The following is a 1,153,433-nucleotide window of genomic DNA, read 5'->3' as shown; positions in this document are numbered from 1 at the left end:
CCTGCATTGCAAACTTTGTTACATCACAGTAGCTTTTGAAAACTCATCCATTCCTATGTGAAGGGTCAGACTGATAACATCTCAGCTGTAAGTGCTGTATTTATTGACTATTCCTGAGTTCCAGCTCTCACATGTTAATTGCAATTTCCTAATCACTTTTAGACTAAAATGCATTTTGTGAGTTCTCAGTAAGATATGCATAGTATGTTGCAAAATGAACTCCAAAAATGGAAGGGATGTTGCTGGTGACCTTAATCATTAAGTGGATCAAAATGCCTGTGTAAAAACTTGTCATGAGGGTTACATGGTACACAATTTGTCTTTGGTCATGATCCAAAGCTTATTTAGCTCAGTCCAAAGACTGCCTACATAGGATTTAGATTATAGTCTGCATCTCCATTAAATCCTTTCAGCCATTCCCCTCTTCCAGGCAATCTCAGCTTCATTTATCTGACACTTGTTTCTTGTCATGTCTTAGCTCCCCTTTGCTTTGAAGTGCCTGTGGCACATTGTCTCCTTATCATCTTAATAAAATATTCTTCTTGTGTTTTCCAAGTCCAGGAGATATTTTAAAATTTAAAAATGGCCTAAATATTTATTCCCACTGTAAGTGTTATGTAACTTTATTCAAAAAGTTGAAGTAATCTAGAGTTGAAACCAAAGGCAATGAATGGTCCAATATAGCTCTCTGACTATACAGCATAGCCCCACTGGAGAAATGCCTTCCTGAGGTTCAGAGCTCTCTGCTGCACTCGCTCCAGCTCCTGCCTCATTCCCACTGCTTTGGCTCCTCAGAGCTCCCCTCCAGCTGTGCAGGGCAGAGGGAGCTGAGCTGCTCTTGCACACCCCTTATCCTTTGGGAGTGGTGTGGCAAAAATCTCATGCTTTCACTACGGAGACTCTACTGCTGTAACTAATTTACATTGTAGATGTCAGCAGGCTAGGGAGAACTGGGATAATATTATAAATAAGAATGATCACAGTGCTTTGCTCAGAACTGACAAATAGGTGAGAAAAAGCTTATCAGAACAGATGGCTGGATACATACCAAAAATACTTTGTGAACACGTGATTGGACATGACAATCCTTATTGTTTCACAGCCTCAGATTTTGATGGCAGAAGTTATATCAAAATTTTTGAATTGTGAACAAGGCTTTTTCTGCGAAGTTCCTGAGTGGAAACTTGGCGTATATGAATAGCTTCCCTGTGGGTCTGGTTGTGTCAGCCGCACAGAAAACATAAGTGGAGCTGAGAAAAGCTGCCTTCCTTCTGTACAGTTACATCTGCCAAGGGGGGCTGGCTGCACAGCATTACCCAGTGAGGTGGCACAGCTCTGCAGCACCAGCTGCCACTGCTGCCCTGCACAGCTCACACCACACCTACCTCCCAAAGAAGCAGTGTTCAGCCTGGACACATCCTCAGGATTCAGATCCAGCTTTAACCTTAGTAGTGCACTATTAAAGTTAAGTCAGCCTGTAAAAACAGCAAACATAGTTGATCAGTCATTCTCAGAATAATTGTGAACTATTTGTCCTGACAGCTGTGAAACTAGGCCTTATCCCTTAAGAAGTCAAATGTTTTGTTCAAATGCTCTGCTCAGGCACTTCCACCTGAGAAGCTGTTGCTGTTTAGCCCAGCGGCAGCTGACCTTGCATCAACAGAAGATCCTTGTCCCATTTTAGTCAATGACAAGAATGTCAGGGAGGCACAATAATAGGAAAGATCTGCATTAATCAAACAGAAGTGTTGTCTTCCCTTTGTCAGAAAAACTACTGTGCAAACAGTCAAAAAGAAAGAAAACACGGGACAAGGAACACTTTTTAGCCGACATGTACAATAGGAAATTATAAATGTGTTGGTTTTGCTGATGATTTGGTTTTGCTACGGTTGATCATAAAAGCAGAATCTTCTTCCTCTCTGGAGATCTTGTGTCTTTTTTAGTGTGGGTGGAGATACCTCTTTGTCTAAATTGTCAGTAAATCGGAAAAAGTATCTGAACTTTGTACTTAAAATATCTCAGAATTGTCTAAAATAGATAAAACTGTCATAATACTTTCAGGAGAAAGGATGGGAAAGATGGGAGACAACTGGAGTGTGATTACAGTTACAATTTCTTTTTATGTGGCATCATTTTTCTCTTTGGGGAAAATATCACAGGAATGAGTGGTTTATAAAATACTACCCAATTTTCTACATTTCATAATTCTTAGACACAAGTTTGCTTTCACCTCTTTCATAATTTTGAAAAATTATCACTGCCTGACATTTCTAACATTAAAACTAATTAGCAATATTATGGCTCTCCTCGTCTGTCTCTTGACTACAGTTCAACAGCTAGACATGTGCACATAAACTTAGAACACAAGTAATGAAGTGACAACATGCTATGATAATGTAAATTATAATTAGGTATGGCATTGGTGCTTCAGTCTTCTGTGAGTCAGGTCATAGTGAGAAGATGTCAGATTACTGGAAAGAAATGTGATGTTGTGAATGAAAACGTACCATAACCCATAGCCTTACAGTGAACTTGAAAAAGGGTGAAAAAACCCCCTTGAGAACAGGGGCTTTGAGCCATAAAATTAATGATTTATACCTCTGCAATTAGACATGGTATGCTTATGTTTAGTGAAAATTGTAGGATATGCAGTTTTAAATTAATAATAAGGATTATCACTCTTTGGATTTAAGAGAGTAATTGATTCATTCAAATAACTACACAGTCTAACAAGTTAAATGACAAAGTGTGATTGGTTTATAGAGAAGAACTGGAATGTGAGAAAAATTTACACTTCTATATACTTCTTGTGCCTCATAGACTCGTATTATTGGGATCATTATTAAATATAAGTAGGTCCTTGCAGGCCTGTTTTTAATTTAAGGGTGTCAAAGCTGAGGAACATGGTGTACAAGCAAGAGCTTGCAGAGTAGAAATGAATGATTACATAATGAAACCAGATCCGTTGGTGTGAAGTTTCTTATCTGCACAGTCTGCTCATTACATTTCACAGCAACCCTACAATTCAAGAAACTCATTGTCAAGCAACTAAGAATACATTAAGCAATGTTTGCAGCTCAACAAGAGAAGTCATTACTAGTCATGCTTGTCCTTCCTAGCAGAAAGGGAGCAAAAAATAAAGGACAGCCACGTCCTGTTCATCACCTGTAGAATGGATTTGTTTCACTGCAAATAGGGAGAGCTGTCCTGGAACAACCCAGGAGCATGTCATGCTGTGTGGAAATGTTCTCAAATGCTTCCATGCCTGTCACATGATTTTTCTTGAAACAATATGCTCCTTAAATTATTTGGGAACATTTTGTCTTTTGCCTTGTTAATGTATCCATGAGCCCAAATCACTCAAGGAAGTGAGATTTTATTCGTTTGTGAAACACAAACCAAAACAACAGATTAATAGACAATGTTCTTCAGATTAGAATAATTTTATAATTCTGCTCAACTTTCCCATTAGCCTTGTTCAGGTTGTGAGTTCATAGCATAAGATAATTGCCTTCCTTGGTGTCTTCTCTATGTGCAAGTAGGCTGCAAGTTCTTGGGGTTTACAATTACAGTAATTTCCCCTTGTAACTGCAAATATTTCCACTGCTGTGAGGTGCTTCTCCACTCTGTGAACTCTGTGGGAGTCATTAAAGAGGTTTAATCATATGCCACACATATGCTATCATCTCTGCTTTCAGTCTTTATAGATGGGCTGCATGAACTTAAAATCCATCTATTCAGTATTTAATTTTGGGACTCCTTAAAATACTGTACCAATTACCAGAAGCTCCCAGATGATCGTTCTCACAGCTGTTCAGAGTTCTCATGGAGTGAGGATGCAAAATGGAAAACCCTGGTGTAATACAGTGATAACTTAGGGCAGGCAGAGAAAGTGAGCTGTCATCCAAACTTTGAGCAGTCTCAAATGGCACAAGAAACACCGAATTCTCTGGATAATTCGGTGGTGTGTTTTGATCATCATGAACTATTTGAAGTGAACACAGAGACAGACAGCAAACACACATGCTAGTCAGTGCTGAAGTGGGAGGAAATCCACCAGACTTCACTGCATGTGTTTCACAAGGACTTGTTCTGGTGTTTGCCAACCTCCACCAAAGGCCATTTCTCTGCATGCAACCACATTACCCCAAATGCCCACAGATCAAAGCATGTAGTATCTAGTTTTAAAACTCATCTGAAAATTCTATAGAGCATATACCACATCAAGCCCAATTAACTGCTTCAAAAAAGATGAAGGTTTGGGTAATTAGCGATAGATGCACATTCTAGACAAGCCCAGAAAATGGGTCTATTTTCTGAAATTCCTTAAAAAAGTATGCCCTCCACAACATACTGAGGAGGGTATTTTAGCAAAAGAATGGACAATCAGCATGCATTCATCAAACAGCAATTATTGTAGTATATACTACCTTTATTCTTTTACAAGTTTAACTGAGCTAAATTATATTAACCAAGAGGCATATTTTGTCAGAAAATCTAAAGAAATTGAATGACCTCAGGCACTGGTATGAAAGTGCACAGCTTTTAGTTTCCAGATTTTTCAAACCAATTTATGTACTTTTTTTGTGCCTGAAATATATTAGCATTCTATTGTCTAGTTTAAGAACATGATGGTTGAAAGAAAATTATTTTGGTTTACCTATCCAAACATTTTCTCTTGCTATTATCCCTGCAAATATCTGAGCAACCTTCATCTAAAAGAGACTGAAAGTGCAAAACCTCATATATATCTGTGACTATTTCTGCCTTCCCAGAACTAGAAACAGGTCTCTTGTTGAACATTGTTTTTTCTTTTGTAGGAAATAGAAATTGCTGGTGGTTTGCCAAGGATAATCTATGTGTTTACAAGGACTTCATGTTCATCTGCCCATCCATCCTTCAAACACCAGGCATTGAACAACTTCATTCATTTCAGTCATATGTAGGAGGCTTCCAGCCTTAATTAAGTCCTAATAACTTTCAGAGAAGTAAGGAACCGGATTTATGCTACATGCCCAAATCCCACCACAGGAATCAGATAGAAGGGTCCATCCCACATTCAGCAGGGCAGCAGTGTTCCAGTTCATGAGTGATCACACCAGCTCTGGCATGACAGTCGTCCCCAGTGTAGCTCCGTGCTATCCCTAGCACGAGTGGTGTCTTCCCCAGTGAGTACACTGAAGAAGTCACAAGGAAGAAATGTGGGTTTTGAAGTGAGAAGAAAGGAAGCATTAGTAAAATGGAAATATGCAATTTCATTCAGTTTCATAATTCCACTGAAAAGCCTCTTTAAATAAGGCATTTGGATTTGTTGCTTCAGGCACAGAGCCACTGTATGTATCTGGGCTTTTATCTTCTGGTTGAGCTTTTTAAGATTACTAGTGCTCTGATGGGGAACAGGCATGATGAATGCTCAAAACTGCAAAGTCAATGAGAGCCAAGGCTGCTCAGCACTTCCTGGAGGAAAATGGTTTCATCCAGGAGAATGAGCATTGGATTGGGTCCCAGATTCCAGTTCTGCCATCGACTCCCTGCGTGGCCTCCAGAGAGGATTTTGTTCCACTTTCATGGACATCAAATGGAGATAATGATTCATTTTATCTCATAGCAGCCATATGATCATTAAAGTTCATTATTCATTTGGACACCATTGCACTCTAGTATGCTCTGGAAAGGATCATAAGGAAAGAAATAATTCTGCAGTCATTCCAAGGTATAGCCACCAGTTGAGCAACAAGGATAAAAATAGTGAACAGATGTTGGATTCTCTAAGCATACTGCACTACAATGAAGGGAGCTGGAAACAGGGAAAGAATATAGTTGTGCCATTAATGACTGGCACTTATATGGTGCCAAATCAAAGTTCTTTGGCCAGCCTCATTTCTGAAATTTCATGATTTTGAATGCTTAGCTTTTCAAGTAGAACTTTATTTCCTACCTAAGCAAAAACATGGTTTCAGTCACTTGTACTGTTCAAAAAGTCCACTGAAAAATACCCACCAAAGTGACAGCACGTGGTGAGAATTCACCCTATCTAGAATGGCAGAGGTTTCTGGTATATTAAACACGGAGGTTAAGAGCCCACTGGCTGATGTGTGATTGAATCCAGCAAATGAGGGGCATGGAAGAAACTCCCACTGCTGGATGTACCAAATCTGTGCAGGTAACCTGTAGTCTTTGCTCTCTCATCAGTCATTTGAGAGCACGGAACACATTAGCTCTGAGGCATGAATCTCAGCTTTCCTACACTAACTCATATATTTGACACTAAGCATAACATCAGTACTGTGTGGGATTGAGACTGTTTTTTTGTCAGCCTTGTAGCTTTCCAAAACTAGTGAATTTTCTGCAGGCCATACCCCTTTATAGATATGCCTTCACTGTAAAAAAACATTGAAAATAAAATCAGGACTCTTGAAATACATTATTGATTTAAAAAAACCCATCAAATTTGGTGTTTTGCACACTCCTTAAATTTCAAACATCTTGACTAATTTTCTGAGAAGACACAGAATAGTGGGTCATCAGGGGGAAAAAAAAAGGACTTGAGACTTCTTTGAAGTAGTTCATTGGAAGCTGCCGGAAGAAATTTTTTCATTTAGGAGAAAAAGAACAAAAAGAAAGAAAACTTGGTTGGTATCCACATATGTCGTGTGACAAGCTGCTTTTTGAAAAGACTGCTTATGGTTGTTAAAACTTTATCAGCATCTGAGAACCAATGTTGATAAAAAAGCTCTCTGATCTCTAGCACACATGCAATCACATGTAAGATAGAAAGTGTTTGCTAGACCCAGCAAAAGGAAGTAATGTCAACTGTAGCTTTGGGACATTTTAAATAAACACCTTCAGTTCTAAACTGAACTTCTATATATGCAATCTGTAACTCTCTGTTCTGTAAGTGATTTTCTTTCTGACAAGAACTGGATTCTTTGGTGTTTTGCATCTAGGACAGCAAGAAACTGCAAAAGTAGCTCAGAAGAGATGAGTCCTGAGCTCTGTGACCAGCCAGATTGTTGTTAGGAAGAAAATGTCCTTCATCTGGAAGTTATGTGTGAAGAACTTACTATGTCTTTCATAGAGACAAAATCACTGACTCAGAGCTGCAACAGCTTTGCAAAGGAATGGCTTTGCTTTTGTGGTCCACCATACTTCATTCCACTGGCAGAGTTAATATTTGAGAACTATCTCTATGACAAAAGCAAATAGACACCCTTAAATTTGTTGAGATCATCACCATTAGTTACAGGATTAGATTAAATAAACAAGGGAACAAACTGCAGACTGCATAATTTCTGAAATATTTAGGTACTTTTTGTTTCTATAAATTAAATTACAAACTAACAAACAACTTTTAAAGTGTATCTTAAGAAGTTGTTTAGAGAAGTTACATTTCTTCAGTAGAATGTCTTATGAGGAGAAAGTAGGAGAAAAAAATAAAAAAGATACATTGAAGAAACAAAAATAGGTACTGATAGAAAGTCAGCACTTCATTTTAGGCTACAATTTTCATCATGAGTGGACTGTGAGATGTCTGTGCTGAATTAGTTGCTTGTGAATGATATAAAGTATAACCTGAAAATATTATCTCTGACATAAACAGGCTGTTCACAAAATAAGGTACTTGGAAGTAGAAATATTTGGTACATAACTCCTGTTACCATGGTGAGATGGAAAGCGAGATAAGGATTGTAACTGTGCTCCAAGTACTCCAGTTGGGAGAACAATACTGAACCTAAATATGCAACTCAGTGGCAGTTTTACGTACTCTCTTGGCAGTACTTTGAAAACCATCTAATAATAATCTTGATAGCAGACATTAAACCAGATGCCCCTTTCCTTGCTCATGGAATTAGCAACATTTACATTCTAATTTTCAGCTTGATTGTTATTCAGATTGTAAAAAAATTTCCAAATATCTTGAACTCATATGGGTATGGCTCATTATTTTCTTTAATTAGTTCACTTCTCTAACTAGCTATGGAGCCTAATGGATTAAAAAAAACCAAGCAAAAACCAGTGAAACTAGGCTTTTGAAACATTACCTATGGACAAGTGCAAAATTATTTACTGACAAAACCACCTGCAGCTACCTTTTAGAACAGTATTTCAAAAGCATTCAACACAGATGCTCAGCTGCTGGGATTTATGCCTGGAGTGAGGTCTTTATTTCCTTTTAAGTTCAGACAGTTTAGAGGTGTGTAGGCTTCCCAGAATAGAGGCTGATGGAATAAAGCTGCAGCTTAACAAGATCCAGCTGACAGCAGCTTACGACTGTTGCTAACAATGCAGAAAACAGGCAACAGTTCTTTAGATGGCCACCACAAAACAAAAAAAAAGTAAAATTATGCAAAAATGATAAATAACTAGCAAAAAGAAGCTGTGTGTATGTAGAACAGCAGTACAGTGATGAAAGCTGGCACTGAGCCAGGAGTCATGCCAGTCTGAAGGACAAGAATGTCTTGGGAGCTGACCAGAGCAAGAATAGATAAGCTATTGTCTTTGTCCCTCAGCTGATCAGCCAGCTGGCAAAAGTGCTCAGACCCCACTCCCTGGCCGCCAGCTCTTTGTGGACTGAGTGGTGCTGCTCCTCAGGAAGGATCCAGCAAAAAAGGCACATACAGCCAGGGACAGGTTAAGAACTGGAACACTGTGATGGAATATATACTCAAGAAAGAAAATGGCTTCAATGGCACTCTAATCCTGCTTACAAACCAATAAAAAAAAAATAATTTAAAAAAACCTAGTGTTTTGCTCAGTGAATGATGAACCTTAAGATTTTTTTGTCTGCAAATACAGGTAAAGTAATTGGGCATTAAACCCAGCTTCATTCCCACACAGTCATAGTAGTCTCACACTGTCTTCCAAATATGTTATTTCCATACTTTTCCTTAAGAAATTATGACTGAAAAACACACTATATTGTTTAGCCAAATACATTCTCATTTATTATTTATCAAATACAATTTGATACAGATTGAGCCTGACAGATTTTTTTGTTTTTGTTTGTGGCGGTTTTTTTTTTGTTTTTGTGGCGGTTTTTGGGGGTTTTGGGGTTTTTTTTTGTTTTGGTTTGTTTTTGGTTTTGTTTGGCTTGGGGTTTTTTGTTTGTTTATTTAATATGCTTTGTTTGCATTTTTGTATGGTTGAGAGCAGCCTATAAAACCATGGTCCAAACACCTACAGGAAAGAGGAGCAATGAGGATAAGACAATACAGTATTGCAGAAGGAGCTACTAGCTTTTTCAGTAATGAAGACTGGGAATCTCCAGTTTTTCTTTAGCCTGCTTGAAACCTAAGCAAACCTTATCCATGCCAGGTGTCTGCCTCAGGCTGAGAAGCTCTAAAACCTGCCAACAAGACCTGTTCAACCATTTCGCAATAACAAACTATTTGGGGGGGAGGGAGAGGGTGGGAGGGGGGAAATGACTGTCCCAAATCAAAGATCAAAAGCCTCTAGACTGGAAAGGTTTGAACTCCTCTCCTTGGTAGTAGGATCTTGAAAACTGACAACGGGTAGCATGCATCAAACTTCATGTATCCATTAAAAAAACCCTTCAAATTGGTCAGGTTTTGGACACCTCAATTCAAACACTAATTTTAGCAATTCACAGTTAAAGCCAGTTGTAAGAAAGACACTCGGTGACAATGTAAATTTCAACACAATCTGCACATAAATGAGACTGTTATATACTTTGATCATAATACAGCTTGCTCCATTACATGGCCTCATGTTTAAGCCACACAACAGCACTGAGGTCAACAAAAAATGCATAAGTATGGTTACATTATTTTGCTAGAGAAGCTTGCCCTTTTGAATGTGAAGAGAGAGAAAAAAGGGCATTGCCATGCTTTCTGTCATTGCTGTGAAATTTTGCAGCAAAGAAGGCAGTGGAAAACATCTATATTTTCAGCTGAACGTGTAATGAGTGAACAAGCATGATGTATATTTAAGTCTACATGCATATTAGCTGTGTTCCCAGGTCTGCTGTAATAGTTATCTTTTCCATTCTATGTCTCACCACAAAAAATAAGAAGCTGGCTGCATGTGATGAAGTTCATGCACAGGAGTGAACTCTAGAAGGTGCAGAGGATGGGATGAGTCATGATGACTGAATTTCTTTTGCTTAAGTGTGTGAGCAGAATGGGGACTTACTACAAAAGTGTACAAAAGGTCATAGAATGCTTTTTGTTTCAGTTTTCCTACTTTGCTCCTCATGAAAGATGCAATAAATGCAGTTGCTTTAAAGGGTTGATACAAATTAAATAGATTTTAATGACTTAAAATTAAATGTGTCAATCAACGGGTTTATTTACAATAGTGTCTGATTGTCACTCATCACTCTAAGCATCTATGTAATTTGGTATCTATGTTTCCAAGTCATATCTTCAGTCACATTTCTGTAGATGCAGATATTATTCAGTGTGATACAGGAAAAGTACATTTTTTAACCAAGATAAGCTAAGAATGATAAGGATTTTGAGTTAAGAGTGTCACAAAACAATATGGGTTATCCACATAAACACAATTAGGAATTTCTAGTGCCTTTCATTACTTCAGTCTTAGAACCATTTAAAACACACAAAAATGTTTCCTAGTGCAGCTTATGTCTGGGTGGTGCGTACTGCAGAGTCCACCCATGCCCAGCTGGAGATGCTACAGTTTGCTGCTGACTGAGTAAATCCTCTCATCTCTCCCCACCTTCAAATGCTCACAGCCTCTATGTTGTGCTGTAGATGGTAAGAGTTAATCACCACCACACAGATAATTGCCTCATCTTCTATGCTGATGAGAGATCAAAATGACACTGACTTTATGGAAGAGATCAGGTGGAGTCACTGTGGATGGAAAGTAAGGGCATTGCATGGAAGAACTTCTGTTTCCTTCCTAGCACATGGCTTGGGAGCACTGAGAAGAATGGAGGGCATGGCTACTGAATGTGGGAAAAGCTGTTGGGGGAATAAATGTCCACGCACAAGCTAGAGCGAACAGCTAGCAAAGGAAGAAAGCTTATCATAATAATCCCCTCAGTATTTCAATAACTATTCCATCTTGCTTATCTGAATCCCAGTCAATGGCCGTCCTCCCTCCTGGCCTCAGTCTTCAGACTTGCAATAATGCTCTGTAAGTATTTACCTATTTTGCCACAAATTTGCCTGCCAACAACACACCGGGTGCTCATTGCACTGGTTCAATACTAGAGTATTGAACTCTCTTCTTCAGAGTGCTCAAAATGAAGGCAAAGAATTTACCATTCTCGTATGTAAAGATGAAAAAAATAAATATTTGCAGGGGAGACAATTCAAAAGCTGTTTCTCTCAGTCTGATGTCTATGCAGATGGAGATTTACCTAAAGAAGTCAAGGAAGGAATCAGGAGATTGGTAGCACTTTCACTACAGCTTGCTCCTGATTTATGTGTTGCAGTCACAGGGAGATGATGAGAGTCTCTCAGTCACTCAGTGCCTTAACAGTATGGTATCTCTCCACTTCCTGACAACTGAAAAGCACAACAGGCTTTTCAAAAGGACAGAAGTAAAGATAAAATGGATATAGTCCAGAATTTGGGTAACAGGAAGCCTGCAAGTAGGGAACAAGTAACCTGATAGCCATGTGAAAATGGTATTCCAAGTCCATCATTTACTTGCACAGACTACAGGTGAGAAAGACTATCCCATCCTCTGTGAAGACCATCAGGCCTCGTTAAGGAGACTTCTGCCTGTCATCATCAGGGACTCTCTCCAGGAGTTTGCCAGCAAATGCCACTGTTTGACACGACCTCTTCATGGCTGGTTTCTCTCACTCTTCTGGACAGAAGGATACTTCCATTACTTCACTTTTTGCACCATTATTTTACTGGCCTTAAATAAAAATAAGTATTTATTTTTCTGGATTTTCCAATATATATTTATGGTTGTCTAATAATAGTTTTGCATAGATGCATCTGAGATATATTTTACAACAGTACCTGTAGTTCTCCAACTACATCATTTGAGTACAAGTAGAACTCTCCTATATACTGAGAATGTTTTACAAGTTCAAGCCTGTATCACTCAGTTAAATTTGTGGTCAGGAGACAAGAGTGTGTCATAGTGCCTGGCAGGAAGCAAAGCCCCAGGCAGGCTTAATACTATCACATAATCTTAGCTTTTGTTAATGGGTGCTCTCATACAGCTGGTGACATACAGTGGGCAAAAACCAGGCATGCATTTGTAGACTGTAAACTCATGTCTAACCTTCAATTAATATTAATTCAGTGCTTTTACGTATATGCTTTGTTGTCCAGTGTTTTACTTGACAATAGAACCACTTTTCCAAAATATCCCCAGCCTTCCATTCCTGCCTTGGTCTCTACCGTTTGTATGTTACTATCACAGTGCTTTAGGACATTTCCCTCAAGCCCCACTGTTAAATGAAAGCATTCTGCTGCTCCAGCAGAACGCTCTGGCTGTGATCATGGTATTCATGTACAATGGGGATTTATTTTGCTCTTGACTTCTGGGAAACACTATGTGGAGCAGAGGAAGTGCTCTGTGCATCCCCCACCAGATAAAGGAAGCACATAGATAACACGGTGCAAACCTGCTCAGTCACAGCAGTCTCCAAGCAGCTCTGCATCCTCATATGCACAGAGAAATTGTCCATGTGTCGTACATCCACTTTTCCAGCCACTCACACCATCCCTTCAGCTATGAATTTGACTTCTAATGTAACTGCAGAGTAAGTTAAATGTATCCCTCTGCTTCAGGCAAGAATGTGCAGCTTTCCCTGGTCTAACTGGCTGAACCTGCTGCTGGTCCCTTTCTCACCACTGGCTGACAAGTACAAACATGAAAAATCTCTCATTCACTTCAGAGAGAAAAAAGCTCAGAAGAATAGGAAAGTGAGTATGAAAGAAAGAAATCATATTTAAAAAAAGGTAAAAAGTGAAAGGCCTAAAATGAGGTCAGGAGAAAAATAACATTCATAGGAAAAGGAAATAAAAATACAGGAGGAGAAGAAAAAAAAAAAAAAGAAAAAGAGGGCAAAAAGAAAAAAGAGGACAAAAAGTAAAAGAGGCCAAAAAGAAAAGTTGTTAAAGAATAACAAGAATTGCAGCTGGTATGAAGAAAATAGAAGGGAGATAAGGCAAAATGGTGTGTAGAGGAAGTGGAGGAGAGACTAACATGGGAAAGATTAGAAGAAACAGTCTAGAAGGAAGAGAGATACAAAAGCCATTACGGATCAGAAAAAAAGGAAGCTGAAGTGTTGTCATACAAGCTAAACTATTTCACCAGTTCATTGTGTAACGATCATGAGGCTATTAAAATTTCTGTAGCATTTCCAGTGGCCAGCCAGTTCCTTAAATCCAGCTGCTGTTGGAGGCTAGTGTTCTGACATGTGGATAAACATAATTTACCAAAGGAACCCAGTGTCTGGGCAGCCACTGTTTGCAACAAACAGCAATGGCAAAAAAAAAACTCAGACCAAACTTCAGCCTTTAGGATGAGAGGGTACTAAAAGCCTGTTTTGTAAGATACACATTTCTCTTCCTCATTCCTGAGACCTCCAGTGCAGAGAAAGGAGGAAAAAAAAAACAGAAACAAAAACAAAAACCAAAACCCGTTCCTTAAATCCAGCTGCTGTTGGAGGCTAGTGTTCTGACATGTGGATAAACATAATTTACCAAAGGAACCCAGTGTCTGGGCAGCCACTGGTTGCAACAAACAGCAATGGCACAAAAAAAAAAACTCAGACCAAACTTCAGCCTTTAGGATGAGAGGGTACTAAAAGCCTGTTTTGTAAGATACACATTTCTCTTCCTCATTCCTGAGACCTCCAGTGCAGAGAAAGGAGGAAAAAAAACCCAACAAAAAACAAAAACAAAAACCAAAACCAAAGAGCTTTTATTTTTTATTTGAAAGATGAAGCACACATCTTATTTAAAGGCAACCAACCAGATAAGCTAGGTAATATGGCCAAAAATAATCCTTTCCTGGTCTCTCAGTGCAGGCAACTGAAGGTGAAATACTAGGTTTTTATCCCAATTACAGTGCCATAATGTCAATAGCCCTTGTTCAACAGAGTGTTTTTGTTGACATTCAAGTGACAAAGGGAAGTCAGTTAAAAAATAGAATTACATGTGACACAGAAATTATACTCACAATATAAAGATTAGGTGGGTGTTGATTATATTTTATTCTATAACCTCATGCATGATTGATTGCACTGCTCCAGAGACACAGGACTACAAATGAATGAATTTTTCCAAGCTGTTTCACACAGGTATCAGCCAGCTTGATGAAAATTAATATTAACGAAATTAAGGCAAATTATTAGTTCAGTCAAGATCTACTGCTATATGTTTGGCATTAAGTAATGTAATTAGTACTGATTAAACTATTAATCATGGCAAATTATCAGTCACATTTTGCCCTTGCTTTTTTATACAGATGCCTCTGTGAACAGATGATGACTTTTATTGACTTCTTTGGTTTTAATATTGGTTCCAATCTCTCCAAATACGTATGTGAAGAATAAAATTAAATTACATGCTTCTTTTGCACTGTTGATATAAAACTCAAGTATCCCGAAGAACTTGTATTCAGTTTACTACTAGTAGTACAGTTAGTAATAGCTCACTTACTAGATATGATAACTCTATCCCAACCAAAACCAGAATATCTGTCTTGACTTGCTTGTAAAATAAAAAAAAAGTAGAAGGAATGGAGTAAGTAATGGGAAGAATTAATTTCTATGGTGTCAATAAATTTTTATGACATGTAAAACAAAAAGGGTAGTAGGCAGACCTAACAAATAGTAGGAAATACATACAATTTTGCTCCCACCTGTGCAAGGGAAAACAATTTACCTAATGTTATGAGAGGCCTGCAGTCAGCATGCAATCATTTCACACCCTGGCATATAATTACAGAATGTGCCTAGTAATCAATTAATACAACTCTCCCAGAAGGTAGAAAAGCAATGTAATTACTGCATCACAGGTGAGGAATAAAGGCTCAAAGTCTAAGCCTGTGGAACAAGGCTTCTGTGTCCATCCTAAACCCCAGCCACCCTTACAATTCTTTTCCAACCCATTTTGATTCTTTCAAGACAAATGAAATCTTTGGCAGCTATCTGGGGAGAAATTTCAGTGCATGCCAGCCAAATTCCCCTCTGAATGGACAATTGTGATGAAACAGACCTCAGTTTAGATATAGCTAGAGAGGTTTACCAGGACCCATAGTGATTAAAGTATGGGTTAAAGTACTTGTAGTTGAAATAATATTGTCTCACATGTGACTTCAACCTCCCGGATAAAGACAGGGTTACTTGCTTGCCTCATCTCCTGACAGGAACCTAGGCTGCCCTGTGCCTCCCTCCATCAAGAAAAAAAAAAAATAGTTTCTAAGTTACAGTCTTCCCCCAGTTTATATTCTGGTATCATTACTGCTGGGCAAGTAAATGCTAATTACAGCAATTGTCATGGAATTAATATAGCATGACAAATGAACAAATTTACCAAACCAAAATCCCCAAACAATTTTTCTCCAAGAATGCTGTCTTTTCTGGCCCTATTCTGCAAAACAGCTATTCTTTTTACCTACTCCCATCTACACTGCATCCACCCTCTCTGTGTGACATGGAAATACCCATTCTCCAAAAGCCACCTGAGGATATCTGGATCACTTTACTGAAGCCACTAATTTAAAGCATTGTAAAGAAATTAGTATGTGCAAAAAACCTGTTATAGTATCAGGGGTTGTTTGATAGATGTTACCATGTATTTTAAGCGGTACTTTCTTTCCCACTGGGGGTATCCCTTCCCTGCTAGTCAGATCTTCCCTTGGGTTACCTGCCTCTATACACACAGGCGGTCCAGATGATGCGGTAACATTTCCTATTTGGAGTGGTTGCCATTGCTCTCCAGCACAAAATAATTCTGTTTAGATATTTACATGATAAACAATCATTACAGCATGGAGACACTACCACACAACTTCATTCTCTTGTTACTGGCACAGACACCTCGGGTTGGGCTGTGTGTTTAATTTGGAGAGTATGTTAGTAAAGATGTTTTTGTTTTGGGGTTTGTTTTTGTTTTTGTTTTCCCCAGCACCTGCAGTCAGCACCCATGGTACTACACGGTCCTAATGTCAGGAAACTTGTTTTATGTTGATTTCTAAGAAAGTGTGTTTCAGAGAGGCTGTGAATGCCCCATCCCTGGACCTGGATTTGAGCACTCTGGTCTAGTGGAAAGTGTCCCTGTGATGTCAGGGGAGTTGGGACTGGATGATCTGTAAGGTTCCTTCCAACCCAAACCACTGCACGATTCAATGTTTGGCTAGGGTAATTTTTAAAACAACCAGAGAACAACACAAATATTTTTATTAGATCAATTTGGGAACAGGAGGGAACCAAATTTAGCTGTAGGTGTCTGATGGCAATCCTGCAGATGAGGAGATGATTTCGTCCCTGCTCACCCAAACCTTTTCGGCAGAGCAGCCATCGCTGCGTCACTGCTGCCAGGGCACGGGCCTATTTGTCCCGGGCGGGCTCAGCACGGCCCTGTTTGCCCGGGCGGGCTCAGCACGGCCCTGTTTGTCCCGGGCGGGCTCAGCACGGCCTGTTTGTCCCGGGCGGGCTCAGCACGGCCCTGTTTGCCCGGGCGGGCTCAGCACGGCCCGGCCCGCACGCAGCCCTAGGCCGCACTGCAGCGCCTGCGAGAGCGGGGAGGGGGCCGGGGCGCAGCACCGTGCACCCACAGCACCCCAAGCTGCCTCCCGGGAATGGAGGCTGGGAGCGAGCACGGGCCACTGGAAGGCTTCCCCAGGCACCCCGGTAAGGCCCTCTGTCCCCGGACCTCTGCCATAAAACACTCTTTGCCGGACGGTGGGGAGAGAAGTCGGCTGCTTGCAGAGACTTCACCAGGAGAAAACTTCGCTGCCGCCACCACCACTGGAAGCAGATGCCAAAGAACGGTACGGACAGCTGACACTTTCCCAACCCGAGCCCTCTGCTGAAGCTCAGCCCCCTCTAGGGCCGCACCGCGCTGTCCTGCCGCTCCCAGCGCGGCCCGCCCGCAGCAGCTGCGGGGGAACTCCTTCCTTGCTCCCGCCCCGGCCCTTTCCCGTTCCCACCTCCCAGCCGGTGTCCCGGAGCGGCGAGGCGGGCCGGCCCCTCTCCCCGCCCCTCCCCCGGGCCGCTATAAGCCCGCGGAGTTTCCGCGTCCTGTGACTGCAGTCAGGTGGTGGCCGAGGTTCCCCGCTCCCTCCCACCCGCTGTCCCGCTTCGCCTTCCCCCGCCCGGCGAGGGCTGGCCCTGCGGGGAGCCGGCTGGGGAAAGTTGGAGGAAAGTTGCTGCCTGGGAAAGTTTAGAAGCGGGAGAGCCGCGGCCCCGGCAGCCCGGCCACTCCGCGGGAGGGAGGGAGGGAGGGATGGCCGGCGGGGAAGGAGCGGGCAGCGGCGTGCCGGAGTGCCGGGAGCACCTCTTCAAGGTGCTGGTCATCGGGGAGCTGGGAGTGGGGAAAACCAGCATTATCAAGCGCTACGTGCACCAGCTCTTCTCCCAGCACTACCGGGCCACCATCGGCGTGGATTTCGCGCTCAAAGTCATCAACTGGGACAGCAAGACCCTGGTGCGGCTGCAGCTCTGGGATATCGCAGGTACGGGACGGGCGGGCTGCTCCGGGCAGGCTGCGCCCGGACGGCGCTGGGAATCCGGCGGTCGGCGGCCCTGCGCACGGCCTCTGCTGAGAAAAGCAGCCAAAGTGTTTTGGCTGGGAAATGTCTCTTCTTGTTTTTTTTTGTCTTGCCCCTGTTACAAGCAATCTCTCATTCTTGCCCTTGAGGTGTGAGTAGAGGAAGGACTTGATGTAGGAGTGAAGTTTTTCACTTTTTACAGGCTTTGCCCTTTCCCGTTAGCAGACTTGCTGGGGTTCTTGGCTTGGCCCAGGGTTTTACAGCAGTCCTCGAACTGCTGCTTTACTCTCACTGCTGGATCCAGGGCTCCGGGAGTATTCCTGCTCATACTGCTCGTCCTGACCTGCTTGTCTGGGTGGTGGTGGCCTTGGTTTTGGCTCCTGCTGAAACTAACTCAGGGTTATGGCTCTGTAATGCATCTAATGCACCATGCTTTACAGGTTAAAGGTAACTCAAACAGCTAAAATTTTCTTCAAAGGAAGAATGCTTAAGCTTTGTGTGCTGAGAGTCACCTGGTTAATTTAAAAGTGGTTTTCATCCTTGCTGCATTGAGTGAGGGAATGGAACTGCTGTTATGTTTAGTTCTATATTCAAATCTCACATTTGTGTATTAGAAGCATACTATGGGCACATGGAAGCAGCAAAGTCCTGTCTACTTGTCCAAACCATGCATTATTCTTTTCCTATGTATGATTCAAACCTGTTCTTCAGCATCTCTTGTTTCCAAGACTCCAACTGTATACATACCATGGTTAACTTTGCTTATGGTGTGGTGTCAAATGCCACAGAACAATCTCTGTTTTGCCGTGGTCTCATAAGAAGTCTGTCCCTTAGCTCCATAATCACCTTGTTTGGTATTGCATCTCTAGTTTTGTGTGCAACCCAGGTGTTACCCTGCAACTCTCCTCATTCCTGTCTATCACCATCAGAATATCTCCTTGGATCTGAAGAAGCAGACTTTATTTCAAATCCTAGTGTTTAAACTTGCGCTGCTGGAAGACCCAAGGGAAAAAAGGCGGTAGCTACTGTTTCCGTGAACTTTATGCTTATCATGGAAGCTCAAAAATGAGGAAGTGTGACATGTGGCTGCTGTAACCCTGTGACAGACCAGCTGTACCTCAGCGCCTCTTTTTGCTCTAAAACACTTCAAAGATGATTGCTCAAACTGAAAAGCCTTTGTACTGCCATATGCTGAAATATACCATGGATCTTTCTGTTGCTGGCCTGCAGGGCAAATGAAAATATTTTCTAATTGCTGTTTAGAAGAGCAAGTGAGATGTTGGCAAGCTTTCTTTTCTGATGTGTTCCTCTTGTGATCAGTTTTAACTTTCTGTTACTCAATTAACAGTATCAGTACAAACTACTGCAATCCTCTGGGTATATTTAGCAAGCCCGGGGTTCCAAAGATTGAAGAGGGGAGGCTGTTGGCATCCTGGGGTTTGGCAGGCTGCCATCCTTGTGTTTGACTTCTCAGCCCTTCATTGCTCAGACTTGGGTAGGCTGTGTGCTTTGCCAAAGCAATCAGTTTCAACAGGATAGGTAGAAACTTAGCTTTAACTTGTCACAAAGTTTGGACAGAACCTATTTACAGCTTGGGAAGTTCGATCAGTACATCCATGCATTAATGTCATGATCCAGAAGACAGTATTCTTCATTCTTGATTATTGCCCTTGGAGTATTTTTGACACTGCTAGCTGAAGACTAAGTGAAGAGCTGCTGATAAATCCCTGGAAGCTTGTGGTAAATTGGTTGAAGAATTAAAATTTTTCCTGTCACTTGAATATTTTTCTTATTTTATAAGACTTTTACATGAAACCCCTGACTAGTATTTCCCTAGCAGAAATTAAAAAGGGAGATACAACTGTTCTGCAGTTTGCACTCCAAACTCTTAGTCTGATGTGCTAGTTTAGGGTATTCTGCTTCCAAAGGGCTGGGGGGATCTTGCCCAATGAAAAAAAACAAGACCAAGAAGAGAAGTAATCTTGGTGGTTTTTATTGGGTTGTGATGAGCCAGTGTGACAGCAACAATTTGGACTCCTATGGCCCTTAACATCTGAGAGTTAATTAGTAAAATAAAGAGCATTTTAGTATTCTTAAGGGTATTTGATGGTCTTAAAGCTGCTGAAGTCCTCAACCTGGGAGTGTGTTCTGCAGCTGTGTATGTGTACAATCAGGAATATTTCTATGTTAGGATGTTAACAGATTTATATTGAAGCTATTAGTTCAAGAACCAGATTGAAGATGGCTTCTATAATCATAGACAACATTCTCTAAAGTGCTTTATTGAAGTGTAGCAGTGTCTGAGCATGTGATAGTCATTCCTTTTTAACTCATCAGCCCAGCTGTCTTCTGGCTTTCAACAGCTCGTAGATAATTTTGCCTGCTGGTGTGTGCAGACAAACGGCTTTAGATCTCTTGAAGAGATCTGAATCTTATGGTAAGTAATGTTACATGTGACTTCCCTGCAAGCAATATAGTGCTGGCATTCTGAATTTATTTTGATACATTTAAAAGGCTGTTGAATTAAAGTCTAACCCTTAAGCATAGAAAGGGATGTTATTTTCACTAGATCAAAGCTTGTATGTAACAGCTCATTGTAAGAAGCTTTCTTTAAAGAGCTGGGTGATGCAAACGAAAGTTTTGTACCTAAATCAATGATAAGAACTGACCCTGTAGTTCATGCATCAGCTAAAGATCATAATGCAGATACTATGCTGCTTCTGATTTGATTGTAGGAAAAGTGATGAATGTTGTGCTGTTTATTGCAATGCAGTAGGTTACTGGATTATTTCAATTTTTTGTACTAGCTGACGTTGTTTTGGTTTTGGGTCTTTTTTTTTTTTGTGATTAGATAATTCTGTCAAATAGAGCATGACCACGTTACACTGCTTATGCTTTTTCTTTTTTCTGTTGAAAATAGCCCTCTTGTTGTAAGGTACAAAGTAATGCAAATTCTTGCAGCAGCATCCAAGGGGAAGGGATGTAAAATAATGAAGAGGGAGAAAGGTTACTGTTGTGCCTAAACATTTGTATTTCAGAGATAGTTTATTTTAGTTTTTAGACACAGGTTGTAACTTCTTAAATAAAGGTGATGAAAAAGCTTGAGAGTAAGACTGATCAGTCACTGTCAAATCATCTTGATTACAGCATAAAGAAAGAAGCATTCTGAAAGAATGTGAACAGATTATGTGTGTTCATGCTGGAACTTTAGCTGCCCTTCGGCATTATTCTTGGGGTTTTTTTTTTTGGTTTTGTTGTTTTGTGTTTTGTTGCCTTTTTTAAATTTTGATGCGTGAAGTAATGGAAAATTATCTTTCTGGGATAAATTTTGAAAGTGTTAAAGCATTGATCAAAGGGCATAAATGATTGGCAAAATAAATAGGATGTAGGAATGAGTCATTGTGGTAAAGAAGTGCAAACCAAAGAAATCTTAATGATAGGGAAGTGTTTTTGTAGTCTATTTCAAAACAGTAGAGATTCCTACTTGACAGGTGTGCTGTTTTAGTGGGCACTGCACTGACCACAGTGTGTGTGGCATATTGATGAAGCTGTCAGGTGATATTGAAAGAGTGCTTAAAGGATTTTCAGTATCATAGAAACTTTTGAGCTGATCTAGTAAAACCAGCAACTGTGTTAGTCGCTGCTTTTGTGCTCATGTTGACTATCACTGTCACTCACATCAGCCTGTATGAAGTGCAGTTTTCTGGGGAGCAGGAGTGGAAAAGATCATAGATGGTGGTTTGACTTTGGCTTCTCATGAAGAATGTCACTAATGGCAACTGGTAGACAAATTTGATTTTAAAGCTTTTTTGAGGAATTCTGAATTAACTTTTGTGTAATAGCATTCTTCTTACAGGATTTTATTAAAATTTCTTCGTATAAATATTTATTAAAACTGAAGTAATGCTTTAACTGGCAGAGTATGTCTATGAAGTTGGCCAAACAGAAGAGGACTCAATTGTACTTTGGTACTGTAAACATACTCTAAAGGGTTTCAAGAGCTGAATGATAAGCAGTGTGTAGCATGTAAATCTGATACTAAAATCTTGCATGTCTCCTTGAGAGGAACTGAACTGTAACTTGTTATAAGTATATACAAGTCCCCAAGAGGATGGAGAAATCAGATGAAGTATTTTGGTTAAATACTAAGTTGAGGAAGAGCTGGAATAACCCATTTTTTGTATGAAGAAGAGTTAAGATATGTGAGTTGGTGTTAAGAGCAAGTTAACTTTCTAAGTAACTTTGAGGCTTATCTATAGGAAGCCGTGAAAAATGGGAGAGAGGAAACCATGGCTATGGTTGACTTTCAAAGGCATCCAGGCAGTTAGTTATAGTATGTTAGATAGTTTACTTCCATAGTAAACTAAACCCTAGTTTCAAGCAGCTCTGTATTCCAGTTAGTCTGCACTTGTGCTGCTGGCATGTGGCTTCCAAGTTGCTTCTGTGTACTGGGGTGTTAGCTTGTTTCTTGAATTAGGGACTGATTTTATTGTTTTTAATAAGGTCTAAAGCAAGTGTTAAATGATGTTAATACATCCCTGAAAGTCTATAGGAAAACAACCAGAAAACTTCTGCTGTTCCATATCCCTACCTGTGCCAGAGGCATGTATGCTTCAGTTGCTTGGCAGGGGAGTCTCTCCTAAGTGTGGAGAATTTGGAGGCAGCAGTCTCTAAAGTAGTTAAGATATTCTTGTTACAACTTGTCCTTAGCCACAATGCATATTGAAGGGATTAAAATGGCAACTCTTGCAGAAAAAAACCATGAAAAAATTGCTTAGCTATATGCCTGGTACAAGTGAGCATAAGGTGAAGGCAAGACAATCCAGGCATAACCTTCCCTGAAATGTGGGAATTTTTTTCTCACCACTATAAATAGTCTTAATGAGTGAAGGATGTGCACATAAATAATTGTATCAGAAATGGATGCAGAACTTGGAACTCAGAGTTTTTTCAGAAACTTGTAAGTTTTCTGAGGTTGTTTCCTAGTTTATATGGTGATGGAGATTCCAGGAGCAGCCTTCAGGTGGAGACTAGGAGTGCTATAATTATGCTTATAGCTGAGGCAGGTCAGAAAGCTCCCAGTCAGGGCTGGGGAATCTTCTAGGTGATTATGTCTGCAGACTCGTGGAGATATGAAAGACTTAATTTCTGACTGCTTCCTGCTCACACAGGTTTAAATATAAAACTCATGAGAGAAAATTTGCTTAAGGGTTGTGCTTACTGGAAACATGCAAGACTAGCAGATAAAGTTTGGGAATGGGAAGTAGAAGCCCTGGTCATATAGATTTTGAACTCAGAGGCAAGAAACAGCTCTGAAGAGGTACTTTGTTTCCTTCTAGAAACCACCACCCCTCTGTGGGAAATCTTGTGTGGGTGTCCTTTCTTATGACTTTTCTGGAATAACTGGATTTGGATTATGAGCTTTCATTTCAGAATGACTTGCTGTGCTTGGAGCTCTACAGCTAAATATCGAAATAAGTTCTGAATGTGTTTAGCTTGGGCTTTTGGTGTTTTTCCAACTTTCAGACATCTCTGAATACAAACAAATTTCTGAATGTTTTCTTTTTTGGGAGTCCTGTTTAAATACACTTTTAATGAAACGTTATCAAGGTATGAGGTATGATTGTTGGTCTAATGAAGGAATTTCCACATCTTATCAGTGGGGTACCAAAGCATTAATGATGGCAAAGGTTCTTTTGCTTCGTACTATGTTATGTAGCCACTCAAACTATGGTATATGTTATCTCGGATTAAGCCTATAACCATTGTGCTGATTGAATTCCGTAAGCATATGGGAAATGCTACTGTCTTGATGTTGGTGTTGTAAGATAGTCTAGGTGGTAATTTTGATTATGCAAGGCAGGACTGTTCAGTTAAATGGGAGAATTGAGAATATGTTCTTTGATTGTCTTGGAAATGAGCTTAGAATTTCCTCATAAGGTGTTTCAAGATGTTCTATGAGAAATGGGGTTAAAGATGTGATCCTAAAAGACCACCCAATCTAGTTACTCGCTTAAAATAAAGTTCAGTGTCTTTATCTTATGGGTACTTTTAATTCCTGTCAACAATGGAAAAGTACTTTGTGCTTGAGTGTCTATTCACTATGGAATAGATGGTGCTTCAGCCTTCTTTTCAAACACATCACACAGCAGTTGCTCAGAAGTTTTGTGCTTCCTACAAGATCACAATAAAAACTCTTTCCTAGTACTCTAATACAGGCTGAATAGGTATACATCAAATGGACAGGGGAAATCTACCTTAAAGGCAAACAATACCTGAATTCTTACGTGCAACACAGTAGACAGGAGGAAAAATAGAACATTGTGCTCAGCATAACTAATTTTTGGATTAGTTTGTAAAACTGGAATACTTTGCAGAAATTATCATCTTACATGGGTCACCCACTTTTCTGAAGGCAAGTATTATATTCCTGCCCTTCATATAATACTGACTCAAGTAGTCAGAAATCAAGCTGGTTTGACAAGTCAAGCACATTGCCCTTCAGAGACAAACTGGTGCAGACAATATTGAATACACACTTTTCTCTTAATGTATGGCATTCACATGAATGTAAATCAAGCTTTATCAACTCTCCTTGCATCTTCAGAAGTTGCAGTTTAAGAGTCTTGGTGCTTAACCTTATTTACATCTCCACTTTGCCTATTACCAGTTTAGTTTCCTTTAGGTGCACATTAGGACAGGGTGTTACCAAAGTGCACATCCACAAGTACAGTTTGAGTTGGCAAGTGCTATAAAGGGGTAATTCTCAACTTATGACATAAAGCAAAGAAAATAATCTTAGCTGACTGGTTCCAGAAAAGGTATTAGCATGCTGTAAAAAATAAGATTTTCCCTCTCAATGTGAGTGAGACTACTGGATTCAGTCTCACAGCTGTCAGACATACCCTCCATGAATTCCAGTGGTAACTATTGCTTTGCTTTTGTAGTCTGCTGTAAATGGTTCCCTCCAAATACTTGCTTCAGAGGTTCAGAAGTGTGGTGTGCCATGGTAGAAAGAAGTGATTTGCAGGAAGGGAATGTCTGTTTATATTTTTGCATGGAAATATAGGAATACCTCTTGTGAAATTCCTGTGGATTTTAAAGCTAGCATGACCAGCAGTAAGCAGTGACTACAAAGCACAGCATGCTTCTCAAGCTACTGTGGTACAATGTTCAATATTCAAAGATCTCTTCTGGCTATGGAAACACAAAAAGAGGATAAATGGAGTGTGACTGTGCTTTGAGAAAAGGAAGGATTTCAGGGCTTTATAGAGCTTGCTTAGAAATAAATGTCTTGACTATCTAGAGAAGGCTGGCAAGCTCACAGTAGCAGAGGCTTCTATCTTAGCAGGTAATGAAAACAAATATTCCTTATTGTATGGATTTTAGCAGCTTTTCAAGTAATAGGTTGAGAGGTAGTCTCTGACTGTCACTGCAAACAGCCTATGGGAACTTGTTCTTTAAATGCTCTCAGGCTGAGCGCTGGGTAGAGCAAAGTGGCAGCAATTTGATACAAAATTCCAATCACACACAATTTGCCATGACACATTGACCATTTTAGAGATTAACATTTTTTCAGTCTCGTGATAAAGTTGTTCTGGAGACAAACTGACTTTAGAATTGTTCTCCTGTGTGCTGTGAAATGCTGTAGTGCCATGCAGCATCACTGTGAAGTACACAGTGCAGCTCTGGCTGCAGGGCAGCACACCAAAGGATATGGATCAGAGAATGGCAGGCATGAAATAGCTTAACTCTGGCAGATTACTTGTTTGGGTAAGTCTTGCTAAAGCAAGGTAGGAAGTACCAATTCATGCTGTTGCTGGCACTAATTGGACTATGTCAACTCCTTTGAATACTAATGCAGGGGAATTGTTCTATACATGCTGCATTTGACAGCTAGTTAGAAGTTGTTTAGCTTGATTATACTGGTTTTCTGGGGATTGAAATCTAGTGCTTAAACAGGGACTTTGTCTCTCATTTGCTGTTTAGCAAAGATGCAAAAAAAAAGGTGGATTCTTATACAAACATGACTATCATATCGTTGCATAAAATACACATGGTGTTGGACAAAATCCATTGAACTCTTAAGTGCAGGGTGTTGCCTCTCAACTTTTTAATGACAGAATGGTAAGCTGCTGAAGTCAGTTTGGACTATTAAGTAATTAGATTAGCCCAAGACTACAGGCAGCAATGAAAGTTTCAGTCTTGCTGTAAAATTCCCAGTGAGGGGTGTGCAATTATTTGAGGGAAAACTTTGTCTTTGTGGGAGAGAATGGCATGCCTTTTCTGTTAGGTTGGTAGAAACAATCATAGGTCCTGGTGGAAATCTAGTGTCTAGCTTCCAGCACTTGCCATCGCTGTGCTCTTGCTGTTTCATGGGTAGCGTACAGGACTGTCCTGTGTTAAAGTATAATGACAGCAAGCAGTGAATGGAAGGACCAGTCATTGATTTTGAAGTTTCATGTACTTAACAAATTGTTAGTTTAGAAACTGGCTGTGTTGAGAAATGGAACTTTAAAGAAAACTGCTTCCTAACATTTCAGAAAGAAATAGTGACTTCTGTGAACATGTGGAAATACTGTGATATGATCTAAATAATCAAAAGGCTGCTGCACTTCGGCTGATATCAGTAACTCTTCAATGACTACAGAGTCTCTCATATACTGTGTTTGTACAGTATATTGTCAGTGTCATGCCTCTGACACTGCATTGTTCAACAGAACTGCTTCAACTGCACCCTGCAGCTTTCTAATATAGACATAATCAGGGGATCAAAGGTTGTATCTTATGATAAAGTGTGAGTCAGTTGAACAGGGATTAACTGGCTTTTGCCCTGAAGACTGTTCTGAAGCATTTGGAGAAGGGTTAGTGTTGGGAAGAGGTCCATCCAGTGGTCAGTTAACTTACCCCTACCACCCTTATTAAGAAGGGGCACTAGCAGTTGTAATTGTCTGAGGCTCCTTTTGTCTATTAGATACTCCAAGTACTGCAGGCAGTGAGGCTGTTTCTAGTACTTGTCCCATACAGGAAGATATTACATTCTAGTAATTCTCACTTCCTAGCCTGTCTGTGTTTACAGAACCACAAATACCATGTTTTCACAGCAGTGGAAAATAAAAGTCAAGCTGGATGATCCTTAACACTGACAGGTTTCTAACATCTGCTAGAGCTGCTAATGTCATAGAATCACAGAATGGCTTGGGCTGTAAGGAACCTTAAAGATCATCCAGTTCTAACTCTGCTGCCATGACCATAGGTTGCTCAGGGCCCCACCCAACCTGGCCTTTAAACATTTCTGGGGATGGGGTATCCACAGGGCTGGGGTATTCCCTGGGCAACCGGTTCTGTCTGGTGCCTCACTACCATGACAGTCAAGAATTTCTTCCTAATGTCTTATCTAAACCTACTCTTAATTTAAAAACATTTCCCCTTGTCCTGTCAGTACATGCTCTTGTAAAGATCCCCTCTCTGTCTTTCTTGTAGGGCTCCCTTTAGGTACTGGAAGGCCTCAGGTCATCCTCAAGCTTTTTCTTCAGGCTGAACAATCCCAGCTTTCTCAGCCTGTCTTCATAGGAGAGGTGCTCCAGCCCTCTGATAATCTTCATGGCCTGCCTCTGGACTCATTCCAACAGGTCCATGTCCTTACACTGGGGATCCCAGAGCTGGATACCACACTCCAGTTGGGGATCTCACAAAGGCAGAACAGAGGGGCAGAATCAACCTCCCTTGCCTTGCTAGCCACACTGCTTTGGATGTAGCCCAGGATACAAGTGATTTTTCTGGGCTGCAAGTGCACATTGCTGGCTCATGTCCAGCCTCTCACCTACCAGCACCTATAAGTCCTTGTTGGCTCAGCTGCTCTCAGTCTGTTCATTCCCCTGCCTGTGTTGGGACCCCGACCCAGTTGCAGCACCTTGCACTTGGTCTTGTTAAACCTCATGAGATTCCCATAGGCCCATTTCTCAAGTTTGTCCAGGTCCTTCTGGATGGCATTCCACCCTTCTGTCAGCTGCACCATTCAGCTTGATGTCATCTGCAAATTTGTCTGTCATTAAATAAATGCATAGTTGAACACCTCTGTGTTTTAATTTGTGGCAACTTTACACTTATAGCTTAAAGGATAAGATTGAGGAGTGGGGAGCCATCTGGTAATAAGTCTTGGAGTCTATCTACTCTCAAACTATGGCTGCTATCTGTGAGAAAAAGCAGGTAGATGCACTTGAATGTGGGGTGTAATATTGATAGTGGTTTGGTTAACCTACTTCTTGCAGAATAACAGAGCCAGTCTAATTAGGTAAGGCAGTTCTGGGAAAAGATGTGGTGGTTTGGGGAGATGGGGGATAGCTGTCAGCAGTGGTAACTTGCCAGTAACATGTTTATGCATCTCTCTAAAAAGGAACTTCAGTCAACTCACACCTGGCCCTGATAATGCTAAAATGTGCATTAGATATCTGAAGAACTGGGAGGTTGTTCCTCAGGGCAATTCTGGATATTTGCTGTATTCAAATCCAGCTGGCATCCAAAGTGTGGTCTTTTCATGCCTGTGGCTCTTGAAGGGCTTAGGTGAGTTTTGAAAGTGACAGTAGTTCTAACTCAATTAGAGGATTGAACTATGTTCCCAGCCACTTTGGAAGGGGATTTAGTTTAAATCTATCACACTGGATGACAGTAACTTTACTGAGAATTGGATCTGTAAATATGGAATTGTCACTCAGGTGTTCCTGGAAAAAAAAAATCTTTCATGTATTAGTTGATATAAACTGCCTATTAACTCATTAATATAATAAGTAGTCTGGGGGGAGGAAGCTTGACAAACTCATTATTGTGCACATCCAGCAGTCATTTGTACATTTAAATTGCTTTTTCTAGCCCCAATTCCCATCATGTAGGAGGAGTTACAAGTTGAAATTATAAGTGAAATAATAGGAGTCTAGGGTATCTTTTTTGCTAAATATTCACAAGAACTGCTACAATGGTAAGTCACACTGCTGTAATAAACAGGACACTAGTGTTTCTCCCTTACACTGGGAAAGACTGCTCTAGAAACTCTTTTAAATGTACTTCAAGGTTACAATGATAACTTACCTTTTGCAGTAAAGGACAAATATAAAGCTTCTAATGTTAAATCTTAAATTACAGCCCATAATTTCCTTCACATAGTTTTTAACTTAGATTCCACCCCCATTACAACATAAACTGGGGAGTAAGAATAGCTCCCAAGTTCTAATGCAGTTTTAAACTGAGCTTTATTCCTGTGGTGCTGCTGGAGGGAAGTGGATTAGTTCCTGATGCATGTCATTGTGCAAATATTTCACTTAAGGTTGTTGCAATTACTGGAAAATATGATGACAATAGGTGCTGAGTCATTTCGATATGAAAACTGTGGTTAGAGAATGCAGAACTTTCCATTACATGAAGTCACTTCCATACTCCCAAATTAAACCTCTTATCCCTGTGACTGTCCTGTATTTTAGCTTCTCATTTGCACCTGACCTACTAAAGAGCTATACTTTAGTGGCATCAGATTTATGCCTAGTCACTGGACCTATCAGAATGGTCAATCTTGTGATGTCCTTTCTATATTGATGTACTAAGCAATTAGTTATCTTCCTGCTCTCTTCTTTCTAAGATTATACAGTTTAGTCTGATCAGTTTTAGCCTTTTTCTTCTTTGGGAGTATGATCTACTTTCTGTACTGCTCAACACTATTGTCACATGTGGAGAAATGACTATAGCAAATATCTTGCTGGATAGAGGAAGGGGCATGGCAAATCTCTGAATGCTGCATTGCAGAAGTTGAGACATTTAGTTTTAAGAACAAAGAGAATTATGTTCAACTTTGAGAATCTGGAGGATTAGTGGTTTGGGGTTTTTTTGCAAGCAGAAAAGTGTTTGCAAAAGCTCTGCCTGAAATTACCGCTAAATTTTCAAAAGGCTGTCTAGAATGCTCTGCATCCTAGACCAGAGGGTCAGCAGTAATTACATGACTGTAAAGAAAGTCCAATCAGTTTGAACTGAATTATTTTCCTGCCTCATGTTGTATACCTTTTACCAAACAAAACTCTTACCTTCTGGGCAGGCCATGTTTTGTTGTTTCTGTCTTTGCATGAAATATAGTATATCCATCTTCATTAGGCTCCAGACAAGATGAAAGAGCAGTTGCAAGGTAGTATTCAGGTCAGGTTTATTGTTAGTAGATGTGAATTCTAGAGGTGAAAACAGCTCTATAATAACCTGGTTTGGGTTACTCTAGAAAAGGGAAGCCCTCATATTGGGTAGTATTTGGCATATTTATTAATATGTTATATAATTTATTATATATTAAAAGGCTTTAATCTCTAAGAATCCAATGCTGTTGAGCTTGTGTGTGTTTAATGGTAAGACATAGCATGAAAGCTTCTATTTTTACTTACTAGATTAAAGCTTTATATTAGGAATATTTGCTAATAGGCTTCTACTTTCACCCAAATTAAAACTGTGGAAGAATATGTATTGATGTTTTTCTAAATCTAAAACTCATACTACAAGAGAGATAAGAGTTGCTGGAAATAAGAGTTCAATGATTGTTGTGGACAGCCAAAGCCCATGGTTTATACTGTGGCTGCTGTAGAATACCAAGCAATATGCTGACTTCCATTCCTAGCAGGACTTCTCTCTTCTTACACTGAGCAGCCGCTGTACAAGGCTAACTTTGGCTGACTCCTCAGGTTTGGCTCTGAGCTATGCTTTGTAACTTTGTTTCTTTGGAAACTATATGTAACACTGTACTAATTTCACCACTTTGTAAACCTTAAGTGTGCTGTTGTGCATGTTTCAGGAATGGTTATTGCTATAGGAGGCTCGTATGGCCACCTTGTCACCTATTTTTGTCTTTACAGCTGTTTTGGATGGAAGAGCAATAGGCAGTAAGGGTCAATGATAACATCCTTCACTGTGCTCAGTGATTGCAGCCTTATTTATGTACAGCATGCACAGCTATCTGAGAAATGGTTACTGCCCAATGACCTTTTCTGCAATTCCTAAATAACTTAGTTTTCATATGTAGTGATCATGCTCTGTCTATTCCTTCTGGTAACAATCTAGCAACCCTTCCTGCAACTAATCAGTACAACTTGATTTTTCTTATGTAAATGTTCATCAAGTGTTTGGAAAAACAGCCTTAAGGAAAGCCTGGAAGCCTCCCAGCTCTCCAGCCACTGAATAGTGAGGACTAATGGGACCGTTTCTCTTGCTGCTTCAGATTCATGTTCAGTCTCATGTAAATAACAGCAAGTGGTGTTCAATTCTAGACCATTTCAGGGCTGAATTGAAGAAATCTTTCTGTAGAAGACTGGGGTTGGTACAGGGCATTGTAGACCTTGAGATTACACTGTTTGTTTTGTGGGGCTGTCCTTTGGTGTGAAGGGATGTCTCCCTGCATTGGGTACTGGAGTCAGTGCTTCAGCATAGTCCAAGGTGTTCCCATGTGGCAGGAATTGGTGGTGAAACTAACAGCTCAACAAAGGAGGAAGTTGAGAAGGAGCTTCTCAAAACTCGTGTGGTGCCCTATGCAGTGACTGGCTTAACATAAGTAAATTTGACTGTGTGGAACTTCATTAAAAAAACCCAAAAGTACCAAACTCAAAATCCCTACATTCTAAGGGTAAAGTTTCTTTAAATGTGACATCACTGACGTGCAGAAGTAGTAAAAGCCTTCTGATCTAACTCTTCCCCAACGGTACTTGATTAGTGGAAACAGTGGTCAGTGGTATGGTTTATAGTAAGGCTATTCTAAAAACCTCTTTTGGGCATGAAAGTCCAGCCTAGGGAGACAATGTGAATTACTTGTGTACTCTGTTTAGGAGAATTGTATTAGCAGTGTGGCTTTTCCAGAAGCATAGTCACAGAGATGCAGGCTTGGTGCCTGGCTTGTTGCATGATCTTAAAGTCCATGACATAAATGCTGCTTTAAAACTTGTTTTGAGTATGGAGATAAAAGCTTTCTTCTTGGATCCTGCTTGTTCTTACACAAGATGTAGTGGAAACAAATAATGTCTAATCTTCATTCTGAAAATATGCTGGGTAGTGATGCTGTTTTCTGCAGCATCATAGTTTAAAGTGAACAGACAGAAATAAAGTCAGCTTCTTTATAGTTCTTTGGAGCTGCTGCTGTTTTCAGGCCATTCTAGTAGCTGCTTAGGCAACCTTTTCTCAAACTGTCTGTGGGGAATGAGCTAATTATACTCTGAATTATTGGCATTAAAATGAGGCAAATGAGCTGGAAAAGAACACTGATGAACAGCATCTCTTGTCAACTTCATTTATTGAATTTTGGTCTCTTTCTGAGAAGGTGATAACACACCCAGTTCTCCTTCTATCTGTTTGTCCTTGCTAATTAAAGGTGGACTTGAATGTTTATAAAGAGAGGACAACTAGGTTTCCAAATACAGCTCTTCCTTTATCTCTTTTTATACCTCATATGCATGAAAAGATAAAAGCTCAAGTGATGATACACTGTAAAACTAAATCATAGAGTTCAGGGACTGCTTTTCCCAGTGGAGACTTCCAAACAAAGCAGAAAGTTATTTTAGTAGCCCAGACTTTCCAAACAATGTGCTAGGACTTGATACTGCTAGACACACTCAAATGTAAACATACCATGATAGTCTGACCTTTCAAACAGAAGAAAAAGTGAACTGGCACACTAATTCTATATTTCAAGTATTCTTGCTGAAGTAGTTGTGCTTAATGAGAAAAGGCCTTTTTTGATTTTTCTCTGCTTATGGACAATTGATTTTTTTCCTGGATTTTTGTTGTGAATAATTGTACTTTAACTGTTCTTGTTTTAAATCCTGGGATTGCTGTAGGACTTCTATAGTTGAAAATTAATCCAGAGTAAATCTTAGACTTGAAAAAATGAAGTCAAATTTAACAGATTTAGCCAGAACTGTTAAGCTAGCAGCTTCTTTTTAACTTATCCCTAAAGAAAAGTCTGTAATATAGGTGACTTCTTCAGAAGATGCTTTGAAGGCTGTTAGCCTTGAAGCTTGCAAAACCCCTTGTTTCTCACCATTCAGCAAAAGGTTGAGTTTAAGTCTTTAGCTGAAGCAACTAGATTGAGATACGAGCCTTAATATTATTTGATGAAATAATTATTTGTGTATGGCTGTGTTGGTAGTGTTTTTAGGCATTACTTCTCAAAGAACTCTACTCAACAAATAAGTTGACTATATAGGTATAGAAGTTGAGGGGTTTTTTAAAGCAAAATTCCAAGTTGTAGTTGGGACTGCAAACTACTTTAAGCATCTGACTTCTCATGTTATAGTAAGTCTGTTACAATGAACTTAGGTGAGATAGGAGGCAATGTTTTGTGCCCCAGGTGACTAGACCCAAATGCCAAACTTCTATGGATTAAGCTGGTATTTACACTAATCTGTTTACACTGAATACAGTTCATGCTTCAATATAAATCTACTCTGTGACTGTCCTCTCTTTCAGGCCAGGAGCGCTTTGGAAATATGACCAGAGTATACTACAAAGAAGCAGTTGGTGCTTTTGTGGTCTTTGATGTCACAAGAGGATCCACTTTTGAGGCTGTTTCAAAATGGAAGCATGATTTGGACAGTAAAGTACTACTTCCCAATGGCAGCCCCATCCCTGCTGTTCTCCTTGCAAACAAGTGTGACCAGAAGAAAGATGGCAGCCAGAATCCCTCTCAAATGGACCAGTTCTGCAGAGAAGGTGGCTTTGTTGGATGGTTTGAAACATCTGCCAAGGTGAACTTAATAGAAAAATACTTTTAGTCTCTTGAATATGAGCATAAGAAGGATGAATATAATCATGTAGGAAATAAAGTTATCATGTATAAGAAGTGGTAGTCAAATCCAGCAAAATTTGAAGTGATGTGCAGGCTACCTTCATTCCTGAAGAGGATGAGGCATATATGATTTAGATTAAAAATTAACTAAAATTCAGAGCATCTTGAAACTCTCTGGAAACCTTGATTATCACAGTTTGATATGTTTTTTTTTAATCTTGCATGCATGAGGATCATTCTTTAGATGTTAATACTACTAAATGCTGATCAAGCTCCCCAAAACATACAGGTCATCTTTAGGTGCAGGCTTTTAAATTGCATTTTCTGTTGTCACTGTTTTGTGTAGGAAACAGCAGGATTTGAAGTGAAGAAACTATTTGCTTACTCATTACTACCTACCCACAGTGTTGCTAAAGAACTTTTCTATTTTATCAGGCAATGTCAAGACTGAACTAGAGAAAAATTGTTCTGTGTAGTAAATTAAGTTGAGAAAGACAGCTGCTTTGTTTAGTTAACTTTGAGTAATTTCATGTGTTGTACAGTTATGTCTACAGACATATTGTCAATGCACAAATTAAACTGGCAGCAGCTTAGTTGGAAGTGAAACACAATATTTCCTTAAAGCCTAACTGGTTCTTAAAATGAAGGACTCCTCTAGATGAGGACAGTGTAGCTGACAGACCAGATTACTGGTCTGGCTGATAAATCCTTTATGAAGTAAGATAGGCCTCAAGGTCCACTTTCCCTTGTCTTGCCTATTTCCTTCAGCTGCTGCTGAAGTGTTACACAATGATCTTCGGATAACTTTTAAAAAGCAAAGCGTCTCTAAGACTATATGAAACAAAGTAACAAGTTGTTCTTTGTTTACTTTAAGAGAAGGATACACAGTTAAAGGAATTAGTTAAATTAGCTAACAATTTGTATGCATTTGAAAAGATATTTCCAAACGCACCCATCTGTTACTAAAAACTCTATTTTTAAGGCTCTTTATGCTCAAAAAGAATGCCAAGATTCTGCTTTCGTAAAAGTTTTGCCTGAACCCTTACCTGCCTGTAATACTGTTATGTATAGACTGCATTGTGGCTTAAAAGTAAATGCCAGTAACATGGTAAAAAAAATCTGATGTGAAATTCTAGTGACAACTTGCATTTTAGGTAGCATTTAAGATGGGAAAATGTAAAACAAGGTTCTCGTTGTAGAAAAAAAATTGTTGTAGAGAAAAATCCGTCCAAATCTCTTGTAGAGAAAAATCCAGGCAATAAGTTTTATTTTAGGTATTGATTTGTTTAGAACTCTGAAGAGCTGTAGTTGAAATAGCAAACATATAGTACAACTGTCTCATTTTCTAAGCACACCAAAGTAGTTTATGGTTTTAAGTCCTGCCCACTTGGATACCCTATTAATCTGCTTTTGCCTTTCTGTTGGAACCGATAATTGGATCTTCAGTCATCAGTAATATACTGGGCTGGTATTTGCTTTGGAAGCAAAGATGAGCGATTCCAAACATGGCAGCCCTGTGCTATCAGAGGCCCAGCCAGGTCAAATCTGTGTCCAGAGACTCAGCTTGGACCCTCAGAAAATGGGATATTCTGGCAAAATACATCTCTAAGTATCCTGCACACGTACCTTCTTTAGGGTGTATGGGAAGGGACTTTTCAAAGTATGCACAAGAATATGCAGAGTAGCTGGATGAGGCACTTGGAAATAGTTGTGATTTTGAGGATCATATAAAAGATCCTCTTACTTAAGTGCATCCAAATTCCATCAGAAACAGAAAAAGGCTCCAAAAGGTAGGACAATACTGCAGATGATGTCTAGGATGTTTCCTGATGAAAAAATGCACTTAGGCATTTGTCAGTCTTCCAAACAGAGGTGGCACTCATTCTCCTGAATGCCTACTAGATTAGAATCAGATTTCAGCTTGTAATACCAATGAATAATTTTGTGTCCAACCTTTCTGTTAACTTTTTCAGAAAAAGAAGTGTGAGCAATGACTTCTTGCATCTAAACTGTTGTGTTTTTCTGATAAGACTGAAGAATTTTCTTTTTGGATAGCTTTAGGAAAGTGTGACTGTTAATAGGAATGCGTGACTGTTTCAAAAAGATCACTAACTTCCTTGCTTTCAACATTTTTAGGACAACATCAACATAGACGAAGCTGCTCGATTCTTGGTGGAAAACATCCTTGCCAATTACAAAACCTTTCCTAATGAAGAGAATGATGTGGGGAAACCAAAACTGGACCTAGACCCATTGAAAGCAGAGAGTAAATCACAGTGCTGCTAATGCTACCACCGTTCAGTAGATGTGATGGAATGAGCAGCAGGACTTTGCTTTAAATCAAAATGCTGCTATGGTGCTGCGTTGTGACAATCCATATGGGGTGTCTGGTACTATCTGAATTGGTGACTCGTTTGGGTGTTTACATATTCTCATTTAGCATGAAACTGAGTATCTTGTGAGTTATCATTCCACTTGCTTGAGTGTCTGCATCTAAGTCTGATTAGTGTCGTCTTACTTGAGAACATAAGGTAGTGTTTACACTCCTAAAAGGAACAAAGACAACATTCAGTGTCTAGTTTGCTTCTAGGACATATGCTACATTCCAAATAGGACTCACTTTTAGGTGACTAGACTCTTGCACCTTTAAGTCAACTTTTCTTTTGTCACCATTTATGTCCCACTTGAGCCTTCTCACCAGCACAAGTGTCCCTATTTATTATCCCCACCATGAGGATCTGTCTCTGCTAGTACTCCTGGATCAAGACATCCCAGAAATCTTCAAGGGGCCAATGACAGATGGGAGGTATCTTTCCTAGTGTAATCACTAAGATTGAGTGGAGTAGATGGCTTTTCCCACTAAGTAAAAGCAAGATGGTTGTTATTGTGTTTAACAAGGGAAAGACATTGATATAGAAATACTAATAAAAATGCATCTCCAGCAATTTAAGGCTGAACATTTTAAGCTAATACTTTACATATGAAACACATTACTGAATACAGTTGTACTGCTGGCACATAGTTATGGTAACCTCACCCCTATGCACATCCAGAAATAAGCATCTAGTAACTTTCATGCACTAACACTGAAAACTTTACCAAGAGTACAAAAAGTAAGTATCTTACTGTCCTGCGATGATGAACTTTTTCTTCTGTCTAGAGATGGTTCTGAATATCATGAGCAAGGAGAGAGGTCTTGAGGGAAATAGCTTAATTGGTTCATGCTAGTCTGTCAACCTTTCTGCCCCAAGCTCTGTCTTTGTCAGTTTTAGAACTCTTTTGACTGCTTTGAACTAATGAACTGGCTTACCAGTTTGTAACTGTATACTGAGATACTTATGTTTCTTTGTTATAACACTCATGTATTTTTGGCAGCAAATGAAGTTCAAAAGGATTAGAGATATTTCATAGTTCTTGAATGTGTTCTGGAACTCTGGCTCTGATTGGCTCAAAGGCTTTGAAGCTCCTCTTTATTTTAAGGGTTTTTTCTGTCCTGGTACCTCATTGCTGTTGACTTCAGAAGTCTTACCTTGCTGGGTTTGATGGTGCTGATGTTTGGGTAAACATCAGAACTAGGTATATGCAGGATTTGATATACTTTAATCTGTATTAAGATTTCTTAGGCTGTCTTTTTTTTCTAAAGCGTAACATACTTTTTAAGAGTTAAATAAATATATTTGGGCATCTTTTGTGTGTTGGTGTATGCTTTTGAGAACATGAATCCTCTCATATGTTCCACTCTGTACTCAAATACTTTCATTGACATTTGAAAACAACTTTATCTTCTAGTATGTGCTATGTTAAAGAATTATTTAAAGTTACTACAGCAAGGCTTGGCATAAACCAAAACTGTGTTTATTAAGCTTAGCATCCTAAGATAATTCAGGTGAAAGGGATCTTAGGATGTCTTCTAAGCCAGTGACTTTCTCCAAGCAAGGTCATAGCACGGTGCTTAGGTGTTCATGTGGTCTGGTCTTAACCTCAAACCATGGAGACTGTATGGCCCTGGGAAAGTTGTTTCAATGCCTAGTCTTGCTTTGTGCTATAAACTGCATTCTCACTATCCCTTTGTGGAGAGGGAGCACTGTGATTTTTAAGACACTGCTGCTGGATTGGGAAAGTTGATCCAGTCAGAACAAGAAAACTAAGAAAAGACTGGCCTGAGGAAGGAAATGGTAGTGTCTCCCTGGTAGAGGGAAATGGGACTGCAGTTCATGCAGAAGTGTATAGGTTAGTTAAACTAGTCATGAAGCCCTATCCTAATTAACCCAAAAACTTTGATTGGGGAAAATATGTGGAAGACAGACACAGAGTGACTTTTTCAATACAGGATTGTCTGATTTATTTTAACTGCAGTGCCTGGAAAATGTGAGATATTCCAAGCTCCAGAGTTTTGTTTAAATTTTGTGTCAGGCTTGTTGAGTTGTACTAGCTCCGTAGATTGATCAAATCTTTGTTCCTCTATAATAATTAATCTGTTGGGAATAGTTTTAAGTCATTCCTAGAGACCCAGTACTTGATGTCACCATGGAACAGGTGGATGCCCAAAGTAGTCTGTGACCCTGTGGAAAGCCCATGCTGGAGCAGACTCCTGGCAGAACCCGTGGCCCCAGGGAAGGGCCCATGCTGGAGCAGGTTTTCTGACAGGTCTTGGGACCTTTCTTGGGACCTTGTGGTGGTGTTCATGCTTGAGCTGAAGTTGGTTCTGAAGGACTGCACCCCATGGAAGGAACCTACACTGGAGCAGTTCATGGAGCCCAGAGGAAGAACTCACATTAGAGAAGTTTCTGGAAGACTGTCTCCCATAGGAAGGGCCGCTTGCTGGAGCAGAGAAGTGTGAGGAGTCCTCTGAGAAGGATGGAGCAGCAGAGACAATATGTGATGAACTGACTGCAAACCCCCATTTCCCATCCCCCTGCACCACTGGGTGGAGGAGGTGGAGAAAATTGTGAGTAAAGTTAAGCTCAAGAAGAAGGCAGGGGTTGGAAAAGATGTTTTTAAGATTTAGTTTGTATTTTTCATTATTCTAAGCCAATTTGATTTGTAGTAAACTAAACTAACTTACTTCAGTCAAGTCTGTTTACCCATGAGAGGAATTGTGAGTGATTACTGCCTGTTCTTACCTCAACCCATGAGCCTTTTGTTATATTTCCTTTCTTCCATCCAGCTGAGAGGGGAGTGATGCAGTGGCTTTGGTTGGCACCTGCTGTCTGGCCAGAGTCAACACATCACACAGGGAAACTACTTTGCTTGAAACTTAAAGAATTGTTGTTTTCAATGGCCCTTTGCCACAAGATCCCCAAAATCACTGTTTTCTTGTATTTAGTAGTTTAAGGAGCAAGAACTTTCCATTAGATTGTCCTCCAGGATGCCATTTCATTCATTGGGTTATTGTTTTAAGCACAATAAGATCAGATGTCTTAGTTCAAATGGCTAGCGTGGCACTTGATATATGGATGATGGCATAATTGTGACAATAATTTATGTAATTTTTATGAGTTTCAGAAATTGGAGAATGTAAACTGTTGTAGTTTTTTTATTATTTAGAGAAGACAACATATTTTTTATTTGGTTAAAACAAGTTAGAAGACATCTTACATCAGATTATGGTCTTGTTTCTAACTTTTCATGAAGAATGTTAATCACATTTCTATTAAAACATATTTATCCAGCAATCTTACATTTTGCATTTTTCAAATAGTACAGCTTTCTGCTTTTAGCCTGCATATACAACTGCAGCCACACTTAAAACATACTAAAGTTAATCAATGTTAAAAAGGATTTTGCTGTGATCTGCAGTGTGCCTTTACTTAGAACAAGAAGACTTAGCTTTTTAAATCTCCTTCAAAAAGGTTGCATTCTTATTTTAAAAAAATTGTAAAAACCAAAATACTAAAGTAAAATAGCATACTAAGAGATTTAATAGGTTCTGCAGTTCTGTAGTTTACACTACATTAAGATTGTGTATTCTCAATTTAAAAAAATACCCTTCTGTCCCTCAGGCTACTGTCACAATTTCATTCTATCTTTTTAGTCAAATATCTAGAACTTTAAAGAGGCAATACTAATTCCTCTGTCCATATCCAAATTTTATAACAGTTCTAATAGTTAGAGAATCACAGTTGTCTTATTTAACTCCAAATTTCAGAAAGGGTTTTCACACTGTATCAAACCCAGAAAACCTTTCCTTTTGACATAGAAATATATCCCTGTATCATCAAATGTAAATTTACAAAAGAAAGGCAATGGCTCTGCATGATTCTCTGAGGCAATTTGATTTTCCTCTGCTGCCTGCCTGCTCATAGGGCATACACTGTTTTATCCCTCTAATAGAGAGTGGAGAGATGATCAAAGTTGTGGTGATCCTCAGTTCACACTTTTACCTAAATAAGTGCCCTGAGCACTCCCATGGGACTTGATGTTATTGCTGTATTTAAATTGGACTTAAACAGCTGCTTGATATTTAACAGCATGTTTGGGGTCTGTGTTTCTCCAAAATGAGATTATAGCATGAGAATGTGATAGAATGGTGCTCTAGCAAATAAAGAACTTGAAAATAAAAAAGGTAAGTAGAAATAGTAACATAGGACTCTGATGAACCCCACCCTTCTGGCACTGTGTCAAATTCAAGAGAGGCTGGAATATTGGAAAAACCATATCCCTGACAAAATCAGGTGAGACATGTTACCATAAGATATTTTGGAAATGGCATTGAAGTCCTGTGCTTAGGCAAAAACTATTTTCTATTATGCAACTGGCTGTGATTTTTTTCCCCCTACCTTGTCTTATTCCATCAGTTTACCCAAGAAAACTCTCATAATCCACTTTACTCCCTAGCCTCACATTAAGAGTTAACAGACTAGAGCTGTGCATAGCTTCAGTCCATCTGTTTGAGGATGGTTTTGCTCAAATTCAGTTCCCTGGCCTATGTCACCTCAGTGACTGACTGTTCCCGACTCAGTGCACAGACTGCTCCTCCCAGGCTTTATCACATACTGCAGTGTTTTCATTTTCTCAGGCATTAATGTTCTCCACTCACAATTGCTCTTTTTTTGATCACCCTTCACTCTTTTCCTGATCCTTCACTGCCTGCTTTTAATGAAATGCCAGTGCATTGCTGTCCTCCTCTGTTCACGATTTTCCACTGACCTGTACCTTCCTTACATCTTTTCCACCTACTCTTTCACATAGCAACCAGATAAAAGAGAGTATTGGAAGTTAAGGGCAGTGGGGTTTTTTTAATCTGTTAAAATCATTAATTTTAGAACCTAGATTTTTGTATCATTTGATAAAAAGAGATGGTAAAAAATGTCTCAAAACCAAAATCCTTTCATCTTGTGACTGTTGCAACCTCATGCTTGAAAATAAAGCATTTCTTCTTACAGAATCCTCTAGCTGATTTTGACCTTAACCCATTTTTTAATGGAAAATTTCCCAGAACCACAGAATGGGTAAGGTTGGAAGTGGCCTTGAAAGATTGTGTAGTCCTACACCTCTGCTCAGACCTTGAGCAGGTTCCTCATGGTCATGCCCATTTTGATTAAAAACTCCACAGTCTTGCTGGAAAACCTGTTCCAGTGTTTGACCAACTTCACTGTAATTAAAATAAAATTTTATTTTCAAGAGGAATTTCTTGTATTTAAATTCTCACATTGATTCTAATCCTGTCACTTGGCATCTCTGAGGAGAATGAGTGTCTTTAGCCTACTCATCTCTTATTCTAGACGTTCTGCTTTGCCCCAGTCCCACACTCCTTCTCTTAAGGCAAAAACTTTTACTCTCTCTTGTCCTGAAATCTTTGTGCCCTCTGTAAAATCAGACTTAAGTCTGAGCTCCAAAACTGCCGAGGGCTTTTGGTAGTGTTGCTGTTCATAGTTACTCTTTTTCTACTCTCTCCAGCTACTATGTGTTGCTGTAAAAAGGTACGATATACTGACGATTAGAAGGCTGCTTTCCTGTAAGTGACTTGCATGTGCTGTAGCTGTTGCTGCGATGCTTTCAGGGAAAAACAAAGAAGCTGGTGTTTTGAATGGCACCTTAGAAGAATGATGACCAGAAGGTCATCCATCCATTGCTAATCAGTATGTGCTGCCTTAGTATTTGTTTAGTGACATCTCAATGGGTTCCTAACACTTGTTTTGTTGTCTTGTGCATTTATTCCACATTTTCTGTCAGGCTGCCTCTACCCTAACAGTTTCTTCCCTTCAGGGAGTGTCTGTCAGATATACTTCATGGCTTGAGACATTAGGGCAGTAAAACAGCTGATGTGACCTTAGAGATGCTTTGCCAGTTAGAAAACTAGCTTGTTTGAAATTCAGATTAATTTCTCTTTCCAAACAAGCTGTCCTTGTCACTGCTGGTAGGTTATGGAATTCTAAATGAACTTCTTGCATAAATAAAAAGATGTAACTTGATGGATGTTAAACTTGAGATCTTGTTTTTCCTTCACAAAGCAAGTAGATACATGCTTTTAATACCATCACTTAGCAAACAAACTTACTGTAGGATTTTATGGTAAAGGTCAGGTCCATTCTGAACTTTCTATGTAGCAATTATCATTTAACAGAGCAAAGAATTAAAGCCTCTGTACTTGAATATGCTTTTCTGATTTGTGTTCTTCCTCCTGCACCACCCCAGGCACTCAAACTTCAGTTACTTTTATGTTGTCTTTCACAGAAGTTTATTATGAAAGTTTTATTTGCTGGGATGCTGCAAATCTCATTGGTCACCTCCAGAAGGAAGTTTTCCAGAAGGAAAAGGAGAAGGAAGTTAGTTTTTCTTCTTCAAGAAGGAGAAGTTTTCCTTTCAAGAAGGGAGTTTTCCTACTATGAAAACTTTCATAAATGCCTCTTACATTTATATGTATGTTTCATAGATACTCTTCCATAGTATTTTCTCTGTCCAGTAAGTATAGGAGAGGTGATTGAGAGGAATATAAAGTATGTAATTTCCATGGTGTTTTTATCTGCATTCTGGGTCACAAACTGAATCCTGTCCCCCATCTACAAGTTTGCATCAGCATCCAGCAAGGTGTGGAGGCGAACAGTACTCTGCTGGTACTGGAGAGGGGTAGCCAGATGTTTGAACTCACCTCTTTCTCTCCTGTTTTTATTTTATTTATTACCCTAATAAATATTTGATAGCATAATTGTATAAAGAGAAGACCAGCTGTTCATTTTGAAAAGAAATAAATAAAATTGAAATGTTTACTTGGCGCTCAAGTGAGAAGTGTCCCAAAGTACCTTGTTTAAAATGGATGCTCTTGGACATAACGCCAAAGGAAATGCCAAGCTGTGGAAGAATTCTGCACTTTGAAATTTATGAGTGTATATCTGGCTGTCTGTCATATTGATATAAATCAACATCTGAAATTTGTCTAAAATAAGCCTCTAGATGTAGCAACATCTGCCTATTTTTTCTCCTATTTTTAATCTACTCATGCCCTCTGCAATTTGACAAATAGATGGTCATTGATTTTTATATTTGAAAAAGCCTGAATAAGAATAAGCAAAGTATATTCTGTTTTATCAAGGATTTTTCATCATTCACTACAGATTGGGAACCAGCAAATACAGTGTTAGAAATAGGAGCTGTTCACAATAGTGCAGTCTCTGGAATGTATCCGAAAAAGTCTTCTTATAAATGAAGTTGTAGTCAACTATCTGCTGAATTCAAAACCAGCAGATTAATGCTAATTTTATCTGACCTTGGTGGAACAGCATTCACTTTGGTAATCATGGGCTTCATAGCAGGAGTTAATTAATTGCCTCAATCTGAAATTAAAAAGAAAGACTTGTATAATCTAGCTCTAAAATTTCTCTCGGCAGACAGGGCAGAGCTGACTCATTGTCAAGTTGCCATCGACCAAGGCCGCCAGGTCCCTTCCTGCAGTGCTGCTGTCCAGTCTGTCCGTACATCCAGGGTTGCTGTGCCCCAGGTGCAGAATCCAGCACTGGTCTTGGCCAGAGCTCATACAAGTGGTCATTGCCCAGTCCCCTCACTTGTCCAGGTCTCTCTGCAGGGCCTCTCCGTCTTAGACGGAGGCGACAGCTTCTCACAGCTGATTACTATCGGCCAGTAGACAAACGACGTCCTTGGGACGGATTCCTGAGGCAGAAAGCGGTATCTGTTACCCTCGAAGCCAAACCTTTGCCCGCAAAGACATTCCGCTCCCCTCCTTCGGCGCCCCGAGCACGAAGCGGGCGGCGGGGGCCGTGTCCGGGCCGGTCCCCTCGCCCTCGCCCCTGAGGCGCCCGCGGCCCCGCCCGCGGCCCGCGGGGTCGCCCGGCAACGCGAGGGACGCGGCCGCACCGACCCGCGGCCATGGCCTCCAAGGCGGGCAAGAAGAAGGAGGTCTCCAGCCGCCCCTGCACCTCCAAAACGTGAGAGCCCCGGGAGAGAGGGTGGGCGCGGGAGGATGGCAGCCCCCGCCGGCCGGCCCGGCCCGGGCTGCTGCGGCCGGCCGGGAACCTCCCCCGAGGCTTCCCTGCCTGGCACCCGTGGCACCGGCCGGGCAAACGACTTACGCTGAGAAAGTTCACTTGCTCTTGTGGGTGCTTCAGTAAAAGTGGTTTCTAAAGGCGAGGAAGGGTTTGGTTGTTCTTGGGGTTTGTTTGTTTGTTCAGACTGGGGGCCCAGCTCGTGTGGAAGTTGTGCTCCCTCCCTCTGAGGTCCTTGGGGCGCTCCTGCCGGGCAGCGCCATCCTGCCCCGCCGGGGCCGTGCCTGTCCTGGAGCCCCCCGGGTCTGGCAGGGACGCCTCGGACCTCGGGCACAGCGAGGGGAGCTACCTCCCGGCTACTGCTCGGGAGCTATCAGAGGTTAAAAGCTCACTAAAATTATTTTGGGTTTAAAAGAACCTCGAACCTCTAATAATTTTGGGAATGGGGACGCTCTGCTTTCATCACGGAGGGGAACCAAACTAGCTGCAGTTTTGGAGGCAAAATGATTAATGACGGTTATAGCACATCAGTTTTCCTTACAGAAAGGAAAGAAAATTCCCAGTGTCTGGAGGGTTTGCTTTATGTGTTGAAGAATCTGAGGAAAGCAAGTATGATAAAGAAAATAATTCTTCATATTAATTTCTTAAATATTTCTGTGTATGTTGCATCTCTTGAGTTATTTTTAAATTATTTTCTGCTTGCTGGGTGTTTAGTGTGAATTTGTATATTTCTGTGTAAATGTCTATTTCTTTCTAAAAAGACAAATAGAGAACATTGGCATTCACTGTCACTGTTTTGACTTGTGAGTTCTGTTTCTATGGTGTTAGCAGCTTTCTCATCCTAATGTAGGCCTGAATGCATAGTGCTGTTAGGATTCAAATGGAAAAGGTATCTCATGTATGTGCTTATGGCCTTTGCTTCTTTATTTTTTCTGCCATACATGAAGATTTCAGTAGTATAATTTATTTCTCTCTTGAAGTCAATCTCAAATGCCCCTTTATGCTTATTTCATATCTAGTTACACAGCCTTTACTTAACAGTAGTTTCTTATATTTTCATGTTTCTGCTTTATATTTCACACCTTGATTCCAATTTTGCTAACTTTTCTGTTGTAGGCTGCCAGTATCTAGTTCCTTCTCCCCACTGCAGCCTTTGCTTAGTAACTCTGTTGTTGTTGTTTTGGCCAGGGAAGTGGTCACAGCACCAAACCTGAGAGACTTCAAGGAGTATTTGGACACCATTCTTGGGCACATGGAGTGACTCTTGGGGTGTCCTGTGCAGGGCCAGGAGTTGGACTTCGATGATCCTAGTGGAATCCAACTCAGAATATTCTCTGATTGCTTTGATATTCATGCATTCTGTTCATTCTGCTACGCAGCTTGTTCAGGATGTTTATGAGGCAGAGACAATTACTGTAAAATTTCGTATAAGTCTATGAAAACCTAAGTAATGTAACTATTCCTGTGCTTGAAAGAAAAATGGATATTTGCAGTCTGCCTGAGAAAATGTTGTCTTGTAAGTTTAGTATTCTGTTGTAATTGCAAGATAGTTTTTCTGTTTTATTTTAGAACAAAGCTTGCAGTTGCAAGGACAAAAATGTTAAAAATACTTTGTCTTTTGGCTAATACTGTCCTCCTGATAGTAAACGTGACTTGTTTTTTATGTGTCTCTAATGATCAAAATACTAAATAGAAATATAAGTAATAAAAAAAAAGAAAAATACTAATTTTTCTTTAACAATTTGCAAAAAAAAATCCTGAAATCTGTCCATGCTTACCAAAAAAGAATTAGTGTTATAATTTCATCTGTTGTGGATAAAATTAATGCAGAAATCCTCTGAGAGTAATGTGTACAAACATCTGTGCAATATATTTTGACACCTTAAAATCAATTTTCTCAATTTCTAGTGAAATCAGGCTTCTTTTCTTTCCCCCACAAGTGCTTAGTAGAGTCACGACAGTACATCTGCACTGTGGAAAATCGATCAGGATTGTGGGTGGATATATTGCATTGTTAGAGTGGGACCTCAGAAACATATGGAGAAGGCAGGAAAATTCCTCTGGACTTGCTAGCCAGACTTCCCTTGGGTCTCTGCAGGATACTCCATTGGGTCTCTCTTCATTATTGCTTTCTAATTAGATAGCAGTTCCCTCAGGAGCCGGGCAGCTGCTAGAGAAGATGGGCTGAAGAACTCAAAAGAACTGCTGCCCTTACAGCTTTTCTGAAGTGCCCCAATAGCAGCTACTGAGAATCTGATCTTTCCCAGGTCTCAACAGCTATGGTAAATAGGAGTTGATGTCTGTGGTGGCACTGGAAGAGATTCTGGCTAGTAAGAATGGATAATGAATTAAAATGCTTTTAAATTAATTTGATGAAGCTCTATGCCATCAAGCATCTGAATTAAGCCATCAGCATCTATCTCAATTAGGGTTTGGGCTATTAGGGACAAAAATGAGTTAATGATCAGTGCCAAAAGAGGCAAGTGATTTAGGGGTTATTGTGGCACAGACAGAGGTCACCAATGTATATAGGGGAGGGTCAGAGCAATGCTGGAGTTATTTTTAAAGAGGTCACTAACTAATATGTACTGCAGCAGAGACAGGCTGAAGCCTGCACTGGCTGGAAGAAATTATTTTTTAGCTGTGTGCCTGGTTGATTGCAATCAGTAGCAGGTTGCTGCACCAATGCCTAGGATTACCTAATGTTTTTGATTAAGATTAAAGGGTCAGACAATAAGAGCAGAAAAAAATAGCGGCATTGCTAGTTCATTCTTCAGTTCTCATATGCCTAGAATAAGGTTTCAGCCATGGCTTGTGACTGAGGTTTTATCCACTGCCAACATCTGTTCTTTAGGTTTGGTAGTTTAGAGAATATAGACTGACCAGATTAATCTTTTGATGTTTTGGGTTTTTTAGATAGGCTGAAGATTGAGAATGGTAAGAACTCATGACTTGTGGGTAAGAGCATGGTAATTGAACTTGAAGCTTTTAGTGGACCTATCACGTTGGTTAACATACGTTTTGATGGACCTAAAAATTTACATGGAATCAGTGAACAAGCCTGCAGAAAAGAAATCCGTTGAAAGTTATATAAATACATAGCAACTACATCAAGCTTGGGAAGTGCTTGAGCACTATTCTTAAAAAGACTTAGGGACTGTGAAAGTATTTGACAAATATACTAAATATGCCTTTATGCTGTTTGCATAAAGGCTTTTGGTTTGCAGTACTGTTTGAGACAAGGTGTTGGGTTACAGCTCACTCATTCTCTCACTCAGTACTCCTGTTCTCCTGTTTGTGGTCCAAGGGGGTAGCCCAGTGGTACATCTTTGACTTGCAACATATGTTAGAACATGTTTTATTTGAGAGAAAGGGTTGCTGTATTAGGGTAAAAGCTGGTTATGTTCCTATGGAGGTGCTTATGCTTGTTTTTGACTGTGCATGAGCTACAGTCAGAGTTGAGCGTGGCTTAAACGTTTATAACCAACTTCTGCTAGAGACTTGAAACAGTGAATGTTTTGGACAAAAGACATACTAGCCCTCATTTTGCATTTTTTTAAATTAGGTGTACCCATTTTATGGTTAATTCTGCCCAATTTATTAGAAACTGGGCTTTAAAAGAAAATATAATTAGTTTCAAGTGTCATGGTTTAACCCCACTTGGCGTCTCTGACCCACACTGCTTGCTACCTCATCCCTAGCAGGATGAGGGCAGGAATCTGGGTAAAAATGCAAACACTTGTGGGCTGAGATAAAGACAGCTTAATAGGTAAACATCAGAGCAAGAAAAGGAATTCATTCACTCCTTCCCATGGACAGGCAGGTGTGCAGGCATCCCCATGAAAGCAGGGTTTCATCACATGTAATGGTGACTTGGGAAGACAAATGTCATCACTCTGAATGTCTTCTACTCCCTTCTTCTTCCCCCAGCTTTTATTGCTCTGCATGACGACATATGGTAAGGAAAGTCTCTTTGGTTGGTTGGGGTCAGGTGTCTGGGCTGAGTCCCTCTGGTCCCTTCTTGGTCACCCCCAGCCTATGTGCTGGCAGAGCTGTGTGAGAAGCAGAAAAGGCATTGACTCTGTGTAGTCACTGCTCAGCAATAACTGAAATATTGCTGTGTTATTGACACTGTTTCCATCACAAAACTAAAACATATCCCCCCTACAAGCTGCTCTGAGGAAATTTACTTCAAACCTAGCCAAACCAAATTCAGCTACTCACTGGACTTCACAAGGAAAAGATTTGAATGAAAAATTTTAAACCTTCACTGCATGCATAATCTGTTTTGCAACTGTAACTGGTAACATATTACAAGATTTTTATACTCTTACTACAAGGCTGATTTTTGATAACTTGTGGGACTCTTCTGTATCAAACAGCTCAGTTCAGATCCTTTCTAACCAAAGCCAGTGTTAAGGTTTCACGAGACTGTGAGTGGGGTATCTTGAGCTACAGCAGTTATTCATCTCCAGTTTGCAGTTACTGTCCTGACAAAACTGAGGACGTTTTGAGATCATGGTTTCCTTTAGCATGCTATTGATTGTAATCCAAAGATAAACAACGGGTTTGGTTTGAATGCCTGTCTGCAGCCTTTTGGAAGGCATTTCCTGGTCTCTCAAAAAATGTAGGTGCAACATAAATCTGTGATGGCCCAGGATTCCAGGACATCCAGCTGCATAATAGAAGGGAAAAGTATCTATGTGCCTGAAAATTTAACCTTCTGAAATGCTGAGCAAGTGGTACTATCCTGCACATATGTACTATGTACTTTCCTCAGACACAGCAGTGTTAGTGAATAAATATGTTGTGCTCTTAGGTTCATGATTGTTCTTCAGAAGTTATTTATTGCATCATTGACCATTGCAAGCTCTGCTGCTGTACTATTGTATTAATTCCTAAATTCTAACCTGAATAAAGCTAGAGATGTTCCCGAAGATTTTGCATTGTCTTTCTTAAGCTTCAAAGAACCCCTTTTCATTTATTGTTTTTTATTGTTTATTTGTAAGTAACTCATATTTCTGAGGGCAGTAATTTTGTTAGTATTACAAAAAATTTTTTTCTTAATTAGACCTAGCATTTCTGACCAGAAAAATGAAGCTCTTGCTTTCAGTGCCTGTGCTGCATTAATAGAATTTTTTCAGTGTGTAAACGCAGTACAACTTTACGTAGTCAATTTGTTGGTACTTTTTACTCCCTTCGACTTTTAACTTTCTTTTTAGTTTCATGCTTTGTGGTGAGATAACTTTTTTTTTTCCCCCAGGTAAATATGAGAAGCATACTAGAATAGCATGTAAGCTGACCAATAAGTTTCATTTTTTGTTAACTAGATTACATGTTAATTAGAAAATTATGTATTCAAATTAATTTTCCTAGTTAATTCTAATTAAAACAAGGAGCCCCTGAGAGCTCAGCTTATTTGATCTGTAGATTTCAAACTTCATGGACTCATGGGCATGAAAATATTAAGTAATTTACTAGTGACAATATCACACAAAATGCTGTACTCCCTACTGATTTTAGTTTTAGGTTTTTCTTTCCATGAAACTCAAAGCAATGTCAGAGAATCTTACAGGCAAACACTCCATGAGCCCTTGGTGGAGACTGTACAATCAGACTCTGCAAGAGGAGCTTTGATTTCTATTGTGATGAACAGTGTGATGGAGAAAAGCAGCTTTCAGCAGAACTGTATAGCAGAAAATGTACTGCCAAAAGAAAACCACTAATAATTGTGCTTTGAAACTAGAAAGCATTCTTAAAGTATAATGTTAGAGACTCTGTTTGCCAGGGATTATTCATCTATTTAAGCAGAAGGGTCTTTATCTTCTGTGAACTCTCTGTAACCACCATGGAAGAAATAGGATTTCCTGATTTTCTTAACAATGTATGCAAAGTGCTTTTTAAATGAGTTGGCTTAAATCCACAGAAGTACTGGCATGCTCTGCCATGCAGAGACTTTTAGCTCTTGGTTAATTGTTCAGGCACCATACGGAAGGCACGAGAGGTTTTTACAGAAGCCAACAAAGCAGCAATGCCATGCAGTTCATATATTTTGACACTTAAGTATCAAATTTAAGTTTCAAAAGCAGTTTTAGCATTCTTACGGCTGGGTCTAAGGTCAGCTTATAACCTTATAATGCCTATTCATTTGCTGCTAGTTGGAAGAAGAGCACATTGATCAGACAAAAATTTGATCTGCCAATTGCATGTAAAATTTACTTGCTTTCAAATCTGTGGCTTGGTAGAAACCTCCAAGATACATCTTGAAGCCCTTGTTGTCTGTGGCAATCTGTTCACTTGGCCTGTCACCACCCCCTTTTGAAACCAGTTAACATCACAGGATTTGGACCAGCTCAGAATCCCACCTGGAGCACAGCTCAGGGTCAGCCTCTGTTCACTTGGCCTGTCACCACCCCCTTTTGAAACTAGTTAACATCAAAGGATTTGGATCAGCTCAGAATCCCACTGGAGCACAGCTCAGGGTCAGCTATAACCATCTTAGGAGAATCCATCAGAGATCATTTCTTGTGGCTGAGATTGGCATCTGAAAATGACTGGAAAATACATTCCTCTTTCCAGGCTCTTGCCATGACGTTACCTAGGTGTTGGTATATCATATTCCCACCTATAGCACTGGATAGAAAGCCCACCTCTGCAGACTTTTTGTTTCTGTATGTTACAAGGGCTCATTTAAGAGCTAGATAATATAGTGTTTCTGCCTTGGCAGGCATCTCTTGGAATTAATTTTCAATGTTCCACTCTTGGGAATGTAATTTAAAAATATAAATTTGAAGGATGCCTTTTAAAGGTTTAAGTGACCTCCAGAGTGGTAGAACATGAAAAGCTGTCAAATGAATGACCTCCAGGCATTTGATTGAAATTAAAAAATATAAATTTGAAGGATGCCTTTGAAAGGTTTAAGTGACCTCCAGAGTGGTAGAACATGAAAGGTCAAATGAATGACCTCCAGGCAATCTGATACCTTCCATTATGAAGAATGTTTTTCAAATAAGTAAAAGGTATTTTTCTCCATTCTGTGTTCAAAGCGTTTTTATAGCAGATCTTTGGCTTCCTAGCATCAGGAGCAGAGAATTTTCAGTACAGCTGCCTCTCAGCACAGATTTCTGGCATTGCTTTCAAATAAGTAAAAGGTATTTTTCTCCATTCTGTGTTCAAAGCTTTTTTATAGCAGATCTTTGGCTCCATAGCATCAGGAGCAGAGAATTTTCATTACAGCTGCCTCTCAGCACAGAAAATGGTAAGCTGAGTTTTCTGGCATTGGTCTCATAGGCTTCAGGGTCTTGGTCTGCCATTTGAAAACAGCACGTACATGAGATTGTTTCTCAAGTATATAATGCCACCTGATTTTACCTCTTTGAGCAGTTTACAAATGGTAGTTTGTGCAATATAAACTATTCTTCCTGGAATGCAAAAATTGATCAGGGTCCAAAATTCTAACACTGTACATGAGCTTGCTATGAGCATGAAGGTTGAATTTTACAGGAATTCCTCCAAAAAAAGAAAAAAAAATTTTTTTTTGCTTTACATAGATTTTGTCACACAAGATAAAATAAATCCTTTGTGATCTATATTAAGTATTCAGTTGCTTATCAGTCTATTTGTCACCAGTTTTTTGAATACTACTTAATTTTTTTCCCCCTAACACATGGCAAAAGTCCATTATTTGATTCTGTGTTTTATATTCAATTTCTGACTTCAAGTTTTTATATAGCAAATAGCTTTAGTTGGGATAAATGGATCAAAACAGCAGAAGAGACTGAATTTTAGCTGGAATTCTAAAATTACAAAGATAAGAATTCAGACAACATTTTTAAGGCAACAAATGGAATCAGGCTGAAAACAAGGAGAGCAAACAAAAAAATTAAAGTATTAAAACCTACAGGGCTTCTAAACTACTATTTTCTATTAATTTTTCTTTCAAGTAATGTCCAAGGCATGCTACTGTATAAAATTTGCACAAGAGATTTGGCATTTAGGGTTTTCTTCCCCCTCCTAGAATCTGGAAAGCAAACTAAGAGGGAATAATTTGTTTTCCATTAATGTGAAGGCAAATATAAGTAAGAAAACATGTGGACTTCTAGCTGGCAAAGCTAAATGTAACTTGGTTTCCATTAATGTGAAGGCAAATATAAGTAAGAAAACGTGGACTTCTAGCTGGCAAAGCTAAATGTCAGGCTAGGTAACCATCTCTCTTAGCAAATGTGTGTGTGTGCCTTCAAAAGAGGCTCATTCTTGACAAGTTACTGAGATCTATTAGTAGTTTGTCTGACACCTACAAGGACATCAGCTATGTTTAGAAATGAGAACATCACACTTGAAAGCAGTGATCTAAATTACAGACCCCTTTAAAAATGATATGTCTACAAAGAATAGTCAGTTGGTGTTCATCTTTTCTGTCTATCATCACTTTAATTTTCCAGTTTGAACTAGCCTCACACAGAAAGTACTCTGTGCTTTTTTGGGGAAGAAACCCTACCCCAGTACACAAAAGTGAAATACAATAAAACCTATTGTCACAGACTTTTGCAAGCAACTGTGACTGCAACATAGATGGTTTACAATTATTTCTTCTGCTCATCATACCTGAGCTGCATCCATGGCTTGGGTCTCCCCAAATGTGAGATCTCTAAGCATATAGACTGTTTTGCTTCTGCAGAGAATCCTATAAGTTTTGGCTCTAGTATCCAAGATCAGATTAATGACAAGGTATTGTAAACAACACATTCATATTTTGATTTTAGTTTGTAATTGATACTGACTATGCTAATATTAAGGAGAAAACTGTATTGCATTATTAGCTGCTTATTAAATTGTCTGATTGTGATTCATTCTGTTCGTTCCTCCTCTGAAGAATGGCACTAGGTATGAAGAAAAAGAGCAAATAATTTTGCCACAGAGCTACTGATACTTGGCCAAACTTTCCTCTATCCTTTAGAGATTCTTATGAACTTGAGTGTTACCATGGTTTCTGCTCTGGGTTTCTAAGATATTCAGATGTTACTTCTTAAAAATCATTTCAGTGATTATAGTTTAAAAGAACATTCTGCTATAAATAAGGTCTTCAAAGGAGACTTTTGTATTTGAGGTTGGAAGAGATTAGAGAAAAACTTAAGTAGCTTCCCTGCAGGGCAGATTTGGAGAAAAAGTTGAAGCATCTGTTTGGTCTCTGCCCTCTTTTTCCTAATAAAAAAGATTTACTGAGGACAGAAGTAGTTTTTTTATGACTGTTCCAACAATTCACAGAAAGGGACACTTTTTTTTACTGCCTCTTGATGTCTTCATGATTTCTAAAAAACCATGAAATTGTTGTTGTCTGGTGGTCCAGAATGACATGAGTATTGGGAAAGGAAGGTTGGAGTAGCTGTGCTGTTTGGAAGCACCTACCAATACTTCTGTAATTCTTGACAAGACTCCCTTCAGTGTTGCTGGGTTCCCTCTCTCTAAGTGATGGCCATAGATAATTTACAGGTAGATTTATCTATTTTGGGAGGAAAATATTTGCTTCCTAGCTTCCTAGACACCACTAACCAAGCTGACACAATCTTGCTTGCAGAATGTGGTAGTGCATATGTCTACAGACTAAATGACTGTATTACTTGAGAGCACATTTCCAGTGGGCTTGTTTCCTGTCTCTGTATTAAGTCTGAAGTCTCTGAAAAACTTAGGTTGTAATCTGTCTGCATTTTCCTATTACTTGAGAGCACATTTCCAGTGGGCTTGTTTCCTGTCTCTGTATTAAATTGAAGTCTCTGGAAAACTTAGGTTGCAATCTGTCTGCATTTTCTCTGTTGTGCTTGTCTATCCTGCTGTCCCCTCTTTCCTCTGCTGGCACTATATCAATTATACCAGTGTTCTTGGAGAAGCTGCTTTAAGGGTCAGAGGTGAATTAGTGCCAACTTCATGGTGTTTCATTTGGCAATTTATTCTTCCTTTTTCTCCTTTAGGGTTTAGCACAGGATTAAAAGGAAGTCTGCCAGTAATTTGGTTTTAAAAATAGTGTTGCACAATGAACCCATCCAGCCTGAGCATAAAATACCAGTAATTTGCATTGTCCTTGTATCTTACAGTTCATTTCAAAGAATTCTCACAGTTATATTATTCAATTCTTGTAACAGAGGAACTTCTTAATAGCATTACTCAAATGCAGTATTTTAATTAATTCAGCTGTCTTTTTTCATTACTTAGAGAGAGAGACCAATTAAATTGCAGTTATTTGTGAATTTTCCAGGTCTTGTTGAATTATAGTTTCTGAGATGCAGTAGCATTAGACTTCCACAATTTAGTTTAGGCATCTCAATCATAGGTAGCATTGTTTCCATGTCTTCCACATTGTTAATGTTGAGGATCTTCTGTTATGTCAAAGTGTGGTAGAAAGTGATTTTCTGTGTAAGTGTGATAGTAAGCCAAGTAAGTCTTCCATATCTCATTGTTACATTTTAAAATTGTGCTTTTTTATTATTCCATTATTGTCCCAAAGCACTCAGAAATCTTATAGCAAGAAATGAGGACAGGCTCTGATTAACATGGTCTAGTAGACTGTGTCCCTACTCATGGCAGGAGGGGTGGAACTAGATGATCTCTAAGGTTCCTTCCAACCCAAACCATTCTATGGTTCTATAAATTATTGCAATTATCATTAATTTTATTTGCGAATGGTGTCTGAATATCTTTGGTTTTGGTATCAGTAAGTGAAATTTCCATGCTTCTCTATAAATATGTAGAAGAGCAAATGCAGAAGTAGAAAAAATACAAAAAAAAATAGGAGTAGTCCTTAAATATTTAAAATTGATACGTATGCCATTCATATTTCAACTGAAGTAAGAAAAAGCACAAAAAATGAGAATTTTAACTTATAAATTTTTTTACTACGTGTAAGAAACTGCCGGGACTTGTTTTTAAATCAGTGCTAGAAGTTTTCAGGGTTCAAAATACCACAAATGTTGAATCTTTTGATACAGCCAGCACTTAGTTTTTCATTGTTCTTCATGCATGTGGTTAGCACAAATACAAAAGATTCTTTGAAACAACTGGAAATTATACAGAGAAACTGATAAACACCTCAGGGTTTTTCAATTGCAGGTAAAGTACTATTGAATACAGAATGAAGCATCATTTGAGTCTTCAAGAAAACACTGGAGAAAATATTATGCCACTAATATAAGATCAAACATAATAGAGTCAATTTACACATGACTGAGGTGACAAAGACGAAAAAAATAAAGCTAACTATCACTCTACAGAATACATCTTTCTTCCAGTTAGAGAAGTAGAAGCTATGTTTGGGTGGGTTCTGCACAGCAGAAGGCACAGATGGTATTGAATTTTAACTGCTGTCTTCCATTAAGAGTTACTGGTAGTGTGGATGAATGTAGTTAATGTCTAGACAGTGAGAAATCTTTATTTTTACCCATGTCTTTGTCCTTACTATTGCTAACAACTAAAGTATTATGGAATTATAGAAAAACATTGAATGGTGAATCTGGGAGCCATTTAGTCACACTCCTACTTAAGAAAGAGTTTACATCAGGTTGCTTAGATCCTCGTCTGTTTGAGTTTAAAGTGTCTCCAAGGACTGCAGTTACCAAAATCCAAATCAGACTGCAGTCAGCTCCCTCAGTGCCTTTGCTCCCAATGCAGCTAGTCCCACGGAGCTGTGTGTGTCCAGCTGGCTTAAGTGCTGCCCAGCTCCTTCCTCTACTGTGGGTAATGCTTCACTCCCACAGACTTTGTAAATAGACTCTTGGACTGGGGAGAGCCAAATTTGCCAACAAAACCCAAGACACAAAAAGAGATTGAGTATCTTGGCCTTTCCCATGTTCTTTGTCACTAAGCTGTTCCTTACCCCACTGAGCAGCCAACATGCGCTTCCTTATCTGTCCTTTGCTGCCAATGTACTTATGGAAGCTTTTTTCCTTGTCCTTAACATCCTTTGATTATTTCTACTCCAGCTGAGCTTTTGCTTTTGAAGTTTCATTGCTCTACGCTTGAGCAATGCCTCTGTTCCCTCAAGTGACTTGTCCCTGCTTCCACCTTCTGGGTGATGTGGCTTAATAGGGTTTTCAGGTGTCGTTTGCTAGACAACATTTTCCTCAGTCAGACTATTCATTTAAGTAGTCTGTGTTTGACTTTGGAACATAGTTACACATTTTGTTGCATTTATATATAGGAACAATGAATGAATATTCTAGCTAATTTAGTTTTTCAGCCCTTTGTATGCGCTGGAAAGATGAAGGTGCACTAGTGCTACTTTATGGCTATGAACACATTGTGTATTAGTCTTGTGAAAATCCTTTCAGCCTCAGCAAAATTATTGCCAGGGTTGTGAAAACCCAAGAGAAAGTAGTGAGAGTGCTGGTAGCACAAGAGCCCTGAGAATGAAACTGCCTGGAGACAGCGCTGGCTGGTTTAGCAGCTCACAGATGCCTAGAAGTGGGAGTCCTTTTCCCCAGGGCATCTTGTATTCATGGCAAGCTCCTTCTGGTTATCTAAAGAAAATAAGATAGAAAATATGGAAAAATGCCTTCAGATGGGTGAGTGAGTTGAACTGAGTGATGAATGCTAGGACTGGCGCAGGAGAAAATGAAGAACCATGTGGCTTGAAGCAGGGGAAAAGAAGAGGGAAGAAAGTGTCCTCAAATTATGTTTTCTGTTTTCTTCACCTACTCAATTTACTTCATCAGATGTATAAATGCATCCTAGAAGTGGGAGTCCTTTTCCCCAGGGCATCTTGTATTCATGGCAAGCTCCTTCTGGTTATCTAAAGAAAATAAGAGAAAAAATGGAAGAATGCCTTCAGATGGGTGAGTGAGTTGAACTGAGTGATGAATGCTAGGATTGGCACAGGGGAAAATGAAGAACCATGTGGTTTGAAGCAGGGGAAGGGGGAAGAAAGTGTCCTCAAATTCTGTTTTTGTGCTTCACCCACACAATTTACTTCATCAGATGTATAAATGCAGTAAATATTTTGTTGGTTTATACCTAATAGCAACATCAAACACTTTCTAAGGTAAGTTTGCTTATCTTAGTGACAAAAAGTTAACATAGTTAAAAACACTAATGTGGTGTCTACCACACACTAAAATTCCTATTACATTAAAAAAAGAATGTTTTATAAGACAAATTACTTTCTACTGCAATAATGCTGTTCATTTTAATTTATGCTATTGTGTGTTTTCTAAGCCATCTATGCTTTCCAGGGTAGCTGCTTCCAATGAGAAATGGAGAATTCCTTTTTGGCCAGAATGGAATGATGCAGATATCAATGCAGAAAAATGGGATGCTGGAAAAGCTGGAAAAGAAAAACCTGGAAAAGGTCAAATTTCAGTAAGTTGTGTAGCACATATTATTTTCACTTCATTTTTTGTGCTTGTATTTAACAGAGTATTTGTCACAACTTGAAAATTATGCATTACTGATAAATATATTTATTTTCAACCATATGTTTTCAATCTGTTTAAATACTTCCCTACTAAATTACAGTAATAAACTAGAAACAATTGTGCATTGTTTATTTACTGCTTTTAGAATAAACTGTTAACATATCCGTGTGCATTAATGTGGGTACATTAATGGTCTAAAAAAAATACAGCCCTCAAATCTGTTTCATAGCATAACTAAAGCTGGGGATGTGGGAACAGCTGAACTGTTGTAGTATGTCAGGGCACTGACACACTACTGAGGGCACTGCAGTTTCCGTGGGTTCAAAAAGATATTTCTAGATTATTTTTTTCTTATCCTAAGGTTGACTATATTAAACTCCTGTGGGGCCAAAGTATTGTTTCCAGAGAAGGTATACATTCTGTACTGAAGACTGCCATTAACTTGTCAAGTAAATAATTTTCCTTTGTGTCCTTCTCCTGTTCCTTTACCACTTTTGGTGTCTTTGGGCTGTACTCAACATTTATCTAAGCACTAATTTGTCAGGTCTACCAGACATTATTATCATATATAAACTTCAAATTAACTATATATGAAAACCTTTCCTCTATTTTAGCACAAGAGGTGTTCTGAATTGTTTAACAGACTCTTACGCTCTTCAGCTATAAGCTGTGTGAAACATTGCTTCTTTTACATGTTTAAAGGAATTATATGCCAGTCACAGCAGATGAATTTACAGATCTAAAGTATTTTTTAACATGACCTCTTTTGATCCAAGTAGGTAGCCAGAATTCAACATCGTATAGGTTATTTCATTTGGAAACAAAATTAGTACTGTCATCCAGAACCTTTTAGTACACTTGGAACATGAATATAAACAGTCCTATTTTCTTGTGTGGCCAAAGAAGTCAACCTGAAGTGATCTCTTCCTGGTAACACTGAAAGTCTTTTACCAACCACTTGTACACAATGCCCTGTCTTAGAGCTGTGCACTGTGTTGCTGAGATTGCACATTTGACCTTGTCTTTGTCTTTTGTGCTCATTTCTTCCATGTCCTTCCTGTTGAACTTGTGGTTAAGGCTTCTGTCCTTAGAGTATGAACCCCTGAGACTTGGCGCTTGTCTCTTATAGCCACCTTAAATAAAAGATAAGTCAAAACTTGATTTTTTTCAGCCTGGACCTATAATATTCTGCTTCAAAGCATTTTTTGCACTAGTAAGCTAAAGAAAAGTATCTTTCCAGGTGTGGGTTTGTTGGTTTGTTGTTTTTTTTTTTTTTGGGGGGGGGGTTACTTTGCATAGTGTTATGTCATTCCCATCTGCCTCCTTTCTCTGGTTTATCTAGTGTTTCAGAGCTAAACTTTGCTGTTATGCCATGAAGTTGGATGTCTCTGAAAACAGAATATAAACACTGTTAATAGTTTTGTATGATCCAGGCTCCAAGGAATTCTTTAAGCTTTCAGAAAAAATTTAAAAAAAGAGGAAAGTATTCCTAAAACATTCCTTCCCTCCCCTCCTCCCCAGCCTCTCTTTTTTCCTTCAGGTACTGAAATAGGTTGTTGCAGATTATTATGGTGAAGGAGCTTACACAATGAAAAACAAAACACATAAAAAATCTGGAGGAAAGGTTATTGGGGGGGGTCTTTGTGTTTGGTTTTTATGCTTTTGTCTTGTACTTTGTTTTGTCTTCCTTTAATCATTAAGGATTCAGAGTGTCATAGATTTTTGTTCCTGGCAACCCTTTCTCTGGTCTGTAGAAGACAGAATGCATCATAGACTGTGAAACACTCACAAATATATAATATGCCTGAAAGCTGTTGAAAATCCAGGCACAAATAAAAGGCATTATCCCTGTAACTGAATAGCTTCTCAGTCAGCACAACCTGTATCGGAGGCATGTCCTCATGCCACATTGTGCCAGTAAGTAAACAGGCGTTATATATCTCAACGCCTTCTGCGCACGTGGAGGATAAGCATCACTTAAAAATGCAAGTTTGAAAACTGTATGAGCCTCTCTTTTTAATGAGCTAACTCATGCTGTATAATTATAGCTCTCTTTGGTTTCTATAGCAGTGCTAAATGCATGGAACATGAGTTTTCCATTTCTTAATAATCACTTCAGATATTTACTTTCAGTCTTCAACTTAAAAGCTATAGAAATAACTGAGTTAGAAAAAGTACATAGGAATAACTTGGTAGACTAGTAACAGACTTAAAAATTTAAGCTTTTTTGGAGATCTTTCTGACAGAGAAGAAAAATAATCCTTTCATATGGACGTGTTAGAAAGTGCAGACCATATAAACTTCTCTGAATACTGGGGGTGTCTTTTGTGCTGCATCTCCACCTTGGGCTTTGGTCTCTTTTTGTTTATGTATGTACTATTAATTCTTTTTTATGCTATTTTGCTCCTTAAGTGAATTATCCTGTGAACAATATATTATTTTAATCTCATGAAAGATACAATACTGTAATTATTAAATATGGCCCATTTTTGTTCATGCATATTTTGTGTAGCCTGGATTTGATGATCCTGAAGGGAAAATAAGGTTGCCAGCATCCTTAAAAGTGCGTTCATGGAAACGTCCACAAGAGTTTTTAACAAAAGAGGTAAGAAACAAGCAAGGTCATGATGAAAACATGTCAATTGCTTAGCTTGTGAAAAGTAGAGTGAGATTAGCAGAGGAAGTTAGTTCAACAGTAAAAGCCACTTGACCATGCAGTCAGTCCTGTCCTGGACACCAGTGTACACTGGGCTCAGTGACACACGTGACAGCTCACGTGTGCTGCTCGCACGGCTGGGCCCTGGGGCTGGAAACCCTGAACTCACACAGGGTGAGCTCACACAGCTGATGGTGATGGAGGAGCCTGCAGGCAGCTCCTGCTCCTTACTGGCAAATACATCACCTGCATCTCCTTGACTTTATGTAACCACAGCGACAAGTTCTTCAACATCCTTTCATTTCACAGCAGAAATTGTGAACAGAATTGTTTTCTTGTAAGAATATCCTTTCATAGCTCAAATTGTATCATAGGTCAGCAAAACCACAATGGATAGCATCTGCACAGAATGCTGCATAGATGAATCAGAGGCCTGCTTGATGCCACACAACACAGGTTTCTCAGTGTCTAAAAGGACATAAGATTAGCTATCTACTAATCCCATTATTTGCAGTTAGCTGTAATAATAGCATTCTCAGTGATACTATACAGAATCTGAGATTTAATTATTAATTAAATTTATTTATGGGATTAGACCACCATGGACCAGCACTTGGTGGTGCAAAACATCATGGTTGTGTATCCTCCCTCATCTGGTCCACTTTTTGACACCCATGTTCATTTGGAAGACAACTGGACAGAGAGATATCTTTCTATTTTTATAGATGCCTTCTATTTCTCTATTCTCACTTAAGAATTACGGTCATGGCAGAAAAATTTCTGTGTGTTCCACCTGAGCAGGTGTCTGAAGTATTTGTATTTGTCATGAAACCATGAACTAACTTTACCAGAACTACATTACTTTTTTTCACTTCAACTGTCATATTTTTCTGGGCTACACAGAGTACATGTCTTTGACAGTACTTTTCTGCAAGGTAACCATAACATTTTAAAATTGTGCATAGCTGTTAATCAGTTTAATTATAAAATTAATTGCTGAGAAAATAGACAGCCTCTCATTTCAAAGGTTAGTGTTCTCCACTACTGTTACTAATCTAAGGGTTTATGTGATTTACTTCAGATGAAATATTGAAGTTTTAAAGCACTTGGACCACCTTTCCAACTTTTTCAGGCATGTCAGTTTTCCTTTTGTCAGCTTGTCAGTTCCATTTGTTATTAACTAGACACCAAACAGATGTAAGTTTAATTTTTAATGTAGGGAGAGGGAGAGGTCAGAGGAGTAATTGACAAGACCAAAAGATTGGATAGGTAACACTGCCAAAATGCATAAACTGAGTGGAGGTATCTGAAAGATGAGAGCAAGAGAGCTGGCAGCCCAGAAAGTCATGGAAATGTGTATCTGTATTAAAAATAGCTTTTAAAAATCTGTCTCTGGAGTACTATGAAGAAAGCATTTGTTTTCTTTAGGACCTGATTAAAATTTTGCTGCTGCTTTCGGTCCAATATATTTTGAATCAACAAGCAATAATTACCAGAGATTTTATATAAAAATTAATGTAAATGTCAAGCAATGAAAGGCTATTAAGAATTATTTGTTACCTGATATATATTTGACTATAAAAGAAAGCATAAACAAGCCTATTTAGTGTGGTAAGCAAAGAATCAAGCAACGAACACCAATATGTGATGAGAGGCACAGATACATTTAGTTCAATAAACTGCAATCCCAGTTTGCTATCACTAAACTGCTTACAAAAAGGAAATGGGCTGTACAAGAAGAAAATAGTAATGAACACAATGTAATGCAGCCAAATATTTGATAAGGTCACTGTTCAGACAATACCACTATCTTACTGACCATGAGCAAATAAATCCCTGTGAACCCTGGTGGGTGGCTAAGAGAATCTCAAAGCATGAGACAGTGTTATGATCATGATTTAAATGCAGAACTGCAAATATCTTAAGGAATTGAGGGCATCTCAATTTACTTATGTGACTATTCAATTTGATACTCTTTAAATCTCCTGGTAAAAATATTAATATTTTTTTTTAAATCTGAACCTACATTTTAAGAAAATTTTATCAAGAAATACCAAACCATCTACAAGATGATCACTTCCAATTTTCAAATGTGTAATGAAAGTTTGCCAGATGTCCAACATTTGCATGTTCGCTGCAGTTAAATGCAAATATTATTTTAATTTTCTCCAGATAATTTAGTAATGGACCTAACTAATTTACTTTCTACTAGGTTCCTGTGATAGTCCGAAATGAAACCTCATTTGACCTTGTTTCAGCAAATGAGCACATATTTTGTTGTGAGGTAGGTGGAAATACATTAATGTCCCTTTAAAAAGATTATTTCCTTTTTATCTTTTTTTGACTTTTTGAATTTCACTCCAAGTTCCTATGGAGAAGAAATATGTTGTGAAAAATTTTTTAAGTTGAAAATGAATGAAGGGGTTAAAGTTGCAAGAAATTATCTAGATTATTATAATTAGTGTTTATAATTATTAGAATTTGAAAAATCAATGATGGTAACAGGTTTTCCAGCTGGATAATAGTGCCTAAAGAAAAGAGTAAATAAAGGCTTTGTTAGAAAGGATTTCTATTCTTTATTCAAACATTCTGGAAGTCCTAGTGGGCCTGCAAATATCCCTGTGTGTGCAAATGTCTGTGATCCAGACAGTCATTTCTGTCTCTCCAGAGCTGAATAAAGATTTACTGAATTTCTGCAGGTCATGGGAAAATGTAAACCATATGGAACCAAGGCATCTGAGTGCCTTACTGAATGTAATATTACGTAATAATTTCTATTTCATTCAGTATGTCAATGCAAATTCAAAATTCAGCATCAGAGATATAAAGGAGAAAACACCAGAAGACGGGTCATGTCAATTTTTAAGTCTAAAAAACCACTAATTTACTTTAGGACAAGTTTCTTAGAATGTCCATAGAACCACTAATTAATTTTAGGGCAAGGTTCTTGTAGTAAAAGCTTTTTTTCATTCCAGTATATATAAATCCTTGTAACAGTTTGGTAATACATGTGAAAGTATGGCATATATCATAAATCTGCATATTATAAAAACACATGCATAAAACATGATTAGTTAAAGCTCTGATCTTAAGAATTAAAGATTTCTAAGTACATTTAATAATATAGGATTTTCTTTCCTGAGTACAAATAATGACTATTCAAGGCAATATTGACTTTTAGCAGCTTGTTTTTAAAAAGCAATTAAGTGACAACTCACAAGTCCTGTAACATAATTTATTTTAAGATAATATTTCTTTGTCTTTGTTAAATGATGAATACCTTTATTCATCCTGTGCCTTTACTTACTTTCATGAAGCCTTGTGTTATTGTAGATAGGTATTGTAATGATTTTAAGAGAAGTTGTAACTGCAAAATTATTTTTTCCATTAAACCATAGCTATATTTTTATGTCACTTTCTTATGTACAGCAGGATCTGGTTTATTCTTTGATCATTATAACTTGACTTTTTTTTCCAAAATGTGTTACTTGAAATATTTTTTTTCTATTTTTCTCTTGTTTTAGCTGATGAGATGGATTGTAAGTGAAATCTATGCTGTCTGGAGAATATATAATGAAAATTCCTTAAATAGTGAAACACCCACACTTGTTTGGAAACCTTGGGAACACATTTATGCCTTATGTAAAGGTACCAAGGAACATGTACCACTGTACAATAAATTTGGGAAATATGTATTGAAACTTTATTGGATGGTGAGTAGTTTCCTCCAACAATATAAAAATATGATGCAGCTAGCATGGCAAATTTTAATGGTTACTGGACATAAATTTTATTATTGAAAATACAGGGATTTTTAGGAGTAGAAAAACTGACAAATTGTTGATTTGAATGCTTGTTAATTAAAATGCCTCTTACAGTTCATGTGATTTTTGTGCAACTTGTGGTCTGATAAAAGTATTATTACTTGTAAAGGCAATATTTTATTTTTGTAGTTTTGGAGGTTTGATGCAAATGCTTAGTAGAGTCAGATGTGTGGCCCACACCTCTGGTGTATTAGGCTAAATTTTTGTTTTAATATTTAAGTAATTCACTTGGCTGACTTTAAAGTGCTATTTGTCTCTAAGTGTATTAAAGATAGTTAGATGCTTCCAGTGTGAGGACCATTTTCTGAAGAGGTACTGGTAAAACTAAAACATCACAAGGATTTCTAAAGATAATTTCTTAATACATTGGGCGGTCAACAGGGAACACTTAACTGCATATTGAACCTCATTTTAATAAAGAAATAGTAACATATAAAAGAACTGACATCTAAAAGTTATCTATGTTGTTGGAGTTATTTCAGTTACATTTGCCTTTTGAAAAAAAGAAAATGTCACAGCATGATAAGACCTGTAATTAACCCTACTAAACTTCCAGTTGCCCAAAGCTGAAAATATTTTTGAGACAGTCAGTTGGAAACAAAAACTTGAAAGTGATTTTTGCTGTAAGGGGAACACTTATCTGATTTTCATGCCTGTTTTTCCTCACCCCTTACTACTGCCTTCGCTTGTGGAATAACTTATATTCATATGGAAATGAGTTGCATAAGTTTGAGAAGGCATAAATTGTGTTGTCCAAGCAGAGGACATTATTCTGTGTGTGAATTTAATGCTGCAGATATTATGAAGTGATGTGGTAAAATACTACATTTTAAAGTGTATCCAAGAGGTACCAGTGTGCTTCATTTTCTTTGTCACTTTTTTCACTTTTTGTTACACTCTTTGTCTTTTTATTTTTTTGGGGGTGGGCGCTGTGTGTTTATATAATTTTTTTTCCTCTGGGTATACAGCTGTGTTTTACAGAAAGAAAAACAGGAAAAAAGAGGGTCACCTGTTGGAAGAATAAACAAATTGTACAAACAAGGAAAGACAAATATCAGAAGAGATAGAGGAGAAAGACATTTTATAGGAGAAAGTAGAAAATTAAATGAAAAAGAGGGCAAAAGATGGAAGAATAATGAACTGATTTCACTAATGGTCTGCATTGAGTCTTGAAGGAATTGTTGTGCATGTCACCAACCTGTGGAAAATATATTTTTTCACAATTGACACAATATATAAATTCTATCCCACATTCTACTTTCACTTTACATTCCTGAGGTTTATTGAACTTGTTCCTGTAGTTATTTTTTCACACTTTTTTCCATCTGTAGACCTGCCCCACTTTTTTTTTGTTTATTTTCCTTTACTTATCAACTTGTTCTGTTCTCCCTAGTAAACTTCAGCAATTATTGGAAGAGGAGATGAATATGTGATCATATCCCTGACTAGGTCCTTTTCAAACTAGGGAAGTTTAAATATTTTGTTTTGGTTGTCACAAAATGATTCTTATCCTAAAAAATATTAACTTCTTTTATGCTTTTTTAATATCTTTGACCTCTGGCCTAAATTTGTTTTCTCCTTAGACCTATGTATTTTCCTTTACTTATCAACTTGTTCTGTTCTCCCTAGTAAACTTCAGCAATTATTGGAAGAGGAGATGAATATGTGATCATATCCCTGACTAGGTCCTTTTCAAACTAGGGAAGTTTAAATATTTTGTTTTGGTTGTCACAAAATGGTTCTTATCCTAAAAAAACATTAACTTCTTTTATGCTTTTTTTAATATCTTTGACCTGTGGCCTAAATTTCTTTTCTCCTTAGACCTATAGAATTCATAGCATTAATCAGCTGTCATTTCAGCTTGAATCCATAGTTTAGTTACAAAACAGAGAACAATAGTTTTGCATTCTCTGATAACACATGGTAAACACTTTAGTGATTTGGTCATTCTTTATTTTGTGGGTGAATTAACAGAAGTACTCACTACTGACCCACCTATTTTCTATTGTATCTTTATCACTAGGACAGAGACATTTGCTTGGAGAATGGTAGACAAGATTATTTTGTGGAATATTAGCCCAGTTTACTAATGGAGTATCTGGTATTGGAGATATCAGTACTTTGCTGTACCTGTTTGTTTCTTATCCTGGAAATACAGATTTTGACCTCTGGCCTAAATTTGTTTTCTCCTTAGACCTATGGAATTCATAGCATTAATCAGCTGTCATTTCAGCTTGAATCCATAGTTTAGTTACAAGCAGAGAATAATAGTTTTGCATTCTCTGATAACACATAGTGAACACTTTAGTGATTTGGTCATTCTTTATTTTGTGGGTGAATTAACAGAAGTACTCACTACTGACCCACCTATTTTCTATTGTATCTTTATCACTAGGACAGAGACATTTGAGTGATTTGGTCATTCTTTATTTTGTGGGTGAATTAACAGAAGTACTCACTACTGACCCACCTATTTTATATTGTATCTGTATCACTAGGAGAGAGAGTTTTATTTGGAGAATGGTAGACAAGATTATTTTGTGGAATATTAGCCCAGTTTACTAATGGAGTATCTGGTATTGGAGATATCAGTACTTTGCTGTTTGTTTCTTATCCTGGAAATACATATTTTTTTAATATGTCTTTTTTTTTTTACATTTGATAATTTTGTGTTGTTTAGTATAGCATTTTATAAAATACTGTTGTAATGCTTTACAGGTGACTAACTGCAGTCAATAACCCCAAGTAGTTTTTGGGAAGTAAGGGGAACTGCTTACATCAAAAGTATTTTCAAGACTTATACCTAAAGAGACATTAAAAAAGCTGCTATCTTAGTTAAGCCTTTTTTTTTTAATCATTAGTGTTTCTCAGGCATCTGTCATGGCAACTGAAGAAACAGTACTGAATGCATGCACATGATGTACTACACATATGAGATGAAATATATTTGGAAATAGCAACAATTAGATTAATCTCTGGAACAAATAAGTCAAAGCAGTAATAAAATGCTATGAATGCTGTTTCCATGCTTCTCATAAATTATGTGAGAACTTTTTTTAAAGCCATCTGTGATGTAAATCAAGTTACAGTAGAATTGGGTTCTTGGGAAAGCATTACAATTTCTCTTGCATACTTTTCACTTGCCAGCCCACAAACTAATTTTTTTTCTTTCTGCTTTCCTCCCATTCCCCTGTCACAGGGGTGTTGGAGAAAAATCATTGTGGATGACACTATGCCATTCAGTGAAGAGGAAAATTTGTTATTACCAGCTACAACCTGCAAAAATGAACTTTGGCCAATGTTGCTGTCCAAAGCTATAATTAAGTTGGCAAATACTAGGTATGTTTTGTCATCTCACTTTTGGTTTGTTTTGTGAAGTCACGTGGTAACAACAAAAAAGTTGATTTAGTATACATAGGAAATATATTTTGCTAAATTTTTTAATGGCAGTTATACACTTCCAAAAGCTGACACTGTCAATCAGTAAAACAAAATCCTCTATAGATATAGAAGGCACAGGGTCTCAGTTTAGATGTGTTTGTAAATTTATTCACAGAAAACTTACAAAGAAACTGGAGTACTCTCATTATTTCCTTCATTTGTTTGACATTATTCCTGAAAACTTCGCATGTGGCTTTCTGCCAAACAGAAGTATCTGTGAACTGTTAATGAAATTGTTATTGTGAACCTTGACCAGTATTGACTCAAACAATATTGAAAGTTTTGTGAGCTTCTTTTGATACCTTTGCTACAATTGTGCTGTTTTGTACAGTGATCTACTTCCCTGCAACTGACTGGAAAAGTAGAAGGTGGACTATGATGTAGTAATTGACAATTATGGCTACAGGTTCCTATGAAATGAGGAGTGGACACCAAGAGTTTAAAGGAATAAGTTTGAGAAAATAATTCAAAACACACATCTGGGTAGTGAAGCTTCCCTGTTCTTGTTATATCAAGTTATGTTTTATTTTAGGGTAACCTACATCTGGGGAATAACATACAGTGACTCCATGATTCAGAGGCTGAACAAATACTTTATTAAGCTGCACTATATTATGCCATACTATACTAATACTCTGTACTATACTATACTAAACTATACTAAAGAAAAACCCATGACCCTTTCCAACAGTCACAACACAGCTTTCACCTAATTGGTCAATCAATCAAAACAACCATCACCAGAGTCCAATTAACAAATCACTTTTGGTAAACAATCTCCATAACACATTCCACATGTGCCAAACAACTGGTGCAGCAAACAGAGATAAGAATTGTTTTCTCTTCTTTGTCTGAGCTTTCTCACTGCCTTCTCCAGGAAAAATCCTGGGGAAGTTGTGCCTGCTTCTCTCTGTGAAGAGAGCTGTGGCCACAGTGTTTGTCAGAAGAGTAATGTAAAGTATGTTGACAAAGGCTAAGGAGTTGCTGAGAGATGCTTGTCAGGAAATTGTTTGCAGGAATGTGATTGACATATTGCATTTCTCCAGAGCATAAGGGTTAGACATACAACTACTGGCATCTTTGGCCTTGGTCCTCTCAGGAAGCCTCTCCAGAGAGTAGCAGAGTGTCAGTTTGAAACTGAACTTTGCTAGAGTGGAAGTCAACCAGCTTGTTCAGAATAACCTGGGAGCTAGAGAAGCTGCTTAGGAAATGGAAGATGTAGAATCATAACCCTGTTTTAGCACAAGGGATTTCAAACCCACATCTCCAACCCTGCAACTGTGTGCAAGTATACATAGTATGCTTGCTAACAAAGGTGAAAAAAAAATGCCATTGTACCAGGGGGAGCACTAAAATAATGGACCTGATGTGAAGGCATGGACTTTGTAAGAGGTTAGTCAGCAGTGGTTTGGAAAGCTCCTAAAATTGCAAGTAATGACTTGTTTTTCATCAAAATAATCTGTGTATGATCTTATTCTTTATTATATGGTCTCATTACAGAAAGCAATGTAGACTACAGAGTTTACTGTAGTTGGTAAAATTATAATTGCAAAAAGTCTGCTTTTCTTGTAGTATACATGAAAGTGGAAAAAGAGAGATGGAGGAATTTACAGTTCTTCAGACACTGACTGGATGGATACCAGAAATTATTCCTCTCCAGTAAGTTCTTTAGTTAAACAATTTATGTGTCAGTTATTTAATATTTAATTATATAAGGCATTATGAAAAATAAAACTGAGCCCTAAAAGTCCTTCACCATCAATTTTGGAAAGTCAGTGGTTTATAGTTCTGGCACTTGGGTAATGTACCTTTGAAAAATGCAATTTTATTGTGTTTTTCTTTGTAAGTCATACATTTTCTTGTAAAGCTATTTATCATGCTGATGTCTATTCTTTATAAAATTAATTTAACTAATATTAAACAGCGTGAGGAAAATAAGGTTAGAGAAATCTGTTTCATTTAGTATGCAGTTATAAAATGTCTGCTGATAATAACAATTTTATATCTGAATATACCATAGAAAGTGTATGTCATGAATTTGGAAGTAATCAGTGTCAGCCTGTATGGTATTTCCACCTTTAAAATGTAACAGTTGGCAGACTTCTAGTTTTAACCAAAATGTTTCCTACCTACAATAACATTTTTCTTGTTTCCTATGTGTTTTATATAAATTTGTATTTTTAAAGAAAGATATTCTGACTTTTCAGCTTGATACTCTTCTTACTAAATTAATTACCCAGATACTCTGACTAAAATTTAGACTTTTTCTTGTGAGTTACACCTTTTTGCCTTTTGAGATATACATTCAAATGAATATCTAGATAATGAGTGCTCATGTTTTATATATAATTTACTTAGATATAATTGTTTATTTATAACCATATTTCTCCAATAAATAATTCAAGTCAAAGAATATTTTATTCCATTTTTCAGTAATTTTTATGTCTCAAGCGATGCTTGCAATTTAAAGTTTTGATAAATTTGTGTCCTACAGTAGTGTGTATGTAGTTCATTGACTTAAAAATCTAACTAGCCTAAATTTCTTTCTATAGACAGTTTTACAACTTCAACAGCAAAAAACAATATTCACTTACTACAAATACATTATATAATAGAATATGAGAATGTGAATTCTACAGAGTCTTTGGAATAGTAGTATAAGATGACTTTAGCTAATTTTACAATCACTTATTTTATTTTAAAAAAATTGAATGCAGTTACTTTGCATGAAACTCATTCATGACCCTGTTTGAGATTATTTCTGGAATCACTGAGTTTTTGTGGAAAATCAACATGACTGCAACTGTTACATGATATCAAAAACTTTCCAGTTTGGAAGTACATTTGAGAAACTTTTTAATATACAGAGCTAGAATCACAGCTCACAGTTATATGGTGTAGTAGTAAAGTGGTCTGCAAGTTTCTCTTCCACAACTTGTAACTACTAAAAATCTTGACAAAGGATGCTTTATTTGCATGCATCTCTAACCACCATCTCTTTTTTTATGCATCTTTCCATAAGCTGTCTCAACAAATATTTCTGATACAGAAGGTGTTGTATCTACTAAAATAACCCAGCAGCATTTTTTAGATTTGGAGTATCAGTTGTGGTATTGTGCTGTCTAAATGAAAATCACACTTTCTTATCTTATTGGAAATATCCTTACCATTGACATATACGTTTGTGTTTTCTCTTAAAGGCCTGAATACTTGGACAAAGTTTGGGACTTTTTGAAAGAGATTGTGCCAGAATTCAAGTTGCCAGAGAAGGCAGCTCCAGAACTTGAGGTTACTCAGGATGATACAAAAACTGAAGAGACCAGAGACTCAGAGTTAAGAAGTGAACTTTCATCTGTGAGTAAGCTGCCAGATTCAGCTGAGAGGGCAGACACAGCCAATAACATTAGCAAAGGTCTGTAATTTTACATAATCTAATCTTTGTAGGCCAAGCTTAAATAAGGTTAACATCATCTCTGTTTCAAATAAGTATATTTTGCATATATTGCCACATACAACTCTTTGGGTTTGTTGTTTCACCAAACATGTTGCAATGATGTATATTCAAATACTTTTGTTTTAGCTATAGATCTCATGAGAAGCAGTAGTATTCTTTTATTTTATAAAAATAGCTTCACTTTCTGGCAGAGATTTTTTCAGCTCCATGTCACAGTCCTTTCTCTAAAGTCTGGTTCCTTGCAGAGGGATACCAATCAGAGAGGTTACAGTTTCTCCAAAGGCAACACATCAATTAATTATACATTTCATAATGCGTGTTGTAAAGTGTCATTATCTACAGAGTTATGACAATATTTTCTAACATCTACCTGCATTTTTATTTATTGCAACTTATATTTTATGCTGTTATGTATAGGCAATAATTTTCTTTAAGAGCTGCGAATCCTATTTACATTTAAATTTAAAAAAATAGATTTATAAGCTAGTTTGTTCCAGTATATTATTCTTCTTTTTTTTTTTTTATTTGAGACTGAGTTTTCTTAGTTGCTGTTTTTAACTTGAAGGCATGAGTGCAATTTCACAACACTTCTCATACCTTTGGAGAGTACAAATCACATGTTAAAATTTCTGTATCTTCCTAGATTTTCAGAAAAATCTCTGACTTCCTCACTTTGAATCCCAAATACTATGTCCAAATGTCTGAAGTGTTATAAAAGTCTTAGAAGTTACCTGACTGAGATAGTAGTCTCTCTTCTTAGGAAATCCTGCTATCATTTTGACTCAGCCATCAGTGTAGTAGATATTTCAGAGTTTGGAATGGACATGTCACTGGGAGCAGCACTGTTGTTCATCCAACAGAATGCTGTCATTTTTTTTCCCCTGAAAACTAAGTAAATATAATCCTGCCTATGACTTAAAAATTCATTATTAAATCGGGGAACTATTGTGTCCAATACAGCTCGGTAATCTCCAGCTCTGAGGCTAAAAGCTTTGTTGAGATGTTCTGTTGGTGTTTGAGATTAATGTTTGGATGACACAAAGCCATCCATGTCACCATGAGAGATAAGGGACCTGAGGGTCCTGGTGGGCAACAAGCTGCCCCTAAGTCAGCAGTGTGCCCTGGGGTCAAGAAGGCCAATGATACATTAGGAAGAGCAATGCCATCCAGGTTGAGGGAGCTGATCCTGCCCCTTTACTCAGCCTGCATCTGGAATGTTGTGTCCAATTCTGGGGTCTTCAGCACATTACAGACATGGAGCTCCTGAGTGAGTCCAGCAGAGAGGGCAATGAAGATGATTGGGAGACTGGAACATCTCCAACGAGGCAAGGCTGGGGAAGCTGGACCTATTCAGCTTTATGAGAGACAGCTGAGAGGGGTTCTCATCAACATGTATCTAAAAGATGGGTTCCAAGAAGATGAAACCAGGCTCTGCTCCATGGTGCTGAACAAAATGAAGAGAGGCAGTGGGTGGAAACTAGTGCACAAGAAGCTCCACTTGAACATGAGGAAGAGCTTCTTTACTGTGTGAGTGACTGAGCAGTGGAACACATTGCCCGGAGAGGTTGTAGATTTTCCCTCACTTGCAATGGCTTTAAACTGAAGATATTCAAGGACTGTCTGTATGCAATCCTGTGCCATGTGCCCTAGTATGACCCTGGTGGAGCAGGGAGGTTAGACCAGATGACCCACTGTGATCCTTTTCAAGCTGAAGCATTCTGTGACTCTGTGAAACTGTATTGTGCAGTTGACAAAAAAGGAAAGAAGGAGTACCATCCAAAAGGACTTGGACAAGCTTGAGAATTGGACCTATGAGAATCTAATGAGGTTCAGAAAGTCCAAGTGCAAGGCACTACACCTGGATTGAGACAATTTGAGGCATGAGTGCAGACTGGAAGAAGAACTGAGGGCAGCCCTGTGGAGAAGGACATGGGGGATCTGGTGGACGAGAGGCAGTACATGAGCCAACAGTGCGTGCTCACAGCCCAGAAAGGCAGTTGTACCCTAGGCTGCATCCAAGGCAGTGTGGCCAGCATGATGAGGAAGGTGAGTCTCCCCCTCTACTCTGCTCTTATGAGACCCAAACCTGGAGTGCAGCATCCAGTTCTGGGGTCCCAGCACAAGAAAGACATGGACCGGTTGGAACGAGTCCAGAGGAGGGCCGCTAGGATGATTAGAGGGCTGGAGAACCTTTCCTATGAAGGCAGTCAGCTGGCATTGTTCAGCCTAGAGAAGAGAAGGCTTCGGGGAGAGCACCTTAGAGCACCTTCCATTACTTACAGGGGGCCTACCAGAGAGCTGGAGTGGGATTTTTTACAAGGGCATGTAGTGATAGAACAAGAGTGAATAGCTTAAAACTTACAGAGAGCAGGTTTACATTGAGTATTGGAAAGAAATTCTTTCTGACAATAGTGAGCTCCTGATGCAGATTTCCCAAAAAAGTTCTGGTTGCCTAATTTGTGGAAGAGGTCAAGGCCAGGATGGGTCTTTGAGCAACCTGCTCTAATGGAAGGTCTCCCTGACCACAGCAGGGGGGTTGGAACTAGATGATCTTTAAGGTCCTTTCCAACCCAAGCCATTCCATGAGTCTATGATTTTTTTTTAATGCATTTAAAAAGTCTTTTCCTGTAGTCCAAGTTCTAAGACTTCAAAGAATGTTTGGTCTGTGGGAGACTTTCTACTTCCGTGTCCATTGGGAATCTATGCATTGTCTATGTGAATATTTTTTTGTAATTGCTGATGCATGAGAGCAAGGACATGGAGAACACATTTGGCACAGTGCCAGAAATACAATGATTTCTTACATTGTAGTAAGGCCATAAAAGTTGTGCAATAACTACAAGGTGGGCCCAAACCTTTCTGTCTCCTTCTCAGTAAATCTTCATTTACGTCTTAAGGACTACTTTTTATTTTTATTTATTTAAATTAAATCACATTAGTTTTTTATTAGATCTCAACTCTTGACTTTAAAGAGTTTATGGTTGATTGTTTTTAAAATTTATATAAAATCTTATTAAAGTATTTGCACTGTATGACATTTGATGACTGAAAGTTTTTTTCCTGAGAAAGAAAAATATTTAATCTTTATTTTGCTTAATAGAAAAAGCAGAGCAGAAAAAAGTAGCAAAGAAAAAAAAAGGAGAGAAAGAAAAAGGCAAGGTAGCAGTTCAGTCTCCAGGAAAGTTGGCAAAAGCCCAAGGCCTTCAGGACTTAACTGAAAGTAAGTCCTATTATTCTGAAGCTAAAAATACAGACAGGAGTTATATGTAAAGCAAAAGGCTTTGCTTTAATTGGTTTTGAACTTAACTGGGGGGAGGTTGTATTTACTTTTTTTTTTTTGTTTAAATTGTAGTTATTTATAGCTCGCATTACACACTGAAGTAATTCTAAACTAATCTGCAACATAGAATAAAAATAGTATATTGCAGTACTTTTAGTGGCAAACTGTCTTAAACTTGTTCTGTGTTTAAAAAACAGCAATCCCTCTTTTGTAATTTATTTGTTCAATATCCACTTTATACACAAAATTGCAATTGGAAAAAGCAGGAACACTTTGTTGTCTAAGGGCAGGGGACCTGGGGCAGGAGGAAGAAATATGTGTTAGAATTTGCTCCATAATGTAAATCTAATTTTTTTTTTAAATCTTTGTCCAGGAAATACATAATGGTGAATTTGATTCCTGTATTGATATATTAATAAGAGCATAAAAATTAAGTAAATTCCTGCTTACACATTTATATTTAATGTGTAAAACAAGCAAACAAAAACTCAAGAAAATAAATTTTAAACAAATCACAAGTAAATACTAATAAGACAGCCGAACAATCAACCAAGATATTTCAAATTTATTAGCATAAACTATAGAAGATTTTCACAAATGTACAATAAGCTTATATGCTCTTGATTTTGCTTATATTTGGATGCATTTAGCATTTCCATGTGAATAGCAGCAAAAACACTTATTAACTGGAATAATTTGCAGTTGCAGATCAGTAGGTGAGAATAGGTAGAACATCTTTCTGAGGGAAATAACTGCAAAGTAAAAATCAAATTTACTGCATAAATGGTATTGATTTGAATCCTGATTAAAATTAGTGATTTAAACAATTTTAAACTACAGCAAACCAAGATTGTGGTTTGTCATCAGCAAATATATTTGTTTAAATTCCTACCTTACATGCCACTAAATGAGTTAAACAGCAGTAAATTTTAAAATATATTGCAGGAATGTAGTTTGCAGGTGTGGAATAGGAAATGAGGTGTTTCATGTGAGTGTAAGTAAAGTGACTAACTAGTACTCAAGCATGTGATGGAGAAAAGAAAGCAAAAGGGAAGCAAAAGGCTCCAACATATGTATTCTAGAAAGTGTGTGAAATGAGTGAAAGAGCATTTAAAGAAAGAGGCAGTGCTTCCATGTGAAAAGTGACATGATATTTAGATCTTTATCCTGCCGCTTAAAGCACAGTTTATGCTTTTTTCTGAAAGCCAAATAGTGTCCTGTGAAGAGGTTATTTAGAAAGATTATTAATTCAGGTCTCAAGTACACTGATCAGAGAACTCTTATCCTAAGTTTGAACCAAAAAAGACTTTTGGAGAAGAGGAAGAGGTAGGTATCTCTGTATTAACAGAGCAAATTGAAAATTATTAGACTGAAAGGAATAAAAAAGGAGTTGAAGTTTGAAATAATACTGAATTATATGAGCCATTTTTGTTGCGAGAGTGTAGCCAAAAGAGGGAAATCCTACAGGCCTTATGAGACATATGGTCTGCAGAGTGGCCCAGAACAGTAGAACCATTGTTGTGCATAAAATAACATCTGAAACTGGGTCTTGATTAAAAGTCAGACTCCAGAGGCAGTAGCTGTAAAAAGTTCCTGAATTTTTCTGCTGGAATTTTGTAACAGCGACTTTACCTAATGCAGCAATTTTTTTTTTTTTTTTCATTTTAATTGACTTGAAAACTGTTTCATTCCCAGCATGATAAAAGTGCTTACTTCCCTGCTGCAAGCTTTCACTCTACCTGTTGATTGCTGACTTCAAGGAAATTTTTCTTCTTTGTGATTAATATGGATTGTTTCTAAAGAGATATTCAACTACTCCAGATATTTATATTTGACTTCTAAAATGGCAAAACCTTCTGTATTCATGGCATTGTATACTCATGACCTTGTTATTCATGACACGTTGAAGGACCAGTTATTTCTAAATACTTGGAAACTTCTGTTACAGGCTCTTGCTTTTGTGTGGACTATAATGTTGTGGTGAATTGATGCTGTCTGGCAGCTAAGCCACCACCCATCCACCTGGTCACTCCCCACAGTGGGATGGGGCAGAGAATGAGGACTGAGCCCTTTGCCCACCCCCAGTGTTCTTGCTGGGGGGATGGAGTGAGAAACTGATTTCTTGGTGTGTGAGCTCGGCTCAGCAGTCACTGACAAACTGGTGTGTTATGCCAGTGTTTTGGTCACATATCTAGAACAGCTGGGATAGGGCTGCCATGATGAAAGCTCCATCCCAGCAAGATCCAATACAAACATATGCAGTCCTGAACCACTTGCACAGTCAGAGCAATGCCTGTGGCACCCCACACAGTATGAGTAGCAGGATCATTGAAGCATTGAACTTGTTTCTCTATGCATCCAGTTGTGTGGATCCAGCTGAATAACAAGCCCTTGATACAGTCAGTCTGAACTCTTCCTGAGACCAACCAATTTTGTCTTTGATAAAGGACTTATTTGACTGACTTTTGATCTGACTTTATCAGTCAGTCAGTCTTTGGGAAGTTTTAGCCGATAATTTATATGTTCCTCCTGACCCATTTTAGTGTACAAATCTGTACTTTTTCACTCAGCAGCTTTTTCTTCTGGTAACAAACCTTTCATACTTAGGGTATCCCCCTGTTTTATGAGCAGTTTATACTGAAATTATATGAGATGAGGTACTGTGAAGTGAGGGTCCAAAGTGATGCAAAGTCCCCAGGCAGGTGCAAAGGAGAGCCGCTTTATTGTGAAAACCAGGCCTTTTTCATGCAGTCAGGCCTTTATCAGTCACATACTTTTACATCATAACAAACATAATTCAACCAACGCCATGATGTGAACATGTGATGGTGACATACCTTGTTTTTCTGCCTCTAACTCAGCTGAGTCACTTTCCTGTAGTCCTTTTCTACTTAGCCAAAGTAGCAGGCCTCAGTCATGGTTTTACAAGGCCTTCCCTTTGTAAAGTTTTACCTACATGCAGCAAGGTACTCAGTCACATTGTTCCTATAAAGAATCACTGCTTTGCTTGTATTTAGGTTTTCAAACTACTGAGTTTCTTAATAATTTCTTAACTGCTAGAAAGGGAACACTATTCCATTTGAAAGGTCACTAGCTAGGAATTTGGGAGTTTGTTCTACAAATCAACCATGCATTTTGCTAATCTCATTGTGCCTTGATAGAAATTCTTTAATTAAAGACAGTATTTTCTATGCCACAGAAGTGATAAGATTATTATATTTAGAAGTTTTTGAAATCAAACAAGTAGATCTGTAATCATCAGAGTCAATGAGATAAATGTCACACAACTGTAACATTCTTAAAATTTTTCTTTTACCTATTCCAGAGTTTTCATTTACAAGATCGATTGAAGCCTAATGTTTTGATTTTTTAAGTGCACATCACCATTCTGCAAATTTATATCCATTCTGAAGAGCACACAGGTTATTTTCTGAAAACTAAAAAATGCCTTCCAATAAGCAAAGCTAATCCCTGCCTATCACAATAGTAGAAGTTTACATCTGAGCTGCACACCTGATGGTCAGGAAATTGAAAGCTGACTGACGTGTTTTTATTGAATGGTTTGGGTTGGAAGTGACCTTAAAGATCATCTGGTTCCAACCCTCTGCCATGGGCAGGGGCATCTTCCACTAAGCCAGAGCTCTCACAGCCTCCCCCATGCAACCTGGCCTTGAACACATCCAGGGATGGGGCATCCACAGCTTCTCTGGGCAACCTATTCTGGTGCTTTAACATCCTCACAGTAAGGAATTTTCTTTCTACATCTAAGCCTGCCCTCTTTCAGAGGGGTCAGCCATCACTCCATGGCCTGAACAGTCTCTCTTCAGCTTTCTTGCAAGCCACTCTTTAGATACTGGAAGGCTACTCTAAGATCTCACTGGAGCCTTCTCTAATCCAGGCTGAAGAACAGAAACTTCTTCAACCCTTCTTCACAGGAGAGGTTTTCCAGCCTTCAGATCACTTGTAGACCTCATCTGCCATCATTAGTCCTTGGAAAGTTATACTACAGCATCAGATCTTGTTTGATAAATAAATATTTAAAAGAAACATTGAGAGTGAGAAAATTCTTTGCAAGTCATATGCAAAACATATGATAAACAAATAAAAATTAAGATGTATTAAAACCAACAATTTTAATTCCTGGCCTTTCTTTGTAAGTGACTGGATATGTATTTTACATGGATCAATTAAAATCTTACTTTCCCTTCTCAAAGGGACTGAAGGATTTTTTTGGGTTGTTCAGTACTCATTCTCTGTAAGTGAATTTGCAAAGCTGCAAGTGTGAAACATAAGTAGCTATATGGATTCAGAATTTTTTAACAAAGCACTGCAGAATTCTTATATCCACACTGATGGATACAAATAATAGACTTTGATGAATCTGTTTTGTTGTACTGTGTATTATAACATTTTTCATCTAATAATGCAATTTTATCAAGGCTATCAGTTTTAACTAGTTTCCCCAAATGGTGAATCCATACTAACCATCATTACGCTTGGTGCCAAATAATTTACATCCTCCTCATTTTTTGTACAGTGAAAAAAGATCAAATAATATGTAATTTTTAAAGCTACTGGCATAATGTACTAGTATTGTATTGGTATTATTAACGTGGATACGATGTGCCTGGTTAATCATTTGCATGCTCTAATAATTTGTTCATTGCTATTTATTGTCTGCCCTGCAGACATTTTATTTCACAACCCATCTGGACTGAATATGACAGATTTACATTCCACCTGGTATTTGATTATATACTTTTATTTCAGAAATACTTCTCACATGCAATGAGATCAGTATGCCTTGTGTCACACACTGTTCTGTAACGTGCAGGACATCAGAGCTAATATAGCTGTGCTTGTAACAGATCAGATATATGGGCAAGGACCAAGATTAAAGTTAACTATAGCCTTGCTTTTGAATAAGTTGAACCCACAACTAACACAAGAGCTGTGGTTAACATGGGAATCACAAGCATGCAGTGAGAAAAATTGGAAAGTTACTCTTTAGCTTATATTTAATTGGGTAATTGAATTCCTGGAAGAATATTTAGAGAATAAAATGTTGCATACCCTCTAAATAAATAGATTTTAGGTCTAATAAATAATATTTTCCAGACACTTGCCTATTTATATGCAGATAGCTTTGTTTTATTTCATTTCACAGAAAATACCTATTCTTAGTGCAAGTTCCAATTGAATATTTATTAAACATAGGAAGCAATTATCCTGAATTTGAGGTTAGGCTGAAGGGAACAATGACAGACACAGATAATTTTACTGGAGTGTTAGATGGGGATAGAATCATAGAATCATTTAGGTTTCAAAAGACCTCTAAGGTCATTGAATCCAGCTGTTAACCTGTACTGCCAAACCCACCACTAAACCATGTTCCTCAGTGCCACATCTAGATATCTTTTAAATACCTCCTGAAATGATGGCTCAACCACTTCCTTGGGCAGTCTGTTCTAATGATTAACAACTCTTTCTTTGAAGAAATTTTTCCTAAAAAACATTCTGGTGAAAAACGGTGTCACAACCTGTGTACTGAAATCTTGTCTCCAAATTTTATGAGATGACTAAGGAAAAGTAGAGAGAAAATACCTTTCTTTTTGAGATGTATTTTTGTTAAAACTAAAGATGTATATTTCAAGTTTTACGTTTTAGACTTTTAATTTCCCTTCAGCATGCATGAACTGACTGTCAGACGTCCTTGTCTTCTCTTCATGATTCAGGAATTAGCAGTGGCTTCTTTCACAGATATGGGTAGGAGATGATCATATGGTTGCCTACTGCAACAGATTTCTGGGGTTAACAAAGTGAATGTGCCCCTGTTTCTATTCCTTGCCTATAGCAGAATTACAGGCAAACAATTTAATAAGGTATGTGGGATAAGAGCTTCATACTTTCTGAGGCTGCCATCATTACCTCCATTTTTTTCATCTGCTTGACAGAAATGAGAGAAGTAACCCTGGTTTACAAGCACTATGTTTTTCAAATTACTTATCTCAATCTCCACATCCCTTGACAGCAATGGCCAGAGCTCTGGCTTTGGATCCTTTTGTTGGCAAGATCAAATTTTGCCTTCACTGGTGATAAGCATTTAACTAGTACTGACCAATCAGAATGTTTTTACTTCACCTACACAGATCATATATATTGTTTTCTTTATGCTAGTATCTACTGTTTTTAAAATTGGAAGTAAAGCAAAAGCAATGTGAAAGCTACCTCGCTACCTCTGACCTGTCATATTTTTAAATTGTATTTTGTGTTACTCATTTATGAAAAATAAGTAAAATATGCAAATGCTGTTGATGATTTAAATGAGGTGGGTTTTTTCCATCCATGGTTTCTATTCAAAGTGCATTACAATGAGCTCTTCTTTTGAATAAAATAACAGTCAGACAAAGAAAATAGTAATAAAAATAAGGCCGAGAAAGCACAATAATTTAGTGTGAGCTACAGCTACATTTTTTACTGTTTGCCTTGTTCTAAAGCATGTTGATGTTTTGTGTAGAAACGCCCATACCAACCCAGCCAGAAATGGTGGTGTATGCTGGCTGCATTCCTCTGCATTTGCTTGAAGAGGACATTTTTTCACTAACAAGAATGGTAAGATTCTGTGCTCTCAGGACAGAAAAGCATTACTTACTTTGTTATCAGAGTGTTTCATTTTGTTGCAACAATGTTGTAAAAAATAATACAATTAGCATGGTGAAACAGTCGCTAGATGATGACTGTCAGTTAAATTTATATTTTGGTACTTCTGTGTTCTGAACATGCATTTTCCTGCCAAAGCCTGCTGATTTTACTCAGTTTTCCTCCACTTTCTTTGGGATCCCAGAAGCTGAAGTCTTCTCAGAGAGACTAGATGTGTACTAGAAAATGTATCATGATGAGATACTTCTGAATGGAAAGTCTAATTATTTTAAGGGCTACTTGAAAATTATGAATTTTAATTTCTTGAAGTCTACAATTAAGACTCTCTGATATACATTTTCCAGTATGTTGCTTGTTCTTGTACAAGAAGTAGCATGTTTATATCAATTTCTCTCATTAGTGTTGTAACTGGTAAAAGTAGCTGGAAAAAGTGTAGCACTTAATGCAGCTGGGGTAAAAATAACACTTAAATTTCCACTTAGTCATTCACACTCATCAGAAAGCATTTTATAATGCCAGACCAGGCTTTCTTGATCTGATTATTAATTAGGTTTTTGTACATTTAAATAATATCTATCATTATTAGGTCATCACATTTTAAGCTTCCTTCTCAGGAAACTGATAAGCTTCATAAAGTAAAGAAATTTCCAGAAATGTTTTGCAGGTGATATGCTTTAGTGCACTTAATTCTTGCATTATTTTCCTTTTTAAAATTGTGCTGTGTATTTTAGGCAATTTTGAAGATTAACTTGTTATCTGTGATATTGTTTTAATTAATTTTAATATAAGGTCTCAGTTAATATTGTCTCTTTGCTAATAATAAGTAATGCTAGTCATCAAAAAGCAAAGTGGAAGTGAGGGCATTTTATCTTTCCTGCCACCTGACACCCTGAGTCTCAAACTTGACTGCAGTCTGTTGGGATATAGAAATTACTGAAAAAGAGGTATGGCAGACCAAATAGGATGAGACAGATGAATCTATATGTCTAAACTAGTATTTTAGTAAAGACTTGATAGAAAAATGGAAGCTGACAGAAGTTAAATATAGAAGTGTAGGGGATTTCATATGGATAAAACCCCACCATTTTCAAGCTGTGTTCAAGGGCTGAGAAAAACTACATTGAATGAAATAAAGTAATAAGTTCACTGGGATAAGAGTTGCTCCCTAAACTTGGAGAAAATTTTGTCATTGACTGCAGTTGTGCCAGAATTTTCCTCACGAATTTTTGCAGTGTTCCTTTTAGCTTTACTTTCTAGTATGGATTTCCTTGGATTTTGATGGCTTGAATTTGTCTTAGTTTGCTCAAATAAAATGAAAAAAAACCCCAGTAATCGAGTCATACAAGTGTGTAGAGTACTCAACAGCTAATTCTCCTTTATGACACCTAACTGGTTATCTTCAAAATCCTTTTCAATCTTGGATGTTTTAACTGGCATTTTTAATTTAAATCATTCCCCATTGTTCATCTAACTGACAACCACAACATTGTTCTCTACAGAGTTCACAAATACAGAACCAAAGGAGCATTGTAAAATTAGTGGAAACAATCAGAGACCTGCTGATGAGTATGTTAAAGAAATAAGTTATTGGTGATTTATTTAGCATGTAAAAGAAAGTGTGCTTTTAATATTAAAAGGATGTACAAATCTTGTAACAGAACTTTTGGTTGTGATGTTAAGTACTAGACCATTATTATTTTAGTGGGAAGAGCACCACTCAATGTCCACCTCTAAAATTGCTCTTAAGTCTGTTCCTAAGGGCTTTGGTACACAGGTCAACTGAAGTGTCTTTAATGTGTTTTATAAATGACTCATCAAATAAAACGCCTAGCTTTAATGATGTGTTGGTTCAAAGCAATACATTATGGAGTTTTTAGAAATTATCTAAAAGACCAATTTGATTCTACCATTTTATGAATTCAGCATGAAGAAAGGACTTTTTCCCTCAGAAAGTGCTCTTAAGTATGATTATTTAAAAGAAAATATTGTGCCTATTGCTTTCTTACATATTTACTCTCTTCACTTGTATGTTATGGTTATATAAAAAAGTTAGAAGAAGCGATGAATCTATTATAAAAAATAAAATACATGTAAACACTTCTAAGTATACTTCTCATGCTGAATATCAAATTTTAATCAGCATGTTTTTGGATAATCTTTCCAGGTGGACTATATTAATTTTATTTGTTATACAAGCTATTAGATTCCTTTGTGTGCATACTGTTCTTGTTTGTTAGACAGATATAAGGAGAAAGAAGATCTGACCCAGTCAGGTTACCCTTCCATGTTTTGTAGGCTGATTCTTCAGAGAAGATGAGGCAATATGGGCTTTCCCATACACACAGCCATCCTGTCCTGATCACTAGAACTAGGTCCTGTCCTCTGGTAGTACCTCCAGAACCACCACCACTTCCTACCTGGAAGCTTTTCCGTCTGAAAAAGCAAGTTGTTGTGACATCTGAGCCCCAAGGTTTGTCTACTAAAAACTCCAAAATAAATTTGTGATAACATTTTAATTATTTCAGGGCCATACTTATCAGCTGTTAGCTTAATTTCAATTGAACTCAATTTTGTTTTATTTCCTCGTAGCCATATTTCCTACAGACTTTGAGAAGTGTCTTAATTTATGTTGAAAAAAGCATTCTAGTGGAGCAAATGAAGAGGGGATGTTATCAAAGTAACACAGAAGCTCTCTGATGCAGAGCCTTGGAAGCTTCTGAACACCTTTTAAAAATTTAAAGTATGTGACTAGTCCTGCTGCATCAACTCATGGTTTTAGAGTAATTTTTTTTCTAGGCTTGTCTGTACTGCATAATGAAGTTAGATGCATGACATGAGATAGCTTGAGCATGAAAGTGTTACAGGCAGGCTAGTAAAGCATACTGGGATAAGAAATAGGGGAAATTGGCAAAGGCAAAAAGTGATGTCATATTTGTTTTGAGCTACCCTAGCCAAACTTACATATAAATTAGGCACAATTTAATACTTTGCAGGCTGAGGATCAGAGTGTAATGCATTTATTTTTTCATTATATGTCACCTAGAACCCACCCTGTTTTTTCTGTTCCATTCAAGTGCATGGGATGACAGTTAGAAAATTATTTAAGGGTGACAAGTCCCTTTTGGAAATTATTTCTAAACATTAATAATATTACATACTTTTATGAATGTAAATATTTAACAAGTTGCTTTTTTTCCCAGAGCCTGTGGTAGAGAAACCTGAAAAACATGTTGAGATTGCTAGCCTGTTTTTTAAATACAAATTGGATATTATCAAAATCCCAACAGACATGTAAGTATATAATGTAGTTTCAGCATTAGCATTGTGAAAGTGCACTGTGAAAGTGCAATGGCTTATCTTTACTTGTGTCAAGAGAAAAACTGCTCAGATCATGTCTGAAGCACAATGACAAAGCACTCTGTTGCTCTGTTGATGTATTGGTGTCATGTAATTGAGGAGCTATCAGTGAACTGTACATTTAGGATAAATATTGGCAATACAACAAATAAATTTGTATACTAGACACTTACAAAATGCTAATAAACACCTAAAAACTTCTGAACACCTTCCTGTAGCTAATGCCAAGTAGTTCTAATCAGGCACACAGATGCACACATACACAATTATGCTCACCCTCCCGTCTTTGAGGCTTACAAACACCTCCTGTTTTGGGAGTGCAGCACACACTTCCTGCTGGAGATGTGAGTCTCTGGGCTTATCTGTTTCTCCCTCAATCTGCTCATGACTGCTCTGCTGAGAAAGCTTCCCAGGGGGTGGATATGCACACATGGGTCCCCACTTGTCACACCCAGTACAGACATCCCTTAGTTGATGCACATTCTCAGGGCTTCTGACATTGGAGGACTGAGAGTGATGTCAGGTAAAGACATGTTGCCAGATTCTCTACCCAGAGGCCCTAAAGATACAAAATTTTTGCTAGATTATTTCTGCCAGAAATAAGACTATTCTTTGAAGTATTTCACATTTATCCTCAAACTACTAGTCTTTTTTAGTTCTAACACATAACAAGGAAATAATTGACTAGCCAGTCAGTATTTTCATAGGAATCACAAGTTTGATATGGAGCACTTAATGTTTGTGAATAAAATAGGCTGTTCTCTTTTCGTGATTGTTACAACAGGCTTGAGAGTGCAGATGAAGAAGCTCATGGTCAAAACACAGCTTTGTATAAAAGCCTTGTGTTAAAGACTATTTGGAACTCCATAAACCCTTGAAAACCAAAGTCTTTACATAGTGTGTCTTAGAGAATTTTCAGAAATTGTTGGTTACATTACTTCCAGTCAATATTCCATGCTCAGGATAATACTTGCTCCCTGAGAAGAAAAGAAAGATTACCATAAAATGTATCAGAGCTGTAGTTTTTTCCCTAGGACATACTGCATAATGCACTTCTGTCAGGCTTCAGCTTATGATGTGAACATTCAGACTAGTTCTAGAATTATTCATCCTGTCTCTTTTACTCTGATTGAGCTTCTGTCCAAAGAATTGAATGTGTCTTATACTCAGTGTACACCGAAAAGTTTATGTCTTTCTGGAGGATATGTCTTTTCTTGAGACTTGAGTCCAACAATAGGTTGTAAATTTTTGGAGATCTGTGTATCTTCTTAGTGTGTGCCTTTTTTGGGGTACATCTCTAAAAAACTGACTAAATTACATATGTGGCAGGTTCTACATTTTGATCATCATAATTGGACAGACTGATAATGAACCAGCTAGACATTTTTAATTATTTTTGAACAGCAGCATTTGTCCATGAATGACGTGATCTTGGAATATTCTGGGAATGTAATTGTTTTGCTGATACAGTTGCATTTTGTTAGTTAAATGTACCTAAATTACTACTTGTTTTCAAACAGTAGGAGTAGTAATATATTATAATGCTCTAAGCAATTATCAGGCTATCAAAGTAATGGGAGATTGGATAATGAAGATGTTGAAGTATTTGCACTTTAACAGATTTTATATTGTTTTTTCATATTTGATAGATTGCTTCATGGTCAACTTAGCCCATTTGGGGAAGGATAGTTTATTTAATATGCTGAGTTTCCATGACAATTGGCTACTTTAATCTTTGTGATTTAATTAACAGGTAATAGCCAAAAATATATAGCAAGTATTAACATTGCATTCAAGTAATATAGCTGTGTAAATAAGATAAGGGACTTAGATATACAATTGGGACTGAAAGTTTTTAATCTCTTCATCTTCCCCTAATAAATTATTTTGAAATACTTAAAGGGAAGATAATTTTGACTGTTACTGCAAAAGATCTTGATCTTTCATTATCTTAGTCCTTAGAAAGGGGGCTAGATAACACATGCTTTGATTTTAATTTGTTCTTTATTGCTGTAATAGTACAATTACACACTTTAGTCTAATTAGCATGTATGCAAAATTGTTTTGGTCTTGTTCTTCTAGTTCTTCACTTAACAAGCAAAGAGTTACTTATATTTCATACAGTTTTTACTCCTGCCTCCAATGAAGTCAGCAACAGAGCTTTCTTTTGCTAGTACCAGAATAGGCCTGCCCAGGTTTCCTTGGTTATCCTGTGTTTTAGGGGTCTGGTAGCTATGGAGACCCATTTTGAGGGAAAAGACAAAGAGTATTCTGACAAAAAACACTTTAATTTTTTGCCTTACCTCCACTAAACAGTGGTTTTTTTCTTGTCTAGGGGCCATAGTAATTTATTCACTTCTGACATTATCATCTAGTTTTCAGCTGGCTTGGGTTATGCTTTTTGAGGGTCAATTAAGAGGTCTTCCTATCATAGGTTCATGTGTAGTGCCAAGCCAGTAATGACAAGAAATATATGAAGATATGGATTCTGTGCTGCCCTAGGAATCTGTCAAAATAAAGGAGACACAAACTAACTATTCTGTTAAGGATATGAAGACTTATGAAGTTGTGAAGACTGTCATTTGAAAGAAAACGTATGGATTAAAGTGTTTGCATTCTCTTTCATTATTTAGCTACTTTCCACAGTCTAGCCTCAAAAAAGGATTTCATTCTACATCCCGTCTCATTTCTGTTACTGAAACTGATGAAAATGAAAGTGACAGTAATGGGGATATGAATCAAAATGGGAGATACTCAAATGCAGAAGATTATTCTCAGGTAATAATATTTCTATTTTTTAAACTTGACCTAGTTTTATATTACAAAGGAGAGTGAAAGATAAAGCCATCTAATACTGAAATATATGTTTTCAAAGACATTTCAGAAAGCTTTTTCCTTTGCTATTTAACTAACTTTCCTACCCTTTCCACTTTGTAGTTATATTGATGTATATTCGTTGGGAAATCTTTCTTAGTACCTTTTCTTTAACTTTCTTTTTTACCATTTCCCCTCACATTATAACAGTTCTATTGCTAACACTGTCTTGGTTTTGCTCTTCAAAATCCTTCTGATGGGAGTATCATAAGATAGTCTGCAGTGTTTTAAATAACTCTTACTTTATATTATGAATAGTTTATTTCTACTGCAGTGCAAGATGTACCTAGGCATGTGACTAGAAAAAATTAAACTTTATTGACAAATGCTTTAAAATGGCATCATCATTTAGGACTGAATGGAAGAGCTTCTGGCTAGATCTGGAAAAAGATGTAAGGCTTCACTGCTCAGTTGGCCTGTTCTTAGATTTCAAAAGTTCTGCATTCTAAAGGAATCCTCAGCTATGATTTGGACCCTCAGGGTTCCTGTGCAACTCTGTGAGGAAATGACATTGCTCCAAACAGGTTCACTGGATGCAGCACTGGCTACCAGTTGGCTCAAACCACCCAAGCCAATGCTAGTTACTAGGTAGAAGTCTCCACTGTAATTTCCAATTATTTTTCCAGTTAATCTTACCAAAGTTTAATGAAACATTACCAGGATGACTTTGGGAAGTTGTAATTACTGCTTTTTATAATACTTTTTTTTTGTTTGTTTCTGTTTTTAAATTGAATGTGTATATGCTACCAAAGTCTGCTTTTAGATAAATCTTCAACAAAATGCTCCTTCTAATATTGAAATATTACATACTTAACAGATAAAAAGTGATACTTTCAAAGGCTTTCTGAACAATACATTTCATGAAAAAATATTTCATATAGGGAAATAGTTGACAACATAGAGAAATAAAGACTTAAATACTCACTTAAAAAGAAACAAACAGAGCTCCACTGAAGTATTTCATTTGCTCAATACCTACAAAGTAACTCAATGTGGCAATGTGCCAGCATCTCTTCAATTTCATTCTGACTGCAGCAAACACTACTCAGAAGACCATTTGATTGATTTCTCTTTTGGCTTTAAATTTTTTAATGATTGGGAAGTAATTTTCTATGTAATTTTTGGAGTGTCTATTTATACTCCCTCTGCAAAGTACCCTCATACCAATTTTATATTTCCCATCTATATATTTACTGTGTATTTAGATAATGTACATGTGTGGATATCATTAGTAGATTTAATGATTTTAAAATAAAGAAATTCTGCAGTGAAGAAGAATGCTTTACAATAGAATATATCTATGACCTGTGATTCTGTGATATACTTAGCTATTCAGTATCTGGTGTACATTTTATAAACAGTAGCCTAATTATTATTTCAATAGTACTTTGCCTTTAAAAGTATTTTAAATAGTGGCATCATACAAAAATCATTACAAAAAGCAGCAGGGTAAAAAGGAGCTGTAAGTATGTCTTGGTTTGGGACAAATCTGTAAGGAAACCTCCAAATGAGGTCCCTCTGGAAAGCAAATTTGAGTGGCCCCTCCTCCCTACCAGTTTGGGAAAGATTACCTTGGGGAAATGTGGGAAAAAACTGTTTATTTAATAAGCAAAGTATTCACAAACATGAAAAAAAAAAGAATAATATTGAACAATAAAACCTCTTTCTGTTCTGAAGAGATGGAAAATTCAGAAAGTCCTTTTTGTGGGCTGTAGCTCAGCTTTCTCAGTCTCTTATCAGTCCCTCCTATTCTGGAAATGCTATGTCCCAGGCCCCAGTGGGCCACAGTGTGAGCTTCTGATATTTTTTCTAAATTTTCAGTCCAAAACCAGTTTGAACAGTTCCAACAAAAAAAACCCAAGCTACGGTCCAAAAAACCTCTCTGCTTCAGCTAGCAAAAAAACTAACTAAAATCAAAAGAAGGCTCTTTCTCACTGTCCATGCTGCAAACAACATGCACTGTCCATGCTGCAAACAACATGCACCAAATTGCAAACCAAGTGCAATTTCTGCAAACGCTGTGCTTCTTCTTCCCCCTTCACTCTCAGAACCAATCTTAAAAGGGTAAAACTTAATATCCAACATAAACAGAACAGATTATTAGAAATACAAGCTTCATAAAATCTCCCGAAAACAAAGTAGGATCTTCTAATTATTGTAAAGTAACATATAATAATTATTGTTTTCATTACTTCAGTCTCCAGATGTACAAATATAGATTTGGCTAGTTGCAAATTAATAGGAGTTTATGTGCTAGAAGCATCAAAGAAGTGTGAAACATCCCTTAGATTTTCTCCCCTAGTCCAAGAGTGATTTAGAAGGCTGGTTTGTCACAGTAGGACATGCAGTCAAGGAGAGACACGGGCAAATATGAAAATACATGAGACACCAATAAAGCTGGAATGGTTGGAAGAAGACATTAATGTGATGTAGGCAGAGGGCAATCTCAGATTAAGGCATGAAATGTAAGAAGTAATGAACAGCTAATTGACTTGTACATTAATTTTACTTTTGCCTCAATTTAAACCTCAGTTGAAAAATGCTATGCCTGTTAATAGCTAGAGGAGGCAAGGAGAACTTCATTTTTACAGATTAGAAAATGGTTTTTAACTTGGAGGACAATCTTCTTTTCTCACATATTACATCTTTTCATCAACAAAATTATGTGGATACCTCTTGCAAATACATAAAGGACGAGCTTGCTTTCTGTAGTTTTTAAACTTGATATAAAAATATATGCTTTTTAAAAACAAATCAATTAGTGAGTAAAAAAAAACACACACTGAAAGAGAAACATTGATATCCTGAATTCGCTATATTATTGCTAATTTTTAGAATTTTGTATTGCAACATACTGAATGTGAATAACCTCGTCTCCATTTTAAACTGTGTGATTACTAGTCAGGAGACATCTGCTTTAAAACCTTTGATACAGATTTGGTAAATCTTTGGGATACAGCAGTTCTATGCTTTAAGCTGACTGAAATTCAGTCAGCTGCTGTGCCAGATGCTCGACAAGTTTAAATTGGCATATTTCAATTCTCTCTAATGTAAACTGCATGAAGTAACGTTACTTGAATATCTGATTCACTGTTCCTAAGATCTGTTGTCACAGAAACAGAGATGAGTGATACATGAAAGACAAAATTCTGGGAGTGGGATGTACCTTCTTTGAAAAATATGAAGTTGAAAGACATGCCATTATCCCTCATGTCCTCAAAGTATTCATGCCAAAAATTAGAAATCCTTTGTCATTGAATTTTTCAAACTTTTTTGGTTTTTTTTGTTTTGTTTTGGGGTTTTTTTTGTTTGTTTGGTTGGTTTGGTTTTTTGGGGTTTTTTTTGTTTGTTTGTTTGTTTTTATTTTTTTTTCTCTGACTTTCCCATTCACTGATTTTACAGTCCTGGAAGCATTTGGATTTGCATTAGGAAAAAATATTTTTAAATATCTCATTTTGGTAGTTTAATTGATCTTGAAACACTGTTCTTAGGAAAATTATTTTGTTAATTTTTTTGTTTAAAAACTCCATAACATAGGGCCAAATTCTTATATGGAGAGGCTTTCTTTTATTCTTGTTCAATAGGAAATTAAGTAATTTATAAGTGTAGCACACATTGAAATACATGTAAAAGTATTTTTTGGCCAGGAAAAAGCCAAGGCCATCATCATATATAAATTGCACAGTCTTGCAGATTTCTGCAACATTAATTTTGTCAAGTGCTTCTGAGAAAAAGATTATCCTGGAATAGATAGATCTTGTAGATCTGCCATTCAAAAGCCTATTTGAATATTCTTCATTGGGATGAATTTTTTGATAGAACTTATTACCAATTCCTTTGAGACTAGAGCTCCATGTGTTCTGTTTGAGGAAATGCAAAGCAAGAAAATCAGAATATGTTTACCATCAGTATGTGTAATGGCTACTAGATATTTTAAGATACTGACCTGATTGCTATGTTCATACATCTTAAGCAGAACACTCATATTTCTCTTTGTGGCTTCTTCAGTGTCAAGCTCCCTAGCAATGCTAATTTCTAGTACAAAAGTGTTAGTCTCCACTCTCTCCCAGTGACACAATCCAAAAAACTTGTTCTTTAATGTTCATGTTTCCTTTATGTTTTTTCTTCAGTCTGTCAATTATATATTCAAACTCAGTCTTATCTTCTCATGTGCAACTGATACCATTTTATTTAATTTGCGCACTCTGTTGTGTTCTCTTTTCATGTACCCCCTAAACATTACTGACTGTTGTGTCATAACAAGCTTTTTCCTCTTCTTTTCTCTCTAATCCTTCTTCTGTTGTATTTTGTAAGTGCTACAAATTGGTATTGAGTCACCAGGAGATCTAGGTAGGAAATAAAACAAATCTATTTACAAATTTTATATTTTTGAAAATTACTTCACCCTGCATAAAATGGAAATTCCCTATTTATTATTTTCAGGGAAAAATTATGCATGACATATGAGGGACATGAATTAGAAGAGGGACTTGAGAAGAGGCATTTAGACATTTGTGGTATAGAGACACTTTGATGCGCCCACAATTATCTACTTGCACATACATATTGGGCAGCTTCAGCACTGGGGACTGAGTAAAAGAGGTGCCAAATTTGTAATCCAGTATTTTTAAGCTATTTCTATATCTCAGTTTGTGCACAGCTTTGCAGATGTTTGTTCTTTTATAACATTTCCTTTTTTCAAAGCCCACCTCTGTTACCTGTTCACATTGCAGGTAAAATGAGAACTGATATTCCATTTAGTGAGCACAGTGACTGAGGAATAAAAAAAAGACTCTCCAAATGACTGTAAATGCAAAACCCTTTGATGATATAACTCTCAGGTTAATGTCAAACCTTGAAATTTAATAGAGGTTTAGATCTTAAGAAATATTTTTGGTCATCTTTGTCATTTTGAAGGAATTGAAATGGATTTTTTTCTTCAAAAAAGGTACCTGAAACTTTATTCCTTCACCTCTACTTATGGTCAAAGAGCTTATTTGTTTAAGACTTCTGTTTTTCACAGAAAAACTGGTGTGTTAAGTGTTGCCACGCATAATTTGTACAATAGAAAAGACAACTGTTTTTATAAGAATATCAGATAAATATTAAAGATTATTATTTGGTAGATTTGAATAAAATAAAAATATAGCTAATGTTAGGAGGCTGAAAAATAGGAATTGAATCCTTGAACATAAGATAGCTATAAAATTATGAATTACCATGATTTTTTACAAATATGCATTAATGTTTATGAAAATTAAGATATGATAAATTAGATTTTTAAGTCATCTACAGAATTTTCATTCCGATTTCCCATTCTTTGAAGGAAGAACAATAATTATTTCTTTCAGAATCTGTGTGCATCGTTCCATGTTCACAGCTGGATCTAAGTATTTTCTGATTTATTTCTTTATAAGATGCTGTGGCAGCAGAGCTGACTTTTCAGGCAATGTGTGTTCATTAAGGAGGAAAAATGCTTTATTTTTTATTTCTGTGCCAGTGTCTTAGGCACAGTACATGAGGCAATAGTATAAAAGAATGAGAACTTTCTTGACACTCCAGTTGTCTCCAAGTCAGTGAAGATGAGGTAGATGAACACATCCTGTGCCATTGAAAAAGCAGGCAGCTTTTGACTCTGTGTTATGTTTGTGCTCCAAAAACTGAGTAAATGAGCCTATGGGGGTCTCTACACAGCTGTGGTTAGACTGGCTTCACAGCTCAGACTGCATGGTGTTACTAAGCATCCAGATTTTTCAGGGCACGTTCTCCTTCTTTACTGGAAATTCTGTTGATGCAGTTTTTGAGGATTTTCTGTATCTCTCCAGGTTTTCCTGCTGCCAATTGCTAGTACTGACAAAGTAGCCCTATATTAAACTACCTCATGTCCATACTAGAAGCATGGATCATGTGTGCTATCCATGAGCACTATATTGGGCAGAAAGTGCTAGACTTGTTGTACAGATGTTGCAGTCTCCAAGGCTTATACAGTAGATCTCATCCCTTTTATACTTTGGACATGCCCAGGATTTCTGAGAAGAAACTCAATAAATTGTTCAGCTGACATGTGTCTGTTTGGTAAGTCCTGTGACTCCCACAAGAAATTTGGCAACATTGCAATTTTGAAAGTTGTAGGTTTACATGGAGAAATATGACAGCTCTGTGCATGTGTACTTCCAAAGTCACAGTTTAAAGGGAAGAGATAGTCCATGTGATTTTGCAGACTCATATGCTGAGACATGACTCTGAATGGGACATGACAAGTGATCACAGCTTGACTTGTTCTGAACAGTTGTGTGTACAGAATTCTGCAAACAGGAGCTGAAGTGCACAGATATTTGTGAGATGTGTCTTTTTCTGCTCATAGAAAAATAATAAATTAATCTTTAAAAAAGATGCAAAATGCAATATATTTCCATTACTAAATTCTTAACCCAAGTATTAACAACTTCGGCAGTGCCTTAATTTTTCTCTTAATTGCTTTTAATTTTAGATCTGTCCTCAGCTTTGACTCATGAACATTAGAAAAAACAAAAGCCCACAACAGACTTGGAATAGAATTTCAGATTTGTGCTGTGCAAAAATAGGATTTCCAAATTCCCATAATAAACAATATTACAGTTAAATTATGTGTATAAAATTATTTGCCACTTTCAGTTTTGGGATACAGACTCTTAAATCTGTAGTTTATTTGCTCAGCTCCTTCCTTTGTTAATTCAGAGAATATCAAACACCTAACATTTTTCCAGAGGTGAGATTTCTGAGCCTGTTCCCATGTTCTGAGCCCACAGGATTCTGTAAAATGCTGCAGGAAGACTTTTACTGGAGCTAGAAATTAAAGTAGGAAGCCATAAGGTTTTCCTCTAAGGAAGCATTCACAGGTCCCTTCACATAGCGTATACAGGGTAGTCTGTAATAGGAGGGTTGAGGCAGACCTGGATTTCCAGCACAATCACCTCGTGCAAGATTTAAGTACTGTTGTGACCTGTCAGACTGTCTAAATTATGTCTGTCTGCCCCTCAAAATAAATCTTGACGGTACTACAGAAGCATAAAAGCTCCAAGTCAGCATAGCTCCCACAGCTCCTCTTTGAAATGCAGAACAGAAAATCACTCTGTGTGTCCAGCTGCTGGCCAGGTCAATGCTGCCAGCTTCAACATCAGCACCTTTAACATATGTGAAGATATATGAGGAGTTTGGGTGGGGAGAAGGGTGACAAATCTGGGTAAAGGGAGACCTAGGACGAAAGGAAACTTGCAAATTTGTTTGTAATAGCTTTTTTTAGGCCTTAATATTTGTTTTTGCAAAGGCAAAGCTGGTCCAGCTAAGCCATTAATAGTACCACATTCAAATAGGAAATGAACTGGAAACTGCCACCTCTTTCTCCTGCCCAAACTCACTAAAGAAAAAAAGAGGTGGAAATGACTCTTTCAGTGTATGTCATATTGCAGACAAGAGGGCAGTCAGAAGGAAGGATGACTAGGCACACGTTTTTAAATCAAAGATTTGAATCTCTCAAAGACTAGGACCCTGTCTTTGTAAATGTAAAGAGTGGACTTTCTGAAAGGCTGGCTAACTGGCTGGCATTTGAACTTCAAGCGTAAGCAGCTATATTGCATTTATATTAGTTGAGCAATTCTAGCTTGGAGCTGGGGTTGACCGGGATAAAATTGTTTGCCAAAAGCATTAAAAAAAAGGCTACTTTTTATTTATACAGTGATAGAAAACAAATGATGCTATTGTAATCAAGGATTCTGTTGCTAATTACAGTTGTGTACTGTCACTTGCACAGCAAGAAATGCTTGTTGGAAAGGGACTCCTCTATCTATTTTTCAAGAATGGAAACAGAAAAAATTGAATTTGTTGTAGAATATGAATATTAGTTCTTAGAATAAAACTTACTTTATTGTCAAAAACCAGTGATATCAAAGAACATTGTTTTAATAGTGAAGTGTTATATGAAAGACCTTTTATCTCACATTGCAGATGACGTGCTTCTCTAGAAAAACATCAATCTGTCTGTTGCTGATATGTATGTAGGTATTATGGTGAAATTTGCTACTTTTATTTTTCATTTTAAAACCCAGCACAAACCCATGATGATAACTTACCACCTTGTTTCTCTGTCTCAGGAAGAACTGCCCCAAAATCAAGTATTTTCTCTAACACAATAGTACAAGAGTATAATGACCATCATTACTTTTCCTTGTTTTGTTTTTTCACATATAGGAGACCATTCCCTTATTGCAACTAAATTCAGAGGTTCTCAGTAAAGGTAAGTGTGTGTAAAGTTTATAGTCAGAGTTATACCATTCCCATGTTGTTTGGTGTCAGTGTTAAGCCTCATGTACATATATCAGCAGTCTTATTTATGGGTGTTGGTTTTACATGAAAAGATTTCAAAGAACTGGTAATAGTATATTTAATTACATAATATCTTCAGTTTGGTATTCAAAAAAATTCAAGCACTTCTCATAAGTTACTCTCCAGGAAAATACGGTGGATTTTTACAGAGAGCTCTTTTTAAAGAACTGTGAATTATACTATTTTCTTTTTTTTTCCCTGAAAAATAGCAAAAAAACCCCCAAAACCAGCTTCCATTTTAATGTGTGTTCCTTTGAAATTTGTTTTACATCACTATTTGAAAAGTGTTCAAGTTTTTTTTCAAAATGAATACTGCATTTTTTTAAATTTCTTTGAATGTTTGAAGGATTTGGTCAGAAAAATAAGAGCACTGTGATTGTTTTACTAAGAAGCCTAACACCCATGCTAACTTAAATTGAAGAGAAAGTCTAGATTTTTCAGCTTTCAGGTAGTTTTTCTATAGTTGAAGGAAAGGAAAAAGGCCTTTGGTGCCTTTCCTTATATTGCATTTCTTTCAGTTCTTGAAAAATATGTGCAAACAAATTTAGAGCCACATATTAGCTCTGTGTGTATTGGTGATAATGAAATATTACAAAGCACATTTAAATATAAAATATGTATGTTTCTAATGCTTTCTCATTTGTTATACCTTATGTTTGAATATTACCTCATCTTTTTTCCTCAGCAAGCATTCTAAATTAATATCTGTTCAGTTCTTCTGTTCTCAGTTGTTGAGCTATCTCAAAACTTCTTTTTGCGCCAGGTCAAACATTTTCAGAAACTACTTATATGAATCTCAGAGAATAAATGTAGAGATAGTTACATTATAGCACAAAAGGTTATTGAGTGATTGCAAAATCTGGCTACATATCTTCATGTTTATATTTTGGTATGAATCTGACCTTAATTTTGATTTTATAATGTGATTTAGTTCAAATCTCTTTCTGTTTAGAAGTAGTTAGACTGATTTGTGTGAGTAGCATCATAGGAGTACTAAGTACCAGAGGCAAGGCTAGGCCTTTTTGTCCTCCAAATTTCTCTGCATTTTTTTCTGTGGGTTGTAAAATACTGCCTCATTAACCTTTCACTGAATAGGAGCTTTGGACAAGGGGATGTATTTTTCTTTATGTAGATGAATTTAGGTTTGAAGAAATCATTTGTATACCTAACAAGCTGATATTGAAGATTCTAGGGCACAGTTCAATATGTGGTAGTTTATTGAGGCAGACTGCTTAAGCATTTGCAGATGCAAACCCTAACTTTCTGTATAGAGTTGCTTCAGTCACCATTTGAGTTCTTTAGGTTAGTGGGATAGCTTTTAGTTTTAAACTGTATGCATTATAACTGATGTATAGATAATTTTCTCGTAATTTTAGGATAATTTTTAAGAATTATACTAGTTTAAATTGCATATTGTCACTGTATTGGCTCTGTGTGTCTTTTTGTCTTTGCAGAAGAACATGACAATATCAGTTTAAGTACAAAACAAACGTCAGAAAGACCTGATACGGATATGAAGAGCCAGACAGGGACTAAATCAAAGGATGAAACAGCATCAGAAAATATTTCAGTTTCCAGGGAAACCTGGATTACCTTTGAAGACTTCTGTGCTTGTTTCCAGTAAGGAATAGAGGGTTTGGGTTTTATTCCATACAATATACTGTGTAACAATGTTAAAATTCAAAACATGGCTATATAAAAATTGCATCTTCATAAAAGGTCTTCTTTGTATAGCTATCCTGCCTTTCAGGGTGGCTTCAAGGCTCCTCTCCAGACTAGATGTACTGTCCCTGCTGACAGTGGGTCTGTGGCTGCAGCTCTGCTCTGTGCCTTGGGTGTGTCCTCCAGATTACAGAGGAGAACACAACCGCCAGCTCCATAAAGCAGCTGGCACACTGCAGCTGGGGTGGAAATTGTAGGTCATGGAGTGTTGTGGCTATTAGGTGCTTTTACCACCCATGAGGCACTGGGCAGGCATAGTCTGCATCAAGACACCACAATTCTAAAGAAAAAAAAAAAGTTAAAATCTGTTCCCATCAGCATAGCTTTGCTTGATCAACTAGATGTTTTATCTCACTCCATTTTCAATATAATTTCAAGGCATTTATGCCTCTGAAAACATAAAAAAGCTAGTGTACTTGTAGCATCATATCTTCAGCTTCTGTCTTTCAGATTAAAGGAGTGTGGTACAATACATATCCTTTAGAGAATATAAGATTGCTGAAGGAAATAATTTTATCAGAGAAAATTCACCCAGTTCTTTTCCTGTTTGAATGTGTAATTGAGATTTCTTTATGAAGCTTCTATTTTTATAAATAAGTGTTTAAACTCCACTCACTCTCTAAAGGAGGATGTATAACTTTTATACCAGCCAGCAGTACAGGAACTTTAGGAATAAAAAGTCATAGATCACTTTAAGCCTTGTTAAGATTTCCATGCTTCTTTTAGGTAGTCCTAGGTCCAGGAAGTTAGGACATTCAGAAAAAAAAAAAAGGCATCACAACCAATTTAATTTCATTTAAAAGTGTAGCTCACATACAGAGAATGTGAAATATGAACTTTCTACCTTATTAGCTAAATGTTAAAGTACTGTTGACCTTTTGTAGCCCAATATTAATATTAATTAAGGCAAAAGCATTTGTCAGTTTCTTATCTATAAATGAGTGAGTTTATTTTCACTGTCAACTGATAAAGTAGCTCTTAACAGAGCATCTTCATTGACCTTTGAAGAATTTATCCCTCAGAAGAAATTAGGCATCTAAGATTTTGATATTACATGTCTCTTCAGTTGAAAGCTTTTCCTTCTCTGTCATTCTCAGATACACTAAAAATAAGAAGAGTGTTCATAGTCCATATCATCTTTGAGAAGTGAGGAATATTTCAGTCATTGTAGGAATTGATATGCCAGCAGTAGATCAGGATTCCTGTGAAGTTTCTGAGTAACCACAGCATTGGTTTGGATCTGATTCCATCCTCCATTAAAGCTGAAGCCAATTATATCTCCCTTGGTGAAATCAAAACCAGAAAAAATTGTAGTCAGGAACTATATTGCTTTCTGAAGGTGTGCAAAGAGCACAGGACTGAAAAAACATTAATAAAATATATAAACCAGTCCATCTTTCAGTTATACTTTGTATAAAACTTCATTACAGTAATTTTTATGTGAGTATGGAAGTTTTAGAGTAATATTAGCATGTTACCATTTACAGGTAGAAAATAAATTAGTGGCCTGATCTCCAATGGAAAATTGTAGAAATGCAGCAAATATATGAATTAATTTTCACTAAATTCTCTAGAGATTAATTTTATTCACCTTTATTATAACCAAAAATGTTGAACCATTTTTGAGAAATAGGTGTGAGTCTGACTTGTGAAAGTAAAATTAATGTCTTGTGCAATGAAATAGGCATTTACCTAAACTATGTAATTTCTGCTGGTTATTTTCTTACAGCCATATATATATCTTATATTTCAATTTTATATTCTTCTTAGGAAGCTGTATGTTTTCCACAAGCCACATACATATGCTTATAACTATCAGAAGACATCTTTTAAGGTAAATGACTGTATTGTGCTTTTTTTTTTCAAAGTCTTACATAATTAGATAATACATATAATCCTAAAGGATATTGGTAGAGCATAGAGAACTGCCATTACCGAAAAATAATAATGCATTAAGATTACTGTAGTCAATACAAATGTATGTTTGCAAGCAAATATTTAGCATTATATATATGTGTTTAAGAAAAGAAAAAACACTGTGGAGTGCTATTGCACAATAATAAAAAAATGGCTTATGTAAAGAAAAATTATAGTGAATCAGATCTCCAACCACTCTTTATTTTGATTTAAAACTATCTTTTAACAGTTTGGTGTCTAAATTGAATTTAATGATGATCCAGCTACAGAATCTGCTCTTCAATACTCCTTCATCTTTCCCTGTTACCTAAAACCCAGACTGTGACTCTGTTTGGCATAACACTCCATTTTCCCTGTAAATGCTAAGTCCTTTCACCATTTACAGCATCCTGCTGTGGGGATTTAGAAATACTCTCTAGTTACATTCAGATAATAGAATTTCTCTAAAGCTGCCATTAGTTTGTATTATCAGAAGGTTATTCTACATGCTTGGATATCCTGTTCCAGCTCCTATTTTATAGTGTATCTGAAGTGTAATTGTAGAGTACCAAAATGTAAACTCCAGGGGTGAAGTTCATGTAAAATCCTGTACTGAGAAGGTTAACTACATGGATTAATGCTCCATAATTGCAGTACACCTGCAATTTCCCACCTCTCTGTAATCACATCACAAGAAATGTTCCTAATGACTGCACGATATACTTTTGTAAGCCATAATCAGCATTAGGAATATGTAAGCCTGTGTGCTCTTGTGCCAAAAAAACCCCTAACCTCTGCTGTAAAACCATTTTAATTTCTAACATTGAAAGAGATGATATGTTTACAGTTTTAGGTAAATTCTGTATCATGCTTATAAAAGAACATTTTCATATTATCATAGGAAGATAAATACACCCAAAAAATGGATTTCTATAACTCTGGAATATCTAGGAAGACCTGTACTGTAATAGTTCTGAAGAAAGTTCATTCACCATTAGATTTTGGAGAATTACTAGGAACAATAGAATCCTTCTATAGTTTCTAATATTGGCATAAGAATAATGCATTAAAGTTAAGAGAGAAAGATATTGTCCTCATAGAGATTTGTACGCGAAAAACCCCTATGTAAGGAAGGATCACTCATATCTACAAATTCAGAGTACTTATTTCTTTTAAGCTTTCTGTAATTAATTAGAATCAGAAAGTTGCAGCAAAACCCAAATTTTTTTGTCTTCTGTTAATTGTTGTTTGGCAAGTAAAAATATTTAGGTACATATGATAGTATAATATAAAAGTAGATAAATTCTCATGCAAAAAAAAAGTTCTGTTTCCTTTTATCTCTTAACTGAACACTATTTTATATGCAGCATGAGGCTCTGGGCTTAAATGACATGTCTGAAATTTGGAAGAAGTAGTGACAATTAATTGCTTACTTCCCATACCATAGCTAAGGCCACCATATCCAAAATTCTAGTGCTACTTTGTATAAGGCCACTTGGACAGCATTCAGTGCACGTGAATGAACAAACATCCATTTTTCTCTACAGTCTTCTGATGAGGAAGTCTTCTATTATTTACTTGTGGACAGTCTGATGCCCGTTGAAATCCTGGTTAGCTTTTCTGCATTAGTATACTGGTATGTTACTGAAGGTAAGGCCAATACACAAAAGTACATGGCAGTGTTGTGTTTTCCCATTCTTGAATATGTTTGTGCTGTTGTGTTTGTCTGTTGTTTACTTGGGCACAGTTTGAGAATTTAGTAATAGTTTGAAATAGTCAATTTGGTTTTAAGAAGTACACTAATAGTCAAGCAATACTTCATCATTATTTCATATTGATGATGAGCATTTTCATGAAAGAATCCCTCCCTTTTCTGTTTGTTATTATTTTCTGGAAGCTTTTCATCTGTATCTTTCTGGAATGGATTTCCTTGTGTTTCTTGTGGTTTCTTTTCGACAAATTCCATTCTTGCAAGCTACTTTATGCCTTAATTGATCATAGTGCAGCAAAACCAGCAATATAACAAAAGTAAATTCCTGAAATTATTTTTAAAATGGTACACAATAAGTTCTCAAGTACATTTAAGATGGCTTTTTGAAGATCTAACAACTTGAATGATTTAAATATTAATCCCCCTTGTATTAAAAACATAGGATGGAATACAGGAGAGTTATAGCATTTTATGGTAGTTGGCTTAGGTTAATCAGATATTTAAACACTTTACATGGGTGTAATTTAATGAATCTACAGTGGAGTAGAGAGAACCAAAAGAATGCTTAAAAAACCCAAACGGACCATTCTGTTAAAATAATTAAACTGTAAGCTATAAATGTAAATAAATATAATCTTTTTATGGCTATGTACTTAATTTGCATGTGGACAGAAAGGATTTGTTTGGACTTTCACAGCAGTCTCTAGTGACTTGGAAGATGTCTGATGTGATGCCTCAAGTTTTTAATAAATACCTACTTTATTTCTTTAATATCGTCTAGCCTCTCAAGGCATCAGATGTATATATCTCAGAAGCACGTTTTATAACCATTATTTTGTACCAAATAGTACAAATAAGCCATGCTTTGTACCACCAATGCATTTTAGGTGACTGGGTTTTTCTGTATTAGCAAAACCTAAATGAATATTTTAATGAGTGTGAAGTAGCTACAGATCCTGCATAGGTGTGTCTGAATGTTATTCACCGTCCCATTATGTGGGTTGTGTTTTGTTTTGTTTTCTTAACCTAGGTACTAAACAAGAACATTCAACAGGTCTGCTGAGGGTTGAATATTTCTCTTGGAAATCTGTGACTCCTGGAGAACTTGTGTTAAAGATGCATACATCTGCAACCAAAGCTACTGTGGTAAATCTTCCTGTTGGGTATGTATGAGGCTTCATTTCTCTCCTGACTCTTTAGTTAAGCCTTGAAGATACTGTTTGCACAGTAACCCAGTAAGGTTTATTTCCTAAAATATAAGTTTTGGGAGTATCAGACTGGTTGATAGCTAAGATTTGGTAAGACTGCCAAATTAGCATGAATTTACCAACACTTTTATAACAATCTGAGTTTTTACTCTTACTTAGGATCATTTAACAAGAAAAATCACATTGACTTGCTAAACAATATATTTAAATTCCTACAAATTCCTACTTAAAAGTAGGAATTTTTCTAACTAGAATGATTTGAAATGTTCCCTGGAGTAGCAAGAAAAATGTAAGAATTAGCATTTTTAGTAGAACTGTAAAAGCATGGTGATACCATAGGAGGTTTCAATGCTTTTCTTGAAAAAGGATTCAAGAGACATGACAGGAGAAATTCTATTATCTGTGAAGTCTTGCATATCTCACTTCCCATTCACATATTGCTAAATATGATTTTTTCTTTTTGCATGTAACTCTAAATATTCAGTGTGGGGCATTGGCTGATTGTTTAAATAAAGAAATAGATAAAAAGCAAGAGCTCTTGATATGTTATTTTCTGAAAACTCTTCCAGGGAAACCAGGAAAAATTATATCTTCATGTCCTGTCAAATGCATAATATTCCTGCCTAATTAACTGAGTCCTTCTACTTTGCCAAAAAGAGAAAATCATCAGTTAAAATTCAAAGAGATGAAACAAAATGTATTTTTAAAAAATTAAGTAATATGTCAAATAAATAGGCATAGAAATAAAATACCACAACTCTAGCATAGTGAAATTAAGCCAAAGATCCTTAATAATGCTCTTTATTTGTTTTGATTCAGGCTAAAACTGGAATAGTTATTATTATGTTTATAGACTAAATTCACATCTAGTTCTGGATTCACATGTATTTTCTCAGTGTAGTTTCTAAAAGCTGTATCTCTCTGTACTGTAGGGGAGCCAAAAATGTGTATCTTTTTGCCCCCGATAAGCTAAATATATACCATCAGCTCAAATTTATAGGCTTCCCGCCTTTGATTCTCCTTACTCCAGTCAGAGACAAGAGTCAGATTTAATTTACAAAAGGTGTGGGAGACAAATGGGCTTACTGATCACTTCCCCATTTCATTCCAAAAGGGAAGTCACTTGGTAAGCATGGAACGTATTCTCTTCCCACTGTCTGTTAGTGGCTAAGGAGCCTTTAAATTTCAGTTGAAAGAAGATGTAATTAAAAACTACCAGTGTGTCTGGGGGCATGAACTCTCCTTTCTTACTCTCACTGCTGAATCTCTGGTTAATATGTTAAGCTGTGGCCTGGATAAGCTTCTTCACCTAAATACAATTCTGACAATGATATTACCAAATGCATGATACGAAAAGCTTAAGAATTGTTGCAATTAAAAAAAATTAAAGAGCTGTTTGGGTTTTATTCTTGATTTTAGGCGACACATCCTTCTCTTCACAGTAACTTGTCCCATAGGGCACCACATTCAGCTGTGTACCATGGTGCCATGTGTCTTTGGAGAAGAAGATGCTGTGCTGCCAGCTCTTCAGAAGGTGTGCATAATGACTAATCAAACATCCAGGTTTTCTAACTACTAATTAAAGTGAAGTAGTATTGGATTTCCATTGAGTTAATATATTCAATGGTATAGTATTATTTTTAATATGAAATTGGTAAGGGCATAAAAGATATGTGGTTTACAGCACAACAGGAACTGGATGCATAGTGCAAAAATTATCTTACATAAATATGTAAGTTAAAATTGGATAGTATTGTGGTTTACATAAAAGTGCAGCATAAAATGTGAAAAATGCTCTTGTTGAAATACATATGTCAGGGTAGGGTATAACTCATTCTTTGAGGCATGTCATAAAATACACGTAAAAATATTAATTAATATTAAAAAATACCATCTTATTTAAATAAAATCTCACATCAGTGAAGTATGTTTGGTCCCATGAGATTGCATATTACTCACCAGGTCTGAAAGCAGCTTTTATATGTAAAATGAGCAATTTAATCAAACAACTTTTCATAGCTGAGGTAAGAGGCCCAGGGGAGAAATTACTACAGCTTTTGTTCTTCATTGTCCATAATCCAGACACCACTGTCATCTGTATTTTCAAGGTTTCTCTAGCAAGCATTAGGCCCAAATATTTGTTGAAGTCCCTGAGGGGAGGGAATATATTTTCTAGACAACATTTGTGCAAAAACATTTTAAAGGATGAGCGTAACAGCAAATTTACATAGCAGTGTAGATTCTGGGTCCTAATAATAGGAATAGCAATAAAATACCTTGTGCAAATTTATCACATTTACTGTGGTAAAGAGGTTAAAATATAAGACGTTGGATCATTAAAAATATGTTGTGGCTCTACTATCCCCTTGCCTTCAATTTTTTGGATGAAAAGCTATTTCTCATCAAGAAAATAAAGTAGAATTTTATCTTTGGGTTTTTCATGTACTTCTTTTTGAAGTAACTTCTTTGCAGGCTGTCATTTGCAGGAAAGTGTCCACATTCTTGCACAGAAATCCTGATGAAGATTATTGATGTTTTAGGCAGCATGTATTTGATCATTTATTTCAGTAGGATACTAATTTTTCCTTGCATAACAGAAGATGCTGAGTACTTCAGCTGTCACTATTGTCATTGAAGTAGAAAGTCTCTATATGTATCTTATTTTTGATTACATTTCCTAAGATTAATGATATAGGAAAAATGAAGCAATTAATAGGTATAACTAATAGTGCCTGATATTTACTTCACTGGCTAAAATCAGTGAGAAGTTGATATGCTTTTGAATATCAGAGACATAATTGATTTTACAGTTTATAATATTAAGAACAACTGAATGAATTCCAAAAGTTTTGTACTTCATCACAGAAAAAAAGCTCATATTCTTTCATGGCTCAGAAAGAAACCAAAGAAAATCTTAAGGCAATCATTCTAATGCTTGGTTTATTCTCTTTCCTCAGGAAAGCATTCGATTTATAGAACAGGCTACAGCTATCCTGAGAGCTGTTGGAAATGTGATAAATAATTACAGCAGTAAGGATGAGCTTCCTAAAGCCTTGAAGGAATTGGAAGTAGCTTATTGTCCTCCTGGCCTCCATGATACTAAAATAGCTGAAGAAAACAGCAAGGTGAGCAAATAGTTTGAATGAGCACATATTTAAAAGCTACAGAATCTGGATAACTGCTTAACGTTGTCATTATCCTCTTGAAAACAATGCCTGTGCACTTAACAAGGACCACCTGCATGCTGTAAATGTGGCCTTCATTGTAAAGTGTAAGGCCAAATGACATGATAATAATTGCAACTGTATGATAATTATCTTCTTTTAAGAAGAGAAATTTCAGTGTGCACAGAATAGCACATTCTAAATTGAGTCTGTTGTTGTTGATCTAGTTTAGCATGCTTTGGGACAGAAAGCATGAGCTGCATTTATATTAAAACTTCATTTTGAATTTGAAAGGTACTACCTGAAATGCAGAAAAGTCTAATGGTCACTTTCTGTGCCTAAAGTTGATGGAACAGGAAAACATTATTACAGATTATATTTCTGAAGGCAGTAACGAGTTCACATTATTCCAATTTGGTTTTCTCTGTTTCTTGAAACTCCAGCATTCTTATTCAACTTTTCTGCAGTCTATGTGCAATAAATTAAAGATACATGATGAAAACATTACATTTTTCTGTAGATCTCTATGCTATAGCTTTCCAATATTATAAAAAGATTGCAACAAAACATTTTTATAGAAGATACACTAGTTTTTATGTGTATGCAAATGTTGATTATATTGCTATTACTTGATTTTTCTAAAGTCAGTATTTTATATAGTCCAGATTCATTTATTTTCATCAAAGTACTAGAATGCTCATGCAGTTTAGACTGTTTATGTGTAGTTTAGAGACTAAATTAAAAAAAGGGTTTAATATTTTTTTATAATCACTGATATTAAAAATTAGAACACTAGCACTTTTATACATGGGCTGGACACGAGCTCAAATTCAGCAAAATAAAAGAATTTATAAAGAATGATTACAGGTGCACCACTTGAGAAAGAGGTAATTTACATGCCAAGTCCACCACGAAAAAAAAATTGCCTTGAACTCAGGAATGAAATAAACAAATTTTAAATGCAGATGCTCATGTGAAATATGTGCAAAACTTTGAGACCTTAAGAAAAATTCAGTAGTCATAAACACACAAATCCCTTAATTTCTCCTCCTCTAAGAAGACCAATGTATAGCTGAAAAAAAAGACATAAATTAGGTAAATGAAAGGCACTGAGCTGACAGTGATTCAAGGATGAAAATACAGAAATTGCCTGTCCTTAATACAAGCAGTGAAAAATTGTTCAGAATACAAGAAAGGATCTATTGTATTCTTTCTTCCCTAGTTTTACAAATTTAAAAAATAAAGGACATGTTTATTAGTATTAAAATAAATAAAATATGTTTCCAGGAAGCAGAAAAATCTGAAACTAAGGGCAATGAAATAGAAAAATCTTGTATTTTCCAGTAAATTGTTACTATGTTCTTAAACTCAGATTATGAAACAAGTTCTGTAAAAGACACTAAAATTCCCTTCTACTAAGAGTGGGGGAGGAAAATACTGGATTTCTGCTTTTTAAAGAGAATCAATATGTCAAAGCATAAAAATAGAGCCAAATCTTCCCATGCTGTGGCACTTCCTAATCCCAAAAGCATTCCCATTAAATTACCTGTCTCTATTCTGAAACCTCGAGTTTAGAACTCTCATTGTCATTATAATTCGTTCTTCTGTCCTCTGGTATGAGGCCATCAACCCTCTACACATAAACCAGGATGTATCTGGGTGATAAACACACTGTAGAATAAGTCCTATTTTCTTGGTTTTTATAAACCAAGCATGAAACAGGTTTTCTCTCTGTTGTTGTCTTGAAGCATTATAGTCCTACAGTTGGGATTAATTTTCAGATACAGTATTTATTAGAGGAAGTTAAAGATTTCATTTATAAATGGTAAGAGAAGAGGGAAACAGTTTTTGAAACAATAATGAGAAGCAATATAAATCAATCTTTATAAATGAATTATTTTTTGAATGCTTTTCCTCATTCTGATTTTAGGTTTTCAATAAGGCATTTTGGTATATGATCAAAAGTGTATTCAACAAGAATGAATTTTGCAGATATAAATTTGCCTTCAGATCCTTTACTTTGGATTTTGAAGCCACTGATATTTCTGGGGATGACATTGTGTTTTCAGGTAACGTATTGATATTGCTAATCACTTCAAATATATCTGCTCTTTCTTATTTTCAGAGAAGCCAACTCTTCTCTGTTCTTTTTTTTTCTTGCTTAAGTTGGCACAGTTAATTTTTAAGCCTAAAACTTTTACTGTTGACAGGACATCTGAGGCTCATCTCAGAATAGAAATGATCCTTTTCTTTGTTCCAGAAAGTCTGTTTACCATTTGTTAATTTATAAAAATGCCCTTAGTCTTCTTTGAGTTACACTTGTCAGTATTAACAAACATTAACAAATATCTGCATTTTTTTACATGTTGTACTGGACCTCATCACTTTCATTCAAATTATCAGCTGGAAAGACCTTAAATGCCTATATAGTTCACAGAATGAGAGTGAAGGAAGACTCAAGTTAGTACCTTCATTTAAAGTTCAGCTCTTTCTTAGTGTTGAGTTGAGAGGTTTTTGTTTGATTGGGTTTTTTGGGGGGAGGGCGTGTGTATTTAAATTTTTGTTGGTTTGCTTGCTTGCTTGTTTTTTAGGCTTGTTATTTGGGAAATGACTGTGTTGCCTGGCTAATTGGCTGGCTAGTCATACCCATGTAGTGTGGAACTGGCTACGGCACCCCCTGCCTCTTCTCCAGCCTGTGGTCAGGGTGTGCTGTGTATCTGAGCTTACTCTGAGAGAAGCCATTGGAAGGCCAGCATATTTATTACAAGCAGGGATCATTCTCTTCCCACTGTTTCTTTGCTTCATTTTTTATGCAGGCTGGAGTTTTACACAGTTAGAATTAAGTTTGCCTGGCAACCAAATATATGGCTCTTTTCCATTTTAGGACTTATTTTTCAGTCTCTGTAGCTTCTTAATCTATTAATGCTAGCATTTAGTTTACCAATAAAAGCCTTATATACATGGTTTCATATCACAACAGAAAAATAATTTATCTGATTAGTGGGAAGAGACATGAGCACCATTTGAAGGCTTTATATGGGTACTTAGCTTTTTCTTTGTCTATTGTGAACTTACAGAATAAAGTGTTTCTACTTGATCAAACAAAATTATACTAACTTCCTTTTGATTAGTGAGTTTATTCTGGAAAAATAGTATAAAAAACGAAATTCAAATTTAAACAAATATCTCTACTGACACAATATTGTAATACTTTTGTCTCTTTAAGAAAGCACTTATAAGCACGTATACTTGTCTCTCTTTACTGGGAACTTTCCTCTGAATCTCCTCTCTTCTGAAGGTTATTCTTCCTGTGAGACATCAGGTATTTTTCAGAGAATTGCATCCCATGACAAAAATATGTTACAAGGGTCAGCATATTAACATTTATCAAACCACTTAAAGTAAACAACACCTGTCACATTTTTTAAAGATAACTGTGCTACTGATTCCTGCATCCCAAAAAAAACCCCTTAAACACTTGTCAGCATTAGAAGACAATTTTTAAATAGATTTGAATAATTAGCACAGTTGACAGGTTGTAGCAAAGATCTCATATAAATTACTAAAGTATGAGATCCACTGTGACAGAATATTTTTTAGGAGTTGGGCAGTGAATCAAAAAAGTGGAATAAATATATGGAGAAAGAAAGTTCTGTTTCAGTTTTATTTCTTCCAGTGTCCAATATGTCATTTTAAATTATTTGCTTTTCTAAAATTAAATTACAAGAGATCCCTATTGGACTGGAAAGGTAATTGTTTCCCTTTGGTTTTATTGATATTGGACATTTTTTGACCTTTATTGACATTTTGCCCTGCTTAATAAAGGTTGCTTTGGAGTAATTGCATGCTTTTTTTCAGGTTCGATCCAAAAACCTAAAAAAATAAAGCATAAACCAAGTGAACTGTCAGGGAAAAAGAGGTAGATAGCAGGAAATACCAGTTGAAAACTACATTGTAGAAAGGCCTAGAAGGATTGGCATCAGCTGAATGCCCTTCCCCCACATTAGCTCTGCTGCATTGTCAGGTTAGTCAAGTCTTGTCGAGACTTGAGGTTGTAATCTTTTGGAACCTACCAGACATCAGTGTAAACTACCATAACAGATGACTGAAATATTTTTGTCATCTGGGTCTGCAAGTATATCAGGTCAAATCTGAGCTTTCTTTGAAACAGCTTTCTTTGAATATTGGCATATTCATTTTTCTCTCTGTGCTGAATTAATCTCAAGATTTAGCAAGGGCAGGGATATTTACTGCAGTTAGTGGTCATGCCTGCAAAGGTTTCTGAGAAGCCATCCTGAAAGTTATCTATTCCTATCTATTTGACTGCCAAGTATCATCCATCCCCAAGGAGCAATTAGCAGAAGAGCCACAAGAAACAAGTGGAAGACAGTGCCATGTGAACATGTGAAAAAAAGATGGAAGTATCTGAAGCTGAGAGCTTCCCCATGGCATGGCTCTTCTGTTATATTCTGGGAGGAACTGTACATAAAGGGGCCCTGCAGAACTTTGGGCAATCATGAGGTACTGAATTTACAGAGGTATGTGATGTTTCCTGGGAAAGGAAGCATAGCAGGATGCCTGCCTGCTCTTTGTTGCATACGTTGTTTACCTTGTCCTGGTTTCATAGGGCCCAATAGTGAGCCAGTCAGGTCAGTGTAGGTTTGTGGCACAGATTTTCAAGAGTCTCAAATGCTTAACAGTCATTTAGGCACAATTCAGGGGCTACATTTCTCTCTCAAGGATAAATTCCAGCTTTGAAGTTGGAAGTGGAGCGCCCTTTGTGTACAGTTCTCTTAAAACCTTCTGGTCTGAAATTTTATCAAGAAGTCAAGCTGTTCTCTGTAAGCTTGTCTTGACTGTGAAACTGTATTTGGAAGTCCTGCTCAGTTGTTTTTCAGAACAAGCTTCTCTCTCCTCCAGAAACATAGGTTAAGATCATTGATTATGCGGTTGTGTTGTGTTGCATTGTGACTGAAAATAGAATGCTGAACGTTTGTTTCTTCTTGCACTTTGGATTTGAACTTGAGTTCTAGTAAGAGGTGAGGGAAAGTTTGACATTATTTGGTTGAATATGTAAAATGCCTCTTGAGTACATGCAAAATACTCCTTTTTCAAAAAATCATTCCTACACTGCCTCCAGGAACTGCAGTGATTTTATGGTGAACAGTGTCTTGCTAGGCTGCTTTGAAAGCTTCAGTTTTATTACTAGCATGGTGTCTTCTCATTAACAGCTAAGGTGTGTCAGAGATTTTTGACAAATCTGTTTTCAATCATAATGTCAAATTTGAAACATCCATTAGTTCAATACTGATGGACTGAAAGCATTCACTAGTTCAAGCTTGATTGATTCAAAGCATTTCACCGTATGCATTTCTCTGCTTATAAGAAAAAATATTAAGAAATGTTAAGTAAAAAAAGCCTTGAAAGATCAGAATATTTAATTAAGACCTCATTATTTTGCTATAAATGTTGCAAAAAAAAATTTTTGTTCTTATGACATTGCTTAAAAAATGTGAACAAAAAAATCCTCCTAAGGAATATATACTCATAATTTTTGAGTTTTGGCCTGATCTGTGGTAATTTTTGACAGTTTCTATAAATAGAATTTATTTTTGTGTGACAATCCATACAAATTTTTTGTATTTGTGTTTTCAGAAGCAGTTTACCATTTAACTAACTTACTGTGTATCTATATATTCTTTCTCCTCACAAATGAAATGTTTTATTTCTAGAGTTATAGGTATTTACTTCTAGTTATGGAGTCCACTTGACATCTTCAGTGGATGAAGTTTTAAGCTGGTTCACAGGGCAGCAGCTTACCAATACTTTTTGTATTTACTTTTCTATATTATTGATTCCTGCTTCATGTTAGGATATTCATATATACAAGTGTTACTTTGTAATTCATTATTTTGCCTTATATGAGGAATGTAGGCTCTGCAGCAGAACTCACTTTTCTGAACCAAAGCATGAACTGAAAATCAAAGTCTATTTCCCTTCCATGAAGACAATGATTAGTGGGGCCAGAAGTCATCTTGCCACTGGGTTATTTAATTGTAAAATAGACAAGTCTGTAGATTGAACAAATTCCTTTTGAAGTGTGTTACAGTGATGAATGGATGGGAGAGCCAAAATGTTTCCAGAGACAGGACACTTCTTAGAGCATGTTAAATTACAGCTGGATATTAGGAAAACTTTTTTCACCATGAGGCTAGTCAAAAATTGAAAAAGAATGCCTACTTAAATTATGGAGTCTCCATTGTTATGCAAGTGTTAAAAAATGGACTGGACATTTATTCAAGAACAGGAGCAACATGTTCTAAATTCATCTGGCTTTGGATGTAGGATTGGACCAGATGACCTTCAGTAGTCCACTTAAGTCTGTATTATTCTGTGATTGATTATATATTTCTCTTTTATAAAAGTGGTTTTAGCCATTCATATTGTTGACTTCTAATGTGGTTTTCACTGAAGTGGGGTTGTGTAATCTTCCATTCCCCAAGAATTAAAGAGGCTTTCTAGGTTTTGGAAATGCAATACTGACAAGAAATGATGGTTTGAGAACACAGCCGGATTTAGCAATATTGAGTAAAAGTGATTAGATTGAAATGTGTGATCTGGCTGATGAAAGCATTATCTTAAGATAGTTTGTTTGCCTGCAATGTTGTCTACATTTTTCAAGCAGATTCCTCTTTTCCTTTTTTTTTGTTGGCACTTCCTTTTGCAGCACAGTTTCCTTCCTATCACACTGTCTTGCTCCCTTTTTTCTATATGTGTGCAGTTCCAAACTACCCCTCTGGCACTGGTCCCTTGGAGTGTTGCTCCCCACACCCTTCCCTAAGTGCTGGTACTGATGGCTCCCAGGATGCTAATTTCTATTGCCTTCAAAGACCTCATTGCTAACCTGTCAGAATCCACAAATTTCTATTGCACTTTGAAACTCCTTGGTAACATAAAGTCAGAAAAATGAACTCTTCACTTTAGCAGAGAACTTACCCGTATTCCATGGCTCCTTTGTGAAGGTTAAACAAAATGTTTGGAGCAACACTGGTGTTGAAATTATTACTTAATAAAATTATCAGGTTGAGACATAAAAGTAATTAAAGTCTTGTGAAGCTCTTTTAAGCTGTGTACAGAGTCAGGCTTTAGTGTATCAAATCCTCTTGGTTCGTGTTTGGAAGAACATTTTGAAATTACAGTAGGAGATGTGTTTTTAAAAAATGTCCTGCAATAGCTGTCCATGAATAGAAAAATTAAATTATTTGATGTTTGTAATTAGAAAAGTAGCTGACATTTTGACTTTGTGTAATTATACAGTATATTTTCTCCAACGTGATAAAAACAAAATTGCAAGAGTGATATTTTCATCACAGAAGATTTATGCTTGAAACCACTCTATTGCTGTTTTGTGTTTATTTGTTTTCATTTTTTTTTTCATTTTAAATTTATTACAGGCACCAACAGGAATTCCAGCCTTGTTGATGTTACTCATTCTTCCAATCCTTCAGAGAGCAGTGAGGAGAAATTCCTTAGTAGTTGTGAGACTCGAACTCCCACATCTGAAGAAGAAGAAGCAGCACTCAAAATTCAAGCCATCTGGCGAGGGACCTATGTTAGGAAAATACTGAAGAGCAGAGAACCAGGTGTGTCATTTGAAAATGCCTTTCAAAAATGTTTTATACTTCATCTTATTCAAATCTTCACTGTAAAGAGGTTTTTTTCTAATTAATATCTAGGTAAAATTGACTGAAATGAATGAAATAGAACTTGTAGTTCTATTAAGTACACCTAGCCATTCAGTTAGCACATATGATACTAAAAAGTATCTGAAAGATACACCCCTATAAATTTGCATAGATACTAAACCACAGTTTATATTAATGTAGATTTAGGTCAGAGGTGGGCTAAATGTTAGGGGTTTTTTCTGGAAGTGTAAAGGAAATCATACAAAAACCTAAGCATCCTAATGAGTAGTCAGTGGAACACACACAGTATCAAAGTCTGATGCTGTCCTCCAAAGAGGCTGTACTGATACTATCCATCATTCTTGTGCATGTAGATAGAGGAATCTTGCATAGCAGTTCAGGACTTGTAGCATATTTCCTATTCAGCAGTTCTACTATCGCAGCTGGAATACTGTGTCCAAGTGCAGTATCCAGAGTCCAGGAAGAAAGAAAGATAACAACTGCAAAATTCTGAGCTGAGTTGTAAGGATCAGGATTGAATACAGGCCTTGTACTTACAGGTTGTTAGTTTGTCATTTCAGAATTTTAATTTTATAGTAGAATTTTTAAGTACCCACACAAGAACAGGAATTTCCTAGTAATAGTCTCTTTAGACTGATATTCAAAGGTTAACAAGAAGATCTTTAGTCTAAGATTCAGTTTGTGGCTTGAATCCAGACATAGTCAAGTTAGAAAAGTGGTATTTATTTTTAAAAAGATAATGTATTTAATGGAATAAACCAAGATTTGTATTGTACTACTGAAAACTTCAAATCTTCATCTGTAGTCTTCATCTGTAGTCTTCATCTGTATTCTGTGTATAGAAGCAGACGCCTTAAGATGACATCTTATCCTGTTATGTGAGTTATCCAAGACAGATGGGGTGAATTACACATTGGAGCTGCCCAATTCTTTTCCTGGTAGCTACACAGATAGTTTAGGTGCATCCCTACCCCTTCCTGGTATCTGCAGATGAAAGTTGCAGAGAGTTAAATAGCATATTCTGTGAGGACAGAGATTGCCAAACATGCTACAACATGTTACAGTGAAAAAACTGTAAATTGGAGAAAATATTGATCACATAATTTTTGCAAATGTAGGTGTGCTGAAAAGTACAAAGATGGTGATGAATGGAATATACTCTGTCAAAGGGAGTTTTCAGCTCAGTGAGACTTCTGTAAAACTCCAAATAAATAAGGCAATTTACTTGTACAAGTGATATTTTTCAGAAGTATTTGGCAGGTGTACATTTAGAACAATAGCAAAATTGGATGTTATATTTTGTAAATTATTTTATTATCTCTAGGTACTAAAGAAAACACTGATGCTGAAGAAACTTTGAAAAACTTGTGGACTATGATTGAGTTAAATTTTGAACAGTGTGCTGTAACGTTGTTAAGGTAATCATGCAATAAATCAAACTATTTTATTGCAGGCAGTTGTCATAAACTGTTGTTTGGGGGTTTTTTTCTCAAAATAAGCATAGTAAGAGCATTATTAGTGTCAAAATTACAAATCCCTGATGGAAGGGGTGAAATGTTTTTCACTAAACATATGCTGTGCTTTATTCTGTGTACCCTACATGAGTAAAATCTAATTTTTAGATATATTACCAGTTTTTTCCAATTTTTTTGATCTAAAATATTACCTTGTGCATGTATTTAATTTTGGTATTTGGTAGGGTGTTTCATAAGTATAGATCTGATACTGATTCCTTAGTTAAACAGTTAACCAGTTGATTTAAGGAAACTTTTTGATTTGTGCTATCTGTTAAGCAATCATGATTGACAGTAGAAAGATACCTTTACTATGTAATTGTACACAGTTCATTATCACAACAGGGGACGTTTTTGTTGCACTTGCTTGAAGTAGATGTATTTCTAGGTAGTAGAACTGTAGTAGGTATATTTCTGTGCTTCCCCTGATATTTTATTACAGCTTTTGGAAAGATGGCTATTCTAATTTCAGCAGTGTTCATTAAGTCATTTGCAAGCCTAACACTCTCTGGGGATCAGATATTTCCATTAAGTCCTCCAAAAATCTCTCTGCAAGTGTTCACACAACTGATTTAGCAGTAAATCAGTTCTTCCAAGGGTGAGGAGTGAAAACTGGCAATAATTACTGCCTGTGGATATAAATCCTTGCTCCTTACAACCAGCAATTTGAGCAACACTCACACCAGGTATAATTCCATTTCACCTTTTAGTGTTTCTAATCCTATAAAACCTGTGCACATTTATGTAATCAGGACTTTGCAACTACAGCCTTGTTTCAAATATTAGCCATCCATTTTAGATTTGTAGCATTTCTACATCAGCAAAGATGAGATGCAATTTTTAGCCTGCCTTCAGACTTACAAAACTTATGGGGTTCATAGGCATTGTCCTGAGGAATAAATTTGAGTGTTAAAATCGTGCTAATGTACTTGTGCTGAAGTTTTTTCAACAGCTGGCAGATTTCTATTTAACATAACACTCTAGCACCTTGCTAGAGTTTTGCACAGTTTTGCTTTTATTCCTTTGTTGTTCCAAAAAGTTTTAAAACTAAATAAAGGGATTTTAGTCTCCTAATGATTCCACAGCTTTAAAATGACAAATTAATATAAAGAAAGTGAAGTTATGCTAACTGGTATTTCTTAGAAAAAAAAAAAGAAAAAGAAGGGGGTAAAGTTTTGTAGAAGCCATAAAATCTTGGGATATTAGAAGCATCTGTAGTCACAGTAGACTGATGGATAGAAATATGTGTATATATTTGCCATGAGGTCTGAAAGAACTAATCCCTCCATAATTTTTTATTTAAGAGTGAACAACTACTAGAGAAACATTAGTAACACATTTTGTGTTGCTTTATATTCATGCACAACGTAGTGCTCTTCATGGTCAGTATGTCAGTATATATATGCTATCCTGATTAGATTGATGTCTTTATCTTATCTTGTTTTCTGCTTTCCAGAGAAATATTTAAAAGAAACTTTAATTCAGTTGAAAAGTTTCCTTGTTATGAAGATGAATGGTGTAAGATGTATTTCACTGACTATACAGTAACATATGCTGATCAACCACCGAATGCCTGGTTTCTGGTTTTCAGGTGAGTTTCACAGAGTCCTATACAACTCTCATGGGAGAGTAGTATTGATACATTCTGTTTTTTCATTAACCTGCTTAAAAATTTACTTATCTGTCTGCTTTCCTTAAATTCTGGCATGTACGTGTTCTGACTTTGGCTGGTAACAATATTGATAACACACTGATGTTTTTGTTGTTGAGTGCTTGCCCCAAGTCAAGGACTTTTCAGTGTCTCACGCTCTGCCAGTAAGGAGGTGCACAAAAATCTGTGAGGAAGCACAGCCAGGACATCTGTCCTGAAGAGGCCAAAGGGATGTTCCATACCAAAGAATGTCATGTTCAGTGTATAAACTGGGGGAGGATTACCTGGAAGGGGGCTGATCACTGCTCAGGAACAAGCTGGGCACTGGTCAGTGGGTGGCGACCAATTCTATTGAGCATCATTTGTTTCTTTTGGGTTGTTACTCTCTCTCCCTCTCCTAATCGTTAAAAATATTTATACTATTAGAATATTTATTTATATAAAATATAATTTTTAATAATTGCATAAATAATAATATATTTTTTATATTGTTAAACTGTTTGTAACACACGAGATTTATATTTTCTTTCCAATTCTTTCCCTCAGGTGTGTTGGGTGTGGGGAGAGAGTGAGCAGCTGCATTGTACTTAATTGCTGTCTGGGGTTAAACCATGGCAATATTTTTTGCTTTGTATTGCACATATTCTTTTATTTGGGAAAATAATTTTGATATAATTTAATTTTTCTTTTTCAGAGAAATATTTATTGTCCCAGAAGACTTGCTTATATTGACACAGGTGTTTACCACTATCCCTTCCTGTAGACTTCATGTTCTTGATAATGACACACAGGAAGAAATGCCACATGCCTTTTTCAAAGTGGCATCTCATGTTTATCCCAAAAATAAGGTAAATGCAAGAAGTTGTTGTGAAAATTACAATTTTAAAAATAATAAACAATGCCCAAATTCTGTGGAGAATTTAACTACTAGTGTTAGTAGTGTTCTACTTAAAAGCACACCCTTATTTATTAGCAAGTTTGAGCAGAGACCACCCCTGATCTGCTTCCATGCTGAATATTTGTCAGTAAACTTTTGATTATTTTCTGTACTCTTTCCAGCTGCTGTTGTTTTGGGTTTTTTTCCCTGTTTATCATGCATAGCACTGAGCACAGTAAATTTTGTGCCAATGTTTAACTTGTGGCCATAAAAAGTTTGAATAAGGCATTATAAGGGTACATATTTTCTTCCCATGGGTACAGCACAGTAGCCTCAGTGATTCTGTCAATTACTGATGAAAATGGCCCTTTTCATTGGATTCCTGCTCTTCCCTATTGAAGAAGTCCTCTCTTAAACCCACAGTTTTGTTATTGTTTGCTAAACTAATGGTCAATATTTTGTAATATTAAATGTGTTTAATAGCAGTAAAGAGTGATTTTTAGAGTATTAAATAGAATTGTGCAGGGATGCTGTATTTTTCTGCTTGTTCTTATTGCATTTCTCAACCACTGAGCTCTTGAGTTCCTCAGTAAGTATATAACCTTATGCTCTCCAATTTAGTTTGTTTCTTCCTATTTCCAAATAGTTGATTATTGTTTCAGTGGACCTGCACATGCTTTTGGAAGTTCTGTTGATGCTTGACAAGAAATTCTTCAATTAGTAAACACAGAATGCAGTGGTATTATTTAATCTGTTACATTTTTTTGTAACAGTATTTTGTAAAAAATAGTCAACAATGTAGTACATCAAGCAAGAAATTATTCAGTATGCCTGAATTCTTAAATGTCAGTATTATTATATAAAAAGTAATTTAAAAAAATACACCTACCAGTTCTACTTCCAAACTATGACTCAGCAATTTACAACAGAGATAAAAAGGAATCCTGTCAACAGATACTCTTACTCTGCTGCAGAGACACTTCTGGAACACATTAAAGTTCATTTCAGAATGATTGACAATGAAGATAAAATCTGCACACTAGCAATAAAGTCTGTCTTTTTTTTTTTGCAGACTACATGGAAACTGCGTACTTGATTAGTATATTTGGATTTTTTTGGGTTGCATTAAATTTTTTTGGTGTTTTTTGTTGTTTGGTTTTTTTCCTACTGCTGGGTACAGTTGAATTTGTTTTAGTTCTTGGTGGGGTTTTTTTCTAATTCTACTGTCTTTATTATTCACAAGTCTTTTGAACAGATTGTAGAAAAGGATAGAGATAAGCACTCAAGCTTCAGCTGACCTACATAGATAAGAGTTTAAAAAATCATCACTACCACCATATTTAGTCTAGAAAATAGAAGTCTATTTGAGCAAGGATACTGCTCAGTTATTTCTCTTGACTAGACATAAAAGGATGTAAGGGATTCATCTTACTTTGCCATAAAGTTATCTTGGGTGGTATATTAGAAAACAATCCTTTCAGATTCTAGAGACAGATTCTAGAATTGTAACAAGATATCTAAGTAAGTAGTGAAACCTCTTGAAGGTTATTTACTAAAGACACGTAAATTTAAGGGGGTCGTTGACATCTATTTTCTTATTTCTCAGTAGTGACTTGATCTTCCTACCAGATGGAAAATTCAGTTATTGTGCTTTGTAATTGCTTGTAGTATTCACAAAGTGCTCACTCAAACAGACTTTTGGTCCTAAGTCTGAATTTTCTGAATATTTTTAGTGAACATTAAGATTCTATAACATTAGCTTTATACAGATAGGTATACAAAAAAGTGGTGATAAATTGTTCTTCTCATGCATGCCGTGCTGTCAGAAAGCAGTTGAATATCTGGCTAAATCCTTCTCCATTTCCAGGTGTACTTGATAAGAACAGAGGGGCCTGTGACTCTGTGCTTAACTAGATGTTTAAATGAGTGAGTTCTCCTGGTTACTCTGAGTGCTTGCTATTCCCTTGTCATGATTAAAGGCTGTAAAGTGCCTTACTGCTACAACTGCACAAATTGGAATAATGAATAATTTCTTTTACTTTCATTCTAAATATTCAGTATTCATGGAGCCACAGCCATGAATTACTGGATAGTCCTGAAATCACAATCCTATTTATTATAAGGATTTTTCAACAAAGCTCTTTTTGCTGGTAAATGATGATTTCTTTAAATGGAATTTAGAAGAGGACTGAAAGAAATGGAGCCTTTCAAAGAATTTTCATTTGGACTATTTCTTGGGTGGAACATGAAATTTTAATATTTGAAATAGGGAGATAGTAGGGCTCGTTAGACTACATGAAAAAGGGACTTAATTCTGAGTTCCCCTACAACATTACAGGTGGCCATTTCACTCCTTATATCCCTTTTTTCCTGCCCCTGCTTCTCAAGTAATCACATTCACATTGTCTTCTTTTTCACAAATACCAGTTAATCAAAGTTTGAATCTTTTTATTTTATATCCTGGCTCCTCATATTCCTATTCTCAAGATTAATAAAGAGCACCTAAATCTGCATCAACCTTATTGTGTATTGTATTTTTTTTATTATTTTTGAACTTTCTAATACTAGAAATCTTTTTCTTAATATATTAATAAAAATAAGATAAATATCTTGTCATTTCAGATATGCTATATCTGCAGTGGCATTATTAAATTAGGGTAAATGTTAATTTGAAGACTGAAGTAATCTGAGTCTGAAAGACTCAGATTTGAAGACTGGAGTAGTCTGATCTCTAAATTTCCGTGCAGCAAACTCATCCACCCCTACTTTCACACTCCCTAAGCATGAAGGAGCATTTTAATTCATCAAATAATTTGGTTAGAAAGTGACTTCAGGACTTTGGTTGTATCTGCCCCTAAAAACACCTGCCAGCTTTCCAGTTAGATGAAACTGGATTTAACTTGCCATGTAACTTTTTGCCAAATATAAATTGCTAAAATAGGAGATGCTCCATAGGTTAGAATAGACTGGAATTATAAGATTCTTGCTGATAAGGACATCTTATGATATTAATAAGTGTAATGGACAAAAAGGATGTTGCATGTAGTCACAGAGTGCCTTTTGAGTAGTGTTATTGCCATGTAAATATGACTTGTTTTCCCCTTTCAGAAAGGATACACTTTTGTGGCTGAAGCACACACTGGTGACCAGCCTGTGCCAGGTGGCAAATGGAAGCTGCGCTTCATCAGCTCCCAGAGTGCCCTGCCATTTCTCTCTCGTGAGGCTGTAGATAATACCTATTCTACTCTACAATTTAAGGAGTATTACATACCCAACAAAGAGTTCCTACTATTTAGGTAAATATTGAGAGAAGAATAAATAAATTCTGGCTTTTATATCGGTCATCCCTACCAGAAAAATGTGTTCTTTCCTCTTTCTTAGAAGGGGAGAATATTGATGCAAATATCTGAATGTTATGGGCTATCAAATTAACATTTGATTAGTGAAAATGTTATTTGTGAAATACTGCCACTACTTAATGAAGAAGAAGTGTGAAGTACACAGAATATAACTTTAAAATCAAAATTCAGTTTTGCATTTCTGTAACCTCTGTCTTATCCATGTGCCAATTACTGAAATTTCATAGTACTTTTGGGAAATAAACATGTATTGAAACACTCTTTTCCCTATATATCAGACCAATTTCCATCTTGCAGTATAGGTAGAAAAATTTATATTTGTTTTATTTTTGCATGCTGATTCATTTAGGAGAATATATTTAACAAACATGTGATTTAGTTTTTACTAATCCTTTTTTAATTAATTGAAGTTCATTAAAATCCATTCTGAGTTCATAACTGACCACTCCTAAATTGCTATACTTAGTTTTTTCACAAAGAAGTTTGTGCAAACACATTGCACTACAACAGGCCCTGTGCTTAGAGCTTATTAAATGTGTATATTTTAAAGGTTAATTCTAAAACATTTTACCCTGATTCCTGGAAGCTTTTTCAATATTTCAAACCAACAGATTATTCTTGAGATAGAGGTCTCTTTAAGAAAACGAATCAGTTTCAGTATAATTAAAGAAAGCATGTAATGGAAAAAACCCAACTGCACTAAAATTTTGTAAGCACTCTCTTTCTTGATGATTTTCATTCTTTCTCCCTTCTGAAGTTACTGACCTTAAAAAAAAATTATATATTTTTAGTTCCAAATGTGCTGAAGTCAGGTGTTGGATTCTTTGTGTGTTTTTGTTTCTTTGCTTGTTTGGTGAGATTGGTAATAACAATTTGAATTTATGGACAAAAAGCATATAATACATAAAGCAATGGGTTACAACATAACAACTATTTGAACAACATAACAATTATTTGATTTTTTTCCTTGGACTCTAGTTCAACAGGTTTATAATGCCACGGTGTTTTAAGCTGACCAAAGTAGCTACTGCCATCAAAGTAGATATCCCTACACTTTTGAAGCAAATAATCTTTTGTTTTTCCTCAGGTACTTTTATAATGATACAGTTCCCTAATCTGGCTAATGATATTCAACAAATAAAAGTACAGTCGGCATTCAAATGTCTGCTTGGACATTTGATAAGGCAATTAAAAAAAAAAAAAGAAATAGCTAGACCACCCCATTTTGCAGCAGCAGCACTTGCTTTGCTCGTTGATACACCGCATTAAACTTCACTACAGGAAGCTTAGCCCATCAGATTCCAGAAAACAATTGATTTGTAACTCAATTTTAAGTGTTTGCTTCCAGTTCAGCACAATATTTAGCTACTTTCCTAAAAAGAATTTTCAGGTATAGTTGGTTATATTGCTATAATTTTTTCTTCCTCTTTAGGTATTTTGTAAAGGTCACAGCACCACATACTGCTACATTGCAGGTACAGACCTCTAATTCAGATGTGCTCATTAAACTACAAGTCCTAGATAATGAGAAGGAAATTACGAGTGTCATTGGAAAGGGCAATGCAGTCATACCAGTTTTTAATTTCTGGAGTAATCAATCACTTCTAAGCTCCCAGTGTAAGTATTGTATGACATATTTAGTAATTTTATTCACTGCAGGATAGAGATTCTTAGAGTAATTGTAGATAATCATGGAAAATACTATTTTTCCCTGCTCTTTTCATTAACTTTAATTTTACTGTTCAAAACCAATAAGTACAATTGAATGAGGTATGTAATTCTTAGACATACTTTCAGCAATGGACCCTGTAGTGCTCAGGTAATTTTAAACAAAAATTAAGTACCATCTGCCTGCCTCCATTGTACTTCTTATACATAATAGATTTTAGAGGCTACTGCCATGCCATCTTCTTTGATAATCTACATCTGTTTTCCTGTTTTCTAAACCTCACTTCTAAATCAAATTACTTCCATTTCCTTTGTGTGCTATTTTGAATTATTCATTATAGTTTTGTTTCAATTTTAAAATTAATTCTTCATAAGAATTACAAGTTTGCTTAAATAAAGCATGTGTTTATAAGCCAAATCTGCTACTGTACTCTCCAGTGATACTACTATACATAAGATATGTAAGATATGAAAGTCTTCAGTCCTTCTATGAAGACTTCTAAACAATAAATCTTCTATAAATCGGTTTGCCTAGTTGAGCATATTGAGAACCTGAGGCAAAGACAAATTGTTCAAATACTGGATTATTGCTTTGCTAAAGCCCAAAATAGCATTATATTTCTTCTGCTCACCTCCACTATTTTGAACTGTGGAGTTTTCAAATATGATCCTTTAGCATAATGTGCAATATGAAATTCCAATGCTTTACGGGAAAAATAATTAATTTCATAATATTTATGAAGCATCTTGATTTCTGTCTGAACTGCACCTTGTTATTACCAGAAATGTAAAAAAAAAATAAAAATTAGTCCTTTGGAGACCATGCTCTTAAAATGTTATTCATCAGATGAAAACATTAGGTTTTTAAAGGAAGTCATAGAGAACCTGTCATGATTCTCTCTTGAGTTACCAAGATAATCAGTAGCTATTTTTGGTTAATGTTTTTTGGAATGTGGAAGTGGACTGGTAAACTTAATGGTAGACTGTGGAAATAGAAAGAGGAAAGTATAAAATAACTCAGCTTAGGATAAGCATCACAGTAGTGGCAGGAAGTTGCCAAGTTACCCTCAGTAAAGTGCAGGAGAAACTTTGTTTCAGGAGACTGTCTCCTTGCAAAGCTGATAGTCTGAAGACTGAAATAAATTTAAAGGGACAATCAAGTGACAGAGAAGAGAAATGGATTCCACCAAATGCTGAAAGCGAGAGAATGGGGCAAAATAAGTAGAAGTGGTGTATTGCTTTTGCCAGTCTACCAGGACACATATGTGAGAACTTTGCAAAATATTCTCAGAAATCAGACACAAACATTCTAGCTCTAATGTGCAATGATACAAATATTTTCTGCTAATTTATAATTGTTTTAATCTACTTTGAATTATTTGGTGAAATATCTGTTACATTGACCTGATTTAATACAGGAAGGTTTTTGAATCAGGGTCTATTTAGCAGTAGTAGCCATAAAATCGTGTTATGATTTTAGGCTATATTTGAAGTCAAAATGGTTATTCTGATGCTTATTGAGTGTGTGTGAGTATATAGAGAGTTGCCATTTGGAATGAATGACTGTGAAGCTCTCACTGTTTGTTGGGGTTTTTTACTATTATATTTTTACAATACTAGACCAGCTGGCCTTAACACTGAAGTTCTTTTCCTATTAATATACATCCTGTATATCACAAAGAAGATACTTTGTGTAGAATCTTTCATAGCATCCAAATTAAATCAAAATATTCTGAAAAATACTCAGTATAACCAATATGAGAGTAGTGTATTACCCAATCTGCTGAGTGTCTCTATGTTCAGTAGGGGTTCAATCTATGGCATTGTAAAAGCATATTTCTTTGGTATTGTCAGAAGTAGTTTTATGGTCTGTACAATAACAATATAGAAACACTCAGAAGTACTGATTCCAAGTTCAGGTGAAGATTCATACAACTGACACTCAATAGAACAAGATTCCTTCTGTCAGTATTTCTTTGTCCTCTAAAAAAAGTGTGTTTTCTCAGAATAAGAATAACCAGAAAACACTGCTATACCATTGGCACCAATCTTGTTAGTTAAGCCACATACAATCCCTAAATTTGACACTTATTCACTACCACACATGTTCTGCCTCTCATAGAATTGATCACTGTGTTGCCAGAATTTCTCTTAAGTGACATTATTGCGCAACCATCTCCAATAAAACATTATCTCCCTGCCCACCCACAGCCTGTTAATTCATCTCCAGTCACAGCTGTTCTATTAATGTCTTTTACAGCTCAAAAACTACATTAAACCAACTGATTTTTGAATACATTTACCTCTTCTGAGATGTAGCAGATGACTTGGACCTTGAACATTTGCTTGACAATAAAGGACTTACATATTGACACACACATTGCAACCACAATTTGTTTTGTTGATACAAGCACAGGAGTTGCCTAAGGACAGATGGGCAAGTGAATGCTCACAATCCCTTTTATTTTCCACAGTAATAGTCTGATACAATCCTGTTAAAAAGTACAAAAATATCTTTCAGATATTTGTTTGAATCTGGAAGCGAGGTAGGTAGAAGTTTCTTCTAGCCAGAACTGAGAAAAACCATGAGTGACATACACATATTTTTGTGTGTACTAAGAAAAAAAATTGGTGTTACAGCACCACCTGGTGACCATTGCGAGATTTAGCGGTTGTGTGTGTATTTTGGGGAGTTTTCGCAAGTGATCTTTCCTGCACAGGAAGCAGATTGACTCTTACGGGGGATTCCACCATTCTGCGAGGAATTATCTTCATGGCAGGACCTTCCTCTGGGAAAATCTTTATAATCTTTATAGAATTGTTCAATACTCAAGTTCTTCAGGTTGAGGAGAGAGAGAAGAGGAGAATAGCCATGCAGTCATGAGAACCAGTTGCAGCCTCACTTGAACTCTACCTATCTTGCTCGGTAGAGGTAAGCTCCTGCAGAGGGCAGCGCACATCTCCTAAAGCCCCGACACAACACATCCTGGAGTGGAGCTCACCTCTCTATTGACTCCAAGAGAGATCATCTAGGTGGCCTTGCTACCCTTTTGTAAGTTACATCCACTGGCCCTTGCTAACAGTGCTCAGACAGGCACTGAAGATCATTCCTGACTTGAAACCTTTATGAAAATATTGCAAATGGTAAACTAGAAGTAATTTATGCAAATAGAAAATGTCTTTATGTAGTTATTCTTCCACTTGGAATACAGGTTGTTTCTTTGAAACAGGTTTTCTTGCAGATGTAGAATATTCAAGATTCGAGTCTGTGGATATTGTTCCTTATTCATCCAAATGCACTTCTATTGAGTGAAAGCCTCATGATTTTGGTTTCTTCTGGTGAAAGACCTAATAATCTAACCACTGTGAATTACATCTACTCTCACCTTCACAGCATGGGATATTAACTGATATGTAGAAAGCTCAGCAGCAGCTGAGTGAGAAACAATTCCACAGTTACAGGCTTGCTTAGGCATACTTTTTGCAAAATAATAGCCATGGAGTTGCAGTACCCTAAAAAATGGTTTAGAAGAAACCAAGTTTTGTCTTCCTTCACATTTCTCTCACAGGCGTCCTTGCCACAGGGACAGCAAGAGGGATGGCTCTGGTGCTAAAGATTCTGAGTGCAATGCAGAAGAGCAACTTAAAACTTGTGATTTGGAGTTTGAAATCTCTTTAAGAGACCATCTCTGCAAGGTCTTACTTTGATTTCCTGACTTCTACTGCTTTTCTTAGGAACAAGGAAGCACTGGCTTATGCAGAGGAAAGACGCAATAGGAAGGAATCTGTGATATTTGGCTTTCATAAGAAACAATATTTCCTGGCTCTATGTGAGTTTCTAGGAGCACACTTAACTTCTAATTGGGCATTTATTCTTTGACACACCAGCATTAAATTTTGTTCAATCTGGTGTCTAATAGTCCTTCCACCTCCTGTGAATTTCCCTGGATGTTTCATTAACATGCATGAAAATGTGCATTTTTCTTTTGAACTGTTACAATGATGCAGTATCATCCATTTTTATACAATAATCCCCGGGAGGAGTAAAGCATCTTGTCTTCAGTGAAGTCAGAATGACATCTCTTTCTCAGCTGATACTCCAGTGTAGCACAGGTGATGGTTAGTGCAACACAGGTGAAGCTGCTTCCCCAGAGGTGTTATTCTTTGTCCTTATTCAATTTTCTATGAGGTGTTCACTTTTAGAATTCTTTTTATGTTCTCTGTAGACATGCAGGCAAAAGACCCCATCTCAATGGCATTAGAAATGAAAACAAATTTATGTTTTCTGAGTTAATATTTCTGTGCCAGGCCTTCTTTAGAACATTCTGGTTTTTCCACATAACATCTTCTTTAGGTGACAATTATATACATTGATAAAGGATAGACCACAAATAGTTTTATGTCTCTTTTCAAGACTGGCTCTTTTTTAGCTCAAGTTAGCTATGATCTTTGTTTCAGGTTGGCACAAAAAGCTAAGAGACTTCTGTAAGGGTATGCAGTGCCAGAACTGGGCCAATGTGTCTCTTCCCTTCATCCAGTTTTATACAATTTATTAAATTAGCCACAAAGGTAATTTAATTTCATAATAGGGAGCACAAGGCTCTCTATATTTTGTAATGTGTAGCATCTTGCTGTGATGGTTAATGCAGGAAAGAAGCATGGGCTTTGAGGGGAAAAATTATATGCTTTATAAACAGTCACAACAGTCATATACACACAGTCTTAAATTTCTCATTATTTGCTTTGAAGATATTTGTGATTTGCATGCAAAATTAAATCAGGGTAGTATTTGGAATAAGTGTAGTTTCAATTGGAAGCTTTGGAGTATAATCCCGTATGAGAAAATTGACTATATTAATTATTTCTGATTTTTGTTTTTTATTTTCTGGAGGAATCATACCAGTAATTCATAGAATTTCAGGCCCTTTTTTTGTCATCTTGCAGTAAAAAACCTACAGATTAGTCAAAGAAGTACAGTGAAGGGATTGGAAACTGGACGAATAAAGAAAGGAAGTCGTAATTCGTCAAAGGACAGCAAAACTTCTTCCAAGACAGACCTTGTACAGGAATGCTCAGTGATATTAACAGATGATTCCTCAGTCTCCGAAAACTTTGAAAATAATGTTGGAAGCCCACAACAAGTAAGAGTTTTTTAATCACTGGGATTTGGGAAGAAAAAAAACCAAACACAAAACAAAAAAAACAGTGAAGGGTTATTGCTAATTCTTTTGGTACATGTGGAGATCTTCTATTCTGGGGTAAAAACAAGAATCAAAATTAAGATTGTTGGTAGCTTTTGAATGAAGTGATGAAAAAAGGATAACGTACATGTATGAATGACTAAATAAGTAGGAGGTTTCATATCAAGGTGATTTACTCTATCTTTAAGCGTTCTTCATTTGGCAAATCCAATACAAATATAGCATAACTTTCACATAAAGATTAAAAATTGCCAGAAATGATATTAAAGATCTGATGCTTCAATATGAGCTTTCCTTGAAAGATGATATTGTAGAAGGTCATCTGTAATAGTTTGCACAGAGAAATACCTATTTCCAGTCAGCTGCAAGCTTTAGTAACAGACACATAATATCTGCTACTCAAGCCAAGTTTGTCAGAGGCTAATGTCAAACCATGGGTTTTTCTTGATGCCATTTAGTATTGTGTATTTTACAGAAATTGAGTACACTTTCTGAAAAAGTTCCTGGTTTACATCTCCTCATGTTTTTCTGCTGTGATTTTTTTCTTGATAGTTGAGTTTAATTGCAACAAAATAAAGAAAGAAAATAAAAATTATTGAGAAATAAACTCCAAAGTTGTTCCTTTGACTCAGAACTGTCATTAGAATTTTTGAAAACAGTTTCTAAATATAATAATTTCCAATTCAGTTTAGACAATGTTTAAAACAGCCATGGACCCTGTCACCTCTATCTCAAATTAGGGCATTATTGAGTGCTAGTACAAGGGCTCAAAGCCCCGTAGTAAGTCTTAAAATCAAAGACAAAAGTCTTTGTTTTACTACATGGCACACATAGGAAAGTTACACAGAAATCTTACAGGAATGTAGCCCTTTATTGTGTAGCCCAGTTTAGTTTTACTTGATAAACACATGAGTAATTGTTTAACTTCACAGGAATTAAAATAAGATCTGTGGAATTAGCATTAATTTTTTAAGCTTCTTGTGAATGCTGTTGTGTGCAAGCTTGTAAATAAATTATGTGTTTTATTTGCTGAATTCAATAGCTGGAACTGTACTAACCTGCAGGACTTGAATGCTTGCTGCAATTGTTATGACTTCAGCATGTTGCATTTTTTTTCACAGTCTCACCAGTATTCAATAGAGGCACTGGTGTTGCATGATAGTTGGCCACTTACTGAGAGTGAGTCTTTGCTTGTTGAGGAACTGAAAGAAATGCAGAAAGATGAAATCAAAGGTAGGTTAATCTAAGTACATATTTAGTCAGATGTATCATGTTACTGATTTAAAAAAATACATATTACTCCAAGCAACATTTTTTCATTGTTGCATTGTTTGAGTGAAATAACTAGGCAAGCAAACTTTCTTCTGTAGCTCTTAGAAATAAAGTTTGATTGCATGAATCTACATCTTCAGTTCACAAAACATAAGAAAATCAGAGACTACACTGCAAGACACCTTCTTATGGTTCAGATTTAGATAGAGATCTGGAACAGAAGCATGCCTACTGATAATTTAAGAAAATGCCTTGAACAAGATGGGGGGAAAGGCCTGGTTTGTGAAATTTATTCCTCCTGTACTGGTAGAAGAATTTAGCAAGAGAAAAGACTAGGAAAGTTTCCAAGTACGGTCTGTATATCTTAATCACAAAGGGGACAGAGAAATTACATAAGGTTTTGTGTTTTTTACATATTACTGTAGCATTTCTTCTTAAGGGATAGTAAAAACCAATCCCAAGACATACTAAAAGCACTTAGAATCCTAGTCAGTATTCTGTAAATTAGATAAATGTCTCATATTTTCTTCTTCTTTTATCAGCAAGGTTGACACAAAATTCTGTAGATCTTTATTATGTTAAAGTTTAACACTCTGGACCCAAGAGCCTGAGAGATGCAAGGCTCTGCTACTGCACATTCCCAGATGCAACTGTTTGTGAGGCTGAAGGTGCAATCCCACCAAGCATGTGCACATAGACACAGATACACTCGATGTATATGTGTGTGTATGTGTGTATCTATACATATAAACACACACACATTGCCAGCTACAGAGATCTCAGCCAGACAGAGCACAAACAGCACCAGCTGTCTTATCCTGCTTTTCCCTCTTGGGCTGGAAAGAATGCAAGTCCCCTAGATAGACTGTATATTTCTAAAAACGTAGGTCCTTCCACCAGCTTCACTTAGACAACTAATGTGCCCCGCAGCTTGCCTCTGCATCCCCTACAAGTTCTGAGGCTGCAGCCCTACCCCAGCTGCTGATGCAGAACATCACACACACATGCAGCTGATTCTCCTGTGTTCTCACCCCTAGGTTCCTGCAGAACCTAAAATGTTACTTCCCATCATTCAGTAGATTTTCTGTATCTTTAATATTAAAGTTCTATAACTCAATTTTTAAAAGAAGTGATAAGAAAAAGTTACTTGCTTCCCCATATATATACACTTGCTAATACTACAAAAAAAAAAAATATTTAGGATGGTTTGGTTTTTATTTACTAGTGGTATGTCTCACTTTTTATTCTATTTACATGTTTCTTTTTAAATGTCTGGTCAGGTCTTTTTTCAGTAATTTCTAGTACTCTGGACTGAACTTAGATTCAGCAGTAGTAATTGCTGATGGATATTATTTAATTTCTTGGGTTTGGGACATATGCAGTATTTGAGATTTTTTTCAATATTTCTTCAGTTATTACTATACAACTTAAAAAATATGGATCTTTTTGGTTTACTGTATTCTGTAGACAGTTTTAGTATCATTTGAGGAGCTATGTCATGTGGGATTACAGGCTTGTACACAGCTCTTTTAGTGATTTCACCTGCTTGTGTTTTGTTGTGTTCTTCACAGTATCATCTTTTCTTCCCAGATGATTCCATTCATTCTCTTAGTTTTCCCTGTTAGAGTCCTTCTCACAGCAGGCATTCTGTTACATCCTCTTACTCTTCTGAGCTGGCTACATAGGGACCGCTTGCACTTGACAATATCCTTTTATACAGCTTCACCATGCTCTGTAAAACTGCAGGTCAAAGGGGGTCGCTTACCTCTTAAATGTCTTCACTAGTTCTCAGCTTGTATCACTGAACCTTGGCAATGTCATGAGTGTTCTCATGTTGAATTCAAGGCAGCAGTATTCCAGTTCATAGCTCCCCTTCTTCATGCTAATTGAAGATCATTTGCAGTCAAACAAACTACAGTCAGTGACAACAAGCGCTTTTTTCCTTGGGATTATTTTAAAATGGTGTAAATATAATAATTTTTACATGTTGTAATTTTTGTGCCCTCTCATAAATGCTGCCTTTCAAAGTAACCAAATCCATTTCACATTTTTTATTAACGGAGTGTTTCTGTTTATACAAGGATACCAACAGATTGCCTAGGCCACCAAGAGAGTTTAAACATAACCTATACCAAAAAGTTGAAACATCAATACTCACTTAATACTTAGTGTTTCTTTTTTGTACCCCTCTTAACAGCAATATTTATCTGAAGTGCTTACTATAGTTAAGTATTCTGGGGGAAAGCCCAAGCATTTATTCCTTTTTCTGATTGTGAGCTAGTCTTAAATCAGTTTGAAAACTGACCTTTACCTTTTAAAATTGCTGGCACAAGTTGTCAGACACAAAATTTATATAATAATAATGTTGGTATGTAACCATAAAGGTATTGTTTCACCACATGATTTTTTAGAATGCTTCAGTGAACCAGGTGAAAAACTTATGCAAAAAAGTTTCCCTTCTTCAAGTAACCCTTTTTTAAGCAAGTCAACACTGCCATCTAGAGTTAAATTTGTATTAAAGCTAATTTATCATGGCAAAAGCATATTTCTACTTTATATTAAGATCTACTCAAATCTTTTAAACTAGTCTCCCTTAAAATTAAGGCCCATGCTATTATACTCTTGATATTCACCAATATTATAAATGCTTATTTAGAACATTTCTGAAGAAAGTAAATTCTCTGATATACAGATGTTATGGTAATTTTGTATTTCTTGATGTTTGTACTTGTAAAAAGAACTGTGTTAGCGAAAGTTACTTTGTGAATAATAATTATTCATATTTATTACATATAAAATCCCATTAAACGCTTCATTAAAGTGCCCACTGCACAAACAAAACATTAAAAAGGCATTAGGCAAGAAAACCTAAGTACACAGAAATTAGGAAGTTCCATGTATGTTATTTATACTGTGTTCTTTCTTCTTCATTCTTTTTCTTCCTCCCTGTTTGGTTTTTTTTGGGTTTTTCCTCTTTTTTTGCCTCTTTCTTCTGAGAACTGTTACAGAGCAAGCCTTCAACGGAAAAAGACTTTTAAAAATGTAAGCTCAAGGTTCTTGTGTAAAAGGGGAACAATAAGCAGGCAATCTTGCAACTTCTAGTACCATTTTCAGTTGCTTGACTGTGTGAACAAAATCATTTTAAGGTTCATTTTGTATTTAGGATTTTCAGCTATTATGTTTCTGGGTTCTTTGGTTTTATTTTTCTTGTGGTAAGAATATCAGTTTTATTGCGCAACTGTCACAACCCCGAGCTGAATCATCACTGTGTGCTGAATGCTAACTGCAGCACGTATTTTACATATTGCCTTAAATTAACTTAGGAGTGTGAGCTGTTGATAAGGGCTGTCTATGCAATTGGGACTGGAGGAGAAAATGGAGTGCCCAGCCCAGGTAGTAGAGGTAGGATTGAAAAGGCAGGACAGGCAATATGCTTTGGAATATTCCCTTTTATCCTCCAGAGCGGTCAAAGTTTCTCCCACAGGTTTTATTTTCCCACAGGAGAACTTGCTGGCTCATGCCAAGGAGAGGATTCCATGGGATTTTTAACAGGATGTTCAGATCTCTCTCTTTCCCTTTCCCAGCTTGCCTGTCAGTAGTGATTAATCACTGGCCTGGTGTTCAGTGAACAAATAGTTCACAGAGGATACATGATGGTTCGGTAGACCCCAAAGCCACACACTACTACTGCAACCAATTATTGGTTTGCTTCTATCCGGGTGTATTTTTTCTGCAACTTTATTGTCTCGGTGAGCCCAACTTTAGAAAGACTTTTGACATTGCCGTCTGTCAAGAATCCTTGTGAGGGTCCAGTCTAAGACAGGAAAAGTGACAGCTGAACTTCTCAATCTTTTCTTAATGAAATCTGAAAGTCCCTCATGGGGCAACTAACAATCATTACTACCAGCTACTGGGTAACCTCACTAAATGCTCAGAGCCTATTTTAGATAGCAGTAGCATGATATCTTCTCAAAAAAAGCTACAAAAGACTCCTCTGTGTTATACCTATGAATAAGATAGACTCTGTAATTTAAATTTCATAAACCAGGAGTAGCTGTCTATCTAAAAAATAGAATTGATGTATCTCACTCGGAAGCTGAGTTTCAGCTAGGAATCGTTTGGTGCAATTGTTTAACTTGTCATAGACAGGACATCAGACTGGACAATCACTTTGGTCCCATTTGGCATTAGACTAAATGAATTTTTGTATAAATAATTGAAAAACAGTAGAGAAGCTAATTTTAAAGTTGCTGTCAGCTGTGTATCATCACTATCAGCCCGTGTGATACCCAAGCTTTTCTTGGTGCCACACAGATATAAAAAACTGCCACTAAGAGTTTGTGATGATTGATGCATAAGCTGTGAGCTGGAATGGCCTTTTATTTCTGTATCATCTGCCTGCCTTTCTCATCATATCCCATACAAAGCATTTGCCTGGCTTTGCCCTTAGAAGAGCCCCAAGCTGCTGCTCACATCTCCCTTTGAATCAGAGTGGGCAGTGTGCTAAAATACAGTCATTGCCCCCTTCAGGCATTTCTGGAGGTTGATCCCCAAACTGGGATACTGATTGCTCTGCTGAGGAAATGGGAGGGGCTGGGGGAACCTGGACAGTGCAGTACGTGGGAGAGCTTGGAGATTTTAACTTAATCCTGCCCTAAGCCTTCATATCTGGAGTTAAAGTAGGTTACCTCATTCTAGCCCCTGTCATTTCTCATGCTTGCTTGTTCTTTACTAACTTATCAGGGTTCAGAGCATCAAAATGTTATAATTCAGAGTCACAAAATATTTCTAGAAACCAGACAAAGCTTGTAGTATCCCATGACGTGGAAAGTCTTTGTCTGGGATCATTTAGCTAACTACACTGAATGTCTTTGAGTGTTTGTGTAAACAATAAATAATTTATCCCAAAAATTTAATAATGCCTTGAATAATGTATGTACACCAGCCTGATTTCTGGTGCTAGTATGGAATGATAATTATTCATTAAAAGGAAATTAAAGCGAGAGCCATTTATTTAATAATTTTACAACTTTTAATTATGTCATCACTGTTTTATATTTGCATTTCCTGTGGAGTTGTTTTAATATATTCAATATTTGTGGAGACCACTTTAATTTTTTGCTTTCATTCATTAATATATGCCTTAGTAGCACTGAACCAATTTAAGCTTTACAGTTTGGTGTAAAATGTCACTGGACATTTTTTAAGTAGCATGAGGAGACAAGAATAATACTATATGTAGACAAACACATGTATGATGTATGATGTAATACACATATATAATGTATATTTGTATGTGGAGCTATATGTGAGTTACAAATATGTTTCTATATATTTAATATTTACAACTTTATGTATCCATATAGCCACTTTATATATCCATATGACAATGCAGATCTCATCCAAAGCTCATTAATTGTGCAGTACAGTGATTTGTCCTCAGTGGAAAGAAAGTGAAAAAGTACTAAGTGAAAGACATCTACCTTAAAAGCATTAAGTGAAAGATATCTTATTATTATCATAAGACTGTGAAACAGTCACTCATATAATTATTTTTTTTTTTGAGAGAAGTGCCCTGTTTTAGCGTATTGGCTAAATCTAGGTTTTCAGCACTTCTCTCAATGTTTCAGGCAGTAGGAAGGTGGAAGGAAATGGAGATTTCAGTCTCAGGTTTTTAATCTTTAATGTAGTGTTTTGGATTCATCCCTGGTTGTTTCAACTGACACATCCTTTATGCTAATAAAGTTATATGCTATTACATGCTTTATTTATTAATTTATTTTAAAAACTATATGACATGCAAGAAGTCTTGTTTACAGCTCTCACCAGCTAAGAAATTGCAAAATAACTGTTGCAAATGTCAATTCTCAGTATCATTAATTCAAACATATAATATACATATGTACTGATAATACAGTTAATTTCAAATGTTCCCAGATAGTTTTGACAATTACAATTTTGCATTTCTTAAATATTCATTGAGTCTCAAACATGTTCCTTTGCTTTAACTTCCTTGCATTTATGGGGTGTATCTACATTCTCTGTTCTAGATAGTCTTAGGATGGGAGATGATGACAACATTGACTTTACCTTCTTTCCTGGTGCATAACAAACACTGACAGAGGTTGTATGAGACTATAGAAGTGAAATGAGAGTCAGGGTGTGATTCTGTGCATTGAAGTCTTTATACTGACCCATAGACAAAGCAGTAATGCAGTGACTGTTGGCAGGCACCATGAAAAACTCTCAGTTAAGCCCTGGGTAAAGTTGTGTTTAGGACAGATAAGCCTGACACGTGTTCACCTTGTAAGTATGTTTTTAAAAGTTGTTTGGACCTCATATTCTTTCTTCGTAGTACTTGAAAGTGTCAACTACTTAACTGGCTTTCCTTTGTCTCTTTGTATGGCTGTTTTGTGCTGTTATTCCACCCTGGGTTTTGTATGGGGAACTATATTTATGGATAACAATGACATTCTCTAAATCATAATGCATTATAACTATATCTGAGTAACACACAGGAGAAAATATGAGGAGCACAGCTTTCCCCTAATTCTCACTTCTTTCCAAGTAAAAAAGACTGCAACTATTCCTAAATCAATCAGAAGATCAAAAGATACAGCATTTGAGAAGATAGAAAAAGAGATGTTCAGGAAAGAAAGTGCATCACTTGAATCTCAGGTGAGAACAAAGCCAAATCCTCTATTTATTGAATGTGCCATCTTTGCACTGAATATAGAGATATTCTCAGGTCTGCAGATCAGTATTGCTAGGACTTCTAATGTCCCTTGTATTTCTCTATACCCTGCTTTGCCACCTTTTTAGCTTAACACTTGAGAAAGGTTGAATTAAAAATGTTGAACGTAAAAGATGTGCAGCCTGGATTTAGAGACACAATTTGCTCATTTCTTTGTTTATGTATAAAGGAAAAACTAGTTGTTCCTTTTGTGGGTGTAGTTTCTGTCTCTGCTGAAGGCTTACTAAATTCTAAGAATTCACCATATTTGTGTCCCATTATTCCCTCATTTGTAGAGGCTTCCATGGCTTTCTAGAGAGATGAAATGGGTCTTTCCACTGTAGTCAGTTTCATATATCACAATTGTCATTAGCATGCAGACATACAGTGGCAGAAAAATCGGTGTGTACTTGCTTACTTGGAAGTTCTTATCCCCTGTGGTGGATCATCTGAGTGTTCTGTGGCTGTCCGAAAAGCTGTTGCCAGCCTTTCTGCCTTAAAAGGAATAATTGACATTACTGGTGGCAAATGAATTAATGGAAAGCAATGAAGGAACGGACTCCTTCTTGTTTAATGACATTGCTTTTGCTGGGAATTTTGCTGCCTCATGGTGTGCAGTTTAAGCAAAAGAACCATAGAGGTTTTCATTAAGAAATCTCTATTGATTTTTTTAGTTGACTAAGCTTGCTGCACAGCAGACTTCCCTGTGATTCATATCCACACCTAATTATGCAGAGTTCTGGAACAGTACCTCACACTAGAGGTGCTGGGATGATGGTTCTTGGGAGTCCACCACCAAAACAGATACAAATTTTGAGATGGAGCCCTCTCAGAAAGAGAAGAGGTCCACCTTTAGTCTCAAGCAAGAGCTGAACTCCTAACCCTAGTTCTCAGTTTTAGGCTTAAAGCTTCTTCAGATGATATGTTTTCCAGAAATATATGCAGCATAATATCTCATTTCTTGGTCAGGCATCAGTTAGTCTACTAGGCTTCAGGCCCTACTTTGTGATTCTAGAAAAGCCATGTGTTAAGGTGTTTTAGAGACTGGGAAGTGATTGGGAAAGAACCTTATAAGACAGAGCAAGGTTTATTTCTATACAAAAACCCCACTTGAATAAGGCTTCTAGTAAAGAACCTTGGGAGAGGAGAGGAGAGGAGAGGAGAGGAGAGGAGAGAATTTTATGAAAAATCACACAAAACACTTTTGTTCAGACAAACTGTTCAGAAGAACTGGGAGTGTGGAGCATGCTGTGTGGGGATGGGGAAAACATATAAACAAAACACCTCAAAGAGCTTCCAGGCATTGCAAAGTAATCTTTCTTTCCCTTGGCAGCCTCTGTGTCATAATACATATCAAAGTCTCTCAGTGTGCAATGTATATCAGTCAGAAAATTAACAGTATACAAAACATAACTTCACCCTAAAAGAGTGGTAATAGATCTGTACCAGTGACTACACTATGTTTATGATACTTTCAGCCAGGAGATTCAAACGCACCCTACTGGATTTTACGCATAGTTAGTGAGCAGAAAGAGGCAGAGTTTCTGGAGGTGAAAAAGGACGCCCGGCGAGTAGATGAGATCAGAGCCATGAAAGAAGCATGGGAGTCTGCGGAGCCAGGGAGAGCTGTCAAGGTAACACCAGAGTGCTCTCTCTGCAGTGATGTTTCTTCACAAGTTCCAGGAGTTGTTGTAATGGTAGAGCAGCTGCCACTACAGAAACCTGCCTTCTCTTCACCCCTCTGGAAGACAGGAAATTTTACAGTTTAAAGAATTAAAAGTGATTATGTGCCTGAATTCCGAGTAGGAATTCACATGATCTACATCAGACTTCTCTAGGTCACTGAGACTTTAGATTATGCTTCACAAGACATAGAAAAGTTTCTCCTTAGAAAGCCCACTACCTCTACACATTTGCAAAGCTGCTACTTGTGACAAGTTTAATATTTAGCATGAACAGATTCTATCGAGATATACACTGCTATAAACATGCCAAACATTTTTTCTCCTGAAGATCTGGCACCTGGTCATATCAGTACCCAAATTGTCCCTTGCAGCCAGGATTCAAAATTCAGTCTGCATTGCAAGTTTCCTAAGAGCCTGTAACATGCTCAATATGAATTCACAGTTTTGGAGAAGCAATACTGATCTAGTTGCCAGGTGCATCTGGGTGCTTTTGACGTGACATATGCTTGAGTTGGAAACATGTTCTTTCTAGCAAAGCAAAAAGTGATTCAGAATTAGAAGCATCATTACTAAAGAAAAATAAGATAAAGTGCAGTCTTCAAACTCACCTGCCAGTCATTCCCGATCATCACCAATACCATTGCCCATTAAGGTATGTTCAGCCAGAATCCCCAGCTTAGAAATGTGGGAGTTTTAGTATTACCTTTCAGAAGTGAACCTCAGACATGAGTCTTCCCAGTTACATTCTCAGATTTTTTCAGTTCTTTTCAGTGTGTTCAAAGCTCAAAACTTTTCCTGACACTATTCTGTTAAATTCTGAACTAAGCAGAAATGCTGCTCTGCAGCTTTGATTAGTTGTGCTGAGACTGAAAATGCAAGTACAGCCTCCTAAAGGTTAGCTAGAAATTAATCACTTTGATGTGTGAAGACACTTCAGAATCTGGTTCTATCACCATTATCTTTTTTAATCAGAAAATCAACTGAATTGCAACTACTTTTGAAGCCGCTTAGGTTTGTGATGTTTTTTTTAAAACAGCTGTCATTAAGAAAATTGCAGCAACAACAGAATATGCTCTAAACCAGGGTCTAAACTGGGGGTATGCTATCAAGATTAAGTAGATTCTCCTCTCCTTTCTTCTTGACAACCCCGGCCCAATATCTGCCTATTTCATGGGTCACAGACTCTCTGACTCTGAAAATTGAGTGCCTGACTCCAAGCTGACCAAAAGCCAAAGGGCTTCTCTGTCCATTCTGGCAGTGACAGCCCTTAAGAAAACGCCAAGTCAGTCAAAGTCTCCTTCTGAAAAGAGAGAAGTGCTGATGTCTGGTTTTGGCATCAGAGGTAATTGAGTCTGAAAGGGTTTGCACCCAAAGGTCCCATTTTTCAAGAGGAAGTCTAAATCATCAGGCTACAGGAGCTCCTAGGAGGTGCATTAGCCATACATTCAGCTATACAGCTTTTATTTTATTTTTAATCCCAATACTATTTTAAACTGCCCAGAGATCAGTGATTTCCCAGCATTTCATTGGACAGTGATCTTTAGTGTAAGTGTGCAATGTCTCATTACTGATTCAGTAGGATACTGGTGTCTTTTCTGATTCCAGCACCAGGCAGACTTGCACACTGCTCTCTGATGTTAGGTCTTATTGAAGACTTATAGAATCCTACTTTTGAAAATTCTTTGAGATTTGAAATATGCAGTAAAAGTTTTGTTATCTGGATTATAAATCTTTTGATCTGTAGGCTTTTCAGGAACGTGTGCGTTTTATTAATAAGTATGCTGTGAGAGGCTCAGAGGAACCCATAGCTGGGGCTGAGACTGACGACTTAACACCTAGTTCAGGAGAAGAAGGTAAGAGAACAACTTTCTGTGTCTTCTATTTACCATGTTCCACTCCTTAGGAAAGACTTCTGCACTAAATACTGGTAGTAGATGGACAGATCAGCCTCAATAAAGGTCTCCAAATGTGCAAATGTCCAAATGGCAGACTTGCTCTCTATCCCCTCTTTAGTTTAATTGTTTCATTGCTCTATTGCCAGACACAGATACAGGCTCACAGCTCTTGAAGGATGCTAAGTTACCCTTAAGCAAACTTCAGGTAGCCCTTCTGTAGTAGCATTCTAACCCTAAATTAATCTGAAATTTTTGGAAGTTTAGTGGAAAATACCTTCTCTGTCAATTCCAAGTACTAAAGTTCATTAGTGTAGAAATGTAGAAGTGTTTAGCAGCTAAAATAGCATGTCAGTAAGAGACTAATACACCTAAAGTGCATGTTCATGGAAACTATTCATGGAGAGTGGTCTGGAAGTGAGGTGTCAAAAAGTGCATACTGAGTAGCATCAGTTTCCTGGAAGCTTCCATATCTGCTGTCTAATTTTATTTAGTGATTACAACTTCAATGGATTCTTCATATGTATTCCCTGCCAATTTTTGTACTCTGATGAAAAGTTGAACTGGGTGCAAGACTTCAAGCTGTTTGTTGGGGTTTTTTTGGTGTTTTTTTTTTTCTTTTCTGATTACACTGAGATGAGGCCATCACAAAAGGGAAAGAATACTTCCCAGTCTGATTGTGACAATATCTGATCACGACTCATGTGCATGGAACTAGAACCTGTGACCAGTACTTAAGTATAGATTAGTATTTTTCCATCCCAGTAAGTAATCCTCACAGGAAAGATTCAGATTCAGAAATTTAAGTAGAATGAATCCTCATCTAATGCCTTTAACACAGTATTGGTGACTTGAAACAATATTGTTTCCTCAAAGTTACTGGCTAAAGGACTTCAGAATTAATGGTTGTCCACCAAGAGCTTTGTTCTAAACTAAGCATTTAGAGTCTAATGTAATGTCTTAGGAAGTAAAGAGTGACACCGCAATGACTTTAAGTTGTTGTGGTTCTATTCCACAGAGTGCTGCATTTGGCAATGATGAGATTGAACATTTCTGTAATATGCAGTATCTTAATGAGGATTTTTGTGTTCTGGAGAATATTGTTCTAATAGGCAGTGAATAAGGCACTTCCAAAGATCCAAGTCACCCTTTGAGACCAGCAGAGAAGGCTGGTATATTTGTCTATCTATAGGCAGTAAATATATAAAAAGTAATTATTTTAATGCTCAGAAACCTCTTTCTATTTCTCATGGGAAAAGTCCAGTAATATTTTTAACATAATTCAATTGGTTATTGCTAGAAGTAAGGTAATAAAAGAGTTTTGTTAAAACTAGTGCAGTCATCATTAAATCTCATCAAATTTCACAGGTTTTTTCAGCACATCAAGACAAATTGAAAGAAGGAAGAAGCATTGAAATAATGACAAAGCAGCTCAGCCCACTGCCATGCTTAATATCAGATGTGTCACTGTACTGCAAGAATGCTACAATAAAACACACCAAGCTTTATCCACTTTATGTTAAAAAAAAGGCTAAGATTTCAGAATACCAGTTTTGTTATGTTATGGTTTTTCTTTAAATGGGTATTTCTTAAATTAAATCTTCTCCCCAAAAGGGAATGTAATTTTTTTAAACTACATCCAGGAATCCACAGAATCAGATTTTTACTGATTTTTTTAAACAGAAGAATATCATACCCAGAAGTTGTTTTTATATCTTTTAGGCACTGCAAAGTCAATGTTCTTGCTTAGATTTACTAACTTTCATGAGCAGAGGGTTTTTCGCTAAAATACACGTATTAATTCCCTTCTAGTATATGTGGGTTTTTTATAGCATTTTTGATTCTATCCTAAGTGTTGGAAATAAAAGGGCAGAAATATTATACCTCTCCAGCCTATATTCTCATTTAATAATGTAGTTTGCTGAGCCAAAGGAAGACAAATTGGTATAAGAATTTAGGTGGAGCTCCCTAGGATAACCACATAACCAGTTGAATCTGTTTTGTTTTATATTTTCGTACCACAGGAAAACAATCACCAGAAACAGCTATTGACTCAAGACTGAAAACACAGCAAAAAAAATGGGAACTTATAGACCTTAGTCCATACACAAGGTAAACTGCCCTAACATAATAAATGTCAAAGGTGTTGAATCACTGCACTGCATGTAATGAGAGTCTGACATAAACATTTGAAGAAAATGAGCAAATATGCTTATTTCAGTCTTCTTGAAAGAGGCATTCAAATCCCAGAATATTCTGAGTTGGAAGGGACCCACAAGGATCATCAAGTCCTGCTCTTCAGTGAATGGGTTGTACAGGGATTGATCCCACAAGCTTGGTGTTATCAGCACCACACTCCAACCAGCTGACCAATCCCAGGGTCATAAAAAATTTGTCAGGATGTTATGCTGGTTTAAAATAACATATTTAATCAATGCAGTTCAGTTAATAATAGTCAATAGCTGAAATAATTGCACTAATTACATTTATTATTCAAAATAACTATGTTCTTTATTACAAGTGTTGATGTGAACTTATTGAGCTAATTTAAATGCACATCCGTGTTTGCTGTGCTGCTGTTATAACCCATTTCATCCTTAAGTCAATTTGTATTCAATGTGGCCTTTTTTCTATTTCATTGATCTTCAAAAGACTTCAAAAATGCTGAAAAATCTGCTCAAATTAAATTTTAAATTAAGAAGGAAATTGGTATTATATTGAAGTGAATAGCATTAAAACAGTAAGGCAAAAATATGGCAAGATACCTCCCACAAGCTTAAATTTTGTAAGCATTTCATTTGTCTTCAACTCCTTGACTTTTACACTAGTCATTTAGGACAAAATATAAAAGTATATTACCCACTTACCTGCCATTATACCAAAAGCAACAAAACCCCTACAAGATAAATTGAATTTGCCTCAATTATAGTATCAAAAACTTCTGAAAATATATTTCTTGCAAATTAAAAGTCAGTGTCACATGTAGGAGTTTCTCGTATGCTCGGAGATGATCGTGATTTTACAAATAGATTTAAAATAGACACTCAAGTATAAGAAGACCTGGCCTCAGGAATGTATTTTCTTATTGGTGTTATATAGAAGCAGAGGAAAAGTGACTCCTTAAGCATATTAGCCATATGATGGTGGTGTTGCCAAATATAAGCCAAATACCTGCATATAGATGTTAAGCAAAATAGACAACAACCAAAACTGCATTTGATATGAGACAAGTATCTGTTTTGTATTTCTTTCAGAAACACATTGCCTGAACCTGTGCTGAGAAATGAGTCTATCATTCAACAGCAACAGATGCGTAAAGAAGAAAAATTCAACCATTTTAGGCAACTTTGCGTGCTGGCTGCGGAACAAAGAGAAAAAGAAGAAAATGAGAGAATTTTATTGAAGCAAAATTTACTTGAAATGTATGAGAACCTGCAGGTATGTTTTCAAGATTACTTTCCAATTAACTGGTGCTGTGATGTCTGCCACTAGTCTGGATATCCTGATCAACCATTATCAAAGCTTTTGTATTCAGTGCTAAAGATTAGAAGCAATGAACAAGCTTGAAATTTCACTTGGGGAAAGGTAAAAACTAAAAGTTCTAAAGTAAAAAAAAAATACTGCATCATATCTTTATTATATGTTTGGTACTTTGTTGATACACTCTCTGCAAAAAATCCTATTATATCACCATAAAAGGATGGTTATAAGTCAGAAGAAAACTGACCAAAAACTGACATATATGACCAGATGCTTATTAAGTAAAGTATCTCCAGTTTGGCTATTTTTTTGGTTATAGGCTTGTATACAGCTTTTTGAAAAGTAATAAAAAACCTATTATACAGGGGGATAAGTTGTTGTTAATGTGTCTCAGAAAAGTTAGAGAATGTAGTTTTCTTGAAATATGCATGATGCCAGCAAATGAAGAATTTATATCATTAAACCTCAAAAAAAACATGTCTATAAATAATAAAGGTGGTACCATTAGTGTAGGATTCATTGTGAGGATTAACTCAGCCAATGCACTGCACATGAAATTGGCACAAATATCTTACCAAACTGGCTTAACTGTTGAGCATCAACAGGAAAAATATTGTTTGTTATAGTGGTGATACAATAACCACTATCAATCAGCTGCTCAATTCAGAGCTCTTAAAACTGGATAAGAGACAGTAAAAATAATTTTACATCAAATCAACCTATTTACAGAAATTTTACTTGAAAGCATCTCCTTAGCTAGTTCCCATACAGTCTGAGTTACATTAATCAACTACAGGTCAGCAAGGAGTCACAGTTCTCCAACAGTGGCTGACCCTAATAAGGATGCCAGTCCAGGTTTTAAGATATTGCTATGATTTTGGATGCCTAACATATTGTATATTAGAAGGGCAAATTTTTCACAAGAGTAGATCCTCGACTCTTTCTAGAAAGAATTTCCATTAAAAATGTTTCACAGTATGAATTTAAATCAAGATTTATTTGTGAATATGGACACTGTGCTGATAAGCTCTTTTGCAGTCGTTCCATCTGTAGACCACAAAGAACTATATACAAATTTCCAGGTATCCCCATTTTTCAGGATAGAAATGGAAAGGGAAAAGTTTTCAGAGATGTCAAAATCCCACTTGCCCCAAGTCTCATTGAAGATCATTATGATTTAGGCTCCTTTAGCCTCTTAAAAGGCCACAACTCCTAAGCCATTCCAGCATTTCTAACACCTATTTTTAATAGACTTAAGACTGCAAAGCAAACCAGTAACTGAAAAGGAACTATGTCCAGATAGGTAACTACTCTATTGCCCTATTCTTCTTTTACACAACTAGCTTATTATGCCAGCAGTTTAAAAAGGATTTTCCTGAACTTTCTCTTCTTCATGGTGAAAAGATTGACATATAGCTGTTTCCTTTGAGAAGTCAACAAACATCCATGTAAAAAGAAAAGGAGAGATGCTCTCCTTGTACTTAGAGAGCCACAAAGTGAAATAGAACAGGAAGGATGGAGTTGCTTGTGGTGAAACCAAGACTGATGTGTTGAGCAGGGCAGTACTGCTGTTTCGTTTTGGCTAGGCATCCTTGGATGAAGCACGAGGCAGAGTTTACAGCATTCGGGAAGCATACAGAAATCAGCTGCTGGAGGCTGAGCGCAGAAGAGAAGAAGAACTGGCAGCTCAGGAAGCAGCCCTGAAAGCAGAGCGAAAGAAAAAGAAAAAACGGTAAAGATTTAGCAAAAAAGTTCAGTTGCTATCACTCATGAATTGTGTTTAACAGTTTGGGAAAGAAAGTTCATATGCAAAGATGACAAAATGTTTATTATTTTCAAGTACTTTTGGCAACTATATCACATTTTATCTCTTTGCTTGTTGCTACTGAAAAAATTTATCTAATATTCTACAAAGCTACTCGCTACTATTAAAGTTTTTATGCTTTGCTAGAATAACTTTGCAATAAAATTCATATTCCATTAACGCTCTTCTCCCAAAATCCCAGTGTCTTTTGTCTTTTTGTTTTCTTCAATCAAAACAGAACCAGTCAAGAATGAATCAGAGTTGAAACAGTGAATGCAACCTGAGAGTTTTGAATGCCATTTGACCTGGCTCCTTAAGTGGATGACAGTTTGTGGAGTTTATCATAATTAAATAGTGGCAAACCACACTTTTCATATGCTGGCACTAGGAGGCTTACCAAAGCCTGATTGAGTAGGCTCACAAGCTTTCTATGTACTGTAATATTTTTCCCTTCCATCATTCTCCTAAAGTGTTTTGGAATCTCACAGTCATTCTCTGCAGTGACGAACTCATGACACAACCTTCCAAGGCTTGTTAAACACTCCTTAAAACCCTATTATTTTCTTTGTTTCTCTTTCCTAAGATGTATTTTGCCCATGCTGATTTTGTTCAAATGACTAATTACAATAGGCTCCCAGCTGGAATTTAAAAATATTTCTTAAAAGTAAACCAGTGTGTGAATGAAGTAGCAATCACAAGCTTCTTATTCAAAGGGTGAAATATTTCCTCTAAGCTCTTGTTTCCATTATCACAGAATTCCTGTTTGTCATTGTGTCATCAAACACAAAAAATACCTAACATCACAAGCTGCTTCCCTCTCCATCTTTCCCAAAAAAACCACTCAGAAGTTATCACTATTACTCAAACACAATGATCTCGACTGTTACAATTGTGATAACTGTCTAGAACAGACAGCTGTTTTAAATGACTTAAAGTATTTTCCATGTATGTAGTCCCAAGCAGAAGCCTGGGAAGTTAGACTAAGTATGCCTTGTATATCTGAAATATGCCAAGGATGTCCAAAAGCATTTCATTATCTAGGCAAGGTAAGAAATTATAAGACTCACCAGTTTTATGTAAAGAAATTTTATCCTTTGCATTTCTGGCCACTGGTACTGTCCAGCCATTGTGTTTGAAACTAGCCTCCTCTGCATCTTAATGACCACTATGTTCAGCTTCTGGTGCTTTTGATCACCTCTGTTTTATCCATACCTCACTATTTGGTTTGAACTTGACTCAGTCTTCTGACAGTTCTATGACGTGTGTGCTTTGTACCTCACCACACCTGCTGCCATGCCAATGCCTCCATTCAGCCTCCTTCCTCCCATACATCGTAAACTAAACTAAATTAACTAGCTTGAGTTTTTGTCTTTGAAAAGGAAGAATTGAAACCAGAGGCCTAAAACTGCATTGGTGGTTTTTATTTCAAAGAGCAGGAGCTAAGTTTTGCTTTGACCCATACAAGCTGCAAATAAAAAGCCTGTCAGCCTTTTGCTATAATTGGTCTTTGTCCTCTCTATTTTGGAATATGGGATATACTGCTTCATAATATTCCATCTTGTTTCCATGGCAATAGCACGTGTTGGTTGTCTTCTTATGTGAATCTCTAATGAGCTTCTGTAGAGGAAGATCAAGTTGAAGTTCTGTTCTTCATGTTACTGCAAGCGCTATAATGACATTCTGTTGTAAAAATCAATCCAGCTCCAAAAGCCAGCATTATCAATATCTAAATGTCAAAAATTCATCTAATAACCTTCATGATCACAACCCGTCCCCATGTGTAATCAGCTGTCAACTGACTTAAACTCAGGCACAGTATAGTCAGATCTACATTATCAAATCTTGCTCTGATGTTAAACATAATTCTAAGTTTCATGATTTTCTCATTTTGAAGGGTAATGTGGCATCGTGGAAATCTGCTGTGTGATTTGTGAATGTCTTGACTGGCTTTTTTATCATTTCAACAACACAGATATGATGAAGGTGTGAATAACTGTCACACTGTTTGATTGCATGTACTTTGGAGTGTGTAATGTTTTAAGAGAAGCACAGTAACAGTTTTACTAAATCCCTATACATATTCCACAAGAAGAAAATATTCACTTACCTCAATGGAGCCTGGAAGAGAAAATGCCTTGTTTCAATTGTGTCAAAGAATTTACATACATTGGACCAGAAACAGATGACTGATGGCATTTCATATGCATCAGTTTTACACCAACAAAACAGCTTTTTTGCATGGTGCAATATATCGCAGGCTAAGTTAGTGGGGAAAGATGTACAAAAACTAAAACAAAGCTATTTCAAAACAGCCATTTGCAGTAAGTTAAAGAGCCATTGTGTGTAGCACTTTACTATAAGGAAAACAAGAATGGTATGTTGTGTTTTAATTGATAGGATTTTTGCCTCAAGTTTGTAGACCAGGCTGCTCAATAGTCAAATTATATGTTCACATGGGTAAAACATGTTTATTCTTTTACCCTGTAGGAGTAACACAACTTTTAAGCACCATAACTTTATAACATTTTCTGTAATGAAAGTACTGGAATTTGGATAATCATGAGTCCTGCTTATACTTAGCTCAGCCATACTGGGCTAGATTCAGTAGGGGCATAAGGAAAAGCTTGAAATTATGTGCATTCTTACTCAGTGAAGAACTTCAGCAAAGGACTGATACATGGAGTCAAGCCCTTTACAGAACAGAATAGATAGGGCAAGCTTTTCTGGATCAACACACGATTGCCTGATCTTTCAAGATGACACTCATTTTGGAGGTGCAGTAGCAGAATGGCGGCATCAAAGCCTACTATACCAGGTATTTGGTGGCATCACACCACAAAAGAGGTTTGAGGGAGTGGGAGTAGGGACCTTCTACTGTTTCTTACAGAAAATCCTCTCTGTGAATGTTGGCACAATTTGTCACTTACACAGCCTCTTATTTTTTCTTCATGCAAAGACTGTGTATGAAAAACAGTACATATATCTATGTTGATCTTAAAAAGTTGCAGTTTAACTGTAATACTTCTCCCCTGAAATGTCAAGTCTGACTCCTGAAGAAGAGTCTGGCAGTCATTTTTTTACCTAGATAAAGAGAATTTGGTAATTCAGCAGTTCAAAAGTCCCAATCTGTATCTGGCAGCAGATGGTGTGCTTCTTAGAGACACTCTCCAGTATAATGGTAAAGTTTTGGGGGTTTTTTTGTGATTCCCCCACATCTTTAAGTACCTTCAACTCATGAAAAAAATACAAAGCTGATTCCACTCTCTGCACTTAAAACACTGTTGAAGAGTCTGTTAGTATCTAAACATCAAGAAGAAGCGATTTCAAGAAGCAGCATAGTGTCATGTGAGAGACAAGCCTGGTTTTCTTCCTGTGAGCCAGCTATGCAGTTGGCAATACCTAGTGAGCTCAGAGTTTAGAGTTATACTGGAAATGTTTTGCAAATATACTTAGTGATTAGCTGGAATTTTGAATAGTGATTTAGAATTTTATTAGAGCAGAGGGCATCTTTCAGCATATCATTATGGTTGAGCTGCATTTTTTTGTGTGGTAAAACTAAAAGAAGTTGTTTATTGTACTCTTCCCTGACACTCATTTCTCTTTCAACTGAAGTGTAGCCAGTTATACAAAGGAAAAATGTCACTATTCAGTAGAAATTTGTAAAAGTTCGGATGATAACTGCAAAAGTCACAGGAGAATGAAAACATGTTAGATGTCATTGTGAATAATCCCTAAAGAATTTTTCAGAGTTTGATTTCTTTACTTCTACATTTTAGGAAAAATGGTAGCTTCACAGCGTGGTGCAGGTACCTGAGAAAGAAAATAAGTCTTTGACCTGATAATTCAATTTAATGGGGATTAAGTCCATAAGGATTTATTCACTTGTGATAATTCTTTGTAGGTGTGTTCTGCTAAGCTTTAGCAGTTTTCACTGCTTGATCCTTTTCTTTTGACCAGCTATTCTGAATTAGAAAGGATCTTTTCCATTAAAAGATGTATCTACAGTTACTTTTAAATGCAAGTAGCTTCATTAATCTTCATATTACTTGTCCCATCTGCTTTGCTTTAATTTGGCTGGCATTTACACAGTGAGTTACAGACCAAAAAGCAGACCAAGCCTGTTCCATGTTACCTCGCTACTGAGACAAGCAATGTGCTGTGAAACCAGGCTCGGTTCTGAGCTGCCAGTCTGCTCACCCTGGCAAAGTGCAATTTACCCACTCTGTAAGGGCTCATTTTAATTCAAGGAAGACAGAATTTATGCATATGCACAGCATTTCCCCTCCAAAAGGCAAGAAAAGTGTCTACCTATTTTGTCTGGCAGAAAACATAAGATAACAGCTTTGCATAATCACATGGCAGTTTGCAGAATGAAGAAATCTCACTCTCAGAGCCCTTTTTCCCTCTCATTCATTTCTTGAATCAGTCCTAATAGATTCAGAGTCCAGGTCATATTTCAATGATTTCAATATTCTTGTTTGCAGAAAAACAAGATGCTGTCGTCCTCCATCTCAAAAGAGGACAAAGAGAGTAGAGAAGTAGGAAGCCAGGAAAAGAAAGAAAACAATTTGCATTGTATGAAGTGAGACAACAGCACAAAAGGAAGATGCAGTGAAGATGTCACTAGCCACAATAAGAAAAAATATTTGGTGGAGGGGATGGGGAGACATTGTTAGCTAGGACTCAAGAACTTTGATCTGTGTGGCATCAAGAATGTGGTTAGGGTCAGTTGTTCAGGGACTGGCAGGCTATTCTGAAAATGAGATAATGTACAAGCACAAGTGTAGCCAGGACATGTCACTTTGGGTCAGATCTCGGGGCACACTTCTCTCTGAAAGCTGAGCTTCCCTGCCCAACACACGGCTTTCCCTCAAAGGGCAAACCCCAAAATGCTCACACTTGTGTGGGTAGATGCGAGGTGCTTCCTTGCACATGGCACTCCTGTGGGTGCAGCACAATCTATGGAAAATAATACTCAGGCTTGTCTCTCTCAGCCTGAGAAAGCTGGATTCCATGGGTGTGGGCCCACAGACAGGACATCCCAGATATGCTTCCCAGACTGTGGGGGACCCATTCTCACCAGACCCGTGCTCACAAGACCAAGCATAGGGCAAGAGAGATCCTGGCTCAGTGTATAAGCCAGCTCATTGTAAAGCTGGAATATACAAGGAGGGATAGGGCAGCTGTATGTCCGTGAATTCTGTAAGGTTTGACTTGTTAGTTAAGTCATATAAGTGAAGTGTCTTGCTAAAAGGAGATTACTGTTTTGCAGCCTGTAGTGTGCAAGACTTTATTTCCATCCAATGTCTGGACATTCTACTCATGGCAAAAACCAGTAGACAGGTACAGAGGCAGTCCAAGCACTCAGTGGTGGCACAGCTGTGGCAATCAGAACTACATCAGACTTACAGAAAGCAGACAGCACCTAAAGGGGCACAAAGGGGCAGTGAAAAAAATCTGTCCTTCCTTTTCTATACTCCACTCCTTCATCTTTAAGGCCACAACTGTTATGGGTTTTGTTGGTTTTTTTGGTTTTTTTTGTTTTGGTTTGGTTTGGTTTGGGTTTTTTTTTGTTGTTGTTGGTTTGTTTGTTTTTTTGTTTGTTTTTTTTACTACACAGAAACCTTGACTTGCCTCTGGAGACTATTGTTGGCAGAGGTTAGAGTCACGGATCCAAAAATCCAGGAAAGACTAAAACTACTCCACCCCTAGAACACCAGAGCAGACAAAAGAATGAAAGCCTTTATATCACAGGACTTTACATACCCCATAAAAATTTTACTCTTGGGAACTGGAGAAAGATAAGGAACTAAATATTAGCCACAAGTGCCTAAAGCAATGTTTGTACTCTTCTTTCTTACATGACAAAAATGTGGCATGAGAGAATGTGAGGTTCAGCCAATGGAGGAATGAGAAACTTCCTCTTACCTTGTCCTTATTCTTGGTAGAATGACTCTCTCAGCATTTCACCAAAAGCATTAGGAAAAGCAAGGAAATGCTTTTCTATTGTTCTAGTGCAAAAGGCCAGTTTCCTAAAAGCACATTTCTCAGACTTGCTTAAATGGCTTTCACCTGAACCATTCAGTGGTTTTAAAAGACTTCAATGGTAACTTAGGTTTTTTCAAGTGGTTTCTTTTTTTCTCCCACATATATTACTGGCTTAGCACATTGCAGCTGTGATGTAGCAGATGGAAACTGTTTTGATAATTGGGCTCTGAAGTACCATATGCATATGCTGAGATATTTAAGTTCTGTTTGGTGTTTTTGTCTATGTCCATATCTGCTTTCTCCTAAAGACTCTAATTTGTTTACCACAAAACAACAACCAAAAAATCTGGAAACATGGCTAAGATAAGAAGAATGTAGGTCCCTGTGGTACCATTTACAAAGTGGATGCAGAGTCAAACAAGTCCATATGAAGTATCATTCTCTTTTCAGACTTCTCATTAAACTTAGCATGAGCTGGAGGTCTATTATTGTCCACCACCTATCTTTCAGCACATGTGTATCATTGCTGTAATTCAACACACAGCCAGCACTGGTACAACAGAGCTGGCGTGCAGTGCAGAACAATTGCAAATCAACTGCGAGACATTTTAACAGATGAAGTCCCTGCTCAGTGACATTCAGCTGGAGATTTGCAAAAGGCCAGGAGTTCAGCAGGATGCACAGGGCATAACATTGTGAGATAGCACAGATAGCACTCTTGGCAGTCCAGTTAAGTACTTTTCTTTCAGACTCAACACAATGCCGTCTCCTTGTTCCATCCTTTTTAACCAGTTCCACTGTATTCACTGCTGTTTTCATACTGTCACCTTGGTAGCAGTGTAGCTGTATGGGGAATTAATATGGAAATAATAATATGGAATTAATATGGAAATTAATTTAAACAGAAACCTACAGAAATGTTGTGCCACAGTCTTTTTAAAATATTTTTTAGGGTTTTTTTATTTATTTATTTAATCAAAAATAGTGCAGATAGTATAGAGGGGACGCATAACTCCAGACATCTAAATCTGGAGGCTGAGTCATTCAGTAGTCATTCAGTCACTTTTAAAAATTCATAATTATGATTGCTGCCTGGAGGAATTTTTAAAACACGACGTGAATCGTGTCGGTGCGAACAGGTAATGCACACCGGCGATTTCCCGTGTCATGTCCCGGCCGCCATTCCCTCCTGCCGGGCCGCCAGGGGGCGCTGCCCCGTGCCTGCTGGGCCGCCCCTGCCCTCACGGCCGCTCCTTCCCTTATGGGCGCTTCCAGCCCTGCCCCTACATTCCCACCGGGATGGCGGCACTGCTGGGCGGGCACCCCTGCCCTCACGGACCGCTCCTGTCCTGCCCGCACGCCCCACCGCCAAGGGGACGGGGCACGGCCCGGGCAGCCCGCGGGGAGCGCCGGCTCCGAGCTCTGCCCTGGGACCAAACACGGTCCCTCAGCAGCTCCCGGCTGCAGAGAGAAGTGCTGAATTCTCGCTGACCCTGGCTAATTTCCGAGAGGCTGAAAGCAAGGATAGCTGGGTTTTTTAGTCTTTTATTTCCCCCACAGCAAAATGTGTTCTCAGTTTTTGAGTAGCGCTATAAATAAAGTAAAAAATAATAACTGGGAGGCACTGGGTCTGCAGAGTAACAAAGCGCCGTGCTTTCATCTGGGCCCTGCAGAGCTGTGCCGCTGTTCCACGTGAAAGAGAAGGCATTTGGGTGAACGGGAAGGATTCTGTGCTCTTTCAGCCCCTCTGCCCGTTCCAGCCCCGAGTGTGTGACCGCCCCACGGCAAACCGGAGCCCGGCTCGCTGACCCGCGGCTGAGCCCTCGCTGCTGCCAGCCCCCGGGAATGCTGGCTGTGTCCAGCCTGAGTTGCCTTCAGCCTTAGAGCCCCTGAAGGCTTTTCCGCTTTTTGTTGTGAGGGTTTGTCTGCGGGCCCGCTGCCGCCTTAGTTCCGTGACCTTCCTCCCGCAGCGAGGCTGGCGGCGGCGCGCGGCATCGATCCCACTGCGGTACGGGCGGTGCAGCCAAAGCGCCGCGAGGCACCCACCTCGTACAGTGTAGCACAGGGAACTTTCAGAAAGTAAAAGTGCTTGTTCAGGAGGCTGATAGAGTAAATCATCAAAAATACCCGCTGTCTATTGTGCCTCTTGACATTCATTGTGCTGCAGCTGTGGCTTGTTTTATTGATTCATTATAAGGATATAATGCATCGGGAAGTTAGAAACTTGCAAAGGGAAGTATCTGCTGTCCCATAAATTGTCCCTCTAATTTTGTAACACGTTACATTTAAAGGCAGGTCATAATGTTCCCAATCGGTTACCTAAAGGTAGGTCTCTAACTAAAAATGACTTGAGTGAGGAGCTGAGGAACTTGCTTCAAATTGGAGCACTGAAAATCAGGCCAGTTTGAATTAACTGCTGGTGGAGCCTAGCTTTGAAAACACGGGATGCTGTCACCAAGTACAACACTTGCCTTTTGAAACAGACCCAGGGAATGAACAAGCATAAAAATATTCCTGACAACTTCAGGGTGCTGTTCAGTGGTACTGACCCTGCCTGCTCCACTAAGGGATCTGACACAGCACAAGTGCCATCACTGCTGTGTATGCAAATGCTTGGCTCTGGACAGGTTCTTCAGCTGGAACCAAATCCACACTCTGCTTGTTGTACATGAGGAAAATGGGGGATTGGGAAAAGCAAGGGTTGGTTTTTTCCTCCCCAAGTATTCTTGCATGGACTGAGTAGGTAACTGCATAAGTAAGCTGGATCATAACGGGGTCTGCTTAGATTTTTGAACAGCTGTTTGGCCTTTTTCTTCCATTTATGAATCTGATACATATTAGTTTGATAATTTCTTTCAGCAAATTTTTGTTTTGTTTATTGCTTATTTTTCAAATGTCATCATGCACCAGAGGTCTGCAGGAGCTCATCACTTTCCAGGGACAAGAAGACTGCAAGAACCTTCTGATGGAGAACAGTCCGTGCAGTCTTCTGCCTACAATAAACTTTTTTTTCTCTGTATGTGGGCAAAAAACCAGAATATCACAGAAATTAAAAAACAGATTGAAGCTCTCATTGTGTTTAAGCTGCAGTATATATTAGGATATGGCATTTGTCTAATGATGAGTCTTATGGCTGAGGTGTTAAAAAAGAATTAGTCTAGGCAATTTAGCCACCAGGCTGCTATTGATATTACCAGAAGCAGGCTGATTGACTTTGCAAGTCTCCAATTACAATCCATGTTATAATTATGATTATACTTCTCCATAGAGCACTACTGAGCCTCCACTTTTGACTCATAGCAGATTCCCACTGAAGTCAGCAGGAGCTGTGTTTGAGATGGGGCTTTCACAGGCAGCACTGTTTGTCCGAAAGTAAACAAGCTGTTCCTGTAAATTGCTTCCCCAAAATGGACTGTTTTCTCCTATGTATGGTCATAGCTCTGATCAGGCACACAGCTTTTGCTTTCTTCTGACACGGGAGCAAAGCAAAGTTTCAGGCACTGGCAGTCTGGTTTGTCTTCAGACTTGTCCAGCACTGTAAAAATCTTAACTTTTACAAGTCTTAAAGGCTAACTTGAGACTCCATCCAATAATTCGTTATCAAGAATACCCTGCTTGCCTGTAAATCTTATTCTCATTAGGTTTTGTGCAGACAAGTAAAATGTATTTAATTGATTTCATCATCATGAGGTGGATGAATTTATGTGGAGGTAAGTAGAGATGAGGAGGTAAGTAGATTTATGCAAGAGGAGTAAATACTCAGGTTTAATGTGGAAAGCTTACATGGGAAAAATCTATCTTCATCTCCTACCTTATTACACACTCAGGAAAACTCTACGTATTGATTGTGGGTGAAGTTGTTAATTGCCTGGCCAGCACTACAAGTGAGGAAAGGTATTTGGGAAACAGAGTTCCATTTTTGTTGAAAAAGAAGAAGCAAAGACCATAAACTGGGGAAAACACAAAACAGCAAAATTCATAAAGACTATAATTGTTCATGTTAAGCTGCACAATGTGAGAAGAAAGGCTTCATGTTAGGAAGTTTCTATAAAGGCTAGCTTGCAGAGAAATTGCCCCCATTATCTTGATAATCACTTTCTAAGCAATAAAAAAACTATAAATCTCTCATCTTGCATGCAGATCTGTGGAAGTACAATCCTGTGGGATTCTGCATGGCACTACCAGCCTGTTAATGTTGATCAGAGGGTGACGTAGGGCTGCCATCTCAGGCTGTGTTTGAATGTTCTTCCATTTTCTTATTTCTGGGAGGAATAGGAGCCTTCCCCCCTCTGGTTTTTGGGAATCAAAGAGCATGTGTCAGAAGTATATGGACATTTCTTCATGGACAGTTTTCAGAAATGTGATTACAGCTGTCCTTAATACACCATGTTCTACATTTCCCATGTATAGTGCTCTGCTACATGATGGCTGTGTAACCTAAAGCCATACTAGCATTTGAGTCTTGGACTTTTTATTACTGGCTCTTTTAATCTCAGGCTTTTTTTTCCCCCTGTCTTGCCTTTCCTAAATTTCCATTATCAAATACTTATAATCAATTGCTGAAGCAGAATGAAGAGTATCACTCAGAAAGTTCTCCATTGTCATGGTGGCTACAGCATGTTACCCTGTGGTATTTGAGCTCTTGTATACAGGATTGATTTCTGTCTCCTGAGAGGGCTGGGGCACAAGGAGCTGTCCAGGTTTTGCAGAGAGTATAATTTGGGTATTGGCCATAACACCACGTAAGCCCACAAAAGCCCCATAGGCTTTTTTAAAGTGGTGTTAGGAGTGTGGCACAGCCTGGCCATGGTTTCATAGTGAGTTTGGGGTCTTGCAGTACCTGGGCCCTGAGCCCACCTTACTTTTGACAAGCAGCTCAATGCGTTCTCTTGCTACTCCACAGCTATGCACCACAAGGCAGTAGGGGAAGCCCTCTCACTGAGCACTTGTTAGGGAGGGAAACCGAAATTTCGAAAGTTGAGCCATCATTTTTTCTCTAGTTTACTTTTACAAAATAATAAGGTGAGGTTTCCTAATGTGCAACCACTTGCAATTAATCAGGCAGTGACTGTGTCTGAGAGGGGCTCAGGGAGCTCCCACCTGGAGCCAGGTTAATCTGCTCTCAAAATTTCTGTGACCTGCAACCACAATAGGGGTGGTGGGAGCCTTTTCAAGAGACAGGAGTGTCATCTAGTGGTGAAACAAACCCACTCGATCACACCCCAAGGGCCACCACCTGGCACCTTCCATACTGAGCACTGGGTGGCACATTTTGTTTCTGCCAGTCTTTTAACAGCCTGATGCAGAATGGATGGAGTAATGCTTCTTTTAGCTTTCATCCTTGTGGGATTTCTATTATGCAGGCTAATGGAAAATAGTGAGAGCCCATAGCTAACCAGGCAGCAGACACTAATGGCTCTCCAACTGAGGTTCTTCTGTCCCTGTGATGGGATACAGCAAGAGTCTTTCTCCTTGAGAACAGTGACCACCAGCTCCCCAGAAACTGAGGATTTTACAGCTGTATTTTCTTATATTATGTGATATGATTCTACTGAAGGAATGGACATTTGCGTTTTAGAGTAGATTTTTTTTCCCCCAAACTCCTTTGCTTTCTTTCACACATAAATCCAGATTTATTAGCAAAGAAGAGCATAAACATTGTAATTCTCTTGTAGTTGGTCAAATAAGAAAGGAGAAACAGCTTTTCACCAGAAGCATCACTAGTAGAGGAGGATGCAGGAGCTGGTAACAAAATGAAGAGGAGAAATGCTTGGCTGGTTATGTACAATTTTCCTGATGTGACTTCCTGGCATTCATCACAGTAACTGTAATGGAACAAACCCAGCTCGAGGTGTTGTGCAGGTCTGCTGAGGGAAAACAGACTTTGAATCTAGTCAGCTAGAACTTACCATGTACAATTACTGCCAGTCATTGCTCAGCACACATCATTTTCAAGTGCAGAACAGGAAACCCACCTTTTTTTTGAACAAAGGGGAACTCACCAATTTTACAGTTGATGCCAAGGACTGAGGCTTAAGAAAAATCCCCAGTGCTTCCCAGTTGATTAGGGGCTGGTGGATGGAGGATGTGGAGCTACCCAGCCTTGGAACAGTGGGCAGTGAAAATCTGAGGATCTACTTCTAGGGAGACTAACTAAGGGCATACCTTGTTTTTCAAATGGTGCTTCATCTCCCACCATTTCCTGCTAGAGTAGACATTGGGCAGTCATGCCACGCAGGTTTTGTGACCCTAAGGGTGAATGCACAGGGAAAAAAAAAACAAACCGACAAAAAGCCTAATAAAAAGCACCGAATCCCTTTGCAAAGCTGCCGGCTGGCTGTGCGACACGGCACTGGGCAGGGCCCGGAGCAGCCACGTAGCCAGGGGCTTTTGGCAAGCCAAGGGCAGCGAAGCATATGGGTCTTTTCCCTGGATCGCTCTGCTCCCGGAGCCACCGAGGGAAGGGGCTCGAGAGCCGCCAGCTCCCGCTCTTTGCCAGCCCGTCAGCTTCCAGCTCCCGCTTCCCGGGAAAGCGCGCCCGGCGGCGCTCACGCTCGCGCTTTCATTTGTCAGCCCGCCTGCGTCAGCGCTAATGCCGAGCTCAGCTCTCATCATCCCAGCTGATAATGTCGCGGGAGGAATTAGGCAAGGCATGCTGGTAGGAGGGAGAGAGAGGGCTTGAGAGAGAGTAATCGCAGGCACAGTGATGGGAAATAAATGAGATCAGAAAAAAACAACCCTCAGACTATTCTCAGGCTAGAAGGGAGTGTATTTTTAGGAGATGGTGTTGTTTCAGTCGCAGCTGTGGAGAGCCACGGGATAACAGCAGATCTGCCTGGGATTTCAGCAAGGTTTACTTCAAGGCTGAAATAAGGGAGTTGCCACGGGGCACTTGGCATTCAGCCGAGTTGCAGAAAAGCTATAGAGGTGGATTGAGAGGCTGGGTGGTCCCCTTGTCCACAGATGAGATGTGGGAAGAGGCAGGGGAGGGCTCACAGGTGCTGCCACTTCTGCACGGGCGCTGTGCAGGATTTCTGTCTTCAGAGAGGAGCGAAAGGTTTTGGCTCACACAGCTTCTGCCGGAGATTTGGAGCAGCCTTTCCCCATGAAAATAGTGTTAATAAGAAGAGGCCATGCCACAGTCTGATGAAACCCAGGGAGGCCCTAGGCATGAAAGCAGGACCATTCTCTGCATGGCAGCCAGCTGGGGTCCAGTTCCCAATATCTCCCTCAACAGCAGACAGAGCAGAGTGCTCTGTCAAAAGAAGGCATATGTTTAATCAGTTCCTGTGGTACTGTAAAACTCAAATTTAATTTGAATTTTTTAAATACACCTTGGCATTTTAACCACTGCTGGCAGTAGAGCAGTGTTATACTCCTTCTCGTTATTTCTCTACAGGATGTATCTCTTTCCCCTGAAATTCAGTAAATATTTTGAAAACACTGTGGCAAGGTCAAGGATGTTTTGCAAAATCTTTATCTATGTAACCTAAATGGACCTGGCAACAGAACAGATTGTGCTCTGAACTTGGGGATAAAGGTGAAATAGCTAATCCCCATCAGTTCTGCTCTTTGTATGTGGCAGTAAATTCAGGGTGACTGTCTGTCTCCAAATGCTGCATGGCATCTGGAGTTACAGTCCCTGGATTGTCTGGTTTTGTGTACAGTGTAGCTGTTTGGTTCTCGCAAAAGCCACAAAGTGACCCTTGAAGGAAAGTCGTGTATCCAGAGCACCAGTCTGCGCTGACCACAGAGCCACAGACCAGAATTCTCAGCTTAGAAAGCTGCCTTTCATGGGCACCAGAGAAGAAACAAGTATCACAATGCAGAATGAGCTTTTTTATTATTATTATTTTTTTAAATGAGTGTTGTGTCATTACTAGCACATCTAGAGCCAAATACTGTGATAATTTATGCCCATGTGTTGCTTTTTTTTTTTTTTTTGTGTACATCTGATTAATTTTGGACATACATTTTTCCATATCTCCAAAAGTTCTGCAAAGTTCAGCAGTAAATTATTATTTAACAATCAAAAAATTGCTTTCTCACATCTTTTATTTTCTCTTTTCTTCTTGCTAACTGGCCTCCAGGAGAAACACCATTAGAGTGATGCTGGAATCAAAAGCTTTAGCTAAGTTTTTCAGAGTGACTGAGGGAGAATTGTCATAGGAAAGGTGTCTGCATATCTGGCCTCAAAATGTAAGCCCAAAAAGGAGACATCTTGTTGAGTGAATTCTTGGCCAGTGGTTACATTTGAACATTCAATTGCTGTGATGGCAAAGTCTCCCTCAAAATTATTTCTTTTGCTTAACACCCAAGTTAAATTGCATTTAATTTCACATTCTTCCACAAAAGTTATCCCATATTATGTCTTTCCTTTTGAAACCCTCCTAGGCTAGGCAGGTATTGATTGCTAAGAAGCCTAAGAGGAAAAGCCTAGATGACACAAGTTAAAAAATATTTGTGAAGGGCTGATGGGTTTGGCAGAAGACACTTCATGGCCCCTGAGTGAAAATCATAAGCTATCACCTGTCAGCTAGCTGACACCAAATCAGAGCAAGTCTGATTATTCCACTTGTAAAAATATTAAAAATAAAATTCATTATTGTGGTTTTCACATTGTTTGTTAGTCCTCTGTAACTGATTATGCACTGCAAAACTTTTCACTAAGCAGTGTGGCTCTTGGGTTGTCAGGCAGGGTTTATGAAACAAAATAATTCGTGTCAAAAATGTAAAGAATGTTCATCAGAAACACACTTTGCACTAGTGCCAGCCTCAGCTCCTGCTTTTGGACTGCTGCTGTCTGGTATTTCTGCTGCCCCTGGGATCTGGGAGCAGTAGACTGTCACCAGGATAACCATTCCCCTTGAACAGCAAAACTCTTTCAAATTATGCAATGAGGTCTACAAATAATCCCATCAGTTTAGCACTAACATGCTTAACACTTTTACTTCAATTTTTGTTTGGAAAATCAAAAGCCAGTCCCACAATAATCTTTCAGCTGAACTTGACTTTATTACTGCATTGTGGGTAGTCTTCTGAAATGCATCCTAATTTCATCCCTACCATCCTTTCCCCATTCTGCCCAAAGGAAGAGCTTTTTGCAGCACAGTGCATACATGTGCAGCACAGCTTTTGGTGCAATTGAAGAGCATCTTCCCACTCTGCAGGTATTCCCTGCAAGAATTACCAATACATGTCTTCTTTCACTGAGGCTGACTTCTTTCCCGAAGAGCTTTGCTCACTGCAGTTGCAGTAACTGGATGCAAATGCAGGAAGAGGGAGTAGTAAGGTCAGACCCCACAGGGTTGTCCAGAGACTTAATTGACCATATAACAATCTAATTCCCTTCCATGAATTCAGCACGTGCTTCTAGAGAAGCTGTAACCAGCAGCTCACAGATGAAGCAGGCTCTGGTGCTGCAAGGGAGGATTTCATGGCAGGCTGGTCCAAATACCAAGAGTTAGTTGAGGTTTAGTGGTGACCTTACCCCTCCTCAATACAGCTGGGGTCCCTTTGGCTCAGAAGGGTCTCTTGTCTGAATGCTTGCTTAGTTCCCTGTTCTGCCCCTGCTCTGCTTCTCACATGCTGCATCCCTGCTCTGCCCCATGCAGTGATGTGCCAGCCAGGAGGGAGAACCCCTCTAGGACCTCTGCCCTCACCTCAGAAAACTTAGTTCTTGAACAAGTTAGGGCATTCCATGAAATCTGGGCCTTAGCAGAAGAAAGCTGAATGGAGAAAGTAAGGGAGGCCTGGTGAAGGGAGCACATGAGAATAAAACTTGCCTCAGGCCAGCAGGAAATACAAAGTGACCTCAGAAGTTCTGCCTTGACATCAGGGTATATTTTGAGCTGAATAGAAAAATAGCTCTAGGTTAGCTTCTGTGAATAAAGGGATTGAGACTAGAGTTGAATGATGAGAGACTGTTGACAAAGGAGGAGAATGACTGGCTACAGGCTGAAAGTCTGAAAAACCCCCATGCTTTTTTAGGATGGATGTGAGATGAGACATGAAGCAGCTGGTGTCACATCCACAAGGACTGAAGTAAAGCCTACCAAAAGGAATGCGGTGATGATGGGACTATGTCCCCTTCTCCATGTCCCAGAATGAAGATGAACAGTAACCGGTAGAGGAGCTTCTGCACACAGGGAACAGGTATGGCTGGGTTGTGTTTGGGCTTTCCATTCCAGTGGCTAGGGACAGCTATTAGTCTTGTCCCTCTCTAAGGAAACTTCAAATGCTTAAATATCCTGAGGTGCAAAGCTTCTTGAAACCTGTGCATTACACCTCTGCTACTTGTGGCATCTCATGAGAATCAGTGCTTACAGGTCTAACTGGTGTCCAGTTTTAGACCAGTGAGTAAGTAAATGAGTTGACCACCATATTTGCTCCTTACTGAAAGCTATTTATTCTCATTTTATAAACCAGCTAGAGGCCAGGAAAATCAGAGTCCATATAATTCTGAGTATATATCTACATACACACATAGAATAAACCATATTGAAAATATACAATGTTGAAGACTAAGGGAGAAGAAGTGTTATCCACATTTTATAGATGTGGTGCTGAAGGAAGAGGAGATGGCATGAGTTTCAGTTCATACTCAATGTCTGTGATAGATCAGGAAAGACAGGTTTAAGAAGAAGACCATCCTTCCTTCCTAGAAGGGAAAGAAGGGAGCTAATACACATAGGAAAGATGGGATTGTACCTTTTGTAGAGTATTTGTAGTGTTAAAATAACCTTAATTCCCTGCCTGAGACAGTCTCCCTGCTTTTTCTTCATTTTGCATTCAGTAGTCTAAAGCAGGAAGTGTGACACTTATTTGATTTTATTTTTTACAATCTCTTCATTATTGCAGAAAAATCTTCAATAAATCATGCTTGGAAGCTCTGAGAACTTTTCAAAACCTAGCCCTACTCAGCTCCAGGCATTTCTACATGACGCATACACTCATCAGTGCCGTTGTTTCTCTGCCAATCACCTTACCCAATGTGAAGATATGTCACAACACAGAGCAAACATGGAAACAGCTGCTTTAATCAACCATATTTTCCCCATATGGTAACTTTCCTTTACCGTGGTGGTCCAGCTTTCACACAGATTTTATAGAGAGAAAGTTTACAAGCAATAAAAATTAACAGCCAGTATATATGCAACAAACAAATCAACATCCCCCCCACCCCCATAGTGTGTGCCTGAGTGGATCTAATTCAAACTGTGACTAAACTGTGGTTGCATTTCATGAGATATTTTGCCTAAGGATGTGCAGTGTACACAGTGCATGATTCATTTCAGTGAGAACCAGACCAGGGGTGACAGGAAGAAGTTCTGAGGACAAGCACAGAGAAACAGCCATTACAGGAGAGGAAAGCCACACAATGATTGTGTTGCTATGCCCTTAGAGCAGTAACAGGGCAGGGCAGTGAGAGCCTTCATTCCCATGTGCCTGTGAAGAACTTCACTGACTCTCTTCATCTTCACCTATTACTCCCCATAAAGAGAAGAAAGCCCAGAGCAATGTGGTTGGATACTGGGATAGTTCAGGTTTCCAAGCTCTCTCTCTGCCTCAGATTGCCTCACAGTTAGAGGTCCTCCTCCTCCTCCACGCACACCTGAAGGACAGTTCTGGGAGCATGTCTTTCCCAGAAGTCTCACTAGAGCTGGGGAGCAGGGGCCTTGCTAGAAGTAATCCTCACAGCTGTCTGGTTCATGGGTTGTTAATACAAGCACATAATTTCCACTGGCATAGATAAGGAGTATTAATGGCAACAGAACAATGAATGTCTGTGCAATCAGAATGTGATGTCTTGTATTTGTCATGTCCCCAAATAACTTGTTTCCAAATTTTACAACATTTGTGGGGTGAATGGAATGAAACTGTGATAATTTGTATGTATGAATGATATTTTAAGACCACTTGTTTTTGCATCTTGCTCAAACACTGCCAGGATGGATGTTGGGTGGATGGAAGAGCATACATACATTCTGTTTCAGAGAGGCTTCTCATCCTGCAGGGTGGCTGAGGGATCTGTCTCTCCTGTGGGTATTCATTTTCAGTAAGACTTGGAAAGGAGAAGACAAACCAAACACAGTGCAGCATCTGAGGACATAATGTTTTCAGAGTTGGCTGGCAGTGCTAGTCTGTTGTTCTGTCAAAACAAAGATGATGTGACAGCTCTGCCTGTCAGTCTTTGCCCAAATTTCTCCTTCCTTCCTTCCACTTGCCCTTCTCCTTTTCCATCAGCAGCATCACCTCAGTCAAATTTGGCAAAGGAAGTGAGGGATATTATCTCAGAGATAGTAAGTTCCTGCAGTTTTTGCCAAAATCAAAAAGAGACCCTGCTTGAGCCCATGCTGGGGGAGCAGCCAGTCATTACATACACAGTTCCCAGGTGCTTCAGTCATTTGCTGCTTTTTGTCTGATGCTTTTCTGCTCTTTGCCCAAGTGAGAGGCCAAACACTGGTGTTGCCAGTGGGATAGAGTGGGACACAGGAAGGGCATGGAGGGATGACAGGTGTGCTGGGTGCAGGAGGTAGAGCTCTGCAGCAAGGGTAGAAGTGGAGCTGAGAACTGGAAGCACTTCACGTTGGGCTGAGGATGTGTACATTATGTGTGAGTATGGCTCCTAAAGTTGGTAAAAAGAAGAGGCAATCCAGAGAAAAAGCTTTGCCTATGGTATTAACTCATCTTTTTTTCTGTTAGAACTTAGAGTGAATTAAAGCAGTAAATCTAACTAGATGTTTCATAATTTATATTTCACATAAACTTGTTTCTAGTGAGTGCAATGGAAATATATTTTAAGAGAAATGAGGGAGAAGAGGGGGAGATATTTAAGGCTTAAAGCAAGGAAAGATTGGTATCTACATTTAAAATTATCTCAATTTTAAATTCTTTATTCAACCACTTAACCATTTGCTTTGATAACACATATTTGACTAATTGGCATAATTTTCTTTGTTGGTAACAGAGGGTGATCTCAGACTAAGTTAAGAGATGCTTTTCAGCCTGTGGTGATTCCATGATAAGGTGAAGTTGCAGTAGCTACTGTGCAACTTGTATTTTTGGTTTAGTGGGGACAGGAGAGTACTGTCTCCTCTTGGAGCATTTTTGAGAGCTAGTGATATTGAATGCTAAGTCAGCAGAGAGGAAAGTCTCATGGGCAAAATCAAACAATTATTTCCAAGCATGTGAGCAGTGGGAAAATAAATATGACCATATGAAATATTTATGGTCCATGATCAGAATAGTGTAAAGATACAGAAAGCAAGAATTATTATGGCCAGAGCAGTCAGGGGTTACCTGACACCAGTCTGTGGGACCTAAATTTTCCTAGTTCCATACTGGTGGAATTCCTCATTCTAGCAAAATTTGCTGGCATGGTGACTGCTCTGTTCCATTGTATAGTGACCAGAGGGTGTGAAGACAGTAAAAAGTAACTAAAATAAATTATTAACTGAAGAGTTTTCCTGGCATGCATTTATATATTTGTTCAATGTACTGAAATATACAATGTTGTTAAATTCAGAAATAAATTAAATTGACAAATTTGACTTAAGTAATTTCATCTCTATTCTTCTCTGAAGAAGAAGTGTATGCATTCACTCACATATGCAGTGTATATGTGATCCAATATGAACTTCATCAATATAAATTTTATTGCTAGCGTATTATCATTTGAGATTTTTCTTCATGCTGGAATATTTCAGCATTAATCTTTGCAGCCCAGTTCTGCACAGCCAAGATGCTGGGTGAAGAATGCCCTTTAAACAGCTCCTTCAAAAACAGTGGAATGTGCCCAGTGATCATCTCCTGCAACTCCAACTGCACACTCAAAATGTCAGGACATTTCAGATCTGCCTTTTCCTGTGTGCCTTTGTTGCTGGTGGTGATGGTGGTGGTTTAGGTGCAGCTGAAGCAGTTGTGCTATATCTGGACAGAGGAAACCACAGCATTTTTGCAGAGCAAGCATGTGCCAGGAAGTTGTCTTATATTCTGTTCTGGCATTAACTTCTAAATTCTCCCATTCACTTCTCTGATATAATTTTGTTTTAAAGCAATCTAACAAAAAACAGGTTTCCTGAAAACTGATAACATTTTTCTTGCTCTTTTGGTACTTGTGGTGCTGTGCTCTTCCAGCTCAGTTGATCAACACAACCTTAATTAACTGCTAACCTTTCCAATGATATCAAAAGGAGATGGTGGTTTTTCGTTGCCTGATGAAAAAGATTTGTGAGGGCTACCGGACTGCTGACTTTCTCATTCTCTAAACCCTGTTTTCTGGTGGCTTTATTTTATTTTTTCTTTTTCACCTGGTGATAGTTGGCAGGGTTGAGAGTAGCTGACATTTTGGGATGACAAGCCCCCCACCCAACATGAGTACCCCCTATTATCAATTCACACAGGACCTCAGATTATTCTAGAGATTAACCAACTAAATAGGAGTAGTAGGGGTGATTATCACATAAATAGCTGGCTCTTTCATAAATAAACCATTTATCTTAAGATCTGTTAAGTAACTTTATCAAGACATTGAAAGATGAATAAATGCCTTAGTTTCCACGTGCCAGTAAGATAATGATTTTTGCTCATAATATTACAAATCCTATATGAATTCCTACTTCAATTTGTTAACCTTAAGAGTTTTGTGTTTCTCCCTTGAATTTGCCCTGGTGCCTGACCTTTGAGCAGACACACAACAGCTGATGGGAATTTAGAGCTGCCTGTTGGCAAAATCCTTTTCTTGTAGGATGCAGTTTCAAGTCCACCTAGTTCACAAAACTCCTGAGTCATCCTATGGCTGGGTGTCTGTCTGCAGTATTCAACCAAAGTGTTGTGAACTCACAAGTGCTCAGACTCAATTTTGGAGCTTACCCAAACTCTTGCACTGGGCAGAACATTTCTTGAGTTTTCTGTGGAGAATAAGGCCTGCAGGTTGGCCATCATTTTTTTATTGTCGGGCCAATTTTGGACAAATTTTCTGGAAACATGAAGGTCACAAAATTATTGTTGTCCTATGATTTCAAGAACTGTTAGTCAGGGAGTCATTTGAACTGCTTACTGAAGGTACTATGTTCTGGCAAGGGAAGATAGGTTTAGTTTTCTTTTGTATTAGTTCTTTCTACTCATAAACCAATTAATTAAGAAGGAAGACATGAAGTCACAGTAACTTTTCATCTCAAGTCCTATTACATGCGACATGCCTGTCCTTCACATGGTTGTCGCTCCAAAGTCAAATCCTCTCTCCAGCTCTCCCATCTTGCTTTGAAGCACAAAATGAGGCTAAAAATGAGGCCTCTGCAGAGGTTTCAGCATACAAAGGTTCACTGCATTGCCATTTAGGTATTTCCCTTGACTCTAAGTGGCAAAAAGTGTAGCAGTGTAGAGCCTGTTGCCTTTCTTAACTTTTGTGTTTCCTGAGCCTTTATCAGGACAAACAGCCATCAGACCTTTTCCTCCTATTTCATGAGCTGCTATGAATATCGGTTCAGTCAGCTGCATCTGCAAGTCTTCCTGTGGTTTTAGAAACAGAAGCAGAGGAGCAACATTTAATTTGCAGCTTCTTCTTCTTAACCTCAAAGGGAAAAGGTGGTAACTGTTAATTGCATCACAGCATGCTTGTGCTGGCAAACACAGTTTGCTCTGACTCTAGGTGTCCTGGGACCACCAAGCCTAATCAAACCAGATTCAAAGCACCGTGTGTGCAAACCTAAGCCCAAACCACACTGCACAATGTCTGTGTTTATTGTTCCTGTGGATTTGAAGGCAAGAAATCATTAACCATCTCTCAGAGCTCCTGGCTAATGCACACAGATATAAAAGATTGCAGGAGTGCTGACATATATTCACTGGTGAGGACAATCACACGCTGAAGATATGTATGTGGCAGTTCTTTCCAAAACAGCTTGAAGCTGTCCAGATCAGCCATGTTGCAAGAAATAGGTTGCAAAATCTGTTTTTGAGGCACCATTCTTTTATTCTGAAGTCAGCTGGACCTCAGGGATTTTGGTTTTTTAGAGATTTGATGGTTTTTGTTATCTAATTCTGGATACAGTATGGACAATGGCTGGCTGGTTTTGTGTGAAAGGCTGCAGGGGCAAGATTCCAGGGTGAATTCTGCAAGGTTACAAACTCTTAATTTTTGTTTCTGCCAGGAGTGACCATTCTCCTTTCTCCCCTTCCCTCCTTCCTTCTCCCTGCTCATTCCCTGCCAAGACTAAAGCTATCACTGTATGAGGTAAGAGCTCTAAAGGTCTGTGCAGCTTTAGAGCAGCTTTCAAGGAAGCTGTGATGATGGAAGTACAATGAAAATTGGGTACATTCTAATTAACCTTGGGAATATTGCCATTAGGAATGCAGAGTATTCCCCTGGAAAAGTTGCTTTTAAGTGGCTGATTGTGTGTTTGTCCATGAAGCTGTTAGCAGACCACATAACAGCTTTGGGGAAAGCTTGTGAAGACTGTTCTGCTGTTGAGTAGGCTTCCATCAGAAAAGGAGGGGTGGGAAGCCGGCTCGGGTGCTGAGAGGCAGTCTGTTTCATTTAGGAAATACAGCAAACAGCCTTATAGGGGAGCAGAAGAAATGGAAGAAACCCAACAGGGCTCTCTGTATAATGGCTCAAAAGCTTAGGGGCACCTCATCCAGCAATACCAAGCAATCCCAGACTGATGATTCCTTAATCATCACACACAGACGAAAGCTTTTTTGCACCAGAACAAATATCAAATCCTACTGCCATGCACAGCAACATAAACTGGTAAACTATTTCAGCCTAGCTACAAGACTAATCTGAAACAGACTGGCAACAGAAAATAATAAGGTGTAACCCTGGAGCTTTACTGCTGTTCATTATTTTTTTATTAGTGAGTTCAGAACCTCTTCTGTGTAAGCTGGAAAAGTCCATTTCAAACAGCATTGCAGGGTGGTGTGGGGCATTTTTCTGGGCTGTCTTGCCTGCTTTAGGGCCTAAGAGGCTTGTATTTAAAATGTCTCTCCCTTCCCCCTCGCCCCTTTCCAAACCTAGAGCTAATTTGTTCCCACACCTCAGTTTGTGTGAACAGATGCCTCCATCTCTGAGCTCACAATTGCTGGCTGGGAAGTGATTCAGCTACTAAACAGTTGTAAGAAAGCAGGCAAAAAATCACTGGGTATTGCTGACATCTGAAAAAATAACCTTGTGTTCATGATTTTGCTAGCAAATGAAAAGGGACAAAAATAGAGGCCCGAGCTGCCTTGGAGCACACCTCTATCTGAAGTCACCTGTAGCAAGGAAATGTTCTTGCCAGTTCCTTGCTACGGAGAGCTTCAGATGCAGCTATGCTCAAAGGGTGAGCCCCTCTGCATGCAGCACTGGACCTGAACAGCTGGACAACAGCCCCACATGCACAGTTCTGACTTTCAGAGCAGGAAGATCTAAAAGAACAGGGTCACTTTGGTAGCTGTAGAGGGTTGCCTCCATGTCTTCCCACCATTGTCTTGTATCTTGCCTACAGTTCTCAGCTGGGAAGTGTGACATATAAGGGAGCATTGCTAGCTCCATGGATGGTCATATAATGGCAAATAGGTGGAACCACAAAGGATGTGGGGATGTGGAACTCCTGTACCTGGGGGAGGTTCTGCCTTCAGGCAGCCAAGCTTTGCAACAGAAGATGCCACAAAGGAACATGAACAAACAAAATCCCCCAAACTCGTGGGTTGCAATGAGCCAACAGAGGGTTGAAAATGTTTGTGACTCACTTTCTTTTTTTCTTTTTAATCTCCACAATAAGCAGTTTGTTTTTGTAATCTTGAGTAGATTTTTTTGCATGGAGTAGATTCATTGCTTAATCTTGAATGTTGAGAAGTTTCTTAGTCAAAGTAGCTGAAATAGCTTTTCATAATTTATTGATCATTGGAGATGCATATTTTTCCTTCTTGATTAAATTGTTTTCAGTTTCACAAATAGAAATTTGGAGATTAAACTCACACAGAGGTATTAGCAAACAATGTCATTTTGGCAATTTTTTGTATTGTGTAATGTGAAGCGCAAAAGGATGAATCCAGCAAACAGCCAAAAATAAAACAAAAAACTTGTGCCAGAACAATAGCACCTCTGCAGCATATTGACTGCAGACATGTCTTTTGTAATGTCTCCACTGTAATATTCTGCTAAAAAATAGACAAATTTTTGGGTGGCACAATATAAGAAGGAAATAAAGCTATTAGAGATCATTGAGAGGAGGGCAAGAAAAATGAAGGGTCCATAGGAGAAGCCGTATGAGGAGCAGCTGAGGTCGATTGGTCTGTTCAGCCTGGACAAGAGGAGACTGAGGGGAGACCTCATTGCACTTTCCTCACAAGGGGAAGTGAAAGGACAGGCATTGATCTCTTCTCTGTGCTGACCAATGACAGGGCCAGAAGAAATGGCCTGAAGCTGTGCCAGGGGAGTTTTAGATTGGATATTAGGAAAATGTTCTTCACCCAGAGGGTGGTTGGACACTGGAACAGGCTCCCCAGAGAAGTGGTTGTGGCACCAAGCCTAACAGAATTTAAGAAGCATTTGGACAATACACTGAGGCATATGGTGTGACTTTTTGTGCTGTCCAGTACAAGGCCAAGAGCTGAACTCGAGGACTCTTGTGGATCCCTTCCAGCTCAGGCTATTCTATGATTCTATAATAATTCCTGTTACTAATTCAGGAATCTGTGGTCCTCTCAGACATAAATCTAGATTTCAGTCAGACATCCAAATAAAAATAATGTACATAGACTGTAGACCTAATCCTAAATTTCTTTTTCTCTAGATGGGCAAAACTGTGATCCAGCATCAAAGTACTAATGTGTGATGGAACTGGACCCCCACATCTAACCCTCTCCAGACATTAGTGTTCTTATGTAGTGTGTATGACGTGACCACAGCTTTGGAAGGAAATTCCAAGATCCACTCCTGGGTACAGGTGAGGCTTTCCAGGTGAGGATTGTATGCTTTGAAGATCCAAATCCATCATACAGATATTAGGTCTGACTTGTTCACTAAGCACTTTTTTGCCTCCATATGGAGAAATGGATTGGCTAGATGTTATTCTGCTCTACAGGTTCCACAGAAAAATTCTCACTTTGCAGAGACAGTACTGAGTATTGCTACTCTAATTGCAGATAGGTATCTGCACAAGAGCCTGTTTCATACGGCATTGTACCACAACTACATTGATTTCACTCCTTGTGCACAGCAGCCAGTAGCTGTCCTGTTAACAGGAGGCACACAGGGTTCTATTTCTGGTTAAAAAAGGATTATTAGTTTCCAAGTGATTATTAGTTTTCATCATGATAAAATCCCATCTATAGTTCATTCAAGGAAAAAAATATTTCAACAAGTAGGAATTACTTCCATTTCCTAAAATCTTTGTGAGTGCTCACCAGTTTCTTGCTCATATAAATAGTATACAATGATGTCCTGCAAGCGAACTTTAAACCAGGTGAATTAACAGAAGGAGACATGAACATCTTACCAGTATGAGCAAGTAAGTGGACCACTATGAAAATTACCATAGAAAGGTGGTTTTGCAAGGACTCAAATGTTATGCTTAAGAGAGCATTGAAGCTCCTTGACATAAAAGTACCTCTAGCAGGAAAGAGTTTTTTGCCAGGAATTGAAAGAGGGTAGTTAAATTAACAAGTGTTTAACTCTGCTTTTCATCCTCTAAAAATCTATAGAAAATACAATAAGGAATAAGAGGCATCATATGCTCATCACCAAAATGGAAATGTTGCAATAGGCTCCATGCACTGACAAAGTCCTTGGAAGCTTCTGTGGCTATGCAGCCAGCCTGGGGGGCACACACTGAACCTTACACATACAAATATATCTGTAAGAGCTACCCTACACCTGGCCCAAACACACTCCTACATGGTCCCAGAGTCACTGCTGGATAATAAAGAGCAGAATGATGTATATATGTCTCATGAATAAGTCTGGACTGAATTTTAGCAAAGTCCTACATTCCTGGGAGGAACCATTCTCCTGGATGTATCATAGATCAGCTGAGATGCCCTGCCACAGCTCCCAGCATGACCAGTATCTATCATATGGTCGTGTGGGCAGAACTGGATCCTACCCACTACTTCCTGCTGAACAGAACTCATTTCCCGGCCTGGCAGTCCAGCCTGGATCTTTGAAGTGCCAGCACAAAAGACATCTTGAGCAGCATCTTGTCACAGGCGACATAATTGTAACTGTATTAAATTCACAGGTTGCACCAGACTAGAAAGAACTGTGGATATGCTGGAGAACAGAATTATAAATCAAAATTAATTTGAAAAAAATGAGGGGAATTGAAGACGCCCTTCAAAATGACATAGAATATGGAAGAGTAAAGTGGATGAATGCAGAAACACAGGGATGTATGTGAATTGCATGAGTAGCAGCTTTCCAGGGATGAATTCTCATAGCAATTTCAGAAGGTAACAAGTTGACCAGCAGTCAGAAAGATCACACTGAAAAGAAAATAGCATATTGCAGGGTGGGGGGTACATTGGAGCACAGCCTGAAAGGCACATTAAAAATAACTCTTGACTGGACTGGAAGTGGACATTCAAGTAAGATTTACTCAACTGGGCCTCTTCAAGCACCAAAACCCTCCTTCCTCTCCTGTTTGAATGAACAAGACAGATGCTGAGTAAAACTGGTAAATCAGGATGAATTCTGTGAACAGCAAACAGTACCAAAAAGGGACAAAGTGAAGCCAAAGATCATGCTATGGACTCATTTACCAGCAAAATTATTATGACAGTTCAATCTACCTCCCAAATTCACTTTTCCAGACTGAAAGGAAAAGCAGAGAGCCTCCTTTCCTGTTTCCAGATGGAAGCAGCAATATACACAAATGAATGTTGGCCTGATGTCAGTTTTGCCCTACGCCTGCTTGAAGAAATTCGGGACCTCTCACTGACTTGAGTGGAGCAGACCCAGAAGAAGACATTACTGCATAAACCCTCTCCATATTTGCAAGATACTGTGCACAGCTACAAAGACCCCTCTTCAATGGGAGTATTCATTTCAGTCTTCTCTTATTTAATTAGTTCTTATAAACTCTCTAACAGCATCTCAGACAGAGCTCCAAAAACCTCTGCCAAACCTTCAGTGAAATCTCTCCTTGGCAGACATAGGTGTCAGAAATTTGCTTTCATTTATCTTCCCACACTGACCTCTAGCATTGCTATGGCTCTTAGAATTTGACTTATCACACAAAACCAACACTGTTCAAGCGCAAAACTTCTTAATCTTGGTGGTAGACTTTGTATGCAATTTTTGCTTCTTATTTTCTGCATTTTTTTCTCAGCATTTTAATTTACATATGCTTAGCCCATCCGAGCTTTGTCATATTAACACAAAAGAAAAATTACATAAGTAAATCTGCTTTTATTGCATTTTCTGCCAGTTTGGGTCTAGTGAATAATATGATGTTATGATAATATTTTAGAATTGGTTATGGCATTATATAGTGACATCAGTCCCACAGCAAAGGTCTTTATAGTGTAAAAACTGTAGACTCTACTCAGTCGTCTGGGGTGGCAGGAAAAGAACATCTGGGAAGAAACAAATTACATCTGTTGTTTTCAACCAGCCCACTTCAGCCTAGCAATAGCCAGCTGAAAAGCAAGTTCTGGACTGCTAAGAAATATGTGATAAATAAAACATAATTTGCAGGAGGTTTCAGGTTGACTCACCAGGTCTTATAGCTATACTGTTTTACTCTTTCCCCACACCAGGTTTTTTTGGTTTTGTTTTTTTTTTTTTTCTGCCCCCTTACCTTGTGTTTTACTTATTCCACACCAGGTTTTTTTGGTTTTGTTTTTTTTTTTTTTTTGCCCCCTTACCTTGTGTTTTACTTATTAATTTTTAACATCTTTTGCATGAAACACACTGTAGTGAAGAGAGTGGTAGACACAAAGCTTTCCCTTGAAAAGATCAAGGATGATACAGGTATGGAAGTAGTTTTCCTTATTTAGAAAGGAATGCTCTATCAAGTGTATTTTGATTGAAAAAAAATTGACCACTATCTTAAAAATCATAATAATAGCAGCTAATATGCCTGAATGTGAAGAAGACTATGACCAGGGATTTGGAGACTTGTACCTAAAATGGATCCATTGGCATTAGTCACCCATATGTTGGATCCCTTGGGGCCAGTGTTTGGGATTTAGGCTTCTGAGACTAGCAGACTCAGTGTATGTAACAATGAGGATTTTTTCCCCTAATTTTCTAAAAATCAACAGCTTCTCTTCCAAATAGCTGGAGCTTAGACACTGTAGCTTTGAGTTTTTCTGTAAACCTCAAGGGTACTGCTTCTGTCTGGAAAGTTAGGCTCTCAGTTCACCAGGCCCAGACAATAACTTAGAGAGGAGGCAGATCAGGGAGAGCTATGCAAAGCTTTCTGATGTTTTGTGTAATATTGTAAAGTAATCCAAATATCCCAAAGACGTCAGAGCAATATTTAATAAAACACTGCACTCTCTCAGGTCCATAGGAAAACAGCTGAGATTCCCTGACTTCAGAAGTCATCCTGAAAATTATTTTTACCCCAGAATCCTATAAAATGACTAAAAAAACCCTTAACAACAGCTGTTTTATATGAAAAGCTATTGGATTTTGGTAAAATTTATTGCTTAATTATCTAATATGGAATCCTCCCAATATGGTTATAGTGGGAGTCAGCAGATGGCACTGTTACTCATAGTGATAAAACTTCTTTTTACAGCTGTGGAAAACTTGCTACACTATTGAGAAGTTCTGCATTGCTGCTCGTTTTTTAATAAAATGTCCTTGGTCAAAAACTAGGCACTGGCTACCCACCTCACCTTATCAAACCAAAGAAAATACTTGAGGTGGATCTGGCCTTAGAGAAGTGTTCAGATTCCCAAGAAAGGGTAGCGGGGGGGGGTGGTGTTTGCATGCTCTCTGAGTACCTCTGCTGAAAACAAGGATTAACTAGTGCTCCTTGTCAGGAGTTGTCTGCTGGGAAGTTGGTGCTTTCAAGGTTGCTGGTGCATGAGTCACATGGAGTCATTCTTGGAGGCCATGAGCGCTCATGGAGATGGTGAAGGGGGTAGTTGTGGTAGAACTGAGGCACTTTAAAGGACAGCAAGTAGGCATTGGAAACGAGACTCACCAGCAAGAAAACTGTGGAAGCACTTGGAAACCCGAGGTAGAAACACATGTAAAGAGCACTGCAGGGGCAGCAAGACTGGAAGTCTGTCCAAAGATAAGGCCATGGGGCACTCAGTGATGATTATTCATTCCTTGGGAAGACTCAGCACCTCTCTGGAGATTTCTGTTCTATTCTGAACTATTTATCACACTTGAAGCTATGGATTGAAAGAAACAGTGCATAACACCCGGTAATTTTCTCGATAATTGCATCTGTCTTCATTAAGGTTGCTTTTTTCTCCTATGAGTCTTGTAAAACCTCTGTGAACAAATTCCACTTGTCAATATTTCACTGGTGTTTCTGGCTTCTGTTATAAAATTGTGACATCAGTCACTTCAATCTATCTGTTAATGATGAGCAGACACAGAGATACAGACACAGAGACACTTTTCATCTCAGAATGACTGTTCCTAAGGTAAAAAAGATTTTACTATTTGATGAAAACAGCATGATGCATAAATCATCAGCAGGGTCTGTACCTGGTGAGGACAAAAGCTGGATTATAGGAATCTCACTGGGATGTTTCCATCTGGCTTCAATTCTTTTTACATGCAAATCCACAGTGATCCAGGTCCCTCCAGAGACCATTTGAAATTCAGCCACAGCTGAGCCAGGTTCAGGGAACTCCAGGTGGAGGCAGAAGGAGAGTTAATAGGGCTCCTTCTTTCTCTCCTTTCTTATTTAAAAATATCTGTCTTGCTGTGTTCCTGCTTCTGTCAGTTAATGTCAACATCCCATCCACAAGATACAATACAGAGTCTCTATGCCCTCTGGAAATTTGGAGAATGCATTCTTTCATCAGTCTTCACAAAGTGCTCACAACTGGGTAAGTTTATAGGCAATTAAGAAACACAGTGTTCTAAAAATAGCAGCCTATTTATAGTCTGTTTATAAGCTATTGTGTTGCTACCGTAGTGGTCGTAGTTTTCTCTAGTTTGCAAGACATATTATATGGGGTGTTTTGTCTTAAAAACAAAACAAAAAAAAAAGCAAAGGAGTTAATAAGAACTTCTGTAATGGTTGACTGGATTAATGTTATGCTTTAGGCTCTTGGCTTTCTTAGATTCTGCAGCCAAATTGTTTATCAGTTATAAAATTTACTGAATCAAAAGGACTAAAAATTACTTATAAAACTGCAGGAGGAGCAGAGGCTATATTCTCAATCTGCTTGCAAAAATCTGTTGCTTGCTTGTGTCATCTGTCCTGGTTGCCCACTCTAATCAATATTTGCACCATCATTGACTAGGGCAGGAGTGGACAGTAGGAAAAATTGGTTACATGGACTGAGTTGCAATACTCAAAAGGAAAGAAAAACACAAGTGTGTAACAGACTTCTATTTCTGTTCATGGGTTTTGCATCCAAATTAATATTTTCTTACATTATCTTCTCTGTAAAATTTCCTTTAACTACTGGCTGAATTAATAAGTGAAAACTCTATCCAGGTGATGGAGTGGGAAGTGGATTCTAGAGCACTCCCTATTTACAGATTATTATTACAGATACTCACTATTTACAGATATCAAATGATATGATGAACACTGTTGAACAATGTGCTGAGCATATGTTCAATAAGAGCTGCAAGATTGAAAACCTGCTAAGATCATTTGGAAACAAGTCACTTGCATGGCTTCCTTCGTAGGCCTTTAGGCAATTGTGTATTTAAACTCTCAGCATCTCTGTCTTCTATTTCAATGAGCAAAGGGCCACAAAAGAAATCCTTTTAAATTTTTATTCAGTCAATGTCCAGTTCTGGGTTTTTATTCCTATTGAATTTTGGTAGGTTCAATAACTTTGGTTGAAAGAAATGCAGTCCTCTGGTGCACAAAATAAGAGGCTGGAGGGGTAGGAGGAAAACAGACATTTTTATAGTGAAGTATTATTATAGATAATGATTCTTGTATAATCATTTGGATGAAAATTGCAAGGTAATGATGCTTAAACCTTTCCGTCTATGATTTGGAACCAGTTTAAAAAAGAAAAGGCATCATCTTATTATCTAGCAGCCATTTAATGTCATGAGGTGTATTATGAATTTGGAGACTACTTTTTTTTATGTTTGTTTCTTGGACTTTATTGTTTAGGCTTTGTAAGGGTTTCATTGATAGGACCCAGCTCAGGTAGTTACTTGGCCTTTTACTATAGCTGCTGTTTACAGAGCAGTATTTCAGGGAATATCTTCTTTCAGGACAGGAGGAATGGCTGCATTACTTCAATGAAAAAGTACTCATTTCTGAATCATTTTCTGGGCAGTAAGGAGTTGGGGCAAGTTATCAGCCAGGCTTTGTCTGGGTGTGTACCAGATTATTTCTGGATTAATGTGACTTGTTCATGGCCAAAGCCAACTTGAAATTTAAAGGGGAGCTCTTAAACCATCTTGCCTTCTCCTCCCTCCCCACATTTAAAGAGAGAATTATACAATTATTTGGGTTGGAAAAAGCATCTAAGACTATCAAGTCCAATCATTAACTCATCACTGCCAAGTCTACCACTAAGCCATATTCCTAAGCACCACATCCTTTAAACGCCTCCAGGGTGACTCAGCCACTACCCTGGGCAACCTGTTCCAGTGCTTGACAACCCTTTTGGTGAAGAAATTTCTCATGAATATTCAATCTAAACTCCCCCTGGTGCAACTCAACACAATTTACTCTTGTCCTATTGCTTGTTAGTTGGGAGAAGAGACATAATATGTATAAACATGATTATTTAAGACCTCAAGACAAATCTTTCTGATGCAAGAAGATACAGATGTAAATCCAATCCTTCAGCTGCAAGGGTTGCCTCTGCACTGAGCAATACCTGCTTGCCTGAGCAGTGTCAGCAGGTTGAATAGGGCTGGTGATTTGGAACTTGGTTTTACTGTTCTCCACCAACGTCCCTGGATAGCACACTGCAGCTGGCAGGAGTGGAAGTGTCAAATATTGCCAGGATGACTGTTGTCTCCTAGCCAGGGAGTAGTTTCTGGCAAGGCTCTGGGACACCACAGAAATGAAGGATGCAGCTCCCTATGTAAAGTGTGGACACCTAGGTCTAGGATATGTAAAAGCTGGGGCAAGGTGAGCCCTTTATGGCTCTTCAGAGAGACTATTTTCATCAAAGATGTGCTGACAGAGACATCTGTTTAAGTACTGGTAGCCCTTTTTACAGGGCTGGCATGGGATTTGTCTTCTGTCAACACCTCTGCTTGGGATTTCAAAGATGTCATTATTTGGAACCAAGCAAAGTAGAGGGCTAGCTCATCCAAGGAGATGGCTCAGAACAGCCTTTCTGAGTAAATCAGCCAGATCTCTCACAGAGTTATTCTGCAAATCTAGGATAAAGGCAAAGGGCTTCACTCCTATTTCAGAAGGGAAACAAGCCCTTTCCCTGCCCAGAGAAGGTTTGGCCTCAGCCATTCTGTTTGGCACAGCCTTGTATTATCAGATTCTTGAAAACTTCAGCCTAAAGGCAGGTGGTCTTAAACAACTTATTTTCTACTGAAATATTTAAGGATGATTTTAAACAAGAGCCTTAGCTTATAGTGTGTTTTATAGGCAAGGAAAACAGGAGAGCTGTCCCAGGCCATATTTTGCTGCAGTGCTTGCTTGGTGAGTCTGTCTGTGTAATTTCAGAACTGCTGATTCATTTCCAGGCTTTGAAACTAGTGACCCCAAACACAGCCCTTTTCTAACATGAGGAACATTTTTTTAATGGTATGTAGACAAAATGACATGTTAATGTAAATCATCAGACTTAAGCTAGAGTTAATCTGATTTGCTTCATGGAAGGCAAAACAAGCAAATTCCTTCAAGGCTGTTCTTCCAATTCTGACTCCAGTCAGAGCCTCTTTCTGGAGCTACTGTCAGCAGCGGTCAGAAAATAATTGTGCTTCAGCATGGAGAGTGTAACAGCTTACCAGAGCAATGCCTGGCCCATCCTTCCACAGTCTAAACCAGTGCACAAGGACAGTGCCAGAGCACTTGCCAGACCTCTCTCCTTCTCCATTATTGCTTTTGAGTTGGGGCATGTGCAGAATTCAGTGAGGCAGAAATATCTTCTTCCTCTCAACATTTTTTCCCTCTGGGGCAGCTAGTTAATGTCGGGGGAGAGGGTGAGAGTAGGGAGGGTGTGGGGGCCTGGAAATCAAGCCTGTGAGTCATACAGGGAAAGTTCAATAGAGGTCACACAGCTGTATACCCGGGCTGAAAAGGGCTGGTTGCTTGCTGATGAAAGAGTCTCTCATTGCTGGGGTGAACATACACAGTAATGTGGGATTCTGTAGTTGCACAGGAGGTTATGGTACGGAAACTGTGTTTCTGAAGCCAGATTAAAAACAGGTGTAGCTGTAAAAGCATGGGATTGGTAAATTGCCTTAGATACATGGATATCTGAGCTAGTGCATGTGCACATACATGTGGGTTGCTTGCATTAGGAAGGGTTCAGCTAAGAAAATCCTTCAGTAAAGAAAATCCTTAGATGTGTCCCTTTGGTTTTGTTTGAATTCCAGTGCACTCTAGAAAAATGTGTAGGGACTCAGCTGCTTCTCTCAGAGGTGTGAAGGGTACAGAGTTTACAACTTTAGATATTTCCAAATACAGAGAGATCTTGCACAGTCACCTCTTGGCTTCCTATGGATGAGCTTCTGGATGGATGTACCAAATGCTTGGTCTAAACACAGCTAAGTATTTGATTAAAAACTACATTTTGGAGAAGAGAAAAAACTCCCAAGTAATTAACATCTAATAGAGTGCTCTTCTTCTAATTGCTGGCTACCAGTGAAGCTACCAGTGAAGCAAGTACTTGCAGCTAATTGTGATATATCTGTCTTTGGAAAATAATCGATTAAAGTAATTTAAATTTAAGCAACCTAAGACTGGACCTTGGCTCCAGATATCAAATCCCTTTTCCCTATGCTTTCAGACTGTTGTAATTTAATCCTCCAGGGTGTATGTGATTTACCAGGCAAGAAAACCTATACCTTTCATTGATATCTTAACTGTTAGTGTAGGGTACAGTTCATACTCCATAGCCATCCATGTTTAAAATGATGGGAAAATAGACAGGAAAAGTAGAGAGGATAAAACTTTGAGGTTACTGTTTTGGAGTGAGTATTCCTGCCAGATGACTCAGAATTCAAGCTGCTGCTCACTTTGTAATGCCAAGTGAAAGTCAAGTACCAGCCTCACTGATGTGAAAGAGTAGACTGGACTGGACTGAAATATCTTGGTAAAAATCAAGGTGGACTTTTTAGTTGTACATTACCATCCCATAATATTTCTGAGCTTTCCTTCAAGAGATACATACTGTAAAACAAAGATAGAGCAAGAGAAAAGGCATACAGGGTCACTGCCTACAGTTTTTAATAATAAAACATAGTTTGAATGGTCTACTATCCATCTTCCATAGCCTGCAGTTAACTTTGGTAGAGCATTAAGTATTTATCTGTGAACTTTAGAGTTCTGCCTGGACAGCATGATGATGCCCTGAAAGGAAACAGGTTTTTTTGACATTACTTCACATAAAATTCTTGTGAATCATCTAGGGAAAAGTAGTCTTTAAGAAACTGGGTTGGATGAAAAATTTATTTTCTCCAGATAAGCTGCTCTCTGGATATGGTTATCAATGTTACAGCTTCAAAATTGAAGGAGATATGATTTGGATCCTTTTATGAAATGATGTTTTCTTGTTTTGTTGGTTTGATTTTTACATAGCACAAAGGAATAATGTGATCTCAACACTTCAAAAATAGAGCAAAAACTTCTGAGTTCATGGAGCATTTTGCATAGTGAGCTTTGATTGCAGCAACAGAAGTAGGGATTTGGTGCTAGGGAAAAAACCCAACTCAAAACAACAACCTAAAAGTAAAAGTAATGAGATATATCCTTGGACCTCAGAAGCTGAGAAGGTCTTTAAGAACAGATTGGAAAAATATTAATCAGAAATGACAAGACTGAAGCTGAACCTGGGCACACACTGTGCCACTTCATAGAGTCCTTTCTAACCATCCCTTGTATTGTGCTATAACTTATGATAAAGCTTATATTTGAAAAGTACCCCACATATACTGCCTTTGTGGAAAGGTTAACTTCTAAATGGCTGAACCACAAGTGAAGTCTTTTTCTCCTAAGAAATTGAAAAATATTAAATTGATAATGATGTACTGAGTCATTCTTTCCACTGCACCATCAAATTACATGCTTGCATCTGTCAGCCATATGCCATTCCAGTCTTTCCTGTCTTGATTTCATTAATAGCACTGGGCCAAACCAGGCAGAATTCCTGTTTGTGTAGGCAGGTGACCTCTCTCATTAGTATCTTCTTGCTTTCTGTTTTAGTGAGTATAGCCCCAATAATATGACATTTCAAAATCATATACTTCATTAATAGATGTAACTTAGTTCTTAGATGGCAGAAACAAAAATGCCCTCTTAATTTTCAGTTTCCTGATTCTTGCACCTTACAGGTACCCCATTTTTGCTGTATTCTTCCCAAGTTGCTTGTCCTGTACCTCATCCCATACTGTGGGACTGCTAATCTTAGGAGGAGCTTTGTAATATTGACAATGATTTTGTCTGACATGAATATGAACTGTATGCTTTGTCTGGAAATAATTATGCTACTGAATTGATCCTCTACTGAAGTGATGGCTTGACCTCCCTACTCTGAGTTGTTCCCTGAGAAAGCGCTGTGGGACACATGCGGGATGCTGGTTTTGTAAGGCTGGATGACAGTTCAGAGATATGGGATATAATTGTTCTCTGCAAAAAAAAAAAAAAAATCTCAGTAGGACAGATATGCCAACAGACCTTTGCTGCTTTAATGAAAAGGCACCTAAATGTCTGCTGCTGGGCCCAGAAAGCTTTTGGAAGATAAAGCCCAGACTCTCTAATACCGATAAGCAATTTGGATATGATTGCATATTGCAACCATAGACTGGGGATAGGAGTAGTTTTGTTTGAATATCACTCTCAATTTTATCACCTTGCTAAGATGGCATTGTAGTGGGGTTAATTCTTAATCTTCCTCCTAAGTGTTTCTGAAGTTTTTCTCTGTGCCCATAATTATCATCTGGAAACCCTCAGACTGCCTTGTGAAAACCCTTTTGATTTGGACAGGTAGTCAGTAATTGCCCCACTGGTGCTTTGAGCTCTGGGGGATGGACCAGCCACCTGTAGGTTTCTGGTTCTTAAATATTTGGGAAGTGCTGAGAAGACGCAAGAAGGACAAAAGTCTTGACATGTACAAGAAAAAAAGTGGTGCACTGCTGCAAAAATTGTGGTGCAATGAGGAAGCTCTTTATAATATTGTTCAGAGGTCTAAGTCATGCTACCCTAAGACACTTCCTCCACAAGTGAAAATAAAGGGCTTTTATCTACTGAATGTCATTTATGACAGAGGACTCAAAATGGAGTTCTTTTTCCTGTTTATGTTTAAATTGTTTTGTTTACTGAAGGGGCTGCTTTTTCCAAAATTATGGTTTTCCTGACCTGTCTTAATGTTCAACGTAGTTCTCTGGCTTTATAGTCTCTTCACATTAACTCTACGGCAAAGTTAATATGATAGAATGACATTGTGCCAGAACCCCTCAACATTTTTTTAAAATTTATTTTCAAAAACGTATTCAAAACCACAAAACAAACCATATTGCTCTCAAAAGAACCAGGACATTCAATCATTTCAAGACTCATTCAACTGATATGGAGGTGAGTTGTTTTGCTCTAGGAGTGTATTTTGAAAAGACCTAGTCTCCACTTAAAGGAATTTTTTATATCCTTTCTCAGTCCTCAGTTTCACCACTGACAATGCTTTTTCCCGGCATCGAGGATTTGGCTGAGAGAGATTTACAGTTCTTTCCCAGAACAGAGTAGATATTTGGCCCTCCTATCTAAGTCTTTATTTGCATACTGACTACTTCTGGTTTGGGAGTCTTTAGGCTCTTTGAGAGGAAATGTTATTATTTTTTTCCATTTGTATCTCAATTTTATTTTTATCTCAGGTTTTATTCATGTTTATCCAGGGCTGTTTCACCAGGAAGAAAATGTTGACTTTAAATTTCCGTTTGCTGCAGGAATGCACTTTAAAAATCCCTTTAACAACAAATGCCAGTTCCTTTGAAATTATATTTCCCAACTGTTGTTTAATTTGCAAAAGAAATAAAGCCTCCAAAGGTAGATAAAAAAGTTCTAATTCTTTCAGCAGAACTAACAGATTTTCCAATCTGAAATGTGGTCAATTCTATTTGAATCAGTTCCATTTCAGCATTTCTACTTAATATAACCAAACTGACAGAAAAATTATTTATTTGATGCTTGAAATGATAGGTATAATATTTTTTTTTCTAGCAGAAAAATCATTCCCTTGTACTCTGCTCACTAGTTTAGGAAGAGGCTTTGTGGTGCTGTCTTGCTATCTTGATGCGAGTCCCTGGACTCTGTTTTAGGTATGGACCCCCAGCCATTGAGAGCTCTTGGTGCTCTTCTTTGCTGCAGAGAAGAGGGAAGGAATGGATTTGCTCAGAGCACGTTGCTCATGGTATTGGAACGAGCAGCTGGAGTGAGGTCTTATCTACAGGTGGGATTATATTATTTGTATATATAGATATATGTTGGAAGAGAATAAACAGCTTTTACCACTTTTAGTTGGGCTGGTGTCACTTGTACAAGTGCCTACAGTGCTATCATTTAGAAGCAAGCCAGTAATATTACTATACTATTTATGAGCTACCTCAAAAAGTGTGGATTTTCTGTGACATTGCTAGAACATTTGCATTCAAGTGCTGTGTAAGAGTGCCTTTCATCATGAACAAGTAAATGCCAGACTAAATCATGTAAGAATTACAGAAAGTTCAATGCTCATAATGGCCTCATATGCTCGTAAACTGAGTTATGTTAATTGGATGGAGTTTCCTAAGAGGACAGAACAGGAGAGCTGGGAAGAATCTCAGCTGAGCTAGTATTGAATCAATGCCCAAGTGGCTTGAATAGGCACTGAGATAACAGTGTCAGAAGCAAGGGAAAGATTTCTAGCATCTGCTAATGAGTTAAGAAAAAACTGTAGAATCATCACACAGAATCTAAGCTGGTTACTTTTTCGAAGAAATAAAATTTTATTGGGATAGTTTTTGTCTCAGTTTGTATCTGGAGACCATATGTGCTTCTTTCCTTCAGCTGTTTAGTGTTGATTTGATGGTGTGTGATGATATTCCTGAAGTTACTTGATTAACTTGGACTGAACCCATCTTGCTGCCCTTTCGTCTATTTATAGAAGTACCTACGTTATTGTTTCATTGCAAATTAGCCAACAGAAATATTAATAGCATAAAGACTTCTGTCTCTATCACAGTCAGGATTTCAGTTGGGTCAAATCTACCACCAAAACCATTGGAGAATGTACATCAAAGAAATAAACCTTCTCTCATCCCCAGCTTATCACTGGCCTTGAAGGAGTCACTCATTCCATGAATAGGATTTCTAGAGGACAGTGGCAGGGATACTAGACAGCTTCTCTGAACCACTGTAAGACTCCAACCAGAGGAAATGCACTTCAGAGTGCTGAGACTGGTGATGTCTTTTCTTTTTACTACATACCAGTGACTTCCTGCTCACAGCTGTCTCCTGAGAGGGTTGGGAGCTGTACATCCAGCCCCTCCCTGGACACACAGCATGTGTGTTGTGCAGTACATAGTCTCAGATAAAACCTTTTCCCCTTTGTAAGTTACAGACAAGGGCAAGATAGAAATACACTCATTAGCATAGGGGAGTAGGCTGCATACATCTATATAAGTTACTGTCAAGTTCTATACGTGCTGCCTCAAGTGCAAGGGGCAGTAGGAAACTAGGAAACTGAAAACATAGTTAGTTGAATAGATATTCATCGTAGAAATGTGGCTTCCTGGTACTTCATGTGTATAAAGACTGGAATATTCCTGAAATTTTCCAGCTTTTCTAGCATTTGCACTGGTAACACAGACAATGGAAAAAAAAAACGGTCTTGTTTCATATACCTGTAGCTTCTTCTCCACTGAGGTGGCTGCATATAATGAAGTAATGTGGAAAAGAGGAGGATTTCAAGAGGAGCATTACATGTGGGAAGGGCTTCTGCCCTTAAACCAGTTCAAGAGAAAGACCAAAGTGTTTGAGCATCAGGGTTTGCCAGGATACTAAGGCAGGAAGAGAAAAATATGTGGGATGGAAATTGCAACAGTGTAATGAAATCTGAGTACAGATTTATGGCATGAAAGAATATTAACTGTCTCCTTCCCACATCCATTTCCTTCCTTCTCCCTCCACTCTTTTATTTGTGGAAAACTCCTGTCTTCTCTTTTGATCTCAGACTAATGTATCCATGTGAAAATTGGCCTAGCAAGGGTCCCTGGAACATCTTTGGTTTAGAATTGTGCTCTGTGAGGTTTTGTACGTGCTATTTGGTAGGACAGTGCTAACAACAGTATAGACGATCACATCAGTGTTCTCAGGAACAGTCTCAAGAATTATCTAATTAACAAGGACAGAGAGCACTGGTATTTACTTTCTACGATTCTTTACTGGGTGTTCCTGGGGAGCTGCAGTGAAATGACAGAAGCTCGACTGGTATTTAGCAACCAAAAATCTGATTGTCAATTGCCAAGAGGAAACTGCAGTGAAAGAATTACAAGAGATTCCTTTTCTCTTAAAATCTCTTCATCTGTTACATGCCTGGTTTTGTAGAGATGGTATTCATGATACCTCCTTCTTGAAAAGCTGTTGGTTGTCATAAACAGTATTTATTCTCAAATCCAGATAAACTGTTATTCTATATCTGTAGTTCAGATGTATCTGAATTAATCTGGAAGTATGATGCCATGCATCTTAATATGACAATAGAAAAAAAGGCTACAAGTCAGACTAGGGAATTGGCTAACTATCCTAGCCTAGTGGCCACAAATGGAGGCATGTGGGAAAGTGAAAAGAGTAGGAACATGGGTAATCCTGAATATTCTCCCAGGTACAGCTATTATTGTCTTATGGAATGTTGTAAAATTAACCTTTATCCTTTTGTTTGCTTACAACCTGGCTCCAAATTGCTTTCTTTAATGCTTCATTTGTTTTATTGGCAAAGAGGGCAAACTAGTGATGCCTTTTTAACCCATTCATGAACATCAAGATTTTGTACACCTCTACCATAACCTGCTTTTTTCATCTCTTTTTGTAGCTGAGCTGTCCAGTCCTCATGTTCACGTTCTTCATTGCTTTCCACCCCTGAATCTGTTCCAGGCTCCCACAAGAGATGCGGAGATTGCACTCATGATCTCATAATGCTCATGAACCAAATGAGCCATGGCATCGTCATATATTTTTTTTCTCTGTTTATCACCCAATAGTGCCTAAACTTTAAGTTTTTAAGCACTGCAAAGAATTGAGCTAGTGTGTTCATGGAACTTCCTATTATATTTGTATAGATATATCCTGTGTTTCTATTTCTGTCATAGTCTCAAGATACTACTTGTGAGTGGTAATGACCAGCAAAATGGTAAGGACCATCATTTATACATGAAGCTGGAATTGTGCTTTGTCTTCTGTGCGTCCTTTATTATCACCTACACTGAATTTCCTCTGCTCCTTTATTGTCCGCTCAGCTCTTTGGCCCTGCTGTTTTTCTGTTGTCCCTTATTCTTAATAACTTAATATTAATAAAATAAAAAAAACTTTCTCACTCCATTTTTCACCTTCTCTCAGGTGCTTCACCAGGATGGAAATTAGCACAAATTCTGGTAGAACCATTAGTCAGCAAAAAATGACCATTTACTTCCAACTTGAGTTTCTACTTTCAAATTATTATCTGTCTATGCTGGCACATTCATCCTTTATGCTGTACTTGCTTGTTTTTTCCAATTGAGTTAGATATCCTTTTGGAAATAGAAGTAGTTCTTTTCAGCTTTATAAGACTTTTCTACAGAATTTCTTGCCCCCTTCAAAATATAGTTTTTCAAGGCATAGTTTTTCTTCAAAGCCCTATCGACTCCTGAATTTGATCATTCAGATAATTATTATTATTTCTGGTTTTTTTATTTGAAGTTGCCATTTACTTGCCCACTACAGGTCAAGAGGCCTGAAGTTCCTTTGAAACATTAAAAAATGACATCACATTTTTCATGGTCGTCTCATACTGATGCAATGAGAGGCTGCACACTATCCTTGGTAATTCAGTTATTTCATCCTTGAGTTCCTTTAAAGCTCCTGGGTGAATACCATCTGGACTTGGCAATTTGTTAAGTTCATTTTCTGAATTTGTTTCATAACTTATTCTACAGTTACTTCAATTTCAGACAGCTCCTCTGAGTCACTCACTTAAAAACAAACTCCCTCAAAAGACCCTCAACCTTTTTTTTTGTTGTTTGTTTGGGGTTTTTTGTTTTTGTGGGGGTTTTTTTGTTTGTTTGGTTGGGGGTTTTTTTTGGTTTTTTTTGTGTTGTTGTTGTTTTTGTTCTGGGAATATGGGAATCATCCCAGCTTCTCCCAGGGTGAAAAGCTGTGCAAGAAATTACATCTTCTCTTCATGCATTTCTGCTCTTACACTATTATCAATTGACTTTGCAATCAATTTATATCTCTGTGGATGTATTACTTTCCTCAATTGTGCTTTGAAACATTTATGTCTGCCTCACTGTGTTTTTAGGTTTTAGTCTGTAGGAGTTCATGATCTTTTATTCTGTTTATTCACATCTTCCACTTTCTAAGGACTGCCCTTGTTAAAGTATCAGCTAGAAATATTGAACTCTTTTTGCTCTCTTTCTCAAGGATTTCTGTGTAGATGATATTTATTGCCCCCATGCTTTCAGTATTGTGATTTTACACAACTTTGAGTATGTGGATGTGATTCTTGTCTTTACCAAGTTTTTCTATGCACCCACTTAGATGTGCCTTAGAGGTGCACACCTCCATGTGCTCATTGAACATCGTAAAATAAAAAAGAAAAAGCAACAACAACAAAACAAACAAACAGAAAAAAAAACCCAACCAAAAAATCAAAAACCACCAGAAAAAAACCCCACACCAAAAACCACAAAACGCACCACATATATGCACACCCATATATGTATATACAAGTATTTTATGTATATATGAAACACGCATACACAAGAATGAAAGACAAATTCTGTTGTGTTCTGAATCTGTAGCAGCATATGAAACAATCTGGCTAAATCTGGATCATTTTTATGGCTTCATATAGTAGAGTTCCCAATGTGCTTGTTCCATAACCTTTTACATTTTTTTTCTGTAAATGTCTCTCACTGGGTTGCAGTGACTGTAGTGAACAGTTCAGATAGCTCATAGTTGCTAAGCACCAAGCAGGCCTTTAGTAGAAGGGAAAAGATAAGTGTGCAAATTTAAATATACACAAGAAATTGTATTGATCCCTAACTACATTATTTGCTTTGAAATGATATGATTTTGTCATTCTAAACCTGCCCTTTACTTCCTTTGGTTGCATATGGCATGTCTTGGAGCATATCTTTACAGGGATCTTAACATAAATCTAAGGTGACTCAGAGAGGTTTCCTCCTTATAAATTAACAATTTTTATCAGTTACTAAGAAACACAAGCAGTATTATCTGCTGGTAGCAGCTCTCTGCATGTGGGCATCCTGAAATATTGACATCATTTGAACTATAAGGGTTCTGTGCAATTATATTTTTAAGGCTGATTAAAACACTAGGAGAGTTGTATATTAGTTTTAAATGTTATTAATGAAAGCAATTAAAACCCTCTCACTGTATGTCTGCCTTCCTGATGCTATGAGTCCAATTGATTTGTATGAACATCATTGTGTACTATACATTTATCCTAGTCTACCTGGGAAAGATGAGAAAAATTCTTAGTAATGAGATGGATAAAGGAAGACATGATGCTACCTTCTTAGCAATGACAAGTTTTACATCAAATGCTTTGATCCTACGGTCCCACTGCAGTGAGCTTTGAGCCCTGTCTGTGCACTGAAAGTGCTCAGAATGCATCATCAGAAAACAAATCAAAAAAGGTTCACCTGCCAAAATCAACTTTTTTTCCTTTTTTTAAAAATTCAGATTGCGTTGAAAGGCTTAAGCTGAGGAAGGTCAAAAGACAATTTGGTTGTGATAAGGTTGAGGCATTTTAGCTCAATTTTATCTAGCAATCTCATCTCTTACACTCAATGTTAAAAGTTCTATTTTAACATTTGATCCAGCTTTTAATGCCATGTTGTGCCGTGACCAGAATAGTAGGCAGGGTGTCACGCAGAGGACACCCGCTGCAGGCACCCCTCTGAGAGCAGTGCCAAACCAAAGCAAATATGCCTGAGTCCCTCCAGCTACTGCTGTCATCCAAGAAGAAGGAATATGATTGTTCCCTGCAAATATGTCTTGACACAATATGACCAGCACTTCCATGTGCATACACTGTATTATATAATACAGTGTGTAGACATTCATAGCAAACTTTGCAATCATTGTCATATTTTCTTTTCCTTGATCAGATGTTGATTTACAAGGTCTTTCTGATCTTTTTTAGTAGTGGTAGAATCATAACTTAACATTTCTTTTGGGTTCTAATTTTAATACCAGCATAAATGCTATTGCAAGTAATAGTTTATTTTTCGGTGAGGTTGTTTAATTTTGTGTTGCACGCCTTAATTCCTTGCAGCTGTTGATAGAGCGGTAAGAAACTGTGATAGCATTTTCAGCCTCTTGAGTAAGACTTTTAGTGAGGTTAAATTTGCCTGCTTATTTATAAGAAGCACTACATATGGTGAAATAGGATTTATTTTGCCTGAACCTTGTTCTCTGAAACAAGTCTAGACGAGCTGGCTTGGACATATGTAGCTGATGCAGAGAGGAAAGTTCTTTCAACTCATGAGCCCTCCCATGCATGGAGCCTGCTCCTTTAGATGTGACAGATTGTCCTGTGGAGCAGGCTTTGTTTTTTCACTGGCTACATATCCAGCTCATAAATGGCTTTATGATTGGTGCAAAAAATCAGAAGTGTAGTTGAAGGATTAGGAGTTCTGATATGATTAATCTATGAAGGTATATCCAAAGACCTCTACTTTCATTTACTAGCCAAGCAATACTCTTTACTCACGTGTGGGGTAATGCTATACTGTCTTCTTACCTTTGATCTGTGCAAAAACACAGTTACCCACTGCTCTCCATGTATAATTCACAATAGACTTCCTTATAAGCTGCATCTTGTTGTGTCAGCCATATCAACTAGCAAGCAATTATTATTTGCTGAATATAAGAAGTGTCCCCATGTTAATATGCCTGGCTTCTTTAAACACATCTGAGCTTTCCTGATGCATGACTGTACCATTTTTTGCTTTCTAAAATGCTCAACTGCTTCTGAAAGAAAGTTCTTCTCTCCAAATGAATGGTATTTCTGAAGCAATAACTTACAGTTTGAGTATGTATTTGCTTGGATTACTAAGAAAAACTCTTCTCTGTTACAAAGCAAAGAACTGAAATTGTTCAGAGGCAAATGGAAAATATGAGAGACAATCCAAACCTTGTATAAACTGAAACAGTCACTCAAAATGTGGGGGCTGCTTCTCAGGAAAAGAGGTCAAAGGCACTTTGTATCCTTTTGGAGGCACTCTGGAGATAAAAACAAAAGGCACCTTAGGGAGTCACAGTCTCACCTTGTCTGCCATAATAGCTTCCCATACAAACTCTGGTATTGAACGACACTGCAGTGTTAGTACCTCATAGTTTGCTTTAGCAATTATATTTTTGTCTCCTCTCCCTATGGTTATCAAGTTATTTAATGGTTAAATCATTGCTTCATGACTGTTGCTGAAGTTAAATTACAGCAAATAAGTTTTGAGTTCAAAAGAAGAGACAGAATATATCCAACATATTTTTTCACTTACATCTCTTTATGCAGAAATGTGAAAATATTTTCAGCCTCTTCCCAGCAGGGATTTCAGTACTCAAAGTAATTGCTGTTTCCCTCTTGATTTGGCACTAATATGTCCTTTAGGAAGGACTGTGAACATCTGAAAGATGAAGAAGGTATTCTTCAGCACCTGCCAGCTTTGGAGTTTATTGCTAGGTGGGTCTTGAAGTGGCAACAGAAGAAAGGAATCATTAGCAGAAAATGCTTGCTACTTTGGGTTTGTTGTTTGTTTCTCCCTCCTTCATTTTAATCATCCCAGCTATAGAACAAAATTTCCAAGTAGTTCTGTCGGGTTAGGGCTGGAATGTCTGAGTGCACTGGCACTGAGCTTAAAAACACCACCCCCAAAACCCAGGACACACTGTCCATAGTCTGGTTTTGTACAGCCATCTCAGAAATTAGGCAAATTAAATGGTGAGAAACCTCAAAAGCAGAAAGCTCAGTATAAAATTGTGTGAGTTAAATTACTGTGCAGCAGATATAATTTTGTGAACAAGTATTGTTTTCAAGGCATGTCTAGCTAGTAGGATGATTTTTTTTCAACCAAGTCACTCTTAATTACAAAGAAAATATGGCTGACAAATTATTATTATTGAGTTTCTGAAAGAGGCATTTTCAGTTGCAAGTGGTAATTATAAAACATAATTATACTTAATATAAGTTACATGTAAATTAAATTGTATTTCAGCTGCAACCCAAGTCGCTCTTTCAAGATTATTACTAAGTGTGAAGAGAAGTGTGAAGAGTGAGGCAGATCTGAAAAGAGAATAGACTTTATGAACCAACAATAATATTCTGAATTATATTTCAAAATTTCAATTTTAACTAAATAATTAGTGTCACAGGTGCAATACAGTTGAGAAGACAGAAGAGGTTTTGTAGTAAAGACCTTTAATTTTCCATAAACTGCTTGATATATTAGGCAGGAATAAAATTTTGCCCATTTAGTAACTTTTAACAAGTTTTTTGGAGGGTCTTGCTTGAAAAGGGTAAGCAAGATTTGCTGGTCTGAGTCCAGATACAGTATACAGCTAATTAACTTCACAGAACACCCAGGCACAAAATAACTTTTACATCAGCATCTAAAACTACATTGTATATAATATGTACACTGGAAATACGCAGTCTGAGAGAAATTAAGAGGCAAGTAAGCAATGCACTTTTAGAGTTTTGGGCTCCTTCTCCATCACTCTAATGAAACAAGAAACAGTTTTCTGGAGTGAGTCTAATGGAAACATTTTCAGTTTAAGGGTAGAACAAACATATCCCCATCAGCCAGATACTTTTCTTTCCCCCCAGATGTCTTTTTAACTAAAACAGCTTTCTTCTGCCTACAGTTACCTACTGAAGCAACCTGGCACACGAGTGTGTTTCCCACGTTTGCCTCTGTGAAGGGATTTTTTGCCACAGATTTAATATATTGCATTGCTGCATTGAAACTAGAGCTGATCACTCCAGTGATGCATTGTTGCCACGTTGATGCATGGCAGTGCAGCAGTGCCTCCAGTCAAACTGCCTCCTGGCCTGTAAAAGCAGCTCCAAAGCCATTTGTTCCAAGGCAATGTAATGAAGTTGTACAAAGAATCTGGTTGCTACCGCGAATCTTCACTTACTAGAAATTTTTTTCTTGGAAAAGTTAAAATCATAAACCCATTAAGGTTGGAAAAGACTTCCAAGATACCTAGTCTAGTCCTTAACTCAGCATTGCCAAGTCTGCCACTAAACCATATCCACATCCTCAAAACGTTTGAACACGCCAAGGGATGGTGAATCTACCACTTCCTTGGGCAGCCCACTGCATGTCTACTGGTTCTGTGAAGAAGCAGTAGTTTCTTACAATATCCCATCTAAACCTTATCTGGTGCCACTTGAGGCCTTTTCTTCTTGTCCAATTGTTTGTTACCCGGAAGAAGAGACCAAACTCCACCTCACTACAACCTCCTTTCAGGGAATTGTAGATTCCAACTTGTCTTCATTGTACTTGTCTTCATCCTTGGACCAGCTTAGAGCCCCTGTTAAATAATACCTGTATGTGGTCCTGGAAGGCCCTGGCATAGCTGCTCTCTGACAAAGGCAAAGAGGACCTGAAAGCAATAAAATAACTCTCTACAGAGACACATAGGTGTTCTGTCTGTCATCAGCTATAGCTGGGATCTGGTGGAATGCAACTTACTGATTTCAAGCAAAAGGTTCTGTGTTGCTTAATGCAACAGCCTTCTCTTTGATTTTTCTTTTTTGTGTCCGGAAACTTTCAGAAGTAGCCATAGACAAGTTCTGGTACCCAGTTTAGAGTGTGTGAGAAGCTCAAGCCAAAATAATTGGTTTTAAGAAATGCACAGGAAAAAAAAATGCTCAAGTAAGTTTTTTTTTCGGTAATGTTTTGAAGTTGTCTCATTTACACTGATCATAATTACAAAATCCATACTACCTTTCTCACTTTTAGGGAAGAGAGCAACTTTCTTTTTTTTGTCATATTGGGCTCTGATTTTTCCTAGTTTAACTTCCTTTGTTGGTGCAGTATTGATATAGCATATATAACTAGGGTAATGTGTCAGGGTACTGAATATCCTTGAGTTTCTCTTGGGAAAACGAGTAGTGCAAGCACCCTGTTGTGTTACTCTGTGTACGTATTAAATTATGCACCATTTAATATTTATATTTTTTAAAATCTTTTAAGTACTTATGCAAATTTATTTCCAATTAATTAAAAATTGAAATAGGTAACTATGTGTTCTCAACATGAAAAAAAAGTGAAATGTGGAGATGAATTAGAACATTTTAATGTGGAACTCTACAAAGCTGCTTTTGTAGCTTAAGTTTTTTCCTGGGTGGCTCAGTATGTACAGAATCAGACTTTGTTCAGCTGGAAAGACCTTGCTTTTAATCAATTAAAGAGAGTCAATGTTTAGCTTTTCTCATATTTGAGCCTTCTAGATCCTGTGTTCTCACACTAAAATAATTTTTCCTAATTGGAAGCAATCTGGGAGTTTGCTGGGATTAGCATTAGGACTGTGAGTCCCCAAGCTGAGTTTTGGAGCTAAGGTTCAGCACAGCTTCAGTTTTTGTGTTAGCCCGTGCAGAGAAGATTGGAGAGTCTGTGCAAGATGTCTCTCTGGGTTGGATTTCTGTTCCCCCTTCACTTACTTTTTTCTTTTTTTTGACTCTTACTCTATGCAAAATGCCATACATAAATTTATTTGTCCAAAGGCTAGCTGAAGTTGAGAGTTGACTTTGTCTTGCCTAGTTAAAGTCAAGAGGCAGACAGCTGGTGAAATCCTGACCCAGATAAAGATAATGGCTGCTTTGCTGTTGACATCGAGAGACAACATTTTCTTTCACCAGGCTTTAGCACGGGAAGGGATATCTGTGTAAGGGGCAGAGTACAGACAAATGTGCTGAAATATGCTATCTGCTGGAAATAAGCAATGTAATCAGCCCAACAGCCAATATTAACAACTGTCCTCTCTATCTAGAGAGAAAGGGGGTTAAGGGGAGTTGGGGTTTCTTTATTTTAGGAGCTTTTAGGTTTACATAACCAGTCTAACGCTTTGCTAATTTTGCTTCAGTTGATACATACAGACTCACCAGTCCTTGTTTTTCAGTGTCCCCACTTTATTTTTCCTGTTAAGTCAATTACAGCCAAATTAATTCATGTATAGCTTTGGTAGTCCTACATGCTGTATTAAACTGAGGCAGTGATGAATAATCCACAGCTCATTTGCAGGGCCATATAAACATACAGGGTTCCTGTTTCTCTTTATTGACCAGAAATTTTCAGGCTTGCTCCTTCAGTCTAAAAAGCAAAAGCAACTGGAAAAGCTTCAACTTCTGTCTAGTCCACTGTGAAGCAGAAACAGATGTTCAATTGCCCTCCACAAAAAGGTTTTTGTAAGATAGACTGATCTTTAATGCTCCCTTCTCTGAGGGAATGCACTGACATCAGGCTGATGGAAAGGGTGTCTGCAGCTTTTCTTTTCTGCACAAGCACATCTTGCTTCCTTCTTCGGAAGTTCAAAAACAAAGCCAGGACTCTTGAATTGAGGCCTCTAGAATGATATTTCATTCTTCCTGTACTACACAGCACATCTACTTGGTTTCCTTTTGTCCAATTCAATAACAATTGAGGAAAATAGCAAGTTCCTAAAAGCTAATGTTACAACTGAAAAATATTAAATCTTTTTTTTCTTTTTTTTTTTTTTGAGAGAGAGACTTGTTTAAAACATAACTCCTTTTTCAGTCAGGAAGTGTGTGAAGTGCAGCCTCTGTTCCTCTTAAATTTACAGAGAACATATTGAACTGTAAAATCTTTCATAAGCATTTCCAGAAAATCTGTATTTCTTTTCCTCTGAAGTACCCATTCTCCTCCCACTTTTCTTCATAAACAGAAGAAAAATATTCTTAAAGAAGATGGTTAAATGCAATAATGTAATATGTGAGTTGTTTTGGAATTGTGTGTATTGTAATTGATAGAGGTGATACTAAATGAAATTATGTTATCATGTTAGTCACTCCTACAAGCTGAATTCCTTTGCTATTCCTGAAACTCTGGTGTGTGTGCCAAAACAATTTTCTTTCTAAGAATATATGCACCTGTACAAGACCACCTAAGAAATCTGTCATACACTCAAGTAACTCTTACTATGCAATAAAGTTACAGCTCTGTGTAGATATATTGGAAGTATTCAAAGGATTTGAATACTTGTGCACAAGTTTGACTTCCTCCAGCACAGAGAAACTTTTGCAGTATTTCTAGGCACTCCTAGGAGGCAGTCCAGGCTGTTTTACTACTACACTTCCTGTGGGGTGAGATTCCCAGCAGAATTTCAATCGTGGTTAGTTAAACCCCTTTGCCATCTCTCCTGCCATTTGTTATTACTAAGGTATGCTGGTTGGAAACTCTCCACGTAGGGGCTGGATAGCTGTGTCAATAATAGAAGCCTAAATGGCTGGTGTAGCTTCAGAGCAGCTGTATATTCAGGACGTAGAGATTTTAATGATCTTTTTCTGATCCTGAAAAGTGCACTGCCTTGAGAGAACTGGGTGCTAACATGATGTAGGCATAAGCTGCGTACCAAGGCATACATCTTTTTTATAAAACCTTTTTTTAGGGTTTATGGTGATATTTTTGTTACAGTTCTCACTGTAGTAATATACCCAGAAAAGAACACTATACAAATATGCAAGGTCCTGCTACCCTTGTACACTGATTTTGTCCCATATTTTATGTTTTCTGTTTAAAATAAAAAAAAAATTAAAAAAGCAGGGCAGAAGAATTCCAATCTGTTGAAAGAGTTGCTATCCATTTTCTATGTAATATATTCAGGTACTACCAAGGGACTTATCTGTGAATTAGCAACCAAAATCTGAAGGTGATAGGACTCTGCATCTATTCAAGAAGAGTAAAAGAGGGGGTTGGAATCCTGTTTATAAAAATAACTGATTTTTATTTGAACTAACCCAAAAAGAGGTTGAATATTACTACTGTGTTACAACAGCAATATCAGTGCTGAGGACTCCTGCAAAAAAAGTCCTGTTAGTTGCTGTGGATGGTATAGAGCCTTCCTTGTGCATTAGAATTTCCATAAATCACAGATTACTTCCAGTTAAACTGAGGAGTTGTCTAGCCCTCCCATCCCCTCCAAGAGTATGGAGGAGAAGAAATTACTGTTTTCACACTCCACTTAGAAAAGAAGTTTCAACTAGTGTACGTTAATGCTATAGAATCTGGCTACTATGTATTGCAAATTTGATTCCTATAGACAGCTACACAAAGGAATATTCTAAAATGAGACCAATATACAATCCTTAACAAATACTGAGGTGGATAGAAAGAGGAGGGCAACTGAGAGCACAGCAAGTTACTAATGATATCCTTCAAATAAGTTATTTACATGCCAACTCTGTAGTTATATCCTCACTCATACAGTATTAGTCTCTGAGGGGAAAGAACAGAAATAAATTGTGTTTTGCATCACGTGGCATCTCAGTATAATCAAAGCCCCAGATCCAGGTGAGTATGCTATTGAATTGTAAAGTATTCTTATCCTTTCCTAAAAACATCCATTCACATGTATCAACTTTGCAGTTCTTTCTCTGCTGCTAAGCTACAGGGAAAATCAAAAGCTCAGTTCAAACCAGGTGTGATCATAAATGGCAGTGATATAAGGATTTTTGTGAAACTTGCAACAATGGGATAAGAAGAAAAGTCTGAATTTGATAAGTGCTGCTGAGAGGCAAACTACTTGAGTTCCACACGAGAGGCAGGGGTCAGAATTTTCAGTCATGATGTGTGTAGACTGGAAAGTAGATGCTCCTCGGTGATTTTCAGACATTTCTGAGAACCTGGTTTCCTAAAATTAGTGTTTACTCATGTTGACTGTGCTGTTTTGTTCTGCATGTGTGCTGCTGGTAATTTATATGTCTGTATATGAAATCAGTACAACTTGTCTGAGTTTCAGGTTTAAGAGAGCTTTTTCAGTATCTGTGAGAGACTGGAGAAAATGATTATTGGCTCAAAACAACTGAAATTGTATGTGAAGGGGAATGGGCCAGAGCAAGTTCTGTGAAGGTGGGATGATGCACTGCTCACGCCCCACCCTACTGGAGCTTCTAATCCAGCCCAGAATGGCTGTCAGTCACTGGCACAGGGACAGCAATGTCCCACAGCCCACCCTGGAACCTTAGTCTAGCTTCAGAGTGGCCAGAGGACAGGAAGCCTCACCTGGGGGAGGTGGGGTGGTGGTGGCCACAGAAGGCCAGAGCAGATATAACCCATTGCCCTGAGACACACATGGTCACACATCCCTGTTGTCTTTTGATACTATGGCAGCTGACAGGAAGCTGGATCCAAGGCAATAGCTGTATCTTTCTTCACTCTCTTTTTTTCTCTTTCTCTTTTTCTTCTTCTAATTTCCTCCTCTTGAAATCTGAGCTGACAGGAAGCTGGATCCAAGGCAATAGCTGTATCTTTCTTCACTCTCTCTCTTTTTTTCTCTTTCTCTTTTTCGTCTTCTAATTTCCTCCTCTTGAAATCTGGGTAATTTAAAGTTATATGGGTTAGAGTTTGCCAAGTCAATGTTTTATTGAATGCTTTATTTTGATTGAATGTTTTCTTTCAATGTTGCCGAGTTCCTGACCTTTTATTTTGCCAGTAAAGTTTGTTTTTTAACCTCTTGGGAACTTGTGAATCACCCCAGGGAAAAGTAGCCTCTTTTAAATAAATTCACCAAGTGAGGACCAGGGCTTTACAGTATATTTTCATTTTCAATTGCTTCCTGAGATTTAAGCACCTGTTTAACTTGCCTTTAATTATGGTTTTTAACATCTTTCTGATTAGAAGTTTGACTCTGAGCTGGCCCATTTCAGTTCTATTCTGCACTACCCTTTACCACTGGTAGTTTGTACAACTTGTACTGCCTTACACAACAATATGCCAGGCCATGAAGCTGAAACTGTTGGTTCCAGGACCCAACCTTGACATTAGTTGCTCAGTTTAATGACAGCTTAGTAAAGCATGCATGACAAATGTATCTATTCAGCAAGTTTACCTTGAAGAGGGCTAGAGGCAGAAATTCTATATTATCCCTTATTTTTTTGATGCTCAACTCTTATGTTTTACCCCTACAGCAGTGTTCACTGACTTTTTCTCCTGATGACTATGTGTAATGACCAGCAACTCTCTCATAATTGTAGGACTATTGATAGCTTGGATTTTTAAAAAAATTATTTTTATATACCTCAAGTCTTCCAGATGTAATTTTCCCCTAAGCTTGCAAGTTATGGCATATACCATGTAAGTGAATAATCAAAAAGCAGAAGGAGCACCACAACTTGGGCATGTGACCTTACAGTGACCTTAGGGATTGACTGTATTTTCTTTATTTAAATTTCCCAAATGTAGTAAAAATAGTGATAACAGTCCCGCTTAAATTAGAAGGGCTTCACAGCCTAGATATACATAATCTGTCACAGGACTACGGCTAAATAACTGAATTCCTCTACAACTACCACTTTGTACTATTCCCTGTGCTGCTTCCCTACCCTGGCAAGCCTCAGCAACAGTGACTTGGGCTTCAGAAGAGTGTCTCTACTTCTGGCACTGAGCTCTGCCACCAAGCTGAAAGAGGAGAAACTTCCCCACAGGAAACTGAAGTCTTGTCTATTGGCCCCAATCTTTCCAGTCCTTCAAAGAATGCTTTATGTTCTTGGTATCTTGCTGTAGATCAGGTTCTCATCCTATTTTCAATAGCTAGAAATACAAGGGGTTTCTCCACCCTGTGGGACACCTGGGGAAACTTACCCTTCCTGCCCTGTAGCACCACAGAGAGCAGCAATGGTTAGAGCTCTGAAACATTTTCTGACCCAAAGTGCACTCCCAGAAATTCCTGGGATATTAACAACTGACCATAACTTATCCTGCACCCTTTGACTAAGACTCCTTCTCTCTCTGTTGCTGAGTATCTTCAGAAAGTCATGTGCTTCCCTTTGAATTACAAACGGTAATTAAACTGCACCAACACTAGTTCTCAATACCAAACCCTGTAGGCTCTGCAGAGTTCAGTACTAGTTTGGACTTTTAGATAGAGAAGGCAAAATTAAATTTTGCTTTCGCAAGTATATGGGAGAGGGACCACTCTGCTGCTGCTGTAGGAAAATAATGGGGAGGCAGGGGCTTAGAGAGGAGCAGAGCTGGTATGGAAGATGGCTGTGAGAGGTCCTGGGAAATCTAGTCCTACTTCTTCTTCCAAGGTTGAATGAGGAAAGGATGTGGGAAGGGGAGTTTACTGTTGCTACAGACCCCAGCAACAGCTTGTTGTTGCAGAAGCCCTGAGCCTTTCCTTGGCAATGGAGGGGATGCCAGCCCTTCCACCCATTGCAATGGCAAAGCAGGCAGTGAATGGTAGGCTGCTTTGCCACTCCAACAGCCTGCTGTCTGGAGAGCTGTCCTAATCTGATACCCAGAGATGCGATGTCTCGCCATGGACAGAGCCACACTGCAGCAGATGAAGCAGAGCTCAGGTCCAGCCATGCCTGAGATCTGCTCAGATCTGCTAAAGTTGCAAAATTTGAACCTCCATCTCAAAAAAATGTGTCTAGCAGATAAACATGTTTTTAGTTAAACACTGTGGTACTCTCCAGCTGTTACTTTTCATTTTTTAAGAGTATTTCTTATAAACCAGACTGATCTTTTTGTTGATTGATCAGTTCACCAGATTCTGTCCCTTTAGCAGATGTGTTTTGAAACATGAAGTAATTCTTCACAGGACATTTGTCATAGAGTGTCCCTGGGGTAGACAGAACTGGAGAACTTTTGCTCCTCCTCTGTGGTGGAAGGATTTCCAATGAACAGTGTATTTGCCTGTCTGCCAAAGCTTCTCTCTTCTTGTCTTCTCCCAGACTTGGAGTGGAGCCATGCTCAGGGCCAGATGTCTGAGTCTGCAGGCCTACTTTCAATTCCAACAGCAGTCAGAACTCAGCTTCATTAATAATTCAGGTTTTCTCTTCTGTTAGGAAATTAAGAGCTTTTTCTCACTAATATTTAAAAGATATTTTAGTCAATTTTATCCACTTTTTCATATCCTTCTAGGTGGCAATAGTGTCTCTGGTTGGATTCTGAAGATTTTGTATTCTATAGCTTTCACTTTGAAGACCCTTTTAATAATGTATTATGCAATGTGATCTTCCCTATTGAGTGCTTTTTTTCCCACATCCTCTCTTGAGACACAAATGTGTTTAGGAAGCTTCTTATTTCAGAAGGGTGGGTTCTGTTCTTCTCTGAAGTAAAGGAAAAGGTTCTCTTACATTTTAGGGGAGTATTTTAGATTTACTTGAATTAATCCTTGAAGTACCATGTGATTGTGTTCTAGAAGATCAAGTTCAAGATGTACCTGCTATTTGGCTTGGAAACAAGTTTGGTTTTTGTGGGATTTTGGTTGGTTTTTGTTTTTGTTGTGTTTTTGTTGTTGTTTTGTTGTTGTTTTGGGGTTTTGTTTGTTTTTGTTTGGGTGGGGTTTTTTTTGCAAGTTCATTTCAGAATAATTGTGTTGCCCAGTTTCAGATTGGCCCTTCATCAGTTTAATGTGACAGCTTTATAAGGTACAAAGACAAAATTTCTGCTGTAACATCCCTAATCTTTAATAATTTATGAAGACTTGTCCTGCAGTTTGGCTTTCTTTGACATTCTGTGCTTTTATTTAAGCTAAATTTAAGCTGGACAAATGAAAAAATCTTAGGAGCCCAGGAAAAATTTGTTCCAAGGTAAACATACTGTCCAGATGCATAAAATGTTTGGATATTATTTCATTGAAGTCTCACATTCAGCTGACCTAACACAGAATGACATAGTGGCACTTCTTTCTCACTGACATCTTATTCCCAGGAATCTGATTCCTTTCATTTTAAATAGTCTCTGACATGGCCACTGAGAAAGCTCTGAAAGCTGAATGTTGCTGATGTAGTAGTGGCAATGGTGTGCTATGTCCACTAGCATTTTTTTGGAATCTGAGAGAATGGCTTTGCAAAGGATGAGTGCTCCATTCACCACAGTGCCCTGCCACAGTGATATAAATGCCAGCCTCCTAATGTGCTCCTTCTCTGACTGTATGGAAAAGGCCTGGTTGGGAAAAAATCTGCCCTTCTGCAAAGATGGCCAACTGCAGCAGTGTTACACAAATGCTTTTCCTGATCATCACAGTGAGAAGTGACTATTCCACACTTGGAAACAATCAGATCTTTCTCTTCTCCCATCACTTCTAGTTGACATCCATGCCTTAAAGCAGAAGATTTAGCTATCTATCCTGAAACAAACTAGCTTTCTCTGTGGAATGACATTCACTTGTGCATTTTCTATTACTCCAGACTGCAAGGTCATCCATTTCTGCCAATACAAGTGTCTAACCCTGTTACATCTCTGCCTCCCAAATTCATAGGATCACTAACTTCACCAGCATGCTCCAAGCACTAACAAGAACATTGTGTAAGGTGAGACCAAAAGACCAATTGCTGACAAGCTGCACACTTATTTTTCCAGCTTCATACCCTTTTCCAAGCCACTCTCTTTAGCCCATTTCCTGCAGCTTATGATTCTCACAGGTATTTCCTATCTTCTCCAGTTTAATAACTACCTATGTTGTAGTAATTTAAATATTTTCTGATGTTAGATCAACCATATCTTTCCCTGTGTGAATACTAATTATCTCAGCAGAGAAGAAAATCAATCTAATCTGATCTAACACTGGCAAATTCACATTCTGTCCTGTCCTGTTTGCTATCGCTGAACTCCTTTTATGTTTGTAAATTTTTTTTCTTCAAAATCCACTTCATTTTTGGTAAAAGCACAGTAAAATTGTTTTCAACATATTTTATGGCATTGTGTTCACTGTTCTTCAGTGAGATAACACTGCTGACTCTCACTTCCCATGTAAATGAGACGAACTGCCCATTGCTTTCCCCAAAACTCTTGTGATCTACTTAAAATTATAAATATGAATTTCTTTTTACAAATAGAAGTTGGGATTTTTTGGACCAATGTTTTGGGGTAGAAGGATGTGGTGAGAAGCAATCTCCCTGACATGCTCTTGGGAGGGCAAGACTCTGCTCCTTTTTAATCTAAACGATCATCATCAGTGTGAATTCTTTTTTCGTGATACTGCAAGCACAACCAAACAACTGCTAGGCTCCTCCTGCAAACCTCTCCTTTGCAGAAGCAAAAAGCTTCAGTGTCACAGTAGCATGATATACAGGACAATAAGCACAGATTGCTCTGTTGATCTGCTGTGTCCCTTGCCTGAGGGGATCATGTTGTTTAAGAGCCTAATTGCAGTACTAAAATGTAATTCAGGGTGGGCAGTGAAGACTGACTTTATTATAAAAAGTGAATTAAAAACAGAATGGAAAAACCCCCAAACAATAGCACAGAGTCCAGGAAGTGAACCAAAGTGGTGAAGGGTATCACCTTACTTCTCTAACACTGTGAGGCTGATTTATAAGACTACAGTTTGGAATAAAATCTGGTCCTGCATGGAGAGCTTTGATTTTACTTAATGAGAGTTGCTCCTTCCCTTTTATTTTTTTTTTAACCTGGATCTAGAATATGAGAGGAAAAGGAAAATATATACATTCTTCCATGGGCAGACATCTGAATAGCAAGAATTCAGTGTTTTCAGTGCATGCAAAAACTCTTACCCATTGCCTTCAAAATACATTTGCTCCCAAAGCAGTTTGGCCACCTTTGGGGCCTGCAGAACACAAAATATTTTAGTGTTTATTTTAAAAAAATCAAGATTTAGAATAGATGTTAAATAGCAAAATGTTAGCAAAGTGACCTTTTTGTCAGAGGTTATGTGAGTTTATGCTGCTTGACTGGGCAGACTGGACAGTCAGAACATTCTTTCACTGGAGAAACCTGTAATGAAAAATTTAATGGAAGTGGCAAAAGATTGCTTTCCTGCAAGGAATATGTGCACAATCACAAATTTACAAAGGAGTGATCGGTGGTATAAGATTGCTAGAGGCTTTCTGAATTTGGGGGAAAAAATATTCAGTAGACTTGAAATTTCTAAGCCAAACTGAACTCTGATGTGATAAATGTGTTTTGCTACCCTTCTGCAAGGGTTTAATACATCAGTCCTTAATAAGCTAAGAAACCTCACCTCCACTTTGACCCATGAGGTCTTATCTTCGTGACAGTGAAAGTAAAATAATCCACAAGAGGGTATACTTTAGGTGTAAATACAAGATGTCACAACAATTTGTGTCACAACAATTGTGCACATGTAAGTACAGAGCACAAGGGGTGAGCAGGATTCACACTGACAGTCCAACTTGTCCAGAGGAAAATTTTCCTTGATAAAACAGAGCTACTTCACTGTTAGTTTCAAATCATAATGTTGCAGTATTCAAAATCTCAAACATCTTGACTTTCCTCTGTCTGATATATTTAATTAATATTTCTTCTCCTAATGTTCTGTGTACGTCATCTTTTTGTGGCTTTTTTTTTTAACTTGTCATCAGTGTTTCTCCTGAATAAAGTATGGTAGAAACATTTTGTTGGAGATAGATGGAAAGTGGTTTTTTTCCATTGTGTGATGAAAGGGGCACTTGGTTCATTCTGGTCCATAGCACCTCAGAAGGCAACCTGCCAATATTAGGTCTCTTTCATGTGCTGCAACAAACAGCAGCTTCAGTAGAAATATTGTTATCTGAGCTTTCAAGAAGCACTGAGCTTTTTAGTCTATACTGTGTTTTTGGAGTCTAATATCAAAACTCAAAACTTGCATCAAAACTCAGCTATTATCAGCAATTCTTCTCAGTCATAAGCCACAGTTCTTCCCAGATACATATTGCAGCAGACTTGGTCAAGCTTCACTGAAATTTAATCCAGTCTTTTCATCAAGCTGTGATTCCTGGTGAATCATAGCTGAACTGTGGAGCTGTGCTGGAACTGCCAGGCACAGACAAGACAGCTTTGGAGATGCAGTATTTTATCTGTTACTGAGCATGTGCTGTAATTCACTCTAAAAATTAATTGAAAGATGTTGCTTCCAAATAGACTAAAGGAAGCTATGTCAACATCTACTGTGAATAAGATCAGGAGAGATTTCTGGTAAGATTTGTCCCAAGCAGCCCCATTTGGAGGCAGATGTGAAAAGGGGTTTTCAAGCCCTGAGCAAGTACAGATGACAAGGCAGTGACATTCATGGCAAACTGCTGCTTTGTTGGCTGAGCCCTTGTTTGAGGATTATTTAGGAAAGGATGTACATGCAGGTGCTTCTTATATCTGCCTTATAAAGGCAGACCTTCGCAGCTGTGGAGACATCTGGCCTGACATTCACGGGAAAATTATGGCTGGATTTTTTACTTGACTTGTAGTAACCCAGATCACATGTGCAAGGGGGTGAGTATACACAGGGGCAATGTAACACTGTGTGTATAAATGTAGGATATTTATGTATACAAATGCATACACATACAGGGTGCTGATGAGTGCTTGAAGGGGAAGGTACTATTTATTATTCACATTTGAAAAAATTAGTTGTTAGATTTTGTATTTAAAAAAGGGATGTCATTTTTCTCTAGAGTCTGTGAGTTGCTTAGTGTCATTAGGATGTCTATAGCCCTGGCATTAAAATGACATCTCTTTTATCTCCAACTGTTTGATTCTGCAAAATATCTATGTGCCCTAATGTGGTGCTGTTTCCAAAATCTGGGGCTGCATTATAAAACATATTCATAAATATTAACTTTCATAAAATAAAATATTCCCATTGACAGTATCAGGATTTCAAAAGAGTTTAGCAACTCTTTTTCATTCAGAGCAAAACAAAAGTGTAGATTTGTTGTTAAAGCCAGATGATAATTGACCTATATTTCACACATCTTCATTTCCAAAAGTTGACAAAGGCAATGTGCTCATGAAGCTGATAGGGCTTGTACTGGAATTGGGCTTAAACTTTTTTGTAGTGGTCCTCTTTCCATAGGTTTTGAAGATCAAATAACACCAATAAATATGCACATTGAAAGAGTTAGTGTGATGAGCTGCAGATTTAAAAAGGAGAAACAAATTCTGTTATTTATTACTGACAGGTTGTGAGATGCTGTCCTAGTTATTGTCCACAAGTTTATAAACAAAAGCCTTCATTTTCCTTAGCCAAGGCATGATCTACCTAAAACAAGAGGGAAACTGTAAGATTTCTGATCTTTGTTGGTAGTAAGTGCAGAGAGAGAAAATCAGAAGTGCACAGAGAACCAAATATGGTGAAATCTTAAAAAAAAACCCAGTTTAGCAGTAGTCCAGAAATTAATCTACCTTGCTTCTATGGCCTGTAGGGCTCATATTTTAACATGACCTAAAGATCTTGGATGTGTATCCAAATACTTGCAAGCTTATCTCAAATATAAGTTTGAGCTCAAGTTTTTATTTTTACCTTGTTCTTTTTTATCTCTGATTCAATCTAACTTAGATTGTTAGAATAGTAATAGTCTCCATTCTTTACCAATATCCTATTTTCTTGAAAATACCATTGGTTTCAGGTGGTGTTATGATCCTGAGATTGCTGACCTGCATATATAATTAAAACATACTAGAGTAAGGAAGATCATCTGCATCCCAAACAAAATCCTTTCTCTCCTGATAGTGTGTCTAGCTGCAGAACTGAACTCAGCACGTGGGAGGATGGGCTCTCTCCTAAGATCAGTGCTCCCTGACAGCCTGGGGGAAAAAACCCAACTGTAGAATTATTAATGTCCAGTAAACAACAGCCAGTGCTGTTAACTGCTGTTTCAGCTAGTTGGGAGTAAAAGTCTTGTGTTACAGAATCAATCAGACCTCCAGTGATTTGCTGGAGAGCTCCCTCTCTCAAGGTGGCACAGTCTGTCCATGGTGTCTGAGCTGATTATATGTGTAAATAAGGTATGGCAGTGAAACCTCTAAAGACACATAAATTGAACCAGGACTTCTACATCCTTAAAAGCAGTTACAAGTGGGAACTGGAGAAATTTCAAAAATAAGGAATCATAGAAATCACCTGCTTGATTGAATCACGTTCTACCTTTTGGATTTTTCTATCTGGTGTAATTGTACTATGTCATGAATTTGAGCTTGTGCTGTGAGAGGAGAAATACGTTGGGGTCTGTTGTTTGAGAAAATTTTGCATTTATGTTTAATGTATCTGTTTTCAAGTGAAAGTTTATGGAAAGTAAGTCTTGATTTGAAAACTTATTTCCCTCCAATTTAATTAAAACCCTGCCATCCAATAAAACCAGGTTTGTTTGCCTTGAGGTTTTTTAGCCGGTTTTAGTAACTAAGTAAAAATTAGACATGTTTAAGTAGCAAAGACTTTTTTTTAAATTTCAGCTTTTTGATTAGGTTTGTTTTATAAAGCTCCCTTCCCCTTTCCCACCACAACCCACCGTGGACTGCTGTATTCATATATTACTGCTAGTCACCAAAGGGAGACTAACATTCCATAGAATAAGTAACAAAAGGAGAAACAACTGGATGATACCACATGAAGGGACCAACCAGATTTCCAGAAAGAAAAGGTAATGCTGAAATGAGCAATCTGCAGCTTGTCAGACACCTCTGGCCTCTTCCAGATGTGTGGAGTCCTGAATTCCTCACACTGAAGTGAAATCTCTTCTAAATGGGCATGTTATTTTCTTTAGCCTTTTTTCAACAGAATGTGTTTTCTGTTTTGAGGTTGGTTTGGGGTTTGTTTGTTTGCTTGTTTGTTTGTTTCTGGGGTTTTTCAAATAAAATTTAAGTGAAATGTTCCCAACCTGGAAGAAAACATGGGATGCATGAAAGTGCAGGAGAAGGCTGCAGACCAATGTTCTTATGGTGCCATACTTTATCACAAGATTTGTTGTTTTGGTGTATTGAGTTTAAAACAAAATTGTCCTCCCCCTGGGAGAATTCCAGACTAAGAATAAAACAAAGATCCACTAAATAAGCCAACAAATAAGGAAAAACAAAAATTAAAAGGATAGTTAAGGAGAGAAATTTGATGTAATTATCAGTCGCTGCTGAATATTAAACTAAAAAGTGTGGATAAAACCTGCTGGCAAGTTGAGTCTCAGATGCAAATATACTGGGAGTTTGCTTTGCCAGCCTGTTTTCCTCATTAGGCACTTCCTTCTTAAAAATAGAGTAATTCCTATTCATCAAAGAGAATAGCTATATTCTTGCTTAGGAGTACACATTCATTTTGATACCGTGATGAGTTGTGAATACTCCAAATGATAATTTCTTTTTTTCCTTTAAAAATGCATGCTACAAAGCTTGGTTTATTACCAGGAAAAGGCTTTCAGGTTATTTTTCATTTCAAACAAAACGGAAAACATTTTAAATTCAGAATTGACTGTAACTGACTGTTCTCTAGAAAATTTTCTGATGACATCTGCAGACATTCAGTGTGTTGACATAATAAAAAAAAAAAAAAAAGGAAGCTGGAAATTTAACTTGGACCAAATTTAGAAATGCATGTGTGTATATTGAACAGCTGGAAAATACTTATATTTTAGTGTGAACAGGTTAATGGCTACTGAAAGCATGATTGAGGCAGATCCAGAATTACTTAAAAGATCATTAAACTGTGGCCCAGAGGACCCTTTAGTCATAGATGTAAATCTGTTCTGCATTCAGAGCTTGGGGGTGTCAGATATCTGGCACTGGGAGCATTGTGTCTTCTTCTCCATGCTGAGGGCTTCTCCTACCTCATCGCAGCACTTCATCATTCAGATGAGGTGGAGGAAAGTGGCTTCCAAATCCAGTGCCATATTCCAGGTGTTTTCAAGACAAATCCATGAAAGCATCACAACTGATGGACAAGTGTCTGCTGAAAGGGCTGGATTTCCTGGCAAGGATTTTCTCACCCTCGGAAAAAGCATATTCCATAGGAAAAACATAAAATGTCTACTGTTCTTTTTCAATTGTCTTTCTCAGTCCAGCTAGATCCCAGCTCTGACTCACATTCAGTTCCACTTTAATGCTTGAAAGAATCTTGATGCTTGAAAGTCTTGAATTCTTGAAACCTGAGTGCCTGAAACTCTTTGATCTCTTAGAAGGACACACTTCCCAGATAACAGTAACATCATAATAAAACTGGGAACATAGCCATAGTCATCAAGCCATTCTGGGTAACTTTTTTTTCACCAGGTCATTCATAACAGGACACTGTTTCTGAGGCAGCCCACCAGTCACATCTCTGAGCTTCTACCTCTGCACTCTGCATCTGACACAAATATAAATGAGATAATGTTTCTAAAGAATACTTCAGCTGAAATAATCCCCTCCAATTCCATACTGGGTCATGCTTTTCATAAGATTAACTCATAGGAAATTAGTTTTATTTCTTCCCCTATCTTCAGCAGGAAAATTTTACTCAGTTTTGGGTTGGCATAAGTCTACAAGTGCTTATTTAAAAAAAAAAAAAAAACTCAGAAAAAGGGTTCTCCCTTCAAACAGGTGTTGCATCCTTCCTCCTTGCTGACATCTGGAAATCTGTGTGCAAGTGCAGGGGGCCTCCTATTCCTTCAGTGTCTTGGTGGTTTGGTGGTGACTGCGATGCTGCTCTTTGCAAGATCATGATGGGAGTAAAGGGCACTGGTTTCTGAACTGTAAGGTACAGCAGGAAAAAAACCCAAACAACTTGTAGAGGTAAGGGTAGTACAGATTTCTCTTCTGGTCCCTAAACTCTTATGAGGCCCTTTATAGCACAGCCAAGATCAGAAGCGAGCAGTAACGTGGTCCCTGGAGTCAGCAGGATGTGATCCTCCTCTGGCAAATCATGTCAACAGCATTTGGCTGTCCAGAGAAGGATGCCATGCCAGTGCAGCTCTGAGAGTGGCCCTGCTGAGCCAGAGGATGAGCAGAGCCATTTTCTGCAGTGTGGCCAGGGCTGTCCTGCCTGGGCAGTGTCCATGGGGTGGTGCAGCCCAGCATATACCATGGTTGGGGGTCAGATGCCCATACACCTCTTCAAGAGCTGCTTTCCTAAAGTTAATTTATGTGTCTGAAGGGAAGAGTTGCTGTGCTATTAGCTACTCTGGCACCTGCCAGACAGGAGTGGTGTGATGAGCTCTGGCTTATTTAATGCCCTACCATTGTGGGTCTCCTGCTGCTCCCTGACTGGAACTTGCAGGAGGGTTGGCCACTGACAAATATCCAGCAAAGGCTTACCAATGTTTGTCACACAATATTAGCAAGGGGAAAGGCTTTATGCTGTCTCATGCTCATAGGTCATGCCCTATCTCCAGAAAACTGCCAAAAGAAGAAATTGTGAAGATGTTGAGGAAAGAGGAGAGAATGAATGAGATGTGAATCAGTGATAAGTCTCTGGAGAGGTACAAGCTTCCTCTAAGTCATCTTCTCTAGGTTCTGTCTTATTTTTTGCATGTTCCAGCTTCAAAAGTTTCCAATGGCTTTTAAAATTCTCTTGCAGCAATTGTTTCTAATATTTCTGGACTAGTGGATTCCTGCCCTCTGCTTTGCTGAGCTGACTGCAGAAAAAATTGCTTCTCCAGGCAGTGTCCGACAGCCCACTGCCCCAGGAGCAGTGGTGCCTTAGGGCTAGTTTATGTCACTTGGCAGGGAATGTTGTGCCTTCCAGATCCTGCTGCTCCTCCACATGTACAGTCAGCATAGCTGAAGAGGAAACTTTCTTCATGTCTTCATGTCTCAGTGCACAGGCAGCACAGGATGCCAAATTAACAAGCCTTGATGTCAGCATTGTCAAAATGCCTATGAAAAGAATAAAGTTTAAATCGGCTGCTGATCCCAGAGTTACCATTGGATGCAGGGGTTTAGATGAGTTCCTTGCCTTTTGCCCAGGCCTCTGGCAGCAGGCAGTAGCTTTACTGAGGTGGCCAGCACTCAAAACCCACTTTCACTTGCAAGTGCTTTAATAATGGCTGATTTAGTCTATTATAGAATGAATTTTTGATTTCATAGGCAGAAAACTAACAGACATAAGACCTAAAACAAACAGATACTACACAGGAATAAGGGTAAAAAGAGAAACTACTAGTAGGTTCATACAGGGCGGGGTTAAAGGTATCTGTCAATGTTACAGCTAGCCAAGAAATAATATAACTCAGGATTCAATGTATTTCACCATCCAATTGGTGGTGGGGCACCCATCAAGATCCTTTCCCTAATCCCCAGGGAAGTAACCACAGATTTGCATGCAAACTCCAGAGGGAAGTCTCAAACATTTTTAGAGTGTGTATGTAGGAGGCTTCAGCCTCTGTGATAATTCATGTGATAACTCTTTTATAGTTTATAAAACAGTGCCTCTTAGTCAAGAATATTTCTTTTGTCTCTTCCCACATCTGCTCTCAAGACTAAGATGTTGATTCTTAGCTGAGGCCTGAGCCCTTTTAGCACCAGAGATGACCCCTTGCTGGCCTTCCAGCCTGAGTTATCCCTTTATGCACCAACTTACCAACTTCAGCAGAGAGCAGGGGGGACAGTCCTGTCACACCCACAAAGAAAATGCCATAAAATCCATTTTTGCAACTCTGTTAAACAAGACCTTGATTTGTCTTCTGACCTTTGACATCTCCTACAGCACAAGCCTTATCTCTGTAGCTGGGGTAGTATCTCTGTGTTTGGGGCACTGTAGAACTATAATATTCCAGATACTCAGGACCAGTGTGTCCAGTGAAACTACGGCACATTCACAGGGGCAGAAAGAGAGTAAAGAATGGCAGTGTGGAAAAGCCAGCTGGCTGCTTGCTGATGTTGTTGTCAGCTGCCTGCAATCACACAAAAGCTTTGCTAGGGTTTAACATAAGAAATGATACTACACAGCCATATCTCTGTAGGGCAGGGTCAGGAAACCAACCTGGAGAAAGAATAATCCACCTTCTTGAAGATTTTGTTTTCTCCAGCTAGTAGCTCTCCTGCCAAAATCATGGTACAAGCTACAATATCAGAACTGTCCTCAGCACTCAACCTTGCAGCAGGGTGCTATTATTGGGAGTGGTCCATGGAAGATTGGATATGGGCAGAGCCAAGATCTGTACTTCTGATCCTGCATGCTGTGTGCAGCCACAGCATTCAGACTGTGCTGTGGACAGCATGGCAGTATGGAAAGACGGGTCCTGTACCGAAGAGCTTAAGATTGTTATAGATGCAGGAAGAGGAAGGAGGAGAGGAAAAAACAGATTTTGTATCAGAAATTTTCTAAAATAAAAGAGGGCTCTGATACAGAACTGTAGGAGTGAGATCCTCATGCACACAAGTTTTAAATATTCAAAATGTATTTAGAGGTTTTCTGGGTATGTGACTTCTTGAGAAGGGGTGAGTGTTTACAGTGGGGAAAACCAAGATTCCTTAATGTGACAAGTCATGAATGCAGAAATGCTGGCATCCCAGATAACTGTTTTATTTCACAAATTTTCACTTATGTACAGAGATGTGGATTAAAATACATCATATTCTTCAAAACATATAAGCAATGCTTTTAAATGGTTCTCGTTGGTTTTAGCAAGGGATTTTAGGCTTTTATCTAGAGATAACAAGTCAGTTTATGAACATCAGGGAGGAAAATATTTCAGATTTGACAAACAACAACAACCAAATGCCTTAAACTTAAACCCACAGGACGTAAACTTGAAGATCAGATCAGACCCGAAGCAGCAAATCCAGCATGTGATGTAGGATGTAAGCTGAGCCAGCAGCCTGCTGAGCTGATGCCCTGCCTGGAAGCGAGGCCAGTGGTGTTCATGCCATGCATAATACAGGCCAAGCAGGCTGCAAGCTTCAAAATGGGTAGAATGCTCTAACCTGGAGCAAATCAGACCTCAGAGCTTTGCACCAGTTTGTCAAAGCCTTACTAGAACCTTCCCACAGAGTATCAGAAGCAGGTTAGCTCCCAGCCACAAATTCAGAGCCTTCTGTGCATGTGGCTTGCATGGTAAAAGGGCTGATGACTGCTCAGCTGATGGGAAGCAGTAGAGCAGGAAGATACTTCAAGAAAATAGTTTAAAAAAGAAAAATCTTCCAGTGTTCAAGTTTAAAAAAATATACGAAAGCAAAAATAGTATGCACACAAAGTGCAACCCATTTAAAGCTCAGGATAGCTCCATGACTGTTTTTAGAATAGAGATTTCTCTTCTCCAGCTGCAAAGGAACCAGTTTGCTGCCTCTGCATCAGTGTGCAGCTGGGAAGAAGAAATCACCCCTACTGGTAAGGGTGGGTGCCAGCTTGCATAGGAGCAAGACCTACGTCTTACAGCCCATTTATGCGCTCTCTTCTGGATTTGGTCATTTTTCAGAAGAAGAGTTCAGCTTTTTGCTGGCAGCCACCACTACAGGGCAGCCCCTATAACCTGCATTCCTACGGATCCCCTTTGGCAAGCATGGTCTGCAGGGCTCCGTGTACAGGGGAGCAGAGACTTTTCCCCAAGTAAAGCACAAGGTTAGGTGGATGGAACTGTGGCACAGTTATATATGTATGTGCAAACTGCTCCATGGAGTTATCACCCCCAGCTCTGTCACAGCCAATGTTTACTTAACTTGTGCCCCCTACTGGGATCTTCTTGTTCAGAATTGCTCTGTCCAGTGCAAATGGTTTTTGCAAGTCTGGATCTTTTTAACAGTTGTAACCGAGCCCAAAGTAGCTCTCTACAACTACCTGAAAGGAGCTTCTAGTGAGGTGGGAGTCAGTCTCCTGTCTGGTAACAAGCAAGAGGACCAGATGAAATGGCCTCAAGTTGCCCCATGGGAGGTTTAGATTTGATATTAGAAACAATTTCTTCACTTAAAGAATGGTCAGGCAAGTGGCTCAATCACTGTCCCTGTAAGTGTTCAAAAGGTCTGGGGAAGTGGCACTCATGGATGTGGTTCAGTGGTGCACTTGGAAGTGCTGGGTAACCAGCTGGGCTTGATCTTAGGAGACTAATCCAAGCTCAGTGATTTCTACACCAGAAACAGGTTCCTGGGAAAAATCCTACCCTTAGTCTTGCATCTGTTTTTCTCTAAAATCTGTAGCTCTAGTATGGCTTCATTGTTAGAGCCAAGAATAATGAATTCACCTTTAGATTAAACAGAAAACAGAACTCATTGAAAGCAGAAAGACTAAAGTAGTTTACAGAAAATCTAGCTAAGCTTTAAATGTCAGTATTTACCACTTCAGGTAATTGCAGAAATTTGCAGTTTAATTTAGATGGAGACATTAGGGCACAACTGCAGGTGCTGAGTGCCTCTTAAGGGAGTGTTTTTAAGGTAACAGATTTTCTTTTTCCCCTCCTTCACTAAGAGAAACCATACGCAAGACAAGAAGAAAATTATTTGGTATTTTTTCACTAGGTGTTTGATGCTTTAAAAGGTCATGGTAGGGTATTGCTTGTTAGATGTACCAATAACAGCAATTTTTTTTTAAATTAGCTTACGTTCTCTGCATGCTTTTAAAATATGTGCTCAAGTGCTTTTGATGTTTTGCAATATTTCACAGAGTGCAAAACCTGAGAAGGTCAGAATTGACATACTTACTGGCTTGGACTTTCTGCTGCAGAAGGGATAATTTAAGACTCCAAAGATGGTGAAAGGTTTTCATTTGGAAAATACTTGTATAGAAAATAAGTCAGAGAAGAGATGATGAACGGACAGGATTAAAGGACATGCAGGATTGCTCAAAAATGCTATTTAAAAGATCATGATAACAGACTAATTAAAAGAGCAGGAAAGTCTTAAAGGATTATGTAATCTAAAACTAAAAAATAATAGTTGATTTAATGGAGAGGAGAAAGAAAAACACCTTACTTCTTGTACAGGAAGAGGAGAGTCTTTCAAATAGTAACCCAATAGAATTGACTTTTTGAGTACTATATTTGTCATATGCTAATGCTTGATGACTTTCAAACACAGGCCACCCACCAAAAAAAATGGACCCAAAAATCATTCCCAGATTCCCAGCCTGGGTAAACATTGCTTCTGGTTACTCTTCTTCAAAGCAGTAAGGGCCACACATAGTCCAGGACATCAATTGTCTTCCATATCCAATTTTCACTCCTTTCCCACCTGCTAGATCTCATGGTGTGTGCACATATGGCATCTCTAATTCTGATTTAAATTCTATTAACCTTAAGTACTGAGAATATAATGTTCTACCAAAAGGTAGAGGAAGATGGACCTTCAGTATTTGTTTTAATTTGTTGTGAAGTTAGAAGAATACCTGCTGGCTGGTGCTTGAGTTGATGAGATTTTTAATGAACTGATAGTGGTGATCTTTCACAAAATAAGAGCCAGTGTTTCTTCTAAGGTCAAACCAAATCAATGTTGTCTTCTTAACTGTTATCTATTCAGAAGAGAAAATTAAAGATTATGGGGCATTTCACTTTCTCAGGTTTTCTACCCTTATGTCCCTGGATGACCTTACTTCTTTCAGCACCTTCCTATCCAAAATTTCATTATTTCCCTTGCTTCTGGCCTGTGTTTTCCAAGATCCCTACTATTTCTTCAGTACAATTTCTATTGGGAATCCAGCTTTAAAATCAATCTGTGTTAGAAATACAGAATCTTGACTTGTTATTGGCTTTCCCTGAGATATTCACCTATGAAAAATTCCAGCAATAACTTTAGACTTTTAATATTTCTCCTCTTTTTGTCTGGGTCAAAAACATGGCAGAGAAAAATTGTCACTTGAGATGTAAATTCATGAACATTTATCTTGTAAGTTAGAAGAGCTCAAAGGAATTGGGAAAACATGTCTTTTTTCCAAAAGGAAGAAAATTTTTTTTTTTTTTGCAAAAGAGTACCACTGTGCGAAATGTAAAATACTTTTTTTTAAACAGAAACTTGAGGAATTTGAAGTCCTTCTCTAAATGCCAATTTAAAAGCAGGCTTAATTACGTAATTTCTCACAAAGCTGATTCTTTGCATGGCTGAATAGCTGGCAGTGTAACTGAGCTTGTTTCTCTGATGCTTCACACCTCGGGGAGTTATGTACAAAAAAGCAGACTCTTGTTTTCTCCTTGCAGTGAGTGGCTATAAATGACAGGTTTTCAACAATAGCAAAAACACTAGTCTTCCTCACAAGTTTGATTTCAGACAATCTGGATGCTGGGAAGAATCAATGACTATATAGGTGCATTTATGTGAAATGAGAGTACATTCCTCATCTATATAGCTAAAAGACATCTGAACTTATGATACAAGACTCACATTGTCTCCACTCCCAACCAGCTCCTTTCTTCATGACAACCTTGTGTTGGCTGTGGCCACTAGCAGAGGATGAGTTCAATGATCTTGCTGGCAATAATATACTCTCAGAATTTCTTTTAGGTCAAGTTCATGAACTGAAGTCTTCACAGTACTGGACTGGAGGCTAAAAATAAAGAAAAATCTCAAATAGCCAGAATATCTCAATAAATGTGGACATAGCTTTATTGGAAAGGTGGTGAAAAAGCTGCTAGCTCACATTTCATGGTTCACTTTATCATGCTGCAATGGCTGGGGAAAGGAGAAGATTCCCATCTTAACCTGAAGTTATGGTGTTGTATCACAGTGGTGCTGCAGACAGCTGATCTCATGGCTGTGTCTCTCTGGCTTGTGCAGTGGGGACAGAAACCTTGGAAAAAAGGAGGGAAGATATTGTGACTCCTCTGCATGAGGGCTGTTTGTGTTCCTTTCTGACTCACAGAGCGAGTTACCTAGATGTAATTAAGAGATAAAGCTACTTTATAATGGCCAGGAAAACCAGGATCCTGACCTAGAGCTATTCCCTGGATGCAGTTACATGAACAACATAAGGCTTGGTTTTCAGCCATTCAGGCCAGGCCAAGACTTTCCAACATTTGCTCATCTTGGTCTGCAACTGCTGAGCTCAGCACCAGGCTTCAGCTTTGCAAACTTCAAGAGGAAGTTTAGATCTGACATTTTGGTTTGGATGCACTGTGAAAAGAGGTCTGATTTTGAATGTTAAGAGTGGTCCAGCCAGCTATAGAAGCACTGACTGTTCAGCTCGTAGTACTTGTCATTTCCATATGCTCTGAGTTTCAGCCAACTGCTGAAAAAAAAACAAAAAAAAATTAGGCTGGCCATACAAAATAGGTTTGGCTGCAGATTGGGTGCTCATTAAATCTAAGCCATTTACCTGCGTTCTTACACCTATAGTCTTGTGGCAGAAATTAGAGAGTGAAGGAAAAATCGCACTATGTTTCTCCAGGCTCGGCTTCTTTCCTTTTATTTTCCATTCCGCAGGGCTTCATGATAGAGCTAACGAGGTGATATCACTCTGCTAGATAAATTAATTTAGATTCTCACCAGAAAGCTGGCAGTTAGAACCGAGGAAGAGAAAGGACTGCAGGAGGAGTGAGAAGGCCACCATCTGCACAGAAAGGTGGCAATTGCCAACTGGGTCCAGGGCTAAAGGATGGAGAAGAGGAGAGGATGACCAGGGTTTTGTGTGCTTGGTTTTGGTTGTTTTCCTAGCTACAGAGGAGACATACCCTGCGTTTGGAAATTGCTGAAGCTGCTAAGAGAGAAGAAAGACAGAGAACCTGGTACTGCAAGCAGAAGTCTGGAGTACAATTGTCTGGAGTACAATTTTTGGTGTCTAAACATGCACGACACAAAGAATTACAACTTTGGTAATTACAGTTCTGTCCTTCTCACTGTGTTTCTTTTAGAGAGTTGGAAGGTTCAATGTTGCGAAAATATTGAAGAAAGAGTTGCTTCCTCATGCTTAACATTTATCAATTTGTAATCTGTCACTTTTATCAAAGCAGTATTTTCCTAGTCTGGAGAATTCAAGACTGTGATGGTATATAATAAACATCAGAATCTTTTCTCTGTATAACCCCATTCAGTCACTAGGAATCTGGTATCAGCTGGAGACTGCTACCGTTGCATCTTCAGTTCAGACACAGGCTGTTGCAGACGAGATGCAGACTGTGTTCTCCCACAGAGTATTTACTTTCAGCTTCTTTTGTTGTTCCTTTTTATGCAAAATAAGTATTTTTGAATGTAAATACAAGATTAGGGCTTGTACATGGAAAATGTGATTAGCGAGTGTGCGCCTACTAGCATGCATATTATTTTCATTAATCAGTGGTGACAGTCATTTTGTTTTCATGGTTTTTGGCAATCCATTTGCTCTATTCTGAGAGACTCAGTACCTAAGGAGTTTGCTGGAAAACAGAATTTTGTAAGAAGACACTGGAAAAACACATTCTTTCAACCAGCTAAATGCTGTCACTGACAGTTACTCTCACATTATAAGCAAACCATGTGTGAAAGCTCAACACAAGCCCACCCTATCCTCCTGTTTTGTCTGGTGAAGGCTCAAAGAGGTATATTACATGTATTTCAAGTTTTATTTCTTAGTTTCCTAAGCATTTTTATGTCCTTTCATAGTTAAATAAAAAAAAGAAACCAATGAGACCAGGTGCTATTATCTAACCTATTGCCACTTCTAGGCTAAGGCTCATTTCTTGCTAAGAAGACACCCCTGACTGGATGGCTGCATCATTTGGTTCTTGGCCTAAATAAGCATTCATATGACTGATGTGTCAGGGATAGTTTTCTTCCTGATGAAAACCAGCTGTTTGACAATATTGCCTTAGCGTCTCCTCTTGATAATATTAAACACAGAAAAAAATGGGATCTGTCCTATCCAGATGTAGCCATCCAAAAGTTATTCCAGGTCATCCACCTAGGTTCTAACCATAAAACATTCAGGCACTGCTTAAGAGTAATTTGTTCAGCCTTTTTCTCTTCCCACCAGCTAAGGAGATATGTACATGGCAAGATCAGATATCTAACTTTAAGTGGCTAACTATAAATCCATAAATGAGGTGATTCTTCTTTAGAGTGAACAGCTTAGTTCATTCTTAAAGTAGTAGTTTTAGTAGTAGTTGGCATGTAGCCTTTAATTCAGCTTCCTAGCCAGCTGGGACAGTTGAAACGTCACATAGGGTTAAAGCTGCAAGAGGACTCACCTTCGGTTTTCCAGGACCATTTGAAATCAAAGTCTTGCATCTGGTGCTTAAACTGAAAAAACCTTCTATCAATTCTCTTCCAAGGGGAAGCTGGCACTCTGCTGGGGTGTTTCCAACAGCTTCAGCATTGAGCTGGAAATGCTTCAGACAAAAGTTTGTAACTTAAATCTTTGCCATGTTGTGAATCACATAGAGCTTCATTTGATATAGCCCTCCAGGCATTACTTGGACCACTTGGCCAAGTGATCTGGAGTACCAAATCACTTCCCATAGCTGGGAGCCTAAAAGACTCAGGAGGCATATTTATTTTTTTTTTTCATTTAAAACATCCATGCCTGAGAGAGTCCTACCAGTATGAACTCTTCTCCACCAGACAGGTATTCTTCATTCATTTTTTGATGACAAATAATTATTGGCAGGCTTTAGGGGAAAAAAAAAAAAGAGTTATTGCTTTGAGATTTTGAAAGTTTAAATGTGCTCTTGCTGCCCAGTGAATTCACACCTGTATGCTGCAGGGCCATGTTTGAAAGTCAGGATTGAGAGTATTAAGTTAACTGAGGTCCAGTGGTTGGGAGGTTTTGTGTATCCCAAGGCTTGAAACAGCAACTCCAATCTGAATACCTGAATTAACTGGTAATTAGGACACTTGCTAAGGACGGAGTGAATATGTATGTGTTGATATGATGAGAAAAAAGATACTCATTATCATTCTCCCCTTTCTTTCGCTGTAACTTTGAACAACTGAAGCTTCCAAAACTTTTTTTTGTTTTGTTTTGTTTTTTGGGGTTTTTTTTGTTGGGGTCAAAAATCTACTTGTGTATAAGTTTGCTGCAGAATGTTCAGAGGATGGCTGCTAGGTCTGGTTCACTATGGCCAAGAAGCATTTAAATTGAGGAGACTGTCCAGTTTGGGGATTTAAATAAATTTGCTGAGCCTGTAAAATAAAGAACTTTCTCTGCAATTAAAAAGCAGGAGAACTCCAGGGAATTTATCAGTGGGAATGAAAAAAAAATTAATTTTTCAAAGATCTAAGAAAAAAATTTGAGGAGCACCATCAGGACTCTAGGAGTCTAGAAATGACTAGTCATTTATCATGGACTTGCTCCTTTAGCTCCCTAACACCATCTAAGTATTAGGAGAATAAATTCTTAAAGTGGTGAGTTTTAGGTTCTGCAGCAGTGGGAGCCCCAAAAGCACTCAAGAAATAAATAAAATAAAATAAGTCTCAAGCCCTCACTTTACCCACTCTCGGAACTATTTTATCATATTAGGTATATAATTTATTACAGTTTTGAATGACTGTCCTACTATAAGGGTGGAATTTTGTTTCTAAATCCAAAATGGTTTTGGCATCAGACACATATTGAGGCCTTCTTGCACTTTGGAAGAGGAACAATAAAAGTGGCATGAGACAGCATAACAAAAAGAATAAAGCAACCGATGTCTTATTATTTGTCCTTTAAACTAATATTTTGTTCTGATTCATTCCACATTCTACCTGTAATATAATTACAAAGTTTAAGACAGAGGAATACTACTGTATTGTATTTCACAGCATCCTGAGAGGAGTGGCCAATGTATTCCCTTTTCTTGCTGTAAATGTATTTATCTCATACTATTCCACCATGCCACGGGAACTGTTGTTTCATTAAGGTCATATGTTTCAGTCTCTCTCCCTTTTTATTTTGTGACTTTGTACCAGATGTCAGTGGTTACTGTCAGAGAGAGACTCAGTTTTCTCAACAGTCTTTCTTTGAACCTTCCTTGTTCAAAAATGTATCTATTCTCATGGTTCAGAGACTGAATCTCTGAACTTCCTAGTGGTTTTTCAGGTATTCTTCAGTCTTTTAAAATCACACAAGAGTCTTTTGAAGATGAAATTGCAAACACCTTTATTTGGAAAGTATACAATATAGTCATATACATAAAAGTGTACAAAACCCACTGCATCTGTAGAGTAGTCTGCAGTCCCAATCTTAATACCTGGTTGGCTTATTGATGATGAAAACTCACCCAATAAAACATTCCTTTTGCATCTGCAGCTTTCCTCGTGCAGTCTGCTAGGCTCAGGCAGGCTGGCTGGTTGTTCTCCTTATACAAGGAGTCATTACCTGGGTGCTTTACCTACAGGTCATCCCCTGCAGTCCAGCACAGCTCCAGTGCCCTGAGTCTGCTCACTTACCACGACCACCTTGGTCTTGTTGAATATGGTCAGCTTTGCTTAATTTCTCTGTTCTTGCCAAGACTACCAGTACAAGGAAACTGAAAAGAACAACCTTCTTTGTCTTCCGGAGAAAGCCGAGTTATTAAGTGGAATTTTTCTACAACATGACCTACGTTTATCCAACTTTTAATTTAAAAGTCACTGTTGCTGTAAAGTAATTCAAATGAGCATTTCTCACTAGCTATAAAACAGTAAGGTTTTTTAATGAGTTCATGGCAAGTGCTCTGGGCACATAGATAACGACTGCATCTCGCTGGATAGCTGCCCTTAGCCTCTGCCTCGTTAATTCCTTCTGTCCTTAATGATTTTCCCTCATGTTTCCAGCCCAGATACAAAGAGAAAAATTCCAAACCCACTAGTATGTCCAGATACAAGTATCACAGTACCTACTGTGATTCTGTCCTTCATCCTTGTAGGCAGGACCAAATTCACCTTTGATGCAATTTTATCACTGTCAATGGAGTTCCATAAGAAATGATTTTCAGGTAATTCCCAGTGGGCAGCTCAGCAGAATCTGCTTAGGTTGATTAAGCTGCTGATTCCCAAAGACGTCTCTGTTACTTTTTAGGAGAAAAGCTGGAAAGAAGAGTTTTGATTTTTCAGTATGATGTTCCCAGAAAGTATTTCTTCTCTAGCAGAAAATCAAATAGCTTTAAAATGTACAAAAAGTGACATAAACTGTGTGCAATCTCTTTTTATTGGGTTGCCATTGCTGTTAAGAAGCTGTAAAAAACTGAGGATGTGATTGAGTTGATAACGTTATTGAGCTTCTCTGACAACAGTATACCCATCAATAACTTCTGTTACTATATTTTTATGTCCTCCAAAAATAGCTGCTAGCTTGCCTTATGTCTTCTTTTTTTTTTCCCACTCAGAAACAGTTCCCTGTAAGGAATAATTAATTTTAGTTTATACATTACAGAACTCCTTGAAGTTTCCCTAAATAAGTTTACAAGGTTTCATAAGTTGTTCTCTCTCCACTTTCTTTTCTCATAGTCTATTGCATTGTGTATGGAAAAGGAGAAAACTCCCATGCTGGTGTGGAACTCAGTAAGGGAATCTTGGGTTGACCCATGAGCCAGGAATTAGCATGAGGCACTGCTCTGCAGGAACTGCCTACTCCCACCTGGTGATTTCAGGACTTTTACCAGGGCGTGTGGAGGAGATTTAGGACTCCTTTGGCTCATTCTGGCAAAGAGAAAGAGATCACCATCAAACTCATAACACATATGAGAACAAACAGGTAGGTATACAGAAAACAAAATATGGCTTCATCTCATTTCAAACAGCAACGCCAGCTCCCATCAGGAATGTTGTCTGGAGATTGATATCTGTTAGCATTTAATGAGCCAAGTACAACGTGGGCCATTAAGTCCTCCTGCTGCTTATCAGTTCCCCGGGAAATGTCCTACACCTCACTTTTAATTGTTCAATTATACCCACATTGCTGGGCTCTGCAGCCTTGCTGTGACATCACATTTCTAACAGCTGTGTCTGGCAGCCACTGACTAAAAGGCTGCATCCCCATTTGAAAGCCAGTGCAGAGGGAAGGACATGGGGGCTGGTTGGTGATCAGCTGCAGTCAGTCCTGCATGCCCTGGCTTTACATCCGAGTGGAGCATGCTGACAGATTCAAGTGGAGAGAAAAGAAAGCAGCAGTCGTGTTGGCCTCTTGGATTAGCTGGGGACAGTGATCAGGCCCATGGAAATTAGGAGCCTCCTCCAAGCATCTGCCCTGCAGAACATGACAGCTTGGCTGCCGTGCAGAGATACTCAGGAACCTGAGTAGCTGCATTGCATAGGCAAATCTGATTTCTCATTTAAGCTCATTAAGCTTTAAAAAGCTTCATCTTTCAAACTTCCTATGAACAGGATGTAGAAACTGCAGAGTGAATCTGCTAGCAAAAGGGTTGCATTGTGAAACTTTTTTCATAAGGTTTAATCACTAGGTCACTGTAATGTCAGAATACTATGTATCTATATTATGTGCATGTGGCAGCTCATTTATTATTTAAATGCACAGTAAAGCAAAGTGATAAAAGCTGAGATTAACTGTTTTCATGGCAGAAAAATGAAATGAAGTCTCATTTTTCAAATGGGAGAAGTCCAAACGAATCAACTGTGTCATTCTTTCCTTGAAATGTGTCAATTTTAATAGAACTATCTCCTTAGTGGAAACATTATTCTGTCAGAAATTTTCCAACCAGTCATATACCCAGCAGCAACTGGTAAAAATGGCAGCACTGGCTTTGAAGCCTGTCCCAGTAGCCCAGGGCAGTCTGGTCAGTGAGCCAGCCAGAAATCTCCTTTGCCTGTGAGGAGCTGCTGCTGCTGATTCCATGTGAGGCTGTGGGCAAGTCTTCCTGCCAGCCATGGTGGTAGGGCCTGCTTCCACTGCACAGCTGCTTGCAGAGTCCTCAGTTTCCTCCTTTGCCACCTTGCAGCTAAGAAATGCATCATTTCTTGCAGTGTCTCATTGCAAAATGCAAATATTCCTCTTTCAGTCAGAATGGCAAACCATGACATCTCAAGGATTCACATCCTACCCAACTGCTCAAATCTAAAGTGGCAGCTAGATAGGCACATTCCTATCTCTTGGATTTTTTAATCTGAGTTTTATGTGAAGATGACTTCACAATATTTTCTTAATTCCATGTATTAAGTGGAATGAGTCAGCATTAAATACATTAGCATTTAAATGCACACTGAACACTGAAAATTAAGAGTTTTCAAAGCAGATGGCTCTTTGTTGGCTTTTAAGGGACACTTAAAAAAAATCCTAATAATGCCATGACATTTAAACTAAACTTCATCCACTGAGAGCTACATATGCAAGCAGAGCAAATAATATCAAATTAAAATATCAAAGTGTCACTTGTTTTCATGGATAACTTTGGATGTACATGCAGATTCCTAAAGTATCTTGAACTATCTAGCTCAGGGAAGAATCTGTCTGGAAAGTTTTATCCTGGTTACTGATTGTGAATCAAGTTAAAGATACAGTACTGTATCTTTAACACCTATTAAATCCTCATTAGGTAAGCATTTGTGTTAGATAGGTTTAGACAGAAAAACTGTTGTACAGGATCTAATTTTTAAAATTAAAAACTGAATAAGGTTTCTTTTCCTCAGTGTAGATTTGAGGTTGTATGTTCAGCGGGAGTTGTGACTTGCAAGCTCTAGAAACAACGTAGTATGTGTGTGAAATTAAAACTAAATTGATTTAATTTAAAAGCATCATGTTAAGAGCAACATCTGTAGAGTGAATTCCAGACAGTCTCAAAATAGACTTTTGATCTTCTGTTCTCATCCATTGCAAAGTGAGAGGCTGTTGCTGCAGCAGAATGCAAATCAAGACGGCAGTCTATTTCCCTGCACTAAACCTTGTACACGTACTCCTAATCTTGTGCTCAACTCATAAAAATAATCCTTAAGAATTCAGGAAGTTATTTAAAAGGTATGAAGAGCAGTGGTGCTGGGTGAGAGCCCTGGACTGTTAGCAGGCCCATGGATATGACCCTTGTGGAGCAGTGTCAGGGCTGTCCTCTCCCTTCCAGGTCTTTGCAGTGGTGGCAATGCAATCAGTGCCTGCACAGATCCTGCCAGGTAGAGGGGCAACTGGGTTGCATTCAGGTAGCTTTTTCTTTACACATCTCCAGGGCCAAACAGCTCTGCCTTCCCGTTAGAAGATGCTGTTTCTGATAGATCTGTCTGCTTTTTCTATCCAGGGTTTGCCCTGGACTGACCTTGCAGTTTTCTCTGCCTGCTTTTGTCCCTGAGGTCAAGCTGAACTCACAGCCTAGAAGGATGGAGTGGAGCTCAGAGCAAACCTCACTGCTGAGGCCTTACCCAATAGATCTCCGTGTTCTGCATTAAGTTTATTGTTATTTTTAGTGTTTATTTATTGTAGTTACCTCAAGGAGTTTTTACATGAACTGCAGATGCATCTTCAACAGGAGTAGCTAGGAAATGTCCATTTCATTTTGTATGTCAGGTGCTTAGTAATCTGCTCTCCAGAAAAAAAAATAAAGTCAGAGCTACAATGGCTCCTTCAGCAGTGATTCCAGGAAAGCTTTCTCCTGCATACCTGTCCTTCAACATTCTTTCCTGTGAAAGACAACAACAAGCTTCTGTCATCCTTGGACTTGTAATGCACAAATTGTGCTCCACTGCTATACTTTGTAAGCTCCAGCAGCAAGATTCCCAGACTGTAATCCAAAACAACTAAGTGCTAATGAGGGTCATGTAGATAAACCTTTACTTTCTGCATGTTAAACTTACCCTGAAGGACAATTTCCAAGACTTTAAAACATCAGTGAAATGGGGAAGGAGGAATATTAAGACTCCCATTCAATGTCAGTGCCTTCTGGCCAGTTTCGTTACTTCTGTTTTATTCCTCGCCACTGATCCTTAAATAGAATTTATAGTTGTCCATTTTATACTCACCTTTTCATAGGGTCACAAATGTATCCATGCAGAATGAGTTCTCTCATGCAGCCACAGGATATAAATGCTCTGGGGAAAAGAGCTCCCAGTAAAAAACAAAAAACAAAACAAAACAAAACAAAACCAAAAAAAAACCCCAAAAAAACCAAACAAACAAAAAAAACCAAACAAACAAACAAAAAAAAAAGATAAAATCTCCTGGAAAAAAAATAAAAAAATCAAGCTTCTCTTATCTGCTGTAGAAAACACCCCAAAGGGACTGAGTAAGTTTTCAGCTTTGCATACATTATGGGGGCAGCTTTTTGGTCAGTACTGCCACATCCAATGCCATCCTTCGCAGAAAGATTCCAAAGTTTGTGGAGAAGTTACACTTGCCACTGAGCTGGCAGAATATCATCTGCCATTTGCTTATAAATATTGCATCCGTTCATGCCATGAGAAATAATATGCAGTCTCAGGAGTGCCATACATAAAGTGAGGCAGCACAACACACACGCTGTCCCAATATGATATTTGACAAAACTGCAGAAACAGTAATTATACTTCACCCTGTTATTGTGACTCCTTCCAGTGCCACTTCACTGGTGGTGTGATATCAAAGCCTGTTATCTCATTGGATTGGGGTGATATGTCAGATGGAGTGAGGTACCATTGTTGATGCACCGTTTCAGTGAACTCTTCTTTCTCAAGTCAGAGGTCTGTTTTCTATCGTGAGGTGCGGTGAGTGCCAATACTGGTCCTGAATGGTCCAGTGTGAAATTCAGCTGTGCTGGGCTGGCTCTGGCTGCATGCCAGGTGCCAGCCAAAGCCATTATATTGCACTCCCTCCTCAGCTGGAGAGAGGAAAGAAAAAATAGAACTAAACTTTCATGGGTCAAGATAAGGACAGGAGACATCACTCACCAGTTACCATCACAGGCAAACACACTTGATTTGGGGGTGACACTAACCATGTCACCTCTCATTTGAAGGGTATTTTACCTAATTGGCTAAATCTGCTTATATTTGTTAGGAGTTTTTGTTTGTTTAACCATGTCACTTATCACCACAATATATTTGAGTGTCAATGGGCAGAAAGTTTAAAAATTTACCATCTCCTTTTGAAGAATTATTTAAAAGTATCTATGTAAACTGGTCTTGATTTTAAGAAGTAAAATATAGATTTTTGTCTTTCCTCCCTTAACTCCTCCATATCCTTTTGTCAGTCTTGGGACTGGAATTAGAAATGCCAGTACAACATCAAAAATATGTTAGGCACTCAGGTCCTGTTTCAGCTGGAGCTGAGCACTGAAGTATGGGGAGACCCTTTGAAAATCATGGTTTAACTACAAGTTTTACTAAAATATTCAAAGGAATGAAGAAATTAGGGGATACATTTTAAAAGATGCCCACTGCACTTTAGGTTAGATTACTAAAGTGAAGCACCCAGTCTCCTCAAAGAAAAAGTACATGAAACCATGCAAACATTTGTCCTTAGGTAATTTCAGCTTTTCTTTTTTTTCTTTTTTTTTTTTTAATAGCTCAAGAACCTGTAGAGTGGGGGTACTGGAATTTCTTGAATTTTTTTTCACTTTCACAATCAGCAGAGGGTTGCAAAGCAAAAGGTTGACATATGGGTTGACTTCTGCAGATACACACGCTAGATAGCAAGCAGCTGCCAGTTTGTTTCAAGGACGTATAAATTGTTGGCTTACAATAAGAGCTGCACACAACTTCATCAGTAGCTCCTCTGCAGAAATATTTACCTGTTTGAAAGTGGTCTTTTTCATTAACTAAAGAATATACTGAAGAAAAAATGCTTTGCATGTATTTTAGGATAATTTATTAGCTAATTGTAAGATTTTTTTTCATAACATGATAGTTGGATGAAAACCAAAGTGCATAGAAAATGCATGGACATAATTCCAAATAAATACACTTCCTACAAAACCCATAAGATACTTCTCAGTCTTCTGATATTTCTCCTGAAAAATATCAGACTTCCTTCAGTATCTGCTTAGATGGAAGAATTAGTGTGGCATTTGAAGACCTTTATGGCAGGACTCTCCATGTAAGGTTTGCATTTTCTCTTTGCTTTGTGTTTGCACAGATCACATGTACAGCAGAGAGTTTGTTTATGATCCTAAAAGAAATAACTACTATTTATATGTATTCTTCCTGAATGAGTCTTCTCTATTGGCATTTTTTTCTGCCTGAAAAGGTCTATTTTAGGATTCTCATTTGAAAAACCAATGCAATAATGGGAAAGCTATCATCAGAGCTATACCATGATTCACAGCTAAGAGTTACACTTCAACTGATGGTCATTATTACTGCAGAGAACACAAATTACTTTCATCTTGAGCTTAGGCTTGCTGGACTGATAGAACACAGTTAAAGAGAAGTCTCTGAGAAGAGGAGATAAAACCTTTACTAATATTGGTAAAAAATAAACTTTCCTGAAAATAAAAAAACTTAAGAAATGTAAAAAAATCTGAGTGGAATTCTTGTCTCTGAGAAACAAAATTATTAATGATGGGCTAATCTTTTTCTCCTGCTTATTCCTCACATGCACCTCCATCTGTAATGCTGCAGTCATTTGCTGTGGTGGTGATGGTGCCATGGAGAGCAATGATATCAGTTGACAAATTAGGCATGGATGAGGCTAACTGAAGAAATATTCCTGTTTATATTGCTTTGATTCACTTGCAACCCTGAAACTGGACAAATAGCTAGTTAGTGTAATATCCTCTGCTTACCCTGGCTACCTTAAATTACTCGCTATTTCATCATGTCTTAATGTTGCCTTGAATATCGAAATCTCCTTATGGATGTCTTGTCACCACAGGCACAAAACAGATCTCCAAACCTTTGCATGACAAGAGTATTTTTTCTTTTGCAGAAACCATTCCATCTTCTTTGCCTGTTTCCTTTCAACAATAGTTCTCTCCTTGATGCTAAAGCTACTGCAGAGATGAAGATTTCCCCTTATTTCCTCTATAACCTTTTGAAAATTTGCTACCTCTCCTCTCCACCCTCACAGATAAATTTCTAATTCCCATGCTGTGACCAGAAGGCTACTGCAACAATCCTTTTCCTGGCTTGTCAGTCCTGTCTGAGGAAGGCAGAGGGGTTGCATTTACTGGTAGAATGAACTATCCATCTAAAAAGAAATTTTAGCTGCATTATTTGTCAGTTCAGCTATAGTCCACTGCAAACCATTTTCTTTGCTGTGAAATACCTACCTAGACTATCCTCTTCTTCCTGTTTTTGACCACTTCCTCAATATCAGCAATATCAGTTCTCTTCTCGTGTAAGAGGAAGTCTCCAAAAATTCCTCTCCTTCAAAAAAATCTCTGGTCCTAATAAAGACAAAAAATATTCTTGTTAAAATTCAGGTAGCAGACAAACTGGTGTTGCTTCATTTCAGGCTAAGTAGTATTGAGTCATCCTTATCTTGCTGTTTCCCCTCTTCACTCAGCGCATTTTTGATTACCAACATGACACTTATGTTTTGAATTGCTCTATGATGTAGGTAGGTAGGTAGGTAGGTAGGTAGGTAGGTAAGTAGGTAGGTAGGTAGGTAGGTAGGTACTCTGCCTTTTAGGATCAGATCCACAAGCTGGATTAGTTTCTGACAGCTGCCTCAATGCAATAACAGAAATAACAGGTTACTACTTAAGCTGTGGAAAGTGAGACCTGCACTTCTGGGCTTGTCAGTCTAATTGGCACTTTCAACAGCCACCATAATTTACATTAAAATAGCTGATCCAGAACAAATTCCAGTTTTACATTAAAACATCTGGCAAACATAGACATGAGGGCTCAGGCCTACTGGAGACAGTCACAGGAAAGCTGATGAAACAATGTGTCATGGTGTTTGGCATGTTCAGCATTACATAGTGTGAGGAATCTAGGCGTTTGAGATCTGCATAGATACTCTTGAGACAGAAGCTCTTCAGTAAGGAGTTTTTCTAGTTAGAAAGGCAAGGAGAGAATCAAATTAACAACCTTTACATGGGGATGGTTGCTGTTCAAAAAACCTCCTTCCTAAATGAAAACACGGTCTTTTCCCCATAGCCAAGTGCAGCCTGTAAGACCAGATGGAAAATCATCAGTCCCTCCCCAAAATGGGTTCCCTGAGCTGGCCCAGGGGTTGAGGAACTGTCCATGGAGATTTCATGTCAGCAGCACTGCTTGCCCTGAGCACACAAACAAACCAAGGCTGAGGTCCTTCAGGAAACACATTTCTCGTTTCCCTGTTTAAGAAGAAACAGGTCCATGTGAGGGGCTGCATTTAGTGTGTGAGATGCTGCACTTGTGATGTGGGCACTGCTTGTCCTGGCTGCCACTGCTGAGGAATGCTGGTGCATTCCTTTTGAACAGAGGCAGACTGGTATAAGACACTCAATATTTCTGAACTGGCTGCTTTTCACTTCCCCATGAATTGATAAGTTAGAAATATATTTTTTAAAATAAACTTTTTATGACAATGTGTGAACTCAGAACCAGGTGAAAGCTTGCCATTCAAAAGCCATTTTGAAAGGGCAAAATATATGCATAGTTATATAAGAAGTGTTTGCCATTAAAAAAAGACCTCATGAGAAATGAGGTCTATAATGTGAGATTATAAACTCAATATACTATCAGCATTTGTACATTATTTTTCCTGGATGTATTGTGTTTTTGAGTATTGTGAAAAAACACCATATTTATTTTCTTCTGATCCAGTGTTACAATCTCACACACACCCCTTGAAAATCATATAAAACAACACAACCAGTTGTCTCCACAGGCCAGTGTGAGTTGTCCTCATCTTGCCACCTGCCCTTTAACGTTCTCCTTAAAAGTTTGCTGATCCAGCTTGACCTTCATCTCACACTTAACATCCCTTCTCAACCAGCTTTACGGCCACCTTGCCAGCAATCTAGCTCATACACAGTCTGGATCCTTGCTCCTCTGCCACACATTCATCTCTGCATGCATCAGTTCAGATTTTCCATTCCTCCGCTTCAGGGGAATTCAGTTATGTTTAATTGAGTTACCCCTGACATCCTCCAGTGACAGAGAAGAGACCTGGCCAACCATCTTTGTTTTGTCAGCTCTAATTCTCAGTTGCAGTTTTATAACAACTCTCAAGTCCAACTCACTGCCTGTTTCAGGGCAGGGCTGGACAAAGCTCAGTTTGAATGGCAGCTAGTACACAAATGGCTTATTAGACCAGTCCCTGGAGTCTCTGGCAGAGCACCAGCACCCAGACTCTGCACTGAAGGGCATCCAGTTAAAATAGACAAGAAGAATGGCTGCAGGGAAAGTGGTAGCATAATGAGGACGTGGAACTGAGGAAATGCTGATTTACCAGACTGATATAGAAGAAAAGGGAACATCTACCATTAAGGTTTGACTCTGGGTCTCTTCTCATACTCTCATAAGAGTACTCCTCTTTCCATCCACGAGGTCATTTAAAAAACTTAGTTCTTCTCCATTATTTTTTTTTCTTTTTTTTTTCCCCCCAGCTCAACAGGGTTAGAGATGGCCAGTTCATTAGCCAGTGCAAGGCTCACTGACCTGTTGGAGTCAGCAAGGGCACACTAGTACACACACCTCCATCATGCTGAGCCTCATGGATTATATTTCCAGGAAATGAAGGGCTGTAGAAAAAGTAAGGCTCTCTCAAGATTTTTATGGATACTTAAGATACCATTTGATGAGTTCCTGTTTTCTGAGACCATTTTATGTGCTGTCAGAGAAACAGCATGGGAAAAACAAAAGCAATCTTTTGCCTCTTAAAATTTCAGAACAAAATTATGCAACTGACATAGGAAATATGGATTTGTATACACATTAACTCTGAGAAATTAAAGTGGCTGATACTTTTTTTGAAGATATTATTAATTCTTCATCACATAACTCAGTATGTCAGAAAACATTTTTCTTCATATGTGCATTTTTAAAGACTAGCTTAAATTCTTGCTTCTTAATTCAAGTATGAAAGTGTTTGTATTTTATTGCATTATGGTTATTCATTGTGTTTTATTGGTTTGCTATTTTCATTAGTACTTTATAGGTCAAGCTTCGAGTATGTTATGCTTTTTGAAAGGGAAGAATTAGCTGCCTACTATTCTACAAAAAAACAGATGTAAAACACAGGCAGCAATAAAAGCACATTGGTCTTTTAGTAAGCAGCTGGATGTGATATCAGGAGCAGAGGTTCAAGATGAGCAGAAGTTCAAGATAAATAAATTAGATTTTTTTAAATGAGAGAAGAAAAATAATCCTTCAAAAAGTAAGACCTTAATTTGATAAAATATATGTCTAAACATACATCTTTACAGCCATACCAAGCATTTTAAAGCGAAGATACTGTATCAAAATTTCCTAAGCCTGCATTTCCCTGGCATGATCTGAAAGCATGACAAAAAACAAAGCTGATGGAAAACACTACTGAAAATGTCAAATTCTAATTTTCTTACATTTGTGTTATTTTATTCTAGTGAATGCTGTGATCTCTTTCCCTCCCCTGCTGCTGCTATTTGTGCATATATTTAATGCTATTCTTCTGAACAGTCTCATCAAATTCTCCAAAATTGATCATAATTTTAGAGTTAAAAGGGGACATGAGAGTTTGCAGGATATACAGTGTACTTTACTCCTCTAGTCCTAAACTACAACTTTAAACTTTCTACACTTTACCTTAAGTAGTGTTCTTCCAATCCCTTGCATGATCTTGCAGCTTTGCAAGACTAGGAAAAAAAAAAGAATAATTTGCAGGTTTGGGGCTATATTTTCTTAAGCAATTTGGAGCATTTATTTTATTTAGAATAAAGCATAATCAAAGCTGAAAATTATCTTTCTCATCTAAATTTGCCTCTATGGACCTCAAGACCTCAATATTCCTTGACAACTTTTAGTTAAAAGATGATGTTTTCTGTTGCTTCACTTATGAAATATTTGAAAAAACAAAATCTGTCTGGTGAAAAATTAGATTGAGATGCTGATATCCTTAGTAAATCATTGCTTCTGAAAACTTGTACTTTTTATTGTGTTTCACACCTTTCTGTGTACAAAAATCATGTCATGCTGGTAAATGCTGCCCAAGAAGTCTCCCTGCCCAGACTCCTGATTGTTTTTATCTGGTGTTTTGGCTTGGTTTGGTTTTTATGTTTGCTTTTTGGGTTTTTTAATGTCTTCAATTAATGCTTAAGAGGAAATACTACATATTCCCTTTAAAAAATATTTTATGCAGAACACTGTATATTTTGATTTGTTATTTAATCTCAAATCTCTAAAGAGATGGACCTTCCAAGATTTACAAAAACCCTCCTCCCTTTTTTAAGTTGATTATATAACTGAACCTCAATTTGTTTTTCTTTTAAAAAAATAAGTAAACCTGGAGAATCACAAAATCTTTCATCTCATCAGAGTTTTCTAATTTCACCAGAATGAAAATGACACTATTTCCAAGAGACATCTATTTTTTTTTAAATCAAAACCTTTCCTGATCTTTTTTCTCTATTTGCACAGTCACCAGAATTTGAAATCCATTGACCCATGCATTTGCACAAACTGAAAAATTCAAGATACACTTTTGTTATAAATCTGGGCTCAAAATTGAATATAACTTGATAACTTTAATGACCTAATGCAGGAACTGCAATAAATATGATAGTATACAGGTATAATAGATAGTTTTAATCCCTAACAATTGAGTGATTATGTACTTTAGCCTGGATACTGTTAATAATATTAATATATATTTTAAAATATGTAATAGATATAATTATATTTTCATACATATTAATAGAATTAACAGCATGCAGTGCATGCTGATATGACATATTCCTAGTTTGGGCAGAGGTACAGATTAATATTTATTCATAGGAGGGCAGCTATTTAATATAAAACTCTAACAATGAAAAAATACTTGATGGTAAAATAATTAATGAGGCAGCACTGGTGTGAAGATCTGTTTAATGTCAGCTATAAGGCATCAAAGTAGTTAAATCTGTGCATAGCTAATAATCCCTGGACCACTACTTCCTGGGAATTGTGCTCCTTGAAGAATGGATTATCCATTCTTTGCCTTCAGCTTGCATTACACTGACATAACTTGCATTATAGAAAATAAGCTCTAGCAAGCAACACAGATACATGGTAATCTAACAGATCATTATATAAAACTACCACTTCTTATTAAATTTTTAGTATGGCTAAAATCCTTTTCCTGTATTCTAGACCTTTGAAGAGCATGTTACCTTCATCTTTGCCTGTTCTCAAAATTTTCACACATATTTGAGCTAAAAAAAAATTAAAATTGCATTGCATTTCTAAGTAAATGCATTTCTCCTCCTCCTTAAAGCAGGGTCCTTATTTCATATATGCAGTCAGCTACTGCAACTTCCTTCTCTATTTCTTTGTGAAATGCACTCTCAGCCTTGCTCCCATCCAACCCACACTGACCACTGAGATTTCCCTGTGCTTGCCATCCCTGCCTTCCATTCCCTATCTAATCAAACCACGCTGCTTGATTTCCTTCTGTAAGAGTGCTGATATCCATCCTGGTCATATGCACTTATGCTCATTTCTTATGAAAATGCCAGCCTACACTTCTCTTGTTAACCTTCAAACACGGAGACTTTGTGTTTCTGGCATGCTTCATACTCTGAAAGAGAGGTCCACAATTAGTCACAAGTCTACCTCATTATTTTTCCCCTATCTTCCCTATAATTTTCCCTTGTCCTAATGGCTATGGACTTTGGACAACAGTATGTTTAGAGCACACTTTGATCAATAAATACTATTTCTTGAGTCTTTATTAGCCTTTTCACTTAGCCTAAGCTTTTACAGAGGGAGAGGATGTCTTGTGGTCCCTACGGTGCCAAGCACGAGTCTTTGTCCATGAATTAGGAATCTAAATGGTATCGTATTCTGAATAGTAACTTTAATTCCCTATGAGGAAGTCACTATCCATGAAACAGACATATAAACAGGATTCTAGAAGCCTGAATTAGGAAGAAATATGTTCTAGGTAATTTTCATGTTAAAGCCTCAAGGAAGGACAATGACTGATTTTTGTACTGGGATTTCTCATTGTACTTCTCTATTTTATGTGCACAAAGAAACCTTTCATAGCAGACTTCAGTTTGTCTTGCTTTGTAAAAACTGCTGACTGCTTCAGGCTAAGATTAGAAAAATTATGTAGAAGAAAATTATGTAAAAAATTATAGAAAGTTTTTGTAATCCTATCCGTTGATCACTGCTTTATATGCTGAAGCACAAATGTTCAAAAATACTAATTTTCTCAAATAAAAACAATTATTATAATTCTGGATATTTTAGAGGGAGGGATAAGTAAAACAAAACTAAACTAAAAAAACCCCAGAAACATCTTTTTTATACATTTCTTTATTTTCTCCCGTTTCTTCTCACTAGGAAAAAACAAAGAACAGAAATACTCACTCACTTGGGAACAAAGATTAGGAAATAAGAAGGACATTAATTACCATCAAAGAAGCAGGTGTAATGGCAAAAACCCAGTAGTATTGAGCTAGAAAAGCCCAGTAAGTTAAAATGAAATGTATTAAGTACATGAATAGTTGTTGCTAGTTTCTGCAGCAAAGGAGAAAAGTACCCAAGGCAATGATGCCTTAGCCATTCTTGCAAAAAATATGAAGATTTTACCTTTCTTTTCTGTAAGTGAATGGAATGCTACAGGGAGGAGCACGATGGAAAAGCCTTAGAGTGAATAGCAATAAAAAGAAACGGCTCTACGAATGAACTCTGTGGCACTAGAAGGCAAATACAGCGATTACTAAGTCTAAGGAATGACAAATACAAAATGTCAGCATATGTGCAGACATTCTTGAAAGAAAAGGTCATGAAAAATGACAAATAAAAGACACGTGTTTGCTGTGAAAAGATATTCTAACTCAAAGCTAAAAAGCTTTATTTAAAGACACTTCCACAAGAAGAATATGTTATCCATAATATCTAGAGTATGTGTCCTAATCCCCTCACTGCAGTATCAGTTAACAGATGCTTATGGAGATATAAAATATTAAGTATAAACTTACATCCCTTTGAAAAACATTCAAGCATGAAGAAACATCTTCCTATAGAATAAAGATTTTATTTGAATGAAAACAAATAATTCAAAAATAAAGAAACCTAAAGGCCACTTTTCTTAACAATACCTTCAGAAATGCTGTGAGCTCTTGAACTTTTTCATCCCAATAATCTTTCTCTCTTTGTTTTTGTTTTGATTTTCCGAACATTAAGTTTCTTCTTTTGTTTGACTAGCACATGTGTGTAACCTAGCCACATATGATGTCATAGGAAATGTTACACCACTGGATAAGACCAGCAAAGGGACTTCCTGAGCTAAAGACCTTATCTTTGACTGCATCATAAAATCTGATAATCCTCTGTGGAGAAGCGGTAATAAAACTTATTCATACTGCAATAAATTAATGTGGCCAGTGTTGTTTTTCAGGTACTTGTCATAGCAACATATTTTGCTTTTGAGATTCCTGGCAGTGTATGGTGGCATTCAAAGGTCTAGTATCTAAAGGCTCTAGGCTCCCTCTCTGACTACTTACCATACCAAGTTCTGGCACTGAACTCACCTCAGCAAAATGCTGTGGCCTTGCTCAGGAAATACAAGACTTCAGACATGCTGTTTCTTGCATTTTTGCTAACAATTTAAAAAAAAAAGTCTAAGAGCTCTCATTTAAAGAAACACTACCCAAACAGAGATTATCCAAACTCTAAGATCAATGTTGATAGAAAGAAGATAAATTCCCTTATTTAAGATATATGCTTTTCTTATTAATACATTAATTTTCTTATTAATATGTTAATTCAGAGTCATTCCTGAACCCTACTAGGAATAGGTCCCTGCATCTTCTTAGTGTATCTTGCAAATACAGAGGGAAAGAATGCACCAAGGATGACTGGGACCACTGAATGTCACCAACTTGTTCTAATTCATGTGCACTGATGTACATCTAGACATTCTCATTACCCAGTGGCAAAAATGTCACCCTTTGAATCGCTGAGGAGCAGTCATCACCTTCCACCAGCACTAGGAGGTGTGGAACACCTGACTGAAGGACACCATGTGAGCAAGGAAGAAATCATTGTGTAATCAAGGTGTTCCTTAAAAATAAAGTGTCCTAATCAAATAGTTCCTGACTAAATATTTAAAGAGACTAAATATTTAAAGACAATCTGTTATTAAGAGAAACATTAATTCAATTTGTTGTTCTACTCTGCTGTCTTGGAGAGAACTTAATAATCAAATATCTAAATGCTGTTCCATTAAGAAAAATGCATGTTTATCCTCTACAAATTTGATTTGATAATTTAATGTTAATGTTGTAGCTTATTGACAGTTTAGTTAATGCCTCTTGCATCTTCTCTGCACTTGTTTGACAACATTGCCTTATGACTTCCCTGAGCTGTCAAACACGCTGAGTCTAGATATTCACATGAGTGCGCATGAATGGTTCAGTAGCTTCTGTGCACAGCAAAGCCAGAATGATGAAACACAGAAACAGAGTTAGAGGCACAGATAACCAAACTCAATTACTCCACATAGTTTTCACTCTGTTGACTCTGGTAATTTTAATTGTTTTCAATCACAAACAAGACAAAGGTCAACATGAACATGAATCATACTGTGTCATGTGGCTCTTGCAGACTTACAAACAGGTTTGTCAGCATTTCTGGCAAACAGCAGCTGCAGGGTGATACCAAATGTTTTATGTCTAAAGCTTATTAGTTGTTCCTTTGCTTTATAAAAATAGAAATCTGTGCATGCTTGGAAACAAGAAGCTCTGAACTTAAACTGTACATCACACTCAGCTCTCTTCTCTAGAAATGCCTCCTCAGGTAAGGCCACTAACATACTTATACTGATCCATTTTAATTACAGAACGAGGAAGTAGGTTAGTTACAAAGAAAATGGATCTATTCCTTACAGCAAGAATCGGTCTGCCTGGTGGTTTACTTGTAAATAAAATGTAGCAATAAGAAATGAGGGAAGACACACAGATGTACGTAGGTTAGGAACAAAGATTTCTTATGTTTTCTATACCATTGCCCTCATTTTTAAAGCACTCTTCCACTTCTAACTACAATGAAGATTTTATTTTCATAAATCCAATTTCCAAGAAATAATCAAATGAGTGAATGAGATAGATTGAAAAAAGAGAGATCAGATATGCTGTCTAAAATAAAATTCCTGTTAGGAACTGCGTAGAAGGATAATCTCCCTGTTTCTTTAACTTTCTGTGTTTGCTGATTACAGAAATAATTGTTTTAGTTGTTGACGCATACAAGGGCTTGTCACACCTCACAATTTATGACCACTAGGCATACAAGGGCTTGTCACACCTCACAATTTATGATCACTAGATTTTTCTCCCTTTGGCGTTGTTTGTACACAGTGTAGTCAGAATGACTAAAAGCTAATGTATGCTCTTCTAAAAGTTTTATTTGGGTTACAAACATATCTTGGGCCCAATTTTCTCAAAATCTATATGCACAAATACATCAATGACACAGGATCCTAAATGATGAAATGCCAGAGACTCTGCCAAGATGCCAAGGGAGTGTTCACTTTCTGGCTTGCTCAGCATAGAAACAGGATGGTCTGGAGGCAAGGCAATGGAATAATTAAATGGGCATTGCCCAGCAGGAATGGATAGAGTCAAGCTGACCACTATATGTCCTTCTAAGCTCCTGAAAAAAATTGCAAATAAAAAGATTGGCCAACTCTAAGCTGGTGATGACCCACTTCTGACTAGCAGACAGGAAAGAGAATTCTTTCTTTGAGCCACATTGACTTTCAAAGCTGGAGAAACAGGGGAAGATTGCACCTCTTCCCCTGCTACTGCCAAAACATCAAGAATAGTGACAATGTACATCAGGGCCCAGGTTTTGCCAAGATACCTTCTCTTCAGTGATGTGATGAAATCACAGCAACTCACAGAACACAGAAACTCACATGCAAAATTTAAAGAACAATTGAACAATTCCTGTGCCAATCTTTGTGGACACTAGAAGGAAATATCAGGAGATATTAATTTTTCTGTGCAGACTTTAGCAATGACTGATTTGACACCACCTCAGTGCTGCTAAGAAAAGTTCCCTCATGGTGTGAGTAGGTAGTGAGTTCAATATACACTGTTATATTTTCAGTGTGTGATATCTGAGCAGTGTCCATCACCTCTGCCTCAGACCCTCATAAGTGTTAATGCAATTAAAGCTCTCTAGTGTTGCTGTGAGGACATGTAATGCTGCTGCTCTTTATTGGTGCAGAAAGTGATGTATTGGAAGGCTAAGGTCTACATATTAAGATACTTAATTCCAATTAGCTCCATTGAAAACAAACCCAGTTGGTAGGATAGAGGTATCTTTAGAGATACAAAGATTTTGTTGAAACAATTTATCTGTGGGCACCAAAAGGCCTAATGGGATCAGGGGAACTGAACATTATTGCATGCCCTATTTACAGATCTAGTCTGGTTGGTTATTTCCTGTATCTCAGTATTTAATCTCCTTGTAAGGAAATCTGTGTTTAGTGTCAGAAGCGGAGATCAAGTTATTTACTGACTGTAAAGCCAGTACACCACCTAGCCTGAGAGAATTTATACAAAGCTATTATCAACCTAGGTGTCTAACTGCATCTTTTTATTAGTTTCTGGCATACGTGTCCTAGCATGTGCTTGTGTTACTTTACCTCTCTCCATTTGAAAACCTATGAACTGGAATTAAACTAACTTTGTGTTTGAATGAATCTTTAGTGCAGAAGTGTAGTTCAGTAACACAGAGAAACCTTTTTTTTCCTTTGACATATGCAAAGCCTGCTGTTAATCTCCTTGTCTCATGATAGAAGGAACTCCATGAAGGTTTATTTGTGGTTGACTGCTGTGAAAAAGTGTTCATCCAGATGAATGGGAACACTTCACAGAAAACCATAGTAGATTTTGGCTACTATAGTTTTGTTTCACCTTCTGAGTTACCTCTGATGTCATTGATATTCTTACTTTTGCTTTCAGTGATGCTCATGAGACTATTCAGAGAGAATTACTTTATTATTACTGTAATTGCTTTTCATTTGGACTCCTCATGACTTTATCCAAATTCCTCAAAATCGACCAGTAGTGTTCAATGAACGTTTACTGGCTAGAATTTGGAATGACAACTTCTCTTTTTTTCATTGTGTGTTGTCCTGGGTACACCTGAGTTGCTTTCTTCTGCTTTGGCTGACATCATAATGTGTACTTTATTGTAGGAGCAATTGGCTACTAGGACAACATCAGCCTTCAGTGTAATGAAAGGCTATTTTTGTATTGCAGAGCAACACCATTTTCTTTTCTCATCCATAAATTCTCAGATTAATACAGTCTGCATCATGCAGCTCCAGACTACTCCACAGTTCAGCCCCAAGGCCTTTGCCAGATGACTGAAAAGATAGAAGCCATCTGTAAAATCTGTATCTCTGTGCAAACTTCCTTAAGACTGGAGCCATTCAGATCTGAGGCTTTGATTTGCATGACACACTTCTCAGTGTTGACATTTGGCTGTGTCAAAAAACACAAGTTAAGTCAGCCCAGATCTTTCCTCTCCACCTGTTTGTACAAAGCTGCCAAGCAGAAAAATTAAATGCTTATATTATTAAATAAGGAAGCCTGTTAAAACTCCTGGGCTGTTGAATTCTGCAGTTAGTTTTTATTTAATTGGTTCTATAAAAATGATTACTAGAATCTCTTATCAAAGCTGGGTCTCTGTTCCAGAATATTGAGAAAACACTACCAAACTGGCTTGCTTCTCATTTGGAAAACGGAATCATAGAACAGCAGAGGCTGGAAGACACAGCTGGAGCTCATCTAGTCTTGTCACTGCAGCTCCGTGGTAGGGTCATGTCTAATGCAGGTAAGGTCTCCTGTGCAGCCCTAACAGTGGTATAACTTGGACCAAAAGCTTGGAGACAGGGATTGGGTACCACCACTGCACAGCCCTTGAAGACTAGTTCAGACCTCACTGTGTTCTGCTATGTCCGAAACTCTGGGGCAGGCTGTGTCTCTGCTGCTTGTCCAATTGCAGGCCATTACATCTATTTTACAGCACCAAAAAGAGCAGCACATGGGAGCATAATGGGATAGCAGCTGGAAATGCAAGGAAGGAGAAGGAGGGTAGTGACTCTGGCTTTAGAGGAAACCAGTTACAGGCAGCAGATGGGGAAACATCTCTGTCAATCTCTGGCAGCTTGGGGTGACACTGACCTCCCCCTCCCCCTGCCCTATAGCATCAGGGAAAACAAATTCAACAGTTGATGGTTAAGTAGACAACAGAAGTGATCAAACACCTCGCAGGATGTGCCAAACAGTAGGCACAGCTGTATGTGCATCGCTAGACTGCTTCCTCTGCAAAGAAAATCAAATGGCACTTGTTCAGTTCTGACTGGGCTGGTACTTCACATCTCACTTCCAACGCTTTTTGATCTTCAATCTAGTGACTGCGTTTCCCTCCAAAGTAATGAGGGAACCTGCTGAGGAGCCACAAAACACACAGGAGCTGGGGGACAGAACAGCACAGCCTCAGGCTCACTGTAATGGCTCTTTAATGGGACCTCGAGGGACGTGTACTTTAAGTGGGGGACCCCTTAGAGTCTAAATTCTTATTTCCCTTGAAGAAACTGCACTATATAACATTAAGAGAATTACAGGGACTTACTTCTGTGCTTTCTCAGACATTATTTCACAGATGTTCATGCACCAAGCATCAAATCATGCTGCAAATCCATGGGCTTTGAAACAGAGAAGCAGAATTTGACACAGTTGTCATTCGAAAAACTCTTTCCTGAAATTCGTAAAGCAAATCCTTGCTACTGCTTTCTAAGAGGGGGTCCTTTTCCTTCAGTTGGCCTGGGTTTATTTTTTTTTAAATACTGCTTCTGTTAAATCATCCCTGTTCAAACACCTTTTCTCCCTCCTTAGAGGTTAAGATACATAGAGCCTGTAACACATTACAGTTTGTCTCGGAAATGTTAAACTCAGTGTCTCAGTTCTCAAGATTAGGTGGCACAAGGCCAGTGTAAATTCATTCCTGCACTGGATTCCTCTTTGGCTTAAAAAGTAAAAAATCCTGCTAAAAAAAAATCACAAGGAGCGGTGTAACATTTGGAAGCAGGAGAGCCTGTGAAGAGGCAGCACTGCCCTCTGTATGACATTCATATACCACAGTGGAAATATGTTATATGCTGAAATTTTCTATGAGGGATTAGACAGAGAAAGAAATGGGTGGGGAAATTGGAAGGAATTAGATTATGTTTTTGTGATAAGAAGATAATCTTGGAAATAATAGTTCTCTCAGTGACTGAAAGGGGGAATACACAGGGACAAGGGTGGGAAGAAGCTCTTGCAGTGGAACACATCTCAGAAATCTGGGAGCATTTTGTATGACAGCCTAAGGGGGGTGAAAGTATTTCTTAGAACTGAAATAAAAAACTTTGCTCAGAAAAGAAACCAGCTGCTTCTGGTATTCCCCCATCCTACTCCTCACTGGCATTGGTATCCTAAAAGCTGTCTAGTCCTGCCCTTTTCTATCAGACATGCAAATCCTGGGGCCAAGCAGAATCTGGGTCTTACTTTTTCACTACAAGAACTTGACAGATATTTTTTTCTTCTCTTTCCATCCACTTTCTAGATATAATTTCAGAGCTATTTATCTGTTGAGGATTAGCTCTCTGTCTTCTGTCTGTAAATCAACGTTGATCTCCATCCTCTTATTCTTTTAATTAATGCTTGTTTACTGAGTAGTATATTCAGAGAAGTTTTGCAAAAGACTGCTGCTGCATGGCAAATTAAGCTGGGGGGCAGTGGTGGGAATGGCTGGAAGCAAATGGCTGGGGGACACTGCCTTCTTTATACCTTTATTACATTTTATATGTCTCATTTACTATACAAGACAGTGTTGGAGACAATCTCAGAGAAACAGAAAGAAGGAGTCAAAAAAAGACAGATACCATCCCTAACTATCTGAATGGCCAGAGCATACATAGGAGAATACATCTCTTTGCCCAGGCCAGCTTAGCCACAGACTGCTTCCAGCAGTCCTTTTTCCTTCTGGATGCACAGATTTGATGCTGTGTACAAGGAGTGCCTGGAGAAAAAGATGCTTATGCCAGATTAGAAGAGGAGGGAAATAAGAGAAAAGGAGGGAGGGAAGAGAACCTAAGCTCATCTGCACTCTGCAGCTGCCTCAGTCTCTGCTCTCAGCTCACTGGTTCCTGATTTTCTGTCCCTTAAAAGACTTTTGTTCATTTTGGTTGTCACACATCCAGCAGTTGCCTTTACATTCCTAGCTGCCATCCACAGCCTCAGCATCCCACATAACTCTGTTGCCTGCGTATCTTGCAAACCAGTACACTACTCCTGGGTGGCTCCTACCTTCCTACTTTCACCCTAAATCCCAAACACCGTAGGTGTACCCTAGTCCCCACCCCAGAGACTACTGACAGCCCCAGCTGATGTCCCATCCTTGGCCTGGTGACAGATGAGTGCTGAAAATGGGTGAAAAATCCAAGTTGCATTACATGGTTTGACACCGGATGTTGAAATACCTGAGAAAGGCTAAGTCTCAGCTTAATAAATTCCACTTTGAGGAGACCTGTGCTTGTGAAAGATGAAGTCTAAGAGGGTGTCACCAGCAAAACAACTTTCACTGGGCTATGTCTCAGAAGGCTTGGCCAGCCAGCTACAAAATCACACTTTGAGGTTAAAAATTATTACTGCTGATGATCAGTAATAAATGCTGATCTATTAAGTTAATTTGGCCCAGGCTGAGATGTGGAGGAGCAGTGCATGGAGAAATAGGATTTTTTCTTCTGGCAGAGGAGGAGGGAGACTCAGAGGGTAGAAAAGTGACTTTAGGCTGAGTCTCAGGGTCTTGGGGAATACCACCAGAATCTCAGGGGGTTGTTTGCTAATTTGCAAAAGAAAACTCAAGGTGATTTACAAAAACTGAGCTCATGTCACAGTCTGAGGTACAGTAAAGCACAGTCAGCATGTGTCAGCAGGACACAGCACTCCTGGGTATGGGTATCAGCCTGCATTTTAGTACTGTCTCACAAAATTTATTCAACCAGAAATGAAAAATAAAAGCCACAATTACAAGAACGATGCAGTGACTCTGAAGATGACTCACTGATGAACTGGACCTGTGGGCTCAGCATTCTGATATGGTCACCTAAGTTCTGGGGGGAGTAAAAGGGGAATATTAAGCAGCACAGTTGACATTATGCTTTCACCATATTCCTCATTAGCACAGGCACTGCTAGAATGCTTAGTCCAAATTTGGTGTTACCAGATCAAACGCTACACAGATAAATTGGAGAGATCAGAGCAATGAGCAACATGCAGAAGCAGCTCCTGGGACAAAGAGTGAAAGAACTCAATGTATTTAGCTTACAGAGATAAACAGGTTACAGTCTGTAAATACAAGAATAAAGAACAGAAATGTGGTAACAAGGTCTCTGAAGTCTAGCAGACAAATGAATAACAAAGTCCTGAGTGGGTGATGAATCCAGAGAAGTTCACGAACCTTCAGAAACAAAGTGGAAATTTTAGTACAAAAGATAATTAACAGTTAAACAAAGTTTTGTATTTTGCAATGGATCCTCTGTCATTGGAAAAAGTTTAGTCATTGTCAGACACTTCTAATAATGTCTTCAGTGCAAGCAGGAATTAATTCAGCCCCAGCTTCTGTTACAGATGAGGTCATGAAGGGACGTTTCTCAATTTTAACATCAGGATTAATGAACATATATTCATCCCATAGTCTCTGGGGTGTACAATTCTAACATCTGGGCTTAAAAGACCAAGACTCTCACCGATTCTACTCTAAAACTCCCTGACACCTCAGGGAGATGTTCTCTAGAGGAGCTTGAGCCATATTATCAGGTGATCTTAGGAAGGATAAAGCATTACTCAGGAAACCAAATTTTCCTCAAAACCTCCGGAGGAGAAAAGATGGTGAGAGCTATTTAAGGATCTTCTGCTACCACATGTCACACGTTGTGACGCACTCTGTCAATGTGGTTACACAACACCACCACCTCCTCAGACACAGCCGCCTTTCCACAGAGGGCCTCTGCCTCCCCTGCCACTCCCTGGCCCCCCACCATGCCAAAAACAAAGGAATAAAACTCTGCTGATATCTGTCAAACCAATTGTGAAGCAATGATGAATTCTTCTCTTCCTACAGACTTCTTGCCTCTCTTTGGCACATAAACCCATGCTGTGACCAAAACACAATTGCCATTTTATTTGTATTAATTATTTACTGACATTTGATTTGGAGTTCTATAGAAGAACTAGAGGATGCTGGCATCGCATATGAGAGAATCTATCCAGCAGTCATTCCACCTCCTGGCAGTGGAGCATGAAGCTATAGAGAGAAGGGAGATAAGCTGCACATCCAGTTTTGCATACAGCCCTTCTGCAGCCTCACACTCCTGAGCAGCCCAGGTGAATCACTGAGTCTGTTCATGCAGTAGTAAAGCTGGAGGGCCCTGAAATGCTGTTTTGCAGCAGTATTTTGGTCAATGTGAAAAAACATCAAAAATTAAATGATGACTATGATAGCTAGCAGAAACTAGATAGAAAAACATGCAAGCAATTTAGCAGGAGTATTTTTTTGCTGGTTTTTGACTGATGGAAGAGCACTAAGCTTAAAATATGTACTGCTGTGGTTATGATTTCATTTTTAAAATGTTCCCAGGTTTTAGAGATAAGCATGTGTTTACATAACAAGCTATTGGCATGAATATGAATGTATGTAGGTATATATATATATGTGCAACAAATAAGGCTACATAAGGCTACCAGGAATCTCAAGAGATGGTTGCCCAATTGTTTCCAGAATAGAACTGTGCCTTGAAGCATTTATGGTTGTGTCACTTTTTTTCCTTTAAACTATAAGATTATAGTGTGGGTGTCTGATTTTGAATGAATTTCTAGTGGGAGGGAAAAACAAAGATCAACTATTTCTGACCTTGGGACTAAAGGAAAATATTGTGTTCTACCATTTTTAAAGTACACGTTCAAGCATTAACTTAAGCAACTCAGACAACCTTGTAGTTCTTTGATGAGGGAGCAAACTCAGGAGGAAAGGAGTTGTCCCTTGGGTAAACTGCCTAAATAGAAATTAAAAGTCTTTCAAAATGTGAATGTTCAATGCACAATGAGGATTCCAGCTAAACACCCCCACCATTCTGTCACACTGAGAATAAACCAGCTTGGGACTCTCAGGCAAAGGGATGTGTGTGCATCATGGAAATAAAGGACTCATGGGAATACGAGGAACTGAAAGTAGCTGTCTCTGCTTTCATGTCCAGCCACTATAAAAAATAAACAACATGACCTGACCCATGTCCATACGAAGGGAGATCAAATGAACATTAAATCTTAGTTTATAGGTCACTGGATTAAAGGCGTCTTGAATTTAGGATGATTTGAACTTTGGCAACTAAGTTAAAGTTTCATAAGTGATATTAGTGGTAATGCTGAGTTGCTGAGTTTGCAAATTTACCATTCTCTGGAGGAAGAAAAAAACCACTGAATTTGGAAAGTTTATTTGTAACAGAAGATCAAAGACTCTTTAAAATATCTTATATTTATTTTTTTACTTAATTTTTTAATCTTCTCTCTGCACCAACCAAAGGGAGAGGAATACTCTACAACTATTTTGATAATTCAAACCCAAGAAAGTTTTCCAAGGCAAACTGTGTTTTCTTTCTAAAACAGCTTCACGTAAAAAATATCTCTTCCTTCTCCTTTACAAAATACAAGTACAGCAAGCTTTTCCAGAAACAAAGATCAAATGTGGCACTCAGATCTGTGCCCTCTGGGATTAGTCATGTTTTCAGAAGCCACTAAGAGCTTTCCATCCTTCTAAGTTGGCAGGTACCCAAAGCACACAGGAACCTGCAGTAGGTTCCCAGTTTAAAACTGCCCAGGGCTGCTTCTGTTAGAATGTCTGAGAGCAGTACACTGATACTCTGCTTCAAATACAATTCTCTACTCTCTTAAGTTCGCAGAAACACAGAATGGTTGACTGGAATGGACTTCTGAACTGTTCACATGGTCCAGCCCCCTCCTGCTCAAGCAGTGTCACTTAGGGCCAGCTACCCAGGATTATGTTGAGATGGCTTTTGGCTGTCTTTAGCAATGAAGACTTCACAAGCTCATTGCTGACTGTGGCAGTGCTCAGGCACCCCCACAGTGAAAAAGTATTTCCTGAGGGAACCGCCTGTATTTCAGTTCATGTCCGCTATCCCAAGTACTGTCACTGATGAAAAAACCCTGGCTCCTCTTTGCATCTTTCCTTCAGGTGTTTATGTCCTCTGGAAATAACTTTCCAGTTCTTCTCTTCTTTGGTGTAAACAATCCCAGAGCTCTCAGCTTTTCCTCATATGTGGGTCTCTTCATCATCTACATGGCTGTACTTTGGACTTTCTCTAGTATGTCCATGTCTGTCTTGTACTGAAGAGCCCAGAATTGGAAAAAGTGCTCCAGGTGTGGCCTCACCAGTGCTGAGTAGATGGGAAGTTTATTGTTTCCACTTGCTGGCAATAATTTCTCTAATTGAGGATACTCTTATACTTCTGTCCCACAAGGGTGCATTTTGGAAAAAATAATCTCTCCAGTAATCTTTACATGGTCAAGTGGAGCCAATGAATGGTCATACAACCCAACTCAACATGTGGGGCCTTTTCCCTCGTTGTTTTCACTTTTGCAGGAGAAAATAAATCAAGCTACAAGGATATGCTGTGAGCATTGTGCCATTCACACCACTTGGGCCATGGTTAGCACACAGAGGGTGAGGAGGTCCGGGCGGATCGTATTTGCTGACTTATGAACGAATTATGTTGAGGTTTGTTTTGGCATTGATGATATTTGCCAAACCAGTCCGATAGTTTAGTATTTATTAGTGGCTAAAAACTCCCTTTACATATTATCAGCAGAAAAATAGAAAACTGAGACAAATACTTAAGGTAAGTTTGGTTTTGGAGAGCCAAGTCATTTGCCACTTAAAAATTCTACAACTTTGACTACTGGAGGCTGTACATCAGCCTGCAGACTAAATTATTCATAGATACATGTGTTTGACATAGGAGATATGGTCTGACATACTTTGAAAATTATTCAGTTCAGTAAACAGGTTCAGCTCAGCTGAAAAAGAGTCAAATCAACCACCTGTAAGATTTCTTGCCTTCCCAGAACAATTTCTTTCTTTATTCTTCTCTAAAATAGTGATTTTATTGATTTGGGGATTTATTCAGCCAGTCCTGTACATGTTATTAGACTGAGCAAGGAGGCTCAGAGACTCTGGGAGCTCTGGGATCTCTAGGACTATGGAAACAATAAAAAGACAGGTTTAGCTGATAAAGGGAAATAAATTAAGTGTGAAATTCTTGAGGAGCATATATCAGTGACACACCCCTAATACTGTTTAGCTTTTCTCAGTATATTTTCTTATGCTTTAAGTCCTCAAGTCACTTGAAGGAATTAGAGTAGGGAAGGGAAAGAGGCGGCATGTGTCTATCTGTGATTATATTAACCTTAAAGTGTACAGCTCCCTGATTTGATCCTCTTTTCAAGATTTTTGCTAGGTGGAAGTCTATGGAAGTTCACTTCTGCAGTAAAGCCAGTTGCACTCAGGACAGAAAAATTACTGTGGGGATAAATTGGAACCCAAGGAGAAGATACTGTAGGTAACAGCTGGGAATGCTGAAGTCCTGATTGCCATACTATGGCATAAGCAAAAATAAATGAAGTGTCCAACCAATTAAGAAGCAAAGTTTAAATTTTTTGTGGTTAGAAGCACAAGCCAGCAAGGGAAACTCCTTGTTTTTTAAATAGTTCCTAAATGTTTCGTACAGTCCTTCTGCCAATTAAAGCAGACAGAAGCATGCGCTTCTATCCTGTCAGAGTAAGGTGTGAGTTGTCCATCTAATTTAGCACCACTGGGATCTAGGCAGGTCATGGTCACCTTTTCATGTCATGGGCAGAAATAAAGGCAAAGGATTCATAACTGTGTTTGTCACTGAGGGTTGGGGAAGACTGGCACCTTACACTATATCTTACAATGATGAAGTAAAATGGGGGAGAAAGCAAAAGTTGGTGTCAGTGTGAGGGCAATCATAAGGGTCGAGAGGACTGCTAAATGCAGCAACACATCCTGGCTGAACATCTCAGCAGGAGGAAAAGGCAGCCTTCAAAATCTCCTTTAGTGTCACAAAGGCAGAAAATTACTGCAAATAGCCAAAGTGTAACTTATCCAAGAATCACTGTGTCCCCCTTTTTGGGAATATGACATATCCACAGTGTCAGGCACTGCAAACTACAAGAATGTTTTGTGCATCTCTGCAGATATTACACAAATGTACAAGAGCCCATATTAATCAACCTGGCAGTACCGGCACACACACACAAAATAAAAAAAAATACACATAAAAAGCAAATTTAATCTGGAAAAACTCACCGGATTTAAAAATAAAAGTGGCTACACGAACTCACTCAGTGGAAAGGTTTCATTATGTTCACATAAGATTTGCACTACATAAAACTACCTAAGATTATGTAACTTGAGAAAAAGACAAGGGTTAAATTCCCTTATTGCTGAGTGTTGCCTTTTTATTTTATTTTTTTAGTAGTTTAAATTTTCCTTGAGTTTTCCAGCTGTAACAAGAGCACAATTAAACTACTCAAGTGTAGCCATTTTTATTAGCTGGTGATCCCATACACCTGGATAAGCAAGAGAGCAGAAAGCCTTGTTCTAGAAGGCATCCCACATGGATATAGCTTCTGCTGCAAATTGCCCCATGAAGGAGCTGTTCTCTCCATTAACTCTAAGGAAAGCTGAGAAATGCAGGCTGACTGTTCAGGTGAGTGGTTTCTAATATTGTGGGTGTGGAGAAGAATGCAAATGCTAAAAGAATATGGGAGAAGAATAGAGTTTTCTTCTGAAGGAAGAGTAAATGGGGGAAATTTCTCTTTTTTCCCCCATTCTCCCACAAGCTGACAAGCAAAATAAGAAGTCTTGCTAACAGCAGTGATACAACAAAGTATAATCTTGACTTTAACTAAAGGAATGTCCACTTTAAAGGAGTGCTCAAATAATTAAGAACATATTTCAGGGTTTGCTGAATCATAGTCTGTATTAATCATGAGCTATGACACCATCAGAGGGTCATATTTGGAAGTGAGGTCTTGGTAGAGTTTAGCTCTTCCTGACCCTATTTTTTTCTGCAGCACTGTTTGATGCACATATTTTAATACCATGAGGTGTATTACATCTGCATAAGTGCTACAATGGGGTATGATTCTCAAGCTCTCCAGATTCAACAGTTTTCCCACTCAGCATGCAAGTCTCTCCTGCTTTTCATCAAACAGGTCTAAGTTACAACTCATAAGATTTCACTCTTAAGTTATAAGGACACGGCCTTTATCAGGGTACTCAGAAATGTTATTTGTTCTGTGGTGTTAATTCTCTAAATTGTTTGGGAGCTGGGATTTTTCCCAACCCAGAAAAAAATTGTTTCGTTAAAACCTGAAGTACAGCTGGGAAGAGCTGTTCCTTCAAATTACAGTCACCCTCAGAGAATTTATGTAAATCTTTGGAATTAAATTTTAAAAATCCTACTCTGAAGAATCCATGTTGTTCTCATAGAACACACAATTATATTTTAAAAAATTGAAAATCTCACCAAATCACTTCTAAAATAACATAATTCAATCCACAGTAAATGGGACAAGTTTCTTCCTTTCTAAAGGCCAAATCTTTGGCTTTTGCTAATGGCTATGACATACAAGTTTTCAGAATGTACCAGTTTATCCTAGCCAGCCAACTGTTTTCAAAATCTGAATGTCCTGAGCAATATATTTAATTTTAATGTATTTTGAATAAGAATTTAGTTACCATGTTTCAAGCCCCAGTTTAGAGGATTGCTGGAAAACCTGCAAAAAGGAGTTGCTAATTGTTGGGCTAGGTTGGTAAATATTAAATTAATGTAACATTTCATGGCACATTAAGTAAAGCATGCACAAAACCGATGGAACAGGTTTTATTTTATGTAGGAGCAAGGAAATCTGTTCTGGAAATAATGCCATTCAGGAAGTACAAATATCTTCACCATTCAATTGCAGACAATGAATCACTTTCAAAGGTCATAAGCCTTCTTGTAAGGTGTGAGTGTTCTCCTCAGCCTCATTTTTCTCATTATTTTTGTTCTTCTCTGTACTATACCTAGATTTTTTATTTCTAAAAGGATCTCCTTGTGGTTCCTTTCATTGATCTATAAGTATATATTCCTATAGAATTATACTTCCTTCTTCCTTTTCTTGGTGTTAGTACATTGTGTATGTACAATTGGAGAAGAGGTTTTTATTCTGCCAAAGAATAACTACAATTCCTAGACACAACTAATTAATGAATTGGTTTGATCTACTGGTTCTGATTATTGGTATTATATTTGATCAAATGTAAGCTGATAACTTGCAAGTCGCAGTTTTATTCCTTTTCATTATTAGCTTGCCATTCCAATCTAATACTTTATAGAGAAAGCTATTTCTGATTGGTCACATTTCTGCTGTGACCACCTGGAAGATGTGAACAGAACAAGTGTGCTCTTAGAGAAAGGGGGCTTTGTCAAGTTCTCTATAGTCTGCTTTAAGAGACCAAATCTTTATTTAATCAGCATCTTTATCACTTTTCCCAGAGGCAAATTATCCAAACTGCCTTTTGAGAACTGTTTTTACAAGTGTCAAAAGTCATATCTACCAAAGTCATAACTTCACCTGGGGTTTGCAGGACTGTAAAATCATTAGTGACCCTTCCTAAGTGCAATGCTCCCTCTGTGTTCTGTGGCTTCTGAGTTCATGAAGCAGTTAGTCAATTAAAAGATATTACAGATGGTGAGTTGTATTCATTGAAATCTCTGTCATTAGGTCCCATCATTTTAGGGGAAATTTTTTTCTCTGATTTTGCTCTGCTGAAAAGTGAATGTTTTATAAAATTTGATAAAATTCCACCTGGTCTTTCTAGAGTGAGCTCAGAGTAGGAAAAATTGTTTTCACTCATTAAATTTTTAAGTGCTTCTTTTCCAGGCAACCAAAAAAACCCAACCTCAAAGAAACACAAAATTGCCTAATCAAAAACAAGTCAGTCCTTACAGATGACTGCTTTAACTTGTTTAAAAAATGCCAAATTTTAAATTGGGGTATATCTCTTCTATAAAACAAAAAAAAGGGAAGAAAGTTGAGAGACAGTAAATATGTAATAGCATAATGAAAACAACGCATACCAACAATGAGGATCCATGCCAAGAGCTCCAGAACTCTGCTCAATGACATACCTGCTCATCTGTGTGTGGTGTGTGTTATATACATGCAAACTTGAATCCTTGCCACACTGGACTGAAAAACACAAGCAATTAACCATAATTTGTAAACTCATTGCAAAGCCTCTCTTCAGCAGTGTCAGATCATTTTGCAAGAAGAAGCAGTGGCACAAGCCAGCCATAGTAATGTAGTAAGAAAAACTACTTGGATTAAGGTGTTCTGTCTTCAGAAGGGTTTTTATATGAAGCTGCTGATGCCTTGACAAAATCTTGGAGGGTGTAAGTACTGTTCTGTTACATATAGACTCTAAATTATATTCCAGACCTTGTGGTTAGGTATCACCAGATCACAAAAGCAGGAGTAATCATGACACTGGTAATCTGCCAATTATCTGATCCCAAATTTTGACAGGACTAGCAGGTTTACATTAAACCTTGTTTTAATTATAGTTTCAACTGTCTGTATGTGGTGATGGATGAATCAGAAGGATGCAGAAATGGCTGGCTCGCAGTGCCTGATCTCAGTTCTAGGCATATTCAAATGAGGGAATGCCACTTGTGCCAGCTGGTCTATGGGTTCAGAATAAGAATGGTTTTTATGTTTGTTTTCAAGGGAAAGATCAATTTCTGTTGTTTCTGCTTAAAAGCAGGCACTTCTAGTAAAGCCTAGAGAGGCTTCTGGAACTCTCTGATCTCCACTATATTTGGGCTCTGCATTTGGTAACTGACAAAGCCTTCCCTCCTGATCTTGCCCAGAAACTTGCAGGTCACCTTGGCATACAGGTCCTTCAGTTACCCCCATGCTTGTAGCTACCACTTAGCCTTTATTCACAGTGAGAATCCCACAGAGATGTAGACATAAAGCATAAAGATTCCCATGAGGATCAGGGGCACACAGAAGGATTTTTATTTTCATTATTTTTAAAGAGAGACTTAGACCTAGTAGTGGCTCAATATCTAGAAGGGTTTGGAGGTTGCTGTTGTTTGGGGGAGGTTTGTTTGAACTGTGCAAGGAAGTTTGTAGTTTCCTCTCCTGTATGTCACTGTTGTAAACATGAACTGCATCATGTTACAATGACACAAGTTTAGCTGGAGAATCTCCCATTTCCAGAATGAACCAATTAAAGATAAGCTAAATATATTGCAGTAATCTTCCTGTTTGTAGAGTATTTTGGCTAATGTCAGAGAGTAATAAAACCTGAAATAGAAAGGAGCAAATCAAAAATTCATAAAGTAGCTGTGAGTTTCTAAAGTACAGGGTGGGATTTTGGAATTTCAATGAATGCTTGCATCTAGTTGTGATTTGGGACCTGATTTAATTTCATAATTGTAAATCTAATTATGTTAGTGACCCTCCAGCCATAGCTCTTTAAGTGATGGCCCCATTCTGTATGTGATTTGGAATATTAATCTTCAAGGTGTTTATATGCAATATGGGGTACTTAAAAGAACAATACTCACAACACTGATATAAGGGCTTTTTACGGTTATACAGAACTGCCATCTGAAACACCAAGCTCAAAAAATCATAGCTCTTTATTATACCTGTGTGCTGTGAAATTGCTGAATCTATAACCTTTTGATTTTCTTAAGAATGCATGGTGAGGAATGGTATGTACCTCTTAAGGCTAAGTTGATTACAATAGATATGAAAGGGTAATTTTCAAAGCTGGTGTAATTATGGACATTAGGAAACTGGAGTAAGCAGCCCAAAATATTAAAATGAGAATGCAATACTTTACAGGTTGTCCTGAGATGACCTAACACAGTGGAGCCATTATGTTTTATCCTCTCATATGTACCATTTAGATAAAAAATTATGACCATGATTTTCTTCTCTTTTGTGTTTCCTCTTGCACTTGTAGATGAGAGTTGGAAGGTGTTCTTGTGTGAGCTACAGTGCTGAACAGTCAGTGTCTAAAAATATTGTTGAAGAAGTAAAGGTCTTTCAGACAAATTATTAATAGTCTATTTTGGTTAAAAAGAAGCAAGTGATCTCACATCTGTCACAAAAAAAAATTCCGTAGTGAACTAAGAGGTACCATGATTCAGAGAGACAAAATAACTCCATTATTATTAGACAGTCATTTATTTTTAAAAGTAAATAAGATATAAATAGCAGCAACAGTACATAACATAGTTGTCTGCAAAGAAAGCAATTATGTTGCAACAAGTGAATACATTATTATGGAAAGAAATATCATGAAAGTAACAAAAGAATATATCTGTAAAAAATGAGAAATTTTCTGAAGTTCAATCATCAGACTTCTTTTGCTCCAGTATATTTCCAACAAAGCATTATTATTCAATGGAAATTTTCCTGAATATAAACCAAAATAAATGGTAAAACATAGCCAAAGTTAAAAAATATACTAAAAATGATACTAAAAACATCCCATAATAAGACTCATTCCAGCTACAGTGGGGTTTTTTTGGGTTTTTTTCTTTGTTTCCCATGAAATGCAGGAAAAGGAGTTACTTTCCATACTTTTACAGAGGCCAGAAGGTAGGGGGAAAAGTAATGTAATATGTAATGAACATAATGAATCAAAATTTTAAAGCTTTTAAGGTAAGGCCTCTGAGCAGCCTGATCTAGCTGAATATGTCCCTGATCACTGGACTAGAAGTCCTGTAAAAGTTCCTTCCAACCCAGACTATTCCATGATTGAACACTATGTTACACTGAAATTCATGGGAATCCTGGTTTTCTCCTGTTCATCAGTCTCTGGTTGGTTTCAAATAGTTGCAAGTTTTAGTAGTTGCAAGTTTTAAGCTTCAGAAAGCTATTACTAAGTTTAATGTTCTTTTATTGCGAAAATCATCACTTATCTCCTGCCAAACTCTCCATAGCAATCTGTTGGCATTTTGTTATATTCTTCTCCATGCAAAACCTTGTTCATTTATTTTATCTGAGTGCAGCCTGACTTCAACACACACCATGATGCAGAAAGTTAACTCCTCCGAAAATTATTATTTCTCTTAAATATGTTTTTATTGTGTTCTTCCATCTGCTTCCCATATTTACGTCCTATATACATCTAAGCCATTTTGCATACTGCTAGCAATGTCTTTGGTTGTACAAACTAGTGACTTCAAGTTACAGCAATGGAACATGCTTGAAACATTGTTTTCACATCAACACAATGTTACTTTGGAGGTGACTCATTAAAATATCAAGTAGCAAAACAATTCTGTTACCCAGTTCATATAGCTTGATCAAAATTTTCATTGATTTTTCTCTGTTTTCCTGACCAATTCCACCTTCTTTTGAATATTTTTTTTTTTTACTTATTTACGTGGAGCTACGTGTTATACCAGGTTTTTGCCCTGTGTACTTTGTTGCAAGTCAAACATTGCATCATACTTATTTTTATTATATTTTTTTCCCTGTGTACTTTGTTGCAAGTCAAACATTAAAAAAAATATAATAAAAATAAGTATGATACAATCTACATCTGATTTTAGAAGCACATCCTTGGTCATTACTTATAGTTACCTGAGTCTGGAGTAGTTGTATTGGGTTGATGCATAATTGCCTACTCTGGTGGCTTTTATGCCTTGGCTGTCAGAGGGAAGCCTGTGTGTAACACACCTCGGATCTGCTCCTGTATCACTGAGTTCCTAAACAGAATCCAGCATTACTGTGCAATTCCACTCTGTACACCTTTGGCAAACAGAAGGAATTGATTGTAGGTAACAATATTACTTCCTCAACTCCTGTAAAAAAAACCTAAAACCAAAATCAAATCACTTTTATTTTTAAGGTCTTTTAAGGTTTTTTAAGGCTCTTTTTTTAAGGTTCAAAATTATTGCACACTTGGATTTGGTTCATTTCAATGAATATTTTCAGCAAAGGGCAAATAATTTTTGTTGAGAGTTATTTTCCATTTTACAAAGTTTTGTTTTTTTTCTTTGTGCTTTTTCAGATACATCTGACAGAAGTGCTTCCCCAGCCTCTGGGTCTTAGGCATATTAACCATGAAGCATCACAGCATGCCATGTTAGTGAAGAAAAATTTGCTTTGACCAAGTGCAGGGTTCTGTTTCTAACAATCTGTAACTCAAGAAAATTGAAGCTGTTTTTCACTCAGTTTCAGTTTCTAACCTCTCTCCATTACAGATGTTCAAAATAATACCAGTGCCTTTTTTTCATGAGAAATCTGTCCGTTTTCTCATGCTCACATTCTGAAGTAAATTTCTGATCGAACATGTTAAACCGAACATGTTAAACCGAACATTTTAAACATTTCTTTTGGGTGGAAACCAAACAAGTAATATTCCAGCCAAAACTGATTTTTTGTTTTCCTGAGTTTGAGAATAATTCAATAAAAAGGAAAATTATTCTGTTCCCTCAGTTAAAGATTTAGTTGGCAGTATGATCAAATAACAGGCTAGCGTGATAAAGTGAGATTAGCCGAGGTATGTGTTCACTGAAAAAAAGAGGTAGAATTAAATGTAAGGTATTATCAAAGTACAATTGTAACACAGTGTTAAAAATTGCTAAATCTCTTGTCAGGGAGTGTTACCCATCCTGGAGACATCTGCAGAAAGCATTCCAAAAGTTGCACTACCTGTCTATTCAACTGCAAACACTGTGAAATTCATAAAAGCACAACAATTCTTCTTTAGTTCTTGTGAAAAGTTTAGCAAGGCAAAATTAATTTGATAAGTACCCAGAAGTATTTTATTTTAAAACATATATTTGTTTTAAATATTCCCTTTTGGGGGTTAAAGAGGCGGTGAAAGTTAAGAGGCAATAGCTGAGACATGTACTGTCAATAATGGTGCTAATTAGTAACTTTCATGCTGTCTATGCTTTGGCAAATTCATAAATCACCTGAAACAAAGTTACATCAAAGACTAACAAATTAAAAAATAATTGAAATTAGAAGAATTCTACATGAACTTCCATTCAGACAGCCCAAGTGTACTTCTCAACATTTAGGTTCTACATACATACATGGATGCCCTTGGCAGACCCACACTTTCAGGGAAGTATTATGAACTTTATGGCAAAGTAAAGCTGGTGTTCAACATTTTAAGGAGTGCAGTGTTAGACAGAAAAAGAAAACCACACAAAATATCCCAAACCCAACTCCCCCCCAATCTTAGCAGATAAGGCTTTCCTACTTTCAGATGATGGTAAAGGATTCTGAACATTTCTAGTCCCACTCATACTACACTGCCAGGTAGCAGAGACTGTATCATGCTGGAATGGTGACTAATGGAGTATTTCTGCTACAAATTCAGACTAGGTTAGGGGTGGTACATTGTGAGCTTGCTGAATTTAGCTTTTTGTGGCGTCAGAACCTATGACTGGCTTCACCAGCCTTACTTTGAGTACTTCCCCACTGACGGTGCAGATTCATGTGTAGAAGAACTTTGTTTGAATCAGTTAAGGCTGAGTAAGTATGACATCCATGCAGAGAAAACTCCTGAAAGCAAGAAAATGTCAGGTTATGGAACTCCTCTTAAAAGCACCTCAGTGCCCACACAACACATTTCCACTGACATGAGTAGACTTCACACCTCCCCACAAAACTTCCTTTTGCCTCCCAAATATAAGGGATCCCATCCAGCTCATTAATTTCACACTATAGAACCCCCACACTGTAAGCCTGGCTCAACACTGAGTATTTAATAAAGTTAGTAAGGTCAAAATGATGTGAATGTGTGAGATTTTGAAATAAAGAGGAGATGGGGGTGTTCAAATTTTATTTATGCTTCAAATTTGTAGTTCACAGCGGTCCAACTGACAACAATTTTTTTAGGGTTTTTTTTTAATAGAAGAACATGCAGGATCTATTTCTAATTCTATATTTCAGACTACCAGCTTGGAGTAAATGTTCTGCATTCATGCAGCAGGTGATGTAGCAGAACAGTTGGTCCAAAGTTTAAATGAGCATAAGCAGTAACTGAGGAATTATTAGGCTAAGAATATGAATTAAAACATGATGGATAAACACTATGGGCAAATTTTAAAAAGGAAAAAGGTACTACTTGGTTTCTGCTGAGTTACTTTTGACATTATCTGCTGCCTAATGAGAAAAAACATACAGTGTCATTTGATAAGGCAGCCAGTTCCTGTCTTTCATACACTATTCTGTAGTATTACTATCTCTGATTGGTGCTACCTGATATCTGAATATGAAGCAATACTTTATAAAAGCACCTGGTCACATATATTCTGCCTAGAGTAGGTAGCTCACGTGAGTTTTGAATGAACATGAGAAATAAAGTAAGGAGTAATTAAATTTTAAGCACAATCACCTGAATATTTCTGCTGTTTTGTAGGCAAACTGGTTCTTTAGACTCGTATTAGCACAGCTATTTAGGATCTTCTGCACACAGTCACCAGAGATGACTACAGATTTTAAAAATCACTCAAAGAGACATTTTTGCAAACCACTCTCACTTCAATAGCTTTGAAATTCTGGTTGCTTCTTTGTTTTTCTGAATTGTGGTGACATTCTTAGTTGATAAAGGCAGAAGGGTCAAAGCTGAAGTCTTTGTTAGGACTGTCTTTTAAAGAAATGGGGTTTTTTTGGTTTTGTTTGGTTTTTTATTTTTAGTTCCTTGTTTGCTTTACCACTAACAGTTTGGGGAGTCATTTCTGTATTATGTATCCAATTTCAACATCAGCTGCTGTTTGTTAGAGTTCAGGTATTCTGAGGCAATCCTTACCAAGCCAGGTAAGCTAGAATTATTGTGAAAGCATCATCCAGAAGGTGTCTATAGCAGTTCCATGTGACTTCAGTAATCCTTGGTAGTAGCAAAGTTTTGAATTCCTGATAAAATGAGAGTTTTTCTTTTTACTTCAGTAATTGGAGCCATGCAAATGCTACATAAAACCGAATTTTCTTACCAGACATAATGTATCTTTATAAGTCTATGGAAGCAATAACTAAGAAAATTAACGTTGTCTAGTATTAGATCTTCTTCCAACCAAGTCCTATGCACCATCCATGCTGCTGTTGACATGGTTTTTTAAGGTTTGACAAATATGTTGAGTCAAGCCTGTTTGTTCACCACAGGTACAACTAGCACAATTATAAGGAGTGCCTGTTTAAACAAGTATACCACACCCTCCATATCAAGGGTAAAGCCCAGCTCCATTGGGGTTAATCCTTCTAATATTTCAATGATAATGCTCTTTGTTCCAAAGTACTTAGTCTTTCTGTTTTGCTCAGAACAGTGTATTGGTGTCACAGTAGCTGAAATATTCACTAGACTATGCCATCATCATATAGGCATCCATTAATATCAATTTAAATTCCCTTTGTGTCACATTTAATTGTCATTTGTCTCATCTCTGAAATTCCCACCTAGATAAAGTCCTCCTGTAGCTGCTGAGACTTCTGTTATAATAAGTATACCAAAAATGGACAGACAATCATTATTACCACAAAATTGGTTTTTAGAAAGCCATAGTTGATTTTTTGATATCACTAATGCAGTGTTAGAGTGCTTAAATCTTAATATTCCACTGGTGGTGTTTACTGATTGTTCTTGAACACTGTCTGTGATCTTTATAGTCTCAAATGTTAAAGAAGGTGAAAATAGTTGTTATTATTTGGAGAGTGCCAAAGAGATAGAAAGATATCATGGAAGTTGTACCTTTTAGCATTTATGTACCTGGTGTATTGTGCTTGCCCTGTTTACACACAGATATGAGCATCTATGCAAATGCTTTATTCCCTTATCTGCAATCTAGCAGTGGCTTTCTTTCCCCCTTCTGTTTTATCATGATTCTCATAGTGTCTGGTGTTTCTCTGAAATTTAGTCACCTGGTATTACCAAATAATATGTGCAACTCTTCTTATTTTAACGAACACAGGTATACCTGGGCCTTGCTTTAAAAAAAAAAAAAAAAGACAAAACCAAAAACCTAACCAACCAACACTTCTCTAAGAATGTCAAAAGTATACTTCAAGGTTCAAAACATGGACTTTGAACACAAAGAATCAAATTTATCCTCCATTTAAAAGGATGTAGGGAAAGCTGATATGTTAGAACTCTCTTTTTCAGAACACTAAAGCATGTGATTTAGCATTAGGCACAAGTGACACATACACTTAAGTGCTTCATTTTAGGCCCATGATTTTTGATTTGATCAATCAAAATTAGTGTGTTCGTTTTGTGAATGGACATTCACTCTAAAATACAAAGAAAATCAGTGACGCAAATAATTCCTACAGTATCCCATTTTGCTACTCACTTGTAAGAGAGCTAGTTCAGGGGGTTAGTATCTGTGTTTAAAAAAAGCTGGATTAACTAGCACACTGAACAGCTGTTTCTGACAACAGGGAAGCCACTTAGGCAATTTATATTTGCAATGTTGTTTACATGTGGGAATAATACTCCAGAGCACAGTATGTGAGCTAAGGAAAGCAAACATACACCCAATTTGTAAACCTTTAATATGCTTGTTTTACCATAAAAATAGACTTGTAATTAGTTCCCAGGGGTTCTGGTACAATAAGATAAAGTCTAATTTCATACAAGATGAACAGAAGATTGTTGCTTCAGCTGAGACTTGGACAAGCATGCCAGGACCAATAAAATGAATGGGAGTCTTCCTACATGTTTGAATGGCTTTACATCAGAATAAATAGCATGAAATTGAGAGTGACTGACAGGCCTGACACAGATATAGAGCTGTATCACCAGACCAGAGGATTTTTTTGTCCTGTCCTCAGTATCTGAGGTTGCTGTGTTCATATAAGCCTACATTTTTTACCAGCTAAACAAGACAGGATGATTAACTGTTCTGAGAGACAGAGAAGCAAAGAAAGAAGTCCTAAAGCATAAGAAATTTTTAGATCAAGAAAAACATTATGGTATAAAATGTCCTTTTATTCAGTCTTGCTAGATCTAGACTAAAGATCCAGTTTTGTAAAAATTTATTCATGACATTATGAATTACAGTCATCCCCACATGACTGCTAATATAAACAAAATCCCAAAAACAAGCAGGCTTGCAAAATTAGTTCCAAATCACAACACAGTGCAGTGAGGTTCTGCACACATAAATTACATTTAAATATTTAAAGCAATGTTACCAACTCAAAACTCAGTGAAAACCAGAGCTTCAGTCTTCATGAGCATATTTGGTATAAGAAAACAAAATGTCTATGTGGAAGAGCTTGAAGCTTTTTCTGCCATAGGCATTAAAGACAGTTACAATTTTGGGGTTTTTTAACATTTAATTTAGATGATCAGCACAGATGTTTCAGAACTAAATTGTCTTTTTTTGTTGGCAGTATAGGCATGGTCTCATTACATCCTTCTCCCTCTCATCAACAGCTTTAGAGATTCAGATGCAATTTTGAGAAACTTGAAGAAAAGCATGAAGTTTATTTTTTTTAATTTTGTGATATTCATAATGGGCTCCTAGAAGATGCTGTATACCCAAGGCCTCTTCATCAAATTCCCTTGCGAAAATATTCCAATGTGTCCTTGTATGTATAGATAACATATTCAAAATATATGAGATAGATGTTTTCAAAATACACCTGAGTCCTATTTCTGCAATGTCTGATACAAAATCTTTCATGACCTTTTCTACCCCTAAAAAACATAATATAGATTTTCTCTAAATCCACATGTTTTATCCTTATTACATATATATAATATATACAATATTATATATATTATATATATGTATTTATATATACATATTATAAAGTAAATTAGTTACTTTCAGTTTCTCTGTGCAAAATAATTTAACTGTTATCAGTTCTGTAATGAGTCCCCCTCTTCCTACTGCTTTCTTTTTACTATATTATTTTTGTGTATATTACCATTCCTTAATGTGGCTTTTGAATTTATGGCATGGATGTAAGCTCTTGAACTAACAAGTCTTGTTTGTTACTTTACCTCCTCTGGTAATGGACCCCTCCTACCGAGGGGACACAGAGGGACAAGGATTTCCCAAACGTGACCAGAACATTTTTACAGGAAGGTCTCTAGCCCTATCATGTCGATGTAGTTGGTGGTGTTTAATTTCAGAATGGATGGGTTCGTTCTTTCTTGTTATTTGGTTGGTGAGAAGAGAATGTCTTGTACTAGTTTAATCAAGAAAGATTATTATATAACATCTGTCAGATTGACTTGTACCATATGGGCCCTGGGCCATCTTCTGTAAGAGAACTTACAGAGACATCTCAAAATGTCTGTGAAAATAGAACATATTTTTAGAATTGTAGAATACCTCCTACACTGCCAAATGAACCTGTCAAAAGCGCATCTTGATTTCTTCAGCTCTAACAACTCATGCTTGTTTGCAGTAATGATATTTATTGACCAAAAGTGGGTGGTAGGGGTTTTTGTATCTGCTTTTGCAGATGTGAAATTAACAGTATGGAAAGATTTTTAAGGGTTTTTTTTTTTCTTTTTTTCTTCTTTTTTTTTTCAGGGGGGTGTTTTTCTAAAAGTTCTGAAGTGATATCTATTTTAATTTTACACGTGAGGAGGAAAGCTAAAAGAGACTAAGTAATGAGAAGAAAAGAGGAAAACAAAAAGTAACAAAATAAATGAAAAGCATTTACATGATCCAGTGTTGTTGTCAGGATCCAAACACAAAGATTACATATACTTGACCATATTCCTGATCCAAAACTAGATTTTCAATGACAGTAAGAAGTAGAATTTTGAAATAGTAATTCTCAATTCTGGGGTGGCAAAATGCCATATTGTCATGGAGCTACTGGAGTTGGTTTGAGAAGAGTGAGGGAAAAAGGCCATAGGAGTGCAATTCACCTGGCAGGATTAAAGGGTCTTCAAGGGGGGCAGGGGGGACTGGAAGAAGGATTTGAGAAATATGGGAGAGCATCTAATGGCTCAGTATGTGGATTTTGGACTCCATATGTTTTGTTTACCTGGCTAGTGGTCTTTGAAGGATAGCACACTCCTAGCCTACTTACTATGGTAGGCATGGAATCTTCTGTTGCTGAACAAGAAGATGTTCTATCTAGCTCCTAAGAAGAAAGTAATCAAGCAATGGGTTGCTAAAATCATAGAAGATAATGAGGAAGCCCAAGCATAATTAAGAACAAATATAAATAAGGCTATAAAGAAAAGGAAAGTGAGGGTCCAGAAATTATTCTAAAAGTGGGCAATGTTGTAAGACTAGCAGTAACATGGGTACTTTCAATAAGTGATGTGTTGTTGGGAGACCATTTTGTCTGAATGTATGCATTCACAATTTTCTGTTGAGAGCATCAGTGTAAGGTGGGAAAGCATCATTCACATCTTGTAAAGGAATCACCCTATATCAGTGGTACACAGAAAATATGTCTTGTCCTACTCCTGCAGTCACCTGGCTATTATCAGATATCTATCAATTCTGGCAACCTACATTCATTGAGGACGAGATTTTTAAAGGCAGTAAGACTGTAGATGCTTACCAGCACCATGCATGTAGTGTAAAGAGCCACTGCTCAGTCATTAGTTACCCTCCCAGATACCTGGAGGGAAGCTACAGCACACAAGGAGGGGAGTGCACGAGTATCTGAGCTCTGCCAAACGAGCTGGTATGACAATATGGTGTAGCACATGTGCCAGCACGCTGGTTTAGCCTCAGGAAGCAGTCTGCCTGTAAAAGGAAGCCAATGTACATGAACTAATAAGCTTTTCATCTCAGCAAGACCAGTGAGTTTGGGATGACACTGTGCTCATAGGACTACAGTATGGACCATGCTCCTTTTTTACACTATGGATCATTTTTCTCCATCTGCTGGCATCTGCTTCCACCTAACATTCTAGCTGCTCAGAGCCTGAGTTCAAGGCACAGCTCTGAAGGTTCTAAAGGATTTTAAGTTAATAGAGGGAGCATCTCATAGCATATTTCAGGACATACCTCGTACCTGTGGTAAGTCACATACCCTTGTATTTTGGCACAAAATCTCATTCTGAGGCCTTACACTAGGTGCAAGCATGGCAGCTCTCTAGTGCCATGTAGCTCTGAGTAGGAATATGGAAAATTCCATTAATAAGCAGATGTCCTAACACTTGCTCCAAGAACGCATGTCTTGATAGATGGATGCTGAAAGGTGGCTGGAGGGAAGGAAGACTTCAATCTTGATAAGTGCAGCTGGGAGTTGTTTAGGATTATGATGTTTACTGCCTCTTTTCTTACTGTACCTCTCCATGTAGCTGCCCAAGTAATCCAGTCTGTTTAAGGCAAAGTCAGCTTCAGGGACTAGAAATACTTGCATTGTGTTTCATCAGTTCTTACCCACGAACCAGTAACTAACAGTTGAGCAACTTTTTGAATTGTGTCCTAATGCAACAGACCATGCTTGTTTGAGAGCTATGCCCTCAAACACTGGCCTTAAGTCACTGGCACTTAGCACTGAAATGCAGTAAGGGAGAAATATTCTCAATTCAGGCAGCACGCTCCCTTGAGAGGCTGCAATGATAACCTGAAGGGTGGCCCCTGCAACTTCCAGGAGAGGTGGGAGTGCTTACTGCCGTCTTCTAGAGAAAACATTGAGGAGCCACGTGATTAAGTGATTGCCATCAGGAAGTAAATTTAGGCAAGAATTTTTGCAGCTGAGGCTACCAGAACATTCTGGCCAGAAAATGCAGCAGCAGACCATTGACTCAGTGAAAATAATGGAGAGTTAGTTTATGATGCTACTGCATCAAAGCTGTGATTGTCTGAAAGCAAAAGTTCACTTAGCCTGTGCTAAATACATGTTTGGCTGCAAACAACACTGCCATGATCTCTAAATTACTGAGTGAGTTGATAATATTTTAAGATGCTTTTAGAAGTGGTCCTAGTGCAGCTGCCAGAGGGTAGAAGGACAGCATGGCTCCCATCAAAACATGGCTGAGAGGCACAGCTAGAAGAGCACATATCTGTGAGATGCCACTTGGAAGGCAGGAGGAATTCAGCTGCTGGTCACAGGCAGCTTACACTGCTATAACTGTTCCCACATTTGATCTTTATGCATGTACTGTTTGGTTAAAATTCTCTTCAACTTTTTTCTTTGGGGCTAAGGGTCTTCACCTTTGTTCCTCACTGCTCTTTGATGTATAACTTACCCTCTGTGAGAAAATGAGATTTATGAGTTCTGCGTGTGTCCTAGCTTTCAGGAAGTACATAATGTAGATTTTTAGATTTGAGATCAATAGGGAAGTAATAGATCAATTAATATGTAATACATGTAATGCAGCCATGGCTCCTGACTTGGCAAATTAAGCAAGTAATCCATCCTGTGCACAGCATGGACCATGCTACTTGCTATAATCTATCATAAATCAGGTACCTTAGTGGAAAGGTGGTGTGCCACCCAAACAAGCAATCCTCTATAAAATCCCCTAAAAATCTGATCCCTGCTTTCTGTCACTCAGAGAACACATGTGGTGTGCAGGCAGTGGTTTCTAAGGTATGTTTTTTAAAAGCACTTGAGATACCCACAGCTGGCATAACTGGTTTCATGTAGGCAAGAGTTCTACATGCCTGATCTTCCACTGTAGAAGTTCTTGGCCATTACCCGGTGCAACAGGAGCTTACAGATACTGCTGATGGGAAATGTGCTGTCAGTATGGAGCATTTCAGAGGGCCTAATGTCAATTTTGCATTGATCATCAAAGAAAAAAAAAAGATTGGTAAGAGACCTACAGTGCTCAGATGAAGCAGCATCACAATGCTAACCTGTGACATGTGCTCAGGATAACATATGCTGCTTCTTAGCAGAGATTTGTAGCTTAGATACAATGCCATGCTGATACAGCCACGTGTTTGCCAGAGAACTTGGAGTACAGGCAAAAGTCATTGGAGTATGTCTATACCTGCCATGTAGCCAAACAGGCAGGAATGCATCTAAAGTTACTTTACAAATTTTTGTTGCAGATATATGGAATTTGGTGCATCTGCATGGTTTCATTAAAGACAAAGACAACATCTGCTTTGAACTTAGTGGGAAGAAAGTATCGCTGGCTATGCCAACTCTGAAAACCTAATAGCAGCTTTTGAAGGCTGTTGCTGCCTTTGAGGTAGCATTCCAAAAGACAGGTTGTTGACTGATAGGCAATTACAAGGTTTTGATTTATTTGCACAAGATTTGAATACAAATATAAATATTGCCAAAGCGGATTGCATAAATGGCAGACTGCTTATATAACTCTGGATATGTGTCATAAGCAAGCATTTATAGAAATTCAGCAAGTTTCCTTCATTAAGTACAGATTAATTCTAGCTGATCTCTAGCTTCATCTGCTCCAGATCCAACTGAAAATGAGTCTGCAAAAATCTGTATTTTCGCATGTCAGTTTGAAAGCTTCTGAACTATTGATCAAACAAATTTGGAAGATCTTAAAACACACAGCAAAGGGAAAACAATCACGTGTATTTCTTGAGCATGAATTGGCAGGAGGGAAAGGTCATTCCATTGACAGGCTGCAAACAAAGGGCACTTCTTCTGGCAGCTGGAAACAAAAGTCATCATTCCCTCAGAAGTGTAATATTTGTGAACTCAAAAAAGCATTACAACAGCAGAAAAAAGTAAAAAAAATTGCTCAGCCTGTCCAGGACAAAGAAGATGTACCCTTTGCCTATTGTCCCCACTTTTTCTGCTTCAACATCTCCCACAAGAATGGTGAGGCACCTGCTAAGTAAAATTAAGAGAGGAAAAACACCAAATTGAACAGCCAAATACCTTTAATCTGTTGGCTACCACTACGTAACTTCCTTGGTAACCAACCCCTTAGGATAAGAATAGGAGGCTACTAACAAAAAGTGCATATTCTGAAATAATGAATAGGCATTTGCAAACAAGACATAGCTTTGAGAAATGGAGATCATAGCACATATTACAGCTATTGTTTTAAGCTAAAGCCCTGATGAATGCCAATACTCTATCCATTATATTTTGATAGTCAAATATTTTTACTATTTTCCTTACAGACATATGTGCAAAAAAAATCATTACCTTTTAAAATTTGCTCAAGACAAACAGCTTATTAGTTTTATAGTGATAATGGCTTTGGTGTCTATCAAAAGCATACGATGCTGAATGATGTCTTCAGAATTTTATTAGGCTTGGCAGTGGCCTGTGGTAAGATTGTGTCTATATTTACTGAGATCATCTTGGCTATTATGTTGCATAAGTTAAAAAAATATTTGCTATGCAGTAGCATTAAAAATAATTGTTGTCAAAAAACGGCTTTTGCTACTTTAGAGGTAAATATAGGCATGTTTGCACTCTTTCTCCTAAATGGAACAGACACTGAAACTTCTTGTTTTTCAACAGCCTAATATTAACACTTACTTGCTAGGTTCAGAATTTTGGTATCTCTATTCTATTATTTGTCGTGGGGCAGTACTTCAACTGTGTTCTTTGCTTTTAGTCAGCTACATCACATCAACTTTTGTACAATATACATTTTATTTCTTAGCTTTGTCACAGCTCCAATAGGACAATAGGAAAATGAGCCAGGTTTTGCTTTGTCAATAATCAAAACACTTATTCCATTTTCCTTAGGTACTGTGTGATTAGAACTGAAATTAGAGGCAAACCAACTATTTCTGCTATGTTTAGGGTGCCAAGGGAGTGGTCCATTATCATGATATGTGAAATAGGAAAACACCAGTCTTGGTTTTCACTTCTCCAAAGCAGGATTTGCTTTGGTGCCAATTAGGAAAGTCTTTCTTATCTATAAATCTGGCAAATTTTAGTTAAAATAAAAAAAGCACAGATGGTCAATAGACATGGAATTCTAATTTTCTGAACATAATCAACAAAGTTGAACACAAGCCCTGCAAATGCAATATTTTTTTAAAAAGTCATTTATTACATGAATATCAAGAGGCACCAGTTTTCTAAAGTTCACATTATCTTTTTAAAAAGTGCATATTCCTAATATTTTGTGTAAGGAAAGGAAGTTTTCTTAGGCAAAAAATGTTTCTTTTTTATATTATTCTCCACTGCAGATAAGTGAAGTACAATTTCCATTGCAGAGATTGCAACAACGACCACACCGGTCTCTTGGTATATTCAGGAAAGTAAAACACAGATTTGGGAGGCTGTTTACCCCTCAAAATGTAGCAATTTCCTTACCAGCTGCAAGATCAAACTGAGGAACCTCTAAAGACTAATGAGAAAGTTGTCTGTAAATTCGGTACTAGCCATAAAACTTCTGAGATTCTTTCACTGGGCAGGATATTAAAGACTCAGTCCAAGTTAGAGTTAATACATCATTTGTCACACAGAGTTTCTATTAAAAATTTCAGACCTACATCATTATGCACCATCTCACCATCATTAAGAATGTTCTTCATGGCTCACTAAAGTTAGCAAAGACACGCTAATAATCAGAGAGCTATTACTGCAGAGAATTGTTAATGCCTCCTTTCATACAGACCATGCTCAAGCATGCAATGGTTATATCTTCCTCTCAGCTCTCTTTGGGTACCAACAGGTCCATAAATCATTGTCCTGCCTGGTACCTGTTCCCTGCAGAGAGGTGTCTCAGGTGGTGTTACAAGGCTGAGTATAGACACCTGTTTAGACTTCCTTTTATTTTATCTTAATCAGACTGTACAGACTAACAGAATATTAAGCTTGGTGGAAGGTCTTCTCACAGTAAGCATCAGAAGTAACTGTCCTGAATTTTTGGGTCTTCAAACCATTGACTGTAATGCATGTCTGGCTTTTACAGGTGTATTTCAGGGATTTCACTTTGATAGGGGATTCCAGATGGCTAGAGAATGGATTTGTTCTTTGAACTCTCCCCAGGAGCACTGCCTGTACTCTCTTTTGACCCTTCTCATTTGATGTGTTACACAAAAAACTCAAGAGGATTCCTACTTTCATAGTGAGCTTAAGCTCTCCAGTGCTTTTTCTTTAAACACAAATTCTCACTTTTTCATTCCTTTGCCAGATATGAGAGCAAGGGACAGTTCAGTCCAAAAGAGAAGTTTGTGGTAGAAATTAATTTGGAAAAGTAATTTTTTTTTTGGCCCTGTCCTTTGACAACACTATAACCTAAACACTGAGTTTTACTTGCAGGGTGATTTGCTTTTAAGATGTTCATTCTGAGTGTGACTGAAGCCCTGGGCACCTAGAAAAACTCCAAGGTAATTGATTAATGACAGTTGTAGACTTCAGTCAACACATCTATCAAAAACCAAGTTTTCTCTCTCTGATTAGAGATTTTATAGTTTGTGCCACTCTAGCATCTGAAAAATGATGGAGCAACTCCTGTTTTATATCTGTGTTGAATTCAGTCATACCCAGTGGCAGGAATTTTTTATGTGAGTTATCCTACCATTGGGAAGTGCAGCCCTTCAAGGCCTGAATCTCATACCTCCAGGGCAATCATGACGGCGTGATTTTTCAGATTAGCATTTGATTCACTCCTTTCCTTCCTATTTTGATTACTAATCCCCACAATAAAGGCATTCACCCAAAATAAATAAATATATAAAACAGTATATGTGTGTATATATATATGTATATATATATAAAACAAAGCATTGGCTTGCTTTGACACAAATAGTTCAAGGGTACATTTCTTTGCAATGTTTTGGTGTGAAAAAAGCATTGTGATAATTTGAAAACTTGTGAGCGAAATAACCACTACAGTGCTCACTCTCAAATCTCAACACAGTGGAAAAACTCACATATGCTGTTAAAATTATGGATCTGAATGGTCACACTAAGCCTATAATATAGCAAAGGATATTTAAAGAACTATATCTACATTCAGTGGTCTGTAAACAGCTTTTAGATTTAAAAGTGCACATCCTTCATAACTCCCTTCAATCCTGAAACAGTGCAAATATTTCACAGAAACAGACATTTCTTTGTACATGATGAAAATTTCTCCTAAAAATATCCAGGCATAAGTGCTGCTTGAATTTCAAGTGTCTTCCAGGATTCTTGTCCAAATATTTGTAAGTTTTTAAAGGTCAGATAGAGTGTTTGCACAATATATATAATTTTAATGTGGTTCTCAAACACATATGAACAATACAGGGAATTTTTCCAATTTATATTATTTAGAAAGTGATGAATTTTCCTATTTATATTGTTTAGAGGATGGGAAATGCTTTTTCCAAAATATGAAGGGAAATAGCATAAATCAGGGAATTGCTAACAATAAAGAAATCTAGATACTTGTAAGCATTGTAAACAAAAAGAAACTCGGCCATAAGTAAAACAGCTAGGACAAATAAATAAATGTTGCCTTACTTGGGAGTAGAACAGCAGTTTACCAATGGAATTAAATCAATGGTCCATATAATCTCTGGCAGCAGACAATATTGGGGACAGGAAGTTAGGAAAAAACCTCCAAAATGAAGAAATACAACTCATCCCTGAGTAGAAGCAATTCCTTTCCTACACCAGCAGAAGTCTGATTTATTGAGTGTCTATAGGCAATATTTTTCAAAGCTGTCAACTAATTATCAGTGAATGTATTTATTACTCATCTAAATATCTTCACAGCTCTTGGCTGATCATTTTTTTTTCCATTAAATTACACTGCTTCTAAGAGATATAGCCTGTTGTCAATTTTTAATTTGTTAGCTCTTAATTCAATATTTCCCAATTTTTAATTTTTTTCCCATATTTATACCAAATATAGACACATCCCCTTCTCATAGACCCTTGTAACCTTCCCTTTTTCACTATGATTTGTATATAACTAATGCCTTCTTGATTTATCTCTTTCCTCAATGTAGTAGAGTTACTCTCCAATATCCTACCATTCTCCTAAACGAGTCAGACTCTCCTCACCTATTTTCATTTCACAGTAATGTTTAGCATGATGAAGTTCACTCTCAGTCCAATATGTATTAGTATTTTCTAGAAATTTAAAAACTGATTCCATTGACTTGTTATTACCAAGCATAATTTCTCCCTGAGCTTTCTACAGGCATGATGATAGTAATTTAAAACATAAAAATAGATATTCATATTTTATTTAAAATTTTCCCACTGTATATATTAATTTACAAGCATTTATTTTACTACACATATGGCTCTTTTTAGTTTTGTGAAGTCTTCTGATAGTTCTCTTGCCTAGATTCCATAAAATATCTTTTAAAGATCATTAATAAATACACGTAAATACGCATATTAATCATATGTTGAAATATTTTGTTAACATTATTATTGTTTTGAAGTTGCTACTTATATCTGAGGGGATTTTTTTACTTTCATTTTTTGTCTTTTACACAGGTCTACTCAATTACTTTTTTTTACATAATAGCTGATCAGATGGACATCACTAGAGACTAAGCAGAACACACTAAGTTTTCCTTTACCTTTGACAATCTACATTTCACTAAATTATCCCAGACAGTAGGACTGGGGAGGGTTATTCACTTTATTTTTAGAAGGGTTTTTCTCTGTTAAAGATAAATTTTTCACCCTGAGGCTACTCTTAGCATAAGGTCAAGAACGCAAATATTCTCAAGAGTAACCTCAGACATGGAAAATAGTTCTTGTGTGTACAAAGATAGTTCAGAAAGAGTGCCCTTCCCTTCTTTCAAAACAATCGATACACTATGAGAAAAGTGATAATTATAAGTAATACAAGACAAAACTCCTCAATTTTTTCCCCATTTTAAAGCCTAGCTTAGGTTAAGGACTTCTAAACTAGACCAATAAAATGAAGAGTTGAGGGGTATAAGTGTTGAATAAACTAAGACTAAGTGAAAATGCATTAAAATACAGGGCTACGGAGGGTTACACAGTCCTTTGCATAGTTCTCACTCATGGAATACTGTGCAGCTGAGGTCAGCTGAAGTATTCACAATTTCACATTCAAACAGGAAGGAGCTGGAAGAAGAGACCTCCAGATCACACTTTTTTACCCACTTGCATACTTTGTATTGTCCAAGAAAAATATCCATCTTGTTCTGACTGGAGAGAATGGGGAATCCAAACCCTCTTTAAAGCTGTATGTTTATTACACAGACTCTGCACAATGTTTATAATTACTTTAGAAACTAAACATTAGATCGTGGTAGATTAAGATAATTTTTAAAACATATGCAAAGCAAAGCAGTCTTGCTTTCACGTACTTATGCTCTTCTTTTAATTTGTTTAATTTTTATATTTTTAAGCATGAAAATACATGAGCATAATTTGTTCCTATTAAATTTTAGAATGTTTTACTTCTACTGGACATAAATTTCACTGCTTGAACTCTTCTATGGGTTTTGGGCAGCAGGAGTTCTATGGGGAAAATCTGTTTAAACAACATTGCTATTTATGTATTTACTTACTCTATGTACATTCACAGAAGAAAAATTTCTCTCTGCTTTCACCTTAATGAAAGCTTTTCCTTTATTCTTTACACAAAGTCCTATTTCTTCACTAAATTAAATTTACAGTTTTCATGAAATATGTATTGTCACAAATATTATCATTTTCTGCTGAAGTGCAAGGCATATTTCTTTGATCATACCTTCTCTTGTACAAAAATACAGCAGCAGATATGTGCAACCAGTTCTCCACCTCAAAGAAAACTACCAAAGGGAAGAGTTATACTGCTCACATAATTCGCTGTAGAGATTGAGAGAAAAGAAGCATATGACATATGAAAGTCGTTACAGTGCTGAATGCAGAACTCCATAGCAGTAATAAGAACCTACACAGATCATTATAGGGAGAAAAACTTTTTATTCCACTTAATCGTTTACTTAGCTCAAAAGGTGTGAGAAACAAAGCACTATTCCTCAGCATTCTGTGAACAATTTCATATACAGGGCAATGTTTGCTAATGCTTGTATGTTCCATTTCAGCACAGCTGAAGTTACTTTATGATAAATCCAAAATATGCTTTTTTTTCTGGGAGAACACCTTTTCAATACATCTGTCAACACCTGAAAACTCCAAAGTCACAGGCATTAAGAATCCATCTGTTAGATATATACATCACTAAATTTATGCTTAAACAGGAATAATTCTTCGAAAATACTATTCAATGGCCTATGTTCTTGATTCTAAAAAACTGTGTTTACTGTGGGATCAGCAAGTCAGACAAATGTATTTCAAAGCACTTACTGAAAGATAGAGCAGCCTCTCTTCTATGTGGAAGCTCTAAGGGACTCCTGAAATTCAGTGTGTCCAGGAATGTCTCCAAATCTGAATGGCATATCCAGGAGGAAGACAGAAGACACAAATGTATGGAGAATATATCAGCAAAATATAAATATAGAGGAAGAAAATAACTCACTGACAGTTGATATAATGGTTATTTATGGAATACACCTTTATCTTCAAAAAAATTTGCTTTTGCTGGACTTCTAGACAAAGATATTCATGATCTAGAAAAATATTTCCATGGGACATAAGACTGTTCTTCATATGAATGCTTAATTTATGCTAGGCATAAAAATATCAGAGCCCTGGGGGCACTGCCAGCCCTGACTGTCCCTGCCAGCCCCCAAGGCTTCCCCTGACACAGGACTCATGTCAGCACCTGGAGTCATCAACTCCGGCCCCAGAAATGCTGCAGCGAGGCCATTCTGCAGCTTGCCATGTCCCAGCCCAGCCTTGACACATCCCCATGGAGGTTCCCCATGGTGCCCGGGTTTGGGCTGCCCTGGGGCCTCATGGCTGCCTCGTCCTGGCTGGTGGATGTCTCACATCCTGGTTTCCAGGCTGTGCCAAGGGACTCCCATAAGCAGCCTCCGACGACCCACAGAGCCACCAGCCCTCACGCAGTGCCCTGACTATGTGTTAAACCATCTTTACAATGGAACCTTCATGGCCCAGAGTTAGTGCAGTTCAGAATTTATTATCACAAAAGAACATTGGGCTGTCACCGACACCTTCCCTTAGACCAGGTTGCTCAAAGCCCTGACCATCTTGGCCTTGGATACTTACAGGGATGGGGAATAGAGAGGGATATTAGTTAGGCTGGACTGTTTTTCAAAAGCTTAGCTACCATTTTAAGGCAAAAAAAGTAAGTAAGGGCCACTCAGGCTCCACCAGGAGAAGGTGTCCTGAGGGAAAGGACTGAGGGAGTGGGGCAGAGCCATGGAGAAGGAAAATGGATCTCCACTCCCTAGCCGGGAGGCAGAGCTGCGGGTAACCTCAGGCTGTGCCAGCAGACTCTGCGATTCCTCCAGAAACACCTCAACATTGTTCCAGGGAAGTTACTTGCTCTCCGTGTAAGGGGAGAAATGCAAATCTAATGCAAATTAAACGGCTCCTACTGCAGACTGTAATTTAGGTGCAGCTGCACGCAGCAGTACAGGCTGTACCACAGACTTGCACAGCTAAACCAGCACCGCTCGCCTTGTATGTGTATCTCAATTTCCAGTTGCTAAAATTAAGGCAATATCTTTTTTCCCATTAACCTGTCAGTCTTGCCTAAGGAGGGGCCTCTGTGCCAAGTTTTTCTCCCACTGTGACTCAGGAAACATCTTCTCAAACTGAGCATCTACAATGGAAATGGACTATAAAATGAAGGTATAATTCATAAACGTTGGCTTTTCCTAATTGACGCTGGAACTCTGGCTGGAGTGCTACAGCAGAAGAGATGCTGACTCACAGGAGATTTGAAGGAGCAGATATTAATGACTTCTTACACACCTTGCCTGAAGTAAAGCTGAAAACTGTGATAATACATCAAGTTGCTTGACCCAATCTCAGCAATAGGTCTGAATTTTTGTCACAATGCCATGCACTATGGATCTTGCTGAGCTGATCTAGCTAAAGCTTACAATTTTCTCTGGACTTGAATTCACTCAACTACTTCATGTCAAAATTCAATTGCCTCAATTAGGACTTCAAAAAGTCTTAGGCTAAGTCACCAGTTTGATCTAAAACTAACTCGAGAAGCTCACTGATTAGTAGCGTCCTGGGACAGACCCTAGAAAAAAATAAAGAATGGGAGAAATGGGAATTGTCAGGATCACTGACTTTAATAAATTGAAATCCATCCTGCATACTCAAGGCTTCTCCTACACATTTACCTTGTTACCTGTTTACTTTCTCTGAAACAACTATTTACCTTGTTAATTTCAGATCATTACATTGTTCTTAAATTGGAGCACACCAGCATTTTCTTTGAAATGTCTTCGCTGTCCCTGCATTTCACCTCCTGTCTCACCAGTTGGGAGGGAGGGGGCAAGATGCAGGAAGAGGCAGATGAAGTTAAGATCATGCTAGAAAGCATGTTAGAATGCTCACACTTTTGTGGTGAATGTTTTAATTATCTTGATATCTGAAATTTTCTCACAGGATGGAGATAAAATTTAAATGTGTATCTGGTGTTATTATAGTGAAGAAGGGTTTACATTCACAGAAAAATGGTAACATGGATAAAAATAACTGTATTCAAAAAATGAAAGCCTAAAATTAAATGAAGCATCAATGTATTTTGGATCTTCTAGCTTCAGCATCTTTAAAGGGATTGTCCACTTGCTTGAGTGCTTAGCCTTGAGGTTTATGTAATTCTCTTTACAAAGTGGTGTAAAACCACTTTTAATTTAAAGCAAGAAGAGAAAATAACCAGGGAAAGAGTAGCCATCTTTAACAAAGGCCTAATGTTTCTGTAGTCTGAGTACTTGTCTAATTTGTTAAACTACTGCACAACAGACCTTCCAACTAATGCATTGTAATTAGAATGACAGTACAAAAAAAAAGGGGATTTTTCCTTGTGTTTGACAATCACTTTAAATGATTTGCTGATGAAAGACCCTGTCTGAAATGCTATACTTCACACTAAGTACTGCACATAAACAGATCACTGTATTTGAAAGACATTGAATCACTATAATTTTTTTTTCAGAATGGATAAATTTGTTTTGTCGACCATATTTTAGCTTTAATTCATTTAGTACAAAATGAACCTTCCTCACTTGACAGACACTCATACTTCATCTTAATTTGGCTATTTTATAAAGCTTTTGTTGATTTCACTTCTAATACTTGCTTTCTTTTAACGGAGACAGATTGTAATTCGTATTTACTTCACACAGGACATAAAGTAGCACTGTAATAAGAAGCATTTGTAATATACTTGACTCAAAACTATAAAATGTGTATGGTAAATCCATATGAAACAATATTTATTATTCAGTAAAGAATTGGCCCATATTTTTCCAGATGGATAATAGCCTTAAGCTATTAAAAACCTGTTCTGACTAGCACTGTATGTTTGAGGTTTTAATACTGACTTAGGCCTACTATTAATGTAAAACCTAGAAAATAGAAATGCAGTACATAGAATGTGAAATTGTAATTTTATTTTGTAATAAAGCAAAAAAAACCCCACCCAGATGTTAAAGTATCTCCATCTTGGGAGGCATGCAAAAATTAGACATGTCTGTAAGAAACATGCTCTGACTTTGAAGCTGCATCCAATTTATGACCTGAGTAGACCAGTAGACCAGATGATCACCAGAGATCCCTTCTTGCCTCAGTTACTCTGTGCTTACATGACTCTGCATTAATATGTCTCAAATATCCATCACAATAAATGGAATTACAGAAGCAATATGATAGAAGGCAAATAATGATGAAATTTATGTCCTGGTAATGAGCATGTCACTCTGTCAGTGGAGTGAACCATGTCTTCTCGTGATGTAGCTCAATCCTATAGGTACCACCTTAAGGAGGTGCCTGGATTGAATTGAAGGAAACATCAGGTTAATTATATGTTGAAGTGATTGCATAAATCATGTAAAAATTAGAAATTCTTCGGTATCATTATTTGTAATTTTGCTTTGGCATCTAAAGACCTACAACACATTAAGCAAACCTGAATGTTGAATATATGTATTACCTGCTCCTCCTGTAAATCTTGAATATCCACTAACAGTACCTGAGTAATGATTTTCCTAAAAACAGAGACTGAAACTCCTTCAGTTTGAGATAAATATTATGAAATCAACTCATACACAAAAAAGAATCCATAAAAACTATAATTTGTAAGGAATGGAATAAATTGACAAAGGATAAGATCTGAAGTATAACAGATGTGAATTTTACAAGCCTAAGTACAACACTGCACTTCAATATTAAGTAACATAGATATTTTAATTAGATGCAGTAAATTTTAGTGCACAGTTTAATAGCTGACACTGCCTTAGTCTGGTTCAGCATGACAGTGGTAGGACAAAGGTGCAAAGAAGCATGTGAGATACTGAGGAGAATGTTGCACAACGTTCATGTTTCATCGTGCAGTGCTGCTATCATTGCTCTCTTTTGCCTTATGTACTCTCCCTTCCTCGTGCATCACAGCTGTTCACCTCTTGTCACTGGTAGTGACCAGCAGTCAGAGACCCACACTGCACATCTGGCAACAATTCCTTGAAGTCTTCCAAGATATCCATGCCTTTCTTCTGCTATGCTATAGCTCTGCACAACAGCTACATGGGCACTTGTATACTATTTGTTACGCTGGTTGTGTAGATCAGTGCTGCAGAGCCCTGCCAATTCAGATTTCAACAAGCACTGTGTGCACTTGTCATTCTGTTTGCTGACCCAAGCTGAACATGCAGGAATGTTGTCGCAGACTCTGCAGCAGCAGGTCTCTCTCTGTCATGTATGTCCATACAGCCTGATGGCATCCTTATATAAGTGCTAGCCATGCTGTTCCATAGGTCTTATTATGGATGCCCCATGATCTGTGTGCCTGCCAAAGACCACATAGACCTCCAGATGCAGAAAATCATTGTATCAGTGTAGGCATGGTCCATCAGGACATTTCTGAAATGGGTGAATTTACAAACAGCAGACAGTTCACCTCCAGTCATGGTTCTGGCACAACTTTTTTTCTTGGAGCTGACCAGCTAATTGACCAGCTAGCGCTCTTAGTTTCTGTCTTGTTTGTGGCTTATTAAAACCAAGCTGCAGAAAAATAAAAAAACTCACCTGCAGCTGGAAGTCCTCCTTAGGATTCATCACCAGTGCAGATTATTGTGGGGAAAAAAATCACAGATGTTTTTTTGGCAACAGCTCTAAGTCTAGAAAGCTTGAGCAGTTTCCCAGCAGGCAGGCAAGATTCCAAAACTTACTTGGAGCTGTGGTTACACTGTCCTGTCCAATACATTTGAGTAGAACAACCTGAATAAGATTAGTCCAGAAATGCTTCCAAGTTTCTTTCTATTTAAGGTGAGGAAATCTTTGGCTAGGGCTCAGTCGATCCTGACTGCAGTGACTAAGCACCTTAAGAAGTTCTCAGGAAAGCTAAGTGTACTTCTTAGACTTCAAAGTCTGGATTGACTGACTTTCAAAAGCTTTAGTGCTGTTAGAGGCCAAGCTGGGATCTTGAGGTCACTTCTGATGATCCATTTCTCATATACGCTGAGTATTGCAATAGTTACAAAAAAAAAATTGGAGGGTGTGCGAATCCCTGCAGCCTTCTCAGGACACAACCAGTAACACTTTTGGGGCTCATGTACAAACTAACGACAAACACTATAAGTGGACCTTTCACTTCACTACCTACCCATTGCTCTTGATTATTCCAACAAATTTTAGAATACACTATAATTGGGTGGGCTTTTACTCATTCTGGCTCATGCAGGACTACAATCACTCCTTTCCTCTTCAGGGTAACTGGTGATATATCACCCCATAAAAACAAAAAACCAACCGCCAAAAACCAATCAAGAAGCACAGTGATAACTGCAACCTACAGTAAATCTGTGAAGTTATTTGGAATACCTTGAGGCAAAAGACCCAACCAGTCTGACCCGCACTAACTAATGGTCTGTGGGCACTGATACCCCACTGAACACTTCATGCCCCATTGTCTCAGATTCCTATTAGGAACAGTGGCTGTTTATGCAGTATCTGTAGAATATCAATCAAGACATGAGCAAGTGATTTCCCCTCTCATTTTCTAGCAATCTTAGATAACAAGATCAGTAAGAAATGACAGGCAAAGAAAACGTAAGCCATGTGGATTCATTTGATGGCAGGGATTTCCATAGCACTGCTGGGGCCTAAGAAACTTGTGAACATTTAACACTGGCTCTGTCCCAGCTGGACTCTGTCATAGTTGAGCACAACAACATTGCACACTAGTTGGGTGTGACTGCTTCTTGTCCAGCTGTGCAAGATACTGGACTTTGGATTGGGGTACAAAACTGACAAGTGATTTCTGACATTGGAGGCCGGAAGGTCTGAGTGGGCAGCATGAAGGAGGTTAAGCAGAATGGTCTTGTTTGTAAAACAGGACGTGGTTATTGTGTAAGTGCTGGAGGGCCCAAAGAAGCTCTCAAATACAGTAGCTAAATTCTGAGAGATAAAGAGGATATTTACTGAGCTAAAATACTAAAAGGCCTTTTACTGTTCCAACTGATGTCCCAGTGAACCCAACAAACTTTTTCACTAATTTACTGTAGAAAGTTTTTTGAAACATTTTTACAGGCTGAGCTGAAGTCCCAGAGAACACTTGAATGGTATTAACCTGAAAGCATGAGGGAGAGGAGCTAGTGTTGGTCCCACCAAGTGTGTATTGTATCACTTGCCTCAGTGTTTGCATGTATCAATACAAGGTTGCAACAATGAATGAGGTGCTCCTCTTAGGCTCTAATATAAACGGAAAATCAAATCCAATCTTTCCTCTAAAAATGTACAGTCCAAATAAAGAATGCATTCATAGACCAAGCATACAGTAGGTAAGAAAAAGAAAGAGACTGTAGTATGCAAAAGGAGAGCTTTTAATGTCCTTTAATTTGTCACCCAGTTTTGAGGGGGCTGTTGCTGTGATTAATATTCCTATTAAAAAATCATTTAGTTGTACTACCAAAGTTGTATCTAGGAGTGTTTGCACAGCCTGGCCTAAAACATACTGAACAGGACTCAAAGGGACTATAATTTATATTCTTAAAGTTATACATGTACCTGTCTTTACCGGTAACAGCTTATATTTACCATTTAAACATGGTCAAGTTCTACCAGCTTCCTCCCAGTTCAGTGTGTTATAATGAGCATGTGGGAATAGATGGGAAAATAGACATTAATTCTGTAACTTATACACAGTTAGCTAAAATATGTTACAGATAATTAAAGACATGATGAAACTGCACATATTCATCTCTTAAAATTAAGTTGATTTTCACATCAGATATTTACTGAACCTTATTTAAGTTTACTTCTTTCTTTTTCCTAGAATTTTTGTCATCTTTGGAAGCATTCTTTCACATTTTACCAAGATGATTTCAGGAAACGTCCAACATTTCTGTCCTAGTAATGCAAAGAACAGCTCTGTAAGTTCACTTTGCAAGAATATGTGGACTATCTTGGTCTCTTTAAATGTTTGTACATCACATACTGGCAATACAGCTGTAAATTAACAAGAACTTACAGGTCTAAGAAGAGTTTGTGGGATTTTTACTTCTGGGGTTATGCAGATGGCTGCATTGTAGCAATTCCACTGCATTTGGATTATGCTCACCCCTCAGAGCACTAGGGCACTGGACACTGGGCTAACACAGTGTGCCTGGCCATCAGGCTGGAGACATCACCCGAAAGGACCATTTTCCAGTGTGCGGAGCCTTCTACTGCTCAGGCATCCATGCTGAGGCTAGGAAATGTGAGCCAACGTCTTGACTCCCATCTCTACAAGTTTTCCTCCAAAAGGAATTGATCAGTTAATTTTAGCTGAAAAGAAGTTCAATAGCGAGTCACAAATAATTATGACCTCCATGAATAAAGAAACATGACTGAGATGGAATAATATCTACTGCCTGACCACTGACTATCCCAAACTGCAATCTCGCAGTAAAAGAAAAATAAAAGCAAATACAGAATACAGTACAACAGGGGCTAGCAGAACGAAACGTTTGGCCCTGTGCCATCTGTTTAAATTGGTTTTGCAGCCGTAAAAATCAATGGAAGCACCTTCGTAACCCCGGCGCTCGCCTTGCGACGGCAGAGCTGTCCGTGACTCCGCCGGTCGGTGCTGTGCAGCTCGGCCCCAGCGCTCTGTCCAGCGGCACAGGAGCGCTCCCGGGCCGCCCGGGTGAGCGGCACGGGGGGATCGCACCTGCTCCGCGCTCGCCCGCAGCCCCGCCGCCGCCCGCCGCTCGCAGCGCGCATGAGCGGCCGCCCCGCCGCTACCGGGCCGGGCGCCGCGGTATCGCCGCCGCCGCCGCTGCTCCTCCCCGGGGCGCTGCGCTCCGCGTTGTCAGGCAAGGGGGAGCGACCGAGAGGCGGGGGAGGCTCCCTCCGCGGCAGGAGGAGGAGGAGGAGGCGGAGGAGGATGGTTGTGGGGGCGGGCGGCGGCAGGCGCTGGCAGCAGCCGGGAGAAGCCCCGCTGGTGACTGGCTGGCGGCACACGCAGCTCTGAGGAGGAGGCGGAGGGTGCTGAGCCCAGCGGAGCCGCGGGGCGGGCGGCTGCTGCTGCCGCTGCTGCCGCGGGGGGAGAGGCTGCGGCGGCGGGAGGGGACCGGCACGCGCGCACGCACGGGGCCGCGGGCGGCGAGCGTGGGACCGGCGGTGGCGGCGCTCGGTGGGCTGACCGACTCCTGTTTGCTTGGCTCCAGTCTCCGTCTCCGAGCCCGCGGGCCCCGATGAGAAGCGCCCCTGCGCTGCCGGACTGACGCCTCGCCGCCCTCCCCGCGGACGAGGAGGAGCGCGGCGCCCCCGAGCGCGGCCGCCCCTGCACCGCCCGCCCTCCCTTCCCTCCCTCCCGGCGGGGCTCGTCTGCCGCCTGCGGGGCGGGCGGCGCGGCCGTGACAGCGCGGCGGCGGCGAGGCCGGGGCAGCGGGAGCGCCGCCGCCGAGGACCATGAGGAAATTTAACATCAGGAAGGTGCTGGACGGCCTGACGGCGGTCTCTGCCGTCGCCTCGGCGTCGTCCGCCGCGCAGCAGCAGCAGGCGGGGAACCGGGAGACCGAAATCCAGGAGACGCTCCAGTCCGAGCACTTCCAGCTCTGCAAGGTGAATGAATGCTGCAGCCCCGAGCCGGCGGGCGGCCGGGGAAGGGGGCGCGCCGCCGCGATGGGCGCTGCGGGCTTTGCTCCTCCGTACCCACCTCGCCGAGCCTGCCCGCCGCTCCTGTTTACTTGTTTGGATTGGTTATTTCGGGGGCGAAGACGGGAAGAAAGTGGTGCGTGTAGGTCTTATCGGATTTCTTTAGTCATTTTTCTTGGAGAGTTTCGGGGTTTGTCGTCGTCTAGGCTCTTTTGTGCGAGTAATCCTGACAGTGTTCACTAAGGCTTCGTAGAAAGAGTTGGATGGATGGGGGAAGGAGTGATACTTAGCTGTAGTACAGCTCTGATTATCGCGGCGTTTGAGTAAAGCCTCTGCTAATGGGCCCGAAGGACAGGAAATCTGTCCCTCTGCATTATTTGGAAAACGTTTATCCTGCTCCTTTATGCCTGAAAAAGGCTTTCGATGTTTGTGGTGGTTTCACTGCAGTGTGTTGCCAAGTTGGTGATGCTGCTATTGCAAATCCTATCTAGAGGCGAAGTTCCCGTTTATTTATTTGCTTCTGTGTGATATGATAACTGCAGTTTGTGTCTGCACGCTTCAGAAAATGATGCAGCGAATTAACCACCAGCTGTATCAAGAGGAATAAAAGCTGATTGGAATATCAATTTCATTTTTATCTTTGCAGTGCACTCATGGCCTAACTTGACATGGATGAGCTTGTTTGTGGACTCTGCTCAGTTTTTTTGTGTATTGCAGGCATTTCTGCTGCTTTCAGGAGTTGGTCATGAAGGATGTGAAGAAGAGCAGAGCTGTTGCCAGTTAAGAGTTTATTCAGTTGTGAAATACAGAGAGTTGTGGGATATGCCTGCAACTTCAGTGAAGTACAAGGAGTATATCAGGAGCTTGCTGTGCGTTTATGAGGTCATGAAATACCTCTGCTTTAAACTAAAGCCTTAGAAATGGAAAAGCTGGCATTTGTATGGCTTAAGATGTGTGCATTTAGAGTGGAAGGAAGAGTAGATGTCACTTGTATTATGTTCTCAGTTCTGATTAATTGCAGCCTGAGAAGTTTAATGGAGTCATTGCTTGGTCAATTACCAAATTAGTCTTGGCTAACCAAAAAAGCTAAATGTGCCAATAGCTCCATATTAACAAAGAATCCCGTGGTTGAGGGGGTTTGCCTTTGTTCAATGAGGTATTTTTCGGTTTGGTCAATTCTGGGGCTGCCTGTTCTATTTGAGGGAAGTAGAGGATAAGGGATTGATTCTGTCAAGCTCAAGTTGCTATTTTTTTTTCTTTACTAAGCTGAGAGGGGTTGCACTGTCATGTTGGTCTGTTGGATTGAAATGGAAGTGATTCTCAGAAAAGCAAGTCTAGTAGTTTATAATGGTTCTGATGATAAGTCTGGCTTTGTTGCCAAACTTGCTAGGAACATCTCAGATTTTAATAGTTTAGTGTCTTTGTTAGAGCTGAAAATAAGATTACTCAGGGAATGAGGTAGATGAAAAAATTAAATGCTGAATTGATACAGTCTTTATACAAAAGAAATGTAAGATTCAAATTAAGTTTCAGAAAGTCTGACTGTCTCTTGATGCTCGAAGATGAATGAGTAATTATGACTAAAAAGTCTTTTGTAACTGATTTGTGTAAGGCAGGTGATTTTCTCAGTCTGTGATTAAATTGCTTTGTAGTTCCTTTGAAATTGTGATTAACATTGAATCCTGTTCTCTAACATAGTCTTGGTTCTGTTTATTTTTGGTATCCTGCCTGACCCATTGTTACTGCGCTGCTCTGGCTTGTTAGACTGTACGCCACGGTTTCCCCTATCAACCTTCAGCCTTGGCATTTGATCCTGTTCAGAAAATACTGGCCATTGGGACTCAGACTGGAGCACTAAGGCTGTATCCTTTTGTATTCTGAAGTGGATTTAGTGCACCTCACACAGGTGATGTCTTGATTCAGCTGCTGGAACCATTCAGAAGTCTGGTGGGAATCAGGTATGCCGGAGGGGAGTAAAACAGCAAGCTCTCTCTGCTGTTGGTGGGTGGCTTGGTTGTTCTGCTTGTTCTTTGTGTCAGTTTAAGTTGTGTAAATGATGTGAGGTATGGCTGCTCAGTTGCCATTATCTCAAGGTAGTAGATAAATTTTGTAGAGGGTTACTAGTGTGCTGACAATTTACAGCAGCTGACTGCAAATCTAAAGAGAGACGTGGGCTGAGCTCTGTTTTGTTGTTCTGCTCTATCCTCTGGGGTTGAAACATTCTGTGCTGCTTGGTGAGGTGGTGTTTGTTTGTTTGGGGTTTTTTGGTAGGGTTTTTGGTTGGGCTGCTTTCGGGTGGTGGACTTGTTCTTAAGATAAACTTTGTAATGCTCTAGTGACCTGTTACTACTGTGTTGCCAAATGAGGGTTTCAAGTGGGGGCAGTAAAAGGTACAGGGATTGTATCTTGCTAAAAGCTTCCAAGTAACAGAGAGAAGCGGAATGAATTTGTGAAGTAAAGCACTAGTAACCCTGCTTCTTTTTGTTCACTAAAATGTGAACTACCCATATGTTTGTAGCCATATGGTACCACAGCCATATGCTACTATCCCAGCCATGTAACAACATATGTGTTTAAACTTATATTTTTCAAAGAAGGTGTCCTGTAGTCTTTAATCCACACTACTGTTGTCAGAACCTTTAGTTGTCAACATAAGAAAATGAATTGAATTCTTTGTTGTCCTGAAATTGACTGAATTCTAAACATTATGGGTGACGCTTAGGTCATCTTCCTAGAGAAATTGACTTAATCCTCTTTAAATTGTAGGTAAATCTAACAATTTCCTTTGGTGTTTATATTAGTCTCCAAGTAGCCCTTTTTTGTTTATTTCTGGTATATTACTACCCTGTCTATAAGGTTAATTGTCATAAGAGGGTTAACTTTTAAAAGTTGAAAAATGAGATTTCTGTTATGAACTCTTCAGATTTCTTAACTCAGAACATGAGGAATAAGGGTAATAATGCAATGTTCTTAATGCCATATTTGAAACTACACTTAATCAATTTTCTTTTTTAAGAGGTTATAGAGCTGACTTACATGAAGGGTGGTGTTAATTACTCTCATATTGGTAGAATAGATGAGAAAGCAAAAATAGACATAGAAGTTAGAACTTGGTTTGGAGGCAACGAAGAGATTAAAATGTACCTGTTTAGAGCGTACTCACCTGTAATTTTGGGCAACATGATGTTGCAGTTTGGGTAATGATGACTCAACAAAACCTGTTCCTGGGCACTCAACCATGGCTACACACACCTGTGAATTCTTGGAGTGTGAATTGCTTTGTAAATAATTGAGAGAGGTATTGCAAGATTGTTTGGGAAGAAAGCATTACTGCGAGAAAATGACAGAAAATGCGTTCTCTAAAGGAAGGGAAGAAGTTTCATGCAGAGGCTGAAATGTTAGTGCTCCTCTAACTTGATGAAAATGAATATGCTTCTTAGTCCTTTGATACAGCTCTTGGTTCTTGGAAGAGCTGGTTAAAAGCCCTCAGCTGATAGAGTAGCCCTGTAACCAGACAGCACTGCAGAATCTGCATCTCCTGTGATTACCTCCTCATTGTGATGGAGGAATGCAGGCAGAAGGAATAGACTCAGACATATTCCCAATGTAAAAGCAGTCTCTTGCTTTTTGCTGGTTTGAGAAGAGTGGGTAAGAGTGAGGCTTGCAAGAAGTGCTTATTTCATTCTATTGCTCAAAGATAGAGCCAGCCCTCAGGATGCTTTGCCCGCTAAGGTTTTTATTAATAATAAATTATGTGCAAGGGTTCATTAAAGTGGGATCCACTTACTCTTTAAAGCTGCAAAAGTGTTTTTAATTGAACTGAGGTGTGGATTAGAAAGGCTGAATATCAGTAAAGTGTTATTCATTGAAAAATCATAGAAGTACAATGGAAGGCAGTCCTAATTTTCCTCTGTGTTCATGTTGTGAGAGTATAGAAGTAAAGGAATGATAATGTTTCTTTCGTTGCCTACCAGCAAATGGGAGGTGGGTATTAGTGTTTTCCTTGTGTTTTCAAGTATAGGTACATCTTTTTATGCTTTCTGTTGTCTGGGAACAGGGAAACAAGTTGGGGGTTGTTTTTTTTGGAAAGGGTATTAAAGGTAAAATATTCTTAAATCAAGGAGCGAGAACCTGTTTGAGATTTCATTAATATGCGAGGAAAATAATGGTACAGTCGTGGTTTGGCTTTGGACTATTTATCAGACTCTTTACAGAGGTTCTCTGTATTTGATCAGTCTTCAAATTGGTTATTTTAAATTCTGAACCAGTATTGTTCAGAGCAGGTTAATGTGAGGAGTTTTCTAAATCACACTCTTGCCTTATTCTTCTTTACGAGGCCTCTGTAACCACTACTGGAAGGACAGAGTGACTTCTTATGCACAAGTACTGCATGTTTGCAATACTGTTAAAATTATTTGTAAAAACAGAACTGAAGCTTTTTCTGAAGAACCAAAATCCATGGTTACAAATATACTGCCAGTTCAATGATGTTGTCTTTCTCTATCTTAAATATACTGAACATCAACACTGTATTGAATTCTCTAAATCCACAAAGTAATTGTAAAAATGGAAGTACCTAAATTATAGGTATCATGTTGCACTTACGGGATTATAAGTAGAATTACTATTCTATTAATATTTTTTGCCTCTAGGCTCGATGGGTACAGTTGGTAACATAGTATGCCAGAGGGGCAACTTTACCGTTCTATGCCCATAAGCAGCAGTTGGTTGTAGATCCTGCAGTTTTAAGAGGGAGAGAAGTCTGTAAAAATATGAGGAAGAGACTGCTTTTAGTGTAAAACTTTAAACTTATGAGTCATGAAAGTTTGGGATTATTCACTGGTTCAACTTGAGCAGTATATCCCTTGTATTCATTTAAAAAAACTTGATTAGTTACTAAGAAACATTTCTAACTATTATTTTCAGGAGATTTAAAACCAAGATTTTTGGAGGTAGATGGATCCTTAATTAGAGTATTTTCCCGCCCCAAAAAGAACAGTTTTAGCTATTAATAACAGAAATTCTGTTCTCACCTGTGAACAACAGCTGGGTTACTTTACGGTGTATAAGGAAAAGTTACAAAGTGAGTAGCTTAGTAGAGTAGAGCCAGCTGATGTGGCCCTCTTCCTGACACTAGGATCTGTTAAAAACAGTTAAGCTGTTGGATTCTGTTTTCTCTGTTGCTAGGGAAATTGAGGGATGAGGTAGACACAAGGGCAGAAGCACTGTGCTGAGTGACATAAAATCTCAAATGATTTGTCACGAGCACTCACCTGGACATGCTGGTCCAGCTGTTCCTCTGAGTTTGTGGTGTGGTTGGAGGATACTTGTTCCAGCTGTTTGAGGTGAGTCTTGGCTGGTGGCCTGCTTCTTGTGTGGCAATTCTGCCTTAGGCTCCCTCTTGTCTGTGCTGGATTTTTGTGAATGTGATCCCCACAGGGAACAATTGTACTCCCTATTGATTTCAAACTGCTATGGTCAATGTAAGCTGCTGGTGGCCTCTTTTGTCACTGCAGGTCAGTATCTTAGGTTTTCTCCATACTTGGAGGGATTTAGCTGCTGTTACCAGGGTAGTTTTCACCTTTTGATCTACTGTCACAATATGTTAGATATTGTTAAAAATGTGTCTGTGCTTTGCTTCTTTTCTGTGCATACCTGGACCATTACAGTAGGACATACAGTCCTTGGTCTTAAGACCATTTTGTGCATAATTGGCTGTGCTTTGTTTTCCCAGCAGATATCAAAACCTTCTAATGAGTTAGAGTTCAGTTTATCTACTCAAGGTTTAGCTTGGTGTAATCAGTTAGACTTTACCCCGTGACGTCCTGACAGTGCTCAGTGTCAAGAGTAATAACCCTGCTTTTGTGCTCTTCATTACTTTTGCTTTTCTATTTAGAAGGCCCTCTGGAAGCCTAATGTGATCTGAACAGGGGGGTATGTAAACTCTGAAGAGGCTAGAGAAAGCTTACAACATCTTTCTTGGGGTTTTTTTTGCCTTTAGGATGGTGTTTTCTCAGAAGTTCTAAGTCCAGGGCTGTGTACAATTAATAATAATAGTCAGCTGAGCTTTTTTTATTTGCTTTTATAAGGTAGAATAGTCTTTGAAGCTAATGCAGAAATATTGAAGGAATTCTCCTGGTCCCTACTGTTTAACTGCTCCATCTTAAACAAGTTTCTTTATTTTTCTTCACTTTAATTTTTCTGTAGCAAAACTAGGACAATATATCAAATTAGATGTTTTGTGATAATTTCCCAACATAAATACAGTATCTATTTTTGCTTTGTGCCTTAAAAATATGCATTTGAGGCATGAAGTTCAGCCTCTCTCTTGATAGAAGGAGTTCTGGAAAGGAAGACCATTTTCATTAGAAATAATTGAGAATTAAGGGAATACCTGTAAGTGTTCTACCTTCCACACAGACCAAATTGTGCCTCTGACTCCTTATTCCCAAGCAGAATAGGTTATTTAATTAAAGTTTGGCTTTTTTTTCCCCTCTTGCAATCCAAGTTCACAGGGAGGAGAAAAATTAGATTGTTCATCATTCCATCATTAAAAAATCTGAAGAAGCCAATCGTCCTGAATGTCAGTATCTGTTAATTTCCCCACAGTCTTGTCAGGACAAAAAGATGACTTCTGCAAGAAAATGGCTGAAGTTTTTATGTGTTTGGGGTCTATAAAGCTTTTTTTTTTCCTGTAATTTCCATTCTCCAGCCTTTTTGGGAACTCACTTTTTTTTAAAAAATCACAATAGCTCAAAAGCCTGGGTATGTGGTTCCATGCAGTCAGTTTCTGATGAAGTGCTTGTTGCAGCATCTGGATTGCTTTGCCATAGATATATACTACAAAATTCAAGCAATTTGGTAAATTCTCCGAAGCCCTAACAAAACAACATTTCCAAGTTGTGATGTGATTATAGCCATTAAAATGATTTCTCTTTTGGATCATTCAGACTTTGCAAGGCAGTCTAACTGATTTTGTTCCTTATGGAAATATCAGCTTGAGATATTTGTATTTTCAGATTTTTTCTTTTTGGGTATTTTTTTATTGAAGTAGTTCTGTACTTGCTCTTCTCTCTAGTAGCTCTGCATGGGCAGTAGCACAGTGGGTGGAGTTGTTTAGAATATGCAAAGATTTCAGTTTTTTAAACAGAGCATCCAACTGATGTTGGCACATCTTCAAGTGGAATGCTGAACCAGATGAAGCTGGGTGATCCTTTCTGACCTAAATTACTCTGTAATTCTGTTGATTCTGTGAACACACCAAATTTGAATTGAACTACTCTTTTGTGGATGGTCAGGGCTTTTTGGCATTTGTACACTGAAGAAAATGGTCTCAACCCTTGTCACTGGTGTCCTGGACTTTGGATAGATATGCCTGTTTTGGGAAGAGTACTTTGTAAAGCTGTTAAAAATATTGCAGTAGTGTCATGTCAGAGACACACTGATTATTATTATGAAAATGTTTGTTGTCTACCTTGCCACTCAGTTCACACAGAGTAGTTCAAACAAGAAAACTACTTTGCTTAAAGTGTATGTTAATCTTGTCACATTTCCGTTTAACACTACTTCATTTCTTGTCAAATCATCCAGCACTTTGTTCATGTGGCTATTGTTATCTTAGTGAAAAATTCCCATCCTCTAAAGAAAAAAAATCAGCTACTCTTGGGTGTTCTGAAATGAAATAGGGCCAAAATAGCATGGTGAGGCATGTATTTCCTAAAAGTGCATGGAATTAAAACAACTGAGCCCTACACAGAGAAAGCTTTGACTGAATTCTTTATAATAAATAGGATGGTATTGTTTTCAAATCTGTGGTTTTACTTGTCGGGAAACTTAGTGCTGGTTTTGGCTGGAGTAAAGTTAGTTTTCTTCACAGTAGCTGGTAGGAGGCTGTGTTTTGGATTTGTGCTGGAAACAGTTGTGATAATGTGAGGATGTTTTCCTTATTGCTGAGCAGGGTTTATACAGAGCCAAGGCCTTTTCTGCCTCTCACCCCACCCTACCAATGAGCAGCCTGGGTGTGCACAAGTAGCTGGGAGGGGACACAACCCAGGACAGCTGACCCAAGGGATATTCTATACCATATGGTGTCATTCTCAGGATATAAAGCTGGAAGAAAAAGGAGGAATGGTGTTTCAAGTGGTGGCATTAGTCTTCCCAAGTCACTATTACTCATGAGGGAGCCCTGCTTTCCTGGAGGCAGCACCTGCCCACCCACAGGGAGCAGTGGATGAATTCCTTGTTTTGCCTTGCTTGTGTGCAGCATGGGTTTGGCTTTGTCCATTAAACATTATTTATCTCAAACTGTGAATTTTCTCTCTTTTCCAATTTTTTTTCCCCATCTCACCAGAGGCAGTGAGCAAGTGTCTGTGTGAAGTCTAGTTGCTAGATGGGGTTAAACTGCAACAATCCTTTCTGACACCCAATGTGCAGCTCAAAGGATTTGAGATAATGACAGGTTTGACTGGAATGTGCTAGATTGAATTTATAGCTGTAATTACTGATTAGCTATTAATTGGCAGGTGCTTGTCAGGAGCCTTGCCTGCCTGACTGTGCATTAGAGTCCAGTGCTCATTAGTGGCTGGTTGCTGCTCTCCCTGCTGCTGTGCTGCTTTATCCCCTGGCTGTGCTGTGCCTGGAACTCTGTGACAGCAGCAGCAGCAGCGATGTGCCGGCTGGCAGGCGCCCAGGGACCCTCTGTGTGCCTGTGCTGCTGGCCTGGGCTGGCTGGGACTGCTGTGGGAGCTTCAGCCAAAGGGACCTGACCCAGGGAGGGGTGCACGTGGGAGCAGTGGATCTGTGTCAGTCAGGACAATCTGGAAGTGCCTGTGGCTATGTCAGTGCAGCAGCAGGAACCTCTGAAGGGATGGAGGCCCAGGGATAAGTCTGTGCTGCAGCAGGTGGATACTGACACATCAGTGCCTGTGGATAGATCTGTGCTGGAGCACCTGAAAGTGTGTGGCCGTGGATAATCCCACAGGAGAGCAGGTACTCCTCTGGAAGGACTGCAGCCATGGGTAAAGCCATGTTAGAGCAGGTTTATCTCTGAAGGGACTGTGGGTAAGGCCATGCAGTAGCAACTGCGGCTGTGGGGAAGCAGCAGGTCTTTTATTGGGAGCATTTTTACGTATACTTTGATTCTACTAATGCAACTTCTAGTAGTAATTCCTTTTGTTCAAGAATACCTGAAGTATAACCGTATAAAAGCTCATACTATAATCTAAAAAAAATTATGATAAAAACTTCCCTCTAGGTATTTTACTGACAGAGCAGAAACTTAATGGATATAGCCTTGCGGCTTCAAACTTGCTGGGTCATGGTGAGCATGGAGAAAGAAATATATGGAAAAGTTTCTAAGGCTGCGGGTTACTGTAGCACTAGCATAGTTTGTTTCCTTGTACCACTCTGCTATTTGTGAAACACTGAGGTGGTATATGGATTGTGTGACCTGATGAGGTTAGGCTAAACTGTAAGAGGAAATTGGATGGCTGGAGCCCAGCTTAGGCTTTCAGACTTATGGTACACTGCTCAATTCACTAAGATCTTAATTTGGCATTTTACTAGATTTGTTCTTGATCACTGTGGAATGGCTTTTAGAACTGAAGTAGCACTATTGCTGCAGGACATGACATGAGCAGTTTTAGTCAAGTCACATCTGGAAGAGTAGAAGCAGCTTAAGATTTGAGATGTGATAAAGAAAGCATGAAGGCACAAATCAAGGTTAGAAACCCTTCCTAACAAAACTGTTTGACAGAAATTTTGAAACTGTGTTAGTCTTCTAAGTGTCCAGGTCCCTTTGTTGTATAAAGGTTTCAAAAGGCAAAAGTAAGTGTTCTTACACAATAAATTTAAGGTGACTATGTCGGCTTATCTATGTAGAACCTCAGTGAGAAACAGAACAAAACCTGCAAATTATTACATTCAATATGAAGATAAACAGAACTGCAGGACATGGATTTTGAAAACAGTTCACTTTGCCCTTTTTCTTAGCTGTCTGGTAATGGTTTTACATTTAAAAAAATATTGGAGTACCTAATAGTTTTGAGAGAGTTAATACTGTGGTAGATCTTTAATCTCTTGGGTCTTCCCTCTTCCTCTTCCTGCTCTCAATGTGCCTATCTTGAAGTCTCACCATCAAACTGATCATAGTTTTTGTTTTTTTTGAAAAGTTGTTGTTCTTGATCCTGCAAAGTTCATCTTGTTATGTGGACAAGACTCTGCTTTCCCAGAGATATAGTTCTTTGACATGTAGTATTTTGTTTGCCAGCCTGAGGAATAGGTTTGTGTTTCTTTTGAGGCAAAACCACATTGCTTACCCACTGCCTGTGTGCTGCCTGCCAGCAGTTTTTGGAGTTCTCTTATTTTGCTGATCCATAGGTTTCAGTAGTGGTACTGTAATTGGTACTTGAATGCCAGTCAAGTGTAGCCTCGTAGAATTCTGATAACTTAGTGACCCCATTCATGTCAATGCTTTTATCATAGGCACTGGTAATCGTACAGCTTACGTGTTTATCAAAGGAAGCACTCTGAGTTACCACCACTGTCGACTTTCAGTGTGAATACAGGTGAAGGTCTAAAGACATCATTTAAATCTCTGTCGGTGGTATTTGTATCACTGAATTTAGACACATTAAAATAATGAAGGTCTTGGAAACAGCTGAAACAAAACTATTTTGAAAGAGAGGACTGGTAGAGTGGTATAATGCCTTATTTAGTAAATTTCTAAAATATGTAGCAGTTCTCTCAGCCTCTGGGGACTCATGCTGAATCCTGATTTCTTGTGATTTTCGCAATGCATTTATGAAATTACTTTTTCTGTGGCTGTTGTTTAGTTCTGGAACAATGATGCTCAGTTTAAGACTGACGCAAACGAGAACCATTTTCTTCCACTTAAAAATATCTCCTTTTAAGAAATTCTAAAACTGGCTTTGTGTCAAGATCTGCACAACTGGATGACGTCCTTGGTCTGCGTACTACTTACTTCAACTTATTCACTTTGTGCAATGATTCAGTGTATTTTAAATCCCTAAGCTTTGCTTAAACAAAAAATCTGGTTATTGATGGTGCTTGTATTGAGGCAATTCTATCAATTGCTGAAGATTGATTTTAATACTATATTAGTAAAAATTTTTTTCAAATATCAGGAGTAGGTCATGCGTAGTCTTCCATTCATAGTCTTTGTATTCTTAATGCTAAGATTAAGTAGTTCTGATCTTACAGATTTTTTCTTGAGAGCTTTGAGATTTTTTTTTTATTTTTCAGTTACTTAGAGGTATTCTAAATATTATAAAAAATTAATATTATATTCTAAATGAATTCTGTTTCAAATGCCAAGAATAGTGAAGGTAGGTGAAACTGGAAATGTGTGTCTGCAAGTATAGAAAACAAAGTGCTTTTAAGGAATGCTGGGTTCACGGAATAGGTAAAGTTGGATGTTACCGCAGGAGGTCATCTAGTGCATCCCCCCAGGTCAAACAGACCCTGCTAGAGCACATGACTCAGGATTGTATTCAGATGGCTGCTTCAAAACATAAAACCAGAATTTTTTTTAATAATAACAATGCAGATTTTGTAATACTTGAAAAAGGGCAGTCCGAAGTGTTGCAGTTTGCCAAATCAATTATTTGATTGATGTTGTACAGAGACAAGTTTACAGCTTGGTAGAAATAAGTCAAGGCTACTTTATTTGTAGTTTTGCTAAGTGTCTGGGATTTTGTTTCATGAACACCTTAAAAAAGGTAGTAACAAAACCTGATTTATGTTTATAAAACCTGAAGCTTAATTTTCTTTTAGGATTGACATAATAATAGTTCACAGTAAGTCCTTAGCCCATCCCCGTCAAACCACACAGTGTTCTTTCAAGCAGTGCTGGTGGAGAGTGGAGGCTAGGTTCTCCACCAAGAATGCTATAGATCAAATTGGCCCTTTTCTGAGGTATCTCTCATGGATTCTTCAAGAATTAATTGTCATTTCCTGCTTTATATTCTTGTGTAAACTCCACAGGAGTTTAATTTTGGAGCTTTGTAAGCCAGGGGATTAAGGAGAGGATGCGGATCCAAATGAAGCAATATGTTTGTACGTCTGCTTAGTGAGCTATTATTTTATTTTGTGTGATTCATATTGTTTAAGCAGGGGTTTGTATTTTTTAGCCTCTTGAAGCTGCTGTCTGGCTTGTACTCTGTATGTGTAAAAGTAACCTTGTTACATTTTTGGTTCACATAATAATGATAAATGTAGCTCTTCAAGAGTAGCCAACTAAAGAGGTAATTCAGCTGGCGTCCAGTGTTTTTGGTAACAGTTTCTACTGTATGCCCTTCCTCTTTCCCAGCTAGTAACAATGATTCCTAGTCAGCAGCAGCAGATGGACCTATTTGCATTTTCCAACTTGCTCATTAGGGAAAAAGATGGAATACTAATTTTTTTTTTTGTGATCACTTAATGTTCAATTGATAGTATTAGAGTGCCTGTCTTAGTTTTTTAGCATATGCTCTCTCCAGTCATACTATCTTATTAAACAGAGCAGATGTTCATCTTCACAGTTGAAAAACATTCTTAACTGGACTTTGTAATGTTGATGTTAGAGGTACAGTTACTAAGCTTTAGTGATGCATATTAATATGGAGAACAAGCTGCAAAACAATAACTCGCCTGGCGTTCCCATTTATGTGTTCCACATCTGTGTAGTAAAACGATGCAGTAAGATTACCTCCACAGCCACCCCTAAATGTAATACTAATAGGAAAGTCACCAAAAAAAAAAAGAAAAAAAAAAAAAAAAAAAAAAAAAAAGGCAGAGCTGGCATGGCGAATATCCCATCATTCTTTAAAATAATGAGGTAGGAAATAAATATAGCCTTTTTGAAAGTCTTGGTGATACTAGCAGGGATGGAGAGAGATCAGGTAACCTACATGTCAAAAGCAATGTTAGTAATTGCTTGTTAGTAATGTCCCCATGTTTTCATAAGGGCTGTTTGTCAAAGGAAATAGAGTTCAAGTAGCTGCTGGCAAAGAGTACTACCATTTTCTTAAACTTTTGTGCTTGTTTATCCTTAGTTAAAACAAAACAAAAAACTAAACAGGTATAGGTCCAATTTTTTTTTTTCAGTTACCCCCAGTATATGTGGCTGCCTAGGATGTGACTGTTATACCTATTTTCTTACAGACCTGGTCCATGGAAGTATTGTTAATATAGTCCCAGTTATGTTAATAGATCAAATAAATGGTACTCTGGATTAAAAAAAAAAAGAAAAAGAGGAAGTGGCATTTTCCAAATGAACTTTTATTGACTTTTGATGATCTGTTCTTTCTATTGGCAACTCCCAGTGACAAAAGCAGCACATCAGATAATGCTGACAAGTGAAGTTTGGTTTCAAAATATTTAGAAACTGCACTTTTATATCATAGCATATGACCAGAAGCACGTCTTCATTTCAACTCAGTACTTTATATTGGTATCATTTTGTGGACACAGCTTATAATTTTCTTAAATTTTTCTGGTTTGTTAGTAAGGAAACATCTTTGCTACTCAAGCTAAAAATTGAGGTGCCTGAACAGTTGATGAAAATGTATTAGTGCTATGGTAAAGAGTAAAATGCCCGGACTGTTGAAGTGGTGTAGTGGTGAGTTTATCAAGGAAGCTGTTGTGCAGACGGGAGTGTGATGATCACGCTGCTATCTGAGGATGTTCTCTGCTTTCAGTTTTTTGTCTACAGCGGAAGTTACTGTTGCAATGAGAGCACAGCGCTGGGCAAGTTCTGAAAACAATGCCCTTGAGTAAGTTTTAAAGGAGAAATGCTGCTCTGTGCCGTTTCTCAGCGGTCACAGTGTGCTGCCAGAGTAATGGTAACCAATTTGACAAGGAAGATACTGCTAATGCTTGCTATTTTCATATACCAAGTAATGGACTGGCATTTCTAGGAGTGCAATCTCACTTGCTGTAGAAAGACTCGTACAAAGAGACTATTCTTGCAAAATGTTTCTGAAATCCTATTTCATGTCAAACTTGAATTATACTGGCTTTGGTTACAATACAGGTAAAATATTTTAAAGCTTAGTTTGAAAGCTTTTTCTTCATAGTTCATTCTGCACAATGCCACCCTAAAAGTTTCAGAATACTGGAGGATTCTCTACCCGTCTTTAATTGCTGCAGTACAGACAATAACTGTACATTATACAACTGTAGTTAATTTGGGAGAAGTTCACTTATGATGAAATGAAACTCAGTTGTGCATATTTGTTAGCGTTGTCTTAGTGTTTTAATTGACAATATGTAAAGATGATCAGGGTAAGTGCATTCTGTATGAATGATACTGAATTGCTATAAATATATTATTTTCAGCTCCTAACAAGAACTTTTAAACATATTTAATAGTCTAAAATATCTTAGTAGCTCAGTGCTGCTCACAGATATTATTTGGTATATTAGATCTCTGGCTATTTTTTTTTAATGACTACTGATAAATGCCATTCAGTGTTTCTAATTTTCTTGATGTTTGACTGGAATATGTGTATCACTTTATCACAGTGATTTTTAGTAAAATAGGTTTCATCCTGGATTTTTGTAACAGTCCACTAATTAATATTTCTTCCTTCATTTTTATTCAAGGAGATTATATTGTTTTTTTATAGTTGCTGTTTTTTGTATTAGAAATTGTTGAGTAATATAAATAATTTTTACCTTTCCTTTAAAATCTCATCTTTAAATTTTTTAGCATCTCTATGTGACTGGTTTCTTTTTCTCAGAAAATAATTATTAAAAAATACTTATCTTAGTTTTTCAAGTGTGCTTTATAGTATAGTGCTTTTTCTGGTAGAATTAATTGTAGCCCTTGCCCATGAATAGTTTCCAGGAATGTAACTATCCTATATCTCTGGTGATCTGGGGTGAATGATTTAACTCTTTCCTCTTCTCTGCTTCAAGAGGATTGAGTTTGTGCATGGATGTGGTTTGTGAGCAGGAGTAAGGCTTGATTGTGTTGAAGTGTTTTTATCCTGACTCTGAAGTCTTGTACCTGACAGTGAATTTGAAGACTACCAGTTCTCTGCAGACTCACCAAGTTTAGAGAGTTGAGCAGACTGAGCGTGCGAGGGAAAAATGAGTAGTATTCAGACTTCAGGTTGCAGTGTCTAATGTATCAATTGGAAACTTTTAAAGTCCTTTGTTGCAAAAGAAGTCTGGATACTTTGCAGGTGAAACACTTTCAGATTTGTAGCACTTCAAAGAACTAAAGTAAATTTCCATACAGTTAGTCAGAAAAGGTTCCTTAGCTTTTTCTCTTAATACAGATATGACTTGATTTTTGTTCTGGTGGAGTTCTTTACCATCAGGAAGTCTAATGCTCTTCTTGATTTTTTTTTTTTTTTAATTCACACAGAGCTACTGGACACTAAATATACAATGGGATTATTTGTTCCTGTTTTATTGCCAATCCACTATGCTGACATTTGAAAGAAGAAGTAAAATTTAAACAGTAACTTGTAAAGGTAGTGTTTATTCTCTTCAAACTTTTCTAGTAAAATCTTGGAAACAGTAGTTTTCTCCCATGGCTTGTTTTAGTTTTTGTTTTATTTTTCCCTAGTGATTGTTTGAGGAGCACCACAGGTAACTTGTCTGACGCGTGCCAGCTCAGATGTTCCAGCTTATATTTGAGCCTCATGTGTTTTTTATGCCTCACCATGCAGAGCATATATAAAACTTCCACAGTTTACAGCTGCTAGTAAGTTGTAGCTGGCTGACAATTACGTGTTTTCCTCTTGGATTTTTGATGGAAGGTGTTATAGAAGTGAACTTGCAAAATGAATTAATTTAATTTGCTGAGTAGAAAAAGCTGTGAACTACACTGCATAAACTGAGGTTCTGACTCAAAGTGGGTCTGAATTGATGGGGCTACAATGCCACATTAATTTTAATGATCTGGATTTGGTGCTTAGAAACTATCTTGAAGTTGGATGAAGAATCCTGTTCCAGGCAATGCTTTTCTTTTGTCTGAGCCCTTGGATATTTTCATGTTATGGTATTTCTGAAGTGCCCTTTTTCACAGCTGGAAACTTTCATAGAGAAGGTAGGAAACCCTGTCTATTTGACATCTGTAACTACAGGCTTTAACATTAAAACCTCAGTGAAGCTCTGGAATGTGGTGATAATCTGCCTCAAACAGCAAGTGATTTTCTTTTTCTTGTTAAATTTTCTCTGTGGGGTAGTATTGTGACTGGTGGTGATGATAGAGGTTACTTTTTTGGAATATGCATAGTTGGTAGGTTTTATCTTTTAACTGAACCGCAGCCATTTCACTTTCTTGTAAGTGGTTCTTGTGTAAATATGTTGCTGAAGATTCCAGTGAGACCCAAATTACTTGAAAAAATAGTTGAAATTTTGTTTTGTATTTTAACAACATTCACTTTGTAGGTAATAATTTTGAGGAATCTGGCTCTATTTTTTCTTCAAGCATATCTTCGTGCAGACTTGCTCTTTACATTGCCTTCTCTTTACCACAGTAAAAAAAATGAGAGGATCATTGGAAATGTGCATGTGCTCTCCTGGCATTTGGGGGGCAGGGTGGTAGTGAAGGAGGTGGAAGTGCTTTGTGGAAAGGAAACCTCTAATATTTCTGTAGCTTTTCCTTTACTATGCAGGGAGTGTACATAAATGCTCAGGTGCTGTAAACCTTCAGTATTTGTATTTTTTATTAAGACTGTCTTATGATGCAGAAATGTTAATAGATATTTCTGTTAAGGTGCAGGATTGTGGAAGAAATTTCAAAGTTCTGAGCAGCATCAGTAGCACCTCTGTGTCTTTAAGGGGCTTGAAGCAACAATTTGCTGTATTTGCACTTCTTCAATTTTCCTTTTGAACTGGAATAGTTTCAGTTATGTGAGTTGTAATATATGAACATGTATAATTTTGGATACTTTTATCTAGAGGAAAGACAGACATTTGCACTGTGAAACTTGCTACCATATGACTCAATCTTGTAGTGCTATTACGTGTGTGTTGTAACTCTTGAAGTGCTTCCTGTGACTACACAGAGCCTGTATTTTAGGACACTGAGGTAATGCTTTGGATGGGATATGGGCCTAATCTGGGTTTTTCCCTTCTTTCCATCTTCATTTCTCCACTCTTTCCAGCTTCATATTTTCATGAAATTTATAGAAAAGTATTAGCTGAAGATTTCTATCTCTTCAGTCAAAGTTGATTGAAATAACTCTTCAAACTCAGATTATTTGTTTGTTCTGCCAGTAAAATCAAACATTCTTGCAATAGCAGGGCAGATAAGCGCTGTTTGAAGTATCAGACATCACTTGGAATCCAACAGGCCCTGGAAGTAAAGCGAATAAGAGATGGGAAGATTCTCTAAAGTATCAGGAAAAAAAAGAAAATCCCTGAGGCTACAGTTGCAAGGTAATACCTTCCCTCCATCTCATAGTTAAAGCACCTACTAGGAAAAACTGCAGGAAAGATGTACAGGAGAAGTACCTTGGACTGTGCTTTTTCTGTTGATGATCTGTTTTCCATCCGGTTGTAATCTTGAACTGGGCCTTGGGTTCTTGGAAATCCCATAACACTCTGAATTATCCCCTTCCCAGTGCTAAGAAAAACCTTTGGGTTTCTGAAACTCACAGCTTGTGCAAAACAGTGGCTCTGTATTTGTACTCCTGTGGGAACTCCTGAGCACTGCCCTGTGGTTAATTTTTTGGGGCTAAAGAAAGAACCTATCTGAAGTCCTCAAGTATGCTGGGAAAGAAACAAACTACACAATCTAATTTGACTGCTGCAAAAAATTTTAAGAGAAGAGTTAAGATGGAATGGCTAGGGTTATTTTTAGGTCTATGCTTTACAACTTAATAATATTGAAGGCACATGTTTTGATGCCAGTGTTTTGAATCTAGCAATTTAGGTTTTGTTAGTGACCACATATCTTTCTGACACTTAAAAAAATGAGGCTGAATAATGCAAAACATTTGCAATTGATGTTGAGCTAGTGCATTAAATTTTAAAAATAAGTTACCATCATGCATTTGAGGAGATGTGAATTAAAGTTGCATAAGCAACTTCTAGGGACAATGTCAACCTTTTAATATTCTGTGTCAAATTGGATTTCTGGTAAATACAAACCATAAAATATTACTTTTTGCAATACTGGTATGCAGCTGTTTTTGTGGTGTGAAGAGGAGCTCGAGCTCTGTATAATAGCAGAAATGTCTCATCAAAATAGCTAAGTAACTATTTCCACAAAACAATGATTTCTTTTTATGTTTTGGCATCTATGAAACGATATTCTATGAAACACATGAAAAAATGCAAGGCAGTCTAATGAGCGAGCATTGGTTTTTACATATTTAAAATGAGATTTTGAGCTCCATGGTACCCCTTGTTTATGCAAGGACATAGTTTCCTCTCTTGATTTTTGTGGAATAGTGCCATCTACTGAATTTTTGGAATTGTACCTTGGTTTTCAGTTGTGGTGGTAATTTTGAGCAAACCTATAAAATGGTCACTACTATTTTGATGCACTGAAATAGTAAGTTTCTCAGTCCTTTGGTGATATGCAAAATTAAAAATTATGCTGAAGTGGAACCTGAGGAGGCTTAAGCTAAGATGAAGTAAAAAACACTGTCTTGGAGTTACAAAATACTTAAAATAGCAATTAAAGGATAGCTGTGATTGCTCACACTTCAGGCTAATTGCAAGAATTTTTAGTGTCATTTTGAATGAGACTATTTAAGAAGTCTCTACTTCTGCTTTGAGCAGATGAGGGAAATTTTGTTCCAAGACTTATTTATTTCATTATGTTTGAATTACTAGGGTATAGAGACTGCTAGCTGAAATACTTAAGAAGCAATAGCAGCTTTTTGTGATGCTGTGCCTATGAATATCGCGTGGGGTATTTGGAAGGTCTTTCAGCTTGTCTGTCCCCAGGCTCATAGCTGAAAGACTGCTGTGAGTCTGGCGACAGATTGTGGTGTTAATTTGGTACAAACAGAAGAGGTAAACTTGTACCTGCCACCTGAATTTGGGATCTAGGTTTCTCCTTCTTGCCGATGCTGTGGAGTGTTGGTACTTCTAATCCTTGACCTGCTTAGTGCTTCAACAAGTGACTTTGCTGTTAAATACTTCAGAAAGCTGTGTAAGCATAAACATGATGTATCTGTGTCACTGTGTTGATGAAACTTCCAATGAATAAACTTGCTTCAGAAGCATGTTTGGGAGAGGAAGTTTTTTCCATCATTAGTACAATGCAAAGTAGTGTGGGAAGTAGAAGGGTAGATTAAACCTCACTGGTAATTTGGGTGATGGGTAATTTGGGTGACTGTGTCCAAAGGAAGGAACTGATATCAGTACAGAGAGAGGAACTACGGCAAAGTCTGGGGGAGAAATTGGTAGATGTGACTAACTTTTATTTTAATTTGAGCTGTTGTTTAAGAGCTCTTCCTATGCCTAGGTCCACTGCTTTTTCTGCTGTCTTTATTAAAGCAAGTGAGTGAAAGTGGCTGCATGAAGAGTGGTAACAGTACCTGTGGTGTTATTCTAAATGACCCCTTATGGTGTAAAGAGTTAATGAGGTACAGGTAACATTGGCTCAGGAGACTACACTCACTGCTATGAAGTTTGTGGGGAGGGGATTAGGGAATGGGCTTGTGTGTGAACAAAGCTGAGGTGGAATGACTGGTGGTTACAGTTGGTCTTCTGTCACTTCTGTCCAGTGGTTGGTGAGTTGGAAATAACTGAAGAAACTTGGCTTGTTGGACAAGAGTTAGGGGAACTATTCTAGATCATGCTGTGTGAATGAAGAGAGATTTCTGGACCTAGCAAAATGCTTTACAGTCAGAAATAGGTGATGACAGACAATAGTTGATTGGGCAAGGATTGACTGTGTTCTTTGAAAATGTTAAATTGCCCTTTTATTAGATAATATCCAAGGTTATTTATGTTTTCATAAGCTAAATTAAATAAGTATATAATTCACTTAGCATCTAGTTCTAGAACATTACACTTCCTAATGCTGCTCTTGGCAATGTTTGTACAAAATATCAGGACTCTACGAAGAGACATCATTCTTATTCCAAGTATACCTCAGTTCTAGGAGCATGGAATGCCCCTGCCTTTATTCTTGGCCAATAAGCTTTGCATGTAAAGAGGAAAAGCCTGGTTAATTATTAATATTGTGATATAGTATGTAATAACATGTTGAAATTTGACTTGAAACTAAACTGGATTAAATGGGTAACAGGTGAGCAGGTCTTGGAAAGCAAAAAAAGGTTTTATCTCTGAATTTTGATGAAGTTCTTCAAAAATATGTAATTATTTCCTGGATTTACTCTTACATATGCAGCCTTTATAAAAACTTTACTGAATTAGCAGTTACCACCCATTTCACTGCATCTTGTGTAGTCGTAGAAACCACTATTTGTAAGAGTTTCCTACCCTTGTGTTCTGCTGTTCTCTTCCATCCCACCCAGAAAAAGTACTGGATTAATCATCTTTGCATTGTTAGTGCTGAAATAGAGGTCTTAGACTAAAGGAGCACAACCTGTCTCAGAAAGCAATGTGATAAAATCAAGGAAAGCCTTGTAGCCTTTTTAGTTTTTTGGGGTTTTTTTTGTCTAAATTGATGTTTTTACCTCTTCATTTAATAGCATGCTTTGCCATCTGTGAATTGTGCATATAGAAACTTATCATTAAAACCAATCTTGTTTCTTGTTTAATTTTAAATCATGCTTTTTTGGGTTTTTTTTATCCTGTTTGCATTTGTACTGCTCGATTACATCTTGTTCCAATGAACGATTGCCTCTCACTGGCAGCTCTGAGAAAATTCTACCAAATACAGCCTTTACAGAAAAATTGCTGGCACTTTTTATAGCTACTTGAGAAATGTATTTGTGCATATTTACGTAAACCACTTTGACATCTAAGAAGTGCTTTGACCCCTGTCTGTTGTTGTTAGAAAGCAGATTGTACCTAAGTTATTGCTCCCTACCTGTTCCCTATTGGTTTACATGAAAACTAGTTCAATCATTGTTTAATTTTAAAATACAAAACTCATACAGATTGAGGGAAGAAAGTGGGTTTGTGCTTTAAAATTGCTACAACTACCTTTATACAAAATCCACTTAAACTTTTACTGAGATCTATAGACTTTGGTATTTTTTCAAAACAGAACTCCTTTTTACTCTATCAGTCTGAGATTTTCTTTGCAAGTAAACATGGAGTCATTTGGCTTGTAGTGTTTAAAGGAGTTGGGCATTGTTCCATAAACAAAGTGAATACTTAAGGAAGCTGATCTGTACTTATGTAGGAATGAACATTATTGGTAGCTGATTTGGAAGTTGAGGAATTCAGCTTCCAGCCAGTTGTTTAGTCACCACTTCACTGGAAGTTCTAAAGCTGCAATAGCAAACAGCAGTAGTAGTTTGCTATACCCTGTTAAACTACTATGATATTTGTAATAGGATCTAACATCAATTTTTTAAATGTTGTACCTGTTATTACCATTGCAATAGGACAAATTATATGTTATCTTCTTTGCTAGTACGTGGCTGAGAAAGGTCAAAGTGTATTTTCTAGACAGTGTTTGACTGTAGTACTTTCTGAATCTTTGAATAACTCTCTTGCTAAATAACTGTGTCTTGACAGATTGTTCTTTGAGATGGTTGTGTAGATAATGTATGTGAAAGTAATAGCACTCATTAGATTTGATGAGATACAGTGACACTTTTTTTTTTAAATGATTCAGGGTCTAATTAAGTGGAAAACTGATACACTTTCATGACTGTAGTAAAATATGCAGGTATATTATGTGGTCCCGGAGAGCTGTGTATGCTGTGGAGTGGTATATATTAGAATACATTGAGTAATCTACTGGTTTTAGTGTTTTGTATGCAATTCAAATCAGTGGTTTGAGTCTTTCTCTAGCCAATGATCTTTTTGTCAAAATTTTCAAATGTTTAAGTACTGTTAGGTGTTACAGCTGTAATTTTGAGAAGTATCTAAGAAAGAATATTAAAGGCTGCTACAGTTTCAGATTTGTCTTAATACTTGTGAGCTGTTGTAACAGTGGCAAATCTGATACCTGGCCTGCTTTTGCTGTATTATCAAGACTTTTTATCACAGTGTAATAAAAAAAGATGCCAATATCTGTCTGGTGATAGTTTGGAAAATTATTTAAATTATAAATGTGAGTTTATACCTCCAGGTGTCAAGCCCCTTCAGCTGAAATTCAGGGACAGGAAGCAGAATAGCCTCCCTGTAATCAAGGATGAAGTAGTTGGTGACCTGCTGCGTCATTTAGGCACTCAAAAGTCTATGGGACTGGATGAGATTTATCCAAGTGTGCCAAGGGATCTTGTGGAAGAGCTCACACCACTGCTCTCCATCATTTACCATCAGTCCTGGCTACCCAGAAAGGTCGACTGGAGGTTGGCCAATGTGACATCCATCCACAAGAAGGGCCAGAAGAAGGATCTGGGGATCTGCAGGCCTGTTAGCCTGACCTTGCTGTCCAGGAAGGTTCTGGAACAGGTTTTCTTGAGTTTGATCACATGGCACTTAAGCCAAGGGGTCAAGCCCAGCCAGCCTGGTTTAGGAAACTGGTGGCATGCATGAGGGGCAAGACTGTGGATGGTGTCTACCTGGACTTTAGTAAAGCCTTTGACTGTTTCCCACAGCATTCTTCTGGAGAAACTGGCTGCCCATGGGTTGGACAGGTGCACCTTTGCTGGGTTAAAAACTGCCTGGTTGGCCAGACTAGAGGGTGGTGGTGAATGGTGTTGTATCCAGTTGGTGTTCACTCACAAGTGCTCAGGGCTCGGTGTTGGGGCCAGTTCTGTTTAATATCTTTATTCATGATCTGGATGAGGGCATCGAGTGCACCCTCAGTAAGGTCACAGATGACGCTAAGTTGAATGGGATGGAGGTCTGGTGGAGGGTGGGAAGGCTCTGCAGAGAGATCTGGACAGAATGGATCAATGTACTGACGCCAGTGCTATGAGGTTCAACAAGGTCGAGTGCCAGGGCTTGCACTTCAATCATCGCAGCCCCGTGCAGCGCTGTAGGCTTGGGGAAAAGTGGCTGGAAAGCTGGGAAAGGACGTGTGGATGCAACTGATCATCAGGCAGTGTGTGCACAGGTGGCTAGGAAGGCCAATGACATCCTGGCCTGTATCAGCAGCAGTGTGGCCAGCAGGGCCAGGGCAGTATTGTCCCCCTGTACCCAGCTCTGGTGAGGTCACACCTCGAGTGCTGGGCCCCTCACTAGAAGAAGGGCATTGAGGTGCTGGAGTGTGTCCAGAGAAAGACTTGTCCTCAAGTGCTATGGGGAGCAGCTGAGGGAGCTGGGAGTGTTTAGCCTGGAGAAAAGGAGGCTCAGGGGCTTAGGAGACCCTGCCATTCTCTACAACTGCCTGGAAGGAGGCTGTATCCAGGTGGGCATCAGCCTCTTCTCCCAGGCAACTGATGACAGGACAAGAGAACGTAGCCTCAAGCTATGCCAGGGAAGGTTTATTTTTGATATCATGAAAAATTCTATCATGGAAAAGGTTTTTAAACATTGGAATGAGCTTCCCAGGGAGGCAGTGGAGTCACCATCCCTGGAGGATGGTTCAGGAAAAGACTGGACGTGACACTTAGTGCCATACTCTAGTTCATAAGGTGGTGATTGGTCAAAGGTTGGACTTGGTTAACTTAGAGGTCTTTCTAAATCTAAATGTTTTGTGATGTTTTGATGACTGCCTTATGCTAAGGGTTGAATTGATAAATACAGATTTTGGACTGTCTCGTATTTCAGATGGATCAACCACAGGTGAAGAAGTCATTCCTAGTAGTCCCTACATCTACTTAAAAAAAACAAACAAAAAAAACAAAACAAAAAAAAAACCTAGTGGTTTGTGACTTTTTTTAAGCATTCTGGAATTAATTTTTCCTTTCAATTGTGATTTCTAAGGGCAGATGTGCACTGAGTTGCTACTATATAGCTCAGCTATAAATAGTAATAGTAATAATTTTAAAAAAAAGAGTATTTTGAGTAGACAACTTGCATATTGCTGAAAGAAGTGCTTGAAGTGTAAGCTTAGGTCTGAAGCTTGTTTGAAAAAATACCTTTAGGAAATGTTGCTGTTTCTCATAAATGAAAGTGGATTTAGTCGTATGTGATATTAAATTAAGGTCATACTGTGATTTCCTTGTGTATTACCTGCACTTCTAGCAGTTATGAAAATGAGCACTAATACTAGGATATGAGCATGTTCTCTTTTTCTTCTCTCAGGCACAGCTGTTGTCTCTTCTTTTCACAAAACATATGCAGTGAAGGCACTGAAATGCTCGTGTTTTCCAGGGTTAATTTCCAAATGGCAGTGTGGAACATGGAAGCAATATTCAATGGTACAGTTTAGAAGCTATTAATTTATCCAATTTGTTAATATTTTGAATCAGGAATGAAGCATGAATAGTAGAATGAGCTGCTTGGAATTGAAGGAGCAGGGATGGGTCTTTGATTAGAAAACTGCTCAGAGCAGAGTATTTCCTCTAGAGCTACCCAAGGTCTTTGGCAGAGAGTTTTTCCTGTCTACAAAATTAAAATGCTTTGCTCATCTTGTCATTATTCATTATAATTTTTGCCTGTTCTGGAAACGACGATGTAGTAGATGATCACTGCTTAGTACAGCGAGCTCTCTTGCCTAAAGCACACATGCACAAGTGCAGCGGATTTGGGCAAACTGCATTCCCTGGGCTGCTGCCTCTTTTGTGTGGTTGAGAAATGCTTCACATGTACTGAAGCAGGCGTGTATTATCCTTCTACAGTCAGCCTTTGTGACGTGCTTTTCAATTCAGCACACCCCGCAAAACTGGGAGGCTTTGCATTGCTTTAGAAAAGAAGATTAATGCTGGTTAGGAGGATGATATTAATTTGAGATGAGAAGAATAATTTTAGCTACTAGGTGAAAAAGTGAAGATGACATAACCCTTGAGTAAAGGAACTAAATAAGACTAGCTGCAAAGACTGTTGTTTTTTGGTTTTTTTTAAAATTACAGTGAGCACTATAGAGGAGGCCAAACTATTTTCACATCTGCATTTGAGTTTTCCACTAATTTGTTGAAGAGAGATTTGCTCTGAATATTTAAAACTTATGTAATCTTACTCCCAGTGCTGCATATTTACTGATTCCTGGAAAATGTGGAAGAATTTTTTTGTTTAAGGAAACATTGAAATATTCTTAATAATGAAATTTTTACTGACTAGTTGTAACAGTACTTCCAGAAATATTAGCATCAGAAGTGCTTGCAGAAAGCATCTGAGGAATAGAATTTGAAGGAAGAAGTAACTTGAGCAGTCTATGGACTTATGTTTTTCTGGGTCATATTCCTCTTATTTTGAAGCAAGGTAGCTGTAGAGGCTTAATTCCAAATAAACTCCGGGTTTACAAACAAGGTTTGCATTTAATTATGGAAAATGTTGTTCAAGGGAGGGGCTAGGAAGCTCTTTTATTAGAAAACTACCGATGTCATTGATGATAAACAAGTTTTAAAATTCAATTCCTGTAAGCATTTGAATTTCACATTTGAAAATCGTTTTTGTCTACTTGTGCAAATAATTATTAATTCAAGTGAATGCAGATGCATGAGCAAAACCAAAGGCAGTCAGGTCTGAAACCTATGTTATTTCTTGTGGGTTTTTTCAGTCTGGCAATTTCTGTAGTCAATCCATAGTTAATGTAAAAGCAATGACTTTACATTAAAAGTATTCTGAGTTTGTGTAGGAAGGTACCGTTTATGGGGAAAACACTCCCCCCTCCACTCTTAGTTTTGTTTTTTTAAGCTATAAACTGTGACTGGAATACAGACAACTTCTTTGTAAAAAAACTTACTGATAAAAATGTAAAATAAAAGCAAACAACCAGGTGAGGCTCGCTGACTCTTTAAGTCCTTCCATGGCAGAACAAAATTAAATTACTAATTCTGTTTGGGGAAGAAAGCTGGTATTAAGTTTGGTGGATTACTCAACATCTGTCTAGTGTGTATCTCACCACTTAGCTGGATGTTATGCAGATTTATTTGTCTAGAAGAATGTGATTCAAGTTGAAAAGCTGAAATATAGCAATGTGGTGAAGCAGACTTCTCCCTGCTGTTGTACTTTTTTACTTTACCAGCTTAGAGGCTGAGCAGGAGATGTGTTTGAGTTTTTATTTGCATGCAGCCTAATAGTCTTTTCAGCCTTTCAACTGTCTCTAGTGTGAATGCACATGTTTTTTAAGAATGCAAGTATTATCCACTTAGGTTTTGTTCAGCAATTTCTCAGTAAATGGAAAGCTGCAGAATGGGTGAGAATTGTACAGTTTTATTAATTTTTAGCATATACTGAGAGAAAGAATTGTGCATCTATTCCCTGTTTTGCATAAAGCTTTGGAATAATTTCTTCTGAAAGCTAAGGTGCTTCTTTAAAACAAGAAGTGTTCAGCACTGACAAATTATAGTCCAGAAACCCTGGGCATACAATGATGGTGAAATTCTGATCAGTTTGCTTAATTCCTCTCTTATTTCTGCTCGATCTCCTGGATATTGGAAAACTTAATTTTGCATCAGAAGCAGGTGCATAACCACATTTAAAATACAGAATGTTTGCAACTAAGGAATGAGTTCAATGTGGAGAAGTGAAAGAATCTGTTTTGCTGCAGATTCCAGCAATATTTGTTATGGAAGGATAGGACTGATTTATGTGTGAGAGTGAAAATGAGCAAGCTTTTGCTATCTCATAGCTGGTGTGAATCCAGGAAGTCTTGATACAGAGATCCTGAAAATTTACATTATACATAATTTCCCATTGACTCCTCCATATTTTGACTACTGATCTTCTCATCTCTGTCACAGCAGATTTTTTTTTAATGTGCCTTGCATTTTTCAGGTCTTTTCATCCTTAAGTAATGTATAAATGGATAGAAAGATCCTTTGGCATTTGAAAAATTTGAAATTTGAAAAACTTCTTTAATTCTAGTCCTGATATTTAACATTGTTAAAATAACTGCTTCATCATTCTTCAGTTTCTTCGTGATGAAGAATCCCTTAAATCTCTGTAAGTTAAGCAGTTATACATAATTTTTTTATATTTCAAGGTAGACCTTTTGATTTCTTTGTGTCACTTTGTGGCGTTTGTAAATTACTGTTTTGGTAACTATTCAACTCTGTGTGGTTAGATATGCTGAGTGCACTAGCTAGAAGCTGGATGTTAGCCTGTGTGTACGTGGTATTAGTGAAAGTGAAAATGTTGGTTATGCTGTGTGTTTTGTTTGTTATATGCAACAATTATTCCTTAATGGTACTAATTCCAGCTTTGGTCGGCCAGGAGTTGAATGCTACTGTCAACATGACAGTGGAGCTGCAGTAATCCAACTTCAGTTCCTGATTAATGAGGTTAGTAAAATGATTTATGTGTAATTCAGAGAAGATATGGAGCACATTTTCATTAATTTTTCATTAGGCAAGCATTAAAATTAGCTGATAAAAGTGATGTAGCACAAATAGCAAACTGTAATAACAATTATAAATAAAGTAAGTTTTTAGTTTTGGAAAATGCTTGACTAACTCCTGAAAATATCTTTGTCACTAGAGTACTTTTTTGCTATAAGCAAGAACTAGGAATATCTTTTCATGTCCTTGAACATTGCAAGTTATCTCTGGAAGTGGTGAAGTACTTTTTTTCAATAGTACTACCAGTTTCAGTAGGTAGTTAATTTTATTTTGATCGAGTTACTGTCTTAGATATGAACCGCATAATGTTGCCTCAGTTTCAGATGCATGTTTCTATGGATGTAGCAGCTGAGATCTGACAGCAGCGCTGTTCTTGAGCTAGGGACAGGTTTTCAGAGGGATCTGGCTAGCTTTGTCAGCACACAAATATTAGCAGTTCATTGCCTGATTTCTCTGCAGAGATGGGCATGAGGAAACTGATGAGCACACACTGGAAAAAACTTCTTCCCCATCACCTCTCAGTATCGCACTGAACCAAATATGAGTGAGCTGAACACGTGATCACATCACTTATCTCATTCCTACTACTTAGAACTTAGCTGTGCTATGGTGCCGATGCACATGCTTATATAATTTTTTCATCCTGATAATTGATATGTAATGCATTTCCACTGTGATGCTACACTGTTCCTAGGGCTGTGAAAACAAGTTGACTAAAATGTTTTTGTTCTCCTAGGGAGCTCTTGTGAGTGCCTTGGCTGATGACACCTTGCACCTGTGGAACTTGCGCCAGAAGAGGCCGGCTATACTTCATTCGCTCAAATTTAACCGGGAACGGTAGGGACTGCTCATTGTTGCAGGGCCCCTTAGCATCACACTACCTGCTACCGTAAAACCAGATCTTACTGATGCAGTCCAAGTCATAACTTGGTACATAATTGAACTGGGCTTACACTGGGTTTGAGTTTCAATCTGTTAGGCCACAAAGTAGTTGTGAATAAGACACACTGGCGACCTAAACTGAGATGCCTTTTCTATCACTTTGTGTTGCACTGCTGAACATCAATTTTCATATCTTTAAAATGTGGAGGGACAGAATAATTTGAATATGTCTTCAGAGGAATTTTAGAACAAGAGAAAGTGTGTGCACCAACAAGGCAACCAGGAAAACTGGTTCAATTTTTTACCTGGAGTTTTTTCTCCCTTGATGGTAAGGCAAAATTCTGCCATGTTAGAGCTCTTGTTTGTATCAGAGTAGCTGAATACCACTTGTATTTTGAGTAAAAATTTTTATACTCAAGTAATAGAATTGTAAGCAAGCTAGAGAGACATTTAAGATTAAATTTCTAAAAGTCAGTTGACTAAATTTCTGAAAAGCATGTCCTTTGTTTTAAAAGCAAGTATTTCTTCCCTTTTAGGAGGTATTCCTTCTTTTCTAGTATGTGTAAAGTCTCAGCTGGAATGCTGTGTTTGCTTTTCAACAGTATGCATTAGACATGGACTGCTTGGGGAGCTCAGAGGATACTAGCAAGAACACAGAATAATCTGACACTTGTATTTCTTTTGAGTAGGACAGGAGGTAATAATTTTAAGTAATAGATAGCAATAGAAAAAGTTAAATACTTATGTAATACCTTCTAATGTAGTGTCATGCCAAGTTCTAAACAAACTGTTGGGTGGGTGAAATGGTAATCTTGTTGTTTTAAAGAGCAGGTTATGAACAATTTTGTCAGGAACAACATAAATGCAGATTACTGAAGTTTCTTTAGTAGAGGATTAAGTGATTCCAAGTCCCTTTTGAAATTGTTTCTATGATCACTATGCATAAAATCTGACCAGGGCCTGTAGGAATCGGACAAGGGGTAATGACTTTAAAGTGAAAGAGGGTAGATTGAGATTGGATACTGAAAGAAATTCTTCGCTGTGAGTGTGGTAAGACACTGTAAGTGTCTTACCAGAAAAGTAGTGTGTGCCTCATCCCTGGAAGTGTTCTAGAAGAGGTTGGATGGGGCTTTGCTCAACTATCTATTGAAAGATGTCCCTGCCCACAGATGAGTTGGACTAGGTGACCTTTAGTGACCCCTTCAGGCCCAGACAATTCTGTGCTTCTGAACTGTTATGCAGAAAACAGGAAGCTTTGTTGACTGAGGCAAATTCTTGGCCCCAAAGGAGTGGCAGTGTTCCTTTATGCAGCATAGAAGTCAAATGGAGGAAAATGCAATTTATAACAACTAATTTAATGAGGATTGTCCAAGTGTAAGAGATACAGTAGTGTGTCCAAACTGAATTTTCTACTTCTCCCTTCCCTTTTTAGTGACTTTTCTCTTACTTGTAGTGTCTACTTAAGTGTCAGTGTAAAAGTGGGATTTGTAGCCTGAAACCACACTTAAACATGGGCTTCTAACAGGTATCTGATTCTGATTGTGTGTAAATCTATTGTAGGCTGGGTTAGAGTTTTAGATGTGTGGTATCTTTGGTTAAGAAAAGTGGAAGTTTTAAATTATCCTTTTTTTCTGCAGTGTAATGATGTCAGTAGCAAAATCCATCACAGGGAATTGAGGGGGGGTAGAAAGGAGTCTTGGTCACTGATGTTGCTTTAGTGGCTGACTTAGTTACTAATCCTACCTTGCCAAGGTAGGTAATGAGAGCACCATAGTTACCATGAGTGGTGTGAGCATAGCTTGAGACAAGGGCTTATTCTTCTAGCAATTTTAATTTTAAAACATCTATTATAATAACATATGAAGTTAGCCAGAACACTTAAGATTCCCAGATCTGTACCTTGTCATAGCCACTTAGGTCATGCTGGATGACTGTTAACTGTTTTCAAATACTCTGTTTTCTTTTGACTAGTTTATAAAATACAACTTTATGAAATAGTGTGTAATTTCACTACCAGGTAAATATTTTGATTTGAACTTGAACTGCAAAAAGTTCACTGTTGAATCATTATACGTAGGGGCCTTTATAACACTCAGTTCTTTGTAATTCATTATACCTAATACTTTGCTGTATGAATCTGAAGTAAATGGGCTTTTCTTTGGTCAGTTTTACGCTGTATATTAACAATTAAGTTTATTGAGAAGAGTGTTCATGATGTAAATTATGCACAGTCTCTTCTGTCAGATCTTTCTGGAAATGTGTCAAGGGGCTTTGGAGGACTTCGGTGGGTTTAATCCCAGCCTATTGTCCATGTCCACTTCCTGCCACTCATTTCTGCGTTGTACTGTGTTGTGTTCTTTGTAAATGAAATTTTCCTCTCTATCTCCACTTGACCCCCCTTCTCCAGTCAAATCTTGTTCTTTCTCATGGTGTGTTAATACCAATAGTCCTTGGATTTACCAGCAATTCTTGTCTGTTAGTAATAACAGTCCTTGGCTGGCTCCACAGCCATCCAGTTATCTGTGTTTGAGACATACACATTAGTCCCTTATCTTCTGGGAATTAAGTGCTCAAAGGGATCTCACTGTGGACTGCTGTTTATAGGGTTGTTAGACACTGGGCTTTAATATATGTTAGCCCTTTATAATCAGGAGCTCAAAAAGGTCTCACTTTAGACCACTGTTTATAGGGTAGCAAGAGAGTGGGCTTTAGTTGTAGTAATTTTCCATTCTGGCCAATTTGAGTTGGTAACTTTCTTTGACTGTTTAACAACAAAAATATTATTCCACTTGTTATTTAAAAAAAAATAAAATTCCAAGGCTGTTTGTTAAAAGCAGATGTTCATTAGACACCTGTTAGTTCCTGGGAACAGACAGTGTTCCTGATAAGCTCAAAGGGAGTTTAGTCCAAGTGCAGTTCACCGAGGCCGAGGTTTAATGAGCATTTCTCAGAGAAATTGGTGTCCTGGGTGGCAGAGGCATGCAGCACCACTACCCATACCACGACTAATGTCAGCTCCTCTCAGCCTCTACATTCTCAAGTCATGAAGCTGTTATAAACCTAATTAATAAAAATTTTAAAGTACTTTTTGTTGTGGGATTAAGATCTGTTCATAAGGATAACTAACTTCTCAAACAGGACTTATTTGAAGTATTTTGTGCACTACAACACAGCCTTATAACTGTCTTCTCTGATACTTTGTCAGTTTGTGAAAGGAGAGTAGATAACTTCCAACTCATTATATGACTGAAGCAATGATTGTAGTGGCATCAGTATTTGTTCTCGAACTCTTGTTGAGGTGAAGGTTTAAAATTATTTAACTGATTGGGTTTATTTGGAAGTGTATTGAAATTGGAGAAAAGCAGTATTTGTGTCCTATTTAACAGGAGTTGAAGTTTAAACTGTCACAGGCAAATTTCTATTCAGATTTTGTTTCTAAATAACTTTTATATGTAAGGTTTAGATTTGATCTAAAAACTTGTCTTTAACATAGAAAGCTAACTGTACCAGTTAGCTACTGAGATGAAAGCATTTTCTTAGTCTTGAAAACTATTCTTTAACTGTTTAAAAAACAAGAATTAAAAAATCAAGTGATAAGGCTTCGTTAATTAATTCTGTAGTCTTCTGGCACAGCCTTTTAACAGCTCTGCCTAATTCCTTTTAGTCATGTGGAAGAACTACTGCCCAATGTCTAACAACACAATTTCTAGATTTCATATTTGTTTCTCCTGTTGGTAATTGAATTTTGTTGCCTCACTTTCAGGTGTTTTAAACATCTTAAGATACAAACCCCAGAGCTAGCTTATTTATAAATGCTTCTGTTGTGTGTTTAGATGTTTTGTAAACTTACCTGAAAAGTTAAGTTTTAAATCTGTAAATTATTTCAGAATGAAGTCTCTAGTGTATGACAGGAAAGTGATATGAATTCTTGCTTTTCTACTCATGAATTTTAAGAACAGGGAGTGGTGAGAAAGAGCTGATTCTTTCAAATGTAATTCTGATCCATTACAGGCTTTGTTCTGATATGCGGAAAATGTCTTTGGGTGATTTACACCAATCTTAGATTTGAGCAAAACATTTTTTTAAAAACAGTGGCCAAGAGTCCTGAAAGGTGCTGCTTTCTCTTGCATCATTAGATTAGTGAATAATCTGTAGATAACAGACTGACCATTAATGGATTCACAGCTCCTGACTGCCTTTTGTAACAGTGATAGTTATTAATTTGAAGCAGGAATTGGTGAGGTTTTACATGTCTAACAAATCAGTTAGCTGAAGTTACTGACAGATGTCAAAAGCTCAGTGCAAAACAAGCTAGTTCAAGTTTTTTAGCCTTTTGTTTGCTGCATTTATGGAGGCTTTGCAGCTGCTTTATGTTCTAGTTACCAAACAAGGGTTAGGAGGTAGTAGATCAATGTCATGCTTGGCCACTGTTCCTTGACTGTGGGAAGCGGTGTGTAGGGGCCGGGACAAAAATGCATAATGATGTGGAACAGTTGTTTTTGTGACTTGTCATGCAAAAGTGTCTAAATACTACCTCTTTTCAGCATGCATAATTCAGTGTGTGAACTTGATATCTCAAGTTTTGTACATCTCTAAGATGACTTCAGTTGATCACTGTCTATTTCCTTTGCCATCTACATATCTATGTATAAGTATCTTAAACACAAGGTTGTCGTGTGTTAACAAGTAATGCAAGATTCATGTCAAACTCACTTTAACTCGGTAGTAAACATAAATGTAGTGAATAAGTGTAGTTAAAACATCTTATTAGAGTAAATATTGAAAGCATGTTGTGAGATACATACATACATACATTCATAACTAATCTGGCTTTAGTTGCCTGCCATGCAGAAACTGTTAAACTTGATGCTGATCTGAGGTGTGAAAAGTCAAACATGCATCACTAACTAGCCAGGGACTTTGACAGATCCTGTTTGAGAAGGTGGAGTGACAGACTAACTTGATGGAAAAAAAGAAAAAGTAGCATGGGATGACAAATTTGGGGACCCTTTTCTAGCTCCTTTGCCAAAGCAAACCAGCTTTGTATGCAAGTATGAAAAATTTGTTTAATTTTCCAAGACTTACATCCTTCCCTGTTCTAATAGCAAAAGAAGGTTTTGGCTTACTTTATGGTAAATCACAAAGCAAGAATGGCATAAAAATAGAACTGAGTGTTTTGTGCAAGTGCTCTGCATATCGATCTCTGAATGCCTTGATAGCAGTTTAATTTTTAATATGTCAACTTCTGTGCTATGGGATTTAAATAGTTTTCCTCAACATGAAACTGCATAATTCAGAGTTACAAAATTATGCTGAAAATATCTTTGGCTTTGTATCCTGCTGTAAACAGCAGCTTTAGCATAGTGTTTGGAACAGTGTCTATGGAGAGTGGAAAATCCCACTTGTATTTACTTATTAATAATAAGATTTTAAACTTCTGTTGGCACATATGTTACCTTGTTAGATACTGTAACTTTGTACTCCGCCTGTGCCTGAGCAGACTTGAGAGTTTTCTTTCACCTTGAATCTATAAACTGACCAATTCTGCCACTTTGTGGATAACAGAAGGACATACAAGTTGTCTTGTCTGTGAGAGCAGGTGGTGATGGGCATTGTTTATGGGATTTTGGTTCATTTTTCACACATAGTTTTTGGGTTGGGGTTTGTTTTCTTTTTTTCACAATTTTAAAGTGACTTTCTTCAGAGTGAGAGGCTATAATCACTGGGTCTCCTTGCCTTGATGGTGTCATGTAAAGCCTTTTACTTAGTGAGCTTAAAATTTTAACTCAGTGGTGATTCACTAGGGCATGTAATTAGAAGGAATTTGATCTTGTTTCAAGAAACTAGCAGAAGAAAATTAACATATTGGCTTTGTTATATATGTTAGTGTTTCTTTCACAAGGATCAAATTGCTTTGAAAAGTGTTTCCTTGAGGCCATGCATGCATGCAGAGTTCCACGTGTCATTGTGGTTGATGGAACTGCAGTTGCATCAGCTGCCTTCTTCTGCCTTTAGCACTGAGGCAGACCCAAAATGCCGGGTCCTGTCACTCCGAAATTTCAAATTTGGAGAAACAGTTTTTAAATTGCCTCAATTGCCCTGTTAGCTATACTTTTCACACTGACTTTCATAGTGATATGAGGCATATAATGGCCAACTGCCATGTTCTTGGGCAGAATTGGACTTACAGTCTTTAAGTTCTGCCTAAATGACAGGCTCCATCAGTGATAGGAATAATTTTTCTGCCTTGTGTGATAGGGCTTCATCTCTGATATAGCCATTTTTTTTTCCTGCAGTTCGAGTTTGTGACTTCCTACATGCCTTTTGAGGCAACTGATTTGAAAACCAAGAGAATTTTTTGGTGTGAAAGAAATTAGACCAAACACTCAAAAAATCTGAAACTTTCTTAACGCTGATGAAATACCCTGCACTATATATTTGTGAACTCCTCTTGGTGTGTCTGCCATGCCAATGGTGTGGTTACTTTTTGTGTCATCCCAAGGCAGTTGAGCATCTTGCTCTGATACGTGCTTACTCCATCTTGACACCACTGGTGTTCGCCACAACTCGGATACTGAGCATAGGTGCTTCTCTGCTGCCTGAAGAGGCAGCAATTCAAGTCAGTGGATTTGGAGAAGCAACATTTGGAATGCTGTTGAGGGACATAAATGGAATTGAAGTAAATGCTATGGTTAAGGGATATAAATGGAATAGTTCAGTTCCTATTGCATTTGCCCACATGTTCTTTTGGTGGGACATTTTAGGATGCATTGAAGAGCTTCTTCTTTGGGATGTATCTTCCTCTGCTTACGCCTTCTGGTCTTTGAGCCTTTTTTTGTATGGGTAGATGTTCTAAGCTTATTGAGTTATCAGATGAAGAAAAATACCATTTTGCAGCTGTCAGGCGGTATCCAAGCTACTGCTTGCTTCCATCAGAATGTCATTTTGACACTGGCTTTTGACTTTTAAAGCCCATGGAGCACTTTGACCAGAGTCCGTGGATTTGGAGTCTACACTAACATCAGAATTAAACTTTTTAGCTTCCGAATTTTTCATGGTGCTATCTCATACATGAAAGGTTAGGATAAAGGTGTGCAGAATACAGCTTTGATAGCTTAATCTTTTGCTTTTATTTTGCAGTATATATATATACTATACAGTACTGATCTAGGTGTGCAGAATACAGCTTTGATAGCTTAATCTTTTGCTTTTATTTTGCCTATACAGTACTGATCCGAGCAGCTGTGTGCTTACAGTTACTGCACACCTGTAATGACAGCCTGAGGCACTAGAAATATTTTAGTGACTTAACAATAAAACCTGTTATCAGTGTTTGTCATACTTCAAAGTATTTGTCACTGTGCTTTGTTAAAGCAGTGAAAAATTCTGAGGAATGTATAATGTTTCATAATGCAGTAGACGCGGAAAAGGTAAAGATTAATTTAGAAGGATTTCTGCTGTCATAATAATACAGTTAACAGCCTGTCATTTTTCCTTAGTATTTCCTCTTACTAATTTCCTCTGAATAATGTATTCATTTAATAAGTTGTGTTCTTTAATATTTCTGTAATTAAATTCCTGTGGGGACTATTACCACTTGCTGAATTGTTTTAATATATGTTGTGAAACAGCAGCAATTAAGATTTTTTTTTAGTATCTTTGACAGATTATCAGAAAAGATACATGGTCTGCAGTTAAGAAAGGGAATCCTTTCAGCAGGTTAACAAAAAGTGTATTGAAGAATCTCCTGTCATTTCTAAGACTCTCCCATAAGCAATATCCTAAGTTAATTTTAATTACTGTAAGAAGAGTAAATATTTGATCATTGTTTTTCCCTGTGGGTGTGTCACTTGCTTTTCTGTATATAATTTTGTTTTCTTGAACTATTGGTTCAACTTTTACAAATTCATTTTGCAAGAAAGAAAAATCTTGGGTTTGTCCTTTTTTTTGAGGGGTGGGGAGGGAGCAGCTTTGCAAATATATGCGTGGTGAGGATGAAGATTTTGTGCTTACAGTAAATTACAGCTACAGGAGAATTTAAAACTACCCTGACTGCTTTGAGGTTGTATAACAGTGCCTCATTTTAGTGGTGATGTTAGTTTATACTAAAATCTTGCTGTAGATTTCACATTGAAAAAATAAATCTCCTTAAAGCATTTTTTTTTCTATAAAGGGATCTTTCTCTTTGTGAAGATATGGGAAAGTGAAATATTTGAAATGACATGCTGTGCCCTGTACTGGTTTATGCTAAAACTTTGGTCTGTTTCACAAAATGTACTACGCTTACTGAGGGAGCTGAAATTGCCTTGGAGACAACATGAGGAATCTGCTGTGCCATGAAAGAGCTGCCTGCAAAAGCCTGCTTTCTGTGACTGCTGGCTCCAACAATCCCAGGCTGTCGCTTTAGATCTACAAAACTGGACGATTTTAAATCATAGATGCTTCTATTTTAGTATTTTTGGGCAGAATGGCTTGCTACAGAAGAAAAGTATGACAGTCTGCTTTTGACTGCTACACTGTTTTTGTGCACTTGGGGTTTGTGTGCAAGAAAGACAAGTACAACAATGTTTTTGATGTGTTCTCAACAATTGATTACGTTTTCCACTTTTATGTATATATCCATTCACAAATGGTAGGGAGAGAGGGGGAAGACTGCTTGAATTGTAGAAATGGCCAAAGGATTATAAGTCCATTTCTGCTTCTGTTGATCTTAAAATACATTATGGATGAAATATATTCTAATCTTGCAGCAAAAAGATAGATTTCTGAAAGAAAAATCTGCATTTTTCAGAACCAAAAAATGCTGTCTGTGGCCAAATAAGCAGGTATTGCATCACTACCAAGAAGACTCTAACCTTTTGTTTCCATCCTCCAAAAGGAGTTTGAATCCCTTCAATCATCAGACCAGTTCTCAGCAGAACTAACAAGGCTGCTCAGGCCATTCAGATGGTCCAAGATTCACTGATTTTTAGTTTTTAGAGAGGGCTGTAACATTTCTGAAGTTGTTTAAAGTATACAGAGCTTAAGGTGAAGCCTTAATTAATGAGGATGGAAGCTCAGTGCATGAACTTCGATGTTGGAAATATTATTCTTTAAATTTTTTAAACAAATGTAGTTATCTGAAATGAGTCATTAAGTCAAAATATAGTAGAGTTTCTGAAAGTTGGAAGACATACAGTTTTTCTATTAAGAAAATAAAATAGTAAATTTTTTTTAATTTGCAAATGGAGTAACATTTACTACATTCAGGGAGGAATGTTGGTTCTTCTACTAAGATCAGCATGCCATTCCTTTTGTATTTAACTAGTTTTTCTGTGAAATAAAAGATCTAGGACTATTTTCTAGTTTATACAAAAATGATACAAGTCTGATTGTGGAAGAATGGTAAAATACTTTGAAGAATAAGGTCAAGAACTGTGTTGTGTACCTATTCTTTCAAAGTCTTCTCAACCTCCTGCCTTTGAGAGTTTGTAAATATTTTGTGAAGCTATTTGCTCTCTTCATTTACTATTACCATGGAATCACTTCATTGTTTGCTAACTCTTGACAAAATTAATCTCAGTTGCACAAAGGAGACAGTAAATTGAATATCCCTGCATATTCAAGAAGAGTATCAAAAATATTGAGGAGCTTCTTTAAATGTTACCCTTGGGCTATAACAGTCAAGACTAGAGGCCAGACTTTTATTTTTGCCCACTTGAAATGATGTAAATAGACTGGTTTTTTATAACGAAAGTGTTGGACAATTGTAATTAACAATATTAACTTGCTAATCAAGACAAGCCTACAACCCTGCTACTGATTATTTTTTCTGGCTGCTAGGCCATGGTTTTGGATCCAACTGATGTGGTTGCCAGCTGCTTCTGGCATGTGGAATGCTGGCACAAAAAGCTGCTGTGGTGTTGCAGAGTGCTGAAGGTTTATGTTTATCTTTGCGTACAGTAACTGCCTGCCTAGGAAGAATGTGTACCAATGTATGTAATTTAGCTTCCATCAAAATCCTGTTTTTTAAAGGATTTGGGGAAACACAACTTTTCAGCCTGTGGTGGTTACAGATTAGTGTGCTTTGTTAAATGTGTTGCAACCTCTGCGAGTTGAGTTGGAAGGACATTTTAAATCACGTATGTAGTATTTTTTTTCTGTGAAACATCAATGAAAAAGTTAATGCAGTCTTTCATTTTGGCAGAAATATTCAAGGACAAGAAATTGAGTTGGAAAGCAGAGAGATTAGTATTTGCTTGAGCAATGTCCATTTCCTAATTAGGGAGAAATAAGTGAAAAAAATCTAAGATCCAGGGGTATCTGGATCTGAATCCAGGTAGTATCACTACAGAAGTTTTTGAAACCTGCAGTGCAAAATTAGCATCTCTTCACAGCAACTTCTCTCTTTGCTGCTGTTAGCTTTTCCTTTCAGCTCAAGTTGGTGTGTGTATGCAGCATCTAATGCAAAGGATCTAAAGCTGTTCTTTGCATAAATACTTAACAGGCTTGTGAAGTGATGCATGGATTTGGCAATAAGCAACCCAACTGGGAGAAAACAAGAACATAAAAAATTTGTGAAGCTAAGGATTAGAGCTGACAGAACAAATTCTTGTTGAATAATTGTTTTACCTTATCACTAAAGCATTTCTGAAAGCCCAAGTTCAATAGCTAAGTAATTTGGCAATTTCTTTCAATGTCAGACCCTGTCAGATTAAGATGGTTTAGAGTTTCCAGAAAGTTTCTAGACTCCAATTTCAAGTTAGCATTCTGTCAGTTTGTACAGACATGATTTCCTTATCTTGAAGAAATAGTCAACAGTAATCAGGACCCAAGGGTGCAGAAATAATCAGGTTTTCAAATGCTAGTATTTGGGCTGAAGCTACAAAGAGGAGTCCTCTTCTGGTACATACAGTTGTTAGCTGTTGAGTCTTGTGCAGGTACATCTTTCTAGCAGAAGGAAAAACTAAAAGGCAGAAAATTAAAACACGATTGAAGTAAAGCTATAGCCTGAAATTTAAACTATTTTCAAAATTACTTTTATAATTGTTTAGGATTATTCTAAGGTTTGCTCTTTAGGCATTAATTTGGATTACATGTGAACTTACTTATCTTAAGTTATATCTTTTGTCTGTCTCCTTACTTGAAATCAGCCTTATCTGCATATGAAAACTTCTAAAATCCTTTGCTCTTTAAAACTTGAAAGTAGATAGATTCCAAAGGGCGATTTAGAGACTATAGGAGTATTGTATTTTAAGTTTGACATGACAGCAACCAAATGCATTCAATAATTTTTAAAAGTGACTTTAATTTCTTTTTGTTTTTAACGATTTATGAGTTTTAGTATACCTTACTTTCTATTTCTTTGTTCAGCCTAAGGTTCTACTTTGTCTGCTCATCTCTTACTTTGGTCATGTACTGACTTGTCTACTTTACCTCAAACTTGTCTTAGATATTTATGTTTGCCTGTTGCCTTATTTCTGCCTTTTGGTAGCATAGACCTTTCAATGTAGGATATCAAAAAGACATTTCTTTAATTCTTTTTCGGTGGCTTTCTCTTTCAGGATAACATTTTGTCACCTGCCTTTCCAAAGCAAATGGCTGTATGTGGGCACTGAAAGAGGAAACATTCACATTGTCAATGTGGAATCATTTACTCTCTCAGGCTATGTCATCATGTGGAATAAAGCCATTGAACTGTGAGTTTAACCAATTTTTGTCTGTCGAGGGGAGGGAACAGCAATGTCCCAGATGTTGTTAACATCAGTTGCAGGAATGTCATTGTTCTCTAGAGAGGCCTCCATATTCATCTTACTGCACTATGTACGCTGTCAAAGTACATGGTCATGTAGATACTTCTATTTTTAAGAATGTGAAGTGCTAATGTTAATATGTGTTTCTGCCATTGAGCAGTATTTTATCATAGTTCCTGAGATAGACATGGAAATAGACAAAATACAGTATAGAAATTGATGTGTAAAAAAAACCCCTATGTTTGGGGATAAAACACTAAAATATGGTGTGGCTGGTACTTGGACAGACATGTCACTTCTACAGTTGGGGATTAAAGACCAAAGTGTAAGAATAATGCCTTTTTTTAGGAGGGCTGATATATTCTGAATAGGAAGTGACATTCTGAAATGCAAATTTAAATAGGTCTATTCTAAGACCAAACCACACTTTATAGCTATTGTCACTGCATCTCCTTTTTTCAGTGTTAAAATTGTATGTACAAATACAGTGGCTTGTGGGGGAAACATGTAGTTGTGTGCTGCTCTTTCTTGTGCTGGTGTTTTGTTCCCAGTATATCTTCTTTCCAAAATACATGAAGTCCATCACTTGCCAAAGGGTGTTGCAGCAAACAGAGCTCTGCATTAGTCCATCTTCTTAAATAGCAAGAAGTCCACATGAAGTGTTAATTCTGTGTTATTGTAACAATGACCATCTTGAACAGTTTATGAATAATGGAAAAACATGTACTCCAGTATGAAAGTAAACATTTTATCCTACAGTGTCAATTCTGTAACAACAGATGTTAGGATAAAATGTTTAAAGTTAATGTTATTTTTTTTTGTTGATAGGCAATGAATTAGTCTAAATGTCTACAAACAGACACGGTATTTTTGCGCTTGAAGATAAAAGTAAAAGTAACTCTATTTTGTAATGTCATAACTTGCTTACATAGAGTCTGTATCTGCAGAATCTGTTTTAGAAGAAATTACTTCAAATCGTTTTGAGATACCATTTAGGGCAGGGGTATTAACTTTTTTTGAAATGGAAATATTTCTTTTTTAGGTCATCCAAATCTCACCCAGGACCTGTTGTCCACATTAGTGACAATCCAATGGATGAAGGAAAGGTAAGATATTTCAAAGACTTTTCAATACATTATTTTCAAAGCAAGACTCTTTTAAAGTATAGATACCACGGCTCTTTAAGGAAGGATTAAGTATATGAAGACAACAAAGGTTTCAGGTCTTTGTTGTAAGTAACATAAAGTTACTTCTTTGAAAGTAACATGTGCAGACATGAGTATAGGATACATTACTGGAATGAATCATCTTGTAATTTGAAAACAGAGACAAAAATGATTAGCTGAAAGACTTTTACTTCTGGAGATAAAAATTAAGATGTTACAAAAAAATAGTCAATCATAACTAGATTGCTTAAAGTATGATGGAAATTAATTCCACTTTATCATACTCTAGTGTGTTATTTCACAACTTTAAAATGCTTATTTGTATAGCATATTTATATAGAATACCATGTTCTTTGTCTTTAGATTAACTGATCTGAGACAGGGTTTTGTGGAATTTGACATCCAACTCATACTCCCCTGTTAGGCCATTTGTCATAATCACTAGGTGCTGTTTGCTGATGAAACTGTCCTACAGAAAAGCAAACCAAAACATGTGAGAAAGATCTATGTATTAGATTTGTATTTTCATTCCTATGAGATAGTATTAACATAATCATCTGTTCATCTTAAAAAGAAGTTTTACAGTGCATGTTCTTGAAGCCCTTGCAAGACAGGAGTCCTTGTCCTGTGGCATACCATTTTGCTTACTAGTGTTCTACATATGCTGGAGAAATATGTTTTGTCTACTTTGTATTTTTCATGTCAGTAGTAGATTAAATTGGAGGGGGAATGATCCCATTGTCTTAGTGGTTTGAAAGCTTTAGCTAGTTATCAACTTGTATCCTAAACACCTGAGGTTTTGGTCCAGCAGAGAAGTTAATGAATAGAGGTTTTTTCATTGGTATGATGCTCACTGCAGTAAGTGCATAACTAATGGGTTTCTCCGTAAAATTAGGTTTGAATCACATTCCAAATTTGCAAACTCTAGCATATGAATGCAATGAAGCTGTTCTAATTTCAGGAAATACAAATGATCAATTCCACCCCACTTTAATATTGTCAGTCAAAGTTTAAAAATTACTGTTAATTATTACAGTTAAAGTTTAAAAAGTTTTATTCATTAGGCTACAAATCAGTGTTTTGAAATCTTGACCTTATACTTTGCTAATTTCATGTAAGGAAAACATTACTAGAAGAGCCCCATGTAGTTGCAGAAATTCCCCATGTATACTTTTAAAATTTGTTCATGCTTTTAGCTTTTTAAGCACAGTGGTTTTTTAATGTTTTAAGTTAAAATAGATAAGTTATAATATATGGCATATGATAGGCAAGATTATTTTTAATATACGTAATGTTAATGGGAAAAATTGAATATTCACTTTTACTAGATCAAAGATGTCTAATATTGATGATACTTTGGTGCTGTATAGCACTGAAAGAGATGAAATATTTTATTTGTAGGCTTGTAGGAGAGCTGTTATTTTTGTACTGGAGACAACAGTGCACCTCAAAATTCTTAACAGGCTGAAAAGACTATCCAGGCAAAACCTCTGGGTGTGGCACTAGATTGTTACTACTGCTTTATGTTGGACATGGTTTGTTTCTTTTTTTCCATTAAGAGAAGTGGCTCTTGAGATAAGGCAACTAAAACATTTAGATGTTCAACAATTAGTTAGACCAACAATTATGAGCAATTTGAGTCTTCACTCCCTGCAGAAAAGGTGTAAACTTGGTTCTTGTAAAAAGATTGTTTGGGAGATTATCTAGTTTAGTTTATCTAGCTTTCCTCCTATGAACAAATAACGTTTTTGGGGTTCCTTCAGCCAGTTATTTCAATTGTGATTAACTTCTGGAGAAACCTCATAGTACATAGTTTCTTTATAGACAATGAATTCTTACTGAGAACTTCAGAGGGAATATTGTGTTCTTCCAGCAAATTTAATCAGAACAAATTGCAGTGAGGAAAACGCACAATAAAGTTCTCCTTTTCAACACCCCTTATTTTCACTCAGGATGGAATACACATAGCAAGGGTTAGTATAGATCTTTCTGCAACTCAAAGTGATTTCCAAGGAAACTTCAGAAGGATACTTTCATTTTTTTCTGATTTTGCATGAATGCCCATTATATTTTCTGGAACTTGAGGACAATAAGTACAAAGTAAACCTTTCTAATGTTGAGGCTTTTGCCTTTTTAATTTTTGTTTTTATAACTACTTGCTGTTACTGTATGTGCTATTATGCTGTGTATTCTTTAGGACAAGAACCCTAGGCATTGCAAATGATATAATTTTGATTTTCCTTATGAAGAATTAATGTATCTTCTTAATGCAGCTTCTGATTGGCTTTGAATCTGGGACGGTGGTATTATGGGACCTGAAGTCAAAGAAGGCAGATTACAGATATACACATGATGAGGTAACATTTGTCGTCTGCATTACTTACTCTGAGGCTATAATTCACTACTCAAATAGTGACTTTTATTATTTTTTAATCTCCTGCTTCTGTCACCAGTGGATCAATAAGTAGGTCTCTTTGAAATTGCAAGTACTGGAAATTTTCTCTAAAAGAGCAGTAGGGCTTGGATAATAAACTTCTGACCAAATAATTTCACTGAGTTTAAATTTGTAAAGTAATGAATGGTGGCATGAATTGGATTTCTTCACTAAGCTTTTAGATCTTATTTATGTTAATGGTGTGACTTTCACTTGTGTTAAGGGTTTAAGTTGAAACAGGATGGTTTAGCAATTTCTGTAATTTGGAATCTTTCACATATTCTGCGAACTGCAAGACAAAAGGGCAGGGAAAGAAGCCACTAAATAAATAGTCTCACTGGAACATTTCTCTTACCACCTTTTCTCTGTCGAATAAGATCATGATCAATGCTCTTTGAAATGAGACTGGGGGAGGTTTAAAAAAACAATAGCGTTAGGTGCCATTCATTTCTTTAAAACTTGATTCTTGAGAGAACAGACTGTTTGAACAACTGAGAATACAAAAAATGAGTCAAAATAATATACAAATTGATGTCTATCATTTAAAAGAATATAAAATTGGTCTTGATTACATTTTGCTGACTGTAAAATGCCTTGTCATTGTTCAGTACCAGCTTCAGGGTGTTTGTAGGGGGAGGGGGCCAGGGTTGTTGGATTTTTTGGTGGCAGTTCTGGCTCAGTACTTGTACTTGTATGTATTCTACCAATCAAGAGTTTGCTTGGTGGAGGAGGCTCTGAAGTAGTCTAAGCCTTAGATCATCAGAAATAATCCATCTAAGCCCCAGAGTGTGTTATGCAAAGAACAATTTTTCTCCCTTCCATTTTCATTGCATGAACCTAATTAATTCCCTTTATCTTTTTTTTAAATATAAATTTTCTTATGTCTTTATTATCTTTTTCTTCCTGGACCTCTTACTTGTGTTCTTCTCTAACTTTTTAAACCATTCTATCTCGTCTTTGTTTTGTAAAACAGAAACACAGCAGCATAGTATATATGAAGATGTGGGCACATGGGATTTATCATGTGGAATAATTATCTTTGGCCTTGCTTTCTTTTTCTCTTGATCTTGATATTGTATTAGCCTTTTGATGCTGCAAGCATAAAGTGGATGCTTTCTTGAAACAACCAACCAAAAAACCAGAGACTTGTTCTTCAGGTGTTACCTGTCAGGTCAAAGTCCTGACATTTAGGCATTATTTTTCATTCACATGGTTGGACAGTAAAAATTAAAGTCTTGCTGCAGTTTTTCACTGAAATCCTGATTTCTGCTTTGAGTCTGGTTTGGTACTGTCAGCAGACTTTACCATCTTAATATTGTTTTTCTAATTTTTCAACTTGCTTATGAATAAACTGAGCAGATGAGGTCCCTGAGGGTCTCTACCATTTAGGTTCATCCATGAAGTAATCAATTAGTGCAAGCTGTCTTTATTCCAGATTGCTTTGCTTCCTTAACTAGTTATTTATTTGTTCAAAGCTATCTAATCTGTTTAGTTTTAGCTTCCTTTGAGATACGTTGTTCAAGGAGTTCAAAAATGTTGTAGACAGCTTGAGTGGTGTTTCCATGAACCTCATCCCTGTTACCATTCTTGAAGGTTTGTTTGACTATAATTACCACTCACAAAAACCATGTTGACTACTTCTGTCTGGTATATTATATTCATCCATATGTCAATTAACTGTGTTATTTATGAAAATTTTGTTGCAGCTTCTGGAAACTTACCTAAGGCAGACACCATGCTGCTTATTCTGGATTTTTTTATTATTTTATTTTGTGCTCCATTTATTTAAAAATTAACTTAATATCTGTCTCAGTACTTTTTGGAACCAATTCTGATTTGAGAGGTGGAGAGATCAGTGAATAGGTCAGGTGTTACACCTTTGAATTTCTTTAGGATTTAGAAATGAATACATCTACATGTTCAGTTTGAGTTTTTTGATTGGAGAAAAAGTAATGAAATATCTCAGGTCAGAACCTTGGTAAAGAAATGTGTTTATCATGACTTGAGAATGGCACTTTTTTCTCTTCCCTTCCTAACCAATCTGGTAATGTAGTGGTTTCCTTGCTCATGAGGGTGTGCACACAGAAGCTCAGAGTGGAGCAGTGCCTTGTCTCAAGAGATCTCCTCTGTCTCTGGTTACTGTGACACAGAGCAAATAAAGTTCTTTTCCATTTTGTTTCCTGCTAACAAACTGTGCGTATTTGGACATTTCTGTGCAGAGAATCTCTCTGGCTAGTTTCTTGTTGGTTTCCTGGTTTCATGGCGTTGTTAGAGAATTTCTTTCACGCACTGACTGAACGGGCTGTGTTCCATCATGAACATGTGTGCCAACCTACCCTCAAGGGATGGGGAGCATCTAATGTCACAACATGCTTCACCTCTTCTCTCACTGAGGGTAATGCATGTGACATTCTGCCCTGTAGCAGGAGCAGGATTTGAAGCCTCAGGATTTATGTGCTTGGTTCTCTGCTTGTTCTTGATGAGAGCTCTTCTGAGCGTGGAGTTGACAACCAGTAAAGAACAGAGCTACTTAGTCCAATTTTGTCATGCTTGCCATCTTAGTGGGTGGCTAGGCTTCCTCGGACATGATGAGCAGGGTGGCCAGGACATTGATACCATAAAGAAAGTTTGCTAGAAACTTTGCCATTGGATTGGTATCCTCCTCTCTCATCACTTTGTAGTTGATTTTATACTTAAAACATTTAATATGAAGGTCTGTGCAGTCTTTCACCATCATTTGATGCAGCTTTTTTAACTCAAAACTTCAGATGTGTGCAGGGACCCAAATGTCATCCTTTCTTCCTTAGCAGAGGAAGATCATAGTGAGGGTAAAAATCTATGTGTGTCCAGAGGTCTGTGGAAAGATACCTGTTATTTCCTGAGGGAAGATATTGAATCCAATTATATGGGTTTGTAGCTTCCTGCTTGGTTTCATTTCAAATGTCCTGACCTTCAGGAGGCTTTATTGAAGCAAATTCCCAAGTTTTGGTAGGGCAGTCTCATTTGTTGCCTGAAAGCCAGGTTAATGTTAACACTGTGCACACTTTCTTCCTGGCTGAACACGTGCGCCTTCCCAGCACCCTGGGCCGATAGTTGCAGCACAGGGACACTAGGACACTCACCTCAAGGAGAGGAACAGGTGAGTAACATTAACCATGGCTGGGGGATGCAGCTCTAGGTCATGATTAGGTTAGTGCTGATTGCAGGCATGTTCTTCTCTCCAGAACAATCTACTTACACAAAAATTCAGACTTTAGCTGTAATTTGTACTTGATCTTTCTATATTATGAATTAAATCCTGAACTTAAAGTAGTGTATATATTTTATTATAACAGTAATACTTCGAATATTTAGAATTACTTAGAATAATGCACAAGTGTAACATTCTTTTTCAGAGAATTTCCAGGAAATTATTTGCACATAGTGGAACTGTAGCTGTGAATGAACTTTTGTTTAGAAAATTTCTTTGAAACCTTTTACGCAAAACATCCCTTTTGTGTTGGGCATGCTCAATGAAACAGTAAGACTAAATTCCTTTTGCACCATTTTTAAGCTTTTTATATGCAGACATTGGGGATTTAAGGAAATTAAGCAGTGCATTTTTTATGTGAAATACAGTTTATATTGCAGTCATTTCCCAACCTGTATGTTCATGAAAGAAATTAAACAAATTTTTTAAGTATTGCTTTTGCCCAAAAAAACCCCCAAATCCCTCAACTGTAACTTCTGAAAACTAAAGCTTGTTTTATAAGCAAGTCCCTTCTTCTAGTAATATTTTGTTTGTTCTGATGTCAAGTAAGCTTTGACAGCATTAACTATAATGCATTATAGATGACTATTTTTAGACTCAGTGTTCTGGTACGTGGTTGAGTGTAAGAGATTATTTTAGAGCATTAAAAACATGTCAAAGTAGCTTGTGGAATTAAGAGGACAGGGGAAAGAGAAACAACCCTGGTATGCGACTTGCCAGAAACCAAAATGTGTCAATGTATTTCATTTCATCGAAATAATCTTCATGTTGTATTGTCATTTAAGTCTCATGAGCTACATTTTTTTGTTTGTTTTCTTCCTTTCACAGCATTTTTTCCCTTCTTTAGGTTGTTGACAAGAGCGTTAGCATAGTTACTTCCAAGTTTTAAAATATCTTCTTTGCATATTTCGGTGAACTGATAGAAAAGGAGAGAGTGTCATCATCCATTCATGTTTAAGCAAAAATGCTGCCCATATCCATGGAAATTAAAGGACTGTCATAATAAGGCAGTGAAATCTGGATAAGATATGGTAACTAACCAGTCTGGTTTGCAGAATAACTAATCATGGACTTTGCCAGTCATGCACAGTGTATTTCAAGCTCAATTAATGTCACAAGAGAGTAGAGGATCATTGAGAAATCCAAGGAATTATGAAAGGACTTATCAATGTCTCTAGTGCTTTCCATATTTGCAGTAGTCTAAATTCAATGTTAGAAAACTGGATTAAAAAATCTCTCTTGAAAACAGTGTAAACTGCTTAAATTAATAACTTCTGTGTTTTCATCATTGAAAATCTCCATGTACTGTTCTGGTTGGAATAGGTTTAATTTTCTTTCTAGTACCTGCCAAAGAGCTGTGTGTTTAGATTCGCTATGAATAACTTCAATAACACACTGATGTTTTAGTTGTGCTGAGTACTTCTTTTTATTGAAATTATTAGACTGTTCTTACCTCAATCCACGAGTTGTAGCATTTTATCTGATTCTACCCCGCATCCCACTGGTGACTGAGCAGCATTGTGGTGCCTGATTGCTGCCTGGGGTTTAACCATGACAGATGGGTGGTCTCAAAATGTTCCAAAATCATATGTATGTGGCTAAAATAAGCCTGTATAAATTTAAAAGAACGGGATTCTTTGTATCAGGATTTAGTGAATTGAAACAGCTGAATTCCCCTGGTGGAAAAATACCATAAAGGCTTCAGTCTTTATTGATGAACTTTTCTCTTATATTGCAAGGATTCATTTAAATTATTCATTTTTGTACCTCTTAAAAGTACCAAGAACTAATAGTTATTTCTAGGGATATTTACAAGCTATTGCAGAAGAAAATAAATGTCATAAAATGTTTTTAAGTAAGCAATAATCGCTTGAAAAGCTAGTGATCTACTTAAGATATTTCTGTAGGAGTCTTGCATATAAATGTTTTCACTTTTGTTCCTCAGACTTTTTTGGTTTATTTGTGATTGCAAAGTATCCCTCAGTTAACTACTGCAGTTGCTGCAAAAATGTTTCTGTCTTAAAATCAGGTATACTCACCTTCTTTGCGGGCAGCATAGCAGTAATTTTTCCACATGGGATCATCTTTCTGGAACAGATGGTGAATTGATTTTGTGTTTGTGTACAGCCTGTCTCTACATAAAACTCAGGGATAGTTTCTACAATTTCTAATAAAGTTTAGGCATATGTAGGACAGCAAGGTCAATTGTGTTGTTATTCAAAAATGTAAGATTCCATTCTGCACTTCCCAAGAAAATACATAACTGTCTCAGAAGCTTTGAAACAAACTTCCCTAGAGTCCAGAATAGGTACCTTAAATTTGAATTAAAGTGAAGGGAATAGTAGGAATACTTCTATTAAGAAACCTTCAGTGGTAATTATTTTAAGTAAGCAATAATCGCTTGAAAAGCTAGTGATCTACTTAAGATATTTCTGTAGGAGTCTTGCATATAAATGTTTTCACTTTTGTTCCTCAGACTTTTTTGGTTTATTTGTGATTGCAAAGTATCCCTCAGTTAACTACTGCAGTTGCTGCAAAAATGTTTCTGTCTTAAAATCAGGTATACTCACCTTCTTTGCAGGCAGCATAGCAGTAATTTTTCCACATGGGATCATCTTTCTGGAACAGATGGTGAATTGATTTTGTGTTTGTGTACAGCCTGTCTCTACATAAAACTCAGGGATAGTTTCTACAATTTCTAATAAAGTTTAGGCATATGTAGGACAGCAAGGTCAATTGTGTTGTTATTCAAAAATGTAAGATTCCATTCCCCACTTCCCAAGAAAATACATAACTGTCTCCGAAGTTTTGAAACAAGCTTCCCTAGAGTCCAGAATAGGTACCTTAAATTTGAATTAAAGTGAAGGGAATAGTAGGAATACTTCTAATAAGAAACCTTCAGTGGTAATTAATTAAAGTTTTGTCAAGTTGACAAATTTGGTTGCTTTTTTGTTAGAGTTCTTTCTGTTTGAGTTCCTGTAGAGATTCCCTGTATTTGGTTCATTTTCGTAAATGGAAGGACTCAGAATGAAAGTAAGGTCAAGACTCAGTTTACCTGTGCAGACAACTCCGATTATGGATATAAATGCTTTAAATATAACAACAATACTCTGTGATACTTTGGTGTGATCTTGTTATAAGGGGTTACTTTCTGGTCCCATATGACCAAAAAAGATTTAAGACACAGTTAAATCTGCACCAGCTGATATAAGCATACTGCTGCATTATAGTACCAAAAAGAAAACAGAAAGTTTTAATCATTATTAGAATTAAGATTAAAACAGAGTTTTATTCTGCAGTAAGTTTTGTGTAAAATATTAGAATAAAAATGTACTACTCGTAGTAGCTCTTTAATGTCTTAGAGGATTTGTGTAGTTTTGCAGACTCAGTGGATTCTGCTTCATTTTTTCTATTTTATGCATTCCTCCAAATTCCAGCACTGATATTAACTCTGGAAAAAATATCAAAACTTTTTTGCTCTAGTGTATAGAGATGATTTTTCAGATACTTTGTTTTGGTGGTTGAGACTCTTGCTAGTCAACAATTAGTGCTATCAGCTAGCTAGTACTACTCAAGGTTATTGTATTATTTTCATTATAACTGTCTTGACACTAGACCAGTTTGTTTTGTACCTTGAGATAATGCTGGATCTACTTATGGAGTTGGTTTTTGTTTTTTAGACTTACAAGAATTTGTGAATTGTGTGACAGCAAAGAATATTGCTCTATACCAAAGTTTATCATACCCAGCCAACAGAGCTATTATTTGGATTATTTTTAAAAATATAAAGCATATATTTCAGCTACATTTTAAAAAATATTTAGCTGCATTACTAAGTATAACGAGTGACTCTAAAACTAGGCAGTAAATAGCCATAAGGCCAAAAGGCTCATTGTTCTTTTTCAGGGGTTTTAGGTTTTTTACCTCCATGTTCCTCGCAGAAAGTGAGAGCAGTCATCCTTCTCCTTTGTGCTCAGGTCTTTTTATCTTCTTGAACATTAATGCTATTTCAACAGTAACAAGTTGTTGTATTTCCCTTCTCTTGACATTCTTTTTCAAGAAAAGGAAGAAGTGGTAATTTCTCAGATTTATTCTTCCTTCCTCTTGTGAAACTTGCTTTCTTACTTCTTCTGAAGACTTATTTCTATATAAATGTGGATCAAACTGTTCCATTTACACTGTGGGCTGCCTACTGTTGTCGAGGTTGGACTTCATATGGGAGATAATGTAAAATGTACTGATTATATTGTATTGCTAAGCCTGCTGTAGACATTTATTTTGACAGTGATGAGCTTCTTTAAATGCAACCTTCTCTTTACTGAGTCTGCACTCTCAAAATTGTTGATCCCTTGCTTTATTTGGTGTAATGTGTATAATCTATAGTGATTCCATAATACATAGAGAACAATATTAAATTTCACTAAGAAATGCTAAACTTAATCTGTAGTTTACATATATCCAGATGTTATATTAATTTATATTGGGGAAAATTTTATTGGAGACTAGACTTATGTAGCATAGCCATTTTCCTCTGTCATTTAAGCTCTGGATTCTCCCATTCAGTTTGCTGGAAACTGTCTTGTCTCTGTATAACTTCATGAAATATGAAGACCTGATCTGTGTATAAGCAGTCTGAGCAAAGCTCGTTTGGATCTGTCCTGAGATGTGCTCTTCACCCAGTAATTACTGCTTAAGCTGTCATTGCTGGTTACAGTTCTCTACTGCTCACACACCCAGGTTTCCTCACAGAGGAAATCCCAAGGTCCCCATGGAGCTGGAGTGAGTGTAAGCCCTTCTTACAGACAGAAGCACAACTGAAGGTATCCATTGAGGGTATTGTAAAGTCCATCAGTTCTCACTTATCCAGCACCTGCTGTTCCAGTTTACCTAGAGTAATGTCTTCATCATAAAATCTAGCTTTTCAGTAGTACCAAAATTCAATATTTCTTGCAGTTAATAGTTCCTTTTGCACCTTCTGGGTAGTAGAGAAATTCTTTAAGGTTTCATTATTTACTTTCATGCTATAACTAAAATTCCTTTGAATATCACCTAATGGTTCCATCATGTTTCCATGTACTAATAGAGATGCTGGAGGCAGAAATGGGACCAATCCTTTCTTGCTAGTTAATATTTTTTCTTTATTTGTATACTTTGCGTCATTGTTTACTTTCCTCTTGCCTGAAGGCAGCAAATAGATTTTATTTATTTAGCTGTTTCCTGTAGCTTTTATGTGGCATGGTGTAATTGTTCCATTCCTGATTTTAGGAATCTAGAGATGATTTTGTATTTATGGAAAGATTTGCAAGTAGATTCCTGTGCTTTCCTGCGCTTTCCTGCACCTCAAACTGCCATTGCAATATTAGAGCATCCAGGCTAATACTTTGCTTTCATCATCATAATTTCAAAAGGTCTTGTTACTTCAGTTCTTGTTTTATGCAAGTTTTGACCCAATGCTTGTCTCATGTGCACATCCACATAAACATCTCAAAACGATATGTAACACTTGAACTTAATAATCTCATCCTATGATTTTTGTCTGGACAATATGTTTTTTCCCAATACTGAAAAATTTTGGTTGGCAAAGCTTAAGTAAGTGCTTGCAAATACTCTCTTCATGCTACCCTTCATGGTAGAATTCTTCAATACTACTCTGAGGAGGGTGGGTTCTCCTCTTGCTCTCCCTAAACAGGTCACTACAGCGAAGACAGTATTTTTGATGGGTAAAGTGTGTCTGAAAGTACTATTTATGTTAGGAAAACTTCACATGGGTAAATTAGGACGTAAGAGGATAGGTATTATTTAATTAGTAATTTTTCTAATTGGCGTTTTCTGTTTAATGTCACTAAGGAAGGTGTAAGAATAAAATTATAATAAGATATAAGATACACAACTTACATTGTTCTGCTTTTGATAGGCTATCCACTCTGTGGCTTGGCATCATGAAGGAAAACAATTCATTTGTAGTCACTCAGATGGTACCTTGACCATATGGAATGTAAAATCTCCTACCAAACCGTTCCAGACAATCACTCCACACGGTAAGATGAAAATGGATACCCACTCTACTTGACAGCTCTTAAAACACAGAGAACTTGTTTTTAATAGAAGTGTGTTTTGCAAAAAACAATATTAAAAGTGCACTTGCAATGCAGTAAAAATCTTTCTCAGTCATGTCAGTTGCTCACAGATTTCACTTGAAAAAGAAAAATCTTTATGAAGTCAGAATCCAAATCAGTGCAGCTTTCTCTAAATCTCTAAACTTTAAGCTTGCCTTTCACTCAATGGCACTGATCTCAGAGTTAACTAATGCGTATTTTGCAGGACTTGCTTTTTGCTTATAGTACAATCCCCTAGATTGTTTAAAATATGTATGAGCAAGTACCTGTTTTGTGTATAAATGTGTAGATTACCACATAAATTTTCAGAAGGGTTTGTAACAGAACAAGAATAGCATCTGATAAGAAGTTTCCACTTCTGAGAGGTCTTGCATTAATGTTAATCTAGGAAATTAACATTACATGTTGTTCTTCCGTGAAATATACTGCTGCTCTTCAAGTAAGTTGTACACAAATGCCAGGCTTACGTGCTGTGCATGTCTCTATTTCATGTCTTAGCAACTTGAGATTTTTAAGTGTGTCTGTATCAGTGAGGATAATTGCACAGTTGAGAGAGAGTGAACTTTTCATGCTCAATTGAAGTCTTAGCCCTAAGGATAATACTGAGGATAAACCTCACTTTACTTGTAAGCTGACCAATTTTAATTGCAAAAGTGTAGACACAACATAAATTTGAACTCTCCTAGTGCTACTTAAAACAGCACTTTAGGGGAGGATTATATGTTTGAAAACAAATTTTGTACAGCAGTCAGGTTTAGAGTTGCTCTTTTCCCTAAACCTTCATAGTTGGCGTGTTGTGAGCTTTAAGAAATTTTTAATTATATTATTCCTAGGCATAATCTATAACTGTCAAAGTTGTTGAATATATGTTGGGTGAATTTTATACTCCTCAAGCTGCACAGTGAATTTCATTACTTGCCATAATGTTACGGAACTGCAAGATTAATACAGGAAAATAATTTACTTTAGGAAAGCAGCTGAAGGATGGAAAGAAGCCAGAACCCTGCAAACCTATCCTTAAGGTGGAATATAAAACAACTAGAGCTGGGTAAGACTTGTTCTGTATGCAAAATGAGCATATCTAACAGTGCAGCACTCTGGGAATGGACTTTGTTTCCCATATTCTAATGGTATAGCTTTGTTTTAGCTTTAATAAATCAGATATTGATGAAGAAAATAGAAAAATTTGTGTGAATGAATTACTGTATACAAGCCAACAATGCTGCTAATGCATTATCTACATTTTCTTTTATGCTACTAAAACTTGTGGTTTTGTTCAATTTTTTGAGAGTTCTGAAGAAAAAAAGGCTGATAAAGCAAAGACACCAAAACACAGACATGATAAATTGAACTTTGACAAATAGTATCCCAAAGTGAATATTTTTAATTTTGAATACATATTCCTCCCCACTAAAATGTTATTAAGAGAAGTTTTTCTAGTAGAGTGCAGTAATTTATGCAGTGAAGTATGCCTAATTATGCACATTGAGACTGTAACAAAGCAGTAATTGTAACAAGAGGCTCAGATGGAATTACCGGATCCATAGAGTAGCATGTTTTGTTACCCAGACTGCAGCTAGGGTGGATGGATTTCCTGAATGTGGAATTTCTTTTCTATAATTTGTGGTTATAAAGTGTTTGAGTAAAAAGTGCAATATGAAGATAAAATATCCATGGAAGTCAGTTCAGCTATTTGCAAAATCTGATTTTTTTGTTTGTCTTCTTTTATATTTGGGGGGTTTGTATACTGTTTTTATTTGCTTTTCAGGCATTCAAATCTGTAGAAGATGGTTAATTAAATGATACAATACAGTAATGTGTTTATATACTCATAATATCACTGGCTTTAGGTTTTATTATTTTCTGCTAAAAATGAGGTAAATAGAAACTTAAAACTGTCTGCCTCTCAGTTTTATAAAAATCTGTCATCATCTGGAAAGCCATATTTTACTTGCAAAAGTCTACATCTGTGTAATCCTTTCTCAACTAAAATATCAAAAGCTGATTTAAAGAGAGATAATAAAAAAATCTCAGCTTCAGCAAGTCAGTTCCTGCAATCAAAAGCCTTCTTTTATTATGAATAGTCATTCTGAAGGAGACTATTGGTTTGGAGCTTGTTCTGTGACATAATATTACAATGTGAAAACTATTTGACTTTTGACATAGTTTAAGGAGGAATTTATTCTAGTATAATTTCTAATAATCCTTAATGGTTTGGGGAAGCTACTTTTTCCTGGTTTGGCTTTTTTTTTTTCTGTTGTGCCTCTCACTTGCTGGTGTTTATCCAAACTGAATGTTTTGACACATTTCAATTTACTCTTCTCGCTAATGTTTTCTATCTTCAGTGTACTATTAAATCTACAATTATTGATAACCTTTCCTGAACTTTTTAAGTAAGAGAGGGGAAAAAAAAAACTGCAACAAAAACAAAACCACACCAGTCTGCACTGTGGTAGAGAAGCAGTGTGCTGGAAATCTCCTTCCATTTACTGCTATGTGTACTTCAGTTTGTACTTCAATTTTCAGTTTCACTTCTAATCTTACAAGAATTTTAAGGCAAGACAGAACTACCTTTCCATACATAAATTTTCTGTAGATTTTCTATTTATCATTTGGAATTGTTTAATATGAGCAATACTTTTTATCCAAAGTGCTGTCATTTCTCATTCATGGTTTAATTTCTGTAGCACAGAGAATTGTTTCTGGACAGGACAGACTTTTTCAGGCTACCAAAACAATGTAAGAAACATATGAAATAAACTTTTTTTCTATGGCAGTACACTATAGCTGTTCTTAAAAAACAAATTATAAAAAAAAAAACAGAAGAAAAAGCAAAAAAGCTTACATTTAAGAGATACTATTTAATACTTAAGTTATATTTCAAATCTTTATTAAGAAAAAATATTCATTATTTTCATGCTGTATTTTGAACATCTTCCTGTCACCCCTTTTTTGTTTCTCCCCTATCTATCTAATGTGCTCAAAGATCTGCATCTGTTTCGATATCTCCTCCAGTGGCAAACATTTCATTGATATGATCTGAACTGGGTTTTTTTACTGCTTCTAATTCTATAAGCTGGTTTTGGGGAAAAGTGGCTCAGAACCATGCAAAAGGAAGGACCACAACCTATGGCAACCTACATTAAGGGCTACAGACACTACTCTTTTTACTGTTGCACCTATTTTTAATTCCTTCTCAATTTTTTTTCCTTGCATGGTGTTTTCCATATTGTAAAACTGGGGTCAGGACAAAAAGGGGACATGAGGCATGTTGTGGGCTGCCTATTTATTTGCTAACTTTGTGGGGTTTCTGTTGCTTTCTGTTTGGTTGGTTTGGTTTTTAAGTTTACTGCAAATAGTGCAAAGAGTGAAGTGACCAGAGTCAAAGTAACTTACCCTACAACAAGAGTATGTCTGTAGCTTTCTTCCTGGGAGAAAGGTTACTACTGATCAATAAGAGGTGAAAAAGGTACATTCTTTGTATATTCCTTGTGCAAAGTGGCATAATTTTGCAGTCTCAGAGCATAATGTCACTGTACTGCAGCCACTCTTCATCTAAAATACTTCATCCTTTTCAGAAGCACTGAATTTCAAAGGTAGCTTACCTTTTGAGCTTTCTGAACTGGTTCCCATATTGCTTTTTGCATGTGTAGTATTGCATGTGTACTTTTTCTGTCTAAGCGGATCTAGAGACACTCTCAAGCTTCCTTGTGCCACTCCCTCTCCCTCCAGATTCACCTCTTCCTGATGCTACTTTCCACATGTGCAGGCTCAGTGCCCTGCAGTATTTACTCTGGTTGATGTTAGCATTGTGGTAAAATTGCCTGTGTCTAATAGAAATTAGAGCTCAAAGTCTCTTTATAAAACGTAATTCAGAAGGGTTTTGTCTTGGTAGCTGATGCAGCTGTCACTGACTGACTGAGTCATCTTAGCAGGATGGTTGTGTGTAACTGGGATCCCGGGGTTACATTAGTGATGATGCCTCCCACCAAGGAAAAGTTGTTAATCTGTTCATTCGGTTTGAATAGTGGTATTTTCTTGTGTCAGCTTACTGGTTTAAAACCACACTTCCCAAAATACATTTGTAGTTTTGTCTTCACTACTACTTCAGGACTTCAAGTATTAAGGTAAACTAACTCTTGAAGTCTTTTCCATCTTCATACTAGGATTAACTTCTCCACAGATTTACTCAGGGTTTGAAGAGGAAGCCAGATGGCACCAAGGACCTGATTTCTCTATATACCATTCTCTCACACATCTGGATTGTCAGAAGCTGGCTCATATTTGATAGTTCATTAGTAAAATGGAACAGAAACATCCTCCTGGTTTGTGAGCCACTCAAATTTCAATTGTATTTTTTTCATACATTGCAAAACCTAATCCTGTGTTTTCTGAAAATTCTGAAATGATCCGTTGCCCCCTTTTATAGTCAATTTCTTATAGTATTCTCCAAGTGACTCTGCATACTTCACTGATGAGGAAATTCATGTAAAGGACTACTTGCAAACCTGCTGAAGCTGAACTGTTTCAAAGAATCTCTGCATGAGCAGTTGCTATAAATTGCTATTAAAAATGCTGTAAAGCAATTCTCTAAAATCTGAACCCTGAGTTTTTTTTAAATGTCTTCCATTGTTTCAGGTAGGTAAAATGTAATTCCCAAAGCTGAATCACTCTCATCTATTATATAAAGTACAAATCTTCTAAATTTTAATTTTAAATTATGTATTTCTGATTGATGTGCACTAACCTTTTAATATGTATCAGAGCTGAAGGGCAGCACTTTAACTAGAAAATGCAGTTTGTGTTCGTGGTAAATCCATGGTTTAATGAAAATATGAAAAACTCGTATGCAAACTTTTAGTGGTCTTTCTGGCAGATTCAAGTCGGGTTTAATCTTTGATTCATTTGTGGAAAATCTGTGTGACAGATCAGTGTTGCTCTATTCTTAGCTCTTCCATTCCTTGCATCTAAAGGATACTGTCTCTGGCAAGCCTGCCCAAAGCAGTTGGATTACCTTGAGAAATAAAACCTGGAGAAGCTGGCATACAATTGTCACTGTGATGTATGAAAATTAAAAATTGAAATTTGTTACTTTGTTACTGTCTGTTGATCCCAGTGAATGTGCAAATCTCATAATTACTACAAATTGTCCTGGCAGCGTTATTGTTTAAAAAACTTGATGATTTCTATGGACAAAAAAATACTACAGTAAATCATTCCAACACAATGAGACCTCACCAGTATTTTTCTCTTCCCTGACATCCTGAAAAATACCAGACTAAGTTCAAGTGTATAACTTTCTTGTAATTTTTTCATGGACCTGACCATAAAAGATTGTACCAAGTTTCAATATGAAGAGCTGAGATTAAATGAAGACTCAGAGAAAACTTGATCCACTTCTAGAGATACATTCTGGGCTACTGTTGGAGACGGGATAATGAATTTGATGGGCCCATGGTCTGATTTGTGGCCATTCCTTTGTGGTCTCTTCCTCAGCCAGCAGTGCTCCTTGAGCCTATCAAATCTTTGGTCATAGGTCTTTCTGGAAGATCAGATTGCTTGATCTTGGAATCCACAAGGAATAAGTATTCTACAAGTGTAGAAGCTGGAGGCTTATCTCAGTCTGCTGTGCCTTCAGTGCTACAAACACAAAGCACATCTCAGCCAAGTCTAAAACTCATGAACTGCAGCATGTACATAAACCAAACCCTTAATATAGAGTTTTCAAGAATTCTGATGTATCTAGTCTCACTTTGTGCTTCAAATGCCAACTATACAACTTTAGACAGTATGGAAAAGATGGTATTACAGGAAAGGATTTAAAAAAAAAGTTTCCCCTCTTTTTACAATATATCATGGCTTTTTTTTTTTGTAAACATTTTCTCCAGATACTGATATACTAGCTATTCCCAAGGAAGATGCAAATGAAGGGTAGAACTGCTACTGAAAGTGAGCATAAAAGTAGATCAGAGGCAACTGATAGATATGCAAAGTGCCTATTTTTCCTTCAGAAATATAATGTGAAATTTCAGGCAATAGTCAGTAATGAGTAACATTTATATTTTGAGCTGTATACTTAGAGTCAGCCTACTCTTTAAAAAGAATTATGTCCTATTTTAAAGTAAGCGATATTTAAATGAGTGATTCATAACAATCAGGAAATAAGAAAATACCTGGTAAAATGAACATATTCACTTCATCTTGTTTTCAATAAATTAAATAGTAAACTGTACATTATGTGCATATTGGAAATATATGGATCTATTTAAAAGTATGTTTCTGCAAAGGCTTTTAAAAAAATTTCAAGGGAAGCTTCTAAACTCTTCTCAAGACTAGAAGAAATATCTCTGCTTTGCTCTACTCAGCTATTTGATTTTGCAGTAAGAATAATGTATGACACAGTAGTTTCTTGAATTTTGTGTATGGTGGTAGGGGGAAATATGGATAAAACATCTAGAGTAAACGTGTGATGTTACTTAAGAGATGTTATGTCTTTAAAGCTTATCCAGCAGTTGGTTGTATCTCCAAGACAATCATATTAGTGTACAGCAAGTGAATGGGACTGTTTGTTCCTGATTTTGCTGGGTGTTTTATGTTATGGAAAAATGGGAGTGTTGGCAAATCTGAATCTGCAGTTGAGTAGAAAAGAAACAGCTCTAAATTAGTACAATTTTTTTTAAATAAAAATATCTCATCTTGCCACGAAGTTTTAAATATTGGTTAAGTCAACAAAATATTTGGAGGAGATGTCTGACTTAAACAAAAGTTACAGTAAAATTTTAAATACATACCCAAGCTGTATAATTCATTATTTTTACTCCATATTTGCTTAATGATATTTCATTGAATTTTATCATAAGTTTGCAAAACCTGCCCTGTCTCTTTTAGCATGTTATCCTACTTGATCCTAAATGCTTCTGCTTCATTCCAGGGAGCCTTTCATCATTCTCTCAGGCGGCTTGTCATATGACACTGTAGGAAGAAGACCCTGTTTAACAGTCATGCATGGGAAAAGTACTGCTGTGCTAGAAATGGATTATTCTATTGTTGATTTTCTAACCCTGTGTGAAACACCATATCCTAATGGTAGGCTCTGTAAAGATTTTTCTTGGTACCTTGACTTGTTATCACTGAAGTTTTATCCCAACAGAATATTCTTTACTATTGTCTTTCTTTTTATCTCTGGGGATCAGACTGCAGCAGCAACATCTGTTATCCCTATTGTCTGAAGTGTGGTTTACTTGCCAAAACATGAACAGAATAGTTCATTATAAAGCCAATTTTGTGTCTAGAAAAAAAGCCAGTTACTCAGAGCATGTTTTTTTCTTTTTAATCCCAAAAGCATGTGCAGACCAAAAGCATTACAACTTAAAGCTGTAGTTACTGGAGCAGATATGTGCATCAGGATATTTGGGTGCATCAGGCCTTTACAGTCAGTGCTAAACCATGAGGACCATTTTTGTATTACTTTAAACTTTTAGTGGCTTTGTTCATTCCAATATTTAGATGTATGTCATCACTAACCTGTAATCTCTCTTCTGTAGCAGGGGATTTCTTATTATAGTTTAGGTAGTTATTTCAGGTGAATAGTATTGTATTGCTGATGATTCCAATGGGTTTAGCTGTCAGCTTCCATCAGAGTATATTAAACTGCTTAGCCTGGAATTTGAGATCTGGCTGAAAGAGGGCAATTTAAGCTTTGGATACCTTTTCAAGTTTCTTAGTTTACTGTCAAGTCAGCTGTCTTTTGAGCCATTTTGTAAGCAAGTAAAACTTAAAACCCACTGAATATGAGGAAAAGCAGTTTAGGGGTGGGAGGATGTTACTCAGAAATTGGCTCTTTCACTCATATAACCTGCTTACAGAATTTACTCTGCATGCTCATTTTTCTGTTATTTGAGCTGTTGAGAATATTGAATAAAAGAATATAATTTTTCCAAACTTCACTTGGATGATTCAGGAGTCTGCATGTATAAAATATCTTCAAAAACTATAATAATTTAAATGGCTTTCTAATCTCAGCTGCCAGAGTGCAAGCACTGATTCTATTCTTGAGGCTGTACATGCATGGGCATCCAATAGGTAATGTTTTGTTGTTGTTTGCAGACTTTCAGGAACCATATGCTGTAGTTGTTCTCCTAGAAAAGGACTTAGTACTGATTGACCTTGCACAAAATGGGTAAGACTTTTCTCTAGTCTTTTTCAGTCATTGGCTACAGTGATCAGCCTCCTGTTCTACTTTATAACTTTTTAGTCTAACCTAGTACCTCAGAACATTACATTTTGAATATTAAATTTAAAATTTCTTCAAATGAACTAATAATGCTGTTATATCAACTTTTTTCAAGTTAATGTATAGTAGATGAGTAGAATATCATGTAACTTTTTCCAGGCTTGATTGACTGACCAAAATTATTCATAGATAATTTCTGCTTTTAAAGTATCACAATTTCTTTTCAAGTTGATTCCTTAGTGTTGTGGGAGGAATTTGAAGTTTTGGGGAACTTGCAGTTTTGAGGAAGGCAGCAGGGAGAAGAAGTGATTAAATAACCCAAGTAATTTTGGCTGTTGTCATCACTTAAATATTTGCAGATCTTATTGCCAAATAAACTACTATCTGCATTGCTTAAAGTAACTCCATACTGATGCAATAATATCATATATATAAAATTTGAATGATAAGATCTAATCTCACAAATCATACCTGCCTAAAACATTGAGTCTCTTGCTGCTTTGTCCATGGAGTAATCCATACACTGTTATTAGTGGTGATTAAAAACTCCAGACACTACAAAATTTTTTTTATGAAGGGTATTGAAATTTGCATAGGCAGTAACAACTAACTGTTAAGAGATCAGGAGCAGAGGGGCTGGGTAAGAACTTGCTACTGTTCCTGATTAAAAGTCTCCAATGGTCAGTGGAGGAAAATCCTTGTGAAGAGCATCCTTCTAAGGCAAAACAAAAATCCTGTAAATATTTGTCCTCAAAGTCAATGGTGACATCTTAGATAATGAAGACTGTGAAATGTGGAAGTAGATCAAGTTTTGTCCTAATATCTCTGCAGCTGTTGAGCAATGTAATTTATGTTTTCCAAATGTTACATGGTCGTATGATATATCCAAAACTTGTTTCTAATATAGCAATAGTTTGAAGTGTCAACATTCATATTTAGTTTGAAGTGCCTGAAATTTGAAGTTAGGTTATTCTATTTCATACTGAATACTGATAGATCTTCAGCAGTTTGTGTTTTTACAATGGTCTTTGTTATGATTGACTTGCAAACCATTAGGTTTTTGACACCTGAAAAAGAAATAAAAGTAATACCAGAAAAATCTACAGGCTTCCTTTTACCTTGTGTTCTCTCAGGGATTTGTCATATTTTGTTAATGTTAAGCCTCTTCTGCACATAATTATTGTATATTAAGCTATATTTGTAGCTTTCCTTATAGCCCTTTAGAACGTTCCTGATGCACAGAGTGTTTTCATCTGTTGTTGTTAATTTTTCCTTTAGATGGGTTGAGAAGCTGTGTCTTTTCACCTCCACTAAAAAAGGGGAGATAAAAATAATAGAAAAAAAAAAGTAAAATAAATGGCATGCATTTCTCTGGAGATAAATGTTCTTTGAACTCAGATGCATTTACCTCTGTTAGTATTATTGACCATTTTCCTCATTAAGCCTCTGTCACTTTTCAGACAGAGATAATGGTGGGGAGCATGTCTGTGTATGTTCTTCTAATTGGTAGCTGAGTGTTGCTATCTGTAATTGCCAGAAAGTGATCTTGGAGTTGCAAGTAGATTAAGCAAAATTTGTCCATGCAGAATGCTGGACAACTTTGTGTTTCAGTACAGTGTGCTAATAGCAAGTGGGATGGGAATCTTCCTGTCTTTATCCCTAGAAGAATAGACCGAAGAGTTAGAAATAAATTCATAGCTCCATGTTACTGCAGCTGAGACTTGGCAGCTTAATTTTTTCCACAGGCCACTAAATTAGTAATATTTTGAAAATATAAATGACAGGGGGAATAGTAGTGTTATAGAAAAACTCTAAAAACTGTACAAATGTTAGATTCCATCTAGAGTGCTACACTATCTTTGTAGTGTACTGGATGAGCAGTAAAGTTGTCTAGCATATTTGTTCATATCTAATTTGATATGCATTTATTTTCCTCTGTACAAAAAGAATGCCAACTGAGTCATTAGTATTTTACTTGTGTTCTGCACTTAAAAAAAAGTTTTCCTTAGATTAACAGTTAGCCTCTTTCTTCCTTTAAAGGTATCCTATATTTGAGAATCCCTATCCTTTGACTATACATGAGTCTCCAGTTACCTGTTGTGAATATTTTGCTGATTGTCCTGTGGATCTCATACCTGCGCTCTATTCAGTTGGTGCTCGACAGAAACGTCAAGGCTACAGTAAGAAGGTACAACATCTACTACACATGTGCTTGTATTTTAAAATACTGAGAACCAGAAGCTCTAAATAACAGGAGTGCCATGATAAGACCAAAGCTACACCTGACTCAGCCTTCCTCTGTACAAAAAGAATGCCAGCTGAGTCATTAGTATTTTACTTGTGTTCTGCACTTAAAAAAAAAGTTTTCCTTAGATTAACAGTTAGCCTCTTTCTTCCTTTAAAGGTATCCTATATTTGAGAATCCCTATCCTTTGACTATACATGAGTCTCCAGTTACCTGTTGTGAATATTTTGCTGATTGTCCTGTGGATCTCATACCTGCACTCTATTCAGTTGGTGCTCGACAGAAACGTCAAGGCTACAGTAAGAAGGTACAACATCTACTACACATGCTTGTATTTTAAAATACTGAGAACCAGAAGCTCTAAATAACAGGAGTGCCATAAGACCAAAGCTACACCTGACTCAGCGTGCCTTTGACAGTGGCTAAGAGCAGGAGACAATCTGCAGTATCTGCAGTAATTTGCCTTAACTTTGCATTGTATGATATTTTCTTCCTCAGTGTATTTGTTAATCTTCCAGGAATGGCCTATCAGTGGAGGCAACTGGGGTGTGATCACTCAGAGCTATTCAGAGATCATTATTACAGGGTAAGTGATACCATAGTCTACTAATCACTTTCTTAGCTCATTAAGTAGAAGTGTAGAAGTGTCAATTTTTTGTTTCTCTTTTAAAATATTGTTTTGTATGAGTGGTTTGAGTGATTAATGAAATTATGATCACCAGATATGTCCTTGGCATAATCTCCTTGACATGTTACTGAGAAAGTAAAGCAGAATGTGAAAGGGAAGGTATCAACAAAATGATAGCAGGTGTTTTACAGGCATTATGATTATTATTATTATCATTATTATATGTGCTTCCTATCAAAGTATATTGGATCAAAATTACCTTTTATTCTTTGATTTATGCAAAATACCTGAGTATTGTTTTAAAGTAGTTAAAGTAATATTTAAGTCGTTATTGAGTTCAGTTCTCAAAGAGAAGCCAATTTTTTATCTCAAAAAGGACAAGCAAATACTTAAATCTGATCATTTTGATACTGATCTTTCTAATACTACTGTAAGGAACATAAGTGAAATTTAATTTATAACTGTGCAGTGTATCACTGAAAGTGAGAGCACTGCTGAAGTGGTTTTAGAACAGCCCATTAGCCCGAATCAGGATTACTGTCACCTTGTACTACACATTGCAGAGACTTTGAGATGGTCATGAAAAAATTTAGTCATCTGATTTTCAAACTCAAGACTAAATAAACATGTTAGGTGACTCATTAGCAGTGGGATACTGTATATTTAGGCATCTTCTTAGAAGTGTTGCTCCTAATATAGGGCATCTTTCAAAAAACAGTGCATGGTAAGGTATGCCTCAGTATTTAAAATGGTAAATGAATATGTCACAATGGAATCATCAGGAAGTTAGCTTTCAAATGTTTTTTTAGTCTCTTCTGTCCAAAGTAATTGGAGCACATGTTGGTAAAATACCAGCTTTTAAAAAATTGTGAAAATCAGATATCACTAAAAAGACTAATAAAAATAGAATATTAACTGTGTACTCTCCCATAGAGGTCAAGCACTCCAACTAATCATTTCATCATCTCATTTTTTTATATTTCATAGGCATGCTGATGGATCAATCAAGTTTTGGGATGCATCAGCAAGTAAGTGTTTTCAGTAGAGATTTTTCTTGTGCAGTTGTAGATTTTTCTTCTGCAGTTAAAGGGTCAATTACATCTGATATTCTACACAGCTCACAGTGAAAAATGCAGCAAGAATTCAAAGTAGAAATGATTGCACAAAGTTAGATGTTTGAATTGCTCTAGTTGGAACTAAGCTTACTCTTGGTACTTAAAGGCTGTTTAAAGCAATCTTGGGATCGTCATCATTTGTCTTTGAAAACTTGTGGAAAACTGGTGAGCTTCCAAAAGGCTAAGGCGTGTGTGGTTGTGGGAGGAAGCAGATGCAATGTATATGTTTAAAAGCTGGGAGGAGGACTGTTTGGAGTGTTATAGATCTTTAATTTCGGTTTGGAGTGGGAGTGGAACCTGGGAAAGAGGAGGGGGTAAGCCAAACCTGCTTGATTGTGTGCTTAAAAATTCTATTCAGCATAGATCTGTCAAAAGGAGATTCTGTTAAAGTTACTTAGTTTCTTTCTAAAACAGATAAATAAACCTGTTAAGGGAGAAATTGCAAGTATCCTCTTTATTATAGATTCAAAAACTTCTGAGTCTTTCTAATGTGACAGTCTTATTGATGATCTAGGGAAATGTGATTCAGATAAAACCAATGAAATATGGAAGAGGAGAAGGCATGCTGTAATTTAGGTTTTCCTAATGTTGTGATTAGTATTTATAGCAGTAATTTGGGCCATTGATAGGATAATGCGCCTGTGAAGTTTTGAAATCAGCATGAAGACAATTGAAAGAAAATCTAACACAGAATTAAAATTTCAGTTGAGAAGGATACAATTCAAGAATTAGCTGTATCAATATATTAGCTATATGTTTAGCTCAAAACTGATTTTTCTCTTTTGCTTTGTTCTAGTAACGCTGCAAGTACTCTATAAGCTAAAAACAGCCAAAGTATTTGAAAAATCACGGAATAAAGATGAGAAGCCAAACACAGATATAGTTGATGAAGATCCATATGCTATTCAGATCATCTCATGGTGTGCAGAAAGTAGAATGCTGTGCATAGCTGGAGTTTCTGCACATGTCATTATTTACAGGTTCAGCAAGCAGGAAGTGACCACAGAAGTCATTCCGGTAAAGAGTTATGACCATTTTTTAACTTTGTAGGATTTAGCTATAATAAGACTGTTCTAACAATTTCTTATTCTTTTTGGTTTTAATTACATTAGTGAAATGGACAAAAATAATTGACTTAAAACAGATGAGAGTTTTTGGAGAAGAAGTAATTAATTATAAAATTCAACAAAAGTAAATATTGCACACCGAGATACAGGTTTTCAGTGACATTTTGAGGTTTTGCAGCCAATAATCATTCTTTGGTATATCTATGAAAACAAATAGTGTATCAAAACTTGGCTGTATCAAAGGTATAATGAAAACAGAAGAGGATGACCTATGGAGTTGAAGAATTTCAAAGCTTTTAGGGAGTTGATCGCTTGAGTCTTCATAATTGCCATCTGTCCTATCAAAACTTCTGCAGTATGCAGAACTAGAAGAATAAAAATGTGCCAAACATGCCTTGAAATCTGTTAAGAACTTTGCTGTGTCACTATTTTATTCTGTATAAGATACAGTGAATCGATTACAAGAGTTGAGAAGTTTCTTGTTAAATCAGAAACACACACATGCAAATTTGTGTATTTGAATGTATGAACTAAAACTTAGCATTTAATTATAAGGTGTTGCCTGTTCTAAGCATTAATTGCAATGTAGTTTTGTTTTTTCTCTCAACCCTTGCTCCAACACACACACCCTCCCCTCCCTATTCTGCTCGCTTGTAAGTTGTAGTTTAAGGACCTGAGGTGTGTAGCTTTCATTATGTGTTTTTTATGTACAAGTGCATTCCCTTCTTAGGGAATAGTTTTTTCCTAAGTTTTTATAATCAGCCCAAATCAAGTTAATCTTCAGTACTCTTCAACAGTATTTAAAAAAATACTATATAGTTCTCTGTTCTGTAATTCTAAACTCTTTGAGTTAAGTTCTGTTTTGCGGATGATAATGAAACAGTTGAAAACTTCCTTTACACTGCACTGCTGTTAATTCTGATGTTGTTACAGATCCTGGAAAAGGAAATCTAAAGTCATGTTGAATTTAAAATTCAGCTCTTTAAAGTGTATGATCCAGTTCAACACAACATCAAATGCCGAACTATGTCACCATGTGTACAGTATTTTACAGCAGTAAAAATTTAGCAATCTGTGTGGCTTTAGCTCTGTTTTACCATTCTTGAAGTACATAAACCAAGTCATCTTCATAGCTAAATATGTATGTCAGCAGAATGATAATTAAATAAGTCCAGTATTTAATTTCTTTCACTATTAAGAAGCAAACTTTCAAAAACTGGAAAATATGTCAGACATTCAAGTTCTAGCTGTCTTCAGATATTCAGTCTGTAATAGTATGACTCTGTACTTCTGAAAACCACGTGTCTTTGTTACACTGTTTATTAAATGGTTATCTTTCAAAAAATGGAAAAGTTCTGGGTGTCACTTTTATCACTACTGCTTCACTTGCACTTCATTTATTTCATATTCAGTGTTTTGAAAGGCAGACTTTACTGATATGTTTGTTTCCTTTAATTAACAGATGCTGGAAGTACGTCTCCTATATGAAATAAATGATGTTGAAACTCCAGATGGTGAGCAGGTGCCACCTGTACCAACTCCAGGCACAGGTTCCAATCCCCAATCCATTGTTCCCCAGTCTCATCCATCTACTAGTAGCAGTTCATCTGATGGACTTCGTGATAATGTCCCATGTTTAAAGTAAGTTTATTCTGTTATGCTTTCAGTGAGTCTGAAACATTGCAAGATTATGTCAGAGTACATGTACTTTGATATCGTTACAGATATGTCATTGCTGGTGAAAATGTTTTATTTTGTAAAGCAAAGTTTTCCAAGTATCTGAAATTTGAGCTCTGCTTTAAGAAATAAATACTGAATGTTAATTTTTTAAACTTCTTAAGCTGACTTAAAAAACAATCCTTGCCTTTTGGTTTACCTGATTTTAGGAGAATTTGGTATAGATGTTAGTATAGTGATAGATGATCGTGCCTTAGAGCAAACCGTTTTTAATAGCAGCAATTCAGTCACTTTGATCTCTTATTGTCCTTGAAATGAATAGGTAAGTTGATGCTCTGTGGTTCTCCTTAACTTTAGACCAAGTATGTCTGAATATGTTTCATCCATTAGTTTTGCAGAGCCTAAAGTTTTAGAAGCAAATCAGAAGTGAAAATTCTTGCAGATAGGTGGCTGAGTGCTGACTCTTTAGGCTTATAAACATATTTCTTTTTTGAAAATCATGCTAGGGAACAACTTTGCGTTTTGGAAACAGAATTAATTAAATGTCCCTTTGTCATGGATCTGCACTTTGCACGATGCCTAATAGTGCTCTCATTGTAGGTCTTTGACAAGTTTTTTAATCTTTTTAAATTGCAAGCTTTTTCTGCAACCTTCTTTCTGTGAGCTTGTACTCATTTAGAAAAATTAGAGTTTAAAAAGTCTATCTTTTTTTACTCTCCTACGAGAGTGCGTTATGGGACTTATGAGCCATGACTTTTTCTAACGGAATGTAAGAAATATGGATTATATAACTAGAGATATAAAGTATATACCTTGTTTTCTGAAGTTTAAGATCCCAATTGGGATTTTAATTCTTTGAGTGTATCAATTTAGAAAACAGTTCTGATATGGTTGCTGTATTTGGGTAAGAGTTTTCAAATTATATTGGTTGTACTGAGTTGGAGGGGTGTATTTCTGAAGGAAATTCATCAAAGTAGAAAAATTGGAAAATTCTAAACTTATGTAAAATATTTTCAAATATTTTTTCAAATATCAATTTCAAATTTCCATTAGTGAGAATAAATGGGTAAAATAAGTGGAACTGGGGAGACAGAAGCTTGTTCTACATAAAATTTGTTGTGTAAGAAAATACAATACCTAATCTTTTCTGCTTATTTGTCAGCATGCAAGCAAAGTCTTTACAAGAGTTTCAATTCTCCCAGTCCCAGGTTCATTGCATACAATTGGTCTGCCATTACAATAATTTTCTTGTTTTCATTTTAGTTTTGCCATATCCTCAGCTTTTTATTTGCATTTATCTCAATACATTTTGTTTCTGTTTCCCTTGTCATTGTGCTTATTCCATGTACACCTCTCAACCTTTTCTGTTCTCTAAATCAGAGTTATTTTGGAAACTCTGAAAAAAAAACGTAACTCCTTCTTTTTTAGACACTGACTGAGCACCTATATCTATTAAAGGAAATACAACATAATAGCACTGTTATGCCTTGTTCTGAGGTTGGAAAAAATGAAAAATTTGTGATCATTGTTCAATTAATTTTCAATTAGGTAGTGAATAAAAAAGTGAATTCCTAGTGTCAATTTTTCTTCTGTTTTTTTCTTCTGGTTGCTTTTATTTACTTTTGATCATAGTTTTTACAATTTTTCAACATTTTGAAGTCCAGTGTAGTGTAGAATTTAATGAATTCTGATCCCATAAGGAAAAAATTGAGACACTGAAATGTGACACTCCATGTCTTGTTTACTTTGCAGAGTCAAAAATTCTCCTCTCAAGCAGTCTCCAGGCTACCAAATTGAGCTCGTTATCCAGCTGGTGTGGGTGAGTGGGGAACCTCCTCAACAGATAACCAGCCTAGCCATCAACTCAGCATATGGCCTGTAAGTGTATTCTGCACATCTCTTCCATTATTCCGTCACAGTGGTTTAAAACTATCCATTAAAACTGAGTCTCTGTGTGTGTTCACATGAGCTGCACAGCAAAATAGAGGTAATCACTTTCTTATGCTATTGAGAGAATTCCTTTTGGGTCATGGCAGATGCTGATGATGCTAACAGCACAAGCAGATCAGCATTGTTCTTCCTCACCTGGCACTGTACAGCCAAGAGTAAGTGTCACTTAAGGCTCTGTGTCAGATAGGTTGGCAAGGACACTGAGACTGGTCTGTTCTACTCAGCACCATGTATGAGAGAAGAATTAATCAATACTACACTCTAAAATAGGAATTTCTAAATAAGTGCAATCTAGGATAATTCCTAAAAATTAGGAAGTATTAAATGCTGTACTGCAAAAAATATTTGTATGAAGCATTTCCAACGTTTCATTAGCATTGTTTTTCCTTTAACTTCTCTTTTTCCAGAGTAGTTTTTGGAAACTGTAATGGTATTGCCATGGTTGATTACCTCCAGAAGACAGTGCTCCTGAATCTAGGCACTATTGAACTGTATGGCTCCAATGATCCCTATCGCAGGGAGCCACGATCTCCCCGAAAAACTCGGCAGCCATCTGGAGGTGGGTAACCCAAAAGATATTTTAAGCTCAGAAGAAAGGCTCATCTACTCTTAGTGTGTATTCTTTGAATACAAACATTCTTCACTGTGGTTTTCTTTCTTCTTTATCTGTTGCTAGTGTCACTATTGCAGTTCTGTTTATACATCTTTCCTTAAAAATTGTTGCTCAGTGGAATATACTGATGCTTCATACCATTACTTATTTTTCAGTGTAATGTGTATTTTAAGAAAAAAAAGTCAATTTACAATGGATTTATGCAGTTTACAAGAATTTACATAGCATGAGGAAGTATCCTGATATTTCTGATAAAGCTAGTACCCATATTACATGTTTATGTAAATCCATTAATGTTTGCAGGATAGCCTGAGTGTTTGCTGGGATCTTTTGACTTCCTTTTTTAAAATTTGACTAGAAATGTCACTGATGAGCTAAACCATGTCATGTTGTTAATACTGTTATTTTATGCTTGAGAGAGATTGAAATGAACAAAATAAACTTCTACATACAAATTGGTAAAATAAATCCCTTTGAAATAGAAAGAAAAAGGACTTTGATTTTAAAATATGCTGAAGAGTGTCCTTTTTCAGCTAAAAAGGAAAGTGACTTTCAATCAAAATGCAAAGCTTTTTGTAACCAAAGGGAAAATTTAGTATTTTAAAATTTTCTTCTCCCTGATGTGTCGTGAATACTCCTAAGTTATTTCAGAAAACAGCACAAGGCATGATAATAAACTGTTGAAAAAAAATATTCCTCATGATTGAGTGTTACTTTCTTTAGGAGATCCAGAGTAAAGTCCTTGTAAGTTCTTCAGGTAATATTTTATTCAAATTGAAATGGATGTTCTAAGAGGTAATGGATATAGTAAATGGATGGTTTGAAAAAGATCCAGTTAACACCAGTCAGCTTATTTCAACTGAGGAATTGGATCTAAAAATCGTTCATATAGAGCAGGGCATACACAGTTGGTATCCTGTCAGATAAAATATTTTCTTGTGTGATATAAACTGTGAGAGAAAGAAATAGCTTTACTGTTTGACTGTGTTAATTTGTCCTGGGAGTAAAGGGCTTACATTCTGCCTGATGCATATAGATTATAAACTGCCTTTTGGAGCTTTAAACATCACTTGCCTTTGTTTTCTTAACTGATGTTATTTTAATCCAATAAATTGGATTCACATAACTCTGTGTTTCAACTCTGTCTCTAAGATGTTCATGATGAAAGCCCTTTTTGCTCATTAGTATAGCTGTTATATGAAATTGTATTTTTTTCATCTTAACTTCTGATACTAACAATCTGCATGGCAATGGCATTTTAATAACCTGGTTGTACAAGTTACTTGGCTGGCTTTTCTGTCTCAAAAGTACTGTTAGTGTCTCCGTGTTTCCTTTTCTCATTGCTTCATGAAGGTATGCTGACTGTGGCTTCTTGCATGTGCGGCCTTTCTAACTTATATTCAGAGTCTGTGAAAAAGCTTCGCACCTCTTATATAAGTAAGTCATCTCATGGCATTCAAATATTTTTTGAGCATCTGAACTTGATTTTTTTGTTTTGTTCACTCACCATAATTATTTTCTTTAGCTCTTTTTAAGTAATTGTTTTACTTATCGAAACTGGTTTCAATCCATCCTGCATCCATCGTGTTTCTCATTCATGTTATCTTTAAAAGAAATTTAAAGGAAAAAAGCAACCATAATAGTGTCTGTATTTTGTGTTTTTAGATAAATAAATCTCAAAATCAAAAGGAGATCCTATCTCAGAATTTGCTGGTGTTTATAGAGCTAAGATCTTACTCAAAAATTTAGTGTTACGTTACTAGAAACTTTCCTTGCATGGTTCCCTTTCTGGCAGAAAAAGCTTCAGAAGTCCAGAGTTAGAGTTTTAGTAGCAATGATAAGAATAAACATTCTGATTATAGAGAGATTCTTCTTCTAAAAGTGAAAAGTCACTTCTACAAAAATGTTGTTTATAGGGATTAAGAGGTGTTTGTGAACAGCCCTGTTCAGTTTCCAAGCAGCTTTGAAGTTCAGGTATCTGTGTGAGGAAGGTAAGCCATCAGAACCATGAATTACCCGAGAGAGACTGACTTACGACATCATTCACAGCATTCAAGAATCTGGAGAATGTAAAGCTTATTTTTTAAAAGCATAGCATTGTTCCTTTTCTTAGGATGCCAGTTTTCTTCAGCCCTCAGGCAGAGGTAGGTAATCTCAGCCCTTTTTTTAATGAAGTAGAGCAGATTAAGCTACTGTAAAAATGGAGTTTTAAAAGAAAAACAGCAAACAAACAAAACTGCAAAACAAACTTGAAATTGTGGTCTGAGTCATAGTTCAGCCATTTCTTTTCCCCCAACAAGAAAAAAGAAATACATCTCAGAGGATAGTCTCAATTGCCAAATACTGGCTTCTCTATAGTCTTTCCTCCTCTACTGCCATGGCAGAAAGGGAGCTAGGCATAAAAGAAATGCCTCCACCTTAAGATAGTACAGAACTGAAAACCAGGATCTGGCACTGATTGATTATTTTTTTGAAAAAAAAAAATATAAAGATGGGTAGAAATCCCAAAACCAGTAAATATTGTAAAGCTGAATTTACTTGGACTATTTATTTAGGAATAAGTTTAAACAAGTTTTGTATCTGAGATTTAATTTTATAACCCTGTAATTCTCTTTCTGTTTAGCATCCTGACAGTATCTGGGTTAACTGGAGCTATAGTTGTTTTAAAAACTGAAAATAATTTCTTTAGTTATCATTTAACATTTTTCATTATTTGTAGTTCTTTCAGTGTATGTGTTGCCTAGACTTCAATAATTGCTTCAATAATTTTCCACAAATAATGAGTCTGATATATTTAAGTACTACCCTTTGATTTATTTATAGGATTGGAACTATATGAGATAGAACACTTTGGGATTTTGCATTCTCCCTTTCTTGAACATTCATTATCTGCATTTAGTGTTTTCAAAAATGTGAGGAGTTTATGCTGCCTTGTTTTTGCTTTGAAAGATGTGCCTTCATTGAATCTCTATCTTGAAAACATTTCTATTTTAATACTTCAAGATTATTTTTATCTATGAATAAGATATTTTCAATGGCTATACAACTAATAATCTTCAGGGAGTACTAGTACTTAATATTTAAATCTTCCTAGAAAAAGTGTTTTTCTATCTAATGTGGTTGGTTCAGAAAATTCCTATTCTTTGAGACAACAACAGTGTATTTAAGGGAAAAAATAACCATACTAGCTTACATATGCATTCAGGCAGCCTGCCACAGAGCAGCATATTGCTATTGTACATTCAACCACGTCCAGAAAAAGCAGGAAGGATTGGTCCTTCATCATCAAAACCTGGATATTCTGTATGTTTCAGCATAAAATGTCAATTCAATAGATTATCAGTATATGCCAGCATACTTAAGATTTAGTAAATGCTATGTCCTTAATCAAAGAACTAAAAATTTGCAAAGGCATCTTTTAAAAAATTTCATAGAGTGAGAGTTACATATCTTCTAAAATATGAATGGAAATGCAAGCTTTTTTTCCCTTCTTTTGTGTTGCAAGAATATGATGTATTTCTCTGTCATCTTATTTTTTCTACTCAGAAAAGAAATTCAGATTCCCGTCTTAAAGCAGCATCTATTTAGAGACAAGGCTCTCTACACTAGCTAGACTGTAAAATGTCATTTCAGGCTAGCTCTACAGATACAAGCTCCCAGTTGGGATCGTGTTTTGGAATTTATCAGTGATTCATAACAGGTATACTACTCACATGTTTTGGGTGGCAATTTATAGTTTGTGAAGCATGCAGTATATGTGTTTTGTTAAGGCCTGCCAGACAGTGTCATCAGGTGCTTGTCAAGGTTAAAATCAAAGTTTGCCTTCAGAGTCGTATAGTGAGGGGGGAGGGTGTAGAAAATCAACTTTGGCCGTGTGCCCAAAGACATGAAATGTGTAAGTAAAAGTTTATAGTGTGATGAAAACTATACAAGATGTAGGCTTACACTGTTAGGTGACCTTTGATTGAGGTACTCTTGGCTAAATAAGACAGGAGTCATTAAATCAGTACTGATAAAAAAATGAGACAGGTCATAATTTCATGATGAAACATCAAAACTTATATAGCTGTTATTTTTTCCTGCTTAGCTCCATAAGTTCAGAGAACATCAATCATAACTCTTTTTTTGCAAATTACTGTTGGTGAGAGTTACAAGATTTTATGTGACTTTTTGATTAGTGCAATTTAGTACAACTCTTTAAAAGTTAGTATTTCTTAGTTGTCCCAGAGGCAGTTTAGGTTTCTGACAAAAATTAAGCAGTCCTTACCTGCATGTGACTTTTTGAAATTTTTATTTTACATCAAAAAGCTTTTTGACAGTAATCTGTGAATGATTCAAAAAGTGGGGTGGAGACAAACTGGAAGAAAATACATGCCAGGAACTCCTCTGGAGTTGCTTGGTCATGTTCTTTTTCCCATTCACCTTCACGCACTATTTGAATTTTTAGCTTAAATGTCATGAGACCAACATCAGTTGTGACTGACATCAGCCAAGGCCAAAACTGTATCAGAAAGTTTTATTGTTGGACTTGGGGTTCGGGTTTTTTTCACTCTGTTTTTCAGGTTGTTTTTAATTCTAACTTTTACATCATATCAAGTTAGCTTTATTTGTAATTTTTAATTGCACTGTTTTCAGTCAAATTGTAGCTTCTTCTGAGATATTCCTGCTTAAAGCTTGTGCAAAAAAATGACTAAGTCTCATGAAACTTTATATATCAGTTAATTTCAGTGGTAATTCTGTGGAGTTTTTAATGCAATATGGTAACGATGTCTTCAATGACATTATTAAATTTTTGGTAATTTGGCGAGTTTCTAATTTTCTTGCTTCTGGAGTTTGCAGAGATAAACTAAAATATTATTAGGAGGTCACTTGTACATGTATTGGTGTTATAGAAGGATGTAGTTTTATTTCTGAAACAGAAACTCTTGGATCAATTTTCTTTTGTAATTCATAGCAATTTGCATGCAGAGAATTTTTCCAGGAGAGCTGTCTTGCTCCCAGTGCTTCTATCAGTAAACCTGGGGTTTTAAGATGAACAGCAAGAGATTATCTTGCAAGTTTCTTCGGCTTGGTCGTGGGCAGACCCTCCTAGTTCACAAACTTAGATCGTTCTTGTTATACTCTGCTCAGTTTAATTACTAATGCAATCATAGCTAAAATTACTTTTCATCTATTCCTGTTCCTTTTCTCTCCTAAGTAATAGCAGTAATGGCTATGAACAGATATCCAAGATTTACATGCCATAATGATTACCATAATGCACACTTATTCTCATTATTAATTAAGATGTATATTAATCAAACTATAGCCTTGAGAGTTCCTACAAAAAATTCAAGTGTGCAGGTGTCTTCATTCTTGGCTAAAGACTATTGCTGTCAATTAATGAATTTTCATAGGAGAATTTGTACAAGAAGTTAAAACTCGTCTTTTGAAGGTAAAGAATTAATCTTTATTGGAAAGGAGGAAATTGTGTTCCTGAACTGCATGTATGAATTTATTTGGTTTGGCTCCTGAGGGTGCAACTACTTCGAAGAGCACATTATGGGTTTATCCTCCCAGCACAGCTCTCATCTAAAACTTGTATTGCTTGTTGTGAAAGCAACTTTAGGATTTTTCAAAAATCTTTTTACACAATCCTGTCTAGTTCAAAACATTTAGTCTCCTGTGCCTGTTTAAAACTCTGGTATAAAGCTCTCATTATCCCATAGTGTTCATTGATTTACTGACAGATGACTAAATAAATTGCTCTTTTCTTTCTCCTGCGTAGTGGAAAGATATAGCTTCCACCTGGAATTCCATTTGACATTTTAGAATTTAAATTGGTTCCAGGACTGTTAAATGTTGGGTTAACAAAGCCTTAAGGTCATTTGATAATTCTAGTCATTGAGTTTTGGGGTTTAAGCTATACATGCTCTTAGTGATCTTAAAAAAGACTATTTTGGATAAATGGAACTGTTAATGTAACATACTTTCAATGTGTTCCATATTGATATGTCATTTCAGGAGAACCTTTTTCCCTTTAAACTATTAACTTCTGATTAAGTGTTTGGAAATTTTAAAACTTTGATGGAGTAGAGCTGTTGTATTTTTGTTGGTTAACAGATATGTACAGATGCACTGGTGAATGTGTAGTGTGCAGTTGTATAGACAGGCTTTCCATGTGATACCTTTCTTGCCTTAGCCATTATCATTAACACTCAAACTTTTTGAGTGTTGGAAATATTTGTGTGCATGCAAAACTCTGTAATTTTAGCAAATATTTCTTAGTTATTACTGTTCAGTATTGTTTGCCTGATTCATGCTTGTTTGCCTTAGTATGACGTCATGAAATTTCTGTAGGAAAGCTTCATGATATAAACCTAAAGATCCATTACTAACTTTAAAATATCAACAAAATGCACTTCTCTTAATTGTGGACAGTCTTGACAGCAATTTCTTGTCAAAATTGAAATAGAAAATTTCTTGTATGCTTTTAATTTATGCAATTATTATTATATTTAGGACCATTTTGAGGCAGCTTCCATCTTTTGCATTTGATTGTGTATGACTAAGTTTTATTGCCTTCACTGGAATGAAAGAACTGAGCTTTCAGATGTTCACATACTGCAGTTATTCAAATTGATCAGATTTGATGCTGTAAGAAATTTAGTGAAATTCTTCCATGCAAGGGAGAACACCTATGAATACCCTAACACCTGAGTTCTCCAAGTGACACCAATAAGGAGTTTTTCTGGAAAATTAACTTGGCAATGCAAATTGGCAAATACGGGCATATCACTGTAACAGTGGAAAAGTAGTTTGGAAAAAGGCACTGTAGTTTCACACATCATGTTTGTAATCTTCAAGACTCTCTTTTATATTATTTTCTTTTGCAATTACATTTTTAATATAACTGATTTTTTTCAAAACAAATTATGTTTATGCTTAATGTATACCTGTAGAATGTAAATAATTAACTGTTTTGATAAGTCTGTCTAGCTGAAAATATAATGGATTTCACTGAAATTTATTGGTAGTGTGTGTTTTGCAAAGAAAACTTCAGTAGGAAAAAGTGACTCTACAGTTACTGTGGGTAATGTCAAAAAGAGTAGTATGTAACAGAACTTCTATCACAACTGGCTTGTTTGTCTCTAATAAGAAATTAAGTTCCTGACTGCAGTGGAAGTAAAAATAAAATGGGAACTGTATTTATAATACACTGGTTTTATGTTTCAGCAGGTCTGTGTGATATAAATGAAGGTACGGTGGTGCCAGAAGACCGCTGCAAGTCACCCACGTCAGGTAATCACAACTTTCCCTGATCTTCAGCTTCTTATTTTCCCAGAAGATGGCATGTGTTAAGTTAACACTTACTAGTTAAGTAATTGTATAAAACCTGTTGTCCTCTCACAAATTTTTGGAAGTGTCATAAATTTTGCTATCTTGAACAACTGCATTTTTAAAATAAGGCTGACTTAAGAGATGCAATAGGGATGTGTCACAAAGATGATTGCAGAGAGAATAAGCTGAAATATTTATGCCTTAGGGAACATACTGCACAATGGAATTTTGAAGCATTGACAAGAGATGCACAAATTCCTGTAACAATTTGTGTGATTGTGTTTCATATCCCTCAGAAGTGGTAGAGATTATTTCTGAGCGAAACCAGCATCCTGAGAAAGTAGGAGTTCCCTACTTAATACTTAAGGAGTGCTTAATACTCCTCCTCCTGCACCCTTTTTTTTTTTTTTTTCAGTTTTCCAGTTGCCACTGTTGCATGTGAAAATTTTAAGTGAAACCTTCAAGATTAATTATTTTCATGTTGGCTAGTTGAGGCTATAACCATGTAAATACTTAATAATGCATGTCAATGCATAGAGTGAATAGTTTTTATAGTAGCTAAAAATTGTCACTTCTCTTTACTTATTGCTTGGAGAACTTCTAAAGATGTCATTTTGTTTCATTCAAAACTACTCAAGGCTAAAGGACCCAACTGCAGATTTAAATGAAGCACGTAAAATAGTATGTAGTGTAAAATGCTAACTAAGATGGGAGTCTAAAGATCTTTTCTGTTGTAGCCTGTATCTTTCAAAGCCAAATTGAAAGCATAACAAACCAAGACATTGTGTTTGTAGCACTAGTAGAAATTTTAACATAAATTTTAATTTCTAATTTGACAATTGTATTTTGGTGTTCATTTTAAATTATGCAAAACACACCTCTAGATCAATCAATGTCATTTTCATTTTTGCTAGCTCTTTCTTAGAGTAAATTTGATTTATTTATAATTAAAGCAAAACCTAGATGTGAGTTTTAGTTAAAAGTCTTGCCTGAAGATGTGATTTTATGACAAATCTGTGTTGTGAAGTATTGGCATGCTGAAGTCATCAACTTCAGTGTAGTTTATAATGAAAGCTTTTTTATGGTGTTGAGAATCAAGATCATGTTTCCTATTTCATTTTTATATACTGAGACCAATGCCTGTAAACAATTTGCTCTACATTGCTGCAGTTGCAGTAAATCCTTTGTCTGTCAGGGTTGAGCATAGTTATCAATTCACTATGGCATTTGAATTTGACCCAGTTAAAAAGTCCGGGCTAAATCTAGGTTCTGGAACACTAGAATGTCTGCAATGAACAGCTAATGAATCATAACTTTAAATGACCTTTTTCCCCCCTGCTCCAGACTCACCCAAATGTTAGCCCAAAGAACTCCTAGTGTGTACCACTTAAACACTTAAAACACTGTGTAGTTTAAGTAAGAGGGTTCTTTCATAATTGGGTGTTGAAGTAGAGTAAAACTCAATTCAGTACTTCTGCAACAGTATAATGAAGGCAACTCCAAAGATGAAAATTAAGCTTTATCAAAAACTCCTAATTTTAATAATTGGTTTCCCCTACCTTCCTCCTGCTTGTTTGAGTTGAGTGTGAGCTGAAGAAGGTTTAAAAATGTCTAAAGTACCAAAAATAGTGAATGGACAAAAGATAGAGGGGGAATGTAATTCTTGCATTCTCCTGTAAAATAGAAACTTCTAGTAGCAAGGCTGGACTGTGCCTTGCTTCCCTTGATTCTGTCCTTTGCTCTCAGTGAATGAGATTAAGTTTATGGTGGACTTCACAATTTTTCCTTTGAAAAAAATCTTGGATGCACCACCCTGGTGTGGAAATAATTTATTGATGCTTGTGAAGAGAGAAGAACTGCAATTCCTTAGGTTTGGTTTGAGTTTTATATCTTTTCTGGGCAAAATCTCAAGACTGAAAACAAGCTTGAAAGTGGCATTTAGCTTTCAGAGGTAAGAGAGGACCTTTTTGAGAAATTTGCTGTGGAGTATTGGTGAGCTTGAGAAGAAGGATGGAGGCTAAATTTAAGGAAACTTTTTTCAGTCCAGAGGCTTTCTAGTAAGAGAATACACAAACACAAAATGTTTGCATGCTACTAGCTCTAAGATTAGAGGATGGGATTGGCAATTGAATGCCTTATTGGCGTTCATTGTTATGATCTGTAAAAGAGACCAGTCACTGTTTGGACTGAAGTCTGCAGTTGCTTAAATCCACCTTTCCATGTCCAAGTGAAGTGGAAGGTAACTTCCATTAGAATTCCTCCAATGGGGAGTTATATAGATGAGAGGACTGCGAAAGGGACTGCCTGCCTGTGCAAGTTAGAAGGGTATCCTACCCTTCAGTAGCACAAAATTATAGGGTTTCAGTAGCACAGAAATATAGAAATACTGTGAAAATGCAGGAGGAATAATCTTACCTCCTGCTTTTTCTATGGATGTCAAGCAGTACTAGGCTTAGACTCTGGGAATGTTTATCTGACCTAAAAGATTGTACAGCATTTAAACTGTCAAGTTTTTGTCTTCAGAAGTGCCAAAATGCTTGTGTTGTATTCTGTTTTTACACTTCCACAATATAAAATCCAATTAAATTTTAAATTTTTTAGACAAATTGTTTTAATATCCTGGCCATCGTTTAATTTCATGACAATGGTAAGCCTGAAGCTGTGGTGTGTTGCTAAGATCAGTTTTTGAGGGTTGGGATACAGAAAACTCCAGGTGGCACTATTGGCTCAGAGATGTCTGCAGAGTAGTTGAAGAACTGTGGTCCAACAATAATTTACTGCACTGGAAAAAAACCCCAAACAGATTTATAGAACTTGTGTTTATTGTTCCAGCTGTGTTTTGTGAATCATAACTTGGGCTAATCTCTGTGTCTGGAGCAATGATTAGTAGAGCCATTTAGTTATTCAGTGTAAGCATTTGTTCAATGAGGACATTATTTCTAGCAATAAACTCACTGCAATGTGCAGCATTGTACCTTGCATTGTAAGTTCTATGGCTAATTCCAATATGCCAGAATTGTGTCATGCCAAAGTAATTTGTACTTTATAATATCTAATACAGCTACAGAGAATACCAATATCAGTATTTGATATTTTCTTTGTATCTTTGTTAAACTCAGATCTTGTATATAATTTTGTATATTATGTATATACATATATTGTATAATATATGTATATCTTAAGTGCATTAATATACATTGATTTTTGTGTCAAAGCTGTATCCCCTTCATTCATGTCAAATGTATATCCATTTCATTCTGTCTCCACTTGTAGGTTCTGGTTCACCAAACAATTCTGATGATGAACAAAAAATGAATAATTTTATAGAAAAGGGTACAGTATTTTTCTTTTCTTTAGTCTTATTTTTTCTTTAGTTCACCTTTTGGTACACTTAGATTGATTTTTTTTTTTTTATTATAATATTATTTACAGTGAAGACCAAAAGCAGAAAGTTTTCCAAGATGGTAACCAATGACATAGGTAGGAACTAGAAAAAAACCTACTCTTTCTAATTCAGTGCCTTACTCTATGCAGCACTAACCCAGCAGCAAAAAAAAAGGCAAACAGTCAAATTTCAATGCATTCTGTTATTAATTTTTTCATTCTTTACTCTACTTGGTAATTCTGTGGGCTGCTTCTGTACTAAATACACTGGGCATAATAATCTAAAAAATCAAGGATATTGGTGATTTAAATTCTCTGATTTTGCAGTTGCACTTCTCTTTTTCTATATGGATGAAATTCTAATACATAGTAAGAGTTCAGTCTATACAAGTCACAACATGATTCCACTATTTTGTGAAGGTGCGCTGGTTTTGGGAACATTTGGCTGATGCCATTTCTTTTTTATATGTTGTATTCATGGCCATATGGTCAGATTTTTTTATATGGCTGTGGTCAGGAAAGAGGTACTATCATGGTTTCATTTATTCATTTGGAAGAGGACTGGCTTGTATATGTATAAGTATTCCCCACTGCTGTTCCAGAGCTGTATTTTTTTTGCATCTAACAGTGGCACAATACCTTACCAGCTCTAAACTTGTGTCTTAATTTGGTAACAAAATTGCCCTGGGATATGTTGTATGCAGGTAGATTGAACCCTTTCACGGCTGGAATGGAAATAACTCTGCTTCTGACAACTGGCTCATTAAATAAATGAAAGCAAGAGGCTGTATGATTTAGCTTTGGGAAAGGGACTCTTCTTCCTTAACTTTGATATGGTTACTTTGATTGCAGAATCACTTTGCTACTGTTCATTTTGTTTTCATTTAGCAAATTAGTATGTCATTGTAGGATAATTTCATTTTATCTCTTCAGTCAGTTTAGGTTGAAATTACATAGCAAAACTACTTGCTAAGCCACTATTTCACAGGTTGTGTGGAAGCATAGCTTGAAGGAGGAAGAGATTTCTTTTCCTGAAGTCTCCCTTTTGTTTTTCTGTTTGGCAATTTAAATTTTATCCCAAAATATTAATCCCTTTCATCATAATTCAGTATTTGAGGCAAAGAATCGTTCAAAATTCAGGGAGACAAACAGGAGTATGACAGAGTAATCCTTGAAATTTGAGAATGAGCAAGTACTGTACAAAGGGCATATTTTTGCTTTATGTTGAGATCTTCTTGCAAGGACATCAGAAATGGCAGAGAAAATTAGTTTTGGGGCAGAAAAAGTGTGAATATAAGTCAAGAAAGCAAATTACTGTCAATAATACATTATGTGAATTCATCTGTAATTAAAAAAGAAATTAGTGCCTTTTACATGAGCATTCAAATGTTCCCCTAAAGGAATTTCAGGGTAACTAGAACCTAATGTTCAGGTTGAGAAAAACAACACCTAATCTCGTGCGTGTTAAATCAATGTCCTTTGAGGTAGTTTCCCTTTTGTCTCTTATGAAAATAAGACACACTGTCTTGTGCAAAATACATGGAAAATTTGACTGACTGCAACCTCGATTTTTTTTCCACTTCTTTTGAAATAGTTATGTTAGAGCATTAATAAAGTATGCTAATGAGGACTCTATAGAGCCATTCACATCTGTTTCAGCTGGAAGCCTTTCAACTGAAAGTGTTTGAAATGTATTTCACAGCTAAAAAAAGCAAAACATTTATATATAAGCAATGCATTCTTCAGGATGTAAGTTATACTGTGATTTGTGTAATTTGCACAGTTTACTGGAAGCTTAAAGATAATTATTTATTTTTCATTTTCATAGTTTTGAGTGGGTTGCTGTGCACTGAAGTGGTTGTTTCGCTACCATGTTTTCTATAGCTTATCTGGCATGCTTATTCTAGCTCCTTCTGAACTTATTTCTAAGCTCGTTCATGTAAATAAAACACCTTTCCTGTGTTAATAGTTGCATGGTTTTGCTTTTCATTGTTTTAAACTAAATTGACAACCAAATGTGCATGGACAATGAGTTTTGTAAAATACGTCGCTGTCATCAACACCACCATGTTGTATGAAACAAATCGTTTGCCATCAACTGTATTCTCAGGGATGAATTAGATGTATTTGATCAATATGGCATGATCATAGCTCTCTGCACTGGCATACAGAGCAATCAGTTCAAGTTCTTTCCATTCCTTGTCAATGGGTAAAACACAACCTGCTAAATGCGGTGCAAAACAGAATTAAAATAATTTCCATTGGTAATTTCAGTTGCTGTTAATATCACACATGTGTTTGCCCCATGGAAACAAGAAGCAAGGGAATGCTGCTAGCAAAGTGTGGAGTAATTTAATTTCAGTGCTAGGGCTGCAAGGTGGTAACATCATACACGCAGTTATAAACACGGAGCCACTGTCAATTTATCACTTTATGGCAACTGATGTAAAGCATCGTCATTTCTACAGATTTCTGTAACACAATATGCAAATGCTTCATGCACCAACATTTTGATCAGTTGGTCTGGCTTGTTGTCTTCTTCTAAATGCACAACTGAATGCTCAGTGCTAAGGAATGGATAGTAAATCAAGTTAAAGACCTGTCACGAATGTGTTGCTTATGGGTCATGTTTCCCTTTTGTTTGCATCAAAGATGAACTTCAAAAAAATCATAGTTAGTTGTTTCCTTGGAGATATTGAGATACTTGATTTAACTAAGCATTTCTAGAAATTTTAACAAGTGCTGTGGCCATTACTGAATCCAGCCCATTCACTTACAAATGTCACTTATTTGACGGTATAAACAATATGCTGTGAAGTAATATGAAGGAATATACTAAATGTAAATTAATTTACAGAAAGAAGAATTGGTAGAAAGTACTTATTTTCTAAGGCTGTGTCATTTTTATAGAAAGACATTGGGATCCAACTTCAGTGGAAGCAAAATCTTCAGCTTTTTTACTCATAATTTGGTAAATTAAATATTTGGCATATAGAGATACATATGATTAAATATTACAGCTACAAATTGTGTTGGAAGTTAAGATGTAACAACCATTTCTGGAAAAACCTTTAGTAAAGGTGCCTGCAAAATATGGTAGATTTTAAAATCTTTATAACTGTTCTAGTAGCCTATGTGTCAAACTTCTTCGAAAAATTGGTCTCATTTATTTCCTGCACTTTAAAATTTAAAAATAATTGCAGAGAGTATTAGTAGACAGACTTAAGCAGAGTAGATTTAGTTCCAAACTTTTGTAATCCCTGCTGTTAGTACTGACAGAAGTTTCTCATATTTCTTACATTTTAAGCATATACCTAAACTTTTAAAACATTTCTGTAGTAATTGCCATTACAGCTGTTTTAATGGAAACAAATTTTAAGATGTTCATAATTATTTGCCCTAATGTCAAAGACCATTTCTTTCAATGTGTTTTTAATACTTTGATCTAGTTTTTGATGTATACAAGTACATGTTTTCTTACAGAGTGTTATACAATGGTTTTATTATTCTCATGTGAATTTTAGAGATTTCAACATTAGTTAATTGGTAATGTAAATATTTCACTTTGGGTAGTTGTCAAATATAGAATAACTAGGGAGCTTTGGTGTCTCTAACAAATTCTAAGCTGCTTAGTTATTTCTCATGTGATGTTATATGAAATAGGCTTCATAAGTTGTTCTCTTAGTTGTCAAAGCTCCAAGACACATCTTTTTTATAATCTTTAGAATTTTATTTTAAAATAAAAGGGATGGAGAAGTCACTGTATAGCTTTAAAACTGATGTGCCATAGATTTTAAAATATGAGCTCAGGATAACCCACTGCAAATGAAATGTAACTCTTGCTGCTAAGCCACAGCTTCCTATGGTGAAGCCTTCTCAGGCTTCAGGTTTTCTTCATTGAAGTGAAGGTTGTTCCTGCTATATTGACACATAATATTTTATTGAAAGGCAGTCTTTCATATTTTAACACCTACCTTCCCAAGCCTGACCTGTGAGAAATCTCCAAGAATCCCTGGGTTTGGACCATTCTCTAATATGATACCTAATTATATACGTTGACAGAACGTGTGTGTGCACCCGTGTATTACTCTAGGTTTTCTAATATAGAGAAATATTAAATGTAAGACTAAATCCAGGCAAAACAGTCACTGTTGCCTTGAGCAGCAGTGTGCCAGGATCTCTGTCTGGCCTGCAAATGCTGCAGCAACAAGGGACATACTGAATTCTGATACAGCAGCTCCTACTGGAAGTCAGCCACGTGCAGCAGGAGCAGTTAGCATCACCTCTGTCCTGTTGTACTGCTGGAATGAAAGCCTGACACTGAATGCTCTCTCTGTAGATCTCCATTCTATACCTTCCATTTTGCTGATTTATATCTTTTGCTTTGTACAAGGTATCTAGCATGTTGCTGGTTTTCATCTGACAAAAAAACCTGAATTTATCAAAAATTGTAAAACTTAAGCCAATGTGAATGCAAGCAGGGCCTTTTTTTATACTGAGTAACTTTAGTTAAAAAGGGCTTAGCAGGTGAAATTCCTATTTTCTTACTGCATGTTTAGGCAGTTTTTTGTTATAACACAAGATGGCACCATTGCTGTTGGAATAGGTTCTTATTTCTCTTTTACATTTGAATTATTGAGGTTTCTGACACATTAACATATGTTTTGAAATGTTGGGGGTTTTTTGCACAGCACAGTAATTCACAATTTCCAGTAATTATATCCTTTTTAACAATTCTTGTATCCTCTTGTCCTATTAATGAGGCATAGTTCAGTGTATGTTGAAAATTGTCTGACAAATTTGTTTTATCTTACCAGCCTAGTTCACACAGCTGGTCTTTCACTAAGGAACAAAAAGCCAAAATTGGATCAGCTCTCAGAATCCAACACATTTGCCTATACTCGCTATTACATGTTATATTATCTGTAACTTTAGAATTTATTTTTTTTTGGTCAGTTTTCTCCCAGTTGTTAAGATTTGGCACAATGTTTCTATTTGAAAAGCCAAGAGTGACTGTACTAGTCTTCAATTAGTTAAATAGGTTATTTACACATGGAAAAAGCTGTTAAAAGCGAAAAATAGTTATTTTCTGTGTACACACTTGAGGTTTTGTTCAGTACCTCAGCTCTTATTATTTAAATGTCTAACAGAGAAAACAAGTGTTATGAGGAATGCCCATCCTGAATTTCACTGTTCCAGATGAGATTTAATGATCTCTCCAGAAGCAGTTTTAAGTTCAAGCTGACAGCAAAAAGATGGGCTCCTCATCACTACTGCTGTTGTATACCCTGGTTTTTTGTTCCTATCTCTGAGCTCTGATCTGAAATAGGAATTTATCTTGTTTGGAAGCAACCCTTGGCAGAAACATCATTTAGATGAGTTTTGGCCTCACCATTAAGTTGGGTATTTGCCAGTGCTAATGCTAGGATGGGGGTACAAAACACACAGTCAGGCTGCCCTATTCAGTATCAGCCTGCACTAAAATAGGTGGTTAGCATTTCTGCCTAAGAGTAAGTAATTTCAATTTAATTCAGGCATACCTTTAACATTGACACATAAAGGAAATTAGAAGATTATTTCTGGAGTCTTGTTCTCAAATTTTTATGATGTATTACAGGAATAAAACTGTTCAACTATTCAGATAACTAGAATTTGCAATATTGATGCGCATAATTGAAGATACAGTGAAGTATTTCACTTTTGGAGGAATGGAACTAACTTTAAATCACATGCTGTTCTTCAGGATATGTAGCAATTGGAAAGATTTCTGTTAAAGTGATAATTAGAATGAGGTAACTCCAATTTTAACAGAGAAAAGCAGCAGGATTCAGGCTGCTTTGAGAGTACAAGGTACTCCTAGAATTATGAGGCTAAGCTCAGTATCTACTTTAGGAAAAGAAATATTACCCATGCAAGATCATAAAAATGATACATCAAAGCAGAAGCATGTGGCTGACAAATAAATTTAGAGTGTAGTCCTGGTCTAGCAGATAAACTATATTAAAATAATTCCTTCTCCAGTAATTACTGAAAGTAAGATGGAAGTGATATGTATGCCTACTAGTTTATTTGTGATGGTTTTTGTAGCAGCATTTGTTTGTATTGTACTGCAGTTTAAATGGACTGCAAGATTTCAAAACCTATAAAAAGAATTTCTAAGTCAGGGATGAGTTGAAGTGCTGTTTTTCACTTGAGCAGTGTTATCAAAGTCTTTCTGGTTTTTTGAATGTCTTGCAAGTGTTTGTACACTGCTGATTTTATGATTATTCTCTGTAATGTCTTCATTTGTCTCAGGTTGTGGATTTTCTGTCAGCTGATTAACTTTTTACACATGCGCATTAATTTTAGTATAATTTCAAGTCCTTTTTTTCTATTTTAAATGTTTCAGGTTTGATCAGAAAGTGGGGCATAAGAAAGGGGGATAGGATCTTAACTTTTTGTAAGAATCAGTGCACATCCTTGTAATTCTGGCCTCTCACCTGAGGGTTTAAAACTTGAGGTTGAGTCAAAGCCAAGTGCATCCAATCCATGAAGTCCTGCCTAAAGCCTGAAGAGAAATCAAGCTCAGCAAAAGTCACAAGTTGCTGTATTTAGGGATTTTGCTGTCTTCCATGATTTACTTTGTACCACTTACTTGAGGAAGTGAGGCTCTGCTTTAGTGGAAATCCTTTAAAGTACCTCAATGAATGTAATAATTATATATTAAATATTGCAACAGAAGCAAATAAGGACCAGGAAAATTATGTTTATTCTTTTTAAAAAAAAGATATACTTCACTTTTCAGCAAAGATGTCCAGGAAGCTAAGTTTGCCAACTGAGTTAAAGCCTGATTTAGGTAAGTTTATATAGTTGATTTTATTTTTACTGAATCTGAATGTGAGTATGTTAAAATAAGAGGGCTAAATTATGTAAGCTATTGTGACTTTATGTTGCATTTATCTGAAGTGTAGAAATAAAATTTTAATTCCACTCTTTTTGGGGACTCTCGGGCACAAAATGTCATTGCTGTCATCATAAGGTAAGCCTGCAATTCCTGTATATGGCTTATCACACTTTCATCATAATTTTTAGGTATCTGTCACTCACTTTATCAGTAGTGCTGTGATAGCAAAAGCGTGAATAAGCAGACAGCATTAGGAAAACTGCTGCTGCCTGTTTAGGACCATCTGATACACTTCAAATTGAAAAATGAAATATCTTAACAGGATATGTTGAGGAGCTCTCAACAAATAGTTGGGCATAGTTTTATAAATGTTAATTGTCTTGTGACCACTCTCTCTAAAGCAAAGCAATATACAACTGTTTGGATGGATGACCAGTCTGAGAATTTATTTTTCTTGAAAACGCACAGTAACTTTTTAACAACAGTTCAGTTGTGAGGTCTGTGGTACTAAAGGTCATTGTGTTGCCCAAAACAATGTACAAATGAGTCAGTTGGGGTTTTTTTAAAATACTTTGACTGCCAGCTGTTAGATCCAGCTCCTCTGACTTGTTCTCTAAAGATGATGGGGGACAACTGTAGACCTACAGTAATAAATGCAGCTCCCTTCTGCATGCCACAGCTTGCTCCTCTCTCTGCAGCAGAATTTCTACCACCAGCCCAGCAGAAGACAGCCAGGGTCAGATGGGAGCTGTAGCACTGTGTGTTTGCCAGGTGCTGCTGCTGTCAACCAGGGCAAAAATCTATGGCACTGGAATATTCTCAAACTGAGCTGGACCGCCCTGATTTACAGTTTGCATCTCTCAGAGAAATGTTAAGTTGGAAGCAATTCTTAGAGATTCTTTATCCAAGGATTGGCAAGGATCATTTGGCAGGGATACAGATATTTTGACAAGTTAACCTCTGATCTATTCATGAGCCTCCAATAAAAAAGTTTTTTAGAAATATACCAGACAAAGTTTCACTGTTGTGTCATCTAATTAGACAGATTTCCTGTTATTTAATCCAACTTCCTTGCTTCCATTTTAACTTTTTCTTGTCCTTTGCACAATAAACAGGGATAACACTCCCTATTTTTGTTAGTATTTTTTTTATGGTGTTGAAATCTGCCATCATATCTAATTTCATTTTTACAGAATATTTTTCTCTACAGAATTTAGTTCCTTCTTCTTTAGGTTATGTTATCTAAACCTGGGGTGGCTTCTGTTAACCTCCTTTGGAATTGGAACTTTTCCTCATCTTTCTAAGCTCAGTGTCTGGAACTAGAGCAATTTGACTGTGACCATGTCGGCACAGAAGAGCTGAAGAATCTGACGACTCTTTTCAATATGTTTCTGTTTTTTCACAATATGTTTACTAATGGTTTAGGGATAAATTTGGTATAGGATGAATTTCATATTAAACTGGAGCACGTTTAAACTTAAGTATCAACCAATTGTAATTCTGCTGTTTTACTCACAGTTCTTTGATGGCAATAATTACTTGGAAGTGTTACCTTTTCCTAATGAAGACTGGTGAAAAGTGAATGCGGAACTTTATTCAGCACTTTCCAATCTTAAAAAGAGTTACAGTGTTTTCTACATCACTTAGTATTTGCTGTTCATTCTACTGAAATAATGGAAGGGTTTTTTTGTCACATCATTTCTGATAAACTGATAAAATTGTTTGTACCTTCTGAATTTCAATAGCCTTTGACTGATTTTGACTTTGCATACATGTGAATATCTGTGCTTAGAAACCTCATTCTGGTCTGTGTAAAATTATTCTAGGTTTTCAAGTCTGTAAATCGCTTTCTTAAGCAGTTACATTTAATTTTGCTTCTATCTTTTCTTTTAGTGATATAGCTTTTGCATAGTGTTCTTCAGTGTTGGCTTGCTTATATTTTTGTCACTTATGTGGCCATGTCTATGGGCTGTAGGAGACAACTGAAATGCCTTTCTCCTAAATTCATTATCCTTATCATTGTCTCTCATTTCTTTCCATGGCTTCTTGAAACCTACTCTTTCATGATCTTGTTCTTTCAAATTAATTTTCTGTCGTTAGATCTTTAACCGACTCCTCTTCCTCTCTGAACAAATAAAATCTAAACTATGTGTTTCTGTATTTATGCTCTGCTTTCTAAAACAGAAGTTATCTTGATCATACCCTTGTCTGCATTATACCACTGCTTTTCAATGTTCTAATCCAGTGATTAAGATGCTACTGCCACTAGGTGCTATTCCTTGCTTTACTTCCTCAAAAGAGCCTCATCTTTCCATCCTTCTGGTGGTGCGTAGTGATTCATCACACTGCTGCTCCTTCCTCTGCATCAAAATCTAATCCATTTACAAACTTCTTCCTTGACTTCAGGATAAGTAGGATGCACTAAAGCAGTTAAACTTTTAACCCTCTGTTCTCTCTTCTGAATGGATTATCCACTCTCAAAAATGCCCATATGTCTGACAAGTTAGTTTTCATTGGTTTTCTCCTGTCCATTCCAATGCTTCTGGAATTTGTACACATGTTCATCAAATCAAATAGCTAGAAGACACAAATGCACATGTAAAGCTATGTTTATTGTAGTTACTGTATGATTGGTTATATTCAGACTGATTAATCCATGTTAATGTTGAAAAAAAACATTAAATTAGTAAATACTCAAGCCTGGAAAAAAACAAGCATCATAAGAGGTGGTGGTCATTAGAAGACTTATAAAAACAAATTATAATTTTCATTGTTTTACACTGGATTTATTGTTTTTAATGTGAAAACTTAGTATGTCAACATCTGATTGAGTTAGTTCCTATAATCCATGTTTTATATTTGACAGCTAAAATTCAACAGGACGATGGTTTTTTTCTATCCTTGTTGGAATGAGGCAATTCCTCAGAAGATTCACTGTTTGTGTTAAGTAGATGTGTGTATTTAGTCAGTTGAAATCTAGTATGTATGCTTTCCAAATGCATGTTAGATATTCTTTGTATAAAGTTTTTCAATAATTTAATGAAACTAACGTAGTAGTAATTCCAAATAGTACATGGTTGAATGTTGTTCTTTAGATCTTAACCCTGCTTTAAAATGTCAGTTGGTTAAATTGGTTAAATTGTCAATCTATACCCTACTCAAAAGATTTTTTGAGTTATTTTTTTCAAAAGCATAATATAAATTGCATCCAACTTTTGCTGGTGAGGGCTGTCTTCTGCTATGACTTTGCAATTATGAAATAAGAAAGTACAGCATTAATTTGTGAATGCATAGATAAATTCAGTGTCTGCTGATGTATCAGCCACACCTACAGATAGCATACAGCAAGAGTGGAGCAGCACATTTACTTTTGTTAACATTAGAATTCACTTGTTGCTAAACAGTGAGCAAGACATCCGGAAGGGCTTTAGTGCTATTACTGGCACTATGCTACAGCATTCCCAGTAGAAATCTTCAGTTTTGCATAGCAGTACCAGATGGCATTTGGTAGCGTTTGTTTTTCTCTTACTAAAAGTTTGGGGGTGTGTAAATAGCCTGTTAGATCTCCTGCACACAGTTTCCTAAAGTTGAGCAATATTCTGAAATCTTCAGTTTTGCATAGCAGTACCAGATGGCATTTGGTAGCGTTTGTTTTTCTCTTACTAAGTTTGGGGGTGTGTAAATAGCCTGTGTGTAAATCTCCTGCACACAGTTTCCTAAAGTGGAGCAATATTCCGAGTCATTACAGGTTCCGTGCTATCATGCTGTGCAGATGTCACTGCATTTCCTATAGTAAAATAGTTGTATCTTCCTAAGATTGGTTAACTGTGTTCTATGGGAGCCAACATTTTTTCATCTGCCCAGTGAAGTAAATTGGCAGAGAGGTTTTAAAGGAGTACCACTTGATGACTGTTATTCTCTGGCTCTAGATGACAGAAATATGCCTTCAAATTGTCCATGATAATTACCTAATGGCAGCCTCTGCAACAAATATTGGGTGCTTTGCTCAAGAAACAGCTGGAAATTGGGGAATAAGGAGATATGACTTATGAAGGATAGGGGTACAAAAATCAACAGCATTATAGTTAGTAAACAGTTGATGCTAAAGAACAACAAAAAAAATTAAATTCTCTTAATCCCTCCAATTTGCCATTCTTTTTAATTAATACCGATTTATTTTCAGATGTCAAAGACAACTCTTTCAGTCGATCCCGGAGTTCTAGTGTAACTAGCATTGATAAAGAGTCACGCGAGGCAATTTCAGCTCTTCATTTTTGTGAGACTTTCACAAGAAAGGCTGATACATCGCCTTCCCCATGCCTGTGGGTTGGGACCACACTGGGTACAGTGCTTGTCATTGCACTGAACTTACCCCCAGGAGGAGAGCAAAGACTTCTTCAGCCAGTAATCGTTTCTCCTAGTGGTATGTACAAAGCAGACAGGGTAAAGTACACTTTGATGAAGTATTGTTGTCGTTCTTCATATTTTTTAAGAAACTTGGGATTTGGGGTTTTCTTTTCAGTGATTGATTAATTTAAAATATATATTGCACTGATTTAGCTGATAAGTTTAACAAGCTAGTCTGGTTACTTTGTTACCAGAGTTTCTCAAATTGGAAAAGTATAAAGTACAATTTCATAAAATAAAAAATATAACTTCAGTGTTTACTTGCTGAGAAAGAATTTATCGCTGTTAAACAGAGATAGCAGAAGACATGAATATTATCAAATGCTCAGTTTATTACTGTTTTTTTAGTCATGAGGTAAGAGTCAATCAGTTTTCCTGCAGTGAAAAAAGGGAGTGCAAACTGAGGCGGTAAATTGAACAACTAGCTGGAAATATTAGTGATAAATAAATTATTTTTGATTGCTGGGAAAGGTTTTGGATCTTATTCTGATGCACAGCAGCTGATTTTGTTGTGATTATGTATTAATGGTTTATTGGATAGACTGTTAGTCAGAGATTTGGCTTTCCTGCTACCACTGTCTCATGCAGAACAGGCTGCTCTAGTCCATTTTGCTACACAGATGGTATCAAACGTACAAATTGCCATGCCATTTGATTTTAGGAATGATGAGGAGTGGATATCTAGACCATATATGAGATTTTTGCCCATTGAGTGAGGGATTGGCAGCAGTGGTCAGATTTGGTAACATTTGGTTAATAAAGGCAATGCTGCAGGCTAGGCAGTTGTTTCCCCTTTGGATCTGCAGCATAATCCTTAAAAGATATTGCTTTATATTTTGGATTTAGCAAATGTTCATGTTACTTATGTGTGAATGAATTAAAGTAAAATAAAATTTATTTGCTTAAGGTCTGGCCTACAGAGACAGTGATTTGAACAGTAAGGAGGGAAAACTTTTTCATTTCAAGCTAGAGAAGTGCATTCAAGTGTGAACTGCAGGGGAGAAATAAAAAAAATTCACATGCTTGTCTCTAAACCAATTGAAAGAAAAGGTGGTCTCACTTTGACTAATACATTTATTGTTGATATTAAATATACTGTGTACTCATCAGGAGAGAATTAAGTGAGTTGCATTTGTGACACTGAACATAAATACAGATACATTTCCCTTGAAGTTATTGAAAGAGTATGTACCCACTTTACCCTTGAAAATTGGTTTAACATTTTCCTGGTTACATTTGTCCTTCATTGGTTTTTTGATTAATGCCCAAGGTTTGTGTACATCTGTTTGGCTAGGAAGGCAAACTGAAGTTCTTGTTTTCTTTTAATTCTCCTAGCTTCTTAAAGGAATGTTTTGTAGCTTGGAAAGCAATTTAGGAGAACTGTTTTAGAAACGTGCTCAACTACTCTTTCCTAGGAACCATCCTGAGGCTAAAAGGGGCAATCTTGAGAATGGCTTTTTTGGACACCACAGGATCTTTGGTCCCACCAGCACATGAAACCTGGAGAGAACACTATGAAGATAAAGATGAAAAAGAAAAAGCAAAAAAGCGACGACCTGTCTCAGTGTCCCCTTCTTCCTCTCAGGAAATCAGTGAAAACCAATATGCAGTGATATGTTCTGAAAAGCAAGCAAAAGTTATCTCACTGCCATCCCAGAACTGTATTTATAAGCAAAATATAACAGAGACTTCTTTTGTTCTTCGTGGAGACATAGTGTCGTTGAGTAACAGTATCTGCCTTGCATGTTTTTGTGCCAATGGACATATTATGACTTTTAGGTAAGACCTGTTTGATAGTAACTTAAATACAAAAAGAAATAGTCCTCTGCTACAAAGAAAGGTTCCTTTTCCACAGGATGATGATTTTTTTAAAAATTACATTCACTCAGTGTTGGTGATTCTCTAATACTTGAGCCTGAATAATTTTGATTGCACATTCCTGTTAGTTATGTCTTTAACACATGAAAAAGTTTATCACTTTAACTCAAGCTACACTTATTCAACACATAGTTCCAAACAGGTGATATAGGTCCATGACTCCAGGTTTGTCTAAAAGCTGAATTTACTTCCTGATGGAGAAAACTGCCTTGAGTCAGACCTTTAGCTTGCACCTGACCAGAACTCTGCCTGTTTTTGTGCAGGTGTTTGCATCACACTCATGCCTCAATATTTTCTTGTGTAGCTTGCTTGTGCCTTAAAGGCTTAAACTCACTCTGTGAAGGCAAGATTAACTGCCAGTTGTATAGTAATAAGTCATCTAAAGTAAGGGATTTATGTTATTAGTTTAAACATGTGTTGTAGTAGTAGTAGTGTTTAAATATACTTACAGGTCACCTGTGTAATTTTCATCTCCTTAATCTTAAATGTTTTGATGTGCTATTTTATTCTGAACCATCAGTGTGTATATACTTACACCCTTGCACCTGCAGTTTAGTTGTGGCCTGATAAGATGAATGTGTAATGTGTGGCCCTATGAAATTATGCCAGTAAAGTTCCTAAAAGATTATTTTAAGGTTGCCAAAAGAAGCTTTCAGCTTGGAAAATTCTGTAAAAATTATTTGTTTAGGAAGTTGTTAGGAGAAAAACTAAAACTGATACAATCTAAACTTGTTTTTTAATTGTAGTATGTAAGTCTGTAACTTGGTGTATATCCCATCTTTTATGTGTTCTAAACATCTCTAAAAAATGCTGCTCACCTTGCAAGGCAAACTTTTTTTTTTCCTAATTAAAACTGAACGTAGTAATGTTCAGATACCATATATTGAAACAAATCCTGTCTTCTTCAGGGTTCACATTGTTCTCTGCATATGCGGTAAATTATAAATGCTGATTTGTTACCTTGTGTGGGGAAGTTGGATTCCAATGCTGAGCTCCATTTCGTAAGCATGAATTGCTGCTGGGGATGGACATTATGTGCAGCTCATGTAAAGTTCTCAGAGCACTGTACTGTACACAAGGTGCTCAATACTTAACTACTGATATACATTCAGATAGGACTTAGTAACAAACAAATCTGTAACAGAAATTATGAAAATGCTCTCATGGATATCATGCTTGTTCTATGTGATCTAATGTTTTTGTGTTTTGAAGTTGTAAGAATGATTTGTGCTCCCATTGATCTGAAGCAAAACACTTCCCTGTTACTGACTCTTAGCAATATTCTTATTTTAGATACATGCATGGCAGAGGTGTCATATCTGGGTGACATGCTTACAAAAGAATATGGCTTTTTATTTCTCACTTTTGAAACTTGCCTCCAAAGGCAATGTCAACATCATGCAAGAAAAAGAAAAAAAAAACAAAACAAGGCAGCCTGATACTGTTGTGGTTACTACATCTTTTTTTTTTGTTTTGTTTTAATTTCAGTTTTCCCCATTGGCTGCTTCTGTAGTGTCTAGAATTAATAACGTTATGTGGATTGTGTCTGCAGCAGAAGCTGTTCATTGTATTATTGGGACATTGGCAGCTAACAACTTTTGTAATTTTTTTAGAAGAACTTTGCAGGGGATGTTTGAGACAGTGGTTTATTATGGGTTCTACTTGTCAGAAAATTAGGTGGTTTGCCCCTTGCATTTATTATCTCACTGAGGGAGAGGAATGTTTGGTAGTGGAATATTGTTCTCGCCCAAGTGTGCAGTCTGTTCTTCAGTAGATTGATACAGTAAGTTCTGCAGTTACATGTATAGAATCAGAAAATACAAGGTAAGCAAACTTTGCTCTAAGAGGACTTTCTCTTCAACATCTACTCAGAGAAAAAAGGGGCATTTAATTCATAAGATTGTTTGAGGCTACTGTACTCTGCTTTTCTTTGACAGCACACTTATGTTATATTTCTAAATTTTCTTGAGAAGAGATCTTTTACACTTGTATTTTTAGTCAAGGAGAAATTATTAATTTGAGAGAAGAGTTTAGTTATAAACTGTTGGTAGATACTTATCAAAATACCTTGGTAATTATTAAGTAATACCTAGTTCATTAAATACTGAATTTGTGATACACATGCTCAGATTATAATTTCAAAGAATTATTTTCAATACATCTGTGATGCAGATGTTTAAATTTCACTTTTGAGGTGCTAGCTTGAAAAATCTGATGTCGTATTTTCAATACATCTGTGATGCAGATGTTTAAATTTCACTTTGAGGTGCTACCTTGAAAAATTGATGTCTTGAGATTCTGTAATGTCATTAAATGATACCTGCTTATTTGGTGTCATGCAGATGGTGAAGAGAAATTATGTATTACAGTTTAAAAATCAGTAATTTGATCAATAAGAGACATTTCTGCTATACTTAATGGGGTTTTAATTCTTTTCCTTAAGTTTGCCAAGTTTAAGGCCATTGTTGGATGTATATTACCTGCCACTCACCAATATGCGGATAGCCAGAACGTTCTGCTTCACTGATAATGGACAAGCACTCTATCTTGTCTCACCAACTGAAATACAGAGGCTCACCTACAGCCAAGAAACATGTGAAAATCTTCAGGTAATTAACTCTTTTTGAAAAATCACTTTTTTCTTAGATACATTCTGAGCTGAGCATTTAGGCTTTTGTGCTTTGAATTTCGTTTTTTCCCTTTTGTTTTTCTTCATTGTAGAGTCTGATTCTAAATGAATCACTTCTACCTTAAATTTTTGTTTCATCCATCCTATTGTAGCTGAATCAGTTTCTTGCTTAATTCCATTTTGATCAACAGGAAATTTCCTCCTTTAACATGCAGTTAAAATTCCCTTGATCAGTTCACACTGAGGGAGGTGTCTGCTGACACAAGTGGAGAATGCCAACTCAGGATATTTGAAGGAAGCTATTATGTTTCAGGGGTATTAACAGCTTGAAAAATTCCCAGTCATGCTTCAGGTTGGTTAGTTGTATAGAATAATGCAATAGCAGAGTTGCAGGCTCTTCTTTCATACTGCTACATGGATATAAGTGTTTGTAGATGCAGTTTCAATAGAACCAAGTCAGAAGTCTTGCCCGAGTTGTAGAGGGGCAAATAAGCTTTACTTGAATGCATTTCTTTGCTTCTGAATTCCATGAGCTCTAAGTTTGCAACCGTCAAAAGCAGATGGTTTGGACAAATTTCTTAATATATTTTTGTTTTTCTATTTCCTACATCACCTTGCAAAGACAGATGCCCATTAAAGCATGTTTCTTCTGAAATTAAAATCCATTAAACAAATCCTGAAAATGAAAGAATATTCCATTATTTTTAATAATTTATGCCTTGTTATGTCTCTTTTTCATTGCAAAGGAAATGTTGGGTGAGCTCTTCACTCTTGTAGAAACACCAGAAGCACCAAACAGGGGGTTCTTCAAAGGCCTGTTCGGAGGTGGGGCACAGTCACTTGACAGAGAAGAACTCTGTAAGTTATTATTAATTGTTATTTTTCTGGTATTTCTTCCTAAGGAAGGTAGTGATTCATAGTAAATGTGTTCATAGAACATTACCTTTATGAAGAGGAGACTAAAATAGGGAGTGACAAATATTTTTTCCATAGATTTTGTGTTGTACACCTTACCAACAAGATCAGAAAAGCTTGGTATGTTTTTTTCACAGGTTCTTTTAGCTCATTTATTCAGCAATATTTTTTCCATAGATTTTGTGTTGTACACCTTACCAACAAGATCAGAAAAGCTTGGCATGTTTTTTTTCACAGGTTCTTTTAGTTCATTTATTCAGTAGTAGATGAGTTTTGTTTTATAACATTTTGGTTTTGTTTTATAACCATTTCTTGTTTTATAACCTTATTTTTATTCATCTTTATGAAGCGTGTAGTACTGACCATGATTCTATTTATGCTGGTAAACTGAAAGGCACTGCTTTTGGAGAATTCTCTTCTGCACAGTGAGAAAATTAAAATTTCACTCTACTTCAGTTATTTGCCAGATTTTCCTTGTTTTGCTTATGCAGACATGCCTTAGAAATGACAGCAAGGGCAGAACTGTATGATATTTCAATTCAGTCCTCTATTTATAGGACATTAAAATTCAGATTTGACAAAATTTTCATTGCTTTATAATTTTCTCTTTTTTATTACATTTTTTTTACTGTGGTGGCATTAAGCACTTTAATATATTTAAGGAAAATAGCTTCCATTTATTTATTTAGATATTTGCTAAATGCAACACCATATTATGCAAGCTTCTTTTTAAGAACCTTTTTCTTATTAATGTGAAATGTATCTGTCAAAATGGACAAGGTGCCCTGCCAATCCTTTCTTTTATGGTGGTTCTTTTGATCTCTACAGAATAAAAATTAGACTTCATTACTTGTGCCTGTACACTTTGAGCAACTATCAGATATTTAGAGGTCACATTTTGTGTCAAAGGTTTCTTTTTTGGGTGTTCTTATATACACATATGTGTATATACACATATGTAATACTATGAAAGGTTGGTCAAGTATTTCAGTAGAGAAATTTATGTGCACAAGTTATAATCTAGTATGACTGAGACAGGGGGGAAAGTACTGTGTAGCTTTAGAAGCTATCTCTTTATATCGTCTCAAGTTTCTACCATTAAGTTTTGGCTTGGATCTTTAGAAGGAAAATAGTATTGAATGGAAGAAAAAAATCCTAATGAATGAAAAAAAGCCTGAGAGAGACTTCAATGACAATTCAAAAGACATTTGAGAATATCTTTAAAGTAAACATATTTACCATGAGGGTCACAGCAGAATCTGTAATAAGTGAAATTATTTCTCTTATTTTGCAAATTCACAGAAAGATGTTTATGGTACTAATTTAAATGTAAATTATTCCTAATAGAAGCATAAAATCAAATCAGAGAGTCTTGAAATACTGCATCAAAATGTATTTAACCAGTTAATATTATTTTTCCTGGAGGTAAAAAAAAGGAAAATATTCAAGCAATATTTCACTGTTTAAAACAAATATTCAGATTTCAGTGTCTATACAATTCTGCTTGAGACTGGCACATCAAGTGTCTAGATTGAACTGGGTGACTGATGTGCCATTAAGAGCAAAGTCAGTGTAGTCAGTGCCATCACTGGAGTCTGGAGCTCTTCAGCTGACCATTTGTGCTGATTTGTTCTTACAGCCATACTGTCTTTTTACATTCCTTTTCAATTTTTTTTCTTTTTTGTAAGGTTTTTAAATAATGGCAGCACTGACCCCTAATCTTCAGGTGTCTGCATATAAAATTGAACTTCTATCAAAAAAAACTTCTGCTGGTGGACTCACGCTGGCTGGCTTACATACCATCAAAGCACTTCCAGAACTAACCACAACTTTTCAGTATTTCAATACCCTGCTTTGTCTGTTGAAGTCAAAACCATTCCTCATGAAATAACCTATATTGTACTGGTGAAGTGTTTTTTTAACAATTCTATTGATGAACATCAGAATTTTAATTTCACACTTGAGCTGTGAAGAGCTTACAGTTGTATAACCTACCTGGAAACCTGAAAATATATTTGAATGTCTCCGTTCCAATGCAAAAGCATCTACTAATATAGAGTAGTGAGTGTTCCTCATAGTCATACCTACAGTAAGCTGTTTGGTCTCCATGCAAAGAAATTACATCTCTATATAAACTAGTTTCAGTGATATTTATGTCACAATGACAGGAAAACTTACTATTCTGTATTTTCTGCTTTTGCAAATGCCTCCAGTTGGAGAATCAGCATCTGGGAAGGCATCAAGGAGTCTTGCCCAGCATATTCCAGGACCTGGGGGTATCGAAGGTGTCAAAGGAGCAGCATCTGGTGTAGTTGGTGAACTGGCACGAGCCCGGTTGGCACTGGATGAAAGAGGACAGAAGCTGGGAGAACTGGAAGAAAAAACTGCAGCTATGCTTTACAGTGCTGATTCTTTCTCAAAACACGCTCACGAGGTGAGTATATTAAACTGATTGTCAGACAAATGCAAATTCTGCAAGTGACTGAGTTCTGCCAAAGGCATGTTAGAGGTATCTAAAGGGTATGGAGTGTCATTGATAGAGGACACTTCCCTTTCATCCATCACTTGGCACTCCTACCAATGACATACTCATTGTAAACAGCCTTGTCTTGTGGCACATTGCTCTAGAGCATGCAGTCTGCTGGAGTGGCATGTAAGCTTCTAAATGTGCAACTTAATCCTCATTACTGAAAAAATTACTTATTGTCACTGAATTAATAAGAAGAGTAATGTTTGATGTCAGATTCCTGCTGTCCTTAAGAAAGATCCTCTTGTATACAAACCCTCTGAGTACAACTTCTTTTTTTTCCTCAGTGACTACCACAGAATGCTATTCTCATCCATTTTCATGCTGACTTATTTCCACATCCCAAATTCCTGTGCAACCTCCCCATTCTCCCAAAAATGTCTTTTTCTGAGGCTAGCTCACCAGCAATGACGCTAACATTAGAAAATTCATCATGCTAAACACTCAGTGTTCAGCGATGTGTTTGCAACTTTGAGAAGCCTTGCTAAATCCTTCTTTCTCATGCTGCTTTGTAAAGCATAGTGTTTGTTGGTGTCATTGTACATTTTGGTACATTACAGAAACAGTAATTAGAAATTTTTTTTTGTTTTTTAGATGATGTTGAAGTACAAAGACAAGAAGTGGTACCAATTCTGATGACTCTCATCAACCACATCTTTAATTTTGTCCTGATGAAAAAATCTTGTTTTTTCATTACTTTTGGCAGGACCACTGAAATTTAAAGGAGTATTCACCATTGGATACTGTTGTTTCCTAGCACAAATGACACACTGTTTTACCTCAGTCCTGGCTTTAACTGAGGAGCTTTATATCTAAGAAACACACACAAAAAAAGAAACTTGAGTGTTTCTTAGCTGTTGGTTAGCATAAAGTTGGAACAGAGAAGGTAGCTGGAACATGTGGAAAAGAGAGTAAAAGGAAATCGTGGTGAGATGGGCAGGGGCAATGCAGGGTCAATCCTGTGTTAATATTTCATATGCCAAAAGTTTTTGTGCTATTGTAATTGCTGCCAGTGTTATACCCTCCTGTAAGGAGAGGCAATAAATCAGGGGTCCAAGAGCTGGAATCAAGCTGTTTGTCTTGCTGGACAGTAGCTGACTTACAATTACCCTCTCTAGGACTCTGTATTTACCATTATTGTTGAAGAAGAGCTGAAGTTTCCTGTCACTTCATTCATTTTAAAAGCTGGAAGCTTGGAAGATTTCTTATTGAAAATTGTATACATAGTTGACCTGTGCATAGTCTTTTCTTGGACCCCTGATCTAGTATTCTTGTATTCACATCATATTGTGTGACGTGCAAAACAAAAGAATACGTAATTTTTGCATTAAAAAGTCAAGTGAATAATATGACTGGAATGTGTCATGCTGGGAGTTTTCGTTTGTGTTATGGCCGTGCAATGTGAAATGTGGTAACATCTTCCTTGTGGTAAGAATTCTTCAACTTCTGTTCAGTTAAATATTATTTTTGCCAAAAATAGTTATTGGTTCAGGTTGTGTAACATTTAGAATTGGCTGTGGGTTCCATTCACGCTGTGAGTTTTTATAAATGTTTAACAGAATGTATCTTTACAGCCATTAATTGAAATAGTTGGGATAGTTTTGCTCAAGACTCAAGTTCTAGATGCCCCTTTAGTCCTTTACTATGAAATCAGATAACCTTGGACTCAGGTTTTCAAACTTTTACATACCATGGAGGTGCTGATGCATGAATAATGGCAAGCAAGCATCTAATACTTAATAATTGTCAGTATGTTGTTTAGCAAATCTCTAGGTTCTGCCAGTAGTGCTATTTTACAAGTACCTGTCTCAGCCCCATGCAGCACTAAAGGCACTTGTCCTAAAGTTTGGACTCAATCTCTAAAGCAGTGTTTTCATTGTAAGCAGTGATAAAGTGTGCATAAAAACTTTAGGAATTGCTGAACTAATGTTCTGTTTGGGAGAGGTAAATAATACAGCTGAGCTAACTTGTTAATGGCTACTGCACCAAAGCTATAGCAGCGTGAATGACCAGGGCTCTTTTTAAAAGACAGAATTCCTTAAAATAAATGCTTGCATTTCAAAAATTCCTTTAAACTTTTTTCTCAAAGTAGGAATAGTTATTGACTGGTTTTGTTTCATAAAAGGGAGTACTTAGAAGCTGATAGGTCTACATTGTCTGAAATTAATCACTTAGGTTTGCTTCTCCAAGCATTGCATTTTGTGTACTTTTTTCCACAAACTTTCTGAATGTTCCCAAAGCAAAACCTTGGTTATGTTTGTGTTGTGAAGTGATGTTGCAGGTACACAGATAAGGCAACCTTACAAAACACCTCAAGCATGTAAAATATTGAAGTTACTTATGGTTCTTAAATTACTTTTCAAATGACAGGCAAATATGTTTGGGCTTTGAAACACAAACTGATAAATTTTCTCACTTTAGGTAGAGCAACATTTTAAAAAGACAATTTAATTGTGTTGCCAGTAAAAGGGCATGCCCTACTATGCCCATTGCTCAAAGGACTTAAAAAATGAGAATGTGACAATTCAAACAAGCAGTATTATGATTTCCTGATAGTTGTGTCCCATAGCTACTGAGGCGATGTTTACTTGAGTTACTTAACTCAGTTTGCCATGCAATATTTGCCTCTGCATGTTGATTTATTTTTAGTGTCTAATTAATGCCTATTTAGCACCATTTTGTGAGACATCCAGGTAGAAGAAAATGAGAGAAACCACTACCCATACCACATCCAAAAAAATCCCACCCTAGCTGATACTTGTCCTCTTCCTTGTCTCACATTTATAAATTGAGTTGACTCATTATTATTTGACCTGCTGAAGGTAAAGTACATTTCATTGCAACAGAATCCTGGGAAATTAATCTGGTCAGGCTCAGGGGGAGAGGATTACAAAAGTATTCTTCAACAAATTATGGTATCATTCAATGTAAGATGACCTTGGCTTGAAAGGAAAACATACTTAACTTTCTCATCAAGATGCATTTGACAACCACCAGCAAGCAAAATAATAAGAGGCAATGAGAGACCATCTGGCAGTACCAGAAGAGTAGTGGCTTATTTGGTATTACAGAATCTATTGTAGTTGAATCTCTTCTGTTGCTTATGTTCAGGGACAGGAAGACTAATGACATGGTTGCTCATGAGATAATGACACAAATGGTTCTTGGTCAATAAAAGGGGCTATGTAAAATTTTAATCTAAAATGTTACTTTTTCCTTCCCAGTGGAAGGAAAGCAATCACACACACATCACTGCATTTTATTGTGCTGTTGGTGGTGCACCTTTTGTACAGCAAAGTGTATTGAAATCCTTGCAGGGAAGCACCCCTATTTTTTTCAATAGCATTTTAGTTCTGTGACATTTTTTAGAGTGTCTGGAAAACTATAAAATACAATTGAGCTATTATTTTTTTTTAATGAAAGTAAGAAACTACCTGCTGCTACCTATCTGTTAATATGTAGTGTGTCTCATTAGGAACTGTAAACTGAAGAAGCTTTTCTTCACCTTAGTCCTGCCAAATCGTAACTTTTGAATCCTGGTATGTGTAAATATGTGTGTATTCCAAATCAGTCTGAAAGTGTCACACCACAGGCATCTCCAGTGATTTGTTCTTCAGCAAACAGTCAGTTATAAAGTAGAGTAATGTATAGTTGTGTTCCTTGTCTGTCTTTATGCAAAGTTTTTGTGCCTGAGGTGGTACTTGCATGGCAGGTGATTGGAAAGCTACGTCCAAAGGAGGATTTTTGGAAGCAAGTTCATTTTCTTTTTTTTTTCCTTTTAGTTTTCCTTTTATTTTCCTTTCTATGTTTTGGGTTTTTTTTAATTTGGTTTGGTTTTGGTGGTGTTTTGGTTTGGGTTTGGTTTTGGTTTGTTTTTTTGTTTTTTTTTTTTGAGGGGTGGGAATTTTTGTTTGGTTGTTTTTGTTGGGTTTTTTTTTTTTTTTTTTTTTGCTTAATTAATGGCACTGATCTTACCTGAACTTTTAAACTTGAATTTTTCCTGCACTTTAATTCAATCATGGTATTTTATTCCTTAATTTTGTTTCTGCATTTGTGCAGTTCAGGTTCATTATTTGTATATAAACACACATGTTCAATAAAGACTTTAGAACAGATTACTTTCAGGCACCTTTGCTAATTATGTGATTTATTTAGAATGTGTGTTTTCTTAGCAAAATATGTATATACAATATAGAATCTAATGAAAGGCACGTATTCTGTGTCAGCATTCAGTTTATAAATTACTGCAACACTTTCGCATTTGTTACTAGATAATACAAATGAAATCTGTTATATTTATACATACTGCTTAAGAATATACTTTTAGTTTTAAATAATTTTTATATGTACACTTCTACCTTTAATTTTAAAAAGACTTACGTTCAAGTTTTAAGTCAAAGTACTTAAAGTATGTATATTATCCATAGAAGTTGTTTTAAGCTTATGAATACATTCATATCTCATATCGAGATGATACAATTTCTAAGCAACTAAAACAAATAGCCCATTTTGCTTTGCAGAAAATGATCAGTTATTTTTACCTCCCATTATGAACATCCTTGAACAATTCTCCAAGTGTGGAGCAAGAAGATAGGGAACTAGCCTAATATTCAAGTTTTCTTAATAGCTGCAGTCCATGGCTGACTGGTTTTCTATGGTTTGGGGTTTTTTCTGGTACACGAGTGACTTTTTTCAGCTCTATTTCTTGGATTTTTAAAATTCTCCAAAACTGAAGTGAGGTATGTCCAATAAACATTTTCTTTGAGTAATCCGTGTATTTTGATTATACATCAGCTCTTTACATGTAAATCAGGGTTGGTTTTTATGTGGGTTTGTTTTGTTGGGGTTTTTTTGTGTCTGAAACGTGTTGGAAAACTTAGAGTCTGTGGCTGAAGTGCCCACTACTTTCTGCTTGTAGTTTAACACATCTGGGCAGGCACTGACTGCAGACAGTCTGGTGTGGGAGGGAGGGACTGCAGTGCCTTGCCTCCCTCTCCAGGTGGAAGGGCAACTTGTCACTTGAATCTTCTCTTGTGCCAGGCAATTTCCTGGGTAATTGATTTGAGTCTTTTTGGGTGGATGTTGATAGCTTTGCTGCTACCACAAAATCTTCAAATACTCTGTAGACAGAAATTAATGATGCTTGAGGGGTGGAAGTGAACAGAATCAGGGGGGAAAAGAGTGTAATGTAGGTGAATCAGTTAAACCAATTTTACTTCAGTTTTCATTGAAAATCTGACCTGGGCCGATTTCTTCTTCTTAAGCCCATTATAAAGATGTGCTATATATCTGCCTTATTACTGTTTCAAATCCGATGAGTGTGCTGTTTCTGGGTTCTTTTCCACCTTATAAAGTTTAGATTTAAAGATGCAGGCATTAATTTTTTAAAAGTGGAAAAAAGGAAGAAGATAAATGAGGCAGAAAGACCAAACAATCAAATGGAAGATGTCAGTCAGTATTTCTTTTAGTAGTTCCATGTGCACCTAGAAACATTTAAGCTAACCTACAGCTGTAGGTTACTTTGGCACTTGTATTTTTCTGTTAGTTCCTAAGTTCCATATCACCAGGCAAATAACCAGAAGTTAAACTGTTTCAGTTGTAAACATGTAAGAAGTTGTATGTGGATTACCACTACCATTCAGTCATAGGTGATGGAAAGGGAGAGGGGTGGGAACATGTTTTAAATATTCCCTTTTAAAACAGAATTGTAAATAAGCAGTACTGTGTTATTTTAGACCTGAGCTCTGCTATCTGTAGTGGTTAGAACTAGGAAAACATGCTGCTTTCTAGTTATGCTGCTGTTTCATTGTACCAGCACCATGGGGGGAAAAAAATACATCCGTAAATTTTTCTAACATTGCCCACTCCTGGGTAAGCATGCTTGATGTGTAGCAGTTCTCGTTTCTGTATATGTTAGTGTGTACATGTGTGTTTTCTTTTTCCCTTATGTTCATTGCAACTTCTTCTTCAGTTAAGTCTTGCTGAGCCCCACTAGCTCTTCTGAGGATGATTACTGGAATATGCATTTTTAGGTAGGGTTGCAAATCCATCTGTCTACAAATATAGTTTCATATGAACTGCAAACTGTACTGTTACAAACTCAACTATGTTAGATTGCATAGAGTTATTTTACTTACATGTACTTGGACTGAACTATGTCATCATAATGAAGTAAAAAAAATTAAGTATGGAATATTTTTGTAAATAAAAATACCTGTGCAGCTGGTATTTTAAATTTAAAATGTATTATACATTAATGTTTCAGAAAAAAATGTTCATATATGTGTATATGAATGTGTCATTATGCTGAAGGGCTCTTGATTGGGCAAAATAAACTATTCAAATCTCTCCTGAAACGAGTGTAGCTTACTCTTTACTTCCTGACCAGTTGTTTTTCTGCTGGCTGGAGCAGCAGGAAGGTGTGAGTTGTGCTTTATAGCAAGCAGAGCAGCCAGCCTGGATGATGAGGAGTAGCCCTGAAGGACCCTGAGAGGTTTGAAATGGTTCATCTGCAGTGGTGTCCTCAGGCATGTCTAAAAATGTTCTGAAATGTGTATACTGATGGTGACAATGTGAAGTCCTGTTACCTTTTTAAGTTATCAGAAAGTGAAGGGCGTTCATTGTACAGACTCAGTAAAGCAAAGTATTTTCTGTAGCTGCATTTTGTCAGTGTCTATTAAATGAAAAATCCAGTGTGTAAGGGGAGAAGGGATTAAACTGTTTTTTTTTCTTTGCCATATTTACATACAGCAGATGGATTATTTTCTTGGATTGAGGCTCAGCTTTGCCACAGAGCAGTTTCTAGCTTGCAGTCTTATTATATTTTCTGTCTTTTGCTGCTGGGGAGAGAGGGAAATAGAAACAACCTGGCTTTGTAAACATACACTCAATGGTGGGGAAATAATGAATCCAAAGAGAGGCTTGGGCAGTAAATCTGAGAAGTGAAATTGCTGTACCTTGGAGAAATTTTTGGAATCTCTTGATGTGAAATAGCAAAATATTTCACTGTTGGTTGTTTTAGTATGTGAGAATACAGATTCATCTGTGGGAAAAATCTACTAGTTCCAGACTACTTGTTTTGTTTTTTCTTTAATATCTGGTGGTTAGTTACACATAATGAACTGGAGGCTCTGCAGTGCATGGAGTTATAAAAAGCATAATGCATTGGAATTTAAAAAAAAAAATTATCTTCAGTTTAATTGGATTCAAGATATTTGGAGCTGTCACACTGCCTCCAGCTACTCAGTAGGTCTGGTAGTCTCCAATAAAAGTAAAAAAGCTAGAGTAGAAGTAGCTCCCTCCTATGGGTACTGTAGGACTGCACACACCAATGGACTGACAAGAGGGGAGTGCCAGAGTGAGATTGCAAAGTGAAGCATTTTCGTTTAGTGAAACTCAGGATTTTATGAGAACCATATTAAAAATGTGGTTCCTTTGCATATCATGTGCTTCAACAGTTTTGGTGCCAGTGCACTGTAAATTAAATGAATTTAAGACCTATAGACATATGATTATATGCCTATCAGCACTTTTCTTACCCTGATTTTTTGAATTGGAAATTTTCGTCCAGGCAGGGTCACTGAACCAGCCCCTCCTTGTTGCCCACTGGCCTGTGGGTGCTCAGTGGTATCCCTGATCTTGGCTGCTCCCTCCTCCTGCCTTGTGCACCTGCACTGCTCCCTTGGCCTCGGGTCAGCCAAGCAAGAGGCACTGTCTGCTTCCTCTTCCAGGAGGCATCCCAGCCTGGCCTGAGGAAATGGGATTTGGGAACCCACAAGAGCAGGATGGCAGCAAGCACCAGTTTCTCACCTCCTAGTTTGCTAGCTGATTTTTTAAATGTGTAATTAACATTCCCTCAGTGAGGGCTTGGGGGCTTGCACATGCAACTCATTATAGTAGCAGAGCTCTGCTCACTTGCTGTAGCAAACAGCTTTGTGTGTTTGCCAGCCACAGGAGACAATCTGGGCTGAGGCTTGTGCACAGGCTGCTCAGAAGGAGGGAGCTGTACCCCCCCCACTGCCCCTGCTGAGACCTGGGGAACACTCCTTTAGCCTCAAACACTCCTTTGGAGCTGTGTGATTCCAACACTGCTCAGAAGGGCTGATGGGGGACTCTGGCAAAGCCACAGTCAAGATACAAATGGAAAGGTTGAGGTGTTTTGGAGTAAGTAACTGCATTTTTGTATCTTGCTACAGTCTCAGTGTGAGCAGGACTTGTTAGACAGTTAAGTGTTTGAAGGGGTTTGCAATCAAAATGTCAGACTGTGCTTATGTTTTGATAAATTTAGGAACTCCTTTGCCTAATTAAGCAGACATAATGGGAAATTTTATATAATTATGGTATCTGTGGTGCAAGACACTCCTGGAAAGAATAATGTGGATTGCAGTCTCCCATGACAGAGGGAACAGAAGACAATTTCAAGCTGGTGTCCCCTAATTCTCCTGTGCATCTGCAACTCTCAGCACCACTTGAGTTAAGTACTTTTTACCTGAGTGTTAGTGTCACGTACTGACTGTGGTGCTTTTTCTTCCAGGATCTCCAAGGACACAGCACAGTGGTCCAAGGTCTCATGAGACTTCTCTTAGAGTTGCTGTCTTCAGACTGAGTATGCATGTCTGTTGTTCAAGATATATGTCAGAACTTAATGTTAATTTATAGAAGGAAGAACTGTTGTGTTTTTCTTTTTTAAATATGAAAGGGTTAGAAAAAGGACTAATCAAGGTCATTGAATCATGGTTTCTTTTTAATATGATCAAATCCAAAGTCAATTCTAGCTGTGAAGTTAGAGGCCCTTTACCTCCCATTTTGTCTTTAGCAGAGCAATTATTGGTTGGGTTTCAGAGTTCCCAATCACTTCACAGGTTTTTTTCACAACATTCTGGAAATTAGCTCCTTTTTCTACTGTTTCAGTTAAATTCCTTCAGAAAACTTGTTTTTACACTTTTTTAAATATAATTTGTAGTCAGAGCAGGATCCATGGAAGTTACATTGACTTCTAGAGCTTTCCCTCAGTTCTAAAAGGCCAGTAGTTGGTTTGGCTCTATGTCTGACATGCAACTCCTAGCTCTTTTTAGGATTCTTCTGTAAGCAGCTTCTTTCTCTCCAGTAGTCTAGTTGTGCTGCATGAACCAATTTTGGCAAGTAGCCTGTGGATTGTAGTCACCGATGCAAACTTTCTCCAGGTAAAGAAAACTGAAGAATATCTAAATATGGCTGGGGCTATGAGGCTCTAACACCAGTATCACAACTGCTTGAAAGTATTTAGCAGATCATGGCCAAAGGAACAATAGAAAATCTGTTAAGATTGCAGTATTGCATCTGAGGCCTGCCACTATTTCAGTATATTTCCATAGTAGGAGTGGGGGTGGCTGAAGTGGATGCAGAGTTTAGCAAGGGTTGTAACTCAGACTATCAAGATGTCTTCCAAAGTATAAGGGGACAGGGATTGGCTGTGTCCTGGAGACACTGACCATACCCTGGATGGCAAATTTCAAGCCTGGAAACTCCACTCCTTTTGATTTCACCTGGGAAAAGGCAAAGCCTAATGGTGGCTTGCTCTATTCCCCCACTGGACTGATGGGAAGCAATTGCAGCCTTTGATTTTTAGTTCTTTTTCTTTAAGAAAACACCCCTACCCACTACTGCTGAAGGCCAAATTAACTGGCAGTGTTTCTTAATGGTAGAAGATCTGCAGCTTACTTCAGTGAACTGATATGTGGCCACATCTGTCCAAAGAACACGGCAGATGCAAATACCCTCTGGTGCAAAGAAATTGATTTTCAGAGCAGACTTTCTTTTGGCCTCACAGTTGCTGTTCTGTAGGTCTGCTGTACCTTGGGACACTTTCTCCCTGCAAGCAATGCACGTGACAGAGGAGTAGATTTTTTCTTGATTCATTCTCAGAGTTTTCAGTGAAGTGTCACATTTTGGCTAAACACTTGTGAGACAGGGATTTCATGGGCATGCCAGGTTTCTGAGCTTCACTGCCAGGTCTCTGTGAGTGGGATCTGCAACAGCCTCACAGCCTCGGCAGCGAACGTGCCCTGTAATAACAAGTCGGGTTGTTCTCAGGCACCAGATGGCTGTTCATGGGAGGAGTACTGGTAATATTGCAAGTTAATAAGCAAAGAGTCATCCCCTTCTCATCATTACCAACCATCCTGCTCTGGAGTGAAATAAAAGCCCTTCCTGCTCCATAGTTTTAATTAAAAGCTGTGCTGGTACATTATAGGGCATCAAGAATGACTGAAATTGCAGACTCTTCTTCTCCTACATGGGATGATTTACTGCATAGGAAATGGGAAGTTGTATATCTTCTGACAGCATTATCCCTTGCTCCTCTGCACATGGGAGTAATGCAGTAACTAGTATATGCTGTAGTAAAACTTCCCATTAAAAGTTCCTGTATAACTAAAATATGAGTCTCAAACTTCCACTTTGAATGAGTCGCTTAAAAGATTCACACACTCAGCTACTTTTTTGTATTAACTCTTCCTATCACTGTGTGAGGTACAGGAAAACCTTTCCCAAAACATGTGCTCCACTTTTTGTTTTGTTGGTTGGTTTTTTTTGTATGTTTGTTTGTGGTTTTTTTTTGTTTTGTGCATCAGCATGGCAGCTCACTGGGGAGGGTGTGCCTTGCTTTCTGTGCCAGGGAAACAAATGCCACTGGGCCACAGGAGTGGAGGTATGTTGTGGAAGAGGAAGGTTTCTCCGAGATTTTGTCATTTCACCAGCAGGCACCATTTTCCCATCAGGTACATGAAGAAGATACTGTTATACCACGAGGAGGAGAAAGGAGAGGCAGCAGGATGGAATGTGTAGAGTTTGGGGTGTTGCAGGGCTCTTGCCCCTGCTTTGTGCCCCTTCCCAGGTGAGGTGACCCCTGGGGCTAGACAGGTTGCACAAGGGACTGGGGTACACAGGAAGGGAGTATTTAGAGGGACCTGGGCTCAGGAACAGAATTTCCAGTGTAGGAGGGGCTGGCAGGGTCCCGGCCAGATCTGCTGGAACCCAGGCAAGGTGCAGCTGTATTTTTGGACAAGTGAGGGATGGGAAGAAGAAAAGCCTGTGGATTGCCACTACAGGAGTGTTGTGTGCAGCTGGTGAGTTCAAAGGTGGAGGGGATAAGCCAAGGATGGCAAGAAGAAAAAGTTCTGTGTGGGGAGAGTTGCTGCTCCGCCGGTTTGCTGGGATCCAGTGTCATGTTTACCAAACACTGGGCATCCCTGGATACCTGTGAGATGTGGTCTGGCTTCTCTGACTCTTCCACCTCATGCTATTACGTTTCAATTTAATTTGTTCTCTAACCAGCAGAGTACAACAGAGGGACCGGCTATGCACACAGCCTTTCACCTCTCAAGTTCTGAGAAAATATCCCAGGGACAGGAAGAGCAGCACCAGTCTGTGGGTCACCGAAAGTCTGACCAAATCAAACACTTGGGTATGCTGCACCCTGTCACCTCTAATTTGTGTTTCCCAGGAAATCTTGTATCACAGAGGATGCTTTACACAGACTTGTGATTACTGCCTGCCTGGAGGGGTCCAAGAGGCATAGCAAGAGGAAAAATTTACCCCAAAATGCATAATGAAAGCAACAGTGTGGATTTTTAACATAGGTCTGATGGCAATGAAGTGAACCTTGGGTGATTTAGCAATTATTATGGTTGATCAATAGCACTTGACAAATTATGGGACTCAGTTCCTGTGCAAGACAAAGCTGTATCAGATAGGAACCTTTGCTATATTGTAAAAACACTGATACAACCATCCCAGTCTTTTCTGGAACTGAACAAATCAGCTTTTGTCAAATGCACAATGGGGCGCTAGGCTGCTTGCTGGTCTGGATTCGTAGACATCAGCCCTGTGGTTTCTCAGGAGTTTTTTAAAAATAAAAACAAAATGCCTTTACTTAGCTTAGGCTGCTATTATAAAATGCCATTGTGGGTAGATTACAGATTTTGCTATAGTCTAACAGTCAATCTTTTCCATATGAGTGCATGCTTTTGGCTGGAAAAACTATTATCTGAATATAATGGCTTTCTTTTCAAGCCAAGAGCTAACTATGGAAGGCACAGCCAACTGAAATGAGAAACACTGCATTATTTCAGTTTTTGTAAAACTGCTCTTATTTCTGACAGTGGTTTTGCTGAAGACAGTGGTTTTGCAGAAGAGATGCAATCTTTTTAAAATAGACCACAAATAATGGCTAAAAACTGAATTGGAAGCAGAATAAATAGAGACAATTAATTCAACTGGAAAAGGCTAATTTTCATTCTGATTACCCATGGTAGCACAGAATTATCACTTAATGCCATTACAAGACTGTAGGATAAGGAACAAATCATAGAATTCATTTGATAAAATAAATGGTACAATGCATGTGCTATTCACTTCAATCTGTCAGTAATTATTCTCCACTATGCTACACAAAAATATTCCCTTCCAGTTTGAACACAGTTTCAAAAGCCTCATTAGAAACTTTAAAACATATATGTGGGTGATGTTCCAACCTCTGTGTGTCTGTTTGTGTCTTTCTGCCTTCACCCTCCAAACACATATTTGGAAACTCTTCTTGGTTTGCAAGTATGTCCCCTCTATATTCTGAAATACTTTGCAGAGGCTATTCCTCAAACTTCAAACAAATCTTGCTGCTTCCCCTCATCCAGCTAATTTTCCAAGCCAAACCACAGTTAATTATTTTTTTGTCATCCTACTGTTCTGGACACGTTTCATTCCTACCACCAGCTGCCAAATGAAGTTCCCTGTAAGTGGCAGCTGTCACACAAAATTGGGTCTGGAAGAAAGTCTGTGCTGTGCTCTGCTGGGAGGACCCAGGGGTGCATGCAGCACGTGATGCTCTCCTGGTTTCACACTGATGTCCCCTGGACATTGCAAGAATGCCTTTTAAACAAAAGTCCTCAATTGTATTGGTAGTGTCTTCATTTTCTGTTTTAAAGCATCACTGTCTAAAAGCTTTATTTTACTGTAATACTGATCTTCCCCATGCTGACTCATTTCTGCCAGACCAAACACTCTCCAGGCCTCAGCATTTCTGCCATGGGGTGTGGGTGTGATGGTACAAGTGGGACCGCTTTTCTCATTCTAACAGTTAATGACCAGTGAATCAGAATTTGGAGGAGATTGCTGCTAGTGTGATGTGAAATTTAAGAGAAGTTGTAAGTTGGAGTTCAAAAATGATTTGCTCGGCGTAGGCAGCTAGACAGTGTAACAGCACATAACATTTGTTTTTCTGAGAAACTGACATAAAGACCCAGTTTGAAACCCTCAACGCATTTGGATCAAACAATACTGAGAAATCAATTTGAGAAATCATATAAACAACTGTACCTTAAAAAATAAAAGTAAGTAGTAATTTCTAACTCGTTCAGCAGTGTGCTCCTAAAAATATTCTGTTAGATGGCTGAAAACTTTTTCAAGCCTGCCTTTAAGCTTATCTCTCATCTTTATAGACTCTGGAAAGGCATGTTAGTCTCCAGGCAATGAATATGATTTGTTTACTCAAAGAGCTCCCTGAAATCACAAAGCAGCATTACTGTATGTTATTAAAAGATAAAAAATGTATTACTGTCAGGTGAAGGGTCAATGTCAAATCCTTGTTGTATCAGGCAAATTCGGATTCAAAGCTGAAGCAGTCTTGAAGGTGCTCAATTGGAAATGTCATATTCAGCAAAAATATCTCACGATACCACATTGTTTCCTATGTCTGGGTCCATCTAGTGTTGTCAGGAGAGAAATATCACCCGAACATTCACCTGCCTGTCAATTTACCTCCCTGGATATTTGCAATAAATTACAAATTGTACAACAACAACAAAAATGTTAGAGAAAGGCTATCCTTGTAGTGCGTGAGCCCAGGCAGGGGGAGAGGAGAGCTGAAAGGCCTTGCTGGAGTCTTTGTCTCTTTCTGGCTGCAAGAGGTGGTTCTGTACTGAAAGAAGACTTTAAAAATGGCATTGGTACGTACTGTAACTCAAGGGGAAGAGGCAATAAAGGTAATTTCTGTCAAACAACTAAGCAGATATGACTGAATATTGTAAGAAGCCATTCAGGCAGAAGTCAGAAGTCATTTTCACATAACTGCATTCCAGAAAAAATATCCTCTAAGTTTATACTGCCGACTTGATTGAGTCCTGTGTATGCCTTTTCATTCCATTTTACATGGAGCCTTCTTCATAAGGGTTGCTACAATGCATTTTGTGGAAACAGTGATTATAATCTGCATAATTATTCTTGCCCTGGGAAATTTAAAAAAATATATAGCAAGTCTGCTTGAAGTAGTGATAGCCACAGTGATGTAATGAAGGTGAAGTAGCACAATTGTAACTCTTTTTTCAGAGACTAAGCCATAATTCCTCTTGAACTTGGAAGGGGGTAGCTCACAGAGCAGTGTGTTAAGACCATGAGGCAACTTGTCCTTTCAGCTAAATTGTTGGAATCTATCACTTTGCAATGAGGTTCTCTGAGGCAATTTAGGTAACTTTGTTTGATATACATCTCAGAAGAGTAATGGTAACAATAAACTGCAGAGAAAACAATTTACCCTGTTTCTGACAATTATTCTTTCAATACTGCAGTGACCCCATTAACCAGCCACATGCATTAGCAAAATCCAGCATTTCAGCTAAGAATAAGAGTAAGAATAACAATGTGTAAATGGGTTCATTCTAAATCTAACAGCCAGTTGAAAATCCTATAAAGTTTTTATCAAGCGTATAGATTCACCTAAATAGACAAGGTTCTTACTTATTTTTCCGCTACAGAAAAAGATGAGATCCTTAAATCCAATGCCCTTTGCACAAAGGGCTTGAATTTCTATTACAAATCTTAGCTACTGGAAACTGCCTTTGTATTGACATTTTTCTGACAGCAGAGGATCAACTGTTTAAAGTGCCTAATTTATTATTGCTCACATGCAAACAATTCTGTTCATGCAGAATGAACAAGTGCAAATAATTACTTATGCATTCCTGACAAAAGATGCCCATGAATTTTTCCCCCCACGTAGCGAGGCCACTGACCCATCAGGTATTTCTCTGGCAGTTGTTCCACAGAAAAAAAAATTGATGTCTTTCAGCACCTTGGATATGATACTGTGTAACATCAGCAGCTTATGACAAACCCTGTTCTCAAAAGATTTTGCTGAAACAGGAATTCTGCTGCCTTTCCATATAAGCAATACTCATTGACGTATTTCTGCCATGAGCAGCTACTGTGGGTGTTAACAAATCACATTTTATCCCCTGGGATAAAAGTGGAGTTTGTATTATGTTTCATTCTTGCTTCAGTCTACTCAGATATTTTATTTGGGTTGCAGATCCCATTTACTAGCACAGTAACAGACCATGTTCTCACAAAGCTGCTTGTGCTTTTATTCTTGACCGTATGCAACCCCAGCCTTACTTTTGTCCATTATGGAAGAGCTCCTTGGCCAGTAGAAGATGTACAGGGTGTAGATTCATTAATACCAGCTGTGAAGTAGCAACTTGTTAGTTTCAATTCATTTAGAACATTAAAAAAAGTTTTAGATGTTTCCCTTCAAATGCAGATGTGAGAGAGTGTGATTATTTCAAACTCTTCAAATTCTACAACAAATTGTGAGGACAATGAGAGCAATGTGTCAGTCAATCCTAGCATGGTCTTTGAAACATTTGGGCATATGGGAATCATTCTGGAGCTTGCCTTCTAGCACTCCTCTGTATACCAGTAACTGAACTAGTCAATGCTAAAGAAAACCCAGAGCAGTGCAAACTTAGGATATGGCTCCATCTTATGCTGGAATCTGGAGTTATAAAGCAGTTAGAAGCAGATCCTCAATAAGGTCCGAAATAAGTGGAAATCAGACCATGCTTACCTGTAAAACTTTGCTTCTTTGGGCATTTCCAGAAGCACTTGAGCTCAAATTTTTTCTTGAGAAAGCTGTGAACCTGCGGGGTTGAGCACTGCTTTCAGGTACCTATCCCTGTGCTTGGTATCTACACATCACCAAGATTCCTGCCTGTGGAGGTATGACCTCACTGAATCGCAACAGGTAAATGGTGTCACAGCTCATAACTACTTTAACAATTCCCCTGATGCACCAATAAGCAGCAGCAGCCCTCTTGTGCTAGAGATGTCCTGTTTGGGATCATTCGTAATCCCATGGCATTTTTCATAAAAGATCTCAGCCTGCAATTTAATTGCAGCCTAAGCTGCAGCACCAGCACAGCTGCTATTTGAAATGGTAGATGGAGATGTGTGCTTGGTATCTACACATCACCAAGATTCCTGCCTGTGGAGGTATGACCTCACTGAATCGCAACAGGTAAATGGTGTCACAGCTCATAACTACTTTAACAATTCCCCTGATGCACCAACAAGCAGCAGCAGCCCTCTTTGTGCTAGAAATGTCCTGTTTTCATTGCTCGGGATCATTCATAATTCCATGGCATTTTTCATGAAAGATCTCAGCCTGCAATTTAATTGCAGCATAAGCTGCAGCACCAGCACAGCTGCTATTTGAAATGGTAGATGGAGATGGTTTGGTGAGGCTGAGGGGAGAAGGGCAGGCATGGAGGAGGGGAGCAGGGAAGAAGGGCTGGACCCCACTCAGGAAGCAGGGCCACAGTCAGCTCAGCCCAGCTCCTCTCCCACCAGTCAAGGACAACACAGCCCATGCCACACCTGTCTGGATTTCCTCCCTTTTGTGGTAAATTACTGTCATTAAAAGCAAAGAAAAAAAATTTTTAAACTGGAATGAATTAAGCAAAAATAGACAGAACTTTTTTTCATAAACAAATTCCAGAACAGATGCTTTGTAGCCTCCAGTTCTTTTGTTTCTCTGCATTTGAGTCATTACATTAAGTCTTCATGTCAAGCAAAGCAATTGTTTGTGACCCTGGGAAAATGACTGTACTCGTACTTTATATTTTAATAAATGCTTTTCCATGCATTTCAGAGCAAGATCTTTGTGGTGTGGTGTTATAAATGCTGTACACTGCTGGAGCTTACGCCCCTCGTAGGTGCAACCCTGAAAAATGGAGTTTCCCCCAGTGTAAGTAAAATTTATCCACCCACAGTGGTATGTGGGTCTCTTACAGCTGCTTTGCACTTTGTATTCATAAGCCAAGAGCTGAATGGGTTGGTAATATGAGGAGGGGGTTTTTCCTTAGAGTTTTCTTCAAAGTAGTCTGGTGGTCATACTGTTTCCTCTTGCTTTCCATCTGTGAAGCTACTTCACATTTCTGCAAAATGGAGGCAGGCAGCCTGGATCCCGTTTGCTTAATCCATGACCCTTCTTGTCAAACTCATCAGAGAAGTCTCTTTTGTGCCAGGCTGAAGGGTTTGCAGTCCTTCTGATCAATTTCTCTTCCTTTGACCTGGTTTCCATTCCCAAGCTTGCATACTATTTATTTTGCTTATAATTATTCATTCAGTGTTTAGGAGTATACATCTGTACCTTGGACCTTATTTGTTCTAAATAGAACAAATTTAACAGTTTGCATGGAACAGAAAACCATGTTGATAGAACAACAATGTCCACTGTCCATTTTCTATCAAACTTTCCCCACTATCTGTTAATCCAGAAAAAGAGCTTACAAGTTTTCTATTTACCATTTCCCTTTTCTCTGCTTTTAAAAATTTCTAGCAAATTAAGTAAATGATGGCATAATGACAGGTGGAAAATCCAGTTCAGGCTACAGACATCTGTGGGCAGATGAGTCAGTATGGCTTATTCTGAAGGAAATCCTTAGAGGGTAAAAATACCAACTGAAAACAAAGAATTTTTTTTTCCTTTCAAATGTTGAACAGAAATACATAGAGCTATGATAGGAAGCTGTATTCTAGGTATTAAATTATGCTAGTCCTTTATCTTTTATGCATATAAGATTTGTGTATTTTATGCTAATCTGAAACATGGCAAACAGATCAGAATAGATTGGATTCCGAGCTTGAAGATTGAAAATGTAAGCCACTTAAGACAAAATAGCCTAGCTTTATATGAGTGTTGTAGGAGCAACTCTGGTTGCCATCTTTTCTCCTTGCCCCTGTTCCCACGCAGCAGGTTTCCAGCCAGTGTGCAGCCCCACCACTGCTCCCTAGCCCACCCCAGTGTCCTGGGCTGGCCTCTGAGGACCCTGGGGACTGCAGTCCGGGCAGAGCAGTCTGTCCCTGTCACTCGTGTCCTGCTGTTCCTTTTGCCCTGGAGCACCTCACCCCTCTCAGCCATGCACTCATCTCTCTATGTTAGGAGAAGCCCAGAAGGTCCACATAGGATCCTATTAACCCTGTTTTGCTGATTGTCCCGAATTTCCCAGCATCTGTATCCTTGCCAGGCTTTGCCCTCTCCTCTTGGGCAATCTGCTCCCTCTCTACTCTCCTACCCTGTCACTTTTATAGTTTCTGCCAATCTGACTTTCTTCAGATCTTGCTATATTCAGGTTTTGTCTCCCATTCCATAGTCTGGCATTGACTTCCCAGTCCCAGCTAATCCTCCTGAATCAATAATTTTCTGCCTGAAAATAAGCAATCCTTGATAAGCATGTGCAGAATTGAATAGACAAAGTTTAGAAAATTATTTGATTTTCACTAATTCCCTCAGTGTTCTCTAACTTTAATTACTAGGAAGAGGGGTTAAGGCTCACTCTGAAATCAGGAGCCCTCCTTTTACCAGAACCTGCTGCCAGGTATAAAGTGCTCTTTTCCCTCCTCCACCCCAGAACTCTGCACAGCCCCAGTGATGGGTGTAGGCTGAGCCCCACGGGAATATCTGCTTTTTGTCTGCTTTAATAATTCCTCCATGCAGCTATGTCACTTCAGCCACCAAGCTGTAAAATTGCTTTTGTTATTTATGTTGTAAAAGCACTTTGAGTGCAGCTTCAGTAGGGCTTTTTCCTCCCTTTTTGCCTTTGTCTTGCAATTTATTGATTGAGGTCCTTACACAGGTGACTAAAATCCTAGCACCTCCCAGAACTACACAGAGTGAGTAAAAGTTTCATTTACCTCTTTCTTCAGACAAGAGGTCAAAAAATTGGCCTGTGTATTTATTTCCGAATATGGCAAATGTTTTAGTCATCTGAGTGTCATTTTGTAGTGAGCTACAAACCTCAAACCCCTGGACCAGCTGAGAGGAAACAAAACATGGGTGGTCTCTCAGTGCCACTCTGCAGAGCTGAGTGCCCACTGCTCTGATCCAGCTACAGATCCCAATTCCAAAATCCAAATTTGGACTCTACAGACACAAATTGCAAATTGTTCACAAAATAAGATGAATCAAACCTTTCCTTTGATTTATAGTTACATATAGAATTGCTAAAGACAGAAGAATTGGGGTGATACTGCTTTGGTAACCTGTGCTGCCTAGCACATGTCCTTTGGTCAGCAATGCTTTTCTTGTTGCAAACAATTTACATTCATACATCAAGGTTTCAATTTAAAACAGCATTTATCATACAGCAGCCTGAATTCAACAGGAAAATTGCTGCTGCCTTTCCAGCTGTCAGCTGGATCACAAAAGTGTCATCCTCCTTTCTACCAAATTCTCCCATGAGACTCTTTCAAAGCCTGAAGAGTATCTTTAGAATTTTGATGGACAAGTAAAGCACTAAGGTAATTTTTTTCCATATCACATATTTACTAAATAACATAGAGTCATAGCTTATAAGGGTTATGCATTTTAGTGTTTCTATCACAAATTATAAGTTTTTTCAGAAAAAAAGCAAAAACTATTTACTATCTACTATTGAATTTCACATTCTTGAGAGCAGGATAACCACAGAAATGGATTTTTTTCATTCATTGTTTAAAAGTCGTTTGACTGTTCAGGCTTCTCCATTGTCTTCCACCAGGGATGAAACATACCTGAAGGCCAGGCTTAGAGGCTAGGATTTTTTAAAAAACCTAGTGAGGGGGGTTTTTTTGGTGCTTAGAGTACCAAAATGTGTGACTGCAAGGATACTTACTGGTTTGTACTGCATGAGTAGCATCCATTACTGTTTTCTAGTTTTGGGGTTTGGTTTTTTTTCATGACACACAGAGCCTCTCAGATCTATGCACTTAACCTTCCAATAGGGATTCAGATTTTTCTTTGGTCTGGGTCATGAAGAAAATGCTCTTAGGAATGTAAAGCAGGCTCTGGCCATCCTCTGAATAGTGTTTTTTTCTTTCAGCGTTTAAGGCTGTGGTCAGTACATTACCTATTACCTGCTCTTTCAAAGGTCCAGCAAAGCTTAGTGCAGGGAATTTTAGAGTCCTTGGATTAAAGGAAAGACCTGAGCTAGAAGAAAATCAGTGTGGGTCTGCTAGGGTGAATAGAAAAACTACTGATGGTGACAATGACACAAAGTCAGGCCATAGCTGCCTTTAAGGTAGATGATATGATATGTAAATCCTTCACTTGGCTGAGAAAGGCAAGGAGAGAGGAAAAAAAATGCACTGGAAACCATAGTCAGTTATGGGTATAATGAAAATTTGTTTCAGTATTTTGTCTCTATTTTTGTTTAACTACTAAACTGTCTTGAAGTTGTGTCTCACATGCCTTTCAATTTTTCAGGATTAGAAGGTGGCTTGTTCTTGTGAATGCCCTTGGTGCAAAAGTTTCTCTCACAAATCTCAGTGCTTTCTCTCTTGTAAGCATTTAATGGGATTTTTGTATGATTTTTGAAGTTGAGTGACCTTGTGCCACTCACAGTCTTCAAAGGAATGTGAACTGATGACAGTGAAAAGGCCATACTTTGGGGCTGTGACTTCATTTTGGAGATCTGGTATTGCTGCGGTGAGTTAAGCACAAGCAGCAATGCTGAAATCTCCCTCCCCTTGCCTTCCTCTTCATAAAGAAACAGCTGTGACTTCAGAAAACACCCAGCATCAGATATTAATTCACATTTGAGGAGTTTCATTTCAAATAATTCCATGAGCAGTGTTCCAGGATACTGTCTACTTTTCTGAGCTCCATCCATTTAATTTCTTCATTCTCAGCACTAATCCATGTGAATAGCAGACGACATGCAGACCTTGCAGTAGTCTTGTTGCTCCAGTTGTTTCTACTTAATCAGTCATGAAAACCAGCCTTGGGATAAAGTTTTCCACATTTCTCACCTTCTAAGCTTGCACTAGCTCTTTGTCATTTTACCTCCAGCATTAAAAAAGTTTCTACAGAGAAAGAAATTGAAACCAAAACAAAGCAGAAAAACAAAGGACTGCACTAACCTACCTTGGAAAACAGAGAATAGTTGATGGACAAGGACAAGCCAACAGTGGTATGATTTTCCTGTGCTCCAAAAGAAATACTTGGGATATTGATCTCCGGAGACTTCGTTTTCCCTGGCACTGGAGGAAAAGAAAACCTCTAAATTCTATGAAAATACACCTGGAAACTCAATAATTGTTCCTTACTCTATTTGTTTTTGTGCAAATAGTTCTGGTTGCCAGCATACATTGCAGTAGAAATCGTCTTGACAGGTTGTAGGTGGGGTGGGATTTCACAAGAGTCAGTGGCTCTGTTAAGTTGTAGTCAGTGTTATGAAAGCTACTTTTCCATGACTTTAGGCACTCTGCCCCTCCTTCCTCTTGCTGCCTTTCAAAATACAGACCTGCATGTAAATCTGTGTTGAGTTTGATTATTTTTGTTGGTATTGGTAGGATTTTTCTTGTTTGGGTGGGGTTTTTTGTTTGTTTTTGGTTGGTTGGTTGGTTTTGGTTTTGTGGGTTTTTTTTTGTTGTTGTTGTTGGGATTTTTTTTATTTTATCAACTGCACAGATTGAAGATTATGTCACTGCTGCTGATATTCTAATCCTCTGGACTGGAACCTTTGAAAGAGCTTGGGTGCACAAAATCTTAAGGCTGGATTTTGACCTCACAGTATTTCAAACCACTTCTAGGGCTCACTTAAACAGAGCCCCTACCTGCAACTTCCACTCCCTTCTTGGCAGTAGACTCCTGTCATTAAGTCATAGTATTTAAAAGACTTAGAAGAAAACAGCAGGTTTTGTTATTAGATATAATAAATATCCCATTAAAAAAAAAAAGAAAGTAAGATCTATATCTCGGCTTTGTCACTGTTTATGGAATAAGAGCTCCTAAGTCCCCTCTTCCTTGTCACCATGCAAGCTTCCCAGTCATAGAGAATAAATGCCTTATAAAAACTGCTGTAAGTTTGAGTAAAATGTATTTTATACAACTAGGGGTAGATCCCCAAAAATAATTTTAATTACATAAAACTGTACTTTTGAAGAAATGATTGTTTCTTATTCTGTTAGTTATGGATCAGCAGCACCATGGTGTCTGTGACACTCAAAATTCCTGAGTAGGGTATCTTTCTTTTAACTCAGTATTTTCTGCCTCTTAGCCACTCACACAAGAGCCTGTTCTTCCTTGTACCCAATATGAACTTCTCAGCCTGTTTTCCAAATCTCTTCTGACCAAGCTAGCTCTGATTTAGCATGTTGTGGGGAGTGGGGGGGTGGCTGCTATCACAGCTTTTGAAATGCAAATATGCAAATGACCTTCAGTTTGTCCTTCTTCAAATGCCTCTAAGCATAGCACGAATTTCCCCCAATATTTAGACTGCTAATACCACCACTTTCTCCAAATCTCTAATTAGTATTTGCTTCTGTGTTAGTGCCTGCTGGAATTAATTGATATTTGTTAGATGCTGAAGGGCAGGAACATATGGTGCCACCTTGTGTGCTGTGCTGATCTATATGAAACCCTGCTGCTGTGACTGCTGAGTCAGTTCTTTCCTTTTCTCAGCAATAGCAGTAGCTTCAGGACTGACAAGTAGAGAAGGTGAAAGCATTTAACCCATCGTCTGAGCAATGTGGCTGCAGCTGCATTGGAAAATAGTAATAGAAAGATACTGGTAGGGAGAAACACTCAGAGTTAAATATCTGCTTTTCAGGCTATACCCAAGTCAGGAAGGCTGCTTTGAAATAGATTGATTCTGGTCCCTGAGGATGAACTCCAATATGCAGATTAAGTACATTGATGTATTTCTGGAATTTCTGGAACACTCTTTTTTTTTTTTTTTTTTTTAGTTCTTTTAATTTTGTTTTTTTTTTTTTTTTGCCAGAAGGAAAACAACTCTTATGCCCCAAGGCTGCACTGTTGCACTGTGATGCCCACCAAGCGTTTGCTAATTTCTACCAAGTTTATCAAAGTTTGTCCTGGCTGTGAGTTCCTGGGGCCTCTCCCACAAAGCAAGTCTCAGTGGTGCACAGGAGTCCAGCTCAGGAATACATTATCCTGGTTTCCATGCTTTGAAAAGATGGAAGAGGGTACAGTGGCTTTATGTGGAAGGCAAATATTATCTGTCACTGTATATGGGCAGTGAGGTGTGAGTAGAAAAGCCACAGAGTTTAGAGGCAGGAGGGGCTTCCAGAACCACTGAGCCATTTTTATTCCTGCCCCATGACAGCTAAACAAAGTCTGAGCTGCTCAAGCTCCTGTTCTTCATGTCTGACAGGGGCCAGGTGCCACTTCTGCATTGCACTGACCCATAGCACAGCTCTGCTCCCCACAGCATGCCACAGAGCACACATCCCTCCTCAGGAAGCTTTGCCCTTGGAGGGATCCTTGCCCTACTGCATCCCCCAGGCAGGGTTGCTGCACATCATTAGGCAAATGTTACTTCTTAGAAAGCAAGGGCTGGATTATAAATCTACTGACGTGCTGCTGCAGGATTAAAGGATCTGGTTTTGTACAGCAGTTGCTGTGGGTGTTTTTTTCTTTTAGTTTGTTTGTGTTTTGGTGGGGTTTTTTAGTTTGGGGTTTTTTTTTCTAAACCATCCTATTCAGGAACTAGTGTTAGTTATACAGTAACTAACAGTATACTGTTATTTATACAGTGTTATACACTGTTAGTTATACAGTGTATCACTGGCTTCCTGACTCCTTTGTTAGCTTGCTTTCCTTCAGAAAAAATAAAGCGAAAATACTCTGAAAAGCCCTAAAAGAAAACAGGGGAAAACCAAGTGTGCCACCAAGCCTAAAACTAAAACTAACTTCTCTTTGGAAAACAAGGTGGTTCCTCGGAATGAGAGGTGCTGAAGACCATAGCTTTTGGCTTTGATTTGGTACAGTTTGCTCCCAGCTCTACAGCAGATGAGAGTACCAGGGAATTAGTGCAGAGCTGGGGGGCCAATCTAGCTGTGTTATTCCTAGCCCATCCAGCTTAATCCCTTCTTAGAGAGAACACATGCATTGAATAAAAGTTTATTGCTTTAAAGCTGACCAATCTATTGAGGCGGTTTGGGGGTTTCTTTTTAGTTTTTTGTTGTATTGTGTTGGGTTTTTTAAATGGACTTAACTACATACGAATGGAGAGTTGCATCCACATTTTTCTCAGCTGAGGAAAACCACAAATTGGCTACATTTACAGACAGAGGAAGGTACTGTTAAGGCAAACATTCAATTTCCTGCCGAGAGGCTGTGAATCATAGCTCACAAAGCAATACACACAGAGTTTTTATTCTATTGTAAAAATACTGGGGTGAATTTGTTGCCTGGAAGAAATGAAATGCAGTGAGATAGTGCAAAATGCCTTAATTTGTTCCTTGCTGACATAATGTATTTTGGATAGCTTTCCATTATATTACTCTAAACAGCTGGACATTGGAGTTGATTGGATTTTTTCAAATTTTCATAATTAATATAGTGGGTTTTTTTCTGAGGGAATGGTATTTATTGCATAGCAAAGGGTTGGGTTTTTTTTTTCCTTATTTCACTCTCATTTATCTTCACATCTCTCTCACTGACTTTTTATTTCAGCACCTTTTGCTTTTCATGGGTCTTTAGTTCCATTAAACATCCAGCGCTAATTAGACTCTGTTGTCTAGACTGTACCAAACACTTCACTCAAAATCAAAGAGCATTTAATTAGTTAGTCTACAGGTTACACCCTATCTTGCAACATTAACACAAATGAACAGTTGAAATGCTTGTTACAGCCTAGCAAAAAATGAAAAAAAAAGCTTCTTTAATGGCAATCAAGATTTTAATTTTGTTATTGATGAAGGCAGGCATGACAAGTCCCTGGTACTCAGATGACTGTCAGGCTGTTCGTGGTGGAGGGAAGGCAGGGAAGCAGTAATGTTTATTTCTATCCTTTCCCAGGAACAGCTACACAGACAGAGCCCCTGGTTTGTGCTGGGCACCCATGGGGTGAAGCCACATGGTGGCCTTGGCTTAGCACAGCCTGCCACGACCATGGGCAGGATCCATCAGGGTTTCAGTCCTGCAGTTATTTGGGATCTCTGGGTATTTATTCTGGCATTCAAATGAGTAGCAATGAAGTCAGAAGCAATGGCTAATATAGTCATATCTTACTGTTTGCAGTGACTACAATAATAGAATGCAAACCGTCTCCTGGGATGCTTCAAGAGGCTGAGGGAGGTGATTCTGCCTTTCTACTCTGCTTTGCTGAGATGTCACCTGCACTGCTGGCAGTGCAAAGTATACTAAAATTTACTAAAACTCCAAATCACCAAAGCAAGTGATTGTGTGAAAATCTTATCTTTTTTTCTTTAAAAAAAAGGGAAAAAAAGGAAAAAAAAGGAACTCCTCCACACTCTAGGCTGCCCCTGTAAAAAAAAACAGCTGTCATGAAAAATCATATGAATGACATCAAATGTCAGACATAGTTCATGATTACTGAATATTCTGTATTGAAAACACAATGGTTGCTACAGAGGCAAAGAATAGCAGGCACTTTTCTGAAGCAATTAAATATGGTCTTCAACTGCACAAACCTATGAATAATTATTTGTGGTCTCTGTAGTGGTCTGAGTGTTGCACTGAAAAAATGGAGGTGGCTAAACAGACTCAAAAACTTGATCTGAAAGTGCTTTAAATCTGTATGATCTCTGGAATACTTTGAGAAAAATATCTGCTGAAGTGAGTGAACAATTCTCAAAGCAGTACAGGCTAGTGACCAGCAATGTTTTCTAGGCATGCTTTACCCCTCCTTCCTTCTCTCCTCAATAACAATCATCTAGCAGCATTCAAAAAGGAAATTACTTCAGGTTCAGAGTCTGCCTCTATTTTGCAAAACATTTAAGAGCCTGTTGAAGTCAAACTTACCAAATTAGCTTCTTCTTGCAGATGGATCTACGTAAGTAATCTTTTCAAAGAAAACTTGTGCTGAAATATGCAAAACTGCTCAAGATGTACTTGAGATAATTTGCTGATGCCATTGGTTAGGCAGTGCAATCTACAAGAGCTAGTTCTGCAACTAAAAAGGAAATTAAAATTAACTAAACTGGCTGGTTACCCCTTCAAAAACGTGAAAAAATATTTTTGATAAAGAAAATAACAGAAGCAAAACAGAATTGGATTTATACTGCTTAACTCACTTTAGTGATCTTCAGAATCTGCACTTCAGCCACTTGCTGTGGTTCACTACCATTACTATTAACAGAAGTAAATGCATTTGTGGTGTCCCTGCTGTAAAATGAAAAAAAAGATATATATATATTTGCATTACCAGTTTCTAAATATTATTATCATTTTTACAGTGCTCTGCTGTCAAGAATGATTGCTGCAAGACCTCTCTCTTTCTTGCTTATTCTAGCAGTGAAAACCTGGTGAAATAAGGAAGTTTAACTTTCTTCCTCATTAAAGTAAAATCTTCAAAATTAAGTTGAGCTGTACACTGACAAAAAAAAATAAGTAGATATTCCTGCTCAATGTGTTTCCTCTTTGGTTTGTTTTTGCTATAATAAGATCTTGCTACAGAAAACTTTTAATATGATTACATTAAATGCAAATAAGGGGGGACCACATATACTGCTGCTATCTCTGCATGACAATTTCCAATGGATATGCAATGCAATGAGTATGAGGTGTCTGCCATTCCTTGATAGGAAGGTAAGTAAATAAAGCAAAAATTCCTTATTTTTATTTATTATAGCATATAAACCATCATGTGTGACAAGCAGTTGTGACATGTTAGCAGAGTAATATGTCTTTAAACAGCTATCAGCATTAGCACTTCAGAGGTCACGGCTTTGACTGACAACTGCAGCAATGCTTTAGGGTTGTTAGGTCTCAGGGGAACTGTGGAGACTGTTGGAATACAGGGTAGATTAGAAAATATTAAAAGCATTGAATATTTTCAGTTTGCAGAGTAAGAAGACACATTTTCCTATTTGTACTTCAGGCGGGGGCAAAATGAAGATAATGTGGTGTTCTACTTTTACGTTTTGGAGCTCTGAAAGCCCCCAGCATCACTGCTCTGGCATCCATGAACACTCACTCACATGCACCTCACTTAGGAGTGTTCAGATTTAGTTTACTTTGGAAGTTCAGTGAAGTCTTCTAGCATAGCAAAGGTTTACCTACACGCTTTGTACAAAGTACCCTCAAAACTTTACCTAAGTTTTGTTATTAAATTAATTATGTATTAAAATTTCTACTCATGAGGGTTAAGATTGAATTACTAGCCTGAATACAGAGACATATACGTTCCACTTCTACAGTTTTCTTTGATCTCATTGACAGGATTTTCCATTTCGTACTCCTTATCTAATTCACAAGAATCTTTCGCATCTCTCTTTCTCTTACTTCTAAAATGTACCACTTCCAATGATCCATCCTACAATTACGCTAGCCAGGTGGTGGATAGTTCAGCATAGCAGTGACTAAGGGAGAAAACAGCCATGAAGTAGGGACTTTAGAGTTTAAAAGCTCTCATTGAAAACATCCATAGAGGATTGTCTTTTTCTGAAAGTAAAAGAGCTCATTTGTGTGAAATGGGATTTTGTTAAAAGCTTGTAACCCAAAACCCATGAATCCTTCACTGAAGGTAGGGCATTTTCCCTGGGCTGCAGCTGATTAAGCTTCCTTTGGTTTGATTTTTGCAGCTGTAAGAGAGGTGATTTTTTTATTGTAAAAGGACAGGGAATGTCCACAACCCTATCTTACATGTCTGCTAATGGAAATATAGACTACAGATTGCCTCATAAACCTGTTGACTGGCATCACTAGAAAGAGTTAGCTTTTTATATCTTCTCAAAAAAGGAAAAATTATTCATTACAGCACATCTCCTCAGAATACTTCTGACACTTCAGCAAACCAGCCTGAACCAATGATAGTTTTTTAAGGCTAACACTGGTCAGAGACAGGGATGCATTAATCTTCTACCTGGTCTTTAACTGGGCTTGAATGAAAGAGGAATTGCCCTAATATTTGATTAATCCAAAATAAGATAATTCATCATTATGTTAGCTTTAGATCAAAACATGACTCTTAATTACAAATCAGAGTCTTGAATTTTGAGGACATGATTTGACCAGTCTCAAATCACTAGCAGGATTGCAGAGGCTTGCTAGATGGAAAGGTGGGTGTGTTCATGACACACTTTGGACTCCTGTTCTCTCTTACATCCACATTAAGGTTTTGGTTGACATCAGCAATAGCTGTCTTCCAGGCTGCGTGACTGCTGTTCTTACCATAAAATTTACTGTAAAGATAATTAACATGCCTCCCAAATTCTACTCTGGTAAGAGGTTGTGACACAGCTGGAGAATTTACAAACACAGAATCTAGGAGCACAGAAATGTCCCTGGTCCACTAAGCCGAGATAGAGTCTTTCTTGGATACTTAAAAACCAGAGCTATAGACTTAAAACTGTCTTTTGAATGTCACAACCTGAAATGACAACAAAAATCAGGATGCTGACAAATGCCAAGGTGTTGTCAATGAGGCTATTTTTGGGCTAGATTTGACCCATATCTAGATCAGAGTGGGTGTCACAGCTTGGATTATCTCATGTGTGCAGCCCCTCTCCACTTCCGCAACACTCCTGTATTGCATACTCAGCTGAAGTGGGTGAGATGTGAAAGTCTACAGATGCCTGGAAGGAAAGAAAACATCCTCCATTCCCCTACCAACACTTCCAGGGTTTAAAAGCATCAGTGATTTTTACATATGGTATTTTTTTAAATTTGAAAGTTATTTGCTTTATAACTCATTTTTCTCATGTCTTCTCCTACCAGAGAGGCCAACTCTCAGATCTGTCTTTCTTTCCGCAGCCAAGGTCTCTACCCCTCAGCAGCCCTCCTGGAATCACTTTAAATATAAACTGATAATTAAAGATAGATGATGGTTCATGCCAATGAAAGTGTTTGTACATTAATGGAAATTGCATGCAGGCTATTGAGAAGTGAAGACACAGTAATACAAAGATAAAAAAACTTCTGTTGAGGTACTGACAGTTAAAAAAATAATTAAAATCTAAAATGGATTTGCTCTCTAGAGATAAAACATATCATTTCAATTTTGTATTTACAGAAAAACTCCAGGTTCTTTTAGTTATCATGAATCAGAGGAAGAGTAAACCCAAGTTACATCTTCCTTTTTCTTACTCACATTTCTAATTATACTGTTTTATCAACTTCAGCAGAAATATATGTGGCGTAAATGAACTCATATAACTGTGAGAATTCCTATTGGGTAATTCCCTGACCTTATTATATTCTGCTAGCCTTGTGTTTATCCATCTAAGAAGTTAAAACCCCACAGATGCACCAGCTGTGCCTGCTTGTGTCAGGAAGATCCTGGGTATCAGCTGCAGGAAGGCTGGAATCAACACTGACTTAATGAAGAGCTGGTGCTGTGTGCTGCTGTGGGAGCAGAGGCAAGGAGGGGTGTGATGGGTTGGGCTCCTGTGATGTGTGATCAACTCCTGACATATTGAGGAATGCTGGAATTAGTCCTAGACAGAAAAAAAAAGACCATAAAAAAGGCAGGAGCTGAGATGCAGTGCTGTCTTTTGGGACACCTACTTGAATGACTGACAAAAATCTATTATGGTGAGAGGGGTGAGCATGACTAAAAGGTCTCACAGCATCTATTTTGACAGAATGATTAATTTCTCATTACTCCTCCAGAATTGGGATGTCTGGGGGGAATTAGGGAAATATTTGATTCTTTCAAACATTGATTATTTGGAGAAAAGCTTTTGCACAACTCCAAACATTTTATTCTGTCTTTGTTTTGAAATGGCACAGCGGAAGCTTTCTGATTTTTTGGTGGAGGTTTCTCACAGTCGCAGCAGTATCAGGACTCTTTATTTCAAACCAGGAGCCAAATCCTTAGCTGTTTCAGATGGTCTAACATACATAGCCCATGTTTTCAAGCCAGCTGGTTCCTTCTCTTCCTCCAGGACTTATAGCCCTGCTAATGTGACGGATTCAGGTCCATAAGAGAACAAATCCTGACTGCTAACCTTCAGTACTGCTTGACTCCTGTAATTTTTACCTGATAGCCACCTGGGTAATAATCTTACCTTCTTCCTCTGAGGAAGTGCTTTATGTTCAACGACCCTCAAGAAATAGAATAACTATTTGCTTCTCTGCTCTTGCTGATTTCTACCTTCCTGCTTTAAGACCTTGTGTTTGAAGCACCACTCAGGAAGTTCTGTGTGTTTATAACATCTACAGTAGCTGAGCTTAAGAGAGAAAGGCAAAGCTAGGATGGTGCTTTCACCCTTCACAAAAACCATACCTAGTAATGGGCACACTGAATCAGATGTGAAGCTCCTCTAGCTCGATATTTTGTCTAGGTGCCTAGCAGGTGCCTAAGTAAAAAATAAGTACACAAAGAGGGAAAACATTACAAGGAAATTTTCTCACTTAACTATTTTTGTTGGAGGTGTAGGGGGAAAGAATTAGATCTGGACACAGCAAGAGAAGGAGAAAATAACTGAAAGTGAGAAGTGTGAACAAAAAAGCTATTCAGAAGGGCTCTTGTAAAGGAAAAGGGGAGGAATTGTGGAAATAGGAGATGGTGAAATAACACAGTCCATAAGGTAGAGAGAACTGGGCAGAAAATTGCTGTGGATAATAGATATGGAGGAAGGGTGGAAGAATGGAGCAGTTGGAGAAAGAGCCCATGGAAATAGGACAACCTTAACACATGCCAGCAGGTAATAGGAACAACCAGTCTACTATCAGCTATGTACCCAACAGAAAGAAGTTTACGGACACAGTTGTAATGCATATTTTCTTAAGAGAGTCTGGGTTTTGAATAATTTTGAAAATCTCATTATTTTCTATCTGTCTTCCCCCAAGTACTTTCTAAATCTGGGCCTTTGTGTATAAATTGCTGAAGAGAGCCAGAGTAAAAACAAACATGGGAAAAACTAGGACCTGTCTGTCATAGGGCAGCTTTGATGAAGCTCTGTAGGATGAATGGGTGACACTGCTCTGGGAGCACACAGAAGGCTCAGCTGCTCTGAACTGAATGGCAGGGGTCTTTCCCTGGTATCCACCATGGCCAGGACACTACCTTGAGGTTTTAGGACACCAGAGGACCCTTTTGGAAGGGAGAGGATAATTTCCGGAGGATTGAAGGGTTCTCCCCTTCCCTGGCATATGCTTTCTCTTCCACAGGAATTACAGATAATAATAATACAAATAACAATAATTACAAATTATTTTTACACATTTTATTAAATTCTTTTCTTCCCTTTGGTTTCCTGGAAACCAGGTGCTTGATGTTTGTGGATTTTCACATGATATTTGTTTAAGGCATGTGACTATACTGACTGTGAGTTCAATTTTGTTAGGCATTAGCCAATGCTTTAAATTACATTTCTCACTGGGAAAAAAAATCCAACTTGAAATCCTCAAAAAGATTGTTGTTTCATGATTCATGAATGTGTCTTATGAAGAAGCTCTTCTTGATGAAGATGAGTATGTAGAACTTCATAGAAAAAAAGGAAATGGAAATAAATGACCAAGAGAGCAAAGCTTTAAGCTTTTTCTTCATTGTTATTTCCATACGGTATCATATGGAAGCACTAATTGTAAATTTTGAGGATGTAAATATTTATTAGTTTTCTATCCACCATACTGGTATTCAGCTGTTATTAGTAGGGATTTCCACAACTTATGGAGTAGTAAGAATGCAACTATTAGTAATATTTTAAGATTTCTTCTTATATTTATCTACAATAAGCAGTTCACTTAAAGAGCATTCAGTGTGAAGCAAAATGTTTTGTGTTTGGAAAAATTCAGCCATGCACACACCATATCAGCATTACCTTCTGGCTCAAAGCTAGTAGCAATGAGAGTTGGTCAGTGGTCTATGTTTGTAAAGACAAACCCACCCTGAATTATTACAGGGAACCATTGCTTTATGAAAATAGGTGTCTGTCAGCAGCTGGTAAAATAGTAAAAAAAAATTTGTTTTGGTTTAGGATAATTTTGTTTTCTTTCAGGATAGAGTCTTTGTTATAAAAGGACAAGCAGGTAAAAATTGTGCAAGCCCATTTACCTTCTCATGGACTGTGACACCAAAAATAGTGTTTGAAGTTGACTGGCTAATGGAGAATTTGCTAGTATGTGGAAGCAGTTGGGCTGTTATACATTTTCTTTCTGTTACTAAGGAAAAAAGAGGATAATTTTTAGACAATTCTTGATAAGGAATTGTTCTGATGAAATCTACCTCATTAAAAAGAGAACTGAAATTAATGCCTGTAAATTGTTACAGGAAAGGAGAGTCACAGTAAATAAAGTAACTCTTCTGTTTAAAATATACACTCAAATCCAAATTAATTTTATATTCACAACAAAGAAAAATGGATATTTAATCAACTAGATCTTTTCAGATTCCCTGTTGTATAATCTCAGTGAGCATTATTACAAACATGGTGAGTAAATTTAGAGTGGGGTCATGTTTTTGTATATTTTCAAGTTTCCTTTCTAATTAAAACATTGCTTTGTTTATATAAAATTCTAAGTGATAAATCTGTTTGGTAAACAGTTCTATTTTTACATTTAAATTTCAGATAAATTCCTGATTGCAATGTTCTCATTAGTCTTCTTTTTTTGTTTGTCTTTTCTGTGATAAAACTTTTACTTACATACCTCACAAACATGTTTTCAAGTTTTTGTCTGCTGACAAAATATGAGAAGAGGCTAGGAGCACTTGGTTTATTTATCTTATAGATGAAAAGGCAAAGAGGATCACACTGCAGTCTTTCATTGCCTGTGGGGAAAGCCATGGAGAAGACAGAGCCAAACCATTCTTAGAAGTGCTCAGCAAAAGGACATGAGACAAAGGTCACAATTGCTCTCACCAGACAAGAGGAAGAAATTCTTCATGGTGAGCGTAGGTCAGTGCTGGAAGAGACCACCCAGAAAGACTGGGGAACCTCCATCCCTGTGGATTTTCAGAAGTCAATGGGGCAAACCTGTCTGCAAAGTGATCAGAGTTTGCAATTAGGTCTGCTCTGAGTGGTATGGGCCTAGGTGACTCCCAGGGGTCCTCTCCAAACTAAATTTTCCTAATCTTCTATGAAAGAGTACTTTAAATAATGGCCATCTGATTTTTTAATGAGGAAAAGTCAATCTCCAGAACACTTAATGGACAGTACTTTCCATTAGAGTTAGTACAGCTGTGGGAATTGACATGATGTATACCAGTTTTTGAAGTTCTAAGTTTATTTCTCTGCAGAGTTTACATGGCCAAATCTTCCTTTAGATGCTCAGTTATGTTGCTATATGTTTTTTAAGATTAACAGTTGGGGTAAGACGTTGGATACATTCAAAGCTGTCACAGTCATTGTTATTTCCTTTGGGTAAGACGTTGGATACATTCAAAGCTGTCATTATTTCCTTTGAACTCTTTGCCAATGTATACCATGTACAGTCAAATAATGGCAACATTTACACACAAGTATAAATAGCTCTATTTACCTGAACTAATAGCCTGGTTCTGCAAACATTTGCCATTGTGTATGAGGAGTTCCAGTGAATTATTCACCTTGTTTCCCAGTGGAAGCCCTAGAGAAATATTTTAGAGTCTGGCTCTCTTCTTTAAAAAAAAATCACAGAAATATTAGTTTCCACTCATTCATTGCGCATTATTCTTTGCAATATAGTAATGGGGTACTCATTCTTTGTGTGAATCTGAGTTTCCTGTTCTACCTGAACACCTTTATAAATATCTTGTTGGAATTGTTTTCATTCATCCACTATGTGAGTACTCAGTTCTAAGTGTTTGTGTTCTTGTCTAGTTTTTTTCGACATCAAATATGTGAGTGCATGACTTAAAACACTGAACAGTAGAGGGTATCCAGAGCAAATGCCCATGCTTCTTCCTTAATGTGTCAAAAAATCAAATAAATCTTGAATGTAGAAAAAATAAACAACTCTAAGTGTTCCTGAATAATGTCACTGCAGTTAATAAAAAGCACACAAAGGACTTCGTCAAACTGAATTTGCCATTACCAATCAAAACATGCCTCCATTTTCTGCTCTGCCATTTTTTGACCTTCTTTCTTCTTTACTCTTGAATTATCTTCCCAACATACTAACTACCCTCCTCCCTATTTGGTGTTGTCTGGGAACTCCCTGACTATGTATTTCACCTTGGCACTGGGAGCATCAGTGACAATGATGAACAGTGCTGGCACTAGTATCAACCCTGAGGAACATTCCTTCTAACTACCCACCCAAATCTCATGTAAGTCCTCACAAAGACTTGCCCCAGATTTCTCTGTGGGGTTGAGGTGAGGTAGACCAGTCTTTTGTTTCTTTGACTTCTGATGGTCTTTCTTTTTCTCTATTGCTGTTTGTTTTTGTTTCAAAGTCCCACAAAGTCCTTTTTGTTTCAAAGTCCCATAAAACTTCACTATATTTGCTGATAGGTGACTTAATTTTGTGAAACCAAAATCAGTGCCAAACCACCAGAGAGGCTGACAATGTTGTAACCTTGCCAGCCTCCACAGTCCCATGGGAATACACCATTTCTCCTCCTGCAGCCCCATCAGAAGGGCCTTACCCTTTCACCAAGCACATCAGAATCAAAACATTTGCAATATCTGAAAAGCCTTTCAAGACCCTTCCAAAATGCACACATAAAATTATGTAATTCAGTATGTATTGTCAACAAGACTGATGAATAGGGCCTGCATCAGTCAGATTTCCTGCCTCTCACACCATCAGTTCCAGATCCAGATCACAGAACCTCCTTGCTAGTTTTGCCGGTGCTGTCAGTCTTTCACCAGGTCTGTGAAGAGAAGATAATTGCTGCATCAATCTGTCTGTGGGCTGAGAAGAGAGTTTGACATATTATGTGATCTGGAAGGAAAATAAGATTCAGGGAGAAAAAATAAAAAAATAAATTAAAAAAAGAGTATGTAAGAAGATTTTTAAAGGAGTAAAATTCTCTTTCTCCTTTTCTTCCCCTTTAGCAGATGAACCCTAGGCTTTATACCCAGAGGCTGTGTTTTAACCGCTGGTGAGCAGCTAACCTTTCCAAAACACCTTGCAGTGCGATGCTTTCTGCGAGAACGCCGCTGTGCTGCGCAATACTGTGGCGAGCTACACGAAGCCTGAGGACAAAAGTGCGCCTAATTCTGCTCAAAAAGGTCCTCCAGGAAACCCGTTGCGAATAATGCCCCCCCGCCAAATTACAACACCGGAGGAGGGTGCCCCTCCTCCGGCACCCGTGTGCTGCGGGAGGCTGGCGGGTGCCCCACCGCCTGTCCCCAGCTCCCCCGAGCCGGCATGAGGACGGATCTTGGCAGGAAAACAAGTTCCAAGCAGTTCAGAATGAAAACGACAGGAGGGTCCTCGCCTCAGGCCCTGAGGGCTGGCTCAGGGGCAGCGCCGGGGCCGGGCCGGGCCGGGCCGGTGGCGCTGGCGCTTCGGCCTGCCCGCGCCGTGCCCGGGGCAGCGCCGCTTGCCGGGACGGCACCGCTCTGCGCCCCTCCGACCCACCAAGGTCGCTGTCCCCGCGGGGCAGCCGGCGCCGCCGTGGGTCCGGGTGTCCCAAGGGCGCTGGGGGGCAGCTCCCCGAGCCGTGCCCCCCTCGGCGTTCCCTTGCCGCGGGGAAAACGGGGACGGGCAAGCCCTGCGGAGAGCCCGCGGAGCGGCGGCAGCCCCGAGCCGCTGCCCCGCCAGGCTGCCTTGCCCCCCGGGCCGCCTCCCCGCGCCCCCGGAGGGTCGGGCTGGGCCGGCGAGCGGCCGGCGGCAGGGACCGCGGGCTGCCGGCAGGGAAAGTTGGAAAGGGCTGGGGGAGAGCCGGGGCAGGGGGCTGGCAGCGGGGTGGCGGGCGCGGAGGAGGAGCGGGGAGAAGCCGCACCGGGAGGAGCCGGAGGAGATCTGCGGGCGGCGCATCAGGCGCCTCCGGGGTAGAGGAGAGGGAGGACCCGGGCGGGGAGCACCGCTCCGGTACCGCTGGCCGGGAAGGGGGAGCTCCGGCGGCATCCGGGGAAGGCGGGGGCAGCGCCGGTGACCTGCCGCAGATCGGCTCATCCGCCGCCGCCGGAGGATGCACGGAGCGCCGGCCGCCCGCACGGCCCCGCCGCCGCCGCCTCCTCCCCAGGGCGGCTGCGGAGAGCGGCGGGAGCGCCAGCAGAGATAGGGAATCGCGGGGAAAGTTGTGCGGGCCGGGCGTAGGGCTGCGTGCCCCGCCGGGGCAGGAGGGCACCGCCGGCATCAGAGAGGAGAAATTGGGGCTGGAAAGCAGTTTCTGGTCTCGCTGCCAGCGAAGCGCATTTAACATTACGGGGATGAAGGGAAACTGGGAAAGTAACTCGGAAAAGTGAGTGGGATTTGTTAGGATTTTTTTTTTTTTTTTGGTCCTTCCTCTGTTTTGCTCCTAATCCGAAAAGAGCCGTTTAAAAGGAAAGCAAAAGCCGCCGTGTGCGCCCGCTGCTGGGAGAGGCACGGGAGAGGAGCGCACTGCACACCGGCACCCCTGCCCACGCTGGGCGAGGGTGCGGGATCCTGCGCTCGGCTCTCCCCCGACACCATCGTGTACCAAAGCAGCTACTTATAGCAGACAGATTCATCACACGACAGAGCGCAGGAAGGTGAGACAGAAGCAGAAACAGAAACTAACACTGAAAGGAAGAAAGAAGAAGAAGGAAAAAAAAAGACAGCGTCTGCGAATTACTTCCAGAGAAAGTGGGTGGATGTTGTGCAGCAGCGACCTGGGATTTTAGGGGATGCACCCTTATATTTTTCTTCTCTCCAGTCCGAGCCTCCCTTCTCCGGTGGCAGAAAGCGGTACAACTCGGTACAAGAGGAGGACTAAGCAGAAGGGGTTCGGTCAGCAGTGCTTGCGGTGCCCTACTGATCTGCTTTAAGGATTTTTTTTTTCTTTTCCTGGTGGATGTTTTCTTGACCTTGATTTTGAGACCTCTTACTTGCATCGCAGTTTTTGTGGCTTTATGTCTTTTGGCGAGAAGTGGAGAGGGGGAGGCTGGCTTCAGTGCTGAAAGTTGCAATCGTTATTATTTTGGAGCCAGCATGTGCACCAACATAGTCTACGAGTGGCTGAAGACCCTGCAGCTCCCCCAGTACGCGGAGTCCTTCGTCGATAATGGCTACGACGACCTGGAGGTCTGCAAGCAGATCGGCGACCCGGACCTGGATGCCATCGGCGTGGCCGTGCCCCACCACCGGCGCCGAATCCACGAAGCCGTGCGGCGGCTGAAGGAGGCGGACGAGAGGGCGGCGGGGCTCTACTTCACCCTGGAGCCGCCGCCGCCCGCCCCCGCCGGGGGGCGGCCCCCAGGGCCCGGCCCGGCGGGCGGCGGGGGGCGGCCGGCGGCGGGGGGCTGGTCGCCTACCCCCGGCTGAAGCTGAAGATCATGATCCGGGACAAGCTCATCCGCGACGGCATCAACCTGAGTAAACCGCCCTACTCCAACAAGGTAAGGGGGTCCCCGCCGGCCGCCACTCCGGGAGGAGCCGTGGCTGTCGGGCGTGGAGGAGTAGCGGGGCGGCTGGGCTGGAGATGGGGGGTCCAGCAGGGGCTGGTCCCGCCTCTGCCATGTACCGGTGCTAAGTTTCTCCACTGTAGCGTTTTGGAGGGGAATATGGTAGGGATTGAGCACCAGCAAGGTGTTAAGAGTAGTGGGGCCAACAAAGGTCAGATCCACCAGAACTTTTTGGCACTGGTGGTACGGCATGGTGCTGTGTTTTGGTTTCACCTTCCTTTTTTTAAATTAACCGTTTCTTTTAGTCTGGTTTAATTTGAGGTGGGAAAGTGGAAATTGACAGGATGGTCTTAATTGTTTGGGCGTTTCTTTGTCTTTTCTGTAAAACTTTCCCATTGCGTTCAAGAGGGATGCATTCTCTCATCTTTTGCTAGTGGTCCTGTTTTAGTCAGTTTCTGTTGGTGAAATGACTCCTGAAATAACAAGTCATCTGGTTGGAGAAAGAACTCCAGCAGCTGAACCCAACTGTTGCCTGGATTTATTTGCTGGAAGATGATGGTGAATGTCAAAACTATTCATCAAGCTCCCAGCACAGGTCAGTCAGTCTCCAGGATGCACAATCTGCTGAAAGACAGAAAAGGGTACATCTCAGTAGAGTCCATTCCAGGCTGATGAAGCCTCAATGCTTACCTAATTCTTATCTTTTGAAGAGGTCATAATGTAACATTCACCAGTTTTGGAAGTTTGAAATTGTTTTGTCTGAAATTTTTGGTAGGTTTCCTGCTGAAAATGTAATATGCAGAATAAGTAAAACAATAGAATAAAATTAATAATACCGTGGAGAAGAAAATTTTTTGCAAAAGAAGCAAAGGTATTATAATGCATGGGGGTTTAAGAGTTCAGGGTGAAGTGCTTCGGAGTACTTTGATGACCCGAGTTGCCTATATTTTCTTCAATGATTTGAAGTCTCATTTTTCAGAAAGACTGAGCAGTTGATGTTGACCTTGAACTTGTGGGTACTTTTTCTCTCTGAAATGCTTATGAATGTACAGAAGCAAGGTGATGGGGAGGGCTGCAAGTCTGGGTTTACAGCAATTTGAGGAATTAAAATTGAGAATGTATTATCTGCTCTCTTGGACATGGCTGTGAGGATAATGGGTATAATTCAACTTGGATAACATTGTGAAGGTGCAGATAATAAAACTGCAAATTTCAGTATTCCAATTTTTTAACATCTCGGTGACAGAGGCCCATAGTCACTTCTCAAGTACAGCACAGTTGTCTGGTTTGGGATATTTATTTATTCCCTCTTCCTGAGCTTCTGGCTGAGGACATGGTAAGAGACATTACGTCAAATTTAACACTCATGAACATATGGTCTAAGTACAGCATCTTCCAAAAGTTACTGTGTCATTTTGCAGAGATTCTTTTCCCCCCACGGTTTGGAGTAACACATCATTAGATTGAAATTACCATTACATGTTTGATACAAAAGAAATTCCATGGAAGTTATGGCTTGTCAGTGTAGCTGCTCCACATTACCACCTCCACAGCTATGTTTCACTTCTTCCATTTGACTTTGTGTGTGTTCTTAGTTACCAATTCAGTCTTTCCAAGTGGATCATCTGCCTTATCTCTGTGGTATTTTAAAGTGGTGTAGAGGTGGCACTTTGGGACATGGTTTGGTGGCAGACTTGGCAGTACAGGGTAACGGATGGACTCAGTGGTCTTAAAGGTCTTTTCCAGCTTAAATGATTCTATGATACTCTTCCATGGGAATTGTAAAATTTATAAGATGCCAGCATATGACATCAAGGCAATTCAAATCCTTGGCTTTGGTTTCTTCTTTAGCTCACTTTATTTTAATTTGATGGGTCTGATAATAATGTGGATTAACAGTCAGAACAAGCTTGACTTACACAGAAAGCATCACTCAGCGTTAATTTTTTAAAATCTAAGTGTAATATTTTGAAATACAAAGAGAAACAAAGCTTACTTTCCTAGGGTTTTTTTTCAGGCTGTGGTGTCAATGTATTTATTTTGGATAATAAATGCATATAACATCATGTTTTACAATACCAGAAAAAACTTTTCTCAGTGTGAATCATTTCACATTGTAGCATGTTGTAAGAAAGCATAAAGCTGGCAAGATTTGAGTGTGTGTTGCTCAACATGCATTATTCTGAATGCCACCCACTGTAGCAATCTATCTCCAAAATGGTTTAAAGTAAATAGCAGAAGATCGTGTCACTGTACATTATTCATTGGATGTTGTTTAGAGCAAAAACCATGAAATACTGTATTTTTGCATTTGGGAAAGAGCCATATTATAGCAGCATCTCTTAAAAAAAACCCAACAAAACCTAAAAAATCCAATAAAGCCAAACTTGAGAAAATTATGGGTATAATTTAAGCATTAGAGTTTTATATAGAACATACAGCATATGTAGAATATACAGGATTCTGCATGTCAAAAAAATTGAATGTATTTTCTGCAGCACAGAGGATTGAAGAATCAACTTGAAGTTTATGTCATGGGTTTTTTGGTATACATTTACCACTCATCCTTGTCATGTGGACATTCTGGAGTGAGACACTACACCATTGACCTATTCAATATCTATTTGCATTTCTGGTTGTGCTGAGCTGCATACTAGTCTTCCACTTCCATGACTTACATGGAAAATGCCATTTTTTCTTAATATCTATGCATAGAACTTAATAGCTATGAAAGGAGGAGCCTGCTGGTGTGTATATGTATGTACATTTGTATATGCATTTCACTTCTTGGACTTGGTTAAGAAGTTCTCAAGCAAGATTTGGTGTTTTATTTTGAAACATCCCTGAGAAATGAAGTGTTGCTCCTCTGGCTTTTTCAGTCTTTTGCTAGATGGCTGAGCTGTAAACATGTCAAAAGATCAAAAATTACTATTGTGTGTAGTTGTGGAGATGTTAAAAGCATCCTTTTGCTGTCTTTCCTTTTTGCTGTAGTTTCGGATGAAAGGTGGAACAACAGCGTGGGCAGGATAGAAATCTATGGCTATGGTAAATTTTAGTTTAACTTAGTTTGATTTCAGTCAGCAGAAATGGCTAACAGCCACTTAGCAGAGCTTAATATAAATCCCTTAAAAGACATGCAGACTTGGAATTGAAGCCATGTGTGTGAGAGACTTCAGACACAGAGAATTATCATAAGCCATCTTGATTATTTCCATGGAGAATTTGAATGAGGCCTCACCTCCTTACATTGTATCCTGTGTGTATTTCAGGTAAACCAAGGAAGATAACTAACTGAGGAGAATTCCAAAGGAGACAGATTTTATTCCATGTTGGTAATGCTCCATAGTACTCAAAGCTTTGTTTTAGTTTTTTTCACCAAGCTTGCTATTGCTGGCTGGTAGCCTTAGGAGTCTCCCATGTCTAAGAAATTTCTTGTGGAGGTGATGGGATTGAATGCCCTTCAAAAAAGAGCCCATGGCCAAGTGAAAGATCTTGTCATCTTGAAATATCTGCTCAAAAAATTATCTTTGATGGTTATAATTCTGTCGTTAATTAGGAAGTGAATTATGCACAATGTAGAAAGACTTTTAAAAGTCTTTCACCCCTAGAAGTTTTGGGAAATGAATTGACAGCAGAAGGAAACCAACATGAGCAGACCCCCTGCATTACAGTGAAGATGAATGTAATAAAACACAGCACTGATCTGAACCAGTGGGATCTGAGAAGTATAGTCATCAACTTTACACAAAACCACTTCTTTGGTGGGCTTGTGCCAAAACGGATAATGTCCATGCTGGTTTGAGAAGGAGTAAAGTCGCTAAATGTCACTGTGGAAGAGAGAAGCATTCAATTTTATCAATAAATACAAGTAGGGTACCTTGTTGTGGAACATGCCAAGAGAAATTTAGTACTCTATTTATCTTGAATATAGATTAAGTGACATTTAATAGTTTACGGTAATTTCATTATTATTTCTAATTGAAATAAATGGCCTGACCTATTTCTTGAAGAACTTTATTCAATTTTTCATCTGCATAGAAGTGAAAGTACATTAAAAACATACATACATTAAATCTCCCACACCAATTAAGATTATTTGCTTAGCCTCAGTAAAGTTATAGTCATGGAGATTTCAGTATTTATTAGAGAGAATAAAACTGTAGTGTCACATATGTACGTGTACGTGACCTCATTGTCACTCACTGTGCTCTTCATGATTATCAGAATGCTTGGAAAACAATCACTAAAAATTCAGATGCATGAGATCATAATCTCAAGAGTTCAAGCAGATGTAGAAAAGTAAAATGTCAGATCCAAATTAGTATCTGCTTAAACACCCAAACACATTCTTTTTAAGTTATGTGCTGATAATATAGCACAGATTTGTGGTTCTGATTAAGTCTTTGTTTAATCCTTGCCACTACAAAATGAGGAATATTTCACGAAAGTTAAGTTGTAAGATGTAAAGAAGCCAGCAATACTGCTTTGAAATACACTGGTTCAAGCTGGGGCTGGATAATGTAATCAGTACTTTAGATTTCTACAGAAGTGAATTCAGCAAATTAAAAATATTGTGCTTTGAAGAAATGGCAACACTCACCTGTACTAGAATTAAACATGAACCTTTTTCTAAAGACCTGTCTGCTTTAGAATAACTGCATCAACTCTGATTAGCAGAGCGTTCTCAAATATGCCTTGGGGAAAGCTGCCTATTGACAGAAGTACTAGTGCATTAAGTAGTAACAATATTTTCATGGCAATAAATTAGCAAAGCTACAGGCAATGTTCAGGAAGTGAAAAAGTATTTTATATAAGATACCACTGATTTTGCCTTTGACTTCACAACTCTGTTTTCTTTTAAAGAAAACGTAGCACCTCATATATCTGGCAGCTGTTTCAAAGTCCCAGTTTATTAAAATCACAAAAAACAAACTGGAAAAGATCTTTCAATCAGCCCATTAAAGCAAAATGTTGCAGAATGTGAACAATACAGTATTATATTGTATTTGCATTTGAATTGTTCCTGAATATTTTAAAGTGTATTCAATCTCCTCTGGAAATGTTGAATGCAAATCTTCATGGATATTATTATTTTTCAGTTAAGAGGGAAGAAAGATCTCATTAGGGTACATTACAGGTGGAGTTCTGAGAGAGAATAGTATCAACTCCACAGCTTCTTTGCCCCCTTTCCACAATTGTGTTAAGAGTAATTTCTGAGCTCTAATCGAGGTGTGGGCTGGCAGAGGAGCTGTGTGGGACTGAGCAGCTGCCCTGCAAGGGGAATCCTTCCTACATCCTCCATAAGTCTCTTAAGTTTGAAGGAAAAGCTAAACTTAAAGTTTCCTGCCAAAAGAGAAATGCCTAGCCTCTGGTAGTTCCTTGAGGGCTTTTTCCTTCCCGCAAAGGTCTCGATTCAGTCAGAGCTCTGTAGTGCAAAGCTGAACTGATTTTTCCCACCTACTGTGGGGTTTTGTGTAAATACTGCACCTCAAGGGTGTGACAAAAATCTGTCTACCAGTTTCACTTCCACATACTGATAACGTGTCTTGTTTTAAGGAACTTTGGTGATCCTAAGTCTTTCTGAAGTGTAAATGCATTTTAAGGAAAATATTTATGTTGATAACCCTACCCCCATAGCTTCTGCCTCTGCCATGTGTAGGATGATTAAGCCCATACACACAGCTACACATGTGGAATAAAAAAAAAAAAAAAAGAAGATAATTTTTCACCAAAGAAGTAATCTTGTGAGCCATGTTTCTAGTTTTGTATATGACCAATATGAATATCTCACATATTCCATAATATGGGCAGCTGTGTCCTTGATTTCTGACATGGAATTGAATAATTTGTTTAAAGTCATGACAGATTTTAGACAGATGAGGACCCACTGGTGCAGTGTCTTTGTCTATTGCTTTAGGATTAAGAGTAAGCTTCCTTACATGTAACAGAAAAGTGATCAAGGAATAACTGGTGGCATGGCTGCATGGCAATTAGTTATGTTTGTTAATTCTCCGTGTTAGTTATATCCTGTGTGCATATGTCATTCTGCAGGGTCCCTGTCCACTAAGGTGTATAGATCCAAACATAACCTGAAACATACTAACAGCCATTATGGAATTTTTGATAAGTACAGCAGAGAGGGTTGAATTGACAGGAATACTATTACTGTAGATTAGGAATAAATTTATTATATCACTTACAGGAACTCACTTACTGGTTTGAGACTCTGCTACAGCAGAAGAGGATGGAATGTGTTAATACTAGAATGTAGGTTCAACGTTTGAATTTCTTGCTTTGTCAGTTTGAATGAGCCCCTCTGCTTGGTGTTTGACAAAGCTATCTGTTCAATCTCTTTGTCTAGGCTAATATGACATCTCATATTGATGTGCTTATCTTGACAAATGTGGTGGCTTGTGCACCCTGCAGGAATCGTCTTTTATTAAAAGAGCACAGCGTGGCTATGTTTAGCACTGCCACGTTATTTTGGGAATGGCTGTGCAGCAGGAAGGGTAGATTCGGGTGAACCTTCCATGACTCTGGCAGTCTGAGAGCCAAGCTGGCCGAAAGCTGTCTCCAGTGACTCATCCAGCCTCTTCAGTTTGTTACTTTCAGATAGTAAAAAAACCTTTCCTTATGATTTTGCAAAACAAAAAGAAGTGGCATGTCACGTGAAACACAAGTAGAAGGGCCTTCAAAGAGTATCTCATCTTCATTCCCACAAACTCAGCAGGATGGGAATGACAGTGATTCATGCCTCTCGTGGGAGCCCAGTTCTTCCAGTTGGTCTCATTCCCAGTGAAGTCAGTGGGGGTTTTGCCAGGGATTTCACTTGATGCTGCTTTTTGAGTGAGGTGTTCACATTTACATCAGATATAACAAACATACCCTTACAGGCTGTAATTGTGGTGGTGGACAAGAACAGGATTACACGAGTTTAGAATGGTAAATACAACAGTAGTAGAAAAAAAAATTAGAAATGTTCAAATCTTTAAGTATCGCCTTTAACAGCTCAAACAGTAGTGAGACAGACTTTTGAACATATATCTTACAGGTCTGTGCTAGATAAATATTTGATAAATATCTGGCAATATTCGAACAATAAATGTTTGGTAAATATTCTCTGAAATCTCCACTAATGTGTGTTGGTTGAAGCTAACATAGTTGTTTACAGCTGTCCTCTCAGTAACTTAAAATCAGGGAGAAATAGCAATAATATATGGCAAGTAAACCTTATAAGCAGGTACAAATGTATGTCTTCTACACATTTGGGTTTTTTCGCAGAATAATTGCATTAGTTTTGAGGAAACACACCCTGATGCAGGCATGTGGTGTTATCACTGCATACGATGTCAGTCTTTTGGGGAAATTAAGTCTGATTCTGATGTCTGTGCCTCAAAAAATACACAGTAAACTAGGCTGGTTAAGAAAGCTGAAAAGCTGGGAAAAAACTGCTTGCCTTTCAGTCAGGGCCTAAGGGAAGCTTGTACTGTTTTGGTTTTTTTCCCCAGAGTTAGTTAAGTGGCCACTTGGCCATGCTTTCACATGCACAGAAGGAAATATTTTTATTGGGAGAAAAAGGCATTGAGAGCTTCAGTGGCTGAGTTCTGTAACTAGGCTATTCATGCTGTGAAGAAGGCCAAAAGCCAGTATAAACCAAAAGCTTAATAAGTATATTCCTTAGAGGAAATAACAAAACAACCTCCAGACAAAACTAGGAGTGTGTGCCATTTTTGCATCAGCACCCTTAGTTTGTGGATAGAGAAGTTTGCTGGAAGTGGTGCGTCTGTCTTTGGGCTCCACATTTCCCAGCCCTTCCCAGAGCCTTCTGTGTACCCCAGAGCTACACATTCCCTGACTTCTCCTAAATTATCTCCCCAAAATCTGCCTCAAGATACATTATCTTCTTCCCTAAAAAGAATGTTTTTCCCACCTAAGAATATACATATTTTGCCTTTGGTCTCCATAACATTTTTTTTCTCCTAATGTGCATTCTGTATGAGTTTCCTTCCATCTCCCTCTCCTGCTGCCCAGTGTCTCAGGCTGCTATTTGGATCCTTCTCTCTCCTCTCTTTTGTTCTAATGAGAACAGAAACTTTCACTCAGGAGAGCAGGGCGATCACTTCTCTACCCATTGTGCTCAGTGTCCCCAGCTGCCTTCCCACTGACTTACACAGGTGGCTGAACCCAGATTGTTCTCATAAATGAAAGCTCTGAACTTTGATGTTAAAAATTTCAGTCTTAAAACCGCCACAAGCAGCAGTCATCTGAAGTCCCTCCAGCCCCTGTTTTGTGGCAGAAAGAAGGGATTGATCTAGGAAAAGGAAGATGTATAATAGCTTTTGAACTGCTGTATGGGACTGATTTGGTCTTTTTGAAGCAGGACTCAATGTATTCTTAAAAAAATAAGTTGTAACCTCAATACAAAATGCCTTCAGTGCAAACATTTTGAAAGGCCTTTCTTTTTTACATAATTTTCTAGTTCTAATAGTATGATCATAATAACTGTTTCTAATTGCAGCATCTCTGAATTCTCGTCCTGTTGTTTTTTGTTTGCCAAAATGTTTTTCTTGAGATTTTATTTGAACCTTTTCTACTTGTAACTGCTTGTATTGTACTGCATTAAGAATTTTTATACAAATGCGTCTCTGACCTCGTTTGCCTCATAGTTAAGGTTTCCCCCTAAATATCCAGTAATTAGTTTAGAAAAGTTTTTTCTGCAGTTAGGGAATGAAAAGTACCAGAATAAAGAATCATCAAGACTATCATAGGTCTTCATGTTCTGGTTCCTAAGGTAAAAATTTCAACCTAAATATAAAGCAAATGGCTATTTCAGCCTCTGAATCTGTATTCTTTCTCACATCATACCAAATGTCAGAAGGGGATCTTATTTTAAGACACTAACTTGTAGAAACTAATGGTGTAAATTGAAATTGCTAACCAAAAAGATTTGTTCCTTCTAAGGTATTAACATTTAAAAGAGGAGAAAACAGAAAAAAAAGAAAATGGGACTAAAACAAGAGTAATTTTGATTTAACCTGCTGTTTTCATGTGTAGAAAACTTATTGGACTTTACTGTGATAACTTCTAAATAAGATTTTGCCAAGAGAGTGTTTCAGAGAGAGCATTTTCACATGCACTTACTATTTGCACAGTGTTAAAAATAATGCTCTGTAGTTTCTGGAGTAGGATGGAGCAAGAGGAAGTTAGACAAGAATACCACTAGCTGGTTTCTGTCCAGCTCTAAAAATTACACACAGTAGGGACATACTGCATAGGGCCAATGATTAGAAGTGATAAAATGTGTATGTGTCATTGCCAGTAATGTCAAAACCGAACAAACCCCACAGTCACTCATTTTATATCTCTTCAAGAAGTAACATTTGTTTCTCTAGCAAAGGTTAAGGCAAAATTCTTCAATATTTCTCATGCTTGTGGTCTAAAACCTCCTAGTTTGAAGCAATGTTGAAAAATTCTCTTTTCAGTAGTGTTTTGGGTTGTGATGCAATAGTTCCCCAGGAGATTTTTTTGTTCTCTTTGACAGAAAGGTGTGCATCTGCCATTAAGTGAAAGGAAGGGAGCTTATTTGCTATCAGGCAGTGATGGGAATCAGCTGAGCCAGGCTTGCTCCTAAGTGCTCCCAGGCTGGTGGCCTCAGTGCTCCTTTACTTCTATAAATATGAGTAGCACTGCATAACCTTGAGTTGTGTGAGAGTATGTTTTCAAGGGAGTTTTGCTTGCAATGACTCTTGTCATAGGTAAGTTTTATGCATGTCATTGAAAGCAGGGATTATCATAATAAGAGGTGGTCTGAATCTCTTGTGAAGGTTGTTTTAGGCTGATGCTGTAGCAAGTATGTACTGCTTTGGGTGTTGTGCTTTTTATAAAACATTGTATTGCTTATGAAATTGCGTGTCTTTCCTGTGAGTCTTCAGTAGCAGGTATTAATTCACCTCTATGAGAAGTTGTAAAGGATTGAGGTATTTCCCTAAGGAATTGTTTCATCATAGAGCTGGAAACACACTTAAAAGAAAATTTGTATTTTTAACTTGTGTATATTAAAAAGAACTGCTTATGCAACCACTGGATTCATTAAGTCAATTCCTATGGTGTCTCTCGTGAAATAAGCTATTGCTGTATATCCTTTGTCTATTTGTGTGTGATGGGTTTGGAAGAAGCATGGTTTTGCGTAGGTTTTTATATAGCTTGTTTTATAGACCTCTCAGTGGCTGAAATTGATGTAATAGTTAATATTATTGATCTCATTTTGGAAAATAAGGCAGAAATTCCTTTGTGCTGAGTATATTTCTTCCTACAGGGACAAGGAAATGAGTATCACCTTCTCAATAATAAGTAGCAGCTTTGTACTTACAGTGAATATGAATTAAATTCAAGGTGAAGGTAGTGAAGGAATTTCAAGAGCTTATTTTTCTTTTCTTCTCCTTGTATCTCTTGTCATGTTTGCAATGGAAAACTGTCTTTCTCTAATTTGAATTTGCCATACAACTAGACAAGAACAATGGGATACTTTTACTTAGCACATTCTAACTTTAAAATCTTCCTTTAGTTGTTTTTGCTGATAGTTTGTGCAGTATGAATATATGCTTCATGTACCTGATAGTTTTTCATTTCATAGTTGTCTAATTGAAAGTTTGCACGTGTTACTTCTGGCTAAGTTCTAGCTTTGGTTTGCCTTCAAATGAATAATGATATCTAAATTCTGCTCTAAATTTTTAGAGTTGGCATCCCAAAAATGACTTTCAGAATGACTCAGTTGCTATCACTAGCACCTTGCTACTTTATAGACCCCCTCCAAGAACTTATGTGCTCTTTGGTAGTTTTTTTTTTCTGCTACCCCTTTTTTTTCCCCTTTCTTCTCTTTTTGATCTGTCTTCCTTTATTTTAGCATGTGTTTGTCTTGCTAAGTGTTCCATTTACCAAAAAAACAACAAACCCTAATTTTCTCTAGACTTCTTTCAGATAGGTACCTGATTAGTAATTATCTACTAGTGGTTATGTTTATCTCATGGACAATAATAAGCTAACAGAGAAATATTTATGGGTTTAATATTACATGGGTTTAAGGGCATATATGAATATTTAAAAGCATTTAAAAAACCCCTGAAACTAAAACCTGAACAGATTACAAAATTGAATTTTTATCTTGCTGTACTTTCTTGTGGTCTGCTCATTAGCTGCTTGAAGGTGAGACCTGCAGAATATGTAATAGTATGATGCTGGGTAAATAGGTCTTAGGTAGAAGTGGAAATTTCTGCAGTTTAAGTGTGATCAGTTCTCTTTTCTATAGTAGGGTTTTCAAATTAAAAGCATATTTACATTAGATTCTGTCAGGTTTGTAGGCTGTGGCCATTACTCCCATCATGTGAGTTAGTGGAAATTTTGCTATTGATTTTGTTGGGAATGAACTGAGGGTTTTACCAAGGAGCTACAACTGTGCTTTCAAAGTACTAAATAAAAAATGTAACCATTATGGTTTCTGGTTGAAATCTTGCCTAGATTTAAATAGTTTTTAAAACATATTTTTATTAGCTGCTATTTTCACAAGCTGGTAAAGTCCCTTTTCCTGGGAATGAGCTGCTGAGATTGTGGGTGCTCCTCCCCACCATGCTTAATGTTGTCAGCCAAATGCTGTTAAATAAATCTGTATGTCTGTTTTCTGCTTGCTTGCCTTTTTCTCTTTCTTTCTCACTCTCACCCAACTCTCCCCTCCCCCCATGCCCACCCACTCCTTTTCTTTTTCCAGTTTAAAGGCCCTTAAGTTGTAATCTGTTAAACAGTCTGGTGAAATTCTGGATGATTTTCCATTTTTTCAGCTGGGAGTTAGGGAATAGAAAATATAAGAATGAGATTTTTTTTTGCTGCTACTTCATAAATATTGAGAGGTCAAGAAGTGGAATAAATTGATCATATAATTATCTACTGATGCTATATATCTCTTTCAAAATGATTTTTAACCTATGTAAGAAAAATAATTCCACATTTTAGTTATTGGTGACTTCCCAGACTTAAACTGCCTTGGAGGAGCAAAACTTGGAAAGATGGCATGAGCTTTAGTAAAGAAGAGTTTTTGCACTGTGGATTTGTATAATGCTGTTCTGGAACTGTATGCCCCAAAGATGAGATCGCTCAGACATTGGTGAAGGGGTGGGATTTGTTTGGAGATGGGTAGGATTGGTTTCCTTTTGTGTCTGGTCAATCCTAAAGGTGGAAGTGTTCAGAGGAGTTGTTGGCTGTCTGCCCATGTGTTCCATTGCTTTTTTTCAGAATCTATGGTTTCTGCTTTCTTTTCTGATAAATACACACATTTTTTAGACCTGTGAGCCCACTGCTTGTGCTCATGTAGACCATCAACCTGGAAAAAAAAAAGTCCTGAAAGGGTATGCTAATAACACCCTAAGGATGTTTTCTTTCTATATCCCCAAAACTATGTAAAAAGAATATTTAAACCCTGGCTTTCCAAATACTGTCAGTGTCTTTTAAATACAAGAAAAAATTGGAAAAGAAAAGCATTTTTTTTTTCAGAGGTTCATGTTTAAATCACAGCTCTGGATGTTGTTTAGACAGCTTGCAGCTGAAGAATGTTTCTTGCAGTTTTATATAAGCTTCTTTTTTTCTCCTGTACAAATAAGTGGTAGTGCTGCATGGAAATGTGTATTTCTAAATACCAGAAAAAGGACTGAAAACGGTTCAGCCATTTTCCATGTGCTCCCTTTCAGGGTATCTAAGATTTGACCAAGTGGATGTTGCCTGAGTTGTAAAAATAATTCTGTTTATGTGACATCAGATCTACATAGGGAGTTAAATGTCCTTCTGCTGTTCAACTAATTTGTAGCTCTAACCCTTGAAGGTTTTTGTGACTGAAATACTTGTCCCATACCTTTGAGTAGAAGTGACATACTGGTAAGTATTTTTTTCCTCAATTTTGGATTTTGAAACTGGTGACTGACAAGCAGTTGTATAACTTTTCAAAGGTCACATTACCGGTGATCTTAATCTTGACTATTAATTGTTTGACAACACTAAGCTGTCTTTGCTGTTATATATTTTTTTCCTGAATCTTCCATGCAAGTTTTAGCTTGTTACTTTTTGCCATGTCTGCCATGGTCATGGAGAATAAATGTTTTTGTCTTCTCTTCTGGTGACAAGCTTTAGCTGCCCAAGGATGTTACTGAGTTCTACCTGCTTAGCTAATAAAGATGGTTAATGATGGTTAATAATTCTACTTTTAGTTTTTACTTGCTAGGTCAATTCTGGTTCTCTGAAGCTGGTCCCCTCCCTTGTTGGACTGAAGGGCTCTGGCCATTGAATCCCATTGGGGCCTTGCTGGTGTGGGGCATAACTCTTTGCAGTTGACAATTTGGTTTGTTTTCCCCCATATGGCTGTTAGCCTCTTGTGATACTGTGGGTTCATGCCTTGGATCCACAAGTGGCCCTGAGACCTTGGGTAGCAGAGCCAGATGTTTAGTTTAAGTCATTGGTGTATGCACTGCTTTGTGGTCAGTTGTGCTTTCTTGCTGTTGTCCCTGATGAATAATGTTCCTGTATTTACCAGGCTCTCCCTCCAGTGTAAGCCATTTGGAAGTCTAAGCCTGTTGTTCTGTACGCTAATGCTCTATCTAGTTGAATGTGGCCTAGTGATATTAAAAATTATTCTATTTCTCTACCCAAATCAGTACTAAAACCAGTGATTAATGAGGATAGCCCCCTGCAAAACTTGTCCTGATATCTCTTTTTTTGCTTGTAAAAATACATTTTACTCATATTTTGTACTCATTTTTTAAATTTTGATTTATACTATGCTTCTCTAATCCAAATGTCTAGTGAAACAACATCAAAAGATATATTGAAGCTAAGATTTTTGGCATTCGCTTATTTCCTTTTTTTTGTGGCAGTTTTTTGTCTGGTATACAAAGAAATTAGGTTGAGTTGACATAATCAATTCTAGACAAGTCTAGGTTGACTGTTAAACATCCTGTCACTTTTTGATTAATGAAACAGAAGCATTTTTATGTGGGAGGATTAATAAGTATTCTCTGTACAGCATAGAAATCTTGTTCCAACAATACACATTTGTTTCAACCTTCTGTTATCTTCCTTTACCCAAAAATTCACTGCTCTTGGTCACTCCCACCACCAGTTTTGGGCAAGGGTAGCATGTTTTCTTGCTGAGCAGCAGCCCATCTCCTTGCATGCAGTCTAGAGTTCTGCCCATGCTGTGATCATAAACCCAGCCTTGTAGGTGAGGGCCTCTGCACAGCTGTTAACCCCTACATGGGTTAACATGTTAACAGTGTTAACCCCTAGATGTTAACAGTGTCTGCCAGAGCCACCTATGTCCTCTGTGTTTCAGCTCCTGCTGGTTTTCTGGTGGGTAGAGGGAACTGAGGTTAACTTTGTTCTCCTCTTCAAACACTTTGTGCCTGAGCAGGATTCGCCTGTAGGTGCTACAGGAGTGTGTGTGTGCAAAAGCAGAGTCTGCAAAGGATTTATGCGTGGTATAATGAAACCTTGCACAGTAATTTAATCAGGGGAAAGAATGTGCCGCTGGAAGGAATCAAGTTCATGGAAAAGCCCTGGACAGTTCAAATGCACAAGCAAGAGAAAAGAAAGCCAAAAATGTCACTCTTGTGTTTCCTCAAGCCTGAGAAATAGAAGGGATAAATGAGAAAATCCCCATGTTAGCATCTCTGTGGTGCTGTATATCTTAGTCCCTACTTGTATAATCAGCAGATCTTCTGTTTAATGCAGTGGGAGCCCATGCAGTGTCTTTGAATGTTGTCTGCATTATCATCCTAATGGACTGAATATGTTTTGATTCACAAATGCTGATCTTGATGAGAAGGGGGCAAGCTGCAGCATACTAGAGATTTTTTTCTTAATTGCTGAACCACACATTCATCTACTTATGTGAACTTTGGTGTTTTCAACAGTTTATTTTTAAATAGCAAACATTCTTAAATAATACTGATGTTACCCACTTTCACCACACAATTCCTGAAAACAAACAGTTCAATATGTTGCTTTTAGGGGAAACATTTTGCAGTTGCTCCTAGCCTGGAGCTTTGGGGAAATTAGGGAATCACTTAGAGGAAGTTATAAATCTGTGTAAAGGGGCTTTTAGATTAAAGAATACTTTTTCAACCATGACTGTGGCCCCTAATAGGATGTTATAGAATAGAATGTATAATCTGATCGTGTAGAAATTACTGTGTTGAAGCTGGGAGATGGAGGGGTGGGTGGGGAGGGAAGGGAAAGAGAGTGAAGAGAGGAAAGGAAAAGAAAAGGCAAAGGGTAGTTTTTACCTTGTTCTTGTCAAATTCTATCCCTGGAGGCTCTGCAGGAAGAATCTGCAAATTGTCTCTTACTGGGTTTTTTTGCAGTGTCATTAATTGAGGAAAACCCTCACCAGAATAATAAGCAATTTTTATTGTGCACAAAAATACACTTCAGTGACCAGTTGAAGCAGACAATGACACAAGTATATAGGCGTGGAGGAATCTTTCTGACTTAGCAGCTGGTTTATTCCTATCAGTCATCCTAAGAGAAGCTCTGCAAGATCCTCAAAAGTGTTTTTCAGTTTTTTTTTAAACAGAAGCGGTCTTCTAATTTTCAGCCTACTTTTATTGTAGATTTGGCTTTCATATTTTAGAAAATATTAATGACCTGTTTAAGTAGGTTATTGTGTAACAATAGAACAACCCTGACACAGTGCCCTGTGCACAGTCTCCAACATGGGTGTGTGTATCTCCTTGCATGAAGAGATTAATTGCAGGAACAGTCCCCATTTGAGGGATAGCCCAGACCCACAGCACAGTAAGAGCAGGTGTATCTCTTCAATGCCTTTGTTCTGATAGCTGAAACAAGGAAAGCTCTCCTGGTCTCTCCTTGTTCAAATAGCCCACAACCTCAAATATTCTGTTATCCCTTTCCTGCTAACACCATTTAAGTCTGAATCAGAGTTTGTTTCAGAGTTTTTAATCTGGTATTTTATGAAATGTCTAGCTAGCATACACTTTGATTTCTCTAGAAACATTAAAGTCTTTTCCTGTTATGAGGTATTTAACTTTTCTGATTTCCTTTCCACCTCTCCTAAAAAAAGCATACATTTATAGAAGCCAATTTTCTTTTTATTACCGAGGAAATTTTATTTGAGCAGGAGATTGCTCAAATAATGCGTAAACATTTTATTTTTTGTTTCCTGGGTTTCGTCTTGTTTTGTTTTATCTTTTTAAAATTATATACAGTATTTCACTACTTTGTGGAATATTCTTGACCGTGATGTAGGTAGTAAGTTAATTGCTCAAATAATGCGTAAACATTTTATTTTTTTGTTTCCCGGGTTTCGTCTTGTTTTGTTTTATCTTTTGAAAATTATATACAGTGTTTCACTACTTTGTGGAATATTCTTGACCATGATGTAGATGGTAAGTTATCCCAGGTGTTACAAGTTGTGTCTTGAAGTGTTTAATTACAGGTCCAAATTGCATGTATACCACTGCTGACCTTTTCAGTTTTTGCTTCTAGAACTTGGAACAGTTTTAATTGGCAAATTTGGTAGCTGTATGTATTACATAAACAAGCAGGGGGGGCCAAATCTGACCCTTGATGTTTTTAATTATTTTTTTACATATCTCAAAGCAACTGCTACTATCCTTGCCCCTAGATAAAGTAAGAAAAGTTTGTAAAGTCAATTTTGCAGGGCTGCAATTCTTGGCAACAAAATAACTTTGAATACTGGTAAGGGAATTTATGGGTTTCAATTACAGTTTGTAGTATATCATAATTCTAGTTTTATACCCTGCGCAGTTCAGTGTTTTGGATTTTTAATGGGTATAGAGCAGTAATCATAAAAGTGATTCAAAATGCACCCAGTAATTACAGAGATTTGCTGTTGCTTTTGCATTAAAATGATTATGATTTACAATCAACAAAATTGCAGTCTGTGGTTTTACTTCAGATACTCACGCTATTACACTGCTTATTAGTTATGGTCAGTGATTTAGAGCTTAAGAGCTACGCATTAGAAAGCTGTAAAATTAGTTATTCTTTAATAGATGATAACAGTAAATTTAAGAAAGACTATATTAGTTATTATCTTGTATAATAAAGAATACACATGTAGCCCTTTGTATCTTCTTTTGTTGCTGGAAATTAATTACAGCTATAATGACTTAGATGGACTGCAATAGCCAGAGTCACATATATATGCATATGGGTTTTTCCCCTTTGTTTCTATTATGGTCTAAGAACTTAAGGTTAGCTGCCAGCCTCCTTTCTGTTTGGCATGTTTGTCCTTTTCTTCACTTCTTCCCAGCCCATCATACCCCAAATGCATATCTAGGTATATATGAATTATTGAAAAAGTAGCTAATATATTGAAGTTCTGAGCACTCACTTAAAAACACACAGAAAGATCTATTTTACTTGGAGATTATTTTAGAAAGCCTTTTGAATAGAATAAGTGTATGCAGGAGTTTTGGTCACATTCCCTCTTTCTGTCCATTTTTTCAGTTTCCTGTGTATTTTTTTTTTGTACCTTCATGCATCAAAACTCAAGAGCAAACAGCTACCTTTAAGTAGTATTATTTGAATGGACCCTACAAGAGAAACGAAGAGAGACTGTTTATGAGAGCATGTAGTGACAGGTTGAGGGGAAATGGCTTCAAACTGAAAGGGGGCAGGTTAAGATGAGAAATTAGGAATAAATTCTTTACTGTGAGGGTGGTGAGGCACTGCAAAGCATTGCCCAGAGACGTGGATCCCTAATCCCAGGAAGTGTTCCAGGCAGGTTAGATGGAGATCCCTGAGCATCCTGGTTTAGGAGAAACCTGGAAAGATGTCCATGTCCAAGGAGTTGGTACAAGATGGTCTTTAAGATCCTTTGCAACCTAAACCATTCTGTGATTCTGAGCTGGGCTTTGGGAAGTCTGAATTAAAGGTATTTTAAAAATAACATGGTTCTTGAGAACATTCTTGAACATTAGCATAGAGAACACTTTTCTGTTCTTATTAAACTTGGATTTTAACTAAGATAAGATAGTGATCAGGTACATTAGCAGTCAAGTCACGATGTAAAATGTTCTGCTATAGTTACTGATTATATATCTGTTAGTTAGGAATAGTGAATAAAAAACTCAAAACTAGAGAGGTTTCTGAAAATTTGAATGGCAGTGGTTTGTTTCTACATGCTCTCATGCAGGGCCTTTATTATTTTTGACCAATAGTGTTACAAGAATAAATGTAGTATTTTATTTTAGCTTGTGTTTTATGTGGAATTCTACTTAAGGTTTCAGTCACTCTGTTGAATTAACACTTGTATTAATACCACTGATGTAAAATGTTCTTAAGAATGATCTTTAGAAATTTTCCATATTAAGATTCTTCATCAGAAAGTGGATTTTGAAGTGCAACAGAGATAACCGCAGTCCTGGTTGCTTTGGGTTTTGCACACTCTGGCAGATTCTCTCCAGCCTGGCACCTTGTTTAGTGGTTATGATAGTGTGAGACCAGGTGCATTGGGAATTGAAAATAGCAAGATTTTATCTTTATTCTTTTCTTAAGGACTTAAGTGCTTGTAAAATCATGCAGGAGAGATGCCAACCAAAACTGAATCTGAAAAAAAAAATTCACTATAGTCTATTTGTGTTTAGAGATTGTTGGAATTTTTTTTTGTTAAAATTGAGCATCTGAAGTGTTCCATTTATGTTCTGCCATTTTGAGTGAACTTTTGATTTCTAATGAGACTTGGCCCAGGCTCCCTGTAGAATCGCTCTGATCTGTACAGCCTCATCTGTTCATTTCTCCTTCTCAGCTTCTTCACTGGAGGATCTGTGAATCCCTAGCTGGTATCCATCCCCAGTTTCTGCAGCTGATCTCTGATATATTTGTGAAGCCCAGATGGGTGTCTAGGGTGTAGCCAAAACTCCAGTGTTTGAAGCCCAGAAATTGTCAGGATGAGGAGGAGTTTGCCTAGGAGCCATTTATCCTGTAACCTCATACTCATAGCTGCTCAGTGCGATGGCATTCTTGCATGACTAGAGATGCCTTTTGCCAAATTAGATTTTAACTACTGTACTTTCACTGCATTAGTTGAAGGAGTCTGTATTAGAATAAGGCCTTCATTTGATAAGCAATTTCAACAAACAAACAAAGTCTCAAACCCAACCTTTTTATTAGGCAGCGAATTTTATATTTCTACTACCTTCATCTTGTCTGAGCACAGACACACACACACAAAGCTCCTCTTTGTGCTCTTTGAGAAGGGTTAGCTTTGATTTGGATAAATCCTGTGATGTGAGCAGGTCCATGGTCATGTGAAGATGGGTAGAAAATGGAGATGGAGTAGAGGCAGAGGTGAGGACATAAGTGATGGGGGAATTCACAAATGCTTCTTTACAGTCAGAGTTCGACTCTACCTCATTATACTATGTGACCCTCTGTCCTCTGCACTGTAGAGTCATGTTTTGTGAGCAGGATTATTTTAGCCAAGTATTAACTGGGAGGGGTAGTGAGTGATGGATGTGTAGCCAATGACCCTGACAGAGTCCTTTGCTCAAACAAGTTTTTCTGCCATTTGTCAAGAGAATTCAAGCTCGCCTGTTTCATAATAGCTCTGTATTAGTGGAAATAAAACTGTTGGGCAGTTTATTTTTTGATGATTAGTACAGTAGATTGTGCTGGAGGGGTTAATACTTGCTGCTAGTAATTCAGTGGTTTCTCTGTTTAGATTCTCTTTTCCATGTAATACAGGAAGGACAGAAAAACTAAGACCTTAAGTTTCCAATAAGTCTGTAAAGCACGAACATCTGCTGGAGTCATGAACTGTGTATTGACTGTGTTTGGTAACAGGGCAAAGGCAGCTGATCATGATCATCCTTCTCTTAATTACTTTGTCAAATGTCACTACAGTTCCATGTAGGGAAAAGAGGCATTTCCTTAATGAAAAGGAAATAAGATAAACAGCAAGCAAAAATGAGATAGACTGCTAGTATGCACACTGCAGCTCTTAGTTTTATTTAATCATAATTGTCAATTGTCATGTTAAATACTTTCTTGCAAAGATCTCGGCACCTTTTTTTTCTACCAAAATATTGAGTCTCTAGTTCTAGTTTTACAGGCTGTTGGCCTTTTACCCTGCTAGTTACCCTAAGTGAATGTAGGTCGGAGTTTAAATTTGACTCTTTCTTTTGACACTTATTTTCTCTAGCCTTATGCTTATCCAACAAATATTCATATTATTTTTTAAATAGGGTCTTAGTGTTTTTATGCAGCAAGATGAGAAGGTGGTATACTTTACAAATGTGAGTGTCCATTTTATATTTTAGTAAGCCAGATTTCAGATTAATCTATCACTTTAAGATCAGCCTAGCAATAAGATTTACATTTGGGGCCTATGGACCTTCATGGGCCAGTAGTAATCTGTAGCTAATCTTTGTTAGTAAAATCAAAGATTATGTTAATGTACATTTAACCCTAAATACTTTTACATAGTCAATCCATTTTGGAGTAGTAGATCATGTAAAAAGTGCATTATATCCTGCTAATTCTATTTTGATGGTTTAGCTTGTGAAGCTTGAATAAGTTATTTGTGGTCTAAAATGGCAGGACAGACCCATGACTTTTTTTTACAATCGTGACCTCTGCCTGCACAAAGGCAAAGTGAGATTGTTTCAGGTTAAAGCTAACTAGATTATAGCAGCATTTGCACAGTTCAGACTTAGGGGTTGACTCTGAAATTCTGCTGGGAATTTTCTGGACAGCAAGGCACCTATATTAGGTAGATGTACAAGTTACACTTTCGCTGTCTTGTAGCTGAGCTTAGTCTTTTCGATTTGTTAAGTAATGTTGAGTCCCCTGAGCATTTCTCTCTGTGGGAGTATGGCAGCAATAGTTTCCTGTGCAAAACAACCCACTACAGCTGTTTCCTAACACTTACTATAAAAGTGTCTGTTTGCCTTAAGTCATGCTGAATTATGTTAGCCTTTTAAAATGAAATATTCTGAAACCAGCTGCATTTACATACATTAGCTGAAGCTGCCTAATTAGCTTAATTAATTAGCATAATTAGCTAAGTCTTCGTTGTTCTGTAGAGTTAGACTGCTGGGTAAGCCTTTGGGCTCAAAAATAGTATTTGAAGTACCTGGACTAAACTAGGGTAGACAGGGATGAACTGAATACTTCTCAGATTAATCTTGGAAGTAGCAAAAGATGATATGGAAATTACTGAAGGTACGTGTGGATTAAGCCTGTATGTGTAAAGGAGATCCTTGAGTCTGCTAGGATGTGGAGTTGTCTCGTATGAATACTTAAATTTATATGAACAGTTTTCCTTGTGGCAAATACAAAACATGAGTTTGAACGGTGCTGCAGTGACTGCATATGAGATTGGTGTGTAACTTGCTGGGATTGTTTAATGAAATTTATCAACAAAAGGTCCAGTCACTTCCATTTTTATATAATCAGTTCCATAAAGGTTACATGGGAAGCTTTTAGGTGCTTGCAACTGGCACTCCGGATGCTGGAGATTGCCAGCAGTGAAAGCTGCCAGTCATCTCTGTTTTCAATGTCTGGGCAGTGTCAGTTGGCTGATGGTAGAGCAGCATCTTGTCTCTGATGTCTGAGAGCAGCACTACCTGCACTGTTGGAGTGCTTGCACCTGCAGCCTGAGACTGTCCCAGGCTTCCAGGCCCTTTCATAGCACATCTGTGTGCGAGGCAGGTAGACAATGTGCTGCTGTAAGCAAGTGTGTGCTGATTTTCTCAGGCTGTCAAGGAGACTGGTGCTTTCTTCTAGGTCAGGTTGCTTCTGATGTATTCTACCTGTGTGCCTGTATGGCAACAGTGTATAGTGCTGGGAGTTTTGTTTGACTGCTCACAAAATATGAGGGGCAGGATTTGCTGCCAATGTCACAGAACTTTAGCAGAGTCAGTGCAGAATTGAATTTGGTATGTTTGTCTTGTGTGTTTTTTTCATACTGAAATAGTAGTAGCAGATGAACAATGTTGAGTAAAAAAAATAGAGATTTATGTTGTAGATACCGCAAATTTTAAGGCATGATGTGTGGTAAATCATAGTGTCACAAAATAGATTTATGGAGTCTAGGAAAACTGAGCCACTTCATTATTTGCTTTGGGATAATTATTTTGGATATAATAACAGAACTGCATCACAGCCATACCTTCTTCTGTTTCTTATTGAATCAGAATTGTCATTTCTTTGTCCTAGAATGACTTTTGTGTAAATAGGCTTTTATATTCATTTTTTTTGATGATGTGATTGAGAGAGAGAACGGGAGAGAGAATAGCTCATACCATTTTTTTTCCTTACTGGTTTCCCTCTTTATACATTGCAAATTATCTGTTTGAACATTTTTGAGGCTTTATTATATGTTTCACAGCATGCAGTACCTAAGTGTGCAATGCTCTACATCAGCAACCAAAATATTGAGACTTATATGGTGAAGATTTGAAAGGGAGATAAGGCATAGTTTTATGCTTTGAATTACTTATGAGTTCTAAAATATCATTAAATTAGGGAAATTGAGCAATAAAGAGAACACATGAAATGGCAGCAGCTGACATGGACTTACATAATTCCAAGTGTGATTGAGGTCATAGTAATTGTCTGCATTATTAAGGCCTTGTGTATTAGTTCCTACAGCAATAGTGCTATTACTTGTCTGTGAAGCAGCATGTAGCAAACACTTTATTTCACTAGTTGGCCTAAATATAATTGTAAAAGGTGAACATTTAGGGGCTCAGTTGGATCCAGACACTTATGACTGATCTGTCCTAGAACTAAGCTGAGCTTCAGTACTGAATATATTCATTCTAAATTGTGCCCATTTTAAATAAATGGGAATATTGTTTTACTGTGTGACCATTTCCTTCACCAGCACCACTTGTTTCAGAAAACACTGTAGATTAATGATGAGTGTATAGTAGGGGCCATATGGATGGGAGAAGTAGTGTTGAAAGCCAGATTAATTTATTACAATCAGCTTGTGTCTGGAACAGGTGAGGTAAATCATTAGTTGCCAAGGACATATCATGAGTGTGAATAGAAGCAATACATTAACTGAGGAAAAGGCAGGCCAGAATGTTATTCTCTTGTTCCAAGTATAAAGGAGGAGAGTGGTACAAACAGGACACTCTGCCTTACAAGGACTAGAGAAGATGTTTTGGAGTTTGTTGTTGTGTCAAATGAATACTGCTGTGAGTGGCTACATTTTATTTGTTTTGCCAGTTGTCGCTGATACGTAAATGAGCTCTTTTGAGTTTGTATCTTATATTCTTTTTGCAGGGTTTTTTGCTTCTGACTATAATCCCAGAACTTCAGAATCTTCTCACTTCCCTTTCTAAATTTTAAAGCTAGTTGTTATACTTACTTGGATAGTAAAGCTGGTGTCATTTTTTATGACAATATTTTGGGAAGCAGTATTTTTATTAAGTATGTGAGATAGTTTTTAAGTGTTTTGGTTTTTTCACAAAAAACACCAGCAGTCAGTTTTTAAACAAGAGCTTAAATGGTCAATGTAGAATAGAGTACTTTTATTTGAAGTAAAGACTTAAATAAAAAAGTTTAAATAAAATTGTGTTGTGTTTTAGGGCTTGTTTTTTCTCTACCCCCTAGGGAAATGGTGATACTCTTTTTTGAAAAATTGAAGTGATAGTTTGACTTCGGGGGGAAAAAAAGTAAGTTTTTACGTTAGACTTGCAAGATAAGGAATGTGGGAGGTGGAAGTAAGGGATATGATGGGCTCAAGGCCATGCAGGAGAGTCATTACAAGTTTATTCTTTGTCTTTTGGAAACTAGGAAGTGTAGCTGAGTAAAGAAACACAACACAAAGAAGGCTGTGATAGAAGTATAGGTTAGTACAGCCATTCTATGCCCAAGTATAAAACCTTCTATGTGTGAGTATGGTGGCTTTTTGGGAAAGTTTGTTTCGTATTACGGGGAATACATAAAGTGGCCTGCCATATAAACTGATAGTTATTGTTGTGGAGTGTTTGAATAGTAGCTAAATACTGGTGGATAAGAAAGTGACTTGCTTTAGGTAACTGGGTTCTTCTAAAACCCATCTACATTATCTATGTTTGTTTTTACCCTTAAGGTTTGCATATCAGTATTCCAAAATAAACTTGCGTCTTGGTGTTCCATGGCAGGTTGTCTGTTTGCTGACAACCTATACATGTGGGGTTGTCCCTCTGCTGAAAACCTAACCTCCTTATGATCAGAATTTGTTGCAATTGATTGTGCTTCCAGAGCTTTTTTTATGCTGTGATGAATAAGAGCAACCTTTTTCCCCATTGTCTTTCTTCCTCCCCATGCTCAAAGCTAGGACTCTACTGCAGCAGTGTGCACAACACATCACACAAAGTTTGCATAGAACTGTTCTTGTTACATTCTTACAACTCAGAGCAGACCTCTGCTGCATGGGAACTGAAATGTTGGGATCACATACTGTAGTTTTAACAGGTTGGCAGGTTATAGTGCTAACTGTGCTTTTTTTTGTATCATCACTCTTGTATGTGATGTGCAGAAAATCTCTACATGTCACTCTTGCTTATCCTGATCATTTCAGGAATGAGGATCTCCAATTTCATAATACCAGTTTTGAAACTTCATTGTAGATGCTTTTTGTTGACATGCTAGGAAGGTGCCCAACCTAGGAATGGTGCCTCTCACAAGATTTCCATTTGTCCAGACAAGATGACAACCTTTTCTTATTCAGGAGTCTGTTTGGCCAGGGGTCTCAGGCCCACATGTTTCCAACCCTTGCCCTTTCTGTGTAGGTTGGTCTGATTGGGAGGGGAGCTGTGTTCTGGGTCTCTTTGACCTTCAAAGAAATCTGTGTGGAGATAAGACAGCAGAGTTCCATCAATTGTCTAAGAGACCTGATACTGGAATAACTGTATTTATCAAATTAGTTGTTGTTGTAGAAGGGGGAGATTTTTTCCTAACATAATTTTGGTCATTTTCTGTCTCTTTTGCCTCTTCTCTAATAGTTTATTAAGGCACCCAGATGACTGAATTAATGAATGACTTGCATCTTCCTCCTGCTTTGCATACTAATCCAGTTCTCTGCGACTGCTGTGTCCAGTAGGCAGTTATGATTGGCTCTGAGGGTTTTTTCTAAACTACTTAGATCTCCTCTGAACTGCTCAGCTGGTGCTTTCTTGCTGCAGTGCAAGGCAGGAAATGTAATCCCTGATTGGTATCAAGGAGCTGCACTCCTGCTGAGGGCTCTGTCATTAGTCTCCTTTTGCTTCTTGAAATCCAAAGATTTCTTTCCTAGAGGTGAAATATCAGTGATTGGAATACATGTACAGCAGTGTAAAGGGGTAACATATGAAACAAGTAATCTTCTGATGATGAATTCAAGAAATATGATCTGTCACAGATGGCAGAAGGGCTGTAACAGAGATAAATAGATGCAGTTTAATTCTGTACAAAAAACACCAAAAATCTTCACAATAGTAGACTTGGTTGAACTCCTCATTGCCATGTAAGTGAAAAAGCAAGACATTTGAAAATAAAAATTCTTTCATGTGTGTTAAAAACTGGTAATACGTTTACTGAAGTGGATGTGTTTGGTTGTTTGTTTTAAATTTTCATTTACCTTTAAGTTAAAAGACACTGAGATATTCCATCTTTAAACAATTGATAGACTGTGTTTGAAGTCCTAGAGCTGGAGTCAGGAAAATAGATACACAACCACAACTGAACAGGATGCTTCATCTGTATTTGTTTGTGTAATGTGGGTTTATATGTGTTTTTAATCAGGTTTACACTACTTTGGTTCCAGGACTTCACAGATAACACAAGACTATTCTGTACATCGTGTATTGGTTTTCCAACTAGAAGCAGGGAGTCTCAAATTATAAGAAATTTTGAAGGATGGTAGAAGAAGCAATTGGAGGTTAAAGTGAACTAAGCTGCAATGAAAGAATTGCAGGGCAGGGGGGGAAATGCATGATGTTTTGACCTTGTACCAAGTGATCAATGTGTCAAGTGTCATTTAAAAAAAAAAATCCAACCAAATAAGCAAGTCCCAAAACTCCAAGATGTATAATTATTGTAGGCAAATGTTTTATTGCAGAAAATATTAGATAGTTATAATATCCTCTATAATTTATGTATACCAAGTTCAGCCAACAGTGAGTGATTTGGGAGACTACTGGCAAAAAACTTATCTGCAACCTAATGGAGATCATCTGAATTTATTATTTAATACCTCTATGTCACCCAGATGTGTTACGGTAGGTATCACCCACTTAGCCTACAGGATCTATGAGCTGAGGTGTCAGGCAAAATACTGACTGTATTTAGTTTGGTACTGAGAGTTGTGATATTTGTTAGTGAGAATTATCTTTATACCAGGTTATCTTGTACTGCTGTGTTGAGGAGCTCTTGGACTTGGTATCTGAGTGGGAAAGATGAAGTATGAAACAGGAAAATTGTGAAATGTAGAGCTGAACTGGAACTGGGTTTTCCAGATTGACTGCCTGTCTTCAAAGCTCTGCTGAAAAAGGGAAACAGGAGTCTTAGCAACTCCTGTCCTTGTTCAGCAGCCTTGCAGTCTTGTTGGGGGAATCTTCTTTTTGGCAGATTGTAAATGTGTGAAGCCTAATGGCTTCCTGTGTTAGGGGGATATAGTCTGCACTTAGTCTTCTGGTGCTGCCATTGTACCAAGTGACATAGTTTTGTATTTTGCTTGGAGTATTGTGCTGAAGAAAGACAAGAATTTTCCCGTTTTCCCCTTTTGGGTGGGAAGAAGTAGAAGTGACAGCTTGATGAGCTGACTGGCAGCCTCCCATTTTCTGTAAATGACAATGACTCTCAATGACAAAGGAAATGCAAAGTTTGGAGTGTTATATAAATTGTAACCAGTGATAGAGTAATCTGAGCATAAATAAAATAATATAATTGATAAAAATGCTTTTGTTATCTCTATATTAAGCAAAGGCTTGGTAATATCTCCCCAAAAATAAGAACACAGTAATTCTGCAAACCATGATTACAGACCACTTTCCTCTGTTCCAGTTGGTTTTTGTTTGTTTGTTACTTTAAGTAACATTCTTTCTCAGTGTCAGTTATTTCAAGTTGGTGTTTAATATTCCAGCAATTTGATTTTAACTGAGAAAGTCAGTTCATATTAAATAGGTTGTTTTTTTTTCTAGCCAGTGGAATTGTATATCTGTAGAAGATGTACAAATCTAAAATAATATGTGCTTAAACTGAAGTGTGAGAGATTTTTTTTTTATTTAAGAAAGCTATAGATGAGTTTTGGAATAAATGAATCACCTTCCATCAAAATTATTTTTTTACTAATGGGGAACAATTATTTTAGTAGAGTTTTGGGTTTTATCTGTATTATCTCAGCAGTGATACTCTCAAGGCTGTGGGAATACTTTTTAATATTGCATGTGACAATTTTTTTGTTCCTTAATTCTTAGACTCTGTAATCTCTTGACCTAGATGCTTACTTAGTGAACTAAAAAATAAAAGTACTTGATTATGTAGAGATCTTCATCAGTACATTTCAAGTGTTTTACAATGGAAATAAGTACCATTTTACAGGTGGTGAAACTTATGTATAATCGCAAACTAAATCACCTGAATGTGCTCATTAGATCAGTTGAAGATCTGGAAATAAACCACAATATTCCTGTGCTGCTCTCCTGTTTTCTTTTCAGTAAAAAAAAAAAAAAGTACTTTCTTGTGCAGACAGTTTTGTTTTTTTCCCCTGATTTTTTTCCCCAGAAAGAATAGATGGCAGTTACTGATACTAGTAACAGGTATCATACATGTGTGCAGTAGTGCTATATACAGAGCACGCCTATGCATGGTTCCTTGCAAACACCAATTAGTCTGGTTTAAAAGAATGCGGGGGGAAAAGGAGAGCTTTAGTTTATTGCTTAAAGTGAGTTTTCTTTCTTCCACAGAGTCTTGTTGTTTTGTGGTTTTTTTCAAGATTGATTATTTTTGGTTTCCAGCATAGATCAAAGAAAGAAATTCCAAAGTAGGATTAATTTTTTTTTATATCTTTAACATGAATGTCCCATATACATATATTGGTTTATTACAGCTGAAATAGAATATTTCCAATACTTTTCTGATCCATCACTGTATTACATCTGCTTTTCCTGTGGGTGGGATTGTCCTGCTGACACTTGTGGTTAATTACAGTTTGATGTAAATGCAGGTATCTAGTGTTTTGATATAAACAGGCCTTTCACTCTGAAGTGTTGTACTTGTCTGCTTTTCATACCGTAATCCTTGAGTTAATTGTTTGGTATGAGACTGGATGTGTTTTGGCGAACCTTCTATGCTTTGTAACATTCAGAAACTTGCTTTTTTATATCTATATATTAAATCCCTAAGGAAATTGATAATGCTGAGCTCTTTTTCTTTTTGGGAGTGGGTGGGAAATTTGATGGGCATCTTGTTGGTTTTTTTTTGTTTTGTTTTTGGTTTTTTTGAGTGCTCAAATTATGTGGTGGTTTTGGGGAGGAGCTTCACCATACCAAGCGGGCAAAAGACATCAGATATGTATTGTTCTGCACTAAAGCTAAGTAGTGCTTTGAGTGGAAGAATAATCCAAACCAGGCTTACCTGTTTCCTGTGGGAAGTAGTAAATGTAGGATGATTTATAGAAAGTTGTGGAAGTAGGTTTTAAAAATAGAAAAAAATAGAGAAATTAGAACTGGTGGTAGCTGTGAAGCCTTGAAAGTAGAAAAAGTTACAATGGTATAGTAAGTAAAGACATGAAACAATAAAAAAAGTCCCCAACACAGTTTCTTGGAAATGCCAGATAGGATTTAGAAACATCACAACTTGACAGACTGGATTTGCTATTCATGTGTTTTGGCGAACCTTCTATGCTTTGTAACATTCAGAAACTTGCTTTTTTATATCTATATATTAAATCCCTAAGGAAATTGATAATGCTGAGCTCTTTTTCTTTTTGGAAGTGGGTGGGGAATTTGATGGGCATCTTGTTGGGTTTTTTTTTTTGTTTTTGTTTTTTTTGAGTGCTCAAATTATGTGGTGGTTTTGGGGAGGAGCTTCACCATACCAAGCGGGCAAAAGACATCAGATATGTATTGTTCTGCACTAAAGCTAAGTAGTGCTTTGAGTGGAAGAATAATCCAAACCAGGCTTACCTGTTTCCTGTGGGAAGTAGTAAATGTAGGATGATTTATAGAAAGTTGTGGAAGTAGGTTTTAAAAATAGAAAAAAATAGAGAAATTAGAACTGGTGGTAGCTGTGAAGCCTTGAAAGTAGAAAAAGTTACAATGGTATAGTAAGTAAGGACATGAAACAATAAAAAAAGTCCCCAACACAGTTTCTTGGAAATGCCAGATAGGATTTAGAAACATCACAACTTGACAGACTGGATTTGCTATTCACCAAATCTTGTCATGTGAAAACTACACTGGACTCAAAACTTGTAGGTCATGGGTGTAAAATGGATAAAGAAACTGTGCCTGACACAGCAAATTGGGAACCTTTAAAATGACAGAAATTGTCTGTTCACATGCCTGTTCTAAAACCCCTTTCCCTTGCATCTGCTGCCTGGACAGAATAGGTACTGGAGTGGTCTAAACCACTGAAACATTTTTCCTCTGCAACAAATGATCTGTTTTCTTTGTGCAAAAATCCTCTCACTGACCTAATGACTTTTATTCCTGCTCATTCTTATGGAGTACTGTTCATCTAGTTCTCCAAATCCAAGCATAAGCCTCTGCCTTGATGAGTTTAAGAGCTCAAGAGCTCTCTTGTTCATATCTCCTGCCTTTGTGTTCTCTATCCTCTGCTATTGAAAACTGAGTCAAAGTAGGTTTTGTTCCATACCTCCCAAAACATTTTTTTAGTAACTGCTGGAAATAATCTACTTCATAACATTATCTTCAAGAACGAACATCAGGGCTTTTTTTTTTGGTATTTCACTTATATGTTTTAAAAAAGTCAAAAAATACAATGTGTGCTGTAAACAACCACTATTTGTTGAAAGGCTTTACTTGCCATCATTTGACTTTTTAATTTGTCTCTCAATTTAAACTTCATATAGAATACTGGTGTTTGGTGTATGCTTTAATGTTTGTTCTTTGTCAAAGAATTTTTCTACTAAAGGTTGTGCAGTGGAATTTTTTGGTATGGAACAACACAATGTCTTTTTCAAACTTTTATTTAAAACACTGATCTATTTTTCCCACTTGTTCCACTTTCTTTTTCGTAGTTCAGTATTTTAATATCTATTTTTCTTTTCTAAAAAATACTACTGCATAAGCAGTAAGTTTGAAAAGACGCATGAGTGAAATTCTCTGGGTAATCTGTCTAGCATTTTGTGGTTTCACTACACAATTTAGTTGGACACAAAATCAATTAATAACAGCCTCATGGTTAAGATACTGGCACCATCAGGCAATTACTTGAAGTGTGACTTCTTTTTTTAGCATAATGAAAATAATATCAGCTAAAAATATGCTTTATTTTATTTCAAAAGCATACTCAGATACAATTAATGTTCCTTATGGAAAGTGGAAAGTTAAGAGTCTAGAACAGGAATACTTCAGAATGCTGATTGCTTTTAATAGTAAAATTGGGAAAAGGTATTCCTGGGTTTTGGAACATAAAAACAGATTGTCAGAACATATTCATGTCACTGACAAAAGAATCTTTTAATTTCACCTGTGTCTCTTTACTCTTTGTGAAATCCTAGAATGGTTTGGGTTGGAAGGAACCTCCAGTTCCACTCCCACCCCTGCCATGGGAGTGGCTGCCTTCCACTAGGCCAGATTCCTCAGTACCCTGTATAATCTGGCTTTGAGCATTTCAGGGATGGGGTATCCACAGCTTTTTCTGGGCAACCTGTTCCAGAGCCTCACCAGCCTCATAGTAAAGAATTTCTTCCTAACATCTAATCTAATCCTACTCTGAAGCAATTCCCTGTTGTCTTGCCCTTATAAAAAGTCCCCCTTTAGCTCTTTTGTAGGCTCCCCTTAGGAACTGTAGGGCTACAAAGTGGTCCCCCTGAAGCTTTCTCTTCTCTGGCTGGAAAACCCTAACTCAGTTTTTCCTCATGGGAGATGTGCTTCAGTTCTCTATTTCATCTTTGAGGTCCTCCTCTGGACCTGGAAATCTTTACCATATTACAAACTCATGCTGACTCCTCTGGCATAGCAGGTTGAGGCACAGACTTATGTGCTGCTTAAAATACGCGTAAACCTCTTAGTAGAATTTTTGTTTGTGACTGGATGTTGGGTGAAATTGAAGCTTACAGAGACTGCTGAGGGTCTTCTCCCCAGCCCCCCTCGTGTTCTGGCCCTGACTCCCCCTTCTCACCTCCCCCATAAAGGTTGGGGGAGATGTGCCTGTGGTGACATGTGCTTCTGAAGGGCTGACTCTCAGCCTTGGCAGATGGGCGGCGAATCGTAAATTCTGCGCGCGTTCAGTTTGGCAGGGCTTGTCGTTCCAGTGAAGGCAGTTAGAACTGTCAACACCTAACAGTGCTTGTGGATAATGAATGTAATGTAAACCTGAGAATCCCATGAACAGCACTGGCTTCCCACATAGCAGATGAAATCCACTTGGTCTCTTGTATTTCAAGAAAGCCTCTTAATCCTATTCAGGCGTTCATAATAATGCAGTGCTTTGGAAAAATAATTCTGCTTGTTCAAAGATGCATGTTAACAAAAGAAGTTAAAAATATGTAAGCATCCTATGTTTAATGTGTTTGGAAAGCCATTCCAGGATGTTGACAGCTGATTATTAATTACAGTGGATAAATATGCCATGATTAGGTAGCATGTAATTTTATGTAACTTATGCACACATTTTCTAGTGCTTCCTCGGTATTTTTCTGATGGATTTTAGTAAAAAAATATATAGCAAATTCTTCACTGATTTAGTTGCTTTGAGTGCAATATACAAGCAAATATCATCAGTTAGTGATATTTGTTTATTTTTTCTAGAAGAAAAGGGCTTGTATTTAAATAATTTTTCCTCTTTGGGGAGGAAAGTAGCAGGAATGATCCCTTGGAAAGGCTGTTCCAGAAAGACTAAATGCAAGAAATCAAATTGTGGAAGAGGTCTGGCTTTCAAAATCCTTGGAAATGAAAAAAGATATGGAGTAGTGTAACATAAAGTAATCATCAAGGAAGTGATCATGAAATGTGTGAGGTAATTGCTTAAATTGATGTGTACTGGAGGTTTTTTCCCTTTTGGTTTGTGTGACTTTAATTAGAAAAAAATGTTGTTTGAAGACACAGATGCCATTAGCCATGGATTGTTTTTGTGTGACAATTTCAGTTTAAGTGGCTCAAGCGTTTTAGTTATGTGACCCTACATGATTGGAGGGATTTATAGTGAGAATGTATAGCTCTTATTGTAAAAATCATATGGCTGCTCTGGAAGTGTGCTCCAGTAGAAGAAGTGCTCCAGACAAAAACTGGTCCATACAATTATCCACGCACATACATTACATTTATAGGCCTATACGATTCTGACAAGAATCAGTTTTACTGTAATAAATGACTTCTGTGTTACTCTCAAAATTCTTTGTTTTAGAGGTGTCTGTGTGTGTTGTCCATCCTCAAGCTGTAGAGTGTTAAGTATATTATTAGTTAAATCAACAGAACTGAGTATGACAGTGGAATGCAAAGTGAAGCCCAGCAGCAGCACGTGTACATGCACTTGCTGAGCTTGCAATGCTCTTGGGAAGTCATGTTGTTGTGGGAACATCTGAAAAAAACCCCCAAAAAACAAATGAAGCTGTGGAGAATTTACACTGGCTATGAAGGCAATAACCCATTTTATTGACTTCATTGAAGGTGCCATTCAGAAAGTACTTTTAACTTCCTGAAAGAGCAAGATTGTCCAAATTAAATATACAGAGGGGGAAAAAGAACTTAACTTCCTTCTCTCCAGATTCTTTTGAGGCAGAGAATGTGACAGCTGCTTTGCCTTGAGTAGTTACATGCAATGACCTGACTGATATCTTCTCATAGTCTCTCTGTGGAAACTCATCACTACTTCTATTTTCTCTTTAATACTGTTTCTACAAAAAGAAAAGGCATCTTGTACGAAGTCCAGTCATCAAATTCAACAAGTGACAACTTTATATGACGAAGCTGTACAGTAGAGCTCTTGCTTAATTTTTAATAAATACCAAAATATATGGTTACATTTGGAGATCCGTGTGTTCAGTGATCCCAAGAAAAGCTGCAGAACCTCCATGTAAAATTGCAAAAGCTTGCCTTAATTTCAGCTGTTATTGCCTATAAAATGAGGGGGGTTTTTGCAATTTATATTATTTACTCCTTTGTAATATAGAAGGAACAGTTGGTTAGGAGAAGAGATACATTGATTTCTGGAAATTTGTAAACAGCTAACAGTGAAATACAGCACTGTGGGAACAACTCCAGCTAGTGGAGGATATAGATAAAGCTGCAGTGCACTAATAAAACTGATACACTGAGCAATTAACTGGCTTTGTAGAATGAGGGTCTATAAACTCTAATGATGCTAACTTACTTTTAGTCAAGTGAGCTGTTCCACCAGAAGAAATAGTATCATTCACTCATGTCTAAAGTTCAAATATTTCAAGTCCCATGGAAAGTGCTTTCTGGAATGAGACTTGGTATAAAACAGCTATTACTGTAGTTTTTGCATATTGCGCAAGACAGACAATGCTTATTTGGAGAAAAAGGAGTTTTGACCATGATTTTGGGGATTTTTTGTGTGTTGACTAGGGGATTTTTGTCCATTTTTGGTTTTCCTGTCTTTTTTTATACTGGTGAGTATTTCTTAGTTTAATGTGCTGCATGTGCTTTACTGATATTTCTTTTTGTTCAAGGCTTGGGCATCTTCCCTTTTGTTGTGGAGCGTAGCTATTTAGTTTTTTTCCTCCCATTTGGTCTTGAGCCAAAAACTGCATGCCTTAATGATCAGCTTGTTATGGAATGGGGAGCGTTTTACATGGATGTTTAATAAATGTATGTGTTTAATTCTAATGCTTGTTTCTGTAATACTTAAAACACTAAATGGCTGCAGTGAACAACTCACTGCAGAGACAGTCTGGGAGGAATTTCTCCTAATGGAAAGGGTTGTTGAGAGTTATGAAGAAATAAGTTAAACAGTTGACAAAAAGGGGAAAGTTAGACTTTTCAGTTAGTTTCCCAAAAAATCTCCCTATAATTTCTCAGGAGAAAAAAAATCAGAAGGGAAATAAGGTGATTATTTTAAAGAAGTTTATTTTAGTAACTTAAAGCTTGAAAAAGACTTCAAAATTGTACAAATATTAGTACGCATTTCAGATCAGAAATAAATGGGTTAAGCTCTGCATTTAAGTCTGCTTTCTACTTTCCAGCTAGTTCTGCCAAAAAGTCATTCCACTGGAACATTAGGAAGGAAATAAACTTTTAAACATAATTTAAGACCGGAAAAATCTATTATGGTTGTATTTTGTATCATGGCTTTTATAAAAATTACAACATCTATTATTTCTAAGTGAAACAGTCTTTCAAATATGTACAGGATAAAATCAGGAACCATCCCTGGGACTGTATGTCGTGCATGTCACTGACTTCTGTATTCATTTTAACGGCTCAAAGTGTTTAACATTCTCTAGGAACTAGTGCTAATGGCTTAATTCAGTGAAATCCTCCAAGAATAGGAAATCTGCCCAGTCCCTGAAAAATCATTCTGGGGCTTGCTTAACAATCTGAGTGCTTATATAAGCGTGTGTGAGGTCTTTTATTTAAATAATGTTCTAAAAATATTTCCCTGTTGATTTGGGTTTTTTGAGGGACATGTATTTCTGAAGGATTTTATTTAGTCTTTTCAGACAGCATAAATGTTACTTTCTCCTTTCTTTCTTTTTACTTAAAGGTCTTGTGGGAGTAGAGCAATACTTGATGCCATTATCTCTGTTGAATAGCATGTTATCTTTGAAGTATTTTCAAATTTTTATTGCACCGCCACTGAAAGTAAAATGTGCTTGTGGGCAAAGCAGGTGTAGGCTGGTGGCAGTGGTCTGCAGCCATGTGCCATCAAGGATGTGGGAGGCCTTGTATTTATTAATAAAGAGGTACAGTTTATCAGATATTAAAATTACTGCATGACTGGATATTACTTGATTGACTGGAAAAGGTAAACTAGAGACATACAGTTGAGGCCCGTTGTTCTAGAGGCAGAAACAGAAGATTGTGGCCTCCAAGTCCATTGTTAACTGAAAGAATACTTCAGCATCCACTCTTTTTAGACTAAATGATTGCATGTTCACTAAGAGGATCATCTGGGACATAGGAAGAAGGTAAAAAACCAATTCCCAGTCTTCCAACTGAAACAATTTCCCATAAATTCTGCTGAGCCTATCATAAGCTAAGTATTGTTCTAATTGTCAGTAAACCAAAGTATTTTCAACCAAAATGATAATTTTCAAGAAAGAATGAATAAAACTCTCTCACTTGAGCTATAGCTGCAGTCAGTCTCAATAACACTTGAATGGTATGGACATTCTTAATGCTTATAATTAGGAAGGAGGAGATTAGCCAGATATCCTGCTTTGCAAGCCCTTGCCTTGGTAGTGGTTTGTTAATTTTATTTTATTCAACATGGTGCAATTTTACCTACTTTGACAGGGTTCTATATAGTTCCAGTTTTGTTTAAAAAGTCATTGTGAAATGATGCATTTCCAGGCTTTTATTTCCATAGCTCCAAACTATATTCTAGCAAAACATATATGCATTTGTGGTTCCTTCACTCTCAGTGTGGTTCCAGAAGACTCAGTAGGTCAAAAACCAGAAAATACCAAAATATAACACTAAAAAACCTCACAAAAAAAAAAAAATAGGTCTAAATATTTTAAGTAAGAATATCAGAAGAATCTATCCTCTGGGAAAATGGAAGGCAAACCTGCTTTTCAGCCTTCCAAGTGAAAGGGTAGAGATTGAGGGGAGAAGAGCTTGCAGAGCTGCATCTGAAAGTTCCAGAAATAAGAATTTTGGAATAATCAAAATAATGAAGTATTCTCCATGGGGAGTATGTTAATCAGTGGAGAAAACAGCTCTCATGTTCAGTAAACTTTAACATGTGATGAAGAACATATGAACTTATTTTGCTATCTAGTCAAATTGCTTGTTGTTGAACTAGAAAATTAAAGTAACTTAGAAATCATTTATCTCATGCCACATTCTTTCTCATTACCATACAGTGTACAGAACAGATGAGGTGAAAAAAAATCCAGCTGCAGAAACAAGTTGCAGCATTCCCTGACAATTTGTAGAGTGTATGTTAGTTACTGAGATGAGACTTTAATCAAAATTATCTGAAACTGGGCACAGGGAGTTTTGCCTGAGTTTATCTAGTTAGTATTATTGAAATGCATGTGGTAAGAATGTGACTGATTTTTAAGCTAGAAATCTTGAGTTTACATCTCCACACTTTTCTGCACCCCTCCTGAAAATCCTTTTACTATATTGGACACTCTTATTTTAAATCTTGGTTCATCTTGCTTGTTCTGTAGTAATGATACAGTATGTCATTTACTGCCTAGATGAAATTCAAGTTTTTCAATTAAATTTATAATTCAGTTTCGAAAACTACTTCTATAAATGACAATTTCTAATCATTTGGTCATATTAGTTGAAGAGAATTTGTTTCGTGAATTGTGAGCATAAAGTAGAGATCTTATAATGTTTAAGTCTCCCGGAACTAGTAGTTATCTTTGTAATTGTTAGGAGATTTACAAGTCATGTTACTTAATAGAATTTTCTAATATTTCAAAGAATGTTTTTCAGAATGCACTAGTTTATGCAATTTTATGTCAACTAGAAATCTTGAGTTTACATCTCCACACTTTTCTGCACCCCTCCTGAAAATCCTTTTACTATATTGGACACTCTTATTTTAAATCTTGGTTCATCTTGCTTGTTCTGTAGTAATGATACAGTATGTCATTTACTGCCTAGATGAAATTCAAGTTTTTCAATTAAATTTATAATTCAGTTTCGAAAACTACTTCTATAAATGACAATTTCTAATCATTTGGTCATATTAGTTGAAGAGAATTTGTTTCGTGAATTGTGAGCATAAAGTAGAGATCTTATAATGTTTAAGTCTCCCGGAACTAGTAGTTATCTTTGTAATTGTTAGGAGATTTACAAGTCATGTTACTTAATAGAATTTTCTAATATTTCAAAGAAGAATGTTTTTCAGAATGCACTAGTTTACGCAATTTTATGTCACTGGGATAATTCAAGATCTAGTCTCATACAACTCAAAAAGCAGTTAAATAGCATGCTGTTGTATGTCTAATATGTAATCTGCTTCCTATAAGAAGGTTCATTATAAAGGAGAAGCCTTGAACAAATTGTAGACATGAATATCAATCATTTTTCAGCCTTGCTTGGGAGCAATGTGCATTTCTGTAATTAAAGGTGTGTGTTTAACCAGCACGAACATTAGAGAAAAAAGTATCAATGTCTTAATACTGACTTTATGGAGCTGTGCTCCTTTTGTTTCTGAACTGGACTACACACATGAAGTTATATTAAAATCAAATAACTGCATTATTTTCTGTAGTTTTAAAGAAAAAAAACCAATCAAAACCAAACAAACTTCCATGGTGGCGAAAACATTTTGGTTTTGCGGTGTAATGCTATCTGTCAATATTAGGTAAGAGATGACATTAATTAAACAACCATCACAGGGGGTGTTGAGAATCTGGGTCTTGGTTTTCTGGAGAAGAAAATACTACTTTTATTCAGATGTTAGTTTGCTGAAAGAAAAGTTCAAACACTGAATATTGACTGTTCTTAAAAGCTGTCCTGTTCTTTCTCCTCCCCTACCCGCCCCCCCACCCCGCCCCTCAAATCCTTGCATCTTTCTGCCTGGGTTTTGTATAAAATAAAATTGTATTTGTATGTCTTGATTTGCTAAGGTCTATTTTTGATTAACCCAGGGTAGATTATCCAGTTTTGAGATTAACTCAACCAGAGAGCACCCAGACCTGTGGGCACTAGGTGGGAGGGACTCTGCCAGCACAGGCTGCCCTTGGCCGCAGCTCTGCAGAGGAGCTGCAGATGCTGCTTTGCTTTGCCATTTGCACCATCCTCTTGTTTTCTAATCTCCCTTATGAAGTGTAGGGGGAAAAAACTGAGTAACCTACAAATGTAGGAAAAAATAAAATGAAAAAAGTGCATGATGCTGGACTTAAAAACACAGTTGGAAACAAAAAAGGATCTGTAGTGTTTCTCCTTCCTGAAGATATTTGTGCTTTCACTGTGAAGGAAAACTTCTGTGTGTTGGAGGTTTAACCATCCTAACATCCAACGTTTATCAAGAAAGACAGCAGCTCTTCTAAACCAATTGTGTAGCAGAATTGATATAGTTAGATCTTTTCTCAGGCTCCTGGTGTATATTAAGAAGAGTTAAATTGGATTGTCTTGTGTTACTGTAGATTGTACCTGTGTCTCATTGATCAATTTATATAGATATCATGTTCTTTTCTCTTCCATCATTTCACCTTGCCTTTTTAGCTCCTCTACTTATTATGTCATTAATTGTATCTTTTCTCTCATTTCATCCAGAAGTCATTTCTTATTTGGAGATTTTATTTAGGTCCATAAGTTTTGATACTGAGTTCTCATTTCATCCAGAAGTCATTTCTTATTTGCTATCTGGAGATTTTATTTAGGTCCGTAAGTTTTGATACCGAGTTGTGTCTGCTTCAGTGGGTACACCCATTTTGCTCAATGTTTCCACTGAGCTGCAATATTTCAAATGTATTGAGAAACACTCTTGTGGGTGTCTCTTAACACTGTAACCTTCTGAATAAACTTATTGCAGTTCTTTAAGTTTAAAAATAAGCAGATTTAATAGAAAATCACACAATTGTGTGGTTGAATTTAATTCCATCTTAAAAAGCAGAATATGAACATGACAACTGTGGTTGCCCACAATGTCATTCTGAATGATATTAAATGCAGAGGCTGAATGTTGTCTACTTAAACTGATAAAAATAAGAAAGTCTTTTCTACTTCAAGCTTCTCCCTTGTGTGCACATAAAAAATATGTCATATGAAAAAATCTAGTTGTACAGTGACTTGGATTCTATGCAAACCCTGTATTTTACTGCTTTTGGAACTGCACACTTCATTAAAATCAAGGCAACTTTGGTAAAAAGGGCCTTTTATACAATAAAAAAGGGAAGCAAATGGAATGTCACGTCAATCTGCAGCACTAAATAAATATAACATACCTAGATGCATTTACATCAAAATTATATGTTTAAAACAGAAGTTTAATTTAAAATTCTTTTGGGCTGTGTACAAATAGCCAAGAACAGAGACCCTTGAGAGCTGTACAGGAATATTAAGTAAATGATTGCAAAAAAATCAAATGCATCAAACTACTGTAACTATTAAATAGATTATATTTAAAGAGAGTAACTGTGCATTTGACAGCCCTTTACTGTATAAAGCATTCTGAAATACAGCTCTTTACACAAGCCTGTGTTCTTTTATTTCTCACAGTATTTCAAAATGCTCATCTTCAATCTACCACTTGTCAAAATAAATTAGTTAAAGACTTCAGAAATCTAAAGAAATGCTAAGTTGGTTTAAAGATTTATTTACAGTAATTACTAGGAAGGCTTCCAGTATAATTAATATTTTGTGTATTATCATGGAATATCCTAAGCTGAATGGGACCCACAAGGCTCATCAAGTCTGATTCCTGGCCCTGCATGACACCATCCCCAAGAGTCACACCCTGAGAGTATTGTCCAAATGCTTCTTGAACTCTGTCAGGCTGGTGCTGTGACCACTTACCTTGGGGAGCCTCTTCCAGTGCCCAACCACCCTTGGGGTGAAAAACCTATTTGTAATATATGATATTATGATGCTTTGCACATTGTGTTGTGTAATAGTTCTGAATTTTTCTTGAAGAAGAAAAAAATCCCCAGGTTATTTAAGTTAATTTAGTAAAGTGTTGATTTAGAAAATGAAAAGCTGTGGTAAATGATTTAGTATAATAATCCCATGATACTCTTAGTGTTAACATCTGCATTTATTTAAGGGTATATACAGAAGAAACTGTATATAAGGGTAGATATGGTAGAAAAAATTTATGGCTCATCCAGTTTTATTCTTCAAAATTTGTCTAGCAGAACTTGAAAAATACCAAAACTGATTCTTGCTCTGTTTTCTTCTCAGTTGAAAATCTGTATGCTATAGTAGGAAATACTGTTTTGTAGGTGAAAGCTGGCACTTGCAAGTGAATCTCATTGGGAATTTTGGTGAGGGGAAAAAGCATGTGTGTACACTTACAAGGCCATAATTGTGTGTAGTTACGTGCTTATGACTAATTTTCTTATGCTGACTGTAACCTGCTTTTCCCGAGGCTGTCCCAAAATATCCTATTTTCAAAATAAGGAGAAAGGATGTCAGGAGAACAGTGTCTTAAGTTTTTAAATTCTAGAAGCACTTTGGGCTATTTTTAATGGGCTGAGTTTTTACAGCAGACAATCTTTTCTTGTTAGTTACAGTTTTTTATATAAGCACAATACTGACCAGCATTGAATCTACCTTGCACCACTTGCTTCGAATCATATGTTCCTCGCAAAAATGTTATGGCAGGATTTGAAATGCTGTCTGGAGAAGTAACATGACCTAGATGAGGTAGTGCAAAGGTATAGACTTTCTGGATCTGTGTGGACTCGCGTCCGAGGAGCTTCAGGCTTGTGCTGCAGGCTGTGCTTTGGGAAGCCTGGCAGTACATCTATACCAAAGTTGTTCTGTTCAGTGCCTAGAAATCCTTTTTGTTTTGAATGGCAATTCCTCAGATAGTTAGAGCCTTTGGAGCATGACTCCTGTCCTGGTGTGATGGTCCTAAAAGAAGGTGTGTTCAGGTAATGTAAGTGCAGTGTATATGGGGTTTTAGTGGATTGTGCTCACTTTAGTAGTTTGTCAGATCTAGAAAGGTAAGACTGTAATTTGGAGAATTACACTCTTCTCTTTGAAGAACGTGTAGGTGACATTGTTTTCTTCAGTGCTAAACTTCATTTGATCAATGTTTTTTTAAGAGTAGTTTCTAATATTTTAATGTTTAAAACATTTTGTTTTACTGAGAAGCTGTTTCTGCATTTAATCTTCTTATGCCATGTTATATTGTTTCCCTTATCCCTTCACATGCACAGGTGAGGCAAGGGATTTTCAGCCATATGACAAAGTATTTTAACCTCTGGCTTGCAAGTTCAATTTTTATCTCCATCAGAATTTGTAGATAGGGTCATAGTTGTTTTAGAACTGCAAACACAATATCTTTGCTAAGCACTAAATTAATTCTTACAAAATATATTTTTAAAAGAACAATGGACCTTTAGTTGTGAAAATTTGCTTATGACTCATGGATTAAAACAGTACATATGATTTCTCAATAGTGCATTACTTCTAAAATATCATGAAGACAAATCACTTCTGAAGTGATTTATAAGTGTGTAATAGGTGTACTGATTGGATTGACTTTATTTTTAGGGATGAAGCAGAGCACAGAAAGCTGAAGACCTTGGCTGAAAAAGCTTTGGATTCTTATCCTTGTATGCTAAAGAAATAAGGACACATGAGGGAAGAAAGCTGGGTTATGATGAAAGAAGGAGTGTTAGGTTACCTTTGATTATGTTTATTTTGGCAGTGTTGCAAATGTGGATTTGTTATGAGATATGGTTTTTTCCACTCTGTTGCACAGCGTATATGTACATGTTTTCTTTGGAACTGGTAGAGAAAAGTAAATGTCATAGGATACACTGGGAATACTGGTGTTCAAGTGTACTCTTCTCTCCCTGTAAAACTTGTTACCATGTTACTCAAGATGAGAACAAGTTGTTAAAAGTTCTCCAAATTGTGTGTGCTTTTATTTTGTTTTCAGTGTAAAAACAAGTTGTTTTTTTTGTGGGTTGTGGGTTTTTTGAGTGTTTTCTTATGGATATTATACAGAATAGAAAATGAAGCAGATGTTTCAACAGATGTCGCAGGGGGCCTCTGGAGGGAATGGATGTTTCATGCACCAGAGGAAAGAAAGCTACTGAAAGGGGGAAATCTAGAATTGTGTGGCCTGAGGTCCACTGAGCTCAGTCACTCATAGATTTTTGAGGTTGCAGCTGTTAAGAGCAAAAGGTTTTCATTTATTTTTCTAGTGTCAGGACACAGATTGAGAAACGTGCATCACAAACAGAATTTCTTCTCATTTAGCAGCTATGAAATGATCTGTAAGAATTTCAGGGGTGTGTTGCAAGCTCCTGTGTAAAGTGCTCCATCTTCAAGTGGAGTGTCAGAAGGAACCTCTTCTGCCCTGGGAGGAAAAGCCTTGCTCAAGCCACTGCAGAGATGTGCTTCTTGGAGAAGCTGCCAGGAGGAAATGAGGCAGACTAATCTGGAAACGTTTTCTGGACTGGAGAAAACTGCTAAAGTGGAAGCAGGATAAAGAAGAAAAATTAAAAACAACTTTATGTAAGGCAGAATGGGATATGAACTTAAGACTCTTGCTGCACACTTAAGTGGTACCTATTTCAGTGGTTAATCAGCTCTACATTGAGACAAATTTAATTTCACAGCAAGGAAGAATTGCAGCAACCTTCACATCCTGTCTAGCAGTACTTTGCTCAGGAAACAGCTTTCCTATTACCCTCCTGTCTTTCTTTTTAAAATCAAAATGCCTTTCCTAGTTGTAATAACCATAACAAGAAAAAAACCCCAGATCTTGGAGTTAAAATTAGGTGATGGGCAGCTCAGTTATCTTTATTCCATAATGTCTTTTACACTGAATGTGGATATTGGCTCCAGCAGTCCTGAGTCAGCACAATTCTTTGTAAGGTGTTAGTGCTGTGGATGTGATCTACTACATTCTGTAGATGCAGTTTTCTGGGAAAATGTCATCTTGTTAATGAATACAAACACATATTAAGAAGAAAAAGCAAGACCCCATTTCATTTGTGAATAAAAGCTGGGGGCCTAGTAGGTTCCAAATATCTGCATCTTCTGTCTGAATGACACAAAGCAACAGGGGAGAAAAGAGGCAGGAAAACCTTTTAAAATGTAAAACAAGTCTTTGTCTTTTTAATTATTCAAAGTTGAGTGTTGAAAGAAGTGGGATGATGGAGTAGGCAAAAAGCAGCTCATGATTTCTCAGAGTGGAACTTGCCCAAATCTGCAGAGGCAGAAGACACTTTTTTCCAGTTCATTAAAGGCAGCAAGCTGTCAGTCAGATGTTTGAGCCAGCTCAGCTGAGAGAGGGCACATGCTTTGGTTGTTTACACAGAAATCCTAAGACTGGTGGAGGAACACTTTCACAGCCACTGTTGGCAGCATTTAGCACAGTGGCACATGGCTTTGATTTCAGTCATCCTTCCTGGTTAGGACCTACTTTGCCATGACCTCATAAATTGGCTCAGAGGGATAAATAGTACCCTTGGCTTTTCAGTATTTCAGAACTAAAATTTGCATCTTGTCTTCTACCTGAGATTGAATGTGTATCTACTATTTTAAACTGAGTTACTGCTACTAAAAATAAATTATATAATGGGAATCTGTAGTATTGAAATAGAATGGTTTCCTGTAAATCCATTCTTTTCCCTGTTGCATGCTCCAGTATGAAATACTGCCATCATCCTGCTTTAGAGGAAAAGAAATGCCAGGGCAAGAGGAGGAAAGAGATTAAAATTTTAAGAGGATTTAAGAATTCCTGACAAAATAGTTTTTGCCTCATGCTTTTCAAAAACATAAGAAGCACAAAATGAAGGGGAGGAGAAAAAAAAAAAAAACAGAGGAAAAAAAAGCCCAGAAACATACAGCTGTAAGAATGTATGAAGTGTTGAGTTTCTTTTGGTCTAGGTTTATCTGCATGTGCGATTTGAGAGTCATCTGTGGGTAGTAGAGAGCAGTGTGAACAACAGCACATGCAAGAGTTTAGAAAACACTGAAGAGCTCTAATGAGAGAAGTGGAGCAGAACCTGGGACCAACCTGGGCTACTATTGCCAGAACAGTGTGATGTCCAACAAAGAAATGGAAAACAGCAATATTCTGACAAAGTATTCTATGGTGACAACGCATGCTAATCTGTTATATGAATATACTGTGTCACAACATTGGAATAATATAATGTTTTGGTGCAAGTATTGTGAAAGATCCACATGTGTTATCTGGTAGCTGAATGAAAATAAATGTTCTGACAAATTCATAGTTGTGAAAATGTTGATGGCTAGAATTATACTCAGAAAAATACCTTCTATTACTTTTTGATCATTTAGTAGCTTCTGGAAAAAAATAGCTTTGCTGATTCAAGGGTTTTGGAGTTGTTTGTTGCTGTTTTCCATGTGTACCATAAATCCTATTACTTGGAGCAGTAACCAAGCTGATGTGCATATGATATAGATACTGAAACTCATGTAAGAAGTACAGAACTCCAGGGGCTTTAATAGTGCCTACAGCTAAATAGAAATAAATCCAGAGAAATTAAATTTAAAGGCAATAGTTTCTTCAGATATTTTTTAATTGCAATACCTTTTCTCTTCAATACATTTTCTTTGTTGACATTTATCGAAAGTCATGTAACTTGAGACAATTAAAAATCAAGAATTAAATATTGTATATTTGGGAGTCTTATTTGAATATCTGCTTAATTCCTGAAATTCAGCCTGTTGTGGTAGCAGGTTTTTTTGGGGTTTTTAGCTTGCTTTCGTCTTTTTAAATAATTCACAGTGAAAATATACAAAGATAGTCTCTTATGTGGTGGAGATTTATCCAGAACAAATTGTATCTATAATACACTAATGTATATCTATTTTTGTGATTTGATTTACAATTCCAGTATAAGATACTCCATTCCACACTGTGGAGCCATGAAAAAAGATGCTTTTACATGTAAGTGCCAATGCACCTTGAAAATGAGAAATTAAAGCATTAAAAAAATCATAATTTTTCCTTTTTATCATAGTTTTAAACATTTTTATTATTTGTGATATGAATATAAAGCAGGTGGTGAAAGTGGTTATACTTGATGTGCACATTAAATAAACCCTGTTCACTGTGGAGGTGTAAATGTATTTGTTATGGTCTAGTTTTTCTTATTTTCATTGAAGCATTTTGACAGAAAATCCCATGGAAAGATATGGGACTTTTGAGATAAGAATCTGTTGCAGAGCAGTGACATTCTTTCCAAAACTGCATTTATCAAAAATCATGCGGCACTTCAGATAAAGAAGTGAAAAGAGGGAAATATGTATTACTTTTTAGCAGGGCCAGACTTGTTGCCCAGAGGACCATCAGAGAATTCATGCCATGAAGAGGCTGGGGTGAATGAGGGAGAAAGGATGCTGTCCTGAGGACATCTTGATGGTGTTCCAGCTCTATTTTCTCTGCTCTCTTTGGAAGCCAGGGACTTTTTCAAGCCCATGTGTACAAACGTGTTCCTCTAATAGAAAGGAAGGGAAAAAAAACATCCCATCTGTAGGGGTGTCTTAAGCCATTAAGATGGCTCTTAATTGTTGTGAAAAATGATATTGTGAAATCCTTACAAGTTCATCCCAGAAAAATCTCAGTTGCATTCTCAGGAATAGGAGTGCTGGTCCAGCAGTGGGCATAATTTAGCCCACTTCTGGGTAATGGAGGGTATTTGCTGCAGGGGCCTGCACAAAACTCTGACTGCACTCATCACCCTGCAATAAATCCCGATGTTGCTGGATGTGGTGAGCTCTTCCAGACCACCACAGCTGTGTTGTCACTGTATTATCATCAGTTAACTTCTGTCTGTTATTTTTGCTTTAGTGCTTTTTAAGCACAAATAATGCATTATTAAAAAATGGAAGCTCGTTGGGTTGTTACTGAACCATATGCCTTGAGGGAGAAAAGTGCTGTTGATACTTTTGACAGTGTTGTAGAAGTTGGCAACATGCTCATATTCTCTGTGTGTTCTTGACAGAAAGGCAAGCTGACTTTAACATTTATATTTTGACACTCTAAATTATTTGGCTGACATGCATATTAAAAACAAAACAAGAAAAAAACCCCAACAACAACCAAACCTCCCCCCCCCCCCCCCAACTCTATTCTTTCCACTGCTACTATCTAAACAAAGAATTGAGAATCACATTGAAATATACTGGTGTCATGAGACTTCTGTTATGGTCAAGCACAGGTATAAAATCCCATTGTCCCAGATTTCTCTTCCCGTTCCAGTCTTCGATTTTGTGTTTCCATATGGGTTTGTGTCTTAATTTTTTAATTTTATGACTATTGGTTTCCCCTGTGTTAACTTCCTTTCCTTTTTCTGCATTGTCTACCATTAGCCTCTCAAGCAAATACTTGTTTGTTGGATTGGTGGATTGAGCTTTATTGCACTTTGCTACTCTCAATACAGCTTGATGATACAAACGGTTTAAGTAAAGGGTGTTTTAATAATGATTAGTTCAGCTGCAAGAGGTATTCCATAGCTGGAACTGTAGCAGTAACAATATTTTCTGTATATTTTTAAGATCATTACAGAAATCTTTTGCAATAGCAGCAAGGGCCTCTGGCATTACTTTAGTCTACTGACTGACAGATTGCCTGTCATCTGCTGATGGTGACCAGTTACTAAAGGCTGAATGCAGTTATGCTTCAACATAGCTAGAAATTGTCTTCTCTCCTAATAATACAATGAGTGAAAAAAGACTCTTAATTGTCTTAATCTATACCACCCTAAATAATTACATAGTTTGAGTAATTTATTTTCTAGAATGTCAAAATGCCAAGAAAAGACAGAAGGACAAAGGGAAACCTTAGAGGTGCTCCTTGAGCCATCAAGAGCATTCCTGTGCTCTTTGCTTAATTTTAGTAGTTTGGTTCAATATATTTTTCTTTAAGCTACTTTTCTGTTCAGTAAGTCTTCTCCATACTTAGAAAATAGTCTACTTTTAGTTGATGTTTACAATTTAAATGTATGTTTTGGTAACTCTTATGTTAGGGAACTTTTCATGTTTCTCAGGTAAACGGAATCATTGACTATGTGTGATACTTTCTTAAATAGGCATCAAGAGGAAAGGGTGCCCAATGCAGAAGAAAAAGTAATATGAAAAAGTCACTTGATAAGTTATGGAAAAAGGTTATTTCTAGGAAAGCAATGCCGATGATTTATTTTTAACCAGTTGATCCCACTTGGTTCATCTTCTTTCAGACACTTCAGTTATTAATGTAATGCAAATAATAAATCATTCATGTTTTCTATGCTGTCTGTTTTGGCAGCAGCAGTGATGAAATACACTTATTGACTGCAGTCACTACAATCTAAATAGATATCTGTCTTTCCCTAACACCACATAATAGGAATTTGTGGATTTTATCCCTGAAATAAATCTACTTGAAAAATTTTTCTACCATAAGCTTTAATGTTCATTTTTTTTTACTAGAGTGATTTTGTTAACTTTTGGTATACTTAGAGAAGGCAGGAAAGTGGTTTCCCACACACAATATTCCTCTGAACATATTTTGGTGTGTTTTCTACTTGTTTCTTAAAATTCACATTTGTTCTGTTTCTGTCAGGTAAAAAAAAATAATTTGCTCTTTTTATAAGCATGGTATAAATGGATCCTGAAGTAGTGTGTTTTTCCCTTCATTTCAGTACACGATCCATCTCATTGTTTGATCATTTATCTTCTTGCCAGGTTATTCAGAGGGCTTTTTCACTTAGTTGTAGCTGGGCTTTGAATTGTGAAAGTTTCTAGATGAAATAGGCAATTTTAATGGGGGAGTTCTCAGTATTGTGGGTCTCTATTCTGCTACCTGTGTCTTTATCCTGTATCAAGTAGTAATAATTGCATAAAAGAAATAATTCTGTTGGGGAAATGTATTGGTTGGTAGAATAGTGGATGGATGTCTTTGTCTTAGACTGTGTCATTATTTACTTTCTTTTCCCCTCCCCCTTCTGTATTTTTTGCCCTGACTGTGTCATTGTAGAGACAAATTTTGCAGCTACAATTCAACAAGGGACCAGAAATGTTCTACTGTGTTCTAGCCTATAATTTGATTTGATAGTATGTCTTCTGGGGAGATGTGATGGTGGAAAGCAGGGGAATGCCTGAAGGAGGCTGTGACAGTGTAGAAAGTCTGCACTAGAGCAGGCTCCTGGCAGGACCTATGAACATGTGGAGAGTGGAACCCAGACTTAAGCTGGTTTGCTGGCAGGATTTGTAACTCTGTGGGGTCCAGCACTAGAGCTTTCTGTTCCTGAAGGACTGCACCCCATGGAAAGGGCCCAAACAGGAGCAGTTTGTGAAGAGCTGCAGCCAGTGGGAAGGACTCACATGGGAGAGGTTCATGGGGGACTGTTTTCTGTGGGAGTGACCTCACACTGGAGCAAGGAAAGTGTGAGGAATCCTCCCTGTGAGGAGGAAGGAGTGACAGAGTGTGATGAACTGACCACTGTCCCACTGCACTGCTCATGGGAAGGAGGTGGAGAAATAGGAATGAAGTTAACCTTGGGAAGAAAAGAGAGGTGTGGGGAAAGGGTTTTTCACAATTGGGTTTTATTTCTCACTGTCCTTCTTGGATTTGATTGGTAATAAACTAAACTAATTACCCCAAGGCAGGTCTGTTTTGCCTATGGCAGTAACTGATGAGTGACCTCTCCCTGTCCTTACCTTGGCCCAGGAGTACCTGGTGTGCAGGCATGGTACATGGTCAACCACAGCATCTTTCTACTGCATCCTTACCCAAGCAGTCTCTGAAGGTTTTTCTATGTGCTTCTCCCACTCTCTACTCAGTTCTTGCTCTGTGGATTGCATTTTGGGTGAGTTGTAGTGTTTTGGAAGCACTGGGCTTTTGGTACACACAATTGTGCAGGTACTTGGTAGGATGGAAGTTAATCACTAAACTTCCTTGATCAATATTCTGTTAAGAAACTTCTGACTTAACATACAACTGCAGAATTTGTAAGTGTTTGTAAGAAGAAATATTGATTTTGATTGTAATATTCAAGCATTACATTGCAGGTAAAATAAGCACTGGCCAGACAAGATTACTATGTATTTAAGTTATAGTTTCACTTGAGCTATATGTTTCTTTCCTAACATCATGTAGTTTATTATAATAATCTGACACACATTCATTAAAAGATTTATTTTACTCAGAGGAAGCTGTGCATAAAGTGATGCTGTAGAATTTTAAAAACATCCCTGATATCTCTTCCCCATTAAGATTCTGCAAGGAGCTCCATGAATTTTTATGTAACTAAGTAGCTTTTATAATTTGATGTGGTGTGGTTTCTATCAGTCTTTGACTTAGCCAATAAACTTCATTTTCCAAAACTCCATAGCATGAAAAGGCCTAAAAAGCTAAAGAATTCATGAATGCAGGAAGAAAATTTTATGTCTCTAGAAGCAAGCACTAAGAACAGGAAAAAAACATCAAGTTGTGGCTTCCTTTGCAATTTTAACTACTTTACCCTATCCCCTCTCCTTTCATGTGTAACTTTTTCATAGTTAATTATTTTCCAGCTGGTTGTAAACTTTATCATGTGGGATGTTTGATCTGCAAAATGTTTTCTCCTCTCTATATCCCTACTACATGTTTTTTTATGCTAATTAAATGAAATCCATACAAAATGACCCATTTTATCTGTGGGGTTTTGAGGTGAATGACAGTGAAGCACCTTTGTGCTTTACAAAAATTAATTAATTTATTTTAACAATACTCCTTGATGTACTACCTGCATTATACATTTGGCAGCTTAGACACAAAGGAGGAAAACGAGCATGAGAATTTTTAGCATATTTAACATCAAATAGACATACTGTCAGATTCAACTCTGTTGACAGGAACATTCTGCAATGAGGTCTTTAGCTCATTATTAAACAGAACTCTAAGCTGGCTGTCACATATTGTAGATTATTGTGGCTGGTATGAAATACCTCATAATTTCAGCATTTATTTTCTAGAACGGGATATGTCTATCTTGATGAGATAAGACAAATAAGATTATTCACAAAGCCTGTAGCCCTGTCATGGTTTTGCATAGGCTCCTCTTCACTGTTGTGTGTCTCTTGCATACCTTGATGATTTTAAATTAAGTAATCTTCATAGGCTGCCTCAGTTTTTATGTAGCACCACAAAAGCTTAATGTTTATAATTGTTTTTCTCAGATTCCCATGTCAGGGCCATACTTCAGAATCAAGGAATAGGTAAATTATTGTTAGTAGCTTTTGTCTTCAGTGAGGAGTGTGTATGTATATCTATATATATATGCTATATACCAGAAAAACCACAGCCTTTAGATGTGCTCTGGATGTTCCTAAGGCACATACAGTCTTTTAAGTCTGTCAGTACTTAGTTAACAAGTTCTGGAAATGTGACGTTAATCATGCAGATGGGCGTTTAGGAAGTCAGTGTTTTCTCATCTCCATAGGTAGGTGATGATTTTCTTTAGGACTAATTAGGAGGGTTATTAATCCAAACAATTAAATTATCTTCTAACACTACAGCTGTCTAATTAATGAATCTATTAATTAATCAGTAGGTTCGAGATGTCTACTGAGATACTGTCCCTTGAGCAGCAATATTAGCTGTTGATTTTTTGCAAACCAAGAACTAGAATCTTTCGTTTGTTTGTATATGAAGCAAGAGTCTGATTTACTAAGGTTGTATCTTTTTCTCTGAGTAAAAAGCTATTTTTATTGTTTGTTTTCCACCTGATGTACATGTGACTAGATAAAGTGTCATTAAAATCTAAAGGAATGGTATTCAAATGCTTCCTTTCCAATGATCCAGAAAAAGCTCCTGCAGAAGTGAATGCTACCATACAACCATGCAAATAGCTCAATTGCTTTCAATTTCAAAAACTTGCTTACCTTGTGGCAGTAAGTCATGGTCATATCAGTGTTCTTATCTGTGGCATGCTGCCTTGCAGTGCAGCTTGAAAACATGCTGTCATTTGGGTCAAGTCTGGCAAAGTCAGCCTGTCTGATTCAATTTGACCATTTTTCCATTTCTCAGATGGGAATGAGAAGTGTTTTGAGCACGTGCTATGTGCACAGGTTTGAGCAATAAAAAAATCCAAAATGTTTCTCTGCATACTGCAATATGTAGGATTTACTATGTGTGCTGTGCTGGTCTGCTTAGTTTGTAACTTCTTTTAGAAAAGGGGATTTTTCAAAGACAAGTGTTGAAACTTATTTGGCATTTTTTTCTTTCATGACTAAAGCAATTATCAGTTTATTCAATAATGAAATAGTGGTCACCTAAAAGTACTGAAACTGATGTTCATGCTTCCCTCTCTGTTCCATAGAAGCCAAGGTATAAAGTGACCTCGTCAGTTCTAATTATCATACAACAGGCTGCGATGTAATTACTAAGTTACCATGGCTGCATTTTTGCTAGCACATTGTCTTCCTCAGTGACAAGGATCTATTTTATTTTTCTTCTCCCTCCTTCCTCTTAGAATTTCCTCCCTTTTAATTTGTCAGGTACAAAAGAAGGTGAGGAGGAGGAATTTAAGCCTCTAGAAAATTGTATTAATTTTAATTAAATCCTAGAATGCAAACCACACCCCCTCTATTCCTGCATCGGTGTGCACAACACTCCAAAAACTTGCCAGCCCACAGCTGCCAGTGTTGCTGTATTATTGGAACGTATGCAGAGTTGGCTGCTTTTCCCAGTGCCAGGCATGCTTGCTGAGGAAGGTGCTATGCTGTGAAAGGACAGCGTCAGGGGAGCTGAGGGCATATGTTCTCCATTGGCGTTTGTCCGTACTGACATTTTGCTGTGGGCTTGGGCTGTTTGGGAAGGTAGTTTTACTGAGGTGACAGGCTGGGTTTTGCCAGCTGGCATCAAACTTAACACAAACTACTGGCAACAAAAGACAAGTGCTTTGAATTAAACATTATAGGAGTTCAGACCTGAGCAAAACTGGCTTTATGGAGGAAGCACCTTGTTCTTGATCCTTCAGCTTCTGCCCATTTTATTTAGTGTTAACACATATTTTAGGGAGCTTTGAGATTACATTGGCTTGGTTTCCAGCTGAGTTCTGGGAACTGAAGACTGAGCTGAGGTATAATTCTGTTTCTAGCTATAGACTGAGCTAAAGATAACAGTTAAGTGTTCATTGTCTGGACTATGTTGTGCAGAAACCTACAGTTGCACTATATCAATAGCTGTCTGCATGTGACTAACCAAGCAAACAGGACTATCTGGAAAATAGAAATAATGCTGGCCAACCAAGGAAATAAATCCTGAATCTATTAAAGGAAGAAAATAGAAAACCTAGCTCCATAAAACTCTTCTGAATTAGAAAGACCCTCAGCCTTCTCCAAGGGCAAAAGCTTTATTTAGCTCATCTTTAAGGATTCTCAGTGTTCCTGTTCCTGGAAATTTTTGTGCTGGGATTTAAGAGATAAATCTCACCTATTGTTAATTGAAAAGCTTTTAGTGGCAGCTGAAACTAGTATTTTGGTGTTCAGTGTTGTTTTTTTTTTTCTTTTAACTTAAATAATATGTTTCTATTCCTATAACTAAAAAGTACTTTAAAAACACCAGCAAATAACTGCTTCCTCTTCCAGCCCCCATCCCCCCCAAAAAACCCCAAATAAACAAGGAAAAACCTTAACTATGTAATCATGTACTAGAAAAGAGTAACCAGTAACATTATCATTTGATTTAGGAGTGGAGAGCTTTGTGTAGTTGCATCTAACAGATTTTCTTTGACTCAAGAATCTTTAGAATCTGGCTAATCAGAAATGGGGAAAACATTTTTCTTTCTCACACGTTCCCACTCCCATCCTTGATTCCTCTTCGTCCTCTGAATCATCTGCTCTACCTTCCAGGCTCTATTCATTACCTAGTTTTAAAATGCTACTAAATATCCCTTGCTATTGTATTAGCCCTTGCATATACGGTAGATTGAAGGCAACAAAGCTTTGTTTGAGTAGTTCAGTGAAATGAGCAAAACTCAGTGTCCACCTACTTTTTTCTTGACTTTCCACTGTGTCGTAAAGATTTTAATTCTGTGGTTCACAAGCTGTTGATGGTCTGGTAAGTATGTGGCAAGTATTTGATCCTTAGAGAGCTGACTAATGATATATGACCTCTTCATTTTCAATTTTAAAACTGTATTGAAATGAAGAAAAAAACACATTGCTAATGGTGCTCTTGTATGTAAGCAACTTATATAGTGATTGAAAAGATGTTATAAGACTTGTGATAAGTTGTCAGCTCCTATGAAAGGAAAGATGCATGTAAGACTATGTGAAGACATAGTCAGTAGTAAAAAAGCATTTGGAGAATGTTGCTATCCAACCTCGATCTCAGTGTGCTCATGGAATCAAATCCATGGACCAGTGCAGTGTAAAACCTGCCTCTAGGAGTTTTCAGAGACAGAATTAAGATCTGCTGATCTACAAGACTATTTGTATCATGGGATTGTATGTTGTGTTTTTGAAGTTGTTTTCTAGCAGTGGAAGCAAAGGTCTGTTTTTTGGTCTTGGATCTATTAATGTCTTGATTTTTACCCTTTTTGTGTCCTAACCAAACCTACATTTATAATAGCTACTTCTGTCTCTTTCTTCTTGTTTAAAAAAAAAAAACAACACCACATAACTATCACTGCTATATTAGTGTACACCTTATACTAGTACAAATAAGAATACATTTACAAGACAGAACTTTTTCCCTATCTTGTTTAAGTGTTTTCTATATTCTAGATTTCCACATTAAATGCTGAAGAAATACAGTTTTGTTATCACCACAACTTAATGAAAAACTTCCTTTTAGGATGGACAAAGTAGATAATTTGTTGCACTGAGCTCCGTTTTTGGCTAGGCTTGAGAGCTCCCTGAAGGGCATAAGTTAAAAGCATGTTTTAAAGGTGAGATTATTTCAAAAAATAGTAGTCTTTATCTCCCTGGCAAATTCTTGTATGGGCTTGAATTTTTCACTTCCTTACTTTGGTTCATTCCTTTGACATTAGCTGTTTGTAGTGTTTAGATACACTTTTACTCCATCAGGAGATGGATCCAGTACAGTAGATTCTAGCTATACAGATAACAGACTGGGCAACAGGGATATGCCAACCAAATTTTCAAGCAGGCATAAATAAATAAATAAATTCCAAGACAGATCTCACAGAAATGGATGTGTGTCTTTGGTCCCATTTCTTCAAAGTGTAGGACAGAATGGAGGCTACACTGTTTGGCAAAGACAGGTTTTTAAAGACAATTCAGTTTGAACCTTTTATTTTTTTATGTATGTGCTAAGGATCTTTGAAATATGAATCAGTTTTTTTCTTCCAGACTACCTAAACACAGCTGCTAGAATGTCAGGTCTGTGCTGAATGAATGTGGAAGGACGCCTTAGTCTCCTCTTCAGGTAGACTCTCTCAGTATACAGTGCATGACACTTCAGCACTTTAAATAAACATGCTGTGTCAGGCATACTTGATCAAAGGTAGCCTTCTTCTGATTAGGGCAGGTAAGCTTAGTGTCTGCTTTTTCAGAAGTGCTGAGCATCTACAAAGCGCTTAGTCCCTTGGTTTTGCAAAGACTCAGCATCTTTGGAAGTCACACCACTAGCAATGACAAAATTGCAGTATCCAATTAGGTGATCTCATTGTAAGTCCAGTTAAATTATAGATGTTAGTGTACTTACAGACTCAGGTAATCACATGAATGCATACTTCCATTGAAATCAATAAATGTTAAATTACTCAGTGCTTTTAAAAATCCAATTAGGCGTTGAGACAGCTGAATAACTGTAGAAATCTGATGCATGGGGACATGAATTTATATGTATGGCATCCATTATGCTACGAGACTGTGAAGGAAAGCTGAGGAATGAAATGCCCAGTCAATGGGGCATGCAGTGGCTAGCTTTCATAAGCTGCTTTAAAGCCTAGGTTTGCTGCCTCTGCTTTCAGAAGTAAGTTTATGGTCTATATGTGGGAAGAGAATAACTTGGCATACAACAACCCTGAAGCCCAGCAGTATGTTTATGTATTCAACACTCTATTGCCCTTGGCAGAGAAATCTAAGTATTAACCCACTGCCATACTTTGTAACTACTTTTTGCTGAATTCTCTTCTCAGATATGTTCATCCATTGCCATTAAGTTTGGTGGATGGAACCCAATAAACACAAAAAGGAGCAATATATGTGAAAGCAGGAACTCTTTAAAGGGTTTTTACCTGATCTTTGTGAAATAACAAAACATAACATAATCTATTTCTTGTTTGGAAGAAGGAATTGTAGTCTTCTTGGAGGGACGGGATAATTATGGATGGTAATTAGAAAGCCTGAGTGGGAGAAGTCCAGTTTTAGTAAGGAGATGCTTAGCCAACATGAGTCAGGTGAGACAATGCAAAGATATGCAATTTCATTTGTCTGGCAGGTTTTCAAAAGCTTATTTCAAGGACATGCCTAGAAGCCTTCAGTAAACATAGATGTATTAATATAGTTACTCTTTTATTTGTTTTTTAAAAAACCAAAACGTTTAGGCTACCACATTACTATCAGCTCCCCATGAACTTTTCCAAAACCCAGCCGCAGATAATAACAGCAAGTTTTTCATCACATATTTTTAGAAAAGTATTATATCTTACTTTCTCTTTATTGAAATGAGTGGCATATAGAAAAGGATTTGAAATTTCCTTCAGTTGTGTAGTAGTTTTCTTGCTTTGCCTTGACCAGTCAGGGCAGCTTTTTTAAAATAGATTTTTAAGATCTTAAGATGTTAAGAGACTTTTGTTATAAAAAATTTATAAGCTGGTCATTTAATACACTTAGAAAAACAGTAAAAGGTGTGAGATGCATTGGTTAAGTATTTGAATACAGAAACTGCTAAAATGAAGGATTGAATTACAATTTTATATGGTCTGAATATATTTATTGTCTCATTTTGTACTAATAGAAAATATACAAATTTATGCCAAAAATCATCTGGTTAAATGCAGCTAAATTAGTGGATGTTGCTGCAAGACTGTTTCCTGTTCTTGGGGCAAGGAGGGAAGGGAGGAGGATTAGATATGAGGGCATTCTGGTGGTACTGTCTTGATGGGGAGAGATGTTTTTTGGGGAGTTTTGGGAATGGGTATTTAGCAGAACTTTCAGCCTTGACATTATTTTAGTTTTATTTTTGAAGATAAAGGTCTTGGTTAAGAAAAATTCTATGTGCTTAGATGATTAGTGGTGACAATATTTAATAGTACTGCACAATAATCCCTGAGAGTGGATTGTTCTGTATGATTCTTCCCTGCTGTGTGACTTTTGTTCCAATGTGGCAGGTGTTTAGAGGCATGGAAATTTTCCACTGCTTGACTTGAGGCCATTTTGTACCTCACTGGAATGACTTACAGTAGTCAAGGTGTAATATTTTTGATGGGGCCTGATCGCTACATTTATACACGTGTGTTAAACTTTGTTATAATTGAGTTTTTAATTTTTTTTTAATTTTTGGAATAAACTATTGCACAGTTTCTGGAAAGAAGATGAGGAGAAAATAAGTTTTACATGCAAAATAATTCCAGCAGCTAATGATAATAATTAGCTTTATCTACTGAGATCAATAATTGGAGCACTGCCTTGAAATTTAGGAGCAAGGTGGTCTTTTTGCCAGGGCTATCTCTTCTATAATTAATTTGCCAGATTACAAACTTTTAAAGCCTGCTTGCATGGGGTGAATAGAGACAAAAGGGAAATTTTGAAAAAAATTATTCTTCTCTGTAATTAATGGGAGACAAGTTTTTCCTGGACTGATTCAAAGGATCGAAGTTAGGTTCCTGCTGAGTTGCTCTCTTCATTCATTACTTCTGGAGGAAGCCAAGGAAAAGAGAACTTACTTGACTGAAGTTAGTACTAGTGAATTCTCATCTCAGGATTTTCTGAATTCACTGAATTTGTGTGTGAGCATTTTTCTGCATGTTTTAGTTCTGCTAGTGCTGACCAGTCTGTGCACATATCACCCCCTGCCCTGAGATACTTAACATGCATTAGCCTGGAGCTATGTCATTAAAGCTGGATTCATTTTGCTGCAATTGCTGCTTCTGGGTGAAGAATTAGCATTGAAACTGAAATCATAGCCTCTGTTTTGCTGTGCTCCTGGTGAACCCTGTGCTGCCCCCGAGGCAATGCTGTGTAAGAAGCTGTCAGACAGGAGTGTGCAGAGCAAGAGGGAAGAAAGAGCAGGGCTGAAGCATTTTGGTGGCAGCAGAACAGTGCTGGGAGGAAAAAGAAATAGTAATCCTGAGAGTATATATCTTTTTGCGATACTGGGGAGGACAAGGAATGGAGAAAAAATCAAAGCCTAGCAAACTGAAAAGGACCCCACTAACCCAAAGCAAAAAACCCCTGCTTGGTATTTCAACATATCACTAGAACTCCTGTTCTTATGTATTTTCTTTTCTTTTTTCCTATGCTGTTGCCCACTGCTTTTTCATTTCAGATTACCATGGTAAACCCATTTATACTGAAATGTATTGAGAGAATGATGCTTTTGTTTGTTGAATGTGCTTTGACATAATTTATCTAGAACTTGACAGGGGTTCCATCCTTGTTGATTAAAAAGGCATTAATGAGATGGGTACTTGTCAAGACTGGATTATGGCCATCTTCATGTTAGTGAAAGGGCAGTGGAATGACTACTGAAAACAAATGTGAAGCACACATTTTTGCAATGAATTATTGATTGTGCTTGATAGAAATGGAATGTCCAGGAAGCAAAATATAAACACTCCTTGATATTTCAATCAGGTGTATTATGGTGTTGTTAATGTAAAATAGAAAGCTGCACATGATACAAAGTATTTTCTTTTTAAAGAAGCATAGTCTAGGAAGAAAAAAAATGGGTGTATGTGGATTTTATCTTTATTAAGCCATAATGCATTATAGCTTATGTAACACGCAAATTGATTTCTTCAACGTGCACATGAGAATTCTTAATTACCATCAGATAAACTGATAATAATTCAGCTAGATACCAAACACATGGTTGACAATACATCTACAACAATTCTCAGAGCTTAAAAATTTAAACATACACTAATGCTGATTTAATTTCTTAGCTATTTAGATAGTTTTACTCGACAAATTGAAATAGGTGTCATCCTGGGGAACCAGACTAAAATCTGATCTGTAAAGGCTTATTATCTTTACATAATGCTTTATAGACACTGCTTTGCTGTGACAGTCTATTCACAGATTTTTATCTTGTAATGTCAAAACAATTAATGGGAAAATAATAATTTAAGGAAGCTTCATCTTACTTGTCTTCAGTTTGCTAATGAGCTCCTGTCTCTATCTCTGGAAATTTTTAATATGTATGTGTGAGGAAAGATGGAGTGCAGGGTTGCTGCTGCTTGAGTAAGATTTCAAGAAAATTATAACCATGAACATTTGTTTCTACACAGACACACGCACATATCTCTAATCTCAGAAGTATGGGATGTGAGATGCAGTAAACATTTCCTGCTCACCATAATTTGTATGTCTTCCAGCAGGAGATAAACAACAAAATATTAGGGTTTGGCATTTGCAGAATTTTCCCTAAATATGTGGAGATACTTTTAGGGTATGTTGATCTCTAAAATTAGAGAAAAAAACCCTTATTTCTTTCCTTTGCTGTTCATATAATGCAATTGGAGAAAAATACAGCAAATAGGGTATGTTGATCTCTAAAATTAGAGAAAAAACCCTTATTTCTTTCCTTTGCCGTTCATATAATGCAATTGGAGAAAAATGCAGCAAGACAGTTTTATTTAATTCTGCAATGCATATTTTAATTTTTCTTGTTTGCATAAAATCAGCAGCCTCTATCCATTTTCTTGTTCATTACTGTACTCAGTGTGTTTTCCTGTTTGAAGCCCCATAAAAAAAAATGGTAGCTTGAATTCTGAGACATGATGAATGTTTTTGGGGTTTTGACACTTGATGTGAGAGTTTTAAAAAGCCTTTATTTTCATATTTCATTTTCATTATTATAATAAACTACAAAAAAGTAGTAGTTAGGAAGATCCAGCACTGACATTAATATTGTCTGGTCTTGTGGAATGAAAAGCAGTCCTCCATTCTGAGTTAGGCACATCCTTTGGTTGGCACATGGGTTTTTGGGTTGCACCACAGGGCTTAAAGGATTACATTGCCCACTAGATGGATAAACGATTCTTGTCTGGCTTCAAGGCAAGTGTGTTGCAAGGAGTATCTAAAATTTAACTCTTCTTTTTAACTTTTTTGTTTCATAAAGGCAGTAACTTGAAAACCTGCCTCCCATCTCCTCTATTTATTCTAGCTGAATAGTTTTTTGTTTAGCAACTAATTTCTCTTAGAAATATCTAACCATAGATGTCTTCTAAGATATTTATGGGTGTTATGTGCCAAAATACCCTAATTAGCTTACTAGAAAGTGTGAGCATCATGTGTATAAACATTATCAAGCACGTGATTGAATCTTGTGACTTCAATTTCACCCATTTGGCAATAATATGGGATAATCTGCTTCCATTTAAGCAGTGCAAAGGGAACTAACTTGTTTTCTGTTCCCTGGCCAAGCAGTAACATTTGAAGTGAGTGTGTGGGTGGTGGTGGGGGTGAATAAAGACCACTTCACCAGGAGAAAAGTTTGGTCTGTTGCCTTTTTCAGCTAAATTAGTGCTCAAACTAAAGGGAAGCAACCTGCTCAAACTATAAAGTAACTTGGCAGGACAGCAAACAATTTCCTGTCTGGGTGGATTGTGCCAGGATATGAACAGCTACACTTTAGATATAATGTGTAAAGTAAAATCCGTTCAGTTTTGCAATAGACATTAGCCTTTTCACTGCAAAATGGTAACTTACAGAGACTTGTTTTTTTCTTTTTTCCAAATTTTCTGTTAGTATACGATTTCTGTGTTTAGAGAGAGAGAGAGACTTATTTTTCTGGTTTTGTATGATTGTGTGTTTTATATTTACGTCAAGGATTTTTTAAATAATGAGAGTATTTGGGGATTAAAATTCTTCACTGACTGAAATCGGTCAGCAAAAATCAAAAGCTTGGTTGGGAAGAGTTGTCAGGCCAATAATGGGTAGGAAAAAGCTGGTTCCACTTGTGCACAAGCCCCCACAGCATTTTCTCATACAACAATTGCTGAGAGGTTGTGTGTGGTCAGCACCACACTGGTAGCCTTAGGCTGACTGGAACTGCTTCAAACAGACCTAAATATCACCAGATACAGAGGAATCTGCTGCCTGTTCCTATTGTTCCTGCTTGTAAGAAGCAATTCATACATAGGCAGGCATAAAAAGTCTGGTTATCTTTAGTTTAGGTTGCAATGACAGTTTTAGCAGGTCTGCCACAAACTTAAAATTCAAAATAATGGCATCTTACAGCGAAACCTGTTAATACACCTCTGAGTGATTTAGTCCTTGCTGAGAGTTAAGCTAATATAACAAGTTGTAAGGCCTCGTGTCAGCAGTTTGCACCTTAATAATCACAAAACATTAGACTCACACGAACTGTTTTTAATTCAAGTCCAAGCATACGGTTTGAATTGTTTCCTATAAAAACTCTCTCGAAATATTAACTGTGATTATTCCACTATTATAAGTAGTTTGATCCTGTTTGGTTGAAGAATATTGTGGGAAAATAAGTGACTACTGTGTGATGAGAACTGTGAGAGAAAATAGGTTCTTTCCCCATCTGGTAGATTTAAAAGAAAAATTATACTAAATTAGAGGTTTATGTTATCATTTGTTGATGATATTTTTATGCCTCCATAATACCTTATATTTGAAAATATTGGTGCTTGAGGAAGCTAACTCATTTCTCTCTAGGTACTAAAATTCCCATAAATGTGTAATATGAAATCTGATGGATTTGTTTTTACTGAATTGAGATGTAACTGACAGTATGACTTGTTATAATCCCTTTGCTAAATTGAGTTTTGCATGTTTTCTCACTGTTACATTTCACTATGCACTGTACGTATTTTAAATATGTAACTCTGCGATTGACTGGGAATAGTTGTGAAGAGGTTGTTATAGTCTCTCTTGCATAAGTAATACATCCATAGAAAACAGAATTAGGTCATTGGCACACATGTTTAAGTGATTCAGCTCAAACAGAAGACCTGGAAATGAGGAAAGAGCATTTGTGAAATGAGGAAAGAGCATTTGAAAATCTTCTGTGTCCTGAGGTTCTCCTGACTTTTCATCTTAAGGCTACATGTTATGGCAACAGTCCTTCCTCTTGAGGACAATTAGATCTTCTTGGTCAGTGTTTAGCCTTTTCTCCTGGTGAATGAAGCACAAATCAGCTCTGGGGTATTGCTGTGGCTGTACACTAAATCAGTAATACAAGAGGTAGGTCCAGACTGTTGTATATTACTCCTGAACTTCTACTTCCTCTGGTACCCCTAACTGAATAATATCTAAATGTCAATTGTACATCCAAAACTGGTAAGAAGTTTTAAAGGTTTCCATGAGAACAATCCTTAGATTTTTGAAGGATCTCAGTGGTGTGCAAGTATTTAACAAAATACATTACTGATGAAGGATGTTGGCTGGCTGGAGTGGCCCTTGCCCACGAGTCCCTCGTTAAGGTGTGATTTGCTTAGTCTGTGTGTGTGGTTGTCCCCCCACTCTGCAGGAAGCAGAGCATCAGCACAGCTGTGGAAAGTCATATGCACAGATCTTGATGTTCCTCACCCTCTGCTCTGGTTTGAGTGTGAATTGTTGTATAGCATATCATCTCTAAGTCTCCTTTCTTTAGGCTGCAAGAGACCCTGTTAATGCTGGCTCTTTGTTACTCAAGAACAGTTTTATGATGCTTTCAAATTTTAAAGATGATTTTACATGGCCTCAGGTTATGTTCCCACTGATGGGAGTATCTCTCACTAGTGAGCTGAAAACACCCTGTTTGTAAGCTGCAATGCAAACATGAGCAGGTAAACTTTGCCAAATCTGCTCTAGTATTTTGCATGATCAGTTTGTTATTTTAGTCCCTAAATCTTGATGAAGGAATTTTGTAGCCATGAGTTTCCTAAGTGCTTTGGCTGTGAAAAAGTTCGAAGCAGTGCCCCACAGTATGAAACAATGTATAGCAGAACTTGTTTCCATCAATTAAAATCTCTTCATGGTGGTGCTGGTCAAAGCAGAATAACTTCATTAAATTCAGTGTCTAAATTCTGGACTGACAAATAGAGCAGAATTGTCGCTTGCTCTTTTTTGGAGTATTCTGTTCCATGTTTCATACCATGTCCCTGATGAAAGGGAAATTTCTACATGTTAAGAAAACCCCATTGATCTGGACTGTAGTAGTAGATTGCATAAGAATATCAGCATGCTTTAAAATAAATATATGAAGTAATGCTATATGTAGCAACTGTCATATGGTTTAATCATAGCTTAATACAACTGAGTTCAGTCTGAGTCCAAGAGATAGTTATCCTATTAAAATCCAGTGTGATTACAGAGCTCCTTTCAGGAAAGAGGAGAAAAAAGGCTTGTCAGCTTTTGGCAGTGCTGAGGTGTTGGACTTTGATCAGAAGCTCTGATTCCTGTGGCTTCTATTACACAGGGAAGGAACTTGTCTTGGCACATCTTCTAACGGGTTATGAAAGATCTGTTGCTCTTGACTATTGGAAGAACTTTCTTGATTATCAGACATCTTGGTTTGATTAAATCCTTCCAGAGAAGTCATGAATTAGAACCTGAGCAATCACATGAATGGTTTTAATAATGAATTTCCAGGCACCATATTTATGAAGCATGGGAGAATAGCACTTCTCTGCCTAGCAGATGTGAAAGAACAAGTTTATTGAAGGCTATAAGATGTACTTAATTGGAGATTAAAACATCGTAAAGGAATGGAAGGTTAAAAGTCATTTGTAAATAGCAGTATGAGAACTAGAAGCTACTGTATGATTTATTTTAATAAGCATATTAAATAATAAAAATGGTTGAGGTTTTATGTATTTTCTTAGATTTTACTTCTTTTTCTACTTGATATGTTGTCATTCTCTCTTAAAATCAGTGTAGTGCTGCAAGTGGTCATGTTTTTCTGGGTTTACTCTTCAGAAGAGCCACTGGAAGACGTGAAATAGAAACATGTACAATCCCAAGCAATGTCAGTAAAAAGCAAGTAAATAGTGAAAAGATATTGATTGAATACACCTTCTGTTTTTTTAATAAACCTGAACACCACAGACACTTCACAGAGCTCCACAGATAAAGACTGGACATTAATGGAAATGTAGGAGCCAATTTTTGAAACCTCTAGGCAGGCATAGGTTTTCTGGAAATGGACAAATGTTGCTGCTTTCACAGAGCTGCTTCAGCTTCCCCCATCTTGCCCATGTGGGATGGGAAAGGCTGTGTGTGATTCCCACTTACAGAATGAGCAGCCAGCCAATTTCTGTGGCGGCAGGTAAACCTGGCCACTTACCGCAGTTTTCAGACATGTGGGGCTCCTATGACTGATCTCACCTGAGGCCTCAATATGTCTAAAACTTGATTCTTTGGTGGCCCTCCCAATGTTTCTTGCTAGGGCAGAGTGTTAATTTTGGGTGTAATAGTTGTATCTGATCAGCTCCACATCCTGACCCTATCATCCAAAGAGATAGAGACAGGGAAACATATTTTCAGGTGCTGTAAGTTCAAGCTCATAACCTTAATGTTTAGTTTATCTCTTTCTTTAAATGCAACTGTTGTACTAGTTGATGAACAGTGTGATCTAACCTTGTGTCTGTAACTATGTTCCCAAAGCCTGAGATGCCTTAAGGTTATCCCAGCCAGATGTGGAAAACTAGACTTCCTTTTAGGCTAGCTTTAGAAATGCTTCCCCTTCTTATGGGTTGCAGGAGGGGTACTGGAGGCTTCGGAGTGTTTTTATTTCTGTTCTTGCTACAAAATGGGCAAGCGCTAACTGAGTTTAAACTAGACCCTGGGCTCTAAGCCATGCTGCCATCTGTGCTAGCTAGTCAGGATTCAAGATATTCTGACTCAAGTTAACCTTCTGTCTCTGTGGAGGTAGGGAGGTTCCAGCCAAGATTCAGTAAAAATTGTAAACTATTGATAGCGCAAAAAGACAAGGCTTATTTTTCATTAATTTTATATACTGAATTTTTTTTTCATTGGTCTGTAATTGTAGATAAAATACAAACAGATTGCAATGTTTTAAAAAAGCGCGAGGTAACTATTACTTTCCATGCAAAATACTTATAAAATAAAATAACCTAAGGATCTGTCAGGAATCAGTAACTTTTGGATTTTTTTGTTCTTACCATTTCAAGGGAGACTTTTTCAGTTCAACTCTGGGCTTGATTTTTCACTTTGGATCATACAGCTCTTGTTTTAACTGACTAGCTACACCTGTCCTCATGCTGTAATAGTTATTTAAGACAAAGATGTTTTATGCAATTTTTTCAAATGTTGTCTGGTTTGGGGAAAAGAGAAAAATGAGGATAAATTTAAAACATAAGGGCTTTTTTTCCCCCCAAAATCCTTATTATATTTTGTATATCATAATTTCATGTTTAAACTTTTATCAAAATACAGCTTACTTAATGAAGTACAGCATACAGATCAGCAGTTTCCAACTTTCTGTTGTGTGTGAATCCAGTTCCAGCAGCACAATATTTTTTTTCCGGTTTTTCTTTTGGTCTGTTAACCCTGATTTAAGAATCACTGACTTTGCAGAACGATGGCCATGGGAAGCCTCACTGATGAGGAATGAGTGCTTTGTTTGTGGGAATACCAGTTCCCAGTGCTGCCTTGGCTGGTGTCCTGGCTCTGACAGTGTACTTGACAGCATCCGATAACTGAAGTTGTAAAAATGGCACAGTAGGCATATAAGTTCTTCTTCCAACTGTTTTCACTCTAATTACAGATATTTAAAGACAGGTTTAAACCCATAAAACATGAGATTTTAATAACCTTTCAAGATGTTATGTTGGTTTCACAAAATCTGAATATCGCTGACAGCTGTGCAAGTTATGACTGTCAAAACTTGCTCTTATTTTGATTTTTTTTTTAAATTCTGCAAAACAATACTGATCAGTTTCGCCCCCTGCATTTCTCTGCCTTCGGTTTCATTGCATAATTCCTTATGTTGCAAGATAAGTCACTCTCATTCTAACTTCTCTACCTAAATACTGATTTTTATGTTCTAGCTGTTTTTCAGTTTGAAAAAAAAAGCAAAAAGTGTTAAAATTGTAGTCTCTTCAATTTAATGCTTCCAACTTTCTCCCATTTTCCTTATCAGGAGTGTACACATCAGGTTGCCTGATGGACTATGACAGATCATGGCACATTTCCCTGTGTGTAAGGTCTTTCCCTTTTTCCATTCACAATACTCCCAGTGGCACATTACTCTATTTTGCCTCTATATTGTCCCCACTAGTTCCATGACATCCTCTTTATCTTAATGTATCTCAAACATTCACCCTTCTCTGGGTGGATGAACATGCATTCAGGCTGGATGAGTGATGGAGGTGGCTGGGAACTGCTGGACCAGCTGGCTTCTGCCTCCTGCCTGTCAAGGGCTGGTGGCAATGCACTCTTCTGTGGTGTTCTTGTTTCCATAGCACAGATGTGATACAGGGGGATGATTTAAGCTGAGTCTGGGCTGGGCAGCTCAGTATGTCAGTGTATTGTTGATGTGTTTGCTGTCTGAATATGCAGCCTCAGTTTAGAAGGGAGCTGTTGGAGGAAAAGAAGTAGTGATGAAAACGACTATCAGATGGTAAAAAAATTCTGGTCATTTCACATGGGAATGCCTTTTTTTCCAGAGGCTTTGAGAATGCTGTGTGTCTCAAGCTGGCTGTGCAGTCAGTCACTGGTCACAAGCAGCTGGGGGCACTGCCTCAGGTTCTGCAGTGCTGAGACCTGGGGTGCAGTGGGGTCTGTGATGTGATGGCTCTGCCACAGGGCCTGCAGGGGCTGCGGGTCTCCAGGTCTGACTGGACCCATCCTGCCAAGAAAAACAATGCTTCTCCTCTCTGAGAGAGGTAGGGACAGACCAGGGAACTGGGGCAGACTGGCTGCCTGGGAGGGCGGGTCTGGCTCTTTTCTGCCCCGGACAGGAGTCACTGCTGTGCCTCATGCTCTTCTTCAGCATCACCATCAGCCATCTCACTTCTCAGAGAGCTGGAATGGGAAAGTAGGTAGCAGGGACACAAGACTGTTTTCCTGCTTCCAGCAACTTGCTGCTGTAGGCACCTAATCATCAGCTTCAGCTGCACACTTTTAGAGGATCCTGAGCTGGGGAGAGTCTGAGGAGACTGGCTAACACTGTGGCAGCAGGTGAGCTGCCAGATGCCAGCATATCAGAAAACTGGATTTGAAGAGGGATAAAATTTTATTGTATCTTGATTCAGGATGTCAGTACTGTTTGTTTTTTTTACATTTTTATATCTAAATAGATATGTAGGTGTATGTATACACACACATATATTTATACATACATATACATATGTAAAATGTTAACAAATCCAAAGGGGAAAGTTTTTGGGACTATCAGTTCACAGAACAAAGCAAACTGAGAGACTCTACCCTGGGTTGGGATAGATGTCATTTTCCAAAGTTGTAGTTTATTGTGCTGTTCTGGGTGTGGCCTTTCTTTAGTAAACAGAAGAAAACTGAGAGATACTTTCTGAGCTGGCTAGCAACTAGGGTCTTTAACATCTGTCTGTTGAGGGGATGTAAAGTTATTTTACAGGGTATTTACACTTCCTTTCTGTTCAGCTTTGGTGTGTGCGCCTTGTTCCATAATTTTTGATGAGAGCTGTGTTATACTCCATCTGCACTTGCAATGGACCCCAGAAATCATTAGATGGAATTTTTTGGCTGGGTTGCAATGCACATTTCACTAAGTGTTTTTTATAGTAAGGCTGTGATAAAAGATCTGCTCTCATAGAATATGCATGGCTTTTCAAATGCTTTGAAAAGCAGATTAATTTTTTTATTCCCAGCAATTCCAATAGCAACTTATTACTGGAGTTTTTTCATTAAGTTGTTTGAAACAACTGTACTGCAGCAAATGATAAATACGCTATATTATTCTGAAAATTCTGCACTGTAAAGCATGAACATAATTTTCTTACTTATAAGATACTTTCCATGCTGTGCACAAATCTCTTATTATGTGTCTTCTGTTGTGGTTGTCCTTATTTTCATTTAAATTTATTGCAGTGCTTTGTCTGAAGAAAATATTTTGATTGGTTAGTAAACATGCCACAGGGGGTAGGTAATTTACATGAACAGCAATTCTGTTGAAATTGCTATTCAGCAATTTAAACTACCTGTTTCATCCTTGCTGTAGTTAAAGGAGGGGAAAGATCTCCCCAAAATATTGGCCTAGGAGGAGAAAATACACAAATAAAATGACCCACCAGAAAAACAACAGCCGGTTCCAGAAATACGAAATAGGTAGCTTGTTTCTAATAAGAGAATAACTTTTTGGGAAAATAGTAGGACTTGTTAGTCTCTGTGAACACCCCAGCAATTTGTTTCTATTGCAATAAATTCCTGTAGCCTTCAGTGCTTCTCCTGTTCTCCTATAAAACTAGATGGGACTGAAATTATTTACCAGTAGCTTGAGAAAACTAAACTTAATTTTTCAACTACTCCAATTAGCACTAAAATATGCTTACAAAATAGCAACTTCATTAACAAAATTAAGGAGATGAAAGCCAGTGTCAGAGATCAATCAAGTATGAAGATTGCTGTTTTCCCCAGAACATAATTTTTTTTAAAAAACAGGTTGTTTGTGCTTGATCAAGTTATAGTAAATATGTTAGTTAATTAACAGCTGAGAGATTATGAATTCTGTAAAAGCATCCAATATATTAATGATCACCTGAGGCTTTTAAAAAAGGTTTCAGCTGTGAATGGCCTCCCAGTCCTGCTGCAGTACTTTTGCAAGTCTCCCGTTCCTGGACCTCCTTTTCCCAGTCTTTGAGGACTGCGTCAGGCTGCAAATGAAAGCACTTCTGTTTGGGGAACCACTGAAGCATACATAACTATGATCACTTTAAATATGTAAAAGATTCTGCCCTGGGACATGGTGTGACAGAAGATGCCCTTTGTCCTTGGACATTGCAGAGCATTTTTCACTCTATACACACTTGCAGAGTGTTCACTGACAAACTGCTTTCTGCTGCCTCACTCCTCATGTTTCCATTTTCATGTGTTTCAGTGACAGACTGAGACCCATACCCTAGTGGAACCAAAACTTGGTAGAGAAAGAAATTTAGAAATCTAGACATGTTATCGAGGTATGTCTAACAACACGTCTCCAGAACTCAGATTTTGATAAGTAAAATTTTCTGAGAGCTGAGAGTTCTGATTTTAAACATTAAAGTGTCTGCCATATCCACATGATTTATTTCTATCAACTTGCCACACTGAAGAATTACAATGGGAATGAAATAGGGGGAAAAACACCCCAAAACCTGAGGAAGGGGAAGTCTTCCTATCTCTGGTTTAAAGGCCTCATTGAGGATGTGAAAGACTGAAGAAAAAACTTCCCAAAAAAAAAAATTACAATGGGAATGAAAGGGGGGGGGGGAAACACCCCAAAACTTGAGGAAAGGGAAGTCTCTGGTTTAAAGGTCTCAGTGAGGATGTGAAAGACTGAAGATTATTTCTTGCATCTGGGAATATGTTAGTTCAGACTCAGGAAATGGCCCTGCCTTGCAGATGACACTCATCTGGGCTGAGGGACAGTCCTCAGTTGAAACTGCTTTTTTGCACGCAAAAGTCATGAGACTTACCAAAAAAACATTAAACAACAGTTTAGATTTGTAAAGTTTATGTTATCTAAATTTGACTAAGATGACACTCATCTGGGCTGAGGGACAGTCCTCAGTTGAAACTGCTTTTTTGCACACAAAAGTCATGAGACTTACCTAAAAACATTAAGCAACAGTTTAGATTTGTAAAGTTATTGTATCTAAATTTGATTGCATTCCAGACAGCTTGAACAGGAATATTGCTGCTTGTGCTTCCATGACAGGGGATGGGGGGTTGAAGATACACCAGTAGGCTCTCCTGTTGGCATTTTTGGTTCCTGTTGGCTAAGTGTGATATCTGGCATGTGGCTGGTCTCTGAAACTGAGGCACGTCCTTTTTCTGTGATTTTAGAGTGCAGTGTAGAGGTACTCAGGTCTGTAAGGACAGTGCCTCAAAATTTGGCAATGATATCTAGGCAGCAGGGTAGCTCAACTGTGCAGGGGCTGATAAATACCAGGTAACATATAGATCAAGTTGTATTCTGTGCCTAAGGGAAAATAATCCATAAAATTCTGTTGTAAATTAAGTATTCTCAGCCTACCTAAACACTTAAACTTCAAAGTTAATATTAGCCCAGGCCATTTCCTCATCTGAAATCTGCAGAAAGTTTGTACCAGGACATGTGTTAAGCATGTCCACATAAAACATAGTAGTTGAAAAGGCAAAGATATGCTTTATCCAGAGATCCTTCTCTAAAACATAGAAACCCTCTTAAGTCCTGTACATCTAAAGGGGTTTTAGTAATTGTTGAAAACAGCTGTAACATATCTGAAGATTGAATGTGCTTGATCCAAGAACAAAATAATTAATTCAATGCTGATACACAAGCTACAGCATCCCTTTTTGTATTTCATGATTCCTGTGGATGATTTAGAGTATGAGATTGACTCACTACCCAGAACATAGAACAGAAGCTCATTAGCTTTTCACTCATTTTTCAAATACTTTTTTGTTCCAATAAAAGCAATGAATTAAAAATCAAAGCATAAGTTGCTGTAATGTTACTTCTCATAGTTGCATGCAGACAGTTTCTGGTTTTTCTTTTGTTCCTTATTTAAGGTTTTATGATTCAGTGACAATTCATTTATGTAAATAAAGTTTAAAAATATACTCACAGTTCATTCCAATTTCTAAAATGGTTGACTTTGGAATGCTATATTTAAGGTTTTATGATTCAGTGACAATTCATTTATGTAAATAGAGTTTAAAAAATATACTCACAGTTCATTCCAGTTTCTAAAATGGTTGACTTTGGAATGCTTTCTCTTCACTGCAGTTCCATCATAGAAATACTTCATGTCATGCACACAAAAAACAGCCCAAGCAGCAAGCTACACCAAAATTTTCCTGGCTTCAATCTTAATAGGAAGTGGTTGGGAATTTCCTGGTTTGAAATGTTTTTGACAGAGTTTTGAAATTATTGTGACATCCTAATTTAACACTATTTAAATGAAATCATTCTCTTTGATGTTTATTTCAACAGCTATAATAATTAACATTAAAACAGAAAAGGAAATTGCAGCCATCTAAGTTAAACATTTTCATTGGTTTTGGGTTTCTTTTGGCTTTAGGCCATATTTGGATTTTTGACATTTTATTAATAATTGGAAAAAAATGAAGATTTTTGTGGCAAAAAACCTCTCCTTTTGTGTCAGTTTAGAGTTAATATTGTGTTAAGTAAGCTTTTCATATTGGAAGTCATGAAAGGAGGAAAAAAAACCAGTAAGACTATATTTATTAGACATTAGAATTAATCATTATGAATGACGTGAAAACCTTCTGTCAATTGACAAAGTCAGTGTCATAAATCTATAGATATATTTGTATATACTCAAGCCTTAAAATATTTTAAATGCAACAGCTGCTATTCCACTTGGGCATTTTCTCACAGTTTAAAAGTCTCCATGTTTTTTGTTTTGCTCTTTTTGTGTTTCCTTATTCATGGAAATGGATTTTGTTATTTGTGACATTGTAGTTATACTTGTGTTCCTGAAGTTTGTAAAAGCTCAGTTGTTGATGAATATACAGCATAATAACAATCTTGATAATTCATTACTCTGTCCAAAGCCTAATCCAATTCAGTTGTCAATGTCAGATGCCTGTGAAATTGTTCTTCATTCTTTTTCACCAAGTTAGGAGAAAATGGAGGGTTGGCAAAAAACGGCAGGAACCTTGGCACTCAAAAATTATTTTCAGTGTTTATAAATATTTATAAAATTCAGTCTTTTACTGTTGGGGTGATTTCTGTGAAGATATGTTTGTTTTAAAGCAGAGAATTCTCTCTCCCAGAAACTATACTATTGTTTTGAAATTTTGTATGGATTTTGGATGTGGTTTTATTGGAATATTACTATAATCGACTGTAGGTATCAGAGTGGTAGCAAGCCTATCTACCGCCTTCCTTTTTAGCCATTTACTAATATATTTGGAAGCATCTATTTTTGCAAACATCCTATTCCAGTGAGTAACTAATTTGCTGACTTCTGGGTAGTTAAACTTCAATTATGGAAGCACATTTAATTTTTGGTTTTTTTGTCTGCACATGGAGGGTTTCAAAGCCCAGGTTAGAAGCAGGCAACATCAAACCTCATGAAAATGGCAGCTTGGGAAATGTGTGTGATGTAGTTATCAGAAAGAATTAATGCCACTGATTATTTTACAGGCACAAAACTAGTTATAGGCCGCAGCTGTGGATAGGGATGGAGAGAGAAGGAAGCATGCCAAGACTGCAAAGAAGAAATTAATTTTTGTCAAGCAAGCTTAAGATGTTCAGGGCAGCCTCCCAGGTCACTGATGCATGAGCTATTTGCCTACCTGAGAAGCAGAAATTCACCTAGCGGGGAAATGCTGACAATACTACCTATTATGTTGTTAACTGTAGTAATTTAAAATGTCTTACACATAGTGGTCATTTGGAAGGCAAGGAATTTCAAGGTGCTTTACAATCAGAGTAATTTAAGCGGGAGCAACCTCTAGAGAATTAAGTCCAGCCCTCCACTGCAACTAGAGGAAGTACAGCATGTTGCGTAGAGTCTCATCCAACCCAGTTTTAAATCTCTTCAAAAATAAGCATTCATCAACTGGACCAGCCCCTTGTTTCAGTCCTTGACTATTTCATTTTGAAAAGTTATTTCCTAATACCTCATTGGAATTTCCTGTATTACAGCCTGTGTCGGTGTCACTCATCCTGTCTCTGTGCTTCTGTGAAAACTCTACATGTTGACATCCCCACCTCCAATTTAGCTACCTTATTTTCTGTATTATCATATTTATGCTGTGTGTAATTGAAACGAAGCAACCTTGTTTCCTAGATGAGCTGCACATTCAACTCTTATCATACTTTAGGGAACCAGAAGGAAAATTAGGAATACAAACTCATCATCTAAATTGAAGCATTTTGTTAGAGTGTCATATTAAATACCAGTAGCAACAGAGCAATAATGCTACATCTCTTTTTTTCATGTTTTAAAAAATGCATATCTTAAGGTATTTAAAACATAACCCACATCCAGACAGGGTCAAAATGTTATTACTGACAGTAGACTAGTGAGCACTTTTCCTCTTTTTCTTTGATTTCCAGTCTAACTTTGTATTGATACTAGTTAATTTTAATAATGACATGTCTTGGTTCAAAAATAACTTTGTCTTTAGATGCTCCTTGATACATGTCATAGCAGAAAGAAGTGCCCTCTCTTGCTTATGGTCTTAGGAGGTTCTGTGCCAGCCCCACTTCACTGCTGAGCAGCTGCTGATTTATAGGATATTTTCTGTGCCAGTCGCATAGTGTGGGGTGGCAAGTTCATGACTGGTCAAGGATATGTACAACTGATCACAGTAAAAACTGATTATTTTAAATCTGATGAAATACAGAACAACACTGGTGCCAGTGTTGCTTTGATGAGCCAAGAACAAAATGCTTGACATGTTTTCTTGAAAATAATTTAGCTTTGTATTCTTGCCTAGGGTGTGTTTCAGGTCACCTGAATCTAGCTGTCTGGGCTGGCACCAGTGTTGAGCAACTCCCTGCTGTGATTTTTTTCTGTCTTCAAAGGAGCTCATACCTTGTCCCTTTCATTTTAATTTTTTTAAAGCTGGCTAAAGCCAGCTAGAAAAACCATGCCCCTAAGCAGTGCCTATCCCTTGTGTGGTATTCCAACTTCATTTTCATAATAGCATAGTTCTCTTAATACTTTCTGCTTCTCATTTGTAGTATTCAAAGCACGGTGAAGATGAGTAGCAATATACCAGTATTTGGGTGGGAAACTGAAGTGTCATAATCTGAGAATTGAAGCAGATAACAAGAAAACCATAATTAGAATCTGTGTTTTGCGTTGCCCAGTGTATTGCCCCGACCTTCAGGGCAAACTGGAACTTAAGTCCTCTTTGGTTTCTCTTTTTTTCCTGCAGAAATGCTAGAATGTGGAATTCAGTTGTGTGATAATTTCCAGTTTCTTTTAAAACTTTAATTACACTCCCACCTTAAAGATACAGCCTCAAAACTCCAAATGTGTGAAGAAAATAAAGGCTTTGTATACATTCTCTAGAAAAAAGGTGCCTGTTTTTAAGCAATCTCCTGAGCTCTGAAGAGGACTTTAGTCATGGCTCTCCCCTCCTGAAATGCCTAAGATTTCACTATTTCCCACCCAAGCTTTACTATCTCTTATGTGTTTGTATTCAGCCAGTACATTGTGCTCTGTTTATGCAGGGATGGTAAATAGTGCAGCATAGCAGGTCTTTGCATAGAGAGCAGCAGTAGTGCTCCAATCTGTCTCATGCAGAGAGATTCAGTTTAGAAAAGCTGGGTGGTCTTGGAGGGAAAGGAAACAATAGCCTGATATAAGTAGCTATATTTTGAGACCACCTCCTCGCCTTTTTAGGGGTATGGGGGCAGGGAGAAGAAGGAAAAGTGACATAATTTGATCCATCATCAATATATGAGCAAGTCTGTAAAGGGTGCCTTTTCAAAATCTGTCACCTTTTTTTTCCCCTGTTTGAAAACAAAATGAGAATCCTGTTGGAATTCTTTATTGGATTTGGGGGTTTTGCATTATTTTTTTGCATAACAATGATACTGAGACACACTGGAGGGAGTATCTCCTGGATCAATGGCAACTTACAGTAATGCTCTGCATCTGTTGGTGTGGAGTATTTAACAATACAGAGCAGTGCAGATTCTTATGCCTGAACTGAAGTCAATGAGACCTTTTGTGGGTTTAGAGCTAATTGCAGTAATTCTACATAGCAGGGCATTATACTGTAGAAAATACCTCTTAATGTTGTGGTTTGGTCCAATAAGAAAGAATTTAGCAGTAATGCTGATTAGGATTAAAGACTCATGTGGATCAAAATTATTTCTGTGGATGATTATTTTAGACTAAGATTAATATAACTTTGCTAGGGATTTTCAGTCACTTGAAAGGAGGTACACTGTCTTTTTTGCCTGATATACTACATGATAATGTTTTGTGCAGTGTTAAATAATACTGGCTCCCTAAACTTAACAAATGTAAGTATAATATATATGAAAAAATGCATCATTCTGGCAGTCTGGAATGTTGTTAAAGGGTATAGAAAGGAGTTCAGAGAGGTACTGAACTCACATATGCTCTGTGTGTGTTCTTCTGGAAAAAAAAAAAATCTAGTGAAGAATACATAACTGCTTCAATGTGTGTGGGACAATAAAATGTATGTACTCTTGTTACCACCTCAGCAAATGTATATGCTTCATTGCAGTAAAGTGAACTTACTGCTCATAATGCAGCAAAAATCATTATTAATTGATACTTAAGAAAGTTTTTTGATTCAATTTAAGCCTCTAAACAATGAATAAGTTTTGCTCCTTAATGGGTTCTAAATAAAAGGGAACTTGTTTTGTTTTCTGTTGGAGAACACATCATTTCATACATAACAAGCTGCTTCAGAACTTTTCCTTTCTAGGTCTTTAAAGGCTGATTTGGTCTTTACAGAGGAAAATTCAGTTGTGACTCCCACTTGTTTTGCACTGCTGCCAACATACCTGGGGTATGATTAAGATGGCAGTGCATGTTACTGAACAGTTTAAAGCAAACAAAGAATTTTCAGTACTATTCATTATTTTTCGTGTGCACGTATGCAAACATTACATGGGTAAAAGTAAAGAGCAAGATTTCTAGCTGAAACTCTTTGGAAGCATGCCTTTATTAGCTACTCATATTTTTTTTCTAAAATTATGGCTATATTGCTGTGTATATTTGGAGTCATTTTAGGTACTGTTATTTATTTCCCTTCAGTGAATGTTGGCTGCCTGCCTTCATTTCTTTGTCTTTGCCAGTGATAAATTTCTGGACACATAGAGCTATCCTTTGGAATCAAGCTGTTGTAGCTCAAACATTGTTTTATCAGAGACTTGAAGCGGGTAACACTACTGTTATTTTGACTGAGCTGTTACCTTTTTTAATTGGCAATGTAGTGTATACTTTGCCACATTAGATTTATGAAATAAATTTAAAAGCACATTTTCCCCTACTTTTTACAAGATTTTGTAGTCTCTGACAACTATCTGAGACCATAACTACTACTGTATATGCCCCACTTTTGTATTTATTTCTTGCATTTCTTCTATTTTACTTACACAAGGTTTGCTTGCTCTTTTTATGTAACAGCTTTAGATTCAGTGCTTTGCTTGGAATATAATAACTAAATTTTATGGTATCATATTAAGCAAAGACATGCACTACAGCCCTTGTTATAAACTCTGTGCATGGCTCAGATTTGTTTTCCAAGACAGTGAAAGCAACCTGGAGAAAAGGAGAATGGCTTCATGGGGATGGGGAAGTCTTTTTACTTCACTGACTGTCACTTACACAATTTGCTGGTAGGAAAACAAGAGTAGAAAATGCATCTACAAAAGAAAGTCCTCCACCTAAGGAATTGGGTAATGGAGCACATATTTTCAAGTGAGTTTGTGCTCTGTGTCACTCAGTGCAATAGATCACAGGATGTGTATTTCAACAACACAAACACAGTACAATTTATACTCTATTGGAGCACAAGGAACAGAATTCAAAGTGAGTCAGTGTCTGTCCCTCTTAGCCTGTTTCTGAGGCTGTGAAACTGCATCCTATTTCCTTGTGACCTGAATTGACTGTAAACTTTAAAAAAAGGCCATTTTATGCACTTTACAAGGTTCAGAGCAGTTTATTTGCAGGACTGCCCTGCACAAGGCTGTATTTTAATCCTAAGTAGTTAAGCTTGTGTAATTGAAAACATGTGACATAGCACTACTTGCTACACCACCCGGCTCCCAGCGTTTGCGCTGCTTGTCCAGGGTAAATCATAAGCATGTCAGTAAGGTTACTGCCACTGGCCTTGGTTTTGAAGACTGGGAAATCAAGGCACAAGGTGACATACCTAGGTCAGTGAGGCATTGTCAGGACTTAGTCTCTGGATCATCAGTGCACAGTGCAACACACCATCATCTTTTCTTTGGCCCATCTGCTGCCAAGAATAGCATGATTGATTCAAGTGCTTTTTGGATACGTAAGAGCACTGTGTGAATGGTCTGTTTGCTCTTATTATGTGATAAAAGATTTTTTTTCTCTTTAAAGCTGTGGAATATACATCCATGTTTTGGAGTCAGTAATTGTCTTGAGCTTCATCTTTTGTTTTTATATTGTAGCTAATCCATCTCTTTCTTCCGTATTTGTTAGTTTAAAACTTTTTTCTGGTTTGTCAAAAGCTGGTAGACTTCCATAGTAGTCTTTATCCCTAGACAATCGTAATCTAAAATTAATTTTCAACAATAAGGATATAAAAGCCTAATTTTAAAAGATGGAGTAGAAGTTTCTACGTATGGTGTGATTTTAAGCTGTGGATAGCAGTGCCATTTCTCAGCCAAGAGAAAGGTGTTGTCAGATGGCACTGCTCAGGGAGGGCAATCCAGGGATGTAGTACTGCACACCCTGCTGCAGCCTTATGAGCATCTACTAAATAATGGTAGTACTTGAAAAATATTTCAGAGATCTTTCAAATGGGCATTTAGTTTTGGATAGTATTGAGGTCAAGTGGCATGCAATTTTATTGAAACAATGAGTACAATCTACATGGAAACAGATTTTGTTTCCATATCCTGCACAAATGGCTGTGTTAGCAGTGGGGGGACACTGGGAAATCATGTACTCTTTACTGAGGTGAGAAGAAACAAGCCTAAAACTAGTCTGATTGCTGCTCATCACAAGAGCACTATTCAAAAAATCTTTAAGTCTAAAATAATAAAAAATTTAATCGCTCATCATTTGTCTATCAACACAACTTGTGATTCAGGGCTGCATACTTATATTTTCTTTTTGCAACAGTTTTTCTACCTTCTCTATCTATGCATTCCCATGAACTTTAGAGAATCATTCACTTTGGAGGCAGCATGTATTTATTAAGACAGGGTGCAGGGGAAAAGAAACCTGCAGAGCCATTAATATAGACTTTATGTGGTGTAGGCAGTAAATTTCAGATTTAAAATAATTTTACTTTTGTGATACTTAATTGGGGAGAAAAAAGCAGCTGTATAATCCTTTAATCCTTATATTGCTGATAGAGTACTTTTATGCTTTCGTGTTTGCTGTGGGGTTTTTGCTTTGTTTGAGGGATTTTTGGTTATTGTTATTCTGGGAGTTTGGGGTTTTTAAAAATTTTTTTTTGTATATGCAATTTTACAAGAATGACAGATTACCCTCAGAAATTGTGGAAACAAATCAAGCATAGAAATTTTGTCCCAAAGGATGACCTTCCTAAGAGAATGCATGAATATACCTGACACGAGGACTTATGATAAAAAATTACTTATTCACAGTTATGACATTGTCCCACCGATCTTAAAGTCTGTGTTCTCAGTGAAGCAAGAGATGGGATTTTGTTTGGTTGTAGCAATATGTTGCTGCTGTGCCTACAAATCATTCATGCATTTGTTAGAGCACTTATTCTGTTACTCACCTGAAGCATTAACTTAGTTTTAAGTCTATGGTATGCCTCCTGCCTACCTACACAATTCCAGTTAAAATAGATTCAGCATACTGCGCTTTTAACAGAAAGTTATCTTCATATTGTCAAGTAATTGGAAAACATTTGCATGCTGGGGTAGACTTTGGCATTGGTGAAAGTTAAATTTTGACGTTGCGCCAACTTCATTCATGCTGTAACATCATTGACTTCAATGGCATTGCAGCAGGTCAGCGTTTGCTCTATTGTTATTATGTTGCTCGGTTTTTCCAAGCACAGATACAGGAAGGAACAGGGTGGATATAGAATGGCTGATACCGTCTTTGTCTTTCCCATGATTCATTTTCCTTGTAAATTAGTTTCACTGAAGGAAATGATATAACTTAGTAGATACTTGGCCCGGTTCTTCATACAAGCAAAACACACTATGGAAAAAAAAAAAAAGTCTTAGTCCATTATAGTTTGACAGCATTGTGTTCACAAGACATGTCTGCCATCTGAGAACATAATGGGGATATTCCATCTGAAGCAAGAAACAAAATATTTCAAATGGGATGGAAGTGACTAAGTAACTTTTCACAATATGGGGGTTTGTGTGCGTTCTTTTGGATGTTGTATAACATTGTGGGCAATCTTTACAGAGGCAAATGAAACCAAAGAGCTTACACAATAGTTTTATTTGGAGAATTGTCAATGAAAGTAGGACACAAAGTAGAAAAATAGGCAAATTTAGTCTATGCAACAAATTTGTCTAACCTGATGATTGTTACCATCATGTCTTATGGAAAGAAATTAAAGAAAAAATTAAAGCAGCATGGTCTTGAATTCTACCCTGTAGGCAAACAATAAAGTGTGAATTGTGAGTCTGAAAGTTACATTTTTGGGAGTCTCTCTTAATATTTTACTTGTTTTCCAATTGTTACTTCAGCAGCAGCTCGTGGAGCTGGTATTAAAAGAATAACAACAAACTTAGTTTCATCCTGGCTCTTCTGTAGCCACTGATCCTTCTTTTTCCTCTGCAGAGGAGGCTTGCTTGCTTTACTATACAGCAACCCAAAAGGAGGTACGTCCTCTTCATGACCTGTTGCATGGACTGTGCTCCTCTTTGAGTCTGTGCATTTGCTCCTTATTTACTATACAGATACTTGTCTTTGTTTGTTATTTGTGATCCTTTACCATTTGTTACCATCTTGTTTTTGTGCTGGATAGCTCTAGTGTGAATCTACTCTTGAGGACATCTTTCCCTTGCATCAGACTGGCCAGTGACAGTCTTGTGTGCAGCTTTCCATACTTGGCTAGAGTTCAGCATGAAGATCTACAGAGCTACATCACTGCTCCCCATCATGTTCCTTCTTTAAACTGCCAATAGAGGGCTGTTGGGCTGACCTGCACTGCTCTCACTTTTTATTTTACTGGTTTTACAAAGCCATCGCCCCTCCTTCCCTATGGATACAATTTTACTAAAAGGAAGAAGTATCCATTTGTTCATCAGTCTGTTTTCTACAAGTTAGATCTTTACCTATGGCTAAGGCAGAAAGTGAGTAATCTTACTCAAATTTTTAGTTTGTTGTATTATGTAAGGACTCAATGAAAGGATAAGGAGAACAACACTTTAAAAACATGCTAAATTGGAAAAGTGGCTGAGGTATTGGGACCAGTCCTCTTAAAAAACATGCCACATGGCACTTTTCCTATCAATAGAATTAATTTTGGGACTATTTTCCTTAATTCTTCTTTCAGCTTCAGTGTCAATGCTCTGCATTGTTTATTGCCAGTCATTGTGAAAGAAAATTCTTCTGTGGTTTAGAGTTGGTATGCAAATCATAAATTAAAATAGACTGATAGCTAAGCAGCTCTTTGAAAGCAGCATTGCTTTGAAGTAAAATCTGTTCTTCCTGCAAACCATTTAAAATACAAGGACAGGTTTTTGTGCAGGAGAGCCCAGCCATGATATATAGAAGTACAGATAAGCATTAGTGAGGTTTTCTTTGGGCTGGGAGAGGTCAGGGAAAAGCAGCAGTGGGAGAAATTTTGATTATAGATCTGATTTATATTCACTCTCCCACTTTGCTGAGCTGTTTGACAGGAAACTGGTGGAACTCCCTTTAGGTCTGCATTTTGAAGAGGGGCACACTGCTTCTGTGCTTGCATAAACCCCTTCTCTAAAACTCTTTGCTGTTCTTTCTCTGCTCATGTCTCTGTAAGCTGTGCATTCTTGCTGAGTGCTGTTGTACTCTGAACTAGTGCATGTATTATTTTTTTGTGAGATGTATACCTCTGGGATTTTTTTTTCCTTTTTTATTTCTCTCTGATGTCGCTATATGAGCATACATAATTACAGTGGTATGTTCTTCTGTTAGCAAGTTTCAGTATCTACTCTTTTTGAACATAACATTGCAATTGTGTAAGATTTTTTTAGGTACAGTAATTAATTTTTCTTGGAGTCCACTGGCGAATTTCACAACCCAATGAAGTAGCACAAGTGTGTACAAACTATTTTAAGCATTCTAGCAATGCCAAAAACCAAATCCCGTTCTGTTTTATACCAGTGTAACACAGAAGTTCAAGATTTTCTGGTCTAGCATGGATTTACACTGATGTTGTATGTACATTTGATTGTTTGAATTTTACAAAATTATACTGCTATTAAGTTAAGCAGTATAATAAAACAGAGCACAAAGCAGGAAAAAACTCTCAGTATTATTTTTTTTTCTAGTAAGTGCAAATAATAATGGGCCTGTTTTATGAAAAGGTAAAAGTAATTTGAAAACAATTAATGTATTTTCTTATTTTTTAAATCAAAATGTCTTTTCATAAAGCTTTGTTGTGCTGACAGTGCTTTAAACAAAAAGGAAATAAATGCCCTAACAAAATTCTGAACTCATTCTCTAGATTATTCATGATTTACTGCCTATGAAAATCAGGAATTGTAACATTTATTTGGGGTGGTGGTAGAAAGTAATGGTGCATATGACATTGGAGTCTACTGGAGCTTAATTGTTAGATGGATGGTCCTTTGCTCATTTGTGTTGAGAAACAGAGAACCCGGTGCACCATCAGCTATGCCTTCCCCTACAAGTGGGCAGCTGAGAGGGCTGCTGAGTTTGCTCTTGGACTGTGACAGGTGAAAAACACTATTTAATGAGTTTCCTTCCCAGACAATTAGCAGAGGGAGGAAGCTTTCCCATCTGTGCCCAACACAATCAGGGTTTGCTGGTTGCCACATTTCCTTTGTGCGAATGATGGGTAATGCATTGAATGGGGTAATGACAATGACATTGCTGGCTGCAGTCAGTCTCACTTACTGTTCTGATCTGTTTAATCTCGGGGTTTTTTATTAAATACTTCCTGCCAGAGTAAAAGGGCGATGTGAAAGAAGGGTTCCCACTAGGGCAGTGCTGGATGAGGACTATGGAGGTCTTGCAGTAAAATGAACATAAATACAACCAACAACTCCCAGGCTGTACTTAACATTCTCATCTGCATGTGTAACGTATCAATAAGTCATGTGTGTTCTGATTGCTTACTCTCTGCTTGCACTACTAACTGTTGCCTTATTTTTGACTACTATTGGCTTTCTTGAAGCACATTAGGTCAGTAAAATATACATAAATCCTTCTGAAGTCTTTATTAATTTCTTCCAACTCTTTTCAGAGTACCCTAATAAAGAAAATTTGTCTGACACCAGAAAACACACAAATAGTCAGTAGATTGCCATTCATGTGAATGTAATGTGCCCTCCTCTCTGCAAATTCTCTTCTTAATTTAAACAGTTTTCTAATTGCCAATTTTATTCATCCTAGACTATTAATCTGTCTAATGCACAGACTTTAATTTCTTCACACATCAGTTCTGCTGAAGTAATCAAAATTAGAACACATTAACATATCACATCCTACTGCTGATACTTGGTACTTACCTGCAGTGATAGAATTTTCACAGAGGAAAGGACAAGAGGGGTAGCTATGTTTTCTGTACAGCAAATCAAAATTTCTTTGCAGGCTTTCCTGGAAAGTAAGCTATAATTATATAGTATTTGGCTAAGAATTTATATATTGGATGGCATTCAATTGCTTGGTAGCAGTGTTATTCTTGTTATGTATTTTCTTAATATTTATTTTTCACTTTCCAAAAAACATGTTTGTCTTGAAGTCTACTTGAGCAATTTTATTTCATATGTTTTATTGTCTATTTAGAAAATAGAATAAATTCAGTTTTGCGTAGAGAGGGTTGCTTTGGTTTTCTTTTCCTTTTGTTTTATTTTAAACCTTCAATTCTGTGAAATATAGCTGCCTTGGGGATTCCTTTGAAAAACCTGATAATGAATGTAAGATGTGAGTGACTGGTGTGTGATTGTGTTGATGTTTTCCCTTCTCTTGAGCCCAGTTTGAAATTCAGCTCTGCACAGCAGGGATTGTCCTCAGCCACATATTACTATTTTGAGGATTGTGTGCTTGAGTAGCTGTGCAGGCTTTGGGCAACTGGCAGCAGTTTGTCATGGCTGCCTTTAGGCTAGTAAACCTTGGGGCTTTTAATCCCTGTCCCTCTCTGTCAATCAAGTCTGTTTCACTTTTTAATATACTATAATATATTTTCAAACAAATGGCATTCATTCTAGAGTAGGTGCAAGAAAACTAAAAGGCCATGTGTATAATGTTTACCTATTTTCTCCTGGTTGTGTTACTGAAAATTATTTGCTTTGTGATAGAATTGTTCATATTTAAATTATCAAGCTTTCTTGCCTGGTTTCTCATTGTTTTATTTTGATTGAGTACTTTGATGCTGTGAATCTTGTATGCATTTAATTCATTATAATCATGTGAAATGAAACCCTGAATGGCTTCCAAATGAATATTATTTAATTTTCTTTGGCATTCACACAAACAGTGGCTTTGCCAGCTGAGCAGTAAGTAGTGACGTGTTTTTCACTTCTGTGTGACCCAGTCAGATTTTTGACCTGTTCTCTTTTGCATTTCCAAAGTTCTGAATATGATATTCTGAATATTATTATTACAAATTTTCCTTCCTTTGGTTCCCAAAATGTGAAAAATAAAGAATAAATTGTGTAAACTGGTTTTTCTTCAGTGCTGTGAAAGTTGAAAAGTGAGTTTCCGCACTTAATAGTCAGATACTCTGCAAAGATTATCAGGCATACTGATGTCCAGGAACAATAATTTTAGGTTTATTTGTGACATAATAAAAATATTATAAAACATGGAAAGAAGGAAAAAAGTATTTGTATGGCTCTATGTATATAGCCATGATACTAAACTGCAAAACTTCCCACTGTAATGCTGACAGGACCTCCAACACCCCAAGCAAATTAGTTTTGGTTTTAGGCTTCTCTTTGTCCCTTGTTCCTTCTTGGGCAAGTCAGTGAATGCAGTTCATAGTCTTGACAGGTAACTCATACTGAATTGTTAGAATTTTCATTTCAACAAGTTAGTAATAGGAAAAGAACTTAGGAATAAATTGTGCTCAAAATATAAGTGACTTCAGGAGGAGACTAAGACTGTGTTTTATTGCCTCATGTAGTAGGGGAATCAGCGTGGCTTTCAAAGGCTCTTTTGATTGCCGAAGTCATACAATTCTTTTCATGAATGGAGCAGGCAGCCTAGGAGTCAGAGACTGCTCACACTGAGCCAATGGAGCTGCACTGCTAACTGTGGTGTGCTTGATGTGACCCAACAAAACTCAACCTCTTGGGCTTCTCTCAGCAGAAATAGGCACAGAATCTAAAACTTTTAGGGATTGTTATCATTATTGTATAAATATGAGTTTGGGGATTATTGTGGGGATTTTTTGGTGGGTTTTTCGGTTATTTTAATTTTTTGTTTTCTCTTTTTTTTGGGGGGGGAGGGTTTTTTGTGGGTTTTTTTTATGGTCTAGTTTTTGTCAGGTGTTTCTTTGTTTTGGGGGTGGATGTTTGGGTTATTTTTTTGAGGTTTTCCGGGGGGGTTTTGTGGGTTTTTTTTATGGTCTAGTTTTTGTCAGGTCTCTCAGTATTATGGGGGTGGATGTTTGGGTTATTTTGTTTGGTTTTTTTTTTTTAATGAATTGCAGGATCATCAAGATCATCAATCTTATATAAAATTAAATGAGGAGCGGAAACTTTGATGAAATGATGATAGGGCTTGAGTCCAAGAGTGGTCAAGTCCCTAAAGCCATTACTTAAAAGACAGTTAAGGTAAGACCCCTTCATAACAGACTCCACATGGGACAAAAAACCAGAGACTTTGTTCAAAAGGTAGAGGTCATCCTTTAATGGTGATTAACAGGGGTTCTCTGGTCACCATAGTAGGTGTGCTCCTGTGAGAGAATGTCTTGCCTTCTACTCTGGTTTTCTAATTAGGGTTTGAATAGGTAAGAGCTGCAGGCTATGTTACATCTCTTTGAGTGGCAATGACATCAGCCCAAAAGAGGAATCAAATGAGAGTCCAAAGAATTAAGAAATGAAGTGGCAGTCAGTTCTGATAGATGAACAGGAAAAGTCTCATGAGATGTTGTAGACAAGTCTTGCATCCCATTTCAATACAATACTAAGAAGGTATGTTAAATACAACATACAGTGCCTGCTCTTCTTGTGTTCTGTGAGTCTGTCCTGACACTTGAATTTTAGAACCCTTGGTTATGTTTTCTGGCTGAGTTTCATGTTTACATGTCTGCATTTCCTTCAAGGCTTTTCCTTAAGCCTTTTTACCTTGTAATTATCATGCTGTCATTACTGTGTTACCTACCCAGTCACCTAAACACAATGTATTCTGCAAAACTTTGACCCAGTATTCATCAGGCTGTCAGACTCCCTCAGCACAATTACAGGATGCATGAGGGAGGCTTAAAAATTATTTGGTCCCCTAGTTTTTAACAGTTTTACGTATGATTAACTACTTACTGTCTCAAAATGCTGCTGTAAGCACCATCTTTATATTCCACCAGAGACATGTTCTCAAGAGAACAATGAAACATTTATGGTGTTTGGATGGGAGGGAGATTAGAAAGTGTAAAATAATTTCTTACTCATAAACTTCCAGTAAATTATGTTTTCATTTTGTAATAAGATACTTAGTTTCAATAAAGATCTCATCTCATACATACATACATACACATGATGTGTAATCATACATCAGTGGATTGCCAGAAAATAGCACTGTGTTAGTGCCATTATCCAGTCCTTACTGAAAAATAGCAGTGAAACAATCAGGTGTTTTTGTAAATTGTTTCTCAAATCCTTGGATCTTTATTTGTGGGAATTCTAGTGCTGAGCCCTTTCATTTACATTCTACTCTCATCATCCCATGTTCATTAATTTAGAACCTCAGGTTACTGAATTGCAAAGTCTGCTGTTGTTTTCATTTAAATATTAAACAGTAGTATTATGTTATATTCAGGTGGCAGTGCTGGTTTTCTCCTGAAAATTGAAGGTATATGGCCCAGACCTTCCTCTGCCAAAGAGAATAGATGGTTCCATAGAAAGCCAGGGTTCTAGCCCTGACTCCCTACTGGAAGGCATCAGTCTGGTGATGCTTCACATGGAAGATACAGTCACATGTGACCATGTCACTTTTTGTCATATTCTTAGTGGTGACCCTTCTCTGTAGCCTACCTGGTGTTTTCCATGCTTTTCTAAAGAGCTCCCTAGTCTGAGATAATTTTGTGTGGAAAAAAAATGAAAGAATGATAGATGTTATGAAGTATTGGAGACCTTTTTCACTGTTCATTTGTAAAGTTACATGGACTGAATATGCATAAGGGTGTTAGAACAACTCAAGCTTCTCCTGCAGATGAAGTTGTGGCCTTTTTTACAGTTTTCATTATGGAGTAGAGTAGCTCACTTTGAGCTGGATTCTCCAAGTTGCAGCACCCCATTTGCTCAAAAATTGCCTTATGGGCTGGAAATTCTTCAGGTTTAACCCTGGGACTGGAGATCTAATGACCTTTACAAATGACATCCAAGACACACGGTCAAGAGCCCAAAGGCTGTGTCCTTGAGCATGGAGGTGGTTCAAATCCCCATCTTTATGCTTTGCTTATATTATGATTCTTAGTCTTTCTTACACTCATTTTTGGCAAAGCAACCTGAAGCGTGTGGTAATAATTGTTTAGAGATCTTCAATATCTATAAGACACCATTTTGCATAGAAAAATATACAGTTGGATAATGTCTGATTGATGAATTGAGGTACAGGTGATATTCCCAGTAATGAGCATCCTTCTTTCATTACCTTGTTTATTCCTCTAATTTTAAAATAAGAAAAAATTGCCATCTACTGATATTATCACTGTTGTATTTTACTTTAAAAGTTGTACACAATCTGTTCTTCTGCCTTCCAATTCTGCACTAAAGCAAAGTGTTAGTAAATTAATTTTTCTAGATGTCAAGTCTTGGACTTCAGGTCTTTCTTCCTCTCTTATGATTCAGGTTGCTGGTGTTTCCACTTAACATCCAGAGTCCATAGCCCAAACTAATGGACCTGTGTGTGACTCTTCCAACAGCTCACATCAGCTCAGTGCTGAACAGCTGGAGATTCTTTCACCAGTGCCTCTGCCCAGTGTTTGAGGAGTGTGCAGCTCCTGGCTGACCTGTAGGTATCTTCTTAAATTGGGAGTATTTTAGATGGGAAGAATAAATTTGAAAACTTGCATATTTTTCTAAAGAGAGTTTAACCAACTAATTTTTTTTCTTGTATTTATGAATTTGAAAATATACAACCAGGCTTCAAATAGCTGATTAGCTTGCTTGATAAGAAGAACTTTAATAAAATTACAGGCATGTGCCTACTGTTCTTTCAGTCTAATAGAAAATGTTAGAGGGAATATGTGGGTGGCATACTCAAAGCAATAGCTTCAGGAAGTGACCACAACTGAGTACTGTTGCAGTTGCCGGCCTTAGAAAGAAAAATAATATAATAATTGAGGTGCTGTGGACTTGCATGAGTACCGTTGCTATGTGGATGAATACAAAACTCTCTACTGTCCTTCTCGCAATAAACCAAGCAGCTCATTCTGCCCTCCTGTTGCCTCAGTTTAAACTAAAAAGAACTTTTAAAACACCAAAACCAAAACACAAACCAAAATAAATAAATAAATAAAAGCCCCACCTGAAAAAAATGCCTGAAACCTGCAAATACTATGTTCAAGTACAAAGAACTAGAAACTGTTTTGCTATACTATCTTTCCACACTTACATGTAGAGTAGTTCCCTGTGGAATTACGTGGGGATTTATTCATTTTTAAAAGAAGGACCATAGCAATTATGAGGTCTTCTACTCAGTTGTTTTCTTCATCTGTAACACAATACATATTTATAAGATTGTAATACATATTTATGGATTGCTTCTGATACAGCAAGTGTTCCACAATTTGTAAAGAAAATGGTTAGGGGGCTCCACTGTGTATTTTCAGAGCTTACAAAAATGTAACTATCTGTAACCTTCTTCTAAAGAGACCACAGCCTTAGTAGATTTCACTGTTATATTAAAAAGAAAAAAAAAACAAAACACCAAAAAAAACCCAACAACAACAAAAAGAAACCCAAACAAAAAACCCAAAAAACAAAAAACCCAAAACAAAACACCAAAAAACACAACAATTAGAGCTTTCCTGTGTAGCTTTGTTTTTGAAACATGGGAGGAATTAAATATTCCCCACCGCCACCCCGTCCCTTACTCCACAAAGCACAAGGAATGATGGAGGAATGATGTATGTAATTTGTAGCCTTCCCTGTCACAACATGATGTCACAACATGATGCACAATTCATTTTGCTTGGGAGGAAGTCTGTGGACCAAAGAAACGCCACTGTAGTGCTTTTGGGGGGTGAAACTGTCCTGATAACTGAGGAAAGGTGCTGATATGAGTTACTAAACATCCTTTAAACTGTTAAATGCATTTTGGAGACTTGAACAGGGCTTTTGCTTCTTCATTATCCTAGACTGAGTGTGGTCTGCTGTATTTTTTAGTTTATCCAGCACAGGATATAGCTGTTAATGTTTGTGGTCCCAGTTAAACAGAATGAAGCTTGTCAATCGGAACCAATAACTTTTCATACATGTCTTTTTAACTGCTTTTAAAAAACTCAGATATTTTAGAGAAAAAAAGTATTTAAGTCCTTAGAAAGTTGTTACTGAAGGAGTTGTGCCAACTTTTTAAAACTGGATAGCAATGGGAAAGAGTAACTTCCTAGACTTGAAATGTTCTGCCCCTATAGTATGGTATTACTGACCACAGTAACTTTTGTGTCACAAGGGAAAAAATGGGGTTATCTGATTCCACAGTTATTTCATCCTTGTAGTGTTATCACCTCTGCATTAAGGCTCACAGGGGCCAACTGTATGTCTCCCACATACCCAGGAATCTTAGATTTTAATTTCTGTGGCTCTTAGTTGCTCAAAATACACATCTTCTGGCAAGTGAATCTGAGTTCACATAATGATCTGCAAACAGATTGTTCTCCTGCACAGGGAGGGAATATATTGTGTACCTAACATGAGGGAACTGAGCATTTTGTTTGTGCAAAAGCTCACACTGAGTGAATGGAGAAAGGGAAAAAGATGAAAGGCTATTTCTTCACCTCTGCTCATCTTTACATTATTAGTCTTGTAATGTCCCAGCTTCATGTTAGAACAAGTCTACACCATATGGTAATTCCTTCTAATTGGGTTGTCCCATTTTTTTTTTCTTTTTCCTTGCACCCATACATGCTTAGGTCAGGTACCCTGTAGTTCAGGCACAGTCTTTGTGACTAACAAACTGCAATGCCCATGGGAATTTCCAGCTGCCTTATTACTGCAGTACCAAATATATATATATATTTCTATTCTGAAACCCTATATATTGGCTGAATCTTCAATATTTTACCTTTTAAGTTTTATTTTTGTGACTTTTCTATATTCTTTTTATTATTGCTCTAAAGATAAATGCTTATGTTAGTTTTCTGGAGGCTTTGCTACAGTACTGCAAAAACGTTTGAAGTGCAAAGAGAATTGTTTTCAAAGAGATCTGAAATTTACAGGAGCTCAGATCCTTTTGGTACAATAATTTATATTCAGCTTTATTAGAGTCAAAACTAGTGGGTTTGTGAACCCAGCTTTGAACTTGGGAGGCTGTTGGTCTCTTACCTTCTTTCAATAAAAGTCCTATTTGGATATCACTTTGCTTTATAAATTTGGAAGAATAACTGAAGAAACTGTAGTAATTTTGCCTTTGTGATGCATTGTCCTTCACAATGAGCAAGGAACTTTGTGCCAAGGGGAAGAAGAAAGGAGCTTTCTAATAAAAATTCTGGCGAACCACGGCCACTGTATTTTGTTTAGAGGACTTAAGCAGAGTTAATATTACTTCCCAAAATTTAAATCCTGGCTTACATGGCTGATCATTTTACACAACAGTAAGAAACCCCACAATAAGCTAAAATTTTATACTTTTTTAACCTTGACTGCAGTAGTACCAATTTGATGCATTTGAAAATAGAATTTCCTGCTTCGGGGCTTGGCACAAAGTCTGGGAACATAATGTCTGATATTAAAACCATGGCTACTAAACTGCCATGGTAAACTAAGCTGTGATTCTTAGCAGCAGTGTTTCAGTTAGCAGCATCCAGGCAGGCAGAGAGCTGAGGGCTATCTTGAAGTGAGTATGCAAACCTGCCAGTAAGGAAGGGAATTCACAGGAGGGCTAAGGCATTAAGGAGAACCATGGGTGGCAGATACTTTTTGTTTCCCATCACTCTAAGGGGATGAAAGTGTAATAATATTTCAAATGGTTCTGTATGCAAGTTTGGTAGGTGTTTAAGTTGTCTTATTTTTTACAGGCTTTATTAAGGGATTTCTACTCTTTGTATCTTGGCTTTCCTAACTGAATCTGTTACCTGTAGCAAGAATGAAGAGTTTTATAGTACTAGAAAATGTACAGTAAGCTCATGCTGCCAGTACAGTCCAGGTAACCAGCCACTGTGATCCACAATCGCCCCCGCCCTCCCCAGTTTACAATCACCGATGTTGCCACACGTGTTTTTTCTTAGCGTGTTCTATCTGTGGTTTTGGGTGCGGAGCTTGTGAGCTAATAATCTGTGGTGTGCATGTCCACATGTGAGTCCAGCTACTTTTGCTGTTCATAGAAGTGGTGCTTGGGGAGTATGATTCACACATTAATCCTCTGACAGTTGCCTAGAGCTGGTCAGGTGAATCACAGCCCAGAAATGCCCTTCTCTCATGGGGAGTCTAGGCAGTTAGCTAAGATGTGGATGTCTGCAGAAGTCTGAAGCTGTGTCCTTAAAGCAAAATGTCACTGCTTTCATTTCCCAAACAGTGCAGCCATGGTATTCTAATGCTGTTAGGCTATTTAGGTAATTCTGCAGAAAATGTTTAGTTTCAGAGTCTGAAATTTAGGAAAATAAAATTAAAATTAGTATTTAGTAAGTTAAATAGACAAGAAGGCATATTTATTTCAAGTAATGGTTTTATAATATTGGTATTGCTTTTATTTGTTTGTCCTTCATGGAAAAGGTAGGACTTGTACCTTATACACGACATGCAAAATTATTTTTGAACATAATACAGAATAAGTTGTAGGGACATGGAAACATTTGTTCAGTGACTGGAAAGACAGATGCTCCCTCTAGTGCCTAAGACTATTTTCTTGTAACAGCAATAGCTTTGTTGGGCTTTCTGCCATATTTTATTATGCAGTTGCTTAAGTCTCTCAGGTATCTATCTTAAAATGGGGAATATGAAATGAGGATAAACCCTTTAGTATTGCATGCTTCCTGCTTCTTTCCCCTTGTGTGTAGCAGAAAGAGTCAGATAATACAAGTGGATAAAGAAAGTTAATCTAAATATATTCCTTTAATTAAAGATTTTTACAGCCTATCAAGTCAGTAAACTGTTACTTAAATTGAATACCATCTGGGGAAACTTTGTTGCTTGTAAGCATTCTTGAACCAAATGAGGGTTGATTGGACCATGAGGGTTTCAAAAAGTACCTGGACACTAATTGCAAATTCAGGTCATTGTTATCTTCTTGATATTTCTCTTAGCTGGTGTTTTTAACATGACTATTGAAGATACTAGACTAAAGTTGTAAGTATTGTGAACCAGTCTATGACATCACTGTGTAAAAAGAAGAAATGCCTGAACTGTTGAGACATCCAAACATATTGTTTGGTAGGCTAGTACAACTATAAGCGTCTGTGCTGGCATCTGGGAGGAGGAGAGGGAAGAATGGAGTATATTTGTGTACCATGTGAGGTTCCCAAGGATGCATACACTCCTTTCTTCTTAGCCTGTAGCTGCCTTCATCCTGACACAGTCCTTCCTGGGGCAGCCTTTCAGCACTGTGGGGGTTCTAAAGTTTTTAAATGCTGTCTTTAAAAATGTGCATTCTACAGTTGTGTGTCTATCTGCAAATCATGCATAAAAATAAATTGTATTAGGAACAGTATGTTTAGAATAACATGTATGATACAGTATGTCTGGAAAAATATTTATGAATCAAGGTATATTCCTAACAACATTTGATGCTAAGCTGTAAAATCTAAGGTTATGAATAGTTCTGCAATAATGCATTGTCTACACTGTTATCAGGCTCTTGTAGATATGACAGGAGAGGATTTGAAGGGGATTTAAGGGAAGAGAATAGGTAGGGGTTTTTTTAGAAATATTTTACAAGTGTGATGATGAATGAATATAATGCTTTGTATTTTTCCTAACTAAAAGCTGTCAGAAGTGGAGGGCTTTTAGTTTGAAGGGTTTTGTATTATTTTTGTAGGTAGCCTGTACCTTCTCCCTTATTTTCCTTCTTTCAGTCTTTCTCTCTATAAGGAAAACAAATGAAAAATTCATTGTAAAGGCTCTGTGGACATCAGCATTCAAACCCAGGAAAAGTGTATACAAGTAAATTGTGTGTTCTACTTTGGTGCACTGGGAATATCAGTAATATTTTTCCTTTTATATCTTGCATTTATACAGCTGAATGGAAGAGTGACACAGTACAATTTGAAACAGTAGCCAGCATCCTCTTTTCCTTCTGGATTCTTGAGTATTTTTTGTCTTTCCCAAGGAGAGGGAGTGAGAATGTGTTTCAGCAATCTTTTTTTTCAATGTGTGCCACCTATACACAGTGTAAGAACAAGTAACTGACAGTAATTAACTGTGCTTGATTACATTTTAAAGTAGTCTGATACTAGAGCTGAGTTTAAATAAAATATATAATTCAGCAATTTATTTCAATTGTAAGGACTGATATTTAAAGTCACTTTCTCAATGTTGCCACTGGCAAAGCTTTTTGTCTGCTGTAAAGATTTCTTTTCCCCTTTTAGGTGGGATTTTATCAGTAGTAGTGAGAATGGCAGTTAGCCTCCACTCTGAATAACCCCTCCATGAAAGGGATCCATTTTAAATTATTTAAGTTGCAAGGTATGTTTACATCCTGTTGGATACCTCTGTATGCCTTTAACCACTTGGCAGTGTAAATGCTGTCTACTTACTCTTTTGTTTCCAGCTGTGCATTGTAGATTTTGTGTGGTAAAATGTTCCATCTAGCTGCTTCAAAATTACTAGTTAGGCTAAAACCTTAGCCAATTGTCCATAATTTATTGTAATCTTTTTTGGTGGTCCATGACCTTCTGAAGAAGAACACATCTTTCTTAGGAGGGGAAATCAGCCCCTAACTTGTTACTATGTGCTACTTGATTATCTTTGCGGAGGTTCTCTTGAGAAATGCAGTTTCTTTGCAATTGCAGTATAATGTTGGGAGAGACAAATACGGTTCAACAGAATCATATTCAGGAATTTTAAAGATCAGGTAACATGTCAACATCCTGAAATACAGTGGAAATACATGGAATGATCATTCATGAGGATGCTATTTGCACGCAAATATCACATTCCTTTTCTTTGAGGAAACAGGAAGGAATTTATCCATTATGAGTATTTGCCTTCCCCTTTCCAATACAGGGCTTTTTTCGAGCTGTGTTGAGTCAGCAGGATGTGACCCATTCCTACCTTTCCCTCCTTGCTCCTTCTGCCCAACAAGACTCTATTTGCTGTTGGAATAGCAAATCTTTGCCTTCTCTCCTGCTGGCTCTGCTTAAGGAGGAACAAAAGGAGGATAAGATTTTGGTTATGAAATGCTGAATTACCTGTCCATCTAATCTCCTGATCAGCCCTTGTGTATTCAAACCAAAGATGTGGGTGCTGTTTAAGAAATATTTAATAAAGTAGATATGGTCATATGTCCTTAATGTTGTTTTATAAGGATTGCTGTTGTAGAACCAAACTGCGCAGTCTTGTGATCTTAGGCCTATTTCAGCTCTGCTGAATATGATTAACTTCTTGCTTCTTAGTTAAAATTGTGATGATTGTTTAGAAATATCTAAGAACATAAGTGCACAGCATGGTCCTGCACTGATGTAGTTATTTTTGATACTTTTCTAACCATCAACTTCTATGTGATTCAAACTTTAATAAGGTTTTTGCATCTATGTATTTGATTTTATTAGTAAAATGTAAAGTCTGTCCTGTAACTCTGTAATAATGCACTGGCTTTTGGTTTTTATACTATATAGTAGTTTATCAGGTAAGGATAGAATAATTTACTGTAGCTAAATACATATTTTAAAAAATACTGTTTCAGTAATTGTTCCTTGGAGCTATTATATTTTCACTTCCCCAGTCCCAGGGATGTCTGAGCAGTGGGGCACTGACCTGACCTGTAATTCTGTTATGAATTCAGGTCCCATCATAGCTATTCTGATTTATAGCACTGCTGAAGTTCAATTAACACCTTGACCATTTCTATGTCATATAGTGGGGTTTTTTCATGTAGTTTTTCTTTTAAACCTTTCTTTGAAAATGGTGACATTTATCTTTCTTTAGATGGTTGAATTCTAAATGTTTTCTGCCAGTCCTCTTATTCCAAGTTAGACTTCCCCTGAGTACATTTATGAAAGCTGATTTTTCTATGATGGAACATGAGGGCAGTATTTATGTTGATTTTGTTTCATTCTCTTTATGACCTATTTGACACAGTTTGCCTTTTTATTGGTATAAATTTATTCCTTGCGTTTTATATCATTATATTTCACCTGGATTTTCTCAGGCTAGACCCAGCAGAAAACGCTGTGTTTGACAAGAGCTTTAAGATGCTAAATCTATAGGCTGCATCAGACCTGTATTTTCTGCTAAACAAGACAGACATAATAATGAAACAAAATCCCATAACCCCATTAGCATTATCCTACATTCCTAACTTAAAACTATAACATTAAGTCATTGCTGTTTGTCTCAGTTTTCTTTTGTAACAGTTTATCATATCAATAATCTCATTTACACCATTCATCTGACATGTGCTACCAGGGGTTATCTTCTCAGTGTAAATCAGGCTTTTGGAAATAGTCCAGAATATATCATAGTGTGGTTTATGTCATTGTGTAAACATGTTGGCCAAGCTTGCATCAGTATAAATACAGTGAATTGAAAGTTTGAGCCACTGTTGTGTTCATCTATTTCCAATAGCTATTTTTCCTTTCCACACTTTTTATGATAGTTGACCTGCATATCTTGTGTTCTTTTTTCTGATTTGTATGCTCTTTCTCTTTTCCATCCAATTGTTACAGTGCTGTATGCATTTCCTGACAGCCAATTAATTGGCTGTCTCCTCACTCACCCAAGAATAGAGGTAGCAGTTCTACATGAACCCCTCATGTCCATTGATGTGCACAGCAGACATCCTAAGAATGGGGACACATTTCCCTGGTCTTGTGGCTGCATGCTGTTTACATCAATTTCCCATTAAAAGGTAATTTAAAGGTATAGCCCCAGGCAGACTCAGGAGAGAGCTATAAAAAGAGTTTAATTAACAGTTCAGAATAATATAATCTAAGGTTGAATAGTCTGTAACCAGTTCATTTTTTTTGTTCACACTTGTCATTTCCTTTACTTGCAGATTAGAGGAGATTTCCTTGTTTGGTAAAGAATGCAATGAAATAAGTCTTCGAAGAAGCTTTATTGTACATGTCTTGGAGCTAGATCACTGAATTATCATGAGCTTTAAACCTGCCAGTGCTTATCTTCCCTCTGCATTAGCTCACCTCTTCTGGTCAACACATTTTAAGGAAAGAGATGCAAGCCACCTCACAGTTGAGCTCCCCTGCTTTTTGAAAGGTTTACTGCTATTGAAAATGCATTTACCCCAACTTGTTCTAACATTATCTGAAGAAGTAGCTATTTTTATGTGAAAAAATGGTAAAAAGTTGTGCTAGAGTAGGTATAGGAGGCTTTATATTCAAAAATAAGTAACATTGCTTCTTTCCTTCTCTTGTTGGTTCTGTTTTTGGGAGAACTTGCTTTGTGGAGACTGTTTCTTGCAAAAATTTTTTTTATTTCCCCACCAGTGCACATTCTCCTGTGTTTTTGCATTGTGCAGGCTTCTGCACAAATCCAGCCTGGCTGAATATACCAGGATATGTTACTTTCATAACTCCTAAAAGCCTTCAAATCAGATTTTCTGTCACTCTGGCCTGACCTTTTCCTGGAAAAATTTATTACCTAAAAGAAGGAGGGGAAAAAAGACATATTAAGGAGATCTCAAGTACTCTCTTCCTTGAGGGCTAAAGATATACAGTACTTGTTGTCATTTAACCATCCACCCACCTAATTCATTTTAGAATGCCAGCTACAAGTGCAACAATTTGTGGACATGACAGATCTTGTATGCTTGGTACATAGGAGCTAGAAGCCTGAAAATTTTATTCTCCTGGAGAAAGCTGTCTTGCTTTCTTAGATCTGTTTCCTTTTCTTTACCAGTGGAAAACACGTCGATTTCTTTAAAACTGTTGGGTTTTACCTGGAGCACCTTTGAGGAAGAGTGGAAGCAGTGACTGAATTTTTGCTTTGTCATCGTATGTTAGTTAAATCATTCACTAACTAAATATGACTATACTGGGACACACTTTGCACAAGTCATATAGGCCTGATGTTTCAAGTATTGAATTTGTTTTGATTGCAGAGAAAATGAGATGAGGCATAGTTTGATCTTCATTCTTTTGTGTGCCAAGTTTTTAAGTATGTTATGACAGTTTGGAGAAAAAAAAAGAAGCAAAACATGAATCTTTTTGTATGATTGACAGAAAGACCCCTTTAAGAAGTGCTTGAAGTGACTACCTCAGTGAAAATTGTTGTGGAGCTAAATCAGCTTTTGCAGTATCTAATTAGCACTGCCACAACATCCAGATAGTTAGTTAATTACTGTTCTGCTTCTCCCTCCAGTTGCTGTGTCAGGCTCAAAAGTTAACATGTACCTTCACAGTATACATCAAATCTGTTAATTTTCATCATGCTCCAACAATAGAAAGCTGTAGCCATGATCAAAATAAATTTGAACCGTAGCCATTCTGTAAGCTTAGTAAGGTTATGCGTGTCTATTTCAAACATGTAGTGGGTTTATGATTCTAACTGTGGAATGGTGGGGGAGGCTTCTGTCTTGTAGAGCTGAGACTAAAAGCAACTTTTTTCAAACAAGACTGAAAAATTCCCATGTGCTGACAACAGGGATTTTCCAGAGTGAGCAAAGCCCAAGCAGGCTTGATCTTCAGTGCCAGGAAACTTTGACTTCAGGGGTCTCCAGCTCATGACTTATAGGGAGTGGGTGAAGGAAATTAAAGTAATTTAAAAAAGAGCTCTGTTTCTCTGCTGTAGTGTAGACATGCTGTCTCACGCAAGTCCTCAGTGTGGAATTTGGGTTTTGGGTTTTTTTTGCTCTTTCTTCAGTTTTTTTAGTATACCACCACTCCCTCCAGTCTCAGTGCAAAATTTCTCATCTATATCAGTCCTATACAACAGACCCTGTATATTGAAAGGCATGGTGTTTCCATATGGAGATGAGAGCACTACAGTAAAAAGGAATTTACTGTCCTGTGTGCATAGTCCTTCACTGCAGGACTGAGCACTGCTGTGGAATAGGTCTAGAGCTCAACTTGTACCTGTGCTGAAGCACACTGGAGGTGATGAGAGCAGGACTGGGCGCATCAGCAGCTGCAGGTTTTGTGTAGCTTTTGGTTTGCTCACAGTTGCTGACCCATACACACAGCATGTAAGCTACTCACAAAGCAGGTCTGGCTAGTTATGCAGTCATCTGGAAACAAATAGCTGCTTATCTGTAGTAAATATCTGCTCTGAGAGGAAAGAGGACAAAGCAGGCCAAATTTCTCTTGTGATGTAGTTTTGAGGACGTGATAGGTGAAGATGAAAAGGAAAAGATGGGAAGCTTCTCACTGGGTTGCATAGCAGAAATCACTGTGTAGCTGTAACTCATACAGGCCTGAAACTACCAATTTTCAAGGATGACAGTAAGATACATCTCTGTCAAACTGTCACTGTCTTACTTTAGGGTCTCCATCTTGTATTACTGCAGGAAGAAATCTAACCTTGCCCAGGACTGTATTGCAGATGTATTACCTGATGAGAGGAGCGTTTGACAGCTTGTCCCCGAGAGCCATTGCAAGGTGATCCTGAATTTGGACTGTGTTTTGAAGTTGGCCCAGTTGGCAGAGACAGTGAATTTTCTGAGAAAACATCACTGAATAACTAACAATATCTGACACGTCCCAGCCTTTCTACACAGCAGAGAGAGACAGTGGATTCAAGAGCTTTTTAACCATCCCTGTGCAAAGATGATTGGAGAACAAGAAAACAAGACACTCTGCCTGCCCTAGAATACTGGAAATTTTCAGATTCTGGAAACTGGAATTAAACAAGTGTAGGCAATCCCAGTACCTTTATTATTATGGTTTCCAAACCCTGTATAGTACAGAGGGAATTAAATAATTCCCTTCTGTAGCCAGAATTGGTAAAACTAGGAACAAGGGGCACTGGCAGTCAGAGTAAGGACTGAAGAAGAGTGAGTTCAAAACAGCACCAAAATATTCAGAGAAGGTATGCCCCAGACCTAGAGGGAATTGAATCTATTAAGAGCTAGTGAGTGAGTCTGCAGGTGCACAAACTGTTCCATGCTGGAATGGGCCAAACTGCTTCACAGAACATCTTTTGGTGGATATCCTTAAGTGCCACAACTGCAATCAGGAGAAAATCAGTACATTGCAGTTTTAAAATCTATTTGCAGTGTGTTTTCATTTTGCCAGCTGTTCTGTCCTTACTTCATAGTAGCTTCGAAAGTTTTAATTACTCTGGTCCATAGTTAAAGTTGTTTGTGTGGTTAAATGCAAGTGTGTTGTATGTAATGTCAGAGATAATTGCTGGCTGCCTCAAGAGACTTGATAGATTCATTACCTCTACATATGGTAGGAAGAAAACTGTCAGATTTTATTTAAGCTTTGAAGAGCCTTTAAAAAGGGTTACAAATTGTCGCAGAAAGAGCATCAGTTTTCTAAACAAGGTCCCACGCGTTGCTACATTAGTGTAGAGTATTTAAATTGATGCATCTCTTCTATCTGTCTTAGAAAAAATAGTCTGGAAGCAAAAAGTATAGGATTTAGAGCTGTCTTCCTGATGCTCATAGATCTTCCAAAATGAAAGCATTTTATGCTGGACTCTGTCATTTTGAATATCTGTATGAGATCTGCTAAATATACAGAGGTATTTTCTAAGCAAAATCTGTGATGCCTCTGATGCTATCACTTACTAGGAATGTGGCTAGTTCAGCAAATATCATAAAGTGACATGTTCAATTTGACATCTTACTTTATCTGTTTTATTATTTTTCCAGTGTGATTGCACTTAATGGCCTTATTGAGTTTAAAGTTGCATCATATGAATGCAGATGAGACAAGTTCCTGTCTCAGAAAAATAACTGAAGCTCTTGCAAGCACATAACAGGAATTTAAGTTGTTCTCACTGTTTCCACAGTCACAGTCTGCCCCTTTCTTTGCCACACATATCCCACTCACATTTGACAGTTCTTGTTTTCACCAAACCTGCATTTCACCACACCAAGCCAGTGAAGCACAAGTCCAAGTAAGGTGTTCTGCTTAGCCTGCTGTGGAGCCACAGCCTGAGAAGCAATTATGTGTTACAGCTGAGCTCATTGAGAGGTGTAGAGACAAGTCTTCCCTTGCTCTTCCTGTCTGCCCCTAAACCACATGGTTCTACCCATCTCCTTTGCCACAGCTTTGACTCCTAACTTTTCATTTAAAGGTTTAGGCTGCTAATTCAACAGGATGTTTTTTAGCTCCTCTGCTCAGGCTTTGTTTTTGAGGACTGAGTCTACAAAATTAGAACGTACTTGATGTGGTGCAAAGGAAGATGAGGGGAAGATGAAATGACTGGGATCAAAGCAGGGGAATGCCAGCTCTAGTTGGCAACTCTGGGAGCTCCTCCTGCAGTAGCAGTGTACTTCAGATTTTGCTCATAATGTCCCTGAACCATAACCAGAGGAGCAAATAAAGTCAAGATCAGGAAACAAAAGTGCACAGAAGACAGTAGTAGCAGAGATCTGGGAATCTGATGCATCCACCAGATTTTCTGTCACCATGCATTTTTTATAGTTTTTTTTAACTTGTGGCAGGATTGTGGAAATATAGCTGCTGCAGGAAAAAGAAGCACAATAATATTGCATGTTTTCCGATTTCAGTCCACCTGCTATGCCCAAAATATTTGCATGAACTTAACAGATGCTGATTTTTTTTTTTTAATGAACTATAAACATTGAAGAGCAATTTCTGTGTGTGAGTGAAATGGTTAAGTAATAAAAGGAGAGGAGGGAGTAGTGGTAAGAGCAACAGGTACTTTCACTGTTGAAGAGGATACGTGAGGGCTGTAGGGCAGTGTGGTTGCCTAAGGAGGTTTTCCAGTGGCACTTCCTGGAATTCTTAAAAGCTTGAGTCGTCCTTCTGTGCTGAGCTGTCATGGGTGTTTAAATCTGTCATGAGCAAGCAAGGAATTGATAAAAATATAACATGCATTTGATGTAAAGGCAGCTACAGATGTTGACATATTGAAGTTAGCTCAAGTGGAAATCTAGCTTGTCTTAATTAACACACAGAAAGTTGGAATACACATAAAGAGGGAAGTGCTTCAGAGCAGATATAGGACCTTTTGCTAGTTAGCCCTTGTCTCAAATTCAGAATGACATATCCTTGAAGAAGAGTTGGATAATGATGATGCACAATTGTGTCTTATTTCTTCAACATGTAATGTTAAAGAATCTGGTTGTCCATGGAAAGCCAATGTATAAAAGAGTTTTTTTGCCTATTATCTGTAGCAAGGTGTTGGGAATCTGGAAGTGAAAAATGGGGAAGATACAGCAACAAAGTTCACAGTTTTTGTGGTTTTGAAGTCTTTCCTGGCAGTCAGTAAAGCACCACACAAGTGTACTACCTACAGATGGGTTTTATATTAAAGTAGATGAAAAAGCACATAAGGTTACTATGCAGAATAATCTTATGAAGCAGTGAAAGCAGTTGTGAAATTATCTTCTAAGTTTGAGACACCTGAGAAAGAGGGCTACTCTGCAGAGTGATGTGGGAAAGCAATTTGTGTATGACATGACATATGACATAGAGTCATAAAAATCTTCATAGGATTTTATTTAGAAGCAAAAGCATATTGTTTGTGTAAGCTTCCCTTGGAGAGAATTTCTGTTGGTTCTTTAGTCCTCAATTTTGTCATTTAAAACATTTCTGTGCATTCTGCACAGAATGTACATTCTGCACATTCTCAGTTTCTCTATGCTGCAGTTTTATCTGGTACTCTGGGAAGAAAGGTTTTGAGGCCAATAAATTAGAAATTTTTCAGATGTCAACTGGAAAGTGAAATTTATCTCACTAGTGTCTGAGCTGTAGGAATTAGCTTGCAAGGTTAACAGTGAAATAAAAAATGAGGTTTGGTGGGGTCTTTTATTGTTTATGATTTATTTGTGGTAATAACCTCTGTCATACCATTAATGATTTTACAAGTGTTCAAGGAGGATGTTCTTTGCTCTAGGGAACTCGGAGCATAAGGAAAACTGGTCAAGGGAACAAGGGGACAGGGACAGGCAATTTAAAGCTTTGAATGTGATGACAAGAAGCTTAAATTTGATGTGATAGAAATGGAAAGCTTCAAAGACGGAGTGACTTGACATGATCAAATTGACAGGTGATGAAGATAACTATTGCAGCAGCTGTGTTTTGCATGAATGAGGGGAGTCTTGACAAGTCAAGGAACAGGATTTATCTATGCTTAAGGTTAATAAGGGTCTGAGTAATAGACTTGTCTGTAGGAAGCACAAGCAGGGTCTTGGAGATGCTAAGAATGAGGTAGCAGTAGAATTGGAGCATCTCAGCTGTGTTGTAGAGGAGAGAGTGAACTGATAATGAACTGAGGTTGTAAGTATAAGTAATGGTGAGAATCAGTTGATGTGTCATCTTAGGCAAAGTGGGAAAGCAGAAACAAGGTGTTACAGGGAAAGGTGTGGCTACTTTTATTGCAGTATTGTATAATATCCATGCACTTTGTTAGTGGACATTGAAAAATCTGACTGGAAGTTCAACACCTTTCCTTTCAGTTTTCCATGCAATAGGACAAAGGCACAAGATGAATTTTCCATTGTATGAAGTCTGTCAACAGTGCAGAGCAGAGCTGTGTAGACTGTGAAAAATACAGGAGTAGTTTAGACAAAGAAAATTCAATTCACCATGAACTGGGTTAAAAACTGCTCGAAGCAAAGTCAGAGTAATTTTACTGACAGGAAAAAGTTCATTTCAGGTCTCTGAAGTGAGATACAGAGAAGCTGTGTTCATCTAAAAAGTAGCCTCTGAAAGTCTGACTCAAAGTGACACAAAATAATTTTAGTACCTCATGTCAAGTTTAAAGTACTTCGGTTTTCTTCCACACGCAGCTGGAACCACCCTTGTCTGAGGACCAAAGAGCTAACCAAGCACAGAGAACTGATACAAATCACAGCAGCATGGTAATTTGAAACATTATATTTTCTTGTTGCTGGTAGATGAACTTTTTAGGGGATTTTTTTTTTGTTGGTTTTTTTTTGTTGTTTTTTTTTTTGTTTGAGTGGGCAATCAAGGCTTAAGGAGAATTTCTTGGAAGCATCCTGATAGACTACTGGGATTCGAAGCCACAGCTTGCTCTTATCAGGAGAGTTTTCTAACCATATGACTTCAGAAGGGTTCTCTTTGGGCAAATATCTAATTATGAGGCAGCACCTAAGGAAAAGATGTCCCTTTCACCAATATGTATCTCACTTCTTAGCTCCTCTGGAGTTTGAGGGACAGTATCTCTAATAATGTCAGAGGAGTATTTAAATTATGAAGTGTTGGTGTTCTCAGGATTTATTGAAATAAATTTTTGCTTGCTTCCAAGATATGAAGTCTGTGACAAAAATTTTGTTGCAGACTAATTGTGAAGGTTATTTTAAAATAAATGAAAAAATAATCATTCAAAAATCAATTAGCAGTCAGCACTTACAGATACTATTATTTTGTTGCTGATAAAGGAATATATGGAAAGCCAACCCAAATTATTTTAAACAGAGTCACTGCAGAAGAAATAATTATGATCTGCCACCCTGTATTTTTTGTGATTCTTCTCCTAGTCTTAAGCTTTATGAAGCACATTTATTTTAACTTCATTTTATGTTACCATCTGAATAACATGGTTGCTGAATGTTAGACTTGAGTAAAATATTCTCTCTTCTGCTATGGGTTTTCACACAGGCTTTTTCTGAGCTCTTGTAGTGAAATGTGCTGCAGTTCTCTCTGACTGTCTATGGATTGCTACTCTAAGAAGTAGAAAAGTTTGCATTATTACACAAACATGACCCTTAAGGCAGTGTAATGTAAGAGGCAAGATGACCCCGTTAATGCTGTAATGGCACAAGCAGTGTTGATTTCCCATTGCACTTGCTCATAGTGACCAGAAGGTGTTAGCTCTGGAGTAAGTGGACAGTGGAGTAACTGGACAATGGAACAAGACAACCAGAAAACGTCCTTTAAGACAGGGAGGAAAGAGATTGTTTCATCACTGTGATGGAAATCACAGCCTTCCTGGGAGTCATTGGCAGTTAGTGCAAAAATCACTGACGGGCAGGAGATGTATTGACTTATGGACATGAACATGTTTGGTTATATTTTTATTTTCATATGGTTGCAGATATTTTGCCAGCATCCATCAACTATGTTCTAAGGGGAAATGGACCTTAAAGCATCTGTGCAGATACATTGTGTGTTTTCATTGCAAGAATAAGGTATTTTTGTAGGTGCTCCCTTGGTCATTTCTTTACTTCAAAACTTGCAGAGTGAAATTTTCTAAGTATTAACTCCATTGTTCTTTCCTTATTTCCATGTAGCTGCCTGATTGCATAATCCAGCTTTCAGTTTCCAAGGTCTTGTTACTCAGTGGCAATGTCTTTGTGGGATCATTTTCCATGTGTCTTGCAAAAGACAACGTGAGAAGGGAAAACTCATAAGAAAATGGCTGAGTGTTCAGAATAAAATAAGTATCTGTCTGTCACAGTAAGTCATATTTTGTGTATTTATGTATTTTGCACTTTTTTGCAAAGTAAATGTAATTTGCAGGGGTTTTGACATTGGAAAAGAAAACATTCAAAACACAGGCAGACTGTAACAGAGCTATGTAACATAAAAGCTCTTTTACAACAGGAAAGATATTATTATCATGCAAGAGGAAAGCCCTTTGTATTTTAACATTTCTGTCTCCAGGAGTTAGTGCTGTTAAGTGTATGTGTGACCAGCTGCAGTCATTCAGCACCTATGAGTAAGGAAATCCTTTTTTTACATATTATGTTGCTCTTTCAGTGGTTATACACATATATAGATATGAACTCCTAAAATTTCACTGGGTAATAAGATAGCTAAAAGTTATATCTATATTGGGATCGTAAAAGGAAAAAAAAAAGGAACACAAAGGATGGAAAACTGGAGTAGATATATTAAACCAGACTTTAGATATGTGTAAAACAGATACCCCAATTATACAATAAGTTATTCCATACAGGAGGTCTGTCTCCCAAGTATCACACGTTAATTTTCCATCTCAAATTCTAAAATCTACAGTTATTTCTATGTTTTGAGTAACACTTGGCACCTTCTTCTCTGTGTCCAAACTAGTACTATTTGGATGCACTTAAGAAAGAGGCTGTAGTAAAGAGAGACTTTGTAAGAAAATAATTCACTTGTGCTTATTCATTCTTATTTAGTAGTAAAATCTAAGCAAAAAAGAAACATGCAGCAGATGCATGGCTTAGAAAAACGAACATTTGAATGTAATAAACTGCTAATATAGTAGTTATTGGTAACTTTAAGTTTGTTGCTTTAAAAGTTTCAGTAAAAATAGTATTAATAATGACAGGCATTCAAGCAAATTTGTATACCTTTCTTTTCTGATAAACATGCATTTCCAAATGTTTATATATTCTTGGAAGAGGAATTCAGCCATATATGTTGAGGAGATGGTGTTTAGAGGGCTCTGTCCCAAATTCTCTAAGACACATCATGTGCTACACTCTAATTAATAGAACTGACTTCTGAGAACTCAGAACAGTAGCAAACGATTATCCATTTGTGGGCTTCCTGAGATGAAAATAAAACTGATTATATTTTTTTTAAATTTTCATTTCACATCAGATAAATGTTAACAAAATCTTTGTTAGTTTTGAAAAAGAAAACCCCAGTTTTTTATTCAAAGGCACAAAGAAAAGGCATATGGATATGTTGGTAAAGCATATGGAGGCCCTTATGTAAAGACAAAACAAAAGCAAAATAAAGTTACTGACTGGCCCCCTGAGGTGCAGCACATAAGCACATTTGGTGGAATGTTGCCAATTCTCTTTTCTTCTGAAGAACAAAACTCCCTTTATATCCTAAACAAGTAAAAACAACACAGACAGTATACATCTGGTAGCAGCACTGTACTTGAATCTCTGTTTTTATACCAGTTATTTTCATTCAGTGCTCAGAAAGTAGTGACCTTGGGTTCACACCAATTACATTATTAAGTAGTTGGTTTACTCCACACAAATGCAATGAACATTTTTTTCTTAGGTTGGGCATCAACCATATAAAAAGATCTCTGCTGTAGGAACCTCCTTTCTGTTAACAAAGATCTTTACTCTGAACTGATGTTTTCCCACTGTGTTAATTACATTTGGAAATAAACCTTCACTGGCTGAGTCCAGAAAGAGATTCTAATGCACTTACCAAAATTTTAAGCAAATTTTTTTTGTAAATTTTTCTTCTTTAGTATGGTTCATATCTTTTGTCTTCATTTATGGCAGCTATTTAGACATACCAGCTGTGCAAAGTTAAACCTGTACTTAAAAAAAATTAAAACATCTTTTGCTGAAAATATTGTCTATTAATAGCTCACTTTGAATGTATTTAGATCAACCTCTGGGATCTGCTATAACTGACACACACTGTCATTATTAAATTAAACATGCCAGAACTGTTATGGTATGCCCATACATTCATAATACATTTTCACACACTTTTCATGTTCTCATAAGTAGGCCCAGAATGGCTGTAGGCAGACTTCTGTTAGAAACAGTCTCCAGTGTGCATTTCTGAACTCCTGAACTGTGGCAGGAAATTGTTAGGAAACACAATGGTCATCCCAGCCCAAAAGCATATTCTAGTGATTTAGTAGTAGAGACCATTGAGGCTTAGTACCCAGAAACATTCCATGGCACAGGAAAAATGTACTGCTGTAAGTGTAACCAAGGAGTACTTCTACTAATTTGTTTTCTATGCTACTGCTGTCTCTCTACTCTGAGATTTTAGAGACTATTGCTCAGGTAATAGATAATATTGTTTGGATCAAGACACCTCCTCAGTGTTTTGCCCCTTTTGAGAGCACACACATAGACAAGAACTCATGTATCACTGTGCACATTGTTAACCTCTATGGAGATTTTGAGCTATGAGAGCTTTCCAACATTGCTTTATTGCTTTTGGTTAGAGGGCTAATGGATTGTGTTGAAATTTTTTGAAGGACTCCGATTACTTGGCAACAATAAAGATGAGTTGCAAATTTCAGGTTCTTTTAAAAATAAGTCTTAATTGTTTTGCTTATTATGTCCTTAAAATTATTAACTAAAAAAGCCCCATAACAATTGTTGTTGCATAATAATAGTTTATTTCTTGCAAAAGGGAGCAAAAGCTCTTTATGTGTGGCTGAGGTTAAGTTCTGATATGAAAAATATAACCCTTAAGAAAGTTGAAGTGTTGCCATATTCTTCTTTAAGACCGATATAATATCCTAAAGTATATCTTTAAATTACAGACAACAGTGAAGTAGGAGCATACATGGACAGGGAAAGAAGGGGAGAGAAAAGGATATTAAACCCTCAAGGTGTACTGAATGCCAGAAACAATATCACTCAGAGTCGTAGCTAAGACAAAACTGTGTCTGCAAGGGCACTGAGACAGGACTTCCAGAGTACCATTTCTACATCATCTGTAAACTCATTTAAATGCACACCTTCACCTCCTGCCCAGAAATAGTGCATGAGACAGGCTCCTGTGTCCAGTGTCTCCCAAGTTAGAATGACATCCTGCAGGCTGGAAGGATGGCACTGGCCTTTCTTTCAGTCTGTGACCCCTCACACCAGTGAGAGAAGCTCATATATCTGCCTCTGACCCTGGAGATTTCTGCACTCTGCTGCAGCTGTGTGTGCTTCTTTGTGCAGCCCTGTGTTGAAGCCAGTCCTGCTGGAAAGCTTCTTGTTTTCCCTCCCCATTTTTGGGGAGGACTTGCACAGCCCATCTCCTTTTACGTGGCTAGAAATAGTTAGTGTGCACACCTCTGTTGTGTGGGCCCTTGAAGAAAAGAGGGTTAGTCTCAGCCTATGAAGTGTCTCAAGTGTTTGTGGTGTCTCCATTTTGGTCTTGGAGAAGATCTATAGATTATATTGTTAAGTATAATTCATTATGAGGGCCATTTACCATGCATAAGAGTGTCCAGCTGTTAGTGTGAAACAAAGACAAGGAGTGCTTGGCCCCAAGCCATGACTGAGAAGCAGTTGGGCAACCTGTGATACATGTCGTAATTTGTTTTGCTATTTTTTGGATGTAATTCCTTTGATACAGAGATTTTATCTTCTATTTCCACCTCAGGTTTTTTAAATGGCAATAGAATTTAAATTGAGAATGGTTTCTGGATAGCCTTAGCATTCCCTAAATTCTAAAGGCATTTCTGCTATTTACTGTAAATAGGGTAGATAAATATCTCAGAAAGCCATGTCACATTTTTTGTCAGTCATTTTAGCAATCTGTTGTGATTAGATTCAAAATTCATAAGTTATGTTTACTTTTATTGCCTATCAGTTGTACCAAATGAAATTGCATATTTTTTGCCCTGTGAGTGTTCTTAATGTCCGACTGATAGAAACAAATGCTGAATATATTTTCTTAGAAGGTTGTATTAAAAAACTTCAAAATGAAATGTTGATAACACAGCTGTGGTCTTGAGAGTGAAATTCTACTGCAGATAGAGCAATTTCTTCATTTTTCCCCCACCCCCAATTTGATTGTGTTGATAAAGGTTTATGTTATAATCCTGTATTAGAAGATTAAACTGGTTTGGGGAGCTTATGCAGAGTATCCCTGCAAGGTACAGACCATCGTTTCACATGGCATTGCAATCCCATCGAGCAAGATTTGAGGTGGAGGCCATGATGAGCAGAAGGAGATCAAGAAAACTGGTAGGTCTGCTCCTACACAGATCCCAGACAGCATCTAAGCATGGGAAAAACCAAGGGCCTGCTGCTCTGCAACACAGTTAAGGAAGGAAGGTAGCTTTCCTCCTGCTTTATTACTGTCAAATGTTTCTGCTAATAAATGTTTTTGTGCCATGACCGTATAAATATGCTGCATTATTAAAAGGCACATAAGAGCAGAACAGAGAATCTGGAAATTACAAGACTGTCTGTGCGTGAAGGCAATTTTCTAGAAGACTTGCATTGCTAATACATTCAAATCTTTCTAATATGATGCTGAATTTTATTTTTTTTAAACTTCTGCCAATTCAAATTATTCCAATGATATGATAAAATAATGAAGACTTTTTCAGTGCCATGCATTATCCCAAGCAGTAGGTAGCAGCAGTGTTTCCTCTATAGTTAGATAAATTGTTTTCTTTAAGGATTTACCCACCAATAGTTTTATCATGGGGTTAGTGAGCAAAACCTTCCTATTTCTGTAGCAGAAAATGGTTGAATCAATTTGAAGGCACATGCTATCACAGTATATAGCTTCTTCTACTGGACATTAGAAGCTCTCTCCAAGTCCTGACCCGAATCCTTGTTTGGAACTTTCCCTTATGGTCCTATAATACAGGTAGTTCACAGTGCTACTTCTTTCATTGGGCTGAGTGGCACATGGGGGTGAAGGCTCTTCACTTGTTAGTCCTCTGAGACAGTAGGTACTTGAGCAATTTGGCTGTGTTAGAGCCCCAAAATATTGCTGGTTCGTCAAAGATGTTCCAGTTGTGCAAGCACCATCTGCAGAATTTAACACTTCTTATGGGAGTAGAATTTTACTGTTTAGAATATAGCTGATACATTCCGGGTACAGTTTGATAAATCAGCTAAAATGATTAATTCACTTGCGCATATAAAGTTTATTAGAATATTTGGTTCTGCAAACACTCGTCAGACTACATTCTAGTCTCCTGAATATGAACTACAGGTATCAGTTGGGTGGATTTATGTAGTGGAGTTTTAATATTGAAATAAAACATAATAGATTGAAGGAAATTAGAAGGCAAAAGGCAGCTGTTTGTTGTTGAAGTACAGTATCAGGTGGAACAGCTGGCATCATGCCCCTGACAGCATCATGGTCTGCCAGCATTGCATGTTCTACAGAAGAATTTTGAAAAGCTTGGAATAATTCTCTATAAAAACATGATATTCACTATCAGTTTCAATGAAGTAGAACATCTTGGTTACAACTTTTTTCTCCCACTTTCAATTAACCTCTGTTAATTTTGGGGTTTTTGTTGTTTGGGGTTCTTTTTAACATTAACAGCAATAATAATTACTCCTAATTTAAGGTAAGAAAATGTGTCTAATGGGGAAATATTGTTTTAATTAGTTTTAAAATTTAATCATATAGTGGGACTTTTTTTTCTTTTCAAATCAAAGAGACAGTTATTTCCATTGATAAAGTGCTTTTGTTGTATGAAATAATTTAGGGTATATTTTAGGAATTACTTTAGGCCTTTAAAATACCATTAGTAATTTGAATAATGGTAATAGTAATGGAAATGCAGGCTTGGGATAAGATGCTTGTCTTCAAAAATCAGGGGCTCAATTGTAATCAGCATTAAAGTAAGACAACTTTCTGAAAGTGAGTTGTGATAGATCTATGTGCAGGGAGAGTCTGCTAATATCAGTGGTTCACAGATTGTGAACAGTCCCCTGGGTTCTGGTAATTTGAGGTTTTCATCTCCCAGTGTGGTGTTTTTAATTTCTGTTGTTGGGTATATAAGTATGTGCAGAGGTGCAAGGGAATAAATATTCAGAGAGTAATTTCCTCTCACTTTCAAGTAAATGGATCCTTTTATCACCAAGTGATTTCTGAAATTCTCATTTTGTTTGTTAAAATATAGTACATTATTTTTTGTCTTTCAGAAAAACTCAGACATAAACCCGAATTTTAGTGTTGCTCTTCAGAATGGAAGTTGTATTTAGCACCTCTGGTTTCCTACACAGCACATTAGGAAGTGATTCGTATGTGTTTACCAAAATGCACAACATTGTTCAAGACTATTAATTCCAGGCTATGCAGATTTCTTTTTTAAAGCCAGAATTGCAGATGATTTAACATTCACAGGGCTAATAGATGCTAAGGAAAAAAAATCTTAAGCATAAGAGTAATTTTACAGAACTAAGATGAGCCAGAACTTAGTCACACTAAATGCCCTTAAAAAGCTGAAGTGTTCTCTGCCTTCCTACCAGCTTCACAGAGATGCTGTCCAGGTATTATGCAGCATATCCTTGTGACAGAAAAGTTGTCACATCCTCCAGCTGTGTAGTGCTCCCACTCACAAGGCTTCAGCAAGGTGAAGATGATTTGCTAACTTGAAAGGAGCTTGGGAGTGAGATTAGTAATAAAATTAATTAAGATATTTATAGCTCCTTCTTACCACTGACATGATCATGTGTGCATTCTATGCCTCTGACCTTGCAGCATCACAAGAGGATATTTACTTTAGGAATATATGATAAGATAAGCATTTGCAAAATTTTGTAAGTATTGGATCTTTTTGTGAAAAAATGATAATGCATAATTTAAAATGAAAGAAATTCACATGAGATAGAAAAATGTCTCTATCAGAGAGATGAGAAAGTTCACTTGTGCACTTTATATGCACAAGTGAATTGTTAGTTTGATGTAGGTTTTAAAAGGCATTATAATAATCTAAACCATATGGAAATTCATAACCTTCTGCTATAAAACAGCTGCAGTTTTCATAACTAGTAAAAATTATGCATATTTTGTATTTGTCAGATTAACTGCTGGGTTTGGTTTTTGTCAGAGCTGCTCCTACAAGATAATACACAAATAATGAGTTTAGGTTTTTAGAACTCACTTTCTTATTGCTGCTGTTATTTGTTTTTCCACCCTTCACCACTTCCTTATCTCACTGTCTTAATTCCCACACCATCTCCAAAGATCTTTTTTTCACACGGGCTTAAGTCTGTTGTTGACATTGGTGGGACTGTGCTGTTAAGGTGATAGAGTGGTGCTCTTGGGCCTTTGCAGTAAAGAAAAATTATGAAGGATTAAATGTTTGATATTGAAGAGTGTTTCAGTTCCTATTTTTTAAACATGTTTCTGAAACCTTACCTTTCAGTGCTTATTCTGTGTCTAGGCATTTTTTTTTTGTCCTCTGTGTAATTGACTCTGAGAGGGAGGCTGCTTTCTGAGTGCTTCTTGTTCAGTAAGGAGTGGTGTTATCTAAACAGCAGAACAGCACTATCATATTTCATGACAGGACGCTGATTTCAGAGCACAGATTTTGTACAGCTCTTCCAAGGAACTGATGGTTGTCCTTTGGTTATGTGGAGCATGGAATGAAAGGCTTCTGCACTGAGTCCCCATAACCTCAGCCTCCCATGTCCTCTATAAACATAAATGCGCTATGCCTGCACAGGGTATTACCTCTAGATCGTGTTCAGAAGCTTTGTGTGTTATATCATCCTGTGAAAAGTAAGCAGCTGATGCTGAGTAATAAACACCTCATTGCCACTTTGCAAAGGAGAGAGGTGGGAGCTCTCTGCTTACTTCCTTTCTCTCTCTGCAGCTGTTCCCCTTCTCTTTCATTTCAGACTGAAAGATACATCTTCTCAAGTGCTGGTATTAGAATACTTGACCAGGGGTTTCAGGTTGCTTCCATTTGTGTCTATTAATTTAGATCAAATTAATTTTGAATTAGGAGTTATTACACAGCCTTTTCAGCCTGCTTGCCTTTAGAAAAAGTCCTTAACTCTCTGTAATTATTGTTTTCTATAGGTTTATTATACATTGGTTTAAAATAGAAAATCCATTACTCAGGGAAGAAGAAATCTCCCTATCTCACTTTTATTCTAGGTATTTTTTGTACCATCTGGTTTTCTAATAATTATGGATTGTGGAAAAAAGGTGTTTGTATTTACAGCTGTAATGAACTGCATGATCACATGAAGAGTTAGTAAGGGATTGCTGGGGGTAATTCAAGGAGGAGGAAGTGAGATGCAGAACCTAAGTGCCAAACACTGTGTAATTAGAAAAGCTGCAGCACATTCTTAAGAACCGTGACCACTCATCTGTCCTGCAGGTTTGTCCTTAAAAGGCCTGATGCAGTGAGATATTGACTGTGATATTTCCAGGGTATGGTTTTCATTGGCATTAGTAGGAACTGAGGGCATATGTCACCTTGCATGAACATATGCTTAGAGGGCTTGCTTCCCGCCATGTGAGTGCCAGGTTTGATCCATCACAATTCAGTTTGCCAGATGTGTCCTGGGTCAGATGTGTGCACTTAGCCAGTATTGTTCACCCAGAGGGTGAGTGTCCCATATCACTTCTGTGCACCTTTCTGTACATGGGAGGCTCTTTAAAGCAGCACAACTAATCCAGCACTGTGGAGATACCCTGTGAGATTTTGTGGTTAAGTCTCTGTTTGTGAAAAGTAATGAGTTATTTACTTTTTGAAAATAAGAAAATTGGTCAGAGGAAAGAAAATACGAAGTTTAATTCTTCTGGAGGAACTTCACGCTGATGGAGTGTTTTATTCAACTCTGTTTAAAAGTGCTCAAAATGTACTTATGCCACTTTATCGATTATCATGACAAAAAACACACAGGAGGGCTATTGCTGGAGGCATAGACAGCACTGGAATGCCTGGCAATTTTATTGCCACTTAAAAAAAGGATCTTAAATTCTGCTTTTAATCAGCATCTTCAGCAAAGTTGTTTGTTGGGGTGTGCACATGTCTGTGTCTGTCTTCCTTTCCATGTTGTAATGGAAATGCAGGATGCCCGTGTACAATCTTTCACCTCTGACAGCATGTACTGCATGCTGCACACAGCTGTCATGGTAATGACAAGTCTGGTGCACCAGGATAATTGGGTACTTGAAGAAGATTCATAAGGCAATGTACTGCACAGTACTGTGTTGTGCCCTGGAGCAAGGGGAAGAAGAAGGGAGGGTACCAGGCAGAGTAGGCAGTGTATTTGTGAGAAATGATGATTTAGTAATGTGATTTTGTTTCCTTATGAAGTGGTTTCCCTCATGCCCACTCACTCCACAGAATTACATTAAGGGTTTCAAAGTTGGTTTGTTCTACCAGGGAAATTGGGTTCCATTTTAAACCTAATGGAATTGAAATCTCCCAGAGGAGTGAAGGAGATGAGTGTCGTCACAACACTGTGGCTCTCTGTGAGTAGTTTGGTGTCAAACCACACTGTAATCCCACCGTCTGACAGCTCGTTATTAAGAAACAACAAGAACTGACTTTATTACTGTAGACTATAGCTGGCTTATCTGCAAATTAGCATCTTTTCTTCCCTTGTGGCAGATTCTGTCTGTTTTTCTGGCATCTGTCATGAGGTGTTAAGGGGAGCATATTTTTAGAGTCTAATGTGATAACAATTAACCTTTGATCTCTTTCTGATACATCTCCTTTTTCATTATTGCTGAAGTTACTTGTCTTAGAGTGAAGATGAAATGGTTGGGTGGCGATGTATTTATGCACACCGATACTGATAGTTTGTACAATGCACAATTAGATGTTTAACAGATAACTCTTGAAAATTTTTATGATTATTTCTCTCCAGCAAAAGGAGAGGAAATGTTGGTCATCAAGAAGCAGGAACCCAGGATTCAAACCTTCCATCTGAATCACTGATTTGTTTCTGCATCCTTGAACAAGTAATTTAGTCTCTTGTTAAGATGAAAATAATAGCCATGGTACCTTGCCAGCATGTTGAGAAACATAATTAATTATTGTTCATATAGCACTTGGGTACCAGTGAATGACTCATGGCAGAAATATGAGGTGCTATTAGTATTAACAGGCTGGAAAATTTAAAAATGCCAATATTGTTTTGTCTGGAGACTTTTTTTGAGGTACCATGCAAACAGAATTTTCATCCAAAGGAAAAAAAAATCATTATGAAATAAATCTATAATGCAACCTGTGCTGCAGATAATATAGATAATGATACCAGCACAGCACAATACCAGCACTTGTAAACAAGAGCTGACTTGCAGTTAGATAGAGGGAGGTCATGTGCCTGAAAGCTTTTCCAGCATCACCAATTTTGACTATTACAGAAAATGAAACATGTGTCAAGACATCCTTATCTTATTAAGAATAATGGGGTTGACACAGGCCACAGAGGAATGCTGAAAGAAGCACTCCTTAACTGCCTAAGTGGTGAATTAGACTGAGCTTCCTTTTCATACATCTTTACAAAGAGCTTTGTAAGATGAACATTTATTGTTTTGTAGATATCACGCTTTGGAAGTCCAAGTTTTTGGACACCCTTCAAGGAAATTAATTTGTGAAGCTTTTGGTTTTGTAGTGCCGTATTTAATCTAGTAATCTAGAAACAAGCATGCTGTCTTTATATATTCTCTATTTCTGGCTGACTATGTGCATGGTCCTCCTCTGAACAGATGCTTGCCTTCATGCCATTTCATTTCTCTCATTAAAAAAGCATCTTAGCTTTTTCATTGTCCCTGTCCACGTGTGTTTAACCATCCAAGAATCACAGTGTTAGGACAGGCCAGATCCCATTGGTTTTATGTGAAATTTCCAGGCGTGATTCTTCAAGGTGCAGAGCGCTGCCGCTTCCCAGTGTCCTCTGTGGGAGATAAGAGTTATTCACGCTCTCAAAAAGTTTGTGCTGCCTTGCAGTATATTGTTATATAAGTAATTGTGTTAGAAATATGTCATTTAAGAATAAGCATGCAGGTGGAAGTCAGGTACTCTTTAGCTGCTGAGTTACTGTGTTACCTTTGCATTTTGATGACTTCTGATGAAGCCATTTAAGTATAGAAGGAGATAACCTTTTACTAGTCTTTGCTTTATGTATCTTACTAGCATCAGTAGCTCCCTCAGATAACACATAATATGTATGCAAAGCCTAAATACTTAAGGCCTTTGATAAACAATGGATTCTCTTGGCAAAATTTTTCTGAGAATGGAATAGAATTTGTTTTCAGTCCTCTGAGACGTCCAGAATTTAAATTATTTATTTGAGTGTTATTTTGATTGCAGTGATGAAGTACAAATGTTCTTTTTGTGGTAATACCTCTGAAATCTGTAATACCCAATTTATTGTTGGTTAGCATTGGGATTATTCTGGCTATACTGTGTGATGTGGTACATCTAGGTCTTCTGAGTTTTGAAGGCATGTAATGCAGGAAAATTTTGCTGTCCAGCTGATAGTACCTCTGGATATCTGGAAAGATCTGAAACTGGTTTTGGTAGCAGGTTTGTCACTCTTTTTTGGCCCTTTGTTTGCCTTTTTTTAAAATTCATTGTTCCTTTATTAAATACAGCAAGATTCAACCTTGAGAACGCTTAGAAAAGGATTCTTTTGTTTTTCAATAGGAAGATGAATGCTAGTACAAATTAAATATGTTGTGTGAAACTTTATTTGTGGTGTGTTACAGATAAAAGATCAAACAAGTAAGGAACTAAAATTGTAGCAAATCAGACACAATTCCCTTACACTATTTTGTGCTGTGAACTAAGAATTAAGCTTTAGAGAGAATCATGTTTTGTCCTCTGAGGGCTTTTAAGTTTTTTCGTTCATACTCCATTGGCTTTAGTTCACCTTAAAAACTCTTCCAGGAAACTGAAAGCTCTTTTTAATCTATTATTATAAAGAATGTTAATCTGGGATCTTAATTGATTTTGGGAGTCTGCTGCAGTTTGGTCATGATAGGTGGCAGATAACCAAAGTCATTGACAAAAACAGGTAAAGACAATGGCTTAGATTTCTAACTGCTAAAAATTGCTTGACTGCTGGTCCTGATTGTGATGAAGTTTGGGCCATCCTTTTTGGGGTCTGTTCTGTGTCTGAATTGATTACAATACTTAGTAAAACAGAGCTCTGACCATATTATTTCCATTAATATACTAATTCTATTGGGTGATAGAAAGGTGAAATTTAGGAGTGCCAGGCAGGACAGTCTGCCTAATCTGTCCCTATTGATCTGCCAAAAAGGTAGGTTGGTGCATCTGAGGATTTGACACAGGTTATTTAAAGTAATAAGACTGAGCCTTGTGAACCCTACAGACACACTGTAGGTGTAACTTTTACATTTTAAATCTCATTTAAAGAAAATGTGCAGATTCCCCAAATGAATGTAAACATCTCTTTCCTTTGAAGAATGGTTATTTTCATTGTCACTGATTTGCACCATGTTAAGAAGTCTTTTGAACTTCAGGAAGGTAATATTCCAATTCAGTATTACCTAATTGATTAGTTTTGCATTGCTTTCCATAAGTCTTCCTAATTATAAGCGTGCATGTGAGGAACTATACTGTAGAACGAATAGACATTAATACTTACAAGTACTTTCACTCACTGCTGTTATTAACAGTCTTTACTCATTAAAAAGGTGTAAAATACTGTTATTCAGAGGTTTATTTCTCATATATTTTGAGATGCATTAACCATATCAGCTTTTAACTCTAGGTAAAATAAATATAACTACAGTAAAAAATTATGCTTACCCAACACAACAAATAAAACACAAAATACTGTTCAGTGACAGCTTGATGTTTAACATCTGAATTACAGTTTATACACATAGCAAATTATCTAGAAATAATAATCTGTAATCAATGTTTTCATTTTAGTATCAAAGAGAATCATGAAATGTTGGGATGAGAGAAACTGATTTTAATAAGTGAATACACCTTTTAAGTCCTAATTGATTCATTATTTATTCATCTATCACCATTTGTCTCATCTTTTTCCTTTCTTTTGTTTTGAAGACCATTGTTGCAGCACCCTTTTGTTCAGTACCTTGAGCTTATATGCAAACCAGTCAGATATTCATGTTGAACTGAATTTTAAAAATTATAAATGTCATGTTTATATGGAAGAAGTGCTTCAGTCTTCCTTTAGTTTTGTTATTTTATGTATTAAAAATCATAATGATCCTTGTTTCCTCATGCCACAGAAAAGCAGGTTACAAAGGAGTTAAGCCTTTAAGGAAATTAACCTTAAGTTGAAAACAGAGGCCTAGAAAATATGTGAGTAATATTTGCAGAGTCTATAGGATCCCTTGTAGAAGACTCTCTTGTTGTGACTTAGTGCCCTTCTCACCTCTTTCAGTTCATGCCCCAAGCAAGGCTGTTAGCAGCATTCGTAGGTGGGAGCTTCATGAAGTCTTTCCTGTTGCTGGTACTTCAAAGTGGAAGCCACTTGAGGGGCTTTTTGGCATAATCAGCTAGAATAACCTTGAAAATCAGATGGCATATTTATTGTGGTAACTGCTCCTTGGCTACTTGTCCTAGACATGCCAGTCATTCATTGGGAATGCTAATATTGCAAAGTAATGATAAAAGGTGCCTGAGGGGAAGCTCAAAGCAGTGGCTCCGTTATCTTTTGTCATTCTTACCCGACTCACACAGGTTTAGTTGATATCATTGGGAGAGTTGGTATCATTTTGTTGAGACCATTGGGACCAGTATCCAGAAAGTAACAGAACTATAACTGAGATAGAAAAGCCACTGTCCTGAGGCATTAGTTTAAAATTAGATTATGTTTCTAACATGTGTGATATGTTGTAGAGTAGTAGAGAGTTGGAACTCGGGAAGTTAGTACATTCTTTGGCACAGGTTGAGGCCTAATGTGATCAGATGGACAATACTGAAGACACTATTCAAAAAGGAAACACAACAAAACCCCACATGGTTGAAAAACATTATCAGAAATAATGACAGTAAATGTGATTTGCTGGTGGTAAATTGAAATCACTGATTAAATTACATCTTTGGCTAATAAATTCACAGGGGTAAGAGTGCACAGCAAGTGCCAACACAGCACAGCCCGAAGGCATAAATAAAAGTTATCTAATTGATGGTAAAGATAAATCAGAATAGAAGTAAGTGGCTTGTTAATGTGCTTGCACTGAATTCATTACAGCTGGAAAAGAAGCTCCCCCTCTCTTCACACTTCACTGCACAAGGCAAATCTGGATTTGTTGCCTAACAATTTCTCTTGCCTGTGAGTTCTTTTGAGGGCATACAATAGGTATCTATGAAATAACTCCATTCTTACTAGACTACATTGTGATTAAGTTGAAACTTATGCTATCTTTAATTGCTTGCATAATTTTTCTCTGCTGCTCAAGAAGGCCTGAATATTTGACCAGAAGGTGACTTGACTTTAGTAAATGGAGTGAGTCAGGGACCCAAGCTGATTCCAAACCTACCGCCAAATGGAGTGAATGAATTCCTCAATCAGTTCTGATGGGGAGATGCAGTTTCTAGTCAGTGCAATTACCTGTGCAGAATGATGCACTCTTCGAAGATGGGACATGATATCCAAGTCATCAGACTGAGCAGCCATTAAAATGTGCCACTCAAAACATGTGGCATGGAAATTCTTTTCTTTTAAAATAACTTGTGGTATCTGTGGTTGCTACATTGGGCTATGTGATAATGTGGTTAGCAAATAAAGGCTTAAAACCATCCATTTATCATCATTTGTCATCAAAAAAGGGGAGTCTGATTCTGCAGCTTCTGAGGTTCATCTCTAGGAGAAGTTAACAGGAATTTGGATATCATATTTCTTCCAACTTATTTCTTCTGTAGTAATAGCCTTTTCAGGTGTCACCTCTAGGAAAAACAGGTAAGCATCCCAGTATGTACTGTTCTTTCTCATCTGCTGCTATTTATAGTTATGTTCTGATCTCAGTGTCACTGAGTAAGGCTCTCAGGTAACTCTGATGCATTTAAGGAATTTATTATTTCTCTACATATTGCTAAACAGAACTCGTCCTGCTATCTCAATTAGCAAGGACCTAATCACTTCACAGAGGTTTGACCTGCAAATTTCTGTGCTGCTTTTTTGAGATGGGACTTTAGTGATTGATATTCACCACGTTTCTGCAGCCATGAAGCATAAACATGAATATGAATGCTTAAATAATGGCACAGACTTAGGCTTCAGTAGAAATCCCAGAAGTGTTTTCAGTTGTGTAGGTAAAGGCAACCACAGGGCCATATAAGATAAAGTAAAAAAGAAAACAAAATTTCAAAATTTTGAACCACATGGCCCATATAAGATAAAGTAAAAAAGAAAACAAAATTTTACTAATGCAAGTAACTGTTGGATTAAAAAAAAAAAAACAAAAACACAAACCCACACAATTTAAACCTGACAGTGATAAACCCTGAAAGACTTTATGGTGCTTCTATGATAGCCCTTGCATTCTAGTTTTCCTTTGTTCTTTGAAAGTTTGGAGCTGCAATTTAGTGAGAAAACCAAGTCATCATCTCTCTTCAAGGCTGAAGGATAATGGCACAACTCTTTTCTATCTAAATAGCTTAAGAAAAGAGGCAAAAATTGCCTTACTTGAAACAATTGTGTAGTTCTCTGGAAACCGATTGACTGAACACTCATGATAACCATATTGACTTATTTTACCTGCCTTGTCGAGTGCACACATCATTCAAATGAATGCTAATCAGCATTGCACAATCCTTTGAAGCACACTGCAGATTTTTCTTGCTCATCATAAAGTACAACTTCAGACACTGATGAATTTGTAAAGAGAAGCAGGGTGGCTATCAGGGAAGATTATTGTAGTGAATTGGAAACTGGAAGAGGAGGAAACTTTTAAAAAAACATAGTAGGTGTACTTAAGAAGTGGGACAGCCTACATTTTCACCTCCAGAGGAAAAAATTTTTCTTTGCTTAAGAGAAGCAGGGTGACTATCAGGAAAGATTATTGTAGTGAATTGGAAACTGGAATAGGAGGAAACTTTAAAAAAAACATAGTAGGTGTACTTAAGTGGGACAGCCTACATTTTCATCTCCAGAGGGAAAAAATTTTCTTTGCTGTTGCAGTATCTTTTACCCTAACATAGCTTTTACACAGATGTATCAACTGATTGTGGACAAAAACATTCAGTTTTGTGGGCAAGAAACTGAAATTAGATTGAAACAGCTAAAAAAGGTTTGCCCTGATTAAAGTTCTGGTGGTCTTTGCTGCTGCTAAACAACTCCGACAAGAGTTTCTTTTGCATAGTAGTCTAATTGAAGGTTCTTATCTTTGAAGTAAAAATGGGCATGATTTTTACTTCATACACCTATTCATTCAAAGTCTGATGTTATATATCCCATGTGCAGGTATATCCTGAACTATGGATATGGTATATCCATATCCATGACTGGATATGGAAGGTTCTTTTTCCTGGTGAGTCCCATAGCACTCATACTCAGTGGCAGAGTAGAGCCATGAGTCCATGGCAGCTTCTGAATGTGGTATAACAGGAGGAAGATCTGAAAGTAAACTAAGAGACAATTACAATTTGCTGCTTAGTCTAGATGCTGAACAAAAATATGTGATGGAGTGACTGGGCCTTTCCAGAGGGCTCCAGAGCCAGTTCCCATTTTGTAAATGTGTTCTATACCCAAAAGACCTCCATAATTCCTTGCTGAAAGCCGGCTGCTGCTCTTGCTCTTATGCATGGGGAGGAGTAGATTTCCCCTGTAATGAGTATGGCTGTCTCGTTAGTGCTAAGATGCATTAGTTATTATGAATGGCAGCGGTAGATAACCTCCTGAGATTATTGTCACGGCTGCGTGCTATCACATGCCTTGACATCCCCATTCAAGGGATTAGAGGAACAAAGAGAATGCTCAATGAGCTGATTAAATCAAATAAACAGATTTTTAATTCTCATTAAAAAACATTAAACAGCTACTGCTTTTACCAATAGAGAACGTGTGTGTGTGTGAAATAATAAAAATCTGCTGTGGTAATTCAGAAAATTTAAGGTAGTGTTTGTATTAGAAATATTGGGCAAATGTAAGTCTATCTTGCTGTATGTTGCAAACCTTTTTCATTATAAGCAGCAAAAATGCCAAGGTACATTTTGTATTAATCAGTCAAAATGCAGAAAGTAAAACCTAAAACCTTGTAGAGCAGCAGAGGATATCCCCCAGGGGCTGTTTCTGTGAATTGCCTGACTTTTGCCACTGCACAAGCCAGATATCCAGCTATTGATTTAAGTCTAATTATATGCTTTTTAGTAATGGTTGACATGCATATTAGAGTGGGTTTCAGGAATGGAGTAAGGTGGTTGAGAAACAGAGATAAAAGGCCGGGGTGATCCGGAACTGAGGAAAATAAATTCCAAATATTGTTGGATTGTCGTGAAAAAAAGTTTCCTATATGATGGGAGAGTTACATAATCAGAAAGCCCTTTTTTCTCAGGAATAAAAGTGTTTTGTTTAGTATTTTCACTATTGTCAATGAACTCTTATTTTGCTTACCATTTTCAGCTCCAGAAAAGCAGAATTAATGTTTTTATTTAGTTTACTTGTGAAATTGTAAAATGTCTTGAAAAGGGGCAACTGATTTTCAGTCTGGAACAGAGAGAGACAGAAGGGAAGAAACAGAAAAATAGAACTGTGAAGAATTAGATGAATACCATCTTGGATTGTCCGTCTGGTTCCTTCTTTCCTTCATCCGTCTTCATTTCATCCTCCTCTTGGCCATCTGCCTTGGTAGCAGTTCCCACAGGTGCTGGGGACATGGGCACAAACAGCAGCTGCTTTCCATTTACTAGAACTGGGTGGGAGAACATGTGTGTTTGCTCTTTATAAAAGTACAAACTACTTTTGACCACCTTCAAAAATGCTTCATTAAAAGTTTAGTGGGAAATTAGCAAAAGAAAATCTCCCAGTACAAGCATAAGGTAAGCACCTGGTGGTCTCAGGATTTTCTGTGGTCCTCCTAGCAGCTGTGGATTGAAAATTTCTTTACTAGATGATAGTAACAAATTGAAGAGGAGGAGGGGCGAAAAGGGAAAGAAAGCTCTTTCCAGACTGGGATATTACTGTGAAGGTTTTTAAGGTTGAATAAAGCATGTAGTGCTGAACATAATTAAACATAGCTTGTAGCATTCAGTTTCAAGGCCATTAAATTATTGGTGAGACTGTTGAGGGTCTGAGTGAACAATTGGTTTTCCTTTTGGGGCACGTTCTAGCAAATACTTAAATGACACAATATAAAATACCCAAAAAAATAAATAGAATGAAGTAGTTAAATAATAGTTAAGGTACCTGGAATATACACACAGCAAGAAGGAAGACATACTGCATGCTTCTCAAAACCCTTAGCTTGCTAATTTACACACATTTAGTTAGAATATTTAACAATTTATTGGGATAATAGTGGAAAATCAATATTTTGAGATAAGATTTTACAAAAGGAATTAGAGAACTGCAAAAGATAGTTGATACATCATTTCTTATCCTGTCATTACTGTAAGAATAAAAATAGCTTTTTTTTCCTCTCTCTTTGAAAAAATGCCTAGTGATTTTTCGTTGGGAGTTGGTCCAGTTTCTTAATTTTCCAATAATAATTTTCAGAGCATGTTTCATCACAATAAATATTTATTGTAAAAAGAATTGACTTAAGAAATAGTCTGAAGTAGGAAAAGATCATATTTTCAGGGAAAATTATTATCAAAGGTAGTCATTTTGAGAAGGTCCTGAGATGACTGTCAGATGTCTGTCAGATGCCTGAGTGTCCTGAGAGCACTCAAAGATCTTGACAATTCTGGTTGTAATCTACTTTGGAAAATAGTAGTTTGGAAGTGGAGGCTAAATTACATAATTTGAACCACTATTTATTCAATATTATGGCTCCTTTATTTGGTTTTTGCTCAGTACTATGAAGTCTGTCAACAACTTCCCATGCTCAGAGCTTCCTTATCTTCTCTGAGCTTCCTGCAAGACAGTAGATGAACACTTGCTTTATTTAATAAAATCTTTATGTTGTATGGGTATCTGACCTTGTTCCTAGATAATATGATTGTACTTTTTTCCCCAAATAATTATCCCCACTGGAGATAGTCCCAAAATATTAGATAATGAATACCATAGATTTTATTAAGTAATAAATGAGTCATGTGGAGTCCATTTAGAATTTGGGTGATATCCTTATCAAATTCTTCCTTTCTGAATCATCTGGTTAACTAACTGTGTTTATTGTTCTCTATGGAAGAACTCTGCAAGGTACTGCTCAGAAAACCTAATGTGGACAGAGGTGATATATAGACTCCTGAAGAAACATTAACAGAACATTATTCTGTCTTTAAGTTTCTGTATTATTTGCTGGACTTTTCCCCTCCTTGTCAATGTCAGTCTATTTCTTCAGTCCATTTGGGAAAAAAAAGGGAGGGAGTAAACTGTATCTAAATTATTGCATGGAATAAATATATAACTGCAAAATAGGTTGGGGTTTTTTTCTGACTGTGCCTTTCCCTTTGCCTCTTGAATGATTAACTTATGTTTATTTCTAATTAGAAAAGCCACATCAGACTAAACCACAAAGCATGTCAAAGAGTATGCAAATAATGCAGAGTACTTGAAAACCTAGGGCACTTTGCCTTTAAATGCCCCGCATGGTTTATTAAACTGTAATTGCACTCTTTGAAATGTCATATTGCAATTATATCCTAGGTTATTAATTAAAATAAGAGAAACTATAAATGGTGAAATAATTTTGCCTGTGAAGAGCTTTAGTGAGATTTTAGAGAAGGGCATTCAGGCAAAAGTAATTTCTGATAAAACCCACTGAAAGAAAATGAGATGTTTTGGTCTCCTACTGGGGAAGGGAACCTGAATCCATCCTCAGTAGCTTGGAAAGTGTAGCTAAGATGCAGAGACTCGCAGAAGAATTATAGGTGGTAATGACCAGTTACTTATATGAATAATTCATTAACACACAGCCTATATAAAAAAACTATCTTTTCTAGAATTTTCTCTAGTCATATCTTTCTGAAAAAATAATCAAAAATCTGTGACAAAACCCAGTTTACTTTTTAAAAATACTTTGCTTGTTGGAGTTACCATAATAGGAGAGTTGTTAACACTCTGTAAAAATAAATGCAGATGGTGAAACTTCTGAGATTTTCACCAGCTTTACCAACAGTTTTAGTAAAACTGGAGTGAATTTGCACTATTTAGGAAACAGTACTTCTAAAGAATAAGTGTTAATGCATCTGATAGGATTTTATTTCTCATATTCTGTAGAATAATATGGTTTTTCTGTAATGAAATTTAATTTTGTAATATACAGAAAAGACCTAAATAGCTGGTTTTCTGAAGTAGAAATTTATTTTTTTTTTCCTGGAATCTCTTGTATGGCTGACTTCCTTTTAGGAGTTTGTGTTTGAATCCATCCTGAGGGATTTCAGTCTGGTCAGAGCTTTCTGGTATAAAATAATTAATTATTTTTCTGAGAGAATGTAGTGCTACTTATCAGAAATGATTGTGCTATGGGGCTGCTGTTGCTGAGATGGAGCATATTGAAGGATTTTTTTCTATGAAGGCATTCCTCCAGTGGAAACTGCATGCTCACATACTGCTTTGCATCTGACATCAGAAACTAAATGTGGCAAGGTGCAGTGCATGTTTCTGTGCACATTGATATTTTCAGACAGACCATAAATAGACTGTGGTTTTGCCTCTCTAAAGGTAAACGTGGGATTTCATATTTTCAGACAGACCATAAATAGACTGTGGTTTTGCCTCTCTAAAGGTAAACGTAGGATTTCTTTTTTTTTTTTTTTTTCACAATTCTTCAATTAGTTGTCTTTGGGAGAGAGAAAGGAACATCCGTCTGATTACTTGGTAGATTTGCTCCAAAACCAATTCTTCTGTGCTTCTACACAGTAGTGGTAGGTCAGGATTTGTATAGTGCTTCTGAAAAGTAGCTCTTTGGGCTTTTTTTCCTTCTAAGTGTGTTTCTCTCAGTGCGAGCCATAACATTGCTAATATTGAAGGAGTTTTCAAGTTACGTGTTTTCAGCATATGGCTTTCATTTAATTCCAGAGAGACAAAGGAAGCTTGGTCAAGAAGTTCTGGCAAAGGAAAAGGATCAAAACTGACTTTAAAATGAAATCTTTTCTTTTAGTCTTGCAAATGTAATTATTACAGTCAAAGGGGATAGTAGAATGAATGGAAGAATGGATAAATAATGAATAAACTGCCTTGTAGATTGCACAGAGATAAAGCTTTTTTATCATAAAAAGTCTCTAGTTCCTATTATTTTCTTTCAGTTGTTGAGAGGAGAATAAGCTCAGAGGTTTTCTTACTTTTTGGAATACTTATTGGGATATGCTTTTTTGTTATACTGTGTCTTTTAATAGAACAAGAGGTAAAAAAGATAAAATATGTTCTTAAAGGTATTTTGTCATTTCAATGAATGAAGGAGAAGCAAAACCTCTCCTTTTAGGAAAAAAAATATCAAAACTAAAACAACCCAAAGCACTATAATGTAACTAGAGGCACAAAAATCTTTAAATTCACATTTGAATAGTTTCCAAATGTGTCTGGCACAAACAAGTTGAGGATAGTGAAAAGTTTCACTGAATCTGATGTCCCAGTTTGAGATGTGCTGGAGAAAAGGAGTGCTTTTTGGAGACATACCATAGATGAAACTATTCCCTTCATAGGGAAAAGGGAGCAAATATGTTTGCTTTTTTCCACTAAGAAAATTATTGAAAGAAAATAATCTACCTGAACTGCCAGGAAGTGGAGTACATCCTGGAATGAATCTGGAGCTCACCACTTTATTTCAGCCACTGGTCCTTTGGCAAGCTTGCAAATGCAAAAGGGTAAAATCCCTTATCAGTGTATGACCTTATCTGCTCCCTCCCCTGATGGAGGCTGTATTTCACCTTCCATTTCTCAATTGCTTCTCTTAGAGATATGTCAAATTCAGGAGATCTTGTAAGTGTCTAGGGAGACTAGCTGAGAATTTAGTTTTGAAGTAGAATGTTTATTTTAGAAAAAAATAATGTATAATCATCCAATTGATTGACTTAACAATGAAATTTGGACTCATCAGAAGCTCATCCCTAGGGTCAGAATTTGAAAAGCTTAAAAAGTTTCATGTGTTTATTGTTGTCAACCTACCTTACCATTGTTGTGAGGTTCTGAACCAAAATATGTGTTTAAATAACTAATTGAAGAGTATAAAGACAACACAAAAAAGACTGCCATGAAAGTGTAATAAAAGTTGTAGTACTGTAGAAGACTGATTTACACTTTACACTCCTTTTAAATCCTTATAAAACTTTAGTGTTAAGTTTTTCAACTGTGTGACAAAAGGAATAATGAAGAATTGTATTTTCTACTCTATAAGACTGTACTGATCAAAAGCACGAGGGTTATGGTTTGCATAAGAATGGGAATTACTGCATCTGAATTTCCAGAGCTTAGTGTGTTCAGTTCTAGAGGACTACAAAGTTGACACCCCAGATTTCAGAGGCCATTTGCAAATACGTTTGTCAGTTTGGAATTAGTAATTTTGAGGGAATCTGTAATGACAGGAATAATATTGAAGTGTAACAAGTTATCTGTAGAGAGGAATGACAAAAATGACTTATTAAACCAGGGAAGATGAAGATTAGTTTATGGAAGCGTAAGAGATGGCTAACAGGATGTGGTAGTGGATTGTATTAAAAAAAAAATTGGTTTGAGGGTGAAAAAGAAGTGGGATTTCTTAAAGATTAAGAAATTAATGGAGTAATTAGTATTTTTCATCAAATTCTAATAAGTTTTAGTGCTCTGTTTTTGCAGTTGACACAAACTTAGGAGGTTTCTTTACTGTCAGCAAAGGAAGAGGATTGATGTAGTAGGATGAGAAAAATAAGATGAACTTGAAGATTATAATAACAGAAATGTGATGAAACTCAGTTTTAGGAAGTGTGGGATCATTCTTTTGGATTACTTGTAGACTGCTAAATACTTGTGTAGATTGTACTTCTTGATTTTTAGCATGATCTCTAATTCATAGCATGCTTTCTGATGAGCTTTAATGCCCTCTTCAAGACAATGGGCAGGTATGGCTTGGGAAACAGAGAGCTCCAAATACCATTCCTGGCCACCAGTTTGGACAGCACTGGTAGCAATTAACTCCCACAGGCTTTGCACTTGCAAACAGTCCCATATGCTTTCATATGGCATCTGTGTGCTGTGCATTGCAGATAAACTTCATTTTGGAGCATAAAAGTGCTTACAGTGGTGGTCTACAACATGGGGTTCTTTTTCTGTTTTTAGTATGAGTATGTTAAACAGCTAGTGGGTGGGTCTGAAAAAAAACCCACACGCTAGCAGTAATAATACTGATAGTAAAAATGATAGCAATTGCTGTCACTGTTGTCATCAACATGTGTCCTTGGATCAAGGACATACAATACGGGCCCAGCCTTACACTCTAGTGTTGTGTGCTGTGTACCTGGCTTTAGAGATAGAGAAGTTCTGGGACTTGGAGTTTTTTTAGCCTTATAGAACACCAGTTTCTGCACCGAGCTAGTCCCTTCAATGACAAATCAACGAGTTAGAAAAAAAGCAAAACCTACTAGAACCCCATGTATCAGAGGTATTTGTATGCTGAGTCCATAAAAAAAGGTTATGTTGTTATCCACTCAAAAACTGCATTTGGGTAGAGATAGGTGAGCATTCATCATGTACAGCATGGTGCAAGGACTCACCTGTCAGTTTTGTTTAGCCATGCTCATGGAAAATGAATTTGAATGGGACAGGTGGAGCTAGGGTAATGAAAAAATGGAATGTCTACCATGTGCAGGGTACAAAGAGAGTTTGACTTGTTAAGTGCAGTACAATTAATGCTGAGGAGTGTGATTACTGTTTTGGGAGCAGACACCAGAGAAGAAAGTGAAATAATTGTTTCAGATAAAAGGTGGTAGTAGCAGGAGGGCAAAAAGAATGTAACTGTTCCTGAATATATTTGGTTTGGGAGAATTAATTACAACTACAAAATGGTAATGCTTTTATAGGCTGCATGAGAGCTATAAGCTTGCAACAATTTTCTGGCTTATATTTTTAGAAGTTGATTAATATTTTACATATTTGCAAATAGTCTTCTTTTAAGGGAGCCTATTTGTTATATAAGACTATTTAATGCTCTAATTTTCCCTTCACTATTTTATTTAATTTTATTGTAGTTCTGGTGATTGATTTCAGAAGTACATCTTGGTAATTAAATAAAAATATTAGGTTAGCCAAAGTTGACTAAATAAAAATTTTTTCCTAAATTTTAGTAATAAGATAGTATTCAACTCTACAATTAATTTGGTAGCCTTTTTTTGTGCATTGTTACCTTTTACAGGTGGTTGAGATATTATTTGGGGAATAGGAGAATTTAGGAGCATTGCTTTTAGAAAACTTGTGACCAGTTATGGTTTCCTTACCTGTACAGTGATATGATGCTAACTGGACAAATTCGAGACACAGGAGGTCACTAAGAAAGTACAGATGTGTTGTTCCTTAGGAAAGCAAAAAACAGCAACTATTGCTATAATTTTTAAAAAAATGTTAATTTAGTGAGAGAAACTTAAGTTTTCAGGGTATCACCTGGAGTCTAGGGTTGTACCTACAATTGGTGGAAATATTAATTCATTAGGGACCATGTTTGAACATCTACCAACCTGAGCTGTTTTTTGTAGGATATGCTGCTATAATCTCAGTTCATGACAGTGTAGTTGTGTGGAAATTTCTTTTTGTGCCATGTTAAAAATACTGTTCTAAGCAGTATCGCTGGGGTGGGGGGCAAGGCTAATTTAAATATATCATGCAGTTGTCTTTATACATCAGCATTCTCAACCATTCTTTATGTCTAATAGCTTCCTCTGAATACAGAAACCAAATATATGCAAATGTATGAGGAGGCATCCATTGTTTGGCTGCTTTTGTGCCTGAGGACACTTTATGAAGTGTCTGTGATTACAGGTGCTTTTGTTTCGAACAGCATTTCCCCTAAAATAGCAACAATCACCAGTAAGAGGAAAAAATAAGCCTTGCCAATATCAGCTGCATAAATGAACTCAAGGGTGTTCAAGGGCCCTTCTAGTAAAGATAGCTGGTATGGAGATGGTCTCTGGCATATGAAATGTGTTTATTGGGGTTTTTTTCTGTGAGAGAGAAGAATTACGCCTCTCACAAACCCAGTGGGAGTGACACTGCTGCGTAATGGGGGCTAACTTTAATGCCTCCACTTGAAGAACCCCATCGCAGTAGTGGGAGATTCAGGCAGTGGGAGTTTCTAACTATTGCTTGCATACAGCTCCCACTGTGGAGAAAAACTGCACAAAAGCTAAGATCAATATAACAAAAACTAAGAATTGTTAAATAAGCTGTAGGGCTCACTTAGGGAAAATGTTTTTTGTTTTTTTTCACAAAGGCAGAAATTTAAGCATTCTTCCTCTCTCCCTGCTTGCTAAGGACTCTGCCTGAGGCTGGTTGTTGGGAAGGCATGCTGTTCTTCATGATACCTTAAGCGCTTCTGCCTTCTGCCCCTCCTCCTGCTTGTGATTCCTGTGCCTTGGTGTTGGATATGTTGATTTCCCAGCTAACCATAGCTGCAGGTATTAAAGAATGAATGAAAAACTCTATCCTTAGACATGAATTTAGATGTTAATATTTAGGCCTTAATACTTATCACTAACACATACTATATGAAAATCAAGATCATACCATCCTATTCTTTTTGTTAACTAATTTTAAATATTTTTCTCTCTGCTACATCTTGTGGCACATGATAAGGACACTTGAATGACATCACAGCTTGGATTCACTCTTAATACAGATTCTTTCTCCTAGGCCTTTTTTGTTGAGTCCTGGTTTGAAGATGCTGTGTTACCTGCCCAGCCGAGCTAGGGTGCCAGGGATACTGTTGCCATCTCTTCCCTCAATGGCTTTTCCGCAGAAGACAAATAGAATAAGTATGACTGAATGCAATGTCCAACTTCTAGAAATGCAAACCTGGATGTGGTATCAGGTTACAATCTCATATCCAGGCAGAGAGAAGAATGTGCAACTTGGTCTCAGCATTTTAGAAATGACCTGCATTAATATTAGTTCATTCTAAGGTAAATCCTTCCATCTGATTCACAGGCAGTAGCTCTCAGGTCAGGTTGTTCATACTCCAAGAACTACATTTTGTGTACAAATAGGCACAGATTCTTAATACACAGATACGCTTAAATAAGAAAAATGTACCTATCTCATGACTAGCTCTTAACTGAGACAAAAAATGGAAGAACGTTTTTTTCTATTAGCATTTCGTTGGACCAGCAGCAATTTTGGATACTGTTGCACATGTAAAATAGGAAAATAGGAATCAAATTAATATACACTTCTTTACATGAAATAAAACAGTAAAGGCTTACTTAAAACAATCATGAGTAGATTTTTAGATTTTTATTTTTAATTAAGATTGACTGGTAAGAAAAAAAGTTGATGTGAAAATATAGCTAAATATTATTAATAGGGTGCACAGATGGAAAATGATCCAGGCTTTCACACTGGGAGATGAATGTATGTAATGACTGTATAATCCAAAATCTAAATAGCAGAGAGCAAAAGAGATAGATGTACCCAGCAATGTTTCAGTGTGCTGGGCTAATGTTGACTAAAATATATGATAGCTCCAAAATCAATAAGAAAATCCATTTTGGGGAAATAAAGGATGAAAAAAAATTGTGGAAAATGTTGGTTCCCCAATAGACTCTTTAAAAAGACATTTTTAATTTCTGGTGATGCATCAAAAGAAAACATTATCTTCTGTAGTGGTACTCTTCTAAAGCAGAATGCATGAGTTTCTATAATGAAATAGATGAAACATCAGATGCAATTAACTTGCATCTAACCCCTTATTTTTGCATAGCAGTAAATGCCATTAGCAATTCTGATCTTTCCTTTATGATAAAGTGTATCAACTCCTTTGTCTTATTTTGGTGTCTGTATGGAGATCAATTAATTTCAGATGAGTTTTTACCAAGGTTCTCACTGAGAAAATTTTTCTCTGGCAAGTCATATGAATTATAATAAAAACTATGTTACATGGTTTTCAGAATTTTTATTATAATTCATATGACTTGCCAGAGAAAAATAATGTTACATGGTTTTCAATAGACTACAGTAAGTAATCCAGGTCCCAGTAACCCAGTTGTCAGAGATTGAGCCAAAAAAATAAAGCTCAGGATATGGATACAGTCTCCTTTCAACAGTGTTAAAGACAGGAAGGTGAAGAGTAGAGATAGAGAGATCTTGCAGTATAAGGTGCCTGTGATACATGAAATAATTTGGAGCCATGTATTTTTGTGCCAATAACTAAATAGATATCAGGAGTTTAAATTGGTTTTGGATTTCTAGAAGGTCTTTTGGCATACTCTTTCATTAAATGCAAGTTTTACAAAAGTTCTACAAGCACTTCCATACTGTAAACCATTTAAAAATAGATTAAGAAAAATCCTATAAAGCAATAAATATGAATATTAAATAAAGACAAGTAATTCCAAACAGAAAATTCCTTGCATGAGCTATGGTCAAATATAGTGTTTAAGAAGCCTTTTCAGTATTAGGTTAGTGAAGGAGTTGTGGAGCACACACAGCCCATTTTCTTTGTAGTGAAAATTTCCTGGGCATCTGAGCAGGTATATGACCCTAAAGAAGAGAATTAATGATTGCAATCATGTATAGCTAATCAAGCCTTCTGCAGTGAACCATATTTGAAAATCTTCTGCATACACAGGATGTTTCAATCGACTTCTAATTTTTTCTCACACATTTTCACAGCAGTCAAATCTTGTATATTTGCTAATATTCCCTAATCTCGTTAAACAGAGCATGGAAGATAGTTGGTTGGGGAGAAAAATAAAGTCAGACTTCTGTAAACTGAAGCTGGGCTGCTGTGGCTGCTTTATAAGAACTCGTGTTTATTTCTCTGACGTGAGAATTGAGAATGCTCTGCAGTGCAAAACCAACATCACTTTTGAGTGAGGAACGATGCCTGATCCCCTAGAGAAATTCACAGGCTCTGTTTTTACCTCAGTTGATTTTTCATTTAATGAAAATCATGACAATGTGCTAGATACACCCAAATAATAATCTCATGAATAAAAATGTTCATTTTTATTGGAAACATTCTTGATGAGACTTCTTTTTGAGATATCTCAGCTCCAGTGTAAAAATTACAGTTTCTTCTGTACTTACACTATCATTTGTGTTTGTGTAGCACATGAGTATTTTCTGCAGGTTCTGCCATAAAGAAGCAATCTCATATGATTTTAGACAAGGAAAATAAAAAATTACCAAAGGAAAAAGACCTAGCCCTCAAATATTCAAACTATGACAGAGGTCTTTCTTCTGACTGGTTCCAAGCAGTCATTTAATGGAGTATTTCCCATATACATGTATGCCAGCTCTCTTTCCCATTTAAGTTGTCTCACTGTAGAAAATGGGATTTTTTTTTTTCTGTCTTTGCTGGCTAAGCTACAACCAAAGACAGCAGCACAGGGCAAGACTGTTTTATCTGCAGTAAAACACTGGCTTCAAGGCAAATTTTCTATGCCTAGTTCCATAAATTAACAGGAAATTGAGCTTGGGGTTTGAAATCTTGCATTCTTGCATGGCAACAGCAGTTTTCTTGATTGATTTTTTCATCGTCTAGCTTTGTACAGAGATGGTGGATGGTCTAATATCAGATCAGACAATCACATTTTCCTTTTCTGGCCTTAAAAATCTATGGATAAAAACACTCCAGCCTCTTTGATCCCCAGTTTTCCTGTTTTCAAATTGAAATAATTCTTAACACATGGATCATGGGATGTGCTAGGACTGTTCAGTTTTTGCAAATGCAATGCAAAGAGAAAGGCATTTCTTTTTTAAAATAGAAATATTCAAATACTGTTACAGACTTGGTTTAAACATTTACCAAAGTATCATCTGGCTGTCAGAATTAATCTAATATGATTAACAATTTTATTATTGTGATTGCAGTGCAGGCATTTCAATACAAGTTCGCAAGGGATTCCTCCTGCTTAATTTGTATGGTAATCCACAGTCATTTATTCTACTTTGTGCCTGTTTGTATGGGGTGGTTATAGTCTATGTTAAGGTGTTTGTGAGCTGGATAGGCAGCTGGATTCATGCTCATTAAGCCTCAAAGCTCTCAGTTTCTCCCCTGCTAGCAGCATTCAACGTGCTGTGGTTTTGTGATTTGGAAGTACAGCACTGAGGGAACTGATCTGAAACCACCAGTCTAATTTCGCTTTGGTCTTTTTTCACTTGACTGATCAGAATGATTTTCAGTCACTCCAGTCAGGGCTGGAATCCCAGAGGTGAAAAGTCAGCAAGTAATCTATTTAGCCACCAGGTCCTCCAGGTGGAGTTTAGCAAACTATAACAATGATTGTATTCTCTGCTCTCTTATCATAGCATGGCCATTGGTAATGTTGTATTGGAGCTTGCATTTTAAACCATGCTTTGCAGGAGGTGTGGAATTTGCTGTAAAAATTCCCTACATGATGAATCCGGACACAAAAGGTTGCAATGCAAGAACCATTTTTGGCACCAATTTAAAGATAAGCTTCAGTGGCTTTTAATGAAAAATTGACGTTTCCATCCAGAGTATTCTCCCGCAAAATCCAAGCACAGAAAGTACCTTCTGTGAGAGAAAAAGGTGTATTTGGTGGATATGTGTTACCGTTTCTCTCCAGCTGCTGCATAAGTTGCAGAGGGCAACTTCCATATTGAAAGAAAGGTAGAATAGCAAAGGAATACCTATGAATTTCTCTGTTAGTTAAATAAGGCAAAATAAATACCTTTACTTATTTGGCCAGCAACACCTCATTTTGTTATGCCTAAATGGCCTTTTAACCACAGAAATTGCTTCTCAGGTTTCATGGTTTTAAGTTCTTGCACTTCTTTCAGGGTGGACAAGGTAGAACTGAGAAGTCGCTTGTGTGAACTGGCAGTTGTTGTTTTCTGGTTACTTGAACACCTGGGAAGCAAGCATCACAAAATTGTTAAGTATAAGATCATGGAATCAGGATGACTTTGGGTTTTTTATTAAATGCATTTTTTTAATCCCTGTTGCAGAAAAAAAAGCTGGTTTTATAAACTTAAATTGTACTAAAATAATATCTCTTCTTAAAAAATCATCTTCGAAAGTCGTGTGTGCATGTATGACATATATTTTATCAGATGTGAGCTTTTAACTTAGAAAGTAACCTCTTTTGTAAGCATGAAATCATTTAACCAGGTGGAACTTGGAAAGATTATTTATTATTTTTAAATCTACTGGTTTTTAATCAATCTTATGTTTTGTGAGGCATACATGTGAAACTGAGGGAACTAAAGAAGAACTAAAATCATTCAAAGGGGATATTTCTGAATAGTATTCAATTTAATTTCAGCTGTCCTTTTAAGACTTGGATTTTGGTCTCATCTTCTTATACTCCTGTCACACCCAATAAGAAAATATTTTAAGGCCAGTGGGTTTTGGTTTTTTTCCCAGTCAGCAGGATTATACCCTTAACTTGTTTCTACTGTTAACCAGGCATATACCTTCCTATAGATTCTTTTTCCAATTTATCTCAAGTACTGCTATTTCTCAGGATTTGATTATCTCCAGAAAAATAGAACTGTTGGGGGGATGGGGGGGAAATCCAGCAGAAAAACCCTCCTTCTGTTTTATGTTACTGAGCTTTCATAGGGTTGCTGTGCAACCCTTATGATTTTATCCCAGTTTCCAGTAAATGATGTAACATTTAGCACTATTAGTTCTAGGTTTTTATTATCTTAAATTCTTTGTACTTTGATCTGCTTTTGTATGTGGGAACAAGAAGATATGCATTAATTCTATGCATCCAGGATATCCCAGGTGTTTTCTCTTTGGGAACCAAAAAATAGGGAAAATTATCAAATAGGAGGAAATATTTTGAACATGTCTTCCAGTGTCCAGAACACAATAGGAAAGCTGACAAAGCACTCCTCAACTGAAGATCCTTTATTACAAATCTTTAACACTCATGGCTGTTAGAGGCAAAATAGATTCAATTATTTTGAAAGTGACAAACTCTAATCAATATTCAATTGTTGGTGTGTTAATTAGGAGATGACACCTTGTCTCTGTTATTAGTACAGGCAATTTGTGCTGAAGTTCTTCTCTGTTTTGACTGCTGAGTCTCTAGTTAAGAGACTGACTCACTACAGAAGCACCAGCACTTGTCTTCTTGAAGCTTAAGGTTAGCATTTACCTAACCAACAAGAAACGGGAAATTTCTTATGTTCTCATTTCTCTTCATTACAGAAGTCTGACATTATTCTTCTCCCCAACCAAAGACATATTTCTATGGGATTATGTCATATGAAACACTTTAAAGAGCCTTTGTTCATTCATTGGGCAAACACAAAAATGCAGTTGTTGCCATATCTGCCTGAGCTTGTTTCTGAAGGGCAGGTGCACTGCTTTGGAGTCCTTGACTTCAGTGTGAATTTGCTTGCATTATTTGTCTATGATGTAGTTGGGATGGTCTTTCTATGAAGATGAATCCCTATTAAATTCATGTCTTGTCTTTGTTTTCAAACCATTAGGCATTGTACATACTTTTGTGTTTACTGAATGCGCATTTTAATTTAAGAATCAGGGTGGAGAAAAACAGGAATTGGAATTATTTCTTACAGTCATAAAAGTCTAGAAATTGATATCCTATCAAACAACTGATTTATTGTTTACACAAGTAATTTAAAAAAAATTTGGTAAAATTAGGAGAGTGTTAATGTGCTTCTGGATCTACAAGTTCATTTGTTTAATTAGGGCAATAGAAATAAACCATATATTGACAAGCATCATCCAGAAACTTCTAGTTACATGGATTAGTTCTAGGTGGTTTGCAAGGGATTTGTCTTGATCATTCTTGTGGCTGCCTTCCAATTTAAAATATTTTAGGATTCTATTAAATGCTCTCAGTCAAGGATTATTCATAATGAGACAAAGTCAAATGTAGGCTCATTGTAACCTGTGGGATGTAAGTACTGGAGCTCTGCAGCAACACAATTTTTGAGAATCTCCCTGTTCCTACAGATGTTGGACTCTTCATACATTAAAAATTTTGTATACTTTCTAAAAGTATCATGGTACTTCACTTTTTTTCTTTGTGGGAAGCTATATAGTTCCAGAAGATAGATGGTACTTAATAATCTATTATTAGTTAATCATTAAAAATTATATTTTATGTAAGAATATATAAAACAAAAATTGGTATATACTACATAATTACATAATATTTTTATATTTTAAATAATTTCATTTATTATGTTATTAATTATTTTATTACTTATTAATAAATATGTATTAATTGTGATACTTAGGGAAAGAGGGAAAGCAGTGTGTGATGTTAGCATTTAGCATCATGGCAAAAAAAGTCAACCATTTGCTTTAAAAATCTATAAATTCTGCAAAAGATATTTGAGTACCATTGCTTTCCAACACCAGTATAACCCTGGTACCTTTTTTCCCTGGTCATTCCATCTGTGTTTATGTCTTCTTTTTTATTTCCCCAAGACTTTCCTGCTGGGCTACTAAATGTGCATTGCACTACAGCTTCTACAGCTTTGCATATTTTTGTAAGTATTAAATGTTAATTTGGATACATGCAGTTCATCCTTACTAGTTTTTCCTTGTTTTATGATGCTGCTTTTCTCCTCTGAGTACAAGGGGGAGAAAATGAATGTTGCATGTGGAAAGACAGGAATGAGAATGGGAGCTTTTGCTCATCAGGAAGTGATGGTGTATAACCCACTATAGCTCAGTATATTTTCAAATACAGCCTTTTGCCTGGCAACACTGTCTTACACCTCCATGCAGAGATGGAAGTCCTCAGTATTTTTACCACTTTCCTAAGCTTTTATCTGTGTGATTTAGCTGGGCAACACTTAATTAAACTCCATTTCCTCTCTTTACGCTTCAGGTATTATTATGCAGCTTCCTTCAAGAGGTAATTTGTAGGCTGTTTATCAAAGCTGTGAATTTAATAATATCAAAAACATGCTACTGCGCTGGCACTTAGTAAGATGTATTGACATTTCTTATGAATAGAATTTTCTCTCCCTAAGTATGTTGTTCATCTGCTGAATATTGTGAGCTTTCAAAATAAGTAAAAAACCCCCATGATTTAGTCATATTATTCCCTTACTCTTACCACCTTCATAGTTAGATACTGTTGTCTAAAAGCAGAACTTGAATGCTGTTGTACTTTCATTGAAACAGGAAAACCATGTTTCATTTAGCAGTGTTACCTGCAGCACCCAGCTAATGGTTCTGTTCTGAGGCATGAGGGAAATGACAATGGTGCCCTGTCAAACTGTTGGACACACAAATAGTCTCAAGTTTTGGTTCCAGAGCAGCACTGATAATATAATGCTAGAAAAGGTCAAACTCAGATTCCCTGTGGAAAGTAGGCATGACTCATTAAAAGGTTGGGAATTTTTTTAGGTGAGAGACTTCTCAATAAAAATAATCATTGTAGGAAGAGCGGATGCTTTCTTTAATAGAATGTAAAATTACTCAGTGTTTTTTCTATGTTGGTTCACACTAATATGTAGCATGATTACAATGTTTGCTCTTTCCTTAACTAGTGTCTATAGCTCTGCTTTTTGTGCAATTTGCTCTCTTTTCTCTAATTCTTCCTGCTGCATTCAGGAGGTCTCCTAAGATTATATATCTAAAATACCCCAAGTGCAAATAATGAAAAAAAAAGATTGTGGAAGCAAATATAGAAAAAAGCCTGCAACTTCCCAAGTCTAACTCCTGCTTCCTTTTTTTAAGCTTTTCTTTAACTTTCAGAAAAGTAGTAGTATGACAACCAGAGCACCTTGCAGATATTATACAATCAGAAGTGAGTAAGATAATTTAAATTTAAAGCTCATAATATGAGGTTAGGTATGTACATTAACAGTAATGTCCTTGGAAGCATTGTGGAAGACCTGTGGTATTTTTCTGAACAAAAATTATTCTTGATTAGTCAATACAAATTTCATGTACAGCATTTTATTTTATACTTTTATTTTATACATTGTTCAACTTTCACATTTTGGGGCTCATTTAGCTACCTGGGTTTTTTTTTAAGAAAATATTAATTAATTATTAAAGCATTGAGAGCCAATGACTGATGTTTATGGTAGTCTATATGGACAGCCCAATTCTTCTGTTGTTTTCTCTTTGAATAAATGTCTACAAGATTGTGTATTTGTTTAATGTGTGACTGATGTATATGAGACAAGATTTATTATGGGTTCTGCTGTACAGACTGTGGCCTTGGATGCTGTTATTTGAAAATTCCTGGCATAAGATTGCCGTTGCTTATGTAACAGAGTACTTTCTCTGAGCAAATGCAGTTGTGTACTGGCTGCACAATCTCTAAGTTAGTTCTAGCTGTGACAGTCACTGTGACAGAAGATGCAGTGTCTTGGAAAGAGCCTCAAAAAAACTGGTCTGTCCTCATCTGCACTATCCTGTAGCCTCATCTGCTGCCTCAGTGATTGAGATGTTTGTACAATCACAAAGTCAAATCCAGAGGGCTTTCTCACCTGTAGTCCTCCAAGACATTCTTCAGTACTGCATGTGAACAAGGGTTTCATTTGCATTGGGCTGGGTATACACAGGAGAAGGCACTCTAGGATTCCCAAATGGGACTTCTGCTGCCAGTTACCTAAACAACAAAAGAAGGGCTGAGATATTTGATCAGCTCAGCAGAGGAAGTTGTGCAAGGACAGCATAACTAAAAGTAGACCTGCTGGGTAGACTATAAAATATTTTTAGGTCATCTTAAAATGCTCCTTTAAATTAACCCTGGTAAATCAGTGTCAGGATATAGTAACCAGAGGCTTGGATCTCAGAAAAGAAATCAATTATAAGATTACTGTAGTGTTTGTAGCTAATGTATTCAGGAGAGGGAAAAACTTCAAAGAGAATTAGTCACTACCTTTCAGTTTTGCTAATTAGTTTAGTAGACTTGTTAATGTGTTTGTTTCCTCAAATGTCTGTCTGTTCTCACATGAATGTTAACATAGAATGTAAGAGTACATCAATTGAAGAAGTTGTTATTGACCACAACAAAAGACCAAGTCAAGCTTAGTGTGAAGCCAAATGCTGACCACGTGCTCTGTCACTCCTATGTCAGAGCTTACTTATGTGAAGGACAGTTACACTCTTGTTTTGTGACCACATTTTATTTCTCCTCTTCTTTGAATTCTATAAATTTAGTATTTCAGAGGGGAAAAAAAATGACTTTATATTTCTCTGTAGACATAGCTTCTCCTACTGATTGTGCTTTTCAAGAGACTATTGTGGCAGATCACTAGTCCCCTGGATTTTAGGGCTGCCTGCATAGTTCTCCAGCTTGGAACACTCTTTGGCTTCCTCAGCTCTGGACACAGTTGAATAATTAATTTATAACTGCTAGAGGAGCTGAAAAGCCTGGAAAAACTTCAAGTTTGCTAATGTCAAGGGCTGTTCTTGATCCTAGGCTCATTATTCCAAGGCCTGAATGTTTTCTTTTTCACAATAGATTATGATGGTATTTTCTCCTCTGCAGCATCTCAGACCCAGACACCTGTGATTTCCACAGGCTTGGTGTTAACACCCACCATCTCTTGCCCAGCACTGAGCATCATAGAATATCTGGACTTGGAAGGACTCCACAAGGATCATAGTATACCCCTGCCCTGAACAGACAACCTCAAAAATCACATATCATGGCTGAAACTGCTCACAGTGTTGGCCAAGCTTATAAGTTAGTTCTGTGTTGAATTTTGCACTACTAAACTTCATGAAAGATATGAACTTGAGAAAGATGGCAGCTCCAGTTCCATTTGAAACAGCATGAGGTAAAATTGGCACTCTGCAGATCCAGACCCTTAGATATGATTTTGTTCCTCTTTCAGCTGTTTGAAAAGAAACCAGAGTGCTCTCTTCAGGCACTTCTCTGTCATAGATCTCCTAGAAATAGCCAATGCACTGAGCCATTTGCAAAAGATAATAAAGGTGACATTTTCCTCATATTATGACTTCATCTGCTCACAGTGTCCAGTGTTCTTCAGGAGTCCTATAGGCTTTGAATGTCTAAGGCTCTCTGCATCTGAATTTCTTTTAAAGAAAGTTCTCATAAAGGATCCTACTGTTCCAAGGCCACTGTCAGAGGAACTGGAGTACATGTTTGCCTTTTGGACCTCTGTTTTTCCAGTATCAGTCACTAGAAACCAAGTACTTAAGAAAACCACTAGAAAGCAAGAAGTACTTCAGAAATTTAATACTGGTACTTCTTCTTTTAATAACAGTGCCTCTTCTAATTTATGTGGCACTCCTCATCAGGTGCTTTCATGCTTAGTCTGCCTCTGAAAAATACACTTTTAGCACTCATGAAAACATAAATTGCAAAGATACGTAGACATGGACAACTGGGGAGAGGTATCACAACTTTTTTGATAACATACAACAGCATTAGAAAAACTCATCTGTTGACAGAGCAGTGTAAGCACAATAAAGTCACGAGACACAATCTCACCTTCCCCAGAAAAAGGAGTTTGAAAGGACTGCAAAGGTACAGCCAAGAAAGAGGAGAGATCTCATGATAATATTTAAGGAATGGCCCATACACTGATGTTGCCCATCTTGTTGCAAAGTTTTCATACTTCTTGGTGATTTCTCATGGGCAGCTCCTCACAGCACTGACTCCTTCTCAGCACAGCCAACAAACTCCATCTTCCTCCTAAACCACCTAACCTACTATTTTACAATACCCACCCTAACTGGATCCAGCTGTGACCCATTAAGGGCAGGCCTGTTCCTAATTCTTGATAATTAGCACAGCTGTAACTCCTTAGGGGTGAGATTGCCTTCAGCACTATATTTTCCTACATTTCACCCATCCACACACTGGCATCTATGTTGGGATATGTACATAAAGCTGATCCTGTGGCAAGACTACTTAATGAAACAGTCTGTGTACTTTCCTTCTGAAAACCATATTCCCACTTCTCTACTTTGCATTAGATCAAGTGATTTTATCACAAGAAGGTGAATCGATAGATCTTGTTAAATCGTCAGAAAACTTGCCTTCTGCTTTTTCTGTGCTGGCAGAGTTAGCTTTCTAAAGGATGAGCCAACTGACCTAACTCACCGTGTTGTTGTATAATTCCCTTTATCTGACACAAGGCAGAGAAACAAGAATCCTTGACACAAAAATGCAGGGGAAAAAAATTGAATTCTTTTGCCTGTAAAAAGCTAGTATCTAAAAGTGAGGTAAGCATTGCTCAAGGTCTCAGTCTTTAAATCTTTCTCTTGGACCCCCTTAAAAAAAAAGTTGATTTTGTAAAAAAAAATAAATTAATATCTTATGCAAATAATGTGACACATGAATGAAGAAACCTCACAAAATGATCTATTGACTTAACATTTTTATATCATGAACATTTTACATTTTTCAATAAAATACATGTTATTGCTAGTGCTCTCTGGGACATATTTTCTGGATACCCATCTCTTTATTATTTTCATGCTTGTTTTCTCATAATCACACATAGACTGTATTATTGATCAGCTCTGTTTTGAGCCAGAATCCTTAACTTTTTATTTTACATGTGTTCATTAATGTTTACCTGAACTAAATTCTGAAAGGAAATAATCTTTATGCTTTTCTGATGCAATAGTGCATTCTGTAGTCTCTTGTGGTGGTACTATTTACTCAAAAATGAAAATATAAATTCATTACAAGGAAGGGCCCATTACATTTTTAAAACTCACTTTAGAAGCTGAAGGCTTATCTTTGAATGTGCTGCAGCTGTCCTCTGATCTTGTGAATCAAATTCTAGGTTGCTGAAAATGAAATGAAGCTATTTGTTCTTTCCAGCCAACAAGAAGTAAAATTAAGTCAGATGTCACAGCTTGTAAATATTACTGTGCTTGTCCTTTGAGTAAAACAAGCAAAATCCAATCCCAAATTTCCTTCTGCTTAGCTTGTCATGTCTTCTAAGGCTACAGTGTCTTCTAGTCATGTACTGCAGTATAGCATTTGAGGGGTGTTTTTCCACAGGTGCTTAAAAAATTTAACCACAGAAACATGTACTATTCCTCAATTATATATAAGTGGGAAGATGAAAGATAAGCATGTGCCACAGTTAAGTATGTTTTTCTAGAAATGTTGGAAACAATTCTTGAGATGAAAAGCCTGTAGAAAACATAAATTTATCCTTTGTTTTGATGTTTTTACTTTCCATTGTAAAAACTGAAATATGGGAGCTATTAAATGACAGTTGTAAACTCCTTACAGTAAACATAGAAGGTTTTAACTCTCTGCTAGGCCACAAGGTGAACTCTGAGAATGTTGTGTTCTCTCTCAGCTGATCCCAAGGAACTCTGTTTATGCTCTAAATCAGAAATAAGAATTGTGTGCACAGCAGCATCTTACTCAAATAATTCTGAAAATATCTTCAGTTATGTCTCTAGGAAAATATTCTCATCAGCTGCATGAAAACAGCAGTTAAAATATATCAGGACACTGCCCTCATTGTCCTTTACCAGATTATGTCAGTGATGGTCAATGCACCGAAAGCAGAAACAGAAGCAAGGGCTCTTTTTCTTCCTTTGCTTTGGAAATCTGACAAGGACAGGCTGTGCTCCTATCCATTAGTGTAATTTTATGTTTCACAACTGGAAGGAGATACCTTTATATTCAAATAAATTCCTCCTCTGTGTCCACCAGAGAGTGTCACCTTTCTGTTTTCTTTCTGTAGCCCAAAATTCTTTCTCTGTGGCTAACTCAGCCTGCTGAATAATATTCATACTACTTTTTCTTCTTCCTCTTCTGTCCTACTGAATTGTCTATTGCTTTAATTATCTGTGCCCCCCATGGGATATCACAGAATGTGCTCAGCCTGGCATGGTGAGAGAAGGGCTCACTCAGCCTTCCTCTCTTGTACTTTTCCTGATGGATTGCTGAGGTACTTTTTTCCTTTGTTTCGTTGTGTAGCCACCATGAGAGTGATATCAGGAAAAGACTTAAAGTCTAGCCCACAGTAAGGGCAGGTGTAAGTACCAGAATGACACTCAGGAATTATTTTGAAGATGGCTAGAGATGTCTGGTTTAGATTTGGAAAAACCAAAATGTAGGAGTGATACGTAACAATGTGAAAGTGGGATCATATTTTCAGTGTTAGGAAGAAATATAAATGGAAGAAAGGAAGGATTTGGACCATGCTGGATAACAATGGGGATTGTTCTGGAAAAACACAGAGGGAGGTAGAAATAGGTCTAATTGATAGACCCAGGAATTGCAACATGAGAAAATAATGGTAGTTGGGAGCAATAAAGGATTGCATAACAAAGGGGAATAAGAAGAGCTAACTTTAATTAATACAGTTAGAATGGAGGAAGATTTCAAATAAGATGGACATAAAGAAAAAGAAAGGGAATGTGCAGAAAATTAAACCATATTTTTCCACATTTTATGTTAAAATACTGAGCAGCTCAAGTGTAATGATTCTGAAGAAAAAAAGAGAAAAGAATTGGACAGCTTGGATTGGAATGTGTGGATGCACATTAAAAACAGAACAGCAGCAGTATTTGTGGAAGATGTGGAGCAGCTGTTCTGCAATGTCCAGTTTTATTCTTAAATTCTTATATTTCTAAATTCTTTATATATATTCTAAAATTTTTTTATCTTCCTGGCGATCAAGTTTCTTCTTCTAAAGTCATGCTTAAGGTCAAACCAAATCAGGAAACAGTGGTCTTATCCAAAGCTTTATTACACACACTTTGGTGGAAGGTCCATTTAGAGCTTGCACTTTTCACCAAAAAAAGTCGAGTCAGAGAAAGGTCATAACATGCAAAAGGAACAGGATAATAGCAGATGTAATTTGTCCCGGTGTGCATGCACCCTGTCATGCTGTGATGTCCTTTTCAGGAGAAAACAAGTGAGGGTTTGTTGTTTATTCTATGCTTAGTTCTTTCCATGTTGCCATAGATTTTGTTGACAACCATGTGTCTAGTTTTATGAAGAACTTAACTTTTGGCCAGGTTTTAATTAAATCAAGAATATTAATTAATATATTTACATCATAAACACATAAAGCGTTAATATTTTAAAATAAAATTAGTGCTTATGAGGTGTTCCACAAAAAAGCACAGGAAGGCATTGAAACCAGCTTTTACTGCTGTGTAGAACAGCAGCACGCTATGGTAGCCTAACATGGCATTTTATATTGCTCCTCTGGCAGCTCCTCCACATATGCTGCCATCAGTCACAGAGATTAAAATATTCTGAGAACTCATCTTGCTCTACCAGTATTAAGCAGGCTCAGCTGTGTTGTCAGCTTCAAGGTTGTCCCATGCTCCAGGTGGGTAGCCATGGCATGGATGGTGAACAGCAGGCTCACTGCTCTAGCAGCCTAGTGCACTGTCATGGAAAATGTCATGTCTTCTGTTTTATCTCAGTTTTTCAGGAGTTTCATTGTCAGAAGTAGGCAAGGGATCAGGATTTTTTAGTCACAAGATGCTTATGGATGAACTAATTTATTAATAAATAAAGAGTCTAGTGTTGTAGCAAAACATCCTTTTCATGCTGCTACCAGGTAATGCTGTTAAAAAGAGAAGGAAAACTTATGCTGTGAGGTAACTTGGGTCTTAATACTTTAGAGGAATATTTATAAATTTAATTAAATAATATTTTTAGTTCTATTGCCGTTAATGACAGTATTAATAATTTTCAGTGGCATATTTCTCAAATCCACCTTCTGTAGCTTTGCTTATTTTCAATGCATGCAATACTTCTGTAAGTAAAAAAATACACATGTATTTAATTTCTCTCCCCTCTAAATCTCGAATCTATTTCCAGTTTTTCACAGTGACTATTTTCTCTATTATTTTGGCTGCTTGTCAGCAAAGAGCTCTGGCAATTGGGAGATCTGCCTCAGGCTGTTGCATTCTGAGACTGTAGTTCTTTTCTATTCAATTCTCACTTAAAAGCAGAAGAGTTAGGGTTTAACTGTGAAGAAGCACTTTTCTGAACTGCTTTTCTATTTTGAAGTTAAATTAATAATATGATCTTAAAAGGGAAAGTTATAGATGTAAATTATAGGATGCTTCAGTATCTTTGTTAGGCTTTCCTAGAAAGAGAAGGCTTCAGAGTTTTTAATATTTGTATGAACTTTTATGTTCTTTATAGTATTTCCTTACATTTGCTATTTTGTGTAGCTGCTTCATTCCTCAGCTGCAGATACTATCAGGCCTGAAGTTTCATTCAGGTTAACTCCTTGAAATGGGAATAGGTACATATCTTCCACTGATTTTCAGTACTGGATTAAATAAGAAAGCAAGGTGTGAAGGTGGAAAGTCCATTCTCAAATAAATTCCTATGGGCAAAACTAAGATATGGCATATACTTAAATATTGTAAAGATTGGCATGTCAGAAAATATTCAATTATTTTGATCCTGTGTAGGACATGATAGACTCAATTTTGTCCACTGTCAAAGATTTTGCCCTTGGAAAACTGTTCAAAGATCTCTGTTACCAGCATTGCTACTCAACTTAAATCACTCCGTACCCTGTGGGGTTTTGTCTTGGTTTTTTTATTTGGGTTTTTTTTTTTTTGTTTTTGGGGGGTTTTTTTTTTTTTTTTTTTTTTTTGTTGGCTCTTTTTAACTTTTTCTCTTATTTTTTTTTAATTTTTACCTCCAGTAACATTCTGATATGAAATACCATCTGTGTCTTTTTCAAAGCTTGTAGCTAATTTCCTTTGTAAAATCTTAAAGCACATGCAGAAACTGTGAGTTCATTTATGACTTTGCAAGTCTTCAAGGTGTTGGGTCTTTCTGAATCTGCATTGGACAAAATATTTCCATGAAATGTTATTTGAATGTTAAAATAATTACAGTACTTAAAAATTATAGTCTGTGCATTTTTAGTGAAAACATGCAGCATTATGGTTCAGAGTTGATTATTTTATAATAGCCTCTAATTATATTATTGTTTGCAAAAGCAAGGTGATGTTTGTACTTGCAGCAATTTAAAAACTATAATTTTCCTGTATAATTGCCTAGCTGGAGTAAGACAAAATTGACCCCAACAAAACATCTAGTCTGTGATAACTCCAGCATAGCCCCTTTGAGAAAGAGGAAAGAGGGTGTGTTCAGCTGCAGGCTGAGGCATGCTGAGGTTTGTTTGGAATTCAGACCTCTCTTTTCAGGGATGCTCAGTGTGTATTTAAGGTAAGAGCACATTCATCCTGGTCAATTTGAGAATTACTGTAATTTTCTTTACTACACTACTCCATGCCTGGTGAATTGCTTTATGATACAGAAATAATGTAACATATTGCCTTTGTCATATCCAAGAATACTTTCAGTCCCTGAAAGACATGATCGACTGGCACTTAATAAATCCCATGATAATTTCTAAAAAGACAGAATGCTAAAACATAACAACTTCATTCTTCTTACAGCATCAGCTGAATTCACTTTCTTGTTAAATTTGACTAACACAGTAATGCTATTAAAAGTATGTCTGAGAAGTATTTAGGCCTTTGGCAGATAATATTTTTGTATACTGGCCAATAGATTAGGAGTGTTCAACCCTTTCTCTTCCAGGGCTGTTAAAATTCAGTTGCATATTCACAGACAAAGTCTCTGCTGTCCTGTGTCTTGTCTAGTAGGAGCTGTTTGGCACAAACATCTTAGTGGGTTTTTTTTTTTACAAACAGTAAAATCCTGTACACACATAAAATGGCAGGTTGTAGCATGTACAGAAGTGATATAAGGTTAGGTGGATAGAAAATCTGGAGAGGCTTTCCAGTATGGTATGGTGAAGGGTCTGTGTCAGTGTCCTTGTATCCTCCTTAGCTCCTGCTCTTTCTGTGCAACTACAAAGGATGGCTGAGTTAGAGCCAAGAATAGTGCAGTATGAATAAGTGATGACCGTGCCTGCACACTATACAGATATCATAGTTTTGATTATAAGCATTACTGAAAAACTGCTGTCTTTGATTTCCGGTAAAATGCACAATAAGGAACAGCTACTGAGTATCTTAAAAAGGTGTTTTTACTCCCCTCTGTAGTCTGGTCTAGTGCCCAGAGACATTGTTCTTAGCAGAGACTATTTCAGAGGAGTGGGTTTCTGTTCAACATGACTTTCAGCCTTATGTTTGCATGGGAAGTCATCTTAACTTTTATTAACCCAAATATATGGACTATACCTTCCTATAAGGTGCAATAAAGTTGAATATAAATACATGGATATCAAAACCTGATGAAATATCAGCATATTTTGGCTGCTGACAAATAATTTCTGGAGGCTTTAGTGGCTTGCAGATCAATAGAATTGTGAAACCAAGCTCTTAGCTACTTTGATCAAAAGTCTGATTATCCATCTGTACTATGACTTGGATTCATCACTGCCTGAAAAAACTTCCTATAGCTTCTTCAAAAATAGTAGGCCATACCAAGACCAAATTATTTTCTAAACATTAAAGTGTTTTTAAGCATGTATAATATATGATACTACAAAAGAAAATTTCCTGATTTTCTAATGTGGGCTCACCTGTCAGAAAGGATTATGTAGAAGCAAGGATAATTTCATGAGCTTGCTTTAAAAATGGAGTGTTAGTTTACCATTTATTTTTGGAATTTGCTTCCAACTTTGTCTACACTTGATTATAGTTTTACCTAAGGAAGGACCAGTGACTGAGAAATTAGGGATATTATATTAGATATTAGGGAAGTTCTCTAAAGTTACCTGTCCTTCTGTGTGTCATTGCACCATTTTTCTCCACAAACAATTTTCCAGTGGTTTGTCTAATTTGCTTTTTAAAACTCAAGCCAAATTGTGCTTTTGCAATTTTTTATGGGAAGATTATATTGAGCAGTCTCAAAAACCTTATATATAATTTATTTCTATTATATATGATTTAATTAGAACTTTATCATCTAGATAAAATTATAGCAGTAAAAGTATTTTTATATTAATTTTTTCAGAGAAGTTCTGGTATTGTGGTAATGTGTTATTCCTCTTAGTGTAAATTTTATACCTCAGTGCACAGCAGCTGCCTATACTGCATGTCCTACAGGACACTTCAGAGGAGATAGATTTATACAATACAGTCATAACTTATGGGTATTATAGGAAGATGTTTTATCAATTACATAAGCAAAAATACCCTGCAGAATTTATACCTTTTAGTTATTAAAAAGCAGTGAGTTTCCTAAATTAGTTATTGGAAATAAAGAGTTCAGCAACAGAAATTAATCACTGTCACAGTCCTGTGCAAGTCTGGCGGATGCTAGGTAGTGTGGAACATTTATTTGGAAAACAGAAAAATATTATTATGATACCCTTAATAGAAACAGACAATCAAACAAATCTTAATGTGAAAAGGTTTTTGCAGTCATAAATCATAATGAAAATGTGCTGTAATGGAGGAAAAACATCTTCATAACTGTATGACCTTGGTGGAGAGGGCCACATTCTGGGAGGGATATGCTCTCATCAGATGTTTTTCCATTTCAAAGATATATGACACATTTATCAAAATACAGAATAAAAGACATGCATTGTAGCTCCTGGTAAGATCACATTGTATTTATCCTTACATTTTCTGTTGATTAAATATGTTTTTTCTCCTTTGTTGAGAATATATCTCTTTAAAAGGAAAAATTTTAAATGGAACTTAGTCTGTGCCAGCGTCAGCCTGGGATGTAACACATCTTAGCTGCTATTCAGCCAACCTGCCCGTATCATTGAGAAAGGATTTATTTTTACATACATATGTATATGAAAGCTATTTAATCTCTAAAAATAATTTAATCACTTCATCCCTATTGAAGGGGAGAAGATAATAGAATATTGAGCAAATTAAAAGCTGAATGGTGAAGATATTTATCTTCAGCCAAAGAAGAGATTGGTATGAATTTAAACTAATGAAGAACCAGTAGCTGATTAAGATAGATGAATAGTTATTTACATACTTTATTATTTGTTTATGAAAGGTACTGTCATCTCACCTAATGTAGCTTCAGCGGGAGGTAACTATCATCCCTCTGGCCAATCTGTTCCAATGTTTCACCAAATTCATTGTGAAAAATTTCTTCCATGTATCTAGCCAAAATCTACCATCTTTTAGTTTGAAGACATTAACAGGCCTTACTAAAATGTGTCACTACTGAAGCAATGAAGGGCATAGCAAAAGATCAGTGATGTCATTTCCTGGTGAAGGTTTGTCATCTATCAGTGCATGAACTTGTATGGTGCATGGCTTCTGACCCTCTTCCTTTGTGTAATGTTATGCCCTTCATGCAGGGTTTCTCAAACACGGATTTTTGGAGTAACATTTTGGAGTAATTTTTAAATGTGACAGGTTTTGTACTGTGAAAGAAACAGGCCCCATAATAAACAGCTCAGCAGTATAACATAATTTTTTTCAGGTCACCTTTAAAGACAGACATGGTGTTCCTACTGTGCTACATGCCCCCAACAAACTGCTTCCTTAGCAGGAGCTCTGTTGTTTTATTGATAGCACAACTAACTACAAATAAATCCTCTGATTTCGTAAGTCCCTTGTTACCTCCCTGATACAAAGCATCTCCTACTGTGTTTCCTGACTATCAGATGATCAAAAACCTGAACTCTGAAAACAACAGTAACTGCAAATCTTTCTTTCAGAATCCAGTCTTTGAAATAAAAGTTTGGTAATAAATTAGTAGATGAATAAAATATATCTCATTAATATACATTAAAACAGTAAGAGAGAACAGATTTTGAGCTAATTAAGGAAATAGAGCAAGAAGGAGAGTTCAGCTTTGCTCTCTTCCTAATGAGCTATATGGTGTGGACAGTTGGTCATTTAAATTACAGCATGGTATGTGATTCAGAAGACAACTACAATTGTAGATTCAAGGAGTAGAAGAATAATGATTGTATATCAGGTGGTAAATAGTAGAAGAATACTGATTATATTTTATGTGGTGCAGTGCCCAGCTGTTCTGTACACAGGATCAAACTGTGATCTTGGGCTATTTTTCAGTGAAGAAGGTACTCACAAGGTTTTAGCGCCCACACTGAAAGGAGACTCTGGGAATGCTACTGACTTGATTGTATGAACTGTTCATCAGAGCTTCATAACTTTGCTTTAACAAATCTCCATTTTGGGAAGTTGTCCCATCACGCACTTTCTCATGAAATCTCACTGCCAAAAGTATACTGACTGTGTCTGGTGTCTCTCACACCTTGTGTGACCCTGTCAAAGGGATTTTAAGAGTTCAGTAGCAAATGAAGTATTTTGCAGATTTCACATTCAGCTATGCTGCTGTATTTACTCTGTGGGGTAGGAACTGGCAAGTCAAAAATGCTTTAAAGACATTAAAGGGGCTTTGACCTAGTCTTGGAAATAGTCATGTTACATATTAAAAAGGCTGTTGAACTCTCTGGAATAGCTGCTTCTTTATAAGAAAAGTGGGTAGTGAGTTGGACTGTAAATTTGTATAAAATAGCCATTGTTGTTTTTCTTCATCAGTTTTGAATGGAAGCATTAGCTAATAAAAGTGGCACTTGCTAGAATGCAAGTGTTACTTCTGGAAGAATCCCAAGCAATTTGAATATGTTTGCAGAAATCTAGGGGAAACATTCAGTCACTGTGTACACTGACTCCACAAACCAGTCCAGCATGACTGAAAAGAAACCTCTGCTTTTCATCAGTCTGACCACAATAACTTGTTTGATATTTCTGTGATATGGTGGTCACAGGAGAAGAAACTGTGGATGGAAAAAAATCTAGCCAACTTTTTTCAAAGCTCAGAAAATGTTCAGTTTGACTGTGATTTGGGTTTTGGATAAAGAGACAGTGAAAAGAAAACATTTTTCCATTGTCAAGACTGGCTTTGTTGCACACCTGATTTCATATTATTGCTGGGCCTTGTGTATTATGAAGATCTAAAGATCATTGCATTATATTTATAAGAAACATATATAGATGTATAAACACCACATGTTTCTTTAGGAGCCCAAATCTGCATTTTATGTCTGACATAAAATATTTAAATAAAAATTATTTAAAGGAATAAGTTAATATTCCCTGATTGTGACTATATTTAGAGTACCAGCATTCTGTTTTAGAAACAGATATATGTTGAAATATTGAAATACAGCACAAAAGGCCTCAGCAGTGGGTGTAATTCTTTTTGTGTGTTTTCTATGCACTGAGAGTAAAGATGGAGAGACATTAAAAAAAAAGGAGGTATAGAAGAAATTAATGAAAACCAGAAGGCTACTGAAACTTCTCAAAATGCAGTAACACTCTAATGAGCACCTATGCAATATTCTCTGAGTAATGCATCCCTGGACTTAGGAAAAGGGCAGGAGAACTTGCTGTAGATTTTTCTCCTATTGGAGAAAATCCTTTCCTTTTTTTTTTTTTTTATTGATGAGGTGCTCTAGTGAAGCACAAGAAGATGAAACTAGCACTTTGATTACTTTATGATGTTAAAGGACTCAACATAAAAGGGGTGGAAAATGCTAGGGGGTTTTTATTACTCTTTTCATAAATTATCATTAAAAATAGGACAGTCTCTTTTGAAAGTAGAGAACCCTATTGTTAACAGTTGGACCCACTCCTTGTAATCACATTATCTTTTCACTAAGGACAATTACATTGATGATTTAAGATCCAAACCCATAAACAATGAAAATAAAAGAGTATTTTTTATTCTTGGAAATCCTATAAAAACCAACTGTTTGATGCTCAAAACTGAAATTGTCCTGTGTCCCATAGGAAGAGAGCATAGAAGGCAGCTTTCATTATGCACTGATCTAAAAGCCTTATTCCACCAAATTTATTTTATGATGAAACAAGTTTATTGTGTTTTGATTATAGATAAGAATAAGGATAGAATATGACAGTTGGAACTTACATCTGAACTATTTTCTGCTAAGCAGAAAATTATCAAATGTTTATCCAGTTAGACAGTGTCTGAGGTTATCAAATGCTGGAATTCAAAACATACAGCAAACAGAAGACAGACATCCAGTGAATGACAGACATTCCTGCTCTCTCTTGCTCAAACACATACGTTCCAAATTCTCAGGATTTGGGCTCTAACTATAAAGAGGTCTTTGTTTCACAGTAATATGTAAATGTTAGAGAAGCAATGTATAGTTGGCCTAAAATGACTTGTCATTTTTCAAATTCAGTGGATATTGTTAATTGCACAAGATGCTATTTACAATAATAATTTCTGAGCCAGGTAATGATCTTTTGCACTTCATGTAATAGTTTAGATGTTGTGTCATGCTCCAATGCATTTGGACTTATTACCAAGTCATTACAACAGGAGTAAGGCTTTCGTAATTTACAGAAGTGATTATGCTGTGGAGTGTAGGTTGTCATCAAGTAAATAATTGAAAATGGTGTTTCTTTCCCTCAGGTCCCCTGCCACCAGCACATTTCTCTACTCTGACTATTAGAAAACTGTGTCTCAAGTTACTGTTCAGGCAATTCAGAACATGGTTACAGACTTCTTCATTTCCATCAGTCTAAATGCAAGATATGCTGAATTCAACAATGCAAACTTGGTATGCTGGTTGTACTCTACTGATAACTTCTGATGTAGAGAATGGAGTTTTATTTTTTGTTTTTCAAATGCTTCATGATTTCACTCCATCACTTTGTTTTACAGTTATGTATGTTGTACAGATTGTCATAGCTTTAGTTCTGCAACCCATATCTCTTTAGGGCATTTGCCTCAGGGCTAGCCATAACTGTCACATTTCCTTGTTTAAATTAGTTTTAGAGTGTATTGCAGGAAGAAACTGACTAATGAAATTGAGATCCTGGCTGTATATAAAAAAAGGGTTTTTTTCTCATTGCAAGATTTTAACTTGTGTACTAATTTTGGGCTAGTTGTAGAAATGTCTGAAGCACCACTGCTAGACTTGTGAGCAATCCTAGTTGCACAGTAGACCAAACATGCTCCAGAGATCAGCCTGGGTTCTGAAGAAGAAAATTGGGGTCCAAATGTTAATCTTGTATTTAATTTTCAGTTTTTTACAATTAAAATCTTAGGTGTATGTCACATGGCAATCAGCTGCAAAAGTTTAAAAACCACCTCTTAGAGAGATGTGTCAACAGGTTATGAAAGTGTTCATCAACAGTGCAAAATTAAGTGGTTTTAGTTTATATTGTCATGAAAATGTGGGTTGGGCTAAGCTGCTGGATTTCAGATGAAGTGGCTGAAGAATGCATGTTGATGCAGTAACCTCCAGCACCAAGCTCGAACATATTGCTGTGGAACAGCAGCATCTTCAATTACTGCAGGTGCTTGCTAGGCAAGATATACATGTAATCCTTAAAATCTATATTCATTTGCTGAAGACAGCGACTCATGGCAGCCTTTGCCTCAGTTACAGTACGTAGTTCTACATTGGATCTTTGAGCTGAAATTTTCATTTACTTTTTTAAAAGAAAGTGTAGTTCTTGAAGTTTCATCCTCTTTTTCTCTGTTCATGCTAAAAGGTTAGTATGTATGCCTACTTTCACAGACCTAGCTGTTCTGCAATGAGGATTTTAAGACACTGACAGTGTTTTCCTTAACACCTGATATATAGTTTTTCATATGCAAGAGTGACGTGTTCATTATAAGGCTTTATTTAGAAGTATAATAGAAGATTATGAAGATAGAGTAGAAATGGAGAGGAATTTTTAAAATTGAAACCAATCCCTAAGAGCTCTTTCTGACCACACCGATGTGCATTTGCTAGCTTCTATCATACTCATAAAACTGGAACAGGGTTGTTCTTGGTTACTGGTTCTACAGAACATCTTAAAATTTTCTATTAAGAAAAAAGTATAGCCAAAGAGGATAGTGTGTGTCTCATACCTGCAAGGTGCTAAATAAACAAATTAAAAGTGTGTGCATGAGTAGGGAGTAGTATCAAGAAAGGTTAATGAAGAAAACAAATTTGTTTGAATCTTAGGTTAAGAAAGATGTACTGAACAAAACCATTTAGAATTATGAAAAATTAAATAAAATGCGTCGGGTTTGTAAACACTTTATTTCAAGAGCTTAGCTCTGCATTGCAATCTTCCCTCTGCAGTGTCATCTTTGCTGGCTTTGGGGTGGCTTACAGTAACAATTGTGTCATAGATGCCTGGCAGCTGCTGCAGTGACAGGCTCCAAGTGGTCACTGTGCCATAAAAGGCCTTCAACTGAGAGACATTTCCCTATTACAATGGCAGTTTCTCATTTATTAATAATCCTCACAGAAAATAGAGGAGAATGTGTATGTTTGTGGGAAGGTAGTATGGGGAAGGCAAAGCCCTAAAATTGTCCAATGAGAAGTAATCACAGACAGAGCAATCAGAGGTTAAACTTGATTGCTGAAACTCAATGATTGCCTTCTTGCCATGTTTCACCAGGAGTTTAGTACATTTGCAGGGAAGTAGATTATGTAGGGAAAGCATCTATGGGCAAAGCGTCACTCCTTGGCCTTTATCTCAAGGAGCACAACAGAGTTTGTACTCATATAGTATATTTTTCCCTCAAAAAAAATATCATGTCCTCATGTACACAGGCTATTAAGAACAGCCCTTGCATTTTGCTACAAGCAGACTATTTTTCAATCACACCTGTGTTACCTGGTGTGAGCAAAAACACCAGACAAGATATTAATCACAGCTTTGACAGTAAATGGTCGTGGAGCAGTGCTGGAGCCTATCCCCAGCTCTATTATCCATACATGTTGGGGAAATATATGTAAATGTCTCAAGTGACAAAGTAGGAGATACTCTGTCTGGACTCACAGAGATGGCTGAGCCCTCTTTTTATCACTTCTGGGATAGCAGAAGTGATAAGCACAGCTGACAGTACTTGAACTGTGGGACTTTGTAAGTCACTGGATAGGCTCAGTGGCAGACTCAGTAGATCATGTGGGGAGAAATGTCTATCCAAGAGAGGACTGACTAGGCAATTTCCATGTTTTTGCTACAGCTTGGTTAAAAGCCTATGGAAGCACAGGTGTGATAGAAGAAAGCCTTCACAAAGGTAAAGGAAATACTCTGTAGCTGCCACGGTGTCACTTCTTATTTATGTTCACATCATGAAAGGACCAGGTTTACTCTTGCTCCTACTCCTGCTTTAAAACATTCTAAAATTGCACTGACTGATGGTTCTTTGACTCAGTCTAATCTTCAATTGAAAATGACTGTAATGTAAAATGGAACAAACCTACAAGGTCATAAAGTTACTATAAGGGTATGTTTCAAAGTTTTTAAAGGATTCAGAGTTGATACACAAAATTCATCCTCTCAGTAGTCTTTAATATGTAAAATGTAAAAATATACATCTCTTTGTGCATATAGGTTATCGTTGAATTTCTAGACTGCTTATAATCTGATAGCAATTTTCATCTTCCTTATTTCTGGCATGGTGTACTCTCATAAAAATACACTGCATTCTTTTCAAGTATATTCACAGTAACTATAGGGAATTGCACTTCATAGTTGTACAACAGTGCCTCAGACTACACAAAGCAACTGTATTGGGTTTTATGCATCCTTTCAGCATCTAAGTAACTTTATTCAGTAGTAATCATGAGTAAAAGGCATAGGAGTCTCTTGAGATCTGGAGACAGTGATTGTTAATGATAGTTTTGTAGTTGTTCATTATAGGAACTAGGGATATCAAAATATATGTATTATTTTTATTTAAGTGCTTGACTCAAATTATTTTTCTTTACGTGACTAACGGTGGGGGTGGTGAGTAGAAACACTAAACAGGGAGCACAGACATAAGACAAACTACATTTTCCATGTTCAGCATGGTTTTAGGTCAGTATATAAAAGTGCCATGAGCACAAGTGACATTGACCAGGATGCTGTTTTACAGGTGTGCGCTGTCTTGGGGAGCTTCCTGCATATCCTTACTCTGGTTCTGCTACTTGCCCCCTGAACTGTGTGGGAATTTTTCTCAAACCAGACAGAAAATATGCTCTCTTTAATTGGTGTTCCTCCTGTAGTTTTTTTACTTTCTCAAGTTAGATCAGGATTACTGTTATTTCTAATTTTTTTCCAAGATTTTTTAGAACCTTTGCAAAACTTTTAAGCTGATTTAAATGTAGGAGGGGAAAGAGGAATGCAGCTGTGTGAACAGGACAGGAGTGCTTGTCTGGGTGTTAGAGCAGGTTTAACCTGGCAAAAGTCATGGATCTACACTGGGTATCTGTTTATCTGTCTCCCCTTCCTCTTGTCAGAGTTGAGGACAAGACTTGGTTGACGTGTGGGTTAAGAGAGTAGAGCAAGATTCATGCTTCTGCAATATTTATAAGCGTTGCGGTCACTATAGAGCACACCACCCTATTCTGCAGACTAGATTCCACTGTTAGAGCAATGACTCAATTTTATGTGACAGCAAAACATTTTTGGTCCATATCTACAATAGTAATCTTTTATTTTTTTTTTTTTTTAAGTATTAGCTGATTTGGCCTTCAACCATTTGGCACTTCAGTTCTTGAACTTTGCAAAACATATTCATTTTTTTCTCATGCATCAAGGGACTCTTAAATGAGGTACATATTTATAACTGAAAATTCAAATTCTAAAGTGTGAATATTGGCCCCTTATTGTTTTGCAGAAAGGAAGGAGATGGTGGTTGAATGGGGGATTTGGAAGACAAAAGGCATTGATAAAATGTCAAATAGGGAGAATATATAAAAAGTAGCAGGACCATTCAGGAAGTTTCAGAGGCTTTGCCTGTAGGAGACTGTAACCTTCTGGATGTTCTTATATAAATATTTCACAGAATTTAAAAGTAACAACGACTTCTTTGATTCAAGAGATAATAGCAAACATAAAGCCAGACAATAGCTTGGTCCTTCTGTGAATATACCGAAGCTTTTGCCCCAGCAGGAGCAGGCCAGCTGACCCACTTTAGAAAAGCATATTTCCCCCCTGATGCTTAAAAGAGCAGGTTCTGTTGGCAGAACCTTAACCATTGTAATCGAGACTGAATGTGCCAAATTTCAGAGTTTAAAGCTTTCAGAAAGACTCAGCACATTGGGAACATCTTTCAAAAGTTTTAGGAAAGGGTTCTAGCAAACAAAACTGTAGCTCTTCCCAAAAACAGTTATGTTAGAAAGCAGAAAGAGATTATTTCTGCATTTCTTATGAGACTAAACCTTCTGTAAATTATTTCATAGGGGTACTGCTGACATCTGGAAAGGTTAACACCTCACAGTAGTCCTTGTTTGGTCTTTGGTCATTAATTTCCAGGAATGGCCTGGAGCCACCAATAAGATAATAAATAAATAATGTAAACCTTGTAAGCGTTGAACTTAAAGTATAGCAAACTCTTATTAAAAACTGTGGTTGTGCAATAAATAGGGTCAGCAGTATTAGTTAGCTATCTGGGAGGACAAATACCATTACTCCAAACATCCCCTCCTCCTCCTTCTTCCACCCACTTTATGTACTGAACATCATGTCATGTGGTCTGGACTCTGCCTTTGGTCACTTTGGGTCACCTGTCCCAGCTGTGTCTCCTCCCAGTCCCCCATGCACCCCCAGCATTCTCAGCAATGTGGCTGTGCAGAAAGCAGAAAAGGCCTTGGCTCTGTGCAAGCTCTGCTCAGCACTAACAAAAACAGACCTCCATTATCAGCTCTGTGTTCAGCACAAATCCAAAACTGTTGCCAATAAAGAAATCCATTTCTGGATTGCTTTCTCCTGTATTAATGTTGCCACTTGGCCTGCTGAAATTAGAGATACATTTACTATTGAAATTAGAGATACATTTAAGTGAATAGCCCCAGTTTTTAGGGGGTTTAAGTTCTGTATGACTTCTGCAGATAAATCTTCTTCAAGACATGGAATGAGATAAAATAATTTTAATTAAAATCTTCTGTTTGGACATTAAATAATCATGCTGGCATTGTCTTGCTGGGATACTTAAATAAGACATCTGAGTCCACACTTACACATCAGAAATACACACTTAAATTGATTGCCAAAGGATGGAGATTTCAGAAACTTAATTATATTTCTGTCAACCAGGCAGTTTATAGAACTTGGCCATTCAAATTTGAAAACACTGATCAAATTTTTTCACAACGCCGACAATGGTTTGATACTTTTTAGAAAAAAAAATGTAAACAAAAAAAAAATCTTTTAATGCTTTGGGATTGCTTTTCCTTAGTAAGAATGTGTCTGTGCTCTCTATTAGTACATGGATACAGGTAATAAAAGAGGCCTGGGACATTATCTTGGCTAAAGACCTTCACACTGCTTCTACAAACAGCCCCAAACAAAGGCATGGTTTTGGCCTCTCCAGTTTGTTCTGCTTCTGACACAGCTGAGTGGAAGGTTCCTGAGCAATGGGGATGCAAATAGAGCAGCTTCTGGCCATTCACCCTTATGCAGGAAACCTTGTATTTGTGATTCATCTGGTTCTTGTTCTAAGGGAGGATCCAGAAAGGAGGCTGTCTTCTCCCTGAGTACTCAGAGAAGCATGAACCACTGAGGACCTCAGAAGAGCCCAGAGGCCTGTGGCGCTTTTCACTAAGTGTGGCTGAAGCTACCACATGCCAGTGACAAAAGCTGGATTGCGGGTCTCTCTCATCTCCTGACATTTTACTGATTGCTTTTGCCTTATGAATCTATCTAGAAGCTACCAGGGTCCGGTTGACTCCCTTCTCAGTATTCAGGCAAAGCTGCTCATCAGCAACTTCCCTATTGATTCTCATTTTCCCAAGCTGCTACTGGTTGAGCATCAGATTAAGAGAATCTTGCCTGCTCCTGCCCTGCCAGGGGTGGCTTTTCCCTCAGCCTGAGGAGCAGTACTGGGTGTGAGCGTGCCCAAGTGAGGGATGAGCAGCTCATTTTTTGCAAAACTGGGGGCTTGGTGGGAATTAGACAAACCAGTGCAGGAAAGTCTCTGCCTTCTCACTATCTTGTCTTTCTACTGAAAGTTTATTTCTATCACTTGTAACCTATGGTTAATGCCCAATCAGCTTCTGTTTCTAAACTTTGGGTGCAATTGCCATCCTTAGAGGTGGAAATCTCTGGCCTGGGAGAAGAGAAAGGGAACAATAACTATAATTTTTACAGTTTTTGTTCACTGCTGGGTTTGTTTTTTTTCTGATTGCTACTGTCAAATAGTTGGCTCTCTGAGTTTTGAACTTATGCTGAAAAGGCTTGATCTTTGCAAGTTTGAGGGAGACTCAGAAGAGGCCCCAGCCGCTTGTGCTGTTGCTAGCACTTTCGAGCAGAGCATCAAATTGTATCTTTTGTTCTGCTTGTAGCCACTATTAATTCCAGCATGTTGTGATGGTGGTTAGACTTTTTTTTTCCAATTATTTCTTATTTCAATGTATTTTAAGGGGTTTTTTCCATTATGTTCTCAAAAAGCATGTTAAAAGAAAACAAATAGATAAATTATTCTAATCCATATATGCAGAGGGAGGATGGTGACCCTTCCTTGTCTCCACTGTAACTTTCCATCTTCAACTGTTTCAAAAAAGACTGTCCTGGGTTTTATTTTGCACCTAGTTTTATCAACTACTTTGCTGCAGTAGCCTTTGCTGATTGGCCTGTCATAATTTTGAAGGGGCATCTCATATCCCATTAAGCAGTTTCGAGTTTATTTAACTGTATAGGACAAAAATTACAACATTTTAAAGTGTAAAGCGTACAAAGACTTTCCTTTATTTTGAAGTACTGTTTCAGATAAAGCATGATTGTAGGCAGCAGGAGCAAGGTAGCCTATGAAAACCTACATTATGTTCATATTTTTTGCATATGTGACTGCATTCTTCTGTTCTTATAATGCAGAGAAAAGAGTTTGTGCTTAGACTTGTGGTTCAGAGCAAAGACTACTATAATAGAAATTCTATATTGAGATTTAACTGCTCCATGGATTGTAGTACAACAAAGTAGAAATTCGTCTCTCCAGTGGTGGTTCTAATTTTTTATTCAGCCGTGGCATTCTGTACCATGCTGTTTATTTTGTACTTTCATTCACTCATGGATCTGATAGTTGTGAAGTTGGCAGATGGCTTGTGGTGCTTTTCTAGGAGTGGTTGCATCAATTGCAATGATTAAAAGGCTTGCTGATTTGCTTACCCAAAAGGATTAATGGCAGGCAATGAAGGCTTTGTTTGAAAAATCCATGCCATGTAATTCAGTGAAGGGTCAAAAAAGTAGACTGGAAGTAATCCAGTATTAGAGCTGCATTATAGAGCAGCTTTTTAAAAATCTTACTGACTCAGCAATTGGATGTTTCTTGATGAGGTCTGAACTATCAAGGAAAATGCAGCTTCACAGTTTTCTCAGTCATTGCATGAGGATAAAGTTCAAGTTTTTAAGCAGGTCAGCACCAGAATTGAATGACGTGTAAAACTTTGGAGAGTTGCCCTGCATATTTTGTCTCTGTAAAAAATCAGAAATGTGAAGTACAGCTGTATGACCTTGACCTGTCCTCTCCCACATATGTAATTTAAGCATTCATAAACTGCTGATTTTTTTTTTGTTGTTGATATAGTCAAATGCTTAGGCAGACCAGACTGAGCACTTTGGCCTGCTGCTTAGCCTTTCATAAGTTACTGTGATGGGTTCCTCAGAAATTATAGTAGCAAATTGCAAACTAGAGCCTGCTATAGTAGTAGACTATTATATTGAAAGTTAAATGTCAAGTATGCAACTTATAGCCCAGTGAAGAACAAATTCCTTTGGGAATTCATAAAGCTGGTCCCAGTTCTGAAAACCATTTTTAAGCTCTATGCAATGATCTGTGAATAGGAACAAAGCTATCATATCAACATTTTTCATGCTCATTCTCTCTTCAGCCCTTTGCCTCTACCATCTTGGTTTTCCGGCTCTGAACAGAGGCAGCTTCCTCTCAGTTGTGCCTCTTGTCAGATAAGCAGGGCACTCCCAAGCAGTGAGTTTCAAATATTTTCAGGCTGGGAAGGCATGGGTCCTGCCTCTGACAGCAATTTTGCTAGCTGCTGGATGTCTCACCAAGGTAGGCTTGGCTTTGGCTGCCTGATGTGAGCATCTCTTTTCTGTCAGGGAAGGTTGCCTTAGTCATTTTTAGATTTGTTCTAAACACACCAACTGACTTTATTTGCTTGGAGAATTTAGGTGGCTGTAGTTGCATGCAAGATTAGGTGGTAGACACCTGCCCACTGATTAAGGTGCTTCTCCATATCCGTTTTGTCATTAGGCAATGGAGTTGTTTCTCAACTATGCATTTCTGAAAATGAACTAATACGCCTGTTTTGGGTCTCTAGCATACTGTAGGCAGTTGATGTATGCTGTCATGCAGACACAGTGCTGCCACCATTCCTTCTGCGATTCAGCTGAACCTGGATATTGGTATTCTTTCTTAAAAATAAATTGCATCCCTTCTATTTTTTTTTTGCCTCATTAGATTTTCTCAGTTTTGGCACTTTGGGCAATCTCCAGGTATTATTAACAAGACGTTGAACTAGGTCCACTTGCTTTTTGCTTCCAGCCCTTCCTTGTGATACCTTTGCATTTTTAATCTTACTTGTGTGGTCAGAAACTACAGCCTGATCAGCATGGGGGCTGTTCCTGGGCAAATGAGGATCTCCCTGTAAAGAACTGATTCTAAATGTCCTTGAATATCACTTTGACATTTCTGTCCTTTAGATTGACCAAGAGTTGGTCTTTTATTCTCTCAGAATTCTCTCAGAGCTGCAAATAGCTTTTCAGTCCTAGGTAAGCTACAAACATTTTCAAGGTTTAGGTTTTCTTCTGTTATCAAGCACAAGACATACATATTTTAAAACAAATGTTGATCTTACCTGAGGTATGATTCTTCTCAGTCATATGCAATGCATCTGCACAATCAGCTGCCTCTATGTGATTGCCAACAAAAATACATCAAGAACACAGGAATCAGCTACTATCAGACCGTTCTCCGCTGGTTCTTTTCACCAGGAGCCATTTTTAAAGTACGGAATATTATTCCGATTTCTTTCAGTTGTCTTTATTATATCTGGAGTTTCTATTTTTGCTGCTGAGATTATTTTCTGTAATTTCATTTTCTCTCTGGTGCTAGTTGCTGTTTAGATATCACTTTGGACAATTGTGTTTGAGAGGTATATCCTTATTTAGGGGTGCATTTTCAGTCACCTCTGCTTAAATGGAGCAGATGCTTCATTATGAGATCTTCCTGGATCTCATGAGAGATCTAGAGAAGGAGCAGAATTATGTAAAGCTTCAGTTATTCTATCAAGTAATATTTTTAATGATATCAACCAGATTACTCATCCTGAGTGTTTTCTACAGATTTTGCGGCCCAACTAGGAAACCTGTCCTTTAGACCAAAGATAAAATGGTTAAATGTGCCCAAAAAACCCTAAGACCCTACTGAAAAAGAAATAAAAAATAATTAGGATTCTAAATTTAATTGAAATTATTTCCACATTCTTTTCCTTTATTGGCTCTGCTAGATTTAAATCCAGGGATTTTAAATATGCATGTTTTCCATATTTTCTCACTATACACTGGAGATTCTCTATGTAAGCTGTTTTTAATTAGATTTGTGGTTAAAAGAAACTGCCTTTGTCCTATCTGAGCAACTAGATGTGTTGAATAATTTTAATGGCACTCTCTCTCTACTCTATGTGTGTGATCATTTAGTATTTTTTTCCAAGCTGTAAAAGAGACAACCAAAATTAGCTTCTATTAATAGAGGTGTGATAGATGTGATTCTGATCTCACACATAGTAGATGGGAATCAGCCAGTGAATAAGCATCTGAAAAGTGAATGAACTTAGGATGCTAATTTATCTAAAATTTAGGATAGCTTCCACAACTAAATAATTTTCCTTTTGGTTAATCCCTTCAGATGTGGGCAGTTCAGCACACAGATATGTTTTTCCATTTGCACAGTATCCCTTTCCCAGAGGAAAGCTTGGTAGTATCTTCCTGGGTTGCTAGTGTTTTGGCCAATCCTGGCTTTGGACCACAATCTGGTATCTCATTTTGGATCTGTGTAACGTAATGATGAAAGAGAGGAATTCTTAGCCTTGGCCTAATGCACTCTGCTTGTCTGATGGCATAATAATGTGATGTTCATTATTGGAGCTAGTTGGTAACAACTTTATATGAGATGAAACCAGCGTTTGGCTACAAAACAAGGCCAGCCAGATATTTTGGGGTTTTTTTAATAGATCACAAGATTTTTGAAGGTATCTTCAGTACCCAGTTGCAGTGAAGGACTTTTCCTAACCTCTGTTCTATGTCTGACTATATGACATTAAAAAGCAAAAAGCCCCACACCACTCCACACTCACACACCATTCCTCCTTGCCCCAAATTAATTCTCCAAGCTGGATATTTACAAATTGGGAATCTGTACTAAACTTGGAAACAACCTATTTTGACTGTATAAAGAGACAATTTTTCAATAACTGATGAAAATCAAAAGCTAAAATATTCTACTACTTATTAGTGAGAGGCTGGGGATGCGGTTTTTTGAGAGAACTTTCAAACAGGGAATAGAAGTCAAAAAAAAAAAAGAAAAAAAAAGAAGAATCACAGAATCTTTTTCCTCCTTTTTTCCTTTCCCAAACTAAATCCAGATTACTCATTTGATTAACTCTTTTGGGAAAAGGTAGCTGTTAATATTTGCCACTGTAAGGTATAAAATGAGATTTGTATTGCAGATGAAGATCATAGAACTGGTGCAGTATAATGACAGGTACATCAACTTCAGCTGAAGACCGTGTGAATCTTTGTGTCTGTTGCCCTGCTCATGAAAACGATGTGTTTTTGTAACTTTTCCAGAATTGTAGTCTCTCTCTCCCCTTTGCAGGTAGTGGTATCTTGTCTGCAATAACAAGATGAAAATCGACCTATGATTTTTGCCTCTTGCTTTCTGCTGGTTATTGTGTCACATTTGCAAGCTCAGCAAGTTATGTGTTTTCAAAAGAATAGTTTTGTATGGTATTTTAAAAGCAGTGATGGCTTCAGTCTAATTTGGAGTGGGTGACCCTGAAACTGAAAGGATAATTTTTATTTTTTTTTGGTAAAAACTACCATACCATAGATGACTTTCAATCAATAAAACAAACCTATTAAACAAAGTCGCTGACACAGGTGGTAACTGGTTTCTGCCAAACATCCACAGAGAAAGTGACTTCTGTCATCACAACATGATAGTGACTTCTGTCATCACAACATGATACAGAATAGGCTGCCTTGTGCATTTCCTTTGTGAAGGAGTCAGGCGAATATCTTTATAATGCTGTTGAAGAAGAGATTACATCTCTTCACCTGAATTGGTAGCTGTCATAAGGTTTTCCAAAAACTATAACATAAATCTTAGTTTTTGATGATTTCTGAGATTGAATTCAGTTGAACTGAAGCCTTTATTGCATTGAATCACAATGAGAGTCAAGGACCAATGGACATGAATAAGAATTAAAGAGATGCAAGAAAATAGCCCCAATAAAAAAGCTCAGCACCTGGATGCCACAGTTAGATTGAGTCCTGAATTGCCTTTGATGGGTTTCTCAATCTTGTCAGTAATGATGGTCTCCCATGGTGCCAGCAAACCACGAGCAATTTTCTGCAGTAGCTGCTGTGACCAGATTGTATTAAGATGAAATGTTGTCAAGAGACATATACAAAATCTTCTCCTTGCTTGTGTCTGATGCAAGGAAGAAAACCATCTTTCTCTGCTTGGTGAAGCATAGAGATCCTGCCTCAAATCAAGGCTGGAAGAAAATATGTTTGTGTTTCACTCACAGGCTATTTGTATCTTTATTAGAGACAGCTTTTGTAACTGGAATAAAATTAAATTGTACAAACTATTTTTAATATATTAAACAGCATTTGGTCGTGTATGTGGATATATTATCAACAGCGATGTTTTTCAAAGTAACGTAGCCTGGTAGGAACATTTTTAGATAGTGTTGTATTGTGCCATATGCATGCTTTCTGTACATAATTTAAATTTTTTTTTCTTAGAAGTAAGCCAGACTAGCAGTAGATGGATAGAATAGGATATTTCAGTTGGAAATTATCATCTAGTCCAAATGCCTGACCTGTTCAGTTGCTGAGGAGGAGGGAGAACAAAATTGTTTCAATGCTTATCAAGGAGCGCTGACAGAGATGACAGGTATCTCAACATCACAGATGTTCAGTTCTGTAAAATCTATTGCAGTCTTCCATTTGAGACCTTTAAGATGATGGAAGTTCAGAACTAAACAGTTCTCTAGTGGAAATTTAGGTATTTTAAATTAAAAATAAATATGAACCAAATTATGCCAAAATCTGGAAACAAGGGGAAGTCATATCCAATTAAGTTTAAGTAGGAATTCTTGGGCAGCATTTTGGTTAAGGTTTGTGTTCTTGTAATTTCTTTTGCCAGTAATGAAAGAGACATACCAGCAGATACTGCATACAAAACAGTTTCTGGTCATAACTGGTAAATCTGAAAATTTCTATCTTTATATAATTGTGAGGGTTATTACTTTCAATTTTAAGTGGATAAAGTGTATAAGCAGTCAGGTGTAGCTGAAAGTAAGGCAACAGTTCTAAATCATTTAGACATATCATTAGCTGACAGAATTAATGGATACTTGAATAATTGTCATGAACTCTTACGATGGTTATTTAAATAGAATGAACTCATAAAGCCACTGGAGTTCTTCAAAGTTGTTAGCAAGTATGTGGGTAAGGGATATTGTTAGAATTTCCAGGTGGCTTTCCAAAAGATGACTTCCAAAAACTTTTAAGGAAATCAAGTGACTAAAGGGTTGCTGCCTATACAGTCCCTTTAGTAGTCCAGTAGTGGATAAAAGAAAAAAGAAATAGAAATAATGAGACTGAATATAGATATGACCACGTCTCTTTGTGATATTAAGGTTAACTCAGCATAGTAACCACAAGGTTCATCAGCAACCAGCTACAAGAAGAACTTACAGAATCAGTGACTGAGCAGTGAAATGCAGATGAAATACAATGTAAACAGATACAGTGATGCAGGCAGAAATTCAGATCTAGTCAAAATCTGAAGTAGGTAGAAATTCTGACACAGGCCGAGCTTCACACAGAAAATGAAGGCCTTGAGCTCACTATTAGTACTCAAGAGGACAAACACTGGCCTGGCCAAGCTGAGAACATCTTCCTCTATAAGAGGGGGCTGAACTGAAGCCAGCAGAAAACATGTTTGGAACATTGAAAGGAGGCAGGTTTTGAACAGCCATGTTACCTCTTGAGGCAGAATAAAAGTTCTTATGTGTTACAGCTAAGGAGCTAAAATTGCCCTAAAAATAATTTCTGGGATAGTTCTCTCTCTCTATGGGTGGTGCCACAACATGGCCTCTTTTAGTACCAGCAGATGAAAGCATAACCACTCTCTGTGGCTAGCACAGAGAGCTTCTGAATGGTGCTACTGTCAGCACCTTTCACAAGCAGCCATATAATAATACTGACATACTGTGATGTGTTGCTTTACTGATACTGTTTTCAGTCTTGCAAAGATAAAAAAGACAAATCTCTCAGGTACTGTGCTGCCCTGCATGAGAAAGAGGCCTCAACTCTGAAGCTGAATCTCTCATGGGTTGATGAGGTCAGCTGAACGAACAGGATGCTTCTGAAGTGGTGAAAGGGAGAAATTGCTTTTCTGAACTCCTGGACCTAAAAGCTGAGACAGGATAAAGTGAAATGAAAGAGTTGAAAATATGAGAAATGCACCAGCCAAGGTGATTGAGGTTGATGGATACATGTGAGCAAAGTGCAATAATAGCTCCCAGTTAGAAAATCCCTGAAGCTGCATGACTTAGCAGGAGTAGGACGATGTCAGTTTCTGAGTCACGGGCTTGAGCGAGATGTGAGTAACTTTTAGATCTCTGCCAAAATGAGTGCCTAACACATAAACACAGTTTATGTGTATTTGAGTAAGTATGTTGGAAAGAAATTATTCCACAGAGTTTGTGAGGCTTTTTCCTTTCACTACAAGATGTCACAGCTTTACAAGTGCAAACTCAGAGAAGGAAAAAAAAATCACTATGTTTTTTTTTCTTCCTTTTATTGTGTCAATTAATTTTCTGCTAACTGAGTGGAAGTAATAACTCATCTTTTCATATCAATATCCCAGTGCATGTCTACTCTCTGGCAGGTCTTAAAACAATAGAAAGTGTTTGCTGGGTAATGTTGCTTATTATCATCTTCTGAGATTGAGTCCTTCAGTAATTTAAGTTGCAGCTTAGACAGGCAGTAATTATTTACTTCACTAATCAATTTGAGATAACTATTTGGGGAGAGATGTACACACTTAAGGGCTCCTAGTATAACCTTTATCCTGCAGGTATACAGCATATAAAAAAAATAGAATGTAGCAGGTGGGAATGCTAGACCTCTGGAAATTGATGAAACTTGTGGCTGTTCATCCTGAGAAAATATGGTGATAACTACTGTTAAATATGATTTTTTTTTAATATGTTGCCTTGATTGAGTAATTGTTCAGTTAGGAGGCTTAGACTGGTTCATGTTGGTTCTTGTCATGGATGCAGGTAGTATTTGTATCTCTAGCTGACAACGTTCATTTAGTTCTCTCTGCTTTCTGCATCTCTGGTTTTACTTGTGATGTTTCTGTAGGCCCACTCAAACTCTTCATCCCAGTCTTGTCTTGAGTAAACAGTCTGCCTTTCCAAGTGGAAAAATCCCATCCAATACCAATTCCTTGAACTGTCTACCTTAAACTACCCATATTTTCCATACAATTTTTCTGTCTATTGTCCTTTATTAGCCATTTCATTCTGAAGCTACTTAAAAAAAAATCTACAAAGTTTTTTTTTTTCTCATTCCCCTTCAAGCCAAAATTCTATTTTCCTTTTGCCTGAAGCCTCCTGATGTTTTTTCCTGTGAATCATTCTTCATACCATGCCTAGATACCTTCCACTTAAAAACATCCTTTTCCATCTCTCTTCCAAGAGTTTTGTTTATTCCCTTTGTTTATTCTCTCCTTGGAAGCTCTGATATCTTTCTTCTTTCCATATCTTATGGTTACCCAATATATTTACATGTTTTTTCCTCTCATATGTATATTGCTGTATTTTTCTGGTCAAGATCTCTTCTGTTGTAAAAATGACCTGCTTGCTTTGCTTTCATGTATTGCCTTTGTAATTCTCTGCCTCAACTCACTGGGTTTTCTTCTTTTCTAGTCCTTATATTCTTCTCCATATCTGAGAGGGCACTTATATTTTCTCATCCTGTGAAAGACTTTCTATCCTTTGCTAGCTCTTTTTTTTTTTCATCTCATCTCTTTTTGGGTTTCCTTCTCAGTCATACAGAATGTAAGCTATGGAAAATGGTATTTTTTTAACAGCAGTCCTAAAAAGTGAGACCTATATTTCTCATTCTCCTTTGTGGCTTTCATATTGTGCATTTCTAGAATAAAAGGATGGGCCTGTTCTCTCATGAAAGTGTAGCTGCCTTTTTAGGGCCTTGGTATGAGTAGAATTGCACTTCTGAAAAGCTGAAGCAGTATGTGCTGTAGTTAGTGCCCAGCCACAGGATCAGTTTGTGGATCAGAAGATTAATTTGAACCATTTCTTACAGTGAGATGAGTTCTTCGGATAATGGCTAACCTCATTTAGAACTTGAAGCGAAACAATTTATGTGAGCATTAACAAATAAAGCTTTGCAACAACGAATTGTCACAGAAGCATTCTGATATTACCTCCAACAGTGCACAACCTGAATGCTGAATCTGTAGGACAGGTACACATAAAAATGGTTGGTCAAGAGATTAAACTTCTCTGTCAGGTGCTCAAAAGATATTAGCTGCCTAACATCTAAAATATCAGCTGTCAAAGTCCTTAAAATCCTGCTTCTTGAAGCAGCATGATCCAGAGGTGTGGAGCTAGGGTGAAAGGAAAAGTTATCACATAAAGGACTCTGAGATGAATGTGTATTGCATTGTCTTAGGTCAATTCCACTTTTGCCAAGCTTTCTGTGTGCAAAAGAAGAAATAAATTAAAGTGGAATAAAGATTTTAAAATGCATGCTAGCTTAGAATTTAATTTGATTTATAACTGGTTACAGTCCATTCCGCACCAACCCGTCGGAATTTTGGGTTTTTTTCATAAAAACACACTGTTTTACAACTTTTAATAAGGCTGCAAATAACAGAAGACTGTCTATTCATGTAATAGCTTTTAAATATTTGCATCCTTTTTTTCTGAAAATGTATCTAACTGCCTAATTAGAAAGGCTAATTTCTTCCAATGCTAATGCATCTAACCGAAAGCAAATCTTCTAATGCTTAGTTCTTTAAAGTCTTTAATCTTCTGTCGTATTTGTAGTTGAGTGAATCAAAAGGTGCTTATTAATGGAGGAGCAAGTGTAGAGAGGAAAAAGTTCCTGTCACAGCTCAAATATAGCAAGTGTCTCCTATATTCAATTTTCAGTATATGACTTGGGAATAGGTATTCTGTTTCTGAGGGGGAATTTCCTTGGCTTTCATGGCTGTAATCATTCATAGTTCACACAATCTGCAGTCACATAGGAGGTGTTCTTGACTTCACTTGTCATGTAACTGATGGAAAGGTACTGTAATATTTCCAGGGAATCTGTAAGGCAAATGCTGAATATCTTACAGTAATTACAGAAAAACCTAAATATGTTTTTGTCTTCATCTTTTAAAAACTTTCATAACAATCTATGTCTTTCCATTTCAGAAATATATTGAAAAGACAACCTGTAAAAAATGGCTAATTTTTGAGTAGATTTTTCCCTTGGTAAGATTTTTACCTGAGCAGGGTCAGACAAACATCAGTGTTTCTGCAGTTAATACTGAATCGACTAATCATGAAAAGCAAGTGAGGATATGTCCTGCAAACATAGCATGACTTTCTCCCAAGCTCCCCTCCCTACTGCTTCCAGGCTGAGGTGCCATTCAGCGGGCACAAACAGGGAGAGTGAAGAGCCCAACACCTGAGCTCAGTGGTGTTGGTACCTGTGCATTCTCATGGTTAAAACATCATGCCAGTTTCCCATGGAGCTGTCTGACTCCAGCTATTTATTTATTTCATCAGGGGTTAGCTCTGGCCATTGCAACCTGAGCAAGAGTTGTTTCCAGATGGAGTCCAGTCTGTGTTCTGCCTTTTCATAGAGGAGGTCAGAAAATATGTGGGCTGGGGAGGGTGTACCCCACGACTTTTGGGATGATTCCTATCTACAGAACTGCTGTGTGAGGCCATAGCACCTTTCAGGCATGGGATGGGATAGAAGCACTGGGGCCAGATAACGAATTACAAAGCTGCTTATCTGATCATCTTGAAATGAGTTTCTTGATGTGTGGTACATATGGATTAGTTCTGAACATTTTATGCAGCAATATCAAAACCAAATTATTTTTTTAAATTCTCCCTGTAGTTTCTTCCATTTCTGAAAATCATTTTTGGCTCATGCATGCCAAGTACATGCATGTCAATTTAGCACTGTGGTGAAGTCATTATTTCTGCTTCATACTTCTTGCTCCTGCCCAAGAATTTCATTAGTACTTTACATCATAACATCAACCTGCAAGTTTATGTTCTCTCTAAACCTTTTCCAGCCCCATTTTCCAGAGTTCAGACTTCCTGTTCTGTTAGTGTGAGCTGTATTTGTGGTTCCTAGATGTGCTACCTGCCCAGTAACTGGTTTCTATGCACTACTTCTCCAGATCAGAATTTACAAGCATTCTTTGTGTAATTTGAAAAATCAGCAATCTTGTTTGTTGGAGGTTTTTTTATTTACTCCTTCATGCTTTTAAAAAAATTTTGGAGGGTTGTCTTTAGTACTGAATATTACAAAACTGCACTTTCAGCATTTTGAGAATCATTGGATATTATTAGATAATTTTATGCCTTGTGCACTGGTATTTGTCTAGTGTTGCACTATTTTCTAGTTTGTAGTTAATGTGATTATAGTTGAATCAATACAAAATTCTAAGAATATCCCAGGTTTGTAGTTACCAATTTATAACCTCTTTAAATAGTAGAATTAGGTATGGCTGCCAAGACCTTCATTATACAACCACAAATGTAGTGTTTAACTGCATTCCCATCCTCTAGAAATCAAATCTTTGGCAATCTTTTCTTTCATTATGCACGGTATTCATCATACTTCTTTGTTTGCCTTTGTTGGATAATGAAATGCTAGACTGCCTTCAACTTTCTTAAGTATCCTGAATATTAAGAGGTTTTTATAAAAACTGGTAGTAGTGGTTAAAATAGCTCTGCACTCATCTCCATAGAGTTTTGAGAGGTCATTATAAAAAAAAGAAGCCATTTAAGTAATTCTTTTCCCTAGTCCATACTGTGTATTTATAACCTTAATTTACTGACACGGTGAAAAAAAAATCTTTCTGCATTCTCATGTGATGAGTACCACATTGTGCTCTTTGTAAGTTCAAGTATTACTTGAATATTTTAGTCTCATTGGGATGTCATGAAATTTTATCATTTCCATTTGTAATTGAAGTTTTTACAATTGCTAAGTATTCTCATGTTACTATACTTAAAAGCCTTTTTCATAATGGATGTATACCTGCCATCTGTGATTTTATTCTGGTTGATCTTAGATTGCATTCCCATGTTTCTGATAACATCCATCCTACTAAATAATTTCCCCTTGCTTTATCATTCTCCAATTTGGCAAACAGCCCTTGGGGAAGTGGTGATAAAAAAAGAGAAATGTCATCTAGTTGAAACCTATTATGTGTTCCAGTTCAGTCACTGTGTAGTTGTGCTGTAATAAAGAACATAGCTCATTTTTAGGTTTACCAAAGCAGTGACATATTTAAAATTTTGTTGTTTGCACAGAATATTAAATGAGTTTCTAAAAGCCATGAGAGGAGTAGCTAAAAAAAAAAAAAAAAAATCACAAATGCAAGGATTTTTTCAGAATGAAAAATACATGTAAAAATAAAATAAATTTTAGCAAAGCAACCATGTCATTTTTGTCAAAGAAATTACATAGTCCTCTTGGAGATAGTTAAGGTGTGACATAAAAACTGTGTGTATCTTTTGAAACAAGCTTTTATGACCTTTAACTTCAGTGTAATTAAATTGCTTTCATTTTCAAACCCTTTTCTAAATATGCCTGTATCAGTAGGCCAGGCACATTTTGATTCACATTGTGAATCAAAATCATATTTCTTTTTGCTCCCTCTGTAAGTCAGGTGTTGATATTTTCTGAGGAGCTGTTTGCTGTGCAGTTGCTGTGCCGGAGCAAGGCTGAAGACATATTACTGTGGAGTCTGTGGTTTTTTGAACATAAATGGAACACCCCTCCAGCCTGCTGTGACGAATTTCCTGCACAGTCATGTCCTTGAATCACAAGCAATCAGTGAACCATGGTTACAGGAGAAGATTCTGGGAAAGAAACCTGGGGGATAACTACCTTTTAGAGGAAAAAATATAAGCAATAAAACTATAGCTCAGATACCACACTCAGCTCCAGGTTAATTGTGGAAATTATGTGTATTGAACCTGCCACAGGATCTTGGGCTTGAAAAGGCACATGTCAGTAGCAATGCTTTTAATCTTAAATGATACAAGAATTGTCCTACTGAATTAAAGATGCTTTCATTCTTTAATGGACATGGAATAAAAACCTACCTGCAGTTATTTTATCAGGAGATGAATACCTTGCAGTTAGTTACTCATGCCAAAAAGCTAAACATCTTGGATATCAAAGTATATAGATTTAATCCACTTTTAGGAACTCCTGTAAAGAAATTAGGAAATTTCTGGATGCGCATCAGGGCAAAAATCTCTAGATCTCTCCTCTCTGTTGGATAAATGGAACTAACAAGAACTGATACAAGAGATAATAACCGTAGAGGTGGTATTCTACTCACAAAAATACAATTGCTTATATTTTTATTGCATTCCTCAAAGGGAGCTGGTTTTTTATGCAAACAAGAGCTGATTGGACATCTTCTTGTTCTAGTTTTTTAACATTTTATTTTATTTTTAGGTTATTTCAGCACCCATTCCCAACAAGTTTCCATTTTGATATGGACTCCCATTAGAAAAAGAAGGACTTAAAGTCAGGTTTTTTATATACTGAAATAAGGTAACTTAAGAGTAAAGATGAATAAAGATAGGCCCAACAAAAAGCAAAATGTTAACTATCGAAATACAAGGCTGCCATATTTTTTTAAGAACAGGTCATTTGGGTAGAAGATTATTGTGGAAAGTAGCTTTAAAATCGAACCTGAAATACTGATAAAATCTTTTCATTTCATTCTTTCAACCCAAACAGAAGTCTCTCAAATGCTCCTTTATTTTTATGTGCTCTTTCAAAAAATACTTGCCCAGTAGACCATAAAAATCTTAAGTGACACTGTAGTTTGTTAGTGTCTTATATATTATTAATTATTAAAGTAGCTGTGTTGTCCTCTATAAAGTAGTTATCCATCTGAATAATTGATAACATAATTGGTTGTGTTTATTCCTATTACCTAGGGGCTTGTCTATTTGCTGTTTTAACATGGCTGTCTAGAAGGAGGGTATTGATAATAGGTAAAAGAGTTTTTAGTGGTTATTGAGGAGGATAAAAGTGTGTTATACTGATTTTTGGTGAAGGATTGCTACATATTTCTACAAAAACTATGCTATACTTGTGTTTCAGGGAGGAAATGTCACTGTGATTCACCTTGGGATATTATAATATACAGCAGGGGGTTAGGACATTTTTGCATTTCTTTCATTTTTTTTTTCAACCAAGCAGTTGTTGACCTCTGTCCCTTATGCAGTGGCTTTGTCTCACAGCACACGTAATCACACAGCACTCTGTTTCCCGCATCTCGGATCAGACAGCAGCATGCAAAGCAGCTTAAAACCAGCAGAATGGCTGTCAAGGGATCAGAGTGGAAAACCACTAAGGCTAGGAGGAGGGGAGTGAGGATGAAGAGGGACTTGAACTGGTCTCATGATACATGTAATGCATGGCAGCCATTCTTGGGTCCTTCAGACATGGCATATTTTTGGCTAACACTGTGAGAGCATTATAAATTGTGAACAGGATTTACATGGGCATTGTATAAAATTTTCCCTGGTTGTGTGGGAGGATTGGCTGTGGAGCACCCAAGCAGTGAGCTGGGTCACCCAGCTGATTGCTGAGCCTCCAGTCCATACTGCAAAGTGCAGTTTGCTGTTTGGGCAATCCCACTATTGCATTTAGACACCTGCAGAAGGTAAGATGTGGTTTTTAAACTTGCTTATAAGCAGCAAGAAGAGCAGCCCATGTAGTTAAATTCAACTCCTAACAGTCCATAGGGAACATGGTGAGTTTCTATTCATGCTTTGGCTTACAGGGTCTTTGACCTGGGAGGGTGTTGTATGGAAAAGGAAGCAGCTCTTTGCCTTCTCATAAAAATTGAAAGTTGTTTCAGCATGGCTGTATGAAATTATTAAGAAAAATATGAAGGAAGATATAGATACTATGGAGAGAGGTTTAATTGTGATGTTCTGGGAGGGGAGTATTGCACTAACAGCTAACAGTTGAGACCTTTCTCAGCTTCTATATTAGATTGCACAGAATAGATATAATATTATGGTTTCACAGTACATTTTTGTGAATATATAAAGACCACAAGGTTTGGAGAAACTCAAGGTGTCTACTTCTTTGTAAAGCAGTGGAGAACCCATTGCAAAAACTTTTTAATGGAGATGCTTGCTTATTTTTACATGTTAACAAAAAGCTACCACTTCTTCTTAGTAAGTGTCACTGTAGGAATGGAGAAGTTTGCTCCTAAGACTCCAATTTAAGCCACTGTCATGTTGAATATATAACAAAGGCTGGGCTGGTTGCCTCCCAAAACTACTTGGTCAGCAAAACAAGTACCGCTTCCATTCTGTGCCACAGCAGTGGAAAATAAATGCCTGACAGTTTCTTCAGGACATGTAAAATGCAACATCTGAGAGAGTATCTATATACAAGAGCATTCATTTGTCAGAGAAATAATGCTTTATCTAAGAAAAGACAAAAAAACTTTAAAATCACAGAGTACAGCATTAACATCTGGTTTAAAGTGTGTTAAGAGCCAACAGCTCAATGTCAATTTGGTCTGACTTTACGGTATTACTTGCTTGATTATGGCTCTCACTGGGGGAGCCGAGCATTTCGATATCATCCAAAGCCCCTGAGAATGATTCAAACCAGCTGGTATTCTCTATATTACATAATTACAAAGCACGCGCCGCCGTTTGGCAGACTGAAGAGGCACTGGGGGCCCACTTCTCAAAATATTTACAGCCTTTTATTCTTCTCTAAACAATCATTTGCATAGTAAAAGTGATATACAGCACACAAATGTGGGTTTACTCTATTTCCACTTTCTCAAACTTACCTGGAAGTGGCTCTGTGTAGCAGTGAGTAGACAGAAGTGAGATGGAGCCAGCAGGGGTAAAGGCTGTAATATTTTTGGGAAAAACTTCATGTTGACTCGGTCAGTGAAAGATGGTGAATGTTTCAAAGAAAACTTGAAAGATGTATAAATATTTCGCCTATGTGAAAGCATATAATGAGATGCCTGCCCTGGAAGTGGAGAGGTTAAGAGACTAGTAGAAGCTGCACATCAGCAAGCCAGTCAAGACAGGTTGCTAATGTGTAGATGAGATGCAGTGGCAGCATTTTGTTAAGAGCTGTGTGTGTGCGCATCTTTAAGAAACATATTTTTGATTGTGAGACTGGTTTCTTTCTATGGTCAAGTTGGTAAAACTGTTTTGTCTAAAATGAACAAAAAGCCTTGGAAATTTTCAATAGCTGAGATGCTGGGGGAAAAATAAAGGGAACAAAACAAAAAATATGTTGGAATTTCTATTCTTATGTATCAGTCTGATCGATTTAAAGTTGCAAAGGGATAGGAGTGTAATTAATGTTTAACTATTTTCTCCCTACCACACCAAGAAAATACATACACTTCTTGTGCATACATAACTTTTGAGTTACAAACTTCTGTCTGATCTTAGCACCCATAGCTTCCCATCATGCTATGTATGGGAGGCATTGCACAATGTAGCTAAATTGCTTTAAAGCTCCAAATTCTTCTAAAGTTTTCTCTTATTAAATTCACATTGGTACAAGGGAATCACATATAGCAATGTTAAATGATTGATTAATTAATGCTTAAAGGTTTCTATGCTGTGCAATACAGGTTTGCTTTTTTTCTCTTTTGTAATGGTTTTAATGAAGAGATCATTTAAAGTTATATTGTGCTTAGTGCTAAACCCAAGGTCCTTTGTCTTTTTATCCACAAAAGCTTAAAATTTGATTTGAACCAAACTTTTACACCATATGAAATGATTTTGAGGTGCAAAAGCTAAAAGCGAGCTTAGGGAAATTTTTAGAGACACTATAGGGAGCCTGGTATTTACATACTGTCCAGGATCTGAATGGTAAACCATTGATATGAACAGATATCATTCTTTGTAAATCTCTAGATCCCTGTGGGGGATATTATTATTCAATTTCCACACAGCAAGGGTTACTGAAACTAATTTTTTGTGCTTGTTTGTTTCCCACTTTCAAGATGTTTTCTTGCATTGCATAATTTGGACTACAAGTGAAGGGGTTATAAGTGCAGAATCAAAATGAGAAATGTAGTGGCAGTCTGAGTGGGCTCCTGTAAACAGCTGGCTGAACACAGTGGCACAGTGTGGCAGGTGTCACTGTGTAAACCTGCACACTGCAAACCTTACTGAATTCTGAACTATGGTTTTCTGTCTGGTCCACTGCAGAATTTGACTGAGTGCCAGTTAGTTTCACAGCCAGCTTCCTAAGACAGGGCAAAGAAAGGATGCTGCTGTCACATGGAACAATGAGACAAACACCTTCATCATGCAATGCCATGTTAACTTACCAGAATAAGCAGATCACCCATTGCACTATTTCTGAATTTAGGAATACCACCAGAGTATCTGCCACAGGAGATGCTAGAAAATTTATTTTAAGCCTGCTGAGCAGCTGGAGATGAATTTGTGTAAGAAAATACCTGACTGCATTTTAATGTATGCTGGTTTTTCAAGTGCTGCATGAATGCTCAAATAGGAAAACATACCACTGACAGTTGCTTTATAATTCCTCTTGTCCCTTGGCTCTCATTCTTTACCATTCTGCTGGTTTTGCTTTGCAATCTTTCCTGTGCAGAGACAACATCACAGAGGAAAAAGTGAATTGTAGGGAAAAAAGGGTTCGCTTATGACAAAAGTGATCAATTAGCCAACAGAAATACCACTCTGCAGAGCCACATACTTACAAACAAGGAAGAATTGCTTGGGAATTTGAAGCCTGGGGTGAGCAGCCTTCTCTGCAGTGATCATGAATAGAGAAGTTGCAAGGCTTTAACAGGAAAAAAAGCAGGATCATAACACTGTGCTTAAGAGAACAGGCTCTAACGTGTTGATGGATCTTCTTGGAATAACTTAGTGGCATATGGCCCTGGGTAGAAGAGGTGTCCAGGAGAGTTGGTTGATTTTCCAAAATCTCCACTTTCAAGCTTGGTAATGGTCCTGTATAATGTGCAGGAAGTGCGGCAATGTTAGCAAGGAACCTGTGTGGGTGAACAAGGAAGTTGTGACAGAAGCCAAATACAGTAAAAGAAGGTAACAGTAAAGAGGTGGAAACAGGGGTAGCTGACTGAGCAGGGAGATAGAGACATCATCAATTGTACAAATCCATCTGATTCAGGAAAGCCAAAACTGTAGGAAATAGATGCAAACATAGAATAAAGGCTTAGCTCTGGAGTCTCACAGATTAATTTCTGTTCAGAAGTGGATCTGTTTATCCTGGAATCTGTTATCCTAATAACAAAGCATAGAAGGCAATCCAGATTTTTTTTAATTTATCCCCCCTAAATAAAGTAACAAGTACACAACAAAGCATAGAAGGCAATCCAGATTTTTTTTTAATTTATCCCTCCTAAATAAACTAACAAGTACACGATTAACCTCTTTATGAGAAAAATCTAATGTTTGTTAAAAACTGCAGCCTATGGGAAGGAATCACACTGGAGGAGTCCATGGAGGAGGAGGACGGACAAAGGCAAGGACTCCTCTTTCTGAGAAGAAAGCAACAGCACTAATAATATGTGGTGAACTGATTGTAACCCTCAGTTTTCCTTGCCAGCATGGCAGTACAAAAAATAAAAAGGGCCTTAGCTCTGTGCAAGCCCTGCTCAGCAATAGCAAAACATCTCCTCGTTATCAACATTGTGCTCTGCACAAATCCAGAACACAGTTCCATACAAGCCACTGTGAAGAGAATTAACTCTACCCCAACCAAAACCAGCACAGCCCCATCCCCCATCTCCCTACATTGCTGTGGAAGAGGAGGTAGAGAATCAGGAATAAAGTTGAGAACCTGGCACCCAGCCGTGATCAAGCCACCACACAGTGTAAGAACACTTCATAATGGAAGTCTGATTTCTACTCTTAAGACATCCCTTGAAGAAGGCTGCACATAGATCTCTAAGCAGGCAATGGTTCCTTGCTGCTGTAAAGTTCTGTGCTGAACACTCACCTTCCTGAATGGGCTCTGATCTGAACAGCAAAGTGTGGCTTTGCCTTTCACACTGACACTTCAGATACATATGTACATAGTTTAAAAATGGATGTTGCACAAGAGTCAGATTTAAAACTGGTTTCTGTCCACTTGCTTGTAGGTTTGGCTCCACAGTCAGTGCAGCTTTCAAATAGTCAGACTTTTCTCTTTGTCACATTTCCAAAATAGTATTCATTTGGAGTCTGACTTTTTTTTAACACTTCTGCTCCCTCTCCAGCCACATTAATAAATGTGTGACACCTGGTTCCATCCTGTATGATGATGATGTTGTTTATGGAAACTGGAGAAGGCAGTGGTAGCTGGAAGCCCATCTGTCTTGATGTAGATAGACCTTACTAGTAGTTACTCAAGGCTGGCTGAAAATTCTATTAATTACATACAAGTATTTCTGTCTCCACAAATCTAAAATATTTTTTAGTCTATTCTGTGTTCTAATGACTTCTGAAACAGAAACTACAATGAAAAGTAGCCGTAATCTTTTCTAGTGATAGAGATAAAGTAGATAATGACTTGCAGGTAGAACAGACAACATACCTCTCCAAACTTATGTAAAACAGTGCTGCTGCTTTGTTCTTTGCTAAGTTTAAATCCATTTTTTAGCTAGCAGATTCAATAATCTGTGTGGTGCTACTATGTAATTTAATTATATTTAATTATATATAATATATTGCATTCAATACTATTATTAATAAAGTTCAACAAAAAGAACAGTATTGTGAAAAAGAAATAATATCCCCCATGACAGCTCAAATAAGTAAGTGACCCTTATTCTGTTGAAATATGCATTGTATCCTGATGTGATTAACATTAATTCTGTTTGAAAAGCCTTTTCACCTGTTATAAGAGAATAGGCCTTTCACACATGGTTCAGTTTCTTCTCCTGGCTTTAATAATTATATTTATTGGGTACTAATTGTTCTCCTTTGTAAAAAACATGCATGGTAATTTTTGTGCATATATATTAAGTTGAATTGCCTAATTTCTCAGTTCTGTAAAACTGCACTTTAAAAGTCTGTACATTCTGCAATAGGAAAAGAATTTCTGTGCACAACTAGTCACGATACTCAAGGTGGATAATGCAGCTTGTGTTCTTCTGAGTAATATTTGTGCAACCTTTAAAATGTTCAGTGTGCCATTGTTTTAAAGTGTAATTGAAACCTTATCTGCTGAAAGTTTCTAAGAAACACTACTTTAAAATTTGTCTTAAGCCATTGAAAGTGATATCTCTTTAAAATGCATGTCAGCTAGCATTTTACTACTTGAAAAAAGAAATAAAGCCTAAAGCTTAATGAAGCAAATGCATCAATTAGATAATTAGCTTAAAAAGCAAAAGGGAATTTCATGTCACTTTTAGTTACTGAACCTTAGGATGTCTTGCTAATTTACACATTAGATTTTTCTCATAAAGAGGTCAATCATGCACTTGTTACTTTACTTATGAAGATGTTAAAAATAGCAGACATAAAAAGGAAATTTTTAACACCTAAAGAATTTTGCCTACTATGGACAAATAGTTTGCTCTAAAATAGGTCTCATATATGAAATTTAAATGTTGTTTAATAAAATCATGCTTCATTCAGTTGAGAAGGAACTTAAGTAAGAATAGTGCAGAGAGAATATTGCCTTTTTGCATCAGTGTTGCAGAACTGAAAATTATTTTTATAGGGGAACATTTTAGTTTCCCTGTCTTAGAAGCTGATTAGGGAGGCAGTTTCCAACCTTTCTTTCTCTGCCTCTGTTTTATGGGATTCAAACATGATTTGCCTGTTATGACTTAGCTTACTTGAAAGCTACAGGTTCTCAGTGCTGGGTGAGACAAGTGCAAAGGGTTCCTGCAACTGTGTGCTGTTTTGTAAACTGTTGTGGCCTCCTTTAAAACAGTCAATAATCCATATCCTTCACTAAAAAGTACCTGTTGCCTCCCCCTTCCTGGGAAATAAATATGCTGGTTTTTTGATGTGTGAGGGTTGTTCTTTTCATACACACAATATTTTTCAACTTGAAAAGTTCTTAGAACTGAGAGTTCTACGAAACTTGTGCAAGACTGCATTGGAAATGAAGCAAAGAACTTTTTTTCAGTTTCATCTATTTTTTAGTACTGCAATGTAATCCAGGAAGGGCCAAAGAAAGGGTCATCAGTGTAGAAGTGTGATGTTTTTAAAACAATGAAATTACTAAGAAATGTTGCATATCTTTCTAACCTCTTCTTGCAGGCCCTTGATATAATCCTTAAGTAGTGTGTCCTTAACTTGCATGAGGATTTTGTAATCAAGTACATTGCCTATGGATACAGTGCTAGATACTGTCATTAGAAATTTCTTTTGGATCACACTTGGATAAATTCTAGGCTTTTGTTACTGCTTTCTCACATTGATTAATATCCAAGGAAAATAGCTAGTGAAAGAGATTTTGCCTTGTCAAAATCCTGACCTTGAATTCTGACATCTTGACTTAGCATGCAGCATCTACTCTTGCAAACTTGTTGATAACTGACTTTTCTTTAAAGCCCTCGGTCTTACCTGTTTTTCTAAGAAAGGGATTTTTCAGAGGCTTTTTAATTCTTCTAGGTTCTGTTAAAATCCCAGATAAATTCTTGATTCATTTGGCTATTGACTGCACAGTTCCTTTTCCATTATACTTTTACGCTCCAAGTTCAAATAAATTGTGTTAAACTGGATTTTATAGCTATCTTTCTTAGAGGTACTTGTAAGGGCTTTTAAAACTCAATTAATAATGATTCTTAAAGCTTAAGTCTAGCTCAAAATTGTAATTCCTCAGACTGACCAAAAAACTGAGCCAGAGGAAAAGCTTGCCATCAGGCTGTTCTATAAGTCAGTTTCCTGTACGTAAGCTGCCAGCCTGGCTGTGTTTGGGATGTATCTGTACAGCTGCTCAAAGCCAGTTCAGGACTTCTGTGCCACAGCAGAGAAGAAACAGAAATGCAAGAATTTGCTTTATTGTATCAAATTTCTGTGTGAACACTTGTAAGCCTATTTGCAAACAAAACACAGTTTTTGACAATAAATCCTTGTAAAATAGACCAGTATGCTTCAAAAGTCAGTTTGCAGTTCCATATATCATGAGGCAGTGTGCTTCAGCCAAGGTCACTGAGATGCGATCAATCTATTTCAGTTCCCCATTTTACCTTTGCTTTCACCTCTTTTCCCTCCTTCATTTTGTACACCATGGTCCAGCTACAGACCAGAAAGCTCGAGCACGCTCTGTGAGCCTGCACAGCTGCTGCCTGGCCTCCCCTCTGCCCAGGGACCTCTCCTCTCCACACCTGCTTTTCCTGCACTGCCAGTCTGCACAGGCCAACAGGCACAAAAGTGACTGGAATATGCTTGAAGAAGTTCAATTAGCTTTTAAAAAATTTCTTTCCTTCTTCCCAGTTTCTCTTTATTTGTGCCAGATTGGCTTCACTTGAAATCCTACTAAGCCTAGCAATGGCTCTTAGCTAAGCAGCGTTGCTGAGTCTGTCTAATTTCTCGCCCCATTGGCCTGCCAGCTCCAGTGGACTGGCTAAATAGTTGTGGACCTTCAGCACCAAAGGACAAGAGGGAAATATTTAATATTTTGTTGCACAGCTATAAAACCCCTTCATCAAAGCTTTAAGAATTGCAGAATTTTATTGTACTAATATGCATAGTATCATCTGAAAATTTCATAATATTGCTATTAAAAAGTAAGAATCATGATAATTCATATTCTGTGAAGCCCTGAAAATATTTAGATTATGTTTTAAGAATCTGGGGGTCTCTTTCCTCTTTAACACTGTTATCTTCTAGATAGTCTTGGTTTTATTGTAGATGTAAGGACATTCATCTGGGAGATTTTTGTTACCAGCTCTTTTCCTGCAGCTTTAGAGCACTCTCTCTCTCATCAGTGACCCCCCAGCTTGTCTCTAGGTCCATCCAGCAGCCCCTGACCTGGGATTTTGCTGGTACAAGTCCCTTTCGCTGCTGTGCACAAGCCATGCTCCCAGCACAGTCCTCTTGCTAGGCCCAGCTTGGGATGGGGGGCTTGGCATAACAAAATGCAGTGGCTTAGCAAAGGGCCAGGCCACATCTGGGACTACAGAAGGAGACACAGGTCAGGTACCACCAGTACCATGGTGACATTAATATATAATGCCCTTCATAACAGTAACAGGTTTCAGTTTATTGCTGTTCCAGGAAGAGACTTGAAGCCACCGAGTTCATTCCTGACCCATTGTCTACTACATGTATCCTACTTATCTTTCCAGAATAGTGAGTTATCTTGAAAGTGGAAGTATTTCAGGGAAAAAGGATATTAGAGGAGTTCATCAAGTGAACAATCTAATTTAATATTCTCCTTAATGACCTTGACTCACGAATGAAATTTGCTGATATAACAGAGATGGGGTCAATCTCAATGCAGAGTAGGAGTTGAATAACAAGTAGGATGAAGTGGGTAATATGAAGAGCTGAAATGAATAAAAAGATGGATTTTAATAGTACAAGAGACAAAGCCGTGTATCAGGAGCAAATAATATCTGCTATATTCTGAGCCCTCATCATTTAGAATAAAATAGACTTAAGTGCATTAAGCATTCATAGGATGTTTATGAAAAACTGATGAGATTTTGTTGTGCAAAACACGCAAAAGACATATGATAAGGTATTTCTAGTTCTTGTACTGAGTAGTATCAACTATTTAGAATGTTGATGGAATTCCTTCTGAAATGCCATGAACGTGTGTGTCTTCAAAAAGGATTAAAATTATATTGAAATCACTGTAAATAAGGGCTAAGATTGCAAGTGATCAAGGAAATTATGTTTGTTAAGAACAAACAGGTGTCATCCAGTTGAATATTGTGTTTAAGTTTCTTTGTAGCAGAAGGAGGGCTTGCATGGTATTGCCACTTCCCAGCTGATGAGAAAAACCTTTTCTTCAGAGAATGAGAGTCTCCTTGGTTTGAAAAAAAACCCAATATTTATGTCCTGGAGTTTCATATAATCCTAAAAGGAAGCCTGCCCTTCTGTGTTCATTTCTCTGAGTTGAATTTTGCCATAGTACTGACCGATTCAAGGCAATGCCTTTCTGTCCACTTGGGGTTTTTTTCCCCCCTAGCTGCAATGTATGTTTGGATTGTGACAGAAAATGCATAAGCATGTTGATAATGGTGTGACAGTGCCAGAATTGTTCAGCTGAAGACACCTTTCAAATTTTTCGCAGTTTTTAATCCTTGGCCCAGGTTTGGCTTTTCTAAAAGAAATATTTCTAGTTTTACTTCAGATAAAGAAAAAATTCCCACTGTTCTTTTTCTGAGAATTTTGAAGTATTTGATCTCAAGGAACTCTAATTACTTTGACAGTTACCAGATATAATGCTGGTAATTTTCTAAGTTCTCATTAAAGACCATTTCAAAGACCTCAGAAAACAGGCATCTAATTATTACAAGTGCCTCCATCTGAACAAAAAAGGTTAGTGGTTTTACTAGGTCCAATAGGATTCATGAGGATGAGAATAACAGCCCCAAGACAGTTCACAGAAAGGCAATAATTCAGTTACTGTGAGAGTTTTAGTAGATACCAATTCAGTATCAACAAGCACTTTTCTATTACTCTCCTAGGAATTCATACCTAGGTTTAAGGACAAGAAACTGAGGGATTTATCATAAAGACAACAAGCATTATTACATTTCTCAGTCAGCATTAGTAAATATACACAATTTTTTACTGACCCTTACTGTGCTTCAGAAAGGACAAGCTGTCCAAACAGAGCTGAGGTATACCTTTGTGTACAGGTCCTGTCTAATAATCTGCTTTGAATAAAGTTTGCTGTTTGTTAGGATTTCCACAGACTGCTCTTTATTAGCTGATAGGAATGTTGCTGAAGTATGAGAAATGTGTAGCCCTTCTTAAGCATACTTGCCCTCTTGACTTTTGTTACAGATTGAATAAAACTTTGCTGTTTGTTAGGATTTCCACAGACTGCTCTGTATTAGCTGATAGGAAAGTTGCTGAAGTATGAGAAATGTGTAGTCCTTCTTAAACATACTTGCCCTCTTGACTTTTGTGTCTTCTCCTGGTGAGAGCTGTTCCCAGCAAGTGGTGGTGATTGAACATATGACAGAAATAAAGGAATTTCTTGACTTAGGTGGTATAAAATCTGATGGGCAAAAATAACTGATTTTTTTTTTTACTGTAGTTCTTTTTGTATTGAGTTCATCTGGGAATTTTGAGTCCTTCTAACTTTAAAAACCTTAAAGCCCCTATAGGTTTCTCTTACTGAGAATGTATCAGATTATTCACTGCCATTTTAATTAATGCTACTTTCATCCTTTGTTTTTTTGTAGATTTAGTACCCCACTCACACACAGTTTTAAACTCAAAATATTCTCTTGGGGCTATTCCACTTTCAGGTAGATGATTACCTTGAATGATTACCAGCTATGACTACCAGTTCCAGTGAAGAAAATATGGGGTGGGGTTTTTTCCTTCTTTCTCTTGCATGCTGCTCCAAAAGGAACTGACACATGGTACTTTACCCTTTCAACACAACAGTTGCCATGGGAATCTGAAAGTTTACCCCCAGGCCCTTTACAAAAGTGCACCTTCCTTATGGCAAAGGTGTTTCTATGGTAACATTTTACTGGAGGCCATAGAACTTACATGGGATGTGCCATAAGGCTTCTTTTGCACATTATCTCTCCTAAATTTGTCAATATAGGTTTAGCTGTGTTAAGGCAGGAAACAGTGAGAAGAAACATTTCCCTTCCTGACTGGACTCTCTAGGACTTATTGAACACCATTCATCAGAATTTTACTTTACTCCATGTTTTTATGCTGTGCTTTTTCATTTTTTTCCAATGGAGTGCCCTGTTATTCGCTGGTAGTCATTGTCTGAATAATATGGGCTAATTGTATTATCTTCAAAAAACATACTGTATCGGTGTGATTTCTAGCTCTTCTTTAATAAACCAAATAAGACTTTTGATTTCCAAGAAGATGTCGTTGATGTTTTTCAACTTCGTAAGAGCTTGTAGTGTTTGTGAGGAAGTTTCTATCAGTAGTAAATGTACAAGACTGAAGGGTTAAGTATGGGGGTTTATTGTTTCTTTTCATTCACTATAGATCATTGTCACCTCTGATAATGGCTTTCACCTTAAAAAATGAGATGACACTTCCCAAATTAAAATGGTCCATGTTTTCTCACTGAGAGTCATCCATTGATGTCAGCTTCCATTTACAGCAGAACCTGAGCAAGCAGCAGCATTCTTGCCTTGTAATAAATAATTTTAGGTTATCATCATTGTTTTATTACTGTGCTATCAGCCTCTATATTTATTCCTATCCATCAGTGAAAGGATTCTTATTGCTGCCAGGTATGTGGGCCCATTTTGTTACCCTGCCTCTTTTAAACCGCTGGTGCTGGCTTTGCCTCAGCCACTGCTTTGCTTTAACTATTGGAAGCGGCTGCAATCTGGGTTATTATTAATGTCGATCATTCTCTGCTGGCAAGGGTACAAACGAAGCTTTCAGCCAACACCGTGCTACTTTAACAGGGCTCTTAATTAGATCTTCTTCCTCGGCCAGGGGACAGTGGGGAAGAGAAAATGAGATGAGCTAACAGAATTAGGACAAATAAAAGCATTTTGTGGATGCATTTCTGACAAATTAGCTCAGACTGCAAATAGAGATTGATTTGTTTGGGTGAAACGAATTGGTTTTCAGGAATGCAAGGATCAGACTCTTCAAGTTTAAGGTGAAGGAAAGTATATTTAGAATCAATGTTAGCTTTTCTTCTGACATTAACCCTAAACTGAAAATTCTGTCTGAAGTTAGCACTGAGGAAGCTTCTTCCATAAAAAGTCTTCTCAGGTAAGGAGCAGCTGTTCTTACAGAGAAGTTGGAGAAAACACAAATTATGAAAGTGAGGAACAAACTGAGTCACAGCCCTATAGAGTTAATACATTAAATGCCTAGCAGCTTAAACACTGTGCCTTGACAGAGGAGTGTGCCAGCAACCCTCATGCTCACTTGCCCAGGAGACTGCAGAGTCTTTCTTGCTCCCAATCCACTTGGATTTGTATCCACTTGAGATGAGTTTGCTCAAACTAAATACACTGAGCTGTTTGCCAGTGTATGATTAATGCTAATTTTTATCTTTGTCATGTAGAAGCAAAAAGAGGGGAGAGGAAATTATTTCCATCCAACCTATTGCCATTTGGAGTATTTAATTCAGTCAGTATTGCTTTATTCTGCTTTGTAACATAGGCATCACACAATTAAATGCTTTAGATGTGAAAAATTCATGCACACATGACTTTATCTGGCATTAAATCTTCTACTTGGAGTAATTAACAATTCAATAAAATAGGAAGCCATATTTTCAGTAGGAGCTCAAAGAGGCATTTTAAATTATTCAGATACTTCTTAACATGCATTCATTGCCACACATAGGTTAGGTGACTGTGCACAATCTGATCATTATTGTACCATTTGGTGCTCAGTTTCAGACTGACTCCAAATTGGAACGTTTGTTTACTTAGCTGGGTTTCTTAGAAATGTGTTTTTCCAAGAGTTTAAGCAAGCCGAATATTTACAGCTGCTATTTGCTAAGGATTATTCCTAGGGGAGAATCTGCCAGAACCCAAAATTTAAAGCATTAAGTCAATTTATATGAAAAGGGATGAGAAATGATCTGTGTACCTGTCCGTCTCTTCTTTGGCTTATTTCCATCCATGTATCTTTACTTCTCTGAAATAAATAATTTCTGTCTTCAAAATCATCAGTTGAACCCTTTTGTAATTGAATTGTGCCCAGCCAAATGAAGTAGCTTAATTCTAGTATCTTAGCCAAATCAAATTAATTAATGCTGGCCTCCACTCCTTCCTCAGGTCTTCTCTGCTGTTACACAAAACTGCACCCTGGATATGTAGCAGGCCTTCAGGGCATCATTTATTTATCTTTACTTAAGCCTGCTGCCCCCTCTTCTCAGCAGTTCAGAAAATATTTAATATTGCATTTTTGTGCCCAGGAAGAAGAATGAGGCACAAGGGTTAGCATAAACCTTTTTCTCCTCTTGTAGACTGTGAGAATATAACTGATACCTCACTTCTTTCTTCTCTTCCTTTAATTTCTATCTCTAGCAGCACCTGTATTGCTGGTTGGAGGGGTGTATTTTTGTTTTGTTTTGTTTTTTATATTGATTCTGTGCTCCTACCCACATTTGTTGCTTTTGGAGTGCAGCTAACTGATTGAAGACCGATCATGTGAAGGGGTAGCAAGGCTTTTTTTTCTTCTTTCATGACTTTCAGGAAAAAGAATATTTTGGTGGTTTTTTTAGTGATTCTTTTCATGGTGTTAAGAGACAATGATAAAGTTAAATAAGGAGGTGATAAAAAATATGCAATTTGGCATGCAGGGAATTTGCCCTTGAGTTTTCATAGCTCCATCTGTGCCCTATGAGCTGAGAAGTTTTACAGAAATGGAGAGAGAGAGGGCCTGGTGATAAGCCAAATTCCTGTCCTTTATTTCCCTTGGCCAGCACAGGTTTCCTTATCCCTTCAAGTACCAAATGAGAGCTGTTATTTTTGTCCTGTCATAGGTGGGGAAGTGGCACAGGAAAATCCTGTGCCTAAGGAAAAGGGAGCATGTAGAGAAGGTGCTCTACAAAGGCATTTTAACCTTTCCTGCAGAATCTAATTTGAAATAAGGGTCTGACTTAAAGCAGAAAATTAATTTCCTGTCTTTGCTCAATTTCTCCTGTAACCTCCTTGAATTTTTTGTAATATTTCCATTTAATCCATGTGGAATTTTGGTGAGAAAGTTCAACCAGTATCGCTTTGGATATCATTGAAAGCCATGGTAACCTAAGTAACAGCCCAATAATGAACCTTCTCTTGTGGCATCAGTATTTGCTCCATAATTAAAGTAGAAGTTTCCATTATAAGTTTGATTTTGTATCCTTCAGTGAAATCAGGCAATTCCCATCAGCTTCAAAATGGGTTAGATTTCCTACAGGACTTAGAATTTGTCTCTTCATTTCATCTTCCCAAAAAAGACAGGAATGATATAACATCTACCTGAAGATGATATTCATTGAAAAGAAGAAGATATGCATTCTTTTGTATCTAAACAAGAAAGCATAAAATAAAAAAGTGGGATTTCACATTGACATGGGAGAATAAAAGGATTTTCCTTGATAAATACTTGTTAAGTATTTGAGTTTCATAATAGTAATTTATAAAAATATCATGTAATGAATATTTTAGTGCAGTAATTGATTGGAGTTACTCTACAATTTGATGGAAGATTTTTCCACCAATGCACTTTATGATGATTCTGCTGATTTTTGTTTCTAGTAGCCATTTGTGTAAGCTGAGGGAGTGATGACATACATGTGTGTGTGTGTGTTTTCTCAACAGTTAATTGCTAGTTGGGATGAAAATGGATATAGTTATATATACCTAGTAGCTTGTCAAACCTAATCATAAGTCTTTCAGTACTTGCATGGTAGCTTTCCTTTGACAGGGTAGGTAGAAAGCAGCTCCTAAACCGGCTGTTAATGCAATTACCTTGAAATTACCCATCACTCTAGATGGAGAGAGAATTAAATCCAGGACTCTTAACTTCCTGGGCAAATTATCTAGCCACTAGGCTGAGACTTCATTCCACCCTTCTCCTTCCAGAACCTTAAACCAGGTAATTAAGCACAGCTCAAAATTTGGAGCTTTCCATATTTCATGATATCTGGGACAGGGTTTGGCTGGGGGGTGTCAGTCACCCCTCCTGGCCAACAGTTACAGTGTCTCTTGCAGTAAGATGTGTAGACTCCGGTAATACAGCACTCGATCATGGTGTGGGTATCCTGTGTAGCTCTTTTGCCTGAAGCTCTAGCAGTACATCCTGTGAACTCAGTTATGACTGACACAAGATTTTTAAAGAATTGTTGTGACTCTTTTCAGTCTCTTAGCTAAAAGCCAAGGTATCATTTTTGCTCTATAGGAGCAGAATAATTAAAAAACATATGAATGAACAGAATTTATTATTCTTCATTGTACAAGATTCTTCTCCAATGAATTTTGGCAGTAGGATCTAATTAAAGTAAATAGTAGTAAATGGTGACAGTAATACATGGAGGCATGTCAAAAAAAGAAATAGGTATCTTGAGAGACTTTATTGAATGTGTTTTATTGCCTGTTCAAGCTGAAGTATTGTGAAGTGCTGTATTTTGTATGTTGTGTAGTGACACTGTATTTCAAGGGGTTTTTTGGGGTTGAGATTTTTTTACTTTTTCTGAAGGTTAGTTATTTTTGTACAGTGACATTAAGTCTAAACCAAAGCTTTACTTGTCATATATTTTGTTTCCCAGTAAAACAACAATATGGCCTGCCCTATTATTGAAATGTAGCTGGCTAGGTTTTCTCAGCTGTCATTTTCTTTTGGAAAATGTAGATTTCATGTTTTAATCTGTGGTACAATGATACAGATCTCTTTATGTAAAGACATATGGTGTGCATGCATTGTAATCTACTATAAAATAGAAGTAATTATTTTAGAATTGCATTTCTTGGAAATATTCTCTTGGTTTTCCGGGTTTATCTGGAGTGCAGACTGACTACATTACATGGAATAGTATTGCCAAACTTAAAATCTTTGAATTGCAGGTCAGTGTTTTCTGTCTGTATGTGTTGGGGTTACTTCATATTAGCACACCGGTAGGCAGAAGAAGTCTTGTGAAAAACATTCTTTTTTCAAACACAAGTTGAAGACTTCGGACTGGTTCTTTTGGGAGGAGCTGTCATGCCATCCAATGCTCCCATTCAATCCAGCCCTTATTAAAGGTTAGTAAGCACAGAGAGGTGACTACCATTTTATCCAGATATTTCAAGTCAACAAATTTCTATAATGCAAAAAAGAAAAAAAAAGAAGTAAATGTTCCTTGTCTTTTGCAAGGTAATTGCAAGGTAATTTTAACAAACTTCCATCCTAATTACTTTCTGAGTTTTTTGCTTTCAGCTATATAATACTATACATCCATTTAAAAAAATGGGGAAAAAAAAGATCAGGAGATTAGGATGGAAAAGGAGTGTTGGGTTGTCTTTGTTATCTCAAACACAGTGAGCACACTGGGTAGGAGGCAACATCAAGTAGCAAGGATTCAGGGTTTTGTCTCCTTTTTCAACACTATTAACTTTCATTCTGCATAAATTCCATGTGCCTCAGGGGCCTGCTATTTTGGACAGAGGTTAGCCATTAACTGCTAACCTTGTCTGCATTACTATTGATTCTGCACCGTTAAAAAGACCACTTTCTAAATAAAAATTGTGTCACAGTCCACTGCAACGTGTTTACCAAAGCAAGAGTAAAAAATGCCTAAAATGTTCCCTTGTGTCTCCTCCTTGAACAGTAGGATTAAAGTAAATGCAGATGCTTTCCATGTGCCTTAGGTTAAGTATTGTAATTAGATATGGTGTTCTTTGATGAGCAGTAGAGATTTTTAGATGTTTCTTCGTACTTATTGGGTAAATATCAAATCTTAAATCATAAAGGAAAGACAGGAAAGAATGATGGATGTCCTTTAGACTTGGTCACCATTCCTTCAGTTTAGCCTTCTGGAGAGTATGCAGGAGAAGGTTTCTTTTTCCCCAGAACAACCAAGCTTTCACTTCTGTCACTCATTGAAGAGTACAGCTGGTTGGGCAGTGGGAGCATTCAGCTGTGTCCCAGCCAAGGTGACCTGGGTAAAGGTGGAAGCTGATGGGCACTGGAAGCCCAGGCCCAGAGCTGATGCAAAGAGGAGAGGCTTTCCCTCTGATATGATGGCAAGGAATTTAAACCATTATACCAAAAGTTGCTGAGTTGAAGGCAAGGCAATAGTTTGTCTTTCAGCCATTTTTTTTCATTTTTGTCATTCTGTAATTTTGAATTTCTTCAGCTGCAGTCATCTTTACCTAGTAATTCCTCTAATTAAAAAGAAAAAAAAATAAAACCAGCAAATCTTCAATTAAAGACTGCAAATACTTTGTATCTTTGTAGATGCAACTGACTTGAAATTGTGTCAGGCTTTTCTTCAGTCACTCCTTGGTTTGCATGATTAATTTGAAATTCCAGCCTTCCTGACTGAAAAGGATAGCAGGGGCAGGCAGTGAGATGGTACTGATCTATCGTGTCTCTATTCCAGGCACTGTAGAGTTACTCTTTGCACCATATGTCCTGTAGTATGTTGTGTAAATTTGTCCACTCTACTTCTGGGAATCCCAAATGAAAATTTGCTTCCTGAGATCTCCTTAATTTCATCATACTTTCATTTTTGTCTCTTCTTTACAAGCACCTTTAGTATACTCTATCCAGTTTTCAGGTTGTTTTTGTACTATTTAAAACAATTTTAAAATATTATTTTACTGAAAGACCTGGATGTGCTCATTTATATTTAAACAGTTAAAGTTTTATCCTAGTCTCCAGATGTTTATTGGTGATACTGAAAATACTAGAATCACTGAACTAATGTATAAAGGTAAAACTTGGACAGCTGTAGCTGTTTTTCCTGTGGCATTCCCCACAAGTCAAAGACTGGTGAATGAAATCCTCTGGTCCATTGTCCATCAGCACATAATCACTGGTCCTGCTTTTCATTTACATGGATGAGTCTACTATGACAAGTCTTTTTTACCCATTACTGGATAGAGGAGCATGAGGAATGAGGTTTTCATCTCAGTGAGTCCCAAGATCATCGACAGCAAACTTTGTCTCATGAAAAAACTAGTTCCAACACTTAAAATAAATATTGTGAATGCTCACATATTTTCTGTAATGGCAAATGGTAAAGTTGAGTCTTTTCATAAGTTGCTTCATAGTAATTTATTTGCACATCACAGTTCCTGCTATGCATTTTTCTCAGCTGTGTAGTAAGAGCATTGTATATGGAGCAGCTTGGGCAACAACGTTAGGGGAGAGATGGGATGGAGAAAGCTCAAGGGAATCAGTACATCATCTTTCTACAGGAAAATGATGTTACAGTAGTAGTGATATTGTTTTTACTGAAAGCTATTCTAAATAAATGGAATATTCCACTAGAGGAAATGGAAAGCAAATTTGTTTTGGCTTTACTACATACTAATAAATATTATATTTTCAGTGGTGTGAAAGGAAACCTTTGCTAAAGCCAAAGGAGCAATATATTTCTATTGTAAGAAATATCCTTAAAAAGCAAAAATAAACCCATACAATACCTTTCTTTTCCTTTAAACAAACAAAATTTCTTTAATGAGGAAATGGAGGGGAAAAAGTCATTACTTTCACTCGACAACTAATCATTATGCCCTTGCCTTGGTAAACATATATTTTTCTCAATTTAGCTACATTACATAATAAAACATTCTGGTTTCAGCAAATGTGTTTTCTGCTGAGTGTTGTGAAATTTAATAGAGAAGTAATGTCTTATTGATGCTTAGTTTTTGTGACCTTTTCCATCTTGTATTAGTGACATATTGGTCCTCTGTCTCCAGTACTATGGGATTCTAATGGATAGTATAGAATGGGTCAGATAATGAAAGTCCCTGGTACATTAACTTTCAATTTCATGAATGTCTGAATACTGCCTGCAAGATGAATAACAGGCATTTCCTTCCTTTTGCATTTTAACATTTATGGCCTAGTTATGATTTTTTTTTTACTGTGTTACCTCACAACAGGTTCTATATTATCATATTAAACTGTGTACTTCTGCTTTTTTGGCAAAGATCAAATGTAATTTGCAGAGAGAAGCAGATAACGTCCGAATTCTGCTAAATGAGACAGTCTAATACCCATGTTTTTATTAGCAAAGGCAATTTTTCCCCCCCAAAATTTATGTTCCTTGTTTAATAAGGTCTCACTCAGATGGTTTAGAAAAGCAGTTAGACTTTGATAGTGGCTGGTCTGTAACTGGGAAAAAAATAGCAATCAGTGTTATAAGCAGCATTTGAACTTTGTAAGGCTGTAATAGTCGGCATGATATATGGAAGACAACCAAGGATAGGGATTGACCAATATTGTAGGATAAATGCAAGTCTACATAGGATACATATTACACATATAATGTACGTATTACATTGTATATATGATATAATGGGAACCTAGAAGTATATTGCCAGTGTTTAAATAAATGTTAATGGTAGTATTGAGGATACAGCAGGTGGGAACTCAGTCTTCCACCTCTTCATAGTTCATTAATATAGCAGTTAGCCTTTATGCAAAGTGTGTAAGAACCGACCAGATTCTCTCCAGGCTGGATTTTTAGAGAATGTTTTAGAAGTTGTTACCTTGTATGTCAGATCAGCATCTTTGCTGGTTTCAAGAAGCCTCTGCAATGCCAATTCTATAGAAACAAGCACCAGATGTTTAATAAGAAATGTTTAATAACATCAGCATAGCATATTCAGAATCTGTCAGAAGCATTGTAAAACATTTTCGGGGGATGAGAACAAGATAAAGCTCACAGTCTGTAGGAGACTTCAGCTGCATTCACTCTACTTCCCTTCAGTCCCATTTGGAAACTGGAAGCAAAGTTATTCGTGTCAGTACTTGTTTCATCCATTGAGATTGATGCATATAGATGAATAGAGTGGTTAACAAGGTCAGAGTATAGTCCATGAATTATGTCTAAATAGGAATTGGGCTAGATTTCCTCATTAAAACAAATTCTCTGGGTTCTGTTCCAGGCAAAATGAAGTGAGATTGAGACTAGAAGAAAAAGACATTTCTCCCATGTTAAAAAGGAAGAAAATCCACAAACATAACATAGATTTAGGTGAGATTTTCTAGAGGGAGGTAGAGAAATGTGATTCTGAAAGTGGGGTAGGTTACATCAGGATGCTTTATTGTTTTGTGGCTGCAAGAGCTGAGTCAGTTCACAGTGCATCTTGGAGACAAATAGTATGTCAACGAGTTTTCAGTTCCCAGCATCAACTGTATTTATGATTGCAAGAATTCAAAACATTCTGGAGCCTGATTGAATCTGATGCCTAGGAATCCATTCTTTCTCTGAAATAATTTTCTGTTGGAGCAATTCAGAAATGAGCAGCAGTGTGAAAGTAGAAGAGATTCTGTGGAACCAATCATAACACTGCTGTGGTTGTGTAGGCACTTTATAACAATCTAACAGTTTGATAGACATTCTTATTTTACACTCAAAATTGTAAGGAAAAAAAGAAGCATTTGCCTTTTTTTTAAACAACCCATATTGATATTTTTACTTTTTCCAAAGATGTAATTTAAAGGCCAACTTGAATTTAATAATGCAGTATAAATACCAAACAAATTACATTTTTTAGAAGAAAAAGGCAAAAGAAAGTACTGTTCAGCAGGCTGTATGTAGGAATACCAAATTTTGTCTGCAAAGTAAGAATGCAAAGTAACTTCTGTGTTGTGGCTTTTCATTTGAAAAGTTTCAAAGGTGCCTGCTTAAAATAAGTATTTAGGGAGGAGAGATTCCTCAGTAGGGCTCTGTCTCCCTGTCATTCACAGTCCCATCTGTTGCAAGAGCAAGGACTTGGGACGTTGGGAATGCCTGCTGATTATGCAGATGCTGCCTTTTTTATGGGGCTCTGTCATGAAGTAAAACTGTGTTTGCACATGGGGCATCTTTTATCTTGGTTTAGAGGATTGCTTCAGCTTTGGTAAAAGAAAAGTTGCAAAGACTGTGTCCAAAATGCTGTGTAGCGTTTTGTGGAGAGATACTACCTGACAGACCATAAATCCTGTTCATATATTTGGCATGTGTAACAGGTGCCTCATACAGTAACCTGCTATAAATAGCTACTTAACTGCTTTTCTGTTCAGCAGCCAGTGGGAAAGTTGGTGTTTGGAGGATTGGTGCATGTGTACAAAACAATTCATGTCCCAAGTTGTCCTCATTCCATCCGGGCCTAGATGCCTTGGAAAGACCACAGCTGTGCTTGTGAGGTTCCTGCCATCCCTTTCAGGACAAACCAGACTGTCACTGTAGTTGATGACATTGCCAAAAGGACGTGTAAGGATATTTGGCCAGAGGTAAATTCTACACAGTACAGATGCCATCTATTTAAATCATCTAGTTAAAAAGGATGGCCTGCCATATTCTGTGTGAAGTAGAGCAAATATCTGATACAAGTCAGACACAGTAGATCAGGCTGCCAGCTCTAATGAACTTGATTTACATCCATTTTAAAATTAACTGGTTGAATCAGTCGGTCTTGGTCTATTCTTAAAATGCAATTTATTTCAATGCACAAACAAAAAGGTATATAAAGTCATTGTTTAACACTGCAGGCATAAAACGTTATGCAGCATGTTTTTCCCAGATATAACAAAGAATCATTAGAATCAAAAAGGGATAATCTGCAGTTTAATTTTGTGACTTTTAATGCAAATACAATGGAGTCAAAGAAGAGATACACTTTGGGGCAGGGATGAATATCCAGGTCTTTAAAATTAAAAAAATAACTCTGGTAAAATAAATATAATAGGCAGCCTGAAAATCTGCTGAAAATCTGTTTTCAACCCAGGCATACCACTCTGTATGCATTACATGACACATTCATGATATCAACTCAGACAAATACTATAAGGTCCCATTTTCAGTTTAAAAAGGCAGTTTAATTTTTGTTGTGCTGCACACAGATCTGAGTGACTTTTATGACTGGGAGGTGACTTTTACTGTTCATCATCTTCTTTTGGCTCTAATCATCATAGCTTTTTTTAATGATGAAGAGACGGACTTCTCTCTTTCTGGGGTGAGCACTGTTCACTAGCTTTGTGAAAATCACAGAGGAAGAGCACTGTGGTATTCCTGCACCAGTACATTTACACAGATCCTAAACAGAACACCTCTGTGCTTGAGGAGGGGGGAGTTCGTAAATAATTTTTTTGTAAGCAAGTATGTTCAACTAAGCAAATGCTCCAGCAAAAGGCTGCATTAGGGTTTCTTTAAGTGAGAAGTGGCTCTGGAAAGCCTCTGACCCTGGGTGTATGAAGCAAAGCATCTACAGAAATAAAATTTCAGTTATCAGCAATTCAACTTTCTATTAGATTTTAGCAAATGTACATCCTGTTGATACGGTCCTGCTCAGCCTTGCTAAGAAATGCTTCATGGAGAAGGTATGGGGGATTGTTCTGCAGAAATACATGTGCCTGACCTAGGGCAGAGGCTGGAACAGTGGCAGTGCAAACAACACAACTGGTGTCTCTTAGAAAGGATTAAGAAATTCATTAAAACAGAAGATTCACATTAGAAAAAGAGACTTGGTAGTGCTTCTAGAGGAATATGAAACTATTTTCAGGGTGAAGCTCCCAGAGACCAATGTGCCTGGGGAGAGCAGGCTCAGGGGATGTGCTTTAGCAGGGAAGAACTGATTTCAGTTTCCAGTGATTACAGCTACAGCCTGATGGATTATTGGTAATAAATTCATCAAGTTCCATTTGAAAACTAATTAGAATGGTTGCCTCCCTTGCTTATGCAGACTGGTAATTTCATTTTAATTCTTAAATTAAATTTATTTATATACTCAGTTTTTCTCATGCTAACATGACAAGTTAGCTTTGATGTCTTTTGCTCTTCCCTAGTGTCTGTGTTTCTCTCTGGTTCCTTGTATTATTGTCTGTCCAGTTTAGTTTCTATCTTTCTCATCTGGGAAAATTTTCCTTGACATAAACACATGTGCACGTACCCTCACTCACCAAAAAAAAAAAAACAAACCCCAAACTTAACTGCTTATTAACTACTGTACTGTTATCCCTTAAAATTAAGTCCTTTCTGCCATTTAACTCCACTTAACCTTTCTGTAAATACACTGCCCGGTGCTAGGAACTGAGGCTGAAAACCTCTTCTTTCATAAAGCAATATAAAATGCTAATCTTTGAACATATTCCTCCTGCCCAATTCAATGAAAGCAGAACACATTAAATGTAGAGATGACATTTAACTTTCATTCACAAGAACAAGGAAAAATGCAACTAGGAAACTCTATGACAGTTATCATATTTCTCTCATTTTCTTGGAAACTTCCCTTTAACCCATATTAGCATCTTACACTAATTGAGAAGGAAGTAAAAAATTACTCCATGGAACCTTCAAAGTCTGATGATGCAGTGACATACAAAGATTTTCTCTTATGAGTCATTAACTGAGTATTTAATCTTTGCCAGATCCTGAAAATCTGTATTTATTTCTAGGCTTTTTTAAAAGACTTAAATGAAAGATGTGGTGGTCATATCCTGGAGATGCAGTGCCAGAGAATTAACAGTGAATGTATAATCAATATTTCCAGCATCGATTGATTTATGTCAGTAATTACTTCTGAACCCATAATGCTGACTGTTGCCTTCTCTCTATAGTGAAAAATACTATTTGTGCCAAGGGATCCCTTATTTATTTCAATAAATTAAGTGTAATAGTGATAACTCTAAACAAGTGTTTATATTATAGGGCACCTTTGACACTGACCTGAGAGTAATTCATTCAGAAGTTTTCTTGGCATGAATTAGTAAAGAAAGTAGTAATTCCAGTCAGAGTCAGACAGCAAAACCCATGGGAGCCAGCCTGGGCAATGCTGATGTAGAATATATAATTAAAAGATAACAAGTCAGCTCTCCTGAAAACTTGCACAGATAAGCTAAGAAGCAACAGCCTAAGTTGTATTGCTGGGAAACTTGTTTCACAATAACTTATAGCTTATGGAAATTGAAGTACAGTACTGAGTTTCTCTAGGTTAGTAGTTCAAAACTGAAAAAAAGAGACCTGCAAATTTACCAAATTTACTCTGTCTCTGTAAAGAGCACTTGAAAAAATCAGAGACTTTACTTGCCCACTACATTATGCTTTTCCAAGGTGTAAGGTGTTCCAAATTTCATCAAAATTCATAGGACTGGAGTAATGGATTTTTAGTAGCTTCTGTGTATACTCAGCTCCTTTCAAAAACAAACCCACAGAACCTTGGCTGTGTTTCCTGCCATTGAGAAGCAGTATTGAAGAGCAGTGGTTGGTACAATTACCATTCAGTTTGGTCCATCTTAGAATATTTACAGAGTGGCCACATCTTTATTCCTCACTTGGTTGTAATCATGTTAATTATCACAGCGGTAATTCATCTCTTGAACCACTTGATTATTTGAGCATTCACCTGTTGCTTAAATGTGTTCTTTTGTTTGTGATAGACACCCTCCTCTCCTGGCTCTTTATTTTTTCTGATAAAATCACCAAGATTTTAAAGGAACAAAAACCATAAAACCTCATCTTTTTAAACTGAAAAAAGCACAAAGAACACGGCCTCTAATTGGGCATGATGGCAAAGACCGTGTGTTAGTGCTCTCAGTGCTAAAAAACACTAGAGCTTAAAATGCTTAATGGAAGTTAAACTTTATTTTTTAACATTATTTAGCATTGACAAAAGATTTTGATGCTGTAAAGTTTATTGTTAAAATTAGCAGTGTGGTTTGCACATTTGAAACTAAGCATAAGTGTAAGAAATTACTTTTGCCACAAAAGTTACCAAATATCTAGAAAACATTTTTATAGCAGAAATGCTCTGGTTAGAAATGCTCGTCCCTTATGTGTTTTCCCCATATTTCTGAGTTAATGAAATACAAAGCAATATCCTTTGATAGGTCACATCTACTGAAGTTAACAAGAGGAGGAAATGCATATGGATGTAGTGAGCTGTCATTCAGCATTTATTTCTGATTGGTAATGCCATAGTCAGCCCTTCTGCAGCAGAGAACTGAATTAAAAATCTTCACATTAACTTACATTATTAATGCCACAAAAAGTTAACTGGAAAAAAAATGCTGACAAAAGATATTTTTTTGAGTTATCTTATAAAAGCACTGAACTTTCATTTTTGTCAGAAAATGGATGTCAATATTTTAATTACCACAAACTGACTTTGCCTGAGAGTAGAAAAGCCATGGCTCTATGGTGCTAGCAAATAAGTAGGAGAGATAACACTGTAGCCTAATTTTAAGATTATTTTCAATTCTCTTTTCTATTGATATAACCTATTCATTACAAGAAAAAAACACCACAAAACTACCAAAAAAACCCCAGCACAACAACAACTACCCCTCAAACCAAAACACCTTTAATATCTCCAGAAAGATTCAAGCTGTAGAAAAACACTCCTCTTTCTATGACGCTTCCCCTTGTGACAGCCACAGCTTTTAACAACCTTTCCCTCAGTGTCAGAAGCATTTCTGTGAATGCTGCAGGTAGATGTGTTGTGTATTGCAGCTACAGCTGAGATCAGCAGGTTCTGCTGCCATGGCTATTATGTAAGACTCTTCCTTAATGAGAAAAAGTATCTTTTTTGATTAAGAACTTAGTACCTTGAGCTCTCAGCATGACACATAAAGTCCCAGTTACCTAATGGCAAGTATGGGATTTCAGCTCTCAAAAAGGGTTTGAATTCCCATCTGGTCCAGAAAAAGAAGCAAGAAAGGTTTCCACTCAGGCTAGAGACAGGGTTTCCACTCAGGGTTGCAAGGGATATGTTTATATTTTGGCAGGATATAGCATCCTTTACAGGCAGATCCTTCCCTGACTCGTGACCATCTAATATATCTCTGTGTTTCTGAAGACCATGGGCTACACAACAGTAATGTTTTTCTTGATTTGGATGAAAAACTCCTATGACAGCTGTTTGTATTTTTTTTCAGTTGCAATTTCCAGAAGTTAGCATTAGCAACTACTTTGAAGTGTTCCTTCCAGTGTAATTAATTGCTGAGAATTTAATATATCTGAAATATATCGCTAGCTTCATGGTTTGACACGTTTGCTTTATCGCCTTGCATATGGCAGTCCAGGGGCAATCTCTTTAATAAGTATAGAAGAAGTTTATTGTGCTTGTGAATTCTGGGGGAAGAGAATCAAAGGCAGGAAATATAAAATAGGCAGGTTTTGTTGATAGGTTCTTCTGAGCTAAGGAATGATTAAAAATTTGATAGTAAGACAAAGTGCTAACAGGTATAATTGTTCTATGAGTGCAGAGTGCTAGCAGAACGGTTCATAAAACTAAGTTGTTCCTGAGAGTGAAATGGGTCAAATCTTACCTTTGCCAGCGACATAAAAATGTCTAGCTACCACCTTATATTCCATCAGAGGAGTCCCAGTGAATGATTGCAATGCAGCATGCACATAATATTTTTCTGAACAGAAACTGCAAAGCTGTAACTGGCATTGCTGTTGAATTCCTCAAAGGTGTTCACTAACTTGACAGTTTGACCTCTTGAGAAACACATGGGAATATGCATGAGAAGTTAGCTTGACTTGACTTCTTGTTTTTTGTTTGGTGCTATTGCTGCTGCCTTTTGGCTTTTGTGAGGGAAATTGCCCTTTTCTTGCATTCTCAGCTCTAGCTGTAAAGCAGACTGCCATGAACAAACTTCTGCCTTGGAAACCTAAGATTTGCTTGCCAGCAGTTTGCTAGTTGCTATTTAGCACAAAAAATGGTGTCTTAGGGTATGATCAAGTTTTTACCTTAGCTTTATAAATATTCATTATCTTACATTTTCACTAATTGCTCTAGAGCAAGAGAAAATGTTAATTTTTAATCAATAATACAGCATCCTTGAGAACATTTTCCAAATTAGGACTTCATTACAGTCCCAGCATATGTTGTTAATGTTGGTTGTTACATGCTAATTAGTTGGGATTTTTTTTTAATCAGGAGTAATACTGGAAGTACAAGCTATGAAACTGTCATTGTGCAGAAATTCTCCAGGCAAAGGTCAAGTAAAAGCTCACATATAGAAGAAGTGGGATGTAGTTACTTGCTGTCTGAATTTACTCTGTGAAATTAGTTGGTAAGGAAATTCTTTTTCCTAATATAGGTTAACCAACTGCATGTGTAATGCACAGGAATTTCTTCTGATTTCTGATTTCACTATTTTAAGGCACCAAGATTATAAATTGATGGGTTTTTTGAAGGCTAAGCATTTTAAAGCACATAGATTTATTCATGCAGACTATCAATTTCTTTGATATCCTTTGAATTAGCATGCAAGTTGAGGGTCTTTGAACTGAAAGGATTTCATTAATTGAAGGCAAAAGATAGGGAGTCCATAATTCCTTTGGATGTAACTGCCATGAATCTTGAAATGTGGCAGGAAGAGTCATTAGCAGAGTGCCATTCACATTGCCTCATCAGAAAGGGAATTTGATGTGATTGCCTCAAGCAGAGTACAGAAGGTCAGCACGGGCCAATACCCTCAGCTAACAGAAATGTAGAAAGTTCACAGAGCTGCATGACAGCTAGCTCCAGTAATCCTGACTCCTCTGTCTACATGAGTTGTTTCTCTGGGAGAAACCTATTGTCAACTGCTCAAGGCTCTTGCCATTTAAATTCTTAAAGGGATTTTATTTTTTATTAGCTGACATTTCTGTAATATTCTACATGACTTGACATTATTTTTAGGGGTAGTAGTAAGGTTCAGTAAGAGATTACAGATGAAGACAATGACCTGCTCCGTCTACTCTGCGTGTTTCACTTCCAGTTTTTCTCAGTGTTTAATGTTCTCCTACTATAGCTCTTCTGTAATTTCACATACTATTAAATGCAAACAGAAAATCTTGAATCTTTGCACACTGAGTAGATATGTTATGGGTCAGGAAGGGCCATTTCTCCACTTCATTTAGCAGAGACAACTTGGGGACAAAAAGGATGTGTGTTTGAGAGCAGACAGCACCAATCACCAATTCTGATTTTTTTCCTGCCTTAGTTTATTCTGCTGGTACAGGACTGGGCAGGAAGGCATACTTGAATGACTGTAGGACTTTACCTTTCTTCCCCCTGCACCACCAACTTGTATGGGCAGAATTCTGAGAGCAAATGAGGAAGTGTGGGCTGGCAGAGCCACCCAAGGCAATGAAACACGATGGGGGGCCCAAGGGTCTTTTTCCAATATAAGAAATTTGAAATTATGTTAGTTGGAAGGAGAATATTCATCTAAAGTTTTGGTTTTTGTCTTATCCAGCATAAAAAATATGATATCTGCAGCTGTTTCAGCTCCTTTACTAGCTTTCAGTTACAAAAGTTTAAATCTTAACCAGTTCTGTAGAGGGCAAGAAACATGTCATTCTTTATATGGCAGTTGAAACTATATATGCAACTTTAAGCCTGCTGATTGATTGTCTACATCACTATTCCCTGCTTATTAATCCCCCACTATCCCATTTTGCCACATTAATGTTCAACTGAATAGTCCCCAAAATAAGAAGTTGAGACACCAAATTGATCCAAGTGGTCTGGTTTTCTGTCTGAGAAATTGCATGTGACTTCATGCCTACAGAGAAGTAAAGGGAAGAGATTAAGTTTTCTTAACCTCAGTTATTTCTGTTACTTCTGTAGAACACCTGCCGTTCCTTCAAATGACAGTTGCTGGTTTCAGCCTCTATAAGAAGGACTGGAGACTGGAACTCATTGAACACAATGACTTTATTAATAAACCTTTGAAATTACTAAACTGATAAATCTAGAAGAAAACATGGAAAAGGCTGGAGCTGACTGGTAGCGAAAATTGCTCTCATGTAAAAACTACAGTAGAGACAACATTTTTTGGTTCAGTTTGGAGGGTTAGACTTCTTCGGTTTTTGTGGGGTGATTTTTTTGGTGTTTTTTTGGTTGGTTGGGTTTTTTGCTTACGGAGAGCAAGACTTTCTGTGGTGGTTCTAACTATGGTTATTACTTTTAAAACTGCTGTCTTTTAAAAACTGTGTGAGATGCACTCAATTGTGGTCACGTGAAAGTTCACATTTAGCCTCTGGGGCTGTGAAAAGGTTCAGCTGATAGTTAAAATAAAAGGTGGGTCATTCACTGCTTGTCATATCTTAAATCTGGTGACACTTTTGGGGAACTACTTTCCATGCCATTACACGCAAAGGCTCTATTTCCACTTTCAATTGGCATTTCAGGCTTTAGCTATATTTCCTCTGATAGTCAAGTCTTGAGTTTTTATGTCTCCTGTCACAGTTACAAAATGTTAATGATTTGATTCAAGCAATCAGTCAAATTAAAATCTCACACCATTTATATTTTTTATCCATCTTATTCTACTGTCTCTCAATAGTACTTTTGATCACTAGCTCTCAGTGACTCTTAAACCTTGACCAAATTCCCTGGATTACTTGCGTGTTTTCATCTTTATTATTTAATTAAGCATACTAGGTCTGAGGCCTACCACAGTACCTGCTTTATTCATTCAGTTTCAGGAGTTTTGGTGCTGTGTATACGCTCAGATTCAGGTCTCCCATGCAAGTTTCAGACCTAGAAGTTGCCTCTGAATCAAGAGGAATCAGAAATGTTAGGGACTGGAAAAATAAGGAAGTCAAAATATATAATTTTTAAAATAAACCTTCATAGGTCTTCTGTGTATCTCCTGTTTAATCCTTGCCTGGCATTATTTTGAGTCAGCTATGAGTACATGCAGCTTTCCAGGTAGTAAATGCTATGGTTTAAAAAAGTGGTAATTGATGACACTACTGCCACTCTGAGTGGAGCTCCAGTATTTCACAGTCTTTTGAATCCAAAGTCAAACATATGCAGTATTTGGAAATACCGCTATGCTGTCCGACTTATTTGCCTCTTATAAGATTACTAGATGTTTTTTCTGGGAAAAAAAAAAAAAAAAAAAAAAAAAAAACCAAAAAAAAAACCAAAAAAAAAAATCCCACCTTTGGAAATGGTGACCTGGGCAATGGCAATCCAAATTTTTCATGTTTCTTCATTGCAGTCCAATAGGGAAGATTCAACAAGTTCATTTTGTGGGATGCAGAGATGACAGTATTATGGTGAGGGAAGAGAGCAGAGTGAATGAGGGTACATATCCAAGGGTATGTATGTGTCTATGTGTGTGTATATAACCTATAAGGGTAGATACATCTGATAAGAACAAGTGATTTGATTTGATCTGATTTTCTAGTTATCCCAGAAATCCATTGAACAACCTTTTTTTCAGATGTAAATTAAATCTAAACACAAAGCCAAAGAAAATTGCATATCCATTTATTCCACACAAGGGAAGAAAATTCCATAAATAAACTTAGAATCAGCTTAGATTTTTTTTTAATGTTCATTTTATTGCACATGCCCCTTGACAGTTACTTAATTTTAAATGCTTTGGGTTTTGAATCATAGATTTTGAGCACATATCTCTTCAAAGAGATTATCAGTGCTTCTGCATTCTAAAGTAAACTTTGATATAAGTAAAGCAAAGTAAAAGTCCTTCAGTAATAAAATTTAAAGGTACTTTATGTTGTAGTTTAAAAACGCCAGATAATTTAAAACACCATTCCTTTTAATTTCTAGCTGTTTTCTTCACTTTTTCATATTAAGAATGTAATATAGTAGACTTTAAATTATAAATGTATATATATATACACACTGTATTTAATAAAAATATATTAAAATATTGCATACTCTATATACATATTTTCACTTACTGTTAGCTGATTCAAAAAAAAACTGCAATTCAAATTTAAATGTTCCAACATGGAAACCAGCTCACTTACTAACATGAGAATTGTTTTGATCCATATCTGTATAACTTGGTCTAAAAAGGGGGCAGGTGGAAACTGATACGGTGCTAGTTTAAGTTCATTTAAACAGGCATCCAGCTGATATTATATAGATGGAAATATTTCAATTCAGGAACTATAATAGGATACCTAAGTAATGTTTTCTTATTGGTATTTGTGGGCGTTTTCTTTGGGGTTTTTGGGGGGCGTTTTCTTTGGGGTTTTTTGGGGGCATTTTCTTTGGGGTTTTTTGCGGGGTTTTTTGCCTTTTTTTGTTGGGGGGGTTGTTTTCTTTTTTTCATTTAGCCTTTGAAGAACAAAAGTCAGGACTTTTTTCAAAATGCTACAGATAAAAAAGGGGAGAGATGCATGGACCCAGATAACATAATGGGAAGTTAATCAGTTTCCTAGGACAAACTCCTCATCATGGTAATATATTAACTTATCCTGGGTTTACCCTCCACCTTTGCCTTGTACTTCTTCAAGTACTGTCATCAGGATGCAGAGAATTCTTAGCATTCCTGGGACAAGCCTTATTGGTAAAGAACAAATTAGCATGGAAGCACTAAAAACAGTAAGAAATGTCACTGCCTGGCATTGAAATGAAGATTCCAGCAACACTGATTAATTTCAGCTATTTCAATATTTTCAAAGCCACAAAATTCTCTCTCAGGCTATCAAAGGCTATTTTAGGATTATTTGAACCCTTTGTAAGAAGAGTCCTTGAGGATTCACTGCCATTTTTGATCCAAATGTGTAGCTTTCATATTGATTGAATTGAAATTTTCATGAGAAAAAATCTTGAAAGCATCTTTCTCCTTTATACCTCTGGGTAAAGCTCTGTTCCCCACATCTCGATTAAATCAGCATTGACCTTGCAGCTCCCAGTAGAAAACACAAAAGTTTGTCTTGTCACATTTTTCTCCGGCTGTTTTCAAGAAGTTCTTGTGCTCTCCAGAGCTATAGGATGAAAACTTCAAAAATACATCCGAGGCACACCATGGACATACTACAAATACAAACTCTATATTAAAGGTAACCAGTTGTACAACTCTACATTTCTCTTCAGGAAACAGTTAAAATCATAGAGGAGTGCATCAAAATGAATTTTACAATCCTCATTTGCACTACTGGCTCACCTCAACCCTCTGTAAATTGCTGTCTAGGAAGGTGTTGTGTGCCAGGCTGGACTTGGTAGTGGGGATTATTGGGATAGAGCAGAAACGTTATAGATAATGCTTAGATATGTACCATAACTGGGTTTCACTGCCAGTCAGTAACTGGGTCTTGTAACAAAAACTTGGTCTAGAGGACAAGCTAGGAGTTTTCTCAGGGTCCAGGTCTTCACCTACCTCCTGTGAAGCCCTGGACACTGAGAAAAATAGATCCCGCAAAGTTCTTTGAGATTTTTTTTCCTCTTCCTCTCTGCAGAGGAGCTTGTGCACAAACATATATATTTCATACAAAATACAGAACAGAGATCTATAGTGAAGGTGATGCTTCCTGAATCCTGAAGATGGAGGGATATTTTTATAGAACATTCCTGAATAGGGAATGAATAATAAAAAGACAGGTATAATTGATTTGAAGGCACTATATTTTCTACATTATTCTCTACATTTTATTGAGCATTTATTAAAAAAGAAATTGCAGCATATTTTGCATTTTGATTATTCTGACTTGTAAAAATAGACTTCTTAAGTAGTTTTAACAGCCCTTTATAGTTTGTCATATATCTAGAATATGGTATAGGTGTTTTAATTTTTACCTCTTCCATTTTTTTCGTACTGGAATTTAAAAATTCTTTATTAGGTACTGGAACTGATGCTATACTATATTCTTAGAGTACAACAGACCAAAACCCTCAAGGCCATTCAGTTAGGTTTACTAACATTTACGCTTTTAATGATTGCATGATTTTAAGAGGCTTCTGTTGTATTACCTTGAAAGCCTTTTTGTTCCTAAGAAGCAGTTTTTTTAAGGTTAGATATATTAGAGGCTTATTAAAGAACTGGTCAGGGAGGACTGTTTGTTGGGTTTGAATATTTTTTCTGTTTTATTGTTGTATTTGGATGAGTATTAAAATCAGGTATGTTATGGATTGGCTTCTTGAGTAAAGTATGTTTCTTCAGGCATTCTCCCCTAGGCTACAGAAGTCATATCCAAATTCATCAGTCCCTTTCTATTTGCAAGCCAAGTAAGATGCTCTGACAGGCTATTTTTCATCTTTCTTGGGGGCATTTGGTGTATATGAGGCAGATGGTTTTGCTCAGCTTTGTCTTTGATAATATGTATATTACAGTAGAGTTTACAGAATCAAGGCAGAAAAACCTAATAAATTCTTTAGGTCCTCTAAGCAGTTTTTTTTTTGTCTCCAATCAGACTGGAATATGTATGTTGATTGTAATTTCTTCTGCAGATAGTAAAGAGGGATAAGAGGAGTTGATACTTGGTTTTTGTTGTAGTAAAACTGTGGCCTGGTAAAAGCAGGACATAAAGAAAGCAGAAATAAGGTCTGAAAATCTTGGACTCAGAAGTTGTCCAGTCATAGCCTGATCTGCCATGCTTAGCAGAAATAGGTCATGTAACCAGAAGAAGAAATATTAAAGCAGAATTTTTGCCAGTTTGGATGGGTTTGTTCAGTTATCATTAGCTAGTATAAAAATCTGTCAGACACAAGCTATATGTATATATTACACGGAGTATAAGCAATAATTGCCTAGGTAGCACACAGAGGGCAGGCAGGATTCAATGAGTCCTTAGGCAAAGCTGCAGTCCCACAGCATCAGCGTTGGCTCTTAGGTCGAGCATGCGGCACCTGCGGCGGGCAGGGTCAGCCCTGCGGCCCCAGCCCCGCTGCTGAGCTGCCGTCTGCCACCAGCTCTGGCACCACTGCTGTCACTGCCGGCTCAGAGCTGTGACCTGATCATTCCCAGCTCCCTTGATTGGCATCCGTGCCTTTTCCCCTTAGGATTTCAGATGTCGCTGTGTTGGTGAAGCTTTTCCTCTTGGAAGTTAGCTTTCTTTTCTTTCCCTCTCGAATTCTGGCATTGGTAACAAGCCCCAGCTCAGCAACTCTCCCTACCTGTAATCTTTATTTTCTCATCTTTCTACTCTTTCAGACTGCTCTTCCTCCTAGCTTAGTCATTTTCTCAAAAGCCAGAGGCACAGTAACATATTTGGGTTGGATCAGAGCTGGGCCTCAGGTTCTGAAAGCACAGCCAGGAAGGGCCCTGGGAATCAAAGGGGAAGGTTGCAGAGTGTTGTTGTTGATTTTTGCTATAGCCTATTTTTTTTTACTGTTAATATTTAGTTTTATCAGTTTTTTGACAAGAATAACAATTCTGAGCATTTTGTTTGTGAAATCATAGCCTTACATCTTGCTTTCCTCCTTATACCAATATAGGCAGTTGCTCTATATTGACCAATATTTCATCTTTCCACATCGACCTATATATTGATCTATTTCATCTTTCCCTACGTTTTTCAACCATTTACATTGTTTTCTCTTCACAACCAATCTCAGGTACATAGTATATTCTGTAGGCTTATGATACAAAATCTAACACCAGGAAATGTTTGTATTGCATGCATTACAGAGGAAAGTAAGTTCTATTTCCATGAGGAAAGTGAAAAATCTGTGTTTTCATTCCACAGCATAACTGTGTTATCTTGCTGTGTTCACAGAAGCAATCCTTATAAATGTATATGGATGTAAGTACTGAAAATACCCAGATATTCAGTGAAGTATTTTTCCTAGTACAGATTTACTTTCAGTACAGATTCCTTTTTTGAATGCAGATTTCTCTATTTCAATGGATTTTGTATACTTATGCAAATTACTACTCAGGTTACATAAATTTAGTTTGAGGTCATTTTATGGATAATTTGTTACTTAGTAAAGTAGTTTGCCAGGTTATGAGACATTAATCCTCCAATAGGTCTTTAATTAGAAGAGATGAACTAAATAATTCATAGCAAGACTTGGCCTGAAAACATTTATACTACACTATTATACCATTTTACATGCAGTGACAAATTGTTTTGGTGTAGTCTGGAAATAGCAGGACTTAATTAATTGCTTCCAAGGTTTTAGACATCTGTGATAGGTTCTTTAAATGCATTAGATTGAAAATTCATACAAAGGCTAAAAATAGGGTTCAAGTCCTTGGAGTTAAAAAGCTGAGATGAGAAGGAGGCTTGCAAAAAAGAGCAGGAAGAAGCTGAAAGAGCAGAGGAATAGCAGCTAACAAGCATGTCCAATTCCCCAAATATTATTTTTGCAAAACTGAGCTGGAAATCATTAAATACTGGAAACATTGTGGTTTTACATTTGAGTAAAAGGAATGTGCCTTTTGCATATCTGATCCATTAGAAGGAAGACATGGCTGAGAAAGGAGCCCTGAATAGTTTAAAGAACATACAACCAAGTAAAAAAAAGAAAGAAAAAAAAAAGGCAAGATATTTTTCTATTCAGAAATCACATGGCAGATCAAATCAACTAAATTGAAGTAATAATTTATTAAACTGAAAGAAGATACTACTTAAAAAAAAAAAAAAAGCCAAGCCCAAGCAAAATAAGCTGGATTTTGTAGTAACCAAAGAATCAATATATGTCATTAAGTGGTGTTTTCAGATGAACTGGCAAATCATACTGCTGTTGCACCCACAGCTAGTGGGAAGAGCAAATAGCAAAGAATTATAGTCATATGATCATATATAGCTGAGGAGAAAAACCCTTTTGGTAAGAATATTTACCTATTTATGCCTTGGAGGAGGGTATTTTTCCTACAAATTGGATGCCATATTGAACACCTGAATTGTGACCTTGAAAAGATGGAAACTCATTACACCAAGCCTGGAATTAATCCTTGAAAATGGCCCTTTTTAGTATGGACAAATAACTGATTATTTTCTTTGCAGACAAGTTGCTGACCTTTACATGTATCCTTGCAGCTGGAGCACTCATCCAGTGCTCTCAAGTCTGCCTATAGTTTCCTCTATGACCTGAGAAGACTCAAATGCACATTGATTCCTCTCTAGAGGACATGTGGGCTCAGTAAAAGGAGCTGCACCATTGTGCTGAATGCACCTGTGGGAGACCAGAAAATGAGCAATCAAATGGGAAAAGATAAGTCATTTGCAGAGTACGTGATGGGAAAAAGGAGTTTGAATATGATACAGACTGAAAAGTGTGTTTTATCTGTGACTGCTTTCTGACTTACTGCTGGAGATAACTGCTGTACACCTACCAGCAGACCTTGAGGTGATAGCTGTTTATTTACTGGTATGGATATGGCTTGTGGGGATTGAAGTTTGTGAAACATCCTGTCTGAGTCCAGGCCACTACCTTCCGCTTAAACTGCATGTTAGGTGCCTTGGCACTTGTGCTGAATTTAGACCTTTGTCACCTGAGTTTCAGGTTCTCTGTCAGTTTGTGAAAGTACTGAACTGAAAACCTCCTCTGCCCAAAGCACTGGCATTAGGAACAGTGCCACTGAGGACAGCAATAGGTGTGACAGCAACAGGAGGTGTCTGAATGGAAATAAGAAGGGAAACAGTAGCAGTCATCCAGTAGCCCCTATTGCTAGAGTGCACGTACCTAGGCTCATTCATAATAAATATCACTGGTAACTCTTTAAAGTGATCCTAGGAATTCTCAGAATATCTGCCACTTCTGGGACTATTTTAGACATCTATAGAAAATTTCAAGCACATTTGATAAAAAATGGATCAGGCATATCCCTCAGAAGCAAACCTCTCTATGTATTACAAAAAGGTACTGATTGTAGAGATGCAAAAGGTTGGAGAAAAGGAACCTGTAGTGTCTCAGTGAAACAATATAGTTATATCAAAAGGGATAAACAGTCAAAGAGCAGACTTACTGATTATTTTTGTCCAATGCCCATATATGAGTTAGGTTGAAGCTGAATTTTATGGGTTACATGTGAGAATAGAAATTACATTTCCCAACTTCAAAGCAATTGCTTTACTTCACAATCATCCAAAATCAGATTAAGTTTTCTCGTTCCATTTTTCAGTCAGAAACACATTTTTACAGAACCTACTTTTTAGCACGACAGGACACTTAGAAGGAACTGCAGTAAACTCTTTCAATTCACTTATCAAAGCAAGGCCCATTATAAAACAACAATAGATGGTAACAAAAGGAACTTAATCTGTATTTTATAAATAAAAAGCTAGAGGACATCAAAGCTATTTGCAAAATCTTATGTTTCTTTTAAGTTTTAGTCAGTTCTCGCTCTTTGCATCCATGTGTTGGAAGTTTATTTAAGGAGCCCAGCTAAAATATTCAGCCTTAGAGAAAAAGAAAAAAACCAGCCTCCATAAAGGAGAAGTTAGAAAAGTGCAGCTGAGGAAGATGTCACAAACAGCTTAGCTGTCAGTAGCTGTGATATGTAGCTGAGGCAAAACCCTGCAGACAGGCTTTATTTAGTTGGCTGCTGCCTTCCTCAACATGAGAGGTCAGCGCCCTGAGCAGCTCCAGCAGCACTGCTGGGAGGAATCACAGGAGCACACTCTGTCCCTCCAGCATCCACAGTCCCAGTGCCTGCCTGAAACTGAACCTGGATTTCAAACTAGCTGATGCCACTTCTATTTCTCCTCAGTTCACCTGAAAAAACACTTCAGCTGTTGATCTTGCAAGGCCTGCTCCTGCTTTTTGTATGAAGGTTCAGACCCTGGTGCAGGTCTACTTAGCTGGTTTGAGTTTGGAAGTTTAATTAACTGATAGAAGTGATGGCTGCTCATGTGCCTTTGGCAGTAGAAGCAGCACCATTGCCTGTGGCATTGAAAAACACATGCCAAGATTGCACCAAAGCAAGCATACCTGACGTCTTAAAACCAAAATCAAGAAGAAAAATAAGTAAAGTGGGACTCTCAAGGCAAGTTGACAGTGGAGGGTGCTAGTAGAAAAGCATTCTCTGCCAAGATGAACCATTACATCTGAAGGGTGCAGGGCAAGAGCAGCCATGCTAGTAGAATTCAGCATGATCCATCTCACTGTAGCCTGGCTGCTGAGAAACAATTTCAGGCAGCGGCAGATACAGTCCAAGTTTCCTTCCCTTCAACAGAGCCCATAAAACCTGAGACAGGTGTTCTTCCAGGGCTAGATCGCCTCTGTCATTCTCTGAAGTGTTTTTTATTGTGAAGCTTGTTGTGTGTTCTCTGCTATTGATGCATGTCAGTTTGGTGCGTAGATTCTTTGAATGCAGAACTGGTGCTTGGTTTGCCTGGTTGGAGAAGCTACCAAGACAATGAATGGGGAAGTCCTGCCCTTATGCCACTCAGAGGTTAATTGCTAATTATGTCATGGGTGAAATCAGCCTGTGCAATTGTTTGAACGTAAGTTAAGCACTTGTAGGATTTATGGTTCTTCAGAAAGATTCTTACGACTGGATAACATAGACACCATTCAGTTATTTTCACTTTGTTTGGAAAAAAGGCCCCTTGCATGCAAACCAAAAACCCAAGAGCCATCTTCAAAATATTAGACTGTGTTGTCATATATTTCTTAGTCATCCTCCTTAAGAATGTTACAAAAATGAAGAATATTGACCATTTCTCTAGCTACTGAAGTATGCTTTGCAATTCTCTTGTTTTTCAAACCATTACTTAGATGCATACAATCATCCTAAGGAGAACACTGCAGTTGTGAGATGGATCTTAAAACAAGGACATCTTGTATAACTCAAGCAGGGTTTGCATATTTTACTGTTTGCAGAAATACTTACTCAATATTGGGAATTTCAAGAAATACAAAATCTTACAATAAAAGGGGAAAAAAAGGGGAAAAAAAAGAATAAAAGGCTGAGCCTAGCAGGAGCAGCCACACACACAGCCTCCTGGGGGTCCTGTGCTGCTTCTGAGGCACAGATGTGTATTGGGGAATATAAAAATCAAATTGAACATAATGCATCATAGAGAAAAAGATAGATATAGATTATATAGAATAGATATAAATTATATATATAAAGGTTAGATATGTATATAAATATATATATATTAAACTTTTAAAGAGCTCTTTCACAGAAAGCCCTTCTGTGTGTATGAATGAGGAAAGGATGAAAAAGATTGAACCAGCAAATAGACAGCTATTGCTATTATCTGAATTTCACTTCATCCTGGTTGTAGTGTGGAGAGAAGTTTGAAAGTATGTATCTTATGCTTCCTTGCTATAACACTGCATTAACTTTTGGATAGAAATAAATCAAGTGCTAATGCTGCTTTAGTGGAAATATGGTATCCATGATTACTGGTAGTTAGGAAAATAATTCACTCAGTTCAGAAACTATTGACTCTGCCTTCATTTACTGCTGGTTGTCAAAAATGAGAGATACTGTATAAAATACCTGCATAATAAATTAATGTGTAAAACTAGTAGTTATATTCAGAAAACACATTCAGAATGCTCTATGTTCAGAGTATTAGGTAGCATATTGTAGCTCCACAGCTCTGGGTATGTGCTAAATTTACTCACCAAAATTCAGTGTTTTCAAAGCTTAATTAGGCTGGAAAACAGAGCTAATTTTTATACTGCCTTCTGGTACCCTTGCAGAAATGTTTCAAAAGTCAAATAAAGCTTTTGAAGCCTGCCTGTACTGAGCCCCTTAAGGTGGTGTTTCTTGATAGCTCCTGCCAGACTTCTGCACAGCCAGATCATCTGGTGGATTAAAGTTGGTCTGTAATTAGGCAGAGTTACATGCCTGGTCTCTGCTACATGATGGCAGCCATCCAGTAGTGACTGTAACTTTACAAAGCTTCCTGAAATTTACTTTTTTTTGAGTCCATGTGTAAAAAACAAATATCCTTCTCCCCATTAACCAAGAGCCACTATCACAGAACTCCTTCTGTGTTCTGGCAGTTCTTCTTCAGTGCTTTTCAGTGTGTAAAGCTGTGTCTCTCTGAGATGGCGTCATCCACACAGACCTTCATGAGAACTCCCATGAGCAAAGAGTATTGACAAAATGTGTATGGGATGTCTTCAGAGCAATTCTCTGCCCACAGGAAAGCCATTTCACACCCCTGTGTTTGATATGACTTGACCCTAGCTATTATGACAGTCATTCTGCAGGCATTAATGTTTCTCTCTGCAGTATTTGTTTATAACTTTGCATGGGGATCTTTTGGTCCTCCTTGACCTGTTAAAGTATTGGTGGGGGAAGCTTCATGAAAATATTAATTGGAAAAGAAGGAAGAGGGAGATGAACTTCACTTCAGTCTACAGAGCGACCTCCTTTGACTGGCTTGTAAAACTAACTTTTATTAAAAATGCAGTTTAAAAGATACTTTGAAATGTCTGTGAACAAGAGTATACCAAACATTCAGCAGTATTTGGTTTGAAATACATTGTGCAGTGGTCTTTAGGCCTGCATTGTTTGGGCTTCCTGCCTGTAAAGTGGTGTGTGCCTGGACCTAGTTTTGGTGCAGAGAGCTCTCCCTGTCCCTTGGTATAAGATTAACTCTGTGAAATGTAGATTGACTTTGTCCTATAACAACAACATAATAATGAGATAAATTGATCATTTTATAACTTCTAATACTTTTTTAATGGTATATTATGTTGTGATGGCAACTAATCAATCTCTCTAAACCTACTTGGATTCATAGAATTGTTTAGGTTGGGAGGGACCTTTAAGATTATCAAGTCCAACCATTAAAACTAACATGGCCAAATTCACCATTTATCCAAGTCCTTAAGTGCCACATCTAAAGGTCTTTTAAGTATCTCCAAGGATGGAGTCCCAACCACTTTTGTGGGGAGCCTCTTCCAATGCCTGACCACCCTTTTGGTGAATAATTCTTTTCTGATACCCTGGCTATACCTCCCCTGGCACAACTTGAACAGAGCAGAACTACTTGTTCTGTTGCTTGTTACTTGGAAAGGAGACTGATCCACTACCTGGCTACAACCTCTTTTCAGGCTCTTGTACAGAGTGAGAAGCTCTCCAGTTACCATTTAGGCTACAAGACTCCATATGTAGATCCCTCTTTTACTGGTTTTTATACATTTGTGGTATTAATTCAATGCTATGGAATTAGTAGCATTAATATTGTATCAGATGTTTGTGTGGCCAGACCCAAATGGCAAATGTCCAGTATGGGCTGGGATCCCTCACATCTGAGTAGGGCAGAGACTTCTGCTAAAAAGTCTGCAAGAGCCTTGAAATCTGTTAGGGAGTAAAAAAGCATAAGCAAGGGGCTGGGTTTACAAAAGAGAATCTTTAGCAGGTGACTTGAAAAACTGCCAGTGATACCTGCTGCCAGTTGTTAAAACTTAAAGAATATGCTGATTTGGTGTAGCAGCTTTTCTCTTTTAATTGTTGCTTTTCTGTATTGCAGACTTTTCTGTGTGGATGAGAATAATTGTATTATGTACTGCAGTGTGCTATTTTAACAATGGCTAAAAGGTGATAAATGTGTGACAATGGGAAGAGAAGTAGTGAGATGCATTACATAACAAATCACTTTCAGGTCTTGCAGATAGTAAATGCATGTAAAATGAAAATGTTTCCTTAGGTTTCACTACTTGGCAGTTAAAGTTCTGCCATATTCTCCATAACAGGAGGCAGGAAAAGCCATAGTGGATCATTTCCCTGAATACAACTTGGGGAAAAAAAATCTTTTAAATATAAACCTCCATTCAACAAATTATCCTCACTACTTGGCAGTTAAAGTTCTGCCATATTCTCCATAACAGGAGGCAGGAAAAGCCATAGTGGATCATTTCCCTGAATACAACTTGGGGAAAAAATCTTTTAAATATAAAGTTCCATTCAACAAATTATCCTTTGCTTATTACATCTTAATAATAAAAGAATAATATGTTCACAAGTTGATTAGGTAATTCTTATTATTGAAATGCTGTTTTCAATCAAAAATGACCTTTTCTCACATTTATTAGGAAACCAGCTTTAAGACACATTAAACTAAAGCTTTTGTGCTGGTGCTGTAAAGCTGCTGTCCACAAAGATGATCTTCAGTTTGTTTGCTCTCTGCAGCCCTTATTACAGGCAGCTGGTTTCTTGATAAGCTTTTGGGGAGAGGAGGGGTTTTCTCATATTTTGGCTCCATCTTCCTGGTCTTTCAGTCTCTGCTGCATGTTATTAAGTCAGCTTTACAAAGCTTTTGCTCTGCTTAAATTCTGTGCATAAAGAAGGATGAATAAGAAGGGGTTTTAGGTAAAAGATTGTCCTCTGAAGATTATCCAGCAGTCTTATTACATGGGGTACTGCATCAATGTTATCTTTAGATGTTGAATAAGGTGATTTTGTTTTAATTAAGTCATTTTAGAGAATGTAAACTTGCTATTTGCAAATTTGATTCTTATCTTATAGTTCTATTACTGGTTTTGTAGTAATGGCATTTTTTATTAAATAAACTTCTGTCTCCTTTCTGAGCCCTTCTCATCCTGCTAAACAACATGGGAAATATAAACAAGGATCTAACTATGTTGACATCTGAACGAAGGAGAAAGAAATAGGAAGAATATGGGGCTATTTGAGAAATGCTTTTACCTTCTGTCTTTTCTGTTTCTTCTTTTCTGCTCAGAAATATTTTGTTCAGAGTAGAATGTTTATGTTTGTCTAACATTTCTTTATGTGGTTTTTGTTGTTAATGATCATGGTAGGGAGTTATCTTAGAATATTGGGGTTTGCTCTAAAACTTTCAATTTTTCATCATTTTCCTACAGTATTTGAAAGTACTTAAGCATCTGGTTTTCTGTAGATGAGTTTTTTTTCTGTAGATGAGTTTCCTGTAGATGAGTTTTTTTTTGTGAAAGTGAAAATAATTGAAAGTGAAAAATTGTCTTACTGACAATTTTAGCTGTGCATTTTCTCAAGCTGTAGTGTTTCAATAATCAGTCACTGCATACCACAGCAATGGTATGTGAATTGTACTCCTCCACATGTTGCTAAGTGAAGCTTTCACAGTATTTTATCCCTGTGCTATTCTATACTGTATCATTTACCACTGTGTTGTAGAGGATAGAGACGCCTCATTGTTTTACACTGAGAGTAGGGTCTGTCTTACTTAATGCATTCCCAACACAGGTATCCACATGTGGACCACATGAGTACAACCTCCCTTTGTAGTCAGTGCAGAGAAAAAGCCCTTTCTAGGATGTGGTCAAGATCATCCTAAGGTTAGTGCCAAAAATACAACAGAAGTGTTTGTTTCTTTCCACTAATGATAAAATTCATCTAGAGGTTGTCATTCTCTAGACATTTAAAGTTAAAGTGACATTTCTATTAACCATTTTCTCAGCTGTGGAAAGTGCAGAGATACAGAGTTGAGAGCATTGCTTACTGACAGTCCATAATGCCTCAGTGTGTTCAAGTTAATTGCTGTGTGGTTTTTAAGCTCTTTTGAAAGAAAACATTGTGGGTTTGGGGACAAGAGGGATTGGTTCTTAGATGGGTGATAATTTTTAAACAGTAGCTGTGCCTTATGGCTTGATACCTAGGGATGTCAGAAATAGCACAGTGAGAAAGGGAGAGAGGGATTTGTGGGCAGAGGGCAGGTGAAGACAGTCAGAAGTGCCAAGTAAAAGCTATTTATCAAGTGGTTTTACTGCACAAAGAATTCAATTTATTCTGTAGGTAGTCACCACATAACTTTTTTTTTTTTCTGTGATTCATCATAAACTGTGCCTCTATCACTGTGAAGGGAAAAGGTAGACAGTGACTTTTGTTCTGTCCCTGTGCAGGAGAATGGCAGAAGCTCCTAATTTATCGCACATGTTCTCATGAGGCTTTGTTGAGGATTTTAATGGTGTCATGCTTTCCCTAAGATTTTGAGGAATACCTCTGTCTGCAATTTTAAAGAATTATGATAGATTTGAAGAAAACCTGTCTTTTATGCCTTGACTGCTTGATGACATGACAGAAGAATGCAACCTCTCTGCTACGGATGTATGAGCTCCTTGGAATTATAAAACAGGAGCTTTTTTTGTTTAATGCAACCAAGTATCAAATGAAATAAACTGTGATTTGGGTTTGGGGTTTCTTTTGGTTTGTTTTTTGGTACCTTTTATTGTAAAAGAAAGAAATGAAATAAACTGTGATTTGGGTTTGGGGTTTCTTTTTGTTTTGGTTTGTTTTTTGGTACTTTTTATTGTAAAAGAAAAGGCTTAAAATCTCTTTTAAATCAGAAAAAAAATCTCCTAGAAGACAGAGAAAAACCTTTTTAGTAAAGAAACAATTCTGTTATGTATACATTGGACAAGCTGGCAAGATACCTCCACAGTTAAGTATTCTAAAATCATTCAAGGGACAAATCATGAGCTATCTGTACCCTTCTACTACATAAAGTTATCCATTCATATATAATATGATGGTAGACTGGAATTCAGGCTGTGTTTACATAAGGAAATTGTTCTCAATGCAGTATAATTAGCGACAGTATCCCAAAATTAGAGTTTTTTGTCTAAAAGGGTGAAGTTCTCTTTTTGACTTTTTTTTTTTACAGGAAACTTTACCAGATTATTTTGACATAGACATTGAATTTATGTGATGTTATTATTTCAGATGCTGCCATCCCAAAGACTAAATTTAGGCAGGTTTTGACAGAAACATGACTAAAGTTCAAAGCATTTCTTTCCTTTAGGGACGTCTTAATTCTAAAAACAATTAATGTTGTATGATGTCTACAGTAAAACCTATTGAGCCTTTTATTTATGTCTTAAAAAGAAAAAAAAAGAAAAACAGCAAGGAAATTTTTCATCAAAGTAATTCCAGTGTACAAACAGGAGCTATTAATGTTTGGATGCAGTGTTGTGTCATAAACTACATGAGAGCTACAGGGACCAGTACTTATTAATGGTGTATGTAACCTCCTAGGGCATCATCTGTAAATTCTGGGCTGGCTTTCAACTTCAGCATCAGAATACAGACATAGAAGCTGTATATAGTGCCAGTGAATTGGGTGAATGAAGAACAGTCTGATACTAGTATATTTTATGTGTGAGGGAAAAATAATACAGCATTCAGAGGATAATTGTTTTCTTCTTTAAAAATTAAAGACCAAAAGAGAATAGGAGAGACAAATACCTCAATTTTCTCTTAATTTATTCAGATGTGTGATTCTGTGACTGGGTAGGATAATTTGGTTATTTAGGTGAATTTCTGACTTTATGCAAATAAAAATTCAATGAGGCAGAAAATGAGAATTCCACAGTAAATAGAAGCTGTTCTTTTTACTCACAGTTAACTGATTGGAACAAGTGGAAATTAAAAGCAAGACTGGAATTTAGTGACCCACTGATAAGATGCCTCAATTCAAGTGGCACAGGAGTAGAAATAAAATTCATCAGGTTCAGGAAATAATATGCGAGGGTGCTAGTACCAGACAAAGAAAGGTCAATTTTCAAATTGTGTGATCTCCATCAGGAGTTTCTCACAGACTCACAATTCTACTATACATACATACATATATATACACACAGACATATATGCATTTATAGTATATATAGTACTATATAGAGATATATAGTATATCTATGGTATATACTGTAGTGTCCATTTTACGCAAAACTTTTTTTTTTAAAAGCACATTCATTTTCTGATGGCATATTAATCTGGAGACTTTATTTTGATCCATCAGTAGTTTTTAATAAGAAAATGTTCTTAATATTACATTTCTGGATCCTCTAAGATTTACAAGAAAAAGTTGTAAGCTTCACAGTTGATTTCTGTGTTCATGACAAACCATGCTAGGAAGCACATCTTTCTTGGGTGGTTATTGCAGCAGAAGTACTGAAGTCATAGTTAAATACTGCGGTATCTCTGGTGTGCAAATGCTTCTTAAAACTCAGTTTTGATGTACTGACACTGTTTTTTTTAATTTATACATTTTATGATTATGCAAGTGTATCTCCAGAGAAGTGCTTTAAAATTAATATTATTTGGGCTTTTCAGTCACGTTTTTCATAACTTCCTTTTTCTCAGTTGTCTTTATAATATAATTTCCCTTAAGTAATTATATAACTAGACAGACTAGCCTTCATCTAGTCTCTGCTGATCTTTCTCAAGCTAGAAACAGATTCATAGAGAGAGAGTGACATTTCTGTCTGATGGCAAAAGTCTCAGCTGAAGTACCAACAAAGGATTTTGAAATCTGCACTAAAACCTAGATATCCAAAACCCTTTTCTGGGTCTTATTTCTTAGTAGGGAAGCAGAAAACTGCTAGTGAGGGAACAGATTTTTTCAAGGAGGCAATCATGACATTTCCACACTTCCCCTCACCTGTTTAAATTAACACTTTATGCACTGTAGGGGTAGAAATAAAGCTGAAGGCTACAGAATTCAAAGTGGTGGGGTTTTGATTGTTGGTTTGTTTCAAGTCTGATTTGTAGCTAATGCTGAAGTGAAGTTTCTATATGTAAAGAAATGACAGATGAGACTATGAGAGTACAGAATTCAGCTAAAAATAAATTAAGATATTTTTGTTACAATTTCCAGTTGGAACTGGAGTAAACAAAATAAAAAAGTGGACTTGTTATTACTTTAGTAGTGCCTTTGACTTGTACTGTTGGTTATGGACATTTGCTTTCCTGACAAAACGTGAGTATCAGCCTACTGGTTTGGGGTTTTTTGTGCGGTGGGTTTTGGTTTTTTTCTTTAATGATGTGATTTGCCAATTGTACATTGCTAGCAGGAATTGGCAGTAATAACACCTATCATTGAGTTCTATGAATTTTTACTTCTTACATACATATTTAAAAATTAATAACTAAAATTTGTCTTTCTCAGCCCCTTTCACTAAATTTAGAAGGGAGGCTTAACAAACACGGGTCACTTAAGTGTAAATGAGTGTAATATGTGTAATCCATGGAGTGATGGATAAAGGCTGGGGAGGGTATTTTTATTCAGATGCATTTCTAATACTACCTTAGAAACCATACTTCAGACCACTGTCAAATCTGCTGTGGCTTTTCTAAGGTTGTGGGTGAAGAGATGTGCTGCAATTTTAAAAAGTACTCAGGGAATCTACCTGACAAAAAACAGCACAATACTTTCCCTTGCTTCACACACATCACCTGAGGTTCTCATCCTTCTGGAGTTCACTCTTTGAGCTTTTTCTCTGATGTGTAGGCACAAGGCCTTGGCAAAAGTTTGATGATTGCACTTTGCTTTCTGTTGTATTCTGTAGAACTTTTCCATGAAATGGAATATAATCCCTGTGAGTTTTCAGGGAAATAGCATTTTGATGTTGAAGGGCAGAAATCTTCTCTGACCTAAATTTTTGAAAGTGACTAATGCTTTGGGGAATTGCATTTCCTAAAGCTTGAGCTGAGGTTATGTAAGGAGATCTTTTATGTCACATGAGTGCTAACAATTGGGGAATTGACAAATCTTAAATTATCTAAATTCATTGTCTGGATATTCATGCCACAAAAACAGATGCAATAAAGTTTCCTCTCTTAAATTGTGTAAAATAAATAAATTTTTGTCAATATTGCAAAATCTCCTTATATTAACTGGTGCACAAAAATGTGATAACATGAATTAAGGCTGGATTATTTTTTTCCATTCTGATTGAATTGCTCCTCATATCTTTCCTTTTCTTTTTCTGACGTATTTTACAAAAGCTGCATTAAATTTTATGGAAAGCATTAGGATACAAACAAAAATGCAAATCCACAGAAGTCAGAAAAATAAAAAGTAGGGTTCTTTTTATCTCTGTCACTTTTCCTGTCCTGTGGAGATATGCAGAATTTTGTTACTGAGATTTGCAGTGCCAAACATGTGGCAGAAAAGAGCTGCTGCTGGGAGAAATATTTTTGTACTTCAATTTTTGTGGAATGTTTGTGTTTATTCAGGAGGAATACCTCAAATTTTGTTTGTTTCTTTCTCTGTTTAATGTCAATTATTTTCATTAAATGCCATTGTAATTCCATCTTGTTCCCTTGCAAAGAAAATGTGAGTAAAGAGATACTTTATTTGAAGGAGGGATATAAAGGTTGATGTAAGGTTTCTTTAGTCTCTGATGGAATAAAATTTGTAGACAGTTGGTGGCCCAGCAAATGTAAAGCAGCATTCCTAATTGTGTTTTTTGGAGCCAGTTTTCCACACAGGTATTTAGAATTTCAAAGAAATTCTAGCATACCAATGAAAACTCGTTCCCTTACACAGATTAAGCAGCTGGGAATCACACTTCTTTCAAGGTGGTCCAAGTCTTCATGACATTCCTGAATTAATTTGCCTACACTGCATGAAGTGTATAAATGTGTTCTTAGAAAAATGTATATAAATTTTGAAATGCAAATATCTATTTGTCCTCTAATTCAGGCAGTCTCTGGGTACCTTCAAAGCAGGTGACACCTGCATCAATGTAATGTGAAAACAATGGATATTACTCAGAGCAAAGAAATTCAGCCAGAGAAGCAAGGTATTCTTAACTTATTTATATATTTTTACATGTTGTTCAGGAGGCTGGAATTTAGTGAAAAAAATGGAAACATAATCAACTGAACTAAGGCTAGCTAGAAATGTGTCTCCAAACCCTTTAAATTTCCATGGGTTTTATATTTGGTAGATTTAAAGGGGCTGCTATACCATAAGTGAAATTAATGTATAGTGACGACTGACAATGTTTTTAAGTCATTTATAGAATAAACTACTGAATTTTAGACAGCTTCTGAAAACTACATGTTGTTTGCATTGAATGAAATTTAAGTTAACTTAACATGACTGGAACTTACATCCAGAAGGACTGTGTGTTTTCAGGGTGATCCTTTGATATTTAGCACATCCATGCCCCTTTAAAAAGCTAGCATTTGCAACTAAGAAAGAAATTCTAATATGTGGGATGCCTAAAGATGCAGTGAATGCCTGGCAGAATTTTGGAGTCACATGCACCTGAATGCTGCTGATTGGCAAGGTAGCTCCTGATACTCAGCATGGAGGGAAGAATTTGCATAAAGTTGCAGCTACCTAAGAGTTTGACCATAATGTGACTGTAGACACTCTGAAAGTGATGGGAAATTGCAACTTTCAGCTCACTATGTAACAAGGAAAATTTTCACCTGGAAAATTTGTGTCATACATTAAATAATGTTTTGTACTTTTATGTAAGATTTAATGGCAGATGATAGCAGAGAGGAAAATCTGGATAAAAAGAGAGATACAAATACCATATGGACAGAACTCTCCCCTCTGGGAAAAGAGAAGGGATGCCACAGTAAATGGTATTTTTGTAAATTAAGTTTATTTTAAGAAACTTTTAAATCTGAGTGCAGAATTCCAATGCAAAATAAGCAGCCACAAAAGCAGCTGTTAGGATTTACTCAGTAAGGTGATTTCTTGCTGTTGAATGCTACATTCAGTGCAATATCTAGATATATCCTTACTGCACACTATTTTCTCATCACTTTTTTCCTAAGTAAATTTTTGTGAAGAGCTAAAGAAAAATTTTCCTCTTTTTGAATTTTCTGCTCCTTTTAGTGGCCTTCTCATACCGAAGGGGGCCCAAAAGAAAATTGGAGAGGGACTTTTCACAAGGGCATGTTGTGATAGGACAAGGGGAATGATTTAAAAGTGAAAGAGGGTAGGTTTAGATTACCTGTTCGGAAGAAATGCTTTACTGTGAGTAAAGAAATGCTTAACTGTGTGTGGAGACACTGGAACAAGTTTCCCAGAGAAGTGATGGATGCCCCATCCTTGGAATTGTTCAAGGACAGGTTGGGTGGGGCTCTGAGCAACCTGGTGTAGTAGAACGTGTTCCTGGGCATGGTAGGGAGTTTGATATTAGATGAGCTTTAAGATCCCTTCCAACCCAAATCACTCTATGATTCTGTTATTCCCTATGCAAAATTACATCACAAAAACATACTTGGGGAGAGGGGAAAGTTAACATTATTAATTTATTCAACACATCAGCCCCCTTAATCTCATAGGATTTAGTAGTCTTCTGCATTATTAGTTCGCTTTTACAACGACCAAAGTAATTATTTCTTGTTCCTTAAGCTGGCATAAGAAAGTTTCTTGTTACTTTTGTGGATACTTTTGAGTATACAGTCAGCATCAGTCATTAAGGAATTGAAGTCAGCAGCATCAGTGTGTAAGTTGTATATACTCTTTTTAGTTCTTCCATGCTATTTGGTGAAAACAGCTCTTCTTACTTTGAAAGTAAGAAGAGCTTGGCTGCTGAATACTGAATATATTGAGGTTAAAACTGGAGAAGGCATAGCATGGAAACTAACACATCTAGTAGTTTCTGATGGTCTGACTCAGTCTTTGATCAGGGCTATCAAGGGATGCATCCTACAGGATTTAATTCAGTTCACTGTGTTCAAAGAAACTCTATGCAAACGCGTACAAAAATGTCCTGAAGTAATGTTCATTAAATCACCTTCCATAGCAAGATAGTGGTAATTTGCTGCAAGTATTACACTAAAGCACTTATAAAAGCCCTGGGTAAAAACACCTTTCCAGTGATGTCCCTGTTTTGAAGTAATGTGGAAATGTTTCTAAGTTCTTTGAAACCCCTTTATGTCCATAGAACCAGCAGAAAAGAATAAAATGTGAAGAAAGATAGAGGGTTACATTAAAAATCCATTTGGGAAAGAAAATACCAAAATATATTTGAACTGATAATAAAATTATTCTTTTTTTTCATCATGGAATTGTTTAGATCTTTGCTTGTGACATCTTTGAGAAGTTTTATTGCCATTACATCATTCCTAGTCCTGAGTTTGTAGTTTCCTCCTGTACAATGTGAGCTATGGAGCACAGTCTAAGCTGCTTTATTATGTGACAACTGCTGATCCTGTGAAAGGGCTGTGTCATGCTGCATTGTGTATGTGCATTCTTTCTCAAAGAGAATCACCATTCAAAATAATTAATCATAATTAGCAGCAAAGAGGCAGCAAGGTCAAAATAATAACTGGTTTTTTTTTTCATACACATCAATCTCCCATATTTATTGTGCAGTCAGGGAAAAAAGTCAATTTTTAGAATGTAGCTTTTTAGAATGTAGCATTTTTTATTTGTAGCTTGGATCCAGCAGCAAAAGATATTAAAATGCAATTGTAACAGCTGATTTTATGCAGTTTTTTCACCTGAAGGAAAAAGTCTCAATTTAAGTACTCAGGTTAGGAAGTTTGGTGGTTTTTTGTCATCCCTTAGGAATTCTAACTAGGATGTAGTCATGTGATTCAGGCCTGTAGGTTGTTGGAGTCTTTTTTAATTCCTTATCAGTCTATCCTCAACAGTGCTCATGAGATATGTCAGCACCAGAGAGTTAACTACAGAAATTAAAACAGAATTTGAGGCCAGCGCATTTGCTGAAAGCACCGAAAGAGACATCCTTAACAATAAGAAAGAAAATAAGAGAGAAGACCGCAACAGGATTTTTTGTATTACCTCCAAACATGCACTGAAGCTATAAAGCTGTGCAAATGGAAATAATAGCCCTAGGCTTGACTCCAATGACTGATAAAAGTAGGAGGAAGAACAAATCTGATCTGATGATCTCAGGGCTGAGGAGCTGGAGAAAAGGTTATGACTGATTTGACCCTGAATACATTAGGAAATCCAGCTGAATGCAAGACCATTAAAAGATGATTCTGTATGCTGGTTATCCATGTAGATAGAAACCAACTGACTAAAGGCACATTTGAAAGAACTAGATAATTTGTCTTTAATGGGTCAGAGCACTCTGAAAATGTTAAATAAACTTAGTACTTGTTTAGTTGCCATGCTTCTACTTCAAGGACAAGAGTTTTGACAAAGGTAAATAAACCAAAAAAAATTCTGTCTGCTTTTGAAAAGTTAATGAAAATTAATTTTAATAATTGTCCTTTTCCTCTTTACATTTGCTCTTTTTTTTTTTTTAAGAAAGAGAGATCACTCCTGACATGAAAATATTTATTCCTGACCTTATAAACAATGTTTTACGCATCACTTACATGCTGTACACCAGATGTTGTAACTACAACCTTTGATAACTTGGAAGCATAGGTTTTTGAATGCAAATATATCAATGTACTGGCTACTAAAACTCAGGAGGGAGTACTGCTGTGACATATCACATATCACAAATGATTGAATCAAACCAGGGAACAAAATGAATTGCTCCTCAAGTAACTGCAAATCATATAAGGAAAGGGAAATATTGTTGAAATGCCTCAGTTTGGGACAGGCTTGTTAGAAATTGCAGGCAAACAACATTTTCTACAATTGATATAAATTTTAACCTCTATAATTTTTTTAACCTAGTCACGTTCTGTAAAACAACCTCTAGAAGTTATAGTGTTTCAGAAAGGAAGGAAAAATATATAAATAGGAAAATGCCAGGAAAAAAATTCATATAAGGCCCTGAGTGACATATACTTGGGGATAGCATGTAATGTCAATGAAACAAAACAATTTAAGCTCTAAATTAGAGGTTCTGAAAGAGATCTAAGAACAGTGGACCAAAACAGTGCATTTCAGTGGACTTTAGTGCCAGATTACAGATTTGGCCAAGAGACTTTTCATGATAAATATCAATCTTTAAAGCTGATAGAGGTGTCAAGTGGCTTCTTATTTCCCCCTATCCATTCTGGTATCTCTTTTAGCTGAATAATTTTAATGATTATATTTTTATTCTGTTTTCCTCTCATAGAAGGTCTAACGTGAGATTTCTGAAATGCATCCCATTTCTATTCCCATTATGTAAATATCAAACTGGAACAATACAACAGTACAGCAATATTTTTGTGTATTTAATATACATTGTCAGTATATATAATGAAACATTTAACAAAACCAAAACAGAAATAAAAATAAAGGAAGAGTTTATCCAGTTTCCTTTCTCTGAAGGGATACAGACAGATAAAAACTCAACTGTACTTAGATAAACTGTGTGGGGCTGGAGCAAGTCATATACTCTTCACCTTTGCATATTTTCTCTCCTTGTATATTCATTTGACTTGGTTACTGGATAACTTAAAAACACTGAGGACATTATTTGAGACAGGAAATTGTGGACATGAGCATAACAATAACTAATTATGAGTGCTGTTGGCTAGAAAACAGATGTGAATTGAAATGCTGTTGTTTGAAGTGTTTGTGCCCTCTTTATAAAGAACTTCGGGGATTTTTTTCATTGCTATAGAATTATTTATTACTGCTGTCCTCTGTTCCAAAATGCTGCATCATTCTGGAGTGCTCTGGGGATACTTCCCCACCACCTAAACATGTTTTAATGAGCAGCTATATAAAGCATGCTATTATTTTTTTTTCATGGTAATCCCTTGCATGTTAATGTTGCTGAGATGATTTCTGGAAGATTATTAAAACAAATTGCTCAAAAGTAACAAATCTGAGCCACCAGGGCAAGGCAGACTAAGAGAATTTAGATGAAAAGCATGAAGTCAGCTTTACAGTTGCTTTATTTTGCTTCAGCAGCCAATATGCCCTTGACTAGATAGGGTCTAACCATCTAGTACAAATTCTTATACTTGCTGCTTCAGTGGGTTTTGTTGAAGATACTGGCTTCTTCTGTATGAGTCAGCAGTGTTTATCAATTTTTCTATCATGCCTCAGGAATATTGCCACTTACACTTTAATATGACTTGGCTTGTCATTTGAAATCTTGGAGGCTTTTTTGCAATTTCAGCTCTCATGTTGTTATAATTTATAGAGTTCCATGATAATTAAACTATGACTGTCAGTTCACAGATAAACACTTTAGGAAGATGTGACTTTTTGTTCTGGAAATGAGCTGATTTATTTGGTGGGTTTTACTTAAAGTATAACATTGAGAAAACTCTAAATGCAAGTTGAAAAGTTCATATTTGAATCACAGTGGGCATCCTAATTGGAAAATGCTCCTGTAGATGCCATCCTCTAAAGATTTAATTCTTGTTGCTGATGTGCCCTACAAAATTCCTTTTATATTCATGTATTCAAATAACAGCTTTTATAAGCCTATTTATGTGGGAAATTATACCTTTTGACATAAACTGATACCTTATTCTGTATCACTCATCAAAACACCCACCAAAAGAGTTTTGTTTCCCAGTATGTGCACACCCCTGAAAGCATAACTCCTTGATATAGCCTTTGGTGTAGAATGTTGCAAAATCGTGCTGAATGAACACTAAATCCCCAAAGACTGCTGATCATTGAGTATGCTGCTAAATAATAGGTTTCAACATGTTTGAGTCTCAATTATGGGGACAGGTGGAGGTATAATAATGGTTTAGGGTTTTTTTGTTGTTCTCTTACCCAGCATTTTACCAGCCCTAGTTTTTTTTATTTCCCTATTTTCTTGTCTGTAGCCCACACTACTTTTACATATGCAGGCTACTTGGTACCATTCCCAGGGTAATACTTTAGGTGCATAGATGGTTATTGGTAGGTTAAAACCTTTATCAGCTGTAAAAGAACAGTTTAAGCAGGAGGTTTACTGTAAAATATTATGGCCATGGGTGAAATCTGCTTTAGGAATATAGTATTTGCAAAACACATTGTTACTATACTGACAGAGAATTTATATACCTCCATTGTTGGGTATCACAGTCTACAGGCATAAGCTGACAGAATAAGGAAAAACAAGAGTTCCAAGGATTTAATTTATAATATATGATAGAGTTATAAAATTGTAATCTTGTTTTATGTGTTTAGTTTCTCTAAATTGAAGTTTATGGGGTAAAGCATATAATGAATCCCTATATATCCCTTTCCTTTATTCCAGATTTATGACTTCAAAAATCTTCAGTGAAAAGCTGTTTGTCTCAGTTCTGTGCATTTTGACATACAGGACTCATGTGGCTTCATTTATTTAATCTAGAATGCTTGTCAAAGAAACACCAATTGCAACTGTGGATATTCAGAAACACGGTGCAGTGATATAAGACTGGGACATCTTCTATACTTTATGGTCTTGATTTTTCAATACTCTTACTCTTTCCTGAATAAAGTAAACATGTAGGTAAAATTGGTAGAAATTTAGGATAAATCTTTTTTAAAAATCAAAATGAGGAAATGAAACATTTTGTGGTTTTGTATCTGTGTATATACAAGTACATGCACACACTCATTTATTAAACAGCAAGCTTCAAAAATGCAATAATGCTTTTCATATTTACAGATTATCATTTCAGTGGAGCTACCTGACAATAAAGCTTTAGAGTTGTACAGGTTTTCTTCTGTGGTCGTCTGCCCTTTGCCATTCCACAAACTAAGAGTGTCTGAAGCATGTTAATACTACAAAGAAGTTAGACAAAAGAAAGGAGCTGCAATACCTCTAAGGGTGGCTGTAATTTATTATTTCTTTTGAATGCTTTACATTTATTGTTCTGAGGGTAGAGTTGAGGGAATTAATGAGCTGGTCTGTAGTTTTATGTATTGGGAAGGTAGCAGACGTGACAGGCTTGAGCTGTAGAAAAAAGAAATTTGTGATAGCTTCTTAGAGTTTGTGTAGAATTTGGGGGGCTTTGGGTTTTGGGGTTTTTTTTGCATAATGCTCAGCACTTGATAATCTTAAGTTTTCGTGGTGTTAAAATCAGCTCTTCTTCCTTTTTCATGATCTTATTACGGGCCCATCTCAAGAAACCGTTCAATTGATGTTTGTGATATTTACAGTGAAGGTCAATATACTGCCCTCCTTAGATACACGTTAATCATTGGTTCCATGAACTGCTCTGTTTCTTCTGGGCAGTGCTCTTACATCTGGGTTCACACAGAGCTGAACACGCTGTGTGGTCACTGCTGCCATGGCTATCAGCCATTTCACAGATCACATCACAGCCTGATGTGATGCTTCTAAATACCTCCTTACTCTGAAAACAGTATTCTACTGACCCAACCTTCCAGCTCTTTCCTGATCCTAAATACTGTGGTTTTTCTCCTAGAAGTTTAACTTTCTTGATTTTGTAACTGCTTACGTTCATGGCTTTTCTGTGCTCATGTACATGCAAGGAATACTAAGTATATGGAATGTGTTTCTTCCTTCCTAAAGCTCTGTGTTTTGTTCCTCCCTCCAAACCAAACATATCCTGGAAATACATCATATTTCTGAGAGGCAATCTCCTTGTCTGTTTGTGCAAAACCCGTTATCATTTCTGGATGACCACAGGGTAGCTCTGTTTTCCCTTAGAAGACTACTCTGACTGAGTTTTTAATCTGGACAGTGCTGTGATTTAGCACCAGCTGGCATCTCAGCTGCTTCCTTACTCCCCTCAGCAGGATGGGGGAGAGAATTGAAAAAAAACCTCATGGGTTGACAGTTTAATTGTTAAAGCAAAAGCTGTGCATACAAGCAAAGTAAAACAAGGACTTTATTCATCACTTCCCATGGGCAGGCAGGCCCCAGGAAAGCAGGGTTCTACCACATGTAATGGTGACTTGGGAAGACAAACGCCATCACTCCACACATCCTCCCCTTCCTTTTCCCCCCAGCTTTATACACTGAGCATATGGTAGGATGTGCCTTGGGTCAGATGGGATCAGCTCTTCTGGCTGTGTTCCCTCCCAGATTTTTGTACACCCCAAGCCTTCTTATTGGTGGGGTGGGCTGAGAGACAGAGAAGGCCTTGATGCTTAACAACAGCAGAGACATCCCTGTGTTATCAACACTGTCCCAGCACAAATCCAAAACACAGTCCCATAGGAACCATTGTGTAGAAAATTAACTCTACCCCAGTGAAAACCAATGCAGGTATTTAAATAAACTCTATGATCTGTACCACATGAACAGTGAGGGGATGTGTCCTTTAACAGCAGTGGATGAAATCACTTAGGATGGCCAAAATTTTAAGTAGCGGTCAGGAGAAACTGCAACAGCAGAGAACATCTCTCTGGGCTCCCCTGCCAAGCAAACATCTGCCCTGGCTCTTGGGTAGATTACAGCTGTTAGTCACTTCTAGCTGCCCTGTAAAGATCAAACACCTTGGCTCAGTGGCTGTCTCTGTCCTGCTCAAGTGAGCCTGGAGTGACTGGTGAGCTGGTGAGTGACTCTGTATTCAGTGTGATGGCCTTGACATATGCTAATATTCCACCACACAGCAAGCTCAATGTTTTGTGATACTGCTTGTCTACTGTGTTTCATTGTGACTTACCTAGAGAGGTTCACCCTGCCCATTTTAATGGTCTAAGTATGTCTAAGTAGCTCCTGACCTTCTTTTCATATTTTCTGTACATCTATCACAATGAGGCACAAATGAACTGTGACTGTCAGTAGCAACATTTTTCAGTAGCAGTGTATAGCCCAGCTGATCACTAATCAGCCCCACAGCCTGTTTTACTCCTGTAGATGAGTGCAGAACCACAGCAGTCAGCTGTTGCTATGAATTTTGATCAGAGTAAACACCGAGGCTCATTTGTTATGGAGATAGGTGGGAGCATGGCAACAGGCAATGATGGAGGAAAGCAGGGCTATGTGCTGTTAAAAAAATGAGACAGTCAAATGATGTTACACTTCACAAATTTTCAGACACAAAATATAGTACGAGGGTTTACAAGGCTGGTATATTGCACATTTTCTGGTAGCACTTGGAATGTTAATTCTGGGTAACTGTGTCTGTGCCCACACTGTTCAGATAAATCTTTTAGGCAATGCTTCTAATAAAAATTAGAGAAAATTGAAAATGCTCTCAATGAAAGGTATTTACAAACCACCTATAGGTGCACTCAGTTTACAGCTGTTAGCATATGTCAAAAGAACATCTGTGTTAAAATTGGCTGCTTCTTCAAGTGGAAATCCTATCTGATGTCCAGTTAGATGTTGATTTTGCTTGTCTGTAGCATATTCTCTTCCCAGTCTTGGTGACATCAACTTGGGATTGTACAAATTCCAACCATGCACATTGACATGGTCTATCAAAAGCAAAAGATCTCTTTTCTCCAACATTCTGTCATATTCATTTTATTACTTTGTTTACATGCTTGTGGTAAAGATATCCTAATAGAAGCTACATGGGGACAGGTGGGACTGCATTTGAAACTGAAGAGATAGTCATGATCCAGGGAGATAGTTTCCCTCTCTGGGGCCTTTATTTTCTCATATTCAAGCAGCTCTCAGTTTTGCACAAAAGACTTCTTGTGACAATTAACTTTATGGGTTATTAATATAACTGAAAGAGATCGTGGTTTGTTCACTCTTTGCACTGTGCATTATTTCTAAGGCCCCAGTGAGCTAATACATTACTACATTTTAAAAAAAGGTAATCCCTGCCTCTTAAAGGTTACAAAGTCTGTTTAAGAGAACATTGGAAAGTCAAAGGCTCAGCCATTACACTTACAGTCTCTCCTTTTCTAGAGAATTATGGCATACCATTCCTTGTTTGCTGCTCCCCAAAAGCCACTGCCTCATCTGCCTACTCTTGCTGGGTACTGTATGGAGAACCAATGCCATTGCTGTAGATCATCTGCCTTGTTTGGTCTTGTTTGACTGCATGTAAATAACTTCAGTGCCTCCAATTGCACAACTACCTTGAGTATGTGTGTGTGTGTGTGTGTGTATCCTCTTTGATGGGTTCAGAGTTCATCAGAATTTCTGCATCACTCAGAATCTTCTCTGATTGAGCAGTGTATAATTAACCACAACCAATTTAACAATTCCGCTGGGATTTTTCTGGAGTGCCACAAATATAATTCGGGCCAACACAGAATTTCACAAAGATAAACTCTGAGTGTCCACTGAGCAGGTGCTGCACAGAGATAAATCTTTCAGCACCAAAATTGCACAATCCATACTTTCACTGTCATGGGATATATCTTCGTAAGGAAGTTTTATCTGCTTGGTGCTTGGTATTTATTTTTGGGTTTATATTTATATGCATTTATGGGTCATTTAGGTACCAGGATGCCATATGCAATACTGAAGGCCTATTAGTGAAAAGGAAAAATTTTGATTATAAAAAAGATATACATAGAAACAAAAGATTCTTCAAAGAAGGACATGATTTGGCAGGCATTTTAGGATTAGCACTGACTGGTACTGCATTTCTGTAGCATGACTCTATGCTACAGAATCAGGAATTGGGTGTTTTATGTAGTGACATGCTTTATACTGAAAGGGATTCACCCAACATTGGCATTAATTCTGTTCACACTGTCACTGAGCAAAGTGCTGAGTAGAGAGGAAAACTTAGATTTCTTTTTATTCGAAGTAATTTTTTTTCATATTTGTATGGAAGAATTAAAAATATGCCAGAACTAATATCCACAATCCTGTTTTATCAAAATGCTCATACTTTATTAAAATAATATATAGATATGTCCTGACCTAAAGTTGGGGTTTTTTTCTTTTCAAATAATAAGTGACAAGCACTGGTCTTGAAAACATGTTCTCGTGATTTATGCAGTGTATGTTCGAAAAGAAGTCCATTCTCAATCACCGGGCCTCTATCAATTTTTTCAGTGCCACAGTCAATATAGCTCTCAAAATGTGATGAAATTATATTTTATACACTTCAGATTTTCTTTCCTGACTCCCACTTTATTTAGAGTATTTTTTTGAGAACACAGTGCCCTTACCAATGAGATGATATGTACAATAACTACATTATTTTAAATCTCTCTAACTTAACCAGACTTCAGAGGTTGAGCTGACATTATCTGGATGTTTACATTTCCTGCTGCTAGATTACTGTCAGGAATCAGTGAAGAAATTCTTGGTGGGACAGATGGAATCTACCTATCAGTTCTGCTGTTATTAATGTAAAATTTACAGCAAAAAATCCAGACTCTCAGTGATGTGTTCAGGAACTCATGCCAAGGCCTTGTTGTCAATAATTCTTATCTTTGGAAGAAGCACAGTTAATTTCTTCAGTAGTCTGTAAATTACTGCAGAACTTACAAATCTCCTACAAAATCAATGCAATTAATTGTAAATTAATAGATTCCTAAGTGTGAAGGAGCATGTAATAGTGTAGATGAGTCCTTGAATGAGCATGCCAGTTCTGGTGTCAGGAGTGGGAACTTCCCACTGTTTTATGTGACATCTTCAAGTGTAAACACATTTCTTTTCCTTCCCCCAGCTGATTTAGCTTGCTACTATAGCAAGTAACATTTCCATTAGCCTCCCACCGTTAAATCGTGGAGTAACTATAATCACAAAAACATCCACCATGCAAGCAAACTAATAGAGCAGCAACTGTGGTCATAGCTTATCTCCATCTTACAGGCATTTTTTGTGAGTTCACCACAGCTGGTGCAGAAACAAATCCCTTTAAACTGAACCTAATGAAGGAGAATAAAAATGGTTGGTTGCAATACAGATTAAGGGCTTATGGATATTCTTGAGTGAGCTTGCTAGAAGGAAAAATGTGGTGTTGTTTCCCTTATGTGCAGTACTTAGCAGCAAGGCAGTGTCCTGTGTGTCGGTGCCTAGACTGCTCAGGCTTGATGTGACAGAAGAGGAATAGTCTGACTTCAGGATGCTTCAGATTTTAGTTAAAATAAAATACATGTAGATGTTGACAGGTTTAGCTTTATTACACTTAGCAGGACAGAAAATCTTAAAACCGGAAGAAGTTTCCTGTTTATTGCTTGCACTATTTTGGTTCTGGACTGTAACAGACTGTGTTTTCCTATGTGAAATAGCCACAATTTTCTGTGATTTAGCTTTACTTTTCAATGTAAAATGAAAAAAGGATAGCCTTAACTGCATAGCATAATCAAGTTTTGTTTTTCTACAATGCCAGTTTTGCAAAGCATGTAGACTTGAAGCTAAAGTAACTCTGAGGCAAGGTTAACTTTTCATACAAGTTTTTCTGATCTGGGATTTCAAGGTGTCTTTATCTTCCTGTGAGGCTGAAGCCTGGAAACTTGGCAGAAAGCCATTCATGCCAAGGGCTTATCTTGCAGCACAGCTTCTCTCTTCTGGATACAGCTATAGCTGTTCATATTAGTGAATCTTACATGAGCACCTTGACTACCTATGCACTCTGGGTTTGGCTGGTGGGGTTTTTTAAAATAACAAAATTGTGAATAGGATGGTGACACAAGATACCATAAAAAGGAGTCTGCATGTTAAATATATGTAGTGATAGAATATTTACAATGTCATGTTTAGGAGGGAGAACAGAGTCTTAATAAGTTCTGCAATGAACTACTAGAACTAAAGTGTGCAGAAAGTAGATGGTGTTTCTTTTTTGCTTTTGTTGATTTTAAAAGGAATATACGGGATTTTTCTAACAGCACGTTAGGTGATGTAACAGCAGGGTGACATGGAGGGAGGAAGCGCAGACCTGCCCAGGAGGAACAACAGCAGGACTGTGAGATAATTCCTAACAATATCCAATCATTCTGACAGCCACCCAACTTAAACATTTTGATAACTCTTCCCAGGATTGCTGCTTGCAGTTAAGTAACTCTTAACATTTATATATGTTTATTAAAAGCCAACTGTTGTTCTGGGTTTCCAAATATCCTGTAGTAGTACAATAGTGGTAGAAAAATGAGTACCCTAGAAACAGTATCACGCCTGTGCTCTATGTTCCCAATCCTAGTTTGTCAAATGCATCATGAATGTGATTGGTTGTGTCCATTTTGAGCGTTTGTTTAGGGCCTTAGCATTTGAGTCCTTTCCTGCAGACTGTCTCTTTGGATGAAAGGATGTAGAAAAGCAATGTCTTATCTATAAGTAATATGAAACAATTAAGCAAATGGCTGAAGGGAAATGTATTTCTTGCAAGGTCTTAGTTTACTTACCAATTATACAAATTTTAGAAAAAAAAAAAAAAAAAAGAGAGCTAGTAAAGAGCTTTACAGGGATTGTGAAAGGGCGATTTTTGGTGTTTTGTCATACCCATCACGTTTTTTTCTGGCCCCTGACTCATCTGCCCCTCTCTCCCTTGTGAGAAAGGAGCTGGGTAACAGGTGAAAAGGGCTCTACAACTCTACTGCATGACAGCCTTGTGCTAATTAGATGGCATCTCTGTCCCCAAAATAACAGGAATATTTCTGCTGTGTTAAGGGAAAAAGAAAAAAACCCAAAAGGATGCACTTTAAATATGTATTGGAGGGGTAGAACAGCATGCAAACTATTTTAAATCTTCTGAAAATTAGGGGTTTATTAAATAGTCAGCTATACTCTCTAGGAAATTCTTTGTTTCTCCTTAATAGGCTTTCAAAGTTTCTTATTTAAATGTACATCATGTTTTAAATTATTCAAACACTTCCTATGATGGCAAATTTAGAAAAGAAGTAGTGCAGTTCAAAGGTGGTATCAGTTGTAAATGAGGTACTTTGTTCTTTTTCTCTCCTCCAAACCTCTCTTTTAAATGTCCTTACACATGTAGTGTTTCATGTTGGAAGGTTGAAGAGTGGTGTACCCTCAAATAATCCCTTTTTTGATGGGACATGCCAGTATTTAGAAAGGATTTGAAGGTCTGTATACACATTTACAGTAGAGACAATATGTTATCTTTTTTTCAAATTTCATATCCCAGGAACTCTCAGATACTACCTCATTTCATATTTCACTGAATTAACTTTTGTTATCACAGTTTTTGCTTACAAAGTTAATGAATTATGGAGGACTTCTGATCTAACACCACTTCAGTTATTAAGAATAATTTAAGCAGAAGAGATTAAATAGTGTGCCAATTTTATAGTTGCTGGGTTTATAACGATGCATGAATTTAGTTTTATCTTGCTTTTGAGTAAGGCCACTAAAATCAATCCACCCATTCAGAAGGGGTGAAGCTGCACCAGGTGTGCAGTGATTGAGTGACCCTTTGGCTGCTGCCTCAGGCAGGAGGGTTCCTCCTGACACAGCTCCCTGAGGGAGGGGGGAGTGAGAGGTGGGTCTGCCCCCCCAGCCAGGGAATTGCCCAGAGCAGCTGGTCTGCCCATCCCTGCTGAACAGGATTTGTCTGGCATACTGGTGAAGAGGTGGGTTGATTAAATATATATGCTGGTTGTACTACATGCAGACTACTATAGTTTTTCATCCCCTGCAAAAATGTTTTTTCTTTTTGGTGAGAGGCTGTGGAAAGAAGGAAAAGTTTTAAAACTAAACGTAATAAAACTAATTTTTTTCTCTTCTAAATATTGGATCTGTAACACTGAGTTTCTGATACATTATCTTAATCTTATTTATTTCTTTTTTATCATTTTAGGTAAGTGGAAGTTTTCTCTTCATGACTTGGGGCTACATTTAATTGCTGTGGTAAGTGTTCCTCATAAGAATATAGGGATCAGCTGTGTGTAAATAAACTCCTTAAGTTAATTTCACATGTGGCAGTGGATTCTAGGAGGCTGCATGTATATCTATATGCTGCTTCTCCTGCACAAGTTAGTGATGTTTTTGAACACAGAAGATGATGTTTCTTCTGCAGACCTGCTCAGTTGTACAGCTTGTAAATATCCTGACTCATTTTTCCTCATGTAACTATGGTTTAGCGTTAACTTGTTCTGTTTGGTCTTACAATACAAAAGCTTGCTAGTTGAAGTGGCTTACTTGTGTTTCTGTTTTGGCAACTTATCCTCCAAATTTCTTGTGTTTAACTATAGAAATAAATATTGTTTTTCTCACCTCCTTTAACGTTATTTCGCACTGCTTTGTAGCAGCACAGTTTGGATTGTTACTGGCTTGGGTTTGTTGTGGTATGTGGATTTTAAATTTACATTACATTACTTTATAAATTACATGTGTGTGTAAAAGAATTTGAGTACCTTGCTGTGACTTGTTTCAGAGGAAAAATAATGTTTGAATTTACTTTTGTGCACTTACTATTCCCAGTGTACCATAGCTGGGTGAAAGCAAAAGATGGACTATTTTTTAGGAACTTGTGTTTTAGATAATAAGGATAAAATTTTCTGATGAGGCCATGCAAAGTCCACAGGGGTTTTATATTTGCCTAAGCTGGTGTATGAAGAAAGAGGCAGTGGACTGCAGGAGTGACAAACTTCCTTTTGCATTTCTGGCATTGTCCTGGGAATAGCAGTACGTGTCCTCCTCCTGTTGAAAGGACTGTGTGAACGTGTGTTGTAGCACCATCTATTCAGTTGTGGCTTTGAAATTAAACTTTATGAATTCTGCTTGAGTCTTGGTTTCTTTTGGAGGGGTTTGGAGGTTTTGTTATTTTAAATCTTTATTCTGCATGGATTTTGTTTATACACTGGATTAAATAATGCATTGCTTACAGCAATAGTATTTTAAGCATATCCATCATGTTTAGCCTATGCCAACAGCATGATTTATATTGATGGTATTTTTGGATGCAGATAAAGAGGGTTGTGCTAGTGCAGAATAGTTCCTCATTAAAATGGCTTTTTTTGTTTTCAGTATATCACCTTTTCAACCAAATGAAATCTGTTCATTTGTGTTGTTGCTTTATCAAAAATATAACAGTGGTGATACTTCTCTTTTATTTTTTTTTAATTGATTATTGAATGATGAAAGTGATGGAACTGTAATGTGTCCTGATTCAGAATGATCATATAAAGGCTTGGCACAGTCCATCTACACCAGCATGGCTATTTTATGTGGAAAAAATTCATTGTATAGTTTTGTCTGTACTTGTAAAATTCATGTTTTCTGCAAGGCATTTGTGAATTAGCTGGAGGATACCCAGGTGCACTTTTTTTCTTTTTCATTCTGGGTTGTTTTAGGTTTCTTTTCTTTCTTCTTCTTCTTTTTTTTTTTCCTTTGCTTGCTTAAGGGAAACATTTTTTCAATACCATACATAGTTCAACATTGCATATGTTCTTTAAAGGCTATAGGTTATTTAGCTTTATTCACTGTAGAATGAATATTGGGGTGAAAGAGAACCTAACACAACAGGCAAAATCACAACCAGTGTGTGATTATGTACATACATAAATATATTAACTGTTTATTTCAAGATGTTGTCCAATTAATCAAAATTCTTTCAGTGCTTAAAATAACTTAAACCCTACAGAAACCTTTCAGTAGCATATAAGTTAATAACAAATTAATAGCAAATGTTGTATTCAAATATTTTTATTGGATTCAGTGACCTGATAAAGAATGTTATCTACTTATTATAAAAAAAAAAGAGTTTATAATAATGAAACAGTACTTCCTTTCTTCCAGTGTCATTTCCCCTCCTCCTTTTTTCACTCAGTCTTTGCTAAAGTATTTGATGAGGCTTTTTTCTCTTAAAAAAAAAATATATTATATTTGTTGCCAAAAAAAACACATAGGAAAAAAATCAAACTAAAAACATTGAATCACCCCTTACCAGTACTAATAATAATTTATTGCTTGGTAATGCAGAGTAGAAAAACATCAACTCTGAGAAGTAGAAGATGTCCAAAGGGAAGAATATTTGGTGTCAAAGTTGAATAAAAACCTCATGGGAATTGTCATGCCTTGTTGCATTGGTTGAGCAGGGGGAAGGAAGCCATATGTGTGTGTAACATTATATACAAACTATCTGCTGAAGACTTGCCAGTGGCCTATCTATAAAGGAAACTGTGCTTGAAAATGCAGTTATATCAGTGTCAACACTAGTTACATATTCTTTTTCAGCTTTTAAATTATATCTTCTTGTTGTGTAGGAAACTTAAAAATTAATTCCTGGCAGACAGATAATTTTTTCTTGAAACATAATAAAGACAGCAGATTTTCCTTTAAATGCCACATTGAAGTCTGTGCCCCATGCTGTTCACCAACCCTGTTATGCTTTTATTTTCTATTGAAGAAAAAGGACAAAAAAAGATCAGAAAATAGAAAAATGCAGAGGTGAAGGTCAGTTTTTCTGCTTGCATAGGCTTTTTATGCTTGTGCTTTGAACCTTTGTGAGGAGGATAGAGGCACGCAAATCCAGATGTTGTTTGAAGAGCTACCTCAAAGGAGGTTGGTCAGAGGAGATGGCACAGTGTCAGGGCAAACCTGTGATTGTGGTTTTTCATGACCTTTTACAGTTTGATATCCAACAGCTTGACAGCTGTATCCCATTTGAAGTGTTAATGGTGTCCTGATATGTCTGTCTTCCTGTGTGTTTCATTTGGGGGTGCTGGCTCTTGACACCTGAATTTGTTGGCAGACCTTGCTGCAGTTAAAAATTTGTCATAGGTTTGGGTTTGGTTTTTTTAATACTGCTTACCCAGAGTGATCCTCATTTATATTGCACAGCATTGTACATGAAGCTTTTTTTTAAATAGCTTATTCTTAATAATCTTAATTTGCAATGTATTTCAAAGGTAAAAAAAAATATTAGTAGGTCAGTTTTGGATTAATGCAAATACTCAAATCTTTTCAATTTCGTTCTTTTCAGCTCAGGTTGCTTTCCAATTTCTGGGGAGAAGCTGTACTAAAACAAAATAGTGTTGTAGAAACTGGGAATTCAGATATTAATTTGTTACACACAGCACAAATTCTTATTAGTATGGATTTGCTGGCTTCCTTGGTAATGATCATTTTAGGATGTAAATGCTTCTAGTCTTACTTTTCCTTATTCAACCACCTGTTACATTCTTCTTGTTTGAGTTTACTTTTGTTTTCAGAAATCAAGTGATGTTTTAAAAACCTTTAGCTTGCAGCTTCTATTACCATGTTGTTTGCTCTCCTGTATTGGTAGCCACATCAAGGGCTGCAGCCAGGACGTTAAATACAGAAAGAAACTGCGGGGCCTTTGGCAGCTGCCCAAAGGAGAGGCCAAATGAAAAGTTACACTATCAAAAACTTGTAAACGCAAAACATATCATGTTCCAAAATAGCTATTTAAAATAATTGTTCAAGTAAAAAATGTTGGATTTAGTACTCATGCCAATTACTTTAGAATTGTGAAGTCTGCTGTGTGTATGGGAGGGGAAAGCATTTCCAACCTGCTCCATAGCTTACTTCAGGTGAACGTGACTTTGAGGCATGCATCCTCCTAGGTGGACAAAGGCTAGCATAAAGTTTATCCATCTGGCAACTTTCCTTTCAGAAATAATGATGAACTTCTAGGGGTGGGGAGTGTTAAAGGGCTTTTTGTGGTTTTCTGTTGTTTAGGTTTCTTCCATTACTACATTTCTTAAAACTTTAAAAAAAAAATTTAAATGCTAGACTGTATGTTTATTAAGAAAACAGATTTTCAAAAAATATTTGGTTCCAGAAAGTGCTCCATAAGCCTTTATCTTATAGGATGAATCAGTGTTTCTCAAGATGTTTCATGAGCACGAATGAAGCAAATAAGATCTCAAATTTATGACAGTACAAGGTGCAAAATCAAACCAGTTCATCTTGTATTTTGGAACAGATGTGGAATTTGCTTCCAACAGATTGCTTCTAATAAATTTACTTCCACTGCATTAATCTGTTTAGTAACATTTAATTTTGTTTTCATTATTATACTATCAAGATTTTTCTAACTTGCCTTATTTCTACAGCAGGTTGGTTAAGGTTATCTCTCAAAGAAACTTCCACTAAGAAGCATCTAGTGTCTTTGACTGAGCTGAACCATGAAAATAATAATCTAAATGTTTTGAAACTTTTTTGAGTTTGTGTGCATAGATGTGTAAACATGTATGTAACAGAGCAGGTTTATAATACCAATCTGGCTAGATAATTTGTTTAATTTGTTGTTTTGACAGTCATAACTGCATTACCTTTCTGATTATTTACACAGACATTTTGTACTGCATTCTTATCTCTTGTAGTCCATGACTTCACCTTACTTTATCTCATTTTTCATGGGATTAGTGAGGATTGCACTCCATAAAGCAAAAAGTGCATTATTTGCATTAATTCAGACGTCCAGGCCAGAAGGATTTTAGTCATAAGCTTATCCTTGTAATTTTTAGTCTATTAAATTTCATTCAAAAGGCTTAACAATAACCAGGCTGGGGTTTTTGGTTTTTAATCTTTGGTTTCCTTATTTTGAAAGTGAGGGGTGAAATTGTATGGAGATAATCAGTATAATGTCAGAAGATTCACATGATTCTCTGGAGAGGTTTTGTTCCTTTATGCTGGGGTGAGCAGAACCACCACGGCAGCAATAATAGTGAGCTCATGTGTGACAGGGCTTCACATTGCTGGTTTTACTTGGCTTGTGCAGTGTCCCTTGTACAAACCCACTGTGTGGTGAGTCAGAGGTGACAAATTGTTAAATTGGCCCTCTCAGACTTGACTGAGGCCCTGTAGAGAGCATTTAGGTGTTTGTGTACCTGCCCTTATTTGTGCCAGTCAAAGCAGGGTATGGAAACAGCATCTGCTGGTTTACATGTTAATGGAGCACTTGGCTGGCCTTATACATCTTATGAAGCCTTGATCTCTTTGTGGTTTTGGGGTTTTTTTTCCTATCAGCTAGTGAGGACACACTGAAAGACAAATTATCTGGTGTTGTGCACGAGTGTTGGATGTTATAAAAGAACCATGGTGTTATTTATGAGAGCAGTGTAACTCCAGAGTGTTTAATTGCTGTGAAGATGATAAAATTAAAAATCACAGTGTGGATTGCCAGATAAATATTGATCTATGCATTTTACTACTGTGATTTTTTTTAAACAAAGTGAAATTTGTGAAGTACAACTGTAATCCATCTCTTAATTATTTAAGATATATGGAACTAAAATATTTTATTTTGCTATTATTATTATTATTTGAATGAGTGCTTTCCTATTCATATGAAATATCTGTTTTCCTCAAGGTTTGCCTGATAGGAAACAGTAAAATGCTATTTTGTAGTTTTAAAGTAATGGTGGGGGGGGGTGGTTTGTTTTCATTTTGATTTTATTTTTATTTTGTCATCTTTGAGGATTTCTCACTGTCTTCTATATTCAGAAATTAACTTTTCTTTTATGAAAAAGAAATGGGAAGAGAAGCTTCCCATTGTTGTTACATATCTGTAACAACACCAGAATGAAGTGACAGCAGAGGTGTTTTCAACAAATTGTTTTAACCTTTATTTAAAAATGTAATTAAGAAATGAGAAGATTACCTTAAAATAAAATCATGGGGGAGAGTCTTATGCATGGCAAAATCTGCTTTTTCATTACTGCACACTTTCAGCACTCATTTACATTGTTATTTCCCTAAGTCCCTGCAACTGTTAAATTATGCAAATCAAGTTGCCATAATATTCGGTGCCAAAATGTTTTATTTAATAGCAGTCATTAATTTATTTCTCTAATCGAATCCACTAGGAAATCATTTTAAATGTATCATTTTGCTTTAAATAGGTCCCAGTTCAGCAGAAAGAAAACCTGTTGGGTCTTACAATCATGAGGGTTTTTTAACACATGCATGACAATTCAGCAGTGATGCCTCCCTTTTTTCTTCCCATTTACCCAGTAATTTTGCATAATGGGAAAATCAAACAACATGTTTAAATGTGACATGACCAGTTGTTTTATAATGTGGAGAATAACTAGTATTGTTAGTTCTCTTGCTCAAAGTGTTGTAAGAAGGAGAAGAGTTGAAGCTGACCTGAGAGAACTAGGGTAGCCCCTCTGAGAGATGGTGAAGGCAATGCTAATGAGATTGAAAAAGGAAAAAAAGGAGAAATTCTTGTATAGCTCCAGGTCTCTTATTCACGTGATATTTAGATTAAAATACAAGAATATCTTGAATGCAAATGCTGCAGTGAGGTATGTTCAAGTGGTTTCTAGATCTCCCCAGGAAAGTGATATTTTTCAAAGTCTTAGCAAAAGAGAGGCAGGAGAATTTTCTGATGATTCATCCTCCTGTGAAGTGTATATCAAATGTGCTGTTTTGAGGAGAAAAATTTTAAGGAACATGATTTAGTTCACTGCAATCACAAGAAAAAACTTTATGGAGTTAGAGCTGCCCTAGGTTTTGGGAGGGCTGAACATAATTTAAATATTCTGTGATCTGAAAATACTATATGAGTAACATAGACAGAATTTATTTTTGTGAGAGGAAACAATTGCATTTGAAATTCTGAATTTTAGTTATAAAATATAAGGATTTATATGCACATATTTATAACCAAAACTTGGATGTGGACAAATCTTTCACTTAACTTTAAACCTTTTCACCCCCACCTTCATCCCAGTACCCTTTTGGAGCTGTGACAGGAAATTAAATTCAGTGCAGGACTCAAGATTGCAATCATCTCTTCTCCTGTATCTGACATATTTTTTTTGACTTGTTCTGTTGCAGGGAAGTTCTGGCAACTTGAAAATGCAAGTGAAATATTTTTGCAGGGACAGCTAAGGTTACCTTTGCACCATTTAAAAGCCACAGGAAGCAGAATATCCTGTTGTCTTTGAGAACATGCAAATGAGATTCTTGTCTAATTGAAAAATAGGACAGTTCTGGGTTAATTGCTGGAAAAGACTAATTATCCAAATACCTTCAGTAAAAGAAACAGCACAACCCCTCTGCTACCTTTCTTCAAAGACATTATCATCTTTAATCTGTAGCACATTCACCAGAAGACTACATGACTCTTATTAATCACCTTTGTGAGTAACTGGTGAGATTGTTTCCCGCCTGCCTTATTTGCCATTTGAAACTAAATGGAGCAATAGTTCTCTTGGCAGTGCCTTGCCTGCGAGTGTCCCTCCTGGTGACCACCTGCACATCCATAAGCACATGGAGTGACAGGAAATATAGTAGGTAGAGGGCCATCACCTCATCTTTTCCTATCTTCCATCTATGCTATTTAATCCAGCCCTAAACAGGTTGATTCCTTCCAATCTTCCACTGCTTCCATTCCTTCCATTCTTCCTTCTCTGCTTTACCTCTAGAAGTGTTGCTATAGGAAGCAGAAGAATTAAAGGGGTGGATAACCTGATCCCCAGTCTTGTGTGGTCAAGGGCAAAACAAGGCTGCCCTGGACTCCTCCTGCTTGTTCTTTTCCCCTTCCCAGCAGCTGGGCTTCAGATAGATCTGGCACAGAGGAGCAACATTCCTGGCTTTCATCTTAAAAGCAATCTTTAAGTGTTCATAGGCTTCTTTGCATGATTGTGTTTTTATACAACCCTGACATGAACAACATGATGGGGCATATGCATCTTTTTGCCTAGTAAATGGTGTTTTACCTCACGTAACTTTGTCTCTTTATATGTAAAGTATCAGGACTTAAGATACATTAGAAGAAAAAGTAGGTCTTTTGGACAAGTCTGCTTATAAATTTTTGGTTTGAAAACTAAGATTTTCATTACTCTGGATGCTTACTTTCATGCTTAGGACAGGTTATTAATTAATTATTTTTAAAGTCAAACCCAAAATCTAAACAAGAATAGCACATAGAAAAAATATATTAACATTCGCCAAAGTAATGCAAATTAATTTTGACTAATTTCCCCATATATAGATGTTGCATTATGGCGGAATTAAATATTCCATGTATTTTAAAATAAAACAATAAATACAAGTAACAAGCAGAATTGGCAACTATCTTCTACCTTTCTCTACCTTTTCACTTTGTTCTCAACTGATTTCCTGTTTGTGATTGTGTATTTCTTCATTCCCAAGATATAAAGCTCTCTGCTGAATCTCAGTGACAGGAAAGAATCTCAGCAGGTTTATTCTTTAGCGATCTGACCTTTCTTCTGTCAACTTGTTTACTTAGACACAGTTCTGCATCTTTGATTCTATTTGCAGTTTACTGAAAAGCAAGAAGCAAGAATTTTCAGTTTGCCTCTCTACTTCTGTGCTCTTTAATTTCTGTGGCAGAATAATCCTTTGGAAGAATAAAGGAAGATTTTTTTATTTTTTTTTTATTGGTTTGTCTGTTTTGTTTTTTTTCTGGAGCATGAGGTCTCGGGCTTGAAATTTTGTTGGCATTTTTTGTCTCTCTTGAAGTGCTGTTGGCCTTGATCCAATATTAATTGGATCAAGTCGAGGTAACCAGCTGCTAATGCCTCAGCAGCTCCTGTCACTTCTACATGGAGATAAAATACAGTAGGTAGAGTCCCAGCTCATCTGTCCTAGGCTTTTTCCATTTTCCTGGCTGAATTTCTTGAGGGGGATCTATACTTTTGCAAACTCACCAACATTGAGAGAAGCCAGTTGTGAGGGAAGTGTCTGTGGGCATGAGGAATGAGAGAAGCCTCTGTCAAAGCTCACCCTTAGGAATAATAGTTTCATCTAGATCCCTTTTTCTCCTTGCCATCTGTCCTTAGTGACCAAACTTGTCTTAGTTAAACTGCATCTACCTAATCTGCCTGCCTCCAGCACCTCATGTGGGCATACATGATTTCATATGGATTTTGCTGGTCATGGACAGCCATGTGTAATTTTTGGACTTTTGTAATCATAATAAGAGGGTAAAGACTAAACTCATTCATACAAGTAGATTTTTTTAATATAACTTCCTTAGCTGAAGACTGTCCAAAGTTCAGAAAGCACTGCCTTTATTATGATGTTTATTCTTGTCACATATCACAGCATGATCATGAAACAACCCACGGTTCTCTTTTCCTCCTTCTGCTGGTTTTACAGATGAGAATTTTATTTTTTAAATAATATGACACAGACTTAGAAGGTCTTTAAAAATAGAAGTGTTTGCTTAAAGTAATTACCACTTTGGTAATCATTTGTAGCTGTTCCTAGGCTTCTCCTCCCCCAGATTTCCCTCTAAAAGAACTTCTCTGCTCAAAACTTGGAAGGATGTTTGAGGACCTTTCCATTGCCTGCAAGTGCTGAGCTTTGAGTATACCCAGGGTGGCAAGGTGGGTTTCTCCACCAGCTGGAAATAAGGAATTTTTCTCTGAAGTTCAGATATTCCCTGCCCTATTGCTGCATTATCTACAAATAACATGTCAGATACTCATTAAAACACAGATGTTTGAATTTGTTTGTATGATCAACCTCTTTAGGTTTCAGTATGGAAAACTCTCAACAATTTTGTGAAAAACATAAGTGATTTTTCAAACACCTACACCCAGTTTGCACTAAGCTTCCTTTCCCTGATAGCCATGTGCTATGCTGCTGCACGCTCTTGCATAGAAGAAGTAGACAAGGGAACTCAAAGTTTATTTGCAGATTAGTTTCTTCTTTGTTGTTTCCATCAAGAAGACAGTGCCTAAGTGTTTTCTTTTTGGTTTTTTTTTCCCCAAGCATGTGGTGTGATTCACCTGAAGCTGTGCAAATGAAAGATATGTGTATGTTTTTACTTACAAATTTTCTTGTTTTGTATTGTTTCATTTTTCTTCATCATCAGAGGGGTTTCTGTGCTCAGTTATGAGGGGTTTTTTTTATTTAGTTTTACCAAGATATGATTACTTTGTATGTAAGAAGTAGTAAATTATTTCAATATCCCTTCTTATCTGCAAAGACTCTTGTTCAAAGTCTACAAAGGATAAATGTTAGCAATGTTTAGTACCCTTTAATGACATTGGTTTCAAGTGCCATTTGGGGCCGTTAGTACTTGTTAGTAGTCTTTGGAACAATCCACATGAAATTTTGAAGTGGTTTAGAATTTCTACATTTCATCAAGTATGTGATTAAATGAGTATTATTCAAAGAAATCTATGTAAATTAAATATATTCTATACTACTTTCTCCTGAAAAAACTAGAACTGCAATTTTATAAGAATTTTTTGTAAGAATAGGTGGAAATTTTGTGTAACTTGGAAAGGCAATCATTTGAAAAGAAGACTGACCAAAAAAGAGCTAAGATATCTAACAAACCTTATTCTGACTGAGTTGCAGATAGTGCTGTTATAGCCTGCATGCACCATCAGGCAGAAATTTCATCTTTTATATATCTGTTTTTCTAGATCATATGACTTAGAATAAGTCTTGCTTGAAACTATATTGCCCCTTTTGATTTCAGTGAAGATTTCGTCATGAAAATTCTTTTTGTGAATGTATTTGCTGGATGAGGCTGAAGCCTGAGTACTGAACTAATTTTTGCACGCCACAGAACTCTACTCAAAAAGAGGTGGGAAAACTTGTTTATTTGTAGCATTTAAATGTCATATTTTTTCCCTGAAAAATTATACTTTTTTGTTTTCAGGTTTTAATCTTTAATCAATGCTAGGACTCCATTTTTAACAGAGTGAAACTGTAGAGTTAGGGAAGTTGTTCATGTGCCTTTGAATGTTAAGGAGCAATGTGTTCTTAAAGTAATCTGAAGAACATTGAGATAATGTTGTAGAAGTAGAATGTATATCCTCTGTAATTATATAGTGAATTTGATTGAAGAAGGCATGAAAGTCCTAATTCTCTTTTAGCAGCTTGCATAAGATTGCTGACTGTGAAAGATAGCAGAGCCCTTTTGACACTAAGCATGAAGAAATGAATTATATTGGTAAACAGTAATAAATAAAGTGAAGAGGCTAGAAAGCATATAATGATAGTGCTTTCAGTATTGCTCCATTTGGTTTCATAGGCGTTCTAGAAACTGTTCCGCAGTTTTATAAACTTTATAAACCGAGGAAAAGGCTCAGACCAACAAAAATGCAGCAACAGCTAGAATTTATATTTTTAATTGTGTAGGAGCTGTATAAAATCCTTTTAGCCTGTCTTGTACCTAACAAGCCAAGGAAGAAAGATGCCCGTAAACACCTCAGACTTTTATTATTTTTTCCATTAAACTTTTTCAAAAGAAGGCAAAACACTGCAAACAGCACAGCAGTTTGGTAATTAAGTGCATGTTACATAATATACTCAAAATCGTGGTTACTTTTCTGATTCAAAGATGTGTCCTTTGGTTGACTGATAATAAACATCATTAGAAAACTGATAACAATACTCATCTCTGTTAAATATATTTGCTCAGCAGATAGGTATCTCTGAAAATGAAGTTAAATTCATACTTCACTCAGAAATCTAAGGAAATTATCTTTGGTATAGTGTAGTCCTGAAAATTGAAGTGATAGCCGAATTAAACTTCTCTCATGGGCATTTTTTATATTTAACACATGGAAATGCAGTGCACATCTAGAAAGCTACTGGAATGTGTTGCTAATTATTGTTTAAAAAAGGATTCATCTATCATCCACATAGATGACATTTTGTTTAAGTGTGATGAATGCATATTTCTCTAAGAAGTGGGGCATCCTGTTTCTAGTGCATACGTCTTGACAATTACTGTAGTGCTCTCTTCTAAGAACCAGGTTTTGTGGAGATAAATATGTTTACCATAGTGTGATGCTTAAGAAAGCCACAGGTACTTGGTGCTCTAGTGATCCCCAAGAGAACCTAAGAGTGTGTTCCACAGTGCAGAATTGTCCCTGGAAGCAGCAGTAGGTCTTAACAAGCACATGGATGATGTCTTAGGTTGGGCTAGTAGCCACAGCAGCAGGACCTCAATTATCCTACACTTTGCTCTGTTGGTATGCCTCCAACACAGCAAAGGACTCTGTATGTTGATGAAGTGGAATGTCTTTGGAATTATTTTCCCTTCTGTGTGGCCATGGTGGCAGCTCCAGTATTAAATGTCTGGGATATCTTTGCCTCATGGAGACATTTGTTTAACTGTGTAACATGAGCTTTCCCACCAGCCATTCATCATCCTCGAAAGGAAAGGAGCAGTCACGTAACAGCAGGCCAGGTTGTTCTCACATTTCCTCCCTTTACAGTAAGGAAAGTTAAGAGATGTAGATCTTGAAACAGCAGAATTTGTGGTACCAACAAAAAAATATGAAGGGAAATATCAGATTGTTTTCTACTTTAAACACTGTTTGCAGTTCAGTTTATCGGTTATCTCTCAATTAGCTTGCTGAAAAATAAAAAAAATGTGGGCAGATTATTTCTAGAGCTTTAATTTGTTTTGTAATTTCTTGGGCTGGGCTCTTAAAAGATGATATTTTTGTGAGTATTTATTGATAGAGTATGATTTGTGTGTTAAAGTACATTTCATGTGTTATTTTGCTTGTTAAAGCAATAGTGCACTGACTATCCCTTAAGTGCCAGCCTCCACTTTTGAAGCAGTCTCTCTGATTAACTTACCTGCCTTCATAATTAGAATAATCACATAATATAATTTTTAATAAAGAGAAGCTACAGGGAATTATGTAAGATCTGTAACAGAATGTAATCTGGTGTGGTGCTGATAATGTGTCAAATTGTGGCATGATTTGGAAATGCAGAAAATTGTTGTAAACGTGTAAAAATAATTTGTTTGAAAGCAAGGACATGTTTTCAGTGCACGTGGGTGTTTTGTTTGATCATGGGAAAAGAACAGAATATTTTTGGAAGATCAAACAAGCTCATATACGAGGGTAGATTGTATAATTTACCTAATGTCTGAGCCTTTTTTCTAAAACTCCTCTGACACCTGTAACTTCAACTTTGGGGGTTTTCAGTTTATCAGAATTGTGTTCTATATAACAGTCAAGTGACTGCACAGTCAGTTGTCATGTCATCAGTGGGAAAATCTGTCTGTGATAGCAAAACAGTCACCATACTGGAATACTTTGAAGGATGACCAAGTCTATACTTTTAAAAACATATACTGAAGATTTTTTGGTAATAGTCAAGTTATCACAAATGTTAGAATCTGACCTTAAGAGTTATTTCACATTTCACTTTGCTATTGTTTGGAATATTAAACTTGAGCAGTGTCACAGGCAATCCTTTCTGTGGCCAGGTAACTCTGCACAGAGGAGATCAGTGGCCCACATTCAAGAAGAATTTCTCTAAGTGTATGTGCATGTCTATGAAGGCTTGGTAGATTAACAAGTACCAGGTAAAATTTAACAAAAAAACAAAAAAAACTCCAACCAACCAAAAAAAATTGAATCAAGTCCCCTTTCGTTTGTATCAGTTGTTGTGCATGCTTAGTAGTTTAGAAATTCCCTCACTTAATCATCAGTGAATAATATTATAATCTTTCAACATTCTAGTATGTTGTCTCCTGGGGAAAAATATATTTTTGAGTTTAAAGCAAATAATAGTGAAGTCAAGGATGTATTTTGGATGTATTTCTGTTCCAGTTGGCATTTGAAGCAGCAGACTCCAGATTTGTGGCATTTAGCTCAGGTGAGGGCGGGGGATTCCTTTCGGAAGGGCAGAGGAGATATTCCCACACATCCTCCAAAAGCACCAGCAGAGTACTCCAGATTTGTGGCATTTAGCTCAGGTGAGGGCGGGGGATTCCTTCTGGAAGGGCGAGGAGATATTCCTGCACATACTCCAAGAGCACCAGCAGAGCTGCCCTTCAGTGACCCTGCCATTTGTCCTGGCCTTTGCATATGCCTTCCTCAAAGCACAGGCATCATGACAGAGCCTCAGCTCCTGCTGTTCTCTGGCCTGTCTTAAACCCTGCAAACACTTGTACGCTTACCTGAATCCGGAGAGGAGCTTTGTGCAAGTACTCAACGAGAATGTAGTGTGTGGCTTCTTCAGTTAATGCTTCCCAGCTTTTCTCTGAACTGTTATTAAGGCTGGTATGGTGGCTGGAACATAAGAATGTAAGAGTTTGCTGCTACCCGCTTGTTTGTCTTACCTCTACTCTGTTCCTCAGTTATCAATCCATGCTGTCTGTTGATAAAACAAGTTGCCAGTTCAGCCACATCGCCACCATATTTGTTTATACTCTTCTGTTTGAACTCTGGCTTCTTCATATTTCACTGCAATTAATACTGTTATCATTACATATGGCAATCCATTTCCTTATCAATGGAAATTAAAAGGCCAAAAGCTACTCTGCCTTTTATAAAGTGGTATGAAGCTGAGCCAGGTGCAAGACTAAAACTTCCAAGCTGAACCCTTAACATCTGCATTTCAAACAATTATTACTTTATCTCTATTTCACTTTGCACAGACCTGTTCCTTCAAAACTGCTGTTATCCTGTGTTTCAAGTACATGATCAGATCACCCCAAAATCAAGGTTGTCCCTCCTACAGACACAGTCTGTGTACTTCCTGGAGAGCAATTATTGCTCTTTCAAAGTTTTTTTTAATTGTGGGGGAGGATGATGGTCTGGTAAAAAAGTGTGACAGAACTGGCTTCATAAGTCCGAGGAAATACGATACTCTAGGACTCATTCCATAATAATTAAATTTTCTTAGGTTGCATGCTACAGGAAACTTGATTCCTTTCTACATGTCCCATTTTGGGTTTTGTCATTGCATGTAGCTGGTTTTTTATTTTTAAACTTGTGTGGCATGTCTTAAACTGTATGTAAAATATTATATGGAGATTGTATCAATGGCATTTCTAAACATAGCATTTCTAGTTTCCTTTCCCATCTTGATGTCAGGGTTTGACAATTGCCCTTTAATTGTATGCCTACATGATACACTTGGAATCCCAGCTCATATGCTATATTCTGTTATTAAAGCTATATTCTTTTTCTTTTGATTTTTTAAATCTTTTTTTAACTCTCAAATGATTTAGTGTTTTCATGCTGATTTTTGTTTACTCTGGGTTTTTGTACTAACAGAAACAAGGCCATCCTGTTGTTCATGAGGTGTTCACAGAAGTGTTGCACTTTACAGACAGTATGCTCTGGTCTACCATTATAGTCTATAAAAATTTGTAATCAAAATGCCTCAGTGGCAACACAGAATGCAATCTCTAAGTATAACTAGTATGGAAGCAGAGCTGATTTAGACCCTGCTCTTAGGTCTTAAGGCATAAATCTACTGGTGTTAAGATGGTAATGTGGAGACAACTGTTAGTTATCTGAGCCTGCAGAAGCCTAAATTAGGTTAGGGCTGTGGTCTTCATATGTAACAAAAACTACTACGCATAAGGAGAGCACAGAGAGACATAAAATCAGCTGTCTGTCAGAAGTGAATTCACAGATGCATCTCAAGAGGATGGGCAGCATATTTGTAACATTCTGTTACAAATGGTAATGCTTGGTATGATGGTTTCCTTGCTCTGAAACAATGGGATTGTTGTATTTTACATGGAAAGGCTAAGATGGGGGGAATAATATTTCTCCTTGGAAGGAAAAAATAATTCCTGTTACAAATTTCAAGGCTATGAAAGCTAATGAGGATAAGTGTGATTGGGTTTTGTGGTACAGAATTATGAAAAGAAATATTCTTGCAGTCTGTGGTTAAAGAGGTTACATATGATTTTTACTTCTACAGGTGTCTATAATAAACCTTATTCATTATATTTCTCCACCACTGTCTCTGGATTTAATTTAAAGAATTCAAAATCTAGCACTGACTTTAGTGGTGATTTGCAACAACTGCTTTGCAACAAGTTCAGACATCTTAAATGTGTTTCTAAAACAGGCTAGCATGTTTTATAGATGTGTTAATGAAGCTCTTAATTATGTCATGGTGCACTATGACAATTTTGTATGGTGTGACATCTTCCCCAAACTGTTCATGAGAAGTTATATGTTTAAAAAAAAGAGTAGGAGGGGTTGCAGGTGGGAAGTTCATTACCACTAAGATGGTAATAATGCTGTTTTTAAAATCAATCGTATTTTGGTTTTGTGTTTAGAGATACAGCTTCAGATTATTTGCATTTTGCAATGTAATTACAAAACTGGGTTTTTTTTCTTTGTCTATATTTATTTATACGGTTTTTCATTCTCTTGCAGTAAATTTGTTTGCAATTGACTAGGTTTGGGTTTTTTTCCTTTTTTTTTAAGTTTTTAGAAAGTGGAGATTAGCAGTACTTCCTATAGAAATGTCCCAGTAACAAATTTAGCACCCTCGTGGTGAACAGCAGAGAAGAGAAAAGACTTCCCTGGGAGCATTTAATATGCCTCAGAAGACTGTATTTTCAATTGAAGAGAATTTATTATTATGAAAAATCAAAAGGCATTCAACCTTTTTGGTGATAAATTGGCTTGTTGCAGTAAGGTAACGCTTCTTCCAAAGCCAAGGGCCTGGATAAACTATTTAAACTGAAAGGTGTAAGAGACAAAGGGAATGTGAGCTTCTAATTGTGTGGTTGCCAAGCCAGGTTGTTTTTTGTGGGGTTTTTTGGGGGAGGGAGGCGGTGGGGAGAGTTTTAACTTGAGTAATTTGAAGTTGAATGAGTCAGAGAAGGGAAACTAAGGTGGTGAAGGGTCTGGAGTGCACATTCTGTGAGGAGAAGCTAAGGGAGCTGGAGTTGTTTAGTCTGGAAAAGAGGAAGTTCCAGAGCGACTTTACCAGTCTGCAAATCCCTGAAAGGAGAGTGTAGCCAGGTGGGGTCAGTCTCTTCTCCGTAAAAACCAATGACAGGATGAGAGAACATAGTCCTAAACTGTGCCAAGAGAGGTTTAGCTTGGGTATTAGGAGGAATTTATTCTTCCAAAGGCATTGGAATGGCCTGCCCAGGGAGATGATAGTCACAGTCTGGGAGGTGCTAAAGGCAAGGCTGGACTTTGTGCCTGAGTGCCATGATCTGGTTGCCACAGTTGTGTTAGGTCATAGGTTGGACTCGATGATTTCAGAGGTCTTTTCCCAAGTCCTAAATTGTGGGATTCTGTGATCTTCAGGAATACATTAGTGAGTTAAGCCAGAATCAGAAGCTACTGATGCTGTTGTTTCACGTGTGGTGGCAAAGACAGAAGTTCAGTGTCAGGAGTTTTTCACTGCTAAGTGATGTAACTGTGCCTTGGCAGTAGTATGATACTTACTGGGGAATAAAGTCAGACAGGGTGAAGTGGTAACAGAGCATTGTGGTTTAAGTGCTCTGTAATGATGGTCCTTAACTACACTTTTATTTTTGTTTTTTTAAAAAAGTTATTTCTGTCTGCACAGTGTAATGGTGGTAGCATTGGTGTGGAAAGACACAGCTGCCCTCTGAAGCTGTTTACAAATACTGCAGTCAGTGGCTGCTCTGTACACTTCTAAAACTCATGCATCCTAACAGGTGGTAAAAACATTGTCTGTCCCAGGAGAAGAAAAAGAAATGTTCTGTTAAATAAAATAATACTATATCTATATAGTATCTTTGATTCTGTAATTACATACTAAGGCTGTGAACTATAATTATTTAACCCACCTCCAGTTTACAATTTGACAACACTGCTATGTAAGCCTAGAGTTATAAGAGAGGATAATTTCAGGCTTCAAAGCTCCCCACACAGATGTGTCCAAAAGTCCATTCTGCACTCTGAACTCTCTGTGGTTTTCAATTACTACACACAAAGGTCATGATTTTCAACCCTATTGTTCTGCTCTCCACTAGCTTTTCCAGCCTCTGATTTATTACAGCAGAGAGAGAGATAAGAGCCAATAAGTTAAAAAGTGTGTATGTTTTGGTGGGGGATGTGAGCAAAGGCTACAAATGCTTTTAGTAAAACAGAATGCTCTCCTGGTGGCTGCTTTTCTGAGGTTTATTAGTTCACCTGCCTTCAAATGAGTCCTGCAGGTGCTTTGACAAATGGATTGAGAGATTGCCTAGTAAATTCCTCAGCTTCTTGTAAATACTTCTGTGCCTTATGTAGATGATTTGTAACTTCCTATGCCAAGGTGTCTTTGTAAATCACACCAGAGACCCCTGTGCCTTCCAAAAGCCACAGTGTGACTTGGATGAGGAAATGAATAAAAGCTGAAGAAAAATACTGACAAAAAAAAAGTGTTAATAGAAAATTAAGGTGTTGAAATTCTAAATGTGTATTAAGGAAAGAGATGTCTTTTACCCTTGCTAGTTTCTCCCACTCATGCCAATATGTGCTGTTTGCTTATGGAGTTATAAGACCAGTTATCTTTTCTGCCAAATGACAAGGTCCTAATATGAATTTCCTCAAAAAGTCTCATTTGTGTTGTGAATTCTCCCTGAACTACTACTGATCACTGAAGTGATACATCAGACACTTGAGTTTGGATCATCCTAATGCCACCTCTACCTTGAAAAATAAGTTTAAATTTGACACAGGTACTTAAATAATTCACAACTCCTGTTGACATGATAATGTATTTGATCTCTCCCAATAGTTAGAGAAGGGATGACAGCAGTGGGTGTTTCTGATGCATGAACAAAGTGGGAAAGATCATGTTTAGAAAAACTTAATAAACAATTACTTATACAATAAGCAATTTCATTTCACCCTGGATATACTTTGAAAACATGTATGTTATCTTATATAAAGGTCTGAGATAGACAAGTAATATTTTTACAGAGTGAAGAAGTGGGGAACATAGCATAAAGTTCAGTGCTCACTTCAAGGAGTTGGAAATTCCAAGGCTCAGTTTCAGGAGTCGAAAATTCTGGAGTCCTTCATTTCAATTCTTTCCTCGTTTAAAAGCACATTTTTTATTTTCTGCAAGATCCTGCAGGTCAAAATTCAGAGTAGGAGGTAGTTAAAAGACGTGTAGATGTGGCCTTAGGGACACCATTTAGTGGTGGACTTGGCAGTGCTGGGATAATGGTTGGTCTCAAGGCTTTCAGAAGTCTTTTCCAATCTAAAGAATTCTTTGATTTAATCAATTCTAGAAATGTTTCCTTCTCTATGTGAACTGCATATGTAGATGTGTGTGTATCTGTGCCTTAAGGGTGGGAATAGAACTGCTACCACTTAGAATGTCAATTTCTTTGTAGATATTCTTAACTTATAATTTCTTCTGAATTGATTACTGTCAAAGTTGTAAAGTTACTGATTTTTTTGTTTGCTTTTTCTAGCAGAAAAAAAAGGGTACAAAGAAGAATTTTCAAGTTTTAGACATTTTTGCAAATTGTTTGGCTAGTTGGTGTCCTGATTTCATAAAACATATTCTGAAATGTTTTTGAAGTGAAAACGGGAAAATAGATTATTTCTAAAGGAGCACAGAAGAAGGTTTTCTAAAATAATAGCTTATTTTATAATTATGAATATTTTTATATGGGTTTTTTTCTTATTTACATAAATGAGTGGAGTGGCAGGGGTATTTTCTGATTCCTTCCTGGAGTTCCTAGGCTGTACTCTGGCTGGACCTTAGTAATTGCCTTTTTACATCTGTAACATTTTAGCACCTAGTAATTTCAGAAAAATTAGGGGGTTGAGCAATACTTTACCTTCACTTACTCTTTCCTGTTGGTACAAGAGAACAATTTTTTAATCAGCTGTGTTTTCTTCTGTGTTACTCAGCTTGGGAAAGAGTTTTCTATTTGATCCACCATTTCTCCTGTTTGTTTTGTGCCTTAAAAGTTAGTCTGTGACTAAAATGTTCTAGTGTGCAAAAGTTCCTTGCTTTTAAAAAAGTTGGTGTCAGCTCTTAAAATTCCTGATGGAATGAAGTTAAGAAAGCTTGTTAAATGTTTAGAAATGTTATTTTATCTGCTGGGAAAGTTGCAGTGCTTCAGATGATTTAAGTGATAAATGCAGTCCTGGAGGACCTACAGGGTGCCAATAGCCTTTGTCTGACTATGGCAGCACACAAAGCTTTAATAACTGACCCCTTACAGTGACAACTTGTGGTGCACTGTAGCTGTAAGTGAGGACTGTTGCAGTCTGATGGATATTTGGAGGCTTGTACAAAGTGAGGTGACTCTTTCAGGCTGGACTGGAGTTGGCTATAGTAGAATATACCCATAACTCTATATCTTCCCTTATTGGCAAATGCACAGCTTGGCCAGGATTGATATAAATTGTGTTAAGATCATAAATAAGGACACACTTCATTTGTTGGTCAAATCAAATTTTTAAATAATGTGGTTTTTTGTTTGAAATCAGAATTACAAATTAACTGATACAGATATGAGTTACAGAAAAGTATTTTAATAAATATAGACATCTGACTTAAACAGCAATAATTATTAAAAGACAGGCCTTTCATATTGGAATTTCTAGTTATTGACAAGATCATGTGTTTCATTTTCTGAATGTCAGGAAAATCTCTCATACAATTTAATTTTAATTTTTAAATGTCACTGCAGAGGAAATGTGGCACTACTGGTAATAAAAGAGTTCTACTTCTTTCATTATATATATCTACATCATTTCAATATTTATATTATATATTATATTTCCCATTAAAATGAATAATTTTCTGGTGACTACCTGTTGCATTGTACTTAATTTTTTATTATCCTTTTGGTTTTTAACTCTTTGATTTGGGCACTGTTTCTTCCTGTGCAGAGGAAGGAATGTTTTCTCTTTAGGTTCAGATTACTGAAAGTGTTTAGAAATTAGAGTTTGAGCCAAGGACAGGGTTGATTTTTCACTGTGGCCTTGAAGGAGAGGAGCCTGGAGCTGTGAGGGCATCGCCAAGATATTTCACTATTTTATACCATCTTATGTCACAGCCAGGGTGAGGGACAGGGATTCTCACTTTCCAGAATGACTGGGGTGTTTCTTTTCTGGGGGAGAAAGTGGTAAATGTAACCGTGGTAATTCTGGTTCTGAATAGACTGTTTGCCTTCCGTTTTCATTGTCTCAAGCTTGGGGGACAAACAGAGGGTCTGGGAGCTATTTTGTTCTTTGTCTCAGGGGCTGCACAGTGCTGGGTCAGTTGGTCAGTGATCATTTTTGTATGTAAATTATCCTCTTTTTTGTACAATTTTTTATTACTATTTTTGCTGTTACTGTTTGTTTTTTTACTCTCACTGCTGTTTCCAAAAATTGTTCTTATATCAACTTTGTATCTCTGCCTTTTGTCTCTTTCTCTGACCAAAAGGGATGGGAAGTAGAGCAGATAGGCTTGCTGTCTTTGATTTTTGTGGGAATGCATTAGTGTTCCACCATTCCTAAGCCACAACACAAAGTCATTTTTAGTTCATTTAAAATGAATATAGCAAACAAACCAAAGCAAACTCATTCTTGTTGACGTTTGTCTTGATGAATCTGTATGCATTAAGTGTAGTAACTTCAAACTATGCTTTACTAATGAGTTAAACAAATTTTCATTTCCACTTCACATTTTTAGTTGTCTAGTTTTGTATTGTGGGTACAAGGCAGATTTATAGTAAAGTAGGGATTGATAAGGTGGTGAATTTGGGGTGTGAGATAGTTTAGTGTTAGATCAAACGTATCTCAGCCATGGTAAACAATCTGTCCAGTTCCAATTTCTTTAAAAGCTCTGAAAGAATAATTTTTTCCTTACAAGACTCCAGTTGGATTGTGTCCTTCCTTCTTTCTTATGCTATTTGGTATTCAGGCAAATTTTAAACTGGAAGGATGCCTCTGTCTTATTGTAACATAAACACCTGCCTGGACTTGGGTTAGATGGAAGGATGCACAAGTTTCTTCATGCTTGACCCTAAACTGGTACCACATGGTCTGGCATTAGTGAGCAGGGCAGCGTGGTGTGAGCAGCCTGTGTGAAGAAACTGTATGCCCACTCAGAAAACCTTTTTTGTACATCTTAATATAAAACAAAGCAAAACCACTGTGGTCAGTAGAAGTAAAAATAGCAGTATAGATGACAGCACCACAGTATGAGCTGCCTGTTGAAGAGAGCTGAAAGCCATGTTTGTAGTGGATGCTTTCTGGATTCTGTCTCAACCTGTACAAATAGATCACAGCTGGAACACTTGCAGAGCCTCAGATCTTTGGGGCATGCTCAACAATGACGTTTAATATAGATCCGTTTTTCCTTTTGCCGGCTCTAAAGTAATTGAAGTACAGGTCAAAAAGAACATCTGACTGAAATACCCATGTCGAGATAGCAGGACAATTAAAACAGGAAGAGAAGGTGGAGGATAATAGCAGGACTCAGCAGTCACCAAAGCATGGTAACCTTCGTTGCTGATCCTGACCTCTTTGCCTCTTTTCCTTTCAATTCCCAATGTCATATTTTGGGAACATGTTAACTGAAAAAAATAAAAAAGGAAGAGAAAGCACAGACTAATCTAAGGATACTGAAATAGCACTGCAAAATGGGATATTGGTATTGCAATTTGAATGCTATTTAAACATTTTTTTAAATGTTAATTTTCTATTTTTAATTTTTTTTCCTAACTGAGCACAGATATACCCATGAAAAATTACACTTGGCATGCAATGATTTGAAGATCACTGTCTCTCCCTTGATGTCTTCATTTGACAACATCTATATGTTACCAGGTTGCCATGGCAACTAAGTACAGTTGTAATTGCAACCCTGGAAAGGTAATTCTTTCACTCAAAATCTGGCATACATTTAGCCTGTCTGAAGTTTCAACAAACCATCTTTTAATGACAAGTATTTTGAAAGGCCTGAATGAAATGCTTTCTTTGATGTCAATTTTTTTATTATCTCGTGTAGTTTAACCAGAAAGATATGTGGCTTTTATTCAATGGAGTCTGTATTTTTTAACCTTTTTATGTCTTATTTAAGTTTCAAATATATGGTATTGACTGTGAATCTGAAATTAACATATGAAAACAAAATACCAAAGTGTTCATTGATTTCTATTGCCAGTTCTAAATGCAGATCTTGATACATTCCTCATGCTTACTATCCTTCGGGTTAAGTCAAGTGAGTTTTGTGTGGCTGATTGATGTTTTTAAAATTAAAAAAAAAAAAAGAAACAAAAAAGGAAGAAACATACAAACAAAACCAAAAGAGAAACTCAACCAAATACCAAAAAAACATTCATTTCCTCAAGTTGTGTTACCACTCCATGAAGACATGGTAGGAGCATTTTCTAGGTTTCTGCGTTGTTGCTCACTAAAGGCTAGTACTGTTACTTGGGATTTCTGGGATAAATCAGGCAAGTTTAGCAATCAAATTCATTAGAGGTTCAGTGAAAACTGTGCATAAATAGTGGAGATTTAACTTCATATGGGACAAATGCCTACATTTACCTGTTTGTCTCAGCAATCTCCACCACCAAAATCACCCTTCATAACACAGAGATAGGTTTGGGATTATTTTTTTTCTTTCTCTCAAAAACAGAAGCAGGGTGGAGCTTTGAATGTGTTTTGAAAGTCAAGTTGATTTTACTACAACACCTTTGACTTTTCAGCATACACTTCATTTGTCAGTTGAAAAATAGTTTAAATGCATCAAGGCCATTCACACTCCCATGTTGTTGTTCAATCCCAGCTGGCAAATAAACTCCAGAAAGACACTCACTCACTCCTCCCCAGCTGGGTTGGGGGAAGAGAATTAGAAGAGTAAAAATGAGAGCTTGTGGGTTGAGGTGAAGACAGTTTAACAGGTAAAGCAAATAACACTCACACATAAGCAATGCAAAACAAGGAAATCATTCACTTCAGCAAACTTCATTCCCATTCACTTTCATTCCCATCAGCAAACAGGTGTTCACTCATGAATAACAAGGAAGGCAGGAAGTGAAGGAAGTTCTCCTTGGGAAGAAAAATGCTGTAACTTCAAATGTTCCCCTTCAGTCCTAAAGAAAGACTTGGTTCCCCCCTCAGCCTACTTTCTGATGGGCTTGGCTGACAAGCAGAAAAGGCCTTGACTCTGTGTAAGCACAGTTCAGCAATAATGAAAACGTCCCTGAATTTTCAACACTCTTCCCAGCACAAATACAAAACACAGCCCCACACAAGCTGCTATGAAGAAAATTAACTCTCCCCCAGCCTAAACCAGCACATTGAAATATGGAGGGGTTTTTAATAGGTCTCCTTGCAAATCTAAACATCCATGATAATTTCAGAAGAATAGGTCCTCTGCCACAGCTGTGGCATGATGCCAACTGACTTGGTCTTTATGTCTTATCTTCTTTGCATTTGAAATTATTAAAAATAGTTTTATTTGGCTTTTTTCTTTTATTGCCTTCTAATGGAACAGAGGACAAAACCCATGGTATCATTCAGGAAAAAAGAACTTGTATATTTTGAAACAAGTCACAGAGGCATCACCTGAGGTATCCTAAAGCTCAATATAACCAAAATACTGGCCTAGGCTTTCAATATTCTAGCACACAACACAGTACTGTAAATTGCAGAGAATGAATCATGATTGTTTAATTTGAAAAAATTCTTTTATCTCTGAGACCTGTGCTTTGCCGTATCATTTGAGCATTTTGTGTGATCTGGTAAACAGTGTTCTAATTGTTTTTGCAGATCACTAGTTTAAAAAGCCAGGCACACCTACACAGGCTAGAAAACAGCCATTCTGTGATTAAAAAACATTGAACATCACATACATAATACCAACTGGTAAGGCAAGAGGATTAGGGATGGGACAGCAATCCCCATATCTCTTAATACATCTTACTCTGAATATTCATACAGGAAGATAGTCTCATGCCTCTGAATAAACAAACTAGGGTATCCTGGTATAATTGAGCTCAGAATCTGCTGCTTTGTATATATGAAATATGAGGTAGTTTATGTTAAAAGTTTTGCAGATTTTTTTGCACGGATATTTATCTAGTAAATCCCCTATTTACTTTTTCTATAAACTTTAAATATTCACTTTAGCACACAGGGAGATCAACAAGGACCTTATATTCTGATTTTTGGCTTATGCTGTATTTTTTAGTATTTTCTTAAAGCCATTGAAATAAAAATTTGGCCTAGTGTTCTTGCAGAAAGACAGGTTATGTTTTGAAAGCAAGTTAATTGTGTTAATGTGTCTTTAATTTTTAATTCCAGCTGCCAGTGTTTCCTGTCAGAGGCACTGTTTTATGCCTTCAAAGTTTAAAAGTTCTCCCAATCCTGTAGTAACTCCACAAAATTTTGGTCTTCACCTTAACTGCGGTGCTCTGAATTTATTCTTGGCCTATGAAGGGACCAAATCCCTTCCATCCCTCTTTTTTGTATTTGTTTGTAGTTGCACATTTGTTGAGTACATGGTTTTGGTTTTCCTTCATGAGAATTGTGCTTTCTGACTAACCTGGAAATCACTTACACGCTATTGTGCTCTTCCCCCCTGAATGCTCTGTACCTACAACTTATCTGTTTACGGTTGCCTGACAGGGTATAGTTCATAGACATGTCTATATTGCATAGGATTAGAATGTAACTTTTTCAAAAAGTAGGGATCCCTTTAGTGTGTTTTCTGTTGCCTCAAGGTCCTCCAGAACCCCTCTGCTCTAAACCCACTTGCTTTTCCCCTTTGTCTGGCCATGAACTTAGGCAGGACTCCACGTGCCAGGAAAGCAGGCTCTTCACTTTTTGTCTTGTGCCAAGCTCTTTAGGGGCTCGGTTTTTTTATTGTTGTGGTGACTCCATTGACCACTCCGGCACTCATTTGCACACAACCTTAGACAAACTGTGCCCACCCAGGCAGCCTGCTTAGCCTCCCACCCCGGGGTCAGCTCAGCAACGTTAAGAGATAATCACTTCATCCGAGCCTGCTTCCCACAGAGAGGTGTTGCCATCCCCTTTCCCACAGACATACACTCCTCCTTAAAGCAAATACATGTCAACATCATAATGGTGCCAAGAATTCATAAATTATATATAGACTGCCTGTATCATCATATTTCTTCTTTGTCAAGGAAACCTCATTAGGACAGAGGTGAGCTAGTCCCCTGGGTGCCTTTCTGATATTCTGGCATCTCAGTCACAACACACCTTATAATCCTTATTAATTGAGACTTCAGCATTCGCTCAGTCAACGGCCCCCTACCATGAAGTTATTTTAGGTCTGTTTTCATCTACCCCTTGTAAATCTCCTTTCTTGTTACATGAGGGTAGCTGTACAGAAAGAAGCATTCATAGCTCCCACTTCTTAAGTTCATTCATCTATGAAATCTGCATTTCATGTGTTTCACACATAAATATTAAAGGAGAGGATTTACATGAGGTAGGTGTGAATTAACCTCTAATACTTTTACAAATCTCTACATCTGTGTGTGCTCGTTCAGGCAAATGGGTGGTTGTGGTGTCTGTATGAGAGAAGCCACTTATGTGCGATTTTGTTATTACTGTAAAACCTTCTTGGAGAAGTTTGGAGTCCAGAATGTGTTTGTCTGCCAGTCAAGGTGGGACCTGTAGTTAAAACAGAATAATGACTACACATTTGCTGTTGCCCATTCAGCATGCATGAAGAAGTTGTTTCTCAGGTAGAAGTGTGATACAGATATTGTGCCTTGCGTGCTCTGTAACAGTTCTGGACTTTAATATGCATAGTGTGGTTAATACAGTCCTCGCAGCCTTTGGTTATAAATGTGGAAACAGGCTTTTATCTGTAAGAATCAAACTTTCAAAATCTACAATCCATGCCTATAAATCTGAGAACCCATTCTGGCAATGACAAATGTGTTTGAAGGGAAAACAGTATTTAAATCAGAGGGTCACACAACATTTTCTTGAAATTATAATTCAATAAAGAAATTTACGCTAATTAGTGTTTAAATCTCTCATCTTGTCAGCTCTGTGTGGTGCCTTGTTTGAAGTGAAATGTTTTTTGACACAGCCTTCCTAATGCAAAATTCGTTTTCCTTAGTTCTTTGATGTTGTTATTCTTAAAAGGAAAAACATAAAAACCCACTTTTTTTTTAGCAATAGTAGTAAAGGATGGCAACTGAATTGATTTGATATTCATATTACTTTGTATGCAAAGCCTCAGAGGATTTATCAACAGCTCTGACCTATCTTTATCAGGAAAGGAAAAATGATTTATATTTTGTATTATAGTTACACCTTGAGGCCCCTTTCAAAATAAGTTTTATCAAATTTGATGTTATACAAGTCAGCAAGTATCTGTCCTCCAAAAATTCACAGGGCAGGCAATGACTATAAGTAAAACCAGTGTTAAGTGCCCCAGTCTGTATTGCTTTGTGGAACTGAACACAGCAATGGCAGTATCAGCTCAAGGGGAGTTGAAGGAGGAGAAAATGGTGACAATAAAGGCTTCTTCTGAGAACATTGGTACTGTACCAATTTGCACTGCTTCTGTACGACATACTGCTAGTGCACTGTTGTAGTATAAACACATATGTGCTTGCTTTAAGTGTCGTGAGAGTGCAGTGCATTGTAATCTTGTGTTTGTCTTGCACCTGGCAGACACACAAAACAAAAAATTCCAGGTGCAAGTGAAACAAATTATAAAATATGCATTATGAAATAATAGTGTGAGGGAATGGTTGTTGGGGAATGTATGTGTGCATATAGACATTGTGCAAGTCATAAGTAAACCAAAATTATATAATACCATGCAAAAAAGCAGTGTTAAAGTAGTTCAATTAAAGTCAGCAAATTTAGCTTTTAGGAATGTGGAGATGTTGAGAAGGATTTCTTCCTGGTCTCTGTTTATTCTTTTCTTCCCCCTCTCCTGTTCTTTCTTTGTGCAAGGTCCCTATACCTGTTTTGTTCCACCTTATTCAGTTCAAATAGAGCAATTTATATCCTTGTGAATATTCCAAGTTGTTTTATCATTACACACAGAATATTCCAAATTGGTATCATTATCCTCATTTATAGATTATTTTTATGGAGTTTTATCAGAAAAAGGAATAAAAAACATTTGAGTAGTAGAAGTCTAGAACTGAGGCAAATAGATTAAGCTCAAAATAGGAATTTATTTGCCTGATCTGTCTGGGATCATATTTCTCTTGGTACTGTTTGGTTCAAAATATAGCTCCTGCTTGGATCCACAGCTAAGAAGTTTGGAGATATATTCCTTAGATAAGAACCAGAGTCTTCAGCTAAAAACGTCAACAATGTGAAATGCAAACATTTAGCCATCGATGAAAGTTAACATTCTGATTTTGTCCAGTATCCTGTCTTCTCACTCAGTGAATATGTAAATGGAGATTTAAATTCACCATGGCAACATCCTTAAGTCAAGACTTTATTTTTCTGCACTATCTCTCCAGCTTTCATAGGGACATCCAAGCATGAAACAAATGTCACAACGATTTTGTGGGTGTTAGTAATCTTTACGGATCCCCAAGAGGAGATACATGATATCCAACTGCATTTCACATAGAGAGTCAGGTAAAACAGTATCTGGTCAATTTTAAAGATAGATGATGCAGCTAGCAGTCAGTGTGACAGATGGTTTTATTATCTGCCCTATGTCATTGTCAGCAATGGAAACTGTAGGGCTGCCCACAAAGGATGACTGAGTTAACAGAACACTCAGCAGTAATGGAAATTTATTTTTCTTTAAGTCAAACAGAAGATATTGAAGGACTGGTAGGAATGGGTGGGTCTTGGGTTTGGGTTGGAGAATGGTTTTTATTTTTTGGTTTTGGGGAGGTTTTTGTAATACTTTGGGTTTAGCTGGTTGGAGATTTTTTTCTTCTTGAGACAGTACAGAAGACAGTTGCTTACAACCAGAATAGCCTGTACTTGAGCATATTGTCTTCCATTTTAAAAAGAAATCAAATTTTGCTAGCGCATACTAAAAGGTTTAAAGCTTTTTCTCTGAAATGAAATATAACAAAAACAGTTTTTAAAAAAAAAGTTATATTAAGTCTGGCTGTATTTTTTTTTTTGTATCATAGGTTTTTTTTCAAGACACCTTGATCACTCTTGAGTACTATAATAAATTGGGCTAAACTTGGTGACCAGATTTAAAAAAAAAAATAGAAATCCACACTAAAATAGATTCTCATTCTCTATACATAGCATAGAATTAGCTGCAATGCATGATACATATAGAGACTGTTTCAAACACTGCATTTGTATTAAAAGGATATTTCATTTCTAGTGTTCTTAAATAATAATCAATTGCATGAAGCTTAAATTTCTAGATGGATTGATTCATTCTGTCTGTATTATTAATGATGAATTGCAGTTGCAATGCTTGTTTATATTAATTATGCATCTTCAGTCAATAAACATCTTCCAGCAAATATTTGAAAATGCTATCAAATCTGTTGGTATTTTCCGTGGATTAATTTGTATTGTATGATGCTGATTTTCTGCTCAGAAATTTTCTTTCAAAATGGAAATGATTATAATGTGAACTTTGTGTGGAATATCTTCGATTAAGAAACCTAATAATTACAGCTTTCCTTATGATATTATATGATACAGTTTTCCTTATGAGCCTTGTCATTTGTTGAGTTGACAGTCTGGAAATTTTCAGTCCTCCCTCACATCCTAAGGCAGCTCTAAACATAGTATGATAGTGCCAGAGACCAGTAAGTGTAGAGAAACCATCTCACTGAGTTGAAAAATCAATGATAGTCATTAAAAATAAATTCTAATTTTTATTGCTACTTCCAGATATTTTCTCTCATTGGATTAGGTTATGTTGCATTGGAATGTTTCTTCGTTCTTTCTTGCTGTGTGCTGTAAAAATGTTAAAGCATTCAGGCTATTTTAATCATCTTTTTAAGTACTGCTAATATTGTTGGTTAGCTGATCCACAGTGGAGCATTATTAGTAAAATAAGTCATTTCCCATGCTCTAGCAATGTGTCATATTTAGAGATATTAATAGCACCTTCAGTTTGGGTAGATGTGGCACTCTTATTTCAGTGGCAGGGAAAGGTCTCAAGTCTTTCTTCCTTAGGAAGAAATTATTTGTGTGATCTCCAGGAGAACTCTGCCTGGAAAAGTGTGCTTTGGCAGCGGGCGTGGGGGCCGGCACAGTGCGTGCTCCCTGTGTGTTTCTTGTGTCACACATTTGTGTGGTGCAGTCTGTGAGTGCCACTTAGGTCAAGGACAAGCTTTGACAAGCCTGTGCCTTTCTGGGACTGGAGCTCCAGGCTGTCTGTTCAGGCCTAAAGAACTAATTGTAGTGTTAGCGTGGTATGTCAAAACATTTGTACGGTCAATATTCATGGATTCTTTAATATAGCACTTGCTTTTAGAGTTTCCTCAAAGCAGATAAGCACAGAACATCGCTGACTTTATTTGTAATTACTACCAGCCCTGCCTGCCTATGGAGCCATGTGAACACCCACTGTTTGCAGGAAATTCTAGGGTTGTTCAGCCCAATTCAAAAATGTCATTGTTGTCAGACAATACATCACCATTAGTGTGACCGCTTAAATGGCAGGGAAATTTCCTCTTGTCTTAGGGTAATATGTTAAATAGAAAAGGCTAGAAATGTCAACCTCAATAAAATAAAAGGTTGTCTGTGTGGGTCATTTGGATTTTTTTTTCCTTATATTACATATCAAAAGACCTTTCCCTTTAAGTTCAGGTGTTCTCTGGTAGGATTTTGATAAAGAAACTTTTTGATTACTGTATGATCAGTTTAGCTTAGTAGCACCACAAATATCAGTGACTATCCATCTCAGACCTGTCCCTGCCTCTGCCATGTTGCCACCAAGTACTACCTATTTCTGAATTAGTGAGAAAATAATGGATCTGCCAGAGCAGTTTAAATATTTAGGAATTGTAGCCAGGCAGGAGGGATATTCTAACAGTGCTGGGGCTGCAGAGAACTGCTTGTCCTCAGGTTTATCTTTTACAATATATAATTATATTGAAGGTCTGGGTGTATTGGCCTGCTGAACCTCTCTGACATCTGTATGTAAATCTGTTTTTTATCCATAGTTAATATTTAATTTGCCTACAAGCATAAAAACTTCAGAAACTTGTTACTTTTCTATTTGATAATGTTGGATGTATAGGTTTAGGGGTTTAGTCTCTGATTAATCAAGAGAGTAAGGAATTTTGCAGGAATGCCATCTGAATTTAGTTAATTGCACGTGGAGAATAAACCTGCATTCTAAACACAGCCCTGAAGGGCCCCAAGCTTAAAGATATCCATGCTGTGCCTACATAGTTCAGACCAGTATCATGTGTGGAATATCCATGTTATCCTTAAAGCTAAAAGGTCTTGTATACTTGAAGTTAATAAATATTGCCCATGGCTGTGCAGGTAAATAACAATTTACAATCAGAATGCTTTATATTGCATCAGTTGGTTTTGTCATGAAGAAATAAGACGGCAATAATTTTTTTATTTGTGAGCAAAACTAGTAAATTCTATGACTTTTTAAAATCAGTTCAGGTGCATTTATATTTCATAAAAAGCTTTAGGAGGTTCTTTTCTCATATTCTCCATATAATTCTAGTACTGACAACATGACCTCTGGTTCACCTCTTTATTGAAAATGTGGCTAACAAAATATATTAGTAGATAGATAGATCTAGACATTACAAATATATATTATCACATATTTAAATTCATTTAAATGTAGAGGTAATTTTTGACAATACTATGGAGATGAATGACTACATCTGTAGAAATTATATCATGCTTGAGTACCTCTGAACTTTAGGAGAAACTAGGAGAAATGTGCATGCAGGTAATCAGAACACTTGCTAATACAATTTAATACATTTTTTGCTACTGAATTATTTGAAGAAAAAAATAAAACTAAATGCATCTGAAACAATTACTCAGAATTAAGAAATAATCACAAGGTAATTCTGTAATGCTTTCTCAATGTTTGTTTTCTTCTTGAGATAGATTTTGATATTTTGGGTTCTTTTTAGCCAGTTTATATGGCAATTATTTGGAGTTCAGCCTGCCAGATAAAAGCAGAGAAGTTTAAAGGAAACTTGCCTTTTGGTATGTCAAAAGACATGAGGATAATTCTTCTCTTTAACCCTCTCAGGCTAAAGGAGCTAAAAAAAATGCAGGGAGTGGATGTGCTGGTACCCCAGAGAATTAGAAAGGCTGCACCTCTTTCTTGTGTCATGGGAACACACTTCTGTGGGTTGGAGGAAAGGAAGCTCAAGTGGGGAGAGTTCCTTTGGCAGAAGGGAGGCATTTGTGGGCCTCTGCAGTTTTTATCCTTTAGGTCCACTGATATAAGGCTTTGATTTGGAAGAGTACATTTGAAGGGACTTTTGCTATGCATTGGGTACATTAAATGAGGATGATCCAAAGGCCCTTAAATTTCAATTAAAATTCCTGGAAGACAGAAGACAGTCTGGATCTCTTGTCTCTGAAAGCAGTCAGGGTAGCTTGTGAATAATTTTGCTATTTTGAGAAAGTACAGTCCTCAGGCCCAAAGATTTTAAATCTTGATTAGATTCAGGCCTCATGGGTTGGTCTTGAAATAAATTTATGTATTCAGTAGAAGAAGTTAAAAGAAATTGCTGTCTCTTGAAAGACGAGAGTCAGCCTTTGCTAAAGAGTCCCTTTAATTATATTTCTAGTCTGTTTTTTCTTTTAAATTCATTCACCATAATCTTCATTGCTGTCTCCAAAATAAAATCCAGTTTAGTTAATTGGCTGCTGAAAGGGAACAGGCTCTTACATAGCTGCTGCATGGCTCTTTCAGTGATAAGATGGGAAGGGCGCTTTGCAGAGCTCTCAGGACATGCATGTTGCTGCTGACAAGAGCTGCTGCACTTTGGGTTAATACTTGCTTTCCTTCTGTATATATTCCAGACCAGCTGTGAGTATTTGTATATGTTTTCGTGCACAGCTCTGTCAGCATATTTTGTCCCTATGCAATCCCCCTTTATTTCTTTGCAATATCCAAGCATCAAATGGCAAAGTATTTTTTTGCAGTGAAGGTTAGATGGCAATGATTTGTTTGAAGCCATCAAGTAAGTCTTCAGCATTGACCAGAAATGGATTTTTAAGCTAGATCATGGAGATAGAATGGCAGAGCAATTCTAGTACAGAAGAGTCATAGGTGATATTAAAGTAATAACTTAGCAATTCTATTCTTGTTATTGAACTGCATATCAAGTTGCAGTAAAAAAATTTTACTAAAAATAGTTTAGAAATAGTTTAAAAAAACTTCCTTTAAAGAGAATTAAAAGGTTGAGACCTTCTGTCCAAATTTGGTTGCATGATTTTAAATACTTTACAATAACTTAACAATATATTATTTTTTTAAAAAGATAGGTCCTTTGTGAAAAATTTTATTAGTGGAGTCCTTGAAGCAAGTGCTAGAAAATGGCTTTTCCATTACTTTGGAGGCAGCATTAAACTACCATGAAATTCAGAGCTTCTGATTTTATTACAGACATTTTTATACTAGTATTTAAGCATTTCCCTTATAGCCCTTATATCTAACATCCAGCATTTTAAGAGAACTTATATAGCTAGAGGTGGATCACCAAGTGATAATTTAACAACAAGAAAATCTTATTTTCTATGTGTTGTATATACATGTGTATCACTAACTTATATTAAAAACATATTAGATTTTAATTAGAATTCTACTATACATAGAACTTGCTTATATAAAAGGAAGTTGTAGATTTAGCGCACCTGAAGCAAGTTATTATTTTGTTGGGTTTTTTTCATTTAGGTGGATCTTTTACAAGTTAAATTAAATTATTAGTTTATATTGCATAAATTAATAAACATTCAGAGATCATTTCAATTATAGTCATGATTTTCATGAAGTTTTCTTTCCTGTTGCAGTGTCATCTGCAGTCTATAGAAAAAAAGATTTGCATTTTATTCCTCCCTGAAGCCAGTTTACAAGAAAGAAGAATTAGTAGGTAAAACAGAGCAAGTCTGAAATAAAGCACTTGTGCTGACTGTTCACCCTCCCATCAGTCTCCTCTTTTCAGCAAATTCACTGAAGCAATATTTTTTTGGCCTGCAGATTACTTAAGGTGGCTGTGGCTGGTGACTCCAAGAACACAGCTGCTAACACCTGGGTTATAAATAGGGGTAACTGCAGGGGAAGAGCAGATGCATGCCTGTGTCCATGCCAAAATATGCTACTCAAGGAGCACTTTCAGAAAAAGAACAGACTAGGACAATGGGAACAGTTTTGATGAAAAATGCTTAAGAGGCAGGCCAGGGCAAAAAATTTACAAAATAAGAGCAAAGGCTTTTCTTAATATCCAGAACTATAGTTTGCAGGAATCCAAAAGGAGGGAGCAGCTGAGCAACTCAAGAGGCTAGATGGGCATTGCCAAACGTTTGCTATGACACTTTTTTTTCCTTAATACTGATAGTAGAACATGGCATTACAGGTCACTTCTCTTTGGGAGGTATTTGTGGGCCCACCTAGCGCATGAGGCAGATGTATTGTTCTATTCCTCAGTTGCTGGTCAGATGACTTCTCTTTGAATATTCTGGTTAGTGTTAACATCACAGAAAAATATATTCTCTTGTAGCCAGTGTTTTGTTGTCTTCTTTCAGCATGATAAAGGACAAGGCACAGGGAAGGCTGGTCAGTCCTTCATTGGTAGATCTACCAGGAGCTTGAGAATTCATAGAACTGGTTGGTGAAGGCTAAGGGGGGTAATAGAGGACTGCATAAGGTTTTTTCCTCTTGGAAAAGTTATAAATCTCAGGTTTGATTGCTTGGAGTTTTGACATTCTATTTCACCTTTCATAAGGTTCTTTAAGAAGTAACAACTACTGACATTCAGACCAAATGTGATGTTAGGTAATTGTGTCTGTGTTGCTCTGCTTCTAAAGCAGTGTAATCACAACCTCTCACAAAATATGGTCTGGTGTTATTGCATATTTTATTAAATAATTGTTCCCTTTTCCCTAAAGCATATGTCTCAAAGAAGAATAGGTAAATTGTTTCTGACTGAATAATTTTAGGCAAGCTAGCAGGGAAGTAAGGTTGGCTAATGCTTTCCATCATTAAAGTCTGATTCCTGTAGCTTATAAGCTTTAGTTATAAGTTTTACCAGACTTAAATTTCTGGTTTGGGTGTTTCCATGCTTAATCTTTGTTTTAGGGCAGGTGTAAACTCTTTGCATAGAACAAGGTTTACAGGTGTTACACAGACCTATAATTATATGACCAGATCATTGCAAATAAATTTAGGCTGAATTGATGGACTTACTGTTAAGTGTTTTTGGACTCTTGCTTGGCTTAAATAAAAATTGAACATTTCAGTAAAATTAATGTGGCAGTCTTGTGTTTGGATAATGTAAAAAGTATCTGAAAGCTGAGAAGGCAAAAGTTACCAAATACTGTATTAGGTATAATGTTCTTTCCAGAAATTTAAGGTCAGTCCTTAGTATGGTGAATTCATAAGTTTGAAATTAATTCATTTGTTCAGTCACCAAGCTAGGGGAGCCACCCAGAGGAAAAGCAGTGGCCTCTATTTCATGGTATTCTTTCATTGGATCACATTATTGTAGTTAAGAAGGAAAAATATCTGGATTTACTTTTTTTTAATCTAATTTATTACAAGGTCATATGAAATATCACTTGAAAATATAATTCAAATTGACGTAAATGCACTTTGATGGATAAAAAAGTGAAAGGCAGTAATCGAAAACTACTGAATGATCAATGACAGTGCACTGATTGTAGGAAGCAGGATCTATTGAGTTATTGGTAACACTGCCTATGCTGAGCGAATGGTTTCAGTAGTTATTTCTTGTGGAAAAAATGCCATGTTTATAAAACATGTCAATCACACTAAACTGGAACAGGAAATAAATAATGGAATGCAAAGCAAGTATTAATACAGAGAGGCAATACCAGATTTCAATTAGTTATGCAACAGAGGTAAGAAAAACAATTGCAGATTTACTTTTTAAAAAAATATTTTTGTAGGGGTATGCTTTTTTGTAGTAAGGATATAGTTTAGTGCTATCGGGTTCTAGTGCAGCAACATCAAAGCTGCACAAAGCTTGGTATTAGAAAGTTACATGCTGAAATAGAAAATCACAAGTTGAATCTACAATAATGAATCATTGGTGAGAGATTGATCTCTGACTTGTAGAATAAAGAAGTCTAGAGTGCCTCAGGTTCACAGCATTTGCATTAAAACCCTTGATGGTGTTCCTGCCATGTAGACACTGCTCTCCCCTGGGCTGTACAGTACCCTCTGCCACTCCGAGACATAATTATGTGAGTATCGGGTGTGGACAGAAGGGGAGAAGTTCATGAGTTTAAACAAAGAGACGACTAAGTCATAGCCCAGCAGAATGGTGGTTTATGGCATAATGGCAGAGAGCAGTAGTCAGCTTCTCTAATAGGGGAGCTGGTCCTGCCAGAAGGGAACATGAAGTGTGCTGCCTCATTCATACTGCCCCTCAGAAGGAAAAGCTGAAGAAGTCCCCACATCACCCCAGTAGTGTCTGAGTGAATACTTTCTTCAAAGAAAGAGGCACAGATAGTCAGTGGAATGTCACCCATTAGAAAGCTGTGTTTTTTTGTTGTGACATATGTGCATGGTCATAGTTGTTTGTGTGGGCTGGAATGACTTTGAGTCTGATCATTATCTGTAATGATACAGAAATAATAGGCTACAAAAATTATTATTAAGTATGCTAAATTAAGATAGGAAACCAAGAAAGCTTCTGCTGGACTAATTAAAAAAAAATTATAACCTAATGGATCATTGGTATTTTATACATATATATAAAAATATATATATATATATATCTTCAATGTCTTCCACACCATTGAGATCAAGAGTGTATGCTGCATGCCTTTAAAAAGCCATGAGTGACTCTGTTGGTAAGAAATTCCATCACTCTGAGGATTATTGTTCTTCCCAAGCTAATGTAGTTGATGATTGTTAACCTGAGAATTACTAGGTATGGGATCAATGATGTATACTATCTGTAACAATGAAATTGTAACTTAAAATGGCAGAAAGCATTTATGTCTAACATTGGGTATTAATAAAAAGCTTCCTTTAGAAATACTGTAACTGACAGAATCAAGGGACTAATGAGATTTCACATCTATTTCTATTAATTTCAAACATCTAAGTTTTGTTTTGGGATCTAAAATGCAGATCTAAATATAGATAAAAATTCCTAAGGACTATCAGCGCATGTTGTCAAAATTTAGCAAAGTTAAACTTACTAATGTTTTTACAAAACTAAGACAGTTTTTTGTTTGCATTTTTTTCCTTAGCTTTTTGTTTTGGGGTTCTTTTTATTGGCATTTGTTTTAAATCTCCACTGTATTTCCCATTCTTTTTCTAGGAGTAGAGGTTTTCCTGAAATTAGAAGCTGTTTTGGGATAAACAATAAATTCTTTTGACAAAAAAGTTTATTAAGCACTTTGGTCAAAATTGCTATTTGAAAAACATTATTATAGTCATAGAATCATAGAAGAGTTTGGGTTGGAAGGGACTCTTAAAGGTCACCCAGTTCAACCCCCTTGCAATGCACAAGGACATCTCCATCCACATCAGGTTGCTCAAAGCAACCTTGAGTGTTCTCAAGGATGGGATATTTATCCCAGTCCAGTCAACCTGTTCCATCCAGTATTTCACCACTCTCATTGTACTTTGTATATCTAATCTAAGTCTGCTCTCCTTCAGTTTAAAACATTAACCCTTGTCCTATTGCAATAGTCCCTTCTAAACATTTGTCCCCATCTTTCAAGGCACCCTTCATGTACTGAGAGGCTGCAATAAGGTCTCCCCAAAGCCTCCTCTTCTCCAGTCTGAACAATCCCAACTCTCTCAGCCTTTCCTCATAGAAGTGTTCCAGCCCTCTGATCATCTTCATTGCCCTTCTCTGGACCTGTTTCAACAGGTCCACGTCCTTCTGATGTTGGGGGCCCTAGAGCTGGATGCTGCACTCCAGGTGGGGTCTCACAGAGGCAGAGCAGAGGGGCAGAATCTCCTCCCTCGCCCTGCTGGCCACACTGTTTTGGATGCCCATTGAGACTCTGAGCCATTGACCACTACCCTCCGCATGCAGCTGTGCAGCCTACTCCTCATCCACGAGGCAGTCCAGAAATCAAATTCATCTATCTCCCATTCAGAGAGAAGGATGTTTTGGGGTTCATGTTCATCCATGTTCATCCAGATAAATGACATGTGTAGCCTTCCCTTGTCCACCAACATAGTCCCTCCATCAAAGTAGGCTGCTAGGTTGATCAGACAGGACTTGCCTGTGATGCACTTACAAAAATACAAAATATCCTGGTCATTAAACTGTAGCATATTGTTTATGAAAAATACTCTGCAACTCAACTTGATGGCAATATATATGATGTTGTTATTGGATATTGAGGCAGATTTTCCACAGTGAGAGTTACTATTACAAGGCATTTTCTGTGACATTTTCCTTTAAGATTCTACATGGTCTACAGGAAGCTGCGAGTCCCTTGTTGTTGTGTAAAAAATAGATTTGTAGAAGTTGCTTGTGAATATGTTCACATCAGTCACTTTGTATGAAAACAGAAATTCCTGAGCAATAAGCTACGGAGAGAGGGCTAAAGAATGAGCAGTAGGATCTGTGCCAGTACTATGTCTTATATCTTGAGGAGAATGACTTTCTAAGATTAATTCATTTTAAGCAAGAGGAATCACCTTGTTTTATGACCATGCAGTAATCTCAAGGTCTGTACGTTATATTTTGTCATTATGAAAGGTTTCTGAAGTCACATAAAAACATGACCTGTTAGAACAATACAGTACGCAAAGCCTATTTGCAAAAATTCTTTTATAAATCACGATATGATTATGATCAGTATGTAGTAGGAAAAAATAATCTTTCAGTGGTGCATTCTTTTATGGCCTTCTTTTTATACAGTTAAATTGGTTTACTACTTTGTTCTTTATCTCAGTTTAAATTGTTCTTGCATCTTTGCTTGCATATCTTCACAGGATCTATTTTATATCACTGAATTCTTTAAAAGAAAAAGAAAGGAGTTTTTTGCTTTCTTTTGTGCTTCATAGAGCCTTTCATTTGCACTCATGCATTAATATTTCCAATACAAGACTAAGCATGTTTTAGTGAAGTATCACCCTCCTCATATTTGACCCAAATTGTAGACAATGTCCATTGGCAGGAGATTCCCTAAATCATCTTCACCACTGTCCTGGTCTATAAGTTGTAACCCAGAGGGCAGCAAACCAGTGCTGCCAAACATGAATGAGAGCTGAGGCAGAAATCCTTCCTCACTGCTCCTTTTCTGCTGCAGTGTACCTGAGCTGTAACAGAGGTGGGAATGATTTGGAACACCATAAAACTGTCACTATGCCCCTTTCCTTTGAGTTACTGCCTGATACAACTGCAACTGTGAGTTTCTCCCTTGGGTTTTGTATCAAAGGTAGAATTTAGTCTCTTTTATGTAAGCCAAGAGTATAGGTGTTTTCAGTCTTTGTGAAAACTTTATTTTCACTGACTCGCAAATGATTTAAAAGTATAGTTCTGGTCTAAAACGTGATGACAACACAGATTTGTAACTTTCCTTTACATGACATGAGATCAATTTACACCCCAATTTTTTTCATTCTTCTGTGCTTGAAGTACTTGAAAATAATTTTCTCTGCCAGCAAGTGCAGATAGCTTACAGACCCTCTGTATTTAAATACCCTGTGTATTTAAGAGTGTTGCCAGTTACCAAACTTCAACAGTGTAAGGAACAACAGATGGAGAGTATAATAACTTTACTATCTCGGTAAAAAGCCAAAAAGCATCAAACTGACACATGTGCTCAAGAGCACATAGAATGATACAGTTTCTTTTACTGGAGAAATTTGAATCTAAGATCTCATATGACCCACAAAATGTGAACAGTACACTTGGACATGTACAGTTTTTAATTTAAAAAATGCATTTGCTCTAAGCTATTTACATTCACGTCAATACATTCAAGGATCTATACCCATAATGATTAACAAATAAGTAGTTATAACACTTCACTCTAAAAATCTCTGATGTAGAGTACTCTATTGTTGAACTGAGTAAGACATAAATATTTCACTTACATGCAGAATTCTGAATTCTACTACTACTAAAGTATCAAGCTAAATGTGCTTTCTTGTGCATGCTACAATTAGCAGTGTGCAGGCCTTTGAAATTCTGAGCTAAGCTTTTCTAAACATATCAGTGACTGATTTTTCTTTCTTTTTGTTCCAATGACATGACCTCTGAATCAAATAATGCAAGGCTTGCCTTAGAATAAGTCTCTGATGCTTTGAGAGCAAGCCAGCAAGGGATGTGTAAATTATGCAGAGAGCAAATCCCGACTGTGTGTCGTTTACTTGCACAACAACCTCAACTTTAATTAAGCCAGGGCCTAAGATCTTTTGCCAAGTTGCTTTCAATACTGATTTTACAGTTCATAGAGCAAGATCCTCACCTATATGAAGCCTTTTTAACCCTTCCAGACCCTGCCTGTGGTAGAATGTGAGTAATAAAGGGCAGTCATAATTCAGCAGCTGACAGAAACACTCTTTGATAAATGTAATTATTTTAGCAGATTGCAGACTTGAATTAAAAGATGTGGATTTTTAGACTTCTTTGGTGGAACAGGTATAACGATTGACATGACCTACCACTGTAGTACTGGTGTTAAATCTATGAGATTATCACCTGCTAACATCAAATGGGAAGGATTAGAAAGAGGTTACCTAAAGGGCATACCCAGGATTTGGAAGTGAGATAAATTCTCAAAACTCAAGAACACTGAACCTCCCATGTGAACTGAGAAGGTGTTTCCCATTGAGTGCAATCCATTCAGGGTTGCACGTTACCGTGTGAATTCTTTCCTTCTTGAGCAAATAAAATATTAATCCATTTTGCTTATATTCTACAGAGCCATATTTTTCAATTGTATTACAGCTGCCAGCTAGCAGCTGTCACTGTTTCATTTTAGAGGGATTGTGGTTTCAGTAATTTATATTCTAATGCGTTAAACATTACTTCTAAAACTGATAGGGTTTGATTTCCAGTACTAAAATTCAGTGGTGTACCTAATGGTAAGATCCATCTAAAGTCTTCATTTTAACAAAGAAGAAACTGGAAAAAAAAAAGATTGCATTACAAAATTTAGTAATAGATGGCTGTAAATGGTTAAGCTTGGCACCTGATGCTAGTGTTTTGTACTTAATTCAAGAAAATTGAAGAGAAAAAGATTTAAAGAAGAAATACAAGTAAAAAGATTGGAAGAATTTTCCTTTTTTTATTGTGTTTTTTAAAGCCTCTGTACTAGCTCTGATAGTGGACTTAGTACAGAAGCAAAACTTAGCAGTGTGTATAAAAACTAGTCAATAATTGGGGATGGGACAGGGAGAACAGTGTTTTGTTTTATGCTTTTGGCTGTTTGGGGGGATGTTAGGGTTTGTTTGGTTTTGGTTTTCAATATTACCTCAACCTAATGAATGGTCAAGAGATCTTTCTCATTGTCTTTAATGAGCTTCAATAGGTTCCCCTTTCTTACTCAGTTAATGTCAAGTTTCTGTTAGATCTCAGATGAGGATGGGGATTTGGATTTTTAAATAAGACTAAAGGGAAACTTTGGCTGTTGGCAGTTGGGTTTAAAGATGCTACTGTGTGTCAAATACAGCCAAATTTGCTTCTTTCATTGAATTTCAAATATTTTCATTTATTTATTAGCAATTTCAAAAATCTTTTCAGCTTCATTATGCCTCAAACCTTTTGAATTGAAAGTGGTGAAGGTTAACATTACAAACTGCTCTGCATCCTGGTCATTGAGCTGAATGCCATTATCAGGCAGTGCTGTTTGTAACACACTGAGCATATTTCGTTCTATTGCATGCTGTGATATATTTTTATGTGAGATTTCCCTTTAGTGCCTCTAAATCTCTGGAAGAGTAAGTAATAATGTAATAATAAATGTGTGTAAATATTAATGTCTAGTTCAGATGATATCTTCTACATTAGGTTATATGCTAGCGTTGTTTCCTCTCTGTTTTCTCTAAGACACTCAATGAATTGCTTAAGTTACATGTTTGTGTTGGTATTTTAAAAACTCTCTATAGTGATGAATAAGTAAGAAATATTCTACTGGTTCCTTTAAATTTTCAGCTCCTGGTCATGCAGAAATTCAGCAGTTGTTACACCCCCACTAGTCACCCTCTGTTTTACTGACCTTTTCTCTAGGTTTGTTGGTTCATGAATTTGATATTGATAGTCATGTAAATATTAGGTATAGGTATATAATGAAAATGCAGTATTTAGTTATCAGATATACAGGTACAGTCTGCACAGAGATTTCATGCCTTTGTGTTTCCTTTTGAAGATGGTGTACATCTTCATATCTTTTTTCCAGTTCTTTATTTTTCTTTCAGTAGCTTCTTTTAACATCTTTTTTTCTAGTCATTATCTGATCTTGTCATGAAAACTGCAGTCTTTGTGTCTTAATTCATTAGTCAAAAGAAATTGTCATGGTTTCCTTTTCCAGCTTTGTAAAACTCCTGTTCTCCTCACCCAAATTTCATGCAACATTCTTCTCTCTACGTAATATAACTTACATGCCAACTTGTCTTAAGGAAACGAAGCTTGAAGAAGGGAAAGATAATCAGGAATATAATTGCAGTTTTCAATTAAACATTTGAAGGGAGGAGCATTTAAGAAAAACAAATTGGATTCCTCTTGGAGGTGTGCACAGAGAAAGAGCAAATAGCAGCAAATGTTTGGTTGGACATACTGGGGTAAAAAGGTTCCCCAGTATGCCCAGGACTGTTCACTGAAGTGCAAGTTTGGATGAGCTGGGATAGACAAGGGAGAGACAAAATGCTGGCATAGTTCTTGGTTCTTTTTCCAGGCTTGTATGGTGGAGAACAGATAGAAAGCTATCCAATACTCAGGTAATGTTACTCATTTCTTACCTCAGGCTCATATGAGGAATGGCTTTGAATATGCCCTAAAGAGACTATCAGATATCTTTAATGTATTGGATTAAACCCAACTTAAATCTCACAGGCATTACCAGCAACAGGAGGAGGAGGAAAGAAAAATAAAAAAAGAGTCCTTCATAGGATTATGCCTGTATCAGCAAAAGTTATGCCCAAGAAATAATGTCACACTCATGCTACAGGAAAAAAAATTAAATAATTAAAATGACATTATGTAGCAGGAATTTCTATTTGTATTGTTTTTATTTGCTTTAATTTTTCATTCATGCATCACCCTTAACCTTTAGGGTAAGAGGTATTTCACATTAGCATAAATATTAAGCAGATGCCATTTCTGCTACATAAAGAACTTTCAGCTAATCATTTTTCCATGCATTTAAATAGGAATATTAGAATGAGGGTAATTACTTCAGTTTTCCATGAGTGATCCATCAAGACATTGAATTTCACTGTATTTTGTTGCACAGATTAGTAAGTGTAGAATTAAATTACAAACCAATGTTAAAATATTAGAAGTGTTTTGACAAGTTTGATTTTTTTCCCTAACCAAGTAGGGTTATATTTTGAAAATGTATAATGTATAATATATAATATTATGACCACTTATGAAGAGGTTATTTTGTCAGGAGAAGGTACATCAGATTGGATGATAGGAGAAAATTTTAGGTTTAAGATATGGTCAGTTATATGAAGGAATAACCTAGGTGTGAATTAAGTGTGTGAAAAAATTAGCTAGAGAAATTGCATTAGATATAAACATTTTCAGATTATTATTGTTGTTGTCATTATTTGATTTGACATCAAAGATAGCATTCTTGACATTGGCAAAAGACAGTACAACATTGTTGAATCAAATGTTATTGTAACAAAATCATACAACTTCAACATAAATATCTCTGGGAGTTTCAGATTTGGCTATCATCAAGTAAAAAGAGCTTTTATTTGCTTTTCCAGTTTTTGGCCATACACAGAGAAATTTTATTTTCCAAGTCTTTACAAGAGGATTTCACATTAAAACATTACACTGAAATAAGGGCAAGAATGTACTGTTCACCCCCTTTCCAACTGGAGAAGTGAAGCTTTTTTGTGCCCCTCTCTGCCTGACTCTGTGCTTCAAAGCCAGTCATCAGCTAAGCAAGTGATGGGACTTGGAAAGAAATTTGCTTTTTGAATAAAACAAACTACATTGCCAGAATAATGTATCAGAGGAACTGCTTATTGCATGAGAGCAGATCTGATATTAACAGGATACTTTGTTGGTTGGAAAAATCCTAAGTAGGCATTGACTTCTCTTGCCAATATCAAGATTTATTGGCACGAGACATATTGACTTCAGCAAATCCATGACATTATTATATCTCGAAGACTAATAAATCTTGTTACCAGCCAAAAACATAAGTCAATATAATTATGCTTGATGATGCATGTTTTCCCTAAAGATCTCAGTGTCATGTTGTACTTCCAAGAAATATCAAAAGATCAAGAGAAAAAAAATAAAAAACAAGTCAGTATAAATAGCCACATTCACATGAACGTTAGTCTCTGGGTATGTGCAAAAGGTAATTGCCTGTTTCTGTGTCAAATCATGCTTTTTGAAACAGATCCTGTTTTCTTCAAAAGTAGGACTCCTTTTCAGCAATATGATTTAATTTTTATTATCGAAAAATAACCAGATGATGCAGACATGTGTCCACTGGAATTTCTAAATTCACAGATAGTCTTGTTCCCAAATTATACTGTAAAATACGTAGGTCTATTGGGCTACACAGGTCTGCTGAAGAGACTGTGTTTTATAGTTCACAAAGGAAAACAGTGCTGCAGGGTGCAATTTAAATAGAAAATCAAAAACATTCTCCTCACTAACCTGATTTATTTTGAGTCAATTTACTATTTTATGGAAACAAAAATAGTTTTTATTTTAAAAAAAACATCTGCTGTTGATTATACCAAAGGTTTGTTTTCATTGGGCTTTTGTCTTGGATTGTGTTCTTTACAGCAGAAGGAAGGCAGGGGAAGCCCAGGAAGGCTGCTCAGCTGGCCTGTGATGGGAAGGAGCCCCCCAGGGACCCCCCCCCACCACCCCTCCTGGGGATGGCATGGTACCCAGCTGGGATCTGAAACATGGATGTTCCTGGTTGGGAGGCATGGACAAGATAGCTGCTCAAGATTCAAAATTTTTGCGGCTAGTATTTCACCATGGGAACAGCATCACTCTGGGACTGCACTTGTGGTTGTACATTCATTTCTGATTCTCTGGGAACTGTTATGAAAATTTCTTTGCCTGGACTAGTTTTGATTTCTTTCTTTATTTATAACTGTTTTTTAAAGGTCTGAAGAAACCTCTGAAAATATACAAATACTTCTCTATTTCTCAAACTATTACATATTTCAGTTATATCTTTTTAATTATCCTCTTGCTCATCTCTTCTTCAGTTTCTTTTTTGAAGCATGGTATTTTCTTAGCCTCTTGACATAATCAGCAATAGCAGCTTTTCTTTCTGATTTACAAAGTAAGTGAAAATCATCTTATTGGAAGCTTTGGTTTAATCTGTTGACTTACAAAATATATTACATCAAGTGTGGGAGCTGTATGAAAGCAAATGCATACATTTCTGAAGAAAAAAAGGACGGTTCAGAATATGTAACAATACATCAACTTACATGTTTGTATTTTTTAAAAGAGGATATTAAAAGAAACCCTGATGTGACGACTTACAATCACACAGCAGTGATGGTAACAGCTCTACACAGGAGTTGAATTCACTTTTGCAAAAAGAAAACCATTGAAAATGAATTTGAAGGAAATTGAAGATACTGCTGGAGTTGCGGAAGAAGATAAGTTCAGGACATTTATTTGAGAAGCAAAACAGTGTTAAGAATAGGTGCTCTGTCAGATCTGATATAGCTGAGGTCACAAAACAATTTCCATATAATGTGAAGGGTTGTAAAATATTAATGCCTCCCTGAAATGTTCAGCTTGAACTTAATTTGGCAACTTTTGTAAAGAATAAAGGATAATAAAAGATGTTTTTACAAATATATTAATGGCAAAAAGAAGGATAAGACCAACCTTTGTTCTCCATTGGATGAGGGAGGGGACTTAGTAACTGCTGATGAGGAGAAGGAAGAAGTGCCTAATGCCTTCTTTTCCTCAGTCTTCAGTGGGAAGACGGCTTGTCCTCAGGACAACTGTCCTCCTGGGTTGGTAGCTGGTATCAGGGAGCAGAATGGTCCCCCTGTTATCCAGGAGGAGGCTTTCAGAGAACTGCTAAGCTGCTTGTGTGTTCATAAATCTATGGGACCAGATGGGATCCATCCCAGGGTGATGAGGGAGCTGGCAGATGAGTTTGCAAAGTCACTCTCCATCATTTACCAACAGTCCTGGCTCACTGGGAAGGTTCCAGATGACTGGAAGCTGGCCAGTGTGACACCCGTTTACAAAAAGGGTGGGAAGGAGGATTCTGGAAACTATTGACCAGTCAGCCTGATCTCAGTACCCAGCAAGGTAACGGAGCAGTTTATATTGAGTGTCACTCCACAGCACTTACAGGGTGGCTGGGTACAGACCCAGCCACCTTGGGTTTTGGCGGGGTAGGGTCATGTTTGACCAACCTGATCTCCTTCTATGACCAGGTGACCTGGTGGATGCAGGAAAGCTGTGGATGTTTTCTGTTTGGACTTCAGCATGGCCTTTGACACTGTCTCCCACAGCACTCTCCTGGAAAAGCTGGCAGCCCACAGCTTGGACAGGAGCACTCTGCTGGGTTAGGAACTGGCTGGATGGCCAGGCCCAGAGTGGTGGTGAACGGTGCTGCATCCAGCTGGGGCCAGCCACCAGTGGTGTTCCGCAGGGGTCTGTGCTGGGGCCTATTTTGTTCAATACCTTCACTGCTGACATGGATGAGGGTATTGAGTTTTTCATTAGTAAATTTGTGAACGACACTAAGCTGGGACCATGTGTTGATCTGTTCGAAGGCAGGAGGGCTCTGCAGAGAGGTCTGGAACAATTGGATGGATGGGTGGAATCCAATAAAATGAGAGCTGGGGGTGTTTAGCCTGGAGAAAAGACACAGACGTGACCATGTCACTGTCTACAACTTCCTGAAAGGAGGTTGTAACTAGGAGGGGGTTGGTCTCTTTCTTTGTCAGGCAGCAACTGACAAAACAAGTGGACACTGTCTTAAGCTGTGCCAGGGGAAGTATAGGTTGGATATTAGGAAAAAGTTTTTACAGAAAGAGTGATAAAGTACTGGAATGGCCCAGAAAAGTGGTGGAGTCCCCATCCCTGGATGTATTTAAAAAAATACTGGATATAGCACTCAGTGCTATGGTTTAGTTGAAGTGTTAGGGCATGGGTTGGAGTCAATTATCTTGAAGGTCTCTTCCAACCTAGTCATTCTGTGATTCTGTAAAATCAGGCAGCAAAATCCCCTCCCATAATCTTCCTGTTTCTCCTAGTAATTAGCTGGAGGATTGCTTTACTTCAGAGCAAGTCAGAACTGTCAAGTGCTTCTCAAAAGCACGAATTAGATCAGGGAGATTTAACATGTTACAGGATCATATCAGTCAGTATTTTAATATTTAACCACATGATGTGCTTATATGTTATTCAAAAATTGAGCCAGTTGGTTTTACATAATTTGAAGCAATTTAGAGATTGGGGCTTCAGTATAAGAGCATGAAGATAAGTTTAAAAATCTGCATCTAAACACTCACAGAATTGCAACAGCTTTTTTAACACTGTCTGTCCTGTGCTACTCAGAAGGTTTCAACGTGGCACCCCCTCCTAGAACCGGGGTTTTTGTGAGACAGTGTTAGCACTGCAGGAAGAAAACTGTTGTCACTGTAGACTCAGACATCGTGGGTTTTTTCATATGAATTAGTACATGTTCTCCAAACTAAATTTTGTTAGATTACTCTTTTTTTACGTACTCCAAATATTGTACTTCATATTTTAAAGACAGTTTGAGACTATAGTTTCCCCTTAATGTGTTGTATTTGTCACAGCACAGAGCATAACGCAGGTGATTGCATCAAAAAGAGGTAACTGAGTGTACAGTAAAGTGTAATTTGCTAATTTTCTGTTGTGATAATCCTTCTCCCCTTCCCCTCTGACTTGATGCACACTCATCATTTTTTAGCTAGCGATTCTGGCCTCTACAGTTCTGTGGTAGAGATCACACCTACAAGTCTGCATGCTAATTTGGGGAGATTTGTGGTCGTATTGCACTATTCTGTTGTGGTTTAGTGGACCATTGCATTCTGAAAAAAGTGAGTGCGCAGTCACATTAACTACTGTCTTCCCAGAAGGTCCTAGGAGTGCAGAGGAGTGTGTAGGAGATGGGGAAGAAGAACAATTTATGGAAAAGCTGTACCAGAAAAAGGGAAAAGCATTATACTGTATACAGATACAGTCAAACAGTTAACCCCTTTTTGAGAAGGTAGTGGGAATTAAAAAAAATAACCCACATACCTGTGAAAAAAGAGGGTTTCCTGAAAACTCAAGACAAATCTTTATCCAGCTGGGGGATATGCTCTGGCATCTGTGTGCATCTATGATGTTATCAGGGCAGAACTGTGATCTGCTGAGGTATGCATGACATGTAAGTATTTCATTCTTTTACAAAGCATGTCTCTACTAGGTCCTAGTACAACTCTAATGTAGAGCATCTTAACTGCTGAAATCTGTAATTCAGTTGCATGTCTACAACAAAACAATTTTTCATGTTTCTAATTGCTCTTCATAGCAAACTTCACCGAGTCTTTTTAATTTTCATTTATGGTTGGTTATAATAAAGATAGCATTGGATGGCTGAGACACTATTACAACATTACATTATCCTAATTTTACTGACATATATTGTCTTTTTCAAGGTGAAATACAAGATGTCTGAGTAGTTTATGAAAAGGTGAAAGCAAAGATGGCACCTGCTGTTTTTAAAGACTTTGGAGTAGCCTGGCTAGAGCCAGTTTACACTGCAAATACCAAACTACTGCAATGAATTTCCTGATGAATTAGTGATTTGTCTTTTTGCTTATGCTGTATGGATAGACTCAAAATACAGAATCCTGTAGAGTATCCCTGATCTACCAATCAAATAATTTTGTTTATGAACAATATAAGACAATGGTATATTGTACTGTGCACATAACTAGACTATAAACCTTTACTGTCTGCTCTGGTGCAGGTTCAATTTGTAATCTTTGATTTCAAGCTATTGCTCATTCTTTTTATATTCTTTGCTCTCAGTTGGCTGAGTCCCAATACAGTTTGTTCTTTAAGCAAGCACTGGGAGCAATAGCCATTAACCTTTTTAAAGTGGCTTTTTAGCATGTCATGAGTTTATGTCTTGCTTCTTTTTGCCATTAACCTTTCTGATGGGACAGTGTGCTGGGGTTTGCTTACTTCAGCATGTCATGCCCATTTTCACCCCTTGCCCATTTGCAGGCGCTGTATTTCATTACAAGAAAGATGGGGGAATGTGGTGGGGAAAGGGCAAAGGCGCTGCATGCCAGGCCTTTTCCCTATGCCCACAAGCGTATAGTATGACCCTAGTTAAGAAAAGCAGCCCATTAAAGACATATCCTTGATTAGGTGCAGAAGTTCCTCTGACACAGTCCCTGGCATTTGCTACAAGGCCATAATTGTCAACCATGATAAGGCATTGCAACCGGAGCACTCAAAACAAAAGCTGTTCATCTGAGGCCAGCATCAGTGAAAGGTTCAGTTATTCTTGCTTTACTGAGCATGAAATAGAATTGAAAGGCAATATTAAATGGGTTATTAAACTTAAGACATGGTGTCTTTTGATCTTCTCTTGCAATTGCCCTTACCACATGAATATATAATGTATTCTCAATAGGGTTAGTCATTTGTGTGGTCTTTGAGTTTCTAGAAATGTTAGCATTGCAATTGTTCAGTTGTAATTTTGTGATAATCTAAAAATATGGTTCCTTTGGAAATGAAATGTTTTTCTTTTGGTTATTTTCATCCTCTCTCTACACAAGCTTTTACCACAAATGATTAAGTAGAAAGAATATACATATTTCTAGCACAGTATCCCTGCCTCTCGAAAATCCTTAAAGTGAGTGTACTTTTGTTTCTCTTCAACCTTAACACTTGTGTCTCAAAGTTTGGGTTTATTTTACATATATATGAATTCTCATATGTCCTATTGGAATGGTTCTAGGACAATTGATATGTTTCCTGAAAGAAAAAGAAATACAAAAAATAATAAACCAACATGAATTTAAACAGGAATGCCATTGTTTAATACCATCTTTGTCAGAACCTCTTCTCCAGTAAACATGGAACAGTTGTTTCAACTGACTGTAGCTGACTTGAGGGCAGGCCCAAGAGAATTGCGTGAAAGCACATTTCTAGTGCTGGCTTCAGCATTTTTTCAGCTTACCTAGAAACCAGAAAGGGCTGGAACATCAAACAGCAGGAATTATCTAAAGAACATTTGCCAGTTAAACCAAGCAGCTGGTAAAAGTGTCTAGTAACAGCATTTCTACTGTTTGCTCAAAAACTATCACTAAACTGGATTAGGAAGCTTCCTTGTAAAAGCTTCCTAATCCAGTTTAGTGATAGTTTTTGAGCATTTACCTGGCAATGAAAGTATTTTCTATATATTAATTATCTCCCTAAATAATTGAAATACTTAAGCAGATTGGTCAGTTATCATCAGTCAGGACAGTAGCAGGAAGCAGAAGACAGAGGAACTGACACCGCACCTTACTGGCAATTAAGCAGAAGATGGAGCATGAGTTAATTTTGTTAAATGAAGCTTAGCTGATATCCAATTTGTGTTTAACCATTTACCTGGGAGTTCTTGCTAAAGATTTGGAGAATTTAGAAGAAGGGAAAAAATATTTTCCTTGTGGAATGAAAGAAATATTATAAGACAATTCCCAAAAGATATTGCTAGAAATGCAATCACTTCTACTAGGATTTTTCTGTCTTATTTTGACAGTTCATATTGAAAATGTCATCTTGACTTAGGAGTGGCTGAGAAATACGGTATAAATGCATACACCTGTATTAGAATTCCTGGTATGTATAGCTTCAATGTATTAATGTATTTCTAAAACACTATTAGAGTAATTCCACTTTTTCTTTAATGATTCTGAAATATTTTTATTATCTCTTTAGTACTTCCCCCTAGCTCTGGAAGATCTGTCAAACAATAAAATAAAAAGAAGTGTCAATACAGTCAGAACATTCACAGATAGCCTTAGAGCATGAAAATATTGAATGGAATCAAAGACACCACTGGGGGGGATTTGGATGTAATCTAATGAGTTGGTTTGGTTTATGTCTGCTGACAGGCAGGTCAACTGCCACAGCTTCATTTTAAGGCTTCACAAAATCATCTTCCAAATTACTAGAAGCACAAAAAACATGTAAAGGCAACTTTCACTTGAAAAATTTCTGTATCAGTGGAAAAGATTAGAATTAAGTGCTTTATCAGATAAGGTTTGAGTTGCTTGGACCAATATAGGTGATGTAATGTTACTCTAAAAATGCTCTGAAATTAGGATTCTATCTTATGCTGAACTAAAAGTACTTAGTTTCAGATATTTAAGGTCCTATCAATTGTTGGTATGTTCTATGCCTAGGATTTTGGCTTATCCTAGTGGTCTTTCACGGGAAATATAGAATGTGACTTCTGATTGTGGGGGCACCTCAACCTGTACCTAAATCCTGGATGTATTATTCATAAATCATTTTTCATAGTATTTTACAGCTATACATAGGGGAATAAAAGTATTTGTGCCGAAGATTTTATGTATATTTTTATTTTGACTTGCAGTAATGAAATCCCAAGTTGTATTTTTTTCACACAGACATTTTCTTTCCCATCATTAAGTCTTTCTTTGTTCTTCAGCACTAGTGCCAGAGTCTGGGGAAACACACAGAAATGCTTTTTATTTCAAACACTGACACTAGTGATCCAACTTTCTCTGTTAAGGAAATGGGTAAATCCACCTTTTCTTCATGGCTCAATTGATTTCCTTTTGTAAAGAGAAAACCTATGCTTCTTTTACCTTCAGACAGTATGTCAGTACATCTACTGTGTTATACAGACAATAGATTTAGAGGGATTTCTTTTCCCTCTTAAACCAACTAGACCCACACTGCTGTTTTGCTCTGAAACTCATGTTTGAAGTATGAAGTTTGAAGCTTCAATTAATCCTTCAAGGACTGGTTTTAGCATTGCAGTTTGTGTTTCTGCCTGCACAAGGTTGGTTGTTCTCACTGCTTCTGCTCTCTCCTCTCACGCTGATTCCGCGATATAGATTGGTGCCAGTGGTGCAGGGCTCTGTGCAAGCAGTGATGCTCAGTGTGTTGTTGTTGTGTTCCAGTGACTTTGTGCACACAGTGAAGAGCAGATTTTGAGTGCTCCCCACAGAGCTGCCAGTAGCCTCTGTGTCCGAGCTGTGTGTCGTCCACATTGAGCTTGCAGAGATCCACAGGGCAGTAGTACAGTGCACAGAGATATTGGGAGTGCTTTGTGATTTTATACAATAATCTATTCCAATTAAGACATGAGGTCTTAGAGGTTTGCTCTAAAACTGACAGAAAGACAAAGTTTCTATTTGTAGGAAACTACAGTTTGGGCCTGAAATTTGGATTAGGTCAAATTGGGCTTGGATGCTTCAAATCCACGCTTTGGCTTCACTGCAAAGCTTTAATTTACTATAGCAGGTGCAGGAAGCTGAAGTATCTCTCTCCCCACCCAACCCAGGGAATCCTGGGTAGGCTTGTTTTCTTTAAACAGCTTCGTGTTCAATGAACTAAAAACATTTCAAAAACCCAACAAACTAAACCAGAATTCCACCTCAAAAAAACAAAAAAAAAAAAAAAAAAAATTCCACCTAAAAAAAAAAAAAAAAACAAAAAAAACCCAAAAAAAACCCCCACAACTTTATGAATATTGATTTTTACAGTTTCATTTTTAAAAGATCAGTTGTGGTTTCCTGAAAAATCTTTAGGCTAGCTCTGTCTGATGTCAGCTGCAGCTCTCTGACACTGGCAAGGGCAGGGTCACAAACAGGTGAACGTACTCTCTTCACAACATGTAGAAACTATATGTTGACAGCGAAGAACTGGACAAATTTATTTTGATTTTAGCTCCTACATCTTTTATTTATTTATGTTGTTTTCCTTTTATAATTTGCAAAGCATATCTATTAATCAAACCAATAAAAATATGAATAATATTTAATCTAAATGCACATGTTTTTAAGAGAACCTCAGATTGATGTCTAAAGCTCTTCACTGAGGAGAGAAATAAAAGTTTCTGTTGATTTTCGGGTTGAGGATGGTAGTCCAAATATGGGAGAGCATAATAGAGAATATTAAACAGGATATGGTTGTCAATCCATCATACCCCTCACTGTGTTCCTTTGGTAGAACAGTGACTTCTGTAACCTGTCAACAAATTCAGGGGCAGTTTAAGTTCAGCAGCTTTAAAAAGATTGGAAATGGTTTTCTTTTTACTTTTTCCATTTTTAGGGTATATCTAAATCTCACTGGTGTCTGCTGTCATATGCAACAGGGATTCTTTTTTACTCTGAGGCAAGGCCTGAGGCTCTAATCCATGTCTGCAGGTGACCTGCAGTAAAGGCTTGTCAGAATAATTACATCTTGCTGTGGATAGGCATAAGCATTCCTTCTCGTTTTTTAAGGTTCTTCTCTGCAAACTACCTAGCCTAAGCTGCCTACTTTTCACAATGGGGGCAAGGAGCATAAAGCAAAATTAGCTATGCATGTCCTGCTGTCAGCCTGAGATCTCCATCATTGACTTCTGTCAACCTTCTTGGCAGGACAACAATCTATTCTTCCCATGCTTTGCTTTATGAGAAACAATGCTTGTCCTTTAAAGTAAGGAAGAAGAAACAAAAAACCCCCTCTGTCATATGTTAGTTATATATAATTGCCCCAGAAACCAAACCCCACATGTTTATTAAGATGTATCTCTCTGTTGCTGTGACCACCTGGTGTTGGCTTGAATTGCGAAGAACAAAAAGAAGTGATTGAGTGTGGATTTTTCCTCTTTATGTATTTTACTTTAGTTTAGTCTCAGTCTGGCTCCTAAATAGAATAATCAATGCCATTATCTCTTCCTCCCTTATCTAAATCACATCAGGAGATCAATAGCTACAACAAAGACAGCCAGTGCTTTCTTTCCACTGGGACTCATTACTTTGTTGCCCAAGATGGGGGTATAGATATTCTCGAGAAGGTTATCTGGTGTTCCCTGGTAGTTAACAACAACTGTCAGGTATTAATGGTGCTCTGCAGCCTCACCTTTACAGTGCTGTGACTGATAGCAGGACATGTTTATAAGAAAATGAATCTCTGCTGCCTTTTTTCCTCGTCCTCCTGCATCTTGTTCATTCTTTCGTTTCCTTGCTCCCCTCCTGTCTGCTGTTGCAGGCACTATGTTTGAGAATATCAAATGTTGGGGGCCTGCTCATTGAGATTCCTCACAAGTGCAGGTTTGCTTTTATACAGGCTAACATCTGCTGCAGTATTACAAAGACTAATTAAAATAAATTCAGATCCTAAATTAGTCTTTTCAGTAACATTTATTACACAAGACACTGGGTGATAAAGTGTATTATATGGTTAAGCTGAATCAAAAGTCATATTTTTATCGGATTTGCTGGCCAGTCAAGAGCAATCTCTGCAAAGAAGCTTATATTTGCAATACAGTATTTTCTACTAGACTAATAAGGAAGTCTACTACAATGTTCTCACATTTATTTATACGTATCAACTAAATGTAAAAAATTATGTTTAAAAAAAAGAAGAAAAATACACTCCTCCTGTTGGTTTGGGCTACACTCCCAGTTTTTCTTATCAAAACCAGAGTCAGTTTGCAAATCCTAGGTGAACTGATATGACAGACAATTCACACATCAAGTCATCAAATGCCCAAAGGGGTAGTTATCTGATAATTTAATGGCTTCACTCTCTGCAGTGGAATAGCCTCAGCTGAAGTGCAGATCCCACCCTACACCATCATTCTGCTGTGGGGAAGGAAGGTGGGCCTGGATTTTGCATAACCCCAAATTTCTTTGTAGTGATGAGCAGGGAGAAGCAAGGCAATGGTACCTGAAGTACAGTTTGTATGTGTCAAGTGCACACAGGGTCTAGAAATAGATGGATAACCAGGACTGTATTTATTCTTTATTAGGTGTGCCAGAGAAACAGAACAGAGTGCTAAAACAACAACATTGTCGCATTTCTGACCTGCAAGGCTGTAAATGAATGAAAATGAGGGGAGAGCAGTTGTGAAATTGTGCCCTCCAGACATGCTAAGCTAAGGAGCCAAAACATACAGCAGTCATGCTGCATCTTTTTCTAATACAACATCAGAATTTGCTTGTTGAATCTTATAGACCTGACCTTATGCCAAGTGTAAATAATGAAAGTTTAGTGGTTGGATTTGATGCGAACAGGAGTCACCTTTCTCTGCAGGAAAATGAGGGGGTTTCTGACAGATGGATGAGAAAAGAATGTGGATATTTCAGGACTTCAGACCATCAGTGAACATTACCATGATGTGAAATATGTAGACATAAAAAAGCTTATTATGGAGGAGTTTCTCTGACTCTGTGTTCATAATTCCTTTTAAATTTTTGTTGACTACTTCTATCTGCAGTCAATTTAATTTTTGATGAAATAGACTGAGAAAGAGCAGAAAACATTTTTACTTTTTTTTTTATTGTTTTTCAATGTATCTAAGAAAATATATATCAGAAATTCAGAGTGTTGAGGTGTCCTAGGGTGAGAAGGAAGGGAGCTTTTTTTGGGAGGTTGTGGTCAAACCAATCAGTGCTTCGATTTGAACACTGGCACCTGGTTTGGCCACTGAAGGTATGGACTGCCTCTGAGAACACAGGGCATTCAAAGAGCAGAGAACTCCCAGGAGAACTCTCTCTCGGTCCCGGTCCGTGAAGGAGCTCAGAGCTCCCCTGCCCAGCTGGGGCTGGCTGGGGGAGGGAAGCCATGCGGCCGGGTGAGGTAGGCCGGAGCCTTGGGCAGAGGAGGGGGGTGAAGGCCTGGCAAGATGGAAGGGTGGAGGAGCCCTGAGAGGCATTGGGCCCTACCCGCAGGGAGAGAGATAGAGAGAGAGAGCCAGTGCCTGTGCTGCCTTGGAATTTGATATCCTGCTGGCAGCATGGCCGGCCAGGAGTGGGGGATGCAGCACCGGGAACTGGCCTCCGTGGGAGTTCTGGGCAGACAGAGGCCAAGATTTTAACCCTTTTCTTGAATAATGGAAACCTTACAAATACTGATCCTTCTGAATCTGAATGAGGAGAGACAGAGAGAGGGAGATTAAACAGGAGGAAATGGGCAAGTGTGATGAAAGTTGGTGCAAATGAGAGATGAACAAAGAGTTAAGGAGAATCCTCGGTGGGAAGAGATGATGGAGTGACCTTGGGCTGGACTCTTTCTTGTATGGCCATGGACAGACCCATGTTTTTCCTGTGACACAGAGACTGCATTTAGGGGGAGGCAATGCCTTGGAGCCAAGAGAGTGCAGTGAAGCAGCAGCATGAACAGAGATGGCTGAGGAGGGTGTGGGATGCCCTCTGTCTCCATGGAGGGGAAGATCTCTGTTCACGAGGCCCCTCGGCCCCAGGGGGTGTAATTTGGGGGGGACTGGTGTCCCGAAGCTGAGAGACTGCTGTTTGTTTTGGAACTGAGCAAAGCATCCTTAAAAGGGGAACCCTAAAAGCAGTCCTGGTCCATGTGCAGCGGTGAGAGCACTGGACATGGAGGGAAGAAGTCACGAGGGCCGATGTTCTCTGGGCGGTGTCACGAGTGACATGGAAACACAACAGGTCTCAGTTGTATTTCTAGGGGAAGCCTATGGTGCAAGGCTATTGGAATTTACCAGTATTGCAGAACGGGACTGCCTTGGTCTGTCTGGCCTCAGCTGCTGAGCCAACTGTGGCACCTGTGGAGATTTGCACCCCAGAGACGCCCTGACTAGCTATGAGCATGAGGGGACAAGCACATCCTGAGCTCCAGTGCTCACAGCGGGAGCTTGCTATTAAATAGGGTCACTCCTCAGGCCTTCCTGAGCTGGAGAAACCTTCAAGGCGACGGTGAAGGAAGGAGTGGGTCCTGATGGAGCGTTTTTAATCCAGATTTTTTATTTTGGGCCGCATGGCCTCTGAATTCTGCAACAGCTCCAACAGAACTCTGACCTTGTAGTGTGCTTGCACTTTTACCTGGGGAGAGGGGCAGGGGAGGGGACACAGGGACCACCACACCAACCAGGTACGGAGGGAGGGGTCTCAGGTGAGAAGGACACGTGGGTGGGCCAATGGCCCCCCAGGGGGTGGAGAGCATGAGGAATGTATTTGGAGGGTTTTCATTCTTAGTTCTGTGTCTGTTCCTTTTTAGATGTTGTAGTTAATAAAGTTTTGGGGTTTTTTTTCCTTTATTCCTAAGTTGGAGCTTGCTTTGCTCTGTTTCTGATCACATCTCACTGATGCCACTAGGGAAAGTATATTTTCATGGGGGCATTGGCATTGTGCCAGCGCCAAACTGTGACATGAGGGTATTGTTTTCCTTTGCCTGTGCAGCATTTCAAGTGCAAGACAGCTTGGCCTGGACCATTCCCATTTTAGGTGCTTTTTTGGTCATCTTTTTTCTTTAGATATTTTGACTTTCGCAATTAAAAAAAAATTGCCTTTGACAATTAATAACTTGGCATCTGTACGGCTACACAAAGACTTTGTATGCTTTGCAGTGGGTGGGAAATAAGTTAGCTGGTGAATACCTGATATTTTTTCTATATGAAAGAAAGAGAGGCCTTGCATATACTGTTTGCTTTGATAGCTTTTATTCAAGGCCTAAAATAAAGCTCAAGCACATAATTTCTGGTGGCTTTCCATTGGTTACTTTGTTTCCCATACATGAAAGAGGAAAGCAGTGCAGGAGTTAATAAAAATACAGGTCTGTAAAAAACCAGCATAATGTGTTGCAGACAACTCAGCAACTATATTTATGTTTTCTTTTACTCTGACAGTCCCCAGATTATAATATACAGATTGAGTATTTCCAAGGACACCACAGGGAAACGTGCAGAGAAATCAAAATGGATTTTGGTAGGACATAAACAAAAACTGTCCAAAAAATAGCCTTGTAAATAACGGAGCTTCAGAATAAGAAAATCTCAGCAAAATACTTAAAAGGAGCACAATGAAAGAAAGAAATGAACAACAGAAGTGACTGAAGCTGTCTTCAATTAGAAAAACACAAGAGAAAAGGAATTTTTTGTGTCTGAATTTCTTGAGAAATCTGTGTAAGGTTTCTCTGTTCTCTGATAGTTGGGGTTTTTTTTTTTGTGGGGGGGGGATTGTTGGTTTGATTTGGTTTTTTTGGTGGTGTAAATCAAATTACTTGCGTCTAGTTTGTTGCCTAAATCAGTCTGGCAGAAAACATGAACTGGTAGTTAAATTTTGGATTGGCCATCTTTTTTACATGGGTGACATTGTGCCTTCATCTCCCATGGAGATGAAAGGCTTATACCTGCTAGAGCACAGCAGTCTTTTCTTCATCTGACAATGTTTTTGAGCTTTTTGCTGATTTGGGGACTTCCTGTGCCATCCACTGTCTTTGCATTACTATTGCTGTCAGTACTGCTCAAGACCAAGGAAAGATGAAAGCAAATGTCTTAAAATCAAAGTATGACCCTTAACTAACACAAACACACATCTCTGCAGTATAAAACTGGGAAGCTATATTAATACACCCCTTCACCATTGCCACACTGGAAAGTGAGTGGTTCTGGATTTTGGATTCAGTGTGGCAGGAATAGTACTGAGAGTTTGGTCGCGTAGTTGCCAGCGCGGTGCTTGGCTACAGTTCAGCAGGAAGCTGGGAAGGGAGGAGCGAGGCAGAGAGATAGGCGCGCCACGCGGGAGCGCTGGTGCTGATGAGACGTTTCACTAAGATGATTAATGCCCATTTGCTAAATTGGGCTATTTACAAAATTGAGCATGCAACTTAAAGACTGCCTGGGTTAAAAGGAGGTGTCCGTGCCTGCTGACACCGCTTTCATGCCGCACTGTTCCCTCTGTCCCACTGTGCCATAATTATGGCTGAGCCTTGTGCAGTGGCCTGTCCCAGGTGGCATTAGTCCAGGTCCTGCTCGCTGCAACTGCTCCTGCCTCTCCTGGTGGCTTGTGCCAGGCTGTGGGAGCGAGGGGACAAGGGAGCTGTTAATGGAAGGCGAGAGGTTTCCATTTATGGCTGTTATTTCACTGTGATTCTGGGGTAAGAGCCATTATAAGGGTGTTTCAGAGCACAACAGGAAAAAACTGCCATAACTGGGAGTAATGGGATAAGGTTGAGCAAAGGCAAATGGAGGCTATTTCCTGACAGTGAGATCTATTAGGCTGTGGAATAGGTAAGTCTCCCAAGGGAAGTGACAGAGGTCCAAGCACTTGAGTCATTTAAAACTACAGTAGACAAAGAGCTCAGGAGTATATAATAGGGAATAATCTACCAGTGACCACAGAATGAAAGACTGATGTAATATGTCCTTCCATCTCTAGTTTTTGGAATACACACAGTCTGACACCAGCTTTCTAGCTTAGTTTCCTGCTAAACATATTTTGGAAAGACCCATTTTCAAAGAAAGAAAAACAGCTGCAGGTGTCTCTTAAAGGAAGTACTGCGTGTTTTATAATGTTGTTCCACAGCCATCTTTGTAGATGTTTCCTCTTTAGGTGACAAGTTTCAGGCTTTTGCAGTTGAATGAACTCCAGTTCAGGGGACAGTTTCTTTTCAGACATGCAGTTTTTCCTCCTTGTACCCTTGTGGTTTGTCACACCCTGTACCCAAATATGTTTAGTAGCGTTAATATTAGTTTCAGGCTCTTCTTGTACCTTGCTTAACTGTTTCTATAACTAACTTAAAATGCAGAAATGAGGTTTCATCTCTGTATTAACCATCTCCTTCACCTTACAGCCATGCATTGGCATCATGGAGTGGGCTTTACAGGAAGAGGAGTTCATGGTCCTGCAGTGAGAGTCAGGGGAGGGAAAGCACTTCATGCATGAGGGACAGTAAAAGAGGGAAGCACAAAGAAAGTTACCTGTGAGAAGCACAGCTAAGTCCAGAATTATTAAAAGAGCAAAGGATGGGGGATGATGTGGGGTGGGAAGGTGGGAGCAATGGAGTTTGTAAGTGTGCTCGAGCATGAACATCTGATGCAGAGGGATAGTGATGTGTGTGATGCAGTGCCCTAGAGCAGTAGACCCAGGGTGCCAAGGTTTTTATAACTTGTAGATAAAATGAAATGTGCTGAACAGGAGTCACTGAGGAGGGCAGAGAAACTCATGAAATACTTCTGATTTTGGAAATTCCACTGCCTCCTGGGCAATATTGATCTTATGATGCACTGAATTAAAAACTCCATCTAACCTGTACCTTTCCTCTCCTTCTTTAACTGTTGCATTCATGGCATAAGCTTACATTAAACCACAGACTGCAGAATTCACAAGCAGATTGTGCAATTAATTTGGAACTCACTCCTCCTCTTAGGCTTCTACCCCTTAGTGGGTATTGACAGAAAATACTACTAGCATAAGAAATGGCTTGATCTAATCTGCAGTGTTATTTGTGCTAAAAATGGAGAAGAAAATTGAAATAGATTATTTTCAATAATACCTAAGGGTGAGCTAATATACCCAGAAATCTTTAGCACCCTGTAATGATTTGCTGTCTTCAAAAGGCTGGTTTCTTTTTAACAGTGACTTGAATTTTTTTAACGGTGCGAAATTAATTTTTGACAAACAAGATCTGAATATTCCCTTGTTTACTCCATATTTTTTAACCTTCTTTCTGTGGTTTATTTTTAAACACTGATATGTTTCATGTGTGCCATTCATATCTTAGCACACATGCACTGCTATTTCAAGATTCTCTAGCTAAAAGCCTTAACTGAGAACTGAAACAAAGATATGAACCATCTTTGAACTATGTACGTATCTCATTAATTCTTTTTTATCTTGTGCTGTGTTTTATAGATATATAAATAAAAGGGTTTTTTTAATGTGTGAGGGGTTTATTTATATATTTAGTTTTATTAGCTATGATGGTTGATTCTGAAATTTTGACCTCTAAGATATTAATTTGATCAGTCCATGTATTTCACTGATGTAAGTGGTCAAGATTTTGAAGACAGTGCACTGAGGTGCAACTTGGTGTGCCAAAAGACAAATTTTTTATAGGTCTTTTTCTAATTCAAACCTTTACTTTTCTTGATGTGTAATCTCAAATTAACAATAGCATCTTAAGACAATTTTATGTCTTTTCTGCTCTCTATATTAAGCAGATGTAATTTGTTTCTCAGTAGTTTGGTTATTTGCAGAGCAAATCTATAAACATTCGGTCTCAGAATTGATTTGTATAAAATAATAATAAAACTTAAGTATCAACATTGTACCTGAATAGCTCTTGCTTTATATGTATCTTATATTTGTACTGCTCTTTTATATTTAAAATTATAAAGAACTTCTAAAGGAGGAGCGAAATTTCAGTGACTATACTGGTATTTATCCACTAAAAGAACACCTTTATGGTATCATTTATATAAAAGATAGGTATATTAAAAAGCTTATGTTATGATAGGATGCAGAGTGTGTACACATACTACACATAGTCCAGTAGAAATCTGCGCTGCAGTATGTAAATGGATTAACACAGCATTCATAACCATAGTCTATCAATATATATATATTTCCATATCATTTCTTGCAAAGTGTTTTCCAAGAGGGAAAAATATAAGCATGTGACTGGAATACTGATGGTGATTGTGGTGATGGCATCTGATCTAGAGAAATGGCTAGTAAACTCAAATTGTTATCAGCTCCTGCCTTCTAGTCAGCTATTTTTCAGAGCAGGATTTACCATAAAGATCAGAAAAACAGTTGGCAACTATAAACTTGCTATAAAAAAGACTTTTAAATGTCTTCTTCTAGCTAGCTGTGATGTAGTGCAACTTACTTTAAAACGTAGCTATTGGATGTACAAACTTATTCAAAACCCAGAACTCCATTTAGTTGGTAAAATGGCTTTAATTGTTTCAAGGTTTCTCTGGGAATATGAGTCTGTGAAGGACTGAAAGGGGATGGGAGTAGGGGATGAACTGTGTTCTGGAAATTCTGTTTCCAAACTGTGATAAGAATGTTTCACTGGACATATTTGCGCTGTCATTAGCGAGCAGGAAGCCACTGGTAAATATTACAGAAGGATAAAATACAGCAAGCTGCAGAAAAATATACCTGAAAAAGAAAATAAAATTTGGGTTTGAAGAAGATGTTGGACATTTAATGCAGGGGCATAAATGAAATTATGATATATTTTTCTGTCACTCAGTTGGAGCAGCAGTGCAGATGTACAGTCCATGTCATGCTCACTCTACACTGTGTGTGGGAATGGTATATCTGCACCAGAGTCAATACTGAGAGAATTGGATTGAGGTGATTTTGAAGATGGATTTTCAAGGCCCATTCTCTCCAAAGCAGAAAGCTATGAGAAAATGTAGTTGCTGACAACTGGATTTTTATTTCTGTTTCTTTTGTAGGGTGCAAACTTGTTCTTCAGTTTTCCATACTTACCTCTTTTATCTCCTTTATTTTTGTTTCCCTCCACAATTCCTGGAGCTCTCTCTGTATTGCCAAGTGTCTAATTCAGCTTTCATATCTGTTTTAGCCATCTCTTTATTATAGATACATTTCAACAAGCTATCCCACTAGAATATCCTGTCTGAAAACTCAGCCCAATGGCTGAGAAGAGTGAGCTTGGATAGAAGAATGGATGGATAGATAAACAGTTATCCAGAATAGCTCTTAGAGCTGTCTATTTGAGCAAACTATTTAAGCTGTCAGCCTGTATGTATTTATAGACTATTTATCACACTGATATCTGAACACCTATCAATTTAGCATTAGAAATCCAGTCCAAGTCTCAGTCCAATTGTGGAGACTCACTGACAGTTGCTTACTTGCTTTAGATTAGTAGAATAAAAGATGCGATATCCAGCCATGTTTTGCTTTTTCCTTCCTAGTCTGTTATCTGAAAGGTTGATCTAGGACTTCCTAAACTATCAGGAAAGACTCTGAGGATACCTTAATTATTCATAGCTCTTATTTTAAGAAAGTTTACCTCTTTCAGAAAATGAATTTTCATTACAAACTCTTGCAAAATTTCCAAACTAAAATGTCAGTTTCCGTGTTTCCCAAATTTTTTCTCCTTTCTTAGTTTTTTACCCCTTCCCATTTCTTTTCTCTGTGGAGGTTTTTATTTGTTTTTGTTTTTGACATTACTACTTGGGCAATATGTCAAAGAGAAAGTGAAGAGGGTTTTTTTCAGTAGCGAAAATGGATAACACTTTTAACCTGCCAGTCAGAAATGCTAGGCTTTGAAAGTGATGCTCTTCTTCAGATACTGAGCTGAGACTCATCTACACAGGGGGAAAACGACATCTTAAAAGTATTGCTTCTGATACCTTGGCCCTTGTTTTTTGGATTTGTTTTGGGTTTTGTTGTTTGTTTTGGGGTTTTTTGGCGGGGGGGGGTGTTGTTTCAGTTTTTTCTTCTTGTAGCAGACAGTCTTTATCTTGACCACCAAGACTGAGAGCAAGCTTTTCTTGCTTTTTCTTTTCTGATTCTCTGCCTTGTCCCACTGCAGGGCAGTGATGAAGTGGACTGGTGGGGAGCTCAGCTTCCAAGCAGCCCCAGCCCACCACAGCCCACAACTACCTAACTTACTAAAAATGTAAAAGGTCAAGTCTCTCCTGTTGGAGATAAGAACTTGAGTCAACTCCTCCCTGCTATGCAGCTATATTTACTGCTAACGTATTTGGGTGCTTTGCAATAAAAATATAATGGGGAGAAAAAGACATGCATATAAATATAAATGTGTGGAGGTGTTGATGACAAGTTGCTCTCAGAGGAAATAGCTGATCAATGTATAGGGAAGATGAAGGGGTGTGATCATGATCAGACAACAAGGTTAACAGTATCAATCAGTTCTCCTAAAATAGATGGAAGAGTTGCAGTTTCACGTCTTCAGCTACAACCTGGCCTTGTTTTCTGGCTTCAAATATAAAATAGCAATAAAGCATCCATCTACCTGACATCCTTTTATGTTCTCTTTCAATCATGGGCTGCAAAATGTTTCTTTTCAGGTTTACCCTGGTTTGACATCCCTGTTATTGCCTATCACTTTAAGGAGTTGAAAGGCTGGGGATTGATTTCATTTTCTTTCAGCTCTCAAGGCTTTTTATGTGGAATCTGTTTCTCACTTGGTTTGCATTTCATCTAAGATAATGCTGGGTATCAGTGCTTGAATAATAATTGAACTGAAGCAAGCTGTTCAGCCTAAGGTCTCAAGCTGGGAAAGCTGTGTTTGTCATGTGTGGGTATTTCAAAATAATTTAACATTCCAGAATTAAGTTGCAAGCAAACACAAAAGTAGGGGAAAATCTGTGCAGCTCTGGCTGTACAGCTGCACCACTGCCTTCAGTAGTTCTTCACTGAACATGAGCTAGCCCTTCATGTTTAAAAATTTTCATCAGTGGTATGGGGTAAAGCATTATAGCATTGAGAGGTGGAAAATTGCATGCTAGTAATTTTGAAACATGGATGAGCCTTGTGGAATTGTTTCTCCCGCCCCCTCAGATGCTGTTGAATGGCCATTTAATAGTTACCTTGCTTGAAATTGAAGTTTTATTTTGATTGCATTAGTGGTGCTAAAATATAGATGCTGTTTGTAGTTTTTATAATTATGTTGCTACACCTTTAGTTGACAATAACACTCTACTATTACAGTTCCACCATCTGTAATCTCTGGTAATAAGTAATTGAAATTATAGCTCAACTGGCAGAAAAAACAAGCTTATTTTACAATATCAGTGTGTAAGTGGATGGGTGAGCATGCAATTTGAATATTGCTTATATTGATTGCCACTGTGTGACAAATCCTACTAGAATTTGGCAGATCTTGGGAGTTGGAGATGCACAGTTTTGGGTTGCAGTTTGGGCTCACCTGCAGAGATGGATGATAAGCACCAAGTACTCAGAAAACAGCATGACTCAGCTGTGACTTTGGGGTAGAGAAGCAGAAGATTTTTCACTTTGTGAAACTTAACAGATGTGTACAAAACTACTAGATGCTTTTTTTTTTTCATTAAGTAGCTCATCAAGCCATTCTAATAGTCTTTATACTCTTCTATGTGAACTATTTTTTCTTCAACTTGGGAAAAAATGTTTTAATGGCCCAAATAGTAATCACACCTTGTAAGTCACAATCTGATGGCTTGAAAACATGGGTTAATTAAAATGTTGCAGACTGTTTTTGAAAAGCTTTAAGTTGCTTCTGCCATATTTCATCCAGACATGGCAGTGAAAATTCACCAATATATAAGCACTTTTTACTAGGTATTCACATGCACAGTTACTATGCTGCCAGTTAGACAATGTGATTTCTGGGTGTTCTGGAGACCAGTGACAATGAAGGATGTCTTAAATATTAAAGAAGGGTCTTTCTATGAGAAACTATGTCATTTGCATAAAAGATGCCACAAGACACAAAAATGAGAGTTAATCACAGAGGTTAAACCATAAAAGAAAAAGTCATGCTTAGAGAGAGAGATATTCCTGTTGTAGCTATCTGTGAATTTATGATACTGCTGATGGATATCTTTTAAACTTCAGAATTAATGAGCACCCTGAGGACAATGAATGACAGTTGGTTAAAAAGGAATAGAAGATTGGTTAAAAAGGAATAGAAGAGTGAATGGGCAGTATTGAATATAGAGGGTTTTGCTCTGCAGGGGTAGGCATACTAAAATCCTTTTGCTGATAAATATCAAATAAACTCTGTTTTGAAAAATATAATGCTTCAGCCACATTAAAAATTACACCAACAAGTAAAGTATAGCCCTCACAGGTTAGGTCCCTTATAATGTAAAAGAAAAAAGGTAAATAGCATAACTTAAAACCCCTAGCTTTTTCTTTGCCTTTGAAACTTGAAGGAGAAATGCCAAGCTTTTAAACGTTGGATTTTACCCAAAGTATTAGTGACTTTCTTTTTTGGAAAGAGAAGGGTGGAACTGGGCTGCACTGGGACTGTACTTTGCTGTGTACATCAAGATAGGACTGTAGACTTTTGAAACATCCCCTCCTGAGCAAGTGACTGCAGAATGCTGTAACAGGTACATTTGCAGCCTTCCTGAACTCTTAAAATATTGCTATTCAGTGTGAAGCACTTGTTTAGTATTTACTTTCTTAGGTTTAACGTGCTTCTTGTCATTTTTGAGAACTCCAAATCAGCAATGAGGTTTACTGCTTTCAGCACTGCTCATGTTGATCCACATGATTTTGATGGGTTGATGGAGCTCCTGACCTGCCTCAGATTGGTATTTATTTTAGAGTCTGAGTACAAAGTAATGTAAGTTACACCTACAACAATCCTCCAGCTTTTCAAAATTCAGAATTCAAAATTCATCTTTTCAAAAGGTTGCAAACATGTGCATGGACATCTCCTGGTGGTGGATGGTCCCTGTCACAGTGCAGGGGTTTGGGCTCAGCTTCCCTCTCTTGTGAGCACACACTTCATTATCACCCTCATGCAGATTTGTGGGTGGCACCTGGTCTCCTGCCTGGCTGTACCAAACCAGTGGCCATAAATGTGTCAGCAGCCCTCAGTAAGTGACTTTTATAAGTTGTAAGTCTGCTACCTGCCTTATGGAAGAAGGGAACATCGTATTTTATGGAGTTGTCTTGGTCACATAGCAATGTTTTTTTCTCTATACCATATGCCTTCATCTTTGCTCCATTTGTAGAATATTCCAGCGATTGCCTTCAATTTTTCAACTTACCCAGCATTTAATTGTGAAAGCAAATCTAGAAAAACTTTTTGCCTTTAAAACATTAGTTCAGCAATTTGTTGAAAAGCTCTGTATGAATGACAAACTCCTTTTAATCTCTCTTATCTGTTAATTCCTTTGCCTTGTCAGCCCATGTCATAAGAACCCCTCTTTCATATGGGTATTTTTTCCTTATCAGTGCTGAGCCAGTGCCTTGCTGTTTAATATAAAGCACAGGGATTTCCCTGTTACGATGAGGTTAAACAAGTAATTTCACCAAGCCTCATACTTTTTGAGTCTCAGGCTGGTCAGTTTTTTCTTTGCCAAAAGAAACTTGTGACAGGTGAACAAACAGATGAATATGTAACTGCAGTAAATAGAACAAAATCTTCCCTCCCCTTGCAGGAGGGAGTTCAAATGGTGAAGAGAAGGAATGTAGGCAGCATTCCTCTTGTTGGGTGACATTGTTAGGGTAAAAAGCAATGCTGCATCTCTCAATCACAGCAGCTATCAGCTGAACATAATCTCCCAGGGTAGCAGAGAGGCTAATAAGTGCATAATTGCCACCTTTAGATATTGAATTTGGTATGACCACTTCTGGAGAACCGTGTATGGTCCTGAGGTCCCTGGTACAAGAAGGAAACCAGCAATTTGAGAAGGTCTCAGGTGAGAGCCTTGCTGTGACTTTCTAAAGGATCTCAGTTGGTTCACTTGGTCAAGGAAATGGTCAAAAAACAACCAGATTCTTTTAGATTAGTATTGCACAGAGAACAGAAATGTGATGTCAGTCCAGCTGACAAATGTATCTAACAAGCTAGAAAAAAATTGAGATAAATACAGTGATTAACATTGGCAAAATATGCCAGAGTCAAGGACAGATATTCTAAATGACATCAGTAGTAGAACTTGACTCAGTATTTTCAAATTCAAACATACATTAGTTGCAGGAATATCAGAGGTTCCTTCTAACTTTTCATATGAAAGTCTTTTAAAAAATCCTCCATAATACACTTTCCACCTTGCTCTTTAATTCTTCCGTTCTTTTTACTATGGGATAAAACTTTCCAGGCTCCCCAGTAGCTTCTCTTTCTGCTAGGCACAGAGGCTGTGTTGGGTATCTGGGGCAGTCAGATCCTGACTGGGTTTGATCTGAGTGTAGAAATAGCAATATAAAATGTGAGAGTAATTATTATTTTTTTTTCTGGGCTTTGAATCTGCTGTCTTAGAGGACAAAGGAGAATAGAACACATGAGGGAATTTTTTTTTCTTTTTTCAGACCTGTCACAGATCCTATTTGACAAACAAGTCTGTGCTAGTGATAGGTTTGAAGTGTTATCATTAGACTGGCCTACTAGTAACATAAAGGTATATAAAGACTTCTGTCCAGCTTCCCACCTTAATTAAACATGGAGTTTTAAAGTAATCATTCCTGAAGCCCATTCCTTCACTCTACAATTCACTTATACCCATTGCACGGATCCCTTGAAAACAGTCCTCTCTTCTGCAGTCTCGTGAGCCTTCTCCAGGCCTATGGATGGGAGCTGTGCTTGTGATTTTTTTTTTTTTTAAATAAAGGTGGTTGAGTGCCTGCAGTACTTCATGTTCAGAATTGAGAAAAAGGCAATGTGCTCCCAGCAAGCATCAGAATATTTAATCCCCAGGGCTAGGAGGTATGGTGTGTATATCTATATTTATTTCTCAGGAGGTTTTAATATCTTGGGTTCTTTTTACAAAACAGGGATGTTTGCACCAGGTATATTTTTTTATGATGAGGAGAATACTAACAAGACAATAATAGCTTCCATTTTCATTAGCTACATTTCTGCCTGTCCTGACATATTCTGATGAACACCCCCTAGAATTTCAGCAGCAGCAAGAACAGGAAAAACTACCAACTTGAGTATCTTAGCAGGTTGAGAAACAGGAAAGGAGAAAAAAAGGAATATTCTGAAAGTATATTGACTGTGCCAGAATTTTGATCTGCTTCTGATTAATGTAACCAAAAATACACTTGAGAAATGAGTAGGAAATTATTTATGTTCTCAGACGTACAGTTTGTATATCCTCTATCCCAGTTTTCAAAAATATGAAACTCCTGAGTATGAGAGCCACTCGGTGTAATTTTAAATCTTCATCTGGTCTGTGTATAAATGGCATAAACCAGCTACAAGTGGGGGCATTTGTTTCAAACACCCTCATTTTATGGAGAGTTGGCTGACAAGTGGCTCTAACTAATGGCAGCAGCCAGGAGGGCAGCTACACCTACAACTTTTATAGCAGTGCTGAGTTGCTATTTGGTCTGAGCCCTTAAAATAAGTATGAGCAATTCCTGCAAAAAATTTAGTGGCTAGTCAAGCCTTTGCCTTTTTTTTTTTTTAAGTATTTCCAAATTTGATCTATACAATTATATATCTGTCCCAGTGTTTCTGTCTCCAGCAGTGGAGAGTATTAGATGTTGGAGAAAAGTGCTAAAACTCCCACAGTGGACAATTATGGAATAAGCTGCTCTAAGGAAAAGTCCTTGCCTGACTGCAGGATGCCTTGAAGTATTTCTGTTCTGTTTAATGTAATTGGAGATCTTCATATTAGTCCTATAAATGCCAAATCCCTTTATTAATCCCTCTGCAAGATTAGTTATTTTAAAAGTCAGTTCTGCACAGTGGCTGTTCAAAAAAGTAGAAATTCAACTTTAAAAAAAATATCTCTGTTTTCAAAGCAGGACAAGATCTAACTGATAATTTTAAAATGTATTTTTCTTCATGACTAGCCTGATATATTCCATTTGAAAGACAAGCATGGTAATTCATGCTGGTTGTAGGAAACTGAATAAATTTTGTTGCTGCTAGAGAGAATATTTTTGAGACTTCTTTTTAATGTTGCTATTTTTTATTTGCCTGTTCCAGGTATTCCTGTAATTCTTTGTGTAAGATTCATTTCCTAATCCTTTGAAACACACCTCAGATGCTCTCTTCAGAGCATTATGCACCCTTTTTCTTTTTTCCAGGTTCATGATCTAAGTTTTAAACATCTAATTCACTACTAATCTTTATAAGAAATAGGATCATAAATTCAAGCGTTAAAGATAAATATTAGGTAAATTATGAGGCTAATGTGTTCCCAACTAAGTAATTTTCTGGTAAGCATTGACATTTCAGAAGACATTTAATTATTGATGTGCAATAGATCAGAAATGATTAATCAAAAGGGTATTGTAAGTTCAAATGGATATAAATTATAAGTTTTATAATGCTGACATTATTTCATTTACTAGGACTTTAGGTTAGTAGCCATCTTGGATTAGACAATTTAGGGGCACACTGTGGGAATATTAATTTTTTTTCTGACTTCCCACAGATTCTGAACTGGCAGAAACTGGCCACAGTTGCCAAGTCTAAATCCTATGTCGAATTTCAATATAAATGCATGCCTGAAAGACTGTTTAACATGTATAATGGTGTCAAACACAAGCAGTCTTTTAAAAGAAAATTACATTGGCTTCAGTTTTCCAGGACTGGTGGGGAGGTGGTGTTAAACCTTCTAATGATCTTACGAGCAAGAGCTGTGTTGTACCATAAGGTGGTGAAAAATAACATAATCTATTTTTATCTAAGATGGCATATTTTAAGGTTACACTGAATAGTTTAGATGCTGTAGATTTGATTTTTCTAACACAAATTTTTCTCTGATAGTGTAGTGCTGATGCTGCTTTCTCATGAATATGTAACAGCATAAAGAAGAGCTGGACAGTATGTGTTCTATATTAAGAAATCTATTTTCTCATCATTATAAAACACAAATATGTTCCTAACAGAACTATCCAGTATGTTAAGTTCATACTTAACATACTGTTAAGTATGTTTAAATCAGCTGTTACACACTGGTTTTATGCAAAAATACAATTCTTGTTTATTCAGGTTCTGAACATGCTGTCTATTGTGCACACTATGTGCTATCTGACAGCTCCATTGCTGTTAGGGTTGGGTCTGTAGTGATGATTTCTCAGCACTTGTGAAGGTTGAAAAAAGATGTGGCCTTTCAACTCTGAAATGAGTTTGGGGTTCAAAGTCAAACTCATCTCTAAAATGTCTTTTCTAACTCAATAAAACTCAGCTTACTAAAAATCTATGTTAGCACAGTGCCAAACTCATTGAGAATCTAAAGCTTAAAAAAATAAAAAACAAACCAAACAAACAACACTAAAACAATCCCAATCAGCAAAAAGAATGGAAACATTTTAGTGCCCTTCAAGCAAATTTTTTTTTAAAAGTGAAAATTTAGATGCAGTTTTAACTAGAGGATCTGTATTGGGAAATGTCAGCAGATAGAAGTGCTTGAGCAGTTTGGTATTTTCCCTCCATCTGACTTGCTCAATTATTCAAAGCAGATAGGAAGCCCACTATGAGCACCTTTGGTTATCAGTTCCCTTTAGTGTCCTGGGGTAATATTCCTCTTCCCACAGCTTCCATGGCAACTGAGGAATATTTAGAGGTTCAGTTCAGTGGCAGACATCAGTGATAGCAAGGAGAAGACAATGGCTGTCTGACAGTAACATCTCTGTTCTCAGTTACCCTGATTAGCAACAAGCTAATGGTACAAGAAATGCCCCATTTCTGCTACAGCTCAGAGTGCTCCTGGGCTTGCTGGCATCTCATGAATGGAAGTATCAGTGACTTCTTAGGCATTTTTGCTTTCCCAACATACCATCCAGCCATTACTGGAAGTCATGCTGACATATATCAATGCATTACTTTTTTGCCTTTTTTTTAATTGGAATAGGTGGCAATGACAGCTGTACAGCCAATATTTTGTTTAAAAAGATCATGTCCTTAATATGGCAGACTTCAGCATTTATGATAATGAAAATTCGTGTAATTTTTTTTATTACTATGAGATCTGCACAAAGACTGTGATAGCATCTTCAGTTTGGAAGAATTAAAGATCAAAGCCTCTTAGAATTTGCTGGAAGATCTTCAGTAGGTTTTGCCTATGAGTTTATAATTTTCAGTAAATATTTTGTAGTGGTGAGCTGAACACTGCAGTAACACAACTGTTCTTTTTTTCTCGTCCATTTCCATTAAAAGAAATAATATGTTCCATGGGTGGAGATCAGTGCAATTTTAATTGCATCAAATTGCATTTTTAGAAGAGACAGATTTCTGTATCAAAATAAAAATCATCCAACAGTCTAAGTATTGAACCTGGCTAGAAGTTATTTAACCAGCTGTAAGGCCATGACTGTGTAACAAACCTTTCTATTCTATAGCTATTGGCATGTGATTTTTTTTTTTTTTTAAATTCTGACTTCCTCTATGCTTTCTTCAGGCTTGTTGTGCCTTTGAAAAAAAAAAACTGCATAAGAACAGAATTTTTTCTTCAGGCTTGTTGTGCCTTTGAAAAAAAAAAAAAAAAACGGCATAAGAACAGAATTTTGAGCTGGCAAGTTCTGTACAAGTGCATATATTTTAAAGACGTGTAAGGAAAATCTCCCTTGTAATCTTACTCATTAAGATTTGTGTGCAGATGCCTTTACAGAGATTCCTAATTGTCTGCTCTGATTCTTTCATGATCAGCAGGTCTGCTTCTGATGTCTGAAGTTATTACTTTCATAGTGGCCTTTTTCTGCAGGCCTTACTCGATTTTTCAGGGGTGGGTGTGCTCGTTTCTCAGCTGTGTGCTTCAGCTACTTTGGTGCAGGCCAGCACGGCTGGGATTTTGCTGAGTGTCTTAGCTTGAATTTAGATAAACAATGATTTTGTTAATTGCAAAACAATCATGTAATACAATGAAGCTTTAAGTAAAGTAACAAAGAATAGAGAAATATAATTCCCTCATGTGCATCATGTGGTTCACCTGGTAAAGAAAGGACCTAACACCAAGGGCTCACTAAAGGTGAAGACTAAGATGGTGTGTGATGAGGACGTTTTATGCTTAGTGTCACCCCAAACCCAGTTCTGCTCTCTAGGGTTAAAGAATTCAACTGCCATGATTAACCAGTGTCAAGAAAGATTGGACACAGCAATCAATACTCAGTGGAATAAATCTTGAGGGTTGCATATAAGTTTGTATACAGTAATTTTTAAATTGCATATTTTAATACTAAGACTGGTTTTTAACTTCAGAAGACACTACAGAAATTATCATGATAGTTACTGTATTTTATAGAGTACCTGTTTTCTTCTTTTCTGCTTTTTTATTTTAAGAACTTTGAAGCTTAAAAAACCCCCACATACTGTCACACATATTTAAGTTGTTCTGTGGGGAGTGAACCTTGTATCCTAGAAGTGAAACCCACAAGCTACACATTGCATTTGGTCATATTTAACTTCAGAGTTTTGTTTAAGCTTCTCTCTGCAGGGATCAGATGGCCACAGTCTTCTGAAGTGGGCTGCATTTATCTAAAGAGGTTTTTGCTATTTTCTTGTATAAAGGCTCATGAGCACAGAGCTCATGAATTTGGAATGGAGAAAAATACAGAAACGAGTAAGCATTTTGCACTTGAGAAATATTGGTCTATTCAAGGATGGTCTTATTTACCAGTAGAGATTTTCTGCTTCCATTCCTCTTAGACACCATGAAATGTGGCTTAATACTGCTGATCTATTGCATGGTGTTTATGGTGCCTGGCTGCGTGGGGAGGTGCAGGGGGCAGTGTGCCTAGCTGAAGGCAATCTACTAAGCACTCATTCTGGTGCTGCTGAGTTAAAATTAATCTGTTTAGGGAGAGAATTTGTCTTACCACTGTTCTCTAAACAGGCAGGAAAAGGCCACTTCTGTGAAGGGTTATAGGCTTTTCAGTAGTCAGAGTTGTCAGCCAAGTGAGTGCTCTGTTTGCTTTCCCTCTGCAGGGGCCTGTGTGCAAAGTGGAAATTCAAGGTTGAAATGGGATCTCTGCAGTCATTTATGTGAAAGTTGTACGATGATGCCCCTAGATGAAAGAACACATAAAAATTCATAAGATACATGAGGAGCAAATTTCATTAATATTTATCAGCCTTCTTCTTTGTGGAATATACAGATGTTACCTCATTGTTGCATTTAAATGTAGTATACTCAAGACAGGAAAGAAGTAATGGGCAGTAAATTCCAGCAACCTAATGCTTCTGAGTACATGGCCATGCAGCCAGAATTATTGTATCCCTGCTTTTAAAACAGTATTTTCATCTACTCTTCTTCTCATGTGAGTTTGTGAAAATTAATCAACTTTATTATCATCCTAAGTTAAGTATGTCATTAAAGCACTTTATGCGTTGCCCTTCAGACTTTACCAAGCTTACCATTGCAATGCCAGCAAGACTGGAAAATTAAACTATGATGGTAAGACACTATTTCTGTTGACATACCTGGGTTTTAATCTACTGCACCTTCTCTGAAAGAGGACAAAAGTTCAACCTGTAGCTCATCATTCAGTGCTGCTTCAGAAGCATAGCTGAAGGGGAGAGGGTTATTTGGAGTTACAAATGTGCTAAAGCCCATCAAATTCTGCTGTGGCTACTCATGTTCTCATGCTAGGGGGTAATTACTTGGAACCAAAGTTCTTGGCAGATGTACTTTGTGCCATACCAGAAAAACAGGCAGAGCAGTGCAGTGTAATAAGCAGTTTTGCATAACACATTGTTCCAATTAGCTTGTGCCAGGACCTATTAACAGCACTTTCTCCCATTTTTATCTCCCAGGCAACCACAACAGTAATACCCCTGGAAAACACAAGAGAACAATTACAATCAATCCATCAGCTCTTACCAAATGACAACACATAATCAGTTCCTGAGAAGTCATGCACTGTTTGTGGTGACTGAATTAAAACCAGAGTGTCAGCAGTCTTACTGTGGTAATTCTGCTGCTGCTTCAAACTTAGCAGTTTCACCTGGCAGGCTTCTCACCTGAGACTTCCTTGAACAAAACACTGCACTAGCACTCTACTCTCCCAGGATGTGGGAAAGATACCACCACCTAATTCCATATTAAAAGAGCCTATCTTAGTTCATGACATGCCACCAACTTCTTGTGATGTCCTGCTGTCTGCAGTCATCATTCCCTGTTGTAGGCATTTCTTTTCATGACAGCCTCCAGGAGCCACACTGTTTTGCTTATTCCTTCTCTCTCTTAGCAGCTGCAAGTCCTGGTTGTGTCTGGTGCTGGTTTCCAACAGTGCATGCCTTCTCTTTGGAGATTTTGGTTGAGCCAAATGTGATAGCTATTGAGAGAATTTCTCCTCAGCCCATGTTTTAGATCAGATATTTGTGCAGATCCAGGATATACTGAAGTGCTGGAAACATCTGTGTGAATTCCTGCTAAGTGGTCCCTCCAGTTTCACATTGGATTACTGTGAGAGTCAACTGTCAGCTGTAAGATAGCAGCTAGACCCATACACATTCTCCAGGCTATCCAACAGACTTCAGAGAATTACAGCATTAATCTCAGTGTCAAAGGTGGAAAAATAATTAAATAAAACAATCAAAATTGATGCAGTTCTTCCTACAGCAGAGGCTGGCTCTAATGGCCTGTCAGAGTCACAGCGCTGTGTGTGTCAGACCTGGGCAATGCTCACTGCACAACAGACTATTGGAAAAATAGTACCAGAGGAGCAGTTTCAAAAAGCCCTAAGGGGAAAAAAAAATCAATGATCTAGAAAAACAGAGTTGAAGAAATGATGATAGGACTGTAAGAGTCCTGAAGGAATTGAGGACTCTGACCCTCAGAGGATTTTAACTAAATGGCTGCTTAGTTGATTGGATTTACTTGGGGAAAGAGGGGCAGAGGAGCAGGGAGGAAAAAAGCTTAAATGAAACTAGATGGAGAAAAGATTCTCTAATATATCAGACTGAACAATAGTAAGAGCTTTATTACAGTCTTGTTAAAATTCCCCCAGCTGAACGTTATTCAGTTATCATGTTAAGATCCCACTACAGCATGTTCCTAAGGGGATTTTTTTCAGTCTCAGAGGTTGTATTCATGCCACAGTAGAAACAAATCCATATTTCTCCAGTTTATGTGCCAAGGGAAGACTGAACTCGTTCTTTGTGAGACATCTGCAGAGCTGTGCAGAGTTCATCAGCCCAAAAAGAGCCAGGTATAAACCATTTAGATCAGACTTCTGCAATTATCTTTTCATCTAAGCCAGAGAGTGTGCCTTTAATTTCTTGCTCTTTCCTGTTTACATTCAGTTTGCTTCTTCTTTCTGCCACGAAAATGTCACTCTGGTTTTCCTTCATTGAAAGGCGCATGCATGTGAGTCATCCCAGCAACTCTTGGATCTCATTTTTAAAAATCTGCTACTAAGAACTACTGTTTTGTATTATCCTGAATACATTCCACTGCTCCAAACATCAGTCTCCGTCCTCCTTTCTCTTCCTCTAAACACTTCACTTTGGCTGTAGCTCAAAGGCATTCTGATCTTACAGTAGGGCACTTCACCTCAAGTGATGGCTCTCCAGCTTCAATGATCTTTCACCTTCTCCAGACAGGAAAATAAGTGGTAGAATCCCAAAGATATGTGATTGCCTGCCTGTGTACCAAGGTGTTGCTAGAGGAGCGCTTACTGCCTTACTTCATACATTCCCTACAGGCAAATTTGTGACACTGTCACACTGGGTCTAGGAGGAGGGTGCTTAGGTGCTCCCTTGCAAATGCAAAGATAAAACATGGTGCAAAGGATGGTGTCAGATGAAAATGTGTCAGCAGATGGCAAGCTGCTGCTGCTACTGGCTTATTTGTTTCCATAGCAAAAAGCGTGTAGGAAAAAAATACCTTTGGTCAACTAAGCACAGGGTGCCATGTGGATTCTTTAGGGCAACGTTTTACCTTTCATGAGAGTCATAATGGCTGAGTTTGTCATGTGATATCAGCAGGGAAGTTCGACTAGATGACCCCCCCGTCATTATCAATGATGTTTATACGAAGTATTTCCTTCCATAATTGTACTAGCAGCACTCTGAAATAGTTATTTTTACAATATAGAACATTCATACACTATTTATTCTTAAAATTACTAGTATATTTTTTTCTGTATTTGCTTTAGTGCTTTGTAGAATGGAGATGGACAATTATGCTGACAATTAGTTTACAAGACTTGTAAATATGGGGGTGAAGTCTGTGAATTTAAATACTGATAGAGGAATTAAGCTTTGCTTCAACAAAGACAATTCATGATAGTTCTTTTGGAAATGCTGCAATCTGTTAAAGCTGAAATGACATTAAAATACACTTATTAAATATGTATTAGGTAAATATTAAGACTGAAATATGCAAATTTTGGAGCTTGTAATTGCATTTTTTGTTTTTCCTGATGTGTCTATTGATTTTTTTGATGACACCAAATTTTCCTCTTCTGATCTTTTAACACTTTAAGAAAAAAGGTAGCAGTACCAGGGTTAGTTGCATTATCGTCAAATCCTCAGTGGGTTGTTCTGTTGAACTAGTGACTCACCTCACCTTCAGTATTTACAAAGCACATTTGGTATATCTTAGATATTAAGGGAAGTAAATAGGTATATAAAACCAATTTCCAGTCAAATGTCATGTGAGACTTTGGAGTAAATATTGCATTATTTTATGTGCTATCGTTTATTATTTGCACTGAATAAAAATAAGACTTTGACCTTCAATGATTCAGTTGTTTTCTAGGACACAATGAAGGCTTTAGTAAATGTAATTTAATGGTCTAGGACATGGGTAAAAAGATGTGCAGATACAGACTGTAAGGAAAATGCTAATTATCTTAAATTTAATTACAGAAAAAGATCATGATGAGAATACATAAAAACCCTTGAAATGCAGCCAAAACATTTTCTAAAGAACATTAAAAATGATTGCTGTTTACTAATCACAGATGATGTAGACACAAAGCTGCAGCGAGAAACAGGTTTAAATTTCACCTCTGTGGGTAGCAGTAGAGAGTTTGGGCCAGATGTACAGAAAACTGGGACCTTAGTGTTATAGAAGAGTAATTTGTTTGAGGCTGAAGCACAAGCTTCCCCATTACCTCCAAACTGTGCCAACTGAACATGTCAACAGCCTCCATACATGACAGATGTCTCCACACAGACTTCCTCATCCATGAGTACCAATGCACACAAAATTGCAGGATCTTTGTGAGGAGTCCTGCAGCTTTTGGTGCTCTCCTTTTGTGCTTAATGTAAAGTTTGAAGAGTACAGGTAGGAGAGAAATGATGGTACATGACAGCAGCCTTACCTACCCAATAACTGTGGGCGTTCAGGGATTACTCTCTTACATGTAGCTGGGAGCTTCCTTCATCATGGCAAAGATGGAAAGTTTCACAATCCTGCATTTTCAGACAAGAAATACATGGCAGCTAGGGGTGAAGCAGAAAAGTCTGTTTATTGAAAAGAATTGTTTGTGACAATTTATTTTCCTCTCAGAACTCTGATTTCCACTTTCCTTGAAAGTATTGCTAATTTCTGAAAAGTCTCATTCTTACATTTTTTTATCCCAACCTGAATGTTGCCTGTTCAGACAAACTGAATCCCAGAATGCTAATTTTTGTCCCTATTAAATGTAATATTTGATATATTTGATAAATCACTAAAAAATTCAAACAAGGATTAGGATGTTCAAAATTGTAGTTTCCTTTCATAACTTTAGCTTAAACCACTTCTTTACCCCCACTCCACTAAGGAAAAAAAGTGTAGGTAGTTGGGCTGGCTGTTTGTCTGGTTAGCTTCCAGCTGTCCTTCCTAGTTTGAGATGAATAGGAAGAAAAGACAGCAAATAAAAATATCCACAGAGACACACTAATGAGAATGGATTGGCCTTCTCACTCCTGTTTAACATCCAGCTGGTTTGTTTGAACCTTTCTTTTATCTAGAATGCTACTATTTCTCAGACTGCTAGGTAATCTGAACTTAAACTTCCCAAATCTGAAAGTGAGGTAAGTACAAATGATACAATAAGACAAAGGAGAAATCTTCAGAAAATTCAAGGACAATCCTGAGACATGGGATCAGGATCATCTTCCTGATGATCTGTAGTACAGTACTGGAACGTACCAACTCCCTCATCCCACCCATTTCCTTTTTCATTGTCTTGATAGATGAATTGATTACTCAAGTGCCATTTAAAGTGAAAAAAAAGGATAGAGGCCTGAGATACTGCAGGTGAGTAGGGCAGTACTGGAAAGGAAGGAAGTGACCAGGGGGGCAGAGCGTGGGCTGAATGTGAAGGCAGAGCAGTGCAGGTGAGCCTTGGTCCCTTGGTCACCCTTGGAGCTTTCTGCTAACAGCAAGAGCTGGCCTGCCACTAACCTACCCCTGACATCTGTTGAAAAACATGATTGGAGAGTAATGACCCACGGACCACAGTTAGAAACCTCATGCAGCCTTGGCTGTGGGTTTGGCATGCGCTTGCAGGGTGTTTTCAAGGAGCTTTTGTTCTGACCTCTTAAGCAATGAGTGTTGTCAGCTGGTGTGGGGCTGGCCCCCATGCCCAAATGGGAACAAAGGGAACCAGGGGAGAAAACAAGTACCTGTCAGAGCCCCTGGAAGGCTGCTTGGCCTGGGCGTGTTTGGGAAGAAAGGATTCATTATAATTTAGGCAAACCAGAAAACACTGTGGTTCATAGACCTTTCAGGCTGTGCAACAGATGGTGTTGTTTTGGCTGGCGCAGGAGGCAGGTGTTAAAGCAAATTCCAGAGATAATGGAGCTGCAACCAGCAGAGTTGAAAAGAGTACAGAGAATTAGAAGGCGTAACACATTTACATGGAGAAAAGGAGCTTTGAAACGAAACTTGGACTTTAAAGGCAGGCATCAAACTTGTTTGCTGCTTCTAGGCAGAGTCACTGGTGACTGGAAAAAGGGAAGCATTGCATGCATTTTTTAAAAAGGTAGAAAGGAAGACCCTGGGGACTACCAACCTGTCAGACTCACCTCTGTGCCTGGGAAGATCATGGAACAAATCCTCCCAGAGGATATGCTACAGCAAATGGAGAACAGAGACATGATTCAAGACAGCACAGCTTCACCAAGGGCAAGTCCTGCCTAAACAACTCAATAGCCTTGTATGATGGAATGACTATTTCAGTGGACAAGGCAAAAGCCATGGATGTCATCTCTCTGGAATCTCTAAGGCCTTTGACAGAATCCTCCACAACATCCATCTCTCTGTGTCGGAGACATGAATTTGGGGAGTACCCTGTTTGGTGGATGCGGAATTGGTTGGATGGTGACATCCAGAGAGTAGTGGTCAACAGCTCCAGATAAACATCAGTGACAAGTGGTGTCCCTCAGGGACCCATATTCAGACCAGTGCTATTTAAGGTCTTCATCAATGACATAAACAGTGGGATGGAGTGCATCCTCAGCAAGTTTACTGGTGACACCGAGCTGTGTGGTGCAGTTGGCACACCTGGAGGATGGGATGCTGTCCAGAGGGACCTGGACAAGCCCAAGAAGTGGACCCATGCAAATCTCATGCAATTTAACAAGACCAAGCACAAGATGCTACGCCTGAGTCAGGGCAGCCCCCAGACCAACACAGGCTAGTGGAGGAACAGATCAAGAGCAGCCCTGCCAAGAAGCACTTGGAGGTGCTGGTGAATGAGAAGTGGGATATGAGCTGGAAATGTGCATTTGAAGCCTAGACAGGATCTTGGGCTGCATGAAAAGCAGCATGGCCAGCAGGGTGAGGGAGGTGATTCTGCTCTTCTACTCCACTCTCATTAGACTCCATTTGGAGTACTGCATCCAGTTCTGGGGTCTTCAGCATGGGAAGGACATGGATGTGTTGGAGCAGGACCAGAGGAGGGCCATGGATATTGTCCAAGGGCTGGAGCATCTCTTAGGAAGACAGGCTGAGAGAGCTGGCCATTCAGTACTCAAAGGGGGCTTATAAAAGGGGGATTTTTAGCAGGGCTTGTTGTGATAGGACAAATAGTAATTGTTTTAAACTAAAAGGGGGTAGATTTAGACAGTTCAAAGATTCTTACAGTTCAAAGAAGTTTCTTACAGAAGTTTCTTTCTGAAACAGGTTGACTAGAGAGGTGGTAGATGTTTCATTCTGGAAACGCTCACAGTCAGGTTGGATGGGACTTCAAATGACCCGATTTAGCTGAAGATGTCACATGATCTTTACATGTCCCTTCCAACCCAAACTATTATATGATTCTACAAGGAAAGGAGATATGATGACATGATTTGCTTTGGGCTCCCTCGGGAATAGTGTAAATTGCTGAAAATACATAACCTTGTCAGGACTGAGACATTGTAGTTATCATCTTTTATTGCTGATGTTTTCCATCCTCATATATCACTGAAAGAAGAGATTTGCTGTCTGAGAGAAGTAAAAGTTCTGAAAAACGGATGTAGATGATCCCTGTGTATGGTGATATTAATCCACCATAGCAGAAAAAATATGTTCAGCCAGGGAATGGGTCTTCAGTCTGCACAGGATCTTGTCTTCAGTGATTAATCCCAACCTGTCAGTTTCTGGGGTTTGTTTCTGTAGTTGAATTTTGGGTTATAAACCCTTGCTGGGCACACCTCTTCCAAGCCATAACTCCTGCTCTGATGGTGAGCCTGGCATGACCTCTCCAGTGTCTGCACTGCAGCTTCACCACTGCACTGTAGTGTCCAGGGTGGATCACAGACCTGCTGAGCTCCAAGCCCCGGGGGCAGGTGCCCACACAGCACCAGCCCTGCCTGAGAAGTCTGCCCTGGGGCACATCCTGTTTCAATCATGATCTGCACTTGCTGTGTGACCAAATAGTGCTGGCTAGCTAACAGTACTCATTTCCTGATTAATTTAATGCCCGCTTGACTGCAACTACTTGTATGGCAATGATGAGGACATACCTGATATTCAAGTGAAAGTCCCAAGGCATGTGGTACAGGCTTAATAGAAGGGCAATATTGAATCTTATTAACTCTCTATTCACATTAATTTGCCCCTTGGCAAATACCTGCTGCCAGTCTCTCCAATTTATTTTGTGATTCAGGCATAATTTCCCACCAAGGGACACTTGAAATTAAAAAAAAAAAAACCAAGACTATCACACTCTGTGGGAGTAAAGAAGTGCTGGATGCACCTGCACAGTTTTTTCCAGGTCAAATACAGATATTGTTGCAACCTGAGGTCAAACAAGCCCTAAGAATGCAGATAGCAGCACATGTGATGCACATACAGTCATTGGTGTGTGCCCAGCTTCAGAGCCCCCAGCTGAGAGAATGACTTTTTGGGTATTGCTTTCAAGCTGTAATTTCAAGGGTTATTTAATCTTCTTCTCTGTCTTATTTTAGTTAAATTTATTTTCATTTCATTGTTATGTATTTCATCATCATTACAGCAAAAGTAAATAGTAGCACGGTTGCTATAATAGTTGCTATGTACAGATGATTAAAGTAGAAAATATTATTCTACTCATTTCCTTTCACTAAGTTAATGAAGAGTCATTGAAAGTCTCAAATGCCACTTACTGCTTAAGATGCACTTGGTGATTGTGTCAGCTGCTCACTTGGCAGATAGTATAAAGAAATATGAGCTACGTGTCCCAGTTATGGAACTGTAATAATACCTGGGTTATTGCATCATGGGGATTCTTTTCCTCCAAGGATTGGTGTGAATAGATTTTGCAAAATATTTTGGAAGCCTTTTTACAAATTTGTCAGTCACTTGGTCTGCTGTTGAACATGTGCATGGATTATAACCAGTGTTTATGGATGAGCAAAAGAAAATAATCTAGGAACTATAATGTCTCGTTTCTAATTTAGACTGCTGCAGTTAATGCTGAATGTTGGTTTTCATCTGCTAGGAAGATTGATGCTCAGATTGCCTAAATAGGCAACTAGAAGTCTCCCTTTACAAAGACAGCTACAAAACTGCTTATTTTCCAGTGAATGAATGGTACAAATACGTATTATTCTTGAAGTATAGTTCTATATTTTAAGTAATTTGGGGACTTATCTTGCAATAGGACATCTTGCCTAAATTATTATGTCTATATAGGGCAACATTGTGATATCATGCGTGTCAAAACAGATGCAGTACCAATTACCTCTTAGATTTGTCTGTAGGAGGGTGAGTGATCCACCATTTGAACTATCTCTGGTCTTTGCATATTGGTTTTGGCTGTGTGCTGCTTGGTGCTCCCAAGCCCAAAAATTTCAACATTTGAGAGTGACATATCAAATGACAAAATAAACACAACACCCACCCCAAGGAAAAAAAATCTTACATAGAAACATAATGCAAAGAATACTTAAATTGTTTTGTTGTAGGGCAAAATGCTTACAGATTTAAATTGTCTGTCTGCATAAAAGCATAGGTATTTATGCTTCATTTCTTGTTGTCTAGTCAAGCAGACTTTCCCCTCTTTCAATTTGCAGTTACTATAACAGGAGCTTTAAGAAACCCTTTGTAGTTTAGCTTGACATGTAGTTTGTATATGCTGCACAAATTTAGAATATGTGGCACTAAACACTAAAGGTCTCAGTCTTACTGATTTTTGCTAGGCAAAGAAGGATGAACAAAATAATCTCATCATTGGTTTTAGGAAAAGTCAAAATGTATTCTTCCTTCCAAACAGTGCATTTGTCTTGCCTCTGGCCTAAGTTCTCAATAAAATGTGAGATTTTGCATGGCAGTTGGTGAGAAGTTAGCAAGGTGCTTTATTTCTTGGCAAGTATTATTGACATGAGATTTGAATACTGTCATTAGTTTAGAAATTTTTAATTGGCTTAATATTCAAGAATAGATGGGACTTGTTTTCCTTCTTTGAAGTGTGATCTATCACAGCATAATTCAAGTTTGAAGAAAGATCAGGAATCATGTACTCCAATCTCCTGCTCAAAGCAGGGTGAACTATGAGTTCAAATGAAGTTGCTCAGGATTTTTTTCCAGTTGGTCTTGATATCTTCCAAGGGTGGAGACTGTTCAGCCTTTCTTGGCAGTCTGTTCCACTGCTTCATTGTCCAAGCAGTAAAAAAACCTTTGTGTGATAAATAATCTGGACTTCTCATTTCAGTTTATTTCTGTTGTCTCCCATTCTCCTATCATACACCACTGTGAAGGGCTGGCTTCATCTTCTCAGGAACTTCCTTGTAGGTGTTACCAAAGCTGTCTCTTCTCCAGAAGGAACAAGTCTAGCTCCCTCCCTAGCTTGTCCTCATGAGGCAAGTGTTCCAGGCCTACCATACCATACCAAGATAACTACCATATTGGTAGTTATCTTCTGAAATTGGTTGTTAATCAGTGTCTCTTGTGTATCAGAGGAAGTGCTGAGTAGAGAGGAGCTGTGGTTATGGGGTTCCTGTACCTGCAGCCCTGGCTGTCTTTGCTGCCAGGACACTGCTGGCTTTGGTCGGCTCATCCCTGCACACACCCACAGCCTGTGCTCTGAGAGCTGCTCCCCAGCCATTACTGTTGCAGGAGTTATTTCTCCCCAGGTAGAAGGGGTTTTCATTTGTCCTTGTTGAGTTTCATAAGGCTTCTGTCAGGTCTCTCCTTCAGCCTGTCTAGATTTCCTGGAATGGCAGCTCTGCTCCCAAGCATATTGATAGATCCCACTGCTCTGGAGTGAGCTGCAAATCTCATGGCAGTGAGCTCTGCTACCTCCTCTGGGTCACTGATGAACTGGGTCACTGTTAACCACAGCATGTCCCGGGGCAGACAGCTGCTTCTAACCAGCCTCCTGGCAGAGCACAGCCCTTTGACCCAACCCTCTGAGTATGCACATGCACAAAAGCTTGGATCTTTGAGACCAAAATACTGAAGAACCTGAATTTCATTTTCCAATAAGTCAGACACTGCAGGCTGGGCTTCTAAAGCTGCATGGGTACCAAAGGATTTATGCAAGCACTGAGATTGTTAAAAGCATCTGTTTATCTACCTCCATCATATTTTACTACTGTCAACTTTAGTCATCTTAAGCATGTAGTCAAATAGAGTATGCTAGATTTCCCCAGCTATCTGGAGAGAGAGACAGATCCATCACAAAGGGAATTCTTCAATGCAATCTAGATACCTCAGATACCTCTTAGATGGCTTGTGCTCTATACAAGTTTAGATTGCATAGTGCTACTGCAATTAAATATCAAATTGCATTTCTGCCCAAATAAAATTATTTTATCTACTTAGTAATTTGATATTTAAGGCCTGAAAAATCCAATGGATGTAAGCATTTACAAAATCATATTTAGGAACTTTTTCAGCCCTGATTTTTGTTGCCCATATTTATTGCAAAAGACCTATAATTCTGAAAGACCTTGCAGACTCCTTTTTGCATGTAACAGCAAAATGTAAAAAATAAAAATGCATTCAAAAATTATGTTAAAACATATCTGTATCATTGGAGGGGATCTTCCTTTTGTAGTGTTTGTATGGCAGTTTTCATGAGGGTAGCTATCTACTTGTCTTCTGCTATGTATGCAAGAAAACAGGAGCTTGGACACTTTTCACTTCAGAGCTGGAATTATAAACAGAACATATGCACCAACTGCAGAACAGCTGCCTTGGCCAAAACCCACTCTCTTTTATCAGGTCAATTGCATTCTTCTTCATACATTCAGATAATAAGAAAACAATGTATTCTAATTTCTTCATCCTGTAAAAAAAAAAAGTATGTATGCATCAAAGACTAAGATTTTATTAATATTAAAAGAAAAAAGTGTGCTTAGACAGGTCAGATGTACTAAATGCAAATTCCTCAGAGAAATATTTCACATTATAAGGAAAGCTTTATGCATGCAGTAAAAGACTGCATAAACAGGCTCTTTTTTATTCTGTGTGGTAAATGGTAATGAATTTCTTATAGAAAGGTGTCTACCAGAAGCTATGAGACTGGATAAATTGCAGAAAGATTCTTGTTTGGTATTTGAGCTCATCAAAATAACCAGACTGTGGGCTCCGAGTCCTCAGCCGTTTTTCAGGGAGCAGCACCTAGGGCTGGAAGGTAAACAGGTCCCACCTAGTGTCAGCAAGCACTGCAGGGAGGCAGTGAGGATCCAGGTACCGCTGCTGTGAGCAGAGCTTGAAGCAGCAGCCCTGGCTGGGGGGAAGGAGAGGAGGGGAGCGAGGTGGGGAGGCACTAATGGGTACCTGGAGGCACACTGCAATCAGGATGAGCAGCCAGTTCTCAGGCTCCTCAGCTCTGTCACCCTTCAACTTGAAAAGCTCTGGGAAAGAGATAAGTCAGTCGGTTAAATACAATAATTATATTCCTTCAAAAGCCAGTGAAAGTGGCACATGTTCAACACGGATCTCCTCCCCCCTTCTTGATTGTAACAGAAGATTTGGGCGGATTTCCTATTCGGAGGCAATCACTGAATGTGGAGAGTGAAGGATGAAGGATGCCCTGGCTGACCTTCAGAAGAATTATTGTTTCTTTCACTCATAGTTTCTCCCCCCAGCCCCACCCCCATCTCCCTTGTAAAAGGCTTGGGAGCTACAGAAGCTTTTTATTTAAAAACAGGTGCATAAGTGGAGCTCTCTGCTGTGGGGATGTAATTGATTCAGGACAACAGTGCCCCTAATCAGACAGCTGCTTTTGTTGTCTTGCCCTTTTGTATGAGGGAATAGGAAAATAGCTATCACTATGTGTCTTAGTCAGGAAATACTCAGCAAATATTTGTCAAGTAAAGTGTGTTTAGAATATTGTTTAAAATTACACATATATTTAACACTTTCCCCTCCTTTTCTGATCCAAACTGCCAAGTTTTAAAGGATACAATTTAATTAGCAATGGCATTTTAATACAGTTGCTTGCACTGGCTGTGCACTATGCAAATAATTTATTTCATGAAAATTGTATTGGGATTGAAAACATTTTTTCTTTCCCAAGAAGTATTATAATTCCTAATTGGCTGAAGTTTCGCCGGTTTAGAAATGTGTTCAAAGAAACCAAGGCGCAAGTCAAGGGTATAGGGGGATTAAAGTTACTGTCACTCTTATGCAAATGTCTGTCACCCCACACAAGGCTCACAAATTAAAATTGAAGTGCTGGTTTGCTGCTGCAGTCATGCTTTTGGAATAATCAGTAATGAATTCAGCTACATACCACAACTGTTTCCTTAAGCCGGAGCATTATTCTTGTGTAAAATGCCACATTTATATTGTTAGAGAAAACTTATACCCATTTCATCCTACATTCAGATCTTTAAAGTTGCTAGATATGAAGCATGTGCCTTTGCCTGCCCTGAAGATGAGTTTTCCATGTGCAGCACCATGCTTGTCATTACAGATTAGTGCACCATTTAGAGGGAAAGGGAATAGATAGAATAGATAAAATATTTTGCATATGCATAATCAACACAATTGCAAATAAAGGCAAAAGTCTTGGGAGGCAAAACACAGCTGTAATGCTAATGCTGAGTGAATAATTTTCTTGATGAATTTAGCCTCTGTGTCTGCTCACCAAATAGCCTCAAACATATTATAATTTCTGAAAATTTGGTTGTTCTTTAAAATTGCTGCACTGTTTTGTGTGGGGATTTTTGTTTGTTTTATTTTTAACTCTTTGGATTGCATTCAATTTGTGATTATAAAATATTTGCTATCCAGCCTGCAGGCTTTATTAGGTAGTACTGTCTATCATATAAAGATACCTACTGCTTGTAGCAGTGTAATTCCTTTAGGAATACCCTCTACAGTTGGCCCATAGCAAAGAGTTAGATTTTTATTTGTAGTGGTTCATGGCATGTCCTAGGAACAGTTGCTTTCTGTATGGAAGAGAAAATTTTAACATTTATTTTGCTTTGAAGGAAGCAAAAGATAAAGTGGTGGTATTATTCCCATGGGCTCTCTCTCTCTCTATATATATGCTTTGCTTACCACATTTTCATCTACTTGTTCTGGTTGGACTTGCCATTTTTCTGTGTAAGGGAAAGTTGATATTTATCTGATGTTTATAATTTAATTTATAGCTAAATTGATAATGACCACAAGCATTTTGAGAAAGGCAGTTCTTACAGATGGTACCTGAAAAGTGTTGTTCTTTCTGCTAGAACATAAGCAATTTCTTAGCAAGGAATAAGGGAATAAGCATTATTTCTGAGCAGTTATTGTCCTTCCTAGAGTGATTAGATGATTGCTTGACATTTTGTGGTGGGAATTATTTGCTTTAGTAGTAATAAGTATTATTTCACTTTCTTATTCTAATTACTAGAAAGCTCTGCTGAATTCTATAAGGCAGGCTGCCCTATGATTTAGGAATAATTTCTGTGATTGTCTTCCAATGGATAGCAGACAAAACCCATTACAGAAAGTATTTAGCTATGAACCCTTTGAATAATTTTCATACAGAAAAATGTATATATAGAAAAATGTTTTCAAAAGCAGTAAATCAAAACTATGTGTCCTTGCAACCTCAATAAACACCAAGACAGTAGATGGACTTTTATTAGTTCATGCAGTTTAAAACTGTTTAGATGTACAAGCACCAAACAGGCTGCTGCTTTTCCCAGTAGTGTCTGTATTCTTGCATTTGCTTTCCCATACATCCATTAGTCAGGCACCACTCTGCAAAAGCCTCTCTACTGGATTTTATAAACCATTACAGCCAGTTATTCTAAAATCAGCAGTTTATGTACACCAGATAAAACCCAAACACTGTGTTTATTGGGGGCTCTGTACCAGTGGTAGGGCTGGAATCAAGCTCCCATAAATACAATATTGTTAATGGTTCTGATTGTGTAATAGTCACCCTCATAACACAGGAGAATGAATGATTGCCCAAAGCACAGCAGTGTGTGCAAAGAGCTCATTGTATGCCATTTTCTTTCATGATGCATTTGATGACAAAGTCCAAAACCTTTCTAACTCCATAGCTGTTATTCAGGAACATGATTTGTTTTGATGTGAAGGAAGGTCAGACTCATTTAACAACACTGCACATTCCCCACCTGTACCTTTGATATGTTTAGTGCGTAGATCCTGATTAACAAATCATGTTGCTCAAGACCTTATTTGAGAAAATAATCTGGATGCCACTTTTATATGTCTTTGAAGTGCACTGTGTTTTCAGGAACTATTAGAAGTAAATCAATCAAATGGATTCCTATAGCACCTGTAATTTTTGTTACCCATTTTATGCTTGCTGTCATCCTATCCACAACCATTCATCTCCAGTGAGGTAGGCAGTGCTGCTCTTTGTCCAGCAGCTCTCTCGAGTCTGAGAGATTTGTTTGGAGTTAAAGCTGTCCCTTATAGGACCAGCTTTAACTAACTAAATAAATAACATTGTAATTTTTTAATTAATAGTACATCTAAGTAAAGCATATTGGCTATTGTTACTCTTCCACATCACAACGCAACAATTTACAAACTGGAACTACATTTCTTTTCTCTCTGAAAGTAATTATTAGCTACAAAGCTGTAATAAATCAGAGCACTTAAGGATACCTCAAGGCAGCTTTCGTGTTTGTAAAACCTTGTCAGTCAGGGTTTGGTTTTGCAAAAACTCCAAATGAACCAAAGTTTTTTTATTTCAATTTTATTTGAACTTTCAAAATTTCAGAGCAATGAAACTGAGAAGGTTTGGCTTAAAGTTTCTTGATAGGGCTTTCCTTTTTTTTTCTTTTTTTTTTTAAATACTGTTATCAGTGATATCTCAGATATCAGATATAGTAAATTGGTTTTCCTTAATTCCCAGACTGGCCAACATTTAAACTGATATGAAGAAAAGACACATGTTTTATATCCTTCTTACAACTAATTAAGTGTACCCAGACCATAACTTGCTTATGTTACTCTGTATTTGAGGATTGTCTGCCTGGAGCAGAGAGATAACTTGCAGAAGGAGATGCAGTGTGCTGTCAGCAGAGCTCATGCCAGGCTCAGACAGCACTGGAGCTGCAGGCATTTCATGTGCTCACAGAGGTTACTGCAAACGTGGGCACCTTGGGTCGTTGCATTACAGCAGCAACTTTATTTTGCATACTGCAGATCTACAGATGTATTTCACATATGTGAAGGTGCCTTGAAGTACTTCTGCTACAGGACACAAAATACACTGTAAGGGTGAATAGGAAGAAATCCCTTGAAAGGAAAATTGTCACAGAACATTGGCAAAGACTGTGCAGTTACAGTGATCTGGGCAAAGGAATGTAGCATCTGTATTCCTCAGTTTTTAGTTTTATCTCGGTAGAATGGATTTTCTTCTTTTTTTCTTTTTTTTCAGTGAATTCATTCAGCGTTTCCAAAGTTGACGTATTCGTTCTTTTAACAACTGAATGGAACTTAATCTAATGGCAGCTTTTGGTAGGACAGACAAGGTTAAAAGCATTGATGGAGAAAGCAGAGTTATAGCTTATCTAGAGAATATCTGTTGGAATAGCTGGGGTTGTTTTAGCAAGGAGATTGTAGTCACAAGTTGTAAGTTGCTGCTTGCTGTCTTTCTTCTTGTTCAGGAAGCATCTGGACAATGCTCTCAGGCACATGGTGTGATTGCTGGGGCTGTCCTGTGCAGGGCCAGGAGCTGGACTTTGATGAGCCTTGTGGATGTCTTCCAACTCAGTACATTCTATTATTATAGGCAGTGAATCTGCTAACCAGTTTGTACCTGTGATGAAAAAAAAAGCAAATGGGGTGTGGAGGGGGAGGTGTACAAGTGCTAATGCACTCATTAAGGTATATGATGACTATCAGAAATATAAAGATTAATTGGCATATCTGCAGAAGGAAGAGAACAGCCCTATAGCATGGTTCAGGTGGGCACAGCCTGGAGCTGCTGATTTCTCATGTTCTCAGTCTTTCTTGTGCATTGTCTCTCTGCTCCACTGCAGCAAGAATAAAGTTCTCTTTAGTGAGTGATATATATTGTAAGCAATTTGTTACTGTAATTCTTACTGTATTTTTAGAATAGTTGCAGCCCTGATTTAAAAAAAAAAAAATTAAAAAGGGTCTTAAATTGGTGGGAGAGTTAAGCTGATGGAGGAGTGGTTAAATGTATTGGAAAAACAAACATTACTTTAGAACAGTCTAGACCTAGGCATAGTGACAGAAATAGTCAGGACTGGCTATTTAAAAACACTAGATCCTCATTAAAATAGACACCTTTTTACTATTATTGAAGGGTCATTGAAGTATGACATAGAATGGCAGAAGAACAATGAAAAAGGTAAATTAAAGAACTGCAAATCTTTCTTCCCTTTCAAATGCTTTGTAATTAAATGCCTGGATAATTTCTGCTACTCATTAACTGAGATGAGCTAATGAAGAGTCCACAAGACAGTTGGGCTGTAGCTCTGCAGTACAATTGGTTTTGTGAATAAAATTGTTACTCAGCACTAACGAAGTGTTACTGAAGCTGACTGATAGAAAAACTCCAACTGACCTTAATGGGGAAAGAGAACAGCCAGGATCTTGTTCCCCATGTTTAACTAATGGAGAGACTTCTCACATTATTGAGAAGGGAAAGATGTTCTGCTTCAACTTTTCATGGAAACACCTTAAATAAATAGGTTTATACATGTGTAAGCTGTTCTGATCTAAAATAAATTCATCAGACTAACAAGCGCATGCTCAAACAACTAAGTTTGTAGTCTGATTAAAGAGGGTGAATGGTAACTCTGAAATAAAAGCAAGGTATATAAATTCAAATAATTACTTTTTTAATTTCTCTGCATGTATATTAGGAGAACTAGTGAAAAAAACTATTCTCATCTGCCAGTGGATGACTCATAAAAGTATCATAAATTACTAAAGCAGACCCACATAGACTGTAATGGCACATTCCCAAATGACAGGAATCTTCCCCACTTTTAGCATATTAAAATATACACACAAGGTCAAGCTCTGGGTGAAAAGTAGCAAACATAAAAATGACTAGATGGAAAGGTGAAACACTGAAAAACTAAACCAATATTTTGCTTTGGTCCTTCAGTCCCTATTCAGCTGAGCAGTGAGAAGCACAAGTTTCTTTTTGATTCTCTGCAAAACTTCAATGCCTTGATTTTGTTTTGTTTTTTCTCTTCAGGCTCTCTTGGAGATGTCACTCCTTCCTCCCTAATAAATATTTGTGAGTCATGCACATGCTAACTCCAGGCTCAGCAATCCTAATTTATAGGCTTTGTAGCTGCATGTGAAAATGTGGTGCAGCTCCCAGCTGGCAGGCAGTCCAGCTGCCTTCTGGGACAGCCCCTTGGACTGCTCTCAGGCTGGACTCCTTCCAGCAGCTTTAGTCACCCCTTGCTAATCCTGCTAACAAGGATCTGGTGCCCATTTTTGTGTGAAGGGTGTAGTGACAGCAGCAACAGCTTGTTAGTTTTAGGTTTGTTTACTGATTTTTGGCAACTCCCTCCCCAATTCAAAGAGGCATCTGAGAGGTCATAGTTGTAGCCCTTCTGCTTCCCTGCTCCAGTGCAGGCACGTGCATTGTCTGTTTATCTTGCTTTAACAAGGTGAATCTTGCTGATTTTTGGCAACTCCCTCCCCAATTCAAAGAGGCATCTAAGAGGTCATAGTTGCAGCCCTTCTGCTTCCCTGCTCCAGTGCAGGCACGTGCATTGTCTATCTTGCTTTAACAAGGTGAATCTTTTAATCATCCAGTTCAAAGGAAAAATGAGAGGAAGGGTGTTCAAAAGCAGTAATTACTTTGCATTTTTCTATAATGTCATAATCTTAAAGATTGTATTCATCAATAAGCTTCTGTGAGAAAGTCAAGAACATCTGGTCATGGAAAGGCAAGTATTTAGGTGAACATCTCGTTTGACCATTGTTCAGCATGAAAAACTACTTTCTGTCAAAAGAAGATATTTACTTGGCATTCCCTTATATTCATAAATCTCAGCTTCTTTTACTCTTGCCAAAATAGTTTTTATTTTAAAAAGAAAATGTCAGATAGTTGAAAACTTGAAAACTATTGTCTGAATTTGTTGCCATTTTATGGAAGATACATGAGTGTTATAATGATAGGGAGAAACGTAAAAACCTTAAAAGAAACTTCTTTTGGAACTGAAAAGATCCAATGGAATGAGTAGAATTACTATGGTATGAATCATGGCTTGGCCCAAAGTCTGAGTACTTCTGCAGGTTTTGGTAATTGCATGTAAGGCCCCTGTAATTTTGTCAGTGTACAGTGCGTGCAGTCAGTGTTGCCATTTCCTTCAGGCTAGCCCTAGTCGTGCTTATTCTGTTATTTTCTAAATGTGCTTTTAGGGGTGAATGGTGGCAGGCTTTTTCTTCACCTGTAAAGAAACAAAAAAAAAACAAAACAGAAAAGGGTCCCATAATGCTTCCTTAAAGTGGATTGTTGACAAACCCTACCTAGTTTCCAGAGAAAGCAAATATTCTCTTATGTTTTCCTAGCACAGAAGCTATCATCTCAAACCAGGAATAGTGCCAGCAAACTCTGGCACTATAGAATAAGCAGTTTACTTGCTCAAACTCCCAGGCCATATGGGAATCAGCACTCTTCTCCCCCACAAACATCTCTGTTACTTGAAAGAAGTAGGCCTTGTGTTGCACATATTGGTGATCAAGGGTTGATACTTTGAATTCCAGTTGAAAGGGTTATTTTATCTAAAGCCTGATACCTTTCCATCACTTGGTCTCTACTAGGTATTCCAAGTTGGTTAAAAGCAATGTGCAACTATACAAGTATGGGATTTTTTTCACATGTTTTTGCAGTATTAAATTGGATGTAGTCTGATAAAATTAAATAAAATTTTATCTTTGATACATTTGATATGCCTGATTTTAGAGTTCAAGATTTTGAAAGCTGCTGACTGGGGGAGGTGTCAAATCCTCTGTTATAACTTACATGCCAGCATCAGTGCAACATCCAGCATAAAGGTTCTTCAAATCTACCTTGGTCTGCTTCTAAGATCATGACAGAAGATGCTGAACAGGCTCAGGCACAAGATCTGGGGGTGTGTGTTTGGTTTCGCTTGCCTTCAAAGCAGCAGGAACAAGTGGAAGTGTCAGGGGATCACCTGAGACCTGTTAGGAGCTCGTGACACAGCTTGGCATGTGCTGTTGCAGTTGAGTCTGCTTTGGACCACTTCCAGGCTGGAAGAAGTCAGGGGTACTGTTAGGAAGCTGCATACATCCTCCTCAGTGGTACTGTGGGGCTGGTTTTTGGGGGACAGTTTCCTTAGTTTCTCTATTGGCTTCCTGTAATTCTCTGAAGAGAATAGAAAAGCTTTAATAGGTAATAAATTAGCCTTTTACAACAACAATAGTGAAAAAATTACATTCATTTCTCCAACTATGTGGTGTTGGGGGGGTATGTTGGGGGAGGATATTTTAAATTATTTTTAGTATTTATATTTTTCAATATTTATTGCATAAGTGGGAGCATGAGAAACTCAGGTGTGATCCAAAGTGTTAGACACTGTAAAGTTGAGGGTTGCAGGTTATTCCTGCTATGGGTGAAGGCACTGTAAACACTCAGGCTTCACAAAGGTGCACAGACATCATCCAAAGTGATTTTCTCCTGGAAAAGAATCAGAATGAGCTGTCTTGCTGCTTATCTGCAGGGAAAAATTGCCAGTGTAATTAAACTGCTCTAGTTACACAGGTATAACTCCTTGCTCAGTCACTCTTGTCTCAGGAGTGCCCAGGCAGGGAGTTTACACCAGAGTAACCACAGCAGCACGCTGCCCTGCGAGTACAGCGAGGCCATTTGCCAGCTGCTGCGTGCCAGGTGGTTGCCATCTGAGATGCTCAGGACAGCACTGCTCACGGCGGAAAAAGTTGCTGAGTTGTGACAAGACCTTAGGCAGGACACACATTCCCATCAATGCCCTGAAAATAAACATTTTAAATCACAAGTCAAATTACTTCCCTAAGTGTAGGAGCTCCAGCTGCCATTGAAAACCTCCAATCACAGCTTTCTTTTGCAGTTCAATTTGAGGAAAAGATGAATGTAACTGTTAATATTCAACAAGGCTTTTGAATTTTGATCCTTAACTCAACTTCTCACCACCCCTGTTTGCTACCACCCTTCTTTTTCTCCACCTTGCCCTTGGCTGCAGAATGATTCCTGACTGAAGAACAGGTTAGGAAAGACATGAGATGACTAGATGGAAGTTTGGGCTACCTGGCTTCGAGACCTTGCTTTGCTGCAGAATTTCTGTTTGGTCTTGGGTGAGACAGTCTCTCTGCAGTCTGATTTCTGTCCTTCAAGGGTGAGGAGCAGCATGTCCACAACTCTGTGGAGAGTTGCACGTTGTGGTAACTACATCAGAGATGGCGAGTTATACAGGTTGTGCAAGATGAGAAATTGTGTCAGTGTCTCAGCTGTGTTGCATTTCACAGGAGATAGAGACTGAAAAGTTGTTCATTCCCCAGCCAGACTGCTTTTGCTGGAGCAAATCCAGAGCTAGTCCCCCCTCCCCTTCTTCTACTGAGCAGTCGCCCAGAGCCTTAACTGCCCAAAGCATGTTTCTGTTTGCCCTAATGCACTCAAAAGTACCTTTCTTAACAGAGATAATGCCCCTTGGAGCCCCTTGTGACCTCTGATTATTACAGCCTGGAGAAATAATTGATTTTAAAGAAGGAAGGTTCATGAAACTTCTCAGGTCATTTTTCTTGCAGTGAGATTTGGCTGGAGAAAGACTCATTCAGAGAGACAGACTGAAAAAGAGAAAAGGAAAAAGTGGGGAGTGGGGGGGACACATGAGGTTGGTTTTCATTTCTTCCTGATCCATGTGTAGCATCCCTTCTTTGCCTTGTCTGGACTGTAGCTTCTTTTTTGGTTAGTGGGGTTTTGCAGGGTATTCCTGAACTGCTGAATAATTGTGTCTATCATCTTGCATAATTTCCTCTTACTTATCTTACAGCAATCTCTGTCTGAGGAGAAAAAAAAGCATATCTTATGTGGGAACTTTATTATACAGCTGATAAAGGCAGTTGTTTGAATCCTACTACCCAGTCTTTCCTTCATTTCAAATGGGACGATTCAGATTGCGAGTTTAGCGCAAGGATATACAATGAGGGTAATCAAATGTCTTTATATGGCCTCAAATTTGTGTCATAAAGAACTGCAAAAAAGGCATCCACACACAACACTGGAAGTTAGATAGCATTTTATGTCTACAGTGTAATCTGGCAGTCATTTCCCTGGCCTACAAAAGGCTTGGAAGTGCTCTGCTGTGGTTTGTACACCCTAGAAAGAAAGAGATCCTCATGAACATAGACACATGCTGATGTCAAATGTACCTTCTGTGTTTCAGAATTACTGCTTGCTGGTGTCACTGTAGGCACACAATATCCCTGACACAAAAAGGAAGGGATAGGCTAATGCTTTATCTATAATTACCTGCGTTCCCTCTGGCAGCCGTGCTGCTTTTTCAGTGTTGGATGTCTGGTGATGGGACAGACAAGCCATAGCTTCTCAACAGTACTTAGATTGTGCTGGCTCTCCAGTCTGGTCCTTGAACAGAGTAATGGATGGGGTGATGGAGAATACTTAGCAGGGGTGAACTGGTTCGTCCAGCCTTACTCCTTATCCAGACTTTGATGAGATTTCTCTCCCTCCACAGATTAGTGAGTAGTCCAGTGGGGGCGGGTGTACCCACCTCTGTTTTCTCTTAAAAGCTGCCTATGGTTAAGTTTCCCTTTCTTTTTCTTTTATTCTCCAGAAATAGTTTCTCTTATTTCTTTCAAGATGTAAAGCAAAGAAGCACTCTGTGCTTTCAGGCCAGATCTTTGTTGCTTTTTGAGAGGAGGCAGCCCAGTGGGGCACAGTCAGACCCCAATCCAACAGGCATTATTGTCCAGAGAAGGGGAATGGAGCTGGTGAAGGATCTGGAGCACAAGTCCTATGAGGAGAGGCTGAGGGGAGCTGGGGACATTTGGTCTGGAGAAGAGGAAGCTCAGGGGTGATCTTATCACTCTCTACAACTCCCTGAAAGGAGGGTGAAGCCAGGTGTGGGTCGGTCTCTTCTCCCAGGCAACCAGTGACAGGATGAGAGGACATGGCCTCAAGCTGTGCCAGGGGACATTTAGGTTGGACATCGGGAAGAATTTCGTCACAGGGTGATGAGACACTGGAATGGGCTGCCCAGGGAGGTGGTGGAGTCACTGTCCCTGGAGGTGTTCAAGAAAAGGCTGGATATGGCACTTGGTGTAATGGCATAGCTGACAAGGCAGTGTTCACTCATACATTGCACTTGACGATCTCAGAGGTCTTTACCAACCTAATTGATTCTGTAATTGGCATGTCCATAAAACTAGAGCTGCTTTTGCAATCGAAGCTATTTAGGGGAAATCCCACAGTATAGTCGGAGTTTCGTAGGATTTCACGAGTGTGCTTGCTTGGTCTCCGTGTTGCCTTGAACAGCGATGGTGGGGACGTTGTGTTCAAAACTTGCTTTGCTAGGAAAGAAGAAAAAAAAAAAAAAAGAAAAGAAAAGAAAAGAAAGGGAGCGGGGAAAAACGCAGAACAAGCACACTCGGTATTTCTGCAGGCGTATAAAATAAATGACTGTCTCCGGACCGCTGCTGAGCTCGCAGCAGGTTTCCATGCGGACGCTCCCGGCCCGCTCCTTCGGGCAGGGCCCGGGCCCGCGGCGGCTCCGCGCGCGCGCGCTGCCACCTAGCGGCCACGGCCGGGCAGCGCCTCAGGAGCGCGGAGCGGGGATGAATGGGCTCCGAAGGGCAGCCAAGCCCGGTGCCACTGCCCACAGCCCCGCCCGGGCTGCCCCGGCGCTGTGCCGCTTCCCTTGGGTGCTGGGGGTGCTCTCTGAGCTGCGGTGGGATCTTCTGGGGGCTCCCGCATTGTCAGGTGGGGGATCGGCTTTGACACTTGCTTTTGCATTTGGAAATGAAGTAGACGTTTTGGAGTGTTGCTGAAGGAATACTCTAAGCCCGCTGGAAAAAGTCCATGCCAAATAGTTTCTTCCCTGCTAAAGTCCAACAGAGTGAAAGAAAAAAATAGGAAAATCGTAGAACCACTTAAACACACTGAAGAAGAAGAGAAACAATGTTTTGCTTATGTGCAATGTACAAGATCACAACACAAACACAACATAAAGAGCTGATGTTTTGTCCTGACTTAATAATCATAATTCTACTTGAAATTTGGGGTTTTTTTGTGTTTTTTGTTTGTTTTTTTTTTTTTTAAATGAAATAACTCCAATCAGGATGGTGACGCAGCTTAAGCAATTTAGCTATTCAAGCTGTTATTTCAAATAACCTGGCATATAGTAATTTAAATGAAGTTATGCCATTGGCTTTTTTCAAAGCCTAGATATGAAACTACAGGTATATTAGCCATTTACAGTTGCTTCGTATAAAAAGATCCCTACTGTAAGGTGGCCCATTTGCAACCATTTGAGCATTTGGACTGTATTTTAGTATTAAGCACTGCAAGATTGCTGGGCTGTTTGTTGCACAGGAAAGTTGTGTCTTTGTGCCCTTCCCACTGTGCCACACTACCTTTCTGAAATCTATGGAACACTGGAAGACTGGGGGCATCTTGAGCTGTTATAATATTCTGCACAGATCTGGACAAAATCTAGATGAGGCAACCATCGTGGCTTATGATGGAGAATAGTGGATATAAACAAAAAGCCAAGGGGTTCTGTTGGTGCTAAGAGATTTTGATTTCTCCATTGCTAATGCCAGACATTAAAAAACCCCCAATTCTATTTACCTTATTACATTTTATATCTTTGAGGTATTAGAGTTTATGTTCCTTCTCTGAGATCCTGAGTATTTAAAACAACTTGATTTTCTTCATGAAAATGGAACTTCTCATAAATAGTGTGATTCCATGAGCTGAAGCTTAAAGCGTAAATCTCTGCTTATATACATACAAGAAAGTACAAAGTTATGAAAGTTATATTAGTTAAACAATATTATTATTGTTCATGGGGCATACGCGCCATTTTTACTTATCAAAGCATCTATGGATATTATATATAGATAAACAGGGATAAGACTTACAAAAAATACTGCTAAATCTTGTTCTTTTAAAGCCAGATGCTGGGGGAGAGGTGGGGGCACAGCCATTGCTTTTCCCAAGAGCCAGGTTGGAACTATATTGACATCTAGCCTTGGACCCTTTTTCTCCCATCAACTATCAAACCCTGAGTTAGCTTTGAAATAGTACTGTCACAGAGTTTGATAAATATCTTGCTGATTATTTATATCCTTTGTATAATTCTGCCTTATTTTTGACAAGTAATCAGTCTTTGCTGCAACCTAGCTTAGATTATAAATGTTTTTCTCATGCTGCCCCAATGTTAAGTTGAACACAAGGACTGTCTGGCAGCCCTTGTGATGGAGAGAAAGTGATGCTGCATGAGAAAATGGTGTTTAAAATTCTGTGTTTGCAAGTCTGAGCAAGGGAGAGGAACAACATTGTTTACTGCTGTTTACTGGGGACTATACAGAAGAACAAATCAATTTCTTTTTTGTTTCCAGTCAAGATTTGTTGACTGAAATATACTTTACCATCGAAGATTTAGGGTTGTAAACCCAGTAATTGGCAGCAGCCTCCTAATAATGGGTAAGAAAGTTGTGTAGGGAGCCAGCAACATGAACAACATAATTTAGAGCGCCATTGGAAAGTTCAGAATGAAATTACTTTTTCCCATTTTTTTCTGTCTTTTTGTTTGTTTGTTTGCTAAATTAACTGATAGCTTTTTTAAAAATTAGTATCAACCTTCACTATATTTAAAAAAAAAAAAAAAAAACTGAAAATGTCCATGTGTGGGTAGGCCTGACTGAGCAGAGTGTCAGTGGTTTTCTATTCTGTCTTCTGGCATGGGCAAATTTTAGAGTAATGTGCTGTATAAGAAATCCATGTAAGTACAAACCCACTTTTCCCAGAGATTGCTGCCATCACTCCTACAGAAGTAACAGAGCTGTATAATGATTTTCTCTTTCCCCTCTGAAATGGCTCTGAGTACATTGTCTGCAATGCACATCACACTATATATTGTCAACAACCTAAGTACACAAAACTTAGGTCAGATGTAAATTAGCAGTTAGCAGACATCAAGTATTTTCAAAAGAAGATTTTTCATTCCGATTTGGTTTGTTTTGGTCTTTACCTAAGCTTAAAATTGCTGTTGTCAGTCTATCCAAGATGTGAACTCTGCTGAGGAAGAAATACTGAGCCGCTTCCTTTGAAAACAGCTAAAAATGCATTTTTAAAAAACTGTATTTCATGCGGACTCCTTTGTTATGACAAACCCTTTCTTTGCTTGTATTAATGCCCATGTGTCATGGTCTGTGCATGGGACGTATGTGCACAGATACAATTCTTGCTTTAGGCTGGCTGCAGATGGAGAGCAATGTCATCTACTGCCTTTAGCTCACAGCCCCAAAGACTATAGATCTGATCCAAGGAAATGAATCTTATCCAAGGAAATGATTTTGTGCTCCTCTGCTTGCAGTATTTTGTGTTTCTTACATCTCACACAGGAGCTGACCTTGAGGTCCCAGCTTCGTTTCAGCAGGGAAAGGTTACCTGCTACTCCAAATTCTTTTTCATGTCAGAGTTTTCTGCTACAGAATCTATAAAGAAGAAAAGAGCAATGGGAGCTCTTCCTGTCAGCATCCTGATTTCAAAAAGTATCATTGTTCCTGCAAGGGAAAAGAGGAAAAAAAAGCCGAACATAAATAGCTAGAAAACTAAAAACAGCACTTCCCTGCTCTTCCATTTTGGCAGAAGTATCTGGGAACTTGACAAAGTTTTAGCATGTGTCAATGCTGAAGTCCTGTGTAGGGTTACTGCAGGGTGAACATGGTGACATCTGCTTTGAACTCCCAAACCCACCATGAACTTTGCTATCCTCATTAGTGTCCCAACTCCTCTGAAGGCTCCATATTTTATAGCGTCATAAATTAATGAAAATAGGCACTGAAGAAAAGTGAGTAAAGGGGTTATAAAGTTTTTTCCTAAGTAAATTTTCTTCTGATCATAACAAGTAAGAAAAAATGGTAAAATTTAAGGTTTCCTTAGCACAGCTGTGTCCAGATTTAGTTTGCATTTGGAGTCACTATCAGAGATGTTGGAGACCTCTTTATCTCATTTTGCTTTTATTAATAACCTAAGTAATTTCTGTTGTATGCTCATATATTCTTCTGCAATGAATACCAAAAATAATTCCTCTCACCCCTCAGACTTTTTAGTTAGAACTGTTGCCATTTCATGTAATAATTCACTACTGTAAAATTGAATCCAGTATTAGAGAGTTTACTTAGAGTTTAGAACTGTGCAATTTTATGATCAAAACTTGATGTTTTATGACCAGCTTGTATTTTGAGGTGTCAGAGGATGTCATGTGCACAGATAACAGCAGGGACCTATACCAGGTGTTGAACACAACATTTACATTTGTCACAAAGATTCAAAAATAATTATTTTTAAGAATCACTACAGTGGTACATAGTGAGAACACCATAATTTTTAATATCCAACGTTAGAACCACTGTTGCTTCTTATGCCCATTCTACACATTTAACTCCTCTCATATCTTTTAGTTTGATAAGTCTCATTCAAATTCCATTGGCATTAATGAAGAACACTCATTGACTTCAATAATCTTTGAATTGTGTCTAGTATCAACTGCATTACCATAATCAAGTGAGAGGCAATTGTTATGAATGCATTATTTAGCACTGATTGGGAAGGTACTGTCAGCTCCCTTTGTCACATGGTGTTAGATGTTATTTTATAAGGACTTGATTATTAAATAAATATTGTAGGTTATAAATCTTGTGGTTGTGCTTTCACTTCTTATTGTGGAATAGTTTGTGTTATAGTTCCCCTAAAGTGTACATTGGAAGAGTTCAGCCACTTCATATAATTTCCAAATCTGTAATCTCATTTTCTGTGAAGTGGCATTTCTGACAAACCGGAGTGAGGTGAGAGCTGCAATGTGCCTCACATTCCTCTCCACATCCTGTAGTGAGATGCACCCCACATTGCTGCTGGTAAGGCTTTGACCTCACAGCACTGATTTGGGCATTAAAGCATTAAGACAAAAGATATCAGAGTACTGATGGCACATCCTGGAATAATTTCCTCAAGCCCTATTCAGGGGATGTCACAGCAGTCACAAAACAGGCAGTTGCAATTAGGAAGCAGGACACTGGCATGTCACACACACATGGCAGTGCTCTGGCCCAGTTCTTTGTCCTGATTGTATTAGATGTTGCCCTGTCAAGAGGGGCCTGTGCCCTGAATGGATGGGTTTAAATTTTTTTATATCAGCATTCAGTATTCAAGTCATAATTATAGTGCATTTTGAGTGAGCAAGTTCAGAGCCACAGTGCTGTGGAGACAGGATACTTTCTGCAGTGATAATCGCAGTTTTGTTAATATCTATGGGGCAGTTAAAGTAGTTTTTTGGTGATCAGAATTCTCCTTCAAAGAGCTGCAGGGTACATAGAACTCTTGTGCAAGTTAGCTGCAAGTCAGCTGTTTGCCTTAAAGGAACACATACTTTGGTGTTAGTGAAGTCCAAAATTATTAACTGTCATGTTAACCAATGCATAGACTTGTTTCAGCACCTAGAATTTTACATTAGATTCTAACTTTCAGACTAATGGGCTTCTGTGCCAGTGCAATGCTTCGTCAATCAATAAAAGTCCACCTGTGGCCTTGTTTCATGTTGCAAAAACCAGACCTCCCGAAGTAAATCAGTTGTGAAATCTTCCTCTGCTTGTCAGATTGGAGTGGCGATTCTGGAGAATACTGTGATTTAAATTTTGGGATAGAGAAATGCGTGCATGTTGTACAGAGAACAGTATTACAGTAGATTGTCCTATTCACCCACAGGATAAGGGAATTCTGAAGTGTGACAGCAGTGGGTAAAGAAGGCCCCTCGCTGGGGTGAACTGCTCCACTTCCACAGCTCAGAAAGGAGTATGTGGCTGCAGGAACAAGCTCTGCCTCAGAAATAGGGCATGAAAAAAACAGCATATACTTGTGCTTACTACAGGAACCAAGCTCAGAGCTAGATGATGAACATGTGAAAACGTTGAAACCACGTTTTCTGGGGGGATCAATATAAAAGAACTTCAGGAAGTGTACATAAAGTTGATTTACTTTGCACCTTTCTCTGGCTTACTGCAGAAAAATGTAACTGAACTTCAGCTGGTCTCTGAATTATTTGGCCTTCTGTTAAGGCAGCAGAGAAAGATCCCTGATATCTGATAGATGTTTATCATGATCCTGATTAAAGATTTTATGCCTTTCCATATCTATCCCAAGTGTCAGCTTACAGGATCCTGCAGTGCACAAGCTGCCATCACTCTCCCTTTGCTCTCCTTTTCCACGCTCCCCTCCAAACATTACTTCAAAACTAAGAACTCAGTCACTTAGCATTTGCATCACAGCTTCTCACCACAATATTTCTAACTGTGGAAATTGTTTCCTCATTTTTTAAATAACTAATCTAATATTAAGTAATTCTCAATGTAAATTAGGTTTCATAACACAGTCTTAAATGCTTCTCAAAATAAAATGACGAAGTAAAATAAAGTAACGTTATCATGGTAATGTAATGGATCTACAAAAATTCCTTAGCACTTACAGTGGAGACATATTTCCAAGCCACTGGGTTCAATGAACATGGTTCAAAGCAACAGATAAGGTACTGGAGATGTTCTGTTCATAACCGGAAAGCCCAGAAGGTTAAGGATCCTTTGCAAAAGGGCAAAGATGCCTGTGTTCCACAGAATGCCAGAATTATATTAATTTGCTGAGTTTCAGAAGTCAGAGAATAAAGCAAGAAAAATGTGCATCCCGATAACAAAGAGTTTTCTTATTTTTGCAAATCAAAGAGCTCAAAAAGCACTTTTAATAGATTTATTGCTGAATGACATCCTTTGAAGTTATTTACTTCTGGACAGATACAGGATGATCAGTATCCTGTTTTATTTAATTTTGTTTGTGTAAGTAGAACACGGAAACTATTAACTGGGAAAAAAAATGCTGATTAAAGGTGCATCTAAATTTATTCCACATTGTTTGAGGATGGCACAGATCAGGCTATCTGAAATCAGGTAGCTGGATTGTAAATGTAATAATTGTGTTAAACAGCCGAAGTATCTCCCAGGCCAAAGTTTGCAGTCAGAGTCCAGCATGGATGTTTTACTAGTGTGGGAAACTTTGTTGGGTGTAAACACAGCCCACTGATCTAATTAAATGCTGTTTGAGAATGTGTAACTAGTTCAGGTTACAGTAGCATAGATACTATGCTATTTCATATGTGTATATATATTTATATATATATATATATATATATATATTAAAAAAATTAGGTGTTATGTAGAATTTCCTAGGCTGTAAGAAAGCAGAAGGTTTTTCTTACGTTTTCAATTAATCAGGCCAGTAGCATTACTGCTCTCTCACCCAGTGCAAACCGCCAGGTAGAGTTTCATGCCCCAGCTGTTGAAGGGTCACCCCAGCCATGAGGCCGAGGTGCCACAGGCTGGCCCAGCTGCCTCCCACCACTCCAGCCCCAGCAGAGGGTGCTGGGGCTCCCCTAAGAGCCACTCCTTGCTTTAATCCATGTCCTTACCTAGTTTTGCCTGCCTGTTTCTCTGAGTTGTGAGAAGAACATGCAAGCACAGCCAGGGCATCTGAGGAAGATGTTAAAGATAGAAGCTTGGAAGAAAACATGAGCTTTTAAATGTTAAAACTTGCAGCTGTGGAGAACATTCATCTTGATGCAGTTTCCAAGGCAGTAAGGGCTGCAGCACGCACAGCACTCCCAGCTCGTTAGGAAACGTCAAGTGGTGTAGAGGGAATACTACCTCAGACCTCAGTGTGTCAGAAAAGGTAAAAGCTGGCAAAGGAAAAAAGGTTATTCGATGAATCCGGTGAGGGTTGATGGTCATGTAAAGGTCTGCATCAGCATTTATTTGCTGATGTCTGGAACTTGAAAGATTTTGAACCTTCACAAGGTTTAGCTGTCAAGGCAGCTGACATAAGCTTTAAAGATTGATGAAATAAATGACACGTCTTGCACTGGAGGCTCCTACCTATCAGGTGGTCGTTAAGTTGTTATGGATTTCTCCCCTCTTCATCTTAAGGCAGAGGTTTGTTTCTAAAATCTGCCTTCTCAGGGCTAAGACCTTTGTGAAAAAGAAGACACAGCATTTAGATTTTCCCTGGATCTTGTTATCCCCATTTCTTAGAAAATTACCCTGCAAATTCTTCTGTGCTTTTCTTGGCACTTGAGGGAGGAGGGTGTTAATTGTTAAAAGTTGCAATTATAAACATATTTAAATACATTTTCGTAACTTCTTCCTATCAAGTAGTTTTGTGCATTAATCTGGTAATGCATTGTGGCAGACTCTATGTTTTTAATGTGTGGCTTATGATGAACTTTATCATATTTATATATGCAGCAAGCAGGAATCCACAGTTACATTCCATACACGGAATGTAATTTCATACACCTTAGGGACTTAAACTTCAGAGACTTTTAAATACAAGCCTCTGGCTTGAAGCTGTCTTTCTCTTGGCTGCACATAGCACCCAGTAGAAGTTTGTATCTGGCTCGTCGGTTTTGAGGTGTGGCAGAGTTAGAGATGGTAATACAAGTAGAAGTTTTACAAATGATTGTGTTAGAGACGTGTATGAATCCCTGAGTTCCTTTATTATACGTTGTGTGAGCATTCAGTTAGCTGAAGCATACTTCACTTTTGAATCATAAGGAAAATGCCACTACCCAGCTTGCTTGCAAACTTGCTCGTTTGCTTAGAAGCCTCATTGCATCAGCAAAAACAACAGTGTGTGTGTAGAGTGCTCTGTGGAGCACTATGTTTGCTTTTCTGCGTTCAGTAATTTAAATGATTGGAGTGATACTTTTGACAAGGAAGAAATCATTTCATTGTTATGGATCATTTTTCAAGTGAAACTGAGTTTTGGAATAAAGTGATGGTGAGTAAACCATGTGAATGGGGAAAGGGATCTTTATTGTTCTGAGTTTTATTCAGCAGTTTCTGAAAAGTAAGATGGAAGTGATTTTGCTATTCTCTCTGCAGAGTTATATGTCTTTTATTAAGCAGAAAACATAATGTAGCCATTATAGACAGTAACAGGCACGTTTGCTGTTGTGTTCTGTTGGGAAGTGGAATGTGATTTCTTTTTTACTATCAAGATACAAATCTGATTCACAGTTAGTTCATATGGCTTTCAGAAGAATCTGAAAGGGAAACACGTCAGCTCATTAAACAGATGTATTTTGTCTTAGCAGCTGCTTTTAAGTGTAACCAAGATTTTCAAAATAATTTGTGGTATTGCAGTATTGATATTTAAAAAGATGGGTATTTTACTTTAAAAAAAAAAGGAAAAATAAAATCATAACCTAATGTTATTTCTGATGGAGGAAAAAAGTTTTAAAAGTGTCTAATTATGACTGTTCTCTTTATGAGAACAGTATGTTCTGTAAGTAGCCTTTTTCTTTTTTCTTTTTTTCTTTTTCTCTTTTTTTTTTTTTTCCATCAAAATGCAACTAATATTTCAGTCATTGAATTATTGATTTTATCCAAAGAGACACTGTGGGCTTTTTAAGTCCCAGTTTTGCTCATAATAGCAGAAAGGCCAGACAGAATAATGCTGCTTATATAAAGGGAGGTACTTACATGCATAGCTGCAGGTTAGGACAAGAAAACTTTATTGTGCCTTCTCTTGTTGCTGATGGTAATCAGGACATTCATATTAGCCTGCCGAAAAGAAAAATCAACTGGAGGCTTGCTAAAGTAACTTAAAGAACACTTTCTTTTCTGAGGGAGAAAGGGAGCCTGATCTATCTGGTAAAGCTTATAATCAGTGTGTCTGGGTTATTGTCTCAGGCATTGCCACAGGCAGCCGTAGATCTTTTTGAGGAAGCCACAGTACAACCCATTTTACTACACTTGCTCACAAAGGGAATTGTACTTTGTTCATGTGGTACACTATTCCCACAAAATCTTACCGTTTCCATATTCTTAAAATGTCAGTAATTTTTTCTTACTCTACTGGTGTATTGAATCTGATGGCGCTGTTTCAGCTGTCTCTAGGTCTTTTCTCTATGGGCAGCACTGCAGTTGGGAGAGCATGATTAATATAAAACTTGTTCAGATTTGTGAGGGCTTATTTGTAATTCCTTGTTTTAAAAAAGATGACTAAAGTAACCATTTGGCTGTCCCACTGCTGAAAATACAGGATTATACAAACAACCTACATATTAGGGATGTATGAGTTAAAGTAATCTTTTTTCCATATAATTTAGCTAAAGTCTGCAAGCTATGAAGTTCTTAATTTTTTTGTCTTGTATATGCGATTTGTGCTAATGTCATTAGCTCACGACAGCAGGTTTGCAAGTGGAAATGATTGTCCTGTTGAACCTTTAGGCCACAGATGTAAATCTGGTTGTAAACCAAGAGTTTTATGGGTAAAGACAACCTCCGTGGTTGTCTGAACATATATATTAAACAGGTTCCCATGCATGGAAGTTACCTTTGCAACTTAGTTATATCAACTTCAAGTCCAGTGACCACTTTGGAAATGTCTCCTGCATGATTTATTTGCCAAGTGGATTAAATATCCTTTAAAAAATAAAACTAGGAGAAAATCTCAGTTTGTTCTTTTTCTGCAGTGACTGGGGGTTTTTACAACCTTTTTCCCAGAGCTGTAGCACTTCCATCATCGTCTGATTGTACTCTTCTCAGATGAGCTCTCTCTGCCAAGAGCAGAGCCCTGCACTCAAGACTGAACTTTAGAAACACTACATGAAAAAAATGCAAGGAAATCTTCTGTCTGTGGGATTTCCCTTTTTTGAATCAAAAACGGGGCTGTGTTTGTGTGAACATTGTGTTTTTAAAGAAGTATTTTAAAAGAAAGGTGCCTGGAAATGTTAGTTGTGATTTCAAAAGAGAACAGCAAACGCTTTATGTTCCTGTGGAGGAAGCCAGCTGATTGTCATGAAGCAGATATGCTGGTGTTCACACTGGTGGAGAGGTTTGCAGTAACACTGCTGTGCTGAGCCGAGATCTGGAGGGGATTCTCAAGTTGCGCTGCAGAGGATCTCGGCCCTGGAACCTGGTGAACTGGTTCCCCATGTGTCCTGACTATGGGGTTATCTAGCCAGCTTGGCAAGAGTGAGTCAGGATATCTGGTCCTTACTGGATCGTTGGTCTGAACCACATTCCCTGTCAAAGACAAAAAGAAAACACTTTGAGGCATGCTGGATGTTTCAAAGGCAGTAGTGGACCCATTCTCCTGATCCACAGGCATTTTGTTCCCACTTTTGAGTTTTAGTAACAAAATACATAGTAACAGAATGTGGCTTATGATGTCAGGATAGAATTGGTAACAGTGGTAGAAAAGCATTTAACCATAAAGTAATTTTCATTGAAAACTGGGAATGGTAGGAACATCCTTAGAGCAAAATGGCTGTTTGATGCAAGGACACCAAATCCTGTGGAAAGATTGTTGGGGTTTTTTTTTTCTTTGTTTCGTATTGGATGCTGAATTTTTGTCTCTATTTATATCCATGGGTTGGACCTGGACTGTGATTCTTATCAAGGGATGATGAATGTGGAAGGTCTCTTGACTTCCTTCATGGCTGCTGGTGTCCTAAGGTGAGGAGTCACTCCTGTGGGCTCAGAAGTGTCCTGCTGTCCTTATCATTGTCTCATTTCATTTGGGAGGCAGTAGTCACAGACAAAATTGTGTCCCTCTGCTAATTGTGTCCGTCAGTGTCCCTCTGCTAAGACTTTGGGGGTGTAGTTCAGAAACTTGGCTCTGCAGAAGTGTAAGTTAACTGTGTGTTTTGCCAGCTTCACCACACAATGGGAAGAGTGTTCACAACTCCCTTTAATTACAGTGCTTGAACCAAAAAGATAAGCTAAACAGTTCTTTATCAATAACATAAATAAAAATAATAGTACGTTTTAAACATGAACACTGAAGAAATCATGGTTTAAAATGAAAGCAACCCTTACCTGGGGCACAGCAAGGGAGTGGACGGCATCTTCTCCTTGTTCCGAGTTCTGGGTACATTGATTGTATCAGCTCCTCTTACCAAGCTGAAGTTCCATCTTCTTTGAGAGGCCTGTTCTTGTCTGGATATAATCCACCAACATCTGAAACACTTTATGCACCACTGACCAGGTGGAAAGTTCAAATTCACATGCATGAAGAAACTGCAGATCCATTTGCATGATAAACCACAATCATGCTGGTTTTGTGTAGTTAATTAGTAGATAGCAATATATTCTTACATAGTAATTGCATATAGACTTTTTCCCCTCCTAATCATCTCTCCCATTTCACTACCTCAGTTTATATTTTGTGTTTCTTTCACCCCATCTATCAATCTGAAAGTGCTGTATCTACTGCTCACCTATGTTTATTTTCTATTGAGACATCCAAATTCTAAAAATCTAAACCAACTGTTAACAGGTAATCTGCTCATCTGGCAGCTAATAATTTTTTTAGCATCAGGTTGAAGACTATATTCTTCCCCAGAGAAAAGATATATATATATATATAGATGTGTTTATGCTTTGCAATAATAATATTTGTCCATGTGAGAAAGTGTGAAGTTTTTTTCTCCTGCCACACCATATGGCTTATGACTATTTACAATCCAAACAGTAACAGCTGCTGCTGTGTAAGAGAATCCATTTCTCTGAGCTGGAGATGCGCTGAGTAGGGAATGACAAAGTATGTGTCCACAGATGTATTCCAAATATCCTCATTTACCACTCAACATCCTGTCTATCTTTCTCCTCTTAGAAACCATTGGAGCTTTTTTCTTATATTCATAGCTGATGGGGAGAGCTTTGACAGCTTTGTTTAGGAGTTGGGGAACAAACAGGGAAGCTATGTTCGACAATGACTATCCAAATGAGAGAAGGGAAGGACATTCCAGTCGGGTGCTCAGCAAAATGAAAAGATGAATCATGCTCTTAGCACCTTTCAAAGAAAAACCTATTGACTCTCTAAATAGTTGACTCTCCTAATCAATAAATTAGAAGTTTCTAGTTGGAAGAATAAAACAGGTAGTCTCTAGAACTTTAAAATATATGGCACTTCATGCCCTTCATTGATGCATGCTTAAAGCTTGGAACTCCATATTACAAAGATGTGTTTTGCATTCTTCAGATAGTATGAGTCATTTTGAATTCCTATAAATTACCTGTTTGAACGTCTTTTTCTTTCCTGCATTTTTCTGCTGGCCATTTGGTAATTCCTGAATTTTTGTATCAGGCATTGTAAGAAAATACTTTCTCTTGTCAGTCATTCCTGTCAAAAGCAGGAGGACACTTCCCAAATATTACACAAGTGATCTGCCTGCCTGGCCTTTACTTAGAGTGCTCTCATTGAAAATGGCACTTAAAACATGTCCATGCCTGTCAGCAGATTCTCCCATATTTGCACCAAGTTGTTCATGTACCTGCTCTTTCCCAATAGGTTAGACAATTGGCACATTATATTTATTATGACTTATCTCACAAAAGCATATTCCAGGGAGGATGAAATGTTCAGCGTGGTATTCCCTGGACATATTCTTCCCGTCACACAATAATCTAGCAATGCTCATTAGCAAAGAAGAATTGCAGGTTTCTTGCTGTGATTGCTTTATCTGCCATAAAGGTTTGCTGGTAAATAAAACCCAGTGGATTTTGTCCAGCTTCGAGTGCATTGCAATGAGCTATGAATAGAAGTAAGCACACCTTCTAGCAACATTTTCTGTTACACTGAACCCTTCTGATTGAAAAGTCTTAAAATTAAACCAGGTTAATTCCCTCACAGCATATATAACATTTGCATTTCAGGTTTCTTAATGTATCTGCAGTAGTCCTGTGCCACTGGGATTTTTTATGTCAAGGCTACAGCTACCATAGAAACAAAAGAACTATAAGGGACTTTCTGAGCTTTACTGGTAGTTGGGCTGGCAGCCCCAAACCTCACTGCTTCAGCAGTCCTTTAATTTAGATGCCCTTGCGGTTGTCTTACAGAGACATGTTTTTAACTTAAATAGTTTTCTTCCTTGTGCTTGGTATGAACGAGTCTTTAGCTCAGACTCCACTTACCAAGGTAAACAGACTCTGCTCCTCTCCTCATGTACAATAGATGCTCTGCTGCCATGATTACACTGCCTGCTTACAATTTCTCTGTCATGGCTGTGCAGTGACCAGAAGGGTTTTGAAGTAGAGACCCCACAGGAATGAATACACCCTTGTGACCACTGATAATGACCTGTAGGGCACAATACCATGTGTCACTTCATCATGTAAGTAATGTGGAAGTCCAGGTGGATACAGATAAAATTCCTTTATTGCCCAAGCAATGCTGTTTATAGTTAAGGCAAAATCTTTATTAATCTAAGCACTGTAATATGGCACCATGTAGTTCTGACTCCATAATTCATGTGCTGAGTCAGCTCATTCCCATGTGAAGAAAGAAGTTACTTGAGAACATGCTCCTTGGTGTGAATTTCATCTTGCTTGTCACAGATAAAATCAAATTACCAGAAATATTTGTATTAAAAGTTATAAGTGCAAGCTTAATCTACATCAGTGTTACAGCAAAGAAGTTCCAACATATTCCTACCAAAAAAAAAAAAAAGTGGTAGGTGCCATTTTCTCCCCCATTTCTGCTTTATTAAAAGAGAAAAATTACTTCAGCTTCCTTGGTTCAATGCAGCTGTGCCCAGATTAAACTTGGAACTGCATGGAGAGAAATCAGTATGAAACAACTGACAACAAAAATGGCAGATGGGAAGAATTTCTGTATATAAACTACAGCTATGTTTTGTCATGGCCTTTGCTTGCCAAAGCTGTTCTGTGAGCAGTAACAATGGGTTGCATAAACAAATTTAAGGGATTGATGGAATTTGATTTCATGCTTTGTTCTGGCTAGCTGTCTGCTGTGCTAAGTAGAGAATCCATTTCAATACTCACTATGCAAAATTCTAGAAACAGCTGTGAGTATTTACTTCTAAGGTGCTGCCTAGGGATAGCTGAGTTTCTTGGCAACTGTGTTAGAGCACTCTGTCTAGAAATCACCTGGAGGATAATTTTTTTTTGCTGACCTCTGAAATGATTTGATTCCTTCAATACCAGATATTAAAGCCTATACTCTTCCTCATGTCTTGTTCTTAGTTAATACAACACTGAAATGAGAATTTGCTGTTGAAAGCTGTCTCTGCTTCCTAGCAGGGAACCCATGAGCGGAGACTGAATTTACACTCATTCCTTTTTGCTGCCCCTTGGCTTTGGAAACGCTGCAGAAATAAATTGCAGAGGGACTGAGCTTCACTACTAGCTTTATAAGCCTGTGAAATTTGCCTCTCCTGCACACAGTCAGCCTTGCATACTAAAATTGCTTAGCTTTGGGACTTCATAGGTGTTGTCTGTATTTTGGCTTCTGACCAGCAAGCTAGAATCTCAGACAGTAATCTCTCAAATCCCATACACTTGCTTAGCATAGCAAGTTAGAGCAAGAAGCTGTATTTGGACGGCATCCCAGTGAGACACCATGAAAAGTATGGAACCAGTTAATGTCAGAAACCTGTACCTTGATGTTAATCCTAGTGCTGCTGAAGCACACCTCTCAGAAACCTGCTCCTGGCAGTTAGACTCATTGATTTGCCCAGAGACCTCTGCCAGGACCCAAGTGAGAGATCTGAACGCACTTATGCAATAACCTTGTGAAAGCACACCCAGCAGCATCAGGCAAGCCCCTCCAACAGTGATTGTTTGTATGGTTTTTCCTGCCATGCCAGAAAACCTTGAGGTAAAGGGGTGAGGTAAAAGGGCATTTGGGGAGGTCTTCTCTCTGCATCCTACTCTAAAGCAAAGGTCCTGCTCCTTCCATCTCATATGTGTAAGGGATCTTCTTTCCTGTGCTTCCACAGCTGATGACATAAGGTCTCATTTTGTTGGAAAATGCAAGGTAGTGATAGTAAGACAATGTGACAGCAGAATCTTACAAGAGAAGGATTGGAGTGCAAATGCTGTGTCTTCCTCCTTTTCCCTGCAGAAATGTCCCATCTTGGCTGTGCCAAAGAGCAGGAATGCCAGCAACAGGGAAAGCTCAGCAGGGCTGAGACTCTGGGATCCTCAGGGAGCCTCAGGCCTGACCATACCATAGGAGAAGACTTTTGGGCCATTTTCCCTAGTGTGGCTGTCACTCCATTTCTCAGTAGCACAAAATAGTCAATCAGTGGCCCAAGTGAGGGTCTGACAGGCTGAGAGCTGTGCATGGGCAGATAGGCTGGGGGAACTTAAAGCATTTGCATGACCTGCTTTAATGCAGGCCATTTTACATTTAAAATGCACTTGAAGAATCTTCCTAGATTAATTCCTGCCGCATGAATTGCACTTTATAGTGCCATTGATCTCGTTATTTCTTCAATTTCATTCCTTTTACTGTGAATTTTATCTGAAAAAAAAAATACTGTTCCCCACTTTGTGCTGTCACTGGATGAACTTACTTTCTCCAATACCTATACTAAACCAGTGGTGCAGATCCTGTGTTAAAAACCTGCAGCTGTTACAAGAATTTTGAATGTACATCTTCAAAATCCATCTTTTGCCTCTTGATTTAATAGTCTTCTAAGCCATTACTTCAAAAAGGGATGTTGCCTATTTTTTATTTCTCAGGTTCAGTAGCTAGTGATAAATGAATCTCAAGAGAGAAAAAAGCTGAAGATGATGAATAGAAGAAAAATGTTCATTATTAGCTCAGGCAGAAAATGAATCCCTTTTCAGAAATTCAGGAAGTTGATAATAGTGGATTTTTTTTTTTATATAGATGATTACCCTCATGACAAATCTATCACTTTGCCTTCTCAAACAAGTATGATATGTTTTGTCTTTTTTTTTCTTCTTGACAAGGGGATTCATGACTTAATGTCACCCTGTTGGAAAATGTGTATGTTTCTGGTAATTACTGGAAATGATGATGTTCTTAATTTCCATATTATGCAGGGTGGTTGTGATTAAAAAGTTAGACATTGACATGCAAGAAAGTGCTGGGATAAGTCAGTTAATTTCTCCTAGCTGTAGCAGACATTTCTCTGTAAGGAGACGCACTACCACTCGCGTGTGCTTTTTTTTAACTGTTTAACAGCAATCCCTGTACAAAGCAGAGCTGTGATCCCTCAGAGATGCTGAATTTTTTTCCATCTTTGATGGATGTACCCTATCCCTCGTGTAAATTTTTTCAGGAGCTCTGGGGTAAATTTTTAGTATTCCCATACAAAAAACCAACCAACCAAACAAACAAACAAAAAAACCAAATAAACACCCTGTCTTCTTACCTGTTCCAGGTCTCTATGTATTATTTTCAGAGACACAGAGATGAAACTCCATCTAAGCACCTCCCCCACAGTGATGTGCTACAGTGGAAACTCAGGCAGAGAACAGGGTGCCAAACTGTCCTTATCCATAAATCAAAGCAGGATCCCTGCCTTCTTAGATATACCCTACCTTTGGACTTCATTTAGTGTATCTCTCAAAATTGCTCTGTTAAAAAGTCAAAGCCAAGGGTGACAGATCCACTCTCTCACCATGCGTACTGGTCTCTCCTTGCACTTAAAGAGTGAAGTCACAGCCTGTGTTAAATCTTGCCCAGCCCTTTGTAACTCCTCAGCCACATTTAACATGTCACATCTGGCCACCCTTAGGCGTGGTCAGCATCTTCACTCAAAAAGTGTGATGGAATGCTTACCTAAAACGTTTGCCAAACTAAAAACAAAAAATGAATCAAAGCCAAGATTTAAGGTTCCCTTGGGAAATGGAAAGAGAGGCTGGCAGCAGGGCTGCTTCTGAAAACTACTGGGAGAGGAGTATTTACTAAAGGAGGACAAATCAGAAGAAGGGATGATCCTCTCACCAGTACATCAGAACAAAACAAGGTTTGTGTTAATGGCTTGCTGCAACACAGACAAATCCTGAGAGCTTTCTGAACTTAGAAAGGGGTTTTTTTCTATTTTTTGTTTTTAAAGGATAACTTCTCTACTCATGGTAGAGAAGTAATCCTGTAATGCAGTGGGAATTTGTAGTATTGCAACACATTTTTCATTCTCCACGTAGGAGGAAGAGCCTAACTTCTGAGAAGCATTATAAATTCACAAACTAAAAGTAATTTTAAAAAATTAATCACATAATCTCCTTGTGCTTTCTGCCCCTTTCCCTTCCATTTTGTACCTTGTTTTGCCAGTTTTTTCAATTTAAATTGCTAATCCTTAAAAAATTATTGCCATGGAAAATACAAATTTATGCAATAAGTGGTGTTCTTGGTAAATTGAAGTATTTTATAAAGATATGTTTATTGAAAAAAATTGCAGTTGACTCAACTTTACTCTTGAAAATAGTCCCTTTAAATACATGCAGAATGCAGGTAAAGCTCCTTTGTAGTCTCTTCCCTGGACTATGGTTAAGGAGTCTGGTCCCATGGGCTCAGAACTCAAGATGAAAATGGTTATATAGACTAGACCACAGTATAATCTAGTTAAGCAATGGCATTGATTTTTTGTAGCACGTGGCCCAAAACGTTCCAAAATTTCCTGTCCAGGGGGAAAGGAAGAGCAAAGAACCCTTGTGTTTGTGCCTAGATGAAATTCCAGTAAGCCACTGTGTTATAATTGAATGATTGATAAAGGAATAACACACTATAAAATGATGTGGAAAAGATGAATACTGTTCAAAAAGATTACTATGCTAATAAAGGGCAGGTTTTGCTCTGAACTACTTATAAAATCCAGCCTCCTGCAAATGACTGAATAGGCTCAAGTTGCTTCTTCCTAGAATTTCTTTGTCATTGGTTATCTTTTAGCAGGAAAGTTCATTATGTGCAGTGTAGTAGTATAATGAAAAGCAAGAGGAGGAATTGTCATCAGTTCAAGCGGATTTCAGTGGTTTTAATCTTGATGGGCTTTCTGGCAGTTTCATTTACCTTTCAAACATGCAGAAAATGCATTCAGATCTTGGATGCAATGTACAAAAATTTCAAGCAGATGTTTTTAGCCTGAGCAAGCACCAGTCAAGAGAAGGGAAGCCCTGCACAGATGCTCTGGAAGCTGATGTGTGATGATCTCTGCCTCTGCTCCAGGGTGCATACTGGATCACTTTGGCTTATTGAAAAGGCTTTTTCAGGTACAACTGACCAAAAAAAAAAAAAAAATCCATTCTGGTATGGTTCCTATGAAACTGTGAAGCACAAGGAGCTGCAAGGGTGGAATTGGTGGGAGCACAGGACAGCTGAGCCAGAGAAAGTCAAAGACCCTCCATCCAGTCCTTTGCTAGGAAGGTAGCAGGATGCAGTTGGTGCAGCATAAACAGGACAGATGTGTTGCAACTCTCTAAAAAGGTTTCTTTTCTCCTGCAAGACCCTCATTTGCAAAGTCACCTTGCTTTCATACAGCCAGCCTTTGTCTGATCTCACCTCTCTCATCTAGCATCAGAGGCCTTTTGGTCCTACCAAGGCCGCCTAAAACTTGTGCTGCCTGAAAGAATCCCTTCTTTATCTTTCTAAAGCATCTGTTCACCATCTAATTTCAAAGCATAGCTGAAAGTCTATTTTGTTGATTTGCTTTTTTCCCCATGCCAGTGCTTTTGAATTTCCTAATCACTTTGTTGTTGTTGTTAATTTGTAAATTTTTAGATGTGGTCCCTTTTCTTCTTTTGAGAGCAAAAAGACTACCTCAGGTGCTGCCTTATGCATGGCAAAATATATCAGAAACTTATTCATTGATCATACTTTAGTAAAAACCCCACACAACATCCTCATTCTGTTTAAATCAGGACAATGATTTGGACCTGTTTTGTTTCACCTAGCAAAAAAGCACAAGAAAGAAACAAGTTCTTTGGGAAGATGAAATAGTTAACCCTGACAGTTTTTAACACACATCTGTTATGATCAATTTTTTTAAGATTTTTTTTCCCCCTAATGCTAAAACTCCCCTTTCTGACAGTGGGATGCTTGTCATGACTCTGTAATTCATGGCATACAGAGAATGTATCTGCTCCTTAGTGCATGGAAGAATAACTTTGGTTTCCATTTTCCATCCCTTACCTCCCCCTCACTTTTTTTCTTCATCCATATTTATACCAACAGTGACCATCCTACCATTTACTTCAAGGCTTAAGAAATTGGGGTACATAACCACTTGGGTTACACTTTTCAGTTCATGGGGATGTTTTTATTCTCTCAATTTATAGACTGAAGTCAGGAAATGCCTTCCTCTTACAACCAAGGGTCTTAGAGACGAAAGAGAAAGGGCAACAAAGCTGGTGAAGGGGCTAGCGCTCAAATCCTAGCAGGAGCAGCTGAGGGAGCTGGGGTTGTTTAACCTGGAGAAAAGGAGGTTCAGGGAGAATTTTATCAGTGTCTACAACTACCTGAAGGGAAGGTGTAGCCAAGTGGGGATTGGTTTCTTCTTCCAGGTGACAAGTGACAGGACAAGAGGGAATGGCCTCAAGGTGCACTAGGTGGGGTTTAGATTGGGTATTACAAAGAAACATTAATGGAAAGGGTTGTAAAGTATTGGAATAGACTCCCCAGGGAAGTGATTGAGCCACCATCCCTGGAAGTGTTCAAAGAATGTGTGGACATGGTTTAATGATGGACAAGGTTCTAGGCTAATAGTTGGACTCAATGATCTTGAAGTTCTTTCCATCCTTGAAGATTCTATGATTGTATGTCTCTCAGAACCTTTTCTTTCCCTTCCCCCCCACGTCTTTCTTTTGAAATCACTAGTCCAGACGTTCTCTTCTCAGCCAAACACATCTTTTAAATGGCATGCATACATACCTGATTTTTGAAATCCATTTTTCAAGTAAAAGGATTTCCAAGTAAAATTCACAGTCCTTAGTGTGGGTGGAAAAAGCCTTGAGAAGAGATATCCAAACACACCACACTGAGCTTATGTCAGACACTGCTTCCCCTGAGCACCTTTTGAGCCACATTACTTGAGTCTGCTTTCACCAGTGCAGCTTTCCTAAACGTTTTTCCATGTGGTTGGCCTGCACGTTGCACCACTAAATATGTTTGAAATCTCATACTTAGACAAGACAAACTATATTTTTTCACCAAAAAACTGAAAGTTTCATCTTATTCTTCTGTAAATAATTTTTTTTTTCTTTTCTTCTCCTACCAAGTATTTGGGGATAAAATCCCTTTTTTTTTTTCACCAAAAAACTGAAAGTTTCATCTTATTCTTCTGTAAATAATTTTTTTTTCTTTTCTTCTCCTATCAAGTATTTGGGGATAAAATCCCCTTTCAAAAAATGTTAATAATTATGAAAATAGCATTTAGGTTTTCATAGTTCTCAAAAATGTTTGAACTATGAAAAATTCATCCTCCAAGAACAAGAAGTACAGATGATGTGAATGTATTGGTAAAAGTAATTGAAGTTGTAAAGGTATGAAGATCAAGAAACTCCACTGGAAGTATTTGTGCAATGTGATGATTGCTGTTCTTCCCTCTGCAACAGATACCAGTGGCTGAACATCAGGGTTTGGATGTATACATACACTCATTTACTGTAAAACTTGTCCTACTGAATCCAACAATCCTGAGAATTCAATTGAAAGGTTTGGAAAAAATATGTGAGTTTTTGAGTTTACATTTGTAGCAAATGAGAATTCTGCATCTATTGTCAGTGCAGTAGTTTAGAGGGGAGGAAATCTCATCTAAAAGCAGGTACAACAAGTATGATTTGCCTGAGTTTCTTCTTTGAACTTAGAGAAAAATGGTCTCCACCTAGGTGAGCAAGAGCCAGCTGCCTTCTTGCTTATACACATGCATGTCTGGTCCTGTAGAGTGGGCAGAAACTGAGCTGATGCACTGAGCAAGTGTAATTTAAATAACAGGTTTAATTACACTCCTTGAACAGGAGTGTCAAGTTTGTGACAAACGTGTAGTAATTTCCACTGCACCATATAGAGTCAGCAAATGTTGATCAACAGGTACTGCTTATTTTGTCTTTATGAAATTTTGATTTAAAATAACTGAGATCAAACCAGTTCCAAGAACAAGATATGCCTGCACTGGATTCTTAAAGTTTATTCATTTTACCAATTCCTTGTTTCTCTTGGTACATATTCTTAGTAGCAACAGAAGTTGCAAAGCAACTGCTATGAAAAGATAATATGGTTTTAAAAGGCAGTATTGTTGAGTGCTAGAGAGAAAAAAAAAAGAAGTTAGTAACTTTTATACAGACTTTAAATTTGTGTGTGGTGACAATTGATTTCCTCAGTATTGGTGGTTGTCAATAATCACATTCTATTCAGGGAATATGTCATCAAACAGTTCTAAAGGCTAAAAGCTATACATTTTCATTAAGCCGTCAGAGCTGTATTCCCACAGCATTTGACAAATCTACCCTTAAATCTTCCTTTTTGTTTAGATTATGAAGGAAGCCTCTTATATTAAAATTATTTTGCCTCTGGTTAACAGAGAATAATGTTTTTAATGAAAAAAAAGAAAGGAAGAAAATAGTGCACAAGCAGTTTATTTTTAGAAGCCATTTTCTAAATATTTCATTTGTTTTATGTCCATTACCTACACTAAAAATGAAGGTGAATTGGGAATTATATTTTAGAAATAAACCTTTTTTCCTCATTAAAATACACTTTATACATTTTAGGCTCTCTGGAGAATTAAAGCAAATAGCTGTTCTCAGGAGGACTTTCATTTGCTTAAAAGTGAGGATTTTTCAATTTGGTTTTCTTATAGAATATGGTAATTTAAAAGAAGTTATTCAAGCAATATGGGTTGTTGAATTCCTTTTCCTTTGTTTTTCCCAGTATCTTTTGCTTTTCCAAAAGAATTTTTAAAAAAACCCACTTCCATGTATTTAAATATTTATTTGGTACTGTTAAATCAGTGTTAGAAATAAATAAATTATTCCAGAAGCTATTTTGAAATTCAAAACCTGTCAATTTCATTTTGTACTTTCTAATTCAGACACACTTTTTCTGTTCCCTTGATTTTTCTTCCCTCTTCTCCTCCCCTAAATCTCTGAAGCATTTCAAAGGAAATACGTTGATGACTGCAGGGTTTTTGCTTTGTTTCTATACTCCAATATTTGAATTCAAGAAATAGGTTTTATCTAATCTGTTTGGTTTTGATGTGTCTGATGTCAAAACCCAAGGGACATAACAATGGATGCCACCTTGGTCTCTTCAAGATGAGAAGCCAGTTTTGTATTGTCTTATGTCTGCTCCTATGTTTTTCCATAATGCTGAATTAATAGAAAAAGCTGTGCTTTAAAATCCTTTGTGGTTTTAAATTAATCTGTTTTCAAAAAAAAATTCACTAACAAAAAAAAATTACTTTGTGTTAATTCTCTGCTCTTTGGCAAATTTTAGACAACCTTGCCAATTTCAATCATACTTGAAGAAAAATACTTGAAAAAGCCTTGAAATTTTTTTATTTTAGTTTTCCAACCATGTTTGTGAAGACCTATGAAATAATTGAATAGAAAACATATGCTGCATTTACACATGAGCAGATTCTTGCTTTTCTACTTGCACCATGAGGATAAGCAATACCATTAATCAGATTTGAATACAGGACCTGATGGCAAGACAGACAGTGAGACCTTGATGAGCCCTATTGATTGTGAACCATTGCAGTTAATCACAGGGAAAGGGCTGCACATTCTGCAGGCCCCCAGCCAGGTTCTCTTATTTTTATACCTTTCCATCTGAAAATTCCTATATTCAGATAGTGTCTTAGCGTCCAAAACTGACAAGATTGTGCACTATCTTTCAGTGCTTTGGTTCCAACCATGCCCTACCTCACCCTCCAGAAGGGACCCTCCCAAGGAAGATTTGTGTCACTTCTGCCCCAGAATATTCTGTGTAAATGTGAGGCTTGAGCTTTTTCTCATACATAAAATGTCATGAAATTGTCCCAAGACTTGACCTGACAATTGCTACTCCGTAGTGTGACATGACATTGTGACTCCATGCTCCTCTTGGGATTACTTCAGAAAGAGAAGCTGCAGTGCATGCCACTGCACCACAGGGAGAGTGGAATTATGTATGATCCCTCCAGGCTTTCTGCTTCTCTTAAAGCATTAATCAAAAAGCAGCCTTGGAACCAGAAGACTTAGGGGATGATGCTTTGGAGGTGTTCATGACTTTCTGTTGCAAAGTGGAAGAAAGATCTTCAGGAGTCACAGTAGGACAATCTGTGCTGGTTTTGCACTCTCATATTATTGTCTCCTCAAGGGATGATAATAGCAATAACTCTGTTATATACCAGTGGCCTTTTTCTGTCACTCATATAAATCTTTTAGGTGCTATTGTTCATTCAGAAGCAATCCAAAGAAAGGCTGGCTGATTAAGAAAGACCCAGTTGTCTGGTGTTATAAATACTGGCTTATGTCTTTGCCCTTAGTGACCTGAGAGGAACCATAGGTTGAATTTTTATTATCAGTACTTCCCCAATAAAGCTATTTTTCCTCAAACCTCACATATTAAATTGATTATGCATCATGTCATTTTAAAACTATGCAGTTGCTGTTGATTTATATGGTCAGACTGGCTGCCAGCTCAGCAATTTCCATCCTAAAATAACAGATCCAAAAAAACCCCAAGTCCCACAGTCGGCTGCTTTATGTTGTAATGAGTCAGCTGCAGATCTGTGCAGCCACTAATTTCAGCCCATTTGTCCAAAGGGACAAGCAAAAACATGCAATTTTCTAGCAATTATAATCAGTGAAGAGCTCTACATGGAAATGGTCAGCAGAAATATCAAGAAAAGAATTTAGACCAGGAAACATCTTCTGCTGTTGTCTACATGCACTCTCTCTGTATCCATATATATGTTTCCAGTAAATAATTAGATGACAACCAGTTGGCCAGTTTTAGGAAAAGAAAAAAAGCATAAAAAGCTGAAACAACAAGACCTAAAAGAAAACCCAAACCTGATGAAATCAATGAAGTTGCTGAAGGTTTGCAACTAAGTATAGGTAAGTGAATGGATACTGGCAAGGCAGGGCAAGTTTTAGTAGTGTCTCTTAACACTGTAACAAAATGAATGAAAAATTTTCTGCGTGTGGTTGTTTCAGATGTAAACCAGTGAAGTCTTTGTGTCATGTGTGATCCTCTGCCATTGAACAGCACGCAGGCTAACAGAGAGCAGTAGTAAGTGTAGCAAATGTACAGTATTTCTAAAAGCAGGAGAGATAGAGAGGCAGCCCACAAAGCTAAATAAGGCTGCTACACTCTTCGTGTGTATAATATGCATCTTGGTATTAATTAGGAAGAAGTAAGAGAAGAAATTAGTTTATGTTTACTTCTAGTAGTTTAAGATACAGAGCTTGCTGATCTCTTCCAGATATTATTGTAGAGCTACCATGTGTTGATCACTTAAATCCCACTCCACTGTAGTGCTACAGTCCTTTCTTTGTGACTGAAACATGGAAAGCTTTAAATTCAGAGAAATAAATGGCATCCTCAGAGTTTTCTAGTGGCAGCAGGAAATGAAAAAAATCCAACCTATAGTGTAGTACAGCGTCTATACTAATGGGATGATAGAACCCATTTCCATTATCTTCCCTTTTGGCACAATGAAGGGCACCAGGCACTGAGGTATCCTTTCTTGTTGTGAAAGAGCCAACCACCATCTGACAATCGCTGCGGACACCAGCTTTTATCATTCCAGTTACTTATGACCATAATCATGTGTGACTGTGTCATTTTAAGGTGATCTATAGAGCTTTACATTTAACTTGAGTATTGTTTCTGTTAATGATGCATAGTTAAGCCTAGAGCAGTAATGTAATGAGATGAATCAAATAGAGTTCATTTGTAGGGCCTGTGAAAAAAACATCTTTAACAGACCTTGCATTTAATGAGAATATGGTATTGATTAAATTAGATCCACAATGGCATAAACAATAACACTGAGTTTTCAAAGTGTGCTGATTGAGCTACTACTTCATATTTAGGCTCTGGGGTTAGAAATGGGGTGAATGCATCTCCATAAATAGTCTTTGCTTGGCATCAGTACTAATTAGTGTAATTATATGCCAATGTCATTTGCTTAATTTATGAGTTGGCAGCATGGCTAAAAGTAGGGGTTTTTTCTTGCCTTTTCTGTTTAGAATTTGGTTATTAGGATGAGGTCGTTAGTTTACAATTAAGTCACTTTATTTCCTCTAGCTTTAATATTAATGGAACACTTCATCACTGGAGCCCATATCTTGCCTTTCTGGTATATAGACGGAGGAGCTCCTATGGGGTTTAGCTTCCCACTCCATCATTAAAGATGCAGGAGGAATATCTTATATGTGTTATATGAGACAATGAGGCAATTTCTTATTAAGTCATTTTTGTACACACATTCCCATCTTCATGCCTCCAGTGGGCTCTTTGGATCTTACCCCTAACCCTCTGCTGGCACAATCCACCCGTTCAGATGCAGAGAGGACAGGAGTGAAACTGGCTATAGTGACAGAGTTTTGCCAACCCAAACCAGCCCTAAACATTCAGTTCTAGGGTATGTGTCTGGCAATGGTTGACATCAGTCCTCTGATGAACACTTTTTCTCCTTGATGTGGAAAGGGCTCTTTGGATCAGGCTAGACTAGGAGTGTGCCACATAAATGACCCCTGTTGTTATCACCGTGTGATGCTTAAAAATAAACAAGAAAAGAAATCACAAAAAGCTAGGAGAGATTTCTTTTCTTTCTCTCCCTCCATGCCGTTCCCTCTAGTGGTGGATCAGAGGAGGAGCTGCTGCCTTCCCGCAGAAGCCGCTGCAGAGCACAGCAAGCTCCTTGCCATGGAACTCGGCAGCAAATGTTTGAGTCACCTTTCAGGACACAATTTTAGAAGCAATTGTTCCTGTCGTTTTAAATACTGTATTTTCCAGACAAGTATTCGTATCTTTTCATAGGTTTTCTTTTTCTCTCCCTGAAATTAAATAACCTACAGGTCCATACTACTGTCATAAAGCACACACTTCCCTTTTGTAGCTCTCTTTGCCAGCAGTATCCAGTCAGAATGAAGCGTGCTACTATAGTAGAAAACTGTATTTTAATCCCAGTTCACTAGTTGTGTCTTTAATTTTTCTAAGTCATTCTAGATATGTTTTAAAAGAATCTCAAATCTAATGCCCTCAGGAGTACGTGCAATGGCTTTTTACCAGCATAGCTGTGTTTTGTGTAGAGTTTATATGTCCCTGCATGTAACCTCTGCGCCTGAACCTTCTGAACCAGCTATCTTGAGTTCATTAATAAAGCTCCTGTGTGTGGTTCCTGATAGAAACCCTGGGTAGCTACAGTGGTGACCATGTGAGGATGTGTCAGAGTGGGACCCTTGCCAAGGCTGGCCTCCTTCCACGCTCTCTGTTTGCTCCTCAGCCTCTGGAGGAAGGCACACACTGGAGAGCTCTGCCCCTTGACAGCAGGATTAGCTGGTTTTGCAATTTGCTGGGGTGGGTGGGAGTGCAGAAAGGCTGAAGTTGAGCAGCTGGCAGGGCTCTGAAAGCAGTTAAAGGGAGAGCTGGGGATATTGCCTGAGAGTGGAAGTCCTGTGCTGGCATTCCTTCATCCATCCTACATTCCAGCCTTCTGCATTCATCTCAGATGTCTTCCAGAAACCTTCCCAGGAGAAACAGCTGCCTCACACTTAAAAGGAAATATTCAAAAGCTCCTGAGGTATTAAATCTTGGAGGATTGCAAGAAAATTGCATTTTCTCCTTTTTGACAACACAGTTTTTAACTCATCTCTTGCCACAGTAAGAGGCTGAAAGACTAACATAAAATATTATGTTTATTTGAATAAAAGGTGGTAACTTCTGCAGGTTCTCAATAGCCTTAAAAGTGGACAGCTCTTTGATATTAATCATATAGCTTAACAAGATTTGAAAAACCGTATTGAGAAAAGGATCACTGTGATGTGATATTGGCATGTGTGTTCAAATTTTCAACATCTCTAAGTACTTTGGTCATCTAGAAGTGGCACTTTGATGGATTTTTTGAAGTATCCACTAATAGTTAGGAAATTGATAGGTAATTTAGCAATATACAATTTTTTGACCCTTTGAGAACCTAAACATATTAAAAATAAGAAATGTGGAAAAAAATTTGTGTGTCTTTCTGTCCTAAAATGGCTGAAGGTTTACTCCAATGCCACTGGAAGGTAGGGACAAATATTGATCTGGTATAGGACTGACCCTTAGGGATTGCTCACAGACAGAAGTAGGAGCCTGACAAGAGTCTGGCAGAGGAGGCTGAAGCCTGAACATCTACGCACAGGGATATGTTCATACTTGTATTGTCGTAAACAAGCACCTTCTGAGTTGGACTTGCAGCAGATTAATGTTAATTGCAAGTAAAATTTTGGGTAGATACTCTGAGTCATAGACATATGGTGCTGTTCTTGTAAGAGTGTGGGCAGCTTGTGTTAACACTTGTGAAACTGTAAACCCAGAGCAGCTTCCTGAAAGGCAGTGGCTTTAGCATAAAATTTGCCAAGGTGTAAAGGGGAACAGGTACCTGGAGAAGGGTGGTTAAGATATGGAAGGGAAATTAATTACTGTGGTATACTCTGTAATTTTGCTAGAGGAGGGAGAGATGGCATTGATATTCTTCAGAAAAATAAACAGCAATTGTTCTTAAAGATAAAAGACTTAAAGATAAAAAACCTCCATAACTAAATGCATATGAAGTATTTTTCCTTCTATATATTTTTTACAACTTGCTTGCTTCACACATTTGACAGCATTTTGAGGATGGCTGTGTTTGCTGCAACCCCTAGCATATTATTTAATCAGTGTTCAGTGTTGTGCCCAGGTCACCGCTATTAAGTGTTTGCTTGAGTACCAGCTGTATGCCTGGCATTGCCTGAGAACATGACGATGACAGCTTGGAAAACTGCAAAGGCAGCTGAACAATCAGTGTGTTTTTATAGCAACGTGTCAGAAATGGATCTGCCGCATTCAGGTAAAGCAGAGCATTTGGGGAATTTGGACAGAAGAGATGATATAGGGCAAAAGACAAGGAAACTCAAAAAATCTGGTAGGCAGAAGGTCTGGGAGGAAGGGGGAAGGTCTGGAGGGAAGCAAAAAGTTAAGGTAAATTGAAGATAAGTTTATATAATGTATATATAAACAAGGTAAATTAAAAGGACCCAGAATTATACTGAATTTGAACGAGACTGGTGTGTTTTGATTCTGAAGGAAAGCTAATGGTGAAGTAAAAAATGGAGGGGTGGGAGAAGTAAAGAAAAGAGGTGATTAAATTTTCAGGCAAGAAACACATTTAGTTGGCAGGACTTTGATTTGTATTATTTTTGTGTACACAGGAAGAATGGAGGGAATATGTGTTAGAGATGAAGTAAAGGATTGCACTCTCAGGATGGAAATAAAAAGGTGAATTTTGAAAATGCTGAAGAGATTAGTGTCTAGACTTGGAAATGGTTTGGATGTAACAAAGGGGGAAGAAATCAAACACAACCCCCAAATGTGGGCTGGAGTAATAGCAAGAGAAGTGGTACTGTCCACAGAACTAGGAAAGTTTTGTAAGGAGAGGTATATTTGTTTTGGCCATATCCCATCAAAAATGACAAAGAATTATAGACTTTCTTGGATAGCTTATTCATATTTAAACAATGGGGTTTTTTCTTAGAATTAACAGCATAAACTCCCAGCAACTGAAACAGTTGACAGCTTATTTAAAACAACCTTACATAGATTTGTAAAATGCCTCACATTTCATGGCTCTGTTGAAATGTTTGGTAGTTTGGGGATTTTATAGGTTTTTCAGATACAAGTGGCGTAGGAGGAAAGGGAAAATGTAATTGAAAGATTGGAAGTTGGTAGGAAAATTTGAGGCAAAATATTAGTACCTTAACTAGGTAGGCTGTATGTGCAAAGTGCTCGAGCAGGGATGTTGGACCAGATGGCCCCACTATTGTGTCTTCCAACCTTACCTATTCTCTGGTTTTGTGATTAGTTACAAGTAGGTACTGCTTTTTTTTTTTGTGCATTCCAGATGGGGTCTGGCCTTCCTTGTTTCATTTCTACTTACAGTGACAACCTTTCTATATTCATTCCAAGCAGCCTGACCCTGCTTCTATAGCCTGTGTACTTCCTCCTTATGCTTAAGTAATAACAAAGGTTCTTTATTCATCCAGATATCACCGCTAGTTGATGTCTTCCTGGACCACAATTTAAAGCTGTTTCTCAGCCACTGTTAATGCAGCTACCTTGAGCTGTTTTACAGTAACACAAAAATTACCAGTTTTTGTCTATATAGCTGAAAGTCACGGTTCTTTCTTTCAGGATTGACAGCAAGGTTTGTTTTCTGCCAGCTGTCAGGTCTAGGGTATCCAGGAGAAATCACCTCCTAATGAACCATTGTGGACTACCCGAGTGGAAGAGTCTGACAGCTGTTTGACAGACATACATCAATAAAGTGGCACCATCCTGACTCAGCTGATAGACAGCATTGCAACAATCAGTTTCATATTATCGAGGCATTCACACTACTAAAAAAATTAGTGGATTGTGCATTTCTTCCCCTCTTCCTTTGCTGATGTCATCCCCACATGGGATGGTGCTGCTGATGCCAACCTGGCTATTCCTTCTGGGGAGGTAAGAGCAGCCCCCGCTCCTGAGGAAGGTGGAAGGCAGCCACACTTTGCTTCCATTCCTTCTGTCCAGCCCCATGCAGAGTAAAGTTCCACAGGGACACACCTGAGATGCCAGCACGTAATTTTAGAAGCAGAGAAATTGGTATAGGAAAGAGATTCCTGTGCTGGTGGGATACTCACAGTCACCGGTCTATTGTGTGACAGTAGAGATGGAAATTCTTGAGGAGTGTGGTCCCTTTTATCAACATACAGATGAATGCACTACCTCTTTTTCTTGGTGCTAAAGAGAGTCTGCAGTGTGGTTGAATTTAAAATGTTAAAATGTATTTATAAACCTAATGCTTCCTCCAGCTGGGAGCTGGAGCAATTCCTTTTATTCAAGGACAGTAGTGGCTAGTCTGCGATAAGAGAAAATTATTCATGCAAAATGTCTGGAATACAGATTGCATCCTTTATTTCTAAACTATTAGAGGAAGGACATGCACATGAGAGGTGGAAGGAAATTTAAAAAAAGTAAAAGTTTTAGGAAAGTCAGTGCACCTCCTGCCCCTCCCCTAAGCGAATATTTCCTCACACAACATCAAGGCCCCTTCAGTCATTTATCAGCGCTCCTGGCTAACCAGGGAGGTCCTGGTAAACAGGAGGTCAGCACATGTCATGCTGTCTACAAGAAAGGTTGGAAGAAGAATTTGGACTACAGGCCTGTCAGTCTGGCCTGGGTGACCAAGGAAGGTCATGGAGCAGATCATCCTGAGTGCCATCATATGGCACATACGGGACAGCCAGGGGATCAGGCTCAGCCAGCTTGCATGTGTGAAAGGCAGATCCTGCTTGGCCAGCTCTGTCTCCTTCTATGATAAGGTGACACACATCATGGATGAGGGAAGGACTGTGACTGTTGTCTACCTGGATAAATCTATGATTCAGGAGTGATCAGTGGTTTTGCTTTCCTTGGCATTACTGTGTGCTATCATCAACTTACAGTATTCATTATTATTATTATTGAAGAAAACTGAGCTGGAAACTCCCCATTTTTTTAAACAAAGCATTGCTTGTTAATCAGGGTATTATATTTCATTTAAGGAAATCACAGTGCAATTTCCTGCTAAGCAATCTATTATATTGGGGTAGGGAGGAAGCTTTAACTGCTGCTGCTATTGCTGTTTTAAAGTGCTGGTCTGCATTTTCTATAGGTAAAGTTTGGGGTTGCCTGTTTCACGTGTATGTAATGATTAGGGAGAAGGTATTTTAGAATGTTCTGATTAATTTCCTCATGAACCAGATTGCGCTGTTCCACCCCTTCTGGGACACTGTACAGGATTTGTGGCAGTCAGAAGTGCAGAGGGCAAATAAAAGTGGCAGCTGTGGAGAAACACCATCAACAAAGGTCTGCCCTTACCCCTTCAGCTGCAGGTTGAAAGTTATTCAGACCATGACAGCTGAACATTTATTTCTTTTGTAGCAATTACTCCCAACATAAGTTTCCTCTAGGACATAATTGGGTCACTTGCAGTGGGTTTTGCTACCTGTCTGCTATGAAGTCTTGCATGAAATGTAGAAATGGGTTAAGAACATTAAAATCTTGTAGGGAATTGTTTTCAGGCTTAGACCAGGATTTGTGTGTACATGTTCAAAGAGACCAGGCATCAGGCAAGTAGTCCTGTGTGCTGGCAGATGGGAGGTCTGTGCATACAAAGATTGACTACTTTCCCCTTGGACAGTGACAAGAATAAAGGAACATGCTAGGGTAGCCAGAAAAAAATTTAAACTAAGTTACCCTATACTTGCTGCTAAGAAATGCAAAGAGCATCACCATTCATATAACCTTTTTCCACTCAAACATTTGACTAAGGAGGCATGAGGCAGTGTAGCTTTATTCCTGTTAGAAATAAAGCAGCCCTCATCTTCTGACTCAAAAACAGTGCTCTGTGGCTTCTGCTTGGCTGAAGCAGTAGCTCCTGTCTTGTATCCTTCCAGTTTTAGTATTGCCTACCTATATATAGCTTTGCTTATCACAGGCATCTAATCCTTTACCAAAAAAAAAAGGCTGATATTTTTTAAGGAAAATAATCACCTAAAGACATTCTATTTCAAAGCTCAAACCATCAAACTCATTGATTTCTTGCCTTGCTGCATTTTCAGGTTGACTTGTTTTAGAGGAATAGCAGAGCTTAGTATGTACTTGCAGTGTCCAAGACCAGAGCTGAAGGATCCAGTCATGTTTTAACCACTACCTCTAAATGTATGGTACCAGTCTCTCCCTTTTGCTGTCACACTGCAGCCTGTGCTCTTCTTCAGCTGCCTTCACTATTCATTGTTCATGTTGTTTTCTGGTTGTAATGACTCAGCTTCCAACATGGTTCTAGTGCACAGATGGTAATGCCAGAGAATCACTGGTATCACCTGCACAATACTGTGCCAGGGATTTTGGTATGGAGCCTATTCCATCTATGATTTATATTGGATCAGTGCTAGGGGTCCCAGATGCAGTCTGGTGGAGAGAGTTCATCTTTGTCTGTCCTTGAGTTACAGAGGGACAATTGTGAAACCACATATAGTTCAGCTTCAGCACTGTGATTGCATTTGTTGGTAAAGACTGGAGTGGACAAAGATGAAGAGGAAAGTTATTGGGGAGGCAGAACACTGATCATTTTGCAGGCACAATTTATCAGGAGTTATATTTAGAATGGCTGAGCAATAGTGGCTGCTTTGTCCAGTTCTGTCTCTTTTTCCCGCATGCACATGTACAAAGATGCATTTGCACACACATACACAAACACACACATACCCTCAGTCTCTCATATAAATAGAATTAGTGATGCTTGCCTGACTCCTTTACCTGCATGTGATTCCAGGTATAACATATGTTTCTGGGAGCACAGTAACATCACTGTGCCAGCGCTGATCTGTGAGCAGTCGTCAGTGGTGCTCTTTGTCCTGATGAGATGCCATTTTTCATTAACATCATCCCTTTTTCACTACTGCATCCCTCAGGCTGGGGTCCTAGGAGGGCAAAGGAAGGATGGCTTCAGCAGACTGGTTGGCTCATCTCAAGTTGGCTTCTGAATGTCCAGGTGTTATCTCAATAGAAATGTAACCCATCATTGTATCCATGTCTGCCACTATAGATCCCATTACTCAGGAGGTGCCTTAAAATTTTGTGTATATTTACTATAAAACCAATAGATGCTTTCAAAAAACAGACACGTGGCTTGCTTTCATGATCTATTTCATGAAGTAAGTGAGCATGAGCACTGATGAGCAAAGTGTAAAGCATGATTAGGAAAACATGCAAATCAAAAACTAGCACATCAGATTTCAGGTGAGAAAAAGAAGAGGGAACAAAGATGTGGGAGTTTTCCCTCAAGCCAATACTGTGCTTGGGGAAAAGGAGAAACTGTTTTCAAACACTGAAGCAGCCCAGATGTGAATGCATAACTCCATGTTCAAAGACTATGTTATTGTTTGGTTTTAATTTTTGTGACCCACCTGGACATCAGGGGTTCATCATTCTTGCATTCATAAAAGTTGCTCTTTCTCTCCCTAGCAGTGCCACAGAGAAGCAGAAGGCTGTGCTTGGGTTCACTGAGCTGGAACAGCATATTGATATAAACAGAGCTGGGACCTGCCGAAAGAGACGCTGCTTGGCACTAACACCTCCTTGAGTTCAGACAGGATGTGCATCTGTGCCTCATTGATAATGTAATAACCTTCATTACATTTTTGGCTGAGAGCACCTGTGCACAGCCCAAGATGTCAGCCCAGGGCAACCATTTTGATCGAGGTGATATTAACAGCTCTCATTAAAACTGATGACTATAGCAGTGCCCAATAGCACTGCTGTACTAAAGCATCTGTCAGCATTTCTATTACAGAGCTCTGTTTTCAGGAGTTAATAATTTAGCCATAAAAGTTTTCCTACCTCTGAGCTGGAACTTGAATACAAAATATCTAACTGGGGTTTCTTCAGGAAAATACAACTGTTACCAGTCTTGTTTTCACTTTTTTTTTTTTTTCCTGAGTCTGCTTGTGCTTTGTTAATAGTGCAATTGCACTTACCTGAATTGTAAGATGCCAGAAAAAGTACCTCTGAGCTGGAACTTGAATACAAAATATCTAACTGGGGTTTCTTCAGAAAAACTATAACTGTTACCAGTCTCATTTTCACTTTTTTTTTCCCCAAGTCTGCTTGTGCTTTGTTAATAGTGCAATTGCACTTATCTGGCAATTGTAAGATGCCAGAAAAAGTCATCTGTCTTCCTAGGCTGAAAAGGGAGAGCTGGAAATGCCTGAAAAGTCTTGGAAGTCCTTTGGAGGAGGCATCCTCCATCAGCCCTTGGAGGAACTAAAGCAGTTTATTACCTAACCTTTAACATTAGACATTGTGCTAAAGTATAGCAATGTGATTAACTTATTTATACATGAACTTCAGCCTTTTTTTTAACTGGATTTGAATGTATGGACTCTAGAGTAATATTACATGTCTGGATAATAATGCAGCAATAATGAAGGAACAATTATTTCAGATAAATATTCCTGTACATTTCTGTAGGTAGACATGCTTATTCAAAATAAGAGTATCATCTTAATACCAGATGTATTAAGATTTTGAGAGTGCATTTAATTAATTTCGAAAACTTAGGCCTTCTGATTTTGGAATGTAAATTTTTCTACTAAGCTATTCCTGAATGACATTCATTTTAAATATATTTGCCTCTGGGGACAGGCCCAAAAAGACACATATTAATTTAAACATGTAAAGCTAATGCACAAATACAGACCCTGAAAATGTCGTCTTTCCCATGCTTAACCTTACTGGCCAATAACATTAATGTGTTTCAAGGGATTAAATCACAACATTTAATTATACAATTCCTCACAGACACAGAATGACCCGCTAAATCAGTGGGGACCGCAAGACAGCAAATACATGTCAGCAAAAAAGAATGTGGATAAACAGCAATTATGAAACAGATCTGACAAGTCAAAAATCCAGCTGAGCTCTAGAAGTTTATATTTTGGCACCTGGCTTTTTGCCAGCACCAGTGTTTCATATTTGACACCTTAGTGTGTGCTTCTGAGAATATTCTTACACAATTATGCGCATCTTGGCGAGCCAATGTCCCCCTTAGGGAAAGGAGGGGGTGGGAGAAAGAGAGGAGAGGACAAATAATGGGAACATTAATAATGCCTCTTATTAGTCATATATTATATAATCACATAATAATTTAAGTTGAAAGGGGTTTATGGAAACCATTTAGTTCCAACTGCATATTTGAACCAGGGCTAATTTCAAAGCCCTGTCCAATTATGACTGTCTTCAGGGGTGCTAATACTGCTCATTCTGCTCTGGGTTCCCCCTTCAGTGCTGAGCCACTCTTGCTGTGAAGAATTTTGTCTTTCTGTCTAATCAGAATTTCTCTTGTTGCAATTTGTGACTGCTGGCTCTTGTCCCATTGTCACTCATCTCTGAGTAAAGTTTGGCTCTGTCTTCTCTACATTCCTGCTTTAGGTAGGTGAAGACTGGTTAGATTGCCCTTCTGCCTTCTTTTGTCCAGGATGAGCAGATGTGGCAGCATTTGGCTTGGGCCCAGCCTCTGCTGCAGTAGCCTCTCACTACTTTGTGAGTATTTCTCTTGTGATGTGTGGCCAAACTGGCCACGGTGGTTTGGACATGATTCCAGGTTCTACAGAAAAGAGAAAAAACTTCCCCCTAGACCTGCTGGGTATTATCTTGCTCATGCAAGCTGGTAAAAAGCTGATCTCCACCACTGAAAGGGTGCACTGCTGGCCCACATTCCACTCTGAGGTTTCCATGTAATTTTCTTTAAAAAGCATTGGAGATGAGAGGACAGAGGAAAATTAGTTCCATTATTCTACAGAATTCTATAGAATCACAGCTGTCAATGAAAGAAGTAAGTCATATTCATTCTAGAACTGCTTAACACATTTATAAAGTTTCATCATCCAGAAAATTTGGTTTGTATACAGGTGGGTAAAACAGGGCTAGGCATCCTTTCCATGTATGTTACCTAAAGCACAACACAAGGGTATGCTAATTTAGCATTACTCCAAATGCTCCAGCAAGGCAGGGGGATAAACATTATGACCACTGTAGAGGGAATAGGAAAACTGAGACACGATGGTTCCACTTTTAGCAAAGGTCCATGTGGTAAATCATTAAGGAAAACAATCCTCCTAAGCGATGTAGCAATCTGTCACCTAAGCTATAGATTATATGTATTTTAAATCTAGTGTCTTTAAGCTTTTAGTAAGAATCATCTGAGAATGGTTTGAGGAATGCATGAATGTTCTGCATATTTAAGTTGTGAGGTAACCAAATGGTTCCTATTTTTGCCTTAAAAAAGCAAACACTTAGGAGGGGATAAATAAACTACAAATCAACAGAAAATAAAAAAAACCCTTTTCCATTTTCACAAATTAAAGTAGGATTTATGGCTTAATGTTAGAATGACTACAATTTACAGGAACAAAACCCCTCCAAATTGTATTAAAAAGAATCTAACAGCAGTAAAATGGGCAGTAAATCTAAAGTTAAAAGACTGAGACAAAAAAGCTGTGATTTGAGGAATGTGCTTCTCAGAATGCAAAGACAGATCCTTAAATCTTCAGTTTCTAGAGAAATCAATCTAAATAATGCCTTTGTGATCAGTCCTTCCCAGAGGAAATAGACAGTTCTCAGTGTATTGGGTGGTTTAGATTAATTGACATGGAGTCTCCCAGCCAAACCAGAGAGATGGGAAAGCAGATCAGTTGCTTGGCATTCCTCTGTAGCTGAACACAGCCAACAAGCTGTTCATGATGGCAGCAGATGTTCCTGCCTTTGCTTAACTCCAAAGTTTGCCACATGGACTTAGTTCATGGTCCAGTCCTCCCAGCTGCAAATTCCAGTGCAGGCAAAGGCCCATCAGAGTAATAAAATTGGATGCTGAGACATCAAGACCTGGAAGTAGTTGTTCTTTTCAGATAGGTGAATGATAGTGTAACATGTAGAAATGAGGCTATCGGAACTGTTTTCGCTTCCAGACTTTCTCCAGGCATGGCTGTCTTTTGTTTCAGTGCATAAACACTGAGGATTTTTTGGCTGGACCCCATTAAAAGTTGCACTTCACAAAGTCCATGTTTCTTTTGATGTAGGCTGTGAGTGTTCAGGGACAAGGTTCCTCAAGGCCATGATCCAGCCCTATGGAAAAAATGCTGGCATGGGTTTGTACCCATTTTGTACAAGCAAATAATAATAAAGGAAGATTTTTTTTCTTTATGTATAATTCTTTTATCCAGAGAAATCCTGGTTTTTCTAATGAAGGGCTTCATAAACAGCAAATTAGGCCAGCTCTGTTGCAGAGGAGATCAGCTTAAGAGGGAGGTAAACAAACTTCATCATGTGCATCAGGCCACAAGAGCTTCTCCTCTCGGGGAGCTCTGCATCCCTTCGGAGCCTCGGCAATGCAAGCATGTGTTGAAGCCATACGGAGAGCACGTGTGGAGCTGCTGCAGCCTGCCATGGGGAGCAAGCAAGGCTGTGCTGGCCAGAACAGGGCTCCACCCGGGAGACGTGACTCAGGCTGCGGGACTAGAGCCTGTGCTCACATAGGAATGGCCTTCAGAAATCTCAGTCTTAAGTAAAGAGATCATAATTCCTTTTTAACTTGGGGAATTTGCGGGGTTTGGAGTGGGCTTGGGGTATTTTTTAGAAAAAGAGCTGGTTGCTACGTTGCTTGTAATTTTAAAGAAAATAAATTTTTCTGGGTGATCCTGTAACCTTGCTATAATAAATATATTCATTGTTTAGCTTTTAAGTATGGAAATCAAATGGCTGGTTTTAAAATGCAGGGGTTTTACATACTAGAAGAAGAGACATGGACCCATCTTCAATTTGATATTCCTTTTTTTGTAACCTTTTTCTATGTATAAAAGTTCTTAACGATTTGTCAATGCAGGGGTTTTACATACTAGAAGAAGAGACATGGACCCATCTTCAATTTGGGTTGTAACCTTTTTCTATGTATAAAAGTTCTTAATGATTATTATACTTTTAAAATATCAGAAAATATCATGCAAAATTTCAGAAATTCTAATAATTTTCCAGAAAACCTTTTTTTTCTTGCACATATTGTACTATGAGGCTGACTTTCCTACAGAAGAGAAAAGCAGAAAGCCGACAAGGATGTTCCTTTGGAAATATAGTATTTCTATATCCATTGCTGCCAGGGCATTTTTAAATATGTCATCTTTCACAAATGGGGATTTTGGAGTCCCATTTGGGAGTTTGGCTTTTATTCAAGATAGAGATAAAACTAACTAAATTCCTGATTTTCAAAACTGAAAGTATTTAAATCCATTTTGAAAATAGCACTTGGGTTGCAAGACCAGTGTTGCCTCTGGAATGGCTTGCCTTTCGACTACACTACACCAGAATCACAGGGTCTGGTTTAGAATGTGTTTAAAATGTACAATGTGTCTGGCACCTAATGACAGTGTGTAACATTTGTTTATTTTTTAAGAGGATGCACTGCAAACCCCATCATTTTTCTTTAATATTGGTTAGTTATATGAGCTTTAATTTTTCCACATGCTTACTGACAGTTTGACAGAATTTTAAGTAAGCTTTGCATGGGAATCAATTCCTCTGTTTTATGCAGTGTGCTAAGAGTAATTTGATTATCCCTATGCCTGCAAAAAAAATAAATCTGCATCTGTCCTGAATTGAAAACAGATCTGCATTAAAGAACATTACCTCAGCATCACTGATACGCTAGAAATGAGTCAGCTGGGAAGTACATTTTCAAATAAAATAAGATGAAATTACAAGCAATTAACTTCTTCCTTTGAGTAATGGAGATATACAAAATACATTTTTTTGTTCTTTAAAAATGCCTCATGCTGTTAGTTAGAGAGTAAAAAAATAGGAATAATGTGCTTAAAGAGTGGGCTATGCAAATAACAAGGAAATACATGCTGCAGAGTGCCAGGGAAGCTTCAGCCTCGCCCATGAAAGCAGTGGACGTTCAGCCAGTTAAGTGGTCATCACTGCTTCCTCCTCCAGCTGAAAACATGGCCTGACAGATCGAGTCATGCTGGTGCCTTGATAACATCATCTCAGGGTTTCAAATGTATTTTAGATTTGCTCTCACTGCAAGAGACTACAACTCTGTAGGACAAACATATTTTTAATTGATATAATACAATTCTTAGGATTGAGCTTATTTGGGTACAAACCAAAAAATTACTTACATCCATGAGCATTTTTAGCTCTCTCGAGAAACAAGGAGAATGCAGTAGTTAGGACTTCTTGATAACCACCAATATGTATTTAAAAATCCTTTAGAAAGATAGGTTTTCCATAGCCCTTTCTCATTTTAAGCATTATGTGCGATTGACCTAACTTTTTTTTTATGAAAGGAAGCATCATTTTAGCAAATTAAAATGCAATATGTCAGTATCTCAAAATTTAAAATCTATATAAGGCATACTATAATCATTACCCAATTAGGATGTATTTAAGGACCAGCTTATGCCAGAGGTGATGGAGCAAAGCACGGAGAATTCTGCTGTAGCAAGTCATTCACTTTGAATCTGCCCTTGACTCTTTCACCTCCCCTAAGAAAAGTCAAAGAGTAAAGTTACACCCTTTGCTATTTTAGTCCGTTGTTTTGGCATTTTCATGTGAAATGAAGTCTCTTCTTGGCATCAGGGACAACAGTGACAGAAATTATAATTGAATCATCTAGATATATGTTGAGTTCAAAAAGTGGTTAGCATAGATGGGACAACCACTTTGTTGATTGCTTTTGGATGGCCTGCTTGGGACAGGACAAGATAGTGGGAGGCAATAAGCCTAATTTTTAAGGAAATGAGGCTGTGAATCAAAGATTGCCTCTCTGCAGGAGGTATGAGTTACATCCAGTGACTAAGACCATGTGAAGGATAGGGAGCCAAATAGCTGACAAAAGTGGAAAAAAGGATTTTTGTTGATTCGTTATAAGAGAAATAATGAAAGCTAAAAAGATTTTGGAAAGCTGGAGCAATAGCCACTGGGAGATTTTCTTCCTTTCTTTTACAGCTGTTGGAAAAGTGAGAGAAAAATCTGATCTACTCAGCTACCACTTTATTTTTCCAAATTCCATTGATCATAAATATTGTGATTGTGTTAAGAAAATTTATGTTACACGAGATTCTCATTACTGAAGTAATGATGCATTGGCCAGGAGGTGATGTGTTCTTTAGATCGTCCAAAATTTTGTTTTGTTTTGAGAACCTGCCAGCATCTCTTAAATGATGTCAGATTTTTGTGTATGCCAGACATTACTGCAGAGTACCATGGGACTGTCTTTGCCTTAGAATCAGCCAGATTTTTTTATGTGGGTTTCTTTGGTGGCTTATTTGGCTTCACTTAACACTGAAATATCAAAACTGTTGATTGACAGAATTAATAGATTACCAGTATCTCAAACCTTGTGAGCAATGGGCAGTCAAGGGTCAGTTAACGAAGCAGGTTGATAGATAGCTCTTTCATCTTTAAAATCTAGATCTTGTCCTTCAGTTAATTTTTCATGGAAGTTAAAGACGCATTCCTTGTTTTTGACTCACTGGCCATGCTGGTGCCAGGCTTTTGGTGGCAGAGGTGCACAAAGGCCAGAGAGACAGCGCTGTCCTGGGGGTGAGATTGGGATGTGCTCTTTGTGCTTAGATATGTCTTTCTGCATTACTTATGTAAAAGGAAGAAAGCTCTTACTTAATTGTTTTACCAGTGCACAAGCTGGATTTTTAAAGAAGATGTACGGCACTGTTATCATTAATGTAGGTTTATGTGTAAACACAACAACATTTGTGAGGAAAAAAGAAAAGCCCAAATCTCTCTGCATTTACTTTGTTTTCTCTGTGTAGTTATCTTTGTGCTGTGTGTGTAAGATTACCTGGTATTCACAGAATCTGAGTTGCAAATGTTAGCAAAATCCCAAAAATTTCACAAGTTACTCCTGACCTTGCTTTGCACATTATTATCAGGCATTAGTCACCTCTATTCCATAATCAGGGAGCAGGAGAAATAGCAGAAAAATAACCAAAAGTGGTAATACTGTCTTACCAAATTTTTTTAGGTACAAGTTATTAACATAAAATAAGTTTTCCTTACTAGACCAAAGGAAGGTGCCATATAGATTAGGGGAGAAACACGGAACAATGAAGGAATGTGGCTGTTGTGCCACCATACCATCTAGGATGTTACTGGGTATCTGTTAGATCAGGGAAGATCCTTACCACCTCCCTGAGAGATCTGCATTTGTCGTCTGTTAGATTAGATAATGAAGCTGTTTTGTGGAAAAATATATCAACTTCACATGAATTTAGTGGCAGTGATTTGGCTGCACCAGCCCTGCCCAGGGTGCAGTGGTGAGTGGCCTGTTGCAAGCTCTGGTAAATCTGCCATGATAAACCCACCAGCTAACTGACTCAAAAGGTTACACCATATACTCAAGTGACTCTTGCTTTCTCATCTAACAAAACTAGAGCCCAGTTTTGCAGATATGGCATTTAAGAATGCATTTAATTGTAATAAGATAAGTTGAATTGAGATGACCCACATTTTTATTCTTACATACATGAATATTTGTCCTGTTGGACTGACACCACAGCACTTTCCAGCATCTTGTCAGAACAAGACATCAGTTTATTATTCAGCAAAACAAAATAAGATAAGCCATGTATGGGTGGTCTACACTACACTTGGAACCATTTCAGGGCATCCAGCTAGAAGACCACAAGTTTCGTCCACTATTGTAGGCCTTTTATTTCTTATTTAGTTGGTTAGCTGGTTGAAGGAATCTTCTTTTCATGTGTGTTGAACCACCATTAGAGTGGCTGAAGAATGATGTTTAATTCTATTTGTAACTATCCCCAGAAATGAGGATCTTTCTACATTGCCATTGCTAACATGTATTCTTTCAACTTTTCAGAAAGCTCATACTCAAGAACTAGCTTTCTAGTTTTGACTGGCAAATGTAGAAGAGGAGAACAAGAAGAATAAACCAAATCATGACTCTTTGTTGACCATATCACCAAAACTTCCTATATCCTGTGTATCAATGCATATCCCAATCTAGTATAGTGTTTTTGCTTTTTCAGAAGAAAAAAATAAAATCCTCATTTTCAATGGGAAAGTTTTATTTTATCCCCAGATTTAGTCTGTGTGCTTATTTTTTCATGCATCAACTTCAGGAACAGGCATTTATTTTATTTACAATTTTTGAAGGATTCCTGTCATATGAGCATTCTAAAGGGAAGAAGGTGATGTATATTGATTAATACTCTATATGTTTTTATTAGTTAGCAGCAATGCCAAATGATTTGAAAGCAGGTTAGTACCTTAGAGGCAGCTATCAGAAAGGCTTTCTTCCTTTGTTCAGTTATAGACCACATGACATAAAGGACAAATAAGTGTCAAGAACTCAGGTGAGAATTATACACTCTGTTGCATTCTGCAATGTTTCAAGAGATCAATGTAATTTTGATCTCTGTTTGCTTGGCAATATACCAAGTTTTTAAAATTCAGTATATATGTACATTTGGGCGTGCATGTAGAAGCTGTTACATTTATTCTCTCTATTACCATTATTGTGAGCATCATTGCAATTACTGCTTCGAGAAACCCAAAATTTCTCTGGTCTGCAAGGGATATAATCTTTTCCAGGCTGTCAAACCTGAAGAGAATTTAAATTTGATAGCTTTCAAAGGAATTACTGGTGACATTTTAAAGTTTATGACAGAAAGACAGATAATAAAGTTCTGTCTAAAGCGAAGGCACCAAAATGAAGCACCGTGTTTGCCTTTTCACAGGCTGTTCAATGTCAGCCTCCTCTCAGGAGGATCCACTGCACTGTTAATAACATCAAGATTGCTTCAGGTAATTCTCTGGCTTCCTTAGGGTAAATTTCAACTTGAACTAGACTGTTTGAAAAAGTGCAATTTACCTAAGTAGTCTGTAACCTCTTCTTTTTCCTAATCTGACCTGAATTCTCACCCCTTTGTCACTCACCTTAATCATATTAGACACCTGATAACAGTTAACATCGTTAGCGAATGAGAAACAACAAAATCTTTACAGGCATTAGCGGTCTCTGCAGTGCATGTTTGATTTGGGTTTCTCTTGAAGTGGGGATCAAAGCATTTCCTGGTCCCTACAGTTCATCTACTGTGCTTTCTTATTAGGCCTCCAAACACAGGAAGTTTACAGCTCAGGCTGCACTTTGATTCAAGTATAAGATATGTAAGTACAGCAAAGGTATTTGCCCGCTCTTAAGCCAGTAATGATTCCACAGAGTAATTTACATTTTGACTGGTGTGTCTCTGAGCCTTGCTTAAAAAAATATAGCTTTTCCCTTTTGCCTGGTATGCATCATTATTTGCTATTCTTTGCATGTCCAACTTCATCTGGTAAGATAATTTTATAAAGATATTCTGAAAAGAACACAGGGGAAAAAAAAAAGTTTTCTTTTTGAAATGGCTGATACCTCTGTTTATTCTTTGGGGACTGTAAATTACATCCCTAAGGGGGGAAAAAAAAGACCCCTTTGGAACAGCTGTTCCTTTCTGTTGTGCAAAACTGCAGTGGGCTAACCTGGCTGCTGCGATAGTTGCCTACACCAGCAGCTCTTCTGTCAGTCACGTAAGGTTTTGCAAGCACTCAGAGCAAACCTCACTGGAGAAGCAGTGCCCCACACTGTCAGGAAAATATGCTGAATTCCATTATATGAAAAGTTAAGTGTTCTTCAAGCATGAAGACCTCTTTGCAAATGTTTTCCATTATCTAAACTGTTGGCCCAGATCCACTAGCAAGAGCAATAGTGGGAGTGTAGAACAAGTGGTGAATATCGTTGTCTCTTTTTGGTTTATTACATTTCTCATGATATTTGGTATTTTTACTAATCCCTAGTTGCTGAATACCGTGATTATATGGGAAAGAACTTTCATTTAAATTTTAAAAAATGAGAAGTTGCATCAGTGGTAAAATTCAGCCATTGCTGTTGCAAAAAAACAACTGAAAGTATATTCCATATACTCTGGAGGTGGAAAACTCCAAATGGAGAAAGAACCCTGAAATCTGCCATTTATACAGTAATTTAAGCTACTATAGGACACAGGGCAGTGTAAGCTACAATATTTGAGTGTGGGATGTCCACAATTTAGGGCAAATGTATTGCAGACCACCGATTCCTTGCAAGCTTCAGAAAGTGGCACATAAACCAGTATCTGCCAATTCACCACATCTATGCAAAACCTTTTTTTCCAAGTGAGATGGGAACAGATGAAGTTGCTGGGGGACTGGGCACTTGCAGATAACACCAGATGCATGTTAAAAGTGATAGGCAGCATTCTCCTGCTCTTTTGAAATAGCGTTGAAAATCAGAAGGTGGTGGTGTTTTCAAAAATGAAAAAAATCCAAACTTTAAGTACTAAACCAGTAAGATATAATTGAGAAAATCACGTAGTTTAGGTCATATCTGTTTGTTAGCACCAAAACAGGACCAAAAATAAATCTTAGAATGCAGGTTCAATGCAGTGAGTGGTGTGGGTGAGCGAGGCAATTTCCAAAATCCAGCTGAATACTTCAAGACACGATGTTGATGTGCACGGGTGTAGGAATTACGGGCGGGCAGCAGGGAGCCGGAATCCCCGGGGCAGCGCTGTTCGGCTGTCCCAGTTCTGAGCCCGTGCTCCAGGGGGCCCTGCGCAGCCAAAAGTGATGCTCCCTTCACTCACCATCTGCAAGCCAGGGGTTGTGCTGCTGCAAGGGCTGTGAAACATTTGCCGTCCCACATTAAATAAAGTATTTCAGAGGCAGCCTCTTCTGCCCAGGTCCTGCACACTTCCAAGAGTCACTGCTTGCTTTTTACAAACCACAGATTGTTGTAGGAGTGATGGTATATTTAGGGAGAAGTAATGAATTCTGTGTGTTGTGCTTACATGTTTGTGATTGTTCCTGGATTTAAAAAAAAAAATAAAAAAGAAAATAAAATTTTTAAAAAGTGGCCCAACAGGGGCTCATAGTGCTTGTTATTTGTTTTCTGTTTTTGAACTGAGGTAGAAGGAAAACAAGATTTTGGTTTTATATGGTCTTGCTGCCTCACACGTTTAAAAGAACTGTAAGTGCACCTCCTGGAGGATTCCTGATTTTTGTCACGTTGGGGCCTGTATCTCTGCTGCCCTCCTCTTCCCATCCTCTTTCAGGTCCTATCTGCAAAACTGATGCACATTGCAAAGGGTGAGAGCAGCTGATTCAGTTAGCTGTAAACTGTTTGTACTGTCCAACACCTTTCTTCCTTTAAATAAAAGTGTGTTTCCATATCCTTAAACGGAAATTCAGACTTCCACCTTTTCTTTTTGCTGCTCGGGTTTCAGCTGTACTTGATCATGTGGCCTCTGAAACTGTACAAGAAAAGCAACCTGTCCCTTTAACAGTTCCTGTCATTGAGACAGGAGCCCTTCTTCAGGGATATACTGGGAAGTTTTAACCAGCAGTATTCCCTGTGGCAGAAGAGACTTGAAATTACATTTCTCAGAGCTTAGCTAAGCTCAGGAGTCACAGACTTATTCCTAATAAGCTTTAGTTATTTCAAAAAGCAGTGATTTGGAAGTTGAAGTTTTGCAGTGGAGAGAAAGATTTTTTCTTTTGTATGCAGCCTCTAGTTTTTTTCTGTACACAAGTAGACACAATGAATCAGGCTTGCCTGGTAGATGTAGCTGATTTTGTGTACTCAGATCAATAGAAACTGTGACAGGTCACAGAGTAAGACTTAACTTCTTCGACTACCTGCAGATTTCTATAAAATGCTTACCTAGTTTTGTCTCATTGATGGCTGCAGTCCAGAAGATATAAAACTGCTTAGTCTTAACAACAGTGATCATTCTCGCTTCAAAGACCTTCAAAAATATCTGTGTGGCAGACCTGGGACGCCACTTAAAGATGCAGTTAGAGACTGCCATGGTCATAATCATGGCCTGTTTCCACAGGGCACTATTACCAAGCTTATAAAAAAATCGTGCCCAGCTTTATTTAGCTTTACAAGGATTTATCTTCATTCTAACAGAACCACATGAGCCTGTTTCCCCACACACTGCCATGAGAAGGAGAGAAAGTTTAAAAAGAGGGGGCCAAGCTATTACTAATGAATACCCAAACTGTGCCCATAAATGCTACTTCTCAGGGATATAGGTGAGGGCTTTGGCTGTGGCTCCACATCAATGAGCAGCACTGTTTGAATAATACCTGCCATAGAGCAGCCTTCTTTCTTTGCTCTTGCCCACCCCAGGCTATGCCAACAAAAGTGTTCATTCGGCTTCCTGATGTACCACAGAAGTGATCAGGATGGAATTTTTTTTTTTTTTCAGGTTCCTTTTCTCCCCACTCAGATCAGCTCCTTGAAACATATTACCACACAGCTGCATAAATAGTTTGTTTTGGCGGAGCACAGGGAGGGAAGTGGGGTGGACACCAATGTCTAAAGGAGAGCCGGGGCTGTTTAAACTACCCTTGCCATCAGAGAAATGCTCCAAGAATCACAGTTCCAGCTGCATGAAGTCCAAAAGCACAGGTCTAGACTGCCAGCTGCTTTCGGTGTGTATGAAGAACCTGTATAAAACTGGGAGGCCACTGCATACAAATATGAGACTAGCTCTGATCTGTTTCTTTTGTGGGGGCTATGGACCGTGCTGGTTGTTCAACATTATGTTGTTGGATAGCATCCAGAAGTAGGTTTGTGCCTCTAAAAAAGCAGCTTCCAGAGGTAAATTAAGGTGCTTTGGAATGAGTGGTGCAAGCACTGAGGTCCCACAACATCCATCCTGCTTACCATGCCATTAAGATCAGGTCTGTACAACACCGGATCCAGATCAACTGGTGACATAGATGTGTCCTGTATCAGACTTGGGTGCATGGTTACTCAATTCGCCTGCAAAATAACCTGCAATCCAGCATGTATTTCAGACTTCTGTTTATGCTGGATTCAGAGGACAGACCGTTCCTAGTCAGGAGTAATGCCTGCCAGAACAAAAAAGGCTATCCTTCAGAAATACTTCAAAACAAATTATAACCAGAAATGTAAGTTTGGACAGATTTGGTGATTTATGCCAAACAGCTAGGTTTTATTTTACTTAGTACTATGTGCCCTAGAACCAGAGTTAGCACATTGTGTGACAACATCCTGATATTCTGCACAAGAGTTACAATAGGAATGAAAAAAAAAATCAGCTTAAAAAAACCCAGCTAAATTCAGCTGGTTTAAATCCAGCTAACAAACTCTAAAACACCAGTAGCTCATGAAGTCTAGCATGTTTTCTCTATTTTAATGACTCAGACTTACAAAATGCCCTGAGACAGCTGAATGAAAAGTACTAAGAGCTTCTTGTTTTGTTTTTGTGGTGGTCTTCTGTGGAGGGGGAGATTGTTAATGCTGGTAGCTACAGCAATGGAGAGCAGCATCCCATATATTACTGAGTCAGTGGGTGTGTAGTTTGAGGTACCCAGGAAAAAGCTTTTTACATGATGAGTTAAGCTCTTTGTGATTTGAGGGTTTTGAAAATGTCTCTGGAGGTGGTTGTTCTGTGGTCTGTGTGGACACATAACTGAATACCTGCCAGGTGTCTGCATTTGACTGAGCAGGATGTTTTGCAGAATCCTTCTGGAAAGAAAACTGGTGACAGAGGTCTGTTTGAACACTTGGGATGATGGCAGAAAGGAAGAAACCAAATTTTTATGGAGTCCCGTCCTACAGGTCACAGAAAGCAATTTGCAAACATTGAGGAAATGTCAGGGAAAAGAGAGGTAACATGGTCCATCCTGCTCCAAAAGCATCTGTGAAAAATTACAGAGCCCAGATGGCTGAAATTATTTTCACATTCATTGCACATGTAGTCTGGTTTAAGCTATCTCCAGTGCAGTCATTCTGCTGATCTATGGAAGTTATTCCCCCCTCAGTGCATGAGCATGTTTCCCATTCACATAAAGAAGAGTTATGTCTTTGTATCCAGGGAGAGGGGATTTTATTTGTCTAGTGCCGAAGCAGCTTCACACAGGACTGTTTTCCTCCCACATTCTGTGTTGAGCTCTCCTGACCTGTGTTTTCTTTGTTTTGATCCATTTGAACTTTTATATTTTAGGTAATAAATGTTAGTAAACTATGGAAAAGGTGACAGGCTAGAAATGAGATCCTTACTAGGTTAAACCACCTCAACCTAAAATATGAAAGGTGGCTAAAAAGAAAGAAGAAAAATTGGAAAGTTTTGTAGCATAGATGTAATTTGATTTTATGTTATGATATCACCACATTTTCCTCTCTCCTTTCCCCTGGTACCTATCAATGAGAACCTTGTTTTGCTGCATGTGGGAAAGTTTGCTCTTATTTCCAAGGCTGCTGTCAATTGCTTTTAAAGTATCTGCCATAAGGTACTATTCAAGCAGAGCCAGGGATGACTATGGCTATCGCTGCTAAAGTGATTTCTTTAGTATGAGTTTAGGTGGTTTAATTAATGGAGTGCAATACTGATGACCAGGGTACCTCAGCCCATACAGGCACTGGTGCTGCACTAGCAATGACAGGGTCTTATTTTGACACCTCCCATTTATTTTCCAAGACTGTTGCTGGGAGGGTGGAGCTAAGGTTTACTCAACATTAAGTTTGATATGCCAGGGTTTCCTGAAGCAAAAATCTGTCAAGTTGAAATAGTCAAAATTTGCCAGTTGTTCTTCCCCCCTTTAGTTAACTTGGTTATAGGTATGCAGTGATGAGGTTAGGTGTTGCAGATAGTAAAGTCCAAGGTAAAGAAGCAAAAAGGGTCTTTGCATCATATCCACAGATGTTTAATTCAGCCGTGCAGTGAGATGTCCAGGTCCCAAACACACATACATTCAGGGTCCAGCTCTCTTCCTCCAGGAGCCCCGGGGGCTGACCCTGGTCTCGGGCAGTACAAAGATAAGGGCCAATCAGGGAATAGGGAGGGAGTGGCTCAGGGACATAGGAACAGACATAGGAACAGGGGAAGGAACCAATGGGGTGTAATTTAGGAGATGCCCCCCAGGGCTTCCACAGATAGGTGTGATCTTCTCCCTGTGAGTTTCCAGAAGTGTTGCTGATTTGTCTGCTTCTTATCCCTTTTTTTTTTTTCGTGGGGGAAGAGGGGAGAGATGGGCGAAGAGGAAGAAAGCAGCAACAAAATTTTAATTATTTTAATTTTTTTCATCTTTAATTTTTAAAATTTCTTTTTTATTACTCTGTTACTGTTACAGACCACGCCTTCCAGCCACTCCAAGCTGTCTCCTTCTGTGTGACAGAAGCTGTCACAGTTAACTTTCTGATGATGGTATTTCTTTTTACCTTTTACCTTTTTACCTCTTCTCTTTGCAGGCAAGTTCTCCTAACATGCTCACTGCCTAGCTAATCAGACAAATTGACACGCAGCCACCTCGGGAAACAATTGTATAACTGGAGAGACCAGGGAGAAGGCAGGGGAGGTTTCAGCAGCACGCAGTCAGTAGCAATGTGGGATGAATGAGCTCCTGGATGGCGCTGCAGACCTGTTAGCATCCCCTCAGCTGGCTCCTGTATGAATCGGGGTCAGCTAAAACCACTGGGCAGGGATGTTGCACTTGTACTCTTTATAGGATCCTTGGTCACTGTAGCTCTAGAATAACTTGGCATCGGCAATATGGATCGATCCTGCTCTTTTGCATCCTCTGTACTGATGAAAAGCAGTTCTCCCTCAGTTCCTTGTGGCGCTGGACAAGTGCTGTTTGCCCGGGCGCTCCCCGGTTATCAGGGGCCGCAGGAGGAGCGGATTAGGGCCATTCACACCGGCTGCTTCCTGAGTGCCTCGGCCAGCCCGATAACCCCTGGCGGAGCGGCAGTGACGCCAGCAGGCAGCAATCTCGTCCCCAGGGAGAGCTGCCTGCCCTGCATGTGTGTTTATCCCCGCAGGTGTGGCTCCGGGAAACCCTGGCTCTCTCTCCCTCTGGTTTTTGGCGCCTGCAGTAGTCTCCCAGATCGGTCATCGCGGCTTGTCCGGCTCCAGCCATTCTCCCTGGGGAGCCTCTTCTGGGCAGGATCTCGGGGAAGCGTTGCTCAACAGCGGCCTCATCCCTCACAGGTGGCTTCATGGCGCTGCCAAGGGGCTTGTGCTGAGCCAGCCTGGCTGTGGCACAGCACGGCCCGCACCCGTTTCCTCCCTGCTGCTGGCAGCCTGTGGGGAAAGGTGTTGGCTTCAGAAAACAAGACGGGCTAGGCGAGCAAACAAGAAGAGGCATGAGAACAGCTAGGTGTAATTCGTGAGCACTTCGGTGCTGCGAGTGGGAAGGCAGGGCGCAGCCCCAGAGCCCGGGATGGAAGCGTGCCCACCCGGGACGTGCTGGGCCACGGCCTCAGCCAGCCAAGCGCCCGCCTGGCCCGGGGTGAGCCTCCAGGTCCGCAAAGCTCCTGCCCGCAAAGGCTGAGGGCGGCGTGCCCTTCATCTACTGTCCTCACCTTCGGGAAGTTGCGAAAGCAAAGTTTGAGGATTTTTGCACGTGGCTGTGAATGTATATTAGCTTGCTTGGCCCGGGATATAGAGAGCCACTGAGAAGGAGTGTTTACTGAAGTGTACCCTGGCACCCTTATCCTTCCTTTGCAGCTGCTATTTACCAGACAGCATTTGTGGTGAATGTAGCTGGCAGGAAACATCGTCTGGAATGAACTGGATGAGTTAAAGAATTTTTCACACTGACATTGTTGCAGGCATTTGAAAATACTTCACATGAGGGCATATTTTTGTAACACTGAATTAAATTAACATTGCGTGAAGCTGGCTCAACTAAATCGAATTTACCATCAAAATGTTTGGTGTTTTTGTTTTCGGTCCCTGCCTTGTTTACAGCTCCTGTGTATTAGGCTCTGTGTTGCACAGAGATCATCCTCGCCACTCTGTTGTCACGTTGTGTCACAAATGTGGCAGCAGCACAGCTGATGCTTCAGCGCTGGCTGGGGGGTTTGCTTGGTGGGGTGGAGGGTGAGATTTAGACTTGCTCTTGGCAATTTAACAAACTCATTATGAAAATGCACTCATTCCTGTTTGAGTGAAAATGACCTGCTATGAAACTATTTCTTTAAGAAACTTAGACTGCTCAAGTAGAATGGGAATGTCTTCTTTAAAAATCGCCAGAATAAAGTAGCAGGATTGTTTCTTCTATGGGGTGTTCCGAGACTGAGAAATTGCTTTCTCCATTCTGGGCTTTAATTTGATGGTCAGATATAATTATTTTTCTTGTAGTTTGGTAACCCACGACTGGAACTTTTTCTCTATTTAACTATCATTCCAGAAGCTGAGAAAACTGCTTAAAAATAGATCTAAAAAGAGATCAGATCCCACAAAAACAGCCATTAATATGCATGTCACCCACCATGCTGAGTCTTTCTTTGTAGATTGTGCAATCTACTCCTTCCTTTACCCTTTGCCTTTGTTTTCTTACTTTGTTCCTTGTTTAGATTTCATGTAGTCCTGTTATTCTCTATTTTTTTCTTGAGAAAGTTTCTAGCAGATTGTGGTTGGTATGGCTGTATGGGAACAGACTATTTTGGTCCAGTTATTTTTTTGAATTGGGACTCTCTAAAACCCCCCTCCTTGTCATCAATCTAACAGAGATGTTCCAACAGTGTATTAGTCATTACTAGGGTGACATGAAGCAGAGTGTAGTTCTGGAGACGCCCTTCCAGTGAAAGACACTGAGCTTTAAACCTTCTTCACAGATGTGCAGAGCTGTACTAGCCATGCCTAACTCCCTTGCATGCTTAATAGGCTTTTTGCCTATAAATCCCCATGTGCCATTGAAATACTGGATCTTAGTAGCAGGGCCGGATTTAATGGGAAGCCTGGATGTCTCCAATTTATCTCACAGCTCCCACCCTCAGTGTTGCTTATGGGGATGGGTGGGGTGCACTGCTGCTGCCACCCTGGTAAAAGCAGCAGAGGGAAAAGCCCTCCCTACCCAGCACCCAGAAACAGGCTCAGAGCTGGGGCTTTGTCTCCAGAGCTCTGACAGCAGCATGGCCATGCAACAGATGAAGTAAACAAACCAACAATACAGGCATTTTTGTACAGAATAGGTCTATTATTCTTCCTGACAGCATGACTCGGAATTTGAGTTGTCATTCTTTGTATTATTCCTTATTTAAAAAGAAAGAGAAAGCAGAACAAGGAATAATACAAATGAGACAGCCTGGGGCTTGTGCTTGCCTATAGGATATTCTTAAGATTCTGTTGGCACTACAAATTGGAAAGATTTTGAAACCAGGTCCCTGAACCCAGCTGTATTCTTAAAGCAGTCAGGCATTAAAGTCTGACATGCTGCTGTGATTTATTCACCCAGGACTGCTATGCAGACCAATAACCAGGAATCCATACCCAGTCATTTACCAAGACTAATTCATTGATCACTCAATGTACAGTTTTCCTTAGCTGGCTGATGCTGCTCACAGTCATACAGAGTAGCATCTGTGTATTAATGCCCTCCTTTTCAGCCCTAGGTGAGGTTTAGGCAGCAGGATGTTGGGTGGGATGCAGCAGGGATGCACACTGCTGCTCCTGGGCACTCTGAGCAGGCAGCCCTGTCTGTGGCAGGCTGCCAGGCTGGATTCTGCCCTGACTGTCCCTGCCAGGCAATGGCTTCTGGCAGGAGCCTATGGCCAGAAGGTTGCTGGAAAAGTGCATGAAGCTGTCAGGAATTTGAGACAGCAGTTTGTTGCAACCCTAACTCAGTAAAGCCTCAAAAATTTGCATCAGATGAATGTGGAGCCCTTTCTGGTCATTTGGACTGGAAATCCAGACTGTATTCTGGACACAAAAAAGCCAAGATGGATTTTGGGAGACAACCTTTTCTGCCTTACTGTAACAGAGGCTGGCTATGCCTGAAAAGCAGTCCTTGGGCTTGCTGTAGTATCAAGGGTGGGGATGTTTCACAGAGGTACATCAAAAGAATATGGAGTTACACACACCTGAAAGTACACAAACTCCCTGCCAAGGGGTAAGAATTTTGTGTTATCTGCATGGTAACCTCCTCACCTGGCCAAGTCTTCTGGAGCATTCCCTTGGATGGGGGGTTATGGCTGCAGGGAAGCCCTGCACAAGGGGGACACACAGCATAAATCCTTATTCCACTTTTCAAGACTGTGTAAACCTCAATTTAACTGGACATTCTGGAAGGTCTCTTCTTCCACTAGACCATTTCTGTTTACACATCTATAGCATTTAAACATTGCAGGATTGTTTAAATGCATTTAACATTTAATGCATTTATGTTTATGTTTAAATACATAAACAATGCCTAGATTTTGTTTAAAGGCATAAACATTGCATGACAAACTCAGTGCATGGTCTTAAATAATTGGGAGATTTGGCCTGCAGCAAACAAACTGACAGTGGAGGAATTAAGGGGAACCACAGCATACCTCTCCATAATTGACAGGTAATAGATAACAAATTAACTTTATTGGCAGATAACTGAATAAATTATTGAGAGTCATATCCATTAATGGCAACCAGCAAACATCTTCCCCACTTAGTCTCTTGATACAGTTTGTGAAGTCAGTGCCTGGATGCCCAGGAATGCCTCTTGCCTCCCTCTTGCAGCAGGAGGTGGGAAAATGGAGTGGAGAAGCAGCAAGGAGAAGAGGGTTCCTGAGAGGAGGAGGAGGAGGAGGCATGAAGCATTCTGGTAGGCAATTCAGGTGCAATTAAAAAGTCTTTGACTGAGGAACATGGAAAAATGAGGCAAGCTCACAAAGGCATCCAGCAACAGGGGCAAATGGGTGCAGACACACATTCTGCTACACGAGAGCATTAAAATGTCCTGGTCAGGAGATGTGGAGGGGAACATAAGGGAACACACAAAACACACAAATAATTAATCTAGAGCAGACTGTGGCAACCAGTGAGTGTCAAGGGGTGGGAGGCAGAACAGGAGGAAAAGGGTCACACATGAGTTAATGCTTTATGCTCACATACCCAGGTACCTGGATGTAGGGACACAGTTTGTGGTGATTGGGAGTGGGGCTGCAGCCCAGCCTAAGCCCAAGCGGGCCACAGCTGTGAGAAGCCGGTGAGCAGCACTGAAGGCAATGAGACCTGGAGTGCCCAGGGGCACTGAGCAACCACCAATGGGAACAGAGGGCACACAGGTACAGTGCTTTAATGATGAGGTATAAAAGGTTGGGCTAAGGAACAAGAAGGGTTGCCTTTTGCAGCCTTCTAGAGTGGTGGGATGTTCCTGTGTGTGGGCTGATGCTTGAAGCCTTCTGAAGGGGTAAGGTGAAGCTGTCTCAAGTTGTATGATGATACTCTGTGTATGGTGGCTGTCTCAACTGCAACGTGTGCTGTGGCTTATGCTGTGACACCTAGAGGTGTTAGAGAAGTCCACACTGGGAGGACATGGGATACACATAGAATTGGTGACATGGGGACGCCATGGTAAGCTGCAGGAACTTCTTGTGTGGCACTGGGAGGAGTCCAATCCCTTTCTCCCTGTGTCTTTATTGTCTGATGCACAGTGGAGGCAACATATGCAATGAGACTGTCCTCAGCAATGTACTGCACAAGACTAATGGCAATACAATTTTCTCAGGAATTTCTCATTATGTATTTGTTATTTTCAATGAATATAAGGTGGGAGAGTCAGCTTATGGTAGTTCACTGGCTTACTCCTACTCATATTTAAAATTTGAAAGCTTAAGCCTTTTCTTTTTGGTGTTGTGGCTGTTCAGCAGAGGTTGTAAAGCTTTGCTTTCAGTGGGGAAATTGATCAACATGAAAACTGAAAATTGCTTCTGTCTGACACTGCCGTACAAATAAGACAGAGTGCAGCACATAATGTTCTTTTTGTCCCTTTTATGCTATAGATTTCCTAGTGTGGGGTAGTTGTACCAGGTTTGTAAATGCACACTCATTTTTAATTGGATATTTGTTATTAAACATTTATAAAGTTCACAAACATACAAGCATATGGAAGTCTTGTTAAGAAGGATTTAGGCCCTTTGTGACTATATACAAACATTTGAATCAGACTGAATCATGAGGTTAAAAATAGATTGGTAAAATCTTCAGATTTACTTTCTAAATTTTAAACCCTCTGGAGGCATATGGAAGAATTTAAAGTTAGTTCACTTTAATCTCTTTCTCTGATACCAGCAGGAGTATACAAGGGGGTTTCCTTTCCTTTTAATAAAAACAGGAGATTCTCAAGACTTGAAAAGAAGCCCTAAGATGCAACAGCTTGTTTCCTGCTTCCTTCCCATTTTGTTTCTGACAGGGACCCTCAGCTGTCGGGCTCAGCCCCCAACCCTCCTGCACCCTCATCCCACATGCTGTCCTTTCCCTGGTGCTTCTGCCTCTTGCCTCCCATGGGCGGTTGGCATTGTGCTTGGATGGGCTTAGGCTGCTCCTGCTCACTTTGGCCAGCAGGCCATTGCCACTGAACGTAAATGTGGATGTAAATCCCTGGCCTGGACTGTGAGGATGGCAGCTGTTTGCAGTCTGCATCTCACCTAGTCTCAGCCTTTGTTCCTCTTCCTGCAGCAGCGGGGATGGTTGTGGGGTTGGGATGTTGTGCAGTTGTAGCCTGTGCTGTTTGTCCCTGCAATCTTGAGGTCAGGCCCTCTTTGTCCTTGTAGGAGTGTAGCAGAACCAGACCCTCCAGAATGGCCCAATTTAGTAGCTGCAGATGAAAAGGTCACCTATAGAAGCTAGAAAGAGCTGCTGCTAGAGCACAGCTTTGCTCTGCAAATGCAGGAATTGCTGAGTTAGAAAGGTGAGCCTCTGCAAGTAATGGGGTGTGGGGCAATTATTTAAAATTATTTTAAATCACAGTCACCATCATCTGTAGAAAGTGGTTTTCTGCCACTTCTGGTACTTCAAAACAGCAATGCCATTTTTGCTCTTTGAGAAGGACATCAAGACATTTTTAACATGAAAGGATGAAGTTGGAGAGCATCACTGACTTAAAATAGTGTGGTGGGACTTTATGTATGACACTCCATCTCAGAATCATTTTTACCCTTTTGCACTTGTAGTGATATGTCTTTGATAGAGTATGTTGGTTTTTTTAATTTGCTCCCAAATAGCGCTAAAAAGGTATTTTAGAAAATTATATGCAGGAATATTGCTGAAGGTCTAACATTTAAAATCTTTCATGAGTCTCTGGGCATGTGCCTAAGAGAATTTTTTCTGTATATGTGTACGTAGGAATAAGTCACACAGTTTTCAACACACTTGCTTGCTTTCTGCATTCCAAGCTCACTTTCATTTGTGCAGCTACAATACTTCTGCTGGTTTTAGTCCTAGATAAGATTCAGAGGGCCACAACAAATTGGTGGTACGATCCTTATCAGCCGTTTTCACAACCGGCAGAACTCGGGTTGGTCCAGTCTGGAGGGGAAGCTGTGAAGGGACCAGCCTGGGCTGGGCCAAGGCTGCAGTGGCTGTGTGAGGGGTACCCTCGGGGTGCTGCTGGAGAGCAGGGCTGGAGAACCCGTGTGTTCCAGGCACAGCCCTGCCACCCTGCTGCTCTGGCAGTCGGTGTTAGCCGCAGCCCGCATGTGGTGGTGGAAGTGACACATGTCTAGCAGGAAAGGAAGAAGGTGTTTTCAAAGGGGGGGCTGCAGCCAGACAACTGCAGCTGGGTAGCTCTGCCTTTGTTTGAAATGTAGTGCTGGGGAGTCAGGAGGGCCTTTGGCTCAGCTCCTGTGAGCCTCTGTATGTACCTGTCAATATACTTTGTATTTTAAGGAGTGGTTACCCGGCATTTTTAGGACACATGGCTCTTCCTCAGAAATGGGACTCCTCTGGAGTATGAAGTGCTGCTGTGATGGCTGATGGGGTTTTTTGCCTTTTCTGTGTCTGGAAGTTGATGGAGAAGTGAGTGGCACAGATGCTTTGGAGAATAGTCTAGGCTGTAAAGAAGAAAAAAAAATAATAATCCCTGTCAAGAGAGTTACTGTTCATCAGTGTCAGATGGTAAGTCACTGAGATCACTCCATATTCATATATTTCTATATTGTATCTTCAAACTATGGACTACATTGATGCTTTTTAGAAATCTATTATATAGTTAATTATAGCTGAATTTAGTAGTTCCTGGCTTTGAATGTTACTTTCAAACTGGTTTCCCCTGAGAATTAGAGGCATTACAGCTCTGCTGCTTCCTGTCTTCCTATCACAAAAGGTAAGAAATTAAATTAGATAGTCAATTATCATTACAGGTAAGATTTAGGTGTTGGTTTATACTTTTAATTTATGCCTTCGAATAAAATTTTTGGATAAATATGAACATGAGGAATGTTTAAATGGAAAGGCAAGAGTGATAAATACAAATTTTGAGAAGTAGGATGTGGATGGAAAGTCAGTCATGCAGGGTATTGTTTTCTCTCCTTGCTTTAAATACTAGTGAACACTTCCTTGAATTTAGCTTGAATTCAGATTCTTTTCTGTTTGCTACATCTCTTAATTAGTCACCTATTGACATTGTTTTAGAGGCAAGAGAAACTGAATGTTGCTCCTATGTGTTCACTTGGTTTAGATCTAATTTTCTGTTCAGGGCACCCGTGTGGGAGAACATAAAAAAACTTCAATGATTCATTGGGTGGCTGAAGCTGTTAGTACTCCCCAGGGATGGCACAAGAAATGAAATCTCAATTAAGAGCGACTTTCCCTTACAAAGTAAAACCTTTGAATCAGAGCATACCTCTGAGCCTTTTGTCTGCCAAATGGGTGGGGGTAATTCAGTTGAGAAAATGCAGTCAAGATGTGAAAAACCGTGCCTGGGGGCATCCAGTGTTTCCAGTGATGCACGGATGTTAGCAACATGCTGAGCTTTAAGATCCCAGAGCACAATACAACAGAATTCCCTTCTCAGTCTCTGGAATTAAATTAGGTGTCAAACCAAAGGCCTTTAGGGAATTAAAATCAGCAAACGTTTGGTTTTCTGTTGGAACTTTTACATGACTTACAAACTTTCTGTGTGTGAAAGCTTATAGTAATATGGTTCTATGCTGGCATTGAAATGAGGACTTGTCACTATTTTAATGGCAGTGTCTTTTGTATAAGCCAGTTGTAACTTAGAAACTTAAAAAAACCATCAGATTATACTTCAGCAAAATGAATTCTAAAAGTTTTGAAAGTCTAAAGTGTACTTTAAAATACATTACAGTATATACTTTATAATAGATGGTATAAAATTGTTCTTAAGATTCTTAATTCCTCAAATTATGTGTTGGTCTGAACTAAATTATTTTTAAAGTTCCTGCTGCGACCCCTGTTCCAACTAAATAAGTGGATTTCCACAAGCTGATCATCTCACATATCCTGTTACATAAGAATTTTTAAATAAAAGAGGACTGAAGCTAAATGTGTATTCCTCTGAAAGGAGAAAGTAGACAAAGTCAATAAAAATATATTGTAGTGGTGCTATACATTTGGTTTAAATAAATTTGAAGTACACATCTTGAAATATTTTGTATGAAGGTATCAGGATGAAAGGAGGATCTCTTAAGTGCGTTTTGTCTATTTTACGATAAAATAATAAAAATATTAAAGGACATGTATCTTATTCTATGGTTCTTCATAAAATATGAAGAACATCTTTAATGCTTTCAATTTTCTTCCTCTTATAGGCAGTATTGTTGATCTCAGCTCCTCAAGTTTAGATTAGGCTTCCTGAATAATGAGAATTCTCCTGTAAGCTATTCTCACCCAATATAATTTTTTGTTCCTTTTTATGCGCAGTGGATTTGGTTTTAGTATTTTCATGTGCTGTAAAATCAAGAGGACTAAAAATCCCTGCTTTCCTCTCCATTTCCATTTAAAAAAAAAAAAAAGTCTATGTAACTTCATGTAGAAGGGCAAGGAAATGTCAGGTTGAAAATCATCTAACTAAGCTAGTGGTAACTCCCAGGCAATTGTTTTTTTTAGAAGGACATGTTTTGTAGACCTAATAACTAGGCCCCTAGGTTATTTAAGGTGTTCTCCTCTGGACTCTTCATAACTGCTTGAGATATCTTTGAAGTGTAGTATCAGCAATGAGTCTCATAGCCCAGATGATGGAGGTCTTGCAATGCTGAGGAGAGCAAAAGATTTATTTTATGTGCCATCTGTTAATAAATCTTTATATAATGGTTGGTTTTCTATGACAGCAGGAAAGAAGTTGACTCATGTTCAGCCTGAAGCCTGCAGATCCTTTAGTGAGAGCTGCCGCAGGGCCAGCTGTCTCCCATCCCCTGCTCATCCTCCTAACTTATTCCTTCCCAAGTATTTTGCAACAATATGTCCTTTTTGCATACTGCTTCCCCTTTGTCTTAGTCCATTTCTCCAATTTTCATATCCATCTGTGTATCTAATCTGGTCTCTGTTATTCCTGCAACTCCTTCTAGCTTTCTGAAAACTTAGAAATCAGGTTGCATCATTGTCATCAACAGACATGGTCCTCTCTTGCTCAAGGTTTTTAGTGCTTTCTGCTGTCCTCTGCAGGCTCAGGCACTTTTTGCAGATTTCTGCTGGGCACTGTGATCTGGAGAGGATGGTCACTGAGGCCCCAGAAGAGCCTCAAAATGGATGGCTTGGTCACAAGGCTCAAAATATGAACAGTTCATAAACAAGTGTGCTTGTAAGAATATTGAATAGTGTGCAAATGTCCTTATGCAGCTTTCCAGTTTGATAAGGAACTACTGGCAAGTACTTTTTGATGTGGTTTCCCTGTCCTGCAGAGTTTCATGTAGGTCCTTTGTGAATATGCCCTGTGAAACAGCATTGAAAACCATTTTAAAATGGAGCTATATCTTATTTGTTTCCTTCTTATTTGTAAGCTGTATTATTGAACAAAAGTTAACTCCATTTGACATTAATTTACAAAGTTGCTCACAAAGGCAAGTGACCTCAAAATCTTTACAAAATAATATGTATCTTTCTTTTCACACTTTTTCCTGTGAATTTAGGTCGGACTGAAAGGTTGGTGGGGCCCCTGTGAAACCTACTTTTGGCCCCTAGAGATAAACGTTTACTTGCCTTTTCTCTGTTCTCTGCACAGTTGTGCCTGGATCTGTGCTACTGACCTCTCCAGACCTGTGTGGAGGAGGATTTTGCTGTCCATGGCAATGGCAGCTGGAGGGCAGAGGTGCTGTGGGACAGCCCTGCAAGGGGCTGGTGAGCCAGCATCAACCCAGGCCACTCTGGTGACCTCCTTGGGAGTGAGAGGACTCTGGTTCTCTACCTGTTTCACACCCAAACTACATCTCTCATGACCAGTTCCTCTCACATATCAAAGATATGCTTAGTGCCCTGTGGTGTTTGTGTTTCAGCAGCATTTGGGTAGTTAAGTCTTTCTGCTTACCAGCAGGTTCTGCTGTGTGGTACTAATCAGAAAAAATCTTTACTCAGCCTGCTTTATACCTGATGTAGTTATCTGAAGTAGGTGTTGAATAGTATCAGAACCTTTGGCTTTTTCCTCCCTTTTTAATGCCCTCAAACTAACTTGGCTTTCTGTTGTGTCTTTTTGAGTTTGGGATGAGTTTAGGTTACCTCTGAAATACAGCTGCAGGCCTCTCCCCTGCCTACCGTTCCCGAATAAACTGTACATTTGCCACATTAGTACTTCAGGTGTGTGAATTCCAAGAAAGTTTCTCTTGGGCCAGTTAAATCTTTTTTTAGCAATAACACATCCAGTTTGTTTATTCTTCATGGCTACTTTATTAGCACATGGGCTTTTAATATAATAGCCAAAGTTTGCTATTTGTTCTTGTCCCTTTTGTAACCTTACCGTTAACTCCACTATCTCTTTTCCCTTCTTCATAGCTGGTGCTCTTTTTTTTTTTTCTTTTCTGTCACTCCCCTGGGTTTTGACTATTAGTATGCATTGTTTTAGTTGAGATGGGAGAATTTAGTTAACTTTGTTGTTTTCTGTCCTTCTTCACTAGATGGATAACAGCAGAATAGCAGGGAATCTGTCATGGAGCCATTATTCCATGATCAAAGAAGTCAAAGCATTCTTGGCAGTGTCCTCTGCCCAGCCTGTGCATGCAGCCCCATCGTGCCCGTGTGCCCACAGGTCAATGTGGGTCTCTCTCTGCCTGGTGTTTTACTTGAGGTGGTAGGGACTAAGGGACTGATGATGAGGCAACCCCTGCACCTTCTTGCTTAGCCCAATTCTTGTCCAAATTTGTCTCACTTCCCCTAGGAAACAGTGGGTTTGTTTTTTATGCATTTTCTGTTCCATTTTTTGAAGTAAGAGAAGCTTTCTGTCCTTCCTGAAAGAGACCAGAAATCTGGATGGCAGGAGGTCACTGAGGCACCTGGAGCGAAGCCGAAGCACTTCCCACAGAGGCTGGGCTCCTGATAAATTGAAGACTAAACAACAGCCAGGGAAGAAAATAAAGATCCTAACCAAGGGCTAAAAACTTATAAATAGTTCTTTTAAAAACCTGGGAGAAAAGTCTTGTGATATCTTAAAAATATTGTGGCCACCTCCACCACTTGATTGCTCCTTCCTCCTTACTTTTAAGGACAGTGCAGTTTAGTGCTGTGTACATGTATTTGAGGGCCTCTGTGCTGCTTAGCCACTTGACTCCTTGGACTTTCCATGAGAACTGTTTACTAAACTGACCCAGAATAAGCAATTATCCCACGTACTTTTTGCTTGCAACACTTTCCATGGATTAGCTGTGGCTACGGTTAGTACTTATTGTTAAATGGCATTCCCTGCATGTTTAACTATCAATCTGACACTGTAAATTTTCTAGTTTCAAACTCTCAACAGCAAAAGTGATTTGCAACTTCTCTGTATTCCTGTAGATGTTTAGGCACAGATGCAAATCATTGTGGTGAATTTAAGACAATTAAAAACTTAAGAAATTTTCCTAATGACTTTATAAGGACTTCATTAAGATACTTAGTAAGGTCTCAGAAGTCCATGAACAACAAGCGGAAAACCACAGCTTCAAATACAATCTGTTAGGAATTAATGGTGAATTCACAGTACTTGTTACCTGCATTACTGCTGGTAAACAAGAGGAAGCATCTGCTATCTATTTAATAGCAGCAGAGGTTTCAAAAGCAGTCATTTTATTCCACTGATGGTGATCTGGAAAGGCTTTCAGGATCTAGATTATTCTAAATGTCTTGTTTCTCATTCCCCACTTTTACCATATTGCCATATAGTTTTCGTTATGGAAGAACATGAAATCCAGAAAGATACGAGTGCCTGAAATGAAGAGATATCGCTGTAAATCATATAAACTTAGCTTAGTGAAGTTGTAGTTAAATTCTCTATGATTCTTCTTCAGTACAGTGTTAATAAATTATGACCATGGGTCCCTATGATGTAGTATCCACTACTTCTATAATTATTATTAATATAATTTTACATGGAAAATACAATTGAAATATAACTATTTATGTTAGCTATGCTATCCTCCACAATGATCATGGTGCTGAAAAAATTCTCCCAACTATAATACTGTTAGTTCTAATGAATCAAGTTTCCTTGCAAAAAGATTTCAAAAATATTTGATATTTCAGTTTCTTATGAAAATCTGAATTTTTGTGTGCACTGTATAGTACAGAATTACTACTTTCCAGCAAGTGTTTCTATCTCTTTTGATGATTTGGGACTTTCTTACAGAGCATTTCCCCTTGCCATTTACAAGAGTGACTCCTTTCAGCTGCTTATTGTCTCCTGTTGTTGCTGTAATTTTTTAGCAGGTTTATTTCTATTATGCTTCATTGTATGAATGTTGTACAGCAAAACAGATAATTTCCTAAAATATCTGTGCTTTCCTAGAGTCATGGAGCATGTGATGTGCAGCCTGTACTGGTGCCTGATTACAGCACAAGGAGTACAGACAGTGTGGTCCAGCTGGCAGTGCCCTGAACCACAATTTTGGAAAACCCTGATTTTCTTTTTGGCTCAATTACTTATTTGCTGTGTTTCTCACAGCAGATAATTTTAACTTTTTGCACCTTCACCTTCTGTTTCTGACTCGGATGTAGAGTGAAAGTGGTTTTAATCTGTAAGCAATGTTTTGTAGAGTATGACAGACCTTGTTCTTTTAGGTGATGCTTCTGTAATAAACACTCAATGCATATTAATACTAGAAGAGGTACTGAAACATCTTAGAAAGTGAAACAACATAGGAGATCCATTTGGGCACACATTTGTCACAAAAAATTTGCAGTGTTTTCTTGGGGGTCAGTGCCTGTCCGCACAGAAAATCTAGAATTCTCAGTAACTAGGGTTCCAACACCTGCTCCCACTAGTCCTACTCTCCTACTTCTGTATTTATTTCTGCACTATTTATTTCTAGACTTTGCAGAACCTTATGTGTAGACAAAAGCTCCCATTTTGCTTCATATGTTTCTCTGACTTTGGTAACTCTAATTTTGGTAACACTGTCACTCATTATTACTGCAAGGATTATAATATCTTGACTCTGGGTGGCTGGCATAGTAGCAGTTTGGGCAAGTTGCTTTGAAAAGAGGAAACTCCCTTTTACAGCTGTCAAGGTAATTTTCAGCTATTTTCACCTATAAAATCATCAACCACATGATTTTATATTGAGTTCAGTTTTTAACAGAGAAGATAGTCATACCAAGAGGTGGAAAAGCTCTTTTAGAAGCTTTTGTCATAACTTGGTATCCGTGTCAACACTAATTTTCTGGTTTGTGCAGATTTTGTTAGTTTTCAGATATTTTAAAGCAAGCATATGTGGCTAATGCTGAGAGGCTGCAGGAAGGGAGAGCTGGGATTTCTGTCTGTTCAGTGCAACAGGGAGAACCCTGCCTGGATATTGAAGGAGAAAGGAAACTTCTTGCTGCTTCTTTGCACTGCTCTTGTTTCCAGGGAAATGAGCGGGTGAATTATGATTGGCACTGTACCTTTTGCAACATGCAAACTTAGAATGTACTACAAATGTGTTTAGACCCTTCTGGAAGGGAAATGAGATGCATAAAGTGTAAGTTGTCAACTTAATTCTTCTTTCAAAATTTGTACTTGAGGGGAGGGAGTGTTTTCATGTCAGTGGAGTCTTTAGCTAAAGTTTTTGCACCTTCAACGTTATAACAAAACTGACTCTGACCTTTGTGGTATGGCTACTGTGTGGGAAGGGTTTCTCTTTTTTTTCACATTCTGATATAAAATACTACTGGAAAAAAGAATTCCAAACTTTTCCAAAGTACTTTTGCTGCAGAAAGCTCTAGCACAAAGAGGCCTTTGTTTCACATGAGTATTTAAATCTGTGGTAAACTCTTGCTCTTTTGTGTTTGGTGTTTTTTTCTTCCCCAGACAGGTGTCATGGAGCTCTATGACACTTGTAGAGCAGATGGGATGCCATTTTACTGTTGTATCTAATTGACAGAACCTTACACTCTCCATTCATCCTGCCGTGGAAAGTGAGGGCCTTGGAGTTTTAGCACTTTCTTCCTCAGCAGGAGCTTGTTTAACTCACTGCTGGATGAACAGTGAGAGCGATAACTCACTAACTGGCCTGTGAAACCTCTTGGGAATTCATACCTTCTTGCTGCTGAATTTGCCTTTTTGGCTGATTGGTCACTTGCTGTTGACTTGGCTACCATACATTGTATTAGGTATAGCCACAGATGCTATTGTGTGCATGTATTTAATAGACATAGCAGCGCTGTCTGTGGAATCCCGTAATGACAGACCTAACTGAGTATGTGTAAAAAACACAGATGTCTGTGAAATGCTGTCTCTGGAGATGTGTGAATACACAGATCTCTCCATGCTTCCTTCCCACTTCAGATTCCCAATGGAGGGATTTTGCAAATGTCCAGTTTGGGGATTCCAGAAGTGGTGGAGGCCTTATTTCCAAAAGGCTGGTGATAAGGTCTCAAAGAAGAAAACATGTCCTAATTATTTTTGCTAATGTTGACATGCCACCATCATGCTCAGTTCTTGCACATATGCATGTCTCATACAAAAAACATGTAATAACTGTTTCAAGTGTAACTTCACCTGATGGTTGCACACTTCCCTGGCAGGTCTGGTTTACACAAGAAAACCACATTTGCCATGTGCTTCCAGCATTTAAATCCTAAAAGCTATATATGTTTCCCCAGCAATTGCCTCTTTGGAGAAAGCAGATGATGATTTCACTTTCAGAAAGGTAGCTGTAATTAATAGTGATTGTCACTGGATATGACCGAGAGGGATAGGAATAGCCAAACAAGTATTTAATGCATTTCAGTTGGAGTATAAATGAACAAACAAACCCTTTGCCCATGAGCAGCTGTAATTTTTAGAATTACTCTTATGAAGCATATTGAGTTTGAGATTCTTGGCTTCCTTGTGCAGCAGCCTGTCCCTCTGGCAACTGTCATATCAGTTACATGCTGCCACAGCCACTCAAACATCTTGTGCAAATGTTAATATTAAAAGCAGGCCAGGTGGTTGCAAACTCTGGGATAGATCTTCAGTTCAGCTGCAAAATTATAGGATTTACAAATAGCCTGTATAAAAAGTCTCCAGGTGACAGTGGTTGTTTCTGTGGCACTGTCATGCAAAGCATTTCAAGGTTCTTTGTGGTATCCTTGATACCTGTGAACTCTAATTGTAACTTGCAGCATTGTGTCTTGGCTTTTGGCATGAGTGCCATTCAGACTCCTTTGGAGTAAGTGCTGGCTGCTATGCAAATGACTTCCACAGCCTGGTTTAAAGAATTAAAATACAAAAAGTATTTATTTTTTTAAAAAATTGAGGAATCTTAAGAGGTTATGTAGCCAGCTCCAAGCCCCAGAGCGGAATCCATTGTACTGAAATAATGGGATATTGGGAGGCTCTCAAGAACAGGTTAGACAGTGATGAAGGCATCACACTGACCCCAGGCAATCAATTCCATTACTTTCATGAACCTTGCAGTTAGAAAGCTTTTTCTAGTGTTTAACCAAACACTGCCCCAGCTGCAATTAAACCTGTTCGTTCTTGCCCTATCCCCAATAGATAGTTTGTTTTTCTTAGTGAAGCAAAGGTTTAATATATTTGAAAATTATTATTCTATTCTCTGGCAATCTTCTTTTATCTTGGATAAAGCATTCTCATTCTTTCAATCTCTGCTTATAAACATCTCATTTATGTGGCTGTCTTCTACATTTTCTCTCATTAGTCCATGTCAGTCCTGACATCTAGGGCACAGTGGGTCAAAACACAACCCAGAACTCCAGCTGATGGCTTGGGCTTGGTGAGCAGTGCACAGAGATTGCTGTTTTGCAGGTGGTTCTGTATCCTACTGGCTGTACTGGGTATTCTGTTGCTCTTTGGTAACAAGATGACTATTTTAATGCATGTTTGGGAGCTATTTTCAAGCACTCTGAGCTGTCTGTCATCTGTAAATTTAATGAGCATATTCTGTATGCTACTGGCCAGCCTGTTAATTAAAATATTGAAAAACAGATCCCTGCAAAACCTCACTCAATATCTTTTTTCCCTTTGGTGCCAACCACTGAAAACTAATCTCTGAGTGTTTCTTTCAAGCAGTTGTATATCACCTTATAACGGTATCAGCTGTGTTGTATAAGGTAGAAACCTTATTAAATTCAATATGTATTCCAGCTGCTGCTGCTACTTATCCACTACCAATTATCCTCCAAAGTAGGAAATTAGATTGATTTGACAAATTTAATTCTTGTCAAATCCATTTGGCTGTTTAAAACTCTTACAGGATAATAGGGTAGAAAAAGAAACATTATATAACTCATTTGTGTGTCTTTCCAGTCCTGTGCTTGCCCTCCCTTAGCCTTCTTGAACTCTGTTCTTCCTGAGCCCTCATTTGTAATTACCGTGGCACAGGAGTTGAGAACAAGAGATGGAGACAGCAGTCATTATTACTGCCAAAATCCCTGTATCTTGAAGCCAAGCCTGGGCATTCTTGGATGAAAATGAGCAGGTTAAGCTTATTTGAAACCACCAGGCTTACTAAGTACTCTAATACTGTTTAGCCTTTTGACACCTCCCTGAATTTTCTGTCATACCTGAAGCCTTTTATAATCCTTTCTTATGCATCCATATAAAACAATCCAGCTATTTACCCTCTGTTACCTGTGTACATACACACTTTGAGAAATGGGTGCTAAATTATTTCAAACCCGTTTCTCCCTTGCTGGAATCTGTTTACAGATCAGGATAATGTTGTGCATGTTGGGGGGTCATTTGAATAATTTTCTGTTGCAGACATAAACATAATACTAGCTAGGCAAGTACAGGCAATAGAAAGCATATGTTTAAATCATGTTTTGTACACTGAAAACTGATATAAGTAACTATCCGAGAAGATAATTATATTTTTTTCTATTCATAAGAAGTTCATATCTATTAGTATATATTTGGAAAATGCTAGGAGTTAAAAAGGTATCACAACACTTGAAGAATGCATTTAGGAGGTAAGGAATTTGTCTCTTTGACAAATCAAAAGGCTATCTTTACTTAGATCTGTCTGCACATGCAGTTTACATATACAAATATAATAAATAATATACAATAATATAATAATTTTTATCTCTGGGACTTTTATATTTCTATATAAACCCCTGAAATTTGGTGAGTAATGAAAATTGTCTTCTTTACTGTGTGCTTATGTATTCCCTAAATGCCTTGTGTTACCATGGGAAACCTAAGGGCCACATAAGCTTTTCAGACTTCTAGGCAATTGCTCAGATAGCATACCCCTTAGAATCATCCATTAAAATCACCCAAAATAATTCACGAAGCTGCAAGTCATGTGAAATTAAGTCATGGATTGTATCTAGCCCAAAGCCTTGTGGGCTCACCACCCATCCCTGCTGCTGCCTCCTCAGCAGCAGGGACAGCAAATACAGAGTGAATCCATAAGGTCACTTGGCTTGTCCCTAAGACACAGGGTTACTACTGCTCTTTCTTACAGTCCCCTCAGTAATATAGCTACTTTTTTTCATTCCTTTTAATTCCCTTTCACATATTCTGTCCTCAGTGATGCACAACCAAAATGACCAGTTTCTGTACACAAATAATGTCATTGTTTTATGAGCCGGTATTTCAGGGCTTAAAAACACATACATTTATCTCATTGCCCTGAGTTACACCCTTTTGAGCTTTCTTCTACAATCTGGCTTTCCCCTTGGTGTTTACACACCCTTCATGCTTTCAGATAATTGCTGCATCCTTTCCAGTCCCTTTAACCTTCATCTAGCCAAGGAACAGTTGTTTGTTTAAATGTATTCACACAAATAACATCTTCCCACAGAAGTAAAAAGGAACGTGTGATGCACTTCTGGGATCAAGTGTATTAGTAATTTTCAAAAACCCAAGTCTGAATTACTTTTTGTTAGTCATATGTTGCTACAGGATACACATTGTACTGAAGAAGCATATTTGGCCTCATAAAACAGAATTGCCTAATTATTAAATCCTTGCAAAGGAAAATTCTTTTATTTCCTGAAAATTAGAGGTACCAGCCTACTCTACATATACTTAAACAAAAAGACTTTCCCGTAAAACTTCATCAACATGGAGCCAGTGCAGTAAGCTCACTGCCCTCAAGGGCTGTTTTATCATCATTGATGCAGTTGGTTGAATTGTGGAGGGTAAATTCCTCCCACTCACACCACCACAGTCACAATAATCCTTCTGTTCATGAACTTCCCAAAATATTTATTGAGGGAATAGCTTGGAGGTATGTTTTCAGCAATGCTTAAGCCTGTTTTCACTGGTCTTTTTTTTTTTTTAATTACATTTTGGGAGGGGGTTGGCCAGTGCTTAAAAGCTGAAGTCTCAGATAGATGGCTTCTTCTCATTTTAATTACTTTGACAGGCACCTCTCCTTTCCAGCTGAGCTACCCTAACTGGAAGCAGCTGCTCCTTGGAATTACTCCCCCTTCTTGCTGTGTTGCAGAAGTAATAAGTGTCTCGTGCCCCTTCAATGAATTTATGGACATGAAGTGCAGTGTGGGCCTGCTTGTATAGAGATGTTTCTCTCTTTTCTCCAGTATTTAATGAAGTTTTATGAAGTGAAACATGCCATTAACAATATAGGGAAAATGAAACCTACAGATTGGATATGATTCTCCATTTCTTTTATAATTCTCGTTAGAGAGGGCAAAGCAGGTTTTATTGTACTTTTCCAGGGCAATTTGAAACTCTGTTGCCCCTTCAATGAATTTATGGACATGAAGTGCAGTGTGGGCCTGCTTGTATAGAGATGTTTCTCTCTTTTCTCCAGTATTTAATGAAGTTTTATGAAGTGAAACATGCCATTAACAATATAGGGAAAATGAAACCTACAGATTGGATATGATTCTCCATTTCTTTCATAATTCTCGTTAGAGAGTGCAAAGCAGGTTTTATTGTACTTTTCCATGACAATTTGATTTGAGAGAGTCCAGAGTGATTGATGGTACAGCTTGCTGGGCAGTGAAGAATAAGAGTGCTTCTCTAGAGGAGCACAGACTCTGTGAATCAAGCTCATGCCTGTGTTTACAGCCACAGCTGAAATGAATACTTATCATCTTAACTACATTGTCAGTCTTGTGAATGCTGCAGATTTCATCACTGGCTTGATGATTTATTTAACATCCTAGCACCTGCAGCCAGTGATGTAAAAATTTGCTGCTGTTTTTTAAATAATGGAAATGTAAATTCCAGGGTTTATTTTTCAATGAAAGGATGAAGACCTAAGTGTAAGTACACCTTAATGACTTAGACTTTTGGAGTGCTTCAGCTTCAATTGTCTTACTTTTAAAATTTCATTATATTTAAATTCAAGTGTAATATTCAGGTCCCTGACATCAGTGATTTTGAACTCTAATCATTACTACAGAAGTTGCAACACAGCTGCTTTTCTGCTTGCTGGTCAACTGCCATTTATTTTTCTATAAACTCTCTCTTTATGTACATGTCTGGGCTTGCTGCATGGCACACAGGTCAGTCAGGGGTGCAGCTCTGACATAGGCAGGACACCCCTGTTTTAGTCAGATGTGGTGCTTTGGAGAATGGGCAGAAAGCATCTAAAAGGAAAGATAGGACAGCTGTTTAATTTGCTGCTGTTTTTTAAATAATGGAAATGTAAATTCCAGGGTTTATTTTTCAATGAAAGGATGAAGATAAAGACCTAAGTACACCTTAATGACTTAGACTTTTGGAGTGCTTCAGCTTCAATTGTCTTACTTTTAAAATTTCATTATATTTAAATTCAAGTGTAATATTCAGGTCCCTGACATCAGTGATTTTGAACTCTAATCATTACTACAGAAGTTGCAACACAGCTGCTTTTCTGCTTGCTGGTCAACTGCCATTTATTTTTCTATAAACTCTCTCTTTATGTACATGTCTGGGCTTGCTGCATGGCACACAGGTCAGTCAGGGGTGCAGCTCTGACATAGGCAGGACACCCCTGTTTTAGTCAGATGTGGTGCTTTGGAGAATGGGCAGAAAGCATCTAAAAGGAAAGATAGGACAGCTGTTTGGAAAGTGAAGGAAGAGAGCTGACAAGAGCTGTTTCTAGAGATAGAAGCAAGAGGAGAAGCTCTGGGAAAGGAGCAGGAATTACCCCAACAGAAACTGATCTGAAAGAAGAGGCTGAAGCCAGTACATTGTTATCCAGGGGCTGCAGTAGGGAGAATTGACCTCAGGCCGACATGATACGCAAGCAAACATCAGATGGTCACATCTGGTCACCTGTGCCTAGCTGAGAGCACCAGGCAGGTTTCTTTGGTCAGCTTCTGCATTAACCCATTTGGCCCACCTACTCCTTTGCTGCTAATATAGTTATGTCACTTACAACATAGGCTTTAAAACCTAAAGCCTAAGCTCAGTTCTGAATCCTTGGGGGGCTGAAAATCAGGCCTTGGTAGGGTCTGTTTTCTGCTGGTTCAGATGGAGGTGAGAGGAGGGGGAGAGTATTAACTTCCAGGGCAACATTTGAGTAAAAATTTCTGTTCTGTTATTTTTAATGCCAGTATTTAATTGGTAAATTGGGGAATGGGTGTTAGGTGAAGTGTGGAGGAGTTGACATTTGGATGGAAGCAATCTGTTCTGAATGAGAAGCTAAGCAATTCTTCCTCTTTTGTTTTCTTCCAACTGTCTACAGTTGACATGGTTCTGTCACAAGTACTTTGTTGTAATAATATTTTTGTAAGGGCAACTCTGTAAAGTTTTATCTCCGTAACAGGCAGATAACATTTTTTTTTTAAAGATCTACATTTACATTTCATGCTTGATTGCTTTTCCAAATATACAATTAATTATACTGAAATTAGTGAAAGCTTTTGGGTTTATTTTTCCAGGAAGTATTACTTTTAAAAATGTTTATTTCCCTTTCAAAAGGAGATGCAATAAGTGTCATCTCTGAGATGCACACATTTTCATTTAAAAAATTTGTGCTGGTCACAAAGTGAGCAGTAATATAGGTCATCTCTCATTTTACTACAGCTAACTTGGAGTGATACATCAGCACTAAGCATCTCTGAAACACAGTTACCACACGCTACTTAGTTGTACCTGATGCTGCTTTTATGATGTGCTTTAGGATGAGATCATTAGACTCCTTCTCATTAGTAATTTACCAAGAGTTTCAACAAAGGACTCGAAGGACACCACACTTGGAAAAAGGACAGGCTGAAGTTCTACTCCCAGTTTTGAGGTTAGCTTTTCACCTTTTTCACTTCCACAGTTCTAAAATTATCTGGGAAAAGAGCAGCCAGAGGACACTGAGCTAAATACTTCTGTCTCTATGGCCTTTGTAAGTCTCTTACAAAAAAGATTTGTACGCATCCCTTCTAGCAGCCACTTATGAAAACAATTCAGTCTGTAGAGCAACGTCCTGTGAATGACAGTGCAGAGGCTAGGTATCTCAAAGGATGCTGAACTCCTTTCTGAAAAAATAATTAAGGTTTAGAAAACATTTTGTAAAAAGTGCTGCAGAAAGCTAAAGAAAAAGTGAATGGTAACTATTTCAATGCTGACAAGAAAAATCAACACGTCAAAACTGGATTTGCTGTGCAGGTAGAGAGGAAGAGATGCTGAATTTAGGTGGAGAAGGCAGAAGTACACAAAGAACAAGAGTCTTAGTAATTTCTGGAAAATCTCCAGACAGTGCCTGACATTGTGGGAAGCAGAACTCCAAAGTCCTGATCTGCAGGCACTTCTGGAGTGGCTTGATGTGCACCTAAGCAGGATCGTGGCTGTTGTTTCCCTTGGGATATGTGTTCCTCACCAGTCGTTCTCCAGCTCGCAGAGCCCCTCCACTGGCTGGGCTACTGCTACCACCTTGCAGTCAAGAAATGTGATGCTGTGCTCCTTGACAGACAGGGAAACTGGGCAGGATATGACAGGCCTCTGTGGAGCAGGAAGGGAAGGATGTAAACCTTTCCTTTCTCCTTGTGAGTCAAAAGATATCCTTCCAGCAGGGCTGTGATGCTTGCTGTGTTTAGATTTCTTTTCCTTATATGATTTGTCATGTAAAGTCACAGCTACTGTATTTTAAATGAATCCTGACAGGCTTCACAGTACTTCAGTGTCTACTGAGTATGGTGCTAACCCAAAATATTAAGCCTACAGGAATAATTCTGCTGGGCATATGTCTCTCCCACCTTCTAATTTTTTAATCTAGTAGAATACTGATATCTAGGGGAATGATAGATTGGGTGTAATGTGCAGAGTTCAGACTTCTATCAGAATAAAGCAATTTGTTGTTCCTAACTGCTTTCTACTGATAGAATTAAACAGACTTAACTCCATCTGGTTTCTGTTGGACATATTATGTGCCGCTCTCACTGGGATGTGCTACTCTGGTAATAAAGCTGGCAGTAAGATGGGAGCTGACAGCTAAACCTCTAAAAGAATAGATAATGATTTCTGACCATACAGCATATAGTATGTGATCTAAATACCATCCATTTTAAAGCTGTTGGATAAGTACTGTCTGTATCACTTCTAAAATCAGGAACATTTTATTTTCTCTGGTTGCCGAACTGGGAGGTGCTGAAATGTGACCCTTTTGGAATATATATGGATGGATCATGGATGCAGGATGGATCTTGTCCTCTCTCACAGTTTGTGTGTACATTCTAGGAGGCTCTGGGACAGTGATAGCCTGTTTGTCAGATCAACTGATAGGTCAGGTGTGTGGGTCCCCATTCTATCCCACACCAGAGAGCATTTTCTGAAGCAGCTGCTGGCATGTCTGCTTTCTGTTGGACAGCAGCTGCTGGCCACTTTGGCTGATACAGGTGATCCCTACTCCAAAGGACCATGGTACCAGAAATAATAATACTACTTAAACAGTTCTTAAGGAAGAACTTAAGAGGAGAGGTAAAAGAAATTGTATTTTAGAAGGACTTTGAAAAAAAATGTAGCAAGGACAATGAGAGAAAATTGTTTTAAGATGAATCTTGATAAGGTGATGGGATGAAGCCTACAACCACTAAGAGCTGCATTTCCAGTTAAAGACTGTGATGTGAGACTTTGCATGTTTCAATTTGATGACCTCGACCAAGCAGGAAGAGGGAGAGAGCTGAAAGGAGATGCAATCACTGGTAATAGGTGTTCCATTGTAATGTGCCTGAGTTAAGAGTTTTAGGGCTTTGGCAGGTCACCTGCAGGAGCTAGCTGGAATTTTTATTTCTCCCTTTCCCTGAAGCCTCTCTGCATACAATGGCTTGCTTATTTATTTCTCTGAGGCTTTGATGTTCCTATTTGGACTTGATCTACTGGGCAGGGTGTTATTAGTGATGTTGAGAAACCTCATGTGTTTTGTTCATGCACGCAGAGTTAATTGCCAGGTCTCTGAGCAGGAAGCCATTTCCCTCAGGCCATTTATCAGGAACTCATGAAGTTTGCTGTCCTTTTACTCTGTGGAGCATGATCCCCTTTCCAAGGCAACCTTGCATATAGTTTAAAATCAAAGTGTTCAAGGTTGTTGATCTCCTGGAATAAATGCCTTTGGTGCAGGTGACAACAGTTATGATAGTCTGGTTATGATAGGGCATGTTGGCTTTTCCAGTTTATTTTGATGCATATTTCAATTTTTCCCTGTTAAATGCTTTCTTGAAACATTTGTGACATTGGGGTGATATGACACACACCACTTTGGAACAGAAAGTGTGTCATCTATTGCCTTAATGACTCAGAGGTTTGTGTTTGAGATTCGTGCTTTGCACAGAGAGAATTTGTTCTAGTGAAGGCCATCTCCCTAAACCCTCAGTAAAGAAAGGAGAAAGATGAGCTTCTCTGTGGCCACCTTAACCTGGAGCTAGGAGTATTCCTCTACAAGAAAGTCCATCTCTCTTGAATACAGGCCAGTGCTCTCCAAGTTGGTTGGGCCTGCCTGGTTTGTGTATGTGGGGAACTCATATTAACTTTACACCCACGTGTAGCTGATGGAGTGATAGGAAGACAGGCTCATCATATGCACAGTGCATCTGCCATAACTCAGCAAGACTCGATTGACCACATATGTATCAATTGTTTCCATCTCCTCTTCAGAGATTTGCAGGACAGCCACAGGGAGATTCATACTGCAACGCACTGGGGAATCATATCAGGATTGCTGCCCTGCTGCCTAGTGCTGCCCTGAAGGTGCACAGTGACCATTTTTTCAAGGTTTCTGAAATGCACCGGGTCAGAGCTCTTGCGAAATGTCACAAACACCTCAGAAAATTGACCAGATTTGTTTCTTCCAATGGCTGTAGAGAGGTCCAGCACAACATACTTTTAGACAGCAGTCTTTTGTAGATGCTGGAGTTATCATTTAGGCAACTACAGATAAAACTGCAAACAAAAACTGTATTCTAACATGCCAAATTTCCAATAATTTGTTATTTTGTAGTGCAGTTGTAACACAAAATGCTGCACTCATAGCTGGGCTTCAAAACCCTTTTAAGATCTGATTTGCTGCTTTTTGTAAAACTCCTATATGCTTGTTGCAGCTGATTTTTGTAAAATACTCCTGGGATTTAGTTCTGCAGGACCCTGGCTTCATTAAAATAGAGGAATCTGTCCTATCTAGAAGTAGGGGGTGATTCCACTTGAAAGAAGAGCAGGGAATAATTTTAGCATGTCATATTCATTTAATGTCTTGTGAAAATAGCATGTTGTGAATGTCTGAAAATGCATAAATATTACAGTTGCAGGACCACAGAAAGATGGTAGCTATCGTAAACTGCCATGGATTTGTTTTGATTGTCTCATGTCCATTTGTTTTTAAAGCTCCCGGAGTCATGTGATTTTACAAGATCTTTCTTTCCTTATCTCACTTTCTTGAAATCAAAGGCTCTGTGTCTCAGATTAAAGGCTGAGGGGAAGACTGCCACAGCCATGCATCACGCTCCTCTGATGAAAGCTGCTGCCTCCACAGAAGGGATGACATAATGGCTCAGGAAGCAAGCTCTGGGACCACCACAATTTGCAATCTAGGTTCTGTTACCTGCACTGCAAGGCTGAAAAGTGTGGCTGTTGAGGACCCACTTGTAAGTGATGTAGTCATCCTTGCACAGAGGCAATGACCTCGGTCGGCAGGGAGGGGCCAGGCAAGTGGGAGTACTGCCCCTTGCAGCTATTTGATCTTAATCAAATCAGTCTTGCTGCCGAGACACAACAGTGAGGAGGGTTAGGCTGCATGCTGCAGAGTTGTTGTTTTGTTTGGTTGGTTTTTTTTAATATGCCTCCATCTATAAAAAAGATAAAGTACAGAAGACAGTGTGTATGGCAAGCCCAGAATACTTAAATCCTGAGATCAGGTGAGCCTTGTTAGATATTTTAAAGTAGATTGACATTACTACTGTAAGTGGCTCAACATGAATTTCAGAGGGTCAGTCAGTTAATTACCCCTGACTAATTAAACCTGTTTGGAGTTATGCAAGCCATCTCAGAGTACCAAGAGACTTCACGGACACGCCTTTAGTCTTGTACTTCATAGGCTTATAGTTGTGTACAATTTAAAGGTCAATTAGAAGAGATTTTATACCTGGTTTGGGTCTTTCATTATTTCTCATTACTAGTCAATAAGATGCATTACACAGGGTGTATCCTACATGCCCATCCTAAAGAAGGGTCAGTCATCAGTGTTTTTTTTACCACTTTCTCTCAGCATAATTCTTTTTGTTTTCCTGCCTCTGCTTCCCGCCTCCTTCTCTCTGTTCAATTTGTGCTCCAGCAAAAAGTGCAGTAACAAAGTGCTTAGAAAAGTCTTGTCCCTTTGTGTGGTGGTTGTTGAGAAAGGAAGTCTTTTGGCCAGCTTCTCTCAGTGCTAGTCTACAAACTAAATCTTAGCTTTGAGGACAGAAAAAGAGCACTGCTGAGAACACTGAGAGAAGATGAGTGCAATAACCACTCTTTCCTTTATTCATTCTCCAGATACTATTTTTAGCCCTGACAGCAAATGGTATCATTTGTTGCTCCAGCCTTCCCAGGCCACCAGTGCTGTGCCCTCAGTGGGAGCCTTGTCAGCTGTGGGGCTGAGGAGTGGGCTGAGGGGAGCCTGGTGCCAGGGGACCCCAGGGCTGAACAGAGAGCCTGGAGGGGAGCACAGCTTCTAGGGCAGGCTCTGAGTTGTTTGGGTGGTGCAGGGCATGTAACATACAGCCTGGCAGTAAGCAAGGCAGGAGGGATGTTGGAGGATTCACTGGCTGCTCAGCTTTGTGAGCTCTCAAAATGCTCGGCCAGTGTGTGACAGCTGCATATCCATTAAATACATCACTTTCCCTGCCACCCCGTGCAGACAGGTGCTTCCAATAAATGGTAGCCTGAAACAGGAGCTTTTCAACAAGCATCTAAACATTTCAAAGGTTAGAAATGAGCACTAGGAGTAAAGGATTTCCTTGCTGCTGGTCACAGTAGAAGCTGGGAGTGAGATGTGAGGTGGTGGATAAGCCCTTCAGGTAATTCTGCTGACCTCTGCCGCTCCTTCCATCCACAGGCAGTAGGGCTTGGCCGCTATTTAATGTGCCCTTCCACAAGAAGTGCGTGTGTGTGGGCACTTGGCAGTTTCCCAATGCCAAGGCAGGAGCATTACTTCTGCTGTCTGTAATTAGTAATTATTTAATTGGACTGTGATGGGGATTGGGGGTGGTACCAGGGAGCATGAGGCACAGACGTTGGGCGGGCAGCGTTCTCACAGTCCCGCCCCAAGGGCGATAGGTGACAGACCACCGCTCCTCATGAGAACGATGCGGTACCCAAACTCTAAACCTGAACTAAAAGGGTGCCCCTTGCCGTGCCGCCGTGTAACGCGTGCGGCTGACACCTCTTCCCAGAGAGTTTTTCCCCGGTGTTGACTTGGCCGCCGGAGCTCCGGGCCAGCAGGCGAGGCACCGGCACGGGGGTAACGAGGATGGCGACCACAAGGGCAACGCCAGCGATCACGGGTGTCCCGACACCGCTCTTCACTTTCGGGGTGCGTGCAGCCGCTGGGGCGGCGCTGGACCCTTTGTTGCCGCCCTGGGGCGGCCACATGCTCTGGGCAGCCCCCGGGCGAGCGGGGAAGGAGGGCTTTTGGGCCGCTCTGTCGCTAGGTCGAAAGTTTGAGGGGCGGTGGCGGCGGGGCCGTCCCGCGGTGTCCCGGGGCGGGCCGGAGCGGAGCGGGGCGGGGGAGGATGGCGGGGCGGGGCGGGCCGGCCGCGGCGGCGGCGGGGAGCCGGCGTTGATCCGACGGCCGGGCCGGGGCATGGAGGGGGAGCAGGCGGACGGCCCCGCCGCCCCGGCGGACAGCGGCACGTCGGAGGTGTTCGCCCAGCTGTGGGCGGACGTGATGGGCATCCTGGTGAGTGTGGTGAGGACGGGGTCTGGGAGCGGGGCGGCCGTGGGGGCAGCCTACCGCGGGACGAGGGGTTGGGGTGGGGGCATGGAGATGCTGCGGAGCGTTCGCCGGGTCTTCCCGGCACCTGCTGCGGAGTTTGCTCGAGTTGGAGCGCGCCCGCCCTGTGCGTACGTCCCAGAAAAACTAACTTCACGGGCAAAGGCACGGTTGTGTCGGTGACCGCCTTCGTCGCGGTTCCGGAGTAGAGCTCTCTGGGCTGTCGTAGTGGAAGGGGCGCAAGGGCCGCGCCAGCACTGCCAAGGAGCGGGGACGCGCCCGGGAGCGCCGGTTCAGCCGGATCAATGGGCGCATTGTCCCCCCGCTGCCCGGCGTGCCGCCCGGACGGGGCAGGTTGGGCTGCAGGCGGTGTCGCTGCAGCACTTACAGCCCCCGCACGCGTTTCGGGGTGAAGCCCGCGGGTGGGGAGCCCGGCCCCGGGGTCCCCGGCACGGCCGCCCGGCCCGCAGCGCTCCCGGCGCCCCGCGGCACTCCCAGGCGCCGGCTTGGGAGCTCTTACTCCCGGTAGTTTTTTGGAGAGGAGTTGCTCGGTTACGGCCCGTGGAGTTTCTGCGCCGGTGATCTTCTGAGTAGGGACTAATCCTCGTAATTCACTGGTTACAGACAAAAGAGATGGCCCCAGTAACGAGGGCTCAAGGAATTACGTTTAATGGGCACGTAGCATACCGACAGGACGGACTAGATGGCAAACAGTAAAAATACAGGAAGAGTCAATCCTTTATTTCTACTTGCAGCGAGAGAATAATATTTACTTTAGTTGCAAGATGATAATTACCGCAAAGGACTGCCACTCAGCAAAAAAACAAATACTAACGTTATATACGTACTGGAGCTGGCAGCCTTCCAGCGATACAGGAATGTGGTAATCAACAGTGGAGTGCCTGTTTATTCATTTTAAAAGCAAATGAATAGGCTTGATGCATGTTAGTTTTTGTTGTTAACATTTAACTAGCAGATTCAAGAATATTATGAGAAATACTTTTTGGAAAACTGCCATGGAACGTAATGAATGGTAAACCCATAGGATGTAATTCAGAAGAAATGTTATAGAATTGAACAGAGAATTTAATTAGCATTTTATGCTGCATTTTTTTATGACACGGAATTTATTGTTAATATTCAAAGTCAGTTTCAAAAACCTGTCTTATTCCTTTTCTTCATAGAAATTCTCCATTGATTTGATGTTCAGTTTAATAACACCCAACTACGTACACTTTTTTGTTAATGATTTTAATCTAAGAATGCAAGTGGAGTCAGTTCTGCCAGTTTGTAAGGAGCACACAGTTGGTACTTTATGAACAGTCTTTCTGTCTTTTTCTGGCAGGTTTCAGTACTGCATTTAGTAAGAGCAAAGTGCTATTGGATGCCTGGGAAGTAGTTTTTGAGGAGGCCAGACCAGCAGCCTAGCATGCTGAAGCTCAGTGCAGAAAAAGATCTGATTGTCACACAACTAATAATTTGAATAGGTTTCTTTTGGCAACACAAGCTAGTTTCCTTCCTGGGAAAACAGAGCTGTTTAATTATTATTTGCCTTCTAATAAAACTATGCGAAAATAATTTGTCTTAGAGTTGGTCAGCTTTACAGAAAGGAATCATCTCTTCATCTGATTATGAAGTTGCTGGTTTATATCAGTTGCAAACATCACCCAGCATTATTAGCATTTCTTACTTCAGTATTTTGTGTTGCAACGCAATTACGAATAGGAAAAGATACCTTGTGTTGGGTCTCCTATAAGAGGGAAGACAGAAGTTCTTACTGTATGCTGTCAGTTTTCTTCAGATGTAGACTTTTAAAGAGTTTCTAGTCCTTCGGGCTGCAAAATAAGGTCTGAGTATAAATTTACTTAGTGCTCTGTCCTTATCTGAAGGCAAGGAAGAGGTAACTCCAGTGCTATTTCCATGCTCATCTTTGTGGTGCGTTGAGCTTTGTCTCTTTCAGACCTGTGCTGCAAGCAGTGAACTGGAGTTGTGGCTTCCAAATGGGAGTCAGTAGCTGCTTGGTTGTAGTCCATGGTGCCCCATCAGTGGCCTGTGTAGCTGGCTTACTTCTTTTGCATTGTCGATTATGTGAGAGCATGGGTCTTACTTTCCTGGGATCTTTAGCAGCTCATGACTCAAACTGTCTGGAGAGCACAGATGCAGACACCAGAGTGATTCACTGGGGATGCCTCTGTAAATGACAAAGTTGGTGCAGTGATATGCTGGCCAGGTTGGCCCTGCAACAGCCTGGAGTCTACCAAAGGAATGCACTATCAGAGGGAGAGAGCCAGGAGAGAAGAGCCTAGATCGCTCTTGTAGGACTCCTACTTGAAGTGCTCCATCCAGCTCTGGGGTCCCCAATACAGGAAAGGACATGGAACCTGTCAGAGGAAGTCCAGAGGGAGGCTGCCAAGATGGTCAGAAGGATGGGATGTCTCTCCTGTGAAGAAAATGCCAAGAGATTGGAATTGTTTTGCCTGGAGAAGAGAAAGGTTCAGGGTGACCTAGTTGCAGACTTCCAGTACCTGCAGGGAGACTACAACAGACATGAAGACTTCTTACAAGGGCATGTAGTGACAGGACATGGGGGAGCAGCTTTAAACTAGTAGAGAGTCGATTTAGATTAGATATTAGGAAGAAGCTTTTTACTGAGAGGGTGCTTAGGCACTGGCACAAATTGCCCAAAGCTGTGTGTGCCCCATTCCCGTAAGTGTTCAAGGCCAGCTTGGTTTGGGAGCTCTGAGCAAATTGGTCTAGTGAAAGGTGTCCCTGCCCATGGCAGGGGTGTTGGAACTAGATGATCTTTAAGGTCACTTCCAGACACCATTCTATGATTCTGTGATCTTGGAAGGAGAAAACTAGAATGAAATTAAGAAGGTGGGCATCAGATGTTTGTTGATAGAATGAAAGAGAAAAATGCATTCTTAAGCCATGATTGTAGGATGATGCAGGGTGGAAAGAACCTCAGGCAGCATCTAGCCTATCCTCAAGCTGAAACAGGGAGAGCTCTGAGATCAGGTGAGGTTGCCTGGGGCTTTACTTAGTTGTGTCTTGAACACAACTCTCCAGGGACAGAAACTGCACAATCTCTCTGTGCAGCCTGTTCCAGCAATTTGCTCTCCTTATGGTAAAAAAGATTTTTCATAAAAGTAATAAAATGCCTGATTCTTCCCTCCCCATACTGAGAATTTAGAGCAGTGGGAAGGAGGAGGGGAAGGTGTTGCCTTGTGGAGTGTGGTGGTGTTTGCTCTAGGTGTTGAATTAGGAGGAGAGGCCATAGTGTCAGCCCAGCTGGTACTCAGTACTGAAGTTACTTGAAATACAAATTGAGCCTCTCTCCATATTTACATGGATAAATATATTTCATTGTTTTTGTATTTTTAGTTGCGTTCCTTAAAATAGGACCTCATTAGGAGGAACCTGTGATGGCAGATCCCAGGTCTGGAAGGGAAGCAAATAGTTGTCAAGTGCTGCTTGTAAGGAGCATTTATGGACTTTGAAGCCACATAATAGCCCTATACTTGGTAAATACTGGGTGTGTTCTTGCAGATGTACTAGGTCTTGCTGAAGTAGATGTGACTTTCCCTTTTGCAGTTTGCTAATTAAATATTCCATAGGTACAGCTGTGGTATAAGCATTTCAAGCTATTTGTGCTGTTAATGGAGCTTGCTAGATAACAAAATTATACCCAAAAGCTTTAGCTTAGTCTGTAGCAAGCACATGCTGGATTGTACTGGATAATTATAATTTTCAGTGTTTCAGAGCAACAGTGGATGTTGGAAATGTATTAAAGGTTTTAGAGAGAGGTGGACTGTGAGTAGTAATAAAGAAATTCTCTGCATTGACAAAATTCAATGCTATAAAAAGGGATATTTTTGGCATAGAATCATGTATTGATATGGTGATAGCAAACTCTTTGTTTGCTACGTAAAGGTCTAAAAGTTTCTATGTTATGAGATCTGAGAACAAATTTTAACGTGAAATTAAAATCAGGAACTTCATTCTTTTAAAGCTGTGCTTTCAAAACATGGGCTATTGACCTTAGTACAGGGAAGCCATTGCAGTGGCCCTCTTGTTTATGCAAAGTTCTTCCTTTGTATATATACATAGGAGAGATATCTAGGTCAGTCAAATCCTGACATTAATGAAATCACTGGCAAAACTGTGATCAGTTGTAATAGGAGTTTCACCGAAGAAAGTCTTTATTTGTGTGAGGAGATTTTGTCTTCAATGGCCAAGACGCAAAAGATGCAACAGAACTTGAAAGCGATGCCACAAAATTAGAAGTCTTTCCAGCTTTTTATTTCAAAGTAGTAGCTACTTTCTTGTTTCAAACTACTGAATCAATTATAACAGCTGAAACAAAACTCTTTATTTTTCAATAGTATTTTGTAGTTATGCTGAGAGAAAACCAGTCCTTTCCCTCCATCTGCTGTTAGTTGAAGAGAACAGTGTTTTGAGGACAATAAAGCTCACTTGGCTACCAAGAGCCCTCCTATTTACATATATAATCTATCTTGGTCTCGGTGTTTAACTGACTATTTGAATTTCTTATCAAGGTAATAAAGAAAAAAACCAAAAGAGAAAAAGATGCCAGCTGATAATGCTACTGTGATAACATGTAATTGGATACTGGCTAACATACTTTGGGAAGAGGAATTTGATATTGAGCCAGGGAGTCTGGGTATCTGGGAGGATCAGGGAAGTAGATCCCCAACTGATAAAAGCAGTTGTAGAACTGCCGGGAGGAATTGTGGCAGCTAAGACCAGCCAAAGGTTTCTTCCAGGATTGCTCTCCCTTAAACCCTCATTAAATCACTGTAAGCTCTTATGGAAATCTCTGCACTGCTGCTCTCTGTTTCTTATTGGGTGACTCTGTTTTTCTGGTGTCAGATTGACACCAAAAGGCCACTTCAGCTGAGATCATGGATGCTCAGTGCAGCTCCGTGGAAATGTGCAAGCAAATGAATGGCTGCTTCTGGTAGATATGCTTTTGAAAATGCAATATACTTGTTTTCTATGATTTGTATTGATGACATGTCAGCATAGTGTCTATGGCACTGTGTAATTAACTCAAAACACGCTGTGGAACATTCTGTTTCAAAACATTCTTTTCTATTTGGAGCACACTTTCTAAAGCATATCCCACTTGCAACAAATGGCACTGTGTAATTAACTCAAAACACGCTGTGGAACATTCTGTTTCAAAACATTCTTGTTCTGACTTCTATTTGGAGCACATTTTCTAAAGCATATCCCACTTGCAACAGTAAGGATAAACCCAGAAGGCCTGGTCTTTGCTTTCAAACTGGCAGATATTATTTTTTCTATTTTACAAAACCATGGAGGGTATTTTGCTTTCAAATAAAGAAGTCAAAAGAGAGAGTGTCTGACTGTCAGTTTAGGTGTTGGATTCAATTTTATAATTTAAACTTAACCTGTTGCATCTCTTTTGCCTTTCCAAGAAATGTTGTGCCTAGCAATGCTAATCCCTTTATGAGGAAAGACAGCTCACAGAGATAACCTTTGGTCTAGGCTTTTCCTTGCATGTCAGGGCACATAAAACAGATGTCTCGATCAGAGAGTTTAGTCCCCATAAGACCCTACACCATGAGCAGTGATAAGGGCTTTTGGTTCTGGTGCCTTCTTCATTCTTTCTTGAAAGCAAATTCTTCCTCTTGCTGATTTGCTGTGAATACCAACTTGGAAACACTCTCTTTCTTTATACTTTTTTCATCTTTTGAAAGTCAGTCAAATAAGCTCTCTCTCTTTTTTAAGAGCAGTGGAATACAAGGTTGCTAGAATTTGCCTGTAAAGATGCCTTCTTCCTTATGTGGATATGAAAAGAATAACAGTCTCCAAGCAGAAAGGAAATGTGAAAATTGATGTGTAAAAAGCAAAGGTGTTGCACATGAGCACTTAAATTACTTTTATTACATGGAGTGCAATATACTATGCTACAAACGTTGGCTACCATTTTCTACAGTCACACTAAAAATATGATGTTTTCACCTATCTTAGAGCAAATGACATTTTACAGAAATTAGGTAGTGATTAGTTTAACTTAGTCTGATGCTGTGTAGAAATCTGTGTAAATTAGTGCTGATTGTATAAGGTGCTGTGCAAACAGGAGCAGACTGGAGGGACTGGGGCACAGAAATGGAGCACGGGGTCACTGCTGGATGTGGCACAGGGCCAAGGGACACAGGGAACACTTAGTGCCCAGGGCAAAGGAGTTTGAGTCAGATTGTTTCCTTCCAGACCTGGGTTGAACTGTTCCAGTTTTGGCCCTGGACTATGCTCCTTCAGGATTTTTTTCCCGTCAGAGGTGGCATTGTGAAGGAGAGGGTGCTCAGTGCTGGCGCACCCAGCCCTGCTTCCTGCACCTTTCTGGGTCACTCTCTTGTCATTTCGGATCTGTGGCTGTAGCTTTTTCTTCATGCAGCAGCCCAGGCCACCTTCTTTTCTGCTCAGCCTGTTGTGACACTATTAATGGCCATAGAGTACATGCTGTGTTCGGGCTTTAGGAGATTTAGAAGCACAGGAGGAATAGGAATTACTTTGAATTTACACCCAGCAAAGTGATTTGTCATAATCCTTGTTTTAATATTGGATACTGCTAACAATTTTCCTCTTGGTGATTGCTTGACACAACTGATGACTAATTAACCACCTGGCATTATTAGTGGTGGGAGGAGGAGGAAGGTGGCTGAAGGGATGGCTTTGCAAGGATCTGGATTTCATGTTTTTCATTGAGAAAATGGGCAATAGGAAGAAACTGGGTTTTGTATGTACAAGTCTAAAAATCAGGTTTCTACTATAAAAACATAGTCTCCATTAAAATATATATAGACATAGTTGTGTGATAAGGTAAAGTATGATATGAAGGAATTTTATTTCTGCCTGACATCAAGAGACAGCTCATTGGCAGGGAAAAATTACAACCCTTGGGCACAAGGGCTCATAACACAGATTTCCATTATTGAAAATAACGACATTAAAAATAAAAGGAGCTACCTGTGCCCTCTTCTGCCACAGAGCAGTTGCTGGTGTGAGTCAGGTGTGGGCATGGTGGCTCTGCTCTCAGCTTCTTGAGGCAAGGGAAGTGTGTTTCCTGGCTTATGGTGATAGCAGAACTTTCTTGTCTACTGCTATGTTTTGAAACACAGACTTAAAATGTACCAGGTTTATTTGAACTAAGATTAGTATCTGATGGTGTAGATTCTAATGACACCTGTATAAGCATTTTTGAGCTACATACTAGTTTTAGAGGCACGTTTCCTATGAAGAGCTGGAGAGAGGGGATTGTATAACCGATCTGGAAAACAGTTTTAAGCAGGGTGTAGCTAGAAAATTGGATGGATAAGCTTAAGAGTATAATACAACAATGATTTATAAGTCACGCTTTCAGGCTTTTTAATGGAAAGCCATGCATTAAATTGGAGAACTGGTTTCTAAGATCTGTGTCACAATCTGAGTGCAATCTGGTTGGAGTGTTGCATATCTGCTCTGCTTCATGCCTATTAGACTTTGGTGATTTGACTTCCCCATGGCCCTGCACGGACATGGGGATATGCTCTTGACATCAGTTTGCATCATCAGGCCTCCAGATGAAGATGTGTCATTTCATGTGCGTGGGTAAACGTACACCACGAAGGTTACAAGCGTGGTAATACAGTTATCTAGAATATCAATACATCCTTTTATGTTTCATTATTGTCATTGCATTTATGATGATATACAGTGCTTTTTGCTCTTTGTAGGTTATAGCCTGCTAATATTTAATCTCACAGTGTTCTCCACTTGGACTGTATTCTTTGTGCGTGGGAGCATGTGTAAAGGAGATTAGGTGACTGTTTAATGTAATAATAAAAGCAATGCTTTGAAAGCTTTGCAGCAAGTGTGGTGAGAGCTGATAGATGATAGTGGAAACAGTATCATGCTTGTTACAATATTAAATTGAGTGTACCTGAGCAGTCTCTTGATTGTGAGATGCTCCTAACCCTCTCGCCTGCAAGTGAAGATGCTTTGTGCAGTGCTGATAGGTATGATATAAACAAAAGATAAAGGGTCTACTTTCTGCACTGTTTACATAAAAACTTCAGGAGCCTAAGGCATGAGTTTATTTATAGTGGAGCAGTGTGTGGCCTGTAGGCTTTTAGGAAAACAGGAAAATGCATCTTTTGTTGTTCTTTCATAAGTTCAGATGATTGAGCCTCTTGCCCCTTTCAATGCCAGCTCCATGCTGACCCTGCTCTGCAGAGCTTGCTCTTTGCTTGACTGCAACCCCAGCACAACCATGGGGGCACTGTTAAAAGTCCTGTCAGCGAGTGCACATCCACAGCTGGAGCTTAGATGAAAATATGTGCTAGAGCTGATTGCATAGCATTACACTGCACTTCAGAAAAAAAAAGGCATTTTAGGCTTTTAAAGAATTCTGCTTGCCAGAGTAGTATCTTATGAGTCATATATATACCTTTAGAAGTAATATGTCTCTGCTGAAGAATGTGGATTTTACACATTTTACACTTGCAGGGATGTTTGGATGTTTGTGTTCTGCCTGTTTATTATCCCTGTTTATACATATCTGTTACAGTTCTGAAACATTTTCCTTCTCTTTTGATTCTGTGCTTGCTGTTTTCCAGCAGACACGTGCTACGTATTGCAACTCAGCCAGAAAGTTCTAGTGCAATCCTAGGGATGGAGTGCAAATTGAAAATGCCTATTTTCGATTGCTAAGTTAAGAGTCATCTCCTTTTACCATCCATGTCAGACATGCTTCATATTGTTATCAATATCATTGCATAGACTTAATGCAGCCTTCAGTTATACTGAATAATTTTTAATACTTGTGATTTTTGGAGCTCTAGTGGTTGGCCACTTTAGGGCAGTAGCTCTGAAAGCTGATGACAAATCTTTTGCATTTAAACTGCAGCTTATAATCTCTGAAGATGAAAATAAGAAAAATCCTGTTTTATAAATAAATGTTTGTATTCGTACATAATATCCACCACCACTTGGAGGTTGTGATTTCCCCTCCATTATTAGGTTTCTTTCCCACCTTAGAATTCATAAATAACCATTGTAAAACAGGAAGGGGTGTGGGCATGTTGCATGTCACTTGTGGTTCCTGTCTTCAAGTTTCCATCTTCAAGATGATTGTATGGTTATGCTTTAAAAACATGATGCTTCAGAGTATTTTTAGGGATATATCATATTTTGTATGGACGTTGGAGAAAAAGAATTCCCAGTGCAACATTTTAGCAGAGGAGTGGTAATGATACTGTGCATCAAAACCAAAAAACCCAGTAGGGAGAGGAAGTTTCTGGAGGAAATTTTTCTTCTGAGGTTTGGGGGAAAGGTCTTTTGTTTCTTGTTTAATCAGTGGAGACTGCTCTGTTGTAGGTAGTGCAAAAGGACTGCCCCTCCTTAATTGTTTTCCTCTCTCGTTACACTTATCTTTATTCTGAGTGGTTTACAATGAGACAAGAGATGGAGTCTGATCCCGTGCAGTCCCACTCCACTGTGGTGCCGTGTACTGGTGCACGCTGAATTGAAGGGACACCGGGATGGTTCACTTCAGTGAGGTGTATTGTTTCCTGCTCAGCCCAAACCCAGCAATGCATTGTTTAGATTTTGTGTCAGGGAGTATATATGTGCAGATGGATAAACTTTGTAAAACCTAAGCTTTGCTTGATAGCTATCTAAACTCAGGAAGTTAACAGGGAACATAAGGTCAAGGAGCTCACCAAAATCACTGGCATGATGGTGATGATAAAGAGTAGCTTCATACCACATGTGGTGTGTGGTCACACATAAATGAGAAGGGAAAGGGATCCTTCTGCTTATCCTTGTTATCCTAGTCGTGATGAGTCCCACTGGGTTTGTTTAGTGTGGAGTTAGAGTTCCTAAATACCAAAAGTAGGAGGAAAAAAAAGAGGTGAATGTTCTCAGTGTTGCTTTTTCTCTCCGATGGAATGGTACTTCAAGTAATCTTTGCCAAGTTACTTGTGGGTTTTAATCCCTGTCTCAAGTGTACATAGAATACAAAAGATTGTACAAATCTTCATTTTTCATCTGCCAAACCTAATAACTACTGCAGAATGCTTACAGATAGTTAATTATTTTACAAACTGCCAAGAAAGAGAGAGGAAAGGGGGATAAAAAGGTATGTTAACTGCTGCTGACCCTTCTGCCTTTCTTAGGCAGATCTGTTGCTGGGGGAGCTTTGAACAGTTTACAAAACCAAAAGATTAAAAAAGAGCAAAATAGGGGTTTTTCTCCAGAATCATGCCTGTCTTAGGAAAGTACCTCTCATATAAAGTGGAAACAGGATGGCAGGGGATGGAGGTGCAGTGAGTCAGTATCCAGAGTTGTATTTCTGTGGCCAGAAAAGTGAGAAGAGTCCTAGCTGAGAACAGTAACTTGCAACTGCTAGGAAAAGGGATTTAGAAGGATCATGTGAAAGGAAGAATTGACACCTTCATGGCAGGAAATGACTGGAGCACACACCAGGACCTTGGCTGGGGAAGGTCAGTGTGCAGGCTGACTTCTTGGAGACCCAGAGGAGATGGCTGAATGGTATGGACGTCAGGGAGCACGTGGGAAGTAAATAATGGAGATTTAAGCTTGGTTTAGAAATGAAAAGACTCATTTCAGGCACCAAGTAGGGATATCGTAGTGCAAAGTAAGTCTTCATGTCTAGTTGGTCACACCTTGTTTTGTTTTTGCTTAGAGACAAATGCAGGCTGTAGGTGGGTAATGATTGATGCGTGTATGAGTCATGTAAAACTAAACCATCAAGGTATTGCCATACCGTGATGCTTTGAATGGGTAATTGGTAGCAGAGGGCTGGTTAGCTGCAACAAGCTGGGCATGAGAGTGCAATTTACTGTTTTCCCAGAGACAGCCTGATGCCCTGTTTTCCTGTTCACATGTAACCCCTTCTGAACCAGCTCTTGCATCTCTCAGGCTTTGAACAGATTGCCATATCTGAAAATACATGATTTTCCTTTCCATTTGAAAGAGTCATACAGCAAAATCTTTTTCTTTCAAATCCTAATTCTCTGTAAATGAATGAGCTTATTTACTATACATCCTTTGTTTTGAAATTGATAATGGTGCAGGCTGTGAAAAGTGATGCAACATCTTGCTCAGAGAGGTCACTACTGGCTTTGTGTCACTTCAGATGCAGCCTGGTACAGAGCTCTTACCACTCTTGCTGGGCTTATGGGATGGTATTCCCTGAGACTGCGGTCACTTTTTTCATTTGAGGAGCAGAGTCTGTGAGGAAACTCCTTCCATCTGAAACTTTCATGTTACTGTCACTTTTACAACTAGGTGAGATGTTTTTCTTTGGCATGACAACTGTCCTGACAAATGGTTAGTTAGCAGGATGTTCTCCTTTTGATGTTCATGTCACTATGCATAAATAAGTTCTTTAAAGGCTTTGCTTGCCATCCAAGTCCAAGTGTCTTTATCTATGATTGTTTTCTTTCAGCCTGTGGTTCAGGGTCTTGTGGGAGTGAGAATCAACTATCACATTTTATAGAGACACAATTTTTTTTTGAGATTCATTAACACTGGGGTTCTGCCAGCTTCTGCTTTTTATGACCTCGTTTTAGCCATATGGAGCTTTTCAAACTGTTTTGTGCCTCAGTTTGATGTGCATCTGTGATGTGCAACACTTGAGTAACTAATTCAGTCTCCAATAAAAGCAACATAGATTCACAGACTATCTAAGTTGGAAGGGACCCATAAGGATCATTTAGTCCAACTTCCTGCTTCTCACAGGGTATCTAAAACTGAACCATAAGACTAAAAATATTGTCAGACGCTCCTTGAACTCTGATGAGCTTTGTGCTGTGATCAGTTCGATGGAGAGCCTGTTACAGTGATGGACCACAATCTAGAACCTTTTCCTGATGTCCCATCTGAACTTCCTCTGATGCAGCTTCATTCCATGTCCTTACATCTCTTGTCAGTGGGCAGAGCCACTGGACTGACAGCAGCCACAGGATTAAGCACTTCCTTGAAACAGACATGTGACATCCTTCATGTTCCCCCTTCAGAAAAATATGTGCTTGAAATACCTGGGAGATACGACAACCACACAGTTATTGAAGCCCAGACTGTAGGATGTGCTCTGTTGATAGGCAGAAATTTTCCTCTTTTATTTGTGTAAGAGGCCTATTTAGCCTAATGAGGAAGTGCTTTGGCAATGATGAAGCAGTGTGAGCACACAGGAATGCAAAAAGCCCTTCTTCACTGTACACAGATAAAGGGAAATGAGTAAATAAAATACGGAATCCCAGAGTGGAAAGGATTATAAGCTGGCAAGCGATAGAGTTCTTATTGCTAGGTTGATATCCCTAATTGATATAAACATGAAGCCCTGTGCAATCTGTGGTACTTAAAAGACACGCATCTAAATAATATTTAAATAGATTCCTCATTTTTAAGACCCACTGGAGTGTAATTGTATTCAACTTAATTAAATGAACTGAAACCCCTTGGTAACTGTGCTTTACTGTTCCTAAATAAAACACTCTCCAAAGAGACTTGAGGAAGCTTAGTTAAGACAATAAAAAACCTGAGCCCAGCACCATGAAGTTTTGCATGCACAGTATTATATTTAGTTCATCTGCACATTACCTACAGTGGTTGAGACTCTATTAACAGTGCCATACCTCTCTTAAGAGTCAAAAGCTGAGGATTCACTGAAGTGCTTTAGGGCAGCCTCTGCCTTTCTGGTTGCAGATTTGTATGAATGTGGGGTGTCTGCTTAAGCTAGTTTATTAATGCTACTCCTCCGTGCCAGCGCAGAGCACGTGGTCCCTGCAGGAGTGAGGGTTTGCAGGGAGAGCACAGGCAGGCAGGATGGGTGGCATTGGTGAAGGGGAGCCTGGGCACAGCTTGCTTACAGGAGCTACAGGAAATAATTTCTTCTGCTGCTAAGATTACAGGGGGAAACATGGATTGCTGCCATGCTCAATTACAGTTGTTTCCTTTCCTGGTAAAAGATGACCTGTCAGGAAGCGGTAGGAGTGAAGACAAGGTTAGTCCCTGCTTATGTAGAAGTGTTGGGTGTATCCTCTAGGCTGCTGAATTTCTAGCAGGAAAAACCAGAAAAATATCAGTTTGAGAAAGCAGTTTAAACATCAGCATTCTGGCTTTCCGCAGCTGGGCTGCCCTCTGCACTTGCAACAGTAAATCAAGGGCTCTGTCTCTGGGACACACAGTGCCCTGTGCTGCTGGGCACCTCAACCAGGATTGCTGATTTCCATACCTACTCCCAAAAAAGAGGAGCGATCCTGTAATGTCTTGGTGTGCAGAGCAGTGTTTTTTCATGCTTTGTCAAAACAGTTTGAAATGAAGGCAGATATTCGAGATTTCCTTTGCCCTTTCTGACATCTTAACATGGATAGCAGGAAAGCACCTTCCTCTTGGAAGTCAGCATCCATAATAGCACAAGTGGGAGTGAGTAATTGTGCTTGCTGTCACACCCAGCTTCCTAAGAGCAGCATTTCTAAAGGCTGGGATGCTCACTGCCCAGCTGGGTGATGATGCAAGGTGCAGTGCTGCCCTGTAGCTCTTGCCCTGTAAGTGCAGACGAGCTAATAGGCTCATCCAGACAAGGGAAACATGGGGCAGGCGACTGCATTCCTGCTGGGCTTTCCCAGTGCTGCAGAGTGGGAGAGGACTGTGCTCTCTCCTCTGCCTTTCAGTAGTTGTAGTTGGGGGGAAGGTCCCATGTATGATTTAGCTGCTGGGATGGTGAGAAATGATGGAACCATGGAGTGTTCTCCTGTACTAGTGCATCTCCAAAGCCAGTACTGCTGGGTTTTGGTGGGCTGGGGGAAACTGCTGTGCATAGGGACCTGCCCAGGATCCCAGGCCTGGATCCCAAAGTAAAGCAGCAAGGAGCACACAGTAGTACACTGAAGAGGCAAGGGGGAGCAGAGAAAGGATGAGAAGTTTTTTTGAGTGAACTTGACTTTTTCTGGACAAAGTATGTCCTCCTTCTGCCAAACTGTCCAGGGGAAAAGCGTAGCACAGTTTGATCTAAAGGCAGTCATTCTCTCCTGCCTTGAAACTTGAAAAGTAGTTTTGTTAGTGAAACCAGCACATTATCAAAGTTTTCTTTCTCTGAGCAACTTTAACATGTTAGGGAAGTACTGTAAACAAGACTTGCTGAGCTTACTCACTTGACCTGAGATACTGTTGACTACTCAGTTTGTTTTGCCTTTAAATATCTAAATATTTTTTTACATCTTTTTTGTTTCTATTTTTTCAGACTACTCTTTTAGTGCTTACTTGCACCTCAATTATGTAGTCCCATATATCACAGAAGATTTGGATTTGTCATACTGTGCTACTACTAAATATAAGGAGAAGAGCTTTAATGAGATGTCTTCACTATTACAGCTGATATGGCTAACTCCCTGAAATATTTATTTCATCATCTACTTGAGATGTTTGCCTTTTGCCTATCTATTTCATTAGACCCTAACTTATCTCAGATATGAAGCCACCCCCGTAATATATGCTAAATTTCCCAAATCTGAAACAGGAAATTCACCTCCATCTCCTTAATGGTATTTTTATCAGATATATGCACATTTCTTAACCCTTGCCATTCTTTTGTTTACCATATGTTTCTGCTCCAGGTCTCGGGCTAGAACCCACTGCAGCTGGTGCACATGACGTGAGAAATTTTCACTCGGTGTGAGAAAGTCTCAGCAGAGTGTGCAAAAGGAGGAGGCAGTGAGAGCAAGGGAGAAAAAACTAATGAGAGGTGATGTCAGGTGCAGCTATTACATGGCTCAAACTTGTTCTGCTTTACAAGCTGTCAATGGCAACTTGTAGCTGACTGCTGACTAGTCAGGTGGATGGTGGTGGCCTTTCAGGTATCAGAGCAGACAAGGGTTTTGAGTTACGTTTTGATGAGCTTAGTGTAGAACACCTCAAGGAAAGGAGGATAGAGGATAATATACTGTTATTAGGGATGCTGGACATTAAGGGTGCTTTGAACTAACTGTCATGAATACAATTTGCAAATATTCTTGTCTGTCAAGACTTGGTTCATGATAAATATGAACTTTTTAAGTACATTGGAATGTACATTTGCATAGACACAACTTTTTTGTTAGCATTCATATATTTTTATTTTTTCCATAGAGGATTTCCTTGGTTGCAAACAGCAGAGAGGGATCCCAGTAGTGTGCTTTTAAATTTTTTTTCATTTACAGAGGGAAAAGCAGAAATCACATTCAGAATGTCAAGAAGGCATAACAAAGCATCTCTGGAAAAAACAAAGACTTTGGGGCTTTACAATAAAAAGAAGTGGGGGGGGGAAAAACCCAACTGTGGTGATACTGGTGAAGGAAACATTTTCTTTTCAGAATATTGAAAAGAGTAAGGGGGGTTTTGGATGTAAAGATAGGGCAAAGTTATATATATATGAAATATATATGAAAAAACTTACATAACTGTGTGGTTTAATATGATTTTGTTGGGTCTAGAGTGACTGTGCTCTGAACTTGGTGGGTTCTTTCAGTTATTTCAAATAACTGCTGCAAAATCTTTGATATCAAAGCATACCATTGTGCTTTCTGCTTATTGTACAGAATCTATAAGTGTTTTAACCAGGCTGTAGAGAGCTTGACACAGTAGTGTCACATCTATTTTTGTAACTCTGTCTGTAAAGCCACATAGTTTAATGACTCAACCCTCAGATGCCATAAAAATTAATGGAAAGTCTATTGAATCAGTCTGGTCTGTATGTTCTTTTTGTTCTCAGAGTTTCTGGCTGTAGAGAGGTCAAGGGAACCATGACAACTTTTCAGCATCCTCAAAAATAGCTGTTCTCAATATAAAAATGTCATGACTTGTACGCTGAGTATTTTATGGCTTCTTCTGAATATCAAGGGAAGCGCTGGCTGCCTGGCCTTGCACTTCTGTCTCACTCACATTTCTGACCCTGCTGACTGTCAAGACAGGCTTTGAACCTGTCATTGCATGGATAGTGGAATTGTTAACTCTGCTGAATGGAAGATTGTCCTTGCTGAGCCCTAGGAATAGAAGGGAGTATTTCTCTAGCAGCTTGTTGGGTTCATTTTTAATGCAAGCATTTTGAAGCTGTGCCAGAAGGCAAAACATCAGCCCCTATTCGTAGCAGAAATTGGTAGCAAGAGGGTCAAAATTTGTAACAGAATTATAAGGGAGCTCTGCAGGTTTTCCCACAGATGCCTATCCTCACTGTGTTTTACTGTAGTAAACTGAGATGCAGGCTCTGGCCAGAGAGATGGATGCAGGTTTAACTCTTGTGTTTGGAAAATGTTTGGATCTGATTTCTATCCGCCTCCTTAGAAAGAACTGTGAAGGAACCTGGAATATTGTGTCTCAGATTGCTGAAGTGCAGCCTGAATTTAGGCATTAGTATATTTTGGAATGCAGGGAGTTCTGCCGTGAGTCCAAGGTTGCTTAGGGAAGGATGCAAACTTTCTGAAGCTTTTATGAGATTTATGATTAGTAAAAACATCTAAAAAGGGGTGGCATCTTAGTCAAAGTTGTCCCACGAAAATCTGATCATTGCTTGTGTTTATTAGGCACAAATATGTTTTCCTGCAGCAGATGTTCTCATTTCACTGCTTTTTTTGTTCCTCCTCCCTCTTACCAATCTCCCCTCCCCAATCAAGCCTGTTTGCTCTGGCCCACATTCTGGCTTTCATTTATGTACTTCTTAGAGCTATCCAAACCAAAGGTATTATTGAAATGCAAGGTCATGTTCCACAAATTTTTAGTAGGCTTCCCTGTTAAAATCTAACTGCCAGAAATAAACTGCTAATGTTTACAGTGACTCTCCACACAGTAGTCCTGTGTTTCAGGCATGGAAATGGATTTTTCTCATCTTAGCTTGTGAAGCTCAAAAAATGTGCCTTTGCCAGGGCATGATTGCCGTGTGTTGTGAAATAGCACCTTCCCTTCGCCAGCACCATTTCCACATTCATTTATACCTTATTAGGAAAAAAAGTCCTATTGTCTTCCAGTTTCTGACCTATTCCTAAAATCCCAGATTATGGATGTGCTGTGGCCATAGCTGCAGTGGCTTTTAAGTTTTGATCTCATATAGTTGCATTGTGTGCTGTAAGCTGCATTGCCATGTGCAGATGGAAACCCATCTGTCTCGCTGAACAAACAGGCTTGTAGCATCCACATCTTTGTACATTTCTGAGGTTCGTGCAGTTACGTGAATTTCACCAGGGGCTGGGAGAGTGAGCACAGGTATCCAGTAATCAAGACCTCTTTCCTAACATTCCTAATACCTGATAATAGGAGGAGGATGTGCTGGAATATGCAGCTTTGTAATGCATTTTTCAGATTCTGAGACAGAAAAGTACAGAGTAAAATAGTTGTATTTTTAAAATTTTTTTAAAAAATCTTATTCTACATAGAAATCAATGCAGAAAGTGTGCATGCTCTGCTAGTGCCTAATATTTCGGTAGACATGTAGGTTCATCAAATGTATGTGTTACTTTGCAAAGTCTGTTATTCCTCCTTAGTTATTAGCGATTTTATTTTATCATACTACTAAAATATGAATGTATTTTTACTTAATTTTACAGCCTGCAGAGCTCTCTAGCAAAACATTTTTCACTTTTACACTTTCAGATGTCAAATACAGAGGATTCTGCCAAGACATTAAACTAACTGATGTGCAGTGACCGATAAATTGTAACTTTATAATAAGTGCCAAACCGTTCCAACTTTGCTTTGTAGTTGCTCCATTAACAGGAATCCCAATGGATTCCTTTGGTATTCACATGCATATCAGAACTAATTCTCTGGGAATTTCAGGGCAATTAATCATTTTGCTCTGTGTTTTATGATGCCAAAAAATGTTGCATGCATACATTATAAAATGAAAATTTAGGAATACACTTCACAACTGAAAATAGAAATCCGAGATAACTTCTGTTTTCATTAGGTGATTAAATCTTCATTTTACATTTAACCCTTTATAAATAACAGGTTGTGTATTTCCTGGTTATCAAACTGTTTTGTGGAAGAGTCTATGCTCTAGTGAAGTCTTAGGGGAAACGTGTTGTAACTTCTTAGCAGTGAAGTGTTTGGGGAATGGTTTTCTTGCTCGATATTTGTATTGCTCACAAATTTTTTTCCATCAGAGAAGATCTGTGGGATTATATAGCAGGAGCATTGCTGTTTGCATGGTAATAACACAATTGGTGTAAAATGTTAGTGCTTTAACTGTTGGATTTGTGACAAAATGACAGAGTTTATTATGAGGTTTTGGTTTTTAAAATGTTACTGACAGTTCAGAGCATTTCAGAGGCTTCTTAAATACAGATATATCAGTAAGAACAAATTTGAAAGCTATATATTGTTTCACTGCTCGCATAAGCTGTCTCAAATATGCAAACCATCTTTATCAAAATGGGGCATAGTGGTACATGATTGAAGGCTTATTATATATTACATTGGCTTGTTATTTTTTGTATCAAATAACTGCATGATTTTTCCTGCGTGTGAAACTACTATGGCACTCCACATTTGTCTAAACCTATGAAAATTGTCACTGGGTCTTACTCTTTGTGCATCAGAGTGAAATATTTTTTAAATATTATGAGTTATGCTTTTAGTGTTCTATTTTATTAATTCTAGAGATTTTTAAAAACATCTCAGACTATTTCTTTGACCCTGTTTGTAAGGGAATGTATGACTTATCAAGCTGGAGCTCATGTTTTGCATATGAATATTTTTTAAAGACTCAAAAAATAGAATTGCAAAGCACACTGCTGGTGATTTTGTCTGAGACAGTTTAGAATTATTTGGAGACATTGGGGGGATCAGTTTAAAGAACAGACAAAATGTCATGGTTCTTCAGATGAGTGGTTTGATGATACCTAAAGTAGGTCTTGGCCACTGTTTGTGCAATAGAAGAATGAAGCATCTTCTCTTTTCTAAGTTTTGCCATGTCTTTAGTAGCGCTTGAAGGATAAAGGAGGATGATGGAGATAACTCTATGTAGGGATCAAATTTGAGGTGATGTAAATCAAATATACAAACCTTTAAGTTATGACATTTACTTACATGAAATCATGAGTGGATGCTGTGGGTCATGAGGTGTTTGCTGTCTTGGCCTGGGTTGATTTATGTATCTGTATTTTTTTTTGACAAAACCAATGCTTTCTGCATTGCCTGCATGCATAAACTCATAAAAGCAACTCTTGACCACAGACACAAATCCTTCAACTGGCATTTTCCACTGCACCTTTCTGGCGAGTTGAGGTGCAAATATTTGTGGGTTTGTTCTAATTTTGAAGCTATGGGGCTTCAAACCCCAAAGCTGTCCACATCTAGTAAGGATGGTGCACGCAGCCTTTGTGGAATGGCAACTGAATAAAGCTGTAGCTGCCCTCAGTCTGGACCCCCAGCACAAGCATGTGGCAGGGCTGTAACAAGTATGTGTGCCAGCTGCCTGTTCTCTGTGTGTCAGCTGTATCTTCTAATGGATTGTGGGATTTTTTTATGTTCCTTCATCTTTTTCTGGACACCAAGCTTGTTTTCATTTGCAGCACAGCCCCCCTCATGCAAGCCCTGAGCACTGCCAGCAATCCCTGCTGTCAGTCAGGCAGGCTGATGCCTGCAGCTCTGCTCCTCTGGACACGGCGGCACTGGTGGACTGGGTCACTTGTGAATTGGCCTTTCTTTGCAGCCACATGCTCGTTGGCAGTGGGGCCACCCACCTTCTGCAGGCTTTAATTGGGGTGCTGCAATCGAGCTAATTCTATTCTAGGGACAGTCAGAAGCCTTCAGCCTTTTGGAGGCTACCTTTAAAAATAGCACTGTGAACTGCATGCCAGCCCAAGTGAAAAATGAGCACTTGTTTGGCTGTGTTTGATCCACTGGCAGTGCCATTGCTATCCTAAAATGGTCTGTGACCACGTGTCTGAGGAGGTGTGGGGAGGAGCACTGGAGTGTGCTGAGATCCTCAGCTCTGAATGACTCTCAGCTAAGCTAAAGTTCAAATGATATGTTTGGATGTGGAGAATTTCAGGCAGTTTCAAAGTCATGAATTACCTTTGAAAATTATGAGTATTTTGGAGCAGGTTAACTTTATGGAATGTATGGTTTCCAGAATTGTAAGAGGAGATGGACTGATAGGCAATTTTAATTTTTTTTCTAGTAAGATGATGCTTCCCTGTGTTGCTCTTACATCATTACTGTTTCCAACTTGAATATTCTTAACTGGCAGAGCTTATCAAAGAATAAACAGACTCTGGCTGGGGAAGATACTCCAAAGTGAGAATTTTTGATAACCCTTACAGAGGGATATTTGTTAGGATTCAGATGTCACATCATCTCTCTGAAAGTCATACAGGTTCTCTTAATGCCCACAAAAGTGAGCAAATGAAGTTTAAGTTTTGGGGTTGCTTTTTCAGTTTGGTGTTCATTTTTTTCCCCAGCTGTGCAGCCCTGGTTATTCCTCCTGAGTGTTTAAACACTGAAAGCAGCACGTAGTCCATGTAGTACCAGAAAGCACACCCTCAGCTACCAGAGGAGGTAGTGCTACCAGTAGGAGTGTCCAGTGGCTCAGGGAAATTTGTGGAACTCGTGGTACAGGCAAAGAGTCCAAGTTTCCTCCTCAGCTTGTTGGGAAGTGATGGTTGTCAAGGAGGTGGTTGGAGGAAAACACAGGCTTCCGCTGTGAGCAGGTAGCACTGTGGCTCCTGTAGAAAGGCAGGGTTGTGTTCTCAAAGGTGCTGGCTTTTTCCCCATGTAAACTGTGCATTTGCTTAGCAGTGCAGGAAGTTGTTTGTCCAAAGCTCTGGAAAGTCTGAAGTTCCCAGAAGTGTATTTGTATAAGGACCCCAATCTTTTCATGCTTGAAACATCTCCTGTGTGAGATCTTTGGCAAGTTGAGAGGTAGGAACTACAGTAAAAAAATATGTAAGTATGGGGGCATGGGACAAGGTGTAGATATATATTTAGTGAAGTTATTTTGCTTCTGCTGCTCCAACAAGTGACATGCAAATTGTTTTCCACCTCTGGTGCACACGGTAGTGCTGAGAAAATGCAAGCTGATCTAAATTTTGGGAATGTGAGCTCTGCAAAAGTTTCTGGGGAAATCTGCAGAAGTTTCAGGAGATAACTGTTTCACCTGTGGAACAGTTTAAAAGAGTAGAAAGTATTTTTCACAGACTTAGATTTAATAGGCTTTCACTTTGATTTCAATTGGAAAGTTTTTTCCAGTTCCCTGGAAGTGATACTTCATTAGAGCAAGCCTTCCTCCTCAGCATAGTCAGAACCCTGAGAGTGGAACCACGTGCTTATTTCCAAGTAACAACAGCTTCATTAAGGTGTGGTTACTAATTAAAAGTTCCTCCTAGCTCATATGCTATAACTCAACCTTGCAATTTATGTATATTATTGGCATAATTATTTTTACATTATTTCTCTATTGCTTAGCTTTTTATTAATAATCAAGGCATAATTTTATATATATATGTGTGCATATATTAACAGCAGCAATGAAATAATAGTCTACAATGTATTCTTGTCCTTCTCTCAGGACAGGTATAGAGAGCTTATCTTCTTCATCGATGTTACTTTCTAAGGAATGCACCCAGTGACATACATGCTCTTTCATAAGTTACACGAACAGGAACACAAGATTATTCCATCCCATTTTTTGGACCTATCTTAAGTGTGCATATTGTACCTGCCCACCCCCTCACTTCACTTCAGATGGGGCATACATATCTGATGTTTAGAAAGGTTTCTCATGAGACTTAAAGTTCAGCCTTTTTATTGTTCTGTCTTATTTTCTTTATTCATAATTTTTAAAGTATGAATTTGAACTGTAATTAACAGATTATTACAATTAGGTTTCTGGCTGTAGTTGTTTCATTAGCAGTGTAGCAATTGTGCCCTGCAAAGCAGACATTTGAGACTCAACAAACCATGTTGACACCCCCATTGCATCTTAAAAGAGCAGCTGACAGAGTGTCTTTGTGGGTATCATTGTTTGCAGTCTGGCTGATTTGGTGTATTGGTAAGAAATGTTTTAGTTACAGTCAGTCGTTGTCACAAAGCAGGGCTACTCGTGGTAGGGTCAGTGAAATGTGTGTAATGACTGGCTCTTGGAAGAGCAAGCTTGGAAGAACCAGGTGCTGCTGGGAGAGAACTGGGGCAGACAGTGCCTGAGGATGTGTTGTTCTGCTGCATTGTTGTCCCTGCCTTCTTTCTCTCTGTGGGAATTAACAAAGTCCCACCTGATTGTGAGGAGCTGTTCTGGTAATCCAGTTCCCAGCTGTTCTTGATGTTAGTGTGCTCTGGGATAGGGATGGAGAGGATGACCTGAGCATGATGTGCTGCAGGGACAGGGCTTTCCTTCATAGTTGTGGTGCTACCTTTAAGTTAGAATTTTTAAATTGATTAATCTGTTTTCTTTGTCTCCCCTGTAGGACGGGTCACTGGGAAATATTGATGATCTGGCACAGCAGTATGCAGACTACTATAACACCTGCTTCACAGATGTGTGTGAGAGGATGGAAGAGCTGCGCAAGAGGAGGGTTTCCCAAGACCTTGATTTGGTATGTAGAACAGTTACAGCTTTATTAACAAATAATTGCCATTCATGCTCCGGATGAAGAATCAATATTACAGCTTGAAGAATTCTACCCAGGGAAATAACTGTACGTGGTTGTGTTCACGCATGCCAACGTTTCAGCCAACTCAATTAAACACTTGGAATTAACCGGATTAGGTTTTTTCTAGGTATTTTTTATGATTCATTAAGCCTTGGAGTCTGCATTTCTTATTTCTTCTTTAATTAGAGTACTTCTTGCATGCATTTGGTTGCAATCCTCAGCTCTGGGAGGCAAGATACTGTCTGACGAAAGCATCGTTTCCTTGCTCCAGGATGCTCCCAGTGTGAGCACAATGAAACTGTGCAGACTTTCAGTTGCACTGTACAAACTGTAAAGAGGTGCTTCTCGAAAGTCCAGGGCGCAAATACTCAGGCTCCCAAAGCAGTTCTGACAACCCCTTTCCATTACTTTATACGGTATGTAACCTGTAGAAGGTGATATGGGGTCACAGAGCCTTTCAGGATGGAAGGGACCTCAGGAGGTCCCTAATCCAGCAGTCAGCTCAAAGCACTGTCAACACTAAATTCAAACCAGGTTGCTCATGGCTTTATCTCATTGAGTTTGAAGTCTTCCAGGTGTGCAGAGGTTGCACCATCTCTGAGAAACCTGTTAATACTGCTTTGCTATCTTTATACTGAACTTCTATTTTTAAATAATGTTTTTTGAGATCCTCCCCATAGCATTTTATACCTGTTGTCTATTGTTCTCATGAAACATGCCTTTTTGATACCCTTTCCACAGATACAAGTAGGTCTTCTTGAAACTGTCTTTTCTGACAGCTGGGAGCTGAATCTTGCAACTCTTCTTGATGGGCATGGGCAAAAGTCCTTGAGGGTGCCTTGGTAACAGCTGTACCTGATGATATGGATTTTTACTTTTTCTTTTTGGGATTCCAAAAAGATACCAAATGAGAGGTTTCCAGAGTTTGTAGAGACTACAAACTTTAGTTATACAATTAATGGCAGCAGAATCAAGGCAGGTAGTCATCTTCTGGCCCTCTGAAGTTTGTTAGTGCCTTCTTTATTTTTAAATAGGGAAAAAAAAAAAAAGCAAATGTGTTTGCAGATCTGTTGCTCCAAGAAGTTCCAAGGGTTAAACAAAAAGCTATTGCAGGAAATTCTTTTGTAGACAGACCCTTAAGGCTTCTGTGCAGAGAAGCTGATGGCACAGAACTGTGATTCTCATGAACCCCCACACCTGGCAGGCCTGGTATTGTCAGTAGCTGTTGGCAGCAAAGAAACCCCCTTTCATGGTGCTCTTGGAAGGCAGCTCCTGTGCTGGGTAATGGAGTGTGCCTTATGGCGGGAGAGGACCCCTTCCATAGACAGATGGGCCTAATTTGGCACCCCTCACTTCTGAAGCTGCAGAAGCCAGGCTGGAAAAAGCCATGTGAGCTTAATTAACTCACATCAAAGGTGCAGATCTTCACGCTGGTTTAAATAGATGTCAGCTAACCAAAGACAGACCATCAAGTGATTCATTCTGTTCCAGAGAAGCTATAGTCAGAGAAAGTGGCTGTGTGAAAAACAGCCTGGAGATTCCTCTTCAGCGTCTCTGATACGGAGTTTGCTTACTCTAGTGGTCCAGTGATGACTTCTTGAACTGCCAGGTCAGAGAGAAGACAATGCAATTGAAAATTAAATTAGTGCTCCATTTTTGCTACATCTGTCACTCCTATAATATAGTTTCTAGACATAAGATAGCCATTCTGCTGATAACATATGAGCCTATAGATATTAGCTCAATTGCCCAACAACCGCATCCAAATAGTGCTGACTGCAGCTGAAATTTGCTCTCATCAATGAACAGGCAGGCTTGACTTAGCTACACAGAGAGGGGGGAAGTGGCCGTGTAGATCAGAACATGATTTTAGTGTGATGAACAGAGTGAGTCACTTGTTGTGGTGTTTTTTGTCTCTAGACACCTTGAGGAAAGGTAGTATATTGGCAGACATTTGGGGATAGTGAATGGGAAGTAATGCTGGGGTAAATGCCCAGTGCACATCCCAGATGTGCTATGATAGCAAAGAAAAAAAAGTACCAGGTAGCAAATATATGCAGCTCCAGAATTATTACACACCAGTATTCTTGGTCTGTTAGTGTAGGCTGACCTTGCTCTGCCATACATTGCTCCTCTAGCAGGGGTGAAGAAGACAGTGCTGCCTCTACACCCTCTCTTACCAACAGTGGGGTTGTGCCAGAGCTGGATGTGGGCACTGTATCAGTTCTTCCTCCCCTCCCCTTCTCCCTCTCTTTGGTGAAGTGAACATAGCAGAGCTGACATGCATGGAGTATTAGTGCAGATTTTCAGGGGTTTGCTGGAGTGGCAGTTACTGAATCCGTATGAAAATGCAGTATTGAGTGCATAATACTTAGCAACAGAAACATAAAAGGCCAAGGCTAGGTTGCTGCTTTTACTGAATGCGCTGGACAGAGAAAGAGCAGGTCAGGCCAGGAGTCAAAGCATCCTCTAAACTCTGCACAGAGAGGCCCTGTCAGGAGGAGCAGTGTAATAACAAAGACATGCCTGAGTTGGCAGAGCTTTGGCAGGAACATGTATTTAGCACCGGCTCGCCCAGATTGCCCTTTGTAGCACATCCACTGGAAGGACAGAAATATGAACTGTTTATTGCTGCTTCTGTACCCTTTGAAATAATTTTCAGCTGTTTGGGTGCAAGTGTTGATATCTTGATTGTATATTGTACTTTCTAATCAGCTCTCCAGCCTTTCCTCTCAGAGCATGGCCATTTCAGTCTAGATATCCTGCTCTGAAGTGGAATTTTTAATAAAATCACTTGGTAAGATTGTTTGGAAAAGCAGCATATCTTGTAACAAAACAGTGGGTGTAGATGGAGCTGAACCCAGAATATTTTTCCAAATGGTAATGCTGTCAAGGATTGTTAGTTGTCCCTAAACACGATAACTGCTTTCTGTGTTTGGAGTTTTGCCTATGTTGTTGTAATGGAGAATGTGCTTGGATTTGGACACTAATGTTTGTGAACAGCATGGGAGTTGCCCACATTTCCTAGCATTTGGCCTATTCCTGTACACCATGTGGGCTTTTGGCTGAAGAAAAACTGCAGGTGGAGTAGATAGAGTGGATTTCCAGGCCCAAAATGAATGTATCCCTGGTAGTACTGAGGTGGACATGTGCTAAAATATAGTTATGGCCAGAGAAGTGGCTCTGTGAGGATGGTATTTTCTAACTGTTCACATGACATGCTTTTCTTTAAATTGGAGAGACACGAATTAGATGGATGAACCACTCAGATGTATAAGGAATTGGCTGGATGGCCACACTCCAGTGGTTCAATATCCAAATGGAGATCAGTGACAAGTGGTGTTCCTTAGGGATCAGTATTTGGATTGGTGCCATTTACCATCTTTGCTGGTGACAGGGAGAGTGGGATCAAGTGCACCCTCAGCAAGTTAGCTGACGACTCCAAACTGAGTGGAGTGGTCAACACGCTGGAGGGAAAGGATGCCATCTAGAGCAACCTGGACAGGCTTGAGAGATGGACCTTTAAAAAAAAAAACAAGTGCAAGGTCCAGCAAATGTGTTGGGGCAATCCTGTCCACAGGTACAGGCTGGGAGGAGAATGAATGAAGAGCAGCCCTGGGGATAAGGTTTTAATAGTGTTGGTGGATGAAGAACTTGACATGACTTGTAGTCATGGGCTCACAGCCCAGAAAGCCAGCCAGATCCTGGGCTGCATCAAAAAGAGTGTGGCCAACAGGTCAAGGGAGGTGATTCTTCCCTTCTACTCTGTTCTGCATCCAGTTCTGGGGTACCCAGCACAGGAAAGATGTGAAACAACATGTTCATTCAGCTTGGAGAAGAAAAGGTTCCAGGGAGACCTCACTGCAGCCTTCCAGTAGCTAAATAGGGCTACAAGAGAGCTGGACAGTCACTTTTTACAATGCCATGTAGTGATGGGGTGAGACACCGGAACAGAGAAGATGTGGGTGCCCTGTCCCTGGAAGTGTTCAAAGCCGGGTCAGATGGGGCTTTGAGCAATCCCATTGCAGTGAGTCTGGAACTAGATGATCTAAAAGATACGTTTCAACGCAAACCATTCTATGACTTGCTTCCTTTGTGTCTCTGGGGTCATATCTGCATGGCTTACTGACAAAAGCAGCTTTTGCCTTGCCTGTCAGCAGGGCAGGACAGCACTGACTTAGCCATGAAAGAGCAAACTGCGTTCTGTTGTCTCATCCATCACTGACAGTGGCCAGCCAACTGCTGCTGCCAAGTCTGTATTGGAGCTCATGAGCTTGAAGTCAAAGAAGAGCTTGAAGTTTTCTGATGGACTCTGACAGCTACAGTTGGGGCACTGCGAAGTTGCATCCATCTTTTGTCTTGCAAATTATATGAAATTAATGCCTCTGAAAAGCTAAATGGCATAGTAGTATACTTTTTTTCCCCACATTCATGTAATTAATTTCATTGTGTAGAAGAGGAAGTGTTCAGAATCTCTCTCTTTACACTGTGGTAAAGCACAATGAATGTATTTGGAAAAATTTTACCTTGCCTAATCCTGGGTGTTTTTACAGTACCTGCACATGTACACAGTTAAAGCTAGAAAATAGAAAAAAAAACACAAAACCATCATAAGTTTCTTGTCCTACTTCAACATCAATGTACTCTTCCTAAGTCTTGTTTGCATGGTTTTAAAATATGCTCAACATCCAGTTGTTTGATTACAGATGGAGTTGACCATCTAGGTGATGTCATCCCATATAAATGATATGTCCAGCAAGAAAAGGGGGAGGAAAGGTAGCAAAAGTAGAGTAATTAGTAATTTGAGTGATAGAGTAATAATGATTTTTTTCCTCTTTAGAGGTGCATTTGTATGTAGCAATATCATCAGGCTATTTGAGAAACTAGCCAGCCTTTGCTGAAGCACACTAAAACACCCAGAACAGTTGTTGTAGTCAGTGATTGATATATATTTTAAAAATCTTCAACAGAGTTGGCCACCAAAGCTGGAGTTGGGATGCTGAATGTGTTTGTGGAGTGTACCTGTGTCTACTCTATAGCTGACAGTAGTCATGTCTGCCATTCTTCACATCATACATTAATATTTCAGGATCCTAGAATAGACTGCTTATTCCTGCTATGAAATGATCATCTCTGCTTTGCTAATTCAGTACTGGCTGCTTTTACCATTAGTCCTGAGAGGACACCTCTGCATCTCACTGGAATAGGATCCCACTATTTTGTTTTGTCTTGCTGGCTGTAGGAGGCCCTCCAAAGTATAAACAACATCTGAGTTTAATTTAAAAGGCATCTACAGCACAAAAAGAAAAAAAAAACCAAAAAAACAACCAGCTGGAGAACGCAGAGATAAGATTTCCTAATTTTTTGAAAGTCTCCAGGCCTTATGGGGCAGACATGCAGAAGAAAAAGTAGCAGTAGAAGGTGTGGACTTTGAACCTCATTGTGGGGTTTTTTTCCCTCGGAATAGATTGAACTAGGAGAGATTAGGCCTGAGTATGAGTTACATAAAGTAGATTCACATAGAAAATAATTAATGGAGACTTACCTTGTGTGCAGTCTCAGTCTCTCCTTATTTTAGGCTTATCTTTATAAGTTAAATTCATAATGAGATTTCATCATTAATTGAGCTTTTCAAAGGTAGACACAATGGAAAGTCTGGAACAGACAGGATATTTTTAGTGTCTCACATCACAGACCAAGGCAGCAAAGGCATTTAAATATAGAACTAGCATTAAACATGAAAACAAAGCAAGGCTTGTTCCATATGCAGCAAAGTGAATACCATTCTTAAACAGTTCTTAGTTCACTTAATACTAGCAGACTAAGTAAAAAATCTCTCCACTTTCTGCAAGCTAATGACCTCCTGCAGTCTCACCACTGTTTTTGTTGGAAGGCCGTTTATGAATAATCCCTTAGGCAAAATCTGTTCATTTATAGGCTGGAGACTCAGTGGACTTTGCAGCTGTGCTGGTTTGGGTGACCTTATCTTCCTTTCATACTTTTGGAGGACCCTTGTGTTTTGGAGTAGGATCTTTTGTTTAACACTTCTGGTCTTCTGAAGTATTTTTGGTAATGTCAGTGTTACAGGAAAAATAGATTGTCAAAGGTAATTGGTTTTTGTTTGGTTTTTTTTCTGAGCTGGTAATACTGTTATAAACAAAATAATATTTATGCTAGAAAATATTACTTCTAGCAGTCTGACTGATTATTGTGGAGGGGAGAAATTCTCTTTATAAGTGTCCAGCTATTCTTCATCTTCTAACATAATTTGTAATCATTTTCTTGCCCCTTTACATACAGCAGGAATTTTACTTTGAACCTTAGATCAGTTGAATGTATTCCTACTGTGCTCTTCTTTTATCCCAGAAACAGCACAGATCTGGTGGAACTGACAGAATAGATTTGTATTAACTCTGTGATTTAATCTCATTGGAGCCTGAGGACTAGAGGGAAGGAGTAATTGATTGACTAACTTTAGCTCCCTATATTTTTTTTCGTTTCTTTCTTTAGAATTTAAAAGTGACAGCAAAACTGGAAATGTAGGGCATCATGCTGGTAAATTTCATTGCAATGGATACAATTGTTTAAAAAGAGCAAATTAAATTGTCATTTAAGAAGGTGCAACACTGAGGGGAAAAAAATCCAACAAAACAACCAGAAAACCAAAACTAACGAAGAAAATCAACTCAAGCCCACTCAAACTCTGTAGTGAACAGTTGGTGGCGTGCAGCCCAACTTGCAATTCACATATTAACAGATTTCCAAGATACCCAGCTAAGTGGCATTACTCTGGGAGGACAGCAGTGTGTACTGGCTGTGTTAAAGTGTCAGACTTTTGTAATGTGATAGCAGCTAAACCAACAGGGTTGGTTAGAGCCTAAAAGAGGTCATGTTTTCTATTAAAATTACTCCTCTTTGTCTTTGCATAGTGTCAGCTTGACTCCTCAGGCAGCCTTGCTGTGCTCTCCTTCTGTGGTTCCCCAGCCACTGCTCACCAGTCTGTGTGTTGAAGACAGCTGGCAACGACTTCAAATGTCAATTAATTGTAGCACTTGCTTGTGCTTCTTCGAAGTCCCCAAGCAGGGAAACACCTCTATGGGTCCTCAAGGAATAGTAAGGATACTGCTCAAGATGGATGTCGTGAGGTCAGCTGAAAAATCTCACTTGCAAGAACCATAACAGCCTTGCAGGTCATTAGGGAAAACAAACAGGTCTTAATCAATAATAGATCAAGAGCATGTTGTGAGGAGAATGAGAAACACATCGTGAGTATTGGTGCACATCTGGATGTGCTTTGGAATGTCTGTTTCTCTGCAGCAGAAGGACACTCTTCCAGCAAAGATGCTCAGAGGAAGGCAGGCCTCCATCTGTGAATTCAAAGGGACTGATTCCTTTTTTTCTTCTTCTGCTGGCCTGGCCCCTGCTCTTCATGATGTAGGTTCTGATGCTCCACAGCTACTCTCCTTTGATCTTGCCATGCTTTATCTTCTCTGAGTGTTGTGTAGGTTTCCTGTTTCAGCAGTGTTGCCTGAAGCACACAGAGAAATGCTCCATTTCAAACAAGATGCTCTGTGAATTTTGTGTTTGAAGGAGAACTCAAGCAGTTTGAAGAGACATGATTTCTTTGGTGAATGATTAATCTGTTTTCCACAAAATAATGAAAAGGAATGGCTATCGGCTGGAAATGCCTCTTCCTGACTCTCATATGTCATATCCCTCTTGATTTATGTTTTTAGGTTTTCCCCAATGGTTTAGATTGCAGCTTTAAGGGAACATAAGGGAACAAAGTAATCTGGGATTATCACATCCAGTTTTTCCGTGATTCTTAAGGCTTCTTTGGTTGTTCAAGCAAATAGAGTTGGGAAAGGCAATAATCCTGTAAAAACATACATATGAAAATAAATAGGTAATATGTTCAAAAGAATTCTATTTCAGTTCCTTATCAGAGGGATTAATTTCTTGCATTGCTTGTGGGCATGATGAATAAAATCAGTTATGGATTAGAAACTAATGAAAGAAGAAAGACTTGAAATGATTAGCAAAATTTGGAATTCATAAGCTTGTTATGAAACACAGACTGGTAATTTTTTGTTTATGCCAGTGTCTTTTGCCTGTTGCTGTTGAAGTTCCTGATGAAACCACAGTTAAAATTGTTTGGTTTACAATTCATGTGAAACTAGTGGCAGTAGAATTGTGTACCCCCATGAATTTAAGGCTGTGAGGATGATAGGAATAGCATCATATGAGTCAATGGTTATAGATATGAAAAAACAGACAAGCTTTTCATCATATAAGACTTTATTCATGAGACATCCAGATATATTAGATGATAAAAAGGTAGCTAAAGAAAAATCAGAATTTGTAAGCTTTCTCTAAGACAAAATAGGCTGATAAACAGTATTTGAAAGAAGGCACACAATTCAGGCTTCTGACAGCTTTCTGTCTTGCTATGTCCACAGATCACCGAATCAGAATCTGAGTTGGAAGAGATCCACAAGGATCACAAAGTCTTAACTCTTAAGTGAATGGTCCATACAGGGCTTGATCCCACAACCTTGGCGAGTTTTGGTTTTTTTTGGCACCAAGATTTAACCAACTGAGCCAATCTCAGGATCATGGTAGCCCAGCAAAGATAAAGCTGTAGTTGAAATCCATTTTGACAAAAGAGAGAGATTTTATAGTTTTGAACCATGTCCCAGGTGCTGGAAGTCACACAAATGAGAAGTAAGAAGGAAGTCGGTCATCAGAGTAGCTTTATTTTGTTCATGTGGTTAACTGTTGAAAGCTGCCTAATTGGAGCCTTCAGTTGCTAGCCTACACAGAAGCTCACCAAATAGTTTTATTTCTCCTTTGTCTAGCACTTTCCACCCTCAAAACCCTTGAAAAACATTAATTAGCCATTGTTGCTTCCTTTGAAGCTGGTAATTTTGGTATCATTATCCCTATTTAGGCCTCGCCTCCCTGAGGCCTAAATATCAGCTGCTGATAATTTACCTATGTAATTCCCTAATTCCTCCTCTGTAGCTAAATTTGCAACAGAGTAACCTGAAATTTATAGTAAGCTCTGAACAGCCTAATATACACAGTGGTGTAGCTGCAAACAAATCCTGGCCAGTGAAGCAGTGAGGCCAGTGGGTGACAGACACTATGGCTGACCTGCAGCTCAAGCCTCAAATCCAGTCCATTAGAACAGACTTCAAAAAACCAAAATTCTGATGTACTTCAAAATTGTGGCAGATTCTTTGGGTGTTCCTGGTCTGGCAACTTCCATTTGTGGCTGGAATGTGGAGATCTGATGAAGAGGGTAGCTCTCTTGGTCAGTAGCTGACTGCCACCATCTCTCACTCCTACCATCCTGCCTCTGCTTGAAATAATTGTCTGACATATGGCAGGGGTAATAGAAATGCAGAGGTGCTGTGGAAGAGACTCTTGATTTCTTCAGCATGTTAATTTCACTGGCATAATGTCAATTGGTGATGACTGAAAAAAGTGCTCTTATTAAACCATAAATTAGGTATTTCATTTTGAACACCTGTGGGAAAGCATGAGAAATGAAGGGTATGGTGTGCAAAGTAGTAGGAGGTGGTGGTTTGATCCACTGCTGTAGAAAACCAAAATTTGGTTCTTCCCTCTGCCTGAGGAAACCTGAACTCTTATCTCTTATCTTGAAGCACAGTACTCTGCAATTTAATATTCTGTCTTAATCTTATCTGTTGATCAACCCTGTTCAGATATGTAAACAGTTCCTGGTGTAGCAGTGGGAGTAATAACATCACATCTTCCAGGTAGGCATCTTCACAAAGTTAGGGAATCTTTTCTTTCAGGTTAAAAAATTCAAGTATTTTAAACATGGTTCAACAGGAATGGAATAGGAATGTGAATCTTAGCCCAATGCTTTTGGACACCTTTTGTATTTTTATATGATACATTCTTATATAAAATAAATAATAATATAATTACATTTATATATTTTGGTTACTTCACACCAGAATAATAGTCTAAAAAGGAACCAAGATGCTGACCCTCTAGCAAAATTTAAATTTTTTTTTTGGTTGCTATTTTTCACTCCATAATTAGTTTGGGTAATATTTTGGTTGTAGGACAGACAATAGCAGAAAAGTTATCTCCCTTGATCTCTTTTTCTTTGAGTAGCTTCTCAAGTTAATAGCAAGACTAGCTTAATGCTAGGGTGAATGAGCGTTTTGAGGGACTTGGTAACTTTGGTTGTCCTCCTTTGAGCTGTGTTTAGCCTTAGTAGGTTTGTTTTCTTGTGGCTATTGAATTGCAGGTGGTACCTGTAAACTCACACATTTTCTCTTGAAATATATACAGATGTTATGTAGCAGTCATTTTTCATTGCTAAGAAATGTTAATGTTCTTCAGGTTTTCTTTAAACAGTGGAAATGGAATAACACCAAGAATTGCATCAACTGTTGGTAACATGGAAATATGAAGTATCTCATAAAGCTTTATATGACTGAATGACAGGGTGTATTTAGAAATGGAACATACATTCTTAAAATGTAGATAAAAAAATGTAGATAAAAAAATGAAATATGTTCTTTTCAGTGTTTTACATTTTGGCTAAGGTAAACAGTTTCTACAGAAGCTAAGTAGTCATCGAGTTTTGTTGCTGAAATTTTGGTCTGAAGGTAGGAAAGGACATTAGGAGGAAAGAAAGGTGAATGTAAATTTTGGCAGTTGGACTTGCCTTTTTCAGAGCTTCCTGCTCAGTTTTTCCACTCTTGTAGGTTTTGTTTGAATTTTGGGTTTTTTGAGGAATAGGAGATAGGTGCTCAGGTAAGAAGCCTCAGCTTTGGGGCTGAAAGTGTGGGGTAGGGAGTCTGAGAGGAGCAGGTGCCCCAGGAGCTGGGACCTCTCTGCATTTCTCAGGTGGAAGAAGAGGAGAGAAGATTTGGTCTTTGCTTGCTTACAAGGGTAAGGAGTGAAGTGTTAGAAGGTTGGGTGAGTAGGTCACTAGAAAACTAAGGTGGAGTAAAAAAGAACAGATGATGCACTCTTGTGGCTGCAAAGGGTGAAAAGTATCATAGGTCTGCAAGGTATTTGTGCTTGTGAGCCCTGAACTGTCTGCATGGACCAGAATATTGTAATAGTGCAACATAATTTATAAATAACTAAAAAAAAATCCATTTAAGGCACACAAAAATGTTATAATCTGTTAAAAGTTAGAGCTAGAATGGTTGCCAGTTCTTGGCAGAAATGTCTTCATGCACCAGTGCACTCTTTCTGTGAATCTTTCATGGTCATTGGTCATAATGCAGGCTTGCTTTGATAAGGCACAAGGTTTTGAATAGCAGTTTGGACCTTTCATTATAGGTACTGCAGGAGAAGTGGTTGAGCCACAGTCAAGGTTCTGACTGCCACTACAAATGGGTTGCTCTGGAACTTTGCAAGCTCCAAGATGAAACTAATGAGAAAAGAGAAATTAAAGAATTGAAAAAGAAAGTCATGTCATGGTTGGGCAGTTTTTTTCTTTGAGTGTTTTATACAACTGAAAACACTTAGGGGCAAAAGAATAAAATTGAAGTTAGCCCTTAGTCCAGCTTCACAAAATGACAGAAGAATTAAAACTGTTAATGTTTAAGAATGAACTGCAGAAGTTCAGTGAAAAACACTAAGAATACAGAAGGTATCTACTGTATTTTAGCTTCATTTGGAGCAGTTGAAGGGTATGAGTATCCCTGGAGTTTGCATCCTAAATGCATTTCTTCTGCTCTTTAAAATTATAAAAATAGAAATACCTTCCTGACCACAGTTCGGTCAGCAAATGGAGAAGAAAGCAGGGGAAGACATCTTATCGGAGTGAGTGATATGGAACATCTGAGGCCTGCAATGAAGTTGAAGGAGATGGGCATTTTTCCAAAAGTCACTTTCATGGGAAGCACAGCAAAGTATAGTGGGAAATACTCTATATCCATGCAACAGGAAATATTATTGTTGTCCCTAAATAGTGTGAACACAATTGATTTTCTCTTCTTAGTGATCCATTGAGATTCTACTGATTGAAACTATGTAGATTTCTAAAACAAGCATTATTCTATAGTGGACTTTGTTGACAGTAAAAAGGGTATAGTTAGGGCAACCATTATAGTTATAACCATTGGGCTTATAGCAGACTACCTGTTGTTTCCTTTCAGCTTTTCACATAAATGGCTTTTTTAATTCTTCTCTATTGAATCTTGAGGTCCTCCTAGCACTGAAGAATGTTTTATAATTCATTATCACTGACATACTGTGAGATTGTTCCTTTGAAAGGCTATTTCTTATTGCACAGTAGCAGCTCTTCAAGTATAAAAGCTTTTTTTAGAGATTATCACAGCACTTTTCAAATCTCTGTCTGTAAACTTAGGGACTCTCTTAAAAAGCTAGTGTTCTTGCATCTTTTTAATGATCTCTGGGACATGTCTTCTTGTATTTTTTGTTATGCCTAAAAATCCCTTTATCATTTTATGACCACAGTCCCTATCATCTTCTGTCAGTTTTGAAAACAGGGATGTTTTCTGTATGAGATCACAAGGTTGCCATGAGCTAACAATTTCCATCTTAAAAAAAAAACCAACAAAAAACAAAAAAAAACCCAACTGAACTTAATCTTATACATTAGACAGTGCCATTCTAGTTCTTACTGCTAATGCAGTTATTTCTAATTGATCTCTTACCTCAGGAACATCTTGAAAGTTAGCAACTTTCATTTACCTGTAGGGAGAGATATTTTTTCAATTATTAAATCCTAAAAATTTGGTGGCTGTGTTTATCTGTTTCCTTTTCCATATAACTTCATATCCCATCATGCTAATACATTAGGTAATGTAACATTTATAACATAGAAATGCGGACCCTGTAGCACATAGATTATTCATAGCCCATAATGGAATGATACAAAATGAGCTGTGTTTTGTATCACCTTTTTAACTGGAGGGAAAGGCACGTTTTTTTTCACTTTACACCAAACAGAAACACCAAAGGAGATTTGGAAATCTAAAAGAGTGTCTTACATAATTTGCTCTTTAAGCTGTCGGAACAGTGGAATGAAAACAAAATTATGCCTTCTTGTAAACAAGTACAACCCATGACTATTTAATGTGATTTCAATGGCTCCTTTTATTAAGAGCAGCCTATTAGAATTTTTTAAGGAATCTATTGATTGTCCGTGTCTCTGGCTTTGGTAGAGTTCAGTATCTATAGTAAGAGTGTGCAAAAGGTCATCTTATGCATCATACTAAGAAAATTAACTTTATTTGGCACAAATCACACTGCTTATCCTGGTCTTACTTGCTGTTGCTCGTGTCAGGACTGGACAGGTGAACAAGATACCTTCAGAACACTGAGCGATAATTTATAAGCCTGCAGAAAAGGGTTACACAAAAGAAAGTCATTCATTGGAACACAAACATATCAGTCTTTGTACCCCTTCTCTTACCAGCAGCTTCAGATCAAGATACATCACCATAAGCAGTTATGTTGAGTGGCAAGATATTTTCCAAATGGGGAATGTTATGGATTATTTATTTCCAGGTTTGAGCATAAGACTTTATTTCCACCACTGTGTCAGGGCAGCTAAGTGGCAGATAAAAATCTTTGATAACCAGTGCTGGATTTGTCAGCCTCCTTCCCAGAGCAGATAGAGGATAAAATACCTGAGGGAGTGGCATTGTTCTAGATTAATCAGGTCTAGCCTTCAGTGAGAGCTCAGGTATTGTCTCTCTACTGTCTTGTTACTGCCTTGCTACAGGAGACATGAAGTTATGGAGGACCCTCTGGATTTCTTCTCTGAGTCTCCTTCTATGACACTATGTTTGTTCTCCAGGCTCTTATCATTACCAGTCGCTGTCATCGTCCCCTTGCATCCCACTCCTTAGTAGCTCAGCCCATGCCCTCCTGCCTTCCTCATTTTACTGTACCCATGCATCTTTTCAAAGCTTCACAAGATTTTTTCTCATCAGCACTTGAAGTAAAAGTCCTTACAGCACCCCTTCTCCATTTGCTTTGTCCCACATGCATCATTTTATTTTCCTTGAGCACTTTCTACACCCTACTTTTTTTCACATCCTTCTATAGTCCTTATTCTTTCTTGTATTTGTCTCCCTGGCTTGGATGTTGTTACCTCTTGGAGAGCAGTGGTTTTGTGCTACCAGCTATGCTACTTCTGGAGAATAGTAGTAGACAGAATAAAAAAGATCAGAAATCTACGCAAATTCAATTCCTTGAAGACTAGTGAGTTGAGGGTAGTGCATGTGTAAAATCTCCCTTGAAACACAGAATAAACAAAAAGTGAAGCTGTTTATTTAACTTCTCTGCTTACAGCTTTGGATTAGACATCACCATAAGCAGTCTGCATCTCAGCTACACCACATTAAGTTTGCAGCACCTGCCTCTGGGATAAAATTTCCAGTTATTGCAAAAGGAGGAGTGGAAATTCTCTCTGTAGTTATGTGTGAAATGCATAAACCAGAAGTGAAACACAAATAAAACAATATATGAAATTTTTTTGTTGTGGTTGAAGGTGTGTTACTGAACCTGTTTTGTTCTAAGTACTGTTGTATTTCATGGTTTTTACCTTGGCTTTGTTGTATAATTTTGAGAAATCACCTGGTACCTCCTTTGCCTCAAGATAGATTCAGCTGTCCTTATCATGCTTAACAGATGTTGATCAGACATGTCTTTAAACTGTCCCAGCATGTTAATTCCACTGTCTCCTAGGCAAACTATTTTAGCATTCATAATATCTGTAATACAATGGTGGTTCTTTACACAACAACGTGGCACGAAGGCTTGTGCTTACCTTATGATTCACTGTAATCCTGGCATCCTTTTTAGCAAACCTGTTAGCTCCCCAGATGTTCCTCCCCCTGAATGTCTTTGTCTGGGTAGTTCTGTTTAACTGCAGTACCTTTCAGTTCTCAGTATTGCACAGCATCTGATTCCCAAACATTAGGCCAGAATAACCTGCTTTTTCAGGTATTTCCCTAGAAGTGGTGGTGGATTGACGTGTTCGTTTCTTTAGAATGGAGCCTTAAATGAAAGCAACCTTTGTCTCTCTGATGGGTAGCGTCAGTACCTTCCAGCCCTGTGCTTCTCAGTAAAGAAGCAGGCAACAGTCTCTGCACCTTTCTCATTTAATCTTTCACCTGAGATCAAGCATATATTTATTGATCTAATGTGTATGTGTGAACCAATATAAATATATTCATACAGATTTCAGTAGCTTTGACAAGAATTAATTTTTAATTGCCCAGTCTCTTTGTCTTCACTGATGAAGGTTTTTTTTTTTTTTCCAACTCCTTCTGAAAAGCATATCCCACTGTGGATATTTGCAGGAAAGGGTCAGTCTATAAGAGTGGAAGGTCCAGAGGACACAGTGTATTTATATGTGACCTTGCACAAAAACAGAAGATAACTCAACCTGTCTCAACACAGAGGTCACGTGCAAAATGCTAAATAGTTTGTTCAGTGCAAATTATATTGCATGGATTGATTTGGCATGTACTTGCTATGTAGAAAATTTTGCCATCAAGTGGAGTTACCAGTATTATGAAGTTGTTTTATTCATAATGCCGTCTTTAGTCACTCTTTATTGATTTTTGTCCTAGAGCCTTCCATATATTTAGTAATTAATTACTTGACCTTGAACCCTGAAGGCCTTATTTATTGCTTGAAAATTAAGAAGTCAACTCAGGTTATAAGACAACTGTTATCAAACCATCCTTTCAAAAGAATTGATCTGAAAAAATTAAGTGGATTATTTTTTTCTCAATTTTATGTAATAATAATACCTCATGTTTTGCATATGCTTTGAAATTTTCCTGAGATGTTTCTAAACTAAACACAGTTGCATTCTTCTTGTGCCTGATGACTTTGAAATCAAATTACAAACTATATTGCACAGATTTACATTATGTAATAGCTTTGTGATACAAAATTGTTTGTGTAACATGTTTTCCCTTGTCAGACACTGTTGTTGTGTGGAACTGCATTTTAGAATCCTGACTTTTTATTGTTAAAAAAGCAATATCCTAAACATATCTTATGATGGGGAATACTCTATTGTTTTTAATACAGTTTTTATGTAATTATTTATATACATAAATACATATACATTTATATTATGTGTGGTTTTGTACATTTAATATATTTTTAATATATTGTTTGCCAGTTTCTTAGCTCACAGACTATTTTATGATCTGGTTTTCATTAATATGAAAGAATACCCTATTCACAAACTCCTGCTGAAATTAGTTTCATATTTCCCTACCAACGCCCCCGTTCCTTTCCTCTGGAAAATACTGTTCTCCATCAAAAGTTTAAAACCGTGCAGGAAGGGAGATTTCTGCTGTGCTCATTTTATTTGTCTGTAAAAATAATTTAAAAGTGTAAGGACATGTCACGTAACATACCTTCTGTCCTTTGTCATCTCAACATCTCTTTCTGAAAACACATTGTGAGGTAGTGGTTTATGACTGCTCTGAAGAGGACAGATTTTATAGCAGTTTTGTCTTGGTGGTGTGGTGTTGCTGTGTAGGCAGGTATTGTTACATATGATTTGCATCTGTGGATTGAATGCTAAAATATCCATTTTACAGATAGTTTAACAGAGGTATTCAAATGTTAAGTAATTTGTTGGAATTAGGCTTTGCTGTAACATCTACTGATGGCAAAGATCATTTTCTTGATTGGGTATGGAACAAGCCTGTGATGAAACAGTGGAATTGACTGGATTCGACAAATGACAAATGATGTTTCTTCAATGACACTGAGAAATGACACAGCAAGCAGGTGTTCCTGGTGTTTAGCATACAGGATGTTCTGCTGCTTTTGGTTTCCCCAAAAGTTTGCTGTTGACTACTCCTGTATTTTCATTTGCCAAGACAAATTTTCTCAGAATTGCAAGAAATCAAGCTTGCAAGTGTTGAATTGTAGCAATGTTCATTCTCCAAACTTGATCAAAATTTCAGGACATTCATTATATGTGCTTTCTGTACTCTCAAGCGCAGAAAGCAGCACTTAACCAAAGGAACCTAAATTAGCATTTGAAGGAGCTGCAGCAAAAATTAAGGATATGCTGTTTAAGGGATGCTAAGTCAGAAGAAGGAAACTAAATGTATATTCATGATGCGGTCCCTTTAATTAATATACAAAGTGTAACATTTTTATGCAGTCAGGAGAGATTTTTCTGGAGGAGCAGAAAGCTCTCTGTGAATGGTTCCCTTTTCTCATTAATGTAACAGAACCTAAGTCTCCTTTGCATTGCTAGATGAGGGCCTTATCTTCAGCAGTCAGCAAGGCAGTGCTGATAATTTGAAAACATTTGTATATACCAGGAAATTGACATATAGAAGCGTTCTATTATAGCTGCAGAGGGAATTTATGGAGACCATAAATATATTGGTTTAATTAGGGGCACAGTGCTAACTGCTGACACATTCTCTTCAAAGTCTGCTTTCAGAGCACAATTAGTAAGTGGGTTGTTTTTGGGTTTTTTTCAAAACACAGGAAGCTTAAGGATGAAAATTAAGTTAGACAATTCAGTTGAGATTATTGTGTGTTTGAAGTATTGTCACAGTCCATGAAGTCTACAGGGCTGCTTGTAAGTATGCAGAATCACAGCCAGAGCTGAGAAAGAGTAAATCATGAATTGCTGCATTGATTAAAAATTAAAACAGTAAGAGATGTTATCTCAATTTGGCAAAAACTTTTAATAAAGCAGGGAGAAAAATGAGTATTCAGGGACCTAGAATGCTATTTAAAAAACAGTTGTACTCTTTTGTTTTCTCCCATTTATTTTTCAAAATGGTTATTTACTGTAAAAATCAAGGACCTGAGCATAAGGCAGGGTGAACTATTTAACCTACTCAACACAACTTTATCTGTTTCTTGGAGCTTTTGCCAACTTTGCTTTCATAAAGACAAGTTGCAAAATAGCTCCTTTATGTATGTGTTGTCTCTTTCTGCTTTCTCAGACCACTAGAGATAGCTGCCCCTGCCTTTAGTCACCAGGTCTAATTAAAATCTAGTCTAATGAAAATACACAGGCAGAAATGCGGAGTATGCATCCCTCTAAGAATACGGAGAGAGGTTTGTGTGGTACTGAGTGGGAGACAATCACAGAGTGTTTGTGGTTACTTTCTCAGTAATTATCTCACCAGTGGCTTTCAAGGCTGGTTTCGGCAAGGAGGGGGTTCCCGTAGCAGAGTCCTCTCCTCTGCTGCAAATGCAGGACACCAAGGACAGGAGATGTATGCTGTGATTCCAGTTACTTCCAGCTCCATATGTCTTTTCCGAGTGTGTCGGCAGCTCTGACAAAGCTGTGAAATACAGTAGGTAAGAATTCTTGTTTTCAGGCAAATATATTGAGACACAAAGGATTTAAGTAACTTCCTGAAATAATAGAGAAAGCCAGTAGCAGACCTAGAAGAGGGACTGAATATTTTTATTATATAGATGTCCTTCTTGCTGTTTTGGGAATGCCATTCACAAAGTGAGAGGTAAAACACTGTAGTTTCTGTGCTGTGTTTATGGTGGGTTTGGGTTTTTCACTTGGGTTCATACCCCAATAGGACTTTTTTTTATCATTTAACAAATGATTCTCGTTCTTTTCTTTGGGCACTGTAGAAGGCATGTTACAAATGTTTTTTGGCAATTCAAGGTAGAACAGACATGAGTAAGAGCTGTGTTTTACTTTCTGTGATGTCACAGTCTGGGTCATTCAGGCTCCTAAATCCTGGAGGGCCTTGTTCAGATTGTTTGCAGCCAGAGCATATAAAAATAGCAGAGAGGACTCTTTCTTTATAGGTTTGCTGGATGAACTCTGAGTCACTCAGCACTATACTGAGCTAGTTTATGGCAAGAAGTAGGAAAGCCTTGCTGTCCATTGGAAGACCACAGCAAGTCTGAGCTATGTCAAGTCTAATTTGGATGCATCAGCACTGCACTGCTGCTGATTTTGTCTCCAGCTGTTTCCTCTCAAGGATCACCATCTTCTGAAGCCATCTCCTGTCTATTTGGGCTTTGTGCCTTGTTCTCTTCTGGCCATCACACCATACTTTGACCAGTTTTTACTGCTTAAGTGCTGATCTGCTCTTCAGCAGTACCAATGAGAGAATTCAAAGCAGTATGACAGATATGAGCCCAGTGGCTCTCCTGGTGGCAGGTATAGTCTTAAGACTGAGTAGGTTTGGGATTACTTTTTCTCTTCCTGGGAATAGCAGTGCAATGTGTGTTTCATGGGCACCACATAAATCATGTCTCTTACATGTGTAGCTGTGGAAAAAACCTCTAGGGAGCAGGTCCAAGAGAGACAAGGACAGTGTATAGTAAAACACTATACACTGAGCAAACGGCTCTAAAAGGCACTTGAGGCAATGCAAAGTGCAAAATACGCAGAAGAAAATTTCAGGGGAAATTTTTTTCTCTGAAGACTTTTACTTTCCCTTTTCATAGTGTGGAGGACATCAAAATTTATCACTGTGTAGTGTACCCGGAATTGGAGAGATGGGAGAAACGCTTGGAAAGATAAATGGGCTCAAATTAGCCTTGCATGCCAGCCCCTAAAACTGCAGTAGTCTTTCTGTAACTCATCCTATTTTACATGGAGTACTAGCCAGAAGTGTCAGTATTTTTAATTTCGTTGGAAATAATGATTAAAATAATATTTAGAGCTACCAAGAAACTGATTTTCAAGACAGTAAAGCAAATAGTTCATTCATTTTTTCATTCTGATCATCTAGTACATTTCTTTTTTGCAGTAAACTTCAGAATGTCTTTTTGTCCTCTAACACCGAGACTTGAAGTGATAGAAATGGTGTAAAAGACAAGTGTTTGCCAGTGCTAGAGGAGCCAAGGACGTGCAAAGAAAACAGATTAATTTAGTGGCAAACAGGCAGAGACCATGAAGAACACTTTTTACAGGAGATATCTTGCAGAGGCTGGAGCGAGCGTGATCTACTGAGATAGCCTCACATTTTAATACCTAAACAACAGCAGCAGCATTTTCAATCCTTGTAGGGGTTTCAAGGCCTTGTCAGGGGAGGGCAGATGCAGAGGAGTTGTGAGAGTCCATTCAGTGGGAAGCGTTGTGCTGTAAAGAGTTGGTGCTTAATTAGATCTGAAGGATACCAAAGGAGTGAGGAAACAGAAGTGTTAATATGAAAAGCTAATAATTGATTTTATGTAATTAATAGTGTCTGACTCAAGCTGAGAGCTGGGAGGCAAATTGGTTACTGTTTAAAAAATTTAAAGATCATGGTAAATCAATTCTATCACCTTATTTAAGCTTAAGTTTTGGCCTTTTTTAAAGTAATAGTAAGCTATATGTGATATAATATATAGGATATGAAAACAGGCTCTGTTATAGTATATATTTTCACCATGGATTATTTTCAAAAAGCTAGAATTAAGTACTTCTGAGGGACAGGGAAACACAAGAAAGAAGTATTGCTTCAAATCAGAAATTAATCAGATTTTGGCCTTACAATGTCATTAAGACTTGGAGTTTGTTTTCAAAAGTGCAGAGTACCAGTAGATTTTTGACATCTAAGGAATTCTGTTAAATCCACTTTTGAAGTCATAGGAGCCTTTGTGAAATTTCAGTGCCAGAATAACCTGGGTGTTAGGATTTCCATGAATTTATAAGGAACGTTGAATTATGAAACAAGCTTCAGGTAATCTCTCTATCATTGCTGCAGACCGCACTCTGTCTTAACACCGACCAGTTTCCATCCTCTTGTCTTCTTTCCTTTTTGTGATGTGATGCACTGATAAAGAGTGGCCTCTGGATATGCTGGGACAGCAAGTGATTTACTCTTTTTCCAAATTTAAAAAGATATGTCCTCTAAAGGCTTGGATAGTTGTATAGAAACTGCAGCTTATGCACTGTGAAATAAAAGCTGCAGTTTCTACTGGAGCTGCAATCCTGTGCAATGAAAAATGAAGGTATCCTGTATTATCTACTAACTTGACTTACTGCTAGTACTGTCCTGTGTGATCAGGACCTAATGCAGTAAAGCATGCAAAAACATGCCAAGGTTTAAACACACTAGTACTCTTGCCAGGCATGTGCTTAAATACTTTGTTGTCCTAACCTCTCAATTTCTCAAAATATTACACACACACACACATATATATATATATGCATATATATATAAATATATATGCATATATATATGTGTATATATATGTATAAGAATTATCATAGAGTAAGTGAAATGAAGTGCAGATGAGACAGGGAATAAAAATGGATGCTGATGGGCTTCAGTGTGTCTCTTTCTGTTTTGAAAGTCAGTGGAAGTGCATAAACCCACAGTTTCTTTATAGAAGTGAGTAGCATGCTGAGCACGTTGCAATAGACTTAATCTAATTCCTATTAGAGGGACCTGTTGGTGTATGTGAAAGTCTAGTATAGCATATGGGATATTGTTCTGTAGTTTCAGCTACGTTTGCTAATGTACTATTTTTATTTCACTTGTTTTTTAACAAAACCTTGTGTAATTGACAACTCAATTTTGTATCCGTTGGCATGCATTTATTCACAGACTGCACATAACCTTGAATAAGAGACAGTATTGTTGAGAAGTTTGTGTTAGAATTGGATCTGAAACAATAAAAACTTAAAAAGAAATTTATGCACTAATAGAGCCTCAAGATGTTGTAACAAAACCCTGTTAGGGCTATAACCTGGAAGAAAACCCCCTAAGGTACGATGAAGAGTGTGAGCAGGGGGAAAAAAAAAGAAAAAAAAAAAAGCTTTTGGTCAAGACATTTTGTTGCTGTCCTGATTAGAGCAGATTTGTTTCCAAGAAGTCTGGGCTGCTTTCCCTGCTGAAGACAGTTGAGCAGAGGAATTTGTACCATGGGCACTCCGATAACTGTGGCAGCACCTGCCCAAACAAGCAGGTCTTGGCTGCAAAACCCCAGGCATTTAGAAACTCTTGCAGGTGTTTGTACAGCTTAAGTTTTACTTCTCTCAGGTTTTCCATACCATGGTAAATTAATTTAGTTGGAATGCCTACCAGCAAACTGAGTCATACTGCTTACACAAAGACGTTTGCAAAGGCAGGGTGTTTGGTGATTTGTTCATGGAGCTTTGCATTCATAATTTACATTTGCTGGAGGGAAGGGGAGACAAGACTGAGCACGCAGCAAACCCTTGCCTTGTTGCGGGCAGGCAGCTCGCAGTGCGCTTGCTCCCCAGCATTGCAGCAGTGACAAAGCAGAACTGAAAGTGCTTAGCAGCAAATTATTAACTGGAGTGGTTTGACTTCAGTAGCTTTTCCCCAGTCTAAAGCTTTGACTGCCATTTGGTTTAGATTGAAATTGTGAATTGTTGTTGCTCGCAGTGGTGCTGCAATGTTGAGAGGCACCAAGGTTTCCTGGATTTATGGGTCTCATTTATTAGTTGTTTATGAGTTTTTATTTTTCTTTTGTACCTTTGGTACTGCCTTTGTTTTGTGCAGCTGGTTGGGGTTTGTTATCGTTTTGCTGATCATATTTTATTCCGGGATGGATGAATTTTATCCATCTCCAGGATGAAGTCTGGCTCAACACTGCTTACCTTGAGGATGACAGTGTACAGTCTGCTTTGGTCTTTCTCTTACTACAAATTCCCCAGCTTGTCAACATTTTTTTTTTCTTGGTCACTTCTAGTCTTGTGCTTTGTTATGCCGTTGCCCATATTATTTAATTTTTCTTTCTGGCTTTTAGTGGGTTGGGTTTTGTCTGTTTCTGTTCAATGCGCACACTTATTTAGAAGATTATTGCAAAGACTTAAGTTACATGAAGTAGGAGTCATGATGAAGCCCCAGGTTTCTGTAGCATGATAGTAACAGAGGGCCTTTATATTGACTTTAAATTAATGTGGAGCTTGCTTGCTCTTGCTGCACTTCAATGTGTTGTTGTTTAACCCCAGTTGGCAGCTAAGCCCAGCACGGCCACTCACTCATTCCCCTGCCCTGGTGAGATGGGGGAGCCAGTCAGAGGAGTAAAAGTGAAAAGATTCATAGGTTGAGATAAAGACAGTTTAATAGGTAACACATAAGCTGTGCACACAAACAAGGCCAAACAAGAAATTCTTTCACTCCTTCCCACAGGCAGGCAAGTGTTCAGCCAGGAAAGCAGGACTCCATCATCTGTAACAGTGACTTGGGAAGACAAATGCCATCACTCCTAGTGTCCCTACCCTCTTCCTCCTTCTTCCCCCAGCTGTTTATGTTGAGCATGAAACCATATGGTATATCCCTTGGATCAGTTGAGATTAGTTGTCCCAGCTGTGTCCCATTCCAATTTCTTGTGCACCCCAGTCTGTTTGCTGGTGAGAGGCAGAAAAGGCCTTAAGTCTGTGTAAGCACAGCTCAGCAATAGCAAAAATATCCCTGAATTATCAACACTGTCTCCAGCACAAATCCAAAACAGAACCCTATACTAGCTACTGTGAGGGAAGTTAACTCTATCCCAGCCAAAACCAGCACATTCTCCACTCTGCATTTGTTACCATTTACATCATTCTCAGGTACCACAGTATCCAATACATGCTCATTATTTGCCACCCCCTTCTCATCCCTTGATACAATAGACAGATACTATTTCCCCAAGCTTATGAACTATGCCTGTAGAATATCCATAAATGTCCACTGAATTTATTGAGGACGGAAAAGTGGTGTGGTGTGTGGAATTTCTGGGTAGCCATTGCTCTGACATGAACCCAAATCATGGGTTACAGTGATTTAAACCGATATCCATTAAAATCTCTGCCCCTTGTCCCTTTGAGCCAGACCATAACATTGAACATTCCTCTTGCTCCTAGCCTGCCTAGGGTTTACCCACAGACTGCAGCCCCGTATGGCTATGCCTGCTCCAAGCAGAGCCTTTATCTCTGAGCCACGGTCGCTTTGGGGCTGCGGCTGCTGTGGCATGGGCCTGTTCACAGTCACTTTGAGGTGCATCTGCTCCAGTGTGACCTTACCCACAGCCCCAGCCCCTTCAGGAATAAACCTGCTCTGTCATAGCCTTATCCATGGCTGCAGTGCTTCCAGAGGAGTACCTGCTCTCATGTGGGATTATCCACGGCCACAGGCTTTCAGGTGCTCCAGCACAGATCTATCCACAGGCACTGATGTGTCAGTATCCACCTGCTGCAGCACAGACTTATCCCTGGGCCTCCATCCCTTCAGAGGTTCCTGCTGCTGCACTGACATAGCCACAGGCACTTCCAGTTTGTCCTGACTGACACAGATCCACTGCTCCCACGTGCACCCCTCCCTGGGTCAGGTCCCTTTGGCTGAAGCTCCCACAGCAGTCCCAGCCAGCCCAGGCCAGCAGCACAGGCACACAGAGGGTCCCTGGGCGCCTGCCAGCCGGCACATCGCTGCTGCTGCTGCTGTCACAGAGTTCCAGGCACAGCACAGCCAGGGGATAAAGCAGCACAGCAGCAGGGAGAGCAGCAACCAGCCACTAATGAGCACTGGACTCTAATGCACAGTCAGGCAGGCAAGGCTCCTGACAAGCACCTGCCAATTAATAGCTAATCAGTAATTACAGCTATAAATTCAATCTAGCACATTCCAGTCAAACCTGTTGTTATCTTGAACCCTGCAAGACACCAAGAAGGATGGTTGGGCACCAAGAAGGATGGTTGTGGCTTAATCCGAGCTGGCAATAAGGCCCCACACAGCCACTTATTCACTCCCCTACAGTGGGATAGTGAAGAGAATTTGAAGCAGTACAGGTGAGGCATTACTCCCTTAATGTCCTAGCTTTGCCTACTTCATCAGGACATTGCTGTAACTTCTGGCCAACTCTTGTGCTGCTGGATTGTCTGCATTAGTTCACTGTTTAGTGCTAATAGCAAAGGGGCAGGGTTTTGAATGGACCTCTGAACAAAAGCAGTTATTAATTTCTGAGGCCTCTGTTTTGCTCCATGTGTGTTTGAAAGACATGTTATAAAAATTCAAAGTATGCTGGCCTTTTTAATGCCATAATTTGATTACCTGTGATTGCAGTACTCCTTTAACAGTAAAACATGGTTATTAGTGGAAAAAGAAGGTGCATGAGGGAGTGCAAAGCTGTACAGGCTTTGCTGGAATGAAGTGCCAAGTGCTGCTTGTACAGACTGTGTCACTGAAAACCTGTGGGTGGTTCTTGGAGTGCAAGTCTGCCCTGCACTTGGGCTTCATTTGTTTCTGCAAGGCTACTTCTGTGCATCCCTCTTAAAGTCAAGTGTGACCCAAAGTGTGGTGGAGAAAAAGGCTGAAGTTTCAAGTGGAACTTGGGAAGAAATCTGTTGTAGTTGCTGCTTCAGGAGCAATTTCAGGAATAAGCAAGGAGAAAACGTTACACAAGAGAATAATTTGTAAGGCTTTGCTGCAGCACTCTTAATTCTGCAGTAAATAGTTGTAGATAATGATTACAGATTATTTACTTGGAACAGTGGTGGCAGCTTTCTTTGCAGATTCCTCTGGCCTGAGTTATCTGTAGTGACTGAAGGATGGATGTTTGTGGAGGTTCAAATGCTTTGTAAGCAGCGAGCACGTGTCATTTTTGCTCTGCATACATTCTTGGTACTAAGTTTGTTCATCATTCAGCAATTGGCCTTTTGTTGGGAAAGGTGGGAAAGGACCCTCAATCAGTCTGTGATGGGATAACCACATGTTTCATAACAACCCAACAAGGCAAAGCAAAGCTGTGCATTGCCAGCCTGTGCTAGCCTGAAAGTGGGGCGATGGAGGGCTGGAAGGAGCAGCAGTCAGGTCCAGGGGCTGCACCAGCCGATCTTACCGCGAGGGTTCTGGCCTCCACTGTCCTCTTCTGGGGAAAAATCTCTGCTCCTCCTGCTTTGAACAAAGAAAGGAGCATTTTACAGCTCCTTGATGGAGCCTCAAAATCCATATTTGTTACCCTTCAGATTTAAGAATCACTGAAACTTGTGTTAAGCACTTTTCTTCTGTCTGACCTGTGTGCCAGAGCAAACCCCACCTTCTACCCCAATTGTTGGTCATGTGGCAGGAGCCCACTTGTGTGTCTTCAGCAGAACAGCTGAGCTTTTCAAAAACATGCTGGAGCTCTGCAGCTGGGCTGGAGCCTAGCCCAGCAGCAGGAGCTGATAATGGCTGATTGAAGCCTTTAATTTAACCCCTTTCCAGCAGTTGTGCTGACTAGTGTTGGAGCTGTCAGATGTCACTGTCGCACCATTACCCTTCAAAGCAAAGCATGCAGCAGTAATCCTATAGAGCAAGGCTCCTATTTGCTGTACCTCCAGTTGGGGCTGTTCCTGTTAACTACTACATCTGTGGCATATGAATTTATATCCCAGTCTTACTTTAAATGCAAACGGAAAACGGAGACTATTTCTATCAGTAGTCGTGTAGATAAAGATTTTTATTATGAATGTGTAGAAGGCAATAATTACTTCTTCATTTTCTCAAATAGAGATGTTGCAAATCTTCTGTGTAAATAACCAAATTGTGCCAGATAGTCTAATGGTATTCAATAATAATTTTTCCCTCAGATGGGAGCAGTCTTCCATCCATGATGACTTAGAGCATCAGAGTTGATTTGAAATTTAGTTTTGTAATAATGATCATGTGATGACCAGTGATGAAGATTTAAGTAAGGTTCTGGCCCAGAGCATCCATCAAATACAGGCTTCAATTTCAAAGGTAAAGAGAGAACAGCTAATTTAAAAGTTCTTTTATCAAAGGTAGTTTTTATAGCAGGAAGAATGAGTAAGTATAGACTAGCAATTTGTGGTCTAGTCCTTTTTTTGCATTAATATGATTAATTTGTTTTCAGTTCTTTTGTTCAAGAAATTAATTTCTCCTCTCACTTTGTAGATGACTTTGAAGTTAGCATCCAGCTATCAACTTTTGTCTCTCTCTCCTCACCCACTCACATTCCTGGAGTGTGTTTATGCACGTTGAGAGCAAGAAGTGCAGTGCCCAGCTCTAGGGAATTAGTCTTAATTTTCAGGTGTTCAGTTTCACATATCAACCTGCTAAACAGAACCAGTTTGATTTCAAGTTGTACATTTATTCTGCTTTTTGAAATGGTTGTAAAACTAAGATTTTAAAAATGTGTATCTATGATAAAACTTTTCCCAGTATGACCAGTTTCTTTCCTGCTTCAAGTGCCTTCTTAAATAGGATCCTGAAATAAACTGTTTCTTCTAAATGAGTTTGTCATAAACAAATGTCATCAAAGTTAGTTCCCAATATGCTTATACAAGTTGGTCTGATAGAAATTTTTTTTCAAAACCTTTTCTAATTTGTATTCCTGCCCTTCTCATTGTCAAAGTGGCTGAAATGGGGGTCAGACCCCACCATCTCTGCATGGTTTTAAGTCCTGAAATATACAGAATATGTCACGTCATTACAGCTTTTCAATTGTGGTCCTCTCGTGAAATGATGAACATAGAAATCACTAAGGGGGAACTGAACTGAACTAAAAAAATTAAAGTGATAGTGCAAATCAGCAGAAAGGGCTTACCCAGTCTCAGCCTTAAGGAATGGATGGGCTTGGGCTGCAAGGCTTACTGCCAGCAAAGACCTGAGTTCAGGATGTCTGCTTTTTTGAGCTAGCAGCTGTTGATGTTTTTAACCTCTGAAAGAGGAAAACAGAGGTACAGTGCTACTGTCAGCTGGAAAGCAGGAATCTATTTTGCCCAAATGTTTATAATTTTGATGTAATTATTTTTGCACAAAAAGATGCAACAGTAGGCTGTTTGAATTTCTTCACAGAAAGATGAGAAAAACAGTAAATGTGCATGTGGGCACAGTCTCGTGATAAGATTACTTGCAAGGGATAATGTGACTCAGGTCTTGACTCAGCACAACTCTGTTACATGGTTCTGTTGCTTCTTTCTCCTGGTGGGGTTGGTTTGGGATTTTTTTCTGTAATCTTAGGGGGGTTTTGTGTTGTTTGTGGTTTTGGGGGTTTTTGTTTTGTTTTTTACTGGATTCTTTCACTTCTCTAAAAAGTTCAAAGTTAAATCCATTTCCTGAACAATAACACAAAAACTTTCAGAAATTCTGTGCTGGGTGTGGGAAAGTCTTAAATAGGTTTTCTTGAATTAAATAAGGGCTTTAGTCATGCTCTGAAGGGATCATTTTCATGGTAAAAAATAACATAGAGCAGGTATATGCACATCTATACAAACAGACTTTTAACAAGTGGAAACGTGGGTGTAGGTGCAGGTTTTTCTAGAGGATTATGAAGGAAGAGGAAGTCAGGAGTTCTGAAGAGCAGGAACTGATAGCAGCCACAAGCAGTCCAAAGAGCAGCAGTTGTAGAAAAAAAGGGTTGTGCCAGATTCTTCCACTGCCCACAGTGCTATTGAGTTCTGAATTTTGGGTTTGCCTTCTACAGCTAGAGAACCTAGCAGAAAGAGTAGAATCTTTTTTACGTGTACTTGGGTTCGGGTTCAAGTCTCAGCAGTGTGAGGTCTCAAGAAATAAAAAAAAAATTGAGAGAGCTGTCTAATTCTGCTGCACTTTGCAGTGACTGTATGATGGAAGTTCCATACACAAAATGCCTTTCAAAGCTTATCAGTTTGTCATAATTTAGAGAAGAAAAAAAAAAGTATGGAGAAGTTTAAAACTAAAATATCCTTTGTTTTCCACTACATAACCTTTATGTTTTTTTAAAAATCTGTCTCCTTTTTAACAAAGTAAAGCAAATCACTGCTTTCCCAGAATGGAATTAATGCAAAATGTTGGCATTTTTTCCCCCTGAAATGGGGGGCTTCATTGCTGATACTCTATACATCTGTAGTAAAAAAAACATTTGTAGGTCTCGTAATGATCAGTGCTTTCTCTTGATTTACCTCCTCATCAGTTTTACCAGGATTTTTAAGTAACTCAAAGTCAGCTTAGTTTCTGATCTTCTTGGTAAATTATTGTTTGGTACAACATAAAGTAAAAGCAATATATAGTTTCTAAATGTTAGCTATCATAGTGATTATGTGAATGGAGGTATACTTGCAAAAAGTCATCAGTATTATGGTAACAACCCATTTTATAAGAATCCCTGAGCCTTGAGCATATTGATTAATCCAGCACAAAAGCTTCTATTCATTTGCAGTATAGATCATCTGAAATTCCATGCTCTTGAAACATGGATATTGGCATGCATGTACACAAATATAGTGTCAATACAAATATGACAGTGCACCTGTGTTAGCATCTGTTTTCATGGTGTGTCTGAAAGGATTTATAGCATGGCTGTAGAAGTTTTCCTGGAGGTATTGGTTTAAGTCTAAGCTTTCCTTTTTCTTTCCACTTTTCAAAAAGAAAATACATTTTTTGTTGTTCATGGAAACACTGAAGAGAAATTGAGAAATTTGCAAATAATCTTAATAGAAATCTTTTGTGTACATGAAAATGAAGAATTGTTAAGATCTGAAAAGTGTTACTTAGAGAAATGGAGAATATCATTAGGATATTCTTAGGAATAGGTGGCCTGAACTTGAAGAGCACATAAAAACAAATCGGGACCATTGGTATTCAGAAAGAGGTTTGCCATATTCAGCCATGGCTTTCATGGTACAGAGCTCCTCGTGCTTGTTTTCTCATCTTATCAGTGAGTGCTTCACTTCAAAACCACTCAAAATTCCTAGCCCCACAGTTACAGAAAGCAGGCTGCAGGGTGCTGGTGATAGGGACGTGTGGCTGTGTGGCTCATGGAGGTGCTGCTTTCCTCATTAACTGTGGATGTTGGTTCAGGAGGTGATTGAGGCCATGGTACAGCACACTGCCATTAGCTGTCCTGCCAGAGGAGCAGCACCTGGGTAAGGAATCTGACCAGACTGTTCCTACCCCAGAGCACCCTGTAGCAAACTGTTATTTGCTTGTTTGTTTATTCATTTCTTTTCTCTCTTCCTTTTGTTGTGCTTTTCCCACAGAACAGAATGCACTCACTGGGGGAAGTGGTGGCTCTTCCCCAGGCCCATTGTCAGCTCTTGAACAAGAAGGGCCCCATTTGGGCAGTATCCAGTTGGGCTTTACCTCATGCCTCCCTTGTCTGTGTCACATCCTGAGTCCTCTGGCTTCACATTTAACCATTCTTGATGTGGTTTGTTTAGGGTTTATTCATTCCACTGAAACATTACAGCTATTCCTGATGCCAAAACCACTCTGTCTTAAAAGTCCTCCCTGGAAGCCCACGTCTTTTGCTGTTTTCCAACATTATTTCACAGAAGTTCTTTTTAGCCTTACCTGTACAATAAAAATCAGTGCTGACTAATGTAAGGACTTTTAGGCAGAGCTGGCAGGTCTTACTCATCTTTTTATACCAGCAAGAGCTCTAGTACAGAGGCAGTTCCTGCCAGCAACAAGAACACTTCAGTATTGTACCATTTGAGTAACAAGTGCAAAATGCATCAATCAAAGACCTGCTGTGTCTCAATCACATATTGGCCTTTATATTAATATGGTTTTAGCACAAAGATAGCTGCCATAGTTCTGGGCTTGCTTCATCTTGTTTGGAAAATTGATCAGAAGGTATTTGATTTCTCTGCTGCAGAATGCTGTGTTCCCATATCGACTTTCATTTCCTTTCTCTGAAGGCCATTTCTATTGAGGTTTTTTTTTGTGTTTATGCCGTAATTTTTCTAGACTCTGCTTCTGTTTGTTACAAGTGAATTTACGTCTTAGCATTGCCTCACTTTTTATGTTAGATGTCTTTACAAAACCTGCAGTTTCTCTGTAATTGCTAATGAATTATGTTTTTCAAAATCATTGTGAAATGTTTTTCGGCCCTGTGCGTCCCAGCCTCAGTGTTGAATGCAGAGTATTTTAGATGGGTGAAAAAAATCCTTCTGCTTTCATTGTTGGCAAATGGGGGAGAGAGGGTCCAGTGTTTGCCCTGAGATGTGTTAGGTTCGATAGATTTTGGTGTTTACATAGAGCTGAGAGGCAGGATATTTCTTCCCTCTCCAATTCTAAAAGCAGAGATGTGAATACTCTATCAGTGTGTTCTCTCTGAAGCTGCATTTCATCAGTAGTTAAGCTAAGTGTTTACCTTTGTCTGCACTTTTGTGTGAGGCATTGAGACACTTGGACTTTTGTTTTGTGCTAGAAGTATTTATTGTTTGAAATTTCTTTTTCTTTTATTTTTTTATCTTTTTAATTTTTTTTTTAACCATGCATTCTGTTTAACTCATTTCCTTGATCCAGAATTTTGCTGCTGCTGCAGGATGTTATCATTTGGCATGTGTCAGCTCAGGCTCTAATGTGCAAGAGCAATGGTGCAGAAAAATCTTCTTTCTTCGCTGAAACAGCTAAGGGGATGGTCCAGAGGTTGTGGTTTCAAACTCAAAATGAGACTTTAACTAATCTGTACCACTGGAAACTCACTGAATTATTAGTTCCCTCAAACACTTGCTGAGGTGGTTGACACAGGAATAGGTCTTCTTTATTTCTTTATTCTGACCTGTAGCTCACATCTAGTGACTCATAGGCAATTTCCATTACCTACCTGCATACCGGCACTGTCATTTTAGAGGGGCTTCCCTGCTTCTTCCCTAGCACCTCTGCAGAGGCTGAAATACAGTGTGGTGGAGGACTCCAGGCAGAATTATTGCTTTCAAAGTAAATCAAACTCTTACAAGCCTTCAGTGCTCTGCTGTCTTTCAGATACATCTTCATTTAATAATTTTAGAAGCTAGACTAGAACATGCAATGCATGTTCAGAGCAAAGAGAGAAAACATTGGGGGAAGGATTGGCAGAATTCTCTAACAGAAGTTTTCTGCTCTATATACACCTTATTTACACCTGCTGAAATGGCTTCATAAAATTATTTGTACATCTGTAAGCCTTTTACCCATCTCCTTTTTACTGATTATGTCACTGTATTTTCCCAGCACTTATCGGAGTCTCACTTTGCATACTTTCTGTCTGCACAGTGAGATGTATCCTGTCTTGGGATCTGCAGCGGAGTGCTTAAATTTATGATTCAAATGGATACAGCTCCTGTGGCAGAAATTGTGAAGAGGTTCATGAATTTTTAATTAGAAGGGATTAATTCAATGAATACAATTTCCTAAAGTTGTGGTGTGGAGCATAGATGTGGCTTAATGTTTGAGTAATTAAAATATGCACATTCCCCCTAGAATGTGCCATACCCTGGGTAACCAAGTTTCCTTTCAGATGCTCTTGTCTGCTATGCTTGCTTATTTCAGGAGCAGAACAGCAATGCCTTCAGATAGGCTGTGATATGCCTTTTACTTGTTACATTACATACAGAACAAGTGAACTGAAGTTGTCATGGAAGGAAAAGTCCCTCATGAATTCAAAACCTGCCATTCCAGTCCGGAAATGGTTTTTCAGCTTCTTTCCCATGTGTTTTGTGCTTTGTACTCTGTTCACAGTTGCTTTTTTCAGACTTAGCTCATAAATGGTTGCAAAACTGTTTCGAAGATTCTTGCAAGGAAAGTATATAAAACCAAAATCACAATATTCAGAACCCTGCCGTAATTTGAAAAGAAAATGTATGCAAATGATCACATAAATTCATTCACAAAGTAGACAGAAAAAGCTACCTGCGAAGGAAACTTCTTTCTTGGTCCCTAAGGCAAACAGTTAAAGGTTTGAAGTGTAAGCTACAAATCCTGCTTGTTAAGCTTACTACTACATTTTCTTCCAAAACAAGAGATTTGCAAAAAGCATTTCTCCAACTTGCACTTCTGCCCCAGAGCTCCCAAGGTGCCACCAGTGTGGCTCTGTGTCACTCTCTGTGGCACCCACAGTGCGGAAGGGTTGGTGATACCAGGCAGTTCCTGGGCAGTGCAAGGTCTGACATCCATCCCTTTCTCCAGCTGCCTGATCAGAGCTTCTGCCAGGACCTCAGGACCTTGTCCTGTGCCCATCCTGTGGATGATACTGGCTTTGGATGAAGGAGGCAAAAGGAAGGAAATGGGACTCCTATTAGGACTTGCTAAGAAATGGGAAAACAAAAGGTGGGAGAACAAAATTCCTCTGCAAGATGAGATTGTTTTAAGTCAGGTGTAAGTGACTTGATGGAGGAATCCCTAGTTTAAATTCAGTGGGCTTATTCTACAGGATATTAACATTACTGATTTTTTAATACTTCCTCCTGGGTTTATTATCAGTCTTTGAGATTCTATGCTATGCTGACCTTGGACCTGCAGGGGAGCTGGACAAGCTGGTGCTAAGCCACTGTTCACTTCCCATCTAATGTGTTCCCTGGGGATTGGATACCATTTATGGCCATCTCAGTTTCTCCAGAATCTTCAGGTCTTAATTGCTGGTTTTAATAGTGTATTGGACAAATGCAATATGCACCAACAGTTCTGGGTACAGGACAGGTGCCCTGCTTAGGGCCCCTTAAATCCAGAAACAATGCAAGTTAATCAGTCACCTTTGGGAAACACTGGATTTAATAGTGTGGCTTTAGGAATGTGCACTTGATGAGATACTTTCTCAGATCACTGGGTTTCTTCAGAGCACTGTGTAGCATGTAGGTGATATGAATTTTCTGGTACATCTCAGACAGGCTTTATGGGCACATGTAGAGGGCACTTTTCTGGGGCAGCAAGGCTGCTCGCACAGAAGATACCTATTGCTCTGATGCCTGCTTTGTCTAGACAAGAGGTCTGGAAATGCAGGCTAGGGATGTCTCTTACTGCAGCCACTGTTTCTATAAGCCCATGCTATCCTTGGTTTCATTTTTAAATTTTGGCTCAGAAGGATGAAAGATATACTTCAATGAAACTAACCTTTAAAAATATTTTCTGAAAAGATCATATAGCATGTATAGAGAGCATGCCAACAGTACAATATTTGCTCAACCTTCTAGAATTAGTCTATGGTAAAAAAGGGCCCTGATCCTGATGGATTAAAGTCAACACAACTTGTGGATTTTAAAGCGAGGTTTAATGTGAGGTTTAATGGATTTTAACCAAAATAAATAAAATTGCTTAAAGCTGATGAAAGTTCTATGATCTCTGATACAGGTCTAAGCCAGAAGTTTAGTTGAGAGTACTATTTCCCCAAGTATTTTCCTGTTGTTTCTTGTGTAAATAGCAATAGAAAAAAATACCATTCTGCTGGAAAGGCAGGTAGGAATATTAATCATAACAGTGTAGGACTATCAGGTGTTTTGCATTCCAGCATTGCGAAGTAGTGCTCTGGAGGAGGGAGAGGAAAGTTGTTCTTGCTTCTGCCCTCTGCAGTCATCTTGGTCCTATAAAACAGGTCCTGTTCTAACAGGGTGAGCTTGACAGCAAATGAGAAAAGAGAAAGTAAATACAGTCAGGTTTTTTAGGATTTGGTTACATGGGATGCAGCTGACTGTTCAGCTGAGTAGTTTTATGCTGAAAGTAGGAACTTTTTATGTAAGTGTAGTCTCAGGCTTCATGAGCAACTGCTCAAGCAGTTACAAAATTTACACAAAACTACTATATTAAAAAAATTAAAAACCCAAAACACTTGAAGCAAATCAGCTTTTGAAGACAGCAGATAAATCATCAGGAACTTGGGATCTAAAGGCCTTGTTGGGGACATGGTGGATTCTCCTGACTGGCATACTGAAACTGTAACATAAAACTGATAAAATGTTCCTTTTCTCATCAGTGCAGCAGAGTATGGACAAATAAGGTGCTCATGAATGGCAAGTGTTTGCATCATGGAGCTTGTCTTTCTCTCCCTCCTTGCAAAGAGCTAGGCAGGGCTTGGAAGAGTATCTGAGGAATATTCACAGCCATGTGCCTGCCGCCTTTTCCAGGTGCGAAACTTAGATTCCATTTTGACAGAACTAGGGGAGAAAGAGAGGGATGCCTGGTGCCAAGTTGCTAGCTTCATTTCTCTTATCTGTGAACATCTCTGGAATTTCCCTGGCCTTGGTCCAGCTTCTCCTTGACTAGAGGAGTCCTGTTGGATCTGTCAGTAAGTGAACGTGATCGCCTTTTCATGTCCACTTTCAGTCAAGGACTTCATTTCCCTTTTTGTGCTACAAAATCAGCAAAAGCAGATGTGCAGACAATGCATGGTCAGGCAAAGTCCCCCTGCCGGGCAGTGACCTGGTGTAAGCCTTGCACACGAGCAAGGACATGGCCATGAGCCATCCTGTGCCCTCCCTGGCTCCTGTGGCCTGCCATGCAAGCTGACTCAGTTGTGTGGTGGCAGAGCAGGATCCTTGCTACTCCAGATCCTGCAGACTTCCTGAGCGGGGTGGTCCAACACCACCTCATGGCAGTCAGTAGTAAGTTCCTGTTTAGTATTAAAAGGCTGCATTTCCAGAAAATTGTGTCTGATTTTTTTTTTTTAATTAAATCCCAAGAATGTTTTGTCACCCTTCGTGTAAACAATGGAAATAGGAAATACAATTTCACAGAGATAAGAGTTTTACATGTAGGCTGAGGAATGCATGAACAAGAAGTCCTTCAGCACTGAGAAACAAATCCATGTCCTTTTTTTTAAATTTTCTTGAAGCGTGTACACCACTGCTTACCCAGCTGTGATTAGTAGGTTATGGAATTCACTTTGCAATAACTTCACAAGGGCTAAGGCCAGCTGAGAATAAAGTAGGAATAACTAGTTTACCCCATGATTTCATGTGACAATCAACCAACAAAGTGTTGATTGATACTGATACAGTCATCAGTACTGATGACTGTATTATCTTCCTCCATTCTAACTGGAGTTTTCCCACTAATTTCAGCTAGACATGTTAATAGTGCATGCCTTTTAAGCAGTTGGCTTGCAGTCTTCAGTTAGATACCACCAGTGGGACTCCCTCATCTAACTTGAGGTAGCTGAAACCTGTCAGGCAAGTTGTTCTGTAGGAGTTTCTGTGTCTCCCCATCAACTGCAAAGGGAACCTGGATAATTGAGTTCTGGACTAGATGGTTATATCCTAGATGTTTGTACAAAAGTGGTTTGAACTCCATACTGTTGACATGTTTCTGTGTGAGAAGCTGGTCTCGATGAAAGGTATCTGCATCCTCTCGGTGTTTTTTCCCTCGGAGAATTTTCTTTTAATGCCAAATTTTTCCCGAAGGTAATTTCTTTGAAGTTGCACTTGAACTTATCTAACAAATTGTGTGGTGATCTAGTGAAAACAAAATACCCCTCTTTCTCTTTTGTTTTGAATGATTTCTGTCTGGCAGCTTTACTTATTGTATTCTGCAATAAGTATGAAATTAGCTGTTTTACTGGATTATTTCAGAATTCATCCTGAAAGCAGTTCTTTTTAGAGTAGTTAATGTTTCCTGTATGAACTGTTTTTTAAATAGTTCTTGGTTCTGTTACTTTCTTTTCCCTTTTTCTCCCCTTCATATTTCTTCTTTCTGGTGTTTGGATATTTAATTAACTTGATATTTGTTGTGTTTTAGGAGAAACCTGATACCAGCCCCACATCTCTACAGCTGCGATCCCAGATTGAGGTAAGCACTTAGATTTTGATCATCAAGTTTTGTTTGTTTGTTCTTTGATTTGATATTCTGCATAAATTGGTTAAAAGCTTCTCTAGTGTCTGCTCTCAGTGCTGCATGTCTTCTCTTGCAGGAGTCACTTGGTCTCAGCAGCACCGCATCAACGCCTGACACGGAAAGAAAGTAAGTGAAGGCACAGGAAGTGAGAAAGGAGGGAGGGGGAATTTGGTACGTTTTCTTTTTCCTTGGAATAAATTAATTTTAGATTGTATTTATGTACTTAGATTTCAGATCCAGACACCATGAATGAAACCTGGTTTGGAATCTGCTCCTTCTCTTCCTTACTTTTGGACTTGTATTATTTTGGGTTTTTCTCTTTTCTCTGAGCATTTGCGGTGTGCATACACCAAGATGACTGGTAGTCATTTCTCAGGAACATCAGAGATTTCACATTCTCTGCAAATTATGCCTGCTTTAAAAATTACTTTCTTTGACTAGACCTAAATTCAGCCAAAAAACGATAGGTGAGGGGAAGGGAGAGTTACAGACTTCCATCGTGTTCCTTTTCCTGTGCACTCCTGAGTTTGTAACTGTGCTTTTGAAGAAGGTGCCGAAGGCATGAAGTACTTAAAATCAAGTTAAAAGGAGCTTTAATTTTAGCGTCCTTAATGAAAACCGCTCTGTGAGGACTGAGAGGGTTTCTGTTTACTGTCACCTCCTGCTGCAATGTGTGTGCTTGTTTTCTGTGCCTCCTTCCTTTGATCCCAAGGTCTTGGATCCCTGCTGCTGAGGGTAACGTGCAGTGTAGCATGAAGACAACTGACACACTATGTCCAATCGCCTGCACTTCATGGGCTAGTGCCAGCTGGACGAGTTCAGAGGGACTACATGGCATCTATTTGTGATGGGATGTACTTTTGTAAGGTTTTACAGTCCCACATTTGAATATCCTCGAGTGATTCATCACTGGGCAGTAATAGGAAGGTTTCTTGCTTTTGTTTGTTCAGTAGAAGGATTGTCAGTCCCAGAGCCATCCTTGGTGGATGCAGTGTATGGGATTTTGCTGGGCACTGACCATATAGAAGTCAGTTTTATGGTAGTGAACAACTGCTTAGGGTCTTCTTTTGGGCTTGTCTGGAAGTTGATTCATGCTAAAGGTCTCAGAACGTGAGAGAGGGGTTCCTTCTCTTGCTTCATCAGTCAGAGAGAAAAGCAGAGATGGGTTTGCTTGAGATAGATGCTCATTTTCAAAGCAGCCTAAGGCAGATAAGGTGAATTACCTTGGATGAGTTACCTTATTCTCGCTAACCTAAGACAGATAAGGTGAATTACCTTGTGTACCATCACTGTCCCTATATTACATGGTGGTAAAAGAGAAGGCCTAGAAGTCTTAGGGTTTAATACTTTGTGCTTCCGATACTCACATATGGAAAAGAATCTTTGAAGGATCCGTGGCTGTCCAACATTGTAATGAAACCAGAAGTGCCAAGTAGATGGGAACTGTAATCTGGGAAGTAAACCTGCAAGGTTATCCTATAATCATACAATTTCTCTCTCAGCCTCAAGGCACTTTAACCATGGGTAAATATCATAATCTCACCTCAGGTAATAGTGAAATTAAGCTCTTGAAGGAGGACAGCACTCAACTGAGAAAAGACTCCACTTACCAGTTCTAACCAGCTTCCTGACTTGTGCCTCTATGTAGGTGTTCTACCACAAATAACTTAGAGAGAAGACAGTATCAGCAAAAAAATCTCCTGAGTGACTCCTCTGAGACAGCCCATTTATCTCACTGAAAGGAAATTATATTGTCTTCGTTCAGATGAAAGGGACATGTGATTTTTATGGACCTTTCAAGAATGGAAGTGTGCCATTTGAGGCTTTGTAGAACCGTGTATGTGATTAACCTGATCATATATATGAAACTGGTGCAGGACAGGTTGTGCCAGATACTTGCACAATAAGAAGCAAGGCCATGTGACACATGATAATTGGACAAGGTATTGAAAATAATAAATTGTATCTACTCAATACTGTACAAACTATTGAAACCTGAATTTATACAAGTTTGTGTCTATTTGTGACAGCCTGCCACATCAGTGTTGGCTTCACCCCTCTAGCCTGGAAGGCTGAATTCTCACAGAAATTGCCCCTTCCAGGGAGGAAGGGTTCAGAAAATTGATCTGAATGACCAGTTCAAGCCCATCCAATACACCTGTATTTGCTACTAACATGCTGAATTTGATATTTTTCAGGGAAGGATGTTGTGTTGACCCCAGGGATTTTTGTGCTATTTAGTATATGGCTTTCATCTGAATTCTCTGTATGGGCATACTACTAGACATGGAAGCTTGTCCCTTTGGGGACACAGTTTTTATGTCACTCTCATGCTGCATGAAAGATGTGTAGGAAACCTCCTACAAAATTTCTTTTTTTGTAAGAGGACTAGTTTGCCAAATATGAAACTTGATGCAGATGTACATTGGTTTCTCATATTCACAAAAGATTTGGGGGACAAAAGGAAAGATTTGTTCAAAAGTCTTTCAACAGACTTTCAGGAGCTGGAAAAAGTGGTTTTCTGAGTACTCTTCCACAAGTAAGAGCTTATCCAAGAACAATTATAATTCTACATATTGAAAATACAAATGTTTTCCTAGGGTGAAGTGAGTTGACTCTGGTCTGATCTTCTGAGCAGGTTGCTTTATAAAATAAGGGCAGTCCCAAGGAAAAATCCATACTAAAATAAGAAGAGAGCAAATGTCTGGCTGGAATATGGTCACTCTCAGTAGAGCCCTCACCCAACACTGCTGCCTGCACACCCTACAGTTTAATGCTACCAAAGTCTAAAATAACACATCTGGATGGTTGTTTAATTTGCCAGAGTTTAGACATTCCAGACAGAAAGAAGCTTTGAGGAAACCTGGGAAGAGCAATGTTTGCTTTAACCTGAGTTGGTTTTCCTTTTCTGTGCTGCTCAGCTGGGAGGGAGAGGCCAACAGGCTCCACTGTACACCACATTGAAAACAGATTGAGCTTGGTGGTCTGTGGTAGGAAAAAATCCTGTTTGTGTTGTCAAGAAGTGTGTGTTCAGTCTTGCCTTGGGTCTTACTAACCCTGCTGCCCAGTCTGGTGTAAAGTCAGTGCAGAATTAGTCAGTGCCCTCAGTCCAGCAAGTTGCTCAACGAGCATCTGTCTAGTGAGTGATGTGCTCCAACACAGATGAGCAGCAGCAGAATTTATAGGCAGGCAGAAGGGATTAAATGGGTCTGGAAGCAGAAGTGTTTGTCACTGTGAGTCATTGTCGTCACCCCCCCACCCCCTAAGGCATTTGGGGCAATACTACCTTCCGCTGCTGCTAGCAACACTGTTCCTGTTAATTAGATAAAACTACAAAAAAACCCACTGTGTATGTGATCCTGCTCGGTGTTATATATGCCCTACCAAATATGCCTTTTGTTTGATTGGTTCTGACAAAGAAAGAAAAATCTTCACTCAGAGGCAAAACCCTCTGAGATTTATGTGAATAACAGCAAGGGTACTGATGTGGCCTGAAAAGCTCGCCATAAACAACAGAAAACAAAGTCATGTTTGTTCAAGCTTTGCTTCACAACTGCTCTGGTTTTTTGGCCTTGCCAGAGTTTCTTCAGTAAATTGAAACAGTTTGCCAGGTTTGTAAGTCATGTCATATTCAGCAACTAATTCAGAGCATGGAATGAGGTGTTTGTAGCTTTCTTCTTTGAATACTAAATTTCACTTTCCTCTGCCCTTTCCAAGATTTCCATCTTCTAAACTGTGGTCTTGCTGACAATTGTGGTGTAACTTTGCTGTTTCTCAGTGTGCCTTCAGTAGAGTGGCAACAGCATCTTTAACAGTGATATTATTAATTTTAAACAAAAATCTCCCCAGAAACACAGGTGCTTCTATACAGACACACTGACTTGTGCTTTTGCTAGAAGAATCACTAGTGTAGAAAACATGCAGTAAATGTGTTCTTTAGCAATTACTGTTTCTTCTCTGATCCCATACCATGTTCATCTGGAGATGTATTGTATATACAATTCCTATTATTTCGAAGAGATGGCAACACCCCAAGGATGTTTACTCAGATAGGGGACTGAGCAGGGTTTTCTCATAATTGTAAACAGAGCATTTAAACAATGTAACCCAGCTTTTAGCCTGTTCCCATTTTTGAGCATTCAAGTCTACATGACAGACTGATGAGCTCTGCATGTTTGCCAGGAAATCCAGGTTAAACCCAGTCCCCTGAACTCAGGCTTCTGCATCCTGACTCTCATCCTGTTTTTAGAAGAACTGGGGGGATGTTGCAGAAAGGAAGTTATGTGTTTTCCCTCTTTGGAAATAGATCTGTTTGCTGTCACTGTTTGCTCCATCAGCGTTTGGGCTGTGTTTCAGATGTGGTATATCTGAGATCTGCTGGGAAAGAAAAGGAAGTGGGTGAGAGACTCAGGAGCACTGCATACAAATAGGATGAGATACAGACATTCTTATAGGCTAATATTTTTTTAACAGTTGCTAGAGAAAGAAAGGATGAAAACAGTGCATGAGGTAATAGTTTCACTATTCCCACCACCTTTGTGTGACAGTGGGTCTTACGAATTGTCACCTCCTGTGTGATCACCTCCACTTTCTTGATCTGTACCACTCAAGTGCACTCCTGACCAGTAAATGGTCACCCTTCATATCAAGTGCCACAATTCATCCTGCTGTACGCCTCAGGCTGTGGCTCAGTGCAGTTCAAACGTTCTTGACCCTGTGATACTCAAGACCTAAATCTGAGACTCTGCCAGAGCAGGGAACTGGCCTGAAACATACATGTCAGGCAGAAGGAGAAAAGCAGGCGTGTGTGGGGTGCAGGTGACACAGGGCACCATCACTCAGGGGCTTTGCATTCCCCCGGCGTGGGGGAGCTGCTGTGCCTCTGGCAGCTGCACCTTGGCTCCCTGCTGCAGCTGCTCCTGAGGGAGAATGGCTGTCACCCGTGTGTGTGCAGGATGCGCCCAGCCACTCGTGCGTGCCATTCCTGCAGTTTGGCCAGATCTCTCGTGGCTTGTTGGGAATGTCATGGCAGGGGCTGTAGGCTCCTCAGGCTTTATCAAGTGGTGCTATCTGCATTGAATCTGTTGTCACTGCAGGAGATGCAATTGACTGAATCTGTTTTTAAGAATTTTTTGCAATGAATGTACCACAGTACAGCCATGACATAAACTGGAACTCAGTATCAGCCTAAGGCTGGGAGAGAGCCTGCATTTCAGTGTTCCTATTTTTCATGATGGTTTTCAGTGAAAGCTGAAGAAGGGTTGATCCAAGCTTCAATTCTGCCCCCTTAATTCTTTACACTCATCTACTGGCCTTTACCAGTAGCTTTTAACACTTGATTCCTTCTTTCCCTGCAGCATCCAAAATGCAGGTCAAGATTTGAGTGGAGGAGGTTATTAAATCATCCCTCCAGGTCATCGATGGGGGGCTTTAAATTCTATCAGTGTAGATTCTGGCAACTTCTCAGAGTGCTCAGATTAATTCTGGCAGGTGTTTGTAAGCTCACCTTTGAAGAAAGAGGAGTGCAGGTCTGAAAGAGTATGTAAGGCAGAGAGAGGGCACAAACTGAGAATAACAAAGCAAAAAACAAATAAATCCCCCAAACTGAGGTAGCTAAAGGCTGCACTTAATTGCTAAGAGAAGAAATTATTCCTTTTGCATAGTTTAAAAATGGAAAAGAATATTGGAAGAAGAAGTAGTAAGGGCTTTTTTTTTTTACTTGAGATGTTTGAGCTTAAGATATATTTTTTTCATACCCTGTCCTTGCAGGAATTGAAAAAATGGGTGAATGTGTATGGCCCTGTTTTCACTTGTTTGAGGCCTGATTTAGTCAAAGGCAAATTATTCATGCTGCCTTTAAACAGCCTCCTCAAGAGAAGTAGGGCAGGAAACTCCCACAATAACCCACACAATGGGAGTGAGAGGCCAGCCAAACGCTGTCTGGGACACGTGAGGAGAGAAACCAGTGCGCCTTTGAGCAGCTGGAAGAAGATTTCAAGCCTGGTAATTTGTACAAGGAAGTATGAAGGGCACATTTCACGAGAAAGTCTGACTTGTCACAGCGAGTTGAGATGGCACAGAGTGAGCAGTACACAGAGAGGAGGGAAGCATTGCCTGCAGCGTTGGGCCCTGCTCTTTGCTCTCGAAGAGTTTTTAGCTGGCAATTACCTGCCCCCTGGCTGGGAGCAAGTATTCTGTTGTTAAATACATGGCGTACCCCCATCTGCCTGCTGCCTGTCCGCAGACCGAGCCCACAGGAGCGGTGTGGTGCCTCCCGTGCTGGTGATGCTACAGAGTACACATACACACGCACGGCCCACAAGCAGCTCAGTGTTTGTTTCCACTGAGAAAGTTTTGACCTGCTTAAAGAGCCATTGCTATGGAAACCTAATGAGAAGATAATTGAATGAAACCTCTTTGCTTTCCATCCCTTTCTCACACTGGTGCCAGCAAGGTCAGAACCTTGCAGGCCTCCTTTCTCTTCAGGTTCATGCAAATTTGATAAAAATACCAAAGACCCCATTTTCTTCCCTGTGCCAGCTCCAGTTAGATAAATTACCTTGTATTCAGTCAGGAGCAGTTACAAGTCTGTCAGTTTTTCATACTAATTATGTAAGTGGGCCATTTCTAATGCACACAGATAACCAAATGGCTTTGCAGCAGAGCCAGCATGGGCTTTTGCATTGGTTTATTCACCGCTCTGAATATGCATAAATTTCATATACTAAAAATCCCATCTAAACCATTTTCCACAGAGCACTATAAATAATCATTGGTAAGGAATAAGAGGGGCACTGTCAGTTTATCAAAGATGGTAACAGTAGCAGTTTCATCATCATATGGCGCTATGCACCTGTGGATTTTATGGCCCATAAATAAGACATGGACATTTGTTAAAGCACATCTGCATTTAAAATATAAATGCCCATCATTCTCAGTTCCCATATTTGTTCTGTTTTGAGAATGATGAGATTTCAAAAATCAACAGGCACATTCATGAAAGCAGCGCATGGTGTCATTTGTTTCTATTTCCAGCTCTGTGGAGTACCAGCACGTTCCTGGGGCACTGTGTGTCTCGTAATATCTCTATGAAAGATTAGCCCCCAGTGTTTTTCTGTCTGAGATCAGAATCAGTCAAGAGTTAACTGGAAAGCTCTAGCTAGTTAAAACCAGTCTTAATAATCAGACAGGCTTAGCTGGCTTGTGACCCAAATGTGTGCATTGGGTCTTCCTTGCCCACCAAGTTTTGGACACCACCTCCAGGTTTCAAAGGTATTGCTTAGGTGTAACAGTGTTATCCTCACTGCAGCACTTTTACGGAAAGATAGATTCAGAGACCATTTTAGATTACTTTGACATTGCTCTTACAAAGCCCCCAGGCTGCAAAACAAGAACCAAAAGTGCCCTCCAGAGGCAATCCTTATGATGATGTCTCGTCTGGTCTGTTTAAGATGTCTGGTCTGGTCTCTTATCTTTCAAGCAGCCTCCTGTAAAAGCAGTTAAGTTTTTTAAGTTGGTTCTCCCTTTCTCTGCCTACTGTTGGAAGTTTGTCCAAATAGTTAGGAAATGTTAGCTTATTTGTTCTAATTTTTTCCAGCATGTGTCTGTTTGTTCCTGTGCCTGATTAATTAATAGGCAGTAAGTTAATCTTCTTGCAGCTTTCCAATTTGACAGGCAAAACTTTCTAGCTTTCTTTTGTAAGATCAGCTGTCCAGTTCCCTAGCTATCCTAACAGCTTTCTCTAAACCATATCTAGTTTGAATTTATCTTTCTTGAGCATGAATAATGATGGTTGTACAGCCATTCCTATATATATTTGTTCTTCATATTCTTCATAATGCCATCGGAATTTTCCATTCTTATGCCTTTTAGGAATAATATGTAGGTTTTTTCTCAGTCATCCTTTCCCACCTGATATCCCCAGGTACTCTGTCATTTGCAGACTTTCAGCATCTAAAAGACTGACTTTTGTGTCTGTCTTGTTTGGGTACTTGAACACTTTCATGTTGAATGTAAACTCATTTCTGTTAAGCCAGTCTTTCTAATCAACGAGTTCCTGGACCAGGTTCTCTGTTCCAGCTGTTGCTACTAAATTTTGTGTCACTGATCACTGAGTGGCCTGATGTAGTTTACTAAATTCTGCTCAAACCCATCGACTCTGTAAGGCAGTAATATTTGAGTACTCTCAAAAGTAGCTCCATTTCTGTTTTGGGTTTTGTGAGGTTTTTTCTCATTTGTTTACTTCAGCACTTTGACTCAAAGAGGCACAAAGTACTGGCCTAGAGATGGTTTTGGATTTGTGAGATTAATTAATTAAAGTTTTGACCCCATCTCCTGCCCACTTCCAGAGATTATGGGTTGATAAGAAAATACTCCTTCCCTCTGGCTGTAAATCTTGTTTTGTTCTTCATTGTGTGAACATATACCCATACATTTCTTCTGCTTTATGTAGTGACAGAGTACATTTCATGTGAAAGCTTACTAATGAAGTTGTACATCAGACCACAACAAAAATGAAGGCCTCCATGGTGGAGTAATGGCATTTGGCTCCCTTTCAGACACACAGTGCTGAAACTTCTGCCAAGTGTCACTGCATCATTAACTTTCAGTACAAGTTATCAGTCTATGAATGGAAGATCACACATCACTTTCAGTGCACGTTCACAGAAGCGCTGCAGATTTAACAGAGTGAGGGAGTGCAATTTGCAAATCAAACATACAGCGACACCAAGGTAGTCTGGAATTTTTCACCAGCCATCTAGGACGTAAAATGCTTGATTGATTTCACTGACGATTTTTAAGCATCAGAATTGTCGGGTGAAACTAAAAAGCAAATGCCTTATCAGGCACTATGTGGTAAGTTTTGTTGGCATTTCCATCTCTTCAGAGCAGCTGTTAGCATTTTCAAGGTCAGCCCAGGCATGGAAGATTTCCTCTTGAAGGAATGCGTGAAATGATAATTGGAATTTGCATCCTCTGATGAAACTCAGCATAGTTCTTAAATCAGTTATAAACGAGAAGGTGGTCTGCTTGCTGTGGATCCTGCCTTTCTCCTCTCCCCCTCTGGTTTGGGCGTGTCAGATGTTTGCTCCTACTGCCCTTCCCCGTCTTTGGAGGCCGGCTTATGATGAGTTGGTGGCCTCAGGCTAACTCATACTGAGCAGATGTCGACATCACAAATGTTGCTGCTACACCTGCTGCTTACTTGCATCGTTTTTGGCAACTGTGCAAGAGAAGAAAAGGATAAAAATGGATTTGAAGGCCACAGAGCACAAGTGACTGCCTCTCCACTTCAAGGGTGATTTCACTAGTGAGGCAGAGTTCTGATCATTAACAGATTTAATTTTCTAAGGATAGTGATTTGGTACGTTTCATGGATACTAAATTAATTTAAAATAAATAGAATAACTGCTTAATGGGTGGAGTCCATGCTCATCTGCAAAACATGTAGGGGATTAATTCTGTCAGTTCCAACAGAGCTTGGCTTTCATAAAAAGAAAAATCTCCATATACAACTCCATGTACTTTTTAAATCTGATTTACCTTTTTAGAAAAATACTTGCTGAGAACTTTACTTCAAAGAGTCCGGATTGATTCCTGGTGCTGTCGAAGGGCTTTTTCTGGAAATTTTTATCCGGAAAGTATGGAGTTTGTATTTTTCACCTTTCACCGGGCTTCTTAAAAATTTAGCATTTGCCAGCATATTATTGACTTTTCCCCTTCAAGAGTAAACACCATCAAGGAAGACAATAAATGTCTCCCTCCTCCTGGTGCACTAAAAATTTGAAGTTTGTTTGCCTCAATTAGTTTGCAGTTTGTGCTGGATTAAATTTCTGAGCAGTCTGAGTTTTAAAGAGGTTGTATTTCAGAGCTTCACTATTCCAGACCCTCCTTGTCTAGATGAATTACTGAATCACACTGAAACTTTGTACTGTCTCGTTTCCCCTTTAATGATACCTTTGCAAATTGATGCGCATGTATTTCCTGCTTTTAAGATGTTGGCCAGTAATTGCTTGTTTCTTCTAAACACCGACCTGGCTTGAACTATAGTTTCTCTTCAAGTGGTTTAGTGAATTGATCAGAAACTCTTTATTGCCCTCTGCTGGGGTCTGAGAGAGCTAAAGGAGCCCGTGCAGGCGATGTGCGTGGACAGCAACAAGAGTGTGTCGTGTGTGTGTTATTATATAGCCTCATTCAGCAGACAATTTGGCTTGAGGTCTCCTTGGTTCACTGTGCTCTGTGTGTTTCCGTCCTGCATGGCTGCGGCACAGCCACCACACAATGGGACACTGGCGTGTCACGGGTCTGAGCCCGTAGCAAAGATGCTGCAGTGATGCTTTGCACATGGAGCCTCCAGCAGAGCCCTTGATGCTGGCAGGAGTCATTTCACTGCCTTGCTGCAGTGTGGTTAAATGGCAATTCCCACAAGAAGGCTTCAAAGAATAATGCAAGGTTTGGTAATTTCTGTTAGCTCCATTTATGCAGACAGAGAAAAAAGGCAGTGAAGCGGAGTGACATTGTCTCATCAGAGATGCCACAATGAACTGTTGGCATTGAGTTGGAATCCTTTCTGGAAAACTGGTTCAGTGAACATAAAGACCAAGAACAAAAGATGTATTTGCTATTTTAGTGAGTTGTTTGTAAAGCCCATGTGCTGGCCTTGGCTAAGTCCCTCCAGCTAGCTTTTGAGGAAGGGAGCATACACTGGTGAGAAAGCACACAGAAGAGATTTGGGAGAAGTTGTAGTCTCCAGTCAGTTATGGTTGCATTTCATAGGATCTGGACAAACTTTCTCCACTTTGTCTTTAAATCTCTACTGCTGTCTTCCACATGGTGGCTTCTGGATGTGTAGTGAGCACATACTTATACAGATTGTCATACAAAAACCAAATAGGCTGAAAATCGATGTACAGCTAAACAAGTGCAGCATCCCGATTCCACAGTTTCTAAGGCAGCAAAATTATTGTTTTGCAAATGCGAGTGGGGAAACAATGTGAATAATTGTTTTTCTGAGGAATCCTTGGTCTCCTTTGCCTTAACCGTTGGTTTCTGTCAGTATATATATTTTTATGCTGGTCACAAAAGGCACATTTCAGAAGAAAACTCAGTTACTGTGGTCAGACCAGTAGATTCAGTTTTTGTTTCCAACTTGCTGTGTTGGGGAGAAAAGGGAAGAGAAAACAGCTCATGATATATTGTTTGGAAACTATAATTTACTGTAACCAGACAACTCCCCTGAAATGTGAAAAGCCTGCATCAATAAGTCCATTTCTCTTTTGTGTCCTAGGCTCTCCATTCATAAATCAAGTTCAGAAGAAGGCTCTGTAGGTCAGTATATTTCATTTTATTTGATACTCCTATGGAATTCTTAAACAGCTTTTGAGTTTTGCTTGTGCTGGGATGTGAAGAGCTGGCAGAAGTCAGCAACATTTGTGTGTGTGGAGGGCTAGTCTCAGCAGCTTTCAGTTTGATGCTGAGTGTCTCACTGATCACTAAAACTGCCGAGCCAGCATTGTCATGTGATAAATACACATCTTTTGACTTGTTATATTGAATTGAAAATGTTTGCATGTTAGATCATTGCTAGCCTCTCCTTTTGTATTCCAAAAATAACCATCACCAGTAAATAATGGGGGTTCTTTGTTATTTTTGTTTGTGTCATGCCAGAGTCTCTTTCTTTGTTTCTGAAATTGCATTTTGGAAAAGAAAAACAAATTTGGGAAGTTTTTCTTTTTTGTTTCCTTTTAATGCTATTCTAGGGACATGTCCACACAGTCTAAACTTAAGCAGTATTTCAGAGAGTCAGGAAGCTCTAGGTCATCCAGGGCAAGATCTTAAATACTAATAGCTCTTTATCAGTAGCATTTCTGCCACATCTGGCACAGTGTGTTCATTTGTAGGTGGCATAAACTTTATAGCATGTGCCCTGGTTAATTCAACAGAACACAGATATATATGCCCCACCTTGAGCTAGGTCCCATTTTTCTTTCTAGAGCACATTATTTACTTTGAGGTCATCAATCCATATGGAAATCTGGCACTTATGGACATGGAGACCCAGCCCCTTGTACAGTCCGGGCATACAGAGAGAAAGAGTCAGGTGTAGCTCGTGATCTCATCTGCCAAGTAGCAGAACGTATGTGTGTTAGTTATTTCATTTCTTGATAGATATGCACAGATATACTAGAAAATCACTTACCTGGGTTGTGGCTTAGGCTGCATAATTATGATTCAGTTAAAGAGAACAAACCAACAAAATACTTCAAAAACACTTCCAGACTTGGCATTAACAACTCAACAGACGTCAAAATTAATGTAAAATATTTTTTATTTATAATTCAAAATATCTAAGTTACTGGCTTATCTCCATCCTCTATAACAGTGGCAATTATAAAATTGCGCTGAAATAGCTAAATCAAAATAGTTCTAGTATGGAATAAATCAAGAAAAGCTGAAAATTAGACTTTTTTTTATTCTTTCTGATTTAAAAAAACAATGTAATGTTTGAAAGTGTCTCTGGAATTTACTAACTAATGTTTCTTTCTAAAATTATTTTTCCCTTTCCCCTCATCCTCCCACTCCACTTTCCTTTTAGGGAAAGCAGACTGGAAAAAGAAAAATAAGTTTTTTTGGCAGAATTTCCGAAAGAACCAGAAAGGACTCATGAGGCAGACTTCAAAAGGTAAAAGCTTTTTCAATAGTGCACATCCTATCCATATAAAACATAAGGAGGCAGCATCACAGAGGAATAAAATGCATTTGTAATAGTGTGGCAGCTGGGGTCTGTGGCTCTGGAAGTGTCACAGGTTTGGTTCATCATGACAGTGCTCAGAATGAGAGGTCACATTGTTGAGACTGCAGACACAAAGCTGGGCTGCCTTTGGTCCTGCCTGTCAGTGATGGCACACATGTGAAGTGATGCAGTTAATATATAAGTAATAGATGTACCTAAACAAAATGCTTCTTTTTTTTCCCTAGTCCTGACTTGGTAACAAAAATACTGTTCTGTTTAAATTAGAAGGATATTTCTGCTTTCTTTGGCATTTTGTTACTTTGACGTGTTTGCTTTAGGCTTGAATCCAGCCTTGACATAGTAGAAGACACTAGAAGAAGGAGCAGTAAAAGTGTCTCTGGTGACCAGTGCAAATGTAGGATTGATTCCACTTAAACTGTCAGGTGTCTTTCTCTAGTTCCTCTGCAAAAGATGCAGCTGTGGATTGCATTAAGTGTTTCTCTTCACACAGAAAATTTGTTTTCCCTTGTGTTAGCTTCTTATGTTGCAAACAGATGTTTCTCTATGTCTCTCTGTGTTCAGGTAGATTGTGAAAGATGATAAAAATCCCATTTAGTATGTCCAAAAGGGACACACTTCCAGTTAAGTGTGGCTCCTTGCTGGTTCTCGAGCAAGTTCTGTCTGTGCTGACATGCCAAGCACATAGCAGAAGGAGAGGTAGTTGGCAGTGTGTGCCAGCTTAGTGGGTGATTAGCTAGTCTGGATAGATCACAAGCAGTGGCCAGTCCACTGCAGAGAGCTGCAAGGGCCCAGCACAGGCAAGTTCTGGCAGCAGATTCCAGTATTCCTCAGGGCTGAGTGCCTGGCTTTTCCAGCATTAGCACCTCCTCTTTTAATTCTTGTCTTTCAGGGTCAGTAGCCATGTGATGACGGTCAGTTTTTATTTCTCCTTTTCGTGCTTGCTTGCTTTCAGTATCAAAGTAGACTTCATTTTTTAGTTCTAACTTGCTTCCTTTGATTGCTTAGTTACTTAGAAATCATTCAGTTCTTTGAAATCATACCATGAGCCAGCTCTAGGGAGGGTCTGTTTCTGGCCAGCCAGATCCACATGGCAACCAGATTGTAGAGTACTGGGTAAAATCCAGTTTCAATGTGCCTTGCCCTGTGCATGAATTCTTACATGTCCTTAAAATATTTGTGCTTTTTTTTGTGCAGGAGAGGATGTTGGTTATGTCGCCAGTGAGATCACGATGAGTGATGAAGAACGGATCCAGCTGATGATGATGGTGAAAGAGAAGATGATCACCATTGAGGAAGCACTTGCCAGGGTATGATATGTGCATACTTCAGTCTCCTTGCCAAACATGTTTTAGAATGTAGGATGTATCTATTTGGAGTTTTATTTCATTCACAAAACATAGGAGAATGTGGAGAAAGCCTGCCTGTTTGCCAATTGCAATAGGTAGCATAAACTGGGTAGGAATTCTTTTGTTTATTGAGAAAAGTGAGATTTAGCTCAACCAGAAATTGATATCCAGTACATGGTAAATTGAATCCTAGAAACATTGCTTCTCTCCAATAACCATAAAAGGTACTAATCGGAGAAAAGATCAAGTGTAGTCTTTTTCATTGCAGCTGTCTAAAGTGAGGGAGAAGAATCTCTCTGACTTGTACTTGATCTTATTTATTGTGTTCATGGGTTTGTTTAAGTACCAAATGAAATGCTTCAGGTTTTGCTGAGCTTGCATTACTCAATTCAGAACATATGCATTTCTTACTATTTTCCTTTAAGCTAAATTTTTTTATGCTTGTTTCTTAGCCAGAAAGGTGATGTTTTTGCTTTAATAACATTCAAGAAAACATATTCACCCATTTTTGGCATATGTCATTATGTCAGATGTAAAACACAGATATGTTTTTTCTGTAAGTGGGGTGGCTGTCACAAGTGTTTCTTTACAAACTCTAAATGTTAATAAACCACAAGAAAAAGAACTGTGAAGTATTGCAACTGTGAAGTATACATAAAGTATTTGTACAGCAGTAGGGCCAAGGTTTTACTTGCTCAGGAGCCAAAAGAGTGTTAAAGTTTCAACACAACCTTTGTGTAAAATACTGTGATGGAGCACACAGGATGTTCTGTATGGGCTCCATTAGAGAAAACATCATTTAGATTGGTTTGTAGTCATATAAATATCTTTACTGACATATTACATTGTGAGATAGATTATTGTAGAATATAAATTTATGTTATTGTCTGAACAAAAATATTGCTTAGCTGGAAATCGTATAATGAAAAAATGCAAGATTTTTAAATTACTGTGTTGGAATATTGGGAATTGTTTTTCTTTTCTGCTGTTAAAGTTTTGCGGGGTGAAAGGGTTGTACCTAGTCTGTTAGTTCATATATGGACTGGTAGAGTTTCCCTCCAATGGTCTGAGCTACTAGCAACAGCCTTGTTTTTTAAAATATCAGTGCTTGATCCTTACAACACTTTGACTCCTGTAGTATTGGTTTTGTCTAAAGCTTTTTATTGGACAATGGGAGATATTTTTTTTTTTATTACAAAGAATGGTTCCTAGTCTTTACTGCAGATCATTTTCTTTATGAAGGAAATTGTCAGGTCATTGTGATTTAGTCTGTCCACTGTAAACTCTGCCTCTGAGATGGGGATGTGTAATTTATGTTTTACCAACAATAGGTCATCAAATTTCAGTATTTACAGATCATTTCCTTCTAAGGAAAAAAACCCAACAAATCAGCAACTCATTTTTTATACTTCAGATTGTTGAACAGTTTATTTTGAATAAGTGAGGTGTGCAGTGGAAAAATTGAGATTTTCCCAGATCCACAATGATACAGGGGGAAAAATAAAATTACATTAACTCTTGCTGTTTTAATGAAGATTGATCTCTTCTTATTGCTGGAAAATATTCTTTCTGTCTTTTCAAATTTCAGCTGAAAGAATATGAAGCCCAGCACAGGCAGTCGAGCACTGTAGATGCTACAGAATGGCCTGATGGCTCTTACTCGACACTTGATGGGTCTTCCAATTGTAATGTAAGTACCTGTAATTGTGATATAGCTCCCCAGTGTCATTTAATATTTAAATACTTTCATTGAAGTACTGAAATATCCTGATTTACCTGGCAATTTCCTTAATAGCAAATGTATCAGTGGCCTTGTGATGCTCTGTTCTGTCTGCAGAGAATCTTTAACTTGCATTTTAAATCTTCATAATCATAGACTTCAACAGACTTATTGTATAATCTCTCTTTTTTTTTATAAAACAACTCACCCATTTGTCACTGAGCTTTTGAAACACAAGTTGTCCCAGGCAGAAATCCCCCTTATTTCAAAATCCACAGAAAATAGCTTTTTGGTCATTTAGAGGGAAGTTGTTGATTCATCAGTAGAGTTTCTCAGGCTTTTCTAGCCCTTGTTGATACATTCTAGATGAGGATCTGGCTAAGTCCGAGCTGCCTGCTGCCTTCAAACACTCTGTCTCTGCATTTGCAAACTCACAGCGCAGAGTTTGTGGCTTTTGTCAGATCCATAAGCAGTAAGGCAGCTTTCCTTTTTTTTTTTTTTTTTTTTTTTTTTTTTTGCTTCTGAGCTGTTTAACTTCTGTTGTTTTTATGGGCACCAGACAGTCTTTATGTTGTGCCATACTGAATTAATTAATTTTTTCTTCCAGATATCTTCATTTTCACTGAGTAGTTTATTCCACTTCAGTTCTCTAACTGGAAGCTCACAGATAAATCTTAGAGAAGAACACATTTGACTGTCAAATTCAAGCTCTTTGTAACCCATATAATTGAATCATAGGCTTTGGATTCGATTGGTTGATTTATTTATTTTATTGTCAATGGAATTTCCTGCTAACGGCAGCAGCCAGTTAGCTCCTCCTTCCTAAATGAAAAAAAGGAATGCAATGTCATTTTATGAGATGTTTAACATATTTGGTGGCAGAGAAAGATTTTGTTGTTTGTGTTCAAAAAAATATGCCCATCTTTAGTTACATTGGAGCAGAGGGGAACTGATGTTGCCTTATACTCTGTTGTGATATATCAAAAATTTGTAAAGAATAGAGAAGGAAGGATCCTGACTCTCCTGAACTGATTGTTTAGCCAACTGAAAGATGTCTGATCTTTCCTTATTAGTATTTATAAGCTTGAACTTCCTTTCTCTTAAGGCTTTTCTCCAGGGTACCTATAGCATAAGCCCCTCAGAACTCTCATTTACCATGGTCAAATCTCAGAAGGATAATGAATTTCTCTCTTAAATCTATTGATAGTGTTTTACACTTGTGTTGAATTACTGAAAGCTGTGTGTATCTCTTGAGGACTGAACATGATTCTGTATTTCTGCCCTAATGGAATGACTTGGCACCTTTTCTGTAGAGTTGTTTTCCTAAGCCATCTTTGCACTTCGAGCCAACAGCTTGGTTGCCTCTCTCTGCTGCTCTGGTAGGATTTGAACTAAATTTCTCCTAACTTCAGTGGGGGATGTCTATTCAATCACTGTAGATAATTCTCAAGACGTTTGCCCCCGCTCCTTGTTTTTGTCGGTTGTTTTTAACAGAAGCTGTGAAACTGCTTGCCTTCAAGGGAAGAGGATCATCTGCAGAAATGAAAGTTCATGTCAGAACAAAACTCAGCTTGACTTTTTTTTTTTTTGTGAACAAGAATGAAACTGAGGTTAACTGGGGTGAAACACTTTGACCTGTAATTGACAAAAGGGAAAAACAAACAAAGAAAAGTATCAGAATATGTGTTCACTCAGACTTTTTTGCCAAAGGACCTCTCTGCTAATCTGAAATGACCAGCTTTTGAGGCATGCAAAGATTATTCTGTTTTCAAGCCCTTTCTTTCCCAAATGGTTTGCATTTCAGTGCCATTTGTATGATTTGTATTCTGCATATTTGGAACCTCAACTTAAAATTACCCAACTCATTTTATATAGGCCATGAAGCACAGATGGCTTTCCATATATTAAAAATATACTTTTAGGTAGCCCACTGCCTTATACTTACACTAGGAAAGCAATTGAAAATGCAAGTTCCTGAACTAAACATTTCTGGTTTGAATTTGAAATCTTTGGGCTATGGTTCTTCTGGTTCTGTTTGCTTTTTAAACTTATTTATTTTTCAGTCTCACAGCCAAGTTGTTACTAGGCAGTTTTTAATGAAACAATGTGATCATTTAGTAAACAAAACAAAAACAAGATTGAATCTAAGCAATGAGAGAATCTAAAAAAGAAGGCAGAATGTCTGGAGTGTTCTAAGGTTTTAAGTAATCCTTTCCTTTCAAGTCAGCTGTGCCCACAGCATACAAATAATATCTGAAGTGCGTGTATCATAAGTTATTGTTTTCCTTTTTAGGAAAAGACCACTTTTTTAGAAAAGCTTTTATAGCTATCATGTTTATGACTACCATAACTGGTGTTGATTTAAAGATTCTCATTTTAAAGATTGATTTGAGGATTCTGTTTTCCAGGTTCTCCTCTTTTAAGTCACTCTGCCAGGAAATGGAAACTTGTGTTTCATACCCTTAACAAAACTAAACCCTAAAGATGAACCACAAAGGAGTGAGGAGTAGAAAGGTCAGCATCCCAAGGCAGGCAGCCCTATGTCATTGCTGTGCTCTTAATTGTATGTCCTGTTTGTTTGTTCTTAAGAAACAAATAAACAAACAAAAGCCTTGCCAAGCCAGTAGGTGACCTGGTTCTTTACCACTATGGAGTAATTAGTGGCTTTTAGTCTCTCTGCTGTGGTCCCCCTGTTTCACAACAAAATATGCGTGTTCCTTATTTGCTCATGTGGGTATGCAGTTGAAACTGTTTTTCTTTTCAGTCAGATGTATCAAAGCTCTAAAAAGCCTCATGATTTTCTTACAAATTTTTTCTGAATATTTACGTTTCATCTCTGTTGCAATGAAGGCAGTTCACATTAACACTAGACAAGCTTTCATTGCCTTGTGCCAAGCACTGGGATGTAAAACAGGTGCAGATTACAAATGGATCCCTTTCTGGATTGTAGATAAGGCCCTATTTGTCCTCAGGAGTCAGAAAGTCCAGGGAAAGAGGCGACTTCAAAATTGTATCACATTCTTTCTTTACACTGAGGTGCCTTTTATGCTTCCTAAAGATAGAAGATCATTTGATAACTTTTGGGGGCTGACATTCTCAGTTCATCTAAAATAGGGCTGCTTCATCCTCAGAGCCCTTGCTGCTATGGCACCAGCCCAGCTTGGAGAACCAGCACGAGGCAAAGTCAGTATGTTCAGTGTGTCAGTCAGTTTCTTTCCTGTGCCCTCTGCTAAAGACCACTAATTGTACCACTTGCCATGTGTCATGCCAGAGTGGGGAAATGGAAGAGGAAGCACCAGGGAGTTTGACAGAAGTGTGTATCATATGTGTGCTGACACTGACACAAATCACTAATTAACTTCACTGACAGTTTCTGTAGATGCAAGTTGAATGAAGTTGTAATTATCTCTGAACCAAACTGGTTTGTTGGTCTCATCTTCTGTATTTTGGTTTCCATCAGCGGGTAATGCTCACCCATCCAGCAAACTTCAAGGTAGTATAGCTGGCCTTCATTTGAAAGGTGCCACAGTGAGCTGTGTCATGCTTATCTGACATCACCTCACCTACCAGATGTGCCTTAGTAGCCTCAGGAGAGAGGCCATAATATTTATGAGTGCAGAGAACAAAAGCAGCATTTCCCTCCAGCAATATGACCCACACATGGGCAGTGGGGGGGCCTGCAGTGCTGTTTTACATCCCTGCCCTCCCAACACTTGTGTTCCCAGGATCATTGCATTGCCAGTAGGAAACTGGCACCCCATTTGTTTCTCTGTGGAGAGTGGCAGCAGTGGTGCAGACCTGTAAGTGTGCTGTGCACATCTGCCATGAGGCTGATGCTGGGTACAATTTCTGCCCGTGTTGCCTCTCTTTTCTGTCTTCTGTAGATCCTTTTTTAACAGATGGCAGTCCATGGAGTCCACACAGCAACAGCTCTAGCTGGACTGAGATAATAATTTGTTGCTCCCGTACTTACTATTATTTCTTTTTTTTTTAACAAGTAGTTAAATAGGATAAAAGTTGAAAGGCTGTGCAGAATTGGGTTTGTCTGCTACAGGCATCAAAGGCAGAGCAACAGATGAGAATAGACTTTGAGCTGTATTCATTTCAGTCTCAGAGATGCTGAAGCTGTTGAATCAGGATTGTGTTACCCATGGTACAAACCTGGCTCTGACAAATAAGTCTGATATAATTATCTCTGACTCATGACAGTCATTACTGTGTTTGGTAAGTGTGAAGAATAGGAAGAAAAGAAATAATGAAAGTGTAACTTCTGTAGCACCAATTACCTCAAAAATAAATCTAAGCATCATTACAGCAAATCCACATTATTCTGGGTTATACTGTATTTCAGTATGTGGATGCTTTCAAATGCAGCTATTTTTAACTGATTTTTATTCATAGTACTGATAGATTCTTAAAATTTTCAACCATTGGTTAAAGTTATTATGCTCATAATACAGGACTGTTAGCATAAACAGAAAAAAGTCCTTCTTTTGGTATATTCAGTTTAATTTGTTCAAAATCAGCTCAGAGTCAATGTATATGAGGAATCAGCATCGGGTATCCATAGAGAGTAGGGTGTGATGAGGTTTGTTTTACTTTAAACATTAGTATTTAATTCGAAGCAATGTGAATATTTTGAAGTGTTAGCCCTGGTTTTGCTCTTATCCCAGGACTCACCATTTTTGGTAAGGTTTCTTTTCCATGAAAGGCTAAAGGGTAGAAGAAGATTTTTCTGTGTTTTAGTTCTTCTTGGAGAACTTGTTGCTGCCTCCAGGCCCTGCATGCTCTTTCAAGTAACAGAGGAGAGCTGTTGCTGAGTGTAGCTGTGAATGAATGCAGAGCTTTCATCTTCGCTCCAAAGAATCCAGTGACCCAATTTCTGTTAAGATTTCCTGAAAGGCACCGATGTGCCTCATTTTATTGGGTGGTGTATTTATTATTACTACCCAAATTCTTGCAGTACTGTTAGTGCTTAGTAACAGTTATGATGAAAAAGAACCTATAATAAGACATGCTTCAAAATGGTAGTGGTCAATTCCCACGCTATGTGCCTGTCACAGGGACCTGTCCTGGGAGGCATTGGCTGCCCTCCTTTTCCACTGATCCCAGGGACGGTGTCCAGCACCTCTGGGTGAAAGCTGGTAGCAGAAGAATTACAGCATATTTTGTTATGATCTTTCCCCTCTATCTATGCATAAGAGCAGGAATTCCCATGGGTACAGTAATACAAAAACCTTTGTGAGAGAAATGGAAATAGTCATTACGATTCCCATGACATAACCCAAAGTAAGGTCAGTACTGGGGAGTGATGATAGGAAAGCATGAGACCATTGATGTGTCTGTATTTGGTCTTGTAGAGCACTCTTAAGGAGTTTCTTACCTATTTTTTTCTGAAATTGTCCAGAACACTTCAGAATTTGCAGGAGAAACAGCTGCAAATTATTCAGAATAAAACTGGGTCATGTCTTTAAGTATTATTTACCATGCAGGAGCCACCCTTGTTGTTATCAGATACAGCTTGGCTAGGTGTGTGTCCCTAGCAAGACTAAACATTGTCACCACAGGATTGTACTGAGCAGCTGGCAGGAATGTAGCCCAAGTAAATCTGCTTGCTGCCAACAGGAGTTTCTCCTGTAGTTAGTCTGTTGTAAAGTCTCTGAGAAAATCTTCCTTCTGCCATGACTCAGAGCTTACAGTAACACCCAAGCAGTGGCTGCAGTTAGGCGTGTTCATAACCACTTCTGTTTGCATGCACTCAGAAGCCCTATTGACTTACTTTATTGCAAAATGTTTGGCCATGTGTTTGAAGAGGATGGGAGATGGGAAGGCAAATTAATTTAATACTTATTCTAACATACTAATTCACTTTTTTATACCATTCTTGCCTTTTGGCAGCTGCCTATTTTTTGTGCTTATTACCTTGAGGGTGTGGGGGTGTCGCCAGCTTTTTCCTGTTCTCCATGCATCAGCCAGCAGGAGATGCTATAATCCATAATGTGGTTTCCCTGCCCCCAAGCCTATTAAATTAGAACAAAGCTTTGCTCAGTTCAAGAATTAGGAATTTCAAAAGCCATGTGTTTCACTGCCCTATTTGGCAGACACAGGCTGAATAAACTTTCCTTGTGGTGCAACAGAAAATTTTAATTGTCCTCTCATTGGTTACCACTTGTGCCCCTTCCCCAATGCTGGTGTTTCCTTCCTCATGCTTTGGATGTTAACATTAACAGCCTGATTGTTTGAAGGTACTATAAGAATGTAATTTAAGTGACTACAGCCTTCACTGAAGGGTTCTCATTCTTCCTTTGTTTCTCTGATATGAATTTTGCTGTGTTTCGTGTATTGCTGTTTCACCCTTGGTTTTCCAAGAAGTCGAGAGCAGGATTTCCAGCACCAGTGGAGTACTCCATTCATTAATAGTACAGCCTGTGCCAAAGTATAGGAAATCTCCCTGGATCTTCTTAGTCTTGCCAAATATAAGATTCAGTTGGGAGAGTGTTAAAGACTTTTGAGTCCATGTATAGAGGAGTCTGCGGGAGAATTGGAAAGGAATGCTGTATTGTAACAGGTACAAAATAATGTAATACAAAGCTTCATTCTGCTATATATACCTATGACAAGTGGTGTATGAGTACAGTTGTAATATCATTAAAATTAATTGGGCTAATCAGTGAGAGAAGCACTTTGCCATGAGGAAATGTGTCTGGTTTGCAGATACAAATGTCAGCAATGTGCTTCTCAAAATTAAACTGAAACCTGGAAACAGTTAACAGCTAGGAATTTGCCTAAGCAGCTATTCTTGTATCAAGACAGACCTCCTGGGAGAATTAAACTTTTATGCTCTTGTTACTTATGACAAATATTTCCCACTAATTTCAGCAAGCAGTGTCGTCACCAGCTAATGTGTAATATATCTCTCACCAAAGTAGCCATTGGATGCTCCTTTGATTTTCTTGTAAGTAATCACAGACCAAACCCAGACGTGGTTACCTACGGGGTCTGACACTGCACATTTTAGACTTGCACAGCCCTTGCAATTTACGTTCTTGGAAAAACATATATTGATGGTGTCTGTTAATTTTCTTTAGAATTTTGGAGGCTGTTATATGTTACTTCAGGATATGACACAGATTATCACATCTTAGTTTCATGCAGTTTTCTTAAACAGCCTCTGCAAGGATTAGAGATCTGTGAAGCTTTCTTAATGAAACCCAAAACCTTTAAAACTCAAGTTGCAAAGCCCCAAACTTAGATCAGTTTCACTCATGGCCATGAACTTTTAAGGGAATCTGGGATACATTTCAAGGAAGTTGCTGTCATGTTTTACTTGATGTGGGCTTGTATGTTATTGAAACTGGAGAACACTAGCTGGTTTTATCTGAAGCTTAGAATTTTCCATAGGGCTTTACATCAGAGTTTTGGGGCTGAAGTAATTCAAGGGTAAGAACCCAGCTACAGCACACTAGTCAATCTAGTTTACATGACCACTCAGGAGTACAAAAACTGTATACAGTCACTACTAAAAAGGTGATGTGAGAAACTGAAAAATACTATTTGGCTGGGGGCTCATTAAAATTAGCCAGCCATCAAAGGGAATAGATGTTTAGTCCAGCTGTGATTTCATGGTGTGATTGATTTGCAGTAAATCCAGATTAGCAGACCACTTATAGCGTGGTTCTGATAAAGGAGAAACTTCCCTGGCTTAAAGAGAACCTGGCTGTTGTGGTATGCCTATGCTACTGCTTTCCACCCCTGGATAGCAGTGTTCCCAATAAGCAGCAATCTTGCTCCTCGTTTTCATGTGGTCTGAGAAGAAATGTCCAAATTCTGGATTTTTTGTGAGGTTTGGGATAAGGTGTGGTTGGCCAACTTACTTGAGCATCTCAGAGTCTGTTTCTTGGGAAGGGAGATCACAGCTCAGCCTAGGCAGAGAACTTTAAATTCACACTACAGTACTTCATAAAGCCACCACTTCTGGACCAGCATTTCTCTTTCCAGTTCTTATTTATGTTCTTTTGTAGCGCTGAAACTGAGGGGAAAGATAAAAAAAAAAAAAAGTATCTAAGTTCACCAAGTTAAAAAACATTTAAGCAAGGTTTATTTTCCCTTCAAATTAGCCCTTTATAAAGAGAAATTCTCCAGGGATTTTTGTCAAAAGAATTAAAAAAGAGAAAATAAAAAAAGCCTGGTAAAGGGTTTAAGTTACATTTCCTATAGACACAGCCTCCACTCGAGTGGTGGTGTTTGAGGGTCACTCTTCGTCCTGGCTTTGCAGAGATTCTCTGTATTTTTTTCTTTCACTGAAATTCCATAGACAGTAATTAAGGAACTGGAGGCCAGCAAGAGGTCAGCAAGCCTTCATCAGTGAAAACAGGGATTGTTTGCCATGTACAACACTCCCTTTTTTCCTTGTGGTGAATAGAAGATTTGCTTAGAGCTGATGACTTATGCCTTTCTTGCAAGTTATGCAGCTAGCGAGTAACTGGGGGAATCAATCAGTGAGCAGAAAACAGCTAATTGAGTCCAGCATCACGCTTTTTTCTTCTTTACATATTCAGCACTGGAATCGGAGCCAGTTTGGTGTCTGATAATGTAACTCGAGAGAAGAGGCATTTTGTCTGCAGGATTCAGAGCAAATTCAATACTTAAGAAGAAGTGTCTGCTCCTAAATTTTAGGGTTACAAAGCTGACAGCGGTTGAGGACTCGGGGGAAAATACTCGAAACTGAGCTTTAGGCCTATAAATGCCGAAGCTGGTAAGTCACTGAGCATGTAGCATGATGTGGAGAGGATGTGCCTCCTGTTTCAGAGAGGGAGAAAGAGAAAAGGCTTTTGTGGTTATTCTTAGGCACAGCGCAGCATGCATAGCTTTTTTCAGCTTTCCTTTTCCTTTCCTTGGGCTTTTAAGTTCTTTTCTTTTCTATTTCCCTGTCTCTGATTTTATCCAGGCATCTTTAATAAAAAACTTTTTAAAGTTAGAATGGTTGGGATTTTTGGCAGATGGAGAAAGCTTGTTAGAAAGAAGAAAGGACACGTGTAGCCACATCTCCTGAACAGAACAGCAAAGTCTCTTTTAAAACTACATTTACTACGGAGCTCGTAGTTCTGAGGTGAGCTAGCACAGGGCTGGGGCATGTGATGTGATGTGTCTATGAATCTAAATGTGGGTTTTTGCCCCACTTTGCTGAACAAGAATTGTCTGATAGCGAAAAAGAATTGCAGCTTGACTTTATGCAGGTATTAAAAGATTTCCTTTTTTCTTAGATGGAAGGTTTCCTAGAGATTTCAGTTTGGGGCTGAACTATTACTGGGGGCATAAAGCAAACTGTAAAATTTTAACATCTCTCTAAATGGCTTCACACGGCTCGTTTAAAAGTCATATATGTTTGGGGTTTTTTTCTGGAGCTGAAGCAAATTAATCAGTTATGATATCTTAAACTGGATGTTGTCCTAGTGTTTCTTACACGTTTTTATTGGGACATGGCTACCAAGCTTTGCCTGTTTTTTAAGGGCTGCTGCTATAACCCTGAAGTGTTTCCAAACATAGTCCTGTCAAAAGCCAGCTACTTACTTCTGGTTTACATTTTGCCAGTTAATTCCAAGAACACTAATAAATGCTAGTTCTCTCTCTCTCTCACTCTCCCTTTCTCTCTGGGAAGCACTAATTCAAAGAGGGAGGTTAAGATTGTTATTTCTGTGGCGTGTGAAATGGGCTGGATGTTAGAGAGCGGCAGAGCAAGGCGTGTGCCCTGCCTCCCGAGCAAGCAGCAGCTAAGAGCCTGCGTGAGAAAAGCAGGAGAGAAAGCAAGAAGGGTGCCAAGAGCAGAACTGTAAAGAGCTCCTAGAATGTCAGAGTGTGTGTGCTAATTTCCTATTTGTTCCTGAACGTAAAGCTCTTTACTTTAATCTCACATACGAGGTGATGCAAAGCGTGGCCTTTGCGGGGGGTGCACAAGTCAGGACTTTTCCAAGGTGAAGGGAGGCAAGAGGTGGCAGAGGGGATTTATTTCTTCTGGATTTGAGAGCATCTTCATTGTTTGTGACCACGTTTGTTTGCAGTGAAATGCTGAGCAGTGGGTACGGGCCTTGGCCTCTCTGTAGTTTTCCAGCCGTGTGGTACGTGGTGGCCGCAGTCCTCTGCATGCAGTTCTCGGTATTTCCAGATGCTGTTAATATATTCCCCATTTCCCTGCAGTCCTTCACGCGTTTGTGCAGCCAAGCTCTCCGAGCTGGCGGGTTTCCGCGCCGTGAGAGCATCGCAGATGCGGGATGCACTTGCTCCAAGGCGCGGGGAGGGCGGCTCCTCCCAGCCAGCCCCGCCAAGGGGCCCCGCGGGCCGCGCCGGGTCCCCGGCAGCCCGGTCGGGCCCTGCGCTCGCTTTCAACCAGCGCGAGTTTTGTGCCTCGGCTTTGGCCAATTCGCTATGGTTTAGGGCTGTGGAGCCAGCTGTCTGCAATCTGATGTAATGTTGCCCTGGAAACCAGAAATGAAACACTTAAGCATTCACCACAGAATTACTACATACAGCATTAGCCAAAGTAATTAAAAGTTGAGCCATATGGGCTTTCGGATGGAAAAATTTGGAGCAGAGGAGGTGGAAGTTAAGTTGTTCCTATTTGCAGTACTGCAGATCTGTTTGTTGTCCCCTTGAGGGCACAGGGAGAGGCCTGCCTTGGCTGTGCACAGGGGGACTGGGGGGGCTCTGGCTGTTTTATCAGCACATTAAGGACACCGAGGCTTGGCCTGGTGCAAGAGCCGTGTGCTGCGGCCGGGAGGCATTGGTGGACAGGGCGCAGCATGGATTCCTCCAGTGCCGGAGAGCCTGTCTGTGGCTGAGCACCTTGCAGATCCATCCCCTCCATAGCAGACCCCGTCTGCCCTTCTGCAGTGCTGCAGCACGCTGGAGTGCCTGTGAAGGGGGAAGAGAGCAAGAGGGGGCTGGCAGCTGGCTGCATCCAAGCCCTGTGCCAGGGCCTTGCTGCTAGAGCTGTCCGGGAAGCCATTTGCCCAGCCCGCCATGCTTTGGGGACACTGCGGTAATTTTCCCATCTGAAGTCAGGGACAGCTACAAAAAAAAGCAATTTGGTCACCATGAAAGAGGGGAGGGTAGAGTGGGTTGGGGAAGTCAAAGCATGGAATTTCAGTGATTTGCAAGTATCTCGGTTATGGCCTGAATGCTTTACAATTCTGTTTTCTCTTTAATATTAGCTGTAAAAGAAAGCATTGCTTGAGCTGGAAAATTAAGCTCTGTTTCCCATGTGTCAAAGTGGAAACTTTTGATAATTCCAAAGCCTTTCTTAAAAAGTTGATTCAAAAGCAGGAAGTGAAGAGTAACCCTTTAGAAAATGCATTCATTTTCAAGAAATTGACATTATTTGGCAATAAAGTTTCCTGAGCAGCACCACTGGTGTAGTCACAATTTCTAGGCCTTTTTGCATAAACTTATTGTCAGTCCTTTTTCACTGTAGAAGATTTCTCTGTCACATGCTACCTGAATAGGAAGTATGATTCTGGGGGGGAGACTGTCTTTGTCTTTCATCTACCCATAATGCATGACCTGTTCTCACCTCTCTGTGCAGTATGGGCAACAGAAAGGACCTGTTGCTGCTTGTGGAGGACCCCAGCTAAAAAGGGTGCTGGGAATCCTCAAGCATTGGGGAAAAGCAGCTGGCACTTAATTGTGATTGGACTTTATTTATTTTGAAGTATGGTGAGCATCCTCTGTACCACCCACTTGGGTTTAATTTCAGTACTTTGCACTGAGGCTATTTTGACACTTGCTCTTGCTGTGGTACTTGTGAATGCAAATATCAGATGTTTTAAAAGCTCTTTCTTCGTTGTTGTTGTTGAGTCTTCATAACCCTGAGGGAGAACAGTTCCTTATCAGATAGATATCAGTGGTGCAAAGTAGGACTAGCTGTTTATACTTCAGTGAAAACCTGGGTGGGAGGACCAGGTGTGAGCTGTTCTCTAAGTCTTACAGAACTCACGGTTTCAAAAACAGTAGTATTGCAAACTGAGGGTGTACAAAAAGTAATGATGTAAAGCAATCCCCTAGAGTAATTGCATTTAAAATAAACATATACTGAGTGAAGAATATGCATGATGGTTGCTTGCCAGGATGCGCTTAATGGCCCAAGAAGTCGTGACTGAACTTCTTGATTACAGTCAATAATCCATTCATCATCTTATCTAAATGTGTCTGTCTTGTTTGACATATCACTAAGTTGTCCTAGGCATAATCTCTGAATTAATGGTCATGGAGTTGCTTAATTTACTTCATGTAAACAACCCGGGTGCTCTTTACAGTCCTGTTTTTCCCGAAGGAAGTTTATTAATTACTTAGCCAGTCTGTAACCACAGTAAACGCATTTGTGCAATTCTTGGATGATGTATTGACAATTCCTACTGCCATATGTGGTCAATTTGGTATTCTTCCTTATTTTAGAGTAATGCAAAGTTTGTGGGAAGCTGGTAATGGACAGTGCCCTTTTAGAAATTTGTTGAAGTTTGCTCTGCTGTGGTTCTGGGGCCCTTGTGAGGTGCATGCCTGGGAGGTAGGCTTTCAGAGCTGCCCTGGCTCTCTCAGGCACTGTGTGTGCCTTTGGAAGCATTCCAGTGCAGCTGCTAATTGGTGTCCTGCCCCATGGCATCTGTGTTCAGTACCTCATCCTGGTATTTAAGTGCACTACAAAAAGTAGAAAGCATTTTTATGTTTGGCCTCTCTTATTCATCCTCCAGATAAGCAGACAGAATTTTTGCTGGGAAGAGAAGGGGATGGCTTTTTTTTGTTTGTTTGTTTTTACTTGGCTTGCATCTCTTGGGGATCTTTATTTTTAAAAGTTTAATTAAGGAGAAGGAGAAAAGAGGATGAGCACCCTGTGGAAACCCAGATAGCTGCACTGACAGGAAGTTGTATGAGGGTTTTTAGAGCTGATCATTAGGAATGCTGTGAATTGGCTGGGACTATGAGTGCAAACAGAGTAAGGTATACGATCCATACCGCACTCCAGCTGGAGCCTGTGCTGTGCGCAGGAATGTGCAGCGGCGCAGGATGCCAGGCCTGTCCTGGCCAAGCCGGAGAGCCCTGCTGGCCTCCTCTCCTCTCCCTTCCCTGCCCTTCCCCCCGCCGCCTTCCACATTCTGAACTGATTAAAACAGAGGAAGTAGCACGTTGAACATTGGATCTGGCTCGAAAATCGAAGTTGTCTTCTCGTTCACAAGGAATGGATTGTTTCAGCTTGTTGTGTCACTGCTGCTGGAGAGAAGGGAATTTTTTTTTGTCTCTGTAATGTTTGATACTTGAGGGAAAACAGCTGGAACTGAGCATACTGGATCAGATGCAAAACGAAACGGGATGCTGGGGAATATGGACTGCACTGTATATCTGAAAAGGTCAGAGTTTTCCCTTGGTCAGTGCTGGAGGAATGCTCTGTCCATCTTAATTCGAGCCTCAAGAGCCTTAAGGAGGAGTGTAAGGAACAGGGAGGAGGAAGGGAAGATTCTGTAGCTGTGGCAGTCTGTGAGTGAGGCAGATGAGGTCTCCTCCTTCCTTTCCTTCCCATCCCTTTCTTGTGCTGCTGTTTTTGATTTTCTGGGAAGACTGGGGGGGGAAAAAGAGAAGTCGTCAGTGACAGCTTCAGTTTGGAAAAGCTGTTTATAACCAGGTTTAAAGAGCGAGTTCAGAGATGCCAGACAGACCAGGGACTGACTAAACCACGGGAGCATAACTGGTATGGTAAGAAGAACCCTGGAAAAGAGCCCTGCCTGAAACATACTGGAAGAGGACGTGGAAGTAGTTATTACACAATGCATATGAAGAAAGACAAGGGCAGGGATGCATTTCGGTGCCTAGGATCTTACGTTGCACAGATTTAGAAATCAAAATGGTATGTCATGCTTTCAGAAAAAGAAAAAGGAAAAAAAAAGAAAACAAGAAAACCCTCAGTAATTTACATGTTTCTGTCTGATCGGAGCTGAAAATATAACACCAGTTACAGAGCTGCATTGACACAACGCAGCAGATGAGCTGGGTTAACTTGACTTGAAGGAGCAAGCCATGGAACTTCTGCTTTATTAATATTCCCTTTGTTTCTTTGCCAGTCAAGAGAACAATCCGATGATGAAACAGAGGAGTCGGTGAAGTTTAAGAGGTTGCACAAGCTGGTGAATTCTACTCGCAGAGTCAGGAAGAAGCTCATAAGAGTTGAAGAAATGAAAAAACCCAGCACAGAAGGTAAAAAGCAACGTGGTTAAAACTGTTTGTGTGAATACATGTTTCTGTTGACAGGGGACAGAAAGTAGAGGGTTGGGGGAGGGAGGGGTGGAGTATTCATAAGGGATGGTAGGAACAACTGCCTTGTCTGTTGTGCATGCCTTAAGTTACTGAAGTTTTAGGCTTTAGGAGGAGGAAAGTGACAGCCTAGAATGTGGTTACTGCTGATCTGGTATTCTCAGAACAGCGCTGGAGAGCCCCTCATTAAGAGATTAGAAGTTGGCTTAAATTTTATGCCCCATGCTGGGGAGGGAACAAGCTTGGGAGCAATCCCAGCCTGCTGCCCTACAAGCTCAGGAAGGAGGTAAGTAGAGCTATTACCACACTGCTCCCTCCTCCCAGGCCCTGGGTGGCACGCAGGTGAAGCTCCTGCTCGTTTTGGAAGGGGTAGCAGCTGGCTGGTGGTGCAGTTGAACCACATGGCATCACCCTGTGGCAAAAATACAGAACCTCTGTCAGACATTCTTGTGGGATAGAGGCTGCATTGTGACTTCTACTTCCAGGGGTTTCTGTCTGCAATTTGGCTTCTAAACGAGCCCTGCTCCCTACAGAAAGGGGGAGAGAAGGGGAGGAGGAGGAGAAGGGTGGGGAAAGGGAAGCAGAGTTCAAGCCCTGGGAACACTGCTGCAGAATTAACTCCGGATGACCTGTGTGCATGTGTGAGCACTCAGATTAATGGAGCCTGATCCTCAGGAGCCTCTCTGCACAGCTGTGCAGTCCTCACTGGAATTGTGGGCACCTCTCTATGTTGGTGGCCTTCCTGGCATCATATGCCAATTCCCCTCAGCTCTGCAGTGAGCTGAGCTGCATGATGATTCTTTCCTAGTGCATTTAAGGAGAACACGTGCATCTTGTGTATGTGGCAGGAAGCTGCTGGCAGATCTGTGATCTAGCCTGCCTCTCCTACGTTGTGGTGTTACTGGCTGGTGTGAAAGGCACAGCCTGTCTAGAGCTCTGGAATGGGCAGCTGTCTCTGTCTGGAAAGGTTTTATCACCTCATAGGTGAGCATAAAGCTCAGATACCTTGGAAACAAAGATGTGGATTTTGAGATGGGACAAACAAAGTAGGACTGTTTTTTCCACTGCTCTGGGGAAAGATGGCCTTCAGAGAAGCGTATCCTACCTCCTCCTCCTCTCCCCAGGGGTCTGGGAAAAGCTGCAGGGAGCAATCAGGAGGAGGCTCCAGGGATGGGAACAGACACAGGAGCAGGCAGCTCAGGGACTGCTGGGCATGCAGATGCCTTGTTGCAGTTGGACCAGACTTTCTCTTCAGCATGTTACTTAGCTGTCTTTCTCTCTGTATCCTCTCTTACAGTGCTTTACCTCCCTATTTCCTTTCTCCCTCAGTCTTTCACTTAAGTGTTGCCACTCCTTCCAGGGTTATTTCCTTAGAGTTTTTCCACCCCTGCCCCCTGCAGAAAAAGCACTAAATTTAAAAAAATAGCAGCTGTATTAAAAAAAAAAAGTTTGTACTCCTTCCTTCTTTTCCCATTTCTGTCTGTCTTCTCTAGCTCTAGGCTTCTCTAATTAAATTATCTGTAACTCTGAGTTTGTACTTCATCTATAATTTTGGAGTTTCATTGTTGATTCACTCTTGAAAAACTTGATAGCAGAACCAAATATTGCTAAATAGCAACATGGATTAATTCTGCATAACTTCTGCATAAATGGAAGGCACCCTGAATAGCCAGGTCTACCTTAGCAGTAAATATCTGTGACTTTTCTTTCAGGACATTTGATACTCAAATTTTCATATGGTAAATTAAAAGTGCTTCATAAACTTTGTCCATCCCAATCTCTCATAATACAGGTCTGTATTCCCAATTGGATTTGTCAGAGGGCTGTGCAAGATGACAGAAAATAGGGTGGTCAGATTTGGGATTGCTGTCTGGTCTTCCAAGTTACCTGCAATTGACTGGATTGGTTTTTGAGCTGTTTGCTACGGCTCTTTGAAACTGTGTGATGAATATGAAGTAATGTGAAATCATATGTGACTAGGTTTTGGGGAGTTGACTATAATATTTGATTGAGTAACATCACTAAAATTTAGATAAATTCATTAATGTTCAACAGCCTTTAGTATAGTATAAGAGTAGACTTATTTTGAAAACTGACATGCAGTTTCCTGGAAGAAATATCCTGCATAATCCTATTCAAAAATTTCTTCACAAAGAACAACTTTGCCGAATTTCTCTTATGTGTTCCTGTAGGTTTTAAAGAAAAGCACACTAGTCTCAGATTCTTCTCCCACATTTCTATTACTGACTCTGTTATCACAATGAATGTACATTTGGCCAAGCTGATACTCACTAGAATTTGCCAGTATCTGAATCCATATGTATTTTGTCTTAATCTGCTCCTAAGTGAGCCAAATAACTGAAACTTCCTAATTCCTGGGCACCATTCTTATATAGCACTTAAAAATGCATCACATCTACATCTGTGTCATTATGGCTCTGTGTCATGGACTCACTCCAAATAACATCTGTTACAGTGTTGATACACAATGCATATTTTACAAGCTGTTTAAAAACATATTTACTTAGTGGACTAAAATTGTTTATCAGTGCATACTCTGTCCCAGGAGAATGTCTATTTTCTGTTCAAATTAAGATGTAGAAGGGGAGAAGCGCAAGCTGGATAATCCAGGGAAAGTGGTGTCAAAACAAGACTCTAATCTACAGACCTACCCCAGTAAATTTCTAAAGAGTGAAAGTTGCACGTCAGATGTGATCCACTATCCCTTCAATGGCATGATGAGCCTTGTCATAGTAAAAGAGCATCTTAGGTTTCATCAAATGTATGTCAAGTATGTTTTGCCAACAGAGTGAACTGAAGGTGAGGCAGGAATCCTATACAGGGCTGTCATTGTGAAAGGTGTCCCTTGTTATTGAATGAGCCAGTTTAGTAAATTGTAGGTATTTCAGTAACAGTTCAAATTTTACTCTGCTTTTAGACTGTGGAAGCAATTAGAGATGAAGGCAAAGTTATGTTATTAAGCCATTTATTTTGGCAAGAAATAAATACAGTCCTATTTTTGTGCGTGTTTGTCTGATACATAGCTAGGCATGCTGTGGAATTTGCCAGGGAGACAGAGGAGGATGTGCACTTTTTTTTTACTCTAACCTTGTTACTGCATCTAAAACTTATGCCTATACTTTGCTTCAAAGAAAACACCAGAGAAAATTTTCTTATATGATAAATGTTAAAAGGAATTGCAGTTTGAAGTTCTTTATTCCCTTCTCTCCAGTCTGAAAAGGAAACCTGGCTATCTGCCCATGTCCAGTACTTATGTTGCAAAATATTCCTGTGAAATATTTTCTGGAAAAATTTGGTGAAAACTTAGTGTTTCTTTCATTACCAGGACACTGTTGAAATTGGCACATCTGCAGTTTGACCTACTTCTTTGTTTTTGCATCTGCTAAATAAATTCTGTGTGACTAAAACTGGTGTCTCTTCCTCCATCAAAACCCCAGAACTTTAAATTTCATCCTGGAGTTCAGCTCCATAACTTTCTGCAAAAAAATTCCTTTCTGCAGCCACAGGAGCAGTAGGTATTGGAAAACTTGACCTGAGAGGTACTTGTTTGGGTTTTAATATTTGAGTGTACTTCTGACCTATTGTAAGCTCACTAGAGCTGAGCATCATAGGCAAGTATCAGAAGAAAAACAAGAGAAACAGATCCCAGCTCCAGCTTTTAAGGGATTGTTAGTGGGAACATCTGTGGTCTTAGCTGCAGATGAAAAAGAGAAACTTAAAATAATGATGAGTTTACTTACAGGATGTTGTCTTCTGTCTGTTGTTAACTAATCCCAGCATTCTCATTTCACAAATGGTTCAGGTTTATCCATTCAGTAATAACTTCTGAGCAATTTACATCAAAAATGCTTTTTTTCCAATTTAAGTGGTTGATATCTTGAATAAATACAGTAAGACTCTACAGGGAAACATCTTAGAGAATTACGAGCAATGACAACCGTTGTGCTGCTTTTGTCCCCTGTAGGTGTGGAAGAGCACTCACTTGACAACTCTCCTATACTGGATGACAGATCAGCACTTTACTCTGGAGTTCACAAGAAGCAATTCTACTTTGACAGCTCCTGTGAAAAGCAGCCAGAGGACGACTCGGACTCACTCACTACTTCTCCCTCATCCAGCAGTCTTGATACGTGGGGAGCTAACCGGAAGCTGGTGAAGACCTTCAGCAAAACTGATAGCCGTGGCCTTATCAAGCCTCCCAAGAAACTTGGGACATTTTTCTCTTACCCAGAAGAGGAGAAGTCCCAGAAAGTTTGCCGCTCCTTGACAGATGGGGAAATGAAGAAGAGCCTCGGCTCACTGAGCCATGGGGTAAGTACAGAAAGCATTTGCTTTTATGACAGCAACAGGCACAAGCACCATCTTCTGGTGTCCCTGGAGGAGATTCAGAGTGTAAGGAAGCAGATCCGATTGAAGAAAATGGATACTAACTATTCCTGTTCCAGAGCTTTTCTTTGCCAGCGCCCTGCTAGGAAAGGAGCATCCCCCACAGCTTGCGACCTACAATTACTGCGGCACAAAACGAAAGGGGGTGGAGGTTGTGGCTTCCCAAACAGAAGGCTACGAGGGCGCACCTCTGTCAGCGAGTTCAATATCACCTATGTGGTGGAGAGAAGCCTGTACAGTCACCTCAACCTCTCACAGCTGGTGCGTCCCGTTACTGACAGGACCCTGAGCAAGGCCGACAAGCAGGACCTGAGGAGATGCCTGCTGGAGGAGGATGAGGAGGCCAAGAGGAAGTGGGCTGCCACAGTGGATCGCTGTACTAAAAGGGTTCTCTTGAGAATCCACCAAAAGTCTGTGAGTCAAAGAGTTGCCATGAAGGTGGCCTTCCAGTTTCTGTGAGGTTGCAGTGAACACTTTCTGCTTTGTACTTTTAACTAAAATTCAGTGCTTCTGCTTTCTTTGCCATTAGAAACTCTTAAGCACTGCAGTGTAGGTATAAGGGAAGAGCTTGATAAAGTCTTGTCAGAGAAGAGTTTCATTGAGTCTGCCATTTCTGTATGTACAGAATAACTTGGCGAGAGAGAGCGAATATGACAACATTCTGCTTTTTTTAATTCGCCTAGTGCGGAAGTAGAGATCACCAGTGAACAGAGAAAGTTTGAGATGCTACAAATATGTTCTTTGTGATGCTTTGGAAGTCAATGTTCTCTTCAAGAGGTACCAAGAGATGAACAAGATTTTCAGAGTAACATAGTATTGTTACTTAACTGAGCTCTATTTCTCTTCAGCTGTCATTGCCATAAATTGGCCCTTCCCTTCTCAGATTGCATCTCATCAATTCACTCACCCAGTCAGTATTGTCCCTCACATACATAGCTGCAGAAAGATAGAGAGTTTTGCATTAGGCAGTCACTGCCCTCCTGCTTGCTGCTCACCACCACCAGAATTGTCACTACTGCTCCTTCTTTCTAGCATAGAATGAAGGTGGTACCTTCCCTCAGAGCATTACAGAAAGGGAACAAGGGGTGGCCAAAAGAGGAAATTGTGCTTACAGTGAGAAATTTAAGTGATTTGGATCCTCCAGAGGGATCCAAAGCTGCTTCCCGATTATATGACCCAGTTTTGACAGTTACGTTAACCATGATTCTGAGTTTCCTCGGAACTTGCCTTTGGTGCCAGATCTCCAAAGCTGAGCCAGCTAGTCTGTTGTCTAGTTGACAATGTTCCCTACTTTAGTGGATGGAAACAGCAGTGCACCCATAAGATTAAGTAAGATATTCCAGTGAACAATACAGTAGAAACAGCTTTTCCTCTTCAATAACAGATTTTTTTTGAGAGATCTCTGCTTAATTTCTTCTGATATAATGTACAAGGGTGACAGCTGTGGTCTCTTGAATAGCCTGTGGGAGGTGACAAAGTCTTCATGGTTCACTTTTTGGTCTTTGGCCACAAAATACAGGGGTTTTTTTCCTACCCAATACCATGAACATTCTCTCTTGGCAGCTTTACTGTTTCTTATGCATTGACTGCTTACCCTGCCCCTCACAGGGTGCTGTTTATTGCTACAGACATTGTACTTAGAAGATGTTGTTTTCCTGTAAGGATATTGCCATGATAGGAGAAACCTTGCTCATCCTTCTGTGGGTTGAATAATAAGGTTATCTTGAACCAAAGAGAATACTTGAGATGTTCTAGAGATACCCCCTAATGAAAAATACCCTCTAAAACTGTCTTGGTAAATACAGATGACAGGAACAACTCTTTGGTTCTTCTAAGTTGGTCTTGTCTCGCCATAATAGTCTCATTATGAAAACTATCTGCCCTGACCTTTGCTAAATCACAGAGATACAGTTAAAGAAATGGACAGTGTTTTGTTGTTGTTGAGGAACTTCTCAGTCAGCTGCTTCTCCAGCCTTGTGTGAATGAGATAAATGTTGGAGACCTGCTGCCCTTACTAACTTTTTCAATGCACTTCCTGAAACCACAAATAGCTGACAAGCTTCAACTAATGCTGCTCCTTCCTAGAAACGCTTAATCTTTGTTTGCTGCAACCTCAGGGAAATTGCAATGCCTCTGTATTCAGTGGAATTGGTCACTCTGTCTTGCCTTGCCATTCATTTTTGTCATTTATATTTGTTTCAGTGGCCTGGACATGCATGAAATTTTCAAATGGCATCAGTTTTTCTTTTCTCCCAGAAGAGTAATACTTTTGATTGCATGGCCATTCCATTGAATATCCCTCTCCTCATCCACAGACCTTTTGTTTGCTGCAGGATTGCCAGGGTCCCTACTGGAATCTGAAGATGGAAGTTAAATTTTTAATTTTAAATGTATGGGGAAGTCCATAGTGAAACAAGCATCCTTAATAAGGTGCATTTACTCAGAAGCTTTTAACCAACATTTGTCTTGCTCTCCAAGAAGACTTCTTTAGGAGGAGCTCTGGCTGGTTTGACGGACAAGTTTGCTCAGAGCAGTTCCAGATGTCCTCTCTTCATTGCTGGGATTACCATACGTTGTAGGATTAGTTATAATGGTTCTTCACAGAAGGACCAAATTACTCCTAGCTAAACATGCTGTGCTTTAGAAACTGATATTATTACTTGTGGTTGGTCTCAAATGTTTTCTAAAAACATTTTTTTAAACCTGTGCCATAGTTACATTGCCTTCTGAAAAAAGAAAAAAAAAACACTTAGAAAAAATTCTACATCACAGCATTCTCTTTAATGTCTGTGGGGCCTAGACAAAGCTGGCTTTGAGTTCCACTAGAGTTGTAGTGGGTACAAAAACTGTCATCCAAGTTTGTTGTGTGTAGCAGCAAGAAGCTTTAAATAAAAACTTTTAAAAGCTATTAAAACCTTTTAAAAGCTTCTTAGTGGTGAACAGGAAGAGTGTTTACTTTAAAAGATTGAATTCTTATAATTTATGAATGAATTCTTAAAATTCTTATAATTAAACATAATTCTTATGTTTATTAAGTGTCACAGTTTATACAGCTTGCTTCTTCCTAATAGATTAAGTAGGCTGGTAGTTCTCAGGTTGTGGGTTTAGGTCTGAGCCAATACGAGTTACTCTGTTGGGTAGTTCAGACCCTAAGAACTTCTAGTTCACAAGACTTGATCTTCTGCCTCCTGTTTATTTCAGCTCTGACTATGAAAAGGATACTTACAGCAGGCATCTGCCTGTCTTCAAAACCACTCTCAGAGCCCAGAGTTGAAGTTGTGCAAGTTAATTGTGATGGCCATACCTTCATTTCCCTGCATTTCCCCACGAGACTTCTGCCAAGGCCAGATGCTTGAGTACTGTGCAGCTGGTTGTTCATTGGTCAGGTTTTATTACCCCTTAAAGAAAAAGCTGGAAGTGACTAATCTGCAATCAGGGCTTGCTGAGTCTCTGGGGACACAATGCTTATGGATAGCTGTGCTGGGTTTTCCCTCCTCTTACCGAGGGCTTGCCCTACTAGGTTTCCAGTGATTCCCTGTATTTCAGTGGAAATGCAGCCTATGCAGCTATTCAGAAGGTAGGTTATTCAATGCTTTAAAAAATTTAGAAGATTGGTGGTTCTCTGTTTCAGTGCTCCTGTGGACTTACTTATGAAGGCAGATGGGACTGAAGAGATGGAGTTGCCAGCACCTTGGAAAACTTGATGCATAAGATGAACAGTTTCCTCAGACCAAAAAGTCTTTTTTCTTTCTAAAAAAGAGGAGTAGGAGGAGTAGGCAGTAGATGACTCAACAGCAGCAGACCTTAGGCCAAGGAGTTGTCTCTGGAAAAGAGAGACTCATATTGCCTTGCAACAGATTTCCTGATTTATAATCTCTCATCCCTTTGTTTGTTTGTTTCTTTCCATTTTTGCAGACATTTGTATTTCAATTGGTGTTCTCCAAACTGCAGATGTTCTAAGTGAGCTAATCATGGTGATAAAATATCTATCCTTGGTTTTTTGCAGAGAACCTGTAGCTTTGGAGGCTTTGATTTGACAAATCGTTCCCTTCATATTGGAAACAGTTCTGACCAAATGGTGAGTTTGAGAAGGTGCAGACTTGAAATAGCATAAAATGAAATGCACAGTAGAGTTATAGTAGACTGAAGTGTAATTTAGGTCTGTAATAATAGTTTGGGAATCCAAGAAAACAGAGCATCTTTGTTAACCTCAAACTTCCTTAGCTTTGAGAATAACATACCCACCCATATCCATGTGTGTATAAGTATTTATATACAGAATGTGTAAAGAGGCAGGAACAAGTGATCAGAGCAGAGATCTGGGGGCACATCTGTGGGCTATTCTTATATCGGACTTCCTCAGAGCATCACCCAAGGCAAAACATGTGCTTGCTCTACTTCCCTGGTAAAAATATTTACTATTTGGAATGATGAGGCTAACTTCACTGAAGATCTGCAAATTATTTGCATGGAAGGCCTTATGTAAGAAGTTCATTTTTAGTTTTCTCATTGTATCTCAGAGCTCTGGAGTAGACCAAGATCCCATTGTGCTGGGAGCAGCGCAATTGATCTCAGAGCATTCTTGTGTTTAAAAAAAACAACGCATCTCCCCTGAGAATTAATTCCATTTTATGTTAGTCATGTTGATCCCACTGTTACTGTTGGTTGGCCTGTGGCCAAAAAGAACAGAAATGAGCCAGAACATTATATCAAATGAAATTGCGAACATATTTTTTCTTTTTGCCCATATATGCTTTTCTGTTTCAGCATTGGATTTGGTAACTTTCCTGTCCACTTAAATCAAGTCTAAATTGTCAACCATTTTGTGTGCCAGCATTATATTATTTTTTATGTCAGCTGCAGTTTTTGTTGCCTTATTTTTTTTTAACATCATAAATTACCCCTAAATTTGCTAAATCTGTGGGTGGTTATTTTAGTCTTCAATTTTCAACTCAGCAAACAAATTAACTTACAGTTTATCTTAAACATAGATACTTGTTTTGATCAGATTTGTTTTAATATAAGAAAGTGTGAAGTCTACATGTTATATTTATCCCTGAGAGCATCAGTAGTGGGAGAGATGCATATATAGATCAATATATGCGGATCAAAGCAGGTTTTTTTCTGGAAAACATATAAGTCCATTAAGTAGAACATTTTTTTTCAAAAAAGATCAGGCAAAAAAAGTGTCCTTAATTTCTGGTAAAATATCAAAATTACCAAGGAAGTTGTAATTATGAACAACTTCGAAGGGGAAAACCAGCGGATTGTCAGAAGTGAAGTATCAGTTGAATTTCAGAGAAACTTTTTGTAAGAGCATTGATGAAATAGAAAACATACATAAATGTAGGAAAAAAGATAAATCTTTAATGTACAATATAGTACATTTATTTTTGGATTTGCTATATTCTTGTTGCCAAATTTAACCAGATCAGAGACCAAACTCAGTAGTCAATCTGTTTGGCCAGATGGATTTTGGTCCTTTTTTGTGCTGTGATTTTTGGTGCACCCTTGCCAATGGAGGATGCTGGAGAACATCTAATAGAGCTGCATTGCTCAGCAGTTCCTGAAACAGGGTAGAACATAAGACTGTGTTTAATGTCCTGCCTGGACTATCTGAATAAGGGCTGAATCATACAAGTTTGGTAAAATGTCAGCTGATCCATGTTAACTATGTACTTGTGGTATAAGTAAGTGCTCAGTACCTTAAACTGGTTTAGAAAAGGTTAAATGAATCCAAAGCAGCTGGTCTTTGTCATCCACTATATAGGGACCAGATAATTTAGTTCGTCACTACCCTGTTGTGTGCCTTAAAAAAAACAGTGCAAGTTTAACCTACCATGGTTGATGGATTTAGTACATTTTATTGTGGTGTTTGGTTTTTGTTGTTTTTTTTTTTAGGGTGAATAGTAAAACCACAGAGGTTAGCAGAATGCCTGTCTGAAAATAAAAAGTAAATTTAGGTAGCCAAATGTAGATATCCACATATATATATCTATATATACACACACACAGACAGAGATATATATTTGGCTAGTATCTCAGACGTACCTTTATTCCTGTTAAACCTCTTTGTATCATTGAACAACATGAGCCACAACTACTCTTGTGTGTCCAGTTAGAAAGGCTTAGCCTGAAACATAGGGTTTTCTATCAGATCATGTACTTACTGAAATTCAAAGGGATAAAGTCATCCTAAGAGTCCCCAGCACATCCACACACAGTACTTTCTCAAATCGGGCCTTAAGAGTAAGCAGCAGTGGGCTGCTACAGTGGTTTGCACGAGGTCTCACCAGTGAATTTGGAGCAGGCAACAGGACAGTGTGCTGCTGTCCTGTGTCTGCCTGGACATCTCTGCAATAACTGCTGGCTGAGGGGGAAAATTTTTCTTCTGTTTTAAAGGCTTAAGCCCTGTTTTATTTTGCAGGGCAAAGAAGGAGAGTTTGTTTATAAAGAAGTGATCAAATCACCCTCTGCCTCCCGTATATCTCTGGGCAAAAAGGTGAAGTCTGTAAAAGAAACCATGAAGAAAAGGATGTCAAAAAAATACAGCAGCTCTTTGTCTGAGCAGGTATGTACGGTCTGCTCTGGAATCCACTTAATAATGTGGAAGTGATAATCAATATTGATTCCCACACATCAAGGCATCTCTGAAGAAATTTCTAACAAGATTATATGGTGTGACTTATTCCTATGTTCTTATAAAATCCCTCACTGTGAAATGGCTTCCTATGGATGCCAGTACCATGGAAAATGCATTTTCAGATTTCCATTTAAGTAGCTCATCAGAAGTCTGTCGTTGACAGCGTTACACACCTCACTCTCTATTTCCATTTCTTTTCTATAATAATTTATTAGGGGAACCAGTCTGTGACACAGGGTCACAGTAATATATTTAATCTGCAATTTACGCTCTAGTTTAAATTCCCAGCATAACTTCATATATACACAGCTCTTCACTGCTATTACAGGTCTTTTCTCCATCATATCTTGCCCTGTGCAGCAGCCCATTAAAACAAAAGCCCAGTCTAGTCAGAAAGGGGGCATCTGACAGAAGATTTTCCTATTATTCTTTTATTACAGATTTTTATAGTCTATTCTTAAAGGCAAACCTGTAGTACATTAGTTCTAAATTAGACTTTGAATTTCAGTGGCCTAGAAACAATTGCTGTCTTTTTCCCTTTTTCTTTAGTGGAGTGTCAAAAATCTTCGGCATTTGTTTAAAACCAGGCTCACCACTTGGATTGTGTAAGGAATAGGTTGGAAAGCCGCTGGGAAAGCAAAACTTCCTGGTTAACACCGCCCCCCAGCGGGCTCGCATGTCTTGGGAAATCGGGAGTGAAGTGCTCTTCATGCAAGCCTTAGTGCCTGTAAAAAGAGCAGTTCATGACATTTGTAGTGACAACCCCCAAAGTAAGAATCCAAAGGATTCAAGAGAGGCAGGAATATGGCCAGTGTTATGGCATGCTTTGTGACTATAGAATCCCTTTCCTGCAGAACTGTTTATTAGCCAGACTTATTCATAATCGGGGCAGTGCTACACTTACGGTTATTTAATTTAAACTTATAATTAAAATATTTTATAGTATAACGTGATTTAATATTTATAAGAAGATGGTTTGGTGTCTGACTGGCTTTACAGTGTGCTTCTGCAAAGTCTGCCCAAAAAAAAGGGATCCTTTCAGAAATTGCTCTACAGTGATTTAACAATACTTCTGTTCTCTGTCTCTCTAAGATTGACTTTTCCTCTGAAGTCATAATGCTGGGATGAGATTCTCCTAATGATTCTGCAGCATGAAAATAATTGTGGTCATCTAAAAGTTTTATGGCCATACATCTCCACAAAACACTCTTGTATGCAAGCTACAGTTCTGTCAAAAATCTTCGGCATTTGTTTAAAACCAGGCTCACCACTTGGATTGTGTAAGGAATAGGTTGGAAAGCCGCTGGGAAAGCAAAACTTCCTGGTTCACACCGCCCCCCAGCGGGCTCGCATGTCATGGGAAATCGGGAGTGAAGTTTTGCTCTTCATGCAAGCCTTAGTGCCTGTAAAAAGAGCAGTTCATGACATTTGTAGTGACAACCCCCAAAGTAAGAATCCAAAGGATTCAAGAGAGGCAGGAATATGGCCAGTGTTATGGCATGCTTTGTGACTATAGAATCCCTTTCCTGCAGAACTGTTTATTAGCCAGACTTATTCATAATCGGGGCAGTGCTACACTTACGGTTATTTAATTTAAACTTATAATTAAAATATTTTATAGTATAACGTGATTTAATATTTATAAGAAGATGGTTTGGTGTCTGACTGGCTTTACAGTGTGCTTCTGCAAAGTCTGCCCAAAAAAAAGGGATCCTTTCAGAAATTGCTCTACAGTGATTTAACAATACTTCTGTTCTCTGTCTCTCTAAGATTGACTTTTCCTCTGAAGTCATAATGCTGGGATGAGATTCTCCTAATGATTCTGCAGCATGAAAATAATTGTGGTCATCTAAAAGTTTTATGGCCATACATCTCCACAAAACACTCTTGTATGCAAGCTACAGTTCTTTTGTTTTCAAACTTTATGGCACAGTTGTTTTAGAATATTTATAACTTTCAGGCATCATGATTCAAAGTATGTTCCAGTATCTCTTTCTGCATGCATTAAACAAGCAAAAATTATGCTGGCCACAAGTATCTGTGCTGTGCTTCACAAAGGCTGGCAGAATTTCAGTTGAGGAAAGACCCTTTTGATTTTCTGTAATGTTTGACTGAATGAAAAGAGAAATCGTCTCAACTATTGTACACTGTAGCAACCCGGACATACCTGTAGCAAAATCTTTTTATATTTATGCATTTATGTTTATGAGTTTTTGTACTATTGCACAGGCTGCATTTTCTAGTTTGAATTAATGTGGTTTCTGCAACACAAGACTAGCTAATTCTTTTTTTGTTGTTGTTGTTCTTACAGATAAATGAGTAATGATATAAAAAATAACTGAAAAAAAACCCCAAAAACATTGCTTCATGTCTCACTTGCATTGTCTGATTTTATTGTGTTCATATTTGTACGAAATTCTGATTCAGAAACCTGAATTTGGCACAAGCTGTTTTGCAGGTACTGCTGGCAAAAATATAATGTGTAATGAAAATCCTTGAATTGAGAGTTTTGTGTAAGGTTGTTTTTTTTCTACTTACAATGCTAGCTTTTTTAGACTGGTCTGTTTGTTCCCATCACCACTATCATTTCTACCACAGCTGGGTACTGCTCAATAAGTAGACAGAAGTTATCAGCCTGTCTGGTAAAGAGCAGGAGAACAGAATCTTTTTCCTTGAAGGTGGTCAAGCAGCTCCCGTCAGTGCCTGTGTTCATTTATGAAACTTTAATGGTCCAATCCCTTTCAGGAGTCCAGCCCTGGGATTGTGCCGGGTTCCCCACAGTCACCTCCACCAGACAGTGACTCCCTGGACAAACCCAAGCTGAAAGCTGGTGGCTCAGTGGAGAGCCTGAGGAGTTCCTTAAGCGGTCAGAGCTCAATGAGTAAGTTGGTTGTAATTGTGTTGCTGCATTTCTGTGGCTTCAGGAAGCAGAGATCTCCATTGTAAGCAGAATCAGAGAAAGTCAAAGCAGGAGCAGTGGTTAAAATGTGGAAAGGCTGATGGGTTAGTCATTAGAGGTTTGCAAAGAACTCTAAGGTCTTTGGTGCAAAGGCAGGGGGTTTTTTTTGTTTTATATTTATACAGAACCCTGCAAAAGTGAAATCCTGCTTTCTGTCTGCTGGGTCCTGATATCACAATATCAATACTCGAATATAAATGTAATGTAATAATGAATCTGTTTGCTACTGATCAAGCAGTAAACAGGTTCATCTTTACACTGGATTTCTCCTGAGCATTGCAGATGGGCCTTCTATCCTCCCTCGAGAGAAACCATAAGCAGAGTAGATTTGCTAACTCTCCCATCCACGTGTGTATAAGAAATAGCAACATTTGAGGGCTTTTAACTTTGATTACCATGTTTTGTGGAAAGAAGACCCATTTTCTGTCTTCCCTCTGAAGCTTCTTCACAAAGAAATCTTTTTTTGAACTGATACTATGTCTCTCACACAGGTGGTCAGACAGTGAGTACAACAGATTCCTCAACCAGCAACAGGGAGAGTGTGAAATCAGAAGATGGTGATGATGAAGAGCCTCCTTACAGAGGACCTTTTTGTGGAAGAGCCAGGGTTCACACTGATTTTACTCCGAGTCCTTATGATACAGATTCTCTGAAGCTCAAGGTACCAGCTGTATCTGTTTTTGAGGAATCAAACATTTATTTTTCTAAAATTCTAAATTAAGACCTTTTTACAATAACTATAGAATTCTTATTCTTTTAATGAATTTGTATCTGTTTTTGAAGCCCTTTAACCTGTCTTCAACATTTAAGATTTCCTTATATAGCAGTTACAGAACTATAGAAAAATGTTATAGAACATAAGTAACTACTAGTGTTTCTCTGCGTCCATGGAAAGACACTTGTGTCTTTAGTTTCTGGAAAATTAAAGATGTGCCATGAACTCATTTCCATTTTGCAAAGTTTTGCTTGAAATATTGGAAAAAGACTTCGTCTGCCACAATGAAATAATCCTCAATGGAAAAATGTTCAGAACTCTTGGAAGAAATGTGCATGCACCTGCACACAGTGTCTTTTAAAGGCATTTCAGTTAATATAATTTGGTTTGAGTTAATATTGAAATACTTTGCTAACTGAGTGGTCACCACTCTTTAATTTTTCTGGATATCAGCTCTGATTATTTTTGGTTATGCTGTAGTCAACTAAAACTGACTCCTTACATTCATTACTTAAAATTCCAAGGGCAGCTAACTCCTATTAAAGCAGATGGATGTGAGGTAATCTCTTGAGGCATGCAAAAGCAGTTGCATGTCCATTTCTTTGTTATGGTCAGGAGTACATTAGGAAAAGCAACTTTATCGGTTCCCTCTGCATTGGCTTCCTTTGCACAGGAGATCTGATTTGAAATTCTGCTCATATACACTGAGCGTTTTCTTGTTTGCACAAATTACGGGTAGTTGCTAGCATAGAGACTTTTGTACCAAGCAGCACTGATGCTGTACAGAGATGTCAGCAGCTTTGTGAATCTGGACAGTTGGGGTCCATTCCAGGATCTTTTGTTTACTTGCTCTGAGGCATATCACCTAATTCCTTTTTCTTCCATTTGTAAAACTCTAAAAAAAAGTGTAGTCAGACATCTTTGCAAATGCTGTGGTTAACCTTTTGAAAACCTTTTGAAAACAAGTGTAGTCAGACATCTTTGCAAATGCTGTGGTTAACCTTTTGAAAACTGAAGTGTGTTGTCCATCACATGTATGTGGAAATCCAAGGGGTGCATTTGCTTAAATATCTGTCAGAAAGCTAAATGGCTTTCTTGCTTCTTTGGTCTGCAGAAAGGTGACATCATTGATATAATCAGCAAACCCCCCATGGGCACTTGGATGGGCCTGTTGAACAACAAAGTTGGCACCTTCAAATTTATCTATGTGGATGTGCTAAATGAAGAGGAAGAGAAGCCGAAGCGGCCCACCAGGAGACGTCGAAAAAGCAGACCACCCCAGCCCAAGTCAGTTGAGGATCTCTTGGATCGCATCAATTTGAAGGTCCAAATCCTCCCTCTCTCTGCTTACCCTTTCACTTTTTCTTGCAGGAAGGGGACCACAGCTCTAAAGTTGTTAGTTTTGGAAGCTACACACCAGATTCATAATCCTAAGGATTGTCACACTGCTTAACAGAATCAGGTCTTAGCTGCAGAGTGAAAATAGCTGAAGTGCAGAACTTCCTGTCAGGCGTGGTGAAGTGCCACAGGCTGTGAGTCGCGTACACTCAGACACCGTAAACTGTTGCACAGTATGACCACAGGCTGCACACTCCAGAGGCAAGCAAAAATGTAAAATAACAACAGTTACCCTGTCTTTAAAGAGGCCATTTTTTTCCATGTTTTGTTCAGAAGTGCTTGGGATAAATTGATATGACCCTTTATACTTCTCCCCTCATACAGAGCCATGCCACATTGTGCCTTCAGGTAGCATGATACCCAGGCCATCTAATACACTACATTCCAAACACAGCAGTATGTGCAGCATTCTAGTTCTGGCACAGCTACCTCCCTGAACGCAGAGCAGGTTTTATGCAAACTACAGTGCTATAATTTTGCTGTTGTGCATTGGTTTGCACTTACTTAACTTACTGCTTTTCTTGCTGGTTGCAAAAATCTCTTTTAGTATCTTTATTGACAAAATATGTTGAATAAATATGTTGTCTTACCATTCATTTTTTTCCCTTTGTGCAGGAGCACATGCCCACTTTTCTCTTCAATGGTTATGAAGATCTGGATACCTTTAAGCTTTTAGAAGAAGAAGATTTGGATGAACTGAACATCCGGGATCCTGAGCACAGAGCTGTTCTTCTCACAGCAGTGGAACTTCTTCAGGAATATGATAGTATGTGGGATGTTTGAGGTTTTCTGTTTTACTAGAGCTCTGCCAAGAACCTTGTGAACCCCTTAAAACCAGAAAACTTGTTCCAGGATTTTGATCTTTTTTTTCCTAATATAGTTATTTCCAGGGTACTCCTGTGTAACATTAGATTTGAGGGGTGATGAAAGACTTCTTTTGTTCTGCTGGAATTACTCTGTTCGTGTAAGCTTTACTACCCAACTTATTTAATTAATATCAAGTGTACAACACATAACACTTTAGAATATTGATGTTCAAGAATAAACCCTGAGATTACCTACTTAAAGTAGGAGGCTGAGACATAGAAAATAGTAAAGAAGAAATTTCCAGATTACAGGGAAGATATTAAGATTATCATCAGTTTAAAAAGTCAAAGCCCAGAGGGCTGTGCAGAAAGTATAATGTGAATTAACTTCATCTGCACATGCTTTTGGTTCTTGGACTGTTAACTGCAGGACTGTAAAGGTAGCTTCAAGTTGTGTATATGACAACACAGCAATTTTAAAAGGGAGCAAATGTATTAGTCAAGTGCAAAGAGTGAAAAACAGCAACCCTCCTATCTATGTACAACAGTGCAGTTTTGCTCACTGAACCATGTGGTCTTGGGCAAGTGGTTGCAAAGACAAGGAAAAGTGGAATAAGCCATGGCAGTCAAATGCAAGTGTTATTATAGGAGTTATTATAAGCAGATCCTAGCTGCAGCAACCTAAGACAGTACTGAATTCACCCTTCATCCCCAAGTGTCAGTAGAAGGTTGGTATCCACCAAGCAGAGTCAGTGGAATGGATTGTGTGAAGGCATTCTCAGCTGCTTCTGTGCAAATTCCTATGTTTTAGCTTAAACTTCCATAGCAACTATTTAAACAGCTGTTATTAAGTGGGAAATGCTTAATTCAATTACAGCAATATGCGTAGTGAATGTCTTTAGGTAGTGCTGTGTGGCCTGTGTAGTTTTCTTGTTCATTTCCCAAAGAGGCATCCACTCTTTCTTTGCCTTTCTCTAGCTACTAATGAAGTTGCAGTTACAGAATTAGTTTCTTTTCACTTATATCAGAGTAGCTTTTTGCCACCTAAGATGAGCTTCTCTTTATTATTTGCAGACCTATTTAGAATGCTAAACTTCCCTGAAGTAATAATTTTTTTCAGGACCCTTCAATTTTGTTTTGCAAACTTGAAGATTTGGTGGTTGGAAAGTACAAATTCCAGCTCCAAGTCAGGATGATGAGGAGAAAGAGAAATGGAGGCCAGACAGATGGAATCTGGGAGGGGCAACAGCACATAGTTCTACCCCATAATTACCTGTCATGTGCTGAGTAGGAATTGGAGTAGCCATTTCTGACATTCATTGCCAGGGGAAAATTACCACAGCATAAATCGTGTTCTTGTATCATGACACTGGTTTTCTGTATCTTCAGCTCCAGATTTAGCTTCTTTATGAAATATGATTCCTGACAAAAATTCTGGGTAAATTCATGGAATCCAGTGTATGCAAGCTGGATGGACCACACTTGAGTGTTGGCTTTTTACAGAGACCAAGGAAGGAAGGAATTGGCACCATTAGTCTCCTTCATGTCCCTTCATCCTTTGTTAGGGGACAGTATCTAATGTGCCAGACTCAGTCCCGGTCCTTCCTCCGGGTCTTCTGGAAGGTAATTCAGAGTTAGGATTTTTTTTTTCATTTGACTTGCTTCTTTTCAGCTCTTTTCTTCTGGTTTGGGCGTTGGAGAATTTTTTTAAGTCTTAGAGAGAACTTCGACACGATCATTCAAAATTTTTGTGGTGGTAAGAGGCAGAACTTGGCCTCAAGACAGCTGAGGAGCGCAGGAACTCCATTCTGCTTTCATTGTGTACCATGCCACTCCCTCACACTCTTGCTGAGGCTTTTGGTAATCATTTACCAAATAGGATGAATGTTTCCAACATTTGTGATGGCTTTTCCTAATGCTCACTCTTTTCTGATACAAGTAATACAATAAGAAAGATCACAGAATCATTTAGGTTGGTAAAGACCTTTAGATACACCAAGTCCAACCGAGTCCACCACTAAAGCTGTCCCTAAGGGCTACATCTACATGTCTTTGAAATACCTCCAGTGATGGTGACTGAATCACTGCCCTGGGCAACCTGTTCCAATACCTGACCACCTTTTCAGTGAAGAAATGTTCTTAATTCACAAACTAAGCCTCCCCTGGCACAATTTGAGGCCGTTTCCTTTAGTCCCATTGTTTGTTGTTTGGCAGAAGAGGCTGACCCCCACCTGGCTACAACAGTGCAATTCAAGAGGGCATTGAGGTCTCCCCTGAGCCTCCTTTTCTCCAGGCTCAACACCCCAGCTCCCTTGACCACTCCTTGTGCTCCAGACCCTTCTCCAGCTGTGTTGCCCTTCTCTGAACACATAAGATAATGGTGTTTGAAGTGGAAGGGTGAGAAGTTCAGCTGCATTTTCTGTTTGCCTGTTTTTCACTGTATTCTCATCCTCTAGGTAACAGCGACCAGTCAGGATCTCAGGAGAAACTTCTCATTGAAGGCCAAGGCCTAAGCGGATGCTCTCCTCGGGATTCTGGCTGCTATGAAAGCAGTGAAAACCTGGAGAATGGTAATGGTGACAGCAATGAGCCTTATAATTCCTGCAGTCTTTTTTTTTTTCAGTAGATATCTTCATATACTTTTGCTCCTGTCCCTAGCTAACACAAGCTACTTCCTACTTGACTTTGTCCTTTGGTCTGACTACCTCTTTCCCTCTTGGCTTGAGCCATTGGTTTTCACTGCTACTGTTGCTAATTTATTTATTTGCATTAGTAGGAATCAAATCCTCTTTCACAAAGAGTCTTTGTTTCGTGTCCCTAAAGCAACAGTCTTTCTCACTGCCATTCCCCTGCCTTCTCCACTCCCAATCATATTCTCATGCCACTGTGCCTCATGAGGCTTGCACTGGTTGCACAGTGGTGGCCCAAGTCTAAGAGACCACCAATGGAGAAGTCTCTGAACTTTACTGAGATTAGGAAGATTTCTTTTGAACCCATACAAAATCTGTTAAGAAAAAGTGTTCTTTATTTTAGGCCATATTTTTCTGTTTGCCTTGGGCTGCATGTTGCATCGTCCTCTGATCAGAACGCAGCTGCAGAAATTTAGGACTTTTTAGTGTATGAACACTAGAAAGTTAAATTATTGACAAAGTGGCAAGGAAATTAACTGTGAAAAAAATGCAAATGACAGCATTGCCTATCAGTTCCCATTGCTTTATCCTGCATCAGTGAAAGGCGATGCACTGAAAAATTACCAAAACAGATGATGTTAATAGAGATTGCTGTCTCTGATCTGAAGAAACAAGTTATTGTACTGTTATTGTGCTGCATGTTTTACTTCAGGGATAGTCTAAACTTCTCATTAGGGATGAAATATTAAAAGAGTCGAAATGGATTTGAGCTTTTCACTCCAAGCATTTGAGCCATGTCATGGCCTCAGACTGCCTGGATTTATTGCTAAGATTCACCATAAATAGGACACCAAGCACAGCATAAACAGATTCTATACACCCCTTATAGTAGCCATTTTTCCAGTTTAAAATAAGAGCTAAGAATCCTACTCTTAGTATGTGCATTTTCTGTTAGTCTGCCACTAAAAAATAACCATTCATTGAAGAAAGTTGCAATTTGCTTTGAAGCTGAATGCCTGAAATTGACAGTATACTAAATTCCTGAAAGTGGGGAGGCTTTTTTTCTTGAATAGGAATCCACATCCACTAAGCATGCTGGAATAGAATCATAGCTAAATATATGGAATAAGTGACAATTTTCTTTTCTTTTTCTCTCTAAGTACAATCACAATGATAGCTGTAACACTGAAGTTAAAGTGCTGTCTGTACATTTTCCTTATTTTAACAATATAATAAAATCTTTAGAAAGCAATTGTCATTGCCTGTCTGGTTGGATACTTATGTTTGAAGTAATATTTCTGCCTGAGTTTTTCAGAATTTGAAATGCTGATGATTTTTATATTGTTTTTTATGTATGACTTTCTGCATTTTTCTGCATCATTTTTGCTCACAAATGCATTTACTGCTTGTTTTGATAACCACTAGAAAAGAACATTTGATTCATTCAGAGATTTTGTCAAGGCTATTTAATCTGAAAAGTACTCTACCTTCTTTGCAAAGTTCATGGTCCATAGTTGTTTATCTGCATATTTCTTTCAAAGTACAGTATGTTCTCATTTAGGGTACTCACTTATCTGGTATAAATAGCATAAAGTGCAGATCTGCACTTCAAAAGGGGCAAGTGCATTCTGAAAAGAAACCATCTTCAGATTTTCTGGGGAATAGTTATACATAATATTTTTATGACTAGTACAGCGTCCAGTTTGGGGCTGATATTGGATCCTTTGGCATCAGCTCAAGATTTCAGAGCTGCTCTTACATTTTGGCTAGAAAATGGTTTGCTATGTACTATAGCAGAGTATCTTTTGTAAGTACTTTTCTGGGTCCCACTGCAGTAATACTTGGATATTCTCTTAGATATCTACAGTGTACTTATAGCAGCATTGTGGTTTTATTTCAATACACAGAGAGCGAGGAGCATGTAGGCTGTGACCTATCCAGTGTTAGACTAAAAAACCTCAGAGCAGGAAGTAACCATCCATGATCAGGCAATTAGTCCATATAGAAACAGGACAGAGAGAGCAAGCTGTGCAGCATAAGTGCACCATTGTCCCTTAGACTTGTGACAATGGTGCAGTTATTTGACTTGTTTTGCATGCAGGTGTCAACAGACTGAGGTGCATTTGGAAACCATATCAGAAATCTGGTTCTCACAGGACTGGCCAAAAGCAGACAGCTACAGAATGGTATAAGAACGGAGCATGCATATCTGATGCTTCCCAGGACAGTTTTGGGGAATGAGTCATTTAAGGACTTCAGAATTCGGGTGCTGTTTCCTGGCATTCATTGATTTTCTTGAAACTTTTTATGAACGTCCCTGGTCTTCCATAGAACCTCCAGACCTCACAGTATCTGTGTACAGACCTCTGTCATAGTCCCTCCCAAGTCATCTCTTTGCTAATCTGAGAAGGCCTATTAATTATTCCCTATAGGCCATTCCCATCCCTGTTCATGCTTGGCTTCTTTGACTCTTCACTTGTTATGTTGTGTAGATTTTTCAGGGGGATGTGAAACATGCACATGCAATGTGCAGTCTTGAATGAGCTGACAAACCAATCTTCTTTGACTCTTCACTTGTTATGTTGTGTAGATTTTTCAGGGGGATGTGAAGAGATAAGACTTGCACATGCAATGTGCAGTCTTGGATGAGCAGACAAACCAAGCCTTTATCAGGCTGAGATAAGGGTGTTCTCTGATTTAATCAGAAACTGATGCCCAGATTCCCATAGTACCAGGCAGGCAACCTAAGCAGTTCGGCATTCAGTCCTGGTTAGTCAGAAAAGGAAGCAAAAGAACAGGTGGCCGCATTGCCTAATGTAATGTGCATTTCTACTAGTTTGTAATCAATAGAAAAAGCAATGAGGCCAGTATTGTGCCATCATCTTTGTTGTGTCAACAGAGCAGTTTGAAATGCACCCAAAATACAGCCACAGAAAGCAATACCAAAATGAAGTTAATAAAATTTGGGATTTGGACACTGCATTCTGTGTCTGGTTTTGCATACTTAAATTTCTGAGGACCATCTTCCACAAGGAAAAAAAGTACTGTGAGAAATGCTGAAAATTTTCTGCTGTAGCTATGGTACCTCCAGAAAGATTTCCCAAGATAGTCCCCTCTCTTCTGAGGCAGTTGATGACACTGAATGCCAAAGGAACTTTTCCTTTCCTATATTGTAATAGCAAGAAGTATCATAAGAGATGGACAGTGCTTTGTTTAGCAACAATTGCACCATAACATCCAACAAAAGAGTTGAAATATTGCCTGTAGCTTGAACTAAACCTGGAAATACTATAAACTTTGCATTCATTTTGTTCAAGGACCACTTTTGTAGTCTTATTTTTTACCCACATATCTGTGTCATTCTGCACACATTTGAATCACAGATACCTCTATGGTTTACAGCCCTATGAAAGGCATTAGTCTGCATAACTGTACCTGGGGCTCAAAAGGTTTATTAACAAAATACCAAATTGTCAAAAATCACAAGAGTTATTATCAAAAATCCTAACATTAAAAATGTGATTTGAGCTTTACTAGCTATACACTTTAACCCTTTCAGAATGTTTTCTTTTCCTTAAGGTGGGGAATGTTGCATTTGTGGACATTATTTCTATAACTCTCCTATGTGAAAACAACTTTAAAATATATTTAAAAATCTGTTTTCAGGAAATATTACCTTCCTGTGTTAGTGTCTCAGAAGCATAATGAAATTATACCTGACAGTCAGGAGGAGGGAAAGAATAGATGAAAAATGAGAAATAAATCATAGCTCCCCTCCTGATACTGCTCTTCACTTAAATCACATTAAAAGAAATTACATTCTCAGCTACTGTCCTCTGTACAAAGCAGTATAATTGAACCCAGCACTATCTTTTAAACCATTTTGAAGCTGAGAGCTTAAAGATGGCATGTTTGGTTATATATGCTATAGAAAAAATATTTTGAACTTCCTCCCATTCTCACCTCATTTGTGTATGTGTGCCTAACAGGGTTGGAGTGAACTAAAGATTTGATTTTACTTTCACAAAATTTCTCTTCTCTTATTTTTTTACCCCTTAATTTTTTCTGTTCCTCGTTTCTTCTTTTTTTTTCTTTTCCCAGGCTACTGGCTTTACACAGACAGACCCCATTTCTAAAGAAATTAAATGGTGCTTACTAGATACCCTTATGGCTTCAGTAAGAACTTACATTGCACAGCTGTAAGGTTTTTCACAACTTTTCTTCTAGTACTGAGGTTCCTGAGTGAGCTTTGCTAAAATCCGTGGAACCCCTGATCAATATATCAGATTTGAAAGGAGGCACATGGATTTTGTAGCATGAGCTGTGACAGCAAGTCCCAGACAATAAGGTAAATTACTGCACAAGTCAGGCATGTGCTAGCAAATATGAATAATGGAAAGAGAACACTCCTTTCCATGCTCATTAAATATTGCCATTAGTGCCTGGAGGCACTAAAAATGAATGTAACATTTTTTACACATCTTTCTAGTGTGATTGCAAGTTATTTTCAGAAGGCAGTGACCTAGCTCCATGGAAGGGTGCAGACAGAGAGGTTCTTTCTGCTACTTTTCTGAGTTACCTGAACTCAAGGTAGCAGCAACAGAGACAACTTCAGTGTGGGACATGTCTCTGTTAGCATTTTGGGGAAATGGTGATATTTAGCTTTAGTTGAAGTGTGAGCAGTACAGCTTCTGAGAAAGGAGTTGCTGTGGGCTCGCATTTGTCCTTATGAGCTCACCTTGATTTTAACTTTTTTTGATGGGACTTTTTCCTTATATCCCTTTGAGTGTAACCTCCATTTTCTTTGCTAGTTTTCTGAATACTTTGGTTTTCAAACTCCTTAAGCAGAGTAAGAGGCAAGAGAAAGCAAAGTATTTATTGTTTTAGGTTAAACAGGTTCTTTCAGTCATGTGCAAGGTGAACAGTGTATATTACTCAAAAGCTAAGCACTGGATTTCTAGCAGGATAAAGTCTGAAGACAAACACTACAAGAAGAAAGCATTTATTGCTTAAAAGTGTGCACTATGGCTTGAGACCAACACTAATATTCGTCACACTTGAAACTCCTTTTTGAAGCACTTCTCCATCTCATAAGATCTTCTTCTGTAAAACACTGCCATCACTGCAAATTTAACAGTCTTCATGCTCTTTCTTGCTCTCTGTTTTGCCATTGCGAATAGTTTGCTGCTCATTTAAAAGAAGAAATAACTCTACTGGCATATAATTAAAAATTCATAGACAGGGTGTTTTTAAAAAATCCTATGCAAACTATTAAATTTTGTTAAAAGATGTACATTATTATTTATATACTAAGATTAGAGACAAATAAAAAAAATGTACCACTTTTGAGGTGTTTCAGGAGGGCCTGTAATACCACTTTGTACAATGAGTATTGGGTATCAGTTCCAACTGTAGGATACAGTACTTCTACACTGAACAAGTTTTCTTTGAGCTAAACCTCAAATCTCTGCCAATTGGAGAGTAGGAAGGATATTAAGTATTTTGGATGTATCTCACTTAACAGATAACAGTTACTATTAAAGCTGAAGTAGTAGGAAGGCTATTAAGTATTTTGGATGTATCTCACTTAACAGATACTAATAAAGCTGAAGTTCAAATCAAATCTTTATGCTTGAAATGGTATTGAGTTCTTCTGTGCTTAGAATTAACAAAAAGGGAATAAATCAGTTTGTTTCAGAAGCATTTGAAAGGGATCTGTTATTATGCTGCAGATTTTATTTTTAATGGTGGATTTATTTGTTCCTAGGTAAAACTCGAAGGACCTGTCTTCCACCCTCTAAATCAGCAATTGAGCATAGCTTTAGGGATTTCAGCAGAAACCAGCTATCAAATTATCCCACACTTCCGCTGACCAAGTCAACAGAAACTCTGCAGCCAGGGGAAAAAGAAAGCCGGCTGGGTTGTGCACACCATGCTCTGAAGAGCTCTGTCAAGCCTCCGGCCGTCACGGCTCTGAAGAAGAACCGCAGAAGTTTACCAGTTGCTGTGTGTCGAAGCTACGAGACTCTGGATGGCCCCCAGGGTGTAGATCCATGGCCAAGATCTCACTCACTGGATGATCTCCAGGGAGAACCCAATACTAACTTGCAGGATGCTAACAAGAAAGTAGGTTCTTTTCCTCAGGATTCACTGGATATAGCTAAAAAGGCAGTTGGCTCTGCCTTGCCGCCTCAGTCTCATGGAGGCAGCTGTAAGGTAGATGATGTCATGGCTAAGCAGGGCAAAGGAGCTGCTAATTCTCAGAAGGGAAGAGCTAAGGAATTGAACTGCTCTGTAATGGAGAATGCAGGTGCAAAGCCTGCTCCATTCCCTCCGAAAAACTGTGAAGCTCAGCCTGCCTTAGTGATGCATCATGCAACAAGGACACCTCTGGAAATACAGAGTAAAAGTTTTCATGACCTTGCACGGGCTGATTATGCTCCAGTCCTCAAGGGAGGTCTAGAAGCTGAGCAAAAAAGCACAAATGAGGCAAGAATGCAACCAAAAAATCCTTCTCAGCCACCACCTGTCCCTGCCAAAAAATGCCGAGAACGCCTTTCTAATGGATTATATCATCCTCCCACGACCACAAGTGGAAACCACTCAAGTTTAGAAGCACCATGTTTGCCAGTAAAAAAGACCAGCTCATCCACTCCCATTGATTGTCATGGAGTACCTGTCCATAGGACATCTTCTGAACAGGAGCCCAGTAGCCCTCCTAGCCCGCTGCCACCCTGGCTGTCGGAGCTCCCAGAGACTGCTAGTGTTCAGCAGCATGTGGTAAAGCTTGGTCCTGCATCAGCAAGGAAAGTCTCTTGCAGCAGAGGAATGGATCTGGAAATGGTGATAGAAAATAAGCTGCAGTCTGAAGACATTGATCTTACTGAAGAACCGTACTCAGACAAAGTAAGTGGTAATCACTGCAGTGATTTTATTCCGCTAGCATTCCAAGGGACGGTCCGTCATTCATTGTATCTGTCATTTTTTGTGGGGAACTGGCCAGGATAAACCAACAATCATTGGAACATTAGACATTCTACAGCTCTTGTTTGTCTTTGCTATCAGACTTTATGACTGAAGTAGTTCTTGTGTTGTAGGGGACTCAGAAATCCCATACTTGTTCTGAACCTTCATCTTTTCAGACCACTGGTCCCTTGGTGGCACTGGACATGGGAATGTGTCTTTCTCTGCTAATGTGGGAGAATAGAGGTGAAAAAGGAAGTAATGATTAGATTTTGTTTCCAAGAAACTCTGAATTGATAGCATCAATTAGTATGTCTTTTTGTAGTGAGGGGAGGGAAGGAGTCTTTTAGGGATTGCTTTTTTAGTTTTCCTGGAACCTTGAGGAAAGCTCCTTCTTGCTCCCATCCTTGCTCTCTTTCTGTTGCATTGGTTGATCTCTATAGCTGCACCTCTTTAATCTGTCCTCTCTCCTTTGCGTCTGGCTGGGAACATTCAGCATGGTCGCTGTGGCATTCCTGAGGCTTTGGTACAGAGGTACTCTGAAGACTTAGAGCAGCCTGAAAAGGATGTGGCTACAAACATGGACCAAATCCGGGTAAAGCAGCTGAGGAAGCAGCATCGCATGGCAGTGAGTATTTCCATAAAGCAGATTTTCTTCTTTGTGAACAGACTTTTAAAAGGACTGGCTAGTAATAAAGGGAGATACTTGAGACGTTCTGGTACAGAAGTACTCCTTATGTTCATCCAGCAGGTACAAGATAGGTAGAGGTACTGCAGGGGCAGGAGGTACCTCCCCCAATCCCAAAGGACAGTCAGTAGTTAAAAGGAGAATGGATAGCCCTTTCTTGACCAAATAATGATGTTAAAAGTCTAAGCAGACTGCAAGCAGTGGTAACAGAGACTTGCTCACTAAGGATGGCAGGTATTAAATGCTTCTGTATTAAATTTCAAAGGTTTTACACTCCTTTTTAATTTCTTAAACTATACTAGTGTCTACTTCTCCTTAGCTAAAGCAGAAGGGAGAAACCATCAAAAACTTTAATGGTTTCTTCTGAGAGAACTTGGTCTGTCTGAGGAGGTAATAGGCAAAATTGGTATTCTCTTGCCTTACTGAGAAATTAAATGGATCACTCTGAAAAGTCTTACTACTGGGTACTCTTTCCTGATCTCAGACTAATTCAGAATGGTACATGAAAGTCAGCCAAACAGCTGGATACTGCCCACTATATTGCCAAAATTGTTGGCCAAGGGATCTGAGCCTTTCAGCCCCACCACTCTCATACTGACAAATGTGACATGACAGATGTTAGAACATCTGCTATGAAATTGTACCCATGTGGGAGAGAAAACAAACAAACAAAAAAAAATACTTGACAAGCAGATGTGTTTAACATTAAGGGTTCTCTGTTCTTTTCTTTTACTCCACAGATTCCAAGTGGAGGACTCACAGAAATTTGCCGTAAACCTGTATCCCCCGGACTCATCACCTCTGTGTCTGACTGGCTGATTTCCATTGGTCTGCCTATGTATTCCAGCCTGCTCACAGAAGCAGGATTCAACACACTAAGCAAAGTGCCTTCTCTGTCACAAACTTGCCTTCAAAAAGCTGGCATCACAGAGGAAAGGCACATAAGCAAGCTCCTGGCAGCAGCAAGACTCTTCAAACCTCTTGATCCAGAGGCAATTTAACATGCTCCATAGCGTGACATTGCCTGGTCGAGAATCCACTGCTTCTTCCTGCACCAGTACCACTCTAATCACTTCACATAGCTAAAGGGATCAAGGAAGTGGCTCCCCAGGACAGGCAGATATCTTCTTCAAAGGATATGAAAGTATTTGGCCACTGAAGGAGAAGAGAGGCAACCACCAGGTAACACAGATGTGGTACTTCCCTCCCCCCTCACTCCCATCTAAAGTATTCCTGTTTCATAAACTGCACAGGGTTGGCCTGAGAATCAGACAGCTTCACAGAATTAAGGGACCCTTGCACATTTTCCTCGAGTTTGTGATAGTGATACTAGTAACAGGTCTTTTGTACATCTAGGTTCCAGGTACCTGAAATCAGTCCTAAAGACCAGGTACAAATCAAGGTGCAAATTCCAGTAGAAGCTGTTTGGCAAATGTCTTTTGTTTGTTACAGCAGTCTAGAGCTAAACACAAAGCCCTCCCCAGTCATCTTTGCTGTTGCTTGGTGTAGGTCCCATTTGCTACGAAGCCTTTAGCTAGCTGAAGTTGATGGACTGAAATTAGTTTCCAGTGCGGTCCATCACTGTCACTTCAATGCAACTAACCCACAGAGAGTCAGAAAGCTTCTTTTTATTTGTACAGAGCTGAGGTCATTTTTATAACTGCTTTCTAGCAATCAGCTTTTTATTTGCCTTAAAATAAGCTTTTAAGCAGTTACCTAGTGTTCACTTTACCTGTTTTCACATTTCGCAAGCCTTGTTTCAACCTGTCACACTTAAGTTGCATTTAGGTGATTTCCAGCTGAAGTAGCTTCTATAAAATGCCTCATCATAACATCTCCTGTGTTGTAGAGGTGCTTTTACAAATGCAGGGATATGCTAGGTTTCGGTTGTCAGGTTAACTCCTTGTTCACTACAGTTTGCATTTACTGTTGTTACTAAACTGTTCCAAGATATACTGCCTTGTATATATGTAACTGCTTTTCATTTTAATCATACTCTGTGTACTGTGTTATATTGTCAATCATTATGCTGCAGCTTTGACTTGGTATCCTGACCATATTGATTCCAAACAGTGGGTTTCTGCAAATGAAAATTCACTTGCATTGAAAAAGCAAATTGTGTCCCACAGAAATCATTAGATTCAGTAATTCCATTGCATGGACAAGAAAATTCCCAGATAGTCTTATGAATAACACTGTGATTTTTAGAACACACCACTGCATTAATATTGCCTCTCACTGGAAAAGAGCATTGTTCTGGCTAATGTAATGAACCATTTTTCATGATGCAATGATATTTTTCTGCCTAACTCCATGTGAAACGTTCCAGTTGCATATGTGACTAATGACAGATTTTATTTTTCTATATTGGGTACACGTTTTATATACCAAATACAAATTATCATGAATAGCACATAACCAGCTTTTTCTTTGGGGTGTAAATGTGGTGTGTCCTTCAGCTTCTTGTAGGGCAAATGCCCTGTGCAAGACAGAGCAAGCTTAGTCTGGCAGGTAAAGGGAGATAGAATACAAACCTGGGCACAGGCCAGGATGTGCGGCTGGTTCCAGTATCAGTTCTGACATCAATTTACTGTATAAAACCAGACAAAGCACTTCACTGTTTGGTGCCCCAGTTACTCCAGTCTCATACTGAGCTAATGACTTCTGATAAAATGCTGTCAGATTGATGAATGAAAGACTGTGGTTACTCCATGATTCCTTACTATATCTGGCCCTTTCATGGCCATGTTTTAAGTGGATGAATATGCATTTTACTACAGATGATAACTAATTTGCCTTCTGCTAGAATTGATAGCTTCCCACATTTCATATTTCACCAGTGTCTACTGCACACCATCATATGAAGGCAACTAAGTCACTGAAGCAACTTGAAATTGTTCTCAAGCAAAGCTCTTTAATATTCTCCTTGGTGTCTGATAAGCAGCATGTTCTGATATGACAGAATGAGGAGAGATACAGCACACATGTGTTGTACAGCTGAAAATGAAAATCTGTGTAGCCTTGCCTCAAATCCTGTGTGCAGTTTTGGGCACCAGAATATAAAAATTACATTAAGCTATTGGGAAACATCCAAAGGAGGGCCATGAGGATGGTGAAGAGTCTGGAGGGGAAGCTTTGTGAGGAGCAGCTGAGTCTGTTCAGCCTGGAGGAAACGGAGGGGAGACCTCATTGCACATCCTCAGGAGAGGAAGCAGAGGGGCAGGTACTGATCTCTTCACTCTGGTGATCAAGGACAGGACCCAAGGGAACGGCCTGGAGCTGAGTCAGGGGAGGTTTAGGTTGGCTATCAGGAAAAGGTTCTTCATCCAGAGGGTGGTTGGGCACTGGAACAGGCTCCCCAGGGAAGTGGTCACTATTCCAAGCCAGTCTGAGTTCAAAAGATGTTTGGACAACGCTCTCAGGTACATGGTGTGACGCTTGGGGATGGTGCTGTGTGGCACCAGGAGTTGGACTTGATGGGTCCCCTTTTGTAGCTCAGTATATTCTATGATTCTAAAAAATAAAAGAAAAAACATTAAGTGGGTTTTTAATAATTACTATTTTTCTCCTGTTTCTCTCTGAGGCTTACATGGTGACTATCAGTAAGCAGGAGATGGAAAGAGTATTGAGACTTCCTGGGATTGCTAGCAGGGACCAGAACAGAGTAGAAGTAAATGGACAAGCAGTTATATAGAAGCGAGGGAAAAGTCCAAGCTGACTATAGCAATAAAAAAGGAAACAAATTTCCTTGTGTTGCAGGGAAGACAAGTCATATAATAAAGCTCTCCCATATTAATCACTTCCCCGTCTCCTAATAACAGAAGGAGAATTATGGGAATAAGCTGAACCTGTTTACCAAACTCTCTTTGTAAACTATTCTTTTTAAGTGATTATGTGACCCAGGGAAACCAAATCACACCCATCAGGACTGGAGTGAGCAGTTTGAGATTTATGAGTTTTAATATTTGTTTTGTTTTCTTTTATAGACTGTGCTTTGTAGTCTTACTTGAATCACAATTTTAGTTTATATTCTAATTTTTAAAAAAGCCTTAAGCTTCTCAGTGTTTGAGCTTCCCTGCTGTGGTTTCAGTGACCTGTGGCATTCCCCAAGCAGGTGAGGTGGCGCATTGCAAGAGCCATAACCTCTTGCGTCTTCTTGCAACCTTCAGTGCTCTAAGCAAAAGTTCACTCATTAACTCTTGGAAAGCACAGAAAAAACCTTCTGCTGGAATCTTTATCTGCTCTGCTCAGGCTCACCATGTTAAGTATCTATCCATTGTATCTTAGTAACTCAGACAGCTATTTAACAATAGAAGCAGCAAGCCCAAAATGCTACCAAATGCCATCATAATCATATGCTTTGATCAATAACCTGCTGTTGCTCCCCAAGTGGCAATTCCCTGTGCTCTTCTACGAGCCTGGCTGTGGATGCAGACCGGGAGCATGATCAGAAGCATTAAACATTGCATTATTCAAACAGGCCATCATGTCTAAGAGCAGCACTAGTGGTCGATTCACCAAGTCACAGCTGTGCAGTTGTACTGTATTATTTTTAGAATAAATAATACTTTCAGTCCAAGATACTTTTAGCATTAATTGACACCCTTTGGGGAAACAAAACTGTCAAGCAAGTTATGTAACAACTAACAAAGTTGCACTTTCTGTATATGAAATCAATATTTAAATAACTTATTTTTCTCCATTTGCTGTTCTTAAATGATGTAAGTAGCTGTAATATACCAGTACTCAATATGTCCTGCAGTTTGCTTCAACCCAAGAAAGCTGTGTATTGTAAAGAAAAAAAAAAACAAAAACAAAATATGAATGTGTAAAGATTATTGTGCTGTTTCATTTAGCAAAAAAAATGGTTGACAAAAGGGTTTTCCTGTGTATCAAAACTTGTCTATAATTATATGTCATACTGTTCATAGATAAAAAGTAAATAAATTTCCATGCTCTCTCTCTTTTTTGTTGTTGTTGTTTTTAATTTTGCTAACAGATCCTCTATTTTGTGCTTACATTAGTGATGTCCAGTGATGTAATTGTTTTGCTTATTTCTTTGGCCCTCACCCTGTAGCTTACCAAACCTCTAGTTCCTCTCCTTGTAACTACTCTCAGCACATTTATAGCAGGAGGAAAAGGTTTAAAAAATTTAAAATATTAAAAGCCCTGATAATTCAGTACTAGAAGCATCTGTTAAATTATATGATGTGAATCAGCACAGTCCAAACTTTGTCTTTTATATCCTGTGAATGTCCAGCTGGTGGGCTCGGTGAGATGTGTGTGAGAGGCCTCCGAGGTCTCCCCTTGGGAGCTTTACCACTTTGCAGTGGAATAATGAATAATTGGTGAACCCAGAGGAAGGGCCCATGAGTACAATGCTGTGGAGTTGTAGTTCCAGCTCTTGCCTGCAAGAAGGGATTTCAGACCTGGTTTGCGAATGCAGCTCTGCTTTGTTGGCTAGTGAGGTGCTGTAACTCCTGAGCAATCAGGTAATAATGTCTGCAGTCTGGAATAAGTTGCCCATGCCCAGGGTTTGGGGCAGAGGAGCCTTGGGACATGACTCTTGGCATTTCCTTCCAGCTCATTTGAGTAACTTGTTGCTGACTTTATGCATTTGTTGGTCTGGTGAAATTTGCTGTGTAATTAATGGGTGTGCTCAGCTGCCTAGCAGCGTGCTGCCAGCTCCTCATGGCAACAGCTTGAAGTTAATCCTTGGTGGGTTCAGCCCCAAGGCACGAGGGGGGGCTGTGTCTGCACGAGTGGTCGTTAACCGGAAGCTGCACTCAGGAAACGACACAAAGCGGAAAACAAAAGAATCTCTTGGGCTGGATCCAGGCAGCTGAATCCCCGTCTGCCCCGGGCAGCGCTCCCCGCGGGACGTGGCGGGAGGCCCTGAGGGCTGAGGGCCTGCGCGGCCCTGAGCGCGCTGCGGCGGCAGAGGGCGCCGGGCCCACTGTGCGCGGGGGTCTCTCAAGTAACAAAACACAAATCACAACAAAACAAACGCTGCGCAACGTGAAAAGCCAGGGCGCTTGCTATTGCTGCAGCTGGAAGGAGTATCGCTTCCCTTCCAAGATTGCTGTGGTCCAGGATTGCGTTGGGAGCAGCTGAAACACAATGCCTCCATCTATTGCTCTCAGCGTTTTGCTGCTGTGTTTGATCCAAATGTGTGCTAACCACAGTCGCTGCTGCCAAAACCAAACACCACCACCCCCCCGACATACATACCTATCCTTATTCTCAAAGTTCTCTTTCCACATGTGTTTGCACCAGAAAACGAGATGTGGGAGAAGCGCGCTAAAAATTCTTGCTGCTAATACTTAGAAAAAGAAACTTTATGCCTGAGCAGAGGGTTCATGTGTGAGCCCCTGAGACTTAAAAGCTGTGAATGTAATGTTACGTGTACCACCAGAGCTAGCTCAGGAGTCCACTAAAGGATGATCCTTTAGCATCGGGAAGCAGAACAAAACAAATGGTGTGGCTCTTGGGGATGGCTCTGTGCAGGGATGGGAGTTTGACTCCGTGGTCCTTGTGGGTCCCTTCCAGCTCAGCATATTCTGTGATTCTACAATTCTTACTAGTTCTTAGCCTTGCTCTTTTGCAGGCACTGCAGTCTTTCACAGCATGAATGGACATCATTATTTGTTTCCTTCAATTCTGCAACGCGAATAGTCTATGCTGAGCTTGTGCCTGCAGGAGTGTACTTGGAGGTTCTGTTCAAGTCCCAGAGCTCTGATATTACTGAGATTCTGTCATTTCCAGTGAGCTTGGGCCTCTCTCCAAGCAGAAGAATCTTTGCACGTGTAAATGGATTTACTAATATTCTACACCAAAAAGACCCCAAGTCCTCTTTAAAAACTTCTCAGGACATTTATTGAATTAGTACTCTTCCAAAAAGAGTCAGATGAGAACAAAGCCATAGGTCTTATTTCAAACAAATATTGTTTCTTGGCCTGCTGCAGTTGAAGTCCATGGAAAAAAACAGGTGCCTGTGGTCAAACAGAAAGATGCCTGGTGGGATTAGCTGCTTCTAAGACTAGACGGGTTTGAGTAGGAGATAAAGGTAAGTTGGGACTACAATTTCATTTGTAATTCAATTTTCATTTTCGAGGCTGTTTCCAAGCAGCCTTCTTGTTCTTGAATTTAATTAAGTTCACCATCTCAGAGATGAATCCTTAATAGCCTTGGAGGTTCTGGACTTGGCTCCCAGGGTGGATCCATTCCAGGTAGGCAGAGCCCTTCGCATCCCTGACAAGTTCTACATTCCTTATGCTACTATGCATATGCTATTCTGAAATTCCCATAAGTTGCATTTTTTCATTTAGCCACAAATTGCATACACAAATTTGCAAGTTTGTGAGAACAAGGCTGCTGTTTATGTCCACAAATCCTGTCTTAAGGGGACACCCCTGTGAATTAGACTACCAATCTACTTCTTTTTTTCTGCTCTTTGGCTCCACTGACTCCTATGGTAATTAATATGCACTCTCTGGGTACTAAAAATGGAAGTTACAATTTTTTATTTTCTTTTTTATGTTTTAATGAAGCATGACTTAACTGGTACCTAATACTAGCACTCGCTTTTAAAGTTCTAATTTACGTGGCTCCATTTGCATTTAGCCAAACAAAAAAACCTACCACCATTTCTCTGCCTCAAAGAATGGAACTGGATTGTCTCTGGCAGGTTCAGTGTTGATTAAAGAACCCATGCAATGACACCTCAGCCCTGTGGTGAGCTGTTCCTGTACATCACTAGCAGTGTGACAGTAGGCTGTCTTCCACTCTGATGTTCTGAGTCCCCACTGGAACGAGCTTGGTAGTGAGAGCTCAGGTTAGTTCAATTTGCAGATGTGTTCAGGTCCTAGCAATCCTACAAAGCCAAAAAAAAAAAAAAAGAATTTGCAATCCTGCCGACTGCCAACTATACCCTGAGGTGTGAGCAATTTTATAGCTGGCACTGGCTATCTGAAACCAAGGTGAGTGACACTTCTGAGCACACTGAGACTGCAGGCAAGCACTACATACCTTTTTGTTTTCTTTTAGCAGCACTGAATTGCCTGCCATCCAGAGGAGCTGCTGCATGAGTGAACAGCTCACATTTGCTGATAGTGAGAAGCAGGACTGCCCTCCTCGTGCCTCCCACTGCGATCAGATCTGCTGCTGTTGCAGAGCAACATAGCCTGCACTTCCTTATGAACATCAAAGCATGAGCATCATAGAAGCATAGAAGGTGTTTTGGATTTGGAGCAGTGCAGTTTCTGGAGAACAGAAGAATGGCTTAGATCAATTCAATTACACAAAAAAGGTGCTTATGTGCTTAATAAAGTCATCTAATGAAATGAGAGATGAGAGGCTCTCTCAATTCATTAAACCACTTCCTTTTGAAAGACTTTTTTTATTTAGAGCATGCCTTGGGACCAATTGCTGCCTTCTCAGATTTTTTTTTTCCCTCAGCCTGATGACAAAGTAAGGAAAGGTTTCAGGCTGCTTTCTAACACACATGTGAGCATGAGTCAAAAATTTGCTTTTTGGCCCATAGGAAACTTCTGGAAGGCATTAAAAAACTTGTTTGCTTTCTTTTTTCTTTTGTGTCTGTTTTAGCAGTTTTGTCAGTTGTGTTTTGCTTTAAGAACATGGGAGGCTTCTACCTGAGTCTCTGAGGATTCATGGAAATTCATATCACAAGCAATGGCCTAAGCTTCCATGCAATGCCTGTCTATGTGTAGATATGTCTCCCCTGGAGATGACAGGTGTCAGCAACACAGTGTTTAACCTTGCAGGCAAAGCTTCAGAGTTGTTTCAAGCTCAGGAACACATAAATAAATTTCTCTATGCTTGTCTGCATACACAGCAGACCAAGATTCAGCCTCACTCCTTGCATCCTACTGCCTTCCCCTGTCATGTTATGTGTTTGGCCTGTAAGAAGACCAAAGCCAAGGTTTTTCAAGTTCTGGTCATTTTCTGGTGCTCACTTAAGCGTGTCCACAAGCAAAATGGCTCATGATGCCTTGTGCAAGCAGCCCAAGAGGAATAAATGGCCTGGGGAAAACACAGTTAACATGACACTGATATGGTGAATACCTCCTCAGGGCCTCACAAAGATCCCAGGTATAACACAGAAAGGGAGGCAGGAAAACAAACCAGTGAGCTGGAGACCCTCTATGCCGGTGACTATTTCTGCTCCTTTTTCCATGTGTATCTACTTGGCTGAGAACTTTTGTACAGTTCTGTGAAGTCAAGATGCTGTGTGGAGAAGAGAAACTCAATTCAATCAGGTAGGTAATTGAGAGCATCCATACCAGATGCACTCTTAAATTCTGAGAAATACTGCTTTTACTGGGAGCATTGAGCCCTGAAGCACAAGCAGTGAAAAGCCCAGGAAAGCAGGAAGCTTTGGTGGCTAGCAGTGAAATCATACAAATGTTGTCTTCTTGATGTAAGTGAAGTAAATCTAGATAAATCCTACTTAGACAGAACTTCAAAGATCTGTCAGATTGCGCCCTGAAGCTTGTGCAAGGTTTTCACAGTGCCAGAGTAGGAGACATTTGATTTCTCTGACTTGTTTTCAGCTATTTCCAATATCAGCCCCAAAGGTTTCCTTACCTCTGTTTAATCCTGCGTGTGCTGCGGGAATAACATTTACAGGCTGTGCCTCTCTTCTTCCTTCATGCCCTCCCAAGGTGTGCCTGAACCACCCAAGCATGGCAGTCCCTCCAAGCGGCCAAAGGGAAAATCCATCTCTGTAGTATTCCTGGCATGTGTTTGCTCTGGCTGCATGAAGGGCCCAGGGAGAAGGAAAAGGGATCAGCCAGCTCATGGAACAGCTGAGGTAGTGGTGAGGCTTACTGGGAGAGACAAGGGAAACAAGGAAGGGCTGGATGAAGAAATTAGGGAAAGCCAATGAATGTCTTAAAAGCAAGAGCAGCATTTCTTACCTTCTTGGAACACAGAGCTCTGACATTCTCAGGTGTATATTTGGTGTGAATTAGGTGAGGTTGTGCTTTGCCTTATTATGCATTTACTAAGGTAGTTTAAGCATATTTATTGAAGGAAAAACTCCTTAAAAATATATGAAGAATTTAAGGACAAGAAAAAGTTTTCCTTCACTTCCACTTGTGGGAGGTACATGCTGTTCTCCCCCAGAAGAGGCATCTCTTGGCTCAGGACAATTACCACTGGACAAGGTGAGACATCAGGCTCTCGCCGTGGGCCACTGATCTGTGTTTCTGTGCTGTTCTCAGCAGGCTGTGGCTAACTGAATTGCAACATCCAATTCATCCTTCCTCACACACAGCAGTGGGAACATAAAACAGATTGCTAATTTTCCCAGACCTATCATTTCTGCTCACTGGCTTAAACTATAAAGGAAGCAGCTACTACAAGGTTTGGCACCACCTTTGCATTAATTATGTCTAAAACCCAAGGCCTTTTTAAAAACCAACCAAACAAAATCCAAATGATGACAGCAGACCAAATAAGCAGCCCCACATTTGTTGCGAGCCAATTAGCAAAAAACCAGTGGAAGCCTCTCTGAGCCCCATTTGTACAGGAACTCCGCCACTTGCTGCCATTATCTCCATCCCATGGAAACCTGCAATTTCCTTCAAGCTCCAGCTTGATTCAAGGTGGAGTGCAAATAGTAATTGATGGCTGATACAAGGTTCTGAAAATGTAAACTGTTCTGCAGGGCTGTTGCTTTTATCTCTGTTACACAAGGATCAAATATTTGACAAAGGACCATTTTTGCCCCTATCAATCCATGCTTTTAGAAATCACAAAGCTTCAGAACAAATGCATAAATGAAGTGATGAAGAAAGACTATGAGGACTCAGAAATATTAGTAAAATACACTTGAATCTCTGTTGCCTTCCCTTCACTTTGTCACTCTTTTCCACAGAAGGATGTGTCCTACCTCTCTCCAGGTAACCTCACTGGAATATGGGTCTCCCTGATTGTGCAGCCCTGAGCTGACACACAGCCACTGATGATGAGGAGCACTTCAGGCATCCCTGTGCTATGCAATGCACAGGTGGTGCCAACTCCCCAGATCTGCCTTCTGGTGCCCCTAAATCCATACCTCCCCTAGCTCCCTGTTCCCAAGGGAAATACCACCCCTTGCACCCACCCCAACCCCAGAGAAGGCTCTGGTGACCTGGGCATGTGGGACAGGTCAGTAGGCAGGCTGGCAGCTGAGGCAGGGTCTGTGCCAAATCTGACATTGTGTGTTTGATGTTCCAGTGACAACCCCAGAAGTGTCCCTGAAGCAATGTGAATGAGCAGGCAAGGCACACTTTTGTGACACACAGCCATCTTCTGGACAGAGGGGCAGTCGGAAGGGAGAGAATTCATGGAGTTCTGTGTAATCCTTTCTTAAGCACAGGAAATACTCCAAGAGCAAGTAAAGTTCTAAATGAGAATATACCGAAATTTACAATTTAACCTCCCAAATCTAAAAAGTCCATGTATGAGACGTAACTAAAACAACAAGCAGCCATTCAAGACATTAAAATCTTGCCCTGCTCTAAAAGGTCATTTCTGCATTCATTTCTCAAGTCTTATTTGTTCTGTCTCATGTGTTGTCTCACACTGACAGGCAATATAATGAAACACTACTTGAATTATTCACTTGGATAAAGTTTTCAGCCCAAAGTTGGACTTAGAATATATAACTGAAGCCCCCACAGACTTGTATACAGAGAAGGGCCTCCACATGACTGTTTTATTGGCCAAGTGCTGGATTGCCATCTGCTGGAGAGTAAAGAAATAAAATCCATAAACAGCTATTCACTGTGAGAGAACTATGTTGTCTGCTTTTTTGGCTTTAACTTTCCCTGCTTCTGTACAATTAATATCAGTCTGTGATGGCCTATAAAGTTCTCTGTTATGGTAAGCAGTTCTGGTCTTCGCTATCTTCAAAGTTAGACTGCATAAATATTACTTTTAGAATGAGGCACTTAAAAAGTTTTTTAAAAGGTTTCTTAGAGTCTGTTTAAAGCTGGAATTACTGGATAAGCAGCAAGTAAAAATGTTGCTAAAGATTAAAGTTTTCTTAGTTCTGATCGACTGTATTTGTGTGGCCCTTTGTGTTCTTACAGTTGTAAGAATGGTTATTGGACAGCTAAATTGTATTACTACTGGGAGATAAAACTACTGGCAGAATTTATGCCAAAGGCAAATCAAAGTGAAACATTTAAAGCTTTCTCCTTGTATCTTTTTTATGTGAAATGAATCTGTATATTTAAGCCTATTAATATACAGTAATCTCTTGCTGCCTTCCATTTACTTTTTTTAAAGACTAAATGCTCTCAGAAGGTATAGAAAAGAACAATTACAGTTTGTGGTACAGCCTCAACTCACCCTACCTAGTGCACTACAACTGCCTTGGTGAGCTGAATGTTCTTCCTATAGGATGTTCATCTTATTCATTGCAGAACATGATCCTGTCCAAGTGGCAGATTTAAAAGAAGGGGGGAAAATGAATCTGTAGGACTGTGGACTACATTACTGAGGAAGCTTGGGACAGATATCAAATGAGGCATTTGATTATGGAAGTACTGTAAGAGAAGGAATGGTTTCATGGCTGTGTCAGTTGAGGCTAGTTTGAGGCATGCTTGTAACCGAAAATAGGAAAAAAACCCAGATACTTTGTTTAAAAAGACAGATGAAGATTATTGAAAAGTCGGCTGTATTTCAAGAGGAACGAGCTCCAGCCGCCACAGCTCTTCTGACTCCTTTGGCACACCCTCATGCCTGCCTCCTGCCCATCTTTCCTTATGCTTGTCCTTTGATGATCCTGTGTTTGCATTCCCCCTCTTTCTCCTCATTGCCTCTCCTTGCTTGCCTTGTCATTAGATCATGTGTTGAGGCCCTTGTTCCAGTCTGCTCCTCTCTGTTGAACACCACAGCCCCACGTGTTTCACTCAAGACAACTCATTGCTGCTGAGGCTCAGCTGGTGCAGCGGGATAAACACATTTTGGGGAACATCCCATCCAGATCCTGCGGCGTTATGGCAAATCTGCTGAACAGATTCATATGGTGCACAGTGGCTGCAGCCAGCATTAAGACTTGCTTTGAGCTGGACCATTTTCAGTGCAAAATAAACTAAATCTTCTCATTGTTTAACTGTTACATTTTAGCAAGTAAGCAAACAGAAAGGAAGAGGCCGAGGCTTTGCCAATAGCTGTGATCTTAAAGCAATGAGGTAGCAAGTGCTCAGTGGCAGAAGAGGAATAAGTACAGCTGAGGGATTATTGTTATTGTTGCTATTATATCATTTTCCCTATTTTTTTTTTCTTGAAATGGTTGAATGAATTTTCTTTCAGGAAGAAACAGATCAGTCTGTATCTTAACCAGGGAAGTCCAGTCTCCCAGAACTGGACACTAATACATATTAGAATGGCGTTTATCCCATTACTTTGGAGATTTCTCTTTAAGAAGTAAGTACATTTCTCCTAATCTCCTTTCCTTGAAAACAAAGCATGTTTTAGTCTCTGCATCTCATACTTGTGTGCTGCACCTCTCTGAAGAAAATGGGCAACACCATCTGACTTTTGCTGGAACCCTTAAGACAGGGGTAATCTCAGTGTTGAGCAATGTATGACTGAAAGGAAAAAATAAAACCAAATCAGTTTCCTATTAGTGCAGTTATCCTCCAAGCTCCAAGTCAGGTGACCAGTCTATTGGCTCAATTTTTTGTGCAGCAGTTTGGATATTTTCCATTTTGATGAGACTGTATTTCTTGAAAACAGAGACAAAAAGCCAAACAGGGTGGGGAGCTGGGGAGGTTTCCAAGCAGCATTGAGAGACAGCGTGGAAGAGACAGAAATGTCATAAATAATAGTGTATTTCTTTTTTCCAATAAAATTTCTGAGTGGCATCAAAACAACAAAGGAAAAAAAAAGATCTGCAGTTCACTGTCCTGCCATTCAATAACATTTCACATAGCTCTGTGCCAAGCCCTTTTATTTCTTCTTGTGGCTCCTACAAGAACCAGGAACACATTAGCCAGCCATGTGTGCCCACTGTGCCACCACCTGTGCCACCTGAGTGTCTCCCTCCAGCCCAGATGTGCAGGCCAGGGCTGGCACTGGTGGCAGCTCAGTCAGAGCCCCTTTAGCCACCAGGTTTGATAGGAAGGTGCAAAACTGAGGGAAGTCCCATGTCTACTAGAGCACTTCCCTGTCCTCAGATCTAGAATCTGAGCTTAACAGCAAATTATCACTGTCTTGATTTTGTGTCTTGCTGCAGGGGCTACTTTATATTTGTCTGAAAATGAGAGTTTATGTTGTCCTTGCCTCATCCTGAGTCAGCTCATACCTCCCTCTGCGGTAAAGATGGGAAAGCAATTCACCTGGATAGCCAGCTGTGCCTTGCAGAAGCTGAAATGTCTTACAGAAGCACCCAGAGAATAAGGCTGTGAACTACTTTTTGCAAAACCTTTTCATTGCCTTAATCAGAGATTGCAGCCAAGCCTACATGCTATTCCTTTAAGTTTTGTTACTTTGTCTTTACAGCAACAAAACATACTGATATTCTTCTATATCCTTCCATGGGCTGGCCTGAACTAAGGCACTTATTTCTCCTGTCCTGATCCATAAATATGATAAACCAAGCTTTTGCTGGCACTGGTGTCATAATGAAGCCTAGCATATATGTTGATATAGTTACCAAGCATGGGTTTGTAGATTTATTTGTATGTCTGTTTATTCTCTGCATCCTTTGCCTTCTTGAGGACAGACAGACTTTTCCCACCTAAAATATTCAGCCTTCTTTATGCACAAATAGTGGTTCCCTGTAGCTATCCTTCTCTAAATCTTCCAGGGGCTCCAATGACCCTACCCACTTTCTTTTTGGCTACTATGACTACTGTCATTAACCCTGCACTCAGTATTTTCCCTCTAAAGTATTAACTTATTTTAGCCTCAACTGTATTAAAAATTAACCCCATGAAATTCTTACCCCTGATATCTGTCCCTTTTCTTCCTCACGCGTAGCACTACCATGCAGGATGCCCCTGCCTTCCTCATGCCTTTGGAGGGCTACCTTTCTTGGAAGGAAATGGGCTTTGAGCAAAGCTTGCTCTGTGCTAGGGCAAATCTAGGACTTGGCACAATTGGAAGAGCCTAAAGGACATTTCTGGGCTTGCTGTAAAGCAAATATGGGTCCCAGCAAAGCAGTGAGGACATTGTTCTTTCAGTTGTCTGAGTTAATAATATTTAATTGAGTAACTTCCTTCCTAACTTAAAAGCCTGTGGAGTTTGCATGCTTATCTATATCTTACTTACTGAATGTCAGTAAGGTCACTGCTGTCCCAGAAATCATTGTGTCAGAATTGGATACAGCACAGGACGAGGGCAGGGATGGTCAGTGCAGTGCAGCTTTGCTACAAAGAGAGGCTAAACAGCCCTGAGGTCTGAATGGAGAGACTGATGCAGAATGGCATGAAGAGCAGTGAAGTGATGGTGGTGAGGGAAAATAAGAAGGGAGAACAGTTTGCTCAGGGTCTTCACAAAGCAGTGAACAACTGATATTAAATCAGCAAAGAAAATAATGGTTCATGACTGTGTAGTTATACTGTGGTGGTGTTTACAGCAGACTGCTTCAGAGGCCACAAGAATTAATAAATTGAGGAGATTGTGGAATTAGCCTTGTTTATGGCTGCTAAAAAGATTATGGTGTGAGTGCAGGCTTTGCATCAGGACATGCTTAAACCACAGAGCTGGAAGAATGTACAGGGGAAAAGGTTTCCTATTCATTCCACAAACATAGTTAAGATGCATCTGAAGGAAAGATACTGGATGAATAAACCCTTAGTCTGACCTAACACAACTGTTCTGATGTTAATGAATTTGGGAGACTAACTGGAAGATTGGAAGGTGCAGCTTGTACTTCCTTCCTTGTATCTCATTTTTTCCATAATTAGGACCAATGGTAACAACATGGATTTAGCCACAGTGGTCAAGTATGAGGTCACTTTTACCTAAGAGCAATCTGTAGTACCTCAAACCCCAGTTTAATTGTCCAGAACCCTGTAAGAATTAAAATTGAACAGGAAAAGGCTTTTCCACTAAAAACTGAGCAGCTCACTACTGTGTTACCCTGCAGGACATCTCAAACTTCAACAGTTGCCAACAGCATCAGCCGAAGAATGATCTCTCCTTGCTGACACTCCACTTTCATACACAATTTATGGTTCTTAATGTTAATATATGGCCATAAACAGATGCTGCTTTTCTTCTTGCATGTGATAATGAAGCTTTTGACAAAGCCAGGAGTACCTGATGAGAAGGAAAGGAAGCAGAAGTGTAAGGGTCACCTCACCACAGGGAGACTTTGGTGAATTAATCACCTGCACAGTGGGTGACATAATGGGGCTCAGATGCTGTCCTTAACCTCCCACCCTTTCCTTCCAACTTTCCACTAATGCCTCACAAAGTGGGAAACAGAGAAACTATCCATGCCATTTAGTCCAGACAAATTCCAGATATCTGCTTTCTCACTGTTATTCCAATTAATAATCTTTCAGGGTAGAAACAATTGAGAAACAACCACAGCAGACATGGCCAGACATCTAGATCCTCTCTGGGAGAGGCTGGGGGCTGCCACAGCTTGGAGGAGGGTGCCTGGTGGAGCATCGTCAGCACTGGCAGCCAGCCCACAGCAAGTCCTTCTCCAGCAAGTCCTCCTGGTACACCTTCCTCCAGGCTCTGCTTTGCCACCATCCCCAACAAATAAACAGCTCTTTGCAGCCCAAAAAGCCCACACTCACCCCCCACAGACTCATGCACGCTGGACTCTGCTCCCTGCTGTTGTTTCCTACATGGAAGAGGCTAAAAATCCCTCCGCCAGTGCCACGTTTTTCCAGGGAAAGTGCCTGTTGCGATTGTGTATGCGCACAAGGGAGGTTTCCAAGCTTGAGCAATCCATCTGGCAGCAGCACTCCCGCTATAAGATCCTTCCCGCAGCACAGGACCAGAGCTGATTTAATTGCATTAGTCACCACCAGCAGCACCGCTGATCTTGGACCCAGAGTGCTGGCTGGCCCGCAAGCCTCATGATTATTTTAACTTTGTTTGCTTGACCTTTCCAGTGGTCCAGACCCCTCGAGGAGCTGAAGAATGCTTCATTCCCCGCTGCTGCCTGTGAAACTCAGGGCGGCCAGGGCCAAGTGTTAGGCTAAATATCAGAATGCACAGGCTGAGTAATGGTTCGTCTTCACGAGGGGAAAATTTGCCTCTTACTGACTGACTTTAAAGAAACCAGTTTTAGCATAGTGATTGAATTTGATGGGAAAGAAGGAAAAGGAGCTGGCTAATGTTTATTGTTCTGAGGATCATTAAACATTTCTTTATTTTGTTTATTGGCTGTGAGATTTCTTTATAGGCAAATAAATTCACAGATCTGCAGAACAGAACCAAACCCTGACATTTAGAGCCAGATTCAAGTTTTTCCAAAGTTTGTGAGTTTTCAATTCATGTTATCCACTGATTTAAGCAGGATATAAGGAAAGAAGATGAAAAAGTTGTATCCTGGGAGAAAACTTTGAAAGTCCAGCAGGTAGCAGTCTCTTTCAGGTAGATCTTTCAAAGATACATATTGTGTATCTAATATGTTATTTGCTGTGATTCCTAACACTGTAGACAAGGCATTGCACAATTTTAAGTAAGTCTCCAAAAAGTACTTCTAAAAAGCTGTTTACTGCCAGACCATTATTTTTTTAACCTCTTAAGCCAAACTCTCTCATTCTGCACAGCATCTGGGGAGGAAATTATTGCTCAAACTGCCAATGTCAAGACAGATGCCAGACAAACTTAGCTGCGTAGCAGTGATTTCTCATTCATTGCTGTCTGAACCAGCACACTCATCCTGGAGTCCTGTGCTCCTCAACTTCCAAGAGAGCACTTGTCAGAGCTAAGCTGACACAAGAATTTGTACATGAGGAGCCGTAACACAACTTGCTTTAATTTGGGAAGGTTTACTCCTCTCATCAAGTGGGTTACTGCCACATGGCAGGTTCAAAATTAAGGCAAAACTAGAAGAAATTCACACCAAATGATCTATAGAACTGTGATACTAACACATAAGTCATATAGTAATAGGTATAAAATATATGAAATTTATTAAATTATACCTGAGATTATGCAACTCCATACCCTGGAGATTTTGAAAGACCACCAGAAAACCCCTAAATCTGATAGCCCAAAACAGGTGACTACAAGAATCAGATCTCTGTTTAAATATCTTTTTCTCACAATATCTTGGTAAATTCTGACAATTTATTATTTTTAAAAGATCCCACACCGCTGAGTTTGAGGATGACAATGATGATCTAAATGTGCTAGTGGGATATTTGTTCTTACTTCAACAATGAGCTTGTAGGCTGATGCTTCCGAAGTAGGATTAGTTACCCCTTGGGTTAAGGCTGCTCGTAGCTGGAGACACTTTACTGTTTGAAACTTCCTGATTGACACTTCTAGGGATTCTGTAAATAGCCAGGGAGGAAAACATGTGTGCTCAGATAAAAGACATTTGTGGATTTGCTGTTGGAGATGTGCAGTTCCCAGAGCAGCATCACTAAGTGAACCAGAGGAGATGGCTGTGAACATGATGCCTGCAGTCACACAGGGAGTGAGAGGGACAAACAGAGTGTCACATGCAGACCCTGGTTCTGGAGGTCAGTTACTCTGGCAGACTATCCAGTGGAATTTTTTTAAAGGAAGAAAGATAACATTTAAATTCCTCTAGATTTCTTTTCACTCATTTTACTCTAACCAGGGAGTCAGGGCAAGCAGCTGTGTTTTCAAAATTCACTTTTTTATAGTGTGAAATTGCTTCACAGTCTTAGGGGAGGGGAAGGTGCTGAGGTTAGGTTTTAGCAGAAAGGTAACTTTTCAGACTTCTTTTAGCTAACTAAAACATGATAACCTTTCTTCCTGTACTGCCACATAAAAATATATGGTATGGCTCTGTCCCAGCTTCTGAGGTTAAGAGCTCCAACTCCAGCTCCACTCTGAAATGTTACTCTGTAAAAAAAAATATCCATATTTATTGGTTATAAGTCACTCAAACCTCAGAGCTGCTCACTTAAAAAAATATGTTTTTTCTAGCTGCTGGTGCTTAAACTGCACCTGACTCACAAATGATCTCTCACAGACTTTGGCTGTACCTTCACAGTGCCTGTGAGGTATCTCAGTGGGACAGGATTATGGATGAGGCAGTCGGTGCCAGGAGGAACACAGCCTGTCTTTCACAACCCTGAGAGGGTCTGCAGGGCTAGCAGTACTATAAAACAGCTTTTTTTAGACATGAGCTGAATGCATTCAATCTGCTGGTCAGCTGAAACATTCTGGAATTCACGTGAGGTTCTAAATACCCCAAGAGCAGAGGTGAGTGGTGGTACATGATCATCAGGTAGTTAATGGAAAAGGTCACTATTCTCCCTTTAACAAGCTGGGCCACCTCTCTCACAGCACCTCTGGTTTTCTCTCCAATGTGCCTCTCAGCAGAGACAGTGCAGTTACATTACATGAATGACAAAGTCCTGCTGGAGGGAAGAAACATCTCCACGAGTAGGTAATTTATGTAACACTATTTACTTTTTTAAAATGTGGTTTCATGACCTTATAATGGGAAGTCATCTCAGAAGACAGATCTCTTACAGCTTTCTAGTGCACCAGGGAAAGGCAAGGACACTCCCAATGAAGGAGCTGAGCCTGTGGCCACAGCCATAAGGAGGTTGTGCTATCCATGGTGCCACCAGCCTGACCCTAATGCCACCAACCACCAGGCCTATCTGCAGGAAATGCTTGGGCCCTGCTGCAGGAGAGGCTGGGAGACACTAAAATATACATGGGGAATACCAAGCCATGCTGGGTGCAGAGGGGAGCATGGAGCAGCAAGAGCAAAAGCTGAAGCAGGTTCCAGGAGCCAAGCTGAGAACACAAGCACAGCAGCACCTGTAGCTGGGCTGGGCTCAATTAAAAATGAAAAAAAAAAAGGAAAAAAAAAAGGGCGGAGATGGTTCGTGTGATAAGTGCTAATTAGCTCTTCTTTGTAGGGAGTTTGGGGTTTGGTCAGAGGCAAGCAGGGAGATTGGAGATTGCTGAACTGGTTTTGCTGAGGTAAGCTCTGTGCTGATGTTAAGGTACTGTACAGTGGGGTCTGTACTCTGGGGAGGGTGAGAGGTTTTTAAGGTTTTTTAGCTTTAGTTATAAACTTTTGTTATAGTTTAACTCTTTCTGTTTGCCCAAGCATTGGTGGAAGTCTCTTAGTCTGTTTTCCTTTTCAATGTGTTGTATTTCTTTTTTGTTATTTTTTGAATAACTTCTTTTTCTTGTCTATGGTCTCTCCTACAACGTTTTACCTTTCAGATCTGCTTTGTCCCTTCAGGAACATGGTAATTTTTCTCTGTCATATATGGATGTGTGACTTCGCCTAAAATTAATAATAGCCTTCAGTGCTTTGCCACAGAAAGTAATTTTCCTTGCATTGCAAACCTTGATAATTGTTCTATTCTGAACTATTTTGATTTGTGCTCTCACTTAGCAGGTGAATAAGAACCTATTTTGCTGAATAACTGCCCCACTATTTTCAAGCAGTCCACTTCAGAGAGGAAAAAATTTGGCAGCTGCTTAATTTATTAAATCAATGCCAGTGCAATTATGCTTTTAAATGGGTGAAGTCTTTTGTTGAAGGGAGCTATATCTGCCTCATATAGACCATCAAAGTCATCTCAAATTGTTTTAAGTGCCAAAACCACAGTAAAGAATTACTAGGTGACTACTAAATGCATTGTCGTCTTTAAGCTATGAAAACTAAACAACCCCTACCTTTTAGGAAGGAAGATATCATTTATCAACCGCTATATCTTTAGTATGTAAAAGTTTAAGATGGTCTCTGGTTCTGTAAGCATGTGTTTTGCACAATGCTGAAACAGGAAGGAGTTATTTTAGTTTTACTTAGAGTTAAGAGGCATCTGAACCTTTCTCATAGGTCCTAGGAATACAGATATCTGTATATTGTTTCAAAATCACTTAAATATCAGTAACAGGGTTATGTTTACAACAACAAAATTCATTTTGGAAGTTGTAGTAGAAGGCAAGAGGATATAAGTAGGTTATTTCACAGCACTAAGGAAAAGCCAATGCCTTCTAATTAAGGATAAAGTGTGTGGCTGTGAGGTGTGTGGGACCAGCTTCCCATTTAACCTCACCAGTGCCACAAAGAGAAGAGGTTGAGTTCCTACCAGCTGGTGCTGGCCCTGTGTGCTGTGGAAATTAGAGGAAGGCTTTTTCAAAAGAGGGGGGAAATGAATGTCACAAGATGGATGAAGACTACACTCCTTGTTAGTTTGTTTTATTACTGTCATAGCTCTAGGGAACACAAGACCATTGACTTCAGCCTGACCCGAGCTATTGGTGGCTGTAATTTCTACCATCCCTTACTTTAGGAAGATTTACCAGAGCATCATTTCTCGAAGTGACAGCTCTTGTAAACAGATGATGATGGATTACCTGTGGGAATTACTTCTCCTATATGTAGTGCTGTTGCAGGGTAATAACTGCCAGGTAGCTGGCAGCTGCAGAAATCTAGTGAGAGCAGAGGGACTAAAGAAGCTTAACCTTAATTCCACTCTTCATGCCCTGCAACAGCTTGACTTTTGGCAGACAGCTGTGGGACTAGTATAGAAAACATGCTGTTTGCACTGCCCATACAGTCCAACATCTGCTGAAACAAGAGGCTGGAATGTAAGGAGAAGAAAAGGGAGACAACTGGAGCTTTCTCCCCCACACAGAGGTATCAGCACTGCACGCTCACTCTGTTCCCTTCTGCAGCACTGACTGTATCTCTAAAGCTCTCCAGCAAATCCACTCATCCAATGCCATCTGCATTTACCATTTCACAAAAATATAATTCAAGATCTGATTAAAACCAGAACATGCTGCTTGTCAAGATCCAGTCTAGGATATCAAAGGACCAAGCTGGTAGAGCCAGAATGCTGTCTGGAGATGGGTACAGGTTTTTGGGGATGGAGCTGCAACCAGTTTCAACTTCTGCCAGCACTCACAGATGCTCTCCCCACTAACAGGCAGTCCTTGCTTGTGCTGCCAACCACCTGGCTAGACAACACCTCAGCTGCTCCACTGACACCCCTTCATGTAGCACCACACACCCCCATCCTGCCTGCCAGCCTTCTTGGGATATGCTCAACAGCTTGAGTGTTGAGAACATACCATAAGTTTTAAGAAGAGAGTTCTTTAAAAATAGAAAGCAGGTGTCTTTACTTCCCCCCACCCCCTCAAGTCCCTCTGCTAAATAAGCATGTTGAGTAAAGAATGGTACTTGAGTAAAGATGCTCTCTTCTCCCCTTGCTTTCAACTCTAACAGATATCTTTAGAATCCAGTCTGGTAAAAAAAAAGCCAAAAGTAGCAAAGGTTTCTTTCCCACCTCACAAAAGAGCAGTCTTCTGATGGCAACCCACAAGGTCACACATTTGTTGCTTATCATCATATTTAATGGACCTAAGGACATTTGAAGGACCTCTTTTTATGAAATGCAGAACAGACATAGTGAGTTTTCTGTATCAATCACTGAGGATTTGAGACACACCTACAGTAAGTCAACAAACAACAGCTTTTGTTTAGTTAACTCCATGGAAGAGTAATTCATTAATCTTCTGTATTGTGGGGAAAAACCTGCTTTCATTGGACTACAGAAGGCATGCAACATTCTTCTAGTATTAAGTTATAAAACATGCATATCTTGGCTTGGAGTTTGTTGAATCTTACCACAGGACTCATGCTTGGCAGTGTTTTGAGGTTGAGGTCTGTTCTCCTTTTTTTAGGTGGACACATTAGTAAAAACGGGCCTAACATCAGGGAGACAGACTATGGTAATGTCTAGGAGCTGGTGGGTCTCTGTGTGAATAACTGGGTCTTTTCTCATGCAATTCATGGCCCTCTCCTTCTACCAGGGCCTGACAGAAGATTTGAGAGGCCATGTTTATGCACCATCATGTACGTGTGCTATGTCTGTGATTTCTGAACACAGCTACCTCTACCCTATCCCAAGAAAGACCGGTGTGATGAAAAACACGGAACACAGTGCACAGCAGGAATGCAGGAGTCTTGTTTGGGATATGGGTGATGCTGAAGTGTGAGTGAGGACCATACAAGTGTGCACACTGGTGCTTAGCCTGGCTCTGTGGCTGAGGTGCAGAGCTGCTCAGGTTGCTGTGACATCCCCGCAGAGCTCTCCTGCTGCAGCACTCCGCATCCTACCTTGACACAGGCTCCAGAGAGTCACACCATGCTCTGCAGAGCTGGACAGCTAAGCAGAGCGCAGCAAAGGTGTCCAGTGACAGAGCACTGGGTGTAGGAGCTCCTGGCTGGGTTCTGACCTGAGCTGCTGGGCTGTCTCTGTGTCATGCTCCCAAGTTTCTGCTGTCTGGTAATGTTTTAGCCCAGGACTCCTGCCTAGAGCCTCTCCAATGCTGGGCAGTGGGGCAGTTGAAGGGAATGATCCCACCCATAATTTAAATACGCAAACCCACAGGAATTCCATCATAAGGGTGTTGTCTGCTGCAACTTCTTCTAGAAGTACTGAACTGTCTGTTATGATCATACTGACTTTTCTTCTTGATACCAGACTCAAGCTCTTTGGGATTTTATGAATTTTTTAATATATAGCTCAACATACATATATACTAAATGGTGTTGTCATGACCCATTTTCTGTAATGCTTCTAGTTGTGTGCTGGATATAAGAGTTTTAGGAACCTTGTTCACAAGTTAATGACAAATCCAAGAGACCACATAGTGCAGCACACTAAGCAAGATTTCATCTGTGACCTGTGTCATGTGGTGTCCCCAAGCTCCTGAGGCTACATGGGAAGACTGAAATGCCAGACATTATATTTTCAGATAGGTCAAGATGGACACTTGCAAACATCTTTCTTGACTCCTGTTCTACATTGTAAATGCTACAAGAGTTCCCTAAGGAATCCCACAAATAGAACATTAGCTAGTGGCCACTCCTCCCTTCCCCTTACATTAATAAGTGTGAAAGAAGAGGTGCAGAGACAGACTCCAAAAACACATTAGGATCTCCTGAGAGAAGGTCCTGCATGAACCTTCTCTGATATGTTGTTTATTAAATGTGGTCTGGAGAAATCTGCAGAGTATGTTTCTTTTCTATCAAATCATGCTGCATACCACAGAGGTTTCAGAGTTTTGTACATGGCACAGGAATAAAGCCAGATTCAGGAGGCATTCAGCAAAACCAACACAAAACTTGATTGTTGGATTTATTTTCCCTCATTGAAAAAGCAGATAAGGGTTCAGGATATCTAGTCTAGCAGCATGCTAACTTTAAGCAACTAATGCAGGAAAATCTATGAGGGGAAATGACAAATAGAGTTTCTGTAAGCACTACCTCTTGGGCTTTTTATGTTTAGATCTCTGTTTAATTATCTGTTTTATTTTGTCTGAGTGTTTCTCCTTTCCCTATTTAAAACTTGAGACAGACCCTAAAAAAAAAAAAAGGATTGAAAAAACAGTTAATAGCCAATAACATGCAAATAAAAAGGTGATATAGGAGTCTAGCACATTTTTGTAGCTAGCCATTTTTTCAATAGAACGGAGGTAGCAGAGTCCAATATAGAATGCATGTATACTATATGGATACTGTACACATACATTCCTACATAGTTTGGCATTTAAGTTTGGATAATTTTCACTGAATGACCTAATCATCTTGTCTAAGCTCCACCTCCCATGTATGCCTCATTGCTTCTTGGTATACATTTCCTTCATCACTGAAGCTCGCAGTGCACACTGAAACCTCCATTGCCAAGAGAAATAATGTTCCTTGTGGTGCTTTTAGTGATAAAGTTGGGGTTTCAAGGCTCAAGTGCTAGTGCTAAATTTATTTGCAATTACTTTTGGCATTATAAAATGTAGGGCAGTGTATTCTCTTCAGAGAGAATGTTACTTCTTAGGTAACAAAAAAACCACTTTTCTATTCATTTTTATCAAACCTTCTATATAGGAAGGAGGCAGCCTGCAGAGAAACTGTTGGAAACTTATTTCAAAGGCAGGTTATAGATGATTAAGGAGAGACGCAGTAAAATCTGGGATGAATGATCTGTCCCCAAGCCAAAAGATTTTGAAGGAAAAGGCTTAAACAGTTGGAAGAAGACAACAGATGATTTTGTCAGCTTGAATCAAGCAGCAGAGTAAAACCCAGTTTCCTGGGAATGTGTGAAAGGAGGTATTTAAAAAAAAAAAAAAGGAAAGTAAATAAGGAAAATAAGGATGCTGTATCCAGATGGTCAAAGTCACACAGTGAAAAACTGTCTTCAGCAGGTGGAGATTGCCAGCCTTTTTGGAAGTGGTAATGTCAACCCTCATCAGCCAAGGAACTGCAGAACTGGGTAGGAGGCATCAGAAAAACATGGAAGCACCACATTTTCCCCAGTCACTCAGTAGATGTCATTTCCCACTGTCTCAGTGCTGAAAGGTGCTATTTTCAGAGTGCAACAGTAAAAGTGAGCTGCTGACCCCCACATCCATTCAGGAGAGATTACTGCCAGTTTTGCATAATTGAAACTAGTGTTTTCCACTCAGGCTTTTTCCTTTTTTTTTTTTTTTCCCCTAACTCTTACATTTCCAGAAGGACAGAATGTCTTAGAAATTTCAAAAACAATAATACAGATGTAAATGTTGGTACTGAAATCTCAGAGTTGAAGAGGAAAATTGAGCTAGTTCAGAAGTCCTGCCTGCAACTCCTTCAGGCTCTGGATGCCCTCTGGAGAAAACCACTGTGACTGCTGTGGGATTAAGTCTTAGGAGCCTCTAGCAGTCAAAGAGGAGGGATTGCTGGCCTCAAAAGTTCCAAGTGGAAACTTTTCCCTTCTGCACTCTCTCCTGAATCTCCCATCCGGTCCTCTCTTCTACCAATGTTGAAACTTTTCCCTTCTGCACTCTCTCCTGAATCTCCCATCCGGTCCTCTCTTCAACCAATACTTTTTTTTCATATAAACCCTAAACATCTACCTAGCATTCCACACGGGTATTTCTGAACCACTGACAAGATATTATGCTTGCAGTCATCCGCCTAGACATTGATGTGCCTAGACTATTGATGTGTCATCTGCCTGGACTATTGATGTGACGACCAAAGTATGTGGGGTTTGGTTTGGTGGGCTCTTGCTGCTGTTTTCACAGGCAAAGTTCACTTCCTGTCTTCCATTCATGCCACAATAATTTGGGATGCAGATGCCCAGCCCAGCTGAAGGAGACCAGTGGGTTAAGGAGTTATTTTGACAGACACAAACTCTATTAAAATCCATGGACCAGCTGATTCACATGAGAGCACTGACTAAATAATAATAAAACTTCAAAAATAAATCACCTTTCATTTTGGGATAAATGAACCCATTTCCATCTCCCAACTCTAGAATATTTTTCTAGATGGCCTTGAAAAAATGGTTCAGCTCATCACAAATATACAAAAAATAATAACTTATGAACATATTTTTGGTAATTTTTTTTCTATTCAGAAATACCAAGTAAAAATCAGTTTGATTGCACAATCAGGCTGATTCAGTGCTCTAAGTGGAACATATACATATTTTTGTCTTTAGGTATATTTTCTTTATTTGCTAACATGACTAAAATGATCAGCAGTTGAACAGTTAACAATGTTCACATTCTGTCTGTCATCTTCAGATTTCAGAGTCAGTACTGTAAAGGGATGAACAGGTCTGATAGATTGAAAATTACTCCTTTGATTGTCTTTGGTCTCTTGAACATAAGACTGCATCAGTCCTGTTTGATTCATGTGTTCAATGATTTCTTCACAGCCATGACCCTGAGAAACATAATTTTATTTTAAATGGGATGTGAGAATTCAGAGCACTGACTTGACACCAAATTTAGTAATGATATAAAATACTGTGAATATGCAGCACAAGAAATTTAAGAATTCAACTGAACGTGCCCTTCCTCCTTCCACTTTGTTTTCTCCCCGTCATATTTATGTTCAGGTTGGCATTTGTTTATGCAGTAAGTTAGCTCCAGCTATTATTTCTCAGCTCCTCCTGCCTATTTATTTCCATCTCTGTCAAATGTTTATTGCTGTTTCTTAAAGTCTTTTATCCTGAGGCATATGGATTTTATTTACATCGTAACAGAAGTAAGTAGTAGGATGTGTTTGCACAAGCCTTACAGGCATGATCCTGCTTGGGTTTCTCAGGTGTTAATTACAGCTGCTGGTGTTTTGTAAGCAAAGGTCTGTGTTTCTGGTCAAACAGAAAGTTTTACAATACATATCAAGAGAAAAGGTGTCATTTTGAGACTATTAACTCAGAAAAGCAGTTTATTTTCCTGCAGGAATAAATGTATTTCTCATCTTTCTTCTCTTGATATAATCTACAATTCTGTACCTTTGCCTATAACCAGGCATAGATACAAATTAGTCACTTGGCAGAAGCTTTGCCAGAATAAAATCTGTTTGCCTGTCCTTAAAGCTGCTGTCAAACAATTTGTCATTTGTTGTTAAAATTACAGAAGTACATAGTGATCATAACACTGCAGTACTTGACATACAGGGGAGCATTTCCCCGCTGTGCAAGGTGTAGGAGATCTTGCCGCAAACAATTTAAATTTGGATTCACCACTTTTCTGCAAGCTCCCTCATTCAGAGCCTGCTGGTCCCTGCCCCTGGGCCCAGGGATCTTTGGGTCTGTATGCCAAGTGGAGCACCTGCAAAGAGGGTCATGGTGGGGATGGCACCATGGGTGAGAGGGAGCTGAGCCCTCATGTTCTGTTTTCTGTGTGCACTGGACAGCCTGATAGGAATCACCAGTGGAAACAAAACCTCTTTGCATGTGTGTCTGCCACTTGAGAGCTCTGAGGAAGATACAGCCAGTCATGGCAAGAAATTGGGGGTTTACTACAATCGAAACTATATCCACAAACTCTGCATACCATGACTTACTTCTCCCAAGAAGTACTGAGAGGATTATGTGTGCAGAATTGTATTTGCAATTAAATAACTCTTCTGAGTTGCTTCTGGGCAGGCCTCACTGGTTATGTCTGCACTGCTTAATAACTGTGGCAGGAAGCAATGCAAGATGCATCCTGTCCTGGTCCTCCTGATGCCCCAGTTCCCCCTGAGCAGAATGTTCTGCCCTGCACCTCCTCAGGGTCTGCTGCACTCGGGTCTCAGGAGGCAACAGGTAACTTTTGGGGAGAAATCTCAGTATTTCTATTGCTGCAGAGGAAGACTGCAATGAGGGAAAACAGCAGAAGGATTTTTTTTCCCCCTGGCTTACATTAATGGCTGCTTAATTGAGCTATAGGTGCTAATGGCTTGGGAAAAGAAAAACAGACATGACTTGCATTTTTTAAAAAATATGTTACTTTTTATTGTATTTGCGGGGTGCCCTAATGAAGGAAGGAAGGAATGACGAACCTGACTCCTTGTTCTCAGAAGGCTAATTCATTATTTTTTGATACTATATTATATTAAAGAATACTAAACTAAACTATACAAAGAATACAGAAAGGATACTTACAGAATGCTAAAAAGATAATAATGAAAACTCATGACTCTCTCCAGAGTCCTCACACAGCTTGACACTGATTTGCCAATAAGTCAAAATAATTCACAGTAGAAATCAATGAAACAATCTCCAAACACATTCCAAAGGAGCAAAACACAGGAGAAACAAATGAGATAATTATTGTTTTCCTTTTTCTCTGAGGCTTCTCAGCTTCCCAGGAGAAAAATCCTGGGCAAAGGGATTTTTCAGAAAATATGACTGTGACAACTGTTCTATAGCTTTAACTGTCAAGAGGAGTAAAATACATGTGTTGAATAGCTGTCTCTAAAAAATAATCAGTGAATAGAAAGAAAAATTAAGACTGGCGCAGGACATAAAAAGGATTAAGAGGTAAGCATGCATAAAAATATGTAAATATGTATTTAAAGTAATGTAAACATAAAATAAAAATAATGTAAACACACATTAAAAAGAAAAATTTTATTTCAGTTTTCACATTGTCATTTAGGCCTGAGCCGTATCTTTAAAAGCAGATTTCAAAAAACTTATCTAATAACCTTTCATAGGAAATTAGTCTCCTAAATCACTCAAATTTTGCAGAAAGTAATATCCCCTTCCTTTTTCTAACCATCTTAGAAAAGAACAGCATAGTTAAATAACAGCTTAAATTAAAATTTTGCATTAAAAATTATTATATTAGAATTTGCATTAAAATTTATGATTTGTGGTAGGGAATAAGAAGGTTCCCTAAGAAGTGAGAACTATGATTAATATATGTGTATCTGCAAGAGAAAACAATTTAGACTTCTTTTGTTACATTTCAAGGAAAATGCTAGTTGGCAGATTATTGGTTGGTAGTCAACTTTTAAAGATGATTTTCTTAACTAGGACTATCACTTCATCTCTTTTCCAAACCCATTGTCCATAAAAATGAGAAGTTTGTGTCCCAGAGAGCAGACTTGAATGGTGGTAGGTAAAGCGGTCTGCCTTGGTAGGAGATCATTAAACCATAAAACAGGGCTCATATAAAAAGGATCTTAATCAACTGAAGAGTCACAGGCATTAACAGAAGTGAGCAGAGCTGGAGGACATACATGACCAGTGACAAAAGTCACAGGAAGTTGATTTGTTTAGCATAGAGAAAAGGTGACTTAGAAATATGGTAATAACAGTCATCAGAAATGCTACAGGCTACCAGAAAAGAGCAAACAACAAGACCGATAACAACAAAAAAATATTAAGTTGCTTTTCTGTCACCTCTGTGAAAAGGACAAAAAGGATGTCAAACTGCATCAAGTGAGACGTAGATGAGACAACTCGAGTCAGAATAGCAAAAGACTGGAATTGTGTGTCTGGTGATTACAGGGAATGTAGGGGTTCTCAGGCTTCTGATCCTTGTTGTCTGGATGCATAATTCCTATGCTTTTCCATCCTCTACAGAGTAACAGAAAATTGCTTTACATTTGAGGAGAGAGAAAAAATTGCATGAATGCTCCACCCTCACCACAGTAACTTGGAAGGAGAGGTGTGTCAAAAACATGTCCTTTTTGGAAAGTGTTTTTTATGTATATAACCTTGGCTGCAGAAGACAAGACTTAGTGATATATAGCTGTACCCATTGAATGTGGAGATTTTTTCACTGAAGGCAACAGCAGAAACCACAACTATAGCAGAGTCTTTTTCTATTATGCCCTCCAGATTCTATAGTTGGTTGGGTTTGTTCCTGGAGTCAGTCCATACACATTCAAGTTTATTCAAAGCAGTAAAATCTTGTCCTAATTTTGTAATGAAATCCTCTTGGCCTTTTATGTTAAAGTCTATAGGAGATAGGTTTTGTAGATAATGAGATGTTTACCTGTTCAGCAAAATGTGTATGCATGTATTTTGGAATTCATTTAGTTCTTGATACCTGGACATACTGAGGAGGGAGCCTTGCTGGATCACAACTGCAATGCTGCTGGCCTTTGCTGGTTCATAGTTTTGGTGCTGGGAAGCATAGCACTCCCTGGCAAAACCTGAATGCCTCCTAAGTGTAGAAAATACTGTGAAAATGCTACGTACAGAGAGCAGAAACTTTACTTTATTCCAATCTACTTATATGCCTCAGTCATTCATGTTAGGAAGATCTTCTCTTAACCACTGTTGAATTTCAGTTCACCATTCAGCACATCATTGCCTCTGCCATACTATCTCTTTCCTAATTTCAGTGTCCTTGATTGTTCTCTTTGATTCTGATTCCTTCTCATTTCAGATCACCTTAGGTTAAGATCAAAGCTTTTCAATGTCCTCTCAATCTATATCACATCAACACCTTGCTTCTGTCCCTTGAAATGTCTATTCCCTACTATGTGCACAGATAGACACCCTTTCTGCTTTTCTTATCGTTTAAATTTGAAGATTCATTAGGATCAGCAACTCCTCAACAGGGGCAGGAGAACACTTAGCAACTCAAATCTTGGCCACCACAAGACATATGTCTCCCAAATGCTATGCCTGTAAGGTGTGGCCAGGAAAGATCAACAGCATTATATACAAGAGCTCTGACCAGAGTAAAAAACAGTAATCAGGACATGAGGTGAGAAAACTCTACTCCACCTGAGCATTTCATTAGGACTGCTGAGTGCCCATGGGACCCTGGGTCTTCATCTGGAGCCCCAGCCTGCCCAAAGCCACTTGGGGCAGAGTCCTGCTTACCCATCTTTGACTAGATGAAAAAGTTCAGAAACCAGTATTTTGTTTCAACAAAATAAATTTCTGGTCTTCTTTCTAACAGTTCTTTTCCTTTTCTTCCAATAGCTTATATTTTCAAAGGGACAAAAATGGATTTGACTCCACAGTTAATGCTTCTTCCCAAGTTGTGCTTCAGCTGTGATCAGAGAAGGACAGAGAAATATTAATTACCAAAACTGAGATAGAAAATAAGTGCCAGAAGTTGTTTAAGCTGAATGAATGGTTAGGCAGAGCAGCTTACAGAATTGGGAATGTTTAGGAACAGCCGACACTGTAGAATGTGAAAGAGGTGAAACTCAGAAATAACATGATATTAGGTCTGAGAGACTGGCAGGGTGGCTAAATGCATGAAGAAGAAAGTAAGAAAAGAACACAGAGGATGACTCAGTAATTTTTCTAATGTATGAACAGCTGAAGATCTATGAAGTTCAAAAGGGATGAGCTGCAGCTTGGACAGGAGACTCCTCTGAAATGAATCTGCAAGACCACAAACCCACAGTAACTACATTTGTGATCATAGCTCACACTGCCCAGAAATGAGAAGCAGAGGCAGAAAACAGTGTCCACAGAAAGCCGGGAAGGACAGAGGAGGGAGAGGAAGGACCCAAAGCCTGTTGTGAGTGCTTGAGAGCCTGCCTTCAGGCAGAGTCAGCAGTGCCTACAGCATCTGTCTGGTCACTGAGAAGTTCTGCACCCAGCACTGGATTACAGAGATGGGCATATGAAAACTTGACAACAGCAAGTTTTCTTGACAACAGCCTGTTCTGTAAGCAGGACCCTAGGCTTTCTAAACTTTTAAAGAACGTTTCTCTCACAGGAAAGGCCCTGTGTCAAAGCTGACTATTACAGTTTGATCTGCATCACTAAAGTACGAGTAAGTTCTGCTTATCACCTATTAATTTATTCATTCTTTCTATGTTCGGAAACCACTTCCATGTTAGGTTTATCTGTAATATCAAAAGACCAAAGGAATTGTAGTCCTGTAAACTGTTATTTCTTTAATTAGCTAGATTGTATTCAACCAGATATGCATCTTAAAGAGAGAATTGATAGGCTAAAAGGTGATAAACAAACTACCTTTTTGTAGTGGAAAGGGAATTAAAATGCAATGCATAATATTTATATTTCCATAATGTGTAAAACTGGAAGAAACTGGAAGTCCTTGGAAGAAAACATTAACCAGGCAGCTTGAGTTAGAAAAAAATCATCCAATCCATCAGCTACTTTAATGTGATGCGATGACAGAAAACACTATTTTATTTTCTCTTTTGTTTCTATTAATAATAGCAGTAAGAAGTGAGAAAAATCTGTTAGAAAAACTAAAAATCAAGCTATGTCAAACCATGACAGAAAGGTAAGTTATTCAGTAAGCTAGTCATACTTCATATAGAAAGACAATATTGATTTTTATGAAAAGTTGAAATGAGAAGATCTAAAGCATCCTTTTATCAGACAGGCTTTGGGGGCTAACTACTTCAACCACATTCAGAAACAAAAACTGCAATTCTAAAAAGAAAATATATAAATAACTAAACAGAATGACCATTACACATTTATCTCAGTAATAAAACTTCTTTCATGGAAATGACAAAAAAAAAAGAAGAACATTTATGGTGGGCAGAATGATCCATTGAAATAAGATAATAGATGCAAATTTTGGTCTAACTTCTGGTTTTTTCCATGACAAAATCAATGAACTATGGTGTATAGTAGATTAGTTAATTATGTAAGATGTCAAACCCCATAAAGGATGTAAGATTTGATTTTACAAATTGGCTCTGCCTGTGAGAAGTTTCACAACAGCCAGTACTAGTGATTAAAATGTCAGCATGAGGGACTGCTGCAGAATCTACCAATCTAATAATAGAATGTAACAATTACATGCTTGGAAAGTCCACATAATAACAAATACAAATTTCAAATTATTTAAAAGAGTGATTTAAACTGAAAATTTAAAAAGAAGAACTAAGTTCCAGGAAGGTAGTCTCCCCACAGGGCCCTTTTTTAATCAGTACATACTCTGCAGCTGCCTTTGCAGAACGTTTACCACTCTGCCAGCCATAGAACCTGTGTTTGGGAACTCTGTCAGATTTTCTGTGCCTGGCTTTTGCAAAAAGTGCACACATTCTGAACATGATGCATTTTCAATTTCTTAAAATACTCTTCAATCCTCAGTTATTTGCATTCTTCAAGTACCAGCCAGCCAAATCCCAACAAGACTTGACAGTTTCAATGACAGCAGTTTCTTCTCACTTTCTATGGCATAACATAAACCACTGCAGAATTCCTGTAGGCTTTACTTTACCTCTTAAAGTACCACTTACTTTCAATGTAAAATTCCAGTCCTTTCTTCCTGTTAAGTCTTGTATTACTATTTGCAAGTGTGCAAGGAGTGTGTTGCATCATCCAGTGGTGACAGCTCAAAAGTGAACTTTGCAGTAACAGTTTAGGTTTATTTGTTAATCAGCGTCTTCTTTAAAAGATAATGTGACATTATGTGTATTTCATATTTACTAAAATGAAGACTGTTGGAAAATAGAGGAAATGGAAAATTTTGGGGGCCCTGATTTTGGAAGTTTTCCTACTGTAACTTTTTTTTTTTTTTTTTTTTTTTGCATTCTTCTCCTGTTTAGCATCTCCTCCCTTTTACTTTCATTCAGCTAGCACTCTGCTTGCAAGAACACAGCTCATCCCTTTTTGTTATTATTAGGGCTGTGTTCTGCACACTTCAGACTTCTGATATTTTCTCAAAAACTTTTCTTTGAAGCACTGCAACCCCTGAAGCAACTTCTTTAAAAATTCCAAAGCAGGTACATGATTACTGCTTTCAAGATGGAGAATGCTATGAAGCACACTCAGAGTGCAAACATCTGCCAGCCTCTCTGAAGCAAAGAACTGAGTTGTAGACAGTAAGTTCAGCATCTCATCTCAACTTCTCACCACAGACATCCCCAAAGCACTTAGAGTTTAACTTTGGAGATGCTGGACAAACTTTGAGAATTCTCACCTTGCTGATCAGCTGATCTTTCTTCTCTCTAAGTTAGTGTGCAGTGCTGCAGGAGAGAGTAGATTTCTACTCACTGTAAAAATCACACTATGAGTAATTTCCCTTGAAAAACATAAGACAATGATGTAAATGTTATAAAATGTTTCACAGTCACCCTGCCAAACTTCTTTGGGATCTTCCAGCCCTGCTTTAATATACAAAGGTCTTGAGCTGTGCACAAAAACAGCACGTGGGGTACTCATGTGCTTTCACCATTCCACATTTAATAACTCCCACCATTAAGCAATGTTATCCCAGGTTTTCTGAAACTGTATTGATTTTTTGGCTTCTCAGAATTTTCCCAGCTGTGAAACTTCTGTAAAATTACTATCATCACTCCCATCTAGCTTTGTTTTCTTACTTGCATTCTATCTATTCAGTGGAAAAGACCTTTAAACCAGAGCCAGGGGGTGAGAAGTAGCGGCATCCTAGCAGAGGGTACATCTGTCCAGTTGAGATAAATATGTGTGACTGTCTTCAGGTGAGTTGTGGCTCTGCCCCAACACCAAATCATATGTAAATGGATTTAGACTTCCATGTCCACAAGCTTAGAGAAGTTGAAATGTCTTAGCTATAGTATAGGATGAGGTGCAGTTACATGAACTTCAGCTGCTTATTAGTATTAGAAAATTTGATTAGTAATTAATAGGTAATAAGAGTCTTCATCATATACACCCTTAAGAATTCAGAGAACATATCTGAAAAGCCTTTGCAAAAAATAGAAAATACAGTGAGTTGCAAAAGGGAAATGGAAGAGAATGTATCCTCTGTAATAAGAGATGAATGTTTGTCATTACTTTAATGAAGGGACCACAGAAACCTCCTGCAGCCCCCCATTAGTTCAACAGTTAGTCCATTGTGTACATATACAATGCACAGTCACTTGTCCTTGTGAGGGATCATGTCTGGGCTAAGTCCAAAGCCTAAAAATGAAGCCATTTCTACAGTTCTGAAGCTTAGACTTAAAGCATCAGGAATTTAAAAAACAAAACAAACCCAACCCAACTTTTGATGGCCTTTTTTTTTTTTCTAAAATTGCATCTCATCCCTACAATAGACATTCTTCTTTGGTTTTGTCTGAGAGCTTAGTCTAATCATTATTTATTCCACCTAATATTTATGTTTCTGGTTAAAAGGAGAAGAATTTTCAAGACATCAGTGTTCAGCTTTGCACCTACTTCCCCTGGCTTGAACAAACATACCACGTTTGTATGTTAGAGAAGACAGATATTTTGGTCACTTGTGTGAGCAGTACATGCAGTATGCAGAGTGGGAAAATTTTAGCTCTCCATCTTGAGAACATTTAGAGATACAAAGCTGTCATTTGGAAGGGGAGTGCAAATGAAGATGAAAGGGGCAGTTTATCCTATAACTGCTATAGGATCCACAAATGTATGGATGCTTATGATGGAACACTCAAGAAAATAACAATTAAAGTAACTATTAAAATGTAGTTTTGAGGAAGAATTTTACTCTTACAGAGACAAACAAGCCAATAAAATCTTTTAATTCAATGGAAGAATCACACTTTTCATCTCATAATTTCTTCCACAGCACTTGCATTTAATACATGTGCAGCTCAGTGTTGTAGTTTTTTCCTGTCCTGGAATCAGACACAGATGATTGCAGCAAGAATAATTCTTCATCACGTTGTGCTTGGCACAAAGAACACAGGCTGAAATCCAGAAAAGTGGAGATGCAGATGGTGCAAAGTGCAGATTTTGGAGCAATAGCCTTGTCCTGCCACCCTTTTCTGGTTATATATCCCGAAGGAGGGGGATTTACATACCATATAATCTCCATATGTATTTGGGGGTTTCCATGATGCAATTCAGGGTGAGATTTCCTACCCAGATGCACATCTGTTATCTCCCATCCTTGAGCCAGCATAAGACTACAAATGTAAGAGGTCTGTAACTCAGATATCTGAGGGTGTAAGCAGGGACTGGCACACACAGTCCTTGAAACACCCTGCTTTTCATGAATAAATATCATTAAATAAAAAGGCAAGCCTGAGAAGAAGGCAAAATGATCTTTCTTTTACAGTAAACGAACATTTTTCATAAAGTTACAAATATACATAGTCTTTATGATTTATGCTGTGAATATGAAAAAAATACAATTTAAGCAGATCTTCAAAAGATCAGTGTACTGTTCTTATAAATGCAAATGACATATGGTTGAGCCTGCTTGTGTTAATTGGAGATAAAAAGTAAGGAAAAAAAAAGGTGACATCTTTTGAAAGAGCTTCCCATTAGGGCAATGGGAGCTGCCTTTACAAGGTGTGATGTTGAAGTCTGGCTTAGCTCAATCAGCAGCAGTCCCACGTGCAGTCCCACTGAAACTGCTAAGGGTGCTGCAGCAAGAGACAGGGAAGCAAACCATAGTGCCAACAAAATACCAGCAGAAACAACAGAGTAATTCTTTCTATTTCATCAAGCAACAGAAATCAGACCAGTTGATCATAATTGTTACTGCCTTTTTAAACTCAAGTCTCTAAATCAGAAGATTACTCAGCTGAAGGCACAGTATAATGAGAATATATGCTTTCTTTTTCCACAAGAATTGGAAGTGCTATGATCTAAGAGTGACAACTCCAGCATCTGGGAGTGCTTAAAGCAATTCGTAGTTTTGCTCCAGTCATGTGGCTCTAGACAAAGAGTGAACAAAAATCAAACTGGTTCAGAGGAAGTTCCGATGTTGAATAGGACTCAATAAATTGAGCAAGGAGACTTTGATTTATTTGCCTTTATTCATTATAAATGAATTATATTCTTTTTTCTCTTGCAAATTCTTGGCTGCTATTTTTGTGTAAACATTCATAACTATGTTAATTGCATTGTATCTTTTTATAGTAATTTTATAGATTTTATTGCTCTACTTTAGAGGTCCTAAATATTTGATTTATATAATATACTTTTTCAACAGGCATTTTCATAAGCATTATCTTCCAGATGTACTTTGTATAGTTTCAAAAGAAATGCATACAACATTCCAGAAGTACTGTTGCCAAAGAATCTAATTTAAACGTGGAAATACTTTATGATATGCAGATCTACTTTCTGCTTTGCATATTTCACATTTTAATAGCAACATGAAACTGCAAGAGTAGCTAGAACTAATTACTTGCAAGCTATTACTGAATTTTAAAAAAAAATTAATAAATTCCATATTTCCCACAGTTATTCTACAAGCTGGTACTGAATAAAACTCCTAATCTGACTGCATAGAATCAAGATGAAACTTCACATACAACTTCAAAACCTTCAGGTTTATATGTGAGTGTGTCAAGGAAGGGATGGGAACCCAAGATTCTATATGTAACCATCTGGGAAATGAGTTAAAAAACTAAGTTAGAAAAAGAAATCTTTGAGCTGTTCCAATAAGCTGCCTGAATCAGTCTAAGTCAGCGTTTTGCACCTATAGGTACCTCATATATGTGTGTGCATAATTGTATACAGGACAGTGTTTTCATCTTCAGTGCTCCACTGTTTACCAGTCCCTCATGTGAGGGGGGAATTAGCAGATATTGGTATGCAGCTGGTATGTTAATCTGTTGGCTCGCTGGTTTTAAATTTTGACCTCCCATTTCAGTTCTCAGCCGTGCATCACCACTCTGCAATCAAAAGCTTGCTGCTAGAACTGAGTGCCCAGAAGACCAAGTTACCTCTGCAGCAAATGCAAACAGTTCTGAGGGACATCCCCTCTGCTGTGGCTCAGAGGGGAGGGTTGTATCCATTGAAGTATGGTGTGCTTCTGGTTTGGGGTGGGGAGCAGCAGGACATGGGCAGCCAAAGGAGGAGCAAAGGCAGATTCACACAGCACGTGCACTGAATGGCCACCACTCTTGTTGGAGGTTAGGAGATGAAATAGCCTGATTCACAGACTTTACAACAAACTCCATCTTCTGTGTAAGTCCTTTTTTGTACACTGTTTTCTCCAAAATTTGACGTGACATATGTATTGACATCCCTGTGACAGATTATACAAAAGCAGCCAACGCATAACTCTATTTTTGGTTAATACCACTTTCCCAAGCAAGGGATCCATGCTACAGAACTTGACATTAGATGACTTCTTAATATGTGAAGCAACAGTTTTTCTGAAATACTTTGATTACATCCAATCTGTCCATGAATAATTCAGTAAAGTAACTTCCAGCTTGTGACTTTTTTCATACATAAGGTCTGAGATGAGCTGAAAAAAACCCAGGGCCAAATTTATTGAGGGATTTATTCCTGTTGTTCAGACAGCTGCCTTTAAAAACCCTCTCTGGAGTCTGAGACTGCTAAGCACTAAAACCATATCAGCTGCTGTTTTCCCACTCCACTAGGAAAGAATTTCCTTCTTCTCTGTAAGTACAAATCACCCCTCTGCCTTGCACACCACACTAGGTGTGGGATTTTTTTCTTCACCTTAGGTGGCCCACTCTTTTCCAGTCCCTCATAGGAACTTCCCTCACACTTCTTTTTTAACTTCACTTTGGCTTTTTACTTTCCTTCTCCTTACACTCCCTGCCCCTAACCCCAAAACCTTGAAGCCAAACAAGTTGGAGAGTCAACTCACACTGTGACAGAGACCTTGTTTTCAGGTCTACCTTATTTTATAAGACCACAGGGGTGGCACTACTCTTAGTATAATATCAGGAGTTAGAATATTAATTCAGGAGTAGTTTTAGACATCTGGATTGGGGTTCCATACAGACTAGACTAGGTAGCTGCTTCATCATCCCACAGTGTTTGCAGCTCCAACACCTCTTGGTGTATTAGCTTACTTCCCTGAAGCTTTTTCCTCTGCTACAGAATGTGGTGCTCTACAGGAAGCTGTAAAATGTCTCACAAATTGGCTGGGGTAAATCAGTGCCAGGATGGCTCCCTGCCCTCGCTGTCTAGTCGTGCTGAGAGCCCCGTGCTAACCTGTCACTGCTGCTCTCTGGTGTTGCAGTGCTGTAACACTGCATGGGGTTGCATGCATGCACCAGCTACTTTGGAGGTATCTGTGTGTTTCTATCATATTTTGCATTTCCTGAGATAGACATTCCTGCCTATCTACTTTAATTGGTGTCTAATTAGCACCAGTACTGTGCTTTCCCTGTGTGACCCTCTCCATCTTTATCCATCTAAATCTGTCCAGTCCATCATATGGTGTTACTCTGTTAACTGTCTAAACAAATGTAGCTTTTAATGGGTCTGTTGAGTGAAAAGTCATGTTTACACACTGAAACTTCTGCCTCTCTATTAGTAGTTTCTGCAGACAAATGCAGGAATTAGACTGCTGTTTGAAAATCAATACAAAGAGGACACAAAAACAAAGAGAACACAGTTTGGGTGTTCTGAGTGGATATTTATCAGGGGAAAGGATTGATCATGAAGACCGTATGTTAGAGAACAGCCTCTTTTCTATCTAGTTTTGACTGCCCCTTCTGAATGATATGCATGCTGACTAAAAAGGAAAGCAATCTGGCTGAATTCTCTTGTTGCTCATTTTCTGAGAAAATTAACCAAACAAATAAAAACAATGGTATCAGGACTTAAGATGGCCCTGTAAGTAGCACATTGATGGAGACAGCCAGCTATGCTACAGGATTAATACAAATTCCTTGTGAAAATCCATCATACTCCAAGTGATATTGATAGAACATGCTAAGGTAATTCCAAGTACCATTTCAATTACAAATTATAAATTTATCTTCTGCAGTGACCTGCTCCATCAGAATGTCACTAAATTTTATCAATCTGGCACACAAGCTCATTTCCCTGTCTTCTGATATTTACTATCATATTTTTCATAGGCATATATATTCCTGAACCTTCCAAAAAGGACAGAAATGAATACCACCAGCACAGAGCTGCAATTCCAGTTCAACCAAGGCAGATTACACTTGAAAGAGTTCTATATGAATTAAATGAAAGAGTATGGTGCATCCTTATTTCATCTTCATCAAATTATCACCTGGTGCTGAATAAAGCAAAATAAAGCTTGCATAGTTGCCATCAATTACTCTGTAATACTCTGAGCCCTTTCTGAATCGCAGAGTGATGGAGGAATTGAAATCTGAAATCTTTCATGGGTGCTTCCCAGATGACATTACATTATGTCATTCTCTTATACCAGTGAGTCCTTTACTAGTGAAGCCTTATATCTAGATTTCTTCTATCCTTCCTGTCTTGTGAAAACTAGGGCCCTGTCTGTATCTTATTCCTTTCTATTTATTTATACCTTTGCCAACTGCCAACTCTGAAACATAACAGCTGAGAAATTTTGATTACTTCAAGAATTTACTTAGAAAATAATAATTAAAAAAAAATGTGTTCAGATGTTCCTAGGAATAAGAAACATATGTTTTGCCTAGCAGACCTGACCAGCCAATATGTAACCCATCCTGATCTGGCCAAATGAGTCTTCTCTCTGCAAAGAACACAACTTCCAGACACACAACATCCTTGCACTCTTTATCTCTCTCATTGAACTTGTTTCTGAATTCGTGCATTTGTAATTATGATTCAGTACAGGAATATCTAGCACAGTTCGAATGTGGACTCACTTGGAAATTTTGGGCAGCTATGCTCTCTGTTCCTTTGTACAGAGGAGTGTCCTCTTCCAGCCCCGGGGTAAGTGCCTCCGTGCTCACTGTGTCCTCCTTGCTAAAACTGTTGCAGCCAGGGAGGGGGATTCAGTCTGAGCACAAGCTGGACCTAGTCTGGATGAGGTCATGGAAGAAAACAGATTTGGACAAAGATCTTGGAGCTGAGACCAGATCTAGAAGGGTGAGGAAAAACAGCATCACAAGGTCAGGGCAAGCAGAGGATGAGGACTGCTGCAGTGAATACCACTCTGAAAATGATTGATTCTGTGTCTGCTAGCCCCAGAGCACTCCTACATGATGTCAGGTGCATTGCTTGAACTACAGGTGGCCGCCGAGTGCTCTTTTTACACTTGGTGCTAGCTTTGAGAGCCTGGGGTCTGATATGTAGTGGTTAGCATTCACAGCTGCATCTGAAGTCCAAGGGAGCTGTGCTTCAAAAGCACTGTGTCATGCTAACTATTTCACCAAGGCAAACCCCAGTCATTTCAAGGTTGGCAACCAAAATTAATAGGCATATTTATCCTTAATCTCTCTGTCTCATTTCCCAATAAGTAAAATGTTGATATTTCCTACATCTCATGAACGTAATTCATAAGCATTCATTGTATGCTCAAGGTAGTGTAACAATAAATGCTGCAGAAAACCCTGCTATGATGTCAATAATTCCACATTACAAGCAGGATTAAACAGCTTTAAACAAAGCCTGAGCACATATGCTGAACAAAGAGATTAAACATAAACTGAAAGGCTGCACAATGTCTGTCCCATGCACTCTATAAGGCAGTGGTCCTCTGAGCAAAACAGTAACATCACACAATTAAAGGCTAAATTTTAAGTCATACCCTCTACAAGCCAAAACAAGCTTGTCTGAAAACTCTTACCTTTGGCCTACCCTCAAGTGTCAATACTTGGCTTTTAAATCATAATATTTCTTTCATGTGCGGCTTGTGTTTTGAATTCTTTGGGGGTTCTTGTGTGAACAGAACATAATAATTTAAGGAGATATATATATAAATTGCTTTACACCATGCATGCAAAATCATACTGTTGTTTTTTTGTTTGTTTGGTTTTTTGGGTTTTTTTAAGTGGATGAATAATAGGGGAAAAATAAAAATAGGAAAACAGTTTCATTGTATCAAGCTATAGCACAAAGTATATTTTATTTATTTTCCTGCACATTGCCCTAGCTAGGAATTGTAATAATAGGTGTGATAGTTCCCATATGTTAAAGTAAATAATTTTACAGCTAATATACATGTTTAAGCATATGTTTCAACAACAGAGATTTCTATTTCTTCTTCCTCCCAAGATATGGGTTTTTTTATCTGTTGATGCTTAGAAATATGGTAAGAACTCTCAACAATACAGCCATCCCACTTAAATTTTGCTCCATTGATTGGTCCCTTTTTCCATCCTTTTTTCTTTTTTAATCTCTGCCTAGAGATCAAAGACATTCTTTGCAAACAGAAAAATAAAAATTTATTGATTCACCTTACAGGTGTTGTCTGTCTTCTCATCAAAGCATCCATTTTTCTCAAACATTCAGTGTAAGAGCTTATCTGTTTCTCATCTGCAAAAGCAACTAACACTATTAACCAAATCTGCAATGTCGTCATCCAAACAAGACAGGAGATACTGAAGTATTCAAAAGAATATAAAACATTCAAACATTCATGGAAGCAGAATATGGTAAGTAGGCCCCCAGTACTTCCTAAGTGTTTCAAAAAAATATTCATAAGAATTAAGAAGTGGTAGTTTAACCATGAAATTAGATTATGACTTTATCTGGTGAAAGGTGTTGGCTATTTTTGTTTTAAGGGAACTGGAGCCCTAAAGCTTCAGCCCAGAGTCGGCTGATTTTTTTGTATCCTGTTACTTTCTCTTTTTCAGAAATGATATGTCATACCTCACTTTGCCTTTGCTACAGGTTTCATATAAGACTGTGGAGCATCTGTGCATTAATGTTGTAGAACTGTGTACTAAAACAAGGAGATTCCTCTCCAAACTAAGGGTTGTTTTTTTCAGGCAATATGGCAGTATTTTTATCAAGGAATGTAATGGGAATGGTTCTTTATTGTTTGACTCTGTCTTCATCCTCTTATGCACATCAGCAAGATTAATTTCCATATTTTACCCTTTGCTGCTGGCTGCCAACAAAAAAATCAAAGTCGGTAGCATACGCAGCATTTACCCAAGCCTTTCAGGGCAAGTGGGAAAACATCTGAATTCAGTCTCCTGAGCAAAATTTCCAGCTGTATGTGTGAAAAGATTAGAGTCAGGTCTTCTAAACCAGAATACTTCTTTTTATTTAAGCCTTAAAAGGAAAAGTGTGATTGCTTTTTAATTTCTTACATGGTGAGTTGCACTTGGCTTCTGAGTTCCAATTTTTCTTACAAACCACAGCGAATAGAATTTTTCTGTTTCTTTGAAATGAAGAGTCTCATACAATGCCATGAGTAGGATCTTGGGAAGCCCCTGATTCCAGCCAGGTCCATAAAATAAAATGGTGAACCAACATTACCACCCCAAGATCTCCTGCCTCCACTGCTGTGCTGGCAACACAGGCGCATGGGGAATGAAACATATTTCTACATCAGACAATGCCCAAGAACAAGAATAGCTTCAAATAAGCCATCAGGACACATCGGGGATGTATGTTGCATGAAGAGGATGAAACTATTACACAGCTCAGTGCTGACTGAATGCCATTCACCTGCCAGTGGCTGTCTAGGAAAAACAGCATGATTGAGTAATCAGAGACTGTATCATAAGCTATATGTACAGTGGGGTCAGAGACTGTATCATAATGCAATGTCCATAAAATAAAATGGTGAACCAACATTACCACCCCAAGATCTCCTGCCTCCACTGCTGTGCTGGCAACACAGGCGCATGGGGAATGAAACATATTTCTACATCAGACAATGCCCAAGAACAAGAATAGCTCCAAATAAGCCATCAGGACACATCGGGAACGTATGTTGCATGAAGAGGATGAAACTATTACACAGCTCAGTGCTGACTGAATGCCATTCACCTGCCAGTGGCTGTCTAGGAAAAACAGCATGATTGAGTAATCAGAGACTGTATCATAAGCTATAAGTACAGTGGGGTCAGAGACTGTATCATAAGCTATATGTACAGTGGGGTCAAATTATGGTTCTGTGTGTAATCTTAATTTTGTATTTTCTGTACTTGTCTAATGCCTTGTCCCCAGCGGACAACATCTCTGCTTTAATCACCCCAGCAAGGCGGCAAGGAGAAGAGCGGTCCCCTCTGTCCCCCACAAACGATGTCACACGATGCTAAGGCAGCGGACCTTCACGCCGCGTTGCACTTTGCCCGGCACGGCGCGGTGTCGGGCGCGGCGGGCCGGGGCAGGTGCGGGGCCGGGCGGCGGCGGCGCCCGCAGGTCCGCATAAGTCGGCCGCGAGTTGCAGGCGGCCGGCGGCGGAGCGCTGGCTGTAACTTGACACCGGGGCGAGAGGCCGAGCGGAGAGAGGGAGCAAGAGCGGCGGCGGAGGAGGAGGAGAGGAGCCCCAGGGAGCGGGATGGTGACCACCTCCTTCCCCTCCCCTTAGCGGCGCTCCGTAGCAGCAGCAGCCGCCGCCGTAGGAGCGCCGGGGACTCTCGCCTGCCGCGGAGCCGGGGCCAGCCGGCGATGGGGACGGGACGGATCGCCTGAGCTCCCGGGAACTTTCCCGGCCGCGGGCAGCCGGAGCCGGGCAGGCGGATGGAGGATGCGCTTTCCCCGGCGGGCTGCGTGAGCCGGCGGCGGCGAAGGGGAGGATGAAGAAGAAGCAGCAGCACGGCGGCGGGGAGTGCCCGGCGCCCTGGCCCCCCGCGGCGGCGGCGGCGGCGGGAGGGGGCCCGGGCCAGGGCGGGGGCTCGGTGAGGCGGCGGCCCCTCTCGCTGCTGCCCTTCCTCTCGCTGCGCGACTACGTCTTCTGCATGGCCACCCTGCTGCTCTTCTGTTTGGGCTCCCTCTTCTACCAGCTCAACGGGGGCCCCCCGCACTTTCTGCTGGCCCTGCGGCACTGTCTGGGTAAGGGCGGCCGGCGGCGGCGGGGACTTGTTGCGGCTCTCCCTCATCCCCCGTGGCGGCCGGGCCGGGGCCTCCGTGCGCCCCGGGGACACGGCGGCGGGGCTGGGGCGGCCGGAGGCCGGGGCTGCCGGGCGGGCTGGGCAGGCGGCGCCCTGAGCGCTGACACCCGAGCGGGACCGGCCGGCGGCGCGCCCCGCCGCAAGTTCGGGCTGGCCGGAGCGGAGCCCCCTCAGGCTTGCTCAGCGCCGGGGGCGGCTCTTTGTGCGCCCGCTGGCCGCGGCAGAGCGCCGTGTGCCGGCTCCTCCGGCCGCCGGGTCGGCCTGGAGCGGAGTGGGTCGCACCGGGGGAGCTCGGGCGCTGCCGCCCCGAGCTGTCAGCGCCTCCCCGCCGAGTGCTGTGCCCGGAGAGGAGAAACGGGGTACGGATGGCCCACAGCAGAAGATGCTGGTTTAAAAAAAAACCTAAAAAATAAAACAAAAAAAACCAACAAAGCAACCAAAACCCCCAGATGCACTTTGTGAGCCAAGCATCCATCCTTGTGCAGGAGGTTGGAGTCTGGAGAGAAGGGTGTGCTTAGCAGGGTCAGTGCAGCAGCGCTCAGACACTCGAGCTCACTCTGGTGTTTTGCCAGGCTGGTTGCCTGCGTAACCCCGAAGGAGATGCCCCGGTGGAGCGGGTGTAAGCCCCGCGCTGTGGCCTGTAGTTCTCACCCTCATGCTGACCACAGTTTTACACGTGGTTTTTCTTTGTAGCCAGCGTCCACATGGCTAAATGTTGTCTCCCTGCTCAGCAGAGAAGTTGTGTGAAAAAGAGTTTATCGTGAGGTCAATAGGCTTAGGCTGGCAGGACTAATTCAGGTGGTGGTAGGAGAAGGGGAATGACTTCAGACTGAAAGAGGGCAGATTTTGTTTAGCTGTTAGGAAGAAATTCTTCACTGAGAATGGTGAGGCACCAGAGCAGGTTGCCCAGAACAGCTGTGGATGCCCCATTCTTGGCATTGTTCAAAGCCAGGCTGGATGGGGATTTGATCAGCCTGGTCTAGTGGAAGGTGTTTCCTTCGCGTAGCGGCAAGATTGGTTTAGATTGGAAGGGACCTTAAAGACCATATAGGTATATTCTGTGATATGGAATAGGGAACAAAACCTGAGTGTTTTTCAGTATAGGAGGATTACAACTAGGAAGATATTTTGTGGTGTGAGTTTTTACCACATTGGCTGATCTGCTTTACTTGTGTGTGAAGGTGAGGCTTTGGTGGTACATGCTGCAGAGGTACGAGCCGTAAGAGACAATGGTAGGTTACAAACAAAAATACAGTTCATGTATTTCAGAAAAATTAGCTGGAAATCCTTTTTTATGTGTCCATACTTCATGAACATTTTAAGAATACAGCCCTGTGTGTGTGTGTTGCTTTTCCTTATGGGAAAACTATCCCACATCTTTAGTTAACTAGTGAAAGAGTATGGAGAGGCAGTAGGACAAGAGACAACAAACAAAAGTTGCAACAAGGGAAATTCCACTGAGATATCAGGAAAAAAAAAATAATGTGAGAGGAGTTGGGTGTTGGAACAGGCTACCCAGGGAGGTTGGGATGTCCTTGCAGATATTCAGAACTCAGCACTCAGCTGGACAAGCCTCTTAACAGCCCAAGTCAAGTTTTCCTGTTTTGTTGGGGAAGGAGGACCAGGATAACTGAAGGCACTTCTAGATCATGTTATTCTGTGATTCTGCTGTAAAAAGTCGGTGAAAATTCAAGTGAAAACAGGAGAAGAAAAGTGCTTTGGATATTACTTCACAAACACAACAGCAATTGTGCCTTGAGTTTTAATTACTTTTTTTCCCTTTAATATTACAATTAGGAAGAAATTCCTCCACTGAAGAGGAAACTGACAAATTTTCCACCATAGAATCACAGAGTTGCTAGGGTTGGAGGCATCTCTGGAGATCATCTCGTCTACCTCCCATCCCAAGGCAGGGTCACCTAGAGCAGGTCCACACAGGAACATATCCAGGTGGGTTTTGAATGTCTCCAGACAAGGGGACTCCACAGTCTCCGTGGGCAGCCTGTTCCAGTGCTCTGCCACTTCTTGTGTTTTAGTTTATGGCCATTGCTTCTCATCCTGTCCTGGACATCATGGAAAGGAGTCTGGCACCATCCTCTTGGCACCCACCCTTGAGGTATTTATATGTGTTGATGAGGTCCTCTCTCAGTCTTCTCTTTTCTGGACTAAAGAGGCACAGCTCACACTGGTAGAAGATTTTGTTTGCCATTGATTGGTACTTTAGTGGGATTAAACACAATCTCTGGTTTCAGACAAAAGTTTTTTGTCAATTTTTAAAATCTTCGTCTTTAGGGATAAATGTTGCTTAGGTTGGGTGAAAATAGACTGCAAGAAATGGGGGGTTACTCAGCTTCTCACTTTGTGGCCTTTTTACTGCTTTTGTAGAACGGGGGAAATCAAACTAGGATCTACTACCCTAACCACTCTTGCCAGTAGTTGCATGTCTGCTGGAAAATCTTCTGAGGCCTGCAGATGAAAGGCTTGGAAACCACTGCATCTTGGAGAATGGGTCATAATAATTTTTGTGAGGTGCTCAGCAAGTGCAGAAAAGCCTTTGTTGTGTGTGTCTGAACGTGATGAGCCCCTGGGGATGGAGTGCAGTCTTACTGAAAATGTTTTGGGGTTCTTTTGAAGTGTGGGATTCTTGCAGAAGAAAGAAGACAGATCCATTAATCTCTGCTAATGAACTTCTGCACTTGTTACATGAATTAGTGCAGGAATTTCCTTTCTGTGCCTGAGTGACCTGGGATGTTAAGGAGATGCATCCTTGGCTACCATCCTGCACCAGGCTAGTGGCTGAGAGGGAAGCAGAGTCCTCATGTCTGGCTGGAGTCCTGGTACCCACTAAGCAAGTGGTGCTGCTGCCTCTGCAGACAAGTGGGATATACTTTGGGTACTGAGGTGTCTGTTTGCATGAAACTTTTTAAGTTACTTTATACTTCCTTGGTCTGCAGTTTCATTTGGCTTGTCAAAGTTGATCCACATGGGTGACATCACTGAACATTTTATTTCTAAATTTTTTAGAGTCGTGTGTACTCCTGGAGGTATCCAGCTGGGAAGGCTTTCAAATTAGGAGAAAATTTTTGTAACTAGAAGGCTTATTTTCTTCCAGGGAGCTAACAGAACTGCTTGGAGAAATAGGTATTGGGAATCCCATCCTGCTAACTACCAAAGCCATACATGTAAATGTGTGTCTTCTACATCAGTGGGAAGTTTCATGGTGTTAAAAAAAAATCAACAACTTTTTTCCCTCTGGAGCCACAGATTCGGTGTGCAAGTAACTCCTTCCTTGTAGTCCTTCCAACCCACGATTTATGGTGCTAAAATTCACATCTCCAAACAAAAACAAGCAGTTAGTTTGTAAACCACGTGCAGTTTCCCTCATTGTATTTAAATCTACAGAAACCGAGGAGTCGCCTAAAGGGAATATTGATTTCTCTATTTTGTGCCCTCCACAGTGTGGGAGGGGTCATCTTGTCTCACTTCAGAGTTTTTGTTTGCATTTGCAAGTTTCAGTGCATTGTTCATGTTTAGTTATGTTATTGTGAGGAGAGTGCTTGGATTTTTTACCTCAGGACCTGAAAAAAAGTTCCTGAGCAACAACACCAAACTTCAGTAGTGGTCTGGACAGAAATCACACCTGCATCAGGCAGGTGTGTGCATAAAAGAAAATCAAGACAGTGTGAAAATGCTTGGTTTGAAAAACTTTCATTTTTTTATTAGGCCTGCATATGCTGTGGAGGAGGTATACATTTATTTTCAAAGGAATGAAGTGTGAACGTTTGCTAGTTCTATTAACTTTCCTTTGGAGGTGGGGAAGATGAATGTGTTTTCAGAATATTCAGACTATTAGTAATTATTTTTTTCTCTCCCAGACTGGCTTCAGTGGTGTCTTGTCCATACATATCTCTTTTTGTTTGGTTGCCATACTGATTGGAGAGAATAGTGGAAAAACATTGTGGCAGTTTGTAGGGTAGACAATAGCTGTATTCAGTATTTCCACTTGACATCGCCATTTCTTATGTAGCAGAGTTATTCCGAGCAAATGAGAATAGAGTAGTAGATATGAGGCTGTGTTTTGTTATTTATCCTGTTCTGAATTCAAGCTCAGAGTAATTCAGAGTACAGAAGGTCTGTGGAAGGCTGATGTTTCTGCTGTCTGTTCTGGATGTGGCTCACAGTGACAGGGCTCAGGTTTCACACCATTGTCATCCCATTGGGAGGGACCCTGGTTTTCAGCATGAAATTATTGGGGAGGGCATAGACATATGCGGGTTATTTCTGAAGAATCTGTGGAAGATACTTAAAAGTGTATCTGTTGCCAGTAGGCTTAAATTTGCTGTATGGGGGTGCATACCAGTCTTGGACCAAAAAATGAGCTCCAAAAACCAGGGAGGTTTGAAAACTGCCAGGCTTTCCAGTAATGAACTGCAGTATTGGGATTTGCACAAATGAGGTCTTGCTTGTTGATTCTGCCAAGGTAATCCTGGCTCACTAATTGAAAACCAACTCCAGCAGTGGAAGGAAGTGAGAAGAGTCTTCCCTTGGATGAGTAAGACACAAATCGTAAATCTCGGACAGCCCAGTGGCTTTTGGAGAATGCACTAGGGACTCCACTCCCCTGCAACTGCAGTGGTTTTACATTGCTTTTTTCTTCTCTGCTTTGACTTGTGAGATATACATGCTTCAAATTACAGAAATGAGAATTTCCGAGGGCTGGTAGCAACCCTCTAATGGTCAATAAAAACGTAAAACCTTTGTATCTTCAGTATTTGCTGTGCAAACTTGTTGTTCATGTCAATTAAAACATTTCCCCTGTTGAACTTCCTAGGAGCCTGTACAACAAATACACTGGTTTGATTGCATGTGAAAGTTGCCTTTCCTGTGGTTTCCTATACAAGACAGAAGTCTCAAGTGTCCACTTGTATTCCTCAAACAATTTCTATGTTGTGCTCCCTCTTCATGACACTGGAAGTTGTCAGGTATTTTGGCCAAGATGGGTTTGGTAGCTTTAAAGTTGTCAGAGCAACAGTTGTGTTTATTTTGGGCACATCAGGGAATATAACCATAAAAGAAACAGAAAGAAATCTGAGTATTTGGGGAGGTTGTTACAAAAATCTTCAAAATACTTAAAACTAAACAGCAAGTGAAACTTTTAATTTAAATCGAGTTAGTATGAATTTGCTTTATTTTGGTAGGGTGTTGTGGTTGGATTTTGTTGTTTGGTTTGGTTTTCTTTTTTTCCTGACCTACCTGATTTTTTCCTGTTAACCTATTAAGAGAGGGACAAAAAAGAAAACCTGATTATCCAAAGCAAACAGTTAAAGTAAGTGTCAGTGTTTTGTATGCAAATTTTTTTATAAGATGTGGAAGGGAGGGACAACAGTAGGATTTTAGGGGTTTTTTGACAGGAATTGGTTGGGATTTTTATTCTGGTAATACTGCATTTATATATAGAATGATGTAAAGCACAAAATTCTTGAGGGCAAACTTCTCTAAAAAACAGAAGCACCTACCATGCTTTATTTTTGCATGACAGCATGCTGCCTTTACGTGGCCAAAAGGGGTTATCTCATGCAGTTTTGTTTTGCACATGCATGGATCAGGAATCCTTTACAGTTTTGAAGGCCCTTCAGGTGTGTGAGTTGGAGAAACACACTCAAGAAAAGACAGTCATGTCTGTAGGTGAGACTGACTGTGGTGACACAATACCCATTTCTGAGGTGCCTTAAGCTTTTAAAAAGGCCTGGGTTATGTTCTTATTGACAATTTTTTTTTCTTATTCTCAAAAGAGACAGCTCTTCTGTACTCTAAAGCATTTTGATTTTGGTCTGACTTCTCAGAGGATTATTTAGTTCCAACAAACTTGGAATTAATTGCATTTCAAAATTCATTAACATTGTAGGGAACTGAAAGGTCCGTTTGGAATCTGCTTCCTAAAAGCCTTGAAAAGAGATGGTCTGAACATAAATCTGTATGTAGCTGTGTCTTTCTTAATTAGCTTTTCTGTCCTCTTTATTTTCCTCATTTTGCTGTTGCGAAAGCCATACATATTATCTTTTAGATAAAATGTCTGGACTTCCATTTAGGTTACTGAACTCTCCAGTTGCAAGTGAGCTTCTTTGGAAGACAAAAGAGGAGCCTCATCTCGAAGCAGCTTTTGTTAAAAGACTGCTCATCACTCACAGCTTGTCTGATGGCAAGATTAACAAAGCTTTGCCTAATGCAAGGTGATGTCAGGAGATACTCTGTGGAGACCCAGAATGCATCTAATGTTATGACCAAGGTCATAAAACTCAAGCCTTTTCCTTTCAAAGAGGTTGAGTGATCTCTGGACTACATTGTGCTGGCTGGATAAAACATTCTGTGCAGTGAAGTCATAGCAAAAAATGCTTGTGTCAATGTGTTGTGATAATATACTAAATATATTTGGAAAATCCAATAGCATTTATTCAGGAATGTATTTTCTGCTTTCAAAATCAGACTCCAGTCTGGGAATCAGGAATTGCATATTGGTGTCTGTGTACATGTTTCTTTTTCATATTGTCCACTTCATCATTTGACAAGGGATTTAAAGGATTAATTCAGTCCCTGATGAGAGGAAATATTACTACAGCTTTTTCAAAATTTTTTAAAATTTGGTTACTTTCAGATTATATGGCAGTGTGGTATATACACCTGTGTGAGAACAAGTCTGCTGGCTAAATGGGATGTTTCACTTGGGCCTGAGGAGATGAGAGAGGCTTCAGTTCTCTGCCCTGACAGACTTCATGTGACATTGAACAAATCATGTAGAAATTCTCTGTACCCCTCTTTTGTCCAAATGACATTTTGAAGATTAATGTGTGACAGAGTAGGATAGTCTGAGATACTGTGGTGGTCATAGCCACAGAAATACTGAGAGGAAAAAGATGCTTTTGATAAATCCTTTTTTCGTGTACGGGTTTTGGCTGTGTCACAGAGACAAGGCAGATTGTGTTAGAAGGGAGCTCCTGTATAGACTGTGGCAAAGTCAGTGGTCCAGCTGCTTTTCTTTCAAGGTTGTCACCACTGTTGGCTATCACAGTCTCTGTTCAGTTTTAGTTCAGGAGTTAGTATATTTGGTTTCCAGAGTCTCATCAAAGGGCTTCAATTTTTAGATGTGTCCTCATCTAGAAGACTTCATGTCAACAGAAGTTACCAAATAATTTATTTCTTGTTTCCTGTGGTGCTGCTTAGACTTGATTTGTGAAAAAGCAGTTTCTTGAAGCCTTGTTCATCCTAAGTGAATGGCAAGTTCTCTATTGGAGAGTAGTCAGCCAAAAGGGATGGCTGACTGTTAAAAGGAAAAAAGAGGTTGTTGCAGTGATTCTCATATTTTCATACAAAATTAGGGAGAAGGAAGGTTGATTTTGCTTGAGGTTTTACAAAGACTTAAACATTCAAGGGTGCTAGAATGAGAGACTCTGTACCAAAAGTAACTCCTACAGAAGCTACAACACTTCATGTTCTATGGAGAAAATAAAGGCTCTCTAATTTTTCCTCCCCCTCTTATCTCTAATAAGAGGTTTGAGATTAATTAACATTTCTGCTAGCTCTACTGCACTGATGCCTGATAAAAACTGTTTTGAAATCAGTAGCACATGTCAAAATCACCAGTGACAGTAAGTGGAAGTTCTTCGTTTGCTAAAAGACCCCTCTACTTAAATAACAAAGTTGTAGAACATATGATGAAGGTATAACGGAGGGAATTGGATTTTACATGATTTTTGGTGGGAACATCCTCTAAAATGGTTGAGCAGGTATCATTTTTTTATACCCCATTTCCAGATGGTAATTGGTCCTTTTTTCCCCATAATTTAAATTTGTATGTTAATAGAAAGTCTGTTTGCTGTCTCTTGTGTCTATGGGATTACTGAAATTGCTCAAGTGTATTTTGTATGATAATCACCACTTTTTTTTTTTTTTTGTACATAAATTTTGAGCACATAAGGAAGCCTTTCTTTCAGGGTGATTTTCTTAGTTTCATGTGGAAGTAGTTGCACATTGTTAGCTTCTGGCTCCTGTAATCTATTCAAGAAGAGCTGGATATTTTATTTTCATAGTTGTCCCTCTCTGCCAAGACAGGTTTCAGGTGAGATGTAAGAGTTTGTTTTCATCTTGGACTAGACAAACAAGGTTGTTGTAGGTTGGTTTTTTTGTTTTTTTTTTGAAGTTGTGACTTTGCACCTGCTGCTGGCCCCCTGTGAGGTCTGTTTTAAATTGCAGTGGTGTAAAAGAAAGCCGTGTTTCCTCTGGTACAGGTACAGCCAGGGAGGTCAATAGCCACACGCACGTGGGTGTGTATGAAACACACTTAGACAAATCAGCTGCTGCATTGTTATGTAGGGTGTATAACTTCTGAGAATATTTCTATTTTGGTTGTCTCTCCTGAAGAACTGGGGGGCTGGGGGAGGTCCTCCTATCCCCCTTCTGGGCTGTATTTTTTTTCCTTGGTCCAATGAGTTGTGAAGCTAGGGCTTGCAGTAGTCTTGGTGCTGTTCATTCATACCATGGGGGCAGGGAAGACAAGAATCCTTTTGAAATTGGCAAGAATTAAGCTCCTCTTCAAATCTTGCTGTAAGATTCATGGTCCTCTCAGCTATGTGTCTGTTTGTCCTGTCTCATCAGTGAGGGGAGAGAGCCATTTCCAGGCCATTGCAGTTTATTAGAGACATGATACAAGTAGGATTAACCCTTTTGGGGGATGTCAGTTGTCTGTAGCCTGTTGACATTAATTTAGAAGGGAACACCAAGCTGGGATAGTCTGCCACTGCCTTTCTCTGGGCAGCAAAAGTGCTTGCCTGCAAGACCTAGTCTTACTGGCACAGCAGTGGCTCCTCAAGCTTTTAGCTTATGGTTTGGTTTTCTTGTTTTGGTTTTTTTTGTTTTGTGGGTTTTTTTTCTTTTTTTTTTCTTTTGGTTTTTTGTGGTTTTTTTGCGGTTTTTTGTTCGGGTTTTTGTTGGTGGTTTTTTTTTTTTTAATTTTCAAGTGAAAGCTGTGGAAAGTGATGACATGATTTTTTTTTTTCCACCAAGAAATGTTTCCTCATCATTATTGGTGAGCAGGCAAGTAGATTTTCAAACATAACTTGTGTTTATATAATGATGCATTTGTTTTTCTTTGTTTTAGAATCTGGGTTAGAGGATGTTTGGAGACTGGACGGGTGGATAGGAAGTGGAGAGCAATTATTTGACTGAAATTTATTTTAGTCTTTTGCTCTTTAGAGCTGCACTGAGGGAAGCAGACCCTGTTGTGTCGAAAATGGATGTTCGGCTTTGTTTGTAAGCATGGAAGCACAGTGATTAGGTTTGTGTTACGGTTTCTGAGTACTAATGCTTTAGAAATAGACATTTGGATGTTTGCCAAGGCTTGCTACTTATCATACTTAATGATTCAGAGTAGAAGTCATCAGGAGACTGGGATGGAGATCATAGTGCCTGTGCCTGTTTGAGTGAAGAAGCGGTAGGTCTCTGCCATAAGTAAATAGCATGTTTCAGCACCCTTGAGAGTGTTTATTTTAAAAAGTTCTGCTGATCAAGTGGATGGTTGGTTCAGTTTAATGTAGCTGCCCCAGAGAGAGGATGCCAGCATAACATTGTACTCTTACAAGGTTACTAACTGCTAGCAAGTGACAGTTCTGGGAGATGAGCTACCAGAGCCTGGATTAACAGTTGCTAGTCAATGAGATTTCATTTATCATCTCCATTTTTTTATTTTTATTTTTTCCCCCTGATGTGGAATGTCCTTGGGTATTTGTGGGAGAGGACTTGCTCCTTACAACTCTTCTTGTAGTTTGCCAATAGATGATTCTGAAATACATACAGTAAAGTTGTTAGAATAAGTGAATGTTTCTTAGCTTTTGCTTAACCACTGCTGGAGACTATTGTGAGGCTTCTGTCGTTGCTTGGCCTTTGAATGTAATGGCAGATTTCTTTGGAGGATACTTTGATTTTCTCAAAGATCTTTACATGGTGTTTTAGTCCTGATTTCAAAGCTTGCTTTTGAAATCCAAATTCCAATTATGTGTTTTTTACCTTGTAAAATACCATAAGGTTTGGAAATTCTTGTGCAGAATAGAGCTTGCCTTGTTTCTGTGAATGTTCTGGGGTTTTTTTGTTCTATCCAGATTATGAAGATTTATGCTTTTCCTTCATGGCAGCGTCTTGTGTTGAAATGGGCATGAGTCCTGAAGGGGTTGGGGCATAAGAAGCCTTATGATGTTGTTTCAGAAGGAGATTGAGAATTATCTCACAATATACGATTTTGGGTTGGATTTCAGAAGACAGTAATTTTGTGAATGCCTGCAGTAATTGATTAATGTTTATTATTCTATTTATCTCATGGCAGTTAGGAGGAGATTACATCAATATTGGCTTTTTGTTCAGTCTTATTTTTTTGTTTTCTTCTTACCTTCTAAGAACCTCTTCTTCCTTCTGCTGTCCTTGTATTTACAGATAGTTTCCCAGTCCTTTTGTTGCTCTCTTCCTCTGTAACATGCTTATGGTGATTTCCCAGTCATGAATTGCTGGTGGTCCTATTTCCTTCAACCAGTTTTTCTTTCTTCAGTGGCTTGCATCATAGAGCAAATACTCTTGCCCCTTTTGCTGGGCCACATCTAGAGAAGAGCCACCTTAATCTCTGCATTGAAAATCAGAAAAAAATGGGATCTGAGAAGAAGTGTCCCATAAGCAGCCCATGCTTTTGCATTCTTAAAAGGTAAGGAAAAAGGCTGCTGGGGTGCTGTGAAATACACAGCAAGATCTTGGAGAGGTGATGTTGGTAGACCTCCTCTGTAAAAATTTGATGAGATTACTGGTAGAAATTGCATTCAGATTGGGCAATAGGGTGCCAAGAAGAGGTTGTTAAATAGGAGAGAGCTATAGGGGGAGCAGGGGACAGACAAGTGTCTCAATTAGAAAAAGTTATACAGGATTTAGACTGCGCATGGCTTTTCTGTAAGGCCTTAGCTCCTTGTTTCAAAGGTTCCTTCTGAAGTCAGTAGGGAGAGACAGTGGTATCTCCAAAGACTATCTCAGGCTTCTTATGTGTCTGTGGTGGGCAGAACTCCTAACTTAAGCACAAAAAAATACTTGAAGTTTGGTGGGAAGGATCTGAGTTGTCATGGTAGTTATTCTGAGGATGATCAGTGGTAGGGTTCCAAAGTGAATGGGGAGAAGGATGGGGAGGGAAGAGAGGAGCTGGGAAGTTACACTAGCAAGATTTTTAAATAGAAAAGTCATCACTTCATGTCAGTGGGTCACTGAAAGCTGATTGCTTAAGATGCATAAAATAATGACTACATAAGGCACTGGAAAAATAGCACCATGGGGGTATCTATCCTTGCTTGATGGGTGGGTTTGGTGTCTTGTTTGTTTCTCCCTGACTCTTGCAGTTCCATGGAAATGGTGCACAACAACAGCTTTGATAGGATCTGAAATATTGCAGCAGATATTGCAAGGCAAAGGCTGTGAAATTGCTGACTTCTCAGTTCCTTTCATGTCTGCAGCTGATTGTTCTTTTCCTAGCAGAACTCCCCATACAAATATGCAGATTTCTTTTGTGTTGCCTGTTGGGAGATAGCACAATAAGAAAATTAGGGTGAATAACAAAACAGCAGAGCCTAAACCTATTTATCTGAGGCTTTGTGGTGTTTTTTTGGTGGGGATGGGGTTGGTTTGGTTTGGGGCTTTTTTTGGGGTGGGATGATTGTTTTTGTGAAGTACAGGTTTTCAGAAGTGTGATCAAATGAAAGCTTGAAATAGAAAATGCTTCATTGTCTAACTGTGAGGTCTCTACCTTGCCTCACTGTTAATAAGCAAAACCTATTACTTCTATCATCCATTCAATATTTTTCTGGGGAGTCAGTCAAATTCAACATGAGTTATTTAATCTTCTGATGAACAGCCTTACTTCATTAGGCCTGTTGCATTTTCCCTGTCTAGTTTGGAATCTGATACTTGTCTCATCTAATCAATGAAGCAAATTTTGGCAAAGCTCTGTGATTCTTTATAGCTTAGCAGTTGTCTGTTTTTTGCACTATGCTACATGGAAACAGCTGACATCTTCAGTTCTTTTTCCTCTGCAACTCTTTGATTATGAATTTTAGAAGCTGAAAGGCTTTTAAATAGCATATAGTATCTTTCACCTTCTGACCCCAGCTCAAATACTGCTGAGGCTGGCAGTAACTGGATCTTATTATTGCTGTGCTGAGGTGTTCAGTTAGCTGTGTGCAGTAAGTTCATTGAGGTGCTGGTGACACTGCCACTCTGCTGGCTCCAGGATACTGCATGTCATGCCAGTGTGAGAGTGTGTAGCACCAGTGGAGGATCCAGTGGCTTCTATGTGGTAGGGCTCCCAATGGGCTGATGCACTTTTCTCCCTCTTTTTAAATGTGCTGTGGCTGTAGTGATGATGTATGTGCTGCTCACGCTTCATGCAAGAGGGATTGAGATTCAGAAAGATTTTAATGAGGGCTGCAAAGCTTGGGGGTGGGAGGGGGTCATGGACCCCACTGTCCCCAAGATAAGAGCTGTGTCTGCATGCTGAATTTCTTTGTACTGCCCTGCTGCATAGTTAGGCTTGTTTGTTTGGAGCTATTGTATCAATGATAAATTTATTATTTACCAACAACAAAAAAAGACAAGCCTGAAATTTTCTGCTCGAGTGTCCTAAACAAAGAAATTTTTCCATCATCTGTAAAAGCAGCTACTAAGTATCCTTCTTGCTTCCTCTTCATTGAATTGCTACTTACTGGAGAGTACAATTTTCTGGCTTTTTATCCTCATATCTCAGTTTTCATCTAGATGTCAAAGAGGAAGATATTTATTAACACTTTTTATTTCATTTAAAGGGCACAGAGAGGTTATGTGCCTTTGGTGTTGTTTGCCTGATTAATAGCAGTATCAGGAACAGGTTATGATTCTCTGCACTCTTAGAAGGGCAGGGGTTTTCCCAGAAGCCTGTGCACCACGTCCAACAAAACACTGATGCTCAGCAACACGGAAACTCTTCTACTTGCCCTTGCTTCAGCACTTGCTTGCCTCTCCTGGTTGGGGTGGTTTGAGTTTGTTCAGTTTGTGAGCTTTATGTCTGTACAGGGTTCCTGAAAAGTAATGAGGTTGTTTTTCTGAGGGGACTTCTGAGGCACAAGGTAGTTCAGGGAAGTGTTAAAAACAGATCTACTAAACTGTGTGCAGCTTTTGCCCAGCAGGGCCTCCATCCAGCCCAGGCATAGAAACTCCTCCTGTCTTTGAGGAGCAGCATTTTAGAGTCTTTCTTCACCCTGTTTCCCTCAGCAGGGAAGCCTGCTACTGCAGAACTGTGTGCTGGGCTTGAGACTTCCAGAATGACAGGGAAGCATGTGGGAGGGAGTGATAGCTGGGAAAAGAAAAAGTGGGGTGAGAGAAGCAGAGGTTGCTGGGCAAAACTTCCCTGATTTAAGCTCGAAAAGCCTACTTTTTAATGTATTCTGCTTAAAATGAGCTTGTGAGAGACAGGAATAGTACTGGGGGAGCAGACAAGTGATAAGTGGCATGTTAAAGAACCTATTCCTATTGAAAAGTATTTCTTGCTCCTTTCTGCAGCTGTCTTCAGCACCTTTGTGGAATTTGCTTACCAAAGCCTCTACTGTGAGTGGAAAAAGTTGTATTTGTGGCATGAGTAGATGTTAAAACAGCTGCTTTATGCAGACAGCACAGCTTGAAAGCTGTATAGACAGCTTCATAAATGTTTCCTTTACTTACTTAGTCTCAAGACAAAAATATTTTTGATACAAAGGAGCTCATAATGCAAGGGAGTTGATTTGCTCAAGCAAATTTTATCCATCTGTTAAGCTCTCTAATTATTTTAACTGAAATTTTACATCCACATTTTTATTTTATTCAGAGGTAATGCTTACACTGTATGAGAAGAATGACCAGAGAACCTGTTCTTGCACTCTTACAGAATCATTACCATGCCACAAGCACAAAATAATTATGAAACTGAAGGCAGATCAGTTGAATGGCTGATGATCTTGCAACATGATTGTTTTGGCTTGCAAAGCCTGGAAACAGAAAATTTTCGTACTGACTACTCTGGATCCACATCCAAGCTTGAAATCTAATGGTTGTGAGAAATAAATGTGGTGGTCTCAGGCAATTCCTTTGTGAATATGGTCAACATCAAAGAAAATAAGAAATGCACACTGATTAAATATATAGTTAAATCTGAGATAAAAATGACAGGTTTAGCTATTCAGCTAAATATAATGTGTAATATGGCCCTGGTTAAAAATATTTCCTTACTCATACTCTATAAATAACATCATAAGTATGGTTTATACTTTCTCCAAACCCATTCTTTACTTCTGTTCTAGCCTGTTTGCACTCCTCATCTCTGATTGCACTGGGTCTGGCAAGGCACCTCTCCTATTTTCAATGGATCTCTTTGACTTGCTTTAGTGGCCAATGAATGGTTCATGAACTGCAGAATGGGGAACCTTTTGTTCCTGATGCCACATGAGCAGTGGGATTTCTTAGTGCAAACCTGTGTGTTGCATTTGGTCCTATTGCACAGGGCCTTGTAATACTGTGCCAGTCATAGCTGTGGTTTGGCAAATGCTGCTGCTCAGCTGGGAGGGAGGCAGGAACAAGGGAGAGGAGAATAGTAAGTGTTCTTTCACTTTCCTTCCTTCGAGATGTTTATGGACACTTAGAACAAAGTGGTGGTAGCACTAATGTGTTCAAACTCCTGAAGTTGCACTTATTAGTGAACCACAAAGAGCAGTTTAAAGAAAGTATGAACTCATGGAGTGTTCTTTTGTGTTCTCTCGCATGCATTGCAATTTCTTTGAGGAAGAAAAATAATTGCTTTACTGCCTTAATCCTGGAAAGAAAAATAGTTTTGACTTGGGAAAGATTGTAGTTGGCCATGAAAGTCAGAGTTTGCATTGATGGTTCTTATGTTAGTCTTACCAACTTCAGTCTGTCTGTGACACAAAAGTTAGGATCCTGCTATGAATTACAGTTCAGTAGAGCCTGATATTTATTTTCTTCTACTAGAAATAATAGTGTGTGACCAAAGTAGGGTTATTATACTGGCATATCTTGAAATTTCTTAGAATTTGCATTTCATTATTCAATATTATTTTATTTATGTAACTCTGTCTTCTGTTTGTTTTATTTGGAGATCAGTCTGTAGTGCCATATTTTCTTTCTTAGGAGGAAGGCATGCTAGATTTGTTTCATGAATAGTAATATTTTTCCTGCATGTGTTTTAGTGTAGAGGTAGTTCAGAGCTTAAATGCTGTGTTACTACAGGACTTTTAGGAGAAGTAAGACATCATTTCCTTCTGGAGAAAAGATCAGTAATGCATGTGTGTGACTATAAAAATAATATTCCAGGTTACATAGTTTTATCAACATGGTAAGGATGCCACTTTTCATGCATGACATGAAGCTGAAACACATGTAATAAATTGTTTAAACCTTTTCAGCTTTCTTCCTTACTGTGCTTGTGAGAATTTGTGTCCTCCCAGTAAAGTGAAAATGAATAAGGAATGGATATAAAGAATTAAAACAATTACCACTGGTCTCCTTTATCCATGAGGTTCAGATGAGACAGTTTTGATGTTTCTCCTGCATCTGTGGTAATAGATAGCTATTATTAAGCAAGGATTGAAGTAGTTAATAAGTTCTGTGGATAAGAAGAGTTAAATAACCCAGTTAGATTGATCCAAAATACATTCTATGTGTTTCATACATGTTCTTCTCAAGGTGGAAATGGCAGGTTGAATGTAGATACCAATGTACCTATGAAGTAATTGGTATGATGTGCTGTTGAAATTCTCTGGGTACCCTCCTCTTGGGATTTGGGAGCTTGGGCAGCAATGGATGTCCTTTGTGCTTCCAACTGCTTATATATTTTCATGAGTTATTGCAAATGAAACTCACTGATGGCTTTCTGATAAGCTCTGTATTGAGTTCACCCTGGGAGGAGTACAGAGACATGGTTTGTGCGTGCAAGGATGGGGTTAGTTCAGCCAAAGCCCACCTGCAGTTTAATCTAGCAAAGGATGTGAAGGGGAATAAGAAGGGCTCCTACAACCATATCAGCAGCAAAAGCAAGAGCAAGGGGAATGAGGGGCTGCTGCTGAACAGGGCTTCAGAAAAGGCTGAGGTGCTTAAAGCCACCTCCACCTCCGCCTTTACTTGTGAGATTTGCCTTCAGAAATCCCAGGCAGGGAAGACCCATTGCCAGGGCCAGATTGTTCCCATTAATAGCCAGAGTGACGGGACTGGAGACGGTAGTGACAGATTGAAATACAGGAAATTGCGCTGAAACATCAGAAAGCCCTTTTCATGTAGGGCTGATTGAACCCCAACACAGGTTTCCCCAGGATACACAAAACAATTCCTGATCCCCCTGGTCTGGCTGGCCCCACTCTGAGCAGGGGATTGGAGCGGACAGGTGGCTCTGCTGAGGTGCCTTTCTGCCCCACTGTACAGTGGGACTGTATGCCTGGGGTCTCATGGCATGTGCTGTCCTTTCACAAACTTAGTTAGGAGTAGGAGTGAAAAGTCAGCTCTAGTGCAAAGTGTGGAACATGACAGACATGTTGCTGATTAGTGCCAGTTCTAGGAACAGAGGTTGGGTCCTAGTGTCAGTCTCAGTGTGAAGGAGATTGATGTGTCAAAATTGCATGTCACATTTATGAATCACTTGTAAGACTTGCATTTTTTTCCAGAACTCTGGAAAATTGTTTTCTAGGAACTGCTTCATTGACATGCAAGAACATGATTTTTGTGTTGCAAAAGGAAAGGTAAACTACTGGCTGCTAACTGTATAATTTCAGACATTACAAATCTTACTTGCTAAGTAGTAAGCTAGAAGGTTGAATATGCTGCTGCAAACTTGTCTTGGTCATGCTGTCCTTTGTATAGATTTCTTTTAGTAGCTATGTGAAATCTGCCTGTTGTCTTGTGTTGTGTCATTCTCAAGGAACAAGATATAGCAAGTGGCTGGAGAGAAAAAATAAGTAGTGGCTTTGGTAAAAACACATGAGTTTGCTTTATGCACAATTAAATATCCTGTTGGACTTCAGCCTAGGAATCAGGATAATATATGCTTCTAACAAACTGTAGCTGAAAACATTTAGAAATGGTGTTTTATTAGCTTCTGCACCTATTCTACAGAAATAAGTTTTTCTAAACCGAGTCTTGGATGATGTCTGAATGTGAGGGAGAAAAAGAAGGGATAGCTACTCCAAAAAGGAATGTGTATGGTCGTGCTGGGAAGGGAATGCTCCTCAGCAATGCTGGTTATCATTTGCCACTTTTAGCACAAATTGCTTTTTTCCCCCCTTCGTGGTATGTTTTCCCTCCTGGGTCAGTAGGAGAGCAGTTTCTTAGAACAGGGAAGCAGTACAGTAAATCCATTGTGTCTCTAGGATGTATTAACTTCAAAAGATATGATGCCTCAGTCTCCTAGTGAAAGATAGACGGAATCTAGCCTGCTTGTTTGTTGGGTTTTTTTTCCTTCTTACTGCAATGTGATTTTATCTTGGAAAGGCATGGTCTAATTCTTTCAAGTGAAAAATGTTGAAGCAGATTTGTTTCAATGAAATTGATACCTCTGGCAAGTTGGATCTAATTCAGATGGCTGTGCCAAGGATGGAAGTCCTGAAGCTTAAGGAGACAAAAGAAAACAAAGAATTTTTTCAATTACAGATTAACTTCTAAAAAAATAGAGCAAACTGAGCTTAAAATGACATGTGACTTGAGAGCTGTTATGTTAATTTATTTACTAAGATGAGCAGCAATATTCTGAGATTTTCCTTCACTCAAATGACACTCATATTTGGCACTGGTAGGCATTCCTATCTAAAGGAAATTTTCTTGGTTTTTGCAGCACTTCTGTTTGCTGGAGTGAAGGAAGAGCAATTTGAATACTTGTGCATTCCTTTTCCTACAGTCCCCTGTAACTGTGTGTGTTAACTACATCTTGTCAACAGGCAAAGAGATTCTGGAGAAGTTTTAAAGGAAACTTTTAAAGGGTCAAGACTGAAAGTATCAAGGCAGGCTCTGGTATCTTTGCAGAACTTTAATGGATGCTGTGATGTTGCAAGTTGACAAAGAATTTATTTGAATAATTTAAGACATAGGATTGAGGTGTATAATTGCATTTAATTGATGTTTCTTAATTTTGCCCACTCTCTTTCCTTCAAGGATCTAAATAGATTATAGAAGTCTTGTTGTGGTAGTCCTCATGTGAAGAGACACCAAATACTTTTAGAAGGTAAAGACCTAGCTTTCTACTCTCTGCACCTCTCCCCACTGGGTTTCCTAGTGATTGCCTAAACCTCTGAAAAATCTGCGTAGCAGGAAAAGAACAAACCAGCGGGTAGTCACTTCTCACCCTTTAACATGCTGCTGAATCACCACTGGATGAGAGGTGAAGGAGTTCTGAAAAAAAGTCAACAGCCCAAAACTAGGAAACAAAGGAAAAGGATTGAATACTTCAAAGATGTCTTGTGACCTTAGCAGAAGGGTACCTGTCTGGTAAAATTTTAATCAAGTAGGTTAAACTAGGTAGCAATTCTCAGATGAGTGGCCTGTGTAATTTTCTTTTAAAACATTTTGCCACACCTGGGAGTGGGGACACCCACTCTTAGCTGCAGGCCATGCAAAATGTACATTTGCTTTAGTGGGGCGCATTGTCCTACTTAAGTATTAAATGAGACTTTTTTCTGCTTTTTTCACTCCCTTTGATGCAAACCTCAATTACGTTAGTGGGTGATAGCACCCAGTCTGCGAGCACAAGCCAGACCAAGAGGGTCTTCTTGAGAAGGAAGGGGAACTGTGGTACTGCACTGCACCTCTGCCCAGCAGCCCTTTAAAGCTGATGATTCTCTGCTCTAGACGTAAACAGTGGCAATAAAGAGAGTTGGGAATAAAGATAAACCTTGATACTGTAAAGTGAATATTAAATACTGCTTTATATTGTAGACTTGTATGCCATTTTTACGAGGCTGTGCTTTGTTGCCCTGTGGAACTATACAGACTTTTGCAAGTAATAGGAAATTTTCCTGTTAGCCAAAGTTTTCCTCTGGGTAAGACTAGTTTCTCAGCATTTTGAGATGGCAGCTTTTTGAGCATTTCCTTAACCAGTGTTTGCTTTTCTATTCTACCCCTTCTTGGGAATGTAGGAGCATCAGCAAAGGATGAAGAATTTCTTCGCAAATTAAACATTTATCAACATAATACACATACAGCACCTTACACTGTGACTTAGTTTTACTATTTCAAAAAATGCTGATGGGACTTTTTGTTGTTACATGTAGGAGATTTTTTCTTTTAAATTAGTTGTGCCGTAGTTGGATTGTAATTTCCTTACAAACTGAAGGAGAAGTTTGAAGTTCAAAATCTAAATAATCAGAGCAATGTTGTAGAAGCAGTGCTTATCAGAAGTAATGATAAAAACCTAGCACCTACATCCTAAAAACAATGTTTGAGACCAGAAAGAAGAAAGGGTCTCAAAATAATGTTCATAATTATTAAATTATCCAAATTATCTAAATTATTAATAATCTAAATTAATATTATCTAAACTTTAGTTTTAGACAGACAAGAATTTACAAAGAAGGTACATTTTATAGCTCCAGGAAGAAATTACAGGAGTTTTAAGCTTATTTCTGTCAGTGTGCTATTGTCTGCACCACATGAACGAGTATCTAGAGGAACAACTATGAATCAAATGGTATTCCAAAAAGTTAGCAGTGTTTAAAGCTCCAAGGAGGAATGTTTGAAATCGTAGGAATTTTTGAATATCTTTTGCTGCTCTGTTAAAGAAATAATTTAAATCTTGGATCTACATTTGAATCTGGCTTTCCAAAAGTAAATATCAATATGGTCTGTTAATTTTGAAATATATTGAAATTGTCATCACGTAGTTGACAGTGACTACTAACAGTTAAGAAAACCCCATGATCTAAAGAGAACAAATAACTACTGCTTACTGTTGGACTCTCATCAAAATCCTTCTCTCTCTCTCAAAAATGCAGCTGACTGTAGCTGCCAGCTAATGTACAAACAGAACCGAGAGAGGGAACAGCTGCGCTCTGAAAAACAACATAGCTCAAAGGCAGCAGCACCCGCCTCAACTCCTCTGGTATTTGGTTTCAGGCTAGAATTATATATTTTGGGGTACTTTTGTATGTGTAAGTAAGCTTTTCTAAGGGATCTGTAGGATTATGGTTTTCTCAAAAAGAAAAAAAAACAATGTAGGAGCATGTTGATTTTAAAAGTAACTTTATCCCATTTTTTCTTACTTTTGTACTTTTAACATTTCTTACAAATTTCTGCAGCAGTGTTTGTTGAATAGGGCTTGTAGGTCCAGTATTATGCAGACAGCGTCTGAGTCTACTTGGTAAGTGCATGTTGGCCAAAAAAGTCCTATGCCTGGTTCACCTGGTTGTTGAGGAATACCACCTAGAATTAGGTGGTAGGTACCTAATAAAATATTTCTGCCTGGTGGGCTCCTCTGTTATGGAAAGTGGGACCCCTCATTAGAGAGCAAATAGTGCATGTCATGTTTCAGGTGGGACTGAAGTTGAATCTGCATGTGGCAGATATAAAACAAGATAGCAAGTGGCTAAAATTAGGTCAATTACACAAACAGAAATAAATTCAAGTGGTAAGTATGAAGATTGGTAAGTATAAAGGTGTGCTTTCATGCAGCTTTTTGTGTGCAGTGTGTTGTGCCAAATATTATTTTATATCTCACTGAAACACACATAGAGGTTGTTACAGGGAAAGAAATTTGTTAGACACTAGAAACTTATGACAAACTGTTCTAATGAATATGAATTCAATATTGCTGTAAAATCTAACTCCAATGACTCTTTAAGTGTTTTCTTTGTAGTAAAATGTCCTTCAGTTACTTCTCTTTTGTCTCTATTGCTATTGTGTGTTTTGCTCCAGATGGCACATGATAGAGTATCTTATTTTTGAACTCCATAAAAATAAGCCTTAATGCTTTGTTTGCTTCAAGCCAAAAGAGCCTTTATTTCCTGTTTGTTATGGTTTAGCAAGTGGACTGTATTTTAGAAAGGGTGTAACACTTGTATTTTCTAGGTAGTATGACTATAATTTTTTACTCAGGAAATAAAAGTGTATTGTTTTGGTTTCTTAAGAGGTGCCTTAAGATGTGTAAAAAAGTGTATTGTTTTGATTTCTTAAGAGATGTCTCTGGGCTCATGTTACAAAGCTCGGGTTTACTGAAAGAATAGGCTTTACTCTTCCTAGGGAGCATATGGTGTGTTGTTTTCTGCATAAAACCTGGTAATTTTCAAGGGCAAGACAATTGCAACATGTTTGCTGTTTTTAGAAACTTGGGTGTTGCTGTTGCCAAGCATGCAAAGTAATGTTGTACATTGGTTTTTCACAGGGACAGTAACATGGAGCCAGAATCTGTCTGCTCCTTCACTGACATCTTGCTCCTGGGAAGTGTTTCCTTGCTGGGAAGGTGGCAGGCAAATTCTGTCCCCAGCCTTGCTGCACTGGGTCCTTCACCTCACCTGTGGGGCACCCTGTGGCCAGAACAGTGGACCTCATCATGGAGTGTAGTTTTAAGGACATTTTGTCTGACCTAAGACATTTAAGTTCTCTCACAGATGAACTAGTAGAGTTAACTTGGTTGTTGGTAATAAATCTTTCAACTATACATAAAAAATAGGCATCCGGGTTTAGTAATGACTTCTGTGAGCATTAGGATGCATTGTAAACTTGATTGAAAGTGTATTTCAGTTGGTAGTGTCCTAAATGAGTCTTCTGAGATCACAATTATGGTAGTTTGGGACAAAATGAATACTTAAGGTAAACTTACTTTTAATTAGCACCATTGTTTGTGCTTGCAGTAACATTTGATTTGCAACATTTGACAGTTTGGGAAGAGAGGAAAAAAAAAGCATTTACAAGAGACTCAAAACTAGTAATTTATTTTTATTATGCCTCATAGGAAATCTGTATTTCTTATATGAATACAGAAGGTATTCTCTGAAGAAGGAAAATGAGTAAGTGTTTTTCTTTGAATTCTAGTCATAGGGGAAAAAAAAGAACCTGACTACTGTGCACTTCCAGTTTTCTGTGAAAAGTATCTAAAAATGTTATAATGGCAGGTGTAGTCATAAAAGGTACACTGAAGCAAAGTTGAAGAAAAGGAAAAGAGAATGTTGGCAGTAGCAAGATAAAGCTTTGAAGGTTATTCAGAAATTACAGCATTTTAGCTTTATTCATATTTTCATTCAGGTTACTTGTTTTCTGTCACTTCAGTGTTCTGGAATTGTAGTGACTTGAGTTTTAGCATGCACTCAGTTGTTTTCTTCTGACATCCTGGAATTTGGATGTCTCCTGGGCTAGGTACATCTTGGACAAATTAGGAAGCTCTTAAGTTTTGTGAAATGATATCAATAACATAATACAGATTTTTGTACTAAAGCTTCTAGTAATACTGAACAGCTGGAAAAAATTACAAATGTTTTAAAACCAGAATAAACAGAGCAGAATATTGAACAGAATATTGTTTTGGACATGCTGTGCCATGTCTTCTGGTAATTGTGGACCATGTCCTGGTCATGGTAGCTGGTGAACATCTCCTGTAGAGCTGGATGAAGAGTGATGGATGCTAAGGAAAGCCAACTTCCCTTGGAGTATACCCGAAGTGTGTGTTGGGCTGAGGTTGCCTGTCAGAGCTATAATTTTTCTGGTGGTACCAATGACTTGCTTAGGAATAGTGTAATCAGTATTATCTGTTAAAATATTGACTTATGTTAGCTAAGCAATACTAATTGGATGGGTGCTGAATAATTTTTGCTGGCTGTTGCAGAATAACAGGAGATGCCATTGTAGGCTCTGTGTAGTTCTTCCACTGTTGAATGCTGCCATGAACACTGAAAATGTCTTGAGGGCTGTGAGAGGAAACACACAAGAACTTTGTGGGTTATTGACCAGAAAGATTTTGTTCAGTCTTGCCAACAGTAGACCTAAGCTGCATGCAAAATCCTGGCCTTCCTCCAAAACAGCTTGTGCCTCTTGTACAAGGTTCCCTGTCCATTCTGGGCTCTGACTCTCACAATGACAGTGCCTCTCACAATGACAGCGACTGCATTTGGACCAGTACCCCCCAGCTCTACATCAGCTTTTTTTGGGGTGTGTGACAATAACTTCTTTTATGTTGCAGTGAGTTTAGAAGCTGTTGATGAGGTCCTTGGGTGTGGGGGCTGAGGAGGATGCTGTGTTATTCACACCTGGATGCCTGCACCAGTCCTGGAACACACCAGGCACATGTTCTTACTTCCTATCCTGAGTCATGGAGTTACCAGTGGCAAACGAACAACCAACGGAACAGACTCGCTGGGTCGCTCTGTGAGATGTGGAATAAGCCATGTGCTGGCTAAATATAGAATATGTAAACGGTATTTACTTTAACTTTGGATACATGCAGATGTTGGGAGCCTGCACTGGTGAATTTTCTAAACAAAAAATCTTCTGCTTGTCAAAAAGCAAGAGATTGGCCTTGATTATGATACCAGATCCCATGTGTCCTAGCTGGTTTCATCATGTTGCTTCAAATTGTGTTAACACCTGAATGCAAAAGTAAATGTTTGCTAGGCTTTGGGGTTTTTTTGAGATGATAATAAAACTGGTAATTTAAAATTCAAGAAATCTGTTACATTGAATGACCGAGCCCATTTTGCAAAACTTGAAAATGGCATTTACAAACACTGGAGATGATAAACTGAATTTGAATTTTGGAGATGCTATTTAGGTTGGTGAAACCTGATTACAGCAACTTCTTGATTTGAGTGCTGCCAAGTTCCCTTGGAGGGCTGTCTTTGTCTTTTGAACTTTGCAGATGTCGGCTTTTTTAAGTGCATTATATGGAAGCATTTGTAGCATAAAGCTAAGAGTGAAAGCAGTGTTCTGTCATGTGCATCTGCCCAGAGACCAAAAACCTTTGCAATACTTTGGTTAAGATATTTTGTTTCAATTTTTTTTTCCCTGTGTGTTAGGGCTGTTGACATTTTAGGAATTTTTGTGGCAACAGTTCAGTGGAGGAAAACATGATTAGAGACTTGGGATGGGGGAGACAACCCACGTCCTATCTATACCTCTACTACTGGATATATTTGGCATACTGTTTAAAATAACTTACCTTTATTTTCCTTTTCGATAAGCATATGGGCTGAGCTGTTTGTTTCTGAATAGTAAGCCACACTGTGGTGGTTCTAGATCTGTAATTACTGGAAAGGCTCTGAACACAATCAAACCTACTCTTTTGGCGTTGCCTGAATTTGACTGAAATAAGCAGCTTTTAATAGCACATATCAGCAAAATTGCCTGTTCAGAAGTTGTTGACTTTGTTTTCTTGCACTTGAATTTTAAAATTCAACTGGAGCTTCAAGATGATGTGGCATGGTTTGCTGGGTTTTTCTGTTTGTTAGTTCTTGTGCTGTCAAGAGTAGAAAGTTAGAAATAAGTAAAAGAGAAACCTAATGCTGAACCTATGCCAAGTTTGATTAGTGTTTTCAATGGCATAAACAAGGTGTTGTGCTTGAGGAGACTTTTCACCCCTCTGGTGGGGATGGTGGCCATCAGCAAGTATGGAAGCCACTGTTCATCAGGAGTCTGCAAGCTTGTAATGTTTTCTTAATACAATGACTTTTGCTTTTCTTTTTTGATTGCTGATCACCATACATTATTTACAGATGGAAAATAATGAAGGAGAGAGCATAAGTTAAAGAAAAAAAAAACTTGGTGATAAATATTTTGGAAGTATCTGCAGTAGTTTTATTGAAATGGAGATTAATGTCTGTAGTTCTGAGGCAGCTGTGGCTCTTTGGTGCATTTTGTACCAGTTGATGCCTCTGTGTTGATTGAGCTGTAAGGCAAAGGACTGATTTGTGTGTGTGATGGTCTTGTGTTGAGTCTCTGCTCTGTCTGTTTAGGTACAGGTGGAGCAGTAAGCTGTGAACACTAGTAGCAACAGTGATAGTGGTTAAACTTTTGGGGGCAGGTCTTTTAATGCCTGGTGTTACCTGAGCAACAGCATGAGATTATGCAGGGAGTTGGATGGGGTGGGTATAGCCCAGCAGCTGGAATCTCTGTCCCTGTGTCTTGTAAGAATACTCATGATCCATAAAGAAATCACCACGTTATAAGAAGATATTAAGCTATTAGAGAGCATTCAGAGGAGGACAATGCAAATAAGCCAAGGGCCCTGAGGGGAAGTCACATGGTAGGAGTGGCTGAGGTCACTTGGTCTCTTCAGCCTGGAGGAGAATGAGGGGAGATCTCATTGAAGTCTACAGCTTCCTTTTGAAGGGAAAAGGAGGGACAGATGCTGGCCTTTCTTCTGTGGTGCCCCGAGGGAATGGCCTGAAGCTGAGTCAGGGGGGCTTAAGTTTGAGGAATCAGGAGAAGTCTCTTCACCCAGAGGGTAGTTGGGCACTGGAAGAGCTACCCAGGGAAGAGGTCACAGCACCAGCCTGACAGTGTTCAAGAAGCATTTGACAATGCTCTCAGGCACAGGGTGTGACTCTTGGGGATGGTGCTTTGCAGGGCCAAGAGTTGTACTCAGTGATCCTGATGGGTCCCTTACAGCTCAGCAGTGAAATAAAGCTTATAGGTTTGTTCCTAAAAAACAAAACCCTCTGTTTGAGGGTGCTTTTATGGAGACCAGCTTACTGCTGAAAAAAATAATAATATGAGGTAGGTTGTCCAGCTGCCAAACTGCAAGGATGAAATTGTAGAATGCTAATTTAATATTTCTCTTGAATAGCGCTAGAGATTTGAGGGATGTAATACAGAAATCGAAACTAGGAATACTGGAGGGTAAGACCCTACAATCCAATTCCCTGCTACTAGGGAAAAAGCAATTATTGCCTATAATCAATTTAATAACTATTTTAAAACTAGGTAGATTTGTTCTGCATTCTTACTGAAAACCTGTCACCAAACAACACTGCTCTGATGTTTAGAAAATTCCTCTCATACCCAACTGAAACTTTTTGCTCTGGCATCTTTATTTATCTTTGGTTTTGTGCCACAGCCTTTTTGTAGTTTAAATAACTCTTGTTTCTATGAGCCTATAAAAGCTAATGTAGCCCTTTCTCATTAAAAAAAACCCAAAACAACTCTTTCAGTTTCCTGCAGGACTTTCTCTTTTCCTCTGGTGGTGCTGGTAACACCTCTTGCACCCGTTAAAGGGTGAATTTCTGGAAAAATGGGCAATAATGTTGCACAGTACTTTATATACAACCTCACGCAAAGCTTAAGTGATGTTACTTCTTCCTTTTTCCACTTGAACTTTCCTGAGACACACTATGTTCCTGTTTTGCTTTTTTAACATTCATTTTCATCCAGATATGGACTTGTTGATCAATCCGTTGTTCCCAGGTGGAAAGCTTATATCCTGTTAGGGAGGATTTCTCAGTGTGAAGTTTTGTAGTTAGTTGCATCTCATTTCTGTTATTCTAATCCTCAGCATTGCCACAGTTCTCCATAGATCAAGATGTAATCCACCTCTGATGACAGTTCCTTCCAGCTTTGTGTCCCAGGGAGCACCATTATGGCTGTCCTAACCTTTGTTCCAAAGTAATTACCAAAATTATGCCATTTTGATTATAGACTGCAACATGTCCAAACTAAGGTGGTGCAGCTTTTGGTTCTTGCACAATTACAAACTTCTTTTCTCTCTGTTGATTAGAAATTATGAAGTTCAGAGCAGAGGGCCAAATTCTGTTGTGTTTTGGTTTGGTATTGATTTACAGTAACTGTATGAAACTGTAACAATTTTGTATTCCTAGGAGTGTCAGACTAAGATCAAACAAATTCTTCCCTTTGAATTTGCTATTTCTGTTATTTATAACTGTAAATGTATTTGTAATATATAAATGCACAAGTGCAAATTGTGTAAGTCTGAGGCGGATGACAGCAGGCAACACTCTTAAGATTACTAATTTGAACTAGGTAAGTGCTGCCATTGCTTTTCCCCTCTGTTTCATATGGTATTTTCTGCCCTATATCTGAATATGTTCTCTGACAGCTTTTGTGTCCAGTGTGTTCTTCCCACAGCCCTGGCAGAGCTCGCAGAAGACCAAATTCAAGTTCAAAGGATGACATTAGTGAATGGGTGATTGCTCTGAATGGATCTTGAAAGATTTGTCAAGTTATTAGGTGTTTATTTCACAAGCAGAAACATGAAGCACTGTTATTTTTTTAATTAAATCTGGTACATCACTGAACTGGAGGTATTTAATATTTTTTCTAATTAATTTTAAAATATTCAAGTGACATTCTAGATAAATCTCATTAAAAGAAGATTAGTTTTATAATCCACAATTTTAGATTGTGATGAGGAGTAGGATACCTGAACTAAATGTGAGCAATACTTACCTGGCGTGGTGGTTTGTGTGTTGTTGGGATTTAGGGAAAGGGTTGTAATGTTTTTTGCCTTAGTGTGTTGAAAAGTCTTCTTGGTGGTATGAAGCCATTTCAACAGTTGCTATAAGATCTCTCTGAATCTGTTGATTTCATTTATGAATAAATACCACAAGTAAAATACTAGTGTGTTACATGTAAACTGCTCATCTTTCCCTTTCCATGTATGAAATATAATGCATCTGACTCTGGATAGTATTGGTTGCATTCAGAAGACTTTCTGAGGAACATATGGAGTAATTTATGTGAGATATCAAAGTATCATTCTTTTCATCATTAAAACATGTGATATACTTCTAACCATTGACCTCTGTCTCCTCCTATTTTTGCATGTCTACTGAATCAAATTAACTGTGCACAATGAGGATCAATGTTTCTACCTCATAAAACCCACGAGATGTGATCTGTTATGGAAAAGGACTGCACATCTGCAAGGGAAACTTTGTGTAGAACTTGAACATGTGGGTGGTCTGGTTTCCCTCCTGGAGTTTTCCAAGGTTGCCAGAGTACCTGAATGTTTTATTGCAAAGGAAAGCTTTATGATGTTTTCTTGTGCTGAAAATAGGAAGTGTTTGTCCCTGAATTTAGAAGTAGAGGAAGAACTAGGATGAGTTTCATTCTGCAGCAAGAAAGCCATGTTAAAAGAAACTTGCAAGTATGTTTTGTGCAAGATTGGCCTAAATCACCCTAATTAGGATTTAGCCCTCGAATGGCTGTATCAGCTCTTGTTCCGCCTCTTGAAGTAAGCAATGATAACATGGCAACTGGCTGCTGGAAAATATCATCTGCTGTTGGCAAACTGTCTAAAATGGCTGAAGTGTATTTGGTTTGCTTTCTTACAGCAGTTGTTTTTATCTGTTAAATGATAAAGTTGTTTAGATGCTGGGAAGTGCATTAAGTTTTTTGAAAGATGTAAGCTGTCTGCTCAGTACTTCTGAAACTGAGCTGCAGGTTTGTCCCATCAGGTGCTCTTGCTCTCATTCTGAACAGGGATTAGAGCAGCTGACAGTGTCTTATCTGATGCAGAGAATCTTGTGCTCCAGTAGGTAGAGAGCACAGTAGCGATTTAGTCCTTGTTAAACAATTCTTAAAGTGTTTGAGCATATGCAGCTTTGGCTTTTGCATACTTATGTGCTTCTCTTGGTTGCTGTGGATGGGTGGAATGTAGGAAAATAGAGATAGTGATGAAGGCAATCTCACCCCTAAGGAGTTACAGCTGTGCTAATTATCAAACATTAGGATCAGGCCTGCCTTTAATAGGCCACAGCCAGATCCAATTAGGATGGGTATTGTAAAATAGTAGGTTAGGTGGTTGAGGAGGAAGATGGAGTTTGTTGGCTGTGCAGAGAAGAAGGAGTCAGTGCTGTGAGGAGCTGCCCATGAGAAATCACCAAGAAGGTATGAAACCTTTGCAGTAAGATGTCAACAGGTTGCTTGAATAGAGTGAGGGATTTAAACAGCAGTGAGTCTGGATCAGCAGTGATGCTTCTGTCAGACAGTTGAAGGCCTCCTCTCTTGAAACTAGATTTTTATTCTTTGCAAGTTACTGTTTCTTTGTTATTAGTTTATCTAGTATGGTGTGGCAGAAAATAGGGGGACTTTGGAGTGCAGTTACCTATACTGGTGGTTCTCTAGAAAATTACTATTTTGTGAAGCCAGCAGAATGCTCTTCTGCTATTAGTGTGCTGGTTGCAGTTGCTTATGAAGTAGGTCAAAGGGGCCTGAATATAGACAAAAATATGAGACACACATGTTGGGTTTTTCATTGTTAGGGGATTAAGTAAGAGAGTTACAATAGCAACAAAGAGGCCATAAACTGTACAGCTTGCTGGAGTCCATAGGCTGTGAGGTTTCATGCATGTGCCTAAAGGTCTTACTGTAGATACAAATAATTTGCCTACAACATAGGAACTGTGTAATAAAGAAAGTTACTGCTTTAGTTAATGTTTCCCAGAAGGAAGAAAAATTTGAGTCCTTTATTTAGGGAATACCTATTTTGGTAAAATGCTGTCACACTCTTATGCTCTTGAGGTGGTTGTTGCAGAAGAGAGCTCACACAGGTGCAAGAGGAGATGCTAGGAGACAAAGCTGCAGAGAATGTGACACTTGCCATGGTGGCATGTCCTCTCGGGAGGAGTGATGCCTTCTTTCCCTTCCCACATCCTGCGTGCAGTCTTTGTTTGCACAAGTGATTTTGCTCATGCTGACAGACTTACCCTGAGGACTGTCATGGTGTTGTCTCATGGCTGCTACTACTTGTGTGTCCTGTTTTGGGCTGGGATAGAGTTAATTTTTTCCTAGTAGTTGCTATAGTGCGGTGTTTTTTGATTTCATGTGAGAATAGTGTTGATAACACACTGACATTTTATTGTGCTAAGTAGTGCTTAGAATAAGTCAAGGACTTCTCAGTTTCTTTTTAATGAGGATGATGGCTGAAATATATGTATGGGAAGGAAGAGGGGGGAAAGTGAATCTGCAGAATGGTAAAATGATTAAATATAACAAAGTTATTTGGTGTTTAAGACAGTGTATCTTTTTTGGCTATATCTGGTCAAATATTTCCTCCATAAGAAAGGAAGACTTTCCATAAATCATGAAGATAAGTTCTGCGGAAATACATATATCCATGTGTGAGAGAGACCTATGTGGTTCTTCTGAAAAAAAAAATTTTCATACAAAGGGTGATGCCTGTATGATGATCAAAGATTATAAGATTTCATTCAAAATCATGATTTGACTTCTGCTAAAAAAAATTTTCATACAAAGGGTGATGCCTGTATGATGATCAAAGATAAGATTTCATTCAAAATTATGATTTGACTTCTGCTCCTATAGTCTTCAGTTTTTGAATGTAGATGTGCTGTTTCACTTCACAGATACTTAATGACAGTGCCTGACGTGTCAAAATGGCTATTGACAAAATAGCAGTTTTAACTTATAGCTACTATTAACTTGCTACAGAGAGGTGTCTGGTTGGAGTTAGTCAGTACCTGCTATGTATTTCACGAAAATATTTGATATTAAGTGCTGTGTCTGTAACCAAATGGAAATTAGTCCAAACCCATAAGTCAGAAGCAGACTGTTTAAAGACTAAAGTATTATTTGTAGACTCTAATAAAACAGCATGGTCCTGTTAAGTTTTCCTTTGCTACTACTTGGAAACCATTGCTGGTATCAAGTATAGCCATGTGAGAAGTACAACTTGATTTGGTTGTTTAAATATGAAGAATCATCTCAGTCTTGCAGAGATAAATGAGTATTTTACATATTTAATTACATGTTTAAGAATTATGGCCTAAGCAGCGGTCACTATTTCACTAGATATTTTTGTGCCATTCAGATTTAGAATACTTGTAAATACTTAAATATAAAAAATTATGCAATTGGGTCAATATCCAAGATAAAGTATTTTTGTGCCATTCGGATTTAGAATACTTGTAAATACTTAAATATAAGAAATTATGCAATTGGGAAGGTTGATATCCAAGATAAAACTTTTGTTATGTGTAACTTTTTCCTGTATATCACCATGCCCCTCAGGCTGATGCTGTGGTAATAAAGGAATGCTGTTCTCCTAATATGTGTGAGATGTACTATTCAACAGTGAAATGACACTTACCTCTGTGTATAGTGCAGTTTTGAAAGCCATATTTTTAGGAGGGCAAAAAAATGGTAAAGAGTAGTGGGAGAGGAAAAGCATAAAAATTATTTGAAGGCTGGAAAAAATGCTTTGCAATGTGAAACTTGATTTTGCGTTTGCATAAAGAAGACTGGGATGTAACTGGCTCACAGCGTTCAAGTACCTTTGCAGAGAGAAAATTCCAAGGAAATTACAGTATGTGAGAAAGTAATAACAGGAAGCAATAGCTGGAAGCTGCAGTCAGATAAATTTGAATTGGAAATAGGAATGATAATGAGATTATGTGGAGAACTGGGGACAATCATAAGATATGTGACAAGAAAAATCTGTTGTGGAGAATCTGTCTGTAACAAGGTCATTATGAGTAGCATGTTCTTTGTAAAAAGTTACAAGAAACATTTCAGCCTTCATATCCTGTTTGTGTAGAAGCTATGGAAAAACCCCCACATTTCTTAATTAAGGGAGGAGAAAATGTTCTGGGAGGTTATCAAAAATGTAGGACAAAAACATTTCTTGTGGCAAAGACTCAAAGATACATCTTCTCTGAAAAATAAAATGCAAATGTTCTGGCAAATGCTAGAGTTCTAATATTCAGTACTCCAAAAATCAGTCATTTTAATGCAACCTCATTGTAGCACTTTAGTTTTGAAATTAATCTTAATTATCTTTGTCAAAATGGTCTTAAGCTGTGAGGAGGATCAATGGCTTTGCTTTTGCCTTCAAAAATGGCTCTCATGAAAGGAGTACTCTGTAAATGCTTTGAAAGACTCTACAGGTGGGAGAACAGGGCAGTAATTTGGAGGTGAAATTTCCTGACCTGTTGTACATGACTGTGATAGGAGAATAACTTTTTCTGACCTTTGGGAGGGAAGAGAAGTCTGATTTCAGAAAAGAATCTGAACTTTATGCAATATTTTTGGCCTTGTTTGTTCACTGTATGTATTTTGCCCAAGGGTTATTTATACTAGGTGTGCTTGAGCTGGATACTTGTCTGTTTACAAAAATAAGAGTGCTGTGGGTCTTGGTGTTATGAACAATTGTGGATGATAGCTTTCATAAAACAGCCTTAAAGAAGTAGCTTGTGTGGGAGTCAGAGTGGAGCTCATGGGCCCTGGCAGACACTGTTACCATAAGATCTACAGAGATGTCATGGAAGGGTTCCTCAAGAGACCTCTGAAAAAACTGTGAAAATATTCACTAAGGAAGTTGTTTTTTTAATGAGAATGGTTTCCTATCTGTTCTTTCTTTGGCAAGATTCATCCATTTTCCTGCAAGGGAGGAAGAAATATTGTAGGGAGAGCATGTCTGGGGAGAAATGTGGGCACGGAATGATGATTCACTGAGCCTGAAGCTGGTGCAGCTGGGTTGGGCTTTGCAGGTAAGGGCACAGAGGGGAAGAGGGCTGGGGAGGCTGGCAGAGGTGCTGCAGAGCACAAGCAGCAAGTGAGGGTTCTCTTTGGTCACACCAGCCAGCCAGGTCTTGCAGCAGACAGCTGCAGTGGGGATGGACTGTCCCAGAAGTGGAGCCAAGTGAACAGTGAAACAATCATAGCTGCTCCTGGGAAATTCTTGTACATGCCAGGGCCAAGATTTGCTTCTGCTTTTCTTGGATCTCTGTCTTGAGCTTCTCATAGAAAACAGCAAGAGAGTTGGCATTGCATTGAATTGGGAGTTTGACCTCCTGGAAAAGGGGAGTTGAAAATCCAAGAGCCAAGCATGTGAATTCTTGTGGTTTAAGAGCAGAAGTCCAGTCTAATATCATATAACTCCCCAAAGCACTACATGTTTCCAACCAAATCTAAACCAGTACCAAATACCAATGTCAGAGTTAGAGCCCTGTTTCTGAATTGGCCTTCCATTACTTGAGTTATCTTCAGATGGTCTGCAGTCAGTCTTTTCTCGTAATGGTACCTGAGTCTCTTATACTTCTGTTCTTAGTGTTTTGAACAGCAGGACTAAAATTACTGAGTGATGATTCTTTCCTGTTCTATTCCTCAGTCTAAGATATTGGGAGAAGTAGGAAAGTAGCCTTCTTTCACAACTGAATGATCCCAGCTTCTCTTCCTCAGTATTTCAGTTAATTCTAGGGCTTCAGGAGTACTGTGTGTGCCTAGCATTACCAGTGTTTGCTGGTAATGTGCCTGGAGATAGCTGTTTTGCTTTCGCTTGGGGTCGCCAAACAAGCTAATTTTCTATATATAGAGTGGTTTTAGAAAAACAAATATACTTGTTCATGTGAAAGTACTGTTAAGTCAGATGTGAGAGGTAACAATTTGGAAAGAAATGTTTTGCCATTTGAAACTGTGTTACAAGGCAGAGAAATTATTTCCCTAAACATGGAGATGATAGTTATTTCTCACAAAAACACCCCAAAAGAAATGATACAGTGTTTATTTCCAGCTTTATATGGAAGTTAATGATATTCTGTAGTGCTTGATCATCTCATTTGAAGATGTGTGCTCTGGTTACAGTGTGCATGAACCAGCTTTTCAAATTTTGAGTCTGTTTATTTTGAAACTGATATTTGCAATTTTGGATTAAAAAACAATCCCTTAAAATTGGGGTTGGGTTTACTATGGCTGTTAGATATTGTGATATTGTTGTCTGAGTATTTTGTTGTGCACTTTGTGAGGTATTTACAGTGCAGTCACAGATCAAAAAATGCAAATCCTCACTCTCATAACCCGGTCTTTTATTTCCATAAGCCGGAGGGCTAATAGGATCACTAGTTTATTAGCCCAAGAAAATTTGCAAGAAAGAGCTGGAGGAAAGAAAGGCATAAATGCCTTCATTTAAATAGTGGGATACCACAGATGAGGCTGGATTTAGTTACTTTTATTGGACAGTGTAAAGACAACAAAAGAAGCAAATGGTCTCAGGCTGTGCAAAGGAGGGATTTACATGGACAGTGCTGGAAGGCTTCTTGCTTTCAGGCTTCTCTTGATGAGATCTGTACCTCTGCCTCAGCTCTTGTTTGTGAACAAATACTTCTGGGAAAGCATGCATCTTTGGTGTAAAAATCTTTTGGTATATTTTTGTCAGACATTAGAAAGGAGAATGGTCTTTTTTTAACTAGGAGAATAACAGGCATGGTTCCCATGCCCCTGTGCATGGCACAGCAGCCTGAGACATCTCTGTGAGTACAGCCTCTGGAAGAGCAAGAATATCATGATGTAGAGTATTACATAGCAAGTGTCATCCAGGGTAGCACACCTAAAAAGTCTGTTATGATCTGTTAATAAAATAATCGGTGTAGAAAATGTCTGAAATGGGTATTTTATCACAGTTGGACTGGTTGATCATGAAGGTCATGAGGCTTTATGACGGAAGCAGTTGATCATGAAGGTCTCTTCTGTGTTGAATGACTTGTCTGCACCAGCAGCTAAAATCCACACCTCTTAAAGGAAGCCTCCTGTCGGTCATCTCCAGCCTGTAAGTTGCCTCTGAGACATACATCAAATAAAAATTGGAAAGTTGACACAAGAGCTGGACTTATAGAGAAACCTAAATTGTCATGAATGATATCAGAAGGAAACTTCAGACCATTTCTGTGTTGTTGCACCAGAACTTTGTGTGTCAGTATCCTCATGTCAGGTACAGAACAGTATCTGGAAATATCAGGCAAAAAAGAGCTTTTAATTACATGCATTTTTCAAGCTTATAGATTTACTTGAGTGGCCTTTATATTACCAAGGACAAAAAGAACATTAGTCTATCTTCTGAAGTAAAGTCATTAAATCGGGAACAAATTAGCACATCATCTGTGTGCTCAAGACTTTGAGGATAAACAACTACCTAAATTCAAAATACATGAACTAGTAACAGCATGACTCTTACATCTCACTGCAGTATATCCATGTGATCACATTCCCCTTTTATTTTGCACACAACTTTTCCTAGGGACTTACTCGAAACTTGGATTATGCTTTTAACAACCCGTGATTCTGACATTCAACAATGATGAGTTCACATAGTTAAATTTTCAGTACTTAAAATAACAAAACAAAGCCACTAAAAAAAAAAATGCAACCCCCAAACCAAAACTTCTGTTAATTGAATTCAGATGTCTTGTTTGGAGAACATTCAATTAAGCACAAGAAAGGATAAATTTTAGTTCAGTCAAAAGGTGAGTTTTAAGTTTTAATTTTTTTTATTTCTTGTATAATTGTGTTACTTATGTGTCCTGAAAACTGTCTGGGTAGCACAGTTCAAGATATTCACAGTATCAAGATTTTGTTTGTATTTTCTTACTTAACTTTTTTTTCTGTTTACTCAAAAGCCAGGTTATATTTCCAGCTCTAATTTCCATGTCTAGCTTCAGAGTCAGTTTCAAAATGGGCATTTTGTTTTTACAAGTCTTCATAAATTTGAGATTTTAGAAGGAAAATGTTCAATTGTGTCTTTAGATTGCAGAAAATAGTGTCGTCTCTAAAAATTCACTTTGACCTTGTTTTTAACATTACTTGATGCTGGAAATGGTATTGGCAGTATGAAGATAATGGTTTAGCTGGAGGTGAATAAAAGTGAGTGTTTATTCATAATAGTGCCATGTGAAGCTGCAGATGCACAATACTTGAAATATTGGTGATGTTTCCCTCACTGTTTTCATGAAAATAGTCACTTTTCATAATTAGTTGTTCTGTTGTCAGCCTGGGAAGATCACTGAGGGCAGGAGATCTCCTGTGACCACCTGGGCAGTCACTGGGCAGTCTGTTATGCCATCAGGACTGCTGCCAAGGACTAAGGAAGTAAAATCAGTAGAGAAGCTGGAGAATGGGTGCAGGACTCTCTGATGCAGGGAGCCAGGCTGCCCTCAGCTTCATCTGGTGCCAGTGTGAGACCAGTCCCAAGAGAGGCAGAGAGCAGGAGGGTGGGAGAGGAAAGCCTCCTGCTGGCAGCCCCAGTGCCCCACTGGAGGCTAGCATTTGTTCTTGCCTCTGCAGTGGGTGCTCTGGTGGGCAGCTTGCTTTTGTCAGCATTTTTGTAGGTGATTGCAAACTGGGTGTTCCCTGTCTTCTGGACCTGGAAAGGAAGATGTTTCTGTCAGTTTTCTGGAAGCTTTAGCTGCACAAATGGCACCAAGCTGTAGTTCAGGCAGGATGTTTGTTTGCCTTGAGTTGTTGGAAGATTGTTTTATTGACTGTTCCATAACCCCAGCAGCCACTGTGTGTATGGATTTCATGCTTCCTGATGCACCTGTACCTTGGCTTGTCCTGGAGGGTCTTCCTCAGAATAGTTGCTGCTACAGCTGCCCATGTGGCTGCTGCAAACACAGGGTGGCAACAGATCTGAGACTTACTACAGGACCATGGTGCCGCTGTGTGAGACAGAGATCACTGCAGGCATCTGTGAGCATGGGGAGCACTGTTTTCCATGGTGGCCTTGCACAAGGGTCCCTCGTGGCCAGGCTAGCAAATCACTTCTGTGGGACTGCCAGCCAGGGCTCTGTGGGCTTTGGCTCCTGCAGACCCTTGGGAGGAGAGCGTGACAGCTCAGCTGGGAACTCCACTCCTTGTGTGAAACAGAGAGGCAGGTGGAGTGTTGATGGGGCTGTAAGGATGAATTGATGCCTGCTTGCTGTCATGGGCAGCAAGAGGCTGTTTGGAGGCTTAGGTTTGGTTTGTATTGCAGCAGAAGGCTCTCAGATATTGCATGGTAGGAGTGGTAGTTTGGGGCTTTTCCTTACTGTTGTTTCATTAAAACAGCATTCCTTGCAGTTGAAGGTGCAAAATTGTCACGGTTCAAGTGTTTGCTGGAAATGTAACTGGAGGATGGAGTACAATGAGAGATCAGGGTAGCAGGCCTTTGTTTAATTTGGCAAAATCTCAAATGCCATTGAGTAGTAGTGAGTTGTTCAGCTTCGGTGTTGAATGTTCTCTCTCCCTGTACTGTTTTTCCTTCTTGTTGCTGATCAGATGAATGACTGAATCAAAAGTCTTTGGGAAGAAGCACGTCAGCAGCACTAGCACAGGTCTCCCGCTGTATGGCACAGGATGCTCTTATGAGTCAAGAAGTATTATTTTTTTAAGTATTTTGTGGGGTAGGGATTTCTTCTAAAGTGAAGGCAGGAGTTTAAATAAAAGTGTGAATTTCAGTTTTCCTAAAAGCAGCAGTAGGAAGAGAAAGCAAACAGGTTTTAGTGCAAGCAAAAAAAGAAAATCCCAAAGCAGCTTGTAATCCCTGTGTATTCTTCACACTGCAAGACTTAAACAGAAGTAAGCAGCTTCACAGGATTCCTACTTTCAAAATGCCTTGTTTCAATTCAGAGCTGCTACAAATGAAACTGTAGTCAGGAACTGTATCTCAGTGAATTATTTCATATATTCATACATTTTAGTTTTGGCCTATCCAAAGATGCACTTGCTGATTTGATCATTAATTCAAGTTTAAAAACACCCTTGTTTCTAGTATCCCACAGTTTGCTATCAGCCATAAAAACATTGCTGTTCAAGTGCTTTACACAAAGTGTGGAGAAGCCAGAGGGTGAATGCTGTGTGCTGGGAATAACTGATTTGATGCAAATGTTCAGCACTCAGCGGTTGTGGTGAAAGCCTCTCATGCAGTATGAGATGTGGCATTTGGCAGTGCTGCTCAAGAAGGGAAGGTGGCACTGCTGAGGTGCCTCTCTGGGCTGATCACTGACTGGGCAGGGTGGCTGGAGGCTGCTGCCAGGGTGTCACCGGGGCTGCAGAGTGGCACTGGCAGCCCAGTGATACAGGTGCCGTGTTTGCACCCAGGTACAGCTCAGGGCAGGTTTGGAGAAGGCAGAGGGATGGTCGTGTGCTGGTTGTGATGGTCTCTTGGGATGCAGAGGGAAATGAGAGTTTGAAGTAGGGTCTGGTTACTGGGTGTGGTTGTGTTTCTTTCAGGGTGTGATAGAGTCCAATAATGTTTTATAGAAGTAAATGTTCATTACTGTGTTAAACGCTCAATCTCCGTTAGGAGATATTCTTTATTAATGAGAATGCTGAATGTATGAGTGTAATATTTTTCATATGCTATGGTGCTACAGCTATTATGACATATGTGCATGTTAAGGAAGATATCTATTAAGGATGAGTACTCTGGTTTTGAGCAAGGAGATAAGGAAGGAAGTTAAGGAAGATATCTATTAAGGATGAGTACTCTTAGTACTTAGCAAGGAGAGATGTAACATTTTGATTATATTTGCAGATGATGCTGAAGTGAAGATGCTGTAAGAATACCAGAAAGGGCAGAGACACATTTCAGAATAATGTAGAAATAATACATTGACAGTAAATAATAGGTCAGTTGTGGGAAAAAAAGATGGAACTGCCATACTTGCAGAAAAATAGTTAAAATGCCAAAATTGCATAATGTTCTGGGTCCTAAATGGCATACTAAGAACGGAAGTAAAAAAAATAACAGGTCAGTTGTGGAAAAAAAGATGGAACTGCCATACTTGCAGAAAAATAGTTAAAATGCCAAAATTGCATAATGTTCTGGGTCCTAAATGGCATACTAAGAACGGAAGTCAAGTAAAAAACCAGATTGTGTGCCAGATTGCAAGGAAGTAAGAAAGACTATAATTTTAACTGTGTGAAAACAGTGTTATGTTAAATGTGAAGATACTCTTCCATTTGTAACAGCAAAAAAACTTCCAATCACTGAAGACATCATGGCTGGGTTTCTGATATTTTTTGTACTGCCTTTATGAGTTTCCTGAAAAGTGTGAACTGCCTTCACTTACTTCTGTACTGAAAACAATTTTTGAGATTGTAAAATGCTTATTTCTCTGTGATCATTTTAACAGAAACCGTAGTTCATCCAGGATATTGCTCAGCAACTGGGAGGAGTAAAACTGCTCTCCCATTTGTGATCTTGGAGTGACTAAATTGTTCCTAGATTTTAGTTGTACTGTGAAATCACATTTCCCAGCCTTTCTTAACTACTATGAACATACATTGCTGTCTTATTCTGTCTGGGTGAAGTCACTGCTGACTAGCAATGTAGTATAAAGTAATACAAACACAGTTAAAGTTCTTGAAACTTCAGAGTTGTCTTTTATTTGTGTTGTACACTTACAGATGTATGGGTGCTTAGGAAAGGGTGCCTTGATTGCTTGATATTTTTGTGTTAATATTGTCAGAATATTGTATGAAAAGAAAATCTACCTTATAGCAGCTCAGGTTTCTGCAGGAAATCCCTCTTTCCTTCACAGGAGAAACTATTCTGCATAACCAAAACTTAAGTAGCTGAAAGTTTCCGATGATTTCAGGTCTGTCTTCCAGCAGAAATTGTTCTGAATGTTCATGTGGCTTCTGATAATTTGAGAATCTGTTCTGCAGAACACCTGAGAAATTAGCATCGGGAATAAGTATCTAGGTAAATAGTGGGTTTCATTAATTTTCTCTTTCTGGGTTGTGGGTGTTTTTTGGTTTTTGGATTTTTTGTCATTTGTGGCTAGAGCACCATTATCTAATGTGATGAACCTATTTGCTTCTGGTGCATCTGCCTTAGCCCCAGCAATGGTACCAGTGTTGGCCAGTGAATAGGGCTCTGTTGAATCCACAACTTGGAGAAACAGCTATGGAAGTCCAAAAACTTTTTAGACACTGTTCATCTTAATATTTGTTTTCTTGTTCATTTGTGCTAGAAGAGGAGAGGGATCCACCTGGAATGTTTTACTGCACGTTTCTTGGCACTGATGTGCACTGCCCTTTCCCTCTGTTGGCTCCCACAGTCATTTTGAATGTGTTTACATTTCAATGTGTCCAAATTACACGTTCAGAGAAGATGAACAAACCTGATGAAAGGTCTAGAGAAAAAGTCCTATGAGGAGCATCTAAGGAAACTGTCATTGTTTTGCTTGGTGACCCTATCACTTTTCACCTGAAAGAAGGTTGTAGCAAGGGGGTGTTACATCTCTTCTAAGTAACAAGCAACAAGACAAAAGGAAGTGGCCTTAAATTGTGCAAGGAGAGGTTTAGATTGGATATTAGAAAAAATTTCTCCACTGAAATGGTAGCATTGGAACAGGTTGCTCAGGGGAGTGGTTGAGTCACCATCCCTGGCAGTATTGAGAAGATGTGTAGATGTGCTGTCCAGGGCCATGGTTCAGTGGTGTACTTGGCAGTACTGAGTTAATGGCTAGATTTAATGGTCTGAGAGGTCTTTTCCAGCCAAAATGGTGCTGTGATTCTGCAGTCTCAACCAAGGCTTGTGACTCCTGGGAGCTGTGGACATTGGCAGTTGTGAACACTGTCTCAGACTCTGTAGATGTTTAACATAAAGGAAGTGGTTCTGCTGTTGCTGGTAGCACTCCCAGATTCAGCAGTGATGGTGGAAGAGGTTGAGGACATGGCCTGTTCCTTTGAACAAGCCTGATCCCTTGAACAAGGCAGGTATTTTGCATGGGGTCTGGGCTTTTCCTGGGATCTGTGTACCTGCAGTAGCCCGGGAGGATGCAGCGTAAAACAGACTTTGCAATGTCAGTGACGAGGTGATAATATCCAAGTTTCTGCTTGTTTTTTTCTTCTCTGGGCGAATTCATAAGGGATGACCTCTGTTAGTTAATAGCTTTCAGGCGTGGTACTTAAAATTTGACTAAGCATTCCGCAAGTGCCATGAGAATACATGGTGAAAATGGATTCTGTCATTCAGTTGCAGTATAAAAAGGAGGGTATCATCAAAGCTATGGTTTGTTGAGTGCAGAAAGAAGCATAAGGCTCTGAAATTTTTTCTTTAACTGAAAGTGGCAGGAATATGCTTACCCTCCTGGCATCCTTCCCAGGCCAAGCAGAAATGTAGTAGCTTAATATGACATAATGATTCCATGCAAAGTTCCCTTTCTTCCAGTCAAGACTGTATGTAGAATATGCTTCCATTATAATAAAGGCACACTTCTAAATTAGCAGGTGAGACAGAAGGAGAGAAACAAGGAACAAACCAAACCCAGAAAGGATATATGAGCACAAAACTGGTCTTCTTAGTTCTGCTGTCAAGCTCTAGAGTTTTTTGTTTTATTGAGGGTGGTGGAATGATGGTTTCAATGTTTCATGCTGTGATTCATGTATCAGGCCATTTTTTTTTTTTTAAAAAGGCACACAACCACCCTGGATTCAACTCTGGATGATGTGTAGGATTCTCTGTCTTGCTGTAAAATTGTAGTTTTACACACACCTCAGTTATCCGCATATGTGAAATCCTGTTTGTGCTCACTCAATGCATGTTCCAGCTGATGGCACTCTATTTATGCTTCTTTCTTTAAGTTTCCATGATCTAAAATGGCAGTATATTACAGGGTTTCTTTGGAGCTAAATGCATTGCTTGTTTACGTGCCAACAAAAGAGTCAAAAGTGTACGAGTTTATAAAGTCCTGGGCTTAAATAAATGAATAGTAAACTTTTAGGGATGTTGGAAACTTGATGTGGTTTTAGTTAATAGTGAAGTTAGTGAGTGCTGGGCCCTACGTGAGTGTGTCAGAGGGCTGTATCCTCTTTCCAAAGAGGTGCTAATCTTAAGGCTCAGTCCTGCAAGCACTGCTGGAGCAGACCTTATTTTAAAATACCAGCTCCTCTCATGTCTTTCCAGAAACTATTGTATTAAAGTAACCCATCACAGGGCTTTTATAATGGTTCACTTTTATAACTCTTACAAAATATGTCAACAATGATTTGTATTTAAGGATGACTGAAGACAAAATTGCTATTAGAGATGTTTGAAATGATGACACTATTCTGTCTTATTTAAGGGAGGATTACAAAGAAGGGAGGAAAGCTGCCTGGCATGGGAGTAGGAGCTCTGGGCCCAGTCAAGTCATTTGAAGCATTTTATTGCTTGTGTCTTGGCTGCTAACTCTGATCTCAGTCTGAGTAAATACACTGGTGTCTTCTGAAATACAAGTATGGGTAATCCCAGAGCCATTGCATTTTGTCAAGTCTTCTATCTCGGTTTTTACCTTCTTAAAGTCCCATTTTCAGCTTTCTAATTTTCAATAATTCAGGCTGGTATATTTTCTATGTCAGGAATATGTCTAGGGCTGGGTTGTCTTTTTTATCTGTTTGTTCCAATTTTATTTAAAAAATAATGTACTGTTTTTAAAAAGGCAGCTATGGGAATTATTTTGTTTCTTAGAGTTTGACAAAAATAAATTTTGGAGGGCTCTTGATTATTAAATAATGTAATACAGTGGAAACTGCTGTGGGAAACGAGAAGAAAACAGTGGAGACCTCTTAAACAGCTTGTGTGAAGCTGCAGTGGCAGCAGAGAGGAGGTATTTTCACAGCTGTATTTTGTTTGGAGTTAGGGGAGCTGAGGAGCTGACACTGGCTGACCATAGCATGAGAGCTGCCGATAGCGGATCCATAAGGATGTCAAGACTTGGAAGAAAATTACTTGTGGTAGGAAGTCTGAGATGAATTTTTGAGGTCTAGTGAGGAAAGTAATGCCACAAAAGTCCCGACACGTGTCCCAAAGCCTAGAGCGTTGTCAGGCCAAGAGACACAGAAGCCCAGAGCAAACCGCTGCAACTTTGCTGAAAGGCTATTTCACGTTCATATCAGGGTAGCAAATTGCTGTGGCAGTGCAGTCCACTGAATGTGCCCTTTTCAAGTGTATGGGTTGTGATCAGATGGAAAGAAATTTGGTGTTGGCATTATAATGATTTTTGAGGGTTTTTTTTGTTGGTTGGGTTTTTTTGTGTTTTTTTTTTTTAAAGAATTTCTTTCCCACAGGAGTCTATTCAAAGGGTAGAGTTCCATATTCTTCAGAAGGTAGCTCCATCTTTGAATCAGAGGCCAGGATAACTTACAGAATTGTTAAATTCTCAGTGAATAACTAATGTCAGAGTTGCAGGCACCATCCCTATAGCTGCTTGTATGTCCTGATGGTTTTTACACTGCAGACTATTGTTTCTCTGTCTGGTGATGCTAGGTTCCTTAATTTTTAAGTACTTGGCTTTAAACCACAATAATTAAAAAACCCCAGACCAACAAAGAACTCAGTAAAAAATACAAAAAAAGATCACCAAACAAAACCTGTGAGCAGTGAACACTTGAATACATGGAATTTGATTTGACTTTGTTTCTGCAGTGCTTGTGTGAACACATTTCCTGAGTGAAGACTGCATCCTAGATGGGCCTTAGGAGAAGTCAGTTTTGCCTTCTGTTTTTGCCTGGGGAACTCAATAATTTGACTTCAGAGTTCCTTGCTACTAATTACAGGAATACTTAGAGAACCTCATCTGTAAAGGGACAGAAATCCCATGTGAAGAAAGACAAAGCCATAAGAAAATTAATGAGTGAGATCTGGATGTTCTTGCCATGTAAGCATGCTTTTACTTAAGGAAATACATAACTTGCAAGTGTGAACTGATCTGTAATTTTATGTAACTTTGTATTTAAGCTTCTAATGCACAGAAAATCACAACGCTAACTTTGTAAAAGGAGAGAGGATGCTTCTTGTGTTACAATTGTATAAGTTTTTTTGATTCTTCTTGCATCCTTGGGGATAAAACAGAGAGAATGACACATTTAATTGTTAATATTTTAAATATATACTATATAAATAGTAGTTAATAATAGCCTTTTCCTAGTATCGCAGTTGCTGTTGACAGATAGCATTGGACAGTAGCCTGGCTTAGCTCTAGAGAGTCTTTAAGCTTTTTTTTAAATGTAAAACAGTATAAACAACTCTTTAAATTAGATTTCTCTAGCTAGATTTCCCTATCTCTTTTTATAATGTCATTTTTCAGAGAAATGTAGAATATAATGCAGAATAAAGGACAAAGGATTGCATTTTTCATGTATCTGAACATTGATTTTAGTATACTGCAATTTCTTTACTCTCTATCTCAGCCAAACTCAATGGAGAATTGTAGAAACTAAATACTCTTGCTGAAATTACCCTGTGAAATGTAGAATAGCACCACTCTGCCTACTGTATGATTAGACCAAGAAGCCTATTCTCACCTTTCAGTGGAAGTCAAAAAGCATTGTCATAAAGTTCTTGCATTAGAAAATAATTTTTACCCTTAAACAGAAGGTTGACAAGCACATCCTTAAAATGTTACACCATCATACGTAATATAAGTGTATCTAATTTATACTGGTCTGTAGGATGTGACAATGTGAATACCTTTGCTATCACTTTTGAAACAACTAATTTAATGTTGTATAGAAATCCCCAAGCCACTGAAACAAAGCAATCATTGTTGCTTATATATTTATATATTTAGCTAGTTATATGTAGATATAGTAAAAGAAATTACTCTAATCCATGTGTACATTGAGAAGTTGAATTTAGAGTATGACTACTATATTGTCATACACGGCACAGATGTTTTTCATATATTTTAAGATGTCTCTTGTAAGAAACGTTGTCTGCAGGAGGCCTGGTGAGTAGCAGTTAGAGCTCTATTAAACTACCACATCTTAGTGGTGACATCCTGATGTGGTTCTCCAAGCTAAATAAAACACAGGAAAATGATATAAAAAGAAAGAGCACGCCTAGGTAATTGTTACCAGAGGTGAATGTTTGGAACTCAGAGTTCATGAGTGCGGTCAAAGCATCCAAGAGCAGTCCTAAGTAAACAGTTATTCCAGTGAGTCCAAATGCATTTTAGACCCTCTTAGTTGCCTTCACCAAGTCTGAGCTCTTCCCAGTTAGGTTAGGAGTAGATGTATAAAGTGCAAACCTTTCCAGGCTTGCTAGAGAGCACAAGAGAAATAATACTGATTTGAAGACTTCTGTGGAGGCTGATGACACTTGGTCTGCTTCTGGAGTTTTATGGCGCTGCTACAAGTGTAGTTACCTTTTCCACATAACAATGTTAGTGCAGAACCTGCCATTGCTGACACTTGTGCAATGCTGGTTTAGTCATTGAAGAGCTTAAGGCAGCAAGAATTAATCAATACGTCTGAAAACTTGTCTTTTAAAGGTTTTCACTCAAACTTTTGAAAATTGAAAGCATACAAAATCCTTATCAAAGAATCAACAACCAAACTTTTGCTGTTTCAAATGGGTACATGTTTCTATTTACTGCTGGATATGCCTGAGTTGATGAAACTCATGGGGGCTGTGTAGAGTCTTTCACACAGGTAAGCCTGGTTTATGCATAGTGGGTCCTCAGCTACAGTAATGATGGTAGCATTAGATTTTGAAGAGCAAAAACAATGCATTCCTTTTTTATTCACAGGGCATCCTACCAAATGTTTACAAATCAATCTAACAAATCATGCACTTATACAAAAATGGGTAGAAATCTTATTTAAGATCATGAGAAATGAGGCTAAAAGCAGAAAAGGTAATATTTTTAGAAATCATAAGGTTCGTGCTGGACTCTTGCAGTGCTTTGTAGAGGAAAAAGAGACTTCCAGAAATACTGACTTTTAAGTTACCTATTCCATGCAACAAAATCATTCTTCTCAGTAAAGGCTGAAATCTAAAGTAGAAGTTATGTATTGCAAGGGTTTGGAATGGCAGGAATGGGGTTAATCCTCTACTTTTACAGTTGCAGGAGATGAAAAGGTGCTGAAATAGAAAGGCAGGTTTAAGTCTAGTGCAATCCACTGTGCTTGCTAAATCTTATCCCTTGTTTTTGAACGTGCAGTTTCTGTACAGAAATTCTTAAAATACAAAACTCCTGCACTCAGAAGTCTGTGTCACTCAAATGCATCTGTTTGAGACTGGGGTAGAGAGGAGTTAAAATGTCTTCATGAATAGGAGCTGGATAGTGTGAAAAATGAGTAGTTTGGCCAAAGCATTTATAGTAATGGAAAATATTTCTATTAAATCATGTTGAAGTCTCAAAAGCCATCTGAGGCCGTAGTATTTTTTTAGTAGAGATTAATAAAATTTTATGCTAATGTGTCATAAAGAACAAATAGCTCATTTAGGTACATTATGTTCCTTATCTGACCTACTTATATGCTCCCTTTTGCAGTTATAGGCGTCTGAACAGACTTGGCAAGAAATGCTACTTCTAATTTTGTGTCTCTTAAGACCTTGGAGGATGGGAAGTTAATAATGGTTAAACAATTTGTAATTTTTTTTTTTTTTAATTTCTATATTCAGAGAAGAAAGCAATGCAAAGATAGCTGCTTCTTACATAGAGCACTCTTGCTTTTCAGGAGGCGTATAAGTATATGGAAGAGTTTTACAGTGGTTCTCCTGTGGCACAAAAAACTGGTTAGGAGAAAAAGGAGACAGACTTGTAAAAAGGCTCTTTTTAAAAATTTTCATTTGTACTTTTTAAAATCAGATACTAAAAAAACCTGAACTATGGAGAAAGTGAAAAACAACATACAGCTTGATCTTGTCAGGCTACCTCATATGGGGGGTCCATTTTCCTGGATGCAGCTGCCTCTGTAAAGATGTGTGACAAAATCATAGCAATCATATGACTCAGATGTTGTGAAAAGCACACGCAAGGAAAACTCATTTGGCTTCAGCACAGTAAAAATATGAATAATTCTTTGGAGATCTATGTGACCAATTTTCTGTGAAGCGTGTTCATTTTTTCTGTACTAGGAAGGTGCTGCTGGGGTCAGACCACAGACCTAGGCAGCTTCTCGGAAATGTGCCTCCAGGGACAGGAACTTCAAACCAAACACCCAACAAACCACTCCTTCTGGATAGCATTTGCAGTGTAGTACTTAATAATACTAATAATAGTAATAAAAGTCTTCCTTGAATAACTGGTGAATTGCCAGCTGGGTGTTTTCCAAAATTCATTGACTTGCTGTTTGCCAAGATTGCCTGTGCAGGGTGAAAAGAGAGAAATATATCTACGTAAATGCAGCAGACAGGAATAAAGCTTGCAAGTTGGGTTAAGTTTAAATAATAAAACTCTTGTCTCTGGAAAAACGTCATGTGAAAGAGCAGAGTTGATGTCTGGCACTGATGTAAGAGGAAACTCTTGACTGGTATCATCTGAGAAGGTGTCTGGTCAGATACGAATTCCCTGGAGTTTGTAGCCTGAATGGCAGAGTGAAGTGAGACTAAGAGGCCTTGCACTTGACAAGGTCTTCATTGAAGCTTCATCATTATGTACTGTGTCCATCCCTCAGCCTCAGTGCCATCACTTTGGTAAGGGGAGCCTTGTAAAGACAGGGTGGAGTTGCAGTCCTGTACCTCAGCTGTGCAGAGAGAGGGGGGTGTCCTGTGTTGGCTGTGCTGTTCCCTGTGTGGCAGAATGTGTGCACTAAAAGGGGAAGTGTTGTGGCCATGCCACCATCACTCCCATAGAGTTTCTTCCTCTGCATCATGCATGCATTTCCCCTCTGCTGTGCATGCATTCTGCACATTAGAGGGGAAAGACGTTTTTTTCTGAAGTAGTCAAATGGCTTGCAAATATTCTTGCAGTTATTCCCCTCTGCTGTGCATGCATTCTGCACATTAGAGGGGAAAGACGTTTTCTCTGAAGTAGTCAAATGGCTGCTTGCAAATATTCTTGCAGTTGTCTCTCACTTAGGAGGAAAAGGGGAAAATGGAGTCATAAGTCTGAAAAAGTTTCTTCATACAACAATCTCTCTCACTTAGGAGGAAAAGGGGAAAATGGAGTAATCATAAGTCTGAAAAAGTTTATTCATACAACAATCAATAAAATTAACTTCTTACCAAGCTAGTGAAATGATCTCTATGCATTCAGCTGGATGAAAAGCTTTCACAGAGTGCTCAAAGAGATCCAAAGGAAGGGAACTGATTTTCAGCTCCCATAATGGCCCTTTTCTGCAGTTTCCACTTTGTTTCTGTTCTGCTTTAATGAAGATGTTGCCCTTTTCCAAGTTGAAATTTGTATGCTTGTTTTTACTGGATCGACTCTTGTGTTTTCAGACCATGCTTTAACGTATCGGTATGTTTCTGTTCTCCTCAGAGTTTCAGAATATTTTAAGTCCCTTCATTTGGTATTGTTATCAAATTTGATACCAGTGCTCTTTAATGCATCTTGAGTAATGAATGAGAATATTGAGTAATAGGATTGTCCCAGAACAACACCCAAGGGAAGTTAGCCTGATTAAAAACAAAAAAGGACATAATAATTAAAAAGAAATGTTGCAGGAATCGGACCTGGTTTAATTTGCCTGTTGGTTCTAAAGCAGCATTATCACACCAGGGTCATTTCTGGCAGATGCTTAACTAATATTCTCTTGGATATCGTCAGTACTGTCCAGTCTTCATCCCCTGATTGTTGCAACACTTTTCTGTTTTCAGTTCAAGACTGTTGGGTTTTGATAGCTACTTTTAGAGAGTTTTCTTTCAGCCATATTTTGGCTCATTTAATCCCTGTTAATGCTCAGATACAGTTGTTACTGCAGCCTTCTGCAGGCACATTCCCAAGTACGTTACCTGGATGCCATGGATTCAAGCTTATTTACAACTGTCAGGTGTTTCTAACTTGCTGGTTTCTGCACTATTCTGATCATTTTGTGTTAATTTGATGCAGTGTCCATTATTATTCTCACATCGTCCAGCTAAGAAATGAAGTCAGAGACCAGTGTTTGTCTGTGTTATTTCAGTGGATGGCAGTTCAGCTGTTGAACTGTGAGCTTTTCCCAACTTGCCCCTTAAATTTTGAACTGGTTTGTTGGTAGCTGTGTAGATGTAGGTATTACTTGACCACACATATTTCAGTGGATGGCAGTTCAGCTGTTGAACTGTGAGCTTTTCCCAGCTTGCCCCTTTAAATTTTGAACAGGTTTGTTGGTAGCTGTGTAGAAGTAGGTATTACTCGACCACACAGGCCTTCTGCAGGCACATTCCCAAGTACGTTACCTGGATGCCATGGATTCAAGCTTATTTACAAGTGTCAGATGTTTCTAACTTGCTGGTTTCTGCACTACTCTGATCATTTTGCATTCAACCATAATAATTTGATGCAGTGTCCATTATGATTCTCACATCGTCCAGCTAAGAAATGAAGTCAGAGACCAGTGTTTGTCTGTGTTATTTCAGTGGATGGCAGTTCAGCTGTTGAACTGTGAGCTTTTCCCAACTTGCCCCTTAAATTTTGAACTGGTTTGTTGGTAGCTGTGTAGATGTAGGTATTACTTGACCACACAGCTTGAGAGAATTTTTTTTTTCCTCAGGAACACCTGTGTGTATTTATAGAACTGACTCTGCATTTTGTTAAAGTAAGCCTTACTGGGGAAATTAAGAAAAGAATGGAAGTCATTACAAAATATTTGGCACACTTTTTGACAGAAGGTAAAATAATATTTCAGGAGAGAAAAAAAGGACACTGTATTTAATTATTTAATCTGTGCCCACTTGCTGTGTGATACCAGAATGCTGAAATTAAGAACCATCTAAAAAGTAGACTGAAGTTAGCAACAGGTTAATGGGTCTTTGAAGTGCATTTAGTAAAGAGCTGCCAGGCCTCAAAGATAGATCACAGTCTTTGTTTACATAGCAAAATGAATTAAAATTGCAGTAGTTTGGCTTAATGGCAACTTTTTTCTTTTTTTTTTTTTGGTCATTAGGTTTTCTCTGCAGTATTTCAGTAGAGCTGTATTTGTGCTTTTCCTTTGCATGCAGGAAAGTACCTGGTGGGGCTGTTTTATTTCTTGATTAAATGTTAATTTTCCCCCCCCTTCCTTGCCCCAGTATTAATAAAGCAGTTTATTGTCAAAACAATTAAATGAAACACCAGTCTGTACATTTTTAAATGATCACAATTCAGAGAGGCTCTGTGATTTTGGAGTAGCTTTGCCTTCTGCAGTATCCTCTCTTAGTAAGACGAGGGCCATCTGATGTGTATTACATCCTATACTGGTTTAGAACCTCCTGTTATTCAAACCCCAAATATCTGCATTCCAGTGGTACTTTCCTATGTAACATATATGCAGAATTGACAGTAAGTTTTCAAAAATTCCCTTTAAATATGCCAGTTTCTTTCCTAACTGTGTTAGAAGTATGAAACTTCTAGGTAATCAAATCTGAATTATATAATGATGAAGTTTCTAGGGTTCAGGTCAGTGGGTAATAAAGCAAAATAGGTATTTTTGTCATGTTCCAGCTTTTTTATTTCATTGTGTGCAGTGATGTAGAGTGAATTTAATGTGGGCTTGGTGCTGTTTTGGTATTGGTTTTTTGGCTGAAGTTTGGCTTTTGTTGTTGTGGTTGGTTGGTTTTACTGCATTTATGATTTTAAAAATTAGAAATGACCAAAATTATTTTAAAGGCAAGAAAAGAAGAAAAAATCCATTGTGGAATGCTTTAAAAAATAATGTTTACTTTAACTTTTTTTGTGGTTAAAAATGAAAATTTTTGTAGGAGAATAGTCTTGCACAGAGGAAAGCAGTCGTAGGTATGCAGCTTTTTACATATAATGGAAGAAATGGCAATAAGTCACTTTGTATTCCAGTGCAGAATGGTCAGTGGGGTTTTGCTATGTTTTGCTGTGTTAAGGTTCTCTGTACCCCTCTGTGAAAACTTTCCGTTGTGAAAGCTGGTGTGGCTGTGCTGACCTCAGCAATAGCAGTGTTTTCCCTCTTAGGTTTGATTTGAGCTGTGGGCAACATCATTCTGCTAATCTGCTAGTTTTAAAGTTGTAGTTTCTAACTCCCTTCCTGCATTTGGACCACAGAGGGCTCAAAGACATGATGACTAAGAAAATCGTATTATTTCAGATGTAGAAATATCCTTGAAATTTCTAAGTGTGTCCGCTGCTTAATTGGGAGGGGAAAAAGAATAAAGAAGGGAGCACAACAGAATATATTATCTTCTGATAATTCACTGGCACTTCAGTTTATTTTGAAGGTGCAGCTCTTAATGATTAAAGGGGCTTGGTGGGGAAATTGTTCTTCAGATTCTGATTTCCAGACCAGAAGTCTCCTCAGGTAACTATTAAACTGTTCCTTTGCTTTAAACATCAGAGGGTCTAAGAGATTGTTTGCCAGTAGAGGTTGTATTGGCACCTGGGAGTTTGAGACGGTGACTGAGTGAAAAGAACAAAGAAGGATTTTCAGAAGACAAATTAAATTTGGCCTTAGCTGGATCCCAGCTCCCTTAAGCTGCTGCTTGTGATTCTCTACCAGGGAAAACCCTGTTCCAGAAAAATAATCCAGGCTCCGCATTTTCAGTGTTGGCTTTCTCTCCCTGTCTTTACACAATTCTTTCCGTGGGATATTGGAATTGTTCAAGTAGAGTCACGCTGTTTTAGTTGCTATCAAAGGGTTTTCAGTTCATGCATAAGCCCATTTACTTCCTATTCCCGTACTCTCCAGTATTTTTTGAAAAGGTTTTTTCCCAGAATTGCAGTTTCTTTCATTATTTGTGGCTCTGAACTGTACACAGCAATATTTGTCCTTAATCCTGGTTGACTGACCATGTTTCTCTCTTCAAACTTGGCTTGCTTCAAGCAAAACCCCCACACTTCAGTGATTCCAAGAAGAAAGGAACATAACCACAAGGTTTCCCCAAAGATTTTACATACAGCTGATTCACTTAGCTGCTAAGATAGTGAATTATGGAAAAATCTGGATTGCCTCCATGTATTCACCATTTTCCATACTAGAACTGATTTTTTTTTTTATCATCTCTGGCAGAGTGTGGAGGAGACATGTTCAGCCAGTCCAAGTGTGCTGTTGAGCATGTTTGTGAAATGTGGAATACCACTTGTTTTCAGACTTGATTATTTTGTCTGATATTTTCTAATGCCTTAGACTTTCATGCTATTACAGGAAGGCAGAAAATTTCCTTTTTGAAGAGTAAATACTCTGGGGGGAAGAAACAAAACAAAATAATCTTGTTATTAGCAGACAAGAGTAATGATGTCTTTATTAAAGCTTTATTAAAGGAGTTGAGAGAAGTCATCCTAATAATTTAATGCCATAGGTTGCTTTGGGGCAATGGACAAAGTTCCTAGTGAGGAAAGATGATTCTCTCTTTTATCACTTTACCTTTTCTACCACAGAAAGCTTGTGGCACGTGGCGACGTCAAATACATGTTGTCTGTGCCATAGCATATGAAAGCTGTAAAATAATGTTCTCCATCTTAGATGGGAATGGATACCAGAAGTATGATACCTAACCTCAAACGTTTATTACAATTGCATTAACAAGCCTAAGTCTCTGATGCTTACTGTGCAATGCTCCTACTGTGTCAGCTGTTAGTAGCTGGTAGTTCATAGATTGGCTTTACCTTGTATTTTCCAATGGTTGCAGTTCCTACAGTGCTGAATTTTTCTTTTGTTTTTAACATAATTTAACCTAATTTGATATATATTGTTTGAAAAGTGGCCCTGTGTGTAAAAGTGGCACCCTTTTTTAAGTTTTCAAAACTTGCAAACACCCATCTTGGGAATCATGCTTAAAAAGATTTTCATGACGTCTTGTGTAAGAAAATCATCCTCTTTCCTTCAGGCCTTTTGCGTATTTTTCATTACATTTCTGCATGCATTAAGGCTCCTGTACTGTGGCCCCCGTTTTGCAGACAGAGGGGAAGCAAGCTGAGATCTGTAATGCAGTGATCAGTGAGGGCACTGCTGGGCTTCATGGGGTTAAGGAGCTGGCTGGTGTACCTCACAGGCTGCTGCAGCACTCCATTGCACAGGGGAGTTATTTTAGTGTATTTTGCTTAGTGTACGGTATGAATCATGCAGCAAAGGGTTTTGCTTTTATTACTGAAAAAAATTTCTCAATTAAAACTTGAAACCAAAATAATTCAGATCGTTAAATTGATGTGGCAACCTGTGGACACTGAGATTGGCTCTGGCTCGCATGTGCCTGGGGAGCAGAAGGAGGAGCTGTGACATGTGACAGTAGCCAGCTCTGCATATGGAGTGTGGGGCTGTCTGCAGCTTTCCATCCTCTGCTCATGGTGAGTAATTCTGAGCAGGTTTCTAATCAATACCCTCTTTCCTTCTTCACTTGTGTTGCTGCAACAATTAGTTTCTGTCAGTTTGTAGCTTCTGAATTTGAGCAAGGAACTGCTGTGCAAACAGCTATTCTAAAATGGCCCATAATTCTACTATTGTCGTGTAAGTGGATACAGTAGTAACTGGACTGTGCTGTGAAAAAACCAACATTTTGATTACTGAAATCAAATCTACAAGGCACATGTTCAAAGCTAGAGATATTTCCATCTTGTTTTGATAATTTGAAAATTTACAAGGAAGGAGAATGCGGTCTCCATATTAAGAACATCCATTACTGATACAGAGAGGTGAAATTAGTTATAAGCTCTTTAATTTTAAGGAATATATCAAAATTTTTTCTGTGATATAACTCTGACACTCGTGGTGCTGCACTGTAAGATGCTGTGTAAACTCCTGACAATTCGAGTCCTTCTCTACTGTGAAATTGGCTGTGATAGGTGATTGGTAAAGATAGTTAATGCATATGTAATTAATATTCCTTTTTATTTCGATAAGCATAAATTGCATTTGTTTTGGGGAGAGAAGGAAAAAAACCTGTTACTCCTGTAACCACCTTAATACCAATTATGAAACTTAAGTTTAGCTAATTTTTTTTTATAGTAGTTTTCATCTAATGTTTATGACTTCTCTAGTGCGTTAACTTGTTCAGACAACAAACATCACTTTTTTTGTTAGATATCAAAATGAAACCATTTTCCTGACACAATGAGAAAACTGTGTAAGGAAAATGTAAGGAATATTTTTATCAAGAAGTGTCAGTCTTTCTGCTTGCTGAATTGCAAAGAGGAGAAAGCTGCTAAGAACTAGTAACGCCTGGCTCTACAGGAAAGGTAAATTCTGAATGAGTTTTCCTTGCTCTCGTCCTAGATTAAGTAGGAGGAGAAATGCTTGAAAATGTTTCTTTTCAAGTCCATGTCACTGTGTGTGGAATAGCTACTCTAAAAGAAAACCAGACTGCCAACTCTTTTAGCAGTCTGGAAGCTGAATTTCTTCCCTGGAAATCAGCATCATATCAGAGGGAAGGATTAAGAAATTTTCCTGAATGTAGGGCATCAGCCATATTATCTATGGCATTAAATTAAGTCACTGGATTGTTCAAAGGGTGGGTATTTGTGTCAAATGTATAGAGAGATGAATTTCTGGTATGCTTCAGAAGATGATCTGTGATTTCAGATGACCATAAAAAAGTTACCATTCAGGCTTTTTAGTTGCACAAACTCTTCCAAGATCAAGGTACATACATCTGTGAAAATGTGTTTGGGGTATTGGGACTTCCCTTTAGATGAGTTGGAAGCCTTTTGACTGAGATTATCATGGCTTTGTAACATGTGCTGGAAAACCAGAAAGCAAAATACTTACGAGAAGTAATCCCAACTTCTTGTTGTACATAGAAATTCATCTTGCTGCAGCAGCAGTGATGTCTGCAGGCTCTCTCTTCCCCAAGATGGTGTGGTCCAGGTGGTGGCTGCCTCTCCCAAGAGTCCAGCAAGGGAATGGTGGCCCTTCCACTTCCAGCCCCCTGCTTTTCCTGCTGAAACCAGCCCTCAGCACTGGTGTGTCTGCTACTGAATATTCCACAATAAAGCTTCACCTCCTTGTTCTGTAACTGTAACACTCAGACAAAAACACCTCTTTCCTGCCTCCTGGATCCAGAAACCTCTAGGAGGCAGGTTTTGGCATTTGGAAAAATGAGGGATTTGGCCAGATTGTAAAGAGAAAAGCCCTTTGGTTCTGAATTATGCTTTATCCCACTAGCCCGTGTTTCTGTTGCCTATACAACACCCCAGGAGCTCATGAGCAGAACGAGCTTTTTAAAGTCCTCTTCCACGTGCCTTTAGGATGTCTAGTAGGTACCTGTAAAAATAATTCTCATACCTCATACTGATGTAAGGTTAGAACAGAGGTATTTTTTCTGTCTTTGGTAGGAGGATGACTGAGAGGAGAGGTATGTGTGGCCCAAGGGGAAATTTTAGGTTTGCTGGAAGGTTTCATCTGCTGGAAGTTTGTGGGAAAGCAAGGGATTAATACTTTTGGAGAAGTGTTTGGGAGAGACAGTCATGGAAGATAGCCTATGTGTGTGGGGGAGTGTGTATTTTATGTATCACTGTGTTTGTAAGAAAGATGTAAAAGGCTGAAATTGTTGCCTTTTTATTGTAGCTAAGAAGGGTGGACTTGTTTAGAAGCTTTTTTTTCCTGAAGCTTTTTGTCTGAATTTAGTGAACATCTTGAAAAGGCAGGTGCAATTACATCAGAATACAACTCCTATTCAATCAGTGTTGTTTAGGAACAAAAAAGTAGCTTGGAGGTTGGGAAAAATACAGTTAGAAGAGAGAGAAGTGAATGCTTGTCAGTTCCCTCAGACCAAAATTTGATAAAGGCCTTTGATACTTGATTATTTAAGAAAACTTTTTGAGGTTAACCATGCTCACTTGCTTGAAATGTACAAGGATGCAGCTGGCAATTTTTTGTCATACCAATAATTGAATACTGATTGATTAATTAAAGCTGCCTTGGGCAATGTAAATTTTTTTGTAAAATGACAATGTGCATCTAATGTATTAGATTGTTGTATTACAAATGTAGACAAATTTTTTGTTAATCAAAAATTAAAGCAGAGGGAATTTATTTTCCTTGAATTATTTGACACCACAAAACTAGTGGGATAGAGATGCACTGGTTCCATGAATTGTAAAGTTTGGAAGTTGCATTGGATGACTTTTGTTTATCTTCATCCTTCTTATTTTTGTAGGAAATTCCACTTATCTGGATGATCACGGACCACCACCTCAAAAGGTAAGCTGCTGCTGTTATTTTGTATTTGCTTTATTCTTATTTTTTGGCTTTTGTTTTTAACTCATTGTGTGCTTACTTGTGTGCCAAGCAACTCTGCTGAGTTTATATCAACAGCATGTGGCCTTTGTGATTTTTTTCCCCCCCAGGTGTTTTCAGATGTTTGTAAGTAACTTGGGTTAAAATGCATTAAGCTAATGGAATTTTTCTCATTGAGTCAAGGGAGCCAGGGATTTAATGGTTTTGTCTGTCAGCACTTTAAGGCAAAAAACCAAGACCCCACAGTTGTAATTAATCTGGGAGGTGAAGATGGCTGGCAGCATTTTCTGGAACATGAGTTCTGCTGCAAAAACAATACTTGAAGCAGATCAGTAGGATAAATTTAATGAATGTGAGTCATGAGCCCTTGTTTAGGAATAAAATTCACTGTTCCTATCATATGGGACTATGCTGCCTAAGCTTTTCCCTTATGTCATCATGACATTTCAGGTTAGGAAGGGCACCGTGATAGTTTCTTCTATCAGAGGAAGTGGAAGTGGGCATTTAGGGTCTCCTGATTGGTTTTTGTTTGTTTTACCCTGTGTTGGTTTGTTCTGTAAACCTGATTCGGTACTATATTGTGCCTCTTTCCAGAAAGAGAACTCCACTCCTGTTGGAGTTCCTTTTGCAAAGTGCAAACCTGTGCTAAAAGAGCAGATTATTTCCCTGATGTGTCCCACCATGGATGCTAGTGCAGCAGGTGACAGTGAGTAGTTAGAGAGAGGGTGGGTGTGAGTAGCCACTACCTCTGGTGGTAGCCCTCCCTCATCTCTGGATGGCCACGAAGTCACATCCCGAGCTGCAGGCCTTGAGTTCAAGTGATCAACCACATGTGTGCACCTGTGTGGTGAAACAGTGGGCTTCTGATCAGCAGGAGGAGGATAATGTGGAAAACAATTCCACTTTGCTTAGTTATTAGTGAAAACAGACAGGAATCTGGGTTTCTTCACCTTTTTTCTGGGCAACAAAATCTGCAATTTTCAGCTGATTTGTGAGTATTTGTACTTGTTAAAGTTCAGATGGCTCACTTGGAGGAATGATGTACATTTGATTTTCTTCCTGTCAACAAAAAATAACTCAATTACAAAAGCAAATGGATGTAGACAGAAGTGACAAAATCAACCTGTTAAATTTATCATTGCAAACTGAGACAGGACACGTGTATTCTAAGGCTAAACAAATGTTTCACGCTAAAATCTGTTTAGTGCTCTCTGGTGCTTTTAAAATAGTTTTTTCTGGTTTTTTTTCTTTTTTTTTTTCCTTGTTTTTCTTTTTTAAATTAGTACTAGCTGTTTTTCTTGTCCAGGAGTACAGCAGGCTGCCTGAAATAAAGAATTATGTTTGTTGTGTCTCCACAGTGAGCACTCTGCTTCGAAGACTAAAGCAGTGCTTATTCCAAACCTGTATTTCTCATGCTTGCATAATGGCTGTTCGAGTAAGGAAAAGGCTTCCATCTAGATAAGAGTTTTTAACCTCAAAAACTTTACTCAGATTGTGGTATTTTTTTCTTCAGGAATTCTGCTTTACCAATTAATGGTGCTGTGGATGGGATCCATACTCCAGTGTGCAGTAGCAATTGGACAGATTTATCCAACCCAGACACTTTTCTGTTTACATTGTGAAAATATATTTTGCCTGTCTAAACATGTAATTTTGGGCTATGTTCACACAGCCTCATCCAGCTGCAGCTCAGTTGTCTGTAGAAAGGCCAGCTGAATAGTATCACACAATACAAAGAGTATCTACCTAACCAATCTATGCAATTGATTGGTTAGGTAGATGCTCTTTGATAGCTACCTACAGTCAGTAAAGTTTGTGGGCTTCCTCTGTAATCATCCTCACTCCTGGAAACTTGATGAAAAACTCAACAGAGTAACAGCCTATATAGGCTTGTGTAAGTTACAAGTATTTTGCTTTTTGAAATATTTGCCCATGTTTCAAAAACATAAAACATGGATCATTTTGATCATCCCTTGGACAAACCTGCTTATTCCTTAGTGGCTTGGGTTTTTTTGTTTTGTTTTTTATTCCTCTGATCAAAATATGGGTGGGGATTGATAGATCCCCAGATAATTCCTGGTATTTGCTTGGGGTCATGTTTTGAACTAAGATGCTCTTGCTTTGTAAATCTCATGCATTGCATTTTTGGCTAAGTGCAGTTATTTACCCTCTTACAGCTTCATATCTGAACTGTGAACTCTGTGGGTGTGAGTGAAATTCACTGTAATTGTCATTATCTTTCAAGTAGCCTCCATTCACATGACTTGATAGCTGCCTTTGTTTAAGCTAACAGATGGTTAAGGTCTATGCGTGCTTTAATTCAACATACAAAAATGCATCAGAAGAAATCAATCCTGACTCCAACATTTAAAATATTTCATTATAAAATGCTTAAAAGCTAGAAGTGGAGATAATGAACAACAATGCATTGCCTAAGGTTGAAATGACTGGTAGCTAATATGGGCAGTGTGTAGTTAGCTGAGGGGAAGGCCACCAGCAGTTGGTACGCACTGGAGCGTAGCTGTTTTGCAGAGTACATACCAGTGTTTGTAGGAAATCATGTTAGTTTTGGCTCTTTGTCATGGCTAGGTGCCAGAGCTTTGGATTTTTTTAAATACCCGTGTGGGTTTTTTTTTTCCCAGTGGAAGAACTGAAAATAGCACTTGTTCTCTGAATAAGGAATTAGCATCATCACATTTCAGGAGAACAGGGTACTGGTCTGTTTTTTCAGATAAAGGTGGCAGCAGCAATTTTCTCAGTGCAAGCAAAGAATGAAAGCCTGGCTTACTTCTGTACCTCAGCATTGCTGGTGTGGTTCTGATTCTTCCCTGAAGACCAGATGAGCCAGCTTTTAAGGTGTTCCCCCCGTAAAGGTTTACTTGACTGTTGAAGATTAGCAGTGGTCATCCTTGCCAGTGATACGAAGGTCTTGTGTCTAGGTGTGGTGCTTTGATCCTGGCTGGAGTCCAGGCGCCCCCCAAGCCTCTCTATCTCTCGCATCCTCAGCTAGACAGGAGAGAGAAAATACAGCAGAAGGCTCATGAGCTAAGGACAAGCAGAGATCACTCACTAATTATAGACACAGGCAGAACAGATTCACCTTGGAGAAATTAATTGAATTTGCTGCCAATCAAAATCAGAGTAGGATAATGAAAAGTAAAACAAACCTTAAAACACTTTTCCCCCACCTCTCCTCCCTTCCAAGCTTAACTTTATTCCCAGTTCCCTACCTCTTCTCCACCAGCAGCACAGGGAAACAGGGAGTAAGGATTAGAAACATGTTTCTGCCTCTGCTTCCTCTTCAGGGAGAGGAGGTCTTCCCCCTCTCCAGAATCCCTCCCATGGGAGATAGTTGTCCATGAACTTCTGCAGCATGAGTCCTTGCCACAGGCTTCAGTTCTTCATGAACTGCTTGAACCTGGATTCCTTTCACAGGGTGCAGTTCTTCAGGAACACACTGATCCAGCCAGCATGGGTCCCCCATGGAGTCACTAAGTCCTGCTGAGAAACCTGCTCTTCTTTCCATGAGTCAACATGTCCTTCCAGGAACCTCCATGGGCTACAATTGGACCTGTGGACCTCCATGGGCTCCAGGGGCACAGGTGCTTAACCATGGTCTTAACAATGGGAATCTCATCTTGGGCACCTGGAGCACCGCCTCCCCCTCTTTCTTCACACTCTTGGGTGACAGCAGGGCTGTTCCTCTCGCACATTCTCATGCCTCTTTTCTCTGGCCACAAATTACTTCTGTGCAATAACACTTTTTCCTTCTTAAAAATATGTTATCTCAGAGACAATACTGCCATTCCCGATTGGCTTGGCCTTGGCCAGCAGTGGGTCTGTCTAGGAGCCAGTGGTGTTGGTTTCATTGGACATGGGGAAAACTTCCGGCAGCTTCTCACAGAAGCCACTCCTGTAGTCCCCTCAGCAGTAGCAGAACTTTGCCATGTATACCCAATACACAAACATAGGCCACTATTCTTTGGTCCTTAGGCACCAAAGACTTGAGAAGATTGACTAATCCTAGACTTTCCATGAGTTCTGAGACAGATTTGTGTGTGCTTCTCTGCAGGTGGATGCAACCTCCAGTAGCCCTAGCACACTTCTGGTGTTTCTGTTGTGAGTATGTGACAGATAGAAAAGGAATGCAGTTGAGCAAAACAGCCACTGCTGGTGGTTCTACACTGCCAGCAAAAGTTGACTTTCCTATTTCAAATCTATATCTCGCTTCCTCTTGTTTGTTTTTTTTTTAGATAAGCATCTGAAAATGTAAATTTTAAGACATTTGCTAAGTGATCATTTGTTTATCCTTTTTATTTAGATTGGTGTTTAAGTGAAACCTTTAAGATTATGCTAGCTTGGTTTTCAGAAATACCTTTGAAACGGATGTGCATTAATAGCTGATGATGTTCACTGGATATATTTTATGTCTGAGCATTTCTGTGAATAAATGCTGGGTGTATTTTGTTCCAGTATTTAGACTAGCTATTTCCTTATCAAATCCTCCCAAGATTTTTTTTGTTCTATCCAAGATGGTGAGACTGGCCCTGGAGGACAAATAATATGAACTTTATCAGACCTACAGTTGTTCTTGATTGAAAGCTTTTCCCTGAGAACTTGGCAAGAGCATCAAGATATGTCTCTCTCTCAGTAGAGATGACACATATATTTGTGGGAGAGCTGTACACATAGCTTACAGATAAATTGCACTGCAGTAGTCTATTCTCCTTTCCTTGATGGTTTTCCCTTGGGCTGCCTGTCATGGACCCAATGTATCTTTTGGCAGCTGTTTAGGTGTCAGCAAGACACTATGCTTAGCATGTGTGACAGTGCTTCAAAGTTTTAAGTGAATACAAAAATGGATGGGGGTCAGCATCAGGTCAAAATGAATCTAAATAAGGGGCATCACAAAATAAATGTTATCTGATTTTATTGGTTTAAAGCTGGAAAGTGGATAAGTACTCTTTTCACCATTCTTTCAGCTCTTAGCTAGATACTACATGCTAATTGTTCTTGTTTTTCTTATGAGCACGACTACCGTAGCTTAATAGAATCATTTTGAAAAGACCCCTAAGATCCTTGAGTCCAGTCCTTACCTTAGCCAACACCATGTTCACCACTGTGGGAAAAGGTAGCAGAATCCTTGCATGGCCTTTGGTGTGTCATACTATACTCAGTCCTTGTCACTCTCCATTGTCAACTAGATTATTTATTCTTCTTTATTTGACTTTAAGTCTTACTAAAAGATTACTTCAGCATTGGCCCTTTTACACTGAGTTTTATGTTCATCAGCTTTATGCCAGTTTTATTTTTTCCTAGTATTTTGATAGCAGCATTAAGATAATGGCCAAGAGCTGTGTTTTTTGTGTTGTTGTTTTGTTTTGTTTTTTTTTTTAGTTTTGATTATTTATTTTTAGTGGATACTTCATGTTTAATTTGAACTAGTGTTTTAGTTCTAGCCATCCCTTCTGAGAACATAGTTTTAACCCTTCAGCCCTCTACAGTCTTAAGCAATTGATTTGTTAGGGATAAAGTGCTTGATTTAAAGCCAAACAAAGAATCAATTTAAAAAAATACAACAAACCACCAAACTCCACAATACTTAGAAGCAATCAAGATTTGTTTTCTTTTAGGTGTATGCTTACTAGGGATTTTAAGAGCATGAACAGTAGTGTGTTGTTTTTGATAAGAGTTGAAACTGTCTGTTTTGCTTGAGTTGAAAAGTGGGTGGATAATCTTTAAAGTAATCCTTCCAGGACAGGTTGGGCAAGATTTCAGTGATTTAAAAAATATTCTATTCTGCTTATAAAATAAAGAATTGAGATTATTGTGCAGTGTACAAATTTTCAGCTAGCAAAAATCGTCAGAATTTAGCAACACTAAAATAGAGTAATTTGCTATGGTATTTGCTCAGTACCTGGCTGATAAAATATGAAGAGAGAATTCACTAAGTGCCTTAACCACAAAGATCCCTTTTATAGTTTGAAGCAGTTTTAACAGTAAAACTGAGCTTTTAGGCCTAGTAGAGTCAATGAAATACTATGGTTTAAAAAACCCATAAAGCATTTCTCCACTTCCCTCTGTTTACTAGGGGCAGTGTGTTGTGGTTTAACCCAGCCAGCAACCAAGCCCTACATGGCCACTCACTCTCCTACCAGTGGGATTGGGGAGGAAATGGGAAGAATAAAAGGTAGAAAACCCATGAGCTGAGATAAAGACAGTTTAATAGGGAAATCAAAAGCCAGACACACAAGCAAAGCAAGGGATTAATTCTCTGCTTCCTGTGGGCAGGCAGGTGTTCAGCAACCTCCAGGAAAACAGGGCCCCATCACTTGTAACAGTGATTTAGGAAGACAAATCCTGTCACTCCAAACATCCTCCCTTCTTCTTCTTCCTGCTTTATGTACTGAACATGATGTCATATGGTCTGGAACATCCCTTTGGATATCCCAGTTGGGGTCAGCTATCCAGCTGTATCTCCTTCCAATTCCCAGGCACCCCAATCTACTTGCCAACAGAAAAGCACAAAAGACCTTGGCTTTGTGTAAGACCTGGTCAGCAATAACAAAAAGTCTCTATATTATAACAGAATTTCTCTATATTTGTGCTGTATTCAGCACAAATTCAAAACAGTCCCATAATAGCCACTGTAAAGAAAATTAACTCTACCCTAACTAAAACTAGCACAGAATATAAAATATTTGTAGAATAATTGGTTTATGTTCTTTTTAAACTGTGTTTTCATTCCTTCTAAATGACAGTATGACAAGGGAAGAAAAATCTGTTTTTTACAGAGGCTTTCCCCATTGTCTCTTATTCATAATTCTTTGCAGTCCTGCTGAAGCAGGTGGTGAAGGATACAGCACTGTAATAGTATGGAGATATATCCAAAGCTGGAATCAAATCTGTACTGTTAAGTGTGAATTGGATCATAAAAATATGTGAATTATAGTAGAGCACTAATTTGTTTGTTTTGTTCATTTTAATTTATTGCTCAAGAGTCGTAAGGATAAAACAATCACTTGATTCCGTGATTTATCAAAATAGAGATGATTACTTACTTTTTAATACATCTTCACTTTATAACATATCAGAAAGTTGCTGATATGGGGAGGCTGACTGATCATAAATGGAAGTACAGAGAGACTTGGGAAATTAAAGCCAGATTGCCTGTCACAAGAAGATAAATCTGTGAGGATTACTGTGCATGCTGATGTCCTGTAAAAATTTAAACAGTAGTCAGCTGGATTTTTACTAAGCCTGACATTTGTAGCCTTTAAATTTTGAAAGACTTGGACAGACAGCAGGTATGCAAGGTTTTATGACTACTACAGTAGTCTGTAGTTTTTATCTAATTTCAAAGACACTTAAAAATATTTTGCCTTTTGGTTGGTACTTTAATTGTCACGCTGTGTGTATGGTTAAAGGTGAATCTTTCTTATCTCTGGCATTAACAGAGCAGTCTACCCAATGATACCCAAAATAAAAAAATTCTACTATGACCAAATTTGCAACCTATAGGTTTTGTTCTATGTCACACACTGTAGCTAAAAAAGTACACAAGGCATAATCACCATTTCTGAAGCTGGTAAAGCTCTGTGCTTTCACTGGAATTTAGGACATAATCCATTCTGAGATGATCTTTGTTCACCTGCAGATAATCTGTGGGAACCCCAGGCAGGTGCTGTCGGGGTGACCGCCTTCCCAAGAGCGCTCCCCTCCTGCTCCAGACAGCCAGCTCCCCCAGCCCACCTTGTGCTCCGGCCTGGATGGAATAAAGGTGTGCTTGACCAGAGGATGAAGGAGAGCTCTTGACTTGAGGAATCCAACTGGGGTTATTGCAGGAACAATAGGAGGTCCTGGGAAGGTTGGGTCCAGGTGAGGTGGAGGGTAGGATGGGCTGGAAGGTCCACAACCACAGTTGAAGGGTCTCGTGATCAAGGAGCCAGAGAGAGGGTTCTGATCTCGCTCACAGAAGCACAAGGCACTGAGAGCGTGGAGCAGGGGATGGGACCAGGTATATAAACAAGGAAGAGTAGGAGGGGTTGGGACACAGATAAACCAACAGGGTTAGGGGAGAAGGGAGGAGCTGGGATGGGGTGACACAACTACAGCCATGGGGAGCAGAGAGGGGAGTGGTTCTGAACAGAGGCCAAGGGGTGAACAGGAGGTAGAGAGTTTTCTAGAACAAGGGAGGGAGTACTATTTGAATGACAAGGCTAGATTTACATAAAGGAATAGAGAACCCTGGGAAAATGTTGCAGTTTCTCACCCTGACTTGTTTCCTCCCAGGGCATTCCCACTTCCGTGCCTGACCCATGGCCTCCCACATAATCTATGCAGATTATTACACAGCACATGAATGTTTCTTAGTGATTACACTTTTAAATTTCCAGCTGTCTAGTACATTCCTTTCTTCTTTTCCTCCTTTCCATGATAGGAAGGTATTCATAAACTAGCATTGTATGTGTTATAGGTCATGGCAACTCAATCATAACCACCTTCATTATATTTTTATTAGGAAGTACTGGATTATAGTACTGAAGTCCAATTGCAGCTGGGTCTGGATGACTTAAAGCTTCAGTGGAAAAACAAAAATCTGCCATTCTGCATAGGAGTAACATAATGGAGTATCTTTTGGGTGACAAATTAATTTGATTAATCTTGCTGAGCCTTGAGACTCCATTGGGTATCACTCAGGTTTCTACCACACATCTTACATTTGTTAATGGTATCCTTAAATCCTGAACTGAAGGGATTTTCTTAACTCTGATGTTTGAAGGAAAAAAAGTTTGAAACTTGGGATGCTTGGGAGTCTTAACAAACTGGAAAAACAACCACAAAATAAGAATTCTGGTATAATTTTGAAAGCCTCGTGATTTTGAAGATGAGCTGGTAGGTCCTGCCAGTCTTCTACTCAGGCTTTAAGGAAGGTTAAAGTTTAGTTCAGGAAACTGTAAATAGGAGTGAAGTACTCTGGTAAGGGCTGTGAGCTTTAATCAGATATGAGATTGTGAATGTGCCTACATGTGGTCAAAAGTAGAATCAAAACATCAGGCAAGGAGGACAGGGCTTCATGACTGGGCTGAAGAAGTCCGTGTGAGAGTGGTGGTTTTGTGGTGATTAAGGTGAAGGAGTTCATGCAAGGTGGTTCTCGGCACAGCTCCTACAGCATCCTGATGTCCCAGGGGAGTGTGGAGGCCTTTGTGGCTGGCACTACTGGGGATTTTCAGTAGATGCAAGGAGAAGCTCCCTCTGTTAAAATGAAAGGAGTCATGCACTGGTCAGCAGGAATGAGGTTTGGTTTTCCCCCAATCAAGTCAGAATAATAATTTCAAAGTTCAGAAGATGAAATGGGAGCACTTGATGCTGGGCCTCCTCAGTTACTGACTCTGTTGTGCCATCTTCAGCACCACAAGATCCATTTGTGATTCAGGACCAGTTTGTGGTCTGTAAGGGAAAGTATTTTGGGCATTTGAGTCATTTTAATGATTTCTGCTGAGCTCTGGTTCTGCTGGAAGAGTTGGCTATCAGCATGTTGTGCTTTCTATAGGTGCTTCTTGGTGTTGTTACCTCCAGCTAAAGAGACTGTGCCATGAGCTAAATTTGAATCTGTTACCTGCAGGAGCTACAAAGGAATTCCCTTTGAATTCCTGCAAGCATGCAGAGCAAGAGCACCTCAGAGACAGCTCATTGGTAATGAGCATGTGGGTTACAGTCCAGCAGAACTGGCCTGTCTTACAGAATTAAAATCCAGTTATGGCTATAAACAACCTTTCTTTCATACTGTGATTGGCTTATGAAGTGTTTGTGCAAAGTACAAAAGACAAACACATTAGAGACTATAAAATAGAGTGTGGAGTTACTGAAAGGGAGCCTAAAGTAAAGGGCAAACTGAAAAGCAGCAGGACAGGTCCTTGGCAATGGTGAAACCAAGTTGCTGCACTAGCTGCAGCCTCATCAATAGTCAACCACAAGAGCTACCAAAGAGTTAAACCTGAATGTGAAGAAGGACAAGTGCATACAGAGGAATAAATTATTCAGTCTACCACTCACCACATTCAAATCGAATATTATTGGCTCCTAGCATGAATTTGTGAATATTGCATTGGAAGGATAGGAACAACCATAAGGTAGTGAGGTTACTTAAGAGAAGGCCAGTGCTGTGAAGTATTATAAAAAGTTTTAAAACCAGGCTTAGTTACTTAATATCTCTCATTTTGCAAGTATCCAATATAAACATGTGGGTTGGATGTGATAGGATTTACCACTTAAACAGAGAATAACTGTGCCAGTGTTCTGAGCACATCACAGAATGTACAAAACCCTGGGCTCTGAAGGAAAAACAGAAGTTTTAAACTTTACAGTTCCAAGATATATATAACATGATGCTGCTCTGGAGTTAAAATCAGTCTTGCACAAATTCTGCAGCTTAAGGGGTTTTTGATATTACATGTTAAACCTTTCAGTGGAAAATGGGGTAATTAAAGTGACAGTAAAATTCTTAACCTACCTGAACTCATGCTAGTTCTCTCAACAAATACCAGTATCATGTTCTTAAATAATTTGTCTCCTTTATCTTCTTATGAGGTAGGTGCCTACCAGAAAGATAACTTCCACAATGTGATTAACTTAAAAAGAGAAATATACTGCTTTTCATAATAAATAATGAGGGTCTTCCAGATCTTTTTCTGTTGTAATATGCATTCACTCATGTAGGTTAAAGAAGAAAAAGAGTAATAGGTTTGTTCTGCATCCCTGTGCATCTATAGTAGTGACAATACCATAATCTTTGATTCTTCTAAATTCTATCCTGAGATGTATTAAAAAAAGATGTCTCCAAGACATGAACAATTACTGTGCAGTTCTCCTTGGCACCAGGGAGACAAGATACAGCATCATATCTGATTTTGGCCCCAAAAGAGGTGAATAAGTTGCAAGCTGCAGAGGAAAGCTAGAAGAATGAAGAAGAGGTTGAAAAGCATGCTATGTTAATAAGGGCCAAAAGGAAAAGATTTTATTAGTCTAGAGGTGGTGGTTGTACCCTATCCCAAAGCAATTGTCCATTTGGTAGGGCGATTCCCTGTCACCTGCTTCATTCCTGAAAGGAGCTGGAACTGAGCTGCCATTCTTAAGTACAAGTGAGTGTTGCTGAGTGATGAAAGCCAGGAGTGCCACTCACACCTCCAGAGGCTGCCTGATATCAGTGAGTACCTGAAAGTGCTGAGTGAACAGAGCATGTGCTCTCTACCAACCTGTTTGACTTTGTATACATGTGCCAAGTTTGAATGTTGCTCTGTTGCTGTAACTTCTTTTGCCTGAAATAAACCTGGTTCTGCACTCCTTGTGGTGTGGGGCATCTTGTGCAGCAGATTGGAGGTGCAGGGGTTTTGTTCTGCTGCAGCCTGTTGTTGTAGATGAGTAAATCAGGTGTAAGGTATAGGATGAGTGAACCCAAACATGTTGACAAGCTGCATCCAAAACTTTGAACATTAGAAACTGGATCTTTGTCCTTTTCTTTGTAACTTTCTCAGGTTGTTATTGATGTTATTGTTGTTTCTATAGCTACAGTATCTTGTAATAGGACCTGATCAGAGACTTAATGGGGATACTTTACTATGCTTTGAACTCTGGTCTTTTTAGATTTGTAAGTGTGCAGTGCTTCTTCACAGGAAAATTACTGCAAGTTTTGATTTTGGCTACACAAATCTCTCTTGTGGGACACATCAGGGACCATAGGCTTTGGCACGCACTTCATAGTAATGCTCTTCTTTAGTTTTAATAAATTCGAGGACTGTCTACAACCAAGTTTCCTTTTGCTGCTGGTGCTCCGTGCTTATGTTTTCAATTTAGCTTGGTACTTAGGGATGTTGAACCATTAGAAAACACATTTTAACTTAGTCTTCCAAATATGTCATCTGTCTAACAGATGAAATGCATTGTTTGTGGTGTTGGGGGAGGAAGTCACCCTTTTTCAATTAAATTAGTTTCTTAATGAGAATGCAACAGAAGAATATTCTGTTTCTTCTTCTGCCTTACTTTCTGCTTCAGCTGTACAGCATTTAAACGCTGAAAACAAACAAATTTCATTTTTACCTTTTCTTGTGGTTTCTGGTGTATTTTCAGTGATCCATAGAGATGACCATGCTGTCTGGTCTGCTTTAGAGTTGATTAATTCAAAAAGCTTGTCTCTGTCTAGCATCATTACACTGTATAGGTGACTGTGTAACTGGAACTGTGTGGTTTAGATGGGGAGGGAGGATTCCAGCTAGTAATATATTTTGTTTACTCCCTTGTTCATTCTTCAGTCGTGTTTTCTGCTGACATAACTTTGTGTTAGCAGCTTTTCATTGTGATTATTTTAGAAGTGAGCAAGGTGATACTTGTTTGAAATGAGATTTTTGAGCAGCAATTCCTGCTGCTCAATTAATTTTGGAAGGCTGTCTCTTAGTGGCTTTTGAGTTTGTCTTTAAAGACCATGGCAGGCTTGTGAAAAACTTCAGTTAAAAAGAGCATCCAAGGTATCTAAGAAGATCTCAAAGCTGATGACTGAATTATCTGATCTATCTTCATGAAATCCACAACGTGAGAACAGATATTCTCTGGAAATCATAGAAGATGAACTAAAAATTATATGCGTGGTGGGTTACCATGCATTAAAATTCTGGAACAAGTTGTGTAAGAAATTCTTCAGGCAGCATGGAAGGATGTGCCTTCTAACATGCCATATATAATTTTTGGGGACACTGGAGAAAGAAGGGAGACACTGGAGAGAAATGGGCTTCTGAATCCTCTCAGGTTTGTAGTTACCTTATGAGTATCAGCCTCCTCTCATGAGTCAAAGGAGCCATTCCTTTCACCAATTAAGCCATTTTTTAAGTTCTTACAATTCTGTTTTAGTTGGACAGGAACAGAAAATGAAGCGGCTGGACTGGGAAGGTGCAAGGCTGTATAAAGATAGGCTAGCAAACGCTTCATTGTTTCCACAATCTTATCAGTACTTTCTGTGTTGGCCTTATTCACCTGATAAACACGGAGCACTGCCTGACCACAGGTTAGTGTCTGTTCAGAAAGGAGAAGCCAGTTCTGGCATCTGCTTCTGGCCCCACTTGTGTGTAGGGACACGGGTCACTTACTTGCAGAAGGTGTGAATAAAGTATCCAGTGTTCTGCTTCCTGAAATGAGTCAGAGACTGACACCTGGGCAGCTTGTACCAGCATTGGGAGATTTTTGGCAAATGGGCAAAATTGTGCTGGATTTGTAAAAGTGGAATGATATAGGCCTATGAGTGAATCCCTACATCGTTGACACTACAAGCAATTATACAGCCTAATTTTTTTAATGGTGCAAAGATTTAACAGTAGACAAAGCCCCCACTGAAGATGAAAGCCTGGGGTTTTATCAGGTTATCTGTTGAATGGCACCCTTTCTGAGACTGGCAGACCTCTCTGCAGAGGTACTTGACAGTCATTTTCTGTAATGCAAGTTCATTTGGGACTAAACTTGCTTTTTCTTCTTGGTTCTTCTTTAACTATGAAACAAAAGAAAAAACCTGTTTGAACTGACAAGTAAATTGTCATAAAATTTTCCAAACTCTTGGAGAGAGCTGTTGTAATTATACTGTGAGTTTTACTTTTTTATGGCTGTAAGTGCTAATTTGTGTAACTCCAAAGTGAATTATATGTTTGAATGGTTTGTATTACCTCTGGGCTTTGATGCAGTGCTCAATAAACTCACTCCGCAATTATTTTGCAGTTGTGTATATTGTTACATGAATATCAAGTTGACAGAGCATCATCTCAGCAGTTAGTCAGTCTACATGATACCTACTCTTAGGAAGTAAGTAACAACAAAATGTAATCCAATGAGCATTTTATAAATGTCCAACTGCTGTTTTTCACTTTGTTTCTGCTAATGCAATAGGAGCTTTCTTCCCAAGTGCCTTCTCTGCCACCATCTCTTGTATTGTCTGTCTTGTGAGTATCATGAGGGGGAAAGGAAAGTTCCTCTCTGGAGAAGTTTTCCATTTCTTGCATTTTTAGTTTTGCCTGATGTTCCAAACTCATGTTTTTGGAAGTCGTATTTCTTCTCCTCAAATAACTTAAGCATTTTCTAAATTTATTTATTTATTCTAAATAAAACAGATTTGCAGCATCCCTAGGGAAGGGGTCACATTAAACAAATACTTGCTTGTACACCAAAAGCCTGTGTACTGCATGGCTTTGTGCACTGGACTCCCCCTTTGGGGCATCTGGTGTGATAAGTGCCATGGTGACGCAAACGGAGGAAACGTGAGCAGCGTTTCAGGAGTACATCCCAAAAGCCAACCACGCTCAGCAGTGCTGCAAGGGAAGTTTTGGTTACCACTCGTGATTGTTCTTCTGAAGTGAGCTTTGAGCTGCAGCGCTTATCTTGAATCTTGTCTGATTAGACCTAAGTGCATTCACTGTGTACTGAAACAAGGCATTGATACATTGGTCTCCTTTAAGCTAAACAAGTGTCTGGAAATAATAGCCCTTTATTTCAGGTTCCTTCATCTGCAGTGAGTATTTGCTATGTGTCTTTTTGGGGTTACCATGGTCTGTGTGCAAAACAGAATTGTGCTACCTAGGAAGGTGAGTTTCAGAAACAACTGTGAGAACTGGCCAAATTTGGTAACTACTGTCATTTTTCCAAGCTGAAAAAATTGTTTGCACTTAAAATAGAGAATTTACAAAGGCCTCCTTTAATTTTATCTAGTTTTTAAAGAATTACTTTTATAAGATTCACCCAAAGTTACTGGATAATCCTGTCAAGAATTTAATTAGAACTTGAATGTAATCTGTAGGCAGTAAAATTGTACTTGACTGAAGTACCAATAAAGAAAAAAGTTTACTTATTATCTTGCCTAGTCCAAACTGCTAGGAAAATCAAAGCAGTTAATAATTATGAAGGATTTAAAAATATTTCCGTAACACTATGAACTCTCATATTTCATCTAATTTCTGGGATGCTGTGCATACATGCAGTGTATGTGCTCTTTCTCCTGCCCTGACACTTGTCAGCATCTACTTATCGTGTCTCTTGAAGGCTTTCACTTACTTACACAACAAAGTATTCCAAAAGCATATGTCTAAGCAGAGGAGTAATTCCCAATCCACAGGTTGCAGTGATGTGTGGATGATGCTGCAGGACTGTGACAAGTAGTGATGCTAGTGTTTGTTATGCAAAGAAATGAACCAAAAAGGGGACAATCCAGAATAGGGCTCATGTTCTCTTTCATTATGGTGTGATATCAGCATAGTAAAATGTGCTCAAATGTTATCCTTTCAGACACCATTAACAGTAGTTTTGGGAAAGGTTAGCTACAGCTGTAGCACAGGGATGCTAAATTCATCACCTTTAGTGTTCTCTAATAATTGAGACTGAGATTTTGCATTTCATAGGAAGCAAGGCTTCTGAAGGAAAGATTGATATAGAAATATGGGGACTATGTTTCTCATAGAAAACCCTACAGAAATGTTACAAAATAGTAAGCTAAGTGCCCTGTGTGGGGTTTGTATGGGCCTTGAGAGGCCTTTCTTTGCTTGCTGAACCAGCAGATGCAACATCCTACAACTTGGAAAGCTCAACTGAGACCATGATCACCCAACACTTACTCCTTCCCAGGGTAATTTGGGGAAAAATGACCTCCACATTTATGTTGCAGTGCAGGATATCCTAAACATATCAACATTGCAACCAGTAAGAGCAGCAATGTTCATTTGGTCATGAAATGTAACATTGAGAGCAAAGTGCCAGTAGGATCCTGTTAAATGTAAGGGAATACAGATTTTTTTCCTTTTTTTTTTTCCTTTCTATTTGGCAGTTGTCTTTGAAAGTAGTCTGAAGGGTTGCCTGACAAATCATTTTGCTTCCCTGATGAAGATCTATTAGCAGTTCAAATGTAGTGAAGATGTACTCTGCACTGAAAAGTGCCATATGCCTCATCTGACTGCTTTTATTTTAGAATTCCTTCTGCTGGAAGAACATGATTGCATCAACAGCAGGAGTAGCTGTATGTTGAGACAGGCTGACACTTTGGCCATGCCTTGTACTGAACACAGGTTGCCTGGAGCCCAGGTGCAGCCCCTATGTCAGGAAACATTTTGTGTCATTGTCTTAATAGAAAAATGATCTTTCCTTAAGTGCTGTGTATGCACCACTGTGGGTGAAACTGTGAGCTCCTGACTCTGTTGGCCAACTTAAAGGCTTGGAAACAGCTTCCCCTGGGCCTATATCATCACATGCTGCTATATGCTGTACAGCAAATACTTGTCTAGTGCAGTAGTGTGACTCCAGAAAGCCTTTTGCTGAAACAATAACCCACAGACATCATGCAGGAACAAAATAAGGCTGCACCTGACATACTGTGGGACACTGAGTTACTTTTCGCTTGTTCTGGTTTCCTGGGGAGGAGAGCAGGGTGCAAGAGTTAGTTTGGGCTGGACACCATTCTCACTGGCCAGGTTGGATGATGCTGTTCTATTTTGATATTTAGTGAACATTACCTGTAGACCAGAGGTGATCAGACTGTGCCAGTTGGCCTCAGGCCCCCTGTGCCCCTGTGTTGATTATTCTGCATGTAGATCCTTGACCAGTGGCATGATTTGTTCTCTGAGTCTGTTCAAAAGATTCATGTTTATATTTGAAATTAAAAGGGTTGATTAATTTTAGCTCTGTGCAACTGGTTGTTATTTGGTTCCTTTTGTTTCTTTTTAAGCTGAAGTTTTGCAATCCAAGCATTCATTCCTCCTGCATTATGTCAGCTTGACTTCAAGTTGCCAAACTGTAGTACAAATTCACTCTTTAAATTCTTTTTATTGGAGATAGTCAAGTAAAGAGATTTCCATTGAGATTACAAGCAGTAAGATCAAGATCATTACCAACATAATAATAATAGTAATTACCAACATAGTGTTTCTGGAGTAGTTGCCAATCTGTTACATTTAACTGTGTCTCAAGGAGGAAATCTCCCCTTGCCACCTCCCTAAGCCATGCTGTTTCTCTTCTGAAGAGCTGCTACCTTGCTGGGGGAAGTGAATGCTTCTGACCTGGGGCCTAGAAATGCTCCTCTATGTGTCTGCTGGCTTAAGGTAAAAACATCTAATTCAGAGGTAGACAGAAACAAAATACAAATGTACTGACTCCATTTTTTTCAATCTTTGTTTAGGTACTTCCTTTCCCCAGTCAGGTGGTCTACAACAGAGTTGGAAAGTGTGGAAGTCGAACTGTAGTTTTGCTTTTAAGAATTTTATCAGAGAAACATGGATTCAACCTGGTTACATCTGACATACATAACAAAACAAGACTGACCAAAAATGAGCAGGTAAGTTACTCCTGCTTGTCTTAGATCCTGTTTTCTTATTACGTGTATGAAACTGAAAAACAAAGGCATATGCTAGCGTATAATCCTATTGAAAAGATGTATTGCTACTTTGTTCCGAGTAATCATGCGGAATTCATCCTTCTCTAAGTGACTTCACTTAATAAGAGAAATGGGTGGCAGAGCCAAGAACAACATGATGTGGCAGCTAACCAGAAAGACTAACTTCCAGTGAGACAGCTCTTGAATTTAGTCAGCATAGCAGCTAGACTACCAACAAGGCAAGAAAGGTTAGTACAGTGCAGTTAAGTGCTATCAGATCTGGGACATGTATCCATGTATCTGCAGCCATTTATCCTGTAACCAGAACAACTTATTCAGACCTAGCTTGGGTCTTAAACAGAGTGGGAGTAAATAATAACCAAAAAAGCCCTTTTTGATAACTTAATTCACTTCTACTGATCAGTTGCTTCAAAAAGTTGTTTCCCAGGGCCATGCTAACCCACGTTTCTATAATATGACATGTCCATGATCCTATCTCAGCTTCTTGCTTATCTGTCTTTTTCATGTTTATTGCCAACCCTCACTGAGGGAAGTAGAAATACCACATGAAACCTCTTTACGCAGACACCCTTTTTCATGTTCCCTTAAAGCTGTAGAAGGATTACTTTTGCAGCTTTGTTTCTATGACAGATCCAGTTATTTAAATTTTCTTCTCTTCAGGGTGCACATGTACCCACTGTAAGTATCACTTCTGTGAGTAGATTGATACAAGCAGTGCAGGAAAACCTCAGACTCGGAGTGCACGTCTGTAGTCGGATGCTGCACACGTTGCCCACTGCTGCTATTTTGAGCTGCTGAGCAGGTAAAAGCTGCAATTGCTGCCTGTGTCACTTCTAGAAATAGCAGCCTGCAAACCACAAAAGGATGTGTGCAATGATCAAAATATGGATGTGGGCCTGCCAGTGACATTGTGCTGTGATTGGGGGTCATTTATTTGCATCCTGTTCATGAGCAAAAGTTTGTTACTTTAGATGCAGCAGTTCATTCCAAATGAAAATTCAGGAGCTGATACTGCTCCTGCAGGTCTCTCTTTCCTCCCCTTCAAGGTGTCCATGGGGTCCCACCACTGCTGGCTGACCTAACACTCCATAAGTTCAGCCAGAGGTGGGGTCCAGCTGGGCAGGGCTGCCATGCCAGCCCAAATACGGCTGCTGTTCATGGTTGGATGTGGGACACCAGTGACAGGCTGTGGAGGGGGACAGTGTCCCCTCAGTGCCCCTGCTTGTGGCCAAGGAAATGCCTGCTCTGTGTCTGCTGCAGCATGCCTGTGTATATCCTACCAGCAGCACCATGCAGCCTGGCAAGGTTGCAATATGGTCCTATCAGAAAGGGGATGCTACAGAGCCTGTCTGCTTAGGTTTTCTGCTGGGATATGGGATTTCTGTGGGTAGGATTGCTTGGGTTTTGTTTGTATCTTTCATCAATTTTCATTGCTGATTGAGGGACATACCATAAATCCCAAAAGTCTTTCAGGTGCTAGTAATCCCGAGCTTTCACCATTATCAGCTTCTTCCTTTCAGTTCTGTTCTGTCTTTGGTTGGTGGATTTTTCCTTTGCTGAAACATAATACAAGGTCACTTCTTCACAGTTTTCTGTGCTTTAGTCCAGCATGTGGAGGTTCCAGAAAGGCCCAGACTTACTTTTGATGCAACCAATAACACTGACAAGTAATTATCTGCATTACTTTCTGCACTCCCTAAGTGGTTAATTTACTAAACGGCAAATGTGCTGGAAGTATTGCTACAGAGCTGATGATTTACTCTGTAGATTTCTCTGCATTATTTGAGTCTCTTTATTTTTATTTATGGTTTATTTCCATAGTTACAATAGGCTCATAATTTATTGAGCAGTTTTGCTGAAAAGTGCCTTTGATCACCAGAGAACATGCTTGGAGACAGTAACTATTCTGTTGTTCAGGGCATTTTTAGTTGTCCTCTCAATTTTTGAGAGCAGAATATGAAAAAATAAATTATGTTTTCCACCTTTAATGTGGTGTAACAGGAGGAAGTTAAGGCAATGAATGATCTCAGGCTCCAGGCATTGGAACAAGAAAAAAGAGAGCTGGGCTGGGCTGTAGGCTTCTAGCATGAGCATGGACTTCTCACTTGAGATGATATGTCTCTCTTCCTTCTGTCATTTCTGTGTCCTGTGTTTGGTTAAAGCCCTGATCCAGCCAAGACTTTACTGTAAATATTTAGCTTATGCAGTCTGCTGTTGTTAAATAAAGTTAAGCATGTAGGTGTTTTTAATGACTGTGGGGATTGCACATAATTGGAATCCATATTCTCATTGCCTTTTCCAGTCTGCTTCCTACGAAGAAATTTTCCCAAATTATGTGTGTCTGCCAGCAATTAGAAGTGCAGCCTTTGAACATCTGTGGGCATAAGGGAGTGAGTTCTGGAAACAGATGTATTAATATATGGCTTGCCATTTGCTATAATATTTTCAAGTAAATTAAATACAGGAAATAACACATAATATTAACCTAATTGATGTGGCTTTAAAATGCCACTCAAACTGTTACAAAATGAAGTCTTCCCCTGCTCTGACTTTGTCCTCCACTACCTTTTTATTACATTCAGGGAAGTAAGAATGAGTATGCTTATAGGTATAGAAATGCAAGTCACATACAAGAGTAATTGGTAGTTTATCCTCAAATTGTTTCCTTCTACCACCCATCATTATGGCTGTGCAGCCAACTTTATATGTAATTCCAGTTCAACGCACTAAAAATCCATGACTAAATTTTCTTAAATGCTTTTAAAGACAGAAAATTGGTCATACCAGCTTGGGGAGGTGAAGAAATTCTTGAAACCATTCCAAGCTTTTGAGAGCTGAAAATGAAGATCTAGTCTCATTCCTGGGAGTTGTGAGTTGTTTATGGAAATGAGTACAGAGATGAAAGTGATATACCAAAATTCTTGTAGGTACTTGTGCCTCCTGAGCCCTACATGCCTTCAGTAGAGAGTGAAAGCAGTGGAAGAACGTAAAGAGCTCACAGGGAAGCGATACAGAGGGGTTTTTTGTCTTTTTTGTGTCAGTACTAGTGGAGACCATAGTGTTATACAGCGGACCACGCTGGGAAATCCCAGTTGCCTCACCATTTTTATACATTTTGACCTCAAATTTTCACACTGAAATACAGCATCTTAAAAAAAAAGTAACATTTTGGCTGTTGTTTGGGTGGGATTGTTACCTTTTGTTCCCAGTAGAATTTACTTACTGAAAACCTCAAAAAAAGTGGGGCTTCCCTGAGTGGTTAGCACAGGGACTGGACTAGCCATCTCCAGAAGAGAAAGGTGACTTGTCTCGAAGGCCAGAGTTGATTTTTCATGCAGGAACAATGCTGAGGCTAGAGAAAATCCATCCTCATCCAGCCCTCCTGGAGTCACTTCACGGTGCCATCTGCTGGAGTGTTATCTGCAATGCAGCACCGGCCCATTGCAGGTTAATTTCAAGAGTAAATCTTATAGAAAAAAACGTACAAAGAAAAATCTAACAACCAAAACCAATCAACTAAACTTATTCTTCTGAGAGACACTGGTGATTTTTCTCTTTGTTGTGTTTTTTTTTCTTTTCTTTAACATAATTTTAGGAGGAGGGAGGGATTACTATGTCTTTCTGAGCAATGCATTTGGGTTGTTAGCCTGAAAGCAGTTCAAGACAGCATGGTGAGAGAGGGAGAGGCCCATGGGAAATATGGCCACAATTTGCATGTGGCCCTGAGCCATTACAGTTATTTATTTTTTCCCTCCTGACATCTGTGTGTCATTTCAGTTAAGCCTTACTTACCCTTTTGGCAGGGTTTTTAGAAGAATGGATTTTACTTGTTGTTCTTATGCACATTGTATCTTTATCCACATCTGCTTACAAGTCCAGTTGATCATTAACTGTCTAAATATGAAGGTACTCTAAGTCAAAACAAAATTCTGTTTCTGCTTTGGAGCAAGCTGTTGTCTTAGCTCAAGGGACTGAGTTTGGTAGCAAGAGATCAAAAAAAAAGCCAGGAGCCAGATGCTGTCTTGCTCTGTGTGCATCCTTCCAGCCTCCCTTTGCTCCTGAGGCCGAAGTGCTTGTGCTTGTCCAGCAGCAGGTTCATGTGACACTGACATCAGGTGAAATGGAGTGAGAAATGTGGCAGTGCTGTGATGTGAATCTGCTTCCTGATAGTAAATTGGTGCCAGCCCTGGGGACAGCTGGGAGCCAAGGGAAGCTCATCTGGTGCTTTGCAACACTCACATACACCCCCAGCTAAGTTTATCTAGCAGTAGTCTACTAGAGCTGCCTGTGTTTTTAGATTTAGTGAGATTACTTTGTATGGGTTATAGTATCTTTATATCTCCATATTCATACTCTAATAAGGCTTTTTTCATTAATGCCAAGAAGGAATTACAGTGATGACCATAGGGGCTTGAACAGAGTTTTTATACCAAATCAGTAACTTCCTTCTGCAGTCTTCGTTCCTTCATACAGATAGAGCAACAGAAGTAAAATGCAAAATATAACATCAGGCTTTATACAGTTCTGAGAATTTCACTTCTCCTGTAACTTGTCTCAGTGAAAAAAAAAAAACAAACAACAAAACAAACAAACAAAACCAAAACAACAACAACAAAAAAACCCCAATAAACAAAAAAAATCTGTAGCAGGTTGACTATCACAGAATCCAATTGAGACATCTAATACACAGGCTACAAGGTCTTCTATTGTTTGATTCTGCAAGGTGAAGGAAGAATATAATAATATAATTTTTTGGCAGAGTGAGTTACCAGTTCTAAAGAAATATCAACATATTGGTTTGCTAGGAAAGCCTTTGTCTCTTCAGAGCATGAAGTAGGAATACTCAGTTCCTTTGTGTTAAGTATTGCAAAGCTTCCTGGGCTTTCTAATTCTGATCTGGACAAGCTTTGCTCTTCAGGTTTATCAATTTCTTGCCCAATGCGTTTATATTGTACTGAAGAAGCTGTGGAAAGACCAGTTTATGCTTGAATCAAGCAGTCCAGACTCCATATAGGACTAGCTAAGGAAGGGATTCTATTCGCTTCCTGACTATTTCTTTAAATTCCTTGTGTTAATTTTTTTTTTTAATTGCACACGTTCTCTCCATATTCTCTTGTTGCTCTTTTCCCTTTATATTGTCTTTCTTTTGGTGATCTCATCTTACATTCAATTTCTTTGGGTTTTCAGCCTTTTTTAAATGTAACATACCTTGCTCTACTTTCTCAAACATAATATGTTGTGAGGTATAAGTTCTCTACCTAATATACCTTGATGTACTCAAACTAGTTGGACAGGAAAAGGTCCATCCTGAGAAGATGGACAAGCTGAACTGTTTCAGTGGTCATAGTGTATGTGTGTATATATTGTTGAAGACAGAGGGAAAGTAAGGAAAGTGGATAAGTGTGTGCACTTCTTTCTGGCAGTTAAATGGCTGTAGCTTATGTTGGCTGAAAGAAGAAGGCAGGGTATGTGCACAGGGAAAAAGTGGAGGATGCAAGATGGATAAGAAGCAGTAAGGTGTGACACAAATTACAAAAACCATGGCTAAATGTCAGTCCATTGAAACTGGACGTTAAAAGGGGAACAATTTGGCAACTGCTGCCTCTTAAATGTGGTTTGGTATTTGCTATGGCATGGGCAGAATTTTTTACCATGCTCTTTTTGCTGCTAGTAACTCCACACATGCCAGTTACTTTGTTTTGACCACACAGCAGGCTGGACTCTCATGTTTTTGCTTATTTTATCTGTGTCAACTATAACATTCAAGTTCTAAGAAATACATTTTTTAATTACTGTCTCCTCACATAGATTAATATGATTCAAATCAGAACATCTAGTTCACAGACTAACCTCTTTTTTTATCCAGTGTATTAATTGTTTTCTACTACCCAGTTTGAAAAATCAATAAACCTGTCATTTCAAGTGTATTTCTGTTCAGTGTCCATAACATAGCCTGCATTTGAACACAGTACAGAAAATTGGAAATTAAGTCTTAGGAAATTAATAAGAAGGAAGGAAAATTAATTGAAACATTGACTCTCTTGCATGATGCTTCCCTAGATACTTCCAGTTTCCTCTAAATCATAGCTAGAGTTCAGCTTACACAAAATAGATTATCATATCTGTAGTGTTGTTTACATTATTCTAGCTTAATGTTCTGGAAACTTGAATTATTTAGTTTTTTGGGGTTTTTTTTCTTTTTAATTTAATGTTATGTGAATGGGCCTGAACTAGAATTTAGTATCATCTCTAAAAATGCCCATTCAGTTTGTACTCCTAATTTGTTGTAATATGAAAAGAAATTGCAAGTCCTGATTTCTATATTAAAACAAGAAGATCAGTTGGTGTCTTGGATGTGTTGGCAGTGTTTATTTTTACACAGAAATGACCATTGCTTCATCTCCTGCTTTCTGTTACAGTTTCAGACATTTTGCATTTTTGGCATTGGGGTGAATGCAGTTAGTATCTTCAGAGGGCAGATGCTGTTTAGAAGGCTCTTGTAGATTTGGAAAGAGTTTAGATTTTTCCTTTAGTTTATGCCTTTGTTTAAACTGATACCCGCTTTTGGAAGTATTTTGGAAGTACATAAGCTCTATGGTAGCAGAATGGTGTCTGCAGCTCAACCTTTCTTGCTTGGACATAAAATATTCATCATGCTATCTTGATGACAATGTTTGGGAGGGATAGTGGGGAATGAGGTCCTGAGCAATTCAGGCTTGAAAATTATATCATCATCTGTTGTTTGAAAGTTTTATGTTTGTCTCAAATTGTGCGTTGATGTAACGTGGAAAATTTGATTTGTTCATTCTTTTTAGATGGAATTGATTAAAAACATAAGCACTGCTGAGCAGCCCTATTTATTTACTAGACATGTTCATTTCCTCAACTTTTCAAGGTAAGGCATTTTTTGGTCAAAAATATTTTTCAATGATTTTTATTAATTGTAATACATAAAATATTTTCCCTCTTTTACTCATAAACAATACAATGCGCTTCTTTTCCTTCCTTCTGGCACTAGAATTCACATTCCAAAGTTGTTGGTTTTTCCCCCCACGCTCACTTTTCTGTAGCATGACTATGTACCATAAGTTTGTAAAAAGCCAGGATGCTATTATATGCTTTTGCCTCTTGAGATGATTGTGATTTACAATGTTTCCAGTCAACATGCAAGAGATGGTAACTTAGGTCTTTGAACTGTGCACTTGTGTTTTAAAAGTGGCAGAACACTTCAGTTAGTGTTTCATCTGTGTACAGCCAGACACTAAAAGGAGATGTAAAACTGCACTGAGTTCATTAATTTTGTGCCTGGAATGACTCTCCACCAATATAACCAATTTAATTTTGTTCTGGCAAAATAGCCCCCATTCCACAGGCTATGGAAGTATTTTTAAACCATGCAAACAGATTACACTCTGTATCATGGGAGTGCTGTTTCTTCTGGCAGATATTTAAAAGTATGCAGCAAGACTCTAGAGACTTTTATAGCACGGAATGTGAAGAAGATTGAATTTGGATGAAACTTCTAAGGAATTTTTGGAAGGACTTGAATAAGTGATGCCAGTTAGCTTTTAGCCAGGATGCAGAGGTTAAAGCTGACTGCAGATGGTTGTTGCCCAGGCTGTACATTTAGTCTGGAAATTATATTCAGGAACCATGCTATCTGTGCCACCAGATTGGATTCCTTGCATTTAGATTTTTTTAAATTCTGTAGAATTATGATTGTACTGGAGATCTTTGCCAAAGCTTTCCTAAATACACAGCATGGTACATTTTGTTTGCATGGTTAAATGAATGCATGGCTTCTGTAGACAGTGTAGTAAGAAATTAGAAAATTTGGGGCAGGGTGTGTTTATTTTTGTTATCTTTGAAAATAAAATATTTTGAGCAATTTGCAATTCACTTGATATAGAACGTAACTATGGGCATGATTTTTTATATTGAAACAAGAGGAGTTAAACAAAATTTTAATCTTCTGTATTCTCTTCTAATTCCTTGAGAGTTCCATTTCTAATGTATTACCATTAAAAAAAAAATCATTAGGGCTTCACACTTTTGGTAAATTATCTTTTTCCTCTTCCAAACTGCAAGATCAAAAGAGTAGCCACATGTGAGGGTCAAAGGGATGTTCCCTGATTAGACTGATTTTACTGACATGGTACTCAACACTAGATCTGAGAGAAAAAGGTCAACAGTCTTAACCTCTTGCTCCTCCCATTTTGTGTACCTATGCTATATCCTTGCCACTAAGGTATCACATTTCTTCTGTAGTGTATACATGATGTATCTACAACATATTTACCTTTTCCTTACAATACAAATCTGCAAAACTACAAACCAGTTACATAAGATGTATAAAATTATTTGTAGTTGCTCTTTTGGCTCTTTGCAGACCTGAAAACATACCTTTTGTTTTATTGACAGTATCCTTGGTTTAACTAGCAGGTGTGAAGTAGTGAAAAAGCTGATGAGTCTTCTAAATCAGACAGCATTGAATTGCAGCAACATTTCATACTAGTGTTCAGCTTTCTTAGTGTTTTCTGATAAATTAAACATTTTTAGTTTCAAAATTTATTAGCAGTGTTATACTTAACAGTAAAGTAGCATGTTTTATATTTTCTTGGTTATTTGATTCTAGGGTGGTTTATTTTTTAAACTGATTTCATTAGTAAATTAATTGTCAAATATTGCATTTACAGAAATTTCAGGATGTGGTTTAAACACACATTATAAATATTACAATATTATGAAAGTGTTCTAGTTTTTCTTGATTTCTTTTAAACTGTTTCTTTATAGAAACCTTCCTACCTGTAGTGGTTAGCTGGACTCAGATTGTCTGTGGAATACTTTTCTTCCAATTTCCCCCATCTTTTCTGCCAGCTCAACATAAAAGTCGTACAAAACTCCTCAGACTAAAAGAATGGGGCTGAGAATATTGATGTGGAGTTTTCTGGGTGACAGCTGAAGACCTCAGACAATAGCTTGACATGAGCAGCCAGCAGAGTGGGGAGCAGGACAGATGCACAGGGATGGGTAGGAGACAACAGCTGACTCCTGACTGCAGGTTTAGAGCAGGTCTAGATCCATTAAAGGCTCAAAGATGAGCTTGAAGATTGAAGAACCCTCTTTTGGTGAAACTTCATGCTCCCTTCCAGGAAAAGGCATGAGGCTTTCTACATGCCATTGCAGCAGAACCATTACTGGAATCTGTGAATTTTTGCAGGAGCAGCCTTTTTGGACATCAGTCCAGTGACTCACTTCTCTTGTTTGGCATTTTATACCTTTGAAACCAAGTTTTTGTTCACAGGAAGGGATAAGAAACAACTTTTTCTCCTTCCTGCTGCATATATTGAGCTGGCAGCCAGGTAGGAGCTAGAAGGCATGTTACTTTGCTGCTCTTTTGTTTGGTCACGTTTGGACCAAAAGAAGTGTCTTCTGCTTGCCTTGCACCTCCTCTGCTTGAGTGTTTCCAATATGTGTAGGGTTTGCATTAAGCCATTTAGAGCATATCACCAAGGTACTAGAGATGCAGAGAAAATATAAGCAGAGTCATGAAAAATGTGAATCTGATTTGGTTTGGCTTAAAATAGAGATGTAGAGTCATTTAGGGTAGAAAAGATCCTTAAGATGATCAAGTCTAATTGTTAACACAGCACTGCCAAATCTGCCACTAAGCCATGTCCCTGAGTGCCACATCTACATTTAAGCACCTCCAGGGATGTGGACTCAATCACTCCCCCAGACAGCCTGTCCTAATGCCTGACAACCTTTTCCATGAAAAAAAATTTCTGAATATCCAATCTAAACCTCCCCAGCACAACTTGAGGCTGTTTCCTCTTGCCTGGTCACTTGTTACTTGGGAGAAGAGATCAATCCCCACCTGGCTACAAACCTCCTTTCAGATAGTTGTAGAGAGAGTACGATTTTCCATTAACCTCCTTTTTTCCAGGTTGAAGAACCCCAGCTCTCTCAGCTATTTCTCATATGACTTACTGTCCAGACCCTTCACCAGCTCTGTTGTGCTTCTCTGGACACACTCCAGCACCTCAGTGTCCTTCTTGTAGTGAGAGGCCCAAAACTGAAGTGAGGTGTAGCCTCACCTGTGCTGAATAGAGGGGAAGATCACAGCCCTTGTCCAGCTGGCCACACTGTTGCTGATACAGGCCAGGATGCCACTGGCCTTGGCCACCTGGGCACACACTGCCTCATGTTTGGGTGCTGCTGACCAGCACCCCCAAGTCCTTTTCTACCAAGCAGCTTGCCAGCCACTCTGCCCCAGCCTGTAATGCTGCTTGGAGTTGTTGTGACACAGGTACAGGACCCAGCACCAGGCCTTGTTGAGCCTTATACAATTCCCCATCAATCCAGCCTGCCCGGAGACCTCTGCAGTACCTTCCTACCCTCCAGCAGATCAACTCTCCTGTCCAACTTGGTGTTGTCTAAGGGTGCACTTGATCCCCTCATCCAGATCGTTATTAAAGCTGTTAAACAGATGCTGTTAAACAGAACTGGCCCCATGCCAGCACCAGGCCTTGTTGAGCCTTATACAATTCCCCATCAATCCAGCCTGCCCGGAGACCTCTGCAGTACCTTCCTACCCTCCAGCAGATCAACTCTCCTGCCCAACTTGGTGTTGTCTAAGGGTGCACTTGATCCCCTCATCCAGATCGTTATTAAAGCTGTTAAACAGAACTGGCCCCATATGAGCCCTGGGGATCACCACCTGTGACTGGCTGCCAGCTGGATGTAGCTGTCCAGTTTTTCACCCAGCCAACTCTGCACCCATTCAAGCCATGAACAGCCAGTTTGTCTGGGAGAATGCTGGAGGAAGCTGTCACAGGCTTTACTGAAGGCCAGGCAGACAACATCCACGGCCTTGCCCTCATCCATTGTGCAGGTTGCCTTGTCATAGGAGTAGGTCAGGTTGGCTAAGCAGGACCTGCCTTTCACAAACCTAGGATGGCTGGACCTGGTCCCCTGGCTGTTGTGCATGTGCCCTGTGATGGCACACAGGATCATCTGTTCTACAACCTTCCCTGGCCCTGGTGTCAGTCAGGCTCACTGGCCTGTGCTTCCCTGGAGTCTCCTTCCAGCCCTTCTTGTAGATGGGCCTCACATTTGCTAACTTCCAATAACAGGGACGTTCCCACTTATCCAGTACTGTTGGTGAGTGATGGAAAGTGGCTCAGGGAGCACTTCTGCTATCTCCTTCTGTACCCTTAGGTGGATCCCATCTGGCCCAATTGACCTGTGTGTAGCTGCTCACTGATAATTTCCTCTTGAATTGAGGATTTCTTTCTACTCCCTGTATCTGTCTTACAACTTGGAGCAGGGTACCCCAAAAATAACTAGTGTTTTATTAAAGCCTAGGGCAAAGAAGGCATTAAATACCTTAGTCTTTTCCTTATCCTTGTTGGTGCTTCTCAGACAACTTGGAGCAGGGTACCCCAAAAATAACTAGTGTTTTATTAAAGCCTATGACAAAGAAGGCATTAAATACCTTAGCCTTTCCTTATCCTTGTTGGTGCTTCTCATCTTCCCAAACAGTAGTAAAACAATAAACTTGTTGGTTTTTTTTAACATTGCTGATGTGAATAGCAGCAATGACATATCAGTTGAATTTTCTGCCGTTGTGTCCTGTACCCACTTATAAACCTGTCAGCACTCTCTGATTATTCAGGAAAGCATTTACTTATGATTGTTTCCAAGTGAAAACCAAAAAAGGCTATATCTTCTTTCCAGAGTAAATCTCCCGTGGAAGTGAGCTAAGCCTTTAGTGATGAGTTTGAGTACATGCATGTTTCTGAAGCCCCATTAGTTTTGCTGAACAAAGTTCTAAAACCTTGAAAATCTCATCCTGACCTGAAAGCTTGCCAAGGCCATTTCCCCCTCATTCTTGAACAGTTTTTTAAAAGTGCTTGTTGGTTCAGCTGAATAAATGAATCCCCCTTTACTGCACCTTCATCTTCTGATTCAGCACTATGAGAAGTACTATCTTTTCTCAACGCAAAGTAGTACAGAGGAAGACAAAAAGATAAATATTGAAAGGAGACATGAAAGCAAAAATTATTTCCAGCTTCAAACAGAAGATAAACTGTCTTGTTTTTCTTTGATGTTAGTGAATTTCTACATAGCCCTTGTCACAGAGAAAGCTTTTATTCAAAGTGTTTTGCAGCTTCTGTTCCCAGTCTATCCAGAGCAGCGATGGTTAGCTTCAGATGACCCTGTGCTTCTGGAGGGTGGCTACTTCACCCAGTTCATTTCAAGACTGTTTCTTTTGTAGAAAGTGGTGCTGGTGTTTTGAGGGTTTGGGGATTTTTGTCTTTTTCTGATTTGAAGTTTATGTACTAATGTTGCTGGGAAAAACATCCAAAGTGCTAATCAGGAGCAAATATTAAATAACATCTCTAAGCAGGTAAAGATTTATTTGTCAATGTATTTGCTGAGATTCCATGGAGTACAGTGTTGGAGTGCAGAAGCTGTGAAGAAGCAGAATAACCTTCAGAGAGATAAAAAACTAATTCAGAATACCTGCAATTTGTTCACTGTGCATTACCATAAGTGCCTGTTGTCATCTACTTAGTCCAGGAAAAAATTAATCAGGAGGAAGTTTCAAATTTGTGGAAAAGCCCCCTTGATTTCTTAGTAATCTGCTGAATTAACTGTAACAGTCACTGGGCAGTCACTCAAGACACTTGGCAAGTGATCCAAGTGTCACAAATTTCAGAGAAGCAGGAAGAACCTTCGGAGGAATGCAGAGGCGAGTGGCAAGATCGTGGTTTTGGGTAAGGATGAGTCAGGGATATGGAGAATTGCACAACATCTGTTTTGGTCATGGGAAAGGCAGCATGTCTCTCTCCACATCAAACTGTTATCTTCTGGGCATACACTTACATAGCCCAGTTCAGGCACAGTAGGGAGCTTGGGCTTTCCTTCCTCTCTTGGGGTAAATGAGTGGGTGCAGGTGAATGTGTAAAAATTTAATGACATCCCTCTGTCAGTGACTGGTGAGTTTTGCTTGTTTGAAGGCTGGCTGATCAGGGCAGGGTGAAGTCAGAGAAAGGAGAAGCATTAAAACAACCACCCAGAAAGACAAATGCTTTTTCCCATCTCACTGGAGCCGTGAATTCTTTACTTTCTGCAGTAGCTATAGACCACTGAGGAATTAACTCCTTCAAAATTTTCTATAATGTGCTAAGGAGATGCAGAGATAAAGCACCGATTCTACTTAATTTTACAGTTTAATTAGCCCTTATAATTCAGTTCGGTATATCTTACTTGTTCAGAGTCAGGATGAATTATCACCCAACACTGCTGTGTCTGGAGTCATCCTTTCTGTGCTGTCAGGCTGCTGCCCTCTTCTTCCCTTCAGCTGCAGTTTTTAATATCTTAAATGTATATTTAGCATATGTGCATGTGCTTGAGGGAGGTGACAACACTTCACTTTTTGACTAAGTTTCTAAAGAAATTAGCCATGCAGCAGTTTCAGGTGTCCGGCCTGTCTTTCCATCCTCTCCCCTCTTGAATTGCTAAATAATTTCTGAACGTGTTGGCCACTTTGAAACCACATTGAAGAGGTCACTAGACTTCTGGGACAGCCACGCTGCAGGTACATCTGCTGAAGGGAAAGCCATGCAAAACAGAGCTGGTGGACTTTCTGCTGGGCCACAGCCAGCAGTCATGTCCCTGTGCCCTGCTCGGATGCCAGTCCCTGCTCTGTTGTGTCCTTGCCCAATGTGAGACGTGTGGGGAGACAGGTTTGGGGGAGGAGAAAAAGGTCTATTGGGTCTTCTGCTTGGAAGGAGCTTGCCTTTAGTCCCTAGAATCAACATAAGAAATATTTCCAGTTTTCTGTTTTTCATTAGCAGAGTTCATGTGTAAAGTTCTTGTTTTTCTTGAAACAAGCCTTTTTTGGTAGACAGTCTGTATCAGTATCGCTGGATATTTTTTGATTACTTTTTTGCACAGATAAAATGGCCAACACTAACTAATAAAAATGAATAAATTGAGCTGCTGTAGCAGCAGACAGTGTCACATGCAGCAGTGCTGGTCAGGTTGCCAATTTTCATTCAACTCTGACCTGAATTCTGACCTGTGGATAGCAACAAATCACATGCTATATGAAGGCAGATATGGACAGAGAAATTCAGTCTGGATAAGCCCAAAAGGAAGCTTGATTTCTGAATGTTGCTGAGCTTTTTCTGTTGGTCATTGGTTCTGTGTTTTTTCTCATTCAGAAGCAGCTCTAAAAATTGCATTTTAACACAGCATTTTGATGTTACACCATTCCCTTGTTCTTGGAAAATGTCTCTATAGCTAATAAACAATAGCTTACAAAAAGGAGGTAAATCTGGATGAATTAACTTTGTCATGTGAATAAGATTGTGTTTGAAAGCTGAAGCACACTCTGTGCTAGCAGCTTGCATGTTTGGAAGCCTTACATATTAGCTTGTTGATAATTTGGAAGGGCTGGACAATACATTTACAATTTTTTTTTTTGGCAAATAAACATCATGCTTTGCAATAATTTAACCTATGTATATGTGTCTTTGGTTCATTGATTTGGAAATAGAATTTAACTTTTTTGTAGACTGACTGGAGGTCAGTAAAACCAGAATGATTCTGTGATGCTGTTTTCATTGTCTCAGAGTAATGCGATTTTTGTCACGACACCCAGATTTTTTAGTAATTTGAGGATTATTGTTTCTTCTTTTCTTTGGAACAAGTAATGCCACACAGCGTGTTCATATTTTATAGAATTTGTCTATTATGTCTGTTAACCATGCTCCACTAGCATTTGAAGAGTGTTGGGCAAATGCATGGAGCTGGCATAACAAGATGCTAAATCTCCAGAACCCTTGGGATGCAAACTCAGGTATACATAGTACAAAGAGCAGTAGTTGGGTCAGCTTGCACTGACTCTATCCAGCTCAGATGTGGGAAGGGTTGGGCTCTCTGAATGCCTTCTTGAATCAACATCTTGAAATAACAATTGCAGCCTAAGATTATCTATTAAAGTAATTTTATGTTGTGGGGTTTTTTTCTCCTTTAAAAAAAAATACGCACTTAGGGAAATGTCATTAAAAATATGGTAGCAAAAAAAAAAAAGTTACCCTCTGGGTAAGCTGTTAAAAGTAGGGAAATGTCAGCTAAACTTGAGCATGGCCTTAACACTGTGTCTTTATATGTGTTCTTTATAATCTGTACTTTTTGCTAACACATCATGAAACACTTTCTACCATCATGTGAGGTCTGCCTTGTAAAGTACACATTTCATGAATGGCCACATGGTGCTGTAATCCCTCCTACATATTTATTTTCCTTTTTTATACTACTTTTTTTAAATTATGTGAGTGTGTAATGATGCTTTTTAACTGTGACTTGATGGAAGGCTAAGCACAAATCTAATGTGCAGCTTGACCTTTATGTGATCTAAGCAGGGTTTTTCTGGGGTTTATTTTTTTTTAAAGCAATCCTTTATGGTGAGTTTTTTCCACACATTTTAAGATCATTTAGTTTAGAATTTATTCCCTGAGTTTTCCTGTGTTCTTTGCATAATGGGTTTTTTTATCTTTCGTTCAGCTCATAACATGATATTTCCAGAATAGGGATGGTTGCTTGAAATCTAGTTACTGAAGGTGGGGTCAGGCATAACTCCTCAGTTATTCTGTTTTTACTGTTGTTCAGCTTCCATGCTCACATTCACACTGCAGGTTACCAATTTGGGAGTAACTGGATTTAAGAAAGATGATGATTAGTCCAGAAGAGTCCAAAAGAGAATTAAAAAAAAAAAATCAGAGATTTAAAAAATTTTAAAATTTACCTAAAATCACAGGAAAAGAAAAACAAATAGAGAAGACAGGAAAAGAGGGGACTGTCATAACACTTCTAAATTTTTTTTTTATTTAAGATTCTGCAGATATAAAGGCACTATGCAGTTCTTAATGAGTAATGATAACAGAAGTGGTGGACTGGAATTGTGTTGAGTTCTAGATCAAACATTTAGGAAAAGGTCAGAACAACAAGGAAAGCAGAGCAAACACAGAATAGATTATACTTCAGGATTTTGAAGCTGGTAGTGGCAGTTGCATAGCTGATCCTGCCTTCAGACAAAAAGGTGGATGGTGACAGTTCTGAGTAATTTTGAAGCTTTTTTACCCTTGATAAATAAGATTAAACCTGAAACGTCCATCTTGCAGAAAGGAAATGGAAGTCTTGATTCTAAATCACCAGTAATAGAGAATCTGCTGCACTTGATAAATTCTTTCAATAGTGAATTGTTCTCCCAGGTAGTAAATTATGAGTTATTTTTACTCCTAATTTTTCAGAGTAGAATTGACTCATTTTTCTTAGCTCTTAGAGTGCATTTGTCCACTATGTAAAGACTCATCAAATTTTTCACCTGTGTACTTTCATGTATAATTTCTTACACCCTCTCATGCAGTCTACTCTCAGCCCTCTCTGTATTTTTTCCCTTCTCATTTTCCCCTTCTCTCTTTACAAGCTGGAGGCTTTTAATTTTTTTCATCATTTTCGTGATGCTGCACTGCACTTTGTTCATGTTTTTCTGAAAATGGACTCTGTGAATGGTTGCATGAATGCTGTATCATGCCTTTGTTCCTCTCTCCTCCTGCTTCGCAGAAAAAGGGAAACTAGGATTATTATTCTGGCCTGTAAGGTTTCCCAAACTGCTGATAATATGTGGAAGTATGCATGTCCTTGCCAGAACTACCCCTTCCCTGTGAATATGCTCTGCTGCATGTTTTAGTTGCTTTGGGTTTCATTTGCTGTATTACAGTGCAAAATATTTTCTCAAGTCTTTGTTGCCTGGTGGCGCAAGTGGCTCTTTACCAGCAAACCACTGCCTTTATTATTCCCTCCTTTTGCAGCTTTGTTTTCTGAAAATATTATCACTTTGCATATAGCTTCTGAATCACAGATTATCACATTAAACTGTGTAGGTTCAAAGCCTCAAACAGAGTGACATCCACAGTCCCTCTCTGATGGCAGATTTTCACATCTGCAACAAGGCAGCCATGTCATAACTTTCACTTACATTGATTTTTATATTCTACAGATTGCATACATGATATATACTGCTGAATTACAATTATTTATTTTTTTGTTACACACAGTTCACTGTATTTCAATTTCCATGTGGATGTTCCTGACATTGACTTGTTCTCTGTAACAGCCATTTCCACGGGATGGCTGGAGTCACCCATACTGCCCTTGATAAATGCATTCATACAGGAAGTTGAATATGCAGTATCCTTTGCATAATAACCTTCCTAAGAAATTGAGCCCCAAGATTTTATGCTAATGTAACTACCTCAGCCAAATCTGTGGTCTCATTCAATTTTGAAAATACATCTTTTCTATCTATCATGTTTGTTGATTTAATACTTTCCAAAGAGCTGTATCAGCTATTCTACTATTTGCAGGAAATTTATTGTAATACTTCGTAATTAGTTTTCCTATTCTTCTGTATAATGCATAACATTTGCATCTCTGAATTACAGTGAAACATTAATCAGAGGTCCAGAGAAATCCTGAGCCAGACCTTTGGAAGAAAGTCTTAAATACAGGGTATCTGGAATTAGGTGATTTTAATTAATGTAGAGTTTAGCTGCTGTTAGTCTTTTATGGAAAGTTAGTGTTTACTCTCTTACTTGTTTCCAGCTGTAACTTTGCATTGCATAAATGAAAACTTAATTAGTATTTCCCTTACCTGGGACCCATGCAGGATACTTACCTGTGTTGGTGCTGTTCATTGTGAATTTATATATTGAACCTCTTTGATACCTTCGGAGAATGAAAAATACAGGGTAGAAAAAAGACTCCAATTGTTTAGCATGCATGAATGACTGACAAAATACAGCCTAAAATATTCTGGTAGATTTACAGGATAGGGAAGTAGAGAAATACAAGGCTTTACAGTGTCTTATATTTTAGCCATTCACTGGTCTGAGGCAGCTTACTAAACAATTTCTAGAGGACTCGGTTGTAATTTACAAGGATGTGACCCAGACACATCATTTCAGAAATTGAAATTTCTACTGTTGAAATCTCAGGTCCAAAAAGGGTGGTTGATGAGGAGTGTGCACTGCTTTACTGTTAACCTTGAACCACTGGGCATTTTGTATCCCTGCACACACTTCTCGTTGAAGGGCAGGCCAGTCAAAGATAAAGTTTTTAAATGAAAATACTTATTTCATAGAATCATAGATCTGTTAAGGTTGGAAAAGCCTGCTAAGGTCATCAAGTCCAGCTGTTAACTACACTGCGAAGTGTAACACCATTAAAGCACATCCCTAAGTGCTGCATCTACATGGTTTTTTTGAATGCTTCCAGGGATGATAATTACATCACCTGTCTGCACTGCTTGTTTTGTGTCTGGGATAAACTAGAGAGCGATAACAGAAAAGCAGACTGGCATAACTAAGTTCAGCTTGCTGAGGAGAGGCAGCCTAGTTAGTATTCTACAAGAAAGGAAGAAGGCCTCATGAAGCCAAAGTTTTTACCTGAAGTCTGCTCTAGATAGTCCTTGTACCAGTTCAGCTATGCCAGTACTGGTATGACTGAAATAACCGTGTAGGTGATACATGGGTGCATCAGTAGAGAAATGCCCTATATCAACTCCACCAGTTCTAAAGAAAAGGTTGAAAGCATGACCACAGCATGAGGGTGAAGGCTGCAAGAGAGGCACTACAGACAAGAGCAGGAAGATAAACAAACTCTTGATTATGGAGGCTGGCAGAACCTCAGGCCATTCCTCTTTGCATCTCATCCTTGAGAAGGATCACTGGAGCATCCCAGAAGTGCCTGGTGCCTTGTGTGCAGGGGATTGCTTTGCCACGGGTTGCACCTTGCTGATGCAAGGTGTTACGAGAACTAATATTTCAAAATAACTTTTTCAGAAGATAAATAATGAGGTAACTGCCTCTTATTTAAGTCCTAAAAAGGTGAAGGTTCCATGTTAGTGCTTTTCCGTGACCTCTCTGTAAAACTGTGCTGCAGGGCAGGTAATGGAGCTCTAACATAGTTGCTGAGTAAAGATGGCTGGGCAATTGTACTCTCAACATGTGATTCTCACTTGTGTGGCACTGGAAAAGGAAATTGTGCTTCCTTTATAAGAAGGACACAATATGCCTGTTCCTATTAATATTATGTGGCTGTTGGTTCTTGTTTGCTTCCATTATATGGAATTTCTAGCAACCACCCTTTTTGTTTAAGGGGGAACCGTGTATGTTAAAAGAGTAAGAGGCAGACAAAGTTCTTACAGAGACTAGATTGGGAGTCATCTTTTCCTTGAGGAGTTGTGCTTTGCCTGCAAGGATGAAGAAACCATCTTCTGTTTGTGTGAAGAGTTTTGTATTAAATGCGAAGACAGCAGCCTCCTGAAGTGAAATGAAAAATAAGAGGAGCTAAGAGAGCCTCCATTGTAAAGCCAAGAAAATCACTTTTGCTGATTTTCCCCCGTTACTTGCAAGGAGTTCGTAAATTATTTTAAATTCTGATTTTGGTCATGTTAATAATAAAGTTGGAATTCATCAGAAATGTGAAGGGGCAAGCTCACATACTTCTCAGGCTTTAGTTTTTTTGCGTTTTTTTCTTTTATTAAAAAAGACATAGGGGAATATATTATTAATGAAGCTATATATCATTGATTGAAGCTTGCAAATATTTTTTTTAATGAGAACTCCAAAAATACACCTTCAACAACAGATCAGTTAAATCTAATAGGATTTACTAGTACATATCAAATAAATCAGGAGACATTAAGTACAAGAAGAATGTTGTGGGAGTTGGTGTATCCATTTGCAGTGATGTGGTGGAGTCGTGGTATCCTGACCCACTCTGCCCAGTTGTGCCAATGTGCTGCTGGAGATCAGAACATTTGTGCAGCTTCATGATCGGGATCCAATCATGATCCCACTCAGAGAAGGTGAGTCTGCTACTCAGGCCTAGAAAATATGATCCTGTCCCATTCTAAATCCTTCACAATAGGGGTTTGAGTGCAAATAAGGTGATGTGATGGATAATGAGGCACTTGTCTATTTTTTTGCAAGAGCACGTTCATGTGGGAGTTGTTAATCTGAAAAGTTTCACTTGGGAGAGCATTTAATATGTTGTGATTGATAGGTATCTAAAAATATCCAGAACATACTTGAACAAGTGGAGCATTGATTTGCCCTTTTCTTCTTTAAATAGCTTAAGGTACTTGATTTTTTTTTTCAACTGTTAGGATTTTTTATGCAATGTGAGTGCTGCTTAACTTCAAGAAATGACTCTGAGTACAGTTCATAGAAACAAATGGCTGGAATTTGAACTATTATGAACTATGTTTTAAAAAAATGTACATTTGAGTAAGGACCAGAACAGACTTGATTTTTATAATAATTTCTTGCTTGTTGCCTGGTGGAGCAACCCACAGCTGGGTGTATACCAGCTGTCTACATTGTGCAGAAAATCAGAAATTTAGGCTGTCCTGTGTTTGTGGAGGTGGGGAGCACACACAATCTGCATTTCGGAGATGGAAGTTCCTCTGCAGCATTTGTGAAAGAGTGACCTCCCATCTCAGCTGTCCTTTTGGGATGATTGAGCTTGTGTGAGCCTCTTTTCTCAGGGCTTTTGGTCCTGAATTTACTGTTCTCATGTTCAGAAACATGACCTTACCAGCAAGAGGGTGGGCTCTGGGAATATGGTGGGTTGGTTATGCAATCTCACCCCCTCCTTTTACTTCAGAAAAGACAATATGTATTTCTATCCAGACAGCTATTAGCTGTCTGATTCTCATTTTTCACTTTTCTGATGAGTGATTTGGGTTTAACATCCTCTATGGAGCCTGGGGCAGGACATCCCTGCTCTCCTGCTTCTATAAATCTTGTGATTTTTTTTGTCTTAAGATAAATTAAGACAACTTGCTGCTGTCATCACTACTTACTCTCTACTGCTTCCCCTTTTCTTTGCCCTCCTCCACTCACCTCTGTCTTTTGATTATTGTTATCTGCATCAAGCAGCAGGAGGATAATGTGTTTGGTAATTTAGATGCAATCTGTTCTTTCCAGCAATTTTACTTGAAAAGTTTAGTTTTCAAAACTACTAGGCCAAGGCATCCACTCAAAGCTTTCTATTTGAGTAAATATTGTCGAAGCTTTATGCCCACATTGACCTATGGTATTTGCAGGAATGCCCTTTTTTTTAATACAGGTTTTATTTCTGTATAAAGATACAAAAGCAGCAGAGATTAGCTCAGAGAAGAATTCAAGGTAATTCAGAATATTTCACTTGCACATCCATGTCCAAACTGGGTTGTACACTAATCAGGAAGCAAGGAGCATATGCCTTTTTAATTGGATTGTTTTAAAATTTTATGCTGTCTGTGCAGTTTCAAATTATGGCAGTGATCCTGCAACACTGAGGTCAATGAGATTACTTATAGGCATAGTTACTCATGAGACAAGCCTTCTTAGACTGTATTTGGGAATCTGGGGAATCATGCAGAAGAAAAATCAGGTTTAAACTCAATGAGATTTTTCTCTTTTCTTTTACTAGAATTCATAATTTTAAACAATTTTGCTACCTTTTTAATATTTATGAGAAGCCCTGATCTTTTATTATACAAATTCAATTATTCATTGTCTCAAAAGATTGGGAGAAACTGAGAGGTTTTTTTTAATTTAAAGGGTGTCTTCAGTTTTTTTAATCTAGTATTTTACATTTTAGAAGAAATTATATAAATTGTGACTCAGAAAATCATCAGAATAGCATTTAAATACTTAAATATGGCTATGTCCTCAAGCTCACAAAAATAAAGTATAAGCTAGTGCTTAAGTGTGAATTGTTCACTTAAACTGGGGAAACAGAGGGAGAACATAATCCATGTTCTTAGATGAGGAAAATTCCAAGTTGAATTTATCCTATGAACTTCTCAGTCCAGGAAGGTTTTATTTTATTCTTTGTCTCAGAGAATTTGTAGTCCATAAGTCTGTTCCATGAATGTCCATTTTTTAATTTTGACCATGGAACAGTGTAAGCAGCTTCCCTCCTTGGTTTTTTTTTTTTTTGTGGTTAGGCCTGCTCTCCTGATGCTATGTGTTGATATAAAATGTGCAATCAGTATTTTAACATTCTGAAAATGCAGTGTAGTCACAAACCTTCCCAAGCTTCTTTTTCCTTTCCTCTTTTGGTATCCCAGCTGTTGAACTGAAGATGTTAGTACGAGGAGGTGCCTACACTTAGCACCAGGAGACATACAAGAGGGTAAAGTCAAGGTGGTGAAGTTGCTCTGGTTGATCTTCTCATCTCTGAATTGCAGATATCTATGCTACATTTTGTTTACATTCAAGCCTGGTCACAGCTGTTGTTACCCTTTCCTTTTCCTTGGACTTGCATGTGCTTGAGATGGATACTTAATTTCTTTTTTAAAGCAAGAGTTTTCATACCGACTTAAAAAAAAAAAAAAAAAAGAAAAATTCACAAAGTGCAGTACAGGGATAAGGTATTGCATAACCATGAAATAACCTCAAATCCAGCCAGTGGTGCAGACTGGGGGTGAGGGGATGAGGTTCTGCACAAGTTCCAGCACATAAAAAGTTGGAAATACCATGCATATCTGTCAGTTCATCCAGAGGAAGCTTTTGGAAAAAAACTTTCCAAGTAAGCCGAAAATCCTTTGCACATTACTACACTTACTGTACAGGCAAAGGTGATCCACGGCTGCCTTACAGCAGTTACTGCTGGGTGGTGCCTGTTCTGACATGACTTCCCAGATAAGAAGTGTCTTGAGAAGAAGAAATGCTCATTCTCTGATTCATCTGCAGAAGGTTCTTAATCTGAAAACAGCAAGGAGAGAACTCAAGAAGCAAAACTGTTGATACAGTGTAAAAAATAGTTTTCAACTAAAATGTTTGTAGTACACATACAGCTTAATGTGATTCCATATTTACTGTTCACCCGAGAGATCTACATCTCTAATTAGAAACTAGTTGTAAGATGCTCAGTTTCGCTCCTCACCTTGTAAAAGCTGTGAATTTCTGTAGAAAGTAATTTGAAAGCATTTAGATGAGAGATAATACCGTGTGTGTGTGGAGCCTTGTGATGAGATCGACCCATTTTTCTTCCCACCAGGTTTGGAGGAGACCAGCCCGTGTACATCAATATTATTAGAGATCCTGTCAACCGATTCCTATCCAATTATTTTTTTCGACGTTTCGGAGACTGGAGAGGAGAACAGAATCACATGATCCGTACCCCCAACATGAGGCAGGAGGAAAGATATCTGGTAGGTATAAATAAAAGGTTTTGATTACCAATTTCCCATCATTGTTATGTAGTGCTGTTACTCAAACTGGACGCATGAAAAGTGGGAGACTAAGGCATCTCCCATCTTGTGTTTTTCCTCTGCCTTCTCTTGCCTCTCTTAGTTTGCTTAGCTTTACTGTGTAGAGTGTTGCCATTGAATTCAGTTTGATCTTGAATAAGCTGACAGCAAGTTCCAGATTTCCACCACTGAATTATGGTCCTTACACTTAGCTGGATTTGCACTGCATAGTAATATCATAATTCTGCCCATATTTATCACTGTGAATATTCAGACAGATTTTTAGGTTCAGACTATGTCTGTAACTCTTCAGCCTGAGAAGAAAATTGGGAAACAGAGCAATTCAGGGAGCTCAAGTCTCTGATGTTCTTACTGCTAAGTTGTTTGTCATGTTCTTTACACCAGGGCTCTAATCTCATTTCTTGCTTTGGTTTTCTTCCTTTTGTCCTTTTTGGGTTAATATAGTGGCAATAATGCTGAATAAGCTATTCATAAGAAGTTTTAAATTGTATGACTGCTGAACTGTCATAGCACCTGCCAGCTTTTGTTGCACACCAAGGTCCTGTGGCAGTAGGTGTTGAATGAATGCTAAATAAGAAACTGAGAAGCTAGGAAGGTGGCTAGTTTGGTTTATACTGATTGCTTTGCATGTACACAGACACCTCTCTAAAAAGGCAAAATGGTGGAATTACTTCTTGCTCTCTCTCTAATACAGATCCAGTTGGATTGGACTCAGCCTTCAGGCATGCTTGAACTGCAGAGAGTTCAATGAAACAGCAGTGACAGGACAGCTTGATGGTCTGCTATGAGATGTTGCAGGCCAGACATAATGTCAAAACAAGATATGTCTGTGACTTTTGGAGGAGAAAGAAAGGATGTTTTTGTGAGGTTTTAAAGAGGCTGTAGAGTACAAGATGTGTGATGAGCCATAGAGAACACAGCTCTGAACAATTGCCACACAACACCTTTCAGCCCTAGCTGAAGTTAGATGAATCCAGGGAGGGCTGGGTTTTTTCCCCATATTACAGAGCTGTTTAAATTTCAGTTGTCTTCTGTTTTTGGTCATGCAGAGCCCTGTGAACAGACAAGCTTGTACATTATGAGTAATTGAAGGGGAGGTATCAGTTAGGGGGAGTGTAACTGTCTAATAGCCTTAAGTTTAATGACATCTCCTATGCAGGTATAAACTGTGAAAGGTTTCTTATTTGCCATATGTCTGTAGATCTGAAAGAGGTCCCTGTGTTGGCTGGGTGGGTCTTGACCTCCTGTTGCAGAGCTGGAAGGTTTTGCATGTTGTGTGTGCATGGACTTCTGCTTCATCTTCTCTGAATGGGACAAGAGGGTTGAGAAAATTATTGATTGGTGGGGGTTTTTACTACAACTTTAAAACACTACTATGTTTTCTTTGTTGGAAATGAGTGCTAGAGCCTGTTCTTTACTTTGAGTGCCTTCTTATTTGAAGTGCAGTGATTGGCATCTCTTATGACTGACTCTGTAAAACCTGGTATTATTTCAGTACTGACTGTGCAGCTTAAGACATGAAATATATATATATAGCCAGTGAAATTTTACTTCAAGCACAACTGGAAAAAACAGATCGAATTCATGTTGTCTTGGTTTAAAAACTAATAGAAATTACCTTGCATTTTCATTGGTGTTGGTATGTTCTTTAAGAAGTTAATTATTTATATGCATATGCAGATATCTATGCATACACAAATCAGTACAAAAGCTATAATGAAAAATAAATAAAAAGTGTCTGAAGTCAATAATCATTTTGTTCAAAAGGCAGTTTGTTGATCTGAGGCACCATTAGCATCCTTAATAAAAACTAGTTTTGCATTTTCATTTTGATTTTCTCTGTTGGTAAGTCAGTTTAGAATCCTGGAAACAATTTTGAACTTGTTTTCCATCCTTCCTTGGCAGACTTTGGCAGTCACTTGCACTGCTCAAAAAGAGTGACAGTAACACACAGGTCACTTGCCAGTGAAATTGTCATGAAAGCTACTGATTCTAAATGTTCAGCATTTTTAACAGTTGAGCTATCCAAACAAATCATATATTGCATGCCTGCATTTTAATCTTTTCCTCAGTTGTGCAAGAAAATCAGCTGACATATTTCTTAAAATTCAGATATTGAAGATTTTGGAATCATAGCTTCAGAAATCTGCAAAATCAATTGTCAGATCTAGCTATGAAGAGAGTAAGCAGCTGGTTTTACCTCTGAGCATGAGCCAGTATGCCATTTTATCACAGGACTGATGGGTGGCTTCATTGCAGCTCTTGTAACTTTTGCAATTCTTCCCTAATATTCTTTTAAATTCAAAACTCACCATGAAACATTACTCTTTTTTTATGGGGACTGTTTAAGGATAAACTTAGATTTAACATAATAAATAGTTTCAACATTGATCACAATATTAAACCTAAGTTGCTTGGGATGAGGTGTGCCTGACCATGAGCAGATACATGAAAGCAGGGGGGGGATACAAGCTTTTACTTCTCTTCTTCCATCAGCCAGGAAAACACATAACTGCTGATTGATCCATGACACTGAGCTCTTTGCTGGAGTACTTGATGTTGTGTGATAGCAGTTATAGACTTAGAAAATGGACTGGAGAAGCTTTAAATATTACTTTTCTGTTTTACCAGAAGAGATGGGTTTGCAGGCAAAATATATTTATCTGGAAACTGGTTCTTAGAGGCTAACTGTGCTTTTATCAACCATGATGTTTTTGGCCTCCTATCTCTTGGACAGGAGTGGGTGGTGGGGAAAATGGGAACTTGCCCAGGCCATCTTGGCATCTTCATCAACAGCTGCCAACACTGGCCATCTCCACTGAAAAGATGGCCATACATCCACATTCCCCTCAAACTACAGTGTGAAGATGTAGGAGCTCAGCTCCTCTAGAAAGCAGGCTCTTAGGGATGGAAAAGCATTTTAAGATCAGGTTTTGTGTCTGATAAACTCCAGGTTGTGATGCCCTTGGTGGAAGCATTCCCTCCCCTCAATTCTGATCCTTAAGAAAAAAAGGGAGTTGAAGAAAACCCAAACTATCTTCAAGTCTTGTAGTACCTTGCATTCTGTTCTTTTAACATTGAAAATCTGAAGTGCTGATGTTGCAAAGGTCAGAAATAGAGACAGAAATTTCCGCTGTTCACTGATCATTTGAAATTTTCTCTGAATTGAGCTTCAGGCTTGGACTTTGTTCCAGGAAACACAACCATTCATTCAGAGTCAGATAAATTGTTCTAAACATTTTGGTAAATGTCTGTGTTTATCAAAATTTAATTGAAAACAAGTCTTTTATTCATGAGTCAGATACAGCAGAGGCAGCTGCTGCAGTGTGTGACTTTTTACCCAGATCCACCAGCTCCTTGCCCTGACCTGGCACTTTCACTGCTGGAGTGAGTATTGTTAGTCACCTGAAGAAATCACTTCCAAGCTTTCCCCTGCAAAAAAACAGTGGCAGCATGGTAGTGTGGAGGAAGGCAGAGAGGTAATTAATGGTGAGCACCTTGAGCCAAGCCTCAAGAACACTGATGTGACTGTCAGCCCTACATTATGGTCCTGTAAGATGAGATAAATTCACAAAAGTTAATTTAAATTAATTATAGTGAATGTGTTTCAGGTTGAACTAGAGTTCTTAGAGTAAATATGCTTCAGTAAAGCAAGCAAACCCTTACCAATGCAGTTGAGTGCTGCAGGTACCAAGCAAAAGAAAAACATGCCTGAGATGTGATTTAGTTCAGGGCTTAAAAGTGCAGAAGGTAAGAAGCACCCCTGATTAAGACAGACTACTATAATATTTTAATGCTTTATATTAAAATTGTTCCTTCCAGAAGACTTGTTTGTAATTATCTAGTGTTTAGTACAGCTTCAGTTTGAGATACCAAATATAAAAAAGGCATGTATAGGGTTTTCATATTTTCTTAATACTTGGTAAAACTTTGATCCAAGACTACTCAGGCTGAATGAGTGTTTGAAGCAGCATGGGCTGTGTGTTGTTGCCTGAATTGCAGGAAATCTGGTTACATGGGATTCTGATTGCTGTTAGGCTCATGAATACTGTGACTCCTCGCTCACTCCAGTAAAAGATTTCTGAGCTAATGTATCATAAGTGAGAATTTTTGAATTTTAAAAATCATTCAATAAGATAAGAACTTGTCACCTTCCTATGGGATATTTCACATTTTCATTATAATTAGCAGTTACATTTGCACGGCATCTCTGGGTGGCTCTGCATAGTTTTTCAACTTCATCTCTGAAAATAAATATGCTTTTCTCAGCAAAAATTAAAAATATTCTAACAATATTCAGCTTCATTTATTTTAAAGATTACTCATGGAAGTGATCCCATAAGGGAGTATCTGTCCTTTTGTCTTTGAAATGAAATGTTAAAATAATTGTTTAAAATGTATTAGGATTACTTTAAAAGGAGGGAAGTAAAATTCAAGTGTTGTTGGGGAAATTTCACATCAAATTTCTTGTAATAGGAAAAAAAAATCATTTTGCAATGTTAGCTTTTATGGCTAAATACTTAAACTAATGTTTTTTAGATTACTTCATAAATTTCAAACAAAATAATAAGAAAAGGTGAATGGGTAAACAACATAGAACGTTTTTTGAGTCTTGAATCTTGAGAATTTCCTTTTATGATTTCCATGGTTTTCATTAATATAAAAATATTCACTTAATATATTTAACTGGTTTTATTATTTATATCCTCAAACTTCTATCTACAATAAAAAATATTCTTTTCTCAATTGTACTGCTTTTCAGACAGCAGCTGGCTGTCTTATTTCCTATGTTTATCTGCATAACACCCTGGGTAATTATATTATGAATTGCCATCAGTAGTTGCCATCAGTTGTCATCACTGAGCTTTCCCCTTCGTGACTTCAGATAAGTTTCCTCAAGCTTTTCAGTTGCCAGACACGTGGCCTGCAGGAGAGACCATGGTATGGAGCCCGTGCCTTCATCTTCTGACTGTCACTCTCGTGTGTTTCTCTATAAAAAAAGGCTGGGAGAGAGTTGCCTGCCTGCAGATTTGGTGCAGTGAGGGAGCAGAGAGTTCATTACTCTGGTTGTCCTGTTGAGGATCTCGCAAGAGGGGCTGCCAGTGTCTGTTGATTGAACCTGGGAAAACTTCGTTAACATTGTTTAGACTGAGGCATGCAGAGGTTAAAATTATTTGCCTTTGTCTGTGCAAGTGCATACCAGATATTGAGGAGTTATATAAATATATAAATTAAAAGGAACATTTTTCACTTGCTGTTAAGAGGTTGAACATTTTGTGCACTCTCAGTGTTTTCCCTGACATAGCCCCATACACACAGTAGTCATTTTTCTGCTTGTGTCATTACGCACTGGTGCTGAGGTGGTTTGAACTGGTCACTGGGCATGCAGCCTTGCAGCCTTGCAGCTGCAGGTCGGGTTTGGGGATCATGCAGTTGCAGGGATCCCTGCGCCGGGGCCGGGGCTGCCGGAGAGCGCTGCAGAAGCACAGCCACCTGTCAGCTGACCCAATTAGAACAGTTTGCTGCTTCTTCCCTCTAATGAGTGCTTTTAATAGTCTCCAGCTGTTCCCTTTTGCTGCATTACCTCTTCACAGCAAAATTTCTGGCCCATTTTTGCAGCTCTTCGTCTATTGTGTGTGTTCTAAAGCACCATTTTCCTCCTTAGATTCTCCCACTTTGTATTAATAATTTATTGAACCACAAAGCTAATGGTAATTCAGACCTCAGCTGGAGGAGGGACTGATTAAACAACTTAGAGAACATAATTTTAAAGGAAATATTTTCATGGCTGACATTTACTTTTCAGTGACTTTAATTTACAAACCAATATTTTTTTTAATGTTCCACTGTGGAGTTTGCATTCCAAACATTGCGATATTATGCATTTATACAAAAGCAAGAAAATGTGCCTTCCAAATCTGTTTTCATTCAGTAGTCTGAGTCATTTGCACATAGTAAATATGCAATATAGCATTGGTTAAGATTGCAACACTAATAACTTCCATGTAATTCACAATACATACTTATATTCATAGAAAATGTAAGATTGATACCATGCCTTTATCTTAATTTTAATACCATTCTGTATTGCCATTCTCTTTTTCGTGGAGACAGGATACAGGATAACAACAATATATTGCTTCAAAATGTAAAACTAAGGGGGGGGAGTCTTTTCTTGCAGTGTTGTAGTGGTCTGAAAATTTCTGGCTGTTGCAGTTTTTAAACAACTGCACAGAAAACCAGAAACCAAGCAGTAGAAGAGGTCCCAGCACTAAGTACCCACAATCTTATTTAAATGTAACATTATTACAGGGTCTTACCATATGCTGTGTTTCGGTAGCACTTTTTAAGGCATTTATATACATAAGAACTTATGATCTTTTATTAAGGGACCTTGCTGTATTAAGTTTAAAATGATGACTCTTCATTTTTATGGTGATTTTGCCAAGTTTTTTATTTGTGCCTTCTGAGCATGAATGCAGGACAGCTCTTGATGTTCTCTCTTGTGCTGCTTTTTGGATTTTATGTGTTGTGGTAGCTTGGGGAAATAGTTTTCTTTAGCTTCTCTATAGGAAGATCCTGTTTGTAGAGTGGAAAATCCCAACCACAGAACAAAGATTCTAATATATTGATGCCAACTTTTTAAGGCCATGTAAACTGTATAAGAGAAAGAGGGTATGTCTGTGTTATATTTTAAGGAGATATATTTTTGGATCATTGAACAAGAACAGAAAAGAGTATTCTTGTGCAGCCCAGGGACAAAAGCCAGCCTTGCCTTCAGTGAAGGCAGGAAAGCAGTTTGTGGGGTGTAATCCTTATTTCAGTTAGAAACTGATGGACTGTGACAAGCCTTTTGCAGGGTTAGGAGTGACATCTTCTGTGTGTGTGCTGGGTGATTCTATCATAACATCTGCTTATTTCTCAGTAGCAGTCAAAAAAGGGAAACCAAAAGCAATAGAGAGCAGTATAGAGAACTTCATTGTGTAAAAATCTCCAGTGTGTCTGCACTTGACTACTTTCATGGGACATTTGTGACTTCCTTTCCTAGGGTATTTCCTCCCATATTTGCCCTAAGCCAGGACACCTCCCATTCCCAAAATGGGATTGAAAGAACCAGAAAACACAAATGGGTGGGAGAAATTATTAAATAATTTCCATGTGAGGAATGACAAAGGTTAGGGCTCTTGACGAAGAAGTAAACAGGGGAAAGGAAATGAGAAGACAGATTTTTGGGAGGCATGAAAAAGTGGCCTCAAGGATGATTGCTTTTGAGCTGTTTCAGTGTAAGACTAATAGAAGTTTACAAGTGGAATGGGTCATTGTTGGATCCAGTAAAAAATAGAAAATGCGATGGTTTGGACAACATGCAGTGAAGCTGTGGAAGTCTTTTCTGGTCATTGTTGTGAATAAGTTCTGATGTATTCAAAAAGGAAATATTTTAATAAACATTTCTTTACAGAGGGAGTGATCAGGCATTGGAACAGGCTTCTTAGAGAGGTGGTCAATGCCCAAGGCATGTCAACGTTTAAGAGCGATGTGTACAATGCCCTTAACAACACGCTTTAACTTTCAGTCAGCCCTAAATAGGTCAGGCAGTTGGACTAGATGATCGTTGTAGTCCCTTCCAACTGAAATATTCTATTCTATTTTTAAAGGTTCAACTATGTAGCCCCCAAGGTCTGTTAATTACCAAAGCAACACCTCTTCATCAGAAAATATCTGATCAGTAAAAATCTAAATCCTCAGGGTACCCAGAAAAGGGTCCTGTGTGTATGGTAAATGTTCCTCATAGCCAGTAGTGATTTTCTGAAATTGGTTTCTGCTCTGGGTAACTCAAAACCAAACTTGAAAATTACATGCTTACAAGTGAATTCTCCTTCTGTGTGGTTTATATAAGGTAGTTACAGTTACAGACATCTCCAGCTGAATGTGTTGTTTCTTGACTTTAAAATAGTTGACTGTTCTTGGGTATATGCCATTGTGGCTAAGACTGTTGTCTTACATCTCTGCCAATCAAATTAATTTTTGTAAGTTCCAAACTGATGCTGAAGCTATTAATTGTTAACACTGTTTTGACTATTCTCAAATTTGTCCTTAAAAGCTAAGATACAAATGCATTTAAAGTATGGACTGCATCCACAATTTTACATTGTGCACTGTAATAGTAAAGGTACCAGAAGAGAAGATGTAAAAATCCTTCAAATAGAGGGATAAGACATTTGTTTCAGTGCATGCTGTTCAGAAATGCAAAGTCTCTTTGGTTTGATGTTTCAGTATGGGTAAGTTTGAAGTGTTTGATAATTTTTGTAAGCTTGAGTATTTGCATTTTCAGTTCTCACATACTTTGTTAATGTGAAAGTAACAGGAACACTCATCAGCAGATAACACTTGCATGATTCCCAGTAAGGGATGACTTAACAATTATAATTAGCTGACAAGTGACTGTTTCAGGTGAATGAAAACAAGAGGATCTGTGTGTGATAGGAATGTTATCTTCAGTGCGTAGTCTAGCATTTGGGGCATTATGAACCCAAAAGCAGTATTTAGTCATCAAGTAAAACTAATTATTGATTGATATTTTGTTTGTTTTAAGTTGGAATACAATGGTTTTTAAAACTGGAGTGTTTTATCATCCAGAAAAAAAGAATGCTTTCCATTTCTGTTAGCGCAAATTTTAAAAAAATTATTTTTAAAGTTACAGTTTGTACATGGCATAAATAATAGAGATGGGGCATTGACCAGCAAAGAGTGTGTCTTAAAAATATGATATAATAATGTATATATGTGTGTGTGTTTAGGAGTAGGAGTCAGACTTTTTGAAATTATGTTTCGAAACAACTTTTTGAACACTTGTCTAATGAAATCATGGTAGCTGTCCCTAGAAAACCATACTATAAAACCTCCAAAAGTAGGAAGTTTTATACTCCATACTATAAAAATCTCCTTGCTATGGCCTTGCCTGTTTTCTTTTCCTTGTTGCGTTATGCTTTAACCACCTTAAATGAAAACTCTTTTATTGGCAGTAGGATGGGGAAGGAAACTGTAGAACCTTTTACTCCTCCTGACAGAGGAAGGACAGAAAGAGACAGCCCTCCTCTTACTGCCAGCATATTGAGTGTGTTCAGGCTGTGGCATGATAATGTAATTTCAGGCAGTCAGATACTCACTTCACTCTGTAGGTGTCAAAACCTGCAGGAACTGACAACCCATGAAAGTAAAACTGAATTTATTAGCCCATTTTATTCCTTGTCTGTCATCCTCCTTCCTCTTTCCATTTTGTGGTTTATACTTAAGTTTTCTGGCTGTCAGAGCTGCCAGCAAAGTGAAATAAGCAGAGATCCTGATCTCTAGAACTTTCTGGCTAAAGAAAAGCTGAAGCTTTGAGGTGGTGGATGGCAAGGAGAGCACAGGGCGGTAGAATTAGGAGAACTGCCCGCCCATGGTGCGTGGCTGACGTGGTGAGGGATAGACATGTCTTTATACAAGCATCCAAAGCTGTCCTGAGCCTTAGGTGTTTGTTGACAACAAAATATTTTCCGATCGTGTAATTTTTTGGTGGTGGTGTGGACTCTTCTGTTGACTGCAGGATGGCTGGGTCACACTTGTCAATTCTGTATTTTTAAGACTGAAGTAGTTTATGTTGAAACCATATGGAAGCAGAGATGGCATTTTGTGGAAAAAAGGGACATCAATGCCCAGACATACTAAAGACTTAGATTATTCTTGTTTTTCTGAAGTTTTAAAGGTTTATTGTACCCTGCAGAGTAAAATCCTGTGCCTTATCCTGTCCCAGCTCGCAGGGACCCCAGGGCCTGCTGGAGCACTCTGTGCCTGCTCCTTTCTGGTGGCACCAAGGCTCATGTCTGTGGAGTTGGGGGACATGTGGGGTGCCTGAATATCCTGTGGGACACATCTGGCTGCTTGTCCCACTAGGGAGGTGTCAGGTTCTTCCCAGCCAGCCCACCCAGTAGGGAAAGAACCCTTAATATACAGCAGTGGAGATGAAAGACAGAGGTGCAAATTTAGGTTTTGTTTCTGTCTCAATACAGAATGAATAGATCTGAAATGGGGAATAGCCTGCCTAAAAATCTGGTGCTGTCTGTCTGTTCTTGCTTTGTTTGCTTCAGTATGCTCCTGTGATCTCCTGGAGAGATGAGTGTTTGTGTTTCTCCAAAAACAACCAAATGCCATAGGTTTTTGTTGGCAGATGGATTGTAATGCTTTCTCTGGTTGCTTAGCCCTGCCTGGCAAGTGGCTGCTGTGTTTTCCCTCAGGAGTGCTCTTCAGGTGTCAGGTATTCCAGAAATCAGATTTTCCTTCCTGGCATAAACGGTATTGCTACAGTCCTCTCCTCTCCTCTCCTCTCCTCTCCTCTCCTCTCCTCTCCTCTCCTCTCCTCTCCTCTCCTCTCCTCTCCTCTCCTCTCCTCTCCTCTCCTCTCCTCTCCTCTCCTCTCCTCTCCTCTCCTCTCCTCTCCTCTCCTCTCCTCTCCTCTCCTCTCCTCTCCTCTCCTCTATTAATAATAAGTAAAGTTTAAAAGGGTACTGCTGCCAGGAAATAATTTTTATTGTCTTCCTTGTAATTGCATATTATTTAAATAAATAAATGAAAAAAAAATCCCCAAGAAACTGGCATCATCTATTTCAAACGTGGTTTTGGTTTTTGCCTTAAGATGGCTATTTGAAGTTGAATTACCTTTTTCAAAAATGCATGTCCCTGACGAGTTTGCTGATGATATTACATGGCTGTGAGTTACCAGGGATGGTAGGTTCATGACTTGAATGAAATGGTAACTCCATACTTCCAGGAGTAGTAGACCTGCTGTGTCAGTTGAGAAAATACATTCCCTGTGTAACAAGGTAGTGAAATTCTCCTTTGGAGTAAAAGCAGTGTTCATTTTTTCTGGCTATTATTCCAAGCATTCCTTTTTTTTTTTTTCCTTGTTTGCTAGAATTTTCAAAGCTCCTCTATTCCTTGTAAATAAAGCTGCTTTACATAAAATCAAAATCAAACTGTCCAAAAACCCCAACCAAGGGTGTTAAGCTGATTGTTTGTTGTCCTAGACTCTGGAAAATGGATTGCCATTGTTCCAGCAAATCTGGCTACTGCTCAGTGAGTTATTGAAACACAGTCTAGTCAGGTTACCTTGAACACAACTTTTTTCCTATGAACTCTGATCCAAGCAAAGCCAGCCACTATTCATAACTGAGCTTGTCAAGAGTAATTTCCTTTTTCGTGGGGAAAAATCCACTAACTAGTGGCAAATAGGAAACTTTCCATGGTGAAGATGGATTATTAAATGAGATTATTATTTTCTTCAAAATTAATTTTCGGTTCTCTTTGCAAGGAAAAAAGAAAACTAAAGCGTTCTTCAGTGGCTGAAGAGAAAAAAAATTTCTTCAGAATGTAATCCAAAGAGATTGTCTTTGATAAAAAGAAAGGGAGGTGAGGGAAAGCATATTTGACACTTTTTTTCTCTTCCTAACAGATTTATTAACCTTGATGATTTTATACTTGATCTTGTTGCTTGCTGAACCTTTTGAAGCCATAGCATCTAAGATTAAGGCATTGAGAGATTCTGAGTTTCTGTGTAGGGAGGGGAGTATGGTTTTTTCTTTCATAGTCGTAGAAAAGAACTTCAGCAGATGACTGAAGATTAAAAAAGTAAAGAAAAAAATGCAAATAGGAACATTATTTATGCCTCTGAACCTTGTAATTTTAGGAGGTTTTTAATATTGGTCTTGTCAGTGTGGTGATAGTCTTGTCAAGCTGAAAAGTGGAATCAATATGTTCCATTTTGTGTATGCTATTCAGAATGGCAGTGCCATGAATAATGCAAAGTATTACTAATTTTCCAGAAAAGCATTAGAACTGTTCAGCAAGGGGAAGATTTTAACTGGGGAAATTAAATAGGGGCAGCAGAGCAGAAACCATCTCCAGTTGTAGCAGCAGGGAAGTCACATGCAGAAGCAGTATGATTTTCTCTTCTGCCCTGCAGCTCCTTTTCCATTTCAGCCCTGAGAGATGAAGGGAGAGATTCCAAGTCAGTCATCACCAGGCAGAAGACTGATAAGAAGGTAAAATTAGCCCACGACTCAAACTTCTAGCTGTTTTCTCACTATTCAACAGGTTTGTGTTAAAGTGCCAACACAAATGTGGTAGGTCAAGCAGACATAAAAGACATTTAGACCTTGGTACCATGAGGAACTTTTTTCTTAAAGGTCAGTACTGTGGGTTTTGAGATTTACCATCTGACTTAAAAAATGGTCAAACCCAAAGAAATTTATAACATGTAGTGTATGATGAATCATATATTTTCCCTTTTTTAATTCAGATGTCATCTGCAGGTTTCTTTTCCTTTTTTGCTAGACAGTCTATTTGATGTGACTGGATTATTTCAGGGACATATCAGGAGCTGTTGGATACAGCTTCTCTCCCTTTAACTTGAGCAAAAGGGAGTTGTATCACTGGAATTTGTGACACCAGGTAGTCTAAGCTATAACTGTGCAGTATGCTGAAATAAAAGATGCATTAACTAGTGAGTGGTTATTTCCTTAAATGAGAATATTGCTGCATCTGCATATTAGGAGAAGCTTAATAATTTTTAAGAATTATTTCTTTCCTCATGCCTGCAATAATTTTTTTCTCAATTTGTGGAACATATCTTTCCCTCTCCATCTCTTCACTCTCTTTACTTTCTTATTTTGAAGATTTTTATTGCAGAAGGTAAATATTTTCCTCCCCAAATCTTGTCACATGAGGTCGTATTAAAAAAAAAAAAAAGCAAATGGATTGGTCTCTTTTGTTTGTTTTGCCTCTTTTTGGGATGTATGAAAGCAGTGATATCTAATGCTCATTGATAATTAAATTAATTTTCTTTTGTCTCATGGATTTTTTTTCTGCGGTGATATATTTAGTATGCAGAACTCTGACATTTGTTTTAATAAGCTTCTTTTAAACTTATACATTTTTTAAACTATTTTTGAGGACCTTTGCTAAAAACAATGTGTAATGCTAGCTTCAAGATGTTGAGGCATTCTTAGAACTTAATTGTGTTTCTGTTAATATAAGCATTTTTGAGGTTTGGGCTAAAATCTGCTGAGTATAATTTCTTTGTATCCAATCAGGTGTCCAGGTTTTAAAGGAATGGGAACGTTTGACCTGGGAAAAAAAAAATTGAGAAAAATGTCAACTACAGAAATGTGTCATTATTAAAATGGGCTTTTCTATATTGTAGGAAATGTGATATTTTGAAACATTTAAATTCCTTGGTAGCTGTGGAAATGATACTGTGTCATATGTGGAGGTGTGAACTTTCTGCATTAGGCCCTTCTTGAGACATGAGCACCATCCAGCCCAGCAGGGGAAGCCAATACAAACTGGGGGCAGGCTAAAAAGTGCTTCCCCTTGAGTGTTCTCCCAGGTTCTGGCATCCTTCAGCTCACCAACAGACGTTGCTGCCATATATGTGTTTAATAGCCCTTGATAGATCTCTGTTTTATAAAAATATCACTTCTATTTTATTATTGTTGTTGTTATTCTTCTGGTGATTTAGGTATTTCTTTTTAAATCCCATTACATCCTTGTCATCCAGAGTATCCTATTGTAAGGATCTATGATTTTTAATGCTGAATATCTTTCAGCATTATAAAGTCCTTCTGTATCTCCTTGAGGTCAGATTTCTTATCTGCTCCCATTAATAGTACCAGAAAAAATTTGCTACTTCGCTGTTAACCCTTCTTTGTTATTCTCAAGAATTGTCTCAACACAAGTGCTTTGCAACCTTACTCAGTGTCTCATTTCACTAAGAAAACCAGCTATTTTATTCCTGCTTAGCTTCCTGTCTTTAATCATCCTATCCTTTCTTTTTGTTTCCCTTTGTTTTGTACTGGGAACAAAGGATGTTTATCACATCTTCAGTGACTGCATTAAAGACCTGTTGCAAGATAGAGGGGCTTTTTTGCCCCTTTTCTGCTGGTTCTTCCCCTTGCTGATCGCATTCTTCATTACAGTGTTGTCTAATACTGGCTAGGTTCTGGCAATCTGTTTATTTTATCCATTCTTTCTGAAGTGTCTTTGACTGTCACTTCAGTTCAAGACTGTTTTTCCTGATTTATGCTCTTTCTAGAGAGCCCTATTCTGTATGTGAACAACCTGGTGTAGAGGAAGGTATCCCTGCCCATGGCAGGGTGGTTGGAACTAGACATTTGCTCTTTAACTTCCCTCCCAATCCAAACCACTCTATGATTCTGTGATGTCCTGTGGGTTTTCTCATTACATGATTTTTGATTCTGGGTAGTCTGGTCATGTATATTACTGCTCAGCTGTGAGCAGGACTTGCTGTTAATACAGGTCATAGAGTCTTAGTATTACAGTATACTTGGCTGGACATTGATGCTTTTAACATTAAAAGGGTGGTGTATTAGCGAGGTAATTATCCAGTGTTACATGATTATTTCCTCTGCATTTCCTTCAAGCTAAACAAAGATGCTGGGTTCCAGGAGCCAGAGATGTGAAATGATTCCTTAATTTCCTTCATGAGACTACCCTGTTCAGTGAGAACTTACTAGGGCACTGGCAGGGTCTTTTCTGGTTTTACTGAAAAAGCCTAAGTTAAAAGCTGTTCTGTTTTAGGACTTCTGAAAAATTGAAGAGAGTCCAGAAGATGGTCTTAAAAATGAATTGCTGTAGGGAAATATAAATCTTCAGGTGAATAAAAATGTGCTATGAAGCAGATATCTTGCAGCTATTCCTTGAGTTTATCAAGATCAAGACAAAGCAGTTTTCTGAATTACATTAGGGTGGTTTTGTATCAGATACTAGTAGAGGTTTCCTGATAGTAGGAGCAGTAAAGCATTGCTATGAATTAGAGTGGATGTGAACTTTTTTTAAACAGATTGGACAGATGGTAACCTGGTATAGATAAACTTGTTTCTCCTTTAGCAAAGGTTGGGCTAAAATACTTCACAGCACCCTGAGTCTTCTGTAGCAGCATTTCTTGCTGGGACAGGAGCAGCCAAGGCTGCACAGCATTGCCAGGTGTGGTGAGACCACCCTACCAGGAGCACCCTCACCCATCAGTGGCATCTCTGTCCACTTTTGGTCTACTGACTTCAGCCTCACAGTCGGCTGCAGGCTGAGGCTGTTGCCTGTCAGAAATTAACTTTGTGCTCTAGAAGTATATTTTGTGAGCATAAATTGCTGGATGTATCTATTGACTTGTGACACTGTCCTGCACAACATTCTTGTCTCCAAACTGGAGAGATGTGGATTTGATGGATGGATGGATTAGTTGGAATTGCTGGATGGTCACACTCAAAGGGTTGCTGTCGGTGGGTCAGTGTCCACGTGGAGATCAGTGGCAAGTGGCATTCCTTAGGGTCAGTATTGGAACTGGCACTGTTTGACATCTCTGTTGGTGACACTGACAGTGGGATCGAGCACACCCTCAGCAAGTTTTCTGATGACACTGAGCTGTGAGGTGTGGCTGACACGCTGGAGGGAAGGGATGCTGTTCAGAGACAGCTGGACAAGCTTGAGAAGTGGGCCCTTGTGAACTTCATGAAGTTCAACAAGGCCAAGTACAAGGTCCTGCACCCGAGTCAAGACAACCCCCTGTATCAGTACAGTCTGGGGGTTGAACAGATGGAGAGCAGCCCTGGGGAGCAGGATTTGGGGTGCTGGTAGATCAGAGGCTAGCCACGAGCCAGAAATGTGAACCTGCAGCCCAGAAAGCCAATTGTAACCTATGCTGCAACAAAAGCAGCGTGGCCAGCAGGTCAAGGGAAGTGAGACTCCAGGTGGAGTCATAAAAGATTTCCTCTTTTATGACTCCACCTGGTATGCTGAGTCCAGCTCTGAGGCCCTCTACAGAAGAAGGACATGGATCTGTTGAAACAAGTCCAGAGGATTTGAAGATGATCAGTGGGCTGGAGTAACTCCATTATGAAAACAGGCTGAGAGCACTGGGGTTGTTCAGCCTGGGGAAGGGGGAGACCTTAGAGCAGCATTCCAGTAGCTGAAGGGGGTCTGCAAGAAAGCTGGAGAGGAACTTTTTAAAAACAAAATGTAGTGACAGGACAAGGAGCAATGGCTTTAAACTGAAAGATGGCAGGTGTAGAGATTGGTGAGAAATTCTTTACTGTGATGGTTGTTGGAACAAGTTGCCATAGAGGTTGTGGATGCCCCATCCCTGGAAGTGTTCGGGAGACCAGGCTGGGTAGGGCGTCGATACACTGGACCTAGTGGAAGGTGTCCCTGCCTTGCCAGGGGGTTTGGAACTAGGTGATCTTAAGGTCCTTACCAGCCCAAACCATTCTATGACTTGCTGCTTTTCTCATAGGCATCAATTTGCTACAGTCCATGTGCCCTCCATTAGGGAGGGCTGAAAAGTTCTTGAGGTGGTGGGTATTTCCTGCTTGGCATTTGCAGAATTAAATATATGCCATCCCTAATTGGTTTTATTAAAGCTTGTTATCCAAGCAGACAATTTTTCCAGGTTCTTTTATGAAGAAGTGTTAGTAAACAGAATTAGCAGATGTACTGTCTCCCTCCTGTTAGTTGCCAGTGGGATTCATTCTTGATTACAGTATAATGATCTTCATTTTTGGTCTTCCCTGGATCTGTGCCCTCTGTAACAGGATGGTTGTTTAATGCTTACACACTGCTTCCAGCTGGCAGCCACTCGTCCTTTTTTGGCAATTTCTTTCTATTTTTCTAAAATATATTTCCCGTACTAAGATGGTTTGAAGTGAACAATACAATGGAAAAGAAAGATATGATAAGGTGCCTGCTTACAACTATGAAGCAATTCCATTCTTAACAATAAAACTTATCTTTGACAAATTACTACCATGATTTCTGATAACAGAATAGAGAGAAATAGATCCACCTATGTATTTTCCTGATGTTGTACATCATTTTAAGTTAGAAAATAGTGATGTACAAATGTGTTTCATATTTGTGGCATCTTAGTAGTAGCATTGTGGGCATAGTTCATCACTTTTGCTATATCAATGCCAGCAAAAATTTGTATATGAATGAATAATTTGTCTGCACTTAATGAAAATGTAGATGGTTAGGAGAAGATGCTGTTTTGTTAGCTGCCGCTTCACTTGTTAAGATGCCAGAAAAAAGAGCTTAATACATTGTTGGCTGAAAAGTCAGGCAAATTAGCCCAGGCAGAAGAGCCCAGGCAAACTAGCCCAGCCAAAAAAAAAGTGGGAATTAAACTTGGCAGCCTATTTACTTATGTGGTGGTGGGGGAAGGAAAGTAAAAACATGCATTTTGCCAGAAGAAATTGGAAAGTCAATTCAAAGAAACCCCAGAATTATCCTCTACAAAAATGTATTGAGTTTGCACGGCAGGCATTTGGTAGCAGTGGTGGGGGATTGGGAGGCAGAGGGGCTATGGGGGTGGCTGCTTTGAGAAGCTGCCAGAAGCTTCCCCCCTGTCCAGTGGAGCCAATGCCAGCCAGCTCCATGATGGGTCCACTGCTGGCCAAGGGTAAGCCCTTCAGTGATGGTGGTAGCGCCTCTGGAATAATCTGTTTAAGAAGGGAAAGAAGTTACTGCACAGAAGTTGCAGCTGGAGAAGAGAGGAGTGACAGTATATGAGAGGAACAGCTCTGCAGACACCAAGTTCGATGCAGAAGGATGGGGAGGAGGTGTTACAGCAGCAGAGCTGAGATTCCCCTGCAGCCCATGGTGCAGACCATAGTTAGATAGATTCCCCTGCAGCCTGTGGAGGTCCACAGTGAAGCAGAGATCCACCTGCAGTCCATGGCAGACCCCGGACTATAGAGGGTGGATGCCCAAGGGACGCTGTAAAAGAAATCAATGTAGTGACTCAAGTCATCCACTGTGACCTGTGTTGCCCTGTGCAGCTGGAGTGCTGTGGTGGCATTAACGTGAGCAAGCCCCATATTTTCAGTCTGCTGGTTGAAGACCAGAAGGCAGTGGAGGAGGAACAGAAAAGGGTTTCTGCTGCTTTTGAGCTGGCTGAGCCTCACGGAAGTCAAGGAGCAATCACAGCTGGTGCTGGTGGGGGTATTTGGGGACAGAAATCTGCATCTAGGGTTAGCTGGATCTCCTCTGCCATCTTGTGGAGCTTCCCCCCAAGATGCCCACTTGCTGCACACTCTGCAGCCTGCTACTGGTGTCCCAATAAACTTGTCCAGCTTGCTGTCATCTCCAGAGGACAATCAACCCACAATGTTTGGCACGGTCCACCCTTGGAGGGCCTCAGTGCCACATCAGTACAGGATGGAAAGCATTTGGCTTTGTCTATGTTGGCAATGCTGATTTGGGAAGCAATGCCCAGCACCTGCCCACCCTACAGCAATCTGCTGCCAGTGTTGTTGGCATAGATGCACAAACAGATAACAAATATATTTGAAAGAAAAAAGTCATTTTGCTGCTGTGTGGCTCTAGTTATCCAAATACTTGATTGAGATTGAATAGAAACATTAAATATCGCCTGGTAAAGCAAAACTCTAACTATGGTTAAAAATGTGTTGCATTGTATCTTATGTTTCATTAAAATGTGTAAATAACTTGTGCTCCTAAATAAGATTTAGTAAGTTATGTTATCTTTATACTTGGAAACCTTCGTGCCAACTATACCTTGACTTTTCAGTGTCTTTCTGCAGCCTTCCAAATTAGGAAGTTGTGCTTTTCCTTCTTTCATGTCATATTTGTACTCACAAGCTCATTTCTGGGATCTCATGTTTACATTTTCTTTCCAATCACTCTAAGGCCTCCCAGAGCTCCCCAGCTGGGGCCAGAGAAGGTGCAAAATTATGTTGGGATTTTCTTAGCGTGGTTGTGTTTAGTTCATATGGTGTGGCATTGTCCTCAGTATGTAATGGTCAGTTTGACCTCTTTACAAACACCAACTATGCGAGAAAACACTTTACAAGCTGTGAGAGGATTCTTGGTGGCTCTCAGGAGAGTGGAAGAATTTTCCTTGGCTGGCAGCAGTGAGGAGTAGACTGCACTGCTGACTGTAGTGCTGTAAGAACAGCCTTGTTGAAAGCAGGAGAGGTCACTGTAGACTGGGCTCAGTCACTGGTTTTCCACATCTTTTTATTTCATTTCCTTTTATGAAAACTTGAAATTTAGGTTGCTGCTGACACACTTGCACATCTTCACCCCTTGGACTGAAGGAGCATGCACTGTTCCTGGGCTGTGAGCAGGGTCTCCTGGTTTCACAGAAGTTGTGGTATCTCACAGGGGCAGGGTGTAGAAATAGGAAGTGTATTTTTTTGTTTTGATTACAAAAGAAGGGATGTTTTTGTGTTTTTCCATAGATGAAGAGATGGAAATGGAATGGAAATTATTTGCAAGGCATGTATGAGAGATATGATTCCTTATTTTAAATTGTCAGGGCTACTAATAATTGCAATTAATCCAAGGCAGAATGTGGTGTTTCTGTATTTTTTGGTTGAGACACTGATAATCAAAAAATAGGGAATGCCTTGAAACCCAAGATGATTTTTTTGGGGGGGTGTTTCTACTACTGAATAAAAACCAAGTTATTTCTGTCAGTACTCTTAGGATTTTGTATTAGGAGAGAAAAAAAAGTTCTCAAATCTTGTCACATCTTTTTGTATATGGTACAGTATTAGTCATAAGACATTAACTTCAGTAAATTGCTTATTATTCTACAAAAGAACAAAGTTTGCTCTTTTTGTGATGGAATTAAAATTCCCAAAGGAATTGTGTAGCCCTTTGCTCTCTACAACTACCTGAAAGGAGTTTTAGTGAGAAGGAAATGAAAGGATGATTGGAAGTGTCCTTAAGTTGCATCAGGGAGGTTCAGATTAGATATTAGGGGGAAAAAAAAAAAAACTTAACTGAAAGAGGTGTTAGACACTGGAATAGGTTGCCATGGGAAATTATAGAGTCACCATCTTTGTGGGTGTGGCACTTGGGGATATGGTTTAGGAATGATTATGGTGGTGCTAACCACCATAACCATGTGGGTTAACAGTTGAACTAGATGATCTTGAAGGTCTCTCCCAAACCTTGATGATTCAGTTGATGAACCATTGATGATTCAATGATTCTATGAAATGTTTTTAATCAGGTGTTGACTTCCTCTTACAGCACATATGAGCTCACTGTGGCAAATGAAACACTTTATTACAATCTCAAAAAAATTTATTAATAATGAAGCTTTGATATATTTCTGATAGAGCAGTAGTCTGACTCATTGACAGATTAAAGGATTAAGACATGTTGTGATTTTCATTTCAAAGACAAATTTTAAAGAAGAAGGAAGCAGAAATTACTGGTTTAACTTTTCAGACAAAATTGTTACATGAGTAGAAAAATATAGTACTATTTAAAAGAAAGACACTTTCTGTTTTTACTTGGAGCTGCAGGGCTGATTCCCAGGCCTGCCACTGCTCCATTGAAGACACAAGACCCGTGGGATGTGAGTGATATGAATTGTAGCCAGGAGCTGAGGAATGAAGTAAAATACTGCTTTCCTTATTGTGAAAGGTTGTGATCAAAGTAGCTCTGTGTGTTTCCTTCTGTGACTGTGTTAAAATAATTTTTTACTGACTGTGTTAAAATATTTTTTACAAGGCTCCTCCCGTCATTTAAATGAGCAAAGCTGTCATCTGTCACCTCGCAAATTTTTGTCTTGCATAGAAACATTTCTGCCCTGAAAGATTTGTGTTCTGCTGAGAAAGCATGTTCTTAGTGGGAGATGTGGCTTAATTAATTTTGCTTAGGATAGCAGAGTGACACTGCCTAGAATAATGTCATTTCACCTTGACTTTCCATGCTGGGAAAAAAAACCCCAGAAATTCCTGAGTGCCACTGGCACCAAAAAGCATCTCCTGTAGGTGTGTTTAAGTTTTGTAATGATTTGCACACCTCAGGTTGACCTTTCTTTTACCCACTTTTTGGTTGAAAACTGAGTTCACATCTCATGGAGTGAGCAGGGGCTGCAGATGCACGAGGACACTCCAGCAGCTGGAATACAGATCGTAGCAGTGGTGGTAAACAAAGCCTGGGAAGGAGCAGTGCTTCTACTGCAGAGTAAGCCTGGTGCTTCTGATGTTAGGAGGGTGAAGTGCATGTCCTTGTGTGGCAAAAGATTGTAGGTTTGTATGAAAGCTCACCTGGCCTTTTTATCTTAAACTTTGAGTTATCAACAAGGAGTGGGGAAGATTAGATTAGAGCCAGCCTAATTGTTTCAGTAATCCTACATCAGTTTACCCTAAAAAGGACACTAAAAATCTTTTTTTGAGTTAGTATCAGCTGTTTACTTGCTAAATCTGCAGGATTTTCCGCATGAATTTACACTGTTTTTATAGTACAGATGTTTCTCTGGCCATGTGAATCAAATACTCTTTTCACAATTACAAGAAGATCCTGGTTACACTTTTGTGTTGGGTATTGATACTCATCTCAGGGAATCTTTTCTGACTCATCATATTCATTATTCTTGCAAAGAAACGGTAAATGTCTTTGTTGGGAGATAATGTCTATTTGTCTTTGTATGAGAGAGAAAAGAGAAAATGTTCTTAGGTGGGTGTTGCTCCAGATTTTTAAGTCTTATATAGGTGTTCTACCCTCCTTCCATCTAATCTGTCTATCAAGTGCAAGTCAACTTGGACATAATTTAAAGTACTCTCAGGGCAATATTTTAGATTTTTTTAAAATCCAATAGATTTATTAATTTTCTGCAGGTCTTTAGGTTCTTATGAAAGCCAAAAATACGTACCACTGAAAACATCTCTGGTGGTGTCTATAGTCAAAGCACAATAAGCCTTTAAAGAAGTGCAATCTATAATTCATGTTAAAAAGCCCTGTTGGGATGACAGGAGAGACACATTGCCTGTGCCAGCTCTACATCCACAGTAAGATTTGTTAGTAATCATAGCATGGAGCATGGGGGGCTGGTTAGCTTCAGCTCAGAGCCTTTAATGTCAAAATTCAGGTCTTGGCCATAAATCTTCTGGTCTGTATTTAAGGCAAGCCCTGAATATACTGTGGGGAACAGGGGAAATGGATTGTTTGTATCCCAGCTGGCAATTTTTATGTTGTTTTCTTTAATGGTTCCTCACCGTGTGATTTACTTCCTAGCCCAGGGTCATCTGGTGTGCTTGTATAGTTGGATTCACATGACTGTGAGACAGAGTAGGAATCAGAAATGTACTTTAAAAGGCTTACAGACCGAAATGGGGATCCAGTGAAATGAGGTGAGAGGACTGAAGTTCTGGGGAGAGCAGGGGATGCTCTCTGTGTCTTCCATGCTGCCAAGCACATCTGTCTTGTGGAATGTTCTCAGTCACATTTTATTTACTTGATAAAATATGGATTTGTTTAGTTATTGGTTTGACATTGATGCATATAGCACCTATAGCATTGTGAAAACACATCTGAATAACAATGGAGATTGATTCTGCACAGGTGCGATCCTTCCATCCTTGCTTTAGCTGTTTTACCCATGTTTTTGCCCTGTATGTCTCTGCAGAGGGTGTGTCTGCTTGCAGAGTAAGGCTCTATTAGATTAGATGAGGATAATGGAATTCAGTCCCACATGTTTATTATTGTGCTGAAGTAAGGCTATAAATGGAATGCAGTTCCTCAGGGTTCAGTAGCTATGCCTGGTCTTTGAAAAATGATAAATAGTTTCTAATTAGATGAATGATATTTCATGAAAATGATAAATAGTTTCTAATAACTTGTTTTCTCAGTAGGCTTTGCACACTTCAGTTCTGAAAATCAGAGAAGTTTACAGAATTGTAACAAAAAATGATGTATGTTATAATATTGAGTGAGATGTACAAATCACATCTTATATTTGTTCATTCCAGTCACTGAATGCAGCAGAATTAAAAAAAAAAAGGGGGGGGCGGTGATGGAGAGGGGATTCAACAAGTAATAATTGTTGTCTCAATTATATTTATTCTGGCTACTTCAGGTTTTCTCCAGGGTGTATTTAGAAGAAAGAAGAGCCTGGAAATAATCTTCTGAGTATTTTAAATGTTACTCAGTATGAAAGTTGATGAATGTGTCCCACTTTGACTTGTACAGTAATCTCAGTATAATAATTGTGGGGCTTGCAGCAAGGAAAAAAATTGCTTTGTGCATTTTAGGACAAAATAACTTTTTGTTTCCCCTGCTGATATTTAGAAGTAGATAAATGGACCGATAGATGACTTTTAAGATATTTGTTATAGCCTTGGCACAGTTCTTTGACTCTAAGATGAAAAAAAAAGTATGAGATAAAGCAAACAGTTGCTAATAGAGAAAGGATAATACAGTATTTTTTTTTCTTTCATCCCCCACAGGACATTAATGTGTGTATCCTTGAAAACTACCCTGAATGTTCTAATCCCAGGTTATTTTACATCATACCATATTTCTGTGGACAGCATCCAAGATGCAGGTAAATATATGCAAGGTATTCCAAATTGTTCAGCAATAGCTATTGCCAACATTTTGTCAGAAATGAGTAATAAAGAGGTGACATTATTTGAAGTACAAGAGAAAAATGAAAGTACAAGGAATGTAGCACTGCATGTGGTAACTGCATGCATATATTTTGAAGTAAGAAGGCATTGCAAATGTAACACTATTCTTTTTTCTTGATTTATAACATGAATAATTCATCATATATTAATCTATTTATGTGGATTTTTTTTCTGGGTTACTCATTTTATCTGCACTGTAATTTTGTAATACATATTTCTGATTTGCTCAGATGCTTCTCTCAGGTCTATATGAAGAATACAGATTTCTGTGTCCATGTGAGAAACTGTATTCATGCTTAAAACCATGTAAAATGTAGCCCTCTACTGCTTTAATTGAGCTACCTCATTTTTAGCATCTGTGTGTGCCTTTCTAATATTGCTGTATTACTGATACCATAATAAATTTTTATGTAATAATATAGGAATAATTTTAAATACTTTCTGGTTTTAAACACTTCAGTATTGTTGGTAAAAAGTTTTTTTTATTAGGTGTGTTCAACTTCAAGGTATTCTGTTTCTGTATTATGGAGGCTTCTCCATAATGAAACAACTGCACATTTTCCAGAATTTCTTTCAAAAGCCATACTTCTTGTAGCAGTAATAACAAGTGAAAATGTGTTACTTCTGTCTTAATTTCTAAGTACATGTGTTGTAGAATCCTGCCTTTTTTTTTTTTTTTTTGCTTAACTGAAGTTATGTATAAGAAACAAAACAGGTTAATGACTTCATTTTCATTGCACTTTTTTAACATGTTTTGGCCTTATTTGCAAATGCTTATAGTTGCACATTTAACTTGCATGGGTGAGTAATCCCATTAACAACAGTCACATTCCTGAATACTTTCACAAAATATCTCTGTGAGGTTCCCAAGCAGCATATTGATGTATGGTTTTGTACCTTCTTGTAGATTTGGCTGCTGCCATACCCTTGCACTTACTTCAGCTACTTCTTAGTCCCATAAAGAGATACAAACAGGAGGCTTATAGTGTTTGTCATAGATTTTGCTCTTCCAGAAAACAGATCAGTGCCCAGAAGGTGGTAGAGCATGAAAAACCTGTTACAAGTCTGCTCTAGTAGAGTGGAAAGTAGTGAGCTTTTCCACATGGCACAGAAAGAGCTTCAGACAAATGTTAAATTCACTATTGCATAGGATCCACAATAACCTAATGAAGTCGTGGAAGAGGTGTGATGTACAGCCACTCCCAGGCACTGTGGGCAGCTGATTCCTTTAGCCTGGGATGCTGGCATTATATCTGGTGTCAGTATGAATGATGGCTGGGGCTCCCAGAACATAACTAATATGAGTTATTATAAGGGATTTAAGATCCATATGGTTGACTAACTACATTGTGCTTTTGGGAAACAGAAGCATAAAGAGGTAGTGAAGACCTGCCAGCTTCTCCTGCTTGGAGAAAGGACAGAAGAATGCTAAACTGTTCTTCAAAACCAGTATCAGTCACAGCAAAAAAATGCAAATCCTGTAGCAAAGCTGCAAGGCAACCAGAGATAATGACAGGGGAAATGGAAGCTCCTGGAGACTTTGGCAAAAGTTAAAATGAAGGACAAGGTGGAACATGGTAGTGTCCTTGGCAGGAATCGCCAAGTAACAGCAGGCAGTGCTTGGTCCCAGCAGCTCTCCTGATGTAGTTCAGGGACACCACCACCCCTCAGCACCTTCCAACACCACGGGCAGTCATCCCTCCCATCAGACGGGTTGTGCTTCCAAATTGAAATACCAAAGTTCACTAGTTTGAGCTTATAAACAACTTGGCAAAAGATCTCTTCAGAATGGAGTACTTTCACACAGTGATTAGCCTCCTTTTAATGTGATGCTGTTTTTACATGCCAATCCAATTTTAGACATTGAGTGGAAAAGCTCAGTAAGCTACTTGGGTTTGGTGGGGGGCCTTTTTTTGTTCTAAGTATAGGACTGATTATTTTTAATTGACTTGTGTTCTTGGCTTGAATTTGAGAAGTAAATGCATATTTAAACTTTTCTTTTTCCCTCCTCCATCTTCCCCCATCAATTTCATACAGGGAGCCTGGTGAATGGGCCCTTGAAAGAGCAAAGCTGAACGTTAATGAAAATTTTCTGCTTGTGGGCATTCTGGAGGAGTTGGAGGATGTGCTGCTTTTATTAGAAAGATTCTTACCTCATTATTTCAAGGATGTGCTTAGCATCTACAAAAATCCAGGTAACTTTTTCCATTAAAAAGCTATTCTTACAGAAACTTCAGCTAAATCTGCGTGGCTGCTGAGGGGTACGTGTTTCTTTCTTGTTCAGTCAATGAAGAAGTTTATCTCCCTCTTAGGGAGCAGATTTGATGATGGGGAAGTGACATTCCACTTTTATCTTTAATGTTACTGTGTGGTTTTCTTTCCTTGCCTGCACTTGTTGCTCAGTGATCTTTCCACATGCCAGAAAGCTTTTCATTTTCCACTGAGTGGCTTCTTCTTTTAATTGTGTCATACTCAGTTCTCACATAATATTGTCAAAATATTGTCAAAATGGTGTCAGGAATATGTACTTAAATAAACCTTCAAGAAATTTTTTGGGGAGCTAGACACTTTGGAGATTCTCCAGGACCGGGTTATTTATTTTCCCTCAGCCTTGATTATGAGTTGAAATGAAATGAACCTTCAGCTGAACTGAGTTTAGGTAAAATACAAATAGGAATGTGCATTTACAGCACTTCCAATACAAAGCATGCTGAGGAAAAAGACTTAAGAGTCTGGAGTTGAGAAATGAAAATGGAGAGCACTCAGCCTACTCCTTAATTTGCACCCCATGGTCAGTCTGAAAGGGTTCTCTGCATCAATCCATCCCTCCAACACTGATTTATTGCTAACTTCTTTAAAAGGCAGTCCTGTGTCCTGTGCCTAAAAATAGATATGATGCTTCTTGGGGGGCTGTGCATGTCATTCCAGCAGAATTGATTTCTTTCTAACATTTAACTGGCACATCAACAGTGTGTGCACCAAGCAGGGGTGAAATTCCCTTCTTCCTTTGTGACTCGATTGCATTTGTGTCAGTGTGAAATGCCTAGAGCCATTAATATGTGTGTTTTGTACCAAGCTGTATATTCAAAGCACGTGGAACTAAGATGGAATTTAGTTTGTAATGCATGCAGCTGATGGATGGCTTCTGACTGAGAACAGCTATTACAGCAGTCACTCTTTCTGGAGAAATTATGGGTTTCTGTCCATATTTCTGGGATTTATGCATGACTGTCCATCAAACCCTTCTTCTAGGACGCATCTTTGGAAATTCTGTATTAGCTGTGATACAGGTACTAGCAAAAGTATGGCATTCCTTCTCTGGGCATGCTTGCAGTGGGTCATTGTCTGCTTGCAAGCAGGCAGTTAAGGCAGGTCTTTGGAAGGTGGAGATGTACTTTTGTGATGCCACATGCAGCCATAGAGCAATTTTGCTTAATAACAGACATAAAGAGATTATTGTACTGACATAAGAGCAATGCCCAGTTTGGGATTAGGTATTTCCCTTGGTTTTATAAATTAAACAATAAAAATAACGATGTTTGTAGTATGTGGAAGTCATCCTAAAGGTTTGCACAATTTGGTCTCGAAGGTTTCCCCATGGGGATGTTAGACAAAAGGAAGGCAAGGGGATCAATAGAAGGATATGCTCTCTCTGCCATGAGAATTTCTTTGAGTTTATATGACTTCTTCAGCTGTTCTGTGCACCATATATTTTCGTTTCTTTTACAATGGGGGAAGCAAATAAGCAGCACACAGGGTGCCCTAGAAATTGTCAGGTGGGAAATCAGCAGTCTGCCAGAATCATTAAGTGCTGGGTAGTCTTTCTCCTCTCTTTGTATTTTCCAGTATCAGGAGGAAATTTGATCACTTATTACAGGACGGTGATTTTCTCTGGGATTTCATGTTAAAAATGGGTCTTGAATCTAAAGATTCACCACTTTCTGTCAGTATTCCCTAGGTGGATTAAACCTTTATTTTATCTTCCCATTCATTTATTGACTGGGCATATAAGTAAGAAAGCAGTTTCCTTGTGTTAACTCTCTCTTCCTCTTTTCATACATGCATATGTTGAGAGATTTTTTCCTATTATAATTATTTTCTGATTATTTCTGAGTTGGTGCTAATACTTAGGGGAAAAAAATCCCTTAACAGAATCAGCCAGAAAAATAAAAAACATTAAAGCTGTGTGTAAGAAACCCTACACTGTTCTCCTCAGGACATCTTAGACCTGATCTGCAACACCCTCTGCTGTTGCATCATGAAGTGCTTGGAAGAAGACATGTTGTTCTGCCAGCTGTGTGGTGGTCCCACAAAGCAGCAGATAAACTGGGCCAAAACTGACCTTTTGTTGCAACTAACACTTGCAGATTAAATCTATAGAGTTCACAGTATTGTCTGCTGACCTGCTGCTCCACTTGAGATTCTCTTATGGCAGTCTTTCTTTCCTCTTTCCACATAAAGAAGGTTTATATAGAACTTATCTTTTGTCAACTGAATATAAGAAGATGAGGAAAACACAGAGAAGGACTACAGAAAGGTGATTCACTTCCAGAGTCGACTACAACAAGCAGTTCTGGATTGGAGGCAATTCAGAAACAGGATTTGTAGAGCTGCCTTGAAGCAAAAAGTAGCTGAAGAAAGAGTTTTTCAATCCAGTGTTGCTTTAGTGGATTACATAGATTAGAAATCACAGTAGGAAACAGGAAATTGCTGTCCCACCAACATAATCTAAACTTTATTAAAAGCACCTTCCTGCTATAGGAAGCAAAATGCCTGATGTTATCAAATGCATAAAATCACCTGTGCATTTAAGATATGTCTGCAGGTGTTGTGAGTTAAACCCCTTCTTCCTGAAGCTGGGACTCTCCTCGCTCAGTACAGGTGCTTTGCTTTGTCACCAGATCACTGTAGATCTCATCTAAACAAACTTCTTAGTATTGGAAACCTCCACTATAGGACGTTGATAATACAAAAATCAGGAAATCTAGAGACTTTTTCTCATCTCTGTTCCTTTGAACTGTGCAGGCCATATTCAAAGCTCTCCATTTCTTTTGTGTCTGTAGTAAACTTTCTCATCTGAAGCACGATGATAACATTTGTCTGGAAACTTTTGCTCAGTGTTCTCTTAGGAGAAAACAAAGCCTGTAGCTGTTTTACCGTCAAAAATATTTTTCTACTGTTGTTCTGAAGCAGATAATTTCAGCTGTGGATCTATGATAAGATAGTGTGACATTTTCATCAGAGAGTTATACTGTCTGTCTGTATACCTGACTGTTTTACCTTCAAAAATATTTTTCTGCTGTTGTTCTGAAGCAGATAATTTCAGCTGTGGATCTATGATAAGCTAGTGTGACATTTTCATCAGAGTTATACTGTCTGTATACCTGCTGGCACAGGTAACTGCTTAAAGCAGTATGAATTGAGTGCTTTTCTTTTTGATGCTAATGATTTGTCTGATGTAAGCTGGCAGAAGGAAACTGTGAAGAAAGGTAAAATGTTAAAAAAACTTGGCAGTTCAGCATGACAGAAAATTTTAATGTCAGAGGACACTAGGAGGATAACTTCCTTCATTGTATTAACAAAAACGTTGCATTCAGCCGTTCCATATGCCAAATATTTTGACTTGTGTGTTTTATAACCACGCGTGACAAAATGTGAAAGCTCTTTGTGGTGCTAAAGTTTTCATTGGAACCAATCTAGTTTTATCTTGTACAGTACTTTAAAGCTATGGGCTTCCTGTTTCTCTGTGCCTCCACTCTCTCCTTGAAATTAAGCATTTACCAAATCAAGAATTGCAAAAGGACTCTCTTTTTTGATGCCTGTCTTGTCCAAAGTTACAAGCTTGTCTTGATAGCCAAAACTGGCTTTGATAAGAGATTAAAAGGACAGGAATGTGGGCAGCAGACAGATTGTGAAATCAATAGATAAATGAATAGATGGGTAGGATAAATTTTAAGAATTTTTTTTGTGTTTCATAGCTTTCTTTGCTAACACAGTAAAATTTGCTCAGAATTTTGTCTTTTTTTCACCAGCACTGAAGCAGATAGGATCCAATGGCAGAGCCTTAGAATATATTTATTGCAAAATATGGAAGTATTCTTTAACTCTTTGAAAGGCCTGAAAGTTATAGCAAAACTTGACATGGAAAATCTTTCCTCACTCTCAGGGGCTAAAGGAAAAAAAGAATTGGTCAGTCCTGTTCATTTCTGCTGGCTGTAGCTCACTTTTGTAAGCTGGCTGGTAGCCAGAACACAGAGAATATTTACACAGCTTTTTTTTTTAAATGGGCACATGTGGGTTTCATATCTTTGGTGGTTTTAAGAGACAAAAAATCTTACTGTACTCAGTAAAACAGAGTTTTCTTCTGTCTTGTCAATTTCTGTGGCATGGAGTAAAAGCTCACAGCATCCAGTGTAAAACAATAGGCAATAAAATGTTTTTTTAGCACCTCAGAAATGCGCCATATCCTCACACCTCAGGAGTTCATAATTTTTATTTTTTTTTTTTTGCCACCAGAAGCCCTATAAAAACACTTCTTCCCAATACCAGGAAGAAAACCCTTTGTTTCCTGAAAGTTTCATTTAGGGTGGAGAATGTATAGGTCTTACTCTACACCAAGAAGACTGACTTTAGGCTTTTCAGACTGTGAATTTTATTAAGTGCAATGAAATAACTCACACTGTCAGCTGCAAAAAAATATATTGTTCAGGTGAACTGTAAATTTGAAAAAAAAAAGCAATGAAATTGTGATTCCCATAAGAATTGCATTTACATGGAATGTTTTAAACTGTAGTAGTAAATCCCAGGAAATATATACCCTCTCATTTTTTAAATCTGCTATGTTCATGAATGTTAATGGTACAGTCTTGACATTTTCTCTTGATAAGTATCCCCCTCTCCTTAAACCCATTAAGGAGAGAGATGCTGCCATTTGTCTTTATTGCAGAACTGAGGTCCTGAGAAGCAGAGCATTTTTGATGGAGTTAGGAGAAGGGTGAAATGAAGCTCAGCAGTCTGTGCTGTGCTGAAGATCACTCCTGTGCCAGGCCAGCACTAGGACATGCTTTCTGATGGTTCAGATGCTATGTGTTTGGAAAAGTTCAGGAACAAGGGGTTTTTCCCTCTGAGAAATTGTAGTGAATGTGTTTACAGGCAGCACCTCCAAGAACAAAAACTTTGAGTAAGAAATTATTATAGAACTCTGTTGGAAGGAGGCAGTGCTTTTTGTGCAGTGTCTTTAAATAGTGATCATCTTATCATCTTATATTCTGCCCTTATCTAGCACAAAATTAAAGGAAAGAAGAAATTAAGACTAATTGTATGAGGCTTCTTAGTCTGCTGGCTTCTTGTGGGCTGTACTTTGTGGAGAGGGTTGTGACTGGTAATGGGAAGGGAATACACTGGCTCATCTCCTGTGCTGAAGTGCCCAACACTTCTCTCTCCTACAAGCACCTGCACTCTTGTTGAGAGATAAGATCAGCATGGATTAGTTTTAATTTAAATACTGAGGGGGTTTTGTGGTGGGGTTTTTTTTGTTCGGTTTGGTTTTGGGTGGGGATTTTGGTTGTTTTTTGTTTTTTTTTCTTGCATCACTTTTAAAATTTAAAACACCTTTAAATACTGAGGGGGTTTTGTGGTGGGGTTTTTTTTGTTTGGTTTGGTTTTGGGTGGGGATTTTGGTTTTTTGGGTTTTTTTTGCATCACTTTTAAAATTTAAAACACATTCAAATGTTTAAAAGCTTTGGAGACTCCAAATATGCTGTCTTTTCTTTTACCTTGGACTCTAGAAGAGCTTTGTGTTTTCCCTATGTAATACTTTGAACAGGAATCACTGACTATGAAAATTTTCTACAGGAGAGGAAAATTCTAAATTTCACGTGGAGGCAAAAGGTGGGGCTGTGCTTGGGCAGCCCCTGCCTGTGTAACCCTTGCACGGCGCGTTCCCGTGTGCGATTTGAGCAGAGCCGCTTTGGCCAGCAGGTGGGGCGATCCGCCCGCGACTGCAGCGGTGCATTCGCATTCCGTGGGTTGCACACGTGGATTTACATTCCATGGACTGCACACGTGGATTTGCATTCCGTGGGTTGCACATTCCGCCGGGGGTGCGTTTTCTTATCACCCAGCATCCTGTTCTGAAAATAGAAAGCGTGAGCAGACCATTCTTTTCTTCCCCCTTTGAAGTCTCAACTTGCAGTATTGCACAGAGGAACGCTATAAAACAATGTGAATGCTAAAACATGCAGTGTAAGATCTAGGAAAAGTGTTTCATTGTACTTTCGTTTCTTGTAAAATAAATTCCCGGTTCTCTGTGTACAAGACGGGCAGGGAAAGAGGAAGCATCACAGTGCATATCCCTGAGGACGTTGCTTTTTTATTAGGTCGATAGCATCTAGGACAGTCTGCACTGCTAATCTGTTCCTTTGTTTGTTTTATAATACTGAAGGTACTATCAAAAGCTATAGATACATTATCTAGATCTTCAACCACGAAGATACAAGGTTTGGAGAGCAGGGAAAAACCAGACTGCCTGATCCAGGATGCCTTGAAGTTAGTGGATACACCAATGAGTGATAAGGATAGTCAGTGAAAATATCCTCCTTTTTCAGTCCCATGAAAGAAAAATATGTTTTGTCTTCCAGAGGTTTGAAATCCTATTGTGAATAAGCGAAGCAGTTTTAAGAATAGGAGCTCTTAGAAGGATTTGAGCACTTCTGGGCTTTCTCATGACTGCGTTTTTTAAAAGGGCCACTAGGTCTTTGGAAGATTTGTCTCAGAAGCAAAACTTCTCTGTGGTGAGTTCTGAAACAAAGCTTTACAGCTTATAACAACTGAGGTTCTTGTTCTGCTGAGGAAGGTGAAGCCACTCCAGACAATATGTCTGTGGCATGAAACCATAACTGTGCCACGAAAAGATTTATCCAAGATAGTATCAGTCTCATTGCTAAAATGTGATCAGGAGTAAAGGTGTGGCAAGCGACTTTGGTATGGCTTTCCAACCCACATGGAGCTTGTCTACATCCAGGCTCAAGTCCTAACTATTTACTCTTCCTTGCTAGTGTGTACTTGTTAGATTGAGCCTGCAGTGCAAGGGAAGTGGGATTTACATCTCCATTTGCCAAACACATCGCTATGGCTCTGCTTTCTCCTGGAGTCAAGAGGAGTGCTTGACTTGTAAGTACAGCAGCACCAGCAACAATCATGTAGATCAGGTGAGAACTTTACATATTTCCTATTGGCAGGCCAGGATTATGGGCATGATTCATGACCTGGAGAAATGAGGAATGAGGCTACTGTAGGTCCATAGTTCCCTTTTCCAGTGCTTCTGGCATTCAAGGATGTTGGCCGCCTTCCAGATCTCACCACTGATTGTGGCAAAGAAGGATATAGTTTCTCTTCTTGCTTATTACTGTACTAATTTTTAAATCCTTATTTTAGGCTTGGATTTTCATGGGAGTTGAATTTGTAAACTCTCTGCTCAGAATCAGTTGTATTGGAAGGTGAAGTCCATGTTCCCTTAAGTCTTTGTTTGAAAAACCTGGATCTAATGTTCCTCTTCTAGTACAGTTTCTGAACACGTGAGCTCAGACTGGCTCTGACAAACTGCAATGTGTTGTAGAGATAGGCTGAGTGTGTTTTGTAGAATTACTTAATCTTCCCTTTCTGTGAGCTGTAATACATGCCTATACACAGCTTGTGCTCTGCAATCTGCTACCTTTTTCCTATTCCTCTCCTCCACTTTTTTCATATTTCTGTTTACTGTCAAATGGCAAGGTCTTTACCTGAAGCCAAACAGATTTTACTTTTTTGCATGCTCATCTGAACCTCTTTATCCTTAACAGATGAAGTTTCTTTGTCTGTAGGATTATGAAGACTGAGACTACCTAATGCATCATCTTCATCTTTAGTGCAATTCCAATACTTCAGCCAACAGATTTTGCATTTCATCCCATCTATTCCTGTCACTTGCATTCAGTTTCCTTTCATCAGATCTATGGATGGGCTGTCTGGTTTTGGGATGAACCCTCAAAGTTGGAATTTCATACTGTGTTGTTGTAAAAACAAAGATTATTTATGTTCTAAATCCCTAGAGACCAGTCAAACAAGCCCTTACGTCTCACACATCAGGAATCCATGTGTATTTTTTTGTGTGTATGTTAGGACGAGATCATTTTGAAGGCTTGGTGCTGATATCTTCCAAGCAACAGTCCTGTTTATCTAATGAGCACATCAGTCACTAAAGATGTTATGGTTTATAAGTGTGCTCCTGCTGCTCATCTGAGGTTCATTCCCTGATCCATCTTTTGAATATTTCCTGTTCCTAGTACAGAGAATGGAAAACCCATGGATAACCAATTTTGTTAAAGCTCCAGCACAGAAGGAAATCTGCATTTGGATACAGCATTAGTGATATCTCATAAATAATCCAGGGTTACTGATGACAATATACCACAAACATTTTAATGACAGGCAGTTAAAGCTTGCAATGACAGTTCATTCCTTCTTGAGTAACTTAGTAAATAAAATCATAATGCTGTTTTGATCAGTAGCATTTCAGCTAAACATCCCTTACTGCTTCTGCTTTAAAAATAGCATTTAAACAAAAATTACAGTGGTGATAGATTATACAGATTGTTTCTTTGACAACTTCGTTCTCTGCCCAGGCAACAGAAGGCATGGAGAAAGAGCCATTAAATCCCAGTTAATAGGCCTGCTTCTGTTCCCAGGTGAACAGGTCTTCATTTCACCTACATGGAAACAAGCAGGCTGCACAAGGTGGCTGAGGCTGGAATATAAAAAACTTTTATTAATAATATGACCAAAACAACTGAGAATTTACCTCAAGTATCACTGTATCCCACAGTATGTTTTCGGGGCCAGTGTTTGGGGAGAAACACCTCTTAATTGAAAACAAAGCATATTTGGCATTGAAGACACAGGAGCAATATGAAGCAGATCACAGAGCTGACTATTCATTTAGCTTTTAAGAGCATAATCTTATTTTCAGTCTTCAAATAAAGTTATTTTACTTTTCTTCTCAGACTAAATCGCTATATCAGTGGCAGAATGGGCTGCAGGTTAAATTGATTCTTCTTACCCCCAAGGCATCTTGCAAGAACAATGCAACTACCATGAGCCAGTATCTTTGATGGCTCAGAAATGTCTTGGAAAACATTAAAGATAAGGTAGCTATAGAAAAGAAATTTAGTTGTTAAAACACATTTACCTGTAATTTTTGTACAGTGTGGACAAGGAGCCATCCCTTAGGAATTACTTAGATTTTCACATAAATGTTCCTATTTAATATCAAGTTTTTACAGTGATGTGAATCAGCTGCTATAGTAATTAAAATGTTGTCATAATTAAAATTAGGAAGACATGAGAGAGCATAAATTCTGACAAGTTAGATGTGAAATTATAGCAATTCCAGCCATGCAACTTGCAAAAGGCACTAAAGCTAACACCAAAAGGGTTTTTTCCTACCACATCAGGGCTGGGTGCTGAGAAGAGAGTCAGCATAAATTCTGACAAGTTAGATGTGAAATTATAGCAATTCCAGCCATGCAACTTGCAAAAGGCACTAAAGCTAACACCAAAAGGGTTTTTTCCTACCACAGCAGGGCTGGGTGCTGAGAAGAGAGGGAGAGAGAGACAGTGGGCAGCTAGGAGAAGTGCAGGGAGACATTCTTAGGGAAGAGACATCCCCAAGGTACATCTGTATAGGGACCACTTGCTCCCAGAGGACACAGTGTACTGTGCTCTAAAATCATCTTTAGGACACTTTTGCTACTACTAGAAAATAAGGGAAATAATTAGTAACATGAATTTTGGCAAAGTGCAAGGGTCAGCTCTTGATGACAAAATTGTAAGAATTAAAATGAAGTAAATGTTAGCAGTGTAGCTCTCAGCTGCTACACAGCTGGTACTCTCAGCTGAGGTGTCTCTCAGCCATCACTCCTCACTTGAACACAGCTTCACACCGTGCCTGTGCTCCTTCCTGTGAACCCCTTTGCTTTACCTGCTCTGAAGGCAGTTTATGGTGCTGGAGAGCTGACCCCTTGCTCTTCCAAAAGTCTTTCATAGAGTTATGTTCCCTACTTCCTTTCCTTGTTGGAATTTCCCAGCCTTTTTGATCTGTCCCTCTTGAAAACTTGCTCTCCTAGAAGCTATAGCAAGAAAAGAGGGTTTTACTAAATACAGCTGTGAAGATTCTGGTTTTCTTCTTTTTCTCTGTTCTTGGAGTTGAATCACAAATTTTCATATGTAGCGTGAAAGAGCATCCTCCCCTCTGTTTCTCTTTAGGCTCATCTTCCCAGTTTCCTCCTCTTCCAAACTGCATTCCCATTGTGTTCTTTTATTACTATCTTCTCTCCAGTTTTCTTTACCTATCTCCAACATTATTACTGCACTTTATAAGTCTTACTTTTTGAATTTGCACTCTGTTTGAGTATCTTTTCAGTTACTTGCAGATGCCATCTATAATACAGGTAAGTGTTAGGGTGTGGCATTTTTTACTCCACAGCTGTCTTTACTCCTTGGCAGTGTTAGGGATGCTGCTGTGTGTGCAAGTATTCACCAGGGATTTCTTTGAAACTGAAATTGCCAACTCTGTGGGGTGTCCCCTGATTCACTCAGCAGCTATTTTGGAAGAATAGCTAAGATCACTCTCAAGCTTTTAGAGGGCTGCAATTGTCACCTAGACATCAACAGATGAAAGAATCAAATTGACATACTGGGAGAAACTGTAATAGAGGATGTGATTAATAGACAGTTGGGAAAAGACAGCATGGCATTTGTAAAATCTTTAAGGACTCAGCAAGCACAGGGATATGAGATGGTACAGATGTAATTTTCAGCAAGGTCTCTGTCCAAAAGCTCTTTAAGAAAATTGGGCATTGGGTCAAGAGAAAGAGTAGACTCCTGCAGGATAAAGCTGGTGAAAGAGGTAGGCATTCATTCTTTGGTAGTGCCCCCTTACTTTAAAAAAAAACAAGGAAGTCTTGCAGGGACTGTGCTCCAGACTGGGATAAATGTTCTCCTAAAAAGCTGTGTCTGAGGTAAGTGAAGTCAGTGCTGATATGATGTTACCAGGGAGCAACAAAAACAACACTGAAGTGGTTTACTAATCATAACAAAGCAAAGCATTAAAATTCAGCTCATTGAAGTGCAGCTGCGGTCTGTCCTAGGCATTTAGAGCTGCAGTCCACAGATGCTCTGGGTCCTGATCCATATGGAGCTTGGTAGGAAAGTGCACAGATTATCAGATGGGTGGGTATTGTTCTCTGTACAGGGAACCAGTCACCTACAGAAGAAATTTTTATGTGAAGCTAGATCAAGTCATGACTCAGTTTTCCAGATGGCAGAAAATGATGATGCAGGACAGAAGGGTAAAATCTCAGCGGAATTGCAAGAGCAGCTGAAAGAAAGGCATTCACGTTGGAGGTGCTGCCCTAGCTGCAAAGCAGGGAGTTCACACAGCTGTAGTTCTGATTTGTGTTTAATGGTAGGTGATCCAGGAGCATCAGAACATGCCTGCTCTTGTTCTGATTTATCCATTCTCTTTCAAGTTTGCATTCTGGGAAAGCGAAAGGTGGCAAGGATGACAGCAAAGCCAAAGAAAGGTAATTTTCTGCAGACACACCAGGCCTCATTTTCCAGCTAGACTTACCAGAGAAAGAAAGAAACTGTTGAGTTGGCCTCTGGTTTTCTAGCAGTGAGCAGCAGCTGTTTTGGTAGCAGTAGCAGCAGCTCATATAACAAATGTTTCTTGATGAATGCAAACAAAAGCCAGCCCTGAAATTCCAGCTCCACTATGTACGCATAAAACATAAAACCAGTTCAAAATAACGTAACTACTCAACTTAAGGGATTTTTTCTTCCCCTCTAAATAAATTCCATATGAGAATTAGTGTTTGGTCTGCTCAGTTCTCCAGGGCTCACCCAGAAAATTTTTATCATAAAGGCCGAGGGCAAAAAGTGAGCACAAAAACAGAGCAAGAAAAAATATTTTTAGAAGAAGTGCACGTGCAAGGAGGTTGTGTGGTTTGGGCGAAGGTTTTGGGAATGCCAGTTATGCTTACTGAATTGAAATTACTGCTGATGTTTGTGAGTTGGCTGAATTCACTTGCCTCCAAAATAGGTCTTGGAGGAATTCTTTATGCATCTCTGTGCAATTTGCTTTCTGAAGATGACTTGTGGTTTTAAAGGCATCTACATGTTAGAAGAGGGTTATGCCCCCTAGCATAAATTTCTTTCCAGATAGCTAGTGGGAGGATTTCTAGAGAATGCAAGTTGCTGGTCAGTGCATACCCAGGGGAAATGAGGATATTGAAGAGAGAGAAAAATATAATAATTGGAGACTCGGGAGAAATACAAAAGCTATCCAGGAGGCAATGTCTTAAATTATTATCTTCCTCCAATTGCTCAAGTTAAAACCACAAGTAAATGCCAGCATTTACCCATCCCTCCCTGCTCTGCTGTTTGCTGGAGCAGCATCTGTTGTCTGCCCACACAAGCACTCCTGTTCTGTTCTCAGGCCCTGAAATACTCTCCTCATAATCAGTTTGCTTTCCTTGTGGTTGTTTTTTCTGGGCTGGCTTCCCTGTAATTGTGGAATTATTCAGCTCTATCCATCCAGCATAGGAAAAAACCTAATTTCTTGTGTTCTGACAGATTAATGATAAAATAATATAGCTTATTGTTGTGCCTTTTACAATATGATTCTATTCAATACCTTTTGTGTAATGGAAGTTTTGAATGAGGTTTGTCTTCTTCCATTTTGTTCCTTTTAACTGAATTTTGAAGGGCCTGTGCAGTTGTGTTTCTGTGTGATGCATTGCTGTTCTTGGAGTACACATGTACCCGTGAGTCGTTATGGGTATCACGTCTTCGGTGATACCCAGCAGAGAATCCAAATGTAGGGCTTAGAACAAAAACTGTGTGCTTGTCTTGTCTCTGCTTCTCCTGCTTCTTGACTGCTTCAATTCATTTCCAAGCCATCACCTACATTATTTTATTTCTTGGTATTTGTGGAGTGGGAGGGGGAAAAAGAGAGTGATAAAGAGTACTGTTGGATCTACCAAAGGAAAGGGAACAGGAAGGGTGGGCTCTTTCAGATTTTGCTTCTTTCTCACTCAAAGGAAGTGCAGCACAAGTTACTGGGAGAGCCCAGTGGTTGTGTTGGGCCTGTGTGGAGGGAGGATGGGGCAGGGAGCACACAGATGTTGCTGCAGCAGGGTTTGGTGCATACAGAGAGCCATGGGTGCACACAGTCAACCACAGCCTGCAGTGCTTTGCAGAGCTGTGCTCCGGTGGCTTTTAGGATGTTACCAAGTTTGGAGGTTTTCTGCTTGGGCATGAACACATGCTTTTTCTGTTACATAAAATGAGAGTGTGGAATTAATGGGTGACTGATATATAATATACATCTTCCAAAAGCTAGTGGAAATTGGACATGACAGAAGTGACAGCATAGCCAAACCAAATTTGTTTAAAACTTTGAATGAAAATATTCACCAAAAACTCTGTTTTATCCTAAATACCACTAAATATTTTCTGGGCATTGAAGTCTTATTTTTATCTTTTACGTTTTTTTCCACCCTCTCCTGTTCTGTGAGTGCTCTGCCAATTTCACAGTAGCCATGACTCATTCTTGGGGGGCCTTCAGACAGCTGACAAACCTGCCTTTCTTCCCTGGGTATTGACATTATTTAATGTCAGTACTTAAATGATGTACTGGGAAAACTGAACTCTCTGCATGACCAGTGAAGCGAGGTAAATGGCTGTTTCTCTCTCTGGGGGTTGTTTGGTGTCCTGAGTGGCTGTCTGGAGTTCATCAGCAGGAATACTCCTGACTCATGCTGCATACTGGTACACAGTAGGGTAGACAGGGATGCTGGCTAGGAGTTGACATGCAGTAGTGTTTGTAGGAGCAAGGATGAAATATGTGTACAAAAACAAAGTCCGTGTCAACCTTCTTAGTGCTTTCCTTGCCTATCCAATAGACAGATCTGTGCATCATTGAGGGCTATTTGATTTAAGTTTTGGTGGAATTGTTTGGGGTTTATATTTGGGCTTCACTTGGGGTTTTTTAGCCCCCAGTATATTTGTCTGCAGTGATTCTTAGTTCCCCTGTGGGGCACGGAAACACAGCAGAAGCCCAGGACTCCCTTACCAAGAGCAAACAAGGTGAATGAAGATCTATTCCAGTAAAGTCTCAAGAAACCCCTGCATGGTGACCAAAGCAACTGCTAGAGAGTGAATGAACTGCAGAAGATGGGAACCTGGGGAAGGATTTTGGACAGTAAAACTATGAAGAGACCTTGAAGAGGGTGAAGCATGGCAGGACCAACTGGGGTGAGGGATGATGGTTGAACCAACCTGCTCAGGTATTTGGCAGTGAGGTAATTTCACCAGTTGCTTCCTCCATATTCTCTCCAAGATTTTTGGATCAGCACATTTTTGGATTAGCTACATCTCTGGCCACTCACTGCCCACAGCTAATGTTTCAGTGTTTGAGAAGTCCTCAATCTGGTTTTTGCACTGAATCCTGGTTCTTAGAGACCAGTATTTGTCCGGTTGCACCACAGAAGTATCACATTCCACATCTTCCTTAGAGTTATCACGTCAGGATTTGTGGATATTTCAGGTGTGGGGTTTTTTCCACTCTAGACTCTTATCCTATCTATTTCCATTCTTATTTAATTCAGCAAGTGGTAAACTCTGTGGTAAATTTTGAGTGTCTGTGATGAATTAAAAGCTATTAGAGGTCAGGGCATCAACTGGGAATCCAGGACTGAATAGCATTTTGAAGAGTTCATATTCTTTCTGGAATTTCAGTACTTAGTCTAGCTCATGACTTTCTGTTCAAAGCCAATTTATTGATTTTCTGTGATGAGCAGGTGAGATACTAAGCATGGAGGCTGTGTATTCTTTTTAAGCGTGATGAAACATTTTCTTCTGTTAAGATTGTTTTGGTTTTTGTTTGCAAATGGCAAATTTTTCTTTCCAGTCAGCGTAGTGAAAAGGGCAATATGAGCGCTCTAAGCCTTGAAAGAAACACATTGTTATGATAGGCATATACCTACACACACATACACATCCTGACACACATATATATTCATCCAGATGTACCAAGAACAGCTCCTGGAGAACAGTAAACCCTTTTTATAGTCAGTTGTTTTTAGTGGAAAATAACAAGAGCAAATTGCCTCTCATACAACTTTGCCTTTTGGTGCAAACGTGAGATTGCAAGTGGTTGACAGCTAGAAAACTATCTGTTGTCTTACACATTAGCAAGAAGCTTACCAAAGATGTCAGCCCAGTTCATCCTGGACTTTTACTAACAGAAGATCAGTGAAACTGCAAAGCATATCTGTCTGTATATTAAATTTCAGTATTTATTTGGCTCTGCCTTCTGCTCTTGGTGGAATATGGTACTTTGTGCATTTGCAGAACACCTTATTTAGCCTACTTTAAGGGCAGATATGCCACTTAACTAAAGGTTCTGCTTGGAATCATTGAAAATTATTTCCCTTGGTGCATGTTTTTGCAAGCTACTTGTAGAAATCAGTGGTTTGAGTTCCTGCTTAATTCATCTACTCAGTTCACAGACTGCTTCAGTTACCCTTTCAGACCACATCTTGGTGTGCATCCCACTCCTTCAAAAGTAATAAAATGTTAAGCACATAGCCACTTTGTAGCTCATGTGCAAAAAGGGAAAAACTCCTAGTCCCACACAACTTTTCATACTGTGTACACATGTGTGAGTAATTTAGTGAAGAAATGGCACATGATACATTAGTATATTTCATTAGCAATTGGCACTGTTCAACCAATATTTTGCTCTTGAAATAATGGCAAAACTTGCCCAGTTTGCTGCTAAAATCAAAAGTTTAATCTAGCACTGCATCCCCATTTCTGAGTCTTAGCAGGAAGAGACAAAAAGCAAAAGATGCAACAAAAGTATTTTGATAAACAGATGTCACCCACTTTAAAGTGTTGAATCTCAGTTTAATTTTTCCCATGCTACATAAATAGCCTCTTCACTTCCTTTAGCCTTGCAGTTTTTCATTTCCCACTGTTACTAAAACAAAATGAAAAAAAACCTAGTTATATTTATGAGGACTCTATATTTACTCAGTTTAAGGGTTTTCGTTTCTTCGGTGAATGTACTTAATAAAATTAAATGTTCTGGGAATGTGCCAGAAATGCTGTCAGCCACTATGGCAAGCAGATGGATGAAGTTTCAGCTGAACGTGATGTGCCCAGGTTACTTTGTTTATTTAGAAGCTGATGACCACATTAACTGGACATACTAGAGTAGCCTGTGAGGAATGTGTTTTTAAAGAGCTCAGAGTCACAATTTCATACTCCCAGCACCTCTGAGTTTACTGATGAACTTGGCCCTATCCAGGCGTTGGATTGTGTTCTAGGACCTGCATACTCAGCACTGAGACTGGATGTGAAGGCAATCTAGCTGCAGCATCTGTGCCCCCATTGACTGCCAGGGTTGATTCTGCTGTTTTGACTGGTTAGGCTGGGTGTACCTTTCCTCCTTCAACAGCTCCACGTGTGTCCCTCCCAAAGCTGCACACTCAGTTGCAGAGGACAACCTCCTCTATAGGTTTTTTTGGCTGGAAAGTGGCCCAGCAGAGAAGGACCTGAGAGTGCTGTTGACAGCTGGCTTAACATGAGCCAGTGTGTGCCCAGGTGGGCAAAAAGGCCAAAGACAACCTGGCCTGTGTCAGACACAGCGTGGCCAGCAGGACCAGGGCAGTGACTGTCCCCCTGTACTTGGTACTGGTGAGGTCACACCTTGAATGCTGTGTCCAGTTCTGGGCTCCTCACTGCAAGAAAGACATTGAGGTGCTGGAGAGTGTCCAGAGAACAACAGAGCTGGTAAAAGGTTTAGAGGGCAAGTCATATGAGTTGCAGCTGAAGGAGCTGGGCTTGTTTAAGCTGGGGAAAAGAAGGCTCAGGGGAGACCTTACCCTTCTCTACAACTACCTGGAAGGAGGTTGTAGACAAGTCGATATCTTCTGCCAGAGAACCAGTAGGAGGAAATGGCCTTAAGTTGCACCAGGTACCATTCAGGTTGGACATCAGCAAAATGTTCTTCGCTGAAAGAGTATTTGAGCACTGGAAGAAACTTCCCAGAGAAGTGGTAGAGTCACCATCCCTGGAAGTATTCAAGGAAAGACTGAATGTGGCAATTACTGCTATGGTTTAGTTGACATGGTGTGTTCTGTCAAAGGTTGAACTCCGTGAACTTGGAGGTCTTTTCAACCTTAATGATTATATGATTCTAAGACAAAACCTGATGGTATGCATTGGTCACCCATGGAGCAATCCTTAGTGTAAACATGTGCCTCAGAGCCCTGTTGTTACGTGTAAGTGCATACTCACATCAATGTGGTCAATGACCCTTCTACACAAATGTACACTGAGCCAGAGGTGAATTTTTCATTTTTTTGGACGGGCCTCTCTGAAGTTGGCTTGATTGTTTATTTTTTTATTGTATTTCTTACTATGGAAACCCTGAATATACTATTCTCTCAGATAACTTTTTCATTTTGTTTTCCACAGAACTTCATTAAAATATTCTGTATTGCAAAACAAATTCTTCTAGTAAGCTTAGGATATTGAATAGGATTTTGTAGATTCAGGCTCAAATTTGTGGTTCAGAGGAATAGGTGTTGAAATAGGGCACTCAAGTACTGACTTTTGGTTTTTTATGGTATTTCCTGTGTTGTGTTATGTTATCAAGTTAAATTTACTTACAGAATTCACACAGCATCAATGCCTTCTCTTCTTGTCACTTTGCCCTTTGGTCAGTAGGCTGGTGATGGGCAAGAGGTTGGGAGAGAACACAGCTGGGACAACTGACCCAGACTGATCAAAGAGATAGTTCGTACCATATAACAACATGTTCAGTTATCCATAAAAGTAAGGGTGGAGGAAGGAGTGGGATCTTTGGCTTCTGGGATTGCCATTGCTTATGCACTGACTGGGGAATGGGAAAGGGATGTCATTTGCATCACTCCCTCCCTCTCCACCTCCTCCAGATTAAGCTGTTCTTATCTCTACCCACAAGTTTTCTTGCTTTTGTTCTTCCCCTTCTCTCCATCCTCCCTCTGTGGGAGTGAGCAAATGGCCACATGGGTGCTTGACTGCTGACTGTGTCCAATCTGCCTCAACAGGTTTGTGTCTTTATCTTGATATAACTTCTAACATTGCACGTCTTGTAAGTAACATTGAAGATTTTTATGCCACCACTCCTGAAGATTCCATTGTAGAAAATTGCAATGTTCTCCAGCAAAAGCCTGGGTTGTTGCACGCATAGTGTTCCTTTTAGTAACCTCTTTCCCTCCCAAAACTGATTTACCTTGTAGAGCTTTTCCTAATTGCTGTCACACTGCCTGGTTTCTGTCTCATTTTATTCTTATTCAGAGGTGTTAACATTTACGAGTTCCTGTAAATACTGAAATGGAAAAAGACAGCAGATCATTTTATCTCCTGTTTTGTTAATCACAAGGGAAAGGTTTGTGCAGTATAACTTTGAAGCACAGTAGTCATTATGTCAGGTCTAGTATTGTCATTAAATTAATGTGCAGACTATCCTGGAAACTTTGATACTAGCCAGTCTCCCTAACACTGGCATGAAACTACTGGTTGAAATACTGCAGACATAAGACAATTTACAGGATTAAATGCAGGAGCAATGGCTTTTCATATCCCATAAGTCTCTCATTCCTATTCATGTGTGCTTTCAGAGTGTTCAGGCTACTAAGAATGTACTTCCTGTAAACAAGGAGATAGATGGCAAAATGATGCACCCATGTATCTCTTCCCTTTCAGTACATTAATGTTAAATGGGAGTTGAATTTAAAAAGATCATTGAGCAAGCCCTGTTCCCTCAATGATTGTTCTTGGTGATGATGCACAAGCACAAATGGTAAAGGTGTGCTGGAGCTGATAGCGTCAGTCCCAGAAGACAGGTGAGAGTTACTATAGAGGCAGCTGTCTTTGCTACTGGCTGGTACAGATGGATGGAGTGCATGTGGAAGCCTTTATCTTCCAAGATTTTAGTCTCATAAGTATGTCAGAAAAGCTATTTTCACACTCCTTCTGGAAGAAAATATATTGCCTGGAATATAGAGCGAGTACATGCATGTGTAAATTTTGATGGTGGTCAAACAGCTTCTAGGCACCTAAAAATGTTCTGTATTCATTTATATTAACCAAAATGGATTAAAATTATACATATCCTTGAATTGGGGCCTGTTTCCAAAAGCTCTCATGCATATAAAGAATTGCCAGGGATAGTCTCCTGTCACAGGAGACACTACATCCTGTGTTACGGCCTCTTAGGGAGCGCTTTGTGATCAAGTGGGTCACACCAGGCCTAGGGAATTTCTTCTGCCTTTCTCAAGCCCCCATCCCTCACCTGTGCCTGCACTGCTAAAGTGCTGAGGTTGGCATGAAGAGCTAGTGTATCTCTGTAACTTCTGCAGCAGTATCTGCCTCCAAGATTTCCAGGAGAGAGACAAACTCTCAAATCTCAGCAAATCCGAAGTGTCCCAGGTTCCTCATTGCAGACGTGGCTGCAGGCTCTGTAACACGGGCAGTGAAAACCCAAGCATGAACTCACCTTGACTTGGGTTGCATTTGTGGAAATCCAGCAGGAATTTTGGTCACTGTGAAGTCCTGAGATAGCTAAATGTTTGGCTTATCTGTCAGACTCTTGGAGGTCTCCTAGGTACATAGGAATTGCTGTCTTTTTGTGAGTGAGGACACTTGCCCTTCATGTGAGCCTGTTACTGCAGGCATGGAGGGCAGAGTGGGTTGCCTGGAGCTTCCTGAAAGGAGGAAAGATGGATTCTTGTTTCTGGTTCATAGTGACCTCAGGGGACATGGAGACCCTGGCAGCCTTAGAGCTTAGCCCTGTTGGGACATTATACTTTGCCTTCTAGCCTGAACAGTAGAAAATCAAGATGTTCCCTCTCCAGGAAAAGCACAGGGTGAGAATTGCATTAGCCACACTATGAGATTACTCTCCTCTCCCAGGGCTTCTAGTTAATATAATTCCCCTTCTTTTTATTTTTTTCTCTTGCTGAAACAAGTCTGCCTGTGTTAAACAACAGACCCTTTTCCTCGGTTTTGGCCAGAGGAGGAAGCCTTTGTCCCGATCTCCTGGCAGCTGGCCAAGGCAGTCGGGATGTGGGCCAGGAGGGGGTGAACTTGAAAGGAACAGTGTGTTGTTTCTGCTCTGGTAGCATTCTTCCTTCTGCAGCAGTGCCTCGGCCCCTGGCTGCCTTCAGTCACTCATTATACACAAAAGAACCTAAGGGCAAAAGAGACAATTTTCTCTTGACCGCCTGTAACTTGAAATAATAAGAAATAAAACCATTTTGGGTCTTTCAGTTGTGTGTGTGTGGACATGGTTGGGAGAAAATCTTCTGGAACTGGTAACTTTCTCACAAGAGAGAAAAGAACCTTTTCCCCCCCATTTTAATAGTAGCCTTCATACTGTAACATCCATCTTCCCAGTCCTGTATCTCCCATCAGTTGTGATTTTACCTTGGCAGTGCATAAGTTTTATTACTGGATATTTCTTGTATCATAGTTTGTATTTTTGCATTCATTTTTCATTTAAGTAGTTATATAAAGAAATAAGCAGTCATATGTATGCTCTTGGAAGACTTAGGTTTAAGTCTAAGAGGCTAAGAGTATAAGGAGCTGCATTTAGAATTAACAATTTTAAAGGCTATAGTCTCAACAATTTTTTGAAAGAATATAGGATTGTTTCCCATTTCTGCAAGGCTTGATACTACAGGGTGGTGACTACTAGGTTTGAACAGTCAAGAAGTGGAAAACGTAGCAAATCGGGTGTTCAGACATCCTCCAAAAAAGACATTCCCACTGAGGTATCTGAAGTGCAGTGACAAAAATGCTTTTGCATGTGGTGCATCTGACTTGGAAGCTGACACAAGCAAGATGTTCGAAACTTGAATCTGTGAAAGACTTAAATGGATCATTGGGTCATTGAGCTTGGCTTCCTGTGTGCTGCAGGCCACACAGTCTCTCTTCTGCATAGAGACCAGTGTCTGGAGTTCATTAAGTTATCCATCACTGATGCAAAATTATCAAGTGATAGCCAATCAAGTGTGTTCGTTTTATACTAACAATTAATCACCTTCACCACTTCAAGAAAGCAGTGCCATACTTCCAGTCTGCATTTGTCTGGTTCCTGCTTCCAACCCTTCAGTACCCGTAGTTTTCTCACCATGAAAATATGCAGATGCTGTGAACAAGTCACCTCTCAATCATGTTTTTTTGGTAAGCTGACCAGAGCAAATTTATCATCTTTCTCCAAAGTGTCCTTTCAACACCAGTGTTCATTCTGAGGCTGTTTTCATACTCTTCCTGGTTTAGGATGTGGTTACAAAACTGGATGCTATATGCCAGTGTTTCACTTACCAATACTATATATGGAAATAAAGATACCTCCACCTCTCTCCATCCCTCTTGGACATCTTAGCTTGCACAGCATGCCGCTTCATCATTTCCTTTTTGTGGACAAAAATCACAGATAGCAGCCTACCATGACTTGAAGCACAAAGGCAAGATGCCTGCTTTAGCTTCTCAAGTCCTGGACTGCATTTCTGCAGGCTTTCTGCATAGCTGTGGTGAAGCTTTTCCTGCTCATAAGTGCTGCTGAAATTTGTCTCGGCCATTGCAACTCTCTCTTCTGTCTGCAAAAAAGTGATAATGTTAATATCTGATTAACCTACTATGCAGCACTGTTCACAAGCCATCTGTAAGAATCTATTTTTAAATTGTGGTTTTGTCAGATCCAGATTTGACTGGATTCATTCAGTAACTCTTAAACAGCTGTAAAAGATACATTAGAAATTGCAGCATATGAGCTGCAACCGTAGCAGTTCTTTCGGCAATTCAAACTAGACAATCCTGGCATTTCCTCTGCAGATGGCTTTGGTTTTGGCACCTCCAACTCTGTCTAGTTCAACTTAAAAGTTGCTTAATGGCTATAAAAGTACCTGACCACATTCTCATAAGAATCTGCCTGTTCATTCTACCAGTGTGGATCATTTTTCAACTTTTCTTTTTCTTCTGTGTTAACCTACCTGACCTGCAAATGCAACATTAAAATGCACCAAATAAAGGAGTCTCTTGGAAGAGCCTGCTGAGATTTGTCATCTGATCTTGTGTGAGATACAGCAATTTCCAGGCTGAGGACAGCTTCAGAGGCAGTGTGTGGTACAGCAGGGTTGGCTGAAGTGTCCCATGCAGCTGGAAATCCATGTTGTTGGATCCACAGCTCTGAATTGGTGGGAGCAAAGGCACTGTGACGTTTCCAGGAGGAGAGTTTAGAGATTTAGTTATAATACTATTTGCTTGGAGAAGAAACTTCAGAGAGTAGTAGCTGGAGAAAGTTATATATTAGCATTGCTGAGTGTGTTGTATGGCAAGTGTTTCATAATAGTGATATAATGCCTTTAACCGCTCAAGTTATGTTGAGTTCATATTGCTGTTGTGCTGTCCAGTTGACAGCCAGACCAGTGCAGTGCTGACCTCTGCAATATTCTCCAAATATAAGTTACTTGCATAGTGTAGGAAGACGTTTGTCATTTATGCCTTATCAGACCAAGGTACCTCCTTATATTTATATACTTATCACTAACTTTTATTTTCTTTTTTCTTCATCTTTCTTCCTTGCTGTGATTTTCTATCATGCCTCCTTGGTGTTTACATCCTTGAACATCAGTAGTTGTTTGATTACATGTCTTTTAGATTATCTCTTTGAACTCTTCCTGGCTAATCTCTGTTTTGGTATCCCTCCATTTTTCTGTGCCACCTTGTCATTATCAGAGCTTCCTGCATTTTTTTCCTATGTTAATACAAATAATGAAATTATATAAGGTTGACAGCAAGACTAGTCTTTCCTCCAGCTTCTTTATTCATTGTAAAGAATGGTGGTAAGGAAGAAGAAAGAGCATTGCTGTCTCACCTAGTTCCATCATTTTACAATATCTGGGCTGATTACAGGCTGGTGTATTTGCTCCCAAGATCCCTGTTTGATAAATAATAGGATGTTCATTGCCCAGGATTGCAGATCCCTGAAGTTCTGGGAGTTTCCATGATCTCTGGAGAGCTGCTCTTTCAGAGCCATCCACACCTGACCTTTAGGAGATAGGAAACGGCTGTGTGCCAGTGTGCGAGAGTTCTCTTAATCCCTGGAGTCAGGAGTAGTTCTGTGTCAACAAAGCACCACAATGATTCAGGACAGGAGTGCTAAAGCCAAGCAAGCATTGCTGTGAGGCTGGCATGACTGTCCCCAGTATGCACATGAGGGTCCACTCTTTATCTATGTGTTGTTAAAACACCTTATTTTGTTGGTGTGAATAACTGAGAGTAAACTAGTGGTAAAGAGGGTAATAATTGGTATTCATGGTATTTCAGATGAAGTTGGTAGGTACTGTGGGACAACTTGCTACTTCACTTTTCCATCAGTTTTGATTTTTAATATATTTCTGCCTGGTCAGTGTCTCTATTAGATCTTCTCCACCATCCCTGCTTTCCATTAACAAAGGTGAGCCTAAGCAAGGTGCTCCATCGCAGTGTGGCTGCAGCACACCATCCCTCCTCTGGCTTGAATCCAGGGACCTGCCCGGCGCTGAGACTCCTGAGGAGCAGTAGCCCAGTGGCCATTGGAAAGACATGAAAGCCAGCACATCAGTGTCTCATCATTCTCCCCGAACTGTCCATTTCCAGATATCCTTCAAGAGCCAGGCTAAAAATTTCAAGTTTGTGAAGCAAATAAATTGTGCTAGAAAATTTTTTGCTGAGCTGCAGTTGAACATTCCGGGGGAGCTCATTTCTAGCATAGCCATCAGAGCCCTGGTTGGCACCACAGCAATGAGAGATGGATCAAGCAGAGACCCTCACCCTTTCATACATCACATCTAACCACAGTGACATACATTTATTTCCATTTAAAACTCTGGAAAAGTAGGTATGTGCCATAACTCAGCTGCATACAATTGAGACGCAGGGCCTCCCTGCCCATTGCAGGAAATGAGTTTCTTGTGTCTGGGATAGCCAGCATGTTCTCACAGCCGTGGGAGCAGCACAGCTTGGCGTGGCCTTCTTCCACTGCGGGTGTGAGCCCGGCAAGCCCACGGCTCTGCTGGCCTCCAGCCACCCTCACCTCTCCTCAAGGGCCCCCAGGGGTTCTGGCTCCCTGTGGCTTCATCCAGGAGTGGTGCTGAGGAGCAGCCTCTGCATGGCACCCCTAAAACAGCAGGACACTGGAGAGCACATAGTTCTGAAAGTTTCTTCTGAGGTGGAGAATGCCTTTAGGATCATTTTGTCTAAATATGGCAATTCAGGGTTTTTGGAGCCACAAGTTATAAAACTCACTTTTCCCTATGGTTTGAATTGCTGCAGTGAGTAATGTCCATTTCTTAGTTAAAAAAAAAAGAAAGTGAGAGTGTGGAAAGTAACAGTAAACACTCATCAAGTGGTAACCCAAAAGAATTTAATTTTCTTCATTCCTATCTGCATACCAGTTTAGTCTTAATTTGAGGTATGAGCAGGCTGCCCTGGGAGGTGCATTACTGTATAGTACATTCTTCTCGTAATTTAAAATAATGCCAAAGCAAACACATTTTTTTTAAAAATAACCCTAAGAAGTAAATGGTATAGTTTGTTGCCCTCCATCTGGTTAGCTGTCTCAAAGGTCATAAAATGGGGGTCCTTTGGTGGGGCAGCATGGTTTATGTAGCATATGCAGATTGGTATTTTGGCTTTAAGCCAGATCTACCTAATTTTCCATTTTGCTTCTATGATGAGAAGAGGTGCTTGAGGTGACTTCAAGGGGCAGTTTTGTGATTTCATCCATATTTGTATTAGAGATCCTTTTAAGAGTCTTTGAGATTAAAACGTAGTCTAAATAAAGTTCAAGTACAAAAAATAGCAGAGTTCAGTTGTTTTATCAAAAGGCTGAGCTTGCAGCCAGGCACAGACCCAGCTCACACCACCCAACAGCCCAAACCTCACAGCTCTTCATGCTCTGCAGTTCCGATGATTGTGCTGCAAGGCAAACAAACAGGAGCCAGAAAATTTACACAGCCCCTGCAGCCTTCCCGAGTGTGGCTGTTTCTGTCTGTTCGGATTTGTACTTCTGTAGCCATAGGTGTGTGAACAGAGCAGAGAATTGCACACATCCAGAAACCCCTGTGCCACTGCAACAGCAAATTCTGAGGAATGTATTGTGCTGCCAGGGTGGCACGGAGCACCGGGCTGCTCCCTGCCTGGCACGCCAGTAGGACAGTGCCTTTGGCTGCTGCTGCTGCCCCCGCAGACAAACCAGAACCCCCAAAGAAAACAGTCTCGTGCTTCTCACCTTGTCCTCGTTGGCAGCACTCCTGGGCTAAGCACAAGTGCCTCTCTCTGCTGGAAGAGCAGCCACCAAAGGGAGCTGGAGCTGTGAAAGTGGCTTTCCCCACTTACAGTCCCTCCAGGACTGTATAAGTAAAGAGCTTTTTCCAGAGAGCTAAATGGAGTTTGCTGTAGCAGAAATAACTTACGTAAAATAAAAACAAAGTTGGCAGGCAGTATAAAGGCTTAAGCTAATAAATGCAATATTTAGTAGTGTATATTTGCTGCTGAATTTGTAAAGAAAACCAGACTACAAAGCTGGCAGGAGCTATCAGTTAAGCACAATAAGGAGGAATGTCTTGAAGTGCTCAGTAATCATAAGGAAGTTTTCTCACCCAAGGACAGACTGAATATATTGGCCTTTCTGGAATGTAGTCATCTCATACCCATCAATAGCAATTTAAAGGTAACTTGACTTAAAATTTAACAAGATGAGTTATTTGTTATTCTGTTATGGTTGAAGGTGGTGCAGAAGGGAATAAGCTCTTGGGGAACCCAGAAATTTTCACCAAAAATATTTCACGCTATGCACTAACCACAGGTCCTGCTTTCTATGCCATTGTCTGTTTGAAATTCAAGCATTTCCTGATCCTTCCTCTACACTTTTTCTTAGCTAAATAGCATGTTGAAAATTGCATCTCTCATCCTGCCTTTTTTGTATATTTTAATAATTTCACGACTATCTAAATAAAACAGCAAATTGAAAAACAGTCAGTAAATATAGAGCATATTTTGCCTTGCATCACTGTAATTAAAGAACAGAGGACTCTGTGTACTCCGTTGTTTAATTACTTATATATATGAGTAGAAAGAGATTTCAGTGTAAAGAACCACTAACTTTGGTGTAAAAGTTCCATTTAATTACAAAGTAGTATGTTTTAATAGTTACCAACTAATAAAAAACATTCTTCCTTTAGAGAAGGAATTAAAAGTGTAGATGTAAAATAGAATTAATGCTATAAATATTTTTCTTGTAATTTAAAACAGTGTTGCATTGAGTAAGCTAGTCAACATGTCTTCTCTTTGTATCATTCTTCTTGTGTTTCAAGTTACTCTGCTGCAGTTGATAAACAAAACTGTTTCAGACACAGATATTTCAGATATAACTTTTTTCTTCTGCACCAGATGGGAGTGACACAGTGAAGTCCAGTGTTTAAAAGGATGTCCAGCCCAGCAGCACTTGCCTCATGTAGTATTATTAAAATGTTCTGAGTTGTTTTTCTCTAATTCTTTTATTCTGAAGGAGGAAAATGTGTGTTCCCCATCTGAAAATTGAGGGTTTTTTACAAGTGTGGGTACCTTAATCTATATGAATATTAATCTTTTAAAATTTAAAGAAAGCAGTTCATGTTCAATGCTGTGCTCTGCCCATCTGCTGTACTTTCCAGGATTTAAAATCTTGTACCAACTTTTTGTCTAAAGATCATTGCTGTTGTGCTTGCTAAATGGACTTATTAGTATTTTATTACCTCTTGGGATAAAAGGGTTTGTCTTTGTTTAAAGTTCCTCTCTTCCCTAAAAAGCTATTCTTGATTATTTCTCTTGGATAACCATATAGCTTGTGGAATCCCAAGAACTTTTCCTGCTAGGAACCAGTGCTGCATTGCTTAGCTTTATGTGTAAGCAATTGTGAAAATCTGTTTCTCTGTAGAGATGTTAAGCATTTGTTAAGCTTCACTGTCAGGTGCTTCAGAAGACCTCCATTTGTTCTGCTTACATGAGCAAAACTCTACCCATGGTAAAATCACATTTTGATTCAGGGACTCCCTCTGGAAGTGAGGGTGGTTGCTGCCACTGGAACCCAGCTGGAAACATTTAATGTTCTTTGTTGTCTGCTTCCTCCATGTGAGCTTTTTCTTTGCTTCCTTCATGGCCTGACCTTTTTGAATACTTCTGACTTGAAGAACTGCTGTTACAATAAGAATTAGGTTCCCATGTTATATACTTAAGATGAAAATACTTAGGATGCTCTGGCAGCCAGTTGCCATCTAGAAAAGAGCAAAATTATTGCCTTCAGATTTTGCTTTCAATACATTTAAATACAGTCATCTCCAGTGATAGACTCATTCATTAAGAGAGAAGGCAAAGAGACAACTCAGTATTTTTGTTAGTAACTCTAATTCCTTATCATCAATAAAAGGTTTGTATTTTAGTTTACCAATGCAAAAGTTGTCAGGTGAACCAAAAAGTAGTGAAATCTTCCAGGGCATGACAAGAAGATGAGTCTAGTTCCATTAACAGGTATAACAGGATGAGGAAGTTAACCGGCACAGTTGATCCTAAGGTGTCATGTGGTGATGCTAACAGTCCTTCGGTGCTACCCTGAGATGGATTCAGGTTCACAAGTATCTGTTTAGATTTGAACTATAATAGAGCACAGCAGAGACAGGTCACCATATGCCACATAGGAAATAATTGATTAGTTAAGCTCGGTGGCGTGCCTGACGTCAAATTTCCGAAGCTAGGCAAGATTGTGGGTTTCTCTACGTGTAGCTCATGCTCATAGCTCATATGACGTGGTTTGCATTTTCAGGTAACCATTGACAATTAGGGTCTTTGGTGACTGCAGACAGGACATGTGTGAACTAGCCATATTTAAACATGCAAGTCTGACTTCAAACATCTGTCTTTTTTCATATCTTGTTAAAAGTAAATCCATTATTAGAGACAACTTGAACTCATTTCTATCAGTAATGTAGCAGGGCCATGCCTTAATGCTTAAATTAAAACGTTTACATCTGGTCTCACTACTAATCAGCACCCCCCATGTTGCTTGTTGTTCTTTCTTTACAGAGCATAGGAAACTTGGCAATCTGACTGTGACAGTGAAAAAGACCGTCCCCTCTCCAGAAGCAATACAGATCCTCTACCAACGCATGAGATATGAATATGAGTTTTATTACTATGTTAAAGAACAATTCCACCTGCTGAAGCGCAAGTTTGGACTGAAGTCTCATATCAGGAAACCAAGTCCCAGACCTGAGTTCTTCATTCCTTCTCCCCTGGAAACAGAAGAACCAATAAATGATGAGGAAGAAGATGATGAAAAGTGGCTAGAGGATATCTATAAAAGGTGATGGATGGAAGAGCTATCCTTTCTCTTCTGGTGACCCCTCCAGCTTTCTTAAGATTTTTTTTTTAATTATTATTAAAAGTAATTCCTTAAGGAACTGAGTTAATGCGCAGCGGATTTGAAATGGAACAGAAGAGACCATTCCCACATGCTGGAGCCATTGGGAGATACCTGATTTTGCAGGTTTGATTCATTATACAGTGCTGGCTCTATAGCATCCTTGCTACAGCGTAGTTCAGGAGAGAAGTACCTACCATCTGTCACAAAATAACTTTTGGAATACACGGTATTTTTGAACTGCAAAATACAAAATAATAGGCATTCTTGAAAAGCAAATTTTACAGATTCTCATCTCTCTCTTTGACCGGAAACAAGTCTTTGTGACCTAATACTGTGGCATGAACTACCAGCTAATGAACTACAGGCAGTTAGCCATTTGGGAAGAGTGCCTCTTTCTGTCCAAAGCACACTGATATCCCAGTGGTATGGTCAGAGCCATTGCTTTGTCTTCAAATCCAAGGATAACAGGCTCAGAAAGAGGCTAGGTAACAGCTTCTTAATTACCTGTGCTGGAGGAGCAGGGCTGCTGTTCTGCCAAATCTCTAGTGAGTGTAAGGCAAGCTGCAGGAACCAGATATTTTTGGTAAAATTCTTAATTACCTGTGCTGGAGGAGCAGGGCTGCTGTTCTGCCAAATCAGCTCTAGTGAGTGTAAGGCAAGATGCAGGAACCAGATATTTTTGGTAAAGCCTTCTAGTTCACAGAGTGGGAAATGTTACCAGGTCAGTGAATGGCAACAACAAATTTAAAGTGCCAGGAAGAGCTTTATGTCAGCAGTTGAGTATGTTTCTATCGCACACTAAAGGAAAAGGTGTAACATATGGGGTTTATGCTCAAGAATGGTATTTTTAGATTTTTGTTATTATTTTGGGTCACAAATCCAAAGATATGCAAAAAAAGCTACTCATTAAAAAGCTCAGGTGATCAGAGCTCCTATTAAGCACGACCTGTATTTGTGCAACTGCAGAATTTAATTGTTCACATCTGAATCTGAACACAGCTTCCCCACCAGCACAAACACCAAACTCCTGCTTTTAGTGTGGCTAGAAGGAAAATTAACAATATGAGCATACACAGCTTCTCGAGCTGAAATAGTTCAGAATCATCAAACAAATTCAAGAAGATGCACTCTCTGAAACCAAAGCCGATTCAGTGATAGGTTTGAAAGAGCCACTGTGAAAGTTGCCCTTGTTAATCACTACAAATGTTATCTGCCAACACTAGAAAAGGGATCGGTGGAAGCTGGTGAAAGAGAAGTAGCACTGCTGTGTGAGGTGCTGTTGTTATTCAGGTGGGTGTCCCTGGAGTGGCATTCCCTGTGATGTGTGCTGGCTGTTGGCCAGCCTGCCAGCCCTGGAGGTGCAGAAGTGACAGACCCACAGGTCCTGGCCTTCTGCTACACAGCAGAATAGGGGAGAGTTTGGGGTCTGGATGAGGCCTTGGCCTCTTATGCACCATTGTTGCCAGAGAAAGTTGGACTAATAGGGAATAAGAGCAATAAATTCCTGTCCCCAGAGCACAGGAAAGAAGCAGGTACAAGATGTTGCAGCTGCTTGCCAGGATGAGGACAATCCACCTCTGTCTATCTCACATCCTTTCTCAAACGTCTACCAGAAAATTTTTGGTTCCTATTCCATGGCTGCCATCTGCAAGGTCGTACTTTGGTTTGCTACATGAAGCAAAAGTTATTTTGTGATGGATGAAGTGTAAAAACTCAGGATCAGCTCAAATGGGCTTTCCAAGGCTTTCCTCTTCCATGAGCCTGCTGAGAGCCAATAGAAATTATGGTCGATCTTCTTCACCCCTCAGTCTTTTCCTGTACACAGAGAATGAAAATAAAGGAGAGTTAAGACAAGATGCTAACTTACAGAAAATACTAGGAAGAAGATTCTGTTCTCATTATTAACGTCCCAGGTTGATGGTAGCAATGCACTACTGTGGGGGAGCACATTAAAGAAAGGTGAAAATGACACAGATAGTAACTAACATATTAGCTAAAATATGAATCTGCTGCATTGTATATTTTAAGTGGTTTCTATGAAATTACATTGAAAGAGTAATGATTAGTTTACACACTGTGGAGTTGTTATATTTTGGAAAGAACTAGTATTCTCATGTTTCTGAAATTCTGTTTTTTCTGCCAACGTTTTAACAGAATATAGTCACTTAACATATTCACCCATCCTGAGAGTTCACTGCCGCTTACAGTAAAGTCTTTTTCTATCTGTTTGTTTATTTAATGGTATCTTCAGCCATCACTACTTATAATCTGAATACAGAAGCTGCTTCGTGATTTACTTGCTAGGTTTTAATATTGTTGTATTTTCGTAACAATCAACCTGGCCTCTCCTCCTCAAATGGTAGTTCTTAAATTTATCTGGCACATAGCATCTAATATTCCTGGTCCTATGGCCTATTTCTCTGTCATTAAATATATTCTGCTTAACTTTTAAAAGGTACGTTATAAGCTGGTAAATCTTTGATTTATTTATTGAAACTTTTCAGCACATTCCAAATTCTAAGTTGCTCAGGAAGAAGTTGATTTAAATAATTATATTTGGGTCTGAAGAATATTTCTTATTAAAAAAAAAATCACTATTTGTAAGCTTGTAGTCCATAACAGCTTTTTAGAAAGTGCCAACTTTGAGATCTTTGTGGGGGGGAGGGGGGAAAAGGTGGCTGTTCAACACTTACAAAAATAAGAAAATATGTGTCTACATTAGCTTAGCTATAAATGAAGCAACATATGTTTTGGAATGAAATCTTCTTTAACTTATTCACTACTATCTCCTGAAATATCAATAAGCCATATGATTCTTTATTTTTCAATCCAATGATGTTCAAAAATAAAACTTGCACATTTCTTCCTGGTGCCATAGTCCTCTTGCTTACACTGGTTTTCCTGCCTGGACACAGAGGCTGTGGGTAGGACGCTGGACTTCCACCCAAGAGAGCAGGGCTGGATATGGCACAGGGCATGCCCTGAAAGTCATACTTGAGCAGTAAGACTGGAGCAGGTTGCTCCTGGGTTATTCCATCTCCCAAGCTATCCGGAGGTGTGAGCTGAGGTCTGAATTGTTTGACTCACCTGAGATGTGCAGTCAGTACATTGAAGTACATTGTCCAGTGTTCTGTGGCTGCTGAGTAGAAGTTTCATCCAGGAGAGAAACAACTTAATTCCATATACTGCATTTTTATTTGATATGGTGTTTCATGGCCAGGCATAAAAACTTCGGTAGTCAGAGTGATGTTACAATGTAGGTGAAGTATCAGTGCTTTCACACTAAAGAGAGAATCAACTGTTGTTAAAATGCAGCATTCTGGAAAAAAAAATAAATTTGAGTCTTAATTTTCAAGTGACAATGACAAATTGTGCCATTTTTTGTTTCTGTTCAATTTACTTCTCTTCCACACGAATTTTGTTGGTGATGCAAGGCTAAGTCCAAGTATCTCAAATGTTCTCTACTTGTATGTAGAGAAGTAGCTTGGCAGAACTGAAGTACATAAACCTGATGGTGTATTTAAAGCATTCCAGTTTCTTTGCAGTTCTTTTATCGTGGATTTTTGATGAATCAGTTGAGTGTTAGGATGTAAAATGGTACATTGTAGCATAAACACATGAGCAAAGCCACAAATTTTAAATGTTGGAGCATACATCTGTGAATTCAAGCCATGGAATTTTTCCTCCTTTCAGTATGTGATACAATTAAATTGAATGTGCAGGTATGTTTTTTGACTAGCAAAGGAAACCACACTGCATGCCAGCTTTTATGCTCTTATCAAATGAAAAACGTTGTCTGCCAAAGAATAAAATTCTACATTCTTTTAAAAAATAAAGACCTGATAATAAATTCCCAGCTAAGAGTAATGGTGCTCTGATCATTCCCTCCATTTTAAGAAAAGGAACATCTGTGATGTTAGAACATTAGCCTAAAACAACACAGCAACATTTTTGAGAGCTAAAATACTGTAATACAGTACCACAGCATTCCTTCTGTTTTATTTTTAAGGACTTTTTTGCAAGGAGTTCATCTAACACATAAAACACTGTTGATCAGTCTGTTTGCACGAGCCAAGACCAGAGTAAAGAACTGAGTGTTGCTACATACAGACCTCCACACACAGATTCCATGGGAAGAACAAGGGTGTTACCGAGCCTTGGAAGTGGCTGTCTACTGGCAGTGGAATCACTGGAACAACTTTTGCAGGATCTCTCCCAAGGGAGGGTTTGCAAAGTTAGGCTCTGCTTAAGTACCCACAGGTATGGTAGGAAGGTGCCGGAAGGCAGCGCCGTGAGAAATGGCCACTGGAGGGTAAAAAAAACTTCACTACAGAATATTTAAAGTGGGTGGGAAGGGATCTTAGTGTGAAGGTTGAAAGTTAAATTGCAACCAGCATAAATCAACTCCTGATGTCCCACAGCTGAGAAACAGTCATAACTTTTCTTTGGTTTGTCTGGGAATGGTGTTGTATGTCAAGCTGCAGCTGCAGTGAGCATTGAAGCTCAGCTGTAAGCTTCAGAAGATCAGTGTGTGTGTAAGGAGAGCACCAGCACAGCGTAATGGTTGAGTCTCAGCACCGATGGACAAGCCTGTCATCTTGGAAGAGCCTGCAGTAAGGTTGTTGTGGGAGCAGTGGGATGGGGGAAGAGGAAAGTTTTCTGCAAATACAAATTTGGCATTGCAGACAACATAAGATGGCAAGATTTGACCACTGGTTTATTTAAATGCAGATTTTGAATATAAACATGTGGATTTCCTTTTCTGAGTGTGTAAAGAAGGAATGTGAGTTGGTTTTGTATTTAACTGGTTGTGGCTGGAATGGTGAGATAATAAAACTGCTGTCAGGCAGGCACATTGGAGTGTGCTTTATTCAAAATTTTGTCATCTCTCTGTTCCCTTCTTTGGGCACCAAATGGACAAAAAAACCCAGAAAACTAAAGAATTCAGCTATACTGCAGGGCAATCAGTGCTGTGAAAAGTAGAGATTAGCAGGAATACATGGTGGTGATGCTGTTCTTAAGGTTATTTGTCTAAACACAAGGATGATACAGAGCAGCCAGCAGCAGTGGCACACAAGCTGCTCACTCTGTGGCTTTGTCTTATCTAGAAAACTTGATACAATGCTTCCAATCAAATGCTGCTTCAAAATTGTGATTTGTACTGTTAAGCAGGACAGTACTGGATTTTGCTTTTCCCTTATGTTTTCAAATTGCCACTTCACAAACTTGGCAGAGCATAAGCACAGAGCCTTATTCCTGTTGCTGATGTGCAGGAGTTCATCAGACACGCAGATTTGATCCTTCTGCAAACCTCTCTCCAAGTGCAAGTGACAAGCAGAGTGAAACAAATCCTTGGCACAGTGTTGCTGCTAACAGGCAGAGTAATATTTAGTTACTGTGCCACAAAGGAAAGTATTCCTGCAGTTCTCCAGTTTACTAGAGGAGACTGGATAACCTCAAGGGTCATGGGACCATTGTCATGTAGCAAAAGCCAATTGTATGTCACAGTGTAGAACTCATGATGATCTCCAGGCTAGGTGCGGGAAAGAAACAGAGGTGGTTACAGTTCGTGCCAGACACAAGAGTGGCAGTCCAGGCTATGGTTTCCCACGGCACACAGGGGTTTCTCTTCTTGAAGCTTCCTATCTAGTTGGTGTGGTGGGAAGCTCAGGGAGAGGAAGTCAGCTGCAGTTGTTAGTCTCTGACTCCTCAATGAAGACAAGATTCTCAAGATCATGGTGGATAAACGTGCTAGAGGAACCGGCAATGAGGAACCTATGCTTCACAGAAAAGCTGTGAGCCTTTTCAATTTTCACTTTCTCTATTTGGTTCTATTTGGCTGTATTTGCCAGGGTCAGCCTGTGTAGGGTATTTATTCATGAACCATATTGTTTAATGATATCATTCATATACTTATCCTTTTGATCCACAGGAGGTAAAGATGTGCTGTTATCCCCATTTGATACATTGGGAATGGATATAGCAAGTGTGTAAGTGATATTCCAAATGTTACACAGAAAGGTTGTGAAAAAGAACTGATGATAATTTAGCCAAGTGTCTTAGTCCTTGATCTTTCTTTTCTGCTGTAAGATCAACCCTAGATTGTAGAAGGCAGAACAGCTACTTTTGAAAATTTTAATTTCTTGGAGTCTTTTCCTTAAAACTGGGAAAACCTTTCGGTTAACTGCCTAAATGTTTTAGCTCTTCTGCAGACCATTTATTTCCTTTTGGGACAAAGATTAATTCCAAGTTTTATCTGTTCAGTTGCATACTAAACACCTGCAGAAATGGTATAGTTGTAAAATGTCATTGTGTTTGGGAATGGTATTCCTGTAGCAGTTAGGAGGAGTGAGCAGATAGACTTGTGGCTGAAGTCACGTCTTGTAAATTTAGCCATTTGCAAGAATACAGTCACATTTTCTCCTACAATATATGGCACTTGTAGCCTACCTGAAAAGTCATCAGACCTGTGTTCATGTATGTAGTCTAAGCTGTGTTTTCATTTGATTTTCCACAGTGCTTAAAAACCCAGAAAAAGAAGTGATGCCTCACTTGGTTCAGCAACCACCACAGAGTGAAAAGAGTTCTCACACAGCTCACCAAGTAGTCAGTTTTGTCTGATGTACTTATAAACCCAATACTGATACCTGCTACTCACCAGGCAGAGGCATATGACTCTCACCTGAGAGATCTGGGGCTTTCCTCTCATCACTTCCCTGTCCTTCCTTCACCTGGACAGCGTACATCATTAGAGCTTTTGCCTAGATCTTCTGGGGAGCGTCTTAGAGAAGATTGTGCAAATGTGGACATAATCCTGTTCCAAGTGTCCGTGGAGATGCATGAGCTGTGGAGCCTGGCTCTAAACTTTCATAGTGGAGGAAGGCTCTTGATTTTGAGCTCACCTTGCAGGTATAAGCTTTGTTCCTGCTCCAGATCTGGTTTTCTGTTCTGAGTGTTAGGACGGGTGCTGGCCTGTCTCTGTTGAAACAACCGGGGCTTAGCAATACCAAATCCTTTCCCTCTGGCTTTGGGCAGGGAGGCTGAAATGCACTGGCAGGTAAGCCCGTCAGGGTGCAAGGAAGCCTGCATAGTGTCAGTCAGATGTGAGCAGAGACACTCAGTGCCAGCAGCAGCCCTGGGGGCTGGTGTTTGAGTGGGCTGGGGGAAACCGAGCCGGTTTCTCACTGATGGCGTACTGGTGGGCACTGCTGCCAATCTCCCTTGGACAAGTTTCTGCTAGTCCTGTCAGCACTTGCTGTGGAAAAGAAAATTTCTTCCTGCACTTTTTTGGACAGGAAGCTGGCAAAGAAAACCCAGCAGTGCTTCTCTTCCATAGAGGCTGCAGAGATCCAGGGGAGATGTCAGTGTGTGGGGGAGGGAAAGCAGCAGCCTCCTGCCTGCCCCACAGGAGCTGAGTTCAAAGCTCTTTCTCATCAGACCTAGGCAGGATGGTGCTGCTAGAGGACAGTGCTGCATGAAAGCACTTTTTCCTTGAAGCATGAAAACCCGGCTCTTCACAATGGAGTTTGGTGTCAGAAAGTTGGAGTCTCTCTGCACAGTTGTATCTTTCCATCAGGTTTTGCCCCAAATAACATGATTTGGCCCATCAGCACTGGCTGGAAACTGAGCTTTCTAGTGACTCCACAATCCGGCTCTTGTCAGTCACGCCACTTGGGTCTGTGCATGGGGCTCTTTGTGATAAACCTCACTGGAATTTGGAAAGCATTCAGCAAATTTGACCTCTACTTTGTCTTACAAATATCAGTGTCAAACAGCATCATGCATGCTTTATCACTCTAAAACTGGGAAAAGGAGATGGAATTAGTGCAGTCAGCTCTGATTTTCCAAAACAATATCTTCTGAGTTAAAAAGCTTTTTGCTTTTTGCAAGAAAAAGAAGATAAGCTTTTTGCTTCTCAAAAAGAAAATACAATGTCCTCTTTTTGCCCCGGGACTGGGGCTTCTCAAACTTTCTCTAAATCCTTATGGACATGGGCTGGTTAACCCAAAAGAGCTTCAAGCGTTTTCATCTCCTATAGAGATGGTAGAGCACTACAGCAGCCAGATCCAGCAAGGAAGGCAAGGTGAGACCCAGCGCACTTCTCTGTTTTCACCACAGGAAAGGGAACAGAGGCATCGGAAAAACCTTGGCCAAGAACAGCTCTGACCAAAGTTAAGAGCTTCTTACTTCTCTACAAAATAGAAAATTGCAAAATAGATAGCAAAGCTCACTGGAGCAATCCAGGGAAAACGCATCTAGCTGCAGGTCAGCATCTTTTCCAAAAGCTGCTGCTCCTGCTAGAGCAGCCAGATGAGGATGCCGGGGGAGCCGTGCGCGGCTGGCGGCCCGGCCCGCTGCCCAATCGCTGTGTGGCCCAGCCTAATTGCTTAAAGCTTTCCTTTTCCCCTCACTGCAAATGCTGGAGTGAACTATTTATCTACTCTGCAAAACTTTTATGAGAATTGGTAAGGTTTTGTAGAATTCCTGAATAACAGGGATCACAATAGCTGCGGCAGAGCCAGACTATGCAAACCCAAACGCTTGCACTGTTGGCCTTATTTACAGTCTCTGCAGGGAGGAGTTGTGCTCCTCTGCTTCCCACCAGTGTCTGTGAAAAGTGCCCCAGATGCCTCACAATCCACAATGGTGCAAGTGCTCAGTGCCCACAGTGCTTTTCCCTTCACCTCCCTCCTTCTCTTTCAGTCCCAGGCTCAGCAGAGAGCATGGGCACCACTGGAAGACTGCTGAATGTAGCTCCCTTAAACCACTTTGGGACTTTGCACTTGTTTGTCTTCCTCTGGAAATAAAAAGGAGGTCCTGAGGACTCCCCTGGGGAAATTTTCCATGGGAAAAACTTCCTTGCTTTCCTACCAGATAGTGGGCTAGGAGAAGAAATTTGAAACAGGACAGGTAATCCATACCTTCTTCAAAATAGCCCTTCAGGTTTTGGCCAGTCCTTATGTACTGTGAAGCCAGCAGTGACATGTCATATCTTTGAAGACTCCTCTTACTGGTAATAATTAAAATAAAATTGTGATAGTAATTAGAGATGGTAATGATAATAATGTTGTGTTTACCTCACAGTGATGTTCAATTGAAACAGTAGATTCTGGAAAAAAGATGTTTTGCATGCAGAGGAAGCCTTATGCAGGAAGGGGATGAGTGCAGGTTAATCTGCGGGAGCCTCTTGCTGAGGAGGCCTAGACTGCAGTGCTCAATGCCTGGGAATAGCCAGCTTTCCCCTTCTCCCTTCCTCTCCAGTGCATGCCAGTCATTTCAATTTAGATGAAACAGAACAAATTACCAAGCCAAGCCAAACCTAAGTATCCATTGTTTTTTCCAGCCTGTCCGTCCAAAAGCAGTTTGCTTTAGTCCAGTGAGTCAAAAGGTGTTACTCCCTTACTCATCATTCCCATTTGCTCTGCTCAAAGGGAGATGTGACAGAGAAATGGTGTGGACAAGCCCAGAACCTACACCAGTACTTGGTAGCTCTCTCTTGGGGAAGCACTGCATTAGCTGTAGGGGCTGCAGGTTTGGAGACTGTCTAAAGGGTGACTTTGTTCAGGGCTGGTGGAGCCTGCCTGAAAGTGCCACCATAAAGGGGATCACAGTCTGAAACAACCAAGGGGAGCAACACCAAGCTGGCACATGCAGCGATGGCAAGTTCCCACCCTAGTGCTGCAGTGACACAGCATGTTTGGTGTGGGCACTTATGGGAACACAGGCAAGTGTAATGTGCATAGCTTCAAAACACTGTGGCCCTCTGGAACTCTGCAGGGCAGTTAGAACAAAGGAGAGAAGGTTTTTGCTTCTGGAAGATTTAAGAGATGTTAGAGACCAGAGCAAAGAAACCAAAACAGAGGTGATGAACAGTAAGGTGTAAGGAGAAGAACCCTGTACAAGAGGGGTTGGGCAAAGCTACTCCTGGTACAGGTATTGGGCATTCTCCGTGCAGCTCGATATCCATGAGGGAGCTGGCAAAAAGGCCAGCCACAGCCTCTCTGGCTCCATTTTCCCTGCTCTTGATGGCACACTGTGAAAAGCCCACACCTGATAAAAGACAGAAGCACACAGCAATGAGGAAAAGATTCAACCTGTGCCTGGATGAAGTGATGGATCCAGGTGAAACTACTTAAAATAACCCTGGCAGTCCCTGGCTTTTGGGTGCTGCATCCAGTCTGAGGGGAAATGAGCAGGGATGGAATTTGTTCGTTGTTTTTTTGTTCTGCTCATCAAAGGTGAGTGCTGGTGTAAATTAACAAATGCTGCAGGTTTTTAAAAAGGAAGCAAAGCTGCCTATATTACTGTTTCAAGCTTTCTTCCAGTAAGCTACCAATATCAGCTTTGTTTAGAGGTTTTCTCCACCTCTCAGTCTCAACTTCTCTTCCTCTGCTTCTCAAGAAAAAGTACTAAAGTCAAGGGAGGCTCTGGGCTGACTCACTTTTGTCAGAGGAAGGGTTTTTCCTCCTGCTGCTGTGCTCCCTTGTTCCCATACCTCATGGGTCTCTGCACTTCCAGTGCAGAGTCTGCGCTCCGCAAAAATGCACCGCAAGCTTTCAAAGAATGCATCTGTTTATATTACCTCCCCTGGCCCAACATCCTGTTTTGGGAAAAATAGCATTTATAATGAGAAGCAGCGGGAAGCGAACAAATTATTCTACATGCAAGAAATTAAGGTCTTCCTTTCCCTCAGCGCTTTTGGGGCGGACTCTGCTCCTTCCCCGGCGTTCTTGCCTTGGAGGAAAGAGCCGATGTCTCCAGCCGGGCTCTCCGGGCAGAGTCGCGGGGCGAAGCTGCCCGGGGCGATGCCGGCTCCCAGCGGGCTCGTTCCCTGCCCGGAGCCCGGCGGGCACTAGAGGGAGCCGCGGCCATCCCGGCCCGGCCCGGGCAGGTGGAGCAGCGCCGGCAGCGGGTCCGGCTCCCGAAAAGCGCCCGGGGCTCGCCGTCCGTGCCGGCTCCGCGGCTGCGCTCCCGGCCGGGCGGCAGGGGAAGGGAATGCCCAGAGAGCCGGGACAGAGCCGAACGAGCGCTTCTGGCTGGCAGCGAGCGCTCGGGCACCGAGGAATGCAAGAGATTCCGGGCGGGAGGTGGTGCGAGTGTGGCGGGATGTTAGAAGATGAAAACCAGGGAGGGGCCGCGTCTCGTGATCTGGGCAAAAGCCAGGCGCGCTGGAGGGAGAGGAAGAGGGAGGAAGCGTGTTGCTGAGTAGTGAAATGATAATACACAGCTTGCTCTCAAAAGCCAACCAAAGAAGCCGAGGCTGTGAAAAGTCGTTTGCAAGCTGGGGCTGTAACAACCTTTTGTGAACAAACATCAAACCTGCAAAAACATATTCCCATTGACTTTTGGCAGCGGGAGGAACAAATTAAACTTCCACACAGATGGTACCTTTCTTCTGGTGACATCAAAGCCCAAAAGAAGATGAATAGCCTAAACCTTATCGCTCTCTTGTGAGATCATTCACTATCATAATCCCAGCTTTGCTGGGCACATTTAGGAGCACGTGACATACCCAGTCTTCACTTCAGGTGCGGGAACCTGGATCTCTTTCTTCACTTGAGGCAGGAGCCTTCCCCCATATTTTCCCCCCCTTTCCCATTACCTCTCCTCCAGCAGCACCTCAAGGGGTATGTGCAGTTTGTGTTAGGTAGACTTGCCTGTGGTTCCTTATTAGCTATTTTCGGCCGGACAGAACATAGATTCTGGGACACGGGCACAGAGAGAGATTAGGTGCTTTAAATCTTATGCCTCGGGCCCCTCTCCAAGGAAAAGCTGTTGGTAACTTACAGCTGTCTCGTGCTCTCTGTGGAATGAGAGGGAAGTCCATTCAGTCCAGTGAAAATAAACCCACCATCATAGCTGGCATTCTCGTTGGTAGTCTCAGTGCAGAGGCCAAGGATTTGAGGGTTGTGACACATGAGGCAGCTCACTCCTAAAGAGCTTGATCTGGGTTGAAACGTGTCATCAGAAAAGTATGAGGAGCCTTGTGCTCTCGCTGTCAATACAGTACTTGCCCTCTTCACACGGACTGGCTTTCCTTTTCTGTCCTGCCGGTCTGGCACACAGCATGGGTACCCTTTACTGTACATTCACTTTAAAGGAGAAGGACACACAATTTCCTCTCACTAGGCTCCAGGACTCAACCATCAATCCTGTAGCTACTATTTTGCCTTCACCATCTGTCCTTCTCTCCCAAATAAAAGGTGGTGTTCTATCTTCCTGCTACCTGGCACACA

General features: G+C 38.5%; 5 protein-coding genes and 1 long non-coding RNA gene across 14 annotated transcripts; all 6 read left to right on the top strand.

Annotated features, from left to right (window-relative positions):
* The first annotated feature begins 17,229 nt into the window (after window positions 1-17,229).
* Window positions 17,230-37,161, top strand: RAB32 (RAB32, member RAS oncogene family). The gene is made up of 3 exons (XM_039707550.1): window positions 17,230-17,640; window positions 33,154-33,431; window positions 35,609-37,161. The coding sequence occupies exons 1-3, from the start codon at window positions 17,412-17,414 to the stop codon at window positions 35,756-35,758; spliced, it is 657 nt and encodes a 218-aa protein (XP_039563484.1). The 5' UTR covers window positions 17,230-17,411; the 3' UTR covers window positions 35,759-37,161.
* Window positions 37,162-57,117: 19,956 nt separating this feature from the next.
* ADGB (androglobin) lies at window positions 57,118-143,899 on the top strand. The gene is made up of 33 exons (XM_039707295.1): window positions 57,118-57,255; window positions 59,824-59,916; window positions 62,180-62,251; window positions 63,492-63,680; window positions 66,991-67,130; window positions 68,805-68,891; window positions 70,433-70,644; window positions 80,484-80,578; window positions 82,922-83,096; window positions 83,827-83,917; window positions 86,617-86,761; window positions 95,084-95,129; window positions 96,673-96,838; window positions 98,711-98,774; window positions 100,384-100,486; window positions 101,578-101,710; window positions 103,175-103,289; window positions 104,713-104,880; window positions 106,850-106,988; window positions 112,374-112,562; window positions 113,950-114,043; window positions 115,596-115,730; window positions 116,485-116,638; window positions 119,776-119,963; window positions 121,459-121,643; window positions 126,639-126,835; window positions 128,017-128,128; window positions 134,736-134,845; window positions 136,379-136,534; window positions 138,330-138,438; window positions 140,502-140,589; window positions 141,732-141,915; window positions 143,544-143,899. Exons 1-33 carry the CDS (start codon window positions 57,118-57,120, stop codon window positions 143,691-143,693), a joined length of 4,422 nt encoding a protein of 1,473 aa, XP_039563229.1. The 3' UTR covers window positions 143,694-143,899.
* A 134,662-nt stretch (window positions 143,900-278,561) lies between these two features.
* Window positions 278,562-381,084, top strand: STXBP5 (syntaxin binding protein 5). 9 transcript variants are annotated; one of them, XM_039707065.1, is made up of 29 exons: window positions 278,562-278,617; window positions 278,800-279,196; window positions 280,994-281,091; window positions 306,543-306,624; window positions 307,418-307,518; window positions 319,107-319,241; window positions 320,338-320,401; window positions 322,735-322,818; window positions 332,060-332,183; window positions 333,231-333,309; window positions 339,193-339,347; window positions 340,368-340,440; window positions 342,535-342,682; window positions 343,258-343,325; window positions 344,355-344,395; window positions 345,279-345,499; window positions 347,012-347,190; window positions 348,979-349,104; window positions 349,584-349,735; window positions 357,005-357,070; window positions 360,383-360,442; window positions 360,542-360,589; window positions 367,278-367,328; window positions 371,560-371,799; window positions 373,199-373,562; window positions 376,105-376,270; window positions 377,037-377,148; window positions 379,419-379,639; window positions 380,327-381,084. In XM_039707065.1, the coding sequence occupies exons 2-29, from the start codon at window positions 279,044-279,046 to the stop codon at window positions 380,366-380,368; spliced, it is 3,453 nt and encodes a 1,150-aa protein (XP_039562999.1). In that variant the 5' UTR covers window positions 278,562-278,617; window positions 278,800-279,043; the 3' UTR covers window positions 380,369-381,084. The 9 variants fall into 9 exon arrangements, with proteins under 9 accessions (XP_039562999.1, XP_039563000.1, XP_039562998.1 ...); XM_039707066.1 differs by lacking the exon at window positions 278,562-278,617 and having other exon boundaries at window positions 278,724-279,196; window positions 357,008-357,070; XM_039707064.1 differs by lacking the exon at window positions 278,562-278,617 and having other exon boundaries at window positions 278,724-279,196.
* Window positions 381,085-415,832: 34,748 nt separating this feature from the next.
* Window positions 415,833-948,624, top strand: LOC120501343 (SAM and SH3 domain-containing protein 1-like). The gene is given in 21 exon segments (XM_039707483.1): window positions 415,833-417,306; window positions 417,309-417,403; window positions 851,546-851,674; window positions 888,088-888,138; window positions 888,260-888,309; window positions 899,471-899,511; window positions 900,779-900,865; window positions 902,132-902,244; window positions 903,872-903,973; window positions 918,106-918,238; window positions 922,281-923,116; window positions 926,709-926,780; window positions 929,130-929,273; window positions 932,091-932,226; window positions 932,796-932,965; window positions 934,134-934,343; window positions 935,033-935,183; window positions 937,680-937,793; window positions 943,621-944,759; window positions 945,313-945,444; window positions 946,245-948,624. Coding segments are annotated over 21 exon segments (4,476 nt in total). The 5' UTR covers window positions 415,833-416,996; the 3' UTR covers window positions 946,506-948,624.
* Window positions 948,625-965,413: 16,789 nt separating this feature from the next.
* LOC120501331 lies at window positions 965,414-967,926 on the top strand. The gene is made up of 2 exons (XR_005627262.1): window positions 965,414-965,628; window positions 967,159-967,926. It is a non-coding gene; the product is annotated as an uncharacterized LOC120501331 (long non-coding RNA).
* A 21,956-nt stretch (window positions 967,927-989,882) lies between these two features.
* UST (uronyl 2-sulfotransferase) lies at window positions 989,883-1,141,780 on the top strand. Its single transcript, XM_039707647.1, has 8 exons — window positions 989,883-990,482; window positions 1,046,274-1,046,317; window positions 1,063,545-1,063,700; window positions 1,070,576-1,070,655; window positions 1,086,891-1,087,044; window positions 1,110,420-1,110,517; window positions 1,112,640-1,112,797; window positions 1,140,858-1,141,780. The coding sequence occupies exons 1-8, from the start codon at window positions 990,227-990,229 to the stop codon at window positions 1,141,139-1,141,141; spliced, it is 1,230 nt and encodes a 409-aa protein (XP_039563581.1). The 5' UTR covers window positions 989,883-990,226; the 3' UTR covers window positions 1,141,142-1,141,780.
* Window positions 1,141,781-1,153,433: the final 11,653 nt, after the last annotated feature.

This window comes from Passer montanus, unplaced genomic scaffold (assembly GCF_014805655.1).
Source record: "Passer montanus isolate IOZ18808 unplaced genomic scaffold, ASM1480565v1 scaffold2, whole genome shotgun sequence".
In the NCBI taxonomy this organism is placed as follows: Eukaryota; Metazoa; Chordata; class Aves; order Passeriformes; family Passeridae; genus Passer; species Passer montanus.
This window is presented reverse-complemented; position numbering and strand designations above follow the sequence as displayed.

Bases quoted from the DNA above. Each gene is read 5' to 3' on its own strand.
- UST (XM_039707647.1), top strand. From the start codon at position 990,227: ATGAAGAAGAAGCAGCAGCACGGCGGCGGGGAGTGCCCGGCGCCCTGG. The intron at 1,110,518-1,112,639 runs GTAAATATATGC...AATTTCATACAG, and splicing joins GGACAGCATCCAAGATGCAG to GGAGCCTGGTGAATGGGCCC. The intron at 1,112,798-1,140,857 runs GTAACTTTTTCC...CTTTCTTTACAG, and splicing joins TAGCATCTACAAAAATCCAG to AGCATAGGAAACTTGGCAAT.
- RAB32 (XM_039707550.1), top strand. From the start codon at position 17,412: ATGGCCGGCGGGGAAGGAGCGGGCAGCGGCGTGCCGGAGTGCCGGGAG. The intron at 17,641-33,153 runs GTACGGGACGGG...CCTCTCTTTCAG, and splicing joins GCAGCTCTGGGATATCGCAG to GCCAGGAGCGCTTTGGAAAT. The intron at 33,432-35,608 runs GTGAACTTAATA...CAACATTTTTAG, and splicing joins GGTTTGAAACATCTGCCAAG to GACAACATCAACATAGACGA.
- STXBP5 (XM_039707065.1), top strand. From the start codon at position 279,044: ATGAGGAAATTTAACATCAGGAAGGTGCTGGACGGCCTGACGGCGGTC. The intron at 343,326-344,354 runs GTAAGTGATACC...TATATTTCATAG, and splicing joins TCAGAGATCATTATTACAGG to GCATGCTGATGGATCAATCA. The intron at 376,271-377,036 runs GTAATTAACTCT...TTCATTGCAAAG, and splicing joins AAACATGTGAAAATCTTCAG to GAAATGTTGGGTGAGCTCTT.
- ADGB (XM_039707295.1), top strand. From the start codon at position 57,118: ATGCTTTCCAGGGTAGCTGCTTCCAATGAGAAATGGAGAATTCCTTTT. The intron at 126,836-128,016 runs GTAAGAGTTTTT...TTTTTTTCACAG, and splicing joins ATGTTGGAAGCCCACAACAA to TCTCACCAGTATTCAATAGA. The intron at 141,916-143,543 runs GTATGTTTTCAA...CGTTTTGGCTAG, and splicing joins AAATGTATGAGAACCTGCAG to GCATCCTTGGATGAAGCACG.